Source organism: Balaenoptera borealis (assembly GCF_965194805.1).
Source record: "Balaenoptera borealis genome assembly, chromosome: 15".
NCBI classification, from domain to species: Eukaryota; Metazoa; Chordata; class Mammalia; order Artiodactyla; family Balaenopteridae; genus Balaenoptera; species Balaenoptera borealis.
In genome coordinates, this window is record NC_138871.1 from 90,576,688 (window position 1) to 91,730,120 (window position 1,153,433).

A 1,153,433-nucleotide genomic window follows, 5' to 3' on the forward strand; every position below is an offset into this window, starting at 1 on the left:
GAGGGCACTATGTGGGGCCCCTTCAGTGCCCAAACCTCGGAACTGCCCCTGGCAGGAGGGGGGCTCCAAACTGCCTGGTGGGAGAGGGGCTATGGCATGGGAGAGGGAGGGCTGGGCAGGAGGATGGGGAGGAGCTGGGCCCTGGGAGCATGGCTTATGCAGCAGGCAGGGCTCTGGGTCATGCACCAGCCGAGGACGCAGGCCTGAGGGATCCTGGCTGCAGTCCGTGGGCCTAAAGGGCCGCAGGGCCTTGGCACAGAGGGACCCTGCCCCGAGAAGTCCTCCTGGGTCTCACCCCATGCTGGGCCCAGGTCTGCAGAGGCTGGCCAGAGCTTGGGCAGACGTGACAGCCCCGGCTACAGGTGAGCTCTGCCGCACTTCATGTGCTCAGGCCCCACTTCCCCGAATGACAGAGTCCGTGGCAGAGCTCTGACCTTTAACCTCCACAGACCACATGTCAGACAGCTTGGAAGTGACCGGCCTTGCCTCTGCCTGAGGCTGTCCCATTTCTCCGCAGCCGGGCAGTAAGAAGGGGGAAACCCAGATCCCGGCCCCGACCTGGCGCAAAACCCAGCACGGCTGAGCTAGAGACTAGGACCGGGCCCTTATTCAGTGATCTGTGTAATCTGCAGTGAAGCCGGGGATAAACACAAACCCAGCAGTTCCTGGAGGGAGGGGCTTCATCAGCCTAGGCCTCGAGGAACAGGCCTTCTGATCACTGTGGCAGCAAACACTGCGCACTTACCGAGTGACCGCTGCTTACCTGGGAACGTGCTAGATGCTGAGGGTGACGGCCGGAGGTCCCTGTGTGGGATTCGGCAGTGGCCACCGTTGCCCCTGGCCTTGGGCAGCACGGTCCCTGAGGCCCGTTTCCCTGGGGGGTGGAAGGGACGGGCCCCCCCGCAGAGCGGCTGACTCTCACAGGGAGAGAGAAGGGCGGTGTGTAAAGGCGTCCTCATGTGTGCAAGGCAGCGGAATAAAAATGAGCATCACAGGATGTTTCCTGCACGCGGTGTCCTGTGCCGAGAGCTTCACACGCGTGTCCTCTTGAATCTCCCCAGGCAGCCTATGTGCAGGATCACCATTCAGGTTTAGTAGACATAGAAACGCAGGAGCTGGTTGTTCCTTTGCCTTTAAATGCGTTGTTTTCTGTTTGTTTAAGGGGTCAAATTGATGCAGTGAAAATGAGGCCAGACGAGGAGGCATGTGGCATCTCCCGGCCCAAAGGTGGAGGCCGGCAGCTCCGGGCAGGCGGTGCGGGGTCTACCTTGGCTCCCCTTTATCTGTCGGTGTTGGTCTTCCAGGGCTGCTGCCACCCATTTCCGCAAATGGGGCACCTGCGGATAAATTCGTTCTGCTGTTTTGGAGGCTGCAAGTCCAAAATCAAGGCGCCAGCAGGGCCCCACTCCCTCTGAAGCCTCCAGGAGAGGACCCTTCCTGCCTCCCCTGGCTTCTGGGGGCTCCTGGCCAACCTTGACCTTGCTTAGCTTGTGGCTGCATCACCCCGTCCCTGCCTCCGCCCCCCACCTGGCCGTCTCCCTGTTGTCACAGGGCAGTCTCCCTTTGTGTCTGCATCCGGACTTCCCTGGTCGGTAGGGACACCCGTCATGGCTCAGGCCCACCCGACTCCAGGGGGATCTCATGTTAACTTGTTACATCTGCAAAGACCCTGTTTCCAGATAAGGTCTCGTTCACAGGTACAGAGGTTAGGATTTGACCATGTATTTGAGGGGACGCAATTCAGCCCAGGGCACCGATGACATCAAGATAGTAACAGCTAACTCACGCGGCTGTTACGGGGCTTGAGGGGATCACGGCCGCAAGTCAGCTTTCTGATCTGAAGTTCTCTTTCGTTTGCCCAGCTCTGTTTCAGAGTCTACTGCGTGGTAGGCCCTGCAGCGGGACTCAGGATCTCCCAGACACTGGCCGAGGAGCTGCCTGGGAGAGGGGACCCTCCCCACACTAACGCCTGGCTGCTTTCACCTCGGGCTCCCTGATCTCCTGGGGTCATGCGGGGCCCAGGCTCCTCTGGGGTGACCCCGGATACACTTGGTCAGTTGTGGAAGCGGACCTTCCTTCGGGCAGTGCATTAAGCAGGCTGGTGGCAGTTTAGGAGATTGCATGGAGCTGAGACCAGCACTCAAACCCTGACCGTGATGGGCACAGCCTCCCAGGAGGGCCGGCGCCCATCTGTCATGGGGCAGGTGCCCACTTACCATCGATGGGCTTGGCCAGGCGCCCATGACTTAGGTGGACACCCGCCTTCCACCACAGGCCTCCTGGGAGTTCAGCCCTTCAGAGGGTCAGAGGTCAGGAAGGTCATCTGCAGAAGCGGAGCGTTTGGAGAGCAAGGAGGACTGGGGAGGGGAAGAAGGACAGACAGATGTGTTAACTTGCAAAAATGTGACAGCACTGGAGAAAGTACTTGAGACCAGCCACAAAAAGTCTGACCAGCTTGTGTGCTATTTGGTCTCCCATTTTGCTAAAAATTCAGGGGTGATAAACGCCTGCCATCCTGGGTCCCTCCAGTGTTTGATTCATGATACACTCATGGCCCTGCTCTCAGCAAAAGCCCAGCCAACTGTCTTGGTGAGACTGGACAGTGCAGGGGCCACTTTGACCCGTTTGTGTGGTTGAAGGCCACACTTTTCCTGACAGTCACTGAGTGTCTGTTTTGTGCCGGCCAGTGTGGGAGAGGCCCAGACAGGGCCATGAACCTCCCCCCGCACCCCCCCACGGCACCTTGTGTTTGGAGGGAACACACCGGTGAGACCCGCTCCCCACCGGGGTGCACGGCGGGGCAGCAGGAGCAGGGGGGCTGAGGAGAGCATCACCGTCTCCGCCCTCAGAGGCCTGGAGTCTTGTTAGCGTGATGAGCTGAGCTGTGGGCGTTGGGAGACTCTACAAAGCCAGAGTGGAGTCAGGGAGGACCAGTCTCCTCTCTCAGCGCACAGTGGGCAGAGCCGGGAGCCTGAGAGACGGAAAAGACGTTCACGGGCTCACCAGCCAGACACACAGGTTTAGAGCAGCAATAAGATTCCCCTGCATCAGATGAAGTGGATTTATTATGCCCTGGGCATTGGTGGAGAAAAGGTGTGTTTCCTGGAAGAAGAGCTGGAGCGGGGCTGGGGGGTGCATGCCTGGAGAGGAGGACACTGCACCTGGCCCCCCGCCTCGCAGAGGAGAAGGCATTCGAGAAATGTCCCCAACGATGACGGTGTGGGAGGGACCCCAGGAAAGGTGCGTCTGTGTCCGAGCCCCCAGAATCTGTGAGTGTGGGCTTACCTGGGAAAAGGGTCTTGGCAGATGTAATTAACTTAAGGATCTCAAGACGAGATCATGCTGGATGATCTAGGCGAGCCTTAAATCCAGTGACAAGTGACTTTACAAGAGACAGAAAGGAGAGGCCATGTGATGATAGAGGCAGAAATCAGAGTGATGTGGCCACAAGCCAGGGACACCTGGGCCACCAGAGACCGGAAAAGTTAAGGAAGGCATATGAGCATGTTTGGGGCACAGACTGAGGGCTTTAAAGAGCAGAAATTCATTTCTCACAGCCCTGGAGGCTGGAAGTCCAAGATCAAGGTGTGGGCAGTGTTTGTTTCTCCTGAGGCCTCTCTCCTTGGTGTGTAGATGGCCATCTTCTCCCTGTGTCCTCACATGGTCTTCCCTGTGCGTGTGTCTGTGTCTCAGTTTCATCTTCTCATAAGAACACCAATCATATTGGATTAGGACCCTCCCTTATGACCTCATTTAACCTTAATTACCTCCTTGAAGACCTATCTCCAAATATTGCCACATTGGGGGTTAGGGCTTCAATATATGAATTTTGGAGGGACACATTCAGTCCATAAGAGCAGGATTCTCCCCTAGAGCTTTAGAGAAAGCACGGTCCTGCTGACTCTTTGATATTGGATTTCTGGCCTCCAGAATTGTGAATGAATCAATTTTGTGGTTTAAATCAATCAGTTTCTTTAAATATATACATATTAATATATATATATATAATACATACATATATAATATATTTAAAATACATACATATATACAAGTATACATATATACATTATATATATAATACATATGTATAATATAATACAATACATTTGTATGTACATATACACATTTGAATTTGTGTGTATATATATACATGTACACTATACATATGCATGTTATAGATACATAGTAACGTGATGCATACAATTTATGTATAGATTATAATCTCAGGTACATGTAGTCATACATTTACACGTCAATACATCACATTGTATTTACGTGTAACACATAAGACACGAGTGTGTGTTCATCCACAGTAGCTGCTCCCCGGAGTCATGGCCTCTTGTTTGCTCTCAGCAGAATTTGTGGAGCACCTACTACGTGACAGACTCTTGGAACAACAAGCTCTTCCTTCCTTCAATGTATGGTCTAGTAGGAAGAATAGACACAAAAGCAAATGCCTGCAGGACAGCATGAAGACCGTCCTGTAGGTGCATGGACGCTGCGATGGCGCTGGGGGGATGGAGGAGGGGTCCCGCTGGCCGGGGGCTGGCGTGGGAGCCATAACACAGGGCAGGGCACAGGGACCAAGACCGCACTTCCTGTTCGCTCAATCAGCCCAAACACTTAATCTGCGTTTTTTCAAGTTGATGATTCCCTGGTTTGGGGGTTGAAGGGGCAGGTGGCTTAGGGCTGCGGCTCTAAGTGCAGTTGGATGACAGCGAATATTAGCATCGTCTAACTCAGGTGTTGGAAGCTCTCTCCATGAAGACCACTGGCCAAAAAGCAGGGCAGGAGCCTGCAGACCAGAAGAGTTTATTCGGGGTCTTAAGGCCTGCAATTCTGGAGACACAGTTTCAGCTAAAACTGAAAGAGTGTTTCGGGGAAGAGGAGTCAGAGGTTTATAAAGACAGAAGTTGCGAGGTTGTTCAAGTTGCCTGGTGAGAAGCGTGATCAACTCAGACATGAGTCAGGAAATACTTGTCCCTAAAGAATCAGGAGTTGTTTTAGGGGAGGCGTCTCATCAGTATGTTGAGTCTCTGGTGGATGTTCCAGATGCCCTCGTGAGGAGGGTAAGTGGTCGAGGTCAGATTCCATCCAGGCAGAGAGGCTCAGGCCACCCTTATTCCTCCACCGCCCGGCTCCACGTTAGAGACTCTTAGGGACGCCGACGCTGTTGTGAATCTCCTTCCTCCAGGCCAGACAGTCGCCGTCTCAGGCTTCGGGGATCCTGCGTCTCTGCTGTACCTTCTTTGTTTTCCTTCACTGGCCTTCACAAACGTAGAAGCTGTTCTCAGCTCATTGTGGACAAATGGCAGAGGCCTGGACTGGGTCCTTGGGTGGTTTGACGAGTTCTGGCCTAGAAAATAGGTAGAGATGCAGGGTCACAGGGTTTATCCTTCATCTACTGAGTCAGAATTTGCATTTTACCAAGATTGCCAGCACACCCCTGTGCATTTTAAAGCTTGAGAAGCAGGCAGCAAACTAACCCATGTTAGCCAGGGCAGAGGCTGTGCGATTTTCATATTTGTCATTCAGAAGTTGATTTTATTGAGATCTTCTTCACTGCCCTTGCTGCAATCCGTGCCCTGAATTACATTATAAAATGCTCTAAAAACACAAGCGCACAAATCTTGGTATTTCATCCTCAGAGCAGTTCCCAGGGACCAGAATATACCGCTGAGAAAGGTCTTCTCGTGCTGAGAGCAACAGAGAACTGATGACCCGCTGTGCTCGGCTGACCCGGAAATGTCTTTGCACTTCATTTCAATTTGCTATGGGGGGCAACGGTGTTCTTTTTTTGGGAGAAAACAGTGAACCTCTCTTTGGTGGGGGGCTACGGCTGCAGCTGGTGGCAGAGAGGCAACGAGGAGAGAGACAGAGCCTGGATGGGTCCAGCGCCGCCTTCCTGCACAAAGGGAGCCTGCATGGCAACTCACAGGGCCGTTGGGGCCTGGATGGGGCTGGGCACCACCTGGGCTGGGCCTCCGGGGCTCGGAGCCGGCTCGGAGCCTGTTGGAGAGGCCCAGACATGGGGTACCTGCCCTGCCCCAGACGACTGTTCTCTCTGTCTCTGGGACCAGCCCAGCCCAAGGCAAAGTGAAGAAATTTTCAGAGGAGAGCTCCAGGCTCTGATGGGCCCCGCCCCGCCCCCAGCCCCCTTCCCTCCCATCCTTGGCCCCAGGCAGAGGCATCATTTGTCATCCCTCCCCCCATCCCCAGCTTCCAAACCTGCTCTCATCACAGGCTCCTGGGAGCCCCTGTTCTCCCGCATCCAGCCCCACATCCTGCACCCGAAGCCTCTTCACAGGGTCCTGGAGGCCGGGTGCATCACCTGGCCAAGCGGACTGCTCCACGTGCACCGGAATCCAGGCTGGATTTGCCGAGACGTGGAGTTGCCGTGTCTAGTTCGTGCAGCGCATGGCCCGTACAGCCATAGGCAGGAACCCAGACCCAGTCTCAAGGGTACAGCAGCTGCCAAAAGGCAGACGCTGCGTCTCCTCCTTGGGCCTTCACGGGCACCACCTGTCACGGGGCTTAGCCAGCCCATCCCATGGGCCCCGTGCGGTTCTGAGCCGCCAAGGGGCACTCGCTCATTTAATCCTAGACAGGGGCTATACTCCCCCCTTTGTAAAGATGGGTGCGTGAGGCACCAGGAGGTCACAGACGCCCTCCAAGGTGGCAGGAGATTCATCCCGAACCCCTGCATCTGGCCTCATCTCAGCTGCCACCCCGGCCCACCTGCTAATCCATAGAGGACTTCACTCGCTTGTTAACTTCACATCCGAGACAACATCTGCCGTGAACCCTGGACTTGTGCAGGGCCTCGTGCTGGGCCTCGTGTTTCTGGGTTGTGTCATGGGTGCGTCTCCTTTGCTGGGTGCCCTGGAGGACGTGGGGGTCCCTGGCCGTCTCCGCACAAGAGGCTGAGTAGGCCGGTGAAATCTTTCCCATGGCAGCTTCCTCCCCAGGAGTGAGGTGTCCAGTTGTCTTGGAGACACAGGACTCTATCTGCTGATGAGAGGTGTTACCTGTGTCTTGTATTCAAACTACAGGAAGCAGACGCTTCCATGTGTCTGGGACCCAGAGATAAACCTTACACAGATGTGGTACCCGGGACCCATCAGGCGTGTTAGCGGTGCTTTCTGCCAGCTTGGGGAGACTCCGTGCTTTGTGTTACAAGCGTCACAAGAGGGCCTGGAAAACAAGAGGGAGTGAGGGGAGGACACCCGTGCTCCTTGTCCCTGAGCTGGCTCACAGCAGGGCCAAGTCTCCAAGGCTGTTCGTGTCCAGGAGGGCACTGAGGCTGGTGGAGGCAGGACAGGGGCCCAGGGCAGGCATCTGGCCGTGACTGGAGCGGCCTAGGTGGGACTGGAGGCCCCTCTGGACCCGGTGCTTTGAGAGAGTGACCCCTACAGAGGGACGGCCTCCTGGATTTGCACCTGCGCTTGAGGTTCGGCCCAGCATACCCAGGGACACCTTGGATTCTCCAAAGTTCCCGGTCATCTTCTGGGAATTTGGAGTGGGTAGTAGTTGACTGCACTGCCATCTTTGTCCTGCAGGGACGGAGCTGCCCGGTCCCCTGAGACAGAGGCTCACTGGGAGAGGCTGCTGAACGGCTCAGCTGAGACTCCCGCTCTTCCCCTGGGCCCCAGCTTCCCCGCCTCCCCACCTTCCTGTGGTGCAGGGGTGCTGGGGCCCGACAGGCGCAGGGTGGAGTCGGGGTGCACCGCAGGGCTGGGCGGCAGGGTCGTCGCTTGGGCTGCGCGTGTGGCGGCCCCATCTTCCCTCAGGAAAAGCAGCGTCTGAGGGAAGGGGTCCCAGCAAACTTTCAGTGGAAGGCCTGTGTGGGATCATGGTAGCCACGTCCATGAGATCCAGAGGCTGGGCGGGAGGGCTGACAGCTGGAGGAATTTGGTGACTTTTCAATCTGCTTCTTGGGAAGGAGCAAAGTCGGGGGATAAAAAGAACCGAAGTAGAAACACGGTCACGAGAATCACAGCGTGGTGACCTGCCAGTCAAAAGGCCCTTGGCGATCAATGAATTCGCTTATCGAACTTTCATTTATGAGCTGAGTCCCAACCAGGTGCCCTGGAATTTGTGTTTGAAGAAAAATACACAAAGGAGCCCAGCCCCATCTCTGGCCCAGAGAGTTCAGGGTCTAATGGCGAGAGAGCCTTGACTCCAGGGCCACCTGGGGCATGTGCCCAAGTGTGAGGGACCTGACTTCCTCACCGTCTGTGCAGCCAGGTGTGTCCAAGGGATTAGGTTTGGGCCTAGAGATGTAAGCAGAGGGCTGTGTCTGGTGCCTGGAAGTGTCCTCAAAGAGAGGGAGACCCCCCCTCCTCCCCCCTTCCCTGCCTTCTAGAATGTGAGTAGAATGGGCGAAGGACATTTCAGGCTGCCCCTGGACCCTGAGGCATGTGTCACGGCAGACCCCTTGCACCTGCCCATCCCCAGTCCTGGACCCCTGGCTCCTTTTATGGGGAGAAACCTGTGCATTGTTTAGCCCTTAGAACGCCAACTTTTCTGTCAAACACAATGGAAATAGTCAACATATCCCCTTACGACAGTGGAATAAAGGATGGTATCTCGGGTGGGTTGGGTCCCCCTCTGGACCCTGAGCAGTGAGCCCCGTAGACCCTGAAAGAGAACCCAGAGGTCATCTAGTCCTCCACCCCCAAAGCAAACCTCCTTTCCGACGGGGCTCCCGGGGGTGAGGTTGTGGTGACAGTTTGGAAGGGCTGCTAATTGTTCTCTGCTGCCGCTTTCTCCTCCTCCTTGGTCTTGACAACTACTCACTGATCTAAAAACGACACTGTTCGTTCTCTGTGCATCTCTCCCAGTCCGGTGACCCTCTCCTTTCCTCCCCCCCTTTACCCAAAGCCCTTTCATTTTCCCTACGGTGGCACCAACCTGCCCCTGAACCCCAAGTGGTCTTGAAAATTCCCCCTCCTTGGAGTCTCTTCCGACGTCCACACGGGTGTGCGCTACATCTCAGCACGTAGCTCTCTTGGACAAGGTCTCAGAATACGTCTGGCTGAATCAGTGTGTGTTAACAGTAGCGGCAGGTGAAGGGTGTTTGCAGTAGACGATCCCTCAACACCAAGGCGTCCAGGTATAATACTAGGATGTCAGGCAGGAGGGCTGGCTGCGGAGAGGAAGGCATTTGGCGTTGGCGTTCCTGGCACCATGAGATGCAACTGCCTGATCCTGTTTTCTGTCCACAGTTAGAGCAAAATCTAAGACATTAAATCGGGCTTCCAAAAGAGCTGGTGTTGCCCAAAGAAGATCACTGCGATTGCCGGGGTGGTCCTCTATCTGGTAGAGAGCAGCCTCCACAGAGGCGTCCTTGCAGTCAGGTGGAAGGCAGGCAGGATGGGCCCAGGAGCTGGTCCCCGGAGCTGGTCCCAGGAAGCCAGGGCTTCCAGCGCTGCCAGTCTCAGGTCTCCTCTGACGCATCCCCACCAGGTCACGCCGTCTACAGGGTGCTCACGAGGCTGGCTGCATCCCTGAGCCAAGCTTTGTGAGCCGACCTCTGCCACCCTCCTCCTTCCCAGGTCCTCTCTCCAAGGCGGCGGAGGGAAGGAGAACCAGGAAGGCTCTGGAGTTGATCAGACAAGCTCCCCACTCAATATTCATGATCCTGGGCAAATTAATGATTTAAATTTCACAGACTTGAGTCTCCTCAACTGTAGATCGCAGATAATCATACCTGCTTGGCAGGCCCCTCTAAAAATGGAATGAGGTGATGGTCGCAGGCGCCGAGCACAGCTCCTGTCTGCCCGGGGTGAGTATCAGCGGCCATGTCTCCCCGCACTCCCCGGGGGACTCTGGGACCCCTCCGCTCCCCTTTTCCTTCTCTGCTCTGAACCTTCCTCACTCCTCCAACCAGTGCTGGGCATTCCTCACCGAGGGATTCATTAGACATTCACCGGGAATTCCAGTAGGTAAATGGAGTGACACTTGAGGATACTATAAAAGATCTTAGAAATGTAGCCAGAGCTCATGAGGGAGAAAGAGGGAGAGGGAGAGAGGGGAGAACTAGTGTGACTGGGTTTGGTGCTCGGGAACCCACCCCGCTCCAGTTCTCCCAGGGCCATCCTCACCGCACAACTGTGGATGCTCCAGCCACTCTCCTCCACTGTGGACGGCTTCCTAGTGACGACCCGCGGACACCGTCCATCTGCAGCGCAGTGACCTTGCTGGAGCCGCAATCGCATCCTCTACAGACGCAGGAGGGAGGGCTTGCTCAGGGCGGGGCTGTGCCTGTGACCTGCTGCAGCCGGTGGGTCTGAGGATTCGCAGATTCCACACGTATTCACCACCCACGTGGGATGCACAGCTCCTGCGGCCCGACAGACCTGGTGCCAGGCCTCCCTGGTGAGGTGGAACCTGGCAGTGTTTCCAGGAGGGCTGGCAGGGCCCGGCCAGTCTGCCCCAAACCCAGAGTGTGCTAATTTCATGTCAGACCCACTGGCCCCAACCCTGTTCTCCACATGGTCTAGATGACTCCTACCATGAATGTTCTCTGGAAAGAAGAAGGATGTAAATCATTGTGCCGTCGTGCTATTACAGGGTCATTCGGGCACCAAGAGAACTCTATGTTCTTCAGGTGCAGGTTTGCGGACATCATGACATGCTCACTGTCAGCCTTCTTTCCTGTTGTCTCTGCTCCGGGCCTAGCGGAAGGGAGATGGGGTGTGGAAGCTCTGCCCAGAGAGAGTTGTGTGTAGAGCAATGTATTCATTCCAGAAGTCACCACGATGTGCAAAATCTTGCAGTAAAATCCCCCGAGCTTATGAGATTGGACACATGACACTCAAAATCCTTATCAGTGACACATTAAAAAAAAAATAACAAGGAACCTAATGAAAATAGGGGCATAGCTTCACGCTTGGTGGAGGGCTAGGAAACAGAATCCTGCAATAGTTACTTTTCCCTGAAAGAGACCTGCAGTGCCCCATGGAGAGGCTGTCAGAGGTTTGACACCTGGGGGTTACGGAGGGAGGAGGGCTCCTGGAATGAGATGGGACATCTGTGACACCTGGCGGGATGGGGACAGCCAGGCATTGGGGTGCACATGGCTGTGTGTCCCCACCTGGCTCAGTTCAGGAGCACAGCTTGGGTTCACCTTGCATTTCCTGTGGACGAAATCATGCATAAGCGAACATGAAATCCACATTACGGCTCAGATTGTTCCCTGATTTATCAATCGTGTGGGAACGAATCTGCACTTTTTGAAACAAAGGTTATAGCAGAACAGACCATGTACCCTAGTCTGCTGAGAGAGCCCCATATAATGCCTGGGGTGCCCTGCAATGATTACTAATTTCCCAACATACCCTCAAAGTACCTCATCCCAACACAAGGATTCTCTGGTCACCGTGTTTATGGCGCTTGAAGACCAGCTGTGCCACCTGGAAAGCACACTTTTTGAAAGAAAGCACCGCCTCTGGGCCTGGGTTGTGAAGGCAGGACCAGGGTGTGATTCCTCCCAGTGTAGATGGTGCAGGAGGTAACCAACCACACCGCCCAAGCCACCTCTTCGGTAAATGCTCGCTCATCTGGGAGAAGGTAGTTCCGCGCCATTCAATCCTCAGTGCCACCCCTGCAAATGAGCCGGGCCTGGGGGACCTTGGCTTCTGAGGCCATCAGTTCCGTAACTGGAAAATCTCACCACCTCTTCCTGATAATCTCTACATTAGAAGTTTTAAAATTCTAATATAGATAAATGTTGTCTGGTGTTTTCATCAAAAATGCAGATTTCTGGGCCCATCAACAGAGTTGTTGATTCAAGGTCTGAGCAATTTAGGGGAATCTGCATCTAAATAAACACAGGGGTCATTTTGTGGGGTTGGGACAGTTCACACTTTGGGAAACACTGCCCCACACCCTCAGCCCCGAAGCCCCTGTGACGGCAGCGTGCCTGACGAACGGTAGGTGCCGGATTCAGTTCTACAGTGAGCCTCTCGTTCCTTTTGCAGACATTGGGGAGCTCAGTCAAGGCCATGGGTTTCGGGGAAGGAGTTTCGGCTGCGCTGGAGCCTCGGAGCGACCGTCACTGGCTGAGTGACCTTTTAAAAAATAACTTGAAATCTTCAAGCCTCAGTTATCTCATCTGTCGAATGGTCGGCATAACTCATGCCTCTTCAGGTTATTGGGTTGTTCAAGACCCAACTTAAACTGCACAATTCTCTCTCCCCAGAGCGCATTTTTAGTGCCTGACTCACCCTCAGTGGGAGTGGTGTCCTTGTTGTCCTAAAGGCAAATAACCCTCAGAGGATTCCAGCTCCCAGTTGGCTGACACAGCAGAGGGTGATGGCAAAGGGGCCAGGCTGGTGCTGGTGGGAAGAGAGGGATGTGGGGCAGGTGACAGGATGACAGGACAGCAGGGACCCCAGCTGGCCTCCACCGGCTCTGCAGCAATGCCCCTCCCCCTCCCCGGCTCAAACACTTCCCCATACCTTGGCCAACAGCAGCGCGTGTTCAGAGAAAATGGGACAGAAGGAACCTGCAGGGACTCCTGCGAATTCACCAGAGGAAAATGTGCTTCAGTTGGACGGAGAAAGCGAGAGCGAAGTCACGGAACACGAAGGTAGGCTCGAAGAGTTCGTAGGTTTAGGGTTTCTGTACAGTTAGGAGTCACCTGGGGACGAAGCAATGAGATGCATTCTCTGTTCAGAGGGAAGGAGGGGGGGGAGGGTCAGGAAAGATGCACAGCAGCACTCACTTGGCGGGGGGAGCGGCCACCGACAGGGCGGTGATTTTGAGTTTCCGGAGGCCTGCAGTCTAGAACGCAAAATATCCGGACCGGACAGTTCTCTCCAAACATGCTTTCAATCCAGGGCAAATCCCCTGAAATACGACAGTCAGTGTTACAGGAGATCATCTTTGCGGATTTTAATAAAGTTTCAATAGAAATTTTGCACATTTTAATAAAGTTTCAATATAAATGTTGCAATATTTATTTCTTATCAATTTTATTGAGATAGAATTCTACCCAAGGAACAATGGGAGACATGGCGTGCATTTGAAGCATTATCTAAAATAAAATGAACAAAGAAAATTATGGAAAACACACCTCCCGCTAACTGTATAATTCTTTCCGACAGGATTACCAAATTCTGTGATAGAGGGGAATACAGTAGATATTTGGAAGATTTCACTCATGTTTGATATACTGTATTTTCAGAAATAATCCACACTCACATAACTATGAATGTCCATTAAAAATGAGCTTCCCATAAAATAAACCGCGATGAGATACCACTATATACCTATTAGAATGTGTACAATTAAAAGAAAAACTGACCACGCCGAGTGTTGGTGAGGGTGTGGAGGGTCTGGGGCTCTCGGCCCTGCTGGGGGATGGGAAATGTTGCCGCCACTTTAGGAAAGAGCTTGTCAGTTTCTTAAAAAGTCAAGCACACACCCACCACATATATGAACCAGACCTTCTATTCCTTGGTATTTTCCCAAGAGATAAGGGAATATGTATCATGCCATATATATTTGCATCTGAATGTTCATAGCAACTTTACCTGTGACGGCCCAACCCTGGAAACAATCCAAACATCAATCAATCAACAGATGGACAGAAATGTGTGCACCCCTGGAACAGAGGACTGCTCATCTATGAAAAGGTGTGAACCACTGACACACACACCACATGGTTTTATCTCCAAGTAATTATGCCGAATGGAAGAAGCCAGACAGAAGGTTCCATTTATATGAAACTCAAAAGATGCAAGTTTACCTAAACTAACAGAAGACAGATGAATGGGTGACAGGGTTGGAGGGAGTGGGGAGGGACCGAGGTGGGGCACAGCAGAGGGGGGAGGAGACCGTGGGGTATCCTGATTGTGGTCATGGCTTCACAGGTATACGCACGTGCTGAACTTGACTCGATTGTGTGTTTCATTCTATGCCAATTGTTCCATAATAAGGTCGTTTAAACTTTTCTAAAAAGGGAGAGACCTGTTGTCAGGAAGTGGCAGCACTGACATGTCCCTCAGGTGCAATTAGAGGTTTGCTTTTTAGTTGCAGTGGTCACATTTCAAGGAGGGAAAGAGAGAATAGGGCCAAATCAGAAAGGCTGTCAGAGCCCACTAGCGCTCGGGATGGAAAGAAAGCTGCTCAGCCGTTACAACTGCTGGGTCCCACCTGCTGCCCACTCGTCCTTCCGGTGACGTAAGCCAAGGTATTTCTCCCTGTTTGAGCCAGTGGACCTTGGATTTCTATCCATTGCCTGATATCAACTGTCCTTTTGTCATTTTAGAAAAGTTGGTTGTTGTTTTCTTATTGATAAAATTACTAAGAAATTATCCCCTAATTAAAAAAAAATAAACCGAGGGATAGAAAAGTTAGGTTGCTCTGGGTGTCACTGACAATTATTGTAACTTTTACTGAGTGTCTACCTTACTATATGACAAACTAAATTAGCATAAAGAGAAAGAAGTCAAAATAAAGAGTCAGTCTGAAGATCTAGCTAGCTGGTAGTACCAGGAACCAGTGTACACAGATTTCAACACATTTATCTGGTTTTGAAACTGAATTGACTGTCAAATTAGTGCGAGCTGTAAAAACCGCTTATGTGTGTAAGCAACCTTGGGGCATCCGACCTCCTCTTCTAACCAGGTCAAACCTGGGACCGGTCAGTTGCTGTGCCCGCCAAAAAGAGCATATGCAAAATGAATTAGGCGGTTAGTCAGCGCCTAAGACTCCGAGGTCCCTCCCAGGCTGGACTGACGGCCAGAGGAGACGGCCAAGCATTCCTGAGACGGGAGCGGGCAGCCAGCTCCCAGCAGCAGGCCCGCAGCTCCGTCCTCCACCAGCTGTGGCGGCCATGTGGCCGTCTGTGTCCTTGCCAGGCTGGAGGAGGCTGCAGAGTGGGCCCTGGCTAAATGTGGTTGGAAGGACACATCCTTACAGAGTGACCTTGACGCTCCTTCCACAGCGAGCTTCTCCTGTACGACACCAGCAGGCGAGTGCCTGTGTGCACATGCACACAGACAGGCATTAACCTGTCCACACATGCACACGCCCCGTATTCCAGGCTCACAGGGGCTCTGATGTACAGCACCTGCGTCCCCGAGGGAGAGGAGAGCTCTGTGGCCAGGTGTCAGGAAAGGAGGCCTTACTCTGCAGCAGGGACTGAGGTGCCTTTCCGTAACTTCCACCCACCTTGTGCTCTGGGTGGACAACGGGGCACAGTGCTGATCAGGGCGGCCCACGCCTTCATCCTGGCCTGGGCGGGCCGGGACAGGAGCCAGCTTGACCGCATCCGAAAGCAGCCAGGCAATGGGTAAGCATTTCTCCTTTTGGAGAAGATTTCAAGAAGCTCTGCAGCTGGTATCATTAGCATCCCAAGGCAGAGGCGAGCACAGAGTGCACCATTTCTGCCAGGGTCCATCTTCAGTGACAGTGTGGTGAGGGAAAGGCACTTTCCAAGATGCTCAGTGGAAAAGAATTCAAAGATCCCTTTGCAAGAATAACGGTGTGAAGTTTGGGTTGGTGGATGGGGCAAAATGAACCTGGGCCTTATTCTCTTATCCTGAACGAGTTTCAACCAAACTGTCAACTGGGAAGGTCTCTCTCTCCACTGTCCTACCTCTTCCACTGTGTATTCTCCCCCATGAGGGACCCTCTCTCTATCCCTGCTGGCCACCCAGGCACTCGTGGTCATTTACCTCTTATCCATCCTTGGCTATGTCGTAGGCCAGACATTGCTACACTTTAATATTAAAGGAACTAATAAAATTACATAAAAATACACTGGGAGGAAGGCTGACCTTGAGTTGGTAGCTTTAAAAACATTATCACGTCTGATCATTATTATTTCATAAACGGAAGGTCCTAGACACAGCAGAACACAAGATGGAATCACATCAAAATAAAGACACTTGTTCAAGTGAAATGTGTTTTGCTTCATGAAGTCTTTGCTATGTGGTCCACGTTTTTCTCCATTGACCTCGGGCCATGGCGGCCAGTCCTACGCCCCTCATCAGCCCAGCCCACCTCTGCTCTCTGTCACGGGGAGAGGGCTGTGCTTCCTAATCAGGACGGCTAATAGCTGATAGTCCTCCGGGGGGATCATATTTATCAGCAAGGGATTGGGCCTTGTCCTAAACAAGCAAGTATTGCGGGTGGAATTTCAGACAACATGGTGGGCCAGGAGGAGCCAACATTTGGGGAGTCCTTATGGGATACTCTGTACATGAACCTCCCCCCACCCCAGGGCAGCAGGCAGCCCTGAGCTCTTAGCTCCTGGTCCCAGGCCTCAGCCCAGCATTACTCCTTTCCCACTGGTGGAACGGAGGCCACAGATGCACCGTGCTTCTCTCGTGGATGGTTCCCCTGAGAGCTAGCTCTAAACCCTCCACGCTTATCACCTCTTTATGGTTAAAAGACTTTGAACTCTGGTTAAGAAAGGGCAAATCTAAAGGAGAGTAGCTATCCAAATAGAGTAAGTGGAAATATACATTCTCACCTTAGGACTGTAGAGACATAGCATTTTAACACAAGGGGCCCTGGCACCCATCCAAGTTCACTTCTTCCCAGCCATGGGGCACACACAGAGGTGGCGGCCCACTCCCACTGGCCCCCTGGACACAGATGAGAGAATGACTCTCCTGGGAATTCAAGACAGGACAGACCCACCCAGAGATGGAAGGAGACGTGAAACCTTCTCGTGAGAGGGTCCTGCATTGCAGACTCCTGGGACTGGAGATACCTCCCTTCAGTTCTGTGAGTTAGCCCAGAATTCTCCCCAAAGTCTTCATTCATTCATTCACTGTTCTTTCATTCATTCATTCTTCTTTTTCTCAGTTAAGCCAAAGTCAGTTTCTGTGACTTGCAACTTCAGACTCTTCACTGACATATTAGCTATGAACTTGGAAGAGTGTTTACCTGACCCTGGCCAAGTACCAAACTCTCTAATAACCCTCCATCTCCTACACAGTATCAGATCAATATCTTCTCACAGAATTGTGGGGAAGATTACATGATTTAATATGGAAAACCACTTAGAAATGGTAATGCTCAATGTAATATAATTCCTTATATTCATCAGGGAGAAGCAGCCACTTTTCTATTTTTTTTCTTTTTTTTAACTCATTTATAATATTGTTCCTGAAGTTTCAAATAAGCATCAAATGAAAGCAGGCAAGTCCTGGATCATAGATGTTAGGGAGCCCAAAGTTCTGTTATCTCCACCTCATTGGTGAGAATAATGACAGTAATTGTTAACAATAATGCCACCACTTGTTTGGAATCTGCATTACGTGAAATGCATCTATTATCTCTGATTTCACTACAGAGTTAAAGAAACTGAGGTCCCATAAGTTAAGTGAGTGTGCCTGGGATCCCCGAGACAGTGAAAAACTCTCAACCCCCTCCATGCACTTTCCTTTTACATTGACTCCCAGTCAAAAAAAGAGAAAGAAAGTAAAATGACAAAGCAAGAAAATGACAGCGAACAGGAAAGGTGCAGAGGATTGAAATAAATAACTCTTGCATCTTCGTCTGGTTTCACAGCAGGGGCATCAAGTTCAGCATAGAACTATGCAAGTCAGAAGCTCAACCACTCTTTGAAGATAAATTTGGAGAGGTTGTGAACATCAGTGAACAAAAATTCAGAAGAATTTCTATTTCAGTAAAAGGAATCAGGAGGCAATGACCCCAGCCAAGTAGCCAAGAGATGTGCAAATGTGATGCACGGTAAAGTGTGGTGCACTCTGAGAAAGTGGGTGTTCCATCTCGAGACCCCCTCATTAGGCAATGAGTGTCTCAGGTGATGTGGCAGGAAATGCTCTTTCCCTCACTAGTCTTGCTGATGTGATGTACTACACACCTGAGTCAACATGAGGCAGTGGACCACGTACCACAGTCCATCACTTTGGGTCTTTCTTGAGACACAACGTATTTAGAATCTGAGCTGGGGAAGAGGGCTCGTTTGACCAGAGGGAATCTTTGATTGAGCTCTTCCACTGATATTGCTGAGAGGACTGGATGAGACACCAAGCTGGGAGGAAAACTAGCACTAATTAAATCCATGTCCTTGTCCCTGGGTGCTGATGTTCTCATTTGTAAAACTGAAACAGTATCAGTCAACTCCTTCTCGAAGAGTTTTCATAAAAATCAAACAGGGGGATATGTATGAGAACATCTTGTATACTGTAAATGGTATTTTGATGGATGCAATATGGATATAATTAAATGCAATGATTATTTATTTTTGAATTATGTGTGCTCAGCCCATATTTAGATTGAGGGACAGGGGGATCTAGGAAGAGGGCTCACTGTGAGGAGAGACTGTGTTTAGCTGAGGACATGCTCCATGTTAGGCGGTAGGATGGGGCAGGGAGGAATGCAAGGTCAGATGAAGGTCAGATGAGACTTCAGAGTCTTTCTCTCGTTCTGCAGAGGCATGAGAAAAAGGAGCACTCAAGAGGACTGTGTTTATGGAGACCCACGTGGAGCCCAGGGCCGCCCCTCAGCCAGTGCCTGTGCTTAGCAAATAGGAGACAAAAAGAGGAAACCTACCGTGGAAGAAACCACTGCTAAAAATGCCAGAGGAAAATTAGCATCATAGAATACCTTGGAAGCCAAAGAAAGTGTTTTTTTTCTGGAAGGGATGTGGGGAATGAGGCCCCAAAGCAAGACCCTTTGATTTAGCAAGAAGAAGGCGGCAGTGGCTTTCCAGAGGGCAGCTGGGTGTGGTTTTGGAAGCCACAGGAGAGAGAGCTGTGAGAGATACAGGCCTTTCTGTACCCCAAGATTTGCCCATAAGACACGTTCACAAAAGGTTCATCTATTCATTAAATATTAGGTGAATGTCTTTTTTTTTTTTTTTTTTTCAATTGTCACGTCATTCTTTACTTCATCTGTCTGTGTTGCTGGCCTAAAAATTTAACAAAAAGTAGTGCTAACAAGCTCCCGCAAGGAAATTTAGACTATGAAACCATACAGTCAGGTTTTTCAGGTGCTTGAAACTTCATGCAATATGATTTTTATCCTTCATTTTGTTAATGTGATGTGTCATATGGATTGATTTGCAGTGTTGAACCATCCTTGCACTCTTGGAATAAATCCCACTGATGATGGTGTATGATCCTTTTAATATATTGTTGAATTCAGTTTGCTAATATTCTGTTGAGGGTTTTTGCATCTTTGTTCATCAGAGATATTGGCCAGGTTTTTGTGTCAGGGTAATGCTAGTAACATGAGTTTGGAAGTGTTTCCTCCTCTTGTATTTTTGGAAGAGTTTGAGAAGGATTGGTATTAATTTTTCTTTGAATCTTTGATAGAATTTGCCAGTAAAGCTATTTGAAAAGGCTATTGCGATGGTTTAGAAAATAGTGGTTTGTAATCCACCTGCAGACAGGAGGTGGACCAGACAGGATTTAATAGTCACTCAGTAGACACAGCCCCATGGTGAGGCTGTGCACCTCAAGTTGCCTTCTAAAAATATCTAATAGATGCTGTCCTGGAGGGACAAGAAGGTTAACATGCAAAAGTCATTAAACAGAAGAACCGTCTTTCCTTGTCAACTGAAGCTAGGAAGCAAGAGCACAATGTCCAGAGCAGTGTGTGTTGCATTTGGGTTATGACACAAGAAATCACTTCAACCTCAGCCCGATGGCCAGGTGGGCGTTGCCCTGTATTTATGGATGTCCTCTGCAGACACGATCTCCCTGCCTGATGGGAACCTGCTCCCAGGATGCGCACCTTCCCAGGAGTCTCTGCACTTGAAAACCTTAACCCTAAAGGGTGAATGATACATGACCGCAGTCAGTGGAGCTGGTGGGAGAAGCTTTGGCAGAGGAATGGAGCTCTGTCTGGGTTCACGGAATCAGTCCGAGTGGTGGCCTTCTGCCACCCCCGGAACTTGGCCCTGACCTACATACCCAGACCAGGAAGGGGAATATCCGCTGTTACAAGGGCTGCAGGGCACATGTTCGACTTGCTTGCATCAGGGTGTCAAGCTGAAATATGCCTCAATCCTTATGCAGGAGAGAAACCCACCCCCAAGGGTGAATGTAGGACCCTAGTTGTGGGTTCTGGACTGATGGCTCCATCACACAGTGGCTGCAGCGGGGTGGGAAACCGTCCGTCTTCTCTGGGCCCTTTTCTCATCTGCAAAATGGGGCAAAATGTGTGTTTGGAAATCTGTTCTGCAGAGTGGCAGCGAGGCTCAGGGGGGCCAGCGCCTGTGAACGTGCTGTGGGACTGCTTGAGGCGTGTTCGACGGCACGGCCGTGTTGGTATCGGTCCCCATGGAGAAGCCCGTGCTTCACAAGCTCAGCGCTTTCTGAAGACCCGTTCACTGTGCCTCCTCACCCCTTCACTCAGAGGACTTAGAGGTGAGGGAAATAAGACTCAGCAGAAGTGTGATCGCCAAGGTCCCGGTGGCCTGCGGGGAGCACTCTTTGCAGAGATGGGGCATCCGTCGCTGTGGGACCCCTTCTCTGGCTGCTGTCACGTGGCCTGGGGCCTGCACAGCACAGGGCATGCAGGCGGGAAGGGATCTGGAGTTCAGGGCGGTGCTGGGTTCCCTGCCGCTCCGTCGTCAGGCACCTTCCTCTCCCGTGTGTATCTGGCTTCCCTTAGAGAGGAGAAGCCGTATAAGCACATTCGGATCTTGCCCACCCGTGCAGCATCCAGCACAGGTACAGGTACTTTTCTTTTGCTAAAACCCGGGAATGCCGTGCACCAGGCACGGTGCTCGGTCAGAGGTCAGAGTGTGCCAGCGTCCTGCGTTTGCAGACTGTTCTCGGGCTGAGACAGAGAGCTCTGAGATCTGCTCCCTCCCACGCTTTTTAATTTAAGAACCCCAGGCGCTCAGCATGGGGGTGACAAATGGCAGTGGCTTTACTGCTGTTGGTATTCTGGGGTCAGAATATGGTTGGAGCCAGAAGCCCAGGGACGAAGCATAGCATTAAAAACAATAAAGATTAAAAATATGTCACCTCCCAAGTCAGTGGAGCAGAGCTAACAACCCCATATAAAGAGCTTCGTGTGGGATGAGCCTGTGTCTGAGAGGCAGGAGCAGAGCCGAAGCCCCTATAAATCTTCTTCCTGTGCCCACTGCAGAGCCGGGGCCGGGAGGGATGCAAACAGCAGAGAGATGGGGGTGCTGAGCCGGGGATAGGGAGTGTGCCTCGTGTGTGTGTGTGTGTGAGAGAGAGAGAGAGAGAAAGAGAGACAGAGACAGAGAGAGGGGCACTCCTGCAGCCAAGTGAGGTGAGTACAGGCTGATCTGGTGGGGAACGAAAGAGCTCAGTTCTCTCTGACGTAGCCTGAAATGGCAGCTCTACGTCCTGATTTCAGCTCTACATTTACCTTTAAAAATGGCTATACCTGAGTTCATATTGTATTTTAAACTGTGTGAAATTAAAAGCAAAGAAATTCATTCATAAAAAAAAAATTCTATAAATCAAGATTCCACAACATGGTGTGTTTTTTTCCTTCATGACTGCAACCTTGAGCAAATCTCTTTCTCCGTCTCTCTCTCCCTCTCTCCTTCCTTCCTTCTCTCTTTCCTCTGTTCCTCCCTCCCTCCCTCTCCTCTTCGTCTCTCTCTCTCTCCATCTCCCCCCACCCCAGCCTGTCTCTCCCTCTTTTCCATCTCCCTATCCCCTTTCACACTCTTTTTAGCTCATGCATCATGTCTCCCTTCTCTACTACTCCTGCTGTTAATAATATTTCATGTGACAGTTTGCTTCTTTAGGAGTCAGAATCTATCTTCCATGCCACAGACATGCATTACAGAGCTGTTATGTGTTCATCTGTGGGTTGGGTGCCATGTGTACGTGTGTTCAGGTTTGGGGGGGGGGTGCTAAGAAACAGTAGTGGGTTTGCAAGCCTGGGGCTCAAGTGTCTCTCCATCTCACGGGGTGAGGGCGGAGCTGGGGCTGGGGTTAGGACAGGATGTGTGCCCAAGTGACTGTAATTTAGTTGGAACAGAATAATCACATCAAAAGTTTACATTAGAGGTACAGGAGGAAGGGAGTTTATGTGGAGCTTGGAGGATCGTGTAGCTTTATCTTCCTGGGAGGTGGGGCATGGAAATAGAACACGTCTCTGGGTTCACAGGGCCTGTGATCCTCAAGGGACACCCATCTGTTCGTGTTTCTGATGAACGCTTATTAAATTCATTCATTCACTCATTGGAGATTCAAGTGATTTAACAAAAGAACAGCACTTCGGCTTTCAAATTCTCAGTGCAACAAGGGTTAGAGTGCTACCTTCATTGTAATTGATTCAGGGAAACAAAGCACTCTGTCTGCAAAGGGGCGTCCCCATGGCTGAGCTCCCACAGCCTCTGGTTTAGACTGGCCTTTCTGCAGATGTTCCTCTGCCCCCAGGCAGGGCTCCTGGGGAGCTGTCCAGCCTCTGGTGCTGAATCCTGGCCAACACTTTCTGGCTGAGTAAATCTTCTGGGTGCATTTCTCAGTTTCCTCATCTTAAATCGTGGCTGTAAAAGTACCTTTCAGACAGAGTGGTTGCGAGTAAGAAACAAGATGGTAAACGAGGCAGGTTAGAGTAGGGCCACACTACCAGGGGTCCACTACTGCTGCCAGAGTGGAACAGTAGGACTCCGGCTAGTGTGAAACCTTACAATTCTATCATTCATGTGTTACCTTAAAGTTACCTGCTTGTGGGGACTAACCATCCGTCTCCAATTTTAAGCTCCCTGCAGGCAGAAAGGAGGCATGCAGCATTCTCTACTGGGCAGAGCACAGCTCCCTGTGTTAGGGGTCCTTTTGATGAGGATACTCTTCTGATGCTCTTTGATGAGGATAATGAAAGTGTTATAGAGCTTTCAAGCTGGAAGGGGCATTAGAGCTCACTAATCAAAGCTTTTCTTTTTACATGGGAAGAAGCATCCTCTTACACGTCAAAGAGGTTCCATGATTTGTCCCGTTCACTTTGAGATCTCCCTAATGGCTGGTGAAAGGCTGGGTTCTTGGATGGTTCCCAGAACAAGACTGCCAGAGAATGAGCGAATGGATGGGCAGATGGGTGTACAGGTGCTTTAACTTTGATTTATTATGGTGAAAAAATAATGGAGACTGTTATTCTGGGCTGCAATTTGGTAAAAGGTTTCTAAAGAGGAAATCCAGACAAGATTTATAGGCAATTTTTGTAGGGAAGGTAAATATGATGTCCAAAGAGTTATCTGCAAAAGAGCAGGAATTCAAGAGGGACCAGGACAAGGGAGAGCCTGGAGAGTTGGATGCCATGGGCTGCATTGTGCATCCCCCAAAATTCATGTGTTGAAGTCCTAACTCCCAGTACCTGAGGATGCGACTGTATTTGGAGATAGAACTTTGACAGCGGTGATTAGTTATAATAAGGTCATTAAGGTGGGCACTAATCCAATTTGACTGGAGTCCTTATAAGAAAAGGAAATTTGGACACAGAGAGAGATACCAGGGATGCACATGCAGAGAAAAGTCCAGGTGAGGACACAGCAAGAAGACAGCCGTCTGCAAGCCAAGGAGAAAGGCCTCCAAGAAACCAACCCTGCAGACACCCAGTTCCCAGAACCTGAGACCACAGTTGGCTCTTGTTTAAGCTGTCTGTCTCTGATATTTGTTTTGCACTGAGCTGACTAATATGCTGGAGAAGGGATGAGAAGGGAGGCAGTGAAAACAAGACTCTCTCAGACACATACGTGAAAGGCCTCTGCTATAGATCCTGGGGCCGTCTCAGTGAGCCCTCCCCACTGCCTTACAGGTGATAGCTTATGGGGTTTTTTTGACAAATGAAATAGGAGAGGGAAGATGATAGCTCGGAGAAGTTGAACTACTCCTATGAGCACACGCAACAGGTCAGTTTCCGAACTGGGATTCACACCCGGGATGGGGTGTCTCCAAGGTGACCTGCTGGCTCTGTCAAGGGCTCGGCCCTCGGAAGCCAGTCTGGGAGGAAGATGGGGCTGGCTTTTTGGGGAAAGAGCAGGTGGTCCTGGGGAGGTGGGGGTGCCCTCAGGGTTGCAAGCTTTGAGATGGTGTCTGTCCCTGCGTGTGGGGTTAGGAAGAGAGAAGCCTCTGAAGTTGGCTAAATACCAGCCCCTCGCCTTCTTCTAAGAAGAAAGGTTATGGCCACCTGCCCGGGCACAGCCCTCTTTCTGCACAAGGCTGCCGTTCTCCATCCTCTGAGTGCCCAGATCCCGGTCCAGGGATCAGGCAGGATCAGCCTGCTGCCAGGGGGCAGCGGCCCAGACCCACCCTTCTCCTCGGGATGAGGAGCAGCTGCCCCTCCCGTCTGGAAGCCCCCCAGCTCTTGGGCTGAGCGTCTGCAGAATGAAATGTCAGTCCCTGCAGTTTTCACGGGGGTGGTCGAGGTATTTCAGACCTCCGAGGTGCATGTAATATCCGAGCAGAAGGGGAAATAGAGATACTTCCCCACCTCCTCCCACACACCCTCAGAATCCAGGGCAGTGCAGGGTGAACTTTCCATTGAGGTGACACTGGTTTAAAATAGGAAAATGGCACTCATTTGTTTAAAACCTGGACAGAGAACTAGAGAAACCAAAAGGCACATCAAATCCCTAATCCACCCAGGCCTTTGCAGAGAAAGGGCAAGCAGCACGTCCAGGCCAGCACATCCCAGGCTTTGATGTGACCTCCTGGGATGTGGCCCGAAGGCAGAGCCTCATGCGGTACTTCTGGGGTGGGGTCTGGGACTCTACATTTCTAACAAACATCTGGTGATGGGGAGGTTAACTTCTCTCCGGACTCTTCCTCTCTGCACAGGTGCGGGCAGCCATTCTGCAGGCTCCAGCATCTGGGGAGGCCGGTAAGGACAATGCCCTGTGGTCGAGGGGAGCCTCTGTGTCCCCAAGTGACCACCCTGCTGGTCAGTTGCCAGCTAGGCACTGGTTACTGACAGACTGGACTCACGTGTTTCTTCCAGGAAAGAAGCCCTTCCATGGGCAGGCTCTGGACCTTGTGGGGCCCCCTGGCCTCCAGGGAAAGTCTCATGTTGGCCTGACCGCTGAGCTGCCCTCAACCTCCCTGGAAGAGGATCCTCCTGATGGCCACAGCATGGGCTACTTCTGCTCCAAATACTGCAGGGACTGTCACAGGGGACTTGACCTCCGGAGAAGGCAGGCCTTGGACACAACTGGATTCCTAAGCAAACCGTCCAGAATTAGCAGTCCTGTCTCATCCGAAAGAATCCAAATCTCCACGGAGCTTAATGACAGCCCTTGGGTGGTGCTGGTGGGGGGACTCCTGAGTAATTCCCATCCACAGCCCCAAAGCCATGCTGCTCTGTGACGTCCTAGGCATGAGGACACTGCTGGACCCTGGCCTTCCAACCCAGACACAGAATTTCTAAGTATTTTTCAAATAATTTTCAGGGAGATTCTATACCAAGTCAGCTTGATAAAAGCTGCCATAATGAGTGACTGGGTGTGAGCCCCAGAAAATCCCACGGGCACTGCATTTCATCACCAAAGGAAATGTTCTGCTGCATTTTATTTCCTCTTTGAAATATTTCTGTTCCAACATCCTGAAGGAAGATGGTAGAAAGAAAATAGTTCCCAGCTAAATGCCACATCTTCAGAAACATGAAAATTGGAAGGTCTGGAGTCTCCTGACCTGTGTGCTGTCCCTCCTCTGAGCTCCCAGTTGGAGAGGCAGGTTCAGGTTGCACATCTGTGCACAGGATTAGGAAGGGTCCACAACCCAATAAGCGTGGCCAGTGGTCAGCAGGGTTCCCTCAGTCTGCAGGTGCCTGGGGACGCAGTGCTGGCCAAGGGCTATTACACGCGTCATCATCTTAAACTTTCACAACAGCTTTACAGCAAGACAGGGGCTATTACTGCTATTTTCCATATGAACTTTATGAAGCTGGACAGTTCCAGTGATTTCCCCAAGAGCCAATTACAGGGCAGCAGCTAAGCTGGGACTTGCACCAGAGGCTCTGTGTGGTAATTCTCTCTCTGGGACAGGACACATCCAGTCTCACCTGGGGATGTGCAGGATATTCTCACAGGTTCCCACACTCTCTTACAGACCAGCAAGGAGCAAAGGTGGTCTTGATTTCTGGTTTCTTGATTGATTTCAAGTCGTGGGCTTTCTCTGGGGGTGTCTTGGATAAGGACAAAGCCTCTGTTGGCACTGACTACCCCATGAGATCATTCTTGTGGTTTAAACATCCTTGATTCAAGTGTCCATTTAAAATGTGAATCATCCTCAGAGAGGTAAATGGGGGTGCCACCCACCTGCAGGGTGAATTCTTTCCTTGGATCCTGTTCTAGAAATGGCTCGCATTGGGTGGGGGGCCCCGATGAGATTGCAGAAGCAAAGCCACGCTCAGAGTTGAGCAACTTGCTCTGATGACCTTGTCTGTGCCCTTGGCTCTGGAAGGTCTCCTCCAGGGAGCCTCTGGTGTCCAGCCTCGCACCCACTGGGCACTCAACAAAGGCCTGCAACTGAAAGTGGCGTTAACTCAACTCAGAAAATTCGTAACCGCTGAGTATGTGCCAGCCCTGCATTGAGTGTGGGTCTTTGAAAGTCAAAATGATGCACATGGCTCCATTTTAACGTCTACAGGCTGAGGTGAGGCTTACATTGTCCTTCTTTCCACACAGAAAAATTAAGGTGCACAATTAGTGCATAAGTGATTAGCACATAACTTACCTGCTAGGTCGTCACAGAACAAGTCAGGCAGTCTTTGCCTCTTCGTGAGATCTGCCCCGCCTCCCCGTTAAAGGAGTCTGTGTTATTCGGAGGGGGCTTCATGTGAGCAGCTGGAAACAGACACCCCGGCCTCTCTCCCAGGAGAGGCTGCCGATGAGAAGCGGGGACTGGTCCTGAATCTGGCCCAGGTCAGCCTTCTCCACCCTGCCCTCCCTCCTTGGCCGGAGCCCCACGGCCATCTCCGTGCCACAGAGAAAGGACAGTGGATCATCTAAGAGGCTTGGGACCAAGCTGCCACCACCAAGCTGTGGGCTTCTCATCACGCAAAGTAAACACACAAACATAAATGATCAAAGAAACACACACACCTCTGTGGCCAAGGCTTTGCTGCCGGCAGCCACCCTGCTCCTAACCGTTGCTTGGCTCTGTGTCCTGCGCTGCTCAGAAGGGGCTCCGGACAGCGGTCACAGCGGGAAGCAGTGTCCCTGCCCACAAGGAGGCGGCAGACTAGACGGGGCACTCTTTGGGGGCCGGCATCAGTCCTGAGGTGCCGGCCTCGGTGGAACCGTGAGCCTCTCTCTGCTCTCGCCAGGTGTTGGTCACGGGGGAACGCCAGCACTTGGAAGGCCTGGTGAAGGACCGTCACTTGAGGACCCTCTGGAGCAATGAGCAAGGCAAGTGAAAGATTTTAATCAAAGTCTCAGAACAATCAAATGTCTTTGACTTGACAATCAGCTGCTTCTCCCCTCGGGATGCTGACGGCTCCAGCCGCATGCGGCTGCAGGTGGCTGTGGGGACAGGGAGAGGAGCGACTGCCCCGAGTCAGCCAGCACAGGAGTGGCCTCGGCCCGGGCTGCCCCGCCGACCCTCCTGGGCCACGCACTCCCCTTTCCCGCACGGACCTGACCCACACCTGCTCTCTGGGCCTTGGGCCTCTGCCATCTCAGGACTGGGGCTTTCACTCCGCACTCTCCTCCTGGACCCCCTTGTCCCCTCCACGTTCAGGGAGAGGATGGGTACGCCTCTAAGTGTGTAAACGTCCTTTGGAAAATGGTTGTCAGAGGGAGCTGCGGCCAGTGGGCCTAGGTCATCATCCGGCTCCACACGGAAATCTGGGGAAAACCACCCAGTTTCCCTGTGCCTCAGTTTCCTCATCCAGAGAATGGGGATAATTACTATTAAGATCAAGTGACACGAGAATGAAAGAATCGTGGATCAACACAAAGTGCTATTCTCGACTCGACATGTGTGTCTTCCATCAGCACCGCAAGAAGATTAGAACCAGGATTTCTGGGTCTGGGAAGACAGCTCAGCAAGGGTGCTCTTCAGGAGGCTGACAGCGACGTCGGGGTTAAGGGTCACTAGAAGTAGTTCAGCGCAACACCTTCATTCTGCAGATGAGGAAACAGAGACCAGAGGCAGGAGAGGCGGGTCCGGGGCCCCCGCACAGGAGGGAGGCTGGTTCTTGCTCTGCAGGCTCTTCCCCGAGCGGAGCCCCACCCGTGACACTGCGCCCTCCAGGGCCCTGCTGTCTTCCTGGCCACCCCCACCCCCACCCGCCCCAGGCAGCCTTTTTTGTAGAGAACAAGATCCTGTCATTAATAGCAATGACTATTTTTAAACAAACACATGGCTGTAGGCGCTCTATTCAGGACAGAAATGCAGGGAAGATAGTGAGGGCCCAGAAGGGGCTGCTTATGGAGAAAAAACTGCTTTAAAACAGATGTGGGAAACAAATTGTGCGTGGTCAGAGGCCAGAAGCAAAGTTTTACCTTTTCATGCTACAAAACCACATCATCTTGTGGGATGGCTATAAATAATCACCTTCAGTTGTGGGGATGTTGTATTTGTGTCCCCATTTGGCTCAGATGAAAGTTATTCTATTTTATTTTCATTTTTTTTGGCTGTGCCGTGAAGCATGTGGGATCTTAGTTCCCCGATCAAGGATCAAACCCGTGTCCCCTGCATTGGAAGCGCGGAGTCTTAACCACTGGACTGCCAGGGAAGTCTCCTGGATGAAAGTTATTTGAAATGTGATCGGTTAATGTGTCTGGATAATGCTGATTTTTAAGGACAAAGGGCTGTTGGGCAGAAGCAGAATAATGAAGACAATGTCTTGAGGTGAGAGAGACAGTGCTCCAGGCAAGGAGTACAAACCAGCACCAGCCTTGACCTGTTGACGGTGGTGAGGGAAGATGCTTCACAGAAGGGAGGCCAGGGAATCAGGCCGCGGGGTGAGGGCAGTCCCTGATTAAATGGGCTTGAGTCTCAGAGCCGAGGAGAGAGGCTGATTTGGGGAGGATCTCGACTGGCGAAGACCCAGGAAAAAGATCTAATCAAGGGATTTGGGCTGCAGACCCAGTGGGAGCCTCCAACATGGGCTGGGGCTGAGAAGCAGCAGCTCCTGAGAGACAGGCGTGCCTGCGCTCACCTGGGAGTGAGGCTGTTCAGGCCACGACGGTTTAGTTTGGATTGATTGGAACAAGACACTAGACTGTTAGGCTGTGCAGCTCTGGGACAAGCTGCATTTACTTATGTCTACCCAATCCTCTACCTGGAGTAAGTATGTTTTGTCTCTCAATGACCCACTGAAGACATTATAGTGTAGACAGTGCTGCAAAGCACAGACAACAGCTACATACCTTTTAAAAAAAATTTCTAGAATTCGTAAAGCAACTTCGTCCATATGATTCCATGTCATGGTCACAAGAAGCTCTGCAGTGGACATCACCATCTTCCTCTAGTGTGAGGTTATGCAGTTTTCCCAAACTGCTGGCAGCGGCCTGAACCACATGGACACCTACTCTTGATCACAGACCCCGTGTCCTCTCCAGCCCTGTGACACGTGAGAGGCCAGGGTCCTCAAGGAAGTCCTAACTCCTGTGGGTGACGGCAGCAGCAGAAGGGAACTTCTGTCTGGTAGATGCAGCTGCCCTTTGTGTCGTGGAGGCCATGCTAATCAGGATCTGGGAAACCAAGGACTGTTGTACCGATGGACAAAGGCAAGTGTGTCCCAAAGAGCGAACAAAACTTGGGAGAAATGGGGCAGACCTCTGGGAATAACCTGTGTTAGACTCAAACTTGGAGAGATTGGGTGTTAAGAAAGGGTAGAACTTCACTTATGGCCTCTGACCATGCCCAGGTTCATTTCCACATCTATTTAGAGCAGTTTACCTCTCCAGGAGAAACCCCTTCCATTCACAGGTGTTTTACCTTCCCTAGGTTTTGTCCTGAATATAATGCCTATTGCATTTCTTTGTCTAGAAATTGTTTTGCTATTAATGACAGGACTGTTGAACAGAAAGCTGTTGAGCAAAATTACTATAGTAGCTTCTATATATCACTTACAACCCCATGCTCTGGAAGTTGGATTTAAGAACGTCTTAAAGTAATGACTTTCAGGAAATGACCAATTCACAGAAATGTTCTCATATTGACTGAATGTCCAGACCTTGTTTCCTCCTCCTCCACCCTGTAAGCTTCTTGGAGTGAGGGACCATATCTATTTTTTCTATAGCCCCTACAGTTTCTATCATTGTATTTAGACCAATAATCCCTCACCAACTTCCCAATGAGTTTATGTCTGATTCACCTGGACAATGGTAAATAAAATAAAATCTATAAATCCCCAGACCTGGCATCAGACTGATGTGGATTCAAATTCTCCATCTGTATATCTGAGTCTTTCAATGAATCTTTAATCCATTCAAGTCTCAGCGTTCACAACTAATATATGGTGATGATATCCTCCCATAGTTATGAGGATGTGTCCATCTATTAATGCATCTACCAAAATGTTTAGCACAAAATAAGCTCTGGGTAAAGGGCAGATAAAAATAAGAGTATTAGTAATAATAAGCATTACAATATTAGATGTGGAGGAAAAAGAATGCCAACAGACCACACTGTCATTATCTGAAGGTGAGTAACACTACCCCTAAAATAAAAACAAAGAGAAATTAAAGATGTGACAAAAGGAAGCAATCAAATTGTAGAACAAATCCATAAGATAATCTCTTAGCAGTGGCCAAAGTTTTATGTGCACAGAGATCAAACCTTATTTATTCTAATATCAAACTCATTGTAAGCATATAAAAATGTTTTGTTGAATGAACGAGTGGAGAAATAAAAGTTCTGGCAACTGGGTTAGTTTTGGATGGGGGACTATTCTAGGTGAGACTCTGCCTTAGTTAAGGTGTTTGCATATAACAGTGATCGTATACTGCCTATCTTCATAGAAGTTTGTTGTCAACAAAAATCCCTGGAATGGTCATAATTAATTTGAATGTGTGTGCCTGATATTGACAACTTGTCTCACTAGTCACCCTTCAAAATTTAAGGGTTACATATGTGCACACATATTCTTCTATCCCTCTACCTATACATCCTTCTACCCTTCCATCCCTCCACCCATCCATCCATCTATACATTCACCATCCATCCATCCATCCATGCATCCATCCATCCATCCACCTGTCCACCTAGCCACACATCCATCCATCTATCCATCTAATGTTTTTTGGGAACCTACTGTACAGTAGGTACTGGAGGATACAACATGAAAAAGGTAGGAATGATCCTGCACTTCCAAAATTCACTTTGTAATTGATAGACAGACAATGTCAAAAGACAATAGTAATACACATAGACTCTGTTCATCAAGGAAGTACCCTTCCTGGAAATAGCAGTTGTACTAATCCACCCTAACATTGGCAGTAACTTTTCCTTTCCTTCAGATTTCCACTAATATAATAATTTCTGAGTCTATAGCTTTATTCAGCTAGCATTAATTCTATAATTGTTGGTCAATACTACCAGACTGAGCAATGTTTATGATGGTCTTCACATCATTAAAGCAATTGTATCAATTCCTAATTGCATACTGATTGCTCTTTCACTCTTAGATCATTTATGTGAAGGCATCTCAAGTTGTAGAGCTTGAATTTTATCATGCAGGTTAATAATCTTTTCTTCATTTCATGTTGGCACATTCAAAAAATTATTTGCATAGCTTTATTTTCAGCTGTCATGGACTAAAACTGCTTGTCCTGACACAAAATAAATGGCAGGATGCGGACAGAGTGGGGCTGCAGGACACACTCAGTTTATGATGTCATTGAGAGTGTGGGGAAGATGCGTGTATGCCCTGGAATGGCACACATTTCAGTAACACTCTGTGTTTTAATGAGTCAGTGCAGCGCGGTGGCTGTAAATGGAGCTCTGCGTATGTACTGAGGGGTGATTGCTATGACGGGGACACACAAGGGCTGAGGGACTGCGCTGCGGGGACACCATACACGGTCCTCCCCTGTGTTGGCTTCCTTGAGGCTGTGCTGGGACCCCAAGGAAACAGAGGAGCAGAGTGCCCCTGACGGAGGAGGTGGCCCCGCGGAGCATCACAAGTGGGTTTCCTGGGAGAGGGATTTTGTAGGGGCGATCTCGGGATCAACACCTGTGGGGAGAAGTCGGGCTGCCATGCGGCTGTGACGGAGCACCCCCAGCCCACTCCTTGGGAAGCTCTGGAGCTGGGATGGCCCTCCCGAGTTTCCCTCACTGAGGGATGGGAACTAGGTCTTCTTAGCCCTATTGATGACAGTGTTGATGAGGACGCTCCCATAAAAGGGGCTGAGTTTGGACAAGACAACACTCCTCATCAAACGCAGAGCCTAAGAGGGACTCAGGTATGAGCTGTCAGCCACCAACAACCCCAGCAGGAGAAGAAACAGGGAGCTAACCCTTTAGTGGGGAGTGGGGAGGAGCTGGGCAGCTCTCTCACCTCTTCCATCCAATAACACCTTCTTAAAAGCAGGTAAATAAAATGGCCCAGCCATCCTCCCCTGACCCCACATCCACCTCCAGCTCCCTCTCTGTCCCTGCCTTCCTTCCAAGGCAGGTTTCTTCAAAGAGTTACCTGCGGGCTTCCCTGGTGGCGCAGTGGTTGAGAATCCGCCTGCCAATGCAGGGGACACGGGTTCAAGCCCTGGTCTGGGAAGATCCCACATGCCGTGGAGCAACTAGGCCCGTGAGCCACAACTACTGAGCCTGCGCGTCTGGAGCCTGTGCTCCGCAACAAGAGAGGCCGCGATAGTGAGAGGCCCGCGCACCGCGATGAAGAGTGGCCCCCACTTGCCACAACTAGAGAAAGCCCTCACACAGAAGTGAAGACCCAACACAGTCAAAAATAAATATAAATTAATTAATTAATTAAAAAAAAAAAAAAAAAGAGTTACCTGCTGCATCCGCTTCTTCTGAAGGGTGTTCCAGTCTGGCTTCTGCTTCCATCACGACTCAGTTGCTGCTGTGCCAAGATAGGTGATGGTCCCCAGGGAGCGCTCCATCCTCAGCAAAGTTGATCACCTTGGCTGGTCTTCCAGGACCAGACCTGCTCCGCACACATGACACGGCTGTGCCTTCATGATCCGTTCGGGTGCCCAGCCTCCCTGAGGAATCCGTAGACGTCCGAGGTTCTGGGACTCAGATCTGCATCCTTGCCCGGCCTCACCCTATGCTCTCTTCCTGGACTGTTTCTGCACCACTACTAAAATCACTCCCTCACTAACTGCTCTCTCCAACCCAGCTGGTCCCTAAGCCCAAATTTCATCTCCCTCGACGTCTCCAGTCTTCCCCAGGGCATGGCCAACTCTTGCCCAGAACCTCTTTGCTCACTGCAGGGATCACTCTCCAACCAATGGTTCGAGCCAGAAACCAGAGAACCACTTTGACACCTTTCTTTTTCTTACTTCTCAGACTCAATCTATCACCAAGTTGTGTAGTTTTACTTCCCTTTATATCTCCCAGACTTATTCCCATCTCTGCATTTTCCTCACCACTACTGCTCACAGCCTCCATTGGTTCAGGACATAGCTAACATTCTCATTCCAGTGCAAGCCCTGTGAGTGTAAAGACAGCTCAAGCATAGTGCTCAATAAATATTTTTGGAAGGATAGACAGGTGGTAGGTTAATACCTAAATGAATTCACTGAGATGTGGAATTCAGAACAAAGAACAGACACAAACTTCAGAGGGCAGATGTTCCCTGAGTGTTGATGGTGTTGAGCTGAAGAGGCCTGTGTGGCATCCACAGCCTGCGTCCAGTGTGTGCTTGGGTGTCCAGCCATGGCAGCCAGGAGGGGATGGGGCCACCCAGGGCGCCAGTCCTGTGGGAGACCCTGGGAGTCAGCAGGAAGAGGGCAGAAGCTCATAAGGAAGACTCAATGTTATGGACTGTATTGTGTCCCCAGATTCCTATGTCAAAGCCCTAAGCCCCAGAACTTCAGAATGTGACTGTATCTAGAGACAGGGCCTTTCAAGAAGTGATTAGGTAAAATGCAGCTGTCAGGGGTGCCCTAAATGAATAATATTGGGTATTCTGTAAGAAAAGGAAATTTGGACACATGGAAAAACACCAGGGATGCACACACACCACAATGATCACGTGAGGACACAGGACATATAAGCTGAGGAGAGAGGCTCAGGAGAAACCCACCCTGTGTTCACCTTGATCTCGGACTTCCAGCCGTCAGGACCGCGAGAGAATACATTTTTGTTCTTGAAGCTGCTGGATCTGCGGTATTTTGTTACGGTGGCCAGCACAGACTAATAAATACACTGGCCAAGGTGAAAACCCAGGCGTTTGGGGTCAAGGAAACTGGGGCACAGATTTTTCTAATAAACAAGAGAGTAATCAATATTCTCACGCTGCTAAAAGATTCAGCAAAATAAGAACTGAAAATCTTCCATTCAGTTTAGCTATAAGGGGGCCATCATTCTTGTGAGAGAATTTCCAGAGGACTAGCCATGAAGAGTTAACGGGACGGGGGACACACAGAAACCGTGGGAGGTCACTTTTCTTGAGGAGGTGTTGTGAGGAGAAGAATAAGGCAGGACGCCCATCAGGAGTGAATGTGGGGTGGGGAGAATTTTGTGCCTGTTGAGACAACTGGAGCTGGTGGATGGAGAGGGGCCGGAGGAGGCTGGTGCAGGCAGGGACAGAGCGGTGTCCTGGGGAGGCCAGGACCCGGCACCAGCACAGGGGGAAAGGCACACGGAGCTAAAGAGAGAGACAGAAGAAGCAAGGAGATTGGGCGGGTCTTTAGTCTGGTGGTCAGAGAGTGAAGGAGGTCTTAGCTGAAGGCTGCTGTTGTCTCTGTGAAGCTGAAGGATCCCATTGGTTCATTCTGGGTGGCTCCCAAGGACACAGCTAAGACTGGGGAACACTCAGCCATGCAGATCTCAGTTCAACAATAAGAGCATCTCAATAATACCAACTGCTTCCGCTAATAATAATAGCATCTAACTTTTATTGAGATTTCATCATGCACCCAATAATACAAGAACTTTAAGTTGATTATCTCAGTTCTCTCAGTAACCCAATGAGGTCAGTATTGTTATTATTTTTATTTTGCAGATAAATAATTAAGATTCAGAAAGGGGAAGTAAGTTCCTCAAGGTCACACAATTAGAGCCTGATCTAAATATAGAAAGGAATAGGTTGACTGGCAGTGAGTCCCCACTTTTGATGGTGTTCTTGCCTAAAATGTGTGATGATCGCATAGATCAAAAGCAGATGTTTCTTTTAAAAATAGGAGATAAATGGAAGGCTGGTCATTTGACCTTCCACATACTTAAAATGCCACATGTTAGGTAAGCACTAAAGAATAATTCCAGCAATTGGGGTGGGATTATAATAACATGATAGTTTGAGAAATGTGCATGGAACCTGGGGGTCCATCAAGAGACCACAGGGTCCTGCAGGAGGCTCTGGGACCCCCTCCCGTGCACCTCGTCCTCTGCAACTAGAACACCTGTACTTCCATCTGCTCCAATGCACATTGGGGTCGCATGTAAAATTCCATATAAAAATCCTGTGGCTAAGAAACAGATGAAAGTCATTGGAATAAAAAGTGATTCACTTCAGGGCTTCCCTGGTGGCACAGTGGTTAAGAATCCGCCTGCCAATGCGGGGGACATGGGTTCCAGCCCTGGTCCGGGAAGATCCCACATGCCGCGGAGCAACTAAGCCCATGCGCCACAACTACTGAGCCCGCATGCCTAGAGCCCATGCTCTGCAACAAGAGAAGCCACCCAATGAGAAGCCCGCGAACCGCAAAGAAGAGTAGCCCCCGCTCACCGCAACTAAAGAAAGCCCACGTGCAGCAATGAAGACCCAATGCAGCCAAATAAATAAATAAAATAAATAAGTTTATATTAAAAAGAAAAACCATTCACTTCAGTTCTAGCCATATGCTTCTGTGGGAAGAATTTTCTGGTAGAAACAGTGTCCTAGTGCCCAGACAGAGGCTTTTTCCACCAGCTTTGCCACCTGGGTCCCTGCCTGCCTTTCAACCCCCTGGCCTGGCCCCAGCAGGAATGCCTCCTCTTCTGGGAAGGTCATTCAGTGATTCTCTAACTGGGGTTCCCATCACAACCCCCTGGGCATGTTTAACCCTGAGCGCTCTGCCCACCCCAGGACTTCCTGACTCAGGGGTCTGCATTTCTAACAACTGATGGGCATGAAGGTCTGAGTCAGGGAAGCAATATCCGGCATCGGGTCCAAGGGGCGAGGCTTGTGCTGCAGGCCCACACCCGCTTTGAACAGCCCAGATCCGACCACACCGGGCAGGGGAAGGGACCTCAGCTCCGCCAGCTGCCCTCTCCCTCCCCAACGTCTGACGACTTGGCCGTGAAACAGAGCCCACAGACGTGCTCTGTGCTCACACAGGAGGCTCCTGAGTCAGCTGCTCCTGCTGATTCCGGGGGGGGGGTCCCCGGGGAAGAGGGGGGCGCAGTGGGCGGGCCTGCTACGGGTGAGCTGTTCACCCCCGTCCTTCTGGTGGGTCTCCGTGGAGAATGAGCCTGGGGCGCCTGGGCTGCACCCTCAGAGCCGGAATTCCAGGGGTGGCCCTGGGCAGGCCAGCGGGATACCACTCTGCCCTTGGTTCCCATGGTGACTTGCAGGCGCCTCACAGCCCTGGGCTCTCTCCTCCTCCCGTTCTGTGCAACCTCCATCCAGTAGAACAAAAGATGGATGTGCAGGAGCCATTTAACAGAGTCACTGGGCGCGGGCTTCAGCTCTTCCTGGAAGCCGGTCCGGAGCCCAGAGGCAGCTGCCTCCAACCTCGCCTCCCCTCCCCTCTAGCTCCCCCTCCCCCTTCCTCTCTAGCTCCCCCTCCCCTCCCCTCTAGCTCCCCCTCCCCCTCTACCTCCTCTCCAGCTCCCCTTCCCCTCCTTTCTAGCTCCTCCTCTCCTCTAGCTCCTCTTCCCCCTCCCCTCTAGCTCCCCCTCCCCTCTAGCTCCCCCTCCCTCTCCCCTCTAGCTCCTCCTCCCCTCCCGTCTAGCTCCTCCTCCCTCCCTCTCCCGCTTCCCCCGCCTCCCTTCCCCCCAGCCCACCCCGTCCCAGGCACAGGTGCGCAGCTGGGCTTCGATGTCCCGTCTCACCTTCTCACCTTTATCATCAGACATCCCTGTAGAAGCGCCCGCCCAGAGGGTCTGCTGGTTTGGGGAAAGACTCCTTTTCTTCGCCTCTGTGTGCAACTCACTTTCTCTCTCCACCTCAGAAAGTAGAGAGAGCGGGACATCAGAGCAAGGAAGGGCTGAACACAGACCCACTCTCCCAATGGGGTGGGGGTGGCGAGGGGGTGTCTGAGCCCCGGTTCCGCTCCACTTGGTGGTGGGCTAGCAGCGCAGAGTCTCCTGTCCTCACCTGTGAGCCGGGCGCTCAGGGACCACCGAGCTGGCGGGAGGGGTCACAGGATCAGAAGCAGCCATCCGGAGGCTCTCCTTGGAAAGGGGGACGTGGGAGGCAGCCTCCCCCTTCCCTGTTTCATAAGCCTCCTGGCTTTGGCTCTGGAACCTTCTTTCTCCTCCCCAGCAGCATCTGACTGGGTGGGTCTGGGCCTTTGTCTGCAGCTGTGCTGCTACTGCTGCCTGGTCTCTGCCTTTACGGACTTCACCTGCCCCACCTGGGCAGCGGGGGCGCCACACACCTGGGCGGCTGACCGAGCCGCTAAGCATCGCCAGCGCGTCTTGTGGCAAGTGTCCCCTGGGATGATCTTCAGCGCCCCCTTTCCCGGAAGGATCAGGAGGCTCTTGAGGGGTTTTCTCAGGCTGCGTGGTAGCAATAAAAATAAATAAGCCCTCACTGCAAAGGCAGCATGGGAGGGGCAGAGCGGGGCCCGTTACAAAAGGGCAAAGCCACACCCCAGGGCCAGCAGCTGACCGGCTCAAGCCTGACGGAAGCTGACACTGAGGGAAGGGCCCTTGGTGCCTGAATCCCAGCTTCAGATCTCGCCTCTGGGCAAGCTCACCGCCTGAATTTGCATCTCCTTTGACCTCATGTGTGGGGCAGATTGGGATGAGGGCTATGTGTGCCAAGGTCGGCACATCACAGGCCTTCAGTGAGTTATTAGGGCTGTTCTTTGTTTCCTGATCTCTCCTTCTTTCTCCTTTATTTGGCTCCGGGCTGAGACAGTTCTCAGGGTCTCCTGAGACCACTGCCAGGCCTCCCTGTAACCTTAGCTCTGCAAAGCTGTGGGCTTTCTCTCATGGCCTTTCCTGGTTTCCTCTCTGGGGGCGGCGCTGGGTGGGTCCTGAGCATCGGGCGAGTTCCCAGGACAACGCAGGTGGACACTCCCCAAGTGTAACAGATTCTGTAGCTGCATCGGGCTCGGGTGGCGGCTACTCTGGAGGGAAAGGAGGGGCTGAGCGGGGAGCGCAGTGAGGGCAGCCGTGACCCGCGAGGCCACCTGGGCTCTGGTCCCTAGAGGCGCCGTCCTCTGACCCGCTGGACCCCACGGGTGTCAGCCTGGGCCTGGAGGTGAGATGTGGGGAAGGGAGAAGCAGGTCGGGAGGTCTGTCTCAGGACCCCTGACCCCTGGGCACCTTGAATCTGTGCCCAGAGGCGATCCTCCTCTGCAGCTGCAATTGCAGCTGATTTGTGTGTAGTTCAAACTCAACCCCCCATTATGTTTTTAACTGCAAGGCAACTTCACACTTCATTTCATGGAACGTGGCCACTTGCTGGGTTGAAATCACTGAGAAGAGGAGAACGGCAGCTCTGGCACAGACTGGGGTGGACAGCCAGCCTCCCCGCCCCACACACAGCTCAGGTGCGCTCAGCGAGTCTTCCTCTGCTCTGTCCTCAGACAGCGTGCTCCCCAGACCCGAAGGTTCTCAGCAACACTGGTGACCTTCAAGCTCCTTGTTGGTGGACTTGGAGGTTGGGAAGGAGAGACTTCTTACACAGTTAAGAGTATTTATTTGCTTAAGATCACATATTCACCAAAGAAGGGGGAGAAAGATAAATTAAAATGCAACTTCTGCATTTTTCTTACACTTTGAATTAAACCCAGACTTCTTTGCCTACAGAATGTACACCAGACACTGCTCCGCACCCACCCCGAGTTCCTAGCTACTAGACGTTGGTTTCCCCTGAAGGTGCTCATTTCTATGTTAGCAGCACATCGAACATTCAATCTAAATTTAACAAAAGCCAGTTTTTTTCCAGTTTATTTCTGGTTCAGTTGTAGAACTCAGAATGCGTCCTTAGGGGTCCCAACTGGCAGGAAGGACAGTGGTGCCGGTGTCCAGCCCACGACCCACTGGCCCTGAGACCCCACGGAGCCGGGGACACGAGCTGGGTGTCCTTTGTCATCAGGCTCCATGTAGAAGCCCGGAGGCCTCCCCAGGACAGGCCTCGGCTCTGCTAAGCTTCAGCCCTTCTCCCAGACGTGCGGACTTCCCCTGGACCCAGACTGACTGTAGAGACTGGAGAAGGGGCGGCGGGGCCTGACCACGGAACGTCAGGACTCAGAGCTGTCACCGCGCGACTGCAGGCAGGGCTGGCTGCATGCGGGACGCGCCTCTGCTCCCACCCTGCCTGGGCCACAGCTCCCTGCATTCTCCAGTGACCTCTGACCTCTCTGCAGAAAGCACGCTGGGGAATCTGAGGTCTAAATGGCCGAGGCATCCAGTTTTACCCCACATACCCAGCTCTCTGCCCTTAAACTGGCAATGCTGGTGGCTGGAGTTTGAGGCAGCAGGTAGGGATGGGGTGCATTCCAGGAAACAAAGTCTCTTCGGCATTCACGGAATCTCATCGTGTAGGGGACGCCCTAATCCTAATTCTGGACCCATAGTCTCTGCCTGAATTATGGACCTTTTGAAAGACCCGATAGTATTCCCACTGTGGAATCTGTATGTTATAATCACTCAGTAGAATGTAGATTAAGACTGAAACTGAGCTGCACATGAGTTGCTCTCTCCTTTGAGAAGGATCTTCGTGGTGGAACAAAGCAGGGCAGCCTGACGGCAGGAGCTGCTGTTGAATTTCTGCACTGCTGCCTCCCAGCCGAGGGTTGCTAGCCAGTTACACAGTCCTCCGAGCCTCAGGTGCTCCGCTGTGAAGTGGGGGTGACAGCGCCCTCCTCGCAGGATCGTCAGGAGCAGATGCGGGCGACGTGCTCGGCAGCGCTGACCTGCGGTGAGTGTTAAACGCAGAGGGGCTCTTATGATAGTCCTGATGGTGTGGGAGGCTTTCGCTCATCATCCCAGACCCGGGGATGAGCCTGAAGACACATTCATTCCCCACCTGTAGATCTGCGTTCTCAGTAGACGGGAGGCGGGTGAGTGCAGGTGAGGGTGGGGGAAGAGAAAGGTGGATGCGAGTGCAGGGTGTGGGTTCACAGATCGGCTCTGCTCCTGGCTGGTAGGTGGGGCTGAGGGATCTCCATTCCCTCGCTGGAAAGAGGGGAGAGCTTCCTAGCACAGAGGGTTGTTAGGAGGATTTATTGAGGTGGCCCCTGTGAAAGCATTTAGCAGTGACCTCATACCCTGTGCGGGGGTCTGAGAGCAGATGCCTCTCGCTCTCGGAAGCCGGGCTCCAGGCGAAGGTGCAGGACCATGACGGGCACAGGGTGAATGAACACGGCCCTGCTGACCCGAGAGTCACAGCCTGCTGGGTGTGGCGGAGGGATCCTCGTGAAGTTTTCCTGCTTCCACTGGAACTCTTGTGTGATGTACAAGGAAGAATATAAACAGGATGACATTGACCTCTGGATATGGCTCCACATGTAAGAATCTAGAGGAGCAAACGGGTTTGAGTTTGGATGGGTAGCACGAAACAGTGGCCAAAGTAGGAGCTTTGGCATCGGGCAAACCAGTGGAACTTGGGCAAGTAAATGTCTCTGTGCTTTGATTTCCACCTCCATAAAATTGAATTAAAAAAATTCAGCCTCACAAGCCTATTCTGCAAATTAGAGATAATGTCTGTACAGGAGCTGACTCACGAGAAGCACTGGATAAAAAATCACCTGTGATGATGGTAGCAGAATAGACCCAAGTCTCTGCTCCGGCCTCAGGACCTGCCCCAGCCCAGCAAGTCAGCATCTGAGGGTACAGAGGATGCCCGGTTGGAACAGAGCCTCTGCACCTGCTGTCTGGAGGGAGTGACGGGAGGCGGGTCAGAGCACATGGCTCGCGGGCAGGGTCTCTGGCCTCCCTCTGCCCTTTCTCTCTCCTCACAGCTTCTGCAGCTCAGAAGACACTCCCACTCCACATCCCACGGCCCTCTCTCATCTCGTCCTGAGAAAAATGCCTGGTTTGTCCTTCTCCTCAGTCATTCTCCTCCCCAGCCTCAACACCTGGCACAACGCAGTTCTGACACTGACCACGCAAGTGATGCTCTCACGTCCTTGGGAACTGGCAGGTGAAAGGTCACTACCAGGGACTGCCTGTGTGTGTGCAAGAGTGTGTATGCATGCATGTGCATGAGTGTGTGCATGTACATGTGTGCATGCATGTGTATATGTACACATACATGCATGTATGCATTGTGTATTCACATGTGTGTGTATACACATGTATGTGTATGTGTGTGCGTCTGCATATACATATGTGTGTCTCCTTGTTATATTAGCATCCTTGTATTTTTCACCTACTTGCCTGATCTCTACATCGGTCATTAAAATTTCCTATCTCCATCCCTCACTCAAATATCACCCCCTTTGCTGCCGTTGGACAGTGTTCTGCCTGGTAATGACGTCCTTCTCTTGGCCCCTCTGGTGCCCTAATGGTCCCTCAGACACAGCACTTGCAACAGCTTGTGCAATTTTCTGTGTTTCTGACTCCATGACTACAGAGTGAGTTTCAAAGGTAGGATCAGGTCTGAATCATTTTTGCATCTGCAGCAATTACTGCAATATCTGGGGCACAGTAGACTCTCAGAGAATGAATAAAGTAATGAATAAATGAAGTTAATAAAATCACTACATAAATAATAGATGGGAAAAAGAACATTACTAGTAGACCATTAACTCGAGTGTATGTACATAATTAACTCAAAGAAATAATGACTATATGTTAGCATGAGACATCATGTAAGTCAGAGAGTGATGTGACTCAAGTGTCAGATCAGGATACTTATGAATTCCTATCGTATACATGCCATAGAAAACGTGTGCTACACTTGGTCCAGAACCATTTTGAAACATCTCTGAAATGTCATTGACATACAGTAAAATAGAAAATCTTAAGTGTGCAGGTTCATGGATCTTTACCCATGTGTACACCTATGTAACTACCAGCAGATGAGAAGCAGAACCTTCCCCATACACACAAAAGAAGACCTTGCCTTGCACTTCTTCCTAAGACATACCACACGAGGGTAACATTTCTAGATCTTGGGCTATGGTTGTGAAGGAAAGCCCTAGTAAGTGTGGGGCTAGAGTGTGGTAAGAACTATTAGTACCCCACACTCACCATGGTGCTCTGAGGACCAGGCTAGCATCTGCTATGGAGTGAATTGTGTCCCCCTAAAAGTTATGTTGAAGTCCTAATCCCCTATACCTGTGAATGTGACCTTATTTGGAAATAGGGTCATTGCAGGTGTAATGAAGCCAAGATGAGGTCATTAGGATGGCCCTAGTTTCAATGACTAGTGTCCTTGTAAGAGACCCAGACACACACATGCAGGGAGAAAGCCATATGAGGATGGAAGCAGAGGTTGGGGTGATGCAGCTGTAAGCCAAGGATTGCTGCCCGTCACCAGAAGCTTGGTGAGAGGCATGGAACAGATCCTCCCTCAGAGCCCTTAGGAAGAATCAAACCTTCAGAGACCTTGATTTAAGGCTTCTGGCCTCCAGAACTGTCATAGAATACATTTCTGTTGTGTTAAGCCGCCGAGTCTGTAGTGCTTTGTTATGACAGAACTAGGAACCCAATACAGATCCATAATCCATGCCTATGACAGCTAACACCTCTCTTTTACTTCTTGAGAATTGTCTCACAAGATTTTTCATTGCTCAAACTCATGAATAATGGATAATTATGGATGCAATGAAACATTTAGTAGTCATGGGGCTAAGAACCTAAGGGCGTTCTGATAGTGCCTCTCCAATGCCCAATGCTCCTAAATAGCCTACTAGTTAAGACTCTGGTATGCTACCCATTTTGATGATGTTCCATCATACAAGGATTTACTCATAACAAAAGTCATGAAATTCTACACGTTTCCTATTCACTAGGTATCTGAAAGAGAAGAGAGTGTTGTGAAATTCATACCTACAGGGTCACCATCTTAGGTCCCAGTGGGCACGCTTTTGCTCCAGCACTGTTTTCTAGTTTTTTATATGTAACTGGGTTGCTTCCAGTGATTTTTCTCTTCCTCATTTAGGAGATTTGCTTCTCATTTTGAAGGATGGTGGTCACACTCCAGTCACTTTGCATGGTCTAAGGACATCATTCATTCTCTCTACAGGACACATTCTCTAGATCTCATTGGCCATGAGCATAGATAAAAGTCATTCCTTAAGCTATTTGGCAAGTATGTATTGAGCATCTATCAAAACCCCAAAACACTATTTAGCAATGGAGAGAACATTAAGAAGTCTCCATGGCCATTGGATAGCACATATTGTAGTTGGAATGGGACCAACTATAAAGCACATATGTAGAGAATTTTTGAACAATTCTAGAATTTTCTGTGGATTTCAGAAGCTCATCTTTGAAATCTCTTTAGATCCTACTGGTTCTATTCAATGTATAACACATTTTGTTCCTTGAAAAGAAATTTCTATCGCCTACTGGAAAGGATATTTCATAGAGTTGGAATCACCATCAGTTGAAGGTCACAATTCAGAGTGTTGCACTGGGGACTTCTTTGTTATCATGATGGTATTATAAACAGCAGCCAGACTGTCATACTTATGTCTGTATGTGGTTTTGTGACATTGCTTAGCCTGAAAATATTGAATCATAGTTAGACACAGAGATCTTAGCAGTCAAGGGCAAACATTTATAAAATAGAGTTGGCACAAATGGCAAAGAAGCTCTTGTTCTTAGGATAAGTCAAGAAGTTTCATAACTATGCCTGTGCTTCTCAGTCATGCTTTACTATGTGTACTGGTCACGGCTCTCGTTGGCGACATTTTTCTAAAGTTAACCCTCTCCTGTCCTTCTGTCATCAACAGTTCAGTGAACGCAACCTCCAACAGAAGACACTTTTTGATTAGCAGAACTTTCCAAACCTCCTTTCCACATGGATCAAATTCTCACTTAAACATGCAGAATCCAGAGCTGAGAATTAAATTAAAATATGTCAGGTGGGCTATACTACACTATGACTGCCTGAATAATTCAAATTGCCCATAAGTTACCTGATTTTAAATGATCTTATGGGGAACGTATGTTATTTCAGAAGATAAACATGTTAATTTGCTCATAGTACACGAAAGCATGCTAAGAATTATTGGCCCGAAAACACCTAATGGAACATATATTGTACTTGTCTGAAACATATTCTCATATTTATAAGGTTCTACCAATCAAATTATTCAATTTCATCCAACAAAGATAAATTCTTTTCTATGGACCTTCTGATATTGCAGTAAATTTCTAAGAAAAGCACGTCATATGTTTAGGCTTTTGCTCCATTGCCCGCTCTGCTTGGAATGATGTGATCTTCCACGTGTTCCCACAAACACCTGAACATGATTTCCACTGCCCCTCCTGCCTCTCATGACCCTGAATCTTCTACACCCTCATTCTGTCGTGTATTTTCTTCTGTCCCAGGACTTGATTGAACACATCTGCTGATATATTCACATTTTCCTTCGGTTCCCTAAATGCCTTTGCAGCAGGGACCAAGTCTTAATGGTACAAGTGGCTCCAGCATCTGTGACGATGTCTGACACATAAGTGGAGCATGTGTCTATTTTCTCAATGAATTAATGAATTCCTGAATGAACTGTATAGAGTCCCCAAATTGTCTTGCAATGACAGTAGCAACAGTTATCATTGTATGAATTTTTAAAAATTATAGACTAGTCCATCTTGATCATCTACTATGTGCCAGGTATGTGATCGACACCCCAATAAACACGTCTAGCAATTTTCCATGTCTGAGTTTAAGAACTATCTGGGAAGAAACGGCACTTCCCCTTTCACCATTTTGTTCCACCATTTCCACATGAATGGCCAGGGGGTCGACTTATAATTATGCTCTGAGGTTTGTGGAGGCAATGCCCAGGCTTTGATACTTTATTATATGCCCTTGTGTTCAACCACAGAAATTAACCTCCAGTTTCAATTAATGTTTGGTGTATTCTACACTTTCTAAATCATCTCCGCCTAGAGTTAGATGGGGACTTACAAGACAGATCAGAGTATTTGCTCTATGTTTCTGTTTCCACTTACTCTTCAACTATTTTTTCCCCAAGATGAGACACCGTGGAGCTGGGTCTTGGGAGCTCCTACCTGTACAGTTGTGCTTCTCTGACATCCAGGTCCAGACAGCAGTGTTACTGCCCTGGGGCTGCCATGCTGGTGAACTTCAGAGGTATTCTTTTGTGCGGCTTGACAATACCTGTGCACTAGAAGCACATCTTCTGAAGTTTTTATAGTTATCTGGCATTGGAATTTCTGCAGGATTGCCTATTACCAATCAGAAGAGTAGAATGAAATTTAAAAAATGTTTCTTTTTTGGTTCCGAGGAACTGATGAAGAGGAATAGTTTTGTATTTCTTCACTTAGCAGCAAATCTAGAGAAAACTTCTCCCCCAAACAATCCTCTTCTGTAGTTAAAAATGACCTTTGCCAAGTGGGAAGGATGCTGTGTGTAAGGTGGGTCCTAGGGTTTCAGGAGGTTTTATGTTCAGGTGACTAATGGTAGAGTTGGCCCAAGGTAGCTGTTCAGCAATAAAATATTATCAAGTGTCTCCCCTTGGTCTTTTTCTGATTTCACTGCATGTGAAAAGTCACCACAACATGACTGGCAAATCATCTTGTCTAGAAATTTCAAATCAGTACACCTGAGCCAGACCAGACCAGAATTGATATTTCATTCACTTTCTGTCCTGCGGGGGAATAACAATAACTGGAACATTGAGGAAAATACTAGTTTTTAAAGTTTCAGGAAATTATGAAGGAAATTGTACAGATAAAACATCAGATTCATAACGCCTGACATAAACTCATCAATCATTTTTCCTGTGCATATTCTCTCACATTCAAAACCAAAAAAGGAAAAAAAAAACCATACTTTATTTCGTGTATTCAGTTAGAGCAAGAAGTTACTCCACAACCTGCTAATCTTCTTCGAGATAACTACAAAGCTTAGTGTTTTTTAAAGAATGGGAATTAGGACATTTCTAAGTCTGGTAAGAATTTAGAAATGATTGGATTTGTTGCTGACATTAATTAATTCTATTGACTCATCAAAATCATTGTAGGACAATTTCCTAGAGTGTCGAAATCAATCCATCCACACATTTTAATCCCCGACATGTGCCTTGTACTGAGTCGGTGTTGCAGATACTGAAAGAATGGAGTTTCTCTTCCCAGCGGGGTTCATAGTTAGAGCCAAGACATAACCTTAAATGATAATTAAGTTTCAAAATTGTGTAGGATGGATCATTTTAGATTATGACACTCTATTTTCAGTTGTAAATTGTGCACATACCATGAAAGTCAAACCATACAAAAATAAATGGGACAAGGGCCTCTCCTCCAAGGAGCTGCCTTTTACTGATTCATCCAACAAATGCTGGCTGAATTCCTGCTAGTTTCTGAGCACCATGCTAGGTGGATGGTCATAAGACTACTAGTCATGTAAAAATAATCAGTTTGAAAGGGCTTCAACAAAAGTGAGTTCAAGTACGGAGTGGGGTAGAAATGAGGATCTGAGAAGGCCTCGCAAAGCAGGAGGCAGCCTGAGCTGGATCTGGAGCTAATCAGGCCCACGGGGGGAGCCCAAAGGTGAGGCCTGTCCAGGAGCACACCTGCAGCGTGACACACCTGGAGAGGCGGTGCAGAGGGAGGCTCCGGTTGATGAGTGCGGGAGGCCGGCTCAGGGCCTCTCATCCTAGGGCAGGCTCTACCTATTGGCCCTCTTGTGACAGGAAGCTGTTTTAGTGACAGAAGTTCACCAGGTTTGCATGTGTGCGGGCTGACTCTGGCCACCCTCTGGGAGAGGGACTGGAGGAAATCGGCCAGGGGAACAAGTGACAGGAAAGATCAAGATAGTGCCTTAGTCTGATGTCACATCTAGATCACTAGCACCTCCGGGATAAGTGACTTCCAGCTTAAAAACGTTAAGATTTGTTGAGAGCGAGGGGGGAAGGAGGGGTGGTGGGCAGAATTGAAAAAGACCAAGTTTCCTGGAATTCAAAGAGTACAGGTTATAAAATGATAGAAATAACCTGTGTGACAAACATATGTAGTATATTTATATACAATATGTATAAAATTATTTCTATAAATATATGCATTGTTTATATATACATAAATATGTATAGTATATTTATATATGCACATGAATATATCAATATATATATGCACATGCATTGTAATTCCTCCAATTCTTAATATCTTAGATTAGATAGAATAGACCATGTCTGTGCTAAAATAAGGCTATTTCTGATGATTATTATTTTCTTTCTGAATATCCATCCTACAAGAAATAAAACTCTGGTCTTGACAACTCCTGTTCACTAAGTGCTCAGTATGTGCTAGATACTATGATAAGGACCGCATTTATTTTCTTAGTTAACCCACACATTGAATGCTAGAAGTAAGTTATTCTTTTTTAATAGCTAAGGACAGCGAGGTTCGCCTGAGATTAAATAGTTTTCCAAGGTAGCATTGAAGTGGACACCACTGCAGGTAAGGGCATGTCCACCTGCCCTTTTGGGAGCCCTCATACTCAGGCTTGCAGGCCTTCAGGATGTAGGGCCTGATTTCTGATTTGGGACGAACCTCACAGATCCTTTACTCAAGGTTCCTTACTTCCCAGATGAGGGAAGTGAGACCTGGAAGGGGAAGCTACCTGGTCCAGTTACAAGCGTTGTTAGGTTGGACCTGGGACCAGAAAGCTCACGTCCTGCTTCCCTGACCTGCTCTTCTCATTATCCTGCAATCATCTTCAACATGGCAAAGAATTAAGGAGTGAATACCTGGTTGCTTAGACACAGTATAAAAACGAACATTTGACTAAAGTGAAGAAGAAGCTAATTCAAATGTCATTTTATACAAAATAGAGGCCCCACAGAAGTTATGTGTAATTCACTCCTCTGTTGATGGAATTGTTGATGCCTTTCACTTGGGGATTGGTCAGTTGGCCAGAGACCACAGTTCTTGATTTTAAGTTGCTTTGCTTCTTCCTTCTTGTCAAAGAACTCGTGATTTATTACTGAAATATCAAAAACCCTAAAGCAAAGCTGGGAGTTTTGACTTCAGAGTTCTATGGACATACCGCAATTGCACAAAAAGGAGCCTATGTGCATATATGTGTTTCTGTGTATGTGAACTTGGGTTGCATGCTTATAAGTGAATTTTTTCTTGGGAGCTAATTCATAAGTTTTATCAAATTTTAAAGAAATGTACCCCATATGACAGGCAACTCTAGAGCATAGAAGCTTTCAGGCCAATAAAGAGTCCCTGATGTAATAATGTAATTTTCTATAGTGATGGTTTTGACAAAAAAGCTGAGCTTTAAATTTAGACTGAAAGAAAACTGAGAGGTAAATGTGAAAATGGTTTTCTAAGCCATTTAGTGCATTTATAAGCAACTCTACAAGAGTTTCTGGGCTGAGGAGACTAAAAGCCCATCTCACCCCACCATGGTTCACCAGGAGTCATGGGTGAACATAGATGTAGTAGATCTTCACACTTAACATTCAGTTCTCTATTTGGTACTTGCACTGTCATTACTACTTCACGTGCATCTGCATACATTTCCTTTCAAGCTACTCCCTCCAATGTTGGAAGGCTTTGATTACTAGATCATCCCTTTCTGGAGGTGCACACTGCTACGCTATATGGTAAACTTTATGTGTCAACTTGACTAGACTAAGGGGTGCTCAGAGAGCTGGAAAAACATTATTTCTGGGTGTGTTTGTAAAGGTGTTTCCAGAGAGATTAGCATTTGATTAGGTGGACTGAGTAAAGGAGACACTCTCACCCATGTGGGTGGGGATCATTCAGTCCCTGAGAGCCTGAGCAGAACAAAAAGGTGCAGAAAGAGTGGAATTTCTCCCTTGCTTGAGCTGGGACGTCCATCTTTTCCTGCCCTGGGACATCAGTGCCCTGGTTATCAAGCCTCCAAACTTGGACTTGGACTTTCACTAGTGGCTTCCCTGGTTCTCAGGCCATTGGGTTTGGACATGAGCTACATCACAGGCTTCCCTGGATCTCCAGCTGGCAGATGGCCTTTCATACTTCTCAGCCTCCATAATCAGGCCAATTCCTAAAATAAATTTATCTATCTATCTCCTATCTATCTATCTATCTATCTATCTATCATCTATCTATCTATCTATCTATCTATCTATCTATCTCTCCACCTATCATCTATCTATCTATCTATCATCTATCTATCCATCCATCCACCCTACTGGTTCTGTTTCTCTGGAGAATCCTGACTAATACATGCCCTGTAACCATTTGTCCTGGTTTTCCCATCCAGGGTTAGATAGATACATCTAATGATGCATCTTCCTCACGACAACCACCACTGCTTCCTCTGTCTACCCTCCTCCCAGCTCGTGTCCTCAGCTTCTTCCCCTGATCCTCAAATGCCATGCTTTCTGGTCTCCCACTGATATCTAACCAGATGAAGTCTGTTCGCAGAGATTAGCCCTGACCAACCCAAAGTAGTCAGGCAGGTATCACTTTCCCTTTTCCTATCACTACACTTTCCTTTAAAAAATCTTAAGAAACAATAACTTACTTGGCACTTATATTACACTGAAGGCTCATAGCCAACCAAAAAAAAAAAAAACATTTTTTCACATGCTATCTTTAAACTATGGCTCTTCCCCTATGCCTCAAATGTCCAGTTATCTTTATGGATAAAATATAACATTTTTCTATTTGCCCATAATAGATTTTATCATTTAAGATTCACAGCCTTCTATGACAAGCCTCCAGAGACACCTGATGGAAAATTTATAGACAATAATCTCTAAGCCAGGTGGTGGTAGTCTGGCGGTGCCTGACTGCTGCCACAACTCTGGCTACTTTTATTTCTTATATCTATATCTGATCAGATTACTGTTTCCTTTGTTTTTTACTGGGATTCATATTCTACCATTTGCTACCTTATAAATGACTGTGGTATTGGTTGTATTTGAGCCTGAGATATGGGAAACTGCAAAAGAAAGAAAAAAATGTTCCTCATTCTTTTGAGGTCACTATAGTTCCATTCACCTACTTCTAAGAAGGTTTATTCCCTAACTTCCTCTTATTATTCCTGTCTTCTGCCTCCTACCTCCTTTTTCTTTTCTTTCTTTACTCCTAACTCTGAACTGCCATTTCCCTTGAAAAAGCTTTTCAGCACCATGGACAGAAGTGCAGGAGATGGCTTCATTCCCAGTCATTTTGCCCCACCCAGAGCTCATAGTCCTGACCAAGGAGTAAAGAGGTGTCTGGTTCACTCTAATAATGTTCTTGGTGAATATTTTTCTGAAGGACACTAAATCACATAGTAATTTTAATATGTATTATCAGCCAGAGTAATATATAGATGTCACCCGATTTAAATGTTCTCATTTTGTATCAGAAACGAAGTTTTATAATAAGTTAGAAATGGTGTTTTTTTGTTTTGTTTTGTTTTCATGTTTCCTAGTCCAGGGAAGCTGATCCAACAAATACACCTTGCTCCATGTAAAGACAAACTCCAGCTTCATGAAAGCCCAACCTTCTGGAACCGCTAGAAGCCTCTCATTTTATCCTAGTGCAAGTTAGTACAAGAACAGCACACCTGGTTCACAGCTGAGCTGGTGGCAATACTGATGAACATCTGTAAGACCTTTCTCCCTAGGTCTTTGGCTCCACCCACCTTATTTAAAATATTTATTATTATTATTGTGGTAAAATTGACATACAACATTGTCATATAATACACTAAGAGCCAGGTGTAAAACATAATAATACAGGACTCATTTACCTTGCAAAATGATCACCACAATATCTAGCTACCGCCTGTCACCACTGCATAGTTACAGTTTTTCTTGTGATGAGGAATTTTAAGATTTACTCTCTTAGAAACTTACAAATAAGCAATAGAGTATTACTTATTCTAGTTATCATGCTGCACATTACATTCTCAGGGTTTATTTATTTTATAGCTGGCAGGTTCTACCCTTTGACCTTCTTCACCAGTTTTGCCAACCCTCCCACCCCCTGTCTCTGGCAACCACCAATCTGTTCTTGGTATCTATGAGCTTGTTTTTTGTTTGTTATAATGCCACATACAATTGAGATCATGTGATATTTGTCTTTCTCTGTCTGCCTTCTTTCCCTTAGCGTACTGTCCTCAATGTCCATCCATGTTGCCGCAAATGGCAAGATTTCACTCATTTTATGGCTAAATAGTATTCCATTGTATATATACACCATATTTCCTTTATCCATTCATCAATTGATGACACTTAGGTTGCTTCCATATCTTGGCATTATTATTGTAAATAATGCTGCAATGAACATGGGGGTGCATTTATCTTTTTGAATTAGTGTTTTCATAATCTTCAGATAAATACTCAGAAGTGGAATCAATGCATCATATGGTAATTTTATTTTTAATATTTTGAGGAACCCCCATATGGTTTATCAGATAAATGATTTCCCTGTATTTCCTCCCATTCAGTAGGTTGCCTTTTCATTTTGTTGATGGTTTCCTTTGCTGTGTAGAAGCTTTTTAGTTTGAAGTAGTCCAACTTGTGTATTTTGCTTTTGTTGCCTTTTCTTTTGGAATCAGATCCAAAAAATTATCACCATGACTGATGTAAAGGACCTTGCCACCTATGTTTTCTTCTAGGAGTTTTATGGTTTCAGGTCTTATGTTCAAGTCTTTAATGCATTTTGAGTTAACTTTTGTGTATAGTGTAAGATAGTAGTCTAGTTTCATTTTTTTACATGTGGCTGTCAAGTTTTCCCAAAACCATTCATTGAAGACTGTCCTTTCCCTTCATAAAGTGTTGGCTCCTTTGTCATAAATTAATTGACCGTATATTCATGGGTTTACCTCTCTCTTCTGCTCCATTGATCTATGTGTCTATTTTTATGTCAATACCATAATGTTTTGATTACCATAGCTCTGTAATATTTTTTGAAATCAAGGAGCATGATGCCTCCAGCTTTGTTTTTTGTTCTCAAGATGGCTTTGGCTATTCAGTGTCCCTTGTGTTTCCATACAAATTTTGGGATCTTTTGCTCTATTTCTGTGAAAAATGACATTGGAATTTTGATAGGGATTGCACTGAATCTGTAGATTGTTTTGGGTAGTATGGACATTTTAGCAATATTACTTATTCCAATTCATGAGCATGGAATATCTTTCTATCAATATTTATTTGTGTTTTTTTTTTCAATTTTTCATCAATGTCTTAAAGGTGGTCTTTATTTAAATTAAATATTTTGTGTTTACTGTGGCTGTGGCCCCATAACATATTCCTAAGCTCCAAATACGTTATATTCAACCATTTTCTGAGAAAAGTGCAATTAATATTTTCTTTAGTTTTAAATAAAATATTATTCTCATGTATTTTTCTTTATATTGTTTTAACATGAAAAGACCAAAAAGACATTTTAATAAATGATAATAATAAGAAGAATGGCTATAAAGTTATTAGCTATTTTGTTCACTTATGAGAAATGGAATATTTTCCCATGCAGATAAATCCCTTAAATAATCATTTTTATGGCTATCAAAAGTAATTTACAGGGCTTCCCTGGTGGCGCAGTGGTTGAGAGTCTGCCTGTCAATGCAGGGGACACGGGTTCGAGCCCTGGTCTGGGAGGATCCCACGTGCCGCGGAGCAACTGGGCCCGTGAGCCACAATTACTGAGCCTGCGCGTCTGGAGCCTGTGCTCCGCAACAGGAGAGGCCGCGATGGTGGGAGGCCCGCACACCGCGATGAAAAGTGGTCCCCACTTGCCGCAACTAGAGAAAGCCCTCACACAGAAACGAAGACTCAACACAGTCATAAATAAATAAATAAAAGAACGTGAATTTCTTTAAAAAAAAAAAAAAAAGTAATTTACAAATGCACAAATTGTTAACATGCAGTTCTCAGTCTCACCAATATCCTTTATTTCACCTATAAAATTTTACTGCATTTCTAATTAAACTTGCTCATAAAAGGGTATCAATAGAAAAGCCAGTGTCTCACTTTCACATAGTAAATACTCATCTTCTTGCCTACTTCCTGCTATTCTCTTTAACCCTGTGCACACATATGGTTTTGATGCCCTTTCTGTGTCTCTGTGTATCAGTGTGTTCTCTGTATTTTCAGAATGGAGAAGAGATTCTAAAAGGAAATTTAGATAGGAGAAAAAGAGTGAACTCTGCATCTTATGTTTGAACAGTCTTCACCAAGAATCAGGTTGATTTATTTAGTGTGTTAAAACTGCACTACTTTGTAAATACCATGATTACATATTTAGAAATTCCAAATATTTCTGCAGACAAACTATTAGAATTTAAAAGTCAAGTTAGCAAGGTTACTAGCTACAAAATCATATATTCACAATTGGATCAGATTCCTATATAGCAACAATAAACAGTAAAAAATAAAATTAACAATAGCATGAAAATACATCAAACATATAAAAATAAACAAAAATAAGCAAAATCTCTACACTGAAAAGTATGCAACATAATTGAGAGAAATTAAAACAATAAATACATGGAGAAATATACCCCCCTCATGGCTTGGAAAAATCAGTATTACATTAATTTCAATTTTTCTCACACTGATCTATAGATAGAATGAAATTACAATTGAAATTCTAGCAGATTTTTTTAGAATACTAAAAAACTGTTCTTAAAACTCATATGGAAAAGCAAATGGCTAAGGCAATCATGAAAGAAAAAAAATATAACTGGAGGCCTTAAGCTACCAGAAATCAGGATCTATTATAAACTACGGAAATTAAGACAGAATAGTAAGATAGACAAATAAACCAAAAGGACAAAATAGAGCACAGAAGTCAGTCCCACACATAAAACTCACCTGATTTATGAAAAATGTGATCCTGTGGTGTAGTGGGCAAATAGGAGTCTTTTGATTAATTGTGTTAGGTCAATTGGATATGTATATGGAAAAATTAATCTTAATCCCCACTTTAACAATTCACAAAAATAAATTCTTACACACTGCAGATCTAAAACTGAAATATTTAAAAATAAATCTTTTAGAGGAAAATTAATCATGTCGATGACTTGGGGTAGGTAAAGATTTCTTAAATAGGACAAAAGCCTGGAAATGAAATATTGATATACTTGACTATAATAAGATTAAGTACCACTGTTTATGAAACTATACCATTAAAAGCCTGGAAGACAAACTGTATAGAAAAGAAGTTATTTCTGATACATCCATCCAACAAAAGACTCACACACAGAATTTGTAGAGATTGATTGAACAAATCAATAAGAAAACAACAAAAAATACAGTAGAAAAATGGGCAAGCAACTTAAATAGACACTTCACAAAAACGTATCAAAATAGCCAATGAATACATAAAAGGTGCTCAACTTCCTTTGTCCTTAGAAACATGCAAATTAATTTTGCAATTTATAACCATCAGATGAGCTAAAATAGAAAGAGACTTTCCATGCCAAGTTATATCAAAGATGGGGAACAACCAGAACTCTCAGACATTTCTGGTGGAAGTATAAATTGGAACCACTTTGAAAAACAACTGGGCAGTGGTACAATATCATCAGCAGCACTATTCATAATGGCTAACCACTATAAAGTAACCAAGTGTCCAGCACCAGCTCAATGAATCCATAAATGGTGATAACTACACATGGGATTCTGGGATGATGAGAACGACCACACCAAAACTGCACACAACAACGTGGGTGAATCTTACAAACTCAGTGTGGAGCTAAAGAAGCCAGATGTGAGAGACCACATGTTGTACAGTTCCATTATGTTAATGTCAGAGGGCGGCCAAATTAATCTATGGTGTATGGGCCAGGACAGCAGTTACCCTTGGAGGCAGAGGAGTGACCAAGAAGGGACACAGGGGTGGCTTCTGACATGCTGGTTATAATTGGTTTCTTAATTAAGGATCTTGTAAATACAGATGTGTGTTCTGTTTGTGAAAATTCATTGCATCATATGCTATATAGCTATGATTTTATATATTCATTAACGGATGTTATTCTTCAGTTAAAACATCTCCCAACTTATGCCTCTTCACATAAAATGATGTAACTTGATGAAATTAATGATTCTTCCAAAGCTTTAATTTCCAAAACTGATTTTTGTGGCTGACTGAAGTTCAGAATTCTCGACTTTGCATGGTGCCTTTGCTCACATTAGCCAGTCCAGCTCAGCAATATTAATTCAGATTCCTAGAGAGTCTTCAATGCAAAATTCACAAAACTCAACTCTTTTTTTATATGCTACTTTTAAAATCTCAATAAATTTTGGCGTGTCTTATTCTGTGAAGAGAGGTGTTTTCCTATGAAATCTTTGATCAAGATCATCTCCCAGATTGGAAAGCATATCATGGACTATATTTATGCAAGTTTGGTTATACTTGGGTCTTTTAAGACCATATCTATGAATACCAATTCAAGAGAAAGTTTACCAATGCCACTTTGGAAAAGTAGAACTTATGAAAATGTGTGGAAATCTGAATGTTTTGTAAATAAGAAGTTATCCCTACTGGTTGAGGCAAATTTATTTTTGAATTCGTGGCAGAATGCCCACTGTTTACCCCTGTTTTGTCCTTCACTGTCACAGGAAGGTGTGGCTGGGGAGGCCGCACTCTCTTCCTTGACTCCTTGGTTGTGGCGGGTGTGCCCTGGGCAAGGACAATGGCCAGAGGGCAAAGGGCGCTGGGGTCCAGCCTGCCCTCTGCTTGCAGACCCCTGTGCCCTGGTGTAGGGCTGCCTTTGCTTTAAGCAAGAAGTGGGTTTTCTTATTGGTCAAAGGGTATGGTGAGAGCTAGCCAGATCTCATTTCCTTTTAACCGGAATTCTCCAAACTTTCTCTTCCTCAGTCTCTCTGTCTCTGTCTCTGTCCCTGTACTGCTGTGTCCCTCTTTAAACTAATGATTACAAGACTTTTGGGATAATATCAATCCCTCAACCGAATATTTTTTAAAGGATCACATTCTCTTGGTCTAGAATAACCTTGTCATCTATGAACATCTTATTCTGATTGTGCATCCAAAGAATGACAGCAGATATGTAGCTGCACGCTTTTTCCCCATTCCACGACATGAGTTTGGTGGCTGAAACAGAAAATAGCTATGTCCTTGTTTCCTCAATGCTGCGGGTCTTTTTACCTGCTCTCCCAATCCTCCTCACCTCAACCCACATACTGAAATGTGTACAAACTCACGCATGCACATATGCACTCACACTCTGAATAACTTTATAAACATTTCTATCCTTGAATTTTTTCCTGATACCTACACTTGGCATTTCACACGGTCTGGTTTGTGGTTTTACTTTCTGTGCATTAACTGCTGAATTGTCTTTACCCTCAACTGAGCCATTGCACAATCACCCTGGATGGAGGTAAATATAACAGGCCATGAGCATTGAGGCAACTTTGCCAATAGCCCTGCATGCTTGGACCTACGTTGTTTTAATGCCGTATAATTATGTGAACTTGAAGCCGTACTTGGGTTTGAGAATTGTCCTTGAGTGTTCTGCAATAAATTATTTAAGTGAAATGTGGAGGAACTAATAAGTTAATAGCCATAATTGGGATTAAAGAGTAATTTTGATTTTAAAAAGATGCTGAAAAGGATAAATACTCCATTGTCTCATTTTGCCGTTAAAAAGAAGTAAGCCTCCTTAAATGACTTCACGTAATGGAAGGCATAGGTGGGTTAAATACTACCCTTGTGTTGAGGTGATAAGCCATCGTCAGACCCCACTGATGGTGGGATTCTGGGAGAGAGGCTTGCTTGTGCACTGCCCTGAGGACACCGACTGTTGTCATTTACCTTGTATGCACCTTGTGCAGAACAATAGATTAAATCATGCTGAACAGAGAACTCGATTCCACCTCTGGGAGGGGACTTAAATTTTAGATGCTGAGTGACACAGTTCAGGAAATAAATTAGGGAGTGGCCCAAGCCTCATTAGGAAGAGAAGAAAGGCCAGCAGTCTGGTAGGAGTCTGGTAGTGCATGAAAAAGAAAGTACAATTCTACTTCAAGAGAAGAAAACGAGTCCACAGAGGGAGGAAACTTCAGACAATGGAAGAGGTGTGATGCCTCTGACTTTGGTCTGCAATTGTATCAAACCAAGCCCGTCCCACCCGTTGCTTTGGGGGGCCATCTTGACCCTTCCTGTGGGCTTCCCCTGTATAGGGCCTCGGTCATTTTCCCTGTCAGTGATTTATCAGATGTTATAACAATTTGATTACCCTGTGGCTTTGCTCTTACATGGGTCTGGGCGTTCCTGGAATCGTAGTGTTTTCCTTGTATACTCCATAGCACAGTTCTTCACACACAGCGAGTGCTCAATAAATATAATATATAAGGATTTTAATTCAGGAGGACCCTTCAAAATTATACCCATCAGTTCAGGACACATGCCAGGTCTGACTCTGGAAATTCTGGAATCATCCATCCTGTTCCTCTGTAATGATAGGCGGGCCCTCTCTATGGCCAAAAGCTCATGTTTCCTTCCTTATTCGTTTTTATTACCGTAGTTTTACTTCCTAACAAGCCACTTATTTTGAGAAATTTCCAATCTGAAAGGAAACCCGGTTTGGCACAGAGACAACACCTTTCTGGGCACAGGTGACCATTTGGGAAGTAGTTCTCGGAGTACGTCTGCAGAGATGGGACGATGGAAGTCGAGACGCCGCACGTGTTTATCGGAAAATCACACACCTGCCCGCTCCCCCTCATCCTAAATCTCAGCCTCCGCCTCTCAGCTGCATCCCCTCTACTTACAGCAAGGGCAAATATCGTCTATTCAAGACACATCTTTACCTGTGGCCTCTAAGAGAAAACCTGAACTCCTTAGCTTGGCAGACACAGGCCCTTAGCTAGTGTTCCAATTCACCACGTGTCTTCAAACCCATAGGTGCTGAGAATTTCTCTCTTCCTCAGACGTTCAGCACCCCTTGCCTCTGCAAATACTCCTTTTCTCCTGAGAAGGTAATTCCTTAACTTCTTCCTTCTGCAACTGCTGACTGAATGTTACATTTAGAAAATTCTACTGGAGTTCAGAGAAGGAGTGATGCTTAATAAGCCTCATATAAAAAGATTTACTGAATATACTTAAAAAAATCAATATTGTCCAGTTTGATTATTAGTAGATTTCCTTAAATTTCTTTTTTAAAGTATTATTACAATATCAAAGCATTAATGTAGACTGTTGTTAATGATGTATAACTTAGTTGATTTTATTTCTTTCTGTTTCTTTCTAGTCTTTAATTGTGTCAGTAGTTTTTTTTTACATAGATTTAATAATGGTATAATATACAATTTTATTGTGTTTTATTATCTTGACATTGTTGTATTTATTTTCCCTCACATAAGTATAATATTAATGTTTATATTGTATTACAGAGTTTCTTCACCATAGCCTTGTAGTCGTTCTTTTATTGCTGGACACTTAAGTTGTTTCTAAACTTTATATATAAATAATAGCATGAAAACATCTTCAAGCACCATATTATTTTGATTTGTTTTAATTATTTCCTTAAAATAAGTGTATAAGTAATTAGGTCAAAGAAAAAAAACAATGTCCCAAAATGTAATTAATAAATAGGTACCTTGATATTTAAAAACTTCATTAGCAAATTTCAATATCCATAACAGCTGACCTGGAAACTTGTTTAAAAATACAAGTTCCCTGAGTTTTACTTAGAGATATTCGGATACAGGATAACAGAGATGGACTAGGCATTCAAATTTTAACTGTCACCTCAGGCGATTCTGATGTAGATTTCTAAATTACCAAATATAAAGTCAGAAACAAATAGAAACTAGCAGGTATGAAAGCCTATAAGAAATCACAACTTTATCATTCCTCAGTTGTGCACTTAGATACTGTCCTAAATGTTGTATTACAGAAATTCAAGTTAACACAACATCAAGAAAAATTATGTTTTTAGTATTTTTAAAGTGTTTTTAGATGGTCTTACTGAGTGCATTTTCATCTTATTACTTTACTTAAAATGTTAATTTATTTAAAAAGAGGCTGAAAACACTTGAAAGAAAATAGTATTATTTAACTATTCACATATTATTCCATACATGAATAGACAAAGGATAAAAGCAGTCCTAACAGTGGAATATGAATGTTTGCATATACATGCACTTTGTAAAGCTTGTGCCACATGAACTTTAGTGCTATATAGAGTTTTTTCAAAAGCTTGAGGGGATCACACACCCTTTATATGTTTCTTGTTATGTTTATTCAAAAACTTGCAAATCTTTATTAGTGCTGTGGATTAGAATGACAAGTTTGTGACTTTCTCTCCTCAAGGCGTTTTCATCCCCCCAGCTTTTTCAGGACAAGACAAGACAGTTTAACCAGCTAGGGGTGGTGTGCTTGGTTTGAGTGGCAGAGAAGTTGGAAACTTAAAAGGGAGATTTGAGAAAAGAGGGAGCTAGGAAAAGGCTGAGATAATGAAGTCCCCACAGTCCTTGGCTGCTGGATAAGTGGCACATCTGTTTGGAAGCTCCAGAGCCCACTGGAAAACCCGGGAAGTCTGCAGGCTTGTCAATGTTTTAAATGCATCCCTCAGTCCACACACAGCATGAGCAGATAGTAGAAGACTTATTGGCATGAGATATCTGATCACTGGCTGAGAATTAAACAGGAACAAGGGAGACACCTAGATAGGTAAGCTTAAAAAAAAGAACAGAAATGTCTGTGGCTGCATGCTGAACTGAGGAAGACATATTTTATAGTTTATGTGAAGGCACATGAATTGCCTGGTAAAACAGAACAAAAAATGAACAATAAAACAACCCTCTGGGGGGAAGGGGAGGACCAGAATCTACAGTAGCTACAATGTTTTATCTACAATGTCCAGTTTCAACCAAAAATTATTAGACATGAGAATAAAGAGGAGAGTTTAGACCATATTAAGGGAAAAAACCCAAAATGGACTTTGATGTTGGATTACTAGTCAATAACTCAAAAGTAGCATTTATAAATATGTTCAAATGATTAAATGAAAATATGATGAAATGAACCATCAAAATATGCTATTAATGAGTGAACAGATAGGAAATATCAACGGAAAATTGAAAACTATGCAAAAGAACTAGATGGAAATTCTAGAGCTGAAAAGTGCAATATCTGAACTAACAATTTACTAAGCTGATGAGTTCATCAGCAGCACATCAGTGAGAAGAATCAGCTTAAAGAAGATAGATCAATTAAAATTATTCAATTAAAGAGCACAGAGAGAAAAGACTGATTAAAAATGAAGACAGACTCAAGAGATTTACCGAGCATTCCAACAGATGTGTAATTGGAGTTCCAAAAAGAGAGAAAGAATACAAGTCATAAAAAATATTTTAGAGTAGTAATGTCCGAAACATTCCCAAATTTGATAAAAACACTGATTTACAAATCCATGAAGCTCAAAAAGCCCCAAGTAAAAGAGAAAAAAAAAGTTTTCTATATCTAATGAAATAATCTTTTACTATTAAAAGCAAGAAAAAGACGTTTTTGATAAAGAAACATTGGTAGAATTCATTGCTATCAGACATACACTATAAAAAATAGTGAAAGAAATCTTTCATACTGAAGGTAAATGATAACAGATGAACCCCTAGATCTGTGAATAGGATAAAAAGCACCAGAAATGGTAAAAATGTGGATAGATAAAAAAAGATTGTATTTCATTGATTTTAAAATAAAATATTGTTTTATTTACATAAATATTTTATATATATAAAACATATTGTATATATTTATCATTGATTCTCTTGATTTTATTAAAAGACTCTTAAAGCTAAATTTATAAAACTATATTTGCAGTTTACATTGCATGTTTATTGAATATATATGACAATAAAATAACAAAGGAGAGGCAGGTGATGTGGTTATATAAACTGGTATAGAGTTTTTACATTATTTTAGATTTCACTTCATTATTAACTTGAGATGAAAGATGAATATTGTATTACCCAGAGCAACAATAAAAACAAAGGAAAATACTAAACATTCAACATAGAAATTAATAGGACATACTAAAATATATTTAACACAAAAGAAAGAGGTAATTGAATAAGAGAGGAACAAAAAAGGGATGAGATCAACACAAAGCAAAGAGCAAAGGGAAAGGCCTATATCCAGCCATAGCAATAGTTGTATCAGATGTGAGTGGACTAAACCAGAGGTCATCAAACTATGGCCTGATGGGCAAATGTGGCTGGCCTGTAGTCTGTTCAGGTGAGACTTTTGACTTTAGGTTTTTTAGTTGAGTTAAGACATTTTGGGGTATTGGGTTGAAATGAATATATCTTATATGTGAGAAGGACACAAATTTTAGAAGCCAGGGTTGGAATGTAATGGAGTGAATCTTTATGCCCCTACCCCCAGTGTGTCTGGAAAGTGAGATCTCCAACCCAGTGTGTCTGGAAGAAGGTGGGACCTCCACCCTAGTGTGTCTGGAAGGTCATCTGGAAGGTGGACAAAAGGCCCTGTGGATTTGGAAGGCAGACATCAAGCCAAAGAAGATTATTCTCAAGCCTTAAAGTTTTGGACTTGCATAGGACCTGTCACATCTTCCTTTTTTCTTATTTATTTCTCTTATTTTAGAATGGAAATGTCTGTCCTATGCCTGTCCTACCACTGTATTTTGGAAGCATATAACTTGTTTTATTTCACAGGCTCACAGCTGGAGGAGACTTTGCCTCAGGATAAGCTGAATCTCAATCAGTATTTGGCTTTTACCTACCCACACTGTGCGGACTGTGAACCCACTATTTCAGCAACATGAGGAGAAATGGGCAGAGGACTCACAGAAACAGGATATACCGTCCTGAATCAGAATCTCTTGCATGTGTTCCAGTTGATTACATTTTAACAAACACTCTAAATCCTTCTTCTCTGGTGTCCTATAAACCAGAGTTTACAGAAATATACTAAGGGTGCATGTTTTATACATGTGTTAATCATACATTGTTAAATTGTTCTCATTTGTGACATTCAAATACTGGGTTAGTCAAGTTTCATCTGGACACTTACAAGTCTTATCACTAGCCCATTAACTGGTCAGAACATCTAACACATCCCATAGTTGTCAGAGGCATGATCACTTTTATGAGAAGTTTATCATCAAGCAGCCAAATGCTGGTGATTGATGAGCAGGAGGAAAAACAGGGGACATGTGTGTGCTTTGAGGAGAACCTGTGAGAGAAGACAAACACTTCCACATGTTTGAATTGTGCACAGTTTGTGGATGTGTGTGGTGTGCTTGGGAGGGATCCTTCAAAGGTCTACTTAACCAGCCTCAGCTCCATCACTGCTGCTCCCAAGCTCTTGAGCGAGTCCTCTCCTAGGATACAGTGTCAGCTCCAAAGCCTTTGAGGCATTAAAAATCCACCCCAGAGGATCCTGTTGATTTAGACAAATGTCCGAGTTCTAGTTCCTGTCTTGTGAGTTTTCCCATCTGGGGAAAGAAACTGATCTGGAAAAGGATGGAGGTGGCAGGGAAGTTCCAGGGTCATGGTGACGTGGAGCGATCATTCTTTAACAGGATAGAAGTTCCAAGAAATCCTCAAGGGAGAACAGGAGCTGTGGAAGAAATGCCCAGAACCATATCTCCTAGGGGTTCTTTTGATCACTGAAGCAATTTTTTTCCAGGAGTGGGAAAAAATCCACTGAGGCTGCCACACCACGCTTCCACTGCTTGACACAGGTGCAGAGGATCCCATGTGGTCTACATAGGAAGTGTAGCCAGAACCAGTAGGTGTTCCACTAGCTGCTAAAATAATAGTGACCAGGCATGCACCCACGTGTTTGTTCATTCAACAAATTTGCTGAAGACTTTCACCATATAAACCGAACACTTTATAAGTGGTGTCGTTTTTTTGGCTCTGTGCTCTGAGCACAAAGGAGGGAGAGGTAGCCTCCTTTGGGCTAGAATGGTCAGGAAAATTTTCTTGAGAAAGTGGAACCTGAGCTGATAGAACCTGGGACAGATAGAATTTACACAGAGACGAGAGGGACAGCTTTCCAGTTTGAGGTGATGACCTGAGTCACAGTTCAGGGGTAGAGATGCACCAGGAATAGTAAGGAGCCTGATTGAACTTGAGGATGGAGGTGGGAATATTCTAGGAAAGTAGAGAGAAAGCAGGAGAACGTCAGCCAGAGTGCAGAACTGAGATGTCAAACATGGAAAGCAATGGTTAAGGAATATGATTCTGGAAATACTGTGGGTAGAGGACTAGAGAGAGATACAGGAGTGGAGGAATGACTAAGCTGGATAGTTACAGAAGAAAAAGTAGTAGAAATAGGGAAATAGGGCTTGATAAGAGAGATCGAAAATCCTTGTTTCTTTGTAAACAATTAGGTCTCGGAATTGGAGGAGGAAGTAGAGAGTATAAAAAGAATGGGAGGCACTCTGCCTTGTCTTGTATCCAGATGACTGGGTGATAGAACCACGAATAAGGCAAATAAGATGCAAATAAAAAAACAAACAGGAGGGGCTGAGAAGATGATTGTGGAGGGTGAAAGAGCTGGGTGTTGGCGCTTCTGAGGCTGAGTTTCACAGTGAGATATACAACTGGAAACTGTAGTATGAGCACTCATACATGGAGTATGAGCGCTTTGGACTTCTAGGAAAAGACAGCAAATTATCTTTTGGGGTGATCGGTACAGAAATTATACAGAAAGCGCAAGAATGGCTGAGGTCTCTGAGAAGAAACTCATTGAAAGAAGATGCCTCATCAAGCACCTCGACAACTGCAAGTCAGCTGAGTAAATTAAACTTGTGTTTGACCCCCATTCTTTCAATCCATCCTCTTGTTCAGAGTTTAGATATTGCATTGATGTTGCAGTATGAACATCAATAGCAGTAGTGGATGTCAAATCAAAAGGACTCTCGTTCACTTATAGCTTTCCCTCTGCATTTGAAAATTTTGTGAGACCTGTCCTAGAGGTAAGTTTCCATTCATTCCAGCTCATTGCTACTATTTCATCCTTTAAGCATCTTTGACCTCCTTGGAATGCAGAGGCTATCAAATCAACAATTATTTACTGATTTCTCACTATGTGGCAAACATTATACTAGGCACTGAGAATACTAAATAAATAAGTTATAATCCATGCTCATAATTTATTAGTGGGAAGACCACCTAGGCAGTTACCTAGTAAAAAAAACTTGTAATGAGGACACTAACAGAGATATAATCTATAATAGAGATACAATAGAGACATAAATCAATAAATTACTATGAAAGTGTAGAAGATGGGGAGGAAAAGTTTCCCATAGGATGTGACATTTGATCTGGGCCTTAAAGGATGAATGAGAGGAATGGCAAAGCATCCCATGAGGTGGAAACACAAGGAAAAGGGAACGGAAGCAGGAAATTACATGTAACGTTTGCCTTTGTCATTCATGTTAAAAATTTATATGGTTGATTCTTGCAGAGACCACACCATCCTTCAATATATGAATGTACATAATGTGTGGGGTATCTGGGGTCATTTTTGAGACCAGGACAGCAAAAGTGTCATATGACCTCTTCAACTTGCTGAGGGGATCAATCCAGCATTTCTCAAGTGATCTGCATGTTTGCTTGTGTTCAAACCACATCACTCATAAAAGCCTTTCCTTTGAAGTTCCCTTGTGTGGATGAACATAAAGGTGGTTTGATGGGAAGATGGTGGAAACCTGGATCCACAGGGAGGACTCTCATCCTTTCCATTCTTTGGACACTTGAGAACATTTGTTGCCCCAAAATGGAGGAATCTGAAAGCCAAGCATTGTGTGATTCAACTGAATTTAATACTGATGAAAATAAGTGTGTTCATTATGATCTCTTAATAGCAGAGTAAATGTTGAACCAGCTTTTGTGTCTCTTAATTTTTTGACTTGCCAAAATTTTCCAGTTCATTTCATGCAAGTAATTGAGGCTATTGAGCCCCAGTCACTGGTACTTTTTTTCAGCACTATGAGTCTTTGAACACGAGGTCAATCTGTCTTTCTTGACTTCATTGTGGTTACCCTTGCACAAGAGATGAAGGCAATTTGGGAGCTGCAGCTGTCAACCTATTGTTTGAATTCATGGCCCACGTGGCCCTTTTAGGAATGTAGAGAAGACAGGCTTCTGCTGCAGCGAGCAGTAGCTCCCACCTTGACATCTGGCTGAATTCCTCCTCAATTTAAAGTAGCTGCATTTATTCCCCTGTTCTAACAACTTTCCTTATTACCTGGCAATCTATCTGAACTATTGACTCATTTCCAACCTGCCAGTTCTCTCAAAGGTTATGGAAATAGTCTTCAAACTGTAGCTTCAGCATCTCCTCCCCCACATGCCGTCTGTGCATCAATAGATCCTATCATGGACAGAGGAGAGAGGCCAATTGAGTATGCTGTAGACTCCCAGGTGTGTGATTGGAGGAGGGATGCTGCTGTCATTGGCTGATGGGAAAGTATCCTGGCCACAGTGCGCTGAGGTTAAGAACATTTGTCATTGGCTAACACTAGTCCTCTTTGGCACTGGATTGGAAAGTGCAGGGAGAATTGGCCTCAATATTTTTTATGTGCTATATAGTGTTCTATCTTCCTTTCTACTCTTGTTTCCCGGGAACCACTAACTTCATATTTTTGAAGGAGGTTGTCAGTGCTTTCAAATTTTTTACTATGTCTTTCCTTCATTCAGAGAAAAGAGGAACTTACCTTTAGAGAATGTGGAGATCAGGATTTAGAGGCAGCTCAATCAAGCCAAGGACATGCTTTTACATGAACTTATTAAACTTCATCTAGCCTGAGCTGCTACAGGCAGGGTGGGTGGGGTGGGAGAGAGGGAGGACCACCAGTGATAAAGGCAGAGGACCCAGTGTTTGGACAGGGGAATTCACTACCCTCCCTGTCTCCTTACCTGTAAGAAAGCCTAAGAATATCTTTCAACTTCCCACACCTGTCTTCTGGGTTAAAGAAGACAATGTAAGTGAAAGTGTTTTGAAAATTACAAAATGAATACACATGTTGTTATAACTATTGGTAATGTACGATTAGTCTTGGTCTTCACCCTCAGGGAGCTAACCTAGTTAAGAGAAAGCACAAGCATAACACAAGTCGTTCAAGTACAATTAATTTCTCCCTGCCAAGAGCCACTTATGTGTACATGAGGTATTCAGAAAAGGAAGATATAGAAATTCAATGTCATATTTAGCTTCTTTTTGAGGCCTGGTTTTAAATTTTTGTCCTTAGATTGCTATTTAATGCAAGAAAAGGGGAAGTGGTTATAAGGAAGATCAGAATAACAATCTCACATCATGTGGGAGATGTTGTTTCTAGATTTAAATTTATTCATCAGAAAGCATTGACTCCTCAATATGTTGGCTTCATTAAGATGTTATGGGCAACCTCTGTCCTGGGTCACGACAAAGCAACTTACGAAAGTCGTGTAAGAAATCAGGATCCATCAACCCCAACTCTGCCTGCCGTGCTATCAACTTCTCCCTCTGGATGACCACGGCAATTTTTTCATGTATCTTTCGTAATATTTATCATATTGGATTGTAGTTGTTTAGTTATTTTTTTACAGGACTACCAGATGAATCTGCATGACTTGGGATCAAGGAAAAAAAAATGTTTTCATTCTTGTGCACAATGCCTAAAATGGTGTTTTGCACATAATGATATTTAATAGATACTGTGGAAAGAAGGGAGGGAGGAAGAAAAGGAACATAGGAGCAAAGAATGCAACACAAACAAGAAGAGATCAGAACCAAGGGTCAAGAAGTAAAATAAAGGGTAAAGAAGCAAAATTCAGGGTCAAAGACTTTGACAACTAGTAGGGATATTTATGGGAAAACCATAACCAACTTCAAATTGTCTATCCAAACTTAAGAAAATTAATGTTTAACTTTTCATTCTGAAGTAATTTCAGACTTAAATTAATGTTACAAATTATTACATACTGAAAATTACACTTATCCTCTCTTGATTTTAGCAATGATAAGCTTGAGTTTTTCAAAATGTGAGCTCAATTCATCACATTTTAGTTTGCTTTTATTTATTTCTGAAATTAAATACAAAACTGTGGTCAAATTATTCCTACTTTCTATAATGAGTATTTTTCAGTCAATAAGCAATCAAAACTTTATACAAAATATTTGTTTTATGTTAAACAAATTGGTGTAGAATTTTATGTAAATTTTATGATCAGGAAGATAAATAAGTACATGAAATATAAGTCACTCTAAGATGATAATGTCCACTGCAATCTTGCTCTACATTAATGGTTGTTCTCTTTCAATTACCACCATTTTTCCCTTTCAAGGTACGGAGCAAATGCCTCCTTCTCTCCTTATACTCCTCAAATTACCAAGTTAATTTTAATTCACAAGTTTTACTAAAACCAGATATTGAATTTTCTCTGAAGAGTAGCCTTTTAAGTATTCCACAGATATTTTAACCTCATGGTATGCAAAACCAAACACGTCACTCTTTCTTTTCTACTTCCTTCTCCTTGTGTTCCCTACACAAATTCTTTCATTCACGTTTTCATTCATTCCATAAACATTTAAGTGCATAGTAGGCACTGGGGCTACAGCAGTGGTAGAGATGGGCACGTGCCCTGCTCTCACAGAGCTTACATTCCAATGGAGGGATGTAAAATTAGTGTAATGAATTATAATTTTAATTAATAATTTAAATAATTATTTAACTCCCTTCTTGGATATCCTTCTAAGAAGGAATGCAAGGTGCTAGGAACGTGTCCTAACAGTGAACTCCACCTGCTCTATTGGAAACGGGAAGGCTTCATAAGCTATGTTTGAGTTGAGCTTGAAAGGATAACTAGACGTTAACAGAGAAGGATGGAGGGTGGGGAGAGGTTGCTGGGCAAGAAGCTGCTGCGTGCGAAGCCCCAGAGCAAGCCATGACATAGTCAAGGCGTGCATTTTTGTGCCACTGACAAACTGTCTTCCAAATTGGTGAGCATTTCATATCCCCACCAGCAACATAAAAGAGTTGCAGCTGTTCCACATACTTGCCTTTGCTTTGTATTAGCAGATTTTCTGATTTTCCTCTTTGCAGGTGTATAGGAGTATTTCCTTGTGATTTGCACTTGCATTTGTCCAATGACCAATGTTGTTAAGGATCTTTGACAAACTTGGTTGTTATTTGTATATATTTTTTTGTGTGTGGAGTATCGGTAACTCTGTCATAGTTGGAAATAGACACCTAGTCAACATGTGGGACTGCTCCCTTGTCTCATGACACCATTTCTGCAGCAGCAGTTCACCAAGTCCTACCCATCTTACCCTCTAATGCCTTTCATTACTGCTTTGGATTCTCTCGTCCCTGTCTCCTCCCTAGATCGCGAGATGGTCCTCTCCAGTCTGGACAGGTCAGTAGCTTCCTGACTAGCGTCTGCTTCCTCTCTCCTACCTGTCAGTGTGTCCTCTAATGTGCAGTATCATCTACTGCAGCTAAGCACCTGCTCATACCAAGCCTCCAGTTTAGAGTTACCTGAGGTGAAGGCCAATGGCATTTGTAAGTCCCATGTGGCTGTGCAGGGCTGGCACTTCCTCTGCTCCAGCCTGGACGGGTGCCACGCGATGCTCCCTTTGTGTGCCACAGCCATGCTGGTCTTCCTCCTCCTCAGCTGCCTCCCCCCCTCCCGCCCCCCGCAGTCCCCAGGCATCCAGGCTCTTCCCTCTGTCTGATTGTCTCATCTCCCCCGCCTTTCTCGTGGTCCTTCCACAGCCTCGGCTCTGAGTCTGTCTCATCATTATATTCTCCGGAAATCTTTCCCTGAACAAGTTTTACGTTTTCATTAACCTTTGTACCTTTCACTTGAAGAACTTGTTGAAAACAGAGCTTCACAATTATTTTGTGATACTCTGATTCATATATACTGCATTCACCATCTCACGATCTATTCTGTCTGCCCCATGGGTGCAGAGAGCATCCCTGCCCTGGCTCACCTGTAAGTCTGCAGTGCCAGGTAGAGTGTCTGGCTCAGTAGGCATTCAGTAAGCACTGGTTTATTGAATGAACAAGTGGATAAATGAGTGATGTATTCAAAGAGAAATCTGGACATCAGTTTTTGTAGGGACTAGAGAAACCAGAACTGCTTTCTTTCTTTTTTTTTTTAATAATTATTTATTTATTTATTTATTTATTTATGGCTGTGTTGGGTCTTCGTTTCTGTGTGAGGGCTTTCTCTAGTTGTGGCAAGCGGGGGCCACTCTTCATCGCGGTGCGTGGACCTCTCACTATTGCAGCCTCTCTTGTTGCGGAGCACAGGCTCCAGACGCGCAGGCTCAGTAATTGCGGCTCACGGGCCCAGTTGCTCCGCGGCATGTGGGATCTTCCCAGACCAGGGCACGAACCCGTGTCCCCTGCATTGGCAGGCAGATTCTCAACCACTGCGCCACCAGGGAAGCCCCAGAACTGCTTTCTTAACAAGTGGGTATTTTTTGCAGTTGCTAAGAGCAGGGGAAGGTGGGAACAGTGAAGAGGGAGGTATGAACCTTTTGGGAGCTGGACCAGGTGTTGACTGAAAGGGTCAATGAACTTTTAAAATCTGGAGTGTCAATCTATTTGCATTTTTAATGTAAGTTCACTTTATCTTTCTAAACCTTTACTGGAATGTGCTGCCAGGGGAAGTCGTGTGTGTGAGTGTGAGCGTGTGTGTGGCCAGAGCTGAGAGGGTGATGTCTTCTACCTGTTGTGCTTGTCAGGCTGCAGGCAGGAGTGCAGCAGAGGCAGGAAACTGCAACCAGAGATGCATGTGTAGATACAAATTCCTCCTCCTCCTCCCCATCATGGAATTTGCAGAAACACAAAAGGAGACATGATATTTTCCTTAAAAAAGTGGAATTGAGATTGGAGGCAATTTTATGGAAAATTGAAGTGTCCATGTGTCCTGGGTGACAAGTCTCTCCCTGCTGGGCTGCAAGGTCCTGTGAGCAGATACCAACCCTCACTCGTGTTTATCTCGCTCCCTTAACCCGCATAAGGCTTTGCACCTAGATGTGTCCAATTGAATTGAAATTCTTTATTTCCTTGTTACAGTTTGCATCAAGGATTTCTGGGTTTGCCTTTTCAGAGTGGAAATAGAGGAGACACAGGTATTACTTTTTGATTCATTTCCTGTGGGAAAATACCAAGTTTTATTTTGAAATTGCCATAAGCAAGCTTTCTAAGACATGAAAGTATTTTCCCTACAGCGAGGAAGAATTACAGCTGATCAGCTCAGCCCATAGTACTCAAGGGCATTGGGTTCCAAAAAATCAAAAAAATTCTCTCCATTTCCATCCCAGCCTCCTTCTTAGCCGGGGTGACCCCGTGACACGGTTAGGGCCAAGAGACCTAAGGGGCTCTCTGGGTATCGTGTGTGTGTGTGTGTGTGTGTGTGTATTTGGAGGGCTGGAGACTCACTGGCATCCTTTGTCACTTCTTTCTGCCTGGACTGTGAAGGTGCTGCTTGAGGAGCAGCAGACGTCTTGTGTCTGAGGATGAGAGCAACACTCTGGGAATGGAGGAACAGACGCTGACGGAGCTGGGTTGCTTAGAGACACTGTAAATCCTTCACCAGACTGGACTCCTATCTGGGAAATATGTATATTACATCTTCTACATATATATATATAAAAACAGTAAGTACCTTATTTAGTTACACTCCCGTGGTTAAGTTCTTTTGATGTACAGCTGAAAAAAAACACTGAAAAGTAAAAATTCCTGGATTTTTATCCCAAGGATCCCAGCCCTTCCTCAAGGTGCCCTGTGCTTTGGGATGACCCCCCAGCAATGCATCCTCACTCTCCAATGCCAGGCTCACTTCTGTTGTCATGGGCAGGAATGGGATGCTATTTCCACAGCCCAACCAAGGTGATCTCAGGACACCTGATTGAACAGAAGTTGGAAGAGCGGTTTGCTCTCTCTCCACTGAGCATGGACAAGGATGCTTGGAGGCCTGACCACTGACACAAGCCTGTCTGTCATGAGGTTTGCCACCTGCCTTCTGAAGGGGCGGACATGGGGGAAGACAGAGCAGAGGGGTCTGTATTCTTGGTGACGTGGTGCACATCAACCAAACAATTCCAAAGCGCTCTCTACTTTTTAATTTCCAATTATGTGGGACAATAAATCAACTTTAGGTTGAATTTTCTGTTATGTGCAATCTGTATATGCTCTGTGGGTGAAGAAGGACAGATACTAGCTTCAGTGTTCTAATATTAAATCCTGCTCTTTTACACACTATTTCAAACATCTAGCAATAAAAACTGTCAGGAGTGCACAGTTGGAGGGATGTTCAGAAGTCCCTAGACTTGGTTCTGAAACAAATAAAAAGGATAATAAATGAAAAAGACATGGTTCTAATGCTTGAGAATTTGGTGACATAATCAGTTAATTCAATTCCATACAAAACACAGGAGACAATAAGGTAAGGGGTTTCTATTTTATTTTAGTTAATGGGAGAGCTAATGGATTAAATGATATTAATTTTCACACATCTAAAGGATCATCCTGATATCGGTGTGGGAAGCCGACTGGAGAAGGGAGGGAGGAAGACCACATAATTGTAATTTTCTGTCATCTAGATGGGAGGCCAGGGCTTGGACTCCATGAGCAGAGGTGGTAGAGGGACGTGGGGAGTGAACAGGATTTGATGACCTTTCTCCTGCTCCCACAGACAGACAGGGAAGGAGGACTCTTAGGACACAGGTTAACCTGCCTGATGAGAGGAATTGGGACCAAGAGAGGAAGACCAAAATTAAGCGGACATGTGGACCTCTAAGCTGAATAGATGCAGTTTGGTTAGCCATTGGGCAGGTCCACTTGGGTTTCAGAACTAAATATGCCAGGGGCACAGACTGAGAGAGAAGCCTTAGAGCAGGGATGGAGGAGCAAGTTTGCAGGCTTGGAGTGAGGGCTCCACCCACCCTCCAGTAGGGGTGTGGGGTGGCTGTCCATGCTGCTCTGTTCTTCAACGGGTGAGCCAGAGCCGGCTTGAAAATAATGCTAAGGATTCTAGTTTTAGTTACTGGTAGGTGATGATGCTATTAAATGAATACTGGAATTTGGGAATGGGGAGTAGAACAGTTTGATATGAGTTACAATGAGTTGAAGGTGATTCCAGACAGTTGGGTATAGCTGCCAATTAAATAATCTCTTCAGGAGAGAGGTCAGACTATGGACTTGCCTACAAGACTCAGTTCCAGGTAGATCTGGTTGAAGTCATGACAGTAAATGAGGCCATTCATTAGGTATTTACTGAGCCGGTGCTGTAGGTTAGGCACTGAGCTGTATGCTGTAGCCAACAGTGTAAGGTCATCAGATTCAAAGACGAATAGGCATCATCTACGCCCTCGAGGAGCTCATTATTTAGTGCAGTCGCAGGATAAAGCCTTGGGGACCATCCTAGCAATCAGGCAGGTTAAAAAAGAGATTGATAAACAGAAAGAGTGCGTGGGTAGGTAAAAAACAGTTGATAATGGGTTTATCAGTCACAGATCAGTTGAGAAAACAGAAACCAAACGTTTTGGAAAGGATTGGAGGAACAAAAGGGGAGGTATCCTGTTGGAGGAGAAACAGAGACGCATTGTCGTCCAGATCAGGGGGGCTGCGACCCCGGGTAAAGCCACCAGCTGAGCTCACAGCAATCTTGAAATCACCTTGGCCTCTCAGGGCAGGAACTCGGGAGCCTCCTGCTTCTGCCTGGGCTGCTGCCACATGCTCTGTGCTCTTCCTACAATGGGGTACTGGCTCCTAACTGCCACCATCTCTATCTCTGGGTGCTGTGAATTCCAGTTTAAAAAAAAAAAAAAAAAACAGAGAAAGAAATGACAATAAAGAAAGAGGGTGGGAGAAGACTTGTGGAGGTGATGGAAAGGTTCACAGTATAGATGGTGGTGATGGTTTCACGGATGTATACTTATCTCCAAATCCATCAAGTTATATACATTAAATATGTACAGTTTTTTGTATGTCAATCATACCTCAATAAAGTGGTCTCATGAAAAAGCCAAAACAAACAAAAATTCCATCTGCATATTTTCTATTCTAAAGTCTATGTTGGAGGGGTGCCCTCAAGATGGCAGAGGAGTAAGATGTGGAGATCACCTTCCTCCCCACAAATACATCAAAACTACATCTACTTGTGGAACAACTCCTACAGAACACCTACTGAATGCTGGCAGAAGACCTCAGACTTTCCAAAAGGCAAGAAACTCCCCACGTACCTGGGTAGGGCAAAAGAAAAAAGGGAAAACAGAGACAAAAGGTTAGGGACAGGACCTGTACCTTTGGGAGGGAGCCGTGAAGGAGGAAAAGTTTCCACACCCTATGAAGCCCCCTCACTGGTGGAGACAGGGGGTGGGCGGGGGGAAGCTTCGGAGCCATGGAGGAGAGCGCAGCACAGGGGTGCAGAGGGCAAAGCGGAGAGATTCCCGCACAGAGGAGCGGTGCCGACCAGCACTCACCAGCCCGAGAGGCTTGTCTGCTCACCCCCTAGGGCGGGTGGGGGCTGGGAGCTGAGGCTCGGGCTTCGGAGGTCAGATACCAGGGAGAGAAGTGGGGTTGGCTGCGTGAACACAGCCTGCAGGGGGCTAGTGCGCCACAGCTAGCCGGGAGGGAGTCCGGGAAAAAGTCTGGAGTTGCCTAAGAGGCAAGAGACGATTGTTTTGGGGTGTGCATGGAGAGGGGATTCAGAGCACTGCTTAAACAAGCTCAAGAGATGGGCGCAAGCCACGGCTATCAGCAGGGACCCCGGAGACGGGCATGAGACGCTAAGGCTGCTGCTGCCGCCACCAAGAAGCCTGTGTGCGAGCACAGGTCACTATCTGCACTTCCCCTCCTGGGAGCCTGTGCAGCTCACCACTGCCAGGGTCCCATGATCCAGGGACAACTTCCCCAGGAGAACACACAGAGTGCCTCAGGCTGGTGCAATGTCACGCCAGCCTCTGCCACCACAGGCTTGCCCCACATTCTGTACCCCTCCCTCCCCTCGGCCTGAGTGAGCCAGAGCCCCCTAATCAGCTGCTCCTTCAACCCCATCCTGTCTGGGCAGGAACAGATGCCCTCAGGCGACCTACATGCAGAGGTGGGGCCAAAGCCAAAGCTGAACCCCAGGAGCTGTGCGAACAAAGAAGAGAAAGGGAAATCTCTCCCAGCAGCCTCAGGAGCAGCGGATTAAATCTCCACAGTCAACTTGATGTACCCTGCATCTGTGGAATACCTGAATAGATAATGAATCATCCTAAAATTGAGGCAGTGGACTTTGGGAGCAACTGTAGACTTGGGGTCTGCTTTCTACATCTAATTTATTTCTGGTTTTATGTTTATCTTAGTTTAGTATTTAGAGTTTATTATCATTGTTAGATTTGTTTATTGATTTGGTTGCTCTCTCCCTTTTTTATTTTTTGTATACATGTATTTTTTTTTTCCTTTTTCTCTTTTTGTGAGTGTGTATGTGTATGCTTCTTTGTGTGATTTTGTCTGTATAGCTTTGCTTTTGCCATTTGTCCTAGGGTTCTGACTGTCCATTTTTTGTTTTTGTTTTTGTATAGTTTTTAGTGCTTGTTATCATTGGTGGATTTGTTTTATGGTTTGGTTGTCCTATTCTTTCTTTCTTTTTTCTCCCTTTTCTTCTGAGCCATGTGGCTAACAGCATCTTGGTGCTCTGGCTGGGTGTCAGGCCTGAGCCTCTGAGGTGGGAGAGATGAGTTCAGGACATTTGTCCACCAGAGCTCTTCTGGCCCCATGTTATATCAAAAGGTGAAAGCTCTCCTAGAGATCTCCATCTCAACACTAAGACCCAGCTCCACTCAACGACCAGCAAGCTACAGTGCTGGACACCATATGCTGAACAACTAGCAAGAAAGGAACACAACCCCACCCATTAGCAGAGAGGCTGCCTAAAATCATAATAAGGTCACAGACACCCCAAAACATACCACCAGACATGGTCCTGCCCACCAGAAAGACAAGATCCAGCCTCATCCACCAGAACACAGGCACCAGTCCCCTCCACCAGGAAGTCTACACAACCCACTGAACCAACGTTACCTACTGGGAGCAGACACCAAAAACAACAGGAACTATGAACTTGCAGCCTGTGAAACGGAGACCCCAAACACAGTAAGTTAAGCAAAATGAGAAGACAGAGAAATACACAGCAGATGAAGGAGCAAGGTAAAAACCCACCAGACCAAACAAATGAAGAGGAAATAAACACTCTACTTGAAAAAGAATTCAGAGTAATCATAGTAAAGATGATCCAAAATCTTGGAAACAGAATGGAGAAAATAAAAGAAACGTTTAACAAGGACCTAGAAGAACTAAGGGCAAACAAACAATGATGAACAACACAATAAATGAAATTAAAAATTCTCTAGAAGGAATCAATAGCAGAATAACTGAGGCAGAAGAAGGGATAAGTGACCTGGAAGATAAAATAGTGGAAATAACTACCACAGAGCAGAATAAAGAAAAAAGAATGAAAAGAATTGAGGACAATCTCAGAGACCTCTGGGACAACATTAAACACACCAACATTCAAATTATAGGGGTCCCAGAAGAAAAAGAGAAAAAAAAAATGAACTGAGAAAATATTTGAAGAGATTATAGTTGAAAACTTCCCTAATATTGGGAAGGAAACAGTCAATCAAGTCCAGGAAGCACAGAGAGTCCCATACAGGAAAAATCCAAGGAGAAACATGCTAAGACACATTAATCAAACTATCAAAAATTAAATACGGAGAAAAAATATTAAAAGCAACAAGGGAAAAGCAACAATTAACATACAAGGGAATCCCCATAAGGTTAACAGCTGATCTTTCAGCAGAAGCTCTGAAAGCCAGAAGGGAGTGGCAGGATATATTTAAAGTGATGAAAGGGAAAAACCTACAACCAAGATTACTCTACCCAGCAAGGATCTCATTCAGAGTTGACAGAGAAATGAAAACCTGTACAGATAAGCAAAAACTAAGAGAATTCACCACCACCACCACCACCAGGTCTACAACAAATGTTAAAGGAACTTATTTAGGCAGGAAACACAAAAGAAGGAAAAGACTTACAATAACAAACCCAAAACAATTAAGAAAATGGTAATAGGAACATACATATCGATAACTACCTTAAATATAAATGGATTAAATGCTCCAACCAAAAGACATAGACTGGTTGAATGGATACAAAAACAAGACCCATGCATATGCTGTCTACAAGAGACCCACTTCAGACCTAGGAACACATACAGACTGAAAGTGAGAGGATGGAAAAAGATATTCCATGCAAATGGAAATCAAAAGAAAGCTGGAGTAGCAATTGTCATATCAGACAAAATAGACTTTAAAATAAAGACTATTACAAGAGACAAAGAAGGACACTACATAATGATCAAGGGATCAATCCAAAAAGAAGATATAACAATTGTAAATATTTATGCATCAAACATAGGAGCACCTCAATACATAAGGCAAATGCTACCAGCCATAAGAGGGGAAATTGACAGTAACACAATCATAGTAGGGGACTTTAACACTCCACTTTCGCCAATGGACAGATCATCCAAAATGAAAATAAATAAGGAAACACAAGCTTTAAATGACACATTAAACAAGATGGACTTAATTGATATTTATAGGACATTCCATACAAAAACAACAGAATACACTTTCTTCTCAAGTGCTCATGGAACATTCTTCAGGATAGATCATATCTTGGGTCACAAATCAAGCCTTGGTAAATTTAAGAAAATTGAAATTGTATCAAGTATCTTTTCTGACCACAATGCTATGAGACTAGATATCAATTACAGGAAAAAAACCTGTAAAAAATACCAACACATGGAGGCTAAATGATACATTACTAAATAACCAAGAGATCACTGAAGAAATCAAAGAGGAAATCAAAAAATACCTAGAAGCAAATGAAAATGAAAAGGAATCCAAATCAGAAAAGAGGAAGTAAAGCTGTCACTGTTTGCAGATGACATGATACTATACATAGAGAATCCTAAAGATGCTACCAGAAAACTACCAGAGCTAATCAATGAATTTGGTAAAGTTGCAGGATACAAAATTAATGCACAGAAATCTCTTGCATTCCTATACAATAATGATGAAAAATCTGAAAGAGAAATTAAGGAAACACTCCCATTTATCATTGCAACAAAAAGAATAAAATACCTAGGAATAAACCTACCTAAAGAGACAAAAGACCTGTATGCAGAAAAGTATAAGACACTGATGAAAGAAATTAAAGATGACACAAACAGATGGAGAGATATACCATGTTCTTGGATTGGAAAAATCAACATTGTGAAAATGACTCTACTACCCAAAGCAATCTACAGATTCAATGCAATCCCTATCAAACTACCAATGGCATTTTTCACAGAACTAGAACAAAAAATGTCACAATTTGTATGGAAACACAAACGACCCTGAATAGCCAGAGCAATCTTGAGAAAGAAAAATGGAGCTGGAGGAATCAGGCTCCCAGACTTCAGACTGTACTACAAAGCTACAGTAATCAAGACAGTATGGTACTGGCACAAAAACAGAAATATAGATCAATGGAACAGGAAAGCCCAGAGATAAACCCACACACATTCTTGCCTTCTTATTTTTGATAAAGGAGGCAAAAATATACAATGGAGAAAAGACAGCCTCTTCAAGAAGTGGTGCTGGGAAAACTGGACAGCTACATGTAAAAGTATGAAATTAGAACACTCCCTAACACCATACACAAAAATAAACTCAAAATGGAGTAAAGACCTAAATGTAAGGCCAGACGCTATCAAACTCTTAGAGGAAAACATAGGCAGAACACTCTATGACATAAATCACAGCAAGATCCTTTTTGACCCACCACCTAGAGAAATGGAAATAAAAACAAAAATAAACAAATGGGACCTAATGAAACTTAAGAGCTTTTGCACAGCAAAGGAAACCATAAACAAGATGAAAAGACAGCCCTCAGAATGGGAGAAAATATTTGAAAACGAAGCAACAGACAAAGGATTAATCGCCAAAATATACAAGCAGCTCATGCAGCTCAATATCAAAAACCAAACAACCCAATCCAAAAATGGGCAGAAGATCTAAACAGGTATTTCTCCAAAGAAGATATACAGATTGCCAACAAACACATGAAAGGATGCTCAACATCACTAATCATTAGAGAAATGCAAATCAAAACTACAGTGAGATATCACCTCACACCAGTCAGAATGGCCATCATCAAAAAATCTACAAACAATAAATGCTGGAGAGGGTGTGGAGAAAAGGGAACCATCTTGCACTGTTGGTGGGAATATAAATTGATACAGCCACTATGGAGAACAGTATGGAGATTCCTCAAAAAACTAAAAATAGAACTACCATATGACCCAGCAATCCCACTACTGGGCATATACCCTGAGAATACCGCAATGCAAAAAGAGTCATGTACCACAATGTTCATTGCAGCTTTATTTACAATAGCCAGGACATGGAAGCAGCCTAAATGTCCATCGACAGATGAATGGGTAAAGAAGAAGTAGCACATATATACAATGAAATATTAGCCATAAAAAGAAACAAAATTGAGTTATTTGTAGTGAGGTGGATGGACCTAGAGACTGTCATAGAGAGTGAAGTAAGTCAGAAAGAGAATAATAAATACCATATGTTAACACATATATATGGAATCTGAAAAAAAAAAAGGTTCTGAAGAACCTAGGGGCAGGACAGGAATAAAGATGTAGACATAGAGGATGGACTTGAGGACATGGGGAGGGGGAAGGATAAGCTGGGACGAAGTGAGAGAGTGGCATGGACATATATACACTACCAAATGTAAAATAGATAGCTAGTGGGAAGCAGCCGCATAGCACAGGGAGATTAGCTCGGTGCTTTGTGACCACCTAGAGGGGTGGGATAGGGAGGGTGGGAGGGAGACTCAAGTGGGAGGAGATATGGGGATGTATGTATATGTATAACTGATTCACTTTGTTATACAACAGAAACTAGCTCACCATTGTAAAGCAATTATACTCAATAAAGACGTTAAAAAAATAAAAAGTGGAACAAGACAAGGAAAAAATAAATAAATAAAGTCTATGTTGTAAGTTATCCAAATCCAACCTTCTTAAATAAAATAGTACGGAAATAATAAAGGGAAAATGAAAAGGAAGTGGTTTGTTAATATATTATACATATGTTATATACATATTATGTATATCTATATATGAAACACCTCCTTGCAAGAGTCATAATAATGAATATATACCTCAGACAAAGAAGAAAATGTGCATAGAGGCTGCAGCTCTCTTATCCTTAAGCAGTCTTGTGACTGGAGGTTGCACTTGTGATATTCACAGCTTCCTCCATGCCTCGCTGCATTATCATGCTGTCAGGGGCGGAGGTGGCCCAGACCTTGTGGTCTGGGTCCTTAGTGCTCTTTCTTTGGTTGAATTGCTATACTCATCTCTTCACTTTTACTGGGACATGGTTGAGACACTCCAAAGAATTTTTTGCAGTCTAGATACATTCCCCCCCCGTCCCCATTGTGGGGGACAACTCTTCTTTCCCTCGATAATTGGGATAACTCACTCCAGACAATGAAGTAACTCCTTTTTTTGACCGATGATTCAGAGCCACAAGAAGCCCCAAATGACAAAGTGGCCTTGGCAGCTTCCAGTTCAAAGGAACCCTTGTTGCTCGCACTAGTAGAAGTATTTTCACTTTAGGGGATTATTAATTCTAAACCAGGGGGACTTGAAGATCCAGAGACACACAGGAGAAATGTTTTTAGTGGGTTATTAGCAGTCATCATAAAAGGAGTCACTCTCACTGCTTATCCTTGACTCCGAGATCCGTGTTTTCAGGGCTCTATCTGTTCTGGTTCCCAGGCATGCAACCCATTCTGTAGGATAGCACCCTAGTCTCACAGGGAGCTTTCTCCTGGTTGAGTGTAACTGAGTCCTCAGTAGGTCATTTCCTGATTTCTGTATGATCTCCTGGATGACAGAGTGTGTGGTGTGACCAGGAAGGGGCATGTGACCACTGCTGCTCTACTGTGCAGATCATTGCTTCCTTGGTGGGACCCCCCTCCCCACTCAGAAATATGCTACCTCCAGGGCTCAGCCTTGACCTCTTCCAGTCAGAGACTGGGGGCACGGCAGCCGCAGAGTTGTGGGTAGAATCATGTCCCCCCAAAAGATATGCTCACGTCTTAACTCGAGGTACCTGTGCAGGTAACCTTATTTGGAAATAAGGTCTTTGCAGATGTGATCAAGTTAAAAAGTGGCTCCTACTCCAGTGACTGGTGTCCTTATGAGATGAGGGAAATTTGAGCCCAGAGGAAGGGACACCATGTGACCATGGAGGCAGAGACTGCTGTGATGCAGCTACAAGATGAGCAAAACCAGGAATGCCAGCAACACCCAAAGCTGGAAGAGGCAAGGAAGGACCCCCCTCCAGAGGGAGGGAGCGTGGCCCTGCAGACACCTTGAATTCTCACTCCGAGCCTCCAGAACTGTGAGAGAATAAATTTCTGTTGTTTTCAGCCACGCAATTTTTGCTCTGGCAGCCCCGGGGATCTCACAGAGGCAGCTACCTGATTAACCTTGGTGAGAAGAGAGTCCTCTCGCTTTGTTGAGCCCATTTACGGTCTCATCCCCACCGCTGTGGTCACTCTGCAAGCTCGCTCACAGAACAGGTGCCGGGCACTTGGGAAGGAAGTGAACTGGATTCCAGGGAGCAGGCCACTCCCACCCCCCAGTTATGGTGAGGCCCCTCTGCCATGGTATTGTTGATGAGCGCTCACAGGGACACGAAGATCCTCACATGCCCCGTCCACTCTGATGGGTCATCTACACACTTTTTCCGCAGACCTTGTCACCAGTCCTCCAACCCTGTTCTCTCCATGTTCCGACCATCAGGCTAAACAGTGAGCCCCTGCCCATGAATCCATGTCCATCCATGCTTCTGGCCACGACTCCCTCCTGATAAATAAGACAGCCTGTTGAAAGGTTTCAGTTTCTGCCCTCGGTAGGGTTTTCTTTCAGGAACTCTTCGGTGAGGATCAGCAAGTGGCAGAAACTCACCCCTGCCTGGCGACAGCACATGATATGGACCCACGTGTGAGCCACGCCCACATTCCCTCTTACCAAATCAACTTGTTATAGGGACCTCCAGTGTAGACATGGGTGTGGGGTGAGGGGGGGGTTTAGCCACACGACATGAGTGATTCTGTTGGGATTGGGGCTGCTGCTGCTGAAGCTGGCTGGAGCTTCCCACCCACATATACACATGATACATAATTGTTTTCAGTCGCATGCCACTTGGGGTTCCATGCTGGGTGTTCTGTACTCATCACGGCCCAGAGAAAGCCAGGAGCTCTCACAAGACCATGATTATTTGCAGGAGACGGTATGCTTTTTCTCACATTCCAGGGACCTGTGATGTGACTTCCTGCTGGACATGGTCAAAGGCTCTACACAGTGTCCTTGTTTGTCACAGCTAATTGGACCTCCACTGGATGGACCAGGCCATATAGGACCCAAGCAACTGGGCAACTTCCTTATGGTTTGGATTTGCTACATCGTGATCTGAGTCCAACTCACGATGGGCAGCTTTATGGGTTACTCGGTAAATGGATCAGACACACAATGAAATGTGGCATATTTTTTTCCAGAATCCAACGGGGTCCTAAAAACTTTGTCTTTTTTGGTGGTGAGTGGTACAATGATTGTCTTCATCATTCAGGGGATATGCTGACAAGTCTTGGACCACTAGAACCTAGGAACATCTGGAAGGTCCATACCCCTGTAGCCATGGGCTCTATCTCCCATCCTCTGCCTTGCTCTCTTTGAGTAACTTATAAGTAATTCAGTATGTCTGAAGGATATAATCTGCATGAGATATATATAAAATAAACTATATCTATCTCTACCTATATATAGCCACACAGATAAGCAGACTATAAACCAAGGCAAGTATTATATACTGTGCTAAAGAGTTTAGAATGTGTTTTGAGGGCAGTGGGGAGCTTTCAAAATTTTTAAATAGGAATTTACATTAATCTGGCTTGTGCTTAGTAGGACTTTGCCAGCATAGTGTGAAGGACGGGTGGGGCGTCAAGGCTAGGAAACCAGTTAGTCTGGCTGGTTTGGTCATCTCTATGAGAGCTGAGGGGGCATGAATCAAGGTATTTCAGTGGGATGAAAGGAAATTAATGGATTCAAGAGATATTAATAATCATTAGCTACCTAGCATTATTCTAAGTGCTTGTGGTAGTATGACGAAGAGGGAAGAAAAACCCCTTTATAAAGCTTATGGTAGTGGAAGAGAATGAATAAAATAATTACACAAATTATTGTAAATTATAAATCTAAAAAGAGCTACATAAGAGAGGAGGAGCGTCATACTTCAGAAGCATACATGGAGGAACTGGTCACTCTTAGGGAAGTCACGGAAGGGGTCCCAGCTGGGGCTGGGTGTGTGAGCACATACAAGGAACTGAAAGATCCCAGTGGCAAGGATGCCAGGAGAGGGGGCAGAGAGCCAAGGAAATGAGGCTAGTCAAGGCTAGTATGGGAAGGAGGCCAGTTCACAAGGACCATTGAGGGCCTGTTATAAATTTGTTCCTTGTCTTAAAGCCAATTGGAAGTCATCGGAGAGTTTTAAGTAGGGGTATGTGTTGGTTTGCGTTGAAAAAGATTATTTTCACTCTCATTGCAAAATGGAAGCTGGAGGAGCCCAAGGTCAGATGCCGGGGAGACCAGTTAGCTGGTGATCGCCCGCAGGAGAGAGGTGATGTCCCTGGAACATGGAAAGGAGAGTCAGATTCCAGCTACAGGAAGGAAGAGAGCTTATTCTCAAGTAAGACTTTCAGGAGGTGGGGAGTTTCCTTGCCCGGAATGGAAAAACAATAGTGACAAATAGGAGTAAGAAGAGCTGTGTGGGGTTAGGGACAGGATACAAGGAACACGAAGCAACCTGGGAATAAAATCCAAGATGGGATAAGGCAGGAGAATCCCTCTAGGGCATGGTTCTGCATGACAGGAAGCCCCAGCGGTGGGCTCACTCTGTCTTGAGGGTCCTGAGAGACAGTGCCCAAGAGGTCTTCTTTGGATGGAGTTAGAGACATCCTTTTAGGTTCCACATCTCAGTGTGTTTTATTTAGTAACTGTAGTTTGTCAACTCTCAACAATATTAACAACAACAACAAAAATCTCCATGTGAAGAAACTAAAATGTGTAAAAGTGAGCGAATGAAAGTTATACATGTGGTAGGGGTGTGATAAAGTCGGAGAGTAAGCTGATGAGAATAAATATGCTCTCTATATTGATTTCTTTCTTTTTGTGTTGTGGGAAAGAATATCACAGGATTAAGGAGCTGTGATATTTTGAAGCATAAGCTCCAATTCTAACATGCTGGCATTTACAACAAATTTATAGTCTTTGACATCATAATTCTATTGCTTATTTATTTTTTCTTTCCTTTTCAGAGCAGTTTTAAGTTTAGAGAAGAGTGAGCAGAAAGTACAGAGAATTTCCCAGACACCCTCTCTACAAACTCCCCTTACAACTTCCCCTATTATTAACATCTTGAATTTAAATTAGTATGATATGTTGTTAAAACTGAGGAACTAATACTGAAGCCTTGTTATTAACTGAAGTCCATAATTTACTTTAGGGTTCATTCTGTGTTGTACCTTCTGTGGGTTTTGACGAAAACGTCATGTATCCATCATTATGGTATCACAGAATAGTTTCACTGCCCTAAAATTCCCTGTTCTCCACGTATTCCTCCCTCCTTCCCCTCCTCCACAATTCCCTGGCAGCCATTGATCTTTTTCCTGTCTCCATAGTTTTGCCTTTTCTGGAATGTCATATACTTGGAATCGTGCAGTATGTAGATTTTTCAGGTTGGCTTCTTTCACTTAGTAACATGCACTTAAAGTTCCTCTGTGTCTTTTCATGGGCAGATAACTCATTTCTTGTAAGCACTAAGTAATATCCCACTGTCTGGAGGTACCACAGTGTTTTTATCCATTCACCTACTGAAGGGCATCTTGGTTGCTTCCAGTTTTTGGCAATGATGAATAAAGCTGCTATAAACATTTAGGTGCAGAATTTTATATGGACATAAGTTTTCAACTCCTTCGGGAAAACGCCAAGGGGTGTGAATCCTGGATCATATGGGAAGAATATGTTTAGTTTTGTGAGAAACTGTCTTCTGAAGTGGCTGCACCAGTTTGCATCCCCACCAGCCATGACCGAGAGTTCCTGTTGCTCCACATCCCCGCTAGCATTTGGTGCTGTCGGTGTTGGATTTTGGTCATTCTAATAGGTGTGGAGTGGTCTCTCAGTGTTGTTTTAATTTGCATTTCCTTAATGACAGAAACTGTCATGTAAAGTGTCTCATATACGCCATCACTCCAATTCCTTGTGTTTTTTTTCTCTTCATGCCACTTATGATACTCAGAATCATGTTATCTTTCTGCCTGCATCTTCTCACGTGCCTATTTCCATGTGTATGTCTTCTTCAGTGAAGTGTCTGCTCAGATCTTTTGTCCACTTTTTAATTGGGTAGTTTGGTTTCTCACTGCTGAGTTTTAAAGTTCTTTGTTTATTTGGGATACCAGTACTCTATCAGATATATGTTTCGTGAAGATTTTCATCCTCTTAACGGTGTCTTGCAGAGCAGAAGTTTTTAATTTTAGCAAAGTCCAACTTCTCATTTTTTTCTCTTGTGGACCATGCATTTGGTGTTATAAATGTATTTTTAAAGATGGTTTAAGTTTTTTGGTTTGAAAAGAGGTTTTTTTTAGTGTTGTTATCTTAATTTATGTTAATTTTGACAGGACTGGCAGTTGTGAGTTTGATTTTTAAAAGTGACAAAATCAGCATTAGTCATGAACATATCCCTTTTGTTGTGTTAGTAAATTCACAGTATTTGTTTTTGTTTTTGTTCCTGTTGGTAGTGGATGGATCTTTTGCCAAAGATATAAGTCATAATCTCCTTTCTCCCTTTGCTGTCTGATGCCTTAAATCCTTGTGAGCTGAAGGGAAACAATTTTTGTGTAGAAATTACAGATTTGCATCAGTTTTTGGCATCAGCACAGCCCATTGGTAGTTACAATATATCATCAATAAAGCCATTGTGAAAACTGATATTTTCACTTTCTCAGTTTAAACCCGAGTTATATTGCTCTCCTTTGTCTTTGCCTAGAACCACTACATATTAGGAATTACTAGTTTTTATTGTTTACAATCCTGTCCTGCTTCGAGGCCATTACAATTGCCCATCTTTCCACGTGGAGGTCTGCGGGCCCTTCACCTAGACAGCTACGGGGCGCACCACCCCCCATCATTCAGACGTCTAATAGTATCTAAAAGGTACTATGTCCTCAAAGTTTCCCAAACAATCATGTAAAAGGCCTCATACACTCTGACACTTCAATGCCTTTCCTTGTTTGTTTTTTTTTCTTCATGCCACTTATGATATTAAGAATCATGTTATTTTTCTGCCTGCATCTTCCAATAAAATATCATCTCCAAGAGTGCAGGGCTTTCTCTGCTCAGGTAGTGCTTGACAAATGTTTTTCAAATTAACCTGAATAAGCACTGGATGAAACACTTCATCAAATCCCTTCTATTGATCTATCAAACATGTTTGCTGTGCAGGCTATTTCAGTCTATTTGGGATAAGGATGTAGTAAAAATAACACTTAAACTTTGATCTTGTTAGCAACCGTGTGCATAGGCAAGCAGAGGTTTTTGTCTGATATTCAGAAAAAGAAAGTGTAATACAGAAGGTATTTTTGTTTTGGAGTAGTTTCCTAATTCTATGCTGCCTTTTTTTTTTAAAGCTAGCGTGAATGTGAATATGAAAAACAGAATTAAGGAAAATTTATTCCATTGTTGTCCAAAATGTATGACATGGTCAGCACAGAAAGCACTACTTTCTATCACTGAGGATCTTGAACAGGCTGATATCATACGTCTCACAAGTCAATTCCAAAGCGAATGGTATAGCAAAGGCTCTGAGACGTTCATCAGAGGAAAGAAAAAAAAAAAAAACAGTTCAACTTCGCTTAAGCCAGGTTTTCACCAATTAATTTGATCTCTGTTTTACTTAAAACTTATTCCTTGGAACTAGCATTCGAAAGAACACTCTTTGGAAAATGTAGGGGTTTTCTTTTGTAATTTTTAAAAATTTGTTTGGAGAAGAAATGAAAGTCAATATTTTAGATGATTTTACAGGCCAATAGCAATTAAAGTTATAGGTAATACTCTTTTGTTATTTGATGTTGTTAGCAAGAATTCACTGTCAAATGTCTGATTATAACTCATGGCAAAGAAAGCCTCTTTATTAGCACATTGAACAAAGGCAAAAAAGTACAGAGCATAATGTAAATTATTAATTATCCTTGTGATTTCCCCCATCAAAGTGTGAATTGGAGTGAATCTCAATTAGATGCAGCCTTAACTGAAGATCCCTTCTGGAAAACATGCAGATGAATGGGTAACTGTCTCTCATATAAAAATATGACCTCTTCACAGAGGCTTTCTCTAACCTCTCAGTCTTAAATAAACCCCTCCCAAGCCACTGTTTCAACCCTTACCTTATTATTAATATTTTTCTGGAATTCATAGCATCTGACAGCATCTCCTATAATTTTGTCTGCTTGTTTACTTGCTCATTGTCTTCCTCTGAGCCCACCACTTCCACAAAAGTTTCCTGAGGGTGATCTTGTTCACCACATCCTACTCGGCACCTGGAAAATGGCTTGGAATGTACAGCAGAAGCCCAATAGGTATCTGTGTGCAAACATGAACAATAATTTATTACTCACAAGGCCATTAGACCACAACTACCATATGATGGATTAAAATATTCAATCATTCATTTTAATTGGGCAAAGCATAGAAAGAATGCACAGAGCAGACGATCAGGTTTGTTAAATGATTGACTCCCACATTCACTGATGTTAGTCTACTACGCCAGCACTGAGAAGTGCTTACTGGCAACACAAAGTGTTGTGTTAGTCATCTCACACTTTTTAACAGTAGAGGTGCATTTCATATTTTAAGGATTTTTGGTCTCTGAGTTTATCATCCATCACCCCAAAAACTGTCACCTTGGTTAGACTTACATTGAGGTGATCAGTTTTGAATAGGTTCGTTTAGAAAAATTTATTTTAGGGAACTCTAGAGATAGTTGCCTGTTTCGAGCAGACTCAGTTAAGTGGCTTTTAAAATATCAAATAAATATGTCTATGAGTCTGCTTCTTTTTTGGCTATAGTCAATAGTTTGGTGTATTTTTTAGATTCCACATATAAGTGATATAATACAATATTTGTCTTTCTCTGTCTGACTTATTTCACTTAGCACAATGCCCTCCAAAGTGGGGAGAGGGAAGGGAGGAAGGGGAAATACAGGAGGAGAGGAGTAAGAGGTACAAACTGTTAGGTATAAAATGAGCTACTAGGATGTATTGTACAACACGGGGAATATAGCCAATATTTTATAATAACTATAAATGAAGTGTAACCTTTAAAATTGTGAATCCCTATATTGTACTCCTGGAACTTATATAATATGGTACAGCAACTATCCTTCCATAAAAAAATAAAATAAATAGTCCCAAATCTAGGCTGTGTATTTAATGAAAGGAATTACAACAAAAACAAACTTCCCCAAAACTACTTTGAATCACTTAATTCTAAACACATTTATTAGACAGTTCAAATTTTATCTATTTTAAATTAATCAAAGATGTCAAAATCTAGAGACAAATTCTCCCTTTCTTGATTTCAAGTATGAGCAAGCTTCACTCAATAGGAAGAACTCACTTGTGAACTTGTGGCTCTTTGGGGTTGGGACTCTGGTATGTAAGCATGTCTGTAAGTATGGGGTGTGTGTGTAGGGGGCATTCTTTTTTTTAAACAGCACCACTGAGATATAATTGACATACCATAGAATTTACCCATTTAAGGTGTTCAGTCCAATATTTTTCAGTCTATTCACAGAGACGTGCAACCAGCAACACAATCAAATTTTAGAACATTTTCATCACCTCAGAAAGAAGCCCCATGCCCTTCAGTTGTCACTCCCCTACCCTCCTATCTCTACCCCACCATTATCACTAAGTAACCTCAAATCTATTGAATCTACTTTATATCTCTATAGATTTTCTGGTCTGGACATTTCTGCCTTGGAGGCATATAATATGTGATCTTCTGTGACTGGCTTCTTTCACTTAACATGTGTTTTCAAGACCCATCCATGTTGAAATATGTATCAGTACTTCATCCTTTTTTTATGGCCAAATAATATTCCGTCATATGGATATACTACTTCTTCTTTATTCATTTGACAACTGATGAACTATTAGGTTGTTTTTGCCTTTTGACCATTATGAATAATGTTGGTATAAACATTTGTGTACAAATTTATGGGTGGACGTAAGTTTTTATTTCTCTTGGGTACATACCTAGGAGTAGAAATGCTGGATCATATGGAAACTCTAAATTTATCATTTGAAGAACTGCCAGACTGTTTTCCAAAGCAACTGCACATCTTACATTCCCACCAGCAGTGTATGAGGGTTCTGATTTTCCGTATACTTGTCAAAACACTTGTTACCCGACTTTTTAATCCTAGCCATCCTATTAGATGGAAGTAGTATCTCATTGTGATTTTGATTTGATTTGATTTAATCTGATGCCTGAAAATGTGGAGCATCTTTACACATGCATATTGGACATTTGTATGTTTTCTTTGGAGAAATGTCTATTCAGATCCTTTGCCAATTTTTTAATTGGGTTGTTTGTCTTTTTATCATTGAGTTGCAAGTGTTCTTTACATATTCTTCATACAAGTCCCTTATCTGATATGTGACTTGCAAATGTTTTCTCTCATTCTGTGGATTGTCTTTTCATTTTCTTGATTGTGTTCTTTGAAGTACAGATTTTAATTTTGATGAAATCCAGTGTACCTATGTCTTCTTCTATTTGTACTTTCAGTGTCATATCTAAGAATCCTTTGCTAAATCCAAGACCACGCAGATTCACCCCATGTCTTCTTCTAAGAGTTTTATAATGACTACATTTAATTCTTTGATCCATTTTGAGTTAATTTTTGTGTATGGTGTGAGGTAATTGTCCAGTTTCATCATTTTGCACTTGGCCATACTATTGTCCTAGCACCGTTTGTTGAAAAGACTATTCTTTCCCAATTGGAAGGTCTTAGTACTATTGTTGACAATGTATGGGTTTATTTCTGGACTCTCAATTCTATTCCATTGAACTACATGACAATTCTTGTACAGTATCTCACTGTTTTGGTTACTATTGCTCTGTAGTAAGTTTTCAAACCATGAAGTGTGAGTCTTCCTACTTTGTTTTTCTTTTTCAAGATTGTTTTGGCTATCCTGGCCCCTTGGAATTCCATATGAATTTGAGGATCAGTTTGGCAATTTCTACAAAGGAGTCGACTGTGATTGGGATAGAGATTGTGTTTCTACTGAATACTCTCCAGCTCAGAGACTCCTTCCTTGGTTGCATCCAGTCTGCTAACAAGTCCATCAAAGGCTTGTGCCCATTTCTGTGGCAGGCTCTTTGATCTCTAGCATTTGCTTTTTATTTTTTCTCAGAACTTCCATCTCACTGCTTACATTACTCATCTGTTTTTACATGTTGTCCACCTTTTCCATTAAAGCACTTAGCATTTTAATCACAATAATTTTAAATCGCTGGTCTGATAATGCCAATATCCTTGCTATATCTGACTTGGTTCTGAAGCCTATTCTATCTTTTCAAACTGCCTTTTTTTCCTTTTCGAATGTGTTACTTTGGTGAAGGCTGGCCATGATGTCCCGGGTAACAGGAACTGCAGTCAATAAGCCATTAGTGATGTGGTGATGAAGTGTGAGGAGAAGAGAAATATTCTACCGGATTAGGTCTCTGTTTTCTAGTGAGCCTGTGCCTCTGGACAGTGGACTTCACAAGAGTTCTTGGTTTTGCCTCCTTGTGACGTGGGCCAGGATGGCTAGAGGGGGCTGGGGTTGAGTGTCTCCTCTCCCCCAGGTCAGGGACGTTTTGGTAAACTCCAAATAGTTTAGAGTCTGGTAAAATAGTTTCTTCTGAGAGCAGAACTTGTTAGGAACAGAGTGTTCTGGTGTTCTCTCTCCTGGAGAAGCACAAGGAGAGTTTCCTCCTATTTTCACTGTGAGAAGCTGGTGGAGCTCCTGGAGTGGGGGCCCCAGGTTACCGGGTCCCCACTGGAGTTCTTACCTCTCAGAGTTGGCCTCCATCTATTTATCAATTACAGTTTAGTATTTCCAACCTAGTACTGGTTCTTTGGAGATTTCTTCTTCAGTAAGTTGTAGTTTTCTGTGTTTTCCTGTCTTTTTCTCCAAAATTTGGGGCAGTGACCTCAGCACTCAGCATTAAAAAAAAAAAAAAAAAAAAAAAAAAAAACTTTTTGAAAAATTACTGATGAAAATAGTAGGTGAAAAAGGAACTGGTAAAGCATTTGGCCCAAAGAGCATTACAGAAATGGATCTAAATATCTAACTAGCTACACACTATCATATACCTCAGCCTCCTTCAGAATAGATAAGCCTGTATCAAACTCTATGGAGTTTTCAGAATGCAGGAAGCCATAGTGCGTTCACTCCCTCTCTCTCTCAATGGATTCATCCACATATTTATGAAGAACAAGGCTAGATGCTTTTGGACTTCTGGAATGACTCTGGTAAGCCACCTTCCTCCTCCTCATGAACTGACACTAATAACTATGAGAAAATTTTAATTATAATAATAAACTTAACCGAATATCTGGAAAGCCACACCTACAAGGAAATGACAATGTCTTAATCAGGGTCTGTTGGCACAGAGGGTGAACCATGATTTCTATGAGTGAATCTAACCTCAATAGCCCTGGGTTAGTTTTCTCTTGTTTGAAAGTGATGTAAGAAGAAATAGAAATAGATTACAGTTTGAGAAAATCAAAGAAAAAAGTAAGGGAAAATGCTATTTTACTAAGAGGATGTGGATGGTCTTAGGAAATCTGAAGCCAGAAAATTTTTAAATGGTCTGTGCTGAAGCTATTCACTAATAAAGGATTTAACTGGAGATGTGAAAGATGAAAACTCAAATTGTATGGAAAGGTACATACTGACCCCAATTTGGAAGGCCAGGGTTGGAAAGCGTTTTTCTGAGAATAATGAGACTGCTGCACCAATAAGCATGTGTTGCCTTGAAACCTCAGAAAATAAAACGGTGAAGGAAGTTTGCAAAGTGCTGAATCTGTTTAGCACCACTTTTTTAAGACGGTAAATATCTAGTACAACGATAATTAGTGAAAATCCCTCGGTGTTTATGGTTATCAGATTTTCTGGTTAAATTAAAATTATTGAGAAACTTGTTTTTAGCAATTCTACATGTTTTGTTTTTAATCATAAAAGTTTCAGTGTAGGTAATATGATTTATTTTTTCTTTAAGATTGAGGATATTTCAATTCTTAGACATTATACCTAGTTTGGGAAAAAGAAAATTGGAGCAACTGAAAGACTCATACAGTGCCAGTAGGAGTGTAACCTCTTTGAATTTATTTAGCATTGTGTATGCTTTACACACAACTTTACTCCTGGGTGTATACTCAACAGAAATGCACTAAAAACACACAAAGAAATGTTCATAACTCCATTATTATAACCCCATACCCCAATCTAAGTGTCTATTAACTCTAGAATGGGTGAGTACTTTGTTATATATTAGTAAATATGCCATGATGTGATGTGGCATGACACAGCATGACACACCATGATAAGGCATGATGTGATATGCACTGACACAGCATAGCGTGGTATTATAAGATATGATATGATAGTGAAGCAAGAATGGGCACACTACAGTGCCCCTGAACATGACGAATCTCACAAACATAATGTTGAGCAAGAGGAACCAGACACAAAAGAATACATGTGTTGTTCTACGTGCACAAAGTTCAGAAGCAGGCTGCAGGAACTCTGCAGTGAGAAGCCAGTAGCGTGATCTCCCCTGGCAGTGTTTGGACTCTAAGGGGACCTCTTAGGTGTTGGAGATTCAATTCATGACTTGGATGGCGGTTACATGTAGCTTTTATTTTGTGATTATTCACGTAATTCATTGCTATAAATTATATGATATGTTCACTTTAGGTTATATTGTGGGTTTAAAACAACTATTTTTAAATGATTAGACGGGTTCCACAAATATGGAAAAGACTTTCAGGAGGTGAGGTCACAGGGACCCAGAAGGATCCAGATATGATGGACCCTTTGGAGAACTTTGGTTTCCCTCTGAGGAATGAGGGGACCATTGGAGAGCTTTGAGCAGAGGAATGGTGTGCTCTGATTTATATTTTGGGATGATCATTCTGGCTACTGTGATAAAAATATACTGTGGGATGGGATAGGAAGACAGCAATAATGTGAAGAGTGTATGCATTTCAAATTTTGATGCATTTTGGTAAATTGCTCTCCATAGAATCTGCACAAATTAAAAATCTCACAGGCACTTTTCCACTTCATTCCCTGCACAGGGGGCTTTAAAACACTGGATAGTTGTCCATTTGATGGGAAAAAGTGATACCTTATAGGAGTTTTATTTACATTTCTGATATGATGGGTGGGGTTGATCTTGTTTTCACATTTTTGAGAGCCACTTGCAGAGCCTTTATCAAAGGTCTTTGCATACCTGTCCCCGTGTTTCTGCCGGTTCACTGATGTGTTTATTGCACATTTGTGCATGTCTATTACATACCAAGGAAATTAAACTTACTCTGTGATGTGAGCTCGAACTAGTTTTCTTCCTATGTCATAAGTTTTTAAGTTAAAAGCTCTTCTGCACTAAAATATCATTATTAAAAATCATAATAATAAAAATATAAAAATAAAAAACTCACAGGTTTTCTTCCAGTACTTTTGTGCTTTCTTTTTTTTTTTCTTTTAAAGCTTAGATCATTGTTCCATTTAGAATTTATTTTGGTATCAAGTACGAGAAAATAATCCAATTGTTCCAAGACCAGCAAAGTGTTAAGGGCATACATTGCAGACATAGACTGCCCGGTTTGAGTTCTGTCTCTGGCAGTTTACTACCCTATGACTTTGGGCAGCCCCTCTATCACTACACCACTTATCTGTCCACTCAGAATGGATAACAGGACATACCACCTGAGGATGAGGGGCATTCAGGGTGAGCCACCAGGCGCATCACCATCTTTCTAGGCTACTCATGAGGGATGCTGTGGTTCAGGTGCCATCATTTCCATCTTGTATGTACCTACCAAGCCAACTCATCTGTAAATCAAGCTTGGCCCTTTTCTTCCCACGGCAGCTGATCACATGACAATGGGTATGAGTTGCAGGGTAGCTGTTGCCATGACACTGATGGATGACAGGAAGCTCAAGACACCTGAGCACACAGCCTGCATGTGCTCCTTAGTCCCACTAGGCTCATTCTGGAAAAACCACTTGCGTCACACAATGGCTTGTCGCTGGGTCAATCTCATCATATAACTTAGTGACTGATGCAAGGCAGGGCATGATGGACAATTCCAGATGCATGGAATCCAGTGTCAGGTGTTCTCTCTCTACCAATAGCATACTAGGTATTAGTTCTCAAAAGGTGGCAATTCGTCACTGCAGAAGACATGGCTTTGCTTCAGAGCTCCAGAGGCTTACATTATGATTTGACCATGGTGTTGGCTACAAAGTCCACATGGCATCCGTTTCCCACTACTAACATCTCTTACACCATATGATGTGCTGGGTCATATGTCCTGAGTCTTGATTGCACTATAACCTGGACCTGCTACAGTACCATTTCCTGTCTGGGCCCCATTTGAATCTGGGACCCTTTTGCATTGCCTGGTATATGGACAGAAGCAGCATTCTCAAGTATGGGACATGCTGGTCCAAAATCCAAAGAGGCCTACCAAGTGGAGTACTTTCTTGTGGTGGGGGACAAGATGCCATAACTTGTCCTTTATTTTGGGTAAGGTGCCCTGACCACTGGACCCCTAAAATGTTTCACTGATGTCATATAAAATTTATCTACCTCACTCTGGGGTGTGTGAGGATTACCAAGGACTCCAACGGTCTAGTCACCTCTTACTAGCCAGATGAGCATGATGTCATAGGGAGCTGATGTCATAGTGAGTTGACATCCAGATGGTCCAGATCTTTTGGACCGTATCATGAGAGTGGGTGGAAGAGATAACATAGCCCAGGTAGAAAACTGTAAATATATGCTATTGTCAGTTTCACGTGAATGCAGACTTTATGATCTGCTGTTCTAATCAAGATGAGAAAGAGCACATTCATTAAATCAACAGCCTCAAGCCAAGGGCCTGCAGTCATGTTAACTTGCTCTGGTACAGGTACAGGTAGCTTGTGAGGGACTACTGCCCCCTTCCCAGATAGACCTGAATTCCCCAGAGGGTCAGACTGGTGAATTAAATGGAGACACAGTGGGACCACTACCTTGGCATAGTTCAGCTCCTTAGTGTGGCACTAATCCTTGCCATCACCCGTGGGATGAGATTTCGATAGGTATTTTCTATCTTGGCTGGAATGGGGGCAGGGTTCAGTTTCAGAGGCTTCTCTTTGGCTTTCTTCCTCTGATACCTCTGACCCCACAGGCCAAAGACCCTATGTGGAGTTTGTACCATCTGCCCAATGTATCTTCCTCAAAAATGTATTAGGGGACTAGAAAATGACAACCTGGTGAGTCTACAGACCCAATGGATCCATTGCAAGCTGGACATTAGCCGTGATTCCATCTGTAACCTGATCTCATATGCCCCAACTCTAACTGAAGGGTAATAATGACCCCACAGGTCTCCAGGTATAATTGTCAACTCTGAACCTGTGTCCAACAATCCTGGAAGTGATTGGGTATTCCCCTTTACCTGATGTACAGTTACCAAAGGAAATGGCATACATCCTTAGGGGAGGGTCTGGGGGGTTGACTGCTATGTATACTTGCCACGGTTCTTCAGGATCCTTCCTCCCGGGAACATGGCCTTCTCTTCAGTTAATGGGTCTTGGGTCTAAAAACTGACTCAGGTTCAGGGACTGCACAAGGGGTACTGCTCTGACTTTCCAGCTCATCCATCCTTGATTTCTTCTGATGATGTGAGCAGTACCCTGATTGGCTACCCATCTATTTCCCCCATAAGAGTGCTGTGTTCTGTAAACCATCTTCATAATTCTGAAGGTCAGGCCTCATTGGCTGCCAATCCAACTTCACCAGTCATGATGATAATTGCATCCACCCGGCTTCTGATATGGACACACTGCCAACCGGCCTCTGCTTGGCAGAGTCCTGCCATCCCTGTACTTAGAAGCCCTGTTTCTGTGATGACGACACCCACCATCGATCCAAAATCACTGAAATTTTTGTGGTGCTGGTGCCTCTCCTCCTGCACATTCCTCCTTGTTTTGGTAAAGAGCGAATCTTCTGGACTTTCCCAATGACCACCCCATTTGGCAGGTGCTCTGTCCTTACAGAGCATGTTCATCTCTGCATGTCTACCTCCGTGAGCCTTTCAGTCCCTCCTTCCACTGTCTGCCATGCAATTCCAGAGTTTCATATCACTTAGCATGAGCCATTGATTCTTCCATGATTCTAGGAAACACCCAAGCGGTGATTTCACACCATCTCCTAAGACGTTGCCAGGATGCTGAACCCTGTGTCTCGAAACTGCTTCCCAGTCAACACACTTTCCCTGACGCAAGCTTTTTCCAGGGTCTCCCGTTCAAGCATTCTTCAGAATCCAGTCCCACACCTTCTCCTCTGACTCCCGCCAGTTCCTATTGGCTGAATCTTATAACTCCTTATCTGACCCACGTCATCTCAGCCGTGACATCTCCCTAATTATGATCTAATGGTCAGAAGGGGTGGAGGTAGTTTTACCAGGAAATAGCCCCTGAATTTTCTTTAAGTAAGAATGGAGTTCTTGTCCTTAACAGGGAGAAGTGGGACAATTCTGCAGGACAAACATCTCAGAGGAACATGGGAGTTCAAGATTTTCACACACCAACCTAGATGTGCCCAACCCATGTGCCAGGTTCCATTCTTTCTTAATCAGAATCCTAACCTGCATTGGTTGGGAGCTTGACTTTCTTTTGGGCTTGGCTACACTGAAGATTGAGTGCAGTGCCTGTGTGAGGGGCTGAATAATGTCCATTCCTTGCAAAGATGCCCATGTCCTACCTTCAGAACCTGTGAACCCATAAGTCTCCACCACAAAGGGAACTAGGGCTGCAGGTGGAATAAGGTTGCTAATCAGCTGACGACACTTTCAGGGGGTCCACCTAGCACATCTCGTGTCCATCACACTGTAACTACGACTGAACTGTTTTACTATTTTAAGGGATTTTCCATCTATTCTTTTCTTTAAAGATTTTTTTTGATGTGGACGATTTTTAAAGTCTTTATTGAATTTGTTACAATATTTCTTCTGTTTTATGTTTTTGTTTTTTTGACCATGAAGCATGTGGGATCTTAGCTCCCCAACCAGGGATCAAACCCACACCCCCTGCATTGGAAGGTGAAGTCTTAACCACTGGACCCCAGGGAAGTTCCTCCATCTATTCTTATTTAATATTTTTCACTTATGGACATTGAGATATGCAAATATCTTTCAGCGAGGTTATACAAAAGCCTTTTTATTGACCTCATCTGCAAACAGTATATTCCTGATACAGTGGAAGAATATTTTTAAAACACTGAGGGAAAATAAACATCAACTTAAAAATTTGCCTTTCAGAAGTGCAGATACACTAAAGACTTTTTCACATAAATAGCAGCAGAAAGAACTTCTTAAGGATACATTTTTCTAAGAAAGAAATTTTGAACCCATGAGGAAGGATGGGGCACATGGAGTAATGATAAACAAATAAATCACTATATTGAATGATTCTAACAGAAAAGACAAATGCTGGAAGATCTAAAAAACACTCTCTGAGAGCACTAATAAATGATAACTTGGATGACACATGTAGACAGGATTAGATTTAAATGGTTCAAAAATACTTTTGCTCCTTGATAAAAAGATAGAAGTGTTTATTAAAGTAGGACACTGTTAAGTATGTAATTAATATTTAATGGGAAAAACTAAGAAACATAGAAAAAGAATGTATAACAAACCAGTGGAGTAAAAATAAGTTGGTAAAAATAAATCAAAATATATCAATAACCATAATAAATGTAAATATTTAAAAGTTTTCTATTAAATAGGGAGCCTCAGAATACTTTTTAAAAATAATATTTCCTTTATGAATTTTATGAGACACACCTAAAATATGACAGAAATGTTAAAACAGATGGATTAAGATATGCCAAGCAGATATAAACAAGGAAAACAAGAACAGTAATGTTAATACCAGAAAAAGTACAGTCAAAGAGATGAAGCTGAAGACCTCTCTTAGGTCTTGCTATAGTCATAAAACGTCATAAAAAGCTTAATTTTGTATGTTCCTAACAATATTATCTCAAAAACATAAACAAAAAATTGGCAAAATGGTATCAATAAGTGGAAAAAATCTAAAACCCTAGTTAGATATATTTCTCAGACTATTCTCAGAAACAGATAAATCTAGAAAACTAGAAAAAAATTTATGCAAACTTATGAGTTTGATCTGATATTGATCTAATGGATATACACCCAACAATGAAAGAGCACACATTCTTTTTAAGCATACATAGAACTTGCATTTTAAAGAAAGTATATATTTAATCACAAAGGAAGCTTCAAAAGATACCAAGAAAATTAATGTCAGACTGACTATATACTTGGACCACAATTTAATAAAATTAGGAACTACAAAGTATAGTATAAGAAAGTCTCCCATTAATTTATAAATTTTAAAGCACCGGTCAAAAGCATTCACACATCAAAGAAAAAATTACAATGGAAATAAGAAAACACTTACGTATTAGTCAGGGTTCTGCAGAGAGACTATATTTATAGAAGGAGGGCCAGTGGGGTAGTTTGAAGGCCTGAGAGCCAGGGAGCTATGGTGCAGGTTCCAGTCTGGATCTGGAGCTTGAGGACCAGGAGTGCTGAGAACAGAGGACTGATGTTCCAGCTCAAACTGTCAGACAGACACAGGACACATTCAGCCTTCTTCTGCATCTTTGTTCTGTTCAGGTCCTCAATGGATTGAATGATACCCACTTACATTGGACTGAGTCCTCTGAGCTGTATGCTAATCTACTCACTGATTTGATTCATGTGCATATATTCCTATTGTCTCAGTGGAAACATTTATGAACCAAGATATCAGGATACATCTCAATCCTACCACTGGCTAAGTTCTTGAGCTGTATGTTCAACCAAATATCTCACTTTTCTGTGTTTGACTTTTTGAAAAAATGGAGACTTACAAAGAAATATTTTGAGTTACCTTTGGGAAAATCATAGTATAAGGTTACTTCTGTTCGCTTACTAATTCACGCATAAACATTTATTTAGTGCCCATTATATTCCAGACCTTAGGTCATTGACAGATAATCTCATTATAATAACAATGCTCTTTGTTACTGAGATATTCATCATCAGCTCACAGCAAGGCTTTCACAGGAAATGTCAGGATGGGTTTTTTCTCCTGCCTCCCCTCCTTGTTCCTCAACATACTCTTATCTGTCTCCTACGCCCACCACTCCTTTGGTACTCTCTTGGCAAGGCCTCTGGTGACCCTCATATCCCCAAATCCAATGGTTATTGGTGAGTTCTATATTTTCAACCTGCTTGACTTATCTGACAGAGTTGAAATGTCTTGAAACACTTTTTTTTTTTTTTTGATACCACATTCTCTTGGATGTCTTCTAACCTAATTGGCTCTTTTCTATCTTCTTCAATGGTTTTTCCTCTCCACCCAAACCTTCATCTTACAATCACTCAGGGTTCAAACCTGAGCTCGATTTCCACCTCTCCATACAATCTTCTCTTGAGTATTTCATCTATTCCAAGAACTTTTTGACATCATTTTATGCTGATGACTTCCAAATTAGTACTGCCCACCCAGATGTCTCCTCTGAGAAGCAGTTTATACATATTCAACTCTTGATACTTACCTGATATTTCAACATTAACTCCCCACATGAATCTCAGTTTAAACACGCTCAAAATGGTTTTCTTGATGTGCTCTGAAAATCTGCTCCGTTCCTGGCTTCTTCTCCACAGCACCACCCATCAAATTGCTCAAACCAGAAGTCTATGTACTTCACCTGCATATGCTGACCATCAGCACTTCTTGTACATTCTCCCTTAAAGAATATCTTGAAACTTTCACTGCCATCCATTGATTCAATCTACTATTACCTCTGATCCAAATTTCCACAGCAGGTTCTATTTGTTCTTCATGCTTCCACTCTTTATTGGTAACATATGCAAGTTTTGAAGCATAATAATAAACCCATTTACCCCACACCAACCCTCATAACCTACCAATATTAGGGCATGCCCCCTCCTCACAGAGTCAGCGTCATCTTAAGTTGTATCATCTTATTTTTAAACTGTAGTTTTATGACACAGGTGACATGTCTAAGCTATACATTGTTTGATCTTGATTGATTTTGTGGACAAATTATTAAATTACACATCATAAAAGGATGTTATAGCCTTTAAGTGTACAGCACAAATCCTAAGTGTACAGTTCAAAAAATATCACAAATTAACACAACTGTGTAATTAGAACCCAGATCAAAATAAGAAACGGCTTTTACATGACTGCCAATCCCCTTCTCATCACCCACTCCCCAAAGTGAACCATATCCGACTACTAACACCACAGATGAACCTCATTTGTTTTTCAGTTTAATATAAGTGAAATCATGTGTTGAATATGCTTTGTGCCTTAGTTACGCTGATCAACATTATGTTTGTGGGATTTATCCATGTAGTTATATGCAGTTGTAGCCCACATATTCTCATTGTTGTATGGGATTGCACTGTGGGAATGTGCTGCCCTCCAGTTATCCATTCTACTGCTGGTGGTCATTTGAATAGGCTTCAGTTTGGGTGTTAGGAATAGCCCTGCTGTGAACACATTCATGCATGTGTCTTGGTGCATATGCACACATTTCCCTTGGGGCTGTACCTTGGGGAGGAATTCTGGATTATAAATTTCTGGAAGATAAATGTTTACCTTTAGTGAATACTACTGATGTGTCTGCATAAATAATTCCCACCAGAAGGGTGGACGAGGTTGGTTCCTCCACATCAGCACCCATGCTTCTCTAATTCATTCTGGGAAGGAATGCAAGTGGTATCACTCCGTTATTTAATTTGCATTTCCCTAATGAAAAATTACATTGAAAATGTTTTACCTAGTCAAAACATTACCTAGTCAAAATGTACCTAGTCAAGTCTTTTCTCTATTTTTCTAATTGAATTCTTTGCTTTTTTTCTTGTTTATTTATTGATTGTTTTGGAATGTTTTATATGTTTTATAAGATTTTTCTATCAGGACACAAATCATAAATCATATGTATGTATATGTATGTCCATATATATGACTTGATGATAAGAAATTCTTCACATCTTCCAAACAGTTCATTTTCCCTTTTTGCTTAGCACTTGTGAATTTGTCTATTTCCCTTTCTTTTGTTTCTCTTAGTATTTATTTCTCTATTTGTAGCTATATATCTCATATGTAATTACTGAGGTATATTTCACATACCATGCAGTTTTCTCACTTAAAGTATACAGTTCAGTAGTTTTTAGCATATACTCAGAGTTCTGTAGCCATCATCAGTTAATTTTAGAGGATTTCCTCAACCAAAGCCATGGGTCTTACCCATTCGTGGTCACTTCTCATAGCCCCTCAACCCTCCTAGCCCTAGTCAACTACCAATATATGGTATTTTCTGGCTGTTTTTTTTTTTTTTTTCATTTTGCAAAACAACTTCAAGGTACACCCATGTTGTAGAGTGTATCATACAATAATTTTATTATTTGGAAAATTTTTATTGTCAAATAATATTCCATTTGAAATGGAATGGATATATCATATTTTATCTATCCATTCAATAATCAATGGGCATTTCAGTTCTTTCCACTTATTGGCTGTTATGAATAAAGCTGCTGGGGGCCTTCAAGGACAGGTTATTGTGTGGACATTTGCTCTCATTTCTCTTGGGATGCATGGAGGGTTCTATGGTAACTGTGTTTAACCTTTTGAGGAACTGCCAGATTGTTTTACAAAGTGACTGTACTGTTTTATAGTCCTACCAAAGATGTATGAATGTATGAGTGTTCTGATGTCTCCAAGTTTTGTTAACATTTGTTGTTATCTGTCTTTTTGATTCTGACCACACCGGTGGACATGAAGTTGTATCTCATTGTGGTTTTGATATGCGTTTCCCAGATGACTAATGATATTGAACACATTTTCATGTAGAAAAATGTCTATTCAGATCCTTTGCCCACTTTTAATTGGGTTATTTTTCCCTTTATTATTGAGTTGTAAGAATTCCTTATATATTAGTTTCATATATGATATATATTGCTTATATTTTCTTTCATTCTGTGGATTGTTTTTTAATTTCTTAATGTTATACTTTGAAGCACAAAAGTTTTCAGTTTTGAGGAATTTCATTTTATCTATTTTTAGTTTTGTCGCTTGTGCTTTTAATATTGTATTTAAGAAATCATTGCTAATTTAGTATCACAAAGATATACACTTGTTTTTTACTAAGAGCTTTATAGTTTTAGCCCTTACAGTTAAATCTTCATACGTTTTTAGTTAATTTTTTGTATAAAGTTTGAGATGGATATCCAAGAAATGATGACGAGTAGTATATTCAACAAATGATGTTCCAGCCTTTGTTGAATATACTGTATTTTCCCCCATTTAATTGTTTTGGCATCCTTGTCAAAACTGATTGATCAAAAATGTGAGTATTTATTTCTGAACCTTCAATTTTATTGCATTGATTTTCATGTCTATCATTATGCTGGTACTTAATGCCAGTACACACTGTATTAATTACTGTAGCTGTGTAGTAAAATTTGAAATCAGGAAGCATGAGTCCTCTAGCTTTATTCTTCTTTTTAAAGATTGTTTTGGCTATCCTGGGTCCCTTGAATTTCCATATGAATTTAGGATCAGCTTGTCAATTTCAGAAAAAAATGGTAGCTGAGATTATAATAAGTGTTGTGTTGAGTGTGTAGATGAATTTGGGGAATATTGAAATCTTAACAATATTAAGTCTGCTGATTCATGGTCATGAGATGTCTGTTATTTATTTAGATGTTTTTCAATTTCTCTCAACATGTTTTACAGTTTTTAGAGTATAGGTTTTGCACTTTTTTGGATAAATTTCTTGGTAATTATTTATAAATTTTTGATGTTATTGTTTTCTTGGTTTCATTTTTGGATTTTTAATTACTTAATGTATAGAAATACCATCAATTTTGTGCATTTGTGTTGTTGAACTTATTAGTTCTAACACTTTGTAATGTGTTTCTTAGGAGTTTATATGAGCACAAGATCATGTCCTCTATAAATAGGGGTGATTTTACTTATTCCTTTCCAGTCAGGATGCCTTTTATTTCAATTTGTCCTGACCAATAATTTCAGTGCAATGTTGAATAGAATTGGTGAAAGGAGACATCCCAGTATAGTTCCTGATATTAGTAGGGAAGTATTCAGTCTTTCACAATTAAGTATGATGGTAGCTAGATTTTTCACTGATTTCCTTCATCAAGTTCAACAAGCTCCCTTCTACTCCTGGTTTGTAAAGTCTCTTTGTTATGAAGAGGTGATGGATTTTGTCATTGTTTTTTCATTTATTAAAATAACCAGGTTTTCTGTATTTTATAATCATATAATTATCACATTATTACATTTTCACATGTTAAAACCAACCTTGCAATAAAGATGTTAAAATTCCCCCCAAAACCAACCTTGCATTCCTGGGATAAATCCCACTTTGTCATTGTGTATAATCTTTATTATATATATATTTTTTGTCACAAGGTTTGGTTTGATATTATTTTGTTGAGGATTTTCACATCTAGAGTAGATAATGTTGTTTTAATTTTATAAATGAGAAAAGTAAGACCTATAGAAGTCCAGCACATATTCCAATTTCACACAGCTAGAAAATGAAAGAGGTAAGATTGAAATCAGGGATTCTGCCACATTGCAAATTCCATGTTTTTGATCATCATACTTTTAATAAAGACTTTGAGATTCACTGACATTCTTAACTTCTAAAATTGCAAATTCTGAATCAGAATTAGTATATTCTATATCTTCATGTCTTTATGAGGATTTATCTTACCTCTAAGAAAGACCATTTTCTCTATTGCTTTCTTTAAAAAAAAGTCATGTTTTTTTAAAAAAGTTAATATGCTAAAAAATCAGTCAAGCCTTCTGCCTAACTCTCCATGGATAAAAATTCAAAGACATATAAGAAAAATATCAAATAATTTCTATACTTTAATGAAGAGGACTATACTATGTTGCATTGTAGAGAATTCTTTTGAAATTTTTCAGATTTAATTTCAGGTTCAAATGGAAAATTAATATTTTGAAATGTGTAAGTTCCATAGGAATGACACACTTTAAGTAAGATAGATGTGTCTACATAAAAAAAACAGCTTCTTTAATTTACAGACTTCACGTATCTATCTTTTTGGGGCTTAGAATTGTGCCATGGAGTCACTAATCAAAACAATTTTTTCTTTTGTCATATTAGTGTCACGCATTACATTCCTGGTGGCTGCAATCAGGTCACTGAAGCAATTTCTTTTAGGATTCCTGTAATTTACTGTAAAATTCTAGATCTAATACCTCTTTTCAAATTCACTGATATTTGGCTTTAAGTAAAACTTTTCCATAAAGATTTTGTTTGGCATTATTTCAGTTAGCCAAGCCAGTTTTATATTTTTCTTGAATTTCCTCAGCATCTGGCACAGTTCTGGATATATGTTAATCTGATTAAACTAAAAAACAGATACAAAATTACTTTATAATTCCCAAAACACTATACGTATATGTGATGTCAATAGTGGTGAAAATAGTAGTAGGCACTCAATAAATATGTTAAATTTACATGACTTTGATAATAATTCTCTTTTAGTTTGCCAACTCTTACAATCTAGGAGTCATGTTTGTGTACATAACAGATTATATAATTGTTTCTTAATCATTTATTGAAGATCATGATGAATTTTAAAAGAGATTTCTAGATGCCTGTTGACCTGGGAATACCAGGTTACATGTAACAATACATATCAAATTTACATAGAATACCAGGAACAGTGAAGACTAATATTGACAAATCAGATAATTTATGTAGATGTTCTGAAGATAAAAACTGACATTCTACGGACCCTGTTTAGGATACCTTTGAAATGAACTTTTAAGTGAGCACATACTAATATTCATGTTGAATATATAGACTTGATGAATTCAAGATAAAGCTCACTTTACTTAAGGACACATAGAAAGTAAGTATGGAGATAAAACCAAAGCCAGGAGGCCTTCTCCTAAACAAAATGTTCCTTCTGTTCATTCATCTGTGAGGAAGGATGGCTCACAAATTTTTCTGACTCACTAGTACAAAGTAGTTCCTTTAGGAAAGGAAGATAGCATACTTTCCATGGAAAACATAAAGTTATTCCATTAGTTAGTGGGGGTTTTTTGGAACAGGTAAATGAAAATCCCAATTTGAATCAACTTAAACATTATCCTCGTAAATAAGAAGCCCAGAAGAGGGATGGCTTAAAGTTGGTTAATTCAACATTACAACCAAGTAATTGAGAGTTCAGTTTCTCTCTACACTTCTGCTCAGTCTTAGGCTGATAGTTTACCACTCATCGTTACAAGAAGACTGTCATCCCAGACATTACGTCCAGACATGACAGCATTCTCTGGAAGAGTAAGAGCGACTCTTCCTTGTGTCTCTCAGTTAGAACAAGGATACAAGTATTTTGAGAAACATCCATCAGACTCTCTCAGATATGATTGGCCAAAAGTGTGTCACATGCTCATGCCTAAACCCATTGCTGGCAAGGGGGGTGAGTGAGAATAATTGGCTTAAATCAAAGAGGAAGTTTTGTACCTAGCAAAATCAGGGTTCTACTCCCAAGAAAGAAGTGAGGAAAGGGTATCTACCTACATGTAGGTAGTTGTCTACCTACATGCATGCAATCCCATGTAGTACGTGTCGTGTATCTCTTTTCCTCAAATAAATACTGATATAATATTTTAAATGTATTTCCTTCTTACCTGGAAGTTTAACTTTGATTTATGACTTTTCTGACCCTTAAAAATATGAGTAATATGAGCCCTTGGGGAAAATAATGTACGTACTAGAACGAACAGGAGCTTTGTAATAAGAGTAGTTTCATTTATGGGCTAGATTCTCAGTTAACAGGTGTGGTTGCTATCCAAACTCCTCTTTTTCACAGGTCGCTCCCAGGGACCTCTTCTGATTGCAGCAGTCATTTTCATATTAAGCCCTCATTAAACATGAAATTTCAGCTGTTAGAATTGAACCTTCCTCCTCCTGACAAGATTGCAAAAAGCTTAGCAGAAACCGTTAGGATCAACATGAACAGACTCATGAAATGGGTAATGAGTTCACATGCACAAGGCAGAAAACTTCAAATATCTGGAGCCCACTGAAAGAGGTTAAATTCCCAGAGTGTCATTGTCAGATACAAAAAAGAATCCAAGAGAAAGCTCTAGATCTTCAGAGGGGCCAGGAAATGTCCATCAGAAACTGCTCCGGTCACGGGGGCTGGCCCCCACTGGCCACTCAATGGTTAAGACAGGCCTCTACAAACTAGAGAAGTAGTAGTAGTGTAGGGGACCCCATAAAGGAAACATTCTTGACCTTCTCCTTAAGCACATCTCAATGTGCTGTCACACCCAAAAGAAACTCAAATTTGACTCTAAAAACTTGAAAAGTAATATATCTTAACTTGTGAAAAATTGACAGAGACAATAACACTGAATAGCATGCAAAGCTTCTTTGAGACCCTCTTCAACACCTCTGTCTTCTCCCACTCTACTTGGCGGCTTCTCCAGTCTCACTCTTCTGGCGACTAAAACCTAAAGAGACCTGTCCGAGCACTTGCTTTTTTTCTAAAATCTCACAATCTTCCCGCTGTTTCCCTCCTCTCAACCTGCAATTCTCTACTCAGGGTTTCTCAGCTTTAGTACTGTTGACATTTGGGGCCAGATAAGTCTCCTCTGTTAGGGGCTCTCCTGTGCACTGTGGGATGCTTATCAACATTGATGGCCTCCACTCACCTGAAGTCAGTAGCGCCCCCTAGTATGGCCACCAAAAGTGAGGGCAGGCTTTGCAGAAGTTCCCCTGGGGGACAAAATTGTCCCTAAGAACCACAGTTCTCGGTAATTCATACCTTCTCCTGGGTTTTTAGATCTACCTTCCCTAACATATCCCATTTATATTCCCATCTCCCACATCTTCCAAGCAAAAACCAAAAAGAAAAAACCGAAAAGAAAAAAACAAAACAAAAGCAAAAAAAACCACCCTTTTCTTTTTTTTTAAAGAATCAACATTGATTCACATGTTTTATTTTATCATACATTCTTCTAGGACCAGGTTTATTTTTCCAGTTTTGTAGAAAATAGATGTCCCAGCCATCACTTACTTAACTGTCCAGTCTTTAAGACTAATCAATATGTTCTCTGGAAAGATTAATAAACCTTACGACTAACTCATTTTCTTAAAATTCTTTAAGACATAGAACTAACTCTTTTTCACTCTCAAAAGACAGTATTTCAACAGCAGCCAACACAGTGTTTTAGCAGCCTAAGTTTACCCCCTAAATAAAGCTTTGGTTTTATTTTGATAGACCAGTGCTTTTACTATAAAACATTCCTTGAAAGAAGGGAGTGGCATGTAGACATCAATGCAAAACTTGGAATGATTAGGTCATAAACATGTTACCAAACTAAACTTGGGTCCATTCACATATGCTCAATAAAGCCATCTACTGACACCAGGGTTTTTTTTTTTTTTAATTAATTAATTAATTTATTTATGGCTGTGTTGGGTCCTTGTTTCTGTGCGAGGGCCTTCTCTAGTTGCGGCAAGCGGGGGCCACTCCTCATCGCGGTGCGTGGACCTCTCACTATCGCGGCCTCCCCTGTTGTGGAGCACAGGCTCCAGACGCGCAGGCTCAGTAATTGTGGCCCACGGGCCCAGTTGCTCTGCGGCATGTGGGATCCTCCCAGACCAGGGCTCGAACCCGTGTCCCCTGCACCGGCAGGCAGATTCTCAACCACTGTGCCACCAGGGAAGCCCATGACACCAGGTTTTGATGAAGGAAAGTGCAGAGTTTATTGCAGGGCCAAGCAAGGAGTAAGGGCAGCTAATGGTCAAAAGACCTGAACTCCCCATGGCTTTCAAGGAAAGGTTTTTAAAGACAGTGTGAGGGAAGGGGTTGAATGGTGTGTGTTTAGCTCGTGGACATTCTTCTGATTGGCTGGTGATGAGATAATCGGGAGTCAACATCATCAACCTTCCAGTTTCAACCGGTCTAGGCTCTACTTGCTTGTGGTCAGCATACAGTTAAATTCTTCCACCTGGTGGGGATTTCAGTATCTGCAAAACAGCTCAAGGACATGTCTCAGAGTATTATCTATAGCCCTTGAGGAAGGATTAAATGTCCCTGACTTTGTGTAATGGCTAAACTGTTATTATTTTGTCTTGCTTGACTCTTTTCCTTTGTTCCTGCATCTTCTCACTTCTCTGATTAAATTTGTTCTTTGGAACTTGGGGATGGCCCAGGAGGCTAAAGTTTTTCTACAAACAAGAGGCAGGCAGAGGAAATGGCAGGGGGGATCTGTCCCAGGAATGTCCCATAGTGTCCTGCTTGGTTACGAACATGGCACTTATAAAAGATAGTTTATGAGAATAGTCCAAATAATAAGTGGTTACTGTTCTGTCCCTCCTTAACACCCTCAAAAATAAAAAAAGAAAAGAAAACATTTCCTTTAAATATTCTCCTTAAATGTCTCATCAGAACATATTCTACTTAGAAGGTCATGGATGCGGGTTTATGCTTACCCTTGTCAGATGGACAGGTGGATGGGAATCAAGGTTAGAAGAAAGCCTGAGACTGACACTAGAGGACCAGTGTGCTCAGATACTCAAAACCAGGGGCCAGGGTAAGAACACCAGATGCAAACTGAGAAGTACAGAATCTTACAGATTCGGAAAAATGGAAACAAAGAGCAAGATGGAATAAACGAAAAAGATTCAGAACCAGGTTCTGGGGGAAAAAATGTATTGTGTCCATGGTTTACTCTTTTTGATGCTAGTGTAAGGAGTAGGTGCCAGTGGTTCCTTTGGAGAAGACCAGGTGGGAAAAGGCAAAAAAAAAAAAAAAAAGCTAAGAGCAGAAAAAGCAGCAGGGAGAAGGTGCAGACAGGCTGGGCCGGAAATCAAATCAGCGAAAATGCACCAGAGCCTCAATAAGGGGCTTGTTAGGTGTTGTGAAAATATTAGACATTTATACGAATAATCTTTTATACTTTGGGGATGCTTTACACTTAAAAAGTATTATATAGGTATATTATAGGTCATAACTGTTAGTATTAATTTCATTTTAGAAGGAAAAAAAAACTTAGACTCATGGGAGTAGAGCAATTTCTGGCCTCCAGAAGATGGAGAAAGCAAATGAATAGTATAAGAAAAAAATTTAAAAATCAAATAAAATATAGAATATCACAAGGCAAGGAATGTTTTAGAGCAATTACAGAAAAGAAGGATGGCATCATTTTGAAGAGGGAAATAAGTGTTCCCCAGCACCTGGCTTGGAGTATAGGTTTCCTGGAGAAGAAGTAAGCCATGGGTTGACAGCTCATTTAATACTCACAGAACCCCATGAGATATTATCCTCCTCACCTCACAGTTGAGGAAATTGATGGGATTAAACATGTGACTGACATGATGCAAACGTAAAGTGAATGAGCCAGGGCTCAAATTTTTGTCCTTGTCTCTGTCCTTAACCAGGACTACTCATCTCAAGAGGGTTTCTTGTTTACAAATGTCCTGTATTTCTACATTGCATAAACCCGACTCCTTCAAGTGGCAGGGAAGATACATTTATTAAGCCTATTATTTTAAAAATTCAGTTGAACATGTATAAAAAGTACACGAATCCCAGGTGCACAGTTCAGTGCATAATACCCAAGTGATCACACTCTTGCCCACATTACCAAGGTAAAGAAACAGAACACGATCAGCACCCCAAACCCACCTCACACCACCTTTCCCTACAACTTCCCTTCCCTTCCAGGTAGCCACCATCCTGACATCTAAAGTCACAGAGGAGACAAAACAAATAACTTCCACAAAACAAATCATTAAGTGTCTATTCCTTTCATCTGGCTTCATTTTCTCAACATTCTGTGTGTGAGGTTCATCTATGCTGCTGTTTACGTCACTACACTACATAAACCATATTCTGCTTCATGAATATACCTCAATTTATGTATCTACTCTATTTTGGAAGGACACTTGAAGTCAGTTTGGGGCTAAGGCATAGAGTTCTTCTATGACCATTCTTGTCCTTTTTTTTGGATGAACACTTGTTCCCATTTGACTGGGAAGTGGAACTGCAGAGTGTGTATGTGTGCAGTTTCAGGGAGATTCTGCTAGTTTGCCAAAGTGTTTCCAAAGTACATCAGCTGTATTTCATTTATCTTATTTGCTGTTTAGTTTTTCATTATATGATATGCCACAGTACACTTATTTATTCTACTCCTCATGTGTTTTGGTGCCTAGGTACCACCCTTTCTATCACATGTGTATGTATGGAACTGATCGACCAGACCTTTTCTAAAACAGCTGCGCAACCATTGGCATACACGAGTTTCCAGTTGACCTGCATCCTTACCCACCATCTTGGAGGTGATTTATTTCCCTTTATTGCTATACATCCTCACTGATTGTCTGAAGCAATCTACTGCAGTGGTTACCAGCATAGACTCTGACACTAGAGTGCTTGGGTTGAATCCAAGTTTTGCCACTTACTTAGTTTTTCAATCACTATCAGTTTCTCATATAAAAATGGAAATGATGATAGTAAAAATAAGTCACATAGTTACTGGAGTGGCAAGTTAATAGGTTAGAACACTTCCTGGCACACAGTAAATTATGAGATAGGTATGAAATTAAATTTGCTTGTATTCTTCTGATATTATCTCCATATAAATCTATCTCCATATAAATAGACTACAGAGTAGATGCTCAGTAATGCATGTTTAATGTGATTCCACTGCTATGTCTTAATTTATCAAATTATTTTGTAATTCATAAGGATGTAGCAGTCTTACACCACTATCTCTGTGTCTCTCTGCCAACATGGTTCTAGAATAATTTTATTAAATTAGCAAATATTGATTATATCATATAGTAACATCATCGATTACATTATGTGTTTATTACATTATGTGTTCTCATCTCCTAAAGCTGCTATACAAAATTACCACAAACTGGGTGGCTTAAAACAACAGAAATATATTGTCTTATAATTCTGGAGGCCAGAAGTCCTAAATCAAAGTGCCAAAGGCGAACTCTCCTTCTGAAACCCATAGAGTCCTTTGCCTCTTCCTGGGTTCTGGTAGTTTGCCGGCAATCTTTGGAGTTCCTCAGTTTGCAGCTGCCTTAACTACAGTCTCACAGGTGTTCTTTCTGTCTGTCTTCTCTTCTTGTAAAGATAACAGTCATATTGGATTCAGGTCCACCCTAGTGACTTCATCTAAACTTGACTACATCTCCAAAGAGTCTATTTCAAAATAAGGTCACATTCACATGTATCAGGGCTAGAAATTTAGCATGTCTTTGTGGGGGACACGATTCAACCCACAACACACAATTATGTAAATATTTCATGGCAATACCAGTAGAAATTTATGCCTATGCTAATTCTTCCATATATTTTTCTTGATTTTTCTTTCAATGATCCACCAGTTGTATCATACTTGTAATACTTTCTATGAAATGATCTGTTATAGCCAATACAGTCATCCTTCCATCCTAATGGGGGATTGGTTCCAGGATGCTCCTGTCACACTAGAATCTATGGATGCTCAAGTTCCTTATATAAAATGGCATAGTAAAGTCAGCCCTCCACATCTGCATGTTCTGGGTCTGTGAATAGGGAAGACCAACTGTAATCAGTGCCTTCATTTCCTGAATACTTCCTTTCCAGAGCTTTCTTATCTCCTTTTCCCATTTGTCCTGGTTTTTGTCTAGACCTACTCCATCACTGACACGCAGAGACTTGGTTCACAGTGCTCCTGTGTTAGTGCCTCCTGCATTACATAGCTGACTTTTCCTTGATTTACTTTCACCTTTCATTGAAATAAATTCCCTGCTATCTTCCAAAGGGAGAACACATGATGGTCAAATTTTTTAAATCCTTGAATTTTTGAAAATTAATTTATTCTGTGTATTTCACTGTCACTTGATAGCTTGGCTAGGTATAAAATTCTTTATGGTAATATTTTTTTCCTTCAAAATGTGAAGGTAAGTCTTTGCTATTATCTAACATAGAGGACTTCCTTAACAAGGTACTTCCTTAACAAGGTTAATGCCCTTCTAATTCATGAACTCTTCCATGGAATTAAATTTTTTCATCTCTCTTTCTGTGGAAATCATTAGTAAATCCTTTCCTATGTTTTCCATTGCTAGATACACATATATAATTATTTATTTAATTTTACTTTTATATTCCTAATTTTAATGACTTTTTCTTACCCTCTGTTCACTTTTCACAGTATACTGCTCTTAGTTTATAGAAGCAATGTCTTTTCTCATCACTGTAAGATTTAGAATTTCTAAATGTCTCTTTTCCTTCTTGTATTATCTCTATTTCCTCCATACTCATTTATTTTGTTTCAGTTGCATTTTTTCCTTTCTCACTGAAAACTATTTGCAAACGTTAAGAGGTACCTGACTTTATATTTGTGAATTATGTGCTCACAAGCTGATGAGAAGTTCAGATGCAGGAATAAGACTCATTGGCTGCTTGACATCACTGTAGAGATATCAGGCTGGGGGTGTGTTGGGGAGCAGCCATTTCATTTTAGGATCCTGAACACACTTTGATGGAATGGGTTCTATTTAGTTTCTCCAGAGAATGATCCTTCAGTCGCTTGCCTGGATCTATATGCCTGGGGGATATTTTCTAGGAGCTGAATAGCTAATCATCTTAGAGTGTGTCTTTAATGTAATATTTATAAGACCACCGTGTTCTCAGGTCCTCAATCTACTTTGTTGTACTATAAAATAAACTTACATTCTGTTCTCTAGAGATGTGGATGGGATCATGAGGAGGCTGGTTAGCATTATCCTGAAGACAGCAGGTGGGGAAGTGTAACTGAGGATGTGGCTGCCCCCCACTCCCCCGCCACACACACACAGATGTTCAGCCAGTACACATTTTTGCACCTTTTCTCCTTACCTCCTCACTTCCATGCTACTGATAACTAACAATTCCTGAGATCTCAGAGGTTTTGCTTGGCAAATTAGCTTCCTTCCTTTTGATATCATCCTATACCAGTATTTTATTTGTAGCTTCTTCCTCCCTGCTAAAAAAATGATGATTCTCCATCCACATTTTTCCATTTTTCATTGGTCTTTTCGGTTGCTATGGATATCAAGATTTTTTTTCTAATTTCCCACTATTTTAGGAAGATGGATATGTAAATACATGTGGCCAATCTGCCATCATTAACCAGAAGACTCAACTAAAGTTTATTTTTTTAATATATATTTTTAATATGACTGGAATGTATTTTAGTTCATGATGTGAGGGAAGGACCTGCATTTTGTTAGTTTGTTTGCTTTATTTCAAATAACTATCCATTTCTACCAGCAGCAATATTGTTGAATAATGCTTTGCTTTCCCAATGATATATAAGGTTTCTCTTAAAATTTTATATGCTTTTTAATATATGTTAGATTCTGCTTCAGACCTTTCTCTGTGTCTTTTTATTAACATGGCTTTCTTTCTTGATCTTAAAATTACACTATTTTAAAATTTGAAAAATATAGAAAATTACAACAAAGAATATAAAAACTACCCTCTTCTCACTCCTCTGCATTTATTTTTCCACATATTATAACGCACATATGCACAATTTAAACACAAATTAGAATTTGTTACATATATTATTGAGCAATCTTCCTTAGTCACTTAACACTATATAGTAGACACTTTCTTACTGCATTATATTTTACAACAAGATTTCTAATTGCTTAAGAGTATTTTATCTTATAAATACATCATAATTTGTTTCTTTAAATAGTTTGCCAACACTGGCTATTATGTAAATTTTAAGTTATCAGTTTCCAGTTCAAAACTGATTCTTCTTTTAATCTGCATTTTTGAATGGCTTGTGAATTAACTTTTCCATCTCTGTTTACTGAACTTATTGTTCTTGCTTTTCTTCTGAACTCTGGAATCTTCTCAATGATGGACCAGTGCACACTATGTCAGAGACACACTGATTCAGTTTTAGAGCTTTCTTGAATGTATTCCACTGTCTTTTAAACAGCCATCCACACTGGTGTCCTTGTTATATGGCCAGCAATCTTCAGCCTTTGGTCTTTGCAAGGCTGTTTTCTCTCCTGGTCATCACTCGGTTCTTCAGTCTCTGCTCAGACAGCACTTTCTAAATAAGGCTCACCCTGACCACTGGTTAAATTTGCAAACTGTCTCTCTCTCTCTCATGACTCTGAATCCTCTTATCCTACTGGACTTTTTGTCTTTTATTCCTATAGCAGTTATCACTTTCAAACGTATTATATGATTTACTTATTTATTCTGCCTTATTTTTTTTTATCATCCTCTCTGCACACCAGAATGTAACCTCCATGTGGGCATCTTTGTTTAAATCACTGATACATCTGAGTACCTAGAACAGTGTCTGATACATAATAGATGCTTAATAAATCTTTTCTGAATAAATTCATTTTATTCTTTATTTTTATTCGTTTATCCAGTTAAGTATTTACTGAGCACCTAGAGTGAGGCCTGTCCTGGGAATAAATTGACGTCTGCTACCAATGCTGACTCATAAGGACCTTCCAGTTGGGTGGGGGAGAGAGAAAGGATGAAACCAGCATCGCAGTGGGGTGCACTAGGTGTCCTCATACAAGTACACTGGGTGTTACAGGAGCCAGAGGGCAGGGCTCAAGGGGAGAAAACGCTTGGTGTGTGTGCAGTAGGGAGGGTGTGAATGATGTCGCTTGTCCTGAGTCTTGCTGGAGTGAGGATGTTGCTACTATGGAAGCAGGTGGGGCAGGGCAGGATGCTCACGGCAGACCATGAAGCACTTTCCTAAGGAGTTTGTACTTCCTCTGAAGGTAGCTGAGAAAGGTTGAGGGATTTGAAGTTACACGATCAAATATGAAATTTAAAAGGTCGCTTTGAAGCTGTGTGAAGGATGAATTGGAAAGGAGACAGACTAGAGACAGGAGATCATTTTGCAAGGTATTGCTGTAGTCGAGGCAAGAAATGATAAGGTCCTAGCCAAAGTCATAGCAGAGAGCATTGAAAGAAAGGAAAATATTTCATACCAGTTAAAGAATACAGCTGACAGGGCTTCCCAATCAAGTGATTAGAAAGTAGATTAGAGAAAGTAGAGGGGGACAATTCTAGGACATACTCCTGGGTTTTTTATTTTAATAACAAGTTAGATAGTGATGTTTCTATATAAACATAGGAGATGGGGCAAGAAAATAATAATCAGCATTTTAATATGCTTGTCTTAACGCATATAGTACATGTCCAGGTGAAAGTATCTTATGGGCAGCTAAGAGGGTGTGTCTAAAATTTTAATACAGCAACATTGAACGTAAGTCAGTATTTGGGAACTGTAGCCTGTAGGTGCTGATTGAAGCTATGTCTGAATACGATTACCCAAGATATATATAAACCGTAAGGAAATATAAAAACTCAGAATAGATCTTGAGAATATCAGCAATTAATTGTCAATGAGGGGTGGAGAGCAGAGAAAAAAAGAGGCAACCTAAGAGAATGAGGATCTAGAAAGAAAAGAGAAAAATGAAGAAAGAAGGAAATAAAGCATCAGAGGTAAGGAAAGCTGTCAACTCCCAAGAGGGTCTCCATCCTTTAGGTCGCCCTGACCTTGGGGAGGGTAAATTCCATGAAATGTGGAGAAGACACTAAGGTGCCATCAGTGCTCTTATTTTGTTTTAATTTTAAGTGACTTGAACATTTTTTAATAAAGAGGGAGAAGAAGTAGAACAGCAGGATCAGAAAGGAGTCATGGCCTATCTCATCCCCATTTTAAAGAAAACATAAAGTCTCAGATGTGTGAGATGCCTCGTCTAAGACCATACAGTCAGACAGCTCAGCTCCCCATCATGTACCTGCCCACCAGCAACTGTATTTGCTCATCTGGTTGGGATTTTGAGAATAAAATACAGCTTCTTGAAATGTCTTTCTTATTCACTTACTTAAATTGTATTTTAGAAACAAATCGTATCAAGGTTAGAGTAATCGTGTATTATTGGAGAGGATGGTCTTGGTACTAGACATTTGTCATAGGATCCTACAATTTTTCCTGGGTGAGCTGTGTGGCTGTGACAGTGAGACATGAAGCAGGTGGCAGAGACACAGATGATCTCCAGCCAATCTGTTGTCTGGAGATCAGCGGTTTAGTGGTTGATGCCAGGCATGACCTAAATCCAGTGTGAGATAAGTTTAAATCAAAGCTACTTTTCTAAAGTTTTTGACAAGCCTCTGAGATATTCACCAGCTCTTTCCTCATGGGTCAATGTCACCATAAGGATCCCTTTGATAGCACTGATATGAGACTGAAGATGCAGCACCAATGCTTTTTTCAGTCTTCATGAAGACTTAAGCCCCCTGGCCTCTTCCCTTCCACACACACTGTCGACTTATATCTGAGTAGCTCTCTGCTCCTTTCTCACCTGTTTCCTGCTATTCCATGTGCAGCCATTGTCAAGCTGGGTATCTGATTGGCTAAAATTTGAACTTGCCCTACAGGTGGTGCTGCAGGTAGCTGAGAATAAAGGTGTTACATGTACCTCTGTGATTGGGGTGCAACCCAGGCCTCCGTGAGAGGTGAAAGAACACAGTGTCTGCCAAACACTTGACAATGCTGGCTTCCCTTCTACGTGATTGACAAATATCAACACATCTAACCCTTAAACAACAATATATGGTGCTACCGTCCCTGGTTGACACAGGGAAGAACAGGGCAGGAGTGATGCGGCGTCAGATCAGCAGTGGCAGTTCATCTCCATGCCAGCCTGTGCTTAGTATCAGAAGGAGTTCTGTGCACATGGTGACTTACTATTTAAATGACCGCTGTACACCTGTTCCAGGTCACTTCCTCTCAGGACACCCTTCATTTCTACCCTACCAATAAAAATAAAAACACTTTTTTACAATACTATTGATTAAAATCATCTCTCGCTCGCTCACCACAACAGATTTTAGCAAATTATCTCTCTTTAAGCATTTCCACATGGTGAGTGGCATTAATAGCATTTAGTGATGCATCTAGACCATGATTAATAAAAGCTTCCAAGAATGCAGCTCTCATGTGAACAATGCAGAAGGTGTGAGGAATTTCAAATTCAAAGTGACAAAACATCCTGCATGCTTAGGTGCTCCTATATTTTTACTACATGACTGGAGTGTCAAAATTCCAGCTTCTTGTCTGAATATTAATTAGTATTTGAGACTCATTAAGCTGGTTTTAGTGATTTATTTCATTCTGTAATTAGATATTATAATTAGATTATCTCTATCAGATTTTCAACTTTCCTTTAATAAAAAAATGTTCAATAAATACAGATCAAATTATAACACACCATTTGAACTAAGTTATAAATCTTGTTTTGAAATAATTGAACAATAGCCTAATGATGGGGTGGTATTTTTGTGTTTATATGAACACATATTTTCTAGGTGGTCAATGTGTCCCAGTGGTATTTTGGGACCTTTGTTAAGGGACATAACTACTTCATGGTATTAAATTTTGACCTTCAGAATTCAGAGGAAAATTTATGGAATGGTACCACATACTGCTAGGCTATGTCATTTATAGCTATTCTAAAGAATGGTGCCTTCCCATACGGAAGTAACTCCTTATGGAAGACAGCCTAAAATGAGATATATGTAATAAACTGGAAGGAGAACAAGTTAATTATTCTCTGTCCTTTGTTTTTGTTACTGGACAGTTATGTGGACATGCGTGTATAAGCCAACCCAAAAAGCAGGAGTAAGTAGAGGGATTGTGCCGATTTATAGGAGATATTCAGATAATTCTGCTTAAGAAGAGATTGAATCTATCTACTTTGCTATAAATTGAGCAAAATGTCAGGGTTGAGTCCAAGGATAAGGTAAAATAAAGATCATGAAACGGAGGGAGAGATCAGAATTATTTTGCTCTGGCTCCCGGGACGGCCGTGCACTGGTGTTGCTTTGACCCGCGCTGGCGCCGGGGTCTGCGTGCATCCTCTGCCTGGCCCTGCCTCTGGTTCTCGTAGACGCTGCTCTCAGAGTCGCCCCGAGGGAACCCTGAACGTTTTCACTTGCTCTTTAGCGTGGGGAGAGAGGCAGGGTTTGGAGTCAGCAGTGGTTCCCCATGATTTGGGTCGACTTTCTTGCTAAAGAAATGAATACCGTATTTTCTTAAACATAAATGTGGACATATGGTCTGACACATGCTCTGAAAATGGGACAGAATATTTGAAGTCAGGTCTGTTCCAGTCAATCAGGACATATGGGCCCCGTTCAGAGTGATTCTGAATCTGAATTTCTGATTTGTTCTGAAGCCCAGTAGCCCCAGAATCTTTGGCTGCACGACCGACACTGGGGACCCACCACTGCCTACTTGCTAAGTGCCGCTCTTGGGTCCGGGGTGCCATTGCAGACAGAGTAAACAAACCCTGCCCTGTGTATTCTTGCCCAGAACCTTCTGCTGATGAAAATATACTGAATTTGATAGAAATTATTATTTTTCCATGTTTTTAGAGGAATCTTACGGGGCTTTCATGTGGGTTAATATTCTCAGCCTTGGGGATCTGGGCAAGAAGTTACCCGTGAAAGCGTGCCCTGCTGTTCATTTGGCACCAAGGAGGGCCAGAGGGAGGAGCAGAACCTCCCCACGAGATGGGGGCTCAGGAGTGATGGGTTTGGGGAAGTGGGCAAGGAAATTCAGCAGAAAGAATGTGGAGTTAAGGGCCCGCTTGTGATACAAGAAAGAGGGTGAGTGACCCTAAGAAAAGAGGAAAGTCCAGCGTTCTGGAACCAAGGAAACAAGCAAAGGCTGATGTGTTGCTGATCTCGAGGGTCTGGTCTTGTGCACTGCACCTGGAACAGGATTTGTCCTTGTACCTGAGGAAAGAAGGAAAGGACAGGTGAGGACAGAAGGCCCCCTCTCCCCTGTGTGCTGATTGAAAGGGGCCGTGGCCAGACTGACGGTTACAGCGTCACTAAGAAGGTGTGGGTCCTTCCAGACACCAGCTGGGGTTTGAAGCTGAGTGATGTTGGTTTGGCTGGCACATCATAGGAAATCACTGCCGCCGGGCTGGGGTATCCAGGGCTCATGTGCACAGTTGTAAGAGACAGGACACCCCCTGGACACCACTGCTGTCTGGACTGAATCCCAGAGAGCAATTTCAATGACTGCAGAGTCTGAACCCTAAAGTTGATATTTTTGAGGCTGTATGTTGCCCTTCTAATTTAATAAAGCACGATAGGTTTTCTTTTTCACCCAGTTTAACCTTTACTTTTTTCTCACAGCAAGCTCTGCAAGGCAGCTGTCCAGCTTCACCGCGCAGCTCTCCTGGGGAACCTCGTCCACCACGGTTTCCGCTGCTCTCCACGCACAAGGCTGTGTCCCTTGATTTATATGTCCCTGCCCCTCTGAGCTTCACCCCCATAACTCCCTATTTTACTCATCTCACTTGGATGTCTAAAAGATGTATTATTTTTATTCAAAATATTTACACAACCCTCTCAACGCACCAGTACTAAGCATGAAATCTCTGCTCTCTTACACTCTTGCGGGGGGAGAAAGCATTGAATATGATTACAAACATGAATTTATAATCACACGATTAGATGAGCCCATGCCTCCGTGGAGCTGCCTAAGTCATGACCGGGAGAACCCACTTTATTTCGGGTGGAGAGGACGCACTTGGAGAGCAGTGGCATTTAGGCTGAAGTGGAAGAAAGAGAAAGAGAAGCCACTCAGTTGGTGAGTAGGCATTCCAGGCCAGGAAGGAGCCTGTGCAAACACCGTTAGGGCTGAGAAAGAGCTGCCAGCTCAGGAATCGCTTGGAAAGGAGAGAGCTGCGCGGAGCAAGCTGAGGTTGGAAGGGGGGGCAGGAGCATGTCACTCAGAGACGCGGTGATGTGTGGGCTCTTGGGTCAGATTTCCTGGACTCAAGACCCCAGCACTGCAATTTAGGATGAAAAGACTCTTGGGAAAATGCCCACATTGTCTTGGCCTGTGCTGTCCAGTAGGGCAGCCTCTTCCATGTAGGACCGCTCAGCATTTTAAATGGGCCAGTGCTGCCCAGGAACTGGATCCTCAGCTGTATTTAATTCTAATGAATTTAACTTTAAAACCTGAGGCTCAGTTCAGTTGTTGGAAAAGTATTAAATGTGTTTAGAACAACTTGGGAATGTGAATCAACTTTTTCAACTGTCAATTTTATGAAATCTAAATACAGATCAACTATTTCTAAGAAACTGGCCTCCAAGTTGCGATGTGCCCTACATGTAAAATACACCCTTCATTTGGAAGACTTCCTGTGGAAAAAGAATGTAAATATCTCATTAATAATTTTTATATAGATTAAGTGTTGAAATGGTATTTATGCATGGGATTAAATAAATAGAATATATTTCAAAAAATAAATGTCACCCATTGCATTTTACTTCTGTTAATGTGGCTACTAGAAAATTTTAAACTATGTATGTGGCTCACATTATACTTCTAACGGGCAGTGGTGATGGAGACCTCAGTTTCTTCATCTCTAAAATGGGGGTGACAGTAGGGCCTATCTTGCAGGTTTATGTTCGAGATGAAGTGGTAACGCGTGTAAGTGAAGATCTGGCACAGTGCCTGGCACATAGCAGACGTCTGGGAAATATTAGGCATCATCATTATTATAATGAAAGTTCTTACTGCTGATGCTCTAAGTATTCTTCTCATATTCCTCCCTTGCCCTCTCCACATCCACTTCATCTCCAGGACTCGTCAATTTTTCCTTGTAAGCGTTTCTCTCCACCTCGTAGCATCGCTACCTCCTCTGCTCCAGCGGAAGTCACTCTCATCTCCCACTAGGAAGACTTCAGTTGCTTCCTAAATTGGTCTTCTTGTGCTTTGCCCCCATAATTCTGTGTGTTACACCCGGAGACTCTGCTAAAATGAAAATGTAAAACCATTCAGGACCCCTTTGCTCTGGGGTGACATGCCCGTGTGTTCCTCACTGCCTTTCTGGCTCCACTGGCCACTGTGCTCTCTGTCTGCTCAGCCAGCCTGGACTTCCCATTTGTTGCTAGAAGCTGATCCCACTTTTCTTCTCCTGATTAACACCTGCCTGCCCTTCAGATCTCCACGCGAGTGGACCTTCCCACGAGTTCCTTCCCTGCATCTTGGAGCAGAGGTCTCTCTGCTGGAAGACTTCCCAGCTCTGGGCTTTTCCTTCCCCGCACTGTCCAGAGGGGGTGATGGCACCTGAAACCACGGAGCCCCTCCATCAGAGTTTGAGGGGGAGAGATGCCACTTATCCCCAGCAGTGAGTCACATGGCTGTAGCCTGAGAGCCACTGTCTAAACATCAATTTTTCATTGCCGAGTGATCAATTTGCCAAAAGCCAAACAACTGAAAATCAATTCAACAAATGACCAGTTCACCGAATGGGTTGTTAACTAAGAGATAATTTGCCAAGATACTGGGGAATTTCTGCACGTGTCTGTTTTGTTCCCATAATTTCCTCTATTTCAACCCCAGCCCAGTCTCTAAAACCCTCAAATGTCCCAACCTTCAATCTGGTTATGCCAGTTTGTAGCAGCCACTTTGCCGCTGGCACAGGGGCAAGGGCAAGGTGGCGACAGAGAAGTGACAGGATGGGGTGAGGCTGCAGTTAGGGTGAGAATAAGGAAAATCCCCTCCGAGAGTGGGCGGCACACAGGGGTGGGACAGCGGCCATTGGCTCTAAGACAACAGTGACCTGGGAAGTCAAAGGGATTGAAGAAGGGTCGAAGGATGGGATGAGTGAATTGATAGATAACTAGTTAATTAATTCATGTAAAACACGTAGAACAGTTCCTGCATCATAAAGTATTAGCATTAATATATAGGACTTTAAAATATTACACCTTTATGTTTTTCTAAAGAGCTGCTAATAACTTTGCTATATCAGTTAGAAATGTCTACCTGTTTTTTGTTGTTTTGTGCTTGATCTCTTCTTTCTCTGGAAGTTTTTCAGAATTGTCTTATTTGTAAATATACACTTGCAAGTTGTGTCTAGGGATGTGTGTGTGTTTCCTTCATCACACATCTCAGGGTCTTTCAATCTGAGATCTTCATCTTCTGTTTTGTTTTTATTTTAGAAAATCTACTGTAATGAGTTCCTCAACTGTTTCTCCCTCCAGTGTTTTCTTTCTGAGACATTTCTTTTTTATTTTTAAAGATTTTTTCCCTTTTTATTTATTTATTTATTTATTTATTTATTTATTTATTTATTTATTTATATTTTTTGGCTGCGTTGGGTCTTCATTGCTGCACACGAGCTTTCTCTAGTTGCGGCGAGTGGGGGCTACTCTTCGTTGCGGTGCGCGGGTTTCTCCTCTCAGTGGCTTCACTTGTTGCTGAGCACAAGCTCTAGGCACGCAGGCTTCAGTAGCTGTGGCACATGGGCTCAGTAGTTGTGGCACGTGGGTTCAGTAGTTGAGGCACGCAGGCTCTAGAATGTGGGCTCAGTGGTTGTGGTGCATGGGCTTCAGTAGTTGTGGCTTGCAGGCTCTAGGGTGCACGGGCTTCAGTAGTTGTCGTGCATGGGCTTAGTTGCTCCATGGCATGTGGGATCTTCCTAGACCAGGGATCGAACCTGTGTCCCCTGCATTGGCAGGCAGATTCCTAACCATTACGCCACCAGGGAAGTTTCAGAGACGTTTCTTATCCAGATGTGCATGCTTCTCTTCTCAACCTTTAAATCTCTTAGCATTATGCTTCTATTCACTTCAGACTTTCCAGCCACCTTTGAGAAGAGTTCTTAAATATCATTTTCCTCCTCAGTGTATTTTCCGTTAGATGCATTATCCCTCCCATATATTTTATCTATTTTTAAACAAGCATGTTAAGTATAATATACATATAGAAAAAGGAGTGAAACACAAATGAACATTTTGTTTATAAAACAAACACCCGAACCTCCATGCAGCCTCCTCTGTAGTAATCTCTTTCCCCGTTACTGGTAGATACCATTTTAACTTCTGCTGTAACAGTTTCTTCAATTTTCTTTATATGTTTTTTCTCTTGTTTCTGTATCCCTAAGTAAAATCGTCATCTTCACCATCATCACTAGTTAAACGTCACCCAGGCACTGTTATAAGCTCTTTACCTATGTTAACCAAATCACCCTCACAACAAACCTACAAGCTAGCTTCAATTATTCACCTCATTTTACAGATAAAGACAAAGAGTCTTAAGTATCTTGCACAAATATGCCTAGAAAGTAGTTGTGAGGCTACTCAAGGGGTTCTGGCTCTGAGCCCCATGAACTCAACTACTATGCTTTCTGCATTCTCATCAGGACATTAGGTGGTCAGTATAGTGGGTGTTTTTGTTTTTTGTTTTTGTTTTGTTTTGTTTGTTTTAACTTCTTTTTGCTCAATATTATGTTTGTAAGAATCATCCATGTTTTTATGTATAGGTATAATTTATTTTTCATTTTCCTCTTAATTGACACTCAGATTGTTTCCAGCATTTGACTGGTTTGGAAAATGCTGCTGTGAATATTCTGTACATGTGTCTGATGTACCAATAATGGGATTCTCTAAGGTTTGTACCCAGGACTGAGATTGCTACATCATAGGAGATATCTATCTATCTATTTCTCTCTCTCTCTCTCTCTATCTCTCTATCAAGAAAGGATAGATAGAAAGAGACAGAGAGACTGAGCGAAAAAGAGGGAATGACAGATTGTATCCCACTGTGCTGTTAACCACCCACGCTCACACTAGCAGCATATACAAGGGCTCAGTTCTCCATCTCCTTACCAACATTTGTAATTATTAGATTCCTAAGATTATAGGGTTTGTAAAGATATTTCATGTTGGTTCTAATTTGAATGTCCATGATAACTCATTAGGAGAAGCTCTGCTATATGCTCTTACTTATCAATGAAAATTTTTCTTTTGTGAAGAAATATTTTGCCCAGTTTCTTTTTTTCCTTTCTGATTTGCAGGATTTCTTTATGTTTTCTAGGTGATATTTCGTTAGTTATATGTATTGGAAATGTCTTCTCTAATTATGTGGTTTATCTTTTCATACTGTGAATGGTGTCTTTTGATAAGTAGTAGTTTCTTATTTTACTGCAGATAAATTTATCAATGTTTTCCTTTAGGGCTTGTACTTTGACTGGCTTATTTAAGATATCCTTACTTCTCTAGAAGCAATGAATACATTCTCCCATATAGCATTTTAGTTTTCCTTTCACCCAGATTAGGACTTTCATTTGACTTGAAATGATGTGTCTCTGTGTGTTTTAGGTTAATTTTTATATATTTAAAATTTTTTCTGTAAGTATTTTTAGAAATACTATTCTTTCTACATTGAATTAAAGTGTAATCTCTGTCATAAATCAAGTGTCCACATTTGCATACATTTGTTTCTGAACTCTCTACTCTGTTTTATTGCTATATTTGTCTATGCCTGCACCAGTTTTACCCTTTTGTGATTATTATGGCTTTAACATCAGTCCTGATGCTTGTAGAAGAAACCCCCTCATTGTCCTTCTTCAAGAGCACTTTGCATCTTCTTGACTTTTTGAAATTCCATGTAAGTGTTGCATTAAGATTCTGAACACACACACACAAACACACATGCACCACAACTGTTGGTATTTTAATTGAGAAAGTGTTAAATATCAAATAAGTTTGGAGAGTATTAATATCTTTGTTACATGGAAGCTTTCAATTCATGAACATGACATATCTTCATATAATTGGGTCTTTTTAAATGTTATCAATAAATTTTAGAATGTTACCTGCTGAATTCCTGCACTTCTCTAGTTCTAGTTAGATTTAGAAGGAAATCCAAAAAAAGAGAGGATATATGTATATGTATAGCTGATTCACTTTGCTGTACAGTATAAACTAACACAATATTGTAAAGCAACTATACTCCAATAAAAAATAAATGTGGTTAATATTTTTGTTGATATTTTAGGAAATAATTTTTTCAATTTAATTCATTTATTCTTTTCTTAATAAAATTTAATTGATTTTTATATGGAATTTTATTTCAGCAACTTACTTGCCTAACATTTTAGTTGTTGTAAATTAAGAGAAGAATCTTTAGGATTTTCTATGTATGCAATCATAGAAAATGTAAATAATAACCTTTATGTTTTTTTCCAATACAGATACCTTCTACTTGTTTTTCTTGACACACTACCTTGGCTAGAATTTCTAGTAAGATATTGAACAGAAGTGGTGATAAGCAGAAAATTTACTTCATTTCTGATCTCAAATGTACATGCACATTGATTTCACCATTTAGTGTTAGAACAGAAAATCCCCAGGGCAGTGCAACTTCTAGCTACATAGACTCAAACTCCATACTAAAATTAGAAGGAAAGACATGCACATTTCCAGGCTAAAAAAACAAATAACAAACAAAAAAAGAACTATTTACCCCAGGCTCTGCTGTTCTACACAAGATATCTGGCTTTCAACAAAATATATAAAGCATGAAAAATCCAAGAAAAAATCCACAAACTGCAAAGAGACAGAATAAGCATCAGAACCATACACAAAACTGATTCAGGTGGTGGAACTATCAGACAAGAAACATAAAAAATAACTACATTTAATATGTCTCTTGTGTAAAAGATGGACAGTGTGCAAGGTAGGTGGTTGAATTTTAGCAGAAAAAAAATGAAATGACATAAACACTCACTAACAGAGATGAATAATGCCTTCAACTGACTCATCAGTAGAAGTGACACAGCTGAGGAAAGAATCAGTGAACTTGAGGACAGTTCAATAGAAATTACATAGCTAAGACACACAGAGAAAAAGGAGTGACAAAAACAAATCAGAATGTCCAAGAGCTGTAGGATACTATCAAAAGGTCTAAATATGTGTAATTGAAATTCTAGAGAGTGAAGAGAAGGATAATGGTACAAAAGAAATGTTTTAAGAAAAAAATGGTTGAGAATTTTCTAAAATTAATAATGACACCAAACCACAGATCTAAGGAGCTAAGAAAACACCAGCAAGATAATAACCAAAAATAAACCCTCCAAAAGAAAAAAAAAACTGAAAAGGGAATCAAATTCATAATCATAGTGTAATATTTAAGCATAATTTTCTCTTTCAATTCTAATTAAACAAGCAGATTATTTAAGCAGGAACATAGAAAATTACTACACACAACAATCATAGAATACATGTTTTCTTTAAAGTGTTTATGAAACTTTTACCGAAACATATCAGTTGTTGGACAATTAAGCGAGCCTTATCATATTTTATGTAATTAATACCATACAGAATGCATATAGTAACCATAGTTTGTTTTATTACTAATTTTAGTCTATTTATTCAGTGCTCTGTAATTTCCTTATGCACCAGAGATGCACATGGAATCTGAAATGAAAAAGTTCCATTAGCTTAGAGTTTCCAAGTATGGTCACCTTAATAGTTAATCTCTGAGAGACAGTCCTTCCAGAGCACTACTCACTCCCCCCACTCCAAGAAAAATTTTCACATTCTGTTACTTTATATGGTGCTCTTTCCCTTTTGAAACAGCCCAATCATCATTTAAGGAGTAAGATCTCCTCACCTCCTTTTGTGGCTTCTTTGTGACATTCCTTCTGGCTCCCTGAAGCCACTGAAGTTAATGTTAATTTAGATCCCTGACCCTGTGCCTTGGGCTTGTATCTAATTGCTTACATCTATGGAGCTTGGCCACTGTCAGCCAGTATTCTAGTTGGCTAACATCTGAGAGAACTTAGAGATGATCTCACATAGTCTGTGCCACCCCTAGGGTCTCAAACACCACCTCAGGAGTATAAGCAGATCCTCAAATTCACACAGCCTGTAACGGGAATTCAGGCTCTTCACAATGAACCCCACATTGGGGTCATAGTGTATACTTTGCACTGACTTCATTCCCATAGTTTTTCCAAGGGAATAAGAATCAAAAGATACTCACAAAATGATTAAAATCTATTAGTGACTTAGAACATACTTCCTGGCACCGCTTACCAAGAACCTCCCTTTATTTCCGGAAATAATTTTTGCCTGACTGCCATCAGACTAGGAGAAAATGACCTGAAACTTTGGTGCATGGGTTGCTGTAGAAGATGCAGGCAGCGACTTGGATGCCTGAGCCCTGGTGGGGCCACCTCCATATCGCACATCCTTTCCCACACTTCCTCGTCTTTGCAACATTAGGGAGTGTTCCCAGTTGGATGTCTCCTGGCAGTACAGCCTTCCCACAGTGATAATAAACGTGGGGTCGATTGCAGGACAGGGTTTATCAGCTCAACCCGGAGCTATCTCCATGTATCCCCTTCCTCTACCTGCGGCAGCTCTGGGTGCCCCAGCTCCCTCTGCCTTTGGTGTGGCCTCCCCACAGTGTTCTTGTGATTAACTGCGTCCAAGAATATGTGCGCTTTCCCCCAGAACAGTCACTCCATTCTGTTTTTGTTAGTGGATGTGCTCAATTGCTTGTAGTTAGCGCTTTCACCTTCTTTATCCAAATTGATTTAATAGCATCCCAGCAGCCTTCAGACTCTGGGCAGCCTGAGATGAGCAAGCAGAGCCCCCTGTAAACTTAACTCCCACCAGAGCATGTTTGAGCCCCCGTCCCCCCTGCTTTCTGCTCTACCTGCCCTCTATGTGAACCTACTTTTCTCATAATTTCATCTCTAAATTCAAAGTCATTTTATAGTCTCTTAGTCAACCACTGCTTGGTGTTTTGAAATGTAACATTACTTCCTCTGCAGATTTACTCTAAAGCCTGCAGCCCATCCAGAACAGGGGCAAACCCGCCATTGGCATTCATCCTCTGCCTCACACCTAGGATGGGACCCCCTGGACTTCTTGCAGCTGGTCTCTGATGCTCCTTCCCCAAGACCATTTAATCTGGGTTTGACGTCTACGTCCCCATAGTTCCCCCAACTTCCACCAAGCTCCTAAGCTTCAGCATGAGAAAGTGACCATTGCAGAGTGCTTTTCTCATTCTATTGTTATCATGATGCAAGCAGTGCTATTTCCAATGATGGTTTGTGTCCTTTCATCAAAGCTGTCCCATCACTCACAGATCACCTTCCCCTAAGAGACATGATCTTATTTTTAGTCAGTTATATGTCATGAAATTTAGATGTATTTGCAAACCAACCACCAAAAATTCACTTTTCATTCTTATAAATGATCTTTATTAATTCTCTGTTCTCTCTCCCCGATGTTTCAATGAAAGAGCTTATGTAGAACACAGAGGGAAGGCTCCTTTCCTGGTTCTGGATTCCTAGAGGCTTCCACCCAGGAGGTACAGTCCTGGACAGAACAGTTGAGAAAACTTGGTTATGCAGTTGCCTGTATTACCTGGTCTTCTTCAGGTAACATATTTCTGGTGCATTATTATAAAAAAGTCTCTGACTATTATAGTCCCCTTATTAACCTCTTCTCCTTCTTGTAGCCTATTTAATATGGGTTTGGAGTCCAGAAGAAAATAAGGGAATGAGGAAAGAAGACAGGCACAGCCTCCTGAGAAAGGGTTGGGAGAAGAAGACCCACCCTGCTAAGTATTAACTTACTGTTGACGAATGTCTCCTCCATCACTACACTAAATTCCACGAGGATTTAGCTTGCCATTAGTTCTTCAGACTCTAACCAGTATCACTCGTGGGAGAAGTCAAAAATATTTGTCACATGAATAAACTGGTATGTCCAGAATTCTTGAGAATTATCATTTGTTAATGATAAATGTTTTTGTCTCCATGGTAACTAATCCTCTTCTCTCCCTCCGCCTCCTTCTACAAAACTTATTTAAGATGCATTACTGGAGTTAGGCTGCACTCTCCCTAATTTTCCAGTTGCAGAATCCCTACAGGATGATATAAAGCCTCCTCTAGATGTAAGAAGTCTACATGGGGACCCCATAACAGTTTTCTTTCCCTGAAACATATTCTGAGAAAGGTATTGCACAAACATTGAATAATGGTTCCTGGACACCTAGAATGTAATTGTTTGGTTCTGACAACTTACACCATTAACCTTAACAAATAAGGGAATATTTCCAACTTTCTAGACAATTCAGCTAGTTTGATTTTCTTCTATGAAGACATGTTAGTAGAAAAACTAAGAAAGATCAATATTACTACAAACCAGGATTAGATGGTCATGTGGGCGTGCACAGAGAGTCCTTGGCATTGGGTAAACATTTGATAAATGCCAGGCACCCCCTTCTTCTCACCCTGTTTCACTGGATCCACTAGCTGTCTAGAAGTTCTTCTGGGTCCAGAGAGCTAGAGACGCTGGAAAAAATCAGGTAGATAGTGGACCCATTTGGAGGAAATAAAACAGTTAGTCACAGAGAGACCAGACCCACCGTATGCCTCTTTACCTGGGATTTCAGTCTCTTAGGAAATCAACTGATAAAATGTGCATTGTGTCATTCAAGGCAAGTTCCCTGGCTAATAAAGGTCCCTGATCAGCCATGATTGAATTGTATAAGGAACCTTGGGCTAAGTTTATCCTTCTGAGACCTCCCTGAATGGCAGGTGAATTAGGGTGGGTCTGCAGACAGTTCCCCATGGTACCCTGGTGGACTTTGGCTTTTATAAAATAACCCAGTAAGTTTCATGAAAGCCAAGAGTTACTGAGATAAGTTCTAATTCTGTTCATGGTTGATTCCTTTTTGAAAAAACAAAACAAAACATATTCTTTATGCTGGAAGTACTGTTAACATCTACACAGCCCAAATTTGTCCTTTTATAGATGTAGAAACTAGGCTACAGAGGTCGACGTACCGGCTCTAGTTTATGGTTAACCAGAAGCAAAGGAGAGTTGGAACAAGAAGACACCTGGCTTGTCCTCACTGCTGGATCCACCCCATATGCGGCCTCAGGGCCATGGTGAGAGAACCCCCCAATACAAAGACACTGTGTCCCATAAGTTTGTTTGGAAGCTGATGGCTTGGTATTTAGGGAAAGAGTATCCCATGAGCACAATGTTACAAATGGTAAACACATCCCACTGTCTGTCACCTAAAGCTTATTTCACCTGAAATGTGGCCAAAGTAGAATCAGGATGCTGAAGTACCGTAAGACCGGCAAGGATCTTGTGCAGTACATTGTTCTGCAAATTGGGTTTTCCAGAGAGCCCGAGATTTATTACTTTAATCCTAAAATATATTTTCAAATTTCTTTCATTCAGCAGAGATGTTTTGAGCTCCTGCTGTGTGCTCACCACTCCTGTCCTGTGACGCAGGGGTGAACCTCACAGATGTCACCTTCCAATGTGGAGGGCAGAAAGTAAACTGGGTTATACAATATGTTAGAAACTGAAAAGTGCTGTGAGAAAAAATAAAACAGGAAGAGGGTGTGGGGCTGACAAAGGAGAAGATGCGATTTTCAGTGAGCTGTCACAGGGCACCCGTCACTGTGAAAATACCCGAGTATCTGAGGAAGAGGACGAAGGCGAGAGGCTGCCCTGTATTCCTGTGTGTGGAGCAACTGCCGGAGGAGCAGCCAGGAAGCCAGGAGCTGAGGGAGCAGAGAGTGTCTGGTGTGAAACCAGAGAAGGAAAGAGAAGCCCCACCATGCAGGGCTTTGTAGACCAAGTGTGAGAATTTTGCCTTTTATTTTTAATAAAATGAGGGTCATTTCATGATTTTGGATGAAGATGTAACATGGTCTGGTGCTAGTTCTTAAGAGGATCATTCTGTTTTTCGTTTTGTTGCAAGTAGACTTTGAGAAAAGCAGGTAGGAAGACTCTTTACAAAGCTGTTGGGATAATCAAGTGAGACATGATGGTGGGTTTTCTAGGCTGGAAGTGCTTGATGTGGGAAGAAGTGGTCAGACTCTGCATGTGTTTTGAATGTATATTTATTGATATAGACTACAGGAGAAATAGGCTTTTGGTGTCTGCAATAAGAAAAAGCAGAGGTGCCCCTCAGGGAGCTGTGGAAGCAGGTCTGTGGGAGGAGGTGAAGAGCACACCTGCTTCGGGACGTGGTGATTTTGTGATGCCTGTCAGGTGTCCAAGTGGAAGCAGCAAATTGGTCATTTGAAAATATGGGTGGTGAATGTGACCAGTTAGTGCAAACATCTTTAAAAACCCTAGTGCATGCATTTCAGTCTCTGTAAGCAGTGTTCCTGAGATGCTCTAACTTCTTCCTGATGACTCAAGGTGATCACCACCCCCATCTCTGTGACACAGGAGATCCTCACTGTCTTATTATGTGGAGGGCTCTTCATTCTAACAGTGATGCACGGCTATGGTTATTGAAGAACTGACTTAACAGGCATCTCAACTGGTCTTTGCTGCTTATTGTCACATCCCGGTGCTATCAGAGCATCTCCCGCTGGAAATCCAGAGCAATAGTTTAGAGTGAGAACAAATTAAGGGCTAGGCCCTACAGCAATATTTGGGGTCTGGAAAGAGAGCAATTTCCCCAGAAGAGACTGAAAAGAACTGTCAGAGAAGTTGCAGGAGATTAAGTAGACTGTGTTGTCATAGAATTCAGGAAAGAAAGAGTTTCACAAAGAGGGAAGGGCTAGAGGGTTAAGTGCTATGAAGAGTTAAGTAAGATAAGAAATGAATGGACTTTGTCTGATTCTGAGATGAGGAGTCGTTGGTGATATTTGCCAGGAACAATTCAGTGGCTTCTCTGGGTATTAATTTCCTAACTGTGAGGACTGAGCACACAAGTATTCCACACTGGAGGGAAAAGAGACCTTACTAGGGCCAGGACTCTATACCCAAGATCTTTCCTAATAAGCACTACCCCAGAATTCTGAGGTATGTAAGCTGGAGGCTCCCTCTACAAAGAGGAGGGCCACTTATTCAGGTAAGAGAATACCTGATATTTAAAATTTTTACGATAAGCACCATCAGTGGTCATTTTTCTCCTCACCACCCTAGATACCGGCAACAATGTCTAAAATTACTCTTATTTTTGCCCTTTTCCTGGATGTTTCAGATACTCCTGGTGTGAGCCTTTGGGTATTACACTAACAATAATGGAATGTGAAGTCATCACTTGTGCTATTTCAATGCTTCAGATGGTAAATTAATGCTCATCACATCTCCTTGAGGTAGGTATTAGCTCCATTTAACAAATTAGAACATTAGGAGAGATTCAGTGATTTTCTAGAAACCATATATGCCCGCTTGTTTATTTAAGGGCTGACTCTCCAGGTTTTGGCTCCTTTGGGCCACCTGCTTCTCCTCTTCCTTATTTTCTCATTTTCTATGTGATATCTCCACTAAGTGAAGACCAGGAGAAATGCAAGTCACCCCTTCATCAACAGCTCTTGTCTACTCAGCTTCCTTTGCCAGGTATCTGAGTGTGGGCACCTTCCAAATCTGTTCTCACTTTCTGACCAAATTCCTCTCCAACCTCCTCACTTAGGTGTCTTAGGGTCACTTCAAACCCATGTCCATCTACCCTCTCGGCCACGTTCCTGTCTCTGTGAGTGGTGCCATGCTCCCACAGCTGTGTGGTCTCCCGTGGCCACTTTGACCCCTCGGCCCCGTACCTGCTCAGTCCTCTCATCCTGTTACTTTCCCTTCTTTAATGTGTCTCCTCTCATCCACTTCCTTCCATTTTGGGTGGAGAAACCATCGTCTACCACTGGACCTCGGAAATAGCCTCCTCTGAGCCTCTCCGATCCACTCTCTGAGCTAAGCCAGAGTGCTCCTAACAAGATGAAAACCTGATTGTATTATCGCTACTTAAAAATAATCAGGGCCTCTCCTTGCTCTTACATAAAGACCACGATCCTTAATAAGACCTTAATGGATTATTATAGTCTGACTGCTTCCACCTCTGTTTCTAACTCTATTCTGTGACGAGGACCTAAGCCTCAGATGAAAATGCCAGGAGGCTAACACCTTGATTTCAGCTTGGAGAGACCTGAACAGAAGACCAAGCCCAGGCCCTGACCCACAGGAACTGTGAGATAAGAAATTTGTGTTGTGTAAGCTGTTAAATTTGTGGAGATTTGTTACACAGCAGTAGAGACCTCACAAATGAGGGTACCTCTGCTTGGGTCTCTCCAGAATATGATTTCCAGTCTTTGCCAGAGTCCAAGGGGAGCAGGGTTGGGAGGAATTCTGGGGGTGGGGAGAAGGGGAGGCTCTTCCGGTTCCTTACTCAGGTTTCACTCATTCAAGACACATATGCAAAAATATTAATGGAGCCAATAGTAAGTAAGCATCAGGCATTACTCTAGGCTCATGGGATACAGCAGTGAGTGAAACAGAGACTCCGGCCCTCCTAGAACTTACACAGTAGTCAAGGGAGACAGATGATGGATTATAAACATATTTTAAAAACTAAGTGTAGGCAGAAGGTTCTAAGTGCCAGGGACCACAAAGGACACCAGGGTAAGGGCAGCAGGAGTGTGCATGTTGGATGATGGAATGTGATTTTAAGTGGGTGGTAATAGCGGGGCTCATGGAGGGGGCGTTTGTATAAACACCTGGAGGAGGTGAAGGAGTCAGGTTACCTGTGGCCCTGGGGAGAAAGAACATCCCAAGCAGAGGGACCCTGTGTGTGTCTGGTGTGTCAGTAAGGAGGCCAGTGTGGCTGGGGAGAAGTAAAAGGCTGAGGAGAGGTGTGTGTGTGAGTGTGTGGGTTTGTGTAGGGAGCAGATCGTGTGGAGTTTTAGAGCTTGTCTTAAGGCTTTAGGTTCTCATTGTGAGTAAAGTAAGGAAACATTTCAAGATTTTAAGATGAGGACTCAAATGATCCGACTTACGTTTTATGAAGATCACTCTCATTTCTCTGTAGAGAACCGACTCTGGAGGGAAGGGAGAAGAGTGGTTTGGAAGCCCATGTGGTGATGCAGGGGCGAGATGACGGTGGCTACACTGGCTTTGTACAAGAGAGAAGTGGCTGGCTTCTCGAATCCCAGTAACCCCGCCCGCTTTCAAAGATAACTCGTGTCTCCACTTCCTGAGACTCCTTGAGAATCAGCAGTGGAAATTGGGATAGTTCTTCTCTTTCCTCATTTCTGCCCGTAACTTAGTTTTCTCAGTTAATCTTCTTTACCTGCTTATCTTAAATCTGCTTTCCAGTTCACACAATTTTGCTTAGCCTAGTAATGCTTCTATAACTTGTCATCCAAACCAAAGCCCCACTGATGGGAAGCTGTTACCAATTGTGCTGGGACTGCAGGCATAAACCTGTACAGTCATTCCTGCTGTATGTTTAGATTCCACATAGAAGTGAGACCATATAGTATTCTTCTTTCTCTGTCTGACTCACTTCTTTTAGCACAATGCCCTCTACCTCCATCCATGTTGTTGCAAACGGCAAGATTTCATTTTTTTTGTGAGTACTATTCCATTGCATATATATATTCCAGGTGATACATATGTCACCTCTTCTTTATCCATTCATCTACTGATGAACATTTAGGTTGCTTCCATATCTTGTCTATTGTAAATAATAATGTTATGAACATTGGGGTGCATATATATTTTTGAATTAGTGGTTTTTATTTCTTCAGATAAATACCCAGAAGTAGAATTGCTGGATTATATAGTAGTTCTGTTTTTATTCTTTGAGGGATCTCCATACTGTTTTCTATAGTGGCTGCACCAATTTACATTCTCACCAACAGTGCACAAAGTTTCCCTTTTCTCCACATCCTTGCCAACACTTGTTATTTGTTGTCTTTTTGATGATAGTCATTCTGACAGGTGTGAGGTCATATTTCATTTTGGGTTTCATTTGCATTTCCCTGATGATTAGTGACGCTGAGCATCTTTTCATGTGCCTGTTGAACATCTGTATGTCTCCTATGGAAAAATGTGTATGCAGGTCCTCTGTTCATTTTTTAATTGAGTTATTTTTTGATGTTGACTTGTATGAGTTCTTTTTATATTTTGGTTATAAACCACTTATTGGATATATTGTCTGCAAATATCTTCTTCCATTCAGTTGGCTACCTTTTCATTTTGTTGATAGTTTCCTTCACTATGCAAAAGCTTTTTAGTTTGATGTAGTTCCATTTGTTTATTTTTGCTTTTGTTCCCCTTGCCTGAGGAGACAGATCCAAAAAAAATATTGCTAAGATTGATGTCAAAGAGGGTACTCCTTTGTTTTCTTCTAGAAGTTTTATAGATGCAGATCTTACATTTAAATCTTTAATCCATTTTAAATTTACTTTTGTATATGGTGTGAGAAAGTGGTCCAGTTTGATTTTTTGCATGTGACAGTTCAGTTTTTCTAACACAATTTATTGAAGAGTCTGCTTTTTCCCCATTGTATATTCTTGCCTCCTTTGTCATAAATAAATTGACCATGTAAATGTGGGTTCATTCTGGACTCTCTCTTCTGTGCCCTCTTGTTGATCTATGTGTCTGTTTTTGTGCCAGTCCCACACTGTTTTGATTAATTTAGCTTTCCAGTATAGTCTGAAATCAAGGATCATGGTACCTACAGTTTTGTTCTTCATTCTCAAGATTGTTCTGGCTATTTGAGTCTTTTATGTTTTCATACAAATTTTAGATATATTTGCTCTAGTTCTGTGAAAAATGCCATTGGTATTTTGATAAGGATTGCACTGAAACTGTAGATTGCTTTGGGCACTATGGTCATCTTAACAATATTAATTCTTCCAATCCATGAACACAGTATATCTTTCCCTTCACTTGTGTCCTCTTCAATTTCTTTCATCAGTGTCTTATAGTTTTCAGGGTACAAGTCTTTTCCCTCTTTGGTTAGATTTATTCCTAGGTATTTTATTCCTTTTGATGCAAATAGATAAGAATATGAATAACCCTATGCCAATAAATTTAAAAACTTCAATGAAATGGCTGGATTCCTAGAATAAAATATATCAATAATTTCCAAAATTGACTCAAGGAGAAACAGAACACTGTAATTGTTCTACAACCATTACAAAATTGAATCACTAAATATTCCACCTTTCATCCTAAGTAGAGAATATTATTATACACCTGCTAACGTCTATTATACATCTTTGGGTTACTTTCATCTTCTATCAATAGATTAGATGCCCCAAAAGGGCAATTTACTCAGGTCTATCCCCAGAAAGAGCTTTTTCAGGCTTTGACAATTTTAGTGGCTTAGTCAACAAATATTAATTTAACTGGCTGAAACATCAAGTTCTTTAATACAATTAACTAATGTTCTCATTTCTTATTTATACCTCTTCTCTAGAGCTTTAAAGAACAAAGTGTTCTCTTTCCAGTCTTCAACACATGTTATCTTGGAAACATCTTTGTTTGAAGGACAATAGAAGGGAACCAGCTTCCTATTGTCGACCCCACCCACATTCAATGGCCCTGAAATTTAACTTTGATAGCTATCATTTTACCTTCATATTTATAATTTCAATATAAAATATATATACACACATACATGTATATTTATGTAAAAAAACATAAAATGTGACTTTGGCTTTTATAGACTATTAGCACTGATTTTTATCTTTAAGATTTGATATTTTTGTCTGGGTCTGTTACATGTGAGATACTGATTATAATACTGGAATCTGTCTTCTAAACTTGCAAACAATTCATTCACTTGACTCCAGGTCTAATACAGTAAAGTGAGTACAAAAATCAGAAAGGCTTGGAGAGGTCTAGGTTACCCATCTGGGTCTTCACCACAGCTTTCAATTCTGGAAGCAGTGATGTTGTGTACGCAGGAATCAGAGGACTATTCTGGATTGAGACACAGTCTTACTCAACTTTCAGGGGAAGGTACACAGCTTTTCCCTAAACAAAAAGAAAAGAGAAAACAAGAGAGAACAGGATGTCCTTTTGGAAGATTGACACTTGTGCAGGAGGATGATCACAGATACACCAAGTGACGCTGAGCTGTCGAGTGTGTCAAATAACACAGTTTTGCTTTTTCTTTATATGAGTGACAGCACCTTAGAATTACAGATGAAAATTATTCAAATAATCTGCAAACCAATCTGGACCATGTACATCCTGGAAACATGAAGATTTACCCCTGGCAGGAATGAGAGTGTCTTTGCCAGTGAGCGTCCCAGGGAAAGTCGATGACACACAGCGCTGTGTGTGCTCTTTACATTGCCTGACTCTCCTTTGTATCTGTGATTAGCACGGTGTCTTTCCTCATGAGAAATGCAGTAATCTGCACTGTTTACCCTCCACGCTCCCCTGGCCACCTGTTCTGCCTTGGTAGCCCTCGGGTCTGCTGCACACTCCCCGTTCTTTGTAGTTCCTCCTTTTCATTTTGCCCTTTGGGTTTTCCAGATGGTGTGTCTAGCACTCCTTTTAGTGTTTTCAGCGGACCCTTGCTTCCAGCATTGCTTCCTAGTGCACTGCATTTTATAACAGAGTTAAAAATAGTTTAAAAGCTGAGTGGAAGTCACGGTATTGGGCCAAAGCCAAGTTTACTCCAAGCTCACGGGAGCTCAGTGGTTGCTTTAAATTTTCATGGTTGTGTTTGTACAGGACTCGGGTCTCTGTGAAATAAATCTTAAAACCGAGCTCTCCAGGTCATGAACACAGAGATAACTTGGTGTTTGAACATGGTAAGCTCTGTCCACTCTTGAGCCAGAATTTGAAAGGTCAGTTGCAGCCTAGATATCCTGACCATAACTTATTGTTGGAATTATTTAAAATGTTTTCTTTTGCTTTCCTCTCTTCTGTGGTTTTCTTCTATGATCAAATCAGCTGATACTTAACAAATATTTTGATGTAGAAAATTCCAATTTTATTCACAACATTAGTTAGTTTTACTGCCCTTCCCCCCTTCTTCTCAATAATTAATTCACATTTGAAACAGCAAATAACTATCTGGTCCAAACAAAACTATCTGGTTTTGTTTGTTGGTTTTTGTTTTCATGTTTACTGGTTTGAACTAGTAGCAATAGGTTCTAGAACAGGCCAGGGTAACCCTAACATCTAATAATTTACACAGTTATACTCTATTTAAAGTCCCTATTAACCAACTGATCTTTAGACTATTTTTCTTTTATTATAGTTTCATTCATTTTGGTGGATAATCATGCATACTCTTAAATATCCTTTATTCTTCTGAAGCAGTGGCCACTAAGTTACCCTAGATTTACTTCTTGTATAAGTTGGTACAGCTAAAATAAAGTTAATTTAGTTGAATTTACATTTTATTAGTCTCTGAAGTCAATGACATCACTTGACTTTTTTTAGGATTGCTTTAATCATTGTCTTTTGAATAATAGTGTTTGTAGGACCAACACTCAACAAATTTTTCATGATTTCATTGACTTTGCCTCCTTCCCTTCTTTAAAAGTGTTTTGGAAAGTAAGATGAATACCTCACATATTAGTTCAGTTCTTTTTTTTAAGTGTCTTTCACATACATAGTGGCAATAAAAATATGGGTCTACAATCTGTCGTCTGCGATTCAGAAGTCCAAAACACACTGGAAAACTATTTTTTGTGTGTTTGTTTAGCTGCCATTTGGAGGCAAACCTGCCATGCTCCAAAGGTGACAGCCAGCCACACCTGCCCTGGGCAGGTGGAAACCTCCGCCATCTTCATCCTGTCTTCTCAGTGTGTCTGTCCTCATGTCTGCAAGGGCAGCTTTTGATTACCTGGGGCTCCCCAGACCTTCCAGGATGTCATGTGACTCACCGTGTACATGCCTTGTACCTTTTCTAAAATCTGAAAGAGGTCTGAATTTGACACATATGTGATTCAAAAGGTTTGGGGTAAGCGTTTACAGGCCTATATTTTGAAGTAAAATATAATTTGAGTTTTTCTAGAAAATGATCGTGTTGGGTTAGTTAGTTTCAGTATAAAAGAGGAATTGTAAAAATTTGGTCAAGATCAAAATCATTTCTTGAGCTATGACAAGATGCTGACTTTGCTTTTTCACTATTTCAGAAAGGGTTAAATAATTTTAGGAATTCAGAAATTCTAAAATAATATTTACTAGACAATATTTCCCTCCAGAATTAGGGCTTTGTCTTTAACTGACAATCTTACCTCCTTTCAAGTCAGATGATGGCAGGTACCAGAGGGACCTGCATTTCATTTGAGTCCCCAGGTGAAGTCATCATTCTAGAAACAACTGAATGTTCAGAGTGGGGAAAGAAAAAGGAAACTTGGTAATTGTTTCGGACCGCAGATGTAGGGCTAGCCCTGTGTAAAATTACGAAGGGGAAACCTCTGACTTTGATCCCCTCCCAATGTTTCTCTCAGCAAACCCCAAAGCCCCATCTTGCTTCTGGAGTAATTTAATATTTCTTAGCTGGTGATTAATTCCTCCTAAGGTTTATTTTCCAATAATGATGTTAGCTTAGAGGAGACTCCATCTAGGGACATTTACAGGGTAAAAGATGGTGCTGAGGAGACTCCATCTAGGGACATTTACAGGGTAAAAGATGGTGCTTGGAGATTTAAAAATGAAGTCCTCAAGGAATGAACCCATGACAGTGGAATGACCAGAATCAGGTGGATGACATGGAGAGGGACTCATATCTGTAACCTCCTAATTATTCCATCAGGCAGCACAGTCTCCTCTGGTTTATCACGCCTGCTCTGTGTTCTGGAAACAGATTTGGCTCACTTGTGCTGTTTTGGTTTTTTCCTCTCCACATGCCTAATATATATTATATATATATATTTAAATATATATTATATATATTTATTTATATAAAATATATTTATATTATATTATATATTTATTTATATATTTAAATATATATATAAATATAAAATATATATATACAGATGTCTCTTTAGCTTTGCTTTAATGGACTACTTAAAAAGATTAAACGAGCAGCAAGAGGTGGTTTCCAGCAGGTACGTTGGCCCTGGAATCCGGATCAGATAGGAGCTCTTTCCCAAGGTTAATATATTATTCTGAAAATCCATCTTTCAGACGATCTTTGTGCTTCATCTAAGTTACATAATTAGAGGAAGAGAAGGCGTATAATAGTAGCCCAGGTGAATATTTGATTTCTGTCACTTTTCATATTCATTTTCATTTGTCTTTCACATGCCAACAGTTTGCCATCTGTACAGCCATAGCTCTTGTCCAAGACAGTGCCAGGGTTCACTGACAAACTGTAGCACCATTGTAAATTCAGGGCATGGCAATGGTTTTAGGCAACAAAAGGGCAAAAGGACATGCATGCAATACAGAGCTTTGGATTGACAGGTTTATAAATGATATTCTTAAACTAGTTTGAGAATTTAAAGGAGTTCCTTTCTATTTGTATAATTATTTACAAGTGGAATATCCAATAATTGGGAAAGGAAAAACAATATTTAATACCACTCTGTTTCAGTGATGACCTGTAAGCAGCTGTGAAAGAGCCCAAAACTTCTAAACTGCTTTTATCTACATTATGGATTCATATCATATGCATGTTTAACTTGCAGGCAGTCATACAATATCCATGATTTAATAGAAGAGAGAACGACAGAAAATAATTTAAATAATGTAAGCAACCAAGTCAGAGATTTGTGTCCTTGCCTGCAAAACCCAAGTGAAGCCTCAGGAGGGGAGTCATGTCAAAAGCAGGAGAAGAAATATGGGCAGCTTCTTAGAGCGACGTCTGACCCCAGCTGACAATCAGGGAAGAAACAGGGACCTCGGTCCTAGCATGGCAAGGGCGTGAATTCAGCCACCAACCTGGAGGAGCCTGGGAATGAGCTCATCCCCAGAGCCTCCAGAAGTGAATGCAGCCCTGCACACACCTTGACTTTGTTCTTATGAGAAACACAGAATTAATAGGACATGTTTAAAAAGGAGACCTGTGGGGGGAAATAGAGGTCCTTTTGCAGTATTCTGTATTAGGAATAATACTTAGGGATTCTGGTGGTTGCATGCATCTCAATGGGACTATTTCCTACAAATGAGCAAACAGTCTTGTGGCCATTTTTCATAAAGGTGCTAATTGTACATATTAATTACACTTGAAAAAATTGTAGTTGTAAAAGTTGCACTTTGAAATCGATATTATCATCCTGGGTTCTTTTATTTCATTTTTATTGTTAATCACTAGACTAGAAATATGCTAAAATGAAAGAGATGGAAAATTAGAGATTTACCCAGATGAGGAAGAAGGACGCCCATATTTGGGGAGAAAATGAAGGTATTAACATAAACCTAACTTCAGCACCTTCAACATATATTACTTTAATTTGTTTTGTTTTACCAAAATTATACACTCACTTAGATTTAAAAAAATAAAGCAGTTCTACAAGGTGAGGAAAATGGTATTCATTAGTTATTCTATCCTCAGAAGTAGTCACTTACAATTTTATCTCTTTATTCTTATATTTTGCTATTATTCTATTTGCCTTTATATTTCTGAATTTTTTCCTATATTGCTGGGTTTTGTTTTTTTTTTTTTTTGGTTTGCTTGTTTCTAGCTAAGATAGCATCTATTGACTTTCCATTTTTGAAGATGAGGCTTAGATCTCTTATCCACACTCCAAATACACCAACATGTCCCCACCCAAACTCCAAAACCATCATATCATTATTCTGAGAGAAAATATCCAGTGTTTACTTCATAATTGTTACAAAAATATATTCATGACTGAGGTTTATAGGTACAATGACTGTGTTCCCTTCTAGGACACTATTTGCGTTTTTTACCATATTAGTGTAATAATTATCTTCTTTGCTTATTTACATAGTTTGTTCCAATCTCTAATTCAGGTCCAAGCTCTCTACAGAGGATTCTCTCCATCAGGTAAGCCCTTCATTCCATCCCCCTCCTGCAACACCCCTACTGAGTCCAGGCCTTCCTGATCCATCATGGGCCAACTTCCCTCTAGGCTTGGGGCCCTGGGCTTATCCAGGGAGCTGCATTCATTGTTGTGTTGGAAAATCCCTTATCAACTTTCCTGAGTCGAGTCACTTGCCCTTTTCCTACTTTGGTCACTACTTAAATTTAGATGGAGCTCATCCTGCAGTAGCTTCATAAGAAAGAATGGGTAGAAGGAGGCGAATTATTGACACATACGTGTCAGGGTTGCACTTGACTGCTTGTAACAGAAAACCTAACTCTCCTCTTACAGCCAAAGAGCTTAGTTTTTGTTTTTCACAGGGCAAGAAGCATGAAGGAAGGAAGTTCAGGTCTGGTGTGTGGTCTGCTGTGTCATCAAGGTGTGCAGTCCAGACTGTGATTCCATCGTGCATTCCTTGGCTCTGCTTCCAACCTCACATCTGTGTTCCGGAAAGAAGGGACCAAACCTTCTCCTTACCTATCTTTGTCCTTTTATTTGAAAGGGGAAGGAAAAACCTCTTTGCAGCAGACTTCTGCGTACATCTTGTTGGCACATTTATGTGACGTAAACATTCTTAGGTGCCGTGGTTGTTTTCTGGGCACTTAACTGTTAATAGAAAGATGGGGATGGACAGTGTTATGTGAATAATGGGGTCTATCACACTTGGCATGTTTATAATTTTTTTCTATTCTTACTCTCATTAGTTTAACTGGATAGAATTCTGGGTTAGAAGGCACCTTTCCTCCGAATTTTGGAAGTCTTTTCTCTTGTGCTGCCCCAGAAAAGCTTGTTGGACTTCTGGTTCCTGGGGATTCTGGAATGCCCCACCACCTTTCCAATGTGTTTTGAAGTTCAGGGTTGTGTGTCTTGATGTGGCTCCTTTTGGCCATCAGTTGGGGTCCTCAGTGAGCCTTCTTAATCTGTAATCCTCAGTCCTTCAGGTGTGGGTATATATTAAATTTAGGTCTTAGATAATCTCCCACTTCTCTTTTATTTATTCTCTTTTCCTGGATCTCCTATTGGCCAGGCACTGGACTTCACGTATGTATCTTGTAATAGTCTTATCCTTTTTTTCTTTTATTTTCCATCTTTTTTTTTGTTCTACTTTCCAGGAAGTTTTACAAGATTTTCTTCCAATCCTTCTATTGGAATTTTTGCACATGCTGTCAAATTTTAATATGCAAGAGATCTTTCTGGCTCTTTGAATCCCCTTCCTTTTCATATGAATTCTCATTCTTATTTTAGGTATGCATTATCTTCTCTTATTGCCCTGAAAATATCATTTTTCGAACTTTTCTTCTGTAACTTTTGTCCTACAAGTTTCTGAGTTTTTCTTTCCTTTTGTTTGGTTTTGTGTCTTTTTTTATATTGGAGGCTATTCACAGATGTCTGGAAATCCTTCCCCTCAGAAGTTGATTTGAAGCTTTGTGTAAATGCACAGGCTTGTCAAGGCCTGGGCTGCACTGTGGGCTTGTCTGGCTGAACTATTTCATTAGGGTAGCCCCAGATGCACCATCAGTACATCCTTCTCTTGAGATTCTCATTCTTCTTAGGAAAAAACCTACAAAATTCTACCTGTGGAGTTCAAGTCCATCTGTCTTGCTTCTAAGAAGGGAGTTTGGAGATTCACTTTCCGTGTGTGGTCTCTTCCATGCCCCCTGTGCTGTCTCAGGTCTGTGCCTGCACCCCAAGACATGGGACACAACCTCTTCTAGAAACAAACCCTCGGGGTTCCAACTTGCTGTGAGTGGGTCCATCACCCTTCCTCTTACAGCAAGGGAGGAAATGAATCTACAAGAACCATGACTGCTTCTCATCTCGAACAAACTTTCAAAAGACACTTCTGACCTCAGCCCACCTCCACCCCTCCTTGCAAAGGCATGTGGTCCCCAATTCCTCCGCATTTCTGGGATTCCGTGCCCCACATCTGCCTGCTTCTGGGCTTCCTGCAGAAGGTCATGGACAGTGGGTGCAGGAACAGCTGCCCTTCATCCACATGCTTTCCTGCTTCTAAAACTTTGTCGTCTCGCCTTCTGTTTCATTGGTCTTGTTTCCTTGGGGTTAAGCCTTCATGTGAGCCCTTGACTATCACTTCTGTGAGCTTTGAGAGGAACCGGTAATCGGCCTTGCTTAATAGGGCCCGACGTCGTTACAGTGTCAGAACACACTACCCTCATTCCCCTCTGCCCCTGCCCTCAGCACAAGGAGCAAACACTCAGCATTTGCCAAAGTAAGAACTGCTTCTTCCAACTTCAGCGTAAAGCAGCCGTCCCCAACATTTTTGGCATCAGGGACTGGTTTCGTGGAAGACAATATTTCCATGGACTGGGTCGAGGTGGGGATGGTTCAGGCCGTAATGAGAGCGATGGGGAGCAACAGGGAGTGATGGGGAGCGACGGGGAGCGATGGGGAGCGACGGGGAGAGATGGGGAGTGGCAGATGAAGCTTCGCTCTCTTGCCTGCTGCTCACCTCCTGCTGTGCGTCCCACTTCCTAAGGGGTTGGGGACTGGTACCCAGTTGGGGACCCCTAGCGTAAATCCAGGAAGCCTCTGCGTGAGGTTAGAGAACAGCATTCTTAAGATGGGTCCCCCAAATCAGGAAGAATTTCCTGCCCACTGTATCAAGAAATGGGATAGAACATTTAACGTATGACTGACCTGAAATGTCATCATCTGTGAGAATCTGACTAATGCCATTTTGTCCTCAAGAAATGAGCATCTCCTAAGCTGTTTATTTAAGTCTGTAGATTCTGGTCCACCCTCAGCCCTGGGACCTGCTACTCTCTGTCTCCCAGATCACACTCTGTGCCAACTCCTGTGGTTCTAGATGTTCCTGGCTTCACACATCAGCTCTTACTATGTTTCCAGGAGGTATTTTCCACCTAACAATGATCTGGAAACTCCTCAGAGTTTCAGATGGTTTAGCAGATTCTACCTGAGTAATGAAGGCCATCTGAAGATTCACACAAAAGACACCTGTAGTCTTAACGTTTGCTGTAACACAAACAGTAGATCAATCTTAACAGGCTGATCAAATACTCATTCATGTCTATAAGTTCTGAAGAAATGATCTTAAGGAGTACTAAGGAGTGATAAACTCATTTAAATAGAAAATTAAATAGAGCCTCTGATAGTAAAGAACTCATTATTATTTACTCCAAAGCTCACGATAGTGATAGTAGATTATCTAATTGCAGTTAAGCTGTCTACCAACTTCACTTATTTAGAACTTATCTGAGGACAGATGTGCAAACATCAAAGTTCTCTAAATGGCCTCCTGAGATGGTAAAACTTTTTATCTTGAAGGTTTTAATCATAAGAGGACCTTTCAAACTCTCACTTGGAGTCAACTCTCTTTTATTTTGCACACAATTCAAGCAAAAATGTTCATCTTATTCTAAAGCTGTACAAATGGGAAGAGAAAAAGTGAGCTGCTATGGGTAAGTATTCTAATAAGAGAAAACTAAATGGCTAAAAAGACAGAAGGCAGAAGATATATTCTAAAATGAAACAGAAGAAGACTAGAGTGGGCCAAGTGGTTCTGAGTTAGACTTGGAGACATCAGTATGAGCTCATGTTTAGCTTTTAGAGACAGATGGACAGATAGAGATGTAATTGTAGATATGTATGTTTTTTCAGTTAAGATGCATATGTTTATTTCCTACGTTGCCAGCTGAGAGGGCCTAGAAGCAGTGACGCCCAGCAACAATGAGCTCACCCAAGAGGCAGATCTTGGTTTCTAATACTGTTCTCCAAAAAAACGAACCAGGTTCCCTAGGGAAGTGACTGATTTCAGGAGTAGGGCAGGGAATATATAAGATGAGCTTGGAACATGTCATGGTTCCAGAATGAAAGAAGGTGCTCAAAGAACACAATTATGGGGACTCAACAAAGGGACAAAGGGCTCAGCCTCAAAAAGCTCCCAATGGCCAAAGGTAAAAACATTTAAGCAACAAAATATATAACATAATATTGGATTAAAACTCCAGATATAAAACAGTGATGAATTACACTTATATAAATAAGGGATTGAAGAAATAAATGAATGGAAAAGAAACACATCTCCCATGCAAAAGAATTTCAGATAGATTATGTAGATGGTCCAGCCTCAAGGAGGTGGAGCACTGCCCCTGCCCCTTAAGTGTGGGCTGAGCATGGTCTCTTCCTTCCAAAGAAGATGGAATGAAAGGGGGTGGATGTATCTTATAGTGGAGAACTTGATAAACATGACCAGGTTGTCAAGGTCACCACCAACAGTCACAGATCATGTTGATAGCATGGACTCTTAATATGGCTGATGAGGATGGAACTTTACCTCTGTGGTCTTCCTCCCAGAAACACATTAATGCAGTCTGACCATGAGAGAAACATCAGGCTAATTCAAACTGAGGGACATTCTACAAAATATCTGATCAGTACTTCTCAAAACTATCAAGGTCATCACAAACAAGGGAAGTCTGAGAAACTGTCACAGCAAAAGAAATCTAAGGAGACACAACTGTTTTGGCTATTCAGGATCTTTCATGTTTCCATACAAATTTTAAAATTATTTGTTCTAGTTCTGTGAAAAATGCCATTGGTATTTTGACAAGGATTGCTCATCAATGAATTTGGTAATATTGCAGGATACAAAATTAATATACAGAAATCTGTTGCATTTCTATACACTAACAATGAAGTAGCAGAAAAATAAATTAAGAAAACAATCTCATTTACCATTGCATTAAAGAGAGTAAAATACCTAGGAATAAACCTACCCAAGGAGGCAAAAGACCTGTACTCCAAAAGCTATAAGACACTGATGAAAGAAATTGAATACGACACAAACAAATGAAGAGATATACCGTGTTTTTGGATTGGAAGAATCAATATTGTTAAGATGACCATACTACCTGACTATCAAAATATTGGTGCAATACTATTAACTCAGCTGCAGACCTCATGCAAATTTTGCCCATTTTTCTCAGTGTTTAATATCCTAATATCCAACCCACATTGTCTACAGCTCATGTGTCTCCCAGGTCTCCTCCGATCTGTGTCAATTCTTGTTCTTTCCTTGTCCTCCATGATCTTGATGAAAATGAAAGTTGTGCCTAAAGACATGTGATTACTTATCACGCAGTGAAGCAGAACATTTATCTTAGGTCAAAAAAGTGTTCTTGAACACAAAAAAGTGTTCAGTTTTTCTCTCCTGAATCTGTTTCCTTGTGCAAGCACAAAAACTACAGCAATCATCACTCTTGTGCTTGTTCGAAAGGCTGCAGGTAAACCTCACAAACATCTGGAGACCAGTTTTGTTTCACTGCCATCAGATGCTTCAAAGAAAGAGCTCAATTAAATCATAGAATCCACCAACTCTTTTGTGTCAGAAAGTGAAAGATCTGACATTATCATGGAGACCCTAGTCAGTTTGGTTAAGAATTTTAACACTCAAGATAAAATTGTTTATTTTTGCAATGAAATTAAGAAGACACATTTTGATGGAGACTGGCATCATGGAAACACTGTACTAAATTAAGAAACCTATGGGACAGAAATGCATTTGGAGTTGGTTGTGGTAGATACAAATGTAATTTATATTTCTGTCTAAACACACTGAAATATATTCCACAGTAGAGACAGAAAAAATTCTCAAATGCACACACACACACACACACACACACACACACACCGAATAAGTGAACTACTAAATTTTTGTGATGATGATGATATTGAATACAAAAAGAAAATGTAACCATACACAAAAAATAGATTTAACTCTTTAAAGAATTACTTTATAAATAAGCATAGGTCATTTTCTGGAATGAAAAATTTGATAGAGCTCTGATTTTTAATTGAATGAATGTATACTCAGTGAAATATTCAAAAATATTGTGAATACTGAAATGTTATTCTGTCAATCTTGTCTTAGAGAAATATTTACCCAAGCAATAAAAGCTACGCGGAACTGGTTTTAGATGAAGTGATCAGTCAGTGAACTTATTTACATTTTACAATTTCTCACTGTTTCTGTCGGTGGTCACGTGACTGACATCACACAACTCAAAGGCTATTTGTGAGGAGGAAGTAAGATAATGAATATATATGTAAAGCCCCCACCCTAATGTGCAGCACTTAACACTGTTCTGTAAATCGTTGCTATTATTATTTTTCCAGGTCCTATCTAAATATCTGGCCCATTAGAGTGGTTCAATAATTCGATATTGTCAATTAAGTTTGGTAGAAGCACCCGACTGGGAAAGAACTTTACCAAATTGCTTTTATACCCACCTACAGATTTATACAAGTCAGGAAGTACTTTCTTCTTTTCGGCATGGCCTAGATTCCAACTTCTGGCCCTTTTTATGGTAGCGGTCACATGGTGGCATTCTCATTTGCAGTATTGGAGCTGCTTCCTTTGCAAGACTCTGGGTGAAATCAAACAATGATCCTTGCAGACATGGGAATTGTCATGGGAATACATGGGACCAGGGGAAACTGTCTTGAATATGTAATCTTCTTTAGCATTATTATTATTATTGAAACTTACAAATATAAGCATTTAATGAGCAACATCCTGGAAAATAAAATGGGGTAGAAGTTATGAAAATAGAGAGGTGGTTTCAGAATTGTCTTTCTAAATTGCTTAGGTGCAGAGAGATGGAACATTTTTGCCTAGGATGTCTGACCCCAGATCTTCATGATTGTGACCTGCTGCTGAAAAGTGGTTCCCGACAACTGTCTCCCTGACAGCGCCCATCCCCAAGTACCCAGCCGCGTGGACAAGCACTTCACTCTACTTGCCAACTGCAGACAGAAACACTGCCTGTGACAGCATCCCGAGACCTCGGGGAGAGACATTCTGTCCTGTCACCAGGGGCCACCTTCCACAGCAGAGACAAGGACAGAGATGGGAATGTGGGCATCCACTTAGTAGCAGAAATCAAATTATATATAAGAAGGAAAGGAAACATACCTGTTGTATTTTCTTTTCTATTATTCTTTACAGAAAGTGTTGGATGCCTAGGGGATAGGCGTCCTTTGAAGGAACTGGCTTGTAGAAAGAACACTGTGTAGTTGAAACGGAATACATAAAAATCAGATAGGAGGCCCGGTGTAAACCATCTGGTAGGAAGGGACCTAAAGAAGTGTAACAACTGCCAAGAAAAGCTGACAATGAGCCTGAAAGGAGACCTCAGGAGAGGGTAACCAACGTGGCAAGACACTGAGGCAGGTGGGGCAAGAAGGCCTCAAAGCCGCAGGAGGAATAACCGGCCTCAGAAGGCACAAAAGGTAATTTATTGCCAGTGAGAATATTGTGACGAAAAGAAAAATTCATTTTGCTGTGGTCAGAAAATAGATGAGGAAGAGAGAAAAGAGATTCAGGCACCAGAAGAACACACTGTAGTTAGTAATCAAGAAAAGCTGCACTGCTGTTGATGCCAGGAAGTCTTGAGCTCAAAGTCTGAGAAACAGGGAAGTGATTAACACAGGATTGGAAAATCATTATGTGTGAAATCTCCCATGTCAGGCAGGAGGCTACATCAACATGAATGAAGGTCTCCATGATCTTTAAGACTTTGGTGCAGTAACTGTGAGTATAACACACAAGAAAAAGTTTTAATATTCATATTTACTAATTCCAAAATTTATTTTAAAAGTTACACAAGATAAAGAACCCCATCAATACAGTTCAGAAATTTGCTGAACATGGTGGAAATTATTGTGAAAATGAAAAAACCGGAGAACAAAGTTTCTCCTCATTGCTGTACATCATAAGGTTTAAGAGTTAGAGCAAAAGAAGTACTAACTACATCTGGCACAGAGTCAAATTATACTTTAACTACAAAATATAGGCCTAAATCTCAATAGAAATTACTAAAAAGAAGACAAATCTACTCAGAAAAAAAAGATATCCTGTGGTCATAGGTGAATTCTACCACTGGTCCCATTCTTCTTCAATGAAATTTATCAAATCTACTGAAGGCAATAATGGAAAACATGATATGGTATACGTATGGTGATACAAACAATATGGAAGAAACATGAAACTACAAGAGGATCTTTGTATTTAAATATATTTTATTATTTTGGAGTGGAACACAAAATGTGTTCAAAAGTTAAACTTGGGCATGGAATCATAACACTTTATTCCTAAGTCTTTTTTGTTAATCTATTTTTCACATATTATAAGTAGTTACTTATTCATCTTTTCCCTAGTTGGTCAAATACCACCCTCCCAAAGTAATAATTTACTGTAGACCAACACCAGCAAAATAACCATATTATTCAAGACTAGAAGTAGGCTGATTAAGATAAGGGATTTCTTCTTTTTATTTTCTTTATATTATTTTTTGGTGCTCTAAATTGCCTGGGTTTTATTTTTATAAAATGTTTGTGTCTCCTTTTTAAAAAGTGGACCCTCTGGAGATAATTATTTAAAAGTGTCCCAGTGGAGAGTAGAGGACCTATAGTGTCACTTCTGTGTTCAAAGGAGTAATGTATTTTTCCTAAATCTCCTTTCAAATCTCGTAAACTTGAGAAAACATCTCTTCTTGTTTCTGAGCTGTTGAGTGTCTAAAGAGTGTCTCTATGTATCCTCACACAGTTTTAAAGTATCATATATGTTTGTACAGGTCTGAAGCCAGACTATCAAATCTTCTAGTCAGTGCTTACCATACTTCCTCAAATATATTTTATCTTCCAAGGATAATGAGACAATGATTAGAATGAAAATTTTCTCCAATTCAGTACATCTTTGAGCATTTATTTTGTGTAATATATGATTCTTGGGTTTATAAAGGACTCAAACATGAAGCATTCCCACTCTGTGGAGAAAAGCAGGCACCTGTGAAATCATTCTAGTACAAAGTTGTCTATGGAAAGGGTTAAAATAGAGAAATGACCCAAAAAGGTGACAAGATGGGGAGAGGGTTAGGAAGACCTTCACGAAATTTGTCCAGGGCATTGAAGAATGGGTAAGTCCTCTGTTTATAGAAAGTTCACTTTCCTCTTTGTTTTCTTCGAAGATTGAGAACCCAGAGGTGAAAAAAGGTGAATCAATTAAGATGAATTGGAATTAAAATTAGGATTCTAAAATCTACTCTTTTAAAAAAAAGGTACTTCAGATTCCTTTCCTTCTGAGTGTGAATTTGCATCAGGATATTATGCAACATGAATTGGTCACTTGTAAGCTAAGTACTAGTTATCAATGTCAGGGACTGTTCTTGCTCTGAAAATTATTTTTTCTCCCATTATTTTTTTCTTTCTAAAGCTGTTTTAGTTTACCTATGTACTTAGATTTTGCTTGCCAAATGTACTCATTTGTTCATTTATTCAATACACAAAAATTCATCATGCACCTAATTATTGCCATGCATGGGACTAAGCAGTAGAGGTCCATCAGTGGACACCTCATTGGTTCTAGATGCTGAGAACCTTGCCCACTTGAGAGAACAGCAGGAAGACTAATGTCCACAAGGAGAGCCAGCTTTTAGTCAAGGCCAAGAGTAGGGGGACAGTTCAAAGAAAACATGAGGAATTTGGGATATTGGTTTGTCTGGAGGAAAGGAGGGCAGGAGTGTATTCAGGACATGGTGTAAAAGTAGAGATGGGTGATGCCTGTCAGATTTACTTGGTGGGAATTTGTACATGAAAATGGAGTAATATTTTTAAGGTGCTTGAGGAAATACGAATGAAAAGTTTTTATAGTCAGCAAAAAAATACTGAAAAACTTAGGGCATGTGCTCTCTTGAGTCTTTCTTGAGTGTATATGTGAAGATGAACATCAGTAAACCAAAATGACTAGACACCTCTGAACAGAGAGACCGTGATGGCCAGTGAGCACATAGCTCCTTGTGAGAATAACACTGAACAAAGGGGTAAGAGGGAGAGTCTAGCCTTTGACAGATGTATCCTTTAGCAGTATAATTATAGTTCAACTATGAAAATGGAGAGAGAATGAGACAACCTACTGTAAAAACAATTTTTAAACTTTTCAGTAATTTTATCGGTAGCAGTAATATGCAGTATTGTTATTTTGAGACTAATATGTTTTCTGGAATAAAGCAAAAAGTAAGTAATTATGTGATACGCTAATTCAATCATCTGCTCAGTCCTTGATAGATTTCTGATGTAGAAGAAAGCTAGAGATGTGATATGTAAGAGACAAAATAAAAAGCCTGTAGTCCTGGATTCGAGTTGTAAGTATCAGAACAAGCTTATATGTTGGTTGATCCCCTAGCTAGGCCCTGAAAATGCCTAAAATCAATACCAGCCTGATAGCAAAGACCATTCCTAGCACCCAGGTGCTGTTATGGAAATATTATCTCCCAGTAAAAGAAACCAGAGTTTCTAAGAAAAATGGAACAGGAAAGGTACAAAATGAATCTGGAAAACATCTCGACATATCAGACAGAAAGAAAGCTATCAAAGACTATGAGAGTCACATCAAAATGACTCAAGATTCAACCTGAAGAGGTTCCCATTGACCAAAGTTGAACTGTCTGAACTTCAATAAATATAGTGATAATAGTGTCTAGAAACCTATTGAATATGTTTAAATCTGCGTATTAACAAGAAATTTTAGAAAACATAATTGGTCCCCTTTGGAGGATGATAGGGAACAAATTAATTACTTTGACAACAGTAAATAAAAGAATAACATCAAACCCTTATTCTGCCTCTCCTATATGAAGTCTGTTGAGAGACCAAACAGTAGGTGAGTGTGAGCTTCTTCTTACACAAAATATTCTAACATAGCAAAAATAAATGATAGAATTAGAACACCGTCATTTTGCAGACTTCACTGAATCCCTGTATCTAGTCATTGAGCATCATAGTCTTGTAACATCACAAACACATAACCAGACATGATGTACTTCGTGGTGGAAACACACAACCCCACTGGGCCTGCCACAGGCAAGTACCTGATCGGCTCAAGCCCTGCTGTCCAGAGGCAGTTTGCAGGATGCAGGGGATAGAGAGGCAGGCTGAATTGCACGGTGCGTGAGGTTAGGAAAGCTATGGGGGCTCCGCAGGATAGCGGTGGACATGGGGGAGGACAGAGGTGACGGCATTGGGACAGAGCGCACGGAGAGGCTTCTGTGGCTGCAGGACACTAGGAAAGTCCTGCGTTTTGACCTGGCTGGAGGTCCACATGGGGTTTTCCTTGTAATAATTCATTAAGTTCCACATCTGTTTTGTGTCGTGTTCCTGTATATGTCTTTTTAAAAATTTATTTATTTATTTATTTATGGCTGTGTTGGATCTTCGTTTCTGTGCGAGGGCTTTCTCTAGTTGCGGCAAGCGGGGGCCACTCTTCATCGCGGTGTGCGGGCCTCTCACTATCGCGGTCTCCCTTGTTGCGGAGCACAGACTCCAGACGCGCAGGCTCCAGACGCGCAGGCTCAGTAGTTGTGGCGCACAGGCCTAGCCGCTCTACGGCATATGGGATCTTCCCAGACCAGGGCTCGAACCCGTGTCCCCTGCATTGGCAGGCAGACTCTCAACCACTGCGCCGCCAGGGAAGCCCCTGTGTCTTATTTTAAAATTTTAAAAGGTTAAAAGACAAAATAACGAAAAAGACCTGTGTATTAATATTGTTACATTCGGCGGGGATGCAGATTGAAAGAAAATTGATATTAGGCTATGCTGGAAAAATTTATCCATATTTTAAATTATGAACAATTTCAGATGTGTAGAAAAATAAAGGAATACTCTATGACACCAAGTGCACACCAACCAAGATTGCCTAATGTGATCATGTTGTCATTTGGTTTCAAGTTTTAAAATAAAAAGAATATTAGAGGGCTTCCCTGGTGGCGCAGTGGTTGAGAATCTGCCTGCCAATGCAGGTGACACGGGTTCGAGCCCTGGTCTGGGAAGATCGCACATGCCGCGGAGCAACTAGGCCTGTGAGCCACAACTACTGAGCCTGCGCGTCTGGAGCCTGTGCTCCGCAACAAGAGAGGCCGCGATAGTGAGAAGCCCTCGCATTGTGATGAAGAGTGGCCCCCGCTTGCCACAACTAGAGAAAGCCCTCGCACAGAAACGAAGATCCAACACAGCCAAAAAAAAAAAAAAAAAAAGAATATTAGATATAAGTTAGGTTCTTTTTGCTTCCTTCCAAATTCTCATTCCCTTTCTTCCCTCCATTCCTTCCCAGAGGAAATCACTATCGTTATTTACAATAACAATAACAATAACGATAATATCCTCCAGCATTGATGGAACATGTACTACATGCCAATAAGTCGTGTCAAAATGTTTTTACACTTTATCTGAATAAATTCTTTGAATCCTCAGAACAACGTTATGAAGCAGTTGCTACTATTTTCCTCATTTTGCAGGTGAGGCCTGGAGTGATCCAGGGTCTCAGAGCCAAGAAGCAAGGAAGCCAATACTCAGTCTTGGGCAGCGTGACTGCTGGACTCTAGTGTCCACAGACGAGCAAGGGGCCAAGTGGACAGAGTTCGGGAGTGATGATCTCGTCTTCAGAAACCAGGCTTTTCTTTTTTATAGTTCTAATAGTTACAGATTCTCTTCGGTTTTCTACATATACTATTATATATTCTGCGTTAAACAATATATACAATTTATAGATAATGAATATACATATTCTTAAAATATAACTATGTTTATAGATATATAAGTAAATTGCCTGTAGTAATATATAAATATATAATTTATTCTTTTCTCCTTTTGTCCTAGCACATAAATTAGTTAGAACCACTAGCATAAAGTCAAATGCCAAAATATAAAATCCTGGCCAAAAAGGGACACATTTTAAAGACTGTCTTGCCTCCTTTGTGATATTTGGATTGCATGTAAATAGCCAAGTTGTCTAATGTTCTGGCTAGCCATCCCAATTATTGAAAAGTTCTTAGTTGAGGTAACACTCAATTTCTTGGGGCCTCTGTCTCCTCAACTGTAAAGGTAAATGAGGCTATAATATTCTAGGGGTCTTTTAGTTTAAAAGTTCTATGATTCTTCAATCTCCAATTTTTGCAAATATTGTTGAGTGAATAAGTGATGATTCAGTTCTCTTAATTTTTGGTAACTAATGACTAAAAGTTAGCGGATAGCATAGGGATCCTCAAAATATAAAGATAGATGTCTTATATTTTTTAAAAAAAGAAGTTGCTGAATAAAAGTCAGATGAATGAATTTTCATATTTTATGATTAATTTTGGAGGTAACAGAATGCACTGCTTAAAACTCTTTGGGCATAACATAAAGCTGATTGCATTAAAGCTGCTTGGTAGAATTTTACCTCATTTTTTTTTACTCTTACTGTTTATCTGTATTTTTTAATTAATGACAATAAACACATAACTTGAAACATAAAATAGAAAATAAATCTACGATGCCTTAAGTATGCACACCACACTTTATGTACGTGTGTATCTTTTTCTCTGTCCAAATCGCCTGGCCCGTGAAACCAGGCCAGCAGCTCTGCTTTCCTTCCCCGGAGCCTCCATCGGCTCATGGTCACTCCATGCTTGGCATTGCACCTGCCCCCTTTCCATGTCTGCTGCCCTTTCTACCCCCTACCCCAGCTGGCTGGCCCCGGCCCGCACGCAGCCATTCCTATGATGCAGTACTGAAGAGGACGGGTGGCGGGGGGCTCAGCCCCGCATAACACCTACTAAGCGTCCTCTTGGAACGCAGGCAGATCTCCTGGCACAAAAGACTGTCTGTGATGGCCCCTGCTCAAGGCAGTGCTGCCAGCTGCCCCCCGATCCTCTCTCGACACTGAGGCCTGCACACTTTTCCACTCATCTTTATTTTTCTTTTTGTCTGAACACTGGCTTTGCCTGACTCTTTTTGGATGCTACTGCATTTGCTTCAGCTGCTCTGGTTTCCTCCACAACCCAGGGGCCAGGGGAGCCCCCCTGCTCAGCAAGCGTCCTGGGTGAACCTCTGGGGCTCCCCGTGGTTGGATCTTTGATGGTGTATTCGTGTCTGAATGGCCTTGGTCAACACGTGTGACCTTGCCTTTGAGATTCCTCTTTCGGAGCCAGTTCAGAGGCACCCATTTGGGACTCCACCTGGCTACCTTCTGACCACGTTTGGTCTTTGTCTCAAAAGAGTATTCATAAGTGTAGATTTATTTTATTCACTTAGATTGCTCTTCCTAGAAATTCATTTTCCAAGAATGAAGATTTGCTGCACTGAAGAAATTATACAAGATGTGCCAGCGCCCCTGAAGGTACCCCAAATGTATCTTGAACAATTAAGACCAGTCTTAAGCAACATGCAGCTCCAGGATCACGGTTCTGAGCAAAGGGAGCAAAGCTTTTGGAACGAGTTAAGTTTGGGTAGTTAAATCACTCACAGTACTTTATAAGTATGTCTTCTGACTTTCAAGTTAAATGAAATAATGCATGGAAAGTATTTCTGAAGTCTCTGGTATATTCATTCCCTCTCTCACCTGGTGTATTGGATCCAGTTAAAGAAACACAGCAAATTGCATGCTATTTTTTTCAAACTTTGCTTGAAATCCTTGATGCAGATGATTTATTCATTTGAGTTCACGTCCCAATTTGAGCTCTATAGGCCCACAAATAAATAAATGTTTAATTTCCTGCTAACCAAATATTCTTAGATGTCTTTAAAACAGTGTGCTGTCTCCAGTGAGTGACTGTGCCGTGTTAAAAGCTCAAATTAGTTTCGCATTTTGAAACCCCCTCTCTCTCCATCTCCCTCCCTCCCCTTCCCTCGCCCCTCCCCCTCCCCCATCATAGATTATGAGCCAGTCCCCACTTCTCTAGGCTTCAGTTTCCTAAACTATAACACTAATAATCTCTAACGTGGCCTTTTTACTTCTAATTTTCTATAATTCTAATATCTGTTTATGCTTTTATTTCTATTTAGAAAGTAATTGCATTTGGGAAATGAGTTCTAATCGCATGTGTTAAAAGTCAGTTATTTAAAATAGACAGCTCTCTTAAATAAATTTAGATAGTGGGCATCCAATAATTTCCATTTCTCATGACTTTCATGAAACAGAGTGGTATTCAGCCCCAGTCTTTGAAATTCTTTTCTGGGGAGGGTGAAAGCAGGTTCAAGGAAAAACAGCTCTGCTCCTGGATGCTACGTTCAGAGAGAGCTCTGAAGAAGCCCGCTGAGCCATCCTCCTGTAAAACTCACCATCAACCCAATTGCAATCAATCAGTGTATGGAGAGGGCTTGGAAATTTACATTGGTAAAAGGTATAGAAGAAAACATAATATACGTTGCCATCCACACTGGACTTGTGGGAAGGTTAGTGAGTGGATGGCAGAGGGAGTCCAACAAAGTTCAAGCCTTGAAATGTGGGGATGGACAGGCCGCTGCAGGGACCCGGAGGAGAAAGCAAGGAGGGCCAGAGTCGACATGGGACAGATGGGACGGACTGAATTTCGCAAAGTCTGAAGCTGCTGAGTATCCCACGCCTGTCTTCCTATTATACACAACTAAAGGCCCCAAATAGAGCAAGAGTTACAGGGCTGTAGGGTAACGACTACACCCACATTGAAACAGAGAAGAAAGGTGACCAGAGAGGTTTCACAGGACCTGGACAGTGGGAGGGAGAGCCTGTCCCAGCGTTGAGCAAACTTTCGTCCACTGTCAGTCAATAACTATTTATTATTATTGATACCTGTATGTGAAAATGTGCTGGGTGTTGGGTTATTAGTATTACTTATATTCCTCCGTGTAGGCATTCCTCTGGTCTCTTTGGACCAGGGGATTTCCAGCAGACCTATGCCAATCCAAAGCCAGGAGAGAAAATTGATGGATTCTATCTGAGATCCTATCAGCACTCACTGGCCAAATGCGGCAACTGAGCGCTTAAAAACGAGCTGGCCCCATGCGTGATGCACAGGGACTGCAGAGCACACAGTCATGGTGACAGATGTTAACTCGACTTAGTGTGGCGACCACTTTACAATATATGCAAATATTGAATCACTATATTATACCTGAAATTAATATAAAGTTTTATGTCAATTATACCTCAACAAAAAATAGAATTACACACAAAAATATGTAAAACATCTTTTAAATATATTTTATGTTGATTACATTTTGCTCTAGATATATTGGATTCAATAAAATATATTATGAAAGTTAATAAAATATATTATGAAAGTTAATTTTCTGTTTTCTTTTTATCTGTAGCTACTACAAAGTTTTTGACTGTATTTGAAGCTTGTATTGTATTTCTATTGGAAAGCACTGATATAATCCAATGTTTCTCAACATTTGCATGCAAATCATTTGGGAATTTTCTTCAAGTGCAGATTCTGATTCAGGAGGTCTGGGTGAGGCTCCCAGGGGATGCGGTGTGGCTGGCCCTGATGCTGCATTCACGTCTTCTGTATCTATTTTAAGAATAGAATGAGATGGAAGACAAAGGCATTTTTACTCTGTAACTGGGAAGCAGAACTCCTGCTGTGGAGTGTATTGAAAGATAAAGCAAGAATTGTCCCTTATTACAAATTAAGAAGACCACACATCAAAGATGTGTCCTCAAGATGTTTCTCCTTGCAAAGTCTCTTCCATCTTGATATTGTAATAGGGCTGGTAACTGACAGAGCCAAGAAGAGTTGGATTTTATGAGCCTACTTACTTGCTTCATTCCTGATATGATGTAGATTCTGGACCAATGAATGTCCTGTCCTGAGCCTAAGGGATTTTGCATATGCAGTTGGAGAGAAACAATGTTTAGAGCTTGAATGTCATGGGATATTGAATGGAGAAGAGCCACCCCATGTGGAAGGCTGAGTGGTATCTTAATAAGTAAAAAAAAGAGGGCACTGGCCCAGGATTTGCGGATGATGGCATTAGTGCAACAGATGGTGCTTAGAGCCCTGCTGTCAGGTAAACCCTGGGGAGACTCTGCTCTGTAGCTTGGCTCCCATCTTGTGGGAGGACTAGCATCTTCGTGTGGGTGCTGGTGTGTCTTTGTGATTTGTGCTTTTGTGCTGTCAGAATGCTTTGGTTCGAGAAAAAGAAACCAATTGCGTCCTTTAAGCAGAAAAGGCAGTTTATTAACAAGATATTGGGAGCTCACAGAGTGCCTGGGAGTGGAGGACAAGGAGAGAGGGCTGTGCAGCATTTAACAGTGCTCGTGCCACACAGCTGAGCGAGTGCCCTCAGGACATCCTCACTGGTTCCTCAGGCGTCAGACCTGCTGCGGTCACCCAGGCCCCCACCTGCTGCCATCATTGTCCCACCCATGTGGCAGAGCTTACAGGGAGGGACATTCCTCAAGGAGGGATGGAAACGGAACAGATGCCCACTATTGCTAGCCTTTGCTGCCCAACGTGGGCACACATCTCTGAAAAGAACTTGTGTAACCTCTTGGTCCCTCCTAAGAAAGGAACAACCCCAATTTTTTGTGCCAGCTCCAAGCCAAGGATCTCTAGGCTGTGTCCATCCTCCTCTGTTCTGCCACAATTCCATGTCGATCCTCTGAATGTCGTAGACCACCAATACCATAAAACCACGGGCGAAAGAGAGGAGAGGAGACAATTAACACAACCATGTAAAATGCATGTGACAAAGCAAGGGAGAGAAGCGCGGTGGAATGTTATGCTCTTTTTGCTCACCAGGTCTCCACAGACATTCACTCTATGCCCCTGCCTGCCCTGTCCTGCACCCTTTGCTTTCAGCCACACCCCTGCCAGACAGTGGCTCACCTCCCCGGATGCCCCAAATGTCCCTACTGAGAGATCCGAGCCCCAGTGTCAGTCTGCATGGGGTGGCTCTTGTCCCCTGTAGCTGTTACCTATGAACCTGGCGTTACTGAAAGGTGCTCAGGAACCCCCTCTTTCCTTTTAAATTCCCCTCCCCTCGTTCCTGCACAGTAGTCTCCCTATGCTCCCTAATAATCAGTATCAGGTTCCTCAGCCAGCACCATACACCCTCCTTGGTCTGTCCCCCCAGTAACATGAAGACCCGAAAAGAGAAAGCAGAGAGCACAGAGCAAAGCATCTTGTCCTCTGTTTGTAGACAAAACCTAGACATATCCAGAAAATCAGACCCCAGGAACTTCCTATGGTGCAGGTCCCTGTGTTTTTTATTGAATTTGCCTCCTGGCCTCTGGTGAGACTATATTTTACCAAGAAATTTAGAGGGAGCCCTAGCCCCTGACCTTGGGTTCTTTTAGCATGCTGTCATTGCTATAGTGGGCCAGCCTCATATCCTATGGGTGGGAAGATGATTCTGTTTTCTGCAAAGATGTAGAATTAATTTAACCTGAGACAGGACCATGGTGATATACTGTTGCTCCCAATACACGAAGGGAAACCACCTGGGCCCATCTCTTGTGGGGATAAAACTGTGTTGATTTCCTTGAATAAAGTACATTTGGAATGACACCCTGGCTTTGGGTTCCAGTAAGTCACAGCCATCCTCCGGGGGCCTACCTTCCATACCTGCCATGTCAATGAATAAAAGGGTACAGGAAGAGAATCCCCATGGCGCCATCCTTCCAGACCTTGTTGATGACTCTACGTGTGTGATTTCTCCAGCAAGGCCACAGTGCTTTTGATTTACTGTGCTGACAGCTCATTTGTTAGGGATCTAAGGTGGAGATTCTGACAATCGTTGCTTGTCTTTTTCATGTCTTCCCCTAGGAATTTGGCGGAAAAGGTAGGGAGAGTCTAAGGTCCCCCTGAGCTAATGTGTCATGGGTCCCTCTCCCCACAAGTCCCCACTTTACCAAGTGGACTGCGTGATATTCTGTGTTCCCAGGAATTTAGGCAAGCCAGGGTCCAGTGACACCCATAAGGTCTGGGTGTTTCCCTTTTCCTGTATATCATTACCCTGAGAAACAGCTACAGGGCCATCCGAGAAAGATCATTTATTTTCATGACGTTACTGTGAGGTTTTTCTTCAAAGATACCCTTCATTTTAGATGCCCTGGGTTTGGGAATCTACTCATTTCTAGGACTGGATGAGGACATGGAATCTTTATGGTGGGGCTCATGTCAGACATCTCGTCACAGATACCAAAAGTCTTTAGTGCTACAAATCAAATAGAGCCTTCTTTTTCAGTTCAGCAAATCATTACAGGTGGCCATGGATGATCATTTAATTGCTTTGCCCGCAGGTACCGTGAGAAACAAATTCCTAACTTGCCAGATTTTCTCTCCCAAGTGAAATAAGTAATCTTAATTTCCCCTATTTTGATGTGTCTGCTATATCCTAAGTATCAATACATGTATCACTCTGTGTATGTAGTTATAAGTAAATAAGCTGGCTGCCTTAAGTAGAAAAGACAGAACTACTAGGATGTCTGCAATATCAGACTTCGAGGTTAGCTTGTTAAGAACAATCCCTAAAAGTATGCAATGGAGTTGATCCAGTTAGGACAGTGCTGCTACCACCATAAGCATGAGACACTGCTGTTCTTTCTCCAGGAAATTAATTGTGCTACAACTGCCACCGTCACCACACAATAACCTTTGAGGGCCATGCTGCTTTGTAACCACCTTGCAATTCAAAGTCTAGGAAGGGCATGTCATAATGGTGAATCATAGGTCATGTGCCCACATCTTAGCTGAAAGGGAAGTTGGAAAAATAAATACCTAGTAATTTTAGTATCTATAGTGAGAGACAGTCCCTACTTACTAAGGAGACTCAAATATTGGGGTGGGTGTAGGTATAGGAAGGAGGTTCACATGCTGGAAACTCAAAGAGAATGAAAATCTCACTACACTGTGAAGAGCAGACGTGGTGTCCTTCTCCTCTGGTCAATTTCTAGTATCTTCTCTGCATCCCTGTTTTTTCTAGATTCTCTTTTTCTGAATGATTTTCAGTACTAAATCTATTCTAGATATGCATGATACTTAATACTGTTCCCAGCAAAATGAAGAAAAATTCAATTCTAAATAAGGTAAAGGTCTAAAATGTGTCTATGCATATATATGTTTTTACTTTAGTGATGAGACCCATAAGTGAACTGGAAAATCAATCGAATACTTTGAATAAGCACTTGATTTGTACCAGCACTGTTACTATGTACTCATAAGCTAAGATGTATAAGTCCCTTCCTTCAAGTAACTCAAATAGTTGTAGAGACATTAAACAGATGACACAAGGATGAGAATACGTGATATAAAGACTCCAGATGCAAGATTGTTCAGAGACAAGAGATCAGGAACCTAGAGGTAGTTTGGAAAGACTTGTTGGAAGGCAGATATTTGTGAAGTTATTGGGCTACCAAAGGTGAATTGAATAGTACTTATTTTTGTAAAACTGTAAATCATGTTTTTAAAATTATGAACTTGGGGGTGAGATAAATATCTTTTATAGATAATCTTAGTTTGCTGGCTGTCATCATCTAAACCTTAAATTCTCAGTGGCCTTTCAGATCTCAGAATTACATTTGATACAATTTATATCTAGATGTTTTGCCAAAAAAAACGACCAGTTGTATAAAATCAGGTCAGCTCTATAAAATCATAGATTCTCTAAAAATCTGAATATGGGTGCTTTATTTCTCCAGACTCCCCCAATTATCTATTAACATGCAATGGGATAGTCAGTCCAAGACAGATACAAAAGCACAACAATGAGTTCATGGCCTGTCCTTTCTGATCCAGCTCGGCCACTGAGGTTATGCACCCAACTTCCTTCTGCCCATAACTGTACTTGATATGCCAGCTCTTCTTTGTGATATGACCCCCAGATTTTACTCATTCCTCTGTTTTCCAGTTAATCACCTAAACCATATTCCTTTTAACTATTTGCTCCTGAAGCACTCTACAGATGTTTTGATTAGTTGAAGCCAATTCCCCACAGTAAGAATGGGTTTCCCATCTGTATCACTGTTTGATATCTTAATAAAATAGCCCTTATCTCATATATGTCTAACTCAGAAATTTTAGCTTTTGTTCGAGTGGGTTATGTTAGTGCCTATTTTTGCATAGCATACATTGGGATACAGAAATATCTGGATTCCAGATTATAATCATTTTACCCATTTTCTACCCACTGTAATTATTTCATTCTATTTGTTGCTGTCCTACGTGAGTCTAACACTCCTCTGTATATCATACCACTCTGTCACTGATGCAGATATAATTCTGAACTAAAGCAAAGAAGATATTTTAGGACATCTCATGAGCTTCCTGAACCAAAACCCAACCAGTTCTAACATGTTCAAGCCTAAGTTGTTAACTGTAAAAATAATACTGGTAATACTTATCTCTTAGAGTTATTGTGATAAATATTATGAGAAAATGTTTCTAAAAGGCTGGGAGGCTGGAACTCAGTAATATTTTAAAAAATGCTAAGTATCAACGTTAGAAAAGGAGTGTAAGTTTCTTCCATTATTAAAACCCAATCTATAACAGAAACTAAATACTCCTCCTTCACATGGAGAGCTGCCCCCATGCCTTAGCCTTGGTGTGAAAAACGGCATGTGAGGAAATGGAAAGTCCCCTGTAGATACCAGAGACCAGAGTCTGCTCAGAAATCCAGAATTGAAAGGAAGAGACAGTCCTTCTTACACTATGAGAGATCCATCTATTGTTGGAACAATCAGAACATACATTAGATGGATGGAAATACAGCGTAGGATATGACCTGTGTGTTTTATAATTCAAGACACAAAAGTACCTGGGGTTTTTTTTTTGTATTAAACTGGAGGACATATCCATTAGAAGGGGCTGCATATTCCAATTTATATTCTCTTACTAATTAATTAAATAATGGAGATAAGCTATGAATTTTCTAACACAGAAAGGCTTTAATCTGTACAGTGAACTTCTAAGGGCAGCATAAAGTATATTAAAAATAATTTAAGAAAGGGTTTGATAGATATTTGGAGGCAAAAAATGTTTCATTGTGTGATCTAATTGCAAACTACAAAGAGATTTTTCATTTCAATAGCCTTTGGGGTATTCCCAAGCCCTTGTGGTGTGTCCTTAAGGGTTTTATTTACTGTCCCATACTGCAGAGCAGATTCCATTTTTTAAGAAATCATAACTTATTAAGTGAACCTACACGGTAACGGCAAGATGCTGACTGAACGTTGCTCTGCTGTGTGCTCTGTAGCTTCATGATTCATTCATTTCTTCCCCTCCTCTTAGGCCATCTGAGTGCTGCAATCTCAAGCTCTAAGGTTATGCAGAGGGTGGCTGGAAGGAATACAAATGCTTGGCTGGAGCCAGAGCCAGTCTGGGGCAGTTGTTGTCAGTAAGAAGAGGGTGAGCCCATGTGCTGGCAATGCGGTGAGGACAAGGCATGCTTCCTGCTGCAGAGCCCAGAAATTCCTCCCCTTTAAGGTAAAACCCCAGGTGCTGTGCTCCTGTCATTTCAGGAAAATACACCTGCAGCTTCAGGTACCATGAGCTCATGAAATTGGGTTATGCCTCTGTGTGTGTTGTGTGTGCTTGTGCACACGTCTTTGCATGTGTGCAGGAGCCCAGTGTCTAATAGACAATGTGTTTCCATAGACATGCACATGTGTGTGAGAAACACATTCACATATGTAAATGTGTGGTGTAAAATACCATGGCATAGTATCCTTTAGAGATTTCTTTCTTACTGTAAGATAAGATATTTGGAGATAAATTTAACTTAAAAAACTGAACTTATTGTTAACACAACTAAGATAAGGCAGAGAAACTCACAGGGAATAACTACATATGTGTGTATGTATGTGTACCTATATATTCTTTTCATTTATCCTTTATTTTTAAACGAGTATTTGGAAGTATTTTTAAATAATGATATCTATTCGAACCCTTAAATAGTGTACTGGAGCTCACTATTTGCCCTAAACATTCTTTTTTTTTCTGTAAATTTTATTCTGCTTCTTGTTTAGAGGAAGGCTTTATCCCTTATAAGATGGAAAAATTCCCTTTGTGCTATGGTTACAGTTCTATGACGGGTTTGGAGTCCTCCCTAACTCCATCATGACCACACAACCTGAAGAACTGTCCCTTATCAGTATGGCTGCTTGTCTGGGGAGCTCAGGATCTGTGTCTTAGACACAGGAGAATACATGCTCCCATTTTTTTTTTTTTCCACAGACTAGAAATGATTCCTATTCTTTGCTCCATAGAACATCCGATGTGGTGCCCAATCAGCTGAAAAAGCTGCACAGACGTCATTAGTTCTATGTGTGTGTGTGTGTGTGTGTGTGAGAGAGAGAGAGAGAGAGAGGGAGAGAGAGAGAGAGGGAGGGAGAGACTGCAGATGCTTTGCCGAGTGCCGAGTGGAGTCTCCATTAGGGCAGCTCTATTGATTTCTGAATCACACTGCAGCAGCAGCAGGGCTGGAATGCAGGAGGGAAAAGATCACATCTCAGAGACAGGGATTACTAAAGGCAAAATAACTGTGTATATAATAAATACATAAAAATAAGTACATATGTATATATACACACATATATTTGATTTCACATAAAACTCATGCATCTGTTACCAAAAGAAATCAAAAAGGGGAAATTTAGACAGCAAAACTGAAAGATTGTTACTGATGTAGAGTGAAATGTATAGGAAAAGTGAGATAGAATGGATTCAGAAAAACCCTTACTTCTAATTTTTAAGGCATTTTTCATGAGAGATGATAATGATCTCATTTCCAGAATGCCTTAAAAAAAAAAACCCTGAAAAATTTGTCAGAGATGTTGAAAAGTATAGTTTATTTGAGGGCAGTCTTAAAGCTATACCTGAGAATTTTTTTTAAAGTCAGAGATTCATTTTTATTAAATTTTGTTAGATTATTGCATCAGTTCGTCACCTTTCATTTTTCTATTTTTGATGCTTTGTGTTGCATAATATCTAGGATACAGTAACAGGCTGGTTGCAAATGCTTTAAACAGAAATAGGTTTCTTCGGAGGCTGCATTTCAGAGGGTCCAACTGTGAACCTGGGAGGTAGAGTTCGAGTTCTCACAAGGTCTGTTGTCCAGGATTTGGTTAGAAATTATTGTATCTAGGTGCAAAAAATGTTGTCTTGGTCTCTTAGGCAGCTTGAGTTTACAACCGGTTCTTTTACCCCAAGGCTTATCAACTGTCCCCCTCCCCAGAAGAAAGACGGAGGTAAGTTCAGTTTCACGGTTCTGGTGTCGGCAGGCAGGCAGTCTTCATGTGAGCAGCAGAGAATTAGAAGAATCGAACAATCCATTTTACAAGCACACACACACACACACACACACACACACACACACTGCAACACCAATCGGCTGAGGGGGAAAAGGGCGATACCTTTTTAAAAACCGAAAGGCAGTAAAGCCATTATTAGCAAGAGCTATATTGAGCATGCTCGCCAGACAGGCAGCAAAGCTGAGCTGCAGTTCCGCCCAGACATGTGCCTTGCCATTTTCATTTTAATCAGCCTGCTCAGGATGGCTGCTGATTCATTTTGCAGGATGTCCCCCTGGGAGCCAAGGTGGGAGCCTGAGGCGAGCTGCTATTGCATCGATGCAAGCACACATCAGACGGGGGTGGAGGCAGGGCGAGAGTACGGACTGCAACACACCACATCCCAAACTGCAATATGGCTATTTAAAAAAGTCCTTCGTGAAACCAAGTCCATAACAGTAAATAGAATAGAAGAAAAAGAAAAGAAAAAATATGTCACATTGTCATTTCATCATCCAACTACCCCCAACATGCACGCGCACGCACGCACACACACACACACACACACACACTCTTCCACAGAAACGTTTAAAATTCTAGCTTTTTTTATGGTCACTGTGAAATGCAATATATACATATATATTTATTTACCTGGTAACTAGCTGGGGAGGTGTACCTGATTTAGCTGGAGACTTTGATTTGTGGGATTGACAACCTTATTATGCAGTGAGCTTATTATTGATATTATTCTGCTCTCGGTTGCCATGGCCACCTTGTGAGAGACATTCAATTTTCTCTCCTCCATCATCATTATCTATGAGGCCATCTGTTGTGGAAAATGAATTCAGCCTCATTTGCATGACTGATAAGCAATTTTTTTTTTATCTATTTAACAGAAGGTCATATGCCGGGGATTTGGAGCTCGTGAAAAAAATGTGGAAAAAAAAAAAAAAGCATATCGAGAAGATGAGTGGGAGTGTGTGCATTAGGGGATGTGTGTGGAGGTAAAAGAGATCCCTCAGGCCTGAGAGCCTATCGCGCCGCATTTGTCATTCCTGCCCCGGCGACATTTTTTTCCCCTAAGCTACTGCACACTAAACAAGAAGAGAGCTTTCCTTGCAGTCTTCTTGAAGCCCCCCTGATTTTTGTACTCATTGTTGGTGGGTGTATTTTAATTTTTTTGATTCCCTGGACTGTGGGTTATGATATCAATATTCACTGAAGACAAAAAGCAGCCTTTTCTGCATCTCGGTGGTAGGCATATTCCTCATCATCCTTTCAAACTTGGGGTGGAATAGGGCTTGTTTGCTTTCTGTGTATTTTGAGTCAGCGCAGTTACTAACACTGAGCTTGTCGCACTTGTGAGCTGTTGTGGTCATGTTGTGAGGTACGTGATCTTCGTTAGGTTAATTCTGGGGACTTAGTGGACAGGGTCTGTTTTACCGTAGTTCAAGGGCTGGTGCTGTAATGCCTATTGTTTGCTCCTTTTTAAAGTTATTTTCATAGCATGGCTGGTAGCTGAAATGTTCCTGGGCTAGGAGTTTGTAATCCACAGAAGTCTCTCTTTAAAGCAAAATGGGTATTATGTTGCATGCTTTAACCATGATGTTGTTTATAAAAAAGACCTTGCTGCATGGACTGTACTTGGATGATATGCGGATATTGAAACAAAAACTTCCCAGAGACTTTACCGGATTACTTGACATTGCAAATAAAGCAATTCATTTTTTACAAAGGCTGTTAAAACATTAGGCATTCTCAATGTCATATTATATTGGCCTAATGGTAAAAAGTTGACTTATATTGTTTAAATTGAGAAACTCAAATAAAGATTTTGAACTATAACTGAAACATTTCAAGTTCATAATAATGAAACAGTGTTTCATTTGTAACAGAAGTATGCCTTTAACACAACTTAAATTAATAAACTAAAAGTTCAAACTGTAAACTTTATCTTCAGGGTAGATCAGAATAAGGCCAGAAATATATACACATATAAATATTCATATAATGGCTAGCTATTCAAAATATAGAGCTCTGATTTTGAATTTAGTATTAATTTAGCCATGATAGTTTCTCATACCACTAAAACGATATAATCTATAGAATTTTAAGTGATTTATTTACTTACAGTAAAAATGTTTGTTATAATAGGAGTTTTTTGTTGAACTGTTTGTATTTTTTACTGAACAAAACTAACTTCATAGACAAAAGCACCCTAGTACCACCCTTACATGCATAAGGGAGGCTTTCGTTCTAATTCTTCAACTTCATGAAACTCATGTGACTTTTTAAATGATAAATAAAGGCATGTATTCCATACGGATAAAAATGGGATTATTTTAAATGTTATAAAAAGGGTTTTTACACAATACTCCTTTTTGAAAAACAGCACCACTCATACGTATAAGTTTTCACCTCCCAGGAACTTTGAATCCAGAGTGTTGATTGTATATAATACATGCTAGTGATACATTCTAGAAAAAATGAAGTTTATTTTTTCTAGTTGACCTAAAGGAAAGTGTATGATTCTATCACCTCAAGTGCAATAGGTCAATTGGTCAAAATTCTCCTTAAAGTTATACTGTAGTAATAATTTTTTTAAATTAAATACAGTAGACCAGATCTGATATGTTTGTGTAATAGTTCTTTACTTCATGGCACTTTTAAAACTCTCCCTACAGTATCATAGACTTCTCAGAAGCAATAGCAGCTATTATATAATCCTTCCTTTTTAAATCAGCCATATTTTTTTTAATATTTTAGCTTGAGTATTAGAGAAATAATTTCTTTTTTAAATATTAATTTTACACTTGGAGAGTTAAAAACAGTAAAAGCCTGATTGTTTATGAAGATTATTTAAAGTGACATCACTTTTCTCAGAGGACTGTAGTTGAAGCATCAGTAATATGATACCTGGATTTATATTATAATATGAAGGATTATACTGTTGCCTTTTGATCATTACATATAGTCTTCAGATTTCTGAAGCAAAATTGTCAACTTTTGAGAAACCTATGAGGTAGCACAGTTGATTTTTTCCCTCCCCCCCAAAAAAGTTAATTACCAATCTTGGTTGGATTCTTCCTTGCCTCCCTGACATTTGACTGCTGCTAATTCACTGATTAATCTCATTAATGTGATTATAGTAGGATTTGGAATTGGCTGCCATTGTTCTGTAGACAGTGCTATTCGGCCTGAGCACTTGCCACCTCATTCAGTTTTGCTGTGATTTTTCAAAGGCTGGTTGAGTGAGCTATTGTGAGCAAGGCTTCTCTCCCTTTCCCTTTCAGCACCGGGAGCTGTCCGCTGCTGATAGCAATTACATTCAGCAGTGACTGACTTCCTACTAGTTTACTGGCAATGGGGAAATGGCTCAGTTTCATCACCTTAATGATTGTACTCGTTGAGGTAGAAGGAGGAGCAGACTTTATGGTCACAATGGGTTGTTCTGAAGAGTGTGGCAGAAAAGATAGGCAATCTCTAGACCTTTATGTTGCACATAAAAATGTTACCCTACTTTTCAAATTACTAGACATGATTTTATTAAAATTACTTGCATACATGTAGTTGTGAGTTGAAAAACCATGAACACCATGTGGACATGCTTTTCAAATGGAAAATCGTTATGTGATTATTGACAAAATTTCATTTTTGAAAAGATGAGCCAGAATTACCAAGATAAACCAATAAGGCAGAAAGTACACAGAAAACATAAATTTCAACTTTTCTTGAGTTAAACTTGCATCCTCCAGCAAAACTTAGGCCAATTTCATAAATTTGTGTTAGATGCTGAGATCAAGGTTGAAGGCCCATAATTTGTGACCATGTATGTGTGGTGTACAAAAATTCCTAAAGGAGTATGAGTACATTATTTCCTTTGGATTGTATCAGCATGATTTTAGGAAAATGTGAGTATTTTCAGAGAATGGGCCTCTTCGACATACAGCTTTCATTGTTCCTATCATATTTTTAACCTAACTTACTTTTCACCTAACTTATTCATTTTTTACACTCTCAAAAATGTTTATATTTCACACCTTATTACTGGATACACCCAATTATTTCACTGCCTGATGTTTTCTGTCTGTTTTATGCACCAGCTTTCAATAGATTGAGGAAAAAAATAAGTTATTTTGCAGCCTTAAATCTTTTTAAAGTTTTTCTATTTGTTAAAACTATACTTAAAATTCAAAACTTAGAGTTAATAATCTGATTATTTGTTGATTTGCTTTTAGAAATACTTCACATGTCTGATAAAAAAAATCCAATCACTTCTCAGAAAAATTCATTTTGTTGCCTAAATAACGTTTTCAAAGTCACATGTATAAACTAGATTTCTGACTCTACCTGAGAGGCAATCTAATTTAAGGGAGAGTATCGTGTGTAAAAACATACTATATCATCTAAAATAATTTTACTCATTAAACAATTTGGTGACTACATTTTTAACTTCAGACAACTTAAAATTGTATTTCCTCTGAAATATTTTATATTAAGACCCCCATTTGGTGGAGTAAGAGGGGCTAGCAAGATGCTTTTCTGTAACGACCCCGCTGCCCTGATGTTGAAGTGTGGCTTGGCTGCATGGCCCCTGGAGTCCAGGGCTATAATTTTCTAATCAACAACCAGTCTTTCAAATGCATCTAGTACTTTGCCATAAAGTCTACCTTGATGCAACGTCTCACCAGAACTCTGTCTAGGAAGCAAATGAATGGCAGATTCAGAAAGAGAGATCTTCGGTTTTGCTAAATTCTAATAATCAAATTACTTTGTATCATAATTTGATTGCAATAGTGTTATGCATTTTCTTGTTTTCAAGCTTTTTCAGAAGCCTCTTTTCATGAATGTCTTTTTTTTGTTTTCTTTGAAAAGTGTGTAGCATTCCTTAGAAAAGAGTAATAGAGGATAAACTTGAACAAAAACTTGAAAATGATTAACATATTTTTCACCAAATAAGTTTCATCATAGTGTATTCTTTACCACAACGCTTATCTGACATTGATTTACACCTTATTCCAAACTAAACTAAGGAGAAAAGATAGCACAAACTTAAAGAAGAAAATACTTATATAATTAAAAAATTTTTATTTTGAAGTTGTAAGGGGTAAATAACATCCATATATTATGTGTGGCTGATATAAAAACATATATATTTTAAATTGGCATACCCAACAAATTAGAAATATTGCCTATAATGATCATAACTTGCACGAGGAATATACTACTTTACTTTTGTAATAATTTATTGTATGATTTTTCTGATGTCAGATTATTTTAAGGTAGCAGACGTACATTCTTCTAACATTAGGCTATGTTTCAGTGCAACATGGTTTCAGTTGGAGTCTGCTTTGTGTCCTCCTGTCTCTCTGTCTCTCTCTGTTGCTCCGTTTCCCTCCCTCTTTCCCCCATCTCCCCCTCCCCTTTTTCTCTCTCTCTCTCTCTCCCTCCCCTGTCCTCCCTCTTTAACTCTGTCCCTGGTTGTGTCTTTGGCCTCCCTCTCTTCTCCCTGTGTCTCTTTCACACCTGCATTGTTCAAGCATACACAATGATTTTCCTATGCCTGTTTTCACAATGAAACTGTGTTAAGCTTTGACATCATAATGAGTCCTCAGGGTATCTGTATAAGTAATCAGAGATGGCAGAGAAAATGTAAGCCAGGTGTTTTAAAACTAGAAAGAATGCATAAATGCTTATTTATTATGTGAGGAAATACTGATAAGCATTGCTGTGTTGGGCTGTTCTGTTAGGAAATTTTTCCTAAAATGTATCTCTTTAAAAAATCCCTACTCCCCACGTGGTGATTATTGGAAAAGTTGCGGGGGGGGGGATGTTTTAGTTTAAGTGTGACGGGTGCTGTGCTGTGAGAAGACGGAATGGTACAGGATAGTCTCTTAAAGCGTCTCTTGCTCTCAGACTGCAGTGATTTCCAGCAGGGCTGGATGGGAAGGGAATTGTAACCTCTGTAGTAACCAGTATGTCTGGTCTCAAGACGTCAGGCAAGACGCTCGGGATTTAGAGGAATCACCTCTGAAAGCTAGAGTAAGGTGTTCTTGGCAACTTCGGAGCTCTGTGTCGTCCTCCCCACATAAACCACAGTCAGCATTGTGTTCTGGGGAAAACCTGCAGTGGTTTATCACGGTGGTGGTTCTGCCCCCCGCTCTCCCTGTACACGGTGAGCTGACAGAGTGACGGCACTGGAGGGAAGGAGCCGATGGAGTGGAAATGTATAGGCAAGTGTGATCAACATGTGCCATGGTCTCTCCGTGGCAGAAATAGCCCTGCGTGCGTGGAGAAATAGGCTGCAGATCGGGGTTGTGCTGGATGGCTACCAACTCTCCTACAAAAAGGTACCTCTTTCTTTCTACTTAACGGTTGCCTAGGATTTATCTGATTGTTGCCACCTGCAACTCTTCAGAATTATTTCACCTGGCCTCTTAAGTACTTTGACAAATAGTTGTCTCCTTGCTTACCTGGCTATCTTCAGCTCTTATTTGATGCCAAATTGTAACAGTTCTTAAAATTGCCTGGTTTGGTGTACAAACGAGCCAACAAAGGACTCTTTCTCCAGCAGAGCTTCTTCTCCACCTTAATATCATTGTGGGAGCCCCGTATGTGTGCACGCTGCCTGAAGTTGTTATTAAACAGGAGTCTGTGTATTTGAGGCTGGCATCCAGCGGGAGGGTGGGAGGTGCTAAGCAGCCTTTATGGTTTCATATGGCCTTTCAGAGCACTGAGTGTGATAGGAGCAAGGCTTGCAGGGAGCGCAGTGGTGCGGCTACCACGGCTAGGGTAAAACATTTGTTGTTAGACTCAAGAAGCATGTAAAAAATCAGCAATATGTTTTTACTGGAAAGATGTTAACGAAAGTCATATATCTATGTTCCCTTTTGTGTTTTTGAAATCTTATTTGCTCTTGCCTTTTCAGATAAAACTTTTTCTGACATTTGTTTTCTTCCAGCCATGCTAAGAGGTTGATAATATTTGAACTTTCTTAGAGGAATAGTTCTATGTCTTTTGTTTGAAAAGAACACGATAGAAGAAGCTCACGCTGAAACAGAGCCTAGTGCGGTTGGCAACCCGAAAGAGATTTTAAAAGTCAGTTGGCGTTAACTCTTGTGTAACTGTTCTCCCATTTGAAGAGGTGGGGGGCCAGGCTTGGAACCTCTTTCTGTGTTGTTTTGGTGCTCAGCAATAGGACCATGGAAAATATTGTGGGTTCAGCTGACTTTCTGAGGTCTCTATGGCCACAGCGTGAATTTACCATAACATCAGTGTGTGTGTTGGGGGGGGGGGGGCGGGGGCGGGCGGGGGTGGTATTTTTAGACATACAGCCTAGCCTGTGGCTGTTAACAGCCTGACTCTGGTATTTACAGTTCTCATCTATTACATGAAATACGGCGCTGCACATGATACACATTCTGCTCTAGAGATTTAGGGGCCTGTGGGTACAATGTAAGAAGCATACAGCATGCATCCCCAATCTTGTCTGACTGTGTTGGAAGCTTAATAAACAGCCAGGTTAGAAATTGTCGGTTTAAGCCATAGCTCTAACTTGAAAAATATCTAGCTCAGCCATGAAGCTCCCTCCCAGGCTAGGATTTGGGGAAATGGCTATGTTTTTGTAGAGCTTGAAGGATGCAGCCTGAGACAGGGTAAGTCAGCAGTCTGCTGCTGATGTTCTGCCGCAGCTCTGTGGTCTCCCCGGGAGCCTGTGCCGGATGAACAGCCTGGCGGGCTCGCAGCGCATCTCGTCTGAGGCTCCGGTCAATGGAGGCTTCACGTCCTGCGCCAGGCAGGGCGCTGCACGCATGCCCCGGCCCCGCCGTTTAGCGGTGTCAACTTATTAATTTCCATCTCCGACTTCAGGCCTGTTAGTTTCCTGTCTGAAAGCATTATTACTTTTGTCCATGTGGCAAAATAATTAGCATACAGATGAGCAGTGGCCCCGGGTCTGAGCGCCGGTAGAGAAGAGGTGCGGTGGGAAGTTGATTGGATGCACGGAGAACAAATGGTGGGCGTGCAGAAGCAGAAGAGTTTGTAGTCGTGGAGCAGGTTGGAGAATTTTCTGGGTGAGTCCCTAAGATGGAAGCAGGGCTGGCTACCGTGGGAACGACGGCTCGGAGGCTGGCCTAGCCGGAGGAGCCCCTGGGATGTGCGCCCAGGGCGTTCACTCGGACCACTTTGTTTGCCATTCTTCAGCTTTCTCCTTGCCGGTCCCTCCAGGTAAATATGTCCTGTTCTCCTTGTTGTTTCCAGAGCGTTAGGTCCGCTTCCCAAAGTGGAGCAAAGTTCAACTCCGGGGGTGGGTAACAAAAGGGTCGGCCTTGCTGCCGGTCTGGGCCAGCCGCTTCATCCATCTTCCGTGCGAATGTCTGGAGTGAAAATGAACTGTTTAGAGATTATTGTTTGCAGAAATTTACAGCAGCCATTATTCAGTGTGTTTAATTAATATTTTCTGAAACAGTGTATCCAGACCAGTAAAATGAGCAAATGTTGTTTCAATGAAAGCCCAAACATAATTAGTTTTGACTGCTATATATTTTTCCTAGCTGGAAGAAAATTTTAGCTAATTTAACCAGCAACTTACTGGAGATTTTGCAAATCGAGCTGAAGTTTCTATTGATCTGTAGGATCTACAGATAAGAGATAGAAAAATTAGCACTAGCTCTGATACTTTCAGTTCTTTTCAGAAAAATGGAGACTGTTTTTACAAATCAGTCTTCTGAATTGAGAAATAAGTATAAAGCCTGCTGGAATCCTAATTTTCTATTGTCATCAGTGGCACACATTTCTTATATAATTCTGTGATTGTAGTACTGCAATATGGGTGTTTTAATATTTAGTTAAATATACTTTCATCTCAAGAAATTCACTGATAAATAGTTCTATCCTGTTTTCATAATCCCTATTCTCCTTAAAAGGTAAGGTTTTCATTTTAACTGACCTAATTATTTCATCTGCTTTTAAGGTAGGACTTAAGTAGAAATTATTATCCTTTAACTGTCTTTTTATAGGTGCCTGAATTTTTTTTAATCACTTAAGGATTTTATTTTGCTTTTATTTTGAGGCTTTTTAATTTTTTTTTTTTTTTTTTTTTACAGAGTTGCTTTACTTCAGCTGTCTGCTTTAGACAATGACAGTGAATATTTGATTAAAAAAGATGCAACTTTTTGGAGGGTCATTTCTTCTGTTTAAAAAAGCTATGTCCTCCCAAAAAAGAAAAAAAACAAAAAAAAAAAAAAAACTACCTTCAATAAACCTAAACCTCAAACACAAGATATTGGAAAACATTTTAACCCTTTATATGCAGCTTCTGACACTTGGTTTTGATAATTTTCCCCTTCATACTTGAAGTTTCTGAATACTCACATTGAGCTTTGCATAATAGCTGAATTGTCCATATTTACATCAAAGAATATATATGTATATATATATAAAATCAATTTTTTCTATTTTATTTTTAAATTTGCTGGTAAACTAGGATGAGAACACAACTGAGGGGTGTTTGTTTTTTTTTTTTAATTTAACCCAAACAGTATTAAATACCAAATTATTTCAAAATAGATTCGTGAACTCTTACCTAGAGAAAAAGAATATTTCTTTTATTTTTCCATTGCTGTATTTTATTTTAGAGTTGAGCCAAGCCTTCTATGATTAAAATCATTCCTTTTAGTTTTATGATGGGTTATAACTTTCTTGGGGCAAAATATCAGCATTCATTTTCTGACCTCAACGTGTCCATTTACACCCAGAAGAGAACACTTGACTGTTACCTACCACGTTGCTTTCTTTGTGCCTGGTTGCCTTTCAGAGGTAGAGTCTAGCTTTTTCTTAAGGGCCAAAATTATGTCATATTAGTTTCCACTTGACAGAGTTACTTTACGCCACTGTCTGTCACACTGGTTCTCGGGCACACTGGTTTTGTGGACTTGGGAAGGGCTTGCCTTCAAAGACAGTGAAAAGTCCCAGGGCTGGAAATATGGTGATGTGTGCCTAACTGGAAATGTGGTTTCTAAGGGCATTTTTCTTTTTCTTTTTTCTTTTTCTTTTTTTTTTAGTTTAGCTCTAAGGTTGCAGATAAACTTTAGAAAGAAAAGCAGCCTTTTATAGTAAATTTCTTTAAGCTCAGTGAGTGGCCAAAATATTAGTCTGAAATCAGGCACCCTTCGATACCAAAGGGAAGAGAGGTCGGTATACGGGAGGTCTCTGTGCCTAGGGTGCTCCAGGGCCATTCTTCAGTGGGTTCCCAGTGATGGGGAATGACGAGGGTATCAATATTTTTTCTTTCAAAAGGTTATTGACCTTATTTTGTTTAAAACTCTGTACTAGGATGTATTTTTGTACTCTTGGGGAACTACAATTCATCTCTTCAAAGGTTCTGTTGAGTGCATGTATATATGTGTTTTTAAAATGCCAGTGTGGAAATGTTGTGTGAAGGCTGACAGTATTTGAGCCATTGGATTAATAAGTGTGCCATGTAGACCTGTTTTAGATATATTCGGGTACTCATTATATAGTTGAAAGGAACTTTATGACTCAGTGTTACATACTGACTGCTTTTTCCTAAAGTCTGACTGCTTACATGGTGCAATCAAATGGCTTTAAAGAAAATTACCCCAAGATTGTTGGACATTTGCTTGAGGTGTTTTCAGGTTGGGATGTCGGACTTAGGTCGCTAAATCAAACAACTCATGGGTTAATAATTTATGGGGTAGGGGTTCTTTTTAGTACATTGATGAAGATTTTTATTAGAGGATTTCTAGCTCAAACACTGTTTTGAGTAGTATCTTCATGGCTGGACTCAGTGTATTTTAATGGCACTCAACAGAATGTTTTCTTAAAAGTCAGAATTACCCCTCAATCACAAGGGCTCTCACATCACTCAACCCTAAAAGGGATGGACTGTTCTTAGAGACTGACTTTAAATTTAGCCCAAGCTCCCCTCCCTGGTACATGGATCCACTCGCCTGTTACCATCTGATCAGAAGCTGAAAGCATAGAGCATGGTCGCCATGAAACAATGCTAGCCAGACTGGTTGTGGAAATAATTGAGTCTGCAGGGCACCCCATAGAGAGCCATCAAATCAAGTCTGCTCTGGAGCGGTCTGCTAGATTGTGAACGTTCAGAAATCGATGCTGCATCTGCTAGTGGACCCTCTGGTTCACTGAAACTCCCACCTGCCTAATGCATCTGGGCAAGAGCTTTTCAGAAACCAGTTTCCTTCAGGATAAATTTAATACGTCTTGAGGGCCAGGCACAAGCAAATTGATTCTATCTATCTCTGCACCAGGAAAACTCATAAACATCTGTAAGAACACAGATTTTCCATAACCCTAGGATTAAGGGATGCTATTCTGTGAAATATCCCAAGCCTACTCCCTTCATACCTCATGCCAGCATGGCATTTTTTAATTAGGAAGTTGATTAAAAAGGGCACGGTAGACCACGGATGTATGGCCCTTTGGCATCCGTCCAGCTGTTTGTTTTCTGGGTGGTGCTCATCACCAGTTGCAGGAAAGAGGGGGGATTTGTGGTGAGGCTGAGGGGTGGCGAGAATGGAACTGTCCTGGTGTATGTGCTCATGGCACTGGTTGTAGCTTCATCCTTACGAGCCCTCTCTGCAGACAGACTTGCTGGCTTCCTTCAGGAAACAGTGATCACTGCACTTTGAACACATGAGCAATGGATGCATTGCACTGAGAAATCCTGTGGTTCTGATTTCTCAGTGGCCAATGTGATAGGTCGTAATTATTTGCATTTTCTGGATTCAAAAATCTGACCTCATGTCCTGTAGTTTGGCGAGAATGGTCACAGTTCCCAGAATAGTGCTGTGTCCTTTATCTTTAAGAGTAACTGGTTTTCTTTCTGTTTTTTTCCTTTTCTCTCTCTCTTTCTTTCTTTCTTTCTTTCTTTCTTTCTTTCTTTCTTTCTTTCTTTCTTTCTTTCTTTCTTTCTTTCTTTCTTCCTTTCTTCCTTCCTTCCTTCCTTCCTTCCTTCCTTCCTTCCTTCCTTCCTTCCTTCCTTCCTTCCTTTTCTAAGGGAAGCTTCTTTCTTCACTGGCTCTTTTTAGGGCATGGAGTATATTATCAGAAGAATAAATGTGGTACCCGATTGTAGTGTTCCTGTGGCCAATGTGGTATGAATAAGTGCCACGTGATGAGTGAAACCCTGCCCCCTCCCACGAGCTCCTTCCCAACCCAAGAGCCCCAGAGAAGCAGGAAGAGACGCCCAAGTGATCTTGGGCGGTGGGGTGGCCCTTGGGCCACTATGTCCAGGACAGATGTTGACTCCGGGTTTAAGATCAGGGGAGTGTGTCTCTCTCTGTGGGAATTCCAGCTGCTGGGGTAGAGATTCTTCCTTTTGTTCTCCTCTCCTCAAACCCAACTTGCAAATTTATGAATCATGTTTAGATTCTGCGTTTTAAAACAGTTTAGTAACAGTCTCATTAGACTCAGTAACAAGGATGGGCAGCCCAGGGGCTCCCTCACCATCTTCTCCTGGAAGAAAAAATATCAGTCAGTGCTGAAAATTAAAGGGATAGCTCCTTAAACTCATCTCCTCTCTTCATTTTTAGCACATTAATGAGCAATTCATACACCCTGCATGTATTGAGCACCTACTGTGTGCAGAACCAAAAGAGGTAGCACTACGATAAATTTCTAACCCACAGTGAGTCAAGGTGTATAGATATACATACATACATACATATAATAACTATATATTAATATATAGTATATACCTATGGCATATATTTATAAATATAATTTATATAAATATATTTATATATTTGAATATTTGTATAAGTATAAGCATATAATATGGCTATTATTTATATGTATATTATATTATACATGTATAAACATGTTATATTACATATAACATACATAATATGTTTATATTTATATATTATATATAAATATATGCTTAGTAATCACAATTCTTCTATGTCTACTTTTTCTTGAATACATTTTGAAATAGATTAAACCATTTTTCTCACTTAATAAGAGAGTAAGATAATCGTTGATGTCCCTTTCTTAGATGATTCATACTTCAGGAGTCCAGGTGATCATTCTGAAAATTAGCTCTCAATTGCATGGCATTGTATAACCATATTTCTCTACTTGATTAAATATATGATTTAAGTTTATCTCCTTCTTATAAAATCTAAACTCTAAGTTTGTGAGAGCTCTAGGTAGTTGGTCCTCATTCATCATGGTTTATATATGTATATCTTAGCTGTCCCCTTATGATATGCAGTTACAATTGAACAAGTCTTTTCTTACCTGAGAATGCGTGAAACAGTAAACAAATTTCTGTTTTGAGGAAAGAGGGTTGGTTAATGTCAGGTGTCTGTTTTGCAATTTCTGAACATTTTAAAGCTGTTGATCCCAGAGATCAGCAACAGAACATTTGAGGAAGGCATGGCTAAGCCCCAGATCACCACTGAGGGCGTCCTGCTCGCTCACCTCTGACTCGGGTCTGTGACGTCACGCTCGGCCTCGACGCAGGGAGCTGAGCAGGGTGGAGGCAGGCAGTGACCTGGTCATCCACAGGATCACCACTGGCTGGAGAGACGATGGGAAGAGAAGAAGAGGATTCAACTTAGAAACTGGTCATGCATTCACACATGCAGATGACTCCACTGCAGTCCCATGGAGGCAGATCTGTTCAGAATAAGAACCTTCAATTAAGTCTTTTTTTCCCCAACTTTTAAAAAAAGTTGTTATTGGAGTATAGTTGATGTACAATGTTGTGTTAGTTTCTGCTGTACCGCAGAGTGAATCAGGTATACATATACATATATCCACTCTTTTTAGATTCTTTTCCCATACAGGTCATTACAGAGTATTAAGAAGAGTTCCCTGTGCTCTACAGCAGGTCCTTATTAGTTATCTATTTTATATAGAGTAGTGTGTATATGTCAGTCACAATCTCCCAATTTATCCTTCCCCTTGATTAAGTCTTGTAAAGGAAAAGTTAGATTAGAATTAGCGTTTTATATTCTCTCAGAGTCTGGAACTTTAAGTAGCTCAGACATCAAAAAGCTGCATGTCTTTGCTTACAAATGGAAGTCTGAGATTACGTAAAAGTGAGAAGTGCTGGTTGATGGTAGATACTTGTATATAACAGGAAAGGAAATCTTAATCATTTGCTCAGATAAATTTCAAACTCATTTGTTAATTGTTCTTTGGTGAACATGGCACATTTGGTACTGAATTAACACTTGGAATTTTCCACGAACTTTGTGTTTTGAATCTTCCTTATTTTTTGCAATTCTCTTCATAGTCCCAAGAACAAGAATGGAGGTAGTTTCACTGCCCAAATGTTCTTTAGCTAATTTGCTGTTACTGGGATTTTGTTAGCTCAAAAACAATCCGTTTCCCTAAGAGACCCACACCCATAGTGCAAGCCAAGAAGTGTTGTGTCCGTTCTCCAGGGACGGTTTAACACACCTGTTTACAAATGGACTCAGCCACCTGTTCATCTAGTTAATGATCAAAAGAGTGTCTCATCAAAGGGGTCAGTTGGGTGGGAAGGACAGTGAGATTTGTGAGATTAGATGTGACTTCTCATTTTTAATATGTAACATTTCATGTATGTTCAATTTTGAAGAAGTTAGAAAATACACTCAGCCTGTGATAAATATTCATGGCTGTCAGCATGCCAGGGGTTAGAGGCAGAATGTGTACAGGGCACAGTATGGCCAATGATATTTTGTACTTGGTGCTTTACGGCTTCGAAATTCAGCATATGCAGATGGAATCATTTGTTTTAGCTTCAGATGCATTACTGAAATGTGAGGGGTGCTGACTCGGCAGTCAGCATTAGAAAATGGGACTCTACAGAAGAAAACAGCTTTCATCACCTGATCTCCACACGTCTCTCCTCTCTGCACAACCCTGTTCCTTGCCTGCTCTCCACCCCGCAGCCCGGCCCTGGCCCCATTCTCCTTGATGGGAACGTGCCCACTGGCTGTAAGTTTGGTGCCCCAGCATCCCAACTTGCTCCTGCCCAGGGGTTTTCAGGTAACCAAGGGCAGCATCAGGAGGACCACTAGCAACCGCTTTACTGATTTTCAGGTCTCTCCCAGAGTCAGGAGCTCACCCCTAGCTTGGTGATATTGGTTGGATTACACATGTGCCACGAAATTCTGAGTAAAATTCTTCAACATGTTGAAAATGACCAATGACGCTAGGAACCTTCTCTTTCCCATTAACTGCTCAGAGGGGATCTTCACCTGATATTATACATTTTAGTCATCCTTAGGCATCCTTTCCTTTTTTAAAAAAACATTCCTTTTTATTTTCTCAGCGAGATTTTCCCATCTGTAGCTAACCTAGACAATGACAGAGCTCACGTGAAGGTACCTCATCTTAGTTCAGCTCTTCTCATAATTCGGGGGTGACTTTAAACAAGTCATTTCTACTCTCCACGTCTCAGGATCTTTGCTTAACATGGAGGATTGAACTCCATAACCTCTCAGCTCCTTTCTTCTTCTAACGTTGTGTGTCTGTATCTGCCACCCCTGGGCAGGGTCTCCTCTGCAGAGGTGTCACTGTGCAATGGTGGGGCTTCAGGCTGTGGCCAGTGCCCCTGCCAGAGGGCAGCAGCACCTCCTGCTCCTTAATTGGGATCATTTCTAAGGAAGAGCAGGAAGCGAGCCTAAGGCCAATAGCCTGGAAGATTTAGAGGAGGTGTTGTTTTTGATTAGTGGGTCTAATCTAGGATCGCTCAGGTCAGTGGAACTGACGTGGGATTCACCCAATCAGAGGCTTCTTGGTCACCTAGAGAAATCACTGGACTGTGTGCAAAACTCAAGACATGTAGCTGAAAACCAACTTCCTCTTAAGTTCTTTTCTCTCTTGATTTTATCTACTTTGTGACTATGACTTTATTTTGCTTTAGGCAAGTATTCCTTTATGGCAACTATACCCGGTGGGTTGTCCTGGTGAATTCACACACTTCGTGTGCTGCATAGGCTCTATTACTCCTGCTCTTCTTCCCTCCACTTGACCGGTTGTGGTGGATCTTCTCCACCTGCCACGCTGCAGGCAAATAAAGTATATGCAGTTAGCATGACAGGCTCCGTGCTTGAAGAAATAGCCCCATCGGCTTTCTGCCTCACCTTCTTTCCAAGAAGCAGTATTTAGATAGCAGTAACAGCCTGGGTACACACAGGTTAGGCACACATTTTTAGCAGCTAACATCCATTATACAATTCATGTCCTACTTCTGGTAGCCTAAAGCACCCAAAGTGACAAGATCTTGTGAGTACAAATAAACACTAAGTTTTCACCACGGTAGCCAATGGTATGTTCAGAAATTTAAAAGAGTGGGCTGGATATTGTCCTCCAAATGTCCCACTAAAGTCGAAAAGAACGATAAGCCCATCATGGGGGAGGGAGTGAGATGGAGAACTCACCCCACGGGCGATGCTAGACAGCTCTCCCTGCGCACACCTGAAACTCAGACTTCCCACCTGAGTCACAGAAGTCTTTCCAGGTTGCTGCTACCAAGAAGGCCCCTTTGGGAAATTTTAAATTAAAATGTGTTTCATTTAATACAAAATCCGCTCTATCAAGAGCTCAAAATGCCGTATGCATAACTTTTCTCTAAGCATTGGGAAATGCTTCTCCATCCAGAGACAGTGGAAAGATGCAACAGGAGAAAAGTGCTCTGCGTGCCAGTGGAGAAGGGGCTGGAAGGAAGGGAAGAATGAAAAGTGGGAGGAAAGGAGCCTGAAAGGAGAGAAAAGTTCATGGACAATAGAGAAATGCTTAAGATGTATACTTCGGCTATTTCCAATTCTAATTTAAAGTGGGATGCTGTAAAGATGGGTCAACTGGTAAAATCATACTTTCGGAAGATCAAAATTTCAGTATTATGTGAGAAACCAATAAAAATAGACTATCAGGAAAACATCATAATGACAATAATAATCATAGCTAATATTTATTAACAATTGCACTACGTTGAATGCTTTACTTATGGATTTTATAATGTGAAGCCTATAAGAAGCTATAGGATTATGGGTACTCTTATTATCTCTATAATTGTAAAAAGGCAAAATAGCATACTCATTAAAGAGTTCAGGTTATTAAACATATATACTGTTTAAGAAAATAAACCCCCAAATGAAAGCTTTTTATTAAATGCGAATGCAATTGAAGAGTCTCTGTATCTATAATTTAGAACTTGTTTGGGCTGACAATCATGATTTTATGTAGGCTCAGCGCTTGTTTACAGAATTTGATCTAAATATATGACAATGTAGAGGTTTATCATTCTACTAAATGATTAACTAAAAGAATGAAGACATTCAGTCTTGAGGTATTCAAAAATAATCCCGTGAGGTGTCTCATAAAACAGTTAAAAGACATTTAAGAAAATAATGGGAATAGTTATTTCCTCTTTGCTCTGGAAAGCTCTATGTCGAGTTAAGGATTTTTTTTTTTTTCCACAGAGAGAGGTATGTTACAGAGACAAATTTATAATGAGCTCTATAACAGAGTAAGGGTTGTGCCCCAAACATGTTTATGAAATTATGTGTAAAGATAAATAAGCCATGAAATTCAGGCTTCATTATGGCTTTCAAATTAGTAATAGTCTACTCTTCTATGTTAAGATCAAATTTAAGCGTGACTCACAGAATGTATAATGTCTCCAAGAGTAAAAATATAAATACTATTCTCACTCATTTTGCTTCAAGGGAGGACCAAAGCCATGCTGTGGAGCTACACCCCTTGAATCTTTTCTGCAGTGTGAACCCATTTTCCCTTATTCCAAAGGTTCTCTGGGATCCAGAAGGACATCAAGTAGGGTCTTTTCCTGTTTTGGCTCTTGGAGGAAAGACATCCAGCCTTCCTCCTTACACTTTTGCTAACTTTTTCAAGAAGTAGTTATTTCAGACTAATTTATAACCCTATATCATGCTTACGCAAAGCCTTCTTCAGAATGTCAGATTTCTTATCTGCTCGCAGATCCTGCTGAAATTAAGCAGGCATTCTTTCCACTGAGCTGCAGACCCCCCAGCGAGCTGCCCCTGTAGAGAGTCACACACCCCAGAGGAGGGTGGCAAAAAGCACATTTTAAGGGCCTGTGGACCACGGATCGTATTCTAGTTCCAAAGTTCCATTTTACACCAGCTGAGATTTTCAGAAAGCATGCTTGATTCTGTCAGTTTTATTGTTTTATAAAAATGTCATCACTGTGCCAGGGATGCTGAAAAACAGAAATGAACAACAACAAATGACTACTTCCTTCCCCCTGTCCTCATTGATGTACTGAAGGCTGTGGATGTAGAAGATGCATCGTTAATACTTACATGTGTATGTTCTGAAAAAGAATGCAAAACGTAAGTCATTTCTCGGGTATTAAGTTCATTGCGATTCCATTCTTTTTTGTTGTTGTTGTTCTCAATGCCCAGGCCACCCACAATTTGTGTTTTCTCTGCTTCATTCATCCTTTTCAAACAATGCACCCCAACCAACAGCTAATGAGCCAAGTAGCAAAGAAATATTCTTTTCTCTCCTCTTCTTCCCCATCTTCCACCTTTTCCTCTCAGCCCCCTTCTGGCCAGAACCTCTTGGTATTCCACTTCTGAGGGGCCTACCTGTCCTAAGAGGCTCCTCCCACAGTGTGTGGGCGAAGTGCCCTTGGTGCGATGAACATGTTCCCTTCTGTCCTCGCTTAACCAGGTTCAGGCTTTGCCTCCATCCTAAATATAGGAAGAACGGATAATGGAATGAAGCTATCAAAAAAGCTACCTTAGAAAACCTCAGAAGTGCTATATTCTTGGGGAGGGAGAATAAATTGTGGTTCTATTACTTGGTGGTCAGTCCAGTCAGAAACCAAAGGTAGAAGCAGTGGAAAAGCAAACAGTCTGGTTCCAAACATACATGGGGACAGAGTGGGAAAAGGAGGGACCGGGGAGGCACATACTGTCGATATTACCACGGGGTGACTTTACAGGATGGGAGTCCCAGCTCTGGCCTCGTGCTCTAAGTTCCCTTAGATTTTACCCTTTCTGCAAACTCCCTTTCCAAAGCCCAGATGGTTAAGGTAGCAGCTCACCCAGTGCTCAGAAATTGCAGACTCTCCTCACTGCCATCCATAAATCTGAGCTTCGCCCAAGCAGCGTTGTCACACACAATTAGATACTCAGTACTTGTAATCGAGCATTATGATTCACAGGCATCGCAAGCTGAGGCATGAGCTCACCCAAGGACCTAAGGATGGTGAGGAGGTGCAGTGGGCACACCCCAGTAATAACCTGGAGCTGCTGCACACTGAGTCACTGGTGTTCAGAGTTTCTGCTTGGCTGACTTGGTTAAGTAATACCAGGCCAGAGATTCAAGATCCTTCGGTAGAGTATGTCTGCTCTCGAATCCTTTACAACATGTGTCTTAAAAGAGATCTCAAGCTTGAGGCAAAGTAGGCGCACAATCTGTGTTTAATTGGATTGAGCTTCTCATGGGGGGGACAGAAGGCTCATTACACCTCCCCATTTGTTCCCGTCCCCCTGACCGGTGTCAGACCCAGCAAGGGGAGCGAGGGGCTGAGGGCCTGGCCTCCCCTGAACACACTCGACTCCAGAGTGTTCCTTCACTCTGACTGCAAGTGGAGCGGGGGCCCCCGGTCGTGTGACACAGCTGCCTGGTCCTCATTCTCCGGACGATGCTGTCACCCTTCATTTAACCCCGGGAAGCAGTTCCCGGCCTCTACCTTAGACCCATTCGAGATCAGCTGTGCTGCGCCCTGCCCCTCACATCCAGCGCTCCCTTTCCGTGTTACATAAGGAGAGTTGGAGAGTGTTTATTAGATGAGGCGGAGCAGTTAACTGATCCAGGCTGCTGGGCCACGTCCTTGTCTAGACGCATCAGCACAGACACACAGGTTGGACACAAGCATGTGTGTGACGTGGTCTCGAGGAAGCTGCCATGTGCTACACGTCTTTGGGCTCACGCTCCGTCAGCCAGGATTTACCATCAACCTCCTTTTTGATTCCTGTGTCATCTTGGTTATCAAAATCTTAAGGTCCTCACTTGTCATCTGCAGTCTTGAAATCAGATCCCGCTGCTCGTGTTCAGATCGGGGTCTGGAGGCAAAGAAGAGTCTGACTGAGGTGAGATGTTAGTATGGCCGGAAGATGAGCCATCAGAGTGTCAGGGTTTAACCCAGCGGGGATTGTATGTCCACAGATTGGATATCAAATGTAGGAAGTTTCTTCTGTGTTCTATGTTTTTATTTGCTCACTTTGTTTGTTGGCTATTGGTAGAGGAATTTTGCTGTATGTTCCCTTCCATCTGAAAGTTGTGCATATAATTATTCTTTCACCCATTTCTTCAACCAACTCTGTATCAGATTAGATGCTGTGGTCATAAGAAAATAAATCAGAACTACCCTCTGTTCTCAGAAACTGTATAGACCAATAGGGATGAAAATACAAATTTATAAATGACTCTAGTGTGATTAGAAATTTGACACAAATGGTAAGGAACCATAAATTACATGTTATGATTGTCTCAAAGAAGGGAGAGACTGTGTCAACAGGGCTAGAGTGGGGATAACATGAAAAAGGTCGTGTCTGAGATAATCCTTGAAAGGAAAGTACATTTCAACAGATAATTATAGAAGAAGGAAAAAATTCGGGCCGGGGAAATAAGGTGAGGAAAGTTGCTGGGAAATGATACACGTGGCTTTACTAAGGGACGACTTAGAGACCATTTGTTGAAGTGAGGACAGATGGAGCAGAGGACAGACCTGAATCCAAGGGTGGGGTAGGTCATCGTGGGTCGTGCCTGTCATCCTCACAAGAGTCTACGTACGATGAGATGATGACTTTGTTCTGCAGATAATGGGAAATTGCGGAAGGTTTTTGTGTAGTTGAGTGACAAGACCAGAGCTATTCTTTGGGATAATTAATCTGGCAGCCAATCAGTGGCTACTTCCTGCCAATTCTGTCTCTAAAATAGCTCTCCCAACTGTTTCTTCCCTTCCATTCCCTCTACCACTTTTTCAGAGTAGACTGTCATTATCTTTCTCCTGGACTCTTACAGTCGCTTTAGATGCCGCTCTCCCAGACCCACATATACTCACACTCACACTTACAAATGCATCTACATTCTGTTTTTAGATTAATTATTCCAAAGTACAGCTTTGGCATTTTCATGCTCAAACAGCACTGGGGTCTTCCTATTTCCTACAGAATTAAACCCAAACACCCAACCTACCGTTTGAGGCAATTCCCCACCCATTCTCAAGTCTGCCTTCCATCCCTGTCCTATCCTCATCAATTGCAGATCTTCAGGGCAGTGAGGAACTTGGCTCTCCCCTGGCCGCGCTGTCCCTTCCTGCTGCCCTGTCCTTCCCTGATGTCCATGCAAACATGCTGTCCACCCGTCAAAGGCTGGTTCACATGCCACCTTTCCACAAAGTCCTTGCTAGTCCTCCCAGAGGAAATCCAGCCCTCTTCCCAGAATCTCTACAGCCTTTATCTCTGTGGTCTTATCATTGTCTCCTTTGTATTTACAGCTCTTTATGTCACAGTACAACCTCCCCTATGAGGCTCTGAAATGCTGCTCTTAGTGTGTGCGCATTCCTACCCAAACATTGGGCATGGTTGGTGCTCAGCAACTCTGTTCATTGAAGAGAGGCTGGTGGGGAGACCTGGAGCACAGCACCCTCTTTATGGCTATTGGAGTGACCAACGCACCATCTTTTTGGGGGACCTTAAAAGTCCTGGATCTTCTGTTGTGATTCAGTGTAGAGTTATTTATCCCAGGAGTTGTGATCACCTCATTTTGGTCTGTGTTACTACTTTGTGTACCTTGATCTTTGGAATAGGTATGTTTTTGTTGCATGGAAAGTAGTTCACAAGGTGCTTAGGACACTTGGATGAGTGAACGTGCCCTGACTTTTCCCTGAATCACTGGGAGACTTCCTATAAGAATGATGTTGCCTCTAAACTCCCTGAAGAAAAATTTCATAAGCCAGGTGTACAGACTCCTATTTGAAAACCTGAACCTTCCATACACTTAATTTTCCTTCCTCTACTTATTCAATAAGTGTGTTCTGTCTCATTCGGACCGTTTGATACCACTTAAAAAATAAATAGTTGTGTATCTATCTGCCACTTGAGTTCAAGCAGCTGAGAAGGACCCTTGAAAACCCAAACTCCTAATGCTTATTCACAGCAATCGACATTAGTGCTGGGAGGGAAATGGAATTGAACTCCTGGAAAGGAAAAGTTCTCCCTTTTCCTCAATCCTTCCTCCAGGACAAGAACTAGGATGGAACAAGGATGAGTCTGGGGCACAGAATTTCGGGAGGTGGGCACCCTCAGAGAGAGCATCGCACGGCAGAGGAGCCTTTGACCTCCTGTCGTCTGGTCTCAGAAGTCTCAGCATTCTGATCCTGAAAAGGAGGGGGCATTGAGGTTAAGTGGGACAGACTAATGCTGGGCCCAGGGAGTCGTCCTGGAGAAATAGGCAGCCGTTGGACACCTAGACCAGCTCTGTCTGCCACAGTGATCTTAGGACGCAGTGGTCTCAGTGAAGGGTCTGCTCCCAAGGCAGTGAAGAATCCTCTGTGCTTTATGATAATTTCAAAACCTAACATTTATTTTAGCAATTTAAATAGTATGGCTATGCTGAATTAAACTTACGCAGGGAAAATAGGTATTTAGGTATTGAACTTTATTTCTATGTATTTTAACCAAAAGCTGGTTTAAGGGGTCCACTTTAGCCATCTAACGTAGGGATGAGTAGAATCTGTGTGGTCCACTTATGTGAAGTGTGCCTATAGTTACATACTCTGCCTGCCGTGTTTAACTGGAATTTGCAATGTCCTTTCTATTTACTGCTGGGCTCTGCTTAAGTGGTGATGGTTTTATAGATTGTGAAGGGGTTTGTGATATTGATAAAGGAGTAAAAGATTAAGTAAGAAACGAAAAGAAAACCAGTAACCTAGTGCTTATTGTGAAGTTAAAGTGAAGAGGATGGGGAAGATCATTAGTGCAGAAGCACAGATCAGGCTTTGGGTGTGGACTGGGGGAGACTGAGGTTCAAAGCGCCATCCTCTTTCCAAAACTCAGGTAATGCCCTTCCTGTGTTAACCTGAACTATCCTTAGGACCTGGCCCTCCCCTTACTAGTATTGTCTGTACCACTCACTGGCTGTTCTAGTCACCTAACTTCTCAGGGTACTTATTAATGAATGTATTCATTTCCCACGCAAAGCTAGATTGTATTTCCTTGAAAATGTGGGTATCAATTTCCATCATATGGATTTTCAAGTACCTTACACACATAAAAGGTGTTCAGTAGATACTTGTTTGATTATTAGACTGATCTGGGATACAAATATCACATATTGTTAATATGTTGTTAAATCCAGTATGGCTGCAACATCTTAGTTTACCTTCTGTTGTCTATTTTTGCTTTCTGCTTCCACATAATCCTAATTCAAATTTCTGTTCTTGAACAAAAGAGTCTTCAAGAGACACTGCAAATCAGAAATATAAAAAAGGAAACCTGATTGCTGATAACCGTGTGTAACAAGTGTGTGTGAGTGGGACCCTGGTGTGGTTCACTGTGTGAGGTTTCCTCTGTGGGCAGCAGGGCTCGGGGGCAATTCTTGAGGGGATATCTTGTTTCCTACCCTGTTCTCCTGAGAAGGAAAGTGGCAAATATCATTTTCGTTGATGATGGTGTTTATTACTCACACAGCCATGAACTGTGGTCATTTTCTGATAAGCTGGCTTTTGTTTTGTTTTCTTTTGGTTTTTAAAGTCTCCTCTTAGCTTCCGGGATAAATGAATTGCTCTTGACGTGGAATCCTGTAGGATGCGTGGCCTGCCCAATGTGAACTGTTGAGAACTATCCTGACACGGTCCATACACCACCCAAGTGTTCCCTGGGCTGAAATGAATCCGTGGGCCTAGTGACCCACGCTCGGCAGGTGGGATCCCTCCTCCCAACCCAAGCCGAACTAAAGGGTGATGCTCTTCCTTCAGAAATGGGAACATTTGATTTTCCAGTTTTGACTGCATTGCTCTTTAACATCTTTTGGCAAACAAAAGTCAGTTGATAGGAATTTACTGAGGTTCTGGTCTGTGCTGAAGATGGTGCTGGATGCTTTGAGGATGTGAAAGAAGAATGGGCCATGACACGAGTGAGTAAGAGGAAAAGGTGCCCCAGTGGAAGAACACGGAGTTACGGCCTTTACCCCAAGTGTGAGCCAAGCAATCACACTACTGCCGTACTTGCTTCAACTTGTCCACTTTTTTTTTTTTTTTTAGTTAATTAATTAATTAATTTATGGCTGTGTTGGGTCTTCGTCTCTGCGCGAGGGCTTTCTCCAGTTGTGGCAAGCGGGGGCCATTCTTCATAGCAGTGCGCGGACCTCTCACTATTGCGGCCCCTCCCGTTGCGGAGCACAGGCTCCAGATGCGCAGGCTCAGCAATTGTGGCTCACGGGCCTAGTTGCTCCGGGGCATGTGGAATCCTCCCAGACCAGGGCTCGAACCCGTGTCCCCTGCATCGGCAGGCAGATTCTCAACCACTGCACCACCAGGGAAGCCCCTTGTCCACTTTTTTGACAAACAACTTTATATCTCTACCTATAAAACGGAGCATAACATAAAGACATCATGTCTATCAAGGTTCCTGGGAGAATAAAATAAGATCATGTTTGTGAAAGAGCTTTTACAACTCTACTGCCACGATGATGACATTCTTTTTCCTTTTCTTTTTTTTTTTAAATCATTTTTAACCTAGAATTAAGGATGGAGCCTGATTGCTTCCTCTGCAACACATAGTAGATGCTAAGTAAATGCACGTTGAATAATTTATTGAATGAAAACAACGATATGTACTTTCACAGAAGTGACTCAGTACTGATTTTGACTGAGGGATGTTCATAAATAGCCCCCAAAGTCAGAAGTGCTTTTGCTTTTGCTAAGCCCTCCTCTTTAAAGCAGTCAACTGGCCCTTCTCTCAAGGACCTTGTTCACAGGTCAAATAATGATTGCATGGTGCCATGCCTGTAATCTAATGAATGATTTTGGTTTTAGCAAAGTTTTGGATGAGACAAAAGAGCCCATTTAAATTCTTTAAGAGTTAGGCGTATTTGACTAGGCTTCTACTTTTTGTTCAGTCCCAGCCATTTGAGCACACAGAGCTGTCTGTCTTTCCAGGGATGGAGGGAACGCATTGTTCATTGTGAGCAGAGCGCAGCCACAGGCGTGCGCATATATCAGCATACTTAGCGCCAGGCACACTGACTGCGCTGACATCTCAGTTGAGTTTGAAGTCTGGCAGCCCCTCCTCCTCACCCTCTCAAAGGAAAAGGGGTCCTATGTTTCCAGAGCTCACCTTATATAGATGAACAGACTCATATGAAGGAACAAACCAAGACCGTTTCTGTGCATTTGTTTTACCAATTTGTGCAAAACAGTCTGAATATTTAGACAACACTTCCTGACTAATCAGTTCATGATTCACTCATTTATTTGATCTGCTAAAATTTCAACCTCAGGTCTGGCTGAGTACCTGTTCACAGAATTAGTTTCGGTTTCATTGTTTTATATTTGTGAAAATATTGATACCAGTTTATTTCTTCTCCATTTGTATGTGCATTTGTCCTGATAGTTGTGAAATGTGCCTTTGTTAATGTTCTTTAAAGGTAATTGGTGGAAGGAGTATTAACCTGTTATGGATATAAATTTTGGAGTAGACAGAGGGCCTTTTGTGAGCCTGACTTTTATAACAAATCAAACCATTTTTCTTTATTTTTGTGTCAACAGGGTCTAGCTCAGTGCCTGGCACATAATATATATTTAAAGTTTTTTGTTTGATCCTAGTCACATGAACTAAAAATTTGGGCACTGTGGGAGATCTACATGATATTCCCATACTTAACTTTTCAATTAAAAAAGAACTTTTAGAATGGCTATATTGTTTTATTTATATATCAGTTTTGTTTCATTCTCTGATACACCTGAGTGTTGGGAGCAGAGCCTAGCACAGAATAGGGCTCACAAGTGTGACTTAAGTGATGAGAAAATAGATGTGTCTACCCACATATGTGAAATGCGGCGTGTTGCAGTTCAAAAGGAACCTTCAACTTGTCTGTTTCAAATAAAGTTTCCTTATATAGAGAGAAAATGAGACAAAGAGGAAGGAAAAAAGGAAGAGACATGGGCGGGTAGAGACTAGGAAACAGAGAGAAAAGGGAAAAGTCAAGTGAGATGAAACGCAGAGTCACACCGAGGGCAGAAAAGGAACGTGTGGAGTCGACAGAGGAAAGGGGCAGGATCCGGTCTGCAGAAAGCCAGGGGGACTCAGGTAAATGCGGGTGTCCCTGTTGCTTTAATAGGGATGGGAAGAGAGAATCAGTGCCCAGTCAGCTCTTGCTGCTGTGGCCAGTTGCCTCCAGGAGACTGAGGGAAGAGGAAGAACGAGACTTTGCCACTAGCCCTGGAGCAGAAGCCCTGACCTGGGTCTGCTGGTCCTCACCTTGATTTCCGCTAACATCCGCAGAGATGCGTAGCCGTTCTGGGCTCTTTGGGAGTAAAAGCAACTTGTAGAACATCAACTCTCTGCGGGTCGTGTTTGAGAATGTCCAACGACCTCCCTACCTACCACCAGAGCTTACAACCCAGAAGGTACAGTTGACAAGATTCTTTTAACTCATCACCTTACTGAGAACAGAATACTTCATTATTATTTGGAAAGATGTACTTCGTTTACGGTGTAGAGTTTGCACTGGGAGAATGCCACTATGTAAATCACTGGGAGGAATACAGTCCCCTCACTAACGATGCAAAGAGAAAGATCCGGGTGATGTCGTGTGTTGTTAGATTGCCACAGGATTGGTTTATGGAGAACTCTGTGTTATCTAAAACTGATTACACAAGGCTGAGAGTTGACTGTTAGAAGTAATATACTGCTCTGCATCAGTAATTCCTTATGAAACAAAGAAATTAGGGATATTTAGATTATATGATCGTGTCAAATGTTCTATAATAAAAAATGGGAAATCTGGAGGCAATCAGAAGTTCAATATCTCTACTCACATGTAAACATATAACTGTGTATTTTATATATTTTATATATTGTTTGTGTATTTGAAACATACCATATCAGTTTTACTCCCAATAACTTTCAAATAATTATTATACACAAAGAAGAAACATTTACATAAAAGAATTTGAATTTCTGAGTGAATTTAATCCCCTTTTAGGTGTTTCTTGATATGAAACCATACTGATGATTCTAGTGTTTTGTAATAATAAACTGACTTCAGGCCAGGTTAAACGGTTTGGGAATCCCTCCAACGCCATTGACAAACCAAACAATATTGATTTTTTTTTTCCTTTGCTTTAAACTTAATTAAAAGGATGCTATACATCAGCAAGCTGGTGGAGACTTATCTAGAGACAAAATATGATTTAGAAATCTGACAAGTGAAAGATTGCGATGAGATTGGATGTTTAAAAAAAACATCTTGAATGAATCTGTCCTCTAGTCGATGTGTATGGGAGACTCTCACAGTCAGTTTTAAAGGGTGGATGAGTCAGCATTAAACAGAGCTGAAGAAAAACAGATGATTAACTATTTGGATGTTTGAAGTTTCCAATTTCATTGATAATTATGCTTTCATTTGAAAGAAGGAAATCCAGTCGTATATTGTTTGCTTAATAAGCACGGAGCCGGGCCCTGGGTGCAGCCCCACACCTGCACCCACGCTGGAGCTGGGTCTTGAATGGAAGGGCAACCCCCTTCTCCTGAGCTGAGGCCGGCACCACCTCCTCCCTCCCACAGCCTCGCACTGGGGATCTTAAGCCATTTGATTGGTGGACACGCATGCTTCCAGATCCCAGGCGTGGCTCTCTCTCCCCAGGTCCACGGTCCTGACTGGTGGGCCCAAAGGCTTGGACTGGGGTCTCCTCTTTTCCTGACAAGGTGACAGGTGGGCAGGGATGCACCTTGAGGAGATTGTGGCTGCATCTGTGGCTTAGTTGGTGAGCCTCGATGCCCACAAGGCTGTGGTGACTCTGCCTCGGTAAGATGTGCTGCGTCGTGTCCTTGGAGAGGAAGCCAGGGCTTTGGTTTCTTGACCAACTCGTGCCCCTTTTTAATAAACACAGGTTCCCATGGCCGGAGGAGAAGCTGTCCCCCAGCAGTGCCCTACAAACTACAGTGCTACTGGCTCACTGCAGTGGAGGACAGTGCTCTCCTGTGGATCTCAGTGTTAAGATTCTAGAACTCACAAAAACTCCCGTTTCCATGACTACAGATGGCCTTATTTTACCCCTCCCAGAATGAGGATTTTTAGTATTGATAACAGAATCTAAAGTATTTATTTCTAAAACACAGTGGAGTGTTTATCACATTAAGAATTTTGGCTCCTTTTTTTTATTTTTAGGAAAAGTCTTTAAATTGAATGAAAGTCTACGAACTTTATACTATCAAGGTCTGTTTCTTAATTGCAGCTGGGAAATTATTACTGCAAAGGCATTCTTTAAATTAAACCATATCTTCTTCATGAGGAGTTCCCTGGCAAATCCCAACCCAGAAGGAATGTTTATACTTTAGATGCATTGAATGATTTCACATCAAATTGTTTATCACATGGGGTTTCACTGGTTTTTTAAAAATGTAATTCTGTCTTGTCTCCTCAAAAAGAGATCTGATCTTTGAACAAAGGATCTAAATTCCTCTGGCATCTCCCATTGTATTTGGTCATCGGTACCCACATGGTATAAAGAGTTACCTAAAAATGTGTGTGTGCTAGTTGGTTTGGAAGTTGAGTGTCCCTTCATATTTCGGACCAGAATTAAAAGCTGGACTTAATCAAAGATCAATCTAGTCCTCAGAGCCCATTATTACTGATGACCAGGATACTTGTGGGACTAAACATGCTAAAAATATTGCATGGATGTGTGTTTCACTTAGTTTCTTCCAGAATTAATCCAGACTTCCCAAGCCTTCTTTCCAGATCCTCCCCCCAGAACTTGAAGGTTGTGTGAACATTGAAACTGAAGTGAATGTGAGAAAGTAGGAAGGACAGTAAATGATTAATGTGGTTTTTTTTTTTGGCGGGGGGGAGAATAGGTTTTTCTGGGGTTGTTTTTTGTTTTTTACTATGGTTATTTTTTCTTTTCTTAACCTTTTATTTTATATTGGAATATAGTTTATTTACAATGTTGCGTTAGTTTCAGGTGTACAACAGTGATTCAGTTATACATATAAATGTATCTATTCTTTTCCAAATTCTTTTCCCATTTAGGGTGTTACATAATCTTGAGCAGAGTTTCCTGTGCTATACAGTGGGTCCCTGATGGTTATCTATTTTAAATATAGCAGTGTGTACATGTCAATCCCAAACTCCCAAACCATCCCCCCCTTCCCCCCCTTGGTAACCATAAATTCGTTCTCTAAGTCTGTGAGTCCGTTTCTGTTTTGTAAATAAGTTCATTTGTATTATTTCTTTTTAGATTTCACATATAAGTGATATCATATGATATTTCTCTTTCTCTGTCTGACTGACTTTACTCAGTATGACAGTCTCTAGGTCCGTCCATGTTGCTACAAATTTTTTTTTTTTAAACTGTGGTAAAAACACTTAACGTAGGATTATCCTCTTGAATTTGTAAGTGCACAGTATAGAGTTGTTACCTATAGGAACAAGGCTGTCCAGCAGATCCTAGAACTTATTTATCTTGTGTAAATGGAACTTATGAACAGCAAGTCCTGGCAATCACCATTGTACTCACGGTTCCTAAGAATTGGACTATCGTAGACATTTTGTATAAGCAGAATCACGCAGTATTTGTCCTTCTGTGTCCGGCTTATTTCGCGTGGCATAATGTCCTCCAGGTTCATCCATGTTGTCACTAATATTCATTGTATGTATACACCATATTTTCTTTTTTCATTCATCCCTTTATGGACATTTACGCTGTTTCCATATCCTGGCTTCTGTGAGCAGTGCTTCAATAAACAGAGGAGTGCAGATATCTCTTTGAGATCGTGATTTCAATTCTTTTGGATAAATATTCAGAAGTGGAATTGCTGGATCGCATGGTAGTTCTATTTTTAATTTTTTGAGGAACCTCCAGACGGTTTTCCACAGTGGCTGCACCAACTTACATTCCCACCCACAGTGCACAAGCGTTCCCTTTTCCGCACATTCTCACCACATTTGTATTTCTTGTTTTTTTGATAATAGCCATTCTGACAGGTGTGCGGTGGTATCTCATTCTGGTGTTGATTTGCATCTCCCTGACGATTAGCAATGCTGGGTACCTTATCATATACCTGCTGGCCACCTGCATGTCTTCTCTGGAGTAATGTCTATTCAAGTCATTTGCCCGTTTTTAAATTGAGTTCTTTGTTTTTTTGCTGTTGAGTTGTAGGAGTTCCCTACAGGTTTTGTATATTGCCCCCTTATCAGATATACGGTTTGCAAATATTTTCTTCACTCAGTAGGTGGTCCTTTCACTCTGACTGCATCTCTTACTGGGCATACACTGTAGTTTGACGTAGCCCCACTTGTCTGTTTTTCCCTTTGTTGCTTAGTGTTGTTAAAATGTCCACACCATGCAAAGCGATCTGAAGATTCAATGCAATCCTTTTCAAAATCCCAACGGCGTTTTCTGCAGAAATAGAGAAAACAATCCTAAAGTTTATATGGAGCCAAAAAATACCCCAGATGACAAAAACAATCTTAAGAAAGAACATCACACTTCCTGATTGAAAACTATATTACAAACTCCAGTCGTTTAAACAGTATGGTCCTGGTGTAAAGCCAGTGGGACAGAATAAAGAGCCCAGGAAAAACGCACGCATGTATATACTTTCAATCAATTTTCGACAAGGGTGACAAGAATATGCAATGGGGAAAGGATAGTCTCTACAATAAATAGTGTTGGGAAAACTGGATACCCAAATGCAAAAGAATAAAATTGGACCCCTCTCTTATACCATGCACAAAATCAGGTCGAAATGGAGTGAAGACTTAAATGTAAGACCTGAAAATGTAAAACTCCTACAAGAAAAATAGGGGAAAAGCTTCATGGCGTTGGCCTTGGCAATGATTTCTGAGAATAGCTTTGCTAAAATTTAGGGCCCATTTCTTACCTTAGATGGCTCTTAAAGACATTTCCTTTATTCCTCTGCCCTTCCTCCCTCTCAGGAAAGTGCTCATATGGTGACAGGGAGGAGGAGGACAGAATTTCACGCTGCGCAAAAGGGCACATTTGTTCTTCCTTGAGAAATCCCTGAAACCCGCCCTGGAGTACTAAGTGGCACAAGCGGCTGCTGCATGGTGGGAGGGGAAGCTGGAGAGGCTGGAAATGCGATGGATTTTAAGCCCTGTCTCTGGGGGGAAATTGACAGGAATGCCATGACCCACATGCAGAAAAGCCTGCCTTTGTTGAGCACCTTTCCCACTGATGACAGCAGGTGGGTTCTGCCCTGTGACGGGGAACACGCTCTGGCATGCCAGGACGATCCTGGTTTACACCTGCTGTCCAGGCGCCCCGTCCACTTTAACTTTGTCCCAAACAAGATGCCCCAGTTGTGTTACCCTATTGTCAGGGCCATTCAAATAAAATTTTCAGGATGCTTCTGACTTGAGCCCAGTGGGAGAAATGACTCAGAAGGCATTTCTAGGACACTAGGGCTTTTGCTACTTCTGACTTGAGCCCAGTGGGAGAAATGACTCAGAAGGCATTTCTAGGACACTGGGGCTTTTGCTTCTTCGCTGAGATGCCTTTGGGAAGCAGAGCAGCAGAGAAAACCCACGGAACTCATGTGCGTGGATACGGCTGTACGTACTGTGCTCGGCACAGCTTGCAGGGACCTGGCGTTGATGACGTTGGCGTTATCACTGGCCCCTCCCAGCGTGTCCACACTGCAGGTGATTCCAGCCATCTCTAGAGGGTCCTCTAGATTGATGGCAGCAAACCTGAGAAGGGCACCTTGGCCCCCGATGCAGGTGCCGCCCGCACCAGGACGAGGGTAGCTGGGTTTTGTTGCATCGGGGCTGACTGCTCTGGTCTTAGGCGGCTCGGGCAACGTTACAAGCCCTGCATGCACTGAGCTAGGCAGGCCAGCCCTCTGACCTTTGAACGACCTCCCCATGAAGAGGTAAAGCTTGTTCCTGATACCACTGAATCCTGGGTTTCCTCAGATCGAGGCAGGCTGTGGGCTTCCTTCCATCACGGAGGAATGCCAAGCCTCACCCTGGGGCACAAAGAACCAGCCGGGGGCACCTGGCCCCGCACGTTCCTCCCTGCGGGTCCCCTTCCCTCAACACCGACGGAGCCACCAGCTTCTTTCTCACTCCCACTTTCCCTTCCGTTTCTCCTGGAGTTAATGACATTAGTGAGACAGCATTTCTGGAAAAAAGAAAATGTATCACTGCTGAAATAACGTGAAAAAAATCATGTACCATCCATGCTCAGAAAAGCACCCCAATGTTAATCACAAAGCTTTAAAAAAATATTTAGTTTCTTAAACAAAGGTTAAAACCTTCAAAATTGAAATATTTGTCATGAATCACATCCTTTCTCTTAAAATTAAAAAAAAAAACATCTAAATGGGAATAATAACAGTTCACTAAGCAGGACAGGCAGTCTTTATTGGAGAATTGGTCTCATCTCCTGAATAGCTCTTTTTTCTTCCATTTGTTTTTAAAGGCATGTTTCCTCTTGTCACTTAAATGGCTTGTTTCAGGAGCAGCGACAGAGTTTACTTGCATTTCAGGTGACTTATGTCAAAGTTTCTTGACCACTGAAGTTTCCTTTTGACTGATACTGGCTTGGTTATAGGCACCTCCTGGGACAATAGAATGAGATTTTCTAGATTTCCTATATTTATCCTACTGGGGTTTTTTAATGTAACTCTGCTCTCGATTCTCTTGACTGTGTATTGGGGTTGCCATTCTTTTGAAATAAACTGATTCTGAGGGGAGAAACCCTGTCTCTGTCTCTGTCTTTCTGGCAACATTCCCTTTTGGTTGACTTCCCTTCCCTCATGTTGCGAAGCATTGGTGCTCTGGGCGAGCCTCGAGCGATGGCTGGGTGGCAGGAGAGCCATGACGTTTGTGGTCTTGCTGCACCTAATTTACCAAATGGATTATACCCAGCAGATAACACGCTTTTCAGGATACTTTGTGTTCCAGGTGGACGGCCATCATCCTGGCCTCCCGTGAGGTGTGACTCCAACTCCCTCTGTCTAGACTTCCCAACCTCTTATCTCCTCCTCTGATTCACACTCAGGCTTCAGAGCAGTACTCCCAACCCCTGCCCAGCCTACAGTTTCCCTCTTCCGAACTCATACGTGTTTGCTCCAAAGACCTCAGCACTTTTAATGTCATAGCCTCTCTGACAGAGAAGGGTGTACATCAATGTCCTACAGTCCAGCATGTCTCCTGATTCAGGAGGAGTTCTTCTTAAAACCTTCCTGGTGTGCATTCATCTGCTGATGCAGTGTCTGCTTGAATACCTACCACTGTGGGCATATCACTGCCTAATGGGGAAGCACATCATTTTTCATGGCACATAACAGATCTAGTTCACAGACAGTGATTGCTTCTGTACCTGGGGTCAGCTGCTTGAGAACTGAGACTGTAAATACAGAGATATAGGTGTATAGAGACAGATATGATGTCGGCTTAGAATATAAAGATATAGAGCAATTCATCTCATAATACCCATCAGGGTGTTGTGCATATGATCCTGTTTTCAACCAATACTCAATAATCAATTTCTTCTACAAGGTGAATGGTGCAGTGAGCATCAGATTATACTTGAGGAACAGTGGATTTCGTATTTATTCATATGTGCCTGTGATTTAGATACCCTTACCCTCCCTAATAAAAAGAGATATAAAGTGAAGCATATTTAAAACGAGCATATTTTGATCTCATTTGTAAAATGGAGATAACTCTAAAGCAGGAATTACTCCATTTATATATTAAATGAAAATACAATCTCCATCCTTTGTTACAGTAAGTTCTGAGGCTGCTTGGCCTCAGCTGCGCCATATAAAGTATAGGTGACAAATCTGACTTTGGGATAATGGTTTGCTGAGCTCAAAGCAAAATTCATATGATCTGGGCCCTCACCAACTCTTCCTGAATTCTTCCTATGATGAAACTATTCTCAATATGCAGCAAGGCCCAGCGGGTTTCACATGCCGGTGCTTGCCCGAACTCGGAGACCCTCTCCACATCCCCCTGAGGACACACTGCTTTCTAAGCTCGGTCAGGTGACCTGAAGCAGCCCGTCGTCAGCATCATCTGTGACCCAGTACGCTTGTCTGCTAGCCCTGTCTTCACCTGTGGCCTGAGATTTCGTACTAATTTAATACTTTGCACTGAAAATAGAGCTAGCACATAGGATGTGATTGCGTCTGCCCCTTCACACACAACTGCACGTCTCCAAGCCGCCCGTCCAGTGCCCCCAAGGGGACCCCGTGCTGACTGCCTTCTCTCCCCAGTGCCCTCCTGTGAGCGTGCCCTCAGCCCCTGCCCAGGAAGCCTGGGTTCCTTCCACGGATCTCCTCCCACATCCTCCCTCTTTGCTCCGGTATTTGGAAACCTGTCCAGCTCCTGACAAGCCAGGAGGAAGGCTGTGTCCACCTCCTGCCCAAGACTGGCTTGCCTCCTGGACTGTATTTCCACCCCTCCCAATGGACACACCACATACTGTTACTTCATCGTGGGTCTGCTTTGTCCCCTCCCTGGAAGGCTTTGTCCTCTTAAGCACCGTCTTGGTAGCTCTAACAGAAAAAACCATGGCATTAATGTCCAGGTCCGGCACGTTGCGGACGAGCGGGGTCCACACCTCCTCTCTGTGCGAACCTGTGGCTCTGACTGTGCCATGTATCCTCACAAGGAGCAGGCATGTGGGGGGAAATGAAAGCTCCTCATTTCTGTGATTCCTGGGCTCCAGAGAGAGTGCCCTGAAATCTCCCATTTTCCGCTCTGCCTTGGAGCTCCTGGCAGGCGGCCCGTCACACTGGATCGGCCAGTCTCTTCCACCCATCCTGTGGCCCCTGACCCTGTTCTCCCTCTCAGCCCTTTGCGTTAGGACGGGGCAGGCCCTGCTCTCAGGCGAGGCCACGCAGTGCCCCGGCATCCACCCTCCTGCGATGGGGGCTCCATGTCGCAGAGCTGCTGGGCTGGCACGCTGCACTCCCCCTGCCACCTCTGGGGCCGCTGCCTGGCCGTGGCCATCACCTCCACTTCCTTTATCCTTCCTCTTGTGACTTCAGGTCTTTCCTCCTCACAGGAAAGTCCTTGCAGGTGACATAGGAATATGCAAGACAGAGAAAAATGTTCTTTTGTAGTTCATGTTTCAGTGGAAAGGAGATGCCCTGTTCCTCCCTCTCTCCCTGATTTTCACACCTTTGTTCCTCATCTGCTCTCTGGCTCCCAAATTTCTTCTTGATTGTTTTGCTTACAGACTTGAGGTTAAAGTAAGAAGAATCAGTCAGGGAGAATAGTTTGTCAGGTATTAGTCAATACATCCGATTCGGTGAAAGCAGGCTTGCTTGTGATATGGGAACGTAGAGCCACTTTGGGTTTTTTTTGAACTATAAACATACACTCTGATCTTCCTATGACTTGAACACAGGGCGCCTGTGACTCAGCGTGGCACTGAGGCTGGATCCTCTTCCAGCTGTGTGTCCACGTGTCTGTCTGCTCAGGGCCCTGTGCTGAGCCCTGACCCTGCAGAGCCCACCCTCCCCCTGCATTTGCAGTGTTGCAGTGTTTCCTTGGGCTCTCTGAGAATCATGCTTTTTTATATCTCAAAAGATACTCCAGCAAAACTAGAAAACTACATACAGAAATACTGAAAACTCTTCACACATCATGTGACAGTGATGTTAGGGTCCTTCCCAGACCCGGCTGTGTAGAATCATCTGGTCCAAGGGTGACTGCGGGGCAGGGCTGGGCGTGCACCCCTACACGTGTCCTACCACAGGGGGCTCCCGGGGGTCTGCCACACCCACAGCAGTGTGCAGACTGTGGCCCCCGAGCACGGGCCCGGGCGCTGAGCCCCAGAGGCCCTGGTCCGCTTGCCTCGTCTGAATAGGATGGCTTCATCCCTGCTGCAGTGGTGACGTACCACCCGTGTTGTTGCCTTCCCGTCTGCAAGGTGAGCTTTTTCAGGTCGAGGACCTGGAATCCTCCTCCTGGCTCAGCCCCGACTCGCGTGCCGCAGGGTCACCTCTTCGCAAGGAGGATACGCTTGCTGGATTAAATCTGTTAAATCACGGTCTCAGGACTTCCAGCTTCAGGTCCAACATGTAAAATCGTGGGCTGGTATCTCTCACTGTCCTGAGTCCAGGACACTTTCATCTTAGGTCATAAAGGGATTTAAACTCAGACCACAAATCACTGGTTTTTCATAGTCAAGAGATAGAAAAGCCATTGCACAGCTTTGTAGCTAAAACCCAAGAATATAACCCCCTCCCCCCTTTTTTTTCTAATTTTCGGTCAGTTTCACTTCTCCTGCAGCTTCTGTGCCTTGCCCATGGCTTTGAGTTTTACTTCTCCGAGTCTTCCTTAAGCAAAAATAGAAATTTCATAGAGCTGTATTTTTACCAGGACTTTTCCTTATATTTCCAAATTGATTTCCATAATAGTACTATAAGGTGAGTGGGGCAGGTGTTGCTATTATTCTGTCTTTTTCTCGTGTCCCTAAGAGAGGATCCAGTTGAGTTGTGAAGTTCATACTGCTGGAAGCGGAAGAATTCGATTCAAACTTGGGATGCTTCAGCTCCATGACTTTAAGCCTTTCCTCTGAGCCAGTGGTTCTCAGCCCTGGCTGCTCAGTAGGATGACCTGGGGAGCTTTTAAAAGATACTGATGCCTGGGCTTCACCTCACACCAATTAAATCCCACTCTCTGCAGGTGGATGTTGCCGTGTTTTAAAAGCTCCTAGATAATTCTAATATGTGCGCAAGGCTAAGGACCGCACTGCTTCCCTACCTCTCTGTCAGAGGAGGAGCAGGGAGAACGACAGTCATCTGTGCGGATGGGCCACATGGACAGCTGATAGAATTCTGATGGGTTAGACTTTGGTTCCTTAGTCTCCCAATTGGTATGGCCATATTGTAAGCAATTAGGCTTGAATGATTCCCTTTCTTCATTGCTATCTTCATGCCCACGTCAGTGTTGTATTTCGTTAAAAAGTAAGTTCTTGAATCACACAGGCTGAATTAATACGACAAATTCTTGCCTGACCTCAGGTGTAATAAAGTACGTGACACTCTTTGAGCAGGAAAATGCTTAAAGATCATCTCGTCCAATGGTTTCCAAACTTCCATTAATGAAGAATTTTTTTAAAAGATGAAAGCAGATGAAGTAGAAGTCAGGGCTCTAGACCCCCAGCTTGACTCTGGCCTCCGGGGCACATATGAATACCACTCATGGGCTGGATGTGACCTGGGGGCACTAGGGGGGAGAGGACACAGTTTGAAGACAAGTTGTTGAAAGTTCTTGTTTTACTGCTGAGAAACATGAGAGCACCAGGGACTTCCCTGGTGGTCCAGTGGTTAAGACTTTGCCTTCCAATGCAGGTGGTGCGGGTTTGATCCCTGGTCGGGGAGCTAAGATCCCACATGCCTCTCGCCAAAAAACCCAAACGTAAAACAGAAGCAATATTGCAACAAACTCAATAAAGACTTTAACAATGGTCCACATCAAAAAAAAAAAATCTTTAAAAAAAAAAAGAAAGAAAGAAAGGGATTCTGGAGTGAGCAGAGGAGGCAGGACATACACTAGAAATCCTGGCTTCCTCTCCACTGCCTTTTTGCCTGTGTTCTGTGATTTGTGATTGTGCGGCTGACATCATGACACTCATGGGTCATGATGTTGTGATGTGTGATGTTGTGACGGTGGGTTGCCAAGCTGGTGTCAGAACATAAATACCCTGACTCCCACCAGGGTCCTAAGCCTGAAACAGGAAGGTCTTCCCCAGGGAGCAAATTTCCTTTCACCACACACTCTGCCTTCTCCTTTCCCCCACCTCCTGGGATCCACCTCCCGGGACCCTGACAGTGCTGGGCTTAGAGTGAGGCTGTGTTTGTGCAGTGACACAGGTGAGCTTGGGGTTTGGGGATTACTGGCTCTGTAGGCAATTAATTGGATCTACATCTAAATCTCATTGTTTTGTCTCCTCAGATGATACTAAGAAAGTCACATCATTTCTCAAATATCAAATGCTTTAAAATACCAGTCATGTGCTCACCCCGTTTAGAGAGGATCTTCAGGTCTGTTCCAGGTAGCCTGCTTTTACTCCATTGGCAGTACCAGTGAGTTAGATTTCCATAGCAGAGCATCAAGCAAAGAAACCAGAGATCTTCTCATTCCAGTCTTACAAAAAGATGTCTGTTGAAGTGAACACAGTGGTTAGCTGGTTGTTAGGATTATTTTATTATTGTTGCTATAGGTTGTTGCTATATGTTCACATATTTGAAGATATTTTGTATTTAGTTCTCACAGCCCAATTTTGCTATAAGGCATATGTGGAAATTAGCTCACTAAATGAAACTAGTCTGGCCTGAAAAAATAATAATAAGCAAATAGTGCATTTTAAAAAATTTAGAGTATGAGCCACTATACTCCTACCATACTTGAAGTGTGATGGGAAATACTATAAGCCTGAAAACAATGTGAATAAATAAACAGAAGTATATAAAGAAGCAAACTTTCAGGCTACTATGAAGAAAAGCTCCAACCTATCTGCCAGTATGAGATAGAACACGTCCTCATTAGCCAGTGATGGCACCTGTTGAGGTTTCCTCAGTTGAGGGACAAACAGTCCCCTTTACAATGTCCAGTCCCACTCTGTCTCCAGGGGAGGATTCTGTCTGCCAGACAAGCGGCCAGACAAGTGTTCCCATCACCATGGGTATCCTCGGAGGACAAGGAGCCTCCACCCACCTCTCTCATCAAGAGCCACAGAAGCCTGCAGAAAAGCAAGAGAATGAGCCCATAGCTTATATCACAATGTAGAAAGTTCTTAAAAGTGTAATTATCTTAGAGAAAATACCTTTTGTTATTAACTAACTTTGAGTTAAGTGCTATGAATTTAAGAAGAATACACACCTAACATTCCTGAGACTGACCTGAATGTGTTCTGTCGACCTCAGACAAGAATGCCTTCACTCTGAGCATTTGTGTTTGGCTCTATTCTGATAAAAATCCAAAAGGCAGCTCATCGTGAAATGAATCTGAGACTTCAGATCAGCCCTGTCCAGTAGGAATATAATCTGAGCCACAAAATTACATATGTAATATCACATTTTCCTGCAAATATTAAATGCAATAAAAATAAACAGATGGAATTAATTTTGATACTATATTTATCTAACCCATAATATCATATCAATAGGTAGTCACCATACATTTATTAATGAGATATTTTATGGCCTCTTTTTGTACCATCGTGAAATCTGGTGTGTATTTACATTTATGGTTCATCTCAGCTTAAAGGGACCACGTTTAGCGCCCAGGAACCCACACGGCTAGTGTCTGCCATATTGGACAGCAAAGCCATAGGTGATCTGGGTAACGGGAAACCCTTTATTACATTCTCCCCAGGATTTTTGTTCTGTCTAGGTAATGATGATTTTATTTTTTTTTTAAAGTGACCTCTAATTGCACTGAGGACTTAGTGTGGTGTTATGAGCATATGCTGAGGACTTATATTGCTGGGGTTCAAACAGGTCTACTATTCACAAATTAGTGATGTTGGGCCAATTAGTTAGCATTTCTGTGCCTCATTTTTTTTTGTCTTCTGTGCAAGCAGTGTTAGGATGCACCTACCTTGCAGTGAGGATTAAATGAAACAATGCGTGCGCGTTACCTAGCACGTAGCAGGTCTCTATTTTTAGGTTATTATGAATATAACTCCTCTTTCTCCAGAAATGAATGATAGCACATCAGAAAATGAGTCAAATAGATATATCTAATGATAAATCCTTTAAAAATGATATCTGTCTGGGGAAGGCTGCAGAGAGGGACAAGTAAATACTCTAGCATGAGCTGTGTGTCCAGCAGAGAGTTCTTGAAGGCATGCCTCGAGTCCCTATATCACTCTACTTACTATCCAGTGTGTTACGTTCCAAGGGTGAAATTGTAGAGTTGGCCAGTTTATTAAAGTTTTAGTTGCATTGCTATTATTATTTCCATAGAAAGCTTATTGCTTCTCTTCTGTTTAAAAGTGATGCTATTGATGCAGAAATAACTATGATCTTATGTGTTTAAAGACTATGAAATAATTATTAACTAGAATATTTATATAAATTTAAAGACCAAGTTCCCTAACTTACTGATGACTACAGCTTAGCTGCAGAGGTGAGAAGGAATCTTAAAAATTATCAAATCCACTATCCTCATTTTACAAATGAGAAGGTCACCTTGTGCCTTTGAAATTCTGTCATTTTTCAACCCACAGTAATTAGATTATTTATATTTTTTACATAAACTTAAAAAAAAAGATTGGGACTGGCCCATGCTAGTTAATGGTTCTTTAAATCACTTAGTTTTGAGCATTTGGATAAATGTTAAGTCGGGTATTCTGCATTAGAGCCAGGATGCTGGATACATGGGGTTTAACAAAAAGTGTAAAACATAGGGGCTGAATAACTTAGATTCTAGTCAATTTTTTCCAACATTTTAAAATCCAATGTTCTGTTTTGATAAACCTAAAATCATGTAAACTTCTTTAGACTTACTGAATTTTTAAAAAGAAAAATAACTGACTAAAACCAAATCAAAGCAAGGGCAACTTTAGATGAAATAAGTGTGCACGTGTGTGCACTTCAGCTTGCTGTGTTGGTGTCACCTTTTCCAAGATGGCCTTGCCCAAGTGCAGGGAACCATTTAGGGCTACTTAAAATCAATAGAGAATTTACTTCTGACTCACAATAGGCGAGCATACTCTAACCCAAGTAGAAACTAGATTTACTGTCATTTTCAGTTACAAAGTAAGATCCCAAGGCCTGAAATTCTCATAAGTATCTTCTAATGGGTTCTTTGTTTTATTTTTCTCATTTATAAGAAATCATCAGAAACTTGATATCTGCATTACTTCCTTTAAAAGTATGCATGTATTTCATTTGATTTTGAATGATCTAAAATGGTCTCTGCATTTTAATAACAATGATATTGTTTTAGAAGAGTCACCTATTCTATCTGCAGAAGAGAATGTTTCTGCTTGTGAGACAAAGCATAGTCACAATTGCTAAAAGTTTTCTCTTAAAAGAATGAAGAACTCAAGATAGATGTATCAGAGGGTATGAGACTGTAGGGCAGCCTGGAGATGTAGAAAGAAGTCCAGTGTCAGAGTCGGTCTGGAGTCCTAGCTGTGTGTCTCAGTGAGTTTCTTTAGCATCTTGAGCAGACGTAAGAAGAGAACAATATTTCCTACCTTTGAGGAGCAAATGAGATAGTGGGCCCCCAGCATCGAATATAGCATCTGGATTCTTGTTTGTCAGTTATTTTATTGAAGTACAGTTGATTTACAACATTGTGTTAATTTCTGCTGTACAGCAAAGTGATTCAGTTATACACATATATACATTCTGTTTCTGTTATGGTTTATCACACGATATTGAATATAGTTCTCTGTGCTGTACAGTAAGACCTTGTTGTTTATCCATGCTACAGATAATAGTTTGCATCTGCTAATGCCAGACTCCCAATCCATCCCTCCCCCAACCCCCTCCCCCTTGGCAACCACAAATCTGTTCTCTATGTCTGTGAGTCTGTTTCTGTTTTGTAGATAAGTTTATTTGTATCATTGTTTTAGATCCCAGTGATACAAGATATTTGTCTTTCTCTGTCTGAGTTTCTTCACTTAATATGATAATCTCTAGGTCCATCCATGTTGCTGCAAATGGCATTATTTTGTTCTTTTTTATGGCTGAGTAATATTCATATATATATATATATATATATATATATATATATATATATACACATGTATATACCATACCTACTTTATCCACTCATCTGTCGATGGACATTTAGGTTGATTCCATATCCTGGCTATTGTAAATAGTGCTGCAGTGAACATTGGGGTGCATGTGTGTTTTCAAAGTAGAGCTTTGTCCGGATACATGCCCAGGAGTGGGGTTGCTGGATCAGCATCTGGCTTCTGAGTTGGACATTCCGTAGTGGGAGCTGTTTTCTGTGCTGTTCTTTATATGAAGGTTCTTAGTCTTCTCGCCACCCTCACATAAAATAGGAAGTGTGATCTGGGCAGGCTTGTGAGGACCCAGAGAAGGAGGGCATTCCAGGTGGAGTTAAAAGATTCATGCAGAGTTGAATGCGTAGAATTTCATGTTTCATGTTTCCTCCCACAGAACTGCTAAAATTGGAATGAATAAGGTTGGTGGTTAGAAAAAATTGAATTCATGTTCCGCAGGAATTCTTTCCCTTTTCTTCAATCACCCCATTTTCCAGGTAAACCTAGAAAATAGGAAATACCAGGAACTTCCTGTCTTCCTCATCTCATCTTTCTTTACTTTTATTATTTTTAAAGGTTTAAATTATTTCCATGTAGAATGAGTCCTGATATGGCCTTGGGTGAGCGATCTGATTGTGAGATCTTCACCTGACCCTGCGTGCGCTGCCGTATTTAAATCTCGGGCGCCTGCCCTGCAGCCCAGAACCTTCTGCTGGTGACTGATTCCCACCTGACAGGTGGGCAGTGTCCTGGCATCTGAGTTCATCTCTGACTCATCTGTCTTTGTTGGTGGTCTTAGTGGGGAGGCCAGAGACCTCAGGACTGACTCAAGTTTCACACACCTGACCTTGTTCCTTAATTTTTACTAAAGAACAGACTTCTATTTCAAAAGCGCCACCCCTTTGAGGACATACTGTAGGGCTGTGTAGTTCCAGGACTACTTGAGCACAAATGCGTGTGTGCACAGCCTCCGTTGATTCAAGGGGAACAGCTTATGCATAGGGAAACCATCCAGTCTCGGTGTCACTAACCACGTCTCCTGTCCTCTCTCATGTACAGAGAAGCTCACGAGGAGGCCAAGACCGAGGTGCGTGCAGCTGCCGCCCGGACATTTGTCTGACCCACGTTGACATCTGCAGTGTCACAGACTGTGGTAGGTTAACACAACTGGGGTTGTACTTTTGTTAGGACTGTGAAGAGTGTTACCCAAAAACAACTAGAACTTGGAATGCAGTGATGCCTGGTGTCAAATTAGGCAACTGAGAAAGTATTTCTTATTGTTTTTGGTATTTAGATGTTTCAGTTTTACTTTTCTGTTTAGTTGATTAAATATGCACATGTTTAACTGGTACATCAACTATGACTTTTTCTGATATCTTTGCACTGATGAGAGCATTGTGTGCAATCCAAATATTTCAGAAACAAATCAAATCAAACCAAATGGACCTTAACCAAAAAGCATATTTATATATCTACATAGTGTTTTTAATTTCTTCATTTTCCATCCCTGTTATTCACATGGTGTCTTATAGATTACAGGCTACTTCTACTCAGATTCTTAAAGGGTCTTCACAACCACTCTACAAACTAATTGGTGGGGAGTGCTGAGTGAGCCTACGCCCATAACCCATCGTCCTGGTACCCACTTTGTCTTTCAGATGAGCGTGACATAGACTCAGAATTAGAGGGGCAAAGGTGGCTTTTTGTGAAATGTTATTCTTTTGTAAAATTCCTCTTTACTATTGATTTATACATGGAGAGGCAAATTGTTAATGAGAATGGTTAGCATGTGTTCTGTGCTTGCTTTGTGTTGGGCCACGGTGTAAACTTCCAACTTATCTTTTTGAATCCTTGCTGTACCCTTGAAAAGGAAATATCATCACCCCCTTGTACCATGAGGACCCCGGGCTGAGGTAGGTGGACCACCGGCTCAGGTCACACCGATTTCAGAGAATCCACCAGCGTTGCAACCCAGTTTTGTTTTCCCGGGCTGGCACGTCCTAGGAGGTCATTTGTATCCCTTTCGAAATCTCTCTTGAGATGTAATTTCATTCATTTTCAGCTCTATTAATGGGGAGCTTTACCTTGACCAGAGCATGTGGGTGACCTCTGCTCTGTCCTGTGAGCTTGAAGCACACACGGGACTTTTCCGGGCCTCTACTTTCTCTTCTGACCATGAGTGGGTGAGTTAGGCCATGCGACTCTCACAAATTAGACAGATTCAGTCCCCATCAGGGCTGTGAGAAACGAACCAATACTCTCTATATACCAAACAGTTTTTAGTTGTTCAAAAATTATACATTTTTCAAAACATTTTCTCTTTACTCTCCCTCACTTTTCTGTGGTACCGTCATCGGGATCCTATCTTCTGAGTATTGTCACTCCCACTAATACCGAACTGCTGGAGAAAGAGGCTTTTCAACTTGAGTTTTCTTTACCTAATTAGTATATGCCCATTGTCGAAAAATTAGAATATTAGAATGCATGTATATATATATATATAATTAAAAAGTTAAAACACTGAAAATACCAGAATTCAGAGATAACTACAATTAATATTTTGGTTTAAAACATTTGCAATTGTTATCTTTGCACATGATTTTAAATTAAGATGGATCATACCGTACATTGTGTTCTTTACTCCTTTTTTACTTGATGTGTCACAAGTAGCTTTCTATATCAATAAATATATTTTCATAACATCATTTTTTCTTGATCAATAGTATTCCACTTCACACCTATGCTGAAATATATGTCTGTTGTAATATTATCAGTTGGCTTTTTAAAATTTTGCTTTGCAAAAAGAGTTTTAATGGCCAACATTTTACCTAAAATTTTTACACCATTATTTCTTTAGCATAAATTCATAGTACAATAGCTAGCTCAAAGGATATGTACACTTTTAGGCTTTTGAGAAGCTTTCAAAATGCTCCTTCTTTCCACATCTTGCTGTATGACTGTGTATCCTCTGTGATTCTAAATATAGCTAACCATCGGTGTTTGAATGCCATTCCATAGACAACTTTTATGAACTTGACTTTAAGAAAAAGTAATCTCACATTATGAGATTTAAACGGCAAACATTTTATTTCTCTATATATTCCGAATTCCCAAGAACTCAGCTCCAGATCCTACACTTTCATTCTCCTGTTCTTTGATTGATGCGTCATACGAAGTACCCACTGTGTGTAAGATGTAAGGGAGACACGGCTGATTCACAGATGGATGGGCAGGGCTCTGCTTGAGGATCTCACCCGTTAGTAACAGAATCCACACTCACAGTGAGTGCAGGTGCATGGCATGAAGAGCACAATAACAAATTTGCTTTAAAATATAATCTCATTATTAGCCATTCCAATACAGTAACTGGGGTTATTCTTAATGCCTCACCCTGAGTATTTCTAGGTCCACAACCATTAGAGAGAGGTTGTACCATGTTCATTGTACTGTTCTGCAGAGTGTACTGAACAAACTCTTTTCCCCTCCCCACCAGTCCCTGGAAAGGAGCTTTTTTTACTGCCTACTTGACTGTTTCTAGGATAGACTACTACCTAGCAAGGTGGCCAATGCCATTGTTGGACTGTGTTAATGGTTGGAATATTATTCATGATATTCTTGAGGTGAAATTACCGTTTTATATTATGTACCTATTGTTCCCAATTTTAGCTTCTGGAGAGATATAGAGTAAGTTCAATTCAATTCAAGGGATATATTTTAAGAATCTGCTATGGCCAGGAACTGTTACAGCTGCAAAGGACCAATTTCTATTTCATATGATAATATTTCAAATATCTGATGATTTATATTTTCCTAAATATACAAGTGAAACAACTAACCCTATTCAAGGTAATTGCAGTGTTACTATACTATAAATTTCTATAAAGCAATAACTTTTGACCTCATTCCTTGACCACACTCATGGGCTAGTTGGAGAGCTTCCCCCAACTGACCATGGGGAGAGCGACACACCCTGACCTTCATACAGATTACCGAAGAGTTTGTTAAAAAGAAAAAAAGTCATTTGCCCTAAACTACTAGTAACTGCGACATGAGAACCCTTGCTGTGGTGTGTACACTTGGTACAAAAGATAAGACTGAAGTGAAACGGGGAAAACAGAGGGCTTCTGTCCTACACCTGCCACCTCCAGCAGGCCCAGCTTCCTTGGGTCATGGCCACTTTAGCCACAAGGTGAAGGACATCGTAATCCCCTTGGGGACTCGGACTCCAAAACCGCAGGGCAGCTTCCCACGCCTGGGAAGTTCCGATGCCTCTCAGGCTGTGGGCCTGTTTTCTGGAAGATTCCCCTCACGCCGGCCGCGTGCCTGTGGCACCATCATGGACACTTCTGAGGTGTGACCGTGTCCTGCAGGGCTGACAACTCTTGAGGTAGGAAGTATTACCGTCCACGTTTCAAAGAGGAGAACGCAGAAGGGGAGGTGATGTAAGGTGTCCAGGATCAGACCGACGGGGCGGGGCCTGGGCTGAAGGTGCACCACACGGCGGGCTCGAGAGAGACGTCGCTGCTCCAAACTCTGACCCCCAAAGAGCTCCTCGACCACCTGGTTGTGTTAGAGATAAATACCTCCATGCAAGGCAGCTTCGATATGCATAAGTGTAGAAACCACAAAACCGATCTGCAAACATCTGAGTTGTACAGTTCAGATGTGTAAATGATCTTTAACCAGTGCTTTTATGGTTGTTTCACTAAAATGACCCAATTTGATACCATATAATATCTTTATTACAGGCTTAAAGTACTCTTTATATGAAGAGAACCTTCTTAGAAAATTCATACTTTGTATTTTAGTCCATGAATGTGTTTAGTTGTTCATGAATATTTTATTACTTTTTAAGTTTTCTGACTAATTATAGTATTCTTTCACTTTTCCCCTTTTCTGATACTTCTTTTTACTACTTCTTATATCTTATCTCTTTCAAATTCCATAGAATTTTACCACATCAAAGCCTTTGTTTCATTCACCTCTTATCCCATCTTTGACTTTATGCTGTGAGCTTGTCACTGCCTCTTTAATAAGTAAATCAAATAAGTACAGCCTTGTTACAACAGCTTCTGAATAGAAGTAAGTCAAGGGAAAGACGTGTCCAGAGTCTGCCTATTTCATAATATAAATTAGAAACTCTCATAAACTAGATAAACAAAAGAGAGAGACGTGATGAAGGCTTTCTCTTAGCTTGAAACTAACCAGCCAACAAACTTGGAGGATAATTGAACCCACGGGAAAAGCAGCCCAGCCACGGAGCAGGTACTGGTGGAAGATGGAAGGACACTCTTGTTTCCTTCCTCCTCCTTTTCCTCCTCCCCCTCCTTTCTTCTCCCCCCTCTTTCCTCCCTCCCTTTCTTCCTTACTTTTTTTCTTTCCTTCTTCTCTCCTTCCTCCTCTCTCCACCTCTCTATCTCTCTCTTTCTGCTTCTTTTATGTTGAGTGGCTCAATCATGACGATAGTATATGATTTTTGCTACGTACCAGGCATTATTTTCCTCCACACTTGAGACTATATTCCCACTCAGGAGTAGCCCTGAAACTCAGGAAAAGTCAATACCTTTAGCCCTTGTAACACCCCAAACCATAAAACAAAGGGAGTTTTGTCACCTGTGCCCAGACCAGGAACACATGGAGGGTCCTGCAGTGTCACAATGGTCAAGATACGAAGAAGCATTAAATGACTAGAGAGGCCTGCAAAGGATGATTCACTGAGGAGACGCCTTCTTTAATCCTCACAACCATGTCTGAGTGGCTGTCACAGAGGACTGATGATCCCGAGCCACATGCCCAGCTGACACCCAGTCACAGTGACTCGGGGTGAAGGGGGAGGGGATGAAGAGGGGCCTGGAGGCTGCGCCCTGGGGAGTGGCCAGCACAGCCCCGAGCCTCCCCAAGCTGGGCGAGGAGGAGTCAGGATGGACGAGAGCGGGCCAAGGGGACGGTGACAAGAAGGTTAGAATGAGGACAGGAGACATGTCCTTTGCCCTTGGCAAGACCTTGGATGGGGGCATCCTTCCTTCTCTGTGACCTGGCTCTCAGACTCCAGGTGACACTTTATCCCTTAAATTTTTTCTGCCTTATGTGTGTCCCTTTACATGGAGCACAGGTATTAAGATACAGCCAGAAAGAAAACATATTTCATCTGACTGAAGGTGGAGACCTCACACATTAGAATTTAAAACATCAACTATTTAAAATATCAACTATTCAATATTAAGGAATTATTGCTAGTTTTTTCAGGTATAAGAATACTATCAAGGCTGTGTTTAAAAATAAAATTCTTATATTTTAGAGATGCATACTGAAACATTGCTAGATAAAAAGTATATGATTTCTGGAATTTCCTTCAAAATAATGTAGAAATGGTTATCGGATGACAGTATGGATGAAGTGTCATCGGCCAAATGACATTCTTATAACTGACTGATGGGTAAATGGGTTTATTATACTCTTCTGTCTACTTTTGTATTTGTATAAAGTTTTCCATATTAAAATGTTCCAATGAACAGGAAGTTGAGAGATGTCCTGTAGCACCAGACTCGCAGGGAATAAACCCAACTTCTGACCTTTGAAAACCGGGGGTAAATGTTCTCTCTGTGCCTCATTTTTGTCAATTGTAAAATGTGGGTATTCATAGTGTGGACCTCCATAGGGTTGCTGTGGAGATGGCATGAGTTCTTATATGTAACATGCTACGCATGTGTGTTACGTGTAAACCACCCATGAGTGCCTCATACATAGCAGAGCCCCTACACGTGGTCACTGTGGTCACTATCATTAACTCTTACAGAGATGGAAGTTTTGTGTTTATTTTCCACTTGGAATTTCTTACATTAGTAATTGCTCTGTGGGAAAAGCCCTTGGTTCTGTATATGAATAGCATTTTGGAATTGATAGTTATCGTTTCCATTTTAAAATCAAAAGTTGAATTGATTTAATAATTAGTGACTTTTCTGTGACTTCTAACATTGAATATACTTTGCAAAGTATTTCAAGAAATGATATAAAAATGTGTTTTAAAACTTGCTGGGAATATATTATAATTTTTTTTCCTTCAAAGCAGGAGAGCTTAGATTTGTAGATTAGATTGAATTGCTTTTCATTTCTGGTGCGAACTGTAAATAACTATTTTTTCTATAAACACAATTGTTGAAGGCCCACTTTATTCTGTCCTTACCTAACTCTTGAGTGGTAGTGGCTTTGCCATTGCATGATTAATTGTACAATGCTCTTTTACACAATATTTAAATCCTAACCCATAGGTGTTCTAAGAAAGGAATCAGTACTGGGAATTTGGACAATTGTATTTTCTCAAGAACCCACTTTCGCTGATAAACACAGTAGAGGTTTTGGAGGCGGGATGGATGTGTTACCGTGGAGGTTCATTATTCTCTCTATTCTCACCATCCTTTCTCTGTGTGTGGTCTGCTTTTCCCTTTCCCCCCACCTTGAGATCACCTGTACAACCCAGGGGAACTGGTCATCATTTCAATTGGTGAAAGATGACAAAAGTGGTTTCCACAAGGTTGATCTTTGAGCCACTGCTTTGTACAATCACTGTGCCAGGTGAGGAGGGATGAAAGATGAGTGAAGACTGAGCATTCGGGAAAGTGAATCAGGATTTAGCAGGGGAACAGGAACAGTGAACGCTTGGTGCCACATGCGAGAGCCAGGCCAGCTCAAGGGAAGGGATGCTCGTTCCGATGGGCAGAGCTGGGAGGGCTTCCTGAATGGTGTGGGTTAAACAGGCTTTGGCATCTGACACGGAGGAAAGAAACAGTCATGAAGAAGAGAGAAAAGTGGGAAACATGAAACGTAAATAGCGTTCTCTGTGCACATCTGTAGAGAGAATGAGATTCAATCAACTGTCCGTCTAAAATGAATAAAGGTTGAAATCTGCCTTCTCAAACCCTCTCCTGTGGGTCACTGGCTCCCACTCTCACCACATAGGAGACCCCAGCATTAGGAACGTGTGGAGCAGGATGCCATCAGGGTGACCAATGGGAGTGGACGTTACCACCCAGTGTAAAGATAATCGGGGTCTCCGTGACTCCCTTTTGTCCTCCAGTCTTTTATCCTCAGATTTGTGAAGTCACTTCCGTGTGCAGTTGCAAAAGGACTTCTTAAATTAGCTGACACGTTTGTAAAATTCAAGAAACCTGCCTGATCTATATCCTGACACGTGACGTGGCGCTGGGTCGGCTGGTTCCTGGACCCGCCCGGTCACAGCCGCCGGTACGAGCAGGTCGGGGGTCCGCTCTGAGGGCCGCGTGTGAAGGCACCGCTGGGCGTGCAAGCAGGTGCCCTGCTTCAAGGCCCTGTGCTGTGCGGCACAGTGGCCAGACCTCCCGAACTTCAATTACAGACACGGCCCTCCGGGAATACGAACGCTCATTCTCTTGAAGGGAAGCCTGAAAGAGCGTGTCTCGGCGCGTGAGCCCCTGAGCGCCTCCTGTGTGGGACGCTCACACCCCACAAACGCGCACACGGCGGGCACTCACAGGAGCCACGGGGCGGCCAGGGGGACATAGGTTGTCAGGTGGAGAGGGGAGATCGGCAGGAAGGACGGCGAGAAGCATCGTTCAGGAACGTTCTGGAGGGTCTTCCCAGGCAGAGGAGGGTGGCCAGACGCTCCTTGACTAGGAAACAGGAGGAACGCAGCCTGAGGTGTGGAGAATATGCTGATTCCGTGTGGGAGATCGGCTGAGATGAGGGTCAGAGGACTGTCCCTCGCTGAATTGTGTGGAATTGGTCTTATGGGCAGCAGAGAAGGACGATGAGTGTGTGAATGGAGATCATTCGAGGCCCGATGAAATGAGAGGAAAGGGTGCCCGGCCACCCAGCAAGCAGGAGACCTGAAAGAGGAGCATCTCTGCTTCCATGATGACGCCAGCCCAGCGCAGGAAGGGCACTGGCCGGGTGTCCAGCTGCACCCTTGAGCCTGTCCTCGAGGGAGCCTGTGCTCGAGGAAGCCACTCCCCGCCGCGGGCTTGGCTGTTTTCCACCAACACAGCTGGACCCGGACCAGCACCCCTGGGAGGGGGACGGTTGCTCAGAGCATCACGCAGACGGGAAGCAGCGCCCTGTGGCCAGAGGGAGCTCACAGGGCAGAGCTGCAGAAGGCAGGATGGAGCTGAGAGAAACGAACTTCGCTGGAATTCCTGTACAATAGGGCTCTCGGCGTTCTCGTCTACTTGATGCTCCCCAAACAATAGCTCACCTGCACGTCCCTGCTGTGTAACACACACACACACACACACACACATACACGCATCTTTACACCCTCTTTAAATTCCCTTTCCAAACAGGTCTCCCTGGGGGGCCCCAGGCATCCTCAGACCTCACTCCATGTCCACTCCTGGAGGCGCCACCCCCAGTGCCCCCTACTGTCCCCCACTCTGTCCTCTCGCAGCCTTTTCTCACATTCCTGGGACAATGTTGACCTTGTCTCATGAACTTGCATAACGACCGGCCTCCCTTGTCCCAGCCGCCTCGTAGCACAGAGCAGGTCACAGCCCTCCAGTCGGGGTTAGGGGGTCTGATGGAAGGACCCCAGCCCAGCGGACGGCTCTGGCTTGAGTCTGCCCACCGACTCACCCTGTGGGCATCGCACATAAAGATACGTTGATCTTTTCTTCCTGCCTCACCATGGTGTGTGTTGCAGGTTTTGTGAGACTCTGTTTGTAAGGAGACTTTTAAGAATACGTATGCAGTGCTACCACTAAAGATATCCTGTACTGCAGTTTGGTATCCAGCGTTAATATTTACTGTTTATTTAAAAAATACACTTTAATCACACTAGACCTTCTTTCCCAGACTACTCTCCTTTGTCTCAGAGATTACTTTAGAAAATAATCAAGCCCAAACCTCCTAGAACATAAAGACTCACAGTTTGGGATTACTCACAATAGAAGCTAAGAGTTTTCACATTGTAAGAGTGACAAAGATTGTCCCTTTTCCCAATTCCCCTAAATTTTTTTGGAAGAAAATTAAATTTACATTGTAATCAAATTCTGACATCTGAGTCCTTCCTTTGAGTGCGTGAGTTTCCCTTCCTGCCTTCCTTCCTCCTTCCGTTTTCCTTTCACAAACATATGACGTGTGTGCAGAGAGGCTCTGTTCTCTACACTCCTTTCACAATTGTTTGGTTAGCGTTCCAAGAGATCTTGATGTCATATTTTTATCTAATGAAAGAGGTAATAGGTTTACAATTCCCAAACGAGCATCAATACGAATTTTCGCCTACAGCAATGTTCTTGGGGGTGGAGGACGGCCACACTGTTCCGTAGCCCCCTCACCTCCGGACATGCCTGGAGCGTAACAGGCATGTCTTCTCCGGCATCTTTCTCCTTCTAACCCCACCGCCTCCTCTGGAGTCTCGTGGACGTGCAGCGAACCAGGGCGAATGGCGTGGAGCTGCTCGCGGGTGCAGTGGCGGGTCCAGGCCGGCATGTGTGCCGCGAGCCCTGAGCCCCTGCCTTCCCCCCAGTGGCTTCAGTGCGCGTTCTTTCCTGGGCAGCTGGAAACCTTTGCAGATGAAAAACGTAGTCTTTCTGGGCAGACCCATTAAAAACCTTCCAAAATAATGCAGCCCCACAATTTGAAGGAATGTGATGGGACTGGAAAGGCCTCTGTGACTCTACTTTCTGTGTTTTCTCTGTTGTTTCCAAACGTTGTATTTATTGGTAGTCGTCTTTACATGTTCTTTAACTCTTGTGTGAAATCTCTCTTCTTATTGACTTTTTCCTTTCATTTAATATTTGACTTTTTCCTCAGTGACTGAACAGCATCAATTTTATATTATTCTTTTTTTTTTTTTGCTCAAAAAACTAATGATTACATTAACTCCAAGGATACAGTAGCAAAAAAAAAAAAAAATCCTTGCCTTTAAGGAAAGAACATGTCAGTATGTATGTGTTTGGCCACAAGCAAACAGATCAAATACATTATGCTAGAAGAGGGGCAGGACCAAGGGAAATGCAGAGCTGGAGCAGGAGGAAGCAAGGTGCTCCCCTGCATACGGCTGTTTAGAAGGGTCTGGCTGAGAGGAGCCTCTAGGCAGAGTTTAGAAAGCAATAAGACAGGGAGCAGCCCAGCAGGGAGAGGGGCTGTGCAAAGGCCCTGGGGCAGGACCAAGGCTACTGGTATGTTCAAGACACAGGCAGTGGGCCACTGGGGCTTAAGCAGAATGAACGTGGAGGGGGGCGGTAGGGAGGAGGTTGGAGCGATAGCAGGGTGGGGAGCAGACCGTTAGGGGCGTGTATGTAACAAGTATGAGAGCTCTAGCTCCTACTGTGAGAGTGATGGAAAACCACTAGAAAGTTCTGGGTGGAGAGGCGATGCAGTTGGATGGGCATTTCAAGAGGCTCACTGGGGCTGCAGGTAGAGAAGGATGGTGGATGTGGAGGGAAGGGAGCGTGGGGGACCTGGTTGGAAACACTTGGAATGAAGAGCCAACGTGGCTAGCTGACGAGATGGCGTGGAGTGTGAAGAAGAGCGGCACCAGGGGACTTCAAGGTCATGCCTGGGACGTGGGGGGGCATTCGCTGGGCTGGAGGATGCGGGAGGACTGGGCTTGAAGGAGATCAAGAGCCCAGTTCTGGCCGGGTTAGTGGAGAAGCCCGTCCTGCATCCGACAGGGAGCCCAAGCACCTGGTGAATGCATGGGGCGGGGGCCCCGGTGCTGGAGGTGCACCTTGGAGTCTCGGAGGTGCAGGCCACGGGGAAGGCCGAGGAGGGAGCTTGCAGAGGAGATGAGAGGCCCGAAGACTGAGCTCTGAGACGCACCGGGGCTGGGGGTTGTGAGGCGTGCAGTGACGGGGCACCGCGGGGAAAGGGGGAGGCCAAGTCCAGATTGGTGCCGAAGCCGCAGGTGGGTGGGATGCAGAGTGCCGAGAACCCGCCCTCGGGTTGTGTCGTGTCCGGGTCACTGCCAGCCTTGGCCACAGGGTAGCAGTGGGGATGAAGCCGCCTGGTGTGGGAAGAGAAGGGGTGTGGAAGTGGGGGCGGTGAGCACCGGCAGCCTCCTGAAGTGGGCAGGGGGCTGGGGCAGGGGCTTCAGGGAGACTCTGGCTCCAGTGCGGTTGTTTCCGTTGTTGATTTTTGAGGAAGGGAACTGCCAGCCCGTGCGCACGAGGGTAGGGAGCATGCAGCAGAGACGGGAGATTCAGTGATGCAGGTGGCGCACGGGGAACCTGCAAGTCATTTCCTTGAGCCTCGGAGAAGAGAGGAAGCCGCCACCCAGGCAGGAGTGGGGGCCTCAGAGAGGAGCCCACCCGCGGGTTCCCTCGGGGTGTCAGGAGGAGGGCAGCCTGGGTGCTGGTTCTCCAGGGACCCGGGCGCCATTGTCGATGGAGGGAAGGAGAGCACGGAGGAGGGAGAGCACGGGAGACACAGCCCAGCAAGGAGGGCGCGAGGAGGGACAGTCAGGGATAGGAAGGCCAGTAGCCTGGTGGCCCAGGGAGAGGGGCTTGAGTTCTGGGGAGAGGAGGAAGATACAGGGTGATGGCTGGGGAATGGGGTGGCAGAAACAGACTGTGGCACAGATGCAACTGTTGGTGTGAGGGAGGTTTAAAGTGTGAGGATGGGGGGAGAAGAAGAACGTCAGGGGAGAGGCCCGGACACAGGGGATGAGGAAACACTCACACGGGAGAAAGAGTGGCCGCAAAGGAGCTGGGAGGTGGCAGAGCCCGAGCACACGAGGTCCAAAGGGGCTGGGCTTTATCACCTGCAGGCGGTGGAGAGGCGGGGGTCTGCAAGCAGCAGGGGCAAGCGAAACACCCGCCCCGCAGGGCAGGCGGGCCCCTCTGAGCCCAAACAGGCTCCAGGCCCGGCAGGAAGCGGGTGAGGAGGGGCTGGTGCTGGTGAGCGTGCTGAGTCCAGAGGGTCGGCGGGGGGACACGGCTGTGCGGGGTCGGCGGGCGGACACGGCTGTGCGGGGTCGGCGGCACTGGAGGGCTGGGTGAGGGAGGCCTGGCGGCGCTCGGCTTCCGGGGGCCACGAGGGCTCCGTCCCAGTGGACTCCTCTGCCGAGGGCCAGGAGCGGGGCAGGGTCTTGCCAGGACCCTGCAGGCTGCGTAGTGCACACTGCAGATTTGTAAGTAGGGAAACATTCATTACAAAGAGGCTCTTGTTTTCGCCCTCGGAATGTCTCTGCATTTTGACATCTCCCTTTACAGATACCTACTGTGCACCCACCCAGTTAGAAAAGCACTACTGCTGCAGACCAAACTGTGTCCCCCAAAATTAATATACTGAAACCCTAAGCCCCAAAGAGAGTGTACATGGAGACTGAGGCCTTTCGAAGGTACTCAAGGTTAAATGAGGTCGTAAGAGTGGGGCCTGATCCAATAGGGTCTGTGTCCTTAAGGAAGAGGAACAGACCCCAGACCCCCTGCCCACACGAGAAGAGAGGCCACATGAGGACACAGCGGGTTGGCGGGAAGGGGCTCCCCCAATCTCTGCCCCGTTGATCACAGAATTCCCGCCTCCAGAGCTGTGAGAAAAGCCCTCAGCCTGTGGCGTTTGGTCACAGCCCCCGGTCAGACTCAGCTCCACACAAGGGCCGCAGCTCAGGCGGGCGGCGTGGCCACGCAGGCCCTGCTGGTTCCCTCCAGAGCAAAAGGAGACACTCCTGCCTCCGAAGACCAGCCATGACCTGAAGTGCAGATGGGCTGGGGAGCTTTTCAAGTCCTCGAGTTCTCAGGCCCTACCATTTCTAACATGTGCCAGCCTTGTTTTATGAATGAAAGAGGCCGTCTTCACTGACTGGAACGCACAATCAAGAGTGTCCCAGGCGGTGACCTCAGGTGGGCCTTCTCAGTCTGTGTTGGTGACAGACGTTTTACACTTTTAAGGGTTCCTCAAAGTTCTAATTTAGAAATCCACACTCTAGGTACTGTGTTCACTTGTGACCTGATCAAGACTGTGGAAACAAAACAAATGGAAAAAGATCACCTGTTCATCCCCTGCTATGGGTCAGAACCCTTCAGTGCCTGGAAGGCGGGAATCCTTACACACACACACACACCCAAACACACACACACACGCAGGCACAGGGTCCCTAAGTGATGCTTTCCCACCAGCCCCCGGGATGGCTGCACAACCCTGGGGGGCAGGAAGGGGAGCGAAAGCCTTGCCATTGGTCGGGAATCCATGTATCTGACATAATAAATTCAACTAAATGACCAAGAAGGCCAGAAACCTGAAATGGGGTTCTTCAGCTAATGTTCAGAAGAGGAAGGTCTTTACTGGCAGGACCCTGGGGTGCCGTGTCACACAAGCTCAGTGCTGTCTCCGCAGCCCTTGAGCTGGCCCGGTGGGCGCCTGGCCTGGAGTCGTGGCCGAGCTCAGGCTGGGGCTTCGGTCCATCCAGAGGCCATGCTCTATCTTCTTTATTAACTATGTTTGTGCGATTGCATGTTGTCTGTAAGGTCCCTTTATCACTCTACTTAAAGAATGCCCACATACATTGAGTGCCAGTTAGGGATATACTTGTAATTTTTTCTCTGCTTGTTTGTCACCTTTTGGACTAACATCAAATGTGACAGATCTATGATTAAATGACAGGTCTTCCCTTCATATTTATCCCGTCCCTAAATCTGCCACATGGTAGGACTCGAAAACATCTTTTTGAAGGGAACAAATCATTGTATGTGAAATAGAAGGCGTCATCATGATCATAGTTGAAGAAATGCGATGACGCCAATATAAGAAGCTCAAGTCGGCTGCTGTCTGCACACACACAGATTTCTAACAGGTAAACGCGTATGATTTCTAATTAGATTGAAAGCCACGAATGCCTTTGCAGGAGCTGTTGAAGGACCGTGTGACTCGGGGTAGCAGGAGATGGTTCTGGCCGAGAGAACCAAGGAGGACGGGGTTCCTGCAAGTGGAGAAGGGGCGTCCAGGACGAAGGTGCTGCGGGACCAGAGGGTGGAGGTGGCCAGAAGCCACAGGACTGTGCAGATGTCTGGGACGCAGGAATGCGGGGGAAGAGCCAGGCGAAGGAGTGCCACATGTTGGAAAGCTTTGAAGGCCAGGCCAAGCTGTGAGGACTTACCACGACGAATGGCATCCGGGGGTTCCTGGGGCTGCTGAGCTGAGGTAGGACAGGGCTTGGCTTTGAACGGAGGGACCTGCCGGGATCTCTATGCAGCCCGCAGGCAGAAGCAGCTGGAGATGATCCAAGTGAGAAATAAGAGGGAGATAAAGAAAGACCAACCGGTAATAGCAATGACCTAACACCTGCCTGGATATAAAGCATTCGCATCATGATGTCATTTAATCTTCCCAACAGCTGTTAAGAGACGGGACAGTTCTCCGCCTGGGGCAGGGCCACACACACAGAAAGTGACAATGCCAGTTTAGATACACTCATGGCCATTGGCACTGATGTAGTGTTCAAGTGCATGGTCATTTTTCCAGAAATTCTTTTTTTTTTTTTAACACCTTTATTGGTGTATAATTGCTTTACAATGGTGTGTTAGTTTCTGCTGTATAACAATATGAATCAGCTATACATATACATATATCCCCATATCCCCTCCCTCTTGCGTCTCCCTCCCACCCTCCCTATCCCACCCCTCTAGGTGGTCACAAAGCACCGAGCTGATCTCCCTGTGCTATGCGGCTGCTTCCCACTAGCTATCTATTTTACATTTGATAGTGTAAATAAGTCCATGCCACTCTCTCACTTCGTCCCAGCTTACCCATCCCCCTCCCCGTGTCCTCAAGTCCATTCTCTATGTCTGCGTCTTTATTCCTGTCCTGCCCCTAGGTTCTTCAGAACCATTTTTTTTTTTTTTTTAGATTCCATATATATGTGTTAGCATACGGTATTTGTTTTTCTCTTTCTGACTTACTTCACTCTGTGTGACAGTCTCTAGGTTCATCCACCTCACTACAAGTAACTCAATTTCATTTTTCTTATGGCTGAGTAATATTCCATTGTATGTATGTACCACATCTTCTTTATCCATTCACCTGTCAATGGACACTTAGGTTGCTTCCATGTCCTGGCTATTGTAAATAGTGCTGCAATGAAGATTGTGGTACATGACACTGAATTATGGTTTTCTCAGGGTATATGCCCAGTAGTGGGATGGAGAACAGTATGGAGGTTCCTTAAAAAACTAAAAATAGAACTACCATATGACCCAGAAATTCTTTTTTATTGTATTTTACAAAATAATTGGATTGGAGTTTTAAAAAATCTTATCCTTCACCTACAGATAGTTTGGGAAGGACCAAGTGATACTCCTTGGGTGAGATCAGGTTACTGCCCACGGCAGAGCCAAGACTGGTCACTAAACTCTAGACCCTCGGTCCTTGCTGATGACAGACCACACAAGCAAGAATCTTCACACCACTTTCCTAATGTTTAAGCTCCCTGTGCAGTAACATCACTGTCCTGTGTGAACTGAGAAGGAGATAAAGTGTCCTTTCTAGTTGCCTTGTGAACGGATTATTGTTTCCCTCCACCCGCTTCCCTACAGATTTAGCTTCATAATGATATTTTACTTAGGCTAATAATTAAATAAGTGTGAATTCCCTAAACATATAATGGCTGATTTCGAGGCAGGGGTGATGTTAAAATGCTGTGAAGGGAAGCCTTAGCCCACGGTCAACAACTGCAGGGTGTCCTCAAGGCTTAAACACACACCAGGGGAAGATGGTTACACATTGGAAATTCATGGCAAAGAGGATTCCTCTGGAGGATTTTCTGTTACGATTTCCCAGTGGCACTTGATCACCACTGGTTCGCATTTGTCAATTTATTACTCACCATCATGTTTTCCAAATTTTTTTTAAAAAGTGTTTAGTGTTAGTGTTAAATAGTGATTTTTATTATACCTCTGGCTATTTTTCAAGTTAAAAAATTCATGAATAATTTTCATAGGCTAGGGCTTGTCCTAAGTGTGGAAAATTGGGCCTGAAAATGGTACATTTTGTGTTTCAGTCAGAAGCATTTCCCAGCTCCCACCCTGTTTTTTACTGCTGCTCCGTATCTTTTCTGCTACCTCCTCCATGTGGGTAACTGATCACCTTTATGGGCAAATCAGCAAAATACTTGCTCCACCCAACCTCAGTGGTCTTTACGCAAAATGTACAGAAATTAAATTTCTGTGTTTTGGAGGTGGATTATTTTTTCCATACGTTCATCACTACCTTTCACTCCTAGTTAACAATGACAGAGAAATTGATTATTTTCAGTTCAGAAAATAAAATATTTCCATCCAAAGTAGGCATATACATGAATCAAATGTACACGGGCTTTGGGGAAATTGGAAAACGACCTCATTTTAAACTCTACACCATATTTCACAGACCTATTTCTAGCATTTTGGAGTTCCTATCCGCTATGCCCCCAAATCTCACCCTTAATTAATATTAATCAGAAGACTGAATTTTAAACAAATTTTCAAGTCAGGCATTCAGAGCAAACACTGGATTCGTAAACGCAAAGGGAGTTGAATGAGGTGGGAGCTCAGGATGCTATTCTGAAGACTCTGTCCTTGGTCCTCTTCCTGTCTCATCTTCTCATACCTGCTTTGATGGTGCTGTCCATTCCACGATCATAACTCTCATCTTTGCAGTTGAATTTCAGATCCCTGCCCAAGCTTCTGGAATGCAGACACCCAAATTTAGCCCTTGGCAGGATATTTCCACTTGGATGCCCCATGGATGCCTTGAGCTCCGCATATCCCAACCACACCCAAAGTCTTTCCATCCCGCGTCTTCTATGGTTGAGTTCATACCTGTTGGATTGCGTTGGAATCTTCCTGTTGGAAGCTCCTCTAGCTGGTCAGGTGCAGAGCACAGGGCTACATGGGCTTGCCTTGTACCCTTTCCTAAAGGCACAGTCACTTATAAAGCCCTGTTTCCTCCATCGGGGTAGGTTCTATTCTTGGTTCCCTCTACTCCCCTTGTTTGTCACAGGTTGGTCTAGTGCTACATTCGCTTCTTATACCGCTTCCAGTTTTCTTTCTAAAACAGAATGTAAAGCTGGTGCTTTGGGTCATTCATGTGGGTTCAAACCCAGTCTGCTCTCTACCTGTTTGGAGGCCTTGGGAATTCACTGACCTCTCTTGAGTGTCAGCTTCCCCATTTAAAATGATGGGAATAATAAACGATGTGCAGGCTGCCTGTGAAGACAGCTAATGTCGCAAAGCACAAGTGCCGTTTGGTGAGGGCCAGCTGAGGCAAGCGGGTAGCAGCTAAGAGGATTATCACTGTGGGTGTTGCGTCCCTCCTCAAACATTTTCTTTCCAACATTATCTTCCACGTCAGCTGTACCTGGGGCCACTGCTCTTCCAGCATCACCGCACACCTTTCATTTGTGACTTCTCCTGGTTCATAGCTACCACCACCACCCCCACCTGGGTCACGCTCCTTCACCTGTCCAGCAGCACTCCTCCCAGACCACTTTCTTCTCCCCAGCTGTGCTCCCAACCGCAGCCCCATTCCTGCACTGTCCTCAACGTCATTATCAGTCTGAGTCACGGGAGTATGCCGCCTACAGACCATAGTTCAACCTCCCTGCCTCTCACCCACTTCACTCTACCACTGCCTTTACTGCAGCACATTTGGGGCTTCCAGATGTGACCCCCAAAATCCCCTTAGGGTCTCGAACTTGCTCCTTATTGTGCAGTTGGCATAAATATCGAGGTTTTACCATGTGAAACCACCCAGGGCTCCCGATGGAGGTTCTGTTGGCTTCCTATTGTACCCGGGATGGATTATTCCCATGCTGTGTCATATTTTAGGAAAAGCACAGACATTGAAATCAAATAGATCCGAGTTTCAAGCCTTACTCTGCCACGTATTAACTCTATAGGCTTTGTCGAGCTTTGTAACTTCCCTGAGAATCATTTTATTAATCTATAAACTGGGCATAATACTAGTACCTGACTTGTAGAGCTGCCTGGAAGATTAAATGAGATGCTGCTTGTCAGGCTCTTAAAATAATTCCTGAGACATAATAAGGTTGTTCAGGGCTGGGCTGAGCTATTGGTCATGCCACAGGTGAAGCTCTCACCAAACTCCAGCACATCCCCAACACCCACGCCTGGAGCTGAGCCCCATGTTTATAACAACCAAGTGAGTCAGACCCACCCTCCAAGCCCACCCAGGATCACTTCATGAACCATGCCCCGTGCATCAGCTGAAGATCTCATGTCCTTTGACTTTTCACTTCCTTCACTGATGCCTTAATAAGGTCTACGATCCCATCCCCTCAACGTCCTTCCCTTCCTTTTCATCATCACTGTCAAAAGCTAAATGCATTGGTGGCTTTCTATATACCATGAATTTCTCTTCATGTTTAAGTCATTAAATTTAGAGCTTACCATACCCTGTGAGGTGTGGACCACCTACTATCAACATTTCACAGATAAGAAATCGCCACTAAAAGGTTAAATAATTTGTGGATGGTCATAGAACTGCAGAACACATGCTCTTAAAGGATGAACTTCTTCAGATGCTAAATTTGTGCAATCTAAAATCACCTAGAACCCCCAATTGGACTCAAAGACATTAGCTCATCTGAGTCCCCAAAGATCATACTCTGTGCCTACTGTATACTCTTAGTCTATTCTGCTTTGAATACTATGTCTCTTTGAGCCCCAAGGACTCTATTTTACTAAAATAAGAAAAGCTCCCATACATCGAATTTTCTTTGTATCAGACAATGTACTAAGTGTCTCACTTACATAATCCCACTTAACTCTAATGATAACTTTAAAAGGTAGATGTCATTATTCTCATTTTCAAAGAAAGAAGCTGAGTTCTAGTTGCCCAAAATTTTATAGTCATTAAGTGATAAAGCAGGAATTTGAACCCAGGTCTGATTGCTACAAATTTCATGATTTTACTTATTATCTTTTTTTTTCCCTGATCTTTGTGTCCCCTTTAGCACTTGACCTGGTTTCTTGCACATCAGAAATGCCCTTTAAAACGTTTGCCAGATTGATTTGGGTCCACTGGGTTTGTTGTGTGTAGTGTCCACACCTTCATCACAGAGCACTGAGTTTCTCCAGACATTTCATGATTTACTATCACCTGAACCCACTTTAAGCTCTGACCTTTCAGTGACATTCAAGGCTGGGTTTCAGCATGTCAGCCATGCACCCCACTCTTGCAGGGCTCCTGGGGGAATGGTCCTCAGTCCAAGCATGACCTATCCATTCAAGGAAATGATCGCCATCCTCTCTATGGTCTCAGGTCAGTGTCGTAAGGAATCTGGAATTGAGTCCATCAAGATCAGCCACAGCAGAAGTAATGGTTGTTTCCTTGCCTGACTGATATTATTAGGTTATATGAGCGCTGGGCTGTGCCCTGACTGTCCAACTTTCATTTCTCTGTAAAGTAACATACAAAGCATGATTCTTGTTAATTCGAGGATCACTGCGTATTTTGGGGGGGAGGTGGAGTGGGAGGAATCAGGCATGATCTCTCTATTGATGTCCCAGGGCACTGTATAGATATGAATAAAGAAAAAGCCACCAGACTCTGGGCATTCAGGGCTCTGGGCTTGGCGGGGGAGCAGGGGAGTCATGGGCGACACATACCCTGTGTCTCCACACAAAGTTACTGGAAGGGAGAGCATGGCCTTTACCAGTCAGGTTGAATCCAAAATCCAGAAACACAGAACAAGTGCACGGTGCTAGGAGTCCAGGGGTTAAATCCAGAGGCTGTGCTGGGATGATCTTGGGCTTCTGGATCAGTTGGGTCTGGGTTCAAATTCTGGCCCTACTGCCTGCTAGCCAGAGGTCCTTGGTCAACCAAGTTAACCTCCTGAGCCCCAATGTTTTCAAGTAAGAAACAAGAATATAAGACTCACGTCATAAAATTGTTGCAAGGATTAAATTACACAGGGTACAAATGATGCTTGCCTGACAAATAGGGAGCATGTGCAGATATTGTTCCCTGAGATGTAGCTTCCAAAAAGTCTGGAACATTCAAGAACTCTGGAACAGAAGACTAAATCAGAGTCAGTATCAAATGAAAGGGTGGAGGGATCTCTTCTGCGCACCTACCAGGGTCCTGGGCTGTGAGCTTCTGTCAGCTCTCGGGGGCTGCATGTAAAGAGATTCTGCTGCAAATCCTGCTACTGGCTGGGCTGTACTAATCCAGGGAGCTGCTCAGTATCTGTGTGCAAAGAGCCTCTTTAGAAATATACTTCCCACCAAAAGTTCATCTGCACCACAGTTTAGCGTTTATCCATTTTACATTGGGAGGATTCCCATCATCCTGAAATACCTTCTGGAGTCGGTTTGCACGTGTGTGTTGGCCCCTCTTTCCGGCAAGCTGAGTCAAGGACCATGTGCGTCTTGGAACTGGGAGGTGATGTGCTCTCTAGGCTGAGCCTCAAGCCAGTAAGATTTTCCTGCTCTTCCATTTTCAAGGTGCATATAAACATACTGTTTTCTTAAATACTGAAAGAGGGACCTTTCATGGGAACCATCACTTAATTAGCTAAAAACAGGAGTTATATTTGTTTGTTCAGGGGAAAATGAATGTGTCTACCATCTCCAAGGGCAATGGTGCTTCTCATTTAGAAGTTATTAGTTTCAATTGTTTTATATTTTAAAAATTCATTTGTGCTTTTCATCCTGCCTTTTGAAAAAAGTTTTATTTGTTTACTTTATGCTATTCTCAGATGAAGAGATAGATTATTTATTACCTATGATGTATGTATTTGTGCCCTCAATAGAAATAGAACATCAAAATCCTTTCCAATTCATTGAAAATAAAAAGACCTCTGCCCATAGCATAATCTATGAAGGAAACAAAATGCTGTGTACTAAAAAGTGTCTTTATTTGGATTAGGGCAGAAATCATTTGTTCATTTAATTTGCTAGAAGATTCAAGTCAGTTGCAAAGACAATCAGATCAAATGTTATAGTTGCAGCTATCATAATTATTAATGAAAAACTTGTCTGGCAAGATATTAAAGCAAATTGGAAAGTTTATAAAGAATTTCAGAAAGTTAGAGTATGTGGGAAATATAGGAATCACTGGAGTAATTTATTCATTATTTCATCCCAAAGTTTACCCTTCCTCCCTCCCTCCCTCCCTCCTTTTCTTCCTTCCACAAAAAAAAAAAAAAAAAAAAATTCATTCAGTGCCTGCTATGTGCCAGACACCATTTGTTCTAAGTGTTGGAATTTAATAGTTAAAAAAAAAAAAAAAAAAAGCACAGAGACTTCAGCCTCCTGAGCTGTGGCTGAGGAGTGGCCTAATCTGTGGTCAGTGGGTCACGGAATTGCCACTACTCCACTTTGACTGGACCCCTTTTTATCACGTGATAGTGTTGCTCAAACCCTTTAAGAAAAACAAATATTGGCTAGGATATTTCACAAAGCCTATGGATGAGTCAGTGTACTTGAATTTTATCTCATTCCAATTTGTTTGCATGAGAGTTTTTTGAATTTATTTTTATTCTTTTAAGGAATGAAGGATGTTCCCACTGCATATACTTTTTGGCTGGCTCCAGAAAAGATTATGGTAATATCTAGCATAAATTTCCCGAAGTAGGTTTATTTCAGTCTCATCTTACCAGAAGTACACCATAATCCAGCCACTCCCTACAACTTGAATGGTTTTAATGATCTCCATAACTCTATTATGTTTTTAATTGTAGAAGTTGTGCTGGTATCTGCACAATGCTATTATTTACTTATTTTTAGTTTGCTTCTACCATAAATATGTACCTCATTCTGCTTTTCTGCCTAGTTGGCCAAATCTGAAGATCCTCACCAGCCAATACCCACCTGATAACAATTTTGAAGGCTCAGCAATGGGAGATAATTCCGTTTCAGACCCAACTAGGAGATAGGACCATGCATCCAGGCGCTTACCTGGTTAATCACCTTCTTTGTTCCATTCAAGTGATTCTGTGTCTACTTAACATTAGGAGATGATATAGTTATACTCCTAACTCATGATAGTCCTTCATCATTTCTGATTTGTCTAAAAGACTGTAATCAGATTTATAATGAAAATGAGCAAAAATATCAAAAGACATGTGTGTAAGTGTTAGAAATGTAGGTTTCTGTTTTGATTTGATAATTTCCAAGAACAATGTAATGGGAAGTAATTGCAAAGAGCCATGTTCAAAAAAGAAAAATAAAAAACAAAACAAAAATCAAAAACTGATAAAACAGCTGGAGAACTGTGCAAGATATGTTTTGGAAAGACCAAGAAACAATCAAACAAAGAAACAAACAAACACATGTGGGAGGAAGGGCAGTGAAACAAGGAAGGGTCCTAGAATGAGGCAAATATTGCTCAGCCAAGGTTTCCTAAGACAGGACGTGGTAATACTCAGCTTGTCTGAGTAACCTAAGTACGAGGAGCTAGGAAGCAAGGTTAGTTCTTAGAATAATAGGCCGAAATTTTAGAAGAGAACGTTGCAACACGAGACCAAGGAAAGGCTCCTGAGAATTTGGTAGAATTTCCCAAGAGAACACACAGGAGATTGTACCAGAGGGTGTTAAAATGACACAACAAAACAGAAGGAATCATCTTCTTTCTTCACTGGATCAAACGAATGATCTGGTGACGATCTCGTTTCTGGTTCTGAAGAGACTCAGCACATGGTGACACCATGAAGATGGGAAACCATGTTTCTATTGTGGATATGGAACTGTAAAAAGAAAGGAAACTAAAGGTATTTCTTTTAGGACATTTAAATAGATCAGGGTCTGGGTGTAATTTAATTTAAAAAATTCTACTGAAAATTAAGCTCCTGTTAGATAGAAGGAAAAGTGTAAGATAGATAGAAATAAAGGAATTCCCTACTACTTCCACCCGGATACAGAAGACTTGGGCTGGAGTGTATGGTGATTCGGTTTCAATTACTCAAAATTAGAAGCACGAGTGATCTAAAGCTATGAGGTGATAAGTCACAATCATAGCATTCAATTTCTGGTTAGAAGTTATGTAGTATAGTAGTACTTCTTAGAGTTGTGATATAGTAGCGCACATGGAAGTCTGATTATGCCTTTAAGATTTCAATAATTCACTCACAAACCTGGTCTAATTCAATCAGGAAATTTTATGACTTTTTATGACTCAAATGCCCACTTTGTTGATGAGGTCACAGAGGTGCAGAATTAGATAATAATTTCCCAGGATCCCCTGTTGATGAAGGAGGAGCCGGAAGTGAACTCTAATCACTGTTCTTTCCTGTAACATACTCTCCTGCTAGTGAAGTAGACCTGAGAGCACTGAGGAAAGGAGTGGGTTCAGCAGCTTATTGAGAAGGACCGAGGAGGGCCCATGACGAGTGATGCTGACACACAGCTTCGGGTGGGAAGGGCTCCCAGCTCTGTGTTCATTCGGCACCTGTCTGCCCGAAGCTGAGTTGGAGCAGGTCACGTGCTGGCACTTGACTGTTTCCAAACATTTTCCTCATAGGTTAGCTCATGTTATCTTCAAAATACCCCTAGACAGTGTTATCGACATCTTTTTTTAGGTAAAAGAAGCTGGAGCTCAGAAAGGTTAACGACCCTGACCTAGCACACCCAGCAGTGACGTGAATAGACAGGACGAAAGCCCCAAACACACCCTGGCTTTAAAGCCCCCAAGCCATGCCTTCTGATGTGATTAGCACTTCACTGAAATGATCAATACCAGATGTATTTCCTATAAGGCCAGTGGCCAGTCAGGATATGGAATATCTTTCCATTGATTCTAAAGATTTTCAAAAGTCTGAATTTCCACTTTGGGGATGCATTCCTGATTCTTAGTCTTTTGAATATAACACTTTAGCATGAACATCAAGTAATGAGATTATACAACTCCTCAAATATTCAACCTTAGGGTAAAACAACTCCTGACTTTGATATTTCTCTCCAGGACTTACTCCTTCTTTTTGGCTGGAATTGTTTTTTTTCTGCTCTCCTCATGAATGTGACCTTAGATAGGACAAGAAGTGCTGGGTCTCCCAGACCAAGAGGCCCACAGATATCTGGAAGTTCAGGAGGTGGCATTCTGCAAATTCTAGTGCGAAATAACTAGAAAGAAGAAAGGTCACTCTGTGCAGGAGGGAGTGTCCCTTTTGGTAGATTGCTTTCCTGATCCAAAGGTCTCATGTGATATGTTGGTTTTCGCTTAGGAAGACTGGTCTGTATTTCTGAAGAGAACACCTCTTTGGAGAATTTTCAGGTATTTTCTACTGGGCTTTTGAGCCTGAAAAAGAAATTCAAAACCATAAATTGTTTCAATTACTGTGAAGACCACTTGATGCAATCTTAGATAAAGATTTGCAATTTCTTACTGACTCAAACTGTTTGATTTTGCAACTATTTCTTTACTATCCCTGTGGGCTGCAAATCAAGAGTCAATTAACAATGCTGTGGAGCAACTAAGCCCATGGGCCACAACTACTGAGCCTGAGCTCTAGAGCCTGCTCGCCACAACTACTGAGCCCATGCACCACAACTACTGAAGCCCGCATGCCTAGAGCCCGTGCTCCGCAACAAGAGAAGCCACCATAATGAGAAGCCTGCGCACTGCAACGAAGAGTAGCCCCTGCTCGCCACAACTAGAGAAAGCCCGCATGCAGCAATGAAGACCCAACACAGCCAAAAATAAATAAATTTATTTTTTTAAAAAATTCAATCAACAAACATGACTTCAGATCTGATCAGTGCCCTGGCATTAATTGGAGTAGAAATAAACATCAAAGAACATGAGAGTTTCATCTCAGCAGAAGCAGAGAGTCAAAGAAAGGTGTTACTTTTCCTTGTTGGATTAATCAGTAATGCTTTCATTTATACCAGTTTCAAAAAGTTTGATCTTTTGGAACATACTTTGCAAATGCATCCAAACAGAGAAGTTAGTTTTCTTAAGAAATAAAATTATGTAAAGCAATGGAAATAAGTCATGAGTACAAGGTGGAAAGAAATTTTAGTTCAATGAATTTTTACGTTCTTTTTAACCTTTCATAGAAAGCCTGGATCTGTCATCTTATAACCTGTTATATACAAAACATGTTTTATAGAATCTGTATATATCTGCTAGATGTAATATACTGGACTTTTCACAGTATGACACCCACAGGGTATCCATGAAGACCAAGATAGAGCCATGGGCATGACATGGACATAGAACAGCAGACCTGGGAAAGATCTTAAGTACCTTAAGACCAACCTTCCCATATTTAGTCATGAATAAAACCTGGACAACAGGTGTTTTAAATATGAACTCTGAAATCAAAGTCATAATCACAAATCACATGAGCTGCTTTTCACCTGAGTTAATTCCTGCTCTGTAAGAAGCATCAGGAGGATTTATTAATTTAATAATGGCGGCTATGCTTTTAAGCAGTGTTCTCAGTGGGGTGTCCAAATCACCATCAGCAGCAGCAACACCCGGGAACTTGTTAAAAAAGCAAATTCTGGGCCTCACACCAAATCTACAGAACCAGAAACTCTCGGGGTGGGGCCTGGTCATCTGAATTGTAATAGTCTTTCCAGGTGAAGCAAGGAGAAGTTTGAAAGTCACAGCTCTTCAGTAATGCTGGGAAGACAGCAGTGTGCACAGCCATGGATATGCACACACACAAACAGACACTAACAGAAGGCATCTGCATGTCCCCTCTGTACTTTCTCCCCATCAGATCCTTAACCTATTTGTCACTGCTGACACAGAGAGTGCTATGCCTTTGCTTCTTATTACAGCTTTGGCTGTTCATGTCAGCATTACCTGATGGTACAATGTGTTTATTTCTCTCCTGCTGTTTTAAATGCATTTTTCACTGCCATGCAAATCACAAATGTTGTTTATTGTCTGGGGCTCGGTCTCTTTGTAGTCCCTTTGTGCCATGTTCTCAAGGCTGTAGCCTCTCTTCGGGCTTCTGTTTCTCCAGGAATGACCAAAAACAGGAGTTGGCAAACTTTGACTGTAAACAGTCAGATAGTAAATGTTTTCGACTTTTGGGCCATGTGGTCCCTGTCACAGCTACTCAGCTCTGCTGTTATAGTGCTAAGCAGCATAGAAAATATGTAAATGATGGGTGTGGCTCTGTTCTAAAAAAACGTTATGTACAAAACCAGGTAGTGCTCAATTTGACCTGTGGCTGTGGTTTGCTAACCCCCTGATTTAAGCGCCCTACTCACTTTTCTAAGAAATTTCAATCTGCCAATTGAGTCAAAAAATTTTTACTCTTCACATGTGATCTTTCAAGGTGGTCATGGTGGCCAGGAGCCTGCAGGCCAGCTTGGCCTCCCATCACTTTGAATGTCCAATCTCCCTCAGGCAGGCCTGTTGGTATTTAGGACACTCTATGTACAGCTACTTGTGGAAACCTATCTGTCCACCCTTGTGTTTTGTCTTTGGCTGGAGGAGGTTAGAGAGAGTCAAAGAGATGATTAACAGTAATCTTGACATTCAGAGACACCAGGAGGACCTTCTCTTAGAAAACAAACTGACGTTTTACCCTGGTATGTCTCCCTATTTTGTGAGTCTTCCCAGCAGCAGCAAAATGTTGTGGGGTAAAGCTGTGCTTTTGTCATGAATTAATTCACTCAGCGAAGGAGTGGATGTTCACAACTTTTAAGACTTCAGCTGGCCCTCTTTTATATATACAGGCCATTACTGCTCATAACAGCCAGATGAATGACAATGTCCATAATGGGAAAATACACAGCGGCCTCAGGAACAGCTGTCTTGGGCTTCCTTAATTGACAGTGGCCAATGTAGTATGATAATGGATGTTATGAGGATGAACCAGTGTCTGTACATGTCCCGGTGGGAATCTACACGTATATGTGTTACAGATAGCTAAAAACTGGAAAGCTGACCCAGCCTTATTTCTGCAAATCTTTTATGCTAAAAAGATTCATATTTGGGGAAAATAAAATTCTTTTTTTAAAAAATTTATTTATTTATTTATTTTTGGCTGCATTGGGTCTTTGTTGTTGTGCACGGGCTTTCTCTATTTGCAGTGAGCGGGGGCTACTCTTTGTTACCGTGTGCAGGTTTCTCGTTGCGGTGGCTTCTCTTGTTGCGGAGCACGGGCTCTTGGTGTGAGGGCTTCAGTAGTTGTGGCACGTGGGCTCGGTAGTTGTGGCTCACGGGCTCTAGAGCGCAGGCTCAGTAGTTGTGGTGCACAGGCTCAGTTGCTCTGCGGCATGTGGGATCTTCCCAGACCAGGGATCGAACCTGTGTCCCCCTGCACTGGCAGGCGGATTCTTAGTCACTGCGCCACCAGGGAAGCCCCGAAAATAATATTCTTAATTAAAATCTTTTGAATATCCAGTAACAATTGGGGAATGGTTTCATTATTTTTTCCAAAGTAATTTGAATTGCCAGTGGCAGGAGTAGAATTCTTTCTTATGTGGCTCCTCACCTCCCTCCGTTCTAGATGGTTCACGGCTGCCTGGCCCCCCAGTAGGCAACAGAGCAGAAGACAAGTGTGCGAGGAGACTTGTGGCTGGACAGAAAGAAGGGACTTGTGCTTAAAACTAATTAACCCACCCACACACATCCTCTTGATAAGTTGCGTTACCTGAAATAAGTAACAATGGATGAGTGCTGGGGTTTTGAGGGGGTAAGAATTCGCCAGGTGATAAGGCTGTCCAGGAAGGCTTCAGGGAGGATGCAATATAGGGTGAGCCATAAATGAAAGACAGAAGAGAAAAGGAGAGTATCCTACCTTTAGGAGAATAAAATGTCTACATCCTACAACCATTGTTTTTCTGTAAAATTATCTCTCACCCTAGACGTTTCCCTTTGACCTTTTATTAATGATGAATTGTTCATGTCTTTTAAGTTGTCTCAAATCTTTCCTGAAAGTAGATGAGTTTAAAATAATAATAAAAAAGAATAGCAAGTTGGAAGTGTAGAAGAAAGGTTGTGTGTATGTAGACTAGAGAAGTAGGAAGGAAAAGGTAAGGCTCATTTCCTTGGAGCCTGAGGTCGAGGACGGGGAAGAGAGGAGATGCTGGTCGGAGCCGGGTCAGAGGGCAGAGGGGCTTCAGGGCCCTTTCCTAAAGCAGCAGGAGGAAACTGTGACAACTACACTTTGTTGAGTAAAACCTGCAACAGGAGACACCAGGAAGCATTTTCACTAGAAAACGTGAGTGTCTCACATCCTGGGGTATTTATTACTTTGTAATTCTGTATCTCTATCACTTCTGTGGAAGTTTAAACCAAAGTAACCAAAGAGTAATAGTAATGAGGGCTGAGATTTACTGACCTAAGTGCCAGTAAGGGCTCTCAGAAATGTCCGCCTGTGAATTCATTTAATCCTCACAACAGCTCTGCAGGTGACCACGAGCACCGTTTCACAGACAGGGAACAGAGGTTGGGCAGGGCCCCAGGCAGTCGGGGAGGGCGGCTCCAGAATCCACACCCTGGTGGCGCACACCCCTCGACTGTCACCCGCAACATCCCACACACAGTGTCGTGAAGCAGCCAGCCCGCGGCCTCCCAGAGGCTCGGCAGCTACTCAGAGAGAGGTGCACCTCCTGGGCATCGGACAGAAGCATCCAGTCTGGACCACGGTCATGAAGGAGGATTCCCGTGGATCCACTAACAGAGTCTAACAAGAAACCACACCATCTGTTCAGTCGTCAGTTTTCATGCATTTGGACAAATATATGCACAGTCGTACATGCAGGTCTGCACATCAGCAAAGGGTATCACATACAACGTGAGATACAACACACAATCCGTGAAGTAGCCACAGGCATGGTGTGTGTGTGTTTATATTCTGGAACTTTTTCCCTAGACCTTGTAGTCTTTTTATCCAAAACACTGTTTTTTTTTGTTTTTTTTTTAAATTTATGGCTGTGTTGGATCTTCGTTTCCGTGCGAGGGCTTTCTCTAGTTGTGGCAAGCGGGGGCCACTCTTCATCGTGGTGCGAGGGCCTCTCACTATCGCGGCCTCTCTTGTTGCGGAGCACAGGCTCCAGACGCGCAGGCTCAGTAATTGTGGCTTACAGGCCCAGTTGCTCCGCGGCATGTGGGATCTTCCCAGACCAGAGCTTGAACCCGTGTCCCCTGCATTGGCAGGCAGATTCTCAACCACTGCGCCACCAGGGAAGCCCCCAAAACACTGTTTTAAGGAAGATTTAGGTGCGTTAATTCCCAGCCTGTGTTGAAGGAAGAGTCGGGAGGCTGGTGATGGGAAGGTGTTTTCACAGGCCCCTGGCCGCTGTCCTGCTCCCGCTTCCTTCGTGGGACACCAATCACCGAGCCCTCTCAGGTGTCCACCGCTCTGACCCACTTCTCTTCTGCTACCCTGAGAGGTTCTTCACACGCACTTTGGGGCACTATTTTTTACAAACACGTCTCCATCCCTTCCTGTTAATCGCGTCCCTCTTTCCCCCGTGGGGCACTAGATGTGACAGTGTGATCCCAGGTACAGCCATTAGCCAAAGATTCCCCACCAGGTAGCTCTCAGTTTTGACAATTATCCAGAAATTTCATTTGCTGACTCAGTCTAAAGTCAAAGAATTAAGAAAGTACTTTGACACTGTCCTCAGCCCTTTCATGGCAAAGTTGTATGAAATGCCAGCACATCTTCCCTGTCAATTAACACACAGGGTGGTGCCCCTTCTCAGAAACGGAAGGCGCCTGGTGATAAAGCCAAATGCACCAGCTCGAGCCGGAGGCCAGAGGCAGGAGGCTGATTCGGAAGTGATGTGTCCTAGCTGGCGGCTGGCTTCCTCCCTCCCTCCCTCCCTTCCTTCCTTCCTTCCTTCCTCCCTCCATCCCTCCTTCTTTCCTTCTTTCCTTCCTCCCTCCCTCCCTTCCTTCCTTCCTTCCTTCCTCCCTTCCTCCCTTCCTTCCTTCCTTCCTTCCTTTCTTGCCATAATAACACAAGCCAGGTTATTTTTATAAATTCTTCTCTTTGCTTGACTCTAAAATGTTGCAGAAAAAGTCACTTTTTAAAGTAAGGCATGGAAATTTGGTTTAAATAAATTTTTTTCTTTTAAAACATTTTTTGTACATGTAAATGAGGATTTAGGATATGAACATTAAGAATTCTGGCCTGAAGGAGGGAGTGATCTGACAGATGTCTTTTTTAGGTGGTAGAATGTTCTGGAAAGATCCAGATAGACAAGGGAAAAAAGTGAGAGTAGGAATTTTGGAAGCTAGGGCACCCCACAGAGCACACCCAGAAACCCCGTGGGGGTGGGGGACAAGCAGAAGGAGGAGGGACCCTTCCTTTGTCCAGAGGACAATGACCTCGGTGCCCTGGGGATAGAGTCAGGACCACGCCCCGTCCCGCAGCTCCCGACCTTCCTCCCTGCATCTCTGTCCAGTCTACCTGCAAACACCTGCCCTACAAGGCATGCTCTTGTATTTAAGAATTTCGAAATCAGTTTCAAAGTTAAAATGAGAATCCACTCTGTGGAGATATGTCGTTGATCCCCAGATTGCAGAACTGAGGAGGTGCAGGTGCAACTCTGACGGTCAGAAACACCCCAGCCCTTACAGGGCTGTGAGGTTAGAAGACTGAGAAAGTCCTCAGCTTTGGGAAGAGTTCCTGGTGGGGGTGTTTCCTAGCCTGGAATCGGCAGCCTGGGCTGGAGTTAGAGGTGACAGGAGGGGGAAGGGACCAAGGCACCTGGGTCAGGCACGTGGGCACAGCACCTGGAAGAGAGAGCAGAATGGGGCAGGGTGGGGGCCAGGGATCCTCCTTCCAGCCATCTGACACAGGAATAAAGTACTAATAACAAGAAGGGCTAAATTTTAGTTCAAATTTTGCCTCGATTGAAACTGGGGTAACTTTAGACAAATGCCTTTTCATGTTTTGTATTCATTAAGTGCCTACTATGCTCTCCATCAGGTTAAGTGGATTTCTTTCTTTCTCTCCCCCTACTGAACCTGGCCCTTATCAGATGCTCAAAAGAAGCTCCCGAATTAGTCATGGGTAAGTTTGCCATGAGGATAGGGCGTTCTTGAAAATGCTCTCAGACCCTAGTAATAGATCGTTCATCATTGGATGAATTTTTCGTTAGTGGCTTGGGGTGGTCCAGTTTCACGTGTGTTGATCCAGCGCTGATGGAGACATAGTACCTCCCCGTTGGCTGACGGGCGCCCTCCTTTAACGCCTGGGGGGTTCTGCTGAGTGCACTCTTTGCAAATAACCGGGCTTCCTAAGAAGGAACGGAGGTCGCTTATCAGGGGCAAGGGCTGCTGGGCGTCACCACCCAGCAGCAGGCTTCATGTGTGGTTGAAGGGTGGTGTGGGTCCCCAGGCCTGGTGAGACAGGCGTCCGTGTGGGGACGCGGAAGGAGCTTCCTGAGGGACACTGGTCTCAGGGCAAGAGGCAAACCACAGGGGGAGCGAGGCCTCAACAAATCAGGCCCATTTCTATTTCGAGTGCATTTAAAATGTTTTACTTTATCTTTGATGAGAACAGGAATATAGGCTCACTGTAAGCAAATTATACAAAATAAGGAACACATTAGAGAAAAATAAAAAACACTTCTAACTTCACTATTAGAACAGCTTGGAACATATATCAACGTTTAATAGATTTTGGTGCTTTACCTTCTATTATGTTTCTTTCTTGTGGCTTTAAAGTCCTGTGTAAACACTGTTCTAAGAGTCTGTAAACTATTTTATTTAGCAAACTTACCCTGACTTACTGAACTGTTTTCCAAGTTAAAACATGAGGTGTGTTTAGTGTTTTTCAGTTTTAAATAATGCTTTGATTTAAATTTTTCTTCAAGTTTTTGTCCTGTGTGAGTGTTTTCCTTTTTGAGTGGGATGCTGAAGGGAGAATAAGAGGCTTAGCTAGATGCTCTGGATCCGTTACTAGGGGTGATTTTTGGAAAGGCCGTGCAGACCGTCGCGCCCCCATTAGGAAGCGTGTGGCATTGCCCGAGTGGGATAAACCCTCGCGGCACGGACTCCCCGCCAGGCACACCCTCGCCCGGCTCCTCTCAGAGATGCCAGCGGCTTTCACACACCCCAGAGCAACGACCACCAAAAGCTCAGACACCTTGGCTGCCGCTAAGTCAGCGGTCCCTAAAACTGAGCAGCTTTTACCTGCAGAGGTAAACGGAGGTGGACATTTAAAAAAAAAATCCTCAGCCCCACCTTGCGCCTTCTGGCTGGTTTCCGCTCGGGCGCCGAGAATTGCTTCGCATCAGTAAGTAGGAACACTGGCTGTTTCTGAAGGAAGCAAAGAGCCCACTGTGAGCCCCGCGCCCGGGGTGGGGTGGTGGGGGGGGCTCCGCGCAGGCGGGAGGGGAGGGGGCTCCGCACACTCACGCTCGAGCTCTGAGACGCAGTCGCTCCCTCCTCCTCCCACCCCGGCAGCGGGTCCTCCTCGGCCGCCGCGGGGCCCAGGTCTCCCCTCCCCGCCCCGGGGCCCAGGTCTCCCCTCCCCGCCCCGGCGCCCGCTGCATCCACCAGCCTCCGCGAAGGAAGCAGGCGCCGGAGATGCTGCTTCAGGCCGAGACCCCCCGGTCCCAGGAGCGCGCCCCTCCTTCCTGGCACTTGACGTTTTCCGCCCTCCAGGATGTCGGCGTGTTTCCTCGGAGCCCGCTGGGTTCATTATCGCTGTCGCTGCTCTTCCTGGCGCTTTTTCAGATGCTCAAGTCGCACGAAAGTGAGCCAGGTGCCCCCAGGTGGATGAGGCTGGACTAAGTACGTGGGAAGCCATGGACTCTGGCTGCTTCCCCACCTCTGCTGTAGCGAAGTACCCCTCACCCAGTGGTTAAAACAATGCAAATTCATGACCTTGCGGTTCTGTGGGTCAGAAATCCAGAATGAATCCGACTGGGCTGGAACCAGGGCTGGCGGGGCTACTCTGCCTGGGCGCCCAGGGCGCCTGTTTCTTTGCTTCTCCAGCTTCTAGGGGCTCCTGTCTGTTTATGAGGACTTCCTTGATTCTTCCTTACATGTCCGTCAACCAAGAGTCTTGCAAATGTTTACTGTTTGGTTTTGCAAATGGAAACAAACAGAAACCTGAAGGACATGGATTGGTCTTTGGGAGAACCATCCCTCTCCCAACAGACATGGCAGCTTTTTCCCAGATTTGCCTTTTCATAGACGGGCGTGTGTGTGGTTTGACACATAAACATTTTGAATGAGCTTGAATGTTTTCTTATGGACTAAACACACAATATCATAAATAGAAACGTATTTGAAATTATAATCTCCAAGCTCCTGTGAGTGTTCTATTATGGAGACTGTATTTAATTGCTTTGGGGTGTGTCCGAAATGTAGTCATTGCAAAAACTGAGTCTGTCAGGATACGCTGTCGCTGTTGGTCTCGCACGTAGCCTTTCTGCTGAAACTGCTACTAACAAGGTTGCCAATTAGGGTGAATATTTTTCTGTGATGTGAGCATTTTTCACCAGAAACTGACTTGAGAGTCACAGCTATTCACATACTGAAATGTCTAGTGTAAGCATGCTGCTTGAGGCTCTCACCAGAGTCCAAAAAAGCCACTTAATTCAACGTAGTCTCCTTACAAAAGCTAAAAGATAGTTAATCATAGAAGAAATATGCATGTTCAGGTTCCCGCATATTCTACCTCACAAGTCTGATGTGTCCTGTGAACAAAAACAAGTTGGAACGGGATATGCACAAACCGGTGGTTCTTTGGACCTGGGCGTGCCAAGTACAGGTTCCAATGCTTATTCTACTCTGCACCGTAGGTAACTGGCTACCAAGGACCTTGTGAGTTTCCATGACATTTGCCCACAGCCAGCTTCAAAAAAATATCTTCTAAAGTCTATACGTTTGTGCCTCCTGGTTTCCGTGTCTGTTGTCTGTCACTGTCTCTGTGTCTCTCTCTCCGGCCCTAAATCCAGCTGTCCGGATTATGGAAGAGGCCACGTGAGGCTATGGTCGCATTTAAGCAATTGTAAAAAGATAAGTTTGTGTAGCAGATTATTTATTTTAGGAAAGAATTATTATTTGCAAAGAATTCAGCAAGAATTTCTTGGAATAGTAAACTCTCTCTTAGGGCCTTCAGAACCTGATTCACCTGCCCAAAGCTTGATTTTAACACGCTTGTTCGGGAAACGATAACAAAGCGTATATTACGTAATGCAGTTTCATTCCTAGCTCCAGTCTGCTTGTCTTCTCTCTTTTATTCGCCAGTGCGCGGGCAGAACCCCCTGCACACCTCCTCTGCGGCGTGGTCCTCACTCTCTCTCCCCCTCTGGGTCCTCCTTTAACTTCTGCAGTTTGGGGGAGGTCTCCTCGGTCACCAGAGACACCTGGGTTTCCACTGGTGCCTCCCGGATGCCGTAACCTCAGCCCGGCCCTTCTCTAGAGCCTCAGAATTTGCTGCCACGAACCCCCTCTAACCACATTCTTCTTCATTTCATTGTGATTTAAGATCACGCCCACCCCTTAGACAAAATCTCTCTGAGGCCCTGGTGCTTTTTGAGCCAGGCCTTCCTCCTGGGCGCCCCATGATCTGGTTTACTCTGCGCAGAGGGTCTCTGGGCGCAGCGGTCCTGTCTTCTTCCTTTCTGGAAGGTCCACAATGTTCCTCAGGGTGGCCAGGGCTCCCTAAACGGACTGAGTGGTTGAAAACAGGAGCGCGTTTACCCTTCCGACGTGCGTTCATGGAGCCCCTGCTCTGTGCCAGCCACTGCTCTGGACGGCCTCTCCATGAAATCAAACGCTAAGGAAATAGGAGATGAAGGACGTAAAGACTTAGAATAGGACGTTTTCTTCTAGCCAAAGCATCATTTCTTCCATGGTATGTGGAGAGAATGTGTAATTTGTCTTTAGTAAGAAGCACGGGAGGCTTTTGGAGTTGTATTACTCAGTTCCATTGGAGCAATAGTAATACTCTTGGGCCATGAAACACGTTAGTTATGCTTACTTGTCCATTTCATAAATGTTAGCTGGGTCTCTGCTCCTCGGGCCTCGATCTAGGTGGGGATTACAGAGGCAAAGGAGCAAGTCTGGGCCCTGAGCTCAATGAGTTTCTTTGTAGGAAAGATTTGTCCACTTGAAGTTTCCCAGTAATTAGCTCTTAGCTTCCAGTTACTCAAATGATAAAGTCTATACTTCTGAAGTTTTTCCCTTCCTTCGTTCCTGTCCTCTTTCTTTCAATCAACCAATCAATGCACATTGGACCTTCCACTAAACACAGTGAAAGACGTGGTACAAAGATGTATTTAAATTCGACCCTGGCCTAAGAGGAAAGTGTGTGAGCAGGCAGCTCAGAGGATGCAGGAGTCCTGCTCAGGAGCACTGATGCCGCCTCTGGGGTGATGCAGTAGCCGGGGTGAGTGAACAGACAAGGGCCGATGGTCCACTGCACAGGACATCACGATGGTCCCTATTCTTCCCTCTTTTCTGATTATTTCTATGCTACTCAAAAAAGACGTATTTTACAGAAACCAAAAAGTATTTAAAGGTCCCCTTTAAGATCACACTTCCTCACCCTTTGAATATAGCAGGAAAGAAAAAGGAACAAGTTCAAATATGGTTAGCAAGGAAATGTGCACTTATGGCGCCCATGAGCTTATCCTTTTGGTAATGCACTCACTGATGTGTAAAATTCGGAATTCAAAAAAATTTCTCGGCAACATTCCAGCAACAAACACTAAGACGAAATAAAAAGGGCTCATACACTGCATTTACAATAATTTTCTGTCTTTCTTTTTTTTTTTCCCCTGTATCTCTCCCAGATGTGTGTAGTGGCGAGGACTGTGGGGCTTACCAAGTTAAACTCTAAGAGCAGCGTGCAAATCTATGAATGAAAAATTGGGACGTTACTCTGGTCCTGGTTCTTGACAGCGTAGCTTTTTTTTTGTATATTTTATTGATGTATAGTTGATTTCCAATCTTGTGCTAATTTCTGCTGTACAGTGAAGTGATTCAGTTATGTATACATTATTATTCATATTCTTTTGCATCATGGTTTATCCCAGGATATTGAATACAGTTCCCTGTGCTGTACAATAGGACCTTGCTGTTTATCTATTCGATATATACTAGTTTTCATCTGCTGACCCCAAACTCCCAGTCCATCCCTCCCCAACCCCTGCCCTGGCAACCACGAGTCTGTTCTCTATGTTCGTGAGTCTTGTTTCTGTTTCATAGATAAGTTCGTTTGTATTTTAGATTCCACATATAAGTGATATCATATGGTATTTGTCTTTCTTTTACTGAATTACCTCTTGACAGCATAGATTTTGACCTAATGTCTAAGTTGTTAGTAACCCCATGACAATGGTAGGAAAAGAATTATGCTCTCAGCCATTGACTGAGGGCCTTCTGCCTGCAGAGAACCCCCTGGGGGCTAGCAGGGAAGATGGCACTATCCTTGACCTCCAGATGCTTCGTCCATGGGAGAAAAGCTATGATATGTTTAGGGGAAACTGTTCTATCCAGGGGTCCTAAACATCAATTTCAAAGAACGTGATTCAAGGCCATTTGGAAGTAAAGACACATTCATTTTTTTCTTGTTTTGTTTAGAGACTTACATGGGAGTTAGATACATATATTTTATTTGTTTGCTGTGAAAAAATTCTAATTATGTAAGATTTTCAAAGTAGCAATAAAAAAAGAGAATCACCCCAAATCTCTCCTTTTAGAAATAGCCACTGTTGCCATATTTGAACTGACCTATCCCATCTTTTCTGTATACGTACACTTTGTAAAAAAAATCAAGATTCTGTATTACAACCAGTATTTAGAGGAGGAATGAAATATTTTACTCAACAAATTTGTCACAGGCTAAGTTTACTTTCTCCTTAATAAGGCGGTCAGTTAATGGAGGAAGAGATAAGGAAAATGGGGAAAAAAGTGGGAAAAGAATGGACGAGAAAATGGCAGAAAAGGAATAAAAACTCAGAGAAAAGAGGTGGAGTGTGAAGGGACGCAGGGGAGAGAGGAGGAGGGGGACGACCACCAGCAGCCCTGCTCTGGCTGGGGGGACTCGCCTCACGTTTCCGCCTGTGACACAGCTAATTAGCTGATTCACCAACTGCTTCTGCCTTGATGTCGGTGTTGTTCCTTTTTGGTGGCTTGACCAGAGATGGAGTGGTCAAACCAGGCCCATGGGAAGAGGGGGAAGGGGGTGTCTGGGCCATGACGGCTGTGAGGAGAGCAGATTTGGGAACAGATGCCATGGAGATGAGCTTCTGCTCCCAGCCTGCGATGGCGGCCTGTCTTCCAGGCTGAGGAATGGAAGGGGCACTGCCCACCCTCACCTCAAGGTCGGGAGAATTTCGCTCTCATTTGTGACTGATCAGGAACACTCTGTGTGTCTCTAGTGCGTTGTTTCTTCTTCTGAAAGCTGGCGCGCTCACTCCTCTGCACGGAGGTCTGGAACTGTGGAACCCACTCGCAGCGTCTGCTGCAACAGTGTATGCTGCAGTGTCTGCTGCAGCAGTGGTGGAGAGCGTGAAAGCAGGGTTATTCGCCTGTGCAAGTGCTCGCCAGGCCAGGTGCAGTGCTCTGATTTCAGGTGCACGTGAGAGGCACGTTGCCTTCTCTTCGCCTCCGTCTGTCCACGTCTGCGCACATGCGTGCATCTGACACATTTGCACTGGGTGGTCCGTGTCCCCTTAAACTGGCATGGGCGCGCTACAGAGGAACCAACATGTTTTTTCTAAACTAGAAATAATAACTTTCGTTCACGTCCTGCTCCTGAATCAGCATTGCTCTTACACATGTGTTCCCGGGTCAAAAAGAACTACTATCGTCACCATTTTTAGAGACTGGGAAGCAGGCACCGGGCAACACTGAGGCTTGAGTCTTCCCTCCACACCCTGGAGCAGGGCCTTTGCAATGCACCACCCATCCTGTTCCCTGACATTCCAAATCACAAAGACCAAAATGAAGGTCAGCTCCAGCTGCCAAGAGACTGGGATGTGTGTGGTTCTGGGGCTGCTCTGGAAAGGGCTCAGAGGAGGATGGGGTAGGGCTGCCTTTGTCCTGTCTGGTCCATGTAGAGCCATGTGTATGTGCTGTGCCTGTGATTTTTGTATTTGCAAAGAGCCTTTCCGTCACAAGCCGATCTCCAAGGCTGCTTTAATATGGGGCTTTAACACAGTGATTCAAAGCCCGGAGCCTTTAGGTATGTGCTGTGTGTGGTTTCTATCCCAGGCTGTGATTTTTCCCTGAAGACGCTAAGCCCCCAGCTTCCCCAGGTACAAAGGAGGGACCCCCCCACGAGTAAAAGTGACTGTACCCCTCCTGTGTGACACAGCACACTGATTTCAAACACTTGGTAAATAGTCACCTGCAAACACTTTTTCAGCAACTAAATATTTGCTGAAGCCTGATGCATGTTACAGGTAAATCTGGAACTTCACCAGGTACTTCTGTGTGGGTCCCCGAGGCCACCTATTCCTGGCCAGGAAGTTGATGTCTCCCCCAGAGCCTGACATCCACACGTCGTGGGTGAGGAGGTTGAAGTCCAGGGACACAGGGCGGCTTCGTCACCAGCAGATCTTCATCACCAGGCCTTGATTAACATTTGCTCCTTTAAGATGAGCACAGCAAATTAGATTTTCCCTGTGTTCCATGGTCCAGAGAAAAATGTGGGATCCAGTGATCTAACGAATTGCTCAACTAAGAACCCATAAAACCTGTCTCATTCAGCATGCAATGCCCTTGTCTTCTTATTATGGAGAAATAACAGCACAACTTTTTGTCAGAAGGACCCTGAACATGAAACTAAGGGGCCGTGGATGTTTGCCTCCATGCCCTGACCCTTTAAACAGGCAGCTGTCGAGGTGAGGTGACCAGCCAGAGCTTTGTCCATGCTTCAGGGTTCCCCAGGACACCCTAACCGAGCGAGGCGGCACCTAGCTTTAAAAGTCACCCCAGCCCCTCACGGACCTCACATGTGTGACTCCCAGAAATGGCTTCAGCTCCTGGTCCTCCCTCCTCTTTGGGGGAAGGATTTTCCCTCTGTCCAGGTGCTCCACCTGGCACCGCACATCACAAAACTTTCCGACCTTCCAAAGGAGGTGCATCCTCTCTGCCCTTCTGTGGACATTTAGAATAAAGGGGTCATTAAGAGAAAGTCTAGTAAAATGGGGCATGCACAGTTTAAAGCACTTACCAAAATTGCTTTATGGTAGGAAAGAAAGCAATGTTTGAGGGATTGGGGTGGTAGAACTGTATTCTTCACTATGCTTTTCTCTATCCAAACCACCAAAACTGTGATGTGCGAAAAGTTTTTGGTATTTACTGGGAGAGAAAGGGCCTTTCATGGTGCCCTGGTCTTACACTGGCTTGGGTGCCATGGAGCCATTTGGGGTGGGCGGCATCCCACACAGCAGGCCCTGCGAGGTCCCGTGCTCTGTTAACAGCACTGGTTAACGGTTAGGTGTGGCTGTCCCAGAGATTCAGATGGAACTGGGTGAGGGTGTGGCTGGGAGGAAAAGGAAGGAAACAAACAAAGGCAAGGGAAGAGGGGAAGCAGGATCCAAAAAGGGAAATGTGGGGTGGGAGCATGCCGGTTCCTCCTTCCGAAAGCACCTGCCATCTACAGACAGGAAAGCCAGACTTCAGCAGTTTCGGGAGGCTACAGGACAGCTCTGAATCTGCCACGGTGATGTAATGGGCTGTAAGTAACCTGCAGATTCCTGGGCTCCTTGAAGGATTCTGAGAAGCGTGGTGATTCGCTGGACCTCTCAGACGCAGATGCAAGGCCAGCGGAGTAACTGGTCTTCCTCTACAGAAGAGGGCATCTGCTTCTCTCCTATGAGCAGAAAAGTCCATTCACAGCCAAGCTTACCTGGCATTGAAGAGACATCCTGTTTTGTGTAGGATAAGTGTAGATGGGGGCACATTGTGAGAAATCTGGAAGTAAGTTGAACAGTGTGAGCTCACCGTTCCCTCATGGGAATGAGCTGGCCACGTGAGGTTTCAGCGTGTTCCCGAGGCTGTGGCGGGTTTTCCTGCGGGCGATGGCGTGAGAGAGGGGCTGCGCTGTGAGCCTCTGCCGACCCTCACCTATCAGAATGCAGCACAGTGATGAGTGCTAACCGTGCCCCCTACACGGCCCAAGGACCCAAGAAATACAGCTTCAGTGGAAGCACTGGCCAAGAGGAGCATCGGTAAAGACAGGGCGGGGAGCTCAGAGACCCAGAGACAAGAGCGACACCAGCCAGCTGGGAGATGCGCCTCTGAGGGGTCATGTGTTTGTGGCGACAAACCCAGCTTGAAAGCGTGGAGAATTGATGGGTTCCGACAAATGCTTTGGTGGGCAGACAATAGACAAAGGAAGAGAACAACACTGGAGCAGGCTGGGTCCAGAGGGTGGACAAGGGCTGCAGACAAAGCAAACCAGAGTTTGGGATCGGACAGATGCATAAAGACAGGCGGATCAGAGGGAATGAAATGAGTCCTGAACATTCATCTTATTTCCATGCACAAACAGAAAACAAACAAAACCTGCTGTAAAGAACCATCTAGATTATTCACTGGAGTCCTCTAAGCTCCCAATGCCCCTGGCTTCATGTTTCCCACCGAGATTTCAACCTCAGAAGAGACTCCGTGATTCAAGCAGGACAGTCCTTGTCTCTTTTGGAGTCATTGCTTCTTAGAATCTGCCAACCTGTAAGTAAGTCCTGGAGTTCCAGGTGAAGTAGACCCTTGGGGGACGAGGTGCCGGACACTGTGTGGACAGGGCAAAGCAGCGTTACCAGCCCCAGTAACAGAAGCTCCGTGCCAAACGGGCTTTTTCCTGACCTCTAATCTGTCCATCTCAAGCATTAATAAACAGCAAAAGCACGTATTATGGATCCAAAGATCATCTCTAAAACTTCAAGATTTGCCCCCTTGAGAATGTGTTGTCTGAGGCCCCTTCAAGACAGCAGGGAGCTCGGTGTTCAGCACCCCACGAGCTCTTCCACCTCTGTAACCTGCAGACTGTAGTCAGGGCCCCTTCCCTGATTTATGGTCTTCAGAGCAGGAAAGCCAAGATGAGTATGAAATTGTAAGCTCATTCAATACTATTATTTTTAATTGAAACGATTAGAAAATGGCAACTTGTGTGAATTGTATTCTCATTCCTTACTATACGCTTAATTCCAATTTGTAATGAGTAGAATGATGTGAGCACATTAAAGTGACAAATGTGCCCTTGCATTTCACCAATCCAGCTTCTTGACCTGATAAATATAAGCAAGCCACCAGTTAACACGCACAGAATAGGTTTCCTTGGCAGATTGATTTCACATTTTGTTATATAAAACAAGCATGGACTTATGTGAGGGTTAGAAGCCTGGTTATGAGATGGGTACCTGTGTATATCCAATCTTAACTCACCATAACAGAAAATATTTCTGAGCTGTGGTGGTTCCTCCTATTTTTCTGGCTGTTATTTAATGCAACAAAATGCCAAACTATTGACATGCTAAAACACTGTGAGAATCTGGACTCCTCTTTGCAGTCCACTGTGGATTTCTTTCTGTTCAGCAGTGCAGTTACTAAAATTAATTTCTAACTACCCAACACAAGTGTGCTACCTTCGGGGCTCATGTGAGGCAAATAGGATCTGGGACTCCAAGGTGTTCATTCTATTGTGTGTGCCAAAGGCTACCACTTTTTCTCCCTTCTTTCATGCCATGTGCACACCACTGGTCGCAGATGCCAGTGGTCATCCAGTCCAAGACTAGTCTGCACTAGATGTGCGGACACCGCCAGGAGCCTCAGAGGTGGCGGGACTCCTAAGGTGACAACTCCGTGGGTGTCACAACAGTATCAAAGTGTCTGGTGCAGTCTTGACCACCCCAAGAGCAAGGCAGGGCATTGTTTCTGCATCCCGGTCATTTTCTTTGTTTGCCTGGTTGGGAGTAGCTGTAGGGGCCGCTCTTATGCCCAGCATGACCCCCATCCAGGAGAGGTTCAGTTCTTAAGTGATGCAAGAAAAGAAAAACGTTGCACACCTCCACATCAATGTCTGATCCCCTTTGCCATTCTTTTTAACGTTCATTTCAATTCAGTTAAACAAATACAAAACCAAAATATTCCAGTGAAAAGAACACGGAACCAGGAGTTGGAATTAAAGTCTAGTCCTAACTCTGTCGCCAGCTCATTAAAAGAACTGGAGAAAGCTCAGCTCTGTAAAATAGTTTCTCCGAGATTTCCAAGACATGAAATGTGAGACCTTTTCAAATTATTCTTCGTTCATTCATTCAAAAAAAAAAAAATGCTTATTGAGCACCTAGTACATTTGGGGAATGAATAAGTGCTATTTAGTGAATGTGAATGCATGCCAGGCACTAAGCCAAGTGCTGTATAAACATTATCCAACCCAATCAGCCTAGTGATTCTGCAAGCTAAATTCTATTGCTCTTCTATTTCACAGAGGCAATCTGAAGGGCCAAAGGTAAAAGAAATGTAGCTTAGGAGGAAATATGGGTCAAGATGCTGTACAGATAGAGACAAGGAAAAGAGGAGAAAACAGCCCCGGAGAAGTTTCACCTGCAAGGTGACAGTTAGTAAGCAGTGGTGTGAGAACTCGATTCCACATCTTCCACCCTGGGTCCCATCTCTCCATCATTGCACAGAACCACCTTCCTTTTTCAAACACGTTATCTTCCTTAAACTTAAACAAAGGAGCCGACCATCCTGAAAGCGTGCAGTGTCTCCCAGGGGGGTCATTTTGTCCCATGAGTCGAATGAAGGGGTGCGCATGTTTCCCTTCCTCCCGCGGACACAGTGATGCTGCTCTCGGCACTTGATGTGCACTGTGTCGGACTTGTAGTTCAGGAAGCCCTCAGAGCAACCCAAGGAATTGTTATACCCATTTTACAGATGCGCCTACCTGGACCAGGAGAAGTTAAGGAGGGAGATGTAAGCAGGGCTACAAGTCCAATGCTCCTGTCACCAGGGAGCCTTGGCTGGAAGGGAGAGCCCAGCAGGGCTATGCACACAGGGCACTGTGAACGCTGACCTTCTTGAGTTTGCCACCACGACTCCGGGTGGGACCCGCGCTCGCCCGCATGGAGGGCAGGGCTGCTCCCAGCAGATAAAATCCATCACCAATGCCTTTTCCCTCCTTTGACACCTGTTCCCCTTCTTCACCCAGCTCACCTTTCACTGCCCAGCAGCAATCTGCACTACTGAGTACCCCCTTCCCTCACCCTTCCGTGAAGGAACCTAGTAATTTACATCCTACTGTGTGTTTGGCACTGTCTTCTCTTTCCTAGGGATATTTGCAGAATAAGCCTTTGCTATAATTGTGCAATGAAAATTTCCTCTATTGTTAAGTGGATCTGCGGTATCCATTTTCAGGTATTCCTGGTTCAGACAGAACTTGTGCAAGCCTCTGAAAAGAGCCCCCAGAACCAGGTGCTTATTCTAATTACTTTTAAGATCAAACCAAACCGGATGTAAAGGAAAAAACAAAACAAAGGACTAAATACGAGACCAAGGGAGTGCTCAGAGGAGGTAAATAGAACTACGATCCTGAGGACCGTCAAATCCGGTGCCACTGCTTTGTGTTTGCTTAGTTTCTATTGTTTTCCCCAACGAGCCTTGAACATCTTGGGTAATGACTCAGTCAACCTATAAATGTTTAAAATCAGTCAATGAAAGATAGAGAGATTAAGATAAATAGAGGATAGATAGATAGATAGGGATAGAAACAGAGAGATGATAGACATAGAGAAATAGATGGTAGAGAGTTAGAATCAGAGAGAGAAAGAGAGGTCGGTAAATGACAGATGGCAAGTGGATGGGTGAACACACAGACAAAAGAGAATACCTCCCTTCTCTGTTGCACAGTGTGGAGTAGTTCTCTTCTCCTTGCATTTTAGCTGCTACTATTTTTCTCCCAATCCAATTCGCTAGCCTGGGAACCACTGAAGTAGAAAGCAGGGATGCAGCCGTGCTCCCAGTTGGAAGGAATGGATATCCTTGCTTTCCTTTTTGATACCCTCGAGAAGCGCCTTTGCTGTGTCCTTGCATCTGGGGAGATTCGTTAACTCTTTCCACAGACCAGTGGGGAGCACGACCCTTGGACTTGATCTGTGTGCAAAAGGCTACCTCATAGTAAAGCTCGTGAAACGTGGTGCCCCTCAGGGCTCAGGCGTCTAGTTTCTCCATCATAAGCATGCACAGACAGAGAGCTCTCAGGAGGTATTTCCACAGGTGCTTTCCTCTACCCCCTGAGCTCATAACAGTATGCAAATAGCTGAGGATCAAACATAAGTCAGAGGCAAATGGCTTCAGCGCATCGAGCAGCCTTCCTGCATGACAGACAGAGCCACAGGCAACGGCAGGGCTGTCAGCCTTGCTGCCATGAGCCCCCCCGATGACCCAGCTGCTGCTGCTGGGAGGGATTTTCCACAGCTTGGCATCTGGGCTGGGACCCGGCTTCCACTGTCACATGTCACCTCACCAGCACTGGGCTCGCGGGTGGTGATGGACGCAGCTCAGGGAATTTTCCAGTGTTACCAGCACAGCACAGTGAGCAAGACCCATAAATAGTCACATAAGAGACTTCTGTGCTCCACATACAGCGGGGGTTCACAGCTCTGAAGTCAGCTTGTCAATTAATTCACAGGGAAGGGGAGACACAGATTACTTAGCACGCAGGCTAATGAATTACCTTCGGAAATCAGGGCTGGAAGTTCAGTCCCTGCCAGGCAAATAAGACTGTATCTTTGAAGTGCTAAGAAATGGGAGAACCACGCTGCCAAAAGCTGAGTCCATTCAGCCCTCCGCAAGTTGTTCTTTCCCCTTTATCACAGACTCAAACAGCTGTCTGATTTTCCTTATCATTTCTGTAAATACGGCGTTCAATTATAAAACAAAGTCAATTGCCCGATTTTTCACGTGGCGAAATCAGCATTCACTATATAAAGGCATTGTTGGAGGAGTCACGAGGCTCCTTGTACTGACAGGTCACCAGAGAACCCAAGATGGGGTGTAAACGAGGAGGAAGGGCAATTGCTTTGGAGTCAAACCTATGTCAGGCAAATAAACAGCTAACAGCGAAAATAAACAGAATGCCGGGCACAATCCCATGCTAAATAACGTCAAGGACTCTAAAACAAATTGGTTTTCTCCAAAGGAATTTTTAATTCATAAATTTGTAAGCCTGGTTTTCCTGTTTTAACTTAGATAAGGTGTCACCTTGTTGTGAAAGGACAAGGGCTCTGGAGGCAGGTAATCCTGGGTCCAGATTCTGATTCTGCCCCTCTTTAGTCGGGCAACGTGAAGTAGCTTGGCTCCCAGGTGAGCTGAAAATGGTACCAGGTGTGCACACCTGGCTGGGCTGGTGTGATAGAGATGATGTAGGTCAAATCCTTAACACAGAGCCTTGCCCGTCGTGAGCACACGTTCATTCCACGCAAGCTCCTTATACTCTTCTCCATCCTTTGTAGAGCACAAAGGGTTCCTGCTTGTGGGAGTGCAAGTTGGTGCCAGCTTTTTGGTGATACATTTGGTAACGTCAACCAAAGGTTAAACGTGAATGTCCTTTGAACTGGCAATTGCACAGTTCCTTTGACAAAAACTTATCCTATAGAAACACCTTCACGATACCCAAGGTTACATGGCTGGGGACGTTCGCTGTTCTCCATGTGTAGTAATAAAACCATGGAAACCCCTGCAGTGTTCACATGGAGGGGAGATGATGACTGGATCCCAATCCAGATATAGAAGGGGGTGCTGGAGGTGTGATGTTGAGCTGGCTTCAGGAGCTGCGCAAGGAGGGGGAGACGTTGCTCCGCTTGGAAGCAGCTCTGCACCACCAGTTGAACCGGCTTGAGGTTGAAGAACTGGCCCTCCAGTCAATGATTCATTCTACAAGAGGAGGTGAGATGCTGTCTTCTCCACCTGCCCACAACGGTCACATGATGTGGCCTTAATCAAGTGTAGGCCTGGGGAGACAATGCAGTCCATTCTGCTCTTATACTGCTTAGAGATCAAAACTTGTAAATTACATTATCAAGCCCAAAGGACTCTGGGAAGTGCCGATAAGAACTCTCTAGTTTAATAAACTGGATTGTCTATATTACTGTTCTAAACAGGGAACGTAAAAAGAAAAAAGGAATGCTGTGCATTAAAAAAATGAAGTAGATCTAGAAACGCTAATAAAGGTTGTATATATGTATATAAAGAACTCAATTCAACCTTATTGAGTCACGAGTCCATTTGTATAAAATGTCATGTTGAACATGTATCTACACTTAGATATATGAAATATTTCTACCATAGACCTATGCATATATATATTCATGTATTTATATGTACATACACAGATATGGTTGTAAAGGCGCAGGACATCCCTAGCTGAGCTCCCAAGTTGCTTTCTGCAGAAGGATGGGAATGACGGCCCTAACTGGGTACTTTAGAAGACTTTCACACTTTACTTTATACCCTTATCTACCGCATACAGTTCTTGTTATTAGCTTGCACTTGTCCTAAATGTTTTAATATTATAAAGTTAATATACACAAAGACCCAGCACAACATTCTTGTAATATGTTAGTGTAATTAGTCTGCCTAAAGATCTGGCATAACTTTTTTGTATTGGCTGGGTAAATATTCAGTCCTTACCTGTTACCTTCAAAAGAAAGGACTAAAATGACCCAATATTTTGTGGATTTTAAGGTGTTTTAAAGAAGATGATATGACGTATTTACAGCTCATCTGTGTAATGTTAAGATTGAAAGCTTTTTTGTGTTAAAGTAAATTATATAAATGGAGGCTATTTTAATGTTTTATGAAGAGAATGTATTTCTAGACTGTAATGCATATTCTTAGCTTAAAAAGATTTAATTTTTTTAACTGAAAAATCATGTGTATAAAGATAAATACCTTATTTGTAAAATAAGAAGATTTAACCAAAAAAAAAAGTCTTTAAGCTTCCTTCCAATTCTAAAATTCTCTTTATCTGTGATTTGGGCAAGAAATCTTACACTAATGAATAACAGTATCAAAAATGTTTGATATCATTTAGACAAGACACCCATTCATTAGCTGATACTCAGTTTCTTTTCCATTTGACTGTTTTAAAATGTAACTCAGAGGTGATTGAATTGAGTCACTAGTTAAGTCATTATTTTAAGCCTGTTGCACACATTTTAAATTTAAATATATCGCCTGTGATGATTCAGAAGTCTTATGATAGACTTCTGCATAGTTACACTCTTTTTTAAAAAATTTATTTTATTGAAGTATGGTTGATTTATAAAGTTGTGTTAATTCCTGCTGTACAGCAAAGTGATTCAGTTATACATATATATATATATATTCTTTTTCATATTCTTTTCCATTATGCTTTATCACAAGATATTGAATATAGTTTCCTGTGCTCTACAGTAGGACCTTGTTGTTTACCATCCCAGATATAATAGTTTTCAGCTGCTCATCCCAAACTCCGAGCCCATCTCTCCCCCACAACCCCCTTCTTAGCAACCAAAACTCCCAGTCCATCCCTCCTCCCCCCAACCTTGGCAACCACAAGTCTGTTCTCTTGCATTGTTGTTCTCAAGCTTATTATGAGGCTAAAACACCTACCGAGATATTGAACCTGACAGAGGATACGTACAGACTGCACCCCTGCCCTGTCTTTGACATTAAGTGCTGAGTGTACTGTCTCCCATCCTTGTACAGGGATGGACCAGGTACGAGCATCAACAACCTTGGGCCCAATCCTGAGTGTTTACTGGTCATGATGAGCTATGTGACATTGGGCAGTTTAATCGATGTCTCTGAGTGCCCATTTTCTCAGCTACAAGATGGAGTTAATAATATATATATGCTTTCAGAATATCTGGAGGATTCAGTGAGCAAATACCTGAATCGGAGAGCACAGTGTCTGACAAGTGGGAGGGGTCAGCACATACTCGTTCCCTTTCCTCGTGACTGTGTGTGCCCCTAATGGAGACCCTGGTTTGCTGGCCCCATTCTGCACTAGACCCTTGGTGGGCTTCTCAAACATCTTCCTGACCTGGCAGCTGGTCTAGGAGGCATAAATTTGTGGGAAACACAGGGAGTCCCAATGTGGGGTCTGAGATGCCAGTTACCTACTGAGTGGAAATGCCAAGCGGGTCTCCTGAAGTTAAGAGACAAGTTTCAGTCTGGAATGATGCTTCTGGGAGTCATGGGTATAGAGATGGCATTCCACGCCCTGAGACCAGAGGAAATTGACAAAAAATAGAGGAGAAGAGAAGAGGTCTGAGTGCTGAGCCCTGACACTCCAAGGTCAAGGCTGAAAAAAGGACCCAGCACAGAAGCCTGGGAAACAGCACGCCTACCAGTGGAAGGACGCCCGGGATGGTGATGCCTGGAAATCAAGAGAGGAAGGTATTTGCAGGAGGAATGAGTGACCTGCTGAGTCAGATATTGGTAACAGGTGAAGCAAGATGAAGGTGAGGGTGCCTACCATTGAGAATAACTCTAAAAGACAAAGCAGGTTCTGAGTAAAAAACAAAGCATAACCTCCACTTTTATTCAACGTGGAAAGGACCTCCCTTCATGCTTTCCGGGAAGACTCAAGGCGTTACAACAGGGCCTGAAGTCGGCATCCACCTGCGGCACTCCTTGGGAGGCCGTTCCAGAAAAATAGACCAAATTTCACAAAGACAGAGATGGCGGCAGAGGAGAGGCGTGTGTGCCGCGTGCTGAGTGGGGCTCTGTGCTGGACCCGGGTGGTCATGTTGGGCACAGAGCAGGAGATACAACTGGCTGTAGAGAGAGGCCACGGGTGGGGGGCTGGAGAGGCCCACGGGGAGCTGCACTCTGCCCTGGCCATGGGGACACTGATGCCGGAAAGGTCCCAGGCAGGATGGGCACGCCGGACACACTGCCCTTGGGAGAGCAAGAGGACATCAGCGGGAAATGCCAGAGGCGCTGGGCGAGCTCTGTGGATGTTCTAAGAGCTCTCGAGTTGGCCCTTGGATTGGGTGCATTTTGTTGTAGGTAAATTATATTCCATTAATCTACCTTTTATTACTCATGATTTATGATGTTTAAAAGGCACTGAGGGGTGAGCCCCTAGCTATTCCTGATTTTCACATGTGATGGACAAACCAACACACCGACAAGTATACAAATGTCCTCACAATTGTTACTGAGAGTTTTAGATGTAATGAGTCCAAACAGTGGATTCTGGCCTCTGTTTGGGGCTCCCCTTGCTGTGCAGCCCCCAGGGCCTGGCTCATGGATACACTGAAAAGGCAGACAAGATGCTAAAAAGAGCAGAAGCGGACACAGTGGTCAGTCCCTCCACCTCTTGCCGCATCATGACTTAGTGTACGGAGGTTACAAACTTGGACTCTGGAGCCACACCAGCCCACGTCCAAGTCCCATTCCCATCCTTCCTCTCTGACCGGACGAACTGCTCAGCTCTCGTGCACTGACTTTCCCACCTGGAGGATGCAGCCAGGAGAACTCCCGACTCACAGGTTGTCCCTTGGACCCACTGAGCCCAGACGGGTGCCTGGCACAGAGCGAGCACCATGGAAGGTTGGAGAAACAGACCTGAGCCTTCCTCTCATTTTCAAAGACTTAAACACCTCCTCATGTTGCTTTTTGAGGATATTTTTCTGTCTCAAGTTTCCCATGATACTACTTTATTTTATAATTCATATGCCTAGTTAGCACATGCTGATCCGGCACCCATACCAGCCTTTGCCTTCATGGGGGACATAACCTGAAAAACAAGTCCCCGTATGTAAGGGAGCAGCTGAGCCGGAGGGAAGGGTTCAGCATTGAAGACCAGGCAGCTATGTAGACAAATCAACAGATGAAGATGTTGGGGGGCGCCAGCTGCTGACCTGGCCCCCAAATCCAGAGGCTGCGGAACACTTGTGACCCGTCAGCGGCCCCAAACGGCACAGAGAACCTCGCGGGGTTCACCCAGGGCTGTAGGAGGACTGTTAAACTAAGATCAAGTCTTGTCTATCATCTCCCACCCACCAGCCTCCTCCCTCCAACCCTGCTCTCCTTTCCACTGATTAGAAGGAAATCGACCTGTTATTTTGGTGTCTTCAGGTGCCACCCGAAGGGAGGCACGATGCAGTGGACTGGAAAGTGATCCCCAAGGTCAATGTAAGCTACACCAAGTGTACAGCTGGAGGGGAAGGTGAGCAGGTTCCAGCCCGAGTCACTCACCGCTTACCTAAATTAAATCCGGGGGTGCTACTTGGGCTTGGTGCTGTGTGCTCCCTTGTGCCCCCCACAGCTGGCTCCTGTCCCAGTCCCAGGGGTTTGTCACAGCTCTGAGACTGTGGAGCAGGTCCCTTCCCATCAGCTCGTTTTCAAGGGTGCCTGGTGCCTTGGAAGGCAGGCTCTTGGTGACTGTGTTGTTTGGACCCATTTTCTTTTTGTTTTTTTTTTTTTGGTTTGGGCACGGAGAGGCTTTATTTGTTCTCCGCACTGGGTGCCTGTGCTGTGCGACAGTGGGACCGTCAATCCAGAGGCCCAGGCACACAAGGACTAACGCTTCCTTTTCTTGCACCTGGTGAGCTGCTGAGCAAGTTATTGAGTGCTTCCTCCAGAGCTGCACCCCCCTCGATCGTGGTGCGGCTGGCACCACCTGGTCCGAGCCTCCACGGTCCCCTGACCCTGCAGGTCGGCTCTGCCTCCTCGTGGGCCATCCATCGCCAGGGCAGAGAGCACCGCGCTGGGTCTCGCTCCTCTGAGCCCGCCCCCCACCCGGCATCCTGCCTGCCGGGAGCCCCAGTCCCTCCCTGTGTCCAGGTCCCACCAACACTGCCTCCCTCTCCGTCTCCAGAATTCTCTTTCTCTCAAACGTGCACAAATGGCCTCTGAGCCGAAGTTTGTCCATGGAGATGCCTTTATGCCAACAGTGTGGGAACACTCAGGGTCTGCTGTGGGGTGTGGATGCAAGTGTGTGTGGTGTGTGCCTGTGTGTGTGCACAAGTGTGTGTGTGTGTGCACGTGTGCTCACGTGTAGGTAAAGAGGGACAGCAGGGAGAAATAAGAGCACCTGCTCAATGACTGACCTCTGACCTCTGCACTTGAGCACAGTGATGGTCATGAATCCTGGCTGGGACCAGACCCCCACCACCCAGGAGCTCACCTTCCTGGTGAATGGACAGCTATTTCCCTTGAGATCTGATTGCGCACCTCCCTGGGGTTCTGTGAGAAAGGTGGGCACTATTTCCTCCTGCCCCCAAAGACAGGGCAGAGTGGAATGAGGGTACCACTTTCATAATATCTCTGCTTGAATTATGGAAAATGAATTGAGGGAAGTCATGCTGGAGTTTCCAGGTTCTTGGACTAATTCCACAAGAAATAAGGGTGGGGACTTCCCTGGTGGTGCAGTGGTTAGGAATCCGCCTGCCAATGCAGGAGACACGGGTTCGATCCCCGGTCCAGGAAGATACCACATGCTGTGAAGCAACTAAGCCCGTGCGCCACAACTACTGAGCCTGCGCTCTAGAGCCTGCTACCCACAACTACTGAGCCTGTGCGCCACAACTACTGAAACCCATGCGCCCTAGAGCCCGTGCTCTGCAACAAGAGAAGCCACCGCAATGAGAAGCCTGCACACCACAACAAAGAGTAGCCCCCGCTCACCGCAACTAGAGAAATCCCATGCTTAGCAACAAAGACCCAACGCAGCCACAAAAAAGAAAAAATTAAAAAGAAAGAAATGAGGGTGAGTGGCCCGGGAGCTGTGGGTGGGGTTGGAGCTGGGAGTGGGGAGGGAGGGAGGAGGATGGCAGGTGCACAGTGTATTACCTTTGGAGCTTTCAAAAGGGAGGAGACTCCCAACTCCCGTCCCTACCTGTGACTCAGACTCTGGCAGCAGGGGTGGGAGGGTAATTATGACCCCTTCCCAGGCTGACAAACACTGATGTACAGATGAACCAGAGGAGGTGGTTCCGATTGGTCGAGGGGGTGAGGGAAGGTGAAGGCAAGGACAGATTCGGAGCTGAGTCTGCTCATGGACCAGAGGGCAGATCTGGTTTAAAGCAAGGAGATTGGGGAGAAACCTTTTAATGAGAGTAAAAAAGGTACCTCTCTAAAGGTGGATGCCTGAGCCAGGACTACCTACATGATTTGTGGGGCCAGTGCAAAATGAAAATGCAGGGTCTCTTGTTCAGACATTATTAAGAATTCCAAGACAGCAACAGCAGAACCTTCAACCAAGTGCAGGGCGCTTCTGACTGTCCAGGTCACACGCCTATGAACCAGCGTGGTCTTGGCCCTTTCTCAGTTTCAAACGTGTCCTTATTTATCTTCTTAGTGGAAAACTAGGCTGATGCTGCTCTAGTTCCTTCCCTTCTCACCTGCAAACACTTAAAATTAGAAAAGAGCGGTGTTGTAGTCACCTAATTCTCTCCATCTTTCTGGGATATTAATTTTGCACAGTTAACGCTGAGCCTGTCAACCTTTGTCCTTTGCTGTCTGTTAGAAAATCTCAGCTGGACTCCTTTTCCGCGCTGCCATCTGTTGCTATGACGCCTTCTATTTTTAAATAAGGGAGAGCACCGTAAGCTCCCAGAGGCAAGGAGGGAGGGACTTTTCATAGAATGTTTCCTTATAAAGAAGGCAGAAGATCCAGTTCATTGGAAGTTGGTCTATGAACTCAAACTGGCCATTCTCCTTAAATGACTCGTGTCCATTCACTGTCTTTCCCACCCGATAGCATGTTTAGATGAGCCATTTCCAGATAGTCATCTTACAAGAGCATCACACACAGACACATCTCACCTCTCAACTCAAAGCAACAAAAGTCTGCTAGGGTCATACCATCTTTGACCTTATATCAATGAGTCTGATTCACTTTTCATGTCTTCTTTTGTTGACCCACTTGGAGTAAGCTGGTGGTGGAGTAGTTTCAACCATGATCTTGTTTTCACACGGAGCCTTCTTGTGTTTGCAAAGCTTTTCCTTAAAACTCTTTATTATTGTACTTAAAAAAAAATTGAAAACATTCCAAAATGAAAATAAAGAAACAAAATATGCCTGGTAGGTATCTTTCCCATCTGAAAGCTAAGTGCAAAAAAGACATTTGGGCTTTGAACTTCTAGTCACTTTTTGAATCCAATCATGTAAAGACAGGAATTGGCCTATGAAGTCTTGTAAAAAATATATGAAAGCAAATGGTTGAACCTGTAGAGGAAGTAATTTAAAAATTAAAATTTTCCTGCAATCTAACAAATCAGCTGTTTTCGGAAATACCTAATGCCACATGTCACTATGGAACCAAACAAGAATAAGATTTTAGTTCTTAAAACCACAAAACGTTGAATACACTTTGTAGGAGGAATGTAAAAGTTTATGAATCGACTTCATTTGTGCCCGATTTAACTCCAAAATCAATAAATGCACTTAAATTATTTTCTTCAAATTATCTTTAATAGCAGAAATTTACCTAGAAACAACCTGCAGCAGATCTTTATTAGTACGAAAGGATATGGAGGGGCTGGTACTTGGTCTTGTTCAACTCGCCTGTTCTAGTACTTTCATTCATTATTGGTTTTGCTTGTCTTGACTCAGCTCTGGCCTTTAGGGGTGACTCACAGGTAGAGGCGTGATGCCCCACTGGCTGGAGGCTCAGCCCAGACATCTTCCCAGGGGCTGACTCTCCTCTGAAGGTGATTGGTTGGTGTGAGGGGAGGCCACGCCCACCGCATTCACTGCGCATTTTAAAGGGCCCTGAGGACCACTCCCACACAGCGGACAGGACACAAGGGAGGATGCCCGCACTCTGTACGCCATGAAGGCTACAGCTTCTCAGCTTCGGGTCTCATCACGGTACTTTGTCTTTTAAATCTGTCTTTTTTTTGACACTTTCCAATATTTTTAAAACGTCAATTGTAAGAATTATTTGTTGGAAAAAAATCTGATGTTTTACATTCTCTTGCCATTACATTAGAACTTTGTCATGACAAACTTAAAGTTTTATTTAAAAGTATAAGTAGGTATCGTGGAGTGTAAGATCCCTCCTGTCAAGGAGGTGGGGGAACGTGAACAAAGCTGAGTGTGTCTGTGATCTAGTCCAGGGCTACCTGACCCCTCACTAAGGTGGTCTTCATGAGCAGAAAAGGATCTAGGCAGCATTCTACTCTTTCCTTTACAAACATCTGTATAAAATACTTAACTCCTACAGATGCTTGTAAATCCATAACTTAAGAAAAATATAGCACGCAGAAACATATTTTTAAAACATACTGAACTCTTTCTCATTGAGTTCTGTTACTCTAAAATGTATTATACAATGAGGTATCACCTCACACCAGTCACAATGGCCATCAACAAAAAAATCTACAAACAATAAATTCTGGAGAGGGTGTGGAGAAAAGGGAACCCTCTTGCACTGTTGGTGGGAATGTAAATTGATACAGCCACTATGGAGAACAGTATGGACGCTCCTTAAAAAACTAAAAATAGAACTACCATACGACCCAGCAATCCCACTACTGGGCATACACCCTGAGAAAACCATAATTCAAAAAGAGTCATGTACCACAATGTTCATTGCAGCTCTATTTACAATAACCAGGACATGGAAGCAACCTAAGTGTCCATTGAGAGATGAATGGATAAAGAAGATGTGGCACATATATACAACGGAATATTACTCAGCCATAAAAAGAAACGAAATTCAGTTATTTGCAGTGAGTTGGATGGACCTAGAGTCTGTCATACAGAGTGAAGTAAGTCAGAAAGAGAAAAACAAATATTGTATGCTAACACATATATATGGAATCTAAAAAAAAAAGATGGTTCTGATGAACCTAGGGGCAGGACAGGAACAAAGATGCAGATGTAGAGAATGGACTTGAGGACATGGGGAGGAGGAAGGGTAAGCTGGGACGAAGTGAGAGAGTGGCATGGACTTATTTACACTATCAAATGTAAAATAGATAGCTAGTGGGAAGCAGCCGCATAGCACAGGGAGATCAGCTCGGTGCTTTGTGACCACCTAGAGGGGTGGGATAGGGAGGGGGGAAGGGAGACGCAAGAGGGAGGGGATATGGAGATATATGTGTATGTACAGCTGATTCACTTTGTTATACAGCAGAAACAAACACAGCACTGTAAAGCAATTATACTCCAATAAAGATGTTAAAAAATAAAAAAATAAAAAATAAAATATATAAAATAAACAAATATTATATAGTTTTAAATATTATGTAAGATATTATATAAAAGTATATATTATATTATACACATTTGCATATGTGTATTTCATAGCCCCAAAGTTCAATAGCCCTTAAAGTACAGTGGGAAGAAAACATGGTTCTATCTATTAAAGTTTAGGAAAAATCATGAACAGTTAACAAGGTAAAGTGATAGAAGACAGCAGACAATGTTAATGGGCTGACTTTAGGCAAGGTTGGAAGCCCCAAAGTTTGTCCATCACTTACTTCTCTGTCTGAGTTTGTGTGCGGTCCTCGGGCTTGCCCACTGCAGCCCTTGCACGTAAGGTGCACGACAGAGTTCCTGTCTCAGGAAAACTAAAGGTGAAGGAACCCAGCATCTACCTCTGTGGGAGGAATCTGGTCTTTGCATTCTCTCTTTTCCCCAACTCCTTCTCCCCACCCCACCCCGTCTTTCTCTCTCTCTCATATTATTCAGTAATCGTATTTTGTTTCCCGTCCTGTTACTTTTTTCTCAGTGGCTCTGGCTGGACACGCTGGCTATGGGACAGGCCAGTCCCCATCAGGGACCTCAGATGCCCTCTGCAGCCCTTAAAAGCTCTGAACAGGCTTTTTCTCTGCCCAAATCAGATTTATGTTGCCAGTCCTTATGACAATCTTGAACCTGAATTTAGTTAGCTAGAAAAAGTCAGCAAGCTCAGACTAATAATTCACCATCAAGAAAGTCCAAGAGATTCCCAAACCTAGCCCACGACAGTCCACCCCCTTTGGGGGAATGTGGTTTAGCCCCCAATCCTTCAGGAAACATCTGAAGTGACTGTACTGTTGCATGAAAAAAACCTTCGGAGCCATCATGAACACCTCTGGAAAGAAGCACAGCTTAGCAGAAGAAAAGTGGTCACAGGGAGAAGTTTACCAAAAACAAATATTCCCAGGCAAGCACTTTTCCATTGCTGACAGCTAATAGGCGTTCATCCGGTCACTCCCTGTTTTTATCATGCTTGTTCTCCTCTGTAAATTCACTTCTTTCTCTCCCCCTCCTCCCTCTTTACACTGAGATCATCACCATGACGTCCTCGCACTGTCCTGGGTACTGGGGACACCATGCACGTTCATTCCCATTTTTCCATGCCTCCCTCCCCCCACTGGTCCACTGACACGCACTTCCCCCTGCCCCGTGTCCCTGTGTGTCGGGGCCGGCCTTGAGTGGGACAATCAGCTCACCCTCTGCAAGGGAGAGAGGGCTGGAGGCCGAGTGCCTTTTACAAAATTATGAAGAAACCCATTGCCAGACCCTTCCCCATTGGCAGTTGTAAGTCTCTCCTAGTTCCTGAACCCAGGCCCCACACTAGACTGCCTGTGGGATTTGCTGTTGGCCATGTAAGGAACTTCTGCTCAGAGCTTTTCTCTGGGACCCTAGGAATGAGAAGACACCAAGCACCATGGCTCACCAAGCCCAGCGGTAAGACTGGTTCTCACTGCCCTCAACCCCTCCGTTTACCAGTCACTCTTTCCAATGTGACAGCATCTTCCTGACTCAAAAATCCCTTCTTCCCATTAAGACAGGAGATACCATTTCCTCTTGACCAGATTTATCCACTTATGCCAAAATGTTGTCTCTCAGAGAGTCAAGTCTGTATGCTTTTTATTTCACATTATGGAGGGAAAGGCCCTAAATTTTCACGACCTTTTATAGACCAAGAATATGAGTGAAGCTGGGACTCCATCACACTGTGCCCACTTTGAGCCTTTGCAGTAAATATCTCAGGCCTTCAAAAGGAGAGAAGGGACAGACCCTGGAGATAAAGTTGAGTGTCCACACTGGCTCTTCCCTCTGCCTGACCAACTCCTCTTGTTGTTTTAGCAGGTCGATTAAGTTATCATTGATATAAACTCCACATTTGCTCCGTAACATAAACTTTCATGTGCTTATTTGCTATCCATATGTCTTTTTTGGTAAAGAATCTGTTCAACTCATTTGCCCATATTTAAAAAAAAAATCTGGATGAGTGTTTGTTATTACTGAATTAAGAGCCCCTCATGTAGTCTAGATACAAGTCCTTCATATGATCTGCAAATATTTTCTCCAAGATTGTGGCTTATCTTTTCATTCTCTCAACTGTGCATTTTGAAGAACGGACCTTTTTCATTTTAATGAAGTCTGAATTAACACTATGTTCTTTTATAGATTGCACATTTGATATTGTATCAAAAAATATTTGCTGACTCAAAGTCTTTAAGACCTACGTTTTCTTCTAGAAGTTTCAGTGTTTCATATTTTACTGTTGGTTTATAATCTATTTTAATTTATTTATGGTGCAAGGTATGGATTAAAATTTATTTAATTTTTTATTATGGTTATCCAATTGTTCCAGCCCTATTTGTTGAAAAGAGTATACTTTCTCCATTAATTGCCTTTTCATCTTGGTGAAGAAAATCAGCAGCCCATAACATGTGGGTCTATTTCTGCACTCTCAGTTCTGTTCTGTTGGTCAGCATAGTTGTCTTTATGTCAGTGCCATGCTATACTGATTACTGTAGCTCTATAATAAATATTGAAATCAGGTAGTGTTAACTCTCTGACTTTGTTCTTTTGCAAAGTTGCTTTGGCTAATCTCCCTCCTTTTCTTTAACGTGTGAATTTCAGAATCAAGTTGTCAATTTCCTTAGCAAATGGTTGCTAGGAATTTGATTGAGATTGCATTGAAATTGTAACTGTAGAACAATTCAGGAAGAATTGCCATATTAAAAATACTGGATCTTCTGAACCACAAGCATGATATATTTCTACATTTATGTAGGTCCTCTTTACTTTCTCTAGGAAGTATTTTTTTTTAATTGTCAATGTATAGGTCCTGCAGATTACTGTCAAGTTTCTGCCTACACATTTAACATTTCTGATTCTTTGATAGTTATTATAATTACAATTTCTGAATGTTCATTGCCTGTATACAGAATTAAAGTTGATTTTTAGTATTGAACTTGTCCTGAAACCTTGCTAAATTTACTTATTCATTGTAGTAGCATTTTTGTAGATTCCATCAGATTTTCTACATATACCATGATGTCATCTACAAATACAGTTTTCATTTCTCTTTGTCAGTCCAGCTCAAATGCCCAGTGTAATGTTGATTAGAAGTGATAATGGGAGAATCCTGTCTTGTTCATGATCTTAGGGATAAATTAAGCTACAGATTTTAAGTACATGCACTTTATCAGGTTGAAGAAATTCCCTTTTATTCCTAATTTGCTAAGTGTTTTAATCAGAAATGCATGCTGGATATTGTCACCTGATTTTCCTGCATTTATTGAGATGATAATGTGGATTTTTTTCTTTTTTAGTTTATTTGTGGTGAATTACTTCAGTTGATTTTCAAATGTTAAACTAACCTTGATTAAACCCTACTTGGTCATGACATACCTTATGCTGTGGATGCACTTTGTTAAATTTTGTTCAGAATTTCTGCGACTATGTTCATGGCGCTCTGTACTTCTCTTATCGTGTAATATCTTTATCTGATTTTGTAATCTAAGAAATGCTGAATCATAGAATGAATTGAGAAGTATTCCCTTCTCTTACATTCCCTGGAAGAATCTCTGTATAATTGGTATTATTTCTTTCTTCATATTTGGTACAATTCACCAGTGAAGTCATCTGGAACTGAGTTTTCTTTGTGGGAAGATTTTAACAACAATTTAAATTTCTTTTATTTATATATAGGCTATCCATGATATCTATTTCTTATTGAATGGACTTGGTAGTTTGTGTCTTTCCAGGAAACTTTTCCACTTCATCTAAGCTGTTGAATTTATTAGCTAAGGTCATCCATAATGTTCCTGTGTCATATTTTAATATGTGTGTACTCTGTATTCACCTTCTCCCTATCCATATTTGTAATTAATTCCCTCTCTCTCTCTCTCATGATAAGCCTGATTGGAGATTTATCAATTTTATTGATCCCTCAAAATTTTTCTCCATTTATTTCCTCTTCTCTATTTCATTGATTTCTGCTCTGATCTTTATAATTTCTTTTCTTCTACTGACTTTAAGTTTCATTTGCTCTTCTTTTCTAGTTGCTGAAGATGGAGCTGAAGTCATTCATCTGCATTCTTTTCTGACATATGCATTTAGTGCCACCAATTCCCCTCAAGTATTGCTTTAGCGGCAACCCACAAATTGATTTGTTGCGGGACATTTTTTTTGTTTTTCATCCAGTTCAAAATATTTTCAAATTTCCCTTTTTATTTCTTCTTTGACCCATTACTTATTTAATTTCCAAATGTTTGTAGATTTCACAAATAACTTCCTGTTGAATATTATTGACTTCTCCTTTAATTCCACTATGGTCAGAGAATATACTTAGTATGACTTGAATCTTTTAACATTTTTTGTGAGTTGTTTTATGCCCCAGAATTTGGTTTACCTTGTAAATGTTCAGTGTGCATTTGAAAAAAGTACATATTCTGTTGTTGGATAGACTGTTCTGTAGATATCAGTTATGGGTAGTTGGTTGATGGTGTCGTTCAAAACTCTATCCTTACTGATCTTCTGTCTACTTGCTCTACCACTGAGAAAAGGATGTTGAAATAATTGTGGATTTGTCTATTTATCATTGCAGTTCTTTCAGTTTTTGCTTCATGTAATTTAAAGCTTGGTTATTAGGTGCATAAGTGTTAAACATTGTTGTCTCTTTATTAATGTATCATTATGAAGTGGCCTTCTTCATCCCTGGTAATATTCCTTGCTCTGAAAGCTACTTTGTCTGTTATTAACATAGTCACTCCTGCATTTTTCTCACTAGCATTAACATGGTATATATATCATTTTCATCCTTTTATTTTAACCTATTTTTATCTTTATATATGAAGTGCCTTTCTGTAGATAGCATATAGTTGGGACTTGCTTTTTTTAATCTAATTCAGCAACTTTTGCTTTTTTATTTTGGTCTTTAGCCTATTTAGATTTAATGTGATTATTAATATAAGATCTAAATCTACTGTCTTGCTTTATGTTTTCTATTTATTCCATCTGTTCTTTGTCCCTTTGTCCTAATTTTTGCCTTATTTGGATTGAGTATCTATAATTCTATTTTATTTCTTTTTTGTCTGATTAACTATAGATATTTTGGAGTAGCTATTATATCAGTTATGGTTTTGGGTTTATAAAATACATTTCATCTTTTTACAGTTTACCATTAAATGATACTATACCACCTCACATATAATACAAGAGTCCTAACAATATACACTTCTGTTTCTAACGATTTCTGATGTTCTTTGTCACCTTGTGGAGATTCATACCTGGTATTAGATTCTTTCTGCTTGAAGAATTTCTTTAATATTCCCTGCTGGTCCAGTCTGCTGATGATATATATCATTTCAGCTTTTACATGTCTGAACAAGTCTTTATTTTACCTTCATTTTTGAATGATCTTGTCCCTGGGTAATGAACTCTAGGTTAACAAGATTATTTTTCCTTTAAGAACTTAGAGATGGTGTTCTCCTGTCTTCTTGCATTTTTCTGATGCTAAATGTAATCTTCCTTATCCTCTTTATATGTAGCATGACTTTTTTTACCTTTGTCTCCTTTTAAATTTCCTGTTTATCACTGGTTTTGAGCAATTTAATTGTTACTTATGCTATGTAATTCTCTTCATGTTTCTTGTGTTTGGGTTTGGTTGAGTTATTTTGGATCTGTGTGTTTGAAGTCATCATTAAATTTGGACAATGTTAAGTCATTAACTTCATATTTTTTTTGGTCCCCTGTCTCTCTCTTTTCCTTTGGTTATTCCAGTTACATGTCTATTAGGCCACCAGAAGTGTTTTGTTTATGTTTTTAAATTCTTTTTTGTCTTTCTCTGTGTGTTTCATTTTGGATAGTTTCCATTGGTATGTCTTCAAATTCACTGATCTTTAATTCTTCAAAGACTAATCTGTCATTTATCCTATCCTGTGCAGTTTTCATCTCTGACATTGTATCTTTCATTTGTAGAAGTATGATGCAGGGTTTTTTTTAATCCTCTGTCTTCACTTAACTTTTTGAATATATGGAATACAACTATAATTATTGTTTATCGTCTTTGTCTGATAATTCTAACGTCTTTGTTAATTCTGCAACAGTTTGACTCGATTGATTTTTCTCCTCACTATGAACTTTACTTTCCTACTTCTTTCCTTGCTTGGTAATTTTTAAAAGAATCTCAGATATTGTGAATTTTGCCTTTTTGTGTGCTGGGTACATTTTCATTCCTAGAAATATTTTTGAGCTTTGCTCTTAATTTACTGTTTGATCCCTCACAGTGTAGCTTTTAAAATTTGTCAGGCATCATCTAAGCAATATTCAGTCTATAACCAATTATTCCTTGCTAGTGAGTCAACATCCTTCTGAGTGCTCGACCCCATGCCTCTGAGTTCTGAGTTCTGACACCCTGGCTGGTGGGGGTGGGCGTTAGTTATGCCTGCCCCGTGTGGGTGCGTCTTCCTGTAGTCTTCCCCTGGCCTCAGGGAGTTTCCTCAGACTTGCGATGATCGTCACCCTAGTAAATACTCTTAGGTGACCCTCTGCCCACCTCCAGGGCTCGGTTTGTAGGGGTCTCTCCTCTTCAGTGCTCTGTTCCAACAACTCTGACCTTCCTGGTGTCCATAGACTCTCAGCTCTGTCTCCTCACCTCAGGGGTCCACTGGGCTCTTCCTGGGCCCCTCCTCCTGCCACCCATCCTGGAAATTGTCTCAAGGCAGACAGACAGGGCGATTAGGGTCCCTGTCTTATTCTCATCTCTCAGGGATCACTCTCCTTCATTGTCTGATGTCTAGTGTTTTGAGAACCATTGTTTCATGTGAGGTGTTTATTTGTACTTTTGTTCTTGGTGGTTTCTGATGAGGAGGTAAATCCAGTCTCTGATATTCCATCTTTGTCGGGAGCAGGAGCCCCCTTTTCTTAATTCATCTGTTTCATTTTTTTATCCCCAAGTCTCCAGCTGATGAGAGTGTAAAGTGCACTGTTCTCTACTCTCCTTTGCCACGTGTGTTTCCCTTTATTCCCTTCACAAAAGAGAGATGATCTACCTACTTTGACCCTCAGAGCAGATAGACATTAGACAGCTGCCTGGGGACCTCTGCTTCCCCAGGCCGTCCAGCACTGGGCCTCCCCACAGAGTGCAGGTGACTTCATCAAGATCAAAATGGAGGGTGGTGGGATGTGAGCTTTGGGAGAAGAAAGGGATGTCAGATCTTTGGTGGAAAATGCCAAGATCTTTGTGTTTTAAAGTTTGTTGATTTGTGTATGACAGTGACTACAAACAGAGAATGCAGTACATGATGCTGGAGAAATTTTAACTATTAAGACTAATTATAGATGACGGGGAAGTTAAAAGTGAGAAGGGAAAAGATAAATATCTGATTTATCCAAAACCTGATATTACTAATTGATACTAATTTCATCCATGCAACTTAAAATTATGTGTGTGTTTTAAATTTTATATACAGATATACTATTGTATATAATTTATTAATTTATTCATCATGCTTTTTGTTCATAACTTAATAAACAGTGGGCCTCAGCTGGGCACTAGCTAATCTTCCTGAATTATAAGCTGATCCTTGCTTATGGGAGTAAGTCATCTTGGGGGAGTCTGAAGACTGATGTGGGAATCTAAGAACTGGTGTTCAAAGCAGAATGCCTGTGTTTCAGAGGATTCACAAGGTATTGGGGTGTAAGAAAGACATTTGAACTTACTTGTATAAAATTAATAACTGCATTCAATTCTCCTAGATGGGCACAGACACCTCACCTTTTCCAGACGTCATGCAGGTTTTCTGCAGAGAAACTGAGTAGCAAGAAATGCCGGGCTTGAAACTGGGAACCTTAGGCTTCCATTGGCTTTGGCATTTTACTCCATATTTCAGTTTATGAGGGTCTCAGTAAAGAGATTTATAAACTATATTGCAATATTTTGTAATGAAATGGAGCACTAGTGTGAAAATTACTTGTACCACAAAGATGTGTGCTTGTTTTTAGTGTCAGATTCTTAAAGTTGTCAACCTTAAAGGTGAGCTAAATTGTTCTTTTACAAAAGGACACATGCTCCAAATTTGTTATTTATGCATGAGGACAGGGGCTAAATAAGTATGGTACCAGCAGATATTTGTGGAAAAGTAAATACATTTAATCTTGCTTGGAAGGAAACATGATGTTCTAACAATTAGTGAGAATCTCTTTAAAAAGAAACTTGTGCCGTGGAGAGAGCATTTGAAAACGGATGTTCAGGAATCTTGTCATTGTTATGTGATTTAAAATTTTTACTATATATGATATATGAAACATTAAGAACTCTCAAATTCCCCCTCTTTAACAATTTGCAAACAAAAAGCCTTAAGCCAATCTTTTTAAATTGTTAAAATAATAATTTCAGTGGGTTTTGAATTCATCTATTTAAATATATATATTTAACACCTTCTGATTGGCTTGCAAGAGCAAATTATGGCATTTGGGATCAATGGAAATTGATTAGTTGAATTTCAATACAAATCTCTGCATAACCGATAGAAATAATTGAAAAATAAGTATCATGATTTAGGTACAGTAGCCAATATAGAAGTTACTCTTCTTCCATTTTTAGGTGAGTGCTTCTTTGTGATGTATCTCTTCAACTATGTCAGTTCTTAAAATCAAGTATCACTATAAATTGAGCTAAGAAATAGGCAAGATTTTTTAAAATAATGTAAATTTAAAGATATTTTCCTCATTTAAAAATATCCTTAATACATTTCAGAAGAGAAATTTTGTACTGTTTACAGATAAAATAAGCATTTCAAAATTTAATTTTTTATTGTACGTATTCCACAACTGTTATTATTATTATTATTATTATTATTATATGTCAGTACCTAATAGTGTATGTGTGTGTATAATAGAGGATCAGTCACTTTTTAAAAATTTCCTGCTGAAAAGAAAAGATGCCTGATCACTGAGGTTTTGAAAGGCTGCTCTAGACAGGCTATAAGGACGCAGCACCAGCTGCCCGTGGGGCTGGGCGCTGACAAAGGTGAAAGGCCTTCTGGCCTGCGTGGTGATGCCTGGACCACGATGGGCATTGTCCACGCACATTGTCTCATGGTATCCTCACCACATGTCTGAGGACCAAGCGTCGTCACCAGGTTTCATCAGGAACCTTGACTCTTTGAGAGAAAAGTTGGGCTCACACTTGTAGCAGGTGCAGAGCTTCAGTTCGGCCAGACTCCGGGTCTTGGGGCTGTCCCTGAGCCTGGCAGCCTCCTCCCGGGGGAGGGTGGTGGGTTTCAGCGATCAGGCAGAGGGAGACTTGTTTGGGTTGGTGACACGTCTGCCCCTGCCCCCTCAGACGGTGGCAGCTAGAGTCACATCAGTGCAGGTGGACAATGAACCTGGCTAAACCCTAGTGGATGGGAGGGTTGGCTGGGTGGGTGGCGTTCAGTCAGCGTCCAATCAGAGTGGACGATGGGGAGCGTAAAGGGGAGGTTACCGTGGGGGCCAGGATCGGAGGCAGGCAGGGCCGGAGCGCGAGGTCCGCGGTGTGGAGGGCTGGTGCCCCCGCTTTACTCTCAGTCACCGTGGTCCTTGGTCTGGGGAAATGGCTGTGCTCCAGGTAGCTTATGATCCTTCAGAAAATGTGTGTAAAATTGTGTGGGTCTCTGCACTTGCATTTTTTTGATGAGGAAACCCATGGCCTTTACCAGATCCTGAGAGAATCCAGGACCAAAATATAGTCTCAATGTAGAGTCTCTGCAGTAATTGGCAGTGACTCTTTATAGAGAAGACTTTTACTGCTCCAGGCTCAGAACTGAACCAAACAAAGCTGTGTCCTGTTCTACCTTGAAGAAGAGCAGCATTCAGCAAACTTAACTGGTTAGTTGGTTGTGCACTTAGAACAGATATGAGGACATTATACTAAACTGTGTGTTGTACTAAACAAGACTAACCAAGTGTGAGCCTGGGCCAGGCTCAGGCTGCCAACCCAGTGTGACATTTCAGACGTCTTTCCCCTTGCCAACAGTAAAGACAGGAAAAAACAACCATAAACACTGCTCCTCATAAACAGATGCCGTTTTAGGCAGGAAAGGACATCATTAGATTTGTCTTATATGTATAATTCATGTATAAAATTATACATAATGCAGCTGATTCTCGTTATTCATAGCTGTTATGTTTATAAGTCACTGTGGGCACTCACTTAGCAAATTCTGGACCAGAGTGTCTATGGGAAACACAGGGTTAGGTTGCTGCCAGCCTCGGGTCACATTTTCATCAATCAATCAATACATAGCCTTGTTTTTCGTACGTGTGTATTTCTGTTTAAAGACACCTTGTTCAGTGTATATGGTTGATTCAGTAACACTGAACTCATGGCCAGTGGCACGTGAATGAAGCTTCTCTAACGCACGTGTTTTCTCCATAAGACACGTCACAGCCTCCTTACACTCTGGACAGCAGGCAGCCCTGCAGCCCTGTGCTTGGAGCCGTTTTAAACAGAGAAATCACCATCAAAAAGCACAACAATGTGGAAAGTGTGGCACTAAATAGACCATCAAAGAGGACGCTAATTTGCAGCATGAGAGCTGAAACCAAAGGCAGAGTGTTGCTTTACTCAACCCCAGCTGGGACCGCGAACTTCAAGTGACTCAAATTTTTTGCTGCTCTGTTCAAGCCCATGAAAGGCTGAGAAAGCACGGCGAGTATTGAACTTGAGGTTACAAGTAAACTTTGGCAAGTAGGCAAATTCACAGATATGACGTCACAAATAATGAGCACTGACTGTGTACTCATTTTATTGGCTCTGTGGAGGTGGATTTCAGAAAGGCAGTGCTGCAGGTCGTCTGTACTGAAGGACGAACAAACAGTTTTCTACTCTTTCTCTTACTATATTGCCTCATATAATTTGGTTTTTGAGTCCCTGCAACATGCCAGACGTTGTATTCGGTGATGAGACAGAAAGATCCGTGGGACACAGGTCCTGCCTCTTAGTTGTTCATACCCCAGGTAGGCAGACAGACAGGTAAATAAAGCCAGTGCAGTGTGAAGGCGGACTGAAGTGTGGACCAAATAACACTCGCGTTTTCCTCCAGTATCACAGAAGTCTTACCAAAAGAACTTCCAAACGGGCTGGATTTGGAAAGATGGCTACAACTTCTTTAGGAAAACAGAAAAAGGTAAATAATGAAGATAGATGTTCACAGACATGAAGATATGACACATCTTAGTATATTTGGGAACTCACAAGGATGGTGACATTGCCATCATGTGAAACGTCAGGTGGGGATGGAGGTGCTGATGCTGAAAGCATTGGCGAGAACCCAATCAGAGGGCTTGGTTGACCATCTAAGGATTTTGGATTTTGACCCTTAGGTGAAGAGAAGGGAGGCGATGGAGCTACCTCATTAGGAATGTGCTTTAGAGAGGAAACCCCAGTGGCATCGAGAATAGTGGGTTACTGGGTACAAACGGTGGTCTGGACGCCAGCAAGACTGCTCTTGCCACTGTCCGGTGAAGCATGGTAAACATCTGAGCTGAGGACGTTGATGGCTGTGTACAGAGGGAGAGAGACTCTAACAGAGCTAATGCTGAAGCAAACAATCTAGAAATCCAAGAATGAGTATCACTCAGTTTAGATTCTCCCTTCCATGTGTCACGTGCATTATTACATGCATCATTCACAGTCCTTTTTCCCCTTTTTAAATGAAAAACAGACATGACAGAATTTAGGGTACATTAACAACCTGTATTTGACTTGAATAAAAAAAGATGTAGGTTAAGATTTGCTTATGTTTCACATAATAAGAAATGAATAAAATAGAATTTAAAAACAAGAAAAGCAATTACGGTGTGCAATAACTGTTTTCTGTGTTTTGTGTCTATGAATGCTTACTTTTAGCTATTAGCTTCCAATAAAAAGCTCTATTTCTTGCTTCTGAAGTAATGACTAAAAGCCATTAAAGACAGGGCTGCAAGGGATGGTTCTGGAGGGTTTTAGTATTTTCAAAACGTAAAAGTTAATTTGTCATTGGTGGTAAGCCACAGAGTAAGCCCTTTAGCTTAAAATACCGCTAAAAACGTTAAACTTGCTTAAAGTTAAAAACACTAACCATTAACAGCAAAATGGAAGATTGTTAGACAATAGTTCAGATCACATTTGAATTGGAAAAACGAGCTGGACCATCAGGACCGCAGATTTAATCTCAGCCCATCTGGGAGCAGCTGACTGAGGGGGTCACCTGGCCCAGAAGGGCATCTCCAGTAACTGTGTCTGTGCACAGTGGTCAGTAGGGTGCCACCCAACCACTTAACTCACACACACACACACCTTTGTTTCAAAGTCAGGTGTTTTCAGGATTTCGATCTATTTTTTCTGCTTCAGTAACTGGAATGACAGCGTATCCAGCTTACTTCAGGTCACTCACAGAGGGTCAGGGCATTCACGCGTGGTACACAACCTGCCATATCTTACTGATTAAATATTAATGTGCTCTGTTTACTCCTCCGAAACACACTGGTTTTGAGTGGATCTCACCCTGGTGGGAATCTAATCAGCACAGCCCAGGCAGGAACTGAAGACCACGTAACACACAGAAACCTCTGATTCCTGCGCTGGTGGCTTTTCCCATATGGCTCAGAGCAAGAGAGCTTTGCTTTATGAACACACCTGCCCTAGGCCGGACAGGCACAGGACCACCTCACTTTCTTCAGCTGTTACTGGTGTTGGTGGAGTTCTCTCTAAGGAAGAGGCATTGCTGTAGAGTGGCAAGACTTGACCTTAGAAGGCTCAGACTCTCCTCTCCATTTACTATATATACCCTCCCCGCCATATTCTCTATATATTCTCTATATATATGAAGGAAGGAAGGAAGAGCAGTGGCCCCCAAAGATGCCCATGTCCTAATCCCCAGCACCTCACATGACAAAAGGGACTTTGCAATTGAGGATCGTGTGGTGGGGACATTATCCTGCCTACCCGTATAACTGCCTACCCATCCTCGTGGCACCACTCTGGGACTCAAACGACACTTTCTAGAAAGGCACTTTGTCAACTGTAGGCCCAACACAAATGTGAGGGCATTGCCCACGTGAAGGCGCGCCCTGGGGCCGAGCAGCATCTCCGTTGTATTCACTTGGTGAAATCAGAGAGCTGCACGTTGAAATTGCAGATGAAAAATGGGAACCACTCTTAACTTCATTTTATTTTTAGAAGTTCCTCCTGAGTGCCTGTGTGCCGCCTGCCGCTCTAATAGGTGATTTGCGTGGCTGACGGCGTGTGTGTGCCTTGCCTGCTCCTCAGGCAACGGAGTAAGGACTTGACACGTGGATGACGTGCCTCACTGGGCAGTTCCCAGGGGAGAAAAGGAAATAGTACTTTAGAGAGAGGAGGGCAGGTGGGTCAGAGAATAGAGCTGAATAAATGGACCAAGTCAGGAGGGGGGCAACTCTGTAGCAGAGGAGGCTGACTGCTGAGCACTCAGCCTGAAACGCCAGCAGCCAGACACACTCAAGTGCATTTCTCGCTCAAGCCAGGCGCGTTATTGGCTGGGGAGAGAGTTCTGCCCTACCCGGTCATTCTGGGTCCTGCCCTCCTTCTGTCACGTGGCTCCACCATCCTCTGTTGACCCGAAGGGCGGGTGGAGCAAGTGCCAAGGGATAGTGCCTTGGAGTTGCTCCTGCGCTGGCTGGATGTGCTGTACTTCACCTCTGCTGCAGCCAGCACTCAGACTGGTCCAGGACCTCACCTCCCACAAGGTCAGCTGTGTGGGGGGAAGAAGTGGAGGACCCAGGTCAGCATCTCTGCCCCTCAGTCTGCTTTCAGGCACAGTTTTTCCAAAAACTCAGTTACCTTCAGAAATTGGCATTTCAAAATATCTCAAATCAAAGAGAGTATTTGCTTTTCAAAGTAAAGGATGAGCATTTTATGAGAAGCAGACTCCCAGGTTACTTTGTTGTGGAGGACACTGTTTGCAGAGAGCTCGTTGTGTTTTCCCCCTGCTTCTCAGCCTGCCTCAAGCCCACCCATTTCTTGATAATCCAGATAATAAAATCCCTTATTCTGTGAAGACTAAACTTTACCCTCTTCCATTACCCATCTTTCACTTCTCCAATTGATGACATTTTATCTTGTCCATTCTCTAAGATCTTTTCCTTTTCTGTCTTGTTTTATAGTTATTTCTACACGTATGTACAACTTTTTATGAATTATGAATTAAGGAAATGTACTTTATTCATCATTTAGCTCATAGTAGCTGTCCCTTAACTACTGAATAAATAATGGTTGGAAGGACTTTGATAAGTCACTTTCTCTTCTGGCCTCAGTTTTCCCATCAGTAAGACTGGATCACCAAGTCTCAAGCCTAACTGTTCATCGGGAGCATCATATGCATTTTTAATAATACAGTTACATATGCCCCAGCCAAGATTCCTAAAATCATGATAGCTAAAGTTAGACCTCAGCGTCTGTATTTTTCAGAAATCTATAGGAGATTGTGTTAGTTGGCATTCACATTGTATGTCTTTCTTCATACATTGTACATGTCCATATAATTAAGATGAGGCTCTTGAGAGCAGCACATAGTTGGGTTTTGTGCTTGGTCCCGTCTGATAATCTTTGACTGTTGGTGTTACTATTTAGTACTTTCACACCTCAGTGTATGCTAATGTTGCTAGCATCCTACAGTTTACTGTGGTTTTCCACTTTTTCCACCATTTCCGTGGCTTTCTTCTTAAATTTATTTGGATTTAGTATTTTATAATACTCCTTTTTAACTCTATTAACTTGTTAGTTATACTTTCTTTTACTACTCTTTACTGGTTACTCTGAAATTACAGTGTGCATTCTTGACCTATTAAAATTTGATATCAGTTGCAGTTTTACCACTTTCCAAAAACTCAATGACCTTATGATTGCCTTAAATCCAGCTATACCCACCTATTTTATGTATTATCAAAGGGGAAGTAATACATCTTATAAATATGAATTACACATAATTATTTTCTTATAAATACGTTAACTCCTAAAAGATATTATTTTTATTTTATACAGTCAATGATCACTTAGATTTATCCACATACATACAGTTTTGGTTGATCTTCAATTCTTTATGCATCTCTGAGCTACAATCAGATTACTTTCCTTTGAATAAAGAATATTTTAGTATTTTCCTTAATGTGGATCTACTAATGGCAAAATCTTTCATTTTTTATTTGTCTGAAAATGTTCTTCACCTTCATTTTTGAAGGTTTTTTTTTTTTTTTCAAAACTGGCATTTACTTTCATTAAGCATTTTAATATAGAATTCCATTGTTTTCTGAATTCAATTCTTTCTGTTAAGAAGTTAGCTGTAAGTCATGCTGGCAATTAATTTCTTTTTCTTGGTATGGTTTCCAGCAGTTTTACTATGAGGTGCCCAGGTGTAGTTTTCTTTGTATTTATCCCATTTGGGATTTCTAATTCTTCTTGAATTTGTGGGTTGATGTCTTTCATCACTTTGGAATATTTTTAGTCTTAAGTTTAAAAATATTATTTTATTAATTTTATGTTATTTTATCTCTCTGTACATTAATTGTGATATTGTCTTATGACCTACTTTCCAGCTCATTATTTTTTCTTTTCATCTAGGCATATTCTGTTGAAACCATCAATTGAGTCCCTAATTTTAATTTTTATAGTTTTTAATTCTAAAATTTCCACTTGATTTTTAAATAATTTTCATTTATTCCTGAAATCCAACATTGTGTTAAATTCTTTAGGCATCATCATCACAGCTAATTTAAATTCATGTCAGATAATTCCAATGTATCTGTTTCTATTGTTTGTTTGTTTGTTTGTTTTTTCCTGGGTTTTGGTCAAATCTATTTTGTTGTATGCCTTGTTTTATTTTGTTTGAATGATAGACATTGTAGATTAAAATTCTAATTGTATGTCAAGGCTATATGTTGTGTTATCTTCCTCCAGAAACTATTTGCTTTTGCTTCCTTCAGGCATCTAGATTAGGGAAAATCACTTCAGTAAAATCAGGAATTGAGATGGTTCAAAGCTGGTCTTCAATACCCATGCAAACTGTGTGCATTTGCCTCATTTCATCAAGGTAAAAAGCCAAAATATATAAGCTATTATGGGCCATGTGCAACAATACAAGGGGGTTGGCATTCAGGGGGCATTATCTCACTGTGTTTTCAAACATTTCAACATTTTTATGATTCTTAGTTATCAAAACTTTTTGGCAAAAGTATTGCTTTCATCCTCAAAGTCCAGAGAGATGAAATGATTTTCCAGTCCAGATACTGACTTGAGCACCTAAAGACAGGTGGAACTGGCAGGTATAACTTTACAAAAGCAGGATTCCCAAGCACAGTAGTGTTGACAGGTCTTGAAGCCTTTACTTGCTCATTCGCAGGTCAACTGCACTCCGCTCCTCAAGGGTGGGGCCCCACTGTGGGCACACCGTCCACTCTGCTCTGATCCTGGGCTGCAGCAAACACCACCCTGTCCCAGACCCCAGGGCTCCCACAGCAAAGGATGGCTCTTCCTTCACAATGGAGAACCATGGAGACTCTTGATCAAGACTTTGTGCTCTTCTAGAATCCATTCAAACACAAGTGACACATAATAGAAACAATGAGACATTTGAGAAGAGCTGAAAACCAGAGGCAGCTGCTGAGTCAAAATTAAGTATATTACAATTAGCACCCACTCTTGGTACCAACAGACACCTCTCCACTGCCAGCACCCAGGAGGTCTAAGACTAACAAGTAACTCTGGATAAAAGGATGAAGAAAAAAGAAACAAAGGCCAAAGCTGGAATTTTGAGTCATTCTCCTAGAAACCTCCCAAGTGTTACCTCACTGTTCCTTACAACTGCTGTACAAAGTATAGAGTGGGAGATTGAATTCTGGATTATATTCTCCTGCTAGACCACACTCCAAGTGTACCTGCATTGAGCTAATTTCCTCTGACATATATTAATAATGGAATGTAAGAGAATTCAGTTTAGCCCTTCTATCTTAGACATTTGAAATCTATGGGAAAATCATGGTAGAGTTCCTAGGGGGTGGTATCTAAAGATAAGCCCTCCAGTTCCAGGAGCAGGATGCATCCACCATATCGAAGTCTCTAGAAAGAGTCAGATTTTTACAAGGTGTGAATGGGACTAATTGGCTATGACTTGTCTCCAGACAGGGACACTATTTTTGTCTGTCATCTTGTCTGTAAGAGCAAGCATGGTGTCTGGTACAAAGAAGGACTTCAGTATATATTATAGTTAGGAAATGGATTAATGGTCTATACTGGATGTTGAGCTACAACATTCTGGCACCTTGAGTAGATGTTGAATGACTGACTTCATGAAACCTGGGCTTATCTACATCTTGGAGATTCTCCCTCCATGCCGTCCTCTGCTGGAAAGGATGAGAAGTAGAAAATGGGATTTGGGGGCTTCCCTGGTGGTGCAGTGGTTGAGAATCTGCCTGCCAATGCAGGGGACACGGGTTCGAGCCCTGGTCTGGGAGGATCCCACATGCCGCGGAGCAACTAGGCCCGTGAGCCACAATTACTGAGCCTGCGCGTCTGGAGCCTGTGCTCCACAACGGAAGAGGCCACGACAGTGACAGGCCCGCGCACCGCGATGAAGAGTGGACCCCGCTCGCCGCAACTGGAGAAAGCCCTTGCACAGAAATGAAGACCCAACACAGCCATAAATAAAATAAATAAATAAAAGTAAATAAATAAACAGGAGCTGTTGCTTAAAAAAAAAAAAAAGAAAATGGGATTCGGGGGAAAATAAGAAGTGGATAACCAAGTAAGTTTCTGTCCTTTCATATCTACCTAATCAGAGGGTCTTGATTTTTCTGCTGTTTCTTTGTACACAGCTGGTTTTACACGTGTTCACTGATGTGGGTGCTAACGCAACTCCCCTCGCACTGAAGCAAGTGGGCACCACTCCCCCCCAGCCCCCGAATCACATCAGCAGCACTTTCTCTTTGCTCAAGGAAAGGGGCAGTCTTCTACCTTCTGCAGAACGTTGAGGAACCTCTTTTATGACCCTAAGTATGGGCACCTTTGGGTTGGCATGCCCTTTGTTTAATTAGATTAAAAGGTATATCACAGAATGATCTCACATCTTCTTCATAAGGGACATGGTTCTGCCATTTTCTCAGCGTCCCTAATTCCAAAGAAAAGCCCATGGTGTCTACTTGGCAAACTCACACCTGACCTAGTTTTATCTTTATCTATGACTGGGTTCTTTACAGTCTGTGACCTAAAAGGGACCCGAGACGCACAAGATTCTTGGGCTCCCTCAGTTCATCCTCCCTCCATCCTGAACCACCAAAGGGAACATTCCACCAACTCCCAGGGTTTCCAGAAGTATCCCCTGGCATGACGCAGCCTCTAGTCACCAAGGAAGAGCTCACTTAAAACATCTTAGACAAATAAGAATGTATACACAGTTGAATATGGACAAAGAAGCTTCCGAACCTTTATTGTAGTAATCTGTTCTGAGATGTGACAGCCCTTCACCTCATCCATCCACCTGTGCACTGACTTTTCCCATCTTCACTGAGCGCCTCCCATGCACTGGTCACTGTGAAGACACCAGGGAATAAGTTAGATGAGTTCCGGGCTTCAGTGAACTTTCTTCCCATAAGAGAAGAGAAAGAATAAGTAACCAATCAAGAAAAACAGAAATGGAGGTCCTAAATAAAGGAAAAGTCCAGCACTGATACAAAGAATGAGGCATAAGCCCTTACCAGAAAGGGGTTACATTCAGACTTGGAACGGGTGTTCTTGGAAGAAGAGACAGCATGCGCAAAGGCCCTGAGGCACGAAGAGTTTAGTACGTGTGGAAGCACAACAGCCTGCGGAGTTGATGCTTCAGATCAGCGATGCTCAAGGGTTTTGGATCCAAGCCACTCTTATTCTCTTCATACTCTGATGCTCTCAAAGAGATTTCATTTATGAGAGTCACATTTACCACATTAAAAATTAAAACTGAGGCTTCTTAAAATGCATTTATTTTTAAATTACAATTAAAAAACCCATTACCTGTTAAATAATAAGTAACATAATTTTATGAAAAATAACCATATTTTCCACAACAAAGGAAAATTATCAAAAAGGGGTGTTTCACATTTAGCAAATCCCTTTAGGAACAGCTAAGTCTCCTCTGTGCCTGCAGTAAACATGTGGCATTAAATTGTTTTGACTGAAGCACATGAAGATGATCCAGTCACACATTATATCGCTGGATGAGGGAAGACCTTGTAAACTCCTTGAAAGGGCCTAAGGAACCCCTTAGGTGTTCTTTGAACCCCACTTTGAGAACTGCTACAGTCGACCATTGTAAGGAACCTAAGAGTTAAGAGAGATAAGAAGCGTCAGTTCTCATGACACCTTGTAGGCAGGATACAGAGTGTAGGTTTAAGCCTATGTGTGATGCACTAGGAAATTGTTGAAGATCCTGAGAGGGGAGAAGCACAGTCCAATTTAATGCATAGAGAGATTGCCTTGCCACTGGGTGGAGGATAGATTGGAGGAGGGAGGGACAGACTTGGAGAACCAGTGAGGGTTTGTCCCTCATCTTGACTGTGGTGTGACAAGATGCCCCTCTTCATGTTCATATCTGGACTGTGCAGGGAGCACAGGGGCAGTAGCTTAGCTTGATCTCTCCTTGTAGTTTCCAGTAGTAAACCTGTTTGCTTTTAGGCAAGCATAAAAGAATCTGCAAAGAGATTGCACTTTCTAGGTCTTCAGTAACCAAGGGTACTAGGAAATTAATCAGATGTCCATCTGGCAGAATAAGGCTTTTGTATTTTCACTTTACCTTGGAGATAGATTACAAAAATCACATCACTCAGAAGTCTGACCCCCCTGCACTTGGCCAGCTCATTGGCAAGAAAGCTTCTTCCTTCTAGTTTTCCTAAACTCCCACCATCCCCCATAAGCAAGAAGATAGGAGAAATGAGCATCTGGCCACCCCAGATCCTGGGAGAATGAAAGTCTGGACAAAAAGGGATGAGAGGGGATGCAACAAACTAGTCATTCCTGTCGTGTCAGGACCCAGTGCAGGCACACGGTGGGCTGATTCTCTAGGCCATTTCTAACAGATCGGGAAACATGAGGCTCCCTAGATGAATACTTTGGCATTAAGGACCAAAGAGCTTGTGAGACACTCCAGTCCGAGAAATGTGCACCTGCTTGTGAGCAAGTCCGAGCTCCATCCCCGGCCAGCTGCAGAACTGGACGTGTGGAACCCCCAGCCTGACAGGACTGGCCCCCAACCCACGTCCAAGTGACCCCACTACCAAATAGCAGAATCTTTTTAGAACTTTAAACACAAGAGTTCTGAGTCACATACTCTTGTGGGGCTGTCATATAACAATGAAATTTTAGTAATACTAAAGAAAACGCATTTTGTATTTAGTTAATACAGACATATAAGTGCTTTGATATAGGCAGTGTGTGTGTGTGTTTGTGTGTGTGCAATTCTTACCAGTAAATAGTACATTCATTTCTAATGCGTAGGCTTTATTCGAAGATGATTAGGCTTGCAATTAAATGTTAATATCCCAGTATCTAGAGGATATTTTGAACTGAACTTTTGATATTTTAATGTAGACATAAGGAAAAAAAATTAAATTTTATATTTAATAAAATATAAATATGAAATATATACATTGAATACATAGAGCGATGAGCTGGGAACTTGATTTAGAATTCTCTCAAGTTGACTACAAAAAATCAGGAATAGAAATAAAGAATGCACTCAGTATATTTGAGTTTGGAGGACCTTTAGGGAATGTTGTTTGAAAAGAAGGGTTTCAGGAGGATAAACAGCGAGCATCAGGGGACTGAACAATTCTGGCCGGAGCAGGTGCATTTGTGTTGACTTGAGCGACGGGCGCCCCAGTTGCACCGTACAACTGGGGGACTTATTTTCAGCTGGCTCTCAGGTACTGGCTCCCCCTCCCTTCTGAGTTATTTTTATGTCCCCAGAACGGGTCCCGTCTGCCTGTTCTTTTTCACGGGGCCAAGCTGGCTTCCTCTCTCTGCAGCCCATCAATACCGCGCTGATTTGGAGCTGAGCTGTGTAATAATCAGCCTTTCAGCAGCCAGCCCCACACTCGCCTGTAATTAAGGCCTGATGGTTGTGTTGACGGCAAATGAGAGAAAATGGCTTTGTTCTCTGTCCCCAGGCTTGATTGCCGGTTCTCGCTCTCACCTGAATTCGACCCATTCTGCATTGTGCCCGTGATTGCTGCGGTGCCAGTAATTGCAGTTCTGGCGGATGACATTTCCATGAAGCACACTCTGTGTGGCTCCGGAGGGAACTGACAGGATTGATAGCCGGGCAAGCTCATCAAACGTGGATTTAGGAAAGGCCTGTGAGAGAGCGGGAGCCCACGACCAAATATCAGAGCTTTTCCTCTGACATTTGCTTTTACATGAAAGACTAGTGCCTGCAACTTGTTCTACCTTCTGTCTGCAGTCCAAAAAAAGGCCAGATTTTGTGATTATGAATTCCCTCTTTAGGTTCGTTAAGGCCAAGTCCGGGCAACACCTTTTAAAAAATTCTTTATTCTCTGTTTCTCAAAAGAGGGGGATCGGAAGCAAATAAAAATAAAGAAGAGACTTTTCAGTCAGGAGATGATATACTTTGTCTGTAAAGTGCATTGCTTAAAATGTGTGCATAAGTTTAAATTATCTTAATCAAATGCCATTATGCACGTTAGAACTCACTATTGAAAGGAACATTTTAATCCCAGCCTTCAAGCATTTAGGGCTGGTAAGGGCCATAGAGACGATCTCACTGAACTTAGTGTTAAGCATGAACAGTGCTATCCACAGACTGGAATAGTTGCCCAAGGTCATCAAGTTCCCAAGGAACAGAGTCAGAACCAGGACCACGTCTTCCAGATGTTGAGAGACTCCAACATCCCGTGTGTCCTCATGGCAGGGTGATGACTGTCCCAGGTACTGTAGAGAGTCTTCCTGTACACGCGTCGTACCTGCTGGACTAACAGCCCGTCACTGCGGCTGTCATCACCCAGAGACAGGCAGCCCGATGGCTCACTTCTGCTGCTTACACACCACTACGGACGCACTGAGAAGACGGTGGAAGGGACCGCACGTCCTGAGATCTGGGTCGGACCCCACGGTGTGGCCTTGGATGGGTCACTTACCCGGCCTCACTTTTAACTGTTTTCACCACAGAAAGAAACTTTAAGTGTATGAGAGTGCAGACTGGTTGTCATGTTTTTGATGCTTTTCACTTTATACAAATTGGCTCAAAAGGTCTATGTTTTTCATTGGGTTTTATTACACAAATGGACTTTAAAAATATTTGCAATAAGACAAGAATTTTCACAGACTTATTTACAAACAGAAGGTTAACATACCAGAATGCAGTCTGATGTTACAGTTGTGACTGAAAACATCCATCCCTGCTTCCATACCGGCGCGTGGAGGACCAGCCCATGGAACAGGCACTGATGTGTAGAAAAGGGTGGAGAGGCAGACCCCCCGAGATCCCTGCTCAGGGACACTTATTCTAGCAGGCACTAGAAGAGTGTGGTCACAAGGCGCCTCAGGGCCAATTCCCCATCCCCGCCCTTCCCGCCCACCCCCTGAGTCTCAGTGGCTCCAAAGCAGGTACACACACATCCGTTTACAGAATCCTGACCTGGCTGGGGTCAGGTTAATTCTCCTTGGTGAAGAAGTATGGTCTCAGGCCTAGTTATGCTTTACGTTTACCGATGTATCCAACAAACTTGCTCCTGTGGTTGTTTCTTCCGTTGTGTTTCACACGAGAATTACTAAGGTTGGTTACTTTTGCGTTTTATTTTTCTATTGGATTTTTACCTATAAGTTGATAGAAGAATGAAGCAAATCACTTTACTAGCACCTGCCTTTTTTCCCCCTCAGAGTAGTTTCTAATTGTTTTAACAAAACCATCTAAATATTAAAATGTGGGCAGAATGGCTGTTTTTCCTAAGTTGTTTTGGTGGAAAGATCATTGCTATAGGTAGGCTTTGCTTCCTTTGAGTTATAGGTCTTTTTAATCAACTAATAAAGAGCAAGATGGAGGTCGGTTTACACTAGAGGTTCTGATACTAACTTGTAACTCGGATTTTACAGTATCTCAGAATTGGAATGTAAGAGTTTAATTGTTCATTGTAGAATTTTGTAGCCATCCGTTTACTATAGATTTTGATTCTGTGATATTTATAGAAATATCATGTGAGATGCTAACAGGTTTAGAAACCGGGAACTACCTGAGCACCTTCACTGACTGGGATGAAGCACAGGCAGCAGGGCCGGCGATGGGCCGGTCCAGACTCTGCAGGTGCTGTTGTCTGCCGGCCGTCTGTGCTGTATGCCTGTCACAGGTGTGACGGGACATAAGCTGTGAGCCTAATTCTAAAACAGGCTTGTGGGATTTGCCCCATTTCTATCCATCAGGATCCCTATTTCTCTGGCATGGTTCACACTACCGTGGCTTCAAAGGATCATGAAAAATTCCTCACCAGTAAGGAACGTGGAATTCAGGAAGGCTTGGGTTCATCCCTCCCACGTGTGGCCACCAATCAGATGAATATATTTGTTTTCACATAATACACTTTATTCTGAGTCATTCACTTTCTATAGAGCCTTTAAAATAAATACAAGGAAGTAAAAAAAAAAAAAGCATAAAGTACTGACTAACCAGTAAATTTTAATTAAATAATACACAAATATTGTATAAACTCTGTATGTTAAGAATGCCCTGATCCCCACTTACCTTCAATCCCTTTGCTATTATTATTTTTTAAAGGTCATACCTTTTATGAGGAGCCAATGAGTGAAATGCTCATTGGGCACTGCTATGGCCTGAATGTTTGTGTCCCCCCAAAATTCATCTATTGAACCCTAACCCCCAATGTGATAGCATTTGAAGACGGGCCTTTGGGGGGCGACTGGGTCGTGATGCTGGAGCCTGCATGGTGGGATCAGCGCCCTGGTGAAGACACAGGAGCCTTGCTTTCTCCTGCTCTCCCCGGGTGCAGGTGCACCGAGCACTCAGCCATTTAGCCCTCTGTGGTATTCTTGTTACAGCAGCCTGAGCTGACTGAGACACAGCGAGGTAGAAAATGGTCCCTGGATGTGTCTGAGACTGTTGCTGACAGCGGATGGGAGCTGAGAGTGTGGCAGGGACTTCCGGGTAGATACAGTTGCTAACACCATTCCCACTTCACGGATGACCAAACGCCAAGTCAGCAGGTAGTGGCAGGTCCGCCTCTAGAGCCTTGCGCTGCAGCCCCGAGCTGAGCCGGCTCCCACAGGGTCCCCTGGCATCGCGTGAAGCTCAGGTGCAGGGGCTGCTGGCGAAGTGTTGCTGTCGGCGTCAAGCCACCAATCCTGTGATTACAGCAAACGGGGAGCCGCTGCATCTTCACAGGAAGAGAGCCCAGCGTCTCCACCACCCCTCAGCAGAGGAAGCCCTGCAGGACCTGATGGGCGGCCTGGCCCCAGCGGGGGTCACGTCTGCGGGGTGGGGTGCGGGCGCAGCAGGAGCCCCCCAACCCCGCCGTCTCACTGCCTGGAGGTGTGCCTGGGTCCAGACGCAACGGTTGGGCAAACTGGGGTGTCTGGAGATTTCTTTCTTATAAAATTGTCCTGTGAAGCAGTCTCAAATTTTTAAAAGTTTTGAAAATACTACATTGCCACCTAAACGCTCTGTTTTAAAATGCATCCATTTAAAATGCGTCTTTGCGTAAAAACCAACATCAGCGGGTGGAAGCCCAGGTCCTTCTTTCCCTGTTCCCTCTGCCCTTTGTTGGCAACGCTGGGCTCTTTCATCTCTTCATCTGCTTGTGCAGCTGCCTGGGGTTTCGTTCTACTTTCCATTCACCATTTCTTTTGACCACCTGCATGCATTTACACTGAAAAATATCTATCGCTTTGTTTGCCACTATTAGTAATTAAATATTTGATAATATCAAAACTTCATGATTTATCAGTGATTCTCCTATAGGTAGATATTCACAGTTTTTCCCAGATTTTGAAAATGTGAACAATCTTACCTTGATCTATCTTGTTCACATCATTTCCTTCCTTCCATCCCTCTCTCCTTCCTTCCTTCCTTCTTTATTGCCTTATTTCCTTCTCTTTTTCTTTCTTTCTTCTTACCGAAGAGGTGAAATCATTCAACAGACCTAATATCCATAGACATTTCAGAATTAAAATTTATCAAAAAGGAATTTTTACCTTTTACCTTTTTCTATAGATTTTAACTGTTTCCAAACTATTTTTTCTAGTATATATTCTGCAAGAAAGTAAATCGAGAATTTTGAGCTGCCGTATGTTGACAATTTTACAAACAGCTACAGCTAGTCATAACCTCATAGGGCCACCAGTACAATGTGATTTCAAAAACCCAAGATATTACTCACTTCTGAACTTTGTGATCTACAGGGTTTTTCTGTTTTATGCTGCTAGAACCGTGAAAACCAAGCAAGCTTACGAAACCTGAGATGCTTGGAAATCCAGCGAGCCTTTTGTGCAGGTGTCGTGGGCTGGGTGGACGCGGCCCGCCTGGGCCCTCCCAGGTCAGAGGGTGGACGGCTGGGCACCTGGGCCCCACCTCGCTGTGAGGCTGCCTGGGCTGCCCTCTCCACCGCTGCCGCCCCATCCCCGCGTCTCCTCACAGGTGCCTCGCCCACCTCTCCCCCAGAACTCTGTTCCCACGGCTCTCATCTAAGACAGGAGCCCTCTCCTATCACCCGCCCCCCCACCGCCAATGAACACTGTGATGGTTCCCTGCGTCCTCAGGACCCTCAGAACCCCCTCTCCAAGCACATCATTCTCATTCTCTCTCATCACTCCACACTTTGGTACCTACTGTTTCCTCCCCGCAGAAGTTTCCTCTGCTCTGTATCTCAGGAGTGCAGGAACCACATGAAGCGCAGCCCTGCCCTCTTCCGAGAGCCCCCAGCTCCCCCGGCAGAGCTGGCTCCTCTTGGGTGACCCCAGACCCTGTGCACGTCTCCCTGGCATTTCTGATTAGAACATAATCATTTGTGTTTACCCCCTCTCGTGGCTCCCAACCTCTCCATCTCCTTGTCTGTCTCAGCTCCGGCTGCGCTGGCTGAGCTGGTGCTGGGCTGCTCTTCCTTGGCACTTTGGTCCACAGCCAGGGATTCCCAAGCCAGCCCCCTCCGCCGTGATGCTAGGAGCTTTCCACACAGACCGGAGCCAAGTGCCGAGCAGAGCCCGCCTCTCCAGGTAGCTGCCAAGTATTGATGACACCACGACGCTGTGCTCTGATAAATCTGGACAACCACATGCTGTTCAGTCTCCAGCTCTCCCTAAATTCCGTATCCAGATCCTTGTCATCGTGCTCTGGGGTTCTCCTTTGTGGAAAGAGAGAGATTCAGACCTAGTGTGTGTGTGTGTGTGTGTGTGTGTGTGTGTGTGTGTGCGTGTGTGTGTGTGCAAAAGAGAGAGAGAGATTGAGAGACAGAAGATAGATGGCTGACCCACACCAACCCTGCTATCCTCCCTGCTGCGTGAACAATTAATCAATGGTGACTTAAAGTATTATCTATATCATGACAACTTGCACTTTATAAAGACGAATTTTTAAAAGAAATTAATGCTCAAGGGAAGGGATTTATAGTGTTGGGGCCTGGGGCTGGCGTGCGTACTGGTTTAACCAACTGGAGTGAAGGCTCTTCCTAAATCCTTGGAATCCCATCCCACAGGCAGATGTGTCCAGGCGTGTCTTCTCCACCTGGCACACAACACCCCCCAATTCCTCCTCTTCTTGGTCGTGGTTCCCAAGGTTTGCCAGAGTCAGATTCGGGCATACGGTAAATGCCCCTCTGGAGGTGTCACAGACAGTCTCAGAGGAGATTAAAAGCCTGGGGTTCTGTAAATGTTCAGTCAGGAAGGTGGAGAGCAAGTCCCAGCTTGTGGTCTCGGGCAAGTCACCATTCTGAAAATCAGTTTCTCTCTAAAAATAGAGCTAATAATATCTCCTTTACCCTAGTCTCATGATTGTCTTGAGGATCAAATGAAATAATTAGCATGACAATGCTTTCCCAGGAAAGGTCTTCTTCTGTCACTGGGGAAGCCACCCTTTGGAGGATGTGCTGACACAGAGGAACCTGGTTTCTCGGTCTGCACCTTCCCCAGCCCCCTGGATGAATGGCTGTGAGTTTCGGGGACCAGCGAACACCACCCAATCCCGAGCACTCCTCCACGTGTGCCCACGCCCCTCAGGGTTAGAGTTTCCAGTTAGAACGCGTGGCATTGGTTTAAGTTGAACCAGTGACATATTTGAGTTTACACTAAAATCGCAGCCCATGACAGACAGTAATTTGTATGCACCCTAAAACGGGGGCTTTCTGCTGCAATTCTGGCTTCTACCCCGGTTCCCCTGCACACTCTGTTGAGTTCAGTGAGCAGTCAGCGGCACGATTCAATCCCTAGAGTTGCGGCATCTCGGACACAGCAGGGGTGAAAAGGACTCTGGTGAGTGTGCACACACCTGCAACTAGGCATCTCCCTGCCACAGGGAGTCACTCCGCGACAGACGCACTTCAAACTGGTCTGCTCCATCCTTGTCTTTCATGATGCAGCCTGTTGGCTTTGTTTTGAAAGATGATGCTATGTTTTGGATGTCTGTGTCCCCCCAAATTCACATGTTGAAATCCTAACCCCCAGAGTGATGGTATCAGAAGGTGGGGGTCTCTGGGAGGTGATTAGGTCGTGAGGGTGGAACCTCTATAATGGGATTAGTGCCCTTCTAAAGAGACCGCAGAGAACTCCCTCACCCCTTCTGCCTTGTGAGTACACAGGGAAAGTCTGTAAGTCAAAGGAGGTCCCTCACTCAACCAGGCTGGCACCCTGATCTCAGACTTCCAGCTTCCAGAACTTTCAGAAATAAATTTCTGTTGCTTATAAGCCACCCAGTCTGTGGTATTTTGTTATAGCAGCTCAAACAGACTAAGACAAATGGCTTATATTTTTCCAACTGATCAGTAAATATTTAGGAGTACATAATACGTGATAACATGAGGAGTTCACAGAATAGGAACCATCATCCGTGTTGCTAAGGGACTCGTCTGCTTATCACTATTGCTTTTAAAATCCATTTATTTAACAAATCCCCTCTCTTCTGACACCTGGTAAGACAAAGATGAATAAACACAATCCTTGCCTTCAAGAAACTTACCATCTTTTATAATAGTAACAACAGCGGCTACAGCCAAAGCAAGAAAACAAGGAAGAGTCACCAGCGACGTCAGGTGAAATGTAAACATCATCCATGCTCATGGCCCAGGACCCAGGACGATTGGCTGGAGGGTGGCCGTGTCCATCCTCCAGAGGATAATGACCTCCTGCTGAGGGCCGGAATGACCTTGGGATTCTGAACAGAGAAATGGTGGGTTTAGACGTGAGGTTTGAGAGATCTTTGATATTTAAATAGAGGGAGAGAATGGTGTGAACCAAAGTGAGAAAGTACCCTTTGTATTCAAGGGACAGTGAGAAAATAAAATGTCTTAAGCTAAAGGTCACAACGAGCAAGAGTGAGACTTAAGACCTGAGACAATTTGTAACCGAGCCTCACAAGCCCCGGAGGGCAGGCTGACGCCTCCGTTGTGATTGGTTCCAGCTCTCACAGACTGACGCAATGCTCTCTGAACTTCACTTGTCTAACCTGTAAAATGGCCATGATTCACAAGTTTGTATATGAAATCCTTTAAACTTTGGATTATGATACGTGTGTAAGATGTTATAACGATAATAATGGCTATTAATGTGATTGAGTTGATTTATTGTTGAGCAGTGGTATGACGTAATAGATGCAATAGTTTAAAGGTTCTTTGCACGTGGGAGGAGGAAGAGGAGCAGGATTGGGGGGCGGGGGGGGAGGTGACAGGAACTCAGCTAAGGGGTAATTGGGACCTGGACCAAGGCAGTTCTGAGAGGAGAAAGGAAAGCGGGTTGATGTCTCTGAGTCCTCTGGTTGGGATTTATTTGGGCGTTGCCTCTTGGGAAGCTTTGATTAGTACACACCTCTTGTTTCACCGGCAGGCAGGGGGCATGAGCCTGAAAGTCTTAGGGGATGGATGTAACCACCCCGGGGTCCAATCCTGCAGGGGTGTGCACGTGAAAGGTCAATCCTAGTGTCCTAAATTCACCCCCTGAGACCCCAGATGGGTGATGCTGTAAGATGTGAATTGCAGAACCGAGAATGCTGCTCTGTGGCTGTGCTGGTCCCCACTCTGTCCCTGCCACACGAGTGGTTGTCAGGTGCCCTGAAGACTAAAGCTTGGTGTTATTGTTGATAAGATTACCAGAATCACATTCTTAGATTTCTCTAAGGTGGTTTTCATGTAGTTGGGAGTCTGGGAACAGTCCACCCGGGCCTGGTCCTGGACCCCCTGCCTATTCCCACGTCTGAAAATGGAGGGGCTTAAGTGGTCATCAAGGCTACATCTGGTTCTGTGTCCAGTGAGGCCAAGAGCCCTTGTTCTGCCTTGCTGTGTTTATTGCTGGGGTTGTGCCTTTGGCGATCAATCTCCCGTATCCACCGGTGGCCGCAGGCTCACAGCTGACCTGCCCTTACCAGGGCCCCGCGTGCCCACTGCTGGCTCAGCTGCTGGGAGCTGGGCACGGGGGTCAAAGCAGCCCCCTCCTTCCCAGCCCTGATTGGCCTTTGTTTTAATTGCCTCCATGTTTAATTGCTTTTCTATATTATTTTGCTTAATCAGGAAGAATTTTTTTAATGAGCTAGAATGATCTAATTGGGCCTAAATGTGATTTCCTTGTAGCATTGTTTATTGGTGTGTAAACAGTCAGCAGATCCCAGACTGGTTATAAATAAGCTGTGAAGCAATGAATGTTTGGGTTTTTGGAGAGTTCAAGTTGCTTGCAATTATTACATGACTTTGGAAGCATAATTTTTTAACCTGAATTTACTAATCATTCTTTTTTGTTAATTAATTAATTAATTAATTAATTTTTGGCTGTGTTGGGTCTTCATTGCTGCCCGCAGGCTTTCTATAGTTGCGGCGAGCGGGGGTTACTCTTCGTTGTGGTGCACGGGCTTCTCATTGCGGTGGCTTCTCTTGTTGCGGAGCATGGGCTCTAGGTGCACGGGCTTCAGTAGTTGTATCACACAGGCTTCAGTAGTTGTGGCACACGGGCTTCAGTAGTTGTGGCACACAGGCTTCAGTAGTTGTGGCTCACGGGCTCTAGAGTGCAGGCTCAGTAGTTGTGGCACACGGGCTTAGTTGCTCCACCGCATGTGGGATCTTCCCGGACCAGGGCTCGAACTGTGTCCCCTGCATCGGCAGGTGGATTCTTAAGCACTACGCCACCAGGGAAGCCCCTACTAATCATTCTTTACAGCAATTGTAATAGATCTACAAAACGATCATCATATTTTTTTTCCATTTTTTTTGTTGTTGCTGCATAAGATGTTACATTAATTTGCTATGGCAATAAAACATAAAGCAATTGGAATTATTTAACTTAAAAAGTGAAAGTCCTTCTTAGTCCTCAAAATCCCACTTGTTTTTCCAAAGATAATCACTGTTACCCATTGGGTCTATACCCATTCCACACATTTTTCTGTGCATTTACATATGTACACATGTAATGTACAATGTATTATTAGGTTTGGATTTGCATTGTTGTGCATAGATGGGATTAGCTGTTTCTGCTACTCTGCACAGTTATCACTTCTACCTCTTGGTGACTCTGCCTTGTCAAGACATACAGGCCAGCCCTAGATTGTTTATGATAGTAATCCGACTGGTCCACCACTGACGGTTTTCCATTTTTCATTATACACAATACGGCATTGAACTGCTGTGTGCACACGTGTGATTAAACACGTGTGGTGGCTGCCAGGAGTTGGAGTTGCTGGACGTGTCATCACTGCCCAGTTCCTTGCAAGCCTGCAGAGCCTGCTACCCCCGCCTGTCACATGGGCAAGCCACAGCCTCCAACCCCTGTCCTCTGTGTGGGGGGCCCGCTAGCTTCCCCTAAAAGGCCACAGTGGGAAATGTGAGTTTCCTTTCCAGTGTTAGTTTTGAGAACCAATGAAATGCTTGCTTTAGATAGTGTTCCAAGCCTGGGAACACCTAGTGATTGGATGGTAGCTGTAGACTTGATCATGCACGTGATGTTTTTATCCATAAAGACTCCAAATTGCAAATTGCATTTACTGGAATCCTTTTATGTCGTTAGTGAACATGCTGAAAGCAACAGCCTCTTGCTGAGAGCTTTAGATGAAGGTCATGTTCTGAGGAGCGATATTGCCCAGGTGATCTGAGAGAAATACAGAGGTCAGAAAGCCCAGGTGTGGAAGGGGGAGTTGACCTTCTTAATCGTCAAAAATATGTCCCAACCATCTAAGTAATAGAAGTCATCAGGCAAATATGTGATAGGTTCAATTCAGAACACACAAAGAAGAGGGATGTATGCATTTCAAAATGAAGAGAAGGATGATTTCAAAACCTGCATCCATCCTTCCGATTTCCTGTCATTTCTTCCTAAGATTCCCTCACTCATGGTTATCTCTTCCTTATCTACCTTATCGTCTCTGTCTTCTGAAAATGATCCTTTTTCTTTTCTCTGTAAAACCAGAAGTAGACATGAATTTCATAGCCAACCAGGAGCTGAGTTATCCCCTCATGAGCATATTCTAGAAGGAAGAATGTACGCAAGGGAGGGGTTTACTGAAATATCTTTAATTTGGCACAGAGGGAAACAAGTCCTCTATTGAAGCAGGAGAAAGTGACAGAGAACCCACGACATACAAGCAATGGTCCATCTCCACCCGATCGCTGAGCATGAGATCTGGCTTCTACTAATAGTTACAGACGGGACACATGTGCAGAGCTGGCGAGGGCACCAGGGCCTGGGCCGCACCCAACGTGGGGGCTGAGACACACTCTACTCTTTTGACCACCTCACATCCCTGAGGTGCCCAGTGAACTACAAAGACTTAGAGAGAGGCCTTCTCGCTCAGCCAGCTCCGATCAGGGGTCCAGGAGAGTAGCGGAGTCCGGTGAGGACCTTCGGATTCCTTCCCAAGTCTCCGAGTCAGTTCCCTGAGAGGATTTGCTTCTAACTGTGCTGAGGAGGGGTTGTCTGGCTCTTATTACTCAGTGTTGTAACTCCGAGGAAGAGGCCCTGTCAAAACATGTACCTCATTTTTTAACCAATCTCACATAGAACTTTTAGAGAGAGAAAAAAGGCAAGAAACATTTCTGCTGGTAGATAATCCCACAGTCGTGACTCAGAGTGCCAGGGAGGTACATGCCTGTGTCATCTGAGCAGAACTTAGTTCATCAAAACGTCCCTTTAGATGCTCAACATCACTAATCATTAGAGAAATGCAAATGAAAACTACAGTGAGGTATCACCCCACACCGGTCAGAATGGCCATCATCAAAAAACCTACAAACAATAAATGCTGGAGAGGGTGTGGAGAAAAGGGAACCCTCTTGCACTGTTGGTGGGAATGTAAATTGATACAGCCACTGTGGAGAACAGTATGGAGGTTCCTTAAAAAACTAAAAATAGAACTACCATATGACCCAGCAATCCCACTACTGGGCATGTACCCTGAGAAAACCTTAATTCAAAAAGAGTCATGTACCACAATGTTCATTGCAGCTCTATTTACAATAGCCAGGACATGGAAGCAACCTAAGTGTCCATCGACAGATGAATGGATAAAGAAGATGTGGCACATATATACAATGGAATATTACTCAGCCATATAAAGAAATGAAATTGAGTTATTTGTGGTGAGGTGGATGGACCTAGAGTCTGTCATACAGAGTGAAATAAGTCAGAAAGAGAAAAACAAATACCGTATGATAACACACATATATGGAATCTAAAAAAAAAATGGTTTTTTAAAAATGAAGAACCTAGGGGAAGCAGGACAGGAATAAAGACACAGACATAGAGAATGGACTTGAGGACATGGGGAGAGGGAAGGGTAAACTGGGACGAAGTGGGAGAGTGGCATTGACATATATACACTACCAAATGTAAAATAGATAGTTAGTGGGAAGCAGCCACATAGCACAAGGAGATCAGCTCAGTGCTTTGTGACCACCTAGAGGGTGGGATAGGAAGGGTGGGAGTGAGACGCAAGAGGAAGGGGATATGGGGACATATGTATATGTATAGCTGATTCACTTTGTTATACAGCAGAAACTAACACCACATTGTAAAGCAATTATACTCCAATAAAGATGTTTTAAAAAAAAAAGTCCCTTTAACAGTCAGATCCTCAGGAAAGCAACTGTGGCAGGGACGTGGATATCCCCAGCTCAGTGTGTGACACCTGCTGAGCAGGTCACGGGCCGGCCGGGCAGAGGGTGGAGCAGGCAGATGCTCTCCTGCCATCAGCCGTGTCCTCCTCGCTCTGGGAGCACTTCCGGGCAGAAAGGCATTTGTACAGTAATTCCTAGTGTCACTTAGGCGACATTCAAAACTGTAAACGTGCATCTGCTGTGTAAACAAACAGAGGCGAGAGCTGAGTGAGCTCACAAAGCAGGCGTAGCGCCCTTCCCATGTAGATGGTTCCCTGGCCAGGGAGTTCACATCCAGGGCCATGGAAAGGCACTGGGGACCGTAGGTATTTTGGAGCAAGAGGAAATATCTTACATTTTTAGTACAGCCCTATTATCGTCAGAGAACCTGAACTTCAGGGAGGTACACGACCCCACAAATGTTCACACCAGTGTTAGCTAAGATGGGTCTGGCTAATCTAGTGATAGTGCATCTATTTACTAGTATTTCATGAAAAGAACAATTCTATTTTTAAACCATTATATTATGATTTCAAAATCAATAATGTCAAATCTATCTGGAATTGCCTTAGGAGGATCTGATAGAGATGAAACTGAGCAGGACCCTGCGGGGCTCCTGGGCACCTTTCTGTTCCACTCCAGCCTCCACGACCTTCCCTGAGTCCCAAAGGGCAGGTTTAAACAGTTGCTAATCCAGGAAGGGAGGGGCTGCAGAGACAAGGGAGGGGCAGTCAGGAAGCAATAGAGCAGCCTTGGGGCAGGGTCTTCTGGTCCCCCTCCAGTGATACACAGCACACTGTCTTTAAGCTCTTTAAGATGTCAGCATTCTTCATACCAGAGAAGGACCACCTGAGGCTACATTAAAGGAACCAGAGAAACCTATCAAGAAGATCACCTGAGACCAGATTAGAGGAGTACAGACCCTGCACACACCCTAATCTTACCAGCAACCCCATCCTTGAACTATTGCTATAAAACTCCTCATCAAGTCTTCCCTGGTTGGGACACAGAGTTTTCACTGGCAGGAGCCCACTGTGTCCCCCTTTGCCTGGCAAAGCACTAAAGCTATTCTTTTCTACTTTTCCCAAAACTCTGTTTCCGAGATTCGATTTGACACCGGTGCAGAGAAGCTGAGTTTTCGGCATCAGAGAGAGCAAGTTTGGCTTTCCGAAAGTTAAAGTAATGGAAGCTGAAGGCAGGAAATGTCCCCCCAGCCCACTCACGTTCGCCAGACTCAGTGGATTCGGAACACTCGTGTGTGCTCACGCCTCTGTCTTGGGAGGACCGGGGCTCTGAATTCTGACCTCTAGTGATGAGAGTGCAGGTCTGCGGGTACAGAAGACATTGGTGTTCACCCCTGATGGAGACGCATTTCTGAATGCAGACGATGTGTGGGTGTGAGCCTGATACGAGGATGGTTGGGGGCATTTGCCTTTGTCACATAAACGTTAAGTTTACAAATTGTACTGCACACAGAAGAACCACTGGTGCTGAGAAGAGTTTCTTGCACTTCTAGCGTGTGTGTGTATGTGTGTGGGCGTGTGCACATGTGTGTGGGCGTGTGTGCATGTCTGTGGGCGTGTGTGCGTATGGGCATGTGTGTGTATGTGTGTGGGCGTGTGCGCATGTGTGTGGGCATATGTGCGTATGGGCATGTGTGTGTGTATGTGTGTGGGCGTGTGCGCATGTCTGTGGGCGTATGTGCGTATGGGCATGTGTGTGTGTATGTGTGTGGGCGTGTGCGCATGTGTGTGGGCGTATGTGCGTATGGGCATGTGTGTGCGTATGTGTGTGGGCGTGTGCGCATGTGTGTGTATGTGTGTGGGCGTGTGCGCATGTGTGTGTATGTGTGTGGACGTGTGCGCATGTGTGTGGGCGTATCTGCGTATGGGCATGTGTGTGTATGTTTGCGGGCGTGTGCGCGTGTCTGTGGGCGTATGTGCGTATGGGCATGTGTGTGTATGTTTGTGGGCGTGTGCGCATGTCTGTGGGCGTATGTGCGTATGGGCATGTGTGTGTTGTATGAGTATTGGTAGACAGAAAAAGGTCACAAAACACATTGTCCTCAAAGATTTTGTCAGTGTCATTGGCTATATGCTACTCTAAATAAAATCACAAATTATAATTTGTATTAAAAGCATATTTTAAAATATTACAAGGTAACTCCAAATTAATGAGTCTAGACTTTAATACACACAAAAATATACCAATTCTCATGCTAATTTTCAAGCTTGATTGTTCAGGGTAATTTTAAAACCTTTCTAGCTCCATGTGCATATTTCTGAATTGTTCTGTTCTTTATGTGTTTGTGTGGGTAAATCCTTATTAGGGAAAATAATAAAATCTGTATGGTTGCGTTTACAGGCTGCCTGTGTATTTCACGGGAGGGTGTGTGTTATCTCACTTCAAATCCCACTTGCTAAGCACCCTGACTATTTTCTCTGTGTTGAGGTATTGAACAGGAAGCAGAGGACAGTGTCTTTTAGAGGATTTATGGCAACACGTGTGGGAGACCCTCAGGGTCTCTTCATTTGCCTGGCACACTCCACTGCTACCCATTAAGACTTGGGCTGTTATTGCCGTAGACTAGATTTAACGAGCATCTCTGAATTTGGAGGTTTGCTCCAGAAACAATAGCTTCAACAAGGAGACCCCCAGCTCTCTCCACTTTCTAATATTCTGGTTCAGCCTTTTCTTCTTAACCAAAATACATTATCTCCTTGACAACAAGGATTATTTTGAAATAATCTTGGTATTTTCTTTTCCAACTAGAACAGTCAAATTTCCTAATACTGAGACAATCTTTCAGAAAACCTTGAAGAAAAGTTGATAGATAAATTCTAAGTTTACAGTAAATAAGAAAATGTCTTCTGTTGTTGTTCTACAAAAATAAAATTAAGCTGACATTTAGAAACACCCTTGTCATCAACAGACTACATTTTGTTATCAATGAAATCACATTATTTCCAAGAAATTGTTACACATCTAAAGTATTTCTCACTTATTAAGTTGTTTCTTAATTGCATCCAAGTGTTAAAGAAGACAATAATCTTACAAATTGGTGGTAATTGGTCAATTTAAATATCAAGTGCACTTAGTTTTACCTTCAAAACTAGACAGGTATTTTAAAAAGTTAAATAGCTTGGATTTCAAAATTAATTAACTCAACAATTAAAAACACTTTCTACTTGTCCATCCTGGCCCTTCATATCAGGATTTCTGAGTAAAATCCTGTATAGTCCTTCGTGTGCAGTTGCCTATTTGTAAACGTAAGTCCTTGTTTTAAATGTAAGAACACAAAGAAGAGGGTTCTTATCAATCTCCCTCCCCAGTTATTCAAGCTGCTGTTGTGTTGTTGTCTTGTCCTTTAGAAAATGAACACGAAGGAGAATTGGTGAAATCACGTCCGTGGGCATCTCTGAACTCTGACCGACTGAGGGAACAAAATTGGACCCAAAGAGCACCTGCCGGGCCACTGAATTCAGGTACCTGCCGGCTGCTCTCAAGGGGCTGAGGACAAGGGTCCCTTTTCCCTGCACCCGCCATGTGCTGCTGAGTCACTACTCCCATCCCAGCTTCTCGGTACTTCCAGGCTTCTGGGAGGTGTTAAAATCCTGTTGTGCATCTTTTCCAAATAGACAGTTTATGCTAAAAAGAGCCATTGGCAGTTAAATTAGATGATGCATATGTTGTTCTTGCTACTAAAGCTATACAGGGCAGGGAAGACGCCTGCATCCTTCGGGGTGTTTTTAGGGGTCCCCAGGATCCCTAGTGCAGAGTATGTGGACCCTCAGATGGAAAGGTGTCATTTTGAATCACTGCCCCCAAATCTGCACTTGCTACAGAAGTAACGGGTTAGTAAGGTTTACCAATTATGGCTTGGAGATTGGGGATGGGCCTATACCAAACGGTGGCTGCCGGGCACCACATTTTTTTAGGGAATCTCATAGGCTGGAGTCTCCATGACTGTAATGTGAGTCAGTTCCCACCTCTGCAAAGCTCAGCCTCTGAATGTGTGCAGGAAACTGACTTCAGAAGCGCCGATAGGATCTTCTCGATACCCACGTGCAGGATCCATTTTACACATGGTACTTTGCTGGGGAAAAATAGGAAGATTCTGGTGCACTGGTAATTTCTGAGAACTCCGGGATGCCTTTTAAGGTTCGCTGTGCAATAGTAATTTATTTGTCTGCCGGCTCCCCCATTTGCCTGTCTGATAATAGAGCTACTTACTGTGACGTGGAAGTTAGAGGCTAGGATCGTCTTCCACATGCCGCAACCTTGTGGGTGCTGCAATCTTTAAGAGCTTTACGAACTGGGATAATAGGTCACAGTTGCTCTAATTATTTTCTTGTCTATATCTTGTTCACTTTCCCCAAAGAAACCCATTCATTGGTTCCGTCTGGGGAAGGCATTATGTTTAATTGTCATTTCCCTGGAGTTAAAAAAAAACAAAAAAACTGTGCACATTGAGTGTTAAACTAATAGTTGACTTTAAGGTCAGCTAAAGTTTCTGAACTGTAGTCGTTTCATCCACAGAGGTTATCTTGTCTAATCTCACTGAGTTTTAGTCATAAATTAAAGAATGTTTAGTGGAATATTTTATATGGGTCTGAACTGACATTTCTAGCATGGTGTCAAATGTTCAACATTTTAATGATGGTTGTCAACGTGGTGTACTACACAGCATTCAAATACCAATCTCACCAAGAATTAAACAAGAATAGATAGATGGATAGATAGATGGCAGACAGGTAGACAAATAAGCTAGAAATCCATGTTTGCACTCTACACGTGGCCTTGAATAGGTTCTCAGTGGAGGCAGAACACTTGATTTTGAGACGTGTGCGTTTTCAAGGCGGATGGTTGGACTCGCTCAAAAAAGATTTAAAAATTCCAAGGCTCCAGCAGGCGCTGGTCTCCCGTTTGGCACTCAGCCTGCCCGGCCTCTCCCGAGTGTCTGTCGCAGGCCCTGGAGGTGGTCACTCTTCTGGGTGTAAGAGGAACTTGAGGGTTATCCAGGCCAATGGGATAATAGTCATAACCGCAAAAGCACAACCAACACTCGCGTACAATCTCACCCGGCCTTGACCACTACCCACCGTCTCTCACCCGTGGGGCTCTGGTGACAATACTCCAGAAGGTCCACATGGGACAAGGCACACAGGGCAAGTGGCGCTCACACTTACACTCTGATTTCTGGACATTTTTACCCATTCTCTCATCCTTTGAAGATCAGTGTTTGGCCCTCAGGGGATAATCAATATATATTTGCTTTAAGTGTGTCATAAACACTTTAGTCCCTGGGCGATGAAATAAAACAGTAGATTGAAATAAACAGATTAGCATTTTAAAATGGGAACACTGATGTGTCATAACAATGGTTTCTGGGACAAAGGATAAATCTTCACATGATCATCTATAAAAGGAAAAGGTGTAAATCATCAGATTGCTTAGATTAGAGTGGGCCAACTTTTTGTACAAAGAGCCAGGTAGTAAATATCTTAGTCTTTGTGGGTCCTGTGGTCTCTGAAGCAACCACTCGATTGTTGTGGGAAAGGAGCCAGGACAAGGCGTGAGCAAGTGCGCAGGGCTGTGTTGCATTAAAACTTTTTCTCAAAGTCGGCAGCAAGTGGACCTGGCCCTCAGGCAGGAGTTTGCCAACCTCTGGTAAATATCTAAATGAAGAGTTCCTAAAAGCCCCAGTCATTTCTGGAAAAGTGAATATAACTCTTACTCTCTCCTCAAATTTTATTACTTGCAAACTCACCCAATAGAGTCTACGATTATTGCCTGCAGGGAAGTCGCTCCACAGACAAGCGCTTGGCTGGTGTGTGAGCTGAGTAGTCAGGATGGAGCCTGCACAGAGCCTGTGAGAAGGCGGAAGAGCGGCTGTTACACCTGCAGAAGGCGGGGCAGGCCCATGAAACCCATGAGATTTAGAGAGGAGAAAATTTTCTAGTGATTTCATGCCTTTTTCAACAGCCTGCCAAGAAATATCCAGAAATCGTCCTGAAAGTGGTGTGGGTATCAATTCAAACTAAAACCCATCCCCAGATGCATCGTCCCACCTGCACACACAGAGAGCTATGTGTGTCAAGCCTCAGGGCCAAGAGAACTATTCCATCTATTCCATTCAGTGGTCAGTGATGCTGGTATGAGTCACCAGGGCCATGTGTAGGGGCTGAGCTACGGCGCAGGCAACACCACACAACTTGGTAAAATGTGATCCATTCAGTCTGTTTTTCCAAATTCTCTGCAACTCCAAACATATATATGGAACATAGGCAATAAAACACGGCATACAAAAGACTTCTCTTGAATTGCAATAGATTATATATCAGAAGCTTGATAAAGGGGTTAATCGTGGAAAACACTTTAATGATGCTGTAGATTGTTTTCCAAAAGGCTATTTGATGAATGTCTCAAACTTTTTATCTTATTTGAGATGTGAATCGGTCGCATAAATCACTTAGTTAAAATGCGGAATATTAACTGGTATTCCATGGAAATGATTTGCTAGAATGCATGTATCTTTAAAGCAGTACTTTGGCAATTAATAAATTATTTTAGAACAGATCAGAACAGGAGAAAATGAGCCGTAGAAACACAACCTACGGACACTCTCCTGCTGTGACACACTAAGTAGTTAAGAAAAGAAAGGCTGGCTAGTCCCACTAGTTTGATGTCAAGCCAAAGAAATTTAGGTAAAAGTTGGAGGCATCCCAACCAGGGAGCAAACCCTAATTCTGCCACAGGATCTGTGTGACTTTGGAGAAGTTATTTAACTCCTGGAATCTGAGCCCCAGTTTCCCCATCAGTTAAAAGGGCATAATGCTTTCTTCTTAACACAACTGTTATAAGGATTAAATGAGATATAAAATGTGTAAAGCACTGAATTCTGTCCTTGAGACACAGAAGGTACTTTAGCGTTTCAATCAGTTGTGTTGTTTTTGAAGTGGACAGTGGGTTGCCTTTAAATATCAGATTGCAGCGGCCTGAGTAACAGCCTTGCCGTTCTCGGGCCTGGGGGGTAGCTCCAGAAAGGATTAAGGTGGATCTGGCCTCCCTGATTTCTTGGAGGAAGAAGCTCTTGGAAAAGGGGGAGGAGCTGGCGGGCAGTTGATCCATGAAAGATCCAGAGACGTCACTTCTAGATTTGAATTACAGCCTACCCAGGGCTTTCCCTCTCTATCCAGCACCTTTTATCCAAAGCTTCTCGGTGTCAACTTGGCATTCAGAGAACTGGGGGGTTCCTGACAACACAGATGATGTCTTACTCATACTCCAAATATTTTTTTTTTTGTCTGTGCTATGCACAGCATGTGGGATCTTAGTTCCCCAACCAGGGATCGAACCCATGCCCCCTGCAGTGGAAGCGCGGAGTCTTAACCGCTGGACCACCAGGGAAGTCCCTATACTCCCAATTCTTAGCACAGCTTGGGCTTCATGCATGGGGCAGTTGATGTTAGTTTCATCAATGAATGGATTATTGCCCCGTGTGAAGATTTGTTATTATACGTTTGTAACATATAAACAGAGGTCATATCAGAATGGCCTCTAATAAATGTGATTGAGTGTGAAACGTAGGGTACAGAACTTTCTTTTTTCATGTCCCAACATTTATGTAATAAAGGTATGTGTATATATATAGTTTTAATGGGGTCAAAAGTGGCAGGAATATTTACTTTTCACTTTATGCCATTATTTTCCACTTAATTTCCTGGAGTGTGTGTGTCACTATATTAAATGCAAGGTGATGCACTCACTCCACCAAACACCTCACTTACGTGGTGCCTTCTTGAAGGTCCATCTTCTCTCCGCTCGGCCCCAACCCTCCTGCAAAGTAGACGGTCATAAATCTGCAAACACTAACCCCGCTGATTGGAGGCCATCTATTTCCCAAAGTGTTTCTGAGTCTGTGTTTCTTATTGGCACAAGTGAAGGGAGGATATCTAACCTACATTTAAAAGCAATAAATGAATATTTTTTAAATAAAAGTTGTTAAATAAATTATTGTAAACCTCATCCACACACGTAAGTGTATAATCGTGTGCACTTCTGTAACACAATTTTTGACTCAGCTGCTACATGCCAGACATTATAGACACAAAAAGTGGAATTAGAGAATTCTGCCACAAACCTGTTCACATTTAATCATTTAACAGGAAGGGGACACATATACCCCTTAAAACCCACACACTGTGAAAAGAGCTATAAAAGTGGTATGCATAAAGTGATAAAGTATAACGCACCCTAAAAGTGGGAGAATCTCAGTGTTCCTGAGGAGGGCATGTGGATTCCTGGAGAATTAGCACCCGGGCCGCAGTCCACGGGGACCCACGCACTTTGCAGACAGACGTGGGTATTTCAGACATCACATCAGCATCTGCAAAGATCCAGAGGTCCGAGTGTGGGAGCAGGAGGGAACGCGGGGTGCCATGAGTTGGGGGTGAGCTCTGTGGACGGTGAGGCAACCTGAGCAAGTTTAAACACGGCAGATAGGAGCAGACCTACCCTCAACAAGATGGTCTGAAGAACGGATGGTCCGAAGAGTCTGGGCAGTGGGTGAAGGTCTCACCGAGGGCAGGGCTGCTTGGGATGAGGAAGGGGAGGGTGGCTGTAGAGGCATAAAGGATGGTGTGCAAATCCAGGTGAGACACAGATGCTGTCACACAACCATTTGGGAGGCGTGACTGTAAAGTATGTAACAGCCGGGACTTGAAAGCAGGAAGAAATAACACACTCAGTCCTTCAGAATCTCAGTGTTTTCATCTGTAAAACAGGCGGGATGTTTTCTGCTTTGTCGGGCTGTTGAGGATGGCATTAAACAATGCACATGACACATGGAGCTAAGTGTCTCGGGCCCAGCTCAAACTCCTTAAATTGTAGTTATTATGATGATTATTCATAAAGAACCAAGACATATTCGCTTCGCCATAAAAGATAAGGCAGAAGTAATCTGATTTACATCTGTGTTGTGCTTTCTGCTATTCCAAAGTGCCTTCTCTTGCCATACAGCTGTGTAAAAAATGAAGAAGCGCTCCATGAACTGATGTAGAAAGATTTCAAGGATATTTTGTTAAAGAAAAAAGCAAGATGCAGAAGAGAAACAGAAGTCTGAGCTGCGCATCTATTTGCTTGTATTTGCATAAAAACTTCTGGACGGGTGGACAAAAAGCCAATAGAAATGTCTCTGTGTCGTCACTGGACAGAGCAGGCAGGATTCCAGGGAGTTTCCATTGTTTTTATTCATTCATTTATTCATTTTGTACTTATTTTTGAGCCTTGCAAACATGAAGGAAGGAAGGAAAGGAAGGAGGGGAGGAGGGAAGGATGAAGGAAAGGAAGGAGGAGGAGGAAGGTCTAAGGAGGAAACCCGACAGGAGGGAGGAAATGAATGAAGAAGGAGAGGAATCCCCCTGTTGGGTTCCCTGGGCGACGACAGTGCCCACGGAGCACAGCCGCTTCTAAATAACTTTTATGTTTCCTGCACTTACATTTCATGCATGCTCTCCTTTCTAAAATCCTCTAATTTAAAAGATGTTTTACAAAATGTAAAACAAGGAGCTATAGCATTGCTCGTCCACTTATTCAGTAATAGAGTTATAATTTCAAGACCAACTTTTCAAAATGATTAAAAGAAAGTGTTTTCTAAAATACCATTCGGGAGATATCTATGCATTGACAAAAAGGTGAAAATATAGCAGCAGTCATTCTCTTTAGGAATTCTTTCGAGTGTAAAAGGAAAGTGATTTTATATCTTAGTTGTGTTTCTTAATGCAGCAAAAGAGCTACAAAGAACATATTATGGAGAAATGGGGGTGTGTGAATATGGACTCTATATTTTCTGATGTGATTGAAACACTAGTAACTTACTTTTTTGTTAAAATTACCGTCGGTTTATGTAGGATTTTTTTGCTCCCTTGGGAAATAAATGTTGAGGGCTTGAGGTGTGAGTAGCTCTGACGCCTACGACCTGCTTTCAAAAGGTTCAGGAGTACGTGTGAGCCTGTGAGAGAGCGTGTGTGTATGTGTGTGAGTGTGTGTGTGTGTGTGTGACTCATGTACCCACCAGTACTAAGCAGTGTGTGTAATATGGTCCATGAAGGCACAAGGCAAATTTACTACATCCATTTTTCTTAAACATTTATTTCTTAAACATTCGTTTAAAATGTTACATGTTGAGAGCAGAACTCAACATCCCCGTTACTATTTAAGTGAAGATAAGCTGTCCTTTGGGTGGAGTTTTCTGCGCCAGCCTCCCATTTCCCGCAGGGGGGCTGGTTCCCCATCCATCAATGCTTCATCCCCGGAGTCACCTGTTGGGCAGTGACCACCCGTCCACAGCGAGAGACTTTCCAGGGCCAAAGCCTTTATTCATGACAGAGCTGCAAGTGAATTCTGAGTTCAAAGTACCCTCTCACTTTGCATTTACTTGTTTAGTGCCTGATCGAGTCACATAAGCTTTATACCAGGAGACTCAGTATGATAATGTGTATACGTGGGAATGCAGTTGTAAAGGCCCACGACACAGGAAATTCCTCCTTTTGAGAAACAGTGTGTGTGCTCTCCTGAAAATTTTGTCTATCGTCTATAAATAGCTTATCTCTTTCTTTCATATGCTCTGAAATCGCTAAGCAAAATGTCAAATTTTTGTGAATACTGTCTTTCTTTTAATTTATTCTCACACAGAAAGCAAAAGGAATTGTTAGTCGTTGAGCACTTCTTGCACTAATGGAGCCATCGTGCTAGGTCTCCATCACAGGAAAGTAAACAGAGCAGAAAGTGAACTCGGTTACCTTGGGGTCAGGTGCCGGGGTTGGGGTGAGCAGGAACCCGCACTGACGCCGTGGTGCCCATGTACCTTGTTCCATGATGCACAAGCCACCTGCAGTCACGCAGGGTGTAGAATGAGGCACGAATGGCCCCAGGAAGTGATGGCCTGGAGAGGAGTTTATTCGAAGGATGTAAAAGTCAAACCACAGGAAAGAAGGAATGAAGGCGGGGGAGGAGGACGATAGAAGATAAAAATGCGAACCTAATTCTGTAAGGAACAAACAAACAAACCAAATCATTTACCTTCATGACCTCCAACACTCAAATGGTGTTATTGCATCATTATGATAAAGCAAAACAATTATCCCAATTAGCCAAATTTATCAAGAAAGGCTAAATTGTGTTCGCTATTCTGTGTTCGGTACCCATAGGAAAATTATATTTATATAAAATGTAGGCTTATATCTTTAAATTATAAAAATATGTGCAATGCTGTAGAAATACATTGAGGTTATATCTGCTACATTAAATGTTAGCCGGCCTATGAAAATCCTTGAGGGGAAAACATTTGTGTCTCTCAATGAACAAGATAAGCAACAATGTTGCTTTTCTTCATTGATACTATAACATTTATGCCTGGTCACATTTCCTTCTTTGTTGTGCTTCTCCGCTGGTCCCCGTGACAGGCTGAGCTGAAGGATGGCAGCCCGGGACCGCAGAGTCATTTTGTTTGTTTGTGTTGTTTGGTGTTTTACTTTTCACGACTACAAGCAGATGATATAAATTCTATTTCAGTTATAAATCTTTAAAATTCTTTGTCAGAAATTTTCCACTAATGATTTGCTCTTACGGAAAATACAAATAAGTGTAAGTTGGGCAAGTGGGAAGGTGGTCAGCACCTTACAGGTGGTTGGGAGGCTCCCACCCCCAAGAACTGGGAAAGACGACAAATCAGATCAGCCCAAGCACCTATCACAGCAGAAGTAGGCAACGCAGCCTGAGAGTAATAGAATGTGTCCAGTGACTGTAACATTTACTCCCAGCTGAATTAGTCAGGATGGACCAGGCTATTTAACAAGTGAGTCGGGAAGAAACTCAGGAAGCACAACGCGATAAAAGTTTATTCCTTGCTCATATCACAGCGCAGCGCTGAGGCAGCTCAGGCAGCCCAGGCCCCTTCATTCTGTGGATCTGCCGTCTGGAACCTGAGGTTTCCAGGAAATCAGTGGGGCCTTGAGAAGCACAGGATGGGCGGCGCCAGCTTAAACCTTGCATTACTTGGAAATCAGATTCCAGACCCCAATCCTGCCTGGAGGGGACCTGGCAAGTACAGACCCCTAGATGGGGACCCAGCCCTGGGCCCATGCCCTCCCAGGGCAAGTCTGCAAGGCGGCAGTGACCTGGACCACCCATGCACACAAAAATGCGCGTCCCACCAGCGTCCCTTCCCTGGTTCAGTTCTGTCCCCATAAGTGTCACTGGTACAATCTGGCCTCACAGGTCTGCCTCCCAGGGAGGGGCATGGACTCAGGTCTGAATGTCATTTCTGTTTGCCTCAGATGCGCTGCCTTAAACACTGGGAACTCAGAGCTTGGTTAATGCTTGGTTAATGCGGGTTGGTCCTGTGGGTAAACAACCCTGAGAATGTCTATTTCTGAAAAGACAGGCATGGGCCCCCGGCCTTGAACTTGAGTTTTTCAGAGTCACTCCAGAACCACCGACCTCAGGATCACCTGGGGTGATTTTTTTTCTCCATAGATTTGTGATCTCCATTCGTGATCTATTACATCAACGAGGGCCTGGGTGACCATTTTTAATAAATACCAGCAGATTCTTATGTGCATTAATGGAGTGGCTGTCGTCACCACAGCCGCTCATCAAGCTTGCGAGCCCTCCTCGCCCCGCCCTGTGGACCTCCCTGGATGCCAGCTGCCCACCACCTTCCTGCTTCACAGCTGTGGGCCCAGTGAGCCTGGTTCTTTTTGGTTTTTTAAGTCTCATTACCTGTGACCTGGCGAATATAATTACTCATCCTTCTCTTTAACACTTCTTTTTTACTTTTTATCTTTTTATTATGGACGATTCAATACGAGTGGCCAAGCTTGCTTCATCTGTACCCCTTCGGTTCTGCTCTCCCAAACATGGGTGACTTTGAAGTAAATCCATGTTAGCGTGTAATTTTATCCAGAAATTCTTCAGTATGAATTTTTAAAATATAAAGGTTCTTTTTTGTAAAAGCATAGCCACCTATCAAACCTTTAAAAATAGTCTTAATTATCATCAAATATCCAGGCAGGATTCAAAATTCCCAGATTGTGTCACATACTTATTTGTACTTATGCGTCTGAATCAGAATCCAAATACCATCCACAGGGCCTCTTGCTGGCATGGCTGGAGGCCCTCCTTGGACCCCCATAGGTTTCCCTCCCTCCCCCACCTTCACACCCACCTCTTGTAACCCGCTCGTGGTGAAGCTGGGTCACTTGTCCTGTAGAGGGTCCCACCATCTGGACTTCGCTGATTTCATCCCTGTGGTGACATTTATCATGTTCCTCTGACCCCTGTGTTGCCTACAAGTGGTGGCTGGATTAGAGGTGTCATCAGATTCTGATGTGACTTGTGTCTTCCTACTTCTTCACAATGAGAGGGAAGCATGTAAGGTCTGCTGTCCCCCCTTCTGTGATGTTACAGTTGGTCGGGGGTCACTAGTTATCAGCCAATCCATCTATTATCAAGTCACCCACCAACCTTTTCAGTCAGTGGTACTCATTACCCAGACTCAACAATTCTTCAGGTTTACAAACTGGCGTTCTACCATTTCCCTTCGTTGATTAGCTAGAATGCTTTCATAAAGAAATGTTCCTTCATCAACTACTTGGCTCCTTTTGTATAAGAAAGCAAGATAAATGCTTCTGACCCTTTACCCCTTTCCCAAGTAATGATCTCCCTTCTCTTTGGATGAGGACTATAAACTGTAAGAAGTGAAAAGGCATTTATTAGAGGAAAAAATTGGTATCTCAGGAGGTTTTCCTTGTGTTTGCTAAGCTTACATAGTTTGTCTTTTGTACATGTTAATACTGATGAGGGCAAAAATAAGAACTAATTTTTAAAAAATTATTATTGAAATACAGTTGATTTACAATGTTGTGTTAGTTTCAGGTATACAGCACAGTGATTCAGTATATTAGTATAAGAAGATATACATATATTCTTTTTCAGATTCTTTTCCATTATAGGTTATTACAAAATATTGAGTATAGTTCCCTGTGCTATACAGTAGGTCCTTGTTGTTTATCTACTTTATATATAGTAGTGTGTATCTGTTAATCCCAAACTACTAATTTATCCCTCCCCCTCCTCCTTTCCCCTTTGGTAACCATAAGTTTTTTTTCTGTGAGTCTGTTTCTGTTTTGAAAATAAGTCCATTTGTATCATTATTTAGATTCCACATATAAGCAATATCGTATATTTTTCTTTCTCTGTCTGACTTGCTTCACTTAGTATGATCATCTCCAGGTCCATCCATGTTGCTGCAAATGGCATTATTTCATTCTTTTTTATGGCTGAGTAATGTTCCACCATGTATATGTACCACATCTAATAAGAACTAACATTTAATGAGCTAGCAGGCCTTATGTGCTGTGTGGTTGGCACATGCATGATCTCGTTTAAACTTCTCCACAGCCATGAAGTTGATGCTCTGATCATTTCCGTCTGCAGTGAGGAATCCGAGGTGTGAAGGGGGGTGTTGCATCTTGTCCATGGGTGTCCACCTGTGAAGTTGTAGCCCCGGGTTCCAGGTGGTCCAGTTTTGAGCACGGCAGACTGTGAACTTGCGAGCAGCTTCCTGCATGTTTGTGGGATGAGGAGAGAACAAGGATGCAGCAGACAAGAATGTGCCAAAGAAACGCAAGTTTTCAGCTCTGTCCTGTAGAGAGTGTAGGCAGTTAAGGTGGTAGCATCAGGGGTTTAAGGTCATGTGGTTGGTTAACTGGGCTTAAGTACAGGAGTCGCTCCTGGCTTCTCCAGCCTACAAATGAACAAATGAACTTGTTTACAAAACAGAAGATCGTGGAGCCCGGAGCTTTGTTCCGGGGACATGAGCACCACCTGCTGAACCGTGGCGTTAAATGCCAGCTTTGTCGGCAGGTGTGCACAGGTGTGTGCAGGAGGCGAGCCGGCCCGAATGCAGGCAGCTTCCTCTGCAGCACCTTCCTCAATGCTTCCAGAGTACCTGGGACCCAGAAGGGAAGCTCAGGCCCCATGCACACCTGCTGTGCAGGTAATTACAGGGAGTTTCCAATCCTTCCGCTGAACACCTTTCACCACCGCTTCGTGCACACCTGTGCCCCTAATTAGAACACACACTCACGGTATAGATGGGGTCTATTCAGCCTTGGTGCCTAAGAGTGTAGAAGAAGCCAGAACACTGGACCACTGAACCTGCTTGGAGTCTGCAGTCCCCAAGGGACTTCATGCACGGCACCAGTTACCTTCCTCGCTGTGTCTGTAGCTCAGGTGGACAGCAGGTCCATCAGTACCATGCTGACTTCCCCCCAGCTTCCCCAGGTGTTTCCTGGGCCTGAGATGCTGGCTTTGCCTGACTCTGGGGTCAGAAGTCTCAGGGAGCATCTTCTGCCCCTGCCCTGGCTGTTTGCTATAGCAATCTGTCCTTGTTAATGTGAGAGGCAAGCAGGAGGACTCCGTTCATGCTAACAGAAGTCCTTTCAGATGTTAGATTACACTTCTTCCACAATTAAGGCTATTTATTTCCCTGACCCAGGGCCGTGGTGAATAATAGAACACTCTGTAGGTAAGAGCACACCTGGGAGACCTTCGAATCCAAACACCCTCTCACCTTCCAGGGGGCAGAGACCCTGGTTCCACCTGCTCCATCCACCGGTCACAGGAGGACCGAGGTGGTGATGACTCACTGCCATGGCTGCCCGTCCCTCTATGTCGCTGTTGACGCCTTTGTATCTGGTTTCAAGTGTGTGTGTGCACACGTGTGAGCCAGTGTGTAGCTGCGCATGCATGTGCACATGCAGTGTGAGGACAGTGGGACAGAGAGGCGAGAGCAGAGCCATACATGAGGACAGAGCCCGTGTGTGCTTATCCAGATTCCAGTTTGAGTCAGCATGGTGACCAAGGCTGGCTGGGGCTTCTGCTCTAGGCTTGAGAGTAAGGAAGAACATGACGCTAGGCGCACGTTTTCACAGGCTCTGCAGGTTTTGTGGGGAGCAGCCCAGGGATGACAGCCTGGAACACACAAGGTACTGGTGAGGTGACGCCCTGCCGAGCTACTTCATGTTCCCTAAGAATCTGCCAAGCCTTTTCTTGCAGATTTTCTTCCAGAAAACAAAGACAGACAATCAGAAGCTTTTTTTAAAAATCTGCCTGATAAGAGCCAAGACGTGTTTAAGATCCGTCTCACTGACAACTCTCCAAAACCCACTGGCAGGGATACGGTGTGATCTGGGCATGCCTCTCCCTGCTTTGGCTCACAGGACAGATGTGATGCAGGAGAAGTGAACTTCAGGGACCAGAACCACCTAAATGCAGCCGTCAGAGCTGCCAGCCCAGCCAGAATATGAATACAGTGTCTGTGAGGTCGTTGGAGAGAAAGGGCCAGGGACCGAGAGCAAGGACCCAGGTGTGAAGTCCCATCCAGGGTTCAGCCTGTGAGTCAAATCTGAAGTCTTTATAATTCTGGAGATCTGCACGGTGGTTCCTTTGTCTGCTGTGGTTAGAATTTTATGGAAATAAAACCCAATCTAGTTCTAAGAGAGGCCCTGACTTACAAAATCTGTAAAAAAATCTGGTTTTGCTGCTTACAAAATCTCAAAGAGTACCCAGTGTGATAACAATCTCAGCATGAAAACATATTTCTATAGCAACAGATATTTTCTCTTCAATTAAATGAAAGCAAAGCAAAGTATCCCTATCCTATAAGAAAAACAGATAAAGTTACAAGAAGGAAAACCATGGCATTTTTGCTCTCTTGGAATATTCATGAAATGTGTATGATTTTCTCAATTTCCATCTGGTGTCTTTTCTCATATATGCAATGCATATGTCATCTGAACTTCTCATGGGCTTCTGACTTTGTCAATAAAAAATATATTAAAAATAGTGTTCTTTGTGAAAATTGTAGTGCAAGTGAAACAATAACAATTAAACCACTGTTATTTGCAGCTCCATCCCATCCACCACCATTCCCTTAAAAGTGACAGGAAACTCTTCAGAATAATAAGATAATTTCATTAAATGGTTGTCTTACGGAAGTCCAGTCCATGGGTATATTAAGTTTACTTAATAACTTGGTAAAATTATAAGCTACCTGATACGTTCTTGTTAAACTACTGAAGCAAAGTTATGAATAATAAGAATGCTTCATATCTCTATATACCACTTTTCCTTTTTAAAGTGTTTTCACTTACACTACATAACTTCATTATAGAGTTTTAAGAGCTGAGATAAAACCTAGAAACAAAGCTAATAATTATTCTTACGATTTTAGAAGTACATTCACTGATCTGCATTATTTTTTTATTTTATAAAAATGTCTCTGAATTCCATGTTTCTGAGTGAGTGAGTGAGTAGCGGTAGTATGTAAATGGAGCAGGTACTTCACCAGCATTTCATCAGGGCACATATTTTGCCAAACCAAATTGTACCATGACCAAAATTCTATGGTGCCTAGATGGACTTGATTGAAATGGCGAAATTTTCCCCAAAATCAATAGAAATTTGAGAAAGTTCAATTAGAACATGCTTGTTTTTCCTCATCTCCCCCAAGATCCTCCCGCTGCCCTCCTATCTCAGCAGGGACCATCCACAGCATCTTAGTTCACACCAGGACCATCAACTCTGCCTTAAATGGGGCCTCTCTTGTGCCATCAGGCAGTCCCGTGGCCCAGAAACTGCCACTGACACCTCAGCCCCTCCCCCCCACCTTTACTAAGTGAAGGACAGACATCAAAGGAGGAAAACCAGCCTCAAGCTCCTTTGGGAGGAATCAAAACACTTTAATGGCTCCAATGAATCAAAATAAACCTGCAATAAACCTCTAATCTGTGTTTCATTTTTAAATTAGACTTTTTTTCACACTTGCTCATGAGACTTGAATAGTCTGAGTTTTGCTGAAAATATTTTACATAAAACATGTAATTTTCAGTTGATTTGCATATGCCTATATAAATGTTTGGGAGTAGATTCCTCTTTGTTTTGGTCAAAGCACAATTCCTTTCTTGGGGTGCTCTGGACAAGCAGAAGGCCATCTTTCCAGGAAACCAGATTTCTGCCTGGTGAATCTGCTTTGTGTTGTCTTGGCATTTGAGGATCTAGGTGGGAGCCACCCCAACCTTGAGACTGATAACTATTTCTAGCCCCTACCATTAGCTTCCAAGACTACACTTTTCCATAACACAGTCAGCTCCCGAGAGCACAACTGCTGAGCACACTTGCCTCCAGATTGGAACGAAAAATACACACAGGCTCCACACAACCAAATAGATGTCCTGAGTCCATGAGCTAAAATTCAGAAATACCCACTTGGGAGAGTTTTGCAGCCTGGTTATTCCAAATTTTTAAAATCACATTAACAGATTTTATATGCAGTTTAGAAATCCATTTTGCACTAAGGAGCAACACATTTGAAATAACAACATTTTGAAATTTATCTGTCTTCTCTGCTCCAGACACCTGCTAAGTGAGTCAATGTTTATTCCCATTTGATCACTATTGAGGATCTAGGGATAGTATCATCTCCTTTTTATGTATAAAAAAGTGAGGTGTAGAGAGATGAAGTCACGCAGATAGTAAGTAATGGAACAAGGTTTTGAACAACCAGATGCCTGAAACCAGCATCATTGAGAGAAGTGAGAAATGATACTGACAGAAAATAAAATTGAGTTGATCTTAGAATTGGAACTCAAGCACTTTGTGACCACTGAGAGAGAGAAAATGGCTCCAGACGACTCAATGAGGTGCCAGCAGAGGATGGGCAAGATGCCTGTAGGTTACCAACAGACACTTATACAGTGTTCAGTGCACAATATTTGGTGTGTAATAAAGCTTGGGAACTGAAGGCAAAATATTGCCCTGGAAAGATCAAGGGCTTTGGAGTCAGACAGATCTGGGTCCAAATCCTGATCCAGGACAGACTGGTGTGAGCGAGTGTCACTTGATGATAACGTGAGGGTGACCTGAGAATGCGTGAGATAACATACCGCCTTCCTGGTTTGGTGCCCACACAGTGGATCCTCAGTAAGTAGTAGGTATCTATAGGTAGAAAAATGTTTTCATCTTGCATTGCTCATCTTAAAAATAGGACTTCAGAAGGGCTTTTGGGTCCTATCTAAGTGTTCTGAAGGTCAGAGACTGTACCTTTGTGGCAAGTAAGTCCCATTCATGGTACCCAAGAGCTTCTAACATCCAACAGTGACATTTAGCCACTTCCAGGAGGGAAGTGACGTTTGTCATGTACTTTAGATATATGGCGATTACAACACAGATGTAATTTTTTAAAAATTTACCAATTATAAAAGTCCATCACAATACTTTTTGGAGAAAGTCATCCTAAGCTAAGAGTTATGAATCTGACTATAGTATTCACTTCATTCTTTAGGTGATCAATCGATGCCTCATTAATTTCAAGTTCCAGAATGTGTTATTTTTAATTTTCCTAGCTATCAAGTTAATAAATCTTAATTAATCTAAGTATTATTTAGGCAGAGTGGCTCACCCAACAGGTGGTGAATGGGTTTCAAACCCCAGGGCTAAGAAACCTACTCTTTGGAAGGTTTCTTCTTCCTCTGCAGTCTAATTAAGCATCAGCCCTTCCAGTGTATACACATATGTAGAAGGTGAAGCATAGTCCTCAATCGGGGTGTCTATTGAGCTTTGAAGCCTCCACTGAAAATTACAAAAGTAGAACATGGACAGTCGAATAGTATTCCAGACCCTCCCGGGCTGCAACCCCCTTCACAGCCAGTTCCCGACCCTCTCCTTCCCTTCTGCTCTTTCCACCTCCCCCCTCCTTCTCTCACCCACGCCATCCCACCAACATCCCCTCATTCCTCAGCCTTTTGGTTCGTCTGTGTGTTCTCATGTGGTCACCTGTTCTCACCTGTTCTCACCTGACCCCCCAGGTTCTGGCCCTTAGCGAGTCCACTCTGCCTTCTCATCCAAACCTCTTCAAAATGTGGTTTCAGGTCCTCACTTTGCCTTCAGTCTTCAGCTGACTGGCTGACCCTCCTCCAGCTTCAGCCAAACTCACTAATGTCGCTGAGTTCTGACTTCCAAATCTAATTTACGTATTTTAAAATTCACCTTGAGGGGCCTCCAAAGTGCATGTGACATCACTGGTCATGTTTTAGCAGGATTTCCTGTGCACACTCTGCTCTCCTCTCTTCTCTCTCTGCTCCTCGCTGCTGGGTGTCCCGCTGTCCACCTGCAGCATCCTTGCTCTGTGTGCTCCCTTAATCTCCTCCACTACCACGGTCTAAGGTGCCACACATGCTGAGGACTCTTAGCCTGCCCCCAGCTCTGACTGTTTACGGACGACCACCTTGCCTTTGATAGTGCCCCAGACCCACACCTAAGTGTGGTCCTCCTTTCCTCTGAAGCCTCTTCCTCCTGCATCCTTCTCATTCAGGACGTCAACATCCTCCAGTTACACAGCTAGCATCACAGACGTGTCTCCTCCCTCTAGCTTGTGTTCCTCCTTCAGTGGGTCATCCTTCTGATGTCAGGTCCAAACCTTCCTCTCCACCCCTCTCCCTTCCTGCCATTCACACCCTGAACAGAATTTTACCATCTCTCACCTGGACCACTCTAAAGACCACCTAACCCAGGTTCCTTGGTTCTAGCTTTGGGCTCCTCAAACCTATCCTCTGTACAACTTTTATAATAATCCACATAAAATCATAATGTATCTATGACACTCCCCTGCTTAAAATCTTTCAGGTCTCTCCCATCACCTAGGGGACTGCAATCTTTAATCTGGTGCAAGCCTCATGATTCTCTGCCCCCCTTCCCACCTCTCTTGCTGCCACTTTACACCACGTACCTGACGTATCAGGGTTCAGCTACCCACGGACACCTCCAAAGATACCTGACTTTGCTTGAATGTGCCTCTGCATTTGATTCCTGTCTTCTGTTGGTACTTGCCATTTAATCAGCAGCATCTCCCCTAGGTACTGCCACCTCTACGTCTGCCCCCATCCCCGCACTCTGATTTCAGTGATTATCTTATTCCACAGCACTCATTTCAAATGATATATTTCCTATAGTATTTTTACTTGTTTTGTTTCAATATTAAAGTCTTCCTTAGGGCAAAGAACAAATCCTATTTTCAGCTTTTGCCCCTGAAGCCTCCAGGGCGTGCCATATAGGCAGTACCTGGTATTGGGTACCGATTCCCTACTCAGTATTATTGAAAGTACTTGGAGTATTGACTCCATGAGGGAGTAACGCCTTCCCTGGTCCTTTTCCCTCTTCATAAGCATGTATAACTAACAGTAGATACACACAGGCTGCCTATACATTTTGATTTCCTCCTCCTGTCCTATATAGGAGAAAATTTTTTGAGTTCAATATTCGTTAAAGCAATGGTCTGTTCTCACTTTGGTTTGTAGCTTTGCAGAAGTCCCCCACATCAGAAGTCTGGTTGTACATTTTGCATCTTTGAAGAAAAATAAGGCTGAAAGTGTTAAACTGTTAGGATAATGTAGGAAATTCCAGGTGTTGGAAGGAACAGATATTTGGATGTTTTTAGACTAATATTCAAAACAAATTAGCATCATCTGTGATGTGATTTCTAAGAAAAATTTCAATTGTATCAAAACCAGTGGTGGTCTAAGGCTCTTTTGGAAGAGAAGCCAAAGTTGCCAGGACAGTTGCTCTCCAACTTTGGCTTCCAAACTACACTTTGCAAGTTAAATATTGGCTTATTTTTCCAAGTCACCTAACTTACTGCAGTAGATGGACACCTAAAATCTGAATTGAATTTTCTTACTAATGTTAGGAATGACTCTATTTGCTTAGTTTTAAAATGTGTCCAGAAGTTGAGATGAAACATAAGTTTCAGCAGTGTGAAGGGTCTGGTCCTCTGTTATCTGAAGCTTTCCTCTGCTTCCTCAAGGAATGATCCAGTCCTGGAGCAAGGAGCCCTCAGGACTCCTTACAACCCAGCCTCACATCCTCCTCAGGATAACCCAGCGCTCAGACCACAGCCCCCTCCCCTTTCTCCATAGCCTCTGCTACCCCCAGGGTGAGGGCAGGTGGAGAGTCAGGAGTAGGGGAGGGGAAGCACGTGCTGGGCAGATGGCAGACGGGAACTCCGGATATTGTAAGCCTGATGAGGTAGAGGCTGAGTTAAAGGCAGTGGGCAGTTGGGAGGGGATTGGGAAGCAGAGGCCTGGGTGGGAGCTGGTAACACTGTGACCCCGAGCGGTTCCGTTAGAGACGGTCAGTGCCGTGGGTCTCGGGCCTGGAAGCATGGGGTCTGCAGCACGACTGAGCTCAAATCTCAGCCCCTTTACCAACAGCGAAGTGTCCTGCGGAGTCTGAGAATGTGCTCTCCGGACCCGGCTTCTCCCTCTGCAGATGGGAGGGATGGTGCCTTCCCCGCAGGGCTATTGAAGGTGGGTTTGGGCAGCTCCTTTGATGAGGCTGGCAGAGCGCCAGGCACAGAGCAAGTCACTGAGCGGATGCAGCTCCACCCTTTCCCCTGGGGTCTGATGCTTCCTGTAAGGGGACGGGGAGCCGTCAGACCCAGCTGTGCAAGCTCTGTGGAGCAAATGGGTGTGGGCTCTGGGTTCAGTCCCGTCTGAGCCGCTTGGGCTCAGGTGGCTCTGGGCACGGGCATCACTTTGTTCCCTGAATCATCGGGGTCCTCACTGCGTGCTTGGCACCATGCGAGGACACGTCAGTGTCAGCTGTGACCTCCTCAAGTGGCTCTTTGTGTCCGGAGTGGTGGCGTCTGGAACCATGCCTCACCTCCTGTCTGTGAAGACAGTTTCCTCACACTCACTTCACGCTCACAGTATCTCGGGGGTAACTCTGCATGGATTTTATATTTTGCTAATTTGCTCTGCTCAAGGGTATAATTGGGAAACAAAGGAAGGGAAAAGAGAGCAAGAAGGAGGAAGGAAGGAAGGAGGGAAGGGAGGGAGGGAGGGAGGAAGGAAGGGAGGAAGGAAGGAAGGAAGGGAGGGAGGGAAGGATAAACATGCAGAGCACAAAACCCCTGATAGGACTAAGGAGGGGACAGACTTCCTAGCCAGTCTGTGACTGAGGAAGACACAGTCTTTTATTCCTTGAATGACACATGTGCCACTAGGAAGCAGTCCCAGGCAATACTCACCCTTTGGCGATGCCCCCTGGGCATGACCTATGACACAGTGGGAAGAGCTATCTCCCACACTCTACCCAGGTGTCTCTGACCCCGGCACGTTCTCTGTGGAGTCTCCAGTGCCCACGGCATCACGAAGGACAGACGGGGAGGAGCCGACCTGCTCTCTATCCCACCTCCCCTTGGCCCTCGACTTCTCATTTGGGGAACAAAGGGAACAGCATTGTACTCAAGCCTTTCCTTTGTGCCTTTAGTAAAGAAATCATTATTAGACATTTCTGCCACTCTCCTTGATATTCTAGTAACTTATTCAGGACCGGCAAGCCCCTGGAGGGTTCGGGAGGTGGGAGTGAGCTCTCCCCTCCGCAGCCCTTAAAACTTCTTCTGATGGGATTCTCTATCTGGCTCTCAAAACTACAGATCAGCTGGAGTTTGAAGTTTGTGATGTCTGTGTTTCTTTCTTGAGGGGGAAAGTGAAAGGCAAAGTGTGTTAAAATTCAAAGTTGGAAAGGCTTCTGGTAGCCAGGAGACAGGGCAGCAGATGGACCTGCGTCTTTAAGTGGCAGTGATGGGCTGTCTGGTGCGGGGCTCCTGGCTGGACAGGGGGACCTGCCATGTGCCCCAGCTGTCCTGTCTGGGATGCTGGCATCCAGTGGCCACCGTTTCAGCTCGCAGAGCAGTCGGCAGCCTGTCTGCAGGCTGTCAGCCTCTGAACCACAAACCTCCCGCTCTGGGACAGAAGGAGCCCAGAGTCCTTTGGAGTCACTGGAAGGCCACAAGCTGAAATTTCCAGGGCAGAATAGGTAGCTTCTGCTGGAAAGGACTTGAACCTGAGCAGAGTTAGCTGTGTGTTCTTGAGACTCATTCACCCTTCAAATTCCACAAGGACAAACCCTGCCTGGGGCACAGCTGAAGAGGCTGGCAGTGGGATTACATCCTCTGCGGCAGCCAATCCCCTCCACTCCTCTGAAGCGTACCTGCCGGAGGCCATTGACAGCTCGCAGGTGCTGCTGGGTGCTATTCAGGAACGCAGCCTGAGTCCTTCCAGGTTTTTGTTTGCCTCTGACACTGGCGCAGACTTGAAAGCACCCAGGCTGCAGTGGCTGTCTGATTGTGGGATTCATTATCATCAGAAGGAGAGTTTACATCGGAACACGATTTGGTCATGGAATGCTCATCTCCAAAATGCTTCTGTCTGAGAGATTTGCAAGGCACTGGATCTTTTCAAGCCTGCTAGCAGCTGGAGTTCAGCAGCGGCTTCGGATGGGTTTTGAATGCTAATCACTGCAGTACCCAGTTGTCGCCAAGTCTTATTGCTGAGAAATGCCATCGTGAAACCATCACTAGGCTGAGATGGTTTCAGAGGGGAGGTAACAAATATTCCAGATCCACGCCTTCCTGCTCCGTGTAACAAATTGACTAAGAGCCTTATGTTTAGTGCCAGTGTCCTCGGAGGACATTCAAGGTCACGCTGGGCGGTGCCTGGAATTTTGTTGCAGAAGCACCGAAGGAAACCATTATAAAGTGATTTGTGTGCATAACGTGGTCTCGGTGTAAGCGGGTATCAGCTCATTGATTAATCTGGGGCAAATGCAGGAGGAAAATTAAGAGAGAGCACACAAACAATGGGAAAGATTTACTGTTCGGATGTGCTTCTTCGTGCGGGCATTGTTTTTTTCCCTGAATTCCAGCGACAGCTCCTGGGTGGGCTGAGCTTGGTGTGGACCTGGGGACAGCCCACGGCATCTACAGATGTGCCTTTTTGCCCATGCAGCCCCCATGCTCATACATGCCTGCAGGGTCGGGTGAGCAGGTGCAGCCCTGGGCAGAGCAGGTCAGCCGGTCCCTCCTCGTCAGTGTGTCGCCTCGACGAGGGCGGGGCTGCCATCCACGTGGTCCCTCCTGTTAGCGGGCAGCGCTGCCAGCCCCTCTCCACCTCGGGCGTGTGTGGCGAGGCAAGCATTTCATTCTGACCCTAGCACATCTATCACATCCGTTTCTTCCATGTGTAAAGGAAAAAGATGCATTAATCTCTAAGAAGCCAAATTGCATACTACGTCATAAAAATTGTTTGAAAAAATATAAAACACGCTCTGAATGTGCTGACCTAGCAGTACCGCTTCTATGTTACTTGGGCCATGGTCGTTAGAACCAGCCCTGGGCCTTACCAAGTCTGACATCGTGGTTCCAACAATGTTTTTGTCAGCATGAAAAATAAGCCTGAAAATATTCCAGGTTGTCACCATCTGTGGTGGGATTGGACAAACATTTAGGTTTCCTTATTTTTAAAACAGAAATGATCGAGGTCTTCTGGACAACGATTCATTTTTTGAAATTATCTTTTTATAAAATCCTTGCATAGGCATTCTCTGCCTCATTTGAACACTCCTTTCAGTTTTAAGCCAAATTTATTTATGCAATTAAAACACATTTATCAAAACCTTATATTAAATTTATATACTTAGAATATATAAATATTTATATATTTGTGGGAATATATGAATATTTACTTATTATATTTATATTATAATAAATAATAGCTATATGTTTAACCTAAGGGCTTTTGTTTTAAGTTTACCCAAACCACCATTTCAGGTCTGCCTTCCTGGCAATACGTATACATATTTTTAAAATTAGGAGACTGAAGTTTTCTCTCTTTCTTTTCTTTATCATCCTCTACCCTTTTCATTTGAAAACTGTGCTACAGCCTCTCTAGCTTTTCTATTTAAATCCGGCTCCACGGAGACCCTTTTGATCCGGCCAGGATGCCGCAGTGCAGTGGGTTCAGAGCAACAGGAAGGAAGCCGTGAAGACGGGGCTATTTTCGTGATTTGCTTTTATCTATACTGCTATTTAGGTCTGGGTTTCACATACAAGAGGGCTGGAGTGTTGGAAGGACCAGTTTGCACCCGTCAGAGGAGAACGTGCCACAGCCTCCTTTCACGTCCTCAGGGTCACTTCCACAGCCCCGGGGCCCTCCGGGTATTCAGTTTTATTTTTACATTATAATCTCCCTGAAAGCCGTTTGTCCAGGCTCTGAGTCTGATGAGGTCACACCTTCAAGGTTATACACGCAGTAGCTTCCCAGGACCTGGGTTGTTCTCGACCCCCAGCCCCGGGGGGTTCCACACAGGTTATTGCCCTATAAGTTGTATGTGTATATCTGTGTGCATGTGTCTGTGTATGTACTTTTTTAAGACAGAAAGTGTTAAGATAACTACAGTCAGAGGTATTATACTCATATAATTATCATATTTTCTATCCATTACATTTTCTTCTTTTTCCTAGAAAAAATGTACACGAATGATTGTATAAGGAAAGGTGTAATTCATCACACTATTCTTCAGAGTTTGCAGAGCAGAAGCGTGCAAGTCACTGATGCTGTGAAAGTTTATTCTGTACTAGTGAGCTGCAACATCAAGACACTGGCTACCCTGTGGAAGCCAATGAAACACTAAAAATGTGAAAGCACATTAAAATAGTCTCCCTCCTTTGGTCCTTGAAAACTTGTTCAAGTGGATGTAAGTACATGAACAGGGCATTTCCAGCTTCCAAGCGGGTTGTACTTGCCCAGCTCATGGGAAGGGCGGCGTTTGAAGGTCGCGGTGAGATTCCACCAGAGATCTTCCCATCACCACACTCACCCATAACGCTTCATCTTTCCCTTTTCCTCCCAAAGCTCATAAGCCGTAGCCTTAGAGATGCAGCATGAGATTTTTATTCTCTCATCTTGCTATTCACTCGTATTTCTTTAAATAATTACTATGGATTGGATTGTACAGTGAACAATAAATTGTTCATTTATTAATTGCTGCAGAGTACACAGTGTCCTCTGATGCAAGGAACTGAACATGTCCAGATAGACAGACTGGCAACCAGCCTGCCCGACAGCGGAAATGTGAGTCGATAAGTCTGTCGGATACTTTTGACCTGAAACTTGTCCTTCCTTGAGGTGGTGGGGTTAGGTGGTGGTCAGGGAAGAGGAGGGAGCCACTCATCACACGTGGGGCTGTCAGGAGCCGTCCTGCTGGCCCTTCCTGCGTGGGAGTCCGTCCCAGAGACCCTCTTACCCCTTCTCCCCAGCAGCCTCTGGTTTTCTACTTCAGAATCCACAAGTCGTCTAAAAGTGATGAGATCTGGGTTTGCCCCTATTGAACATGAGCTTGCGAAGTGGTGGGAACGGGGTCCCCAGCTCTCTCGGGCACATGGGGTCCTGGTAGGATTTTGGTCACGTGATGGAGCGTGGACACCTCGGCACAGGTGGCAGTGGGCTGCCTCCTCGATGGACATGAGTCCCCGATCCACATCCGCCAGCTCCTCTGAACAGAGGCCGGGTGTGTTTCCTGTGACCACTGCTCAGGCAAAGGCGGGCGCTTACAACTTCTGCAGAGTGAGTTACATGCATGTGCATGTGTCCCATTGCAGTGATGGGACAAGAGTGACAGTGAGCAATGCTTTGGGGAGGAAGAGCGCGTCAGTGCCCAGCGTGGCCTCCCAAACGCCGACCCCCCAACACCGTATCCGTGAGTGTTTGATGCCAGTGACTTGGTTCTTTAGAAGAGATGGTTACAAGTAACAACACAAGACGAAGTGCTAAATCTAGAAAGGGATCCACATCATCCTGAAATAAAACTTAAATACGCAGTAGACAGATACAGTGACCAGACCACATTTAGTGCTGTGCAAAGAAAGCATCAACTATGTTAATTCTGAAAGCATAAAACTATATTAATTTTTTAAGAAAAAATAGACAAAAATATTTTTTAAGGAAAGATGTTAGTTTTCTCTAATGCCTGGAAAAGAAAAGTTAAACTTTACAGTAGACTAAAACCTTAGAATTTCAAAATAACAGATGAAGACATGCTTAGGCTGTTTGTCATAACTTTTACATCCTCTGAAGCACGTCACTGGTGCTCCATATCTAGAAATCCTGTGGTGTTTTAAAGTTGCTCTGTGACCTTTTGAGCTTAAACAGGCTTCTGAACTTAGATTTCACTCTGGTTCACGGGGCACTTTCCCACATTTGACTGAAAATCCAGGTCCTGGGTCCTAAATCTCAACTTACTCGGCTGTCACGGGCTGTGTGACTTATGGCTATTTGTGAAAATCAAACAAGATGCAAAAATCCTCAAAGAATGAGGATTCATGACATTCCAACAGGTATGATCAGCCCTGGAGGATTTTAAAAACTATTTTAAGGATCCGTCTCTTCTCCTGATGTTAGGGGTTTCGTGGGTGTGCCCCTTCTGGTGAGCGGTTTGCTTGTCCGTCGACGTTAAGAAACAGAACATCCCAGAAGCACATGGCCCAGAAGCTGGACCTCTGAAATGCATCCCACAGAGATTCTAGGAAACACATGTACATATGGGACAAGGGGGTGCATTTTCTGTTTGGTTTGAAAAGGCGGGGAGAGGGCATCCTGAACATATTTTGAAAACATGCTGCAACCACAGGGGCTGTGAAGCAGACAGTAAATGTTAAAATAAGTTTAATTTTATTGACATGAAAAAATACCCACACATGTTTTTTTAGTGGAAAGGCAAGTTATAGAGAGCATCCAGGTGTGATCCATTTACACATAAATGTTTTCCCATGCATGTATGTGTGCCTGTGTGTGTCTCTGTGTGTGTGTGTGTGTGTGTGTGTGTGTGTGTGTAGAAAGGGATGGATGTAACCATGCCCTTAAAATAATAGCATTAGTTATCTCCTTGTGGACGAGATGTTCACTGATTTTTGTACTCTTCCCACAGTGTTTTAGTATCTTACAAGGACATGCCTCCTGTTTATAAAGAACACAAGTTGTATTGAAATCAACGTAACATTTTTTGAGATTATTCCGGAGAAACCAGAAGTTCTATAAAGATATAAATTTTGGTTAATTTTAAAAATGCATTTGCTAATTTTTCCAACATGTAATTGTCTGATTCTGGATATTCAAAAATGATATTCCAAGACATCGATTCATTCATTGTCTTGTCTTAAACTAAGCGAAAAGAGCAAACACCCACAGAATTAGTGTGCGACTGGTCCACAGCCTTTCTGCAATTAGATGAAGTTGTCTTTCAGAAATCCCTAATCAGTTCCTGACTTCTTTTTTGAAGTATAGTTGATTTGCAATGTTCTGCTAGTTTCAGATGTACAACAATGTGATTCAGTTAGACATATATATGTATATTCTTTTTCAGATTCTTTTTCGTTATAGCTTATTACAAGATATTGAATATAGTTCTCTGTGTTCTACAGTAAGACCTTGTTGTTTATCTATTTTATATATGGTAGTTTGTATCTGCTAATTCCAAACTCCTAATTTATCTCCCCCTTCCATACCGCTTTCCACTTTGGTAACCATAACAGGGAGTCAGTTTCTGTTTTGCAAATAAGTTCATTTGTATCATATTTAAGATTCCACATATAAGTGATATCATATTATATTGGTCTTTCTCTGTCGGACTTACTTCACTCAGTATGATAATCTCGAGGTCCATCCAGGTTGCTGCAAATGGCATTATTTCATTCTTTTTTATGGCTGAGTAATATTTTGTTGTATATATGTACCACATCTTCTTTACCCATTCATTTGTCCATGGACACTTAGGTTGCTTCGATGTCTTGGCTCTCATAAATAGCACTGTAATGAACATTGGGGTGCATGTATCTTTTTGAATTAGAATTTTCTCCAGATATATGCCCAGGAGTAGGATTGCTGGATCCTATGGTGACTGTATTTTTAGTTTTGTAAGGAACTTCCATACTGTGCTCCATAGTGGCTGCACCAATTTACATTCCCACCTACAGGGTAGATCACATGCTGGGCCACAAAGCAAGCCATGGTAATTTAAGAAAACTGATATCATATCAAGCATCTTTCCTGACCACAACACTATGAGTTTCTGACTTTTAACTTGGATTAAATTTTCAAGTATCTGAGAACACATTTTTCAAACATTTTATTTAATCTAAGTTAGAGATGACTTCACACTTAGCAACAATGTCCATGAATGTGTGTCAACACTTTCTTGTTTTGAAGGCCTTAGAGGATTCTCTTCAATTAGGAATTTCAATCTGCAGATACACACGTGTTATAGCAGATGATTGAATATTAGGAAGAAAGAAGCAAGATATTTTATTTCCCCTATGAGAGATCCCTTCCTAATCTGGTTTATATGATACTTTATATTGTACTTTACAGCTTGTATCACATGGTGCAGAGGTTTGGAATGTTACACTTCAAAACAGAACAAAAAAAACCAAAATAAACCAACAAACCTGAGATGATTCACACACATTTTTCCTTCTTAAGAATACGAGTGGCTTTAATCAAGAAAACATTTTTTTTTCCTCAAAGTGATAGTGCTATTTGCCATAATGATAGAAGGATGATCAGTAAGTATTTCCTGATTGTTCTGTTTTGCTCAGTCTTAAGCCTTAACATTTAAAAAATTTTTCTCCTTTGTGTAAGGATGGATCCTCCCCAGGCTTTGCCGAGGTCTTCTACATGCGTATTGTTTTACATGTGCATGTTCTTCACCTGTGTTCTTGGCTCAGTTGGCTACTGTTTGAATAATGACAACGAAAATTTAGGGCTAAAGTGAAGACTCTAGAATCCATATCTCTTCTTCCAGCAGTGGCATTCTGAGGCCTGGACACGTAGGAGAAAAACAAACACGCTGTATCCCCCTCCCTTCAGGAAGTCTCCCCAGACCCCCACGCCTCTCGGGCAGACAAGAGGCTGCTCTTTGGACTGCATCCTGATGCCTGGGCTGTAATTATCTCCCACTAGAATCCGAGCTCCTGGATAAGAGGAGCTGGTGAAGCTGTAAGTGCGGTTTGCAGCCTGGGTCCCAGCAGCCAGAACCAACCATGGGAACAGCCTGCACACTCAGAACCGACCGTGTCTGATGTTGTCCAGGAAGAAAACCTGCAGGAGGCTTTGAGGGGCAGCTCTGATTTCTCACCAGCTTCATAAGTAATGTGCGATATATTAGTGATTTCTTTGGACCCTGAGGAAAACCTAAACAGTAAAAATTACACAGATTGACTAAAACTGAAGGTTTCATGACCAGAAATGAATAGAGAAAAAGCATGTATTGATTTTAAACCAACAAAGAAATCGGTGATGCTGACAGACAGGGACTCCCCTGTGACTGACTTGTAGGGTCCTCAGAGGGAGAAATCGGCTCCCATATCTACATCTCTCAGCAACTGTTACTTAGAGCTGAGAAATGCATTTGCCTGTCAGGAAGATTCTCAGCCTGGGCTTGAAGACTTTAACAGTTTCCTGGATATCAGACCCGGTCTTGTTGATGGAAAGTGGAAGAATTTAGATTCTTCACTCTTTGGTAGCACATTAACTCTTTCAAACCACAGCCCCGTCTGAGCACAGGAGATTACAGCTTCTGAAATGATAGCTAAGAGACGTGAAGTGGCAACTTTACTCTCTGGGGTGAACAGGTTCCTCTCTGAGGCTCAGTTATTGCATTTTTCCCACTAGAGTCACAGATTGGAGGCCACTAGCAAGGAGCTTGGAGAGTACCAGCCTGCTGGGCCCACACAGCTGGTGACAGTGGAGTGAAAGAGGACTCCGTGCATTTTTCTGGACCTCCTTATCTCTTTCTTTCTGGTCCTTTCATAATTTACTGATGATTGCACACCATCACCACTGCATAAGTAAATCTTTCCCCACAGAGTAAAGACCCAACATCCCTATCTATGCATCCCCCTATTCATCCATCCATCCATCATCCATCCATCCATCTATCCACCCATCCATCCATCTATCCTTCAACCCATCTATCCACCCATCCATCCATCTATCCATCCACCCATCCATCTATCCATCCATCCATCCACCCATCCATCCATCCATCCACCCATCCATCATCCGTCCACCTTTTCCTTTGTGTATTCATTCATTCATTCATTTCCATATTCAATCAACAAACATTTTAGGACTTCTGTCATATTTGGGAGAGAATGGTAAACAAAACAGGAAAGTTCCCTGACCCTGCAAGTCAACATATTAGTAGATGACACACACAACTTGATAAATGATTAGAATAAACTCACAAACGCTACATCAGGGAGAGAGCATGGTGCTGTGAGGGCATGGCTGAAGGGAACCCAACATTGTCTAGTGGATCAGAGACATCCTAGGATTCATCCAGGAGCAGAGGAAGCAAGAATTGAGCGCGAAGACCTAAAAGCAAGAGAGCCATGGCAACTTGGAAGAAGGCTGAGAGGTTCACCCGGCCAGACAGCTGCTGTGACGGGGATGGTGAGGAGCGAGGTGGGAGGGGTTCTTCTTGGAAATCCATGTTAAGCGGTTTGGACTTTTAGCCACAGATGAGGGAAGATGCGGCTGACTTGAATCAAGTCGGGGGTAGACACGGTCATACCTACTGTCTAGTGATGAGGCCCCAGCTTCCACCTGGGGAGGTGGGTGTCAGGGTGTGGACTGGAGAGGGAAGCTCTCGGGACGCTTGCAGCACCTTGGACACGATGAGTGGGTGGTCATGGCCAAGCTGATCATGGGGCAGACGGGGACATGATCTGGGAGCAGGTATTCAGGGACTGTGGACATGCTGATGCGGAGGCTGGGGGGAGGCATGGCTGCTTCCCAGGTGGAGCCCCTGGAGGGTGGCGATGCGGGTACTGACAGAGCCTGGGGGAAAGGTGGTGAGTTCCATGTTGGAGACGCTGGCTTTGTGTGTTATCACTGCACAAATAACAGGGGGCTTTCGGCTGGTTGGATGGAGGGTCTAGGTGGGCCACAGAGCCTGAGGGGAGCAAGGAGCAGTTTCCCCCCCAAATTGAAATGTTTATTCTACTACCAATAGATGAATATTGTGATGCAAAATTTTAAAAAATTCTTCTTCTTTTTTTAACTCTTGAAGCATTTGTTTTGTGTTTGTTGGGGCCCTGAGTGCGTCCATAATCCCAGGCCCCTAGCAGAGGGTTGGGAAGTGCAGCCGAGGAGTTGATGGCGCTGGATCCACCGGGCAGTTTGTGGGTTCAGGGCCCCTCCTGGACATGGTGCATCCCTGCTTCTTTCACTAAGTCACATCAGCACCAGGTCAGAAAACAGAAAACTCGAGGTGTGTTGTGATTTTGCAGATTAACTGAAAAATCAGTCAGTTATTTATGCCCTTCTAAAATTAAACATCTACTACGTTGAGATATGAGTGAAGGGCACTCACCAAGAAAAAGCGTTTGGGGCTTAGTACGTTTGTGTGATTTTGAGTTATGCTGGGTTGGTTCGAGAGAATTCCTTTCCTTGGGAATTAACCAAGAGAAATGACAGAATTAAGAACATAAAAGATAAGTACGTTTGAAAATTACTTTGTGACTTTATTTCCACTGAATTGTTTCCTCTTTTTTTTCTTTCCTTTTTTTTTTTTTTTTTTTTTTGCTAAATTCTCTACTTAGTTGTAGAGAAAATTCTCACATTTTTTTCCTAATTTGAGAATGCCGAGTGAAACTGGGCTTGATTAACATTAATTGGATGTAGGAGACTCAGGCTTCAAGCTGTAATGAGCCCACTTAGGACATCACTTTATACTACGTGCTGTGATCTTCTGAAACGCATAGAGGTCTCTTTGCCGATAAGCACAATTTGGGTAAGATTAGCACGCCAGCCCTCATCCTAAACATTCAGAAAGCACCATCTTCTGATGTGTGAATTCTGTCCCCAAAAGAGACAACCACAGGAGGAACGTGAGGAGAGGAGAATGCTTCTCTCCCCTGTTATGACATATTTCATAAATTAGCAATTGTTGTCAGCAAATATGAAGAAAGAAAATTGTGGCCAAGAAGAGGGGCAGAGGGTTACTTTTAAGTCGAGTTACCAAGAAACCCACTAAGGATCCAGCCACAGTGGGCACTTCTGATGACAGTAGATGCTTTGAAAAGACTTAATTTTTTAAATTCAAATAGTTCTGTAGACTTGGTCTCTTGATATGACATAGATTGGCTCCTAAGAGACCCTTGAGCTGTCCTAAAAATTGACAAACTATTCAGAGTTACATTCCAGAATCAGAGGCCCTGTGCTTTCTGCAGAGGATGTGGTATCTAAAATCAGTTCTCATACAGGGAACCAGGAAGTCTGGGAAGGCCCTGGCCAACCCGGCCTGATAGACGCTCCATGGTCTCACAGTTAACTCTGACAGTCACTGCTGTTGGAAGCGCTGCCTGCTGCCCCATTGTAGACGAGGCCAGCTGGTCATGAACAGATTCTGTCTGTCCCCCCACTGCTGAAGAGACACGTTAGCCAAGCTACGGGTTTGTCACCTCTGCATCCATATGCCCAAAGGCTAAGGGCAGGCATCACATTTATAAATCTAATCAGCAAGTAAATAAACTCTCTGTGTAGCTCCTTCACCAATAAAATGTCATCTTTCGTAAAAAACTATTTAAAAAAGTTAAGGTGACATCTGCACTGAAAATTACAAATATGCTTGAGTTTGCTTTTTGTAAGCTACTAGCTATGAGCCTAATTTTGCCCTGATGATGATGTCACAGGCTGTTGATTTACGTGCATCTTTGCTCTGAGCAAGTCTGCTAAACAGTGTGCACGTAACACTGAAGCCTTGGCCTCTTCATAGCAGCACCCCCTGCCAAGTCACGTGTGAACTGCTGTGGACACTGGGTGAGTATGGTCCAGCCGCAGGGCTTCTCCCAGTTAGGATGAGGAGGACTCGGAAAAGCTTTGCCCCCATGACATGTTGTTCATGTTAAAGACGCCTCGTCTCTGCTCATATAAGGCTACTGCAACACAAGTTGTCCCTCTTTAAGCTCTGTCTTTAAAGAATACTTAGAGGTGATACATTTTTCCCTTTGAATATTGACTAATTCTTTTTAACATTTTTAATATTGAAAATTCTGATTGGATTCATAAACATTAATGAAAACCATTTTAAAGATTTTTTTTCTTACCTGGATTTGTTTTTGAATTTTCAAAAATAAGATTATAATAAACTGAGCAAACAAAAGCATAAAGAAACAAAGATAATATTATTCTCCTCATTCTGTCTAAAAGTTCAAGCTTAATTGTATCCACTCACAAATGTATCTATGTCAATAGAAAACAGTTTTTTCTTGTGAACAATGGGATTACCATAAAGCTGTTCTCTGCAGCTTCCCTTTCTTAATTGTGTATCAGGACATCAGTCTGATCAAAATATCATGGTCTATCTCATTTTTTTAATAACAGCAGACTACTCCATGGTATGGTTTAGCCTTAATTTATTCTACCACTCATCTGACAGTAGACATTTTGGTTGATCCCAGCACTTTGCCACTCCAGAAAGCATCTCTGTGCATCTGTGCCTGGATACCTGTGATTTCACTTCTCTAGGAGGGATCCCCATATACTGGGCTGTTGGGTTGATGGGAACATCATTCAAAATTTGAATCAGTAATACCAGATTTCTGCAGACCATCTTATAGAGATATCTTCTTTCACCGGCAGCTGTGGATGTTATCAATCTTTTGAACTTTTGCCTATTTCATTGGTGAAAATGTTGTATTATTTTAACACACGTGTACCTGACTGCTAATAAGCCTTAGCATCTTTTATTTACTTTGTGCTTCCACTTGTGTGACTTCTACCTCTGTTTTTGACCCTTTTTCTACCTGGTTATCTTTCTCTTGTCGTTTCAACTATCTTTACATTTGGGGGATATCAATTCTTTTTCTGTCATGTATTGTAAATATTTTCTCTGAGTCTATCATTTGACTGCTCACCACACTTAAGGTGCCTTTTGCCATATCAAAATTTTAAATTTTTGTGTAAGCAAATCTGTTAATTTTGTGGCCTATTTATTTGCTCTGTTACTTTAGAAGTTCTACCCCATTTTAAACTAACAGTCACATAAAGCATTTCCAATGCATTTATAGTTCTTCTTAAAAATGTAAACCTTTATTCAACATGGAACTTACATGTGTGTCCATTGCAGTGTCAGTTTGTCTATATTTGCTCCTACACGGATGCCGTCTTGGTGGGCGCCCAGCTGAGCGAAGCCACTTTGCTCACTGAGAGGCAAGGCCCTCTTTGTCACCTATTATTTGCCGTACGTATTTGAAGCTGTTTCTAAGCTTCTTATTCCTTGTAGATGATCTGTGTTGTTTTAATTTTTTTCTGTTTCTGTGCCAGTGCAATACGGATTTGCTAACGTTAGCTCTATAGTAGTGAGTTTTAATATCAGTGGGGCGTGACCTTTACTTGTTTAATGATTATTACATTTTTTTCCAAGTGAACTTTAAAATAAATTTATCAAACACTCCACCTGCCCAAATGAACCTATCCAGGGGCTGCCTGGAGATGCACCAAGTTGTGCTTGTGGGTTCAGTCACCTTTCTAATCCCCTTTTCTCCTCCTCGAGCATCTGTGTCTCTCCACGTGTTCAAGACAGACTCTATTTCTGTTGATTTATGTCTGCCTTCAATTTCTGTGTCAATGTGGTGACTGCTAATAAAATGAAAAGCTGTTAATTGTGGTATATTTTCTTGAATCCAACCACCCCATTGAATTCTTAGTAATTTTAATATTCCTTAGAAATTTTCTCCTGTTTCCTTGGTATGAAATCCTTTCATCTGCAAATAAGCATTCTCTCTTTTAATGTTTATGCACATAATGTTCGGCAATTAACTCACGTGTTGACTCCTAAGTAATTTGACTACCACTGGTGGTGATGGACACCTTTTTCCTGATATTAGTTCAGTGCTATTAATATTTTACCATTGAGTTTGACATGTGCAGTTGAAATTTGGTAGCCATTTGCGTATATTTTATGTTGAAAATTGCTATAAAATTTTATCTGTTGCTTTTCCATCATCTTTTTTTATAGTAGTTTTTAATTAATTAATTTATTTTTTGGTTGTGTTGGGTCTTAGTTGTGGTGCACGGGCTTCTCACTGTGGCAGCTTCTTTTTTTTTTTCTTTTAAATAATGTGACATTTATTAATGTCCCTAATGTTCAAGACCAATTGCTTTTTATTTATTTATTTATTTATTTTTGGCTGTGTTGGATCTTCATTTCTGTGCGAGGGCTTTCTCCAGTTGCAGCAAGCGGGGGCCACTCTTCATCGCGGTGCGCGGGCCTCTCACTATCGCGGCTTCTCTTGTTGCGGAGCACAGGCTCCAGACGCGCAGGCTCAGTAGTTGTGGCTCACGGGCCTAGTTGCGCCGTGGCATGTGAGATCTTCCCAGACCAGGGCTCGAACCCGTGTCCCCTGCTCTGGCAGGCAGACTCTCAACCACTGCGCCACCAGGGAAGCCCCATGTGGTGGCTTCTTTTGTTGCAGAGCACAGGCTCTAGGCACGCGGGCTTCAGTAGTTGTGGCTTGCAGGGTCAGTAGTTGTTGCTCATGGGCTCTAGAGCGTAGGCTCAGTAGTTGTGGCATGTGGGCTTAGTTGTTCCGCGGCATGTGGGATCTTCCTGGATCAGGGATTGAAACCGTGTCCCCTGCATTGGCAGGTGGATTCTTAACCATTGCACCACCAGAGAAGTTCCTCCATCATCTATTAATATATTTTAAAATTTATTGGTATAAAACTGATGTTGATAATTTTGTTTAAATAGATTGTTAGAATGGACATATACAACTGAGATATATTAGACATATTATGTCTTTTACACAGAATAATCCTCACTGCCACTGACCATGGATCACGCTATCATGGAGCATGTCTATATTGATTCTTGCAGCAATCCGTAGAGTTAGGCACTGTGGATAATACTCTTCCCATTTTGAAGTTGAAAGTTTAGAAGCAAAGAGATTTTACTGAAATGTCATAAATAGACAACTGGGATCAAATACCAGAACTGGTGATTTTTCTGGTTTTTGTTACTATCTTCTAAACATCCAGAAAGGAAAGGTTTTTTAGCTAGAACTTTTATGATACTTTTCAATAAAGATAATTTCATATATTAATGAGTTAGTTAAATTACCACAGTAAACCTCTTAGGTAGCATTATTAATACAATTATTTGGAAAAACTCAGACAGGATTAGTGATTTACTTAATTTCATGAAACTTATAAAGAGAAAACTGAGTTTAAACTCTGTTCTCTGACTCAGAAGTCCAAAATCTTCCCATTACATTACTAAGCAAGTACAGGTTGTCACGTGGATGCAGGAAAATGTAATTATGGTTCTAACCTTCTGACCCGCAGATGCACACACGGGCGTGCCTTTGTGGGTGTTTCCATCATTCTCTGCTCAGTGGTACGTTTGCCCAGTGGAATCCCACACCAGGACACAAAAGCACAAACTACCCATATCTGAACAGCAAAGCTCAATTTCACAGAGGTTATGTTGCAAGAAAGAAACAAGACACAAAAATGTGCATGTTGTGTATTTCCATTGTATAAAGTTCAAGAACAGAAAGACTAATGGACATCAGTGGAAGTTCCCACAGTGGTTGCTGCTTAGCAGGAGTAGGAAGGAACATTCTGGAATGCCAACTGTGTTCTCTCTGGTTGGATGTTTTCTAGATTGACATGGTAATAATATGGGTACATGCATAGTGAAACATTATAGAGTTGTACACATAATACTAGCTCATGTTACCCAGTTTACTGCATGGATGGTAAATCTAGGCAAAAGAGCTTTAAAAAATTATTTGCTTTGTATTTAAATAAAAGGTATTGCCTTCGGTGACGGGGTCCTTTGACTGGTTGTGAAAGAGACTTTCCTGTGGTGTGTATGCACGTGTGCACACATGTATGTACCAAAGTTTGGTGATAAAATACGTATACAATTTAAAGCAGAATCTACTTATTTGGTTAATGTTACATGGCAATTTAGCTCTTTAGAAATGTACAAACCCAAAGAGTTATGTGGGGTAGAGGGTACTGAAGGTTTCCATATTGCTGGTCTAAAATGTATGGAAATGTCTGATGTGTGTGGCAGGGAGATAACGGTGCATGTGGATTATAAATTCTCTGAAACACACAGAAAGGAACTTTCAGTAGTCATGAAGACACACTTGTTGCATGCTCCATGCTCTAAAAAAACTCAGCACACAAACACGTGAATTTGTAAAATGCATAAGTTAAGACGTCATTTTGGACATTCTTACAGCAGTAGGTCCAGCCCTTGCCTGACAATGTCCAGTAGAAGGGAAGGTCGTTTCTGGAAAGAACCTCATCAGAGTGAGAAAGCCTGCAGCAAACTTCTTCTTGTCTTCCGTCGGCTCGGGTAATTACAAATCCACTTCTGAATCAATCCCTCTGTTCAGGCTAACATCTCTGCTGACCTTCTTGGGCCACCCCTTCCCGACCAATTCCATGTGCAGGGGAGGAGGTTATCCTGATAAACACAATCCAATCAGGGCCCACTCCTTCCCCTGGACCCTGATGGAATATATGGAGGGACCCCAATGTCTACTTCAAAGGGCAATTCTTCCAGTCACAGAAGCATTCTTCACAGTTGGAACTATAGGTTCCTTTAATTCAGAGCAAATCGAGTGCAAACATCAAAATGCATCTTGTGTGTTATTGAGCGTGATTGTGTGTTGAGTACCAGCACACCGTCTCTAGGTCTCAAGTAACATACAAAAGGGGGCACCATGGCCTGAGAGCAGGTTGACCAGAAAGACAAAGAAGGGACTTTCCTCCCGGGGGAGCATGAGGGGGACCAGGAATAAGAGGAGAGCTGGGGTCCTAGGAGAGCTGGGGTCCTGCTCTCCCTGACCAGTGAGAACCATTGTCCACAGTGGGAGATACTGTTCCCTCACGTCCTGGGGTCTGCACTCCATATGAAAATATTTTATAGCTCCGCATAAGCCACTTACGCTTATTATTGATTCCTGGTCTGTGGCGTCGTTGCTAGAATGGATGCGTCTCTTTGGATGTTTGGAACGTCAGTGGAGATACAATCAGATTCTGTTCTGGACTCACTTCGTGATACTTGAGGTTATCCAGGCTGATTTGTAATATTAATGTTCTTCTCCACTTTACTTCTCTACTCTTTCCTTCTGATTCTCTCCTTTAGCTGCAGCACAAATGTGTACCAGAAAAGGATGCCATTTTACAACGCTCATAATTATTTCTTTTGAAAATTAAAATATATCATGATATTTCTAATTACTTCCTAATTCATCTTTTTTGTTACGCTTAGGTATATGTGTCTTGGAGGGAAACACAGGGTGGGGAGTATTTCACAGAACTTTGAAAACTCTCCAGGATTTCCCTGTCCCTCGGCTAGATTTCCACTCTTTGCAGTAACTACCCCAGACACCAGCCCTCTTCTTTCACTCCCTGCTCTTCCCCCGAAAGCTGCACAAAGCCCTCTCCCTGTGGCTCAGGCCCTTCCTTCCACTAGGGAGCTCTCTCTCTTCATCTCTCTCTCTCTCTTCATCTCTCTCTCTCCCTCTCTCTCCCCACCTCCCTCCCTCCCAGCCCCACAGTTCTTCCTAAAAGACCAGGAACCTACCTGACAAACACAGAATCCCCAGATGATGGGGAAGGATAAAAAGCTGTGTGCAAACCCAGAATTCTCTTGGATGGGGATCAGAGGAGGAGCAACTCCAAGCTCTCACACATTTGATACATTTTGTCCATGTCCCAGGATTATACAACAGCCCAAGTGCAGTTAATTTACATTTTGCTTGAATATTCTATTTTGTTTAGGAGGTTGGGGCTCTTAAAGACTTAGACCCTGTGCATGAATTACTCTGTAAAGCATCGGGTGCTGTACAAATGCCAGGCACTCGCTCCAACCGTTATGCAGAGCAATACGGACTTATTTTTCTAGCCCCCCCGTTGGCATAATCCCGGCCCATGCAGACATTCCGTGACAGTCAGAGCTCCTACACCCAGAGCGTTTACTGTGTTCCAGGCTGGTTCTGGGCACTGTGTGAGTATTAATGCTTTGAACCTTCAGAGCCCCTATGGAGGAAGTAATGATACTATTCTCATACTACAGATGAGTAAAATGAGGCACAGAAAGGTCACATAAATCGTCCAGGATGACACTTACAGAAAGAGGCATCACTTGGATTCAGATCTAGACAGTCTGAGGCCGGCGCCCTTACTTCCACGGTGAATGCTTGGTGATTTTGTTTTAGCTTCGGACGGTAAGGTAACATAAGTACTACAAGCAAATCCAGGCAAAACTGGTCCCAGATAGAGATGCCAAAAACCGTTAAGAGGAGGAAAATTTGAGTAGAGTAAAGTAAGATCTTATCTCTTCTCATGGGTGCTCCCAGGACCCTGGGGGCGGTGTCCTGTTGAGTCGCTCTTTCCTCTTCTTTTTCATCTCAGGAGGAGGAAAGAATCAGGAATGTGAGAAAGAAGGACGTTGAGATCTCGTACTACTGGCTCCCCTCTGTGGCTCCAGCGGGTGGCCAGGGGTGGCCAGGAAGTTGTTGGGACAGCACAGTGAATACTGTACCCACCAGAACCCCAAGTGATTTCAGGGAGACTTGATAAAAATGACTGTCAAGTACAGTTGTTTTTAATGTCAAATAATTTTTAAAGAGTTAAATTATAAAATGATAAAACTTTGACAGTAAGTCAGTTGGACTTGCTCAGAGGCAACTTGACTTCTAAAACCAACAACTTCCTGGGGTCCCCGTGTTCGCAGGCGCCCGGCTGGATGTGGCAGTTACCGCCACCTGGTGGCTGAGAGTCTAAAACGCCAATAGCTCAGAGCTGACTTCAGGTCGAATCTGCAAGAGGGGCCAGTGGATTGAAATACCAGCCAGGGAGCAGGCAGGCAGCGGAGGGGATACCCGACTCATCCAGTGAGAAGGGATAATAACATTCGTGTGTGTGTGTGTGTGTGTGTGTGTGTGTGTGTGTGTGTGTGTGCCTGTGAGATGCTGCAGTCTTTTCCATATTCAGGGGAGGAGTAACAAGGTCTAATCCTCTACAATCTACAAATCCCCCAGATTCTCGATTTTCAGTGTCTTTTGTTTAGCTCCAGGCCTGGCCTGTGTTTGTAAGGGCGCTGCTTCCGTAGCCGCCCCCCTCACCCCACCCCGTTCTTCACCAGCATAAGCACCTGTCTTCAGGGCGTGATCATTTAGGTTTAAGAGAATGAGATGGAGAACAAGCGCTATATTGACTTTACAATTATTTTATAAAATAAAAATAAATAACAGAGCCCTTACTGGAAAGTTTAATGTAGTAGAAAGAGGAGAGAAGCACGGAGGTAAGGAGTCTTTTGTGAAACCAGTTAAGTTATAGTCATGCTATTAGGCACCTTTCCAGCAGGAAGTGATTACTCCTTGTAACCAGCACTGCACACGGGGAGACAGGCCCAGTTGGCCCTGGACTTTCCCAGAAATAAGTGGTGGACGGTGACCTGCCTGGGCTGGGTTTGCAGGGGCACAGACCACATACCATCAGGGCCAAGATGAGGAAAGCAGGGAGCGTGGTAATCAACATACGTTCCTCCTGGAAAAAAAGGCTTGTAGCACTGAACTCGATTATTAGTAAAATCACAATTTAACGAGGCAGTCAGGGAGGGCTTCCTGGAGCAGACGCCCCTGCCCGTGGCACGTGCAGAGTGGCATCCTCCCCGGATCTGTGATGAACCGGTGGTTCCTCAGGCCCACCTCCAGCTTCCTTAGTTTCCTCACGCCTTCTTTTCTTTTACACACACACGTTTCCCTTCTCGGTCTACAGACGCTTCAGCAAACCCAACTTTCTCATAAGTGACCCATAGTCATGATTTTTTTAAACACGCACTTTATGGTCAATATGTAGAGAAGTTAATGTTGCTTAGTTCGGATATTCGAAATAATAAGTTACAATTAGATTAAAGAAAATGCACATGTAAAAATGTATATGCTCAAGTCTCATTTCCAACAAGATGAAATTGATATCAGTGTGTCCCGTGATCAGGCTAGTTGTAATGTCAACAACTGTCACCACCAAGGGACAAAGAAGTGACAAACTGGTTCTAAACCCAGACCAGCCTGGAAGTGGGGCCCTTACCCTAAGTGCTGTGCCATGCTGTTTCTACTGCAGGATTGAAAATGAAGATTTTTCTTACAGGGTGGAAAAATGACCATTTAATCCCTGAAGCATGTGTTAGAATTCAAAGCCATTAGCCAGTGTCCCGCACTGTGATAAATTTTTAATATATCCATTACACAAAAACCGAGTTTTTAGTTTCCCTTAATTGCTTAGTGGTTAATGACTTCCAAATAAGATGAGATATTTATGAATTTTTACCTTACGCCACATCCTTCACAGATTACTATTTATTTATGGTAAACATGAATTCCTAAGTGTCTCTTTATGTAGGTAAAAAGCACTTTGTAATATTTAAAGCACTATTACTATATTATGATTTGTTCCTAGAAAGTTGTTCTCTTACTGTTCATATTCATTTGTATTTGGCTGTGTCAAACATTGAAAAATGTGTGTTATAATTTTCTGTGGGTACGAGGCCCCTGACTCTGGGTCAGCATAGGGCTTCACTGTGACGGCAACCCAACCCCCTGGTGGGTACATTATTCTCACCCTCAGATTCCTAACTTTACCACGTGGCTGACTATTTAACCTAATGGATGTAAGAGCAAGAAAACTGGGGCAACTCAGCTCCCTGAAATACACTCCCAGTTATGCACAGATGTCCTGATTCACTCATCTTTCTTCTGGAAGATGGCTTGTCATTCTATTTACCTTCTTTTATTTTATTAAGTAAATACCAGTGTTCTACACTTGAAACAACAGTTGTAGAATGTGTATTTGGAATTTTTCTGTGGTAGTTGATTTGGGGTGGGGAGGGAGTGGTATCCGATGAGTGATTGCTAAATGTAGATGATTTGTCCTTTTGTTGTAGCCATTCAAGTTTCATTAAAAAAAAAAAACACTCCAAGAAAAATGGCGGAATTATTTTATATTGACTGGTAGTACCCTGGGGGCTGTGCTTGACAGAATTTGTTTTTATTTCATTGTAATGTTTAAAATCTGAGGAAGATTCAAATATTTCAAATGGCAGCCCACCATCAGGCTAATTCTCAACCCTTCTTTATTTAAATTAGAGCCTCCTTATTTTTGGTTGTATGGCCACTAGTCATCTACGTAGAGTTTCTTTGGGAATTTCCAGAATCACTGATTTTAATACCTTTACTGAGCCTTATGTGTACCTTCATAATAACGTGAAGACATAGATAATTTCAGTTTTTGCGTCAATTATTTTGCTTAAGTTACCTTCAGTTAGGTCTGCAATTAGGATCTGATTTTCTCAGTTATTGTATTGATTGATATATTTGAACGTATTTTAAGTAATTCTTCACATTGAGTATCTTGAAGCAAGCGAGTCTGGAACGTGGTGCCTGTAGGATTCCGTGATGAGTGACTTTCTCACCTTCATCTGGGTTCAAGGGAAAGCTTTTGCATCCCGTAATTTCTGCTATAACTCTCCACATAGCCTTGGTATGAGATAGCTACTCAGAAATCATTATAACTGACTGAACGTAGTGATAGAACAAAAACCTGACAACAAGCAATTATGCTAATCATATGGTGTGTGGGTCTATATGAGCTATGTGAGTGTGTTTGTCACTGTGTCCAGTTTGTATCCCAAACACAAGCAAAACAGTGATGATAAGCATAAAAAAATGAGAAACGTTTGTTGACTTTGTCCGTGGTCCAGCCGCATCATCTGGGGAGCAGTCACCATTGCCTTCTATCAGCAGCCTCCTCATGGCTCTTTGGCTCTTAATTCCAGTATGTTTAATATTTTCTTACTTTTGTCTGATGATCCTCCTCCAATCATGATTTTCTTGTTCAGTTCAGTTAACATAATTAACTCAGAATAATGAGGGATTAAGGAAAAGTTGCATCCAAAGGGAGTGCCCATAAATTGTGTTTATAAATCTTAGGACCCTAATTAGGTCCTGCCGAGGACTTGGCAAGTGCTGTCTCCTGTGGGGCCCCCGTCTGCCGCCCCCGACTCCCCCCTGCAGCTCACTGACACCCGCAACGTGCACAGGGGCCGGAGGTCTCCAGGGCCCCCAGGGTCCCCCAGGAGCAGGGAGCTCTGGACCACTCCTCCACTGCAGCCAACTTTATCTGGCTTAGTTCCTCGTTATTCTTCATCATGTCTTTTACCAAAAAAAAAAAAAAAAAAACCTATTTTAAAATAATAGGATGACCACACCTTGTGTTGTAAAGATTACTGCTGTGCTTCATTTGGACTAAGGTAGAAGACGTTCATGAAGCAGTTAGGGCATCTTTGCCTGCCGGCTCAAGGGAGAGGCTCTGGGGGCTTAAATGGAGGAGCAGGTGGAGGGGAGAGAAAAGGTGAAAGGACGTGGGGGGAGCACTGCAGAGGGACGGGGTTAGTGGCTTCAGATGACCACTTCCTGCTCTCCCTAGTGGCTCTGTGGGCTGACCACACCCCACGGGTCAGTCTCCCTTACAGCTGCTCCTGCCTTGCTGACAGTTGGCAGATGTGGCCAGAGTTGTCTGAAGATACCTGGTGCCGTGTCCAAGTGCCTGCTTCACTCATGTCTTGCCACTGGGCCAGGAGCTGAAACAGGTGAGGGGTGGCCGCAGCCCTCTCTCCACGCAGCTTCTCCCCACAGCTGTGCCGGGTCCCGCCCGGCGTGGTGGCCTCAAGGTAACCAGGAGCTTTACCGTCTGGCTTCCCCAGGATCTGATAGTCCGTGTGGACCCGTACAGAGGCAGTAAGACATCACATAACCTCCGGTGGAGCCACACAGCACCAATTCCACTGCATCGTGCCGACCAAAAGAGAGTCATGGGCCTGGCGAAGCCTCGGGAGAGGGGCCCACACAGAGCAGGCGTCCCAGGAGGCAAGGCTCGTCGGAGACCAGCCCTGGAAGGCCAGTTACATGGCTTGCAGAGGAGTTGAATACGGAAGGTGATCGCCCGTGGCTCCATGGACCACAAGCCTGAAGGGTCAGAGCCATCGCTGTGGCTGAGATCACCCAGGGTCAAGGGTAGAGAAGGAGAAGAGGACACGGGATTGAGGAGCGCCCATATTTGAGAGCTGGGCATGAGTGGGAAGAAAATAAAGAAATGCTCTTTAGGAAAGTAAGAAGGATTCAGGAAGGCTCCATTCGTGGAAGTCCAATCGGCTTCAACCTGAGGACAAAATATCCCTTCCACGAGAGTCTCAATCCCCCGATGGTCCCAACATTACTCATGGCTCTATCCCCACCCCTGGCACGACAAGGCCTTTCAAGAGTAGAGGGCGTTCAGTAAATGTTGGATTGAACAGCTTCACAGATGAGTCGGATCCTTAGGGCTCCTCCAGGTCCACCGACCAGACACAATGCAGACACCGCTCCAGGCATCTGTTCCTCACCTGCACGGGACTGTGCTCAGGGCAGCCTTCGTGCCACAGTCCCACCCAGACCCCAGACTCTTCTTCTCCTCTCGCCCCACATGGGACAGAGCTGCAGGAGGCCAGGCGACCTCTTCCTACGCTTACTCAGCCCATTGCCCAGGCCCTCCTCTTGGTGGACACTCAATAAATAATTAGCATATTAGCTTGAATTGCCTTTTCAGTACAGGTTTAAATACTTGGCAGGAGTTGCCATCTCTGCAAGGTCACGGTTTCCTAACTGAGTCCCAGAAACCATCAGTGTCGAGGTACAAGCCCTTTGCTGAGCCCACCGTTCTCTGACAAGTTTATAAAGACACGAGACGACACAGTCTCCACCTTGAAGTTGCTGAAAGTTTTGCTGTAGAAATTCTATAAATTCATTTCTTAAGAACAAATATATTTGACACCTACTATGTGCTGTCTGTATGGGGTGCTCGGGAGACATCAGGAACAAACTGACAAAAATACATGGCTTTTCTGGAATTTACATCCTAGCGGTACTCAGATAATAGCATTGTAAATAACTAAATCTCACTGCATTTCAAAAAGGTTTCAGTGCTGTGAAGGAAAAAAAGCAGATGAAGAATGACAACGAGTGCTGGCCAAAGGGATGGGTAACATTCTATATGGGGGGTGGGTGTGGAACTGGGACAGGTAGGCAGTCTCGCAGGAAAAGAGGGAGCAAAGCCAGCCTCACGGCACCAGAGGACGTGTGTTCCAGGCAAGGCACAGGCAGGGCACAGACATTGAAGCCCCAGGTGCATGAAGAACACAAAGAGTCTTGGAACCCGGAGGAGAACGTACATATTCTGACTTAAAAAAAAATTAAAAAGGAAGAGGGTTGGTGCTCCAGGCAAGAAAAGAGAGCAAACAGCCAAGGACATGGAAATCATTGTGATCTGCTCACATGATGAGGAAATCTGGAAAATCTAGACGTCACCCGAGAGTTGAGCTGCGTTTCACTGGTCTTTTCTGCTCCTGCCTTCTTTCCGGAGATCTGGGATCTGGACATGTATATCACTCACTCATTCCCTGAATCCTCATTCATTCATTCAAGGAGGATTTATGGAGTGCCTCTGATATTCCAGAATGGGATAGTGGACTCGACGCAGGGCCCCTGCATGTATGGTCTCCTGTGATAAACATACATCAAATGCCCATAAAGTCAATCAATATCTGGGTACCAAGTGTGGACAGTGTCTCAAGGAAGAAAGGTTAGCAGACAGGGTGGCAAGGAGCCCATCTGGAAGGGAAAATCACAGAGGCTCCTTGTGGGAAGAGGCGTCTCTTCTGAAACCTGAAGCAGGGTGACGAGAAATGTATTCAAGTCTCTCATTTACCAACAGAAGCCCGACTCCCGGGAGAAGTGGCGCAGCCGTCACAGCCGTCACAGCCACCGTCGGGGAGGATGTCCTGAGCAAGAACACTTCCCTTGCGAGTCAGCGCAGGGCTTGCTGTCTCTGTCTAACCGAGAAACGGCCCTGGGGTTTTGAGGAAGAAATGATCCTTTGCCCCACCCGTGATACACTAGTGGCTGAGTAGAGAGTTCCTGTGAGCTCACACACGGGGGTATGCCCCTTGCGATCCCCAAGTTCATTTCCCTGATCTGGACAGCTGAGGCAATCACATCTGTATAACTTTTATGAAGGTTAAATGAGACAATGTCTGTGAAACGCCCTGACCCAGAACGGTGAGCAGATTTTCAACGTGATGTGGGCAGGAGATTACCAGCACTTACGGGGCAGAAGGATGGGGTGCGGCAGCCACGCTGGGGGCGCCCCCACCTCCCTCCCCGCTCGTCTCCAACAGGCTTCCTACCAGGAGGCTCATCCAGGTGGACAGCCCACCCCGCTGCCCGGTGAACTTGGAGGAGCCCTGCCTACCGTTCCCTGGACCATGCAGTGGGCCTCCAGGGCAGGAGCTGCTCTGCTGGGGCGACTTTAGTTCTTAGCGTGCAGGAAGCTGGTCTGACGCCTAAGCTAGTAGGAAGATGAGGAAGCCATTCCCCGATTCTGCTCCAAAAATGGAGCACCATCTGGCCTCCACCGTTTGTCTCACTCAGGTGCAAACTCAGGAGGAGCAGTGAGGACAGAGACTTACCTGCTCCCTCAGTCCCCGCAGGAGACAGTTTCACCGCGGCTGTCGCCATGGTGACCGTCACGGTGACGGGGCAGCGGGTGTGTCCCAGGGTGTGGCCGGCTGTGCAGTCACCACCCACGGTCACCACGTCAGCCCCACGCAACATGCTCTGCAAAGAGACTTAGTCCACCGACCTCGTGAACTCGCCGGGGTCCCGGCCACATCGCTTCCAATACCTCTGTTGGAGTGAGCCCGTCCCCAGACCTCACCCTGCCCGGGTGCCGGCAGGGTGTGCTCGGCAGGTGTGCGGAGACCTGCCCAGTCCCCGTGGCGACTCCCCTGCCCAGGCCCCGGCCGCCGGACCCCCCGGTCCTCCGCAGGCTTGCGGGCTGCCACATCCCTGCTGCGTCCGTCAGGTTCTCTCTGACGGTGACGCTCTCGCTTCTCGGGACGCTGGCAAAGCGACCACGTCCCCGAGGCCCTTGCCTCAGAGAACCTCCAGAATAGCCTTCTACCGGGAAAGGGGCCACTCCTGCCGTGGCGTTTCACCTGAGCGATGACAGAGCAGGTAAGTCACCCGCGACCCAGGGAGGAGCGGGCCCAGCCCCGCCGCAGCCAGGAGGACGTACCCGTGGCACCCGTGCGAGGCTTCGGAGCCCAGGCGGACTCACCCAGGGTGGACGTTTCCCTTCTCCTCGGGACATGTCCAGGCATCTCTACGCAGACGTGTGGTGAGGGTAAATGTTCTCACGCGGTCCAGCTCATCTCGCGCGTCTCTGCTCGGGGCTGTATCCCATCCTAGGTGATGCCACAAGTATCACTTGGCGGTTTGTGCTGCGACCCCGTGATCCCAGTAAGACGTGCCCGGCACACTGCAGGCGTGACTCCTGTCTGTTAGAGAGGCCTTTTGGTGAGCGCCCTTGTTCTTCCGCACTCGCAAAAGTAGACGTGAAGGTGGTGCCTAGCTCCTTAAGGAGGCGCCTTGCGAGGCCCGCGCTCCCCTCTTTACCTCATCGAGGGCTTGCTAAATCTCCCCCCACCCCTCCATCCCCTCTGGGAGCGAGGCCTGGGGTGTGGCCGTGCCAGGGGGATGGACAGACAGCCCCACTGTGCCCCTTTCAGGTGGAGGCGCCAGGGAGGCCGCGGCCCGCCAGGCTCAGGAGCTCTGAGCCGGTGGCGGAGCTGAGACGCACATCTTAGGGTCATTGTCCTGTACGGGCTCTCACAGCTGCCGTCCGGACTAAGCCCCTGAGGAAGAGGACACACGGGCCCTGGGCTCTGGTGCTGCTCCAGGTCCCCGTTGGTGTCACCTCCCCGTTTCCAGCGGCCCAAGGCCCACAGCGGTGGCCCCCAAGGGACTAGTCCTTGGTCAAGGGCAGTGCCCCCAGGGTTACGCCCCCTCCCGGGGGACCTTCGGTGGGTGGGCCCTGGCGGGGCTACACCAGCTGTCAGAACACACCTTCCGGACAGTGTGTGCAGCGCGGGGGGCGAGCAATTCGGGGCGTCCTTCCGTGGAGCCCTCCCGGGGTAGACACCCCAGGACGGCCCTGGCGGGCAGCACCGGAAAGCGCCCGCAGCTCGTGAGGACTCAGTCCTTTTAATTAGGACTTTGCAGTCAGAGCTTTCCCACGCCTCTCCGTGGTTATTGTAATTAGCTCTGAGGGGCAGCTTTGACATCAGTGAAGTAGAATCCACAGATTTTCAGTGACAGGAAGTGTCTGATTCGAGCTGCACCCCTTTGCCCTTGTTATGGCCACTGCAGTGTACAGACGGGGACCATCACAACGCTGGCAGGACAGCAGGGGGGAAGAGCGAGGGCTACACAGGCCAAGTGTGGAAAATCGTGCCTTTACTAAGCAAATCTCAACTGCAGCGATCTCTAATGTATTGTACGGTGTGGCCAGAAGTATAGCAGATGTGGCAAATACACTCCGTGGATCTAGATAATAGAAGAGGTATTCAACATCCAAAAAGAAAGAAAACAATTGCCACAAGGGCTATAAAATCAGATGGCTTACACGTTTAGATAAAACAAAATAAAAACAAGGATGACATAAATGTGACAAGAAAAAACATATGTTGAATTCATACAGCAATCTTTGCAGTGATTTAGGTCCATCCTACTTGCTAATGCCCTTGCCGAGGAGTGGCTTCTGCTGGCTTTGGCATCACTGGTGCAGTAGGAGAAGGCAAGGCGTGGAAGCTGCCCGTCCACAGGGCTCCCTGGGAAACTGGGGTCGGTGGAGGGGAAGACAGTCCTGCCGAGAGAACGCAGGTAAGCAGGCCTCGGAGGCGGTTAGGATAGGATGGAGCTCGACGGAGGAAAGTGTGCGTAGACTCGAGGGGTGTTTGCGGGTCGTGACCTCGCATGGTGACAGGTTGCTGAGCTGGAGCCAGGATGCTGAGTCTGTCCCTGAACACCTGCGCAACCTCTGGGGGTGCTGAACCCAGGGGCAGACAGCGGGGCCAGGCTCCTCTGTCCCCCTCCACCTGCCTCCCCCATCCCGGAGTCGGGGTGCAGGGTCCGTGCCCCACACGAGGGCCTTCTGAAGCCGGGAGTGACGCTCTCCACTCACCCGCATCCGGAGCACCCAGACGACAAGCCAGCCTGCGGGTCACGTTGGCAGGAGTGAAGCTTGGCCACCGGCCGGCGACGCCTGCATCCAGAGCCCTCCGCAGACATCCTGCACAGTCTTCAGGAAGGAACAGATGCTGAGAAGGTTCTGGATGGGCTTATCCATCAGGGTCAGTGGTGGCGCCTTCGGGAAGCCCAGGGAGAGGCCCGGTCATCGCGGGCGTTTCCTGTTCCTCCACGTGCTGGGGGTGCGGCCGCCCTTCCACCCCCTTCACTGCCACCCCCATGGCACCCAGTCAGCTCTGAGGGTCCCTCTTCCCTCCAAACTAGAAATAACTTCGATACAATCCTTTATTCTCAGAAAACTAGCTCACAGTCTGCTTTAGTTTAAAATATCTTGTTACTGTAGTTGCTGTCATTTACAACGGCGTCAGAAAGTTAAGAAATGCTGAGAAGCCCCTGCAGAGTAAAGAAGACTAAAGCTCTTCCGGAGGTCCCCTGTCCTGGGGCTGGAGATCAGCTCCGCCTCTGAGAGCAGCGGCGCCGGCGGGCTGCTCTGGGGGTGTTCGATGCTCAGCTATTCACAGAGGCGGCGAACTCTTCTCTAATGGGTCACACGGTAAATACCTGAGGCTTCACCAGGCAGACGGCCTCTGATGCAACTCCTCGGCTCTGCCTGCTGGCACCAAACAGCCACAGTCAGCACAGCAGCGACTGGCTGTCTGTGTGTCTATAAAACTTTATTTACAAAAGGAGACTGAAGTCCAGATGTGGCCCCTGGACCACTGTTGCAGAGCCCTGCGTGACTGCATGAGGTAGATGGTGTTTGACGTCACTGGTGGGGCTCCCTGGTGATTCAACCCCCTGCCAAAGCCTGCATCGTCATCTTAGACCTCCAAGTTTTATTCACAGTGTGTATCCTTCTTTGCTAGCGCTGACTTTTCCTGACGCATGTGCCAGATCCTGGGCTGGTGCATCCTAAGCATCGTTTAGTGGCCTGTAGTTCTCAGCACAAGTGTGTGAAGTAGGAGCCGTGGACTCCGCGGTGTAGACGAGGAGCCTCAGGCTCCCTGAGGTCAGCTAATGGGCAAAGCTCACGCTGGGCTGACCCACGGCTGCGCCCTCTGACCCCAGGGCCACCCTCTCAGCCACCACGCTGACCTCTGGGTGGTGGAAGGTCCTCCTGTCCCCAGTGAAACCACTGGCTGCAGGATGTAGGGCAGGTTTAGGAGCACATAGTAAACCCAACCTTGGACGTATTGAATTCGCAGTGTCCGGAAAATACGTGACACTTCAATTGCTTATAGTTTTTTAAGTTTTCCAGAAGCTAGGAGGGTGTGTCCTGAGTACTTGAGTGTAGCTGACTAAGTCGTGGAGCTTTCACTCATGGGGAGGGATCTTATTTTAATCTGGGTCTTATATATAGAAGCTATATTGAATGCACCGCCCAGTGTAAAGGAAAAAGAAGGCAACCAATTACCATCAACTCTTTATCTAGCTCTCTCTAGCATATTCCCCTAAAAAAGGAAACGTGAGTCTTCCCAAGGAAGCAGGTGCACACACGGTGCTCGCTCAGGGCCTCAGACCAGCACTGCGAGGGCCTAGACTGGTCCCCCCAGTGAGACAGCCACATGGGGTCACACAGGGACACGGGGTTCCTCTAGCCAGTCAAATGCGACACAAGCCACAGAGCTCGCTCGCAATTTGAAAATGTTTAACTTTGGTTTCAACAAACAATTGCTTTAAAGAAATGTGGATCCCTCATTATCTTCAATGATTCCTCCTGCCTTGGTATAAAAATGCATCACGCATATTTAGCCTAATCTTTTTATTGAAATTCATTAAGTTGTTTGTTTGTTTTCCCTGAAATGAACCACAGAAGGCACACACAAAATTCCATCTTTATTCCATGTTATTTCATAAGGTGATTTGTTGGGATCTCAGATCTGGCAGGGGTCTCTGAACAATTCACCTCTCCAAACATCTATTCATCCTGCAAATATGCAAAAGTACACAAGCGATGAATAAGGAGTTCTTGAGAGTATGTCACACCTTCCTGTTCAAAGGTTTGAAAGCTCTACGAGGAACATGCTGTCTAATCCCCTATTAACTGTGTCCCCACTGATAAGTCTTGCTTTAAAAAAAAATAGCACCTTGTCACAAGGAAAAAAAATCCAAAAATAAGAGCATAGTGAACACACACAGAAAGCGATTGCTCATATGCCATGGGCAGAAATGAAGAGGAGAAAAAGCAGAGTATTAACGAAGTTTTATTATTCCTCCAAAGTTCAGGATAACAAAAGAGGGAGGAAGAGAGGCAATCCATCCAGGAGCAGCCTGAGGGTTTATTTATCACTCTCTTCTCACGTCATGATGCAGCAACACCCGTTCCTGGTGTGGAAAATAAACCCTCCTCCTAAATGTCTCTGATGCCCTGTTCTGCCGTCTCCTTTGAGCGGGTCCTGAGTGGACCACAGAGCACGAAGCTTCAGATCCGCCACGGTCCATGGCGACATACTTATTTCCTTCCACTGATGTCACATGGGAGCTTTTGCAAAATGACACCGTTAAATCACATTTTCTGAAGATTGAGTCATTCTTGTCTTAGGTATAAAATGTAATCATCAATAAACAAAAGGAGATGACATTACAGAATATGAGAAGAGAAGCAGGTAATTTCCAATAATAAAAAGGATTACAGATATGACCTAGTGTATTGTTTTCAATGTCTGACACTGAGGAGTTTATAATTGGGCTGAACGACCTGCGAGCCTCCTCTGGAGGGGTAAGATTTCTCCTTTAAGCAGAGTGATGTTTGCTGTGGATTGAGAACTTTGGATGAGAATAAGTAGACTTATGAATTCTCCAGACACGGTATCAAAAACTTCTCACTGCCCGCCCACCCTGGACCCCAAAGTCTCCATCCAGGCTGGCCCCTGTGTTGCGGATAATGGTGCCCAGTGGAAGAGGCTGGGGTGGGTGCTTCCTAAGTTACACTCAAAGGCTTTACTGTTGTGACTGCAGAAGGATGACCTAAAACCTGGACAAACCATAAGAAGCAGCAGGTATCACATGCGTAACTGAGAGCAAAGACCTTAAATGTCTGTGATGCCCGCTTACGCCCCAGGCAGCCAGCTCCAGTGGGAGTGTCGCCGTGGATGAGGAACGGCCACTAGTGGACCGTCCTCTGGGACATGTTGTCCCCTTAGAGTGTACGCAGTGGCCACTCACTCAGGAACATGCTGGTGTTTGAATTTTCCCTTCCAGCTTTCCCCTCTTGAGAGTATTACTTAATTCTCATTTGAAATTTTAACTTTCCGATTCTATCCCTAGTATGGTGTTTGGGTCCAGTACCTTGATGTTACTTGGAGTGGAGTTCCTTCCACCTTCAGAGATTGTTGCGACGTCTACCCCAGGATCTCGCCTCTGAGGGAGGTATTACTGCACTACAGGCTCCTTTGATTTGTTTTTTGCTGGTTGACTCCTTTTTTTTCTTGTTATTTCAACCATTTTGGGCTTATGATTTGCCCACTCTGCACTGTGCCTGTCTGTGCTGTTTTAAGGCAACTTGAACAGGCCATTTGTTTTCATGTTTATAATTTTTTTAAAAAGTCCATCAGTGACTCACAGGTGGATCAGAAATTCGAGCCTCTCTTAAAACGATTCTCACACGTAATTGAAAAAGATTGGCCAGAGGTGATCCTGTCGTGTCAGTTTCCGCCCTTGACTGAGGAGTGGGGAAACCAGGTCCGTATTCACACCGTCAGCTGTGTGCAAAGTTCATGTCCACCACTGGGAGCCACCCCTTTGCTGCCCTTTTACTTCAGCTGGAAAGCAGTGTGGGGTTCGCTTCTATTCCTCTGGAAGGAGGGAGCCCAGTGTCTGCAGGACGGGTGCCCCCAGGAGCAGGGAGGGGAGAGAGGGGGCAGGTGGGCCTGGGCTGACACGCTCCTCGACTGGGTGCTGGGGACACGCTGTGCACACACACGCACACACACGCGCGCGCACACACACGCGCGCGCACACACACACACGCGCACACACACACGCACACACACGCGCGCGCACACACACACGCGCGCACACACACACGCGCGCACGGGGAGGCCGAGGAGGGCCGCAGTAAAGATGGGAGGCCACTTCTCATAATCGGTCCAGGCCACCTGACGTGACGGCTTTCAGAGCATCGTATGACGCCCTTGCTGTCTCGCCGGCAGTGGCCGAGCCGTCACTCAGAGGCCGTCTCCTCTCATCCGGCCGCACCGTGGACTCGGCGCTCCGGGCTAAGCTTATCTGGGGAACAGGAGGCGACGCCTGGGGGTGACACGCCACGGCCTCACCAGGTCGCAGGACAGCAAGGAGGGAGCCCTGCAGAGGGGATAGCCCTGCAGGCAGGGAGAGGCTCACTGTGGCTGGCGAGGGGTGATTAATTTTTATAATGTGGGTCCGTGTGGAGGACACTGTAAATATATTTGTCTTGTGGCTGCTTTGTGGCAGTGGCGGGTGAGTGTTTTTTCACCTCAGACATCAAAATCCTCACATGTGAGTCACCCCACGCAGAGATTTCTTTGAGAATTAAAGGGAAATATGCAGACTTGTGAACATGCGGAGGGATTTTCCAAACCTCCTCTTGGGGACGGTGTCCATAGCAACAGTAGGCTCTGCTGTGGAGGAATGCTCCATTAGCACTAAATACACAGATGCTGCTATCACATTTCCACGCACAAAGTAACCATTTTTACAAGGATTTTAAGATATTTCATACTTTATGACATTACATGAAATAAATATAATTTATTTTTACACTATTTATATTTATTATGCACAGGACTTTCATGCTGACGTATACTCAACTGGACAACTATCTTAGATATTAGGTCTGAGGTCTGGACACAGTCAGATGCAGTAAAAGGACAAGAGCATCTACGGAGATGAAAGGAATCTGGGCTCCATTTGACCCTGGACAACTGGCTTCACCTGCCCAGGACTCAACGCCTGAGGGTTCAGTTAATTAGATTGTATATATTCCAAGATGTATTGTCAAGTGAAGAGTGCACCGGCAGAGCAGTGCAGAGCAGACAGACTGCCGTTTGTCAGAAGAAGGAGAGGATGGGAGCCTTTTTTGTTTGGATACGCAGAGGCTGTCTGAGGATCCCTAAGAAACCGAGAACAACGTTTACATACGTTGGAGGGCTGAGAATCGGGCAGACGATGAGAGATGAGAAAGGAAAGATTTTTCAAAGTAGATCCCAACTGCTGTCTGGTTTTAAACCATGTAAACTACTTACCTATGAAAGTTTAATTCAAAAAGAAAATACAGATATATTTCATCAGTGGCCCAAACCAATCAGTAGATGATAATTCTCACAACAGTTTTGAGGTGTCATTCAAGCATTTATGGCTCACCAAATATGCACATGGCTCTTTGCCAGGATCGTGCACAAACAAGTCAGATTTCCTGCGGGGGAGGTCTAGGAGGCTACAACAAGCAGAAAAATAACAAGCTCATACAGTGGTGCTGTATCAGCCTGTGGGGATTCAGAGGAACTAAAATGACAGCCACTGTGGGGCATGAGAAAGGTTTCTTAGCTACGTGATCCAGGAAAGGACACGCCTGAGGATGAAGAAAGCATGCTCGATTTGTCTGGAATCAGGAACCACCCAAGTGTTTGGAATGGGGAAGCTTAACCCCAGATCCTGCTTTTCGAAAAAGTTATGACTTGTGAACCTCTCTGATGAAGTAATACAATAATCGCTGCTATTTTACAATTTATAGAACAGGTTCAGTATGAAGTACTTTAAGTGGATTATCTCTTTTAATCTTTAAACCCTATCAGTGGATGGATGGATGGGTGGATGGGTGGATGGGAAGGTGGATGTATGGATGGAGGAATAGATTTGATGTTTGGGAGAACTCACTTTGTTTTACTGTTAAAATTTCATTTTACCGATATTAAAAATGGGGCTTAGAGGGGTAAAGCAACCAACATGTGGTCCGTGAAAAGCACACAGTGCAGAAGGATTGGGTCCTTGACACAAAGCTTTCATGCCTGACCACTTGGAAACTGCATGTTAGCCTCTCGCCCTGCCAATGGGTGAGAGATATCTCCTACGTATAAGTGGCTTTCTTTTTTTTTAAATTAATTAATTAATTTTATTTTTGGCTGCGTTGTGTCTTCATTGCTGTGCACGGGTTTTCTCTAGTTGCTGTGAGCAGGGGCTACTCTTCATGGCAGTACACGGGCTTCTCATTGCCGTGGCTTCTCTTGTTGCGGAGCACAGGCTCTAGAGCGCAGGCTCAGTACTTGTAGTGCACGGGCTTAGTTGCTCCGCGGCATGTGGGATCTTCCCGGACGAGGGCTCAAACCTGTGTCCCCTGCACTGGCAGGTGGATTCTTAACCACTGCACCACCAGGGAAGCCCGGTTTTCTAAAACCTTTGATATGGAACTCACTTTCTCTCAAGACCTATCCAGAGACATGCACATAATGTATAAAATATCAATCAAATTTACTCAGGAATTATTTTAAGATAGCAATGGCTGAATGTCCAGCTCTGTTGAAGGGCAGTGGATAAAGGTGCCGGGCAGCTAGTTTGCAGGAGTGATTTCCTTGCCTCGCCTGGTCCATCTACACACGGCCTATGTGGGCAGGAAGGACTTGTGCTCCAGGTGGGCCTGGATGGAGAATATTGTTTTATGTTAAGTCTGTGTGTTCATGTGCTTATATTTCTTGTCTTTATTATAAAAAATATGGTGAAATATTATTAAATTGGGTCAGCGTTTAATTTAGTCTTAGGTTCAACGTGGAGATACAAGGTGATATTCTATTTGTACTTCCCTGGTATGAATTTTGAGCAGGACTTAATAAAGAGAGTAATGAGTAGGGATAGGTTGAGAAGAAGTAAGACTAAATGTCAGGGACAGAAATGGGGCCAGCAGAGGTGAGATAACCAGAAATAGTCACATCTGGCACCAGAGAACTAAACCAAAAATGTGAATTCAATCGGCTCTTCTGTATGTGTGCGAGTGTTCTAACATTTTTTCTAAAATTTATCTTAATTGTTATTTCAACCTCCCACCCTGCTGGGTCCCTCCTTTTTCCACAAGATTTTTGTCTAAGTTCTCAGGGGCTCGAGTATTACTGACGTGCTTGGGGGTAGAGGCTGAGGAGGAAGGGGAGACCCCTGGTTTCCCTGATGTCATCGACCAGAGCACCCTGCAATCCCTGAGGTGCGTCATCCGTGGACAGAGGTCCACCGCCATCTGCGGAGGCTGACCTCCTGGGAGGGTCCCAGTTTTGGGGTGATTTCTCCCAGACTGGTCTCTGCAGTGAATCCTTCCCTGTTCTACTACAATTTTCAGTTCAAAGGCCAGAAGAGCTTTTCCCTACCTTCTGCTAACCCATCTCTTCCCTGAGATAAAAGTGTGGAGAAGCCCAGCCTCCCAGGTGATGGTGAGAGCTGGGCCAGGTCAGGAGCAAGGGGGCTTTGGAGCCTAGATCCACTCAACAGATACTGCTGTTTCTTATTGATCTGAGGTCTTTCCAGTTTCCTTAGGCTCCCGGATTTCCTGTCTATGCTAATGGGTAATTTGCCTACTTAGAGTTTCTGGAAGGGAATAAAATGGAATAATTTAAATAGGTACGTGAAGATCCTCGTCTTCCTGAGGTCCTGTGTAGTTTATGAAGCTCACAACATCAGCTGCAGGGCTGCACGTGGTTGCCTTGTAGGGAGGTATCCTTGACCTTGGCAGGCTGTCTGGCGATCTCGGGTTAGTTGCTGACAAAGGCTCTACTATTATCACCCTTTTTAGGATATTTTAATCAGCACTTGAAGTGAAACAAAATGGATTTTAATGAGTAAATGTCTGTACTCTACCTTCTCACCACATTAAATAACAGCTAGCTCTTATGCCTGGATGTAAGTAAGTGGTGTAATAACATTTTGCTTGAAGAAAGTGCTGGACATCCCACATGAGAATCTTGTTTTTCTTTGCATTAATTCTCCAAAGAATATTCCCGTTTGAGATCTGTTTGCTATGAATCTTTTACAGGCTTTTATGTATTATTAGACAATCATTTCCTAATTTTTTATCATCCCTACATTTTTTTAAATGAGAAAAAAAAAATGGGTCCAAAATTGAAGCATAAAATCCTCTGTCAGGACTGCAAGCAAACTGGTCAGTTTTATTCTGACATAAGCAGACCTGATTCCCTGCTAACAGGCCCAGCACACGACGAAGGTCATGAGGGCCTGAGAAGATGACACGGGCAGCGTTGTCAGCCATGTGGCAACAGTAACTTAAACTACAGGAGTGATCATTTCAGCCAAAGAACCATGTTGTTGGGGGAAAAAAAAGTGAACAAAGGCAGTAGGTTTTAGACCTTTGGGAAGAGCAAGGTGGGCTGTTCTGCAGAGCACCTGTCTTTGTTTCCAGACCGGTAAAGCTTTTAATCTGCTGCCTAGCGGAGCGTGCGCTGAATTCCGTGGTCCCTGCCGGCTGCCTTGCTCTCTGCAGATCTGGAGCCCTCGGGGCTGCTGGGGAGGAAGTTTTCCGCGGGTGGTCCAGCTCCTGGTGCCCTCGCTGTAGACCCTGCCACCCCCCTTTAGAAGGTACTGGTGCCACGGAAGATGAGTACAGATCTGACTTTCCCGCTGCCTGTGCTTCTGACACGATTGACCTCTTGGCTGCAACAAACTAGGAGGTCAGATCAAGGCTTTGGTTTGGTTTTTTTTTGCTTTGTTTGTTTTCACAAAGGCCATCACATGTTACTCTGTGGAGGTTGATGGACCCGATAATTCTCTGCTGTGGAAGCTGTCTTGGGCTTTGCAGGATGTTTAGCAGAAATCTTGGTCTCTACCCAGCAGACCCCAGCAACACTATGCCTCCTCCCGGGCTGAAACACCGTAAATATCTCTAGATATGGCCAGTGTTCCCTGGGGGGCACCGTTGCCTACTGGTCAGGAATATGTCAGAATCAGGGCTCGGGATGGTCTGTTGCAATAATTTCCTTCAACTCTGCCTTGATCGTGTGACTTGGCACTGGCTGAGGGGGCCTCATCTCCATATCACATTCTTTTATGTTCAGACTCTTGAAAAAGCAGAAAATATCGGTGTGGTTATAAAGACAATGTCTGTCTCCGGAAAGCAAGAGAAATAATTTCTAAAGGCCGTGAGAAAAAGAGGCACATGGGTGTCCTTAATCCGTGTGCTTGTTTATCAGAATATTACGTGCCCAGAGAGTGTTAGGGACAGGTCAGGACACCTGCGTGCGCGCTCTTGTGTCCGTGGAGGCAGATGAGTCACAGAAGCCTGCAAACGTGGGCAGTCACGTGCAGGCTCCGGCCACCGCTTTGGGGCATTGTGGAAAAATCCTCGGTCAGCTCTAGAGCTCTATGTGAATAGCAGTGTGTGTTTGGAGTCTCTTAGTAATCCTGCGAGTGGTCCTGATGAGACAAGAAGATCCATAAGCACAGCATCCGGCCTCAAGGAGTCTGTCCTCTAGTTGAGAAGATGAAATGTGAAGAGTGAGAGATAGGAGCTAGATGCCCCATGGCCAGGACAGATCCTGCTGGATGGGTCCTGCCGGACAGATCCTGCTGGGCAGATCCTGCAGGACAGATCCTGCGGGACAGATCCTGCTGGATGGGTCCTGGGGACAGATCCTGCTGGATGGGTCCTGCCGGACAGATCCTGCCGGACAGATCCTGCTGGGCAGATCCTGCGGGACAGATCCTGCTGGATGGGTCCTGGGGACAGATCCTGCTGGATGGGTCCTGGGGACAGATCCTGCTGGATGGGTCCTGCCGGACAGATCCTGCCGGACAGATCCTGCTGGGCAGATCCTGCGGGACAGATCCTGCTGGGCAGAGGTGAGGGCTGGGCGAGGTGTGGGCTCCGAGACTGCAGAAGTCTGTCTGGAGCCACAGACACTGCAGGCTTGGGGGGCGTATTTAAATCCGAGTTTCACAGCCAGTGTGGTCCACCTATGGGAGTTACTGCGGCGGAGGCCCCCTTCCGACCTCTGCTTCGGAAGAACAGGAAGGAATTCCTTCCTACCGAGGTGCCACGGATGCTGGTGGCGGCTGGTCGCAGGCGTGGTCCTCCGGCCTCGAAGGGAACCCCTTCCCGGAGGCAGCCTGACCCCTACCTCAGGGCCTCCAGGGAGAATCCCACTGCGCGGCGCAAATTTACCCTCGACCGTGAAAGGCTGACTCTTCACCTGATGTTGCAGAGACGACACATGCGCCGAGTGCCCCCCAGCCCCCGAGAAGGAGCGTCCAGCACCAGCAGGAACAGCGGTGACGCCGGGCCGATGGGGACAGTGCAGGGAAAAGCGGAACACACTGATGGGTGAGGGAGGACTTCCGAGTGAGCCAGGACGCAGTCAGTTACAAAGACCACGCCCAGTGTACACTAGGCTCGCTTTGGTGTGTCAAGGACACAACCAAAGGGAAGGGGAGCAGGTTGGAGGCCACAGGCGGCAAAGCCTCTCCAGAGCCATCTCCGTCGCACTGCCGGAAAGTCGGCCCTTCATCCTGGGGCTCCTGCGTTCCTCCCAGGGGCCCTGAGGCAGAGAAAGGAGAAAACCCCCAAGAAAATGGACAATGGAGACTTGTGTTCAAGAAGCGAATCCCAGCCCCTCTGCGGAGGACAGAGGTCTCTGCCCCGAGGGCCCTGTCCGGCACCCAGCAGGTCCTCCTGAAGCATTAGCTAGTGGACAAAATCATTCCAAACTGCTTCCACATTTGCAGCTGAGACCCACCTGTAGTTGAGAATGAAAGCCAGCATCCCCGCTCTGGTCCTGGCCTCCCTCAGAGAGTTCCATCGTGGTCATCATCGTCCCCCCATGAAGGGCCAGGAAGTGTCAGCTTCTTTCTGTCAGGGGCAAGACTTAAGTCACAGCCCACAAAGACAGAAGCATTGCGGTTACAGGTGACCCTCCATGTGGTCAAAAATCTGTGTATATATCAGGCCTCTGTATCCACGGTCCACGTGTTGGGATTCAGCCACCTGCACATCACGTGGTTCTGGGATATGTACCACGTGAGAGCATCAATGTGTAAGTGACCCATGCAGTTCAAACCCGGCTGCTCAGGGGTCAAGTGTGTCTGGAAATTTTGCGATTGGCTGATGTGGATACAGGACGCGAATAACTTTGAAAGAATGAATTAATGCCGGATGTAAGCCAACCACAGGGAAGGAGACAGGGGAGGCATTGCCAAGAGCTGTGTTTCTGGAAATGTGCAGAGGGAAGGCGCCCAGCACACACCACCCATATGCAGTGTTGACAGCAGTTTCGGGCACAGAGACCAGGGTGCACACGGTACCCCTGTAGCACCGCCCGGGAGACCTCCTTGGGCTTCATTGCAGAACTAACCTGCTCCTAACCAAGCAGGGTTTTGAGTGAGACCCCACTGCTTTAACAATAGAGCAAATATAATGTACTGTGGTGTCCTAAATGGGAGGGGAACCCAAAAGGGAGGGGATATATGTATATGTATGGCTGATCCATTTTGCTGTGCAGTAGAAGCTAACACAACATTGTAAAGCTACTATACTCCAATACAAATTAATTTTAAAAAAACAATAGAGCAAATAGGTCCCAGGAATTGTTCAAAGTTAAATCCTTTAACCTGACTCCATTATTGTAAATTCCAAATTACAGAACATTTCCTAATTTCCTCCGTGTGTGAAGCCAGAGGATTCCTCTCTTTTTTTGTGAAATCATTTTTTGTAGATTTGGTCTACTGAGGTACCTGATAGTATCACTACCCCACTCTTGGTCATCCTCGTCATTAGGTAAATGCCTGTTCACATTTAACAGAAATAACAAAAATACTTCTTTTGACAAATTTATTTTGGAAAAAAAACTAGAAAATATTTCTAGGTGGAATTGACTGTATATTGGGATGATAGTTGAAAGGATTATTTTCTTGTTGTTTGATAGATCAATGAGATAGGCCCTCCGCCGCTGCTTTTAATAGGACACAAACCCCACAGAACTGGTTGTGATTAATAAGTTCAAATTGCTGATGATGGGCTTTCTTCAGATCAGCGCACGCATCGCTAGGGATGGTGATCTGTGCTGAAGCTCTAATGATGTAGAAATCCGTTGTACTTTCCCTGACGGTCCTTCTACAGCTCACTGTCGCTTGTCCCCATCAGTCAGCCCACTTCTAATCAGACCGCCTCTTAGTGCAGATTGGACACAGGTGGCAGTGCCGCCACCCGACTGCGTCTGCTCCCTCCCCATCCGGTACCCGGGATGCTCTCAGACCAGGTGCCAGTTGAATAGGTTGGGCTGACTGCTCCCCAACGACACCCAGGCCACAGCCTGCTGTGAGTTTAGTGTCCTGAACACCGGGCTGTAAATCACATGACTGAGTGTTTTTTAAAATAGAATTCTTTGCTGTGAGGTTTTTTTTTTTGGTTTTATCTGGTGAACTTTCTCAAGAGGACAAAAATCTTATGATGTTCAACCACCTTTCCCATTGGCTCCTGTACTGATTTTCTGGCGCATTTTTTCCTGCCTTCTAGAGAAATTGGTTATTCATCACTTTACCTTAGTGGGTAGGGGGTGCCCCTGCTGATAAAAGCAAGTCTTCTCCACAAAGAGCCTTTTCCCCTCTGGCCTTGCGCCTCTCATGCTGCACACGGCTCGGCTCTACCATTGCAATAAGTAACATTTACTTACTGCTCACCACATGCCAGCCGTTCTGCTGGGTGCATTTAGATTCATTATTTCCTGTTTACTCTTCGTAACTGTCCTGAAGGTTGGATACTTACGCCTGCATGTAGAAATGAGATTGTCTGAGATTCCATCAGAAAGCTCAGAGAGATTCGCCAAGTTGACCGTGACCACAAAGCTGGCACGTGGCCAAGGCCAGATCATGGAGGCGGAGCAGACCTGTCTTCATACTGCTGTGGTTTCCACATTAACAGGCTCTCACGAGGAGCCCCCTGACCCCAGAGGCCTGGTGACCACAGCTCGGGTGGAGCTCTGGAGTGGGCAGTGGTGTGGGCACCACTCCCGAAGGTGCCTGGGTGTCTGTCAAGAACAACCTCTGCTCCTCCAGCGTCTGGACTGGGTTAGAAGGTAGATTATTCTTTTGCCAATTATTTTCTTTCACAATTACATCTCTGTATCCATTGTCTGTTGCCGTGTAACAAATCACAACAATATTTAGTGACTTCAGGGACCTGCCCCTTGATGGTCTCAGTGTCTCTGGGTTGGGGACACAGCTGAGCTGGATCCCGTCTCAGGGTCTCTCACAGGCAGTGGGTAAGGTGTCGGGTGGGACTGCAGGTACCTCAAGGCTCACCTGGGGCAGGACCCACTCCCCAGCTCCCTCAGGAGGTGCTGGTGAGGGCCAGTCCCTGGCGGGCTAGACTGAGGCCTCAGCTCCATGCTGTGGTTGGCTAATTGTCGCCCTCTGTTCCCAGCCACGTGGTCCCATCAGAGCTCACAGATGACAAGTGCTGCAGACCAGCAGCAGGTGGAGCTCTGGTGCCCGGTGGCCTAGCCTGGAAGGGACATGCCATCCTCTCTGGCTGTGTTCTGTTTTGATAAGCAAGGCCCCTGGGCCCACCACACCAAGAGAAGGGCATCTGTCTCCATGGGAACAGCTGGGATGGGGGTCACGGCAGGATGAGAGCCACCTTTTTCGCGGGCAGGAGTTAGGTCTTCTGTCCCCCTCCGACGCAGTGCCCAGCAGAGTGCATATAGGTGATCATCACGTCGGCTTCTTTGCTGATCTGCACACACCCTCCCTGACACACACGCTCTTGCTTCCGGGGCACCAAGGTTGGGTTTCTCTTTTCTGATCAATCCTGTTCTCCTGGAAAGTATCCAGGTCCCTTTCCTCCTCCTTGCGGCTGAACTCTGCGACAGTTTAGGATTCTACATTTCTGGATAGGTGGTTGGCAGCTGCTGGAAACGGGCAGAACGATACCCAATTTGATGTTAATTCAGCGACTTGAGGCAGCGTCGCTGACGAGGCTCTCTGCCTGGGCTGCCTGTGTCTGTCCCTCCTGGAGAGCGGGGACGCCAGAGGTGTCAGCTCACTGCCTATCCCGCAGCCCACGCCCCACGCACAGGGCATCCCACAGCCAATCAGACTGCGGGTCAGGAGTCTAACAGGTTGGCAGTGCCCATCAATTAACCGTCTGCTGCTCAGGCAGAGCTGGGAGGGCCCGGCACCCAGGAGCATCATAGCCTTACGGCAGCAGGTGGGGACGGCAGGTATTTCTGCAAAGCTGCAGCCCAACTGGCTTAGAGGGTGTTGTGTGAAAACTCAAGGAGACACCGTGCACACTGTCTCTACAGTGATGATGGGGTCTTCCCAGGGGGCAGGCTCACAGTGCCAGAGCCACCGAGGCTGCTGGATTCTCCTGAGGGCTCACTTTCAGGAGCCAGTGTCCCGGAGGCGGCTCAGGGTCAGACCACCGAGACATCTTGATGGGAGGGGTGGCAGGGGAGGCTCTAAAGGCGCCAGCAACTGCTTCCTCCCGATGCCCCTTTGCCACAGGCCAGGCTGGGGGTCTTGCACGAGGACAAACCTGCTCGGGGGGCAGAGCTCCAGAGCTTGTGCTGTTCAGCCTGTCTGGGATCCACTGGCTTTACTCCTAATCATGAAATGACCCTCCTTTTCTACGGGGAACTCCTGGAGATGCTGCCTTGTTTTCTGAATGGTTATAAGACGATCTGACCCCAGTGTGAGCTTCGGCTACGTGAATGGCATTATGATAAAATCACGGAGCATTATTTCTGGAATTCTGTCCCTTCACAAGCATGACTGTTGGTTGTTAAGTTCCAATAAAGCGTTTCCATGTGATCATTTTATGATCATTGAATGTTAGAATGTTATACACTACACTGGGGGGAACGTTGTTCTTTTCCTGTGATTAATTCTAAAATAATTTCTGAGCTATTTCTAAGAAGAAACATTCTTGACTAATGGCAGAATTTCTGCCCCACTCAGAAATTCTGATGTGTGGTCTTGCGTTCACAAGAGATGCTGACGTCCGACATAGTTACCTGCAGAATCGTTTGCTGAAGTAAAACTTGAAGAAAATGAGTGAATGTACAAAAAAACAACCAGCAGGAAGCGATGGAACCATATATGTTAACTTTATTCAAAATGCATAAGAGCCTCCTCCCGTTGCTGGACCCCCAAGCTGGCGAGCCTGACGTGGGGCTCAGCGCTTTCACTCCTGTGGGAGAACTTCTGTGGTATAATTGTTTTCCAGTTTGTGGGTCGCCCACCCGGTGGGTATGGGAATTGATTTTATCGCGATTGCGGCCCTTCTACCATCTTGTTGTGGCTTCTTTGTCTTTGGATGTAGGGTATCTTTTTTGGTAGGTTCCAGTATTATTTTTGTCAATCGTTGTTCAATGGTTAGTTGTGATTTTGGTGTTCTCGTAAGAAGGGGTGAGCTCACGTCCTTCTACTCCACCATCTTGTTTGGGATGGACATGCACACGCTGCTATATTTAAAATCGGTAACCAACAAAGACCTACTGTACAGCACAGGGAACTCTACTCAACACTCTGTAATAACCTAAAAGGGAAAAGAATTTGAAAAAGAATAGATACATGTATATGTATAACTGAATCACTTTGCTGTACACCTGAAACTAACACAACATTGTTAATCAACTAGACTCCAACATAAAATAAAAACTGTTTAAAAAAATGACATTAAAAAAAAAAAACACATAAGAGCCACTCAGCCCAAAGTTGAGTCCCGTGTTGAGTCCATTGATGGTGACAGCAACGCCACCGAGGTGGCAAATTTTCAGGCCACCTGGGGTCAGGCCCAGATTTTTTGGGGGGACAGCTGGCACAGTAGCAGTGGAAGTCAGGACCACTGCCTAATCAGGGAGCATTTTTATGGCCGTCGATGAAGTTTAGAAACTAAAATCAAAAACGCCACTGACTGGAGAAAGAGCCCCCTTTATCCCTGCTCTCTCCACAGTGGAAACCCATATTTTTTATGCCTTTATTGAGAATTATTCCACATGTTATAAAATTCACCCATTAAAAGTATATAACTCAGTGATTTTTAGTATGTCCACAGAGCTGTGCAACTCTCACAGTAATCTAACGTTAGATCTTTCTCAACACTCCAAAAAGAAACCCCTTACTCTTAGCCCCACTCCCCTTTTCCTCTTCCCCCAGCCCTCAGTAACCACTAATATACTTTCTGTTTCTACGGATTTGCCTCTTTTGGACATTTCGCATAAATGGAATCAAACAATATGAGTTTTTTTTGTGACTTGCTTTTTTCATTCAGCATAGTTTCTAAGGTTCGTCCCTGGTCTAACATGTATCAGAATTTCATTCCTTTTTATGAATGAGTAGTATTCCATTGGCTGCATATATCACAATTCATTTATGCCATCATTAGTTGATGAAAATTGGAATTTCCCACACATTTTGGCTATTACAAATACGTTTTCAATGAACATATATGTACAGGTTTTTGTGGGGGTATGTTTTTATTTCTCTTGGATAGAAGTGACATTGCTGTCATATGTTAATTCTACGTTTAGCATTTTTAGAAACTGCCAAGGTTCTGACCAAAGTAGCTACAGTATTTTACATTCTCACTTCCAGCGTATGAGGTTTCCAATAGCTTCACATCCTTGCCACCGTTTGTTCTGTTCCTTTTTTTTTTTTTTCTTTTTTAAAAAAATATATATAGTAGCAATCCTAATGGGTGTGAAGTATTAACTCACGTGGATTTGATTTGCATTTCTCTGATGACAAATTTTGTCCAGCATCTCTTTGTGTGATTATCAGCCATGTTTCTATCTTCTTTGGAGAAATGTCAATTCAAAGCCTTTGCTCATTTTTAAAATGGCTGTCTTTTTTTTTTTTGCATAAAAGGATTATTTTATACTCTGGATGTAAGTCCCTTGTCTGAAGGATGATTTGCAAATACTTCTTCCTCTCTTCGTCTTGTTTTTTCACTTTCTTGACAGTGTCCTTTGTCACACAAAGGTGTTTAATTTTGATGTAGTTCAACTTACGTTTTTGTTTTGCTTGTGTTTTTGACGTAGTGTTTAAAATACCATTGCCTAACCCAAGGTCATGAAGATTTACTTATAAGTTTTCTTCTAGGAGGTTTAAAGTTTTCACTGTTGCATTTAGACCCGTGACCCATTTTGAGTTCATTTTTGTCTATGGTGTGATGTTAGCATCCAACTTTATTCTTTTGTGTGTAGATGTCCAATTGTTCCAGCACCATTCATTGAAAAGACTGTTCTTCCCCATTAAATAGTTTGGGCACCTTTGTCAAAAATAAATTGACATTTGGGGCTTCCCTGGTGATACAGTGGGTAAGACTCCATGCTCTCAATGAAGGGGACCCGGGTTCGATCCCTGGTCTGGGAACTACATCCCGTATGCATGCTGCAACTAAGAGTCTGCATGCCACAACTAAAAGATCCCACATGCTGCAATGAAAATCCCGTGTGCCTCAACTAAGACCCGGCACAGCCTAAATAAATAAATAAATATTTTTTAAACTAAATAAATAAATTGACCATAAATGTTATGGTTTACTTCTAGCTTCTCAATTCTCTTCCACTGATCTACAGGTCTCTCCTTAAACCAGCATCACACTGTCTCAGTTACTTCTCTAGTTTTTTTGGTAGTAGTTTTTGAAGTTAGGGAATTTGATTCCTCCAACTCTGTTCTTCCTTTTCAAGACTGATTTGCTTAATCTGGATCCTTGCATTTCCATATGAATTTTAGGATCAACTTAATAATTTCATTAAAAAAAAAACAGCTGGGATTTTGATAGAGTCTACATGGAATTTGTAGATCAATTTTGGGAGTATTGTGCTCTTCATAACGTTATAACTTCTGATCCATGAACATGGGATGGCTTTCCATTTACTTAGATCTTTAATTTCTTGAAACAGTACTTCATAGTTTTTAGTGTATATATCTTGCCCTCTTTTGTTAAATTCTGAACATTTTATATACCCTGCATTGTGTGGCCACTGAGTTCTCTGCTATCTTTTTTTATTATGTTCTTGGAATTTTTTATTTGATTTTTACTCCTATGTTTATTTTTTTTTAATTTTTTAAAAATTTATGGCTGTGTTGGGTCTTCGTTTCTGTGCGAGGGCTTTCTCTAGTTGTGGCAAGCGGGGGCCACTCTTCATCACGGTGCACGGGCCTCTCACTATCGTGGCCTCTCTTGTCATGGAGCACAGGCTCCAGACGCGCAGGCTCAGTAATTGCGGCTCACCGGCCCAGTTGCTCTGCGGCATGTGGGATCTTCCCAGACCAGGGCACGAACCCGTGTCCCCTGCATTGGCAGGCAGATTCTCAACCACTGCGCCACCAGGGAAGCCCTCCTATGTTTATTTTTATGCCTGAATTCCTAGGTGTCAAGCCTGGTCGGTATAAATTACTGGTCAGGCCAAGATTTTCCTAAATGCATGGTATGGCTATCTTGTGACCTCTGCCGAGGGCTCCATGTGAAGAGGCTGCCAGCGACCTCCAGGCCTTTGACTCTGCAGGCAGGGGGAAATTCCACCTTCTAGCCCTCCTGAGTTCTTGTGGCTGGACTGACACGGGGCAGATTAACAGGAGAAAAAGAAATTCGTGTACAAGGAGGTCTCATAGAATTTCGGACCTGAGAAGTGGCCAAAGCAAGCAGCGTTTATACTTCTTATGCAAAGAAACAATACATTTATGAGGAATTGACAGGACAAAGAAACTTACGTTTGGGTGCTCAGTTAGGGAAGAATCTAAACAGAGTTTGGGCTTCGGAGGGGTAAATTAAAGAGGTGACAAAGTTTGTTTTATACAAGCTTCTGGGCTGAATTCCCTCTCTCTGGTGATAAGGGGTCCTTCTACCTTCAGATGCACAGGAGAGATTTAGTTCCTGCTGCAGGGAGACAGACAAGAGGGTCAGAGCGTCCCTCTTGTGTTGGCCATTAGGTAACTTTAATTCAAAATAACCACTATGCCCTGGAGGCACACTTGGTGGAGGGGGGTGGCGGGCCCTTGACCCCCTCAGTTCTCGCCCCTGCTGTGTGAGGCCTCAGGGTCACCCAGAGACCAGCGGGTGATGTCTTTCCTTTGTCTAGTCTTTCCCAGATGCGCACGCAGCATTTTAGGCCCCAGAGCTTTTCCAAAGTTTCCCTGTTACTAACCAGTTCTCGAGGGTTTCTCTCAAACGGCCTTTTTTTTTTTTTTAATTAAAAAAAAATTTTTTATTGAAGTATAGTTGATTTACAATATTGTGTTAATTACTGCTGTACAGCAAAGTGCTTCAGTGATTGATACATATACTTTCTTTTCTTATATATATTCTTTTCCATTATGGTTTATCAGACGGCCTTTTAAGCTCCAAGGTGGGTTTCTCTTTGCCGGTCTGGATCACAGCCTCGGGCACCTGAGCTGTTCCCAGCATTTGCCATTGTTTTGGTGACACCCTGAAGGGAGGCCTCCCCACTGCTGCCAGGTAAGAATAGAGTTTCCTCAGGGAAGAGCAAGTCCAGACAAAATATTGACTGTGCCCTGAGGGGGGTGCTTTTCAAGGACCCCAAACCAATCAACTCTCTATCTTCATTCTTGCCTGCGTTTGGCTACTGTGCCAATGAGCTGGGAGGAGGGGTGGGAACAGACCCCGGTTAAAATGTCACTGAGTTTCATGATCTACCAAAATTCAGTGGTTTCTCTTGGTTGGACAATCTTCAGTTTATTCCATGGCTTTGATTAATTACCCCAGTTCTGAATGGTTGATTTTATTGTCTTGCCAACCCATAGGTTTTTAATTCTCCAGGTTTTCATGATTTTTATCAGTGTAATTCGTCATATAGTTCCAGCTGCCATTTGAATCATATGTGATTAAATAATACAACAAAGGTCCTGAGCAAAGCTCTTCTTCTTCTTCTCCCATGGATCTTACAGTTTGAATCTCAGGATTCCGTACCTGAGGATACCTTGGCCTTGTCTTTCTCTCCTGTTGTGATAGGCTTCAGTCTTTCCTACCAGATGGAACATTCTTCAAGAACCCAGTTCCCATATTACATTCTCCTCCCACTTCTACAGCTTTGGCTGGAGATTCTTAACCCGGGAGAAGAGTGGCCCCCAGGTGACTGTGACTTCACTGGAACCATCCGCACACACTGAGTGTCTGGCATGTGGATACTATATTTCCACCATCAAGAGACACTAGAGTTTCATCAAAGTCAGAAGGATGACTGACCCCAAAAAAGCTTAAAATCCTCCAATAGAACTTCTGCATTAGAAACATATTTTTCCTTTCCTTGTATTTCTGATTCACCAGAGTGGCCAATAACTTTTTCATCTTACAGACAGTCTCCCTCCCCTGGTACCTACTTCCTTCGTTCCTTCCATTCCCTCCTGCACAGCAATACATGTTTCTACCATAAAACATACCTGTGCAGGACAGGGGTTATGCATGTGGCCTCCAGGGCCCAACTGGCCAGGTTTGAAACCAAGCCCCGCCACTTACAGCCCATGTGGTCCTGGACATGTTTCTTAACCTCGAAGTGCTTTCATTTATTCACCTGTAAGGTTGGGAGACCTCAATGGCACTGTTGTAAAGATTAAATGAGATTGTGCCTGTCACAAAACAGACTCTCAGTAAATGTTATCTCTGATCGTTACACCACTTTGCAGTTCAGGTTTCCAAATTCCCCTCATGGCCTCCTGCACAAGATGGAAATTTATCAGGCTGATTCCTGATTTCTTCATTAACTGAATGTGTCTTTTCCATCTGAACAACTTTTTCTAGTATTTTTATGGACTCCAGTTCAGCTGTTTCATCTCGTGGTCTTTTAGGCTCACATCCACCTCTCTACCTTTGTTTTCTTGTTTGTTGTTTTTGTTGTTGTTTTATTCTTTTTTTAAAATTTTTATTGGAGTATGGTTGATTTACAATGTTGTGTTAGTTTCTGCTGTACAGCAAAGTGAATCAGTTATACACATACATATATCCACTCTTTTTTAGATTCTTTTCTCATATAGCCCATTACAGAGTATTGAGCAGAGTTCCTTGTGCTATACAGAAGGTCCTTATTAGTTACCTATTTTATATATAGTAGTGTATATATGTCAATCCCAATCTCCCAATGTATCCCTAACCTCTCTTACCCCCTCGTAATCATAATTTCTATATCTGTGACTCTCTATCTTTGTTTAACATATTCCTTCTAACTGGATTGATAGAAAATTTCTCTTTTACTTCTAACCATATTCCAACTAAACTATGGGTTTCTCCAAGCCTTAACTGAAATCTTCATTCACAGGTTGATATCTCTTTCTCTGGATTTATCTATAACACAGACTTTACCATTCATTTTGTAAAGCAATTATTTAATGAAGATGTGAGCACATCCCATGTATGTTGCAATAAACTCAAACTCACAGTGGCTGTGACTTTTAGGGCAGCTAATAGGAAACTTTAGTGGAGTATTTATCATTTCTATTGACTGAGACTGAATAGGCACAATTCAAAGAAAAGAATATAACTTTTGTGTGAAGCGAAAAATAAAATAGTTGACATGTTTTTTAAATAAATTGGTTAAGAGCAAGGATTGTTAACTGGCCCAGGTTATAGAAGTAGGAGAGATTCCTGTCATGGTTCACAGAAGTTTTCCAATCACCCACAAGATAAGTGAAATAATTATAAAATTGGCTTATTCTATTTCTATTTCTATTGCCCTTCAGCTTTTCAAACAGAGTATAATTTAATCCACATTCACTGAGTGATTTCTTTTCATTAAGCCTGTGCCTTGCTTGGAGCATGTGAAGCTACCATATAGTCAGGACCTTAAGACCCCTGTGGGTGAGACAAGTAATTTCAGTGGAAGTTGTGCAGATGGTAAATCACGAGGACAGAGCTGCAGGAGAGCAGAAAGCAGCCCTGCCCCCCACCCTCGAGGAACAGGGAGAGCGTGAAGGAAGGCTGTCCTGGAAATGGAGGTGACACCTCAGCTACACCCTGGAGGATGAGTCAGGGTGAAAGAAGGGACATTCCAGCAGAAGAAAAATGTGAGCTTGGCAAAGATGCGTAACCACACGGCGTGTGCGGGCAAGAGTCACTGAGACGTGTTGTCCAGGGCAGAGGGGGCTGGAGGGCGAGGCTGAGAAGGGGCTTCTGGTCCTGCGTGGAGAGGCCGGGTGGTGAGCCAAGGAGAGTGGACTGATTGATTTCTGTGAACCCACTGAGGGAGTTTAAAAGAGGACAAAGCCGATGGTAACTGTGGTGCTCTGTGGAGGAGAGTGTTGAGAAGGGGGACACACAAGGTAGGTGAGCAGTGCAGTGGCCTTTGCTCCTCTAGTTGAGAGAAAGTGAGGCCTTGGACTCAGGCAGGAGTAATGGGACCAGAGAAGATGGGCTGGTTGGAGAACATCAATTAGACCAAGAGTGTGAAGGAGAAGAAAGATCTGTCATGTCTCAGGATGGTGGGGAGGTTGGTCCTTTGCAGAACTGAGGGCAGGAAGAGGACCCTCCGTGGGGAGGGTGGTAGGGTCGTGATTAGCTCAGCTTGGAACATGGTGGACCTGAGGACCCTGGGAAACATCCAGGTAGGTCATTTCAGATATTTGGGTCCAGAAATATGAAATTCACTGAAGTGTTCAGGACACACTTGAGAACTGTCAGTGCTTAGATGGCAGCAAAACTCTGAGAGGTGACGCTCATGCCAAGGGAGGATGAGAAGAGTTGACCGAGGCAACAGACCTGGGAGAACAATGCTTCCAAGGGGCCGTGGAGGACGTGGAAGGGGGATGGCCAAAGGCTGCCACGGGAGTCAGCATAGGGCGTATTTCACAGAATGTGTCCTTTGGGTAATTGTGTGAACCTTCCAAGGGAAGCTTGACACAAACTCTTTTTAAGGCGTGTAGTAACCGACAATGTGACTGGGAACTGGGTTGTTAAAATCTGTGTTTTCAACTCTGTACATCCATCTTCTGACTGCACGTCTCCATCTGGAAGTCCCAGATTTACATCAAAACCAAACAAAACTGAACTCATCTTCCTCTCCTAACCTGCGACTCTCTGGTGCTTCTGGTCCCTGTGAATCTCCATCCTCACCGCCCGTGCGCAGTGCGAGGTCCTGGGCCTGGACCCCATGCCTGGGTTGTTGCCATGGCCTCTGAATGAGTCTGCCTTCCTCCAGACCCACCTCCCGATCAATTCTTCACATTTCAGCCAAAGGGAACTTCAGACAATGCAAAGTCTATGCTCTACATACTTGAAAATCTTTCATGGTCAGTCTGCTTTGCATTAGGACAAAGTTCCAGCACCTTCCCCACCCTCTTTTTCATCTTATTCCAGCTTACCCCATAGGCCTCAATATGGGGCTACTTTTTATGAGAAGTCTTCCCTCCCCTCCAAAACTGAGAAGTCTGTCTTTCCAGTGAACCCGTAGCAGCCTGTGGTCCCAATACTGCAGCAGTATTTGTGATATTGTGTGCTAATGACACTTTTGTTTGTCAGTGTCACCCAGCAGATAGCGAACTCGAACTCGTTGAGGACAGGGTCAGTCCTTTGTTTCTGTGTTTATCCCCAGGGCCTGGCTTGTAATACAGCACATGAGCATTGGGCGGATACTTGATTGAAGTAATGAATCAATGGTGATTAAACATTATCCTAATCTAATTATGAGTGGAGATCTCACGGTGGTTTTATTAATCAGTGGTTCCTATGACTATATGCATTTTAAAGTAATAGGACAACATTTCTTTTAAAACCTTTCAGAAATTCAAATTGGCTTTCCCCAATTAGCCAGGATTTGTGAGGTTTTACTACATATTAACATTTTTATTTCCATGGCATAAATCAGAAAGCCACCAGAGGATCGGGATTTATCTGTGCATTTCATTCTAAAGTACCACTCTTTTATTTTTTCCAACTTTAGCCCGTATCTTCTTTTCGCACTGGTATTATTATTAACACCGCTACTAGTATTAATCCTTCCTACATTGTATTAGTATCATTTCATACTTTCTAAAGTGTTTTTATCATTTTTGTCTCATTTTGATCTTCAAAATAATTCATTAGGACTGCAGACAAAGTATAATTACAGACATTTACCACACATAGATATCCAAATAGGTGTTAAATGACTTTTCCAAGGACACCCTAATAAATAATCATGTGGATGAAACCAATATATCTAGTGCTCATTCCATTCGTGTGGCTTCTAAGTCACTGTGTTACACTCAGGAATGTCTGTACTTTATAAATAACTTGTCACACATGGAAATAATCTTGTCTGCTCTGAATCATTGTTTTGTCAAGTACTTTATTAGGTGGCATTCCTGTTTTATCCACAAACGTGGTTTCCCTTTAACCAAATAATTTTGAAGATGAGAATATAATTTTCATGTTGAGATTATTTTCATGTTGGTGGTGTTACAGGAAATACTATTATCTTTCAGACACATACTTTAAGGTGAATTGTTCAGGAACATGCTTATGTACAGAGCAAGTAATATTTTACATTTAAATTTGTTGAAGACACAATGCACACCCTTCAGAATTTAGTGGATATGCAGATCCACTGCTTATTCCCTTCTGGTGAACTCTTTCCTGGAAGTGGAACTCTTTCCTGGAACGCTTTCCATCACTGGACTGGGAGGTGATGGGAGCGACAGCAGGGCGGTACCAGGTTCCCATCCTGCTATGCTAACCTGCTCTGTGACTCCGGCCCAGTTCCAGTCTTTATTTGCTCATCTGTGCAGTGCGTGTGCTTTCGTAGATGAGCTTTCAAACTTTTTAGCCATGGGACTCTCCTTTCTAACACAGGAAGATGTACTGATATACAGATATTTATTAATTATGAGAAATATATATGATAGACATATTTATATGTATATAGTACGATATGTGGGGTTCCTTTGGTCGGGCTTAGGCATCCCCACTGGATCCCAACTCACCACCCTACCCCCTCCAAACCATGGGGGCATCAGAGATCACCAGGTAAAATTCACCGGACTAGGTGACTTCTCAGATCTTTTCAACCGTTAGCATTCTCTGAAGCTATTCTTTTGATATGAAATTAAACCTGTAAGAAGTTGTTGGTCGTCATCTCTCCAACACTTGGCATCATCAGACTTTTCAAAAATTGCTGTCAAGTGGTAGTAGAATAGTATCTCATCTTTGCATATCTTTGATAAATAATTGTTATAAATAATCTTCGTATATTTATGCTGGATGTGTTTCCTCTTTAGCAAAACGCTTGTTAATGCTTCCTGCCCAGTCTCTCATCATACTGAGTATGCTTTTCTTATTTATTTTTATGTCTTTATATATTCTTTATGCAAATCAAGAATATGTCTTCCCCTAATTTATAATTTGACTTTCCCCTTTTTTAAGGTGTCTTTTGATAACAAGTTCTTAATTTAATATTGTCAAATTCATCCATCTTTTCTTTTATTGTCAATGATTTTGGTGTCTTACATTTTTTTCTTACTCCGAGACCTAAGAATATATTCATCTCATTTCTAAGAAGAGTTTTGAGGTTTTGTTTTTAATATTTAACTCCTCAATCCACCATGAGTTTACTTTGTAGAAGATGTAAGAATCCAACTTTATCTTTTACCATCAGATAACCACTTTTTTCTATTCCATTCATAGGAGTGTGTCTCCTTTTTCCTCTTTTGACAAGGCTTCTCCATCTCAAAGTTCCATCATGTAACAAGCACCGGCCTGTTCATAGATTTCGTCCTAGTTCATAGGTTAATTTGCTAGCACTCATCAGTGCCATCCAGGCTTAATTATTACAGCTTCAGAACTAGTCCTGATGTCTGGTTAGCAATCTGCCCCTCTCTGAGTTCTTCTTCACAGGTGTCTTACCCATTACTGTTCCATATAAAAATATCAAGTTTCTTACACAACCCATTTGGTATTTTGGTTGAAATTGCATGACCCATGAATTTGAGGAGAATTGACGTCATCACAATATGTGGTTTGTCTCTCCATTGATTTACATCTTCTTTAGCATCTCTTAATAAAGCTTTATCATTTTCCCTGCACAGGTATTGCACATCTTTTGTTAAATTTATCAGTTACTTTATATTCTCTCATACTAACATAACCGCTTTCTTGAATGATACTCCTGTAAGTTACACAGTACGTATGAAGCCACCTTACTACACTCTGGTCCATGTCTGTCAGTCCTTCTGAGGACGGTGGCAGTGGAAGCAAGATCAGGCCTCCGGTGGTCCCCCTCTACTCATCCTCCCACACTTGGGAGGGCCGCCCTGCCCCCACCCCGGACGAAACCACCCCACACAAGCCACTTCTGAACAGTCCCCCACCCTACTGTCTTCACGTGTGGGTGTTGTTCCTACAGTGCCTCTTGGAATTGGTCTTGCTGTAGACTCAGTGGTCTTCCTAGTTCAGCACTTTGCTAAAAATGAGAACAGAACATTATTTAACTTCACAGTAAATGTAGAGAAGGTTTATGGACAATAGCATCTTAGGCAATGAAGAAACAGATCTGCAGAAGTCAAGGGATGTGCCTGTGACCACACAGCGGGTCAGGATCAGGGCCTTCTTCAGAGTCTGTCCTGTAAGACGGGATTCCAACAGCCCTGTCCCAGGGCTTGCATGAATTAATATTTATAAATTACTGAGAACATACTTGGGACTCAGTACGTGTTCTGGGAGTTTTTCTGTTATCATTATCATCCTATTACTCTATACTAATTTTGACTACTTATACCCAGTTTAATGAGATAAATCGGATATGGATCTAACTCTAGTACAAGGTATAATTTTGATGTTACATTAAAAGTTTAAAAAGGGTTTTGGTTTTTAAAAACTGTAGATTACATTTTGGGGAATTGAAAGAAAGTCTGTGGGAGAAAGTGACAATTGAGCTGGGACTAATTAAGTGAGTAGAATTTAAACTAGTGAATTTAATGGAAAGTAGATGAATTTACGGGAGAAGGCTGGTCTGGAAAATAACATGAGGCAAGAAGCCGGGAAAACATACATTTTTGCAAAGAATAAAGCGTTCCTTCAAAACATCAGAATATGAGTTTTCTTGCTGTTCTTTTGTGCCTAGTATCTTCTTTCTGTTATAACTTCCAGCTAAGGTTCTAAATTGTGTGTGTGTGTGTGTGTGTGTGTGTGTGTGTGTGTGTATGTGTAAAAGAGTTTGATAAACCTTAGCAAATTATTAAGGTCTAAAAGAAGCAACATTTTTATAAGTTCATTAAAAAACAGTGTCAACTGATCCAATTTGGTAGATAAATACAGGATCACATCAGCATAGAACGCAACAGATAATTATTAGGGAGGAAACAAGATGCCTGCTGCTAAGCCAAGGGTGGACATTTTTCTTCCTTTACGGACAAGTGCAGAGAAATGCACAACGTTATGGAGGTCGGTAAATTCAAGTTGGGGGAGGGGGAGTAAAACCCAGGCCACCTGGATGAATAGTTTAAAATGTCAAGACAGTTTGAGGCAAGTTATCAATTCTATCAAACGGCAGTTGCTTTAGGAAGGGCTGCCTGTTTGAAAGGATTGATACAGGCAGAGGGGAAGTGACGTAAGTCAGACAGAGAAAGACAAATACTGTATGATCTCACTTGTATGTGAAATGTAAAAACATACAACAAACTAGTGAATATGACAAAAAAGAAGTAGACACAGAGATATAGAGAACAAATTACTAGTTACCAGTGGGGAGAAGCAATCTAGGGGAGGGGAAGTGGGAGATATAAACTATTGGGTGTAAGACAGGCTCAAGGATGTATTTACAACACGGAGAATATAGCCAATATTTTGTAATAACTGAAAATGTGGTGTAACCTTTAAAAATTGTATAAAAATTAAAAAAAAATTTTAAGGACTTATATACACATAAATTACTTAATTAATTAATCAAATGTTTATCTAAAAAGATACACTTAGCAAGGTGGGAGATATGATTAGACTGCTAAGGTTTAATAATGCTATACATTTTAACTTTGAATATATTTGTGACTTTGTACATATGTAACTCTGAATTCTGAATATCATAATAGGTTTTTGTTAACCTTTTATTTGAACCTTGTAGCTATCTGTAATTTGATGAGTTTTTAGAAGTTTATCCATTTCATAATTTTGATTTTATTACAGCCAACGGTCAGATATCTTATATATGAATCTCAACAAGGCCGATGGGGTGAGTCGTTGAGGGAAGTCTGTGCTTTCCCTGAACCCCAGCATCGAGCAAGGTGGGGGCACCTGGGCAGCACCCCTAAACGCTTCTAAAGTCGGGGAGGCAGTAGGGGTGCCCGGGGTGGGCCTCAATAGGAATCCTCAAGAGGTTGAAGGCAGTGGGGTGAAACCCTTCAACATCGAGGGAGGATTACTCCGATCTAGATTTTTCACTCAGATAAATATTATGGAAATAGGAAAAAAGAAAGAAGACCTCCCAAGCGTCTTTCTTTGGGAAGCAATGGAGGGGAACACAAAATTGTGGCTAGGAGTTTGGGCTCAGGGATCCAATAAGCAATTATACTGTTAACAGTTGAAGAGAGGAATGTGCTGGGCGCTGACGTCTAAGGCACCACAGAGAAGAACGCAGGATAGAAGGGGGAGGGGCCACGAGAGACACAAGGCTCGCACTTTATTTACCAGTTGTCCATTTTGCAAAGGCGTAATTTTTGCCAAACTATTTTTTGTTGCATTGCGTTCTAAAGATACAAATGTAAGTAAAGCATGGTTCTACCCATGAGAAAGCCTCCTGTTTACTGCTGTAAGAATCATACCCCCAAGGGGAGGGTCACAGAAGAGAAAGAAGAGGCTGTAACATCAAAAGGCAGAATTTGTGTCAAAGGGAAGAAAGGTGGGATTGGAAAAAGGCGGTGTGTGGTGAAAAAGAGAAGCCATCAAGTGGAAATCATTGTGGGCTAATCACCCAGGAAACAGACAATTGAGACAAAAATGAGAAAATTCATTTTACTCATTGGTTTTAGGCATAAATGCTAGTATTCAACACACAAATCTTATTTAGAGTCAAGTCAAAATAAAGATGGGGTTTTAGATGACTATTCTTTAGGAGGAAAAAGTTTTTAAAAAAATGTACTGTGTTGTCTCTGTACTTTTCTTGGAATGCAGGTTTTCTGTAAAAGAGATGAACAGATGTTAGACTTTGCGTGTTCAGTTAAAGATGGCAGATCCAAGAACATTAGCTTCTTCTCTCTCCTGAAATCCCACTAAAATGACAGAAGAGACATGTTTATCAAAAGAAAAAGAAAAAAAAAAAAGAAGCAGAAGAACAGAGAGGGGATAATGGTGGCCCCATTTGAAGCTGGAGAGCAGAGACAGGAAGAAGTGACGTAGCAGAGCCCAAGGAGGCGGATGGGCTCAGAACCCCTCTCAGGACCCTGGGTCCCTCCAGGATTGGCAGACTCAGGCCCCATGGGAGGCAAGGTGAAGCTGGACTAGAAACTGGCAGATTGGTTGAAAGGTTAAAAGCCAAGTAGACAGCAGGGATAATTTCTTTTCAGCAGAAAACTCCAAGTTTACTCTTTGATGGAATAAAGCAGAGGGTCTCTTTGGGGAGACGATAGAAACAGCTGAGGGCTGGATGCTATGCAGAAAGCTGGATCTAAAGGAAATTCAGATATTGAGTACTGAGCCCCTCAAGATCCCTCCCCTAACCTCTACAGCACTTACTGTGTATCAGACACAATCCCGATGACATTAGACTTTTAAAAAATAGTTTTATAAACTCCTCAGTGGTAACCACTTTACAAATGAGGAAACTGATACAGAGAAAAGATTCAGTAACTTACCAAAAGCACACAGGTAATAAATGGAAGGGTTGGAATTGAAGCACATGACGTCTGGATGCAGAGTCCGACGCTCACCCACTACACGCAACTGATGGGCCCCAGGAAGAGCCTGTCAAACATCCTACACAGAAGCCCAAGATCCAGATGCATCGCCCACGTGAGCAGGGCCTCTAGGAGACTTTCTGATGCTGCCCCGGGAAGTCTGAGCAACAGCCAAGGACCCCAGATGCCTGAGAAAATCCCTTAATATGAAAGAGACCAGAACAAGCCAACAAACACAACAGAAAAGGGATCAGAGCAAACTGGAGGAAATAGAAAGTATACAAGAAGAAAAAAGAAACTTCCATTAACTTTCTCAGATTATGGGAGACAACTATTGCACTTACTAAACAAGAACAAAATATTTCTTAAGTGGAAGAGGGAGAAGATGATTCAAATAACCAAGAGCACTCACTTTGAAAGTAAAAATATGAGTGTTGAAATTTACATTTTAAGAAGTCTCACTAGAAGGGTGAGAAGGTAAAATAGAGGAAACGTGATTAGAACAAAAGGACACAGACGAATGGATAAAGAAGATGTGGTACATATATATGATGGAATATTACTCAGCCATAAAAAGGAATGAAATTGGGTCATTTGTAGAGATGTGGGTGGACCTAGAGACTGTCATACAGAGTGAAGTAAGTCAGAAAGAGAAAATCAAATATTGTATATTAATGCATATATGTGGAACATAGAAAAATGGTACAGATGAACTGGTTTGCAAGGCAGAAATAGAGGCACAGATGTAGGGAACAAACATATGGACACCAAGGGGGGGAAGTGGCGGGGGGGGTGGTGGGATGAATTGGGAGACTGGGATTGATATGTACACACTAATATGTATAAAATGGATAACTAATAAGAACCTGTTGTATAAAAAAATAAATAAAATAAAATTCAAAAAAATAAAGAACAAAAGGACAAAAAGATGGAAACCAAGATAGAGAGACTCAGAGGTTGTCCTGTATGAACTGTAGCAGTTCCATTCCAGAAAGAGAAGAAGGGAAGAGAAGATCCCTGGGAGCTCTGCAGGGCGCCCACCATGATCAGGGAAACAGATCCACACACCCACCCATTACGGGAACACCACAACACACATGGAACAAGAGACAGTCCTAATAATTCTGGGCATGCGCATCTAGCGGAAAGGATTCTACAAAGAATCTTCAAGAGGTAGAAGATAATGGAATGAAACCTTCCAACATCTGAGGAAGAATTATTCCGATCTAGATTTTTGTACTCAGACAAATATTATGGAAATAGTAAAAAAAAAAAAAAAAAAAAAAAAAGCTCTCCCAAGAACCTTTCTCTGGGAAGCAATGGACGATGATCCATCCGAGAAAAAGGAAGGCAGGGGATGCAGTAAACAGGAGACGGAGGAGCAGACAGGCTGGGCTGGAGGAGAAGGGACCATCCAGCCCTCCAGGTGGCCCGACGTAAGACGGCCGGATGGGAGCACACGGGCAGCTCCCTGAGATGTCACCCAGGGCCCCAAATGGACACCCAGTGTTTGCTTGCAGTGAAAGGAGGCTACTTAATTGGGAGACTTTGAGGATAAACTCTTGGGAAGCACACAGGAAGGATACAAGTGCACGAGGACGGCTGCTGACTGCGGATGAGAGATGTGGTAAAACCTACGATCCACCGTCCACAGTGTTTTCATAGTCATGACAACAAAACGTTGTTAATGGTCTAACGTAATGTCCCACGTGACTGCATTGGCACAGAAGTGTCTGAGACAGGACGGCAGGTGTGCCTGTTGGAAAGCGTCCTCTTCTTCTCCAAGCTGGGAAGTTGACAGATGAACGCTTCTGGGTGGGAAATAGTGCCCTAGAGGAGGGAGAGCTTTTGTTAGGGATGTGGATGGAGGTCAATGTCAAAAGGAAGGGTGAAAGAGTTGAAAACCCGGCCCTCTGGGGAGCTGGGAGTAGAATGCGGGTGGTGTTTGGGGGAACCGTTTTCCATAACAAGCCATGTACAGCTACCTGACCCTTAAACTATGTATGTGTATAACTTTGGTGAGAACACATAATACATCTTTTGATATGTAATATTACATCCTGTTGTTCATCATGATGGCTGGTAATTGCAGTCCTCAGACCACAGATGGTCTGGAGTGGAGGCTGAAGGCTCTCAGCTCCTGGAATTGGAGGAGCGCTTCCCGGAACCCAGGTCGCAGCTGAGCTGGGCGAGGGAGTGGCCTGTTTCTCCCAGGAGGGGGGCACAAGTCAGCTCTCCAGCCACTGCTCCCTGCACTTCTCTGGTGACAGCACATTTGGTGACTGACAAACACTCACCCCTTGATAACAGCGTGTTCCCACAATAGCTGCTGGATTCCCAGCGGTTTCAAGGTTGTTGAGCGAGCAGGGTCCGTGTTAACAAAGACACTAAACACAGCTGTTTCATTGTCTATATTTAAAACCAGTCAAATAAAGATACTCTTGGCTCCCAGCAGAACTGTTCTGCGGGGCTCCAAACGGCCCCTGGGTTGCTGGGGGGTTCTGGCGGTCCCTGGATGCCCCCGGGTGTGCTCAGGGCCCCCTCTCAGCTGTCCCTCCTCAGCCACGTGACTTGCGGGGCCTGGGTGCACTGCTGATGTTTCTTTAGTGTGCAGCTGCATCCCATGTAAGCCATAGATCCACAGCGAGCCGTTAGTAAAAACAAGAAGCAGAAGGAGTACTAATAATAACATACAAATTAGCAAGGAGCAAACCTGCCTCAAAATGGTCTACACCAGCTCCGAAAGTTACGTTCATAGATCAGATTTCTCGTATTGCCAGTCACAATTTCTCTGATAACTCGTTTAAAAATGGTAAATGGAAAAACAATATAGAGTGAAAATTATATCAAAGAAGCTTTATAACTACTGTATATATATATATATATATATATATATATATATATATATAAAGATAACCCCATTTATAATATGTTATATTTGGAGAAGTACTTACAAATATCAGCCTAGAATATTCTCTTCTACCTCACTATTTGGAAACAAATTTTTAAAAGAACAAAAGAAAGATGGAAGGAAGGGAGGGAAGAAACAAAGAAATCTGGTTTCCCTTAGCCCAAAATGCAAACATTTCAAACAGGAGGTCATTTATGTCTATTTTTCATGACAAGATAAATTACTAAATTTCAATCTATCTCTTAATACATAATCAGTCTAAAAACCAAATATGATGTAATCAATCATTCTTGAATCGGGGACAAACAATGCTTTTTATTCACTACATAACTAATCTAAAAATTAAGCAATACACACTCTTGTTAAATGGGGAAATTCAAAATTGGTCTTATATCATGAATATTCATAAAGGTAAAGTTAAAATGAATTTTATAATGCAACCATTTATAATACACTGATCTAAAACTGAGCTTTTACTTAAAACCACTTCTTTACTACATGCTACTATATACTATGTTAAAATGAAGAAATGATTTGGGTTCCTGAGAAGGGACCCCAACAGCCCCAAACTGAAACCCGGTGTGGGCATTCCCCAAGCAGTCCCTCATGCCCGACCCCCCATGTGCCGAGCGCTGGTCGACACCACAAGATGCTGGCAGAGGTGTGTTTGATGGTTTAGCTCAGTTGTTCAGTGTGGCAAAATCTGCTCAGCAACCATTCCATGTCTCCATGGTTGCACTGTGGGCTATGAGCCACAACTACTGACCCTGCGAGTCACAGCTACTGAACCCACGTGCCACAACTACTGAAGCCCACGCGCCTAGAGCCCATGCTCTGCAACAAGAGAAGCCACCGCAATGAGAAGCCTGTGCACCACAACGAAGAGGAGACCCCGCTCGCTGCAACTAGAGGAAGCCCACACACAGCAATGAAGACCCGATGCAGCCAAAAAAAAAAAAGTCAACATCATCAACACACATAGCTACAAAGTATTTTTGTGTGATGAGAACTTTCAAGAGCTACTCGCTTAGCGACTTTCAAATATACGACACAAATGTACACGGATGTAATGCTGTACATTACATTCCCAGGACTTATTGATTTTACAAATAGACGTTTGTGCTTTTGACCCCGTTCACTCGTCTGGCTTAGCCACCATCCCCTGCCTCTGGAAACGACCAGTCTGTTCTCTGCATTATAGAACATTCTCAAAATTATAGAAATGGAAGGCAGATTCGAGGTTGTGGGAAGGGAAGTGGGTGAGCTTATAAGAGGGTGGCCACCCTTGTGGTGATGGCGTTCTGTGCCTTGGCTGTGCGGGTGTACAGTGGACATACACAAGTGATCAAGTCACATACAATTAAACACAGACATGCACGGGAGCACAAGTAAAGCAAGATCAGTGGAGTGAATGGGTGTTGATATCCCGGTTGTGATGATATCTTAGAGTCTGGGGAGATGATATTACCGGGGGCGGTGGGTCAAGGGCACATGGGATCTCTGTATCATTTCTTCCAGCTGCACGTGACCTGCAATTATCTCAAAACAAATAGTTTAAAACAAAGTAAAATGTGTATGTGTATAATTTCACATAATGGCCAATGCTATAAAGAAAGCCCAGTTGATCCTCATCTGAGTGATGGTGGATTAGAGGAAGGTGCCAGTAAAGCTGTACCTGAGGACACAGTGGGGCTGAACATCCAAAGGCACCCCCGCCTGCTAGTGTTATTTGCATCATTTGTGTTTTGCAACTAAGCTACCCACTAAACACTTCATTTAAGAGCTCATCCTGGAAATTCCATTACAAATGATCACGAGCAGCATATGTGACAGAAAACTGTAAACAGCCAGAACCATAGGAGCATAATCCTTCATCTTGTACCTGAGTAATTGGGAAAAGATGATGTCTTACAAGATCACGTCACTAAGGGACTCAGTCGTTAGTAGATGGTTCTGTGGATTCTTACATAATGAGAGGTGTTTTGTTCAAAGAATCATCAGCTCAGTTTCTTTCACTCTATTTTTTAAAATTCTGCCTTAAAGAAGAAATTTCTATTTTACATCTCAGTTGTCTTAAATCAAAATATATATACATTTAATAAGAAACATCAACTGCCCTTCAAGGACATTTAACCTGTAATCCACCCGTTTTTAATCTACATCTGATAAATGACGCCGGAGTGAAAATACCCCTTGGAGAAGAGGTGGTGTCTACTGCTGACAGTCACCATAAGTTCCCTTCTTCCAAAAGGGGAGCAGAGTGTCTTGTATTTGTGGGTGAGCCCCAGCTCCCCGTGAACTCAAGGGAACAAGGAAAGGATCAAAGTCACTGTCACAAGGATCAAGACACAGCAATATTTGGAGGAAGCTCCATGAACGGCTGAGAGGAGGGCATTGTCCATGTGGGGAATGAGAAAGGCATTTTCAACTCCCTGACTTATTCGTGAATGTGGGCATGGAGAACAGAGGATGTGTCAAATACAACTTTGTCCACAAAATTCGATCTTATAGACCCTAATCAGTTTAATGAAAAGCCTGTCATTTGCCTGACTGCCCGCCCCTCACGGGTGAGCCCTGTGGTCTTTGTCCTTGCTGTCTTCCCAGAACCCCACGGAGTCCCCAAAATGATGGGGATCCATGTGATGAATCCACAGCACATTATGAAATGCTTAAAGCGATAGAGGTGAATTTCTAGGATGACCAGAAAAGTAAAACATGTAAATTAATATAACAATATTTCACTAAAATGTGATTTTTTAACAAAGTGTTGGCACTATATCAGATAGAGTGGCTTTGATCATTAATAGCCAATCCTTTTCTTGTATTTTCCAATCACTTAATTGTTTTGCTTTGTGTTGGTTTGTTTATAAGATTTATTTAAATTTGTCTACTTGATGTTCTTCATATGATGAGAATTAAGATGCCTTTTCATAAAACCACTGCAGTGAATACCATTCAAACCATTCTTAACCAATTTAGTAACATCTCAGAACATCTTCAAAATAACTGTGCCCACTAAGTACATATTCACCATAGAAGATTATGCACAAAGGCCGTTTTAAACACTGCATTTTGTTGTTGCTTTATAGTTATAACAAATGAAAATTTTAAATTAATACTTAAGAGGTTGTATTTTGTTTTCCTTTTTCATTAGCAAATAAGATGTCCTTATAAAACCTTTTATATGGAAAGGACTGTAGCTTATTTACTGTCTTTTGAATGGACAAGGATAAAAATAAAAACACGTCTGACAAACTATGATGATAAAAGCTCTGTATCGACATGCAGATACATCACTATGCTTCCCTAATTCACTTCTAAATATTTCATACTGTCTTAATACTTTTCAGACTCAATCAAAGATAACTTACACTTAGTTGTATTGAGAACGTGTTAACAGTTTGTGTAATCTTTACATCACAAACAGCAATTTAGTTTTCTAAAGAGATTTTTCTATAAGGAATCATTTATCACAAATCAGTGCATTGTGATATGATCTCCGTGTTAACAGTCTGTGTAATCTTTACATCAAAAACAGCAATTTAGTTTTCTAAAGAGATTTTTTTTATAAGGAATCATTTATCACAAATCAGTGCATTGTGATACGGTCTCCAGGTCCCCCCGTAGTGTCTCCGTGTGTTTGTGCACACAGTCTGGCTGTCATCACCCCCATGTCCTCAAGCGCAAACCTCCCTGGTGATTAGATCCCGCAGGTAGGATCCTTGTCGCATTATGATAATCAACCGCATTCCTCTGCCCTTTTATTCTTCTCTAGAGTGACTCCATCTCGTGGAAGAGGAAAAATGTAGTTACTGGATCCAATCGAGTGTTTGTGTCTCTGAAATTATCAGCAACACCCCGTCAGGAAAGGTTCTGTTGGTCCACAGACGTCTGGCGATCCAAGCAGCCACGTAAAGGTAATGATCCCGTGTCCTACTTTAGGCTCTACGTGCAAACAGATGTTTGTATATTACCTTAACAAGAATTCAAAAAAGCATAGAGACAGGTTTGTGAATGGAGGATTTTGTATTTGATCAAGAGTTCAACGTTCCTAATCTTAATAAACAAACTCAGTACAAAGTCAGAATTTATCATCTATTACTAAACATAGACTCAAGTAGTCTTCTTTTATCCAATTACAACATTACCCAAAAAATAATTTCATAGCCATATTAATACATCTGTTCACCCTTTGGCAGTTGTACAGAGGCTGCTTCGTACAGATTCCCTTTAAAATCAGATCTCTCTTTCCACTATTAGTCTATTAAGGGACCCTTTATCTTTAAGGAAATTAAGCACTTCTTTAATTAGGGCTCATTTGCATAGCCCAAGGTCCTCATAGGTGGCTGTCAATTACTGTTGATAAGCCTCTCTCAGTGCTGCTGTGGACCTCCAGAACAACACTCCTTGCAAACTTCCAGTTATATATGGCTAATGTTCTTTTTTAAGAATTTTAAAAATTGTGGTAAAATATATAGAACATAAAATTTACCACCTTACCTTTTTTTAAGTGTACAGTTCAGTAGCATGAAGTACATTTACATTATGTAGCTGTGCGACTACCATCACCACCCATCTCCAGAACTTTTTCATCTTCCAAAGTTAAAACTCTGTCCCCATTAGGCACTCACTCTCCATTTCCCCCTCCTCCCAGCTTCTGGAAACCACCATCTACTTTCTGTCTCTATGAATTTGACTGCTGTGGGGACCTCATATGAGTGGAATCATACAGTATCTGTCCTTTAGTGACTGGCTGATTTTACCAGCATTATGTTGTGGCAGGTGTCAGAATTCCCTACCTCTTTAAGACTCAAGAAGATTCTATTGTATGTAGAGACCACATATGGTTTATTCCCTCTCTGTCAATGGACACTTGGGTTGCTTCTACCTTTTGGCTATTGTGAATAATGCTACTATGAACATGAGTGTGCAAATATTTGTTTGAATCCCTGCTTTCAGTTCTGCTGTGTATATACCCAGATGTGAAATTGTTTGATCCTATGTTAATTTTTAACAGTAAGGAACTTCCATACTGTTTTCAATCACAGCTGCACCATTTTGCATTCCCACCAACGGTACACAAGAGTTCCAATTTCTCTACATCCTCACCAACGCTTCTTGTTTTTTGTGTTGTTTTGTTCTGTTTTGTTTTTAATAATAGCCATTCAGATGGATGTGAAGTGGTATTTATTGTGGTCTTGACTTGATTTCCCTAATGATAGTAATGTTGAGGGTCTTTTCATGTACTTATTGGCCATTTGTATATCTTCTTTGGGTAAATGTCTATTCAAGATTTTTGCCTTAATCAAGTAGTTTTGTTGTTGCTGTTGAGTGTAGGAGCTGTTTATATATTCTGGATATTAAGCCCTTATTAGATAAATGGTTTGCAAATGTTTTCCCGCATTCTGTGGCTTGCCTTTTCATTTGGTTGGTCATGTTCTTTGATGCACAAAAGATTTTACTTTTGACATAGTCCAATTTATCTATTTTCTTTTGTTGCCTGTGTTTTTGGTATCATATCCAAGAAACCATTGCCAAATCTAACATCATGAAGATTTTCCTATATATTTTCTTTTAAGAGTTGTATAGTTTTAACTTTTATGTTTAGTTTTGGGTTTTGATCCATTTCAAGTTACTTTTTGTATATAGTGTAAGTTAAGGGTCCAGCGTCATTCTTTTGCTTGTAAGTATCCAGTTTTCCCAACACCATTTGTTGAAAAGACTGCCCTTGCTCCATTGAATGGTCTTGGCACCCTTGACAAGAATCATTTGACCATATACACAAGGGTTTATTTGTAGGCTTTCTATTCTATTCCTTTGGTTTGTGTGTCTGTCTTTATGTCAGTACCACGCCGTTTTGTTTACTGTAGCTTTGTGTAAGTTTTGAAATCAGGAAGTATGAAAATTTCAGATTTGTTCTTCTTTTTCAAGATTGTTTTGGTTATTTAGGGGTTCCTTTAGGGTCCATATGAATTTTAGGATGGATCTTTCTATTTCTGCAAAACAACAACATTGGGATTTTGATGGGGATTGCTTTAAAACTATAAGTTGCATGGCTAAGTTTCTTAATCAGACAGAAATAGAGGTTTCAATGTTTTATGGCAGTGAATTTTCCTACCCAATTTGAGCATGTACCATTACCTTAAATAAATTTTTTTCAGTGTGAAAAATATTAAGATTTTATTTTATTTTTTCTGATCCTGGTCTGGAGAACAATAAGTGATTGTAGGGAATGTTAACTATAAAGTTTTACCCAAATCTGCACTAAGAATGAAGAGACAGTTTCTGTTGAATTTCTTAAAACTCAGAATTTTGAAATCAGTAATTCCTTAGTAGAAAACCACCAATGTCATGGAATGTTTCACATAGTCTTTGCCATCAAAGGTAAGCTTATCTGGCATTCAGAAGTTCTTTATTTATAATAAGAGCCTAATACAAAACTTAGGTATGATGGGGCATCACTCAAGACCATGGTCAATATTAACAATGTGGAGAGGCACAGTATATTTGAATGAGTGATTAATCACACTCCTGCGTCATTTTTGAAATAACAAAACCTACCAATGATCGAGCTTTAGCACACACGTCAGCACTAGGCAAGCACTAAATTCCTCCCAAATTCTGCTAGACTGAGCGATTATCCTTCCCACTTCAGAGCTCAGTAAAGGGAAGATTAGAGAATGTAAGTGACTATGCTAAGATGACATAATTAATAAGTAGCCAAGACAGTAACTGCACCAGACTCAGGTGGCTGACAACGGGATAGAAAGGAATTTTGTTTAGAGATCTACATTTGACACAAAGCACCAATTCCAAGAAGGCTTCAAATTTCAATCTTCAATCCAAGTCTATTTCTAAACCAAATGAAAATATTCAGAAGTTAGCAGTAGAATAGATACAGCAAAAAAAGGACTCAAAGGAAAGGTTTTGTTCACAACTACCCTTTCTGTCCCAGATACCAAGGGATAATTGTGTATTAATCATTATGTTCATCCGTTTCCCACTTTTTCTACACTGTTGAGTACCTATTTTGTTCCATGAGCCCTTCTAGACTCTGGAGGTATAAAATGGATGAGGCACGGGCACTGTCCTCAAAGCATCACAACGGCGTGGTAAGGACCAGGAGTAAACAGGCCTGAAGGCCCTTCCATCAGGGCAGAACACCTGCTTGGTCCCCCCGCCTTCCAGAGCCGAGCATGTTTTCCGGCCCTGTAAGGAGTTCGGTCACTTCTCATGGTATCAACAGAGGTCTGGGTAAGATGACTTAGGAGGACGGAGAAGAGGTCTTAGCTCTGATTAGAGGGGCCAAAGATGTCTTTGCAGAAGAAGTGACCCCAGAACTGGGTCTCGAAAGATTAGTTCATTAGATGGATGAATTGGGAGTGACTTCCCATGTAGGAGAAAAATATAAAACCCAGAGATGAACTCAGGGCATAGACATAGATACCAGTTACTTGGCACGCACAGCTACTTGTTAGGACAAAGGACTTAATTCCTCCCGGTTTGGGTTTGGTGTTGGTAAAACAGTTGTGATTTCTGTGGTCCACAGGAGAGAGAACGTGATATGGCTCCATCTCCCTGTCTTTTCAGATGGAGGGTATAGAACGGTCCACTCCAGGGCTCTCAATCCCAGAAACTGATTGCTAGCTGCTCTCACTCATTTGCCCACCACCCTTTCTACTTCCAGTACCCAGCGTTAGTGTATTCAACCATCCAGATTCTTGTTGCCTGCTGCCGTGTGGTTGTTTGAACTAGGGATTCCCAGGATTGTTCTTTTGCTGGTTCTACTCCTTAGCTTGCAACTCAGAGTCAGAAGGACGCAGGTGGAAGGGCCCATGGTCCCGTCGCCATTGCTAAGCCGGCAGCGGTTGAATAGAGACGGCCCCGGTCCTGCAGCCCTCGCACTCCCAGCTCCTCCCCACCCTGTGACCACCACCGGCTCCCCGTGGGCCATATTTCCTGCCCTCAGCCCTTGCTTCCCTTAGCAACCCCAGTCAAGAAGGCCTTTGGGGCTTCCTCTTATGGGAGAAATGAAAGTGCCGTGGTACAAGATTTAGATTTAGTGCATTTTCTGTCCATGTGTCCCAATTAGCCACCATGATTGCCGAGTTGAGCACCTGTGGCTTCCCCGCAGCTGGTGCTCTAGGAAATCCAATTTCCTCTGAACCAGAGCCCAAAGAGAAAATCACACTCCCATCCAATTTCCATGCTAAAGACTTTACTTAAAATAAAATCAATATCTGTTTCCGAAAAAGCTTCATGAATTGTGTTCTGAATGGCGACTATTTTAAAGAAAAGTGTATCGTGTGTCCAGAAGGAGGAATCTGCTGAAATAGCTCCAACTTTATAAATCTGTGGTCTTTGACCCTTTGAAACGGATTTATTTTAAACAGCTGACAAATACTATTAGTTTCGTCCTACCACTGCCAGTTACCATTTGTATCCCTTTGGGCAAATCCCTTCAAAGTCTTACTTTCTTTTTCTGTAAAATAGGGATAAAGGGCTAGATCAAGTGTGATGGATTACATGAAAATACTGTAAACTGCTAATGATGGTGATTGTAGCTAAGTATTCATTAAGTAGCCGCAATGTACCAAGCTCCGTTCTCAAAGTACCACTAACTATATCCCATTTAGTGCTCGAAACACCCTGTGTTACTCTTCTTATCCAGATTTTTATCCATAATTTATATCAGAGGAAACTAATGTATAGAGAAGTTAAATAAAATGCCCAACGTTACACAGTAAATGGCACGGATGGAATTCAAACTTAGGTGTGTGTTTCAGCTCCTGGCCAACGTTCTTAACTGCTGGGACCTGCCCCTGCCACGTTCCCAAAGCCCTATGCAAATATCACACATTGCTATCCTTGTGTCTATTCCACATATGTTTACAATAGGTATTATTTGTGTGTGCATGTAAAGTATTGTGTGTATATATATGCTTACACACCAAGAATTTGTAAAACTGCTAGGTTGCCACTAAATCACACTGTTTCGCCTAAAAGGAACAATGCTGTTAATATGATTCTGAGTTCACCACTCTCGTGCCCCCTTGCTCAGAAAACAACCCAATAATTTCGAGTCATGTTTTCTCAAGATCATCCCTAAATCATGACCTAATGCTTTTCGATCATTTTCATAGTGATTCATCAGTATTGCTTAAATCTTCTCTATGACCTTTGTTACCTGCCATTATAACAATGTTTATAAAATGTAAGTTATAAAATAGTACAGATAGTGAAAAATAAATAAAAGGGTTTGAGCTTTGATTTTTCTGGAATTCAGGAGATAGTGGAAATTTGCATTTTACATGACTTGTCTCAAAGTCTTGGACCACCACTCTCTTGGAAAGTAGGATGCAAATGACTAATCCCTCTCCCCTCCCCTGGAGAGTGACAGGGACTGCAGATGATGACACTTCTCTCCCCTCAGCTGAGATTGCCTCCATCCGTGGGCGTTTTGAGTGAAGCCGAGTTGGGGAATAGGCGGGTCGTGTGTGGGTGTGGATGACAAGGGGCATGAGATCCAGGGGCTTCTGCCAGCCTGAGCCCACCTGCGGGCGGGGAGCTCACCAGAGAGGAGCTCCTCTTGGCTCCGTGGAGGTGCTGCCGCCGCGATCGAGGTCAGCCTGGGGCCCCTTCTCTGTGACCTCATGCCCCTCCAGCATCCTGGGTGACTTGAGACTGGGAGGTTCCTGGACGCCCCGCGCGGGTTTATGAAAGCTTCCGAGCGACGTGCGTTTTCCAAACATGAGTTTCAGAGTCGGAATGCCCTTCCCTCCTGTTCCCCTGGAGCAGAACTAGGAAAACGTGAAAAGCCAAAGATGCCAAGAGAGCCCAGGGCTTTGCTGAAGCCGCACATTCAGTTCAGTGAACCTCGGGCAGCTCGTTCAGCCCCAACCTCAGCAGGACCGCTTTCTAAGTTATTTCTTGGGGGGAACAGAGTAGTGCAGGGTGCTGAAGTGACCCCCGAGGTCACTGGCACCAGGAGGTTTGAACATCAGACAGTATATCATAAATTTCTCAAAAAACCCAAAAGGCAGAAACACCTATAGGGCAGGTGCTGTGTGTCTGGCGTGTCCGTGCCTTCCAGGCACTCGCAGTCTGAGGTACCCCACACTCCACGATGTGCTCTGGACAGCCCCACACTCACGGCAGGGACCTGCACAAATCCCTGGGGAGACTAACAGTGCAATTATCGCCTGAAAGTCTGTGATGCGTGAGAAATTTGTGCCCTGAGGTCTTGCTGGGAGATTTTGTGGTGTTGGTCGAAGCCTAATGATGACATTATTTACCATTTTCATATTTCCTCTTTAATTATATTTCCTCTTTAATCATAGTTTACATCCTTTCCTTGGGTCTTAATGTTTGTTTGACAAAAAGATTGTGCACCATTTTATTTATAAAGATCTACCGTTACTAATATGTTTAGAGAAGAACATTCTGCTTAAATAACTGGTAGCATCTTCCACTGAAGCTTTTATAATTAAACCTCTTAGTCTGCTAATGTCAACAGTTCCTTCTAGATGGAGTTAGTGGAATTTTTGTTATCATGGAAAAGTGGTATGTTGAGCTTTTAAATTTCCTTCCAAACAATGGAAAATTGCCACTTGATTCGACAGCCTGAGCCTTGTGCAATATATACCAAAGTAGTGATGTTTAGTGTTGCATAAGCTTTCTCCTCACTCCTAGAAGAGAATTTTCAAGGAGCCCACATTCCATAGAAAGTTCTAGAATGGCCATTGGAGGTATATGTATCTTTTCTTTGGGGGAGGAAATACAACTATCCTCAGATGTATCATTTTCATTTGCCTTGTGGTTGTGTTCTCATTTGACCAGAATAAAAATCATGTTAGCCCTTATCTCATGGGTAGCTTTCATGCACAATTTAAATCCAATGTAAAATTCATGGCTGGGAATTAATAGACACTTGCCAAAGCATAATGAATAACGTATTACAGTCTTGAAAGGGGTGTTAAATTTAAACACAGATAATATAGCAATTAAATGAATAAATCTTCCCTAATCAAAATCACTTTCAAAATATGGAAATTTTAGTGCCTGTCTTATTTTAGGGTTGCATTAATAAATAAACAAACAAACAAACAAGGAATAACCCCATTAGAACAGAGCAGAAAAAAGGTAGATAGTGACTTACTAGCATATTAAATTTGACAACAAATATTAACTAAACATGGACAAAGATATGGAAAGATACTTCAGAGAAGATGCAAGTGGCTTTTACGTTAGAAAAAGTGTTCAACTTCATCAGCCTCATCCGTGTGACCCACAGACTGACAATGTCATAGCATCGTTTACCTACCAACCACGTTCAAACTGTATTGAGGAGTGTGGCTTACAGACACAGTTATTGGCAACATCAGTGAAGCTTAGAGAGGATGTTGCCTTCCTATTAGCACTTCCACGTCCACGTACTTAGTGCACAGATATTCACACTCAGGAGCTGCATGTATGTTGTATGTATGAAGCTGCAGCAAGGCAGTGCCCAGGGAGCGTGGCCTCTGCAGGGACCGTATCCAAGCATGACTTTGGACAATCTACGATCTCTGCCAGTCTGTTTCCTTCTGTGTATGTCAGGAATGATCACAGCATATTTACCTTAGACTGCTGTGAGAAGGACTGATGGATTAAATGGCATCTGTCACATAGTGAGCAGTTTAGAAGAGTTGGCTATTTTTGTTACACATTATAGACTTGTTTGTAAGAGCAGGAATTTGGAAACAACTATTCGTCCATAAAAGACTCGTTAAATGAATTATGTTGTGTTCATGCAATAGAACACTATGAATTATTTTTTGAAGGCGGGAGCTTGTATGAACCTAGCCCAGCATATGTCGTGCGATGAAAACTCGCAGGGTGCAAAGCCATGTGAGTGTTACCGTTTGTATACTTTGAAAGCGTGTTTGCACACAGATGCTTGTCAGTGCTGGAACATCAGAGGAAGGACAGTCAAGGTTGCCTCAGGGTTAAGAGTTAGCTGATTGGGCAGGGGAGGAATTTCTTCTCCTCGTTGTATGCCTGTGGATACCTTAAGCATGCTGCCCCGAAATTCATGATCGATGTTTATATTCACTGGATATTCGTGGAGAGACTTGAGTAGAACCGGCAGAGGCCATGACCCTGTGGGAGCCGACACTCCCAGTCAGATGGTCCCGGAGAAGTTGGCAGAATGGATCTGGGGCGGATTCGTGGGAAAGGAGTGGACAGAGCAATACCAGTGCCAAACTCAGGGGAGAAGAGAGGTGTCCTGGAGATCAGACAACAACTCAGATCTGAGAGGCTGGTGGAGATGGGATCCTCCACCAGCACCAGCAAAGGCACCACGGCAGGAATCCCAGGTTCCGCCTGGAAAAGAGGCAATGAGTCTAATTTCTGGTGTGTGCAGTGAGCAACTGCGTGAGCAGAGGACAGGAAAATGGGGAAAGCTGGTTCTGGGAACATCTTTTAGACACATTGCCCACTCTCCTAAGAAAAAATGCCAAACTCTGATGGGCAGAGAATTCCATCCACGTGATACGGGTTATTGATTTCATTTTGCTACTACTGTATATCGTGAGCAGGTGGGTGGTACGGCCTGTGATCTCTGAGTTCTTCACACTCTTACAGATCTGCTGCTTTGCCCCCTCTGCCCCCGGGTGGCTCTGCAGGAGCCCCCTCCTCCCAAGGCCTCTCCAGGGCCTGCTACTTCTGCACTTTAAGGAAAGGCAGGCAGAGCCCACAACAGCCAGGCGGTCTGCCTGTTAGAAGCCTGCCCCAGAAACCGTGTCTGCAGGGTGATGGATGAGGTTAATCTCCCGTCGTTTCATGGGAGATTTACATGCATAAGTCTCATTAGTGCTAATGGGAGTTTCTTGCATAAATCTTACATGCAAGAAGGTAAGGAAAAAGCCGGTTTTCTTTTCTTCTTTATCGGTTTTCTTGCTTAAGGCTTCGTTCCTGCAGTCTGGGGGCTGGCTTGGGGGTCTTACCACGTGCCTTGCCTGGAAGCCGCTGGTGGTCTTCATTTACATGGAAATGGACCCTAAACAGGGTTCTGAACTCACATGTTTAAACACCTCCTACTTGTGCCATCATCTTTGCAAGTACAGATACCCAATTAGTGCCACTGATCCAACAAATTTCCATGTGTCAGTTGTACCTGCTGTGAATGTCATTCTGTTTGGTGATAACAGGGCCTGCATCCCAAAATAGAGGTGGGGGGAGAGGGAAAGAAACACTGAGTCCTTGTTGTGAACTGAATTATTTTTAAAGTGACTACAGATCCCTGTCCTTTTTAAAGTGCCAGCCTATCTCTGAAGCTAGGATTGGGTTTGGAGGGAGGAAGGCTAGACCGGCCCCTGTGGCTCAATTGCCATCCCTTCCCTTATGTCTATTAAGTTGTGGGTCAGTTTATAATATCAAGGCAAACACGTAGAGTTAGAGCTGTTTCCAAGAGGACATCTGAACTGACAAACACAGGCTTAATTTCACCCTGCGTCTGAGTGGGAGACTGGCATTTTTCAAAGCCCATTGAATACTTTCCGTTATTATTTTGAACGTATGCCAATTTCCCATCATGTTCACACTCAGAGCTGTGGAGTGTCGCTTGTTGGGAGGTGGGAGATGGTTGTGGAGGACTTTGACATTATATAGGTTCACTTTATTTGTGTTTAAACATTTGCATATGTAGCTGCTGACAAAAGGTAGCCACGATGACTTCAGGTACATCTAGTTCTGAGGGCAAGTCACGAGTGTGGTGGCTTGTGATAGAAAAACCTTTTCTTTGTAATTTAAATTGTGTATGATTTACAGATAGATATTAACAGCAGATATTGTCTATTGTATATGTCCATGTATATGTAAATGGATAACATGCTAATGCATAAAAGAAACATGTGTGTGAGTGAGACAGACAGATTAATAGAAGATTTTAGTGTATTAATAGGAAAAAGAGATAAAAAATAATAACTTTTAAATTTTCCAGGAAACCAATACTTCAGTTGGTTAAATTAACAACAGAAGAAAAGTAACTTTCTGAGCTTTTTCTTCATTAATCCATTTTCTAGAAAAAATATCTGTTTGATGGAGTCATTCTCTGTTAACCAAAATGATAAAAATTATGTCTTCCCCTCTAATCAAATTCTCCTTCAGTCAAATTTTGGCCTCATCTTTACTAGAGATTATTTGTAAATTGATGTTCATTTTGATCACTGTGCAGATAACTGGATAGCTTTTTGTGCGTCCACGTTCATGCATTCACTTATTCAACATATACGACTGAGCACCCATGAAATGCCGGGCATTGTTCTAGATGCTGGGGATGCTTCAGAGAGCAGATACCCTGCCCTCACTGAGCTCGCCTTTCAGGAAGACAGACGCAGGTGACGCAGGGCAGGAAAGGAGCCTTTCTGGAGGGGGGGGGTCTCCTGAGCAGGAGGGAGCAAAGCTCTGTTCCAGAGAGAGGGTGACCCTTCAAAGAAGCAGACGTGGTCCAGTCACAGCTCCAAGGAGGCAAAGACAGGGTGTAGATGTTGGGGAGCTGGGGTCGCTATCTTGAACTGTTTCTGGCTTCTTGATGAGGTGGGAAGCCAGGTCATCCATGAGCTTGAGGGGAGGAAGGGACCAGGTATGGAGGAGGAGGAGATGTGATGGAGGGAAGGAAGGAGGGGACGGGGACCTTGAATTGCCAGCAGGAACTGAAGACCCACCTGAGGCCACATCATGCTTTGAGGTGAGACCAGACGGTCAGGGCTGCGTCCTTCCTTCCAGCCACTCTCTGGAGGAGGGCTGGCACAAAACAGACGGCGAAGCCAACCTTCCCCGGGGAGGAAATTTAAATGAGAGACAGGCAGGCAGATTAAGGAGCAGGAAGAGCTGCCAATCATGACCCACCCAGTGTGAGCGTCCAGGAGGGGAGGACGGAGGACGGGGAGCCGAGGAGGAAATGGTGCGATCGGTGGGTGATCTGCTGGTCCTTGTGCAGTTGTTCAAAGGCTGCTTGGAGACTGGGAGCTGGAGGGAGGGAGCTGGAAAGGCACCAGGTGGCAGCCAGAGAAGGGGGCGTCAAAGTGAGAAAACAGAGGGGAGGCCATGGGAGCAGAGACTGAAGCAGGAAAAAGTGGTCCAGGAGTCAAGAGGCCGGGATTCTGGAAGGATGGGTGCTGTGGGTGGAGAAGTTGTCAAGGATCTTGCGGGCTGGCTGGAGAGCATCCTGTGATCCTCAAGGAGTGGGGCGAGGTCCCCGTGTATTGGTGATGTCAGGGAGCCTCTCTGAGTCTAGGGTGACCTGAGACTCAAGGCTGGAGGGATTTAGGGAGGATAGGAGGGGGCTGCCAGGTGAGGGGCAGCCCGGGGTGCAGAGGCCCGGGGCGGGGCGACACACAGGATGCTCTGCTGCCCGCCTTGAGCTCCAGAGGCTGCCGTGGGATGATTTCAAGAATGAGGCATGAGAGGTGGGGTCAGGAAGGGGACAATGCCCAGCACATGAGGCTTAGAAACTGAGTAAGGGTCACCTGGGAGCCCGACAGGAGGTGCCGACCTCAGGGCTGCTGGCGGCTGAGGCTGGCAGGTGAGGCCGGAGGGACGTTCATGGGATGTCCTTTGTGATTTAGCACGAATCATAGCTAATATGTTAGAGCGGGGCTCCTAAGAAAATTAAGGGATCAGTGTGACTAAGCGCATGACATGTAACATTGTGACTCTGGGCACAGAAGTCGTTTAATGGCTCAGGAAAACATCATGTGTATCACACAGGCTATTTACATTGTTTGCCCTTTAAGTGTCCTTCAGAGTCGACACAGATACATTACAACCGCCTTGAAAACAAAGTCCACAAATAAGGTTGACATAACGAAACTTTATTTGGTAACAGAGCTAGAGGGATGGAGAGGGGCTGCATGAAACGTTTCCCTGCAAGGACTTAAAAAAATAAAATCCGTGTACCATGCAATCTCACCAGAAGGGAAGGACTTTCCTTCAGCCGGAGAATCTTCAGGTTCTCAGTTACCACATATGATGGTTCAAGTGGGAAGATGGTTGTTAAGAAGGATCTTGGCTGGACACAGCTGCCAATGACTCACTTGAAACCGTCTGCTTCGGCTGCAAGATGCAGGTATTCGGAGCCCCTCCCCTCCTCCCAGAGAGCCCACCAGGATGCCACGGGGACGTCACCCTGCACCTCCAGGGAACATTTGTTCACAAGGACTTGTTGGGTGCACAAGGTGTGTGTAGGTGTTTGTGCTGGGCGCACATGGACATTCATTCACTCCCCACGCGTCCAGCGGATGCAGATGAAGTGCTGAGGGTGATGATTACACTGCCGATGGACCCCTGGTCCCTAAACACACAGCCTGCTGAGGCCGGGTCAACCCAGAAACCAGGGCAGATGCAGTGAGACTGAAATGGCAACACCCGGACATGTCACCAGGTTGTGACCAGCTCATACTGCAGACAGGGCACCCAACAAAGTTCACCCGAGGCTGCATTTCACACACACGATCACTCACACGCTTTCAGACTCACAGTAGTAACAACAGCCAGGTTTAGTCCTCTCGTGCTCCCTCCCCTACGACCATCCCTCGGAACAGACCTCCTGGTTCCTTCTCGCGTCTCCAGCCTCCGCCCGTCATCCACTGAGTAGGTCCTGTGCTCCTGGAGAGTAAGCAGCTCACCCTGGCCCTGCAGATGCTCCACTCTGAGCCCCAAGGCATCTTACTTTTCATCAAAGCCCATCAGCTTCCTGTTGGGAGTTTTCTGTCTTTGGAGCTCCTGTGGGTCCAAAGTCCTATCTATTCCTCAGCGATAATCATGTTCATCCTTAACAATTCATATTTCCCTCCATTCATAAATTCAACTTTGAACCTTCCTTCAGGTGGTAAATTTCCCATTTTGTAACAGTAAGAAATGGAGATTCCAACTAATTGACATGTATGGAACCAAGAGTTTGTGGATAAACATGTAAAGATCATATATAGATTTTCATCAAATATCACTGTGGTACTGTGAGGATAAAATGCTACAATATTTGTGAGAGAGAGAGAGTCATGAACCACAGAATGTTCCCAGTGATTACTTATTAACATTAGGAAAAATGCGCTCAGTGAAATATTGTTCTTTCAACAGGTATTCACTGGCCACCGGCCGCGAGCAGGTACCGGGGCTATAAGGATGAAAGGGTCTCACAAAGCAGAAACTCACATAGCGAGTGCAGGTCACCGGGCGGGGGGAGGGGTGGATGACTCAGCACACAGCACTGTGGGTCGGGGCATCACAAAAGGTGCGTCTAGTGGAGGAGAATGGACCCAGCATAAAGGTGGAGACAGTGATGCTTTTGCATCAGCCCCTGAATAAGAAGGAATCAGGGAAGAGAGGGCGGGGGAAAGTGTGTGGCCGTTGGAAAGCTGGTGTTTCCTGCGGTGGAGGTTTGTCCGAGGGGGAGGTTGGCCTCGTCACAAATGACCCTGCAGGACATGTCGGCGGCTGGACTTTGTTCTGAAGGCTGCAGGACCATACACGTGGCCATCCTTGTGACTGATGCCACGGCAGATAAATCAGCGAGCAGGAGATGTGTCTGGCGGCAGGACCAACCTCTAGGCTACACACAGGAACACAGGCAGATGAATACGGCCCCTGACCGAGAGGGCAGGCGGGAGGGACAGAATGGGTGGCTGGAGAGATGCAGGGAGCCAAGCCAGCCTGGACAGGCCACTGGGGAATCAGGGACAGAGGGTGGGATGGGGGAGGGGGAGCAGGCAGGGGTCCAAGTCCCGGGCTGGGACCGCAGCTCAGGTGGTGGGGCCACTCACGGGGCTGGGCGGAAGGCTGGCCGGCCACTCGTGAGCAGGAAGACCCCGCCCAGCCAAGGTCACACTTCAAGGTTACATAGTTTAACCTTAGGTTAAAAAGGCATCTCAAAATTTTATACACGGAGTTCAAGTGCAATAAAATAATAACATGATAAAAAGGGGCACATTCTCTAATCAAGTGAGTCTTAAACAGCGCCGGCCCTGCTAACATTCCCGTAAGAGACGCGCATGTCATGAAATCATGCCATTTAATTCCGCAAACATGTTGAACCCCTAGTTCTGTTGCTCAGCAAATGTTCAGTGTTTGAGTGATTTCACTAAACCCACGTGGAGTGCCGAGGTCACTAAGGCCTAACCCAGCTCCCAAGGACCTTATCATCTCATAAGGAAAACAAGACAAATGGGCAAAATAATCGCTTCTCAGGGCTGTGTGGAATCAGTGCTGGGGTGGGGAGGGGCACAGTGATTTAGGGACGCGTCCACACCAGCCTCTTTCATCACCTGAACCCCACTATGACGTGTCCCGGACAGGTGACCCCCCTCCTTGTAGTTGGAGAAAGAGGTACTTTCGGGTCTCATGGCTGCAGTGACGGTCCCGCAGGCCTGCCGGCCTCGTTCTGTGCCAGGACGGGGAGAGCCACTGGGGACAGCACAGGACAGTTCCCGTGGAGCGTGCAGTCGAGGGACGGGGCCCACAGAAAACAAGCAAACAGACACATAAAGCGACTGCAAGTTGCAGTAAGTCTACTGAGCAGGGCACGGGTAGTGGGGGAGAAGATGAAGCGCTGCCCCATCCATTCTCAGAGGGTGGTTTGGAAACTCCTCTGCTGGGAAGACGGCGGTGAGTCTGGGCAGATAGTAGAGGAGAGACTGAGAACAGTGGGGAGGCTTTCAGGCAGAGGGTACCGCAGAGACGGGTCAGGACTGTACCAGCTCGTTTGGGGACCCCAGAGAAGATGCTGGCGCCCGGTGGACGCGGGGCAGCGCGGGGTAAAGCGGGTCAGAGGCTGCAAAGGAGTCTTTCCATGCTGCTTTGTCACAGTCAGAAGGGGTTTGAGGTCTTAAGGCAATGGAAAACCACTGGTGGGTTTCAAACAAGGCAAAGCCCAGAATGTATTTATACCTCAGATTTGGTACTTAAACAGACTGGAGGTTTGATCGTCAAGGGGCAGGAAGGGAGAAGAGAAGACAATTAGATTATTTCATTGGTCAGGTGAGAGATTATGTAACTTGGACTAAGTGTGTTGATGAAGAAAAAATGATTTAAGATGTGTTTTGGTGATAGAATTGTAAAAACTTGTAGATGTGGGGCTTTGAGAGGAAGGGAGGAATGAATAGTGACGCTGTTTCTGACGTGAACAGGCATGTGGACAGAGTCTGTTACCTGGATACAGACAGCGTCAGGGAGAGAAGCTGGGGCAGGAGTCAGGAGCGCCATTCCGGGCCCAAGAAGTTTTGGATCGGACATCACGTTCAGAGTATATAGCTAAGTGTCTGAATGTTGGTATTGTGTTGATACCAACATTCTTTTCTGAACTAACTTCCCCTCAGTGTTTGTAGGACTTTTAGAAATCATAGAGAACTTAATAAGCTTAATCCTTCTATCACATTTTTAAAATGAGAGGAATTGAGCGGCTTATCTGCGGTTATGCAGGTTCTTAGGGAGAACCAGGACCAGCCCAGGCTCGTGTCTCCCACACTGTGTGCTCCCTGCTCAGGTCCTGAAAACACAGGTGCGTTTATCTGTCGGGGTTAAACCCACACTCTGCGTAACCCTCCTCGCTTCCACGATGTGAGTGTGAATGGAACTGCAAATGGGGCACTTGAGTCCAGGGCGCACAGCACACCGCCTACCATGGGCCGCCAAGCTGGTCAAGTCACTGAGTCTTTCCAGACATTCCGAATGGGGGACAAAACAGCCAGGACAGTGAATCATCTTCATCCCATAGACCCCCCCACTACCTGTCATCTCTGTTAGAATTTAGTGACTTAAAACCACATTTCTGTAGCCAGGTGAAACCTAGAATATTTTTAAAATGCTAATTCCTGGTGTCTCCTTCACATATTGAAAAACGAGGCTGTTTTTCTCTTGATATCAAAGTGCTTTTCACTCAGCAGCCCCGCTCGGAGATTGGCCTCGAGGCCTCAGCGTCCAGGGCGGAGCCCTGTCTCGCTGCCCTGGGACAGAGGGAATGAGAGGGATACAGGGCTCTGCTTTCTGTAGCGGCCACTGCACCCTGGAAGAGTCACCGAATCTGACTCCCCCACCTTTTCCTAGCGGTTTTTAAAAAGGTGATTAATTGGATCCGATTCGACTCAGTCCTGAGTGCCCCCCGCCCCCAGGGCCTCCCCTCCTGCGTCTGCCGCTGCTTCTCTTCAGCATTTGCATCCCAGCTCTGAAGGCATCGTGAGGGTAATCCCACAGGCCCGCGGCGCCCTGGAGCTCAGTGACGCTGACGGCCCACGTCTCTAAAAGCCATGGAAACATAAAATCCACTTGTAAAGCTAGAGGCTCGTTTGTTGGAAATTAGTAGCCACACTGTTTATTGGAGCTGGGGATGAAAGGTCCATTATTTCGAAAAGTCAGTCCTACAAACACTTAATACAAAACCAAAGTATTTGAGAAATAGCTACATCCTCACAACGTGAGACACTAGAAACTAATGCTTCTGTCAGAATTCAATAGAGATGCTATAAATCTGATTCAGGTTCGAAAAGTGAAAACGTTGGTCCCATAAGCATCCATAAGCACCCAGCTGTATAGTCCCTCTGGTTAGAAGTTGAAACAGAGACATAGCTTAAGGCCGGCCGAATATATAACTAAAATGATATATAAATCATACTGGTTCAGACTGTGCCATGGTTTCCCATTAACTTCCAGTATACTTTCAGGGACATTATTACAAGTTCATGAACTTTTACCTCAATATACTTTGGAGGAAACCTACATTTGTAACTCCTGCATAATGTCTAAGGATATACATCCAGCTTACAAATAACTTTCTAATAAAGCTGAGAAGAAAATATCTTAAATTGGCATATTTGTTTAAATTATAGTTAAGCCAGTTGCTTCCTCTTATTCATTTTCATGAATCTTTAACATCGGGAACAAAGCCTGGCAACTAGCAGGCATTCCTTTTGTATTTAGAGAGTAAAAAACACACGGATGAGCAAGTGAACACATGATAAGTAAGGATCAAAGGTGTTAGAAACAAAATATGAATCTGGATACTTTAAGACATGCTAAACTGTACGTGAGCTAATTGTTGCTGTAACTGGCACTCCACCAGAAGATAATTTGTTCTTGGTACCCTTGCCTTAGAAGGGAAGAAGTGAGTACCTCAAAAACCTTATGAAATATGCAAATAAGCATGGTTAAATGTTAGATAAGCAATTAGTAAGTCACGGTGAGACTGTGTGTATTTACTTTTCTCTAGTCTTACACCCAGAAATATGTGTTTGGTCAATACATATTGACACAAGAACAATTGTCAGAGGCCAGTAATTTTCTAAATTAGATGCAACTTCTTCAGTTGGGAGTTTTGAAGATAATTTATTAGATTTCTTTTTAATGAAATAGAACCTAGATTATTTTATGCACATGAAGGTAATTCCAACTCCAAATCATACGAAGCATGGAGAACCAGTTAAGTGAATCTGTAACACATTTGCGTGTGTGTACCCACGAGCACATCTGTGCATCCGTGCACATACATGTGACATGGGCGTGGACACACATCTGTCAGCCAGGCATTCATGTAATTTACTGTCACTTTAGTCTAAAGTGGAAACGGCTGACTTGGGTAATTACAGGTCTGTAAAAAATCACCTTTCTCTTTTTGGTACGTTTAGAACAGGGTCCTTCGCTCTGAGTTATTGAACACCTAGAAGCTTTTTCAAATATTCTAGAATATTAGCATTGAAAAAGACTTTAAAAAACATCAGTTCTAGGATTGCATTTTACAGATAAGGAAACTGAGGCTCAGAGGGACTTACTCAAAAAGAACCCATTTAATCACCCTCCTCTCAGGGGTGTCCTTACACACACGCCCCATTATTCTGGCTCAGGTGCTCCTCTTCTGGGTTAATTAACGGTTTGGGTTTTACCTCCCGTTAGACTGCAGGATCCTTGAAGGCTTAGGTGCTTTGCCCTGTGTCCGTGGTAGCTGGCCTGGGCTCCAGTAAGAGCCAAGCAAGGAAAGAAAGAAGGTTTCTTAGCAAACTCAAGGTTAGCGGCCGTGTCTCCAGACAAAATCTTGTCTTTGTGTTACACCACATGCCTTCCAAGAGCATATTTTGGAGCCATGATGCTAGCTTTTTTAAACTACACACAAAATATTCCTTCCATTACAAAAAGTTCTCTAAAGTGTAGACCTTGGATAAAATCTGCCATTTCCGTGGTCCTGCCTGACCTTCCGTTTCTCTTCCTGCTCTTCACATGGCCTCCCTTTCATCACAGATTTACAGCCTCCCTTTCCGTTCATCACTTTCTGACCTTCACAGTGATTGGAGCTACTGGCCCTGTCACTCAGTCCCTTCGATTCTGCCCCATAAATTTTCAGCTGCCAGCGGTCACGCAGGTATGAAGCCCACGCTCCTTATGGGGCACCTGCCCCTCTAGACCCCGGCGCCCCGCAGGGCCTGGATGGGCTCACACACCGGGCTCACCTCCCTGCCAGACCAGCGGTCTCGTTCTTCTCGTTCTCCGAGAGGAAGCTCTGCTATGGGCTGAGCATCGCAGTGGATTCTTAGGAAAGGGTTTTCTTAACTAGCCCAGTGTTAGGACCCCAACTATGATAGAGACTCAGTCCCATCAGATGATGAGACCGGCTGTGAGGAAGCGAGCAAAAGCCATCATGCCACTAGCCCCGTCTTCAGTTTTCACATTTGCTGTGGTTCCTAAGCTCTAGACTAACCGTCCACTTAGCTGCCTCCTTCAGGCAGCTTTCTGAGCACGGACACCACTTCTCAGCCTGACCGTATCAGCTCCGCAGTGACAGTCAGCGACGTCGCCTACTTTGCCGTCGTCACAGCTAACGGGAGCGCTGGGTTGGCGAGTTTGGACACTTTGCTGGTTTTGCCACACTAAGTTTCTAAACAGTGTCGCTGGTGATTATTTCAAACCTCTCCTGTACATCTCATTCTTTCTTAACTTGTATTCCTAATATACTAACATAGTCAACTCATATTTGACAGCTACTTCTTGTTATATAATCTTAACGATACTATTTTACAAGTTGACTCAGTTCACAGAAGTCTACTTAGTACGTCCTCCATACAAATATAAAAATGTTCTGCTAGCTGTCATGTACAATAACTTCTGTACTTTCTACCAACCGAGTTTTTGACCTTCTTCCAGCGATGACAAGGGGAAGTTTGCATATAACGTGTGGGTGTGCTTCACCCCCTCCCCCCCTCCAGGGTCTTTGTCCTCTTTGCTCGGCTGGTCATGGCTTGACCATTCGTGCTCAGTGAAAAGCACTCACCATCCCAGCGTAAACTCACAAAGGCTGATTCTGCCCTTCCTAAGGGCGCAGGGAGTGGGCTTCCTCAGCGCCCTCCCACAGGGCTCAGCCAGCAGCAGAGCTCGGGGGGAATGAGGGCACTGGGTGGGTGGGTGAGCAGGGGACAGCCAACACCACACTGCCCCAGCAGCAGGGACGGTACAGAGGCCACCAGGGGGACCCAGAGGTCCCCACACCTACCGGCCGCGGGTCAGGAAAGGCTGACATCCATGATTAGCAGGCCCCCAGAAACCCACCCAACCCTCCTCAGACCTGGTCAGGAGAACAACAGAGGGAACAGAGGTGATCTAACTGTCCCCTGCAGGGAGCCTGGAGAAATGCCGACTCCGAGTGACCAAGGGTGTGCATGGTGGGGATGGTAGGGGCGAGACCCCTGCGTGGTTTGGTTCTGTCCGTGAGACTGGAACTCAGACATTAAAGCCTAACGCACAGCCTAGCTCACCGTGGTGCCCACTAGGTGTCTGAGCACGAGGGCCTGTGTGCTGCCCCCCTGCTTTAACACCCAGGGTGTGAGAAGACACCGCCCCCCAGCCCCCCACTCCTCTATTTCTCCCTGAAGCTCTGCCTGTCTTTGTCCTAATCAGGCATGTAATTGATTGGTTTAGATTTTTGTTTTGCTTCGTGTATCTTGTTCTGAATATCAGGTTTGAATATAATTGCCATAGGTCACACTACCTTTTTAAAAAATGTATCCAGTATGCAGGTTTGGGAGCTGGGGGTGACAGAATGTTATATGTAAATTTATGTAAATGCATGCTAATGCCCCACTGCAGCCCGTAGGTGAGTGAAGTGGCTGTCAACATCCTCACAGGTTAGGTCACCAGGGAGACCTGAGCACTGCCAGCTCAGGACGACTGCAGCATATTTATGTCCCCGTCGAAAACAATCCAATAGCTTTTCTCAAAGGATCTCACAATTCCCCCAGACTATTCCTGTTGATGAGAAAAATCACACTGGTGATCTTCCAACTTATCTGTGCTTTCTTTTATATAGAAATCAGCCTACATGTTTCCTACATTTGCTGGTTTTTAAGTTGGTTTCAACTCAGTAAATACCACTGGGTGCTTTTCGCTGTGAAACACTGTGCTGGGTAAATGCAATACAGCTCTCAAGTTCCAGGACCTCGCAGCTCCGTAGGCAGCACTGCAATGGAGCTGGAACTCGGATCTCCGGAGGGGGAATGCTCCGTGTAACTGTCGGGTTGGGGGAAACACCCCAGGATTCTAAGCAGTAGGGGCTGCTCAGCTGTGCTCTGCTAAGCCCCACTTAGAGAGCCAGTAAACCCTGTGCCCCTCACCCCGCTTCATCCAGAGTGTCGGACCTTCCATGCACCTTGTACGTGGGGTTTCTGCATAAGATTTAAAAGACAAAAATTTTCCAATGTGAAAACCAACAAGGCACACAGGATAGTTTAGACTCTAGAAGCTGATGAGGTAGTCCAGCGCCGAGACGGTGCAGCCCAGGCTCAGGGGGCTGCAGTGGGAACAGCTAGAAGCCAAAGGGGGAACGTCAGGGTCCTCTCAGAGCTAAGACAGAAAGGCTTCAAAGCCTTGCAACCGATTGAAAATTCGAATGGGGGCAAGAAGCGAGTAAACGGTGGTTTTCTGCTCAAGGAAGGGTGACTGAGAAGGTCCAGATGGTGTAGAAGGGCCTGGGAGTCAGAATGGCTGGTTGGCAGAGAAAGAAACTAAGTCTGAGGAGCCCCTGGATGTCTGGGTGGGGGGATGGGGCAGACGCTTGAAATTCAGGCGAAACGTGGTGGAAGAACAGGCTCGGAAGTAAAACTTCCTGAGTTGTTTAATTAGAGGTAAAGGTTAAATTCCTGCCGTGAACGAAACTGCCAAGAATGAGACTAGAGGCTCAGGAACAGAATCTTGGGAAGGTCTTAATTTGGGGGTAGGAAGAGCAGCTTGAAAATTAAGACGTGAATTGCATCAGCCACAGAAAGAAGGGGTTTCTAGACCAGTAAGAGGACCCATGATGTCCAGTGCTGCCTGAGAAAGATCCCTGGATTTGCTGGGTTTAAGAAGATCATCTCAGGAAGAACAGACGGGAGATACAATATGTTAATGCTGAGATTACAGTCAAGATCAAAAATTTCAGAATTATTTGAAAGTGGCTTTTGTTTTGAGGCAAATATTTTTAAATCAATGTAAAATATCTTCTCAGAAGAGAGTCCAAGTTTTCCAGATATAAGGACAGCAAGCTGGCGATAAGACGTTTGCCCTGACACCTAAGGCAGTAAATCATGTTTAATCTTATCAGGGTTTTACAATTCTCTTCAAAGGAAGGTCTCAGCTCAGGAAATACATTCCATGTTGATTCTGATGTTTGTGGTTGAAAGCATCAGTTACCGTGAGTCTGGGCGCTCCTCTGCGTCAGAGACCAGACGGTCCTAGAACCTCCGAGAAGGAGGGAAGACCCACTAGGAACTCTCTCAGCTTCCATTCCACCCAACTACTCGCTGCTCTGCTGTCCAGAGAAAGAACAAAAGAAAACCTGTGTCTTCGGGGCCGGACACCCCACTCTGCCCGGCCCTTTACCAGATGGTGAAGGTGTAAGTGTCTCGCCTTCACCAGGTCCCCTGAGCAGGTGCTGGGAACTCCCTCCCACACCTTGAGGGTGTTAAGTACCACCCTCCACTGGAGAGGGCTTTATACAAGTGCCAGAACTGGTGAAAAACAGGTAAATTGTCCCATAATTTTGCATGGAAGTCAGCCAGGCCCTAGAGCACAAACAGACCTCAGGGCATGGAAAACCCTTAGGCAGTCCCTGGCAGCCCTGGGTGAAACGCCCCTCTTTTTATTGGCAGCCTGTGCACAGCTGAGAACATGACGGGCCGCCCAGGATGCTCGGGTGTGGTTCAGCCCCTCTCGCGGAAGCAGCTGGCGTCCCAGGTTGGGCAGCTCCACAGAGCATGGCCGGGGCCACAGAAGTGCCTCGGCCCCTGCCCTGTGCTTCCCTGCAAGGTCCCCCTGCTGCCCTTCTCCCCCCAGCCTCCGGTGACCTGCACCTGTGCCCCACTTCCCTCTCCACACCGTGACCCCTTCTTCCTCCGTCCTTCCTTCTGACACTCAAGGATTTGCTGCAGAGGTCACAATACCTGAGCATTGACTGATTCATCTTAATTTGGGGTTCCAGCTACAGTGATCTTAAATCCTCATTCCTGTCATGGGGAAGGCTTGGACTGACATACGAGGAAATGTGGAAAACAAAGATAAAAAATGATATTCCAAGATTTACTATTCACTTGTCACATCCCGCTTTTCCACAGAGACAACTGGACAGTTTCTGGGCCCTGATCTGAAGGGAAAAGGGCAATTTGAAATTTTCCCCAAATGCCCCTCATCCTGGAAGGTGGAACCAGGGTGACGGGCCTCATGGTTGGATGTGGCTCTGACCCTTGACATTCAGCTCCCTCCAGATAAACAACCCCCAAAGGGATTGTCAGCAGTGGCTTTGAAGTAAGAGCCAGGAATGGAGTGAGGAGGGTCAGAGCCTTCTTGCCTGGATCCCAATGTCGTAAACACTTTACCCCCCAGGCTGGCCAGGGGCAGAGCCTCTGAGAGGGCAGAGCAATGAGATTCGTGCATTTGCTCAGCTGCTTTGACAGCACTGGGCTTAAATAACAAGATCACTGTCTCACAGTCTGGAGGATGGACTCACGCCCGAGACCCCAGTGTGGGGAGGGCTGGCTCCTTTCGAGCCATGGGGAGTTCGTGTCCTGGGCCCCTCCCCCAGTCCCTGGGGGTTTGCTGGCGATCTTCAGCATCCTTGGCTTGTAGAAGCATCACCCGACCCCTGAATAACGGTCACAAGGCACTCTCCCTGCCTGTGTCGCTGCATCCCAAGTTCCCCTTTTTATAAGAACACCAGCGATACTGGATGAGGGCCCACCCTATTCTGTATGACCTCACCCTCCTTTATTTAATCTGCAATGGCTCGGGTTACAAATAAGGTCACATTCTGAGGTCTGGGGGTTAGGACTTCAACCTATGACTTTTCAAGACACAACTCAACCCTAACAATTAGGTTGAGTGAAACAACATTTACAGGAACGATGGTGGCACTGCTTTCACAGCACAGGAAGCTGGTCTTACAACGGCTGTGGAGGCTGTGTTCTCTTCCAGATGGTGGGGAAGTCTGCCCAGTCCTTGGTCGCGGCAGTGAGCCCTGGCCGTGGACCACACTGGCTGCTCTAGCCCCTCAGACGTGCTGCCAGTTCTCAGCGGCAGTCGTACTTTAAGATGAAACATCCCTGGCATGATTTGGTCACGCATGAGTGGATGGTCCATCTTCTATCACATTTGACCGATGTGGCCATGTCAGCTTGCGGGCTGAAAAATGGTAGTTTTGGATGGATAAGTAAGGATGAAGGTTGACCTTATTCATCAACACATTGCATCTGGTTCTGACCCCACAGAAGCTCTGATTCCCCAGAGATTCTCAAGAGGGAAAGGAAAGATTGACGTATCTCCTACTACAACTTCTGTCACCTTTCACCTGGTTGAATTTGCATTTCTTCTTATAAAAAATTAGTTTAAATTAATGCTATGGAACTCTGAGTGTGACAAAGAAAAACTACTTTTGCATCAAATAAAGAGGATATTAACCAACCTAGAGCTGACACTGTAGTTTCAGACCACTTGGAGGTGGGTGTCAGAGCTCGCGGCGTGAGACAGGGGCTCTCACCTGTTTGGAGATAGAGGAATCCCAGCTCATACCCTGCAAAGGCCTCCCCCGACTTGGAGGGGCCCTGTGTGTTCTCAGTAGAGCTGTGCTGTGGGGTTTCGTGGCAAAGTCAAGCCCTGTGCAGCCAATATTCAGAGGTTGCTCCGTTTACAACCAAAGCACTGTGCAAAGTGTGTGAGTGAAGTTGGGACACCTGCGGGGCTGTCTGCCCTGCAACCCTAAGCCCTGAGGTGGGGAGCCCAGCCCGCATCTGCTGACTCTCAGAAGTTTCTGGAAGTACAGTTTGGTGGCTGGCGCTCTACTGCACGAAGACGGAGCTTGGTCACGGCAGGGTCTCAGGATATGGACACCATCAAAGACACAAGTACAAGCCATATCGCCGGTCCCTGCATGGTCTAAGTATCAGCAGGTGTCAGACCTGTGGGGAACGGCCTGTTTGCCAAGAGGAGGGACCCGGGCTGCTCTGGGCCGCACTCTGATTCCCAGGTGGGGCACCGAGGACCAGGCATGAAGGGCCTGTTCAGAGCTTAACTGGATCACGTGCCCCCTCTTTGAATTCCGACCTCCTGCCACGCTCAGCACAGAAACGAGACCTGTTCTGTGGCATCAGGAGCCGGGAGGACCTGCCCTGCCTCTTTTGTCCCTTTAACCCCAACGTCTTTCTCTCCCTGGGCCTGTGCCCCCTCCCCCTCCGTCCTCAACCAGCTACCTCTTCCCTCAGGTTTGACCGCACTCACCCCCTAGAGAAGAGGATTCCCTACCTGCAAAGAGCCCTCTTGCTGCCCGAGACGCCGGCCACTTCCCTCCCGGGTGTCACCCCTTTGCCCGTTTCCCACCTTTGCTCAGAACTCGCAGTGTTACTGCCGCACCAGGCAGACAGCTCAAGGGCTCGCAAGCAGGGGCGTCACGGTCCCAGGGCGGCTGCTCCAGGCTGCAGTGGTCCCTGGGACCAGGCACATCCTCAAACGGACTTGAGCTGCTTGTGGTCGGGGAGGATTTAGGAAAACATCCTGGGGTAAGTCTTTCACTCAGAGTCGGAAGAGCCGTCTTAATGCAGCATGAAAAGTAGAAGTTACGCGAGGAAAGACTGAGTGTAACCCTGTCAACGTCTAAAACAGGCACAAACCGAGCAAAAGGCCAGTGATAACCTGGGGAGAAGTATTTGCTGCGTGTATAACACAAAAAACATAAATATTCGGAAGACGTATAAAGACATAATCAAAAAGGTAAAGGAAACAATCAACTAAATCACAGAAGAGGAGAGAGGAATGGCAGTCAGCTCGGACTCAAGTCACCTGTGAAACAAGCGAAGTTTGGTAACACAAGCTACTGCAAACGTGCTGGAAATGTCGTTTACTGGTTGTGAATGGATTCGGCCACTTCGAAGGGCAGCTTGCTGGTATCTGTTCAGTTTTTAAATGTTGAGAAATGTCAGTCCATGTGCCTGAGGAGGAGACCAGACAAGAAGGTTTATTAGAGCACCAGCATCTTTTAGTGAAAAACAGGAAGCAATCTGAACTTATATCAGGACATGTGATAGTTTCATGAATTGTGCATAGCCATATTATGGAATAATGACCACCCATCATGAAATTTGAAGTATAACTTATTACACACACATGGAAATGTTTCCAACTGTAACTGGAAAAAAAAAACTTTGTAGAAGAATGTGTAAGATGTGATCGAATTTATGTTTAAAAATGAGTAGTTGTACGCATTTACATATTTGGTACGGCTGACCGTGTCTAGGTAAATTGTGTGTTCGTGTGTGTGTGTTTAGATAAGCATGTTACAGCAGATACAAGCAAAGCTAATAAACACGTTTGTCTCCCTGGAAGGGCCTGAGACGGGAGGGAAAGTCTGGTGGCTAAAAAGGACGTGTTCCAAAATCCCATCCCCCCCACCCCACCCCATCACAGGTATTATCAACATGTGTACTTATTTCTTGCCAGTATTTGTTCATTTCCATGGTGTTTTTGGTTAGGAGCATATTATACCTGTACTTTTGCAACCTAATATTTATTTCAAAATTGCATCGTAAGCACTTCAAACAGTGCTACGATTCTTTTCCGTGGGGAGAAAGGCTTGCAGTGATTGGGCACTGGTTCTGTGCTGGGCATCTGAGCCATTACCTCATTTAAGTTTCCCACCACCTAACGGGCAGGAATTAGCCCACATCATGAAGGGAACCTGGGACTCAGAGCAGTTGGGTCAACAGACCGAAGAACTGGCTGGCAGCTGGGTCAAGGCAGAACCCAAGGCTGTTTGACAAAAATCGACAGTCTCCCCCCCTCACTCTGGGAAGTGGATGAACGAGGAACCCCGTCACCTTCCGTGTTGCTGGGAATTAGGCTGTTCTCCGTTTTCCGCTCTCCTGCATGACGTGTGCGGCGCAGAGAAGGTGGAGAGTGAGTAGGAGAAAGAGGACCGTCTGCGTCAGGTGTGCTCGGGGAGCCGGGGCTCAGCTGGTCGATGAGAAGGCTGAGGCCTGCTCCCCAAGGTGACTCAGAGCTGAGTCCTGGAGGCCTCGGAACTAAACAATAACCCGCTGGTCTCCCTCCTGAGACACCGGCTCAGCTCGAAGTCCCAGGTGACCCCCCCCCTCACTGCTGCGGCTGCTCGAAATGGAAGGCGGCACAGCTGCTGGGGGCCTGTGGACTCAATTATCACCACCTCCTTTAAATCGTAATTTAAGCATGTAGATGTTTTTTAATTGCCATCTGTGTAGTGAAATCCATACCAAGACAATCAGGGTCTGCTTTAATTGGATGTAACCTGGCTGATAAGCGTCAGAATGACAGAGCTGAGATTGACAGGTCAGGGAATCACACACTTTGGCCACGTATAATGGTTGGTCCTATGTGGCTTCATGGTCTCATATCACGTAAATAAATATAGGTGTGTGTGTGTATGTATATATGTGTGCATTCTACATTATTATTTTGCTCTTCTCATCCAGCAGGCCAGCTTCTCTTTCCTGATTCTAAGTATTACTTTCTTTTATTGCCTTTTAAACTCTGCCTTCACACATGTCCCCCACCTCCCCTGGAAGCTGCCTTGCCCATCAGCAGCTGAAGGGGCCACACTAGGGGAGGCGCTGGATTCCCCTTATTTCTATCCTGTGCCCCCAAGGAATTGCCCCGTTAGGTGCCCTGTAGGATGCAGACAGCCCCTGCATCTGCGGGGCCCTGGAGGGGGTGTCCTGCTCGTCCTCGTCCTAAATTCCCAACAGGCTTGTGTCAGGGCTTCAGAGGCAGGAGGAAGAAGTTCCCTGCTTGTCTGTCCAAGCTCCCGGAGAGCCCTCCTGCCCAGCCTACCCCAGGGGCCGCCCCTGCCCTCCCCAGCCCCCTCCCCCCGACATCCCGCACACCCAGGATTGGACTATCTCTCCTGCCTTGGCTCTGGGTCCCCTGAGCAATGTCCCTGCTGTGTCCCCAGCACCCGACAGACACCTGACTCGGACGCGGGCTCCGCACCTAACTGCTGAAGGATCAAGTCACTTAATCCTTACCAGGCTTCATCTGAACCACAATCAATGTAAATGCTGCTTTCTAAGTTGGCCTTTCCTCGAAGGATGTGGTGCATGTCTCTCCACGCTACCAGCCTTTTGTCCGTTTCTGTAATTCTTTCTTTCATTCTGGCATCATCCGATTGCAGTGGATGCTGCGTGGATGCTGGGACCCCAGTGGGGCTGCTCAAGCCTCGTCCGGGCGAAGTGTCATCTGCAGGAGAGGCTAAGGACGCTACTTCACAGGACTGTTGAGAGGAAGGGGTGGTTAAATGTCAGGAAGGAGGGGCCCGGGACCCAGCGCACAGTAGATGCCACACCTGTTAGCTGGAAGTTTCCTCCCAGCCACTCCCTCCCTTGTTCCTTCCTCCTCCGTGTGGTTTTTCTCTCTCTAGAATAACGTTGAAGCCTCCTGAGCGCACAGGAAGCACAGTAGCCGTACGGTGCTCTGAGCACCAGACACTGTAACAGCTGGTCCGACGGGCTCCTGCTTTGCCCTTGAGAAGGTGCAGGTGCAGAGAGGGCGGGGTCCTTCCCAGGTCACCCAGCTGCTGCCGGGGCAGTGGCCCCGCTTCTCCCGGCTCTGGATCCCTGAAGGTGACGGGACAACAGCCACCTCCAATGCCTGGGTTTCTTGCAGGGGCCAAACAGATGCCTGTGAAAGCTCTCGTGAACCTCCCAAGTGCTGCACACCTTTTAGTTTTGCATCATTATGACTGAACCCCGAATTAAGTCTCTCGTTAAGGCCTTCACACACACCCCTGTAGAATCACAGTGTTTGAGGACCCTGGCGCCCTTGGTAAATCCACGTCGGCACATTTGTGATCCGCGTACCCAGGAGGCCACGTCCTTTCTTGATTCCGAAGTATGCAAGGCCCAGCCCAACTCGATAACTTGCATCTTACGTTAGGATCAGCAATATCACCCACAACATACTCTTGGGTTGCAGTCTGCGCTGCTCCAGGGCAAGCAGGCCAGCGTACGTGAGAGGAATTAGCCCAAATCCCCTCCTTCAGTGTCGGGAGCCCTTGCACCCGCCCCGCCCAGCTCCCCCTGCAGCGCAGACTCTGCCCCGTGCTCCTCCACCTCCTCCCGCACGAGCTTCCAGGCGGATCTCCTTCCCCCGGGTCCGCGTGGGCAGTATCTCCCTCCCTGACCCCTCCGGCCCCAGCCCTCTCTCCGCACCCAGCGTGTCCTGTCCGCCCGCCCACTGGCTTCCCTTCCACCTACCTGCGCCCCATCTGTATCCGTCCTTCACCTGGCTGACCTCCAGGCTGTCAGCACCCACGTCACAAACGGACAGATGTCCCTTCTGTGACGGGCCCACAATTAGAGGCCCTGCTCCCCCAGCGCAGGAGGGACGCGAGGCCCTGCCCCCCCGGCGCAGGAGGGACGCGAGGCCCTGCCCTCCCCCCGGCGCAGGAGGGACGCGAGGCCCTGCTCCCCCCGGCGCAGGAGGGACGCGAGGCCCTGGTCCCCCCGGCGCAGGAGGGACGCGAGGCCCTGGTCCCCCCGGCGCAGGAGGGACGCGAGGCCCTGCCCCCCCCGGCGCAGGAGGGACGCGAGGCCCTGGTCCCCCCGGCGCAGGAGGGACGCGAGGCCCTGCCCCCCCCGGCGCAGGAGGGACGCGAGGCCCTGGTCCCCCCGGCGCAGGAGGGACGCGAGGCCCTGCCCTCCCCCCGGCGCAGGAGGGACGCGAGGCCCTGGTCCCCCCGGCGCAGGAGGGACGCGAGGCCCTGCCCCCCCGGCGCAGGAGGGACGCGAGGCCCTGGTCCCCCCGGCGCAGGAGGGACGCGAGGCCCTGCTCCCCCGGCGCAGGAGGGACGCGAGGCCCTGCTCCCCCCGGCGCAGGAGGGACGGGAGGCCCTGCTCCCCCGGCGCAGGAGGGACGGGACCTCCACAGGCCCAGCGACAGCCTCCCCGCTCCCCACCCCATCCAGGCTCCCCTGGGCCCTGCAGAGCTGCACACCCTCCAGGACGACTCACCTTCCCAGGGCCCCTTCAGCTGCGAAGAGGGGTCACTCGGTGGCCCCGTGCATGTGCTGTGTGGGGATTAATTAAGTGACTGTAGGTAAGGAATGAAATTGGAGGTCTCCCACGAAAGGTGGCTCAGGAGGACATGGGCTGATTATTAAAATATTAAATCCCCACTTTGCCGCTAGATAGAAAGCAACTCAACTCTCCCAACCGCTCGGGAGGCAAACAGGATTCCTGCACGTCCCGCGCCCTGGTGAAGAATGAAATAGCAGCAGTTAGGATGCACCGCACTTGCTGTCAGAGAGCAGGGCGGCCGACTGGGAGGGATCCAGGCCTCCCCAGCAGTTAGTTACTTACCAGGTAAATCTGGCGCCTAGAGAAGAGATGCAGCGTCCAGTGTCTTGGTCAGATGCTGCCATGGTGATGCCTTCAGCTCATACTGGTCAACCAGACGGTCTACGTGGGGGGCCTACACCACCGCGCACCAGGGAGGGGCCGTGAGGATACTGCAAACACTGCAGGGGCATTTCGTGTTGACACGGTTCGGTCACCCGCCCGGAGCCACCCCGGGAACTGAGATCTCACCTTTCTCGTGAGCGTCCTCTCCCCTTCGTGAGAACAATCAAGCTGCAGCGGGAGGGCAGCCTGCTTCCAAAGTGCGGCAGGACGCTCCCAGGAGCTGACGCTGGGCCCCCTGCAGGTGGCCGGCTGGTCAGCCCAAGTCACAGACACGCCAGGTCTCGGAAGGCAGCGTCACCTGAGCACCTCCCCGCTCAGCGTGTGTGCGGGCTGGCGGCCCTGAGGCCGAGGTCCTGGCCGGCTTCGCCACAGCCAGCTGTGAGCTGGGCCCAACACAGCCCTTCCCCGGGCCTCAGGGGGAGTCCGATCTGCTTACTCCCTAGCAGGGCTGGCAGAGTCAGAATCCAATTTGTTGGTCGGCGACGTCAGATCCACTATCAGGTGCTATCTGAGAAGCAGTCATGTTAGCTGGGAGGAGAGGGTTGGTAATGGGGATCCCCCAGAATCATACAAGGGAAGCCTCACACCTTAAACCCAGGGAGAAAATGCCCCTGCGCCCAAGAGCATCCTGTCCCAGGCACGGAGGCAGGCATGGGGTCTGCTCCCTGGTGGCCCAGAAGGTCCGGCTGGTTCACTGGTAACTCCTGAGAGTTGCCCGGGGTGTCTTATGAATATTTTTAACAACTTTATTAAGATATAATTCACCTACCACACAATTCACCCATTTAAAGTGCGCAATTCAGTGGGTTTTCGTGTATTCACAGATAAGTGCAATTGTCACCACAGTCAATTTTAGAACATTTCCATCACTTTGAAAAGTGACCCCATAGACTTCAGCTTTCCCGCCCCACTTCCCACCCTACCCTCTCGTCCTAGGAAACTACTAATCTACGTTCTGTCTCCATAAACCTCCCGATCTGGGACATAGCATACACATGGAATCAGGTAATATGTGATCTTTATCTACCTGGTTCTTACACTCAGCATAACGTGCTTGAGGCCCATCCAAGTTGTAGCGTGTGTTGTTCCTGTTTATGACTGATCAATATTCCATTATATGAGGAGACCACATTTTATTTATCCATTCATCAGCTGATGGAAATTTAAATTGATTCCATATTTTTGAATATCATGAATAATGCTGCTGTGTACATACTTGTACGAGTTTTTGTGTGTACTTGTTCGTTTCTTACCTAAGAGTGGGATTATTGGGTCATACAGTAACTTTTTGACTAATCATCTGAGGATCTGCCTGATTGTTTTCTGACATGCCTGCACCATTTGCATTTCCACCACTTGTGTGTGAGCGTTCTGATTTCTCCGCGTTTTCCCCAACACTTGTTATTACCTGACTTTCTGATTCTATCCATCCTCATGGGTATCAAGTGGTATCTCATTGTGGTATTGCTTTGCAATTCTCTGATGATTAATTATGTCAAGGAGTGTCTTGTCATGTGCTTACTGCTATTTGTATATCTTCTTTGGAGAAATGTTTATTCAGATTCTTTGCCCATTTTTAATTGAATTGTCTTTTTTTATTACAGAGTTATAAGAGTTCTTTATATATTCTGGATACAAGTCCCTTATCAGATACATGCTTTGCAAATATGTTTTCCCATTCCATGGGTTGTCTTTTTCACTTTCTAAATGGTGTATTTTTAACACAAAAGATTTTTTTTTAATTTTGATGAAGTCCAATCTATCTATTTTGTTGTTGCTGTAGTTGCTTGTATTTTTGGTGTTATATCTGAGAATCATTTGCCAAATCCAAGGTCATGAAGATTTACTCTTAGGTTTTCTTCTAAGTTCTTTATAGTTTTATCTCTTACATGTGGGTCTTTGATCCAATTTGAGTTCATTTTGTTACATGGTGTGAGACAGGGATTCAAATTCATTCTTTTGCGTGGGGATGTCCAGTTGTCTCAGCACCATTTGTTGGAAAGGCTATCCTTTCCCCTTTAAATGGTCTTGGCACCCTTGTAAAAATCAGTTGACAAAGATGTATGAGTTTATTTCTGGACTCACAATTCTATTCAATTTGTCTATAGGTCTATCCTTATGCTAGTACCACATTATGTTGATTACTATTTTTTGTAGTACATTTTGAAATTGGAAAGTGTGAGTTCTGCTTTGTTTTGTGCGATGTTAGCTGTGGGTATATCTTCTGAGTCTTAAAGGTTACAAAGCTCATAGATAGCAGAGCTGGGATACGATCCTTGTTCTTTCTATGGTACCTCATTCCTAGAAGGGATATCTGAGCCATTATTGGGTATTTCTATTGATGGGGAAGTTTTACTGCAGGAGCATCATTACATCATTGGACCAACTCCATCCTGACCTTCCTGAAGACTCCAAGAGGTACCAGGACTTGACCCAGGGTAATGAATCTGTACGTAGAGAGGCAAGACATGCCTGTGACACCGTCATGGCTTTCACCCTGAAATGCTGCCCTGAGCAGCGTCAGGCCCTGGTCTAGCAGACAACATTTAACACCTCCACCTGACCCAACACGGCTTCTGCACAGCTGAGCAGAACCTCCCAAGAGAAAGCCAGCCTCCAGCTTTCCTGACTCATAACTTCTTGGGTCACCTTGAGCCCCCCGTTCCATTCTGAATGTCTTCACCTAGATCTGAAGAGCTGGACAGGAAAACGGTGTTTCTTGATTTCCTGCTGCCTGTACGTCTTCCCTGCTGGCACCTTCCATACAGAGAAGCAGCCATAGAGGTGGGAGGAATAGGAGAATCCAGTCAGGACTCCAGCCGGAATGGGCCTGACCATGGCACATTCTCTGTTTTATGCTGTAAATACCCAAAATATGAAAGGAGGGTTTTTGCACCACTTCAAATAGAAGAGAAAGCAAACTGTTATAGTACCATGTAATAATGCGCTTTCTGTCTGAAATAAGAAAAGGTACAAAAGAGAAGACATGAATGGGATGGGTGAATAAATAAATTTTGGGATAAAAAGAAACACAAGATGCCATAGGAGCACGAGGAGGGCACCTGAGCCAGCCTGGGGGTTGGGGTGCCCCTCAGCTTCTCCCAGAGGATGACAGGGACTGAGTCAAAGGGAGAGAAATGGTCCACCAGAGGCCTGGTCTTAAACCTCTTGTAAAGACAAATAATCACCAAAATAAATGCAAATGTATAACTGTGATAAAAACCAATTTGGGCATATAAAGTAGGATTCTTGAAATTTTAAAATACAATTGAAGAACTCAAAGATAAATTTGAAAAAACCTTCCAAAAGATAGAGAAGAAACAGAAAGAATGAAAAAAAAAAAAAAAAAGCCAAGCTCAATAGGATCAACTTATCAGTAGGATACATTTAGACAACACAAATCCATTTGGTAGACATTTTTTTAAAAAAAACACACAGTAAAGAAAATAAAAAGGGAGAAGTTATCAAAGAAGGGAGAAACAACTTCTCAGCGACGAGCACGCTTCAGGTCGTGTGTGCACTGGGTGCTGAGCAGTAAGCATGGAGAAGAGATTCCCGCAGAGACGCACAAGCCCAGGGTGAGGGCGAGGGAGAGGGAGAACTGCTTCTGATGAGAAGTGGCATCAGACTGGCCTCAGCGGCGGAGGCCACGCTGGAAGCCTGGCCTTCTAGTCTTGGGGAAGCAATTTACACTTAGGCAGTCCTGCCTGAGAGCCAAATAAAGACATTTCCTGACATGCAAGATCTCAGAGGGAAACTTTCCTGCAGGTTCTCATTCTGGGAAGAATGCCTGGGCTGAGTGTCAACAAAGTAGAGGAGACGCTCAGGGAAGAGACCGTTTTGGGGCCTGGAAAATAAACAGCCCCTGTGCCCTGCACCTAGGGGGAGGAGGGGCACACAAAGCCGTGTGAGGCCCGCTGGGCTCCTTCAACACCCAGCAGTCTCTCTTGCCTTCAGCCTCTCAATACAGATACTTGTAATGCACTTTTTTCAAAAGCAAATAAAAAAAATAATAATAGGTCTGAGACCTTGATTTCTTAAAATAAATTTCCCAGAGGGAATTTCTGCCATTGAAAAAGAAACGGACTGGGTCCCAAAGAAGAGGGGTTCAGCTCGGTTCTGAACCCTGGAACCACCTGGCAGGGTGCCTGACCCCCCCAGCTGCTGGGCTGTGGGTGGGACCTGGCCCATCCCTGTGCTGCCCAGGGAGGGAACCTCTGTCTTCGTGCACTAAGTACTCTGCTCCGAGTCACCGGAAGCCGTCCTCTGATTAAATAATGTCGATGTGCAGCTTTCAGGGGACACTTCGCTCTGTGGCATCATCACCCCCTGCTCTCCCACGGGTTTTGTAAGGGACGTGGTCTAACACAACTTCGTTGTCACCAAAACACAAAACCCAGAGACGAGTGCGCTGCAGGTTTATGTGGCAACTGTAGTAAATAGGAATCTCAAATCTAATTTAATTTATGCTGAGATCAGGAGTTGAACCATAATTAACAGTTTGCTTGTCATTCATTCATATATAATTTAATTGTTTAATTTTTAAATATTATGAGCTATTTATATGTATATTTCTGGATAATATTATTCACACTGAGTTGAATATTTGCTGTTTAAAAAGTGCTTTTTATAGCTATAGTTTTATAAAATAATTTATTTTAAAAGGCCAGCATCTACATATGTCACAATATCAAAACTGAGCGTGTTGTCAATGTATTAACCTGTATTAATTTGTGTTTTAGTAGATTATGTTGTATTGTCTCAATTATTGGGGTTTCTTTGATAAATTTAGTGATGGGTATGGAATTTCTGTTTTACCCAAACGTACTGTTTTTTGTTTTTTTTCTTTCTGCTCTTTCATCCTTTCTCTTTTTCTTTACGCCCCCCAAAAATTATTTTTTGCATATTTAAGGTTGCAACTCTGTTGATCCTAACTCTGAGCTACTCTTTCTTTTATTCTTCCTTTGAACTTATGTAGTGATGTCTTACCTATCTTGTTTCATACCTACCGAGTCACCCAAGTCTAGCTGAGTGCAGGCAGGCGAGCCCTCAGTAAATAGTGGTTGAGTTAATTAAAGGCGTCCCTATTTAGGGAGCTGTCTACATCATCACGGTTATAAGTGAGAAACTGAAACTCAGAGATATTATGGAGGCATATTAATAAATAGATTTACAGTGATAATAATATATCAACATACTACCATTTACTGAGCATTTACGGTTAGCTAGATGCTTCTTGTATATTATCTACTTTAGATATTGAAAAATTCTAGGAAATTAATGCTTATAAACAACCAGCTCAGGTTATGAGGTAGTAAGTGATAGTGCTTTTGTGACCCAAGTCCATGTGATTCCAAATTTTTTAACCATTAAACATTTTACTGGCTGGTTGGGTCACTTGTGTAACAATACGCTCAATTAGATCAAAAATTCCTCCTGAGCGGGTCCACAGGAGCACTGTCTTGTTTTTTCTCTCTGTCTCTCCCTTCCTTTCTTGTTCTTTTCTTTGTCTTCCTATCAACAAAGCTGTATTAACCAGCCCCTGGGTGCAGCACCTAAGACAAGGCAGGTGGTTTGGCTGCTCCAGAGTCACGAGGACCCGAGGGCTGAGCCCTGAGACAGCTGAAGTGGGAAAATTTAGGGGAAGTTATTAAATCCCAAGGAGGAGGTGGGGAGACATTCTTTGTTCTAAATGGCAAACTTGAAAAGCAGAAAGACAAATCTGGTCTAATTCCTTTCTCTTTCTGGGAATTTATGAGTTTAAATCTTCTGTGGTCTATGTCCTTGTGTTCCTAGCAAGACACACATGAGCAAACTCTTAGTCCTTGTCGGTGTGGATCAAATCAGGCCTTGGGAAGATTAAGTGTTCAAGGAAAGGATTTACAGCTCAGCCCTAAGTGTGAATGGGAGTAGACAGGGCAGCTGGTTCCCAGGTAACAGGAAGGATGGCTGAGTTCCAAGGACAATGACCCAAATGACTCCCGCTCTTTCTTATTCGACTCAGCTATCTAGTTTCCTGTAGTTCAAATGAGGAATTACAAAGAAAGTTGATGTCATACCTGAGCATTTTGCCGGTTGTCTGTGATAAGCTGGTTATCCGAAATGTCAGTGCCCAGAGGTTTTCATTCCAGAAAACCACATGCGCAAGAGGCACTGGACCCTTTGGAATGAATGAACCCATGTGAATGAATATCCACAGCAACTGCTGGGGGAACAGCCCCCAAAGTCACCACTCAAAAGCTCGTGCAGGACTCTGGGACTCAGATTCCTGGCCCTGGGTCTCAGCCCCTCCGGTTCTCCTGGTAGGGGTGTGTGAACAGCCCAGCTGCATTGGGAAAAGTCCTAGATTTGGGAAGAAGAGGGTGCAGTTTCCCTTATGACTCTCCCGCTGACTAGCTGGGTAGCTTTGAGCAAATATCTCAACCTCTCTGTCAGTTTCTTCATTCAGAAAGTCAGCATAGTTCGGTTGATGGATAAATAACATACTGGATAAGGTGTTGTAAAGTCATCTAGCTCCGCAAACGTTATGGAGACCAGCCTGGAGGGATGCTGGTCCCCCTGGACCAAGAGTTCTAGAACGGCCTCAGGTAGGGCAGAAGGTTCCACAGTCTGCACGGCTGACTTGGCTGGCAGGCAACAAGTCTTCCCGATGGAACCCAGGGAACTCGGAGACAAAGCAGCAGCCCCGAGTCCAGGAGACTAATTCTCAAGGGCACCGTTGTATGTGGGTAGGACAGAAGACGCGGTCCCTGGGGGAAGCTGGAGGGTCCGTGGTCACTGCCGAGGGCATGTTCTCTATTCACCCTGCTTCCTGGTGTCGTCATGAAATCATTAGGTGGTTTACCCTGTGGTCCCTGTTTTGCAGATGGAGAAATCGAGGCACAGAGAAATTAAGTGACTTCGCCACAGTCACAGGCTGGGGAGGACCCGGATTAGAACTTAGAGAGAACTTGACTCTGGGCCTGTGTCCTGCCCACGGAGTCACGCTGCCTCCGTTCCTAGGAGAGAAGACTTCCTGCAAGGTAACCCCCCCCCCGACCCCGCCCCACCGGCCGCGAGTGGTCCATGGGGAGGCCGTGCACTGCGCGTGCGTGGACCGCTGACGGCTCAGATGTCTGGTCTAGAGCGTTGTCGGCAAACTGCATCCTTCCGTGATCACGACGGCCGCCCGCTCCCCCACCTCCGCGGCCCCTTTCCCCCAGGTGCCCTCGTCCCGCCCCGAAATGTCTCCACGTCCTCCTCTTCAAGGCCTTTGTTTCATCCTCGTCTTCTCCTCTTTACGTATCTACCACCCCTGCCCCCCATGGGCTGACCAACCCTATCCCAGGGGTTTAGAAAAGAGAGAGAAGCTCCCTTTGACCCTCCCCGAGCTCTTGTCTCACCCCTGGGCCTGTGAGGCCAGGCCTGGAGGGGCCCCCTTCGTGGCCTGTCCACTGCAGGATCTGTGGGCCTCCGGCCTGTGGTCCCGCCCTTCTCCTGGGACTTGTCTCAGAAATCCACCACCGGTCTCCTGGGACCAAGCCCAGGCCACATCAGGGGTCAGAGGGGTCATCCAGCCCCGCATCCCACCATCCCAGGGATGAAACTTCCCCACACTGACCCGCGGCCGCCCGACCACTTCCCAGTGTGGTCAGTGTCAGAACAGCGGACTGCACGCAGTGCCCCCTCACACCCTGGGGTCCCAACTCAATACTCCTTCCCCCCTACATCCTTCTAGAGCTTTCTCTCACTTTCTGTTATGTGCTGTTTCTTTAGCTTCTCTTCCTACCATTTGGGTGACTTTTCTTTTGCGGGTATGTTTACTTCAATCTCTGAAAGCTCCTTGAGGGGAGGGGTGCGTCTCGTCTGGTGTGTTCCTCCATCTGAGATGGACACGTGAAGTCACAGGACTAGTCAGGACACAACGACCCTCCTTACGTGGGCACGGCACTCCACAGTTTAAAGAGCCCCAGGGCAATCCTGAGTTTTCACACCCTCCGACCCCCGCGCTGAGCTCGCAGGAAGACACTCCTCTCACTGCGTAGTTTGTACAGATGATCAAACTGAGTCTTGAAGGGTGAAAATGTGCAGTAAGTGGGAGAAACTAAATGCCAAGCCCAGCCCTTTCTCTCTAAAATTCATATATGTTGCCTATTCAATAATTTCCAAGATATTTTAATTTCTGGAAATTTTCAGTGAATTGTGTATTTCGTCTCCCCTGAACACAAACTTAGTTCACAGATTACAGTTCCTATCACTTGTAGACATAAGCTTCTCTAATTTTTCTGTTCTTTATTCATTTAGTAGTGTTCCCCCCAAAAAAAAGAGTAAAATAATTTTATAAAAACTGGATTTTAAACAATTTTATAAACTAGAAAATCACTCGGATAGTTTCAAATCTTTATATAAATGAACATTTTTATTAATTGTTACAATGTCATAACATATTTGAATCTTGGAATTTTATTTTTTGTGCCACTTCATCAAAATTTAAACTGGGAAGAAAGTTGGAAAATACTGAATATAGACCAGATATATAGTCTCAGAAGCAGACTTATAGATCTGCTTGTGAATATAGAACATTATTAACTATTTGTTCAAAGCAGTTTTCTCATCACATTTGTGGTTTTGTCACTGTCAGAAAGGGATGTGTTGTCTCTCTCTTCTTTTTCACTCCCACCCGAGGGCCCTGTCTGGCTGAGGCAGGTGTTAATTAGACAAGGGGGCATCTTTCTTGGCCGGGTCACAAACACACAGCCGAGGATAGAGAACAGACCCCAGAAGTGGGCCAGACATGCCAGGCGGGAGCAGCCTGTGCCCACCGAGGTCATGAGGGGCTGAGCCCGGAGAAAGCCAAGGAGACCGGGGTCCACTGGTGGGCAGGCTGAGCACCTCAGGAGACGGGGCTGAGTGGGGAAGGCACGCCGGCCATAGAGCGCTGGGACTCTGTCCAGATGACTGTGGGATGGCCTGCATTGTGTGCTTCTATTTGGGAAAAACACCACTAGCAAGGGAAAAAAAGAAAATACTTGCAACAGATAAGGTGGGCAAAGGGGTTAACACCTTAAACATACAAAGAGCTATTATGAATTGATGTGAAAATTTTTCGAAGAAGAAAAATAGGCAAAGGGTGAGAATAAGAACTTCCCAGCAGGGGAAACTTAGGAGGCTGAAGCTGGAAAATACTGACCCTCATTCTTGGTTGGAGAAGGAAAAATGTAAGCAACCATGTGACAGGTAACTTCACTCAGTAAAAATAACAGACTGGTGGGATCCATTGGAGATAAGCACTTAGATAATGGGCATAATCATACTTTACTAACGAGTGCATGGATTTTTACATTTTCTGACAGTACTGACAATATCTTTTAAGAAAACCATATTATGGAAATGTGTACAAAGATGTGTGTGATATTTATTGCACCTTTTTATAGTGGAATAAAACAAATAAATGAAATACAACAACCTAACTATCCATTAGTAAGGGAATTTACAGAGATGGTTGGATAAATTTTTGGCTGCAGAATATTATGTAGCCATTCAAAAAATCAGTGTAACAAAAATAAACTCAGAATGGCTTAAAGACTTAAACATAAGACATGACACCATAAAATTCCTAGAAGAGAGCATAGGCAAAACATTCTCTGACATAAATTGTACCAATGTTTTCTTAGGTCAGTTTCCTGAGGCAATAGAGATAAAAACAAAAATAAACAAATGGGACCTAATCAAACTTACAAGCTTTTGCATAGCAAAGGAAACCATAAAAAAAAAATACGAAAAGACAACCTACAGAATGGGAGAAAATATTTGCAAACAATGTCACTGACAAGGGCTTAATTTCCAAAATATACAAACAGAACATCTCATACAACTCAACAACCAAAAAACAAACAACCCAATCCAAAAATAGGCAGAATACCTAAACAGACATTTCTTCAAAGAAGGCATACAGATAGTCAATAAGCACATGAAAAGATGCTCAACATTGCTAAATACTAGAGAAATGCAAATCAAAACTACAGTGAGGTACCACCTCATAGCAGTCAGAATGGCCATCATTAAATAGTCTACAAATAACAGATGCTGGACAGGGTATGGAGAAAAGGGAACCCTCCTACACTGTTGGTGGGAACGTAAGTTGGTGTAGCCACTGTGGAAACGGTATGGAGTTTCCTCAGAAAACTAAAAATAGAGTCACCACATGATCCCACAGTCCCACTCCTGGGCTTATATCTGGACAAAACCATAATTAAAAAAGATACATTCACCCCTATGTTCATAGCAGCACTATTCACAGTAGCCAAGACATGGAAACAACCTAAATGTCCATCAACAGAGGAATGGATAAAAGAGATGAGGTACATATATACAATGGAATATTAGCCATAAAAAAGAATGAAATAATGTCATTTGCAGCAACATGGATGGGCCTAGAGATTATCATACTAAGTGAAGTAAGCCAGACAAAGACAAATATCACATGCTATCACTTACATGTGAAATCTAAAATACGACACAAATGAACCTATCTATAAAACAGAAACAAAATCACGGACATAGAGAGCAGACTTGTGGTTGCCAAGGGTAGTGGGGGGAGTTGGGGGAGGGATGGAGTGGGAGGTTGGGGTGAGCAGAGGTAAGTTATTATATATACGATGGATAAACACCCAGGTCCTACTGCATAGCACAGGGAACTATATTCAGTATCCTATGATAAACCATAAAGGAAAAGACTATTAAAAAAAAGAGAAACTGTAAATATATATATGCATAACTGAATCACTTTGCTATACAGCAGAAATTAACACAACATTGTAAGTCAACTATATTTCAGTTAAAAAAAAAATTGAGTGTAAGCCATAGGCATTGACCTGGTGAGATAGCTGTGATTTTTAATAAGTGAAAAATAGCAACGCACAGAAAAGTTTGTGCATAATGGAGCCGGCTTTTATAAACAATAAACATACGAAGGGAAAGCTGCTCTATCTATTCATTATGTTTTCAGAGTAGAGAGAAGGTTAGTAATCTTGGGATGAGGAAGTTGGATGAAGAGACTATAGCTGTTGCTGTATCCCCACCGCAGAGTTGATGTGTCGCTGCACTTCTTTTGATTTTTTTCAACGCAGTAATATAGAAGAGATAAAGAAAAGGAAGGCAGGCATTGTTGCTCAGACTTAAGGAAGTCAACGGGAACTTTTCTGGGTTCCTAAGCCAGAGAATTCCATGATGGAAATAGGGTAGCATCAGGGCTGTGCATGTAACAGGTTGACAAGGGGACAGGCCTCTAGGAGAGGATGGCAGTGAGTCGGTCTTAAAAGGTAAGGACTTAAACAGGTGCGGTATCCAGGGAGATGGAAAGAAGTGGGAAAAAAAAATACAATGGCAAAGAGTGGAACGTGATAAATGACTTGATGGAGAAATGAAGACTAGGAAAAGGCCAAATATGATCTTAAGGTTTCAGACTGAAAGAATGACCCCTTCCTTTGATCCGTAAACAACCACTGAGAAATAGTGGACCGATTCTAGGCTTTCACAGGCTCCCTCCTCCCAAGACCTTACAAAACAAGGCAGGAATGCCTTCTGACCATGGTGCAGAGAAACAAACCTCTAATGAAGAAATGTACATGATGCGGAGGAGGACAGAAGTCAGAGCAGTAATTGCAGCACAACAGGAAGAAGCCGTGCTTCGGGGAGGGCCCTGCACTGAACAGAAACGTATGAGGCTGGTTCTCAGATGAATTTGCTGTGAGATGACCATACCTTGGAAGCAGCCAGAGAGTGGGCTCGAGGCTGAAACGAGAGGTCAGGACTAGAGACGCTGGCTTGAGCCGTGGCAGTGGGGCAGTGGACACCTTTGCTCTGGGCGTGTGTGGACCTGAGGGACTGGACGGAGCCGGGGACCGGGAGCCAGTGATCCAGGGAAAGGGGGCGGTAGCGTGAGTGTCTGTTGAGGGATGAGACAGATCGGCTTTGGGTAGTCAGGAAACAGGCGCCATTGACCTCGGAAGCAGGTTCCAGAAGTGATGTCCTCCGGTGGCTGGGAGAAAGGCCACTGCTGGAGAAGTTGCACAGCGAAGGAGAGATGGGACCGTCACCAAAGTCAGCAGGTCGGGTGGGGGGCCTGAGCCGAAGGGGAGCAGGAGGGCCCGTGAGAGGAACAGGTTAAACTCGCTGGGGCGGGGGTGGGCAGGGAGAAGCCCAGGACACCCGGGAAGTGGCCTCGCAGCCCTGAAGTTGGGGGCAGATGGTGGTGGTCAAGCGCTTGAGCGTGGGACTCGGCCATGACCTCCAGCTCCGCTGTCTTTTCTAGTTGCCTGACCTTGGCCCAAGTCACTGACCAACCCTCTGAACGTCCTGTACTTTGTAATCTTGACCCACCACGTGGTGTTGCTTCCAGGCGGAAGCCAGAGTCACTGTGAGGACCCTGTGAGGCGTCCTGAAACCATCTTCAGCCTGTCTTTTCTGAATATTCATTCTATACTTTTTTGAAGCCTCCCCTTCCTATGGAGGGATACTGAGTTCTGGGAAATGATTCCCTTTTTCTCCCTCCTTTTCTTTACTGTGTAGAACATCCAAGCCCCTTAAGTAACTTCCCTCCATCCCCACGTTGCCAAGAAAGTTTGCCCAATGTCCACACAATCTTTAAGGGAGCTTATGTGTTTTTATTTAGTACAACTCGGCAAATATTTATCACCGAGCAACTGCTCTGTGCCAGGCACCGTGCCAGGAGCTAAAGAACCAGAAACCGACACGCCTGTTGTGTCCCAGCCTGCCTGGCACCGCTCACTGGGGCCAGGTCCACCCGTGCACAGGTGGGTCTGAGATGCCCCCATGTCCCCAGGTGCCAGGACTATAGCCGTTCTCCAGCCTGGTCCAGGGAACTTAGGAGTCTAGAAACTATTAAAATACTTGGATTAAGGAAGATTGTCAAGAGTGCAAGAGAAATACTCGCAACTAGAAAAGAAAGTCGTGTTCCCCACCTCTTCACACACACACACACACGTTTTAAGTTTTGTAAATATAGCCAAATTTGGGACTTTAGAAGTCTTTATGGAGACTGTACTCTGAAGCTGTGCACCATGGTGCTGGTTCAGATACTCAAAGGCCAGTCAAATGTTTGGTATTAGGAAAAGCTAGTTAAAAATGCACAGATGGCATCATCTTACCCTACATCACAAGAGTTGTGTATGTCCTTAACTTGGGTGTTATGAGCATTTCTGTTTCCGTGCCTTTGGGAAAACACGACACCTAGAAAACCAAGCTGGGAAGGATGCACAAACATCTTTAAGCATCTCTCGAGTACCAGGCACTGGGCCGGGTTCTCCCATAAAATCATTCCATCCAAGTCTCTTGACCACCCAGTGGGATAAGTAGGGATTTTGCACATGACAGAACTGAGATTCACTTTGTTAGTAAACGTGGAGCCACAGTCACACCCGGGCCACCTGCTTCTGAGATGCACCTGCCTCGCCGCACACACAGGTAGATGGGCAACCACAGAGATGGGGGAGGATCAGTGCTGACACAGAGGAGTCCCAGGATGCCAGCCCCTCCATCAGGAGAGCCGGCAGTTAGAAGATTACCCCACTGGCTGCAGGGCCCAGAGGTGTTCAGGAGCCGCACAGGACCTTGCGCCCAGCCCACATCCCCCCTCCTAGTGGGTCCCTGCTGAGTGCCGGCACCCTGGGAGGGGCAGGAGGTGCAGGTGTCTCTGGGGAAGACGGAAGCCTAAACAAGCACCTTAAGACAAGAGTGTAATTCCTTTGAAGACAAGTACAAAGTCTCTGCAAACTTATCTGCAGGAACTTTCTGAGAAATTAAAGAACAACTACTCCAAGAAGGGGGATGGAGAAGAACTTAAATACATCATTAAACACTGAGCCAAAGCTCCGGGCCAGAGACTCAGGTGGCTTTTGGAGAGGCTGCCATGTTCTGAAACTTCAACGAATCCATCCGGCCCTGTGAGACCCACACCTCAGGCCCCCGCTGCCCACGGAAGTCCTGATGACAGATACGGGGTCTGGAGCTAGGACGGGATACTATTCCTATAAAATTACATAAAATCCCACAACGTTCATGTATTTTAGGTCTGGCTTCTCCTTGACTCCTGAGAGGCCCTGGAACTTAGAGGTTCTGCTCTGCTGTCCTCAGACGCGGTCAGCCTCAAGGGCAGAGAGCCCTGGGCAGGAGCAGGGCCCCAGGGAGACCCAGCCCCAGGCAGCCTGGACTCGGCTGTCAGCATTGCCCGAGCCCCTCTTCTGAGACAACTGGGACCAGATCAAGAGCAACACGGTCAAACACCCCGGGGCTGGGCGGGGGTCACACACAAGGCATGGGATGGACATGGGGCCGCCACGTGGAACACAGCCACGCCAGCCAACTGTGGCCGAGAGAGTAATGTTTCCAGATCCCCTGATTTTTCCAGAAAAAAAGTCAGGAATTCAGATTTGGATATGAAATCTCCAGATGTTTAGGCGTGGGCCTGCTGTGTTACGTATTAAGAGCCTCAAGGAAGGGGTGTTGCTTCCTCTCCAGTGCAGGTCACGGTCACGCTTCTAATGCCGTGTTTTACAATGACTTTAGGAATTCTTTGTAGGCCACAAAGAATTGCTTGACGTTTACTAAGTACTTATTGACAAGTTCATAAAATAATTAGCCTCCAAACCTCCTTATTCCAATGAACTTCAAATATGCTACTTCCTCTGTTATCCTAGATTTCCCCCAAAACTGTTACTCACAGAATCGTGCGGGAGTGAGGAGTGTATGCGGCTTTCCCTCTGGTCCCCGAGCACAGAGGCAGCGGCTCACATGGGGGTCAGGTGGGCGAGGCCCCGCTCACACCGCGGTCAGGGGCAGGAGGCGGGCAGCGGCCGGCGGCTTCCTTCTCGTGTTTGCCCAGAGAATTCCTGGTTTCTCGTCTCAGTCTCTCTTGCCTCTGTCGGCACCAGCCATCCCTCTGCAAACACAGGCATCTGGGGTGAAGCGGTGGGAGCTGCGGTCTCCTTCCTTTGAGGGGAGTTGACTGGGTACCCTCCTCCGTGACCGGGAGAAGGAGAGGAGGAAGCAAAGGAAAAGTTAGGAGTGGAAAACCCAAGGCTTTGCCTGTGTTTTTTTTGTCTAATTTTTCCTTATTTCCATCCTAAGAGGTGGGATAACTAAACTGAAAAATTATAAACCATGGACCATAAACCCCTTTATTTCTTCTAATTTTGTAACCTTTGGATAATAATGCTATCCTTTCTCTTAATATAAATATTGGATAGGAATCCTCAATTTCAACATATTTGCACTACGTTAAATTCACTAAAAAGCAGAAAATGTCATATTTTGGAAAACACTTTAAATTATTACAGTATTTTTTTAAACTCTACTCAAGGATGACTACGACACATAATCTCCGATTCTCGCTGATCTTTCCCGGTGGATTTTTTTATGAACCAAAACTTCCCTGCATCTGAACTGAGACGAGGAAGCAGCTTCCATCACGTGGAGCTGCGTGGAGCCGGGTCTCCTTTACCTAGGAGACCTCGGTTACCTAGGAGACGGTGACCCCGGGCATGAAAGCTCTCGGGAAACAGCTGCACGCAGTTTGATCTGCACACTTGGTTTTGCCAGCGCTTCTAGTTTCCCTTCATTATACCTTCCCCGACTTTCTCACTGTCACACAACTCGGGCTGCCGCCTGCCTGCAATCTTCCCTCCTCGGTGATGCTAATGAACAGTGAGTGACCGCAGGTTGGGTGGCAGCAGGTGAAAGGTAGGGCCTGGCTGGTGACAAGGTGACACCTACTTCCCCAGTGACTGGGGAGTGGCTGGGGAGGAGGAGGGAGTCGAGCCCCAGCTGCCCACCGCGGAGACTGCAGCCCGAGGGTCCCCCTGCTCCATGCCTGCGGAGGGAGAGCCGGTGATGGTGCGTGGAGGCATGGGTTAGGACACCGACGGGCCCTCGCGGTCCCAGGACCCCACATCCCAGGGGCATTGCTGTGGCTTGGAGCCTGTTCAGCCTCCAAAGGCTTGAAGGAATCTACGAATGTGCGATTTTTGGTATTGTTAATACTCCGTTATCTTCACTAAGGCTCAACCTGACCAGAGTGTGCATTTTACTGGTGGGGAGGATGGGGGGAAATCAAATCGTAAAATAAATCCTGCTTCCAGATTCAAGTTTACATATTACAACATAATTCACTGCCCTCTCTTCAGTGAGTCATTCTGATGGCTTCTGTTGGTTCAAAAGTAAATTTTTTAAATTCTAGACTTTAAGTATAAAACCATTGTAAGCTCCTAAGAAAACCTCTCTTTATTTTTAAAATAAACAGTGGGCTTAAAAATAAAAGAATGAATGCTGTAGTCGTTCCTTAAGGATGATTTTTCTAAATGTGAATCACTGGAGCGGGAATCAGAAACCCAGGCAGCGGTAACCAGGCTGCTTCTGTCCAGGCCCAGGCAAGACCAGAGCCTGTAGGTTAGAAAGTGCTGCTTACGAACTGTTCAGGCATCACCAGTGAAGCTCCTGCAACTCAGGTCTCAGACCCCTTGGAAGAGCAAATTCAAACACACAGCTCCCCTGATGCTTCCAAGGAAGACGCCGTCAGGTGGGAAAGGGTGGGTGAAAATAGGCAGGAGTGGGGATGCAGGCAGGGGGGCCTGCAGGAGTCGGGGCCTTGCCCACACTCCCAGGTGTAGACTTGGAAAATGAAAACACCTCCTCACATTTCCCACTGTGAATGTATGCTTTCTGCTTAATCTGAACCTCGCTGGCAGTTTCCGAACATTGATACGTGAGTGTGAAAAGGACGTTTGAATCTGTTTTGCTACCTGGCCTTTTCAGATTCTTTTCCCTTATGGGTTATGACAAAATATTGAGTATAGCTCCCTGTGCTGTACAGTAGGTCCTTGTTGGTTATCTATTTTATATACAGTAGTGTGCGTATGTTAATCCCAACCTTAAAGGCTTATTTACAAGAGAGCAAAACCCACTACAGAGCCTGGAATTCAAACAGGATTGGCCCTGGAATAAACAGAGCAGTGGCACAGAACAGTCCACAAGGGGACCCAGCAGGGGTGGGAAATTAGCACAGCAAGAGGGTGCATTTTAGTTGGGGCGGGGGTGGAGCTAGTATTTATTAATTGAAGGATTAGTGGCAGAATTAACTGTCCATCTAGAAGAAAATAGATGCCCCCTATATGTGAAAAAAATGGATTAAAACTTAAATGTAAAAAATAAAACAATTCTTAGGCAACCATATGAGCAATCAGTTAGTAAGCCAAGGTTTTCGACTTTATACCCACAGAGTGATGGCCTCAATGCCCTTTTGGTGACAAGCCCTCTCCTGGGCGACAGCCGGAGTTTATTTCAGATGCTGCACAAGCATCCGTGACAAGGGTATGGGCTTCCCGAGCGTGACTGGCCGTGTCCCCCTGAAGCTCTGAGGAGCCCACGCCAGCCGGAGGAGGCCCCCCAGTGAACCCCGAGCACCCCCAGGCCCCCCGGGACTCCCCACGTGCCTGTGCCCCAGGGCCTTTGCACGTCCTGTTCCCTCTGCCTGGAACATCTGCCCCAACCCTTTTTTCACCTGAAACCTGCAATTTTCCTCAAAAACGGCGCCTATTTTGATTCCCCCTGGGAGCCTCTGTCCAACTCCCGAAGGGTTACCTTCAGCTCGTCTGTGTTCTGTTATGTTCTCAGGGCCCTGACACAACATCTCCACTCGGTTTTGAGTTCCTTAAAGAACAGGCTTCCATCCCGTCGTCTCTGCATCCCTGGTCCTACGACAGGTGTGCAGTGTCAGGAGATGCTCCACTTGCACAGAACAGGACCCAGCATTTCCTCCGTCACCCGTCGCCCCGGGGCGTGTGGGCCCTGTTTGCGTGCTTTGCTAAACTGTTAGCGCTGGAGAGGATTGCCAGGTGCAGTAGCCGCCTCAGAGCTGTGATGTGCCGGCCGGGGTACTGCTGACTCACACTGCGTCTGCCTTCCGGGCTTCCACACCCTGAGTGGGGCTGATGCAACAGAGGAAATGCAGCCACCCAAGGAGGCCCGGCACCGCGCGCCACGTCGAGCATCCTTGAAACGTTTCCCAGCTCCTCTCCATCTCCCTGTGTCTCTCCTCCCCGGTCAGCTGCATCTCAGGACTCAGGCTGACTTGGTGGAGGCCCTTCCTCCCGGGAAGGTCGCCTCCTCTTGTCTCCTCTCGCCCCACTCTGCTCCCCTCTGCGCTCTGCTGAATTCATTTCTTTATAAATATGCTGGCGAGGGATCCCTCCCGCGCTCAAGAGCCAACAACAGCTGTCTATCCGCTGGGTCAGTAGTGACCCTCCAGGTCTGTCCAGGCCCCTAAGGTGCCCTTCCCACTCTCCCTGTGGCCAAGCGCTCCCTGCTCCGCTAAGCCTGTCATCTCGAGGTTCCACCTTGTTCCCACCATCTCCTTGACCCACCATCTCCCCAGCAAACGGATTCGCCAGCTCATTCACCGGCGCGTTCATCCAAGCACGCGTTTCTAGTATCTGCATGTCAGCTGAGCCTCTGCATGTATCTATGTACACGGATCTACGTGTAAGTCCCTTCTTCCTTCTACACCTAAACTAATCGTCCTGAAGTATCTCAGCTTTCCCTGAGAAATTCCGCCTCAGCGATTCACCTCGCATTGGCTGCTCCTTTCCTGAAATTCTTCTTAGGTTATTAAATCTGGCAAATCTTACGTCTGTGCAGATACATCGCCCATTAAGATATGAAGCTCATTAAATGAACTTACATTTTTTATTATAGGTATTTTTATTATTCCACACACAAGAGTAATAAATAAATATTTGTTGGTCAGTTGCTATGAACATTAAAGCAGGAGCTGCCAGCGTGCTGTTACGATTCTGTGCAGAATCTCGCCTTGCTGATGGTTTATTTCAATAGCAGATCCACCCAGGTCTTTTCTGTAATGTCACCTAGCAGAGCCATAATTGTCCAACTAGAGTCTTCTTTCCCAAATTCTGACGTTTCTTGTCATAAACTGTGAAGGAAATGAACTGTGCATACATGACTTTTTGTTGCTGTTTTTGGAGTATAGATAGTTGATTTACAATGTTGTGTTAATTTCTGCTGTCCTCAGTTATAGATATATATATTCTTTTTCATATTGTTTTCCATTGTGGTTTATCCCAGGATACTGAATATAGTTCCCTGTGCTCTACAGTAGGACCTTGTTGTCTATCCATCCTGTATATACTAGTTTGCATCTGCTAATCCCAAACTCCCAATCCATCTCTCCCACACACGCCCCCCAATACATGACATTTTACGATGTCCCCACCTTCTGCCCAGAATGCAGCTCTGGCCACAATGGGCAGGGTGAAAACTGACACAGTCCAGGTTGGAATCTGGTCAGAGCAGCTGTCGTCTTTACTGATCATCTCTTGTCAGCCCCTCTGATGCGTTGAGTGGAATTCTCCCACGATGCGGTTTTGCTGTGTATAAATTACTCCCATTCACCCACCTGGAAGTATGTTCCCCTGGCTCAAAGAGGAAGTGTAGACAGTGGCTGGTTTCAGGACCCTGCACCAAAGCTGCCCCTTGAATGATCTTGGGCAAGTCAGAGCTGTAAAGGAAGTGTAATAAAGACACCTCCCTTACAGAATCGTGTGAGGACCCTGCAAGGTAATAGATGGAAACACTCTGTCATCTCCAAGTGTGAGCCTTGCTGTGACCCTGGAAAGCGTCCTGACGATTTAGATCAAGGTGGATGCAATCGTCCCCCAGGGCTGGACCATGGCGAGAGTAGCCCGCACGCTAAGACGTGTCCTTCTGTGACGCCCACCTCCTCCCCGCCGCGACTCCTCAATCAGGTTAAACACTTCAGCTACAAGGAGAATCTAGACATTAACATATGCATTTTTTTCCTTCCTGCAAACTTCAGCCCTATCCATTATATTCTTGGTACAAAGTACAACTCAGACTGACCGACCCAGATGTGTCCTAATCAAAGTCTTCCACTGCGGGGGCCCTGCAAGACGAGGTCTGCTTTGTTATTTTTAAACAACACCTCTAGATTGCCTGGTCCTTCCCCAGCAGCACCCCTTCACAGAGGGAACCGTCCCTGAATGGCCAGCAGGAACGCACGCTGACCGCCTTCCTCTCTCCCCAGATGGAGGTGGACGCCGAGGAGAAGCGGCATCGCACGCGGTCCAAAGGGGTTCGAGGTACGTCCCTGCTTCCAGGTCCCTGGGGCCCTGCTGGGGTCCCCTTCGTCCTGCAGAAGCCCTCAGACCCGGCCTGGACACCGCCCTCTCGGTAGTTGTCTGTGGAAGAGGGCTTCTTGGGATCGATCATCAGTTTGTCTCTTTTCCTCTCTCTGCAGTTCCTGTGGAGCCGGCCATACAGGAGCTGTTCAGGTTAGTGAACGGGATGGGCAGTTAGCCTGTGCAGATAGCGGGCAGGACACATCCCCAGCAGCGGTCACAGACTGTGCGTCGCAGCGGAGACAGGGCTTCCGCGCTCCCGGGGGACCCAGGGCCCGCACCCCAGCCCCCTCCTCCCAGTTTCCAGTCCTCCCTGTCTGTCGGCATCCCCCGCTTCCCTCCCGTCCAGGTGGCACCTGAGTGACCCACCCTTTCCTCTTGCAGCTGTCCCACCCCTGGCTGTGACGGCAGTGGCCACGTCAGCGGAAAATATGCGAGACACAGAAGGTAAGGCCTCGGCTTTTCACGCCATGCTGAGTGACGCGTGGGCACAGTGAATGGGGACCATCTTGGGGAAGCTTTCCTGTCCTCCTCGGACGTGGGGCTCTTGTAGGACGTTCTGACCACCTTCTGGGGCAGCGTTCACCCCACACCAGGGGTGATGACTGAGGACCAGCCTTGCACCTCTCCCCACTTGCTCCCTGGGATCCTCCCCTACGTCACTGGGAGCCATATGTCTCCTCCCCGTTTTCTCCTTCCGTAGCTCAGGATAGTAAACATCCGGTGGTAAAGTAAAACGTGAACTTCCTGATCTTCCTGTGGGCACTCGGCTCGTCCTGGGAAGGGAGGTCCAGGCCTGGCACCCGGAAGCTGCAGGGGAAATTCAGAGCAGGAGGGGAAAGTCCAGACAGATCACGCTCGTGAGGCTTTGGGGCTTAGAGACGATGCTCGTAAATACCCGGATTTCATGTCCGTGACAGAGGTGGCAACACCTGGAGCACAGGATAGGGAGGTAATTGCTGCTAAAATGCGCCACAGCGGAATCGCATCCTTCACACCAAGACTGCGAGTCACGTGCAGCTAGCTCAGTCTTGAGATTCACTTCTCCCGAGACCCCTTTCCTTGTGGTGTTAAGGCAGCTTCACCGTTCAGTGGAAGGTTTGGGTTATGATGAGTTAGAAATGTTTACAGGCCATGACACGTTTTTGGCTAATTCCCACAAACAAGGGTGCGAGGAGTGAGGCCATTCAGCCCAAGCAGCCATCAGGGGCCAGGCCCAGGTACCCAAAGCTCAGGAGCTGGAGCAGGTGCCCTGAGCACCCCAGGGTGACCGTCCTTCGCTGCTTTCCACTTTCTTTCCTTTTCAGCTGAACACTAATTTACGGATGAAATCAAGCAATTATTATGATTGCCCTTTAGCAACATCAAGGGGAAAATTACAAATTACTCCAAAATACCCGTGCTAACATTTAAGGAGGCAGGGAATTTTCAGTGGGCATCCATGATGAAATGGTTTCATACCAAAGGAACGACAGGCCATGGTTAAGAGAATTTTGTGACTTAAATTATTATATTTAATTTATTATATTATTATTTGATTGTGAAAAATTATTGAATTATGTAATTTAAATATGTGTTTTTTTTAACTATTTGTTATTTTATGAAGGAGTATATATGTAAATTCGTTTTTAAAAACTGGATTGTTTATGTTTACAATGGAAAACAAGTTAGCCAACCATGAGTGGATTTTTTCCCCTAATCATCTCTTCACTAGACAATAGTTAAACTTGATTATTTTGCTACTAGAAGGAATGATTAAATTTGACTAAAAAGTTTTAATTAGGTGTCAGCTAGTTTTAACTGGGTGTCATAACCACACTTTTGCTGGAAAAATCATGAAGTTCCCAAAGAATTGTTTCAAGCGTTTGTATTCCTACCCAAGGTGCGTCCCCTAGAGCTGTGTGCTGCTGGGCCCTGTGGGAAGCAGTGTGTGTGCACAGCTCTCCCTGGGATCTCCTCCACTGCTCAGAAAATGATGCTCAGCCTTAGGCTGGGAACAATTCGAAGACAGCTGGGCCCCACCCTCCTCTGAGACCTGACGCTGCTGAGAGCACAGAACACCCTGAATTTTTCAGGAGTGAAGTAGGCGGAATTTTAGAGAGGAGTCACAGAAACAGCCAAATTGGAAAATTTTACAACAAAAATAATTTCATTTTTTTTAATTTAAAATGTTATTTTTTACCATGAGTCATAGTGTTTGCAATTATTGGAATTCCCACTGTTTTAATAGAAATAGTGAATGTGGAGGCATACTGTGGGAACCCAGTACACAGACACTGGGCCCAGTTTCCCCTTTGCCACTAATCACCCAAGGGGCTTTGGGTGAATTATTTAACATGCATTGACTTCAAATTTCCTGGGTTTTAAAATGAGAGAGTTGCAGACTTTGTTATGTAAAACTAACTACCATTCAAAACTTACGTCACAGATAAGACTTCTCTCCAAGGAATCTCACTGAGGTATCAAGTGAGGCTTTCTCAATTTTATTTTTCAATGTCTGTATATTATCAGCAATTTTTAACTAAGGGGTGACGTTTGAATTGCTCAGACTGAACAGGGGCTCCTTGTCGTAGATAAGATTCGTGTATGCATCAATATCTTCTGACTAGTGCGATTTCAAAGTTGTGAGACTTCAATTATATCTGGCTTTGTTTTTTTCTATATTTAAAAGATTTCCTAAATGAAAGTTTCTCCCCTCTGACAGCTGCTCATGCACATGAATACCTGCAGTACCCGCCCACACCAACACAGGTGTCACCTTGCCCTCTGCCCTGTCCCTGCTGATACCCGAGCACATGAGGCCCCTTCAAATAGGACAAGAGCAGCAGCCTCAGTCTGGGTCTTGACGAAACTGCCCATTACTTCGGGCTTTTAAAGATACATTTTCCAATGAATATATTCCCGTTAAGGCTACAATTTCATTTTACTCACATATCACGCCAGTTCACAGCCAAATAAAAAGACATTCTTTTAGTATACTGAAGTATCTATTTATTTGAACATGCAAAAATTAATTGGAGGCTGGTGAGGGGAATCAACAATGTAAAAAATAAAAAATAAAATTTTTAGGAAATTTAATATCAAGTGGTAAAATGATGCCTCTCAGGTAATCTTTATTTTGAACACAAGAAAATTTCTAAGGAAATCAAATATTGATCACAGTTTCAGTATACCTTCTTATTGCTTTGGAGGGCATGCACGTTGGTGGGTGGCCTTGCTGCTTCAACGGGGATTTGGCTTTTCATGATAGCTTCTAAGACTGATGGCTTTTTTCCTGTGTGATAGAGGTAGGGTTGTGGATTTGTAAGAAATGGGGAATAGGTGATAGAGGAGGATCAATCATCAGATAAGACCTGTGAAATTAAACAATAATCTGAATTCACAAGGCATTCACAATTTAAGATCCTGGTTAAAAATTGAGAGGTAGGAGTTAAAGTTATAATACTTACTTTATTGGTTGGCCTGCCTTATTCAAAAATTATGTCCTTGAACTAAAGATAATCTATTCATGGGTATTTATTTGTGTTAATAGTTCACCATCAATTTGAGGTGCCTGATAAACACATGTACAACTGCACAGTTAAAGGTTGAATCAAAGAGATAAATTAGGAAAAACATAAGGGAAATGAAAACATAATTTTACCAGAAACCCAGGGTGTATCAGGAGTTCTGATACAGCATTCCATTCAGTGCTGAGTCTCTGAGCAGTCAAGGTAAAAAAGAGGAAGACGAATGACAGAGCCTCGTTATCTGATGCAGGCAGCACACCAGTTCCTCCGAGGGGCTACCCTCCTGGCACTGAAGTTCCATTTCTTTGAATCCCTGCACACTGACCAGCGGGGATCCGAGCTCAGTCAATATTTTTTGCCCTGATGCATGTGAACAGGGGCGGCCCTCCAGGCAGAGAACAAGATCACCAGCCGTTATCTTCAGAAACATCATTAGTATCTAGACACATGACTCTGACTTTTTTAGGCTTTATATTATTAGCACATAAGTATGACAGAACATCATGGATTTGCAGTCAGGGCCAGAAGTAAGTCTCCTGTCATGAAGCAAAATACCGACTCAGTCTTTTCTGTATACAGCAAATCCGACCTCTTCTTTCCCACTCACACCTTACATCTTTCGCACACCTGACAGTCCACTGCCCTGAGTGCACACGTCTTTTCTAAACTGGTATTTATGGGTAGCTGAAGTTTGCATCTCAAACGCAGGGGCCAATCCCAGGCTTTCTTTGCAGGTGCAAAACTACCCCTCCGCCATCCTAAGTGAGTTTTCCAGCGTTTGGTTCTTAGACGCCCAAATTCAGGGAAGGGAGCGTCCTAGATGCCCCACTCTCCTCCCTGGACCACCTCCTTCCCAGTGTTCAGGCAGACTCGTGACCTGTAAGCATTTAAAACACCTATGGGTGAAAAAAGAGCATTTTCCACGTGCCTGCAGCCTGGGCAGCAGGAAAAAAATGGAATACGTGGAGGCCATGCAATTGGAGTTTAGGAAGTTGCTGGGCTGTTGGTTGATTGGCTAGAGGCTGCAGGCAGGCAAGGTGTGAAGGATGCAGACCCAACCCTTGGCCTGGGGCTCCGAGGGCAGGAAGCGCTTCCCGACGCCAGATGCCGAGCTGAGGGGGCGTCTTGGGGGACTGGGCCCTCTGCATGTCCTGGTGATGCCCCCCTCTACTGAAGATGAACGTCTTATGGGTGGAGACATGTGGACAGGGGGCCACAAGTCACTCTATCTATAATTGTTTTAGTTTGGTTCAAAGACCTGAAAAAGAGATTGGTTATTAATCCAGAGAATTAGATGAACGGATATTAAGATAGGAGCCAAAATATGGAACGTCAAAACATTTCTGCAAAAATCTACTCCTGAGCATTTGACTAAGATTGAACATTCTATGCCATATATTCACAATTTTTTCTCCCCGCGTTGATATAAAATACTGTTTGTGTTAAAGATACAGTGCAACTTGATGTTACAAAGGGGTGAATATATAGGCACTAAATTCATCATCAAAGTCCCAATAAAACTTAGAAATAGGAATAATAAAAAATATTAGTATCTATTTCAGATTAATAAACATTAAACAATGTAGAGGAATTTGAATTTTAGCCTTCCTTATAATAGTTATATACATACTGGACCATTTGGAATTAATTGGATTTACTTATTTCTTTCTGAATGGTGATTTTTGTATAAGCCTCCAGTGAGAGGGAGAGAGAGAGAGAGGGAGAGGGAAAGAGAACCCTTAATGTGGATTCATTCTTCACATCATTGGTTTTGTGAACTCTCTGAATTTACTTCTGAAATTTAATGGATTTTATTTACACTTACCCTTCACAGCTGTTTTTTAAGTTACTGTTTGTTGAGCATAGGGTTCTGGTGAGATATTTGATCCGAAATCTAGCTTGAGAGACTTGCACAAGCAACAATCCCCCAAAAGTCAGGGGATGGCTTTGGTGTTATATTTAAATCCTTCCCCATTTAGAAAATTCAGAGTCAAATCAATTTATCTTGAAACTTTAAAATTAAAAGCTCCAAATGGTAGATTTATTTTTTATTAGAAAATTATTAAATTCTCTCTGGCTTATGGTGCACGTTCCTTCTTCAGATTTTTCTCCATCTCATATACCTTTGCACCCACCAGTGTGATTGCCATGGCGGCAGCCACGGGTGAATAATTGCCTGTCTTCACGGGAGCTTGTTCTGGAGCTGGAGCTGAGGGCTTGCTTCCTGATGTATGCATGCCTCATTTGGATGCTGCCAGCAGCCTGGGGGCTGTATTATTCATGCCTTGACAAAGAGCTCTCACTAAAAGCCTTGGAAGAGAGCCAGGCACTGGGAGAGATAGTGGAGCATTTCAACGTGCAACTGAGAGGAGAATCGATAATCAAAAAGGAAAGAAAGAAAGAGACAGAGAGGAAGAAAGAGAAATAGGGATCCCTATACCCCCCTTTTACTGGTTTCACATGGGTAGAATTTCCATTTGCATTAAAATAAAAAACCCTAAAAATAATTGCATTTTTTTCTAACCACGCTTGAAAGTTTAACACAATTTTCCACATTTAATTGCAAAGCTGATTTTAATTAGTAGGGTCCCGCGTGTGAAAAATGAAGATCCACTTGGGCGCGTGGAAACACTGCAGTGTCGGCTTTATGCTCTAATTAACGTGTGGCTACGTTGCAGCAGGGCACACTCGGGGGCGTTTACGAAGAATTCTGAGCACGCAGCCACCCAGCCAGGAGCACGAGAATCAACAACTCCCCCTCCGTTCTTCGTGAGACATCGCTGTGCATCGCCCCGTGCATAAACTTTACGGCACGCCTGTCCTTCTTACTCTTTGCCACTGATATTATGAATCAGAAGTTAGGGCACACCTATTTTAACCTTAATTTGATAGCTTGCCCGGTTGCAGAGAGAGCAAAAATGTTGTGATCTCGGGACTTATCTGTCTGAAGTGGAGATTCAAAGCAAGTGGGTTTCCCAGACTCACCATTGCTTGATGGCTTATTGTGAATTGTATGGGTGCAAACACAAAATTCAGGCATGGTCTTTCCGGACTGTGGTGGCAGTTAACCTTCATTGTCACAGTAAATCCTCTATTTAAAAAAAAAAAAAAAAAGCTTCCTGGCCATTATCCCAAGAACACAATGTGCCTGCTGCCCGTCTATAGCGTGTCTGCCCAAATGGACAGATCTCTGGCCCTGGCCGGGTCTGTTACATATTTCAGAAGACAGTGTGACTGATTCAGTGTATTTAAAACCTCAGATAAAACAGGTAATGCATTTCAGGGCGGATTTTTGACATTTTATAAAATTCAGTATACTTTTAAAATAATTCCACATTCATAGAGGAGGAATATAGGTATTTTCAGGTAGGAACTAAAACATAAGTATACTTAGAGAGTCTCTAATATTTACAATCTGTATTGGTTAAGAACTAAACACAGGAATTATAATCTCGGTCTGATTTATTGACTAGTGATTAAAGATATATAAACATGGCTTTGAAACATCTCCAGAATACACAGTAGGAATCGGTGTGTGGTACGGCTACCGTCAGGGTTTACCGGTTCCGACGACCACCGTCTGCGCTGGGATTCTAGCAGGTACGCGGCCGCCACGTTTCAGAACTGGTGGGCGGAGAGGGGGTCCTGACGTGAGGGTGAGGGGTTGAGGGGGCTGACCCCCTGGGCGATCGTGAACCGGGAGCCCCGCACACCTGCCGATGGCTGGCTGGGCAGCCCCGAGCTGGTCTTCCGCGACCTGCGCGTGGGCTCCCTGCGCGTCCGCACCACCAGGGACGGGAGAGGCGACGCCCAGAGTCAGTGGCTGCTGGATGGTCCTGAGAGAGGTGTGAATGGTGGGGGAGGGTGGACAGGGCGGACGTGTGAGCCCCTCACGCTGAGTCCAGCATTTCCAGGTGACAAGTCCAGGCAGCAACTCCAGGTGCCTGGAATCTGCAGTCAGAACCAGTGATGCCGGAGAAGTCAGCCTTGCGACCAGCTTTCAAATCCATATTTGAGAGCAATCACGTCGTTAGTATTATTACTTATACCCACTTTGAGAGGCCCAAGGAGTCCCGAGGATGACCTTTGTCCTTCTGCAAAGTGGTGGCTTCTCCTCCTTCTCGGATCTTCTGTCCTGAAGAGAAAACAGGGCTTCCAAGATGAAACCCCAAGAAACGACTGAACCCCCAAACTCCAGAACCTTCTTCCTGCTAAAACTGGTGACAGTTAGAGGAAAGAAGCTCTGCCCTCTTAGCTGTAATGTTAATTTGATGAGATTGCAGTGTTTTCGTCTGAAAAAGTTTCTGTGTGACTTAGACCATTTCCAACTACAAAAAAATGGAAACCCCACTGCATACTGGCTTAAACAGTACAGAATGAATTGTCCATGTGAACTGGGAATTGAGGTCAATTCACTTCTGCCCCGTCGTCTGGCATCTCCCCAGCAATCACCCCCACACCTGGTTCTCACCTCATCCCAGGGCTGCCTGCCGGGGCCCCAAAGTCCAGAGGAGGCCGGAGGGGTCAGGTCCAGCGAAGAGGAGCTCCGGATAAGCCACCTACACCGTCCTCATAATTCTGGTGCTCCAGTGGGTCCACAGCCGGGCCTGAGCCCTCTGACTGCCAAGCCATCCCTGGGCTGAAGGCTGAATCAGTTCCGCTCAGGCAGGGCGTCCTCCCCAAAGCCCGGAACGTCAGTATCACCTGGGAACTTCCTGGAAAGGAAGCATCCTGGCTCCACGTCCCACCCCAAACCTGCCAACTCAGAAGCTGTGGCAGGGGCCCCACTGTCTGTTTCCCTCCCCCCCAGGGGATTCAGATGCCCCCCGAGTGTGAGGTCACGGCTCCCGAGGGCACAGGCCTGTGTGTGCCAAGGGCAGTCACCTGCTCTAGTGGGGCTTTCAGGTAATGCAAAGAGAGGCTGTGTCCCGGGCGAGCAACCAGCAAACAAAGCCAGGGTATGTGTGAAGCTGGCAGTGGAGGAAATATTTAGTGGCCGTCTGTCTGGGGGAGGACTGGACGGCCTGGTGTGGACAGGTCAGGGCTGCGGAGGCTCAGCCTTGTCCCGTGAGGGGACCCCCTCCCAGAGCCAACACGGGCTTCAGGTCACGTGTTCAGGAGGGGTGCAGAGGCTCCCGGCTGCTCAGAGCCCCCAGCCAGCCCCGCCCTGTGCCTGTCCCTTGGGCCAGCGAGGCTCTGTGGTCACCAGCCGTTTCTGCCCGGCATACTTGGCCTGAGCAGAGCCTGGTGGCCGGGAGCACATGGGCAGTAAAAGTCCAGAGTGCCTCCGCTGGAAGAAAATCTGGACGCGCCCTGGAGATTGTGCACAACCCGTGGAGGGCTTACTTCCCTCGTTCAGACAGGGCTACCTGGGCCCCGTGAGCCTCTGCGAGGCCCTGTGGACCTGGGAGCAGGAAGATAAACGCACCTTCCCTTTCCTGTTAAGGGAAAGCTCTGAGCTCCCCCTGTATAATTCAGCAGATTTTAAAAGATCCACTCATTGTAATTTAGTAGCCGCTGTGCGGGCCGTGAATACTACCCAATGCTGTATCTGACATGGCCAGGGATACGCTTCCCACAGGAGTGGATGCATCTCCTAAAACTCTGGGGAGGAGAGTAGGGGAGTGAGCAGCTCGGAAGAAATTTGATTCCTCAGTGATGCGTTAGGATGCAGTGATGCGCAACTCGCCCCGCCAGCCCCCAGCCCATCCCATGGCGGTTGTGCTTCTGAATGAACTGTCTGCGCCCCCCCGAGAGCCCTCTGGACCCCCGCACCAGGGCGGGGCTGAGAGCCAGGAGGGCAGGGAGGCAGCAGCGGCCACCGGGGAGGACCGGGCAGACCCCGATCCTGGAGCCAGTGTCTCCGATGTAGGCTGTGCCGCCCGCAGTGCAACCGAGGCAGCCTCGCCATGGTTCACGCACGTGTCGGGGAGCTAATTATGGAGCGGCTTCTTGGTGCTGCATCTGGGAGCAGACCCCGCCCTCAGGAGGGGGCAGAGGGACCCCCACCGCTACTGTAGTAACAGACTCTGTGGACCACAGCCCCTCGCCTGCCCCCCATCTCAGGAGACGCTGATCAGATGCTTACGACAAAGCCACCACCTTGAGTGACTAATGGACTGAACTTTCCCTGAGGCAGCAAGGTTTTGCCAGAGATGCTTCTTAAATTAACCCAAAGCGATTTCTAATAAGTGATGGTGTAGGCAGAGGGGAGGGGGTTCGGGGGCCGAGGCTCTCACTGGAGCCCCGTCTGCCAGGCGTCAGCGCCACCCAGCCTGCATACCCCTGGGCCGGGCCACCCATGGGTGCTGCCCCTGGACCCCACACACGCCCGCGTATCCCTGGGCCGGGCCGCCCATGGGTGCTGCCCCTGGACCCCACGCACAGCCCGGCCGCGGCCTCTCCCTGAAATGGGGCAAGAAGGCCTGGGACTTGCAGCTTTGAAACTTCAGGACTGGATAAGATAAAAAGGAGTTTGCTTTTCAAATTGTCTTAACTTATCCTCCCAGGGAATTTTTATTGACGACAGAAACCAAAAGAAATACTGCATGGACACAAAGGTGACTTAGGATTAAAGGTGGGAAATGCTCATGTTCTTAAATAAGGACTAAAAATGGGATTACAAAGAAAGAAGAGTGGAAGTGGGGGCAGATTTTCATGAACATCTATCTCGTTCTTGTCACTGTGCTCCGTTCAGGGAATGTGACATTTGCCCAGAACATCAGACTTTTTCCTTGGATTTTTTTTTTAATTAATTTATTTATTTATTTATTTTTGGCTGTGTTGGGTCTTCGTTTCTGTGCGAGGGCCCTCTCTAGTTGTGGCAAGTGGGGGCCACTCTTCATCGCGGTGCGCGGGCCTCTCACTATCGCGGCCTCTCTTGTTGCGGAGCACAGGCTCCAGATGCGCAGGCTCAGTAGTTGTGGCTCACGGGCCTAGTTGCTCCGCGGCATGTGGGATCTTCCCAGACCAGGGCTCAAACCCGCGTCCCCTGCATTGGCAGGCAGATTCTCAACCACTGCGCCACCAGGGAAGCCCTTCCTTGGATTTTTAATGCATTTTACTCTTTTACTTAGTCTCACGTTATAGGTGTAAATTTGCATTTTCTAAATTTTTATTTAACTTTATAACATGAGCCTTTTCTGATGTCACTAAATATTTTAATTTTCACGGCTAACTTCCATCCTATGGTGATATTGTAACTTATGCAACTCTTATTATTGGAAATTATTTATTTAGGTTTTTTTTTTAAACTTTTCCATGTTATAGATCATGTGTGATAAGTGTCTTTGCAGATAGTTTTTGTGGCTTTTGGCTCCTTCTTTGGGGTAGTTTGTCACAAGGAGGCGCCTTGGCTTGAAGGACGTGAGGACGGAAATGGTTTTAAGAGTTTCTTTCCAGCAAGATGGGACCTGTTTGCATTCCCAGCAGCAGAAGGGAAGGTGTCCCTGTTTCCTTCTGCAAATAATATGGAATAATTGTTTTTAAAACATTTCCTTCTTACTAAAAAAAAAAATGTTTTTGTGAAAGGATAAACTTTTAAAGGACTGGTAATTTTTCAAACAATGCTAATGCCAGAAAATTCTAGAAAAAGACATGGTTTGAAATTTAAGCCACACTTTTTTCCTCTTAAATGGCCTCACTTGTCAGTGTTCCGGTGAGCTGGACCCCAGCTGCCACCCCGCAAGACTGACCCTGGGGTGAGACCCTCCAGAGCTGAGTAAAGAAGAGGCTTCCAGGCAGCGGGGCGATGCTTCGTGCCAGGCAGAAGGTGAAAGGCTCTCTTTCTCTGTCTCGGTCACCTGGTCCCCCCTCTCGCCACCCACCAGCCTCAACATTCCAAGCCCAGGAGCAGAGGAGAAGCCAGTGTCCGGTCACCAGAGCCACAGCCAAGTGCGTCAGGGCGGGGACAGAGCCCCTGAGGGAGGAAACTGTGCCTGAACGTTATATAGAAGTGTCTTTAGATTTTAGAATGGAAAACATTCAGGCCAGCAAAGAGCGGCAGAGGCTCTGCGTCAGGGCCTGAGGGTCTCCACTGCCCTGTGCTCCTCCGGCCCAGCCGGGGGCCTTGGCTGTGGCTGTCGAGGGCGCCCCCTGAGAGTGTGGGCGCAGCAAGCCGGGAGCGGGCGAGCGCACGTTTCTGAGGCTGCTGCCGTGCAGAGGCCCTGAGGTCCATCCGACGGTGGCGTTCGGCACGGCCCTGCCCCTGGCGACCATCCCTAGACACACACGCCAACGACACAAAAGGCAAACGGGCGGTTGCCAGTTACCGCACACGTGGGGGATGTGGGCGTGTAGACGGTGCCCTGAGACCAGGAAGGAGCAAGCAGGTGGAGGGGCTGCGTTCCACCCCGCTGGGGGAACTCGCCCAGTTGCCTTATCTCAGAAAGTACAGCGCTCGTTAGGGAAATGCGCAGAGGCAAGTGAGACGTGGTCACCTCTGTGGCCAGGTACAACGGGACCCTACAGACTGCTTCAAAGATGCGCTGTTGGGCTAATCACTGAGTGTTCACTGCACACACAGCCATTGAGAAGAAGGAACATTTGGGGACAAAGGGACACCCTGCCCTTTGACCTAAGATGTGTGGCCCATGCCAGCGATGCGTCCGGACCTACAGGATGCAGGGGAGGGTACGACCAGGGAGACAGAAGGAAGGGCCCTGGGAGAAGCACTGGACACACGACGCCCGTGACAGCCTTCCTCCCGTGAGCCCTCCGCCGTGCGCCCCCAAACACTGAGCAGGGGACAGGGCCCGAGGGACAAATCATCTCACTTCCCTCCTGAGCACTATGCACGCCCACCTTTATCCAAGGAACGGCATGGACACAAACATCCCCAACTTGCAACATCTTGGAAAATGGAAGTTGGAAGAGTTTCGTTGAGTCCCAGCTTTGGCTCCAGCCGGGCAGGACCTCAGATTTCACCCGTGTTTCGTCTGCATCCTGTGTTATTTACACAAGGATTCATCACAACTTCCCTTTAAAGAGTAGATCTCCTTCCCACACTCGAAACACAACATCTGAAGCAGGATCTTCGATCCGCACAAACTTTCTTAGGCACCTGTCACCACTGCACAGCTTCTGCCCAGATGTAAGATTTTCTTCCTAAATGGGTTGCCATCAGCTCCTCAGAAGACAGAGGAAACGTCTCTCTTTGTCTCCCCAAGGCATCCTTTCCTCGGCTCAGGGTGGCCGTTCATTTAGTACCTGCTACTGACATAATGAAAGAGGGAAAGTGATTGGAAAGATAGAAGAACAATTTCTACAAGTAAAGAGATTGGGTTAGGTTCTGTTCTACCTAAATTTACAACCAGTGGGATCTTATTGTCTTCTCCTTGGAGGAAGTCTTCTTGATTATCATCTGACATCTATCACCTCCACACCATGAGTCAGGACCATGGTCGGACACAGAGGCATCACGGGAAGGAAGCAATTCCTCCCCTGAGGAGGCCAGCTGTCCTGCAGATACACATATGTGACAGAATGTCCCAAGGGCCCTTGGAGTCCTGTTTGGGGACCAGGGAACAGAGAAGGAAGGGGCTCCATCCCCCTGGGCTGGCCAGCCTTCCCGAGGGGGAGACTCTCCACCTGGCCGGTGGGGGGAAGGGGGCCCTCAGGGGAGGGGATGGCGGGAGGGCTCGCGTGTTCAGTCACCCTTTCACTTGGTGACTCTGAGCTCTTTGTTAAGCGGCACTGTGCCAAGTGCCCAGATCCGCGTAGTAACAGACCGGATCCCGGCGTCAGATGGGCTCGGAGCCTGAGCAGAGAAGCACCAGACCCAGACACGGAGCGCCAGCCCATGGGAAGCTCAGGCCTAGGGGAGCCAGCCTGATGAGGCCGGGTGGTGGGGGGCCCAGGGAGGCCAGAAGAGGAGGCAGGGTCCTCAGTGGGACTGTGGCCGCCCGCAGCGGAGGCGGGGGGAGAAAAGCACAGCCAGGAAGGAGGCTGTGGCCATAAGAAGATCCTGATCATGGAAGGTCCCCCATGGGGACAAGGGCATGTGGAAGCCCCGTCCTCAGAATGTGGCCCAGTGGGTCACAGAGGACCGTATGTGCACAGGCACGGTTAGGTTTTGTCCTCCCAGGAGGGAGAGAGAGGGGGAGATGGGGTGGGAGGGAGGGATGGAGGGGGGAAGGAAGGAAGTCAGTGCATTGGAGGAGGAGATAGGAGTGAAAGCTCTTGGTGACCAGGGGGACAGAAGCCAGCCTGGCCTGAGGTGGGGGCAGACTGGAGGGCGAGGAGGACACACTGGAGACATTCAGGGCATGGACACAGCAGGACTCAGAGCCGCCGGGGGGGTGAACCAGGAGGAAGAGGGGCCGGGAGACTCAGGTCCTGCGTCCTCGGGTCCAAGGTTCAGTACAAGGAGCAGGAGCCGGAAGGCAGACAAAACATTAAGACACGCTCGATGTGGTTTATGTTGCACGGCCGACGATTTCACGCTCATCTCACGTCCTCTGCGGTCCGAGGTCGACTCCACACGTGAGCAGCTTGCATGTACCTTACGGTGTGTGAGAACATTCTGTCTGCCCCGTGCTGTGCGGTGAGAACTGGACCCCAGAGGCCGAGTGCTCTGCTGGGGTCCAGGTGATGGGCTGGTCACTGGTCGGCAGGCCAGGCCTCCCATCCCCAGCCCTGCCCACTTTCCACGGTGCCGCCGGCCTTTGGACCGCATCCCAGGCTGGGATAAGCCCTCTGTGCTGGAGTTCCCTTCAGTGAGGGACGTGCAGCCCAGATGCAGACAGAGAGGGGGCAGGAGCGGGGTGGTCTGAGCAGGCTGGTCGTCGCGAAGGGGGCTGACGTCAGTTCCAGCCGCATTGCAAGGCATGTGGCCCTGGGAAGCTCCGTGCATTCATTTGAAGGGACCTGTATCCAGCCTTTTGTTTCAGGTTCTGTCGTTGCTGCCGTTTTTCCAGCAATGGGGCCGTGTGACACCTCTGACTTTTCTTGTCATCAATTGTCGCGTTAGCATCCTTCAAACTCTGAGAAGCTAATGCTCTCCAACGGGTCCACATTCTGTACACGGATCCTCACTCATGTCTTCGTAGTACCTGATAGTTTTTAATTAATGAGAATGACCTGTTAAAAAAAGATGTGAGGAACCCAGTTGCAATAGGAACCATGAACGGAAACAGCGCGGAACCCTGGAATGAGAGCCCTTAGCAATCAGGCAAGCAGCTGAGCCCCCAGGCCCCTGCCCACAGAAGGCTTCCACGGACAGGGAGACCCCAGGGAACAGAAGCCCCGAGACACCTGGTCTGTAGCCCAGGTTCCAGAAAACGCCCTTAAAGACCCCTGGGGATCTGACCAACCCCTTCCTCCTACAGACGAGGACCTGTGACGCACAGGGATGGAGCGACCCCCTCAAGGTCACACAATTAATAGGAGGCTTCAAATCCAGCTCTTCTGGTCCAGACCAGTATTCAGTTCCCAACCAAGACATCTGAGAACCTTTGCATCTGCAGGACTGAGAATTATCTGTCTACTCACAAGGAGGGGAGGTGGGCACTGCCTGAGAAAACTGAGAGAAAAGAAGAAAAATTCTCGTCTATTTAGTGCTATTAAATATGGAGACAAATAAAACATAGCAGCATCGTTTACATCCAACCGATGGCTGAGCTGAAGGCAGTGGTTTAACTCCTAAGCTGGGAAGCCCTCGCCGAGGCTGGACGAGCACAGCTGGCTCTTCTTCCCAGGCCCCTCGCGGACCTCCTGCATGACCTGAACCGAGCCGAACATATAAACATCTCAATGCTTCAACTACATGAATTTAAAATATTCCATAATTGAATAATTTCTTACCAGCCATAGAAAGACAAAGTACTCTGTCCTAGAGCATCCAAAAAAGAGGACTCTAGTACGTATTTGAGGAAGAGTAAGAAATCTTTAATTTTTCATTTGCATGTATTTTCTTATATATTGGTCCCTGGGGCAAAGATGTAAATGGCAAAATCATAAATTCTTATATAGTTTGATTTTCAGTTCTTCCTATCAATCTTTTTTTATTGAAGTATAGCTTTTTTACAATGTTGTGTTAATTTCTGCTGTACAGCAAAGTGATTCAGTTATACATATATATTCTTTTTCATATTCTTTTCCATTATAGGTTATTACAAGATATTGAATGTGGTTCCCTGTGCTATACAGTAGGTCCTTGTTGTTTACCCGTTTTGTATACAGTAGTGTGTATATGTTAATCCCATACTCCCAATTTATCCCTCTCCCCCATCTTTCCCCATTGGCAACCAGGAGTTTGTTTTCTATGTCTGTGAATCTCTTTCTGTTTTGGAAATAAGTTCATTTGTTTCTCTTTTTTTTTGGATTCCACATATAAGTGATATCATATGATATTTGTCTTTGGCTTACTTCACTTATGAGAAACAGAAAGAGTAATGATAACCTCTAGGTCCATCCATGTTGTTGCAACTGGCATTATTTCATTCTTTTTTATGGCTGAGTGATATTCCATTGTATATATGTACCACATCTTCTTTATCCATTCACCTGTCAATGGACATGTAGGTTGCTTCCATGTCCTGGCTATTGTAAATAGTGCTGAATATTGGGGTGCATGTATCTTTTTGAGTTATAGTTTTTTCAGGATACTTGCCCAGGAGTGGGATTGCTGGATCATATGACAACTCTATTTTTAGTTTTTTAAGGAATCTCCATACTGTTTTCCATAATGGCTACACACCAATTTACATTCCCACCAACAGTGTAGAAGGGTTCCCTTTTCTCTACACCCTCTTCAGCATTTATTATTTGTAGAGTTTTTGATGATGGCCATTCTGACAGGTGTGAGGTGATACCTCGTGGTGGTTTTGATTTGCATTTTTCTAATAATTAGCAATGTTGAGCATCTTTTCATGTGCCTCTTGGCCATCTGGATGTCTTCTTTGGAGATATGTCTATTTGGGTCTTCTGCCCGTTTTTTGATTGGGTTGTGTGTTTTTTTGATATTGAGTTCTGTGAGCTGTTTGTATCTTTTGGAGATTAATCCCTTGTCGGTTGCATCATTTGCAAGTATTTTCTCCCATTCCGTGGTTTGTCTTTTCAGTTCTTCTTATCAATCTTAACTACTGTAATTCAAGGTAGCAGCACTGACGCAACTTCAGGAGCTCCCCAGTATCCCTTCAGTACCGAGTATCACAGCAGCATTGAATGTCCCTGTAATGTTGAGTCACAGCAGTATTGAGTATCACAGCAATATTGAGTGTCACAGTAGTATTAAGCATGGCTGCAGTACTAAGTATACCTGCAGCATCGGCTGTTGCTACGGTATTAAGTACTGCTGCAGTGTCTAGTACCTGTGCTAGCACAAAGTGGAACAATCACTTGCTAATGATGTCAGAGTTGCTGCCTCCAGTGTTGAATTCGTCTGGACTAAATGCAGACCAAAACGTCCGTGTTGCTGTGTTGTTGTTAAATGTGACCCAGAGCACTCTTGTCAACTTGTAAATATCAAGACCGATAAAGTGGAAACCGGTATGCTGTTTGTTGACAGTCTAAGCACGCGCGGTGTTCATTTCCAGCAGTTTCCTCTCTGGACGTGTTCTCTAAGCTGATGTAAGTAGGATGCTTAAGAGGCTTCTCTCCTCACCTGGCAGAGTTGTGCTCACGTAGCAGGTGGGAAGTCCGGTCATATTCTGACCTCGTGCCTGTCACTGACTCTCTCTGGCCTTAGCTTCTTCCTTTTCTAGGTGAAGGGGTAGATGGAGTGATTGCTGGGGTCCTCTCTCCTCCAGACTCTGCTGTTCTGAGAGTGTTGTCTTAGGAGTAGCCCAGCACGTGGTTCCCCAGGCCGTCATGAACTGGCCACTTCAGGAACCCTTTTAACCATCCGAGATTTTTAGCTCAAATAGGAAGGGTCAAAGTGAATTTATAGAGCAGTTTAATTTGTCGATCTCACTGCCAAGGAGTACACTGGCTGTTGGGGTGATTTTATCTGACATTCTCAACATTCTCCCCCTTCCAGTCTTATAGGTGGCAGGTGTAGTAAATGCTGTTTTGCAGATGGAAAGGCAAGGGCAAGCATTTCATTGAAAGCCGGGTACTGGTGGAACCAACCTGAAGACCAGGAGGCTGATAGCAAAATCATCAGTAATACCAATCAATAGAAAGCAATGTATTGAACACCCACTCCTTCATTGGCACAGTGGCAATTTAGAATAATTAATTCTATGGTACACCCTAATGTCAAGGAGGAAACAGTTAAATTGAGATGATAAAATGAACACACATGAAAAAGCCAGTAACAATATAGTTACAAAAAGGACGCTAAGTATCTGATGGTGCAGAGCTTTTAAAGCAGAGGATCCTGAATTCCAGACTGACCAGGAGTGACTTTATGGAAAAAGCAGAACTTGACATGGTCTGGGAGGGTCAGTGTGAGAGGAAATAGAGAAGTAGGGCTGGAAGGAAGGAGGGGAGGAAGGAGGGGAGGGGGGAGGGGAAAGCAGGTGCTGCTGGCTCTACGCTCATACCAGGGCTGCTTTAGTTGAATTCTTTTGACTTTGGAAGAACAGAGAAACACAGGTTATTTCAGGTGAAAAGAAAAATGGGAGGGGGATACTGTAAGAATTTCACGATTTCTTTTAAAATACAAGAAACAGTCTCAGCAGTCAGTTAACCAAATATTCTGGAAAGCGGGTTTGGGAAAAGGGTGCTAGTTTCTCTGTGTCTCCACCCATCCTCCCTGGTGGACGTCAGCCCTGTGGACCACGGACCCACCAGGCTGCTGCCTTCCCCTGGGGAAGTGTTCTTCTTGAGTCAAAATAAATTACGCAGTGATTATTTTATGTTTTATTTGAATCTTTAAACTGCCATTCAAGGCAATAAGTATTTCATTACAGGCCACATCATTTAAAATGATAAAAAAAGAAAACTCATAAAGCAAGTCTCTATCTTCCAGAAACAGAATTTTTTTAATTCTCTAAAGCCATAAGGTCAAGTAAATATTTTGAAAATTTATTCATTGAATGTCTTACAATGCCTAGAACATTTATGTCACATTTAACTTAAAAATATATACTTTTCAAATCAGTCTGACTCTTGTTTACAATACTCTACAGAGAATAAAAGAACAAAATTAAGGAAATATGTCAACATGTAGTCAAAACTGAATTGGTTTTATTAATATATATGTTGTTGAAAAGATATCAGGAAGATTTCTGGAATGCCAGCCATTTAATTGAATAATTCAGTGAAGTAAGTTACTTCTGCAGTATTTTTAAATACCTTTATATATTCTAAAGACATGTAGGACCCCTTTAAAAGTTCAGCGGTAAAGAGGGATGTCAACAGTACACAAGACAAGAGGAGGGAGAAAATAACAAAAAGAGAGCTCAGATTTCCGGAACACCTTCCACATAGTCAGAAGGTATTTTATATATATTTTTATGTTTTTCATTTGCTGTCAAGAGTCTGAATTAGGCATTACTGTGCCCATCTTACAGATGGAAAAATTGAGGCTGGTAGGGATTAAATAAGCTGCCCAAAGTTGAACAGTTGTGTGATCTTGAGCAAGTTACTTAAGTGTATGTTCTCAGCAGAGTCGCTTTTGTGTTTATGTAGCTCTGATGCTGTTCACAGACTCTCCGCCTGTGTGATGACCCGGACCCTCTGCCGTCTGCGTAGATACGGCCCAGCCTTCCAGGCCAGGTTCAAAACCCACCTCCTGCTGCGACATCCATCCTGGCCCAGGTCGCTCTTCTCCCACTCCTGTGGCCTCCCGGGGGCTCCGAGTGCTGTCCCGGGGTTGCAGGTTTCTCTGCTCCCACCCCCTCCAGCCAGACAGGGAGCCCCGGGGGACCAGCTCAGGCCTCCTCGGAGGCCTCAGGGCACTTGGACAGTCCTCTGTCCTCTGCGTCTCCTTCCGTCAGCCCCCCTCCCTTTCCTCAAATGCCCGTCTTCCTCGGGGTCTGTCAGTCCTCTCTCTCCACTCCTCCCCAGGAAGCCAGCTCCGTCCCGCCGTGCTCTGACCACCCCAAACCAGTGTTGCCAGCCAGACCTCTCTCCTGGGTCCACCCCCTGCTGCTATGGAAGCTGGGACAGCTCACGTTTAGCCCACCCGAGTCAGCCTGATCTTCCTGCCCTTCTCCCACCAAAAAACCCAACAAAATCCCGAGTCTTCGCATCCTCCACATCCGTGGGTGTGAGCCTGGGCTCCTCCAGCTCCTTCACCACACTGCAGCCACAGGAAGGGTGTTTATAGTGCAAAAACGACGCCCTGTTGAACTCTTCCCACTGACCGCCTTGTGACGGGCACCTCCGTCTCCAGGGCTGTCCCTCGCCATCCCACGGATGCAGTCACACTACCCTCTGTCTCTGTCTCTCTCTCTCTGTGTCTTTCTCTCCTGCCCCATCCGTATCAGTTCCTCTGTGAAGCCTTCCTGACCCTCCGTCCTCTCCACGAGGGTGACTCTCTCTGCTCCTGTCCTGTGAAGTGAGGGCTGTGTCTGCAGTGCTCAAGGGAACGTTTCCTGAACAAATGAATCCATCTATTCATTCAGCAGCATTTATGGCGAGCCTACCTACCACATGATAGATGTCAGAGAAGCAAATGTGTCAATGGATCCTCACTAGAGCCCAGTGAGGAAGGAGCCCAGCATCTCTCCCTCTTTAGAGATCAGAAGCCAAGACGGGGGGAGCGGGGAGGGTGTCAACACCTGTTTAGCGTTACTCAGCCTTGAGATTTTCAGCAAGGAGCTCAGGATCTGCCCTTCAAAATGGGAATTATAGTAGCACCTGTCTCACAGGGTCATTGTAGAGTTTAATGGATCCGTATATGTAAAGATTTTAGGAAACACCAGGCACATAGTAAGTGATCTGTGAGTGGTGTTGGCATTAGCCGAGCTGACAGTAGAACCCAAGACTCCAGAATCATGTTCAAATAGAATCTCTCTTATTTCAAAATAATTATCTACCCTTGACACATTGAGGCTCTTCAAGCAACACAGGAAAAATATCACCCATAAGAGCAGAGACCACAAAGAACCCCATCGTGAGCCTCGGAAGTGACCGTGGCCTTTCTAGGCTCCACGAGCATTGCCCTCAGCGGGGAGAGGCCAGAGCCAAGATCGTCTCATCCTACATCCTTGTCTCCTGTCAGCAGCTGTAATAAGAGGGCTGCGAGCAGGGCACACTCGGCCAAACGTGTTTTTCAGTTTCTGAGACTCTGTCCCCTGTTTGTATTAAAATTGAAGACGTGAAAATGTCAAGCAAAAGACCATTAAAAATAACACGGAAATTGGCCTCGAGAGCATGTAATACACAATATTTTATATATGTGTTCGCTGCAGAAACTCTGGAAACTCCGTGGCAGGTAACCAATTTTCTAGAATAACCTGACACAAAAGACTAAACGCTGTTTAAATCAAGTTAACATCAAAAGGACTGTAAAAGCTTCAGCAACTAAAAGACCTACCAAGACACCCAAACGGGTAGAGTAGCTGCAGAATAGCAAAGCCTGGAGGCTGATTGGCAACTTTAAGTAACTCAAGGAGGTTAAAGCATGAGCTGCCGTGATCTCATGAGTCATCATACTGGCACTTTGAAGTTTCCACTGTGTGAGAAACATATAAATGCATTTATGGTCATCTTCGAACGTTGCGTATTATATAGAGTGATAAGGATGCAGGAGAGAGCGTGTGAAGGAGTTGTCAGTACATTGCAGACGCCGACCTGGCCTCTGGGCTCACCTCTCTGCTCGGAGGCGGGCAGACCCGGCAGGTCCAACAGCTACTCATGCCGGCAGCGGCTCAGCTACAGGGGTCAGCAGAGACATTCACCCCAGCAGCACCCTTGTCCTTCAGGGGCGGCTGAGTCTGAGCCTGCTGTAAGTATACAGCATGTATTCCCTTGAGTGGCTGGGCCAGAAGACTGGGCTTTCTTGCAGTCACAGTTTTGTGAGCTGCCTCCCAAAGCTCAGCCCCTCCCTCCCTGTCCCCTACTCAGCTTCCCTCAGTGTCCAGTGAGAAGCCTTCCCATCGGTTTCTCACTCAGTAGATATTTACTGAGAACCTACTATGTCCAGCACAGTAGCCACTAGCCACATGTGGCTATTGAACTCTTGAAACGTGACTAGTGCATCTGATGAATTCATTTAAAAATCTCCTTTAATTTTATTAATTGGCTACATATGACTAGTGGCTACTGTAATGGATACTGCAGCTCTAAAAATAGAACAATCTCTTAAACATGGGCCATTTTCTCTGTCTCATGAAGGAGGAAGACAGTATGTCAACTGATAATCACACTAGGATGTGGTAAGTGCTTTCATTACTGATAAGTGGAGAAAACTACGGTTTGCTCATTCAGCAATATTCATGGAGTAGCCATCAAACACAAGGTTCCATTCGCTGCTATGGGAAACAGGCAGCTGTTCCCATGGTGGAGGCCTGACGACAGTGCTGAGACGCAGAATGGAGGAGTGCAACACCGACCGTGAATTCCAAACCCTAAGTGAAGCTTGGACCCTCCTGCGCAGGTGAAGCGCCAGCCATGGCGCCTGCCAAGTTCTCTACCTGGGGTTTCATGTTGGCACCAGATTCCCAATTTTTCCTAAGACTCTGCCATTTGTTCTGTCATGCTAGGGACATTCCAGAACCGTGGGGGGTTGTTGGTTTTTTCGAAAGACTCGTGTGTGTTGATAGACATGAGCCCGGATGAATCTGGAGGAGGTTGCAGCTGGAAAGCAGTCTGGCTTTTCCAGCACTTGGGCCAGCAGCCCCTGCTAGGTGAAAGAGAAGCAACACCCGCTCTTCCTCAGCTGTGCAAGTTCTGCCCTGCTGGCCACCCCATCAGCAGATGTGAGGTCCACTTATGGGTTTGGGAGGCTCCACACTCCCCAATGCGTGTCCCAGAGTCACTTCCCAAGGCTTCACTTTGAAACATTCCAAACCACTGGGTTTCATAGACCAGGAAGCGTCTGTCTATGGGAGTGGGTTCTTCATCCAGGAGCTGTTTGGCACAAGTAAAATGAAATCTGTCCTGTGGGCTTGAATTTGGTTGTCGTGTTTAAAGTAGATACCAGAAACTCACAGTCAGTGTGAATGGGTCAAACAGAGAAGGGACAAAACTAATCTGTTTGTAGGAAGAGCGCGATTTTATTTCCAGTTTACATTAGTAGCTGTAGAAAAAAGCTTGAGCATCAAACCATGTAAACTGGCAGGAGACACTGGAAGCTTGAGGCCAGCTAATTCCAGAAAGTTGGAAAAAATGAATCCAAATGGTTTACAAAATGTAGGATAAGGAAGTAAAACCAATTCAGGTAAAAATAGAAGGGCAGTCTCCATTCTCCTACTCTGAATTTTGCAACCCTACCGTCTAAGGTCTGAGCTCCCCATTGGCATCTTGCGATCTGGGGCTGCTGAGAGGGGAGAGAATCAACAAGAAGCCCACCATAGTGCTGGGTTTACACCATCTACAGACATTCCCATTGCCAAGTGGAGGTGGGGCCGTTTTGAGTAACGTGACTGAATAGCACAAGGTCAACTGTTCTCCCATCATTTCCCAGCATCTGAATGAATCTGATAGTGAAAGCAGGCCAGTTGTCTGTCTCAGTGAACACCTGGTGTGCAGGTAGCACTGATGCAGAACAGACACATTCAACAATTTGTTGATGAACTAAGACAAGAGAGAAGAGTTTTGGGAAGGTAACAGTAGTCCTCATGAGCTGCCAGATCACAGACAGGGCCCGAAGAAAAAGAATACTTATTGTTACACTTACTAATTTATTCAGATAAATGCAGAGTGAATACACTAACAAGTCCACTCAGATCCAGGACCACGTCTTGAGAAGATTCGCTGGAATGGAAGTTGGACTTGACCAATTGTCAGGGATGGAGGCAGGGAGGATTCAGTCCTTCAGTGCTATGGAATATTTGGCTGAGATTATTGACTCAGATTCTCCCCAAATCCATGTAAATGTTCACATAAGAGAAATCTCAGATACCTGTTTATTTCCTATTAGAAACACTCTCTAGACCAAAATTTGTTTCCTTCAGTTTTTTCTGATTATAATAAACATTATTTGTTTTGATTATTGTATTTTTACAACATGAGAACAGTCAAAAGGCAGAAGACTCATCACTCTGTGTTTCATGGGTGGGAGCTCTGCCTGCTTCCCCCGCCCCTGACCCTATCTCGTCTCTCACACCCTCTATCTGTCCTCACTGCACCTGCTGTCAGCTTCCCAACATGCAAATGTGATCGCATCATCGATTGCATGGAGGAACTCAAATAACTCCCGTCATTAGCCTGCAAGGATGGTCTGACCCTGCAGGGCTCTCAGTTCTTCGTGCCATCCTCCCAGTCCCTCCCAGATATCTGGGCATCTCCTTTGAGGCCTGTCTCCAGCGTCGCCTCTTCCTGGGGACGCCCCAGCTCCCTTGGCTGGCCACCCCTCTATTTTATGACATAGTGCCCTCTCTATACTTTTATCATAGTGTCTGTCACACTCTCTATTCACTCAACAACTATTGGATGAGTGCCCACGACTCCCCGGGCATTTGGTGCACGGTGGTAAACAGTGGCCAGAGGTTCTAAAGCAGAATTACTGCCATGTCTGAGTCCCCATTGGACCATAAGTGACTTGAAGGGTGGATCTGTGCCTTTCACCTCTGAGTCTCCTGCACAGCACAGGGCCCAGCAAAGAGGAAGCTCCCAAAATAAATACACACTGGGTGGGTTCATGCCTGAATGAATATTTACCATTCCTAGGTCCAAAAGTAAGCTAATCATAGTCTGCAGGAATCCCCTATCAAAGTGTTCACTTAGTGATGAAGATCACACATCTCATTTTAGACACACAGAATAATTGCCAACAGCATTTTCCCGGATGTCTTTTCTCCCCATTGCTTGCAGTATATATACACATAGAGTTTTCAGGAAGAAGAAGACTCTAATTAGCAACAATGCTTTGGAAAATTGCCCTTTTTCAAGGAAAGGTTATGAGCTCTTGCTGTAAGGGTCTTACCCAAGTTTGGGCCAATTTTAGCATGATTAGTGCTGACTGCCAAATACACCAAGTCCGCTTTCTGTGACGCCAGGGCAGGACTGACACCTTCTACAGAGTTTGAAACTTGCTCCCATCAAAGGCATTTACGGTCCATCTCCTTTGAGTGGTCATTCTGTCTACAGATATAATTTTATCTCGAGAATGTACAAATCCAAATATATCCAAAGCTTTTTTGCAACTTCTATATTTTCGTATTTCACAAAAATGTATACATGTTAATATCGTACGCATGAACTAATTCTTTTTTTTAAATGTGCGTCGCACACCGTGTGCATTTGGTAAGATGTTTAGCGGACTTGTGTTGTCAGTTACATGATGTTGTGCACGTGCTTCGTAAACCATCCCCGGGGGGTGCTGTGCGGATCCCCGTGTGATCACGTGGATGGTAGCGATAAGGGGCGAGGAGAGGAGGGAAAGTGTTAGCAGCAGCAGACGCAAGCCAGCTGTGTCTCTGTGCAATACTGCTCTGTGCACAGGTGCCGGCACACCCGCGGGAGTCCTGTGCTCACATCCTTTCTGCATTCGTGCCGAACCTCAGCCTCTTCACCCAGGACTCCCGTTGCCCTGAGATCCTCAAAGATAGTAACTCAGATCTTCCCTCTCTTTTTTTCACAGCGTGTATGGCTGCCCCTTGGCTAAAAAAAGAAAAACACAAGACAAGCAGCCCCAGGAACCTGCTCCCAAGCGGAAACCGTTTGCGGTGAAAGCGGACAGCTCGTCGGTGGATGAGTGTTACGACAGCGACGGCACGGAGGACGGCGACGACAAGGAGGACGACGAGGAGGAGGACGACTCAGACGAGGACGACGAGCAGAGGGAGGACGAGGACGAGGATGACGAGGGGGACCGGGAGGAGGAGGAGGAGATGGAGGAGGAGGACGAGGAGGAGGACGAGGACGGCGAGGACGTGGAGGAGGACGAGGACGACGAGGACGACGAGGAGGACGAGGACGAGGACGAGGACGAGAACGGTAACCTTTAACCTCGCAGCCGAGGGCCGAGTGGTGGGCGGGGCCCGTTCCGCGGCGCATGCGTGGTTGATGCCCACGGGATCAGGCGGCCGGGGGCAGCGCCGGGAGGAGCCTTCCCTTTCCTTTTAGAGAATTTCTGTAAATCATCCATCAGACGTGAGATGTCGTTTCTCAGACTGGTCATCCCCCAGGTTTGCTGAAATATCTGTGGTGTGCACACGTTTGTTTAGCTCAGCGACTTTCATCGAGAGAGTTCCGTTTGCCTTTTCTCGGGGGCTCCACCCGAGAGATCCCGTCCTGAGCCACCCCGGGGGCTGTGGTGTTGGCACTGGCAGCCCGCGTGCCTCCCGGGAGCTGGCAGCCTGTGTGGCCCCTGCTGCATGAGCTGGTGACGCAGGTCTGTCCGTCGGTTGCCAAGGCTTTCCTTTAGTGGCCGTCAGGCATGGGGACGAGGGGGAGCCCGGCTGTGACGAGGTAGTGAATCAGCCCGTCATCTGCTTCCACGCTCAAGAACTGTGTTTCTGATCCAGGGAGACAGACCCATGAAGAGCACGCTGGGCAGGGTAGAGGCATCTTTGGGGCAAAAATTTCAGGTGGTTTTGCTTTTGCATCCAGCTTACTGTTAGTGTCAGACTCAGATATAGGACTTCAAAGCCAATCCCTTCACAAAAGTCCTTTCTTTTCTAGAAAGAAGTGGCAGGTTGCTGAAGAGTCTTGTTCTAGGCTTTACGGGCTTAGAGTTTGCCTCAGAGAAACGGCAAAGCAGGTTTAAAAAGTGAAGGGAATATGTTTTCCTTACACTTCTTCCTTGGGCTCAAAGCTCTTCAAGAATCTGAATTCTGAGAAAGGCTAATTCCTCAACGCAAAGGACAGTGGTTTCAGCCAATGGAGAGAGAGTTTTTAGATCAGGCAGGTGTGAGTTGGTTGTTTCTAATCCCGTGGAGTTGGCATGAATCAACTTTCCTCCTTCAGAGGTTACACTAGTTTGTTCCAGGAAACCTGGCTTTCATGAAAGAATCCTCGATTGTTACTGTAGTTTAGCGTCCTTATGAAAACAATTGACTGCTTAACTTACATGGATAATACAAACATATCTGTATATAAATGTATACACACATACACACGCACACACACACACGCATAAACTTCATGCATTAAAATCTGGCGTCCCCAGGTTATTTTTCTCGTCTTGTTGTTATAGATCGTGGTGTGGAGGCAGCCTAAGGAGTAGCATCGGAACACACCCACAGACACACACCGCTCGCTCTGCTAAGCAGACTGTGGTGTCATTAATGAGACGATGGGACTTTCATGCTGAGTATTAAAAACAGCAGCTCTGGGTAATATGTGGAAAGTTGGAGAATCGACCAATTTGGCAAATTATTGCTGGACCCTGTATTACATGTGTGTAGTTCTGGGTGAAATCATTCATTGCTGAGGCTGACTCGTGATTTGTAGCTTAACCATGGCTTCTTATGAAGATAGTATAAAATGCTGCTCTTTCATATTCTCTTTCTATGCTTAGAAAGCGGTAGACATTAATATTTGAAGTTATGGATGTTTGTGGCTGTGGTGAATTAGGGTGAGAGATATTTGCACATAGGCATCATTTAACCAAGTGCCTTAACCAGAGTCTAGGGTCTGCTCTCCGTTTGCTAGAACTAAACTTTCAATTTTAATTTACTTAGGGCCATGTTTTAAATAATCTACTTTTAAAAGTGCAAAATGACATATTTTGAAAAAGGGATCACAGGTTTATTGAAACAGCTTTAGCATGTGACTGCACTGGCTTCATTCACTCTGACTTGAACGCTTAGAGTTGTTTTAAAAAGTGAGAAGGCAAACCAAAGATAAAGACATTTTTCTAGGAAAATTCATGTAAGTGGGCATAATCAAGGGTGCATGATAGAGCCATGAAACAATTGCACAATTATAACGTCGGCCCCAGAATGTCTGATTATGTGACCCACCCTGCCTGGTGACCAGCACTCAGTGTTCTGCAGACATGAAGCCCAAGTCGGAGGCATGTAAGGAAGTTGGTTCCAGAAAGAAAATGCCCAGCAGGAGGATGAATGATCAACTGTTGGTCCCTGGTGGCAGGATTCATATTCAGCTCTGGATTCTCCAGCTAAACACCTTCTAGAATCATCTATTCTTCGAACTTTAAAGGAATCAACCAAAACTACTAACGAGAGGTGCAGCTGTGGTGGCCATTTGTGGGTCATCAGGCTACCTCTTCTGCTGTAAGACAAATATGTCCATTTTACCAAATACTTTGGCAGTAAAGTGTAATAAGCTACTCCCTTTTAGACAGCCTCTCACCAAGTCCTAAGTCCCAAGGAGTCGTTGAATCAAAGGTAGCCCATATGATGGACCCTGAACTGTGGTTCTGATTGCTCTAAGTTCTGAGCAGGAAGACCCAAAGGCTTGCTTGATTTCCAAGTCAAACAAAAGCATCCCTCCTAAGAAGAAACCACTTCCGAGGCCTGATTCCTGGAGAGGGTTTCACCAAGCTTTTCTGTCACAGGGAGAAATCTCCCCTGGAGGAGCCCACGAACAGGTGTTCCAAGACCCCATGTAGCCAATATCACACAAAGATATGCCAGGTGGATTATCTAGTGGGTTATTTCATAACCCCCAGGGTCAGGAATCTTCAGGAAGGTTCTAGATCAAGGAGACACAGCTCTGCTGATGAAGTGCTCATTTTACATGATCAAACTCCTAGCTGTGTGTGACTTAACGACAGTCAGGCTTTGAAAGGCATGTGTCCATCCATCTCCCATTTTCATGTCCTCCCAAATGCATTTTATTTTACCTGATGGCTACGTTTAGTGCCAAAATCACTATCAGTCTGTGTGAGTATCTGCCCCCATAGCCGTGTCTGTAACATGAGAAACTCATTTCAGGATACCGCACATTGCATGTCTTTGTCCCCTCCTTGTATTGGCAGTAATTGTTTCTGAAAAACTGAGGAAGGTACTTTCTGTGTCTGGTGACCAGAGTTCTGGGTCAGCATCTCGAAGTCGGTCTTGCGTGTCCTTTGTTGACATTCTTGGCAGCTCTTGCATTGCTGAGCCAGCAGCAGATCCTCTCCAAGGGGGACTGTGCCTCTTTCTTAGTAAACTGAAGCACAGACAGTGACTGACAGTTAACAGAGTGAGAAGCAAGACAGGCAGGACTCGGTGCGCGGAGGCATCTCGGGCGCCGAGGGGCTGCTCATAGGACCCGTCACAGCAGCTGATAGTCACCCAAGGAAACCAGGGCAGCCAGGTGGAGTCACACGGACAAAGCTTAAGCTGCCCTCGGCCTCACTAGTAGCTACAAAGTCTCAGACTATTTCTACCATTCTCCACCCCTATTATAAACTGAAATGTGAAGTTTATTGAGAGGTTTTGTTACAGAGAAAACAAATGCTTATAAGCCACCAAATTATTACATAGGAACCCACCGATTACAGAAGGACTATTATTTATAACTTGCAAATTAGCTGTTTATTCTAATTCCAAGAATCCTCTGGCATTGTAGTTACACGTGAACCAAAATATTACTAATAATGTACATTTCCAGTCAGTATAGTAATGTACACACTGTGTTTGATCTTCACAGTGACTGTGTAAGATGGGACAGGGTAGAAATTATTTCACTCTCATTGTGCTAATTAGAAACTGAGGGTCAGAAAGATAAGATTATTTTCAGCAAGTGGTAGATATATGGTCAAACTCTGTTGATGGTTTTTCTTACTTCAGAGCTCGTGTTCTTTTTATCACTCTCTGCTCATTTGAAGAACAGGATATGCTATCTGAGTAACTCATTTCAGATTACATTAAATGCATCACTAATTAATCAGAATTATATTTCGTCCAGTTGACCTATCATAGGCTGGTCTTTTGCATGAAGAATTTTATTTTCAAAATGCATGTAATGGTCTAAGGTGTAATTATGAGCTTAAAGTTCCCTCGTTATCCTAAAGTTGAGAAAGTTATTATTCAGGGGTCATAGCTTTTTCGAATAGCAGATTTTTTACATGGTATATAGTAAGTACCTTTTCAGAGTCTTATAATTTGAGAAATATAGATTCAATGGTTATTTAATGCCTAGTAAGTTACAGTTATTTTCATACTACAGCCCACTTAAAAGAATACACCTTTAAATAATAGATAGACTCACATATGTGTGTATAAAATAAGTGTGTGTATTTAAATCTCCTTATGAGTATATATTGTATCTGCCCACTGACAGGAAAGAAAATTCCATGAGGAAGAACATAGAAATTTGCTGTCCAGATGACAGAAAATGTTCATGTCCACAGCCATTTTTAACACATAACTGTTTCTTTTTTGTGTGATTTGCTCTGGTTATAACTTTATTTTTTTTTAATGTTCATTGGAGTATAGTCGATTTACAATGTTGTATTAGTTTCTGGTGTACAGCAAACTGAGTCAGTTATATATATACATATATCCACTCTTTTTAAAATTCTTTTCCCATATAGGCCATTGCAGAGTATTGAGTAGAGTTGCCTGTGCTATACAGTAGGTCCTTATTAGTTATCTATTTTATATATAGTAGTGTGTATATGTCCATCCCAATCTCCCAGTTTATTCCCCCCTTACCCCCAGTAACCATAAGTTTGCATAACTGTTTATTAATATATTCTGTTTCTGAAATACATTTGTAAATATGTAAGGTCCTTTCTTTGCTTACTCTTTATTGAATCTTGGGACTTTCTGGACAATTCAACTTTGAAGACAATTGACTTGGCCATTGGGTTAAATTAGGTAAAAATGCAAACACCTTCCTTTTCTAGAGGTTTTCTGGCTTCATGCTGTTCTATGTGTGAATTAGCCAAAGATGTGTGGTGGCCTCCTTGGAAGGTCACATCTAAGAAGGAATTGGGGGGTTTGAAGGGAAATGTGAATAATTACGTTGAGAATGTACAGTGTACAGCAGAGCTGCCCTGGGCAGGGGTTAGTGAGCTGACCAGAGGCTGAGTGTCCTGTGAGGTGTAGAGCCCAGCATGCTTTGGTCAGGTCACTGCAGCTCGCCTCTCCTGCCATCCGTGGACACCTTCACAATGGTGTGGTCAGTGCCTGTCACATTCTGACTCTGGGCTCTGTTTGCACCGCCCTCCCCAGCAAGCAAACCCACACGTAATCCAGCTTCTCTGCAGAAACTCAACTGTCTTTGAAGGGAACTCAAGACAAAACCCACCCTCACAGATACAACTTTTGTTTTAATTACCAAGTTTCCAGGGTTTTTTATTCCACACAGGATGATTCCCTAGGTGCCACGTTATTAAAGCATCATGACAACTTGCAATCAATGGGCTTGAATTTCCATAAGACAGGACAGAATGAGGAGGGTGAGGGTCTCTCACTGTGGCCTCCGACCTCCCCAAACTCCCTTTCAATGAGGCACTCGCACTGATCAGCCAGTTACCTCTTACCTCATTCTCAGGAAACGGCCCTGATGCAGGAAGCAAGTTGAGATACAGACAGACTGTGCATCAAAATTAGCCCCCCAGCTTTCTCCTGCAGTCAGCAGAAAACGCAGTGAGTTCTGTGACCAGCAGAGAAACCAAGGTGTGTTTAGTAGGCAAGGTCTCAACTGTGCACAGTTGGGAGAAAGAATATGATGACTTTTTATCATCCTAAAAATTAATCTCTCCCTCCATCCATGAAAGCGTTATTTTAGGCAGTTTAATATGTGAATACATTGAGTGTATGGCTCCACCACTCAGAAATGAGTAAAGGCAGAATTAGGCATTTCTAGGTATCAGTTTATGATAAAAATTAAACTTTCTTCTTGCAAACTAATTTTGCATAATTAGAAAATATAATTATATGTTATGTTTCACGAATTTTCAGACTCTTCAATACAAACCAGAAAACTTGCTAACAAGGTGAAGTCATGTACATTTGAGACGCAAGCAACATGCATAAAGTACGGGGAAAAATCTTTTTTTACATAATAATAAGAAATAATAGATGTAAGAGAGTAGACCTAACACATTTTTATTCAATTTTTTTTTTACTTAAAAGCTTTTAATGACATAACATATATTTAACAGATAGGGCACAAGTCGAGAGGTACAGGTCACATGACTGAACACCAGGCCTGAGTGACCACCTCCATGCTCGGGCCCAGCCTCTGGAGTTCATGCCTATCAATGCCATTTTGATTGTGTGGTAAGATGAAAATTGTCATTACAACCATTACAGTGACCGAGAAATGCACACTACGTACCAAATAGCAAGGTAATGAAGCAAATTATAACACAGTGTGGCAACACACAAGCAAGTGACCACTAGGGTAACATGACTTTGTCCAGTAAATGCTTTCTATTCCATTTGTTTTTAAGGTCCACTTGAAGGGATGACCAGCTTATTTCTTTATCTTAATTTGATTTTTATGCCAAATGCTAGCTTGGCAGAGGGTGGGATAAAGGTGGGAAGGCATGTCTTGTAGCTCTGGCTGCCCTGCTTCCCTCATTCTCCCTGGACTTCAGTTTGGCGTCCAGAGATTAGGGTGATAACACTTGCCCTTCACCCACCTCACTGCCTTGCTAAGCTTTAAGCTTTAAGGCAGGTGTGGTCCAGAGAGACGCTGGGGAGAGGCGAGCAATGCAGAGCTGCAAAGTAGTGACCGTAACTCAGGTGGCTTTTGCACGGTTCTCCTCTCTCAGGCACAAACTCAAGCTTGTCTGTAATTCTGAACCCAAGGTCCATGGCGATACCAAGCAAATATATTATGTACATCAAAGCTGCATTAATTTAAAAGACTCAGGGCCTGGTGACAGCTCACTTCAAAAACATGGAATGTGTTTTCTGTGTACACAGAAGTGCACTGGGTTCCATGGGGACACAAAAACTAAATAGATACCACGCTGTGCCAAAAAGAAACACACATAATATAGCATGAAAGAGGAATGTGTACATGGAAATATATACGTAGTGGTGCTTTACAAAGCGCAGAATTAGAAGCCATAAGCCGAGGTGGAGGCTTTAAAAGTTTGAGTTGAAAACAAGAACAAAAGTTTTCAGATTTGAAGATTGTTGAGCTTTAGATTAGGTTACCAAAGAACGCGGTAGTGTTTCCGAAAGGTCTTTTCCGTCTGATGGGGACTGAATCCGGTCGAAGAGAAAAACGGGGCCCCGCGCCTCCCAAGTTCTTCCCAATCAAGCATACTCGTTGGAATGGCCACATCACACCAGTATGTAAAACAGGAGGACCAAAGTTTTCACAGACTCATGTCCACTCCCTGATTTACAGCGTCAGCAGTAGCAAAAGCAACCTTGGTCTGCTGGGTCAGGGATGTTCAAGGTCATCCAGTTAATTTGGAAAGTCTCCGAGCTGTGTGTGTGTGCATGCGCGTGTATGTGTGTGTGATTAGAGAGAGAGAGAGAGTGAGAGAGGGATGCAGTTGGTTAGTGTGTTTCAGTCCGTCTCAGTCTGAAAACTACTGATTTCAAATAGCTCTTGTCTGGATTGGGGGGTATGACTATTCTATTTCTTAGTCTCCAAACTTGGATAAACCACATACCTAAAATGTCATCAAGTAGAAAGTTCCTCAAAACTTAGTGAATAAATAAAACTTTATCCACTCACATTCCATTAATTAAGATCCCTAATGAATAAAAACTTCAAGAAGCATAACTTACACATTCTACATTAAAAATTATTATGCAGCTTGGATCCCTTATGAAAACCATTATATTTGCCTTCAGTTTATCTCATTTAGCTTAAAGGACATTTTTACATCATGCTTCAGCTTATGAAATGGACAACTTCTAGAATCAATAAGCCAACAATCCTCTTCTGAGCTGTTGTAGTGACATTAGCCTGTGCTTTGGATGCTGTCGAGCTGGCAGAACTCTGCCCGGGCCCCCATGCCTCGCTCTGGGCCCAGGAAGCTGACTGTACACGCGTGAGGTCTGACTCGGGGCGTGAAAGGGGATGCATGGCCGTGACCTTCCCCTGTGCTGACGGGGCAGGTGACAGGGAGGGTCGGACTAGAGATGCACAGGGGCTGCATGCGGACACGGGCCACCCTCCTCCACCACAAACCCAGACGACGGGCTTTGCCCTGGAGACGATGCAGCAGATGTGCCAGGACCACCTTCTGTGCTCAGGGCATCCTTCCTGCACTGCAGACATGGCTCTCGGGAGTCGGGTCGGGACCAGACTGTCACCTTCCAAACCAGGGCCTGGTGCCCAGAGCCGCCGCGGGGCCCCAGGCATCACGGAGCTGTTCCTCGACTGCACAGAGATCTGGTGGTGGGTGGTTTATATCAAATCTGTGTTACTTAAGTCCACGTATAAATTATATATATATATATATATATTTTATACAAGTCAAAATCAGAGCTCAGCTCCCACTGAACTTCCGTGTGCTGGCCCTGCACGGGCCAACATGGTAGCCCCTGGGCACACGGGGCTGTTTAAATATAAATATGTTGAGTTTGAATCTAACTTAAATTAATTAAAATCACATAGTGTTGAAACTCCACATCCTTAGACCCACCAGCCTTTGTCCCCCAGCTCCTCCTCCCGGGGTACGGGCCCCTCATCCCTTGGGTCTCTGCCCAGAGGCCACCTTCTCGGCGAGCCTGGCCCAACTGCACCCGACGCGACCCCTGTCCGGGCCCCCTGTCCCCTCCCAGCACAGGCCACCCCCCGGCATCACTGCTTACAGTTATTTTCCGTTTGTTTCTCTCCCGGCCCCTACGCGGTGACGTCCCTGCCTCCTGGGTTCATCCTTCGGCTCCGAACAGCAGTTAAGTGAATAAATAAGCTGTATTTGTTCGTGCGCCCCAGGCCTGTCAGAACTGGCCTAACCAAAACTGTGACAATTAGAACATCTGTCTGTGATCTGATAAAAACTTGTCCTATGTCGTCCTCTCCGAAGTTTTTGCATCTTGAAGTCGGAGGAAGCTATCTCGAAAAGCCAATATTTGACCCAGTAAATGCCGCCGGATGGAGCTCCCCAGGCCTGCGTCCCCAGGCCTCCGTGTACCGCGTGAGAGCCACGCAGCTGCAGTGAATCGGCTGCCCCAGCCCCGGCCCCGGTCTGCCCCGAGGGTTGCTCTGCCTCAGACGACGGACATGATGCGCGGGTCTCTCCCACATGGTTCCTCTCCGGCTGAGGAAGGCTTTCAGGCGAGGCCGGGAGCTGAGATCTGGAACACGTTAGAAGCGCACAGCTCAGAGGGGAGCCTGGCGGGTTCCTGAAGCGGCCCTGTGCCGGGGCGCATCCTGCCCGGGCCCAGGGACAGCAGGGGCTGGAGGGACCCCTGTGTCCTGCTGCACAGGATCAGCTGATTTACACAGACAGGAGCAAATCCCAGCCCAGTAAGCCAGCTCCTCCGGGGAGAAGTAGGTCCAGCTGCTCCAAGCGCGGGCAGGCGTGGGGATGAGACCGCAGCCCGGAAACAGGCACAGAAGCAACAACACGCAGCTCAGAAAAACGGGCTGGGAACTGCATTCACTTCACCCACATCATCTCCCCCCACGACGCGCCCCGGTGAGAACAAAGCAACTACCTCTAATCACCCAGAAACCACCGTTAAAACTGTGAAAATAGATGGGGGTAGTCTGAGATTCCCCGCCAAAGTGAAAACAAGACAAACAACAACACTGTTAAGTAAGAAGGAACTAGAAAATGTGACGGGTAAGTCCAGAGAGGTGACAGACCTTGAATCTTCCAGCCACATCACCCGTCTGTTCCATTCTCACCTTCGAGATTCTCCTCTCATTCACACTGAACTTGGGGGGTGAGTGTGAAGGGGTCCTGGGAGCCCTCCAGCTCCGCACCCCACTGTTCAGATGGGGGAGAGGGAGCTTGAGGAGCAAGGGCTGCCGGGGCCCCAGTGCTGGCCATGGGAGAAGGGCTGTGCCCAGGATCCACCCTCCCAAGCTGCCGAGGCTGGCGCCTCCCCAGCAGAAGCTGTAGTGCGAGCAGCGCCTGGGCGAGCAGGAAGGCCTCTCCTACCACAGAGGGAAAGGGTCCACGACGTCTCAAAGAGGGTCGGGGGTATTTGCAGAAGGACCAAACTCACATCGCTGGTCTTGGGGACGGGGCTGCAGGAGTTACGTGTCATCAGAGGGTCCGAGTCCGTGGATCACTGAGGGGGTCGGTCTGTCCTCTGGTCCTTCCCTCCCCCGTCTCTGCACAACCTCATGCCTGGGTGTCCCTGACCCTCCCACCTTCCTACCCACTCGGTCCCCTCACGCTGCCCAGGACGCTGGTCCTAGGAACCCAGTCCAAGATGTTCCTAATTTCCGAATCTTTGCTCTGCATCAGAATGGACTTAAACTCCACCTGTCAGGACCCTCGTAGGTGACAGGCCAACGAAGCTGGCAATTCCGGCAGACATTTCAACACCTGGTGCTATAACTGGCCCTCAAACCTCAGCAAACCAGCGTAGAGGAGGAAGGCTCCGAACAGCGGCAGCAGCTCCGAGCGGCTGGCAGGCAGCAACCGTGGTGGATGGAGAGCTGGACGCCCGGCTGGGACTAGTCTAGAACGGGCCGTGTCGGCGAGGACGGGCAGGTCTGGCTGCTGTGGAAGGAGGCTGTGCCGGCCCAGCATCCTGGGGCGGCGTCCCGCCCTGTCACTTAGCAACAGGATGATGTGGAGAAAACGCCAGCCTCTCTGGGGCTCCGTGTTATCACCTTCGGAAGGACAGTAGGTGACACCTCCTTCTCATTGGGCCCCTGTGGGCATGAAATGAGGACTGACAGCCACAGGCCACGAGACTGACCACTGGGGCTGTGATTCTGTGTTCGCTCGATGGGGTTTGTGTGATGATCACCACTTTTGCTTCTTTCCTGTAGTTGCTGTGGCTATTAAAACACCATCATCTTCTCATTAGGATCTAATATATCATCACATTTCTGTACTTACAAGTCAAAAATGAATGTTCATATTTATTTCTATAATCAAAAAAGAAACACCTGTTGATGCCATAAGAAACTGTGGCCTTTGGTGATTTGAAACCCACGAGGGTGGACTCTTAGACCACGTCTTCTCTGACCTGGTAAATCTAGAGCAGTTTCTGCTTTGAAGAAGTGTCTCTTCTTTCTGTTTGTTCTTGTTTTTTTTTGTTTTTTTTGTTTTTCAGTCACTTTTCTATTTGCTAGCCTACAGCCTATTTTCATGGCTAGAAAGAACAGCAGTAACACAATCAGGTTTAGCACTAGACACTGAAAGAATTAAAAGGTGCGTCAGACATATTTTTTAGAGACAAAATACTAAACGAAGCCAGTGCTTGTATTTATAAAGTTATAATCCACAGAGTTCTAACCACAGCAAATTCCGGTCGTGAAGATGGAGACAAAATACCATATATGGCTCCATTTTTTTAAAGAAGTGTTTTTGGTTTTCTAATTGTAGCTACTGAGCCTAAATTGTTTATAACAATCTGATTCAAAGGAGATAAAATTCAGACCTACGACATTTTACAGAGCTCACACAGGAATCCAAAAATGCATGTAATTACAGTAAAAACAAGGTTTTTGTTTGATGAGGAAACACTGGGGAGACCCTGAGCCACTGAACCGCCTGTTCATAACTAGAAGGGTAAACCGCCTGAAAGCACAAAACCAGAGATGGAATTCCAAAAGCTCGCTGTGAATGATTTTGAATTCTGGAGGCTGAAGCTTAGAACCTGCTTGTTGACAGGCTGCCTGATGGATCCCTTCCATCCGCCCACATCATTGAGGCTTGACTTTATCTCACATGCGTTTTGAAAGAGTTAAATACCGATAACTTGAAAACGTCCATTAACCCGCCAGGATTTTCAGCCACTCATGCAGTCTCTCCAGACACCCCCAGTCTTACTGCTGGGGGTCCGGCAGCCTCGGAGGACACAGAGGTTGGTGACCAGGAGGAAGAGCCGAGCCTTGCTCAGTCAGACGCTAACCCAGTGTCCCTTGATGCCCCAGATTTCTCCTACAAGTAGGCAAAGTCCTCCACATCTGCTGTGTGGGCCCGGCCTCCCCGGAGACCTGCCACCAGGTGTGCAGGGCTCGTTCACATGCGGGTCTTTATGCGGCACAGAATTCTCGCGGTTCCAGTAAGGGCTCAGGCCTGGCTCGGGCCGCCAGCGTCACCCAGCCAGTAAGAGCAAAGGCCCGGCCTGGACCAGGAGGTGTAAGTTCCCCTGTCACTGTCACCCTGATGTGGCTACGCAGCAAAGGGCGGCCTGCAGGGTCCAGGTCTTCAGGAGGGAAAGGACCCCCCAGCTTGTTCGCAGGCTCCCTCACCTGTGTGGCTGGGAGGCCGTGTGAAGAAGCGTGTCCACCTTCCTTTAATCTCCTTGTAAAGCGATAAGGTCACCTAGCAAGGAGCGGAGACATGAACAGGCGCCTGATGATTGGAAAGCTGAGCCGTGTCCCTTTTCTGTGTGACACTGAGGGGAAACCACTTCCTCTTTGGGGCAAATGAATTGAAGATCATCCCGAGATTCTGAATTTGGAGACTTAATGAAAACCATGCGGATGACAAGTTTGGTAGGAAGGTGGGGAGTTTCATAGACTGTGGGCCTCATCAGCGTCAGGTTCCCATGCAGCCTTCGCTGTGGTTTAGGCGGGCGGGGGTGGAGGGCATAGCCTCTCTGCCCTGGTCTCTCCTTTCACTGACTTCCTCCTACTCCAAGCTCTTCAGGTGACAGGAGAGAGTGAGAAGGATATCAGGACAACGCCGCCTCTTACTTGACTCGGCTTCTGCTTAGAATCGACTTTCAGTGCTTCCAACGGTTGCACGTGGTGACTTGTTTTCAAACCACAACTTGTAGGTTCATCTGGTGGTTGGTTCTTGGTGGGTGCAGTGGTGCTGGCTCCCCAAAAATGCCAGTTTCGTGCAGAGGTAACGCAGCCTGGTCAGCTAGAGGCCGCTTCTCTGGTCAGCCCACGAATATAAAGACCAAAGTGCATAAATTGAGAGGAGAATATAAGTTACACTTTCAAGGGTTCCTGAAGGCAGGGGTGCCTTTGCGTCTTGAGAGCTTAGCTTAGCCCTGGGCCGTGTCGGGTGTGCATGTTGGGTGAACAATTCTACGGTATTTCTGATGCGTTCGCTGCTTTTGTTTTCCTCCCTCTTGATGCTCTTCGGGAAAACGTGTATCCTTATTCTAAGGAGATTGATTCCTAGGAATTATCCAGAAGAGATACAATATTTGTTTGGTGCAATGAGTGGTGCTGTCTGACTAATACACGGCAAATTTGATTTGCTGAGGTTTGGAGAGATGTGTTAGATTTCAAAAATGTGTTGGTTCTGTGTGTGGGCTAGCAAGGATGTTGTTCTCTGTTATTGATGTGCCGATGTCCAAACCTGGTTCACCAACAAAAGCCTGTTCTGAGGAGACAGCACAAAATCCATAAAGAAAACACTTGGGGTCCCTGAGTCAGCTCTGAGTCAGCTGGCATCTTCTACGAATCAATACGCCTCATTTCCTCATTAATAAGCTTTAAAAGTTCTTCTTACTCTGGTTGATTTAATCATAGAAACAAAGAATATATTTGAAAATGGCAGGCAGTTAACCAAATCCAACCTAAAGTAGGGGAGGGGTCCATCTGAGAATCCATTTAGTATTATCTATATTTTGCAATATACGTGGTAGCGATCACGTAACATGAGCGAGAGAGATCGTCCCAGATACGCCTTTAGTGTTGAACGGAATACATTTCAGATGGAACACAGGGGTTTCGTGTAATTTTTACCTTGGCCTTTTTTTCAATGCGTTTTCCTAAATATTTTTTGAGATTGGATATGCCACTTATTCACAGGTTGTTTCTACCAGCTCACCGCAGTTTCCCGAGGCTGTGGGGTGGATGCTGGGCAGTGTGTCACAGTGGCACCGAGTCGTCACAGTCACGCTTTTCGTTGGCATCTGGTCACTGCGTACTTTCCCCACCCACCCTCTCCAACCTGCTGAGATACGTATAAAGAACCACAGCGAATCAGAGTTCCCTTCTAAGCTTTTGCGGGGGCGTTCCTCTTGCTTCCCTGTGTATCTGGATAAGTTGTCTCTAGGGTAGAAAATTCAAAACCACTCCCAGCCCCAACGTGTGTTCCTGATACTGACCGCCCAGAGTCAGTGTCGGTGCGTCCCTGCAGGACCCTCCAGCACCTCGGGCTTTCTTCTGTGCTGCCCGAGCATCACTGTGAAAACAATTTTAAAGCGATTGGTGTGCACATCTGCTTACAAGTCGGCGACAAGTTCACGAACTCTTAGAAAGCCTAGTCATACGATGAGCATAATTATTATGCGTCTGGTTGGGCTGTCAATAAAAAAGGCCAATAAAAGAAGTAATGCTGAAAATTTAGAAGTAACGGAAAAATAATATTTTAAAATTATACTCATCCTATAGAGTGGTTGCTTTGAATGTTAATTCAGGAAATTCGTCGTTTGCAGCAGGTGTTTTAATGGCCTACCGTGCTGGGAGCGCACCACGCTGTCTTTCTGCCACCGCTGTCCTCGGACCTGCAGGTGGGACTCCGGGTCCTGTGGCGTGATGGGCAGGGCGTAACGCGCGCCCTGAGCTCGCCGTCCGCGCTGTTGCAGCTACAAGTTCTAGCCACCTTTTCCTCTTCTTTTCTTCTTTGTCCTTTTTTTTTTTTTCATTTTCTTTGCAGAAGGCCATCCACTGAACTGTCACAGCACTCGCATGATGCAGGACGCGGAGAAGGACGACAACAATAACGACGAGTACGACAACTACGACGAGCTGGTGGCCAAGTCCCTGCTGAACCTGGGCAAGATCGCCGAGGACGCGGCGTACCGCGCGCGCACCGAGTCGGAGATGAACAGCAACACGTCCCACAGCCTGGAGGACGACAGCGACAAGAACGAGACGCCCGGCCGGAAGGGCGAGCTCAGCCTGGACCTGGACAGCGACGTGGTCAGGGAGACGGTGGACTCGCTGAAGCTGCTGGCCCAGGGCCACGGCGCGGTGCTGGGCGACCACACGGGCGACCGTGGCTACGCCGACGCGCTGGCGCCGCCCGACGGCAGGAGCCTGACCTACGGGGCGCTGGGCAAGGCCGCCAACAACGGGCTGGCGGAGAAGCTGGTGGAGGAGAGCGACGAGGAGGTGTGTCTGAGCAGCCTGGAGTGCCTGCGCAACCAGTGCTTCGACCTGGCGCGCAAGCTGAGCGAGAGCAGCCCCCAGGAGCGGCCCCCGCAGCCCGGCGCCGGCCCGCGCCCGCACGGCCGCCAGGACGACGACTTCCCGGGGAGGACGCCCGACCGCAGCTACTCGGACATGATGAACCTGATGAGGCTGGAGGAGCAGCTGAGCCCCAGACCCAGAACTTTCTCCAGCTGCGTCCAGGAGGATGGGTACCGCGAGCGGGAGGACGACGCCGCCTCCGTGAACTCGGACAGGTCGGAGGAGGGCTTCGACATGACCAAGGGCAACCTGACCCTCCTGGAGAAAGCCATCGCCCTGGAAACCGAGCGGGCCAAGGCCATGAGGGAGAAGATGGCGGTGGAGGCGGGAAGGAGGGACAGTCTGAGGTCCTATGAGGACCAGTCACCGCGACCGCTCCCCGGGGAGGAGAGGAAGCCTAAGGCCGGTGACAGCCATGTCAAAAAGCCATACTATGGTAAAGGTAATATTTCTACCTAACGTAAGTTGCCTCACGAAAGCGTGCACTAGAGTAAAACCTGTCAGGTGTAGGCTACGATTCAAGGGCACATCCCACTCCATTACATCACGAACGCAGGTTTCTTAGGGTTGATTCCAGAGTTATATTTTGTGATTACGTCTCTGAAGAGCAAATGAAGTATCTGTCTGAGAAATACACAAAGCAGCTGGATAACATGACGTTTCGATGGAAAATGCATGCCTTGGAAAGACAGGGTCAGAGCCCAAGCCCATCACGTGATAGAAAATATTAGGGTGAGCCTGTGTTCTTACAGATGAACCGCAATCCGTGTGGAGTGGCGGGGGTTTAGGTGACAAAAAGCCCATCAGGGATGAAGCACGTATTTGGTAAATTGCATTGAGTAGGTGGCATCATGATTTATAAAACGATCATCAAATGGCAGTTATTGATGAAACCTCCCCCGTAGAAAACACCCCCGACAGAAATTGAACAGTAACAGGATGACTGATAGCGTAAGACAAGGGCGGTGACTGCACGTTCATTATCTTAAGGTAGTAAGGAATGGGAGCCGTTTGCTACGCATGGCCTGGTGTGTCCCAGGCTCAGATCAATAGCCATCCCTTTAGTATATTCACCCCCTCACTGTTCCATTCCATCGTGGAAACAGTTATGGTGCTTGCTTTATTGGGAGACACTCAAAACCATCCACTGTGATAGTTCCATCCAGGTTTCCACCTGTGAATTTTGTGAGCACGTGTTTGCATAGATCTGTAAATTCAACCATATCCATACAGAGTCACTACACCTAATAGGTATATTTCCACCCTGAATGATTGACTTCATGCTTCCAGTAACAGCTGCGTCCACTTTCAATATGAGGCAGATGATAATTTGACCTCGTGTAGGACCTTGTGAATATTTCAATTACAAGACTCTCAGAACCAAGTGAGAAGCAACTTCAAGGGTGAAATTGGTGATTCCCTAAATTCTTCCATATTAGTACCAAGAAGTTTTTCTGTTTTGTATGTTGTCCCATTTCTGATGAATATTGAGTTTCCTTAGAATGAGATTCAAGAATTTGGTTTGAAAATCCGTTGCTACGGAAACATCAAAGGATCAGAACCTCCTTTTTCTGCAGCTACACAGGTGTGTATTCTCCTCTCCATGTGTGCACGTACCTCCAGGGGCACATTGGGCTTCGCTTTAACCAAACCCCAGTTGGAGATGAACCTTAGCCAGAGGCCAGTCGGGTTCTGGATGTGGCCGGTGCTTGGGTGCTGACCATCGTTTCAGTAAAGCAGGTGCAGGCCAGACCCTGTGAGGCTTAGGATATGAGGAAGCGTCCTCTCTTAAAGGCCATGGAGTGAGGCATCAAGCTTGCTTTGGGTGTTTGCCAAGACCAGGAGACGCAGCTTGTGTGTCTATAACTAGAGCACAATCTCTTAGAAATCTTTAGTTGGATATTTGAGACTCACATAGGAACTAGACACTTTTAGGAAGAAATAGTGTCCTTTCTCATGGGCTGGCTCAGGTGGACAAATGTGGCAGCTTTCTGTTTGGGATTCTGCAGAGTGCATTTCAGGACTGAGTCTGGGCATTGAGAAAGCAGCGCTATACTTACTGAGGAAACACGCGGGCTCATGCGGACCCGATGTTGCCGTGCCTTCTTTGGTTTCTGTGGTTCCTTTCAACCCAGCAGCTTGCTGTAGATTTTGATTCATTTTGTTTTGTTATTCTTGTTATTTTCTTTTATTCTGTTTTTGGCAAGAAGTGGAATTCAAATCACTTGCTTCCCCTAAATAAATGGGGACAGGATGGGAACAAACAGTAAAACCCCAAAACCAGGATGTGCTTTTTTCCCCCGAAATGGGGGAAGGGTTGGGGATTTGGACTTTGCAAATGAGCTGGAAAGCACTGATTTCTGCCTCTCCCCAGTTTTTCCGGATCTTCCTCCTCTGATCAAAGCGAATCGCCGTTTCTTATCAGTGTTTTCCACATCACTTCCAAATTTCGTTTGAAGACGTCCGTAGTTATATTCAAAACCAAATAAATAAAGCCAAGCAAGGACACCAAAATGGGGCAAAGAGATGAATGCCCTCCTTATTAAAAAAAAAAAAAAAAAAGCTATGTGCTCTCTTACCAACACGGACACATAGCACATCACCAATCTATTGTCAGCTTCTCTGCTATTTTATTAAACATGGAGAGAACACTCACACCAATTCTCATTCATACACAATCTTCTCAAAATGATTTAAATTATAAATGAGTAACCTTTCCAAGAGCTTGAGCTGAAAGAAAAGAAGTTCATCCCAGGGACTTCCCTGGCGGTCCAGTGGTTAAGACTCTGAGCTTCCAGTGCAGGGGGTGCAGGTTCAATCCCTGGTCGGGGAACAAAGATCCCACATGCTGCATGGAGCGGCCAAAAGATATTAAAAAAAAAAAAAAACAAGGCCATCACAAAACGTCCTCTGTCTTTCTTCTCCTCAAGCAGCTGCCGGAAAGGGAGGAAAGGTGCAGCCTAAACACAGCACACAGATTTTTCTAGACATTGTTGCAGGGTTTTTGGTTGAATCGTTGGCCTGTTTGCTTGCTTGGTTGTTTTGCGTTTGTTCAAAGATTTGCTTTCAAGATGAACTGGGATTGCAAGAAGGGAGAAAGCAAGGGGAGGTGAGGGTATTGGTGAAGGCAGAGGAGACCCACCTCCACCAGGACGCAGGCATCGAGAGGAGAGTACACGCTTGGTGTTTCCAAAACTGCAGTAGACGAAGCCACACGGTGTTTGCACAAATCTGCACTTAACTTCAGAACACTTTTGAAATCGTGAAATAATATAATTTGTTAGGAAACTATAAACATACTTGTGAAAAAGAGTCACTTAATGATTACTAGTAGTTATAATTTAGTTTTATCCTTTAAAAGTCCTTTATATCTAGTCTATAGTTTTACATTATATCTCTAGTTTATGATCTTAAATAATATTTTCCTTGAAACTGTTACTGCGCACTTACTATTTTATATTTGCATTCATTCAGTTGTACCACTATTATTATGAAATTACTCAAAAGGCAATAAAATGCTGAGCTTTTTGGTTGCACATGTAAGAGAAGCTCCAATAAGATATTTAGAAATGAAGTCACAACAGCATAGGTTCAGATTTGTCTTCAGAGATGATTATCTATAAATAATGGTAGGAAGCAGCCGACTGTTATATCTAGGACACTACCCTCAACGCCATCACTGGTTTAAGAGATTCCAGGACCTTAAAGACACATTTCAGAGAATAGAATGTTAGCTAAAAATAAAAGGAGGGATTTTTATATAAACATAAAAGTCTTTATATATTCCTGTGAGTACTTTGTCTGTTTCAAGTTCACATGAATGACTTGAGAAAAAAGCCCATAAAAGTTCCAAATTTTTTAAACCAATCTTTTTTCTTGATATAAAATGAATTCTTTGCCAAAAGTAAAACATCGATTTTCCAGTGATCATGATTGGCCTGATTAATGAGATATCACTATAAAAATATTAAAGCCTTAAAGAAATTTTAGCTATAACATCCCTGGGCCAAACTCCCAGTAACCACCCTCTATCGATCATCTGTGCACCTGGTTTTGAAAACTGGCTCAAAAATAGTGTTTCACACACTCACGTGACTCTTTGGTCTGGGTTTTTGGAGTTATTTTCTGCACATTTATGAACTGTGGTCAGTTCTGGATGTAGAAGTAATTTTGTTAGCAATGTCATTGCATTTCTGGCATCTGCCATTCGAGTTTTGACCAAATGTCTGCTCTGCTCCTCCCCGACGGGTGCTGCAGAGCCCATGGCCTGCCTAGAAACGTCACCTCTTAGTTTTGTGCATGCACGCACAGCTGTCAGAGCCTGCCTCGGGTTCCAAGTACAGACGAGGAGATCAAAACAAATGATTGCTCCAGCAGCTTCTGAAACATCTTTGATTGCCCATCATCTCTGTCAGGTGGGATTTCCACCATTTCGGTCATTTGCTTGCAGTGCCTTCTGAGAGTTCAGCTGGTCTTGAGAAAAGCGCTGAATTGGCGTGCTAAGGACAGTGTTGCAGGAGAAGTCTCAGCACCGGTAAAACTGTGCAACTAGTAGCACATGCAATCAGAGCGCTCAGTAAGAAAGAAGCTCTGCTCAGGAGCGCTTAAGTGGCGTTATGTTTCCTGGTTGGATGTAACAAAGCGGTTGCTGAAGGATCACGGAAACGTTTTGTTCTCTGAGAAGGTCACTGTCTCATCATTATTTATGTTGATTTCTTTGAGCAACGGCTTATCATGTAACACACGGGGAACAATTAATCAAGCGTTCAGGTAGGGAGAGCGTTTCTTTTCTTTAGTATCAAAAGTAAAATATTTTATGATTCCTGATTACACCGTTTAAGGTTAAAAAATCACCCCAAACCAAAGAACTACCCACGGATGTCACAGTCTGTCCCTGACACCTGCTTTGTTTCTTTATTGATCAAGGTCTCTTCGGTTGTTAAATAATCACATTTGTCTTCAGCTGGTAAAAATTTCATTCTATTGACACCTGTTGTCGCTTTTAGATCCCTCGAGAGCAGAAAAGAAAGAGAGCAAGTGCCCCACCCCCGGGTGCGATGGAACGGGCCACGTAACCGGGCTTTATCCGCATCACCGCAGTCTGTCCGGATGCCCGCACAAAGATAGGGTCCCTCCAGAAAGTAAGTCCATGTTTCGCCAGCGCCCTGGAGCGCGCACACCTGTGACTCGTTTCTGCATCCTCCTCGCCTCTGTCATTTCCATCTCTGGTCAGTGCAACCTGACTTAGGTGTCCCCTCCTTGTCCGGGCGGGCAGCTCAGCCAGGACCAGGGCTCTACCCCACCCCGCAGCGTCCAGCATTTCCTCGGCGTGGTCCCCGTAGACCTGCCCCGGGACCCGGGCTCACCATCCGGTGTTGCCTTCTGCAGCTTGGCCCCCGCGCAGCTGGCCGGGGCTCTGCTCCTTACTTCATTTCCAACTTGCTCTGTGACCCCCCAAGCCAGTCACTTCTCTCCTTTTCTCCTCACAAGTTGTAGAACTGAATTTAGGCAGTCTCTGAGCCATCCATCCAGCACTGCACGGCTATGAATCCCTAAGGAAAATGGCCTCGAGACGTCTTTTTCCCACTTATCTGAACTTCTCCATTTCCGTGAACCAGTACTTACGTGTTACTGCATTTTACTTGTAAAATCTATTTCATGTTGTCCCGACATTTCTACACAATAAAATCTTAAGTAAGAGGGTTTAACTTGGGTGGGTTTGGATCTTACACATCCATTTTAATTAGTTAAGTTCTGAGAATATGCCCTTGACCCATGAAGACAACTAAATTTCTTTTAGAACTGAAATGATGTGCCCTTTTTTTGTTTATCTTTCTCTCAGCATATAAAGTATGCCAACTATTTAGGTAGAGTTAGGATTGATGGCTCAGAAAAAAGGCACATTTTCAGCAATGGCTCTGTGTCAGATCCTGACTTCAAGTCTAAGGTGGTAGGGATTTTCCTCATTCTGGGAGACTCGGTTTCTATGGGGGGAAATGTCATAGCTCGGCTTGTTTGTGACAGTGACCAGCTGAGTGGTGATTTTGCTTCCCCATCACAATGGCCAGCTTCGGAAGTACAGAGAAAAGTTTGTAGCTTAGAAAACAGGTTTAGCAGAGGGTTTTCAGGTGACATATTTGTAGAAGTTATTGTGGCTCCAGCTTTGCAAGTGGCCCCTGGCAACAATAAAGCCATGTGTCTCAGACCCGTCTTGCAGGCAAAGGCGCAGCGTTGCGGCCGCAGCGGATTGGAGAGGGGCCGCGCCCGTGTGTTACATGAGCAGGGGCAACTTGCTTCACCCACAGCAGCTTCTGCCCCAGCACCCCTGCGGTCGGGCACCCCGCTGGCTGGCACCCATCTAACCCCAATAAACCCTGCAGGGGGTATTGGCCCTGTTGTCAGATGAGGGACATGAAGGCCAGATGGTCACCGCCTCTCCCGGGAACCAGCACAGCACCCAGCGCCCTGAAGATGCTCAGAGCTTTCCGAGCTGGTCTGAGCCGAGAACTGAGCTCAGACCTAAACCCGCCTCTGTCCCAACCCTGAGCTCATCTGTCTCCACGGAGACCTGGGTTTGACGTCTCCAGTTCAGTCTTAACAAGCTGTGTGTCGCGGGGCAGGTGACACGCTCTGTACTTCTTGTCCTCATCTACAAAGAAGGCATTAGGACCAAGCTCTAATGTTTGAAGAAGAAAGAGCTTCTTTGTGCACTTTTTCTTTGAGACATCAAAGTAGAGCATCAGTTCCTTCTCATGGCTTAACAATCCTCCTGACTCCATATTTTCACAAGAAACGTCTAAATGCAGTCACACGAGGCCCATGTCCCGACCAGCTGCACCCCGAACCTGCTCACACAGCCCCGGTCAGATCACACCTCGCCTGGCCTTTGCTCACATGCTGTGGGTACTCAGCTCTGACACCAGTGTTACAAACACCTCCCAGAGCATCCACAGAAAATCGTTTCTAAAGATTTACTCATATGCAATTTTTTTATAGTACCATAAAAATGTAAAAGAATTAAAGGACTCCATAGAAGATATGTCTCTCTTTTTCTACTTTTTATTTTTTAGCTTTTTCTGGGCTAGTGTCCCCCACTCACATTCTGTCCACTTGAATTCCACAAAGTAGCCTGCACCCTGTTTGAAACACACCGTGTTAGATACACAGAGGACACACCATGGATGAGACACAGCTCTGGCCTCCCCCCGGAACTCCCGACCCAGCCGAGGAGGGGGCGTGAGACAGCGTGACCGAGCTCCAGCCCCCTGCTGTGGGCATCAGGGACCGTGGCCTCCCGCAGACTTCACTGGGGCGATGCTTGCGCCGGTCCTGCGTGAGAGTGAAACCCATGGCATTTTCTAAAAGCCGTCGTAACGGTCCACGCGGGAGACCAGGGCAGAAAGGAGGCAGTGGCAGAGGGACAGACTCAAGGAACACTCCAGAGACAGGCTGGCAGGACAGGCCATGAGAAGGAGAAAGGGAGGGAGATTGAGAAGACATCTAGGAGTCTCCCTGGTCCATGGCAAGGGCGTTAAACAGGTCATCAAGCCAGGGCCACGTCTAACAGGGGAACGAACGCTTGGATTTTTCCAACTGAAGCTGGAAGTTGTGTGTGACATTCCTGCAGGGTGCTGGAGGGCCAGCCTGGACGCCTGGAGAAGGCCAGGCACACAGGTGGCCCTGTCTGTCCTCCGCAGCATTAGTAGAAACGGGATGAAACTGCCTAGAGAGGAGACCTCGACGGAGGCTGAACGGCAGCCCAGATTGGGGGAGGCGCAGAGGGCGGCGTGTTTGCTGGGAAACGCTGGCAGCTGACACCCGAGAGAGAGGCGTGAGCCGCAGAGGAAGCTGGAAGCGTGTAGGCACAGAGCAGCGCAGATCCCGTCCCAGGGCCGGCCTGGGTGAGGACCGAGTGGGAGTCGGCAGGATGGGGCGGTCCACGCCGCAGGCGAGCACGGAAGGCGCGTGCCCTCCCCAGGGGAGCCTTAATAGTTGAAGAGTTTAGCATAAAAGGAAAGGAACGATGTATGTTAATTTGAGGGGAGGGTCGTGTGATGTGATAAGAAGATGATAGGGCATCAGGAAAGGATGGGGAAGGAAGGGTCATTCCCTGAAGGAAGAGGAGGAGGGTGGGCAGGTCAGAGCGCAGACTGGGGAGGGGAGGAAGGGTCCCCCGGAGAGGAGACCCCAAAGCCCGCTCCAGCCGGGTCCCAGCACAGAGCGAGCCCCAGATCAGCTCTCCACAGGTGGAGCACCGACCGCCTGCACGGACGATGCAGCTGTGACAGCTGAAAAGATGAAACCAAAATGGACCTGGCCAGGGCTGAGGAGAGCAGGTGTAAGGGCCACATGGGGAGGACATAGGAGGGGGATTTCAGGGGGAAGAGGGAGGTTGTTCTGGAGATGAGAGAAACTGTAAGAAATAACAATTACGTAACGAGCTCAGGCAGATCGTGGTCACCTGGTGCCAGGTGACCCTCGCCGCAGGGAAGGTCCAGCAGCCTCGCTGCAGCTTGTGCTGTGGAGCTCGGAGACCGCTGGGCTGGGGCCCGTGTTGGGGGTCGGCTCTCTCGACCCGGCAGCACTGCTCACCCCCCAGCCGCCCCCACAGTCCAGGGCAGCGAGTGGTCACTGAGGACCAGAAAGGGAAAGACGACAGGAGACAGTCCAGGCCCATGACCATGGCGGGGAAATTGGAATGCGGTCTCCGGGCAGCGGGCAGTAGCTTTCCTGCCCTACGGACCATGCCCTCCGTCTCCCACCCGGTCTTACATGGGGGCCCGCAGAGCACTTCCTCCCTCCCTCCCTCATAGAATAAATAAGAAGGTACCCAGTTCCTAGGTGGAAAGTCATCATCTAATTATCTTCATCTAAAAATCAGGTTTGGGCTGTCTGTTTGCCCATGACCACCACACCTTCCTAATACTGCGTGCTTCCAAAGCAGAGGCATGTTTTTAAAACCACCGACCGACGTGCTGTTACATGGCTAATCGCTGCTCCGTGCTTACGGCTGGGAGTTCCGCGGGGAGGCCCTTGCTTTCCTGGCCCACTGGGGACCGTTCCGTGCTCCCGCACCCCGAGTCCACAGCTCCCGCCCAGCGCACCCCGCTTTGCATGCCAGAGTCAGGTGGAGACAACCTTCTTTTTCTTCCTCCATGTGTTTCCCTGCCCATGCCCATCACAGACGTGTGTAGGACTGTCTGTTGTGAACTAACCCAGCCTTTGTTAAAATGATTGCATATTCTTGTGTTGGGACCATTTCTGTGTTTTAACGCTGGGCTGTTTTCTCTGCCTCTCCTTGTCAAGTTCTTGCCATGCATGAAAATGTTCTCAAGTGTCCTACTCCGGGCTGCACAGGGCGAGGGCATGTAAATAGCAACAGGAACTCGCACAGAAGGTAAGCAGAGCTCCTGCGTTCTGGGCTGCAGGGGGGCAGATCCCCGGCAGCCGTGTTCCCGCGCCCTCCGGAGGGGCGCGGCCCCTGCACGACCTGCCCCAGGGGAGAGGAGACCTGGGGACTTCTCTCAGGGAGCCAGGGACAGGGGAGAGCCGAGCTGAGCCGGCCCGGGGCGCGCGGCGAAGCCCAACGCTTAGATCCCTCGTTTGCAGACTGCAATTTCTCAGCAGTCTCCCCCCACCTTGCTGTGATGGGGTGACAGTCCCCCGGCAGGTGTCCTCCTTGAGGTCAGATCCCAGGTGGAACCACAACGGTCTGCAGCGACTCCAAGGAAGGCAGTAAAAGCTCCGTTACCTTCCAGGGGTCGAGGGGGCCCTTCCTGTCTGCCTCAGACTGGTCGGCGACTAGAGACCATGAGGCTGAGCCGTGTGTGACCCCAGCCGGCCGCCCCCGTGATCCCCGCTGAAACACTGGTCATCAGCGTGGGCGTCACCAAAGTGCTGGCAGGGGTGCAAAGGTGCTGGTGGGAGAACACACCGCAGGAAAGGGGGCTAAGGAGGCAGACCCTTCCTTCCTGGGCTATGGCTGCAATTACACATGCTCGGAGTCACACTTTTGCTCTGGACAAATTCCAGTTCCCTTTTCCTATCTTGTTCTGACTTTCGCTAAGTTACTTCTAAGACTCAGTTCCTATCAGTTCCTTTTTTTTCCCAGTGGCCTGAAAGTGATTCTGTCAAATTTTTCTTTAACTGCCTATAGCTTCAGCTTCACAAAGTCGCGTAAAAGTATATCTAAACGGAGGAAACTGTTATAAGTTTCACTGTAATTTTTGCTTCTCCGGTAAATTTGGTTACTTGTGTTAAGTTTATAATGAATGGGGTCGCCAACCTGTGCCCTTCAGAGGCACTCCTGGGCGTCCTCTGGAGAAGGGGGACATGGTGGTGGGTTGGCAAGGCTCCTCCTGAGCCCTGTTCACGGGATTTACAGCATCAGCTTGTCCATCATACGTCCGCAGGATCGCACGGCTTCCAGACGCCGTGTGTATGTGGATTAAGCCCCTGAAGTGTGTGCAGAGACACATACAGATACACAAACAGCAGACACCAGGGTTTCATGAAGAATCAGCTTAAACACCAAAGAGCACATCTGTTGTCTCTTCCCGTAAATATTTAGTGACAGAAGGCATTTTCCTGCAGCCTCGAGATTATTCTGCTTTCCCCCTCCCTTCTGTGTCTCTTCCTGGGGAGGATGTAGACTGGCTGGTCACGCTGCACCCCCCGTGCTGTGGTCAGCAGCTGCCAGAGAGCCCTGTTTTCAGGCGTTTGAGAAACCCATCCTACCCAAGCGGTTAATTCCTCAGCTCCAGAAACCGCAAGCGTCCCAGACGTCAGCGGTGTCTAAAATCTCATGTTCCCTTTAACGATACAGCCTTTGTGTTGCTGTCATTGGAAAGGACCGCGCGTCCTGCACACACGGCGCGGCCGTCGGCATGGTCTGCCGGAGGCCAGGGGCAAAAACCGTGATGTCCCCACAGGCTTGGGAGCCTGGTGCCGCCCAAGGCAGAGGAGGGGGGAGGCGATGGGGGTGCTGTCGGAGTGCCTCGGAGGAGACACTCAGATCCCTCCTGTCATTGCAGCCTCTCCGGATGCCCTATTGCCGCAGCGGAGAAACTGGCAAAGGCCCAAGAAAAGCACCAGAGCTGTGACGTGTCCAAGTCCAACCAGGCCTCGGACCGAGTGCTAAGGTACCAGACCCACATTCGGGATCCGTCCACGGCCGTCCCCAGGGGCCAGGCGCCCTTGCTCCGTGAGGGGTGGCCGTCCTCAGTGGGAGTGGAGGGGAGCCGGTGCAGCTACAAGACCTCGCCGGGGTCACGACCCTCACCTGCGGCTCCATCCTGGGGCTGTGCGGGGGCAGGGCTCGTCACCCCCGGGTCTCCCTGACCCCATGTGACCGTTCGCACGAGAGAAGCAGACAGAGCTGTGTCTGGCTTTCTTTCTGGCCCTGACGCTTCACGATTCTGTAAAGGCTGGCTGAAAGGGAGGCTTAGAGAGTTCATGAGGTGCCCCCAGTCGTTTTACCTCGGTTTGGAGGCGAGGGCTCCAACCTGCGGGGGTGGGCTTCGTGTTCTCGAGGACGTCGGGGTAACAGCATCCCCCCCCCCCCCGCGCCCAGGGAAGCCTCGTCCTCAGGTGCTCCCGGCAGGCGGGCGGGATGGTGCCATTATCCCCCCTTGACGAGCGAGGAAGCCAGGCGCAGAGGGGTGAGAGGCCCTCCCGGAAACCACTCGGTCACAGGTGGCGAAGACGGGGAGGCCGCAGGCGTTACCTGCTCGCCCCCCTGGACAGTTAGGATGGTTTTCAGAAGCGCAGGTGGAGGCGGAACCCTCTCTTCCCTCAGCGCTCATTTCTGCGTGTTCCCTTCAAGCCCTCATCCACGTGCAAACTGTGACCACCTCCGTGTATCCTGCCTGTTTAGTCAGTGTCACACCAGCAGCTTGCTCGTCTGTGTAATCGTACCTGTCATCCTCATAGCTGCTGGTACCCACTGGGGGAGGCGCCACCTGTGCTGGGCCTGGGCTCTGGCCCTGAGGCACTTAGTGTGATTCCAACTTTACTGTTAAAAGGAGAGCAGTAAACACACACACACACACACACGCACACGCACAACTTTGCTTCTGGTAAATTATTTCTTTGGGATAAATCACTTGGAAGAAACCACTAGGCAAACGATACAAACACTTCTTTGGTTTTTTCCTGTATTATTTCCCATCTTTCTGAAAGGAATTTACCACTGTCATTAAACTCCTTTTTATCTCACAACAGAAAAGTTAAAATCTTTATAGAAAATGAGAAATATTTCTCTAGACAAAAATAAGAAAATAAAAACCATCTATGATCCTACCATTCAGAGGTAAACCCTCAATCAAGTCTGGGGCGCGTTCCTCTAGCTATTTTTATGCGTGGGCGTTGCCGACCTAACCTGCCCCCAGGGTGCCTGTAACTCACTCATCTTACAGGTGCGCTGACACCAAATACATGACAGGCCCTCCCTGAGGGCCCCCTCAGCCCACTCTTGGTTACTGGGAGCATGACAACCTCCCCCCAGGCCCCCGGGCTGTGTGCATTTGAGAAGGAATAGTTATTAACCAAAGGAAAGTTTGAGCAAAGGGAGAGAGAGTTGAGGCTGAGGACTTCTGTTAATTTCCCTCCCCCACTGGGGCCAGACCCCCGAGAGCTGCAAAGATCCCCGTGCCCACATCCTTCTGATGTGGGGTGGCCGCGAAGTGACTAACGCCTGTCCTGGGATCCGTATCAAGCTTACTTTCCACTGAGGAGCTCCGTTGGCCGCTTGACACAGACAAGATACGTCTGAAATGGCAAACATCACCTTGTTCAGACAGAGCCTCCGCTCTGATCCCGAGCCTGTACTTCACAGCCTGGGACCCTTTCTTCATGTCATACAGTGGGAAACCTTCTGTCAAGTGACAACAGAACAGAAGATCGTGGGCCAAGACTTGTGCAGCTGCAAACAGTTTTCTTCCCGAGCCTCTGGCTGCGTGGTGGGGAAGCAGCGTGGGGACAGGCCCGGAGGGAAGGAAGGACCCCTCCCACGGCAGGGGGGGCGTGGGGCTCGGCTCTGCAGACCTCCGAGGGCTCAGCTCAGGCACTGACGTCCCGGCCGTGAGCCAGGTCTGGAGGACCTGGTGTCCAGCAGGGGACGCTCATTCAAGGCGGGAAGACAGGAAGACAGGAAGGCAGGAAGAAAAAAATAATTTCAACCAACTGTTCAATTACTTAAGATTTTAAGAGTCTTTAGGCAGATTGTCTAACAGGAAGCCGAGACTTAGGTGAGGGCTACGGGCCTGCCCAAGGCCGCACCCGCTCTGCCGCCTCCCAGCTCCCCGCCTCCATCACCTGCTCCGTTTTGTCACCAAGTGTCCCTTCCCGATGCCTCTGTTCCAGCGCACCCTCCATTGGAGATGGTCCCAAGCTCCTGAAGGCTCAGGGGTCATGCCTTCCCCGGCCCAAGTCCTTTGGCCTTGCCTGCTGGACAAATGGACAGAGTCCCAATCTGGTCCCACCCAGCCTGTCTCCTGCTGTTCCCCCAGAGATGTTCCCCATTGTTCGACTTTCCTGGCGTGTTTCCTACACCACCCTGGATCTTAACCTTGACAAACGCCACCTTCTCCCTTGAAACTGAACGGAATCTCACAGCCGGGAGTGTCCTCCATTCCCCAGGATTCTCAGAAGCTCGGGCTCCTAAAACAAGATCACATTCCAGGTGACCTCTGAAGGCAAGGCCTACAGCTTCATTCATTTATGACCCCCCCCACCCCGCCCATTGCCTGGCAAAATGCCTCAAATAATAGACGTTTAACTAATCGTTACATCATTTGGTTGATTTGAGAAGAAGTAAATAGGCTAAATTAATGAAATCAAAGAAAATGGGTTGGTAACTTGATAAAGTTATTAATGTAAGGGGAAGTTTTAGGTAAAAACTCTAAAGGAATCTCTGCACTACTTTCTGTAAATCTAGAATTATTTCAAAAAAAGTTAAAATATTCTGCCTATGAGATAGATAGATGGACACACAGAAGAAATAAGATAGGCTATTAATGCATATGTAATTGAGAGTTCTTCCATTTAAATATTTTATTCCAAAGTATAGAGAAATGAATGACTACCAGGTAACAATATTGAGAGGGCATGTTAATATTTGTCAAAATACATCACTACGTGTTCCGTTTTATCGTCCAGCAGGATATGTTTTTATCTAGCTTCATCTCCACGTCCTTAAGAGTATTTCTTTCATTTCCTCGTATTTTGTTAAGGGAGTTTCTTATTAGCTTCTCTTCACCGTGTGTAATGCTTACTCTCTGCAACCCCTGCCAAAGAAAACGCACGGATGTGAGATTCTTTCCCACGTTCACATCTCATATCTTCATCGTACCTCTCCAGACTCTGAAAAGAAAAAGAAAAAAGGGCAAAAGGTTAAGTATTTCATTTTCTGTTCTTTTTATTTCTGAAGTTGGCATCTAGGCAGATAGCTGATTTGAGGTTATATCATTACAGCACACTTGGGTTCTTCTCAGGAAAATGGAATTGGGATTTTAGCGAGAGGTCTGGTTCCTAACACAGCTAAGCAACGAGGTGCTCTGATTTTAAGACCAGCCGCGTCTCATGCGCAGCCATGAGAAAGCCAGCTGTGCACTGTCTCTTTTTGCTTCCAGGCCCATGTGCTTCGTAAAGCAGCTCGAGATCCCTCACTACGGCTACAGAAACAGCGTCCCCACCACCACGCCTCGCTCCAACTTGGCCAAAGAGCTGGAGAAATATTCCAAGACCTCATTTGAATACAACAGTTACGACAGCCATACTTATGGCAAGCGGGCCATAGCTCCCAAGGTGCAAACCAGGGATATATCCCCCAAAGGATATGATGGTAGGAGGTGCACCCTCTTATACATGAGAGTCACGCTTGCCGTTGATAATGTTGTTATTGTGTATATCCATTTCCTACAAACTGCTGGAGCATGGGGGTCACTCGATGGGCAGCAAGGAAAGCACGCCGGCAGCCTAGGCTGGTTCCTTCAGCCCCAGGTGTGGGAGAGCAGGCCCTGGGGGAGGGAGGGCGACGCCCTTCCCCCGTTATCCCCAGAGCAGAGCAACCGGCCGCTGGCAGGACGCAGGGGCAGACAGCCGTGGGCTCGTCTGCTTCATGCTGCTGCTGAGATGGTGTCCTCATCTTTACTAACTCCCTTGAATAGATGCCCCAACACAGACAAAACCAGGAGAGCCGGGGGTAGATGCCCAGGGCTCTTGGATTTCGTGAGAAGCTCTGTGTTCCCTCCCTGTTCTCAAGCTGGGATGCACGTCGCATTCATCTGGGGAGACTTTTTAAATTCTCATGCCCAGGGCGGCACCCCAGACCAAGTAAATCAGACTCCCTGGAGGTATTCCCTGTGTGCAGCATTTTTAAAAAGTCAGCCAGTGATTGTAACATACAGCCAGGGGTGCACAACTCCCGCGGGTCCCACCGGCCTCCTTCCAGCGGGCTCGGACCCAGGTGTGGGCCCTGGGGAGCCCCCTGTCCTGGCTTTGTAACTTTGTCACTGGCCTCACTTGTAGCTGCCACTACGAAAATAGAACCCATGAAACAGATAAACACTGCGTGCTTCACGGGACAAGATCGTTTACTTTAACTCATGCATATGTGAACCCACTACTGGGGTGTAAACTCTAAACAGACTAGGTCTCATTTCCTCACAGAGCTAACTTGGTAAGTAGTTGAAGCACAGAGGGGAAGACTGCATTTCTGTGATTTTACTTATTTATCTAACCACGCTTCTACTTTAAATCCTAGGATATATGGACTTAGTTGGCAGATTTTACCAGTGGGGATGTGGGTTGTATGAGTTGGGTGATTCAGGAGTCTCATCTTGGTGTTCACCAGCAGAGGTGAGGAGAGAGGGTTTGAAGGATCTCGGAGCTGCTCTCTGAAAAAGATATTTAATTAAAATCACAACACTCAAAAAAAAAAAAAACAACATTTAAATTGAATGCTTGGGGAGTTCCAAAATCTTTTTACAATTCTACATTATTTTAGTCATTCTTTGCCTTAATAACAATTAATTTGTATGGTGAATGCAACGGAATATTTCTTTGATGTATCTCAGCTTGATTACCCTTGCATGTATCAATTCTAAATATATAGGAACAAGGATGGAAGTGGGAAAAGGGAGTGGCTTAGGGTATAACAGAAAATAATTTGGGTTTTTTGCAATAACAATTTGCCAATTTCAGGCTTTGTTATAACTTCATTCATTTGATTGCAAATGAGTGATCAGAAGAATTTGAATCCACATAATTAAGGATTGTGCTTGTAGGATTCCCAGTTCACTGACGTTTTGTAGTGATCTGATGGGCACTTTCGCCAGGTGTCATTGCTACATACATGTCTTGTTGCTGCTGTCCTGTGAGACCCGATTTCCTTCACCCCGTTGCTCTGGCTGGATCTGGGTGAAGTTGTGACCAGGAGGGCACGTGTCTGGTCCCAGTGCGCTTCCTCAGCTCTCCCATTTAGGAGCCATGTGGTATTAGATACATTAATCTTCCTGTGTGGTAGTTTCGTCAAGAGCAGAGGTAGCGATCGGTCCCCGCCTGCTGGCCGCGTGCGGCTGTCGCGAAGCTCAGCGGACAAGGCTAAAGAGGGGAACTCACGCGTGTTAGTATCCCTGGCATCAATTCTCACCCCCGGAAAAAACACCTGTCGTTGGAAATGGGCAGAGCCCTGCTCTTCAGGTGACCCACGAATAAACAAGAACACAGAACAGAAACTTCAATGCTAGATCTTCGAGAAACTAAGAAAAAGGGAAAGTCAGACTTTACGACAATCTACTGAGAAGAGAACAGGCAACTCCATTCCTCTTCCACAAGATCCACAGTCAAAACAACAAGGGACGCGCCCACTAAGGATGAGATGGGTAGGCTTAGGTTTCTTGGGGGGTGTGAGCTGGGGAGAGCCATCCCTGTGCCCGGGTGACAGGCAGTGGACACCACAGAGTGACCGGTGTCTGCAGTCACCCCCCAGAGGGCTGTCCCCAAGGCTTGCCTCAGGTGCACAGTGAACTGGGCCATTGCTCCCAAAGAAAAACAGTGAAATGAGCCTCCTGTGGGGCAGGGGAGCATAACACCTGGGAGCGAGGAGCAGGGCCTGGACGTGCACAGGGGGATAGAAAAGCAGGACCCCTGCCTCAGGCTCTGGGCGTCATCCCTCAGCTTCCGCCAACTGTGATCAAAAACACTCAGCAAACATTGATTTATCCACCTGCATTCTTCCAGACACTCAATAGTTGCTGTCTGTCTCATCTACCTGTCTGTCTATCCACCTGTCTATAGATCTATCCCTCCATCCGTCCACCCGCCCACCTATCCATCCCTCCATCCATCCATCCACCATCCCTCCATCCATCCATCCACCATCCCTCCCTCCATCCCTCCATCCCTCCCTCCATCCCTCCATCCATCCATCTACCATCCCTCTCTCCATCCATCCACCACCCATTCCTCCATCCCTCCCTCCATCCATCCCTCCATCCATGGGCCCACCTATCTATCCATCATCCATCTATCCATCATCTCTCTCTTCTTTCTTTCTCTATAACAAGTGTCAAGGAAGAGATTGTGGGTAAAGAGAAGACAGTGAAACACATACTCAGGCACAGTGAAGCAAGGCGTCCATTCTGCCTGGAGGAATTAGCATGAGCTTTACCAAAGTGGCAAATTTTAAACTTGGTCATGAAGCTTGAGTGGAAATTACTAGAGGGCAGGAAACCCACAGGTGAGCGGGAGCTGCCAGCAGGCTGGTGAGGCTGAACTTTAGATGCACGAGAGGAGGGACAGGGGGACCCTGAGGCGGCGTGGAGACAGCTTCGGGTCGCCTGCCTCGGGGAGGAGGACACAGACACGTGGGCAGGAGGTGATGCCCAAGGGAGGCCGGCAGCCCCTGCCCCCGGGAGCCCCAAGCCGGCACCTCCCCCGCCTCTTCCCCCATGTCTGTGTTTTACGGTGAGCTAAGAATGGCCCTTCCATTTGAAAACAGATGGAAAACAACAAAAGAAGGAGAATTAGAATCTCAGTGTTCACAGCAGTTTTACTGGCGCAGGGTCACCTCACCCGTATGGCCGGTGGCTGTTTCCCAGGACGACAGCCGGGTGTGCGGTCCCGGCAGAGACCCTGTGGCCACCAAGGCTCGACCGCTGCCAGGCCCTTCACAGAAAAATTTTCCGGGCGAGTCTAAGCCATCTCCGCTGTGTCTCTGGGCAATTTATCACCACCCTCAGGCTTTGTTTAAAACCTAGAAGTTCCCAGCCCTGAACGGGCCCCTCTCGTGAGCCCCTCTTGGTTATTCCCAGCTTCTAAATTCTCCTGAGCTCAACACTTCTTGACCATCTTTGAAGCCCCCTCTGCTCCTCCAAAGCCTTGTCTCTGATATGCCCACCGCGCCCACCATTGTCTGCCCTCCCCTGGTCCAGGCCTCATCACCAGGTGGCCCGGGCTGGCCCTCCGGGGCCCCAGGACCCATCCTCTGGGCTGGGCCTCCCGCCCTCCCCCACCCCCTGCCACCAGGCCAGCTTCTCCTGGGAATACCTGCCCTCCCGCCCCCGTTCTCCTGCTCCATGCTCTCCCACATTCACCTCTGTTTCCAGAAGCTTCTCCCCCAGCCAGATCTCTCGGACACACGCCCACCCGCACTCAGCGGCCTCCTCCCAACCTCCTCAGAGCTGCTTGTGCAGAATGAGGGGCACAGGTGCACGCTCCTGAGGGTCAGCCCCGAACCCCACAGGCCGGTGCCAGCAGGGCAGACAGGAGAGTGCAGAGAACACTCGGCCAGCGAGCGCGTGCGAGACCAACCACGAATCCGGACTCTGATTAGACGCGATAAACCGCGTGAGCAAACTGCCTTCGGGGTCACCGAACAGGACATTCTCATGAAGAAGCGGCTTTTATTCCGCTTAGGACTCTGCATCTGTATCTCAGTTTACTTACGGGAAAGCACAGCCGTGGACCCACGTAAAGAATAGGAGTCGCTGCTACAAGTTACGCGGCATGGACCCCTGAGTCCAGCCAGACCTAACGGGGCCAGGCCCCATCTGCTAGCGCAAATCCTCGGGAGGCACATCTCTGGGCTGTATTCGGTTTTGTCTGCTTTTCGTGGAAATTCCGATTGGAAGGACACAGTTATCTACTCCCGACAGGAAATGTTATTTCAGAAGAACGTGAGACGCACCCACTTAGTAAGACTCTTACAGGCAGAGTAGATTAATAAGGTGGAAGGTGGTTGTTTCATTTTTCTCATTTGTCATATTTCGTCACTATAAATCCCATGTCGCTTTTCTTTTTCCTGCACGAGAGGGCAGGGTACCTGAAGAGGTATCTCTCAATACGGTGTAAGGTCGGGAGGACCTCTGATGTTGTAAATGCAAGGGTGTCATTCTAAAGGAAAGCAGTTCCATCGCATGAGTTCAGTGATGTGCTGGTGTCTGGAGGGACAGTAACACATTTTGTCTGCGGATTGATTGGAAAAAGTTTTGATTGAAAATAGCTCTGTGCGTGGAAAGAAAAAGAAAGTGCGTTTTGACTTTGTTAAAGGGTGGGGGGCTTCCTCAGTTCTGGGCAGGAGGTGGTAAGAGCAGCAACGGCCTTCCAACGCCCCACTGCTCTGCGGCGCCCCATAGTGTCCACGCAATGAGCCCCAGAAACTGTGACAGGTCATAAAAATTACTGACACTAACGGTTTCGTAAATATCTTACAAACAGGCGATAATTATTAAAACCAAAGACCTTCTTTACTGGAGAGATTTGAAGTATAGAGACTCATTTTCATTTGGAACAAAGTAGTACATGATTGATGGCCCTTAGTGAAAGGATGCTTGTGAAATTAATGCTGTCCTCACTTTCCTCCTGGGTCGCGTGAGCTGACAGGCCCATCAATAAATTGTCCAGAGTTCCATCACCCGCTAAAATTCTGGACGAGCCCCATCAACTCAGCGTAATCCAGGGGAAGTAGAATCTTTTGATTTAAGTGTTTGGTAAAGAAGAGGTACTTTCCAGAACTTTGCTGCAATTTGCTGTGTAGACACACGTGTCCTGTTTACTTTGCTTTAGGAACTGAAATTCCTTCATTTCAAAACAAAACTTTTTCCTTATTTATGTGGACCACATTTCTTTTACCGACCCAGTGTCTAGCCCTCACTAGGGGAAAAAAATCCCTCATAAGTGTTAGATCATTTCTCCCACAGTTTTTATATTCCTATTTTTATAACAAAATTGTAAACGATGTAAAGCCGCAAACTTTAGTCAATTTGGAGAGTCTTGTGAGCTGTGGAGTGGCCTTGCTGCCCTGGTCAGTTTACAGAACCCAGTGGGCAGGTCCGCCTGCACGCCGGCCCCGGCCCCCCGGTCTCTGCTCAGACGTGAGACCCCCGTCTCCCCACTGCTCTGGCTGCTGCTTTGACGTGATGCTTTCATGGAGGAGAGAGGAGGGAAGGACAGACACACGGACCGTGTGAGGACTGGTCCTCAGGGCTCAGCTGACTCTGATTAGCAGAACAGAAGTAACTCCCTTACGAGTTACTCTTCGCGTTGGGCGGGTTGGAGGGTGTGGAAGTGACCTCCGGGTCCGTGCGAGGGGCAGCGACAAGGCCACAGCTTCCCTGAGGCCGCCGTGTGCTCAGAGCATTGCCAAGCCACGTCCTTGATGTCAGGAAAGCTTAGTCTTCCGTCCAAGGTCAAAAGGTATCAGTTGTGAAAGCTTAGCTCTTCTCTCACTTGTATAGGAATAGGGTGCTTTGGGGCAGTTCTTGGTGGTGCTGTGGTGACCAGCCGTGATGTCTGTGGGGTTGTGGTCACTTCCGGACCATACCTGAGTGGGCAGGAAGCGGGTGCTGAGACGCCTGTGCCGCACGAAAGGGTGGCTTGCCGGAGGGCTCCCGGCGCTGCAGACGGGCCTCCTGGCTCCCTGCAGGCTCTCCCCGCGGAGCAGCTCCTCCCTCTGCAGGGTCAGGTGAGCTGCCGACCCCTAAGCAAAGGGCATCCCGTGCCTTTAACGACCAGGGCCCATGCTAATCAACCATCCAGCAATCGTCTTCCCGTCCTTGCGTCACAGGAGGTTGTGAGCAGGTCCAGGAACCACGCTTGCTCCTGAGGGCCTGTTGGACTGCTGGAGAGGCTGACTGTTCAGAAGGACCCGGGAAGCGGAGGGGGGGCGTGTGGAGGAGGGTCGTTCCCGCACGAAGGGCGGGGCTGCGGGCGGCACACGGGCCTCTGCCGGTCCCTGAACGCCTGGGCGTTTGCCTTGGCTTATGTGAGCCCACACGTGTGTGCGGTCCTCCCCCCGTCACTGGCCCTCCCCCCGGGTGGCTCTTTATTAGAATCACGGAGGGAAGGGGTTTCTGTCGTGGTCTGGCCTGCACCCTGACCGGAGCGCCACGTCCCAAAGCGCAGGTGCCCGCAGGCCCGCAGAGGCCCTACCTGTTCAGCTGGGTCACCTGCACAGGACAGTGAGCCCCAAATGGCCACTGTGGCCACTCGCGACCGGGCGGATCATCCGGTCTCTAGCGGGATGAGGGGGATGAGGGGTCTACAGGGTCCCCGTCACCCCGGGTCATAAGGGGAGCCTCCCTCCGGCGGTGATCAGGCTGGTGCGGCCAGTCGCTCGCCAAATCTTGGTGGCCGCTCCCTGACCGGGAGCGCGCCTTTAATGGTTACGCAATGTGCCCCCCGGCCTCCCGCTTGAGAGCCATAGGCGCTCTTCCCGCTGGTCCCCAGCTCTGCCCGTCCAAACTTACTTACACCATGTGAAAAAAAGGCAAAAAGGGGGGAAAGCCAGACTTTCCTCCTTCGGGAGTCGGCGGGTCGGCGGGCGCCGCGTCCCCCTGGGTACCTGCGCGCTGGCGTGGGCGCCCAGGGCGGGCGGCTCTTCTGTTGCCGTGGCCCGGGCGGGGGCCCCGAGTCATCTCTGTCCCCTGTCTCCCCAGCGAAGCGGTACTGCAAGGACGCCAGCCCTAGCAGCAGCGCCGCCAGCACCTACGCGCCCAGCAGCAGCAACCTGAGCTGCGGCGGCGGCAGCAGCGCCAGCAGCACGTGCAGCAAGAGCAGCTTCGACTACACGCACGACATGGAGGCGGCGCACATGGCGGCCACGGCCATCCTCAACCTGTCCACGCGCTGCCGCGAGATGCCGCAGAACCTGTCCACCAAGCCGCAGGACCTGTGCGCCGCGCGGGTACGGGCCGCCGGCGCACCTGGCGGGGGCCGGGGGCGGGGCCGGGGCGGGGGCGGGGCCTCGGCGCGTCCCCACCGCCGCCTCCCGCGCCCGGCGGCCTCGGCCCGGCGGTCCCGCAGGCGCCTCCCTCCCAGGGGCCGGCGCAGGCCGTGCGCCCCCCGGGCTCTGCTCGGAGGAGGCCTGACAGCGCGGGGTCCTGGGGACGCACTTTCCAGACCAGGAGAAATCGTCCGGTCTTTTAGATTAACGTGTCCATTTGGGACCCAGAGTCACTTCTGGAAACAGAAGGACACCACGCTCCCCTCCTGGCGGTTCCGAGCTGCACAGAGAATAGGAAGCTCGAGGAGCCGTGCGCCCTGGACCTTAAGCAGAGGAGGGTGGGCCGCGCCGCGGTCAGATGAAACGCAGGCCTGCTCCCTCCCGCCCAGCCCTGGGGAACAAAGAGAGTGCAAAAATCCCGTTTCCCCACGGGTTCCCAGCCGGGCAATTACAGCCGGCTTCCATTAGTTCAAAACAGCATAGATGCCAGAACGGTGAGCAACACTTAGGGCGGTTCCTCGTCAGGGGGCTCCTGGCCGGAGAGGGCGCCGTGCGGCCGCCGCAGCGCGCAGGGCTGCCCGGCGAGACCACTAGGGGGCGCGCGACGCAGGCGGCGCGGGCGCCTCGTGGTCCCGGGCCCGTGAGCGGCACGCCGGCCCGCGCCTCCCTCCAGAACAAAGGGTCCCTCCGTCGCCTACTGCTGCTGGGCGAGCGCCTGAGCGCAGAGCACTGACCCTAGTTGTTAGAAATAAGTGTAATTTGTATGAATGGAGAAAGGTCAGTAATCTTATGTTTTGCAAACGCTTTCTTCTCTATTAATATTTTTATTCCTAGATTTTGGAGGAGTGTCAGGGGCATGCAGTTTCCGTGGAGATCAGGGCTGCTAAAATGCGAGGCTGGCATGGAGGAGATTCTGTTTCAGGGGGGAAAAAAAGACAGTAACCCCTTCCAGTTTTTTTCACTTTGTTAAATTTAAACTAAGACAGACAGAATTATAATCCAACACGATGAAGGCTAATAGTATGAAAGCTGGAAACCAGGAGTGCACTTTGACAAGAAGAGTTCAGGCAGAATAATATGCTATAATTTATCAAGGTAACAGCCCAAAGGATGGGGTTTTCATTCCAAGCATCTTCCCTCCGCGATTACATTCAGAGGAAAGAGCTGCTAGACATCTGAGCAGGCAGCAGGTTTCACGCCAGCTCTGAAATCAAATTGCTCAAGAGAGTGTAACTCTCTGGGAAAAAAAAAAAAAAAAAAAATGGAGGATTGTCAGGGGTATTTTGATTTTTCTTTCTCTGTCCTCCATCTGCCCTTCCTTCTCTCCCTCCTCCTGAGAAGCAGGCTCTGAGGAATTCTTGATCTGTTTAAAGCATCATAAAAACAAAAAAAAAAAAAAAAAAAACACCCTGTACCTCTTTGTTTTTTCTAAAGCTGGTTGACTAAATTGCAGGTTTGCTGAACCATAGAGCAGGTCAGCCGTGATCACTGCAGCAGAGGTGTGTTGGGCTGTGATTGCACATCTTCCTGCTTAAAATGGAAAAGTCTCTCTCCATCATAGGTTTTGTATTAGAAAGTACATTTTATGTGGGGATTTTTGTTTGGTTTGGTTTCCTACTATATACCCAGAGCCTGTGCCTGATAAATAAATAAATATTTGTCCAAAAAATGGAAAAAAAAAAAAAAAAGCAAGTAAATTCTAGTTCCTCTCCTCCATTCTTCTAAATTCTTGTGTTTTCCTCCACTCCAAGTCTTGGAGTATTAGCATCAGTGAAACTAAAGGAGAATTTTAAGTATATATACATTTTTAGGTATTTATGTATAATCTGTACACATACACACACATACATTTCTGATCTCTTAAGAGGTCTTTGAACTGGGATAGAATTGAAATTAGGCACTTGTTTTTCTTCTGGCCAGGCTTATTTCTAAAAGCAGAAATGTATTAGGAAGAAAACATATAGATCTCTGATAGGTAAGTGATAGAGCGATGATAGATAGTCGATAAGAGACAAGAGAGTGAGAGACTGATAGGTGATTAGTAGATAATAGACGGATGCGTGCATGCCTCTGCCAGCCAATTTCCCAGCTGCGCGTGGGGAGCAAGGCAGATGGGGGGCCACATGCGCTCGCCTTGGGCGCTTATACACGTGAGACTGCGGTGAGCAGTTTGAACTGTGTCCTGGCGGAAGGCAGGGCTGTGGTCTGGGGGATGGATTCTCATGGTCCCTGTGTCCTTCTGTCCCGCAGAACCCTGACATGGAGGTGGATGAGAACGGGACCCTGGACCTGAGCATGAACAAGCAGCGGCCGCGCGAGGGCTGCTGCCCCATCCTGACGCCCCTGGAGCCCATGTCCCCCCAGCAGCAGGCGGTGATGAACAGCCGGTGTTTCCAGCTGAGCGAGGGAGACTGCTGGGACTTGCCCGTGGACTACACCAAAATGAAGCCCCGGAGGATAGATGAGGATGAGCCCAAAGAGATGACTGTATGTCCTTTTCACTGACTGCCCCCCCCTACCCCGTCCACTCAGCATGTGAAGTTGGCACCACTGAGGGAAAATGCCCTTGGCACACGCCTTAACAGAAAATGTCTTTCCTCTTGAAAAATGACCTTTAGCTGACTAAGGCTCAGAAGACACTTTTGGTTGACCCAGGAGAGATTTGGCACTAACCCTGATCAGAGTGAAACAAACCATTGCCTCCTTTAAATGATGAATTTTATTTTCTAACACGTGTGTTTTGTTGCAAACGATTTCTGTAGGAAAATGTGTAAACAGCTTACTAGTTCATTTTTTCTGGGTGATAAATTGATAGAATGCAGGGTTTTCCTTGCAGGTAGGGAATTATAATGAGACTCTTAAATACTTAAAATGATTAATTCTGTGCGATTAATTAGCTGGCTCATTGAAGCAAAGGACAGGGTCTGTTCTCTAAGAAACCTAAAATACGCAGAAGAGCCTACCTACCCCAGCCTAGAACAAATCATTTTAGTACAGTCACCTGAATCTTTGTTGACTATAATATTACCAAAACACCTATGTCAAGAACATATTTTTGAAGTAGTTACAATTTTCAAATTCAGATCATTAAAATAGTTATCCTTTAGGCTAAGAAAATAAATGAAAAAAAATGGTCTTTATTAGACTGACTTTTCCTCCAGTGTTCAACTCTGAAAATTATGACATCTTCTTTATTCTCTGAAAAATGAAAATTCTTTTTGAACACAATAGGGAGACCACCATCCAAGCAATAGCATCTTAAAGAAACAGGGAGGTGGAGAGAAGGGAAACATTAGCTATCTGTAGGAATTGGCAGGGAAGGCACCTGTTTATAAGGCCATTACATCAAAAGCTTTTTATGTTTATTCTTCAAACTGATTTAAGTATCCAGGCATCTTAAAGGAGAATAGAATCTGAGTGGCAAGCTAAATTCCAAAGTATTTTTTTTCTCTTACAGTGTTAAATCGTTACTACCAAATAAGGCATGGTAGTTGAATCTGCGAATTTATTTTAATTAAAATTAAGCCCCCATAAAAGGACAATACCGCCATAAGGTGTCACACAAGTGAAAACCCTTGCACTCAAGAAACACGTTTACTGAACATCGCCACCTGTAGGAACTTCTAGGTTACTGCAAGGGCCCCAATTAGCCAAAGTAGGTACATTCTATTAAAAAAAAAAAAAAAAATTGTTGCCTAAGAGTATTCTAAAATCACAGCGTCAGTCTAAACTGATCTTCCCTTGCCTTGGGACTTACAGCACATACAATACTTCTGTAGTGTAGAATACTTACCAAAGACTCTTAGAAGCCCCAGTCTAAAATATCTTTGGATACAATGCTTAAGCTCTGTCCAGTGATGTTGGATAAAGTGCCGTAGGTCTTAAACCCAGGTGAGCAAGGTCCACTGAGCCGCCTCTCTGGCTGCCAGACCGCTTATCTGTCCCTCCTGTCGGTACAGCTGCAGAAATTTGAATAAGGAATTTGAATTTGCCCACTGACAGGTTACCCTAATTTTAGGAATTTAGAGCAAGTGATGAGAAAGTAAAGTCCCCCAGAGAGAGAGGTACTCTTTGAACGCAGTTGGGTTTGCATCCTCAGGATGAGGGTGCATCGTGACTTTAAGGGTAAGGTTGGGAGAGGTGGACAATTCAGGACAGCCATCCCCCCCCCGGGGGGGACGCAGCCTCTGGTCTGTGTATCCAGCCGTCATCGCTGTGGCCCTGAAGCTGTGTTTTGCCCGCAGCCGGAAGACTTGGATCCCTTCCAGGAGGCTCTAGAAGAAAGAAGGTACCCGGGGGAGGTGACCATCCCGAGCCCCAAGCCCAAGTACCCCCAGTGCAAGGAGAGCAAGAAGGACTTGATAACGTAAGCATGACGTGAGGTGAAATTATCACTCTTCTGAACCTTCCCTTTCTTTGGCTTATCTTTAAACCGGGTCTGTATATGCCTTGCCGTTTGAGCATGCGACATGCGCAGCGTACAAATGTCCCCAACTGCCAGTCGGGTAGAGCGAGAGGCCAGCCGTGGACGCGCTTGTTCTGAGCGATGCTCTGTGCTAAGGAGACATCATTTCCATGTAATCCCGTGCATTTTGCAGCTTTTCTTCAGGGCGCTTAAATCCCCGTGCAGACATTGCAGCTAAACTGGAAACAATGAAACATTTTTCAAGTTTTTTTTTTGAAACATACTTACTATTTTGGCTGTTTTTGTTTTTGTTTGGTGGCAGATGTCCAACACCAAGGTGTGATGGGAGTGGTCATGTGACTGGTAATTACGCCTCACATAGAAGGTGTGCCTTCATTTTTCTCATGGTGGATTCTGTCTTTTCAATTTATTGTTTTCAGCTTACCTCAACAATGCTGTCCAAGTACAAACGTTGAATTATGTGTCACCCCTTTAAGTGCTATATGTTGACCTTCAAAAGCATGCTAATTGACGTGTTGTATAATGTCTTTTATTTTGAAACAAACTACCTGAATTTGGAAAATGACTTACAAACATTGAGACAAAAGAGCACAAATATTTGGATCTTATTTTTTAAAGTTTCTGGAAAGACCTGTTTCCTTAAATTTCTATGTAAACGTGAATTAGTTAATTATACCAACAAAATTCAATATACAGCACTTGCCCCATCGCTTTTCTGCATTCAACTTTTTAATTTCAGTTTTATGTTGTGTTTGTTCGGGAACGTAAGCTGGGCCTCGGGGCTACTCACCTGACTCTTCCGCCCTGTCTTACAGTCTGTCGGGCTGCCCGCTGGCTGACAAAAGCATTCGAAGTATGCTGGCCACCAGCTCACAAGAACTCAAGTAAGATTTAACGAAAATCCTTCTCTTTCTAAAATCTGTTCACTTGGTAGTAACAAAAAGGACGTGTCGTTTGAAAAGAAAAAATGTCTTTAAAAAGCCACCTGTGTGCGTCAGCGCCTCAATTCAGCACACATGACTGGTCTTCAGGATTTTAGTCACTTCTCTGGACAATCCATCTGCCTTTTCCCTCTCATTTACCTCCAGCTTTTTCATATCGTATCCTTCTTCTATCTTGAATTTTCTAAAGCATAGGTATTTTCTCTCCAGATATGCATGCACGTGGAAGGGAAGTTTTACAGAGTTACTCAGACTTTTAGGAAGTGATTGATCGTAATGTAAAAAGTCAAAAGTTGATTTCTTAAAAGTCAGTAGTTAATATGATCACTTTAAAAATGGATATTTAAATAGCGCGAATGACAAAAACCCACCATGACAGTAGCTAATTCCTTCAGTATACCGTGGTTATAGCTAATGAGACTCTTTAGGGCAGTGATAACTCACAGTTAACTAAGGCTTTTACCAATGACAGACAACACGGCCCTCTCTCTCCTCTCAGCCTGTAATTTTCTGTCTTTTCAGCATGAATCTGGTCAGCTACATTTACACCACCAGACTAAGGGTTTTCTTCTTTGTGTGTGTGTGTGTGTGTATATATATATATACACACATGTATATATACACATATATATACATACACACACACATACATATGCACATATATACATCCATATTCAGTTACTAGACAGGTTTTGGAAGAAGTCAGTCCAAGCCATAGACAGCAGATTAAGACCTTTGGTCATCCAGTTAGAATGGATATTCAGGTGTCTGTAAGGAAAGAAGGGCAAGACTTGAACATTCCACAACATAATGAGAACCAAGATTCCCAAATAACTGTTTTTAATTACCTGCCTGTTACAAAAATCATCACGTCAACTTGCTCGGCTTCCATTTTGTTTGGAAATGGCTTTATTTCCAATGCAGAGAAAATTCTGTTTTCAGACCCTGTTGGATTCCTTTCCCAAGGACCCCGCCCTGTGCTCCCACTCCCTCGAGACAGACCAGGGCGTCCGCAGAGTGCGGGCTCTGTTTCACACTGTGTCGTTTTTTACAGGATCCCCGTCCGGGGCCCTAGCGCCATAGATCACCTGCTCATGTTCAGTGACCTACTGAACTAGCCCTTCCGGCCCGAGACCCTGGGAGCTCTCTTCATGGCGTGTAAACACCAGGAGGTCGCCCTCTTACTTAACGGCTGTAAAGTCTGTAGCCGTCCTCGTGGTGCCTGACGGACAAATAGCTTTTAGAACCTCAAACGGACAGAATTAGCAAGAACCACCCAGGCCGCTGTGTTAAGACCTCCTTTTTCTCTGGCTTGAAACCATACTCCCCTCACGATCAAAACGTGGTTAACTGCGCTTGGAACTTGGCTAACATCAGAACATGGCAACTTCCCTTTGACTCTCTTGATGAGGAATGCTTTGCCATCTCCAGTTCCAACAGGCCTGCTGTAAACAGGGAAACAGCCTGTGGACGACTTGCATCTAGTGTGGCTTCTCCTTGGTGGTCTCCAGACCCCAGAGACCAGAGTAGGCTTCTGATGGGTCTGGTTTTCATGGCTTTGCATCCTCTGACTTTGGGCTTGGAAGGCTGTGTTGATCTGAAGTCCCAGGCAGACCTGCTTCTCCTCCGGTGTTGGCACTTTCTTCTTGTCGTGTCTTCTTGGAAGATGGTGTGACGGTCCGCACCATCTGCATCTTCAGAGTGGTGTCCGAGTGCCCTTCACATCCTCCTGGGCGGTGTCGGGCCGTCTGTTCCCTCCTCCCTCCCTCCTCCTGGGGGTGGGGGTGGGAGGCGAGTATCTTCCAGAGGGCGATGGCCTCTCCTGATTTACACTGATCTAAAGGCCACAGTCACCTGTAACTTGTCTTTGCAGCAAGTGAATCCCACTTCAATTGACCCTTTTTCTGGGAAATCCAAACTTGACAAATTTTCTGAAATGATTTAAGAATGGATCTTCAAAACTAGGGATTTCACTTACATGTCTACTATAAATAGTCTGATATTTAAGTGACCATTTTTACTTGATGATAAGTCTTTCTCAACTGAGGAAACCATATATTTTAATGTGGTTTTTTTCCTTTAATCTTTTAATTGATGACACCCCTCCATCCATGGCTTTTTCATGCGGGTCACAAAGGCTTTCCTGGGCACAGGAGCAGAGATGAATCCCTTTAGGATTTGCAACTGCTTTCTCTAGAATAATTCATGCATGTGCCCTTTTCAATAGCTGATTCTTTACATACGTATTTTAAAAGCTTTGGTCAATTCCCGCCGCACAGCCTCTTGCCTGATTGAGAGAGCCCTTGTGTGATGCAGTGATCTCCACTTCTTCATAGAGACACCTTAGGAAGTGGGTCCCAATTGCCTCAAAAATTTTTCTCACTTCTGCATCAGCTAAGAAATAGAATCTCCTGGGAATGTTCCTCTTGTCACTTCTGATGTTGAATTTTGTTAGTTGGCCGTTAACAGGACATTCTTGATCTCAGACAGACGAGTTTTGCCAGATACACTCTGGGTCTTGGGTCCTCCATCCTCTTAAACTTCCTGAGATAAGACCTTGCTCCATTCTCATCCAGAACAGCACACGTGGGGTAGTCTTAAAAAGAAGCCGATCGTGTTGTCGAATTATGTACAATATGTAAACTGAACCTGTATTAAAATGTAATGTGTTCGTGAATATCATTCAGTCTCTGCAACTATTGCTTTCTTGTCCCTGGTCCGTCTGGCGTAGAAAACAGGTTGGTGGCTGGGTCAGAGGCAGGTGACAGCACTGGGGGAGGGAGCCCCAGAGGCAGGCGAGGGGACCCGAGATGACCGCGACCCAGGGCCCCGAGACTAGCAGACCCTCCCAGGCTGATGCTTCTGACGCTACATAGATGCGCAGGAGCCGCCCCCCCCCCCCCGAGGACACCTGACTGTGACGTTCATTGAGACCCCAGGCCAGGAAAAAAAAAAGAATAAAATTGTCCAAATGAATGTGATTTTTTTGGTGAGGACTCTGCCTAACATGAGGGAAGTTTCTTCTCTAAAAGTTTCATTGGCTAAGATCCCCTGAAAGTAGCAACTTGAAAGAACTTGCAAATCACATCACATCATCCTCAGCCTATTTTTTTTTTTTTTTTAAGAAACCACACCCTCCCAGCCAGAAATTCTCTTTCCTACTTCCAGATGCGAGATCAGCACAGACACGGGGGTGATGTAGGTGCTTTAGCCACCTCCATGACCAGTTTAAACCGATGAAAAACTGATTTCAATCAGAGGCAATTAGCTCTAAACACAGGCCCCCAAATTGCCTTCCATTTATACTCAGTTGGCCACATTTAGATTCTCCCTTGTTATTCCTGTCTTTGTCTTTTAGAACCAGAATCCCTGTGGTTAATGAGGGTCCTTGCAGGAGAAGGAATTGTCCATCCCTGGTTCTCTTTACTTCTTCACCTTTGAACTTTGATTTAATCCTCCTGGTGGGGGTGGGGTCCTCCTTTGGGTTCTCTGACATTTAAAAAGTTCTCGTGTGTTCTGTCTTTCCGAGGCATGTCTCCCAGGTATTTTCACCTTAGACATAGAGGAATTTTAACCACATACTCAAAAAACCTTGTTTAAAACCTGGTTACATTTATTTAAATCAAAGAATTAAAATTTTGAACTTAGGCCACGATATGACTTTTCTCTAAGGGCTCCTTATTTGTAGAATTTCCGAGGGCTTCTTTCTTCAGCTATGCACGTCGCGCTGGCGTTGGGAGGAGTATTTACCAGGGTCTATGCACGTCGTGCTGGCGTTGGGAGGAGTATTTACCAGGGTCCAATACAGCTTCACTCCACCCACAGCTTCCACTGTTTCGAGTGCAGGAAGTTCACCCACTTTCACTGCACACCAGGTTCTGAGAACTAATCCTCATTTCCATCATCTTCCGCCTTCCCGGTTCACAGTAGTAAATCCGGGGGACTTTGTGAGTTACAACTGCCGTGTTCTGAGGGCTGTGGCCTTCACGGAGGACGTGTCTCCGCGTGGAAGGATGTGTGGACCCCTCTGTACAGTTAACTCCTTACGGCAGAAGTTATCCTGAGGTTCTGGCCCTCACGTTGGGGGAGGCACGTGATATGTGATCTTTCACTTCAAGGAGTACCCCTCGGACGCCCTCCTTTCAGTTAGAAAATCATTTTATTCTGCAGCAGCAGGGCCACCTGAGCACACCTGGTGCATACGTGTGAGTGTCTGTGGGGGAGAAGGGCGCCAGCCTCAGGCATATGGGGCGCATGTCACACCATAGGCACGACCTGCTGGGACCCGGTGAGCGATGCACACCCGAGATTTAGTCGAGGCTCGGAGCCTCCTCTGCGCGCCTGGCCCTTGAGAAGGTGGGGGGCTTGGACCCACCTCGCAGATGTGCAAACTGAGTCCGGGCAGTGGGCAGCTCAGTCAGTAAGTGGCCGTCACCACACTTGGCCCAAGCGCCTTTTCCACACTTCATGCTACCGTTTCAAAATTAGTATCCCTTTAGGGGTGTTGGTTTTCGATGGAGAATTAAAGGTTTATGCTTAACTACATAAAAATACAAATTCCGAGTTTCTTTCTCTGAAGCGTTTAGCTTTAGGTCTCATGCAGTGTTTTCTCATAACCCACACACAGGGCTAAACAGGGGATTGGGTCCTGTGAAGTTAAACTTCCAGGTGCGACATGACCATCAGTCGTAGAAAACTGTTCACAGGGGTTTTGTCATCCCCAGGAAGAATCTCGTCCCACAATTTCTATTTCAACATCTGTAAAATATTGATAAAGTTTGCGCTGCGGCATTTTTCTAAAAATACCCTAAGAAATACAGCTTGCAGCAGATAGATTTTCATTTAACCATAAGTAGGGTCAATTTAAAATAAGTCCCATATAGGAAATTTAGGGGAGCACAATATAGGAAAACTTCTACAATAAGGATGTTTGAGGGTAACTCCAGTTATACACACACACACACACAGACACTCACGACGCACACACACACATGCTCATGCACTCACACACACACACATGCTCACACAAACACACACACTCACACAGTCACACACTGACACTCTCACAGTCACACAGTGACACACTCTCACACTGACACACACACACACAGTCACCCACTCTCACAGACACACTCTCACACACGTGCACACACTCACTCTCACACACACACCCACGCACACACACTCACATACACTCTCACACTCACACACAACACTCTCACACTCACGCACACACTAACACACTCTCACACAACACACTCACTCTCACACACGCACTCACACTCATGCACACACACACACGCACAAGCACTCAAACACACTCACACTCCAACGAATGAATGCACAAACATATAGTGAATGAAGCAATGCCTCATGGCTCAGGCTTGGGTTCACTGAGTTTCTTATTAAGGGAGGGTTCGTGGGGAAAGCCTGGGTTCTTCTCTCTGTTTCTGGAACAGGTGGACTTAGCCACGTAGCATCATAGGGCCCACCTCCCTGGATGCTGGCCCAGCTGCCAAGTGTCATTGGGTCCTTTGCTGTTGTAACTGGATCCGCCAGGAACCTCCCTTCCTGCTTCTTCTCTTTCTAATAGCCGGCATTAGACTCACATTATTTAAATCCCTTCTTTTAATATTTATTTATTTATGTATTTGGTTGCGCTGGGTCTTAGTTGCCGCAGGTGTGCTCCTTAGTTGTGACTCCAGGGCTCCTTTGCTGCGGCTTGCGGGCTCCTTAGTTGTGGCATGTGAACTCTTAGTTGCGGCATGTGGGATCTAGTTCCCTGACCAGGGATCAAACCCGGACCCCCTGCATTGGGATCATGGAGTCTTAACCACTGCGCCACCAGGGAAGTCCCTAGACCCAGATTATTAAGGGAGAGTTCCAGGGGTTTGAGTTTGGGGTTATGTTTTAATCACCTTTAACCATATTCATATGCAAATCAACCAAAAACAAAACAAAGCAATAAAAAAGAAAAACGTTGATATTTCATTTATTTTATAAAGGGATCTGTGCTTTACAAAAGCATCCGTAGAGTTCTCTGGCAGTATTTGAATGCAGTCTAGGTGTGTTTGTCTTTGGTTTGTTTATTCTCCACCATCTTCCAGGTTTGGGTGCAGGTTATGAGGAAGTTTGCAGAGTGAAAAACCAGACTTCGGTCATCAAAGAAAGGCACGGGTGTAGGAGGGAAGTTGACTAATCAAGACACAGCTGTGTATCAATAAACTCTTTGTGCAAAACAAAACACAGAGACCGGCCTCTCCCGTCAGAGGGGCGTCAAGTCCTCATCTGTGAAATGGGAGAGTCCTGGTACCCGGCTCACTGTAGACGTTCAGCTAGTGTCATCGTCACCACGGCAACACACACAAGTCCCACAGCGCGTGTTAAACTGCTGGGTTTTGTGACAACATTAAGCAGAATTCAAAGGAGGAAAATGTAAGCGTTAGTTTAACGTTTACTTAGTGGCTTCTGTGACCTCCCTGAAATAAGGAGAACTTTAATTCACTCCAAAATCTTCTGAGCCTCTGGCTTTGGAGGACTTTATAGCAAGTCCTTTAATTTAGAAAGAAAAGTAAAGAGAAGAAAGACACCGCAGCAGTTACATCCGTTGGAACCCCGGGGGTGGGCGGTGATTGCAGACAGGGGTGCCTGTGTGCTGGGCTCTCCCTGCCATGTTTCTGCAGTGCCTGTGCGTACGTGTGTGCATGTGTGCGTGTGTGCACGTGTGTGTGAGTGTATGCAGGTGTGCACGTGTTCATCTGTAGGCCAGCACAGGTGTTCTCACGTCTGGCTGTCGCATCAGCGTGTGGGCAGCATTCTGCTGCCCCGGGCATCATTTACGTCCCTCTGTGCTCACATCCCCTCAGTAAAGAGGGATGTTCTGCAAAGTCCCTGAGCTTCGAGTTGGAAGCAAAAATCGGGAGAGGGCATCTCCCGGAAAACCATAAACGGAGCTGTTTCATTCTTTCGTTTTAAAAACTTGTACTCCGCGCCCAGAGATGAGACACCATTTCTGCCCTCAAGGCACCATGGCCAGTCCCGTGCCGGGCATCTTGGGAGGCAGACCATCGGGGTTGGGGGGCGGCTGGGGAGCAGAGGTCGTGGGCCGGGGCCTGAGCGCAGCTGGTCCAGGCGCGGGCAGCAGACAGACGCACCAAGGCCGGGAGGAGGCCGTGCGGTCGGGGCCGCGGAGGGGCAAGCGAGGGGCCGGGCAGAGCCGGCTGCGGGGAGGATGGTCCGGGCAGGGGACCGGAGCCCCGAGCTCCGAGCCCCGCTCAGCGGGGATGGGGGTGGAAGCAGAGGGGAGCCAGCCGTCCGGGCCGAAGCAAGGCTCATTGCAGGCGGTCTGTCATACCGAGCACTGCCCCACGGGAAGGTGCCTTGGCTTGGCCCCCTGCGCTCTTAGGGATCCCTTCTCTCCTCAGAATGAGGGATTTGCTGGGCGGGCCGAAAGGCTGCCCTAAAATCTGGGCTTCGTCGGCTCGTAGAAACTGAATGTTTAAGTTGTTCGTTGGTGCTTCATCACCCAAACTAAATGAAACACGATGAATGTGGACCAGAATCCCGACCCACTGCCAGCCAAGTCACAAACTAATTGAAGTCTTGTGTGACAGCTCTGTGGGTCGAGCCGTCCTCCTCAGGGCTCCTGGTCGAGGGGCTTCACTGCAGCAACCCCTGCTCCCCGCCCCTGGAGAGGCAGCGTCCTGTTTTGTTAACTCAGGTGTGGAGTCAGCTGGCATCCGTGTTTCATTTCACCTTCAACCTGCCTTACTTGCTGTCTTCTGGGCTAAACCAATCTCTCCTGTCACCTGAACAGTCCATACACTGGCCATTTAAAGACCAGCTGGCAGTGGCCACTGTATCTGACCTGAGAGGAAGGAGCCCAAGCTCTCCCGGGGAGGGGGCTGAATTTCTAACTTAAAGCTGACCTTGAGGTTTTCATGTTTTTTATTGTGACAAACTTGGGGAAGGTTTTAAATCCAGAACAGGGCCATGAAAAAGACCTTCCTTACGAAACATTTCTTAGCATTCCATCCCTCTGTTTGGAAATGGTGAAATTTTAATACAGATACCAGACAGTGCAGAATGATACTATTTCTAAATAAATAGAACACAATTTGTCATCTAATCCAAGCTAAAATAATCCACCTAATACAAACTATTTGAAAATGACTCTTTGGATAAATTTATTTTTTAACTGCAAAATTACTTTCCTTTTTACAATTAAGAATATAAAACATACAGCATATTTGGTGCATGTGAGCAGAAGGAAAAAAATATTTTCCTTACAATTTTAAATACTGCCATTTTAAAGGTATTTTAGATGTATGTACATATGTATTTAAATATGCTGTATGTCAATGTGTAAACACACACTTATGTGAATACATGTATTTTGTTGCCTGTGTTGTCAGGCCAGGATTCAAAGCCAGACACATGGCCCTTCATAAAACATGTTGAATTGGCTGAGTCTTCTTCATGCATTACATCTAGTTAAGTTTGGCCTTTCCTAATTATTGGGAATCTGGTCCCATTTTCATTTCATTCTGGGCTCCTCTGGGGCAATTCTGACAAATGGCCTTCCTTCAAGCTCAGCGGCCGGTCATCACCCCAGCCCTGAGCTACAGGAGAAGCTGCTTCTGTGAGGAGATGAAGGTCTGACCAGTCAGGAGCAGGTTACGTTGGCCTTTAATTGTAAATTTGACGTTTTATTCCCGTAAACGCTTCACTCATTTATAGTTCCCTGGAGCAAAATGAGCGAAACTGGAAATAAAGTAGATGTTCCCTTTGGGAAATTATCAGCAAGGATTTTGGAGGGCATTTTTTCCTAGCAATTTCAGGAAAGAGAACCATCCTCTTCGGGTTTCTTTCTTGATTGGAAAGACCGGCTCTGAGCGGGTGAAGGGGGCGTTTGATGGGCCAAGGAGGGCCAGGGAGCCGAGCTCGTAAGGAGCAATCCCACCTGTCTGTGCATTTGACCCGTCTGTGTATGTAACGTATCTGTGTACTTGTCCCTAAACATGATCCCTGGTCTTCCAGGAGCCACAGTTCAAGGAAAATCACATCCCTTCTATTCTATTCTCTCTTTTTTGCATTTTTACAAAGAGAGACGTGTTCCAGACACCTGTGGATTCTGCTTAGTTGTCTCCAGGTGGTCCAGGTGCTTAATCCTGTTCTCTGTCCACAATAATCCTGCTACCTTCAAAGAGAATTAGAGAATATTGTGATCGTAGAGAGAGATGAGCACTCCCACCCTTACCTGACCTTTTTAAGGAAAAAAAAAAATTAAGTGCAAATAATTTCTTAATAATCAAAATGAAAATGTGATCTGGCTTTACAAAATGAGTTTCTACACTTACACGACTGTCCAGCAGAACTTTCTGGGGTGATGGGGGTGTCCAGGAGGGCAGCCTGAGCCACACGTGGCTCCTGAGCGCGTGAGGCCACTGGGGCTGAGGAACGCATTTCTAATTGCACTTCGTTTTATTAATTCAGATTTAAATAGCCACACTGTCAAGCGGACATCCTTAGTGGACGGTGCCACATAGAACCTTAGACTTCATGGATGCTGTTCGTCATATATAGTTTTACTACATTTTAATACACATTCAGGAATATTTTAGTCCTACAACTGAAAAGTTCATGATTTTTTTAGCGTCTGTGTCCTCAACATTTTTGTTATATTATTAAGCCATTGACAGATAGGTTAGCCCTTTTATATTTACATGCTGTCCTCTTTTTAATTTAATACCATTTATAGACAGGTTAAAGCTAAATATTATATAAGCTTCACAGTGTGTTTTCAGAATAGAATATTTGCATGTTACACCAAAACCTCATTGTTTTGGACCATTCGGGCAGTATTCAATACAAGGTAGTGGAGAGCCTCTGTTATGTTATTTTAAAAATACGTTTGACTTTTTTTACTTTCAAACTTGTACAGAAATTCAAATCTAGTTAAGCAGGTGTCACCAAAGAGAGCTCCTTAGGCCCCCTAAGGACTAAATAAGCCTGGCTTATAATTAGCATATGCATTATTAATACTTGGAGTATCGAAGTTGTTAGAAGCCTGCTCTCCATTAGTAGCTGGAATACTTCTCTTTCAAGCTGGCTTATGCCCTTAATTAGCCTACCTGCGGGGAAAGCTGCTCCACAGAAGTGACCTTCAGCCCCTCCCCATCCCAATTACCATTAGCGGCTGGATCCTGAGGATGCCACCACAATGTACGGTGCACAGTCTGGGGCTCAAATTGGTGGCTTGTTTAGCTCGCTTTCAACCCCAGGGCCACAGAGAGCAGGTCCATCTTGGCCTCCGCGCGACAGGGCCACGCACCTCCCTGCTCTGTGCCCCCGCCACGGGCACGTGAATAGCGGCTTCGCATCGCCTCTGCTCTTGTCCTCCTGTGGGCAGGTAGTGGTGGTGCTTTACTACACGCCTGCCTTCTGTTGAGATGAATTGCACTGTGATATGCAATCGCCCATCGCTGGCACGTGTAAGGGGGCTCTTGGCGAAGAAGGGGGGAGTGTGATTTTAACAAGACCAGGGCATTTTTAAATGGCGTTTTTGGAAACAAAGCTACTAAAAGCTCCAAAAATTGAGGAAGTGGGGGCAGAAAAGTTATGTATAATCTCATCTCTCTGATAAATATTATTTATTATTAATTATATCATTAATCACGTCCCTTGAGGATCCTGAAGCCCGCTTCCTTGTGTACTGTGTAGGTCATGGAATCTCTAACAGCTGCATAATATTCCTGGGTGGCAGGGGGTGTTTCTGTAGCTTCCCTCTTGACCTGGAATGATGAGCAAACACAGACCCAAGCCCGGAACGCGGGCGGCTGGCACGTGCACGGTCCCCCAGGGCCTCGGCCTCGTGAGCCGACAAGGGCGTCTCCGCACAGTTAGGACCTCGGGTGGATCGTAGACGGGACAGGACGGGACCCTGTGAAGCGAGGGGATGAGCTCTGCGCGTACACGGCTCGCTTTACAGACCCGACGGCTCCCGTAGCTGAGCCTGAAACAAGGACGACAGGCTAAGGGCGGGTGTTCTTCCTGGGGTCTGCGTGTAAACCCCCGTGTGCGGGGAAACAGCAGGAGCGCGGCCCCCGCATGCTGGCAGGGACACCCGGGGGGCCGAGGAGGGACAGCCAGGGGAAGGTTCCAGAACGTGAAGCAGAGCGTCAGGGGTCAGATCCCATCGGGCCTGCAGGACCTGGCAGGACTCTGGTCTCCACTCTGAGGGGGCTGGGCTTCGGCGCGGCAGAGACATCACCTGACAGCTTCCACTCATCGCCCCAGTTCCTGCCAAGAGGACGGCTTGCGGGACCGCGAGGAGGTCAGGAGGGCCCACTGGGAGGCCTTGGCGACCGTCTGGGTTGGCGATGATCCCACAGGCGAGGTCACGAGCAAAGCCGGCTGCAGGAGCGGTCAGAATCTGGAGGTTCTGCCAGAGGAACGCGATGTGGCCTGAGTGTGAAAGCATGAGCGCCACCCAAAGGTGCCCCAGAACCTGCACTTTCCGAAAACAGGAGGACCCTGCGGGGGAGTCGGGGGGGGGGCGGGGGGTGCAGGCTGTCGAGGGTTGGACGTCCTAGGCGGTCAGGAGAGGGTCGTGTGAGCAGCCGCAGAGTTCAGGAGAGACGGGGGCTGGAAACCTGGATGCGGAGGTCGTCAACATACACAGGCGTCTAAAGCTGCTCAACTAGAAGAATGAATCACCAGGAGTGAGTGTCGGCGGAGAAGACAAGGACCAGGACCACAGCCCAGCCTCTGGGTCTCCTGCTTTAACTCAGTGGGAGGAGCCCCGGGGTAACCTGGAAATGGAAGTTATCACAAAACTTCCAAGTCCCGTCACAAATACGTTCCCTCCAATGTCTGGCAGGCCCCTTTCATCCCAATAGAACGGGGCAGCACCAAGGATTTCCCACTTACTGACGGTGGCAGCCAGCCCACAGATCTCACCATGGGCTGTGTTTGGACGGAACGACATTTCAAAAAGGAAATAGTATATCTGACTTGTGAAGATAGTGTAACCATTGGGGGACTATTTAAACGTGACTGTGATGATGCGCTTTTTCTTAACACATTGTCAGAGCGACAGGACCTCCATCGGGGTAGGCGCCTCACCTGCCCACTTTCCCCTGACGCTCACTCTTCTTGCCGGGCTCCTTGGATAAGTCAGGCCGAGGCTGAACAGATGCCCTGGGAGAAGGTTGGGAAAGTGTGAAAACGAGGGTCTTTCGGAGAAGTTGGTTCCGGCGATGATCTGATTATCGAATGGTGCTGCTTCCCCTCTTGCCGTGAGGATCACATCCACACTTAAGGCGGGTGACCCCCAGCTCTGCGTCGGGCAGGGAGGGAGGACGGTGAGGCTGGGTGTACTTGCATGGGAGACTAGCCTTGGTTTCACCTTGAACGTAGATTTGCAGACTGTTTCACCTTGAGGCTTAAAGATGGCTTGAGAGATCCTGAGATGCATATTTCTTAATTCTTCAAATAACTGTCTACAATGTATGCATACTTCATGGTACAAGAACTTTCTTGTGCCCTCCCCCTCTTGGCCCTTTGCAAAGCAGGCACGTCCCCTTGAGAGGACCTTCCTTGACCCTCCTCTCGATCCAAATCTGCCCTGTCTACAGGAGCCCAGCCATAGAGCCAGGTCAGCCCTTCACTGAGCTGGCTAATCCCCTCACCTGGGCTTAGATCCCACACCCACGACGCCGGCGCCCTGGCTCCTTTCTGCAGACATCATGTTCCATCTTACGCTGTGGCTGTGTGGTCACCTGGACCCGGCACAGAGCAGAGGTTCCTGAGGGCACCCCTCGGGGCTTCAGCATCCAGCTCCCCCTCAACAGCACTTTGCCCTGTGCTCGGAACCCAAGCCACTGAGTAAATCATTCAACGAATCAGAACAAGTTGACTTGTACAACACAGCCCCGTAAGGAGCCCATGAATTCTGCAGGGAGAACTGCGGAGGGAAAGCAGTGGGGTCTGCAGGCAGGTCAGCCAGGTGACCTTGGGCAGATGCGGCCACGTCTCTGAGCCCCAGGCCTCCACCGTGGAGGGAGGGGATTCGGCCAGCTGACCTGGAAGGTTCCGGTGACTTCGGAAACACTGTTGCCCTGGGTGCAAAGGAGGCAGCGGCGGCGGGCGAGCTCTATGAGGTCACCTCTGTACAGGGGACAGAGCTGCATGTGGGTGGCATCAGCGGCAGGGCCGTGTGCAGGTGAAAGCCTGGTGGCACGTGCCTGGTGCGGCTCTGGACGCGTTCTGCTGCCGGACACACGCGGTGTCTCCTGCACCAGGACGGTGATTTCCGAGTGAATAAGGAGGAAAGACATACCTTCTTGGCCGCTGGATGGGAAGCTGGGGAGGAAGTGGCATCACCGTCCAGCGGGAGGCCGAGCTGCCCGTCAGCTGTGCCCTGAGCCCTGCGCAGACTCGCAGCGTCCTTGTGGGGCGGGGGCAGGGGTGCGTGCGGAGGACGAGAGCTAGGCCCGGCCAGCACTGGCCACAGGTCAGTGGAGCTGGAGGCCCTGAGCACACCTCTGAAAAGGGGAAGAAGAAACACTTCTCTCTCCCGACCGCCAGACCACTTAGTCTGCAGCGAGGAGGGGCGCAGACAACCCCTTTACAGCTGGGGACCTAAGACTGATGGGAAGGGATAGCATGCATCTTTCCACGTCTACCCACCCCACGTTTAAAAGTTGTCTAAGAAAAAGACAGTGGGTTTTACCTGTTTTCAAGACATGGCTGTTTGTGGAAGGCAGTGAGATGCTTATCCTCTCGCCGGGGGAATCGGGCGCCTCCCGTGGTTCCCCCCCCCCACCTCCTCCCTCCTGACTGTAGCTTCTCTCTTCCTGCAAAGCCCCCTCATAGACCCCATCCCCTCTGCCATCTCTGGCCATCCCTGGCGGTCCCTCTCCAGCACCTGTGACATGTGTTAGATTGAAGAGATTTGTCCTTTCCGAGACTTTCAGTGCGTACATTTTTAGGCCGTATAACTTTGGGTATGCTCTCTTCTCCAAAGTTTTTGACTCCCAAGGAATGTGTATCTATTCGTTGGACTTTCCGTTTTTGTTTGTTTGTTTTAAAATTGAATGGGCTGTGTTTTCAGTTTAGCTCCCTCACCGCATGGGGTCAGGGCTCCCTGGGGGCCCCAGGCAGGTGGGCTCAGAAGGGCTGGGCTGGGGGCAAGCACAGCACCTGGGACGGGGCCCGGGTCACACTCGGCACTGGACATGTCCTTGGTGAAGTTAAGTGAACTTCAGTCATTTTTGCTGCTTCTGGCCTTTCAAGGGGAGGTCTGTTTCGGCTCAGCCGCGCCTTCCTGTCAAAATCATCCCGCAGTGACTTGGTCACGCTCTGTCCGTATACTTGGGGTCTTTGCCTTCTCTCTCAGGTGTTTCTGCTTTTCTCCCCATGTCACGTCATGACAAGATTTTTTCGCCCTTAAAAATGCCTGTCTCTGGCTTTTAGTTCCTCGGGGCTATCAAATGGAGCCAGTTTTTAAGTTAAGTAGAAATAATTTAAAATCTTGTTTATTGCTTCATTGTGAGTATTCGAGGCCTGTCGATTAACTGCTTTCTTTGGAAAACCCTTTTAAAAGCCCAGGCGGGATATTCGAGTTGCACTGATAAAGGCCCCTCAAATACCGGGAGACATCTTCACACCTTCGGGTTTTCACAAGTGCGACCTAAGAAGGGCAGTAAGCATCGAGAGGTGACCTCCTCCCACCTCTGGGTGGTCCCGGGAGCCCTTCCGGGGACTCAGGAGCAGGGCCAGGGCTTAGCGGCGAGGACCCCCGGCAGGCCTCCTGGTTCCAGGGCCCAGCCCTGCCGCCCACCACAGGGTGACCTCTCCCGTCTACATCCAGAGCCGGGCAATGCGGACAGCCGCCTGATGGTTCACGGTAAGGACGAGACGGGCTTCTGTCTGTAGAGGTCTCAGGACAGCGCCGGCTCCCAGAGTAAAGCGAGAGGAGTTTCTTCATGAAGGACTGAGGTCTGAGAGGAAACAGGAAAGCAGGAATGGCCCATGGGGGCCTGGTGGGCCAGGCCAAGGGCGTCTCCGCAGACGTGAGGCCAGCTGGGTTGGGGGTAGGGGAGGTCAGGGGAAAGAAGACAAAGATAATCAACCCCCAAAGTCTGACCCAATTCCAGCAACAAATGAATGAAATGGAACCTCTTTTGTTTGAAATTCCAACAACCAAGATCAAAATATTTCAAAGATGAAAGGATTCCATTTTCCTAATATGTCTTTTTCTCTCTCTTGTCTAATATGGTATTATTTTAAAATGCTCATATCAGACTTGCAAATCAGGTTTAAAATCATCAAATAAAAATGTCCATCAGCCCATCAAACTCACATCAGATCTCATCCCCCTTACTAATTTCACTCTCTTCTCCCCACTTTCTGAATTCTAAAACATTTTCCCAACTGGCATATTTTGATCATCTTTTTCTCTGTCATTTTTTTTATTTTTCAATCTGCCTTGAATACTTGCTTCAGTTCCCTTGCCTTTTTTGGAAGACATGTGTTTTAAGATGAGCACATGGTGGAAACAGAGGCATTTTTATTCCCTGGGCATCGTTGTGGGTCAGAACAGTGCCAGAGATATCGAGAAACCCTCTCTTTTTCCTCTCCCCGTTTCGTAGATCTAAAGCAGACTAGACCCCGATGTCCTACGCAGTCTAGTCTACAACAGATAGCATTTCACCTTTCCTAGTTACATGCTGGCTCCAGCTGGGTGAGGCTGCACCCACGTCCCCTGGACTAGTTCTCAGCCAGTGTATCATGGACCGTGCTGTAGTTTTTCCACAAATACCTCATCTCATGCAAACCCATTTTGATTCTTCCTGAGCTTCTGTCTCAGGCGTGACCTTCAGGGAGCCTTTGATGCTAACTTCCTGGTATCAGAAATGATAGCCTTGCTTTACATCTCAAGTCCTCTTATACTTCACAGCATCTTATACTTTCTGGCACTTGAGTTCTTTCCAAAGGCTCTGCTGTCATTTCATCTGCACAACCGATGATCTCAGCATCCATGGCGGCCCTGAGAAGCTGAAGGCAGACAAGGCAGGCAGCTGCTTTCAGGGCGCAAGGCCGGCGGTGCGTCTGGGCCAGGAGGGGGGAAAAGGACTTGGGGCCACAGAACGTCAGTTCAGATCCTTTATTCTGTCTAGCTGCGTGGTCTTCAGTGAGTTGATTAAACTTCTGACATTCAGTTTTCTTATCTAGAAAAAGTGAAGGTAACGTCTTCCGCCGACCTCACAGGACGCGTGTGTGGGCCCCCCGAGGTCATGCTGCGTCTGGTGCTGGTGCAAGGCTGGGGGTGCTGAGCTCAGCAGAGGCGGGGCGCTCACGACCTTCCTACAGGGCAGGGCATAGGGGGCAGGGAGGCTGAGCGACCTTCCCAGAATCACAAGGAGACTCAGCTATCGGACCAGCTCCCGTCGGCCCGGCCGGTGTCCCTTCCAGCAGCCCCCAGCAGACTCTCCATCGGGGCACGTCCAGATTTCCAAATCGCTTTAAGGGGTCGGCCTTCGGGGTTAAGGAAGTTGCCTAATAGAGGAGGATCCCGTTTAGACTCTAAGGCATGTGGTTTTTAGTTCATCAAAATAACGAGTTTTGGGTGAGGCTTAATGACTCTCTTTGGGAAACAGGTTCACTGATTCCAGACACCGAGAAGGGCTGCAAGATTAATAAAGGGACCATCTCGTACTTGGTAACTCCTCATCTGTTGATTTCCTCTAATAGCCATTTGCTGCCCTTTTCTTGCCCTTCGGTGCAGACTCAAAATACCAAATGTATCCATTTCACCAACAAATAGTTCTAGCAGAGGGCAGGGTGAATAAAATGGCAAGACCAGAGGAGAAGAAACGACCATCTAAAACCCAGGTAATTAGCTTGAGGGAATGGGTTTCCACGCGCTGGAAACTATTCCACCAACAGGAAACCATTCCAATACTGCGCGACTTGGAGTATCACGCTTCAGCTGAAATTTCCAAGCCGCTCTTCGCACAGACAGGATTTCAGCCCAATCGTCCATAAACTAGAGGAGAAAACGATGTGACTGACGTTTCTGGTGCACGGTGGGCGCTGGTAAATTGCACAAATGAAAGATAAAGGTCACGGGAAGTGCCCCTGTCAGAATCCCACCAGAGCAGGTGATTCAGAGTTGACGGTGGACTTGCATCTGAGGCAAGGCTGGCGCCCAGGTCCAGGAGAAGAAAGCTGCATTCATTGTCTTCTACCCGTGGCCGGTCTGGTCCAAAGACAGCTGGAGAGCCGCGGACGGCAGAGGCGAGGGCTGGGATGCTTCGGCAGCCCTCTGCGGAGGTAGAGCCCCCCCCAGAGCGGGCAGCAGGCTCCTGGCGCCCCGCGGAGCTGGGAGGCTGCTTCTCTCTGGGGACCCCCAGGAGGTGGAAAGGCCGAGACCTTTCCCTGTCCCTCATCCAACAGAGGGGAGTGGAGCTGAGAAGAGCCAGAGAAAGGCCAGTCCCCAGGCGGCAAATGGTGACAGCGTGAGGACTTCCTGGAATTCACGGCGCTTTTCCGGCCAGGGAACCAGTCTTCTCTAGGCCAGGAAATAATTTCAGTGAATTACCTCAATGAAGAAAGTCGTATGACTGGGCTTCAGTATGTCCGGGAGCCTCCGTGAGAACTGGCATCCCAAAGGTGGAGGAAACAACCCCCGTGCTTGACTCCTCGGCCTGGAAGCGCGTGAGGCAAGAATGTACCAGGCTCCCCACGGCCTCTTCCACAAGCAAAGGATGAAGCTCGTTTATTTTTACTTCGACAAGCAAAGGATGATGTTCGTTTATTTTTAATGTCCTTTAAATTTAAACAGCTTATTAGGTCGAGAGCTCTTTTCCTGATATAAGAAGTGAGTGTCCTTGCCACCTAATGAGGCAAACGCAGGCTCCGGGTCCACGCAAATTAGAGTCACAGCCCGCTTTGGCCACTTACTAGCTGGGCAGCCTGGACTAGTCACGTGGCTTTTTTTGACCCTAGATCTTTTACCTCTAGACCCGGGTAGACAGCAGCCACGGGGTAAGTCTGGGGTGGGCTGGCAAGAGGTGGGACGTGTCAGAGCCTGGGGGGCGCAGAGAGGCCACAGAGCACAGAGGCCACAGAGCCCGGGCACGCCGTGGTCCTCCCATCTGCGGAGCAGACGCTTCCCCTCAGCCCCACGCGAGCTTGTCCTCCATGAGCCTGTGGGTGTATTGCACACACACGCGCGCACCCAGCCCAGTGCGTCGTCCTTAGTAGCCTGAAGGGAAAGGATGGTAGCAGCACAGGACTCTGATCTATGTCCTGGGACACAGAAGTGCCAGCCGAGCTCCGAGTCACTGTGACTCAGACTGTCCCGGTGGCCCCGAGGGGTGCCAGCTGCAGGGAGGCCCCCGGCCCTCCAGGCCCTCAGAGCCCTGGCTCCTGAAGCTCCGAAGGCCAGTGTGTGTGTCCCAACAGTTCCTGGCTCTGGTCGTGTGCTGCCATCCGGGCGAGAGGCTGGCTGGGCTGAGCCGTACCCTGTGAAAGGCCTTCCCTGCCTCCCCGGCCATGGGGGCGGGCAGCCTCCCCCTCAGCTCTCTCTGCTCAGAACCAGGTTTTCCCAGTTCTCCTGCGCACAGGGAGCCAGTAGCACCATGGGGATGGCTGAGGGAGGAAGTTGCCATAGCAACTCGCTCCCTCATCCTGCGGTCCCTCCCAGTGTCGGGCAACCCTGCAGTGCCGCGGGGTGGGGAAGGGCAGTGCTGCAGGGGGGACGGAATGTCCCCCAGAGAGCCTTCTTCCCAGGCTGGTGGCACCCGCCCTGCCTTCTGCGCTGAAGGATGCCCGCCCCCGAGAGATCTCCCCACGCAATTGCTGATGAAATGGGAAAATTAAAAAGTACTGCACTCCTCTGGTCCTCTAAAAGTGCCCAGTTAAAAAGGTCCTGTCCTTTCCTTCTTTCTCCTTTTCCTTCCTTCCTTTTTCCAAAACATAATGCTGATCCTTCCTTTGCAGATTACATAACGAAAATCATTTTTAAATGTGATTCATTTCCTATGAAACACATTTTTGGGTTTGGGCAAGTGAAGTTTCCATTAAAATATGCTCTGGAACAACCATATTTTTAAATGATTTTCTTAAAAATCAGATCCAGGTTGCCTTCCGTTAAACACACATAGATATTGTTGACATTTACTTTTTCCACAATCGGCAGACTCCACAACATGCTTTCATTTGGAAGGGTTTTCCGTGCATGTAATAATGGAGAATATGCAGTGGCAAAGCGTCCACAGTGACCTGGATCTGGGGTCCGTTTATCTCCCTAACGAGCGCCTCCGCCTCTGAGCTCCCCTCCCTGCCCACAGCTCCGCGCGGAACTGTCCACGCAGCCCCCTGCTACCTGAGGCCCGCTCCCAGGACAGCCTGGCGCCAGCCGGGACCCGGCCCGGGCAGAACGCCACACCCCAGGACAAGGACCCCCGCCCCGCTGGTGATTAGCGCTCAGGAGGACCCGACGCGTCCGAACCAGACCCTGTGATAGGAGGAAACAGGCACAGAGATTGCTGTGAGCCGAGCAGAGGGGCGTCCAGACCGAGCGCGCACCCGTGGCCGTGCGTGCGGACCCTCCAGGGCTGCTGCCCACACCTCCCATCAGCCCGCCCGGGCCTGGAGGGCGGGACCTGTGCCCGCACCTCCCTTTCTCTCGCCCGGTGACTGGTCCCGGGGACGTGACTGTGCCTGCCGTGAGGGGTCCCTCCCTGTCCCCGACCAGGTCCCAGCCCTCCCCGCCTCCCCTCCCCCTCCCGTGGCCCCGTGGGCGCTTATCCCCACATGACCCCAGTCTGCCCCCCCAGGCCCACTGCGAGCATCTCTCAAATGTGTCCTCTCTCACTTTTCCGTCTGCACCTGCTGCCACGGTCCCAGAAGCGCGTCCCATCAGGCCAGCTGCAGGTTAAACCTACTGGCCCTCGCGCCAGCAGCTGGCATTGAAGCGCAGCCTGGGGCCGCTCCTGGGCCCCTCTGTGCCTGCTGCGTCTGTGGGATCGGGTGAAGGTAGCAGAACCCAGCGCCCGGGGCTCCTGGGGAGCCGAGGTGAGCAGTTAGACCGTCCGCTGCTTCGTGCAGGCCTCAGTGGCCGCCGGCACTCGCCCTGCAATGGCCTGGGACTACGGGGGTCGGTGGGAGTGGCCATTCTTACCAGCCACACTGCACTGAAGCTTAAGTGGGCTCCGGGCCTGTCCTCCGCGCCAGGGGCAGAAGGTCAACAGCCTCCCAGAGATGCGGGATTTCTGTGACCCAGCCCACCTTTTAAAAAAAAAAACAGCTAAGCTGTGTTACTTTGGCTCTTTACTCCTGGCGAGGGTCCTGAGTGCGGCTGCGCACCGTCCGTCCTGCCCCTCCTCTGCCTCAGAGCTGGACCTCAGGGCCGGGGGCCGGGCGCCGGGCTCGCCTCTCCTCTGCACAGAGTCCCCCACCCAGCGCCGCACACAAAGATGCTCACGACCTGTGACCTGGTCAGAGCCACAGCCTCACTGGCCAGCAGGCTGACACCCCCCCGGTCAGCAGGCTGACGCCCCCCCAGAGAGCATCCTCGGCCCTCCCCGCCCACGAGAGTAGCTGGGTAGGCAGTGCCGGGGCCCACAGACCGAGGACAGGAAAAGGCAGCTCGCCAACTCTGGCTGGAAAGAGAGCCGGCGCTTAGGTGAAGGACGGGCTCGCTCCCTGAGCCACAGCTGAACGGTCCCCTGGCCGCTGAGACCCGCGGAGACCAGGAGGGCATTTGGGACAGGCCCCTGGAGCCCACACGCCCGCACACCGAAGCATCCGCACCAGCGCTGGGACCCTCAGCACCTGGTCTGCTAATCAGAAACCTGAGAAGGACAGCAACGCCGCAAGGATCGGCTGCCGAGGTCCAGGCTGGGAGGAGGAAACGAGACGCCCCCTCGCCACGTCCACTGCGCCACGGGCGCGGAGCCCAAGGGAGGGCGCCGGCTGCTGGGCCCTGAGACCGGCAAGAGACAGGAGCATGGAGGACAGCGCCCTGCTTCCGCGTGCCGAGGGCACAGCGGGGCAGAGGAGGGGGCAGCTCTCGGGAGGCGCGGCCGGGAAGACCCCTGGGAGGAGGAGGTGGCGGGAGCTCTCGCCCCGTGGTGCCCGGGAGGACCGAAGGGTCTGGGCCTGGGGGGCGTGCTGGGGAGCGCAGGCTCCCACGGGGGGTGAGACTGTGGCTCAGGGAGACAGAGGAGATGGTGCGGAGGAGCAGGTGGGGACGGGCAGCCCGGGGCAGGGCTTCCAGGAGACCCGGACTTGCGTCCTCCTGCCAGGGGCTTGGAAAATATCTCCCCTGAGTGTGCAATCACCTGGAGAGAGGCTGGCGCCCTGGGAACCCCTGCAGAGGGGTCCTGGTCTCCCTGAGGGGTGGCCCCTCTGGGCCATCCCAGGCCTTGGAGGAAACCTGGGACCTCGGCCCTGGGGCCTCCAGGATGGTCATGGGCAGGCCCGGCCTAGCCCGCCCAGGGGGTCCCCCTGCTTCCCGCGGTCACCCCGGTCCCCCGGAGCGCCTGTGCTTACAGCAGCCCCCGAGAAAGCTCTTCCTGAGAGTTCGGAACCAGAGGTCCGTCCTCCTCAAGAAAGCCTCTTGGGTTTTCTAGTGCAGGACTGTTTCCTAGAGTCTTCTCCAAGCTAAATGCTTCCAAATGCTTGTCCTTTATCCCAGGTGACCTGGCTCGAGGCCTCATGACCTCGTCGCCCTCAGAGCACTTGGAGGACCTTCCCTCCAGGAGGGTGTGCAGTGCCAGGGTCTTCGGGAGGCAAGGGGCCCGTGGCTGGGCCCACAGCCTGGCCTCGGGGGAGGCGGCCTCGCGGGGTGGCGAGTCATGGGGCAGCCGCATCTCACTCAGGCCATCGGCTCATCTCAGTCCGCTTCTCGCTCTGTCTTTCTCGGCATCTCTCTCTCCCTTCACTCCGGCTGCTTCTCCCAGCTGGCCCTGCAGACACGTCCGGGTGGGGGACCCCCAGCTTCTCCAGCAGGTGCCTGGCGCGGACGCCTGCTCATGGGCTCAGTGGCCCTAAGGAAGCAGCGGTTCCCCTCTGTGCTCCCCCTGCAAACAGCGCACCCCGCCCAGACGTGCGGAGGTCAGAGAGAGGACAGTGTCCGCCCAGCCCCCCGGGCCCCCGACCTGGCCACCCATGGTGGCCCCAGGCTGGACGCAGGCGTGTCCGGGGATCCTGGGTCATTCGTACCCGGCATAGCATCTCCTCCTCCCCTCTGCCCCCCTCTCTCTTCCTCTGTCTGCCCGTCCCCGCCGTGTCAGGCCTCTCCTTCTTGACTTTCCCAGGAACGTTCTGACTCATTCTGGGCTCTTCCTCAGAGGAACGAACCTTCCCGATTCCAGACCCGCACACGGGGTTACCACTTCGGGACCACATGGGCTGTCGTTGCTCTGAGGCCCCTTCTGCTCTCTTGTCCCTCCTCGTAATCGAAGGGAAATCAGGACAATCGGTGACGTTTAGGTACCACTTGTGACTGTGCCCTTGACACAGAAACCATAGAAATGTGTTTCCACTCTCCACTCTGCCCCGTTTATGAGACACTGAGAGGTCCACGTGGGTCAGTGAACTGCAAATAGGGGAACAAGTGAACTCCTGTGTCTTTACAGTCAAATGAACTTCCCCCCAAATAAGCGCTATACCATACGATACAGTCGTAGGCCAGGAATTATTGATACAAAGAGGACATTTAAAAAGAGTCTATTTGAGTAAAAAAGCACCAGAAGAGGAGAGATTTCTGTTCTAATCTCAGCTGTGTCCCTCTTTGCGTGACCTTAAACATATAATTCACCGGTTTGGATTTGTCTTCTTACCTTTAGAGCAAGGATATCTGATGAATCTATTTCTAAAAACTTTTGCAAAACTAAGTGTCTATTAAATCATTTAAAATTTGACCAAAAATAAGATGTGAGACAGGGGGAAAGGCAGATTCCACAGAGGAAGGGAGGACATGCCAGAGAGACTAAGAGAGGAGAAAATAAACTGAAAAGGGTTTAAAACCAGATAGCTGTAAACAAGAGGACAGGGCAGGAGGCGAGGCTCAAGGACAGGAAGAGAGAAAACATAAAACGTGAGAAATTATGGAGAATCCCAGGATTACTCAGGTAGCAGACGGAGCATGGAATCTTTTTAAATTTCTCCTGCTTAGAATAAAAACACTTTCTCTATGAGATGAGATAGAGGCTTCAAAAAGTAAAAGATCTATAACCATGACAAACATAAAAAAGTGAGAACACAAAAAGTAGGCACAAGATTGCAGTTTCAAGGGACCACGTGGCTGGTCCCCGTGCCTTCGTGGCCCTGGAATCTGTCCTTTCTTCTGCCCCGCACGACCTGCCTCCCAAATGCTTGCTGCCATCAGCAGCTTAGGAAACGGGCCTGCTTTTAAATTATATCAGCCTCCTTCCTCCGATACCTTGAGAGGAGTTCTAAACCATCTGTGGACAGGGAAGTGAGCTGATAAAGGCCACGGAGTCACCGTGGCTTTGACCCTCCAGAAGTAACAGCCCCGTGGCCCCGTGGCACACTCCCACTGAAGTCCATGTCCACGTGGCAGGCGACGCTGGGCCTCACACTTGGCCTTGGTGTCCTGAGCCGCCCCTCCTGTCCCCGTGGCCTCGGGCAGTGGGGCGTGGCCTAGTGCATGAAGCCTGGAGCCTCCCCGGGTGCAGTGGCCGTCCGTCTCCGTCTCAGGTGCCATCCCATTGGTTCGTGGTGTTGAGAAGATTATCCTGGACGAGCCAGCAGTCCCCCCCCCAGCCCCATCCTGGTCGGTGGGCTTCACCACCGGCCGCTCACCAGTCCAGGGTCGACTTCTTACCACTAAAGACCAGTTGGATACGGTCACGGACTTTCTTGCCCTAGAGGTGGGGGACGTGGGGGAGGACGCTGTGAGGGCAGCGGAGGGGACCCTCACACATCCCCACCCTGCTCCGGGGCCAGAGGAGCCCCCACCCCGAGGGCACACGAGTCTCTAAACGCCCATTTTCCACCCCGTGTAAATGGTGTGACTGCCCTAGCGCTCAGTGTAACCGAGGAAGGTGAGTAACCCCTGGCGGCCCATTCCCCATCATGTGGGATGAGTAACCCGCATCCAGCCCCCCAGGCCCCTGCATGCCCAACGCGAAGCCCCAGCCGCGGCCTGGTCACGGCGAGCGCGGCGGCCCCGAGATGCGTGGACGGCTGGCGGGGTGGAGCGGCGGTTTCTCCAACAGTCACCTTTTGTATGTTCTTTTTTGCATGGGTCCTCCGCGTCCAATTCCAATTCTGACCGCGGCTGCCCCAGCTCTGGTCTAGCCCCTGCTGCTGGACGAGCATGTGCTCCGGCAGCAGTGCCCCATGGACGCACCCCGTTATTGAGAGGGACGTCAGGACTGCTAGGTACGTTGGCCGCCCTGGACAGGAGCCTGCCCCTGGATGAGCCCGGGACGCCGGGCAGCGGGCAGCGAGCGGTTCAGTGTGGTGCCCAGGGGTCCGAGGTAGCTCCCGCCCCGGCAAGGAGGCATGAGCAGCACCGATGCATGAATGGAAAGTGCAGAACCGCATGCAGCATGGACAACAGGACTGGTGTCGCAGCTCCCGCCCCGCTGCCCGAACAGCCGAACCTGCACCTCGAGTGTCCCCGGAAGTGGGCCCAGGAGAGGGCCAGGCCCAGCCCCCGCTCTGGCCGGGGCCAGCACCCCGGAGCCCTTACGGTCCGGCTTTGACAGCCAGGGCCTGGGCAGCACCCACCCTCCAAGGGCACCCTGGGGGCCTGAGCGGGGGGATGGGCAGAAGAGGGTTGTCACGGCTCTCGCTAGAGGTGACCCAAGGCCGATGGCAGGCGTGTGAGCCTCTAAGGCAGAATTTAAACCTACTAGTAAACACCGTTTATCAGCGGGTTGTATGGTAAGCGTATCACCCAAACGGTCTTGGCAGAACGGAGCCTGTGCTCTGGTGAGTGCAGGCAGCGGGCATCGTGGCTCTGGTGAAAGCCCTGCGCCCACCAAGCCACCACCCATGCCCACCCCACGGCTCCGTGGGCATTCTCGCAGCCCTGGGTCCCCTATACCCACAACTCTGAACTTTATCTGCAGGGTGACGCTCGCTCTCTTAGCAACCTGAGGCCCAGCCCATTCCAAAATGGTATCTGAATCACCAAAATGAAATTTAAAAAAAAAAATTATGTTAAGGGTACTTTTATAATTCTTTTTCATTTGTTTGTTTGTATTTGAGCATAACTTAAAAAGAAAAGTGCTTGGAACCAAAAGAAAAAGGTGGTTTTGGTTTACATGTCCTATCTGAAATCAAGACTTTCACCCAAAGTCTACTAATATCAGAACTTGAAATGTGTAGAAATTCAAAATCCTGGGAGGTTCCAAGCATCCCGGGTAAAGGCCCTCACATGACTCTCGGGAACAGGAGGAACTGTGGGGTGCGTCTTGGGGAGGAAGGTGGGAGGCCAGTCTGCAGAAGCCTCCCCCAGGCCTGTCTCCCAAGGGCCGGGCAGGGAAGGGCACCCGCCAGCCCCCTCTGCAGGCGAGCGGTGGCCGTGCAGGTGGCATAGCGCCGACCAGGACCCCTGCCCCCGCCCAGCCCCCATCCCAGAAACCCGCACTGGCGTCATGGGTTTGTGCCCACGCCCTCAGTGCGTGTCTTCTGTGCTCCTGTGTCACCTGCCACTTTTAACGGGAGGCGGGAAAAGGGACGGGGTGAAACATGGGGCCTGGGGGAGTGGACAGGGGGAGGCACCCAGTGACATGTGCTTGGCAGGGGTCAGAGGGGGAGAAAGGTCAAAGTTTGCATACTCAATACCGAATTCCAAAAAAAGAGAAACTTACTGGATGTTGTACAAACTGAAAAGTGATTTACGAGATCTTGGCTTTCCTCAGAGTTTCCGGTAATATACCCAGGAAATTGGACAGAAGTGATGTATACTGCTTTTAAGTGACCCGGTTTCTTTCTGCTTGGAGAGAAAATTGCAGAGGGGCAGCGTGAGAATCAGTATATTCTTACTGATTTTAAAATACCTTTTATTTTAAAATACCTTTTAAAATATTTTAAAATACCTTTTAAAATATTTTAAAATGCCTTTATTTTGCACTCCTCTGCATTTCTTTACTGTTTCCCATTTATATGACAAAAAATTCAAAATAAAGATATAAATTTTTAGAACCACATCTCTTTAAGCCAAACAATGTTTTTGAATTGAACTTTTTATATAAATGGGGCAAGTCTTTTACGTAGGTGACCTGAATCATATCACAAATATATTTTCCTACTCTAGACGAGGCCTAATTTTACATTTTCATGGTTTCTTTTAAAATTGAGAGTATTCAAAATTGAGAGTATTTTGTGTTTTATTTAACAAGTTCCCCTGTTAGAGTGGTCATGAAAGAAAGGGACAAAAAAGGCTATTAAAGAAGCACACCATGAAATTCTTCAAAGAACTCCCAGAATCTCAGTCTGACCTTTTAAATCATTATCCCACATGTTCAGTGAGCATTTTTCTGTCTGTTTCAGCTACTACACTCAGAATCAGGGCACGTGTGCAGGTCGACCTCGTAGGGTGGGTTCAAACAGGCGAGGTGAGCCCCAGGGACAGTTCAAACCCGCGGCAGTGCTTTCAGCCTTTATTTGTAAGATTTTTAAAAATAAGTAATTGACTTTATCAAGATGAAAGACCATGAGTCTCCTCAAAACATTTTTCCCTGCAAACCGGCTCTGGGGGAGACGGGCCGCCCTTGCCCCATCCCGCCGGTGTAGCAGGCGCTGGGGCAGACGGGGCCACACCAGACCACAACCACTCCCGGGCCAGAGCACCCTCGGGGTCCTGCTGCTTGGCCGGCGAGGCTGGCCTCCAGGTGGACGGAGAGAGACTGCCCAGCTCTGGGTCCTTGCCCACATCATGTCCGGCAGCCCTGATTGCTGAGAACAAACGGACGTGCATCTGAGGCCGCCCTGGACGCCTTCCTGGGGAGTCCGCTGCCCCCCTGTCGATGCGCCGATGCGACAGCCCACCTGTCTCAGCCCAGGACAGGCGGCAGCAAGGACACCGTGTGTGCATCGTTTAAGGAGAGGCCCTCCTCTTGCAAAGAAAAAGCTGCACTTTCAATGCCTTAATACAACTACTTATCAAATCCTCATTTCATTTCAAAAGAGAGAGAGGATGATGGAATACGATAATTAGGAGATCACACGACTTCAGTCAGTAGATTGAACTATTTCCATTTCTGCTACCCTGTGTCAGGGTGGTGGTTTTGTAAATGGGAGAAAAATCACAGGAAGGGGTTATCTGTCTTACAGAAGGGCGAATCAGAGGCACAGGGGAGAAGCTGGTCTGTGGCCACATTTTGTGATGTGCACCTGTGCAAATCAGAGGATTCCCACGATACGTACTGTAATGCACAGATAGTACGTTCTCCTTTGATGATATGTCTCAGACCCCCATGGAGGTGTGAGCCGCAATGATTCTCTTGGGGGTAGGCGGTTAGGAGAAAGTCAGGAGCACAAATGGTCTTCAAGGATGTTCGGGCTCAGAGATGTTTCTGACGTCCTAGACCTACAGAAGCCACAGAAATCTAGTCCGTTCCTACTGAGACAGGCTAGTTCCAGGAAATCAGAAATCCAGCAGTTTGTGAGTGGTCCTGATTTCTTTTTTTTAGATTTTTGCCTGGATTCTGCAAAAGTGTAAACATGGCTTAAAGCACTTTATTATGATTTTTCCATCGATATTCTTAAATGTCTATACAAGACCAATTTTTCCAGCCAGATAGTAACATGAACTACCCCCAAATTACTTTCTCTCGATATTGCTTAAATTCCAAGGCAGATGCAAGATCACAGACAAGGCAAAGGATCACCAATATTTTTGTCTGGAATTTACAGAGATTCTAAGATTACGTATTCATCATTTCCTGTCTCAGAGTGTTTTTACCAATACTACCTTCGGAGTGGAGAGGAAAAAATGAAGAAGCAAGTGTTTTATTTGTCACAACTTTACATCTCTAACCATAGGAACTTAAAATAGACCTGGTGGGAGTATCAGTGACAACTGGCAGGGAAGAGGGAGGACCATCGGCTTGGGTGGCCTCCCCGAGGTGCCAGGCGCCTAGCGCCCGGCACCAGCGCCTGCCTTGTCGGGAGTTTCCATGGAAACCCAGTCAACCTCTGCTGCCATTTCTAAAGCCAAGCTGTGCAGCACACGCTGCTCTCTGATTTTATCCACGGGGGATCTGGATGATCCCACAGGGGCCTCCCTTCATGGAAAAGACGTGCTCTTAGATGGGGAGGTGCAAATCGAATGTCTGTGCATCGATTTTACAGCAGCCTGTTACCAAGGGTCCTGGAGCGAAGACCCCTTTTGTTGCATGAATGATCACATCCACCCACTTCAGAAAACTGCGTATTTTTGAATGATGAGATTTATTAAAGCGAGGAAATTTGTATATACCTCTCAGAGTTTCTAAAAACCTTAAAGTCTTGAACAGGAACATGAAATGAGCATCACAGAGCTGGTAGAAGAAAGAATATTTGAGGGCCCATGCAGGGCTGCCTCGTGTGGTCCAGGAGCACCATCTAAAGATGAAAACGCCAACCTAACACCCTCGAGAAACCAGAGCTGGCTCTTTCAGGGGTGGGTGCTGTGAGCGTGCGTTCACAGCCTGCACGGAGCCCTGTGGTCCTGAAGCTCCAGGGGACGGCAGGGTCCCAGCAAGCACAGACAAGCCCCCTCCTCCGTCCTTTTCCCCCGGCTGAGGGGCGTGACCTTGGAGGTTTAATTTCCCCACATTCTCGCAGCCAGCAAGTGGCAGGCCAGGGATTGGACCCCATCTGCCGAACTTGAAACCCTGAAAATAATAACAAACTTTTCAAGAAAGCCAGGCCTCTTTCTGAGAATGTTTATTCTTTCCTGACACCGTGAAGTCTCTGAAAATGAGCCAATAACATTTTCTTTGTTTTCATGGTGACAAAGGACATTTTAAATGCCTCTTTTTTATCAGATGATGCATTTGTAAATGGCTTAAACACACAAAAACTACTCCAAAATCCTTTTCTCTTTTTTTTTATAATTAGTAAATTCTGGTTTTCATTTGCATGATTTTGGTTAAAATGCCTACTTAAATTTGAACAGAATATGTCAACCTCATCCTGCCTCTATCAAAAAAAAGACATTAAAAAATTTCTACTCATGTTTAAATGAAAAAATTTTAAATAAATTTGCACTAGGCACTTAAATTAGGAAGACTTTAAGGATTTTTTTTCTTTTGACCAAAAAGCAAGGCCACATGTATACTATTGGCTGGTAGGAAACATTTCTGTTTCTTGATACATTTTCAAAACAGAAATGTGCATGGAGATTAACTTCTCTTAGAATGATTTTTATTGCTTTCAAAATTTCCTCCCTCTGGGGTTGGGGGTGTCTCCACATGAGGTGCCATTTGGGAAATCAGTTAAATTCAGTCATTTAAGTCATTATTGACAGAATAGTTTTGAGATCAAACTTTAAGTTCATGAACAGCTGTTACTTTAATGACAGTCAGGCCAACAATCCGATTCAGGGTATTGTTTTGATGTAAGGACAGCGTTAAACTCCTTCTGCCTCAAACTCCTATTTTTAAACCCTGATTCCACTTACACACATCGACCCCTTTTCCCTCAGTGCCTTTTTTATTCTCCCACAGCACAGTCTATAAACTTTAACCCTTCATAGGCTATGCCAAGTATCAACTCTATACCTGAGATCTGTAATCATGTTCCTTTTCTCAGGACTAAATGAGAATTGGCAGTTTCTAAATACCAACAATTGATGGCACATCTAACTGTCAAACGGTGACATTCACGCCCTTGAACTCAGCCCAGCTGCATGAATGTCCATCACCCTCCCTGACACTCTCACTGGTTTTGCGAAAGTCTGTCTGCAAGCGAGTAATCTGCTGGCCTTAACCCAACATCCAATATCCAGGGTGGCTTTCTGAGTGGAAAGCAAATTGATATCTCTTAGAAGCATTTACATTTATTAACCATGTTTAATTTGTGATTTTTGTCCTTGCCAGGAATTCAGATGCTCATTGAGTAGCGGGGTGGGGGGGAGCACAGGGCATGATCTGAGTGTTACTACTGGGTGGTAATTTTGTTACTAAATCATCTCATCCTTGTTTCTTGAGAGTTAAAATTTAGTGAAAAGAAAAACATTTTTTTCTTAATTTTTGTCCTTAATTCTTACATTCCTGGTGGGTGCAGATGCAGCTGATGTAGGTTGAAGTGAAAGTGTCTTTGTAGGACTGCTTCTTCCTGACATGGCTTATTTAAGAAGTTCCACGGAGGGCAATGGTCATAAAACGCTTTGGGAAAACATCCGCTCCCATTAGCACAGTGGCAATGTGGTAGTTAAGAGACTGCATGCAGTTTCCCGGAAAGGTTTAAACTCAGGCAGCCTAGGTGCCCAAAGTAATCTCAGCATCTCAGCTGACTTGGCTTGTTGACCGAGAGAGATCTGTGCCCTACTCCCTACTCAAGTCAGCTAAAAGTAACAAGGATTTTAAGGTAAATCAGAGCTACCTGAGTGCCCGATGACGGTCTGAAAGACAGCTAGTCTAATTCCCAGGGCTGGCACAGGAGGCTGCCCGCGCCGGCCTCTGGGGTCAACCAGGAGCAGGGCTGGGAGGGGTCACTGTGACGGGCCTGCTGCAATGCCGCTGTCTTGAGTTTAGACAGGGACCAGTCTCGGGCCACCGTGTGTGCCTTTTCATGAAAAATCTTGCATCGTGTTCGGATGGTGCAGCAACAGGCCCTGCTGTGACTGGTTCCACTGAACTTGAAGTAATAACGGAAGGGGTGGGAACGTGGGGTGAACACCTGGGGACCAAGGTGCTGCCCGGCTGTGGAGGAGGGGCAGCTGGCCCGAGATCGCTGGTCCCTGGACGGCACCGCTGTGCGCGGAGGGAAGAAGGGGTCCGAGCCGCACCTGGTGGTGGACCAGGATGGGGACGCCCCACGAGCCCAGGGGGGACCCTCCAGCTCCATCTCGCCTCCTCACCCAGGGAGGCTCAGGATTAAAGAGACTTTGGAACTGTATAAATAAGAAAGTGACTTGTTCAGGGGTTTGATGCCTTTCAATGTGCCTTTGTAATTGCAGGTGCCCCACCCCTGGCTGCGACGGCTCCGGGCACATCACCGGCAACTACGCTTCCCATCGGAGGTATGCACGGCTCGCTCCCGCAAACACCCCCTCCATGCTCGGGACCCCTAACGGGGGCTCGGGTTGCCTCCACTGGTGAATTAAGGGTCTAGAGGCCCTCGCCCACACAACGGGGCTGTCCCCAGGGGCCTCGCTTAGCACACCAGCTCTCGGGACCACGGCCCCCCTCTGACATCCCCCTCATGGTGCCACCGGCTCCATCTGCAAGAAACGTTTCTCAAGGCACCCAGGAGCACGTCTTTCTAAATTGAAAAGGGATGAGAAAAAGAGGCAGGATGTTATAAGATGCCAGAGGACAGCCATTGAGAGACAAGCAGGCTAATCCCACTGAGAGTGGATCTCTTAAATATTGAGATTTGAGCCACAAAGCTGTACGGTTATTATAAGCAGAGATCAGCAGAGCTGAACACACAGAAATGCTTGACCTTCCAAATCCCAGGCCCCGCCGGTCCCAAAGAGCAGGGAGCCTCTAAGTACGGCGTGAGGAGTCAGTCGTATGAGACAGCAAGAGGCCCATGGTCACTGAACCGTTTACAAACGTCTGTCTTACACCAGGCCCTATGTTAGAAGTGGATTGAAAGAGCCTTTTGGTACAACATCTGCACAAAGGTGGGTCTAGACCCCGTGGGCAGGAGCAAGAATTCCTTGTCATGTTCAGTCAGGATCAACAAGCCAAGGTCAGGACGAGAGCCTTTCTGAACGGAGACCCTCGTAACTCGAAGTCTCCAATGTGGGAAGGGGAGCTGTGTCTAACAAATAAACAAACCATGTTACAACATAGCTGTTGCCTTGCCACCCTCTAAAATCAGATTATAAAGTGGGCAGTCGGAATGTGGATGAGCCCTTCAGCTTTAAATACTTCCCCAACAAAAAACAGCAACAAAAATGAAGAGAAAAGAGAAAGGAGGGGGAAGGAGAGAGGGAGGGAGGGAGTCAGGACAGTTGGTGTGGGTCACCCCACAGCCCGTGCACCGCCCACAAGCAGAGTGGGTTGTGTGGGTCACGGGGGGTCCACGCCGTGTGGCCGCCCGAGTGACCAGATCCCGGCGTTCAGAGCAGGGGACGCCCCCGGGCCGGCTGGCTCAGCTTGGCTTAGAGACGGAGCCGGCAGGGTGGGCTGTTTCCTCCTCAAGGTCACAGGCTTCTGTGGTCACTTCCCAACTGTTTGGGAGCATCGTTTCAACAGCTCAGGTCTGGGGAAAGTAGGGATTATGATGACCAACAAGGAGAACTGAATTATTCGATTTATGGGTGGCTTCTTCACACTGACTTGATGAAAACACCCCGTTCTCTAGACCAGGGCTGCCCACCTGGGCAATGCGGGCACTCGGGGTGAGATCATTCTTTGCTCTGGGGGCCGTCCCACGCGTTGTAGGATTTTGCGGAGCATCCCTGGCTCCACCCACTAGATGCCGGCGGCACCGCCATCCCCATTCGTGACGACTAGGTGTCTGCAGGCACGTCCGAGTGTTCCCAGGGCCACTGCCACCCACCACGGGGGCGAGAGGAGCCTTGCCAGGTTGTCTTGCTGGTCTTACCAGGCGGCCCAGAGCCAGCTGCTGTATTGTGAATGTAGAACGAGGGTGAATACATTCCAAAAGGGATCCCCAGAGTAGGATCACTGGTTTAGAGAAAATGAAATAAAATAAAATAAAGCTCTAGTTAAGTATCTAAGTCAAGCACATTCTATGCTACTCTTTATTTTAATTGATCTTAGAATTTATCTCAGTCCTCACAAGGCCAGAATTCCCAGCACTGAATAATGCCTGCAAACTAAAAGTGAACATTTACTGGTCATTTCGTATCCAAATGTCTATTTTACTACTTTTTTTTGGTTTGACATCATGTAAATTTATTCATAATTTAAACATGTGCATGCACTTAACGTATATTTTAGAATGGTGGGTATATTCGTATAGCGTAAACTTGTGAATGAAACGTAATTTAAGCTTGGATTTAAGCTATACTCTGTGCCTGGACTAAATAGCACCAGGATTGCTCTGTACATTTGGAAAGTAAATTTGATTTGGCTTTCAGCACATTTCAGTGCTACATACAGCCCTACAGGGGGTGGCATATTAGAAGTAGAGCACATTTCGCAGTATCGTTTATCCGAGAATACCTTCCATGCGTAGAAGTTAGAGTGGGCTGGAGCTCTTGGCTGGGCAGAAGTGGGGCCAGGGTAACAGCCCTGTGCACACTGGACGCTGAGGAAAGACAGAAGCAGCCCCCCAGGCCCGATGACCCTGGAAGGTCATAAGTACACGTAGAAACACGCCTTTCGGGGTTACTCTTACTTGATCCGTTCCCAGGAACATGAGGCGTTGTTACCTACCTGCAAACCACAGGGAAACTCCCCTCAGGGACCGATTCTTAGCCTTCTGCTAAATTGTGCCAGGGTACCAGGCAGTCACAGGCACCTCAGAGATACCGCAGGCTCGGCTCCAGGCCACTCGCTGCAATACAGCCCAGACCACGGCAAAGCGGGTCAAGCACGTGTTTGGTTTCCCAGCACATATAAAAGTTATGTTTACACTACACTGTAGTCTATTAAGTGTGCAATAGCACTACATCTAAAATGATGTAATTACCTTAGTTTTTAAAATGCTGGATTGCTAAAAAAAAATGCTAGCTATCATCTGAGGCTTTGGCAAGCTGTAGTCTTTTTGTAATAGTAACATCAAAGATCATTGATCCCAGGTCACCATAACAGATATAACAATAATAGAAAAGCTTGAAAAGTGCGAGAACTATTGAAATGTGACACAGAGACACGAAGTGAGCAAGTGCTGTTGGAAAAATGGAGCCAAAAGAACTTGCTTGACTCGGAGTGGCCACAACCCTCAGCTGGTGAAAAATGCAAGGTCTGCGAAGCGCAACAAAAAGAGGTCTGCATGCCCGTCCTCAGGCTCCAGGGGGCAGAACGGTCACAGCACGAGGACCCTCGGGTCCCGCTGAGCAGCTGTGGCTGGGACTCCCCACCCCCGGCCCCCAGGCCGAATGCACACATCCAGATGCTGTCTACGTTACAGGAGGTCACTTCTCCCTGATGTAGCTGCCACCAAGGACTGTGTGTCCCAGGCACTGTCGCGGGAACTCGGAGAGTCTACTCGGCCCCACCAGCCTCAGAGCCACCCTGAGCGGCAGGTGATCTCATTTCTCTCTGCGCTGGAGGAAACACACTCTGAGCGATGACATGTCGGAGACAGAACTCAGCCGAGGGGCCACCGCCAGCGTCACACATCTGGTCGTGGATGGACCTCTGCACCTGGGACGGCCTGCGAAGTTCACACAGGGAAAGGAGGGCCACCCCACCGACCCCAGGTGGGATCTGGTTTGCCTTGCTCTAGTTTGGGTTGTAATGCTGATGTGGTTTTCTGTCTCAACATCACCTCTGAAGCTTTTTAAAGTCCATTTTAATCAATATTATTGACCATCTCTGATGTTCTATCAAAAAATCCCCATCGTCAGAAGCTTTGTCTCCCCTCTGTCCTCCGTGGAGAAACCTCATTCAGCATCGCACACAGAGGAGTTCAGGCTGTGTCTTAGTCTTCTTGTCTTCAGACCACGATAGAAAAAAAAAATTTGATAGAGATAGCTCTCTCCCTCAAAGATCCTATTTCCAGGCCTCTTTTCTCTTCTCCTGACCCTTCTCCAGGCTGGCTTGTTCCTACAGTTTCCAGACAGGCTGGCACAGCGACCTCTTGGCCAGGTCCTCCCCGTGGCCTCCCCAGGCCGCCTCCGACTCCATCCTCCCACCTGCAAATAGCAGCAGGCCCCACGGCCTGGAGCGGGTGCTCCGAGGCAGAGGTGGCACCCAGGTTTTTCACAAACGGTGATGCTGCACGAATCTGACTCCCCCGGGACCCCTCCCCATCTCGCAGAGCAGTGGCACCCCTCGGGCTCCAGAATGTTCTCTGACAACAAAAGACAAGCTGTACTGAGCACTCACTATGTACCAAGAGCATTTGCATGTATAATCTCACTCTCCGAGTGTTGCTTTCCTCCTAAGGGCATGTGAGCGGCCAGCGCACGGGACCCACGCTCAGAGGTGACAGTGACCACAGACCGGCCTGGGAGAGCCGGCTGTGGACTTCCTCACCTAGACAAGGATGCCGGGATTCCAGGCCAACCCGTGTCAGAGCCAAGGTTTCCTCGGAGCCAGAGTCGGGCCCAGACTAAGTTCCCTGCTGTGCTATTTGTTCTGTTTTGGTTCTGTTCCAGTTTATTTTCACTCCCAGCCCCATGTCGGCAAGGACGCAGAGCCTCACCTCTCTCCCAAGTTCAGAGTGAAGGAGGCGGGGGCAGGACAGAGCCAGGCTCCCTGGCCAGCGTCCTGGCCTGTGGCTTCCCTTCACCACTAAGGTCCCCGTCTGGGGACAGGCAGGAAAGACGGGCTCCCGGGAAGGATCCGCGAGTCCCTCCCACCCCTCCTAGTCATTCACTGATTAACTCACGACAAGCATCTAACTATGACCTGCTCTGTGCAAGGCACTGGCCTGCGAATCAGAGGAAGAAAGGAGAATAAACACACAGGGAACTGACACTCGTGTGGACGAGCGAATGGCCAGTCACCAGGATGGAGTGAGAAACGCCACGGTGACCGGGGGCCGTGAGAGCCCCAGGGCTGCTGTCAGGATGGCAGGTGGGCAGAGGAGACTTCCTGGAGGAAGACCGTCCAGGCTGAGGCCGAGCAGACGGGGAGGGATGTGAGGCCCGAGGATGGCTTGGCCGGGACGGGGACGTGCCGGAAGCCTCCAAGAGGACCGCGTGGGGCAGGGACAGCAGGGCTGGCGGCGCCGCGAACCAGGAGCCTTGGGTGCTGCGTGCAGGGCGGTGGGCCCATCCTGAAGTGAGTCAGAAGCGGGGGGAGAGACTAAGCAGACCGCACGTGCGTGCAGCTGAGTGCTGCTACTCTGACGCCTCATCCCGGGAGCAGGGGCGACATCGATTCAGAAGGCACTCAGGACGCAAGAGCCACAGGACTCGTGGGAGAGAAGACCCGGGAACGGCCGTGGGTGACCCGGCTTCCGGGCCCTGAGAGCAGCAGACGGGAGTGGCGTGGGCTCGGCCGGGGAGGCTGGTGAGTTTTCCGGTAGCAGCAGCAGCGACGGTGTCCCAGCCCCCGCGGGCAGCGGTCGTCGGAGCACGGCTTGCAGAGGGGCGGCTGGGAGTCATCGCCACCTGGTACCTGGAGACCAAGGAGCCGTGGCAGCGTGAGGACAGAGCAGGGCCTGGCGGGGGACCGGCTCAGCATGGGCAGAGCAAGCCAAGCGGACCGCGGAGTTTCCAGATCGCGGACCCGCCGAGCCGAGGCCGGACGCGGGCCCCAGCAGGACGTCAGGAGCTGCAGCCGGTCATGCGGTGCGAAGGCGGCGTCCCGGCTCCCGCGGGTCACCGTGACCCGCCCGGATAAGAGCAGTTCTCACAGAAGACCCGGGGGGGCCAGAGGGGTGAAAACGCAGCCCCCACTTTCTAAATTTTTATCCAAAAAAGGAGGAGAGAGATGGAGGGAGCAGGAGAGAGTGAATCAAGGCGCACGCACCGTGTCTCTTTTGCTCTCCCGTAGAGGGTGACAGGTGAAGCGGCGGAGGGAGGGAGGCCGCATGCGAGGGGAGCTGGAGCACGTGAAAATGGAGACACGAGGGGCGGGGGGCTCCGGACCCTGCCGCGCCCCTGCTGGGAGCTGCAGCTTTACAGAGAGGAGCCAGGCGCCTGCACAAACATGGAACAGCACCAAGAGGAGGTGATGGGGTGATGGGGGTGCCCCCCATGACAGCCAGGCCCTTGCCTGAGGGCCAGTGTGCCCAGACAGAAGCCAGACCCGGCAGGAAAGCACGTACTGGGGTCAGGACGGTCGAGTGGAGGGCACAGCCCGCCCGGACGCGCCCTGGCTCAGCCCCGGGGCCTCTGCCTCCGCACTTCCCTGGGGGCTCCAGAAACGGTCCAGTGCCGGGTTCTCCAGTTCTCTGCAGAAATTCCCGCTTATTCTATATAATCTCACATCTGATAGCCTAATAGCCTACAGTTAGCTGTTGTTGAACAGAAACAAACTCATATGTAGACATTCCAGCTAGCAAAGTTCCTTTAGACAACGTGAGCCGCTATTTCCAAAATTCCAAAATTAAATAGAATAAGCTTGGTCAACTTGCACTGCATCTTCTGCAGATGCCACGGGAAGCCATATTCAGGTACATGGGGACAGATGCCCAGGACACGCCCCCTCCCAAGACGAAGGGCTCTGGAATCTGGCCACAGGAACGCCACCAAGAAGGACTGGGGAGGCGTGCGTTTCTTCCTCCCCGTGGCCCCTTCTGTGCAGGAAGCTCATCCCCCTCTGGCAAGTCAGCCCGGCCTCTCCTGGCGACTCCTGACACCGGTTTCTCCCACCCAGGCTCTGGGCACCCTCGCGGGGGCCTGACCGTGTCTGAAGGCCTAGGGGGAGCACAGAGGAGCTGCCCCCAGGATATCGTTTTCATGCCAAGAAGCACCAGCTTCTGGAGGAAACTGTGTCAGAGCCCCATCGACAGTGAAAGGGGCTTACAGGGTGAACAGCGTGGGCGCTCCCTGAAATCACGCTTCTTCCTTAGCCTTTCAGGTTGCCCGAGAGCCAAGAAGAGTGGCATCAGGATAGCACAGAGCAAAGAGGACAAGGAAGACCAGGAGCCGATCAGGTATGTGGGCCGGGGGGCAGGTCGGGGAAGCGGGGGGCTGGCGGGGAGGTCAGGCTTGCAGAGGTCGGTCAAGCGTGAGGTCACAGCATTGAAACCAGACCATGCACACCTGCTAACGGACCAGAAACATCCTCTGAATGACAGGTGAGGTGATAACCAAACATCCATCCATCCGCTGCTCTGAGTAACCTAAGTATAGGAAAGTTCCCTCTACCCTGGATGGGAAAAGCAGTGTAATTTACTGGGAAAGGCAGGTCCATGAGAGTATAGGAAGTTATTAACTACAACAGCTAAAGTGAACATTTGGCTGACTTCCAGCTTAGGAAGGTCGCTTAGCTGTCTGTACTCTGCTTCTCGCTACGGCGGGATGGAGAGCACGGTGGGTAGAAGGCTAGCCCCCCACCCCTCCCCACAGGCATTTGCCCCGAACCGCTGCCCGGTGAGCCTGGGTCTCAGAAGTCTGTGAGATAAACCTGTTGCCATCTTCCTGAAATTTTAATCTCATTCAGTGTCTTGGAGAAAAGTTTTGATTAAAACAAAAAAATTAATATTAAAATGTGTTTGCGGTTTGGCTGTGCGTCCTCAGCCCTTTGCCGTAACCTGCAATAGAGAAGTTTCAGAAGCACGATTTAATTACCCTGTTGTTGAACCTTAGCTCCAACCAATGATTTTCCTATTTATTAAAAAAAACAAAAAAAAAAAACAAAAAAGTGCCCCTGGGGTACCTCGTGCCAAAGCTATGCCAGGAAACTTAACTAAATACCACCTCTGCTGCTCAAAAACCTATCTAGCTGGAAGGGTATGCTGTGGTCTCAGAAAACATAGCCAAACAAATGAATATTCTCTAGCTCCTGAGAAGAACACAGGTTTATACGACAATCTTTTAAAAATAATCCTGCAGTTTCCCATTGACTTTGCACATCTCCACCATAAAAGCTGTGACTTGCCTCTCGAACAGATGCCCGCATCTCACTTGCTCCAACAAACTGGTTCTTCCTTTTCACGCACGGCATCTGCATCCCTCACTAAGCCTGGACTTTCTGTTCCAGGAAACCTTCCCACCTGCCCTGGACCAGGGTTTCCAGGAGGGTGAACTACTTCACGGCTCCGCTAGGTGGTGTCTTTTCGTGACTTTTCTTTTTCTTTCCTTCTGCTGCAGTAGAGAGGATGCTGGTTTGTCTCTCGTGTCAGGTTAACTTGACCTTGCTGTGGGGCCACCAGGCGTAGGGTGGCGAGACAGCCAAGCTTGCCCCTCTGTCCCCCAGGTGCCCCGTGCCCGGGTGCGATGGCCAGGGCCACATCACCGGCAAGTACGCCTCCCACCGAAGTGCGTCCGGGTGCCCCTTGGCGGCCAAGAGACAGAAGGACGGGTACCTCAATGGCTCCCAGTTCTCCTGGAAGTCCGTCAAGACGGAGGGCATGTCCTGCCCCACGCCGGGCTGTGACGGGTCCGGGCACGTCAGCGGGAGCTTCCTCACGCACCGCAGGTGAGTGCACCCGCCCAGGCTCTGTGCCGGGGCGGCGTGGGGAGGCCGGGGGCGCCGCTTGGCCCGCGATGGCGCCACGCCCATCCCTCAGGTTGAGAGAGGAGACCCCGAAGACTATGGTAGCAACTCATGACATTCTGAGGCTCGAGAAAGGAGGAAACAAACAAATTTATTTTGAAAGGCACAGACGCGTCCTACCACGTCTGTATGTACGTAGAGGTTTCCAAATGTCTTTGATCAGGATCTGCAGAAAGAAATAGGCTGTCATTTTACCCACGCGCGCACACACGCTCACAGGAGTATCTGTGGATTTAGTTATTCGTTCTGGCTGAATATTGCAGGCAGGTCCCACTCGAGGAAAGTGGGTGGCACTTGGTTACAGGGGCCTCATCAGATACATCAGAAAACCTACAGAAGAGCCAATCTTTGCCACTGATTGTTATGTGCTTAATTGTAAAATATCTATATATGCGACTACGCTGCCTTAGAAGAAGAGGCTTGCTCTGTTGAAGCAAGTGACTCCCTGTAGAAGTCAGGATGAATGACTGGCGTGGACAAATCACAGGCATGCCCCAGCTTCCCAGGATCCAGGTGGGGGGACACAGCATCACACGTGCGACGTAAACCGACGGGGCTCCCTCGGCCTCGCCGACCTCAAACCCCATGCACCTTGCCTCCATCTGCAAAACTGCATGGAACACACAATGAGCCAAACAGAGTGATGCATGACGATGCGCCTTAACATTTTTAGGAAGTGATTTTATTGTGAAAGAAATTCCTGCTCAGGTAGAGACTCAGATGGGACGAAGGGGCCTAAAGAGAGCCATGAGTGTCTTTCCCTGACTCTCCCCAAGGCGGGAAGTCCCCGCGTCCCCCTTCAGAAAGCGCCCTTGAACAAAGAGGCACGCAGCCCGGCTTAACGTGCCCGGGGACACAGAGACCCCTGACCCCCATGGCACACCGGTTTCTTCTTTATTTTTTTTTTTTAAATTTTATTTATTTGTTTATTTATGGCTGTGATGGGTCTTCGTCTCTGTGCGAGGGCTTTCTCCAGTTGTGGCAAGCGGGGGCCACTCTTCATCGTGGTGCGCGGCCCTCTCACTATCGTGGCCTCTCTTGTTGCAGAGCACAGGCTCCAGACGCGCAGGCTCAGTAATTGTGGCTCACGGGCCTAGTTGCTCCGCGGCATGTGGGATCCTCCCAGACCAGGGCTCGAACCCGTGTCCCCTGCATTGGCAGACAGACTCCCAACCACTGCGCCACCAGGGAAGCCCGCCGGTTTCTTCTTTTTGATAGAAATAGATCACAGTGTTTCCTAGGCGTCTGCACGGGACGAGGGCTGGCCCTTCACCAGAACACCCCCAGGCCCAGCTGGCAGCAGGTGTGTCCTTGGCCGGGTAAACGTCTCACTGCTGCTCAGAGCGGCCCCCTCCTGCCCAGAGGGAGGGCTCGGCCTGCGGCCCCCAGTCTCCACTCTAGATGGGATGTTACCCGGCAGGGAACTCCCTTCTGCTGACCTCTGTACGTCCCTGTGCCAGGGTGTCTTCAGGGTACAGTCCTAGAAGCAAAAATGCTAGTTTTTACATGTTGATAGGAAGTGCCAAGATGCCCTCCAAAAAGTGCCTACTTCCTTAAGTCTTGGGCAATCAATAAAATTTTTTAAAAATTTAAAAATCCTGCCCACACGACCTGTGAATGAGGGTATACGTGGTTGGCTAATCTGACACAAATGAAGACAAGCTCCACTTCTCTGATTGAACGTAAGCACTCAGTGTCCAGAAACTACAGCAGAAGAGGGGGGCGTGCGCGTAACTGCTGCCTGTGTGGCGTTTGCTCGTTTCCAAGCCTGTGGCTGGACTGCTGCCTCAGAGTCGGAGGAATAACCCTTCGTTCAGAGCCACCCAGCAGCTCCTGCTCGCCTTCGCAGGCTGGTCACTCAGCACGTCCTCAGGGCTCGCAGGGGGGACGGCTCGAGCGCCCTGGACTCAGTCGAGAGTCGCTACCACCAGGCAGGACCCTCGGGGCTCACCCCTCCCCCCGTGCTGCTGGGCTCACCCCACACACCTGCTCACCCTCCAGATTCACACCCAGGTGCCAGGACGGAGGTGATCTCGTAAAAACGCCCAAGCTCTCCTGGTTCCTGGCCTTCCCTGTTTCTTTTCCCCCAGGGGACACATCTCCCCAGGGCCTCTGGCCAGGAGGCGGGTGTTGATTCAAAGGCGCCTTTGCCTTGACCAGCTGGAGGGAACCTCTGGACGGATCTAGTGAAGACAGGCACAGCCGGTGACTCCTGTGACTTGGGCAGAATCTCTCTCACCTAGAATTCCCCATGACGCGCCCTGGGGTCTGCAGACAGCTCACCCAGAGCCCCAAGGAGGGTCCCGGGAGGAGCTCACCTAGTCCAGGGAACAACCAACCAGCCTGGTCCGCCCAGCCTGCGCCGGGAGCCGGGGCTCTGGTCCAGGGCACCGCGGCTCCACCGTGAGATGGAGCTGGAGGGTGGACCCTCAGAGCATCTCAGAAGCAGCTCCGTGGGGGCCCTGCTTGTGGTGGGCAGAGCCGCGCAGAGACTGATACTTTATTTCACTGTGAAGCTTAATCAGAACAGTCTGACCTGCTACCTGTCACCTCTGAGGAGGAAGGTTATGTAGATGCTGCGTGGAAAGGGCTGGGAACCCAGGGGTGTCAGATGACGGGCGGGCGCCCTCCCTCCGGGTGTGAATCTGTCTGGCGGGGCGCGGGCGTGGGGTGGAGTGGTTAGAGAGATGAGCAGGACCCTGAGAGAGATGACCTGCATTTTTTAAATTGTGGTAAAAAGCACGAAACATAAAATTTACCGCCTTACCCATTTTTAAGTGTCCAGTTCAGGGGCAGTAAGTACAGTCTCACTGTTGTGCAGCCACTGCTACTGTCACCTCTGGAGCCCTTCACCTTCCCAGGGAAACCCTGTCCCTACTAGACACGCACTCCCAGCCCCCACCTCGGCCCCTGGCACCCACTCTCCAGCGGATCTGACCCTCTGGTCCTCACCTAAGTGGAATCACATGGTGTCTGACCCGTGATCGCTTATCTCGCACTGCATAGCGTCCTGGGGTCCCTCCACATCATAGCCTGTGTCAGAATCGCCTGCCTTTTTAAGGCTGAATCATGTCCTGTCGCACGTCAGCCTGCAATTTTCAACTGTTGAACAAGTTTTCATTTATTTTATTGTGTAGATGAATTGTTGTTCCCTGGAGGTGTAAGAACCGAAATCCTGAGCAGAGCATGGCTTGGGCACAAACACAGGCTTGGCAGGGTTTCCGTACGCCTCTTCCCCCGGAGGCCCAGGGCCTGGCCGGCTGCCCGGTTCCCCACACCTTTAAGGCCTCAGTAAGGAGGGGCCTCCCAGAAAGACATGGGTGGTACCCTGAGATGCCATGTGCCATGAAAGCAAAGCAGCTTTTAGAATCAGGAAAAGAGCGGAAGGAAACAGAAATTCCTGTTTTATTGCTCTTTTCCCTCCAAGTTGTGACCACCCAGTGAGATGATAAAGGATCACTTCCTAATGTGCGTGGATGAAGGGGGAGCACCCGCCCCAGCTTCCGGGTCCCAGGAAGCCCACTCGCCCCACTTTCCTCTTTGGGAGGTGACCACACGGATAGTCTGGGAAAAGGACATTGAGAGGTGACACGTGCCCTGAGCTCCCACAGTCCCTGTTGGCTGCAAAATCATTTCCACTCATTTCTTCCGTGTAAGGATGGGTGGGAGGACCTCCTCCCGGTCCCTGTTTCCCGGGCAGAGCTGCTATAAACGACTAGGAATTGGCTTACTCTATGGTTAGGATTGGTTGCGTCAAAAACGGCGGGTGGGGTGGGAGACAATACCTGGGAGTATCTCGTAGGGGCTCGGGAGCAAGGGAGGGTTTTCTAGGAGGGGTGAATCTGGATACGAGATTTACCTGAAGGAATGAAACCAAGGGGTGAAAAGAACTAAAGGCACAGAGCGGTCACGGGGACTTGATGGGGCCAGATCTTGAGAGGCAGACCGAGGCACTGGGATCTCATCAGAGGCACGATGAGGTGCCTGAAAGGGTACAGGGACTCGGGATTCCAGGATCCGGGTTACAGGTGTCAGGAGCAAAGACAGGAGAGAGGATGCTCTTCCAGGGTCTCAGCTGGCTCGGGGGGCAATGGCTCAGCTGGCTCACCCCCAAGCCTGGGTGCGGGTGTCAGGACTGTGTGTACTGTGGGGCCGGTGATGCAGGAGGGAGGCAGGCTGGAGGGAGGGGGTGGGCAGGAGGGAGGGGGTGGGCTGGAGGGAGGGCGTGGGCAGGGGTTCTTTACCTGTGGAACCGCTTCTCTGTGTGCGGGTGTGCTGATCATACTGTGCTATCACCCCAATCTTACCACTTTTTGTAGATTAGGAGGATTCTTCAAAATTAAAGCCACGATTCTAACCCTAACAAATAAATAAATAAATAATCTTAGAAGTAAGTCATCTCTCACTGAGCTTGACCAAAATAATTTTTTAAAAAATTACCTCCCAGACCCCCTTAAACCTCTTCCACCTGAACCACATGACCTAATTTATTTATTTTCAGTTCCTCTACAGTTCTTTATAAATGAGTAGATAGGCTTTTTTAGGATGTTTATTGTGCTTGATACTTCCCAAGAGAATTGTGGTAAAAATAAGTCACCATATTGAGTACTTACTATGAGGTTTTTTTGCAATCAACCATCGTGTTCAATGTAAATATGAGCTGGATAGGCTACCTGCCTTAACAGATACACCCAAACTGGCTCCAAAGAGTGGAAGTTTACCTCTTGCTCACATGACAGAACTGGATGAGGGAACAGGAGGAAAGGGCTCGGCCACCTTCAGCACATTCTCCAAGGGTGGTCTTCATTCCACAGCCAGAGAGGGAAAGAACACGCAGGATCCACCTGGGAGATGTGGGAGCACGGATCACTTCCTTTACATTCCACGGGTGGAACCAGGTCCATAGCATCACCTAGTACAAGGGATGCTGGGCAATGTAGTCTACCTGGGATGCTGGGAAACGTAGGCCACGTGGGATGCTGGGAAATGTAGGCCGCGTGGGATGCTGGGAAATGTAGTCCACGTGGGATGCTGGGTAATGTAGTCCTTGTGAGCCCAAGGAGAAGAGTGGGCCTTTAGGCACCTGCCTCTCTGTAATGTGGGGAAGCCATAACTTTTACCAAAACCTATGTAAACAGGCAACCACAGCTCCCTGAGGTCTGCATAGTTCCCATTTTAGAGATGAGAACACTACTGCCAGTAAGGAGGAAGTTGGATTCAACCAAGGACTGTCTGGGGGCTTCATCCGTGGACCATCTGTATCCCAGTCTGTCTGTCTGTCTGTGCATCTGCAAGACCAGAGGGCTGCCGCAGGGCAGGTACTGAAGAAACCAGGTCTCATGGGCTGGAGCCCAGGGAGAGGGAGTGAAGAGGGCTGACCTCTTCGTCCCGCCCAGCCATCCCGCCAGGTGGAATGCCCACTGCCCTTGGCCTCTGAGGACGGGTCCATGTCTGCCCAGGAGCACGGAGGTGGGCCTTCCGTTCCGTCTCACACTGAGGCCAGGGCCACGCTCGCCCAAGCCACACGTGGGGACGGAGGACACTGAAGCAGCCCCAGCGTTCCTTACTCAAGACCTGCTGATGGTAAATCCAGATTCCACAGCGTCGCAGCCCAGGAGCTGTGATCCGGCTGCAGACCAGCCCTGCCCCTGCTGCCTCCTGGGCTCTCGTCCAGGCCCCGGGGCTGTCATGCACCCCTTCCCGCCCTCTCTGAACCCCAACCTCCTGCTCCCGCTGCCTCCTGGGCTCTCGTCCAGGCCCCGGGGCTGTCATGCACCCCTTCCCGCCCTCTCTGAACCCCAGCCTCCTGGCCGGAGGGTGGGGAGCAACAGGAGGCATGGCCAGGGCCCCCCGGACCCGCAGGTGGTCTTCTCTTTGACAAAAGCATACTGGAAACATCATACTTCGCTCTACGACGAGAGGAAACGTCTGCATTTTGGATTTCTCTGTGAGCTGCAGGAGGTGAGGAGGGTGGAGGGTCGAGGTGGCCCCTCCAGAGGAGTAGATGCTGTCGGGGGTGGAGAACATTTTCACGCAGAGCAGACCTCGTGCTGATCTGGAGTGTTTGCGGGACTCAGCCAGCTGGGCCCCCATTTCACTCCGTAACCCTGAGTCGTCCGACCAGGCTGCCCGTCAGGAGGACAGAGGAACGCCGAGCAGCCCTGTTCTCTGCTTCGGTTCGGATGCGGGAAGAGGCCGGGCACGCGGCAACCCCCGCCCCCCGCAGGGGGCTGCTCTCTGCTCTGCGCGGGGCTGGGACCCCCAAGCGGAGGGGCGCAGCGAGGCCCCGCGGAGGGACTAGTCCTTTCCGTGGGGAGGCTCCCGGGGCTGCGGGCCTCCTGCCCTGACAGAGCCGGCGCCCCCAGAGGAGGCACCACGATGATGAGCCGCCAGCACCAAGAAGCCCCAGTCATCACGGCCACGTGCCTCACTGCCCCCGCTTCACCCGCTTCCTTGGAGCTGCTCCTTGGACCACTGGCCGTACTGGTCCCACAGCTGCATGGGAAAACCTTCGGGGGATTTGAAGCCACTGCCCATAAAAGCCCAGCTTCCCGCCGGGTCCCTGGTCCAGGTGGCCCCCTGGGAAAGGCCCCACATCAGGCAGCTCGGCGCGTCCCCTGGGCACCACCCTGCGCCGACCTTTGTCCCCGAAAGCACCTCAGGTGGCCCGACTGTTTAATCTCTGCATTCCAATATCTGACAAAAAGCACTAAGGAGGGGAAAGCTCAGATCCAACATCTGTTCCAAACCGTGAATCCCAAAGGGCCCATGAACATTGGGAGCCGGGGTCACAGCTGCCAGCATCCTGGGCCTGAGCCCGCAGGCGGCCCTGGGGCAGGCCTTGCTGGGGAAGCACCACCTCGTTAGGTGTTCTCAGATTCCGCCTCCCGAAGCGCGCCCACGCCCATCCGCCTGTCTATCCCGGGCCTGGGACGCATCTGGCAAAGACTGGATGGGCACGCCTAAGCGTCCACCTCACCTGGAGCTGGGCTCGCAGGGGCGCACGCGCCCAGGCTGCTTCCCCCGCAGGTTTCTGGACATTTTCTCACGAGTTCTCTAGGGAACCGCAAACGCAGGGGCTCAAAGCCACACCCCGCTGCTGTCGGATTCTGCAGGTTGGAGTTCAGCCTGGCCTCCACGGGCCCCAGCTCGGGCCTCACCAGCTAGAACCGAAGTGTCTGCAGGTGCGTTCCCACCCAGCCCACAGCCCAGGGCCCACCCCAGAGCTCATCTGGGCCTCGGCAGAATTCAGCTCCTCGAGGCGCCAGGACCAAGGCCCCATCTTCCTGCTGGCTCTCGGCCGGGGTGGCTCTCGGTGCTGGAGGCTCCCTTGGGTGCTGGCCACGCGGCCCTCAATACGGCAGGGGGACAGGCCCCGCCAGCCGTCCAGGGCTGTTTATGCATCATCACCGGGTCACGGGGGGGGCCTCCACCCCATCACCTGGTCACGGGAGGGGCCACCCCGTCGCCAGCACCTCTCTCTCCAGGATGGGATTAACCTGGCCTGGGCACCTCGCAGGGACCCAAGGGCTGGTTTAGAACTTGGCCTCCCACAAGCTTGCTGCTTTGGCCACAGTGCAGGGGTCTGTGGAGAAATAAATCTCTTAATACAGTCCTGCCCCAAGAAGCTTGGCCTGTCACAATTTTATAGGGAAAAGCAATGTACAAACAAAAAATTAACAATATGAACACACAAGGCCATTTTTCTCTCCAACAAACAGATGGAGAAACTGAAGTCTTCAAAGCTTTCAGGTCCAGAATGTGATTCAATCTCAGTTACACACACACACACACACACACACACACACACACACACATGGGACTTTTGACTCTTCCGATCATTTCCGATCAGGACAACATCGCCCTCAATTCTTAAGCGAACCTGAAGTAGGTTTTCAGGAACTCAGCAGTTTCTAGAATGTGATTGTGCTGTAACAAATCCAAAGTCCACACGTCCTCCCACTTTCTGTGACTTTCTCCCTCCTGTCCTCACTGTGGGACGAGAGCCTAGCCTGGGGCCTCCAGCACCTGTGACCCCTGCACCCACCAAGGGTGTCCCTCCCGGCCAGCGGGCAGCCTGGGGCCTCCCAGGTCATCTCGTCTGGCCGTCAGCCCACGTGGCTGGCCCTTGGTATTCCTGGCCCCCCAGGCCTCTCCAGCCAGCTTCCCCCCAGCATCCGCCTCCCCAGGCCTCTGAAGGGCAGAGGCGGTGGGGCCTCTGGGGGCTTCTCCCGGCCAGGCCGCTCTCGGGGGAGGGGGCGGGGAGCCTGACCCCAGCAGCCAGGTCTCTGCTGCGGCCCCGTCTCTTGCCGGGCGTGGGTCTCCTCTCCGGACCTCCAGCACCTCAGCTCTCTTCGCTTCTCCTTCTCTAGGAATCTTTATCTCACCAGGATGAATTCTTCCAGAACCACAGCCTGTGCGCTGACTTCTTTCTGACTCTGGGATCCAAAACACTGAGACTTTGAAACTCACAAGCCCTTTCTCTGCTTCCAGCTCTAAGGCGGCACATGCTTCTCCTTCTAGCAAAGCCAGTGGTGAAAGAAAGAGGAAGAACGGAAAAACGCATCAGCTAAGGAACTCTGGTTCCCACCCACGGCTCCCGCACTGACCCCAGCCGGTCAGCAGGGCAACGTTCGGGGGCACCGCGACACGGCCAGGCCTCCCCGCACCCCTGAGGTCCAGACACTAGGGCCACAGGGACGTGAGGGCACAAAGATGAGGCTGGGGTGAGGGGTCACCAGGCCCACAGCCTGCAGAGGGAGCGTCTCCTCCACGTCCTGAGAGCGGGAGGACCCGGCAGCTGGGACAGACACCCCCCGCCCCGGGCCTCTCCGCCTCCTTCCTGGCCTCGTTCCCCTGGACGCATCTGGTGACCCCCGTGCTCTGGTCCTCATGACGGTTTGAGAAACGCTCACACTAAGACTGTCTTCGCTGGTGTGCTCCTGCCGAGGTTTGCTGGGAGGCGGCGCTGGCCCCGAGCCCCTCGTGTCTCCATCCCTCTAAAGGCAGCGTGCTCCCCGCGAGCTGCCCGGCCCCCCAGGCGCTCTGTCCAGGCCTGCGTGCACCCGACACGTTTTGTCCTCTGTTCATCCCCCTGAGCAGCGTGGAGTTGGAAGAAACGTCCTGGGAACCAAATAGCACAAGAGGCCAGAGCCCTGTGCACTGGCCCCGCGGGTGGTGTCACCGGCAGGTCATGAGCCTCCGTGACTCTAGAGAAATGGGGAGAAAATGCCCCCGTGACCTCAGATCCCTGAGAGAGTCAGCGGGGCCGCTCCAGTCCTTGCTCCGCGTGCTACAGAGTCTTAGACGTAAGGTGAGCTTAACACGTCTGCCACGGTCGCCCTCTCCTCCTCGAATTCCCTTTGCAAGAAGACTCTGTCTCCAAAAACCTGCCCGAGCCCGCAGAGAAGGTTCGCTTCCTCTGAAGAACCGATGACACACTCCGGGGCTCTCCCGCCAGCCCCTCTGAAGGCCGATGCCGCCCCCCGGCACAGAATGCGTGACCGGCCGCCGTGTCCCGCTGGCTGCTCTGTCATCACCAGATGTGCGAGGCTGCCGGGCCCACGGCTGACGTCCAGTCCCCATGACACTTACCGTTGTTTGATTTCAGTTAATACAAGCTGAAATGTGACCCACGCGGGCTGGGGGCTCCCACCCTGGACGCCCTGCCGGCCCCGACACACTGCGCCCGGTTCCCCTCCCAAAGCTCCGTGGCCCCGTGTCCCTTGGGGTCCCCCTCTGCCGTCCTCACGCCGGGTCCCCCCTCCCGGAACGCGCCCTGAACAGTCCCACTGCGCAGCCAGGGGTCCAGCTGGGTGAGGACACGCCTGGCCACACTTGTCACCACTGGCCAGGGGGCCGGGCCCCACGTCCCCCTCTCCTACGGCGCCTTTACCCTAAGCTCTTAGTGCCGGGGGGTGTCTCCTCTGTTATCATCTGTCAACCCCCGACGCATCAATGCCGCCTGAGCTCATGGCAAAAACTCATATTTACAGAACAGTTATGTTCACATATCCCAAAACTGATAGAAATGTCATAGGAAATGGGAAAACATCTGGATTAGGAGTCCAAAGTTAATTAACAAGTATGATGGGATCAGTTTCCTAGGCTGCCTGACACACACCACAAACTGGTGGCTTCAAACAACAGAATTTATCCTCTTGGCGTCGGAAGACAGAGGTCACGACATGGGCAGGGGCGTGAGGGGACAGCAGTCCTGGGTGTCACCCCAGTCTCTGCCCCGTTGTCACCGGCTTTCCTCTGTGTCTCTCTCGTAAGGACCCAGTCACGGGACGAGGCCCTCCACCCCAGCACGACTTCATCTTGACTCAGCGGCATCTGCAAAGGCCCCATTTCCCATAAGGTCCTGTCACAGATTCTGGATATTAAGGTGTCAGCATTCCTTTGGGGACACGATCAGCCCCCAGCAATGATTTACAGGAATGTGAGCCCCGGGCTTCCTAGAGACAAGCAAAAGGAGAAACACAGAGAGAAGCAGGTTCCTCGCCGTCTGCTAGGATGCGGCAGGAGAACGAGTGGGGCTCAGGGCGGTGGGGACACTAGGTGTGGTCCCGCGTCACCAGGCCCAGGCCAGCAGGGCTGACCCGGCTCCCGGCTCCATCCCCCGTGGCTCTGCCCTCTGACCCCCACCCACCCTGGGAGCTTCGTCTCTAGGCTGTTTCTGTCCCTGGATGGTCTGTCTTTGAAGATGCTCCCCTGGGTGTCATGGCAACACTTAAGCTTCCATCCCCTGGACCAGGTGTGCCTAAGATGTGGCCACCAGGGCCACCGTCACTCCAGGAGGGAGAGACCGCCACACTGGCCCCCAGGAAAGGGGCAGGAAGAGCACGCACATTACAGCAAAGTGCCTGTGGACCCCAGACCTCAACGGGCAACTCTACGGAAAGTCCTGGTCAGACGCCGCAGGTTGAGAACACACTCATCTCCGCTCAATCTCAAAACTCTACGGAAGTGACCTACTCTCAGTTTATAAACCCACAAAGCTTTTTCAACGGTAAAAAATTTTTAAAAGAGAAGTGAATTCCATCTCGTCCACCAAGTCCTGGGAGCTGCAAAGCTGACGGACAAATGACTCAGACCTGCATCTCCGGGAGAGGAAGGGGTGGTGGGGGACATAGGTGAAGGGGGAGCTCGGGGGGCTGCAGATCCCACAGAACCCACAGACCAGTGGGCCCTCTGCGGGGGGTTCGGAGAAGGCTTGAAAACAGAGGACTAGTCCAAAGTCTCCATAAGAAGCAGCCTGACCCCTAGATGTCCAGCCCATGCCTCCATCACCCCAGTGCATTGGGAAGCTCTGGCCTGGGACCCCAGGAACAGCTGGACACAGGGGTGGCCCTTGTGCTGGACTCAGGAGCATTAAGTGAAACGTGGAGGCCCCGCCGGCTCCCAGCTTGTCTCACAGCCGCTGTGGCCACTCCAGCCCATCCAGACAGGGGGTGCTCTACCCCCGAAACCAGCAGGTCCCAGAGAAAGGTGTGATGTCTGGAGAATGGGAATGAACAGCTTAGGATTTCCAGCTATTTAAGGGATGCGCCAGGTAACAGGACAGAAAGCAAAATAAACACACTTAGAAGAAGACAGAAAAGGAAAAAAAGCTCAGAGAAAACAGACATTTCTGGAAGGAGAAGACTTTAAAAAAAAAGCTGTGGGCTTCCCTGGTGGCGCAGTGGTTGAGAATCTGCCTGCCAATGCAGGGGACACAGGTTCGAGCCCTGGTCTGGGAAGATCCCACATGCCGTGGAGCAACTGGGCCCGTGAGCCACAACTACTGAGCCTGCGCGTCTGGAGCCTGTGCTCCGCAACAAGAGAGGCCGCGATAGTGAGAGGCCCGCGCACTGCAATGAAGAGCGGCCCCCGCTCGCCACAATTAGAAAGCCCTCGCGCAGAAACGAAGACCCAACACAGCTAAAAATAATAAATAAATAAATAAATAAATCTATTATTAAAAAAAAAACCTTATAACAAAAAAAAAAAGCTGTGATTTGTCATCAGACAGAAAAGGAGGATAGAAAGAATATTATAAGTTATTACATTCATAATTCAAAAAACATTCAGAGAACAAGAAAGATCTCTTAAAAAAAAAAAAAGGTAAGTAAGACTTAAAAATCCACATAGAAAGTTAGAATACAAAGCTGAGGAACTCTCCCTTAAATTATAAAGAGGTGAGAAAAGAAGATAATATTTTAAAAATAGAGAAACAATTCATGTGATTTAATAACCAACAACTAGGAGTTTCTGAAAAAGTAGAGAGAAGAGAGAAAATGGAAGAAAGAAAATGATCAAAGAAGGAAACCAGAAAAACCTCCAGGACCAAAAGTCTTGAGTTTTTGGGAGCTTGAGAGTTTTGAGTTTTGAGAAGATCTTGGGTTTCTGAGTTTCGAGAAAGACCTCGCGAGTAACCAGTGCAGTGAAGGGAAGGTGCCCCATCGGCCAAGCTGCCCCCAGAGGAACGGCCACAGGAGAAGCCTGGGGGCTTCCTGGGACTGCAGGACCACCCCTCCTCAGCACCCAGGCCCCCCCGCCGGAAGTACCAGCCTCGCTGTCATAAACTAACGTCATTCTCAGCCACACCAGAGGGACACTCTCCCAAGAGATGAACTTTGGAGCCCCCTCGATTCAGCAGTGTCGGTCACAACACTGTCAGGAAAAGAACACCTGAGGAAAGGCCCTCCGAAGGGCCATCCCTGTAGGTTGTCTGACTCCATACCTGCTTTCACCTGCCCAGCAGTGGTACTGAGCGCCCTGGGGCTCAGCAGCAATTCCAGGCAAGAAGGGGGGTCAGAAGTGTATGAGCAACCCTAGCAGGAGCACGTGAGTCACTCAGTCCCCCATCCGCGGCGGGGAGAGACCCCAGCGACCCTGTGATACCCACCAGCTGGGACCCAGACGCTCGCAAAAGCCTCATTCCTCCATAATGCCATCAAAATGCATGGAGGGAGGGGAATCAAGCAGGAGAAACAAAGCGATTGCAAAGCCTGCTACTCTCCTGTCTGATCCACAGCCCCTGCAAATTAACACCTGCGACTGGGAGACCCCCGTCTGTCCCAAGGCCCAGGTGGGCACAGAGGCTCCTGCCCCAACGCTTCCCTCCCTCCACGGCTCAGGGCATGCTTTCGACACCAAATATGCTTTTGGAGAAACTCAGAACGTTGTGGGGGGGATAAACTCCAAATTCACATCTTGGGCTGAGAAGGAACCACAAGGACACCCCTTCGCACTGAGATGGGAGCAGTTCAGACAAATAATCTGGGGGCAGAAATTCCATGGGGGTCAGAGGACACCCTGTGCCCCCAGCACATCCCCCGTGGTCTCAGGAAGCAAATTCAAAATTGGGTGCTCCGGTGAGTGTGACGTGTCCCCTTGGTGTTAACGCCGGTTCCCTCACTCAGCATCTGCCTGCAGTGCCCGCCCCCGAGAGTCCCCAGTGTTACGACGCAGATGGTAACAGTAGTGCAGTGCCCGTCACCAGGAATCAGCTGGTGACACGTCCACAGTGTTACTATACAGAGGGTGGCATTAGCATAGGAATCTATGCTGTACAGGGAGGTACCACGTCCTTACTAGAGGATTTTAACATCAATGGTGAAATCGTAAACAGTGAAAAGAACAAGGTACATAACAGCCCACCCGCACTTCTTGAGAGAGAGACTGAGTCACAGGGGCCTTTCATATCGGGGTCCTTTATTCTCGATTCCCAGCCACTCTGGGCCGTGAACAAACACCAGAGCAAGACACCCCACGCGCTCTCGAATTTCTTACTTTCCTCCCAGTGGACAACTGCACGGCCCCGAGTCTTTCTAACCACCCCCCTCCCAGAAATTTTTACTTATTGAGCTATTTTCAGGGGTGATGTTCTCCTGAAGGAAGTGCCACTCGGGGGGATGTCCTCATAAAACGCTGGGCCTCCGTCTCCTCTGTCCCTTTCTGAAGCCCTGGGCAGTGTCTGCCTGGAGCCTCCCAGGAATTCCTGGTGGAGCCTGGGCCAGACGTCTGGGGCCCCAGAGGTGGGTGCTGGTGCAGACACGGGTTAACTCTTTGCTGCCTGGAGCCTGGTTTTAATTAGAAGCGTCTCCATAAGGGCCGCTGGGTCTCCACTTCAGGACTCTCCTCTCACCACACCGAGATCCCCCCGGGGTCGCTCCCTGGCAGGACTCGGGCAGCGGACTTTGCCCTGAGATCCTGGACCAGCGCAGACCCGGGGCACCCGGTGCGGTTGGCTCGGGCCGCCACTAGATGGCACTGCGCCCTCGCCGGGCACCCGCCACCCGGCACCGGCGCCCGGCCTGCTCCGGATGCTTCCAAATTTGACCCAGGCTGGGATGCAGTCACTGGATCGGAATGGGAGGAACACGGTGCAGGCGTGTTTGCACAGAACACATCCTTCTGTGGGCCTGTCTGTGTCTCCTAATTTATTTCCCAGCTCTGGCTGAAGGACACCGTTATTTGTCATTCTCGGCTGGCAGTTCAGTTAACTGGAAGCTAGGAGAAGCAACTGGAGACTGAAATCTGGTTCTGACCCTCAACGTGGGTCCAGGAGTCTGTGTTTTAAACTGTTTCCAGGCCATCCTGCTGCTGCGCATCTGGGTTTGGGCCCCGCCAGCCTGGTGATGGATGCGTGGAGACACCCGAGTCCCTCCCTCCGCTGGCTTCTGCGTGACCGGGCTTCCTTCTCGTTACTTTCCGCCCTCACTCTGTCCTGTAGCTCCCTCTCTCACTTCTGTTCATGCAGGAGAATCGGGGCGGGCAGTCACGCGCTGTGCACAGCTTCCAATCCACAAGCATCCCGGAGCCCCTGGGCACACCTGGAGACGTGCTGGCCTCTGAGCATAAGGCCTTGGGGGTGATGGCCCCAGCGAGCGCTAACAGCATGCTGTGTCACCCTCTGGGGTGACGTCCCACGGCCCCGTCCTTCACCTGTAAATCTAGAAGCTCCGTGAGCGAGCGCAGGGCCCGGTGAGGCTCTGGGAAGAGTAGCGGGCACGGCGGGCACTTGGCCTCTCGGGGAGAGTCCTGCACAGTTGCCAGACGCAAACGTCTCCTCGAACCAGCACCTCGGAGCTTCCTCGTGCAAACATTTGTTGTACGAAGGTGTCCTCCCCCAAAACACCTGCTAAAATCCTCATCAGAAAAAGTATTAGAAAATGTGTCTGAAGAGACGTTCAGAAGGCCTCCCTGTATAAACGCAGATGTCCCATGGATGTTGTTTAGTGGCCGCGTAAGTGTCACTCTCTAAGGACAGGGTCCATCTAGCCCTGAAAATGCGGGCAAAATACAAAATGATACACGTGGTATGAATATACGTAAAATGCCGTACATATACACTGGTTTACATTTCACCTGCGTGTGAAGCGCCAGAGGGACCCTGACAAGGGTGCAGCGGGGCCCTCCTGTGTGGCCCCTTGAGGTCGTAGCCAGGTGCGGGGCGAGGGGTGCGGAGGCCCAGGTTTGGCCCCTGTGGAAGGTGCTCAGGTCGCTGTCCTCAACATGGACCCAGAAAGCAAGACAGAGGGAGGGATGCGTCCTGCAGAGACGCTGCTCAGACCAGGTCCCAGCTCAGGACGCAGAGCACACGCGGACCGGGTGGACGACCGTTCACGAGGTTAGGAGGCCGATGGGGGCGTGTGGACCCCGACAGGTGAGGGTGTTGGCACCGTTTCAGACGCTCAGGTGGCACACTGACGCTGAGGCTGTGTCTGGGGGTTTCTCCCAGATGACTACGGGGGGGGCCCTGGTGGGTCAGGATGCGAGGCTGGGTGAGAGCTCATCGCTCTGCCCCTTCTGCTTTTGCACGTTTGACGTTAAGTTTTGAATCCAACCCTTCTGTAAGTTTGAGACTTTCCACAATAAGGAAGTTTTTTGTATTTTTATTTACTTTTGGCCGCGCAGCACGGCCTGTGGGATCTTAGTTCCCCGACCAGGGATCGCACCCGAGCCCCCTGCCGTGGAAGCGAGGAGCCCTATCCACTGGACCGCCAGGGAAGTCCCAATAAGGAAGTTTTTAAAGCGAGATAGTCGCTCCCTCAAAGTCCCAGGGGCCCTCAGAGGGCTCATCTCCCTCCCGCCCGCGCCCCAGCGGTCAGACCTCACCCCAGGCCACACTGCGGCCCTGCGCTGCGTGCCCGCCCCGAAGTCCGCCGTCCACAGACACCTGCCTGTGGGCACGGCCGGCCCTGCCCACCTTCTGCTCTGGTTCCCCATCTGCAGGCGGCCCTTTGCCGGCAACCAGCCCAGTCGGGTGACGTGGGGACCTGCAGCCCGCGGCAGTTTTCCCTGCAGGCCCGGGGGTCCCCCGAACCTGCGACTAACTCCACCTCCCGTCTCGTCCCCAGCTTGTCGGGATGCCCGCGGGCCACGTCGGCCATGAAGAAGGCGAAGCTGTCGGGAGAGCAGATGCTGACCATCCGGCAGCGGGCCAGCAACGGTAACCGCGTGCGCCGTGCGCGCCCCCCACCCACCGCCACCGCGTCGGGGCCACGGCCACAGCCCGGCCGTCCTGGCGGCCCCGGCGGAGCCCAGGCACAGCCTCGTCCCTTCGGGAGGGGGCAGCGGTCACTCCCGCCCGGGCAAAGCCGGTCCACCCGGGGGAGGCGGCCTCCCCACGGCCCTCCGCGCCGGGCGCTGGGTCAGGGGCCCTCGGGCCACACGCAGCCCACGGCTGTCTCCCTCACCCTCACTCTGGGGCGTGAGCTGCGTCCGTCTGTCTGCGCAGCCCTCCTTCCAGACGTTCCCTGGCCCGCCGCAGGAGGCGCGCAAAGATGCGGGCAGAACGCACGCAGGGGGCGCGGGCCTCGGAGCCCATCCCAGCCCGACCTCGGGGCCCCGGGTCTGTGTCCGCGAGCTCGCCTGCTTGCTACAGTCAGTTCGTGGCCCCAGACCAGCGCTCGCGGTGCTTTCAGGGCCACGAGGAGGGGAGGAGGGCCTGACTCTCCGGCCACTTTCCCGCGAGGCCCATCCTCTCTGCCTTCTCCTTGTGGCTCAGCCGTAAATGAGGGTCCTCTTCACAGTCTGTGGGGCGCTACGTTTGTTGATTTTTTGTGTTTTCCCGTTGGAGACGCCACTGTTGAAAAGGCCCCCAGAGCAGGGCAGAGGTGCCGTCTGGTGTTCTGGGCGTAAGGGGGCCGTGACACACCTTAGGGAGGAAACCCGCGTCAGACAGGCTCCTGGCTGAGACTCCGGTGTTAATGAATCAGTACACACGTTAAATGAGGACGTGTCTTTCACAGAAACACACACGCTGATGCGCTGATGCCCGTATTGCCACCAGAGGCTCGCGGGGGCGTGACCGCGTGTGTCCCTGGGAGCTGGGGTCCAGCGGTCCCTAGTGCAGTGTTTGCAGTCACTCGGGAGGACAGAACTCACGCTTATGGAGACGAGTGCAATTGTAGTCACTCAGCAGAGTGGCCTGTGAGAGCCTCCCCTCCCAGCCCCTCGGGGGACTTTGTGAGGGACGGGGCTCGGGCAGAGCGGGGCCTACGGTGAAAGCGCTGAAGCCAGGCAAGGCGCCTCTCGAACTCCGCGCTCCCCAAAGGAACCAAGTGCCGAGAAACACGGGTCACCCCCGGGCTGGAGGCCTGGACCCACCGCAGGTAGCTCGGGCCCCAGGACTGGGTGGCGATGGAGCCGACCCCGCCTCCTCCGCTTCCCGGGCTGCCCCGCACCCAGGATCCACGCAGACGAGGACTCAGCCCTGATGCGCTCCTAGCCTGGCGACGCCTGGGGCCCGGCCGCTGCCCTGAGGCCGCCATGGCTCACCGGACACTCATTCTCGGTCCTGAGGACAGCACGAGGGGTTCAGCAGGAAACGTGCCTCACCCTGCCCCCCATCGTTTACCAGGAAGACAGTCAGGGCCACGACACTTCCACCTGGAGGTTCAAATCCCGAGAGCCCCACCTCTGCTCAAGGCAGCTCAGGGGCTGGAGATGGGGGGCGGGCACCAGTTAGACGGAAGTTCTCAGACGCACCCGCCAGCGTGAGGAGCCCATCCCGAGACGCCAGGGTCACCAATGTCACTTCTCACTCAGCCATCGAGGGTCAGGGCGTGTTGCCAGAAAGAAAAGAGTATCCACTGAGCTCTTTCCAAAATATTTAGCGCGACATTTCACCCGCAAAACATCCCCGGGGCTAAAGCAAAAATCCTTCGGCAAACTGATGTGAGTCTGCGCCAGCTTATGAGTCCCGATAGACGGAGGGCAGGTCTGCAAACCCGAGGAGGAGGCTTCCCGCCGGGCGGGACGGCCGGGGAGAGCGGGGAGTCCCCGGGCTGGCGTCTCTCATGGGGGCATCCAACATTCAGAATCCTTCTGTAACCGCCAGCCACAGCTGCTAGCCAGAAATGACTCATGCCCTCTGGGAGAGGAACCAGCCCCAGCCTTCATCCAGGCTGGGCACCCGGCTCCCGCCTCCACCCTGGTCAGTGGGGTCGCCCACGGGGTCGCCATCCACCCACCTCTCTGCATCTGAGCCCAGCTTCCTGATTTTAGGCTTCGGAATGTTTCTTCCTGCTGCAGGTTCTGTCACTTGCTTGTCCACGGACGAGGACCCTGGGAAGCCCAGGTCAGCTGGAGATGAAGCAGCTGAAGGGGGTCAAACCCAGGTCTTCCCAAGCCCAGTCTATGCTGGAGCCCAGGGCTGGCGGTCCCATCGCTTCTCACCTGCGGGGCACCTTTTCTGCGAAGATCAGGGCACTTCTTAGTAAACCCAGAGCACACGTCATCCCGTGGATAAATGGCCTCATCCCTGCGCGTGTCTGACCAAAGGGCAGGACTGTGGGAAATTCACTTCTGCTCTTTGGGGGATGGGAGCTCAGCGGTCACTGCCCCCTGCAGCTGTGCCAACCTTCACGGTCAAAGGCGGGGCCCTCACTCTGTGTGAGGCAGAGACCATCTCTCACCCCCTCATCTCTTGAACATCCTGAGCGCAGACCTTACCCGAGGTCACTCACCCTCCGTGTGCAATGTGTCCTCTTAACAGTGACTGAGCACGGCGGCCAGGGGACCACGTGAAGCCCTAGGGCTGACTCGGGCCGGGCCGCTCCTGTCCTGGGATCCGGCTTTTTCTCCCGAGTGTGTATCTGAAGAGGAAGGAGTGCATCCAAAAGTCTCTGAGGTTTCCTTCCGGCTCTAAAATCCAAGGTTCTTTCTTTTTCTTTCGGAAGTTTAGAGAGAGTCTGTGCCCGTCTCTCCCCCCCAAGACTCTCACCACCCTGTGTCTCCCCTGAGTGATCCCGCATCGTCCGTCAGCGCTCAGCTCTCCAAACAGCCGGGCTCTGCGAAGTCATCAGGGGTCTCCTCCAGGACCCTCTGCACACGGTCACTCCAGGCCTGTGAGCATCTCTGCCCGGAGTTGGGCTGCAGGTGGCTTCGGGGTTTTGTTTTTTTGGTTTTTGGTTTTGGCCAAGCCTTCAGGAGAGAAGGAAAAGAAATAACATTTTTCTGCTCTTCTCTTCTACTGTCTGGGATGGTGAGCTGAGGGAAGGCCCCCTCCCCCGCCTGCAGCTCTGTCTGGGGATCGCATGCACTTATTCATTTATATTCCCAGCAGCCCCAGGCGTGGGTACTGATGCTCCCCTTTACCTAGAAGGCAAAGGAAACTCAAAGCGGTGAAGAGGTGAAAGCAGTGCCAGGCGACCTGGGCGGGCACACCCGCAGCCAGGGCCCCGCCGTACCCCAGTGGCACAGAGGGGCCAAGTCTCTGAGCCTACCTGGCGCTCTCTCCTCTCCAGAAGTGGGCTTCGCAGCCAGGCACTTGTGCCCTGGGGCTCTCAAGGGTGACCTGGGGGCACGTCCACATGGATGACTTTCATTCCAGACCCTCGAATTCCACCTGACTCACTAGAATCCGACAGTCTGAGAATCCATCTGTCATCTGCCAGCTCTTTCCCAGCTTCCCCAGCGTCACGGAAGAAAGGCTGCTCCCGAGTCCTGGACTCACACACATGCAGGCACTTAACGAGGAGCCACTCACGAATGCTGGGCTCCTGAGGGCACTCCCAAGAGGGCAGGAGGGCAGAGGGCAGGAGGGCAGGGCCAAGAGCTTCAGGAGGAAATGGTGCTGCAGCCTGTGCACCTTAGTTCATCCAGGCAAAAACTCACCTTTTCATCCATCCACCCATCCATCCACCCATCCAACCATCCACCCATCCACCCATCCATCCATCCATCCATCCACCCACCCACCCACCCATCCATCCATCCATCCATCCATCCACCCATCCATCCACCCATCCAACCATCCACCCATCCACCCATCCATCCATCCACCCATCCATCCACCCATCCAACCATCCACCCATCCACCCACCCATCCATCCATCCACCCATCCAACCATCCACCCATCCACCCATCCATCCATCCATCCATCCACCCACCCATCCATCCATCCATCCATCCATCCACCCATCCATCCACCCATCCATCCATCCACCCATCCATCCATCCACCCATCCACCCACCCATCCATCCATCCATCCACTCATCCATCTCCTAGAATAAAATTTAGAGACGGAAAGGTCGTCATGGGGGCCCTGGCTAGTGTTTTTATTGGATTTGTGGTGACCTCTGTTGGAAGGTTGATCTGATCTGCAGATTGTTTTGATAATGAAGCCTGATTTGCCACTTAGTTTACACAGTAGATTTTTTCCATAAATTAAACACTCAGTCCAAGGCTTTGATGAAAATATACTGAAAGCACTCTGCAACATACAATTTTCTAGAAATATATGAATTTTTGGCAACTAAAGTCACAGTCAAAACCATCAGATGGCAATTTCGGACTTGTGAGGGAGAGGTGTGTCTTTTTTAAAGTCTTTAATTCAACAAGTATCGAAGCCCACTGCACTAGACCACATGCAGTATTTTTTCTTTTCTTTTAACTGTTTCTCAACTCACATGGACTGGGTCAGCAGGACAAAAGCAATTTGTGCTACTTTCCGGCCAGAGCAGAGGTGAGCCTGCAGACACCCCAGGGCTGTCGGGCTGCTCAGACAACGCAGCATTTAACATTTTTCTTTGGCCCCTGTTTGGCGAGTCTCATTATATAGGTCAGGTATCTTATATAGTTGGCTTATTTCTTACAGCCAGTGTGACAGATAGGGACCTTCTTAAATGGAGGGATTTGAGGTTTCTAGGAATTAAGGAAGGTACTCATCACAGGACTCTTAAGTAGCAAGATATGGATTCAGATTCCAGGTCTGTCATGTTTCAAAACCCAGCTCTAAACCCCAGACTTCTAAAACCTCTCATCAAGGCAGTTCAGAAATGCTGCCAGCTCGGTGCTTTGTGACGACCTAGAGGGGTGGGATGGGTAGGGTGGGAGGGAGGCTCAAGAGGGAGGGGATATAGATATACATATAGCTGATTCACTTTGTTGTACAGCAGAAACTAACACAACATTGTAAAGCAATTATAATCCAGTAAAGATGTTAAAACAAAAAAAAAAGAAAAGAAAAGCAACGCCGTCAGACTTCAGGAAATCTCCCGGTAACGTGATCTCTGGCCCCTGCTTAGACGTTGGTTTTCCACAAAAGTAAAACAGAACATAATAATTGTTGGAAACTCTTCCATGAAAATTCAAGCCAGTGAAATGGGCTCCCAAGATTTCACCTATATTCCAGAAAGACCACATTCTTGTCTCATAATTTTATCAAAATTCCTCTAAGTTTCCATTTGCTGGAATCTAGCCTCAAGACAAAGATGCTGACATGACGGTGTATTTTATATGCTTCACTGTATATTAGGTACCACTGATGGAGTGCTCCTGACAAGCGAATTAAGGTGATTTAATTGGAAATCTGAAGCGTGCTATTCTTTCCCACCGTTCTCTGGGTTTTATAATAGTGTAGTGACCTTCAAACCGCCAATCCTGAAACGGATTGATTTGCTTACAATTCCACTCACTTCTCAAGGGAAACATGAAATCTCGGTGTTGGAAACAGGCAGTTGCGTAGCACATTTTTCACCCTTCCTATCACGATTATCCAAAATCAAATCTCTTGATCAAATAGCTCTAGGGGTGCACAAGAGGTAGTTCCCCAGGAAGAGCTACCCCAGCCTCATATACAGACTCTGGCAGGAGTTACCTTCGTGACACGCAGTCATGTCTGCTCTTTGACACTTTCAGTGTCATATGCAAGTAAAAATTAGATGTTTTATTTAATATGTGAGAGAAGACTGCTCCTATATTAACCAATGCGTTTCCTTTGCACAATGTATTCTTACACTACAGAGAGGCTCAGAGCCATTGCCTAAGGGGCCTTGGGGAGATGTGCCCCCTCTCTCAGCAAGCGCCCGCACGGCAGAACATTAGAACCTGTAACAGTGGCTTCAAAAAGAGCCTGAATCCAAACAAAGATCGGGAAATCTTAAAAGGCAGCCGGACCTCAGGGTCCGAGAACAGAGGAAGATCTTCTGTGCTTCTTAGAAAAATGTGATGACCCTCTCTTCACATGACTGGTCTTCAACAGAAACTGCAAAACACACCTGGAAAAAGAGAAAGTTTTAAATTGTTCAAACCTAAAAAGTTGAAGAAATATGACATGAAGAGCTTGTCCAGAAATCTTAACAGAAATTCACTTGGAAAATCTGACGACCCTCACAGCCCAAGGATTCAGTTTACACAAACGCTTCCGTGCGGTTGGAAGACTAGCAGTTTAAAGGAATGTGTAGCGAATCCTCGTTAAATGATAAACTGACTCATGATTTAGTTGGTTTACAAATCAGGATTCTTATGCACTTCTCTTGATTATTTTTATGCATTCTTATCTTGAGCTGTACCTGAACTTCAGCGACGGAAGAATAATTACGTTGGCCACAGCCTTGATGGAGACCTCCCGTGTGCCAGGTTTTTTATATACCCTAACTCAGTCAATCCTAACCCCTAATTTTGAGAGATTGCCATGAAGACCTGGTCACATATAAAAAGTGGGGGAATAGCAGCCTACACCTGAGAAAGGGTGAACCTCGTTTCATTCCTGGTAGTATTTTAGTATTTTTTATTATATACTTGACCTGCTTTCCGGGTGCATTTGATAAAAAGGAAGACTTTGCTGTTGATGTTCTGGACCTTGTAAGATGCTGGCAGAGAAGCACCTTGAGGACCTAAGAGGCTGATCAGGGGTCATGGACGAGAGAGCCATCGCTCTGGTTAAGGTCCCCCCGGTCCCCCTGGGTGACGGTGGGAGCACAGCAGGGGGAAGAGGGAAGACTTGGGCAGGTGCTCAAGACCAGCTCGTCCGTGAGCCTCGCTTCACACCTAAGACAGATCCATGGGGAGAAACAATTCAGAAGGAAGGATTATTAAAGGGGAAATTAAATTGAACATGATGACACGTTCCTCCTGACTGCTTTTATGAGGAAACATAATGCCGTGGAAGAAATGTGATTCTTTGCAGGAAGATGCTTTACTCCTGCGAATCTTTTTTTTTTTTTTTTCCATTTCACTAAAAACAGCAGCTAAGACTCAGATGCGCCATCTCTCTTTGCTTTGTCTTCTCGATGCCTGGGAGGGGTGGAACTCTCCATGGAGGGTCTGCAGCATTCCAGGTTGTCTGGGGCCTTCCGTCCCAGACGGCCTGGACCCCTCTCTCTACAGAGCTGGACAGCGGCCCCCAGGCTCCCCCAGGTGCTGTGTGAGTGGGGGGTGTGGTCGTCCCGTACCTGCATTTGCCGGGTTTCTGCTCTTCCCCTAAGGACGCTCAACCGTGGGATACCCATGTCAAACACCAGAAGGATCGGGGTCTTTCTGACACTGTCGAGGCCAGGTTGCCAGCAGCCAGCCAAGCGAGCCAGCCTCGGAAACGCCCCTTGTAAACCCTGACGATCGACCCTGCAGCCCGGCCAGGGCCCCGGCCGGCGGCTGCACAGCCCCTCTCCCCCGGGACGTGGCCCAGCCAAGCTTCACACCCTGGCCATTCAGGTGGGGGGACGTGTTTATTAGCTAGCTGTCAATATTCAGAGAGCCTCTGTGACCACCCGCCTGAAGTCTGTCACTGCCCCCTCATCCTCCCGCAGGGGATGGCTACCTCAGCACCCACCGAGTCGGGTTTTTGGTTACCGGTCTGTTATCAGTTTTCCTACCCAAAATCTAGGCTTGGGGAGGGCAGGGACCCTGTTGGCCTCATTTTCAGATCTGTCAGCAGGCTCCTTCCCAGAGTGATGGGGGAGAAAGAGAGAGGGAGAGAGACAGAGATGCAGACAGAGACAGAGAATAAACAGAGGAGACAATTCATGGGCTGCACCGGGTAAATCCATGTCCAGGACAAAGATGGTTTCGGCTGGAGTCGGGGGGTCACACCCTGAGGCTCTGGCTAATCGTCCCAGGGAGATGGAGCCTTTCAGTTTGGGGGGCCTGTGTCCCCCCAGTTGATTTTTTCTGTTTTTAGGTGCCTTAATTGTAAGGAGGATGGCAGTGAGGATAGAAGACACACAAACTGTGACCATATTTTTTAATTCAAGAGTATATTCTCCTAGCAAACTCGGTTCCAAATCTAGAAAGAACGACTCCTCCGGGTTCTGCCTGTGGTGTTTCCAGGTGCAGTGTCTCTAACGCCCTCCCTTCCGCCCTTACAGGCATAGAGAACGATGAGGAGATCAAGCAGCTGGATGAAGAAATCAAGGAGCTGAACGAATCCAACTCCCAGATGGAAGCCGACATGATCAAGCTCAGAACTCAGGTAACAGTTTCTGAGGCCCTCAATCCAGCCGCCACCTGCGCTGATGCCGGGTAGACGAGCGGTGGCGTCATTGCCTTTTTCTTTGCCCAGCTTTCCCTTTATTTATTCACCTTTTTTCTCGGTCTTCTGCCAAGATCATTTCAGTGGCAAAACTTGCTGTGACAGAGGGGCCGCCCGGCCGACTAGTTTTCCCTCTTGTGTTGGTATTTTTAACGACACGTGGCTATGAGTAGCCATTCCCGAGGAGCGCTGTTCCTGCAGCGGGTGAGCTCTTTCCCCCCGGGAGGCAAAGGCCCTAAGGTCATCACTCGGGAAACAGGGAGCTTGTTCCTCGGGTTCCCGGGGGTCGCTGCTATCCGTGGCCTCACGAGCCTGCTGGGAGGGGAGGGGTGGAGCCTTTATTGAGCACCTACTAGATGCCCCATCCCAGGGGCTTTGGTCCTATAGCCCAGGTGCCCACAGCTGTCCACATGGTTAAGTGCCCACAACTCCCGCTGCACCTGAGATCTGCAGCGGCTCAGCCAGGGCCACAGAGCCGTGGGCCCAGCGCACCCCGTTTGGCTCTCCACGGGCCTTCCCCGCCCCGGCTCTGGAGGCTCTGGGAACGGGGAAGTGCTACAGCCACTCACAGGCGAGGCCAGGGATTCCTGTCCCGATCGAACCCACGCCCTCTGTGGCCTGGACCTGCCCCTCCCCAGCCATCCCCTCAGGGCACCACAGCCTTTCTGGCATTCTTGCCCATGCGCTTAGGGGGCAGGGACAGGTCCCTGCTGGTCCCCGTCCCCGCGGGCACAGCCTCTCCAGGGAGGGGGGCCCTCCAGCTATGCCCCCACCAGGGTCACCACAGGGACTCCAGGGCTACCCTTTCGTGCCCTCGGGCGGATGTGAGGCTGAGGTTCTCTGCCTGGCCTTCTGTCCACTTGTTTGGACCCCAGCCCAGCTGCTGACCACGGCCTCACCTCCAGCTGGGCTGCAGCCAAAGGCGTGCCTGAGACAGGCAAGGGTTTTCCTTACCTTTAATCCAAAACCACAGCGGGGAGGGTGGAGGCCCTGCCGCTGGGCTTTCTGGTACCCCTCGCCTCCAGCCGGGTCAGCGACACCGGGAGGGAGAAGACCGTGTTGCTGTGTTTTGTCCAGTGACTGGAGGTGAAGACAGAGCTCTCCAGGCCACACACCCCGGCCACACAGGGCACGTGCATGACCCCCAGAAGCCCCGTAGCACGGCCGCTGGGATGGTTAGGGAGCGACGGTCACCATGCCTGATAGCCCTGGAGCCCAAGCCCCAGCTGTCAGAGCCCCACTCTTACCTGTGTTACCTGAGGGCTCCAGTGAGCCTTCAGTGTAAAAGTAGATTCTGGTTCTGCTGCTTCAAAGGCACTGAATGGTCAGTCTGACCCACACCTCTCTCATCTTACAACTGCAGAAACTGAGGGAAACCAGGGTCTTCGCAGGGTCCCAGGTCCAGAGCCTGGACAGAGTTCACGGTCTCTCCATCGAAAATGCTCAGAACTGGGGACTTCCCTGGTGGTCCAGTAGTTAGGACTCTGTGCTTCCACTGCAGGGGGCAGGGGTTCGATCCCTAGTTGGGGAACTAAGATCCCACAAGGCTCACGGCATGGCCAAAAAAATAAAAAATAAAGCAAAATGCTCAGAACAGTATGAAGAATTACATATTTTTTTCATATCATCAAATCAGTGATTGCTAAGCTCTATGTTTGTCTCTTATAAATCTTATCTTTATCCTGAGCCAGGTCTAGATCTCGTATAAACACGCACACCCCATCCTAGCGCCCTCCTCCCTGCACTGCAGGAAACGAGATGTCCCTCAAACACTTAGTCGGAGGACATGCTGCCAGTGGCAGGGAGGGGAGAAAGCTCCCCATCCCCGAGGCGGAGGACCGGGAGTCAAGGCCCGGGGCACAGAACCAGCTGCGCGCCCAGCCCTCCCCTGGCTATGAGCAGGGAAACCCCACCCGAGACATCAGAGTTTAGAGTTTACGAAGCAGAGATTCAGGTGATTCGGGGCACTCAGTGGTTGCAGTGTGAAGGCGCGAAGGCTGTGAGCTCGGTGCACGTCTGGCAATTGTGTCTTGTTTCTACGCATCCCCTATGATGCTGGCCTGCGGCTGCCAAGCTGCACAGGTGCAGGGGACCCACAGAGCCTGGCACACACTCTGTACCCGCGTAACCAGCCTTTACTACAGCATCCAAGCTGCCTGTTCGCTTCCACGACGGAGTCCCTGCAGCCCAGGCAGATGGGGGCGGCTCTCCTGCCTGGCCGGGTAGTAAGTACTGGTTGTCCGGTGGCAGGTGGAGGCCAGAAGGCGCCACGGCAGCTGTTAAATTCTCCCTGGAATATTAGAGGGAGGAAGAGGCTGTCCAGGAAGGCACGGTAGACCTTTATCCGATGGAGGGATGCAGAGACGCCATACATGCCGGTAGAGACACCTGCCTCGACCCCAAGGAGAGGGCAGTGACGTGCCTCACAAATAAATCAATATTTCAAGACTTATCTGTGCAGAATTAAGTTCAGGCTAGAAAGAAGACATATTAGCCGCCGCGCTGTGTAAGATACTAATCCAAATAAATAATCTCATCACGCCAGCGGAAAGGCCAGGGTGGGACAAGGACACAGTTGTCATGTGATCCTCTATGCACAATGGCGATCAGAACTTTTTAAAAAATGGAGTGAAAGTCGACACAGCCCAGGAGCCTAGCCCCCCCTAACGCGTGAACCCCTTTTCAGAAAGACAAGCCCTTAGAGCCCAGTTGCCGCATGCTCAAGTGTGACGACTCAAAGCACGCAAGACAACGACCCTGAAAGTGACCTATCCTGCACGTGGAAGCCTCTTGATTTAAGCAGAAGGGTTCTTCCTCTGCATCAGGAGCTGAGGCCTCTCCCTGTGGGAGCGGGCGCGTGCCCCCCGGGCCGGCTCGTGTTACATGTCCCCGCATCTGTGCGTTTCAGATCACCACCATGGAGAGCAGCCTGAAGACCATCGAGGAGGAGAACAAGGTGATCGAGCAACAGAACGAGTCCCTCCTCCACGAGCTCGCCAGCCTGAGCCAGTCCCTGATCCACAGCCTTGCCAACATCCAGCTCCCGCACATGGTAAGTGACCGCCCGCGCAGAGCGGGCCGCCGGAGGCCTTGCGCAGTGCACATCCTAGAGTAGATGTCTTTTCCTTTCCTATTGGCACCGTTCTTCGAACTTCGGATGTTTGCGGTTACCTCCCCCAAACCATAGCGTTAATTGCTAGAGACTCTGGTGGGGCTGAACCGGTAAATCCCCTAAGATTAAGTCGCTCTGAAAAGGCCGTTTAACTATGATAAGGACAGTGGCGTTATGCTATGATACTATTTTATGCTGATGTGAATATCCTATTAAGAAACTAAAAGTTGCATATGAACTACTATTTAATATCTCGTAGGATCCAATCAATGAACAAAATTTTGATGCGTACGTGACTACTTTGACGGACATGTATACAAATCAAGACCGTTATCAGAGCCCAGAAAATAAAGCTCTACTGGAAAATATAAAGCAGGCTGTGAGAGGAATTCAGGTCTGAACAGCTGCTGTAGTGATGGAATCTTGCTTAAAAAAAGGATGCCTCTTGTTTTTTGCTGCTGTAATTTACCAGAAAGTGTTATATATTTATTTCTGTTTGAAACAGTGTTATGCTTACAAGACTTCATAATGATTTTATGTCTTGCTTTAAAGATAGTACCTGCAGAATAGTTTTGGAATACATTCACATTTTTGTACGTTTTCATATAAGCTGACATAGTGTGATATGCCATGTAATGTTTATAGCTGCTAATGTATGCACATTTGAGGGTATATATATTTCTGAAGAGGTAAGCCGATCAAAATAAATAGAGTGTAAATTCTTTTTAATGCTTTAGTGATTAAATGTTTTAGTATTTTGAACTGAAATGGACAAAAAACAAAAACAGCTTTGAATGATCATTTGGTGGTCCTGCAGCCACTTTTTAGATGTTATCATTTTGCCTCATGTTGGAGGATTTTACGGAATTTAAGAAAAACATTTCGTGTGCATATTGTTTCATAGCAAGAATTGGTTGCAAAAAACAAATGCTTTATTTTTGAACAATGCTTGGAAATATTATGTGATTTTTTTGTTTGTTTGTTTTAGGAGGATGGTGTATGGTGGGGCAATAAATGAGGTTTTTTGCATTCCAAGGAAATGGCATATGGATTAACTGTAAGAAATGAGATAAGTAATTTATTGTAAGACAGCATCAAGCCATGGAAACTTGGCAGAAGATTCAAAGCAGCTTAAACAGCACTTTTTAAACTAACTCCTGAGCATTAATTACATGGTGTGACTATGGGACCTTCAGTTAAGACAGGGGCCTATTAGAGGCGGATGACGCGAAGACTTCCTCTTCCATCCTCAGTGCCCTTTGGAACCAACTTCTCTTACCTCCCCAAGAGTTCCGTGCCCCTCTGAACTGTCTAACAGAATCTGTGTGTTTTCATTTACGCTCAAAGATCACTTAAGACTATTTATTTCCCCTTCCACCTTAAAAAGAATTATTCTTACTGTTGTTGTTGCTGTTATGATTTCCCGTATGGGGGATGAAGGCACGTGATTTGCGAGTCCTCGAGCGGCTGGGCTGATCTGTCTGCTGGCCTGCGTGGGCCAGCAGCTCCGAGAAGTGCCCTCGCCCCACGCTGACTTTGAATAAGCCCGGGTCCTATTCAGAGTCAGGACAAGTGTGCTCCACTGTCCCGTCCCGTCCGCTGGAGACCAGTTGACCATAGAACGTTTGCGTAGCCTTGTTTGACCTGTCATGACCTTCTCTAAGAATGAATGCAATCAGATGTTGAGAGTAACTAAATATGCTTCAGCACTTTTTTGCTTTACACTAGATCATCTTAGACTCATTTGCACCCCGGAGACTGATTGTTTTACCCGACGACTGCACTACGTGATGCATAAGACCACTTTCCACGGCTGCGCTCTCCCCTGCTCGCTCGTCCCTGGGACGACGTGTGTCGTGTTTTCCGATTGCCGTTGACTTGATTTACTTGTGATAGCATTCTTCCTTCCATGTCTTGATGTTATGCAGGAAGTACAAAAGTACTTAAAATTTTGTTATGAAAAAAAAAAAAAAGATGGGTTTTGTAAAAATAAAAAAAAAAATATTTTTAGCAGAACAGGACTTACAGGGTCATTGCCCCCACACGTGCCAGTCGACTATTTGCACTTACCTTGTCCTATATATCCGTACGGAGGTGTGCAATTCCCGTGTCAGTAGCCTCGTGACACTGACCCTGGAGGAATCTGAAGAGGCCTCCTGGCTGACCCCATGATGCTAAGGGAGATTACAGGGACCTCACAGCAAATACTCTGATACAATACTCAACCTCGGTATATATATATATATGTATAAATACATGCACATCCCAGCGGCACTTTAGACTGCTCACTGTACAAAAGCTTACAGTTTTCCAGGAGGACTTTAATAATTAGCTGGGAAAAGATTACGTCATGACTTGGGCTCTGCAGCCCTTTTTCTGTTGTGTGATTAGTTGTAGCTGCCCTGCTCAGAATTGCCTTTTTGAGAACTGAAGCCAGGTGCTGTGCGTCACCTGCGGCCATATGTCCCATCCAGGGCCCCGGCCTCCTTGCGGGGGGGCCCCCGTTGTTCATATCGGCACATGCATCTCCCCGCCCCGTCGTGTCTGCAGCTTCTTGGCCAATATAGTGATGCTTTTGGTAGAGTAATAGGTAGTATCAGTTTGGGATTCTAATTGTTCTCACCTATGTACAATGGAAAGGGGTTTTAAGCACAAATCTGCTGCTCATCTAACGTTGGTACATAATATCAAATCAAAAGTTATCTGTGACTATTATATAAGGATCACAAAAGTGTCACATATTAGAATGCTGACCTTTCATATGGAATTATTGTGAGTCATCAGAGTTTATTTATTATAACTTATTGTTCATATTCATTTCTAAGTTAATTTAAGTAATCATTTATTAAGACAGAATTTTGTATAAATATTTATCGTGCTCTCTGTGGAACTGAAGTTTGATTTATTTTTGTACTACACGGCATGGGTTTGTTGACACTTTAATTTTGCTATAAATGTGTGGAATCACAAGTTGCAGTGATATTCATTTTTAAATTGTGAACTTTGTACAAATTTTGTCATGCTGGATGTTAACACATCTTACTCTAAATAAAAAAGGTGTTACCACATTTGTAGCACGATGGGTCTCTAACCGGGTGTGCATCTTCACTGGAGTCTGGAAGTGCTTGGTGTCGGGGGCCCCCAGTGGGACCCCCGGGAACGTTTCTCCCCAACGCCGGATGCTTTTATTGTAACGTTTTTGGAGGTTGAGTTCTCTACTCCGAGGCCCCTGAGAGCAGATGCGGGCAGTTCAGGAGGTACCTGCACGGAACCCGTCTGGAAGCCACTCTGCCACATCTGCCGTCGCCCCGCTCTCTCCCCCAAGGTCACGTCACACGCAGGCGTCTCCCCAGAGCGGGGCCATCCTCGCTCCCGCAGTTATCCCTCTAGATATGACATCATCATTACGTAACACGCATCCGCGTCCCGAAGTTCCCACTTGAGCCAAGACCGTCCTTTACGGATTTTTCCAGATCTGGTGTCACGAGGGCTCACAGGCTGCTTCCGGTTACCACGTTCCCACCCCTGGTCCCTTCACTCCCCTGTCTTCCCTGGTCTGCAGGACACAGAGGTTTGAGAGGTGTCCAGGCGGTCAGCTGCTTTGGTCTGATGGTTCAGTTCCAAGGAAGACGCTGTGTCTTTCTCAGCACCTCCCATCTGGGGTTCCTGGGGCCACTCGCCCTGTGATTGGTCCCCTGGGAGTATCATCACCATTGTTCCTTCCACACTGTCAGCAAGGATCACCCACAACCCTTAAATTGCCCTCCAAATATGATTTAACAGCAATGAGTTACCCAGCTGCCCATCACCTTTGTTAGTAAAAGTAACCCTCTAAAATTCCAAAAACACTCACCTGTACTAGACACAGTCCCCCAAAATATAAAATTTGAGGAAGAGACCCGCCATACTCTGTTAAATCCAAAACAGAGTCCCAGTGGCGTCTTCCGCCGATTCAAGGCCATCTGAGCCCCTCTTCCCAGCGAGTGTTGCTGATATTTTATACCTAACAGCTCGGTCAGCTGCGTCAGGGCTGACGGAGGGGGAGGGTGGAGGGATGCTTTTAGGACCCTGCCACCTCTGTCTCTCCATAGCTCGGGGTGCACCTCTGTGAAAAGCCCCGCCTGCAGGATCAAATGCAGTTAAAGCAGATGGTGGTGCGTCAAGGAGCTGCCGGCAGTGACTGAAATCCTTCAACTTGATTGTCGAAAGCCGTTTTGCCCTTGCCTGAGAATTGGTATAAACATCTTGGAAAGCAGTTTAACAATAATATCGAAGATCTTATGAAATTAAAATTTTTGACCCAGTAAGCCCAGAAGTCCCCCTAAAAACACCAAAACAATTGTAAATGCATTGAAATAAGTGGAAACAACCCCAAAGGCCTATTACAGAGGAAGGTTTGAGAAGCTGGTGACAAATGCACCTTATGGAACACTATGGTGTTCCTAGAAATGCTGGTTATAAAGACTCATTAATAAGATGCTTGTGGGGCTTCCCTGGTGGCGCAGTGGTTGAGAATCTGCCTGCCAATGCAGGGGACACGGGTTCGAGCCCTGGTCTGGGAAGATCCCACATGCCGCGGAGCAACTAGGCCCGTGAGCCACAACTACTGAGCCTGCGCGTCTGGAGCCTGTGCTCCCAACAAGAGAGGCCGCAATAGTAAGAGGCCCGTGCACCGCGATGATGAGTGGCCCCCGCTTGCCACAACTAGAGAAAGCCCTTGCACAGAAACGAAGACCCAACACAGCCAAAAATAAATAAATAAATTAATTAATTAAAAAAAAAAAAAACAAAAAACAAAAAAATAAGATGCTTGTGATAAAGCAAGTGAACAGTACAGAAAACAAAATTACAAATACGTTAAGGAGCAGCTGAGTGGCAGCAAGGTCGGGTCAAGTTGACCTGTGTTAGTGATTGAGAGACCCACAATTCTCGTGGTCCAGCCAGCCCCCAAGCCTGGGGAAGGGGGGTCTGTCCAGTTCTGTCCTCGGTCTCCTCCCGGAAGCCCCATCACCAGGAAGGAAAGTGAGGTCCCTCTTCCTCGAGAGATAGCCTCTCCAGGAACAGGAGAAGCCCTTACTGACGGCCAGAGCAGCTCAGCCCCCCGAAGTCCTAGTCCCTGAACCGTTAATCTGGGGCCATTTCTGCTGCAGGAGACCTGGGTGCACTCAGGGCTCCCGTGAGTAGAGCTCGCCCTCCACAGCCTGAGCTCCAGTCGGTGTGGACTCCTCAGCAACGCAGAGCAAAGCAGGAGAGCCTTGGGCCTTAAGCAATTTAAAATATACATCAAGAGAAACAAACGTTATTCATTGTCTTTTTTCTTTTGCATTTACACAGCCTTAGATCTAGAAGTTTATTCACAAAAACCATCAGACAGATTCTCTCCATGGGATCAGATTACGAGCCTTGTTCATTTCCTTCTTTATAGGGTTCTTTTTCCCCCAGTTTTCTTGAGGTGTAATCGACATAATCAGATTTAACATCATCATCGTGGAGGGTCATGTGACCCATTATAAAATCAAGAAAAAATGCTCTCTTCAAGGAATTCTCTAGTTGATGCTGGGAGAAGGGTTCTCTTTATGGTGGAGCAGGTATTGCTCCCGATGGGGAGGTTTGGTCGATGCCTGATGCAGATACACAACGCACAGTCGGGAGAGAGAGGAGGCCAAAAGGTAGAGAAAATTTTTTTTGTTTAAATTTTTTTTGTCTTGCCATAAAATATGAATTTTATTTCACATTAATATTCACAGGTGTTACTGCTCCCTTGGAGCTGTATCTGCCAGTACTGACCCCCAAAGCACCTCCCTGAAAGTTTGCTTTTTGACTCTCCTTGTTTTCCATCTGGTTCAGCGTTGCTGTGACCGGATTGGTTGATTACACTACAAGCAGCCAGACCTCCAGCTTCCTCGTTCCCATCTTGAGTGTTAGAAGAGCTGGAAGTCTCTGCAGTTCACTTGCTTTGTGAATTACATCTTATCATTTGCTGTATTGCCAAAAATATTTCCCAGAACCCAATCAAGTGTTGATTCGAAAATGTTCCTAAATACTTTAGGCTTATCTGATGCAAAGCAGGAAAGATTAGCTCATGGTCACATTTTTAAAGTTCTTCTATTCCTGCAGAATAAGGGAAGAATCCCTTTCACTTTCCAGAATGAGAAAGCCTTTCTGGATTTCTGGATTTGAAGTCTGGATTTGAACCTCGATCTGTCTCATTCTCTGACACATGAAAGGGTTTGGTGTCTTAGCCCCACCTGAAGCTGCCTCTCCTCCAACCTCTGGTCCTTCCTCTGGCCGCTCCTCCATGTGTGACCAAACTGATTTGTATGGACCCTGCTCAGGCCTCAGCCAGGCCCCCCGCCTTAGCAGGAGAGGGTTCTTTTTCCCTTCAGGATGGAGCAGGCAAAACCAAAGTTGAGATCAACACAGCACAAGCTTTAGATGCAGAAGAGGAACTAAATTCACAGACAAGCTTTTCGCCCACCTGGCCAGAGAGATTTACTTTAACCAGTAAAGACAAAGGGAAGCGGGTGAGGCTGATGATGGGGAGGTGTATGCATTAGTCTACCAGGGGAAGAGGTGGGGCTTCCCCCCCTCCCAACCCAGGGAGCGGGTTGCCATCCCCTTTTTATCCTTTTCTGGTCCTTTCTGTCTGATCATGTCCCACCCTGTAGGTGTGTCATTTATATGTGAATGTAGTAAAATCAGTGTATAAAGAGACTGGGGCTCTGTTGGAGGTCAGACTCTGAGACAGGAAGGGGGCAGGGCACAACCTTTAGAAGAATGACAGCCACTGAGGACACGACATGAACTGATTAGAACCAACTAGGTCCAAGAGGTGGACCTTGAGCCTCAGTATATGCTCACTGCAACATATCAGCTAAATGACACACCCATAGGTGCCATGACAGTTCTGAGACCGGCCATAAAAGGCCAAAAAGTGGGCGGTGGCCCAGTTCCTGGAAATCTCTGCCCATTCTCCAAAATAGTTGGAATAATCCTCCCACTCATTAGCCTATGAAATTATCCGGCTCATAAAAACTAACCACCCCATATTTGGGGGCCTCTCGCCTTCTGAGATGGACCACACTCTGTCTGTGTAGTGTGTTTCTCCCAGGGCCGCTCTCACTTTCTGAGATGGACTGCATTCTATCTATGGAATGTGGATCTCTCTAAGTAAACCTGCTTTCACTTTACTATGGCTGTTCTTGAATTCTTTCCTGCACAAAGCCAAGGACCCTCACCTGGCGGCCGTCCCCGGGAGACCCAGGACATGACCTGGAACGTGACCATCCTCTCACACCCCACTCTTTTCTGCAACAGTTCCATCTGCTTTTTTTTTTTTTTTTTCTCTCATTTGTTTGTAGCTTCCTTTCTTGTCTCTGGACCCTTTAACTTAAAGATTTACGTTCACCCCATCTAAAGGCGGGGGTTGAAGGCTTTGAACAAAGGTCTGGAGCAGCTCCAGAAGCACAGCCTTTGTTCTCAGCATCTCACCTCCCTGGTACAAAACTATATTCGTGGGGTTGTGAATGAAAAATGTTGCTGCCGTATCAGTAAACAAAGGATGCTGCAGCCGTCCCGCCACTGCAGCTGCCCCAAAGGTGAGGCCTGAGAGAGGACTCAGGATGGAGGCAAAACGGGCTGCAGCCACCCTCGCGGTGCCCCCTGCGGGGGCTCAGGATGGGAAAGCACAGGACACTGGCCCCAGGTAGCGGAGGTGCGGATCAAAGGGATGATTTCAATGAGCCTGGACTCTTGCATCTTCCCATACATAGAAAAGTGCTAAATTCCTTAACTTGAGATGTCTGGTTTTATTTAATTAACAGTAATCTTTTGATGTTCCCACTGCCTGGCCTTTGTGGCAAAAACCCCTGTAGATCCTGGCTCCCCCCTCACCTCTTGTGAGCGGTCCCTCAGAGCTCTCTGAGAGGCTGTGTCCTGAGCTTAAGTCCTCAGCAAGTCCACCCAATAAACCATAATTCCTAGCCCATTTGTCTCCATCCTGAGTTCCCTCAAGGCTCGCCATAAGGGCATAGGGGAAGCTTTAGTGGCTGGATGGCTGCAGCATCCTTTGTTCACTAATGTGGCAGTGACATTTTTCATTGACAAGGGAAATCTCCATTTGTAAGGGGGTGTCCTCTCTGAGCCTGGGGAGAAGGATGATTCCAAATCACCAGAGACTCTCATCCACAGGGAAGTCCTGACTTAAATCTGCATGACAACCGTATCTGTCTGCCATTCTGGGTCCCCTTCCCATAACTGGCCTCCACACGCCTCTTCCTCAGATTTAGCTGAAGATGGTAATTAAACCTGAGTTCTAAACCACCTCTTTGAGAGGCTCACTTCCCTGGGTGTCGCCCCTGAGTACAGTAGGCACAGGCTTGGATAAACTTTTGATTTTTTTTTCTCTTGTTCATTAGTCTTTTATTACAAGGCCCCCAGCCAAGAACACAGGAGTGAAACCGAGCAGGACCCTGTGGGGCCCTCCGGGTTGCAGAAGTCTCTCCGTGTCCCCCAGTTCTTCATAGTGTAACAGGGAAGAACAAAATCTGACTCCATGTTGGATATGTTTCTTTGACTTTAACCTTTGCTTTTCCTTGCTTTTGTTATTATAATCATACATAATGACCTCCCTTGGGGAAACCTGACCCTCTGCCTGAATGTTAAACTAAAGTGCCTTTGTTCAGCTCACAGGGAAACACCCTGACCCTGCCCACCTGTGAATGGCTGCAGAAAAGAAGAAATTAACACATCCCCTCCCTGATGCTGGCCAAGCCAGGAGATATTTTACAAGACTTACAGCATTTTTACTTTACATTCTCACCTCCTCCCCCTCTCTGTTCTATCAAAGGAGCTGGCATCCAGCCCCCGATAAGATGGTACTCTAGGACATTAATCTGCCATCTTCTCGGACGCCCAGCTTTCCGAATAAAGTCACTATTCCTTGCCTCAAGACCTCACCCCCTGATTTATTAGCCTGTTGTGTGGCCAGCAGAGCGAGCTTGGACTCCGTAACAATAGGAAAAAGGCTTCAGCCTCCCAGACCTTCCCTTTGTTCCAAAGGGTAGATTCCAACAGTTACTAATCCAGGAAGGGAGGGGATGCAGAAACACGGGAAAGACAGTCAATAAACAATAGTGCAGCCTTGGGGCAGGGTCCTGGTTCCTCCACAAGGAATATACATAACAATACCTTTGAGTTCTTCTGCAGGAACTAAGGCCACCACCCAGGTGGAGGATGGTAACTTCAGGCTGAGCCCAAGATTCCTGGAGCCCCACCTGCTACCTCACCACCAGCCAGTCAGAAGAAAGTCATACATCCTGCAGTCCTCACCCCAAATTCTGCCTATAAAAACGCTTCCCTGAAAACCATTGGGGAGTTTGGGGTTTTTGAGCACAAGCCACCCGTTCCCCTTGCACGGTCCTGCAATAAACCTTTTTCTCTGCTCCAAACTCCGACATTTCAGTTTGTTTGGCCTCACTGTGTGTCAGGCACACGAACCTGCAACAGAAGGGCAGAGGGAGAATTGTCCTAAGAGCAGGCCCTGTCTTGGGACACTGAAATAATCAGGGTCAACAGCAGTCTGAAGGGGAGCCTAGGAAAGCGATATTTAAAGCGAAGCCAGAGAAATTCTACTCCAACCCTGGTTCTTCGCAGAAGACGAAGACCCTGCTGAGCCCTGTTAAGATTTTTCTCAAAAAGACCTGAAGGCCAACTGATAGGCTGGCTTCCAGCCCCACTCAGGGCCCTTCGCATGCCTGGGCCTGGGTCCCCTCGGCACCAGCTCTCCGTCCACCCCTCCCCGTGCAGCCACACTGGCATTCCTTCTGGAACATTCCTCAGGTGACCAGCAGGGTGGGGTATGATGCTTTCCACCCAGAGATTGGGCTTCCACTCAGTGCAGGTGAGGGGGTGGAGGCTGCACTTGCCCCCCTGGATGTGCCAGTGACGCTGGGCAGAGCCCGCTGGAGTCTGTGCTGCGATAGCTCCAGGGTCAGGGGAACACAAGGTAGAACCAGAGGCTTAATTCTCTCTGTGGAAGACAACGACTTCCCGTTTCCCTTTTCGTTCAGAAATCTTTCTCGGGCCTTTTCAAATGTGTGTACATCTTCCTAATGGCTAAAGCAAGCCTCTGCCCTCCTGGCGGTTCCCCCAGGACCTGAGAGCATCTCTCTGACTGTGACCCTCTGGACCCAGGCCTGCTGTCCAGACCCCTGGCAGGAGATGGGCCTATGGTCTCCAGACTCCAGACTGCAGTGGGTGGTACGCAGCCAGCTACACAAAGCTGAGGCTTCCCCGGCTTTGTGGTCTCTGAGCAGGTCGCCGGTGATGCCGGCGGGGAGGGGGCCCAGCACCACCGATGGCCTCACCTGGAGCTAAGGCACGGAGCACACGTGTGCGGGCCCCCGTGTCTGCCTGGGATCCTCACAGCCAGCTCTACATTCTAGAGTTTCAAGTCTGTCTGGCTGAATAAAGGTCCGGGCCCTTCCCTTACGTCAGCCAGGAGTAGCCTAGGAGGTGAGCAGGACCCCAGGCCACAGTGTCAGGGCTCACCACCGCCCCTGCCCGCTGTCTCTGCCCCCCTGAACCCAAGTCCCGCCCCGGAGCTCGGGATGTGAGCTTCTCTGGAAACGTGGCCGCTGCAGGCGTAGCCAGAGTCAGGAGGACGGCATCACGGTGGCCCTAAGCCAGCGCGTCCTCGTAAGGAGAGGGAAACGCTGGGTGAGGACAAGTGCGGGGGAAGGTCTTGTGGCGACGGGACCGGGGCCGGGCTGGCAGTCTGCAGCCCTCCTGGCAACACCAGAAGCCGGAGGGAGGCTGGGACAGATGCTCCCTCTGGGCCTCCAGAAGGAACCTTGACCTCGGCCTCCTGGCCTCCGAACTGTGGGAGAACAGGTTTCTGCTGGTCACGGCACCCGAGTGTGATGCTTTGTGGCAGCAGCCCCAAAACGGGCTCTTGGAGTTACACCCAGCTCAGCCGGGGGCCCCGCTCCCCTGGGCTGCCAGCGAGTGGGCGGGCGCAGGGCAGAGAGATGCAGGCCGAGGCCCTTGGGACTGGGGGGAGGGGGGCTGCCCCAGGCACAGCCAGGTCCTCAGGGGTGACTCACCGTCTGGGAATGGCCCCTAGGCCTCCAGACTGGGGGCCACCCAGACCCGGAAAGCCTCCCCAGCAAGGAGAACACTCACCCTGGCGTGGCTGACGGTCCCCAGGCAGGCGCCCCCGACAGCCCTCGCTCTGTCCTCACAACAGCCTGCGTCTCGAGTAGGAACTGGTCTTCTCCTGTTACAGACGGCAAACCAAGGCCCAGAGAGGGCGAGAAAGTCGCCAGGAGTCACAGAGCTGGGGAGACTGCCTCCCAGCTTGTCTTGTTCCAAACCCCACGTTCTCTTCCTCATAAATCCTCGCAGAGGCAGATGCGGAGACAGACTGGTAGACAGGAGCGATGTCACTCCGGAAGACGTGGCAGAAAATGCGGACCGTCCTGTCCTTGGGGGACCCCGTGGCACCAAGGAGGGGACGCAGGTGTCTCCTCAGCAGAGCCCGATGCACAAGGGGCTCTCGGGGTGAGGACAGCGACCGAGCAGGGGAGACACTGGCCATCGATCGCCTGAGGCCCAGGAAGCCCTGCAGTCTGAGGGCTGACTCGTGTCTGCAGCTGCGGGCGGCATCAGGAGGGGCAGAGCGCCCGGCATCTCCAGGAGCGCGGCCCCGTAGCTCTCGCAGCCCTCGCAGGTCTCCGGAGAAGGTCGGCAGCCACTGAGGGGCGGCCGGGGGGGCGTGCAGGGGCCCAGTGACGTCTGGGAGGGTCCCCAACCCCGTCCAGTGCGGTAGGTGAGGCTCGCAGCATCCTGTCCCCTCCCCACCCCCCCGGGTGAGTGACAGGTCCTGGGACATGTTACCCTCTCCGCTGAGCATCGGTTCTCTCTTTTGCAAAATGAGGATAGTAACACTTCCTCAGGAAAGAATAGTAACACTTCCTCAGGAAAGGATAGTAACACTTCCTCAGGAATGTCTCGAGGCCCAGGTGTCTGTGCACCGCGCTGTGAGCAGGCCCTGCCCCTCGGAGCCTGTGTTCAGACACCGGGAGCATGGATCTCCTGTCCCCACGGCTGCCTGATCCACTGGAGAGCTCAGCGGTACTGCTCACAGAAAGCAGACGGTCGCGGTAATCTTGGCTCCTTTGTATGCACATCTGAACAACTAGAGCTTGTCAACCAGCACAATCACACCCGAAAGGGCTGTTTGCTGTAGGACAGATAACAGGATTGCGGGCAGACAGTGAGGTTTGGAGACTAGTCATCCGAGGGAAATGGGAAGAGTCACCAGGGCCTTGGGCAACAGAAAACTTGAATGGCTTTGGTGTCTGCACGTGATTCCCCAGGAAGGTTGAGTTCCTGGAGGTGTGAGGCCTCCGCGGGCCTCTAGAGGGCAGATGCAGGAGGTGCTGCACAAAAGGTGCGGCAAGCACACTGGGCTCGATGTAGGAGCTTCGTTACTAAACGTGAATCCCTTGGGGCCTGAGCACCAGTCATCGCACTGGCCGCTGCTGCCGCGCCTCCATCCAGAGTTCTGCAGACGGCTGGGTACCGGGCAGACATGCTCAGGGAGGCAGCACAACGGATGGATGGAGGGATGGATGGAAGGGTGGTGGGTGGAAGGATGGGTGGATAGAGGGATGGAGGGATGGGAGGAAAGATGGAAGGGAGGGAGGGAGGGAGGGAGGGAGGGAGGGAGACAGGAGGCAGGGAGGAAGGGAAGGTGGGAAGGATGGAAGGAGGAAAGGTGGGAGGAGGGAGGGATAGACAGAGTTTAAGGAAGTGGCTCATGCACTTGTGGGCACTGGCAGGTCCTACATTTTACAGGCAGGTCAGGAGACTAGAAACTCAGGCAGGAGTGGATGCTGAGGTCTTGCAATAGCACTTCTTCTCCAGGAAGCCTCAGTTTCTACTCTAAAGACCTTGAACGGAGTGGATGAGGCTCACGTACACTGTGGAGGGAACTCCTCTTTGTTGAAGTTCACCAATGTCAATGTCATCTACAAAATACCTTCAGCACAACACCTGGATTAGTGGTTGATCAAATCACGGGGTGTGACAGCCCAGCAGACTGGACGCATAAAATTAGCCGCAGCTGGTGCTGAACTGGAAAGACAGGGTAAGACTGTGTGCTGCTCAGGACGCCTGCGCCTGGGGCGGCAGAGGTCGAGGTGGTCGGTGAAGTTTGATCTTTACCCACTGACACTGGAGAGGTCCAGAGACATTCGGATGGGGAGGTGGGCAGGGTCAAAGCAGTGGCGCCGTCTCTGCCTGCTGCAGGGAGGATGGACCTGGTAGACCGGTGGGGGGTGGCGTCTTGGCGGTGGTCCAGGGTGATGGCCAGGGCCAGGACCGTCAGCGGTTATGGGAGGGAAGATGGAGGAACAGAAATCGACTGAGCCACTAGGAGCAACTGGAATCCACAGGGTTCCTCAACTCCCTACATGTGGGTGAGCACCAAACAGGCCACTTCTGGGTTGGAGGGTCTGAGAAAGCAGTTTGGAGGATCACATCAGCGATCCAGAAGAAAACAGACATCTTTCAGGGAAAGTAAGGTTTTGGGTTTCTGCATTGAAGTTTGAAATTCTTGTGGGGCAAGCAGGCAGCACTTGTAAAGGAGTGTGGAGCCCTGGGGGGATTTGTGACTGGCTAGTACGGGACCCCTGGCTGGCATGGTCCTGGTCGCTGGAGGACTGGGAAGGCTTCTCCCTGTGGTAACAGGGATGACAGCTTCCGTGACAAACGTGCAGCATCTGGAGGGGCCTGAGCCGGACCCCAGCACAGCTGCCTGCAGGTGCAGACCCTGGGAAGTGTGCAGGTACAGGAGGTTACTGACACAGCAGCGGGCGAGCGCCCCGTCACCCCAGTCCAGCCGCAGCATGCGTGAGGTAGAGCGCCCCTCTGGTCACACGACAGTGTGGAGGTCAGAACAGACCCAGGCTCCTCTCTGACGCTGGGACTTGGTGATCATGTGTCCTTGGACACGGGACAGCCTGGACTTCCTCAACTGTAACACGCAGAGCCTGGATCCTGGCAAGTGAAGTGTTAGAATGGGGCTGCAGACAGACGGAAGAACGTGGGACTGCCCCCCCTCCTTCCCACGGACCCCTGTGTCTTCTGGTGGTTCCAGGCAAGGCCCCCTTGGGGGAGGCCCGGTGGGGTTCTCCCGGGTGTGGCCACAAAGGAGGAAACTAAAGGACACTGAGCGTCCACCTGGCCGAGCCCTGCGCCCAGGCCTCTACGCAAACGTCTTCTGCGCTCCCAGCGGTGCCCTGGGGTCAGCAGTGCCCAGGCCGTGGGTGCTTAACAGGCCTCACGGGCTCAGACCCCTGGCTCCGATCCTGCTGCAGCGGGTGTGTGTACATGTCAGACAGAGACAGAGAGACACGCGGAGGGGGAGGGGGCGAGAGAGAGAGAGAGGGAGGGAGACTGAGAGACAGAGACAGAGAGAGAGCGAGGAGAGCTCCAGCAAGCGCTTGGAATCGTGCCTGCAGCTTGCTAAGCACTGCGAACGTGTGTTATAAAACAACCCCCACCCCTACTGCACATGTGGAAACGGCGGCTGGGCGAGGCGGAGCAACTTGGCCGAGGCCTCCGGTCGTGGGCGCAGACCTGGGAATGGAACCCGCGGGCCCAACCTGAGCTCCGCACCCGGGGCAGCGCCGCGGCCCGACGCCCGGCGGGAGGTCCTCGCCCCGCCCCGGCCCTTGGGGAGGAGGGGGCGGGCGGGGAGGAGCCGCGCGCATGTGCACAGCTGGCGCCCCCCGCCCCCCGCGCGCAGCTGGGACGTGGGCCGCAGCCGGCGGCGGTGGACACGCCGGGCCCTCGCGGTCGGTCGCACAGTCCGAGCGTCCCGCGCGCCGTGGGCCATGGCCGTGCGCGCCGCGCGCCCCGCGCGCCCCTGCTTGCTGGCGCTCGTGCTGTGCTCGTGCTGGGGGGCACTGGCCGCGGTCGCCCCCAAGCCGGGCAACGGGTGTCCGAGCCGCTGCCTGTGCTTCCGCACCACGGTGCGCTGCATGCATCTGCTGCTGGAGGCCGTGCCCGCCGTGGCGCCGCAGACCTCCATCCTGTGAGTCCGGCGGGGCGCGGGGGACCTGGGCGCGCGGGGCGGCCGGGGGCCGGGGGGAGGGTCGCGCGGCGGCGCCTTTGTCCTCCGTGGCGGGGCGGGGGGCGGACCTGAGCGCAGCGCGCGCCGCCTCCGGAGCCGCCTTTGTTCGGAGCTCGGCATCCCCGAGGGACGGGAAAGTTGTCGGCACCCGCCGGGGAAAGCCCCCCGCCCTGCCCGGCCCGGTGCTGCTGGCTCCCCTCCTCCGCTCGCCTTCCTCCCGCTCCCGCCCCTCTCCGGTCCCCTCTTCTCCCGGGGCCCGGCTTCCCCCTCCTCCCGCTTCCTCTCCTCCCCCTTCCTTTCCCCTCCCCCTCTTCCCCCCTCCTTCTACTCGGCGGTTCCCGCTCCCCGTTTTCCCCTCCTCCCTGAGCGCGGCACCCCTGTCCCGGCTCTGGGGGCGGGGGAGGGGCCCTCCGGGAGGGGCCCTCCCTGGCGCACCCTCCGTGACCTCACGTCCCCGCATCTGCTGGGGCGCCGAGAGCCTCCTGCCCGGGTTGTCCCGGGGCCCGTGGGGCGCACGGTTCTCTGGGGCTTTCTCCGCGCCGTGAGCTAGCCTGGCCGAGTTCTGGGAGGCGCCGCGGTGCGGGTCCCCGAGTTGCGGGGCAGCGCGGGCGGCCCGGGGGTGGATACAGTCGGGGTCCGAGCGGGTTTGCGCCCGGGGCACGTCCCCGCCCTCATCTCCAGCCGGGGCGCGCCCAGGTGGTGCCATCGGAGACCCGGCGCTCAGGCTGGCAGGACGTATCGCGCCCTCGCCGGCCGACCCCCGCCCTCCCTAGAGGATCCCGGCCCCGGATGCCGCAGAGTCGCTGCAGGCCTGTTTGGATGCGCCTCTGATTAGAAATTTTCAAAATCTGTAAAGGCAGCCTGCGTTTCAGGCGCTGACTGTATTCAGCGTCCCACAGCTGCCCTTCTGAATGCCAAAAATAGTTTCCACTTTTCTTGGCGGAGCCAGAGTACTTTGGCACCGTGAAGAGCCTGCAAAAGTTGTAAAATTTTGAGTGAACTATTCAGGAAGTGGGCGGTCAGTGTTCCTACTTTTAAAACAAAGTACACGGACAGACCATTCTGCTAGTGGTCGCCGGCTGTGCTGGCAGCTTCCTGCGGGCCCTTGGCGGGACTCTCCGCGCAGCCTGGAAACTGTCCCTCCGAGAGAGACAGACACGGGCTTCCTTCCCGTGCGGAGGGCCGGCCAGCGGGGCGAGGCGGCGAGCAGGAGGGCATCAGGCTCTGAGGAGAGGGACCGTGACAGGCCAAGTGAGGGTGTTCTCGAGCCACTCATGCCATTCTTCAGTGAGTCAGTGGAAAAAGCCTGGACCCTGAAGCCATTTTTCACATCTGGCCAAAGTCTAATACTCGTACTGTGCTTTGCCCTCACATCTTAATGGCTTTTTAAAAAGAACAATATTTTAAAATGTGACGGTTGTAGAACAGAAATGGAACCACCAGCCTCCTGCGGGTGGTGAGATTCTCCACGGAACCTCATAGGGTTTTGTAAAACAGCGGAGGGTAGGAAGGGAAAGTGACCTAATAAGTAGGTAACCCTGGAGAGTTCCAGAAATCCTTCTGCTTTATGCTTCCGTGGGGTTTTGTAGTTTTCAAAGATGTTTTGAAATGACCTTGCGTGGTCTCGTTGATTCTGTGAGGGGGCAGGGTGTGCTAAGCTGACCAGATCCCTCACAGAACCAAGCGGATTATCGCTGACATGGACACACACCCAGCTGACAGCTGCGTAGACACAGGCACAGGGGGTAGAAGCTCCCATCGCTGCCAGTGTAGACCTGGGACAGGGGAAGAACTGAGTCCTGGTGGGAGGGGGTCCAGCTGGGGGCCCCGAACTGGGGACACAGAGGCGGGCGGTGATGATGAGAGAGACCAGCTCGGGGGCGCCATGTTGCCGCCTGTGGGCTCCGGGGTCCGGTCTGGCGCGTTCCTGGGGGGCTGCTCCTTGGGGTGCAGTCATGTTACAAGTTACACTTGTGCAGAAACATTCAGTGTTCACTTTCAGCTTTTCTCCCAGGTCTCTGCTCTCATGCATCTGCTGCTGTTTTCTATTTTTAAAAAATTATTTGGTGGCAACTGGGGACTTAAAAGATGTGAGGGTAAGTGAAGACCCTAGCCCCAGACCTAACTGCGCTGTCCAGCCATCACTTCATCCCTTTGCTTTTGGGACCCTCCCCTCTCCCACCTCCCCTCGGCCCCCCCCAGAAAGACTGAATGGGAATTGCTGGGCATATCAGACTGGTCTCCTGCTCAGGGTGTTTCAGGGTGTGTCCAGGTGGGGCCCGAGAGTGGCCTGTTTTGCCTCGTGGCTGGGCTTCAGAAATGATGGTCCGAGAGTGTCCTGTGATTCCGGTTTGACCCTGGAAAGTAGAAAGTGGTGTTCTAGCCGCCCTAGGATCTGGAGTCCTCGGGCTCTGGTGCTGCAGCTGGTCCCTTCACCATCGGGTGTGGTACTCAGTTCAGCTCAGCTTTTGTAGAAATACTTGTTTAGTTTTTGAGTATTTTACCCTGCTCAGCACTACAGGAGACGTTTGTCATGGTGATGGTGAAACAGCTAGCGCTAAAACCTAAGCAGTGTGCCGTCTTTACTTGGCCCGCTTCCCGTCCTCCCCTCCGCCGGGACCTCTCGGGGACGACACATTCTACACCTCCCGCCTCATGAGTCCTCACGAGCCCTCCGCGCCCCACCCCCGGCCCCGTCCTTCTCTCCGTGGCCTCGTCTGTGCGGTCGTGGGGTCACCTCCTTAAAGCTGGCTCCCACCCCACGGTCCAGGCCGCTCCAAAGCCGCCGTCCATGTGACAGGAAGCCCTGGCCTCGGAGGGCACCCAGGGCCGGGGGCTGGCGAGAGCTCCTCCCCTGGGGTCGTGGTCAGCCTGCCAGGCGGCTGTCCCCACATCCCTCGACGTCTGTGTTTGGGCCTGGGCCAGCTTCCGGTTCCTGCCTCTCGGGGTCCCAGGTCCACTGGGGTGCTGGGGAGGGAGGCCCTGCGGCACTGTGACGAGGGCAACTGGCCGTCCAGGCGTGCCTGGCCGAGGGGGGCTGCGGGAGGCCAGCCCTGGGCGCCATCGCCTCTGGTGATCTGGGCGAGTGGCCGCCCGTCTTTGGGGTGATACCCGTACTCGGAGAAGGTCCTGGTGCGCCCTGGGGACTAGCCCCACAAGGCACAGCTTCTCCCCTTACCAGCCTCCACTGGAGTTCCTGGAAGCTGGCCGACGGGAGGATCTAACTTCCCACCGCTTCCCTGTGCGCCCAGGTGAGGTCTCTGGCCTACAGGTGGCCGGAGGGAGGGAGCGTTCCCGGGTCAGGAGGTGGGCGGGCTGTCTAGCTGCACCGTTCACGTCCCCCTCCCCTGTCTTTCTGGGGTTCAGGGAGTTCCCTCGCTCCCGCCACCCATCCTGCGGGGGCACGTTCGGCCCCCAGGGAGGACTGGCCTCTCCTCCCCTGGGTGAGGCTTCACCAGGTCAGCAGAGCAGCCTCTGGCTGTCGGTCTCTGCAGGACACCTGTGCAGGCCGGGACAACAGGCTTTAAGCTGAAGCCTGTGGCTTACCTGAAGCAGATTTCTGCTTTTAGACTTCTTGTTGGGATGAAGTCAAAGTCTTCATTCTCACAGCTCAGAGGGACATTTTTCGAGTATCTGAATGTTGGTAATTTATTTTTCCAAAATGGTGGTGACCACTCGGCGGCGTCCCGAGCCCACAGCTTTGCCAACGCCCAGCGTGCTGTGTGCAGAGAGGAGACCCCGGTGACCCGAGGAAGCTTCCAGAGGCCGCCTGGGATGCTGTGTGTGACGTCGGCCATCAGGGAGTGGTCCTGGGTCCGTGCTCAGTTTGGACACAACTTTACATTTGAAAACATGCCTTTGGAAGCTGCATCTGGAAAAACTTCCTTGGAAACGGCAGCAGGGCAGCTAGAAGCCCTCCCCCCCCCGCCCCCCCCCCCCCCCCCGTGTTATTAGCGAGGCAAGGAAATCGTTGTAAAAAAGAAAGCACATCGGGCCCTGTGACTCCGAATCCGGGGGTAGCTCCGGCTTCGTCCGGGGTGTGGACACTGCAGCCTGGACGCGGTCTCCTCCCCTCTGTGCGTCCCCGGCCGCCTCCTCAGTCCTATGACTCAGCTTCCCTGCCTGGTGACGCCCGGCAGCTGTCGGCTTCCCGTCCAATGGCCTGAGTGCAGGAGGTGAGTCTCGGTCACAAGCACGAGTTCTGGGAATCGTGTGAACAGACCCGCTGTCTGTCTCCAGCACCCTGGGCGGCGGGCGGTCATGCCCACCAGGCCTGGGCCTGGCGGCTCCTGGAGACAAGGACAGGACCTGCCCTGCCCGAGGACTCTGGCCTGGAAGCGGGGGAGGGCTCCTTGCCTGGGGGAAGGCGGGCATTTTATTAGAAGAGGTGGCGGGGGGGCAGGCTGGAGAGAGCTGTCCACTGCACCTGTGACAGGCGCCACGGTCAGGTGTCAGCAGAACAGCGACAGAATCCCAGTCTCCGGAGCTGGGCCCGTCATCCGTTTGACGGATGGGTGAGCGCTGGAAGGTCTGTGCGCATGTGCTGGTTCCCGCTGGCTGAGTAGGAGGTTCTGTCTTGTTGGCTGGAGATGCCGGGCTCTTTCCTGGGCACTTGCCAACAGGAAGAAACTGGAGTAGGTGCCGTGGTGAGGGAATGGGGGCCTCGGGGTCCCGGCCGAGCTCTGAGGGCAGCGCCCAGGGCTGGAGTTGGGCCCGGCCTCCCGTCTCCCTCCACCGTGTGCACTGGCAGGGCGCTGCCGGCCTTCAGTGCCCGAGACGTCAGGTCTCTCAACTTAGCGTCCGGGTTTAACGAGCATTTGAATTGTGACAGTTTCATGTGCTTTTGGGGGTACACAAGAAAATGCGGTTTGTTTACAAATACAGTTTTGGGTGAATTCAATTTAAAAGCAGTTAAACATCGCTGAATTTGATGCTTAAATAGTCAATTTGGACGTTTCGTGTGTTACTATATGTCTCTGCTGGCCGGTAGCTCCCTGGGGTCGGCCTTGGACTTGAACTGCTAACTACGTGTCTCATGTAGCACCTGCACAAAACTCAGCCCACGTGTGTCAGTGGGTGAGGGAATGCTTTTTGGTGTTTAAAATAATATCATCGATAACTTAGGATCTTGCTAAATGGGTCAGTCCAGTGGTTCATGTTTTCTTTATCTTGAAGTTAATTTTGAAAAATAGAAATCACACCTGCTCCTCTCCTGGTCCCTTGGTTTCTCTTCAGATGGTACCAGCCCACAGAAAGCTTAGGCACATCCCGAGGTAGCTCAGTCCAACGATGACTCATGTGACTGAATCAAAACTGGCAAAAAATTTAAGTAAGAATGTGTTAGTTGTTTCAGGACTTAATTCTGGGCCCCCCCTTTCTTGGCTCCGGTACAGGGTCGGTTATCCCTGCTAATTTGATCAGTTTCTGTTTTCTGGACACTGTTGCCTTTCTCTCCTTCTCAGCCACCTCAGGGGTAGGGAAGAGGGGACCAGACGGCAGAGAACTTTCCTCGCAGACCCTGGGTGGGCAGCGATCTGACGCTGTGTCCCCAGGGCTCTCCTTGACCTCATGTGGTTTCCTTCTGCCTCCTTTGAAGGGTGGTTTGTTCAGATCTGGGTGCCCACTGGATAACCGGCTCATCGAGCAGAGAGACGGTGCCTGCCGGCGTCTGGATGCCCAGCCCCAGGGGGCCTGGGGCGGGTGGTTGGGGGGGGTGCAGGCTGCTGTCACCCAGCCCACGGAGCTCAGAGGCCCACGAGCAGCCCCCAGCCTCGTCCCCTTGGGTTCTACGGTCAGGTCCGCGGTGGAAGCTGAAGCAGTGCCGATTCCCTTTTCTGACCTCTGTCTGGATGAGTTTTCACTGAGGAAAACAAAAAGCCTCGTGGGGATTGCGTCGACAGGACAGCAGGCGTTGGTGTTCGCGGCGCGCACGTGGGGGACTTTGCTGTGTCCGGTCTGTGCGGCCGTCGCCACAATCAGGATGATGAACTTCCTCACCCGCCGGGTCCGCGCCCCTGGCAGCCCTTCCTCCCGAGTTCTGCCTCACTGGGCATGACTGCATCTGTGTTCACCAGGGGTCCTGGGCTTTGTTCTCCTTTCCTGGAATGTCTTTGTCTGGTTTGCGTATCAGGGTAGACCTTGCCTCCCAGAGTGAGTGTGAGGCGCTGCCTGGTCTCCAGTGTTTGGGGAGAGCAGGGGGGACGGGGCTTAGCGCTGCTTGAAGGTCTGGTCCAGCTTCCCAGGGAAGCCCCCGGGCTGGGCTGGGCTTCCTAGGAGGGTTTTAAACTGTGATCGCAAACTCTTCAGTAAACACAGGGCTGTTCGGGACAGTTTCTTCCTGAGTGAGCCCTGGGGGCTGGGAGCTTGGACAGCCATCCATCGTGACGTTCCTCATTATCCTCCTAACGTCTGAAGATCTGCAGGGATGTCAGTTCTCTTGTTCCTGATGTCAGAAATGCGTGTCTTCTCTCTCGTTTTTTCCTGATCAGTCTGCCTAGAGGGTTTTCCGTTGTATCGATCTTTGCAAAAACCCAACTTTTGGATTCATTGATTTTCCTCTTTGGTTTTTCCTTTCTCTGCTTTGCTGAGCTCTGCTCTGATCTTTATCGCCCCCGCACGCACGGCTCCGCTGAGCGCCTGACGCTCCGGGGTCCCTGGCATCCTCTCTCTGTCCCTGGAGCTCCAGCTGCCCTGTCTGCATCCTGTGGGTTCTCGCTGTCCCCTGGGCAGCAACCGGGGGCGGTTCAGTGCTCACCCCCTTCGTTTTCACTCCCTCGGGGATCCTGTCCAGTCGCTGACCCATGCACGGTATCCTGAAAACAGTTGTTTCATGTATTTTGTCAGCTTTTTGGTTGTTTCAGACCGGAGAGGAAGTCTGGCCCCTGTTATCCCATCTTTTTTTGTAATTTTGTAAGACCTTCATTAAATTCTTTTGCAACTTTATAACAGTGTGGCTTATAAAGAAAGTAACAAATAGAATAATGCTTTCACATGCCCCAAGTCCTGATTTAAAAAAACTAAAAATTGTCCAACCCGCTGTTCTCCATTTGCCTTTGGAAGGCTGTTGTACTGGGCAGGGGCGTTTAACTGCAGCTGTGTAATAAATGGTCGCAGGGTCTCGGTGGATTAAAACAGTGTGAGTTCCTACTTCCCTCACACAGAATCCAGGGCAGATGTCCTTGCTGGGCAGCTGTCACTGGAGGCTCTGCTCTCAGCCCGGGGCCTGCAGACCCCGGCCAGCAGGGCAGTGGCCTGGGTGCTGGGCTGATCTGTGCGGGACATGCCACGCCCTTCACCCACCTGTGGCTGCGGCTGCTTCTGAGGACAAAGGCAGAGCTGGGTAGTTGTGACATGACAGTACATTTCCTGTCTGGCCCTTTAAGGTAACGGCGCTCTACCAGTGACCTGGGGACCCAGGCTCTGTCCACCCTGTAGCTCTGCTGTCCTGGTCCCTGGCCCTCAGGCTGTCAGGGAAGCGGAGGGGGGGAGTGAGCAAGAGGAGGGTCCAGGGCTTCGACTGCCCCCAGGGGACACGTCACTTGTGCTCACATTGCCTGGGGGGCACCGGTCCCCTGTCCCCACCTGGTGCCTGGCGGGCTGTGGCACGTTGTTTAGGGCCTCCCCAGGAAGGGAAACCACACTGGGAGCGTCGGACGTGCTGGACGGGCCGTGCCCGGGTGCCGTGCCGCCTTCGCTGTGTCGTCGTCTGCAGGCGCTGCCCTTGCGTGTGGGCGCCTCTGGCCCCTCACGTGCAGAGCAGAGCGGCCTGCGAGGTGTCGGCCCGGCTTCCCGTGTCCTGTGCCGTGTGGTGGTTCCCTGCTGCAGCCCCCGTTAGGTTAGGTCCCACTGTGGGCTGTAACAGGGCCCATCACGGGTAAACAGAGGTTAAAAACTAGAATCTCCTTCTTCTAACAAGGATTTTGTTCATTCCTCCTCAACCGAGAGCTGCCCCGTGTAATTATTGTGGCAGGTGTTGAACAGCCTGTGGTGGTGACCCGTAGATCACAGCCGGGTTTCTTGGAAGCCAAGCGCTTGACTCAAGATTTTCTGCCAGGACGAGGCAGATTTGGGTTTGCGCTGGGTTTTTGGAGATTTGCAGGCTGCCGTCTCTCAGGCCCTGCAGGCGTGGCTGCGAGCAGGAGGCGGTGGACCCTGCCCTCACCGGCTCCAGTGCCCCATCCTGTTTACTCTTCTTTTACAACATAGTTTTAAATATTTTTATGCAAGCTGTACGTGTTCATGGTAGAAAAATGTGAAAATACAAATAAAAACACCATAATAAATGACTCTCATTTCTATTAGTAGAGGAAACTGTTAGCCTGCCGGGCTTTCCCTCAGATACACAAACGGTCATGTGAGTGCACATGGACACGGAATCACTGGGGTGTCTGCGTGTCTGTCCGTGTCCGCAGCTCTGTCTGTCCATCAGCCGTCTACGTCTGCTGTGTTCTGTGGATCATCTATCACCTGTGCATCTGTGGACCTATCTCTCTATCTCTGTGTCTGTGTGTTATCTCTCTGTATCTACCCACCTCCCTACCTGCCCGTCTACCTGCTTCCAGACATTAGAAGGGGACGTGTCCTGCTCTCTGTGCCCCCTGCGTGTGATTAAGCCTGCCCGCCCACGGTAGCCGTGTGTCTGCAGTGATTAGAGGTCTGCACCATCATTGTTGATGGCCACATAGTATTTATTTTTTGGGATTGCCAACTTTATTGAATCACATTCTCATTATGGGTCATTTCTTTGTTTCCACTTTTCTGCTAGTGTAAACCATACCTCTGAATGCCTTTGTGTACATTTTTGGGATTTATTCGCCTTGACTACGTGTCTGTAATCTGCAGGCTTGGTCTGCACCAGGGACGGGTCTGTGCGTTGTGGGCTTTTCCTGTTCCGTTTTCTTCCTGGACATTGTCCGTGTTTTCCCGAGGACGGGTGTCCCCCCTTCGCTCGGCATCGTTTGCCCACCTGCCGCAGAACTAACTCACCCACGCCAGGCGGAGGTGCATGCCCGCAGAGGGAGGTGGCCTGCGAGACGCAGGGCGCACGGCCCCGAGGGCGCCGCTCACACCTGACCGTGGAGACATGACATGCGCACCTGTGCGCCCTCACTCGGTAGCCGCGCTTTGATGGTGGTCCCGGGTTTTCTCTCCGGAGGCTTTGACGTCAGCGCGTCCTGAGGACTGCGCCAGCTCCAGTGTGGGCCCCTCCCCAGGCAGCAGCTCAGCCTGGCTTATGTTGGGTCCCGGCCACCCCGTCTGTGGCCAGTTTCCTGTGCGGTCTCTGCCCTGTGGTTGGATGTCCCGGCTGGGCCCCGAGATCTGAGGTGGGAGGGGCTGGGAGAGCCCCAGCTCAGCACCACCTCGGTCACCGGAGGCGAAGTTTAAGGTTGATTCTCGTTACTCGCGGGGTTGTGCTCTACATAGGCTCTGCGAATTCCGAGTTAGTGACCCGGGACCCTTGCTTCCGAGAGACACAGGGCCAGGGTCCAGCCCGGCGCAGGTCACAGCGTTGTTGTCATCCAAAGATTGATGCGCAACCCGGTCTCGTGAGCTTCTGTTTACAGAGGACTTACTTGACGTCTGTTGTTGGTGCATCAACGTGGAGCTCGGGGCAGCACAGACTCGTGCCTGGAGGAAGCTGATCCCACTCACACGTGTTTTCCCCGTGACCGGACAGCCCGTCGGCACCACACTCGGGGGCGATTTTAAACAGCAGAGTCACCAACAAAAGGCTCAAAAATGCGAACAACATGGCACCGAATAGACCCTGAAAAGGGCACGAGTCCACATCCTCATCTCTGTGCCCGTCCTCGATGGTGACAGGGACACCGCAAGGATCGACTCTAGCAAGCGGGAAAATTCTCAGATCTGGAATCCGTGAGCGATGGGGCGGGACAGTGTCCTCCCGTGTTCCAGGTGGAGATGCTGTGACCTCAGGGCGCGGGGGCTCGGGAGGGGCCTCGTCGCGCTGCCTGCCCGCAAAGTCCCCCTCGCTCACCCCAAACCTTCCTCGGAGTGGGGTCCCAGGGTTTACGTGGTTGGTTAAGAGCAGGGCAGTTCCCTCCAGAATAGCAGGACGCTTCTAACCTTTAGCAGTGTCTACCTAATCTTCTCTGGGGAGAAAGTATCTTGCCTTTGAGGTTCTATCAAGTTCAAAGTCGTTAATTATTATTTGCGACATGCCAGGGGGAACCTCCTGCGTGGAGACGTTGCAGGCCAGGTGCCGGGCGTGGAAATGGACAAGGCTGCCTTCGGTTTGGCCGAGCTGTGGTCTCCTGGGCGGGGAGACGGAGCCAGTAAGAGCCACGGTGTTAATGACGGAGGCTGACCTGGTGGGAGACGGCCGTCCCACTGAGGGGGAAGGAGAGCTCGTCCAGCCGGGCTGCAGCTCGGGGTGTGCTCGGCCCCGGCCGGGGCGCTGCTTCCCAGCTTTCCCGACGTGCACCCCTGGGCAGGGTTCTCGCCCCTTGAAGCCTCGGTTTCCCACCTGCAGGGGCGTCCTGGGCATGAGGGCGGGGATGCACGTGTGTCTCCTGACACAGCCTGCCTGGTCGATGCTCTGCTGGGGAAGCTGTTCTCATCATCACGTCTGGGTTTATTGACCCTGGGGACGTGAACCAGAGGAGTCCAGAGGAGGGAAGACAGGCAGCGGGAGAGAACTAGGACGCTGGGGCTCCTTTAATTGAAGCAGATACTTGCGATGCAAACAGGAAATACCACCAGGCTAGTTTTCAGTGCACATTAGATAGGCGTTCTCTCTCCCAGGCCAAACCCAAGTGTTTAAGAAGCATCTAAACTCCCCTTGTGATGCAACACCCAGAAGGTGCCTTTCGTGGGACTCAGGAAACGCTCCGCAATTGTGAGTTCCTGCCCTTCCCAACTTTTCTAAGATGCCATTCCTGCCAGATCTAATGTTCATTATTTGCTAGGAATTGAGGACGTGAATGGAAATTCAGAATTACTCTAAGTAAATGAAAGGCTGGGATTGGTAAAGATGGGAAGATTTTGCCCCTGCAGTGTTTGGATTGATACGTTCCCTTTCTGTGGGGAAAAGTGAGGCCAACACAGCCCTCAGGCGGGAGATTTCTTTACTCAGAAAGAAATGAGATTGCAGACAAACGCGAGAGAGGGAGCCGTTCACCCGAGGAATGCGGGCTGCACTCGTCTGCAGCGCTGGTTAAATTTATGCTTCTTTTCCTGGTCACAGCTTCCTTTAGGGGAAGAGCCTAGATTAGGCTTGTCACTTCCTGGAGTGAAACAGTATTTCTAAAAATCCAGAACCAGCTAAGCAGCACTTTAACTTTTAAAAATAGCAGTTAAAGTGGATGCAGTTAGTCATCGTTGTTACTTATTCGGACATGTGGGATGTTTGTATTGGCATGGCAATGGGTGGCCAAATATTAATCCTGAGCACTTGTTTTCTTGTGCATGTTATTTTGATGTGTAATTTTCTTAGGTCAATGCCTGTGTCACCCCTTCCATCCACTCACCCACGCATCTCTCCACCCATCCATCCATCCATCTGCCCTTCCATCCGTTCATCCATCCATCCATCAATCCATCCATCCATCTGCCCTTCCATCTGTCCATCCATCCGTCCATCTGTCCATCCATCCATCCATCTGCCTTTCCATCTGTCCATCCATTCATCCATTCATGGATCTATCCTTCTGTAACCACCTACGCCTTCATCCATTCATCCATCCATCCATCCATCTGTCTGTCTGTTTGTCCCTCCCTCCGCCCCCCGCCCCTATCCTGGTGTCCTTGGTAAGTGTCAGGCACTGGTGCTGAGATGCGTAGACCCCGCTGCCATGAGGCAGAGTCTGTGGCATAGGCTGTGCGCCTCTATCCTGACGCAGACCTGTCCCCAATCCGTCCCACCCCCGTGGTTCAGGGGTGGGGTTGGAAGCCCAGCAAGGGGAGGGAGGTGGTTATAGAAAGGAGGTCGCCTGGGAAGAACTTTCTTAGACCCAAGCCTCTTTCCTCTTAAACTCAGAATGCACTGGCTTTAAAATCCAACTTCCTCGTTGTTTTCCCTAGTCTTAGAGAAGCCGCCTTCTCATTTTTCTGCGGTTTCTCAGAGTTCTGTGTCTAGCAGCCTTTCTCAGCTGGGTTGTGAGAGGAGGAAGCCCAACAGAAAATGATTGGAGTGATTATTTTCTCAGTTCTTTCAAGGACCCTGCTGGCCTAGTACCTGGGCGCTGGAGATAACCCAGTTCATTACATACGGTGGGTGCTGCATTAAGGCTTCTCGATTTCTCACTGGAGAAGGACTGAGACCATAGGAAATCTGGACATCAGAGCCCAGGGAGAGGACTGCGCCAGCCCGTGAGGCGGGTCAGGCTGGCAACGTGGGATCCCCTTAATGAAAGTGAAGAGGAAATTTCAGGAGGGACCGCCTCGGGTAAGGTCTGCCAAGGAGAGGCCCGTGAGGCGGGTCAGGCTGGCAACGTGGGATCCCCTTAATGAAAGTGAAGAGGAAATTTCAGGAGGGACCGCCTCGGCTAAGGTCTACCTTTACTCCCTTCACAAGGTTCCATTTCGTGTCCCCTCCCCTCAGAACCTTTCCTGAGGATTCACCTCTGACCCATCCATTTTAAGTTCCTTGGGGTTTATTATTTGCCCCACACTTCTTTTGTCCTGGTTGATGAAACGATATCACTTACACCCTAGAAATGTGTTTTCATTCAGTAATTAACTTGGCTTGCATGTCCCGTCTTCCTAAAAGCTCAAGACCTGTGTATGTAGGAAGCCTCCTAGGTGAGATGATCCCGGAGCGTCTTGGTAGAGGGTAGCTCTTTGGTATCAGTACTTGTTGCTTCTGTTTTTGATCCATTTCCTCCGTGGTGGTAACTACAACGCAGTCTGATTTGAGGCTGTTAGAAAAGCAGCAGGCAAAAATCAGTCTGTTTGGTAGAGCCTGAAATCTACTTCCTGGGCTTGGTTTCTGCTGGGTTCTGTGACTGTCCGCTTGCCAGTTGGCTAAGTCTTGGACGAGCGCCCAGTGGGATAACATGATTTATCCGTTTATTTTGCTGAACTCAAAGAGTAAGCTCTGTCTGTCTCTGTAAGAACAAACTCAGCCCGTTCAATTGTGTAAATTATAATATTTGTTGTAACAAGTAGGGTACATCTCAGCACGCCTGGGTGTCTGGGATGGTTAGTTTTATGTGTCCACTTGGCTGGGACACAGTGCCCAGATATTTGGTCAAACGTTATTCTAGAGGTTTCTGTGGAGGTGTTTTTAGAGGAGATGAACACTTAAGTCAGTAAGTAAGCAGATGGCCCTCCACAGCGCAGGTGGGCCTCATCCCATAGGTGGAAGGACTCAGGAGAAGAAAAGCAGGACGGCCCTGGGATCAGATGGCGGCCCTTCCCTGGGGGTCCATCCTGCAGGCTCACCTACAAACTGTGGACTTGCCGGCCTCCACAATAAGTCTTTCCTTAACAGAAACCAATCTCAATCTCTCTCTGTACATGCGCACCCCCCCCACACACACGCACACACACGTCCTGTTGGTTCTGTTTCTCCAGGGAACCCTGGCTGATGCCGTTCTGTGTCGAGTGTCGCGTGACCCTGGTTCTCTCAGCCATAGCTGGTTGGATCCAGGTGGACACCAGATCAAACACAGTCTCCACGTGCTGGCCAGTTACTTGTGATCAGGCTTAGCTCAGACAGGTGTCTCTCTGGGAAACAGGAACTAGAAAATACTAAGGGAATACACAGCCAGCAGTGGAGCTGAGGCTGGCAGGCTGTGCTCGAGGGCCCACGGCGGCCTTAAAAGCCCATTAGAGGCTCAGAGCTCCAAGGAAGCAGAGAGGGCAGAGGTGGGGCAGGGGGGTGGCTGGAGCACGGACACCTGGACGCCTGGACGCCTGGACACCTGGACACCTGGACGCCTGGACACCTGGACACCTGGACACCTGGACGCCCGAAGGCACCCCTGGCCCGGGAGAGAGACTCTCAGAGAAGAGCCAGTGGGTGTGGCGCCTCTGTTCCTGTTCGAGGCTGCAAGTTGTTGAATGAGTTTTTATTGCTTGAGCCCAAAACTTGATTACTCTGTTTAAAATTACATTTAACAAGGAAAAGAAAAAACGATCTTTTAGTTATGTGCTATTATATAAGCGTGATCATTCATTTAAGATTGTTTAACACAGTAAGGAAAAGAAAAATACTTTGTATCCTGCATCCCGTAACCCTTGGGGCATAGAAACTTTGTCTCTTCCCAGGGCGTCCGTGGACTGACTTCTGTATTACTGATCTCCTGACCCTCCACGAGAATACCTGTGTGCCTGCGTGCACCCTGCCCTCCCTCCACCTGTCCCATCTGCTTCTCCGTCTGTGAGGTTTCCTCTGCGCCCAGATCACGTTGGTGACCCAGGGGTGGTGTCAGCGGGTCCCTGTGTGCCTCTCACCGTTCACCCCGAGGTGGCCGTCTTCCAGGCACATGGTCTCCGTCCTGACTCACTGAGCATCTGGTTTCCAGGTGAGGCCACAGCACGGCTGTGGGCGGATGTCTGTGCCCGGCAGGTGGCAGGTCAGGGGCGGAGCCAGGACCGGGCGGCAGGTGGCAGCTGTGGACATGCTGGGCCGCCGGTGCCCGTCCTTTCAGTCCGAGCAGCCCTGCAGGGTGCGGGGTTGGGCTCAGTGCGCGTGGATGGTGCCTTGAGCGCGTGCGGAGCCAGGGAGAGACCAGACCCTTCAGCAGGTGCTTTGGCATCTCTTCTGGTGGTTCCCGATCTGCCCGTCTGGCCGGGCTGCTGTTCCAGTTCTGTGATTCCTTCTGCATGAGGCTCCGCTGTAAGGAGGACTTGCCCGTGTCAGCAGTGTTGCCGTCAGGTAGACGAGGGCGTCTCCGGAGCTGGCCCGTGGGGTCTTCCCCGTGGTGTGCGGCCTCCCTCGTTCTTGCCGGTGTGGTTACCAGTCAGGAAAGCCGCTGAGACTGGTTGGGTCCACCTGCCGGGGCTGAAAGTGTTTGTGCTGACCCGGGGGCGTCGGACCTGGGAACGAGCTGTGGACTCCTCGCTGGGTAGAGACCTGCTGGGGGATGGGTGGCGGGAGGGAAGTCTCACATGGCCGGGTTCCTAGACGTGGACTTGGGATGGCATTGGCGCCCCAGAGAAATGCTGTGCTGAAACCACACAAGTCTTTCCAGCCGCACCTGCATCTTCACCAGGTGGAAACCGGGGCTTGCTGGGTGCTGCTCTGGTGTCTTCAGGTCACACTGATGGGGGCTGGTGGGGCTGTGCCTGGGGAAGGAGGGTCTCGGGGACATGCTTTTGGCGCGGAGGATGAGGCCCCAGGCCCCACGTAGGCTGCCCAGGTGGGCTGTGTGGTTTCAGGGCAGTTAACTCCCTTCTCTGAACCTCTCCTCTGCGCGTGAGATGAAGGCTCACCGCGCACGCCAGCGGGAGGTGGCCTGTCCCTTTCCGGGGCTACCGCGCACTCGGCCCACCTGTGACCTGTGCCCCCCCCCACCCTGCCCGTTGCCGCCGCTCTGGTCCTGTCCCCGGCCCGTTTCCTGCTTCGCTGGTCTCAGTTCATGTGGTCCTCACAGGAGAGGTGGGGACATCATCCCCTTACCCTGCAGATGAGCAAACCCAGGAAGGATCAGAGAAGTCAAGGCATTTGTCCAGGATTGCACAGCCAAGGAAGAGCAGAGCAGGGATTTGAATCTGGACCTGCCTGGTGCCAGACTCGGAAGCTGATTCACCTACGCAGAGCAGCCCTCGGGGCGCCCTGGCCTGGAGGGGGTGTGTCTGTGGACCCATGTGGGCACACGTGCACAGATTGCTCCCGTGTCCCACGCGAGACCTGGACGGCAGGCTTTCGGGGCCCCTTGGATGGGCGCAAGGCTCACGGTGGCTGCTCAGGGTGAGACCAGCGCCCAGGCCCGTGTCTGCACCCCTGCAGCCCCTCGGGCTTCCACGGGCTGGAGCGCGAAGCCGGGCTTGGTAGAGACCCCGAGACCCCTAGCGGGGGACGGGGAGCTGTGGTGTTGCAGAGACCCCGCCGCGCCGTGCCGTGTTCCTCCGGAGACGCGCTCACCTGCACCTGCTCTTGTTCTCCAGCAGAAGCGGGAGCTCGTTTCCCACGCCTGGGCCGGTTCTGCTGGTGTGGGCACTGCTTCCTGGGCTGTTTCTAATTAGAAGGGCGTCAGGCCGCTGTGTTTTCACTGACACGCTGAGCTGGACAGAATGGATTTCACGCTCGTCCAGGCTGTTTTGGCTCCTCGTTTGCTTGAGAGACAGAGGGGGGCCTTGTCCCCTAATTACACTGCTGTATTCGGCTTCGCCTCTGCACGGGGTCTTCCTGGGATGCAATGAAATGGCCTTGGGAGGGAGAAGTCTTTGGTACACAGTTATGGCCATTTTTTGGTCTGGAAAGCAAGAAAAACACTGATTTCATTTTTTAAACAGCCATGGGAGAAGTTTGGGCGTTTTTCCCAGAGCACACAGCCTGCGGTGCGTGAACCAGTAGATACATTTCGTTCGTTTGTGAGGCGCTGCGGGGCGCGGGGAAGGCTTTACGTTTGCATGTGGCCCGGAGCGATGCTCCTGACACGGAAGTCAGTCCCCTGGGACGGTGGGCAGACACCTGCCTCACCGCACCCGCGTCCAGACCCGGGGCCAAGGCCGGGAGCGGCCAGCGCCTGCTTTTGCTGTCCTGCGAACTCTGCGTTTTACATTTTTAAATAGTTGAAAACAGAAGAGTAGTGCTTCCTGATGTCGTAGTTTTTTGAGTTTCAAACCTCAGTGCTTGATCACAGCTGTGCATGATCAGAGCAGGTCCCTTGCTTTAGCACCGCCCTCGGCTGCGTAGCCGTGACAACGGAGTGGAGGGGTTGCCATGGAGACCGCGTGGGCCTGAATCCCACCATCTTTCTGCCCGGCCTTTTAGGGGACAGGGGGCACTGCCTGGGCCCACGTGGCCGGTCTCGGAGCACAGCGAGGTGCGCCTTCCTCTGGTTCCTTCCCCGGTTCTGGGAGGGGAGGGACGGGATCTGGGCTGGAGTTGGGCCCCTCGAGTGCTCCCTGGGGGCCCGGCGATGGTGACACCAAGGAGATTCTTAACAGTTGACCCAGCGGTCCGAGTGCAGTGGCAAGGCGATGAACCGGATGGTCCTCAATGAGCAGCGTCCTCCCTGCTGACTCCTGGCGGGCTGGAGAGGTTGCAGGGGCAGAGCATCTCTTGAACGCTTTTTGCTGAGGGCTGTTCCCAGAGCACCCCCCGCCCCCGGCACTGAACTGCCCTCGGTGGTCAGGAGCAGTGACGCAGTGGTGTTTTCAGGGTGACGGACACGTTGGCTGTCCCGTGGTCTGTGCAGGCCACCAGGTGGAAACCAGGGTCCTCTCCGAGGTCGGAGCTCACTTCTCACTCCCAGTTGCCCAAACACTCTAAGCTCTTCCTCGCTTCTCTTTTTAGCTGTACAAAACCTAAAACCAGAACCGGAGTAAATGCTTTTCCATGTGTGCTTCCTTTGAATGAATCAATACCTTGGTTTATTTCCCAAAGTCCGTTTTCTTTTGAAGTAGTTTTCTGTCCTGGGCTTTGAACCATTCAGTGTTTTAAAAATTCTCTATCAGGAGAAAACAATGGCTTTTTTTTTGCCTTCCCGTTTTCTCTTTATTTGTACACATGACTCGGTGAACCAGACTTTACCGAGTTGGTTAGAAGGTCGTGGAAGAGTTGACCTAATTCAGGTCCCGCCTTCAGGACACTGAGCTGGGGCGGCGGGCTGAGGGCCCAGCATAGTTTGGACGCTGCTGCCCCTTGGAGTGCGTCCCCCGCCCTCCCCGTGTGAAGGGCTGCCGACCCCCGAGCCGTGTTTTAGTCCCCCCTCCCCACGAGTGGGAGGCGGCCGCGCAGGAGGACCCGTTGGCCCGGAGACAGCGGCAGCTCAGGGCCTGTCCTGGGTCTGTCCGTCAGCAGCCCTGAGGGAGCCCCTCCAAGCAGGTTCCATGCTCTCGAGGCAAGAGGTGGGCCCTTGGTTCCATGTGCTTAAATCCTGGAAGGGGAGACGACAAAAAAATGAAACACTTAGCAAATTGTGTCCCAAGCACCCACGTCCCTCCTCTGTCCGTGTGGCCTTTTTCTGGGATCTGAGGTTCTGGATGAAGAGTGGACGCAGGAGGAAATTCACAGCTGTTCCTGGAGAACAAAGGACTCGCCCCTTGGTCACCCCCGGCTCCGCCGTCACCCAGGGGCCTGCACGTTACCCGCCTCCTGGGAGGGCTCCAGAGGGAAGTCCTCTAGGTGATGGTCAGCAGAGACCCCGACGCCCGCTCCCCTCGACGGGAGCGCCAGCCCTCGGGGTGGGGGGCATGATTCCGCCGGGGCCCCTCTCCCTGCGCCCTGAGGCTCCTGTGTGGGGAGGGCCCGCGTGTTCTCTGGTGCCCTGGACGTCATCCGAAGAAGCCAGGCTCGGAGTGCCGTCTGCACAACTGACCGCACAAGGGCCGCTCTGTCACCGATAAATACAGGAGCTTTCCTGGCAACTGGGCTTTGTTGCCACATCGGACGACATGACGTTTTCTGTGTTTTACAGAAGTCCACAACACAGTGGGAGGAAAAAGCAGACCCCGCAACCTGGCCTTTTGCCACGGTGGCGGGTCGAGCACTGACCTCTGTGACTCTTCTGAGCTCGTCCCTTCAGATGGCCTGTGGGTCACCTCGTGCCACGGCAAGAAGGACGAGGGGCAGAACCTGGGCAGGACGAGGGGCAGACTTTCTGGTCCCTGACGGCTCCACTCCTGAAAGTGAAGCGGTTTTTAATAGGTGTGGGGCTGAGGGTGTGTCCTGGGGCCTCACTGGCAGCCAGGACGCGTGGTCACCCTGGGCCCTCGGGAGGGGTGGGCTGTCGCATTGTTGCAGTGGACGCTGGACCATCCGGTGTCCGAGAGCGCCCTGCACATGCAGAGACGGCGTGTCCAGGCCCTGGGCCCCGCTGGAGCAGGGCTGTCCCCTGTGGTGGGTGCAAGTGCAGGTTCTGTCACTGTCCCTCGTCCAGAATGCCCGGCCCCGTGTAGCCTCTCCCCAACCTCTGACCAGGACCCACGTGCTCTTCACCATCAGACACTGTTTTTTCCTTTGCTGACCTGCATTTCTGTTTCTGGTTTTTTGTTTTTGTTAATTAATTTTTTATATTTATTTGGCTGCATCGGGTCTTAGTTGAGGCGTGCAGGCTTCTCTCTAGCTGTGGCACGCGGGCTCAGCAGTTGCGGTGCACAGGCTTAGTTGCCCCGCGGCATATGGGATCTTAGTTCCCCGATCATGGATCGAACCCGCGTCCCCTGCATTGGAAGGCGGATTCTTAACCGCTGGACCACCAGGGAAGTCCCTGTTTTATTTTTTTTTTTAATTTCAGTAATTTGAGTGAGGGAGAGTGGGTGCCTATGACACCTGTAGGTGACACACTCCTGGGAGGATTAGTGAGTCCTTGATACAAATCAGGGTCCAGGGAGGCCTCGGAGGCCGGAAGGATGCACTTGGATGGACAGGATGAAGTTCTATAACTGCTTGCCCGAATCACACGCTAAAGTCCTGCCATTGCATACAGGGAGGGGGGAGCCCCCCCGCAGAGCCAGTCACGAGACCTGTGCTCGGGAGGTACACCTACGTGCCCAGTGTTTGTGAGGACCCTTGTGAGAAGCTTTGCCTGTGTCTTAGCATCGGTAAAGCTTCACCTCTCCCGGGCAGTGTGCCAAGGGCTCTTTGGAGCTGATGATCTTGTGCTTGATCAGGCTGTCTCTGCGCTGGCGGCTGGGATTCTCTGAGCCAGACCTGCATCCCGCCGCCAGCATCTGCTTCTCCATTTGTCCTGTTTCCTTTCCCCCTCATTCCTTTAGCTATTTCTTCTATTGTTTTATGGGTACTTTTTCATGCTGCTCAAATTTTTTGTGAAAGGAGGAAGAAAGAGATGAAAACCAATAAAAATACATGTATCATAGTGTATCAACATTCTGTGATTTCTAGCCGTGACCCCTGTTTTTTCAAAGCTACTCAGTAAATACTGAATTGAGTTAAATTATATATATATATATACACACACATATATTTTTAAATTTATTTTATTTATTTATTTTGGCTGCGTTGGGTCTTCGTTGCTGCGCGCAGGCTTTCTCTAGTTGTGGCGAGCGGGGGCTACTCTTCGTTGCAGTGCGTGGGCTTCGCACTGCGGTGGCTTCTCTTGTTGCAGAGCACGGGCTTCACTAGTTGCGGTACGCGGGCTCAGTAGTTGTGGCTCGCGGGCTCTAGAGCGCAGGCTCAGGAGTTGTGGCGCACGGGCTTAGCTGCTCCGCGGCATGTGGGATCTTCCCGGACCAGGGCTCGAACCCGTGTCCCCTGCATTGGCAGATGGATTCTTAACCACTGAGCCACCAGGGAAGCCCTGAGTTAAATTACATTTTAAAAATCAGCAGCATCAGTACTAGATTTTGGGGGGAGACTAAAAGTGAGTCCTGTGGTTAAGTGTCATGAGCATCATTGAACCCAACTCTGCAGTGAAGCGGGTGATGCCAGAAACGCCTGACCATCACTTTCCAGCCTGGAGACACAGCTCCCATGGAGGGGGTGACGTTCAGGCCTCTCTCTCCTTCCCGGGGCCTGGGGGTCAAGACAAGGGCATTGGTTCCTGAGCCCGCACGTCCCTTGGAGGAGAGGAGCACTGACCTTGGGGAGGTCACCCTTTTAGGGGGGAGTGGTGGGCAAGTATTAGGGTGACCGGAGGTGGCATTGCCCATCCTTCAAGGCTGCTCCCTGCAGACACTGCTCTGGGGGCTGCTCGGAAAGAGGGGCGTCGGGCCTTGCATTCCTAGCGTAGCTGGCAGGAATAGGCAGGGTGAGGTCCGGTCCCACTGACATCTGCGCTGCTCAGACCCGGCCTGGGAGACCCCGTGCTCGGGCTCCGAGTTTATGACGGACGCACCGAGTCAGCCCTCAGGGATGTGGCTGGCAAGGGCTTTGGACGCTTAAGCAGGTGGAGGTGAGCGTGGGCAGTGTGACGTGTGTGCCCGCCGCTGGGCCCTCAGGACTGTCACCGGACCGCCTGCTGTCACTACTCCTGCAGGCCCCTCCTGTCAGCAGTGGCGACACCTCTCAGCCTGGGGCCACCCCCGCCGACTCTGTCCCTCCCTGCCACTGTGCACAGCCTGCCCTTAACCTTCTCCTGCTCGCAGGCTGCCCCACCCCCTGGCCTCTGGGGGGTCCTGCCCGCCTTGTCTGGACGGTGCAGTCGCCCTTGGGCTGCTTTGTCCCCTGTCTCCAGCCTCCTGGAGCCCTCGCTGCTCAGGTCATGCTGGGAGCAGAGAATGAAAGGCAGTGCCCGGGTCTGGTTCCTGCAGGTCACCCGCTCCCGTGCGACACTGGGCAGATTCTGAGGCTGGGCTCCCACAGCGCCTGGGGTGTGTGGACCACATGTGTTTATGGAAGTGATGGGCACTTAGCAAGCTCAGAGATGTCAGCTGTCATGACGCCTGTTTATCCTTCGGCCCAGCCATGCCTTTCTAGGAATCGGTTCCGTGAATACCTCAGCGACAGTGTGAATTGATGGGTCCAGAGAGCCAGTCCCGGGTACTGTCCATGACGGCTCGGAGCGGTCCTCCGAGGTGGCCCGAGCACAGGCCGCGGTCACCGCCCGGAAGGAGGTGTGGGCGTGTCCACACACGGCTGCGGGAAGCTCCGCAGTTTATCCCGGGAAGAAAAGCGTGTTCACAGCGAGCTGCCTTTTGTGCAAGAAAGGGAGGGAAATAGACACACGTTCTATTTGCTTAGATTTTCAAAAGGACACAGTGGAAGGGTGAGGTAGAGTCACCCCGAAGAGCGACCGGGAAGGAGGGGAAGCTGTGCGGGGGACAGGGGCGTGGCCTCCAGACGCACCTTGTTTAATAGTCAATTACTTATTAGTGATGACGCTTTGGAAGCGTTTACATGTTGCAGAAAACAGAAACGAAAGTTCAAGCTGGCTACGATGCACCGTGTGGGCCACGTGGAGGTGCACGTGGCTGCTCTGAAAGGCCCCTCACCCCGTGCTGGCAGTGGGTTGGGCACAGGCGCCCCTCTGCCCGGCCCACCTAGAGGTCTGCAGGCTGCATCCCTGGTCGGGGGACCTGCGTCCTCCATGCAGGCTGCCCACGGGCCCGAAGCATTAGGAGGGCTGGACGGGGCCCATGGGAAAGGCCGCCGCGATCCCGGTCGGGAGGTGTGTTGCGGCGATGGGAGCAGTGGGCCGGGCGCTCGTGGACGGTGTCCAGTGCAGGACTGAGGTCAGGTTTGCAGACACGGCCGGGCCTGGCCGAGCGTTGGTGGCAGAGGAAGAGAAGGAGGTGGAGATGGTGCTGTGCCTTGTCTGGGGAAAGTGGACGGGCCTGGCGGTGCATTAGGATCAGGGGATGCGGGGGGCTTGAAGGACCAGGGTTAAGCTTTTGGGGGACAGAACCAGACGCTGACGGGGCCACCTTAGCCCTCTGAAGTCGAGAAGAAAGCGGGAACTGCGGGGAGCGTTAGGGTCCCCAGGGGAGCTGCCCCCATCTGCCCTCCACTCCCTCCCCGTCCCAGCTCCCCCCCAAGGGGGCCGCTCGCTCTGTTCTGAATCTGAACGTAAATTACTCTTTATTAGGAAACAAGCCTGTCTGTGCAGGGGAGGAGGGGTCCTGGGGGACCATGCTGGTGGGCAACAGGGTCTCCAAGGAGAGTGAACCCGGGTGAGGGTCAGGTGCTGACCGTTTGCCCGGGTCCCGAGGACTTGACCCAGAGCGAGGAAGCAAATGCCCGAAGGCAGTGCATTGCACTTGCTGCCCCGGCGCAGACACGGGTGGTTTCAGCCACTCAAACAAACGCTTTCCGAGAAGCCTCCACCGCAAACTCAAACCAGTTCTGTCATCAGTTACAGCTATTGAATCGGGTCAACATAATCAGATTCCTGAAAAGATTATGAACGCTGAAAGGGCTCAGTACATAGCATAAGAGGGCTGTCCGTTCGTGAGCTGGACCAGTGCTGCCCCAGGATGCCCGTGGGAGTTTCCTGTGGCCGTCCTGTCGAAGCACCACCGACAGGACAGGGGTCTGTTCTCCCGGAGTCCCAGAGGCCGGACATCCCGGGTCACCTGGCAGGGCTGCTTCCTTCAGTGGCCGCGAGGGGGATTCTGAGCCGGGTCTTTCCTCCACGACCACCCGCCGCCCGGCTCTGGAGGTTTGCCGCGGTCCTTGGCCTTCCCCCGTGTGCCCGTCTCCAAATCTCCCCTTTTTACAAGGACACCAGCTGTCTCGGACCAGGGCCACCCCAGTGACCTCACTGGAACTTGGTCACCTCTGTAAGGACTCCTTCCCCAAATAAGATCACATTCTGAGGCCCTGGGAGCCCGGCTTCAACGCGCGAACTTGTGGGGACACAGTTCAGCCCGTCGTGATCCCCGTTGGGCTGTGACGGAAGGGGTTCATCCTGTGAGTAAGGAATTTTAATGTTTCTAAGACTCCTTGGTCAGGAAAGGGGTCTTTGTGTTTAGTTGTTGGTGACTTTCACACTTGTTCAACTGATAGATTTTGATTCCAGCTGGGGGAGGGTGGGAGCGGGCATCTCAGCAGACCTTCGGTCCCTGCACTCCGGGCCCCGGCCTGAGCCCCGCCGGCCTGCTCCGTGTCCGCGCGTCTCCCGCCGCCGGGCCGGCTTCTGCCTCTTGCTCAGCTCCTCCCTCCGTCCACTCTTCTACGTGTGCATTTAATTTTATTTACCGTGTTAAGATGCACACGTGAAATAGCCTTGTTTTTTCCAGCTCACACGCTGAGTGAGCTTTGTGGCTCTGAGCGTTCGGGCTAAACGTCCTTACTGGGGGAGTGAGTTCCAGCTCAGAGGTTACAGGAGGGAACCCCGGTGTTTCCACGCCTGCTCCAGGGGTGACTCCCTTCGTGAGGCCCTGCAAATCCGTCCTGTGTTTGTTGTCTTAACGCTGAGACTTGAGCGTTCCCGTGGGCTGGCGGAGATGGATGGATGGGTGACAAAGGAACCTCTTATCTCCTCATAATTATTGTTTAAACAAACTCTGTAAGGCGAGAGCGTCCACCTGTCATTCAGACAAATATTCATGTATTTGTTAGCCTTGGCCCAGGGTTGGTTCATCCAAGGAGTAAACAGGGGGGTTTGATTTCTTAAATGCCTTATTGCTGCTTGGAAACCGAATATTTAACGATGACACACAACTAGTGACAATCACAGATTTCTCTCTGTAAATGCGTTTCTTTTCTCTTCACAGGGATCTTCGCTTTAACAGAATCAGAGAGATCCAGCCGGGGGCCTTCAGGGGGCTGAGAAACTTGAACACATTGTAAGTCCAAACGTTGTACTGGGAGCCGGTAGAAGAGAGATACCAAAATTATCACCCCTTTCCCTGGGGGTAGATCCGGAATGCTGAGGGAGGTCTACCCCATTGCCCACCATGGGTGGGCATGGCTGAGGGGTTGCCGTGGAACCTGACAGAGGGATTTGCACGTTAAGATGCCAGGACTGGGTCCCAGGCTTGGCGGCCGTCGTGACCTTTGTCCCCGTGTGTCTCATCTGACCTCTGTGAACCTGTCCATCCTCTGGGTGTGATCCAGGCCTGTGCTGGGCACATCTCCCACTGCAGGATCGAGGGGACGGCCCTCCTCCTGAGCTAGTACGGGCCCTGGTGGGGCTGGGGTGCTGTCCAGCTGTGTCCCAGGGTTTAGACCCCAACTCCGGGCTGCCGTGGGCTGTGCTGAATGCCGTGGGCGGAGACGGGCTCTGGCCCTTCTGCCCAGGAGGTGACTCTTCAGTGCAGGGCCTGGGGGTCAGGAACGGTCACCACTGCCCTGTAAGCCTGGTGGGGGGACATGGGTGGCTCGGCCCCCAGCTCCCTCCCTGTGAAAAGGAAAGCTCCGTGGGGAGACACCGACCTCCGGGACACCCTGCACCTCCGCGAGGGCCTCCTAGTTGGCTGGAGGGGAAATGGAAGAGACGGCAGGATAAAGGGAGCCGTCTTGTGCAGGAGAGAGGGGATTGCTTCTCCGCTGTGTGCAGAGCTGCAGCAATGTGCGCTGATACGGACCAGCCCCCTGAGGCAACTTGGAGCTGGGAGCGTCCAGCACCCACAGGGCTCTTGCTTGTGTTAATTTGCATTTAGCGAATGTCGGTGTTAGGTCTGTGGCTTAATCATAACACAGTTCAGAAGGGTATTGTTTTTTTTTGGTTGTGAATGAATTTCAGTGACAGGATAATGGCATATTTGCTCGATCATTCAATCATTCTTTTTTTTTTTTAACATCTTTATTGAAGTATAATTGCCTTACAATGGTGTGTTAGCTTCTGCTTTATAAAAAAGTGAATCAGTTATACACATACAATATGTTCCCATATCTCTTCCCTCTTGCATCTCCCTCCCTCCCACCCTCCCCATCCCACCCCTCTAGGTGGTCACAAAGCACCGAGCTGATCTCCCTGTGCTATGTGGCTGCTTCCCACTAGCTATCTATTTTACATTTGGTAGGTATTGTTTTTTAAATTCTTACTGAGACTTTCTTTCACAGGCTTCTCAACAATAATCAGATCAAGAGTATACCTGGTGGGTCATTTGAAGACTTGGAGAATCTAAAATACCTGTAAGTCATGACCAGTTCTTTACACCAGAGTCTGTTATCTGTATTTGGACTGTTTACTCACTGAGCTAGCTAAATTTTGTACTGTTCATGAATTATTGTAAATACAGTCACGTGAAAAAGAGGTTTTACTTTCGAAAGGTGAGTGAAATTTTGGTTGGGACTTTTAAAATGAGTTGTTATCAGTATAAAGTGCTACCTTATGTGATTTCTAGTGTTTATCTGCTAAGCCTTAAGTAAAATAGGTTGAATAAAATGAAAAACTATAGCCTCTGAAAATCATTCTCGGGTAATAATGACGCTTCTTGAGATGGAAGGTGATAACTTTTGTTCAGCCGCCAGTGTGAACAGCTGACATATTTTGTGGGATCTGAGCTTTCAGGGGTGGGCGAGATGTGAGATGGGAATGACAGATCCCTCTGGAATGTCACTAATTCCTGCTGATTTTCCCCATCTTCCGCCAAGTGATTTCACCTCTTATTTTTATGTAGTTAAATTTTATTCTACCTTTAAAAAGTGATTTGAATTAATGATTTTATTAGCATTTAAAACATCTGCTTGTTGAAGTCACTTTTGCAGTTAGAAAATGACCTCGCCTGGTTCAGTACCTTCACAGGCACTTATTTTGAAGTTGGAAACTTTAACAAAACACTGAATACATTGCTGGTTCTAACAGATTAGAAGTAAGTATCATGTGCTTTGAGGAAATTACTCTTAACTTTAGGACTGTTCAGCTAGAGCCATTTTAATGAGGGATTGGTATCAGTGATTTTGGGGGAAACGTGTGGCTTAAGTGAACCTGGGTGTCTCCAAGTCCTGTTGAGCTCAGGTGAGACAGTGGTTATGAGCAAGAGGTAACATTAACTTTTTATTAAATACATCTTCCCCCACGAAGAATCTGAAACTGTCGTGTCTACACACTTCTCTCCATCACTTTTGACGCAGTATATTAATTTTTCATTAGCAATGTTCACACTAAGCCTTGTTGCTCATTTTTAAAATGAGGGAAAGGTCTTCTATTTATTCTTGAGTTTTCATTTATTTACTTACGTTTTGTTTTGGTTTTCGATTTTAAGTGCTGTGTAAGCTCCAGAAGAAAGCCTAGATTTCTTAGAAGCGGAGTCCTTTAACTGATAGCCAGTTTTTGCAGTGCGTGTGTGCGTGTTTAGTCTGTTTTTATAAAAAAATTTTTTTTACTTTATTTTTTATTTTTTTGGTTTGAATTACTTAAGAGCAACTTATCATTTACCCTAGTAGTTAGGGATACTTCATTTTTCACTTAGGACAGTTTTTAAAAATAATACTTTTAAACCTCGTCTGTTGACGGGCTTCCTCTCAAGGCATCCACGCGCCAACCTTTCTCCCTCCCACCTGAACTCATCCGAGACGCCCACGCGGTAGGTTCCGGGGTCACCGGGATGGGCTGAGCAGTGGTCGGCAGTAACGGCGGGGAGATGGACCACTGTGAGAACAGACACCAGGACAAGGTTGCAGCTGTGGCGGGAAGGGGTCCCGTGACCCTGCCATGCTGCTACTGCAGCTCCCAGCCTCCTCCTCCGACTTCCCAGACCACATCGGGAGGGTCCATCCTGACAGGCACTGACTTAGGAGACTGTGCGGTATGCATCTTAAATGTTTAAGAAGGCTTCCACAATGTATTGATTATTGCAGCCTTGGTATTTATCTAATCAGTGCCAAAGTGTATTTTTGGTGGTTGAGTGTTCCTTACGTGCTGTAGCTCCATTGACTTCTGGTAAGGAATACACCTTTGCCTTCATTAAGCTTTCCAAATGATGACGTTAACCCTTGAGGTAGTTAGAACTCATATTCAAAGGGTCAACTCTATGATGAAGTAGAAAATTATGATTTATTGTTAGATCATGATCAACACCGAGTTATTCTTAGGAAAACAGATTACGCTCCAATGTCTTTACCAGCATGCATTCATACATACTAGTTTGGTTCAATTGTATGTATTCTTTGACAGGATTCCTTTACTCTCATCTTCTTGAAGTGCATGTAAGGTGATGTCCATGTTGATATTTTGTTTTGCTTGTTTGTGTTTAAGAAACAGGCACAGAAGCCTTTGTTCAGACTTACCTCCTATAGGGTTAGCAGTAGGAGAAATAACTCACACCTGGACAGGAGTTGCATGGGTGAGGCCCTATTCCAAAGCTCTCTATATGTTTGTTGAATTTCAGTGACCCTGTGAGGTACTGCTATTCACTCCATCTTGCACACGAGAAACGGAGGCAGAGAACGTTAATTCTTACTCAAGACGCACAGCCAGTAGGTGGCAGTTCAAGAATTCAGACCCCACAGCCTGGAGAAGTAATGTCTGTGCCAGGCCTCTTGCAGGCACTGGGCCTCAGTTTCAGGGGAATTCTGGCTGGTTTGTGTTAAGGCTTGTAGTTCTTGGTGAAGTCGCCTCAGCAGATTTGCACAGAGAGAGAAGGGAAATCGCTTGGAAGGATTGCAGCGATTAAAGGCAGCACAGCAGGTCCTGTTAGACTGGGCCCTGCACCAAATATTATTAAGTAAAAAGCAGTAAAACGCGTGTCCTGGAAATGAAGTAGGCGACGTTACAAGCATTGCGACAAAGCGGTGTCGTTTATTAAGTGGGTGGGTAGGTGAGAGCCCAACCACCAAGCATCCAGCCTGCAGAGAAGGACCTGCCTGAGCTACACTGTAGGAAAGGTGTGCAGTTTGATCCGTCCCTCTGCCCACAGCAGCGATGGAGAAATGCCCAGGGCAGGTACCTCCTCCACGTTTGAGTACAGACGGCCGTGGTAGAGATGTGTTCTGAGGTCCAGGACAGATGGGTGGACCCAACACATGTGGTCTTGTGTTTCTGGTGGAATTGGATACTTTGGTGTGAAAGTCTTCAACCTTGATGGGTTCCTTCAGGAGTTGGCCAGCTTCTTCTGGAACGGACAGGGCAGTACACGCTTGAGGCTTTGAGGACCATACGTCTCTGCTTCCAGGGGGCACAAAATCAGCCGTAGACCACAGTAAAGGAGTCGCATGGCCGTGTGCCAACAAAACTATTTTCGGACACTGAAATGTGAATTTCACATGATTTTCACGTGTTTCGAAATATTCTTCTTTTGAAATTTTTAGCCGTTTAGAAACGTAAGAACCTTTCTTAGCGTGCAGGCCATACAGGAACAGGCAGCGGGCCCATTGGGTGGTTCTTCTGATCAGCCTTGGTTGCTTCTGTTGTAGGAGAATGGTATTCTGAGTGGAAAACAGATTATGTAGTCTTTGTAATTTCTCTTCCCCAGATTATTTCTGGGCATTTTGAAACTGTATCAGTATCAGTTACAGAAGCTTATATTCAATGCATTTTACCTGTTTGTCAGGAAATGATTTTATTTTCTTCAGGCTTTGAAGCAAATGCTTTGTCAGCTGCTCATAAGCTGTCCTCCAAGAATCTGTGAGTTTCCTGAAGACATGGTGGTGGTCTGATCATCTCCAGTTGGAGGTTTTCCTTAGAAAGGGGAAGGGGAGCCTCCTTGGAGGAAGTGTACTTACCGTGTAAACGTTCTGTTTGTATCCTAATACGATCATGAATTTGAAAACTGTCCCCACGTGCCAACTGAATTCTTCTCTCCACCCTGAGTTACGGCCTGGCGTGCGTGTGCTAATCCTCCCGTGTTTCTTGTTTCAGCTATCTGTACAAGAATGAGATCCAGTCAATTGACAGGCAAGCGTTTAAGGGACTTGCCTCTCTAGAGCAACTGTAAGTGCCTCTCCTCTGCTCTGCGGTGTCTTGGATTTCACCTGCCCTTTGCCTCTTGCAGGGAAAAATAGGCCAAGTCTGCTGTTTGCACGATGCATGTCTGTGCCCCGGGGCGTAGGGCTGTGTGCATGCAGATGACAAAGCCGTGGTCCCTCCCTCCTTCTGACCCCGCCCATCTGGGCAACCACCCCACACCCTGTGCCCTGCCTTCCTGGGACAAGGACCAGTATCACCAGGTGACCCCTGTTCCCATGGTGCTTCCGGTATAACAAGATAGACCTGCAAACAGATCTGAGCAAGTAGAGGTCTTTCGGGGAGAAGTGGGGACCAGCAGGTGGTTTCCTCGTACAGTATTTCCTGTTTGTGAATCTGCACGTCCGGTTTACTTTGGTCATTCATGACGTCAGTATTTTGGAGAAAATAAACTTTTCCAGTTAGGATACGCTGGATGTTGCTTCTTGGGCTGCATATGAAGTCCTACTTTGCTGTGAAGTCAGCATGCTCATTTTAAGCAGAATTCCTGGTCAGAGGCATTTTCTGACTTGTGTGCTTGGCCGGTCACCTGTCCATCAATGGGCTGGAGTCGTCGCGTGTCAGGCAGTTTTATTCACGTGATGCTGCAGCCGAGGCTGTGGTTAGGGTTTTGTCACTCGGCCGGACATGGAAACATCTCCAGAGACCTTGAGGCAGAGCTGGGGAGGCCTCACCTGAATCAGGAGCTTCCGAAGCACACGCAGGGCTCTTGTGTTCAGATACCCGTTTGTTTATCCAGCTGAGAGCCGCTTTCCCGAGCCTGCTGTGCTCGTCGTGGACTGGATTTAGAAAGAAGCTGCATGTGAGGGGTTGTACACCCTCGGCTTCCGGGAGAATGACACAGGGGTCAGATCGTCACAGAAACACATGGGAATATCTGGAGAACTCCCAGGTGGAGGGAGGGTCCCCGGAACACGTTCCTGCATCCGACTCAGTTTTAATGGATCTGGGGCTGGGATTTACACGTGCTGTCAGGTGTGGAGCTAAGTGAGGCCCATCGAGCCTTGGGAGGGGGTGAGCGGGGTTATTTTTGAGGAAGACAGAGGCAAAGTCTGGGAGAAATGAGGAGGGAAGCGGAATGGCATCCACGGAGCGCCGAGTGGGAGTTGGTGACCAAGGTCCCAGGGATTCGGGACAGCGTCCTAAGTCAGGCTGCCTCCAAACCCAGGATCAGGCGCTGGGGGTGAGGGGTCCCTGCTGCTGAGACTTAGGGATGAAGAGAGATTGGGACCTGTCCCCGCCCCTCGGGGAGGCACTGTGAGGGGGAGGGGAGCGTTCCCCTAGGAACGCGCTCAGATCTGCCCCCGCCACGTGCAGAGCGCTTCGGGTCCCCATCCTCGCGGGGCCCCCCATGCCCAGCGCTGGCACACGTGCTCCAGCGGACGGGAGGCTGGTCCCGAGCCCCGTGTCTGCCCAGCATCTCGGCTCTCGCAGGCCTTAAAAGATAAGTGGAGGCGTATACGAATGTTTAGAGTTTATTTGAGCGAAATCGATTGGGACAGAGCCTCAGCAACCGGCCGTGTGTGGACACCCCCTGGCCCAGGGCTGGGGGGAAGCTCCTGGAGCAGGTGCAGATGCAGAGCAGGGCACTTGTGACGGGCTGCAGCCTCGGGCCGGCCGGCTGCCCAAAGTGTGTCCTTAGCTCTGGTCTCTAACCCGGAGGCGCTGACAGGCTCCTTAGGCCGCGCGTTAGACCCGCCCCGTCCAGCAGGCTCACCTGGGCTCCCTGAGAGGCCAGCCGCGGGCAGGGCGCAGGGACCGTGGACGGCACTGGGGGCTCCCTTCCTGCCTTCGGCCCGTTTTCCTCCACCATCGGGAGAGGTGGCCACAGCCCTGGGGGCCTGTGAACCCTGAGCCCCTCAAGGCAGCACTCGTGTCCGGTCAGCCTCCCCCTGGCTGTCGGCACGTGGAGTTTTAAACAGCATCAGATTGGGAGCGGCGTGTCTTCCCTTCTCTCCCCACCTTGGCTTCGCCCTGGACCTGGCCGGCCCGCAGTCCCGGGTGCAGCGCGGCTGAGCGTGTCTGCCCCCAGTGTCTGTGCTTGATGGGCGGTCCCAGGGCTGCTCCACGGTGGCCGCTGGAAGTGCCCGTCCTGAATAGTCAGGACGGGCGCTTCCTGCCCCCGTCATCCTGCCCGCAGGCCCCCACTCTCGCAGGGAGGGTGGTGGGCACAGACCCGGCCCCCACCAGGCTGCCTGCCGGCGGAGGAAGGTGGGCAACTCTGCAGCCGCGTGGTCACCGGGGTGGTTCTCCCGGCGAGCTGGCCCAGGGCAGGCCGGACACCGACAGGACAGGGCGAGGGACCTTGAGGTTCCATCATTTCAGAAAGTCAGTGAAAGGCTGCACCTGGTGGAGGGAGTGTGGAGAGAGCTCTCCTTTGCGTGGCTTTGTGCTGTGACCCTGCTGGTCCCAGCGTCTCGTGAAGACGCAGTCTGGCGTGTCGGGCCAGGTCCCTGTGTGGCAGGAGGGGCTCTTGCAGGAGCACCAGTTAGAGGGGGCTTCCGTGTATTTCTAAGGGAAAAGCCCACCAATTTTCAAACTGAGAAAAGCGGTATGCAGGACAATGAGAAGAAATTAGTTTTACGAAAAAATGTGTAACTTATGGCAAGTAAGGACTCAAATGGAAAGAAGTATAAGCTCTGGATGGTCTGTAATTAAAGGACATTTGAGGAAATACATTATTTCGCTTAACTCAGGGTCAGGTTTCTTCTCTTATTTCTGTAGTAGCTGTTTCTGTAGCTGAAAAACAATATACTCAATGTCACCTTGAAGTGTAAGTCTCCTAAATCCGTGTGTAAGTTAAAAGATTGGAATGAAGGCATTCACATACCTGCGTGTGTGGTGTAATGAAGATCATGTTGATTTTTTTCTAGAAAGGTCCATGTATTTGGAGAGCTGGGCGCCCCTGGCTTTCCCCGCTGGGTGGGGAGGAAGCCCAGTGGGTGTGCTTGACCCTTAGTCGTATTGTCCAGTCAATCATTTAAGGTCTGCACCCAGTTTTCCGTTGTCTTTAATCTTCCTATTTGATGACTTCGTTTGTTTTCCATGCAATGTAGGAGATCTAGAGAGTTATCTATTGACGTGTGGATTTGAAATGACTTAGAGAACAAATGTTTTCAGCAAAACCTTATAGATCTATTAAAAAGTATAAAACTGTTTAAAATTTGTTTCTTTTTCCCATTTTTAAAAACTCCTCTAGATACCTGCACTTTAATCAGATAGAAACTTTGGACCCAGAGTCATTTCAACATTTGCCGAAGCTGGAGAGGCTGTAAGTAGTGTTACCTTCTTGGTTGCCCCTCTTTACCTGCAGGTCCTGGAGCTTGTGGCTCTGTCCATTTCCTGTAACAGAAAGAATATCTATGTCTGTTCAAACAACCGGGAAACGTCTCAGTAGGAAATCTGTGCTTTCCTCTAACAGTTCAGAAGTGGGAATAGTGATAATAAAATAGAAAAAAATGTAGTTATTTTCTGTACTAAATAACATTGTTCTTAAATTCATTTATATTAAACAAAGGCAGTCACTGGGATGTTCTTTAAAAGCTGATTTATTTGACTGCTATACTCTTTTCTGCACGTCTAGGAAAGTATTTTAAAGAATTGCTGTGGTTTATCACCTCTTTCAACAGGTTTTTACATAACAACCGAATTACACATTTGGTTCCGGGAACATTTAATCACTTGGAATCTATGAAAAGATTGTAAGTATAATAACCCTTTATGCTGTCTTTTCAGCAAAGACTAATAATTTCTTCATGTCATGCATTTACCTGACCCCTTTTACTGGGTATTTCAAAGAAGAGTTCATCACAGTCTGGATATGAATTAGGAAGGGAGGGTGGATTAAGCCATCAGAACGCCAAACCAATACCTAGCTGGCTTGGGGGAATGTGGCAACAGATTAACCCTTTAATAGGCAAGGAAGATGTTTTTAAAAATCAATTTTAAATTCCTCAAATTAATTTTTAATTCCACGTTACATATTGTACTGGTGGAAATAAAATTGGCCTAGAAGTAATCTCTAAACTGTATTGCATTCCTTTTATTTAGGCATGCACATAACTGAATTCTGTCCATTTTTAGGTCTCTAAAAATAATTTATCTTTACACTGAGTAATTTCTTATAATAGCTGATGGAGAAAGCTATCTGACATCTTTTTTGTGTTTTTCTCTGAGGTCTTGAAGGCCATTGTTTTTCAGTTAGATATTACTGAGAGTGTACAATGAACTGGACTTAAGAAAGAGATAGAAAAGTCAAATTACCAAGCCTGGGCCCAGAGTGGCCTTTGTTTCTCTCCTGAGTTAAGTAAGACACAGAGTTTCCTCACTATTTACGATTTTTTTCTTCATAGGATAAAGAAATCCCCAGCCAAACTAAAAACTACGTTCTAGGGTGGCAGATGAGAGAAACACCGCCTGTTTGGTAGATAAGAGAGGGTAGGAAAGAAATTGCCAGAAGTTGCCAAGACGAGCTCAGGGCATGCGAGGGTTACCTGAGTCTACAGAAGGCTGGAAAGGTTCTTCTCCGTCTCCGCCTCCTTTTTGGCCTTTTGATGGTCTAGCTCTGCCCTCTGCATCGGCTCGGCCTGTGAAACCCTAGGTTTCTCGGCCCCTGTGGACCTCCCCCTCCCCGCCAGACGGCAGAGGGGAGCGTGCAGTCGGGGGCTTCCTGCCCTGGCCGCTCGGCCCAGGGGCTGCTGGCCGGGGTCACACGCCTGCTCATCCACTGTCCCTGGGGCCCGTCCTGAGCACAGAGGTCCTGCCGTTTATTCAGAGGGGCTCTGGGGTCAGCGGGCGCCGGAAGGTCCTGGGTCCCCCACGGCCTGCTCACTTGAGGAATCGGCCGGGGGGAGGTTCTGTCATGTCTGCATTGAGCCCTGTGGACTCCGCTGGATGTGGTCATCAGAGCTGGCCGTCCAGCCAGAGGGCCAGGGCCAGTTCTGCCTGCCGCCCCCTCCTAGCCAGCGTCCCGGAGAAATGCAAGTGGGAGGTGTGACATCACGGGCCCGCCTCCCTGGGGTGTGAACTCACTGGACGCCCGAGGGCAGCCCCTCGGCTCTGATCCCGGGGAGCCCCCCTCTGAATGCAGCCAGCCCTGCTGCCACGTCCTCGGACTCGACGCGAGCTGGTTCACGTCCCCCCGTCACACTCCTTACCTTGTGCTTTGCTGCATAAATGGCCATCGTCTCTGAGGGAGGAGATGACACCCTGCCTGTTCCACATGTTGGGACGGATGTGTCCAGCCTCATGGGGCACTTTCTCCCGGAACTTTCAGGATAATTCAGCCGCTGAGATTTGTGCCCTGTGGGCTGACTGTCCTTTAGGGCGTATTTAAGGGTTAAGTGAGGTAGTACATGATGACGCGGTGCCAGTGGTGATGAGAGTTCGGGAATCGTTCCGGGTGGTGGGGATTTCTGCATTACTGACTTTACGAAGGCTCCTGTCTTGTGCTTTTCCTGAAACTTCCCAGACTCGTCCAGCACGTATTTGCCCCTCGGTCTTGAACCTAAAATATATGGTATTTGATTGCTCCTTTCACCACCCTTTATTTGCATTATTCGGGTTTCCCCCGCTCTCGGGCTCGTCTCTCTGCCGAGTGTGGTCCTCTGCTGGGTCCCCTGGTCGGGCCGGACCGGGTCAGATTCTGTTGTCTGCGGGCCCCATCACTGCTGGTCAGTTCAGGTCTGCCTGGCCCGGGTCAGCCCTTGCCCATCCCACGTCTCACTGGCTGCGGCTTCCTTCTCGTAGGCGTCTGGACTCCAACGCGCTTCACTGTGACTGTGAGATCCTGTGGCTGGCGGACTTGCTGAAGAGCTACGCCCGGTCGGGGAATGCGCAGGCAGCGGCCACCTGTGAATACCCCAGGCGCATCCAGGGGCGGTCGGTGGCCGCCATCACCCCGGAAGAGCTGGACTGTGGTGAGTGAGTCCTGGGGCCCAAGCCCGCATTGGTGTCCAGAGGGCGTGGCGTGTGCAGCCCGGTATCCAGCTGTCACTGGCCGATCCCACAGATCAGGTCTGGGTGGGGCCTGACCGGACCCTGCTTTACACAGCCCGTCTCTGTAGTACCTATACAGAGAAACTAACTATCTGGTAATAAACTTGGGCTTTATTTTCAGGTTTCCCTGCAAACAAAAAATAGCAACCTGAAGTGCACCACTACCTCTGTCGTTCCTTCCAGCCCTCTGCCTTTAGAGGCTGCAGCTGCCTGGCCGGCAGGACCCCATGGTGGGCTGGGGGGCGGGAGCGGTTTCTGGGGGTGGGCGCAGGGCTGCTGGCTGGGAGCTGGCGGCCTCCTGGGTCTGGATCTGGGTGGTGGCCACGCAGAGTGGCCGTAGGCCGAGTTTGTCTGGCTTGTTGCACCTGTGCACCGCTTGGCGTACGCAGTGCCTCACGAAGAAACACAAGAAAAGGAACAAAATCAAAGCTCGCAGGACAGATCTTCCTACTAAATAAACGCCCAAGGAATCCAGCTTTTCTTTTAAGTTTAGCATTTTATCGGGGGCGGGGGGGGTGGTGCTAAAATTAGGTTCTCCAGGGCATCATTATCATTTTCAAATATTGAAAACAAAATTAATTACTTTGAAGGTCACTCCACTTCATAGTAACCCCCCCAATTATGTAACTTCACTCGTCGCCATTGGTAATGCTTTATGAACGACCCCTGTACAGCCAGCCTCCTTGCCTTCAGTGTGTGCAGCTGACTGGTTTCGGTCCCAGGGCCACCCTGTGGCCTCTGCGTGTCGTGCCCTCGTCTCTGTAAGGGCCGCTCTGGTGGCAGGGGCCCCCCAGGGTGGGCAGCAGTGCTGTGCTGTGTGCACCCCGTTCTCGAGACTGTCTCCTTAGGATCGGCTTCCTGGGGGAAGGACGGGTGGGGGAGGGGAGGATGCTCCCTCTGACCTCTGCCCTCTGAACCTGCTCGGGGGTCACGACAGGTTCACTTCCCTGTGCCCATCTTGGGTCTGCCCTCCTGAGTCAGCCCGGGTTCTGCCCACCTCTCTTCTGGGGGAGGAGCAGACCCTCCTCCCCGCACCCCACCCCGGCCCAGCTCCGACCTTGTCAACAGGGGCCAGGCTGGGGTGACAGAGGCAGTGGTGCCTTGAGCTTTGTGAACTCCCAGGGCCTCGTGGGTCGCCTGGGGACGATGCCTCTGCCCTCAGTGTCCTGGAAGGTCCTCAGTTGCTGCCCGTCACTCGGGGTCACTGGGGGGCGCTCAGGGGGGTGGTTCCCTCCTCCAGCTCCTTCACCACCATTGCCTCTTCCTGGAGAGAGAATGGAGAAGCGGAGCTTTCTCAAAGTTCCCAAACCCAGCACATCAGAGAGGATGGCGCGTAGGGCTGAGCAGTGGGGCTGGGGGTCCTCCGGCTACGCACAGGGAGCCGCAGTGTCCAGACGGGCACGGGAGCAGGACGCCTGGGAGTGGAGACGGGAGCAGCGCAGTTTTGGGGTGTTCACGCGGACGGCGGTGAGTCCGAGGGGTTTCCTGTTGACGCTGTGCAGCGATAGACACGCACACGGCCTTTCGTGCCTGTTTAAGGTGCCAGATGTTGTGAAGGCACTGTGCACACACTTGCAGGCACATGCACAGGTACACACACGCACATGCATGCATGCACACACACACAGGAGCACACGCATTTGCACGTGAGCGTGCTTTTTCTTTTTGCACGTGGCAGGTCAGTGAATACATCTGGGCTTAGAGGGGTCAGTTCTCCGAGTTTCCTAGTTAGGAGGTGACCAGTCCAGCCTGCTGTGAGGACACAGAGAGGACAGTCACCCAGCAGCTGGAGTGCAGGAGGGAGGCCTCTCTGTGCTCAGAGACTGGGTGGCCGCGGGGGACTGCAGTGGGAACCCCACACTGAGATGGTCCCGGGGTTGGGAGCCCCTGGCCGCACCTGCACAGCCTCTGCCTTCGGGGTGGCTTCAGCTGAAAAGTGCCGTTGTCTGTCCTTTCATTCCCTAAAACTGTGACTCACGAGTGTCCGGCTCTCTCGGGGGGAGCGTCCACTGAGGTCGTCACCCGGTGCTTTGTCTGTCAGAGGCTCAGCGCCACCCGGTTGCCAGGGTTCTCAGCGGGTGGACCTCAGATGCTGGCAGTGCTGTGTAATTCGGCTCTAACACCGTCTTCCCCGTGGAGATGCCCCCCTGCCGCTCTCGTGGGAGTGATTTTGGTTTGAACGTGTGCGATTTTGTCTTGAACAGAAGGGATTTGCTCTGGGTTCTTGTCACGTGACGGTTTAAGACCAGGAGGGTCTGCTTTCCTTTTTGGTGCAGAAAGGCCGCGGATCACGTCGGAGCCGCAGGATGCAGACGTCACCCTGGGCAACACCGTCTTCTTCACCTGCAGGGCTGAGGGCAACCCCAAGCCCGAGATCATCTGGCTCCGAAACAAGTAAGTGGCTCCGGACGGGCCGCCGGGGGCGCCGGGTCCCATTCCATCCAGACGCCCCGTGAGCCGCGGCCGAGCCGCCCGCCGTCCGGCCCACCCTGACCCTTCCTCCTCCCTGGAAGGAGAGTAAAGAGGAGGGAACGTTTCTCGCGCATCCTTCCTGCTTTGAAGTCGCCGTCGGGCACACCCCGGCCTCTGCGCGGCGTACGGCCCGAGTCGCCCTCTGCCGGGCTTGGTCCTGGTCAGCGAGGCTGGTCAACACGGAAGGGGCGGTTACCCCACCTGGGTGAGGAACGGGAGGGAACCGGGGCTGTCTCCCGCCCGCCCACCTGCTCTGGCGGCAGCCGTGGGGTCTGGTCCCTGGGTCCCGAGGAGGTGAGGGGGGGTCTTCCCTGCGGGTGGCATCTTCAGGGAGACCCTGTGAGGTGAGCGCATGCACTTTGCTCCTGTGCGTCTGATTTGTCTCCGGAAACCCAGGCCTCGCCTTCTGTCCACAAGCATCTTGGTATGGGAGAGGGGAATGCAGTCAGGTCCCTGCGGGGCCCGGGGTCAGACCCCCGAGGGTCGTCTGGGTTGAAGGGCAGCACTTGCACGCATCCGCTTTGAACCGAGTCCTGGGAAGGAAACCTCCGCGTGAGAGCAGGTCGTCGTCGCCCGCGTGCTTCTTGTAAACGCGAGCACCCCGGCCCGCGCTCGCTCACGAACAGAACCCTCCTGTGGGTTCAGTGTGGCCCCATAGAGCCCCTGCCGGGTTCAGTCGCGACAGTGAGAGGCGATGGGCCCCCGACACCAGCTCTCGAGTCCAGTGGTGTTTGCAGAGGAGAAGAACAGGGCAGCGAGCCTGGGGGGAGGGGTCACCTGAGATGCACCTGCCATGGAGGTGTGCAGTGGTTCTAGGCCTGGCTTTGTCATCGACCTAGCGCAGCTGACGCCCGGCTCGGGGCCAGAGCTGTGTGGGGAACGTGAGATGCTGGCCTGTCCCCAGTGCCTTGGGATCTGGGACAGCTCTGAGGGCAACAAGAGGTAAATTCCAGAGTGAACACGGGAGGGCTTCCGTCGGGGAGTGTGCATTCAAAAGGCAGAGAAGAACAGATTTGCTCAAGGCCGGCACACCTGCATTCGTGAGTGGTTCACACCCACGTTTGTAAGTCAACACATTGATACTAAGAGTTAACATCGCAGAGCCAGTCACGGCAGAGGGAGACCCAAGGCCCCGGGCCTGCATCTGGTGCAGGGCTGCGCCCCGGGGCCCATCTCTGCAGCAGCCCCGTCTCCCCCGGGGCTCACAGTGTCTGTGGGAGAAAGCTGGGCCACATCAGGAAGAGCCTCACTTACGGGGCCCGAGAGGTCTGTTGCCTCCATCCGGAAGTGCTCGTGAAGGACGGGAGGTGCCAGTTTTTGGGGCTCGGTTGGTGCAGTTGGAGCACGGGATGAGGGAGGTGGGCGGGGAACCGGACAGCACCTCCCGCGACCGGGTCTGTAGCCTGTGGGCACCTGGATTCTGAGAGGGACCCTGGGAAATCCCTCAGACAGTGGCGGTGTTCTGGGGACATTTGTAATTTTCCGCTTTTAATAACTTAAATGTTTCTACCCCTTTGTCTCGAATGGATTTGCCAAAAACAAAGGGAAAGTTTTCCTGTGAATTTTGTCCACTCTGTCCATTTTTTCCCTTTGGAATGAGGACCACTTTGAAACGTTCGTAGGTTGCACATGTAAACGATGAAAGTGGATATGTGAGTTAATTACAGATGCAGATAAACACGGTGCGTAAACACTTTTCCCAGAAATGCCGGTAGGTCAGGCTGCTGGGAAGGAAAGTTTCCAGGAAGGCGAGTTGAGGCCCCGCATCTCCAGGTGCTCCATGCCTCCAGACTGGGGTCCCCGCGCCAGGACAGAAGCCCCCCACGGGGGACTAGGTGTTTCCTTGTGCTTTCAGAGCCTGAGCCTGCCAGGTCTGTCTTTACAGTAACGAGCTGAGCATGAAGACAGATTCCCGCTTGAACTTGTTGGACGATGGGACCCTGATTATCCAGAACACGCGGGAGACAGACCAGGGCATCTACCAGTGCATGGCGAAAAACGTGGCCGGAGAGGTAAAGACGCAGGAGGTGACCCTCAGGTACTTCGGGTCTCCAGGTACGTTGAGTGCTCGCTCAGACACTTAGAGCCCGCCTTCGTCCCGGTCCACTCCCTTCTTTGTTTGCACCTGGTGGTAAAAGACAAACACCAAGGTCTCCCGTTGAAGCTGCTGCAGCAGGGTCGGCTCAGGGCCATAGGTGACCCCCGACCATTGCCCTGGTCCACCACCAACCCCTAATCCAGGACGGTCACTCAGAGTGGACAGTGGAGACAGGCGCTGCGGGGAGCACAGTCCAGAGGGGCTGTGGACACCTGGGGAGACACGTCCCCTGTCCCCCGACGCCTCCCGCTCACGGTGGTCCCCAGGGCTTCTTTCACTTGTTGCCATTTGGCAGTGGGCTCTCTCTTGTGCTAAGGGCTTTGGCTATTTTAAAAGAAGCCAAAAATCTGAATTTTTATGCAGAATTCCCAGGCCTAAAATATTGGCACCTGAACTGAAAAGATTGTTTGAGCCAAAGGCAGCATGGCTGTGGCCTTGAGTGGCCTGGGTCCCACCAGGTTACAGACCCCGCCCTTGTCAAAGTGTTGACTTTTGGAGCTTTGGTCAGAAGAGGAGCTGGCCCTTGGAGAGGAGCCCCGGGGGGTGGTCCTGGTCCCCCGTGGCCGCTGGAAGAGCACAGGTGGCTAGGCCTCCTCCATGGGCCTGTGTCATTCTCGTGTAGGCGGGCCAGGGTCTTTGTTTCCCTCATGCTTTATCGTTCAGGGCACTGCAGTACCCTCAATCCCAAGATAAGTGGTTTGTGTGTTTCTTTGATTAGATTCCTAGTACAAGACCTTCGTATCACTTGGTTCGTCCCAGCACAGGCACAGCCCGGATTTCCTGATGAGTGAGAGTTCCCAGCTGTCGGATCCCCTCAAGGGAAAGTGCAAGGCAGTGCACATATTGCAGGCACATCAAAGCCCTTTAACCCCATGTTCCGCGAGTGGAACAAGGCATCCAGCATCTTTGCAAAGTCACACGGCTCTGAATCTCCCACAGATAAGTTAGAGCTCCCGGTCACAGAAGGAGCTTGTGCTTTATTTGTAAGGCACAGGGAAACCCACAAAATACTGAACAGAGTGGTGCAGTTCTGTAGGTATATGTCAGAGGACAAAAGGGAATAATAGAACATAAACAGTGCATTTCCTTAGCAAAGTTGCTGTGTTAGCGGGATAATTGATTCCTAGATGGGAATATTAAAATCTCTCTCTGGCCTGAGAGTTCCAAATCTAACCTCTTTTGATCTGAATTTTTGTTTGTCTCTCGGGAATGAGAGCCTTCTTTAGTGCACTAGTCTGAACATGTTGGCACTGCTCCCTAAAATGCACATGGAGGGTCTCCTACAATCCGTGACAGGAATGTCACTGCAGAGTGAGGGGGTCAGCCAGTGGCAGCCTGCCAGCCTAGACTAGGGGCTGCCAAACCTGGACCACTGCCTGTTTCTCCAAGATCTTTGAAGTAAAAATGTGTCTTACATTTTTATGTGATTGAACAACTTAAGAGTAATATTTTACAATACATGATAATTATATGAAGTTCAAATTTCAATGTCTATTAATTAAGTTTTATTGGAACATAATCACACTCAAAAATTTATAGCCTGAAAAGCCCAAAAAATACGCTCTGTGGCCCTTTACAGAAGTTTGCCAACACCGTGATGTAGGTAATGATAATGGACCCATTTGTAAGTCTCCATGAGTCACAAAGGGCTAAATGTACTTTATCTGTTTTGAAGCTTTGTTATTAGGGGCATATAAGTTTGCAGTTTTTATCTTCCTCATGAATTAAACTTTTGATTATTAACGCTTTTTGCCTTAAGGTTAGTTTGATTTTATATGGATGCAACCTGCTTTCTTTTGATTAGTGTTTGTCAACTATACTTTTCCCATCATTTTGCTCTGAACCTTTCTTTTTTACTTTTTTTTTTTTTTTTTAATTTTTACTGGAATATAGTCGATTTACAATGTATTAGTTTCAGGTGTACAGCAAAGTGAATCAGTTATACATATACATACATCCACTCTTTTTTAGATTTTTTTTTCCCATATAGGTCATTACAGAGTATTGAAAAGAGTTCCCTGTGCTGTGCAGCAGGTTCTTATTAGTTATCTATTTTATATATAGTAGTGTGTATATGTCAGTCCCAATCTCCTAATTTATCCCTCCCTCTCCCTTCCGCCCTGGTAACCACAAGTTTGTTTTTTATATCTGTGACTCTATTTCTGAGCCTTTTTCTATATTAATATATTTTGAGTGTTTGTTGTAAACAGCATAGAGCTAGATTTTTTTTTAAAAACTCACAGACTTTAAAAATGAGTCCATATACATTTATTGTGGTTAGCAATGTATTTAGATTTATAAATTCTACCTCTTATTTTGGACAATTTATCCAACCTTTTCTATGTTTCTTGCCTTATTTTGAAATAATTATTTTTCATCTTCTATTTCCTACTTCTAGTTTGGAAGTTATATACCTTATTTCTTTTCTATAAGTGGTTATTCTAGAAAAATTTCAAATGCATTCTTAAATTATCAACGTTTACAGTTACTGTCTTTACATTTGTCTCCAAATTATAACTACCCACCTTAGTTTCTAGGCTGAGTTCTGTTTTTTAATGTATGAGAGGTTGTTATGTGGTACTGTTAATGTTTGTCTAACTGTACCGTGTAATTATCACTTCCAGTTCTTTTTATTTCTTCCTGCATCTCAGCCCTTCCACTGAGGTCACTTTCCTTCTGCCTAACGTAGTGTGAATTAGACAGCAAGCCTATGTGACGACCCACTTGGGGTTGATAAAGCCTGACATGAGGTTTATTTCTCCCTTCTACTCAGCAGAGTTCCCTGTGGGGGTTTTGGGGGTAGGAGCTGACTTTATCTCTTTCTTGTACTGATCGTGGAGCACTTTGGGGGCCCATCCTTGAGTTTTCTGTCTGACGCTCACCCTGGGGTGTCCTCATCTTTCTGTCTCCTAAGGCTCCTACAAGCCACACGTACAATTGCAGGGCGGTGCCAATGCCTCACGATGGGCTTCGCCTTCGGTTCTTGTCCCTGTACGTGGCTCCACATCTCCAGTTTGCCATCCTCTGGAAATGCTAACATTAAATGTCACTTCTGTGTTTTCTGTGATCCGCTGTTACTTAGATATGTGATAAGTGGGGTTTAAAAATGAACAAACGTATCCGAAGAGTTCTCATCACAAGGAAGAAATATTTTTCCTTTTTCTTTTATTTTGTATCTGTATGAGGTGATGGATATTCACTAAACTTATTTTGCTAATTACTGTAGTTGAAATCATTGATGTAAATCAAATCATTATGCTGTACACCTTAAACTTATACAGTGCTATATGTCAATGATATCTTAATAAAACTGGAAGAAAAAAATAAAGCAGTTTAAAAATTTTTTAAAATAAAAATGAACAAACAAGAAAAGATGTAGAGAAGTCTCTTTCCTGTCTCCTTCCCTGGTCCACGTAATTCCCACCTCCATCCAACCTCCTTCTAGAAAATACTGCCAGTGCCTGCAAGGCCAGAGCTGCTTCTTACTTACTGGATGTTAGAGACCTTTCATTTCAACATATGAGGGACTTCCTTACTCTTGCCCTTTTAATGGGTGGTGGCATGGAATCCCATTGTCCAGATGAAACATCTGTTTAACCCGTTCCCTTTGGGGTACCTGAAGTCTATTCCAAATCTTTTGCTGTCACAGGTCTCCATCTCTTTATCCAAAACCCTTTGGGCCAGAGGTGGTTTGAAATGTGGAAATTTGGGGATTTTTTTTTCAGAAGGGCCACATGGTACATAATCCATTTACTGACTTGAACTGTCACAGAATCTTGGATAATGCCCCGCCCAATCAATATATAAAATCCTATAGCAAACTGAATGAATGTTCACAGTAAGTGGAGTAAATGAAGATTACGAGTAGCCTTGTGCTAGAGAGATCAAGGAAAGAAGTTATGAAAAAATATTTTATTTTTGGAGCTTTTTGGATTGGAAAATTGTGGGTCAGGATGTCAGCCTGAAGAAACAACACAGTAATAAAAAACCCTTTTTGTACATATATTGTTTTACAAGCCAGTAAAAAATATTGGGTTGGCCAAAAATTTCGTTCGGGTTTTTCTGTAACATGGAAAAGCCCGAACGAACTTTTTGGCCAACCAAATATCTGTGGGGTACGTTCCTAGCAGAGTAATTTCTGGGTAAAAGGGTGAATGAATTTTTAGTTTTGATGTATGTGGGCATGCTTCTGTCCAGGTGGACCGTGGCAACTTGTGCTACCCACGTGTGAGTGTTCTGTTTCTTCACGTGCTCAACACACAAGCTCAATAATAAGTGTATGGATTTTTTTTTTTTCTGGATTTAGAGTTGAAAAATTATCTCATTGTAATTATAATTATAACCATCTCATTAGAGTATTAATTTGTATTTTTCTTTCTATGAGGGAAATTTGTTATTTCTATATGTCCTAAATACCCTTTAAAAACAATGTTTTATAACCAATAAGAACTACTAGCAAGGTTTACTGAAAAGACTGACATAATACATTTAGAATAAAAAAAAAAAGTAAGACTTCTGCAGAGTTTGATCCATGTTTGAAGAAGGAATCAGTCAGTTAGGGCTGCTGATGGTGGTTTGACCTGAGGCCACGGACCCTCTTTGTGGTCTGCACATTTCTTGAAAAAAGAAAGGAGACAAAGTATGCAATTGTATTGTGTCTGTTTTACTTATTTTAGACTTCAATAGATAGAATGAATAGCATGAAAATAGAAACCCCAAGCAAAAACGTTTACTAAACTGGAGGATTTTAATTCTGAATCTGTGTTTCCTGTGACAGCTCGCCCCGCTTTTGTAATCCAACCCCAGAACACGGAGGTGCTAGTGGGGGAAAGTGTGACCCTGGAGTGCAGCGCCACGGGCCACCCCCCGCCGAGGATCACCTGGACCAGAGGCGACCGGACCCCCGTGCCCGCTGACCCGCGGGTGAGCGTCACGCCGTCCGGCGGCCTCTACATCCAGAACGTGGTGCAGGAGGACAGTGGCGAGTACACCTGCTTCGCCTCCAACACCGTGGACGGCATCCACGCCACGGCCTTCATCATCGTCCAAGGTGAGAGCCGTCCACGCGGAGGCCCCTGCGCCCCGCAGCCTCCCTGGCTCGCCCTCGAGCCAGCCCCTCTGCGGGCTCCACCTGCTCTTTCAGTCCCGGCACCTGCTTCATCCTCTCCCGTCACATCTGACCTTCGGTGGGACTCGGTGATACGTTTATTTTCCACGTGCAGGCTTTAGGTGGTCAGAGCTTTATTTTTCGGCTGTGTTCCCCACACGAATGTGGGTATGCGTGCCAATTCACCAAGGCCTGTGTGTACGGAATCAGTATGTCTTGCACACGTCTTGGAATTTCCTTAGGGTCAATTTTTGGACATAGGGTCTGAGAATATGTATAGTTTTAAGACTTAATGCTGTGTGTTTCCGAATTCCTTAATTGACTCTGTAATGAGTTTATTAGTTTTCAAATAAATTGCCAAGCGGGACTTTGGTTAAGAAGCGCTGGGACAACGCAGAAGTGTGAAATGCAGAGAATGAGTTCTTTCCTTCTCCTCTGTCCCCACCAATTCCTCTGTCCCCAGTGGAAGCCACGTCACTAAACGTTGGTCCTTAATCCGTCCTCTGGCCCTTTCTTTGCACGTATGCCCATGCAATCATGTCACTGGTTTTTACCTTTTTTGATGGTGGTTGTTGCTTTTATAAAAATGGAACTATATTGCATATATTATTCTGTAATTTTTTTTCACCCAGTAATAATAAAACAACTCCTGTCACTACGCACAGTTGCGCTAGATGACATTTTATACCATTTGCAAATACTAGTTTAGGTCGAGGAGTGAGATGAATCTCTTCAAGTCAGGCCCCTTCCAGGAGCTGCAGTAGGCCGTTACCTGTGTTCTGTGTTGTAGCCTCAGTGCTGTTAAAGTAAGAGCCTTCTGCACACTTGTCAGTGTGTCGCTGAGAAGCACCAGCATCTGGTATTCTTCCTTTTCACTTTCCGGCATCTTCCTCTGCTCGGGTTGCTGCACCCACAGTCGGGGTCCTGGTAGGACTCTGAGGGCGGGCGGTGTGCCTTCCTCCAGGGAAGGAAAACGGCGTTTTCACCCAAAGCTGTCTCCTAAATGTTGCGTTTCCAACGTCTTTCCCTCCGGAAGCGCTTCCTCAGTTCACGGTGACGCCCCAGGACAGAGCTGTCATCGAGGGTCAGACAGTTGAGTTCCACTGCGAGGCGAAGGGCTACCCACAGCCGGTCATCGCCTGGACGAAAGGAGGTGAGGTGTCGGGCAGGACGGTGACCCACTCACTCCCTCTGTCCTTCCCTTCCTGGGACTCTGACCCCCCGGGCAGGCCGGCGCTGGCTGAACCCAACGTGACTCAGAGCTGAGGGCACGTCCGGTCATGGGCCACCCCCGGTCACGGGCCACCCCCTCACACACAGGACAGGAGACCTGTCCGCACCGAGGACCTGGATGTCAGGCCCATCTCCTCCCGAGTAGTCTGGGTCCTGCCTTCAGTGTGCACTGAATTAGCCTCTTGAGCAGATTTACTAGTGTGCAGATAGAACTTTCTAGAAACTGGTGGTAGAATATATGTACTGTATATATGACTTTCTCATTTGAATTCCCAGAGTTCTCTTGCTGCTCCCCAAGAGGTGTTGTGACTTGATCACGTTAATTCCTTGGGTGGGACCCCAGCCGATTTCTCCAGCTGGGAAGCTGCTGGGCACACGATGTGGGGAAGGCCCAGCCCGTCACCCCGGGGGGTGGGTGACAGCAGCCTGGCCGGGAAGGCTGCGGAGAGGCAGGTGCCAACCTTGGTAGACCATCAGGGTCTGCCCCGGCATCGAGGGGGTGACTAGCCCTGGACCAATGGGCACCACCGTCCCTTCCGCCCCTGAGGGGCCATTCCCAGGGATCCTGGGAGCAACCTGGACGAGAGGAGAGCTCCATGTTTTCGGGAGGAGAGGCTCATCCCTACTTGGGGAGCTGCTTGTCTTTAAACAACGCCAGCCCCATCCCCTTCCCAGCCCGCGACCCCTTCCCATCCCTCGTCCCCTTTCCATCCCCCATCCCTCTATGCCCAGCCTGGGACCGGCCTCTCCCTGTCTCTGAGTCTGCATACCACCCCGGCTCTTGTTTACTTAACCCTCGACCCCATGGTCCCTGCCCCTTGCTCCTTCTCTGGAGAGTCTTGGGGGGGCAGGGTCTGTGTGCTATTTGTCCCTGAACTGTCGCACACGCACAGGTGTGTGACGAAGGCCGGGACGGTGACTCCAGGCCAGATCTGGGGAAGACAAGCTCTGCGACCCCTTTGTCCCTCAGTTAGGGTTCTGCCTGACCCTGAGGCTCCCGTCTCCCACCTCGAAGGCCAGGCTCGTGTCCACGTATCCCGGTCACTGAGAGTGCATCCCCACCTTGCAGGGAGCCAGCTGTCGGTGGACAGACGGCACCTGGTCCTGTCATCAGGGACCCTTCGGATCTTGGACGTCGCCCTGCACGACCAGGGCCAGTATGAGTGCCAGGCCGTCAACATCATCGGCTCCCAGAGGGTCACCGCGCACCTGACGGTCCAGCCCCGAGGTAGGCAGTGGTCCCGCACCCCTCCCTGCGATGGACGGTCCCCCGGACTCGCATCCCGAGGCCGTAGTCGTAGCCCGTCTCTCCCATGTCGGCAGTGAGGACACTGCTGCCTGTGGGACGCTGGCACGGCCGGCTCCTCACAGTAAAGCAGGTCACGTTATGTCACTGTGTCATCCCTGCCTTCCCTGGGGGTGGGCGAGGTGGCCCCGGACCCAGCAGCAGCGGCTGACCTAGGAACAGGCCCCCATGTCCTCTTGGACGTGAGGTTCTGCCTCCTGCTGGCCCCGGGTCCCTGTTGAGAGCCGGGAGAGGAAGGCAGGAGAGGTGATGACCTGGGGGGTGGGCGCGGAGGGGGGCTGCCTGCAGAGGGTCCCCGGGGGTTGGGGCCTGGGTCTGCTCCGGCGGATGGGCTCTGGGTCTGCCCTCCGGTGCCGAGCAGGCAGGACAGTGGGCGGCCCGTGGGTGAGGTCATCAGCCGGTCCCCTGCTTCCTCCCGTCACCAGCTCTTGGTTGTGGGGGGGCGGGGGGGGTTGGACTTGGCAGCCCCAGGCCGCCCCGAGCGGACCGGAGCCGTGCGGACAGACCAGATGCTGACGCGCAGGTGGAAGGTGGCAGCCCTGGACCGTCCCTCGGTCCCGTCCGGCTCCTTCGCTCCGGCAGCTGCGGCGGGAGCGCTCCGTGCCCTGGGCCTGCCCGGACCCGAGGCGGGGCCTCTGCTCGCCTGAAGCTTTTGGGACAAATCAGGAGTCTCCCGGGTTCTCCACGTGTGCCAGCCCGTGCCCCTTGCCTTGCAGTCACCCCGGTGTTCACCAGCGTCCCCAGTGACACGACGGCGGAGGTGGGCAGCAGCGTGCAGCTGCCCTGCAGCTCTCAGGGGGAGCCCGAGCCCGCTATCACCTGGAACAAGGTAAGCGCTGCGGCGTGTGGCTGGGGGCAGCTGCCCCTGCCCGCTGCTTCTCCAGACCCCCGTAGCCGGAAGGCGGCCGTGTTGTAAACAAAATGAGACAGACTTTGGACAAGCTCCTTCACGAGTCCTTCTTGGCGACAAAAGCAAAGAAAACCCTTTTGTTAGATCCTTGGTCCCGTAATCACTAGAGAAGGTTTCCTGTTGCTTCATTTCTCTGTGCTGTTCTTATTAAGCCCAGTAAAGAAGTGAATGTCAGTGTTTCATGGCAGGCAAGTGTTTTAATATGAAACTTGTCCCTGGCGGTCGTGCCGTGGTTCCCCGGGAGGGAAGTGCGGGTCCTGAGGCCCTGGCGCCGCGGCCTCGCCGGGCGCGGCTCAGGCATCCTGGTTTCTCCCGCGCCAGGTGCCCCTGCTCTGCACCATCCGCCCCAGTACGCGTCCCACGAAGGTCGCCTTCTGTGCCCTCGCCCCGGCACGCGCACCCCAGAGATCCAGGGAGGTCCCCAGGGTGAGGTCTTGGGCTTTTCTGGGTCTTTTGCAAGCAGGTAGGAGAAGTTCATCCCCTTGAATTTGCATCGGGCGAGTCCCTCCCAGCGTCGGCGGGTCTCAGCACAGCCAGCGTGATGGATCCGTTAGTGAGGTCCTGACAGATGATGGCGCCCCTCTCCAGGGTAAACGCCTCTGCTCCTTAGTCTGACCCCGCTATTTCTTCCATTTATCCTGCTCCAGGACGGGGTTCAGGTGACAGAAAGCGGGAAATTTCACATTAGCCCCGAGGGATTCCTGACCATCCACGACGTGGGGCCTGTGGACGCCGGCCGCTACGAGTGCTCGGCCCGGAACACGATCGGCCAGGCGGCGGTCAGCATGGTGCTCAGCGTGAATGGTGAGCTCGCGGCACTGACGCCGCACGCGCGGCCGGAGGCGACCGAGGGAAGCAGGGAGTCTGGGGGTTCGGGCGTTATCAGAAGACAGCGCGTCCCAACTTGGCAGGGCGGCGGGCGGGGCCCTGCTGCTCTAGGCTCTGCAGGCCGATGTGGTCGTGCCCTTGGAGATCTTTCCTCGCTCTGGGTTTCGTGGTTGGTTTAGTGGTCACCCAAACCCCCTCATGTTCTACAGCATGTAATTTACAGTCACCATTTGGCAAAGCACAGACGTAGTTACTGCTGTGAAAGAATCCCGGCCCCTTCACTCTGTTTTCTCTCTGTTCCGGGCGTGCGTGGCCTTGTGCGGTCCTGGCGTGTATTAAGTCTTCATTTTAAGCCCCCAAATAATCAAGGCCCGTTCCCTTGCCTGGATCTGGTTGGTGGCCCTGGAGCCAGGCGGACCCCGGCTCTGTGCCGGCCTGCAGAGCTCACCCAGAGCATCCCCTCCAGCCCCACCATCTGGTCCGTCCCGGTGTTACCTCCGTCTTCCTAACACTCTCCATGTGTTCTGGCCCAACAGGGTAAAATGCACAGCCTGTAGCTTTGCATAAGGTCTTTTTAAAAAAATATTTATTTATTTGGTTGTTCTGGGTCTTAGTTGCAGCTTGCGGGCTCCTTAGTTGTGGCACATGAACTCTCAGTTGCGGCATGCACGTGGGATCTAGTTCCCTGACGAGGGACTGAACCCGGGCCCCCTGCATTGGGAGTGTGGAGTCTTAACCACTGCGCCACCAGGGAAGTCCCTGCATAAAGTCTTACAGTTCGACCCAGACCTGCACTTTGTCTCCAGCTCTGTCTGTGCCCCGCTTTCACCTCCCAGCCCCCAGCACATAAAGCCTGAGTTCTCCGGTGACAGAGCCTCCACACCCAGGCCCCGCCTCTGGACGATCCCCCAGTTCCTCCCGCAGGAAACAACCTCCACCTGCATGTGCGTTCCTGCCTTTTCCACCTTAATCACCTAATCTGCCTTCTCCGAGGGCTGGTGAGCCTCAGACTTGCCTGGGTGTGGTTAATTTATATGCCGACCCCTCACACCCCATACTCCACACTCCCTGCACGGTACCTGGAGCCTGTGGGCACCTGCAGACAACAGTACAGGCAAAACTGGAAACCTTTTTTTTTGAGGGGGGGAAATGTTAAATGACCTTATTTTCCCATTATATTAGAATGTGAAGTGATTATAAATTAAATCGGTGAATCTCCTGACAAAAACAGTGTTTTTTTCAATTAATGTTTATTTTTATACTTGAAAAATAATGTTACTTTAACATGAATTAGTTATACATGAAGTTTAAAAATAATCTCCCACCCATAATCCCACTCCCCAAAAATAACCACCCTGAACATTTTAGTGAATTTCCATTACCCTTTTTTTAAGGCATATAAATAAGTGTTTTTGGATTATTTTTCTGTGATCATTGCTTGAAGAAAAACAAAGTCAGTTTAAATCATTGGTAGTAATAAAATATTAGGGTAATAAAATTATGTAAGATTGTTCTGTCCATTTGTCTTAACACGTGGCATAAAAATATTAGCTTCTAAAAATTAGTGAATTGGGGCTCTGTTTGAGATCGGTGTCAGGAGGGCATCAGTCCCAGTCTGGAGGGGTGTGTATCCCAGAACCAAGTGAAGGCAACATTTCAATAAGGACATTTTCAACCGTGTCAGATTTTCCAGAAGGGTTGAGTATTTTGAAGGAAAAGGATACCGTTTATTAAAATGCGTGTTGTTGGTGACCTGGCATGAGGCATTTTGAAAAATAAAGATAAAAGATTGATTGGAACAAGGTTATTTTATTTAGCAAACTCTAAACGCTAGAAAAATGTCAATATTAAGTAAAAAAGGAATGAAAAGAGGAAAGTAGAAAGGGAGCCATAGCTTCATAGATGTCAGGTTTAGCCGAGTGTGCCTGAGTGTGCGTGAACATATGTGCATGTATGTACAGTTATGTGTGTGCATATACGGTCATGTATGTGTGTGCACATGTCATGTGTGTGTGTGTGTGCTCACACACACACACACATGTTGGGTGTAAGGATGTCTGATCCTACCTTGAGGGGATAGAGTGAAGGGAGAGCAGAGTCTCGGGAGGGTGAGTGGGCTGAGATCCAGCACCCAGGCAGGTTGGCCTTTGATGGGAGGAACACACAGAATCCACTGAAAGTTAAAGCACCACACTCTCCGCCCAGCAGGGCAGCTGCTCCGGTGGGCCTGAGTCAGCGCCTCCCCTAATGGGCGATGCTTTGGTAGAAGAACTTCAGTGTTTTAAGTTACAACTACCTTGTCCTTTTATGGGGTATCCCATGATCTTAAAAATTAAGCGTCTGCAACTTCCATACAGTTTGAAAACAGCTTTTCATAGAATTTGTGATGAAATAACTTAAGGTTTGGTGTGGAAAGTAGAAATAACATTGGAGAAAAGTATGCCTCAGTCTAAATGACATAGAGTCTAGACATTTTTCTCTGACTCACTTGTGTGCACGTTTTCCGGTGACATGCGACCTCGCATTTCCTAGTTCCCGATGTCAGTAGGAACGGGGACCCGTTTGTAGCCACGTCCATTGTTGAAGCAATCGCAACGGTGGACAGAGCCATAAACTCCACGCGGACGCACTTGTTTGACAGGTATTTGCAGAGGTGGGTGGGGCTTCAGAGGGTGATTCTCATACGCAGTTTTCACCTGTTTGATGGGAATAAAACACTGTTTTAATTTGAAAATCATAAACAGTGTTGGTGTTAACTTTGCTGGGGGTTAAGATAACAGAAAGATACTCCTTTCCAAGTAGAAACTGAACTATGATTCACAAATAGAACATTTAAAAAAAAATTCGACTCGTTATTTTGGCTTGTTACTCAATGATTTGGCAAAAACAAAATATTTCATAAGCCCTTCGTGCATTTGTCCATCTTGGCAATTCCAAAGTGTTTTTTCAGCATTTGAACTGAAATAGTATATTGGTGTTTTTTTCTATTGATGTAATTAATTATTTGTTTTTAGTGTCTTTTGGTTTTGTTCGTTTGTTTTGTTGCCTTCCGCTTGGGATAAGTAAGGTACGGTACCTTGTGTCTGTAGAAACGTAGCCACAGAAATATTTAAGAGCAATAATTCTCCTTTGGGCACGAGTGACCTTTGTTCTCAGTCATCTGTTCCGTTCTTCCCTTTTCTTCCCAAACACCCGCTAGCCGACCCCGCTCCCCGAATGACCTGCTGGCCTTGTTCCGGTACCCGCGGGACCCCTACACTGTGGAGCAGGCCCGGGCCGGGGAGATATTCGAGCGGGCGCTGCAGCTGATTCAGGAGCACGTGCAGCACGGCCTGATGGTGGACCTGAACGGAACGAGTCAGTACCCGGGCGGGGTCCACACCCCGCAGACCCCTTCCCCGTGACGACGTCCAGCCTGTCGGGCCCGGGGTCTGTGATGATGGTGGTCACGTGCGGGTTGCCTTGAGCTGGGACAGTCCTGTGGCTCCCCAGGTCCGATGGGAGACCCGGTGGTGACCTGACATGTGCTCAGCAGGGTGGTCGTGCTGTCCTGGCCCCCGGGCTCTGACCATCGGGGCCTCTGGACAAAGGAGAGCCCCTCGGAGGCCGTGGGTCCGGGCTGGGGCTGTTAGAGAGGACGTTGATGGAGCCGCAGCAGGTGCTGCGCAGACGGTGAGGGTGAAGCCACCCCCTCCTCTGCCCGCGGCAGGGGCCCCGCCCGTGAGCCTCTGCGGGGCCGGAGGGGGATTAGCGCCCAGACAGCATTTAGGAGGAAGCGTTTCCCTTGCTGGCTCTTCAGCCGTTCGGGACTTCCTCAGGGCGGCTGTGACAGAGCAGGCGTGCCAGCCTCGCCCTTCTCTCTGGGGAAGCGGGAGATGCCAGGCTCCCAGGTCTGAGCCCGACGCCAGATGGCGACGGCAGCCCAGTGTCCTGTGCCTGCAAAGCCCCTTTCTCGTGCAGGCCGCCAGCGCTTGTGTGTCTGACTGCTTCTCCCCCAGCCTGGGAAATTGCACCCCGGCTCTTTACTGCTTCTGTATGTGGCTGCTTAGGACACTGTCCTCTGCAGAGGGGAGCTGCCACCTGTCTTCTTCAAACGTACATGGGCGTCGGTCCCGATGGGAGAAGTAACATGCGTGGTGACCACCCCGCAGCCGTGTGGGGAGCGTGGGCCCCGCGTGTGGAGCCCCAGGCGCCCGGTCCGGGAGAGCTTGGCGTGGGAGTTGGTGCGTCAGGTCCTTGCCGGCCTTTCCTGCTGGAGCCTCCTCACCTCCCTGCTCTTTCTCTCCCGGGTCCCGGCACTGCTGCTCGGTCCGGCAGGCCCAGCTGGGAGGGGCCGCGGGACAGCGCTCGTGCCCGCCCGGTGCCCGGGCTGCTGAGGCGTGTCTCCACTTCCGTCCAGGTTACCACTACAACGACCTCGTGTCCCCGCAGTACCTGAGCCTGATTGCCAACCTGTCGGGCTGCACGGCCCACAGGCGCGTCAACAACTGCTCGGACATGTGCTTCCACCAGAAGTACCGGACGCATGACGGCACCTGCAACAACCTGCAGCACCCGATGTGGGGCGCCTCGCTGACCGCCTTCGAGCGCCTGCTCAAGGCCGTGTACGAGAACGGCTTCAACACGCCCCGTGGTATCGACCCGGGCCGGCACTACCACGGGCACCCGCTGCCCATGCCCCGCCTGGTGTCCACGGCCCTCATCGGCACCGAGGCCGTCACCCCGGACGAGCAGTTCACCCACATGCTCATGCAGTGGGGCCAGTTCCTGGACCACGACCTGGACTCCACGGTGGTGGCCCTGAGCCAGGCCCGCTTCTCCGACGGGCAGCACTGCAGCTCCACGTGCAGCAACGACCCGCCCTGCTTCTCGGTGGCCATCCCCCCCGATGACCCGCGGGCGCGCAGCGGGGCGCGCTGCATGTTCTTCGTGCGCTCCAGCCCCGTGTGCGGCAGCGGCATGACGTCGCTGCTCATGAACTCCGTGTACCCCCGCGAGCAGATCAACCAGCTCACCTCCTACATCGACGCCTCCAACGTCTACGGCAGCTCCGAGCACGAGGCCCGCGCCATCCGCGACCTGGCCAGCCAGCGGGGCCTGCTGCGCCAGGGCATCGTGCAGCGCTCGGGCAAGCCGCTGCTGCCCTTCGCGGCCGGGCCGCCCACCGAGTGCATGCGCGACGAGAACGAGAGCCCCATCCCCTGCTTCCTGGCTGGCGACCACCGGGCCAACGAGCAGCTCGGCCTGACCAGCATGCACACGCTGTGGTTCCGCGAGCACAACCGCGTGGCCGCCGAGCTGCTGGCGCTGAACCCGCACTGGGACGGCGACACCATCTACCACGAGGCCCGCAAGGTGGTCGGGGCGCAGGTGCAGCACATCACCTACCGGCACTGGCTGCCCAAGGTGCTAGGTGAGGCGGGCATGAAGATGCTGGGCGAGTACGGGGGCTACGACCCGGGCGCCAACGCCGGCATCTCCAACGCCTTCGCCACAGCCGCCTTCCGCTTCGGGCACACGCTGGTCAACCCGCTGCTGCAGCGGCTGGACGAGAACTTCCAGCCCGCGGCGCACGGCCACGTGCCGCTGCACAAGGCCTTCTTCTCCCCGTTCCGCATCGTGAACGAGGGCGGCATCGACCCGCTGCTCCGCGGCCTGTTCGGCGTGCCGGGCAAGATGCGCGTGCCGTCGCAGCTGCTCAACACGGAGCTCACCGAGCGGCTCTTCTCCATGGCGCACACGGTGGCGCTGGACCTGGCCGCCATCAACATCCAGCGCGGCCGCGACCACGGCATCCCGCCCTACCACGACTACCGCGTCTACTGCAACCTGTCGGCCGCCCACACCTTCGAGGACCTGAAGAACGAGATCAAGAGCCCCGAGATCCGGGAGAAGCTGCAACGGTGGGTGTGGTGGGGGCCGGCAGCCCAAGGGGGTCGTGGTCCCTGGATTTGAGTCTCTGTCTGTGCAGCCTCGGGGTCGGGGGGCATGCGGAGACGGGTTGGGGGCGGGTTGAGGCTTGACTTCAGAGATGAGGGGCCCTGTCCGGCGGGCCTGATGGGAGGGGTGCGGAGGGGTGAGATCGTCGGGCAGGACAAGGCTGGCCCACCTGTGCTTCGGGGAAGAGACCCTGCGGCAGCCTCGGGAGCCCGAGCGCCAGCCCTTGGCGCCGCAGGACGGGCAGGCCCCCAGCTGTGAGGCTTCGTCCCGAGTCCTCTCCCTAAACCCGCCATCCCCCCGACCCGGCCCGTCGCCACGTCCCCTGCACCCCCGTCCGTCACAGGCAGCAGCCTCCCCCCTCCCGGGAGAGGGCTCGCTGGGCCGGGGGCACGGAAGTGGAGGTCGCCCAGCGCACGGGGCAGGGCCCCGGGGGACCCTCGGGCAGCCCCTCCTCCGTGGGCCCGCGGAGGCCGAGGCTGGCCCCGTCAGGCCACGAGGGCCCGGGGTCTGGCGGGACGGGGCTTCCTGCCTGCAGCCGCTGCCTCCTCCCCAGAATCTCTGCGTCCAGGTCGCTGGTTAGACAGGGTCCTCACGACTCACCCGCCCCCGCCCCTCTCGTGTCCAGTCGGCCCCGGCCCCTTAAGTCCTGTTTTCCTCGTTAGTTGTTCCAGTCTCTCTGGGGGAGTCTTTAATGGAAATAACCACTCACTAGAGTTTTCCCACGAGGGTCCCCTGTAGCCCACTGGTCGCTGTGTACTTACAGTATGTTCTTTCCCATTTGAAAGAACGGTTTTAAAAAGAAAAAAATACTTTTCTGTGAAGGCTCGCTTGGGTCATTTTCTGGACTCTGCTGCTCACTGAGAGGTAAATCGCTGATGCTTCAGTCACACGCTTAACACTGCGGTTCAGGCGTGTTCTCTTTAGGGCCTGGCCTGTGCCTTCCGGAGAAAATGACTTTTACTCGTAGTTTATCGCAGGTTGTGAATAAGTGAATGTCATGCTCTACAGTTTAAGATGTTCCGGTGTTCGTTTGCATAGCAGTGTCAGGTTGCCGGGTACATAAACGCACGCTCCCCCGGTACAGAGACCTTTGCGGCACGGCTGCTCAGCTAGGGTGTGTGGACTGTGTGTATTCTTTATGCTTGAATATCCTCCATTGTTCTTGTCCAGGCTGACGAGATCACTTTCCCGGTGTTTCTTCCTTCGCCCAGCTTCTGTCAAAGCCGTCTGCTCTCCAGCTCAGCGCTGCTGGGGGCTGGGGGCCCTGGGCCTCGAGTTCCAGGGGCCCTGGGGAGGCAGTCAGCGTGACCCACCCCCAGGAGAGTCGCACGTTTACCCTCTTCTGCGTCAGGCCTGACTCACCGAGTGGGGATGAGACAGGCACCCGGGCAGAGTGACGACACGGGACAGTGGGTCCCAGCTGTGGGCCAGTGAAGCCATCAGGGAAGAGAGGCTTTTAGACGGGGCTTAAGGGAGCGTGTGCTTGCACCCGTGTTAGTGGCATCTGATCAGATCTGTCCATTTCTGGGTGCACAGTGAGGGGGAAGTGTGGCCTGTGCTGGGGGGCTGTGAGCAGGAGGGTGCCCTGCTTCGGTCTGGGGTCTGCGGGGCCCACCTTTGGGGCCAATCACCCGGGGGTGACGAAAGGGGGCCCTGCCCAGGAACGGGGTGTCTCCTTTGGGAAAAGCCCCTGCAGGCAGAGAATCAAACTCGCAAGGCTCTTTCTGACCGTGTTTCCATCTGAACTAAAGTTCAGTATGAACGTCCTTGAACTTGGATAAAGTTCAGTGTGAACGTCCTTGAACTTGGGGAGAGTGAGGATGGCGTGTCCTTGGACTGAATGCCCTTCCGGCAGCTTCACGCTCACCCAGCTCCTGAGGTGAGGAGCGCTGAGGACGGCCCAGCACGGCCGTGTCCGCAGTCAGCACCCCTAATCCAAGCAGGTGGAAAAGGCGTCTCAATTACAGGACGCACTTAAAAGGTCCAGTGGAGCTTTGGATGGCAGCTGAAACTAAGCCATTATCATCTTCCGAGGGTGTCAGGAGAGATTAGATAAGAATGATGTTATAGAAGTTGTCAGCTCTTTGCTTGTAAGCATTTATTTCTAAGGAATTGGAAGAATTTGATGAAAAAGTTTGTTCTTGAACATTTAAACCTTGCTGTCTTAGTCTTTTGTGCGATTTCTACTTAGTAAGTAGTTTCTTCATAGCAAGTATGTTTTCAATATATGGTAGAATCCCAGTATTGTTTTGAAAATGTGTCTCTAGCTGTTTGTAGCTTATTCTTCATATGTATCTATGACAAAAACACTGGAAGGGTTTACGTTAAGATGTCAAGTTGTCTTTAAATGGTCAGGAAAGGTGTGGTTTTGATTTCCTTCCTTGTGTTTTCTTGGCTTCTCTAAGCTTTGTATAATAAATATATCTGTGTGTGTATTTTATTGTGCGTATATAAACGGGAAATAGGAACCTATCTTTAAAACATAATGGATAGATGCTTTAAAGAAATAACTGGATTTTACTAAGTGAAGATCTGAATAACGTCAAATAATGATAAAGAAATGAGGATTTTTCTTCCCCTAGTTGCTGTGCTCTTTACCAGGTACAGCTTTGCTCAGTGAATTTAAGGCTCCGCTTGGTCTCATAGGTTGTACGGCTCCCCGCTCAACATCGACCTGTTTCCCGCCCTCATGGTGGAGGACCTGGTCCCCGGCAGCCGTCTGGGGCCCACCTTGATGTGTCTGCTGAGCACACAGTTCAAGCGCTTACGGGACGGTGACAGGTAAATGCAGATGCGCCTGCCGCCAGGTAATTCAATAGGTGTCCAAGTGCCGGGCAGTGTTTCCGGAAAGTGGCCTGTGCTGGTTCATCAGAGGAGCTGGCCTCTGCTGATTTTAGTGCAGATTTCTTGGTCTTTGTTTTTTGAGTGTCTCACAGCAACGTTTGAGTCCATTTTTAAGTGATAACCTAATTGAACCACTTAGGTCTCATCGCTGGCGAAACTGAGTGTGAGGAGTATTTTAACCAGCCCCCGGGGCTTTTGCGTTTCATGTTTTCCCTGAGCTTGCTCTCGTTCTGGGGAACGCAGGTTGTGGTATGAGAACCCGGGGGTCTTCACCCCCGCCCAGCTCACGCAGATCAAGCAGACGTCACTGGCCCGGATCGTGTGCGACAATTCAGACAACATCACGCGTGTGCAGAGGGACGTGTTCCGAGTGGCCGAGTTCCCCCACGGGTACAGCAGCTGCGACGAGATCCCCCGGCCGGACCTCCGCGTGTGGCAAGACTGCTGTGAAGGTGGGCGTCCAGGGGCCCTGTCGCTCAATGGGGTCCGTCCTCCTTCCTGACACTTTGGGTGTAAGCTTAATCCCCCCTAACGCACGGGCTGGAATCAGCACAGCAGTGAGAACACAAACGGAACAGGCAGCTCTAGGGGGTTGCTGAATTCTGGAGCATCCATACTGAGCAGTATTGTGGAAACTAAGAATAATTAAAGTCATGATTTTGAAGACTTTGTAATGCCAAGAGATAGGAGTTAGTAATGAGAACTACGAAGTAAAAGAAACAGACAGCAAAACTTTAATGAGGTTAGCTCCCGGTTTTTCTTTAAAACCTGGCACACGTCTGCATTTGGTAGCCTGCCTGTCTGTACCCGCAGATAAAATATGGACGAGAAACAGACCGAAAAACATGCCAGACATCAAATTTGATTTTTAAAAACGCGTGCTGTGTGTTCTGAATGTCCAGAAGAGCTTGTGTAAGCAGAGAAATGTGCTATAAAACAGCTTCTGAGGAAGTGGAGAGCGACAGGCGGCTGCGCGGTGCCCTCACCCAGGCACCTGGGGGCCCGTGAAGGTGGCGATGCCAGGCCTGCTGCCGCGGTTGTCTCCGGATGCCCGTCCAGGCGGCTCCTTCGTGGCATTCCGGAGCCGGGTCGTAGCTAACCTCGACTGCACGTTCTCATTTGAACATAATTTTGGTTTTACTCAAACTGTGATCAGAGACCCAGGGAACATTGCAGTGGGGGGAACACTGAGGACCTATTCTGGGTAACCCCGCTCTTGTAGTGAGGAAATGGGGCCCCGGAGCCTGGGGCAACACCACGGGCCACACAGCCCCTGCGGGTGAGGTGGGCAAGGAGGGCCCAGAGCCCCGGCCCCCGGGCCTCAGCCTTCGGCCGGCGATGCCCGTGGACACCAGGTGCAGAAACCAGAGTTTTCTTTTCCACCTCGTTATTTCCGCAGGAATAGCCCTGGCCAGGTTGTTCTCGCTAGTAATTAATTTTAATTAGCTGTTATTTTCATTAGTAAGTATTGAAATCTGGGTTGATGCACGTTCTGTGTGTGTGTGAGTGTGTCTGATGTGATTCTGTGTCTGTGGCTTCTCTCTGTGCATATATATGACATACGTAAATAATACATGGAATACGTAATACGTTAAATATATATATAATGTATACGACTTGCAACGTTGTAGGAGAATTCACATAAAAATTAAAATTTTGCTCACTACATGCCCAAGTTTCCAAAGCATTAATTTCTCATTTTTATAGTTGTTGGGAACTTGGGAACTTGTTTTGTTTTTTTTTGCTTTTTTAAAAAAATATTCTGACTAGTTTATTAAGGTCACAACAGTTTTCCACACATATGGCAGAGAATTTGATTCTTGTGTTTGCAGACAGTTGTTCTCTTTGAAAATCATTGGAAAAAGCCAGTCCTTCTTTTCAGATACAGAAACTTCATTTTCTGATAACTTTACCAGATATATTCCCTGTAGCTGCTTAGAAAGGAACAGAGACAGGTTTTCTGGTTTTTTGCTCCAAAAGCCCGAAGTCCTCTGAGAGCCTGAATCTTGGATCCAGGCTTTGTCCTCTGTGTCACAGCCCAGAGCCTTTTCCTGCTTCAGCTGGACGGTCAGAGATTTAGGCACTTGATGCAATTTCTGACATCCTTTCTTCTGGATTATTTTCCTCTTAAAATAGCAGGCATAGCCCTCAGCTGGCAAAACTTAAAGAATGCTTTATAAGCTTTATCTGTTTTTATTTTAGTCCAAAAGCCATATCTAAAAAGTGGCAGAAAAAAAAGAGTTATGATTTGACAGAACCAAATGTCGGTAGCTGTTATCGACATCTCAGTGTTTATAAAAGACTCACTTAACCCAAACTTTCTTCAGCGTCATCTCTTAATTGTGTATTTGTTTAATCCAAGTATGAAACCTGCACACGTGAGAAGCCTAAGAAGCTGCTCTTGGGAGGATGAGTGTCTTTTTCTCTTGACCAAAGTTAGGAATTTCAGCTTCTCTGTGAGGACTGATGAGTCACGGAGAGGAAGACACACACATGCACACAACTTTGAGATCACTGTGGAAGTTACTGAAATAGTGCCAGCAGCTCCCGTGTGGGCAGGACTGCTCCACCCGGAGGAGGGGGTCGTCGGGGGGCTCCAGGCCACTCACGGGGGAGCGGAGGGGGAGGGGAGTGGGGACGGTGCCTCCACCCCTGCCGACCTGAGCGCCCAGCGTGTCCTGCGGGAAGGATAGTGATACTTGCCGAGCTGTTCTTAATGTCCCCTTCGTGGGAGTCGAGACCCTAACGTGCCTGCACTTTGCCCTCAGACTGCAGAACCCGGGGGCAGTTCAACGCGTTTTCCTACCACTTCCGAGGCAGGCGGTCCCTTGAATTCAGCTACCAGGAGGATGAGCCAGCCACGGGTGCGGGGCCTGGGAAGATGCCAAGGTACGGCCGAGCCCCGCCGGGACCGTGCACCCTGCCAGCTGGCCCTTGGGTGTTGGGGGGGGGGGTGTGCCTCGAGGCCACCCATGCAGCCAGTCTGCGCGCCCCGCCCTCCGGCCCGGCACACCCTTGGCTGTGTCGCTGAGTCTCCCTTGCTTCTCCCGAGCAGAGCCGGGACGCCCGGGACGAGGCTCAGTAACGCCTCGGCCGCCGCCTTTGAGCGCCCACCAGTAGCAGGGACCAGCGACTTCCGGGAGTTTGTCCTGGAGATGCAGAAGACCATCAGGGACCTCAGGAAGCAGGTGGGGCGCTCCCCATCCTCACCTCCCTGGCCTGCCCGGCCCCTCTCCACCCTTGGGCCCGGTGTGCGTTTCTCCCGTGACGGTGAAGGGAAGATGCTGCCCGCACACCCCTGGTCCTCGGTCCCGGAGCCTCCAGGGAGGTCACTTTTGTCTCTCTGCCCTTCTTTGTGGCTTGGCTCCAGCTGGGCCACATTGAGCTGCCCTTGGACTTCCTGGGACCGGGGACCCTCGGCCGTGGGCTGCCCACTGGCGCGTTGGGTGAGGGGCGCGGGTTCCCCCTGAACACTGGCTGTGAGGGGCTCAGGGTCAGGGCCACGCAGAATTGCAACCTCAAGCCCTGCCCAAAGTCTCCTCTTCAGGGATGACTGTTAAACCTCTGCTCCCAGGGTGGGTCAGGAGGTTTTGATGGAGGTCGGGTCCCCTTGGATGCCGGAAGGGCACCGGCACATCCGTACTCCGGGGCTCTTCCCTGGGGGTCTGCAGGGTTTGCAGACAATGAATGCTCTCCCCTCCGCACCCCGCCCCTGCCGTGTCTGTACGGGGGTCTCAGTGTGATGTCACCTAAGTGGGAGTGAAGAGTGAGATCTCAGGTTAACAGGATGCATGCAGATCTCAGAAGGTCCTAGTGAGAAGGGCTTCTGATGCTCTGGAACCTTCCAGAGACAGGGTTTGCAGACAATGAATGCTCTCCCCTCCGCACCCCGCCCCTGCCGTGTCTGTACGGGGGTCTCAGTGTGATGTCACCTAAGTGGGAGTGAAGAGTGAGATCTCAGATTAACAGGACGCATGCAGATCTCAGAAGGTCCTAGTGAGAAGGGCTTCTGATGCTCTGGAACCTTCCAGAGACAGGCCTGCGAGTGGGGGATCTGTGCTGCAGGCCACGTCCTGCTTCTGGGGGTCTCAGTCCGCGGGCTTGGAAGACGTTTGTATCTTCCGTTCGGCCCCGGGGAGAAGCTCCGGCTGCTCTGCATCTGCCCTGTGCTTGCCCTGTAGCTTCTCCTCCCGCCTCGGGGTCTGGGGACAGAGTTGGCAGCCTCAGGTGCTAACAGTTGGGGAGGGAGGGCGGGCCCCAGCCGGCCTCCCACTGGGTTCAGGGCCCGGACAAGAAGCCCTTTGCCTGGAGCTGGAGACAGCAAACCCAAGCAGATCCTGAGCTGACCGCACAGCGTGTCCTGAGGGCCCAGGGTGGGGCTGCACCCTGGGGTGAGTGCCCAGGGCCAGACAGCTGACCCCCGACCCCTGAGAGTCCACAGGGAGTGGCAGAGAGGCCGGGTCGTTCTGCACAGACGGGTCAGGCTGACCGGAGACGGGGCGGTGAGAGGCTGGCCACCCCACGCCCGGCAGTGCCCGCCCCACACCTCGTTTATCAGTTAGTTGACACTCGGAAGACCCGAGCGAGGGTGGGCTAAACGAGGTGGAAGTTTACTTTCCTCTCACGTATCCCAGAGGGAAATGGGCCGGGGCTGCTGGACCCTCCACGGTGCAGAGGCCCAGGGGTTTCCAGCCTCTGCCACCCTGTCAGCGCCTCCCTCCCAGCAAGAGGGTGGCCCCAAGCAGGGGCCGGCGTGCGTCGGGGTCAGCAGCCGGTCACGGCCCAGAGCTCCTTTGAGAAGCTGGTGCAGAATGTTCTCGTCACCCGGCCCTGTGCCGGCATGCTCTTCGCTGCTTTCTAAGGTTTCTCTTCTCTTCTTTACCGACTACTCACCGTACTTACAGTCGTGCACTTCTGGCCTCAGATACGGTGGAGGTCGGGCTGTTCGTGCACTTCTGGCCTCAGACACGGTGGAGGTCGGGCTATTGCCATGGAGCTTTTGGACAAACAGCTACCAGCTGCCTAACGAGTAAATCTGAGGTGCCAGGAAAGTGCTTTAGAATATTCACGTCGGTCCCGTCCGTCGTGAGGCATCGTTTCAAGTGCGGGAGCAGGTGCGCGGTACCCGAGCCGCCCGCTGCATCCGAGTGACCGGCGCTTCTGCTTTGCCGCAGATAAAGAAACTCGAGTCTCGGCTCAGCACCGAGTGCGTGGACGCAGACGGCAGCCCTCGCGCGGACGGTGCCACGTGGAAACGGGATCCCTGCACCGTCTGTGAATGCCGCGTGAGTGTGGATGCCACGGGGGACCCGGGCAGGCAGCAGGGCCGTCAGGGCGCTCAGCTGTGGAGTCCCCTCCCACGTCCCATGAGAGCTCAGGGCTCCTCCCCCAGAGCCGTTGTTAAAGGTCGACAGGACATCACTGCCCCTGGTCGGCGCGGGGCTGTCCACACGGGCGGGGAGGGGCTGGTTCTCGGTCCTGGAGCAAGTGGACAGAGGGGGCAGCGGGGGCCGCGGGGGAGAGGGACCTGGCCGCTGCCCAGGCTGGGCGGGAGTCTCGGGGGGGGGGTTGGGAGCCAGGACGGGAGGATGGCGGGCGGGTCGGTGCAGATGGGGAAGGGACTTTGTGCCCTGGCCCTGGAGGAGCGGGGGTCCGTCCGGTGTCCCTGGTGGTTGTCAGGTTTGGGCACAGCCCTGTCCTCCCAGCTCCTCTCTAGCCGGCCCTCCTCCTGGTTGACACCCAGGGATGTGATCCCGGGGTCCCCAGTGGGAGGTCAGAGCTGGGGGTGGGGTGAGATGCAGGGGCCGGGTCCCCAGGACTGACGGGCTCGGGCGCCGTCTCTCCTCCAGGACGGGCAGGTCACCTGCTTCGTGGAGACTTGCCAGCCGGCCGATTGTCCAGCACCCGTGAGGGTCGGCGGGGCCTGCTGTCCTCTCTGCCCGGGAGACTCCATGGGGAAGAAGCCCTGAGTGGCTCTGAGCCCTGAGCTTCCCACTCGTGCCCTGGAGAGCGAGGCCGGAACGGGCAGTGCAGGGGACAGGGGACAGCGAGGCTGGGACGTCTCGGGGCCACGGCACGGAGCCGTGTCGGAACTCTCCCAGTGGGCTCGGGCCGGAGTGTTCGCCAACAGACCACGGAGCAGACACGTGTCCTAACTTCATGTTAGATTTCTCAGGTTTTTATTTAATTTTTTCTAAATGAAAAATTGGTGCTACTATTAAATTGCACAATTAAATCATTTAGGCTCTTAAATTGATTTCACCTAATATCACCGTTTCTTCTCAACTGAAAGTTAGTCCCGCTTGGTTCTGGCACCAGGAGCTTGCAGAGTGGAGCCGCCAGAGGAGGGACACGGGATTTGAAAGAAAAGCACTCTGGCACACGGAGCAGTGTCTGCGGAGCGTGTTGGGTGACTGGTCTGGGCAGTGAGCACATCCCCCAGCCCTGACCCTCGGCAGCTCCCAGGGCATCGCCTGGACCCACAGGGCGGTGACCCCGCCGCCTGAAGCAGCGGCATGTCCTGCGGCTCCCGACTCCTTCGCCCGGGATTGGAAGGTTTTTCAGCCGCGTTTAGAACAGGTCCGCGTTCACCTGTAACTTGCACGCACGCTGGCTGGTGTGGACCAGACGTGAAAACCCTCCGCTCCACACCACGGTACCTACTGACCTGCGTGGCCAGCGTTATCCACGGCCAGCGCGTGCTCTGTCCCACCAGAGCCCACAGGAGGGCCACAGTGCTCTAGATTCTTCCTCCAACGGGAGGAGTTCGAATGTTGGGAACTTTCTAACTTCAGGTTGTGTGAGTGCATTGAAGAAAAACAACCAATCCCTATACCTCATTTCTATTTTCACAACGTGTGATGTTTTATGAAATTTCGCCCATGTTTTAGTTTTAGATACATCAGAAAAATCATTTCCACTCTGCCAAAGTTCTCGTAGGATTCAGTGAAAAGCAACTTCCATACCTCATGGTCTCTGTCTTTTTAACTGACCAAAAGCCTCCTGTCTTGTTCCAAATACAAAGTGGTGTGTGTTCTGAGAAACGTGTCCCTGGACATCCTGCTCAGTTCCGCAGACCTGAGTGTCCACAGCGAACCGGGTCCTGTGCTGGGCACAGATACAGCGCCCACCTGCCCTTCCCACGGGAGACCCTCAAGGTCCCCGGCCGTCTCGGTCTGAGGGGCCAAAGCCTGTGGCCCGCGTGGAGCTCATCACAGGGGGCGGGGGGGGGGGGCAGGGCTCCCGCCAGCACAGCATCCGGCAGGTAGTGGGCAGTTTGAAAGCCTGGTTTCAGCCCAGCACAGGCCTCCGTCCCGGCCACAGGGGACCCCAGTGCCTGCCCTGCTAACATTCCAGCCCGAGGACTTGACAGCAGCTTAAACACGGTCGGCTTGAAGTCTGTCCTCACACATCACTAAGTGATCAGTAAAAACTCCAGTGTTTCACGGGCACGGGACTTCTTTTGAAATAATAACTCACACTGAATAAATAACCAAATCTTGGAACCAATCTCTGTAAGCAGAAAACAGATAACTTTGTCTGAAAGTTGATGGTTATGTAAGTTGCTCAGGTATAAAATCCCGCTTTCTGGAGTGTTTTGGTGTCTGAAGGTGCCCGGGAGGTTTATCTGTGGTTTCATGCAGAGGGTGGGTTTAGACAGGCAGCCTAGGGCGGCGTTGTCTCGCCCGACGGGGGGCTGACTGATTCACAGAGAGGTTCTGCGGTTGCGGTTGGAACGTCTGCCTGCAGAATCGGCCGTTTAATGAGGCGGTGGGAGGGGCATGGACACGCCTCCAGCCCCGTGGGGAGCGGCGTGTACATATTCCCTGACTTTTCTAACCCTTTGCCAGGAGCAAGTGCCTTTCTTCTGTTCATTGTAATCAGTCCGTCACCAAAGAGACGTTTGCACTATGTAACGATGCCTTTCAGTTCCAATAAATGGGCCACATTTTCAAACGGAGAATGAGTGTTCTTTTCATGAGCCGATCCCAGAGGCGGGTCCCCGGGGGAGCCCAGGGACTCTGCATGGACCACCATTCATAGAAAAATGTGGAAAAGGAAGAAAAACAAGGGGATTAGTTAAATGGAGGCTGTCCTCCCCTGTGGCTGGGATGCTGTCTGTGGACGGAGCTGACCTCCGTGTTGTGAATTTTGGGCAGGTTGGGGGCGAGCTCCCAGGAGAAACCCAGCCCCTACCCCACCCTCAAGGTTTCTGGCTCTGTGGCCAGAAACGTGTGACTGTGCGACAGCTTTCCAGCCCCTGGTGCCCTGGGTCCAGGCAGGAGAGAGGATGCCGTCCTGAAGGGACCTGGAAGGGATGTGAGGGTGTCTTTGCAGGAGCTGGAAAAATCATGACTCTTTACGGAGTTATCGCAAGAAGAAAATTGAAAGGGAAAAATTCAGTACTGAATTTTTTGAATTTGCCAAATCATTTCAAAATTTGTGATGAGACGCTTGAACTTTCACGATCCTGCCTCACTGCAGGCAATGCCAAGGCTGAATCCTCTGATGCTCTCCTGGGGAGCTCGCCCAGGTCACAGGGGAAGGTGAGGGATTGCATGGAAGGACTCGAGCAGCTGTCTTTTCTTCGAGTGACAGATGTCGTGTTACGTACGTTTTTGTGTAACATGAATAAACTTCCCCTCCATGTAGTGTTGGTTACTTCAGGATCGCCATGAGCTGGAGCTCGGGGAGCAGGTACCCAGGTAGAGTGGCTACAGAAGGGCGTGTGGGCCGAAGGTTGATAGAAAGACTGGACGAGGTGGATGTGGAGGCCAGGCTGCAGACCCGGAGCCGGACCTGCCTGGACTTCCTCTCCCTCCCCCAAGACCCAAGACCAGCACCTGTGCCGTGTGCCGGCCACACCTGGTGTGCTGCCCACACCTGGGATGGATGGCGGCCCCCTGGCCCACGGAAGGACCATCGGTCAGTCTGAGCTTCGGGGTGGGCTAGAGCAGTCCCCCTTCGGCCAGATTCTGAGCAGGCACAGTGGTGGCATGGTGCCCTGACCGCCTCCCCAGGGGACCCGGGGTCCACAGTCCATTCCACTCAGCTGGAGGCCGCCTCTGCCAGAGGCTGGGGCCCGAGGTGCAGAGGTTCATCTCACCTGGCCCACCTGCAGCTCACCTGCTCTCCACCCCTCGGTCAACAAAAGACAAATTAAATGAGGCGCTTTCCTGGTCAGAGGTTGACCCAGGTCAACACAGGGCCAAGCGTCCTGTGCCATTTCAATTGAAATGAAATGGATGTTGTGAAGTTGGCAAAAAGCGTTTGTATTTTGCTTTAGAAAATGAGGAGAGAAGAAAAACGGTGCAGATGAACCGGTCTGCAGGGCAGAAATAGAGACGCATGTAGAGAACAAACATGGACACCAAGGGTAGAAAGCGGGGTGGGGGAGGGTAGTGGTGGTGGGATGAACTGGGAGATTGGGATGGACATGTATACGCTAATATGTATGAAATAGATAACTAATGAGAACCTGCTGTATAAAAATAAAATAAAATTCAAAACTTCAACAAAAAAAAAAATGAGGAGAGAGATTGATATTAAAAAAATCAAGAGAGGGATTACCTATGAGAAGAGACCAGGCGGTAACTGGAAAGATACAGATGAAGGGATTCTGAGATGATTATGGTAATACCTAATTTCTTGATCTTGGTGGTTTTCATGAGAGTTTCTTTACAATAATTTATTAAGCTGTCAATTTACTTTTAGGTAATTTTTTGCATATTTTATTTCATAATAAAAATCTGAAATCATTAGAAAGATATTAAAAAATTAAGCAGTTTTAACAGTTGGGGAGCAGGGAGATATATGGGACCTCTCTGTACCTTCCTCTCAATTTTGTTGTAAGCCTAAAACTGCCCTTAAAAAAATAAAGTCTTATTTAAAGGAAAAATGAGGAGAATGTATGGAAACATTCCTCGTGCCTTCTTAAAATATTCACACCTGTTTCCTGTGGTCAAAATTATGTGCTCAGTGACATAAATAGTTGTGTTTTGTTTGCCAAATGATTTGCCAAAAGATTCTTCCTTATATGTATATGTATAGCTGATTCACTTTGTCATAAAGCAGAAACTAACACACCATTGTAAAGCAATTATACTCCAATAAAGATGTTTAAAAAAAAAAAAAAAAGATTCTTCCTTGTGCTTAGAGAATGACCCAAAAGCATTTTTTAAAAAAAGTATTTTCTGACAGAGTTTCAGGAAGTCATCTGAGTATTTTTTTTCTGGTTTTACCACCTCATCACCATCTGCAGCTGTAGCCATGAGACCCTAGAACCTTGGAGACAGGAGACGGGGGAGCAGGACAGAGCACGTCAGCCATTGGGGTGTGGAGTCCTCTGTCCCCAAAGCCACCAAAGCCTTGCATTTCCCAAATCCCCACCATGGACGGTTGGGAGCCTCGGCTTGAACAGCTAACGGGTTGCCCTGTAATTGCAGAAGAGGGGATATGGGCCCAGAGGCGGGGGACCTGCACCAGGCCACCCGCAAGTGGAGGGCAGCCCTGGGGCTGAATCCAGATATGACCCGGCCCTGGGGCGCCCCCCCGCAGCCAGCTTGTCCCGCGACCTGTGTCCTGTCCCATCGGCTCCTCTCTGAAAAGGCTCCTTCCCGCTGGGGTGTCCCTTTGGGCTGCCATCCTGTTTTCTCTAATGCGGCTACTTTGACAAAGGCCCTGAACAGACCACATTCTTGTTTCCTCAGGTATTGAGTGTTAAGGCTTTATGCTTGAAATCTTCAAATTGTGGATTTGCCTTCTTTTATGCTTATGGTAACAAATACTCTCAGACCCAAAACCTGGAGGCGTTGACAGTGAGGCAGCATGTTTGAATTTGGAAGGTTCCAGAAGCTCTAGTGGTGCCTATTTTTTTTTTTTTTTAATTTTTACAAGAGATAAATAGACTGACACCAAGCATTGTACATGGATGACCACAACAAAAATGGTGCCTATTTTAATGTTTGTGGGATTTGTGAAAAATAGCTCAGTCTTATTTGCTCTTTCAGTGTCTGGATTTCTTTCTCCAGAGACGGGGTCTCCAGAGGAAGGAAGCCCGCCAGAAGGTCTCCGTGGTCTTTCCCACAGCAGCCTTACCTCCGGCCATGAACGTTTCCCTAACTTAGCAGAGTGATCTCAAAGTCAGGCTTTTTTCCCATCATAACTCTGAACATCAGCCTAATGCTGGTCTAGTTGGTTCTGCCAGGAAGCCCTGTTTTTCAGAAATAGCTTCTTTATGGGCACTTTGGTGTTACTGGGGAGAGAGGGGACTGTCCCTCTGTGGCTTGCAGGGACTGTTCAAGGGTAGAATGGTGAGTCCGGTGTGGCTTTTCTGTCCGGGAGGTTTGGGGAAGGAGAGGGGTAGGAATCTTCTGATTTTCATGATAACTTTCTTTCCTTTTCCAACATTGAGCATAATCTTAAGTATCATGGAAAGTGTTATTTTTGATGTGTTTTATCAAAATCGAATCTCTCTGTAATGGTTATTAACCCTCGACTGAAAGCCCTAAATTTCGGAGCTGCATGACATCATTGTTACATGCTTTTCCCATTACCTTCATCCTTCCTGGCACCCAGACGGATTCTTCTGTTGTTTTATCTTCCAGCAAAACAAATCAGGGTACACAAACGGAGCCTCTGCTGGATGACTTAATTTGCAGCTGTTCTCACAGGAAGTCCCTGGAAAACATTGGTGTTTGTGTTCTTTAAAAATTACGGCACCAGAAATTAACTCGGAGAATAGCCACGGGCATCATTTCTGGTAATCGTGATTCAGTGTGAGTAAAGTGAGAGGGGACAGGGTGCTGGTGCCGCCTTGGCCGTGTGTCCGCGGAACGTCTCAGCCGGGCTGGGTCTCGCCTCTGCTGCCCGTGGCCCCCAGCACCCACACAAGTCGGGAATCGTGGACCCAAGACTCAAACCCACTTCTTCTGACACCGAGGCCAGTACTTTTCTCATTTCACCAAACTTAGAGAAAACGAACACCTACGTTGAATTAACACTTTGATTCATGCTGTGCTTCACCCAAGATGCTGCTGGAAGTGCCTAATTCATTGAATGTTCCTCACATGGGGGGACAAAATTCTGTAACTTTGGGAATCTGAATGCTTGAAATATGATTTCTTATTTGTGCTGAACTACTATCCTAACTACGCTTTTATTAGCTTACCAAGACACTGCACCCGGGGCCATACATATATATGTGTGTGTGTGTGTGTGTGTGTATAGTTTAGTTCACACCACCTGTTCCTGCTGTACAGACAGCTGGGGGGTTCATATCGAGTGCCTGGCACAGAACCAGGCTCTAACACAAGTGCCATAGGCGTGTGGTTCTCTTTCTGGCCACTCGGGTACAGCTGTGCTCCTGGAGACGTCTGGCTTAAAGACCGATCCCCCAGGTTCCACATTTAGTTCTCAGAATAACAGTAAGCAGTAACTTGTGTTTTCATGCAAACAGGAAGAAGGAAGAGGATGATGAAATATTTCACAGGCTGCCTGAATTTAAAGGCAACAGAGTTTTAATGAGAAACTCCCTCATCGGACTCAGAGTATTTTGAAACGAGAGGCCAACGGCCGACACCCCAGGTCTTGCAGAGGCCGGGATACACCTGGACACAGCCTCAGCCCCCAGCCTCCTTCCCGTGCGACTGAATTCCGCCCCACCCCCGCCCTGTGCCCCTCTCCTGCTTTTTTGTCTGCCCTTGTCCTTACCCTCCTTACGTGAACTACTCCCACGCGCCCCCTGCCCACTGCTGACCACCTGAGCCCCTGGCGACCGACCTCCGAGAAAGTGCCAGTGGGAGCAGGGGCGCCCGTCTGCCTGTGCTGCTCTGCGGGCTCACCCATTATCGTTCCTGAGTTCAGCTCTCCGTCCTGGCCAGTTACAGACTCCTTAGTGACCCCCTCTTACCTTTATCTCCATGAATTCTTACTTGGTACATACATACAATAGAATATTGCTCAGCCATTAAAAAAATGGAATAATGCCATTCGCAACAACATGGGTGGATATAGAGGTTGTCATACCGAGTGAAGTAAGTCAGGAAGAGCAAGACAAATACCATACGGTATCACTTATGTGTGGAATCCAAACTGTGACACAAATGAACTTATTTACAAAACAAAAACAGACGCACAGACATAGAGAATAAACTTAACGGTTACCAAAGGGGGGAAAGGTTGGGGGAGGGATAAATCAGAAGTCTTGGATTAACAGATATACACTACTATATATAAAATAGAGACCCAACAAGGACCTACTGTATAGCACAGGGAACTGTACTCAGTATTCTGTAATAACCTATATGGGAAAAGAAGAGATGTATATATATATATATATAACTGAATCACTTTGCTGTATACCCGAAACTATTACAGCACTGTAAATCAACTACACCCCTATATAAAATAAAAATTAAATTTTAAAAAGTCATTGCTGATTCTGGCCCTCATGTCTCACTGGCAACAGCCCCATTGCTCTTCAAGGTGAAGGTCTTTACTTGGAGGCTGATTGTAATAACCTTATTTTTGCAGATAGCGTGTCTGAAGAGACAGGCGAGACCGCGAAGTCGCTGGGACAGTGCTTGAGGCGTGGGTCTGGGGGCGCGGGGAGCAGGCACAGGACTGCCAGCTGCTGCGTGACCACAGCACGGTCAGGACAGCCTCGCTGCGGCCACCAGCCGCCGTCCTGAGGGCGTGATGGTGACCTTTCGCCTCTGTCCCCGTTGTGCCACCGGCCTCCTCACAATGGGTGGCGCTTGCTGCCCTTTATTGACCCGACGGGAATGGGCTTCCTCCCCTGCTTTCTTTCGGCGGTGGAGACATAACCCTGGAGGAGAGAGAAACTCCAGGAAAGTCATGCAGGGGGTTCTCTGGTTTTCACAAAAATGAGTCAAAACAGCACCCCCATTATTTATTTCCTCGTAAACATACCGTTCTCAGGCCTAGGAAAAGCCATGTAAACCTAATTTTCTTTTCTATACCCTATGAAATAATTAGTCCACTCTAAATTCCGATCAACCCAGTGGGCACCCAGACACAGGTCTCACTGTCCTAGCGTCCAGGCCCTAAGCTGATGTCCAGAGCAGCAAAGGTGTGCAGACTTTCCACAGCTGTGGAATCCGGGGAAGCAGCTGGACCCTGGTCAGCGAGTGGGGAGAACTGAGAGCTGAGCTGGCCGCGTCTCGGTCTGGTCTAACTCTGCGACCCGCTCCCTCACCCCTCCCCGCCCTGGACGAGGCCCCAAAACCCCGAGGGGCCCGTGCGAGCCCAGGTGCTGCCGGCTTCTGGATCCTTCTCCCTCATATGACTCACCCACGTGCTGGCGTGGCCGCAGCCTCGTGAGGTCATAGAACGGCTCTTGGGGACGTCTTCCTGCTGTAGCTGCAGTTAGGGTGATGTAAGGGCCACCCTTTCATCTCTGGGCTCGAAGAGATCTCTTTGATTTCGTTCTTGGTCACTGTACGGGTTGGCGTGCTGGGGTGGAAAACCAGTGCTCTGAGTTCCTCTGACACCTACGTGCCACCTGGCTGACTTTTGACAAGTTACCTGACCTACCTGGGTTCCCTTTCTCCTCCTGTAAGACAGGAAAAAGCGCACCTTCCTCATAAAGCAGGACAGCATTAGGTGTGGATTTCTTCTCTCCTTCCATCCCTGGAGACAGACACCGAGCTCTGCTGACGCCGCGGGGACGTTTTCAAAGCCTGAGCTGACACCCTCTGGCTGAAATTCGAAAGACGAATTGCCGAGTCCCAGAATTACAACGTAGATCCGTCAGAACTCTTGTTGCCAATGACAAAAACGTAGCTCAGCCCCCAGAGAGAACGTGAACTTTGCTGGCCAGGCACGTGGTAACGTGGGTGCACCTGAGCCCCAAGGAAGCAGGCCCCCCGTGTGAGCTCCTATCTCCACGTCCCTCTCGAGGCTGCTGTAACCTTTCAGCGGAAGACGTGGATCTTGGTGGCATCCAGGGTCGCGTCAGCTGCTTCACCCCCAGAAACACAAGGACCCCCGTTCACAGCCCAGGGAACAGTGGTGGTCGGGTGTCTTGGGCAGTGCCCACCGCTGGGGCTGTCCCAGTGGGCTGCGAGGACATGGCCACTCGTGTACCAACCACCGCCTGGAGGGGGACCCCCCCTCGCAGCAAGACGGGGTCTTCAGGGAGGCGGTGGGTGTGCCAGTCACACTCAGAGGAGCCAGGAATGCAAGTTCCCCATCACAGCTGTGTGAGGGTCCCTCGGGGGCCAGTCGCATCTTTAACCACAAGGGAGCACAGGTCCTTTACAGGAAAGTAACCATGTGAACGGTTGTCTGTTATCAGGGCAAGTATCAACTACTCAGACTTTGCCCGTTTATTATCTTGCCCTCCACCTTTTGTATTTTTCCATCTTTTAGGGCAACTGTCAGTGAATCTTACAAAACTAAAGGTGTTTCCTCCAGATTTGCCCTAAGTGCCTTCATGGAAATCTGGTTTCCTGGAATTATTTTAATTACTTATGCTCAGGAAAACGTTAGCAATCTGAATTGTCCATAAACTGGGAGTGGATGGCTTTGGTCCCACCCAGGTCTTCTAGAATCTTCCAGCCAGGGTTGGCTGGACCTGCAGTGCTGTTTCTGTTGGGAGGCTGTGCACTAGGGCTCTTGGAAGGGTTCCTTGTGTTTGGCAAAAGCTGGAACAATTGGTGCTTAAAATTAATCCCAGAGTCGCCAGTGTGTGCTGTCTGGGCCGGGTCCTTTCCAGGTGCTTTGTCATCTCACCCCCTAAGGTTCTGCACCATATGCTCTCCCGGCCTGAGGCCTTCACCAAGCAGGAGTCAGCAGGAATTTCTGCTGCCAGGTCAGGGAGCCATGAGAGACTCTGCTTCGGACAGAGTGGCCGTCAGGCCAGGGGCAGCTTTTGCTGGATTCTCCCCCCGTGTGCAGTGGTGTCCCTACGTCCTGAAGTACCTGCAGCAGAAAAACCGACAAGCTGGACAGAGCCTTGGTCCCGCACGGTGTTGGCCAAGACGGGGTTTCCTTGTTTGAAGGTGAGGGTTCCTGGAGATACGCCTAACCTCCCCCGAGTCTCCTACAAGTGTTTCTGGAGCTCAGAGCCGTCCCCAGGCTTCAGACCACCTGCCTGCCTGGTCTCCACCAGGAGATCTGAGAGCAGCCCACGGGGAGCGTCTGACCCTCCAGCTGTGCCCCCAGCTGCCCCTTCCCAGCGACAGTACCACTGTGTGCGGCCTCGTCCCAGGCCTGAGTCCACAAGCGACGCTTCACACTCCTGGGGCCCTTGTCCGGCACCCGCAGAAGCAGATAAAAGACCAGTGTCACCGGGGGAGGTCACCCCCCAACCGTGCCGTCCTCTGTCCTCTGAGTCCTGTCCGGCAGCTCTCACAGAAAGCCCTCCCCGTGGTCCTGGCCCCTCCATGGTGTGGAGCTGGGGTCCTATGTGTCTAGGACATTCGATTGTCCCGGCACATGCACAAGTCAGGCCAGCAGAGTCCTTCCTGTGCCTGGCGGGGGCCATTCAACCACCAGCGCGTCTGCCAGTGGTTTTCCAGGCATGTGGCCTGTCCCCACTGCATCCTGGGACCCCTCACGCCCTCCTTGCCGGTCTCCCCCTTCCACTCTGCCCTCTTGCACCCTGTCCCCTCCATACGGGACAGTAGAGCGCTGGTTCTGAACCTTGGAACACGGGCGATGCCTGGGGACGACAGGGGCATCTGGGGTGGGCAGGGTGCTGCTGGCCACCCTGCCCAGCCCAGAGCAGCCCCCAGTGTCCTGGGCAGAAAGCAGAGACCCGGGGCAGATCCCCCGATCTGCCCCAAACTCTGTCCAGCGACCTCCCGGGGAGCGCTCCACGCTGAGCTCTCCCCTGTGATCCGGAAGCCCGGCCTCGCAGGGCGCTCTCGCTCACCCCCTGCTCTTCCCGACACCACGTGCCATGCCCAGGCCCCTCAGTGCCATCCATCCACACTGCCTCCCACCCCGCCTCCTCCAGCTGCGACACAAACCTCGGGTTTGCCGCGGCCTCTGCCTGGAAAGCCAGCCTGTGCGGCGGGTCCTGTGCGTCCTGAGCGTCGCAGCTCAACCTCCCCCGACCTCTGGATCCAGAGCCACTGGGCCTCGTCTCCTCGTCAGCGTTCTTCACAGCACTCAGGTCAACCTGAACATCTCCCAGAATCATTTGTTTTCTTGTGTTGCCTTGGGGATTGAGTCCACCTGCTGAGTTCCCAGTGAGAGTGGATTATGACAGCAGAAAACCTAAATAAGAGTCACTTCAAAGAGACAGGAATTTGTTTTTCTCTCATAAATCAGGACATCTGGCGGTGGGCAGTGTAGGGCCTACCTTTCTGCTCTGCCATCCTTGTTGTAGGGCCCTTGTCCTCAGGCTCTCAGAGTGGCTGCTGGGGCTCCTGCCATTGTTTACTTGTTCAGAGCAGCAGGAAGAAATAAGGGCCAAGAGCAAATGGGAGCCTGCCGGTTGGATTTGTCCCTCTTGAAGACATTCCATGGAAACCCCCCAAGGACTCAACTTCCATCTCTCTGGCCAGCACTGTGGCTCACGGCCGCTCCCGTCTGCAGCATGGGCTGAGAAGTGTCAGTTTTCAGATGGGCAGATTTCTACCTATGAAATTAGAGGCTCTATCAGTAAGAAAAAAGGAAAAGTTGCCACAAATAGTTTTTGTCTGATATTTATCCTCTAATAAGAGAGAGTTGAAATTGTTCACCTGGAATCTCTAGCGCTTACACGGCACCTGGGACACGGCAAATTCTCAATAAGCCTTTGTAAGAGTGAAAGGTAGGCTTCTCACCATCCCCGGAGCTGGCCTCAGAATCCTCGGCACACGGTGCAGTCGGCTCGGCACAGGAATTGGGGTGAATCTCCCTGCAAAACTTTCGGTGGTTGTGAAGCCCCGAGCCCTTCCTCCCCGGGGCCGTGAGCTGCGTGGCCGGCACCCCCAAGCTGCTCTGTGCCACGGGTATAGGAAGGGGGTCACCTGAGGCAGAGACCCCTTTGGCTGTGCCCGCGGGACAGAGGCGACGTCTCTTCCATCGGTTCTGCTCTCACGTTGACCGGCCGGGCCCTAGAAGTACGGCCACCTCCTGCAGGGGCCCCGCCTGGGGAGGGGCAGGAGCTGGGCGGCCTCCCCAGGGCTCCGAGCCTCTGCTCTCCCCTGGGCCCCGGGTCGCCATCCGGTCCGAGCACATCCATGGTCACAGCCCCTCCTGCCTGGTCAGCCCATATCCACCCGCGTGGCTGCACTTGGACGTGTTGGGGAAGCAGGCCGTCTTCTGTGCCTGGGAACGGGACCCCTCACCAGACCAAAGGCAGCACCGAAACCCGTGCATCCCATGGTGTAGGAGACTCTGGGCAGGGCCCGGGGGGGGATGGGCTTCTCTGGCCTCGGCTCCCACCCGTGACCATGGACCCCCGAGGTGTCCTGGGCCACCTGAGCGGGACCTGGTGTTTCAGTGGAGTCCAGGCACTGAGGACACAGGTGGATGACGTCCGCTCTCCAGGACCTTCTCTGGGGCCTCGGAGAAGAACGGTGGCCCAGAGCGCAGGGCCGGGAACCACTGTGGTCTTGGGAAGACACCGAGGGCTGTTTGGGGACGTGGGAGTCCAGCCGTCCTGCCGTGTAAAATGGGTCCCCGTGAGAAAATCCGTGTGTGCGGGGACAGTGGCTTCGCTGTGGGCACAGAGGCACCAGCTCCCGGTTAGTTGACCTGCCCGCGGGCAGCTGCTCCCCACCCCCAGGAGGCAGGGGCCCTGGGGATGTGCCTCCCCGACTCTGACACGAAGCCGGAGCACCTCAGGGTCCAGGCGGAGCCGGGGCTGCCTGTCCTGACGAGTGGGAGCCGGCCCCTCCCGGCCAAGCTCCTCTTTCACCAAAGCCGGTTGTTCTCCTCTCTGCTGGGGAGGTTTCCGGGGGGGACAGGGCGCCCAGCCCAGCTACATGAGGCAGAATAACGAGGAAAGGATAATGGGGCGAGGGAAGCGGGTGTGGTCAGGGGCGCTGGGAGGAGGGGGCGTCTCCCGGACCCCCTCTTCCTCCTGCAGGCCTGGCCGGGGAAGCCAACAAGCTGTGCCCCTGAGCGGAGCATCTGTCCCAGTTCAGGCAGAGGCAGAAATGATCTCTAGTGTTGGAAGTGGGGTTGGCTGGGCCCCTCCCCTCTGGGGCCTCGGGACTCACACTTGTCCCTGTGCCCACCCGGCCTGGGACCAGAAGGGACGGACTGGTCCCCAGTCTCCGAAGCTGGCGGGGGGAGGTGCTCACAGCCTAAGAAATGCTCTGAACCCACGTGAGGCGCCGCAGGCACAAGGAGGAAAGCCTCGCGGGAGGCTCAGCCCCACATTCGCTCGGAACTCGTGGGACGTCCCCTGCCGTACCCAGAGGTGACAGCCTCTCTTGTCTGAAAGGCTGGCCAGGCGCAGTCATACAGTCACCATTACTGTGGTCCACCAAGCGCCCGGGGATGTCCTTGACCCCAGGCCCAGGGGGCAGAGCTTTCCCATGAACTGCAGTACAGAAGAATTTGGGGGTACGACGTGGGACAAGCATCCCCCAAAAGGTCATTTGGCCTCTGTTTGCATGATACTGGTGACTCGGGGGTGCAGGACCCAAAACAGGCTGCTGAGTAGCCAGACCTGGTCTCCGGCGCGCGCGGCAGGCTGTGTGTGTGGACACCGCGTACCAGGAGGTGGTGCGGGAAGGTTAGGGCAGCTGGCCCCTTGCGTCTCTCCCGGCCCGCTGCACAGAGGACACACGGGGCCAGACGGCAGAGGCTCCGGCGGAAGAGAACCCGGGGTGATGACACTTGCATGGTGGCCAGCCAGGCTCTGTCCACTTCCATTCCAGCCAACATGTGCCCGACCCAGATAACAGGGTGGCCACGGGGCCCCAGGGAGAGGGGGCACGGCGCTCTGCTCCAGGGCACTTCCCGCCTTAGCACCTGCCAGGGAGGAAGAAGTGTCCCTCTGCCTTCCTAGGTTCTTCCGGCTGGTCTAAGAATTAAATTGACATGAGACAGATTAACAGGAGAAAATCAAAGTTTTAATAACACGTATGCATGGGAGACGCCCAGGAAAACTGAGTCGCTCACCAAAATGGCCCAAACCCTCCCTTAAAACACCATCTTCAACCAAAGACAAAGAGGGTGTTGGGGGTTTGGGACTCGAAAGGGGAGGAAGGTAATTCACAGGGAGACGGACAAGCAAACATTCGCCGGGCCAGGCAGACGGCAGGACACAGGGTAGACTCTGGTCTCTAAGGGTTTCCCCACCACCCCTGCAGGCATGTCTGGTGATACTCTGCCCCTGTAACAGGCCCTCTATCTAAATTCTTCAGGCAGTGAAGGGGGAACTTCAAAGTGTCTTCCTGGGTCTTTTGTGCCTTGACTGTTTTCAGATCAGAATAATCCACAGGCCAAAGACATTTGGGGTGGCAGGTTTTGCTCCCTACACCCCGTACGGTGGGACTGAATGGGGATTGAGCTCTGGTTTCTGGTAAAGTGGAGAGGAGCTGAGTTCTCCCTAAAGATGGCGCAAATGTTCACAGCTGTATTCCAGCTGCCAGACCTGGGAGGACCACTTTATCACAAAGAAATACATGGTAAAATCATGTTTCCTGCGTTTTCTTGGGGTTCTATCAGGAATGTCCTCCCGGGTGTGAACTTTCCACCCTCCAGTCTTGGTCTCTTAGGAGAGAGGCCAGAAGAAACAAGGACTATATTTGTTAGAATGGCTCCCCGATCGCCGGCGTTTTGTGCACGGGGGAAAAATTGTAAAAATCAAGCTGCAACTATAGACCGGATGCTGTGGGGCGGAGCAGCCGAGGGTCCCTGCATTACTGCTTCTCTCACGGGGCGCAGGAGTGAGTGACTGGGGCTCCTGCTCTAATGAAGCGGGTTTGTGCTGAGATCTTGTTGAGTTAGAGGATTTGGAGAAGGACGTAGCTGAGGGCTGTTTACTCTGAAACTGGGCAGAAATCCTAATCCCAGCTGGGAGTCCAGTCACAGGGGAATTGGTGGGAAGCTTTTTTAAAAAAGAGAAGGGAGGGAGGGAAGAAGGGAATTGGGTGCGGGAAAGCAGGCGTTCACGTGTGCCTCGCTCCTGGAGATGCAGCCGTGGTGGAGACGTGGGATCTGACGCCACTTCAGGCTAACACAGGTGTGCATGTGGCTGGTGTGGACAGTCACCCTGTCAGCTCCGCCAGGACCCCCCGCTGAGGCTGCAGGTCCTTCCCGGGGTCACAGAGGAACCAAGGAAGCACCCAGCGACCCCAGGACCGCACAGAAAGCTGCTCTTCCCTTACCTCCTGCCTTTCCTTCTCTCAATATATTCTTAATATATTTAATACATGTACTTGCTGTATATTAATATACTTAATACTTACTTTTATTCTTCATTTTAATCAAGTCCTACTCAGCAATCTTTTCTTTTATGGGTTTTTTTTGGGTTCTCATTAAGAAATCTTAAGGAAAATTAAGATGTTCTCTTATATAATCTTCTAGAAACAATAATTTGGTAATTTTCCCTTTCATATTTAGTTCTAGGAAGTGATTTGGAAATGATTTTGTTACCAAACACAGGTTCATGTGCCCGACCCACAGTGAGGCCAAACAAACCGAAATGCCGGAGTTCGGAGCAGCAGAAAGGTTTGTTGCAGGGCCGAGCAAGGGAAATGGGGGGATAGGGTCCCCGAGCACCGAACCCCTGAAAGGGTTTCAACAAAGCATTTTAAAAGGCCAGGCGAGGGAGGGCTGTGGCTGGTTGTTGCAGGCTTCTTGTGTTGAATCCTGTGTTCTTGCATCCGTCCATGTCCACGTCCACGTAGGTCAGGTCACGGTGTTCCTGTGAGCCTCCAGCAAGACAAGTGTTATTCTCTGTTCTGCAGCCTTTTATCTCCCTATGAATGGAAAGTGTTACACCTTAAAGGTCAGAGCCTTGAGAATGGGCTCTCCTGTATATTTCAGGCTATGGGCAACATTAGTAAATGGAAGCAGAAGCAACAGAACACAAAGGTTAAAGTAAAAGAAAGAGATCTAATACAGAGTCAGATTTGCTCTCCCCTATTACAAATGCAGACACAATACATCACAGGAATTAGGGCTCCTGCCCCTTCGCATATATACTCAGGGACCTGGCTCACATGGAGAAGGCCCTCCTTCCCCACCAGACTGGGCAGGACTTTGTCTAATGCGGTGACTGCCCGCGTACAGGTCTGTTTCTGGATTTGTGCTGTGTTTCATTGCTTCATCCTACACCTACACTGCACTGTTTTAGTTGCTACAGGTGGAAAGGACCTTCTCGATGTCTGGCAGTGGACGTGATTCAACCATGTCCCTCTTCTTCAGGACTGTCTGTGCTGATTTGGTCCTGTCCCTTTCCATGTGTATTTTAGTATCAGCTTGTCAATTTCTACCAAAGAAAAAGTGTCTGCAGGGGTTTTGACTGGTATCGCATTGAATCAAGAATTCAATTTGAGTTCAGCTGACTTTTTAAACACTTAACCCTCCCATGTGTAAGCATGAAATAGTCCTACATTTTTTATGGCTTCTTTAATAGGCTTTGGCAGTGTTTTATAATCTTTTCCAAAGGTTTTGCACATTTTTCTTAGGTGAACTTCTTGTTATTGCTGTTTTATGCTGTTGTAAATGCTATTTTTTAAAAAAATTCACTTTCTAGTTACATGTTGTTTGTACATAGAAAAGCAAGTGAATTTTGGATTTTGACCTTGTATCCAACAATCTTGATAAATTCAGTTATTAATCCTAATAGCTTTTTAAAAATATACTTTTAGATTTTTCTACATATATAATCTTCTTTTTTGTAAATAAGGACAGTGTGTTTCCTTCCAGCTCTCCATGGCATTGGGTGCCCTGCTTGTCCGTGGCCTGGCAGGTCTCACCTGGTTGTTGGTTTGTAGGTGGTCAGTCCCCGTTCTCTTTTGCATAAATAGAGTTGGTGCTCAGAAACAGTTTGTTGTTTGAGAATTTTTGAATCTAATAATTACAGTAAACCTGGGATTGTTTTTCTGTCCTCTTTATACCATTTTAAAGATATTATTTTTGCAATGTGTAATTGCACCAAATTTTCTGGTTGAGCAATTTCATGGTTCTAAGTGTCAAAAGTTCACAAATAACAATTCATTATTTCTAGTGCTGAACTGGTAAATCTGGACCATATGCATGGTTTTCCTTGTGTTAACAATAAGGATTTTTGTAACAACAAGGCTCAGTTTGCGAGCCTGGTTAATTTCACAGTCAGGATAGGAAAATGTCTCCTATACTCATTCATCAGACTTTTGTGCAAGCATGCCCTAGCCTTCCTTCTTTAATCCCTGTCCGAGGACCCAGCTCAGGACTGGGGAGTGGAGGTAAGAGAGTAGGCATGAACCAACCTGCTGGGTGAATCTTTATCCAGCGCTTGACCCCTTGTCTCCTTGAATCTTGTCCGGCTGAGCACAACACTGACCTTGTGAGCCGACTCTGTCTTTAAATATTCAGTGTCACCTTCCTGGTCTCAGAGGGTAGACGGTGATGGGGAGGGGCAGAGCCTCAGGGTCTCCGGGGGTGGGACTGATTGGTGGCGCTGGCAGGGGCCTCCGCAGATGCTTTTTGTTGTTTTGTTTTATCTCTGCTTCTCGCCAAGGCAGAGGGTGTTTGGGTCACCCTGGGAGCCTCCAAAACAAGGACATCGAGTGGCTCACGAGGTGCTTCCTGCCCTCCATAAAGCTGGCGCACTCAGGGAACAACTTGCAAAGTGGTCCGGTCCAGTCGGGAGGTCAGCGGGGCTGGGCGTGCACCACAGTGGGTGCAAGGCTGACTTTTCTCCCAGGGGTGCGATTCCTTGAGCCAGAATTGCCTGAGTCATAGTTTCCTTGTTCTCTTTGGCCCTGCAGATGCAATTGCGAACGACCGTCAGAACAGCACGAGATGCACATTCTGGACACTCCCAGTGGGACCACCTTCAGGGCAGCAGTCTGTGAAGACGAAGGCACAGACCCTCGGAGCTGCTGGGGTCTGCTCATCGTCTCAGTGGGTGCCGGCTGGACGTCCCCAGGCCGCCGTCAGGGCTGACGTGCGTCTAAGTTCAGGCCACCACGGCTCCTCGAGGTAAGGAAACAGTAGCTGGGACTCCTGCTCCAGTTGACTTGGGCCCAGTCTGGGGTCGCCTTTCATCAGCAGATGAGCACCCAACCTGTTTTCTGTGCGTTTCTGTGTCGTGACACCATATTTAGTACAGACGGTTGGTTCCTTAACCGTGACCTCTGCGCCAGCGGCGCTGGTACCTGAAGGATGCTCAGCTGACACGTGTGTTTTCTCCCTGAGGGATTCCCACAGCCTCCCGGCCCCCAGGACCCAGGCAGCTCTGCCGCAGTCTGCCTGGGGCCACTTTCAATAGAGAAATCGCCTCCCAAAGCACAAAAAGACAACGCAGCGCCCGCGGGGCTGTGAGAGAGACCCTCGTGCACGGACGAGCTGGAGCAGAGGCGGGGCTCGCACCCCTGCCAGGAACGGGCGCTGCTCGCTGATGCCCATCGGTGCCCTCGAGATATTGTGAGCATGGACTTGGGGTCACGAATGCCTCTCAGCGAGTAGGATATTTGCAGGCCTGGAGTCTGTGGTCAAAGAGGAGCCCGAGAAGGGGGCGGGGTGTCACGTGGGCGGGAGGTGGCGGTGCCTCTGGCCCCGCTTCTCCTCCCGGGCTGGTCCTGTCTCCTCGGACGCTCCGGAGCCGCGCGCATGCGTGCGGTTCTCCAACCTCGTGCTTCGTCTGTTGGAGCCTCGGTGGCGGGGCCCTGGCAGGTCTGATCACAGCCCCCTGACTCACTGCCTGGTGGGAGCTGTCGGGGGGGGGGCTTCCGCAGAAGAACGTTTCACCTTTGGGGGGACCACGAGCTCCCTAACGTCTGAGGGGGAACACCCCCCGAGGAAGCGGGTCCAGGAGGCCTTTGCTCAACGCGGGAGCTGAGCTCCCTGGACGTGACCCAGCATCTGTCCACTTTCCTCCCGGCCTGTCCAGCAGGCGTCCCCGGAGAGCCGCGGGTGTGATGACGTCCCAAGCTCCCTGGGGTGGACCTCCCAGCTCCTCATACTTTCTGTCGGAGCAGGAAATGCAAACATTTTGGCTGGAGAAGACGAAACGGTCGACGCTCAGCGCACATATGGAAGCACTCGCGTGGTGAGACGGCGCACCCCGAGGAAGATCGCTCTCCGCAGCTGCGGCAGCCCAAGCGTTTCCAAACGAAAATCGTTCTTCCAGTCTGGGGGTTGGAGGAAAGTGGATTTAAATGCTGCCAGCAAAAAATATTTCACGTGGCAGGTTTAGACAGCTCTATTTTCTCAAGAAGGATTTTTCCAGCACAGAGTCGACTCTAGAGAGATTTGAATGAGTTTGTATTCAGCATCTGAAGCTTTTGTAGAACGAAGAAATGAGAAACAATCACAAGCCCCCCAGTGTCCTGGATCCACCTGCAGTTCGAGTGGCCTTAGGATACCCCAGTGTTGTTGTCGTTACTACTAATTAATTGATTAATTTTTTATTGGAGTATAGTCGATTTACAATATTGTGTTACTTTCAGGTGTACAGCAAAGTGATTTGGTTATTCATATATATATATATGGAGATATATATATATATTCTTTTTTTGATTCCTTTCCACTATAGATTATTACAAGATACTGAATATAGTTCCCTGTCCTATACAGTAGGTCCTTGCTGTTTATCTATTTTATATTTAGTAGTTTATATCTGTTAATCCCAAACTCCTAATTTATCTCCTCCCACCCCCTCCCTCGCTATCCCCTTTGGTAACCATAAATTTCTTTTTTTTTCTTTAATTAATTAATTTATTTTTGGTTGCATTGGGTCTTCGTTGCTGCACACGGGCTTTCTCTAGTTGCGGCGAGCGGGGGCTAATCTTTGTTGCAGTGTGCAGGCTTCTCATTGAGGTGGCTTCTCTTGTTGCGGAGCACGGGCTCTAGGTGCACGGGCTTCAGTAGTTGTGGCGCACGGGCTTAGTTGCTCCACGGCACGTGGGATCTTCCAGGACCAGGGCTCAAAACCATGTCCCTTGCTATGGCAGCAGATTCTTAACCACTGTGCCACCAGGGAAGTCCCATAAATTTGTTTTCTATGTCTGTAAGTCTGTTTCTATTTTATAAATAAGTTCAGTTGTACTATTTTTTAGATTCCACATATAAGTGATATCATATGATATTTGTCTTTCTCTGTCTGACTTCACTTAGTATGATAATCTCTAGGTCCATCCATATTGCTACAAAAGGCATTATTTCATTCTTTTTTATGGCTAAGTAGTATTCCATTGTATATATGTACCACATCTTCTTTATCCATTCATCCATAGGTGGACACTTAGGTTGTTTCTATGTCCTGGCAATTGTGAATAGTGCTGCAGTGAACATTGGGGTGCATATATCTTTTCAAATTTATTATTATCATCACCATTACTGCAGTCCCACACTGAACCTAGGAATGACCCAGGCAGTTGGAGGGGGCAGTTTCTGCACCCCACACAAGGTCTCAAGGCTCAGCGATCAGATCGGTGCTCAGGGAAACCTGCTTTGAACTTGCCCTTCGATAACAAGCAGGTAAGTGAGTGATCAGCCATCCCTCCATGTCCCCTGCCGTCCGGGCCCAGATACCCAGCCACCCACCTGCTCTCTGCCCGCAGTTCAGACCTCCTCGCAGCACACAGAAAGCTGCTTAAAGCCTCAGATTTCCCTGCTTTCCTTCTCAGAACCTTCTGGAGGTTTGTGAACCTTTTGGGATGAAATGGCAAGTTCTCTGTCTTGAAATAACCTCCTAGGCCCCCGATGGAGCCGTTCCCCGTGGGACCCTTTGGTGACGTCCGTGTCCCTGTAAAGGCCCCCCTGCCCAGAAGCCCAGGGTCCCTGGTCAGCCAGACCCCAAGCGCCAGGCCAGCCCTGGGCCCTCTCACCCCAGATGAGGCCGGCTGTGGCCCTAGACACTCAGAGAGTTGCTGTTTCTCTTCCTTGCTCTTTACTCTTTGTCCTACAAAAGCTTCCTGCCCCCCTGCACCCCACTGTCAGTTCTCCCAAAGGAAACTCTCCGCTTCGTGCCGTGTTGGATAAAGTTTGTTGGTATCACTTAAGTTGTCTCCTTTAATCCTTGTGTGACACCCCCAAAGCTTTTCATGCTGGGGTCACTCAGCACACCTGGCCAGCCTGGGGGCTTCACGTTTCCTGGTTCCCGCGGACGCTGGTGAATCGGGTCCGTCTGTCTGTACCGAGGCCTGTGCAGTGACAGCTGGACAGAAGCAGCTCCTGAGGTCCCTGGGCTGCTGGAGGGGCCTCATCAAGCAGACCTCGGGCAGGACTCAGAGCGTGATGCAACCTGGGATCTCCCCAGGGGCCCGGCCCCCCATCAGGGACAAGCAGGCCACGAGCATGGGGCCTGGAGGGTGACCCGAGGACGCCAGAATCCCCATCACTGGAGGAGATCTTCTGAGACTCAGATTCCCCAGACCGTGTAATTTTCCCGTAAAATTCAGTAACACACAACCACAAATTTAAGTCACCCTCTCAGCCCCCAGATGGTTCTGTAACATGAGAGTAAAGTCATTTATACATCTTCAAAAACAAATTCCGGCTGGACCTCATGATGAAACATTTTCACAAATTGCTTTTCCTTCTCTCTGTCAAACTCAACATTCCACCTTCATATTTTTCCAAAACCTTCTTTTTCTGGCTGCAAATCATCGCTGCCTTAGCCTCCTGCACTTTCTCTGAATTTCTGTGGTCGGTACTAGCAATTAATGGTTTTGAAGGAAATTGTTTTTTATAAATAGTGACATTTTCCCCTAATGATTAGCGACCCAAATGCACATTGATTTAAGTTTGTACCTCAGCAAAGAGACAAGCTGGAGGCCGCCGTCCAGTTCCGGGGACGCCACCGGCTGCCGGGCAGAGGAGGCGGGACTGTGGACGTGGGCCTGGCCCCTGCTGGGTGGGGGAGGGACGCCCCTTCTGGCTGGAGGGCGGGGGGACACGGGGTGACGCCTGGAAGTTGCCTGGCAGGAGGGGTGGTCCACTGAGGTCCGGGTGGGGAAGTGACCAGGGGACACAGTGGCACGTGAGGGCTGTGCCCCACAGAGCCGCCTGCCCACGTCCAGAGGACCCGCTTGCCTTCTCTCCGCTGGAATTTAGAACATCCTGTCTCGCCGCCTCTGACCACATGGGGCTGGGCCCTGACCCGCCCATCGCCGGGCCAGGCCAGGGGAGAGGCCTCTGGATGGCGGGTCCCTCGGAGGGGCTGCGTCCCCCACGCTGGCCTCACCTCCCTGCCCAGTGGCGCCCATGGAGCGGCCTGCGTTCCACCAGGCAAGCTGGGCTCGAAGCGTCCCTTCCTGGCCCCAGGATGAGTTCCAGAAGCTGGAAGGAACCCACTTCCTTAGGTCTGCGGAAAAATCCCGAGGTGCGTCCTCCGCCCTCTAAGAAAATAGGTTTCCCAGCTTAGGTTTTTATTTGAACAGCGGGGCCGGTGTTTGGGGAAGGTTTCTGGTTTCCCACCAGACAGACCAGAGTGTGGTGCTTCTGGGGTGACGGGGACGCCGCCGGTGGGCACGGCCAGACCTGCCGGCCTCTGTCACACGGCGTGAAATCCACCCCCGCACCATTCTACCCACACAGCAGCCCCGTGCCTGGGTTGGCGGTCAAATCCTGGAGAGGGGCCAACCACACTCGGGAAAGCTAGCTGCCGGCCACAGCTACGCAGCCAGGGGTGCCGCCACAGAGGGGCGTGTGCCGCCACAGAGGGGCGCTCCCCGCCCGTGCTGGGCTCTCCCGGGTCCTGATTTGTGGCGTTTGCTGATCTCAGCCTGCTTTCAAGCAGCACACAAATTCCCTACGTTTGAGAGAAGTTGGTGCCCCTCCAGCCCACCCCTGCCGGACAGACGCCAACCACAAGGGCACAGCGTTGGCAAGCCCAGGCAGAGCAGAGGCAGGCCCCCTTCCCGCCCCGTGACACAGTTCACCCACACGTGGCCTGGACACATAGTGGGTATTTTGCATCCTGAAGTTTTGGGGTGATTTGCGCCACAGCCGTGGAATCAAGTGCACGTCGCGTCGCTTGGGGACGGGGCGTGGGCTGCGGCTTCCGGAGACAAGCGGGCCTGGGCCGTCGGGAGAGAACGGGGCTGCGGGGGGTGGGAGGCGTGATGAGGACAGGAGGAGCCTCCAGCCAGAAGCCACGCTCCGTACTAACCCTCCAGTGGGCTTCTCTGAAGGCGGAGCAGCTGACGCTGAGTGAACCCGCAGGGCCTTTCAGACCCAGGTTCCTCTGCTTCATTCCCACGGCCAATCTGAGCTCTGTATGGGGTCCAGAGAAGAAGAGGTGACGTGTGATCTGATTCTTGAAGGACGGACAGGGGGCCTCCAGGGAGGAAGGGAAGGAGGCCACACCAGACAGAGGGGCCCGGACAGAGGGGGTCATCAGAAAAGTCACCCGGATCCTGGGCTTGAACGTGCTCAGTCCGGTGGGGTTTCGCAGGGCCCCGTGCCCAGCACGTCTGTGGACGCATTTCTGCCCTTGGCCTAACGGGACATCAGTTCTTCCCGAAGCAGTGCAGACGGGAGCTTCCCGGAGCCGAGCTGGGGCACAGCCTCGTTCACACGGACACACAGCTTGGGCTCCTGGAGACAGCACCGCAGGGGAACGGGTCCAGGGAGCTGGGAGGCGTGTGGACGGCCCAAGGACAGATGCAGACGGACACAAGGACAGGACGCACAGAAAGAGGCTGAGCTGCCAGCGCTGCCCTTGCGCGAGGCCCCGGCCTCGCCGCCCGCTGGCGGCCACTTGCCAGCTCCGGGGACGGACACCGCGCGTGATGCTCGGACCTGAGTGTCGAGGCGATTTATCCGGAGCCGGCGGCCGAGGTGAGAGGCCGTGACTGCTGCCTCCCTCCTCGCAGGCCGGGCGGCCGCGGAGCCGCTGGGCGCTCACGGCAGCTGTGCTGAGCTGGTGCCCGGCGGCCCCAGCCTGGAAACGCCGCCGCAGGCCTGCTGCCCAGGCACCGCGAAGGATGCAGGCCCCGCGGCGCACGCCGGCCTCCTCGTCGCGAAGACGTACGGACTCCGGTGCTGACGGGATGTGGGCTTGAGAGCGAATCTCAGATACTTCACTTTCGTGCAGACGCGGTGGCTCTGTGAGCTGTGGGCAGGCTACCCCGGGTCCCGTGGGTGTCCCATCCCCAGGGGAGACACCCCCCACCTCCATCCTTGGATGTTTTGACGCAACTTGTTACCCAGTCTCAGTTCTGTTGTGTATCTACTGTATTTTTTTCTTCTTAGTCTCATGAGCTTAGTGTCCAGCCAAGGTGAGCATATCGGCCCTTCAGATGGGTCCCCAGGAACGGGGGTAGGGGGGGCAGGGGGCCAGGAGGGCTTCGTGCAGAAGGGGACACTTAGGGTATTTCAGCATTTCATTTTCTCTTCAGACCTTCAGGTAAAATGGCTCCTGAAGTTTATTACCGATTAAAAACAACTCTGAAAATGTTCACAGTGAAATAAACTCTCAACGACTCCCATGGGAACCTCTACGAGAACATTCCTTCTACAGTGAGGTGCGTGCCGTTCCCGAGGTTGGGGCGCCATGTTCCCAGCGGGGCCGTGCCCGCGGGGGGAGTCGGGGGCAGCGTGCCCTCGTGGTGGGCACGCCCGCGGGGTCCCTGGGGACCCGGGCGGGAGAGAGAGAGAGAGGGGGGAGGGGAACAGAGAAGAAGGGAACTAACACCACGTTGGAACCGCCCCCCTCATTCTTCGGCTCCTGTATTCGGTCACTCAAGCTCCACACGTCAGGAGCTAAACATCAGAGAAACATTGCTTGTGCCCAGAAAGCTCGTAAAGGTCCCCAGAGAAAGTTCCATCCCACGTCCCAGGCTAGTCAGGGCTGAAACTCGCTGTAGATACATTCACTTTCAGCCTAGACACCTTGCTAATATGCAGGGGTAAGAGCGGTAAAGGAAGAATAACTGCTGACACCTTGAGGGTTTGCAGGACCTTGTGATCCAGCGCACAGGGCAAGCAGAAGAGCAAGGAAAGGCTGTGCTTCCTTGAAGGCCGGGGGCTCCAAAGTCTGCCACCCACCTTCACCCTTCCGTGCCGAACCTCCTGCTTCCCCTTTCCCTTGGCGTAAGAAAGCCTGAGCTCGACCCCAAGTTCACATGCTTCTTTAGGACATTAGCCCACCGCCTTCTTGGTCTGCTGGCTTCCGAATAAAGTCACTCTTCCTTCCCCATCACCTCAGATGTTGATTTATTGGCCCGTCGTGCGGTGAGCCGTACGAACTTGCGCTTGGTACCAGGAGGACGAGGGGCTGCTTTCAGGGGGAATGAAACATCCCGCCTGGTCCTCGCGGGAGACAGTCAGGGGGAGGATTCGGGGGACAATTAGACGAATGGGGGGACGTTTGGCAGGAAATTTAAACTGGAGGCTGTTGGTGTTTAAGGCAGTGGGCAGGAGTAGCCGTGTGCAGGGAGAGGGCACAGGAGGGCGGAGCCAGGGCTGGCACAAGGAGAGGGAGAGGCAGCGGGAGGCTGGCGAGGGGCAGGGGACACTCGGGAGGCAGCGGGGGGTCTGTGCAGCGGGTCAGGCCCAGCCTGCGGCCCCTGCACTGTCACCCCTACGCGGGCGTCCCTGGGGAGCTCTTCCTTCCTCTCTGCTGTGCGAGTCTCCCTCCTCCCTGGCCCTCGGGGGGGCAAACAGGGCCCTTGCTGCCGCGCTGCGGCTCTCCGTGTGCCTGGCGGGTCACCAGCGCAAGGACTGCAGAGCCGCGTGGGGGGTGGGAAGTGATGACGAGGCGGCCCGCGGGCCTCCTCCCCAGCGCACGTCAGACAGGCCTCTCCTCCCAACCCCCGCCCGGCTCTCAGGCTGCTATTCAGGAAGTGCTCCAAAGCCACCTTGGCTCCCACGGTGAGAACTTAAAACTGAGGCCCGTTAGCTAATGGGAGATGTCAGTGTTGTTACCGTACGTCCTGATTTCTCACAGGGTATCCACCTGGAATATTCTGGTTGCTTGGATTTAAAACAGAACTTCCAGCTGGGGAATCGGGACACACTCTTATCATGTCCTGCTTCCTTGGAAAGCTCCCTTCCCAAGGCCTTTCTCGGTAAATGTTTTCCTTCGTGTTCAAGGCCAAAAGCTTTTGGAGAAGAAGAAATGACACCCAGGAAGCCGATCCATCCTCAGCTCCAGCCTTGCTTTTGTGACCCCCCCCCCAGACGCACCCCACCACCCACTCCCGGCCCGCCGTCACGGCTCATTCTGAGGGTGGAAATACTGTTAGTGAGAATTTTAGGACAAAACTTTTGAGCCCAAAGTCTTCACTCCTCCTTTGTTGCAAAGGGTGTTTTCTGGTGCTTCCTTACTATCCTGGGATGGGCTTTACAACTAATAGAACTTACCTGCACATATAATGAAAAATCAGGATAGTGTCCTAAATGTCATATAAAGAGAAAAAAAGAAGGGATTTATTAAGGCTGAAAATAAGTAAAACAATACTCAGCTGGATGTTGTCAATGCTTTTTATTTCTATCCCACATCTTAAAATGATAAGCATATATTCATACAAGTACAAATGCAACCACCTCGAATACAAGTATTTTGAATGAGTGACCTTGAGAAGAGTTTTGGAGAGTCTAACGCTTTTTCTGAAACGATGGAGAACTTTTGGCAAAGTTCTGAAGAAACATCACCATGGTTTGCATGATGACATCATCCCTTAAAGTTCATTGCAATTAAAATTGTGCCAAAAATATGTTTGTGTTTCAGTGTACATTAAGACCATTAGAACACCAGAAACGGGTGTGAACTGCTTTTCCTGTATCAGGGTCTGGTGGGATGGTCAGAAGCCCTGTGGGAGCTGGGCCAGTCCTTCCACGGCTGGGGCTGCCAGAGCAGCCAGGACGTCGGACCCCCGGGCTCTGTCCCTCAAAGCCACCAGCGTCCCCCCGATCACCGTGGCCCTCCAGACCCTGCAGACTCTCCAGACACCCCGAGGTGGTGGTGGCCTTGCTAAGAGAGGCTGCTCTAAGGCTTCCTTCTTTGTGGAGCCTGGGTCTGGTCTCGTACAGAAGCCCTGGGATCTGGGGACCCAGGCGGGTGGGCACAGGCCGGCAGGAGGTCTGCTTAGAGCCCGCGGCTCATGGACGTGTGTCGTCACATGCAGATAGTGGGGTGACTGGGTGCATGTCCATTTAAAAGTCACCATGTTAAGACTTCACCAAGGTGTGGAGTATTTTGTATTTTCTCCTGCCTACTGATAGGTTAAGAGGGGGAGACTGTGATATTTTGCAATAATTTGGGGAAAGTGCATCATTTCTCATCTTCTAATTGCATAGGAATCACCCAGGCAGACAAGACTCATTCAAGGGTAAATTATTTTTCCTGACTTTTTGCATTAATCTAAGCAAATTAATTGAAATAGATAAAAAGTAGTTTGTGGAAATATAGAGGGTACAAAGTAATTTTCATTCCTTTGAAATGAAAGACTGCTTGACATAGTGTACTTTTCCTTCCCCAAAAGTCGTGACAATTCAACAGAGATGAAAACTGTCAAATGTACTTTGTTGTGAAAAAATTATACAATTTTGAGGATAGAGCTTTATTTTTAGTTTGGACTATTTTTGTCACCGCACTGACAGATACAGAATGTTCTTTTTACAGATTAAAAACAAATTAAAAACTATTTTAAAGAATACTCTGTTCAAACAACATTTAGCAGTTAGGCCCTAAGAGGAGTCAAAAAAAAAAAAAGAAGATCTAAAAATCTATCAAAAATTTTGCTAAAGCTAAATCACACCAAAGACCTTTCTGTTTGCCTGATAGTTTAAATGTTTTATTAATTGTTTACTGTTTTGCTCTAGATTTAACATTTTAGCTCTGCTTATGTAATAACGATGTCCACTGGGGAGGGCCTGGGGGTCAAACCTGGGCAGGACCCGACCTGGGAATTAGCCTCCCCTGATCTTACACGTGACGCAGCCGGCACGTTCTCTTTTTTGCACGTGCAGGAGAGAGGCTGGTGGTGGAGGTCACGCTGGGCTCTTGGCTCCGGGATGCGCCTCTGCGTCCTGTCTGAGCGCTCAGGGCCCCAGGCCCCTCTTCCCATTCCCGGCGCGGGTGCTGGCTGTGGCCCCGGGGGTTTAGCCTTCCGGATGGGGACCTGAGCTCTTCACCCCAGCTGGCGGGTCCTCTCCTGCCAGGTGAGCCCTGCCTGGCCCACGCAGGGCACCTGCGCCCCTGCTGCTTCCGCCCCAAGTCGACGCCCGAGTTCTGCCTGGGATGGAAGGAACATGCTGGGAAACGGAGGATCCGCTCTAAGGACGTGCTGCCCGGGGCCATCTCCCCCCCCTCACCCCCCGGGGCAGGGTCTCTGTGAATTCGGGTTAGTGAGTGCTGAGGGGGGGTCTGCTGAGCACGTCTGGGGTCTTGGGCCGCTGGGAGGCGCGGAGCAGCTGCTGCTAGGAGGACACTTGAGCCCCTGCGAGCTGGTCCCAGAGCCCCGTGGGCCGCAGGAGACCGGGCGCCTCAGGGTCCCGGCCGAGTGACACATACGGTGGTGACGCTGAACCCTCAGGAGAGGAAGCAGCTAAAGCAGAGGCTGCCCGTGTACGAGGCACAAGTCGGTGCCCTGGAACCAGAGACCGAGTCCTCTCAGCAGAACACGAGAAGGTCCGGGCGGAGAAAGCAGCCGCAAATCGGCGATCCCCCCGTTTCCCAGAAGGCGGCGCTGTCCGCCCGCGGAGCCGGCTCCCTCCACCTCCGTAAAGGAAAGGCCTCGGTGACAGTCCTGGGCTGCTGTCGGCTCGGGGCGGCCTCGAGGCGAGACTGACGCTCTGAGGCCCGGACAAGGCTCAGTTCTCGTCAGTTTGACCGGATGAGTCGTGAATAGCAGACGGTTTAACGCGGAGGAAGAAGATGCCCTGAACACAACGCACAGCTCCTGGGTTTGGGGCAGAGACGGCGGGCCCTGCATCCCACGGCAGCCGCCAGGGGCTCCATCACCAAGAGCTGCCTGTGAGCCGTGTGCCCGTCTCTCCTTGACTGTAATCTGCTGCGTGATGCTGAGCGATTCACCTCTATCGCCTGGGACTCAGCTACTTCCTCTGTGAAACCAAAGCTGCACCAAGTGATCCTTGGGGTGACGTCCAGGGTAAACATCACCAGATGCTGAGTGTCCCGAGGGCGGGCTACGTCCACCGCCAGTTTGCAGGTCGTCTCGCGTGAATTCCCCACAGAAATAGTAAGAATGGGAGGCACAGCAGACACAGACAGGCCTGGGCCGGGCGCTGGTCGAGTCCTAGACCCCAAGGCCAAGGGCACAGTCTCCTGGGTTAGACTTTCAGAGGGAACAAAACCTGGGCAAATGAGTGCCAATCCTGACAGCAGACGGGCCGGAATTATTACAGCAGCAGAATAACTAATACTGTAACAACCTGACCTCAGGGGGAGCAAGGATTCGGCACAGATGGAAGGCGGCAGGTGCAAACACCGGGCGAGCTGGGCGCTGAGGCCCGTCAGGACCCGGAGCCGGTGAGACAACTGACCCGGGACTCGTAGGAGACGCGACTGTTCCTTCCAGCCAGTTGGTCGTTAACGCAGCTCAGGGGCCGGAGGCAGCACACGGGACCCAACAGACACATAAGAACAAAACAAGGTCCCAGAGTCCAGAGGCTGAGAGCTGCACGGAGCAGAGCCGCCCGGTGGTGATGTCAGCTCGAGGCTCCGAGGGAGCAGAACAGAGCCGCCGGCCAATCAGCCAGTGCCATCCCTCTGTCTCCGCAGCAGAAATCGTTCAGAGACTCGGAGCTGCTACACTTCATTTCCCGCAGCTGGTGCAGTGACTTACAATGTGTGTTATTTCGCTACGTCCCCTCTGATGGAAACCTTAGCTCTGCCACAGAAACCGGCTTCATCTCCCAGGGCGCAACGGGAGGCTGGTTAGAGCGTCTCCCAGGCTGGTCCAATCAAGTCTTTAACGGGTTTTCTATGAACAATGATAAGAACTTGGGAACACAGAACAGGATGACCCAGGACCTACGAGAAGCAGTATTTTTAGGTGATGAACAGTAAACCTGTCTCTCCACGTAACACCGCAGTTCTGTGACGCATCCAGAGCAAACCTTCAGTCCCCTGGCGGTTTCGCTCCTCGCTGGCGCAGAGCTGGGCGGCAGGATCTCACCTGTCAATCCCTACCTACCACGTGGTCTTGGAACACAGCAGGTGCAGGGCGCGGACACCTCAGGAGGAAGGAGGAGGGTCCCTGCGTCCTGGGTGAGGGCAGGACCCAGCATGGGTGGGGGCTACTGCGGCCAAACCCCGCCCCACCTCAGAGCTGTCACTTTGCCTGCCCAGCCTCCCTGGGGCTCGCGACTCCACATGTGAATCAGGGGCCCCGGTGACGACTGCTCTATGGGTTGATGTGACTAACAGCTCCCCCAGGACTGCCCGTGAGCCCGGAGGGGGCCCCTCAGAGGATAATCAGGCTAAGGTACCCAAGCGAGGGAGAGAGACGGAGGGGCAGAAACAGGGCCCAGCAATGGGAGGGGCAGCGGCTGGGAATGGAGGCCTCGGCTCTGAGTCCGGCGGCAGATTCCCAGACGAGGAGACAAATCGCTTATCCTGTTCCGTCCTCAGAATCAGTCTTTCCAGGAAACCTCGAGATGCGCTCCCAGGAGGGGCGGGACGCAGGCTCAGGTCGCAGGCTCAGGCCTCCGCAGTGACGCATGGGCTGGCCCTGGGCTGGCACTGTCCCTCCTGAGAGTCAGCAGAGAAGCTGGCTGAGCGGCTAGGAAACGCGGGGGAAAAGGAATCACAGGATAAGAGGCAACATTAAACTGGAGGAAAAGTGAGCCTGGGATGTGAGGGCGGTGAAGATAATCTTCCATTCCTTTGGTTGGAGGGACAGGTTTATAAATGTGTATAACATGTAAATACGCTCTCATGGCGAGCCCCCCGGGAGGAAGCAATCAGGCAGCGCTTGCAAATAGCGCCAGACAACCGCGAGGCGGTGGGGTTTATTCGTCCACGCTGGGTCGGCGTGTCCCGATCAGACGCCGACGGCGCGCGGGCGTCCTGCCGCTCCCATTGGTCCCCGTCCTCGGAAGTCAAAGCACACGAGAGCGGCGTGTGGCTCGGGCTCCGAGAGCCGTGCACGCGTCACACGTGCAGGCTCCTACTTGCAGAGAAGGATTCGGGATCCACAGGCCGGGTCCTGCAGGAGAGAAGCCGCCAGCAGCTTCAGACCGACAGGAAGCCTCGGCCTGGCCCTGGTCCCGGCAGGCTGATCGGGTGGCCGGCGGGTACGCGGCTCCCGGCGTGGCCGCAGAGGCCTGGTCCGGGCGTGCCAGTGGCACCACCTCACTCCGGGTGCCGTAGTTTGGGTTCCACGCTTGGGAGGCAGGTGCCAAGGCTGATTCCACTCTGCCTCCAAGGAGAGGATCATTTTAGCTCCAAATCCCACCCAACCCTGAATTTCAGGCAGGCCCCAGGGAGGAGCAGTGACTTCTTAGTATAACACCACTTGGGGTCACGCGTATAAAGATAGTGCAAAGCGCGTTTAGACTGAGTCTTTCACACTGATTATAGTTACTCCATTTTCTAAGAAAAGCACGTTTTAAAAGCCAGTGTTTTCTTTCAGCCCTGGCCCCTCTCCCATCACCCCAGCCCGCACCTGAGACGTGCTGCCACAGATGCCCCACGGTTAGTCTCGGGGTTGAAGCCGTTCGTGCAAATGAAAGGCATTCTCACTCCTTTCACTCTGGCTCACTGACTCCAAGGTGTCTTTACTTTTTAAAAAGTAGGTTAACATTCTGACAAATTAGCATTCTCCTGTAAATACAGTTTGTAGGAGAAGGAAACACGCAGCAGCAAGGTGCAAAAGGGATGGGGACCGGGCGTCACACAGAAATGCAGGAGGAGGCCCCGCCGAGCACCGGCAGCCCCGGGATTCCCAGGGACCTCCTGGGTCTTAAGGGAAACGGCTGACACTGCGAACCGCAGGAGGGCCGGGTGTGGACCCACCTGCTCCGAGTCCCCAGCAGGAGCGTGGCGCTGCGGAGAGCTCACGTCCTGGGGTTTCCCGTGTCCCAGCCGGGAAGTCCCTTCTCCCTCTCCCTCCAGGATCGGCAGTGAGGACTCAGGGTCGGCATGTGTCCTGTGGATACACACTGCTGTCATCGCCTACAAGAACCAGAGGGAGCCCCAAGCCGTGTGACCTCAGAGGGTCACCAGCTCGCTCCCCGCAAAGGCAAAGGAATGCCTGTAGATTCAAGTAAACACCTCGGTTTAGAAAACAAAACTGAAAATTCCGTGGACCACAGCTGGAGGTAGAGGCTTACCCCCCGCGGGGTGTTTGCGGAGACTCTGCCGCCCAGAATTCCTCACCTCCCCACGAGCGAGCGACGGAGATGACAGCGGAGGTCATAGCCTGAAAGTCGCTTCGATCTGACTGTTTCTAAGACACAATCTAATACTGAGATATGGGGGACTTTTAAAAACGTGTCCCAGGGGCTTCCCTGGTGGCGCAGTGGTTGAGAATCTGCCTGCCAGTTCAGGGGACACGGGTTCGAGCCCTGGTCTGGGAAGATCCCACATGCCGCGGAGCAACTGGGCCCGTGAGTCACAATTACTGAGCCTGCGCGTCTGGAGCTTGTGCTCCGCAACAAGAGAGGCCGCGATAGTGAGAGGTCCACGCACCGCGACAAAGAGTGGCCCCCGCTCGCCGCAACTGGAGAAAGCCCTCGCACAGAAACGAAGACCCAACACAGCCAAAAATAAATAAATTTAATTAATTAAAAAAAAACAACAACGTGTCCCAGGATATAAGGACAACTAACGTGGTGCAGGCCATCGACCTTCACCTCTGCAGGGCCTCTGAGGGAGGGGACAGTGGGGGTAAAGAGACTGAGAGTTGAAGAAACCAGGTCTCATGTTGGGGAGCTCAGCCTCGGGAACCGGAGTCCTGTGAGGGCACAGCAGGGAAGGAGCACAGGGGACTGAGACGGCACCCCACAGGGCACGGGGCCCCGAGTCACGCGCCTGGACCCGCCCTGGACGGCGGGACGGGATAGTTGTGCTGAAACCACCTCCCCTCACTTCTCAAAGCAAGAGGCGTAAATCTATATTTTTCTCAAAGAGAAACTGACAAATAGCAAAAAAATTAACAGCAACAAAAGCAACAGGACTCTGCATTCCAGATCCAGCCGTCTGAACTGCAGCCACTCTTATGTCAGTGAAAAATATATGTACTGTTTCGCCAGCTCTGGGCTCCAGGCGGTAGAGCAGGTAAGGCCGACCTCCCCGTGGGTCTGTCCCAAGTGGGTCATCCCGTCATAAAGAGAAGGGGAGGTGCGGGAGGACACGCACCGACCCGCAGTGTGGACGGAAGCTTAGCCTCGGGCATAGGAGAAGCCACACCGCCTGGGGGACCATCACCTCTCAGGGATAAGTGGGAAATAATGCAAATTCACCCTCTTTCCCCAAGTTACAATCATACTTCCGGTAGAAAGAAACAGTGCAAAATGCAGCTGCCAGCTACCAAAGGCACAGGACAATGGTACCCTAAACAAAGATAAACTGAAGACTTACACCTCAGATGCCGAAATTGATGGCAAAAACTTACACTTGGGACAAACGATAAAACAAGAGCCCATCGGAGGAAATGACATGTGCATCTCACAGTTTCCACTGGCTAATAACCGATAGGTAAACACAGTCTGGATGAAATTTAGACCGAAAGGGTTGACCCGAGAAGTTCAGACCCGCAGAACTAACTGTGCAGAGGAAGCCCTCCCGGGCTGGAGACCAATGAGCGAAATGCATGTGGACCATCAATCAAGTTTTTAGTGTAAAAGTTGCACAGAAAAGGATTTATCTTGGTGAATATCATTTCAATGAGACAAACAATGTCAAACTGGGGTGTATTTTAACTGTGTAAAGAAAGCTGATTGAGGAGTTGGTTTAATGGGGTTAACTCTGGATCAGAGTCTTTCAGTGAAAACACATCAGTGTTGGTATATTTCTGATTGAAATATTTATGTTAAGAGTTGTTGCCCCCAGATATACAGCCTTAGACCCAAAGTAGCAGGGGAGGTATAAATGGGGGGGGCGAGAGAATCAACACGGAATGAAGGTCAAGGCCCATGGAGCACCTGAAAGGTGTCCACCATTCTGCCTCTCTCTGTCTCTGTCTCTCTGTGTATGTCTCTCTATCTCTCTATGTCTTTCTCTGTCTCTGTCTCTGTGTCTCTCTGTCAGGCCCTCTGTGTCTTTGTCTCTCTCTGTATGTCTGTCTCTCTGTCTCTGTCTTTCTGTGTCTCTCTATTTGTCTCTGTCTCTCTGTCTCTGTGTCTCTCTGTTTGTCTCTGTCTCTCCCGTCAGTCCCCCACTGGCGTCCTCGTGGCTGGAATGATCAGTTTGGAATCCTCGGGGCAGCGGCGTGCAGGCACCCAGGTGGTCTGTAGGTTTTGGCTCCTTCCATCAGGCTCCGAGGACGCAGTGTTTGCAGGGAGCTGCGGTGACTCAGGGGCTTGTGCACAGAGGCCCCCGTGTGGCCCCATAAAGAACGCCCACCCCTCCCCCTCCCTGCCATCGGCCTCCCCTCCCCCCGTGGGGTTCACAGGTCATTCAGGTAAGTAGTACTTTGCAAACCAAAGTGGTGTCGGGGGCATATTTTTCAGGCTCCAGAGTCTACAGTCAAGTGTGCCAGATGTTACCCTCCCAAACTTCCTCAGGAAGGTGTTTATTTAATCTGTGGCTATCAATCTTAAAGAAAACAGCTATTTTTCTTGAGTGTGTGGGCTAGAGGCATAACTTTTTCATAATAATAAGGTGATTGATGTTTAATAGAGATGTCTACAAATACAAAATTGCATCCGAATACTAAGTTACAGTAATATCAGCTTTTCACAGTGGGAGCATTTAGTAGATATGATTATAGAACCCAGCTGGTTTGGGGGTGTTCGCCTACAGCCCATCTCATTTTTATTGCTTAATTGATTTCATGGTTACCTAAGGGTTTTAATTATCGATAATATCTAAGCTCTTAAAGCCAAGTGATTCTGAAAACATGGGGGATATTTTCTGACACTGCCCTCATCTAAAACTCCAGACGCCGTTTGCAGTCACTGTAAGTCATCTTCTCCCAGCGCAGGGGAGCAGCGAGGCCTTGAGGACAAGGCAGGTGTAAAATACTCGGTGATTAGTCAAAATAACAGTCCTGAGGGTGAATCTCCCCGAGCCAAGTCGACCTTGAGGACCGGAGGAGGCCCGATGGGTGGCCAGGCCACCTCAGGCAGGTGTGTCAGTGTCTGGGGGCCACTGGGGCTGGAGGGTGTGGAGAGTAAGCACCTGCTCTCTCACAGTTGGGGGTCTAGACGTGAGACCCAGGTGTGGGCGGGGCTGGTTCCTCTGAGTCTGTGAGGCCCCCCTGCTCCCTCCTGCCGCTTCGCTGACGAGCCTGGGTGACCCTTGGCTCTAGGTGCGTCACGCAGATCTCTGTCTCCACGCTCACTGGCCTTTCCCCGTGCATCTGTGTCCCAACTCCCCTTCTATAAGGACACCAGTCCTGTTGGGTTAGGACCCACCTGCTCCAGCACGATCTCATCTTAACCAATTTCATCTGCAATGACCCTGTTTCCAGATAAGGTCACATTCCAAGATACTAGAGGTTAGGACTTGAACACGTGAGTTCTGGGGACACCACCAGCCCGTAATGAGTACTCGCCACGGACAGGAAGACTGAGACAGTGACTGAAATTACTCAGTGCCTCTGACACGTGACTTGTGGCTGTTCCGCAAGCTTGTAATTTGGAGAAAGAATTTCTCCGTGGCATCTGAACTACGGCAGATATTAGTGCAGTCAGAAGCTGTGAGTCCGTTAGCAAGTGTGTCACCGAACTGTCATTCACCTGGAGATCACAGCCTTGTGTCATCTGAAGTCTGGGTGGCAGAGAGCATCCTGGAGTATAAAAGAAACGGTCTGGATTTACTACTGCATCTCGGCAGGGGGCAGAGCAGGACCGGGGGGTCACAGACACAGAGGTCCCCCTTCCAGGTTCTCGGAATAAACGAAAAGGCCGGGGCCTTCAATTACTGATGAGACTCAGTTATTGACCACAAGTCGTGATGTCAGTCCTGAGACCTGATCGCTGAGGTCCAGGGTTCTGAGTATTAGAAACGCATTCCTGTAAGATGAGCAACTCCACGGGGAGAAGCTCCCTTTGGGGTCCGGCAGCTGGCGGCTCTGAACGTGCCAAGGAGCCTCTAGAAACGACAGGGGGTGTGAGGCGTTGAGCTCACCAGGAAGATGGGACGCGAACCAAAGGCCACCTGGGAGCAGAGGGTCAGTGTGACGCGAGGATGGAGGCGGGGCTGGCGCTGCGCCCGAGTCACAGAACCAGGAATTCTGCAGCTGGGCAGAGGGGAGGCGGCCCCGAGGGTGTCCGGAAGGCCAGCCCAGCTCAGAGGCCAGAGAGGACGGGGCCTGGGTCTGCTGCTGGCCCACAGCGGCTTCCACATGGTCTCTATTAACTGCACACCAGAAAACCGAGTAGCACCGAGTCTGATTCCTAAGACCTGGGAGACGAGAAGCAGCAGCGAAGGGTGGGACGGAGTCAAGTGCCCCAGGGGAAGCCCTGGCTCGGCTCTCACCCCCAGAAACGCGCAGATCCGGCCACCGAAGGCCTCAACGGCTGTGCCATTTTTAACGTAAAAGTTCACCTTTCAATTTCCCAGTTTCCCCAGAGTTTGCTCTTGAGAGGGGAGAGAAATGAAGAACAAGGTTTTATTCCAGGGATGACCTTTTTTCTCTGAGAAACCTTTGTGAGAACCTTTACTCCTAACGAAAGAGACTTTCAATACAATCATTTAATGTGACCAAGAATCCGATACCCCTTGAATCTCCACCCACAGATGTTCGATACCCTCTAATGTGTACGAACGGTCACCCCACTTTCATTATTTGGAGCAGAATGAAAGAGCCAGGAAGGCTAACACTTTGAACAAAGTAGCTCTGGAGATAGATGGGTTTGGACACCGGTGCTCTCTCCTGGCTTCAGAAATATAAAAAGGCAGCATCATCAGCCGGGCCCATAGGAGTGGAAGTTGCTGAAAAGCGGGGACTTACCACCTGCAAACCACCGTCCAGGTGAGGCCTGCCAGGCCACAGACGAGCACGGCGCCCAGCACGATGGAGACCATGGACGCCCGCGGGAGCCTCCCAGAGTCTGGAGCAAGGACAGAGCCGGTCGGTGAGCCTGCAGGCCGAGGGCAGCGGCCAGTGTGCCCTCCCAAACCCCAGCCCGACCCCCAGCCGCCGCCCGAGCATCCCCGGCCCTGGGAAACCAAGTTCCTCTGGGTCATTTTCCTTCCATGGACCTCCTTGCTCTTCCCCGTGGGCTGTCCATCCCCTGCTGTCTTTGCTGTACTTGGAGTTGAGCTCTGCTCTGTATTGAGCTCTCCTTTTCCTACTGCAGGAGCTTTAATAAAATGCCTTGCCATTTTAACAGGTCCCGGTGCATAATTCTTCCTCTACAGGAGCCGGAAGCCAAGTTATGATTCCTAGATTTGCAGCTGAGTGGCTGTGTGACCCTGAGCAAGCCACTTACCCTCTCTGTTCTGCACATGGGGATCAAACTTCGTGCTTCCCTCCCGGAGATAATTCACGGGGGGGTGAAACTAGCTGAGGGTCTGGAGCGAGCCCGCCCCGCCCAGGGTTTCCCAGCGGTCCTGTGTCTCAGACACGATCTAGCCTCAGGTACGAACCGGCTGGCTCCCTGCTCCCACCCAGCAACAGAGGCCGTGGCAGCGCGGACACACACGGCCGGAGGGTGACCCTTCAGTCACCCCTGCCTGTATGTCGGCACCCCCTCCCAGCCTGGATGCTGAGGGCCGTGGTCTCACCCACGCAGGTCCTGCCGTCCTCGCCGAGCACGTAGGGGTCGGTGCACTCGCACCGGAAGCTGCCCTTGGTGTTCTTGCACCGGGCGGACGCGTGGCACGGGGGTTCCGTCACGTCTTCACACTCGTTGACGTCTGCACACATGACGTGAGGTCAGGGCCGGCCTCCTGCTCCCCTTCCCCACGAGGCCGGCCCCTCCCCGGCTCTGTCCCTTGTCCGGGAGGCAGAGGGACGTCACCCCACGTCGGGGCCGCGTCTCCTGGATCCCCGCACCTCTGAAAAGAGAACATCCCCTGATGCCCCGCGGACGTTTCCCTCCCGCCCCACCTCTGCTCACAGTGGCCCCTCAGCCCCTCAGGAGTCAGCCCGGCCCGCGGCCACCCTCTGACCCGCCGGCCTGACTGCTTCTCCCGGCCCGTCCACAGCGGCCGCCTCGGGCCCGCAACCCCTCCGGTGCTGGTGCCGGTCCAGACTCAGTTCTGCTCAGTTCAAATTCTGCCAGGTGCTGCGAGGGCCCGAGCGTGCGGCAGGTCCCCGGAGGTTCGGGCCACACAGGCCGGTGGGCCTCGCTCGGACGCGGGGACGTGGCCTCCCTGGAGGCTGCTGGCGCTTTCCACACTGAGTAGGACCCCACCCGGGCGGGACTCGGGAGCGGGTGGGAAGGAGGCGGGTGAGGATGGTGGAACCGAGTCCGCCCTCCCCAGGCGGACAGCTTCCGGCCACACGGCCCGCTCTGGGCCTCCACCCCCGCTGGGCGAACACGGGCCGTGCCGCCGGGAGCCGGGACCTGACACCAGGCCCGCAGAGCAGGTGGACGTGGCGAGTCCCCCGGATGAGGAGCGTGTGTGGCCCCCGTGGTCTCCTTCTGTCGGAATCCAAAACCACGACCGGACCCCAGGTTCCCGTTTCCAAAGAACATGCTATCTTTTCTGGCCAGTTTCAGGGAAGCAGCAGCAGAATATGTCAAAAGAAGACATATGTCCTGAATACGTGCTGTACAACCACTTCACATTAGCAAACGTCACACGCGCGTGTCCTCGTAGGTGGTCCTTGTTCTGAGGGAGTGAAGTGAACGTGGGCTCAGCCTCCGCTGCCGGCTGAGCCCCTCACTCCCTCCTGGACACAGGACTGCAGACAGGATGTTTAAAACAAAGCGGGTTCCTTCTCTCCCGGCTCTGGAGGCCTGAGGTCCAGACGTGGCCCTGCGCTCACTCGGAGGGAAGCATCGTTCCCGGTCGCTCCCGGCTCCTGGGGCTGCTGGCCGTCTCCGCTTCCTCAGTCTGGCTGCATCTCTCCCATCCTCCGTCCTCACATGGCCGTCTTCCCTCTGTGCCTGTCCTCCTCCTAGAGGGACACCAGTCCTACTGGACCAGGGCCCACCCTGATGGCCTCATTTGAATTTGATTGCACCTGCAAAGACCCTATTCCTAATAAGGCCACATCTGAGGTCCTGAGGTTTAGGACTTCAACATAAATTTCTGGGGGGACAGAATTCAACCCCTCTCACTCCATGGTCAGGTTCTTCCCATCAGAAGCCGGAGCGGGGACTGTAGGCTCCGGTGTCCTGGTCCGGGGAGCCCACCCAGAATGTGTGGCAGCCCCACACGGTGGTGAGGACCATCTCAGGCCTGTGTGTCCCCAGATCCCACGTCAGTCTGCACCATGGCCGTGGCTCCCCCTGCCGGGACAGGTTACCTCCCAAGGGGAGCTGAAGACCACACCCCCGGGCCCAGCTACAAACATCTGCACGATGTTCCACTTCCCTAAGCACATCTGTGCCGACGGCAAACCTCACTCTCCCTGTAGGTGCAGAAACATTTCTTTGTGTTCATTTATTACAGAACCTCTCGGCAATAACTGGAGCGAAAAGCCATGGACACGTCGCTTTTTATCCGTTCTGAATTCACGACTTTAAAGCCCTCGAAAGAGACTCATTGCACTCATTTGCTAATTTTTTTTTTAATGTGATGATTTTTGGGGCTAAGCAGGATTGGAGCCGAGAAGAGAGAACGCGTCTCCTTAGATTTTGTGGATTAGATGCTCAGTTCAGCTGTTGCTGCCCTTTCTGCAGCCGTGGACGTGCAGGTGGGCGATTCCGCTGAGGACGGGCTGCAGCCCTTCTGTCACATCAATTCACAGTGGAAGCAAAATTCCCTCCCTGCTACATTCCAGAGCCATTTTTTTCTTGCAATTCTGGGCTTAGAAACTTCTAGTAGAGGCATAGATGAGGCGAAAAATATCTGTGTAAAGGAGCGAGTGCATTTGTACCGGGGGTGGCCCTCCTCCGGCTTCCTGTCATACACTTACTTTAAAGATGTTCTGCCCTAATTATCGATGTGTTCAGACAAAGACACGGGGCTGTATAAACAGTCAGCACCCTCCTCCCTGGTCCTATCTCGCCGTGCCCACGTGACCGAGATTAAGGAGCTCCTGTCTCCATGGGACACTTACCAATGTCGAAATAAATAGGACCCACTGATGTTGAAAAGTGGGTTCTCACTATTCACACAGCTCTGTCACTCGCGTTTTTCCTTAGTGATGTACTGATACGTGCCTTGCACATGCTTTCAGGGAGCGGTTAGCTGTTAGTATGAAAAATTACGTTAGAAGAAGACAGGAGGTGGGAGAGAGGGCTGGGAGGTGGGAGGACGCTGGGCGTAGAAGAGCGATGCTGGCCTCGTTTGGAGCATCGCTAGAGCGCAGCAGACCTCCCTGGGGGAGACAGTCTGAGCTGGGAGTCGGAGCACATCCAGGGGCAGTGGGGGAGCCCGAGGCGCTGACCCTCCTTTACTCTCCGGTTCTAAGCTTTTCTCCTTTTTTATTTGTACCTTGTGGACCCCAGTGAATAGAGCTTCGGGGTCATAAATAGCTAGAACAAATAGCCAGCATGAGGCAGCATAAAAGGTCCAGGGGTTCATTCAGTAAAGATGGAAGGCACACACGTGACGTTTATGCCTGGAACACGCAGGGCACTCACACCCCCCGGGGCTCGTGTCCCTGTCCTGCCGACACCAGGGCCACAGCCCTGGGTAACACGGACGTGTCAATTTTGCACCAGCACTAAGTGGAAACAACACTAAACACTTCCAGATTTGTTGTACGTTTGCTCCTGCAGGATTGTCTACAGAACGTAACTATGGGAGCAATAAAAGCGGTGGTTGACGGAAATAACAGATGCATCCGGACGTCACCGCACGTCCCAACAGCTGGGCTCCTGCCATGTGAGGTTCCTGGGACGTGACTCTCTGGCAGGACTTGCCCGGCCTTCGCCTCAGCTCCGCCTCCTCCGAGTCCACCGTCGTTCACCAGCAAACCCCAAAGAGATGTGTGAGACGCCCGCCTCGGCTCCAGCCCACGTCCTCCTGGTGCAGATCTGGGCGTGCGAAGGCTGCCTTAGCCGCTTAAGCAGGGTTTTCCAGCCCAGCGTGCTAGCTTTGGCCATAAATTCCCTCAAACCCTCAGTTTCTGACCTTCTGTTTCCGATCAGCTCCCTGTGCCGTCCGCTCTTCTCCAAGCTGTGGCCCGGACGTCGCCCTGGAGCCCCTATTTCTTCGCCTCCTCGTCCTTCTCTCTCACCCGGAGGGAGCGGCCTGGACCTTCCTGAGCCTGGTGCCCCGGGCTGAGTCTTGAGGGTCTCCGGGGCTCCGGCCTCTCCTGGGCTCTTCCTTTATTCTTCAGAGTCTAGAGGTGGGTGTGGCCTCTGTAACTTTCCAGGACACATTTTGGAGTCCCCAGAATTGAAGTGAAAATTTTGTTACTGGGGTAAAACACACATAACATGAAATTTACCAGCTTAATGATTTGTCCATGTGCCTTTTGGTCGCATTAAGTACGATCACATGGTCGTCAACTATGACCACCCTCCATCTCTGGAATTTTTTCATCTTCCCAAATCGAAACTGTAGAACTGAACAAGTTGGGCCTTGTTTTCATTTCTTGCAAACCAGCCCGATTCTTGCATGAGTCCATCTCCTGCTCCTCTCGGGTCTTCCTAATGCAGCTTAGAGAGAAACGTGAGGGAGCTTCTCCCAGGGGACGAGGGAGGCTTCCTGCTTCTGCCTGCGTGGTCCCGGTTCCGGGTCCTCCCAGGTGGAGGAAGACTGGGGCCCAGAGCAGGGAGGAGGGTGAGGTCTCCCTGGAAACGGGCCACCGCAGGTGGGGGGCCTGCTCTACTGATGCTTCCTGTGGAAACACTTCTGCTTCATTTGAGCATTGGCTCTGCAAGCTCCTTCCTACAAGCCTCACTGAAGTTCTAGCCTCTTCCTCCTCCTGTCCTTCCCTGGTCACCCCGTGGGCATGTCGTGAGGTGACCGTCTTGGTGCTTCATTTTCTAGAAAGACATCGACTTAGGAACATGGGTCACTGGGGAGGGGATACTTTATTTCCATGCAGAGAGTTCCTGGAAGATAAGTATATTCGGAGACACCTTCGGTTGAATGACATTTGTGTATGTTTTTATTTGGGGTTTCCTTTCAGTTTTTCTTTAAATTGAAGGATAGTTGCTATACGGTATTATATATGTTACAGGTGTACAGTATAGTGATTCACAATTTTAAAGTTTATTTATTTTTAAAGGACATTTATTCTTAATTTATATTTGAAAAATGCAGACTCCAGGGTCAAGTCACGAAAAGACACCTGTTAAACGACTGACCTTTACAGACCGGAGGCTGGGAATCCCATCCTCGGCGGGTGCAGGCGATTTGCTCCGGCCCTTGGAGCTGGAATCCATGGCGACAGGAAAACACCAGCACACGCTTTCCAGACTCCTCACACAGCAGGAAGTCCCCGTCTTCCACTTTGTCCGGGAAGCCACAGGCATCCTCTGGGCCAGGTTGACAGGTACATACAGTCAATGCCGGACCCCTTCCTTTGCCCTCCTCTGGGGCTGCATCCCCCGACTGGCCTCCCAAGGGGCTCACGTCGGCAATCTCCTTCCCTCCAGGTGGGACACAGCACGGGCCCCTCTCAGCACCGACCCCCTGCAGCAAAGTCACGCCTCTAACCCTTCCCCACGTATCGGCCCTGACCAGGCTTCCCCACCCACCCCAACAAAACTGCTTTAATTGAGGGCGACCACGGTCCTCGCTGCACAAGGCAGGCTGGATCTCAGCCCCTCTCCTCCTCTGACCACAACGGAGCTCACCGTCGCCCGACACTCCAGAGGCTGGGACCCGAGACACAGTTGCCCCGCTGGCAGGTGCAGGCCAGTGTGGTCCCCAGGAGGGGCCGAGGGGCTTCGCCTCAGACCCACGCCTTCCCCACCGAGGAGGTCACGCCCGGGACCCAGCAGGGCGGGGAGGCTCTTTCCTCCCCCCGAGAGGATTTGAAGCAGCTTCTCCCAGAAGCTGCGCTCCTGCCAGGAGACCCCGTCCTTGACCCTGTAGAAGAGATGCCCCCGTCCTTGACCCTGTAGAAGAGATTCTCCCGGTTCGCGGTTACCTGGAGGAGGGGCCTCCCTCCACGCGCCCAGGTTCATCCCCGGGATGCTGTCGCATGACTCGAACTCCTGGGGCCACGTCCCGACCCGGAAGGCATCGCGCGGCACGTGGGAGAGGCCGGTGTTGTCGCAGATGACGCGGGACAGAGAGTGCCGGCCCAGCTCCCGCCTCTGGGCTTCCGTGAACACCGCCTGGTTCTCCCACCAGAACCTCCAGGAGGACAGACGTGAGGACACGTGAGAGCCCGGTCCCTGCCACGCCGACCACTCCTGCCCGACCTCCGTGCCCACGCCCCGCGGCACTGGAGGCCAGGCGCACCCCGGGGAGGAGAGAGGCCAGGACGGCGCCGGGAGGACCGTTCCTTCCGTTTAGGGACCCGGTCAACCCGCTCGGCCGCACTGATTGTCCCTGGGTGCAGAGCTGCCTCTACGACACGAGTGACGAGGACAGAACCCAGCCTTCGGGAGGGCCCCGCGCCTGCCCTGCAGGACGTGCCCGAGGCCCCCTCCCCGCAGGCGCTCCTCTGGCCCCATCGCCAGGGCATTCGGCTTCTGGGAACCCGTCTCACTCTCCTCCCAGGAGGCTGCATCGCTGACCAAGCCCACAGCTGCTGACGCGAGGCCCCGGAGCGCTGCTCCCCGCCACCCAAAGCCCCCTTCCTGCGCGGGGACGCCGTCGCCACCGAACGCCCCCTCGTCCCCGCCCGCCGCGGGCGCCTACCGGTCCCCGTCCCTCAGCTTCCTCATCTGCTTTCCGATGATGCAGGCAAACAGCGGGCCAGTCCGCGCCCCGGGGAGGACTCTCTCGGCTAAGCCCCCGAGCCACACGTCAATGTTAGCCGGGTGCCCGTACAGGTCCAGGATCTTGTCAGCCACGCTCCCGTTGCTGCTGGTGGCTCTCAGGTCGGCCCGGGTCTCCAGCCTGGACAAGCCGCAGAATTCCCGCCACTCATTGTAACCTGTGCGGGGAGAGGGCCGAGGCCGCCCTACTCGGGATCCGGGCGCTCCACGTCCACCCCTCCAGCTGTGGGCCATCGAGACCTGGGGCTCCGGCCACAGGGTCCCCGCCGCAAACCCACCTCGCAGCCCCACGGCCTGCAGACCTCACTGTCGGAATATTCCAGCACGGGTGACAGGGCCTTATTGAGAGTTTGTCCACAAACGAGCCAGGCATCATGCTTGGGGACAAGGCTGAACCCCACACACCCGAGTGGGTCACACTTTTACCCACTTCTCGTCTCTGCTGAGCAGTGAAGCCAGGGCTCACCTGCCATATCCACGTTCCCACAGGAGCGGCCAGAGCACAGGCACCAGCACCCCTCCTTCCACACAGGCACACACACGCACACACGCACAGACACACACGCACAGACATACATACACACAGACACACGCACACACAGACATGTAGACATACAGACACACACACACAGACACACAAACATACAGACACACACACACACAGACACACACACGCACAGACACACATACAGACACATGCACAGACATACAGACACACACACACAGAGACATACAGACACACACGCACAGACATACATACACACAGACACACGCACACACAGACATGTAGACATACAGACACACACACACAGACACACAAACATACAGACACACACACACACAGACACACACACGCACAGACACACATACAGACACATGCACAGACATACAGACACACACACACACAGACATACAGACACACAGACACACACACAGACACACATACAGACACATGCACAGACATACAGACACACACACACAGACATACATACACACAGACACACACACAGACACACATACAGACACATGCACAGACATACAGACACACACGCACAGACATACAGACACACACGCACAGACATACATACACACAGACACACGCACACACAGACATGTAGACATACAGACACACACACACAGACACACAAACATACAGACACACACACACACAGACACACACACGCACAGACACACATACAGACACATGCACAGACATACAGACACACACACACACAGACATACAGACACACACGCACAGACATACATACACACAGACACACACACAGACACACATACAGACACATGCACAGACATACAGACACACACACACAGACATACATACACACAGACACACACACAGACACACATACAGACACATGCACAGACATACAGACACACACACACACAGACATACATACACACAGACACACACACAGACACACATACAGACACATGCACAGACATACAGACACACACGCACAGACATACAGACACACACGCACAGACATACATACACACAGACACACACACGCACAGACATGTAGACATACAGACACACACACAGACACACAGACATACAGACACACACAGACACACGCACAGAAACACAGACATACAGACACACACACAGACATACACACACAGACACACACACAGACATACAGACACACACGCACACACACAGACATACAGACACACGCACACATAGACACACACAGAGACACACACACACATACAGACACACACGCACACACACATACAGACACACACGCACACACAGAGACACACACACAGACATACAGACACACACACAGACACACAAGCACATACAGACACACCCACAGACACACATACAGACATACGCACAGACATACAGACATACACACACAGACACACACACGCACACAGGGAGAGCCACAGAAAGGACCACGTCTGTCTGACTCTGGGGCTGCAGCTCCCTCCTCGTCTCTGCCGCCCCCAGGACCCGCCCAGCCCCGGCCGCTGGGGACTCAGCCTCCTCGTCCTCCTCCTCCCTGGTGTCCACCCTGACTGCGCACCCAGCCCCTCGGCCGTCTCTGGCTTTGCTGGGCCGCTGGTGCCCCCATCCTCCCCCTCCGCGTCCCATGCTCTCAGGGGCCGCCTCCTCCAGACCCGCCATCCCTCCTCGGGCGATGGCGCGTGAACCCTTGCCTTACGCGCCACCTGGGTCTGACCAGAACCTGGCCAAGGCTCCCCGTCATTTCCTCTCTGGTTATGTGCTCTGCCGTCCGCGGCCCTTCGGCAAGACTGGGTCTCGTTTTACGCCCGGGGCCTCAAACACAGCAGACCCCCGACAGAAGTGCCGCATAAACGTGTGGACACAAGGAAACGCATTTCGACTGGGCCAGTTCCCCGCAGGGCGCGGAGGCACCGGGACACAGAAAGGGTGGGGGGCTCGCGTTCAGACTAAACAGAACTAGAGGAAAGGATCCCCTATTTTCCAGTTAGAATGGGAGGGGCTACAGAGGCTTTAAAAGCCACTTCTCAGACGTTGGCAGTAGGTCTGAGACACATTAGAACAGCAGCTAAGCTGGCAGCTCCCGCAGGAAAGGAAGCGGGAGGGCCCACCTGGCAGGCCGTGGTCCCGGCCCCTCTGCAGGTTGATGGCCGCCAGGTCCAGGGTCCCCGAGTCCGACAGCACAAAGAGCCCCTCTGTCAGCTCCGCGTTCATCAGCTGGTCCTGCACCTGCAGCTTGGCCGCTGTCGCCAGCAGGCCCCTCATGATGGGGTCCACACCACCTGCAAACAGCACAGGGGAGGGATGCGCTTTCTCAGGTGAGTCTTGGGGAAACAGGACAAGGTCTCAGATCGTCAACTACGCTGGTTCTGAACAGATGTCTCTCATAATCTCAGGAATTCACCTCCAGGGATTCCCAGGTTTCCTGGGCCCTTAGGGTGCTGCCTCGTGGTGGATTCGCCCCGTCAGGGCCCCAACGGGCAGGACCGTGACGTGTGTCTGAAGGAAACCAGGATGGAGCCTCAGGGGTGGAGGTTTTGTGCTTGTTTTTCAGCAGCAGAAACGTTACAGTTGAAGGAGGTGTTTGCTGAGTCTAAAGCCTGGACCAGTGAACAAGCCGCAGCCTGGCTGAGGGAGCCCAGGGCCGCCCCTGGGAATTCTGGAGGCTCAGAAACCCCAGAGAAAGTGTCTGATGACCAGTATCACTTTTTAAACCTCTTCGGATGCATCTATTTTCTCCATGCCCGCTGCTGACCCGAGCACCTCCGGCCAGCGGGCAGGTGACCGCACACCTGGCCCCCCCTCCCGAGCATGGCCCAGGGGCGCGCACCTTCCTCAAGGAGCCGCCAGGGCCGGAAAAAGGCGTCCCGCAGCGGCAGGAGCCCCAGGCGCTCCTGGAAGCGGACGTCTAGCCGCCGCACCAGCGGGTGCACTGTGGCGTGTCCAAAGCGGAAGGCGGCCGTGGAGAACACGTTGGACACCGTAGGGTCCACGGCGGGGTCGTAGCCCCTGTAGGGGCCCACGTGCTGCCCGAAGGCCTCGGGGCCCAGGATCTTGGGGACGTAATCCCGCAGGGTGATGATCTGCAGAGAAAGGAGAGTGGGTGGGAACCGGGGCAGGGGAGCCCCTGGCTGGATGCGGGGTCACAGTCAGAGCGATGCCGGGTTGGGGGGCTTCTTCCCGCACAAGCCTGGGGGCTGCTGCATCTGCAGAGCTGTCACCGGGGGTCATGCCACCTGGGGGCACAGGGAAGCAGGAGAGCAGGTACAGGAGCACCACCTATTCCAGATAAAGTCCTGAGCTCTCGGCTTTTACGGGGTTGTACAGGGCATGTCAGAGACGCCCCCAGACACCCTCCCGGCCAGGCCAGGCCACGGAAAATGAGGGGGACCCTCAGCGCGTGAAGACGAACCAGGGAGGCTGCCGCCCGCCGCACTCTTTTAGAAACATGAAAAAGTTTCTGTCCAACAATCAGCCCCCTTCACTCCCACTTCACCTACGAGCCCTCCGTTAACACCAGGACCTAAAGCAAAAACAAGAAATCTAGTCCCTTCGCTGGTTTTGGGCACCAGAGGCTGAAGATTTAGATCAAGGTGAGTTGCAACCCCATACCCCCCCCTTCTCAGCTATGTGACTCTGAGAGGTTGACCTCTCTGAACCTGTTTCCTTTTCTGGAAAAACCCCTTCCTTTGAGTTTTTGTGAGAATAAAAAATATACATGGGTTTATATGTATGAGATACATGGTATTATATATAGACATTCTATCGAGTACATGTATATATTGTATACTGTATGGCTTTATACGTATCAGACATATGGTATCATACGTAGACATTATACGGAGTAGATGCGTATATTGTATATAGTGTACACCGCCATGCACGGATAACTCCTTGCCCCCAGGTTTGAAGGAAATGATACACAACCTGAAGATCATATACGGTCGGAATGGCTTCCACGAGTTAAAATGTAAGCAGGGACCGAGATCCCTGCGTTATTCCTTTTTTCCCTTCTGAATTGTCTCCATCAACACTTGTTAGTTCTTTGTAAAAGCCAGAGAAATACGGCGGGAAGGGACCATCTGCAGTTTCAATGGGAAATGATTTCGTGCCGTGAGTTTTATAAATGAGTCTAAATTCCTACTTTCTGTTCCAGCCTTCAGTGACGCATGGCACCGTGTACAATGAGGGGACAGGCCCTGACCCTGGGGAGGTGCCTTTATATCAGAGGATGAAGTGAGAGACAGGGATACAATTGCTAATTTGACCAGGTCTCTGCAACAAAGGCTCAAATTGAACTCCTCTGAAAGGATTTTGGGTTTTTTTAAAAGGCTGTTCGGGAGGTTACAAGGCTAACTACACACCCAGGACGGTGATGGGCCCGGGGGCGGCCGGGTCAGTGGGCACCAGTGTGGCCTCAGGCTCTGCCTGTGCAGATCTACTCCCCGGGGGTAACCTGCGGTGACAGCGACTTCCTCTCCTGTGAAACGACAGTAGCACCTGATTCCTTGATCTGTTCCTAGAGTTAAGTCAGAGAATGACACAGGCTGACGTGCCCTGTCAATGGTAAACCAGGTGCAATCACGGACCTTGTCATTTCTACTTGCCACGTGGTCCCAGGAGAATTTCACGCAAGGGTCTGCTTTTAGGTTCAATAGCATTTCTTTCAGCTGTAAAAATCAGGGTCAAACTGTCTTGATATTTAAGAGACTATTTTGGTCCATGAGCCACATCTAAATGAAGAATATAAACCAGTAGGAAAGATTCTATCCTAGAGGGAAAGGTCTTACATTTCAGCTTCTGGGTGCAGGAAGGGAACGTGTACCGTTCTCAGAAACAACATGAAAGTAACAGCAGAGCATGTGCGTCCTTGTGGGCCATCCCTTCCAAACGATGGAGTGTGCCTTCTAAGTGCACAAGCCTCCGAGACCTGGGCTGACTGGAACGGGGGCCTGGCTGGGGTCCCTAAACCGAGGTGTCATCCCTGAGCTGGTTCACGGGTCCGAGCAAAGCACCCATGTGCCCGGCCGGCGTTCGAGCAGAGTCAGGACTTGATCACACAGAAGCAGCCGCCAGCTCACACCACCAGCCCGGGGCTGCAGCCGTGCCTTCTCCCCACCCCGGGAGGGGACCTGGCAGCGACTTCCATTCCCACCAGCGTTCTTCTCCGATGCCTTCTGCCCCCAGCAGACGGGAGATCATCTCTCTTCTCCGCCAGGGACGCGAGACAACTTCAAACTCAAGTGGGAAGCGTTTACTGGTGGATCCTCCCCCGCTCCTCTAACTCAGGCTCGACCTGTGACCCCAGAGGACGCAGGGGCTGCCGTCACAGGCTGGCAAGGCTCCTCTCGCCCCCGAAGCAGCTACTTCAGAGAGCGGAGGGCGCCCTCCAGTCCAGCCCACACGTCTTCCCTGCTCGACCTTGGAGCACAGCCCCCATCACCAGTCTCTCGCGATCTGATCTGAAATGTGACTGGAAGCGATTTTGCCGAAATGCCTGGACCTCTCCCCAGGGTGAGGGCTGCAGCCCTGTTTCACTCTGATCGGCGGGGCCCTAACCCTCCTTTGGAATTGCCAGGCCAATGCTGAAAACCCTCCCGGCGGTTCCTCACCCGCCGCGGTCCAGCGAAGCGCTCCTCCCTGCCCCTCCCTCCCGCTTCTCAGGGCCATGGTCGTACTTATTACCTCACTATATGAGAAGCACAGGAGCCACATGACGTTATTTCCAGGCCAGCAGGGGTTCTCGGAATTCTCGAATGCAACCACCTCTAACGTATGAGTCTAGGGCCGCGTGCACCCACATAACCGCCCCCCCCCCACCGTCCCCACGGTGGTCGTGGAGCCTCTTCTCCGGGAGGGTCCACATGGATCTGAGACCCAGCCACTCAGCTCAGGCCCCTGCGCCGACTGAGTTCTTGTGCGTTTAAAGAAAGTTTAAGCAACATCCCGGCTCTTGGGGACACAGCAGGGCAGGCCTCCTGGCATTGCTCCTGGGATATGGTCTTCGCTCATGAATTCACACTGTGAAGCACCTCTTAGAGCCAGGCTGGGTCCAGGTGCTGGGAAGTCTCCCTGGACTCCTTCTCTGTCTCCCTGGAGCTTACATTCGGGGGAGGGGCACAGACGGAACCAAACAAAACATAGCTGGGTGGTGACAACAACCCGGAAAGAGGCATGATCCCGGGACTTATTTCACCAGGGAGCCTGCTGAGGGAGAAGGACGGCTCGGAAGTGGGGACCTCATCCTAACATCTCCCGACTGGCCAGGCCACTCTGTTCAAGGGGGTCAGGTGAGGGCTGACGGATGAGGTCCTTGATTGTTACTTAAAACCATCACAAGACTTCTGGCCATGCTGCACTCAAATTCCCCCTTCACAAATTCCTGTGCCTTTCTTTTTTTATCAATCCTGTGTGTTCACATCTGTCAGCTCGTTTACACTAAGCTGCAGTGTTCATCCAGGCAGCAGGCAGACTGTCTGTGTGTCAGATGCCCGGTTTATAGTCTACCTGTCTACCTACCGCACCATGAACACACATGCACACACACACACACACACACACACACACACACTCCACAAGCCCACTCATCCAGGGCCGGGGCTCACCCAAAGCACCCTGGTATTAAAACACTGACATCCTTCCTCGGCGGGTGAAGAATCACAACCTCCCAACTGCTGCCCAGACTCTCCTGGATCACGTCCGAGTCCCCCAACCCACCAACATCTATGGGGTGGCGCCAGGCACAGCAGGGCTCTGTAGCCTCTGCTCTAACTCCTGGGTGCCTGGGCCACAGGGGACCAAAGGTGGGCAAGGGACAGACAGTGCCTGGGGACGGCCCATCCCATCATGTGGTCCCTGTGAGAACCTGGACAAGACCCAACTTCCTCTTTTGTAAAACAGGACTTACAGGGTCACTGAGGGGATGAAGGGATGCTATCAAGGGCCTGCTGTAGCGCCCAGATCAGAGACACATGACTAGCAACCACTGGTTTAAAACAAGGCACTCCACCTTCATAACAGCCCTGTGAGACCAGTGGACTTACTAAGGTTATTTGACGGACATAAGTAGTTTTTCCAACATCGCTCCATTATAACTGGCCAACTTGACACTCCACCCAGTATCCTCTGAGTCAAGATTTAAAATATCATAATAAATCCTTACTTTAACTTGCTAATTTGCAAATCTCATACAGATTGTTTTTCTTTTCATTCCCTCCAAAGTATCACAATACCAAAATCACTGGTGGACACCCATCTGAAAGGGTCGCCCTGAGGATTACATGAGTTAGAACCCTCAGAGCACTTAGAATGGTCTGGATATCAGGGGAAGACCGGAGGGGCCGTGCCTGTTCCTACTGCTGTCAGTCTCCTGGTGGGGTAATCACCGCCAGTCCCTGGGCAACCGAGCAGCTCCCACGGGAGCGCCAGGGACCCAGTGCTTCAGACGGGAGCGGGGTTAATCTCCACGCGGGGCGTCCACCCGCAAGGCTCTGAGCACCCAGGCGGGGGGCCCACCAGACCCCTGCACGCACCCCCGCGGGGCGCCCGCGAGGCCCCTGCGCGCACCTGGTGCAGGGCGCCCACCACCTTGCGCGCCTCCTGGTAGGCGGTGTCCGCGCTCCAGTGCGCGTTGAGGGCCTTGAGCGCGGCGGCCAGGCGGTTGTGCTCGCGCAGCCACAGCGTGTGCAGGGCCGCCAGGGCGGGGACCTCGCTGGCGCGGCCGTCCCCCGCCAGGAAGCAGGGCGCGCGGGCCCCGGGGGCGCCGGGCCGGGCCGCGCAGGCCGGGGGCGCGGGCGGCGGCGCGAAGGGCAGGAAGGCGCGGCCGGCGTCCCGGAAGCGCGCGTTGACGCGCAGCAGCCCCTCGGCGCTGGTCCAGTTCCGCAGCCGCAGCTCCGAGGCCGGGGAGCTGCCGTACACGGTGGACGCGTCCAGGAACGAGGTCAGCCCGTTCATCTGCTGGCGCGGGTTCGCCCGGGACACGTTGCCGAAGAAGGCGCCTTGGGTCCCGGAGCCGCAGGTGGGTGACGAGCGGTAAAAGGGCAGACAGGCGGTGCCCGCGGCCGGCGAGGCGTTGGCCTGGAGCTGCGGGAAGGGCACGGCCGGTCAGCCCGGGTCCTGGGCCCCCTCCTCCGAGACACTAGGCGCTCCGGGCCGCCCACCTCCCTCCAGCACCGGCCGCCCTCTGCCAGCGCCCCAGGGGCCCCGTCCGCTCTTCTGCGGGCAGCCCTCCCTCCTCCCAGGGTCTGGGCGATTAGACTGGTCGGAATTACCTTTGCTCTGACTGATGCAGCCGTGCGGTGGCGCCCACTTCCCCCGTCCCCCCAGGTCTTCCTTTTGGTGTGTTCTGCCTTGCCTGGGGGGCCACCTCTGCGGATGCCAGGGGTTTATAGTCTACCTGTCTACCTACCGCGCCATACACACACATGCATGCACACACACACACACACACACACTCCACAAGCCCACTCATCCAGGGCCGGGGCTCACCCAAAGCGCCCTGGTATTAAAACACTGACGTCAGCTTCCCACCAGGCAGCTCCTCCTCCCTGTCCGGCCTTCCTAGCTCAGGGCGCCACATGCGCGATCGCTCGCTGCTCAGCCAAGGTTTCTGGAATCAACGTGAGTGAGGACCCCAGCCCCAAGCAATCTTTTCTCCTAGGTAGAAAATGCCCCTTGCCAGCCTTGGAGATATTTTCTTAGGAGGAGTAATTAAAAACCCTACCTGTATACCTCTTCCCTTGCAGGTCGGAGGGAAAACCAGAACAATATTAACAGACAAAAGTTCTGCAATCTCTGTCAAAAGTCCACGGCGCCTGCTCTGAATCTAGCGCTTGTATCCCCAGTGGTTTGTCTGTTAGGCATGCACGTGTGCCAAGATTCAGGTCAGAGTGTGTTCTCTGCTTCGCTATTTGTGACGGTGTAACAACAGCAGCAAAACTGGAGACAACTCCGGTGCTCGTGAGTAAGGAGGTTTGGTTAAGTCAGTCATAATGCAAACACAGTGGGGTAGGGAGGGTCGTAACAACCCAGCCTCTGTCCGTTTAATGAGCCGGAGAGAAGTGTAAGAACTATTGCCAAGTGACCCGTACCGGGTTCAGGACGTGCGCATAGTAGGACACAAAAACTGTAAGGTATAAGCGCACACACACATGTAATCTTCTACACATATATGTGCAGGTAACTTCTGGCAGGAAACACAGGAAATTCATAACAGCTGTTACCCCCTGGAGACAGGACCAAAGGTGACTTGTGTCTGAGTTTTGAAGACGGCACCTGTTAGTTTCATAGTAAACATGAGGAAGTTTGAAAATTCTACCTGTATGGGAAAACACGGGCTTCGGTTCTCACAGGTCTGCTGGCAGTCGGCCCCGCCCCCGAAGGCAGCGAGGCTGGCGCTCTGTGGCGTGAAGGCCATGTCGTGGTCAATGTACTGTCCCCACGCCATCAGGAGGTCAGAGTACTGGCCGTCCTCCGTCACAGCCTCGTTGGAAACGTGGATGACCTGCCTGCTCACCTCCCGGACCTGGGCGGACACAGCGGCCGTCACGTGCGGGAGGCCGTCCTGCAGGGCCGGGGGAGGCAGACCCCTGGGGTGGGGTTAGCCCGGGGGCTCAGGGCTCCGCGCCCGTTCACAGGACGCTGGCACTCCTGGGGCAGGATGGGGTCCCTGGAGGCCCCCGGCTCTCCTCCCCGACACGCACGGGTGGTGATTTAGGGCTGAGTGTAGTTTCCTCACTTGTAAATAAACATAAAAATGCTGACCTCTCGGGACTGTCGTGGGGATTAAACTGAGTCATCTAGTGATTAGTGCCATTTAGTCCTCGACCTAGAGAGCAGGGCCTGGGGCCCAGGGGCAGAGCCCTGAGCCCGGAGGGTTGTTCCCAGGCCTTGAGGCCCTGTGGCGGTTTGCCTGGCCTGAGTCAGAATTGTTTGGGATCAGTGACTTCTTTTCTCCTTTCCATTTTTTTTGTTTCTGAACCAGGACGTCTACAGCTGTTATCCCGTGCCCGTCCCACCACTGCATTTTGGGGGCAGGCTTGCTTTCTGGTTTCATAGGCCCCAAAGGAGGGGAGTTTTGCCCCAGGAGGGGTCACACCTAGAGCTTCCCCATCCCTGACTCAGATTATTCAGAGGATGAGATTTGGGGGTCTGAGAATGGCGAGATTTAGATCAGGTTTGGGATTTTGAGTTGATGCTGTAGTGGGCTGAGACTCTGGGGGGCCTTGGGATGGGGTAAATGCAGTTTGCGTGCGGAATGGATATGACTTCCGGGGTCAGAGGGTGGACTTATAGGCAGGGTAATGGCCCCTGAAGATGTCCATTCCCCCATCCCTGGAGCCTGTGAATACACCGCATGGCAAAGGGGACTCGGCAGATGTGGTTATTTTAAGGACCTCGAGATGGGGGCGAGCCTGGATTCCCAAGGGGGTCTGATCTAACCACGTGGGTCCTTAGACTCTGAGACCGTCCTTGACTCAGGGGAGAAGAGGCGCAGAGAGACGCAGCCTTGCTGGCTTGGGGAGGGGGGATAAGCCGAGGAATGTGAGTGGCTCCCCGCTGGTTTATTCACTGAAGCGAGCAGTCGAATTGGGGACAGATGACCCAATTTTGGACCCAAGTGATCAGTAGATCAGGTGGGTTTGTTTGGCAAATGGCTTGCCTCTGGGAGTATGTAGCGGTGACCATCTTTGCCACTTAAATGAGAGAATTAATCAATTGTACGTGTCTTTGAACGTGTCTAGTCTTGTACCTATTTGTAAAGAGTCGAAAGCTGGACGAAGCTTAACTCTGTGTTGTTCCCCTCACTGGCTGAGTGGCGCTGATCTGTCAGAGCCAAGTTCCCGAGCTATAAGGTGAGGAGCCCTTCTCCACCCCACAGGGGCCGGGAGGCCCATCCATCATATAGGCGCCCGCGCAGGGGCCTGCCCTGTTGAGCGAGATCTCCTCAAAGCCTGCCTCCCTCCAAGGTGAGGGGAGGTTTGCTCCGTTCCGGGAAACCGGCTCCAGCCCCGTTTCAGCGGCACTCACCGGGGGCAGGGGGAACCCGTTGTACCGGAGGCGTGGGTTCCAGCCCCGTTCAGCGGCACTCACCGGGGGCAGGGGGAACCCGTTGTACCGGAGGCGTGGGTTCCAGCCTCTGGGTTCGCTGATGCCGTCCTCATAGGCGGGGGGCAGCCACCTGGCCAGGGCTGTGTTGGCGGCTCCCCGCCTAGGGTGGTCTCTGTGGAGACAGCGGGGCTCCGTGTTTGAGTCGAGGAGGGACGGAGCAGCAGGGCCGATGCCGTGAGCTGTCCCCAGGGACACGGAGCGGCGCCCCTGGGGCGACTGTGGGGGGTGAAGCCCTCTGTCCAGTGGGGACCACACGCCCCCGTGGTGCTGAGACGCTTCCCGGGCTGTAAGGGCGCAGGTGGTCTGAGGGAGCTGACTCCCAAAGCCCGCATGCACGTGCCCTCCGCCCTCAGCGCCGGAACCTGGGGCGCCCTGTCCGTCCATGTGTCTCCCACCTTCACTGCCCAGTTTCCCTGCGTTGCCTCTGAAGGCTGCGTCTCACTCGGGAGCTCGCCGTGGGCACCTCCCTGGGGCTCCAGACAGAGTCACACCTGAAACCCCGCCGTGCTGAACGTGCTCCCGTCAAAGCTCCTACAACCACCTGGGCAGGATGCCCTTTCCTATCGCCTGTATTTACCTTTAGGACAAAGTTTCTGCGAGAAAGTGGAATCTTTGGAACTTGCTGAAATGTCCTAAATTCAGAAGTGAGATGGTTGTGTAAATACACTTGTTTGAATCAGAAATAAGTCAAGCTTTTTCTGAGAGAAAGTATCAACAAGTCTCACTTGGTTCACGGATTTGACAGAGAGCATGGACTCAGCCAATTAAGGTAAATGGGAATGTTTTCCGTAAGCAGACTGATCTGCAGTTTCATTCTATTGGTCAAAATATATTTTGACAAAAATATAAAGTGCATGCTGAGGCAAAGTTGTGTCTAATGATATTTTGATTTTACAGACTACTTTCGAGCATGACTTTTGAGTCATGCAGGTGCCTCTAAGTCAAAGGGACCGGTATCAATAAGAATCAGTGTGTCCCAGAACTGTTTCCAGCAATGAGGAAATGAGAGACAAATGATTGGTAACTAGTCCTTGTGCAAATCACATATGAATAGTAAATATATACGTATGTGATCACATACGTAAATGTATAAAATAAATACATGACTATGTAACATTTAGAAAATACAAGAATAAAATGCCTAGAGAGCATACGTAAAAGTAAAGGACTATGTAAAAGGAGAAAGTAAAATACTTTAATCATAAAATAGCCTACATTTAGAAAAAGACCATCAGACAAATTAGAATGGAAATGTTAGTTCAAAGACAAAAGAAAAAAAGGGGAATTTTCTGTTAGAGAAAAATTTGTTCTGTTTTTTAAAAATGGATTATTTGGGTACAAAATTCTCGTGGCATCCAAGGTCCCTCGGCCTTTATCAACACATCCCTATGGCAATAATAGCCATGGGGGTGTTTGTTTGGTGGCTGCAGAATCTTCCAAAAAGAAAGGAGTGAGGCTGGAGTTTGCAGGTGGACAGGAGACAACTTTGCTGGGCTCTTTGAGGTCACGTAGCAAAAGCATTTGAATTGGAAAAGATTGGGATCTAGGCTTTCTAATATTCTTTCCTGCATCTGATGTGTGGACACTCAGAACATTTAGGGAGTGAAGTCTACAAGAATCGTGGCAAGCTAAAGGATTTTTAAAACTTTGAAAGTATTTGTAAATATAAATACTGAAGAATTAGTTGGTTTGTTTTGACACTAAATTATTACACCATTTGAGACATAACGTCCACCCATCATTCTTCTATAAATGGGACTGGTTTGGATGCTCTGCCCAGAAGTAAAGGAACCGTGGGCTGCTGAGAACTTTCTAAGCTCTTGTTTGAGGCAAGAGCCCACAGTTAAGGCCGGGACGCCCCAGGGCTCCTGACGCTGGAGAAAAGGGACTTTCTTGCTTCTGTGGCTCCTCCCAGCCCTGCTGCTGTGTCCGGGGCCACTCAGGAAGGACGAGTAGCAGTAGGTGATGATGGTTACTTCTGCATGTCTGAAGGGACAGGAAATGGGGATAATTCTAGTTGTAATACTCCGTTGGTCTCCAGCACAACCAAAGTGGCTTAATTTGCAAAACCGTATGGGACAGTAGTGCATTTAATCAGCTGCAGTCAGTCAGGTTTAATGCAGCGTTCTGGTCTGTTACGGTTGGCTTGTCTTTATTGAAATTCCATAAAGTGCGGCTCTTTCACTCAATTAAGAATAACGAGAATGTTAATTTAACTGCTCAGGGGATTGGTTTTGTTTTTTTGTTTGTGCTTTTTGCTGATTGACTGTCCTGTTTCAGCAGCTCCTGGGACATCACACGGTTTCTGTGACCATCTCACCCTCTGGTCGGGTCAGAGCCCAGCCTGCTGGGCAGGACCCAGGGGCATCATGTGGGGACCTCGCAGCCACCAGGCGGGCCCCCTCCAGGCTTCCGGCATCGCTCTCGGATGCTGCTAGGCTGGAACAGAAGACCCGCGGCGGCCCCAGGGGGTCAGCTTTCACCAGCACGTGGTTCCTTTAGTAGATCTGGATTGACGAGCACATTGGAAATGGTCGCAAAGCTGACAGCAAGCAGGTGACGCGTCTCTGGAGGAGAGTTTCACGAGGGGGACAGGTGTCTGCTCCCCCCGCGGCTCCGTGTTACTGGGATTGGTTTGAAACACCAGCTCTTCTCTCTCAGACACCAGGCAGCTGAAAATCTGCTCTGGGGGCTATTTTTATAACGAGTGGATGTGTGAACGTTTGAGTTTGGTGTGGGCAGGTTTTGAACTAGCAAGTCTGAGCCTGCAGAGAGGATCGGCCACCTTGGGGCCGATACTCAGCGGCCCTTGTGTCTCATTTATAAAACAGTTAGCGAGGCTTCAAGGTGGTATCACTGGAGTTTTCTGAGCAGGTGTATTATGCTTGGGGCAGAAAAAAAAGTATGAAGTCCCTGCTGGTCCTTTGGATCTAGGTCCTGTAAATACTGTGACACGAGATTCAATCGTCATCACGGAAGGGAAGAAAGGGACTCGGCCTCCACCCCCAGCTCCCTGGAAGGTGCGTCCCCCAGAGCCCATCAGCAGGGGGCATTGGCTGCCCCCTCCTCGGCGGTGGGGCTGAGAGCGGAGCCGGGAGGGGGGCCGTGGGCAGAGGAGACCCCTGACCCTGGTCCTGCCGTCCATGACCCCACATCCACCTGCAAGTACAGTTTCCCCGGAACACGGCACATGGGGCTCTGGGGGCGCCGGGGGCCCAGAGGTGGTTGGGGTCTCCTGGAATGTTTGGGGGTTGCCCGAATGGACTGACCTTCCGGAAAGAGCGATCAGAGTATGAGACGGCCTGAGTCGGTGGCTGAGAGTGGACAGCAAGTACACAGAAAAAGAAATGGAAGAAAGTTGGGATGACCTCAGGGACACCTGGGAAGGTTTACGATTAGCATTGCTGGTGAAAGTGGTACCTGGCTACCAGGGAGCTGAAGACCTTTAAAATCTGCGTCTTATTAAAGATACACACAGAAGTATTGGAAACACGGGCGTAAGGAAGAGGCTTGACCAGTTCTTAATATAATGGAGTCAGTATTGTACACTGTCTTTAATGAAACCTCAAACAATCTATGGAGACTCTGCCCTGATGGCACCTGCCATGTTCAAGTACAACCTACAGGTGAGAGCGAGGGCGCTGCGGAATTACCTGTTGTTGCAGGCGCCCGTGATGAGCCTGAACTTGTTTGCCAGGCAGGTGTTTGGACACCTGGGGGGAAGCATGTAGGGCTGGCATCCGGACAGGTGTGCAATCATTTTCAGTAGGTCTTCTGATAAAACATCTAAAGAACAAGCACCAAAGCTTCAGCCCTCTGTTGTAATAGCAAACCTACCCGACCGGGTAAACGTTCTAACGTGACCGGGATTCACACAGACCCCTCCTCATTCTTTGCAGGAAGCCCTTCCTTCTCCTTGAAATCAATCCTCTCTCATTTAACCCCCTTGAGTGTCCTCATAGCTAGGAATGTGGGGTTTAAAATTTATTTTTGCTTTGCGATCTTTCAGAAAAGCAATTTTGAGAGCTCTGACCCCGGAGGTAAGCACTTCTCAGAGGCATCTGCAGCCTCGCCTGTGGAATCTCCAGTGTTTGCCATGCTGCTCGGCTGAGGCTGGGGGCCCACGCCCTGACCTCAGAAGACGGCGGATACCTGGCCTCTATCCTCCCCGCAAACCCTACCTCAGTCAAGTTTCCTAACGGTATCCGTGTGTCCATCTACAAAACCCTTCTTTTTTCCTTCATGTTGATGTTTGGTTCCTTCTCATAAATCTTTCTAGGTTAGGGCCCCAGGAAACAGTCTCTTATTTTTTGCCAATTTTGTTGCTGTTTATTTGACAAATCAAAGCGAGGACCACTTTCTTGGCTGTTGGTAGAAGGAATCACTGGTTACTCTCCAAGGTGGTTTGTATAAATCTTCAAAGATAATGCCATAAAACTGGCCAGATCCTGATGAAATCAAGATAGAAAAACACTGGAAGACACGCATCCCATTTTCAAACTAGAGAGAAACAAAACTAGCTTAATTAATGTTCACTGAACAACCTCTATGGAATGACTGCATGTGGACAGTTAAATGAACCTTAGACTACAATTTTTATTTAGTCGATAGAGAAATACACATTCCTTAACAAGGTGAGTACAGAGGCTTCGTACCAGGAAACGCTCAAGCACATACGAGAGTATAACAGACAAAGTCCATGAGAAGAACCACAATAGGACTTCCCTGGTGGCGCAGTGGTTAAGAATCCGCCTGCCAATGCAGGGGACATGGGTTCGATCCCTTGTCTGGGAAGATCCCACATGCCGCGGAGCAACTGAGCCCGTGCACCACAACTACTGAGCCTGAACTCTAGAGCCCGCGTGCCACAACTACTGAGCCTGCATGCCACAACTACTGAAGCCCGTGCGCCTAGAGCCTGTGCTCCACAACAAGAGAAGCCACCGCAATGAGAAGGCCGCGCACCGCAACGAAGAGTAACCCATGCTCGCAGCAACTAGAGAAAGCCCGTGTGCAGCAACGAAGACCCAACACAGCCAAAAATAAATAAATAAATAAATTTATTTTTTAAAAAAAGAACCACGATCATAGCTATGTTCATACAAAACCAATGTTAGGAAACATCCCTAGGGGAGGGGTGCCAACATTTGATTGTAGATACTGTTTGGTGACGAACTGATGGGGAAACATTTGGATCCTTTCATTTTACTAATTCTGAAATTTCTAGATTGGCCATGCTGATAGTGGAAATAATAGAAAACATCTTAGACTATGGGGTTCTTCAATTCTGCACCACAGCCTGGCCCAAACCCATCAGCCGAATACACCCGCAGACCTGGGCAATGGCCCTGCGACTCTACACTGTGAACCCGAGGCCGGCAGGACCTCTGACTGCAGTCACTGCGACCAGAGTCCCGGCTGCACGGAGACAGGATCGCGGACCAACAGTCCTTAGAGACAGTTTTCAGCTGCTTCAATAAAAACATTTCAAATGGATCTTTGGTTGCTATAAAGTTGATTAAACTTAACTTCTAAGTTTAGTATCTGAGAATTCAGGTTAATCCCGATTTAGCTGCGTCTGTCTTATTCTAAAAGCAAAGTAAATCAGCATTAAACTAATCTACAGCTAATTGGGCGGGAAAACTCAGAGACCAAGTAGCTCATGGCACCACACTGAAAAAAGTCTCCGTAAGTTTTGGACTTAGAATTATGCCTGTGATCGAAATCACTTTCACTCAGTATCTTAGTGTCAACGGAGCCTTTGATGGGATGCAGCTCGCCCCTCGTGTTTGCTGGTGTGCCTGTGGCCAGCCGAGTGGACGGCCAGGGTGACTGTCCCATCTCAGGGAAGAGCACGCTGGCTCCCAGAGACCTGAGCAGGACCCTGAGGCAGTTTTCTCAGGAGAAGCGGGGCCGCTGTCCTCGTCTCCCTGGAACACGCTGCGTCCCACAGAAGTGAGTTTCCCCCAGGTTTTAACCAGGTCGGTCGGGGCCTTGGAAGTACCCCTCAATCATTTCATACCACAGAGCGGGGCGCTTAGATCATTGAGCTGGTTCTCCAAACCCGATCTGAACAGCAGAGAAGCAGTGATTTCCCAGACTAACAAAACCAAACTACTGAGCCTCTTAAAGAACCGCTCATTTGTCCTGTGAACGAGTGGGCATCGTGCCCTGCGGGGACCCCCCCCCCGGCCCCTGACCTGCCCCCCTCCCCCGGGTGCTCACCTGTGGGCGGCCCAGGCGGTGCAGAGCCTAGCTGAGCCCTCCTCATCGCCTCCTGCACCGACATCTCCATGACGTCCGCCGCCCGGGACGCAGCGCGGCTGGCGGGCTCAGGGAGTTTGGAAAAAGACAGAAGCTGTGACGGAGAAATGATTTCTCTTTTGTGGAGGTTTCTGGGCACAAAGAGGAGATGTAAAGTCAATTATTCTTTTATGGTGTTTGGTAACTTACTAATCAATCACATGCACCTTTACTTAGTACCTGCCAGGCGACAGGCAGGTGGGGATTCAAGGACCCCGTCCACAAGGACCGCGGGATTTAGTGAAGGGATGGGACCCAAGTGTAGACAATCTGCCAGTGTTGAAAGGCGAAGAGAATGACCAACGTTTGTCTTTTACAAACTTGCATAGCCAACTCATTTGGTCCTCATAACGGCTGCGTGAGATCAACCTTCTCATCAAAGTCCAGTTAGTAAATGGGTTTGCTAACGTTGCCTGTACATCTACCATGCATTGCCATGAAAACTAAACTAAGTTGGTTTCAGAACACTTTCTGACAGTAGCCCATCTGTGTATGTTTGCCGCTGATTCATTCTTCTTGGTCACTTTGTAATATACTTAAAATTTTTGTTGAGATAAGGTCGTCTCACTTTTTATGTTGATGGTTTTTCTAGCTTATTGTGAAATACTGATTTTTAGTGTTATTTAAGGAGATTTTAAGTGCTAATTAATGTTTCACTGAGAATATCACTGTGGATAAATAAATTGATTATGTAACTTGAAAAAACAACCCAGTTAGACGTGAGGGTTCCAGCTGTTGGATGGGGCTCTGAGAGCCAGCAGCCTGTCCCGGTCCCAGACCAGATGTGCTGAGGCTGTGACCGGCTGTGTCCGTGCCAATCAGGCAGCTCACGGCACAGCTGAGCAGGTTTTGGCCCCATGAGATACGTGTTGGACTTTAACCCGCAGGACGGTAAGATAATAAATTACGTTGTTGTAGCCACTGAGTTTGTGGTGATCTGTTACGGCGGCAGCGGCCATGGGCTCTGGTCCTGCAGAGGAAGCCGGGTCTTTCTAGGAGGACAGGAAGCCTGGCCTTTACTGGAAGGAGTCCTTAACCGCGCGTCGGACAGTGAACAAAGCTCTGTCTGCCAAGGCTGTTCGCTGTGTAGACACCCTTGGAGAGCCGTCTGGAGAGAGGCAGCCGGGGCCCCTTCTCAGGAGAGCTGGTGTATTAGAAAACAGACAGGATCTTCCTGGGCCACCGCCCACCAGCCCCCCGGGCCCTTCCCCAGGCCGCGGCCGGAGCCCCAGGGCAGCAGGAGGGCCTGTGCCGGCCTGGAACTCACCTCCCTGTTTGCTCAGGTCTCAGTGGGGACAGACTAATTTCAAGGTTTCTAGTGTTTTTCTTCTGCTGTTACTAAAATCCACTGTTCAGCACAGTCAGCGAGTAGCCTTTGTTTCAACATTTACGTTTGACATGAAGCCTCCAGGCCACAGACTTTGCAAGCGGGTCAGTTCCCCCTCGGGAGAAAGCAGGTCGCCTCAGGAGAGGACGGTGCAGCCCTCCGCTGCAGGGGGGTCCAAGGAAGCTCAGTGCCTTCTCTCCACGGGGGTGTCAGCAGCTCTTCCCCTTTTTCGTGAATAGTTGATATCACAGTCGGGGACACACTAATAAAGTCAGACTTCAAGAGAAGATTTCTTCTTTCTTTCCCCTTTGGTTCAAGTCTTTATAAAATAAGCAAAACTTAGTTGCAGCCAATGTGGACAATTGGGACTTTTTCTGGTGGGAATAATAGAAATTTGAAATAAACCGACCTCTGCCTTGTGATATTTTGTATCTTGAGACCTTAAATAATTATTAGTCAGCTTCCAGCAAAATAACACACTTGTGAAGATAAAGCCTGCTTTTTAGATTCTTGTGTGTTTGTCGTGTTTGCTTTACAAACATCTAATGTGAGACTATAATATTCTTAATATTGATGTCACTTTTATGTCTAAAACGAAGGTGTTTCTTAATGATTTAAAAGGAATGGGGGGCAGATTTAATTCCTAGGTAAGGTTACAGCTGTGTCACAGAGCCCGGACGCTGGGGCCGTGTGTCTGGACCCCTCCTGCCCCCTGGGTCTGAGGCCAGTTCTGCAGGAACCAGGCTCCCTCATCTGTCTTTTGAAGCAGGATGTATTCAACCCTGGCTGCATCACCGCCCTTTGCTCTGTTTTGCTAGAGAGGGAATTCGAATACGGGTTCTCTCGGTTGTTTGCGTGTGACCCCAGAAACGAGAATAAGCTCGCGTGAGTCTCAGCCCCTAATCTGTAAGGTGGAGGAAACTGTGAAGAAGACGATGGGCAAATCCGCTAAGCCCCGGGAGCCGGCGCTCCTCCTTCCCACTCCCGGGACGGTACCTTCTCATCGTGGAGTAGGCGGCCTGGTCCACCAGCAGCTTGCTCGCCTCCACGATGCCCCTGACTCGACACTCCTCCGTCTCTCCTACGAACGAAGCATCACACCGTCAAACGCAAAGTTCGCAAACTCCCCGCCACGTGCAGCTGGATGTAGTGACAACCACGCGGCGTCTGGGCCCCTCCTCCGTGGGGTCCTGGGTCCGTTTCCCCATCTCAAGTGAGTGTTGGTTCCTCGCTGGCAGAGACCCTGGGGATGGGGTGGGGAGGGACCCAGCACCATCCTTACGCGGGCAGCCTGGCCATTCCTACTTCTCACTTGCCCCAGCCACCTCCAGGGATTCTGAATAACTTCTTTTCTGAGCGTTTTAGTTACCTAAACCAGTGGTATAGAAAGTTTATAATAATAGTTGCCTATTTTAACTTGCTCATTTAAGAGAAGATAAATGACTCCAATACACCTGCAGTTTTCAGTGAAAAGACCCTTATTTTTTATTTTAGTTTTTAGCACTTGGCATGTTTAACAAGTTCTGTGGTATAAATGTGTTTCCCCAGAATGCGTACGTTGACATCCTAGCACTCAATGGAACAGCGTCAGGAGGGGGGGCTTTGGGAGGTGACGAGGTCGTGAGGATGGAGCCCCCATCATGGGGTACCTGCCCTAGTATAAGGGACCCATGAGCTCCTGCCCCTTCCTCCAGGCGAGGGCACAGTGAGAAGACCCCGTCGGTGAACCAGGAGGAGGGTCCTCACCAGAATCTGAAGGTGCTGGAGCCTTGATCTGGGACTTCCGGCCTCCAGACTGTGAGAAGCAACGGTCTATTGTTTATAAGTCCCCCAGTCCATGGTTCTGTGATCGCAGCCCAAGTGTACTGAGACAATAATTTAAGATTCCATCTTGGGGTTAAAATGTGAGGTTCCAAATGAATATTATAAAGTAGGCGACTCCTTCCAATAATGTACACAAGTAACTTCTGTTACTAAATTACCTTTTGCATAATCAATACTTCATCAAAGGAAATGCATTCATTTCTAAGAATAAATAGAATATCAGAATGTTCTTGAACGTTACACATCTAAATAGAAAGAAAGCTATTTTTAAAATGGTAAATTTCCATATCTTTAGAATTACGTGGGCATAGCGTATTCCAGAAAATATATTAAATTCCTAAGCAAATTTAGGAGGATTAAGTTACCAGATAGCTTTTGTCCTAAAATTTAACGGAAGATTTTGTTGCAAGAAGAAGTAAAGGGACTTGAAACTGTAAGAAACGTTTGGGGGATTCAGACGGCAGGTTCCTGGGAGGCGGAGAACTTATCAGAGTACATCCTGCACCCAGGAGCCCAGCATGGGGCCTCGCCCTCGGTGGACCCACAAGGCACCTTGAAGGACGGTGGGGTTTCACCTCCAGCCCCTCAGTGTCCTTCCCCAGCCATCAGCGCATGTTCCACACCGTGACTCCCTCTGGTCCTTTCTCTCTGCCCCCTCTGCTCCTCCAGCCCCGGGCTGGTGGAGGGCACATGGGGCGGAAGCGGCCTCAGCTCGGCCGGGTCCAGGCCGCCACGGCCATGGGTTCCTGCCGTGGGGTCTGAAGCACACGGCGGGCATGCGGCACAGGAAGGGGGCAGAGCGGGGGAGTCAGGGGGACCCCAGAGGCGCCACCAGCGTGGGGCTGCAGAACCCGCAGGAGAGGCCGGCCTTTTCAGGGACCCCTGCCCTGGGGCTGGAGGGGATTTCACTCAGCTCTCAGGACTGGGAGCCCCACGAAAGCTCGGGGTTTAAGGCCCTTGTGACCTTCATGTATTTCCTTTCGTTCCCGTCCAAACCCTCCATCCACATTTTTGTTTCTGAGGTCAGCCTGGCCCTGCATTGGCCGAATGCACTGACCCCCCTGCCTCTTAGGTCTCCTGCAATGAGATCAGCTGCTGGCTCTTCACAGGCACTTGGCAGTTATTTGAGAACGAACAGATTCAGTAAAAAGAAAAATGTTTATCTGTCACCACTATCTTTGGAATTAACAGTTGCTAGACAGATCCTTCCTTTTCTTGACGGTATTAACATTGTCATTTAAGCATCATCGATCATATTTGACTTATTCTCCAGTATCTTTCTTTACTATGAAATATTTCACCGAGTTCCTAAAGATAGTGTTACAGGCTTGCAGATTATTATATCTTCAGATATTGCATAAGAAATATATTTTTGTGCTGAAAATTCCCCATAAAAGTGTAGTTCTCGTCTTGAATGGCCTCCCGTCTCTGCCGGCCGCAGGCGGATGTGACCCGTTTCGTTTCCTCCTCACCGTGTGGCGCGTCAGCCTCATCTCCCTTCCTGGCTCTTCAATCACCTCCTTCAGCTGCAGCTGAGCAGCCACGGGTCACGGGGTGGCGTCCAGAGACGCAGCATCTGGTCGTAGGATCACAGACTGGGAGATCTGGAGCCTAACCTCTTCTTTTCAGATCCGAAGACTAAATTCGAGGGAGTTTCCTGATTCGTCTGATCTGGAGACATCAGCCTTCTGAAGGTGGGTACCACCCGAGGGGGAGAAGGTCCCCTCCGTACATGGTCATCTCATATGGAAGGAGCTGGAATTCGGAAGCCGTTATGCAAGAAAACACTACAGGCCAGAAAGAAGGAAGTCACTTATTTCCAAAGAGTGATTACTAAAAAAACAAGGCAAGAGTGCCGGACTCTTCCTCTCTGAGCTGTACTCTCGACTAACTCCGAGGACGTGGCTTTGCTCTGAGCTCTGTGTTTAGTCCTGACTTTAATGATACCTGTTTGCTGAAACCCAATGAACTGGAATAAGTCTGCCAACTTCCCTTGTTAAACAGATTCACTCATCAGGCCGGGTCCCCAAATCCCCCATCTGCAGCAACGCCTCTGCTGCCTTTTGTTCATTTGCGTCTGATTCTCTTGCAACAGCTGTGACGTGTTGGAACGTTTGCCACACAGATGATTGCACTTAGATCTTGACTTTGCACAAACACGAGAAACGAACCCCAATCCGTGTGGTGATGAACTCACGTGGTTTCCACGATAAACGCTCTATTCGGAGTTTTTGAGAGAGGACTTAAACTCTTGCTGTGCAAACATGCCTAGAGTTCACAAACGGATGTGAGACCTAAGGATAGTTGTTCCTGAGTGTTTATCAGCCAGATTCAAATGTGTGTGTTGTTTCCACGTGCAGACCTGGGAGGTGAGGGTGAACAAGGCCACAGCTCCGCCATCTCTGAGACCCTTGGGGCCTCTACTTTCTAAGCTGTGAACGGGTGACTGGACCCCACGGGCAGGAGCAGACCACGGAGAAGGCACCCCACCCCGAGGGGCTCCCCGCTGGCAGGTGGAGATGGACGTCTGCGGTCCAGCCCGGACCTGTCCTCATGCCCAGTGCCCCCAGCTGGTTCTGAACAGGCGAGAGGGAGCAATCCGACAGCTCGTGTCACAAAGTCTGTGAACACAAGTAATATAAACCCAAACTCGGACAAAAAGTCTGGTGGGATCGTCATTGAAATTTTGGCTACGGAGAAATGTGACTGATAAAAGTTATGTTTCAAAGAAAGTTCGACACTTCTATATATAAAATAGATAACCAACAAAGACCTACTGTATATAACACAGGGAACTATACTCAATATTTTGTAATAAACTGTAAGGGGAAACAATCTGAAAAAGCGTATGTGTATAACTAAATCACTTTGCTGTACCTGAAGCTAACACGATATTGTAAATCAGCTCTTCTTCAATTATAAATCAATAAATAAATAAATAAAAAAGAAAGTGAACCAGTGCGCAAGTATTTTGTTTAAAATGACCATTGGCTTGTCAACTGGGAAAAAAAAATCATTGTATTAAAGGCTGTAAAAGTGAAACACTGTAAGAGTAAGGATATTTTCTAAATAATTAATTTACAAAGTAAACAAGTAATTAGCCAGTTTCAAAATATTCTAATGACCAATACATTAGGCTCCAAATTGCAGCATTTTTATCAGATGCTATACTGTGTATTATTTATACATATACTGAAAGTTTGAGGGAAAAAAAAAACCTCTTAGAGATGGGGAAACAATAAAAAATTGCTCTAGCAAAGCTGTAGATACACCTTACCCAATTTTTAAAAAATATATGATTTCTGAAACTAAAAACTCTAGTGTGCAGATATATTTATATTCTGTTGAATGGCTCTTACTCATGACAACTTTGTCACTATGGTTTTGTAGAACTAGGACTGTAGTAAATATGAAATGCAATGACTAATTCACAAAGCATTTGCTGCGCCCATCCTGTGATGGGTTTACCGGGCTGGGAGGAGGGGGACCACGTTGCTTGAGGATATTTAAGATGGAATCGGTTTTTGTTTTTTTCTAGTTCGTACTATCTAGGCACGATGCACTCAGTACTTTAGACGGAGCATCTCACTGATACTCACAAACAGAACTGTGGTGGAGAATCTTCCAGTTTTCTCCATTTTACAGACAGGAAAGTGGCCCAGTCAGTAGTGGGTGGGGACAGAGTCTGACCCTGGCCTCCTCACGGCCTCGACGGCCAGCCCATTTTCTTAAGGAGCATATGGGTCTGCAAAGGACTTTGGTGCAACTGTTCACGTGGCCCTGAGGCCCCCGTGTTCAGTGAAACTGGAGACTCGGTGGCTCTCAGCAGGAGACACCCTGGGGTGGACGTGGCTGCGTGGACTCAGGCCGCTCCTCAGGCCTGGAGGGCGATCAAGGGGCCGGGGCTCGGGGGAGAGGCCAGGGGAGCAGAATGTCCAGCCCTGAAGAGCCCAGAGGGGCGAGCCTGCCCGGGGGGCCCGTGTTGCAGAGGCTGGTGATCAGAGAGCACCCTTGAAACGCCCTCCGACACCCTGCCCCAGTCACATCCCTTCTCCATGCTTGGGACCTTTTTTTCCTTTTTTTTCAAAACAGAAGCGGAGTTTGAGCTGTGATGGTTTCAACCACAGCATAGCTATACCTTTCTTAACTGAACTTGACATTGTAGCACCCTGATTCCAGAAAATACAGCACAGAAGTGATTCAATGAAAAATGATTTTGTGGTACAGGAACAAACAACTACTCCCAAAGAAATGTTTTTCAAATATATGAGTAGGTAAAAATGGACATTTTCTATTGTGTCATCATAGGAAAATCAGTTATTTTTCAGAAAGAATTGTATTCTAATCCTTCTAAACTCAAGAATTATTGTTCTTTTCTTGGAAAGTGGAAGAAACACTGAAGAGGTCTTACCTGATTCTGGAGAACCCACGATGCTTCCTGTTCTGGTCGCTGGGAGCAATAACTTTATGACTTCAGAAGACCGTAATTTATTGTTACTCACCCCAAAAGAGGTCCTTGTGTCTCAGGAGGAAAGAGAAGACAGCTCCGGCACAGGCCACAGCCAGCGTGGTGCCCAGGACGGCCCGAGCTCCCATCCTGAAGAGGAATTGAGAGCGTCAGGCGGTCAAGGGCGCGGTCAACTCCTCAGTTAGAGCCCCTGTCGACGACTCTGCACGCACTGGTCCCTGTGAGGCGGCTGCTCTCAGAAGCTTGGGTCCGAGCTCCGGGAGGTTCTGACCCACATGGCTGTGGTGTGGACAGGACTCACCCGCCCAACTATTTGAAAACAGATCCCCCCTCTTGGGCAGCTGTGGTCGCCAGAATAGCTCAGTGACAACCTGTTTCAATTCATGGTGATGCCTAATGCCGTAAAACTTCTGGGAATAATTACAGGGAATAAAACAAATCTATTTCCCATAACACATCTCTATAGAATAAAAAAAAGTGAATAATACAAGGAATTTAGCCTTTAGAAAAGAGGTAAATAAAATTTCTAAATGCATGTGGGATTTCCTACCACATTCTTTTTCCTGCTTATAAACTGATTTCAGAATCACAGAGCTGTTAAGACAAAGCAAAAACTGCAAATCACTCATTTCTATTTTCCCAATTTTTCTTTTCCTAGCCTCGGGTGTTCTGCTGCTATTTTTGGGCCACGAACTTTGTTAAACGGGGTGGTGCTGACAGGGCATCCTGAGGGGAGCACGTGTCAGGGCCTGCTGACCTGTGAACCGACCTGGCCACACCTGCTGGCCGTGCTTTCTGCACTGAGGTCGCAGGAACCCTAACAGTCGCCAGCCCCGCGGCCCTGCTCAGACAGGCTCCCAGATGTGCCCTGAGTCCGAATAACAGCCTCCCTGGAACTGCTTTACAAGTTTCAGTGATGGATTTCCCCCAGATAAAGGAAAGCCAAAAAGTTTCGCAGCCAGACCCTCTCCTCCGCTCAGCCAGCAGGTAGGTGTGCAGGACAGGTGACCCAGGACATGCCCGGCTGTCCGGGGCCTGGCCTCCCGCCTATAAAGAGGCTCCAGGCTCCACTCCCCGCCCACGTCACCGGGCTGGACCGGCTCCCGTTCCTGGGTTGGCTGGACGTTTACGTCTGTGTTTGCACAGAAGGCCGTGTGCTGGCCAGGTGTGGCCTCACCTGGGTCCATGTGAGGTTGAGCCTCTGGCCCTGGAATGAGGAGGAAAGGGAAAGAATGCGTATGTGCCGGGAGAGAAGAAACCAAGTAAAACCGGCCCCGCGTAACCTCGCACGGTCCTCTCTCTTGCTTCTCTGAGTCGAGCGCCTTATGAAGAAGAACACGTCCCTCTTCAGAGGCAGCGGCCCCAGGGAGTCCTGCCAAAGCCCTGCGTCCCATCTCAGAGCGGGTGAAGCCCGTCTCCTGGCTCGTAGGGAGGGGGCGGTTTCTGGACCTCTCCACCTCCCGTCTGAGTCCTGGGTTTCTTCTGCATGAAAATCATCTTCCTCTTCTTCCTGCTCTCTTTCCCTCTCTTCTTCGTGCCTCGTTCAAGCTTGGGGACGCTCCCTCCAGGAAAGCTGAGGTTAGACGCTAGCACGTACGCAAGGCATCGGGACATCAGGACGTATCTGAAGCATGAGAGTGTCATGATTAGCATAGGAAAGGTCAGTCTGAAAGTAACACAGTAAATGAGTTAGAAAAGCAGGTGGGGAATCATCAACAGTTATGGTAATTTCTCCCTGAAATGGTGGGAACAGGCTGGGACGGTGAGAGGAAGGGCCAGACTCCAAGGCCCCTTCCCAGCAAAGCAGGGACTTGGTGACTTGCTTCCCTGGGAGCAGGGAGGGGGCAGAGCCAGGGCCCCTCCAGGCTGAGTTGCTAGCCTGAAGTCGTGGAGGTCCCGCTTCTGACCCTGGGGAAGCCAGGGAAGGAGGGGAACCGGGTGAGAGAAGCAGAGGTAACTGTCCGGGTTTGGACATTGGATTTGAGGCATTGGGGCTGTGCACAGGCAGCCGGCTGGCGGCGTTTGGAAACACACTTTCGGAACTCTGGGTGGAATTTGCCCGAAGAGGGTCGTGAACGTAGATGAGGCAGCTGGATGTGACACACGGGATGGTTCAGGGAGAACACAGGGACCCAGAGGAGTGTCTTTACTGGGACACCAGCTGGTGTCGGCCTGTGTTTAGGGCCCTGGACGTGAGGACGATCCCAGGAGACCTGATGCTCCTTTGAGACCTCGGCTGGCTCAGGGCAGACGCTCAGACGGGTGGCCTTGCGCACTCAGCCCCAGACGCCGGTGCCCTGGCGTAGCCCTGTTTCCACGGGAATCCGTGCCGGCTGGCTGCACCCAGGAACAGCGGGTCCTCGTGCCCAAGTCACCCTCCACGACGGGGCCCGAGATGTTCCGTGACTCACGTCAGAGCCTGGAGTTTGCGTGGTACCCTGTGGGGACGAAGCACTCACGTCCCACTGAGCCTTCTAGAGGTTCCAGCTCACTGGGGTCCCCACCCCACGTCCTCACACGAGGGGTCAGAATAGCACAGGGTTGAGCAAAAAGCATTAGACTGAGATGGAATCCTGGACCCTGACCCTTCGCCCTTGCCGGTGCTCTGAGGCTTTTACTCCTGTTCACCCTCCCAGCCCTGTCCCGAAGTGGCGGGGCCCAAACAGAGGTCCTCTTCCTCCAGAAAAGAGGTATAAGAAGGTCACATCGTTATTCTTTCTTTAGTGAATTTAAATCACTACAAGGGATGATAGAAATGTTAGTGGGTGTTAAGTCAGTAATGTCTTTTCTGGTTTATTAAATGTTCTGACGACCTCTGTTTTATATTGTGCATTAAGAACACTGATATTTGATGAGTTATAAACAAAAAACTATACGACTCTCCTGAAATACCTGTATCATTTTACTAACTGCTTAAAGACAATCTAGGAAAGGGAATCTTTTGGGAGATTTCTAAAAAGCAATTGTGCCCTTTTTAAAAAGAAATAAAGAAAACATGTTGGCTTTTGTTAAAGTAACAATTACACAAGGAAACCTATCCGCTTGGTCAGTCTGGGAAAACCAGCTCAGGGTTGCACTTTTGAGAGGTATTCATTGCATTTCCAGCTGCCTTTGAAGGGTCCAGAGCATGTGCCCTTTTCAATGTTCTGAAAAAATATTCTCCAGCTTCAGGTAGTGAGACCTGACGGCCCCTCACCTCATACGCACACATCCCAGTTGGTCACGAGGACTGTTGGAATTTGTTGATGTGACCGTCTTTCTAAAGGTATTTTACAAGTCACGGTGCATATGATTTGCCCATGTTCACGTACACAGAAATGAAAGCCCCAGGACGTGTGTCCTGAAGCTTCTGAAGGACTTGTCCTACATTACTAATTGTGTTGCCCACCGTCCGTCTCCCCAGGACCTGGGTCCCCTCCACGCTGTGTGTGACTCTCCATCTCTACACCTGGAGAAGTGGATGCTTCTTTGTCGTCCACTTAACACATATGAAATGGGGGGAGGTGACAACTAAATACATCTGGATATTCCCTCTGTGTCCACGACCTTCCAAATGAAGACGGGGTCACATGATCCGCCTCCTTTGCAAACATCGTGTCCAGAGTGAGACGTGGCCTCATCTCCTTCCTGGACCCCAGGGCGCTGGGCCGAGTCCCGCGGGTTGGAGACGGCGTCTTCCCTGTGTCCTCACCGTCCTCCGCTGTGTGTCTGTGTCCTGACCTCCTCTTCCTACGGGGACACCTGTCCTCCTGGGCTGGGGCCCCTTCTGAAGAGCTCACTTTACCCAAATTACCTCTTTAAAGACCCTATCTGCGCATACATCCTGAGGTTCTGGGGGTCAGGGTCTTGGCGTGTGAACTTTGGGGGGACATTATGCAGCCCATCCAGGCTGCAGTGAGGTGCAGCGGGTCCCCCTCCCGCTGGGTGCCCGTTCAGGAGCCCACTCCTCTCGCTCCCAGCACCAAAGCCGCTGTTCACGTGCGTACCCGCCAAGGAGAAGATGCGCCCTCACTGCAGTGTGCGAGAGGCAGCCGGGATCCAGGGACCACGCGTGGCAGGTCTGCCTACATGGGCTCCGTGTGAAGAAATGTGTGTCCGCGGGCCCCGTGCTTTCCGCTTCCAGCTCACGTGTGACTCTTGGGCGCGGTCTGTGTCGGGGAAGTGCGTGGCCTCCCGCCGTGTGTAGGTAGGTTGACCCTCCGGCCCACGGTGCTGGTGGCCTGCTGTGGGGTGCAGGCGTGGTCCTGCCCGGGTCACTCGAGCCTCCCGGACTCTGGCCCCCAGGCCACGTGGGCAGAGCCAGCCTGGGGACGTCAGTGGTCTACGTGCTGGGTGAGGCTAGTGGTCCACGCCCAGGGCTCTGATTGGGAAAAGCACCCAGTGCCCACTTAGCGGATGGGGCCACAGGTGTAGACTCGGCCGAGGCAGCTGGGGGCCTCGCCCTGACGCCAGGCTCTGTGATTCGAGCACCCGAGTGCCCTCCCGCCTGCCCATTGTGCTTTGTCCTCCGGGTTGCTAGCTCAGCAGGGCCTCTGGGCAAAGGCTTGCCTTGGGGCTCCCCTCTCCCACCAACCCCGACCCTGCCCCCGGCCCCCCGGAGGAATCTGGAATTTACCCTGAGAGACGAGTGCTCAGAGCCCTGTCACTGCAGAGATGTAGTCCCCGGGTGGAGCCCGGCGGCCGGGTTAGAGGCGGGGGTGGCACCGTGCCCTCGGGTGGCAGATCCCAGCCCCCGCTGGAGGTGCGGGCTGCTCCTGGGCGCCAGCGGGACGGGGGGCATGGGGCACAGGGAGCGGGCGACGGACACGGCTGTGCAGGGTCTTCTCCTCTGGGGACATCGGTGCTGAGTCATCCCCAGAGGTGGCCTTGCTGGGCCGACTCGGGGCCCAGATGCTGGAGGCCTCTGCGATCTCACGGCCCCGCTTCCTGCATGCAGGGGCACCTGGACCGAAGCTCCCTGCCTTTCGGACGAGGAGGAGGACGCCCTGTCCAGGCCGAGGAGAGACGCCCGCAGCGCAGGGCCCAGGGGACCAACCGGAGTCACCGCCAGGCCCGAGGACGGGTAGGACGAGGGAGACTCTTTAGGTGGGGTTTTCATTTTACTTCTGTTTCTCGCAGGTGTTGCCACAAGGACGCATGATTAGAAAGCAGTCTCTCTATTTATATTTTTGTTAAAGATAAGAGGAATTTTTTTAAAAGTTCTCCTTTAGGTTTAGTCATTAGTGACTGACTTGCCAAGACATGAAGAGAGTCTGTGTGAGTATTTGATTCTTGCCGATAAAAATCCTGAACGAACTCACACCTACAATGAACACATCATCAGTTTCATTGAAACGTGAAGTAAATTTACATTTTCACTTAGACTGCTGGGTGAATTCGCATATTATAATGGAGCGGTTCTTCTTCTCAGACACTTGCAAAGTCAAGTCACAAATATTTCTGGTTTTCAGGTACATCTGCACGTGTTTTCTTTAACCCAGGAGTCCCCCTACTGATTTTTAATAACTTTGCGAAATGAGTTTTCTGAATGTAAGAAGCTTGCTAACAAGGACAGAAGGTCAAGTGCTGTATGAAGCATGGAAATTAAAGTCCACGGTGTCCAGGCTGAAAAGGGCTCTCCAGCCAGAAGCCCCGCGTTTCAGGTTGTGTTTTCTTGTGGCAAAAGGGGGTAACTTCCCTGGTAAGCAATAATAATCACCTAATTCAGAGAATGTACAGAGACAACATGCTGTAGCAAACATGGAAGCACTGGTTTTCCAGGCAAGGCACCTGGATAAAGGACGTGACGCTGCACGTGTATGACCGTGTGCAGCCCCTGTGGCATCCTTACGAGGCATCTGCCATCGTTTCTATTTCCAGATGAGGAAACTGAGGCTCGGAGATGCGGAAGTTCCCGCCAACGGTCAGACACCCAGTCGCTGCTGGGTCTGAACGAAAGGATCACGAGCAGGGCGGCTGTCTGCTGCCCTGGGCTCCACCCCCTCCGGCTGCCTTCCGTCTCACCCAGAGCAACGCGGGTGTCCCGACCCCGACCGTGGCCTGCGGGCGGGGCCGCTCTCACAGCCGCGTCCTTTCTGAGCTCCCCTTCCCGGCTCCCGGGGCATCTTCATCCTGCCCCCGGGGGGCTCTTCCCGGCCCCAGTGACACCACACCGCACGGCCTGGCCTGACCACGTGGCAGCTCCCACCTTGTCAGGACGCGTTTGTGTCAGCGTGATTCTCCGAGTGATGGTCATCACCTGACACGGTGAGCATCTGCCTCTTTTCTGTTTCTCGTGGTGGAATAACAAGGTCACAGTTCCTCACATTAGTGGGCTGGAGGTGGGCTAAAGGGTGATTTTTATTTACCTCTGCCGATTTAACCCATGGATTATTTAATAATGAGCAATAGAATAGTGAGTCAAAATGTGCATTCCCGGGCTTCCCTGGTGGTGCGGTGGTTGAGAGTCTGCCTGCCAATGCAGGAGACACGGGTTCGAGCCCTGGTCTGGGAAGATCCCACATGCCGCGGAGCAACTAGGCCCGTGAGCCACAACTGCTGAGCCTGTGCGTCTGGAGCTTGTGCTCCGCAACAGGAGAGGCCGCGATAGTGAGAGGCCCGCGCACTGCGATGAAGAGTGGTCCCCACTTGCCGCAACTAGAGAAAGCCCTCGCACAGAAACGAAGACCCAACACAGCCACAAATAAATAAATAAATAAATAAAAATGTGCGTTCCCTTTTATTCAATGTGATGGCAAATACCTGATATTTTGTGTGCTAAAAGTATCTGTATATAAAATAAACTGACAATTTTCAGTGTATAAGAGAAAAGTGAATTTTACTAGCACAGGTGGACAAAGCATTTGTCTTCTCACATTTGTGAATGTAGTTGAGACAGTACAGCTGGTAACGATTACTGCAGTGAACTAAATAAACAGAGTTATTTTCTGAGGCCCTCTGAAGCTGGGCTCTTCCCTCCCAGGACGGGAGACAAGGCTTATTCCTTGACCTCGCAGTTCAGAGATGTTTCCAAGCCCTTGAGAAAGATGTTCCTGGGCTGTAAAGCTGGCAAGAAGCCTTATTTAGCTTTAAAAGGAAATTATCTACATTTCAAAGAGAAGGAGAAAGAACTTACAGTTCCAAGTTTTCCAAAGTCCATGCTCTACGAAAAAGGAGGAGGGGGCAGTCTCTCCCCTCGTTACCGCAGGAGAATCAAGCCTCTTAGTTTGTATTTGCTCGCTCGAAACACGGGTGAGACACAGCTCACGAGATGAACTCATGGTCAAAGGGAAGAGATTAACAGAGCCCTTGATCCGTCCGAGGGCGCGGCCCCGGGGCCCACCTCCATCCCCTGCGTCACGGGAAGCCCGTCCTCTGGGACGGCGCAGACCCTAGGAGCCCTCCCGTACCCACCATGGGGTCCAGTGGGCACTTTCCAGGGTGCAATCCCTTCCCCAAAGTCTGAGCGTCCCCAAGGGGCCCTCAGCCCCATGGCACGCTTTGGGACGTACGTGCCTGTCTGAGTCCATTGCTGGTCCTGTGTCCCCAGAGGTCCTCCCGTGTGATGTGGCGACCAAGGCTCCCCACGTGTGTGCTCAAGCCCCACAGGCTGACCCCCGGGTCCCGTCCTGCCTTCGGTGGAGCCGGCCGGGCGGGTCTAGGAGAGGCAGCTGAACTTGGCCTCGAGGAGGGCTGGGGACCCAAAGTCACAGCACGGGGGGAGGAATCTCTGGCCAGGGGTGGGCGGGAATGCTGTTCTCATGCTCCTGTATCAGAGAAGCCCTCATTTATTAATTTTAAGATTTATTTTGTCAAGCTCTCTTACCATCGCAGAACCTAATTCCCCGAGGGAAGCCCCTCCCCGTCGTCCTGCTGGGGTCCCTGCCCCCACCGCCCCTGAGGACAGGCCCTAGATCATTCCACCCTCATCCTCCAGGACGGGCCAGTGCACAGGGAGCGCCGGACACCTGCTGCTTCAGGGTCCTCCCGGAGCCTCCTCCGGGGCCGGAGCCCAGGGCGGCGGGCGTGGGAGCGCCAGGACACCTGCTCTGCCTCGGGGAGTGGGGAGGGCTCGGCCTCCACCCAGGCCCAGCAAGGACGGCCGCGACGGGGAAACGGGGTCACACGCCCGCCTCGCCCCCCGCAGGGCCAGCCCCGACCCTCGGCGCTGACAGGGCTCGCCCTCCACGTGGCCGCTGCTGGCCCTGGTCACTGTCACCGCTGACCTCCATCCCTGTCAGCGCTGACCTTGGTCACTGTCACCGCTGACCTCTGTCCCTGTCAGTGCTGACCTTTGTCACTGTCACCGCTGACCTCCGTCCCTGTCAGTGCTGACCTTGTCACTGTCACTGCTGACCCTGGTCACTGTCACTGCTGACCTCCATCCTTGTCAGTGCTGACCTTGTCTCTGTCACTGCTGACCCTGGTCACTGTCAGTGCTGACCTTGTCACTGTCACTGCTGACCCTGGTCACTGTCACTACTGACCTTGGTCACTGTCACCGCTGACCTCCGTCCCTGTCCGTGCTGACCTTTGTCACTGTCACTGCTGACCCTGGTCACTGTCACCGCTGGCCTTGTCTCTGTCACTGCTGACCCTGGTCACTGTCAGCAATGACCTAAGGCCGTTCCAGTGCTGACAGCGTCTGCTGACCCAAGAGAGGCCGGACCTCCCAGAATAAAAGCCCGAGGAAGCAGCAGCTGAGCCTCCGGCCTCAGGAGCGGGACGCCCACGCCCCTGGCCGCAGGGGTCAAAGGTTCGGGCCGAGCGAGCCTCGGGGCACCGGATCCCAGCCCTGCCGTGGGGGTCCCGGAAGCTCAGAGGAAGAAGCCAGGCTCCCCCGGGGTCAGCGTCCGGGCACTGAGGCAGGAGGGGCCCCCGAGCCCGACCCCCGCTCTCCCCAGCCCCTCCCGTCACCTGCTTGTCACCGTACCTGGAGGGTGCACCCGGCCCCGCGGATCAGGGACGGCTCTGTGACTGTGAGCCCCTTGGTGTCCGAGCCGCTCCACGTCACCCGACCCGATGGCGACGTTTGTTTTCGGTTCTCAGTTAGAAGATCCTCAAATGGAGAGTCTGCCCCGGGGAAGGGGTGGGGCTGGTAGACGTTTGCTGTGTCCTCACTTCTCCAGGTTCCAGGTTCTGGAGACAGAATCCATGTTTATTTCTGAAATTGCCTCCCTCCTGCTCCATACACACACGTGCACACACTTACACACACACACACACGTGTACACACACACTCACACATGTACGCACACACTCACACATGTACACACGTACACACACTCACACACACATGCACACACACTCACACACGTAGGCTCCCATGCAGGAACACACATACGCACACATACACGCACATGTACACATGCTCACACATTTACACACACACACACATAGGCCCCCATGCAGGCACACACAGGCAGGAACACGCACACACAGGCAGGAACACACACGTACACACACACGTACACACTCACATGTGTACACACACACGTAGGCCCCCATGCGGGCACACACAGGCAGGAACACACACATCTGTGCACACACATACCTATGGTACACACACGTGCAGGCACATATTATTCTTGTGGAGCTCATGAATCTCGGGCCGAATCCGAGACAAAGACTGTGTTCAGGGCAGGCAGGCTTTTCTCTCTGCGTGTGAGTCAAGGTAAAAAACAACGTCTACCTGGAGGAAATCGGGAATATTGATTTCCCTGAAGGAAACATGCGGATATTCTTTTTGTTTTGCATTCGCTTTGAATTCCAGTTTTAAAGGAACAGTTTATTCTAGGAGAAAATTTTTTCTCAGGAAAAATATATATTATTTAATATTCTTGTCTCTTACTGTGGTGTAAATTTACTGTTAGGTACCAATAAAGCATATATCTTTTTTCCAACCAAATTCTGTATTATCTATTTTGTCATTGCCAGAATATAAACCACTTTTCAGGAAAGCTGTGCTCGTGTTTTTGTACCGCTGTCTGTCATGCTGCCACGGCCCTCGGGAAGTTTTTTAGAAACGTGCATTTGGTTTTCTTTCATCGCCAGAAGCATTTAAGTTTGCTCAGTTCTGAAATACCATTAAATTGATCTCGGAGCGTTACCTGTGGTTAAATGCCTTTATTCTCAATTCTGGGGAGAAAGGGGGAGTGGGGAGGAGGGCTCGGGCCTGGGTTTGGCTCGGAAGGCACGGCCCCTGCTCATTTACGGCCTGGGCCTTGGCCGCGCCGTAGGGCTGTGCCCCTGGCCAACTCTGGGCCCCCCTGGCAGGAGCAGTGTCACCTGGCCGCGACCCCTGGCCCTTCTGGGCTGAGAGTGCCCGGTGCCCTGCGGGCGACACGGAGACGGGGCTCTAATTTTACCTCACGCTGCGTTTTGGAACTGAGGCTATTTATCAAAACAAGGGAATATAGCAGAATCGTGGTTAGTATGCAGCTTCAACAAAACACAGAAATAGAATTTAGAATCCGAAGCCTGAGGGATCTGTAGGGTTGGAAATACTGAGTAATTCCTGCCTCTGAATACATTTTCATGTGATGGTGTAAATGCTGTAAACCAAAATAGAGCCTCTCTTCCATTATGAAGACGAGCTTTTAATTCACCACTTTACTCTGCTAATGTAGACCCAAGTTAAAAGTGTGATTTTTTTCTATCGTCTACATGTTCTATCAGCAATTTGTGATGGAAGTAATTTGATGCAATTTACTTCATGATAATTTTTTCTTTTTAAAATTTGAAAATGAGAAAAAAAAAGAATGAAAAAGCTCACTAATCAATCTTTTTGTTTAGATGTTTAAAATTCACATGCATCTATTTAAAAGATAAATCTACCAATTAAAGGGCTCACCTTTTCAGGTGTGCTGTTCTTTCCAAAGAATTCCTCTGTCAACAATGTTGCATTAAATGTTTTCAGATATTCTCTGCTGAAAGTTAGACCCCTAAAGGGCCAACATTTGGTTCTACTAGATAGGAAAAGCCCAACACAGCAGGGATTGTTTCCCTGAGAGGTCGTGGGTTGGTAAGTCTGTAACACACTTGGAAAATTCATTATCCACGACTAATAACAAAAGATGAACTCAGCCAAAAATTCAGCCGGGTCAGTGAAAACAAAAAGGAACACACACTCAAAAGCCTGGGGCTGGCCGGGGTTGTCCCGGGGCCGGAGGGGCAGGAGGGTTTCTGGTGGAGGTGACCAGAGGTCCCCGCCACGGAGGAGCCGGTGACGCGGCTGCGGCACAGGAACTGGACTCGAGGGGGTTTCCGGTTCCTCGCATTCCAGCAGTTTGGGCGTAAAGAACGTCTCTGTCCAGACTGGATCCTTGTGACCTTGTGAGAGAGCGTCCGAAGCCTTGACCCCGAGAGCAGTTTGTCCGAGGAGGCCTGTTGCTGATTCCGCGTCCTGGACTCCTCGCTCCCTTGTTTCAGATCATCCAGAATACGTCTTCTGGATTCCCGGTCGGAACTGTGGCTACAGTTTGGGGAACACGGCAAAGATTTTTGTCTGCTTGGCTCACCGCTGCTGTCCTGGTTCTAGAATACTCTGTGGTTAGGGGCAGAAATCCATTTGAGAGCGGTTCACCCCCGACCCTGTGAGCTGAAGCCCTGGACGGCTCCGAAATCCTGAGCAGGAAGAAGACTGCTGATTCCACAGCTGATTTTCTCAGCGTTATTCTACCTGCGTCCCGAATGCACGCAATGGGCAGGTAAAGGGAAAGCGTGAGAGAAACAGAGAGGCCGGGTGGTGACAGTGGAGCTGCTTTGTCTGTTAGGCTGAAGAGTCTTCAAAGGTGGTTTTTCTTCCCAAGGGGAGAAAAGAGTTCTAAACCAACACAGGCATTTCTATACCTATCAGCATAAAAACGATGTTAATTTATCACACTCAGCCTATTACTTATGAATTTGAAATGGATGCTGTAGACATACTGTAGGTAGCAGCTTACTTTATCTTTTAGAACGCCGTTTATATTTTCCTTGAATATTCTGAAGCTATACATGTTCCTCTCACCATTGTTTGGGGTTTTATTCATCACCAACGATTGTATGTCAGTGCACATGTTGGAATACATTCAGGCTTGGGAACTTCAACTATCCATTGACCTTTGAAATTAATGACACCAAAAAAACTGAGAAAAACAAAATTAAAAAAAAAAAGAAATTAATGACATGGGGAATGACAGTGAGACTGAAGGCTGGGCAGGGAGTTCCTTCAACTGTGAACACATGACCCTGAACTCTCTGTGTCTGAATTACCTACAACAGTTAATGGTTAATGGCCCTGAGCATAGTAGGGATTTATCAGTGCTTTTTGAACAAATAAAAGAATGTCCTCTAGGACAGAACTGTGAGTCACCTGCATTTCAAAAAGTCAGGAAATTCTGTCCAGACTCTCAGCACTTTGAGAAAAAAAATACAAGAGCTGTATAAAGCCAGTTAAATTTGTGTTCTTCCTTATTGCTATGACTGTTTCTGCCCCCCCCAAATTCATGCATGGAAGCCAAGCCCCCAGGGTGCTGGTGTCTGGAAGCAGCGCCTCTGGGAGCTGATGAGGCCACGCGGGTGGATCCTCATGATGGGTGACCTTACAGCACCCCTTCCTCCGGGTGAGGACACGGCGAGAAGACGCCATCTGAACTGGGAAGAGGGTTCGGAGTCTGCAGACGCCTTGATCTCAGACTTCGGCCTCCAGAACTGGGAGAAACAAATGTCTGTGGTTTATAAACCCCCAGTCTGTGGTTTCTGTTACAGCAGCCCGAACGGAATAAGACACTCACTCTTATCCAAACGTCCAAGTATGCACTGTTTTATCAAGAGTGAGGAAATTCTAAGTCATGTGGGTATTGCCTTTGAGTTTTAAAATTAAAACACACAAAAAAGAACACTGTAAGCCAGATTATGGAAATCCTGCTAACGTGGTACAATTACCATCACATTTATGAATGGTCCAGGGCTTTAAAGTAAACCAGCTTCCTAATTACTATACAAAATTCTAGAATTCTTAACCTGTGGTAGACAGTCATAGTTTATACAAAACGTGTTATATTACAAAATGATGTCTATTTGGAACCAATATGCCAACGTTCTTCTGGAAGCATGAAGGCCACATCCCATGTCTGAACTGACCCACGAGGGTGGATCTCGGCTGCTACCTCGGCTGCCGTCACCTGTCACGTTGGTCTCCTGAGGCCACCTGGCCTCATCCGAGCCCACAGGCTGCACCGGGTCCTAGCCTCCTCTTGCTGTGGCGGTAGGACCAGCCACAGTGCCTGCCCCGAAGAACCTTAAACAAGTGTTTGTTTAATAAATAAACCTACCATCAGCTGTTCACCTCAGACCTCCACGTTTTTCTCACGCTAGCTCGGTTGACTCTGTCTCCCTGGATTTAGAGTCTTTTAACTTCAGTGTAGTGCTATCTTCTAGAACATATACTGTGCTAGTTTTATCCCAGGGTTAGCCAGTTGGGAGCTTTACAAAGTTTCTAGGGTGCGTTTTCACCAATTCCGTCTCTCTTTCTGACTTAGCTGTGCTTCTGATGGGTGGCCTGTGTCCCTTTTCCCCCAACTGCAAGTCTGTAGGGCTGCCAAGTGGCCCAGTGTTCACTTGTCCAAGGTGGCCATGGTGGGCAGAAAGGCCTTCTGAGATGGGAATCCTGTGTCCACAGCCCTGTGTCCAGCAGGGTCTTGGCCACTGAGAGGAAAAGGCTTTTCTGAGTGAAATCAAGTTGGCTGTCAATGACCACTGCATCTTTTTATCTTTCTCTTTATATATATATATAGTAGTGTGTATCTGTTAATCCCGAACTCCCAATTTATCCCTCCCACCCACCTTTTCGCCTTTGGTAACCATAAGTTTGTTTTCTACGTCTGTGGGTCTATTTTTGTTTGTAAATAAGTTCGTCTGTATCATTTTTAAGATTCCACATATAAGTGACATCATATGATATTTGTCTTTCTCTGTCTGACTTACTTCACTTAGTATGATCATCCCTAGTTGCTGTATAGCACAGAGAACTATATCCCATGTCCTGGGATAAACCATGATGGAAATCCAAAGGAAAACTTTCCATTCTTGGGGAAAATAAAAGTGGTGAGCTCTTGGGATTTTCGATTGTAAGGAAATAGAAATGGAAGTGAATTGTGGGTCTTAGCAGTGTGTGCTGCTGGCACCTTCACGTGATCTGGAGGACTGTGGTGACACGCCTTATTTCACAGGGAAGCCGAGTTTTCTCAGCCACAGCTTTGCCTGAGCGGAGGCTGTGTTCCTTGTCAGATGGAACAAGTCTGACCCATCTCTGGAAACTAGTGACATGTTTTATTGGTATCACAACCATAGGATCATTATAAAACCACACAAAGTCGCAATATTGTGCAGGAAATATTCATTTCTTAAGAAAATAATTTAGATTTCAGCACTCAACAGAAGCACTGTTCAGCTTCTGTGCATGTATTTTCTGGCAACACTCTGACTGTCTATAAACACCGGATCCACCGAGGCCACCCTCGCTGCTATGAAGGAGTGGACGCAGTGCAGGACAGCCGTCAGATCCTGAAACTCCAGTTCCTGGAAGGAAACACAGCATGTACTTATGTATCATAAATGTCAGAAAACACACGACAGAAAATGTAACAGATTCTACGTTCTCAGAACCGCAAGGAAACACAGCATGTACTTATGTATCATAAATGTCAGAAAACACACGACAGAAAATGTAACAGATTCTACGTTCTTAGAACCGCAAGGAAACACAGCATGTACTTATGTATCATAAATGTCAGAAAACACACGACAGAAAATGTAACAGATTCTACGTTCTCAGAACCGCAAGGAAACACAGCATGTACTTATGTATCATAAATGTCAGAAAACACATGACAGAAAATGTAACAGATTCTACGTTCTTAGAACCGCAAGGAAACACAGCATGTACTTACACACTATAAATGTCAGAAAAACACACGACAGAAAATGTAACAGATTCTACGTTCTTAGAACCACAAGGAAGTTGCTCAAGTACAAACACACACGAACTAAGAAAGGTGGCTGTAACATGAACACACTGGTCCTCTGGGATTTTTGCATCGATATCCTGACAATTGGGTTTAATTCTTGATTTTCTTGTAACTAACATAGGTTAGCACTCAGGTCCTCTGTTCGGCATCCTGACTGCATCTGTGCTGGGTTTTCAGTCACCTGACCAGCAGCATCAGGTCAGGACTTCGGCCTCCACTGAAGCCTGTCAGAGCTCTCACACGGCAGGGCTCACCGTGTTCCCAATTTAGCAGAATGAATCGTGCTAGACCCTGCGTGTGTGCACGTGCGCCTGTGCACATGTGTGAACGTATGTACTTAGGTGCCCATGTGTGTACGCTCTGCATGCATGTGTGCCCGTGTGCATGCATGCACACGTGTGTTGTAAGTGTTCGTGCACATGGATGTGTGTGTCCGCGTGCTCGGCAGGTCAGAGAGCTGCTAGCGTGGAGCTAGAGGCTGGGGCACACGGCCAGCAAGTTCTGTCTCATGTTCTGTGAGTTTCGCCCACTGAACCCTGTCACCCGGTTACTTTCCTCTGCAATTTATTTGTCCCAATGACCTCGATTTTTATAAAGTCTTTTAAGATTTCATGGTGGCTGAAACACTGATTTTAAATATGATCTACGGCTTGGCATAATTATCAAATTTTAAGTGTTTTAATACCTTGATCTTTTCCGTAATTAGCTAAACCTCTCAGGAAGCCATGAGGGTCTATACTGGGCTCGTCAAACTATGAGGACTGAGGTCACCCAAACTTGAGAAAACATTTCTTCTTTTATGATCCTTACTCTCAGGAATGTTCCATCTATCACAAGGGTGACACTTGCAATGAACGTGTAAGTGTTAACATTGCCCGGATGTCCTCAATACCTCTCCTCGCGCAGAAATCACGTTTCCTTATGGCACTACCCCTATTTCCATCTTGCTGCGCAAACCGCAGACATGTGTCAAAAACTGTCTGTGAGATGACAGACAGCCCTTCCGAGGAGCGGTAGCCCTCCTGGGCTTTTAGTTTTCCCTAATTGTCATCTAATGGCCCAGTGCACGAGGGGGAAATTTTAAAGTCTGTAACCGTTTAAGAGACCAGTTTCCACTCAGCTGTAGCAATTCAGACACAGACTGTATTTCAAAGGGAGCCTTAACCACTGTCCTTCCCAAAGAATTCAAGATGGAAGCTGATCAAAGCTATACTTGCAAGAGAGGATTGTTAAATAAATGAACGAGTCTCTAGAATAAGTGAATACACGCTGTAATTTCCCTTAGAAAATGCCCCAAACGAGTATAACTGAATGTGACAATTAGCAGGGATAATCACGCACAGAACACAGTTTACCATGTGTTATTCTACAGGGGACTCAGATCGGGGCCCAGCCGCTGAGTGTGGACACAGGCCCACTGCGGGGATCGGATACGGGTCTCCCACTCGTGGAGTCCGCGGCCCGGGCAGTGCTGTGCCGGGGCCTCTGAGCTGCAGCGTTTGCTGATGGCTCTGGTATTTGTAAATACTCCCCACGGACTGATGACAGGCTGGCAAAGTTCCTGAAACTCCACCGAGTGGCTCCCCATGGGGTGTGACCCACACGGCCCAGGACGGAGCCGGGCCAGGCGGAGGGGACAGTGGTTCCCTCCACAACCAGCGCAGGAGGCCGTGGAGGGAAAACATGGCTTCCGGTACAACGTCGGTACCCAGCCAACGCCGGTCCTCTTCAAGCCATCTGTTAATAGAGCATCAAAGGTCAGCCTCAAAGGTCAAAAGTGAAGCAGGACACCCCGAGTAAGGCACCAAGTTCATTTTCCAGAGGTGGAAATGGAAGTTTTAGGGTTTTAGGTAACTTCTGCGAGGTGACAGGCTGACTAGTCACAGAACTGGCACCGAAATCCAGGACAAACTTTGGCCCAATGGGCCCTCGCCGTTTCCTGACAAAACATCCAGAAGAAACCTAGTGCACTAGCTCTTACACCGAGCGGTCCTGAGGCGTCAGCACATCCGGGAGCGTCCTGGAAAAGCAGATTCTCAGGCCGCATCCCCCTTGGTGCCTGCTGGTCTGTGTGCCCCTCGGAGACGGAGGCTCTGTGGAGGGGATGTCGTCCTGCAGGAGCTCAGGGAGCAGGGTGGCACCTCACACACCTCACAGAGGCACCCGGGCCTCATCCACCCTGGAGGAGAGCCGTCCAGTGGGCGCGGCTGGGGCCCGAGAGCGGGTGGAGGGGAGGAGATGGCTGGGGGCTGAGCTGCCCTGGAGGCATCCAGCAGGCATGCAGCGGGTGGAGCTGGGCAGGGAGAAGGGTTCAAGCACAAGGTGAAGCAGCAATCGCTGACGTAGAAGCTGCAGCAAGTTATCCAGGAGATCCAGAGAGGATAATTCATAGCACGGCTACAGTGAACCACTGATCTTCCGTGTAGACAGAACCGCCTTGCATTGGAAGCACTGCCACCTAGGGCTCGCATAGCTGGAGAGGAGAAGTCAATTCCTGGCTTCGAAGCTTCAAAGGACAGGCTGACTCTCTTGGTGGAAGAAACATTCACGTGTTGAGGTCTGGGGAAGTCGTTCTGGCTTCTACGTGAGTTAACGTAAACTTTATGCCGACTTGAACAATCTGTTTTGTGCCATATTAAACACACATCGTGATGCCAGCGCTCCTCTCCTGGGCTGGTTGTGGGGATGAGGCAGTTGTGCCTACGAAGGGCTGAGCACAGTGGCGGCTTGTAACGTAACGGGTGCGATAAAAGATCCACCCACCCACCGGGCCGCGGTAAAGGCCCGACAACCCAGGAAGGCTTGGAGGGAGGGGTGGGTCCCCAGGCAGGTGTCGTAACCAAGACGAGCCTTGCACAGAGACCCTCGGACCCAGCAAACCTCTGACCGATGTTTTCCAAGCAAACGTCTACGGGAAGCACAACGTCCAGGAAGAAAGCTGAGAAGCGGAGCCAAAGGCCAGCAGGTGAGAAACGGCGAGGCGGCCGGGTGGTGCTGGGCCCTAACCTGGACGCAGGCGGGACGCAGCTGGTGCACCTTCCCTGTCCCCACGCGGACGAGGGGCACCTTACTGACCGACCGTGCAGGGGACCTGGGAGGAAGGAAGGAGGGAAGAAAGGGAGGGAGGAAGGGAAAAGGAGAGCAAAGAAAGGAAAGCTCTGTTCCGTTCCAGCTTCCGGGAGAACAGATGAAGGACAATTTCAGACCCATATTTGGAACGGGCTGCACTCGCGTGTCTCCTGTTCTGTCGAGGCCCCGCTTCACTCCATCTTCAGGAGGAACCTGGCCTTGTCTCCCTCCACCATCTCTCCACAATCCGACGCCGCCACGGTTACTTGCTGAAGCCGGCAGCGGCGTGATGTACCCCTGCTCAGCCCCCGCCGTCCACGTCTGACCGTCTGCGCGACTCATGACGCCGAGGAATAGTTTCCAGTGGAGTTTATCCTCCCGGGTCATCACAGAGTGAAAAACACCCGCCTCTGTTCCTCCTGAAGACATAATTCTTCTTCATCACACAGTGTGCTGCCTTCAAGGACCAACGTCTGCCCCGTGGATTCTCAACTGGGCTCGCCAGAAACCTCCGTGTGCAGAGGTCTGTAGTCGTCAGGGATTTTCACGATAATTGGAACAATTTTTTCCTTGGAAACTGATAAAAATTTTTGTGAGTGTATCTGGTAGTTCTTTCAATACTAACTTGCTCTTTCTTTCTTCGTTAATTTATTCATTTAAAACACATCTACTAAGTGCTGAAGATAAAAAGCTAAAGAAAAGCTCCCCTTGATGGCTCAGTCTAGAGGCAGAAATGAAATCGTAGAGAAACGCGTAAAATACAAACAACGGGCATAGGAAAGGGGTCGGGGGGTAGAAGGGCACCATCCCTCCCTGCAGTGGACCCCAAATTCAGTCCTTGTGACTTAACTATAATTCGCTTATAACCTATTAAGCAGATCAGTAGGCAAGTAAATCCTTCATTCCAGAAAGCTTGTTTATGCTACACTCTTTTTTTAGGAGAAAGATGTAGAAAACATGAAAACAAATACTTTCTTTAAAAAAGACTGCAACCCCAAAGCTCCAGCCATTGGCGTCACTATGGGGTCCGCCCAAGTCCCGGAATTGCATGACGTTTTTGTAAATAATGGATAGAAAAAATAACTTCCCCTCCGTGCTCCCAGAGCCCCAGAATCCTCCCTCGGATTCCAGCGCAACTCGGCGTTTTCTCTTTACGCCATTCCTGAGGCAGCGATCGGTTAAACATCCCAGCAAGATTCTCAATAAATGCTCAAAGGTTAACTGCTCCCCGACTACCACTCCCGTAACTAAAAGCTCAGTTAATAGGAACAGTTTTCTCCGAAACTCTTGGTTCACTGATGACATCACGCTGCTCTCCCTTCCACCGGCCATAGCCCTGGTTCCTATTCAGAATACAGGGCCCGGCTCTTCGTTTAAATCCAGCGGTAGCTACAGGTGCTCTCACGGGTTCTAGATTCCCGACTGGCGTTTCCAACCTTCCCTCTGTCTCACAAGCTGTAATAAACGCAGAACATCAGCCTGAAGCTGTTTCTTCAAACCGCCGCCCGTGTTTATTGGAGGCTCTCCACGTGCATGTTTCCTGCTCCGTGTGACAGCGTGGAAACTACTTTTGTCCCCAGTTTTATCCCCACTTGCAAGGCCCCGGGAGGGGCTTGAGCAAGGGGTCCCTGGTCCTTGTGTTACCTGCTGAGGCCCCGGCCCCCCTCTGCCCTACTCTCTTGCACCCCACGGCCCCGGAGGGGAGGCACAGGGGGGCTGCCGGAGGTCCTGGGATCTGGGGGGAGGGTTCACGTGGACATGGGTTCAGTTTGGGTCTCCTGGGAGCTTTGATGTATCTCACACTCATTTCTGTGTCTAGTTAGCTTATCGTATTTGCAATTTTGTATTTTTTTTCATAAAGAGACACCTGCAGACTGTTTAAGCTTCAGTTCTGCAAATCCTGTATCCGCCCCTGTGGCCTCCACAACTTTCTAGGACTTTCTCTTTTCCTGAAAATGGAAACTGAAGCTGCCTAAACCGAGGGCCACAAAGAAGCCGAGTCTGCTTCAATACGCATGCCCCAAAGTTTATGTCATCTGTTTCAGACTGTCTGGTTTAGATCATCCAATGCCTCTACTCCCTTTATCAACACAGATAGCCAACCAAGAGTTGACTAAACATTAAAAAATAAATACTTTAAAATCGAATGAAACAGGAGTCCCTGTGAAAAGGGAATCCAGGTGTCATGTGAGCATGTCCTGGGACATCAGGTGCTCTGGCGAAGCCCCTGGAACCCGTGAGCACAGGATCCCAAGGCGCACTGGGGGGCTGGCTTCCTAAGCGTCCCCCTGGCTCACACGGACGGCACCGGACCTGAGCCTGGAAGGGGTCCCGGGGCCCCTCCCGGCCGCAGTCCCTAGGGCGAAGGGCAAATCAATACATCAGCAGAGGAGGAACTGCTGCGCTAGCCGCATCCATGCAGATCAAGGACCCAACACACGGTACAATCACTTCCAGCCTCCCTCCCTCTCCCCGCTCTCCTCTGATCCCGCTCTGCTGGTGGCAATGTCCACTGGACTCCGCTCAGGGCAGCGTGACTGAGCGTGGCCGCCTCTCCATCACAGCCCAGGGACCCGTGTCCCTGCCAGCATCACTGCCCCGTTGGCTGCCCTGTGGTACCCCTCCAGACCCAAAAGCCTTGACAGTGGTTACGGTCTGATTTTGATTGTATCCACTCCCTACGTACAAGAATGTCAAGCGTTTCTGCACAATCTCAGTTGTACTTAAACAGTAGATGTGGTGCATTATCTCATTAACTGCAGTGAAGAGATGTTAAAAATTGACACAATATTCGGATATAACAATGTCACATGAGATGTGTCCCTCTGATGAATTTCATCAAAAAGTGCATGCAAAGTGCTGACAATCAGTTTCCAAACAATATGTGTCTGTAGGTTTTGCATGTTTGTTTTCTCTTTCTTTTGGTTTTGTGTATGGAACTTATCCTTCTGTTTGTCTTTAGTTTATATTAAAACTGGGTTGTTGACAACACAGTTATACATAAAGTATGGAAAAAATCAACAGTTGCTGATAGTAAAATGACAGCTCAATGCAATGAATTTGTAAGCTATGTCAAGATCCTTTGAATTAACAGAGTGGTTTGTTCCTAATACCACAGACAATCCATCACTTAATGCAGTTTGTAAAAGTCTTCCTTTGAATATTGACTTCCCCTGTATTTTTAAATATTGTTTTCCTGCTAATACTGACTAAGCAAATTGTGATTTTCAGTGGAATCAAATAATGTTTCGATGATTACAATTTTAGGATATTAAAGCCTCTAACAGGAGACATACTATGGGCTCTTATGACATCCTTGCTGATTTCTGAGGAGCATTCACACTCCAATTCTGATTGTTTTCCCTAGGCCGGTGGAATGGCACGTCCACCCTCGGACACTCGGGCTTACTTGGGTGGGGCTGGGCTCAGGTGGATGAGTTCCTACCTTCATCTCAATCTGCTTGGTGTCCAGATTCTGAAACAGCAGCTTCACACGAGCTTTCCCATCATCTGAAGATCCTTTCAGCTGAGAGAATTTAAATCTCCAGAGCACATTCTGTAAAGGAAGGCAATTATCTAGTGGTTTAGACACAAGAGCTCACTTCTTTAATTAACATCTGCCAATATGTTAAATAATCTATTTAAATAAATGCAAACATTTTCTCGGTTATCTTATGTACACTGAGCACGTGGTGACTTAGAATCTCCACCTTCTCTTTCCGAGTCTAAGAGGCTGACCCCCTCAAGCCACCAGACTTCCTGGGGGTCCCTTCTGTCAAGGTCCAAGGAGTCTGTCCTGGTGCCCGAGCGCCCAGGCCCCCATGGTCTCCTCTTCAATCCCATGCTACCCGCACCGCCTTTCTCCTGGGTTTTCCTTATGTTTAAAAGCATCATAAGCGCTTTGCTCCCTTTTCTTCTTGTAAAACTTTAAAAAATCCACTCCAAGGCCCAGGTCTTGCTACATAGAGTATATGAGACACGGTCAGCAGTGCAGAGAAAATGAAAACCTTTCTCCCGCCCCCTCCCCAGGTTAAGTTCAAATCACTCAATGTTGGTTTCTCCTGAACCAAGCTGGAAAACGTAGGTGCTATTACCTCTTAATACTAGTGCAACAATTGCTTAATGTTTGCTAAGGTACTTTAGAGATGATGTGTACTCTATAAACGCTTACTCTTCAATTAAAAAAAAGGGCTGCAGCAAATAAAGACTTAATGGCTGCCTTTTATAAAAGATAGTCTTTAATTATAGACTCTTTATGATAATAAATCTTTATCTTCCCAGAAAAAATCCCAATAGAGAACAGCAATTATTTTATAGCAAGCTATAAGTTTGTATTAAAAGCATTTATTTTGAAATAATGAACATACGTTTCTCTAAGTATCACAAAAGGCCAAGAGGCTGGGACGTGGGGAGAATTTCAGAGGCGCTGTTATCCCATCGGCTCCTTGGCCCATCTATTCACACCCGCACTGGCCTCGAGGCTCCTGGCACATCGTTCTCTTATATTGAATCTTGCAGCCGAACAGAGGCTCTGCAGCTCACGGTCAAGTGTCCCCACGCATGTTCCTTCTCGATGCTGAGAAGTTGGAACCCCGTGGGGTCTCGGGGAACAGTGACTCCAGTGCTTCCACTTTCACGGTCAGTCACTGGGGTCCATGCTGCCCGCTTCCCACTCGGGCACCAGGGCCCTTTCAGCTCGGAATCACTGCACCCACCCAGAATGAGGGTGCTCAGGGCCGCTTGCACACCCCTGCGGTAGCTCCAGGAGGGTTGCTGGTCCACTGAGATAAGCCAGAGGCGCGAACCACAGCCACAGCCCGGCCGGGAAGGCCCAGCACCAGCGATGAGACCGGAGGCGGCGGGGAGAGCTCTCGGGCCGCCTGCGACGCCCCCTCCCAGCAGCTCCCATCTCCCCGGGCGTCGCCCCGGCTCGCCCTTGGAGGGCAGGGAAAGACGGCTGTGATTTCAGCCGCTAAGATTCTGTGAAAACGGCCCAAATCTCAGCTGCCTTTAAAAGCACCCACCCTCCAGCTGTCCCGCCAGGAACTGTAATCATGAGGGCGCGTGTCCAGAGGAGCTGGAGGCATCTGGTGTCATGGTTTTGCGAAATTCCTCCCCAAACAAGCAAGACCCGGCCTGCCCTGAGAACATCCCCTGGCGTTTGCTCACATTTGCTTATGAGGAAGAAGAGCTGAGCAGTCGTAAGATTCTAGGAATAACCTACCTAATTATCATTTACATAGCATCACAAATGGCTGTTAAAAAAAAAAAAAAAAAGAAAGGCAAGATCAGCATAGGACTTAGAAATATGGCAGCAAACGCCAGAAAGCAGCTAAAACTGTTGCAGGATGGTACTCTGGGGAGTGAGCGTGACAAGGGACAGTTCAGAGGACTGCTTTTCCGTTATACGTCTGTTAGTACTAATAAGCCTTTTTAAACTTTGCACATGTATAACTTCGATTAAGGTAAAAATTAATAATGTTCATTCTAATCATGAGAAAAGCATCAGGCGAATCCCAATAGAGGGGCATTCTACAAAATATTGAATACCTAACCCATGCTCTAGAGAATTGTCAAGATCATCAGATACAAGGAAGTGTGAGAAACTGTCACAGCCAAGAGGACCCAGAGACATGGCCACTAAATGTTATGTGGAATCCTGGATGGGATGCTGGAAGAGAAGTGGGACATGAGGTAAAAACTAAGGAAATCTGAATAAAGTATGGACTTTCATTCATGATAATTTATCAATATTGGTTCATTAATAGTTACAAATGTACCATACTCATATAATTTGTTAATAATAAAGGAAACTAGGGGCAGGATATATTGGAAAAAAAAATAGTATAGACAAAAAAGTGCAGAAATCCCTCTGTGAAAGCCCTGCTTATCGTTTAAAGAATCCACAGCGGTTCTTACAATGAAGTCCTTTAGCTGCATCATCGTTATCTGTTTGGTACGTTATTTTTACACTGAAACTGTCCTGCAAGGTGATATGTGGGAAATGCAGCTTGTGAGACGTACACACACAGCTCCCTTGCTTAAAGTCATGCACTCATGTCACATGGTGGCCCATTTGGGGTGAGGTAAGATGTCCTAAACGTGGGAGCGGGAGGACAGCCTTCGGGGCCGGCCTTCTTCCCTTCCCACCACAATCAGGAATCTTCAAGTCACTAATGGTGGCCTCTTTGAACTCCTTCTGAACTTCTAAGTACCTATAAACGGTCATTTTTATTTAAAAAAAGAATTTTCCATTGCCATTATGGATGACATTTCTGCACATTTTATCTACAGGTGGTTCCAGGGAACAGTCTAACTTGAGGACTCTGAGCTTTTCTGCACGACTGGACTTGCCAGGCCAGAACCTGACACGCTGTCCGCTCACAGCTCAGAGATGCCGCCTTGACTGACCGCTGAGCCCAGCAATGCCCGGGCTGGCTCAGCAGCCTCGGGATGCGTTTGGAGGGGCCCTGGGTCTCCCCGCCAGCGCCTGAAGGCTGGAGGGAACCCTGATCTCTAGGACTCAATCTTGGAAGACAGAAAATGTCTTTCCAGCATTTCAGTAATTAAAGAACAGTTTTACAGTTAAGCAAGTGTTACAGGAAACATGCTAACGTTTATGTTTTATTTTTATGACTGAAGGAGGTTAATGATAACCTTCCTTTGTAGCAAATTTGAATTATTTTAATTATTATTACACAGTGATAGTGGACAATTGACATAAATTGATAATAAATTGATAATTATTAAAACATGCAACAAATAACCCAACTAGCAGTTCCAGAGACTTTACGAGAAAAGGATGAGGCACTAGAGCAGATTCACCGGTTGGCATTTTCCTGGGCGGTCCTGTGGAATCATTCTTCACTCCTCCAGTCAGGCCAAAGCCAACTCTTCATTTCCCCTCCTATGAGAAAGTCAATTCCCTGTTTTTTCCCCAAAACGATCCTTTCTGTTCCTCCACCTCGGTCCCAGCTCAGCCCTGCAGCACCATCAAGTTTCAGCCTAACAAACGGGTGACGTAGGGGATGAGGCCCATCGTGAGGACCACCCCCCATCACCCTGATACAGAGACGTCAGTTTTCTGCTAGGCATGGGGACCATCAGAAGGTAAAAAGAAAATGTGGATGCACGTTGACATTTAGAGACAAGGCGGATGCCCCAAGTAATAAGTAAATGTGGAAAGAAGTTCCCTTTGTTTCCAGGTCCCAAACATCTGATGCCGTGCACATGGGCAGCGCCAGAGTCCGTGGCCCATGGAGGACATGCAGCCCGGAGGAGGGGCTGGTCCGTGGCCCCATCCACGTGTGGTCTGATGTCCACACTCTGTTTTCTAAGTCTTGTTACGTCCTCTCCCACTTCTGCTTAATTACAGCAGAGATGGGGCATTGGTTGGCCCTAAACCAGAGGGATCAATAAAAAATAGGTCAGTTTGGAAATGGGCAGAGATGTACTTCATTTCTATCATGGAAGTGCGGGGGGCACCGAGGATGGAGTTCTAGTTCATTCTGGGTTAATATTTTAAAAATAGTTTGGAAATTTAAAAATATTAGGTAATGATCTTCTTACTTACTTTGTAAGTGCAGAAAACGTTTCCAGGTCAAACGTATTTCTTCTCCCCTGTGATTTCAGATCTTCTCAGCTTAACTCATCTTTATCAACGTTGAAAAGGAGAACTGATGGTGAATGAATTCATGCTTGGAAATAACTGTTCAGCTCTTCTCTGCCAGGCACAGAGGTGGGGGGTTAAGAAATGTGACCTCACGTGTGCTTCTGAGGTGGACGCCATGCAGATGCCAAGCATCAAAATTTGGGCTGTTACCAAATTCGAGGGGCTTTTTTAAAGCATTTGGTTAGTAAGTAGCACTGCCACGTTGTGTATTTAGTTTTACCCACACGTCATACACAAATGGTCTGATCTAATGGTGTAATGTGGTATAGGAGTGCTAATTATCTTGTGAAAATAAGGGTGATAAATCGCAATCTAAATATTTTGGGGCCCCCAAATTTTTCCATAATGACTTACATAAAGGGCATATGGAGAATACCGCATTTTCATAATGTTCATAATTATTTCATATTCAGTAATTATTTAATTATTTTCATAATTATTTCATATCAATCTAGAAATACTGAAATCCTATTAGTACTGGACTTGCAAATGTCATCCTACATTAAAAGACTGAAGATGATACATCAAATGAAGTAAAATTATAACTATTTTATATATTTACAACCCACTGGTATACTCTTCACTGTTAGGTTGAGAAAGCTTTTTTTTTCAAAATTAATTCAAATATTGTAAGTTCTGAAAATAAAATTTCAAAAGGAATCCATGAAACAAGCCTCTAGAATAACTTTCTTTTTTTCTTTGTCATTTTTTGGTTTCATTTTCCATTACTGTCTACTGTTTATTGTGTAAATAAACGTGTAAGTATTAGGCCAGAACTTCTTGAAATAAAGAAGAAATCACAAGAAAAATGTGGAGTCAAGAGTTCACCTTCAAAGGGAAACAGGTCAGGAGAGGGTTCTGGCGTCTGAACCAGAGGGTCAGACGAGCAAAAAGAAGCCTTAATCGGACCTTTATAAAAACGTGACTGAACGAGAGTGGACCGGACGTGAGTGGGTGAGGGCTCCGCCGAGGGCGTCAGGAACGCAGAGCCTGCGGTGCCTGAAACCTGCGGCCGCGAGCGCCAGGCGTGGCTCAGCCCCGACGTGCCCGCCGGAACAGCCGCAGCTGCCCACGCCTCCCGCAAGCCCAGCGGCTGGAGAGGCCGCTCCGTCTCCAGCAGGGGCGCCGCGGGGCAGCGGCGGGTTGAGCAGAGCGAGGCGGTCAGGGCCATCGATAACCTATTTCAACTAGGAGAGCTCAGCTGAGTGACGCGGTTCGGTTACCAGGACATTTAACACGACGGCCCGGCTGGGCACAGCGGTAAGAAACACAGCGTACCTGCTTCAAGTCTTATTCGATGAGCGTGAGGGCGAAGTGGGGAAACGTGCGGGATTCAGGGCTGGGAAGAGTCTCCCAAGGGCCCCGGGCCTGGACCTGCCTGCCCGCTGCCGGGAAACAGCGGGACACGCAGAGGGCGAGGCCCTAAAGGGAGAAAGACCCGGGGCAGCCAGGGAGGCAGGGAAGCTCAGTGGGCAGGTAGGAGAGAGGGTGTGGGCGTCACGGGCCACCCGTGGGCTTCCCAGAACCCCCAGCGGCTTCAGAGGAGCCACAGCGACCCGTGCAGACCTAACCCGGCTGCAGGCCTGTGGGACGTGCGCCTTTAGGGAAGCGGCTTCCCGTCCTCGGCGCCGTGCCGGCGGGGTCTTCTGCTGGCGCCTTGGGGACATCAGGGTTCTAGGCTTCGGGGTCCCCTGAAGGGAGAGTGCCAGGTGCTCGCTTCCGACCTCTCACAATCACTCACACCCCCTCCCCGGCCTGGCCTGGCGCCGACAGAGTGAGACCGCACAGCGGGGACCCCGCGGGAGACACGGTGACCCCGGCCGGCTCGCTGGGTGCCGGGTGTTATGCAAACCGTGACCAAAGAACCAGAGCTGCCGGCCGGGAACAACGTGCCCACGGAAAAGCTGACAAGGAGTGGCGGCTTTGCTCCTGGTCTGAGCAGGCGAGGCCCTGGCTGCCGGCCCGCACGGAGCCCGGAGCAGCCAGCGAATGGGCACCGGCTTCAGAAACGCACTCTGAAGGCGAACTCTGGAAAGCCTCGGTTTACATGTCCTGACACACAGGATTCCTTGAACCACAAAGCAAGAAACAGACGTTATAAATCAGGGTTGCTGGTTAACAGCTGTGTTCAGGGCTTCTCCCTTCTCTGGGGGAGGTGCCCTGTCACTTCCCTGTCTCCGAGGACACGTGGAAGGAGGTCGTGCATGTCTGGCTAAAGGCCAAACAGCATGAACGGCGAGTCATGGAGCCCGAGCTGGTGGGAACCGTGGGTGGACCAGGCACGTGGGAGGATGCCCGCACGGGGTCAGGAGCCTTGGTCCCCTCTGTGACCTGGATGTCGGAGGGCAGACAGGAGAGCCTTCTCAACTCCAGTTTTATGCAAGCAGACCTCTCGTCATTATAAACAGTCTGTGGACCCCTACTGGGGAAACATGGTAACCATCTTCCTGGGAGGAAGGAAAGTGACAAGGGCACAGTGGGTTTCCGGTGCAGAGTTCTGTGAAGGGTGTGGACTCCTACCCAGGACGGGGCTCCCTGCTCGCTCTGCGGGACCACCCCATGCACTGCGATGTTTGACCTCTTCGCTTCACCCCTCCCTGCTAGATGCTGGTAGCAACTCCCTTCCAAGCCGTGACATATCGGTGTCCCTGGCAGGTCTCACTCCTCTTCCCATCACACCGGTGCTCTCCCCTCACCTCCGTTCCTAATTAGCAGACAGTGGATTTTAAAAAATATTGAAGGACAAAATAGTGGCTTCATGTTTGCAACAAAATTCTCAGCACTTGTGTGAGTGGGTGAACACCCAGACCCCTTCGAGAGGCTGACGGGAGTGGGTCTCGTTTCCCATCCCTCACGCTGGTTGTTTAATGTCCAGTGAAACTGAAATCCCGTCACATCTCACAGGTGTGGAATCAGCACCTGGTCAGCTCCACCAGGTGTGGGGCGTCGACCCCCCAACCAAACTGCCCAGATGTTAGGTCTGGCAGGGGTGAGGGATCTCCCCAAAGCGCTCAGTCGGTGCGGAGGGTCCTCCCCCTGAGCGGGACAGCCCTGCCGACCTCCCCCTCCCCACCCCAGACCCTGGGGCACCTGCCCACGGGCACCACGTGGTGTGGTGTCAGCCCTGCCTGGCTCTGGGGCTTGTGAGATCTGAGCTTTCAGAGAGAAGGTCCACCACAAAGGACAACTTGCACAGGACACAAGACTGTCGGGGCTGGTGATGGCTGAGATGCACGCAGGCGTTAATGGCCCTGAAATGTAACGAAACGCACCGCTGATGGGCGCCTACCCCCAGATGCTTGGCCCTTACCTTTGTTTTGCTGTCAAAGCAGGTGAATCCCAGAGCGAAATCCACTGTGAAGCACAGAGTGTCTCCTTGCCAACTGCACACGTACGTTTTGGACTAGAAAAAAGCATTAATTGTGAGAAAACATTCTTTAATAATGAGTTTTAACATTAATCAGGTAGTTACAATACTTCCCCCCAGTCAAAACCTATTTTTTTTAATAGTGTTAACGTGTAAACCACCTGGAGGGAACCTGGAGGCCCGAGGTCACACGAGACCTGGGACACGGCTCACACGGGCAGCGCTCCTAGCTTTTGGTCTGTCAGCAAATTGTAGAAGTTGGACCATCTGCACGGGCGTCACTCTAACTAGAAATAAACCAGCAGAGCACACAGAGCTCCATTCGCCGAAGCCTCTTTGAAACACATCCCAGATCAGTAAATCCCTGTTGTGACTCATTCCAGAAGGACCATCCCTGTTACACAAATGGGGGGTATTGTTTTGCTCCTACAAATTGCCTCGGGACAGGCCAGGCTGGAAGTGTGTCCAGGAGAACCTAGACCCGGCTGTTCTTGGGAAACCGTCCAAGGAGGAGTTTGATGTAAAACGAGAACAAAGGACAGAAAAACGGCAGCAGCGACATCACCAAAACCCAAACCAAGGACCGAGGACCCCTCACAGGTGGCAGATTGCTGTGAGGGGCCAGCATTCCCCGCTCTGGGGCTGGTTCAGGTAGGTCAGCCTCAGCTGTCACGTGAACTTCTGTGGGCCCAAACCAAACTCCACGGGCCACCTGGTTTCCAGGGACCAGCGCTGTGAGGACACGGGCACACGCAGGCACATACACACATGTGCACACACATGCACACGCACGTGCACACAGGCCGCGGGTGCACATCCACACTTCCAGCCACGTCGGGCAAAAGCACAGAAACGCAGAGGCCTGTCCTCTACTGTCTGGGCACCGCTCTTAATATCAGGTGTGACTGCAGGAAGGTGAGCCCTGAGGTCCCGGGAGCACAGTAGTTACAACCCTGAGGTTAACCTGCAGGTAAAACGCTCCACTCAGCGGGAACCTCACCATCGGTCTGGACAGGAAAACGCGGCAGTGCCCCGTCACCTGAACCCGCAGGCTTGTGGCTTGCTGACTCGGGGAGTGTCAGTCACTGTGACTTTTCAGCCCTGCCCTTGGCCTCCTCTGTGGGGACTCCGATGACACGGGGGCTTCATGCCCCGTCCCTCCCTTTACTCCCTGAGCCTCGCCTCCAGTGATCCAGCTTTTCGTCCTGAAGCTTCCCTGTGTCTGCTCTGTACCTCGCTGCCTTGATCTCTCTGCTGAGACCTTCCAGTCTCCATCTGTTCACTGTGTTGGCTCTTGTTTTGGAAGCACGGTTATCAGGGCTGCTGGAAAGCACCCGTGGATGCTTCTAATCGCCCATGGTCTTCACGTTGGCTTCTGTGGTCGTCTTCGTTCATTCCGGATCCTCCAGGTTCTTGGCAGAAGCAGTGACTGTCGATCGACACCTGGCTGTTTCTGAATTTCGAGACCCTTCACCTGTTCTAAACCCTCTGTTGCACCCGGCTTTCTCTGACGCACCGCCCTCCGGGGAGGGGCCGCCCTGTAGCCGGGTGCCCGGCTCGGCCTCTGGAGACGCAGGGCTCCCTCTCCTGCCGGGCAGCGATGGGCATCGGCCACGTGGTCGCCACGGACAGCCCGGGGCCGTGCCTGACTCGGCCCCCCAACAGCACTGGCAGGTCTGGGGGCCTCGCCAGCCCGGCGCATGGGGCCAGGTGAGGATGGGGTCACACTGGAGGAGGGAGGCCCCGACCCAAGCTGACCGGGGTCCTCGCAGGACGGCGGCGGCAGAGCGAGTGCCGGGGGCCACCCAGCATCGCCGAGCCGTACGCGTTCCCGTGAAGATGCGCGCTCGCGTGACCTCAGCGCCGCACGCCGTCCAGGACGCGGGGACTGATGTCCCAGCAGCCCGGCCCCTCCCCACAGGCACACGCGGCGGGAAGGCGGCAGGAGAAGGTCATGCCCTGCAACGGGGGGACCCGGGTTCCTGTTCATGAAGGTGGATCAGAACAAGCCACCCCCCTCAGGGGAGGCACGGAGGGAGAAGCTAGAGGCGGCTTTGATTCCCCGGAGCTGCCGCTTGAGGCTCCGCGCTGGGCAGGGACCCGGTGCTGGTGCCACGCGAGGGCTGCGTCTCGGGAGCCCCGGGAGGGCCGTGTCCTGCCCCGCGTCTGGGGCGAGTGTCCATCGCCTTGTGTGCCCTGCACCTGGGCTCGGAGCGGGAAGGCCGGGGCACGTCCCCTTCACTGCCGCCCCCGTGAGCTCAGCCCTCTCCGGACGTGAGGCTCTGTTACCAGCGACACTCTCCGAAGACCGTGCTTTTCTGAGAAACGTGATCTGTCTGCAGACCCCGGGCCGGGCAGGTGTGCGTCCTGCCGCACCTTCCCTCCGAGCGGGGCTCCCACGCCGGGAGGGCGTCCAGGGAGGGCGCTTCGGGCGGGTCGGTGGGTGTCTGAACAGCGCAGGGGGTTCAGGAACCAGGGGCCGCCCCGGAAGACGGGCAGGTGGTCCGTGCGGGTGGGCTGCTTGCACTTCGTCCCCTAAACAAAGGGGTGACCGTGGCCCCAGCACGCTCGGGTTCTGTGAAGGTCAGGTGATCAGTACCTGCGTAGCTCACAGCAGTGCTTGGTAAGCGTGAGCACCAGACGGGTGAGCGAAGGCTTCTGTGGGCGCTACTCTGCCAAATTCTAAGCTGGGTGAACAGACCCTAACGCAGGGGTGGGTGACGGCAGGCACCACCAGGCTCACTCGGGAGAAGCTGAAGGTGAGCTCTCCACCCCCGGCAGGGGACCGTGCCGTCTGCAAGTTCTACTTCCGGAGACGTTTCCTCCTGTCATGGCACTTCGGGGGTACGTTTTCCATGTCCTTATATAAGGCCTTTGGGGAAAGTTAAAACTAAGGAATATTTGAGGCAGGAAGATGGTAACTTATTGAAGAGGACATTTCCTTTTAAAAGAGTCTCTCTCCCCATATAAGTCTCTGCACCCTTTGGGGAAATGATGCTGGGAAGTTGATGTTATCCGGGTAAACGGGGAGTGGAATCCTTGGTGCCCAGGTGCTGTGCTGGCCCAGGACACATTGACCTGCTGTGTGTGGCGTCCATCCCTCTGATGCCTGGGCCGTTAATCGGAAAGGAGCCTGGGCCAGACCCACCTGCTGATCTTGGCGAGTCTCCAGGGAGGCTGGAGCTCACCTGGGGACGGGGAAGGTGGCCGCAGCCTCTTTGGGAGTGCGTTCGACCACAAGAGCACTGGCGCTGGTGAGTGCCATTGTGGAGTCTTCCCTGTAGCCTATTGGTGCCAGGACCCAGCTCCACCCACCAGCCAGTCGGCACCAGTCCTGGGACCCTCCAGGCTGAGCAGCCAATCCTGTGGGGACCCAGGCCCACCCACCAGAAAGCCAGCACCAGCACTGGGTCCCGCCAAGGGACCTGGCACCACAAGCAGGCCTGGACCAGCCCTGGGCACCCGCAGGCCCTACACCTAGTTGCATGGGGACACAGACCCACCATCGGCCTCCAGCAACGTCTGCACGAGGCAGGGCGTGGCAGCCAACCAGGCCGGGGACCAGCCCAGCCTGTGACTGTGCCCACAGCAGTCAGCCAACCACCCCACACACGGAGGCACCACTAGAGCACACAGCTCTGATGACCAGAGCGGAGTGTGCTGCTAGAACCCTCAGGATGTCTCCTACATGAGGCCACGTCTCCAAGACTGGGAAAAGTCACTGACCTACCTAATACACACAAGTAAACACAGAGAAGCAGGCACAATGAGGCAACGAAGCAAGATGTTCCAAATGAAGGAATAAGATAAACCCAAGAATTAGAACTAAGCAAAGTGGAGATAAGCAATCTTCCTGATAAAGAGTTCAAGGTAATGATCATAAAGCTGCTGAGAGAACTCGGGAGGAGAACGGACACAGTGAGGAGTTTGACAAAGAGTTAGAAAATATGCACAGAAGAGCCAAACAGAGCTGAAGAACACAAAACAAATAAAAATACACTAGAAGGAATCAACAGTAGACTAAATGATACAGAGGAACAGACCAGTGAACTGCAAGACAGAACAGTGGAAATCACCCAAGCTGAACAGAAAAAAGAACTTTAAAAAATGAGGACAGTTTAAGAGACCTCTGGGACAACACCAAGTGTATTAACATTCACAGGGTAAGGGTCTCAGGGGGAGAAGAGAGAGAGAGAAGAGGGCTCAGAACGTAACTGGAGAAATAGTAGCTGAAAACTTCCCTAACTTGGGAAAGGAAACAGACATCCCAAGTCCAGGAAGCACAGAGTCTCAAACAGGATCAACCCAAAGAGGGCCACCGCCAAACACACTGTAATTAAAATGGCAAAAATTAAAGTTAGGGAATATTAAAAGCAGTGAGAGAAAAGCAACAAATAACATAGAAGAGAATCCCCAGAAGACTATCAGCTGATTTCTCAGCAGAAACTCTGCAGGCCAGAAGGTAGTGGCATGATATATTTAAAGTGATGAAAGGGAAAAACACCTATGACCAAGAACATTCTACCCAGCAAGGCACTCGTTCAGCTTTGATGGAGAAATCAAAAGCTTTACAGACAAGCAAAAAGTAAAAGGGTTCAGCACCACCAAACCACTTAACAAGAAATGTTAAAGGGACTTCACTAAGTGGAGAAGAAAAGACCACAACCAGAAACATGAAAATTATGAAAGGAAAAATCTCCCTGGTAAAGGCAAACATACAGTAAAGATAGTAGATCAACTATTATAAAGCTAGTAGGAAGATTTTTAAAAGGTAGTAAAATCATCTATATCAACAGTAAGTACTTAAGGGATACACAAAACAGAAGAATGTAAAATATGATGTCAAAAACATTAAACATAGCAGGATGGAGTAAAAATGCAGGGTTGATAGAATGCGTTCAACTTAAGAGATCATCAATTTAAAATAACACACACACTCACACACACTCACCCTCACACACATACACATGCTCTCTCACACTGACACACACACTCACACTCTCTCACAACACACACTACACAACACACGCTCACACACACATATGCACACAGTCTCTCACACAACACACTCACACACAACACACACACACACTCACCCTCACACATACACACACTCTGTCACACTCACACACACACACTCTCACAATACACACTACACAACACACACACACTCTCACACCACACAACACACAGACACTACACAACACATGCTCACACACACATATGCACACACACATACACACTCACACACACAGTCTCTCACACAACACACACACACAACACACACTCACACACTACACAACACACACACTCACACAGTCACACACTCATACAGACACTACACAACACACACATACACACTCTCACAGACTCACACACTCACACACACAAACTCTCACAGACACACACACACACACACACTCGCATGCACACACATATATATGTTGATATATACATAAACTTCATGGTAACCAAAACCCAAAATCTTCAGAAACACACACAAAAAAGAGAAGGCAATCAAAACATAACACTAAAGATAAGTCATCATACCACAAACGAAGAGAACAAAAGGAGAAAGGAACGAAAGAGAACTACAAAAACAACCAGAAAAATAATTAACAAAATGGCAGTAAGTACATACCCATCAATAATTACTTTAAATGTAAATGGAATAAATGTTCTAATCTAAAGACACAGAGCGGCTGAATGGATACAAAAACAAGACGCATGTACATGCTGCCTACAAGAGACTCACTTCTGATCTAAGGACACACACAGATTGAAAGTGAGGGGATGGAAAAAGATATTCCATGCAAATGTAAATGAAAAGAAAGCTGTGGTAGCAATACTCATATCAGACAAAATAGACTTTAAAATAAGACAGTTATAAGAGACAAAGATGGACACTACATAATGATCAAGGGATCAATCCAAGAAGATATAACAATTGTAAATATTTAGGCACCCAACATAGGAGCACCTCGATATATAAGGCAAATGTTAACAGACATAAAGGGAGAAATTGACAGCAACACAATAATAGTGGGGGACTTTTCACACCCCACTTACATCAATGGACAGATCATCCAGACAGAAAAACAAGAAGAAAATACTGGCCTTAAGTGACACATTACCAGATCTATCTATCTATCTATCTATCTATCTATCTATCTATCTATCTACCTATCTATCTATCTATCTATATGCCATCTATCATCTATCTATGTATCGAGGGGGAGAGAGAGAGGGAGAGAGAGAGAGAGAGAGAATTGGGGATAACAAAGCAGCTTAGGCAATAGCAGCAGATGATGGATACTGCCTGAAGGACACGGGAACACAGGTTATTCACACAGCTGAGTTGAGGCCGAGAGATCAGTGACAGAGCAGTTCTGGGAGGGGAGGGACTCAGAGACACAAGTATAGGTGTGGATGCCAAGGACAGGGTATATCCCAATGCTAGTGCATATATATATATATATATATATATGAACATCTCACAGTGAATGTTTAGTAAGTGTTGAGTTGTGTGACTCACAAATAAAGCTGAATGTTTCCATCGAAAACAGAAATGTTTATTTTGTAAGACAATGTATGGATGCAGTACTTGGAATTGGTGATTTTGTTGACAGTGCCTTTAATGTTCTACTTGTTTTCTGAAAACTTACCTCTACGTGAAATCTTAAAAGGTAAACCCAAGTTAGTCTTGTCTTACTCAAGATTACATGGAGTTCTTTTTTTAGGGATACAAACATAACCTTTAAAAGAAAGTGGTTTGGAGTCTTATGCCAGAAGGAAGTAGATGTCAAGAAACGTACCCTATTTTTAGATTGTTTTATACGTTTTTGGGAGGCAGCTGATCTGTGATATCATATGTTGGAGACTCTGGGTTTACAGTGAAAAACTAGGACAGGATCCCCCCATTATTGAGCTTGGATTCCAGATAAATGCTTGGAATCGTGATTCTCCGCCACATTTTCAGGTCACGTCGGTGTTCCCTTCCTGTCCTCATCCATCAGAACCAAAATGGTTACAGCCTGGAAAGAGGAAGGTTTAAAATGTGAACAATTAATAAAAGCTAATTTGGCTGTGCTCTTCCATGATGGGAATGTTAATTGGAAGACTAGATTGACCCCGAAATAAATTCAGGAGCAGAAATAGAAACGTTACAAGCAGCGCTCTGAGTTCCCATTTAATTAAATTAAGCTGTGATGGTTTTTAGAGAAATGAGTTGCTGAGCTGTAACCTAATCCATACTCCAGCATCTTCCTGGGAAAGACTCAGAAGAGCTCATTTGGACCAAGAACAGCACTAAATAGCACCTCTCACAATTACACAGATGTCGGCGATTCACTCTGGAGACTTTCAAATATTTACCATGGCGATTACTCAATTTAGAGTTTTCAAACAAAATTTCCAAGGAGAGCACAGCTCCAGGAGTCTAGATATGTTTTCTCATCAGCGGCTCTGTCTGTATTCAAACAGCTGGAGAAGGAACACGGGCTCTTTAACTGTTTAATCCCCAAGCGGTATGGACGTGGCAGCCCACTTGCATCCCTAGACGTTGCTCGGCGGCTATCTGTTCCGCACGGGTGCAACCCGAGGGTGACCAGTGTCCCTGCGGCCTGGGGGTCACGCTACATCCAGAAGGAAAGCATGGAAAAATAGGGTGTGGGCGGAGGACGGGCCGCAGATGCAGAAGGAGCCGCATGGGTGCTGCCGTGTGGGAGGGTCGGGGTGCAACGTGGGGTGCTCAGTGAGCCCCGAGGATGAAGGCCAGCAGTCCGCCAGGGCCCAGACAGTTTCGCGGGCCCGAGTGGCAGGCCTGGACCTGCCTGCAGTGTTGTCGCCGGCTGCACAGACGCACGGCTGCAGGAACACGAGGACGCACGGTCCCTGCCACTGACAGGTTAGGTTAGGATCCGGGGGTGGAGAGGAGACACACAGGAGCCTGGGACGGTCTCCCTGCTGCGCGCTGGTGCGTACGGCCAAAGGACAGCAGGCGGCACCCCCGGGCCCGAGTGGAGGCCCGGGGGGCTCAGGCAGACAGGAGGGCAGGGTGGTAGAGCCCGGACCCGCAGCCCGAGCTCGAGTGCTCGGGAGGACCTGGATTCAGGGCGTCAGCGCGGGGAGGGCACAGGCCGTCTGCCGTCCTCCTGGCCGCGGCGGGGCTCGGGGGCATCTGCAGGCCTGGAGGACGGGCTGCCTTCCCCGGGCTCAGAGGACCTGAAACCCCAGGCCCGGCGCTCCTTTCAGCTCAGCCGCAGACCTACGACGGCCACGTCTGCCTTAACGTCTGCATTGCGAGCATCTTGATTATATTTTAAACATAACTTGGAAAGTGGAGGTGCAAGTTCTCTGTGGTAAAGGGATGAGCAAAGGGGGCTCAACTCACTTTAATGAACAAAAGTAGAGGTGACACCAGGAAACGCAGGGGTGCTCTGCTGACGGGGTCGGCTGTGAGGGGGAAAACCACTCCAGGAGCAGGAGCTAAAGACACCGGGCTGGAAAGACGTTCGAGAGGGCTGTGCGGTAAAGCCAGGGAGAGCCACAGTGACTTACGCGTGACGAGATTTTGCAGATACACAAGCTGGATTCTCTTGTTTGGTAGAATTTGGGAGGATTGTAATTTTAAAGCCAACTACACAGATGCCACTTAGCCCAGCTTGAAGCCTGGCTTCCTCCACATACTGGCCGTCGTTTTGACTTCAAAAGCACGCAGTTGCACCTTCTTATATCCACAGTGTTTCCAACTGAAAGAGTTGTCAGTTCATGAGCAATAAATGAATAACAGATTCCCTGGGAAGATGTTCACATCATCAGAGAGAACTACAACTGAGCAAGGGTATCTCGGGGCCTCAGGAGGAACCAGGCTTGGTTTCCGTGAACGTCTGCGTGGGACCCACCGTGTGGACCACGGATTTCAGAGAACATCACACAGCTGAAGGGAGGCTCCCTTCTCCCCCCCTAGCACTGAGCATCAGGGGACTCGGTACATTTTTACATCCTGAACAAGAGATAAATGATGACACAGAATCTTTTCACATTCAGAGCAGTGCTGATAAATGAAGGAGCTGCTCCCAAGCCCTCACCCAGAGCGACTGACGCCAGGCCAGGAAGGAGAAGGAACCCAGAACTTCCGGGTGGAGTTAAACCCACCCCACGACGCTGCATCTGTTTTCTCACTTCCAGCCGTGCGAACTCCCCCGTGAAGGGCAGCTGCTACTCCCAACAACGCGGATTATGACGCACACTACCTCAGCCGCTGAGTCCTTACACACCCCGACCTGGGAGAGATTTATTTGCTGTCCCGAAAAGGGAGAAGCGACCCAGACACATGAGCTGTTTTATGTTCCTGCTGGATCATTAAGTTTGAGAGTAAGGGCCATTAAAGTGCCTTAAAATATGACAAAGGTCCGGGTGAATTCACAGCAAACACGGCTGGTGAGCAAACACCAGGGACCTGACCACACCGTTGGCTGAGGGCACTTCCTTTACGCGGCGTTGGAGGCCGTTTCCTCACATTGAAGAGAAAGACTGACGTAAACGAGATGAAAGCTCTGCCTCACTTCTCCCTAAATTCACCCATTTCATCTACTGGGCACACTTGACGTAGGGACCCAGACGAGAAACGCTCAACTCCTGACGACTCCTGTTTTCTGGAATACTCGCTACAGCTGCTCTAACTTATGTCTCAGGTACCCGAGCAGGTTCTATCAGAGACGAGCGAGTCGCTCACCCCCGTCCTCTGCACGTCCAGGAAGGTGGCCCTCTGGAAGGACAGCTCCCACACAGCCAGCTCGCTCCCCAGCTCCACGCTGAACACGTGGCTCCTGCCGTGGCCGACGAGGACGCTGAAGCAGAAGGGCCTGTGGTCCCCGCGGTTGGGGTCCTGGAGACCCAGACAGAGGCTGGCTTGGGCCCAGCAGTCATCCGGAAGCCAGAACTGAAACAGAGAGGGGGGCACGCAGGTTAGAGGGGACGGCCCCCAGGTGACCGGTCCACGGAGGGCGCCCGGGACAGAGGGGCCTCTTCCAGGCTGGGGGCTGGGGCCACACTCCACCAGGCGACCTCCCGGGCACGCGCCTGGGTTCAGGAGCAGCGTCCCCTGACGTCGCTGCCGTGGAAACGGGCCCATAAGTTAATATCTGGGAGTCAGTTACATCCAACCGCCAATGCTCTGCAAGCATCTTGCACCTAAAATATCAGTGGCCACAACTTCTGTTTCTATGTTTAGCTTTAAAGATAAAGAAAAAAGTCACGAGATGTTTATGCTTAAGTTGAGCACAAAATCAGCAAACACTGAAGACGGCGAGACCACACAACTCTGCCCCCTCTGCTGGGGTCCCCGAAGGGTGACCCGCTCCTCGGCCATGTGCGGAGCGTCTAGGGTCCCCCAGGGACACAGGGCCACCGAGACCTCACTACGTGAACCCAGAGGTCCTGGCCACACAGAAGACGAGTTTTAGAAATAGTTTCAAGAGCAAAGGTTGAAACAAGAAAGAAGAGCCGTTGTTCAGTTCCTGGTTAAACATTTAAGCAGAAGACGTGAATCAGCCTCGGCGCGTCCGTGGATCACAGGCATACCAGGTGGACGCCCTGGCAGCTCTGAACCTCGGGGAGGGGGGTCTCCGCCACCGCCTCGCCTGAGTCATGGACGCGCCCAGCTAAGGAGCAGCTGCGTCAGGCTTCACGCGGGGACCAGGAGAGGTGGAGCCTGGGGCCTCCAACGAGTCAGCGCCTCAGGCCGGAGCCTGCTGGTACCTCCCTCTGTGTCTCTCTGTCTCCCTGTGTGCGTGTGTCTCTGCCTCTGTGTCTCTGTCCCCTGGGGATTCACGTCCGTCTTCGTCTCCCGCTCACCCACCCGCTGCACAGACACCCTGAAGAGTCCGCGCCTGCCCTGCACTAGGGTGGCCTCTGCCCGCACGGCCTCCCCGGGGAAGGGGACGCAGGTGGACATCCTGCCAGGGCTGCTGAGACGTGGCGTGAGCCACAGCCCGGTGGCAGCAGGAACAGAGGCTGCCCACAGGCCGGGCCTTCACGACCCGACTCCGAGCTATCCGGATCCACGCGGGCTGTCCCGCCAAGCCGCACCCACCACTCACACTGGTGGCCAGAGCTCATTCCCTGAATCCCCGTGACCCACCCTGTGGGCTGGTCTGGTTTTATGTGGAATGCGCTTCTGCCTTCTGGGCCCAGGCTCGTGAGTGCAGTGGCTGCTGACGGGGGTGGGGATGGGCGCACGGCTCCGGGTGCCCTCTGCCTTCTCAGGGCCTCGCGGCGGCTCTGCAGGCCCCGATCCTTGCTGTCCCCGCTTCCGCCGCCCAGGAACCTGTCCTCACGCGTCACTTAGACACTTGCTGCCTTGTGGCATGCGACGTGAGGGTGCGTGTGCGTGCGTGTGCATGCGTGTGTGCGCACGGGTGTGGTGTGTGCCTGGTGCACCTGTCCTGATCCTAAATGAACGCGGTACAGAGGCTGCACCTGGATTTTGGAGCCCCCAGGTCCTTGGCCTCAGACTGGCGTGCACAGAAACTCCTCAGGAAAGAGGGCAACAGGTCCTAAGCCAAGAAGAGCAGGATGCGAGTCAGCTGGCCTGACTTCTCAGAAACTCCGTCCGTAACTACTGACCTTGAGTGTCAGGACTGACCACCAAAGAAGGACTCTGAGCAAGTGTTTGTGCAGGTGGCACCGTCGACGGCCCGGCTATGTTCTTTCCTGTACTGGTGTACGTGGGGGGCTGTGCGCTGCTATAGGAGAAAAACAGGCTTTGGGGTCAGACAGACAACACTTGGGACCTTCTTGGCCAATTAATAGCTGTTGACCTTGAGCTTTTCACTTCTAAGCCTAAATATCCATAAAATGGGGTGTAAGAGAAAGGTTGTCATGGGTTTAAAGGACAGCACGGATGAAGTGTGTGGCACCTGCATCCTCGCCCATGTGGCTCGTTTTCTGTTTACATAGAGCCCACCGTCCACAGGCAGTGCTGAGTCGTGGCGTAGACTTAACTTTCACGTCTAACTTATAGCGAACTGTCTCCCGACAAAGTCAGCGACTACACAATCCAGCATCAAGTTTCCAGCTGCCCACTCCTGATGTGGCCCCCCTGCCCCAGACTGTGAGAAGACAGAAACCATCCTGGGTTCACTTTTCAGAAAACAAAATGCAAAGACTATTTTAGAAAATTACCTGGATTTTTTTCCTGCTTCTATTTATTTATTTGAGACGATTACAGCAACAATACAGGAAATTTAAAAGACCGATCATTCTATTATGATCTATCTTTTGTCATCTAATTTGTTTTTATATTTCCTCCATGCAATGTCTCTTTGTACACATAATTCTATAAATGTGTAATGTGATTTTAATGGAGCACTTGAAATATACAACCCTATTAGGTCTTTAGTTCTCAGTGGTCGTCTGACAACTCTCCCAATGTTCACTACTTAAGAATATCATTAAAAATTTCCATGCGCACAGCTATTTGACTCTTGCTAATTCCTTGTTTTGAGTCAGTTCTGAGGAGTGAGCGCGTTTGATCGAGCAGTGAAGTGTTTGTGAGCCTTCATTTGAATGGACAAACCTCAGCTCTATGTGCAAGAACAAACAGAAGAGTTAAAAAGAACCTTTGAACCACCTGAGAAATCCCAAGAAAGGACACTGAAGGATTTCATAGATGTGATTACTTTCCGCACCTCAAACTGTTGAGCCTCACAAAAATAATGTGCTATAAATGCTGCGACGTGAGTGAAATCACTGAGCCCTACACAGCTCATTTCCCTAGATACTTTCTGTAGCTTCTTTTGGAAACAGTAACTCAGTTCTTATGCGCTGCAATGTGTCGTTAAGACTAAAAAATCGGGAGCGATTACAAAATTAAAGGTCCCTGAGCTGCTGTGGAGACAGCAAGTGACTGAGGCACCCCCCAAATCGCTTCCCGCAGCCTGACCAGCTGCAAAGGCCCCTTCCTGACTCTGGGCCCCCGCCTGCCATCCTCGGAGCATTTACGGTAGAAAACTCATCCTTCTAAACCCTCTCTCTGCCCCTTGGAAGTGTAGATCTTTTTAAAGCCTCCGCGGGTTCTACAGGGCGAGCCTGGGTGCCATCCACACCCCTGGAGCGCGAATGTCCAGGAATGGGGCCCGTCCTCCTGTCTCTGCGGGCGGGAGCCTCCCTCCGCGGGACCCAGGCCAGGCTGCACAGCTACTTCCCTCCACGAAGATGGGAGAGAGGTTCCTCTTCCTTTGGGTGGGGCCCACCTGGGCCACACTCGCCCCTCACCCAGCTCGGGGACCCCCGCCCTTTGTTTCAGTGGAGTTGAGGTCAGTCTCTGCCCCCAGTGACGTCTTCCTTGTCTGTTTAACTTCGATGGGTACAGGTTTTCTCTGACTGGACTTGAGGAGGATTGTATTCTCCTTATTCACAAGGCTGCACTTGAGAGGCGGCTGGAGAACAGGTCACAAGAGGACACTCCAGAGAGCTGCCTGCGAGGCCAGTGCTTCTGACAGGTGAGGCAGAACAGGATTTAGAGAGGTGGCATTTCAGGTCAAAGGACGTGCACTGTTTACATTTTGATAGACCTTTCCTCACATTGTCACCAACCTTTTCATCTTTGACAGTCTAATTGGCACACATTATTTCACGGTTTCCACTTGCATTTCTTTTTTTTTTTCATTAAAAAAAAATTTTATTTTATATTGGTGTATAGCTGATTAACAATGTGTTAGTTTCAGGTGTACAGCACAGAGATTCAGTTATACATATACATGTATCTATTCTTTTTCAAATTATTTTCCCATTTAGGTTGTTACAGAGTATTGAGCAGAGTTCCCTGTGCTGTACAGTAGGTCCTTGTTGGTTATCAAAAAGTAAACAGTCCACATCCTTTGACCTAGAAATTCCACCTCTCTAAATTTTTCCTGGTGATACACTTGCACCTGTGTGAAATGATTTATTACATTGTTTGTAACTGCAAAAAAATGGGAACAAATTAAATATCCCTTGATAAGGGCTTGGTAAAATAAAATATGATACATTCATGGAATTGAACACTAGGTAGTGGTTTTAAAGTGGGATCATCTCTTTGTGTATATTGAAGAAAGATCCACAAGATAAACTGTAGAGCAAAAAGTGATGTGTGGAATAGTGTGTATGCTTCCATTTGCAGAGGGAAAATAGAATAGTGTACATATAAAAAAAATAGAATCGGATTTAGCTGAGCTTCAGGCCAAGGGAACCTGGACCCCACCTGCCTCCAGTGAGGCTTCTGGAACTTACTACCCCCTCTGTGCTTCTGGGTCTCGGCTGTCAGATGGAAATGACAAGGATTAACTCCTCAGTTGGGGACAGGATTAACTCAGGATGTAAATGGAGCACTTAGCAGGGCTCCAGGAGGCTCACTCAGTAAAGGTAAGATATTATTATCAAGATCCTTTGCCAAACATATGAGTAAATTTGGTTCCACTGAAAAATGCAAACGGAATATTCTTACGTTGGGAGTGAATATTTATGCAGGAGGCGCCTCACTGCTGAGCAGTGTTTTTATTATTCACTACGTGGAGGCCGTTTATGATTTAAGTCACGATTGCAATCAAGTCTGATTGATTCCATTTTCTCATCTCTTTCATGGTGAGGGTGGAATACAGACATAATTTTAAGAACTGGAAAAAGGAAGTTTTGGAGAGGAGAAAGCGTCATAGAAAAACACCACCACAACTACAAAATTTGATTTCTGGACTAAATATTAATGACTATACTTTGAAATGGTGATTATGAAAACAAATCATTAAAAAAATTCTATACTAAAGTGCTAGTTCTTACAATAATCATACATTTATTTCAATTTTTGATAACGGAAGTAAATATCACAGGTAATTTAAAACTCATACGTGCAAAATGACCAACATCAACAATCAAAGGCATCTGAGAAAAGGGGAGATTTTTGTAAGATCACTGTTTAAAGACTCCCAACAAGACACAGAATTCAATCTCCTTTTTAAAAATGTTGAATGCTATACATTTATTATGATTATTATTTACCCTGCATTGAGTTTAATACTTTTGCTGTAGCCATCCTCCTGGCTAACTTCATGATTTCAGTTACTTCATAGCATGTTTATTGATTAAAATTTTTTTTCAATTTTTCTGAAAAGATATGCTGGATAAAAACAGAAGAGGCTGGATAGTTTATTAATGAAGCACACATATAAAATATGATGGTCCTATGAAGACATCCCAATACCAAATGAACATCTCAGATGTCTGGAAAGCCATATAAACAACTTGAAAATATAAAAAGGCCAGAATGAAATAATGAGGCACCTACATAAAAAATAGAAAAAGGACTTAAAAGTTCCTCTATGATATTCTTTTGTGGAATTTTGATGAATGATTGTGGGATGAAGCTAGATGTTCATGTTATTTTACTATTTCAACAGACAGTGGGAAACAAATATTTCTCTCACTCTTTAAGCCCAAAGGGTCATCTTGTTAATATGAAAGCATCTAATGTGCAAAGGAAACTTACCTTGTGAACTTTAAATAGTACCTCACAGAGGTTATAGGTTTTTTCCGCTCGGACCCAGTCTAATGTGCTCACCTGCAAGAAATATAAAAGAGACACATAAATCCTACGTGTTCTCACCCAAAATAAGGGGAACTGTGTGAGGTGATGGAGGTGTTAACTAACTTGATTGTGGGAACCACTTAACAATGTACGTGGATATCAAATCATCACACAGTACACTGTAAATATATTCCATTTTTGTCAATCGTACCTCGATGAAACTGGGAAAAAATTTAAAGTATACATGCAAAGACACATGCTATTTTTAGTATGAGAATTTAAATATTTACAACAATGGAGCTAGTCAATGTGTCTTTACCTTCATTAAATTCTAAACCAGGAGCAGGACAGTTGAAAAACTAAACTATATGCCATGGCAGGTTTTGCTGAATAATTGCATGTCCCCGCTGTTGGCGTGAAGTATGAAGATGTTTAGATACATTATTATTATTTTTTTTGATACATTATTGATACAAGAACCCAGTAATGGTGGAACTTATCTATTACACACAATTGGGCATAATTTTAGGAATTCATTTTGGGTGCCTTTTACATTAACTTAAGGACCGATTTTAGGTTAAATTTAGAGACTGCTCACCCATTCTGCTACGCTCCTAACTTCCGTTAAGCAGCTCCTATCTGTGTGTCTGCATGGCCATCTGTGGTTTGAGCTGTCCCCTTCCATTTAGTTCTCCTTGCTGATGGTCACTTTCCTTTCCCCCCTGGAAGACCCCCTCTCCACGCCCGGCTCCCGTGCTCCTGGTGGGTGACTGCTCAGCCCAGGGTGGAGGTGCCCTCGGACGTGAGTCGGTCCGTGCGTCTCACCCTCTGGGCCACGGTGACTGTTTCAAGGAGAATGTGCCACAGTCAGAGACACAGCTGACACTGAGAAGATGCTAGGACTTCTGGGATGGACCGCTTCTTCCACGGACTTGAAGCGAAACGCTTCCACCCTGAGAGCCGTTGGAAGCTGCGTGGGGACCATGTGGCCGTCAGTCACTACGATGTACCCGCACTGGTCATCAGCCGTGACACACACACACCCACTAAGGCAGGATGGTGAGAACAGGGAAGATGGGGGGCCTGAACTCTCTACCTGCCACTCACTTTCCTGTAAACCTAAAAAACAAAGTTTATTAATTCATTTTCAAAAGCAGGTCTTTCTCTTCATTGCCTTCTGCCTTGACAATTTTCTATTTTATCTGACCACATCTGATTTGAAATAGAGCAGAGAGTGTAGATTCTCAGATGTAGTATCTTGGCATATTTTAATATTATTGTGGAACACTTGTGTAGCCCCAGAACTGACACAGAGTAATATTCTATATTAGATACATAATTGTCTAATATGCCTTCAGTCTACAAATCTTCACTTAAATTACTTCTTTCCAGGTAAATATTTTTTTAAATGATAGAATATACTTCCCTAACTGACATCCTTAAAATCACTTCTAATATTTCTTGCATATTCATAGGTAACTGCTATATAATTTATATGTTAATGCTATAAGATGCTATAAAATTGGTTTTATAAGTATTATTTAACACATTTTAATGGTGTCTGAAAACATGAGTAGCTGAAACATTATTTCTCAGATTCCAATTTGCAAATCAGAAATAACGATTCACGCTAAAGAAGGAGAGCTGAGTGCATGAGAAAGGTCAGAGAATCCTGGTTTAATGCAGCTTTTCCAGCATGCATCAGCACACAGGAGAGACCTGGGGTCACCACTCCCCACCGCCGACTGTTTACTCTTCGTAGGTAACTCAGCCCCAGAAAACCCACCACCTTCCCCCGCCCCACGCTGCTCCTTTCCTGTCTTCCAGACCTTCTCCCTTCTTTTTCCTCGTTGCCTTCAACATCTCCCTTTCCCTCATCTTGAAGGAGCTTAGAAACCATCCTTGAAGACAGGACTTTCTCTTTAATTTTTCCTAATTTATTTGCCACAGAATCTCTGGGCCTTTTAAAAGTTCATTTAGATATTCTGACACAATGTGTTGGCCACAAGGCTCCATGAGTGTGGTCGGGCTTTCTTGGCAAAGGCTGCTGGCCCGGGGACGGAGGAGGAGTGAGGGACCCAGGCTGGGGGGTCTGAGAGCAAATCAGCAGGGGCACTTGTAGATTCACTCCCCTGGAGGCACTTACTTGTTCTCATTCCAAAGAGAAATGGACCAGAGGCCCGCCTCCCACGCCCTCCCAAGAGAGCTGTTTACTTTACCTGAGCTCAGAGAGGCTTAAGGACTCCGAGCCCCTCCCGTGTGGCCCAAACCTCTGTGCACACAGAGCCCACCAGCCTCACTCGCCCGCCCATGAGGCCCCATCGGAGGGAAAATGCTGTGACTAATTAACAGTCCGCCTCACAGCCATGACCTCACATTTCATGTCAGCATAAAGGAGATCAGTAAACATATGGATTAAAAACTTAACATACGGTTGTTTCCGATTTGGGCAATTTGCCTCCAGCGTGAGGATACAAAAATCCAAGGGCAGACAAAAACATGTGCAAATATTTAGGTGTAAATTCACCCGCCATATTTTGTGTATTGCCTTTACAATGAGAAGTTGCTGAACATTAAGAGTAAAATTTCTTCTGTTAAATTCAAATGCGCTGGAGTTTCAGACACACTTATGAATACATAAATTAAGTCCCTCAGTGCTCCGTTTCATCCTGTGAGGTATTCAGCTAGCATTTACCACCCCCATCCTTAAACTGAGGAAACTGCTGAATAGAGGGTGAATTAGTGCCTGTGGTCCCACAGCCAGGAAACAGAAAGATTCTGTTTACAGCCCAAAGCTTCCAATCATTCACTTACAACTTTTTCTACTTAGGCTCTTTTTCCTAACATTTTGCAGAGCAAATATTTCCATTGTCTTATAAAATCTTTCAGCCCCCATTTTCAAGTATGCTTTTGTTATTTTGGATAGTATAGGAACATGATTTAAATCAGCATAATGCCGTTATGTAGAGGTAATTTTGATTTTTTTTTTTTTTTTCTATTTAAAAAGTTACAGTATTTCTGGTTCTGCATGTAAGGAGCTTGAACATCACCACTCCTAAATAACAATCAGCCTGAAACGGAATGGATGGAAAAATCAACAACTCTTGTTGGATCCATAACAGAGGGGAGGACACAGGGCCAACCATGGCCCCCAAGCACATATACATTGACAGCAAGTGGATGGAGAAAGTATTCCATGTTAACACTAATCAGAGGAAAGTAGAGGAGCTATTACTTTCCTACAGAGCACACTTTACAATAAGGAATGTGATCAGGGATAAAAAGTATATTACATAAAGATGAACGGTCAATTCTCAAAGGAGACATAACAATACTTAACATGTGTGCACCTAACAACAGAGCATCAGACCATGTGAGGCAAATACTCACAACCTCCAGCCATGAGAATGGAACTCGAAGCTAAGACCCACTAAGACCAGGAACGAGGAAGGATGCCCACTTTTCACCATCTAACTGGAAGTCCTTGCTGTGCTATATGGCAAGAACCACAAGTAAAAGGTGTACAGATTGGGAAAGAAGACATAAAACTGTCTTTGATTGCAGATCTTCTCTGTAGAAAACCTGAAGGAGTTGACCAAATGAAACAAACCAAAAACCTCCTGGAAATAATAAGCAATTATAGCAAGGTTGCAGAATATAAGGTTTACATACAAAAGTCAATCACATTCTTGTATGCAAACAATGAACAATCAGAATTTGAAATTAAATATATATTACCAGGGTTTCCCTGGTGGCGCAGTGGTTGAGAATCTGCCTGCCAATGCAGGGGACACGGGTTCGAGCCCTGGTCTGGGAAGATCCCACATGCCGCGGAGCAACTAGGCCTGTGAGCCACAGCTGCTGAGCCTGCGCGTCTGGAACCTGTGCTCCGCAACAAGAGAGGTCGCGATAGTGAGAGGCCCGCGCACCGCGATGAAGAGTGGCCCCCACTCGCCACAACTAGAGAGAGCCCTCGCACAGAAACGAAGACCCAACACAGCCAAAAATAAATAAATAAATTAAAAAAAAAACATATTGCCATTTATATTAATATCCCCAAAATGAAATACTTAGTTATAAGTCTAACAAAAACATACGGATGTATATGAGGAAAACCACAAAACTTCTTTGATTAACAAAATCAAAGAAGTAAACAAATGGAGGGATATTCCACGTTCATGGACAGGAAAACTCAACATTGCCAAGATGTCAGTTCTTCCCAACTTGATTTACAGATGCAACACAATCCCAATCAAATTCCCAGGAAGTTATTTTGTGGATACTGACAAGCTGATTCTAAAGGTTATACGGAGGCAAAAGACCCCAAATAGGCAACACATTTGAAGGAGAAGAGCAAAGTCAGAGGCCAGAGACCACCTAACTATAAGATTTACTATAAAGACAGTGCGGTATTGGTGAAAGAAAAGACAAATAGATCCATGGAACAGAATGGAGAGCCCAGAAACAGATGAATAGACTCATCTGATCTTTGCTCAAGGAACAAAGGCAAAACAAGGGAGCAAAGACAGTCTTTCTAACATATGGTGCTGGGACAACTGGATATACAAATACAGAAAATGAATCTAGACATACATCATACACCCTTCACCAAAAGTAACTCAAAATTGATCACAGACTTAACTGTAAAATACAAAACTATAAAAAACTCCTAGAAGATAACCCAGGAGAAAACCTAGATGACCTTGGGTGTGGTGATGCCTTTTTAGATACAACACCAAAGGCACCACTCATGAAATAATAATAGAAAAGCTGGACATCATTAAAATTAAAAACTTATGCTTTGCAAAAGACAAAGTTAAGAGAATAAAACAAGGCATAGACTGGGAGAAAAAACTCACAAAAGACACATCTGATAAAGGACTGTTAACCAAAATATACAAAGTACTCTTAAAACTCAGCACTAAGAAAACAACCTGAGTAAAAATGGACCAAAGACCTTCACAGATCCCTCACCAAAGGAGACAGACAGATGGTCAATAATCACATGAAAATGTGCTCCATGTCATATGTTGTCAGGGAAATGAAAATTAAAACAACACTGGGAGACCACCACACACCTATTAAAATGACTAAAATCCAACACCGACAGCACCAAATGCTGGCAGGGATGTGGAGCAACAGGAACTCTCGGTCATGGCTGGTGGGGATGCAAACTTGTGCAGCCACTTCGGAAGACAGTTTCTCACAAAACTAAACATATTCTTCCCATATGATCCAGCAATCACACTCCTTGGTATTTACCCAAAGGTGATTAAAATTTATGTCCAAACAAAATCCTGAACATGGATGTTTATAGCAGCTTTATTCATACTTGCCCAAACCTGGAAGCAACCAAGATGTCCCTCAGTAGGTGAATGGATAAATAAACTATGGTCCATCAGAGAATGGAATATTTTTTCAGAGCTAAAAAGAAATGAGCTCTCAAGTCATGAAAAGACATGGTGGAAACTTAAATGCATATTATTAAGTGAAGGAAGTCAGTCTGAAAAGGCTACATTCTGTATGACTCCATCTGACATTCTGGAAAAGGCAAAACTCTGCAGACAGTAAAAAGATTAGTGGTTGTTAGTGTTGGTAGGTAGGGAGGTACAAATAGGTGGATCAAAGAGGATGTTTAGGGCAGTGAAACTACTCTCTAAACCACAGTGGTGGACACACGTCATTGCACATTTGTCCAAACCCATAGAATGTGCAATATCAAGAGTAGTTGTAATGGAAACTGTGGACTTGGGTGATAAGAGGTGTCCATGTAGGTTCATCCTTGGTAAAACGCGTACCATCTGGGGGGATGTTAATGATGGGGAGGGCTACGGATGTGTAGGGCCTGGGAGTAGAGGGAAATCTCCGTGCCTTCCCCTCTATTTTACTGTAATCCTACAACTGCTCTAAAAATAAAATCTTTGAAAAAAAGTTACCCAGGCTGTTTCATGTCTTTATATGTTGTGTTTAATACACAGCCTTTTCATCTCAAAGCAAACTACAAGGTGAATTATTGTCATGTGGTTACCTTGGGTACGTGCTAAACTACATACTATGGCATCACACACACACACACACACACACACACACACACACACACACACACACACCCCCCAAAAAGAGCCATGAGAATCCTGCCTTCATGCTCTGACTTTGGAAATTTTTGTGGTTCGTACCTTTCTGATCTCTACCCAACTCTTGTATGTACTAACACTGTGTACTCAAACGTTCTCAAAATATTTGACTTTAATAGGAAAATATTTACATACTTGTTTTCTTTATTTAATTAAAATAGAAATGGAACCGCTACCATTTTTACCTTAAATGATATGAATGAATTCTTGGAAATCTTTCCAAAAGTCTGGGAGATGGAGTGTCAACGTCACACTGTCTCCAGCAGGGAAACGTCCACCCCTGAGAACTCGCCGTGCAGAACTAGGGGTAGCAAGTGCACGGCATGAAGGCTCCGCCTCTGTGGGCACCTGGATCGCGGCCTCATGCACGATCCCTCACCCCACCTCTTCCTTTAAGCTGCAAAGGCTGGAAAGATTCTAATGTAGTCTGTCTTTGCTTCTTGTGGAATTTGCTCGTTGTTATTTGAGGGTTTCCATCACAAACTGTTTTGAGATTTGTTGGCTTACTGTCCACACCTGCCCCCCAAAATCTAAAGGGTTGATTTTTCCTCTATACAGTTGACCTTTGAACAGCACGGGTTTGAATTGCATGGGTCTACTTTTACGTGGATTTTTTTCAACAGTAAATGCATGTAGCAAACACTATGTGATCTGAGGTTGGTTGAATCTGCGGATGCAGAACCGTGGATACAGAGGAACTGCATATAAGGAGGGTGGATTATAAGTTATACTGAATTTTCCACTGTGTGGAGGGTCAGAGCCCCTAAATCCTGCATTGCTCAAGGGCCAACTGTATTCTCTTTAGAGGATTTGATGATATTTCCAAATCACATGGCTCAGCCACAGAGCTTTAATGCTTATTATTAAATATTTATATTAATAAATATATTAGATATTTAAATAATATTCACTTTACAGACTATCCAGCCAGTAACCAAGGAGCATCTTCTTCATGTTCGGTGTGATGCTAGATTCACTGGGAGCCACGCTAAGAAGCTCCAAGGACAGCGGAAAATAAACAAATTGGTTGGTAGCATTTACTAATAGAGAGAAATTCTCCATAAGCCATCTTTCAATCTCACAACACCTCTCAAGTAGCCATTTACTTTGTACTTGTTTATAGGTGATACTTAGTAAGGAAATTTAAAAATTATATGAAGACATCAGGAAGTATACAAATAAGTCAACTCAGTCTCATTTTTGGAGTGGATATTTATAAGTACTACTGCCTTCATCCTTTCACTTCTTCCTGGGCATTACTAGTATTGATTACCCTGGAAAATAGAAATTATGTAGATTCAGGAGAAGCAGATGGCTTCTGCAACTTGTGCCCACGCAGAATCCAGTGAGATGAACATGGAGGCTCACCTGGTCTCGCAGCCTTAAGGACCATCTCGTACTGATGCCTCCAAACTCCATCCTGCCAGACAGATGTCGTCCCTGCACTAGAAACAAGGGTACCTAACTCTACTTGAAAATCTCCTTCGGGCATCCCTAGATGTCTCCGGCTCAGGAACCCCCAGCGCTCACTACTGTGCCCCCCGTGGGGCTCCGTCCGGGGCGGCAGTGGTATCCCCACCCGGCTGGAACCACAGCCACAGGCACCGAGTGGTCTGCACCTGTGTGCGTGTCTCAGTGGGCTTCTTAAATTCTGCTGCGTTCTAGGGCTTCAGAGGCTGCGACGTGCTATACTGATGGGACGTACGGTTTTATATTTACACCTAAAAATCACATTGTGAAACTACAGGCTTTCTTCAGGATAAGAAAGTTTTCATATTTCAGTGATCTGAGACCCTAATCTGTCAGCAGGCAATCTTGAATGGATGTGAAAAATTTACGTTAGCATCCGGCTACCCTAACTCCAGTGTGATCCGTAAATGAACGCGGGGCTCATTCAGTCTCACAGGTCTGCAAACTGGACATCACTTCCAGACTCCCCTGGGGTCTTGCTTTTCCTTTACAAGTAACAGCATGAGCCAAATATATAAAAAAGCCCTCACTCTTTTTTTGATGTCGACAAAACTATAATTATCAAAAGATGTTGCTGCTGATGACTCTTGAGAAGAGATGGGGGGGCGGAAAGTATCTCCTGCAGAAACTGTTAGGAATGCGAGTTAATGAAAGATGCACCTGCCAGGAAACGTCTTTATTGGGAGAAGGAGATGTCAGTTATAGGAAAAGATGAGAGGGCGTTTCTTTTTTCTTTTCTTTTTTTTAAATTGTGCAATTCAATGTTTTTTAGTATGTTCACAGTTGTGCAACTATCACCACAGTCAATTTTAGAATATTTTCATCATCCCCAAAAGAAATCTTGTACCCTTTAGCTGTCACCCTCCGTCCTTCTCCACCCTCTCAGCCGTAGGCCGTCACTAATCTACTTCCTATTTCTATAGATTTGCCTGTTCTAGATACTTCATATAAATGAAATCATACAATATGTGGTCTTTTGTGACTGGCTTCTTTCACAGGTGTTTCTTTACTACAGGGTAACGCGGCCCTTTCTCCATACCAGAGATGCAACTCTGTCTCAGAGGAATTAGAAATCAGGTAAGGGAGGAGACCCTGGGCAGAGAGAAGAGTGGGCAGAGAGACAGAGAGAGTGATAGACAGACAGACAAGCATTTCCTGCAAAGCATCTGCTTTCTGCAAACGCCTTCTGAACGGGCCCCACAGAAGAGACAATATGCTGCCGGATCCCACATAATCCAGAACCGGCAATCTCCGGATTTCCAGAACGTTCGTGATACGGGGCTGATGGCCAGATGTAACTATGAGCTCCCACGGGGGGCTCACGTCTGGCGGCAGGGGAGTGGAGTGGCTTTGCTAGGATCATGTGCGAAGTAAGCGAAACCTCCCAGGGCACAGACACTAACGGGCAATCCAAAGAGCAGCTGCCAGCCCAGCACGGGATTCACCCAAACCTTCATCCACTGGTAAGAACTGGGCCAGTTCACCTCGGTTCACGGAGGAAACCAGGGTTCCTCGCGCTGCCCTTTCCATATCTGAGGGTCACCTGAGCACCTCCACCAGCTGCATCCAGAATCAGGAGGGGCAGGCATCTGTGAAAAGACGCGGTGCATCCCGTGTGTGCCTAAAGTACCTGTAATGTAGAAGACGTTGTCGCCAAACCAAAGGAAAGGGAGAAGCAGATTGTGAAAGCTGCTCACTGGTGCCGGGGAAGCCGGGTGGGGAGGGACCCCGGCCCCGAGGGGGGCACATGGGGAGGACTCAGCCCTCGGCCAGGCCGGAGCAGAGAGCTGAGCAGATTTCAAAGTTCTATGAACAGTATTTACGGCAGCAGAAGGTCTGCTCCAGGCAAACCCGAGCAGCTGAGGTCAGCAATTGATTCGCATGATGTGCTGCTGGTGACACGGAGCGATGCAAGAAGACTGGCCCTGGGATTTTAAAGTAAACAAGCCAAGCCTGGTGTTAATAAAGACGACATTATCCAATGGGTGACTGTGGAGATCCCCTGAGCCCCCCAGATTAGAATTTCTGTCCATGAAGTTGAAACTGCCATGGGAAGTGGATGAAATCATCTTTCACTATAACAGGTATAGAAATCTGATTAAATATTTAAAGCATTTCTCGTAATTTAGAATGTTGTACTATGTAGGGAAAACTTATACCTTGAGAATGTTAATTAACAAGAAAAGAAAAATTAGGAGAACTCTCAGGCGTGTGACCTGGGACATCAGTCACGTCTACCCCAGTTCTGCGGGGAGGAACCCTCCTTCCAGGTACATCGGGTGCAGGTGGGGTGACCCTTTCCTCCTCTCCCAACTGTCACAGGCCAGCGGGAGGCCCCTCTGCTTGGAGCCTCACGGTACTGATTCTCGATCCCCTCCCTGATCCACCACTCACGCCCCAGCCGCCTTCTACGTCACTCCTCACTCGCTGCTGTAGCCAGAATTGAGGCCATCGGGGTTATCTGTGGTTATTCTTATGTTTACTTTGTTAGACAAAACCACAGAAAGTTACATTTAGCAACAAATGCTAAATAACATTATTGCATTTGAGAAGAACTCAATTATTATGCAAATCTGTAGATAACCCTCCAGCATCAGTAAATTCACAGCCTTGGTTTATGAAAAGCTCGAGTCCCTGGTGGAATACTGGCCTGGGTGTTGGGGAGAGAAAAGAAGTCCGTGGGAAGACTGGTGAGGTCTGACGGCATCCGTGCTTTAGTTCCCAGTGTTGTGTCACTGATAATCCTTCAGTTTCAGCAAACAGACCACAGTTCTGTACGGGGTCAGCCCTCAGAAACCCGGAGGGAGGGTACGTAGGAATCCTCCTACCCTGTGGGCAGGTTCTCTGTCAATCTTTTCTTAAACCATTTATTGAGGTATGATTGACGTTCAGAAAGCTATACAAATTTAATGTATACAACTTGATGAATCTGAAGATGAGAAAACACCCAAGAAACCATCACCCCCGTGTTTGCCATAAACGCATCCATCCCTCCAAAGTCAGAGAGGACAAGTGCTGTGGGGGTGTGAGCAAAGGGAACCCTCGTGCACTGCTGGTGAGAATGTAAAATGGTGCAGCCACTGTGGAGATGGTATGGAAGTTCCTCAAAGAGATTCAACACAGAACTGCCATATGATCCAGCAATCCCACTTCTGGATATTTATCCAAAGGAAATGAAATCTGAGCCTCAAGATCCCTGCACCCGCATGTTCATCCCAGTACCATTCACAGCAGACAGGACACGACGTAATCACAGTGTCCACTGATGGATGGGTGGATAAAGAAAATGTGCTGTGTGCAGACAATGGCATAGCATTCAGCCTTAAAAGGAAGGAAATCCTTTTATTTATTTTTAATGGCAGAAAAGTAACAACATTGTAGGTAAATGGCATCTAACTTTCTAGATGCCTGAAGCTATCAGGTTTTGCTGCTTGTTTGCAGCTCCGATGTTTGGACTCACAGAAAGTGGAATTGCTTTAATTGACAAACTTGGAGGCAGGGCACACACATTATCTTTGGTCAGTTTTGGGAGAATGGTGCTGGTAGGAATTAGAAAATAAATTGTAAACTGTAGCATTCACCATTAAATTTCTATTATGGGCCCTACTAAATCAGGCTGTTTATTTTTATAAAACTTGGAAGATATGAGGGAAAAATAGCTTTTTAAGTTTCATTATCTGACCATTAAATTAGAAATGTCTTAATAGAAGGGTTTTCTTCTATTTTGTTTGTTTTTTGGATTCTTCAGCTATATACTTGATGCTCTAAGACATCTAAGCCTTTACATCCCCACGTCCCAGTCAGCTGATATTTTAAGCAGGAAAAAACTCTAATGTCTTAACGGCTGTTCGATGGAAGGAAAACCATGGACTGGTTGATTTACGGATTTAGAGTAAGAAAAGCCAGCAGGTGCACACAGGAGCCCTATCCATCCGCGTACGTAGGGGCGGAGGAGGCCGGCCGGCTGGTCGTGCACCCTCTCTGGCCTCTTCCAAGCGCTAGATCAGATCCCTCCCAGACTCCCGGAGGCCTGCTTACCGGAGGAGAGGTGAAGATGTAGAAGGACGAGCCCTTCAGGGCCAGGAACTTGGATCTGAAGGTTTGAGAGCAGCCGGCCCCTCCCAGTCTCTCGCTGACCCACCCCATGTGGACGACCTGCGGAGCAAAACCTTCAGAATTAACAACCAGGCCTTAGGAGAAGCACAGGGCCACCGGGGTGGAGAGAACAAGCAACACACCACAGGCCGCAGACAGGGACGGGGGAGCCCTCAGCCATGTCCAACCTCCAATCAAGTGGACGCCACAAAAATGTGTAACATCTGGGGTCAAACGTCCAGACTTCTGCACTGGGCCGGGCTCGAAATATGAGCTTCTGAGTTCTCTTAGTTTGGGCCAATGCTGGACGTCTCAGCTACCTCACAGCTGTGCCTCCCATATGTAGATTTTTACAACCACAGTATTTAATTACATCCTATCAGGGGTTAGTATTTGTAATCTGTCTATGAGGTTGCAAAAGCAACTATTATATTTTCCTTTTCTGTAGTAAATATATCGTTAATACACGTGGGAGAAATGATTGTTTCTTTATAGTTCAACTTCCTAACAACAGTGAAAATAATACAACAATATTAGATTCCCACAACTGGCACTGACTATCTAGTGACACAAAATGCAAACTATAACAAATCAGAATATGGTTAAAAAGTTAATGGAAATAGTAGTACAATTTAAAAATTGAGTGCATGAATTTAAACTAGTTCTAAGGTAAAATCCCTGTGTTGTCTCAGCTAAAATTGTAATGTGACACGTACTTTGCACATTTAAACAAAATTAGTAGTAAACTATCATAGACAGGCCGAGGGCTTTAGGGGATGAACAGTCCTCTGGGCTGTCTGAAGGGGGCTGCCCTCCAGGTCTGGGGACCGCAGCCCTCGGGAAGCGCCCTCACGGCAGCCGCGTGAAGTGACTCGAGCCGCGGGGGCTCAAGGTAGGTCATTTCCTTTCCATTTTTACTGGCTAAATCACTGAGAGCTTTCACTCACGCCTGGTGAAAGACTTCCCAGGTCAAGATGCCAGGTGAAATTTTACAAAAATCCTATTTTCACAGTGTTCCTGGCGATGGAAAAGAGAAAATGAAAGTGTGTCATTCTCCGGAGGGTGGTAGCCACAGCTAACCAGTCACGGTGTTTCACAGAAGTTGTCGAGGGCACCAGTGTCCCAGGCACACAGAGCTTCGCAAAGTAACCCGAATATTCCACTGGCTCATGGACTTGTCTTTTCCCTCTCGGTTTAGCTATTGTCTCGTGAAGGCTTAGGGTCACATCAATGTGATACGGTTTGAATGTTATAACAGAGAGTTTTAATATTAGTATACAAGACAACCTTATTTCATGTGTCCTTGGACTTATTTAATGTTTCCGGGTCCGTTTTCTCATCATAAAATGGGACTAGGATTCTCTCACATGGTAATTTTGGGAATTTAAGGCTGTACCACAGAAAACTCCCTCCCAAAGTACTAGCAGGCAGGAGGCAAGTAACACACGGCTCGGATGGAATTAGAACTCTGCGGAAACCACCCAGATAGGACTGAGTCCTTGAATGTCTTGTGGATGTGAAACTGATTACACACGTTGCTTAAAAATGTCTGATTGACTTTTCCCCTTTTTGTCTGGTAGGATCACACAGATACACTTTTGTTCATTATAACACTAGCATTAATACTGCTGTAAATCGTAAGACGTGCTCAATTTCCACGATTAAAACACGCTTCATTTTAATCGGGTTATTTGTTTTCTTACTGCTGAGTCTTAAGAGTTCTCTGCATATTTTGGGGAAGAAACATTTCATTTTCTCTAGCTAGTTCAGCAGCTCCTTGATGTTCTAAAATTAACACAAATTCAATGGGTGGTTGTGAATTCCACACTCACCACCGCACGAGCACAGTGATTTGTATAGTTTATATAAGACAGGATTCATTTTAAGCACAGTTACTAAAAACAATGAATTGCAACTGGATTGAGTTTTACACAGTGAAAAACAGGGATTTGTTCAGAGATCAGCCTCTGTTCCATGCAGACTGGACGCGTGGCATTAAGAGGCCGTCCTAGTTACTCTAAGTTAGTACAAGACCATCTTGCTGAGCATCAGCCAGAGGCAGTGGGTGTTTGGTAACGTTTTACAAGCCAGTCATCACTGTAGGTCTCAAACGGCACGGTTAGCAGCATGGGTGTATTTTTTTCTTAGTATACGTTTATCAGCGCTCATGAGACATCCTGTGGTTCTGGACAATATTCACCCCGTTACCCTATTTCTGAGAGGGTTGCCTTCTCAGTAGTGGGGTGGGGACCACAGGTGACACTCAGTGAAAGCAGCTCCAGGGGCAGGAGCTCTGGACGTCAGGCTACATCAAGCCCATCAGGGGCTCTGTGTTCCACGTCCTTATCCTCAGAAGGGGACGGATGTCACTGCACACGCCTGTTTTGAGGGCAGGTGCAGCCGTTTGCTCGGCGATACTCAGCATCACGTGATGTCACATCCTCTCGGCATCTCCAAGCAGGATCAGGGCTGTCTTTTCTGGGGCTCTCACACTGCTTCCCTCTGGGTCTGCATTAGACCACGTGCTCTCTGAGGACGAGACCTGTGTTTAACTGTATCTACTCCACACCCGCAGGACTGGCAGGGAGGGCTCGTCCCCTAAAAATTTCTTGAAAGAAACCATGTGTGGCTCTTCATCTATCACTACCTGTGACTTTATGGGAAGTTAAATAATCACAGCAGGGAGGACCTGCTTATTGTATCCATCAGGTTGGAGGACTGGAAACCTTTTGTTTTACTGATTACCCTCCAAGTGTGGAACCAGCATTTCTAGAAAACATAGGAAATTGTTTAAATTCTAAATTATTGCACATTTTTAAGTCAGCAGCAAGCTCAACAATCTGCTTTGATACTATATCTATTACCAGGAATCTTACCAAGATACTTTTCAAACTACTAAGCTAGCAAGGGCTGGTAGGAATAAAAAATAATTGCCATCCGGATGAAAAACTAAGTAATGGAAAGAAAACAGCCCTCGGCAGGTCTCTAGCAATATGGCGTGAGGGTCCCTAAAACCTGTAAACACATTATTTTCTCTGCCAAGAACTCCTAAGAGACCAAGCTTCAGCTTTGGGTCTCAAAGGGGGCTGTAGGGAAGGCAAACTCTGCTGGTTTTTCCTTTATTTTTTCATCATATATTCAAATGCTGACAAGTCTCCCATGGTCCTCTTTCTCTGCATGAAATACTTAGTCATAGACTGCAATGTAGATTCCACAAGGGATGAATGATATACTGGAACCTGATACGTAGGAGCTTAATTTAAGACAGGGCTGTAATACACACAGACATGGAAATATAGATAGATGATAGTTAAACGATAGGTAGCTAATGATAAGATAGATGATAAGATATATAGATGATAGATGATAGTTAGATGATAGATAGATAGATATAGATAGATAGATGATAGGTAGCTAGCTAGATGATAGAGAGATGACAGATGATAGATAGTTAGATGATAGATAGATGATAGGTAGATAGATAGATATAGATAGATAAATAGATGATAGATAGCTAGCTAGATAGATGATAGATAGGTAGATAGATAGATGATAGATAGGTAGAGAGGTAGATAGATATGATGGATGGATGGGTAGATTAGATTCACATTATAGACTGGTCAAGGGTGAGTAGAAAGCTGAAAGTGTAACTTCTAGGCTGAAATGGAGAAGCTGGGATTCTTTTTCTAGCACAGCAGCAGCAAGCGTTCTTTTGTGAGGACAATTTGTCAAGGGATAGGTTTTCCATCTGATTCTCACTCAGCCTGAGCGTTGCCCTGTTTCTCCGGAGACACAGACACTGGTTGTGGAGCCCACCCCTCCTCGGTCCTGCCATCTTCCTCCTCCTCCAGGGCTGGGGCAGTGTCTTATTTTGCTGCTTCTCCTTCCCACATCTGGTTAATACAGTGCTGGGCACAGCATCCAACAGGAGTTACATATTGAGAAGCGAACTAGGAACTCCTTTTCTGGCCAAGATGGAAACATACAGATTGTTAATAACCTGAAACGTCTATAAATCAGATGTGAAGTTAATGAAATTCCATATGTAATTTAATTCTGCCTATATTAATTAGCAAAGAAATAAGTTGTCGCTTAGCTATCACTGGAAACACTGGCTGCTTTATGAATCTTTTTTAGGTATATGCAGTTCATAAATAATTTTAAGGGAAGCTAATTTTAAATTTTACATTATGAATTTTCTATGGCTTATTACATAATCCAAGAAATGTATATTATAATTTTATGAACACGTACCTGTCCGTCAGATAATAATTGTACAACTGCTCTGTTCCTTTTCACAGAAAAAGCTAGAATAACTTGAATTATTTAAGCCTCTTTTGGATTTGGTGATTAAGGTACCCATATTTCCTTTAATTCAGGTTTTCGGGAAGAAATTTATTTTGGAAAATAGATTCTTGCTGTTTTCGCAGGGTGAACACATGTCCTGGTTTTCCTGGAATGATCCTAAAGTTACTCCTGTTGTCTTAGTATTACTTTTAGGTCAGTCTCCATCCCAGAAAGAAGTGTCCCAGTTTGAATGACAAATAATAGTCATTTTACTTACCAGATATGAGTCTAAAAATCTATACTTATGCCTTTTGTATTATCCTTCTAATTCTGTTTTCTTTGGTTTTTGTCAATTTCAGTGGTTGTCAATATCTTTACTTTTTTATTTATTCAATATTATGTTTCGCTACATACCAAAATAAACAATTGTTCAAAATGAGAAAAAAATCCTTCCTGTTTTTAAATAGGGCCCAACACCATAAATCTAAACTCCTATAATGCATACAAAATGTTTAGTTTTTGGAGAAAATGTGAAAGCATCCTCTACTGAAGACTCGGCAAATTGGGGCAGGGGTTAGTTCTTTTACAACCTCACATCATAGTGAGGCCTGTCTCTGATGTTTCTTTCCAGATAAACAAATTCAAGCCCTTAAGTAAATTCAAAGTTATATAGAAATTTTAAGGTTAAAAAAAGACTTTCGATTACCCTTTGCAACTTTCTTGTCTTATAGATTAAGAAACTAGGGCTCAGGTGTTAATGTGTTCCAACTGCACCACCAGACAAGGGATCAGGTGGGATTAGTATCCAGGTTTGATTCACCTAAGGCCACCGAGACTGACATCACACAAACGTGGCTTCATATGTGACAAAATTTCACTAAGATAAAACCAAAGCGAAATCACTCCACTGCCTCGGAGGCCTTTGAACCATAATTCATTTCATGTCTTTGTGTTGGGCGTTTTGCTCCTCAGATAGTTTTAACTTTCCCTGAACCTTACTTCTTGATTCTCTCTTGTGATTCAGTGATAGAGGAGTTAAATTTCAAAACAAAACAAAACACGCTTTGGTTTCCAGACTAGTGTTCTTTCCAGCCGGCCAGGCAGTCACGAACAGCCGCAAAAACGCAGAGTGCGCTCCAAATGCGTCAAGTTCAAGTGCTGTGAAAGCCGCTCAAGTCTCAGTGTAATGGGCATTCTCGTGTGCCTGCGCGTGACTGTTCCCAAACCACTGACCGTGCATGATCTGTTTGGGAAGTCGGGGACAGGGCGACTCCCCTCTGTGGCAGGACATGGAGAAGCTGAAGAAGGGCTCCACCTGCAGGGTGCTCTCCCCTGTGGTCCTGACACGGAGCACGGCCCGTGGGGCTCCTGGGCATGGAAGCCTGTCTGTGCTCCCTGTTTCCTGTTTGTAGGAAATAGGCTGCATTCAGCCCCCACGACCTTCCCTGCGTTCCAACGGGCAGGTTCAAACAGCTGCTAATCAGGGAAGGGAGGGTCTGCAGAGACAAGGGAGGAGCAGTCAGGAAACAATAGTGCAGCCTCGGGGCAGGGCCCTGGTTCTCCCTCCAGGGATACACAGAACAATGTCTTTGAGCTCCTCTGCAGAACTAAAACCTCCACCAAATAGAAGATGTTAGTATTCTTCATTCCAGAGAGAAGGTCATAGTTCGGAAACCTTGAGAACCACAGGAGCCCGTCACAGACCACCTGACGCCAGATGATCTCTGGATTGAAGGAATGCAAGCCCTGCAGGCACCCTCGTCCTTACCAACAGCCCTGCCTCTTGACTATAAGACTCCTCACTGCCCCCTCCAGGTCAGGACACACAGTTCTGAGGGCATTAGCCCACTGCGGCACGCTTTGCCAGGCAAAGCAATAAAGCTCTTCTTTCCTACTTTACCCAAACTCTGTCTCTGAGATTCAGTTCGGTGCCCGTGTACAGAGGCCGATTTTTGGTATCAGTCTTGGAAGAGTCTCTGATTCACGACAAAAAGGATCCCCCGGGACACTTTGCTAGTTTTGCTTGTGCCAACAGAAATCCAATTTCAAATGGCAAATTATTCTTGGAGACAAAAACACCAATTTGGTCTATTGTCCCACCAGCTTTGGTAAATAAATCCAGAGAAGACAGGCTTTAAGTGTGAACTACGGGGAGGTGTGTCCTCAGGGGAAAAGTCCAAGAGAAACTTCTGTCTTAGAAACACTAAGCACAGCAGAAAAGCTGTATTCTATGTGTAAGAATATGAAATGAGTCCTACGTTAATTTGAAGACATTTATGGGACTATTACTCATTAAATAGCTAAACACCCTCATTTAGCTATGTAAACAAAAATAGCTGTTCATAAATTTAGAAAAACATTACAACAAATAAAAGTTAGAAGAACCTTTCTTAGTGTTTCTTATCTAATTTAAAAATGTTGACTAGAGGGGTTTAACTTAAAACATGGTCCTAATTTCCTATTTTTTTCAGGAAACATTTGATTGGCAGGTACTTACTCACCTGAATGCCTTCCATTTTAATGCAAATTTTCTCTCTCAGCACTATGTAAAGAGCGTCTCTAAGTGCTATTTAAAGCAAACTGAACACATTCCTTTAGTTTGCTTAACTTGAGCCTACAACATGTACTGTCTCAGACCTATGAAAGACACAACCAGAAAGCTAAGAAGCTCTACATTTTAAAAAGTTCACACTTACAGCTTGAACTATGACTTTATCAAAAAGGAAACAGAAAAATAATGTAGTGACTTCAAAGTGTAGTTACCTGATACACAGCTAAGTGCTTACAGACCTAGTAAATGAGCAGTCCTTGAATTAGAAAACTGGGCATATTACAGGTTGGCCTTTGCTCTTGGAAGGAATGAGCCGAGGGCTCCTGAAGACGCAGGGCTACCACCATCAGAACACGTGGCCTCACGGTGAGTAAAGGCCAGCACGGGGCGCAAGGGTGGGGTGCTTCCTTCCCACCTGCAATAGCAGCTGCCCAAAGCCTCCCAAAGTGAAACTTCCCGAACGAGGCCGTGATCTAAGAAAATCACACGACGCTGAAGGCTCCAAATTACACAGGTGTGTCTCAGCCGTCAAACCCCTCTCAGCTTAAACAATCATATCTAGGTTATCATTTAATCACGGTTCCTTAGAAAATGTAACTGCCGATAGATCACTGATACCACGGGAGCACTCAGGAGAACGATTCCTTCTACACTATTTCCAGGACAAACGAGTAGCTTTCTGGAGTTAACCCTGAGGGTGAGCGTCCTGACTTCAGTCCGATGTGCTAATGCTTTCCTGTCAAAATTTCCAAACCAAATCTCAAAAACAGAAAGAGGCTCCCTTCGGGGACATTGTATAATCAACACAAAACCCAAATCCTACCTGGTCACAAGGAGAACAGCATTTATTTGCCATTTTCATCTGTAGAGAGAGGGAAGCAAGGAGTCAGTATGACAAGTGTATTGATGTCATAATTTTTCAACCTAACTGGCAACTGAATTTAATTAGCTGCATGAAGTGTCCCTGCATGAAACGTTTCCTTTATGAGGTATTTCTTACCTGAAAACCAAACCAGAGCACGTACAGATGTCTGGCAACGACTCGCATAACAGAAAACCCAGGACTAGCAATACAGACGCTGTGTTTCAAGCATCAGCTCGTTACTAAGCGAAGCTCTGGGGCAGCGGCTGCTTAAATTTCCACGTCTGAAAACACTGGGGAAAATGATTTCTGTACTACATGCTCTTAGGTGATTATAGTTTTCACAGTTCACATTTGCTCCTCCTCCCTTGATTCTCCCAGCAATCCTGCAGAATTTAACCAGTGAGGAATGAACGTCCAGAATAATAACAAGGTCAAGACTACCCAGTTGGAAAGTGGCTTTGAATCCACAATTCCGGTCCTAAGGCGTTTGCGTTTCCTTCCCTCTGCTCTGCCCAGTAGCTACAATGTGTGAGATTCATCTAGAACCATGCATTTCTGCCAATATCAAGCTACCACCACCTGGTTTTTTCTCTTCCTTTTATCCATCCAGATACCTTTGGAATTCAAAATGTCAAGTTGGAAAACTGAGGTCTTAGAGAGGGTCTGGTACCTCCTATGTAGCTGAGAGCCTCTGAGGTCTTTGGAATAGAAATCTCACATTGCTGCTTCCCTGATATTTCAAAGTGCTCAGGCGACCTCTGTATAGTAGTTTCCAGGAAGGAGGCAGGTGTGAGAGGAAGAACAGAGCTGCCGCGGGGCCTGAGGCTGGCTGGCTACGCCGTGTGCATCCAGACCCCCGGGCGCCTCCTGCCACCAGCTGCCCTGGGCCAGAGCAGGCCCTGGGGTGCAAATGTGGACGACGGGGCAAGTCACCCGCAGGCACTGAGAACAAGGAACCGGTCCACGGCCTCCTCGGGCCAAGGGCTGGTCCCTGCACGAGCCTCCCGCAGCTGTGGCCATCAACTTACTGCCCGGATACAGCGGTTGCTTTAGGGACCTGAGTACTTCATTCATGTTTTACTCTCACCCCATCTGGTTTTATTGTTTCATTTTGAAGTTTCATATTGACCTTGATCATCAAACAGATCAGAGACAGAGACAGAGCGCTTTCTCTTTCCTGGGTGCCTGCGGTGAGCCACTGAGAAGGGATATTTGTGGTGGAGGTGCCTCTTTATAAGTTTCCTTAATGTTTTGGAGAATTACATCTTTAACCCAATTGGGTTCCCCAAATAAAAACGTCACATTACATCAATGCATTTGGATAGAGTATATATAAAATTACATGCACACAAATACTTCTGTGTAGGTGCGTGGAAAGGAAGAGAGGGAGAGAGAGAACCAGCGGTGAAGTGTCCAGAGGTTTGATTCAGTCTACACTCTTATACCAGGAAACTTTTAGATGACTTAATCTTTAACTTTTTTAGTCAAAGCTTTGTTATGTTGAAAAAAAAGTACATGTTCTTCTGTTTAATGTTATTACCAACTGTTTTAGGATTCATCATAAATAACAAAAAATCATAATTATTTTCGTGGATTAAAAAGCAAAAACAGGGACAGTGGAAAGTCTCCGTGCTCACATTTTGCAGCGTCAGGTCGCTGATGTTGGCAGACACGGCCCTCAGCCAGTCGGCGCTCTCCTGGGCGGTGTAAAACCAAAGGATTCCCGAGCTCGCCCCATCCAGGGCCTGCACCTCAAATGCACTGGACCTGCAGGAGGACGACAGGAGATGCTGGAAGGAGGGCCCTGGGATCCGATGCCCCAGGACCGGGAGAAGGCGGCGCCCACTCAGCCCTGCTCAGCACCGACCTGCAGTCACCGCGGGAAGCACAGCTCACAGCCGTGGGCACAGCCTAACCCGTCTCCGTATCTTAGGTAGGTTTACTGAAATTAAGTTCAAAACGCTGAAATCCCTATTTCTAATTTAATAAACACATGAAAGGCAGCTCCTGTAGGAAATACACTTGCTCTTAGAGCAGTGCTGGAGTTACTGTTTTCTGGGGTCCTTAGCAGTGATTCTTTCGGAGACCACTTATCATGGTACTGAAGGCTCCTGACCCAGTGATGATGGAGCAGGTCAAACACCACCATTCCTCAGCGTCGATGGTATTTTAGGACCACACGTATACTTCTGATTTACAACAGAGCTTTGGAAGAAGTTGGTTCTCCTTTATTTTTAACCATGAGAATCAACCTGCCACAAACCCACCCATGGTAAATTATTCATAACGGCGACATCACTGTCTCTAATTCAGTACTTCTCCCCTATCATGCAAGCCTTTTTTTCCAGAGATAATTTCCATATAATTATTGCTATAGACTGATGTGTGTATTCCCCAAAACCTACATGTTAAAGCCCTAGTCCCCAGTGTGGGTCTATTTGGAGATGGGACCTCTAAGGAAAGAAGCTTAAGCGAGGTCAGAAGGGTGGGCCTGATCCAACAGGACTGGGGTCCCTATAAGAAGAGGCCCCAGAACTCTGTTCCATGTGAGGACACAGTGAGAAGACAGCCATCAGCGAGCCAGGAAAAGAGCACTCACCAGACACAACCCTCTGGAACTTTGATCTTGGACTTCCAGCCTCCAGAACTGTGAGAAAATAAATTGCTGTTGTTTAAGCGCCATCCCGCCCCCTGCTCCCCATCTGGTGTTTTGCTAAGGCAGCCTGAACTGACTAACACAACCGTTACAAAAAAAGAATGTCACTTACACGTCTGGTCTGTTCGTTTTCTCTTAAGAAAAATGCACACTAACCCATGCAGCTTATATCTCCATGTCCTTAAGAAGACAACTGAAAGGCTAAAAATAACAAAACAAACTTTTTCTAAACAAGGTTCGCGCTAAAGTATGTTTTAATAGTCTTTCAGATGTGGGTTCAATCATGGTTTCATACGGGAAAGGATACAAGAGCGGGAGAAGGAAGTATAGACATTATAAAACAGCCCTGCATGTTCTTGGGCCAAATCTACCACCCAGAGTTTCTCTGATTAAACAATCCTTCTGTCTTTTTTATAAGCAGATATCGCTGACTAGGTGTCATTCCCACCCTAATCAGCACTGCTTGAATCAGAACATAAGGTTCATTTACAGACAAGCGTGTCATTGTCCCCGCACCCTGCGCCAGAGCCCTGGCTCAGAAATTTTACCTGGGGAGGGGGTGAGGGACAGGCCACAAAACCTACAGCTCCTGGTCAATTTCCACAGGAAGTGACTTCATTTGCAGTAGAACATGGAGAAGTTCAAGGTCATGGGCACTTCAAAAACAGTGGAAGTTTCGGTGAAAGGCAATTAGAAAGAGTTTCATAAATTAAACGAACACAGGCTGAACTGTTGGCCGGCTAGTTTTCAGGAGAAAACCTGGGAATAAAACAGCTGGAAGGAGCTCTCCTGGGGTCAGAACAAATCTCAGACACCGACCCCAGGAGCTAGTGCTTCAAAGGAACCCAGATTTGACTGGAATATTCTGCCGATCCAATCCATTTACACCACAAAGCTTTGCTGAAAATAACAGACCAATCAGCTGGAAATGAGTGAAGTTTAACAGCCGGGTGTGGTCACAGAAAGAAACCAACCTCAGGCTTAACAGGACTTGGGGGACAGCGGTGCCCAGACTTCACTAAAATGATCCAGCCGGTCACTAAACAATAAACAGATAAGAAACCGCAGGTAGGGGTGTGGGGGGAGGACCTGCACCCGGAGCTGCTGGAGACAGGACAGTGCGACGCGCGGCCTGGGGAAAAGCAGGCACGGAAGGTGTCTGCGAGGTGACCAGACGTCACATCAAGCAGAAAGACTTCAAAACAGTCATTATAAACATGTCCAAGAAACTAGAGGAAATCTTGCTTAAAGAAGTAAAGGTACAATGACAACGTCACTTTACATACAGAATGTCAGTAAAGAGACAGTAGCTACAAAAGGAAGCAAATGAGTGTATTAGGGTGAAAACGTATAATAATGGAAAAAAATTTTACTAGAGAGGCTCGATAGTAGGTTTCAACTGACAAAGAACTGGCAAACTTGAAGACAGATCAATAGAGTTTATGCAATCCAAGTAAGAGACAGAAGAAGGAGTGAAGAGAAACTGTCAGAACCTCTGACACTCAAACTAGAAGATGAAGAAAAGGTCTCCTGTTACTGCATGGAGGTTCTCCAAATGTTGCCATATCTATTTGGTTTATAGTGTTGTTCAAGTCTTCTATTTTCTTCCTGATGTTCTGCCTGGTTTTTCCATACACTATTAAAACTGGTGTATTGAAGCCTCTGACTATTACTGCTGAATTGTTTATTTTGCCTTTCAATACTGTTAGTTTTAGTTTCACGTATTTTGGTGTTCTGTTTTTAGGTGCATATATATTTATAATTGTTATATCTTCCTGATGCATTAAACATTCATCTTTTTAAAATGTCCCTCTTTATTTCTAATAACATTTTCAGTTTTAAATTCTATTTTCTATGATATTAGTATAGCCACTCCATTCTTGTGTTTGCTGTTTGTATATTTTTCCCATCTTTTATTTTCAATCTATTCGTATCTCTGAATCTAAAGTGTGTCTCTTGAAGACAGAATACAGTTGGATCTCGTTTTTTCTACTCAGTCTGAAAATCTTCACCTTTTAACTGGATTATTCAATCATTCAAATATAATTTTATTATTGGTATAGTTAGATTTATGTCTGCCATTTTACTTTTCATTTTCTATGTGTCTCAAATCTTTTTTGTTCCTCTTTCCCTGCTTTCTTTTATAGTATGTGAATATCTTCTAATTAAGCATTTACATTTTTTTAATGATTTTAAATATATATGTGTATATACATATATATATATGTAGTATATACATACAAATAAAGATCAAAACATAAAGAAAGCAGAAGGAAGAAAATAATGAAGATTAGAGCTGGAATTAATGAAGCAGAGAAGAGAAAAACAACAGAGAAAATCAATGTAACCAAAATCTGGTTCTTTAAAAAGAACAGCAAAATGGACAAACTTTTAGCTATATTGACCAAGAAAAATGAAAGAAGACTCAAAATACTAGAATAAGAGGTGAAAGTGGAGATATTACCATCAATATTACAGAAACAAAAAGGATTATAAAGGAATCCTTGAACAACTGTATACCAATAAATGAGATAAATTAGATGAAATCCTAGAAAATACAAACTACCAAAGTTGATTCAGGAAGAAATCTGAATAGACAATATTACAAGTTTAGAAATTGAATTTTTAACCAAAAAACTAACCACACAGAAAAGCTGAGGCCCAGATGGCTTTACCACTGAGTTCTACTAAATATTCAGCGAAGAATTAATAACGATTATTCACAAACTCTCCCCAAAATAGAACAGAACATTTCCCAAATTAGTTTATGAGGCCAATACAACCTTAATACCAAAACCACAAGTCATCACAAGAAAACTACAGACCAATATCTGTTTTGAATATGGATGCAAATATCTTCCATGAAATACTAGTAAACTCAATCCAGGAACATCTATTAAGAATTATATATCACCATCAATGGGATTTACCCCAGGAATTCCAGGTCAGTTTGACATCTGGAAATGTTATACATCATAGCAACAGAATAAAAAAAAAAAATCACACAGTCATCTCAACAGATGCAGAAAAAGCACTTGACAAAATCCAAAATGCTTTCATGCTAGAAAACACTCAACAAACTAAGACTAAAGCGGAGTGTTCTCAGTCTGATAAAGAGCTTCTACAAAAGCCCATGTAGGGGGGGTAGACAGTCATCTCTCTGAGGAAAAGGGATGAGTTTTGAATCCCAGCATGTTCATGCTTCAGCTCTGTGAGACAAGCTAGACGCCTAACCTTTAAAAGATCCTTGTCTACACAACGGGCCTTGAAATGCCAATTATACCACAAATGGAAATATTGGGAGAAACAAGTGGGGTAACCTAAATATGGTTATACCAAACCCACAGATCCTATACAAACGTTGCTACCCGTGAGGTTATCTGTCAAGGAAAGCAATACAAATTAAACATTATATGAGCAGAAACGGTGAAAGTGTTAGCATGAATGCTGATGATAGACGCCAACATACCAACAAAGTATGAAAACAAATTCGCACTTTCGCTTATTGTACAAAAGTCATATTAATTAGAGTCAATGATACAAACTCTGTGCGTGTATGCCCAAACGATGGATGAACATTCATGTCTCCTGATTGACTCTGAGGTTTTATTTTCTCAGCTTTTCACGTGTGCGGTGTTCAGGCTCCCCTACAATGTCCCTCCCCCGTCCACAGGCGGATCCTGCCTCATGGTTCTACGGTCATGGCATTTGCTCAGGATTCTGAGGATTTTAATCCTATGGTCAAGGTCACAGTCAGAACTAGAAATCCCAGGGTACTCGCTGCTCGGGACTCAGCGTGCTCTGTGAGGTCACATGTCAGCTTTTAAAAATCAGCAGTAAAACCTACACCCAGAGAAGGCAGAGTATTTGGTGCATGAGTTTTCCGGGTAGAAACCAAGCCAAGTCCCAGACACCATTATCAAGGGCCAGGGAAGAACTGACCCTGCCCGTGCTTTTGGAAAGCCTACCTGCTTCCAGGATTCCCTTGAGTCCTGAGAGGATTTTTGATTTTCAAAGAGAAAACTGGTAAGACAGTTTCATACTGTAGGGAATGAATCAATTCACAGTTTCTGGCTAAGAAAAAGAAATCTATTCCAATAAGGTTCAAAGTACGTGTATCTTAACTTATTAGAAGATTGAGGAACTGAAAGTTCAATGTTGAGTCTGCACTGCCTTTGGAGGAGGAGGGGTCTGCATCTTCTCTTCCTGCCCCTTCACCCCCGCTTCCCACTTCTCCTCAGACGACAGCACCAGGGCTGGCTCCCCTCCCGCCCCTGCAGACCCCAGCCCCCCAGCCCTGCCCAGACTCTCCCACAGGCCCTCCTGAGACGCTCTGCATCAGTACCTTTACCAGGCCAGCTGCTGGAGGCTGCCGGTGACCTCACAGCACATCTCAGTTATTTTACAGCCCTAACGCTGGACACCTGTCTGCATCCCACGTCCACATCCTATGGCGACAGACAACCTTCCAACACCTACCTCAGCTGTGCTGTGGAATTCCAGCATGACCCAAATCGGGCTCCAAGTACTGAGCATTCTTAATTGCCCCTCAAAGCTTCAACATTGGAGAAGAAGAACTCAAAGTTTATAAATCATCTTTTTAACATGCTGTGTGTTTTTTAAGGAACGAAAACACTCGAGCTTCCAAAATGACCCACAGAACCTCTTACCCACGAGTCACGGCTCACGGCCATCCAGGCCCCCAGGTTCCGGCCAATCCTGACCCTTTACACCTGGACAGCATCCAGGGAGGACTGACCGCACACAGCATCTCTGCTCTGATGAACTTGAAGCCCTCCTGCTCTGGAAGCTGGAGGGTCGGTGTCTGTTTATTTTACTCATGTTGAGAATTATGAACATTCACTAGACAAAATGAGAGAAAAACGTGTATGTTCCTCAGAATTTGAAAAAAATCTCCCAACTGCCATTCACACGTCACATTTCAAGCCTGCCTCTGTGGCATGTGTGTTATTTTTTCATGGAAGCCAGAGAAATATTTTCTTTCTGCTTCCCCACCATGCAGCGGCATCTCTAAGGACTCCATATTAAATAGTAACAAAGAGACCCAATTTAAATGCAGGCACCCTTCTCCCTGTATCAGTTTTTTTTATTAAAAAGTCATTATTCCTGGAAGATTCCAGGCACAACAAAAGTCCAGCAAGTCCAGGAAAGAAAGATAACTTCTCCTTCGTGCTGCCCCAAAGGCCAACTTGTCCTCCTCTGTCACCCCGATCACCATCCTGAGACCAGGTCCGAGTCCTCTGAGCCCCTCGCCCATCATGGAGCAGGGGCTTGAGAGATGTGAGGGCAGAGGGTCCCACGTGGGCCGCGCCATAGCCAGATGGCGGAGCCCCTCCCGGGGATCCCACTGAAAGAAAGCGGAGATAAAACCACCTCATCCAGGTCTCCCTGCTGGTCTGATCTTATGTCTGTTTCCTGCCTGCGTTTCCTGCCGGACGGGAAGCTTCCAGAGAGCATGGACTCCTGGGTTTGCTCATTTCACACCCTCACTCTGCAGCATCTACGGCAGCGCTGCACGGAGCGGGCATGCTAGAATACTTGTCGCGTGAATAAATGCTGGAGAACACGCAGCACGATGGAGAAGGCTCCCACCTCCAATGCCCACTGCCCGCTGATACAGAAACCGCTGTCCCCCAACCCGGGCAGGGGCGTGTGCACACGTGCACATGCGTGTGTGAGGAAAGCGCCCCCACTGCCAGCGACTCCTGCTCGTCACATCCGCGGGGGCTCCGTGTCCTTCAGAACTGCATCTCTTCTTCCCAAAGGCCCTCTAACAAGCTGCGTCCTCCAAGTCTGATGGTCCCTCTCGCCCTTGAACTGTAACACCTTACAGCTTTAGGACATCTAAATTTTTCTTCCAATTTAACTGTTTGCTAGAATATAAACAACACTTAGATGATAGAAAGGAGGTTTCTTCCCCTTTGTAGCACGTGGCACTAAATGGTGGTTAAGGAACGTTTCCTGCACGAGTTCCATGGTGGAGATTCAATCTTTGCAAGTTCTTAGGGGACATTTAGACGGGGCTCAGGTGGCCGACACCAGGAAGGGTGAGTGCTTCTCCAGGCAGCGGTGCGGGAGCCCATCTTGGAACCCCAGAACTTCCAGGGTCTCCCCAGTGACACCTCCTGGTGCTGGTGTGCAGTGTGGACACACTGCAGACGGCGGGCGGTACGTGGGACTGGGAACAGGAAACGTAGGGAAGTTATCTGGTTCCCAGTTAGAGGGAAACGGGGAGACTGTGCACCATTCCCACGACTGGAGAAGGAAACCACGCTGACTGCACAGCTGTGAACAAGCCTCCGAGACCGTGGACGGGCCAGTGCACGCGAGCCTGGACTGACCCCTGGGCTGTAAACGCAAAGACAGCCAACACCTTCTTACTTCCCAAGAGCTGAAAAATGCCGTCTCTGGTCCTCATACTTTCCACTTCCTGCGGACATCTGGCAGTGATCTTGGTAATAATTTGTAATAATTCCCTGGTCCACAAGATGCTTAAACTCTACCCCCCAGGGAGCCTCCTGTCAATGTTTTCTAGCTAATATTATGCTATTGATCTAATGGAAGCACAAAAATGAGTAAATGATAAACTCAAGAAAGTATGAAACATAAGAAAACAAAACTCTGTGCCTGTCTTATTTCCATGTTTTGACTACTCCTTTTAAAGAGGCCAATGATGTGCAATGAACTCTTACATCTTTTTAACAAAATAAACTGCCTTTTTTAGACTCCTATGTAAACATTTAAAGTCAAAAAATTAATAAATTTTGGAGAGGCAAAAAAGGACAACACATATATTACTAACAATGACATTTATAATAAATGATAAAAATAGCTAGTTGGCCTTTACTGATCCTGGCTTTGTGATGAGCGCTGTGCAAAATACTTTATAAACTATGCTGGTTTCAACCTTCACAATAACCGCGTTCAGAGCGTCTTATTATTGTTACCATTTTATAGATGAGGAAACTAGGGCTCATGCAGATCAGTCAATTTACCCAAGGTCACAGGGCCTGGAAAGGCAGACGAACACCCACACACAGGCACACACGTGCAAGCACACACAAACACACACGTGCACGCACACCCACACACAGACACACACGTGTACGCACACCCCAAACAGAAAGAGCTCAGAGTCTGGTTCCACAACCGCAGTCTGAACTGTGACATCAGGCCACCTCGTGAAAACTGCCGGCGCCTCTTCTGTGCAGTAAAACCACACAGACCCTGCCTTTAGGACTATGCAGAGTTCATGCCTTCCATACCTGATGCTTTGTTTTAAACGCATGTTTGTTTTGATATTTAATACAATTAAGTCTGCTGGAACGGTTCCACGACTCTAGTAACATGACCATTTTTTGCACTTTGAGTTTTCATCATTTAGATCTTTCTTCTGAGACAGAAACACTGCATCTCAAGGAGACACCGGAAACACAAACTCTAACCCGAACACCCAACACCAGTCTGGCAGCTGGGCTGAGTGCGGTGAAGGAACAAATCTCCGTGCCAGGACGGTATTTTACCCCCTTAGACAGGACTGGGCATAAGATGAGGAGGAAGCTGAAAGCACCCTGCATCCTTGACAATCCCACTGGCACCTGCTCCACCAGGAAGCCCTAGGGAGCGCCGGTCCTGAGTCTGGGGAAGGAGCCGTGGTCTCGGGGTAAGAACAGAGCGGGGGCCACGAGGGGAAGGGGGCTGCTGGCTGTCAGAAGAGGAGGGAAGCAGGCTGACAGACAGGGCAAGGCATGGGGTCAAGGGTCAAGGGTCGTACGGCATGCTCGGGACCACCTGCCAGGCGGAGGCAGGGATGGAAATGCAAACGGAACGAGGTCAGTGTTTGAGGGTTTGACCTCAAAAGTAATTAGAAAGTCGGTCGAGCTCATAAAAAGCGGGGTTCCCTGCACACCCCCAAGCCCGGGGTCAGTGTCTAAGGAGCAACGGGACACGTTCCTAGAGACAGCAGCCCGCCCGCTCCCTGTGCCCGGGGTAGTGTGATCCGGTAGAACGAGGTCACTGAGGCCCTCTCCTCTCAGCAGCAGGAAACTCTGTCACTTCAGCTCATTTGCTTTGCTGTGATGATAGGGCTGCTGGTGAAGTGAGGACAGAGACGTGCGATCCCTCAGCAGCTGGTGGAGATGGAGGGTCTGAGAGAGGCGACAGCCAACCCTGGAGATGCTCTCAGGAACGCAGGGCGCCCACAGGAGGCCCCTCGTCTATAGCGACGCCATTCTCCCACCTAAAAACGCCCTCCTACTTACTGTCATTTCAAACTTTGACAGCCTATTAAATTTCTATACACAAAGGAAAGGAAAATCAATTTAACGTTCCAAGGGGAAGACTTGTGATGACACCGACCCCACTTGGATAAGAAGAAAAGACCCGAACATCCGAGAGCTGAGGCTCTGCGGCATCTCTCAGTCGCTGGGGCTCTAATCCCCTCACGGTCACGACGAATAATCCTCGGAGGTAAGATAAGAGGTGCTACATTGAGAAACTGCCATTTGATGCACCGGGAAAGAGGGAGAGAGAAACAACGTTTTCTGAGGCAGCGAATCCGGCGGAGACAAGGAGCATCTCCCAGGATAGGTCTCGAGACCGCACGTGTGGAACGGGGGGGGGGGGGTGGTGGCCGGGGAACAAGCGTGAGACCCAGCGAAGAGGAGCAGGAGTCCTGCCATCTGCACCAGAGACGGCGACTCAGAGCCGCTCTGCGCCGGCGGCACCAGGAGGGGACCTGGCCGGGCGGGTCACCCAGCTCGAGTCCCGAGCAGCACAGGCCTGGGAAGGTCACAGAACGGTCCTCGGGGGTCAAGTGGGCAGCGCTTCCCACGAGCCGCGGAGGGAGGGGCCCTGAGGCTTCCACGTGTCAGCAGCGGCCCCCCCGCAGCCCCCCGGCCCCAGAGGGCCGGCCAGCGAGCTAGACGGTCACCGCTCCCGCCGGGGACCGTCCAGACCCGCCGTGCCTTCCGGCCGTGGTGAGAAGCCACTGTCCCAGGGCAGCACGTCTGCACGGGGGCGACTCACGCGGCCCGTGGTTTGGAGACGATCACAGAGAAGGCAGGCTGGCCTCCAGGGTTAAAGCCGGTGATCAAGGACCAAGAACGCACGGTGAAGTGAAAGGCTCACTTCTCTCCGTCGGCGTCCTCTGTCCACACCCGCAGTGGGACGGCCGCCCCGGCAGGCTCTCCTCCCCAGGCTGCCCTCCGCAGCGGCCGCGGCCCGGGGACACCCCAGCCACGGTCCCGTCACGACCCTGTCGCAAGGCCGGGCCTCCCCGCGACTCTGCAGACACGGCCGACCAGGCGGCTCCTGCCCCGGAGGAGCTGGCCCACCTCGTGCCCCCAGGCCGTCCACACCCCGTGTGCAGGGCGCGGCCAGAGCCGGACGTTTGGGGAACATTCCTAGAGGGACATCATTCCCTCTCAATAAGCACACACGCCCTAACCTTCTCTCCCCACGACGGAAATTTCAGAAAAAATTGAAGACGCAGTGAGTTGAGAAAGACAGCAGCCTTGTTACTGAAAGTGGTGTCCGGCTGCTGGCTGCTCAAAAGCCAGTAAGGAGGCCAGGAAAGTGGAAGGGCAAGTTTGCTTTAGTTTGGATGCTGGCTACCTGGGGGCAGGGTGGACTCCTGTCCAAGGGCCGACTTCCCCCCATTCCCCACTGACAGCGGGCAAGAGCTTTTATAGACGGAGGGAGGGGGCTTCATGCAGGAACAGCACGGTCCGCTCTGACCGTCATCTTCAAACTGGTGCTGCCGTGCCCTGACCAGCATCATCTTGATTGTCTTAAGTACAGTTAGTCTTCGGTTCCAGGGTCGGTTTGTTCCCATTTCCTTGAGGCCAAGTCTGCGAATTGTGGCAGCTTATGTCACGGCTACAGCCTGGTCATCGTGTAGTTCACTTCTTCCACCAGACACTGGCGGTGTTTTCAGTGTCTACAAGACGGCTCCCAGGATACGGCTCAGAATATGATCTATAGCCCCTGAGGAGGAACTAAAGGTCCTTGACTCTGCTTACTGACTAGACTCTTATTATTTTGTCCTGTTTGTTTTCCTTTACTTCTGCGTTTTCTCACTTATCTGATTAATCTTATTCTTTGACTAAAGTTTTTCTACAGACAAAAGGCAGGCGGACGACACGGGGGGTGGGGAAGGACCCTAGGGTCCTGCTGCGTTCCAGCCTGACACCAACAGCTCCCAGACCGGCTGTGGGATTCTTCTGCTGAACATAAACATTTCCGAGCCCCCCCAGCAGGCGAGGGCTCTCCCCTGAACTCCAGGAACAAGACAGAAAAGGGCTCGAAATCCTGCCCGAGCAGATGGAAACACAAAGGATGTCCGGCCACCAAGACCCTCCCGCATCCCACCCTGATGACGGTGCTCCCCCAGGACAGGCCCGGCCCTGCTCCCAGACACCCCAACCTACATCCTCCTGGATAAAGTCAAACTCAACGATGACCCCAGGGGCCCACTCTCCGAGCCCACAGTGCAGAGCAGACCCTGAGCTCCTGACCCTGCTATGACCCCCCCCAGCACGAACCCCACCCTACAGAAGCCCCTCCTCTTGTGGAGACGCCCACGGCCCTGGGATTCTGTCTCCCCTGCTCTGCTTGACCCCCAGCATCAAGAGAGCTGCACTTTGAGGATTTCCCAACTACAGGAGAGGGGGTTTTGGCACAAGTACCTAAACATGAAACCATCCTTTGCAAAACAGATCAGAGTATTTAGCAGGATAATTTTGACTTGTAGCATCACTTCTGAAAATGTGCTTATCTGCAATATGTCTCCAGCATGGCTGCTGTAAAGCCCATCTGGTCCCTTCCATGCTCTTTACTCTGAAATAAGGGGACCTCCTACAAAGCAAAACGGGGTATTACTGTCAGTGAAAAGACGTCATCTCACTGCTATTTTCACAAATACGAAAGATGTGAGACAAATAGAATTAAAGCTTTAGTTTCCTTCCGTCCCTTTGGAAAAAGGAACGAGATAAGTGACTCCTTACACTTTTTCAGGCCAACATAAAGCAAGAGCCCTGGGAAGGGCTCATCTGAGCAGAACCACAAAAAGCAGCGCCTCGTGTGAAGAATTCACCAGCGCGGGGAGTGTGCCGACTCGGCAGTGATCCCTCAGATCTGAGTTTCCTTCCTCCTGTTCAGGCATGTTCCTCAGCCCACAAACAGTTAACAAGGACTGTAGCCCCACACCTGTCAGCTCACTTCTAAAGGGGTTCAAAAGCTCCCTTAAACCTAGTGGTATTTTACGCTTTCTCCATAAACCATCTTAGGAAGCAGTGGAGAATTCACATCATCTCCTGCCCGCTCGGCTATCAGGAAGGGGCTCCCTGAGGGCAGGTCACACGGCCCCAAGAGGCCCAGAGGCAATGCGGGATTAGAGATGGTTCCCTCCAAACCCTGTTCTTTCCTCCACACCATCCGCCCCCCTCCTCTCGCCCAAGTCCAGAGCCCCAGGCTTTAGATCGTCTGGTCTGAGGCTGCCCCGTAAAAGCTCCCTCGTGGCTGGACTGACCGTCTGGTGAGCACACATTTCTCTTGTTCTTAAGGAGGGTCCCTCCCCCCCAGCTTCCTAAAATACACACACTAAGGCGGGCACCTTGCTCAGCCCGGGTCTGGGACCCTAACCGGACTCGTCATGGGGACGTGAAAGCACAGCCAACCGCAGACCAAGGCTCAGTGCGTCTTCGAAGGGCAGATTCCTAAGATGGGTCTGAGCACGCCCTGCACTTAGGCTCAGATCACAGCCTCCGGGGCACAGGCAGCTGCACCCAGTTACTCCGTCAGACACAAAGCTAGGTGTTGCCAGGCGGGATTCTGCAAAAGTAATTAAGATCTGAAATCACCTGGCTTTAAATCAGGAAGATTATCCAGGTAGCCCGACATGGTCTCATGCCCTTCACATCTGGATCTGAAGGTCAGAGACAGGAAGTCAGATTCCAGGCACAAGAGGTCATCTGTTGCTGCCTTATAGGTGAGGGGACATGCAGTCTGGAACTTGGGTGACAGCCAGCACGGAGATGGGGAACCCAGCCTTACAGACCCGAGGGCCTGAATTCTGCCAACAGCCAGTGAGAACCCTGGGGAGGGGCCCGGCTTCAGGTGAGAGCGCAGCCCGGTCATACCTCAGCATTGGCTTGGAGACCCCGGCACACGCACACCAGCTGACCCGTGGAGACGGTGAGGTGATACACTCGCGCTTTTGAAGCTAAATTTGCACTAACCGGTTACGTAGCAACAGAAAACGGATAGGGTCCTGCTCAGAAAACTCCCACCCTCTTCCCAACCAGCAGTCACCCCAGGAAGCATGCTTCCCTGCTCACAGTGTCAGAGAAAGGTGCTAATAACTACCTAATAGCCAAAAGCACGGGATTCTGCTGAGGAATCTGTGATGTCTCATGCTACTTCCCAGTGTCTGCAGACGTGGTCTATCTTCCTACGTGAGGGCTCGAGGAGCAGCCCTACTTTGTAAGGAGTCAGCTGTTACCCCCACGGGGCATCGTGCTGTTTCTACGCCTGTTTTCGTTTCATGTCAAGATGCTCTCCCCCAAATTCTTATGGAACCATCTTTTCCTGTCCTGGGCAGTCAATGATTCGACCTTCATTGCTAGTGATGTATAACTGATGTAAAAGCTTAGTTCCCACTGTGCCCAGGAACCACTGACACTAACGTCCACCTGACAGTGAACAGGCGCGAGAGGCCCCTGGCGGAGGACGAGCCTGCAGCCCCAGAGGCGACGGGACGTGGGAACCGTCGTCCTCACTACAACTGAGTTTTATCATTTCAATACGTATCTCAAGTGTTAGGTTTAAATACGTGTCTACTCTTTAGAGGATCTTTTGAAACATTTTCGGAAAACTAAGGAACCTCAACCATCATTGGCCGAATGACTGTACTTTCAAAAACAGGAAAACAGAGCAGCTGGTGACAAATGTTGGTCCCACAGCTGGACGGCGACAGGAAGCCAGGACACCGGCCGCTGACGTGCTTGTCCCGCTTGTCCTTTATCCACTCAGAGGGTCGCCGAAGAGTCCTCCCCAGGCGACAGTTCAGAGCTCTGGCGTTTCGATTCTGAGAAGCGTGTGACTTCGAGTTGGCGATGTCTGAACCCGCTCCTCGCACGCCCCAGAGCGAGGGTCCCTCGGGAGAGAGCAGAGCTGCAGGGCTAACTCGGGCTGTCTGAGGCCGAACGCTCAGGCCTCCTCTCCCTTTCCTCCTCTTCACCGTGGGACCAGAGGGCTACAGGGCAGGCGAGGGAACCGCATCCCCGCTGAACGCGCACTTTTAACACTGATGTGAGTCAGACACACTCGATGAAATGCAGAACTGTAGTCATTCATTTTACTTTTTGCACCTTCCTGCCCATATCAAAATCCTGAAAGAGTCAGCAAAGCTAATAAGGTATGTTTGTTTCCATAAAACGACATGGAAACCTTTGGTTTGCTGTTAGGATTTGACAGCACTTCCCAGGGCAAAGGGGGGGCCGTGTGACCACCCAGGGACGCCTTCTTCAGACACTTTGTGTTCACGGCCTCCGTGGGCACACGTGTCTCATCGAGAAAGTACTCAATTTCCAGACAACGAGCACTCCTCCTTTGTTCACACAGTTCTCTCCCACCTTCTTAAGAATGAAAGGAAACTCACCACCTACTTACTGCTCAGCCTTTCCACAGTGACCTGACAGCGCAGCTGGCCACAGATGACACGCTGTATTAACTTAGAGGGAAAAAGGCGACCTTATTCCACAAAACAGTGACGGACACACAACCTTTACAGATGAAACTCTGAAACTACTTCATTAACCAGGCTTGAAAACTAGCGAGCATTTACTGAACACTGGTGCTAATCTAACCTTCTCATTTTATTAATGAAGAAAATGAGGCCCATGGGGTTTAAATGACTTTTACGTAATTGTATGCAACATGGATAAGAGTACAGTCTTATTTCCAGTCTAATTCTGTTAACAGTTAAAACTGAAAATACGATTTCTTCTTCTAATGACTATGTCTCAGAAGAATGAACAAACAGTCACTAGACAGAACCACTCCTGACGACAAATCAGCTCCTGCTCTGATTAGTGTTTTCTTATGATGCTTGACTTTTAGTATGATTATGATTACTTTTGCAAATGCTAAATCCACCTGGAGACAAGGACCTGCACTTCGGGGTTTATTGGCGTTTCCCACTCCAGACGACGGTCACACACCTTACTTTTTCTGCTCCAGCTCTGCACCGTGAGACCCGAGCCATGGACAGAGGGAGTGACACGGCGTCCAGCCAGCGCTTCTCATATTTTGGTTCATGAGCGACGGGCGAAGAAGGCGAGGACGGAGCCTGTGCAAAACAGACGAGAATCAATGGTCACAGAATCAGGTGAAGGCACCAAATACAAGGGGAGGCCCCGACAGGCCCAAACATCACGTCCCCCAAACCCAAATGAAACACGTTTCAACTGCTGCAAAAGCACATGTGATCATTTTCTCAAAGCTCTGGAAAGAAATAAGTGCTCTTCTATTTCGACGTAAACGATTTTCTTCCTCTGTTTTTTAAACAACATACTGCGCCAAAGACAGAAAAGTCCCAGGGAAGGGGACGGGGAGAGAGCCTAAAACTGGAAGGAACCTGAGGGACACGACCAAGGCTCTGAGTCCAGGAAGGCTGTGAACGACCACCTCCACCTGGAAGGTCAAATCAGAGCGAGTTTAATACATAACAATATTGACGACATGCTAACGGGTGCCTAGGTCACAAGACCCTGCCTGTTCACCAATGGTGAAGTCCCCGCCGTCTGTCCAAGGTGAGCAGAGTGGGAGCCAGCGGGGAGGGGCGGCCCGGTCCCTCCTCGGCGGGGCCTGCAGGGAAGAGGAAGACGCTCCAACGCCTGAATGAAGCCACGCAAACAGCCACGTGGCCAGACAGGACACCGCACATGCCGTTAGTCACAGGGTCGGACGCGGCCCGTCTCGCCCCCCGCGGAGAAGACAGCGCCGGGCCGCGCAGCTGCACCTCACGGGACGCCGGGCTCCCGCACCCGGAAGCATCCTCGCGGCAGCCGTGGCTTCCAGCCACAGGGGCAGGTTCTCCCGGAACCTTCTAGCTCAGGACGGGCGGCCAGAGCAAGGTGCGAATCCCCGGGGCGCAGGCAAACAGACGCGCTAACTAGGACGGCAAAGCTGGATGTGCCTGGGAGTGCTGGAAAGGCCCCCAGCTCAGGGAGGCCACCTCTGTGCTGTCCTGACGGGGTCGTCGGGAATGGGGGAGGGTCTCGCCGAGCAAGACAGGGCCTGCAGGGCGGCGATGGTGAGCGCTGGAAACGGGCTCTTACTGGAACGGCTAAGGCTGCGTGGGACACGCGGTGCTGGAACGCTGCGGACCCACCTCTGCTCTCAGACTCCAACAAGACCCGAAACCGCTCTTCCGGTGAGGATTCCTTCCAGGCCAAACTCCCAGCAAGTCGAGTGTCTGACCATCTCAGGCCGAAGAGCGGCCACCCACAGATAAAGCATATCGGGGCCTAATCCCGGGACCTGGCACCTTATTTGGACAAAGGGTCCCCGTGTGTGTGATTAAATTAAGGGTATGTACCTGGACTATTTGGGCGCCCTAAATGCTGTGGCATCTATCCCTACCAGAGGGATACAGGGGAACCCAGACAGGAGGGAGAAGGCCCTTGTAAAGACAGAGGCGGAGACGGAAGCCACATGGCCGAACGACCAGGACGCCGGGGGGTGGGTACCAAGAGCGGGAGGGGGCAGGAAGGACCCTCCTCCGGAGCCTTTGGAAGGAGCAGCCCTGCCAACGCCTGGATTCCAAGCAACCAGAGGCTGGGTTTGGGGTGTCCTCGTAACATTCTTTGTTTAAATTTATTAACTCCACAGCCAATAGCTCAAAAGCAAAGGTACTGTAACATCAGAAGATTAAACTAGATTTTACTAATGTTCATTTATTGTCGTCTTTTTGCATTATGTTCTAGTGTTCGGTAGAATATCTGCTTTTGGTGTACACATGACACAGCATCGGAAGGCCTACAGATTTATTACTTTACTATGGATTTCACACTGGCTTTATTGAGATACCCGTTTGCCTACATGCACTGCTGCTGCCTGTGTAAGAATTCGCTATAATTTATTATACATTGTGGCATGTCTTCAGTTATCAGTTTTCACTGAGTTTTATCACTGTTATTTGCATTCACAACACTCCATTTAAGGTATCAGAGTTCATCAGGAGTAATGTTTTTGTGCATTTTCTCTGAATGATGTTTGCTGCTCTCACTGATTCAAACTTGTAAGCAACAACAGGCGTTGATAGTCAGAGTTATGAGAATAATCCTGCAAAATCACCGCTTAAAATGTCACAATGGATTCCGTATATAATGAGCAATATTTAAATGAGCACAAGAATATGGTTATTAAATAAAATCATTTTAAATTTACTTTTCAAAATGTAGGATAAAAAGCGATTCCCCACTAAGAAAAACAATTTTTTCCTTTATAAAATCAGGTTGCATTTCATAACCTATTGGGCACATTTTAGCAACAGACTATAACTTTTTAAAGGAAGTTTTTTATTCCCTCTGCTTTGGAAAGCTTCTACCTCAGGGGCCACTGACAAGCCCAGAGTTTCATGTCAGATTTGACCAGTGTTTCCTCTGGAAGAATACTTTGTATAATCCTGAGAAACATGAGGCTGAAGGAGGACACCAGGTCTCCGGAGATCAGTGGGGTTTTCTGTGATGCTCACATGGCCTCCTTCATGGTGGGTTCAGGGGATGCCTGGGAAAGGAGGAGGAGCCTGGCTGGGGTCCCCTCCAAGCTTGCTCCATCCCTGGACTCCTGCCATGGACTGCAGGACACAAGCTGCCTGCCCTCTGTAGCTGCGAGCCCTGGGGTCTGGGGGAAAACAGACTGGGGGCCCCAGCACTGCGGGAGCCCGGAGCTCCCGCTCCTGATGGGACACCAGTAAAGTTGTGCCCGGACAGACCTTCCAGAACCTGTGGTCAAGGCTGGGGCCGCTCAAGGGCTGGGCAGGCTTCCCCTCTGTGTGCAAGTCCCCGTCTGAGGGGAGCTCATCACCCGCAGGAAGCAGAACATCATGATTCTAATTTCAGCCCGAAATGGTACATCAGCTTTAGAGCTTGCAGAAGTCACGAGGCGTGTTCCCCCCAGCTGAACCGAAACGCCGTGGGTTGTACCCGTCAGCTCTCCTGATCGTGCGGCACAGCCCAGGGAACTCAGGTCTTACGACACCATCTACTGCTACCCACCACCCAAGACATCGATTTTAGAGGAGGAGGGACAAGACGTGTTTCCTTCCATTTGATGTATGATGCAGTCAAAGGTGTCAGAGGAGTGAGGAAAAGAAGGCCGTCCTGGTTCTAAAACATTTATATGTGACCCATCAACTTACAGAGCCGTTTACTCTAGGCCACCTTAGTTTCTTTGAGCTGGAGATTCTGAGTTGAGATGGCTCAGTGGAGGTTCTACCTCGTGGGGCAGCATCTCACCTGTTTTGGGGATCCCTAGCGCGACGGGACGCTCCCCGTGGAACTCACGGCCCGCAGAGGGCTACGCACCACAGAGGGTTCTGAAGGAGTGCGTGTCCGCCAAGGGCACTGCGTTGCAGCCACGATCGTGCTTTCCCTGAGGTCACGGATACGAGCGGCAAACTAGTGAGGGCGGACCTCCTTGTTCTCGAATGCCCTACCTGTGCACCCTCCACTCCTCACCTGTCTCGTTTCTTGGGTGCTGGGATACGTCTTTAAGTCATCTTTTTCATGAAGAATGTTCAATGTTCAATACCTGATGTTTAACTAGGAGATTTGAAGCCAACTTTTTAGGTACTGCCACCTTATTTCTACTTTGAATGGTTGAGGACTTTCCACTTTATTCTTCTATTTTTAACTGAACTATACTGAGGCGTCAATTACATATAATGACACGTACTGATTTAGGTGCACAGTTTGATGAGTTTTGACAAATGTATCCACCTCACGCAACCAAGCCCTAAATTATCATACAGAATAATTCCACCCCAGCCGCCAAGAAAAGTTCCCTGCGCCTGTGTATAGGCGTCTCCCCTCCTGCACAAGGCAGCCACTGATCTGACTTCTGTCACTGTAGATTACTTTGAGTCTTCTAGGACTTCTATGCCTAGAATCATACAGGACATACTTGTGTGTGAGGCTTCCTTCTCTCGGCAGGAGGTCTGTGAGAGGATCCTCGTTACTGCGTATTTCAGCAGATTATTCATTTGCATCACTGAGTAGTAGTCTACTGTCTGCATGTGCCAGCATGTCTTTATCCATTCACCTGTTGAAGGAGATCTGAAACATTTCCAGTTTAAGAACAATATAAATAAAAGTGCTGTGTTGTCAGTTAAATTTGGGTGCCAAGCTTGCATTCCTCGGATAAACCTCATTTGCACATGACACATTATTCTTCCTTTGATTTGTTCATATATTTGAAGATTTTTGCATCTACGTTTATGAGGGTCATTGGTCTGTAATATTCTTTACATGTAACGTCTTTGAAAGATTCTCATAAAATTATTCTGGCCTCATAGAGTTAGCCGGGATGCATCAAATCTTCTATTTTCTGAAAGTGTCTGTGAAATTGACATATTATTTCTTTGAAAGGATTCACCAATTACAGAATACTCGAGTTTTCTATAAGCCTTTGTTGCCCTGAACAGTCTTTCATAGCCTTGCATGTGATCCATCTTGATGAATGTTCCATGTTCACTTGACAGGAACGTTGATTCTACAGACTTTGGACACAGTATGCTGTGAGTCACTTAGTTGACTCATAAGGTTGGTTACATCCTCTATCTCCTTACTGATGTTTTGTCTCCTTGTCCTATCAACTTCTGAGCAAAGAGTATTAAAATCTCCAACTACGATTGTGAGTTTGTCTGTTTCTGCCATTTTGCCAGGTTTGGTTCTTATATTTGGAAGTTCTGTTACTAAGTGCAAACCACATCCAGGATTATTACATTTTCCTGATGAATTGGTCTTTTAATCATAATGCAACATTCCTCTTTGTTTCTTGTACACTCATTGCCTTAAAGACTACTGTGTCATATATTAATATAGCCACAATTATTCGGTTTCTGTTTATAAAATATATGTTCTCCACTCTTTTAATCACCACCTATTTGCATCTTTACGTTTAAATTATAATTTCAGTAGAAAGCATAGAGTTGGGCCTTTCTTTTTATCAAATCCAGTCTGACAACTTGTACCTTTTAATTGGAACATTTAGTCCACTTACATTTATTGTAATTCTTATGTCACTAGGTTTAATTATTATTTAATTCCTATTTGTTATTTGTTCCTCTTGATTTTTCTGCTCTGTTGAACATACTCTTTTTAAGGGGTTGATCAATTTTTTTCATTATTCTCTTTTATCTTCTCATTAGTTGTAGGAATCATAATACATATTCTTAATTTATCAATGCTTGTTTATTATATTGTATCACTGCAAACTTCCCATCTGACACATCACTGTTCCTACACCTCATGTCACAAATATAAGAATTTTACAGCAGAATAATTCAATTTACCTGACCCTATCCTTTGTGCTATTCTTGCTACATCTTTTACTTCAACATACATTATCAACTCCATTTTACCATCTTATCATTTTGTCCTCTGAAGTATTTATATTTAAAGGAAATTATGATAAGGAAAATAGATATTTTATACACACACCCACTTATTTACCGTTTATGCTGCTCTTTACTTCTTTCTGTATGTGTAAGTCTCCATCTGGTGTCTTGTCCTTTCAGCCTGAAGAGCATCTTTTAGTATCTCGGGTAGTGCAGGTCTGCTGGTGATATTTTCTCTCAGCTTAAATTTCTTTTAAAATGTTTGTATCCCCTCACTTTTGAAGAATATTTTTCCCTGGATATAGAATTCTAAATAGATATTCATTCGTTTCTCTGTTCCTATGTAAACAATATGTCTTTTTTAAAAATCTGGCTTCTACCTAGATTTTCTCTTCTTTGACTTTCAACAGTTTGACTGGGATCTGCTGGCATATAGTTTTCTTTGTATTCATCCAGCTTTGTCTTCGTTCCCATTTTCCTTCTGGACTCCAAGTACACATAGCCTTGGTCCACTTGAGTTATGCCACAGGTCCCTGGTGCTCCCTTGTTTTTCAGTCTTTTTCCTGTTCTTCAGATGCGCAGATTTCTGTTGGTGTGTCTCCAAGTTTACCGCCAGGCCTTCTGCCATCTTTAATTCATATGAAGCCTATCCGGTAGATTTTTTTCTTTTCTTAAAATTCTAGTTATTGCACTTTCAGTTCTACAATTATCATTTGTTTCATTTTTGAAATCTCAATTTCTTTACTGAGAGTTCCTATCTGTTCAACCATTAAAACCATATTTTCCTCAAGGCCTTGAAGGTGTTAAGGTCTTTGTTGGCTAAACACAACATCATGTGGGGTCTATTTCTACTGACTGAGTTTTTCTTAGCTTTATATCACTTTGTCTTGTTTCTCTGCATCACTAGTAATTTTTGATTGCATACTGGACATTGTAACCTAAGGTAGGGACTATGGATTATATTATCTTCCTCTAAAGAGCTGTTTTTTGTTCAACAGGCAGTTCAGTTATATAAGCACCTTAAAATTAAGAAGTTTTAAGCTTTGTTGAGGTGGGTTTTTGGAAAATCTAAGCTGTTTACTAATCTCTGTAACTTAGAGGAATCAGCCCCAAACTCTGTTGTCTCTGCAGATGTTTTCAAAGCTTGGTTTTGGACTCTGTTAAGACAGGTTTAATGTGGTCTCAGTGAGAAAGGTGTAGCCTTTCTGGGGTTTCAGCCGCCATGTCCTGGGGGGTTAAATCTTCCCCATTCCAGGCAAAGGGGAAATGAAATTTCATCACCACTGCTTGACCTCTAGCATCTTCGCTTGCTCCTACCCCTCAGCAGCCTTTCCTGGGTGGGCACTGATAGTATTTCCCTGTGCATGGGTATCCTACATTCAGCCAGGGAGGGGCCCAACACCCCAAATCTTCTGACTCCCCCTCTGCCACCTCCTTCGGGTTATGACTCTTTGGTGCCTTGTCGCCCAGATTCTAGCTGATTCAGAAGCTCTACATCCTTATTTTTGCTTCTCAGTGCAGTAGGACCATGCACTATGTTTGAGTTCCACTGTCCCCAGGTGGTACTTAACTTGTGATGTTCTCTCTTTTCAAGGGTCACTGTGTGGAACTGCCAGCTGCCCAGCACCTGAGAACAAATGCCTTATTTTTTTCAGTGTAACAGGATATTTATTTTTGCAGGAGATATACTGGGTTGGTTTTTCTTGGTGCATCTTCGTCTTATCCTTTGGGTGCTCACTGCTTCTCCCCGGAACAGGAGAATTTTATAAACAGTTTTGGAAGAAACTTCTTCCAAACTCCTGATAATGTTGATATTTTGACCTCTTCCCAGGAATCACAGATGTTCTTAATGGCATCTAGAATGGTGAATCTTTCCAGATCGTTTTCAATTGACATTACCCATCAGAGGAATCACTGTCTATGGCAGCTATAGCTTTATGAAATGTACTTCTTAAATAATAAAACTTGAAAGTTGAAATTACTCCTTGATCCATGGGCAGAATGGATGGGTGTTAGCAGGCCTGAAAACAACATGAATCCTGCTGTTCATCTCCATCAGAGCTCTTGGGTGACCAGGTACATTGTCAGTGAGCAGTAATATGTTGAAAGGAACTTTTTTTCTGAGCAGTAAGTCTCACCAGTGGACTTAAAACATTCAGTAAACCATGCTGTAAACAAATGTGCTATCATTCAGGCTTTGTTCCATTTATAGAGCACAGGCAGAGTAGATGTAGCATAATTCTCAAGGGCCCTAGGATTTTCAGAATGGTAAATGAGCACTGGCTTCAACTGAAAGTCACCAGCTGTTTTAGCCCCTGACAAGAGAGTCAGCCTGTCCTTTGAAGCTTTGAAGCCAGGCACTGACTTCTCCTCTCTAGCTATGAAAGTCCTAGATGGCATCTTCTTCTCACAGAAGGCTGTTTCTCTACATTGAATACCTGTTGTTTAGTGTAGCCACCTTCATTAATTAACTTAGCTAGATTTTCTGGTTAACTTACTGCGGCTTCTACATCAGCACTTGCTGCTTCGCCTTGCACTTCGATGTTATGGAGACGTGGCATCTTTCCTTAAGCCTCATGAACCAACCTCTGCTAGCTTCAAACTTTTCTTCGGCAGTTTCCTCACCTGCCTCAGCCTTCACAGAATTGAAGAGAGTTAGGGCCTTACTCTGGATTGAGCTTTGGCTTAAGGGAATGTTGTGGCTGGTTTGATCTTCTATCCAGACCACTCACATCTTCTCCGTATCAGCAATCAGGCTGTTTCACTTCCTTATCATTTGTGTGTCCACTAGAGTAGCACTTGTAATTTCCTTCAAGAACTTTCCTTTGCATTCACAGCTTGCCTAACTCTTTGGCGCAAGAAGCCAAGCTTTCAGCCTATCTCGGCTTCTTCTGACATGCCTTCCTCACTAAGCTCAGCCATTTAAAGTGAGAGACATGTGACTCTTCCTTCCACTTGAACACTTAGGGGCCATTGTAGGGTTATTAATTGGCCTAGTTTCAATATTGGGTCTCAGGGAATAGGGAGGCCCGAGGAGAGGGAGCGATGGGGAGATGGCCGGTTGGTGGAGCAGTCAGCATACACACAACATCTATCGATTAAGTCCACTGTCATATGGCTGAGGTTTGTGACCCTGCCCCCCACAATTACAGCAGTAACCTCAAGGATCACTGATCACAGATGACCATAACAAACATAATAAAAATGAAAAAGTCTACAATATTGAGAGAATTACCAAAATGTGACACAAAGACATGAAGTGAGAAAATGCTGCTGCAAAAATGGCACCGATAGGCTTGCTTGGGTGGGGTTGCCACAAACCTTCAACTTGTAAACAATGCAGGATCTGCAAAGCAAAATAAAGTGTGGTGTGCCTATGTCAACTGCAAGTTTTAAAAATAATTAGAATAAAATATGATGGCTAAAATGATTATCAAGAATGGTTTCACATGAGAAGGGAGTATTATATAATTTGTGTTTGTTCGTGTGCTCTCTGTATCCAGTTTGATAATTTGCAGGTTGGGCTCATAGGTTACGTTCCACAGCCATGTAATAATAATAATAATAATAATAATAATAATAATAATAATAATGCTTATTTCCATGAAATTAACTAGTAAGTCACTAGAATGGACAGCAGGTATTTGGTGTTATTACTGAAGGTCTGGATTTTGGATATTCTGACCTAGCAGAGTGCAAACATTATGAATTGACTGCTCACAGGAGATGCTGAGAATGTGACATGAAGCCTTCAGTGACACAGGCAGCAGACAGGAAACTCCAAACCCGGGTTTTATTCTGCATGGCTCTCAGAAGGTCCTTCTTCATGGCATGCTGTAATGCCCAGATGTTGTTTTTAGATAAGCCCAGTAATGTGACTTCTATTCCTTTCTAAAAGTTTTGATCAATAAAGACAATTATTAAACCTAAGGGAAAGACTCAAAAACTAGCAAGCAGCTAACTGTTTACCACTTCACGTTCAATTAAAACAAGGTGTCTACCCAGCAGACACACATGCCTGTGGGTCGCGGTCTGTATTTTCTACCTTTATACATTTTGCTGGAGGACGGGCCTATTTCATATATAATTTCAGACTACATTATGGCACAATAATAATGGCAAAGAACAGTATTTCAGTATTGCAAACAGAGATACAGAGCCCTGTGAGGGTGCCTCAGTTGGAAGTGACCAGAACTGTAAAACACCGTCCAAGAGAACAGCTACCCCTGCAAGGACTTCAGGACTTAGAGGGAGTCTGAAATCTCTAAGCATCTAGTAAGTCCTAAGAAGGAAGGATTTCTGTGAAAAGTCCCAATCACCCCAATACTTTAACTTCGTGAGAGTTATGTGGACTTCATGGCCTTACGTGGCCACAGGGTGAGACCCCTGAGGGTGCTGCTGGGGTCTGAGCAGCGGGCAGGACACCGGGGGGGGGACAGCCCTGCAGGCATCCCCGGGCCCAGCCGCCCCCAGTCAGGCCAGCCCCCGGGCCCAGTAACAGCCCCACCTGCCCTCTCCCCGCTTTGATTTTCTGGGCATTTTGGCTTCTAAAGAGGAGAGGGTGACAGGTGACGTGGAGGGAAGGGCAAACCGCCGTCTGCTGCCTCGTGACACAGTCACCGGCCCCGTGGAGAGGCTGCTGCCCTTCTGGCCCCAGCACGCCGGCGCCCGCGGGTGTGGACGGCAGCCCGAGCCCCGCGCCTGCACCAGCTCCCTGAACACGGCAGGTCCGGCTTCGTGAGCTGCGAGTCCGTTTCCCCTGTGGCCGTTCCGTTTCCACGTCTCGAGTCATCTTAGCGGAGTCGGGAGACGTTCGGTCGGCGACCCCGCACACGGCGTTTCCCGGGAATCGTGCGGGGGGCTGCAGGCCCTGACTGTCTTCACGGAATGAACTGCAACTCCGTGTGCCGCCAAGTGGGGTCCAGCCCCTCAGAGAAGTGCGGGGACCCCACGGACACGCCTGCTTTTCACCTTCCCCCGGGAGAGTCAATTCTGCGCTTCTGAAGAAATCCAGCGCAGCTCAGAGTTTTCGACCATTGACTGTCCTTCCCGAGGCCTGACGTCCAAAGGGCCGAACCTCTGCGTCCTCGTGTCGGTCAGTCTCAGGACGAAGAGCAGACGAGCCGGCGGGGCCTGGGGTGCGGCGGGGACGCCTCCTGGAGCCCTAGGTCTTCCCATCGGGCTGCGACAGCTGCTGACGATGTCTGCTCAGGGCCGCCCCCGAGCTCCCGGTGCCCTGCGGACACCGAGAGGATGTGGCAGGCCTGCTCTGAGTCGCCAGGCCTGATTCAGGGACCGACGGGGACGCAGGGTCCCAAGTTCACAGGAAACAGGGGCTAAGGAGTCCGGGGCTGCCCCAGACGCCTGCTTAGGGACAAGCGGGCAGAGCCCCCCACTGCCCTCCAGTTCCCCCTCTGTCCTTGGTCCTGTGCCCCACGCCTGCCCCTTCAGCGTGAACCCTGCCTCCCCCATGGGTCTCACGTCGCCCAGACGCTGCGACGCCCATGCCCGAGGCCCCTTCCCCTGCTCGGACTTTGCTCGAAAGCAGTGAGTCCGGCAGGACAGTCTGGCTCCCGCCCCTTGGCATCAGGCTGCCCCACGTGGGCGTCTCCCCACCAGCCTTGTTCACAGGCGGGCACCCTTCCAGGCCGTCTTCGCCTTGGAGCAATTCTGCCCCTACTCCTGTGGCCCCGGATCTCCTGCACTAAAGAAGCTGGCGTTACCATTTAGACCAGGCAATTGTATCAGGGCCCCCCACCCCCAGAAGATCCTTTAGTATCTTTTAGATGAAAAAGAGCCAGGGGAACAGAAGTCACCTCCCGATGTGGTAACATCGATAAAGGGGATCACAGCAGCAGAGAGAACCAGGAACTGCTCCGAAAATAATCTCGTCCACGTATTCATATCAGAACTGAGAAACCAGAAACTCTGGGGGAAAGCGGGTCCGCACCGAGTAAATGCCTCGGAACTTGGCTCTTCATTCTGTGAGCTGGGAATCGGAGCTCGACTACGGAAACTGCGGTGAGTGACCTCAAAATCGATACGCAGCCCCACCTTGTCTTTGGTAGATGCATCCAAATTTACTCTCCGTCACCATCCCCCAAGCAGACACATTCTGAAAACACTCCCTGCCTTACTACATTATTGACCATATATCATAAAGTTAGCGCTTTTAAAAGTGAAATTGATTACAACAAAATTATTTATATAAAACTTTTATAAACACTTCTTTTTTGGGGGGAAACAAGATGCACCAAATCTATACTTTTTAAAAAATTGAAAAAAAAAAGAATTCAACATCAACTGAGAAAACAGATTATTTTTTCCCCCAACTAGAAAGACCTAAAATTGGATATGAAACAGTCACACTGCATTTTGGATGTTGGCCCAGATACTAGATTGGAATTTTAAACCTGACCTGTCAAAAACAAAAAAACATGAAATACTATGTTTTCAGGATCCAGAGATTTAGGACAGAAAGGCAGACACAAGAGACTGAGCAGTTAGCTCAGAGTTTCCCAGCATATTCTTAAGAGAACAGTTTTTCTTTATGGGGAGAATTTTTTATAATTATATAATTAATTTTACTGTCAGTATCTAATTTGAGATGAGAGCATAACGTTTCTGTGACAGATTATTTTGACTGCAATAGGATGGTCCCTTTGGAACACTATTCACAGGCGATGCTTCTGTATTTCTTATTTTTAAAAACTGTAATCACGCTGGCATACGGCGGGCCTCGCGCTCATTCCGGGGAAAGAGTTGGTGGTCACGCTGGGTCTCTGCTGTAATTTCTCCTTCAGCGCTCTGTCATGACTTCCCCGTGGTAGTTTTTACTCCAGAAATGACCCTCCTCGTGCTTTCATCTCTGCTGTGTGTGACGGTCCAGGCCCCGCTCCTCACCTTCTAAACCACCTGCTGCCGCCCCATAGCCTGTCCGTCCCCGAGCAGCACTCCGCCAAAGCCCTGCTTGGCCCGAGGACCGCAGCCCCCCGGCCGCCCCCGCCCCAGGAAGAAGGGTACTTGGGGCTCGGCGGGGCTTGGTCCCAGGTGCAGCCTGGGGTCTTAGCCTTTGAACACAAAACAAACAAATAGTTAATACAACAGCACTGTAACGCGGCAGTAAAAGTGTTTCTAGCCCCTTTTTACGTGAAAATCAACGAGGGTTAAAACAGGCTCAGTGAAGGGACGCAGGATTCCTACAGAATTTGACTTTTAGTCCAGAATTCTTATAATTTTCTAAATTAAATAACTTATTGGGCAATATTTTTCAGGCGTTTTAAAATGCATACATTCCCCGGAAGCACAGATTGAACAGTCTTAAATCCGCATGCCAGTCTCCTGGGAACGGCCTGGGTCCATGTCCGTGTTTGCCGTGGAGTGGAGGTGCCGCAGGTCCGTGAGATGAAGCCGGTGAGCTTCGTGCAGAGAAGACCTCCTTCCACCACAAACTCATGCCTGGTTTGCACGGAGACGGTCACCGTTTCTGAGCCAGGTCCTCACGGGTGTGACGGTCCCACGGCCTGAAGCGCTGTCGCGGAACCCAAATCACAGGGGACCAAAGCATCTGTCAGAACGTGACCATCTCTGCCGAAAAGACCCTGGTGCGGCTCGAGCCCTAGGGGCCCGGGCGGGCCGGCCTCCGGCAGGTCCAGCCTGGCGTCCATCGGCACACGCGCCCAGAGCCCGGCTTGGAGGAAGGACTCATTTAGAGAGCATTCACTACTCTGTGCTTTGAGTTCTCTGTATTTAAATCTGCAAATTTACCAATAAAACTGTCCTATTTGCACACTCAAGAAATGTCTCTTGGGTGAGACATACTTGGAATATTTTGCCCAAGAAGAAAACTCTGGATCCTCAAGGCGCAGTTAGTTCTGAGTTACTCACCGCCCATGGCTGTTGAACTTGGTCTAACCTGAGCTCTTCTCTCTAACGTCACAGACGCCAGAGTTGCAGGGCGTCCACGCGAGTGTTCCCTTTACATTTTTGTTAAATATCTAGAAGCTTGAGAAGACGATAAGACTTCTATTCTTATGCAGCGTGGGGTAAGTGATCCACGTCAACAGTCACTTCCTCTGACATCCTGAACGATGCTCACCTCGTATGTTCAGGTTTCTCCCGATGACCCTCAGAGGGGCAACGTATTCACAGCTCCCAGTGCCGGAGGTGACTTTGTTACGAAGACATTTTTTCAGGAGAGATAAGCAACGCTGCAGGAAGAGACACCTAGTGCATCACCCTGACAGGCCTCCTACATGTTTCTGTCTTTCCATCACTGAAACAATGAAACATCCATCTCTGAGGCAGGTGGGGAGTGGAGGGATGATACTGGTGACATCAGAGGGACGAGACCCACCTTCCAACCCTGGGGCCCCGCCTGCTCCCAGGGGCTGCAGGGTCACGCGTGAGGCAGGACAGGGAAGGAGCCCCCGGCCTGGGGAAGCAGCTCCCTGCCCGCCCCCGGCCCTCGTTTCTCTTCCCGTCACTTCCCAAGAGGCTCTGGAGTCAGTGAGGAAGGGACGGCCCTCCACTGCGCCTGGGCGGCCACCCTACGCCACTGCTCTCAGGGTCAGCACCAGGGACACACCCTGGCCTTTCCTGGGGAGCCGCCCGGCTGCGCAGAACCCAGGGTCCACGCAGGCCAAGCGGCCAGCACAGGGTGTCCTTCCCAAGCGTCCCAGGGGCTACGAATCCATCTCCCCGGCCAGTCTCTCACTCTGCTGGGGAAACAGTCTTTCACACATGAGGACACAGGGATTCTTACTGAAAATCTCCAAGGAGGAACCCTCATAAGCAGACTGTCCCACAGGGACTCGGGCCGGGAGCCTGGGCTGCCTGCAGTGTCGCTAACTGGATGTGCAGGTGGTGCCGGCTGATGCTGGGGGCGCCCGGAGAGGGCCAGGTGACCCGGGCCGCGGCCGGACCCAAGCTGGCCGTCCACACTGGTGGCCAGAGGCGTCACCTGAGGACCACCGGTGGGGCGTTGGGGAGGGAGGGTCCCGGGGAGCGCTGGTCCTGCTCCCTCCTCCCGTGAGCTGGGCCCTGGGGCGCTGGGACAGGCCAGCCGTGTCCCCAGCATCCGGAACAGCCTGGCGGATGATCCACTGAGACCAGAGGCCTAAGGGCGACAGCTGCGGGGGCAGCAGAGCGAGAGTGCCTCGGGCCCAGCAAGTGGGGGAACTTCGTATCAGGGAAGAGCTTTGGGGGGGGACCACCAAGGAGACCACAAAGCTCCTTAAGGAGAAAGTGCCACAATCTCACTCTGTCCCACGGAAGCCATGAGGCTGGTGGCAGCTGGGCCGTGGCCCCGATAAAGCAGCCTTAATACGCTTTGTTGGGCGTCAGCCCTGAACTCCTTCTGTGTTCGCTTCTCACCGGTCACCTCCCGATGGTGGTAATTTCCCTCGGGGACGGGAAACAAGTGCCTTGGGCCCTGTGGAGGCTTGGGAGGAATCCTCTTCTTCCCAGTTCTTTTTATTTATTTTATTTTATTTTATTTTTTGGGGAATAACTGTTTTTTTAAAAAATATTTATTTATTTATTTATTTGGCTGCGCCGGGTCTTAGTTGCAGCACGTGGGATCTCGTTCCCTGACCAGGGATCAAACCCGGGCCCCCTGCATTGGGAGCCCAGAGTCTTAGCCACTGGACCACCAGGGAAGTCCCCCCAATTCTTTTTAAAATAGACCCAGAACTAAAATATTTTTGTAACAGAGCTTCAGCTTTTACAGCATTTCCAGTTCCAATTTTCTTTGAAAATGCCTCCTGTCAAGCTGCACCTGAATCTGTCAGGGGCCCGGCCCTTCCTGGACAGTCGGACTGTCCTGCATGAAGCCCTGGACAGAGCAGGTGCACACAGACAAGACACCACGGGAAACCCAGCTCAGCAGGTGTGCTGTGGGTCTTTTGTGAGGCGACCTATGAACAGGTCACCAAGGTTACAGGGACCAATGACAAGTGCATCTCAGGAAAGTAATTAAAGAAAACACAGGCAGCTTTGCACAAACTATGTTCACATATTCTACCGAAGTGTCATATCTGTCAACTTTTAATCGTGTGTTTCTTGCTAAAATAATTTTTGTTTTCTCTCCAAAGGGCAGCTCTTAAAGGCTCAATTAACCATCAAATATTAATTATTATTGAGAGAGAAGGTTCATTCTAAAATATTTTTCTGCAGCAAATTTAAGATATATATCTCAGGAATGAAACAGCGGTGCTGTACTATATGGTCTCAGCATGCCATAAAAATATGTAAATAATTTTTCTATTTGAATTTGACATATTTTGAGTGGAAATGCTTGGCTTGTTATTTTAATGAAATTAATTCATTAATTTTGTGAAGACAAGTATCTAAAGTATTTAAGTCGTATAAATTTTTAAATATTACAGCAATACAAAAATTTAAAAGTAAATGAATGTATCTGACAACAGGTTATTGTTATATTCTTCAAATTGAAATCATTATTATGATGATAAGATTAAAAATATCTTATGAAACACGAATGATGGAGTAAAAACAGGGCCTGATTCTTAAACTCTTCACTGAGTGGTGGTAAATCAGGCCAATTTGGAAGCCAAGTGAAGATTTACAGCTACCAGAATCTATTTAAGATACAGGTCAATAAAATGCTGATGCACATGATGCAAGTAAGAGGACTGTGCAAATACTATTTTTAGAAAAACATGATATTATTAAACAGGACTGGGGGGCTTCAGAGGTGGAACGATGCCCTAATGTAATCCTACGACCTGCAGAGCTGAGGCACCAATGCAAGGAAAGGTGCATCATTTCCTGTATCAAGATTATTAGGAACAGACTTGGTTCGTGTGAAAAAGATGGCACAGAAATTATATGAGAGAAAAATTACTTCTGAGTTACAAGAGGAAAAAATCAACATTTTGTGAATTGATAATGGAAGAAAAACAGATCCATTTCAAAAATAGTTACTTGAACTGTTCCATCAGGTTTGGGCAGGGCTCCAGGACCACATCATGGAGTTCAAATTCTGACTTGAGTATGTACCAGCTGTTTCCTTGGTATGCACTAGCATGTACTAGCTGTGTTCTGTTGGTGTGCACTAGCATGCACTAGCTGTGTTCCCTTGGTGTGCACTAGCATGCACTAGCTGTGTTCCCTTGGTATGCACTAGCATCACTAGATGTGTTCTGTTGGTGTGCTCCCTTGGTGTGCACGAGCATGTACTAGCTGTGTTTCCCTCCCATGTGCTAGCATGCACTAGCTGTGTTCCGTTGGTAAATGAGTTAAATTCTTGTGCCTCAGAGTTTTACCTTCTCCCATACAAAGAAGGTAATCATGACAGATACATAATATTTAGAAAGATTCCTGCTATGTAATAACTACTATGTAAATTGTTGTTGTTAATACTATTATTAGTAAATAGATCTATACATATAAGGAAGAAAATTCAGGTGACCCACATTCTTTCCTTCTATGGATAATCCACTTTAGCATTTGGCATATATCATTTATTTTCCAATGCCTTTGTAAATTATTGTGTTCCTCACTATATACACTTTTGAAAGTTAACCTGATGTGTTTTCCAGTCAGTAAACAATCTTGGTAAAATTCATTTTAAAACACTGAAAAATCTCATCACATGAATCTATCCCCATATAACTAATTATTTCCCCATTATTGAGAAGCCAGATTGAAATCACTTTTTCTTAAGCACACATTGAATGTGCTCTAAAACACAGCTTGTCATACATTCCTGGGTGTGGAACTGCTACGTCTGAGGCGTGAGGAACCACAGCGGTGTTATCACCTGCTGCCAGACGCCTTCCAGAAACGCTGCTGCGCTGTGCTCCGTCAGGCCTGGTCAGTCATCCCCACAGAAAACACAACCACAAGGCCAGCTTTGTGGGGACCACTTTGCAACGCCCCCTGCAGAGCCCGCAGGTCAGGACCAGTGGAGTCATCTTCGCTTGAACTTTGCTGAACCTCTACCCACCGGCCACCAGTTCTGACTCAGAACCTTCTGGGAGACAAGCCCTTCTGCCTCGCCGGCCCATTCGTGGTCTGCAACAGACCTACTGTTTGTATATAACTATTGTGTTTTTGCCTAAATTCCTTGGAGGTAAGGTAGCTATTCACTGCCTTCCTCCAAATAACCCTTCTCAAGTTTTAAGATGATTCCACATTATTTATTTAAATGTCTTTCTAGCAGCTTTTCTCCTTCAATCTGCTACATTGAAATTTTTGTTGTATTTGATATATACAGAGTGTAATACATATATTCTTATGTACACAAATCATAGAGGAAGTTATGAAACATAAAACTAAAACGAAGCCCCCGGAAGCTCCCAGGGGACTCACAAATTAGAGCATCGCTGCTGCAGCCCTCTGCGTCCTCCTGACTTCCCCCGTGGGCACGGCTGGCCCCCATCCCCCCCGTGACCGGTACCCTGAACTCTGGAGCCGATGCAGTTTTCATAAAGCCCAAAGACGATAGAATGTGAAGGGGGGATTCTTTAAGAAAAAGAATACAAAAGTAAGGCATACACAAGAGGAAATCCAAATGCACTAAGAACTGCTAGCAAATCTTTCCGCAGCAAAACTGCCCTCAGCTGGAACACAAACAGTTGCCCAAACACCACCCCATGGGATTAGATGAGTGATGCAGGGGAAATCACAAATGTTGCAGAAACCTGAGACCCCGCGGAGACACTGCCATCTGCTCCCAGCCCCCCAGATGACACTTGTTACTTCTTGTCATTTTGATAATAGCCATTCTGACAGGTGTGCGGTGGTATCTCATTGTGCCTTTGATTTACATTTCCCTGATGATTAGTGATATTGAGCATCTTTTCATATACCTATTGGTCATCTGTATGCCTTCTCTGGAGAAATATCTATTCAGTCCCTCTGCCCAATTTTGATTTAAATCGTTTGCTTTTTGCTACTGAGTAGTATGTATTCTTTCTAAATATTTTGGATATTAACTTCTGATAAAGTACATGATTTCCACATATTTTCTCCATTTTCATTATGTTGATGATTTCCTTCATTGTGCAGAGGCTCTTTAGTTTGACGTAGCCCCACTTGTTTATTTCTGCTTTTGTTGCCTTTGTTTTGGGGTTAAATTTTTAAAAAATCATTGCCAAGACCAATGTCAAGGAGCTTACCATTTATGTTTTCTTCTAGGAGTTTTATGGTTTCAGGTCTTACATTCAAGTCTTTCATTCATTTTGAGTTAATTTCTGTCAGTGGTGTAAGACAGAGGCCTAGTTTCATTCTTTTGCATGTGGCCATCAAGTTTTCCCAACACCTTTCGTTTATGAGACTATCCTTTTCCCCATTGTATGTTCCTGACTCCTTTGTCATAAATTAATTGCCCATATAAGTGTGAGTTTATTTCTTGGTTCTCTATTCTGTTCCATTGATCTATGTGCCTTTTTTATGCCAATACCATACTGTTTTGATTATTATATCTTCGAAATTTAGTATGAAATCAGGAAGTGTGATGCCTCCAGCTTTGTTTCTCTTTCTCAAGATTGTTCTAGGTATTTTTGATCATTTGTAGTTGCGTATACATTTTAGGATTGCTTGTTCTGTTTTTTTGTGAAAAAATGCCATTGGAATTTTGATAGGTATCCCACGAATCTGTAGATTGCTTTGGTTAGTATGGACATTTTAACAATAGGTTTATTCTTCCAATCCATGAGCATGGAATATCTTTCCATTTATTTGTGTCTTCTTCAATTTCCTTCATTAATGTCTAAAATTTTTCAGGGTACAGATCATTCATGTCCTTGGTTAAATTTATTCCAAGGTATTTTTTTCTTTTTTATGCAATTATAAATTGGATTATTTTCATAGTTTCTCTTTCTGATAGTTCATTATTGTGTATAGAAATACAACTGATTTTTGTAATAGATTTTACATCCTGCAAATTAACTGAATTTGTTTATTAGAACTCAAGAGTTCTTTAGTGGAGTCGTTAAGGTTTTCTTAATATAGTACCAGGTCATCTGCAAATAAAGACAATTTTACTTCTTTCTTTCCACTTTGGATGTCTTTCATTTCCTTTTCTTGCCTAATTGTTCTGGCTAGGACTTCTAGTACTATGTTGAATAGGAGAGGTGAGAGTGGGCAGCCTTTTCTTGTTCCTGACCTTAGAGGAAAAGCCTTAAGCTTTTCACCATTGAGTACAATGTTAGCTGTGCAGTTGTCATTTATGGCCTTTATTATATTGAGGTATGTTCCCTCTATATACAATTTGCTGAGTTTTTTAATAATTAATTAATTAATTAATTTTTTGGGGGGCTGCGTTGGGTCTTTGTTACTACGTACAGGCTTTCTCTGGTTGCGGCGAGCGGGGGCTACTCTTCGTTATGGTGCGCAGATTTCTCATTGCTGTGGCTTCTCTTGTTGTGGAGCACAGGCTCTAGAAGCACAGGCTTCAGTAGTTGTGGCACATGGGCTCCGTAGTTGTGGCACATGGGCTCTAGAGCACAGGCTCAGTAATTGTGGCGCACGGGCTTAGTTGCTCCGCGGCATGTGGGATCTTCCCGGACCAGGGCTCAAACCCGTGTCCCCTGCATTGGCAGGCGGATTCTTAACCACTGTGCCACCAGGGAAGTCCCGCTGAGTGTTTTTTTTGATCATGAAAAGATTTTGAATTTTGTCTCATGATTTTTCTGCATCTATTGTATTAAGATACTCATATGATTTAATCCTTTATTTTGTTAATGTGGTACATCATGTTGATTGATTTGGAGATACTGAACCATCCTTGCATTCTCAGAGTAAGTCTCACTTGATTATAGCATAAGATCCTTTTAATATATTGTTGAATTGGGTTTCCTAATATTTTGTTGAGAATCTTTGTATCTATGTTTATCAGGGATATTGGCCTGTAACTTTCTCTTTGTGGCATATTTGTCTGGTTTTGGTATCAGGGTAATGCTTGCCTTGTAAAATATGTTTGGAATTCTTCCCTCCTCTTCAATTTTTTGGAAGAGTTTCAGAAGGACTGGTATTAATTCTTCTTTAAATGTTTGGTAGAATTCACCAGTGAAGCAATCTGGTCCTGGACTTTTGTTTGCTGAGAGATTTTTGATTACTGATTCAATCACCTTACTAGTAATGGGTCTGTTCAGACTTTGTATTTCTTCATGATTCAGTCTTTTTAGATTTTATGTTGTAAGAATTTATCCATTTCTTCTAAGTTGTCTAATTTGTTAGCATAGTATTGTTCAGAGAAGTCTCTTATGATTTTTTGTATTTGTGTATCAGTTGCAATGTCTCTTCTTTCATTTCTACTTTTATTTATTTGAGTGCTGCCTTTTTTTCTTGGTAAGTCTAGCTAAAGCTTTGTCTATTTTGTTTATCTTTTCAAAAAAAACCCCAGCTCTTAGTTTCACTGATGTTTTCCATTGTCTGTTTAGTCTCTATTGCACTTATTTCCATTCTGACCTTTGTTACTTACTTCCTTCTACTAACTTTGGGATTAGTTTGTTCTTCTTTTTCTAATTACTTGATTTATAATTTTAGGTTATTTATAAGAGTTCTTTCTTATTTCTTAACATATGCATTTATCACTATGAACATCCCTCTTAGAATTGCTTTGGCTGCTTCCCATAAATTTTGGTATGCTGTATTTCCATCTTCATTTGTCTCAAGATATTGAGACTTCTACTTTGACCCACTGGTTGTTCAGTAGCATGCTGTTTAATCTTCACATATTTGTGGATTTTTCAGTTTTCTTCTTGTAATTGATTTCTAGTTTCATACCATTGTGGTCAGAAAAGATGCTTGACAGGACTTGAATCATTTTAAAGATTGAAGTAAATCTGTGGTTCTTAACTATAACTAGTAAATTCAGTCTATGTATATTGATTTTATTACTGCTATGTCTGTACTCATATCTACCTCCTTAAGTTTGGCTCTTTCATTGTTTTATTTTTCTATTCTTTTTTTCTTAATGCATTTTAGTTAAGGATTTTTTTGTTATTGATTTGCTTTTTTTCATTTGATGTTTTACTTTTACTGGTGTTTTATTAATTCGTGATGTGTCTTAACAACCGTAGCACTTAGAATGCTTTATATCCAGTCCACTCACTCTGAACCACATATGTTGTTTTCAGTATTCTGTATTTGCTCTCTTATCTTAACCTAAGATATTAGACATTAACTTAAGTGATGTTATTACTTTCTGCAGAGAACATTTGTTTAGATTCACATACATAGTTCCCTCCTTTAATCTCCAACTGCCCTTCTGGGATCATTATCTTTTTCCTGACATGTGTTCTTTAGAAATTCTGTTAGTGATATACTCTTTCAGATTCTCTTCTATGAACAAGTCTTTATTTTTACCTTGTTTTGGAAGGATGGTTTTGTGAGGAACACAAAGATAGACCAATAGTTATTTTTCTTGTCTCCATGATTTTGAAAATATTATTGGGCTGTTATCTAGCTTCCATTGTCACTATTGAGAAATGTGCTGTTAATAAAATTGTCATTGTTCAAAGTCATCTATGCTTTCACTAGTTGATTCTAAGATTGACTCTTGGCAACAAGGTCAGACAGAAGAGTACGACCCCATCTACATGAAAGTCAAACCCAGGTAAAATTAATCTATAGTAATTGAGGTAAAAATAATAGTAATTTTTTGAGGGAGAGGGTAGTTTGAAATTATGGTGATGTGCTATATTTTGACCAGGGTGCTATAACATTTATTGAGCTGTTTCTTCAAAGTTGTATACTTCCCTGCATGTGCCTTATACTTTAATTAAACAGTTAAATATCATTCACTCATTCGTTATCTCTGCCTGGGAGACCATCCCTCCTTCCATTTAGAAGACTCAATTCAATGTTTAACTTATGTGTTTATTTGTTTAATATTTTAAAATATATTTTGTTTGTTTAATTATTTTTCTTATTATATCTGCTTTTCTTTTTTTTTTTTTTTTAATTAATTAATTAATTTATTTATTTATGGCTGAGTTGGGTCTTTGTTTCTGTGCGAGGGCTTTCTCTAGTTGCAGCGAGCAGGGGCCACTCTTCATTGCGGTGCACGGGCCTCTCACTATCACGGCCTCTCTTGTTGCGGAGCACAGGCTCCAGACGCACAGGCTCAGTAGTTGTGGCTCACGGGCCCAGTTGCTCCACGGCATGTGGGATCTTCCCAGACCAGGGCTCGAACCTGTATCCCCTGCATTGGCAGGCAGATTCTCAACCACTGTGCCACCAGGGAAGCCCTGCTTTTCTTTTGCAACTACTATTTATAAGTTTAGTATCTGTTTCCTTATAATTTCTGTAAAATCTTGTTTCTGGTTTGATATATTGTTCCTGTACACTTTTGAGTCATTCAATTCTCTGTAATGACCCTAATCGTTTGAGTTAATCTTTTGAAATTCTTAACTCAGAAAATCATGTATTTACTGTCATAAATTCTTTGTTATTTAATTGCAGCTCCTTATTTATTTTTGCTAAAGTTTTCCAACAAAGGGAAACTAGTCAGACACAATTTAGCCTTGCATTTGCCACAAGTAAAGCAGAGACATTGGCATCTGAAGTCCCTCAAAGGACCGGGTCAGCACCCAAATTCCAAGCACACCAGGTGAAAGCACCAGCTATCTCTCAGGAAAAAGGAAAACATTTTTGGACAACCAGGTAATCAAGGAATAACCCCTCTATGTTCCCTCTGTGAAGGAAAACATGAACACTAACCAACTAACAAGGGAGCCAGAACAGGACATGCAGGAGTGTGGAAACAGGGGCGGAGGGAGAGAAGGACCTGACAATATACACGCTCAATTGAGATGAGTGACACTGATGTGAATGAGACTTTTTGTTGTTATAAATATTCAGTAAGTTTTCTGACACGAAAACAGTGCAGTATGAGTGATGAACTTAGAATCTTAAGCTGTGTGAGCCGTTCCTGCATCTGGAGGAGAACGTGGGGCCTGGGGGTGAAGCCGTGAGCAGACTCCTTCTCATAGGGGGTAGGGAAGACTGAGCAGATGTAGCATCTGGGGAGGGAGCAGTTAATAATTTAGTTTCAAATGAGAACCCAGGGAAGTTGTCAAATACACAAGGTAGCAGTGGAATGGCTCTGGGAATCACAGACAGAGTGAAAACGCATTCTATCAGCTCCCCCCTCCACAAGCAGGGGTTACAAATGTGTTGGGGGTCAGGGGCACACAGTCATGAAGGGGAAACCCAGCCTCCAGCGCTCCTGTGATTGTAAAGCTGCTCTGAACTTGGCAAACTCTGCCTCTTGCTCCATCACATCTGGTCCTGGGAGAAGGAAAGTGATGTGAGCATGTCTGAAAGTGCAGCCAACGAAAACTGCCTAAACCCTCTGTGTCTGAGGAAGGTTCCAACTCATTTCCTTTGATAAAACAAACTGCAGAGTGGAGCCCATTTTCTTCTCCAATCCAGAGATACTGTAGATCCTAGTCTTCCAAAGACTAAAGCTTTGTGGTCACTCCTTGTACTCAACATGGCTTATATATAGTCCACAAGAAAAAGGTAAGTGAGAGAGAATGGAAAAAATACAAAGACTTAGGATGTTGTGAGAGAGCGTAGCCTACAGTGACAAAATTTATTATAAATACAGAGTAACTAAGCAGTGTGGTTCTGGTATTGATATTGACAATCAGAAAACAACCAAGGTCTCAGCAATAAACCCAAGACCAGGAAACATGCGCTGTGATCACAGTGACCGAGGACACGGGTTAGCACAACCGGTTACCCAGGAAAATCAATCTGGGTCCCAGCCTTTCACATGTTCTACAAAAATAAGTATCATATGCTTTGGAGACCTAAAGTGAAAAACAAAGCTTAAAAATATTTAGGAAAGAAACACAAGGAAACATCTTTATGAGCTTAGGATAAGAAAGGATTTCTTGAACCAGATCCTAAAACCACAACCTCTACCAGAAAGAAATGGACACATTTGTCTACACCGATTAACTTCCATTTATCAAAAGGTAGCGTAACTGTAACGAAAACGCATGCTGTAAATTGTGAGCAGAGATTTGAGACCCAAATTCAACAAAATATTAAACCTAAGTGTGTATGGAGCTTCCCAAGGGATCAGGAAGGAAAAGACAAACAGCTTTACAGGTAAAGGGGTGAAAGTGATGGACGCACGTCACGGAAGGGGAGAAAGCAAAGTAACCGCAAGCAGGAGAGGCAAACAGACCTCCTCAGGCAACCCGGGAGCAGCCAGCAAATACCCCTGTGCTTGGAAAAATGAACCCAGAGCATGGAGCCCTGAGAAGCCATGGCCACCTGGAATGCCCCCTGCTGCTGAGACGGTGACCTGGGATAGCCGCCTGGGAAAATAAGTTGTCGTTGCTTTGAAAATCAGACACTGGCATCATTTGTGCCCAGAAATTCTAGCTCTGGGTCTGTAGCCAAGAGATATTTATAAGCATGTTCATGGCAGCCCTGGTTTCAGTGACAGCAGACTAGAGTAAACCAAGAAACAAAAGCCAAGTGTCTAGCGATGATTGATAATCAGTAAATAAACTGCAGTATATTCACACAATTAAGTATAATACAGAAAAAAACAAACAAGCAAAAAAGAACCAGGGACATACATAACATTTGTGGATCTCAAAAACATAATAGCAGGTAAAAATGTAAATCCCAGAAGGCTATGACAGAATAACATTTTATAAGGCTCAAAATGAAATGGTATATTTTAGGGATCTATACATATGGATAAACTTTTTTTTTTTTTTAATCAAGCCAGTGACAAACTCAAGGTTCAGGATGCTGTTTATTTTGGGCAGGCCAGAAGATGGGATATGGGAATGACACACAGGCAGCCGTATAAGCTGGGGACAATGTTCCTAGTACCGATTTGAGTCTTGAGTTCAGGGACATTTGTTTTATTATCCTGCTTCATAACTCATGTAGACCCTAAACGCAATTTTTAAATATCAAGAACTATATTAAAGGGTTAAAAATGGAAAAGAATGGTATTTTAAGAATAGACTCTGCAAACATGAATCATTTCCTCTGGCTCCGCCTGCCGGTCAGGTAGGTGGTGGCCGGAAGGTGCGAGTGGATACGATTTCCAAGAAAACATTTTTTCAAGCTACTTACAGGATTCTAATCCGTATCCACTAACGGCTCAGTGGTTGATGAGCCCGCACCCTGGACGCTGGCTCTTCTCAGGGCCCAGCCAGCCGGGCTCGGGGTCAGGCCAGGCCTCCCTGGGGGAGGGGGCGGCCGTCCAAGCCCAGGTCGCCTGCAGCCCTCCCTTTCTGCTCAGCTCTGGTTTTCTCGGGAAGGTGAAGATTTGGAGGATGATGGAAACTCACTGCAAATACACAGCATCACGCGTCCTAGGTGACTCCATTCGCTTGGGAATGAACCCCTTTCCTGTGAGTCTGGAGGAAGCTTCCAGAGGACAAACCCCGGCAGTTCCCACCGTCAGATTCCAAGGAAAATTGGAGCCACGACTCCGCATTCTACCTCAAACTTATGTACTCAGGCCTGTTCATGAGATATTGTGAGTTAGGAGCTGAAAGGACCCTACGGTGAAAGCCCAGGCGTCCACGTGGGAGCAACGCGCACGCAAGCACATCCTACACCCACGTGTGCATCTCCCTCTGAAACGGGCAGCGAGGGCTTTTTCTAAATCTGCCAGGGGAGCTTCCAGTTAAATCCAAGGTGAGGAGGAGCGAGCTTACCGTGTTGCTGGAGTTTCCGTTCAGATGCAAACCGCTGTCAAAGAGGGGTGACGAGGTCCCGCTGCCGGGCTCGCTGGACGGTCCTGGGGACCCTGCCAACGAAACAGAGACTCACTGCAGGTGGAGCCACCGGAAGAGTCACAGCGCGTTCCCTGCGGGTCCACCCACGGGGGTCACCTGGGGAGGTCCCCAGACAAGCCCCCGGGGGAAGCAGCTGCTGGTACGGGCTGTGCAGCCAGCGCTGGCCCCTCGCCGCCCGCCCACCGTGTGGACGCCCCGTCTGCACCCCGCAAAACGCCTGCCAGAAGGAGGGCAGGACCGGCTTCTCGCCGGGGCTGCACCAGGTCCGGGTGCAGAGAGACAGCGGCCGGTGCAAGCCGGTCCCCCGGCCCCCGGGGCTCCATGAACCTGCACTCCCCACCACTAAGATAACGAGGCTAATTTCCCAACACTTATTCTTGACTTTCCAATGTTAATTTTTAAATTATTTATTTGTTTGACATTTTCTGATTATCTTTGCACTGCAAGTTGCTTTAGTGAAAAATAGGAAGACCAATCGGGTAAGTTTGAAGAAAGTGATATTTATAAAAAGAGGAAGCAGCTCTGGACTGGGGAGGGAGCAGGGAGCCGCCGCTGGGCCTGGAACACGGGTGCTGGATGAACAGAGGGTCCAAGTCAAGTGTCTGTCTCGGGCAAGTCAGGGCCCTTCCCAAGCACAGTCCTCTTTTCAGGACGTACAGGGATGGAAAGGGATCTCCGTCCCGTCGCTCCAGCACCAGGCGGGTCCTGTCCCCACCCTTCCACCACCGCTCAGCCCCCTCCCTCCCCTCCACCGCGGCCCCGGATGTGCCATGTGAGGTGGGGCAGCTCCAGCTGCCCCCAAGCCTCCCCCGAAAGACCAGCACCCCAGGTGGACAGCAGGCGTGGCAGCGGGCCCTCAGCGCACATCGGCCCTGACCACGTGCCCAGGACCCCTCGCGGGACCCCAGACGGGCGCCAGCGCCGTGGGCAGAAGGAGCTCCGCGCCCCCTCCCCGAGTAGAGAGCCCTCCTCCCGACCACGACGCACCAGCAAGACCGACTCGGCGGCCCTGGGCCCCAGGTGCCGCCATGGGCAGGTTCACCCACTGCCCTCCTGACTCAGTCGGCAATTTCAGGGAGAAGCCAGTGACCCCGCATCTCCCGTTATCAAAATGGGCGACGGGAAGGACCCCGACGGGCTGTGTAGGGTCAGGGGTGCCCCGGCCGAAGCGGGTGCCAGCCTGATACACGGGTCCTTCATTTTCTTTTAGCTTGAAAATTTTCAAAGCCAGCGTTAGCCTTCAAAAGCCAACTACTCAGGGGATAAATCACATTAGGCAGAGGTTCCAAACTGGCAGGTGAAGCTGAGTCAGACCTGCAAATTGGTTTTGTCTGATCAAAGCCAAGGCATTGCATTAAAAATCCAGATTTCTTACTTTCTTGGAAAATGACAAAAAACTTTACCGGCGTAAAGTTCCCAGATGACGGTAACTGGCTGGGGCCAAGGGGGGTTCACAGCAGGGACCCCGGGCCCTCCTTGTCCTGTCCTGCCCAACCTCCACGTCAGGTCTGAGGGTCTGCAGGCACCAGCATCTCCCCGCACGCGGAGCAGGACGAGCACGGGTCACACACGTGTCACCAGCACCCGTGTCACTGAGGACAGAGTTGAAAGCCTCGCGATGTTGTTGTAGTTACTACTTCGACACACAAGCTTCAGGTGTGATTGTTATTCATTATTTTCACCAGTTCACAGATGAGGAAAAGTAGTGGGATATCGTGCAAGTTACTTCTGTGATCTCACTTTTCCCCTTGAAAAGTCGTGAATGCGTTTATGCGCGCACCTTCAAAGCAGCTGGCAGAGTTCAGGTAAAGCAGGCGCTCCATCAACCTAATTTCCCTTTAAACACGAGACAGGACAGCCAGAGCTTTAAACCGCTCGACAAAATCAGATAAATTCATGGGTCTTCACACTGACGCTTCCAGGCCACCTCCAATGTCAGCGAACAGCTTCAGGAGGGAGGCTGTGTTCTTCTACGTCCTTAAGACCCCACCCGAATGCCTTCTGGCCAGAATATGAGCGTGGGCAGCTTTTCCGTCCACTCGCTCCGGGGTGCTGCGACACACGTGGCACCCTGACTGTGCAAGTTCCCTGCTGTGAGAGTCAGAAGCATCTGGGAAATACAGGAAAGGAGACCCTTACAGACCCCTGAGCAAAATCCAGGGCCTGTTACAGGCCACCTGGGTGCTTGGGGAGGGGAGAGAAACACTGAGGCCAGCCCGGCAGCAGGACCAGTCGTAACAAGTAGGCAATGCTTCCCGCTTCCTCACTCCTGAGGAAAGAAGCACGTGAAGCTGACATGGAATCCGAGGGATGCACTTCTGTGCACCCACTCCCACCCCCGTGTCCAGAGCGCCTGTGAGGCCCGACACGTCTGTAAGACACTCCACACCGCGTCCCTGCGGGCGGAGGAATGGACCCACTCCCACCCCCGTGTCCAGAGCGCCGGTGAGGCCCGACACGTCTGTAAAACACTCCACACTGCGTCCCTGCGGGCGGAGGAATGGACTGAACAGCTCCAAGAAGGCCTGAGAACATGACAACAACTTAACTCTGCTTGAACAGCAGTTCTCACTGCATCTGAGCACCCAGCTGCCTTCCCGTTCTCCTAACCCTCCAAACATCCTGCGACCAGCTCCCCAAGCACAGAACTGCTTCTGGGCCCAGAGTCCGTTCTGCCAGCACCTCTACCTACTTCTTACTGCATCTTCTATCTGCAGCTCCTTCCTGGTGGCACATGTGTTACTTCCATAACTAGCTTATCAGTGACTTGGGAGCGAAATCAAAATATTCCTAATTTCCTTCATTCTCCAGATGCTCTCACTGGAGGGACCAACTCTGCCAAATCAACCCCGAGGGGAGGCTGAATGAGTGAGTGAGTGAGTGGATTGTAACCTGACAGTCATTCATGCACTCTAGGTTTCTATCAACTCACTGCTGGTGAATGAGCATCTTTTCATCTACATCCCCAAAGAGAAATCTGAACATTGTAATATTTTTTTCTGCTTATCACTACTTAAACACGTTATTTAAAAAAAATCAGTGTCAATAATTATTAATAATAAAAATAGTGTCAAAAAACAACTACTGGAAAAGAATACAACACAAATAGTTTCAATGAGCATTTACAAAAACACCTAACCTAAAAAAATGAGCTGTGCTCTACAGGAGCTACGCTGACCTCGTGCAGGGCTGGTGGGGCGTGAGATGGTGCAGCCGCCGTGGAGGCAGCGTGGCAGGTCCTCAACAATCCGACCCAGACTTGCCGTATGACACAGCACCTCCACTCGCAGGTGTGTGGGCGGGAGAACTGAAAACACGTCCACGTAGACCTGTACATGAACGCTCACACCGGCACTGGCACAACGGTCCCCAGGTGGAAACAAGCCACCTGCCCGTCGGCTGATGAAGACGGAAACAAAACACGGTCTCTCCCAATAATGGAAATTATTCAGTTAAAACAAGGAATGAAACACCTGCACATGGGGTACCACGTGGATGAATCTGGAAAACATGCCGAGTGAAGAAAGCCGACACGAAAGGCCCCACACTGCACGGCCCCAGTTACGCGAAGCGTCCAGAACAGGCAAATCCAGGGGGACAGAAAGTGGATTCGTGGTTTCCAGGGGCTGGGGGAGGGGATGATTGGTACAGAGTTCCTTTTTGGGGTGATGGAAATATTCTGGAATGGGGTAGTGGTGATGGCTGGACGGCACAGTGAAAACTTAAAACGGCCGAAGCACGCGCCTGAAAATGGGGAATTTTATGTTATGGGAATTCTACCTCCTAAAAAGTCTACGAGTCTGAATCTATGCAAAATAATCGAAGTCGGCACTGACTGTCTCCAGGGGAGACCCCTCCCGCCTCCTGTGCCCTCCCGGACACACCGTCAGGCGAGCGCAGCTTTCTACACACAGGTGCCCGCCGGAGGCATGTCCAGGCAGGGCCGTGCACACGCCCCCCTCGGCTACACGGTGCTGTAAACGCACACGCGCCAAACACCTGGGCTCCAGGCGGACGCTTGGGGTTGGCTGTCCGTGGGCCTTTTACCCTCTTCTGGAAGAGTCACTGTGAAACCCCAGTAAACTCTTGTGCTGTGTACAGCATTTATTTCTCTTTGAACTTGTGGCCTCATTTCTCACGTTGGTCTTTTCAGAAGTCAGGACGTGTGATGAATCCTACTGATGTAGTTTCACACCCGTGGGGGGATTGCCAGTTTTCCTTAGATCGGTGAGCAGCGTGGTTTCCAGGTTGAGGTCTGATGCGGACAAAAATCGTGCTGCTGAAACCGATGTGCTCGGTTACTCAGGAAGACGGATGAGGAGCAGGGCCAGAAGTTCAATGGCCCTTTTTGTGACCGTGGATTTGAAGGTGAGATCGGGTCTCAGCAGCTGCCGTGGCCCCAGAGAGCTGGGCCAGGCCCGGGGGTGGCAGCAGAGGCTCCGAGAACAGGGGAACGATGGAAAAGAGAGAGAAGATACCAGCCATAAGGTCAGCCCAGGAGAGAGAAGCTGTTCCTTCATGTGAGAGAAAAAGCCGGAGAAAGAAGGGAAAAGAGAAGAGAGGGGCTGCTGCGGGGGGAGGGGGCCCCGCGTCCCCGTGAGCCTGGACGGCGCTGAGCCGCCAGCAGAGCTGCAGCCCCTGGGCCCGACCTCAGCCCACAGCCCCTCTGGTTCCAAGGTCAGCACCCAACAGAGGCCCTGCCGCTACATCAAGGAAGGACGGTAACTTTATAAATTCTGTAAAGCCATGCGCCTGAGTAGAATCAGTCATAATACCTGTTTTGATTCACTTCCCTGCTGGATCACATCAGGTATAGTAGAGAATTACGAGCTCTGCAGGAAAACATGGGCGACGGTGACACATCACGGTGCAGATTTACTGTTCTTTCCTCTTTTACATTAAATATTTCTCATGTCAACATAGATATCTTAAATATAAACTTTGTTCCTAGATGTGTGCATGTGCGTGTGTAGGTAAATACAGTCACAGTGAGGAGATCTGAGGAAGGCAACTTAGTTAATTCATTGACAAAGGGCCGTCTGGGGACGCCCTCTTTTAAAAAGTCTGTGGACAGGGCTTCCCTGGTGGCGCAGTGGTTGAGAATCTGTCTGCCAATGCAGGGGACACGGGTTCGAGCCCTGGTCTGGGAAGATCCCACATGCCGCAGAGCAACTGGGCCCGTGAGCCACAATTACTGAGCCTGCGCGTCTGGAGCCTGTGCTCCGCAACAAGAGAGGCCGCGATAGTGAGAGGCCCGCGCACCACGATGAAGAGTGGCCCCCTCTTGCCACAACTAGAGAAAGCCCTTGCACAGAAACGAAGACCCAACACAGCCATAAATAAAAATAAATTAAAAAGAAAAAAAGTCTATGGATGGATTGAAGGGTAGGACGTCTTCGGAACATGCAATGCTGAGGCGCTCTCCGCGTCTTTCCTCTCTCGGAATATGAGATCAGGAAACGATCTACACTCCTGCCAGTGACATATTGTTTGGATAAACAATGTGCTGCTTGGCACCCTTGAACTTCTCCCCTCCCCCTTACCTAATGGGAGCTTCAGAAATGATGGCGCTTCCCTGAGATACTCGACAGTGACGGTCAATTCATCGCCAGCATTTCTCAAAAGATGCACCTGTCAATGTGACAAAAGGCAGTTACTTTACCATCACAAAGCGACCAGCACAGAAATAGAAATAAATCCCTACACGTCTCGCCTGTCTCCCGAGAATTCAGTGTTCGTGATTACCTTTGAAACTCTGAAAGTCTTGCGAGCCTTACCTGCCATAACAAAAGGATGGCTGTATGTGCCCAGGTACAGGACTCTGGCGCCTCAGCTACACACATGTTCACACGTCAGCAGAGGTTTGAGGCGGGGCTCCCTGCACACTCTACCCACACCATCCCGGAAACTCAAGTCATGTGAGAAACCCGCGTGGAGCGCAAAGGACAAATTTCAGATGCTGGCGACACACACCAGCTGGTTAACTGGACACTGCAAACCGAAAATATGAGCTTCGAAGTTTAAACGACATTTTAGTTTTGGAGAAATCAACGGGCATCACTTCGCCCTTCTCGGCGGCAGTGCCACCATCCCCACGGTTCAGGCCCTTCCCCTGTAACCCAAAGAGCTCATTCCTTTAGCTCTAGGGTCAGCTTTTAACGCTCAACGTTTGCCTCGTTTAAGCAAACGTGATTCACACACATTAGCCAAAGCCCGGAGTAAGAAGCTGTACATGTGCGCGCCCCCAGCGTCCCATCGGGAACGCGTGCGATGCTTCCACGCGGCCCCGGCCCTCCCCTGAACACGCCCCTGCGGACGACCTGCTTCTGCCTGGAGAGCCACAGAAACGCCTTTCCCGTCACCCCGGGGACGTTCTCCGTGTCCCCCGAGCCGGAGCTCCTCCCCTTTGCCTCGGCCCGTGAAACCCGCTGCCTCGTCCTGGGGGCTCATGGAGCTTTAAATTCAAGACCAGGTGTCACCTGGACAGCACGAGCCTGAGATGTGTGCCCCTCTCTGCGGTCAAGTTCTCCCGCTGCTTCTGTTATGTGGGTCTGCCCACGTGTGCACACGCACACGCACACACACGCACCCCTACCTCAATAAGTGAGCATATATTTAACAACTTTACAAGTCTTCCTGGAGATAAAATGGAGTTTAAAGCATTAAAATCTATCTAATAAAGGCTAATTAGCCCCCAAAAGACTCGCTCACATATTTACACGGCTCAGTCCTTCAGCGTTGTTCCCCAGGCCCTTGAAGAAACATCACTTTGGACAAGTTAATTTTATCCGGAAACAACAGTAGAGCATGAGGCAGGTGCACCTTTGATTAAAGAGTGGGCTTAACTTCAACGTATTATTATTTTTCAAATCCCAAGTGTCTACCTTGCCTTGATGCTTCCAGACTCTGAAATGCTTGGACAAGGCAAAGGTTTTACTTCATCACCAGTTTCTTTTTTTTCAACTTAGTTCAAAGTATGTATGTGTTGTCTGCAAAAAAATATTTTGACTACTGACCATTAATGCCTCCAAATTCAACGAATGACCTCAAAGCTATGTCTGCCCCTCAGACCACGACCTTTGGACTGACGGGTGTCGGGAAGGAGCCTGACTCCACGCTCGGCTCTGGATGGCGGGGCCCCTGCTCCGCCTCAGAGAGACACGGACTTGCTTTTGCATCTATTTAAGACCAGCAATTCCGGCACCTTCCTGCCTGCGTCCCCGTCACCGGGCACATCTGCTCTGCTCTGACAAAGTAGGTGCAGGTTCCGATTTCCCACCTCTGACTCACCTGCTGGGCCGCCAAGTTTTACCAGTGAGTCAGACATATTTCTTTTTTAGGAAGGATTCAACTCTCGTATGAATCTTCCCCAAGCTTTTAAAATGCCGCTCGAACCATTTAAACTGCTGGGTGTCTCAGGTAAACTACTTGAGCTGCCACAACAAAAAGCCACAGGCTGGGGCTTGGACGACAGACACTCTCTGCCACGGTTCTGAGGCAGAGCCCGCGGTCAGGGTGCCAGCCGGGTCAGGGCTCTGGTGAGGGCCCTCATCCTAGCTGCAGACGGCCACCTTCTCGCTGTGTCCTCACAGGGCACAGAGCGAGCTCTGGCGTCCCCCCCTTACACGGATGCTAATCCTACTGGACGGGGCCCCACCCTCATGACTTCATCTCCCTGGATTCTCCTCCGAAAGGCTCCTCCGCCTGACGTCATCACCCGGGGGCTACTGCTCCAACCTGTGAATCTGGGGCACAGACACTCGGTCCGGGACAGGGGCTGGCAGCCTTGCGGCCTCAGAGGAGTTTCTCCAGGGAGTCTCCAAAGTTGCCTCACCTGGGACGCCTTCCAGGGAGTGAAGAAATCATCCCATATGGTTATGACTGAGGAACCAGCGCAGCTTTAAAATGTTGTAACTGAAATATGATGACTGGATATTTTAGAATAGGAAGTAACAAACAGATACACGACGAAAGGATGGGTGTCTTTCACATGCCAGAGCCCTGGATGGACACCTCAGACACACGGCTACTGGTGTATCTTGTGTGTCCTTCCAGAGATCGTCTACGCATTTGCGAGAACGCCTTCTCTCTTGAGGGCACTTCGGTGACATCTAGCAGAATTCACAATTTGTGTGCCTTTTGGCCCTGTGCCCACACGTGTAGGTACATGACCACGTGGGAACAAAGAGGCACATGCAGGAAAGCACACTACACCACGTGTACTGTCTGTCCACTTCTTTGGCCCTGTTTTCACGTCAATGGAACCATGCCCATTAGACGAATCACTCTCTTTGCCTAAAATCGAATCTGTAGTTCACCCCACGTCAGCACATAGACCCGTCCTGCTCCTTCACACGGGTGGTGGGCTGCACTTCACGAATGTCCAGGGACGAATCCCCCTCCATCCTCCACCCGCATGTCTCTGCTGAGAGGGTCACAACCCCCTGCATCACTAGCCCCACATGCACCTTCACTAACATTTCTAGAATTCTTTTCAGAGCTTCTCTGTCCTGTATTACTACACGAGCAAACTTGGGATAAACTTTCGGTATTTTGAATGTCTCTTTTGCTTGTCCTCTACATTTTGAGATTCTTTAAAAATGTGCACCTTCATCTTTATTATTTCCTTCTTTACCCTTGTGGGTCACTCTGTTGCTCTTTCTTCAAACTTTTGAGGTAAAAAATGGCGCTTTTTTGTTTACCTCCTTGCTTTCTAATGAACATACTTAAAAACTGTTAATCTTCCCCTAAGCATTACGTAGTTGTTTCCCATAATTTCTATATGAAGTGTCTCAACATTGTTCATGTCTGTATCTTTTCCTTTAGCTTTTCTTTTTACACAAGTATAACTATTTTTATAGTTTCCAGATATGTGGAAAATTTTTAAAAGCAGTTTTCATTTTGCTTAGAGGACATAACCTATATTATGCTTATTCTTGGCTTCCTTTGTGGCCTGAACAATTGCTGTGAATGTTCCACGTGCTTTCGAGAGAATGTGGGTTTTATGTGGGACAAATATGCATAGGCTCACACCCCCTCACACTCCCTCACATACAAATACACAGGCTCACACACACACACACAATCACATACAAACACATAGGCTCACACACACACACATACAAATACAGAGGCTCACACACACTCACATACAAATACACAGGATCACACACACACACACACAATCACATACAAACACATAGGCTCACACACACACACATACAAATACAGAGGCTCACACACACTCACATACAAATACATAGGATCACACACACATACATACAGAGGTTCACACACACACACACTCACATACAAATACAGAGGCTCACACACCACACACACATACAAATACATAGGATATCACACACACAAACATACAAATACAGAGTTTCACACACACACTCACATACAAATACATAGGCTCACACACACATACATACAAACACATAGGCTCACACACACACTCACATACAAATACATAGGCTCACACACACACAAACACATAGGCTCACACACACACACATACACTCACATACAAACACCTAGGCTCACACACTCACATACAAACACATAGGCTCACACACACTCACACACAAACACATAGGCTCACACACACACACACGCACAGAGGCTCACACCCCATCACACACACACACACACACACACACACACACACACACTCGCACCCGCTGGCCCGCTGGCCCCTTGGCCGTCACCTGCAGGGTTGGGTCCCCCCCCCGACTCCCCCTCACTAACACCACCACTGTCGACGTCTGGACCGCTGCCTCCACGCTCCGCGCCAAGCCCCGACACCTGTGCCTGCCCTTCTCGCCTCCAGCTCCACGGACGTATTCTCTGGTCCCACCGAGACCTACCGCCTGCCGGTAACTTCCGCCCTCCCGGCCCTCATGGTGCCGATGCCCTCACCACCTCTTTATTGCACTAAATACCCAGATCCGCCCCCAGAGCCCTGGCTGCACACGCACCTTCACCCCCGTCTGAGTGTCCTTCTACCTGACGGTGACCAGCGACCCCTGGGCTGGTCCACTCTGCACTCACGGACAGGTTCCCGGGAACAGGCCCTTTGACGTGGGCCCCGAGGCTCATCAGGCCTCCCCCGCCTGCCCATCTGCGTCCGGGCCCTTCTCTGCAGACGCACAGGGGCCCGGCCATCACCCTGAACACACCCTCTGCCCCCAGCGGCAGGTGGCAGTGCCTGTGGTGAGAACCCAGGGATCCTCCCAGCTGCTTGGCATGGAGAACCGCATGCAGCTCAGTGTCTTCTCAACAGTGTTTTGCCTCTTTGCTATATGAATTTTCAAATGCTTCATTTGTACAATCAGGACACTCTGAACATAGAGGCTGTTTTGCTGTAAATGATTTCAGCGTCCGTACTTACAGCCACAGTGAGCAGGAAGGTTTCCTGAGACAAAGCACAGCAGTTCATGGAGCTGAGGTCCCCGCAGCCAGCGTCGACCCCACTCACAGCCCGAGCGCCACGGGGAGGTGAGCTGCCTAGTGTCTGACGGCCGAGGTGCCCGTCCTGCTGGCTGGCAAGGGAGCTCAAGGCACTCACTCCTGTGCGGTTCTGGAGAGAACTGCTTCAGGCGAGTGAGCGACTTCACCCCCTCATCGAACGACCCGTGAGCCCTCTCGCCTGGACTGCACCCTCCGCATTCTTCCGGGCCCGGAGGACTGCCGCCCTGGTCTGAGGGCAGGAGCGAGTCCTCCCAGGAGTCGGGAAACACCTTTTACCTGAACAGAGACAGAGCCACACTGTTCTCTCCTTTGGAAAATGAATTCACTCACTTCTGCCTGAACACACTACATTATTAGACAAACTAAACTTAACATATGCTTTTATTCATTCTTAATATATATTTTTTACATTTTATATATTATATATAATTTTAGCGTGTATTCTTCGCTTTGCCAGGATTCTTTCAATATTTGAACCCCATGTTTGTATTCACATGAAGCCTATTTACAGGAGCCAGAGGACTGCTTCAGACCTGGAAGTGGTAACCGGCTATGCTTCCACTGACACTGGTTTCCTGAATCTGAAAGAGACAACAGGACCCTGGACGGCAGAGCCACAGAGGCAGCGGCAGGTAACCACCAGCACAGGTGGTCTGGTTCCCGTGATGGGCAGGAGGGCTGAGGGTGTGGTGTTGACTGATTGATCGTGGAGCCCTGAGGACTGAAATATCAATAGATGAGGAATATATTCCAGCTGTAATTGATCTGCGCAAGTGATAAATGTCTCCACCAGGCTGGCAGAGACCTGACCTGTTATCACTACACAGAGCCGTAGATTCTCCATCAGTGCTGAGAACCGAGCTGATTCATAGTCTCACCATCCCTTGAATAAAGGAGAGTCTAAGTCCATTTGAAGAAAGACTGCCAAACATTTTCTCTGCAAATATCCCCCCATCCTCTATACACGGACGTGCGGAACCAGTGACAGCTCTGTGAGAGCAACGCTTCCAGACGCCGGGTCTGCGCTGGCGCCTGGACACCCAACACCTGCCCTGGTCCACGAGTCAGAACAGGATGCTGAGGTCGGCCAGGTGACCGGTGTCCTTCGCCTTGGACCCACCTCACATCTGTCCCTAACACATCCTGTGGTTCTCTTTCCCTTCCCTGAAGAGAGGGTTGCACAGACATATTCCCTAACTGGTAGAATCTCCAGGCTAGTTTCCTGACTCAGGCCTATCAGGCAAGAAGGGTCAAGTGGGAACCCCCAGAACTGCTTCTCTGGGGTCAGACAGGAAACCACAGCCGTGCTGCATGGAAGACCAGGAAGATGCGGCCCCCTCCGCCAGCCAGCGTAGGTACTTGGCCCCGGCAGAAAGCACGTGAATTGCCAGTAACAACCGTACCTTATTGTAAGTATAAACACACAGAACTACAACGACAACCATGGCTCCAGATGCGTTCTCCTTCCCAGAACAAACGGAACACGTTCCTGGTACCTGGGTTACAACCACAGACACAGCCAACGCTTCCCTTTCCTGGAGGTTCTGGCTGTCAGCAAACGCCAGCAGAAGCGGCGGCAGTAGTGGACCCTGACCTGCATCCGGGCCAGGCCGGGCGTCCGTCTTTCTGTCACCCCGCCCCCAGCATCTCACCAGCCCTCGCGGCCCCCGGCTGGTCAGCTGCATCGTGACATTGTGTGTATTCAACTTGGGGGGACACGAGGCCACCCCCTAGAGAGTCTGTGAAGACGCGGAGTGCCAGAGCGGGAAGTGGCCCCAGAGACAGACGGGGGCTGGGCCTGGCACCTGTGACGTGAGAACGAGTTGCCGCAGGAGCGCCCCTGCTGCCAAGACGGCAAGGCTCGCGGGCGGTTGGCTTGGATCCCGATGGGGGCGCGGCCCACGGCTGGACACGCTGCTCTTCCCACGCACCCACGGTCCGTCGTGCCACAGACACGGAGACACCTCTGCACTATATCCACGCTGCCCCGGGCAGGCGCCCTGCCACCCGGGCCCGCCGCCCGAAGACCCCAGGCGCCGCAAGTGTCCGTGGCAGATGGGGTTTCTAGGCGGCGTCCGGAGGAGGCGAGCGGGATAATCACACACATCCCTTTGTGTTTGCTCTCCTCGTGGAAAAGCTCCTACCTGGTTACTGGGCTCAGGTAGGGTCTGGATGCTCGACCGTGGTCAACGCTACAACACAGAGTCCCGTCCGTCAGAGTCTGAGTGTCCTCTGTCTCCCAAGGCCATAGGGGCTGGACACGTGCATCTCTGCTACCAAGGGCAGCAGTTTATACAAGGCCGGCCTGGACCGGGCCCCCGGGGAGGAAGTGAGCACGTGAACAAGAGCCAGACTCCCCTGCCCCCGGTGCTACTGCACCAACGAAGCCCCACAAAGCACACCGGTGACTTTCCTGGGAGTGTAGATGCCCATTCCAATGACTTTGAACCCTGCTAGTTTCGAGGCCCGGGAATTAGGGAAGAGTGATGCTGAACCAAAGCCACCTGCTGAAACCTCTGCGGGTGGCAGGTGATTCTCGTGCACAGCGGGGTTGAGAATCACGTCTCTGAACACTTTTCCAACTCATGCACGAGAAAATACTGTTGGTCGGTTATCTCTATGTCTATTCTTCTATCCATTCACCCATCCACCCCTGTTCTATCAGCTATCTGTCTATCTATCGGTCTACCTGTCTATCTACCTACCTTCTATCCATCGATCTTCCCTCTACCTAACCTACTTATTTCAGCCTGTTTCTTTCCATAGCACTTAGGCTCCTTCCAACAAGACGGAAGGGCTGCCTTAACCTCCTGTGTTCGGGACAGTTTCTCATGTGAGCAGAGACTGAGAGAAGGTGACCATCGCCCAAGGAGGGAAGATGTGAGGAGGTGGGGGGCCGGGAGTCAGTCGGCTGCCGTGGGGAGGAGGAAGCCCGGACGGCCCAGGGCCCGAGAGCAGGCTCATCCTTGAGGGCAGAGGCCTTGCTGACGCCTGCCGGGTGCTGCGGTACTCAGGGGAAGGAGGGGCCACCCGTACTTGCCAAGCGACCTGGAGAAACCGGCGACCGGCCTCAGCTCCCTCAGGACGCCTTCCACCAAACGCAGCTGCAGCTGCCGAGTGACGGCCCACGAGGTGCCGTGAGCGGGGGTTCTGGGGGGTGACGGCCTGGCTGCCGCTTGGAACAGTGGCCTGGAAGGTTCCATGTCTACCATTTCTTAAACACAAGTGAAGACTTTATTTCTAAGGGCTCTCGAGTTCAGAATCACCAGAACTCAGACTCTGTCCTGAGACCTTAGTGACAGCCAAGCTGCTGTGCATGAATAAAACGTGTATAAAAAGGACTCATTTCGACCCGAAAAGGAGGCCTCAGAACACAAGTCTGTGACGTTCTATCAGTTAGGGCAGTTTGTAATCAATGGTTTTCATGGGACTTAAAACCCTGGCCTGCCATTCTGGACTCGAAGTTAATTTAACATTTGAGATTTTTAAAAAAAATTCTGAGCATGTTGCATAAAAATGAAGTTCCGTAATGTTTCTCGTTCTGAGACCCTTCAGGACGGAGCACTGACCCTGCGCTGACTCTCACTGGACAGCGGTCTGGGTTCTGCTGTGGGGACTCTGCTGCCAGGTCTCCTGCCATACGTGAGGGCCTGGGGGTCCCACAGGGGGACCAGCTGCCCCCGCGTCACCTTCCCCCCAGGCATCACTAACCTCTGCACACAGGTGAGACTGAGTGATTTCCAAACATCATTTTTCCTTCCTCTCTGAATAGTGAGATGTCTCAGAATTTGCCCAATAAAATTATGGAAAGTTTACTCTCTGCCACGTCGGCTACGATATTACATGTTGATGTGGATAAGGACACACGGTGTATTAAAAAGAGGGAAATAAACACATTTTTGTCGCCCGAAAGCAGTACAACTTTTCCAAAGCAGGAGACAATATACAGTATGAGGCTCATTTTGTGGATCTTTTGTGTGGAGCAGAACTGACTTTTTTTCTTTTAGGATTAAGTGAATCCAGAATTTACTCTGAAAAATGAGTTTCACGGTGTGAAACTGTGATTTATGAGGTCTTTTACAAATTTAATATTTTTATGAACTTCATAAGTCTGAAAAGCTGAGATTGTATGTCATTAGCAGTGCTCCAATCATGGCTTTTGTGTCACATAAGACTGTAGACTTGTAATTTGATAATTTGGTCCAAAAAGTATATTTGTATCAGTCAAGTATTGGAACAGCTCCATTTATAAGCTTTACACATCATTTACTTAAATTAAAAGTCTTTCTTTTCAGATGAATGCTTTTTACTTTCCCTGGGCTGGGATAAAGTTACCTAGGTGTACACTGTCTCTTTTTGAATTACTATGTATTTTCTCACATTAAGAAAGCAAACTTTTGCAGAGATTGAAAACTAACCCAAATGTTAAGTTTAGGAAGTAAATAGATGAGAGCACGTCATCCATTTGAACCTAAACCTAAAACTACAAGTCCCTTGAGACCAAGAAACATGTCGTCCCACCTGCAAATCTTTCCTCTGTGCCTGGAGCAAGTTAAAGTAATTCTTCACCTAGTTAACGACCTACTAATATGCTGTGTTGGAGCCTGACTTGACCTTGGGCAAGGTTCATGTCTGCAAAGGGGTGCTGGGGCGGAGCCTGTGACCCCCATGTCCACGGGCCAGCATCCCGGACACACACCAGAGGTGAGCGTCCCGAGACGTCCTCCAAGGCGACGAGCACACAAAGCCAGAGGGGGCCGGTGTGCGGACCCTCACAGGCTCCACTCGGGTCACCGGGCGGGGTCCCCACTCCCTGAATTTCAACCCTCTCATCTTTAAAATAGCAGCCACCAAATCTACCTTTTACAGCATCGGAGAGGACCCATGACGTGTGGATTGTGAAGGGACGTGGCACAGAGGCCCCTTCGAAACACGACTTCCTAAACTTTCTAAGCTTTTCTAAAGCTCTGTGTCTATGAATACACTCGTGAAATGAACTTTCAGAGAAAAAAATAATGAGAATAAGAGGCTATCTAATAAAAAGAACAAAAACCGTAAAATATCAAACACTTACCACTTCTTCGTGGGTTGCATTTTCTACATTAATGCCATTAACCTGAAAGAATGACAAATTAAGAATTTTGAGGATAATAATTGATGAGTCTCAATTCAAAACTAACATGAACTAACATGCAACAGAGCTAAGGACTGAAGTTTAAGATACTGACCTGGAGGAGGGCGTCCCCTACGAATAACATCCCTGTCTGGTGGGCTGCAGGGTCGCAAAAGGGGCAACAGTGTTAAGAGAGGTTCAGAGACATCGTGCCCCTCCTGGCAGTGCTTTAGGGTTAGAGTCTGCAGCACTGGCATTGTGTGTGTGCAGATGTGAGTGTGAGTGTGAGTGTGTGCACACGTGTGCAGTGTGAGTGTGGGTATGTGTGCACACGTGTGCATTGTGTGCACACACGTGTGTGTTGAGTGTGGGTATGTGTGCACACACGTGTGCATTGTGAGTGTGGGTATGTGTGCACACACGTGTACATGTGAGTGTGGGTATGTGTGTGCACACGTGTGCATGTGAGTGCGGTATGTGTGTGCACACGTGCATGTGAGTGTGGGTATGTGTGCACATGTGTGCATGTGTGTGGATGTGTGTGCATGCAGGAGTCTCTGTGGGTGAACGTGTGCATATGTGAGTGTGGGTATGTGTGTGTGCACGTGTGCATGTGTGTGGTATGTGCAAGGATGTGTGTATGGATGGATGTGTGTGGATGTGTGTGCATGCAGGAGTCTCTGTGGGTGAACGTGTGCATGTGTGTGTGCACACGCTCGCATGTGTGATGCGTGAGAACGTGAGCACGTGTGTGTGTGTGTGTGCGCGCGTGCACGTGTGTACACGGTGTGGGGAAACGCCAACAGCACAACCCCAGCGCCCCCCTCGCCCGGCCCCTGAAGCTAAACATTCAGCTAATTTTAAGCACATTAAGAGAGTTACTTTGTAAACGCAGAGCCTTGTTCAATAAGAAGCACAAATGTCACTTCCTCCTAATGAAGGATTTCATTACATGTGTGGAAAGTCTGATCCCCGTTTTTCATTAAGTCGACACAGACAATAAAATAGGAATCCCAGAAGCCACTCAGCATTTTCCCCTTTCTTGGGAACACATTTACATAGACTGCTTTAATTAAAGAAAATGTGCCCAGAATATTAAAGGGAAAAGGAAAGAAAACCTTTGTATTGTAAAGTTTGAGTATAATCTCTACAGCATTATTCCACTTCACTTTTCTATTTTCACAGAGGCAGAGAGATGACTCCTTTCAATAATAAGACTGAAAGAATTCGCACCAAACGTAAAGCATTTTGCAGTGTAAACCCTGACAGCTGTTTTTTCTCCTTTGTAACACAAGTGCCCGACTTCAGCTCTGCTCCCCTCGACGAGTCTGCAGGCCACACACCAGTCAGAGCCAGGGCCCCGGCCCCTGCGCCGCAACGAGGACCCCGCACTTCAGAGACCTTGGTTGATTTCAGTAACTGACCACTTGGCCCCTTGTGTTTTCTCTTCCTGTGCTGTAAGTTCCCACCTTTATGTTTAAATTCCCCAATAAAGGGCGATCCCGGGAAACCCTAGGCCCCGGCCTCGACCCCAGTGAAAGCAGGACCCCGGGCCTCGTGCACTCTGCCGGCAGCCTGCATCTCGCTGTGCGACCCAGGGGTGCTGTGTGATTTCCAGGTCCTGTCAGCAACGAACTTTTATTTTTTCAGCCCCCTCATGGCTACTGCTGAAGGCATCGTACGACCATAATGAGAGCCACAAGGGCTGGTCCAGCCGCAGCACAGGTTAGAGACAGGCTGAGACCTGCAGAAAACACATTTTCACAGGTTTTTTTGCCTTCCTCAAGATTTGTTTTCATTTATAAGTCATTGGTTAAATATTGGAAACCAAATAATGAGTTATTAACACTGGAATTCTTTAAATTCCAGGTAAATATTTAATGTCAATTGTTAATATTAGTTCTAGTCATTAACTAGTATTAAATTTCATTGAAAATAAAGTACAGTCTTTATATTAATGAATTTAATGGTATGGTTTTAGGTAACTAATAAAGTTCTCATTTACACTGAGCCTTTGCCCAGAAAACCTCCGTCACCCACTAGGTGAGATCTACACTCCCCCACAGGGGGGCCCTTTCAGAATCCCCATCTCTGCCTCTGCCTCTCTCTGCCTCTGTCTCTGTGTCTTTCTGTCTCTCTCTGCCTCTGTCACTCTGTCTCTGTCTCTGCCTCTGTCTCTCTCTGTCTCTGCCTCTCTATGTCTCTGTGTCTCTGTCTCTCTCTGCCTTTCTGTCTCTCTCTGTCTCTTGTCTGTCTCTCTGTCTCTGTCTGTCTCTGTCTCTCTGTCTCTCTCTGCCTGTCTCTGTCTCTGTCTCTTGTCTGTCTCTCTGTCTCTGTCGTTAAAGCAAAGCTAATTAAAAAGACTTCCCAGTTAAATCTTTGAAATGTTTTCTCTTTGTTGGACACTTTTAGTCCTAAAGAAACAAATTAAAAAGTGGTAAAATGGACGATAAAATAAAACCATGGAAGTTTGATTTTAATTTAAAATTTTAATTAATGTTCCTAAATAAACTCTTTGGTGAGATTAAGCTAGGTTTGGGGATTTCAGCTGAAAAGTGGCTCTAGTTGATTTCTGTGGTAATCTTGCCATTACATCAGGATGTAAAATGGAAATACAGTGCAATGTATTTTAACCCACATAAATATTCAAACATGCAAACTAGCTACAATGAGATATTTTCTATTTCTGTTATACTTGCCTTTTCAAGTCAAATTAATCGCTATTACTATAGTGTTATGTGAGACTGTGTAAATTTAGTCATTGTTTGCAATACAATTGTGTTATAACGGAAACTATTCTTTTTGCAAATTAATTAGTCTTTGTAAAATTCAGACGCCTGTTAAATATTCATTCACATAAACTTCTGGGTAGTATTAGAAAATGATAACACTTCTTAAAAAGTCTTACGTGCACTGAACATCTGGATTAATAATGACTAAAACCCTCTTCATCATCCTTTACAAGCACTGAGTCCTTGAAGCCCCAGAACCCAACACGTGTGGACGTCATCACCACCGAGCGGTCAGTGGGAAGAGGCACGGGGCTGACCCCACCCTGGAGAGACCCTGAGGGGCCAGCCGCTTACTCTGCCTCAGAACCAGACTCAGGGGCACAGGATTCACTTCCAAATTCTGCCCTGGTTCCATCCCTAGACCTCTCCAACCTTCCGTTGCCCCCCTGCACAGGGAGATTATCCTATTACCTCACAGGACAGTGCGGATTAAATGTTGGTCCATGGAAGTGCTAACAAGGTTTCTCTTCCCATCTTCCAAGCGGCCCTGGGAGGTTATGTGTTATTGATAATGGGGGTAGTTAAATTCTTTAAGTAATTCAAGATATTTCAGCCATTTCTAAGTATCTTGTAAATTAAAATTAAAAAGTACTTCCATCTTCCAGGATGGCCCTCAACTGTGGAAGCTGACACAGTGGATGGTATTAGGAGGATTCAAGGAGCAATGACAAAGTGGGTCCAGGACAGAAAGGACTTGTACGGAGAGCCTCTCAGACACCTCCTGTAGCCATAGCAACTGGATTCTTTGCTGCCAACCTGCCTCCCTCTGATCTTAACATCAAGTGATCCTTCAGCAGTAAGAACACGCTGGCAACCTGGCAGCCAAATTCTCTGCTGCATTTCACGCTTAGCAATCAGCTACCAAAGACGAAGGCTCTTCTCACGTGGAATTTAAATTAAACCTGCAACATTTAACATGCATCCTTCCAAGATTCTGACATATCTAGTATGTCTCGTCCAGGTTCCAACATTCCTCATTCAGCTACAAAGTCAATATTTATTGTCTGTTCCAAGTTCTACTTATTCTGATAGCTTTAAAAGCACATTTTTCATTGATTCATTAACAATGAAGGAGAAAGAATGCTGAAATATTCTTCACTCAAGGAGCTGCACTTCCATCTGGATCCAGGGTGTGGGAAGGGCCTCCCTTCACCCTATATATCCAGCTCCTGAGGCAAAAGGAGCAGATTCTGGTTTGTTCTAGGAAGCAGGGTCAGGAAAGCCTGACCTAAAAATTCCAAATCCGGCTCCACAATCTCTTCCTGAGGTGAGAGGACTGTCTCTCTACTTCTACACAAATTCAGTCGGATCCAGGCTACACCGTCTAAACTAGGGCTCTGTTAAATATTAACAGACTCTAGAAAGAAGTTAGCAACTATTGGTGAGACACACTGGCCCGAATATTTGTGTCAGATCTTAATGTTTCCAAAGCCGTGTCCTTTGCAGCACACAAATGAGATGGGGCAACAGCAGGCCCTGCTGCTGGGGTCGGGGGCCACACAGTTAACACGGACAGAGGCAAAGGCCTGCTGTCTGAGCCCCAGACACCAGTGGGACAGTCAGTGAGACAGTCGCATTCTCTGAAAAGGTCGCCCGGGCTCTGCAACCTCTGCTTCCCTAAGCCTGGACCACGTATTCAGACTATGCAGTGGGGAGGGGTGCCACGTGGCCTCAGAATTAACACAGATGAGGGGCTGACGTGTAGACAGAGGGGAGGGGTGCCACATGTCCTGAGAATTAACGCAGATGAGGGGCTGACGTGTAGACGGAGGGGAGGGGTGCCACGTGACCTCAGAATTGACACAGATGAGGGGCTGATGTGTAGACGGAGGGGAAGGGTGCCACGTGGCCTCAGGATTAACACAGATGAGGGGCTGACGTGTAGACGGAGGAGAGGGAACCAGAGGGATGCAAGGATAAAGGGGAAGATAAAGCCTTCCACTGAATTCAGCAAAATCAAATTAATGAAATGTCATAGATGTGAAAAGAAGTTAATCACAAATCTTGTATAACGGCGGCATTTCACGGCTGTAAGACACCAAATACAGGTCAATATTCTAGAGAAAAATAAAAAGTGGGCGTCTCAGGGGACCTCACACCCCAGGAAGCTCCGACGTCCCCCTGAAGTTGGCTCAGCAAGTGTGAGGAGTCCCGTTTCGACGGATCTCGAGGCCGTGGCTTCAAAAGGCGGAGGTCCCCTGCACTTAGGTTACCCCCGCCGGCCCTGTGCCTGTCGGGGTGAGCGTGCAGCTCCTGGGCACGGGCTTGGTCCCCTCGCCCTGGGGTGATACCTGTGTTTGGACGATAGTAGCGGTCATGCTGTGCAAACGTGCAGTGTCTCCACGAGGGACACAGCCGCCCCATTTCCATCCACACTCAGCTGTTACAGAAACGTCCCTATGACCCCACCATCCAGCTGCAGGTAACGATGACTGTTCCCCTTAAAAAAGGCTAAAGGACCCTAATTCTTTTTACCCTCCTAATGGGACAAACTTCCCCCCTCCCTACTTTTTAATTTCAATTTTCTGGATATATTCTAATTGTCTCATCTGTCTCCTGAATACAAGCACCAAACCTGTCACAGGGTGCAGGCCTGCCTGTCGAAATCCTTACTGAAACATTATGACAATAACTGAATTAAACCTCGGCTGTGAACGGATTTTACTAGTACATAATGTGATGACACGGTATGGAGGAAGAACGGGATTCAGAGACAGAAAAATCTGGTTTATAACTAAGCCTCCCTTTCCTGGCAGAGTGAGACTGGGCGAACCACCGTTTCTCTGTTCCCTGACCTGTGAGTGTGAAAAGCCAGCCACACCTGCCTTGTCCAGTCATGAAGACCTGATGAAAACGAAAAGAATTTGAAAAAGAAGAGATGCATGTATATGTATAACTGAATCACTTTGTTGTATACCTGAAACTAACACAACATTGTTAATCAACTAGACTCCAATATAAAATAAAAGTTAAAAAAAAAAAAGAAAATGGAAGTCCTTCCCACGTCACGCAGCATTATTCCAATGTAAGAAATTGCTGTTAAGATGACAATTTCTAGCTCTAAGCCTCTTTGTCATCCATGTTTCTCTTCAGCGTTTATTTGCTATACACAGTTTGTTTTGGGTCTCTAAGTTTTTGCAGTATTAGAAATAATATATTTAAATTTCATTCAATTGTAGAAAAACTCCTCACTCTTGCTTATTTTTATAAAGTACAAAGCGGTAATTACTAACAGCAAGCCGCTGTGACCAACGATTCAAAGGAGGATTGGAGAACGGCCCAACACTGCTTTTGCTTTCCAGAAGCATAAAATGTTATTAAGAAGATGTGTGTCTGACTCAAGATACCTCACACCTATGTGAGTGCGCGTGTACGTGTGCACGTGTGTGTGTGCCCGTCGTGCATTCATCACAGAGCACGCGTGCAGCCTCGCGGTGGGGGTCAGGTGTGTGGGAAGCAGAGCTCCCTGTGGGCATGAAGGCGGGGGCTGGGAGGGGCACCGGGGTGCTGGGCCTCACACGGGGGCAGGGCTCACGTCTGGGTTTGCAGAATCACCAGTAACACGGAGAAGGGCTCAGATGTCCAGCCTGAGCACTTAACGTGTAAGCAGCAGAGGGTCAGGGGAGATTTCTGGGCAAGGGGACGGAAGAGCCACACAGAGGAATTAAGCTCAAAGCGTGTGGACAGAGGCCATGAGTCTGCGTCCTCACTATGGGCGCCACACTCACACAAAACCTAGGCAGCGACCTTTCTAGACTGGCATTAAATCCTACGGCCCCTGGTGGTTCTGGGGTTTTAATAGCATTCCTGGTGACGGGCCCTGCTGGGTACATGGCGGGACACCCTGGTGGACGAGGACGTCTGTCCCTGGAGCAGCTGGGCCTGGGCAGGTGCGCTCAGCCCCTCGCAGGAGCGGGAGTGCAGGTGTGCAGGACGCACCCCTGAGAACGGACAGGCCTCATACAGAACCCAGCAACAAGCTCTGTGCCCCTTGGAATCCTCCGGAAACAGCAGGCCCAGCGGCTGAGCCGGACCTCACACAGAACCCAGCAACAAGCTCTGTGCCCCTTGGAATCCTCCGGAAACAGCAGGCCCAGCGGCTGAGCCGGACCTCACACAGAACCCAGCAACAAGCTCTGTGCCCCTTGGAATCCTCCGGAAACAGCAGGCCCAGCGGCTGGCCCGGACCTCACACAGAACCCAGCAACAAGCTCTGTGCCCCTTGGAATCCTCCGGAAACAGCAGGACCCCAGACCACCAGCAGGGCCTGGACGGGCGGAGCCTTTGGCCAGAGCCCAGCCAGGGCGCCGAGCTCTCACAGGGATAAGACGAGACCATCACCTGCTTCTCCAGCAGAGTCTCTGGGTGGACGGTCACAAGGCCATCTGAGAGCCTCTGTGACGCCTGAGGACCCAGGAACGACGCGCGGCTCCCTGGCCAAGATGGGGGGCCTCCCTGCCCTCAGCGAGGGGGACCCCACGACCTGACCCAGACGCGACCCTGCAACAAGGAGCGTGAAGCCACAGCTGGGCAAGGACCTCACGGGGCTTTTCCTTCAAGACTCCAAGACTCCAAGGCCAGTTCTCTGCTGGTGCCCTAACTCGCCCCGGACTCTGCAACGTACTCTCCTAACAGCAGCCCCGGTGATTCTTTAACATAAGACCTATCTTATGACCCTGCTTTGGGAAGTCCTCAAACGACCCCTCTCCCTCCTAAAGAAAATCCAAGTCCTGCCCCAGGCCCACGAGGCCCGAGGACCCGCTGCAGCTCCGCCCGCATCTCGCGCCCCCCTCGCCTCCGCCTCAGCCGCCCTGCCCCGCTGGCTTTCCTGCCTCTGAGCGAGCCCGCCCGTCCCTGCACCGAGCTGTCACCCTTCCTCCCCTCCGGCGCCAGGATGCCACGTCACGGTCTGCTCACCCCTTACTCTGGGTGATTCAAATATTTGCTTAACTGTCGCCCACAGAGGGATTCCCACCGAGCGCCCTATAAAAGTAGCGATTCTCTATCCATCCCTCTGCACACCCCAACACTGATTAATCTTCCTCACAGCAGCTGGCACTGTCTGAACGTGTACTGTGATCTGTTCCTTTACCGCCTGTTTTCTCCCACGGGACACGTGGGAGAAAACGGGCAGCGTTCGCCCCGAATGCCCAGACCAGAGTCTAATCTCGGCACGGTGGCTGCTGAAGGTGGCCAGGTTCGTCTGTGGATAAATGACTGAATAAACGGGTTACGCTCCGCTCTGCTCTAACGGTCCACGGCCGCCTGACTCCTAGACGCAACGCCAGGTGGACGGCAGGCCGCCGACCTCGCTGGTCCCCACGGTGAGCGCTGGAGGGAAACTCTCCACCTCTGGACTGTCCTCCTGGGACGACTGGGCACCTGCCCTCCTCAGGGAGGGGATCGAAGCAGGGTGCTGCCCCCGCAGGAGCAGTAGGGACCCCAGTTCCCGTCACCTCCCCTGAGCGCTTCGCCTCCCAGGAGAAACCCTGACTCGCTGGGTTGCTGGTTGGAGTGACGGTTATCAGGTTACCAGTGCCGTGTGCGCCCGCCTCCCGTGTGTGGCCCAGCTTCCCGGAGCCCAGGCTCCCGCACACTACGGTCCCTCCTGACACCGACATGTGCAGCAGCTCAGTCAAGGGGCTCCCTGCCTGTAAGACACACGTCCTGAGCCAGACCCTGAACATACGAACTAAGTTACACCAAGCCCGGGTCCCTGAAAGCTCACAGCTCACTGAGCATTTAATGCAAGAGTTTCGGGTGTAGAAGCAGCCCACGGTGAAGAAAGGAAGACATCGGTGGGAAACACCTTAACTCTGGCCACAGCGGATGGCGAGGATCCCAGAGGGAGGGGGAGGGCCTGCTGGTGATGGAGGCAAGGGGCCAGGAGACGCAGGGGGCGATGAAGACCTGGTCTGGGGACTCGCTGGGTCTGAGCTGCTCGAGATGCGTCCCAGACGCTGCAGAGCAGAGTCTCCGTTTCAGAAGAGACAGTCGTATCCGCACGACTGGACTCTGCTGAGGCGGCCGGGAGCCCAGTGTGCCCCGCAGCCCCCGGGGAAGGTGCAGCTTGTCACCCGTTGCCGTGCGCGTCCTCCTCGGCAGAGAAGGTAGATGCTCTTCCTGAACTGAGCATGAAATCCTTTTCTGATTTTAATCTTATTCCCTTTCTTCTCTGAAACTTATATTCATATCCACAAATTTAAAACTTTACTTATGAAAAAGAACTGAGAATGTTCACAAGGATTATAGGAGCAGAAGCGGATTTGAGCAATCCTTCCTTCAGGTATTAATCAGCCAGCCAGATGGCTACGGCCTCGCAGAAATGACTAAACACTCCAAGTTCAGTGACGAATTGACTCATTCTCCCCGTAGACCCTCACTCCAAACGCAGGGACCTCTGAGCTCCTGCAAGCTTTTCGATTCCACAACTGCAGTGCTTGATTGTACAACTGTTGCACTTGGCTTGTACAACATTCCACTTGCCCATTACAAGAAGGAATCCCGTCCCCACCCTCACTTCTGCACACACTGATCTGCTCCCAGAGCCATCGCTTCACTGTGTCGGCGATTCACGAGCTACCGCCAGCGCCGCGGAGGCCTCCCGCTCGCGGCTGTGATGCCATGTGACACGAGACACCTCGTCACCACCGGCGCTGGGCACACTGCATCCCCCCGTGCTTCGTCTTTCCTGAGAAACCAGAGCTCAAACCACTGCCGTGTCCGTGTCTCCTGGGGATGACTTGACACCACGCTGCGAGTCAGTATCTCTCTTAAGGGCTCACGGGATCAGGGGAAACGAAAAAGGGCCGCATGGCACCAGGGATGGGAGAGCGGACAGCTACAAAATAAGACGGCAGGCAGATAACCAAGCAACACACACAGCTGCTATCTTCTCCTTTAAGATAATGCACTGTCTTCCAAACTGCTGCCATGCTCACAGTCACTCAGCGGCTTTTACCTGCGTGGTCTTTGAATATCTTTGATATGACGACCGGGACTCCGTGTTCCACGCCGCCCTGGAAGACAGGAAGCAGGGGCGCAGTTGAGATCAGCGCGGGGCCTTTGAGGAAAAGCGTGTCGAGGAAAAGCCAGTGCGCTCATACCTTGACGCTCAGGCCCAAGCCGCCCACGCGCTGTCTGCGAAGCGTAACAGTTCTGTGCTTTAAAAAATTTAGAGAACAGACCCAGTTTAGGTTAAAATGCACGATCAGAAAGTGAATGCAAAATGTATACATAACTTCTTAATTAAAACTTTAGTGACTGTTTATACTTCCAAAGGGACGTTGCTTAATTACTACAGTGATGGCACCACTTCAAATCTCCAATCTGCAGTATTACATGGAAACAAAGATACTGATAAAAACAGACCCTATTAGGTGCATTCTTTACACAAAATTCCTGCAAAGCTGGGGTCATCTTACCCCCATTTTGTCTGAGGAATTGAGGCCCCTGAGGGAAAAACCGGCCCTGGTTCCCCAGGTAACAGACAGTGAGGCCGCAGAGCACACACTCAGCTCTGTTTCTAAAATCTGTCTTTCCACTAATCCCCAAACGGGCTCCCTTTGCACCACACTTCTCTGTATAGTTCAATCGTTTTTAGTCCACCTGTTAAGTAATCAACGTTAACTCGTGAACAATCGATTATCTCACGTCCTGACCTTGTTTAAAGGTGTCGCTGCTGATGAGAAGCCAAGATCCATGCTGCCCCTGTGGGCTGACGGGCTGGTCAGGGTCTCCATCTCTTACATGCTCAATCATGTAACGTATTTTATTTTGGTCTCAACTGCCTATTTGTTAGTTGTGAGGCTGAGAGGGCGTGAATAGGGCGGCCTGGGGTTAGATGAAGGGGTGTAGGAAGTGTGTTTACCTCCAAAAGGTACTATCGGAATAAAACAGAGACATGCGTTGCTGTGATTATTAAGGGAAAATATAAGCGCTTTTAGACTCAATGACTCTAAAGCCTGTGTGTTTGCAAAGCAACAGCAGAGAGGGAGTCAGGGGTCTGGGAAGAGCCGGGGGTCCTGCCCGAGCCTGGGGCCCACTCACCACCAGTGAGAAGAGAGGCGGAAACTGCAGAGCCACTTGTAATCTTATTACAAGTTTTTATTTGTATTGTTTTATTTATATTTATCATATTATTTTTATTTATTATTTTAGTATTTAAAATCCACTTGTAATTTTATTCTTAGGAGTGAATACATTATAAGCTTAAAGTAAAGAAACCAAAAATTAGAGCAAATAAAACTATCTTAAAGTGTATACGTGGAACACATTTTATAAATCTGAGCTCTTTCGCACATGTAACATTTTGAACTGATGAAATACTTATATAATCATACATGGAAAAAGAGCTATAATTCGGGACTTTTGCAGCAGAAGAATCGTTTTGCCTTTTCCCTGGTCCTGGGCTGGACTCCCAGTGAGACACTGGAGACCAGCAGGTGACACTCGTGTGACAGGGACGCCAGGTGACATCGAGACCACGTTCCAGGAATACTCCTGTCACCTACACAGAGGCAAAGCACAGCCGACACGGTGGGCGGAGGGGGGACCTCTGGGTCCAGCTGTGCTCAAAGTGGGGACAGGGAAGTTCCCACGTGTGACGCAGTCACACTGATGCTTCCAAGGGAAACTTCCTGAGCATCAGAAGATGAGAAAGTTGGATTACCTAATACATTAACCAGGAATCTCTACGATATTTCTCAAAACATTCGATAATGTTTTTCATTTTAGCCATTAATATAAGCATCTGAACCTCACTGAGAGCAAATATTGGTGAAAATATATTTTGAGAAGGAGTAAGTTGGTTTCTGCCTCAACTGACCTCACCAAAAAAATGACCTTTCGAATCCATCATTTTATTCATGTATCGATCTTGGGAAGACAATCTAAAGGAAATGTCAAGAAATGGTCAGCTGTGGCAAAGTGTGTTAATGCACACCAAAAATCTGTTCTAATATGCCTAACTGGTGAGGAAAGGAAATTATGCCATAAAGCTCTTTAGTGTTTGTTTAAGAGAACTCAAAGAGCCTACCGCTGCTTATTCCGGCCAAGCCAGAACACTGCTTATTCAAATATTTGCTCTATGCAACCTGCTAAGATGTCCTTTCTGAGCACATGTGGTCCCGGCATCTAAAGCTCGGCAAAGCTGAGTTTCTGCACGCTTCTGAGTTTCCTACACAGGAAGTTGCTGTGAACCGAACTGTGTCCCCCAGATCCCTATACTGAATCCCTACCCGCCTGCTGACTGTATTTGGAGATCGGGCCTTTCAGAGGCTTAACCTAAGGTTAAATGAGGCCACAGAGGGGCTGGTCCTACAGGACTGGGGCCGGTATAGGAAGAGCAAGAGACCCCCGAGCCCTCTCTACACACACAAAGGACATGGCAAGAGGACAGACGTCTGGAAGTGGGCGTCCAGAAACCTGGCCAGAGCCTGGCCGCCACCTTGACCTTGGGCTTCTGGCCTCCAGACGGTGAGAAAAAGAAACGTCTGTTGTTCAAGCTCCACCCACCCACCCCCATCTACCCCCTCGTCTGCGGTATGTTGTCAGGGCAGCCTGAATTGACAAGACAGAGGCCAAGCAAGAGAATTATGGGAAGGAATGTTGCAAACCATCGAGTTTCATAAAAACACCAGGATGTTTTGTCTCTTCTATGAAAAGTTGTTCTTCCTTATCTTTTAAACCCCCCTCATTCAAGCATCACAAATTCTAATATTTTAAAGTTGGAAGAAAAGGCTCAGCTAATCCATGCTCTCGTCAATGAGGATTACATAACTATCGATATTAAGGTTCTAAAAGAGGTGAACATTACCACATACAAGCACTTTATTTTTCAAAACACAATCTGTAAAAATTAGTGGATGGTGAACACTAAATAGGAAACAAAAGTTCTGCAGCTTTTAATTGAAACCTTTTACACCATAGCCCAGATAAAGCCACTCTTCCTTCTGTGTCCTGACATTCACGACCTCACAGCCAAGCCAGAGCTGATCCTTGTGATCTAAGGCCCTGCGTAGCTCTGTCAGCTCTCCAGACAGAACTAATGTCACCAAAGGCATCTTCTAACTAAACCAAACAGTCATTCTTCAGTTGGTTTACTCAGTACACATCTGCAGGGTCAACTGCCCAAAGATCAGGAGCCAGATATGACCCAACGAGAGGCTCAGTTATAAGAGGAAACGGTGCGGGAGGGGCCTTCTCTCCCTTCAGACGCGTCTTCCCTGTAATCCGGGCTCTTCCGCCCGCCCAAGGGTCCAGAGCACAACCAGACTGGCTGATGAGACTTCTGGAGGATGAACTGTGGAACCTAAGGTAACTATCCAACCAATTCTCTTCAATTCAGTCCCGCTCTTCTTTCTTCACAAACATAAGTAAGGTCCTTCAGCAAATATTCTTCTGCACTTTATCATTTAATCCCCAGCTATGTCTGATGGTCATCACGTCTGCATCCTGGAGCTGCCATCACCGTAGCAAGACTCCGCGACGCCCACGTTATCTTCTGACTGTAAACATTCTGAGACAATTCTTACCTGTTATAAGAGAAAGTGACTTGGGGATACTGAAAGTTGGATTTCCTACTCTGTCTTGCTCTAAAATACTGATCTTCAGGTACTGCCACAGCATATGTAAGATCTGGCCACACGTTTTTACTCAGGCATTTAAAGTGCAGACTTAACACTAACTTCAAATTTGTTACAGCTGTTAACAGATGTTCAGATTTGACTGTTGCCGTCTCCAGAAAGATGGGTTTCAGGCCGTTGTTAAAATAAAAGTTGCCTTTGTGGGGCTGTGCCAGCAGGCCCGATACCCTCTCCCCGGCCTGGGCTTTCTTCTCTCAAGAACCTCCCATCAGTGGAGGACTCCAAGTGGGGCCCCTGCGCCCCTCCCCGGGGGCTCCCACCTGCACCCCCTCGGGACCACCTGAGCCACACCTGCTGCTCAAGGAGGAAAGGAGAGAGCAGGTGGGAAAACAGTGACAGAGGCATGAGCCTGAGTTTCCATGACATAAGTGAAGGGCCTGAAAGAGAAACTTAAAATTAGCAACTTAGGGAAAGAATTTTCTGAAGTATTTGATTTCTCACATACACACACAAATACTTTAAAAATTATTTTTTTTTCCAGAAAATAAAGTGTTACTGGACTTTCATGTTGAGGAGGGTTTTGGAGGAGGGGTGTCAGACCCCAGGGGCCTCCGTCCACAGGGCTGGGATCCTCCAGGGAGCAAACACCTGGAGGGCGTCTTTCAGGACAGGGTCGTGGCCTCTCTCCACTCTTTTTAAACCGTCCACTCAAGCAAAATTCCCTCAATCTGTGAAGAGTCTGGATTTGTCACTTGAAATAAGTAAATTATTCCTCCATGAATTGTGGTTAGTGTTTCAAAACAATAATAGTTATTTGAAAACTCTCGTGCATATTTGTTCAATTTGGTAACGGAATCAAATCTGCCTTAGGAGGACTTAAAATCAATATACCAGACTCGGAGTTTCCAAAAACGTACTGCAATTCCTAGAATGTAAAAATACCGAATACCCCTACAGTATTCCAGCTTCGGGAGGAGTTGCCAGAACGCTACGTGAGACCTTTCAGGCCTGACCACGGCAGTGACGGGGGAGCGGCCCTCCACACCCCAGACCCGCGCACAGACGGCGCCCTGAGGCCGAGCTCCTACACGTCCACACCTCTGCATGCCCTGCCCCGCACGTCCGCTGGGGCCCTTCGTCTGAGGCCTCGGCCAGGCCTTGCTGCGGTGCAGGGAGCCCTGGAGATGCTCCACCCGGGCTGGCCCAGCACCCAGGACCCTCCCGCCCCAAACACCCCTGGAGACCCATGAAACACAGGAGCTTTTTGCTCAGGGCTCCGGTGGGCAGGGACCCTCCACCTCGGGCTCATCCACCCGACCCTCCCAGAGCCACCCGGCCTCAGAAGCTATGCGGCCCCTCCTCCCCGTCAGCTCTGCCTGTGCAATCAGAGTACGTGATAAAGGCTCAGCCTTCACTGTCCACTTGTTGCCTTCGCTGGCTGTCCTGACCCCTGGCATCCGATTGGCCAGCTCCTCTGAGCTTGGCTGGTTGCTATGCACACGAAGCTGAGGAGCAGCTGAGCAGATGCTGCACGACCACCCTCCTCTTCATCCCTCAAAACCCCAGCGAAGAGGGTTCACCACACTGGGGTCAAAATGGATTTGAGAGAACGTGTGCATTACTGGGAAGTAAGGTTACCTGAGATCAATATATTGGCTGAATTTAAAACACAAAGTCTTCTTGGGGGGGGACTTGAATCCAAACAAGAATGTGCAGGAAAGGCATCAATCACCTCTGGGTTATTCACAGGGGAGTCTGCCATCATTACAGGGATGAAGTAACCATCCACAAGTATCACGTCTCCATAGTATCACGGGTAAGTTTAAAAAGCACAATATTCGCAAATGAAGGAACAATGTTATTCCACTCATATAAATCTGAAAAGCACCATTTGGCTGTGGAAAATCCACGTAAAGTAAGAATGAAAATTTAAATGGAACAGCATATACGAGTATCAGTATAGTAGGGCTTCAGAGGTATCTGCGCATTTCATTTCTTTAAGAAAAGTGGAGAGATTTAAAGCAAATACGTTGGTATATGGTAAATACGGATGATAATTACATGGGGTTCTGCTTATTACTTTTCAACTTTTTCTATGTTGAAAAATTATATAATTAAAGGAAAGAACAATAAAAATGTTTAGCAGATTATGCAAAATACACTGCTGTTATGATTTCAGTTATTCAAAGTTTCACTGAATGACATATTTTTGCATTTCATTTCCTTACACAGTGGCTTGTGTGCACACAAACACACACAAACATGTATAAATTATTTTACCCTTCAACTAAATCGCGGTATAAACCTTTATAACGAATTCGCCCCATCTATTCCCTAACTCAAGGTTTTCATATTTTTAAAGCCAGAACTATCCTACTGAAGTGAAGCGGACTACGGGTCGAATCCGCAAGCATTTTAATGAGCGAACGCACAGCACTGAGGGCCAGGCCCGGGGAGAATTCCACAGGAATCAAGAGCCAGCCACTGTCCCGGCGGCACGAGGGAATTCCTGGCAACTTGCTGACAACTGCACTTCGGTGCTTGTCTGGAAGCCTCTTGGAAGAGCCCGCCCACCCTCCTCCTGAGGGTACGACTTCGGTAGCACTGGTTAAACTCCACGGCTGCCACCTCCTCACCTGTGACGGCTCACAGGTCACTTCTCAGGACCGACCTGCACTCTCCAGGGCTCCTTCTGTGCCTTGGATCCGTTTCCACACAAGGGCACCCTCTCTCACCACCCAGCCTTCAGCTATGGAAAGGATTCTTCTGGAAATGACCCACCCGAGAAAAAAGGCAGCGGCCTTTCCACTACGCACAGATTTCAAACAGGAACGAATCGTTAACGCCAACACGTGTAGAGGGCTAGTTAGTGATTTCCAAAAGCAGGATTTCTTCCAACTAAAAGTAAGCCAGTCAATCAGAAAAAAAAAAAAAAAAAATATATATATATAGATTTCCTCTGGGACAATACAGTACTAATAATGAGTGAATAATTCATATTAATTTTTTTATACAGGCCCACCCCAAAGATCGTATATAATTCTTCAACTGCTGGGTTAATCATTGAAAAATGAAAGCTCAGAAGGTGGTTTTGTCTTTGGTTTCCTAGTTTATAGGAACGATCGCCAATCCTTCTTCTGTGGTGTTTCACTTTGCAAGTAGGAGTATCTGCCCTGCATCGATGAAGTGGCTGGAGCAATGGCCTGGGGTCCAGTGACCTGCATCTCACAGACCTAACTGGGGCTCTCTCCTCACCAGCAGGATAATGCAGGAAACTTCTGGACCAGTAACTCACTAAGACCCAGGAGGCAGCACTTAGAGACCCAGAGCCAATTTACAGTGTGAATATACACGTAGAAACCAATTTTCAGAAACTAAAAGGAAATGGATTTTCAGCTGAGGTTCTGGAAAAATGGAAAAAATTAAGAAACTAATGAATGTTTGTCAGTAAACAGATATCAAGAACAGGGAAATATATAAAGCTGAGGAAATGTATCCAATGAGTTCAGAAGAGTGTTTTGTTACTAGGTCACTGGTACTTTGGCTGAATGACAAAACGCCTGATGGGAAATCAATAATTACTAGTGTAAGAAAATACAACACTGTAATAAAGATTAAATTCAAAGAAAGAAATTAAATTCAATTAATTCAATTCATTAAATTCAAATTAAAGAATTCAAAAAAAATTTTAATTAAATACTAAAATAGATAGAGGTGGTACCTACTCCTGATTTATGGACCCAAAGAATAGGAAGCAAAAGGGGACTACAGAAAGGGTATCAATTTAGGTGGATAAAAGTAGTAACAAGGCATTTATTGTACAACAAAAAAGCAATTATAGAACTGTGTGTATTGTGTACTATGTACAGAATTTATTAGAAACTGCCATTACTTTGGCAGTGTCATGATAACAAATTCATCTGTCTCAGAAAGTTTAATCCAAGTTTAGTTCTTTAATCAATACACTAAATACACTAAAATAGCAATTTGCTGATACTCTTCACAGGACTTGTCACGTAAGCCATAAACCTAATTTTTAAAAATGCTTTTAACAGGCTCCGTGGACCATCGGGATGTACCAGGAACAATCTGCAGATGCCTCTCGTGGGCTCAGGACCACGTGGCCACCAATCAGGGCATCACCTGCGCTCAGCGATCCTCACGAACGTGATCAGAAATGCATCTACTTCTGCTCAAATGCCACTTGCCCACACAGGTGCAAAGACGCAAGTGGGAAACCAAGGAGGGAGCAAGCCAGCTCCTGGATGGGAGGGTGCACACAGGCCCAGAGAGCGGCAGGGCCAGCACACAGACGTCTGCAAACGCCCACATGTCAACAGCACGGGGGCCACGACCCAACGTGTGTTCACAGGGGACAAGCAAGTGGAAAGCCGTGAGGTCAGGTCAGGGCCAGCGTACGCGGTGCCTGGAACGCAGAGCAAAAAGTTTCCGGACCCGATTCTAATTTCTACGATCAGTTCACAGGTTCGTGATATTAGCCAGACAGACCTTCCGTGAAGAAGACCGAACACCGACAGCACACACACGCTTCCAGAAAGAGAGACCAGAGCGGACACCTCCAGCTCCGGGCGAGACCCCTGATCACAAACCAGAGGAGCAGGGGACAGAAAAGGAGAGCAGGTCCCCCCTCTTGCAATCTGTTGGGGTCCCCGATCCAGGTCCTTCACCAACTAGGTACTCGCGGGGCGTCTGGTCCCGGCTCCCCTCCCCCCATCTTCTTCCTGAGTCTCCACGCGTCCACCCACCAGCCCCCTCGCTGCCCGCGGGGCCTCCACACCACTCGCCTATGTGTTCCAGCTCTTGATGTTTCATTCCTGAGATTTCTTCAGATCTACTTAACAGCTCGGACGCTTCGTTTCTAAAATGTTATTTAACTGGTACGTTGAAATTCCGATTTCACTGACCGTTTGTGGCTGGTCTCGCATTGGCTGGCTCACTTTTTATAACCCTCCTTCCTTTGTCCGACTGTTAGAACCTCCCGTTTAGTCTTCAGATGTAATGCACATGCACCTTGCATGCAACGCACCGGACCCTCTCAGAACCCCAAGTCTCCGCAGGCCCAGCTCTGCGTCTCTGGCTCACCGGCTTTTCCTCCCTGTGGCTTCATCCCCGCAGGTCCCCGTGAACCCGCAGCTGGGAGTCGTCTCAGACCTAAAGTGTGTTCCTCCAGAAGGGCCCTGCATCTTCCTTCCGCGTGGACCTGGGGGGACCCTCACACCTGACACCACCTCGCACTTCGTTTTCAGCTTGAGGTTCTTTTTTTTTTTTTTTTTTTTTTAATTAATTTGTTTTTATTTTTGGCTGTATTGAGTCTTTGTTGCTGCGCAGGCATTCTCTAGTTGTGGCGAGTGAGGGGCCACTCTTCGTTGTGGTCGCCGACTTCTCATTGTGGTGGCTTCTCTTGTTGCGGAGCATGGGCTCTAGGCATGTGGGCTTCAGTAGTTGTGGCACACAGGCTCAGCAGTTGTGGCTCGCGGGCTCTAGAGCGCAGGCTCAGTAGTTGTAACGCATGGGCTTAGTTGCTCCGCGGCATGTGGGATCCTCCCACAGCAGGGCTCGAACCCGTGTCCCCTGCATTGGCAGGAGGACTCTCAACTACTGCACCACCAGGGAAGCCCCAGCTTGAGGTTCTTCATGCCGCACGGGACGTGTAAACTCCAGCACCAGACCCGAGTGAGCGGAGGTCGGGGAGGGGGTCCTCAGGGGACATTTGTCTGGTTTCGTCCCTCTTCCTCCTGAAGCCAATGCCAGCCAGGCAAGAACTCTTACCGCCCCTTCTGTGGGAAGGACTTGGTTTTCAAGTTCCCACTCTAAACCTGTGACCTGGGGCTTTCTTCCTCCAGGTGGGGCTTAGCAGAGTCCGGTCTGTCCCCTCCTCTGGCTCGGCCCCAGGCTGCCTCCTGATGTCCACTCTGACGGCTGTGCCCAGCTCGCGTGGGTGGCAAACCCCGGTGCAGCTCACACTGTGTGAAGGGTGGCCCAGCATTTTCAGGGTTCAACGCTGCCTGTGATTCCCCGGACAGCCTGCACTGCTCCGCGCTTTCCTGACAATTTACCAGGCAGCGTCCCTCGACTACAAGTTAGCAGAGGAGCAGCTAAGATGCTGCCTAATTCTGTAATTAACTTTGTGAACGCAGACCAACAACCTCCTCTTCCTGAATCTTAATTTCCCAAACAGTAAAATGAGGGTATGGAATTCTCCAGAATACCTTCCAACCATAAATGTGCCATGACTTAAAGGGCCAAATACAACACAGAGATCTTCTAATTTTGTTTTCTGTATATGCAACTCCTTCACTACACTCAAACCACAAATGTAAACTTACAGTTTAGAAAAATAAAATATGTCAAAAATATAAAGCAATCTAAACAGAAACTCGGAAACGTGAGAACAAGCCAGCTCTTTCATACTGCAAAGCACACACTCTCTTTAGGAGATAATTAGAAAACCCAGAGATTTTAAGCATTCAAAGTACCATGTTGATCTGAATGGATAGGAATATAAATGAAATATGAAGTCGCCGATTCTAAACTCTGATAATGAATCAGCAGATTTGAGAATCTATTGGTTTTTATTAAAGAATAAATTGAGTTTCCTCTCCCTCTTTCCTGATAAGAATAACATCCATCCTTAAACGATATAATGTTTATTTTTTCAGCAGTTTCAAGAAAACAAAATACAAGTCTACTCCTCAATCCTGACTTCTCAAACAATCAAGAATATAAGTGCAACCCAAGGTGTAAAGTTCAGTGTAAACGGTCTTAGGTTTTGAGAGAACCAAATTCCCTCCAGGCTCACATTCTGAGTAAGTGTTGGATCACAAAGTGTGTTGATTTTGAAGCGAGCATATACCTCCCACTGAGAATAGAGCTTGAAATGTAAGAATCGATCATCAGTATTATTTTCTATTAAGAAAACTGATCTTGAATATCGAAGCACCAGTGTGAGCCGTCCACACGGCCGGGAAGTGCCTGTTCTAAGGCACTAACTGGGCCCTGGGGTCCCAGTGACAAGCCAGGTACTGCTTGACTTCACCATCTGTAAACGTGTGTTGAACTGAATCTGATGATACATTTTTCATCTCCTGGGATCCCAGGGACTCGAGGTTCGGCGAGATGTAAAATTCACACTCATCTCTTCTGCTGATCGGCTGAGGAATCATCATTATTACATCTTCCTAAGGTTTGGCGAGATGTAAAATTCACACTCATCTCTTCTGCTGATCGGCTGAGGAATCATCATTACTACATCTTCCTTTCCTGCTCCTCAGGATATTTTAAATGGAAAATAACCGCTCTCCACCAGCTTCTCTGGTGGAGGTTAACGTGGAAACATTCAACGATACGAATATAAGAGAATCGCTATGGTCCGACCCCCTTAGAGGTGTCCTGATTCTGTACCAACAGCCGTGGCCTTTGTTAAGAGTCATCTTTCTCATTCTCCAAACACATGATAAACTCTCATGTCCAGATTAGCTTTATTTTTATAATCAACTGAAGAACACAGGGTTTCAACTGTTCCTCAAAGTAATGGGACTGAACCCAATGCGATTCTGTATCTGGGGCAGAGTAGACACTCTGATCTCAGTAGCTGAGTATGCTCTTCTAGGTACAAAGATGTCCTCGGAATCCCCCTCCCAATTATCCAGCCCAGACAGGCATGTTTATTCAAGGAGATATTCACTCCTTTCCTACAAAGGAGGGCTTCCTAAGGAAGCAGCAGAGATCAGTAAGGATGGAGCCGGCAGAGACCGGGAACAAATCCACGTGACCCACCCTCTAACTTAGAGCAGGGAGTTCTAATATCAAGCTTTAGGCACCAATAAATCATTTGAAATTGTAAACATAAATTTATAGGTCTGAACACTCACCCATTTTTCCTATGAAGGAGCCGATAATTTTCATCAAGAACATAACCTTGGGCAGAGAATCCAACGCTGAATTCTAAAAAGTGTAATTTATTTTTCCTGGACAATACAGCACAGAAACATTACCTGCTTTTACTGTAACTTGTCTGCGATTTTCTGTAGAGTACAAATTCACTATTAAGAAGGGGGACACTTAAGTGTTTACAAAACACCCCTGCTTCTCCCTCTCCCCGCCACCCCCCATCCCGTGTGGTATTTAGAACACGTGGAGGGAAATTAGCAAAGGGAAGGTCAGTGATGGGGCCAGAGAAGGTGAGCACAAAACTGCTCTATCTGTTCTAGAGAGATCAGATTTGGGGCCAGCGGGAGTCTTAGTAAGAGCTGGTGCCGGGGTGGGGTTCCGCAGGGTGCACTGGGGGTTCTGGAGGTCGGGATGCAGGATCCGGGCCTGAGGTTCCAGGGAGGAGCCCTGGGAAGGACGGCGTCTTGTCTCTCGCCCTCCTCGTGTGGCTCCACCGTCCTGGACCCAGAGGGGTGCCCTCAATCAAGGCCGGCGGCCAGAATGGGCGCAGCAGGCGGGCAACGGGTGGTGGAGGGTGGCCTTGGGCTCCAGGACAGAAGGAGGAGGACGCCATCCAGGTGGAGACGTGAGCGCTGAGGGTCATGAAGTGCCGTGTGTGTGTGGACACAGAGGCGAGGTCACCTGACGCCAGGGAACCTGATGAGGACACGCTGACTGCAGGACTGCGGATGGACCTGTTTACGTCATCTCCGACATAAAGGTCACGAGGACCCAGAAACCCTCATAAATAAGGGTCTCCAGAGCCTCCAGAAGAGCCAGCCGTGACCTGGGGACGGAAGAGCTTCAGGGATCCTTCCAAAAACACACAGAAGGAAACTCCTTTCCTCTACATGGTTTCTTGCTCATCATTTTTGTAGCTAATGGGAAGGTCTATTCAAAGGAAAGAGTAATGACTGATGTTGATAATTTCTATATATAAGCATACATGCAGATATGTAACACGAAATGCACATGATATATCCACAGCCATTTAAGTCCACTGGAAGGAAAATAGGAGATTTCAAGTATAATATATTGTATACATATATACATCATTTGCAATAGTCCCAAGTTAAACTTGGAGATAAAACTTGCAAAAGCATTTTTCCCTCATCTTTATTCAATATTCTAACACATCTAGTACATAAGTTTCTTACCCTTAAGAAAATTTCACTTGTAACTGACTGAAGCTGAGAAGGACCAAGCGTTACGTGAAAATCCCTATTTGTATCCACAGAGGCAGGGATCAGGCTGATACTGAAAACCACCTGCTGTATCTTCCATTGCCTGTCGCTCTAGATGGAAACCCTCAAGTTATTATTCTTTCAGGAACTGGATTATCTGTCAAGTTACGTACTTTCTAGTTTCCAATGAGAATATGTCCAATCTCATGCTGTGGTGTCTGGGGATATTTTTAATATAAAGCTGCTCAAGGAAAATACATTAATGAAGAAATTAAGAAAGTCAGGGAGAGTGTAAACAATACAAACTTGAAAAGATGCTTTGCTTTGCAATAATGGGGACATTTAGATACGGCCGAGGACCTTGTCAGGCCACGTCCTGCAGGACCACTCTTAGGGGGCTTTCATCCGGGGAGACCTCTGGGCTGATCTACGAGACACAGTCTGAGACAAACCCCTGGGGCCTGCAGACGCAGAAGGACTTACATTTGCACTGTGATTGCTGCCACTAACACAGATGACATCTTGTTTTTGAATTGTCAGTACCTCTTTCGTTAGCTTCAGGCGGATGTCATAGGCGTGTCCAGACCCTTCGTCGTGCAACAGGGCAGTCCCGGTTTTAGTCTGAAACAAAACAGAGATGAAGAGGGTGTGAGGATGGGAGAGCACGGACCCTGACAAAACACGCCTGCCCCTGTTCACAACCTCCTGAAACACGCCTGTGTATTTATCACATACCCATGCATCTGACTAGGATTTGATTAATTTAACACAAAACAATGGAATTTTTAGCATTTCTTCCTGAGTAGTTTTTATAGGATTTGTATAAAACATGTTTTTGGCAGGTGAAGAACGGATGAGCCAGAAAGGCACCTTTGGATAAATTAGAAGTCACCTTGTCCGCGTGAAGTCATGGACCTGCCCCCGGCTGAGCGGCGCCCGGTCACACGGGTGGGCACGGGTCCCGGGCGAGCACTCGGACGGCCCTCCTGTCTCTCTCGTGCCTGCACAGGGCTCTGGCCAACACAGCCTCGGACACAGCCCTGCAGCCAGGAGGCGGGGAGGAGGGTCGGGATGCTGGGAAGGGCCGCAGGGGTCTGGTGGTCAGGCCAGGACCAGACGGCCCAGGGCTCACTGGAGTGAGGGCGCGACCAGGTGCGGCCTCTCCCCCCGCCGTCCAAGCCGGCACACATGCACACACACGCACACGTGACGTGCAGCATACTGTCAGTGTGCAGCGATCAGGGCAGGAAGGTGAGGTTTGGCTCACACAGACAAGCCTTCAGTTGCGAACGAGGAACCCTGAACTCAAAGTAAAACCAAAGGCTGATTAAAAAAAAAAAAAAAGACTAAGAGGCAGTGTCTGCAAGGAGGCGTTTTTTTCCTACTGCGGGGTCAGAGGTCATCATGCATCCTTTTATAAAACAAGCTTTAATCCAGCAGGACGTGGGGTCTCTGTGGGAACAGGAGGTCCGGCCGGCTTCCCGTTCTCCTGCTCCCGAGTCACGGATACACCCACGAACACGCTTGTGGGGTTGACCGTACGGAGCAATCGTTCCCTGGGGGCCTTGGCCACGTGGAGTCGGTGGGGACACTCAGGAGAGGACCCGGGGTGGCTGCTGGTGGGGGCAGGGGTGGAGGGACCCAGCACCCAAGGGAACCCGAGACCAGGGCAGCTCCGCAGGGAGAGGGCTGATCCTTGCGTGTCGTTTAGAGGGAGAACCGTTTCCGGTTCACATCAAAGAGGCACAACTTCGACCCATTTCTATCGATGTGTAAAGCACACGCTCACGTACAGTGTTCATTTCCAGCTAATGCATCACGACCAACCCACGTCAGTCAGTTGTCTTAGGGACGAAACCCCCTCCACCCGGCCCACGAGGAGAACGCAGGTCAGAGGCCAAAGGAAGGGTGGCAGAGCTTTAACAAGTTAAACACAGTATTTAAACTGTGTTAGACATTTAAAGAGTCAGCTACTGAAAGCAAAAGGATTCAGTGGAGAACTAAGTCGAGTCGTCTGTTGCCTTAAGGTGCCATCTGACCCCGTGACGCTGCCAGAAGTAAAGCCAACTGCTGCTCAGAATGTTGAAAAATAAAGTCAGGAACATGAACAAACTGGAGAGCATTCAGCATTCCACTCAAAATCACAATCTTATTCTCATCACTTTCTTCTAGAAAATCACTCCCCTTCTGTCAAATGACATGAGTGCGCCAGAGATGCATATCCCCGTAATATAAACATAACAGCCCCCTCCCCGGGATCCCAGCACCACCGTCCTCAGGGGACCCGCCCAGAGGCGCAGAGGCAGGACAGAAGGCGGACCGCCGAGCCGGGTTCTTCCCTCGCACAAGCCGCGGTCAGCAGGTCCCCCCTTTACATAACTGAACACACTTTCTCGACATTTCTCGGAAATAAAACAACTTCTTTAAATTACATGTTGGTCTTTGCCATTCAAAAGCCAAAAAATTAAGAACAAAACTATACCCAAAAGCAAAAACATTAAGAACAAGCCTAAACTCCCCCCAAACGAGAACAAAAGGAACGCCTGCCCGTGCGGGGCCCCCCTCTCAGTGCGTGGTGAGGCCTCGCTGTGTCCTTGTCCCGTCGGCGGCCCTGTGCCCTGCCCTCCTCACCCGCACGGTGAGTCCAGAGGCCCATCCCGCAGCCTCTGCCTACGAAACGTCCAGAGCCCACGCTGCTCTCAGTACCTGGGCTGCCGCCCTCCCCCCTGCAGCCCGGCCCGACCCAGGCTGACCCTGTCAGCCCACCGTCCAACCATCCTCTGAACAGGGCCCCCCAGGACCACAGGGCCGCTCGCTGCCTGAAGAGCCTCTCCCTCTGGCCCCGGTCCTCGTCCCAGCCCGGCGGTGGCCCCCCAGCCTGGCCCAGGATCTGGTCCTCGGCTCCTGCGCCCCTGGTCCCTCCAAGCCCCACGCGGCCCCTCTCGTCACCTGTAGGTCTTGGCTGAGACTGGCCTTGTGGACAGGCCTCCCCACCAGCCACAGGGCCCTAACCCCTGTCCCCTGCTTCGTCTTCTCCCTTCAGCCCACGGGACTGTGGGCCTCGTGCCAGAGCCAGGCATCCCAGGTGGGGGGCCCTGGCCTCACTGCCGGGTTCCCAGCTCTCACAGCAGAAGCCATCGGCCAGGGGCACAGGGGATGCTCTGTAAACAAGTGAAATAGGAAGGCCACCCTCTTCCCACAAATGCATCTTCAGGTCCATGCAATTCCAATAACAATCCATGAAGACGACTGTGAAATTTACCATGATACTAAAGTTACATTTTGTGAAATAAGACTGGTGTTGCGGGAAGATAATTGATCCATAAAACATTAAGCCCACCACATATTGTGGTGCTAAACAGTCGGATGGAAGAGGCAAAGGAAGGCTCCAGAAAGTTTAATTACATCATTGGAAATAGTTCATAATATCTTTTGCTTTTGTAGCCGTACCACATGGCTTGCAGGATCTTAGTTCCCTTACCAGGGATTGAACCCAGGTCCCGGGCAGTGGAAGTGCTGCGTCCGAACCACTGGACCGCCAGGGAATTCCCCAAAATATCCTAAAACTATTGCTTAGTGATTTCGATCATTATAAACATGGTTCTCATACCTTACTTCAAAAACACTCCCAGAGAGATCAACCCTCGTAAAAACATAGAAAAACAAAAGTTCTTGAAGAAAATATTAGTGTGTGTGAGGAAAAACTACCAGGTTAGCTTAACTCAAAAGCCAGAAATTCTTGAGAAAAAGATTCATGGAATTCACTACATGGAAATATAAAATTTCGTATGACAAGAACTCCATATACAAAAATATATGCATATAGTAGACACAAGGTTAATAGGAAGAGTCTTACAACTTAAGACGGACAAGTGAACATCCTATAAAAACTGAGTCAAAGACATGAAAAGGAATTCCCAAAAGAAGGAATAAAATGAACAATACACTTGAAAAGAGATGCAAGCTCACCAGTAATCCAAAGACTCAGTTACTCAACAATGATTTATGCTTTTTAAACTATTTGATAGGCAAACATTTAAAAAGAACAGCAGTACCTAGTGTGGACGGGACCTGGAGGAGCAGGTGGCCCACGTGTGGCTGGTGCGGGTGCCACCTGCCTCCTGGAAAGGGTCCGGGGATAACGAGGGCGTCTGTCATGCCTGATCTGGAATCGGGTGTCTCTGCCTCCAGGAATCCACCCACAGGCGCAGCCAGGCAGCCGCCCTGGGGGTGACGTGAACCACCGTTCCCCACTCTCTTCACGGTTGGAGTGTGTTACCCTTTGATGTGACACTAAGCGTGAGCCTAACAGACTTAACACACCTGATGTACTTAGAACATCAGTTCTGTATCTCTCGGCAAGAAAAGTGTCCACAGATATCAATTCCTGAAGAGCAAAAGAGCACACAGCACCTAAGATACAAAAAATTAAGTTTGTACATAAATATAAATGTAAAGAAATGCATGGAGAAAATTTAGAATGATAGGATTTCAAAAACAAATACTAGCAAACAGAATCCAACAGCACATTAAGAGGATCATACACCATGATCAAGTTGGGTTTATCCCAGGAATGCAAGGATTCATCAATATACGTAAATCAATCAACGTGGTACACCATAATAACAAATTGAAGGAGAAAAACCATATGATCCTCTCAACAGATGCCGAGAAAGCTTGTGACAAAGTCAACACCCATTTATGATAAAAACCCTCCAGAAAGTAGGCATAGAGGGAACTTTCCTCAACATAATAAAGGCCATACATGACAAACCCACAGCCAACATTGTTCTCAATGGTGAAAAATTGAAACCATTTCCTCTAAGATCAGGAAGAAGACAAGGTTGCCCACTCTCACCACTATTATTCAACATAGTTTTGTAAGTTTTACCCACAGCAATCAGAGAAGCAGCAGAAATAAAAGGAATCCAAATCGGAAAAGAAGTAAAACCATCACTGTTTGCAGATGACATGATACTATACATAGAGACTCCTAAAGATGCTACCAGAAAACTACTAGAGCTAATCAATGAATTTGGTAAAGTTGCAGGATACAAAATTAATGCACAGAAATCTCTTGCACTCCTATACACTAATGACGAAAAACCTGAAAGAAAAATTAAGGAAACACTCCCATTTACCACTGCAACAAAAAGAATAAAATACCTAGGAATAAACCTACCTAGGGAGACAAAAGACCTGTATGCAGAAAACTGTAAGACACTGATGAAAGAAATTAAAGATGATACCAACAGATGGAGAGATATACCATGTTCTTGGATTGGAAGAATCAATATTGTGAAAATGACTATACTACCCAAAGCAATCTACAGATTCAATGCAATCCCTATCAAACGACCAGTGGCATTTTTCACAGAACTAGAACAAAAAATTTCACAAGTTGTATGGAAACACAAAAGACCCCGAATAGCCAAAGCAATCTTGAGAAAGAAAAATGGAGCTGGAGGAATCAGACTCCCTGACTTCAGACTATACTATAAAGCTACAGTAATCAACACAGTATGGTACTGGCACAAAAATAGAAATATAGATCAATGGAACATGATAGAAAGCCCAGAGATAAACCCATGCACATATGGTCACTTTATCTTTGATAAAGGGGGCAACAATAGACAATGGAGAAAAGACAGCCTCTTCAAAAAGTGGTGCTGGGAAAACTGGACAGCTACATGTAAAAGAATGCAATTAGAAAAAAAAAAAAGAATGCAATTAGAACACTCCCTAACACCATACACAAAAATAAACTCAAAATGGATTAAAGACCTAAATGTAAGGCCAGACACTATAAAACTCTTAGAGGGAAACACAGGCAGAACACTCTATGACATAAATCACAGCAAGATCCTTTTTGACCCACCTCCTCGAGAAATGGAAATAAAAACAAAAATAAACAAACGGGACCTAATGAAACTTAAAAGCTTTTGCACAGCAAAGGAAACCATAAACAAGACAAAAAGACAACCCTCAGAATGGAAGAAAATATTTGCAAATGAAGCAACTGACAAAGGATTAATCTCCAAGATTTACAAGCAGCTCATGCAGCTCAATAACAAAAAAACGAACAACCCAATCCAAAAATGGGCAGAAGACCTAAATAGACATTTCTCCAAAGAAGATATACAGATTGCCAACGAACACATGAAAGGATGCTCAACATCACTAATCATTAGAGAAATGCAAATCAAAACCACAATGAGGTATCACCTCACACCAGTCAGAATGGCCATTATCAAAAAATCTAGAAACGATAAATGCTGGAGAGGGTGCGGAGAAAAGAGAACCCTCTTGCACTGTTGGTGGGAATGTAAATTGATACAGCCACTATGCAGAACAGTATGGAGGTTCCTTAAAAAACTAAAAATAGAACTACCATATGACCCAGCAATCCCACTACTGGGCATATACCCTGAGAAAACCATAATTCAAAAAGAGTCATGTACCACAATATTTACTGCAGCTCTATTTACAATAGCCAGGACATGGAAGCAACCTAAGTGTCCACTGACAGATGAATGGATAAAGAAGATGTGGCACATATATACAATGGAATATTACTCAACCATAAAAAGAAATGAAATTGAGTTATTTGTAGTGAGGTGGATGGACCTAGAGTCTTTCATACAGAGTGAAGTAAGTCAGAAAGAGAAAAACAAATACCGTATGCTAACACATGTATATGGAATGTAAAAAAAAAAAAAAAAAGGTTCTGATGAACCTAGGGGCAGGACAGGAATAAAGATGCAGACGTAGAGAATGGACCTGAGGAGACAGGGAGGGGGAAGCATAAGCTGGGACGAAGTGAGAGAGTGGCATGGACATATATACACTACCAAATGTAAAATAGATAGCTAGTGGGAAGCAGCCGCATAGCACAGGGAGATCAGCTCGCTGCTTTGTGACCACCTAGAGGGGTAGGATAGGGAGGGTGGGAGGGAGACGAAAGAGGGAGGAGATATGGGGATATATGTATATGTACAGCTGATTCACTTTGTTATACAGAAGAAACTAATACACCATTGTAAAGCAATTATACTCCAATAAAGATGTTTAAAAAAAAAGGGGGGGAAAAAACAAACAAACAAAAAACCAACATTTTATGTAAATGTCCACAATTCTCATATACGTATATGCATCACCTATTATGGATGGTTTAATCTGGCCACTCTTACACTCGCTGCTAAAATGGCTTGTCCTTCACATGAGTGGAGGTGGCATGAAGCAGTCCGCTCGCTAATTTTAAAAAATCATAAAAACTAAAGTTAACTATTTTATAGCTTTTTAATTTACTTATACAACCAAGAACACCCCTCTCAAATCACTCCGTGAGGTATGTGTTAGGAGTGTGGCAGAGCTGAAGGTTTCCAGGAGAACCACACGAAACAGAAGCCTATTCTGTAACAGAGCACGGTGGACAACCTCTCACTCACCAGATGTTCATGGCTATTCTACCGAAGAGCACTGTACACAAGTTACAATACAGAGATGTACACAAGCAGTCTTAATGCATTTTCCTTGTTTATTCAGAAATAAGCATATTTTCTTCACTGAATCATTGACAAATGAATTAAAGAATGAGTATCAAGTGCAAAAATAAAATAAAAACAAAGAACTATGAAAACACACAGAGGAGGGAGACAGTCTATCTGTATTCCTTAGCAGTTTATTCACGGGGAGAAAGACAGGGATGGATTTTTAATTTAGTCCAGTTTTCAGCAATACATACCTAAGGGCATTATAAGTAGTACTTTGTTATAAAGAATTCTAAACTTCTAATATTGTCTCTTTGATCTTGGTTTACTGGGTCTAACAAATATGAAAGATCATACAAAATATTCCCTGAAAGGCTGTAGACATTCTATACACGGTACAACTGAAACTGTGAGGTTTATGTACTTTTGAGCAATTACTTTTGCAATACGTAAAAAATGAAAAGATCCTGTAGAGAAGTCCAGTGATGTCATAGAAAAAGCATCAGAGGACATAAAAATTAATTCCACTTCTGTCACATGCTGGCCATACACATTTGGGCCATCCATCTTCCTCCTCTGAGCCTCTGTTTCCTGATGGGTAAAATTAGATCATTCCAACTTCCCTGGGTGATAGAATGAGTCAATGAGACATTACCTGTGAAAGTTTCTAACAGCCTGTCTCAAACCAGCAGAAGGTGAATGCAATCCAGGGGTTTTTCTGGTAGGTTATCTTTTCACACTATTTACATATCAGTAAAAATAAAGCCATTTTCAGTACCAGAAAGAAAAAATCAACTTTGTTAGTCCTGCAGCACTTCACACAAAATGAAAGGATCAAGGCATCAATGGGCAGACAACCAGGAAGAGCCATCTGCACCAGGAAAATCCACAACCCAGATTTCAGAAAGAAAAGGGCGGAAAGGGAGGCGGGATGAATTGGGAGATTGGGATTGACATGTATACACTAATATGTATACAATAGATAACTAATGAGAACCTGCTGTATGGCACAGGGAACTCCACTGTACAGAAGAAACTAACAGAACATTGTAAAACAGCTATACCCCAATTAAATAAAAAAGAAATGTCCCCAAAGAGTTCAGATACGGAGGGAAAAAATGATCATCAGGCAATATTCCACTAAAAGTACATCAAAACAACTACTGCTTGCCTCTTAGGGGTAAAGAAAAGCAGGACCTTAATGCATTCATTTTATACCAACCAACAGAAAAGAAAGCTTTACACTGGAAAAACAGATAATGTTCTGCCCACAAAAGCAAGAGTTTGAAGTTTAAAGACATAAACGACATCCCCAGGAAAGCTGAGACTTGCGGTGCAGGACGCCCCAGGCAGCTCATCTCCACGAGGTCATGTCCTCATCACCTGAGCGGTGCCTCGGACAGGCGGGCTTTAACTTACAAATGCACACACACAGGCTACATCTGTTTAATCGGAAATGCTCACCTGACCTATTTTTCTTGGTTACACGACCTTCTGTAAGTTATCAGTCCTCTCTGGCCATCAGTTTTGGCATCTGTATTGGGAGATAAGTGGGCCCTTATGGTCCATTCTGCATGTTAACACGTGATTCCATGATTATTTTATTCATTTTGATTTAAAAGGACATTATCTTTTTTTTTTTTTTTAACAATCTCTAGATAAATCCTCATAAGATAAAGACCAATTTTTTTTTTAAATTTTATTTATTTATTTATTTATTTTTGGCTGTGTTGGGTCTTCGTTTCTGTGCGAGGGCTTTCTCCAGTTGCGGCGAGCGGGGTCCACTCTTCATCGCAGTGCGCGGGCCTCTCACTATCGCGGCCTCTCTTGTTGCGGAGCACAGGCTCCAGACGCGCAGGCTCAGTAGTTGTGGCTCATGGGCCTAGTTGCTCCGCGGCATGTGGGATCTTCCCAGACCAGGGCTCGAACCCGTGTCTCCTGCATTGGCAGGCAGATTCTCAACCACTGCACCACCAGGGAAGCCCAAGGACATTATCTTTGACCCACATGGCAATGCAATAATGAATTAAATAAGATCACATACACAAAAGTGATTCAAAGTACAATAAAAATTAAAGGGATACACTGTCAACATTGCTTCTGTTAGGACATTCTTGCTGAAGCTAGACTTTTAATTTAAGCAGTACCTGTTATAATAATTATTTAAGTTCTGCTAAATCAGGATTTGAGCTGCTTTAAATTTACACTTCACTTACTCTTGAAAAATGTTTCCTAAGAAAGTTATAATGTAAAATTGCAGGGGTGTGTTTGGCATTTTATATATACAGTAACCTTTAAATTCTTTAGGGGTGTTTGTAGGTTAAAGGCAGTTAATTACAAAATAGAGACACTCCTAAAATCTCTTCATTTAACCACTCCTTCCAAGTTCCCAGGGGGAACAGACCTAACTTAGTATATTTTGGCCAAAAAGAATGTCAGGAGAAAAACCCCCATCAAAGCTGGTGAGGTCACAGTGCTTTAGAGCTTACAATGTGCTGTTTTCACAGGTGTCACCTCCTGTGGCGGCCCCAGGCTGAACGGCAGGTGTGCAGGGCCCCTTTTGCAGATGAGACCCCTATAAACGACCCTTCCCACAGGAAAGGCACATGGAAGCATCGCTCATCTGAGATGGACTCAGCTCTGCCTGCCTCACATCTGCCACCAGGCAGCTGGACATCTCTCTAGCCAGCGACCTCCTCCTCCTTCATCCAGAAAAGTGGGGCAGAGAGACGAGAGCTTGCTTGGGTACCACATCCCCAGAGCCAGCACCCGCCACACCCATCTGCCCTCCCATGGGGGCCACAGCGGTATCAGTCTCCTCCAGGGGCCTGGATCGTGGTGCTCTCCCAGACTCAGGGTGCCCGCCAGGACGAGCCCACACTCACCATTCCCACTTTCATAATCGGTGGCCAGGACTTTGATGGGAATATAGTTCATTTTCACAGACAGATCAGACAATTTTAGGATGTAAACTAGAAGACAAAGATTTTTCCACTTACATAAACTTACATAAAAAACTCTAAACATATAAAAAGACACTCAGGCTATGTGAATGTCCATCGCATACATTTGGGTACATCTGTCCGTGTTCAGCTTGTGATAAAGTAACAGTCTTGTCACAGGATGGGCCTTTATGTCATGACTTATTTGTTAAGGTATTTAGCATTTTATGAAATACTGAATATAAGTTCAAACACAGATATGTTTTTTATGATCAACTACAATCAGCACTTTCCACCTTAATGCTTCTACAGAACACTCCTCATCAAAATTATAAAACAGACGCAATGGCACTGATAAAGGTGTTACAGATATTACAATGTCTGTCTTTTAAAATGCACATTTTGGTTCAGAAGCTTCGTTCTAAACAGCCCCAAGGAAAACCCCTGCCGTTTCCTGTGAAGGCAGTGGCCTTGCAATGATTCAGCGGTAAACAGCTGGCTCTCAAGTTACATGATCTTAATGCCTGGAAAGCGAATGTCTTGTTTAATTACTATGAACACTGTAGTAGGTCACAAGCTAATTCCACATGATCCACTACCATCATCCACGTGCAGCTCCGAATGTCTAAATAAAATCATTAAGTCTCCACGTCATGCCTTCCACCAGTACTGCCAGCAGAAGAATTTAAAGCAAGTGGTGCGTATTTTTAAGCAAATGCCAAAACGGTTTTTGTTATGAACACTGGAGCTGAAACCTGGTAGTAGGTCAATGTATAGAAAATAACAAAACAGAAAATGGCTGTGAAAATTAGAACATCTAATTGCCATTGTCTTCAGTGTGTTTCTGATTTTTACAGCATTTTATCACTAACAGTATAGACGAAGCACATAAGGAACAATCACGCCGTGATGGATCCAGGACTAGCAATTACAATAATAACCTTCATCACTCATCTGACTGTAACATCTTGGATGTGGAAAGCATGTTAATTTCCGTCGTGTTCCTAGGGCCTGTTGAGTGTGGGGAATAGGAAGGGCACTCAAGAGAGTAGAGGAATATTTTATTCTTTGTCTACTTACATGTAAACTCAACTTGCAGGAAAACTATTGTTAAAAACAAGGCCAATCGAGTGAGTTCCAGGCTCCCTGCGGTCGGTGTGCGCACACCTGGTGCCCGACAGCTCCTGAAAAGGTGACCCTGGGAGTGGCCCTCGGCTGGAACCAAGGTGACTTCTTAGCAGAGGCAGGAGGAGCTGGGTTTGTCAAGCCCCCCCCCCCCCCGCGAGGACAGACTGACTCAGAGGTCATCAGGCCCCGTGTGCGTGCCCTCCCCCTGCTGAAGCTTCACCCCCAGCCCCGTCCTACTCAGAGCAGCTGGACCTAAGTCTTAGTAGACCCTTTTCTCTCATTCTGTGTCTCTCTCAATGCGATCCCTGCAAACAGCGCAAAGTGGGGTCTTGTCAAGTTTCCAGCTTTTTAACTGAACCCTCAGACTTCGCCCTGGAGGTGACTGTCCACATGGTCTGACTTATTTCCACCATGTTTGGTCTTGTTTTCTGTTTGGGCATCTGTTCTCCATCCTTCTGGTTCCTTCTTTCCTGCCATCTTTGGATGAATTGTAAGTATGTGCTAGTTTTCCATTTCATCAATTTAAAAAAAAACTGTTCTAACCATATAGCTTTGTTCTATTTTTAAGTGTTTTCTCTGGATATGGAAACACGCATCTTCCTGTATCACCATCTACAACCAAGCAGCATTGCTTCGTGAACAGTGTAAGAATGTCATCCCTCCGACTCCCTCCTGCCCTTCGTGGTCTCCCATGGGTCACTTCCACATGTCACAGACCCCAAAATACATCACTTTATCTATGTACTATTTTAATTTATATTTATGTTTCATTATGGTTACACAAAGACATTATGAAATAATACATAAATGTGTAATTATATATCTAAATACTACAATGAACATTTTTTTATATCACTCCATTCTAATGATCAAATTCAGAAAATTTATCACTGACACTGACAGAGGTCCTGAGGTTTGACCCAGATTGCAAGAGAGCGAAGTAACCTGCTGGGATTTCACGGATGGTGGTGGAAGACGGGAGACACACTTCTCTCTCTGGTTAGCAGTGTAAGTCAGCACTTGCACGGTCTGTGTGAGGTCCTGGGTTATGTCTTATAACGTGAGGACCCTGTGACAGCACTTACAGTCTGGTGTACTTGGCACCTACACAGGCTAGACAGGCAGGAAGCGAAACAAACATTTCTTTAATGAAATAAAAATGCACAGGATCAAGAAGAAGAAAAAAACAGCTCATTTTGGCAGTATTATTTTTTTAACTTTGAAAATGCCTAATTTTTATCACATATATTTCAGGTGAACTTTTATTGAATTGAAATGACTCACATGATTCAGTTTTACCCTGTTTGTCTTCCTAATTTAGTTTCTTCAACTGAAAATGTACCTTCTAAGAAAATCCATAAAATACATCAATTCAACCTCCGATAACGTGAGAAATGTGATATTATCATTGCCTCCTGGTTTGTATAGAAGATTTACTCGTGGCTGCGGGGTCATGAATGCTGCTTTCACTTGAGGATTTACGGAAACACATCACCTCTACAAAATCCCTCATGGAGTCCACAGCCAGGACCCAGCAGGGCCCAGCAGGGCTCACACAGGCTCGCACAGGCTCACACAGGCTCACACAGGCTCGCACAGGCCCACACAGGCCCACACAGGCCCACACAGGCCCACACAGGCCCACACAGGCCCACACAGGCTCACACAGGCTCACACAGGCCCACACAGGCCCACACAGGCTCACACAGGCTCACAGGCTCACACAGGCTCACACAGGCCCACACAGGCCCACACAGGCCCACACAGGCTCACACAGGCTCACAGGCTCACACAGGCTCACAGGCCCACACAGGCTCACACAGGCTCCCACAGGCTCCCACAGGCCCACACAGGCCCACACAGGGCCACACAGGCCCACACAGGCCCACACAGGGCCACACAGGCCCACACAGGCCCACACAGGCTCACATCCGGACAGGCTATAGTCAGCTTCACCACCCGCGCCGGGCCGCACCTCAGGTCCTGCTGGAAGGACCAGTGGAAACGGCAGCGGGGGCTGAGGTCTGCTCCCCGGACCCTTCAGCTCATCAAAGTGATGTCTGTACGCAAAACCCCAGCCCTCTACTTATAACAGAGAGTCAGAGCATTAAAAACTCGGATCCCAGAAGAAGTAAACATTTCCATGGCATCAGGAGGGCTGCCCTCCAAACACCTTCGAGGAGTTCACTCATAGTAAAGAAGCTGCAGCGGGCACAGACCCGGGTCAGCCTCCAGGAGACGGTGGTTCCCAGGGGGCCAGCAGCAAGGCTGGGGCCGGAGGTGCTGCCCCCTCAGGACCACAGGCTCCGGGGAGCATCTCCTCATCCTGCGTGGCCCCCACATCTGACCACAAGGTCAGCACCAGCGTGTCAGGCACCACATCTGTCCACATCACTGGCCTCACAGTAGGGGGCCCAGAGTGTCAGGGAGGTGGGCGTGCACTGCCCACTGCCACCTATGAGTGAGGGCGCAGCACTTATACACCAGGCAGGCGTCACTAAAGAAGACGTAGGGACCACCTGGCTCCACTCCCCCCTCAGAACCACCACCACCAACACACGCAGACGAGCCCTCTCCCTCCTCGATGAAATAAAGAAATGGCACAGCTAAAGATCACAGCACAGGACGCACTTTCTCAAAATATTGTGAAACTGAGGGAAAAATGAGGAAAGATTCTGACAACTGACATAGAATTCCTCAGACTTGGAACTCTATGTTTCTCTGAATATAAGCACACATTCCTGAAGGGTAATCTGATGACCTGGGGCTTGTAGGCCAACAAAGTGTGGGTTAAACCCCTGTAAGGATGAGCTTCAGTGCAGTGCCGGAGAGCAAGAGGGGGCATGGGGATGTGGACAACTGGAGGGGGGATGGGGAGGGGAAGGAGGGGAGGGAGAGAGGAGGGAGGGGGAGGGGGGAGGGGGAGGGGTAGTGGGGGAAGGGTGGAGGGAGGAGGGAAGGGAGAGCTGAGGGAGGGGGAGGGGAGGGAGGTGGGAGGAAGGGGAGAGGAGGGAGGGGGAGGGGAAGTAGGGGGGAGGGAGGAGGGGGAGTGGGGGAGGGGGAAGGGACAGAGGAGGGGAGGAGGTCAAAGGGTCAAAATCACTCAGATTGTGTCCTTTTCACATACTCTACAGTGGAAAATGAGCCAAAAAAGATACATAAAATCTCCTCTCCTTCAAAGTTAAGCAATCTGCTTCCGAATTACCACAGATCAATGTTGTAAAAATCACAGTGGAAATGTACTTTGAATGGATAATGAAGTTACAACTCTTTGAAATGTGTTTCAAAGAAAATTTACATCTTTTAATGCATTATTTATTTTTAAAAAGCTGTTGAAAATCAATGATCTAATCTCAGGGCAGCCAAAGGCCTGTTTGTGTAAATAAAGTTTTATTGGAATAGCCACACCCACCCGGTTACTCCTGTTCACCACTGTTTTCATGCAAGTATTACTACATGTTTTAAAAGCTGAATTCACTATTAAAAATCTTTCACAAAGTAAACTCTAGGCCTATATAGCTTCAGCAGTTAATTCCACATATTTCAGGAAAAAATAATGCTATTATACAAACTCTTCCAGAAAAACAAAAAAGGAACACCATTTAACTCATTTATAACCCCAACCTAAGCTAGTTCTAAAACACGGTAAGGTTATAGTAAAGTAAATTTACTTACCAAACAGCCTCTTGAACATAAATGTAAACATCCTAAAGAAAATATTACCAAATTGAATCCAGAAAAATATAAAAAAAGGAAAATACTTTTTGAACAAGTGAATCAAGGAAGGGAATGTAGTTTCTCATCTGAAAGTAACTGTCCCTCCATGTACAGTTACCTATCTCTGCGTAATAAAACACCCAACACCTCACAGCTTCTGGGATCTGGATGTGGGTCCCCTGCGCCCGCGGTCAGCCATGGGGGCAGCACTCAGGTGGGAGTGGGCTCCAGGTGACAGGTCGGCCGCCACCCGCTCCTGTGCTGCCGGCCGGGGGCTCCCCGTCTGGGCCCCGGGGCCTCTCCAGCTGGCCATTCACAACACAGCATCCCCCAGAAAGCGTGATCCGAGACAGAAAGGACCTGCCTCCAAGAAGGAGCGGGGTTTCTGTAACTGAGTATCGTCACATCAGCCCAACGCTATGGACACGCAGACTAGCCCTGGATAGAAGTGGGACAGGACCACACAGGGCAGGCGGACAGGGCTCCTGGGAGGCACCCCATCACAGGCTCAGAACACGGAGACACTCCTGTGACCGTGAGCAAGTCTCAAAAAGCCATTTGATAAAAGTCATTCTCAACGAAGCCTTTTAATAAAAGGTACTTTCCCTGGCCTTGCGGAAAACCTCTAAGAAAGACTCAGAGCATCTGTGGCCCTCAGTGTTGAATCTGGAGAACTTCCTCCTGGGGACTGAGACACAGATGCCCACCCCGCCACCTCCCCACAGCCACGCCCTGCAGCTCCCAGCCAGCAGCTGCCTTTGTACACTTACAAGGCCTGAAGGTTGGAAAGGAAAAAACAAAGCATTTTTCCACAGATGCCATTACTGAGCACAGAGATAATCTTAAAGTATGAAAATAGATAAATGATTAGTCATGGCATTAATAAAGGTATCAGTTAACGGTATACTATGTCAATATTTTGAAAGTACATGTCAACACATCAGCAGCAAGTATAACAACTGAAAGATATAAGAAGATACAACTTACAGCAGCATTAAAAGTCACCAATACCCACAGGGAGATCAGCTTGGTGCTTTGTGACCACCTAGAGGGGTGGGATAGGGAGGGTGGGAGGGAGACGCAAGAGGGAGGAGATATGGGGATATATGTATACGTATAGCTGATTCACTCTGTTATACAGCAGAAACTAACACAACAATGTAAAGCAATTATACTCCAATAAAGATGTTAACAAAAAAAGTCACCAATACCTAGAAATCAATTTAATAAAAGACGTACAAGGTTTTAGGGCTTCCCTGGTGGCGCAGTGGTTAGGAATCCGCCTGCCAGTGCAGGGACATGGGTTTGAGCCCTGGTCTGGGAAGATCCCACATGCCGCGGAGCAATTAAGTCCGTGCGCCACAGCTACTGAGCCTGCGCTGTAGAGCCCGCGAGCCACAACTACTGAGCCCGTGTGCCACAACTACTGAAGCCTGTGCGCCTAGAGCCCGTGCTCCACAACAAGAGAAGCCACCACAATGAGAAGCCCGTTCACCGCAACAAAGAGCAGCCCCTGCTCGTCGCAACTAGAGAAAGCCCGCGCGCAGCAACGAAGACCCAATGCAGCCAAAAAAAAAAAAAGATGTCCAAGGTCTCTAAAAATTTTAAAAACGTTATTAACAGGATATAAGGAGACCTAAATGTCATAGAATAGATCGTGCTCGTGAAGTGGATGAATTAATATCGTCAAGTTGTCACTTCTCCCCAGATTAATCTAAGATTCAAAACAATAGAAAATCATAACCTCAGCAAGCTTCTAGAAATTGATAAAGTGATTCTGAATTTTAAATGGAAATACAAGACTCAAGTGCAGTCAAGGCAATCTTGGAAAAGAGAAACAAAGCTTAAGACGTACACAGTCGGATATCAAGAACTATTACAAGAGCAAACGGGGCATTTGCTCAAGGAAAATAGCTCAATGGGAAAGAGAGAATCCAGGATCCAGAAAGAGATACACACACACATGATCACATCATGGGCCATGAACGTGGCCCTGCAGTGAGGTCTGGAAAGAATCATCTTTGCTACACACAGAAAAGTGAACCTGGAACCCTGCTTCACAGCATACAAAAAAAAAAAAAAAAATTCTGATTGGACTTAAGATCTAAACGAAAGGCAAATAATAAAATGTTTAAAAGAAAACAAATGAAAATATCTTCATGAACGTGGAGTAAAGTTTATTTCAACATCATGCAAAAAGTTATACCCATAAATTAGAAATTGATAAAGTATTCTGCATTAAAATCGAGAAATTCTGTTCAATAAAAGATATTATTAAGAGAGCAAAAAGGAACCCACAGAGTGAGAGATTTTGGCATCACATATGTTTGATAAAGACTCAGATGCAGAACATATAAAGAACTCCAAAATCAGGAAGAATAATACTAATTCTGTGAATGTGTAATAGAGCAGCTGGTTACAGCTCCTCCAGTAAACATCATTTTGTTTACCTTCGCTTACCATGAGACAGGAGAAAAATGGCATAAAAATTCAATGGCATTAACAATATTCACAGATGGTATTCATATCCACAAATAAAACCAAAGACTCTATAGACATATTAGAAATCATGAACATCTAGCAATACAGTTGGATAAAGTTGCAATCTATCAATATGATTCATGTATTTATACAATAGAACCAGGAGAAAAAAATTAAGAATATAATCTTTCTTCCCCGAATCCATTAGATACCCATGAATATACAAAACATCTTGAAGTCTTCAAAGGAGAAAATTTAATCCTTTATTGAAAGACATTAAAGAAATACTGATTAAATAGAGAAATGCCTGTAGATGGGAAAACTGTCCCCAAATCGGTCTATGCAGTCACTGTATTCCAACCAGAATCTGAATCAGTTTGGACCTTGACAAAAAGACGTTGATTAAAAGGAAAACAAGGCCAAGAAGAGTTAGAGCATCACTAGAAAAAGAAGTGGTGGGACCCTCCCCCTGTCAAATACCAGTAACTGAAGTTTGCCACTGGGTCTAACATGGATTTCTGTTCATAATTTAGCATCTGTGAAATCAAGGTGTATATTACAATGGATGTTCTTTGTGGTACAAAAAATAACGGGGTATGTTGATGTTAATTGCATCTTATAATTGAAGGATACGGCATTACCAAGTTATAACAATTAAAACTGTGGAAAAAATGATACAGGGTTTGAAGAAAACGACCAGAAGAACAGAGGAGCGCCCAGAGTCCCTCTGAACATGGAGACTGGATGTCGGCAGGCACTGCTGATGGTGAGGAACCAAAATACAGGATGCTGGGACAACAGATTAACTCCAAGAGGAAACTGTACGTTCGACCTTTATTTATGCCGCGTGCGTTAAAGATGAAATTGAAAACTTGAAATAAATATCTTCTGGACGGTTGGGACTCAGGAAGTTTTTCCTAACAAGGCACAAAACCCAAAACTAAGTGGGGAAAAACTGTTGCATACACTACGGTTAAATGTTCTTTCATCCAAGGACCCCGCTGACGGTGACACAAACCAACCCTGGGCAGAGGGACCGTGACCCAGGAGAGAACTCAGCCTGGAACACAGGGCACAGGTGGGCAGGTTTGCGGGACCAACGCAGGAAGCTCACCCCGACTGCCTCCCAGGATTCACCTGACAACAGATGCTCACTTTTGTTTCTGAAAGCCTCTGAGTTTAAATTAACAGCAGTTTCTGCTGAAAATCCACCCACTCGCTTGACTGAAAGTCGACAGAAAAAGCGAAGCGAACACGAAGCAAACGCAGAAACCAAACGCTCGTTTGCGGGCACACCCGTGCTCAGTCCCACAGGCCTACTTCTGCAGCACAGAGAACGTCAAAGTCAAGGGCGGCAGGATGAGGAGAGCGCAGTTATTCCACTGCCTACACTATCACTCTTTCCAGCCTCCTCGGAAACGATGGTTTCCATCACTTCTTGTGAACTGAGACATGCCATCAGGTACGATATTAATTTCAAAGAAAATCTCTAAATTATTTTAATCTGGAACACAAAAAGGGAAATTCATGTTCTAGGAAACAACGGTTCCCTATCACCGATAGACTCGTGTGATCCGTGGACCCACCCCGACTTCGGCAACGGCCGATAGAAACCCCATACGGAGCCCCTGCACTTCTCTGAGCTGTAGGACCAAAGAGCCCTCGGGGCCGCCCCAGGAGCCACAGGGAAAAGGCTGGGCTGACGGGGTTGGCAGGGCTGGGGGCCAAGTTTTTGAAGAAGGAGAGCAGAGAGGAAAGCTGAGGCCAGAAGCTCAGGAGAGGGCGCTGGGGGGGTCCCGGCTGAGCTTCGGAAACCACTGCCCCCGGGCCCCCCCGCCAGAGAGCCTGGCCTCACAGGCAGGGGTGAAGGGTCTGCAGACTCCCTGGGTGACTCTACTGGGCAGGAAGGTCTGAGAACGACCCCGCTGGAAACTGAGGATGAGGAGGCGGCCAGAGGTCCCCCGAGGGGGCTGGAGATGAAAAGCAGGAGGGGGGTGGCCACCGCGGGCATGGGGTCTGCACGAGGGCCCCCGGGGCAGGTCGGGGCTGACTGAAACGCCCTCATTTCCTCCGTGACACGCCCTCCATCCACCTGCTGGCTCAGATCCAGACAGCCCCCCACGCGGCCGGACGGGCCGCAGGGCTGAGCGGCAGGTGCCCCCCAGTGGTCTGCGCGAGGTCGCGGGAGACCTGAACACGAGCCCGGTCCTTCCGCAGGAAGAGTGATGCCCAGAGACACGGCTGCACAGTGGTGGGGAGAAGCAGGGCTTATATTTTCCCATAATCCAGGAAAAAGGTCATGTGGTCATATTAAGTATTTTAATCTTCTGTTTGAAAATTTGTTTAGGGCCAAACTTTGATCAGTGACACTGACCTTGTAACTGCCACTCAGATGTCTGCTTGATTCCATCATCCCAGTGAATTTATAGCCATCAAAGAAACAAGCAAGATCTGTCAATAATGACCTACTTAGGATGCACTTTTTGAGGGGGAAAAAGGTAGGACTCCATGCTGTTGAATGATTTCTAATTCTGCAAAAATAGACTGCTATAATGAGCCCCAAAGATCAAAAGACTCTTACCAAAATGGCATAACATTTGAATAACTTGGATTTGACACACAAAAAGCATTTCAACGTTATTTAAAATAGATATCTACTTCCTTAAACTGTATTTTAAAATGAAGTCTAATTGTGAGAAAAATCTTAGGAAAAAGAGACGTGTATACACATATAAAAGTCATAAAAGACATTAGAACAATCACAACAAAATAAATGAATCGCCGTTTCTCACTCAGATTCAGCGGTCAGTCCCTCAGACACTGTTCCCGAAGTTGTCCAAACAGGTCTTTGTGTATTTTAAGAGGGGATTTATCTCCGCGTCCAAAAGTGGCAGTGAAGACTCTCGTTACCGCGTTAGAGACTGGCGCTTTCAGCAAGGGGTCTGCACCGGCTTCTGCACGCGTTACAGGAACTTATGGATTTGCAAAGAGGAGCGGACTGTCAAGGTGAATAGTCTGAGTAAAGACTTCATTCTGCAAAAAGGTACGAACATACAAATACGGGCTCATGTGGGAAGAGCAAACAGCCGGTGGAAATGGAGAAAAAGCTCAACGTGTCTAAATGTTTCACGTGTGCCCTGCATTTCAGTGGAGATGTCCTTCACATTTGACTCTGAAAATAAATCAGGTACACGCTTCTCACTTTAAATAACAAAAACCTTAGTTACTGAATTTAGCAGGGTCCTCGCGGCATCAACTCAAACATTCGGTAAACCTGTTACAAAGCAAACTTGAGTTGCACGTGTCAAAACCATCATACAGCTGAGACATTTAATAACCGAGTTCTTCAGAAGACAGATCCTCCTGCATAATAACGAAGACCCATCTTTACTATACTGAATTTCTTTACATTTTAACTCACAATATCACAAAAGAAAATGGCACAAATGCCTAGCCTGGACGCTACTAAACGTGAGCACGAGAATGGCTGATGGGAAGGACCCGCTCCACGGAGCACTGCGGTCAAGGGCAGGGCAGCACGTGACTTCCTCCAAGGGAAGGGTTTCCAGGAAGATGCTTGAGAAGTCGCCATCTATTTCAGATGCAGAATCAGCCGTGCCCCAACTGCTTTTTGTGCCACAATAATGTGTCTGTTGTATTTTTTCCAATCTGGTAATAGAAACTTACAGATTCACTCTGTGAGAATGTAGTTACAAAAGAAACAATCTTGCCTAAGTTTTCTAAGGGAAATAAATAATGCACAAATATCCTTACAGTAAGATGATAACAGCTCCCTTTGTAAAGGTTTTGATGACTGGATCGATCCTGATTTTTATATATATATATATAAAATATATATATTTGTATATATATACACACAAATCGATCCTGAGGCCCTGGATATTTTTGTAAAGATGATAAAATGTCTCCAAGGATAAGGGAGAAACTCTGACACAAACACAAGGAAAGACTGTGTGACCCCTGATGCCTTAACTCCTCAGACACGAGGAAGGACACACCTGAGGCAGCAGATCCAGCCTTCAGATACAGCATCTGAACACCAGCAGCGATTTTAACAAACTCTTAAATGACTGACGTAACTGAAATTTTGTAACTGTCAAAGGAGGGAGAGATGCAGGACAGAAGCGCCTCGCGGAGGAGCGGACGGCGTCTGCCCAGCAGGGGCCCGAGGTGTCTGCGCAGAACACGGGGATGAACCCCGCACAGCAGCCCCCCGACTCTCCACCAACACATCCCTGCTCACTTCCGGGAAGAGACCGACTACCTGCGACCTTTCCAGCGTTACAACTGTCTTCATCCTCCTGTTGAAAATCTTCTGCTTTGCACCTTTGTGAGGATTCACCTGCTCTATTTTTATTCAATTTATTTAAATTAAAAAACACCAAGTTCACCCACTTCTCCCCCCACCCCCGCCCCGCCTCTCGCGGACACCACTCTGTTCTCTGTATCTATGAGTGTGTATTTGGTTTTAGTTTTTTTAGATCCCATGTGTAAGAGAGATCTCGCGGAAAACACTTTCTCTGGCTGACTCACTTCGCTGCACACAACGCTAAACAAAGGCGCGCTTCACGGGTGAGGAGTTTTATTGGCACATAGGACGGCCGTTCATTCACTCTCCATCCAAAGCGGCTGCTGGGCCCCTGCAGGAGCCGGATGGCATCCCTGCCTCAGAGGCCACACAGCGGCAAATACTTACTATCCGGCCCTGTGCTGGAAAGGTTTGCCAACCCCTGCCCTAAACAGCTGCCACTAGCGCAAACCACGTGCTACCTTTCCCACATCACCGGCTACCCGTTCGCACACCGACTGCCGAGAGCACCTTCTGGGTCTGGTCGGGAAGCAGAGGTCGTGGGGCTGAGATGCAGCTACACCTCGGACGCTGTGCGGCGGGCACAGTGACGGGGGCTCCCCAGGGAACCGCTGACACTGAGCCCGCTGGCCCCACAGCACCGTCACCAGAGCTGCCTGGGTGACGTGGGTCACCCGAGTGGCGCTGTCCACAGGTGGGAGGGTCACTGGGGTCGGGGCCGTCGGTCTGACGGCTTGTCCCGTGAGGCCGACCCTTCGAGTGGCCGTCGGATTGGGGGCACGACCCACCGTTCAAACTTTCAGATTTATGATGCCACGAACATTCTAACAGTAACTTACTACCTACCTGAGACATAAATTTATATTTTATACTTTAACAAAACATTGTGTTTAACAAAAAAATTGAAGCTGTTTAATCTCCGTGTTCCAAAACAAAGACTCAACACCATCTATGTGCACTTTCTGACTGCAGAGAACTGCTTTAAAAAACACATTTCCCACCGTCCAGATGCACACCCAGCACGCCCCGGCAAGTCACCCAATTTAAAGTACCTCTTGCTGTTTAAATGGAGAAGAACATTCCAGGAGTGAGACTGGTCCCCCTCCCCATCCCCGGGGCGGGGGGGGGCTCCTGAGGGGAGGACGCCCCCCGGGCCAAGCGACCATCCAGGCTCCGAACTTCAAGCCGCCTTCCTCAGTCCAAGCGGACAAGCAAGGTGAACCCCGCCCAACGCCCACCTGTGCAACAGGGCAGGCGGCAGAAGCAAGGAAAGCGAATCGCGTCGTCACTGGTAGTGGCTTAGACATAAAGTGACACAGTAAACCTGCCACCGCAGTCCGAGCTCAGGCGGTGGCGGCAGCAGACAGACAGGGCCACCCATTGCCCCGCCGACCCAGCTGGCCCCCAGCCTCCCCCCAGCCCGGGCTCCTCCTCTAGTTTCCTCTCTTCCTAAAGGAAACCTTGACTGTGCAGGTGCCCTGGCGGCTCGCTCTGCAGGCCTATTTCCACCTCCATGGCGATGAGATGCGCTTCGTCAAGCCCAGACTCTGGCGGGCAGGTGGGACCCGAGGGTGGGAAGCGCAGGCCAGGAGGGAGGAGGGTGTGTGGCCCTCGCACGGCGGGGAAACGGCTCCCCACGCACGCACCCTGCGCTGATCTAAACACGCCGGAGCTGCCCCACGTTCCAGACACACGGTGCGACACACGTGCGTGAACGCGGCCCTGTCCCCCAGGCCCGAGCCAGGGCCACCGCCCGCCCCTTCCCGCTCAGGGGGTCTGGTGTGACCCTGGGTCCTAGGAGGGTGAGCTGCCTGATCGAACTGGGTCATTGTGCAGGTAAGTCCCTCCCAGACACTCAGGGGTCTTTCTCCTGGGCCAGTGGGGACCTGGGCCACATCACGGAAACTGGGGTTACAGCCTGAAGGACGCTGTCGGCCAGGACCCACCTGCTCTGACTCAGCAGCCTTTAGCTGACGCTTCTCCACTGAACTGGCTGTTTGCTCTGCAAAAACTCGGTCTGTTCATTTGTAAAATCAGAACTGAACCTAGGAAGGAAATCTAATGTGCGTTTTTCTTACTTGAAGGAAAGGAATAACATTTTCCAGATTAACATCATTACAATTCCTGACTTGAAGTGCTGATAATGTGAGCTAATATAATGTCATGAAAAATGGCTTTCTTTCTTTTGGAGACACTGTCTTAGTTACGAACCTTTGCTATATTTAGAAGCAAGCACTTGTCACTAAATTTCTATACAGTTTCTTTAATTTCTTTGGGAAAATTTACATGAGAAAATCCAGCTAATTTTCAAGACTGATATTATCATACCTCTCAGGACACTGAATTAGAGAACTTCATGTTAGACATTTTTCCCCCTTAACTTTCAATAAACCGTTTAAATAGTTCACTGTGCCCACATGGTAGTAACCACACATACTTCATTTCACTAGTTTACTTTAAAAATAAAATTCAATATCCCAGGGCACTGACTGTAACACTTGTAGTCTTGGGCTTTTCCTTCACGTAATATCATGCTTCTTACTAGAGAACTCACTCTTTCTTAACAAAAATTATGGACAGAAATCGGATGTAAGATATGAAATGAACATACTAGCTTTTCTTCTCCAAATACATGTAATTCAAGTACAAAGGACAAATATAGAATCAATGCCAAAATTATTTCATTGTGCCAGCTAATTATATAAACATGGGGGCGGGGTTGGATACCCCCAAACTCCCCATGTTCTAGAAATGATTGCCCAAACCATTCCCAACATCCTGAAAGCTTGTTCTGTGTGATGTAAATAAAACTCCTATGAGACAGTATACAACAAAAAATCATATGGTCTGTGGGAGGGAGGGAGACGCAAGAGGGAAGAGATATGGGAACATATGTATATGTATAACTGATTCACTTTGTTATAAAGCAGAAACTAACACACCATTGTAAAGCAATTATACTCCAATAAAGATGTTAAAAAAAAGAAAAAAAAAGAAAAAAAATCATATGGTCTAAATTCAAAGGAATTTATTAATTATGTATGACTATGTGTCAGCAAATCACCAAAATTTTGAATTCCAAAAATGGGTTTTGCCTGATTCATTATCATTTAGTATTAAAAACTGTGGTTCAGTAGAATTCAAGAGATAGCAAATTTTGAACATTTTTTTAAGTAGAGACCAATTACTACCTAATGCAAATTGAAGTTTTAATGGCAAGTTTTGGAACCACTTCACTGTACTTTATCGCTTATAATGTTATGATATAAATTAAATCATTGCTCAATTAATCGTCCAGAGATAATACTGTAATGAAATTTATTAATTCCTTAATGGTACACTAAACATAATCACCAACTCTAAAATGTGTGCTTCGACTTGGTAGCACAGAGCAGACTTTTCATACCAGAAAATATATTTGGCAGAGAACACAGGCTGACAGCAAAAGCCACCTTGGGGAAGTTCTTACCGAGATTCCCTGGAAGATGACGGATTTCCATCACCTCTGTGGTCCGTGCTCCACAGCGGCCTTACAAGAAGCAGGAATTCCCTGCTGTCTGATGCAACGGAAGTGAATTAGCCATCAGAATCCTCAGATGATACTTTCTATAATGACATTTATCATCAGAGCCATGTTTGGTCAACATTTAATTAAATGATAGTATCATAGCAATGCTACCATAGATATGGGAAAACTCCTTTCCACAATGAAGTTAGAGAATTAATCTCAGATTCCCACTGGAAAACCGTAGCTTTTAAAATTTAAATTGATAGACATCTTTCAAAAACTTTAGAGGTTAACAAGGAGAGCAGGTAAAATTACCCACAGCCCACATCTGAAGCGTAACTAGGAGACAGATAATAATGTAAACTTACATTTGCATGGGAAGATGAAAATACACACATTCAGCCAGAAGCACAAACCCCGTGCCCACACCTGAAAAGCCGTGTATCAAAGCTCTGACTCATAAACACATAAACATGTGACCACAGTCCCATTGGTGAACCCCTGAAGGAAATAAATCGTTCGGCTAAGTGCAAACCCTACTAGCCCAGGGAAAGAAACTCGAATCCCCTAACAAACTATGCATTTATTATTTGACCCTGCCACACCTCCTTTAGGATTCTAACTTCAAGATGCCCGTCACCTACAGAAAACAACATATGCACAGAGATACTGACTGCAACACTGTCTGCATTTGCAAAAGCCTGGGAAGAATACAAGTGTCTATTAATAGGGGGCTGGACGAACACATACACTGTACCGTCACGCAATGACTACTGTGAAGCCCAGCATAAATGAGGGGACACCAGCATGTCAGCACGGAGTCAAGTTCAAGACGTGCTAAGGCACAGGGCAATGTCGACAGAGTAGATAACCTTGCATCTGAAGGAGAGGAACATGTAAGAAAAGGAAGAAAATACATATTTACTTTTTTCAAAAGTAAATATCATAAACATAAATTTACCCAGAAAATAACCAAAATGGTTACCAACAGGTGCAGGAAGTGTCAGGATTGAGAGAGTAGGGACTGAAGTGAGAATTCTCTGAGTTTTCTTTTTTTATAGTTTTAATTTTTCACAATGTAAATTTTTACAAATTCAAAAAGTAAATTAAGTGAAAAGAAAAATATTAAAACCCAAATATTAGAAATAATTTAAATAGTAAAGCCAATTGCATAATAAACTACAGAGAGATAATAAGTATCTCAAAAAACTTTGAACACTATACTGACCTGTATGTTCATAATTGATTACATTCCAAAGATCAAAGATGAGCAATAAATAAATATTTGATCAATAATTTTAGAGCTCATATATTGATATAATTTTGAAAATATTTAAGGTACTTATGGGGTTAATAAGTAAGTAAGGATGAAAAGGTTATTAGGATTCAAGATCTTCACTGAAGAAATAAAAAATAGAAAAGAAAAAAACCTAGTCTAGGCAAGAAACCTGTCATGTGAAGTTTGAGTAAACACTATTAATATCATGTCATGAAAATTTAAAAATATTTTCTCTTACTCTGTCCAGGGAATGGTCTTGGAAGCTTTTGGTTTCTAAAAACTCAACTGAAAATGAAAAAAAGAGCAACTCCAAGTCCTTAGGAAACAGGAGATCCATGAAGAGGTTACAAGGGTGAGCCTGAGATATCTTTTATCATCAGAACGACAAGCATTACCTGCCCGAAGGTTAAAGGAAACCAGCCTGCGGACCTTCCACTGACCATCTCATAGGGACGTACCTGACTGTGATTCACGGAACAAATGTGCAACCTGGACTCACGATGGTTCTCAGGCTAAAGAGAAGGAGGTGGAGAGGCAGACACGGGAGGTGGTGAGCGCCACCACGGGAGGGATCAGGTCACATCTCCACTCCTGCCCGTGAAAACTGTGACTCAGGAGACAGAAACAAGCACCGATCCTGACATTTCACGAGGGACAGTGGTGCTTCTCCAGTCGACGACAGAAAGCTCTTCTTTAGAGGAGAGAGGCCGTTGATAAATGGAACAGAAAACCAGCATTTGGCCATATTCAATAAATTAGCTCATCAGAAGGATTGTCAATAAATGCTAAATCCATTAGTCGAAAAATTGCTGGTGAACAGTATGCTTTCATGCTGCCACCACTTAGTATTTGCAAAAAAAAAAAAAGAAAAAAAGTTGTACTGTTAAAACCAGAGTAATCAGAGTCCCGCCCTGAACCAAGTCAGGAATTCAGATCAGGGATAACAGAGCTGCCAGCGAGGTGGGCAGGCTGACACGACTGTGGCTGAAATTCACAACACACGCGAATGACTTTTCAACAGTTCAGCAAAAACAAAGCAAAACACACACGCACGCGGATGAAGAAAGTATATACGAACATGGATGTGGAATCTGGGCGATGGGTTTACGGGCATTTACTGGGATTATTTTTTCAACTTTTCTGTTTTAGCAAATATTCATCGACACAAATTTGGAGAAGAATCGCAGGAATCAGACCCGTCTGGACGGTGTTGGTGAGGAACGGTTTGTGAGCAGTTCCCGTGTAAGAGCGAGTCACCCCGGGGCCCTGCGGAGGCGCCCTCCAGAGCCGTGCTGCTGTGTGACCCGTCCGGCGTGCCCTCGGTGGCCGTCTGGCCCGTCCAGGTGCCAGGTGTGGGGTCGGAAGAGCCAGGCCCACTGCCGGGTCTGCGGTTGCAGCCTGTGCTGTGGACACTGGCCCAGGACCCCAACCTGGCTCAGGTCGAAAGCCTGGGCATCCCCCCCCACTCCTCCTCCTCCAACCAGCAGGTCCTAAGAGGCATCTGACTCCCCTCGCTCCCACTTCCACTCCTCGCACGTCCACGGCCACTTCCCTAAACCCCAGGAGATCCTTCAGGAGCAGCGACGCCTGCGATGGGGCCGGGAGGCGGTCTCCGCGGGACCACCAGGAACGCCGCTTCTGCCTCCTTGTCTCTGGTGCTCTCGGCAGAACTGAAGAGCCTCTTCAGAACTCAGCCAGCTCTAACGGGGTTCTAAAGGCGTCTGTGAATTAGTCGTCTTCAAGTCCTGATCGCCCAGCGGTCCCACACGGGAGTCAACCGAGACCCCTCCCTGCACTCGGCTTCACACCTTCTCCAAACAATCCACTGACCCACAGGCATCTACTTATTTCTTGTGTGTGGATGCCGTATACAGGCCAGGACACACATCAGGGTACTGCGAGGAGGGTGAGGGTGCAGAGGGCTCGGGGGTGGGGCTGGGGGCACCTCCCACCTGGACACAGACGTGCCTCTTCATCGCAGCACTTAACTCACAACCGGCCGTTCCCAGAACACCTGCCACGTGTTCTAAACTGGAAGGTTACACGTGTATCTTATCTCTGATGCTCGTAACAATCCTACTAGACAGTATTCAGTTGCCAGGGATCAGAGCTTCCCTGTGATGGGGAACAAAACCTAGGAGGACAAAGCCACTGACTTCTTTTAATTATTTCAGGTATGTGTGAGCTCAGAGGCAACCTTTAAAACTATGATGTGTGTCTATTTATCCAACACTAGATTTGTGACATCTTCACTGATACCATAAACACGGATGTACACACACGTGTGTGTTTTTCTGTTAAAAGGCATGCGTGATGGCGTCTGCTGTCCCCCCGGAGCTGGTCTCTACGACAACCAGGTCCAGGGCTGAGGGGCCGGCCCGCGTCTCCTGGGACACAGCCTGCTTCCAGCCCGCGTGTCCTGTGCGCCGCAGGCCGGCCGCCCCCTCGTCTGTGTTCTAAGAGCGCGTCACCTTTTACAGACACAGCGACGCCAGCAAAAGCCCTGGCCTTTCAGCCAGGAAAGTCCGCTTCACCACCAGTCACGACGGCGGCGAACAGGGACCATCCTAACGGGGCTTCTTCCCCGCTAGTCAGAACATCCGATCTAAAACTGAAAGAATGAAGAGAGGGTGGGAGGAGAGACCCTCACTCCCTACCATGAACCTGAGATTAGGCAAACTTAAATGAAGATAAACTCGTGTGTGTGTGCGCACGCGTGTGTGTAGCTGAAGGCAACATCAGGGCAGCCGTGTGTTCTGCGGGGACAGGTGTGGCTCAGGCACGCACAGTCCCAGGGCCAGGTGTGACGGCCACACAGCTGGCTGTGTGACAACAGCAGTGTCTCTGTAAAAACAGACGTTCCTGGGTGCTTTTTTTTTTTCTAAACAGTGTGTCTTTTCCTTCTTAAGGATGGTAATTTGAAAGACAATTATGTGTGTACAATTTTGTGTTGTCATAAATGCTGTTCTTTCCTGCCACACTGACATTTAATAACTTGAAACAGCGTTTTCTGTCACATGCACTATTATATCACCTAGAGTCTGTCAAAAAAGATTGAACTGAAAATTACGTTGAGTGGGAAACTTTAAAAAATCAAGCTTAAGAACAATTTTAAATATATGTAATTCATAAGCTTGTATGTATTTTTATGTAAAAGAAAAAATAATTACTATCCAAATCTTCTCCAAATCAGACGTCCTTTCTTATCATTGTATTTTTTTTTCCACAATCAAAACTGTAACTAAAACATTAAATGAGGATTTACGTCATCTCTGGTCAGCTCCGTGAAGCTGACAAATAACAAATAAAATCTATTCAATCATGTAGACACCCAGGCATTTAGTCTGTAATTCCGGTACTTGATTCAGTATAGCTTGTGTTTTTAAACTGAAAATATTCACAGTACTTGTGCTACATATTGGTATGTGATGATTTTTATATGGGGGCTGTCTGAACATCCTTCTTTGTGCATCTCAAGAAAAGTGATAAAACTCTTACAGAAATGACTATAGTTTTTGTGAAGCACTGAAAATAATCAAGAATGGCTATAAATACTCTATACTAATCTACCAATGTGAAATAAAATAAAGAGATAAGATTATTAGAATCCACTTAGAGATTGTGAAGGTTATAAACATACTAAATTCCAAATAACTAAAGTAACTTTACTTACAGAAACACAGATCAATATGTTCTTTTGACCTAGATTTGACTCAGGGCACAATGCAAATGGATTTTAAAGAAAAAAAATGCTGCAAGGAAGCTTCTCCAATAAAATTAAGAATCCTCCTTGGAAATCACTGTAAGATAAACTTAACATCCATTTTTATTGGCTGTCATTTGTCCTGAATGTAATAAACAGTCCTGAGGGCCACTCTGCAGTGGACGGGCCACACACCAGGCTCACCGATAAACAGTGCAGACCCGGTTACGCTCAAGTAAAACACAAAGTACCCACAACCTAAAAACAAAGTCCAATAACACTCACAACCAAACTTCATACCTACCACCAACTAGTATATCAGGAAAAGTTAGTAACTGTTATGTCTATTTTTAAAAACTCACATTGTCGGCTATAACTAGTAAAACTTAAAAAAAAAAAAAAACTTTGTATTATAGGATCAATGTCATTCTACCTAGGTTTCAATCCTTAGACTGCAAATCTCATGTTATTATTTTAGAAAAGGAGTTGGTTTTTTTTAACGTACAGCAGGTTCTTATTAGTTATCCATTTTATACGTATTAGTGTATATACGTCAATTCCAATCTCCCAGTTCATCCCACCACCACCCCATCCCCACTTTCCCCCCCTTGGTGTCCATAAGTTTGTTCTCTACATCTCTGTCTCTAAGAAAAGGTGTTATTTTTAAGCAGAGATTTCAAGCATATTAGGAAATAATTCACCTTTATTTTTAAAGGACAACTGAAGACGGGAGTTTGTGTTTATAAGACACACCCCCCCCCCAGGAGATTTCAGAGCCACAATAATCACAGCACATTAGCCTTTAAGTGTTTAACCAGAGAGACCAAGTGACAGATACAATAAAACTGTATCAACAGACCTGAAACACCACATGGCTGGTCCATGCAGAGAGAAACTGGTCAGAAATCCATTCACGAGTGTGATGCAAGCTTCTTATCTCGTAAACTTTGTTTGCTGAGAAAATTTCCTCTGTTACATGGCAAGAGCATGGATCATTTTGAGTTTGTTACAAAAGCCTAAAGACTTCAGTAGCGAAAACAAAAATTTACGTCCTATGAACAACCATCTCCCTGCTTCAGAGACTAAGGATGTAGTTTCCGTCACATGACAGTAATGTCAAGCACTATTATTAAAAATAAAGCAAGGCATCATTTTCTAAAAATCAAAATTAATATATGTTGTATCTTTCAGGGGGGTTTGCATGCGCATTACTATGCAGCAGTTTCATTTCTAACCGTATCTGCTTTGCAATAACTCACTTCCTAGGCAAAGCCATTTAGGTCACGGCAGGTATTAAAATGAAGTGTTGAGTTTGCACTGGGAATTCAGAAGCGTGCAGTACAGTATACATTGAGGGGTAAATAAAAGCAAGAAGCATAACAATTCACAATTGCTTATTTGAGAAATAAAAAGGCTATATACTAAGAAAAATGGTGTTTCAACAAAGCTACATTAAGTGTGCATCTTGAGCAATAACGTTTTCAAACTGAACTAGGAGGCACCATTACAGAGATGTGTACAAGCCCATCACAAGGCGGGGGTCCGACCACTGACGGATCAGGGCACGGCCCCCTCACAAGCAGGAAACCCCTGGGGCTGTCATCTCCCTCACTCTCACCTGTCAAAACACCCAAACTAAGGCACAAGAAAGGAAGGCTGTCCAAACGTGGACAGAAATGCTGAATCTCTTTATACTTCATTAAAACAGAAATAGAGGTGGCAGTACCATCCCAAGCAAATCTAGAGCTTCTGGGCTCTCGGCTGATGTGCTGGCCTCACGTCAGCTGTGCAGCCTTAGGGGACCACATGGGTCTCACGCCCTCACAGCTGAGGACACCCGAGCCCTCATCCCAGCATCTCGCACCTCAGCGCTGCCCGGAACCACCTGCTCTGTAAACCTCTTTCTCCAGCCTCACCTCCTCTGATGCCACCTGCATTCTCAAGTGTCGACCTCCTGTAAGTGACCTGTTACCAGGACAGGACCTACTATTTCTATGCGGCCAGCAAGTGCCGAGCGTTCAGCGCATGAGAGGCACCAAGGTGAGTGAGAAAGGGCGCAGCTTCCCCATGGGCTCGACTCCAGCGACTAGAATGACCTCACAGACACGTGCCTTTGACTCCCGGCCTCTGCTGTGGGATCTGGGAGGGAAAGACCGGGTCAGAGAGTCCTGGACGGGCTTATCTGAGGAAGCAGCAGGGGCAGGAACCTGAGAGCAGAGGAGGAGAGGAAGGAGAATTTGGGGGCAGAGCAGGGGCACGAGCAGAGGCCCTGGGACAGCAGAGAGCTGCTGAGATTGAAGGTGAAAGGTCCGTGCTTCACAGGCGAATTCCGAGGGAAGGTGAATTTTGTTCAGTTGATGATAATCTATTTCCTTTTTTATTTTATTGATCTATTTATTTTGCCCTGCAGGAGTTCCCCAAGTGTTCTATTTATTTTTGAGATTCCTAATGTCAACAGTGTACCTCTGAAGATGCCAGAAGTAAACTCTGAACCAAGAACGTTTTGTAATTATAATTAGATTCTTGCTTCTGTCCCATTACTAGAACTTCGCAACAGGAATATCTATCATTTGCTCTGCCTTCCATATCTTTTACTTTTCTCATATTTGTGTATAACCTTTTCCTCCATATTGACAGAAATCAGTAACTTTCTCAGTATCTCTAACTCAGTTTCTACGGCTGCCTGTTTTCTGCTTATTTATTTTTGCTACTGCATTTTAAGTTTTTTGTTTTATAAAGTAGTCAAATGTCTGCTTTTCAGTTTGGTACTTGGTGTTGATAATTTATATAAACGTATGTCGTGTTCTGTGGGAAATCCTGCTGGATGTTCCTTGGCGTTTGCATGGCCTGCCTTGACCGTGGACACACGCGCCCACTGAGTCAAAGTCACTCTTGCTTCTGGTTCCTTCCCTGAACAGCAGGCGAGCTGAAGCCAGGGGCTCCGTCCTCTCCTGGCTAGTCCGTCTCAGTACAAAGTGAATCCCCTCCCAAATTTAAGCTTATGGGTAATGTGACGTGTACGATCTCTCAGGAAATTTCTCATCATTTATCAGTGGTTATAATCAACTGAGGTGGATAGTTTCTCACAACTGCTGCCTGGTCTCGTGATGACAGCAAGGAAATTCACTCCTGGGAAAACAAAAGAAGTCTGTGTTTTCCTTTTCTAGAGGGAATACACATTATACGAGCAGCCAAGGGGACCCACTCTTATGGGTTTTACTGTTTTTGACGTTACATACGGTAGGCGCATTTTCAAAGCCTCACAGCACTGGTTCACGCTACTGTGCATTATTTGGGGGAAAACTGTCTCACAACCCAACACATGATTATTAAGTCAAAAGCCATAAGAGGGTTATGGAAAATAAGCCAGAAGGACTCTAGTGAGTTGCTGATTATACGTATTCCAGTACAAGAAGGCAGGCTGTGGGAGCAAACTATTATATTGTCCCGTCAGTTTGGAATTAAAGTCACAGCTTTGTGTTTTCAGATGTTACAGAAATGATACCTTCCCTCCTCCAACCCCACTTCCCCGAGAACTTCAATTAACATGCTGCCTGGATTGAACAGTTATGCCTGACTTAGGAAACTGAATCGCTTCTCGGAGGTACTCGCCTTCATCCTTGAAATTCATTAGATATTAATAGTTAGAACACACTTCCAGGGAGATCTCGCTCTAATTCCTAAAGCTAAGGAACAATAAAATCATCATCTGGTTTTCTCTGTCTTTAGTATTAAGTTATCTGATTACTAGCAGAAACATGCAAATTCAGAGCAAGTTTTCTCAACAGCACGCCAAGAGGCATGTACCATCAGCATATCTGAAGGTTGTTACTAGTCTTTGGATGGTAACTATTCAATGAGTAAATAGGAGAGAGAAAAAAAGGACAGTGAACTGTGGTAAAATGAAAAACCATACAAATCTCACTTATGAAATCATCTACACCTTCCTTCTGGTCTGCAGAAATAAAAAGTAAGTCGATGACTGTAAAAGCAGATTTCCTCATTAGTCAGTCAAATGCCAGAAAATAAATTCAATCTACACGGAGTCTCTAAAGCAGTGGTCCCCAACCTTTTGGCACCAGGGACCGGTTTCATGGAAGACAATTTTTCCATGGACCAGAGGAGGGGGAATGGTTTCGGGATGATTCAAGTGCATTACATTTATCGTGCACTTTATTTCTATTATTATTACATTGTAATATTTAATGAAATAATTACACAAAGCAATTGATTTATGATGGTCTCTGTGCAGTCAAACCTCTGCTGATGATGATCTGCATTTGCAGCCGCGCCCCAGCGCTAGCACCGCCGCCTCAGCCCCTCCTCAGATCATCAGGCATTAGATTCTCGTAAGGAGCGCGCAGCCTAGATCCCTCACACGTGCAGTTCACAGTAGGGTTCGTGCTCCTATGAGAATCTAATGCCTGATGATCTGACAGGAGGCGGAGCTCAGGCGGTAACGCGAGCGATGGGGAGCGGCTGTAAATACAGACGGAGCTTCGCTCACTCGCCCGCCGCTCACCTCCTGCTGTGGCCCGGTTCCTAACAGGACACGGACTGCTAGCGTTCTGTGGCCTGGGGGCTGGGGAGCCCCTGCTCTGAAGGATATACAAAATTCATTAAGTACATTATTAGGAAAAGGGCACCAAGTTTTTCCTCCAGCTTAGGATGACATTTCCAAAATAACATTATAAAACGAGTTACTATACAGCAGTTTTATTGGATGTGTTTTAGCAAACATGCGCTCTGTCTTCAGCTTCCCTAAGAAGATGCACGTCAGCAATGCATGGACCTGACCAAGGAAAAGATGCCACAAAGTGTAACCAAGCTTATGAGGGCGGCATCGCCTCTGGTCAGGACGCAGAACACGCGAGCCCACGGCTCTGGCCCCAGCACAGAAGCTGAGGCTCCCAGGCGCCCGGGACCAAGCTGCAGGATGACGGGCACCCATGGGCGCAGGTGGAATTCATCAACTTTTTGCCTTTGGCAAAAACCAGGAGGAAAGATGTTGGGAATAACACCAGGAAAAACAAAACCCAGAAATGCCAACAAGGGCATAAAGCTGAGCGGGGCGCAGGGGAGGGGGTGCCCTCCAGGGCTTTCCTGAACCCCAGCTGTGCTCAGCGGATGAGGAGCCCCCGGCATCTGTTTCCTCCCCTGAAGCAGAACCATCTGTCCCTGGGTGAAGGTACAGGAAGACCTCCCAGGCGCCCCCATCCCGGGGAAGCCACCGCCTCTGGGGGAAGGACACCCCCGATTCTGCTGCCAGAGGGGCAGGGCCGCAACACCAAGAGGGGGTCTAAGCACAGCGCTTCAGAGACTGGGGCTGCGGGCGGGTGCAGTGAGGGAGAAGGGAGAGAAAAGACCCCTCGAGAGACTTCTGGAAGGAGCACGGCAAGGAGGCAGACCACGGAGAAAGGCGGGGGTGGGGGGCATGCAGGGTGAGCGGGGTCCTGGTGGGAGCTGGGAGGGGCGCTTGGGGCATCACACCCGGCGCGAAGCGAAGCCACCGCTGCCGCAGGCTGGCTGGGCCCTCAGAGCGGAGTGACCATGGCAAGAGGGAAACCCAGAGCCAAACACCGGCTGGGTCAGCTCCCCTGTCCTCGCCAAGCCTCCCGGGGCAAGGGAAACAGTCATCTCGGTCTCTTCTGCTCAGTGCCCAGCAGTCCATGAAAAAGGCTGCCATCCTCCCAACAGAAGCAAGAGATTTAAACAAGCCATTGTCACCACATAAAGTCACCAGTGGAACATACAGGCACCTGCCTATGAGAATGTGGACGAGGCCTTAAAGGAGCTAGGATGAACAAGTTAGGAACACCCACTGGTAAAGCTGGATGCGCGCATGAACAGGAGGAGAATCTCAGCAGAAAAAAACTGAAATTACAAAAAAACAAGTCCACTGGAAATTCTAGGAAAAATCTGTAATACAGATTTTAAAAAATTCTTCTATAGAGTTGTCAACACACTAAACACTTCAGGTTGAAAAATCTGTGACCTTAAAGAGAGATCACCAAGGTGGAAAAACAGAACAGAACACACCCAGACACACCATAGTCAGACTGCTGACATCCAAAGATCCAGCGAAACACGGAGTGCTGCTCTGAGAGACAAAGATGAGACTCACAGCACGGTCCCCGGACAGCGAGGCTGGAGGATGGCCCAGCGATGCCATCAGAGCACAGAAAGGAAACGAGGAGGCATCAGACCAGATTCCACACAAGGAAGGTGTGTTTCCAACGTGAAGGCAACGCAGAGCTGCGTTAGTCGAACAGAAGTGCAGAAGACCTGCAGGTGAAGCTGTGGGTCCACACAGGGAAAAGCGGAGCACCAGAAAGACGAAAACAAGGGTATACGTGAGCTACGGCTTTCTTTTTTATAATCTCCTTAACAGATAACTGTCTAAAGCAAAAGCAGTCGATCTTGCCTTTTTATCCAATCTGTCGTTCTCCGTCTTTTAATTTACGGGTTGAAGCCATTAAAATTGAATGTAACGTAGTTATCCTTATGGTTTAGTAATTGCTTTTTAGTTCCATCTGTCTTTTTCCCTGTTTTCCGGCCTTTTAGATTCAGTAATTTTATTATTTAATTTTATTTCTGTTTTTGGCTTTTTAAGTTTATAACTCTTTCTTTAAATGTGTATGTGGCTGATTTGGGATTTACACTACACATCTTTAACTTACCACCATCTCACAGTCTGCCTTCAGGTAATATATGACCTCACATACAATGTAAGAACCTTAAAATAGTATCCTTCCCTCCCCCCACCCTCCCTACTATTGTTTTCAAACCTTCAATAAGTCCTCCCATAACACATTGCTAAAGACCGGAAAGTGTACACCGTCAAACACCCATCAAAAGCTGGAACGGCTATAATAACATCAAACATTCCTTTGAGTACACGTGAAATATTAACCAAAAAGGACCATGTTCAACCTATATCTCAAAGAAGGAATCATAAGGGGGATTAGAAAACATTTTGAATGGAATAAAAATTTTTAAATGACGTATCAAAATTTGTGAAATGCAACTAAAGCACTGCTTAGAGGAAATTAATAGAATTAGATATTTAAATTAGAAACAAAGAAAAGTCTCAAATCAGTGATCTAATTTTCCCCTTAAGAAACTAAAAGAGGAATCATCCTAAAGCATGCAACAAGAAGTAAATAAGTTAAAATAAAACAGAGATCAGCATTTTTTAGAAAATAGAGAAAAACAGTAAAGAGAGTTCTTTGAAGAGATCAACAAAATTGATAGCCCTTTAGCTAAATGATCCAGAAAAAGAGGGAGAGGAAGAGGGGCAGAGAGGGGACATGACCAAAGTCAGGGTTCACAGATGGACATAACTAAAGTTCCAAAGATCTGAGAGGATAAGAGAATACTGTGAGCAACTTTATGCTATTAAATTGAATAACATGGATGAAATGGACAAATTTGTTAAAAGAGTCAAATTACCAAAATTCACTCAATAACAGATAGCCCAAATGGCCCTATGTCTATTAAAGGAATTGTTACTTCTGCAAAGAAAGTTCTAAGCCCCAGTTGTTTTACTGGTAAATTCTTTTAAAAGCTCCCAGAAGATAACAGAATAGAATGTCCCCACTTATCTTACGATGCCAGAATTACTCAGATATCAAAACCAAACGAATATATTAAAAGAGAAAAAATTAGATTTATATCCCTCATAAGCACAGCTGCAAATATCCACAACAAAATAATGTCAAATCAATTTTGGCAGTTATTAAAAGAATAATAGCTAATGTCCACTGGGATTTATACCAGTATTGCAAGTTTCCATAAACATTTGAAAATCAATGCAATGGACCATCAGACTATAAAATTAAAACCATCCGAACAGCTCAACAGATGTAAAACCAGTTTTTCACTAAATTCAACACATGCAAGACGAAAATGGTCAGTAAACGAGGAATGGAAGGAGAACCTCCCCCAAATTGATAAAGAAAATTTGTATAGTTGATGTGATAATTAATGATGAAAACAATCAGTATTTATCCCCAAGATCAGAAATAAAGCTTTGATACCCCCTTTCACTTCTTTTTAACATTTTACTAGAGATTCCAGCCATTGCAATATGGAAGGAAAAAAAAATCACCCACTGGTAAAGAAAGAAGAACTAAAACTGTCTTTGTCACAGATAATATAACTGCTTACATAGAAAATCCCCACAAATCTAAAAGTAAAGCTACTAAAACTAATCAATTGGTTTAACAGGGTCAAAGGATTGAAGGGAAATATACAAAAATCAGTTATATTTCTATATGCCAAAAACAAGAAAAATTTGTAAACTGTAACTAAAAAAAATTTACAATAGGATGAAGTATATTGAATAGGCATAAAATTACAAAACATTGCTGGCAGAATTTGAAAAGCCTGAATAAGAACTATTTCATGTTCATATGTCATGCACTTACTTAGTTGGAAAACTAAGTATTTTTAAGATATCAGTTTTCCCCAGATTGAGCTATACTTTCAACAAAAATCTCAATTAAAATTACAGCAGGCTTCTTTTTTTTTTTTGTAGAAATGGAGAAAGTGACTCTACATTTATATGGAAATGCAAAAAATCTAAAATACCCAAAACAATATTGAAAATAAAGGATAAACTTGAATAATTCACATTAAGTGATTTCTAGGCTTACTGTAAAGCTACTGTAATGGGCAGTGTGTGTTACTGGCATCAGGAAATACACACAGACAAGTGAGACAGAGCCAGAAACACACCCACACAGATGTGCCTAATACATTGTTAATAAAAGTGGCAAAGAAATTTAACGACGAAAGGGTAGTCTTTTCAAAAACTGCAGCTTCAACAATTAGAGAACCACATGTGAAAAAAGAATCCCAATCCATACTTCATTAATTATACATAAAGTGCACACAATGGATCCCAGACTTAAGCGTAAGAATTCAATCTATAAAATTTCAAGAACAAAACTAAAAATTTTATGACATTAGGTGAGGCAAATATTTCTTAGACATGACAAAAAAAAGAGAAGCCAGAGCACAAGGATGGAAGGAAGGAAGGAAGAGAGAGAGAGAGAGAAGAAACGAAACGAAAAGAAAAGAAAAGAAAAAAGAGAAGAAAGAAATTTGATAAATTGGATTTCACCAAAATTCAAAGTGTGTGCTCTGTGAAAGGCACAGTTAAGGAAATGAAAGGACCAGACAGAGACTGGAATAAAATTTTGCAAAATAAAGGTCTGAGAAAGGAGCTGCATCAGAACATACAGACAACTTTTACAACTCAATATAAGGGAAAAAAAACCAATAAAAAATGAGTAAAAGATAATCAAATACAGGGTTTTCATCAGAATATGAAAAGAGATTTTGCAACTTAATTACAAAAAGACAACACAAAATGGGCAAATACGTGAACATGCTTCATGAAAGAAGCTACCCACGTGGACAACTTACACTGAAAAGACGTTCAAAGTCATAGTTCATTAGGGAAGCACGATTAAAACCGCAGGGATGTAGCACCACACACCACATGGAAGAGCTGAAACCAAGAAGCTGGAAGGGTCAGGTTCTGGCAGAAAACATCGCTGGGGACCAGAGTCGTCCAGCCCCATGGAGAGTGGCCTGGAGTCTGCCTGTAAAGTTATAAATGCATCGTAAGAAAGACCCAGCCATCATGCTCCTAAGACTTTACCCAAGAACCACGAAAATGTGTGTCTGCAGAAAGTCTGCTCATGAAGAATTGCAGCCACTTTATCTGTAACTGCTCCAAACTGGAAGCAACTAAAAGTCCATCACCTGGTGAAAAGATAAAGTGAGGTATTTCCTTTCAGTGGTACACACCCAGCAATGGAGGAATGAACTTCTGATACTTGCAAACTCCTGGGTGAATTTCAAAAGCATTGTGTTATGTGAAAGAACCCTGACCAAAACAACCATGAAAGTTGCACACCATCAGACTCTGACGTATATGACCTTAGGAAAGAGGCACAACTGCAGGGACAGAAACCAGGTCACCAGGGGCCAGGAAGTGGAGAAAGGGGATCAACTGCAAAGGAGAAGAGAATTCGGGATTATCTTGGTCATGGTGTGGTTCCCCAATTCTATTTGTCAGAATTTATAAAACTATACAATTTTTTCTGTGTGCACAGAAAGAAGCCCCAGAAGCAAGTACTGGGGGGCTTGTTCTTTCTAAAGTCTCTAGGAGAAGGTCCTTCCTGGCCTCCTCCAGTGTCTGCAGGCTGCCGCATCCCTCGGCCCATGGCTGCTTCACTCCGAGCCCTGGTCCACCCTCTCCTCTCCTTCTCAGACTCTGACCCTCCTGCCTCCCCTGGGACAGGACTCTGTGACCTCAGGCCCCTGGATGATCCAGGATGGCCTCCCCAACTCAAGATCCTTCATCACAGCTGCAAACACTCTTCTGCTACGTAAAGAAACATATTCGCAGGTTCCGGGATTAGGACGTGGACGTCCCACATCAAACCTACCATCTGGCCCTACAGTCCCTTCTCAGACCATCCTTACACGACCATTCCTGGCTTCAAAAATCCATCTCCTCTTGGCTCACACAGGACAGCCAGGCCCTGTCAACTGAGCCTGTGTCACCGGCTGTCACTCAGACATGCCTCCCTGGCCAGGCAGTGTCATCTCCCAGGGGATGCAGACCATATTTTCCATAACTTGTGCATTTTCCAAACCTTGTGGCACAGTGTTAAGTAAATAATCAACGTTCCAAAAATTTGTGTCCGAAAATTATTTGTCAAAAATATATATATGTAAACATATATATATATAATATAGTATAGTATATGTCACTCATTTACTAACTACAAAAAAAATTTCAATTTTAATATAAAGCTATTAATGAGGGAAGAGCTACTGTATTTTAGGAATATTCTGTAAAATTTAGCCCTTAGCTATTCACTCTGAAAATGCTAAGCATTTATTGGCTTTTCTAACATGTTTTATCTTTCAGGAATGCCAAGGACATTTTCTTTAAACAACACAATCTGTGCTTTAATTTGAACAGTGCTACATTTTGTCTTTACTGAAGGAACGAGAATCCTTTATTTAAGGAAGAAAAAAATGTCCCACTCAGTAAGGAAGCAATTTTCCCTGTATCTCTCACAGAATTACTGAGAGTCTTTAAGGATCTGGGGCTATTTAAAAAGATGTCCGCCTCAGGTACCACCCCGGCCAACAGATTTCTTCCTGCCTCGTCCTGAGCTGCCCAAACACTGCTCTATGTGTTTCATCTCGTCTCCTTCCTTGTAACTAAGCACGGTGGCCTCACTCAGAGCATTTGATAAACACCAGCCTCTCCATGGAAAGCATTGTTTAATTATTTTAATTTACATTATCTGCTATTGAGTCCAGGCCAACTCACGTACAGGGCGTCTTCACAAACATGAAAATGAAAACAGAAACCTGATCCCATGTGAGATTTTCTCTTGTTCTGAGGGTAAATTTCCTCTTTCCAAAACAACCCTGTTAGAGCCTGTGAGAAGAGTCGCTGGGATATCCCAGGAGATCCCCTGATAGGAGATCCCAGGAGATCCCCGATAGAAGATCGCAAGAGATCCCTGCTATGAGATCCCAGGAGATCCCTGCTATGAGATCCCAGGAGATCCCCTAATAGAAGATCCCAGGAGATTCCTGCTATGAGATCTCAGGAGATCCCCGATAGATCCCAAGAGATCCCTGCTATGAGATCCCAGGAGATCCCTGCTATGAGATCCCAGGAGATCCCCTAATAGAAGATCCCAGGAGATCCCTGCTGTGAGATCCCAGGAGATCCCCTAATAGAAGATCCCAGGAGATCCCCTGGCTGGGCTCAGGTCCGAGGGGGCAGCGAGCAGACATCATCCTGCCCGCGGCCACACGTCCTTGCGCTTTGCCCCAGTGCTCCAGCCCGCGGTGTGAGAGGAAAGTGGACATTTAGCAAATACGAAATTCTCTCAGCACCATCTCTCTCTCAAAAAAATTATACGATTTTATTGTTATTTGCAGGAAAATATACACATGTACTTTATATCTATAATTTATAATACATAATACAATCACTGACACACACACACTGGAAATGATGCAAACAAACAGATAAGAGGCACTTTCCCTTCTCCTCTTTCCTCAGCTTTGCTTCTCAGAAAAAAAATAGTTTGGGTCTTTGAACACTACCTTTTTCTCTGTTCTGTCTTTCCCATCCATGAAGCTCTGATAACACCTGCCTGCATCAGTATTAATAATTCTTGTGAGAAAATCCAGGTAAGCAGTTATGAGGGTTCATGATAAAGCAGCAACACTTATGTCAGTTCCAGGAAGGGCTCCCTGGGGGAAGGTCCCGGGCCCTGCACAGATGAGGGGTCATCGCAGGCTCCTGGGGACGGACAAGCCTTCCTGTGACATCACCACAGACAGCCGGGCTCTGACTGGAGTCCCGAGAGGCCAATTTACCAGGAGTCAGTCTCTGTCTTAAAAGAAAATTATTCCGTAGACATGCTCTGAAGTTAAATCACACAATGGCCTCGGGTGCTAGATTTCAGTCCTTCTGGGGACATCTCTGCCTGGACCAGCACTGTGGGAGCTGAAGGGGTGATGGCTGTCACCAGCACTGGCCCCAACATTCAAGTCGAGAATCTGGTTTGGCCACATCCTAAAGAAAAGGCCTACCGAGAGAGACAGAAAGACACATCTGTCAGTGAGCACAAGCCATGCTATTTTGGAGGAAGGAAATTTCTTAATTACAGAAGCTGCTGCAGCATGAAATGCTTTCCTGCCAGTTTCTACATGTGCCAAAAAGAAAAAGAAAAGAAAAGAAAAGCAACTAGTCTTTATGTTTAATAGAAACAGGCACACATGTTTTGGTAGATTTTCTTTTTTGGAATCTGATATATATTCACTGAGGAAAAGGCAATTACTCTATAGGAGTTGGAGTTTTCTTCAGGAGACATTTTTTTTCTTTAGAAACCAGATTGTGTCCAAGAATGAATGTGATTTATATACACTTGGTTCTCTGGCAACACTTGATGATTGGATTCTGTATCTTCACAAATTGAGGTGACTGCTTTCGGGAAAAAATGAACAAAAGTTTCCTGGGAACAAAAACGACATATAATGTACTTATGCCCAGAAAATCTCTCCCAGAAAATTGTGTAGCTTATAACATCTCTTTTCTACTGTTACTGAAGAAAACCCTGTACAAGGAACAAAAAGGTCCACGTCAATCCTTGTTAAATTCTGATACTAAAATTCCCTCTCTCCTATCATAAAATCGGCACTGGACCTGCAGACTTCAGGTCTGGGCTCAGGAACTGAAAACGAGGTGTATGCTTCATGTATCTGCGGATGTTCTGTTACTATATCCTCAGCTTCAACAATGTGACCCCTGCCCTCTGCTTCCTTGCTCAGAACTGCTGACATACCCAGCGCTGTCCTTCATCCTCGGGACAAGGCTCTGCCCACCTAACGCTGCCTGTTACAGAGGATGCCCACAGCAGAGGCGGGTCTGCAGGAGGCCATGCGGGGTGAGAGCACAGAGCCGAGGGGCACGGAACAGCCGTGACGCAGGGGGCAAGGCGCTGAGAACAGAGGGGGTGGGTCATGCCCGGCAGAGAGGAAGGAGGCCCCAGTTGTGGTCCAAACAGACAGAAACACAGAGGTCCTGCCTGAGCGGCGGGAAATGAGCTGGAAATGGGGCCTCCCCCGGCCCGCTCAGGGGACTACGTCCCATTCCGGTTGCTTTCTCTAGACTGTGGGCTGAACGGGCAGAGGCACCAGGACCCCGGCCTTCTTCTTCGTCCTCTGACCCTGGGGGCTCCCGCAGCACGCCCGCTCGGGGGTCGCAGGCGTTTTAGCAAGTTACCTCCCTGGACTGAGCAGACTGAACCAGCACCTGTGCACGACCGCCTCCTCTCTCCTCACTATGCTCCCAACAGGGCGTCCCGGCCACCCGAGGAACGGGTCGACGAGTCTCGGGGACCAGAGCCTCGGATTTGAAAACAGTTTCTGCGCCGGGGGCTTCCATCTCAGGTGGGAGCCGGCTACCGAGTGACCAAATCCACCCAGACTAACTAGATTACAGCCACGCCGGGCTAAGCAGGGGCCGCACAGCAAGCTCGACAAGAACAGCAAGGCTGCCATCGAGTCAGAGCAATCTGGGCGCCTGCATGGAGGAAGCACCCCTCCCAGGCGGAAATGTAAGAATGAAACCGAAACGTATGACCTGTTGGCTTTGTCATAGGCTGTGTTTAAGGCATAAGCTTCACGACTTTAAGAAGTTTTCGGCTGGAACGGCGTTTCCTATTTTACATGAGTGTGTGACTTCCTCCTCACTTTTACTCCCAGCCCCGGGGGAACAGGACCAAAGATGATCTAGAAGAGCAGCGTAGACCCACAGGGTTCTCCTGCACGTCGCAGGCTCACTGGCACCAGCGAGCTGAGCGCTGGGCTCAGCTCTGATCACCCCCACACCCAGGGGCACATGACGCAGCCAAGGAAGCGCAGCGCACCTCTGAACCGTCCATTATTCCCAAAGAGAAGTGGGGGAAACTACAGCTGATCCTTCAACAACTTGGAGGTTAGGGAGACCCACCATCTGCACATCGAACGCCGAGTGTAACTCACAGGTGCCCCCTGTACTCGGGGCTCCGCATCCTCGATCCAACCAGCCCTGGGCTGCGCAGGCCTGCACTGTTTACCGCTGAAGAGCCTCCCACGAAGGGGGGGGTGGTCCATGCAGTTCAAACCCTTGTTGTTCAAGGGTCAGCTCTAATTCCCTTAACTTTTAAGTAACTCTAAGCCTTGTTTTATATTAAAACAATCTTATATAGTATGAAGGAGACTGTGACTTTTATGTGAATTTTAAAAATAAAACTCATGGGAATGAGGAGACTGGAGTTCTAGTCAGGGTGACGCCAACACAGGCGAGTAACCCTGCTCGATTCTGCAAAGACTGGAGTTCATGTCCGAAGACAGCTGTTCAGTGAGGAGATGAGGCGCCCAAGGACAAGTCCGGGGATGCGTGTGTGCACGTCTACATGTATACATGCACGTGTGTCTCTGTGCACGTGTGCACGTGTACATGTATACATGCACGTGTGTCTCTGTGCGCGTGTGTGCGCGTGTACATGTATACATGCACGTGTGTCTCTGTGCACGTGTGTGCGTGTGTACATGTATACATGCACGTGTGTCTCTGTGCGTGTGTGAGCATGCCTGCATGAGCGTGTATGTATGCCTGTGTGCACTTGTGTGTGCATGCCTGTGTATACACATGTGTGTGCATGCCTGTGGCCCTAACAGGTAGAAGAAGCAGGCGGGGGGAGGAGAGAACTGGACACACGAATCAGACCAGCAGGGGAAGTATCAGTCCTGTGAGCAGCCTGTCCAGGCCACGTCACTCCCTTCCACGATGCCGCAGGTTCTCAAGGAGAACGGGAATTTGTCCCCATAACTTGCTCACGCCCACTGCCCAGGGTCACACTCCACAGGTGGGTGCAGATGCCATGGTGGTAAAGCTGAGCTGAGGACGGGGCAGAGGTGGCTGGAATCCCAGCCCTGAAAGCCACAGCTCTAACCTTGGGAAACCATATGTAAAACAAGGAAAGAGCAGGGCCGCTGACCGGCTGTCAGGATAATGAAACAGTCCTTAGTCCAGGGCCTGGAGGGAGGGATGGATTTGGTAAACAATTTGCTATCCTTCAGCACCTCAACTGTTAATGCCTTCCAAGAGAAACTAAAAGTATTTTCCCTTTGTGATGTCAAATATTAAGTCAAGGTTTCATTACATACCTTTATTTTTATTTATTAAAAAGTAAATAATACCAGATCAATCCATTTATTACACTTTTATCAGACAGCTCATGAGGCTAAAATTCCAGATAAACGTCTGGTAGAAAATATGAGCTTTGCAGAAACCACTGTATTCTTGGTAAAACAGGATAAACCAAAATTTCACTTTATCTTAAATTTAAATATAAAACAGTGGATGAAAATGCAGATAGTATCATCCAAAATGTATTGTTTTCTCTGTGTTGGAGTCCAAGTGACTCAAAAACACTACAGTTCCTTCAGGTAATGCCTTTCCCCCAGATCTGTAGGAAACAGAGAACTTTCCATGAATTATTCATCTTCAGATGTTTTTTAGTTTACTCCTAGACACTTTCTCTGTTTTCAGTGTTTACTATGAAAATCATCCTCTCTCATCTGTTCACCTATAAATAGGGACCCTAAGCCTGAGCTGTGACTGAAAACTTGGTCCAGAGCATTTAACACGGTAACACTTGGTTAGACTGGTAGGTGTGTATGTGTGAGATTAAGAATTAACTATAAATAAAAAGGAGGCTAATCTGATTACTCTGGATTTGAGACAGGCTGTAATTCAAACCTGCAAGTCCCATGGAGGTGAGGGGCACTGCATACAAAGCATCAAATCATAAATGATCTGACTTCCGAAAGATTTCTTCCACTAGAAATTCTGAATGATGACATATAATTAAGGATAATAATTAAGGATTAGTAAGGACTTAATCCTTAACAAAAAAGTAGTACAATACTTTCATAAAGTTATTTAATCGAATGTAATTTAAATCGAATGAGAGTCTTTCTGTAAATTTCAGCAAAAATTTGGTTAAAAGGCTTCAGCACTCTGCGGGCATTCAATGGGTTAGAAAGTTGCAAATATGACATTAAGAGTTAAAAGATCTTTAAGTGGAAAATTGCTCTAGCAGCTGTTTGAAAGGAACCCACATATCTGCATAATAAGTGGGACTGATTTGTTCCTATTCTTGCAGTTTTGAGAAAGGGAAATATCTTTAAAAGGAGAACAGAAAAAAAATCACAGGCAATGGTGCACTTTTCCTAAAACCACTTTTTGAAGAAGATACTCCTCAGCACAAAACCCCGGGGCATGTTTCAGACACCGTCCAGCTCCCCAAAGGTGACTTGGCAAGTGACAGAGATACCCCGTTTAGTCCACAATCCAGAAGACAAGGAGTCGCGGGCAGGACGATGGGGTCAAGGGGTCAGTGAGACAGAGCAGGTGAGGAAGCTCCCACCTGCCCCCAGACCCAGGGAGCCCACTTGGCCCTCCCCCTGCCCCCTTCTTTGGCCGGTGATCCTGTTGAATTCTGGGCCGGCAGAGGAGAGCAGGCAGGTCGCCGACTGGCAATTCAACCCTGGCAGCCTGAAGTCGGCCACGCGCAGCACTGACCCCACAGGGTCAGCTCACGCAGCGAACCAGCTGTTCCCTCCCTCCGATCTGCCCTGGGAGCCAGGGGACCAGCCCGTCACAGGTTTCTGGTGATATTCTGAGTTACGCTTCAGGCCTTTCCCCTGAGATGGAGGTAACGAGAGGGCACTTGATAGATCCTCAGCGCCTGGCACTGAGCGGCGACACACCAGGTGCCCCGTGAACACACAGCCTTGAACAGTCCAGCTTAACACCACCAACCAGGTGTATCCTTATAAACAACTTTACAGACGAGTGAACTAGCACAGCTAAGGTAAGGGATCTACCCCAGCTTGCGTGATTGTCTACAAGAGTGGAGAACGTTAAGTGTAAGATCCGGGTTCCCGCCCCGCCCAGTGCCCCATCCATCCTTCTGCTTAGATGTGTTCGAACCTCAGACAACGGTACTGGTGCACACCACACGCATCACACACACGAACGTCCACATGGGTCAAAATATCTATAATTTAAAAGTCTTTTCCCAATGACCTTTAGCTCATGTGAGTGCCACGGACCACAGGGAAGCTTTGCTTAGCCAAAAGCAGGGTAGAAATGTCAGGCAAAAGATTTGCATCTTAATAGCTTTTGGGTGGAAAACTAAAGAAAGGGCAAAGTAAACTCAGCCTCTGTTAAGTTTATGACATCCACAAAAATTCCCCCTTTTATTTAACTTTGGAGACAAGTTCCCTATTGGACAAGAGTTAACCTTTTGGATATGGCCCCTGAAAAACATCAGATGACTTTTACCCACTAAATTCGAAAGAAAAAGTGATAATTTCACAATTCTGTAGAAAGGAACTTTTCGTAAAGTTCCCGAACCATTTTATTAATGGTTTAAATCTTGATACCACAAAATACTACTCAAAAAATGTTTATTTTGTAATTAACATTTCTAGAGTTTATAGAAATTTCCCTTTCAGAAGACTCACTGTTTCTTTCTTATATTTACCCTAAATATATTCTGCCTCTAATTATTTCAATGATAGTAATAACCACAAACACCAGGTCCATTATCTGTGCCCCCAACGCCACTGCGTCCAACTCTTCCAATTTATTCTTAGTTCAAGCCAAAGGCTCCTCTTTCGAGAAAACAAATGCCAGTAGTAGGAGAACCTGTTCACACTGCTGGTGTGTGGTATGACTGTATGCAACCCAGACAACTTCTGTCTAGATTTCATTTTATGTGCAAGATTACATGAGACCCCATTGTACTTTCTTTGTCATGACTTCTTTGTCACATACTAGGGCATCTTTATAGCGCATTAATAAAGGTTGCCGCCAGTAACATAAAATTTTCAAGAATATCTTCAGAGAGTAAACGAGTAATAATGAGGGCTGTGCCCATAGAGAGTAATAACCTTTCTTATCAACTTACTGGTTTGAAAAACAAATTTGACATATTTAAGGCCAAAATGTACTAAATACATTCAAGGTGAACACATAGTTCTAGTCTTTGAACATGTTTATTTCATTATTTTTTAAAAATTGTGTATTTTTGTCAACAATAAAACTGTGAGAGTGTGTGCATGTGTAGAAGAGGTTGTTTGGGGTTTGTTTTGGGTTTTATTTGCTTACTGATTAATTTATCAATTTTTAGAGCCTATTATACATGAGATCTTAGATGTATTTGACATCATCCGTGGAGAATTTTCAGAGCCTACGATTTAGAGAGTAGATTTTCTGCATGTGCACGTGTGCACCAGGACCCAAGTGACTGTCCTACGTGTGCTCCACACACCCTCTGTGCAGAGTAACTAAAATGTAAGAGTCAAGAAGTTGGAAGAGATTAGTTTTGGATTTGGGCTCAGTTTCGTTTCTGTTTCTGTCTTTTGTGTAAAATAAAGACATGAGACAATGGCCCCACCAAACGAGAGCCCATAGTACCTTCTTTGTTATGATTTCTTTGTCAAATAGATGAAGAGTTTCAGCAAAAAGTGGGAAATGTAAAATAAAAGACAAAAGGGAATGCAAGAGAGAAACACATAACATCACAGATGAAGAATCCCTTCAAAGGGCTTATCTGTCAAATGAACACAGATAAGTAAGGACAGAGTCAGTGACCTTGAGGACAGGTCAGAATTACACACACTGAAAGACAAAAAAAAAAGAATGAAGGAAACAGAATAGGGCATGCACAAGCTATGGGAAAATATCCAACTGTGTAACATCATGTAATTATAGTTCCAGAAAGAGTAGAGTTCAAAAAGTAAGAGGGAGAGGAATATCTAAGAAATTAATGATGGAAATCTTATAGAATTAATAAAAGATAAGCCACATACCCGAAAGCCTAGAAAGTCCCAGTAAGGATCATCTCCCACCCCACCCCCAAAAATACCAAGCCTATATGCAAGAGAGTCCTGAAAACCAAAGGTAAAGAGAAATCCCTGAACGTATGTAAAGAAGAAAAAGATTAGATACAGATGAACAAAGTTAAGAGCATTTTAAGCAAATCAGAAGACACTTTTAAATTAATGAAAAACCGAAATGAAAACTTTCAACCCAGAATTCTATACTCAGCAAAAATACCTTTCAAATACATAGGCAAAATAATATAAAGACATTTTCAGAAAAACAAAAGCTGAGAGAATTTAATGGCAACCAACCAGCACTGCAAGAACTGTTAAAGGATGAGAAATAATATACTGTGTGGTTCCCAAAAATATAGAAGCAAAAGGAAAGAGGGGTGAGAAATGTAAGTAGACTTGTAAGGTTCTTACGCCATACCCCAAATGGCACAACATCACATAAAGGTACATACTGAGAAGTTAAAGATGTGCACTGAACAAACAATACAAAAAAAAGGTATACTTAATAATCCAATAATGGAGCAAAGTAAAACCATGAAACACTCATTTAATCAAAAAGAAGGCAAGAAAATTTGGGGAAAGGAGAACAATGTACGGATGGGACAAATGGAAAATTGGCAAGATGATAAATTTAAATTAAACCATATAAAAAATTATATCATATGCAAAATGTCTAAACACTCCAATTAAAAAGCAGAGATTATCAGACTGAATAAAAATGATACCAGATTCAACTCTATCATATCTACAGGAGGCCACTTTAACTATAATGAATGGATTTCACTTTATAATTCTCATTTAATAAAGTGAAAAATTTGTAATTATATATAATACAAATACTAATAGAAATTGGAGTATATACATTAATATCAAAAAAGTAGACTTCAGAATAAGAATTATTTCCAGAGATGAATAAGTACTAGAACAAACAGAAAAAGAAACAGAACCTATGAACTGTGCTATCAAATAACTTTATCTATTTGACATTTACAGAACCATCAACAAACAGCAGCAGAATATATATTTTTTCAAGTGCACATGGAGTGCTCACTAAGATAAACCATATTCTGGACCCTAAAACAAATCTCTACAAATATAAAAGGACTGACAAAGGGTGGACAAAAGTATGTCTCCACTCACAACAGAATTAAGCTAAAAATAAGTATCTAGAAATCCTCAAATATTTGGAAAGTAAACTACATATTTCCTTGTAAACCAGTAAGTCACTGAAATAATCAAGAAGCAAATTAGAAAATATTCTGGCTGAATGCACACGTGTTGCATCCCCAAGGACTGCCCTTGTTGGGAGGTTCACCGTAAGTATTGATGTAGTCATGCTCACGGCTAAGAAGCGTCACGACGGGGCTGGGAGGAGGCACAGCTGGGTCCCAGGGACACACAGGTACAGTGCAGAGGACCCCCGCATGCTCTCACCCTCCCGAGGGGCTCACGGCACGCTCTCTTCCCCAGCAAAGGAGATGCAGCCCTCATATGACCCTTCTGCATCCGGAGCAGATTAGAGAATGGAGCCCAAGGTTCCTATGGGGGCAGGTCACGTAGGCAGCCTCTGCCTGCCACACACCAAAATTCCAGATTTTCAGAAGGAGAGCAAGTGCTCAACAGAAGTCGTGCTGTTTGGACAAGGAGCCCAGGAACAGTGAGTTGCCCTTATTAGCAAGAAAAGGGTAGTGACACCCTGAAATGCAAATCCCCAGGGGCCAGCAGGGGTCTGATTCTCTTGCAAGAAGACCTTTCTAGGGACCAGAAGTCTCAGACCTGCTCTCTTGACTCTTGTAAAACATAAAAACACAAAATGTAAAAACCTGTGGGAAGCAATTAAAATAGCGGTTACTTGCAAATGTGTAGGATTAAAAGCTTATAATACAAGCCAAGAAATGTCTCAAATCAACAGTCTAAGATTCCACCTTAAGAACCAATAAAAAATAAGCAAAGGAAGCCCAAAATCATGCTCTAGGAAGAAAATAAGAAGAACCAAGTCAGTGAAGTTAAAAACAAAATGGAATTAAAACTGTGTCCTTGTCAAGAACATTAAAATTGACAGCACACTGGAGAGACTGATCAATTAAAAACAGAGAAGTCACAAATCACCAGTATTATAAGTGAGAGAGGGAACAGCACTACAGAACCTACAGACTTCAAAAACATTAATAAAGGTTTCCCTGGTGGCGCAGTGGTTGAGAGTCTGCCTGCCAATGCAGGGCACACGGGTTCGAGCCCCGGTCTGGGAAGATCCCACATGCCGCGGAACAACTGGGCCCGTGAGCCACAATTACTGAGCCTGCGCGTCTGGAGCCTGTGCTCCGCGACAAGAGAGGCCGCGATAGTGAGAGGCCCACGCACCGCAATGAAGAGGGGCCCCCGCTTGCTGCAACTAGAGAAAGCCCTCGCAAGGAAATGAAGACCCAACACATCCAAAAAAAAAAAATAAATAAATAAATAAATAAAGCCAGAAAACATTAAAAAAAAAATTAATAAAGAAATACTGCAAACAACTTTATTGCAAAGAACTTTATAACTTAGATAAAAGGATAAATTTCTTAAAAGACACAAACTACCAAAATTTATCCAAGAAGAAACAGATAACCTGAATAGTGCTTTATCTTTTATAGAAATTTAATTTGCAGTCAGAAAGCATCCCACAAATAAAACCCCAGGCTCATATGGATTCAGTATGAATTCTACTCAACAGAAAAATAATACAAAACCACAGAAAGTTTATGAAATTGTAGAAGAAGAACACTTCCTAACTCATTTTTGAGGCCAGGATTACACTGATACCTGGATACCAAAACCAAAAAAAAAAAAAAAAAAAAAAAAATGGTGTTATACGAACAGAACAATACAAATCAATACCCATCGTGAACACAGACACAAACATACACTGACAAAATCTTAGCAAATTGAATGTAGTGATATATGAAAGGATAAGATAGTGACCAAGTAGAATTCATTCCTAGAATGTAAGGTTGGTTCAACTTTCAAAATCATTCATGTAATTCACTAGATCAACAGCCTAAAAAGCATAATGTCATCTCAACAGATGAAAAAGACTTTCCATAAAATTCAACATCCACTTCTGATAAAAATCTCAATAAACCAAGAGATGATAGGATTTTCCTCAACCTGAAAAAAGCATCTACAAAAGACCTATATTAACATAGTTAATGATGAGTAACTGAAGCCTTTTTCCTAAAGATCAGAAACAAGGCAACTTCTGTTCATTACTGTACCTGTGTCCCACCCACTGTACTAGGACAAAATAAATACTGGAGTACAGATTCTGAAGGAAGAAATAATAGTATCCTTATTTGCAGACAACACGATCATCAATATAAAAAAAAGTCCCACAGAATCTATGATCCTCCCACTGTTTTGGTTGGGACAGCATGTATCTTTTCATATATTTATGACTAGTTATAATTCTTTTTGTTTAAAGGCAAGTTTAAATCCTTTGTACATTTTTTTCTCTTAGGTTTTTTTTTTTTTTGCAATTTCACAAGGTCTTTTTAAATTAAAAATATAGTTCTTCAACTATCATTTGTATTAGAAATAATTTTCTCTTTCATTGTTTTGAATTTGTTTATTTTCTAACTTATCTATTTTTTCCTACAAGATTAAAAAACATTTCTTTGTAGTCTGATTTGTCTGCATTTTCCTTACGGCTTCTACATTATAAAAGCCTTTCCAAATCTTAGAACTCTCAGAGACAAAGTTTAAAGGAATATATTCCTCAAAGAATGCTCACCATCAGATTTCCAAGAAACACAAAGAGAAATTATTAAAAACACAAGAAAATAAGTAATACCCCAGGAGTTAAGCAAAATTAGCAAACCGCAGAATCAGGCAATCAAAGGTTACAGATGTTAAAATTATGAATTGCAGAATATAAAATGAGTACATTTATAGATTTAAACATATAAAAGAAGTTACTGTAAGTGAAACGACAGAATAAAAAATTCTCAAAACCAACCAGTTTTGATGACCAGGAAAGTAAAACTAAAGACATTACACGGAACGCAGCCCAGAGAGACAGAGAAGTGGGAACAAAAGACAGCGTGCTGGTGCAGTCCCTTCTAGAAGCAGACACCCACCCAGGGGTCCAGGTACACCTGTGAGGGGTGGGAGGAGCGAGAGCAGGCAGACAGGGCTTGGTGTGAGGTAGGGGTCTGAGGGCTGTGAGGCGAGGGGTGAAGGAAAGAGGGTGGGTACCATGAGCCTGGGACCCCAGCACAGCTCTCTGAACACCCCAGACAACAGGGCACCTGAGAAAGGTGCCTGTGAGGGGATCCTGCCCCAGGACTCCTGCTGGCGGGGAGGCAGCAAGCCAGGTGCTCTGGAGGGAAGACCTGAGTACCCATCTCCACGGACAAGCAGAGAGGCCGCAGACAGGGAGGATGCTTCAGATCCCATCACCTGCAGGTGGAATTCCCCACAAAGAGAACAGGCACTGCGGGGAGGGGCAGACTTCTCAGAGAAAGTGCTTGAGGACTGCTTGTAACTAACGCAGACAACGCCACGACACTGAAGACTATGAAGAAGAAAAGGTCTTTCAGACACAGAGTGTAAACAGTCACCCGACCAGAATGACAAGTCCACTGATGGCCGAGTTCTGAACAGCAACAGTGAGAGTAAGAGGAAATAACACCTTCAGAATACCAATGAAAAATAAACCAGAATTCTGTAACTTTTTCAGGAAGAGAGTGTGGTAAAATGAGCGATTTTAGTCCTAAATAGACCCTCACCACTGAAACCTCTAGGGATGTTCTTCAGGAAGAACAGGGATCCCGGAAGGAATGCCTGCGATAACAAAGGAACAGCACAGAGAAAACCGCAAGATGTGGGAAGAGCTTGTAGAAAAAGCAGTCCTAAGTCTGACTTTTGAAGTTAGAAAACAAGAGAGCACACATCATGTCAACAGCAGGGCACGAGTGGGTTGGAGCCGATGGGTTTCCGTCTCCCGTGGCCTCGAGGGTCTCCTTCCAGGAACCTATTCTCTCCCCTCTCGTCCACCTGGACCTGCTTCTATCGCACCTTCAGCTTTGATGAGCAGTTGCACTGGGTATAAAAGGCGGGACTAACAATGTTTCTTCTTCCATCAGCACCTTGGAAAGCACCATCCCACTGTCTTCTTCCCTCCACAGTCAGTGGTGAGATATCAGAATCAGAAAGTGAACCACACAAGCCCAACCTGAAAACATAATTTATTGATGCATTTCTGACAAATGAGAACAAACAGCTTGAGAACTGGCGAGCCTTGTGGGATTTAGAAATCTGGAATTTTCTCCTCATGGGATTATAAACTGTGAGTAAACTTAAGTGCTAACAAGGATTCCTAAGGAACACAGTCAGCTTAGCCAAAGATAAGTGAGCCAGCAAGAAGGATCTGGAAGGGCTGGTGCTGATTTCCACACACAAAAGCAGACATTCATCATTAAATCCCTTCTTATGGGAATAGCTGCAAAGCCTCTCTGCTGATACAATAGAATATTGAGCAGAGATTCAACAATACTGACGAACGTGTCTAAAAAGTGTGAAAATTATCATTTTTATAGTGAGAAAATTTTAAATGCAGGACAAAAAGTGCATCTAAAGGATGGTTTTAGCTAATAGGATATATAGTGAAAAAAGGCCAGAAGAGGTGTATGAAATGCTAGGCATAAACATATGTCCAGGTCACACTCTTTCTTAGGCTGTTCAATGTTTTACACACTTTCCACACTGAGGCAGGAATATTATGCTACCATTCACACAAATGCCAAAATGTGAAACAAATGTATTTAAACCAAAGGAGGTAATAGAAAGAGCCAGAATCCCACAAGGAAGGACCGGAGAGGGGGCTCAATGCAGCCTCGTCCACGTGCTTGCCACGCGGGGCCTCATGACCCTGCTTCTGGTGTCCAGCTTCATCCCCCGTCACCTCAGTCCTCCCCTCCTCCCTCCAACCCAAGCACAGCCTGAGGCTTTCACAGCCAACGTGGTGACACCACCGCGTGCCCGCCCCGTGGGGGCTCTCCCGGCTGAGCCACTGTTTCTCATTTTCCCCAGGACTGGGTTCCTTATTCCAGAACCCGCTGAGCAGACCCCTCTCAAACCTGCCCCTCCTCCTTCCCACCTGTGAAAAAGGAAATTACAAATCTAAAAGCATTTTGATTCCACCTGATAAAAGTGAAAAGAACCTATAGGTCACAATGGAATCTGATAAAGCGTAGGAAGGAAATAATTTTAATGCACAAAGCACTTAGAATTTCAAAGATCTGGGCTGGTCCCCACCTACATCAGGAAGAGAACGTACAAGGCACATCACTCTCAGATGCAGTCAAGGTTTTGTATCTTGTCCTGACAGGAAAGCTTTTCAATTTTACTTCCACTCTTTCTTAGCTACCAGCTTTTCCCTCTTCATTCTATTAAGTATTCTGCTACTTAATATAACATACCACACTATATATGCTCATATCAAATTAATAGCTAAACTACTTTATCCAATTTAGAAATTAATTTTTTAAATGTGATTAAATCTTATCTAAGCATTGTACTTCCCATTTATATCATTAGTTACTTCCTCCTATTTCATTTTGGTAGTTAGAACAAATCTATTTTATATACAGAGGAAGAGTATGTGAGTGATCATGTCATTATTCATCTTTTATTATCTTTTGTTATTAGCAATTTCAGATTTAGATTTTAATTTCTTAAATCTTAGAGAAATACAATGGTTTTAGGTGAATATTCTTCCAGAATCCTGAATGTCAATTTAGAATGTTTGACCTTATTAACTATATTAACATCAAAATATAAAATACATACATTTTACTTATATTGCATCTTAAAGTTAAAATTAAAACATTTTGCAAGCTCAAATTAATTTTTTAAATCTCTCTGGATTTTAAATGGACCAATTTCTTTTTAAAATGCCACTGATTTCAATCACAAGAAATTTTAGCTGTAAATCCTGGTTCCCACTGTATTTCAAATCCTAAACACCAACTCAGATAAGTGGCTTTAGAGTTTTTCTCTCAAGTGATTACAGGAAATTCACAAAGCTTCAGTCAGCCCAGCTTCACGAACATGTCCCTTCTTTGCAGAATTTAAAAATATGCCACATTTTACATCCAAATCTTGCATTATGTATTCACCAGTTATCACTGCAATGAGATGGAGAGTAAAAGTTAAACAACAAAAATACTTCATTTACAAATAGATATTTAATATATAATAATAAAGGAAACTCTCCAAAAAAATCCATTCCAAATTTATTAAACTGATCTTATAATTTCAAACTGAAATTTGAAAATGTTTGTTTGAATTTGAATTTTTCAGTAAGCTGAAACAAAGATACTTAGAAATACAGTTTTGAGGGAAAAGGAAAAATATTTAAAAACTTTAGTCTTCAAGAATTAATTGAGGAGAGCACCAGAATAGCAACTAACTGCTGAACAATCATCAACAAGAAGACAATGGAACTCACCAAAAAAGATATCCACATCCAAGGACAAAGGAGAAGCCGCAATGAGATGGTAGGAGGGGCGCAATCACGATAAAATCAAGTCCCATGACCCCTAGGTAGGTGACTCACAAACTGAAGAACACTTATACAACAGAGGTCGACCCACTGGAGTGAAGGTTCTGAGCCCCACGTCAGGCTTCCCAACCTGGGGGTCTGGCAACAGGAGGAGGAATTCCTAGAGAATCAGACTTTGAAGGCTAGCAGGATTTGATTGCAGGGCTTCAACAGGACTGGGGGAAACAGAGACTCCACTCTTGGAGGGCACACACAAAGTAGTGTGCGCATCAGGACCCAGGGGAAGGAGCAGTGACCCCATAGGACACTGAACCAGACCTACCTGCTAGTGTTGGAGGTTCTCCTGCAGAGGCAGGGGGGTGGCTCTGTCTCACTGTGAGGACAAGGACACTGGCAGCAGAAGTTCTGGGAAGTACTCCTTGGCGTGAGCCCTCCCAGACTCCACCATTAGCCCCACTAAAGAGCCAGGTAGGCTCCAGTGCTGGGTCGCCTCAGGCCAAACAACCAACAGGGAGGGAACCCAGCCCCACCCATCAGCAGACAAGTGGATTAAAGTTTTACTGAGCTCTGCCCACCAGAGCAACACCCAGCTCTACCCACCACCAGTCCCTCCCATCAGGAAGCTTGCACAAGCCTCTTAGATAGCCTCATCCACCAGAGGGCAGACAGCAGAAGCAAGAAGAACTACAATCCTGCAGCCTGTGGAACAAAAACCGCATTCACAGAAAGATAGACAAAATGAAAAGACAGAGAGCTATGTACCAGAGAAAGGAACAAGATAAAACCCCAGAAAAACAACTAAATGAAGTGGAGATAGGAAACCTTCCAGAAAAAGAATTCAGAATAATGATAGTGAAGATGATCCAGGACCTCGGAAAAAGAATGGAGGCAAAGATGGAGAAGATGCAAGAAATGTTTAACAAAGACCTAGAAGAATTAAAGAACAAACACCTAGAAGAATTAAAGAACAAACAAACAGAGATGAACAATACAATAACTGAAATGAAAAATACACTAGGTGGAATCAATAGCAGAATAACTGAAGCAGAAGAACAGATAAGTGACCTGGAAGACAGAATGGTGGAATTCACTGCAGTGGAACATAATAAAGGAAAGAGAAAGAAAAGAAATGAAGACAGCCTAAAAGACCTCTGGGACAATATTAAACGCAACAACATTCGCATTATAGGGGTCCCAGAAGGAGAAGAGAGAGAGAAAGGACCCAAGAAAATATTTGAAGAGATTATAGTCAAAAATTTCCCTAACATGGGAAAGGAAACAGCCACCCAAGTCCAGGAAGCACAGAGAGTCCCAGGCAGGATAAACCCAAGGAGAAACATGCCAAGACACATAGTAATCAAACTGACAAAAATTAAAGACAAAGAAAAATTATTAAAAGCAACAAGGGACAAACGACAAATACAAGGGAACTCCCATAATGTTAACAGCTGATTTCTCAGCAGAAACTCTACAAGCCAGAAGGAGTGGGACGATATATTTAAAGTGATGAAGGAGAAGAACTTGTAACTAAGATTACTCTACCTAGCAAGGACCTCATTCAGATTTGATGGAGAAAGCAAAAGCTTTACAGACAAGCAAAAGCTAAGAGAATTCAGCACCACCACCAAACCAGCTCTATAACAAATGCTAAAGGAACTTTTCTAAGTAGGAAACACAAGAGAAGAAAAGGACCTACAAAAACAAACCCCAAACAATTAAGAAAATGGTAATAGGAACAAACATATCGAAAACTACCTTAAATGTGAACAGATTAAATGCTCCAACCAAAAGACACAGTCTCACTAAGTGGATACAAAAACAAGACCCATGTATATGCTGTCTACAAGAGACCCACTTCAGACCTAGGGACACATACAGACTGAAAGTGAGGGGATGGAAAAAGATATTCCATGAAAATGGAAATCAAAAGAAAGCTGGAGTAGCAATACTCATATCACATAAAATAGACTTTAAAATAAAGAATGTTACAAGAGACAAAGAAGGACACTACATAATGATCAAGGGATCAATCCAAGAAGAGGATATAACAATTATAAATATATATGCACGCAACATAGGAGCACCTCAATACATAATGTAAATGCTAACAGCTATAAAAGAGGAAATCAACAGTAACACAATAATAGTGGGGGACTTTAACACCTCAATTACACCAATGGACAGATCATCCAACCAGAAAATTAATAAGGAAACACAAGCTTTAAATGACACAATAGACCAGATATATTTAATTGATATTTATAGGATATTTCATCTGAAAAGAGCAGATTACACTTTCTTCTCAAGTGCACATGGAACATTCTCCAGGATAGATCATATCTTGGGTCACAAATCTAGCCTTGGTAAATTTAAGAAAACTGAAATCATATCAAGTGGCTTTTCCAAACACAACATTATGAGATTAGAAATCAATTACAGGGAAAAAACATAAAAAACACAAACACATGGAGGCTAAACAATACATTACTAAATAACCAAGAGATCACTCAAGAAATCAAAGAGGAAATCAAAAAATACCTAGAGACAAATGACAATGAAAACATAATGATCCAAAACCTATGGGATGCAGCAAAAGCAGTTCTAAGAGGGAAGTTTATAGTAATGCAATCCTACCTCAAGAAACAAGAAAAATCTCAAATAAACAATCTAACCTTACACCTAAAGGAACTAGAGAAAGAAGAACAAACAAAACCCAAAGTTAGTAGAAGGAAAGAAAACATAAAGATCAGAGCAGAAATAAATGAAATAGAAACAAAACAAGAGCAAATATCAGTGAAACTAAAAGCTGGTTCTTTGAGAAGATAAACAAAATTGATAAACCTTTAGCCAGACTCACCAAGAAAAAGACGGAGAGGACTCAAATTAATAGAATTAGAAATAAAAAAGGAGATGTTACAACAGACACTACAGAAATACAAAGGATCATAAGAGACTACTACAAGCAACTCTATGCCAGTAAAATGGACAACCTGGAAGAAATGGACAAATTCTTAGAAAGGTGTAACTTTCCAAGACTGAACCAGGAAGAAATAGAAAATATGAACAGACCAATCACAAGTAATGAAACTGAAACTGTGATTAAAAACAAAAGTCCAGGACCAGATGTCTTCACAGGTGAATTCTATCAAACATTTAGAGAACAGCTAACACCCATCCTTCTCAAACTCTTCCAAAAAATTGCAGAGGAAGGAACACTCCCAAACTCATTCTATGAGACCACCATCACCCTGATACCAAAACCAGACAAAGATACTACAAAAAAAGAAAATTACAGACCAATATCACTGATGAATATAGATACAAAAATCCTCAACAAAATACTAGCAAACAGAATCCAACAACACATTAAAAGGATCATACACCATGATAAAGTGGGATTTATCCCAGGAATGCAAGAATTCTTCAATATATGCATATCATTCAGTGTGATAAACCATACTAACAAATTGAAGAATAAAAACCATATGATCGTCTCAATAGATGCAGAAAAAGCTTTTGACAGAATTCAAAACCCATTTACGATAAAAATCCTCCAGAAAGTGGGCATAGAGGGAACCTACCTCAACATAATAAAGCCCATACACGACAAACCCACAGCAAACATCATTCTCAGTGGTGAAAAACTGAAACCATTTCCTCTAAGATCAGGAACAAGATAAGGATGTCCACTCTTGCCACTCCTATTCACATAGTTTTGCAAGAAACTATGTAAATAGTGCTGTCAGGTAGTGCTTCTTCTTTGGAAGAAGAAAAAGAAATAAAAGGAATATAAACTGAAAAGACGAAGTAAAACTGTCACTGTTTGCAGATAACATGATACTATACATAGAGAATCCTAAAGATGCTACCAGAAAACTACTAGAGCTAATCAATGAATTTGGTAAAGTTGCAGGATACAAAATTAATGCACAGAAATCTCTTGCACTCCTATACACTAATGATGAAAAACCTGAAAGAAAAATTAAGGAAACACTCCCATTTACCATTGCAACAAAAAGAATAAAATACCTAGGAATAAACCTACCTAGGGAGACAAAAAGACCTGTATGCAGAAAACTATAAGACACTGATGAAAGAAATCAAGGATGACACAAACAGATGGAGAGATATACCATGTTCTTGGATTGGAAGAATCAATATTGTGAAAATGACTATACTACCCAAAGCAATCTGCAGATTCAATGCAACCCCTATCAAATTACCAATGGCACTTTTTACAGAACTAGAACAAAAAATCTTAAAATGTGTATGGAGACACAAAAGACCCCAGATAGCCAAAGCAATCTTGAGGGAAAAAAACGGAGCTGGAGGAATCAGACTCCCTGACTTCAGACTATACTACAAAGCTACAGTAATCAACACAGTATGGTACTGGCCCAAAAAAGAAATATAGATCAGTGGAACAGGATAGAAAGCCCAGAGGTAAACCCACACACCTATGGTCAACTAATCTATGACAAAGGAGGCAAGGATATACAATGGAGAAAAGACAGTCTCTTCAATAAGTGGTGCTGGAAAAACTGGACAGCTACATGTAAAAGAATGGAATTAGAATACTCCCTAACACCATACACAAAAATAAACTCAAAATGGATTAAAGACCTAAAAGTAAGACCAGACACTATAAAACTCTTAGAGGAAAACATAGGAAGAACACTCTTTGACATAAATCACAGCAAGATCTTTTTTGACCCACCTCCTAGAGAAATGAAATAGAAACAAAAATAAACAAATGGGACCTAATGAAACTTAAAAGCTTTCGCACAGCAAAGGAAACTATATACAAGATGAAAAGACAACTCTCAGAATGGGAGAAAATATTTGCAAATGAATCAATGGACAAAGGATTAATCTCTAAAATATATAAACAGCTAATGCAGCTCAATATTAAAAAAAAAAAACAACCCAATCAAAAAATGGGCAGAAGACCTAAATAGACATCTCTCCAAAGAAGACATACAGATGGCCAAGAGGCACATGAAAAGCTGCTCAACATCATTAATTATTAAAGAAATGCAAATCAAAACTACAATGAGGTATCACCTCACACTGTTCAGAATGACCATCATCAAAAAATCTACAAACAGTAAATGCTGGAGAGTGTGTGGAGAAAAGGGAACCCTCTTGCAGTGTTGGTTGGAATGTAAATTGATACAGCCACTATGGAGAACAGTATGGAGTTTCCTTAAAAAACTAAAAATAGAATTACCATATGACCCAGCAATCCCACTCCTGGGCATATACCCAGAGAAAACAATAACTCAAAAAGATACATGCACCCCAATGTTCACTGCAGCTCTATTTACAATAGCCAGGTCATGGAAGCAACCTAAGTGTCCATCGACAGACAAATGGATAAAGAAGATGTGGCACATATACGCAATGGAATATTACTCAGCCATAAAAAGAAACGAAATTGAGTCATTTGTAGTGAGGTGGATGGACCTAGAGACTGTCATACTGAGTGAAGTAAGTCAGAAAGAGAAAGACAAATATCGTACATTAACACATATTTGTGGAATCTAGAAACATGGTACAGATGAACTGGTTTGCAAGGCAGAAATAGAGACACAAATATAGAGAACAAACATACGGACACCAAGGAGGGAAAGCGGGGGCAGGGTGGTGGTGGTGCTGGGATGAATTGGGAGATTGGGATTGACTTATATACACTAATATGTATAATATAGATAACTAATAAGAGCAAATGATTTTTCCAAATGTGCTATAACATACACACACACACACATGCACGCACACACTGTCTCCTGTTTGTAATCAATTATATCCCACCTGGATCTTTTGTTATTAATCCCCCTCAAAAAAAAGAATTAAATGATAGTCATTATTCTACAGATATGAGTATCCTCCCTATTTTTCTCCCGGCCTTACAGGTGAGTCACAGAGAAGTTGGTACCTGCTCACCGTCGCGCAGAGTCACCTGAGAGCATCCAGGCCCCAGACTCTGGGGTCACAGAGCCAGGGTACAACCGGGCAGCTGATGGTCCAGGCAGCCTCCCGAGACGCCAAGCTGAGCACTTATGATTAACACACAGGATATTCTCTGAAGGTCGTGTCTCTCTCCCTCATAACAGCCATAAACATCTGCGATCATGTTTTCCGTGTGTCACTCTTTTCCTGTGCACACAGCCACAGCCGTACCCCCAGCAACAAGCAGCAGTCACCACTGGGGGCAGGAAGGAAGCACCTGTCGCCCGCCACTCGTGCCCCCCTGCCCCGCCCCAAAGCCTGCGCTTCCAGAATCTACCTCCTCTAGTGGTCATGGGAGGGGGAGCTGGGGGGTGCTCGCCGGCATGCACCTTGTGTCTGGACCCCTTCTGTCCTGCTTTGTCCTCTCAGCTCCCAACACAGCTCCTAACAGGTGCTCAGACTTTGCTCTGTTAATGATGTACACGCATAAATGGTGTGCACGCAGGTGCAGGTATGAACACATCTGTAACCACAAAGCACTTTTCCAAATGACATTTAATTTTACCTTCATGAAGTCCTGACCCCTTCAGGAAAAGCCTCAAGGCTGTGAAAAAGGCCAGCTTGGCGCCACTTCTCCTGGCTGCCCTCCCCGGCAGGAAGGCAGTGAAACCTCTGGCGTTTCTAATGCCACAAATGCAGAAGCTGCTATTTGTCTACCTTGTCACACAAGCCATGACAGCCTGGATCTATCACCAAGACGACAGGACTAGCATTGCCTACGCCGAGCCCACACACCTTCCCCAAAGCACTGCTGCCGCCTCATGGGGTCCGAGCGTCCCCAGGTTTACAGATGAGGAGTAATTTCATGCTCCTCAGCACGTAACAAAAACTTAAGATAATTATAATGTGAAGAGTCAACTAATGGAGCCATTTGGTAAAGTATAATTATCTGAAGAGAAATCATTAAGGATAATACTCAGCAGGATAGAGATGAGAAGAGAATACGGTATATTTTACCATTAACAGTTATGCTGATTTGTAAAATTGATATCAAAATGCAGCTATTATAAAAATATAAAGGCACAATATTATTCAAACCCGAAATAGCTAATCAGGGATTCCCTGATGGCACAGTGGTTAACAATCCACCTGCCAATGCAGGGGACACGGGTTCGAGCCCTGGTCCAGGAAGACGCCACATGCCGCGGGGCAACTGAGCCCGTGCGCCACAACTACTGAGCCTGCGCTCTAGTGCCCACGAGCCACAACTACTGAGCCCCCGTGCCACAACTACTGAAGCCCGCACGCCTAGAACCTGTGCTCTGCAACAAGAGAAGCCACCGCAATGAGAAGCCCACGCGCAGCAACGAAGACCCAATGCAGCCTAAAATAAATAAATAAATAAATAAATTTACAAAACAGCTAATCATAAATATAAATTCTCAGTACAGGAGCCAGAAACAGAACTTCCTCCCTCTTACAGCATGACATACCATTAATTCAGATAAATACTTATGATTCAACAGTGCGTATCAGCTGTTACGTACCAGGCATGTAATTTATTCACCCAGTCCTGCGTCTCCTTCTGAAAGAAAGGGGAACTTCCCCCCTCACTCACAAGCAGCCTCACTGGCAAAGCTGCAATCATGCCCTTTCCAAAGGCAATCATTGACTTAGACTGGTCCATATTTACACCTGAGGGTGGGATGAGGCCCATAAAACATACGGGCACCAGATACCCAGACAAACGTGGGTTCTGAAAGCAGGAGAGAAGGGGCGCGGCTGTGACTGGGAATGAGCAGGGCTGATGGAGGCTGGGACAGAGGCCAGGGACGGGGTCAACGTCCAGGGAGAGACGGGAGCGTGAGCAAAGGCCCTGAGGCGGCCTCAAGGGCACGAGCACATCAGACAGAGACATGAGCTGGCTGGGTGGTGCTGCCGTTGTCTGACATATAAACACAGAGAGAGAGCGGGGTTTCGGGATTAAGATTAGGCGGAGGATCTTGGAAGCGTTAACTGAACAGCCAAGCGGGGCTCACCGAGGCACCGTGTTGGGCATCAGTGGGTTAACCAGAGGTGGGTGAGGCCACCTGGAAACATACAGCGAGAAAAGAACCTACAGCAGAAGGTCTGTACACCGCACTCTGAAAGGCAGAGCAGAGGACCAGGTCCCCAAAGAGCCGGAGACGGAAGGAGGAAAAGCAGAGGGTCGGGGAGGGAGGCGTGCCAGGTGAGCCGTCAGCAGCTCAAACCCCTTGGAGGTGAAGCCAGAGGGGGCAGCAGGTCTGGGGTCTGGGGACACGGCGGCCTGAGTGTCGCAGGGACAGAGGTGAAGATGGTCAGCTGGGGGCAGGGACCACGAAGGGACAGCTCCAGGGGCAACACACTAGGAGGGAAAGAGTCAGGGAGGTGGGTTCAGCTCCCCTTCCACCTCTTGGATTCTGACTTAGCAAGGGAAGCTGGTCTCCCTTTAAAGAAGACCCGACGGCCACCACACTTAGTTTCTGAAAGTCGTGTCATGCAAAATGTGTGCGAACATTGTCAAATGTGACATTTATTGTCAATAGAAAGTGTTGTAATTCCTGATAGGAATAACTGGCAGTTATGTCACACTTTATAAATACAGATTATTCTCCTAAACACTAGCTCAATGAACAAAAATGTCCTAATGTAGAATCTGGGTGCATTCATGTGGTTATATTCTTACTGATATTAATTCATAAAACAGACAATAAAATATACACCTGCTGAGAGCATTCACATTCATTCTAGAAATGGAATTGGATTCTTACAATGATTTGTCATTCAAACTACTTCGATTAAAATATAAATAATTACAGTTACTTCTCTTTTAGTCAACGCTTAAATGCAATTACCACTCACTGGAAGGGGAGGGGAGTCAGCCTTCAACTAAAATCAGCACGAGAAATAAAATAGTATGAATGCTGATAGCACCATGAGATTTACAATACTGAACCTTACCATTTATATGATCGTATTTATAATAGTACAATTCAGCGCCATAATACAATGGTATTCATCCAAATTTCAAATGAATTTTGGTGCCTATCAAAACTAGAATTGCTGTCAAATGTCAACAGTTTAGAGTCAGCTTTATTCACTCAGAAAAATAAGTGTGACTGTAAATAACCTGCAGACAGTGTTGAGTGCAAAGCGCCGAGACTCAGCCGCTCTGGAAACTCTCACAAGGTCATCGCCAGTGCCAGGGCTCAAGGCAGGGCAGCTCGGCGCCCACACGTAACTGGCCTTTTCTAACTGTTTCCAGCAGGGCCTGCTGAGCGGTCCGCTAGGCAAGCTAAGGGGCACATTCACTTTTTAAAAGTCCTACTTCCTTGCTTAATTAAAACATAGCTAGTTAACAACATTTATGGATGTAAAACTACAGCCTCCGTAGAAAACAGAAACTGTCTCACCAATAATTTCAATTGAGAAATCACAACAGCATAATATTCGCCACACTTTTTCAACAGCCTTGAAGATGAAACGCAAGAGAGGAAGGAGGTGAGGCTGCGGGGAGGCCAGAGGGCGGGCGTCCAGGGCGCCGAGCCTCCGCTGCTCAGCGCAGGATGAGTGGGGACCTCGGTGGCCTGGGGGAAACTGACATCCAGTGTTCCCTGACAACAAGCCCAAAGCTCTCCAAAGGTACAATCTGAATGACAACATGCAGTGACCAGCTGATACTAAGGAAAAGCACACGCCAGTCTAAACACAAATACTTTTTTCCACAAAATTCGCATGCACTTTTCCCCCAAAAGCATTTCTTGAACCTGCCTTGGTACATTGCAAAAAATACAGGTAGATTCTAATTAGCGAGTTTCTGAGGATGTCGGAATCAGGTCAGAAGTGACTCAGAACCCAGACCACAGGTTCTTCGGGTGAGGGGGAGGCAGGGACACACGGTTCCCTGTCCCCGTCCCGCCTGGAGCGGCCACCCATCACCCGTGTCCACGTGCCTCAGAGCGAGTGTCTGCTCTGAGAAGGACAGCGCGGAGGCCTGCGGTACAGAGACGGACCTCACGTGCCCGACGCCACCTGTTTCCTGTGGTGGCAGGCGAGCTGCTCTCATAATTCTGCAGCTGGGGTACCCGTGTGACAGAGAGGGAACCGGGCTATAAACTCACTGACACGAGCTCCCTCCCTCCACCCAGCGATAAAGCAGCTCAACGTCTCCGTCTGCCACTCACTCCCTTGACCGAACTCACATCAGTGCTGCCCTCTTGTCACCCTTCGTAAGTGTGTCTCCTGGGACATCTAGGGACATGGAACTAAATTAACGTTGAAATTTAAAAAGCCACATTTATGTTTATGTAGCTATACAGACATGTAGATATAAAAGGCCGCTGTTCTACACATGTTTGGTGAAATACGGCAATTTTTACATCTGGTATTTTCAATAAATAAGCACACTTTTTAAACTTGGATCTTGGAAACCTATCCAAGATAGGAAACCTATCTCCTGGTAAAATCAGGTAATTCCCCATCTTAAAATATGTGAATCTTGCTTATGACATCATAGAGATCATCAGAAATTCTACACTTGAAATCAAAGATGAGTCAGCAAGGATGAGAAACACGTGACAAAAGCCTAGAACAAACGGACATCCTTCCCCAGAGGTTACCTGCTTCCTTTAGCTCCCGCGATAACTCACATCTCTAACTAGATGACGAAGCGGTGACATTCCTAGATGCACACTTTAAATGACCTGACATGCTCTCACCTTCCAGTCGCCAAGCTCACCGTGGGAACTCACATATGACTGGCTCTCCCACGCTTCCAGCCCCTCGACTGAAGCAGGGATGTTAATTAAAAACAGAAAATTGCGTTCAGCACAAACCAACAGCAGTGTTTGAACAGGAAAGCAGGACACCTTTACATGCACTGGCGGTTCTCTACCCAGGGGTTTAACCACAGGGACACAGGAGACTCAGGGACACAGGTATATGAACTGGCTCAACCTAGGGAATACGTGTAACAGGGAACGGCTACCTAAAACGAAAGAGAAAAAGAAGTTCCAATCCTGAGCAAGAGACATTCAAATGCGGCCAAATTCTCATGATTCAAATCAGCAGTCATAAAGAACATGTTGTTTTTCTGACTTCAAAAAAAAATGTTTACAACTAGAAATAAAATGGGTTTGAAACGACTTTCTTATATGTCATCATTTTTCTAATTAGAAGCACTAAGTTCTCCTTCTTAACTGAAATGATTAAATAACTATGTAAACTCAATGATGTTATGGACAGTTGCTGATAAGAAAAGCAGCAAATCTGCATGCTTGTCTAGACTCCGAGGATTCAAGTGAAAAATTTATGGCCATCAGAGGTCCACAGTGCAAAGATGTTTAGGGCCATTTTCCAGCCAAGGTTCCAGGCATGATTGTGAGCTATGAATGTTCCTGTTTTAAAAGACACATGTGTAGACAGAACAGTTAACAGATTTGTTATAAATGAGCAAGAATCTGAGCTCCGCTGTAGGCTGGAGCACGCAGCATCTGAGCACACCTGATTACTTAGGACACCGGAGGGACCATTCCTGCTATTACGGGATCCGTGTTACTATTCCAACACTTGTCCTTTGGTGCTGACAGAACTTCCTGGCTGGAAAACAATCATGGCTGGAACCTTGGCTGGAAAATGGCCCTAAACATCTTTGCACTGTGGACCTCTGATGGCCATAAATTTTTCACTTGAATCCTTGTAATCTAGACAAGCATGCAGGTTTGCTGCTTTTCTTATCAGTAACTGTCCATAACATCATTGAGTTTACATAGTTATTTAATCATTTCAGTTAAGAAGGAGAACTTAGTGCTTCTAATTAGAAAAATGATGACATACAAGAAAGTCGTTTCAAACCCAGTATGAGGCACATAGGATGCATCTTATAATCAAGGTTCTTATTACAAATAAGCACTAATTACAGCCTCAGCAAATGGGGTATGGAGCCCCTTTCTGAGCCCCCAATTTAGTGTCTTAATGGAGTCAACATTTAGCACCCTGGAGAGTACTTATTTGAGAACCTGCAGTGGACATATTTTTTAAAAACTTAAGTTATTGCCAATAACTCGTCCACGGGGTCAATTATGCAGTATTATCAATCCACTTGGTTCTTCCACTATAATTACGGTGGTTACACACAGGACGGCTGCAAGAACACCTCAAGCAGATGCGCAGCTCCTAACCAGCGAGCGCATGGCCGCAAGACTCCAGGCAGTGACAGAACTCCCAGCCTCTTTCTTAAGCAGTTGACTTCCGACTACCCCAAGCACGTCTTCCCGGTTTAAGGAAAACTACTCCGTGACAAAGTACTTTACACAATCAGCACTGAACTTCACATGAAATTTAATTTCAAGATTTTGTGGAAACACCCCAGAATTGTATAACTTGATGGAAGAAGCAACTGTCTCTACATAAGCTTTTTTTTTTTTTTTTTTATGAAAATCATACAGTCATTAGTACTGCCCTGGTTTAGAAGCATCCTGACACACAGGAATTTATAAAAGCCTTCAGCCCATAGTCTCCGAAACATTTCTCTGTTATCCTGAAAAGGACTGCTAGACACACGCCGGTTTTTACTGTCGCTCCCGGGCTTAGGGAGTCTGTGAGGACAAACCCGAAGGGAGGCGGTTCCAGCCGGATTAGTCAATCAGTCGGGGAGCCTCGGCTGCGGTTCCTAAACTGTTTCCAGAACACTCGGTTATGCTGGGGGGTGGCGACGCGAAGGCTTCCAATAACTTTTCGTTTTTGACTGAGCCACATTTCTGTTTTCCCCCAACAGTTAAGTTATTTATAAGTAAGAGGGTGGAGGGGAGTCGTCTGGGGCAGGGATAAGAAGAGATGTCACACAGACACGCACGCACGAATCGGTATCACGAACTGGGCGTCCAGAGCTGAGCTGTCCCCTAAGTAGCGGGGCGATCGGCCGGGGGGGACCCCAGCACTGGGCAGAGGCCCCCCCAAGACGGAGAGGAGCTCAGGAGGACGCCCGCCGCGGCCCCCGAGGCCAGGAGCCGCTCGCAGGGAGACAGGAGGGGCGAACCCCGAACCCCCAACCCTGGAGAACCTGATTCCCACGGGCCACGGAGCCGCTGCACCTTCACGACGGGGAAAGGCAGACCCTACAAGTTTCCGTCTGGGATGCTGGGCCGGGAGGACGGAGGGTCAGGGGGTCTGCGCCCGCCCGCCCGCCCGCACGAGCCGCCCCGGGAGATGGAGATGGGGACGCAAGAGGGAAGGGGGCGCCGGGTGAGGAGGGGGCGGAGGATGAGGAGGGGGCACGGGGAGGGAAGACGGGGCGCGGAGGAGAGACAGGGGCGCTGAGAAGGGGAGGGCCTGGAGGGAGAAAGGGGTGCAGAGGGGAAGGAGGCGCAGGGAGAGGAGGGGCGCGCGCAGAAAAGACGGCCGGGAGGTCCGGCACTCACCCTCGCGGGCACTAGCAGGCGGCCGGGGCGCCCGCGGGGGGCAGCCGGGGGGAAGGGTCCCTCGGCGCTCATCGCCGCCCACTCGGCGGGACCAGCGCTCCGGGCCGCGCGAGCTCAGCGCCGAGGCCCCGCGCGAGCCTCCTAGGGCCCCGCGGGCGCCACGTCCGCGCCCCTCTGCGCTCCGGCGCCGCTCAGGCTCGGCTCGGGCTCCGCGGGCAGCGGCGGGAGGAGCCTAGCACCGCCCACCGCCCGTGAGCACCGCCCACCGCCCGTGAGCACCGCCCACCGCCCACCGCCCGTGACCGCCGCCCACCGCCCGTGACCGCCGCCCACCGTCCTGAGCACCGCCCACCGCCCGTGACCACCGCCCACCGCCCTGAGCACCGCCCACCGCCCGTGACCGCCGCCCACCGCCCTGAGCACCGCCCACCGCCCTGAGCACCGCCCACCGCCCGTGACCACCGCCCACCGCCCGTGACCGCCGCCCACCGCCCTGAGCACCGCCCACCGCCCGTGACCACCGCCCACCGCCCTGAGCACCGCCCACCGCCCGTGACCACCGCCCATGCGACCCGCCGGGAGAGGAGGGGCGCGCGGCTGCCGAGGGGCGGGACGCGTCCCGGGCTGCGGCGCTCCGGGGGAGAGCGGGAGAGGTGATAGCCTCTGGGGGTTGCCGCTCCCCCGGGCCGGGGTCGAGCGCTCCTCCCGCTCGGCGGCCCCTCCCCGCCCCTGCTCCCCTGTGTATCTGACCTGGGGCGTCCCCCCGTCCGCAGTCGGGTGCCTCCGGGCCTTCCCCGCCCTCGGAGGGTTGCAGGGCAGCTGCCTGCCGGGTCCCTGGGGACCCCTCCGCCGGGGTCTCCCCGTCACGTGGAGCTGGTGCTGGACCCTGGGGACTGTCCAGAAGAGGAAAGGACGCCTCTCGCGCCCGCGCGCCCCACCCGCGCCCCGGGCTGGCGGCTCGGCGGCGCCCGTGTCCTCGCTGCGGACCCGGGGACGCCCCGGGGTGCGGGGCTGGGCGCACCTCCGGGCAGTGGGGCAGCAGCCGGTCGGCGAGTCCCTTGCTCTCTCAGGACAGTATCGGGCTGCGTAGAATCAAGTCATCCTCGTTCAAGCGTAAATGAAAGTTTGGCATAAATCTCAGGAAAACACACACACACACACCCCAAGCTACCAACCTTTACGAAGGGCGTGGGTTTTCCTCCCTTTCTACATCCCGCGTCTCCCGGTCCCGTAAACTCTCAGGGGCGCAGACGCGCTCGGCCTTTCATCTGCGGAAGCCCGTTCGCTGTCCTTCCGAGGCGGGAAAGCGCGAAGGCCGAGGTGGCAGCACCGGCGTGACCCGTCTCTGCGAGTGGGACGCCTGGCGCATGGCGGGCAAGTGGCGGTGGAACAGACACAAGAGACGCTGCTCCTTCTGACGGCAACCTGGTTTTTTCGAGCTTTATCGGGAAATAATGGATGGATAATAGTGTGTAAATTTAAGGTGTACGGAGTGTTGACTTGATACACTTACACCGCCGTGTGATTACCACCCTCGGTTAGCTGACCTTCACCAGGTCACATAATTACCATTTCTTTTCAGAAGTGGGAAAATATTCATAGCAACTTTCAAGTGTATAATACAGTCTTGATAACTGTAATCACCATGCCGTACATTAGACCCCCAGAATGTATTCATCTTATAACTGGACAGTTTGTACCCTCTGATCAACATCTTTGCAGACTCCAACTCCCCAGCCCCTGGTACCCACCCATCTACTCTGTTTCTCTGCGTTGGGCTTTCTTAGATTCCATATTTAAGTGAGATCATACAGCATGTGTCTTCCTCTGACTTAACGGAATGCCCTCAAAGTCCATCCATGTGGTTGCAAAATGGCAAGAGTTCCTCTTTCTGGTGGCTGAATAATATTCATTATATGTACATATAATATACATACATATACACATAGGCACATATATATCACATAGACACATATATATCACATAGGCACATATATATCTGATATATATCACAATACATATACATACACACAGGCACACACCCCCCACGTCTTCTTTATCCATTCATCCGTTGCTGGACACTTGGGTTGTTTCCATGTCTTGGCTATTGTGAATAATGTTGCAATAAACACGGGAGTTCATATACCTTTTCAATACCCTGTTTTCCTTTGGTTATACACCCAGAAGTGGGATTGCTGGGTATAATAATAATTTTATTTATTTTTCGAGGTACTTCCATACTGCTTTCTCCATCTTCCTATGAGCAGAAAACTAATGTGTGTTTTTATTTTTTTTATTTATTTTTTTTAAACTGAGGGTTTTTTTAAATTTATTTTATTTATTTATCTTTGGCTGTGTCAGGTCTTCGTTGCTGTGTGTGGGCTTTCTCTAGCTGTGGCGAGCAGGGCTACTCTTCATTGTGGTGTGCAGGCCTCTCTTGTTGTGGAGCACGGGTTCTAGGTGTGCGGGCTTCAGTAGTTGCAGGACCTGGGCTCAGTAGTTGTGGCTTGCGTGCTCTAGAGCGCAGGCTCAGTAGTTGTGGCGCACGGGCTTAGTTGCTCCGTGGCATGTGGGATCTTCCCGGACCAGGGCTCGAACCCGTGTCCCCTGCATTGGCAGGTGGATTCTTAACCACTGTGCCACCAGGGAAGCTCCTTGTGTGTGTTTTTAAAACCATATTTGCTACAAAAGAAGTGTGTTTGCATATGCCATAATTTCTCGATGTTGTCTAAACTAGAAATTCACTAAAGAGTAAAAAAACTAATAATTATTTAAGAAAAAGAGCATCACATGATCATTACCATATTTCTATTTTTAAACCTGATATTAATATGAATTACAACTAAAACTCACAAGAACTACATTGTAGAGCAGGTATCACTTTTTCCCAGCCTTCAGATAATAAATTTTACTGCTAAATTAATATTGTTTTGGAAATTTGTTAATATTTGTGTGCTAAGGAGTTGAAGTGAGTACTATTTTTGAGCTTTTTTGGAAAAAGTGACATTTCACATTAAAAAGGATGGTGTGATATAATCGACACTAATACGCTACTCAAAGAACAGGAAGGGAAGGAGGGAGGGAGGGAGGAAGGGAAGAGAAGAAGGAGAGAGGAGAGAAAGATTCCACAGCAGTGGAGGGGGATTCCTGTAGGAAACCTCGCCCAGGGGAGCCATGGCTGTTGGGGGCCCTTGAGAATCGGCCCATCCTCGGAGGACTCAGAAACTGACCAGGGCTATAGCACCAGGGTCCTGGGGCCTGTGCAACTGCAGGATAACGCAAGGGCTCTTAAGTCACGGTCCAAGAGTGGGTTTTAGGCAGGTGATCAGTGAATGCCTATAACTGTATGTAAATATTTATATCTTTTACCGCGTTTAATAGTCAATATTTTTTTCAATCATTCACACATTCAACAACAATTGATTGCTGACCGATGTCTAGATGCCTTAGTAGATATTGGGGATGTGATGAATGTAAGACCACCAGGTCCTCACGGAGCTCAGAGTCTAGTGGGTCACGGACATAAAATTACTGCTTCCCTTATTTGATGGATTACAGACATTTTATTACCCATGTAATAAAAATGTCCTTCCCAAATCAGGTTCTTAGCAAACGTGTTAAAATATCTTTGAGAATGTATGAGTGAACTCAAAACTGATTATGTCACCGTATCCTTACCTGAGTAAGAATATTTGGAGAAGATATTAAATATATCCAGTAGGCATTGTAATATTCAAATGTGTACCTGTATTTTTAGAATGGTCTCCAAATAGAAATAAACCATGAATTATATTTAGTTTTGACTCATAACCAAGTCCCAAATCTTATCTTCAGTTATATAAGTGTACAGAGGCTCTGACGAGAGAATTCGTTTCTGAACACAAAGATACTTTGATTCTCATAGGCTTAAGAAAAATGAATAGAAATTTGAGCAACATGATACGATTCTCCTCAACTTTTGCTGTGACAAAAACAATTATGAGGCTAATTTCTCATTTAATACTTTCTTTTTCTTAATAAGTACATTAGAAATGTACAAAGTGTATGAATTTTGAAAAGTTTGAACTTCTGATTTATTTACTTTTTCTTGCAGAAAATTGCTTGCAGTCTACAGGTTTTGGTGTTTTTTTTTTATAAGAAAGTGCTTTAGTAAAACACCCACCTACAACCAAGAATATGGGATTCTTTTGTTTCATAATTTAATAAGATAATCATTCATTTACCTCCTTCCTTATTTATTCAAAAATATGCGCTGGACTTGTGTTATGTATCAGGCTTGTGCTACACGGGACAAACACGATGGTGACACAGACCACATGCTCCAGTCCAGTGTGCAGAATACAACACAGGAAGCGTAAGCAGAAACAGCGGGAGCCAAGGGGTTTGGCATTAGTTGGCAAGTGAGTACGGGATGCCCGAGATTCTGTCCAGTCTCCTCAGTCTCCCCTCCCTCAATGCCATGGTCCTCACCGCCCACATCTGCCCCACCAGCCCCAGGAACCAACCACCTGCAATCCCACTGTCAGTACCCCTCCCGCCAGCTCATTTCCTCTGCATGTCCCCTGTGTCTCACTCTACACTTACAGCCAAATAATCTGCTGGCAACCACTGACCCCTCCCTCAAAAATGACTTCAATTTCTTCCTTATTCCATTTAAATTATAAAATCCACCACTGTCATCAGTCTCTTACAAACATTCCTAACTTCCCCCAGTTTTTCTCACTGTCATTACTTGCCTCGTGAAACCACAGACCTGGTTAAGCCCAACTATCCACCTGTCCCTTACCTTTCCCCAAACACCTGAACCCTGTGAGGGAAAACCACAGAGCCCTGCCGACTGGTCTGTTTCCATCCAGGACCACATCTCAAGCAGGCACGCAGTCACTCCTGTGGTTCGGCCACCCTTCCTGGTGGGCTTGACTTCCAGGCTCTAAAGCAACTTCCCTACTCTCTCCTTCCCATATTCCCTCTCTCTCTCTCTCTCTCTCTCTCTCTCTCCCTCTCCCCCTTTCCCTCCACCTCCATTCACTCTGCCGCAGATATTCTCTCTAATTCAAAGAGAAACTAGAAACAATTAGATAGGAGCTACCTTGTGTGTCTCCCACCCTATAATCAAATCCGCCCACCTTCTGTTCCCTCCACAGACACTTTGTGCTGCCCTTCTCAGGGGACATGCCCTGCCTTATGGAATAGTTTGCCCCACCCCAATTGCTAAGGAACCTGCCACTTTTGCCTTTTCCTGCAGTATCCCTTCCTCCCCCCCCTTGCCCCCTCCCTCATCCTGCGGAGGAATTGCCCATTTTCAGCTCCCTCCCAAACCAGATTCTCAAAGAGCTTAACTCCCCACCTCAGGCTCTCCTCCATCCTCTCCAGCTGGCTTTATCCACCTTACACCAGGAGTCAGCCTCCTTCAGGGCTCCCTGACAGCCCCCCTCCACCCAGACATTCAGGGTCCCGCACGGATCTGATCAAACTTGAGTGAATATCAACCTGAATAATCAATTAATGAAAAATGACAAAGTCTTTGTAGTTACTTGAAGGCCCAGTTACAAGTTGATCCTCAGAAAATGAAAACCAGAGTTCTTTTTCCTGGAAATTTTAAGAAAGGGGCCAACAGTCAGGATTAACCTGGACAAAGGGAAACATACACTTTCAGTCCCACTGCTCCTAAGCCAGGTCAGTGGTGTTTCCCTGCTCCTCTTTGGAGAAGAAGGCCTGGTCTCTGCGTCTTCAGAAGGCACAGCGGCGGAAAAGGCACCGGCCCTATCTGCTCACAGGACAGCTCTGTGGGCAGCTGTGCACTTACCCGGTCATTCCAACAACTTTCAGTGCTGGTATCATAGTCCCAATCTGAGGAAGGAAACCAGGGCTTGAGAGGTTGATATGTAAGCCTTTGACTCAGCAATACCACATGTAAGAATTTATCATAGTACATGACAAAAATAATTGTGCACACACACACGCAGATACAGCACTGCTCATTACAGCCTTACTAAGACAGAAAAATATCAGAACACCATCTTGATACATAAAAAGGGATTAATTAAATAAAATGTCATCCGTACACATTTTTTATGAAGCTGTTACCAAGAATGAGGTATATTTACATTTATGTCTAGTAGACAGAGTCTACAATATGTTAAGACAAAACAAAGTTATAAAATGTACATACTGAATAATACACTTTATGAAAAAACGTAGTAGCATTTACATAATAGAGCATGCATGTAAGTAAGGCGTGCTCTGGGGCAGGCTCAGGAGAACCCCAAGTCCTCCGGGCGAGGAGAGGCGTGTTGGCAGGCCTGGCTGCAGTCAGGGTACCAGCGCCTGAGAAGGAGGTGTGTGTACACGCGTTGGCATCTGTACTTCCATAGACGTGGGGATGGTGGCTGCCTTGGAAATGTATGTGATTATGAAGAATACTTTTATTTCATCCTTCATAAAATGTGTAGTTTTCACTTTTCAAAGAGAAAAACTAGTACCTGTATATCAATACAGTTCTATATGCTATCAGTACCATATAGCTTTATATGTAGTATACATATGGTAGATACTACACGATAAACACTATACAGAAATAAGTTTTTTCCTTTGGAAAAATACATGTTAATTTATATTCAACTGAACTCTACGGCAAGTTTCCAAACATGATTTAGTACGCATACTATTTCATTGGGGACTATTACTTACAACTCCTTATGAAATTTTATGTAAAATACAGATTTTTATCTCAAGTCATTTATTTTCTTTGACTTTCATTAAAATATCAGTATTTTGTAAGTCTCTCTCTATACACACACACACACACATATATATAATATGGGAAAAGTGGCAAGTATTTAACACATCATGAATGTTTTTGCACAGAGAGTGAATATCAATTGGGATTTTCTCCAAAAACAAAGATTTTGGAGCATCTCGGGAAACTCTGAACTCTCTGATCCATGGTGAGTGGCTACAAGATATTGACAAGCTTTGATTCCCCTGTGAACCTCCGAAGGTTAATTTACCCATAGATCCACCCAACTGAATAAATACTCTTGAGATTGTTTATACAAATCACCACCACAGAAGTAACTCCCACCTCAGACGTGGCCCAGCTGTGATGCTTACTCCCCACCTGGTCCCGGAGCTGGTCCCTCACTTTCCACTTCCCTGGTGAGGTGACCTGGGAAGAAGGATGCAGGTAATTTGCAGAGGTCACCTGGTCTGAGGGCAGGGAGGGAGTCACACCCACTAGTCACGTTCGGAGCCCCGGCTCTGAAACCCCTCAATATTGACCCTGGAGGACATGCATTTTTAAACACGAGATTGTGAGGTTTAAAAGAGACAATTCCCTTTCTCTTTTAAAAATGACAGTGAGAGTAGATTTATTTTTATTTTAAAAGTCCTTTTGATAAAAATAAAATAATATTTTTTAAAAATGTCATAAAATGTATGTCAAATATACCAAATGCAAATACTCAGTTGTTTTGCTCTCCCATTAAATTTTTTTAACATCCTTTTTTTCATTTTTTTTGAAGTATAGTTGACATACGATATTATAGTAGTTTCAGATGCACAACAAAGAGATTTGACATTTATTTACATTACGAATTGATCACCACAATGTTTAGTAACCATACGTCACCTTGTAAAGTTATTATAACTGACTATATTCCCTGTTCTGTGTATTACATCCCCATGACGTATTCATTTTATAACTGGAAGTTTGTCCTTCTTAATCTCTTTCACCTACTTCACTCATTCCCCCACCCCCATCCCCTCTGGCAACCATCTGTTTGTTCTCTGTGTCTATGAGTCTTTTTTCATTTTGTATTGTTTGTTCATTTGTTTTGCTCTGGGCTTTTCTTTCAGATTCCACATATAAGTGAGAACACAACATATTTGTCTTTCTCTGTCTGACTTATTTCCCTAAGCATAATACTCTTTATATCCATCCATCCTGTCACAGATGGTGAGATTTCATTCTTCATTCTTTTTTATAGCTGAGTAATATTCCATTATTAATATTCTGTCATATATAAATATATATATATATTTCACACCTTCTTTATCCATTCTTCTGTTTATGGGCACTTAGGTTGCTTCCATATCTTGCCTATTGTAAATAATGCTGTAATGAACACTGGGGTGTGGATATCTATTAGAATTAGAGTTTTCATTTTCTTCAGATAAATACCCAGAAGTGGAATTGCTGGATCCTATAGTAGTTCTATTTTTAATTTTTTGAGGAACCTCCATACTGTTTTCCACAGTGGCTGTACCATTTACATACCCACCGACAACGCACAAAAGTTTCCTTTTCTCCACATTCAATCCTGAGAGATTTACCAGCCTTTATTTACTGACATGTACATCACTACTTGTTTATTATTTTATTTCTACGATTATAATTTTTCTCTAATCTACGTATAGTTCTGTTTCAGTGGGATTTCTAAAAGGATGGAAAATGTGTGAATAATCACCCTGTCATATTCTAGGATTGTTTTTATTGCTTCGGATTTAGGTTGACAGGCTTGAGCTGGTAATACACAACTCCTCTTAAATAATCGACATTGGTTTGTTGAGGGACTTTCTTTATATCACAATAATTCCTCTTCTTTTATCTCCATGCCCATCCCCTATCTTACATGCATATTTATTTATATATGTATTTCTTTAGAATTATGTAGTGGGGTGTGTGTGTGTGGTATTTTGCTATAGAAATCATTCTATTTCTAACATTCTCCACCTTACTATGTTTTTAGAACTATTTTTCTAAACCTAGTAAACTTTTATTTTATTTTTTATTGGAGTATAGTTGCTTTACAATGTTGTGTTAGTTTCTGCTGTACAGCACAGTGAATCAGCTATATGTATAGCCCCTCCTTTTTGGATTTCTTTCCCATTTAGTTCACTGCAGAGCATTGAGTAGAGTTCCCCGTGCTATACAGTAGGTTCTCATTAGTTATCTATTTTATACATAGTATCAATAGTGTATATATGTCAATCCCAATCTCCCAGTTCATCCCACCCCCTTTCCCCCGTGGGTATCCATGCATTTGTTTTCTACATCTGTGTCTCTATTTCTGCTTTGCAAATAAGTTCATCTATACCATTTTCTAGATTCCACATATATGCAATAATGTACGATATTTGTTTTTCTCTTTCTGATTTACTTCACTCTGTATGGCAGTCTCTAGATCCATCCATATCTCTGCAATGGCACAATTTCATTCCTTTTTATGGCTGAGTAATATTCTGTCGTATATATGTACCACATCTTCTTTATCCATTCCTCTGTTGATGGACATTTAGGTTGTTTCCATGACCTGGCCATTGTAAATAGTGCTGCAATGAACATTAGGGTGCATGTGTCTTTTTGAATTATGGTTTTCTCCAGGTAAATGCCCAGTAGTGGGATTGCTGGGTCGTATGCTAGTTCTATTTTTAGTTTTTTAAGGAACCTCCATACTGTTCTGCATAGTGGCTGTATCAGTTTACATTCCCACCAACAGTGTAAGAGGGTTCCCTTTTCTCCACACCCTCTCCAGCATTTACTGTTTGTAGATTTTTTGATGATGGTCATTCTGACCAGTGTGAGGTGATACCTCATTGCAGTTTTGATTTGCATTTCTCTAATAATTAGTGATGTTGAGCATCTTCTCATGTGCCTCTTGGCCATCTGTATGTCTTCTTTGGAGAAATGTCTGTTTAGGTCTTCTGCCCATTTTTTTGATTGGGTTGTTGTTTTTTTTGATATTGAGCTGCTTTAATATGACATATAAACAATGCATTATCTCAATTACTTCATAAAATTCCACTATTTTACTTATCTATTTGCCAGATAAATAAATGATAAATCTTTAGTTTATCTATGAATTTTGCTGCTGTAGCAACCTTGTGATTAAAATCCCTTTCACTTTTTCTCCTTGTGGATGCCTGAGGAGCGTCTTTGAAACAGGTATATCACTTAGTATTAACAAATTACACAGAAAATCCTGTACAAAATTTACCATTGTTGTTCATCCTTCCCACACATTAAAAAAAATCCAAACCCAGCCTTCAAATCTGTCTCATAAACAATCGCTTTGCTTGCCCAGCGATCTTTTTGCCTGTTGCTGCCATTCTTCCAAATTACTATACTTCAGAATTTCAGATAATGGGAACTTTGATTGTAAAATGAGTCAGTGCAACAAATAAAGAACAATGGAAAACTCATTGCAAATTTATTTCTAAAGAAGGAGGACATGAATTTTGAATGTTGAAAGGTGTTTACAGTTTTTGTGAAAAGGCTTCAGAACATGGAAGCTTAACTCCTTTTCTTAAGTGGTCAATGATTTGAATTAAAAAAGTGGAGCCCGAAATGTTGCACTGCTCTTTCAAAACTTTGCAGAGTGTTTGGTGTGATGCATGATAGTGGTGTGCTGGGGAGGACAGAAATTGTTGCTGCATGGACCTAATGTCACCACCCCATAGAATACCTTCAATGGTGACAATAATTGATTTTAGGGGCAACTAAGGTTCTCCTGAGCTTTCTATACAATGGGCCAGAAGCTAAGTGTCGTCTGTGGATGAGCTCACGGTATTTTCTCTGGAGCCCTGTGAGCTCAGTGCCAGTCTCATCCCATTTTACAGATGAGGGGTGGAGGCCTGTTTTGGCCCAGGGCTGGTGAGCAGGGACCTGCGGTTGGAGCACAGTGTGTGGCCTTAGCACGGAGCCCTACGTGCCGTCCGTGCGCCTGACTAATGAATCGACGTACTTTATTCCTTGAACTTCGATTTCAAAGCCAAAATCCTAACGCCTACTTTGGAGAGTTGTTATAATGACTAATTTGTAAAATGTCTGGTGTCATCTGGAATATAAAAGGAGCTCAATAAATTTACTCACTATAATTATTACAAATTTCATCAATTGCTATGACAATTAGTCGTATTGTAGACATAATAGCTGCCATTACAGATAGACTGGGAGTCCTGACCTGACTCAGAGAAGTGTCACATCCTCTCCCCTTAAACACAAATGACTTCTCCCTCAAAAAGTGTGCTGTAACGTTAAAAAGAAATCAATCTACAGTGTTGCCCACAATTCTTTGCTTTTAATGGGCTCTTCATTTCGTTACGTATTATGATAATTCTGCTAATTCGCCCTTCAGTAAACTACAACGTGAAAACTCAATAGAAGAAAGTATTGTTTGCCTTAGCAAAAATTAGCCTCTGGCATACAACCAGACACAAAAAACTATCTATTTGGCATGGGATTTGCAAACAAGTTTTCCTAGTAGTAATTCTCAGACTCTGTATTAGAGCCCCTTCTAGTTTATTGAAAGTAATTCTGATCTGCTGTGAGTATAACTCCTACTTAGTTGTGGCTGGAGCTCACAAAGGCAGCCTGTTCTGTAAGAGTTGATAAGCTTATAAGCAGACCACCAACCCCCAAAGGATTTTGTTAATTTGGAGATCTTTAATGTTTTTTAATTGCCTGATAATATTTTTTGAACTGATTTTAAGAATTACCTTTTAAAAATCATTTTTTCCCCATTTCCTTGGTTAAGATGGTGGAAAAAATAGAAAGGACTGAGCTATACTTTTCTTGAGCTAGAAATTGCCATCAGCTTGAGTTTTCAGATGTTGCATTACTACGAAGCACGGTTATTTCTCAACATGTTTTTTACATGTCGAGTAGGAATGTGTTAAGGTGAGTGTGGAGGAGTGCTATTTTGCTGCCCTAGAGGGTTTTTGTTGTTGTGGGTTTGTTTCATTTTGTATATTTTTATAATTGCCTAAGTCCAGCTGAAAAAGCATAAGATATATGGTTGTAGATTATAACACACAGCTCTGTCCTGCAGGCAAATATCACCCAAAGTACAAATAAATGAGAGGTCTTTTATTAGAAAAAATACATAACTATAAAATGGCTAATACATTTGCTCTGTAAATTGAGAATAGAAATTCAGGATAAATTCAGGCTGGTTTCAAGAAATCCTCCTCCCAGATACTTCTGTGCTAGCTCTTTCCCTCATTCTGTAGCCATTTGTAAACACCTTTAGGCTGGTACTTATTAAAAATGATCTTGTGTTAGTGTAAATTATGCACACACACTCACATGCACACACATGAACACGCACAGATGCACATACATACACATTCACGTGCCCTGGAAGTGAAGATAGGCCTGGAGGTGAGGACAGACTGGGTCTGGCAGTGTCAACAAAGGCTCGTCCTAAAGGAACCCCGGCCACTTCTGCCAACACTCAGCGTCCACGGTTAGTCCTGTGACCCCTCCCTGCCCAGGTGGGCACTGGCCCTGTGCCCTGGCCGGCAGGAGCAGTGACCAATTCCAAAGTCACCCAGGTGAGCGGCACAGCTTCACATGCTTTCACAGGCCGAACGGGCTCCTGCACGTCCCAGGACAGCAGGACGGCCCCTCAGACCCTGGGGATGGAAGCCCGACTTGGCATCAGGAGGTTTCACGCTGCTGCCTCTTGTTCAGGTCTTGCTGCGGCAGCTCTCGGCCTGCAGACCTGGATCTGCTTCTTAAGCAGAAGGTTCCCTTCCCTCCTCTCCTCTCCGTGCAGCCGGACAGGAGCAAACTCACTGCCTTGAGCACCCTCAGAGGGAGAAGCACCCAGGTCAGGGCCCTCCGCCCGGGAGGAAGGGTCCTCAATGAGTCCCCATTTTGTTCCCTGCCAGACACTCCCTTTTGGATGTGACCTGCGGCTGCACTTCGGGGACGCCTTTGGTTTTGCATCTTCACCTCCGGCGCGGCCTGTGACCCCCAACCTGCCTCCCCCCAGCCTGCCCCGCTGTGGGAGAGGGATGGAGCGTCATTTAAATTCTCTGGCACTCGCAGACCTTCTTCAAGCTCAGGGTTTCTTCTACAGTCAACTATTTCAAACTCTTGGCGAGCTTCTTATTTGGGGCTCCTTGAGACAATAGCCGCACTCTGGTATTAGGGCCACCCAGCAGGTGTGTGGGAAGCACATCCTTAGCCCATTTCCTGGAGACAGACGTGTAATTGAGGAGACGCCGACGGTACCATCCCAACCCATTGAAATTAACCACCTCCCTGCCGGGCTGTGCATCACAGGTTGGCCGCTAAAATTATCTACATTCCAACTTCTGTAAGTGACGGTTTTTCTAAGTATTCATCACAGCAGAACAATTTCCCGTGGTTGCTGTCACAGACCGCCACAACCTTGGTGGCTTTCGTTGGTTCATAAACTGGCCCCGTCCCCAAGAGGGCAGGGAGAGACCGAAGAAACTGGCGGACCTCCAGACTGGGGGGTGGCAGGTGTAACCAGCAGGGGGCTTACTCATGAGGCTTGCCTTGGACCGCAAGACAAGTGGCTATCTGCACCCACTGCCAGAGTTTAGAAGGTTATAGAGGGCTTACCTGGGTTCCATCAGGTTCACTGTCCAGACGGCCTCGACCTCGAGGCTGTGTCTAGGGTGGGGATGGTGCAAACATCCCAAGGTCAGGGGTGAGGAGCCCCAGTTGCCCGGGACCAACTCGTGGGCCCTCTCAATTACCTTCTCCATCAGCTTTGAAACAGTACAGATCTAATTCTTACAGTTCTGCAGGCCAGGGTCCAAGGGGGTTTACCGTCTAACAGCCAGATGTTGGTGGGCTGCCTTCCTTCCACAGGTGCCAGGGGAGGGTCCAGCTCCCAGGGGCTGCCGTGCTGTCTGCGTCCTGGCCCTCCTCCCACCTGGGCCAGGAGCACTGCCTCACCTGCATCACCTGGACTTTGACATGTTGCCCTCTCATCACGTACGTGGACTTGTGATCACACTGCCCGCACCCCCTCCCTGACAGTCCGGGATGACCTCCCTTCTCAAGGTCAGCTGACCACTGGCCACAGTTCCGTCTGCAACCTTCACTTGCTTTGCCACATTACGCACGTAACCACGGGCCTTGAGCAAGATGTGGATGTGTTTGGGGACCAATTACTCCACTTGTGGCTTGCTTTCTTCCCTCCATGCTTTTAAAATAATTTTTTTTGATCACCCTCAATGGACTTCCCACTTGTGGTTCCATTTTTTATTTCAGTCAGGGTAGGTCTACAGTATTAACCACCACCCCCAAATCTGCATCCCTCACACACGAAGATTTAATTCCTGATCCGGCTGCATGTACACGCGTGTGGGCCTCACCAGAGGAAAAGAGCCCTGACACCACTCACACCGGCCCTGAACGTGCATCCTTGCCCAGATCTGGTCATGGGCCCCTCTGCCACCATCTGACATTGACACTAATGACACTACATCTGGCACCTTGTTTTTGCTAAGACAATATTTTAGTTCTTTAAGCAACCTTTAAAGCTATCATTCTGCTCTTGTTATAGATTGTATTGTCAGCTTATGCTATGTTATCTTTCTTTTTCATAATATGATTTCAATTAATATACTGATCTCTCTAATCTTCAAATTTCTTATTCTATTTTTTCAGATATGTTTTCCTTAATCCTTCTTAATTGTAAGTTTCTTAGCTCCTGTTTTTAATCTTTAATTCTACCCACTGCTCTCATTTTAATTTTTCTCTCATTAATATTCTAACTATTTAATTATAATATTGTATCATTTATTTACTGAGTTCCTAGATTTTTATCTTGAAGTTCATTTACTTTAGATCTCGTTATTATTTTCTTTTACCCAACCGTTAGTCTATTATGCCCTTACTTCTCTTATTTTCAAATTGTACTAATTACCTTTACTTTGAATTTTATTTTAAATAACTCTTTTTTTATGTGTGAATATGGAAAACATAGTTAACGGATATTACTTCTCTTCATCACAGCTTGTTCTTTCTTTAGGGAAGGAGCTAACCTTTTCCATAATGTAATTCATGGTCCCTCATACGGTGGTCATGTTGAAACAGTCATTTCTACTGCACGATCCACGGCCTGGTGGGTGGAAGTTTACCCCTCCAGCTTTACAAATTTACATCACAGATGTAAGAAATGAGGAGGAGGAGACCCGTAGAGAGAGAGCAGACATTAAAAATAAAGAATGGAAGTTGTTTACCCAAAATTTTCTTTGGGAACAAGCCCTGGACTGAATCTCTTTCAAGGGTTTTGTGCAATACCTTTTAAAGAAAGCAGAAAACTTCCACACCCCAGGCTCTGGGAGGGGAAGTTTCGTTAAAAGGCACCTGTTCTAAATGGTTGTCTTCCGCCTTCTGTGTCCTCATGCTGCTTTAACAAAGCACAACACACTGGGCGGCTTAGAACAACAGACCTTAAGGTCTTATAAGTCTGGAGGCTACAAGCCCAAAGTCAAGGTGTAGGCAGGGCCACGCCCCCCTGAGACCCGCCCCTTCCGACCTTCTGGGGACACCTCCTGGGAAGCATAGCTCCAGCTTCACGCGGCTTCTCGTAAGGACACCAGACCTACTGGATTAGGGCCCACGCCACTCCAGGGTGACTCATCTTAGCTAACAGTACTTCCATTGACCCTGTTTCCAAATAAGGTTGCATCCACGGATATTAGGGGCGAGGACTTCAACATCTCTTATGGAGACACAGATCAGTCCACAACATACATCAAGGTGCTGATTTCCAGATACCAGATTAACACCGACATCAAGTCATTTGTGGTGAGGAACACGCTGGCGAGAACTTCATCCTGAAACACAGAAGCTGGCAACTCATCCGTGGCCGAGGCTGGACCCTGCACAGCTGGTCCGAGTTTTTTTTTTTTTTTTTTTGAAGCTTTGGAAGCCATTTTATTTTTCTTTAATCATTCGTTTACCTCAGTTAATTTTAAAATCTTATTTTGCAGAGAGGCAATTTTAGGCTCCTGATAATATTTGGAAGCCTCAAAACACCAGTCGAAACGAGCATTCGATTCAGTTTTGGAAATTTTAGAGCTATGGTTGTCCAATTCAGTTTTTTGTTTTTTTTTAACATCTTTATTGGAGTATAATTGCTTTACAATGGTGTGTTGGTTTCTGCTGTATAACAAAGGGAATCAGCTATATATATATACATATATTCCCATTTCTCCTCCCTCTCGCGTCTCCCTCCCACTCTCCCTACCTGAGTTTTAACTGGTGCCCCTGAGGCTGCTGGTGGGGAAGCAAGCAGAGCACTGGCCGCGAGCCGTGTGGCCGTGAGGACTCTGAAAACCACAGAGCACTTCAGATGCACAAACGGGAAGGTCAGCAAAAAGGCCCTGGAATGTGGACAACCCTTCACTTAATCTCATTCTTTACAGCCAAACCCATTTTTTTAATACCTACTTGAAACAGAAAAGTGAATGCATTCATTAGCATGACCCAGAGGTAGAGCCCCTTTACAGCATATAAAAACAAGCGCAAACTGAATTCTATTGTTCCAAGATCTTTGCTTAACTGATGATCTTGACAACTATTTTGAAGGTCACGCACCACAATACATAATTACTCTTGCCATAAAAGTGTATGTCGGAATCATAACTGTATTTAATTGAAAGTGTACATCTTTTTTAATCTTAAAGATGATATAGGTGTATTATTAGTTTATCCAGAGTAAATCAGTGTAAGAAATTTTGAAAATTTAAATTATCTAGATTTGTCATGAGAAAACTCAGACTTCATAACAGCTTAAATGAAAAATTATAATATATTGCACAGACTTTTTAAATCAAAATTATCAAACCAAATTGATCTGTCCAAGGCTTATCTTCATTTGAATCGATTTCTTATAGGAAAAAATACTTCCATGCTAGCGGTTTCTCAAAAGTTTGTTCTTTTTATTTTTTTTCATTGAAGTCTAGTACACTTCAAGTGTTAGCAGTTCCGTTTTTTTTTTTTTTTTGTAATGTTCTTGGAATTCAAGGAATATTAGATTTATGCAAACACTTATTAGTCTAAAACCAGCCAGAGAAGGGCTCCTTTATTTCAAGGGGCTCCGTAGTCTAATTTATTGATTACTCTGGAGGCAGGACTATCTCACAGTGGCAGGTGAGGCCTTTTTCTGACTACAGGTGTGCAGACTCGCAGGGCACCTGCAGTGGCTTCGGCTTCTCAAGTTCAGCCTGGGGTGGAGAAACACAGACACACCGCAAGGCACGTCCGCATCCCTCTCTGCCGTGTCCAGACACGTCCTTGTCCAGACACAGACCAGACGGCAGACTCGCAAACCCTCCGCTGTTGCTGCCGACGGACCTCGTCACAAGCCGGCTCCTTGCCCTCCGCTGCCCCCAGCTGAGAACAAGTCATCGAGCACGCCCGACCAGGACCAGCGAGGAAGCCTGGGGAGGGCAGGCCTAGCGTCGCTCGGGCTGTGGCTCTGAAGGCCCTTTGTCCACAAGCAGCAGACTTTGAGTGAAGGAGACTTTCTTCCGTAATGTGGGTGGGAGGGCTTGAGAGCAAAAGCTGCGGTCTCCCAAAGAAGAAGAAATTCTCCCTGAAACACCCAATCCCGGCTGCTGGCCTGCCCTCCAGACTCCAGACTGCCTCAGCCATCTCCCTCTTTGTCCCTCTCTCTCAGCACATGTAGGGACCCAAGGTTTCAGCAGGGGAGACAAATCGAATTGACTATCTGACCTTCGCCGCACTTCACACTGCCGACTTGATTCTCACCACGGACTCTACAGTTTATATCTGGTAAGTTGTACGGAGTCGGGCCTGAGTTTGCTTCCTAGGGCTACTGCTTATCAGCTCTGTGCTCTTAATGTATTTCACACCTTCTCCTTTAGTTTTATCACCTGTAAAATGGAGGCGAACCCACTTCATAGAGATTTTCAAATATTGACATGAAGCAGTGCAGGCAAAGCACTTAGCTTTGATGAAACAAGCATGTCATGGAGCAGGTGCTCAGGAGATGTCAGCAGCCCTCACACCTCCTGCTGCGGTTGGTCTGATTACATGTGCAATATATACGTATTATTACCACTGGCATCTCTTCAAAAAAGTTTGGATAAAATAAATGTCCAATATTATGTTTTAAAGCCTCACTAGAAAGAATCTGATGGATTTGCTATTTTCTATTCCCCCAATTTTTGTGGCTTTTCTCTCCCTATGTTTTATGATAAAATCACTGATTTGTTTGGTCAGTAATTCTTTGCAAATAAGACTAACAGAAATAGATGTTCTTTCACTGGGCAAAGGGGATCATAAGAAGGAAGTTTATTGATTTTGGCTATTTTGTCTTTGGGGAGGAAAAACGTAATTGTTTCTTGGCAGAGTTTAGTCTGCTTCCGTCCAGGGTCGCTGAGCTTCACTCACCCGAACTCTGAAGCCGGGAAGAGAGGAGAGTTAACCCTTCAGAGGTCTTACTGATACTGAAAAGTGCCGTGATGCTTTGGACAGAGGAAGGCCAGATGTAAGGGCCAGAAGAGAGAGAGAGCCCCTTTGACTCTGCTTTGAGGGTTATCCTGACGTCATTGCATCCTCTGCACTGCTAGGGATTTGCCCTGGAGCGTGGAGCAACTCGCTGGACCATCGTCGTGATCTAGCTGAGATGGGGAATCGGTGTCTCTTCCCATCATGGGGAACAGTGAATAGCGAAGCCTCCTGGAGAAGGGACGGCTGCCTCGGGGGCGTCCTCCGAGGTCCAGGGCGGCAGTGCTGCTGTTGGGTTCTCTTCCTGGTTAGTTCTCACTTGGCAGTTCCACTGAAATGTCAGAGTAGAAGCTCATTTCTGAAATACGGAAACGGCGTGAGCGTGGGTAGACCTTGGTCCCCCCACAGCAGCGTGGACAGTTTTCGGCATCAGAGCTTACAGTGAGCACAAGTCTCCCAATCGCTGGGATGGATTTCCCAGTTCACTGGTTACAATTTTCCAAATGACTGAATTTGGCGTACAGTTTACCCAGAACCGACAATAACTTTCAGGCTTTTTGATAACAAACCTTCTCAGCTTGGGAATATAGTTTACTTCTTCGACACGGATTGTTGAAGGCTGATTTAATTTGTCTTATTTAGTAGCCACAGAAAAAGCCTAAGTCCTGTGCTTGTTTAATTATTATTGCTCAGGCCAGCATTTTAGGGGAGAAATAGGCTTTTTGCTGATGTTTGAAGGAAGATTCTGTTATGCCGCTTCTGTTAACCATGGGACAAGTTAAGGAAATGTCTCTCTTTCATGCTGAGTACCCTTAAGTTTACTTCACTGAAGCTAAATATCCTTCAGAGCAAGGAAGGTTCCTAACCCTTGATTTACTTGCCTGATGTTCTAATATGTGTTTTTTGTTTACATCCTCACAAGCATTTTGACCTTTTCCATTTAACAAACAAGGGCTTTATGTTTTCACTTTAGTTTTCCAACACCAGGTATTTTATGTCAAATTCCTGGGCCTTTGACAGCAGCTGTTACAACCAGTAACTGTTGTAACACTGTTCCCTTTCCAGGAGAGCAAGGAAACTGTTCCAAAAAGATTGATTTGCTGATATTTTGCTGTTATAAGACATAGAGTTAAACTGTTAGGAGAAATTCCCAAAGCCAAAAGGAGTTCTGCAAATATTAGCCAACTGCCCTGAAACGTATCTGGCTTTATTAAAATGCCTACAATTCTCCACCCGCCTAATCTCATGGAAACAGAAGTTTGATCTCCTTACTAAGTATGACTTCACTACAAATGCTTTGCATGACTTTATTTAAAAAGTATCAACATTTAAATAGAAGAATCAGTGTGAGTTTTTCACTCTGATTTAATGGAAATGTCAAAGAAAAAATAAAACTATCAAATCTGTACTATTGGAAAATGTCAAACTTATGGACACACACACATACAAAACCATTTCATATATCTTATCTCATTATATATTTCCAACAGCTTTTGGATGTAAGTAGAAAGGCAGACAGAAGATATATAGCATGGTAAGAACATGAGCCCTCGGGGATGGAAGACCAGGGCATCTTACCAGCAAACACTGAGTTATAAATTTAACGCGCTTATCACCTCCTGAAGCTCCACCTGAAATAGCGCCACTAACTTCCTTCTTTCTTGTCGGATGCTTTACCAGGTCCGGGTGACTGGAGGTGGTGGTGGATGGGATGCGTCTATCCTCACAGGCACTGGGGCAGGGCTGCCACACGGACACACCTTCTTTAGGAGGCGAGACCAGACCTTCCGTTAGGATGAACTGCAATCTTATCACTCATCTCAGTGCTGTTCGCCAATTCCTGGACACAAGCAGAAAACCAACGTGTACAGTTTCTTGAGCAGCCTGAGAACTGACTAAGAGATTTTGGTTGTGCTGTAGTTGTTCATTTATGTGTTGATTTCCTCAGGACACTAAGCCTTTGAAGTATTTTAGCCCTTGAATTCATCTTTATAGACTCATTAATTAGCAGACACCTAGCACAGAAATAAAATCACAGAGAATATTTGTTAAATAAGTAAACACATAGGATTTCTTTCTTTTTCATACATTAATAAGGCAAGTTGTTAGATCTGGACTGTGAGAATTGAAATAAAAGTAAATAAAATGTTTAGAAAATCTAGAACTTAAACAGTAATACTAACAATATATTGTATTAATTGATCACATATTTTTAAAGTAATTACTTTGTGCTGAGAGCGGTTTTCGGTGTTAAAGATCCAATGGAAGCAAGATTGATTTGATTTGTGTCCTTACCCGTAGAGAGCTTACCATGTAGCCACAGGGCTGTTTTATTAGGATGAGTTATCTTTACCAGATGGAGGTGAGATCAGCACCGTAGGAATGAGCAATATATTATTTGCAATGTTCTGGTGCCTTGAGAAGATTCTGTGCCCTTGCGAACTCACACTAAGATATCTTTTCAGCACATTTGGACGCTCAGTAGGAGTTTGGAATATATTTCCTCAGAAATAAACCCTTGACACTGGACTAGTTACAGAGCAGGGTTGTGTACAGAGCAAAGCATAGGAAATTGGTAAAAGGTTCTTCCAGGACACGGTTAATCCTACCGTTGTCTGGACCAGGATCTGGGCTCTGTACCTCTTCCAGCTCCCATTAGGGTCATTAGCAGCTCTCTGTTCCAACCCCTCCTTGGAACATCATCTGTCCTCTGCTTTCATCAAATCTTGATGCCCAGGGAATGATTCTGAAACCTCCATGTCTCTCAGTGTCCGTGGAGGATGTTGGGTTATCTTTACCTAATTAGCCCCCTTTTTTTTCTTAGAAGTCATCCAAGGTATTTGAAGAAAAATGAGCCAATCTAGATATTTTGAGATGCAGAGAAATGTTACTCAAAATTCTGCTACACAACTATGACCATTGGTGTAAATGTTCTCAAATATTATTCCTCCTGTGAGTGTGAGTATACTTTACGTTAAATATAATATATATTATTATACTACAGGTGTGTTGTTATACATTGAAGCCCACTCTCTATTATGCTTTCTCAACTAAAATATATTTAAACATTTGTCTATGTGATTCTAAGTTTATGTCATTTTCACTGCTACATAAAATTCCCTTTTTTGGATGTAGCATGAGATATTTAACTCATTTTATATTGTTGAATACTGTGATGGTTTATTTTACACGTCAGCGTGATGGGGTCCTGGAGTACTCAGATGTTTGGGCCAGTGTAATTCTGGGGGTTTCTGGCAGGGTGTTTTTGGATGATATTAAGTACAGTTAACTGAGTAAAGCAGATGGCCCTCCCCAGTGTGGGTGGGCCTCGTCTAATCAGTTGAAGGCCTGGGCAGAACAGAAAGGCTGATGTTCTCCCAAGTAAGAGGGAGTTCCTCCTGCCTGGCGACCCTCACTCTGAGACATAGGCTTTTTCCTCCTGAAACATCCGTTCATCCTCAGTCGCAAGCTTGCTGACTCACCCTGACCATCCAGAGACTCGTCAGCCTCCAAAATCACACAAGCCAGTCCCTTATCTTACAGCTCTTTGTATGTCACGTGTATCCTGTGTGTGTCCCAGATAGCGACTGGTTCTGTTTCTCTCGAGGATTCTGCTTAATACAGAGGCTTTAGGTGTACCCAGCCCTTTGCAATTTTGAGGAGTGTTAGAGAGAATCCCTAGGCGTGTTTCTTTGAACATTCCAAGTAAGTAGTCTTAGGTGAAATTTTCCCAGTACCTCTGTGTGTCCAGGAGCTGCTCATGCTTTAAATTCCTTGCTCAGGGCATTTCATCCAGAAAGAGATTTTCTTTCAAGCAGGCATCATGTTCTCTAAATTTACTTATCCCTTTGTCTCTAGTTTGATATTACTTGTATACATACATCTATTCTATACAAAACCGGAAGGAAAAGCACCTGTGGTTCTATCGTTGGTTGCACTAAATAAACACTCTGCACATAGTAGGTGCTCAGAAACTGTCTGCTGAATTGTTGATTGAATAGTGCAAACTCCAGAATTCAAGTGAGGTGACTTTACTTATGCAACTGCAGATAAATTAAAAAGTTACTGGTTTTTGGAAGCTACCTCTGGAGGTATGACTACACTTTAAAATGGATTTGTTTAAGTCACATTGTATAAATTCATCCTTGAAAGAACTGAGGCTTATTTGCTGCCACATCTTAAGTAACTCAGGAACCAAAAATACAGCTCTCAAGGGGCTTATGTACAAAATATCAAATGTAGGCACAGGGGGATCTTTGCAACGGCTTCTGCAATGCGGGTGGTAGAGCTAAAATAGCAACGTTTTCTTTATCATGAAAGGATTCTTTTTTCCATTTGTTTCTTGTCATGGCATTTTTTCTTGAGGAAACAGCAGCTATGGCCCTGGGAACACATTTGCAAGGCTCTACATCGCGTTTCTCGTGTGATGCTGCCTTGTGTCCTGGGTCTGCTCAGTCTGAGACCCCTGAGTATTCCACCACCAGATGAATTTTCAAAATCACCAGCATGACAGCTGGAATCGTGTGAATACCACCAGATCCCAGCACTAGTCTTTTATATGAGAATTTCATGACGAAGTCCTTTTCAGATGGCTCTAGGGAGATCTACCCGGAGGATCATGGGTTCCAAGACATTGTACTAAGCACTTTTCATGGCGTTTTACCTGCGTCCCTGTTTAATTATTTTGCTGAGGGCTTTACTCACTGATCCACGCTGAGTGCCACCCTCTCCTTGACTTTTCTCTATCTGTATTTCTGTTACGTGAGTCTAAGATGGGCAGGGTTGGCACTGTCCTTTTCTAGTCACAATATTCTTTATTTCTATTGATCCCACTTTTAAAAAAAGCATAAATTCTTTTAGTTGAGATGTGAGTTAACCCAGCTTCTTCCATTTTGTAGTTGTGTGCTTTTTGTGTGTGTGTGTGTGTTTTAATGTCAACGTAGGATTTCACATTTGCCCTGTTATTTTATTTTTTTTCTCACATCCTTCTAATCTGCCACAAAATTCATGAGTGATGACTGTCACTTGAAATATAGACTAGGCTTCCCAGCTTTGTGTTTACTGAAAATTGGGTAAACGTGCTGACCATGTCTTAAAATGAACTGTTCACAAAAGTGAGTGAAAAAAGTGAGTGAACAGCTCAGAAGGAGTCCAAGGGAACTGCAGCAATGACCCAAATTCTGCACAACAATCTCCTGGCAGTTGTTCAAACACGTGTAAATCAGCCAAACTGCCATCATTGAGCCCAAACGGGAAAATGTGGACCCTTCCGTAGGGAGATGTGTCAATTCTTAGACTGCTGTGCAAGATGCAAGTCAATTCTTAGACTGCTGTGACTTGAAGTGATTTAGCAATAATTTAGTCTATGGACATGGAAAAATAGGAAGATTAAATAGTAAATACACAGGGAGCAAATAAAGTGGGGATGTATTAAAACACTAAACACGATGAAATTTAGCCTAACCTGGTCCAAGAGTCTTGTGGTAACATTCAAATATCCTGTTAGGACAGGAATTGAGGGCTGTGTGTTGGAAACGTCTGGGAGGAAAGCGTCTGATTCCGGCCAAGGGCCCTGGTTTGACTGGACGGGTGGGACGCTGGGGGCCGGGGGTCTCCACGGGGGGAGCTGAGAACAGGTGACACACATGGAGAACACCCTGCTTTTAATACCTTACATGCCGACATTTGTAGAGTCGTTTGCAGCGCCTGGCGCGCAAGGGAAGGACAGGCAGGCTGAGAGGCCCCCCGGGTCCGCGAGCGGGTTTCCAGCTGCAGGCGCGGCTGCGGACGCTCCCCGAGGGCCGCGGAGGCTCCCCGAGGGCCGCGGATGCTCCCCGAGGGCTACGGACAGTCCCCGAGGGCCGCGGACGCTCCCCGAGGGCCACGGACGGTCCCCGAGGGCCGCGGACGCTCCCCGAGGGCCACGGACGGTCCCCGAGGGCCGCGGACGCTCCCCGAGGACCGCGGACGCTCCCCGAGGGCCGCGGATGCTCCCCGAGGGCCACGGACGGTCCCCGAGGGCCGCGGAGGCTCCCCGAGGGCCGCGGACGCTCCCCGAGGACCGCGGATGCTCCCCGAGGGCCGCGGACGCTCCCCGAGGGCTACGGACGGTCCCCGAGGGCCGCGGACGCTCCCCGAGGGCCGCGGACGCTCCCCGAGGGCCACGGACGGTCCCCGAGGGCCGCGGACGCTCCCCGAGGGCTGCGGACGCTCCCCGAGGGCTGCGGACGGTCCCCGAGGGCCGCGGAGGCTCCCCGAGGGCTACGGACGGTCCCCGAGGGCCGCGGACGCTCCCCGAGGGCTGCGGACGCTCCCCGAGGGCTATGGACGGTCCCCGAGGGCCGCGGAGGCTCCCCGAGGGCTACGGACGGTCCCCGAGGGCTGCGGATGCTCCCCGAGGACTGCGGATGCTCCCCGAGGGCTGCGGACGCTCCCCGAGGGCTCCTCTGTGAGCGTCGCTGCGGGAACGCGTCTGAGTGGGAGGACAGCGCCCGCGATCCCCGCACGGAGTCCCTCTGGTCCCTCGCTGTCCTCGGGGTCCATGCGGGGCTCTCTCCCTCGAGGCCCGCGCCCCGCATTGCAGTCCTCGCAGGGGGTGGGACGGCCCAGCGCCCTGAGTTCCGGCCCAGACACGTCGAGCCCATCCGTGGCCTGTTCAGTGTTCCTGGCGTGGCGCAGGCCGGGCGCAGTCCTGGTCAGCACAGCCTGGAGGGGCTGCTGGAGCCGCCGCAGGAGGAAGGGCCGCAGGAGCGGGGGCGATCCGGACGGACGTCACAGTACGCGCAGAGATGCGGTCACCCCGCGGCTGCGCTTCAGGGGGCTCTCCTGGACGGCCTCTTACCTGACAGCCTCCTGGCCTGTTGTGCCGGAAAGGGTGCAGAGCTCGGAAAGAGGAGACTGCACACGGAGGGGGAGGGGAGGGGAGGAGGAGGCTGGGCAGGGGATGGGGTCTGGAGGCCTGAGTGAATGGTGGGGCGGCGGGAGGGGAGGGACAGGATGGGCAGGTTCCCTCACCTCCCCCAAGCCCAGAACTCTGCGCGGAATTAGGAGGCCTGGGATTAAACCCCGTGAACATGCTGCCCAGCGCTGTGGCTGCAGAAGGCCCAGACCAGCTCCACTTCCGAGTCGGCATCCCTGGGGCTCGGTACCTCAGTGCCTGTGGCGGCCTGTCCACCCATGTAGCTGTCGTCTGTTGATCATCTACCTACTATCTATTTATCTATCGACCTATTGATCTATCGATCGTCTATCTGTCTATCAGAGACTTTGGATCATTTCTAGAGGATTCATGATGTCCATACGGCCCGTAGAGCTTTCAGTGAAAAGTACTGGTGGTTCCCACTCGTCCGGCTGAGCAGACCCTTCCTTCTTTACTGCACCTTGACCTGTGACTCTCTGTGTGTGAACGTTCTGTTTCCCCACAAGGATTGTGACACTTTAGGGTCAAGAATCAGGCTTTTTCCTCCTGACACCTCTGGCAGGTGCACTGAGAGGGTGTAGCTCTTCCTGGTTGAGGAGTCACTTAAAATACATTCAAAATCCATTTGCAGGAAAAGTGTCTACAGCCACAAAGCCCCAAGCAATCCCAGCCCTACAAAGACTAGTTTTGAACATCAGAAGGTATTTTACTTCACAGGTGGAAAAGTATTACCATTTTATGTTCATTTTGTATAAGTAGCCTAAACAAGTCTCACCTCAAGGCCATGGAGGACTCTTACTGGTTATTGTTTTGATGGGGGAAGTGGGGTGAGTCAGTGTAGAAGTGGGGTCTTCCTGATGCTCTGGCCGGGGGCGGGGGCGGGTGTCACTGGCTCCGATAGCCCAGTCCTGTTGCTCGAACTTAGCAAATGACATTCTGCTAAAACAGCTGCAGGCTTGCCTGAGAAATGTGTTGCCAGCTGTTTCCCATTTTTAATCTGCAAAGATAGATGTCATGCCACTCTAATGGAAAAAGAGATTATTCATATTTATGAGATTTTTTTTTTCCAGAGAGAAAGAACTTTTAAAAATGCTTTCAAGAGCCATATTGAATGTACTATATTTTTCTGAGGGTAGAAATCATGGCCCAAAATAGACATTCACAGGTTATATTACACATTTTTTTTGAAATACTGCTGGCTTCATAGGACAAAATAAGTTCAAGCACCTGTTTTGAAATATGCATCATGCACAGCTAGAAATAAATGGAAAAGTTAATCATATTGATTTTTATGAAGAATTGATAGAGTAAAGTAATCTGCTGGGCGGTTTCAGGGAAAATTAATTTCACAATTGTCAAAATCTATGCACTTCAGCCTTGTGTGGGTATTAGTTAGGGTAACGAGAAGCAAACACTGAGCCTGGACTCCAGAAGGCTCAGGATTTTAATCCCCAAACTCCTGCAATCCTGCTTGTATTTTATAATCAGGTGGCACCGTCCGGTGACTGAGGGAATTCTAATCTTTGTATGAGTACTGATAAAATAGTCATTAAAATAGTCACTTGAATTTTCATTGTCAAGTAGTAAAAGACATATTTATACCAAATCATTGTATTTCTTCCAAACTTAAATAAACTCGCTGCAAGTTAGATGGAAAAGGAAAGCCGCTTGGCAGTGCCCACTTATGAGAATAATCGCTTACTTCTTTGTACATTTCCCCTCGCACAAAGATGCCATAGAATCCTGTTATCGGACAATTTCGAACAATATTTTAAGCCGACAAAATGTTTAGTGGTTTTTGGGGGAAGGGAAACAATGTTATTCCCTCATTTGAATAACACTTTGAAAAGGCTCTGTAAGGCAAACAGGAAAATACGCCCCTGGGGATTTCATGGGCGGAGATTGGGTCACTGAAAAGGACAAAAGGGTTAGTGGAAGAGGAATCTAAACAGACTGGATGTTTCTAGTAACTACGGTCTGGTCCCGACCCTCATGGTTAGTAAATGTCTGCCCATCCCTGCAGGTGACCTCACGCCATCCTGCAAAGGAGGGTCCGGCACATGCTGCACCCGTCGGGTAACAAAGGTCAAGGGCCGGAGGTTCAAAGTTGACTAACTGGTTAGCGGTAAAACATTATCTACTGTAATAGACAAATCCACTAATTTCAGTGGCCTAAGGTGGTGAAACTGTATTTCGTGCCTGGGTCTGTGCGGCACGGCTGCTCAGTGAGGCCGCTGCTGGGAAACAGCACTGAAGGCGGTGAACCGGGTGAGGACGAGATGCGTTTGGTGATTAACTAGTCTCACCCAGTCCCCCAGGTCAACAGTGCCCTCTTCTCCTTCTCCCCACAAAGGGAAACCCCTTCCCATCTTCTCTAAGGGAGACAAGCAACCTCCCATCCGGCCGCTGCTTCTAGCTCCAGGTCCAGAACCTCCGGACAAGGACGAGGCCCCCTGCTCACCATCTGTGAGGTCACAAGAGGAAGTTTCCGAATTTGGTTGAAGGTCTCTTTGGTGCTCACTTTGTCCCTGGACAGATGCTCACTTAGTTTGCTTACTTGGACAATTAGACTTTCTTGGTCCCGTGATTTACAACCCAGAAAGGGCTTGGGGTTCTGCTGAAGTGGGTCCAGATGTGCAGCAAATCCAATCATGTTTTTCCTGGCATTAGATGTCTCTCTACTTTAGACGCAACTTACGAAAAGAGTAATTTGGGAAATACACACTGGTGTATTGGTGACTTATTATGTGAACTTGGAAATTATTTCACCTGCTTAGATAGTCCTTAGAGATTCCTCATCACTAGAATGAAATGTTAATTTTTAACATGCTGATAAAAGTAAATATTTTCTGAACAAAACAGAAGCAGGTATAATTACCAGTAAATGTTGTCATAAAGGTGCCTGAGTGTGCTGGAGAATGCAGTCAGCACGTGAACACCACGCAGGCTGGTGAAGAGGGGACTCGGATGGCTGGGGAAGAAGCACTCAGCCGCCCGGTGGTGTGCGAACTTGGCTATAAAGTCTGCCCAGGATTCGACCAAGACTGAATAAGGAACCGTAGTGACTGTCTCGGCCCCAGTTTCACGCGCTCCTGAATGCTCCCATTTTCTGTCTAAGTGTACGTACTTCACGTGTACCTCCTTTGTCCCCAATTGTCTTTCTTCCTTCAGCAACTTACACTTCACCTTGCATGTAGGAAACTCTAGTCTCTAAGGGCTCCAAACTGTCCACATTGATTTAAAATGTTGGTTACATGTTATCAGAATAGGGTCGGCTAATTTTGATGCTGAAGGGAACAAATATTGTTTATTCACAGTCACATTTACTTACTCTGCTTTGCCAACATGACCTGTTCCTAGTTAAGCAGAATTATAAAAATGTGTATAAAGCTTATCTGAGTAGTACTTATTGGGGGACGGCTATAAATGTAAGATTCCTGTCACATGATAAACTTCCTCCTTATTAAGACAAAAACAAGTAAACCAGTTAAAATAAGCAAATACCTACTCTGCGTCTACCACGGGCAACTCTTTGTCTGGGAGCCTGGGAGTGAGGCCATGAAGACCTTGTCCTGACCAGCGCAGAGCCGGACGCTGCAGGAGCGATGGGCCTGCAATGAAGCTACGTCACTCCTGGGGTGATGCAGCTGGAAGGGGTCCTGGTGGGTTCCGGCCATGGTTTGGGGAAGCACTTGAATACACGGGGACTTCAGGCAATCTGGGGAAGGCCGTGCTTCTAGGGAAGGAGAGGCGCCTTTGGAGGCAGGTGGTGAGTGAGTAGAGAGAAGAAAAGAGGGAGAATCAGGGTCTCACACGACCAAAGAAGAGACTACAGCCAGAGGCACAAAACTGTCCCTCCCATGACAAGAACAATCGTCAGCCGCCACCACCAGCCACCTGTACTGAGGAAACACGCGAACAAAGGGAACTGAGAGCTGGGGAGAGCTCTTGTTAGAGGAAGATACAAAGCGAGAATCAGAAGATTACAGCTGATGAAAATGCACTGCTAAAAAATCACCACGAAGTAGAAGAAAACGGAGCACAGTGCTATATATTCAATTAAATATCCTCACCAAGCGTTTGGTTGTAAGAAAAACAACTTTTATTGAAATATATAAAAATGGGCAAAGACAGAAATAATTAAGTGAAAAATTGCAGCATTGAAGAAAGATGAAAACAATGAAAAAATTAAATTAAAAAGTAGATAAATAAAGAAGCAGAATGAAAATGGTGAAATGAAAGAGAGACAAAGAAGAACTAACACACATATAACTAGAGTCCCAAACAAACCAGTGGACCAGACCGAATTAAACTGTAATTTAGGAACTTTTCCATAAATAAAATAATTGAAGTCGTATATTAGAAGGGTCTACTGGGTGCTTGTGGAAATTGGTCTGGGATATTTAACTCTGGGACATAGCCTAGTAAAACTACTAAAATTGAAAGACAAAGAAACAAAATCCTAAGGACTTAAAGGCAAAGATATCAAACAACTTCCGTGGGCAGAAGAATGAAGATGACATCACTCTTCTCAAGAGAAACACACGGAGCGAGGCCACAGGAAACAGCCGTCTCAGAAACCAGGATTCTAGGGCCAGCCAAGCTGCTTTTCACGTATCATGGTTACAAGAAAATGGTCTTAAGAATGTAAAACACTCAGGGAATATTGCACCTGTAAGCCTTTCTGGGGGATTTTGTCCCTGCACACACCCTGGGCAAGTGTAGGAAGCATTGCATTTGTTTCTCTTTTTATCAGGGATCACAGCCCCTGTGCTGCCTGTTTTCCAACATCTGAAAAAAGTTGTTTCATATCTTCTGCCCAGTTTTCCAGTTGTTTCTGTCCAAAAGTTAAGCATGGCCCAGTTACTTCATCATAACTGGTAACTGAAGTCAACATCTATTATATTTCAGATTAGAAAAAAGAAACAATGTTTAGTTTCTTCTTTAAAAAGATATTTTCAGAAAAGTCTTACTTAACTGAACCAATAAAAGGATGAACAATCTGGCCTTTCCATTTATACAAATATATACAACTGGGGGACGTTGAGTCTCACTTGTCACTCATGTTGCTCTAAGCACAGATGGACTCTCGGAGACAGAGCAGCAACCCTGGCCCAACGCGATGCCCCACACAGCACAATACACTGTGGTGTGTCCCTCAGGGATGAGGGGTCATGCATCTCTCTCTCTCTCTCTCTTTGAGGGCAGTGGAGAGGGAAAGGAGTGATGCAGGTCATTTCTTAGCTAAAACATACAGCCCCCCTCCCCTAAATGTGTGTGTTCTTTAGTGTGCTTTCCTTTGTTTGTTTTTGCTTTTTCTTCACTATCAAAGTCCATCGCAGAAATATGTTACGTTCCGAATGTTTGTGTCTCCCCAAATTCACGTGTTGAAATCCTAACCCCCCCAATGTGATGGTATTGGGAGGTGATGTTGTCATGGGGGGGAGCTTCCTAACGAGATGAGGGCCCTGGTAAAACAGACCCCAGAGAGGTCCCTGCCCACCTGCCAGGTGAGGACACAGAGAGAAGACTGTGACCCGGACGGGGCCCTCGCGCGCCACCCTGTCTCCTGACCTCAGACTCAGCCTGCAGAACTGAGAAACGTCAGTGTCTGTGGTTTACAAGCCCCTGAGTCGGTGGTACTTTGTTGTGTCTGCCTCAACTAAGACAAAACACATTATTTGGTTCCGCCTTAAAATTCTAGGTAATTCTATTTGTAGAAATGAAACTTCTTAGAACGGCGCGTAATTTATCACCGGGTGGCACCTTCATGTCCTTAATCCTCATCGGACGTAAGTTTCTCACATTGCTGCACAGAAGTTCTGTGGCCAATGAGTAACTCAAATTACACCAAGTTGGATTAACAAAGGATGTTCCTCTGTTTTCATCATTGGATTAAGAGCAGTATGAAAAGCAAAACCAAAGTACTAGATGCCCCATCTTCTCTCTGGGGCCGTTAATAAGATTTCTTTTATTAAATCATGAAATGTGCTTTAAGTCTCAAGAAGAAAACATCACAGTTATTAACCTGCATACAATATGTATTTTAAATTCTAAGTGAAATGTCTAGGTTGTCTGTGTAAATAGAGATATATGAAGATAAATGTTCTTGCATTTAGACTTTGAGTTTTCTCAAAAAAGAAAATTCTGAATTGCAAAATTCTTTCTCCTATGAATCATAGACATACTTATTGCATGATATATAACAGATCCGTATCTAAATATAGTTTCACCAGAAAAATAATGTAAAAATATTTTGGGCTTGAATTTTCCCTTCAGATTTTAATAAGAAAATGTATCATTATCACTTTAAAATTTTTATATGAAGTTGACAGTTGAGTTTCAAAAAAAGTATTTTTAGACAAATGAAAAACGTTCAACAGAAAATTTAATATAAAAACAGAATTATTATAGTTACTGTGTAAAGTGCATTTTAAAAGCATTTTATTATATCAAACAAAGTAGTTAAGGTTCTGTTTGAATCTCTTAGAAACGCTTCTTTAAAATGTTCTGACTACCAGTATCACGGGATGCTTTTGAATGATCCATCTGTGCACTAGAATTATTTCCATTGTTCTGCTGCGGTGCGGCAACACCAGCGCATTGGCTCTAAGAGACAGACCTGTCCTCTCCCTGTTTCCTCTCTTCCTGAAATCCCTGCCCCTGGCATTAGCTGACAATGAGAGACTTTCCTCCTCTTTCTACTCAGTACATAAAACACGGAGAGTGGGCTGACCTGGTCCCTAATCTAGTGATGGGCACAGAGGCTCTTGGATTGACTAAGACATCAGAGTCTGCGACTTCAAGGTACTTCTTAAAATCCAGGGTCGGGACAGGCGTGTGAAGAGCCAGACGCAGTGAGCTCGGTGTGTGGTGGGGTGGACCCCCTCGGCGTGTGGTGGGGTGGACCTCTCGGGCTGCCCTCTCTCCTTCCGGGCGTCTGAAAGGATAACACCCCCTCCTCTTGCCATCAAAGCAGAGACATACTTCAGTTTTCAGCAGTTGGAGGGTGACATCTAGGAGGGGGAGGGCCTGATGTGCACCTAGCATGGGACCCACATGCAGGGGGATCCAGGGCGGTGCTGTCGTCTGAGGGGCCTTAGTCACTGTTTACTGATCAGCATTTACATGGAGGCTCATGTTTCTCTGTCACAAATAGTGTTGCAATGAGCATCTGTGCTCTGTCTCAGTGGTGCATGAGGGTGACGGACTCTCAGTGGGGTTTACGCTGCGCAAGAGACCGCGGGTTCCCAGAGCCCAAGAGCCTGCAAGTTTATTCTCCTGCCAAGTTAACCAAATTGCTTTGATCAATTTATGCATCTGCCTCAGTGTCCAGTAGTTTACATTTCTGCACAACCTTACACAGATTAATTTTTGCAGATACTATGGCCATGAAATCACATCACACATTTCCATTTAACCGAATGCTGGCAAAGTTGATTACATTTCAGAAGATTAACATTTCATTTCCATATTTGTAAATTTCCTTTTCATATATATTCCTGTGTTTCAGTTGGTTGACTTTTTCTCACTGCGATTGTTATGGGCGGAATTGCATCCCCCTGAAAATCATATGTTGAAGTTCTAATCCTTGGGCCCTCAGAATGTCCCCATATTTGGAGGCAGGGTCTGTAAAGAGTTAATTATGTTAAATGATGCTGTTAAGGGGGCCCCTGATCAATACTCCTTGTGTCCTATGAGAAGGAGAGCTCAGAACACACAGAAGGACCCCAGTCTCCACGTGAGGACACGGGGAGGAGACGACGGCCATCTACAGGCCCAGGAGAGAGGCCCCAGGAGGAACCAGCCCTACCCACATCCTGATCTCGGATTCCAGCCTCCAGGAACCAGAGAGATGACATTTCTGTTGTTGAAGATGCCCCGTTGGTGGGGTTTGTATGGCCCCCGAGCTGACTAAGGCAGCTCTCCAGTGGTTCTTTAGCACAAGCTGGTAATACTTTGATATGTGTTGTTTTCTCTCTGCCATTTCTGTTTGCTTTGGTGGTATTTTCTCTTTTATAAAATTAATTTTAAAATAGTCCCCACTGCTCTGAAGTGACAACTCTGTTATACTAGATGCTGTTTTTATTCTTATCTCTAGCTAGATTGTCTGTTTGGTTTTGCTGATCAATTGCCTTCTTTTGTATCCATGATATATTGTATAAGTTGATGTACTGTTTATAATTCTGGCTGTTTTGTTGCAATCTCCACCTTATTCTTGATCTTCAGAATGTCTTGGCCATCCTTGACCCACTCGCCTTCCATATAAATATTAAATTCAGCTTAGAATATTCTTCCATGTCTTTTGCATCCCATCATTAAATTAAGTTAGGGAGCATTGGCATATGTACTGTATTATGCCTTGTCATCTATACCAATGGTATATTTCTCTATTTATTTATTTTTTTATCTTTCAAAAACTTTAAACTTTTTTCTCTGTAGACTTTGTACATGTTATATTAGTAGTCCTATTTGATAACTCAGTTTTTTATTCCAGTACAAGTGGGATCATTTTTTCCCATAAGTATTCTAATTATTATTGTTGAAAATGAATACAATGGCTTAAAAATATTGGTCTTATATGTAATTAGTAAAATCAGCTAGAATCAGGAAACCTTATTATATTTTCCTTTTAATTAAAAAAACTAATTGTTAGCTATTCAAACATACAAACATTACAGAAAATAATATAAAAGACCCTCCTGATAACATTTTTATTGCGATGAGAAGACTTAACATGAGATTATCCTCTTAACAAAATTTAAACTGTGCAATACGGCATTGCCAACTGTACACCCTGCTGTACAGAAGATTCTAGGACTGTTCATCCTGCGGAACGGAAACCTCACGCCCGCTGAACAGCCACCCACTGTCATCCCGTCCCTGGGCCCTGGGGCCTCCGTTCTACTCTCTGCTTCTGTGAGTGTGACCCTCAAGGCGCCTCATGTAAGTGGAATAGTGCAGGATTTGCCCTTTTGTGATGGCCTATTTCACCTGGCATAGGGTCCCCAGGTTCATCCAAAGTGTTCTGTACAGCAGGATTTCCTTCCTTTTTAAGGCTAGGTTATGTTCCTTTGTACATATATACACCACATCTTTATCCATCCATCCATCCATCCATCAGTGGACACTTGGGTTGTTTGCACTTCTTGGCTACTGTGAATAATGCTGCAGTGAACATGGGGGTGTAGTAGCTCTTCCGGATGCTGATTTCAATTCTCTTGGATACATTATACAGGTATGGATTCTGTAAGTTAGACTAGCCATGTATTATTTAATGAATAGATGCTCATATGGTATTTGTCACAAACTTCTTTTTAGTTTAAATTTTTTCCTTAAAAATGGTTGTAAAGATAATAATCAAAATCAGTACAATTTGTAGTACTTCAATCTAACAATATTTGCCTCTTCAATATTGATTTTATTTTCTGCCATATCACTTGTGCTTTTTTTTAACCTATGATTTCTGTGATTCCATTACTGTCTCTTTTAAGCCAGCTTTCTGTTGCCATTAATTTGGTTGTATCATTATTTTGTATTTTACCTCTTTTCTGAAACATCACTTGTTATTCAATATTATGAGAATACAGAAAGTTGGCTAAAATTAATTACTATCTCTACAGTAAAAATCTCTAGTAAAATAGTATGCCACTGCTTGAAAATTGATCATGTGAATTTTTCCAAATTTCAGTCCTGGTAATGCCTTATCATGCTGTGTGGTCAAGTGTTGGACAAATACTATTTGAATTTATTCACAGCAGCAAAGAAAGATATGTCAGCCTTTTGCATTTCTCCTTGCATCCTTCCTTCTTTATACAACACTCTTTGTGCTAATATCCTATGACTAAGCATATATTGTTTGAGCAAAGTATTTTAGGCTTTAGTTTATTCCTTGTGATTGTAGCTCACAATTTTGAGTGATTCCTTTGTGTTAGGCATAATTCTAACTGTTTTCAAGTCAATTAATTTAATCATAATGTCACGAGCCCGTCTTTTTGGATGAAAAAGCAGACATAGAGTGGCCGGGTACTTTGTCCAAAGTAACTCAGCTAACATCAGGAAAGGGAATTTGAGAGCAAAAAGTCCACAATTTAACCAGTATATTTTAATATGCCTTTATTTGTGAACTATGAATAGAAAATGAAAGATAAAGAAAACACTACAGTAAGTATGGCAGAAAAAGGGAAATGAAAATGGTGGTAAAGACATCATTATTTAAAAGTATTTTTGGAAACGCTGCTTTGACTTGCTTGAGAAATGGAATTTCCACCCTCCATGCCTAGTGGTGGTGAGTCTACGTGTTTGTACTCACTGTTCAGTCCACGGAGATGCACGAGTTTCTCATCATTCTGCATGCTTGTGCAGTGTTAGAGTCCTTTCAAATGAAAATGAAGTATTAACTAAAAATGAAAAGAACTCAGCTTCTTTCTTTATAAGTAGGAATAGTTCAAGCCTTTAAAAACTACTATTTTATATGTTTTCTGATACTGGCTGCCATTTTCAGGAACTCAGTGCTGACGAGACGTTTGATCAAAGGATCTCAGGAATGACCATCTAGTGTTTAACACGCACCCCTTTTGAAAAAGAAATTCAAAGCTCGGATATTTCAAGTCCAAGTGCCAAGGTCCCACAGCCAGTAGTTGATGGAATGTTCTCAGACCTGCTGATTCAAGGCTCACTTCCTTGGCGTGGCCCTGCTTCTTCAGGATTGTGAGTTCCAGGATATGCGGCTAAGGCAGCTCTGTAGCCGCCTGTGAAGTGCCAGCCTTGATGAGAAGACCTATTCTTTTTTTTTTTATTTTTGTTTCTTTATTTTTGGCTGCATTGGGTCTTCGTTGCTGTGTGTGGGCTTTCTCTAGGTGTGGCAAGCGGGAGCTACTCTTCATTGCCGTGCGTGGGCTTCTCATTGCGGTGGCTTCTCTTGTTGCGGAGCACGGGCCCTAGGCGCGCGGGCTCAGTAGTTGTGGCACACGGGCTCAGTAGTTGTGGCTCGCGGGCTCTAGAGCGCAGGCTCAGTAGTTGTGGTGCACGGGCTTAGTTGCTCCGCGGCATGTGGGATCTTCCTGGACCAGGGCTAGAACCCGTGTCCCCTGCATTGGCAGGCGAATTCTTAACCACTGCGCCACCAGGGAAGTCCCGAGAAGACCTATTCTTAAAATAGGTCCCCGAGTCCGACCGCAGACACACAGAATCAGTGTGGTGGGGACAGACCCAATCGTCTCTCACAGGAAGAGGGGATTTTCATGATTTACTAGGATTAAGATGACAGAGGTGGTCTCTCCAAGGATGCTGATTAACACACGTGGTTCCAGAGAATCAGGACGGGAAGGAGAAAAGGCACAGTCATCTCTGATCGCAGGGGAAAGAACACTGGCCAGAGCATCAGAAAAGGGCCAGATCCAAGGGCTCCCATGAAGCAGTTTACAGGGAGAGCTGCGTACGGGCCGTCATGTCCCGAGGAGGGGGCAGGGTCGGTGGGCCAGACGGGGCTGGGCCTCTGTCGTGGGATCGGGAAGGTTCCACGCGGAGGAACGTGTGCTGCGTGGTGCTGAGAGCGGAGATGTAAATGTGCTTATGTTACAACACGTTGTTTTCAGTAAGAGTTTATTCAGCTATCCAGAATCTAAGAATCACCTCGTGAAAAAAGAAAACCAGTTGTTCTAAAAATAAATACAGGGTGAAGATGGCTGTTGAAATCAGAGCAAGCTCTAACTCTGGGTTTCCTGCGGGACAGGCAGGGGTTCACATATGCTTTCTTTCCAAGTAGCTGTAGGACGTCCAAGTTCATCCACAGAAACATTCTCTTTTTTTTTTTTTTTAATTTATTTATTTATTTTTGGCTGTGTTGGGTCTTCGTTTCTGTGCGAGGGCTTTCTCTAGTTGCGGCAAGCGGGGGCCACTCTTCATCGCAGTGAGCGGGCCTCTCACTATCGCGGCCTCTCTTGTTGCGGAGCACAGGCTCCAGACGCGCAGGCTCAGTAGTTGTGGCTCACGGGCCTAGTCGCTCCGCGGCATGTGGGATCTTCCCAGACCAGGGCTCGAACCCATGTCCCCTGCATTAGCAGGCGGATTCTCAACCACTGCGCCACCAGGGAAGCCCAGAAACATTCTCTTAAAGTGGAGATATCTTTGTAATAAGTTGAAACACAAAACATTAATATAACCTTACCATTCATAATTAATAAAGATATTGTGAGCTGACTTTCTCTAAAGAACTCACTTCACTTGTACCTCTAGAATAGAGGCCAAAGCTCCTCCAAGGAAGGAGGGTGACACTGTGGGTAGGTACTTCAGAATTGTTTATATCGCCTGAATGTTTACCATTTCCATTTGCTACTGAAAAATTATTCTGTCAGATACGATTACTGAGGAAACATAAACCAATTTCTTTTTATTCCCTGGAATGCTCGTTCCAGCCGGCAGGAGCCGAGACAGGCTTGCGAAGGCAGTGCTTCTGAGTCTCCTGCAAGCCAGGGGTTTCGTTTCAAGCCGTGAAGTGTCTAATATATCTTCTCAAATATTTCTTATCCTTTAGAAAGTGGAGCTGTTCTTTGAACTGAGCTAATTATCATATAAAGGGCAAGTTTTCCATTTAAAGGACTTGATGCATTTCAGACTTTAAGTCCCCTGGAAATGGCCTTGGCCTCATGATGTCTTCATCTCAGGATGTGTGAGCAGTGATATCCTTTGCTCTCAAGATGAAGGGAGAGGTTGGTTGTCGGGATGTAAAGACGCCCTCACGCCACCTGGCCTTAAAAGCGCGTGAGGGATTTCATCGTGGTCACGAGGACACCGTGTGGGAAGTAGACCCTACCTGTTTTACTGCATTGATCTGCCAAACTCCTCCTAATTACCTGAAAAAACTTCTTCTCAGTTTTCAATTTCATTTTAGAGTTTCCAAACGCTCACCTTTACCTCTCCTCACCAGGTGAGAGCCTCGGCCTTGGTGGCTTTCATGGTGCCCGCATCGGAGAGCCCTGGGGCTCAGGGCCACCCCGCCTGCCAGCCCTGACCTTGGGCACTTGGTTCCCCTCTCTGGGCCTCGGCCTAAAGCGGGCGATAAAGTTACGTCCACAAAAATTATGTTGTTGTGAGGCTCAAACGAGTGAATGATTGTTGCAAGTGAGCAAAAGAATACGATTGACAGCAGGCACGTTCTGACCTTTCCTGTGTTGCTGTCCGCAGGTCACACAGCCTAGAATATGGAGCAGGCTGAGTCCATCCTCCCGGGAAAGCACAGAACGGGCACCTCGGCACATCTTGGCTTTCCGGGTGCCGGGGACGGACGCAGAGCCCCGAGGAGCTCTGAGCTCCTGGCCGGGAGCAGGGCCGGCGCTTGCGGGGCGCTGGGGCACCGGGCTTTGTCTGGGCCCCGTGCCCCTGGCGTGCTGCCTGTCACGTTGGAATGCTCTTGACCACTGGCCGTTCTGGCTGCGGGCGGGTGTCTGACGACCCGACAAGGATTCAGCTCCAGCTCCCGGTTTGCCTTGCAACCTCTCCCGTGCTTGGGGCGCCCACCCTGGCTGCTCGCGAGAATGAAGGGGCGGGGAGCCGTGAAGAGGGGGATCTCTGAGGTTGAGGTGTGTGACAGGACTGATTAATGAAGTGTCACCTTCCTTATTAATGACAGACACATTTTATAGCTGTCTTAGAAAAGTCGGAAATATTAACCTTGAGGATCCTTTAGAAGTAAAGGTATTTATTGTCAGGAAAAGGCAACGTGGCTTTCCAACAGAAACACTGAAGACGTCTGGGTATCTGACGGGACTGCAGAGGCCAGGAGAACACCACCAACTCCCACTGCCTTGCAGCTGCCCCGAGGGGACTGCGGCCCAGACACGGCATCTGTGTGTGATGTTCACTTGCTGCATGAGTTTGCACTGGAAAGACTGCAGGCCAACACGTATCACCAAACAATTCCTTAATAGGTGGCCATGTGTCCCTCACCGTAAGTGAAGAGCGAACCGGTCTCAGGAGAATCCAGAATTCCACAGAGATGTGACCCTCTTCCAGAGAAAATAGGGGTTAAAGGTTTCCTCGTGGGGGACCCTGGGGCCCCTCTCTTTGGTTTATAGAGGGAAATCCAGGAAGTTGCTTCTTTTGGGGGCAGACACCCTCGGCCTGTTTTCCTGCAGGCATCTCTTGTTGATACTGACGGGTCCTCTGTTCCTACGGAAATCAGGGTTTTTGTCAACTCGAAAAAGAGTAACAACCAGCATAGAGCACAGCTCTGTGAAAGCCAGAGATATTCCCTGGGGAGGTTTCAAAAACGCGAAGCTCGTGAATCGTCTTGGATGACCTCATCTTCCTTATTTCAGGGGCTTTTTCCCACGTCCGGGGGGAACGGGGCCTCCAGCCGCTGCTCACGTGCATCTCGGTCCCTGGGGAGGGCAGAGGCTCCCTGGGGTCTGGGCGGCCGTCTGTGTGTTTCCTGCAAGATGATTGTTGCGACCAAACCTGACGCCATCGAGGCACCAACACCACACGTGTCACCAGCACTTTCGTGTTTTTTAATCAGACTCACAATTCAAGACTCTCCATCGGTCCTCCCAGGGACCTGTAGCTCTCTTCCACCCCCTTCTCCTTGAAATGCTGCACATCTGTTCATGAGTGTCATCTACATTGGGAAGAAAGTTATGTTGTTTGCTATCCAGCTGTGCCCGTCTTGGCTCCGAACCTGAACAGACACGATTAAACAGAGAGAATATTATTGCTACGGAGCTGATCTGGGTGTTCTCCCCTTTCACACGCGAGGAACCTGAGGCCAGGGGAGGTGGGTGACATGGCCCAGGTCACAAGGACTGGGAGTCGAATCCTGGCCAAGGCATCTCCTGGCCTGGTCGCCAACCACCAGGGCTGAGCCCGGGGCACGGACCTTCACCGTGTATGGGGCACCGTTTCCTTGTATCGGCTTGAAATCTCCCCAAACAGCAGGGCTCCCGAGGTGTGGACGGCGATGTCTCATCCCTGTGGTCGGCCTGGGTCTCCTGCCCTGCATGACCAGCGTGGGCCGGCGTCCCGGCAGGAGGAGGAGGAGGAGGACCCTAGTCTGCAGCTGAGAGCTCGTGTCTGTGCGGGAACCCAGCCCCACAAGTCAATTTCCAAAATGGAATCCGATCCCATAAAAACAAAGAGCACATGTAAATCAGTCACGTGGCCTGCACCCCACTTACCTGAGCTCCTGCAAGGGCTGCACCACCAGAGGCTGTTTCAGAGACCTCAGAGGACACTCCTCGTTGATCAGAAGCGCAGTCAGCCTTGACGGGGCGGGGAGGGGGCGGCTGGAGTGAAACTTATCTAATGATCCGTGATGGATGGGTGGTGAGAAGCGGAGCTTGCTTGATTACAGAGTTCCAGAGCCTTCCCTTAAAGTGCATGAGAGCTGCTAGATTTTCAGTGGAAGGTAAACAAGCCTTCCTGTGAGACGTTAATTTGCTGGATTATTTGCATTATGGACATGGAGAAGAACATGGCATAACTTATGGACAGAGATGGAAACTTCACTGTACCGTTGCTCCCAGCTTCTCTCATCATAAAAGTAGAATTTTGAAGTTTCCCAAGTTTTTATTTATTTATTTTCTATTGCCTTTCTCCTTCACATAAAAAGGCTTCTAAATTCCTTGGGGCTCTCTTGACAGAGCATGAATGTATTTCATCTCTTGAAATAAAATGAAAACAATAAAGAATAAGAAAGTACAGAGAAATGAAAGAAATGTGGCTACTTGCACAAAACAGGAATTATGCAAAAACACTTCTTGCATCTTTAAACTGGCAGTTCCATCAAGGCTGGGAAGTCGCTGCAGTGACCAAGTCGGGTGAAGCCCAAGATCATCAATATTCCCTGCCCAGGTCAAGGGAAGGTTCAGGTCAATCCTTCACTGACTTTTCCTTAGAAACGCATCTGCTGAGAAGTCCTGGGCCCAAGTCCAAGTGCCGTGTCCTCCGCTGACCCTGGGACTCTCCACTGGGGCCCCCTGGGGGGCTGGATAATGTGAAAACTGGGATTCTGTTCACAGAGAACCTCTAAATTGACCTCAAATGGTAAAATCTATTGAGCACATAGTATGGGGCAGGCACTTATCTATATTATCTCGTTTTATCCCCACCTTTCTTCAGAAAAAAATGTGAACGTTGCAAAGTGACTATTTCTTACTCTCAGACTTTGGTCTGAAATCTGGACATGAGATGAGAGTCCAGGGGGACGGGGTATTGGTTTGGGGACCCCAAGGAGCTGAACGTGGGATGCTGTTGCTGCGTCACTATGGCCCCAGGGGTCCCTGTAGTGGGACCACATCCCGCAGATGCCCAGGGGAGGCTGACCCCCCAAACAGCCTCGGGAGCCCCCGCTGTCACAGGGCTGACCCCAGCGCGGCTGTATGTCCTGTGTGGCCCGTTTCTGTCTCCCTGGGAAGTGGGCCCCTGGACCCGGAGGCCTCGCCTGGCCAGGACGCGGTGTGCAGGCGGATGAAGGGGATGGCGTGGAGGCTGTGCTCTCAGCAGAGCCAGGGCTCGGCGGTCGGCAGCGGGGATGCCGGCCCCGGGGAAGCGGGCACCTGGACCGCACGGCCTGTCCCACAGCGTTGCCCCTTTGTCACTTTGTCAGCACGGGCTGTGGGAGACCAGTCAGAGGTGCAGGCAGGGACCCAGAGCAGCTCCCCACACGCAGGGCAGGCTGGCCTTGCAAACACAGAGGTGGTGTCAGAATGTGGGCCCCGGGCGGCAGTGACCCAGTGCTGGCGCAGTGGGCAGACACCCACGTTCGTTCTGACCCGCATCCAGTTCTGTGGAAGTTCATGGGCGCCTCTGCTGTCACGCAGGAGGAACACCACCGAGGCTCAAACAAGTAAACTTTATCCACCCCGGGAATTCTCACGAGGCTGAAACATTAATGGAAAACCAGCACTAAAATTAAGCCACTCAAAGCCCAATGCACGGGGTATCTAATTATACTGACGCCTGTGTCTGATGAACACAGACTCAGGGCTCAGGAGCAGCGAGTAGATGAGAAATAGAAATCATAATTTCCTAAAAAACTGCCACCACTCCAAAAATCAACATGACAAAGAAAAAGTTTTTATCGAAGAAATGTTCATACATTTAAGCTGTTTGTGGTTTTTGTATAAAGAATTACTTTGACGAACTCCCAGCGCTCACACATTGTCAGTAATGTGCTCACATATTTTCCAGCCTTTTTTGCTAATGAGACTCAAGCTGCATTTATGAATATAAATTATTAACATCGGCCTATTGATACATAGCAGCTAACTTTCAAGATACTGTCGGTAAACACCATAAAATTGCATTAAATATTCATATAATCATTGTGATAATTAATCCATAAAGCAATTATAATTAAAATGAAAGTATCTTGTCTTATAAGTAACCCAATAAAATAGAACTTTAAAAGATAGGACAGCAGCCCTTCAAGGCTTAGAGCTCCTGTCGCCACTTAGTTTTGGAGGCTTTTGTCTTATTTGTTACCATCCAGGTGAGAAAGCCAGGTGGTCACAGGGTCAGGCCTCAGGCCACATCCCCGGGGCTCAGGGCTACGGCAGGACGCTCTGGCTCTGAGGGTGCCCTCCCACTGCCCTGCATCTGCCTGGAGCCGGGATTGCTGTTTGGTCTTGGCCTGGGCCGTCGTCCTCAGGAAAGTAAGATGAGGATGAGGTGGAGGGCGAACCTGAGAGCCTGTCGACCCTGAGATGTTCTGGGGCAGTGGTCCAGGCTGGGTCTTCCAAAGGTGGAGCTCCAGGGCTGCAGAAGGTCCAGGGTCTGGGGGCTGGTATCCCTGCCCCTCTCCTCACCACCCTGACTTGCCAAGGTCAAGAGAGGAGAACTGGTTGCCAAGAGCATGGTGTCCCTTTCCTTGTCGAAAATTATGGAGCCGAGAAGCAGGGACCCAGGATGTGAATTGTGGTCCTTGACCCTAATTCCTGCTTCCACCGACTGCCCCTGGACCTTTGCTTAGTCACGATCATTCCAGCAAGCTGTTTGTGATTCTGCCCTTGGGGGCACACATGGTCCACAGGTGTCCCAAAGAATTTGCCCTTTTTGGGTGATTCTGTCCCTAAGAACTTGGCCCCCTTGGATGTCTGCACTGCACAGGTGGCCCAACACCGAGGCCAGGTGTCCTGGCCAAGGTCACTGCTGTGCTGTCTCAGGACCCGAGAGGGATCCTAGTGCAAGGCAAGGATAAGAGCAATTGCCTAAGTAGACGTTTCTCCAGAGAAGACACTCAGATGGCCAAGAGGCACATGAAAAGATGCTCATCAACCCTAATTACTAGAGAAATGCAAATCAAAACTACAGTGAGGTACCACCTCACACCAGTCAGAATGGCCATCATCAAAAAGTCTACAAATAATAAATGCTGGAGAGGATGTGGAGAAAAGGGAACCCTCCTGCACTATTGGTGGGAATGTAAATTGGTACAGCCACTATGGAGAACAGTATGGAGGTTCCTTAAAAAACTAAAAATAGAACTACCATACAACTCAGCAATCCCACTACTGGGCATATATCCAGACAAAACTCTAATTTGAAAAGATAAATTCACCCCAATGTTCCCAGTAATAGCCAAGACATGGAAGCAACCTAAATGTCCATTGACAGAGGAATGGATAAAGAACATGTGGTGTATATATACGATGGACTATTACTCAGCCTTAAAAAAGAATGAAATAATGCCATTTGCAGCAACATGGATGGACCTAGAGATTATTATACTAAGTGAAGTAAGCCAGACAGAGAAAGACAAATATCATATGATATCACTTATATCTGGAATCTAAAAAATGAATCAAATGAACTTATACACAAACAGAAATAGACTCACATACATTGAAAACAACTTGTGGTTACCAAAGGGGGAAAGTGGGGGGAGGGATAAACTAGGAGTTTGGGATTAACAGATACACACCACAATATATAAAATAGATAAACAACAAGGACTTGCTGTATAGCACAGGAAACTGTATTCCATATCTTGTAATTACCTATAATGGAAAAGAATATGAAAAATAATATATCTATATATATATATAATGGAATCACTTTGCTGTACCCCTGAAACTAACACAACATTGTAAATCAATAATACTTCAATTAAAAAAAAAACTTAAAAAAGTAAACCCATCCTATTCTAAAAAAAAATTACTATTTGGGATGATCTCCTTTGAGAATTGTAATGTACCAGAACACACAAATACTACAATGCTTGTTGGTATAATCTGCCTTCTGATAATGAAAGAAAATAAAGATATTTAAAATATGTTAAAAAAAAATAAAAAGAGTAATTGCAGCTCCCAGACAAGGATGGAATCAGACCAGCTGGAGAAGTGTCTCCATGGCAGACACGACTTGTGGCACCAAGAGGCCCGTCTTCCTACAGGACCCTTGCGTGGCCTTCAGGGCCTGTGTCACCACGTGACCCTCGGCCTGTGGAGGGTGTGGGGCTGCTCTACCCTGGCCCCTTCCTGCCGAGAGCCTCTTCTGGGTAAACAGGGCTCGTGTTCACCTGGGGCTATGCGTCAGGGGACCGGGTGGAAACAAACGGAAGAACAGAAGAAACACACCTCATGTCGCGTAGCTCGTCTGCAAAATGACACCAAGGATGGATGTTCATTTGCCCTTTTTGTTTTTTTTTCTCTCATTCTCTTTTCCTTTATAAAATCTCTCAAGGCCAGAAGTACTCAAAAATTTGAGATTTTAACACTGGGATAGGAATTCTTGTAAAGTTAAGAAAAAAACTTGTTATCTGGCATCCTCTTAGAAAACTGTTTGTAATTTACGCCTACACATTTTCCTACTTAACCCACTTCTGGGGATGAGGGACTTCCGTGTCCTAGAGATTAGATCTCTGCATGTCTAGTGCTGCTGCCTTACTGCTTCCTGCTATCAGGAAACGGGGCCACGGAAAGGTATCCGTGACAGACAGAAGGTGGAAACAGAACTCTGTTTAATCCCAGGCAACAGAAACTACTCTGATTAGTTTCAACAAAAAGTTTCCAAGGATTAGATGGTTTACCCAACTGCTGTGTCTGGTGGACCAAGCTGGAGGCAAAGGACCCCAGGTGACCCCGTTCCCAGCCTCAGGACTCTGGGTGTCAGGAAGCCCCCCAGGGGGCAGGTCAGTGCACAGCGGATGGTGAATCCTGCACAAGTGGGTCCAATGGGGTCGAGGGCAACAGTGCTCCCTCCACAACAAGACCATCTCTGGTTTTCAGAGAGGCCTGCAAGGCAGCTGGGGGTAAATCAAAACCTGCGGACGGTAAGTATTTGAATAAGATGCACTGTTGCATGTTGCAATCACTGCAGACTCTTTCAAACCTTCTAACGTGGTTCTCCATGGCCTCTGGCTGGTCACTTACTAATTTATTGGGGGCATTTCTAGAACTCACTAATTTCTAGACCTTGTCACCATTTAAACTTGACTTTTTCATGTGTCTTTTCCCCCATTTCCCCCCCAGCTAGTGAATTCTTACTGTGACGATGAATACATGCGTATTTACACCCACCCCAGGCTGTGTGAGATGCTGCATAAGGTTGTGGAGAATTCGCAAGTATAGGGCTGACAGCTCTGCTGGGGAAGCAGGATCTGCACCTGGTGGGGTGGGGGTGGGGGGGGGTGGGGGGGTGGCTGGGGTGGGGGGGGTGGCGGGGGTGGGCGGCGAGGAAGCCGACTGAAGCATTATCTGAGGACCAGCCTCGGATGCCGCCTCTAACCAGTGTTAGTTAGTGCGAAGCTCCGCTCTGGGGCAGAAGCACAGGCTGTCACAGTTAAGTAGTTCAAGTGGTCACTGTCCAGAAGGCTGGAAACTTCATTTTTATTGGAAAATTGCATGTACACGATTGCAAGTCCAAAATAAATCAGAGGTTGCAAAAAAAAGAAATACTCTAAAACGTTTAATCTGGTTTATAGGTTACTAGAAAACAAGTGCTCAAATCAAATTAAAATGTGTTTTTCTCTTCCATTTTAAAGTTGCACACGACCAATTATGTAGTGTTAGCAACTGGGACCACTGCCCACAAAAGTACTTTGTGCTTGAAAAAAAAGGACTACATTTTAGAATGCAATTGGAAAAGGTAATTTTCTGTTTGTATATAAAGAAATAGGTTTGTGAGCCATTTAACTGGTTATGAAGTGGTTTCCTTAAAAGCCTGTCTAGAGCCATATTTATGACCATTTTTTCTTTGATTAAACATTTTCTTCAATGCCTTTTGAGAATGTCAGTGAACAGCTGGCTGCAAATGAAGGACTCCCCAGGTAAAAAGGAAATCAATTTGTATCTCTCTATGTGGTTACAACTTTGGCTTAGATCGAAATAAAATGCCCTTTCTTCCTTTACTTCCTGAAATAGAACTTTAGTCTAGAACAGAAGTTGCTTAATGAGAAACTTGAAACTGTAACACGTTTAATTGATGTGGCCCCTACATAATCCACCTTCCATTTCGGAGCTTCTAAACTGCTTCTCTCAGGGTTCAGATGAAGTTGTGCAAAAGCAGAGCCCGTCCCCGGGAGAGACAGAGAGAGACAGAGACAGAGACACAGATTGGGAGAGAGATAGAGACAGAGAGAGACAGAGACAGAGACAGAGACACATTGGGAGACAGATAAAGAGAGACAGAGACAGAGAGAGACAGAGGGAGCCCTACGGCTGCCGCTGTGGAAATTAGGGTTGTCATGACGACTGCTAACAGGTCCTGAGCCCCTGCTTCGTGCTAAGCCCTGTGTCAGGCACATGCTGCCCTCCATCACTACCTAATTCTCTCACTCTTCCACCGGGACAAATGTTGCTACTTCATCTTCTCCACCAGGAACCTAGAGGGTAAAGGGGTCACACGACTTCCCAGGGTCACACATCTTGGAGGTGCTGCGTTGGGGTGGATGGAGAGCGCTGACCCCTAAGTCTACCTTCTCTCTGCTGTGTGTGGTCCAGATGATGGGATCACAGATCACTATGGAGACGCCACCATTTTGACCAAGTACAATTGATCAGCTCCTAACCTAAAAGGACATATACTGCCAACTTGTTGCCACACCTTGAAATTCCTTCCTTTTTACTGGGAAATAGAGTTCACCTCAAAATAGTTTATGGAACGTGATTAACGTTTGACTTGAAGTGTCTGTAGGATCGAGTGCTTATCATTCTCACACCTTGGGGAAAGCTTGTGTCCCTCAGCCACTCAGGAGGGGATAATGGGGGTACCTTGATCCCACAGTTCCATTTCCTACATGAAAATAAAAGGGGTGAGCGCTCTTCAAATTAAAATCTGCACCTAAGGAAACTGCTTTTATATACTGATAGTTTTAAGTTGTAGACATTCTACACCATATGTCCTGGGTTTAATGAAAACCTTAGCAAAGACGCTGTTGACTTTTATTTTCACGGCAGCTAATCTCTTGTTCATTGAAGCAGGAAGAGGGGCAATAAAGGAAATAAATCAAAGTCAGTGCAGTTGTGGTGCTGAGCTGGACACGACCCCCATAAATGTGTGTAAATCTGGTTACTAGTTATGTAACAGGGAAGAACCAAATCTGACTACATGTTGGATCTGTTTCTTTTACTTTATCCTTTGCTTTCCGCGGCTTTTGTTCACCGAAGGGATACTGTCTATACGTAATGACCTGCCTCGGGGAACCCTGCCCCTCCGCCCGAATGTTAAACCAAAGTGTCTTTGTTCAGGGAAACATCCGGACCCTGCCCCCCCCCCCCCCCCCCGTGGATGGCTGCAAGAAAGAAGAAATGGACCCCTCCCCTCCCCGAGGCTGGCCATTCCCGGGGACATTTGCAAAGCTTAGGGCCTTTTTACTTTACTTCCCCGTCTCCTCCCCCTCTCTGATTCTGTAAAGGAAACTGGCCTCCAGACCCCGCTCAGACGGTTATTTAGAGACACTGGTCTGCCATCCCCTCGGTCCGCCGGCTTCCCGAGTGAAGTCGTGCTGCCTGCGCGACACCTCGCCTCCGGTTCGCTGGCCTGGCGAGCGCGAGCAGGCGTGAGACCGGCTCCCACCCCGGCCGTGCCGTCGCCTCCACCCTGCAGGACGCCACGCTTTGTGTGTCCGCGGCGCTGCTGCCGGAACGTCCTCAGGACACCGGCTGGGAGGCCGGGAACGGTGCCGACAGCAGCAGCAGGAGCCCCCGACAGTGTGTGTCGGAATTTCACGTCCCGTTTCACTATTCCTTGAACACACGTGGCCAGGAAAAGGGCAGAGCAATTCCGGGGAAAGAATCTGAGAAGCGCCGCACAAGGATGAAGGGCCCTCGGTCCCGGCGCCGTGGAGCGCAGGCCCGCGTCTGCACCAGCCTCCTGCTGCGGCCGGCGCACCCCTCCGTGCGTCCGCGTCCTCGCGTTTACAGTGCCGGGTACTCAGCGCCCGCCTCGCTGGCGCCTCAGCTCGGAGAGGCCGCGTGTCCGGGTCCGCACGCGAGGCCGGGGAGTCGCAGGGCGGCCGCGCGCTCCGCGGACGGGGACCCCGGGGCGGGAAGCGCGAGGCCTCCTCTCCGGAGGCGCAGGGCGGGGAGCGGGCGCCCTGCTCGCCCGGTTCGGGCCGGGACCTTCCAGGCGGGCGGACGGCAGAGGGCGGTGCGAGCGCAGCGGAGGGCCGGCCTTACCCCGGGGCGGCGGGCCTGGGCGGCGGCCCGACGGGGAGGACCCACCCCCTCCCCTAACCCTCCCCCCCGCCCCCTCCCCTAACCCTCCCCCCCGCCCCCTCCCCTAACCCTCCCCCCCGCCCCCTCCCCTAACCCTCCCCCCCGCCCCCTCCCCTAACCCTCCCCCCGCCCCCTCCCCTAACCCTCCCCCCGCCCCCTCCCCTAACCCTACCCCCCCACCCCTCCCCCCCACCCCCTCCCCTAACCCTCCTCCCGCCGTCCCAGCTTCAGCCGGAGAGTCTCTCCTTCTCGTGGTTTTATCTGTTAGGCTACTGAGCTGGTGAGAATTCATTCAAAAATAATCAAAACCTTGGAAATCACTGATGAAGGCAGGAGAGCTCCCTGGAGGACGTGGCTGCGACCCGCGTCGTTTCTGGAGCGGCTGCGGAGCCGCGTGAGCGGAGAGGCCGCCTGGGAGGAAGGAGGGGACCCGAGGGAGAGAGGGGAAAAGTGTGATGCGTGAACTGACGCTGGGGGGGCACAGAGGGAGGGAGCCGATGCCTCTGCGGGGTCCAGCCGTTGTCACAGGGAACACCCTGTGCCTTTGACCGAGAAATGAAAGGGCAGGGAGGAGTGAGGGACCAGAAGAAGCAAAGGGTGGTCTTCAGAGGGGAATTCTACTAGAAATCAACGACATGTCACATCCCAAGTGATGGGGAATTGCTATGATGTTTGTGATTTAGAGCCAAAGCCTTGATTTACAGTAAATACTAGTTCCTTCCGAGGGTTTAATTTAGGCCCCTCATGGCCACTCTAGAGAGAACTAATTAACTGTTGATAATGCAAAGTCAAGATAATGTTGGAAGGAAGAGGTCATGTGCGTGCGTGTGTGTTTAGTGACCAAGGAGTTTAACACATCTCAGGTGGAACACCACATTCTTCGCTGCATACACCATCTTATACTCCTGTGATTAAAGACAGCTCCTAAAGATTCTTGCAGGTTTGACCAAATGTTTTAATTTCAAAGGCATTAGAACTTTTTCCAGCAGAGAGTTTCATTTACTACAACAATTGTGCCAAGTTACAAAGAGTCCTTCACAGATTTTCTGCATGCACTTAGATAAAAAATATTCTCCTTTTAAGAGAAGAAAGTCAAGGAGTGACACAAAGTAGGGACTGTACTAAGAACACCGTGAAGCAGAAATTTCCTGGTTTTGATAACCAACCCTGTGCAAATGTGTTTTGTTTGATTCTCGTCATGGTTGATCCTTCCCGAAGCGTTCCTCCAATATTTAATAATTGAGGTAGTTCATATAAAATTCATATTTATGACCTCTCGAAAAATCTAGATTCATGATGAAATTTAGCCTCTGTTTTTGCATTAGCAAAAATCAGACAAAGTACCTACTTCTTTTATATCGTATGTAGTTTTGGGTCTTTTTTGCATCGTGTGTGTTTGTTTTTTTGCTACCTTAACAGATAACCACAGACTCAGTGGCTTAAACAACACGAATTTGTCATCTTACGGTCACGGAGGTCGGAAGTTGGACTCGGTCTCACTGGGTTAAAGCCAAGGTGCGTGCAGGGCTGGCCCCTGGAGGCTGTGGGGGTCTCTTCCTGCCTTTCCTGGGCTCCAGCGGCGCCCGCAGCCTTGGCTCAAGTCCCTGGCTCTGTTCTGAATCAGCAATGCCCCTCACCTCTGACCTTTCTTCTGCGGTCACTTCTCTCTGACCGCAGCTGACCTCTGCTTTTAAAACTCACCCACCATAATAATCTCCCCGAATCCATGTCCATAACCTTAATGACATCTGAAAATTCCCTTTTGCTACCTAAGGTGACATATTCAGAGGTTTCGGGAATTAGAACTTGGTCATACTTGGGGGCCATTACTCTCCCACCACACACAGGCTGTCAGACGCGTTTTGTTCCATCCTGTTACCTGCTTGGCCCCTTGCGCTAGCCCGTGCTGGCAGGGCCGCCTTCCTACACCCTTAGGCTGGGGGCACCTCGTTCCTACACCTGCAGACACACCTGACATTCAGCACAGCCATGGCTATTGGGCTGAGGGTCCTGGTCAGAACGGGCAAGCCCCCCACTTCTGTGCACAAAGCAGCCTCCTATCCGGTGTGTCCTCTTCTCTCTGCACCGGACACTCAGAGGTTCCCTCTGGTCTAGGCTTTCAGGGATAAAGGAGATGCAGACAGATGGAGAGTAAGTCACTCCAGAAGGCCATTAGTGATTTTGTGACAAATTCTACAGCAGAAGAAACACTGAGTGTACATTTGAGGAGACAGAATCATTTCATCAATATATTTCTCTTCCGTATTGAAATTTCCAGCAGTGTTCTTCCTGGTTAGAGTGAAATTTGGCAGCCTTTAAAATGCTACCAATTTCTGATTCATACATATATCGTTTTTATATAGAAAACCCCATTCAACAGAGCACCATGGAACACAGCAGCCGCGCCTGGACAGAAAGCCACACTGAAAACTGCATTAGGAGGAAAGAAAAGAGGAAATGCTTTGGTAATGGCAGTGTTACCCGGAGGCTGTAGGAAAGAACATGGGATGCGGTGGCGACCAGATGCCCGTCTCACCTGCAGCAACGCCGTCGATTTGCTTGCCCTCCACCCACACATCCCTGACTTAGTAGCGTCGGGGGTTGGCTCAGAAGCACCAAGGCAGTTACCCCGCGTTTTCTCATCACGTTCCTGTGACTGTGGTGTTATCTTGGGAGAGTTACTTGAGTTCATGGCTCTCGTGAACCATGTGTGTGAGACAGAAAGCCGCCAGCACAGTGGCTTTGAGATTGCTTTAGAACTTGGAGCTCGCATTTCATGCCCAGATCCTGGGAGGAGGGGACCTTTGGGAAACCAGGGAGCCACTGAGTGATGGAGAAGAGGAGCATCTTGGGCAGAGGGGGCAGCAAACACCAGCCTCCGGCTGGGAGCAGGTCGGTGGTTCACACACATCAGCAGGAAGTTGGGGGGAAGCAGAAAATGGGGGACGTTGGGCTCAGCAGGTGGGGTGGTGAGCTTAGCCTGTGTCTGATGGCTCAGGAAAGGACGCCTGGATCCGGCACGTGGGAGAGGCGTGGTTTGATGGCTCTGTTCGCTCTCCTTGGTTGGTGGAACATTTGCAGGCAGGGGCACGGTGAGGAGACCCCATCCAGGGAGGGGTGAGGGAGGCCGTGGATTCGTGTCAGAGAGGTGGGCTGGACTGCGGGTCCGTGAGGACCGAGTGCCAGCAGGGCCGGCCTGGGGGCGTGCGGAAAAGAGGGAGGGCAAGTCCTCTGCAGGACCTTCAGACTTCTCCGACATTCAGATTCCTGGACTTCTTTCCTCTTTGTGGCAGATTCTCATCCAAGTGGTTTTTCCAGTTGACTTTGGAAGCCCTCAGGTGTTCAGTGCTTCCTGTTAGAATTCAATCCAGGATTGGGCTCCTCAGTTTCATCCCGATATCCTCTGAAGAGACCCTCCAGGACAGAAGCGCTGGTGTGTCCGTTCGTGGTCTCTGTTTGGAGAGGGTCTCCTCTGTGAATGTTCCTAGTTCTCTGGAAGGATCCCTGGGACCCAGCGCTTCGGGGGGTGCTTCCTTATGGCAGATGTGCTTCTAATTGAGAGCTTGAGGCTCCGTGTAGATTCTCCACCCCTGGAGATTGTACAAACAGCCTGTACTCGGGCTGAAGCCAAGGGCTCAGTGAAATCACCGCAGCAGAGATGGGTGTGCTTTAAAGATGAGGCTTCAGAAGTTGTCCTGCCTGCACTTAGGCTCTGAGCACTGGAGTTTGAAACCCTGATGAAACTGAGATTTGTTTTCTCCCAAATGTATCAGAATTCAACTTAAAGTTGAAGCAGAAGGATATCTTCTCAAACACTCATATCTGTTTCACAGGAATACATTGAAATGGCAGGCGACAGGCTGTGGGCGTCTTAAGACCCGCACGTGGTCCCCTAGTTAGCGTCAGGATGGTCTCGGAAAGGCGGAGACGCCTTCCCAGGTCGCTGGCAGACCTCCGTGGGGAGCCTGAAACCTGTGCATGTAGTCATTTATTTTTTTAAAGGGAAACACACATTTTGTTAGAAGAGGGTAAAGGACGTAGGCATTTGGGAAATTAACACTTTATTGAGTCCATTTGTCTTTATGCTAAAATTTTGTTTACTATAAATTCATGTGATTATGTCAAAAAAGTAAAATAAAAGATGACCTTTAGCTTCTGAGGAATGTATGCAGCATTCGTGTTTGTTATGTATCTGATTTAGGGGCAGAACACCTGTCATCCTGCTGTTTTTCTCTCTTCAACCCCTTCCGTCATTTGGCTCTAAATAAGCCCCATTCACAGAAGGAACTGAGCCCATTGTACAAACAGATCTGATCTCCGCAAGGAACCAGAAATGATACTTTGCTTGTAAAGTAAGTTTCCTTGTATTTTGCTTGTATTCAGAAGCATATAACATTTTGGTTTTCAGTTCTAAATATTTAGTGGGAACTGTTACTTTGTGGCAACATCTGTCTCTTTGAAGCAATAAACAGGACTGTGCAGGGATTGTTTTAAAAAATGGATCCTTGGCCTTAATTTGAGAGCCAGAGAGTTACGGACTGAATCGTGTCCCCTCCAAATGTGTGTGTTGAAGTCCTAACCCCAGGATGTGACTGTATTTGGAGGTGGGGCCTTAGAGGAGGTGACCAAGGTAAAATGAGGCCGTGGGGGGGGGGTCCCTCCCACCTACAAGAACATGGCCACGCACAGGGGAGCCAGGAAGCAGTTTGCTCTCTGTTGACTTCAGCTGCAGAGGGAGGTTTGTTTTGTTTTTCTTCGTCAGAGTTGTTGACTCACATCGCGAACAGCCGGCCTCCTGATGCTCTTTGTTAATCCGGAGGGGCTGAAGGCGCGTCCGTAAAGGAAGAAACACCGTGAGCAGTAGCATTTGTGGGTGTCAACGTGCATGCACACGAATACATTCCACTTGGACTTTCTGGAAGATTTCCTCTCTTTGTGGACCTATTAGCTTGCATAGGAGAGAGAAATTATTTTAATTCAAGAAATCTAATAAATTTAAACCCAGCTGTTTGCTCTTAAATTATAAGAGCAAAGATCATAGAAATCCAGAGCCCAGGCCATTTGACAAGTCCAAGGCAGGGCTGAGAAGGGGAGGGAGTGAAATGTTATCCAATCTGGGTGCAGTTCCACAGTGATTTTAACAGCTGTCTACTATGAATTCTAAATGCTACAGTTCTATTATAAAATGTATACATTTGACTTAGAAAAAAGGGAACAGCTTTATTGCAGTAACACTTATGCTATTAATTTAAATTGCTTAAATGCGTTTCTCATGCATTAGTAATAAAGCTAGACTAAATTACTATCTTTAATTTTTTTGCTGATGTTCTTATTACTTGGTGATTTATGGAAAATTGCAGATCTACAAAAATTTTGCTTCCTCTTTTTCCCTTGTCAGCCTCTGGAAGAGTAACAGTAAAATGAAATTCAATCAGTACATTAAAAAGATAAACTTTAAGAAAGCTTACACTAATCCATTTGTGATTTTATAGCAAAAACAAACAGTAAAGGATTATAAACTCCATATCAATTTATAATGGGCTATAGAGTACTTTGTATTTGTAAAGTATTTTATAGATCAAAAACCACTTTTGAAAATAAACTTTTTAAAATTTTGGAATAATCTTAGATTTACAGAAAGTAGCAAAGATCGTTGGGTGGGTTTCTATACACCTCACACCCAGGTTCTCCTATTGTTGACATCTTGCAGGGGGGTCGTGTATGTTATGACTGATGGACAGCATTGGTAATTATGATGAACTAAAGTCCATACTTTTTCAAATTTCTTTAGCTTTTGCCCACAGTTTTCTCTCGGTTCCAGGATCCCATCCAGGACCCAGGTTGAAGTTAGTTGTCATGCCTCTTTGGGATCCTCTTGGGGGTGATAGTTCTCAGTCTTTCCCAGTTTTTGGTGACCTTGACAGTTTTGAGAAGTAATTCCTGGGAATTTTTTTTTTTTTTTTAATTTTATTTTTGGCTGCGTTGGGTCTTTGTTGCTGCACGCGGCCTTTCTCTAGTTGTGGCGAGCAGGGGCTACTCTTTGTTGCGGTGCGTGGGCTTCTCATTGCGGTGGCTTCTCTTGTTGCGGAGCACGGGCTCTAGGCGCACAGGCTCAGTAGTCGTGGCGCACAGGCTCAGTAGTCGTGGCGCACAGGCTCAGTTGCTCCGGGGCATGTGGGATCTTCCCAGACCAGGGCTCGAACCCGTGTCCCCTGCATTGGCAGGTGGATTCCTAACCACTGAGCCACCAGGGAAGCCCTGGGAATTTTACACAATGTCCTTGGGTAGACTCTGTCTGATATTTTCTCACGATGAGACTGGAGTTACGGGCTGTTGGGAGGCAGACCCCAGAGGTAAAACACCATCTTCCTCACATCTCATCCAGGGACTGTGCAGTCTGCCTGACTCGTGGCTGTGGATGTTGACCCCGGCCACCGGGCTCAGGGTGTTTGTCAGGTTTCTTCACTGTAGTTACACCACCAGCACCCCGTTTACCCCACTGTGGTGTGTGTGTCGTCTTGCTATGCACGGCCCACACTTAGGGGTTGGGGGCTGTGCTCACTTTCCTGAGGGCAGGTATCTACATAGAGGGTTTGGGGTCCTTCTTTAAGGCGAGTTGACCTTGTCTTATATACTCTACATATCTATGGGCAGTTATTTTAATTATCTTGTGTTCCAAAGATCACTTCTAAAGCAGTTATCCAGATCTTAGAATACATTTTCTCAGGAACACAGTGTTTAGATTCTCTACGACATCTCCAAAAACAAAAGAAGACAAGTGACCTGAGGCAGCTCGGATTGCCGTGGCTCTTATTTCTATGAAGTCGCAGTGTTTACCCTCATAATTCCATCCTCTGAGAATGCGGGAGACTCACGGGCCCCCTTGTCTACACGGAGGCCACTGGACACCCACTGGTGGGGCTCTTAGTCCCCGAGGCCAGTCCAGTTCACTCCTTCCTTTAAAGGTGATGCCCTCTCCAGGTGTGCTCTTTCTACCTCAACTTAGGCCAGGTCTTCCTCTTCCTGGACATGTATCCTCCAAGCCCTTTGCGGTTCCAGGCCTCAAATTAAGGCCTGATATTGTTACGAGAGCTTCAGCATCTGGGGAAACCAGGAGGTGTCCCATGGTCTAAGCCCCCTCCCCGCTCTGTGCCTGGGATCTAATGCCCCCTCTTCCCGGGGCCAGGCGCAAGGCCTGCACGCCCCCGGCAGCAGCTTCGGTTCCCCGCTGGCCCCGAATCCCTCAAACAAGCCCCGCACATCCTCCTGCGGGGCCGGGACTGCCAGCCCCTCGTTCCTGCGAAGCTCCCCCCACAGCCTGTCCCGGAGTGCACCCCATGTGGCCCTACACGGCTGCGGGTCCCCGCCCTGGGCTGGGAGGGGCTCCGGAAAGACCACTGTCCACACCGTGGGAAAGAGTCAAACGCGGGAGCCAACTCAGGAGGTTTTATAGTCAGTCCAGTGGAGGAGATGCTCTACCAGTAGGTGTATTTTTAAAAAAGTAACAATCTCAGATTTTTGTGAATAACATAAAATAACATAGTTAAGATAGGATAAGATTAAATAAAACAAAGCAAAATGAAATGAAATGAAATAAAAATTATTGTTGCTTTACCCTGAAGGAAAATGAGGGTTGTATTTCCAAACATTTCCAAGGAGTGAACCAATGTTCCACAGACAGTCCAAGGCATTTCCTTCTCAAAAGAAGGCATTTTGCCTCAATTAGCTAATTAATAGGTAATGAATTTCCAACTGTGAGCTTCACTGAGCCTGGGAACACCCAGCACCTGTGGAACTAGTGAAACCCTTCTTGTTCCTGAAAATCATGACAGCAAGTGCACGTGACTTAGGAATTGGATGGATCTGAAATGGGTATTTAGCACAGATAAAACCAAGATTTTTTTTTTTCTTTTGTGCTCTGATTCCAGAATGTCTGATTATTCACTAGCTTTAAAAACCCTTTCATTATTCAGAAACAATGTCGTGGATTAAAAAAAAGCAAACTCAGAGAGAGACTATTACTGTAACACCTGTGAGTTTTCATGACAGTCTCTAAATCAGCACCTTGATGGTAATGGTGGGGAGAACACAGGGCAGCACGATCTCCCCAATAACCAGGGCAAAACCACACTTCAGTTGCAGCTAACTCTTCTACTTATTGTCAGATGTAAGTCATTTTTAGGATGACAAGTGTTCGCATAGTTTTAGTCCCCAAATCATTAAGGAATTAAACTTTATTCTTATTCAAATAGCTCACTCTGTCCAACATGGTGAATGAAGTGAAGAAATTCATGAATTTATTTCATTTTACCTTTTACTGTTGATCTTCTCACCCTCAAACTTAGAATTGTGTCCAGGTTTTACATTGTTTCATTATTTTGGTTTTTTAATTCTAAACTAAAGTTGTCTCTCTAAAATAAACACCAAATATGTCTCTAAGCAATTACGTCATGATATGTAGCTGCGTGTTCTATACACTTACAAGTAACAGCAAAGACTTCTCGGGGTATTACAGTCAACAAAAGGTCGCTATCCAAAGCCGCTTTGAACACAGGAAAAGCTACGAAGATATCTCTGCCCTGATGGGTAGGTGTTCCCTCTGGATTGCTGGCTTCAGTAACAGACAGGGCGGGGATTTCAGTGGTTGCTCCTCTGAGAAGCCAGGGGCTTGCACCCCGGGGGGGCAGTGGAAAGGGCAGCAAAGACACAGGCAGACCCTTGAGGGTCTCAGTGACAGTGGGCTGAAAACACAGCCTGCCTGGCGGAGAGAAAGATGCAGAGTCGGCCGTGCTTAGTGGGAAACATGCTTTGTGTTGTGCATTCATGAGCACAGGTCGGCCCCAGGTGGGGCTGGAGTCAACGTGGCTTTGTGTCAAACTCGACCCCCCAGGTGCGGTCCACCTTGGGCCAGTGGTGGCCACTGGGTACCAGGCCAGAGTAAATGCAAACCAACCGCAGACCTTTCACATTTGGGGGCTCTCCTGAGTGGCACATTGTTTATTTCAATTTCCAGTTGTTCGCTGCTATCGTATAGAAACTCAGCTGACTTCTAGGTACCGACTGCCTGTTCTGCAAATCTGCTGAAACTACATATCTCTCTTAAGAGTTTTTTTCCTAATTCTCTGGGATTTTCTATGAAGACAGTCCCGTCCTCTGACTTGGGGGCAGTTGTCAGTCTTTCTCTTGCCTTGTCTCCACCCTTCCTGCAGGGAGGAGGCTGGCACCGCACTGCTGGCTCCTGGTGGTAGGCGGGGGGGCGTCTTCATCCTTCACTCCCCACGTGAGAGCAGCCTGGACTTCCCAAGGCCCCTCCAGAGACGGAGAAGTCCTTGTTTGCTGAGAGGTCTTTCTTTCTTTTTCTCAATGAATGTTTAGTTTTGTCAAACGTCTTTTCTGCATCTATGGTCCTGTACATGGTACATCTTTATCAGCCTGTTACTATGGTGAATGCTGTTCATGTAATTGCAGTGTTAAATCAATGTAGTTCAACATTCCCTCATTGCCGGTTCAGTTGGCTCACGTTTTGTGAGTTTGCTCCTGTGTTCCTGAGGGCCCCGCCCTGCCCTCCTGCCTGCAGTGTCCCCTGGCTTGGGGTCAGGGACGATCTGCAGAGCCCGGCTAGCTGGCCCTCCGCTCTGACTTGGTGGAGGCGTCTGTGCAGACCTGAATCCTCTCGTCCTCTGTCTGGGGGCCCCTCCCCGGGCCGGGGGCTTCCTCAGGCCCAGCAGAGGCCCCCTCCCTCCACCTGGTGTCCCCTCTGCTGGGCGGTGCTCAAGGACAGGACAGAGTTGGGGCCGGTCAGTGCTGATGAGCCCGCAGGGTGACCCTGAGCAGACGAGGGTCTGTCCGCAGCTTTTCCCGAATGCCCTTCATCCCCAGGACGGTTCCCCAGGCCCTGCCGGGCACAGCTGTGCGTCCCGGACAGAAGCGAGGCTGGAAGGCAGCTCACGACAACGCCGCCCCGACAGGAGTTGGATCTCTGTTCTTTTAAAAGGTGAAACTCTCTTTTTACTGCTTTGGTTATAATCTGCTTGTCACAAGCTGAGGAAAAGACTAAAACCTCCTGACACTATTTTACTGTAAGGATGAATTTCGAAAGGAGAATAAGAACAATATACCTATTGCATTAAAATTGTTCTCATTATAGCTACAGGGTAATACATATTTAAAAATAAGGTACTCTTCTACATGACAGTTTTAAATGGTGCCTTTTCCTTATCCCAGAAAACATGACAAAAATTTTAGGAGACGCTAACTATAATTTGTGCAAAGCTGCTTATATCTGCGTAGACAATGGATCGGAGCGTAAGCGATTAGGGACTCCCCTGGCGGCCCAGTGGTTAAGACTCTGAGCGTCCACTGCAGGGGCGAGGGTTCGATCCCTGGTTGGTGGGGAACTAAGATCCCACATGCTGCGTGGCGCAGACAAAAACAAAAAAAACATAAAAGTTTAGACGAGGGGTATTGTGCTGCCCAAGTTCACAGCCAGGTACCAAGACTAGTCTCACCACTTAGCTGTCACATTACGTAAAGCATGAGTTAATTCTGTATCAGAAATATCAGTGGATAACACTGAATATTAAAGTCAGCTGCCACAACGCATCAGCGTCCGAAGGAACAGAAGTTTAATGTAAAGCGTACCCCTATATCAACATAAATGCAATTCCTAAATAAATAATTGATGGCTTATTCTACAGTAATGTCTGACTTTTTTTTTTTTTAATTTTTATTTATTTATTTATTTTTATGGCTGTGTTGGGTCTTCGTTTCTGTGCGAGCACTTTCTCTAGTTGCGGCAAGTGGGGGCCACTCTTCATCGCGGTGCGCGGGCCTCTCACTATCACGGCCTCTCTTGTTGCGGAGCACACGCTCCAGACACGCAGGCTCAGTAGTTGTGGCTCACGGGCCTAGTCGCTTCGCGGCACGTGGGATCTTCCCAGACCAGGGCTCGAACCCGTGTCCCCTGCAATGGCAGGCAGATTCTCAACCACTGCACCACCAGGGAAGCCCCAATGTCTGACTTTTTATTGCTTAAACATTTCTGTAACAAAGACAATGAAAAAAGAATTCAGTAGAAATTTTCAATATGTTTTCAGTAGACAAAAACCAATATTTTCTAAGTGTTTGGATTATCTATCAACTTATTTTATCATTTAGCCTCTATTAAAATATCTGTCAAGTGGACTTCCTAGGGCCAGAACTTAGCATCAGTGATACAAGTGTGTGTGTATTTACTTTTACTGCTTAGTCTCGTGTGCACCCCTGCCTGTCAGATACAGTACTAAAGATGTACACACAGTTTTCTACAGCACTAGGTCAGTTAGTTGTCACTGCAATCCCGTAGCATGGATTTAATTGAATTTATTTTCAGGGAAACATGTAAAGACACAGTTTAAGTAGCTGGAGAGAATCACACGGTGACATGGGGTCAGTCAGCATCTACATCCAGGGTGGGCGTCATCCTTATCTTTTGTAGGATTTCCTGTTGCCCTTGGAGAGAGCCTTTTCTCACCACACCCCAGATTCCAGAACCTGCACACTCTCTTCCCTATGTCCTATATCCTGTATCCTGTATCTATATCCTATATATATACATCCTATATCCTATATATACGTCCTATATCCTATATCCTATATACACATCCTATATCCTACATATACATCATTCCCTATATCACATATATATGTGTGTGTGTATATATATCCTATATACATACATCCTATATCCTATATATACATCCTCCCCTATATCACATATATATATGAGTGTGTGTGTGTATATATATCCTATATACCCCACATCCACCAACGTCTTTGAGAGAAGGAGCTGACACATCCCATTCAGCCAAACAGCAGTTAACGGGCTGCATCTTATTCGCCCTCGCAGCTTGGAGGGCTGTTCCCTGAGGGAAAACTTCAGAGCAAAGGAGCCCGTGCACGTTGCACCCTGAGCAAATAGAAAAGCCATGGAGTTACAAATGTTACTACTATTATTATAAAATTATTAACAGTGCACATTTCTAAAATTTAAAAAAATGATGGTCCCATACTCATATTTAAATCAAGCTTAGCAATTCAAGCAGTGAAACTTCTCACTTTTTAATCTTTTTCTCTCTTCCCTATTTTTGTTACTATATTTTCCCTAAAAGGACTTTTTGTCACCTCAGTAATACCCTTTAACACCATTAACAAATTTCAAAATTAAGAATGTCTTTTGAGAATCTGATACAAGAAAAAAGATGTTGGATATTAAATTTGTCATCCATCATATATATGGTCAAATTTAAAAGTGAATAATAGCCATGTTTTCAATTGAGTGTAATTATAAAATTTGATACTTCATAACTAAACAGTAGGCAATCCGATGTCCTTTGTGCTTCTGTCCATACATATACCAAAAAATATTAGCATGATTTATATATTTTAATTACTCAATGATAAATATTTACAATATTTATAGGACACTGCATATCCAGAGAAATTCAGTTTTATTGGCTCTTCTACTTTAAGTACCTTGACAAAGAGCACTTATGACATTTTGAGTAACACAAATTTATTTTTAATGGAATTAACTGTTTTAACGACCTTCTTTCAAGACTGTCCACTTTTGAGAATCATTATTCCTTTACTAATACAAGGATTTGAACTTTAAAAGAGGAAACACCCAAGTGATTTTGAGTGATGTAGCATTTTTGCAAAGCCTTATGAGAGACAGACATTCTTGGAGGTAGAATCTCTGGTTGGTTATTCTGCTCAAGGTTTGAATTTCATGAGGACAAGTGAGCAAAGGTGAGGCAGATCCGGGCCCCTTCCCGCAGCAAGTGGAGACGAGTGGCCTCTGGGAGGGGCAGGAGGTGGACAGAGGCCTGTATGGACTGGGGATCGGGCTGCCCCAGGTCCAGGAGATGCTGGCCCTTAGCTCCTGGCACACAGGAGCCTCAGCCCGGGTCCCACGGAAGGGCAGGGAACGAACACGGTCAAGGAAGGAAAGTGCCCAGCTGTCCCCAGCTCTGGGGCTGACACGTGGAGTTGCCAAGTCTCCCACAGGTGACTGTGTCCTTGCGGGCATAGGAGCTGGGAAACCTTGTTCTTAGCTTATTGCTCAGAAAAGTCAGTCCTTTAGACAAAGAGAATGAGCTCCCGAGACAATGGACAACCGGCTGCCAGGCAGGATTTATAGAAACCTCACCGTGAGCGAGGCCTGGGAATGGGGAGCCGGGAGCCCACAAATTTCAACAGCAGGAAGTGTTCTACTTTGCATAATTCTGCAACTCACAAGACTGTTATTAAAGCGTTCCAGGTTAAGTTACTTTATTTTCTACATATTCTGACACCAGCTTTTAGTGGGAAGAAGATACAAGGCAAACAACACATCCTTTCTGGGTTACTGAAAAGAAACAGACGCAGTGGTTAGGAGAGGATTTCTCCCCAAAGAGCCCCTGCCATTTCTGCAGCACAGGTGACCACAGGGGGCTCCTTTCCACGCGGATTATTTTAGTTTCATCACTTGGGATTCTTCATAGTTTTGCAGCAACTCTGATAAATTCTTCAGACAGACAGGCTCCTGGCTGCATGTCAGAGTGGGAGGACAGGCGTGGCGACAAACACTCCCCTTCACCCTTGAAGCAGCGGAGGGGACGCAGGGCTGGCACTGGAGCCCGTCCTGCGATGAGGCAACTCCACGCCTGGCCAGGTGGGCAACGGGTATGTCCACGGCAGCCCCTTAGGAAAGGGACAACCAGGCACCGTGAGGGTGAAATCAGGCCTGACTTTACAAAGAGTAAAGACGTGGCCCTCCGTGTGACGCGTGGGACTCGCGCCCCCCGCCTGTTCCAGGAGCCCCCAGCAGGACCTGGCTTCCGCAGCAGAGGGACCTGCCCCATGATGGGCAAGCTCGCCGCCTGGGGCTCCATCCTGGGCCCGACGCAGCTCTGCAGGCCCCTGGGAACACGGCCAGCTGCTTGCCCCTCGGCCGGGCTGGCTCTTCTCCGTGCCCGGGTTGGTACTCCTGAATCTTCAGGTCGAATAAGCATGAGCCCTTTGTATTTGGTATAGACTTCTCAACTGCTTTTCATGAAAGCTTACAATTCCACCAAGAATGTGTAATGCATATTTTCCCAAATTCTATTTAATCCAATAATTCGCAAACTAAGAGGAACAAATCACAATTCATGATTTCAGTCTCTGTTTTACAATGAAGTTAAGCATCCTTAGGGCACTTCCATTTTGTTTATTAGTGAGTGAATTGATTCTCTATATTTTGGGCCATTTTTCAGTTTTTATTATTAATATCATTATTATTATTATTTGTAACTTTTAATTTTATATTGGAATACAGTTGATCAACAACATTGTGTTAGTTTCAGGTGCACAGGAAACCAAGTTATACATGTATATCTATCCTTTTTCAAATTCTTTTCCCATTTAGGTTGTTGCATGATATTGAGCAGAGTTCCCTGTGCTATCCCACAGTTTTTATTATTGAATTGTATATTTTCCGGTTTGTTCATTTTCTTGGACACGATGCAGCATTAAGACGTTGACCAAATTGTGAATTCTAAACCTTCTCCCAGTTTCCAGTCACGCTTAGAAACATCTCCCATTCTGATGTCATAAGAAAATATCTCCAGGTTTTCTTCCGGCACTTATATGATTTTAGTTTTCACATTTAAATCTTTGACCTAAAAAGAATTTATTATGGTTGAGTTGTGAGATAAGGATTCAACTTAATTTTTATTAGGAGAACAACCATGTGTTTTACTACAAAGTATAGAGTTTTCATAATACTGTACCTGTCCTTGAAGTTAGAAATTCCAACCAGGACCTGCCCAGGACCGTGGTTTACTTTGCTTTCCCTCCAGTTGCTAATAATTTTGTTATTCACATGTCCAAAGAACCGAGAAGTAAAGAGAAGCGTGGAAAAAGTAAAGCAATTTATTTTGCTATTTACTAATTCTTATGAATTATTGAGTTGGTTGGAATTACTTTTTGAATTTTAGCCAAAGAAATGATAACAAGTATTATGGTCTCTAGATACCATTTCCCGCTGAAAGAGTCGCCGCTGATTTGCTTTCCGGGGAAAGAACTGGACCAGATGAAGCTGGGACGCCTTGAGACACCAGAAGGCAGGCAGCTGACCAGACGGCGTCTCTTGTTTGGAAGCACGGAGGGCGTGTCCTGGAACATTCACGGCAGCAGGACTCTTGTTGTGACCAAAAGTGGGATAAGACATGAGGGCCCACGGAGAGCCACGTGGATGAACTGTTGCTTCTCACAGCAGATTAACGCAGACAAGACTGAACCACCTGTAGCCACAGCAGTGGGGGGTGGATGGCACACACAGGTGATGCTGAGCAATGATCAGACACGAAAGGCTGCTGTGTACACGGTCCCACCTGTACAGACGGCAGGAACGGGCGGGCCTGGCCGCGCTGCTCTCAAGGTGCAGCAGCTGTTTGGGGCTCCAGCTGTTACGGGGCGGGGGTGGGTGAGGGGAGGGATTCTGGAACGCGGGCGGTGCTCTCCTTGGCTGGTCCACGCACCTGTGCAGTTTGTAAAAATTCACTGAGCTGGAAACAGACTCTGTGCCCCTTTCCGCATAATGTTTCCACTTACTAAAACTTCCTTGAAAAGTGCTCAGGATACAACATAACAGCTTCCCCTGAGAAAGGACGGGACAATTTTAGCATCAGGAATGATAATTTCTGTAAGGGACTGAAGCACCTCTATTATATAAAATTCCATGAAATATTAATGATTCTCAACAAGTAAAATCAAAGGAATCCATGATCTCTTTTGGGAAATACTGGAGAAACAACTCGTAATTTTGAAAATGGAAAGAAAGGGAAAGAATAAAGCATTTATCCTGCCTTTCATATAAAAACCGTACCTCAGAGTAACCAAATAGTTGATAAAGGGAGGTTTCTCTTTGTAGAAATATTTCAGCTAATAAATAAGAAAAGAATAGTAATGTTAAAATATCACGACTTTGCTACCCATAATACATTAATGAGCCTTGGTGGTAGTGATTATTAATGCCAGAGAGAGAGAGGGAGGGAGGTGAGTAGACACTAGACACTTCTTGGTGGTAGAACACGGTGTCACCAGTGGAATAGTCTCACCAAAACATGTACCATGAATTTGGTGAAGTATCTTGATCTAACTATCAGTTTACAGGAAATACTGGGAACTGATGAAAATACTTAAAAAAGTTAAACATCAGGAAAGCAATCATCAGCGCCAGCTGGTAGGACTTCTGTAAGACAAAAGTCTCAGCTTCTTCAACTCATAAATTGTAAGGGGAAAAAGAAATGAAGAAGGAATAGCCCGACTATAGAGTTTTAAGAGATATAATAGCCAATAACAAATCATAGAATATGTCTGGGTTCTATTTCAAGCATTTAAAAATGTATCTTAAATACTTTAAAACAATTATAGAAATGTGAAGAATGACTGGATATTTGATGATGTGAAGAGATTATTGTTGATTAGTTTCAAGTTTGAAAATGTATTTTTAGTTTCTTCAGAAACTGTTTATATGGTTCAGCCACAGGTGTGGAGTTAACTGGGAGTTGATTGCTTATCCAGAAAGTGAAAAAAAAAAAATTTCTGTGTCTTTTAGAGATACATGTGGAAATATTTAGAGCTATGCACAGAAATGTACCTTGGGCATATCAGCACGACTGCATAAAGAAACACGTACAAAGATTTCACTGCAGCATTCATTATTGGTTACAGAAAAGCTGGAAACAACCTAAGTCTCCAAAGAGTGAGAAACGACCGATAACTTGGTGTGGTGATAGAAACAAGCCTGGCTTTAGCGAAGGGGTGGGGAGGGGAGAAGCAGAGGACAGGAGACTGGCCAGGAGTTGATAAAAGCTAAAGACAAGCCATCTACAATTAGAGTTAATTATACTACATTCTCCTTTACATATGTATTTGAAATTTTCCATGATAAGAAGTTATATAAAAAGTAAGAATAAAACAAAACCTTTTTTTTCCCAGACAATAAAGGATTATCAGCATCAAACCCTCATCTAAAAAAAAAAAAAAAAGAAAATCAAAAAGACCATTTCAACCAGAAAGGAATCTGACCATCCCAGGAAAGGAGTTGCGTCCCACAGCTATGTGAGTACAGAGGCCAGCAAAAAAATAAGATGTTGCTGAATTTAATTCTATCTTTTATTGAAAATCAGAACAATTTTGTTTTTAAAAGGCAGAATAAAAAATAATTATTGCTCAGCCTCATTTATGAGCATAGATACAAAAATCTTAAATAAAATATTAGTACATCTAAGCTAGCTGTGTCCTAGGAAACATAAATCCATCTTGAATAAATAGCATTTACCTCAGGAATACAAAGATTATTCAAGAGATGAACACATTAACTTAGTAATACAAAGGTAATTCAAGAGATGAACACATTAACTTAACAAATTGAAGGAGTTAAAAAAAAGTAAAATAAACAAAAGAGCACACATTTGATAAAATTTCAATCAACTAATCAAAAAAACACTAAAAGAACAGTAATAGAAGTTGTCAAATTTGATTTTTTAAAAATAAATACCCACCAAAACCCTATATCAGTGCTTTCATAGTGAAATATTGCTGCATTCCCATTTTAGTCAAGAGTAATTATAGGTAAGTCCATCATAATTTTCAACATTGTCCTGGAGTACGGGCCGATGAAGTGAACGGAAACTGTGAGTAAGAGGAAAAGAGAAAATACTAATTGTGAGCACGATGGCTTTAGAAACAGAAAATCCAAGTAAAAAAGACACCATAGAGATTGTATAGCTAAGTTTCAGTCTGAGAAGTTTTTGTAGCATTTGTAATAGTGAGTTAGTATCAAGATTAGAAAAAGACCATTCACAATCCAATAAAAAATCTATTGAAAGATAAAGAGATTTGTCACAGAAAAAGTGGGGACAGACTGAGAACAGATAATTCATACAGGAGAAAAAGAGTGAGTTTATGAAAAACATCAGCATTATTATTAATTAGGAAAATATGCATGAAAGACAATTTCATAGCCCATCATTTTATAAAAATGAACAAATCTGAACGTAGAATTGTCAAGGATGTGGCTCTTACGAACAGGCTATTGGAGTATAAATTTACACAGCCCATCTGAAGAGCCATTTTATTGTGTCCATTACAACTGTTACGCGCACCTGCTTTCAAACAGCAACTCCAGTTGCAGGAATCACCTCAGAGTAACGCCAGCACAGTCACAGGCAGCTACGTAGAGGACGTTCACGGCAGCTTAACTGCCCAGAGTGGAAAGCTGGAAACAACTCAGGTATCTAAATAGTGAGACATGGGCAAATAAACTGACGGAAATAAGGTGAGCAGTTGTGGGAAGCGATGTGACCTGAGAGGATGGCGTGGGGACCCCGGGAGGGAGCTGCTCCGTGTCCGGGTCAGGACATGCACGGGTCGTGTCGGTTTGTCATCAAACGTACTTAAGCCTTCTGTGTTTCCTGGTGAAGCTGTAAGTGCACGTGGGTAAACTATGCAGGAGATCGCGCGTGAGCTGGAAATGTGTTCAGCGTTCACATCACAGGCCGTCGTGCTGGTGTGAATCTGACACAGGTGGGTGTGTGTTCTGGGGCAGAGGAATTGAGTAACTGTGCTGGTTTCATTTAGAATGGGCGTTTCGGGCTCAAAAATGCACTCCTAAGACTCTTCAGATGTGGCTTATTGGATGCACGTGGCGAGCTGGGAGACCCCAGCATCCTCCCGCCCCGGGGCTCAGTCACACGCTTCCCAGGCTCTCAGCACAGGCTCGGCGGGCGGGGGTTTGTCAACAGCCAAGTCTGCAGCCCCGGCGCCTTGTCAGGGGCTCACAGCCCAGGAGCCGCCCTCTCAGTACAGCGGGATTTCCACCCCCCCCGTCCAGCGCTTGTGTCCTGTCCCGGTCCTGCTCCCGTGTCCCCTTATTATCCTTTCTGTCCCGCAATGGACTCTGGGGCTGTATTAGTTCCCTTTCAGAGGTGTCCCTCAAAACCACGACATTCATCTTGGTGTTTTTATGGTTTTCTCTGAGGCAGCCTCGCACGTCTGTCACGTAAGACCCTCACGACACTGTACATCCCTCACCACAGGCTCTCCTTCCCTACCTGCTGGTCTCCGCCACCTGCATTTTCGGTGATAAAACTCACCATATTTTGTGGCTATTGTTGTTTTAAATAGTCAATTAACTTTTGAAGAATGTAACAGAAGAAAGGGAAGTAATTGCTTTTCCGTATCCTCATATTTACTATTTCCAGTGTTCGTTATTACTTCTGGGCACCATGATTCTTCCCAGTATAATCTCTCTTCAGCCTGAAGAACCTCCTTTAACATTTCTTGAGGTGCGGATCTGCTGGGGACAGATTTATCCAGCTTTAATTCACCTGAAAATGTCTTTATTTATTCTTCATCTTTGAAAGATGGTTTTGCTAGATATATTTTTAATTTGACGGACTTTTTATTCAGTGACATTTTCTTCTGACGCTATTGTTATTTTTGTGACAAAATATCCTCTGACAGTTTTATCATTGTTACCGTTGTGGAATAAATCCCTTTTTGTATCTGGCTGTTTTTTTATCTTCGTTTTTCAACAACTTGCTCCCAGGGACCTTGGGTGGCTTTCTTTGTCGTTATCCTGTTCAGGTTTTGCTAGGTTTTCTGGATCTGCAGATTGCTGTTTCAGATAATTTGGGTTATTTTCTGCCAATATTGCTTCAAATATATTTTCTGTCCATTCTTTTTCATTGACGTTTTTTCCTGGGGCATAAAGTAGCAACACGCTTGAGTTGTTTATACTGTTCCTTCCACAGGGGATTGAGACTCAGTTCTTTTTCCACATTTTTTTCTCTCTGTGTTTCAGTTTGGGTAATGAGTACAGACAGGCCTCGATTTTCACCAGTTCTTTCTTCTCTTGCTCAATCTGCTTTTAATTCCATCTAAGGAATTTTTAATATCTGGTACTTGATTTTTCACTTCTAGAAATCCAATCTGGTTCCTTTTAAGTTTCCAGGTCTCACCTGAAATTCCCCATCTTTCACCCAGTGTACCCAGCTCTTCCTGTTGCTATGGTGACGGGGAGGCTTCAGCACATCCTGAGACGTGGCTCCCGCCACCAGGACACGGCGGAGGCTGTGGTCAGCTCTGGGGGCTATGGCTGTCTCGGCTCCCTTCCTAGGTCCACGAGGAGGCACGTTCGGCCCACCACCCGCAGGTGAGAGCTGCAGCCTCCGTCCACTCCCAGACCTGGAGTCTGCAGGCCGCCTGCCCCCACGCTCACCACCTGGGGCATCTGCCAATTTCTTATTTCTGGAGGCCTCAGATGCAGGCTGGAGCTCGAGAACTTCGGGTGAGGAGGTGAGCCCTTAGGGGCTGAGGCCTCGTTCTTGCTCTGACCTCCTCGTGCTGTTGGGTGCAGACCTGGGTAGACGCCGGGAACCCGGAGGAAGGACCCGCAGGTGCAGAGGCCCCAGGAGGAAACGTGCTGTGGGGTCTGAGGGACAGGAAGGGGGCGGTGGGGTCAGCACCGAGCGAGAAGGGGGGTGGGCCTGGGATCCTGTCTCCACGGACGCCCCTGGCTGAAGAAGTGGAAGGAAGTGTGTTTATAAACATCCACTTTCATTTTCCTTTCACTCACCCTTAACAACTTTTTTCCTATTTCTTTGCCTTTGAAAAGTCCTGTTTTGTTCTTCAAAGCCAAGCTAAAACATCAAATCACTGAAAATCTCCCATGCAATCAAATCTGAGCATTCACATAATAGAAATAAAGCTTTTCCTCGCGCGTGAAGTGCATAGTGTCCTCCAAGCCCAGCGCTTCTCCTTGCTGTGCTGTTAACACACGACCCCCCCCTCTGCTGGTCGGGGGGGGCAGCGGCCTGACGGGGACGATGACGGGGACGTTGATGCGAAGGTTCTGATAAACAAGTGATCTAATGACAGTTGTCAGCCGTTGTGAGTGGTCAGTTGAAAAGTTGCCGTATCAGTGTCGATCCCATAAAAATAACCACTCTCAGTAACTCATGCTCCTTCCAGCAGCCTGCCCAGCGCTGTAGGTGGGTCCCTCCTTCGGCCTCGCGGACACCATCCATCAGCAGGGTGTTTCTCATCCCTGTTCTAATTCCTGGGGTCCCCACCCCCTCCTTCCCAAACACCTCCCGCTTTTCATCAAATTCTCTGGGAACTGAGCTGGCCAGTCATCTGAAGGCCTGGATACGGATTCACTATTTTATTGAAATATAACCCCTGTGGTGTGCAGATGACGGCCTGGCTCACCTGGACAGCACTGTGGTGATCAAAAATCAACTAGGAAGAAGGCAATAAAGCATGCAGCATTAGACGCATGCAAACATTCCTGAGAGAAATGTGAATTTCCACATGCACTGTTTATCAGACCCCGAGGCACCATCAAAAAAAAAAAAGCGGAAATAAAGCACAGCATGATTCCTCAGTCCTAATTATCAAAGGGGCTAAACCTAACGAGTGTAAATTTTAAATCATGCCCAGCAGTAACCTAAATAATCATCCACAGTATAATCTGGAATTTAACATAATAGACTCAGAAATCAGTAATATCCATTATGTTGACTCTAATTAAAAAAATCTATGTAAGTCTAAGATGTATGAGGCTAAAAACACATTGCTGTTCTGCTGCAGACGCATCCCAGAAGCCTGTCACATCTGAGATGTGAAGGACCCGCATCCTCTGCGGCGTGGCTGTCAGTATCTCCTCCCATGTCCAAAGGCATCTTTTCATCTCGAGACACGTTCCTCCCCGAGCGGACGTGGTCCGGCCAGGAGCGCAGCCTCCGACCACGCTTCTGTCTTCCCTCCGTCATGAAGGGGCCTCCAGCAAGGACGCTCCCTTGCTGGGCTGAGTGACATGGGGAGGGAGCAGCGCGGGGTGACTGCAGGACAGGAGTGATGGCTGTGTCGGGGCCACGGCCAAGGGCAGCTTCCTCCCGGTGCAAGCCTCATGACGTCACTGTCCTGTCACACCCAAGGTGCCCGAGCAGGACGGGGAACCGAGTAGCAGCCAATGTCCCTGAAGCTGCGCATTCGATGACGGGCCTGAGAAGTGTGAAAACGTTTCCTCCTCACGACGGATCAGGACACGTGAAAATCTCTGGTTCTCACCCCGGGTCTCGGAAGCAGCCTCCCGCTGCCCGCCCAGCCCCCGCCCCAGACTTTCCCACGTGTTTCCAGGCAGCTCATACACCTTTCTGGGGAGTAAAGCTACTTTTGGAGACTTTGCCGAAGTCCATGCTGAAATCCGGAGACACGGGCCCTCTCCAGGCCTCTCAGTTCACCCGGTGATGGGTCCTGGGGATGTACGGGTGGAGAAAGGAGGGCGTCTGGGAAGAAGCCAAATATGACACAGTCGGAAGTTGCCCTTCTTCTGGGAGGTCCAGGCTGCGAATTCTGTGGGATCTTAGTGGCGACAGAAATCAGTGAGAGTCAAGCAGGCTATTGACTAGAGCAGAGATTAAACCTGGTCTTGGCCATGTGAGGAGGACCGTGGTCCGTGGTGAACGAGCCCTGGACGCCGGCCCCCGGGATTCGGGAGAAGCCAGGAAACAGGGGGCCGGGCAGGTTCTCAGAAGGAGGTAAAGCTTGCCAATCCGAGAGTGCAGGACAAGCCGCGAGGTTGAAGCGGAGACACCGAGGAACTGGACCCAGGGCGCCTGTCCCCAGAGGCTGAAGAGGTGCCGCCCTGCCCTGAGAGCCTGGGGTCTGGAGAGAAGAGGACCCCCGGACATTTGCAAATCCGTGGCCCCAGCGACGGCAGGAAGTGGTTCCTTGGTTCTCCCCGAGTTTAATCTGCCCCACGAACCCCACACGAAAGCATCGACTTTGTGTGTCTCAACAGCACCAATCGACAAGGAAAAAAATTACACTGCATACTCACAAATTATCCTAAATATAATTTATATTCAAGTCACATCCCTGAGGTGGAAATGAATAAATAGGAACCTTGAGAACGTTGGCAGTGAATTGCAGGCATAAGTACGAGGGAATATTTTTGAAAACAGAATGCTTATATTATCACGTGTTAAATTATTTATTTAAAAGAATCAGAACACGGTGCATCTGGTTTCCAGGGTCCCCAGAACGTTCATTTTCCTCCCTCTGAGGAGAATAAAAAGAGCTCCTCCAAAATAAGTAACTTCTCTGTGCAGAAAATGAGCAGCCTGTCATCGACGCTGCGGGCATTGTGCTATAATCACCACCTTCACGGCACTCAGATTATTTTAAATAAATGTACTGTGGACCATGTGTCAGCTGAATGGAAGCTACAGGCGAGATCTGACAAAGACGCGGTTCCTCTATTCAGGACACTGAGAATGTAGGGGTGGATAGACCGCTCAGCCCTTGTCATTTCAGTAACTTTATTATCGTTATTTTCTGTCCTTCTGGAATGTGGATTTAACCCCACGTGGACATGACCCTGATGGACGCACGGGGGGAGGAAAGCTGTCGCCCTGAGGAAATGGCAGCGACCTGTCCCTTTGCTGGGTCAGGAAGGATCCTGAGCTGGGGCCGGGATCCTCCCCAGGCCGGGGGGCCTGACCTGCACCTGCGTCTCCCGCTGCCTGGGGGCAGGGCCGGGGTCGGCCTCTGTACCTGCCTTCTGCCTGCAAATCCCCAAGGTCAGGAGGGTAAAGGTTTGGGGCGAGAGGGCCTCCCCTCAAGCCCCCGGTGGGGAGGGACGGTTGCCGTGAGCGCGTTCCCCAGGATCCCTGCGGGCCTCTGGCTCCCCTCTAACCCCTGACCCTCCTCCTGCCTGTCACCTGGCCTCTCAGGGCTCACCTGTGACCCCACATGCCCCACAGGAAGCGCTGTCATTTCCTGTCTCACAGCATCAGTGGCCCCTCGAGACCAAGAGCCGTCACTTCCCTGGGACCAACCTCGGCCTTGAGCTCTGATGTGTCAAAATCCTCTGGTTTTTGTTCTGTTTTCTTTAAGATTGAATTTTTTATTGATAATTTAGAAATAATTGTTTTAGATTTACAACCTGTTACTGGCAATAGCACATAGATTTTTTCAATTTTATTGAAATATTGGTGATTTACAGTGTTGTGTTAATTTCTGCTGCACAGTAAAGTGATTCAGTTTTACATATACATTCTTTTTCGTATTCTTTTCCATTGTGGTTTATCACAGGATACCGAATACAGTTCTCTGTGCTCTACAGTAAGACCTTGCTGTTTCTCCATCCTAGATGTAACAGTTTGCATCTGCTGACCCCAAACTCCCACTCATTCCCTCCCCCACCGCCCAGACTCCTCTGGTTTGGACTCCTTGCCTGGGACCCGTCTTCCTCTGCAGGGTCCCCCCTCCACAGTCCAGCCGACTAAGCCTGGCCCCCCGCGGTAAGTCGTTTTCTCTGCTAAAACAGGAGCCACATAAGACACAAGATGCCGGTGGGGACAGGCGCGTGGAACAGAGCTGGGCCCAGGGGACGGGCTGTCCCAGGATCCCCCCCCCGAGGCAGGGTCCCTGGGGCAGCTGTGCACCCGAGGGAGGGTGGTCTGAAGCTGAAAATTAGGGTTCTGGGTCCACTGCGGTTCGCTGCCTTTAAATTAGCCTCCAGACTGTGTATTTCGGTTTTGCAGTTTTCTCTTTTATGATAATAACCGGATCAAAATTTTTCTTAAAGATTATAGGAAACAGCATGCCCGAAGCAAGTGTAAATAGTAAGTGCTTTGTGGGTGTTGATTAAGTTATAATTAGTGCAGGGAGGAGACCGACTGAAGGGACGTGATTGAAGGCTTGAGTGGGTGGAGGGGTCGCTGCCTGCCCAGGTCTCCTGGGATCAGGCCTGGGTGCACAGCCCTCCCCTCAGCCTCAGAGCACGCACAGGCTGCCACTGAGCCTGCCATCCACATGTCTAGACGCTCAAAGGGTACATCAAGGAGGAAACTGGTGCCTGAAACCCGTTTTATATTCCCACCTCGATAATGATTTTTAAATGATTGAGAGGCAGCAAAATAAAATCTGCGACCAAACTTCATAATTATTTCCCATATGAGGGTAACAAGGCCACCTCGTTAAGAGGGTTTTATTTACTGTCTGTGTTGAGCTCTATGGTTCGGGAAGGTATGTAAAGAGATTCCGATTCAGGCTGCTGTTATCCTATAGGAATAAGGAAATTAATCAAAAACTAAATGCAAACTCTACCCTATTTAATATAATGAGTTTATTATGTGAAAACCCATCATTATGCATTTTTTCTTAACTGTCCTTTTTCAGATACTTTCTGTTAAACGTTAACAGGTATCAATCACACTCTCAAAATACTATAATTAATATCTCTGTATAACCAAATTTATGTAGTTAAAATCAGCCAAACTCCATGATCTTAAGATTTGAGATCATAAATTACTCAGGAGATTATTCGTATTTCCGGAAGTGAGATAATGAGGGGATTTCTAAGAGCAAAGCTAGTTTTAAAAATTTGTCTTTACTTGTTTGAGAAATAGTTGCCTCAAGTTGTAGGTAATCAATCTTCATAAGGAAGCAGAATTCCAAGGGACCTAGTGTTAAAGAGAAATGGAAACTTTCAGACATGCAACTTGGGAATAAAAATGACAGCAAATGAATAGAATCTCAGATGCAGGAATGATTCTCTAAATCCATCATTTGAAACATCACACCAATATCAGGGTCAGAGCCAGCTACCATTAGGAAAGGCTGGCGTGTTTTAGTCCTTCTTAGTAATTCTCGTTTCTCTGGCGCTGAGTCGAAACTTAATCAAGGCTCGCAAACTTGGCTATCGGTTCGTCAGCATCAGAAAACTACTTTGGTAAATAAGCAGCCACCAGCCCCTCCCCTTAGAAGGAGAGTCATCGCTGAGTCCGCAACACACAACGCACAGTGTCAAGAGCGGTGCCTACGGACGTGCATGAGACAGGGGTGCTGACCCCCGAGACCCGCGGTCAAGGCTTCTGGACCCGCTCGTGTCCTGACTCAGGCAGGACATGCGGGGCGGGGGCAGCGGGTTCCTCTGTTTCTTTGGGGTCTCCCTGCCTGGAGCCTGCCTGCTACCCCTCACGGGGCTGCGTCCTCACAACACCTCACAGCCCTGGGCCACCTGCCACCAGCACAGGCTCAGACTGAAAATGAGGTTAAACCCTTATTTTTTGATGACATGGCTCTCAGTAAATAGAGCTTCCTCCCTCCTTTTTTCCTTCCCTCCCTCCTGCCCTCTCTCCCTCCTTCCCTCCTTCCCTCTTCCCTCCTTCTTTCCTTCCCTCCTTCCCTCCCTCCCTCCCTCCTTCCCTCCTTCCTTCCCTCCCTCCCTCCCTCCTTCCCTCCTTCCTTCCCTCCCTCCTTCCCAGCTTCCTTCCCTCCCTCCCTCCCTCCTTCCCACCTTCCTTCCCTCCCTCCCTCCCTCCTTCCCTCTTTCCCTCCTTCCCTCCTCCCTCCTTCTTTCCTTCCCTCCTTCCCTCCCTCCCTCCTTCCCTCCTTCCATCCTTCCCTCCTTCCCTCTTTCCCTCCTTCCCTCCCTCCTTCTTTCCCTCCCTCCCTCCCTCCCTCCTTCCATAGTCTTTCAACACCGTGCACCCCTCCCCCTTGCTTCCCCAGCCCTCTTGGAAGGCAGTCGTTTTCACGCTCTTCACCTGCAAATGTGAGAAGCTTGTAACCAAGGCTGCTGTCCAGTGCTCCACTGTCTCTCTTCTCTTCAACAGTCAAGTTTCCGTGACAGGTGATGTGTGTCTGTGCTCTCGGTCCCCATGGGGCGGAGGAGGGACGAGGGAGGAGCGTCCAGGCCCGGGGGCAGCAGACCCTCCTCCCCCCCCACCCTGCCCCAGGGCAGGGGACTTCAGGAGGGGATCTGCCAGTAGCACGAGCTGTGTGCTGGTTGTGCCTGGAGGACCAGATGACAACATGTGATATTTAGGGTGAGTTTGTCAACTTTAACCCTGAAGTGTACAAAATATAGAATCTATGTCTTTCACTGACAGATAATTAAATCAATTACGATGTTACAGGAGAATTTGTTGCAACTGGCCACTGAAAAATGGTTGAAAAGGATATTTGGAAATGCAGTCACCCTGGCTTCATTTTGATAAATATTAAAAATGAGTCCCCTGACTTTGAAGAAACTGCCTTCACATCTGCCCTTCTTTTCCTGTTAGCAAAACCGATGACCAGCTTCTACACAGGGACATTAAAACGAGTCACACGAGTCCTTTAGAAATACGTTACCCTTGCTGTAGGACTGCTATTCAATCCAGAGAAGATAAATTAATAAGTAAGAAGCAAGCTCACTTGTCAGTTAATGCTTTAAATATTGATAGACGTGCATTCCCTTCAAAGTGAGCTTATAAGGGGTCACAGTGGAGAATCACTACTTCAGTCATTTTTTAGTTAAAAATGTGAAAGCAGAAGCTTGGGATTGTGAATAACAGTTCTCTATGCTAATCACTTATATGAAAGCTTTAATTGAATAATATATACATTTAAAAAAATGTTTCTTTTTTCCTGTGTTCTGTTTGTTATATATGTATTAAAATGCAAAAAATATCTGAGTTTGTATTTTGTATGTCTGTTATTTTCAGTTTCAGATTTTTAGCCATTTCTTTTTGCTGTCTTTGACACGTGTATTGGCCCATGACATATTGGAAATAATAATTAAAATAGTCCTTCCCGTAGATAGTCTGACAGACACTGGTGCAGCCAATGCCGAGATTGGGTGGGAAGTGTGGGTGCACCAGGGACAGTTTCTGGGGGTGCTGAGGGACCCTAGGAGGGGCCAGGAGGGGCGGGTGCAGGTGTGAGCTCGGCGATGACTCCCAAGACCCGGACCCCAGTGCAGAAGTAAGCAGACACTCCCACATCTTGTCTTCAGATCTGTGACCTTTGAAGTCCCTTCCCCTCTTTGCTGCTCGCACTCTGAGACCCCTCAGGTCACTTCAAACACAAAATCAGGGATTACAAGATGTCTCGGGGTCTCCAGAAAACCTGCGTTGTTAGAGACACGATCTTTAAATCCAGCTGGAGCTGGGACTGTCTTTCTGACACGTAGCTCCCGAGGCATATTAGGACTGAGTAGAATTTGCCTCCTGAGGCGCCGATGCCTAACAGCTGATGTTGACTCTGAATCTGGTCGTGGGTGTGTTTGGTCCGCTTACAGGGTAAGTTAACAGGGAAAAATATTCACTGGGCAATGTTTTCAGATGTAAGCTGAGTACACAGGTCTGTGCTAGATACGCTTTTTTGTTCTGTTTTGTTTTATTTTGTATTAATAGGCTTTATTTTTCAGAGTGAGGTAAGGTTGTTCATAGAAATAGAGAGGGGAAGGTACAGAAAGTCCCCACATACCCTTCACGCCCATGGACGTTCGGTTTCCCCTGTTATTAACATCTGGCACGACTATGGTGCATTGTTATAACTGATGAATCAATACTGACATTACTGTTAACTAAAGTCCATAGTTTACACCAGGGTTCACCCTCAGTGCTGTACATTCTGTGGGTTTGGACAAATGTATACTGACATGTACCCACCATTATAATATCATACAGAGCATTTTCACTGCCCTAGGCATCCTCTGTGCTCCGTCTACGGACCCCTCCCTTCCCCAACCCCTTGGCAACCACAGACCTTTTCCCTGTCTTCATAGTTTTGCCTTTTTCAGAATGTGACATACTTGGAATCATATAGGGGGTAGACTTTTCAGATTGGCTTTTTTCACATAGTAATCTGCATTTTTGCTTCCTGCATGTCTTTTCATGGCTTGAGAGCTCATCTCTTTTAAGAGCTGAATGATAGTCCACTGTTTGAATGAACCACAGTTTTTTTAATCTGTTTACCTCCTGAAGGGCATCTTGGTAGCCTCCAAGTTTCGCTAATTATCAAAAACTGCTATAGACACCTGTGTGCAGGTTTCAGTATGGACATAAAATTTTAAACTTCTTTTATATAAATACCAAGGAGCGCGATTCCTGGATCATATGGTCAGAGTGTTTGCTCTTAGTGTCAGAATGATCTTCCAAAGTGACGGTACAATTCTTCATCCCACCAGCAACAAGTGAGAGTTGCTGCTCTTCTGTCCTCACCAGCATGTGGTGTTGTCAGTGCTTTGGATTTTATTTGCTCTAATAAGTGTATAGTGGTCTCTTGTTGTTTTAATTTGCATTTCCCTGATGACATATGATGTGGAACAAACAACCCAATTATAAATTTTCTTTTTGTTGAGTTTTAAGAGCTCTTTATATATTTTAGATAACAATTCTTTATCAGATGTCTGTTGCAAATAGTTTCTCCAAGACTGTGGCTTACATTTTCTTTCTCTTAACAGTGTCATTTGCAGAGCAGAAGTTTTTAATTTAATTAAGTCCGATTTATCTTTTTTTTTCTTTCATGAATCATCCTTTCGATGTTGTATCTAAAAAGACACCCACACACCCAAGGGCATCTGGGTTTTCTCCTATGTTATTTTCTAGGAGTCATATAGTTCTGCATTTTACATGTATGTGTATGATCCATTTTGAGTTAATTTTTGTGAAGGTGTAACGTCTGGGTCTAGATTCATTCTTTTGAACATGGTTGTCCAGTTGTTCCAGCACCGTTTGATGAAAAGACTGTCTTTGCTCCATTGTGTTGCCTTTGCTCCTTTGTCGAAGGTCAGTTGACTGTATTTATGTGGGTCTATTTCTGGGCTCTCTATTCTGTTCCACTGAACTATGTGTCTATTTTTTTCAGCAATACTGCCCTGTCTTGATTACTGCAGCTTTATTGTAAGTCTTGAATTCAGGGAATGCCAGTCCTCTGACTTTGTTCTTCTCCTTCAATATTGCGTTGACTATCACAGGTCTTAGCCTCTCCATGTAAATTTTAGAATCAGTTTGTCAGCATCCACAAAATAACTTACTGATTGGGATGGCACGGAGTCTACAGAACTAGTTGAAAAGACATGACATTTTGTTAATATTGGGTCTTTACCCTTGGGTGTAGAATATGTCTACAATTATTTAGCTTTTCTTTGATTTTTTTCATCAGAGTTTTGTGGTTTTCCTTATATTTATTTTGTATGTTTTTAAAATTCTTACACTTAAGTATTTCTCCTTTTTTGGTGCTTATGTAAACAATATTGTGCTTTTTTTAAAAAAAATAAATTTATTTATTTTTGGCTGTGTTGGGTCTTCGTTTCTGTGCGAGGGCTTTCTCTAGTTGTGGCAAGCGGGGGCCACTCTTCATCGCGGTGCGCGGGCCTCTCACTATCGCAGCCTCTCTTGTTGCGGAGCACAGGCTCCAGACGCGCAGGCTCAGTAATTGTGGCTCACGGGCCTAGTTGCTCTGCGGCATGTGGGATCTTCCCAGACCAGGGCTCGAACCCGTGTCCCCTGCATTGGCAGGTGGATTCTCAACCACTGCGCCACCAGGAAAGCCCCAGTATTGTGCTTTTAATTTCAGATTTCAACTGGTCAGTGCTGGCATACAAGAAAGTGATCAACTTTTGTATATTAAGTGCAAATCCTAAAACTCTTTAATCACTTATTAGTTCCAGGAGGTCTTTGTCGTTGTTGTTTTTAATTCTTTGAGATTTTCTACACATATAGTCTGTCTTCTGTGAGCAAAGACAGTTTATTTCTGCCTTCCCAATCTGTATACAACACTTACTCTTTTCATAATTAGCTTCTAATGGCCAAGATGAGGTTATTAGATTAGCTTGTTATGAGATTAGATCATTAGCAAGGGTAAGGGCAGTTTGCAACAGGAAAGGGACAGATGCAGGCAGGAAGGCCGGTCTGGAGCACAGTGGGGACGCACAGAAGGTCGCTGGTTGGAGGAGCGATGAGGACGCGGGGGAGGGAAACCAGGCAGACCTGCAGCACTGGTGCCGGCGGGGCACTGAGGAGTGAGGTGAGGGAGGCTCTTCAGTCAGCTGTCGCTCAGCGAGGCTTCCTGCTGCTCAGTCATCACTCCTTCAGCTTCCTGGAAACGCAGATATCATTGAACCTTGTTTTCAAAGAAGAAACCATTTCAAGCATCAATTAATGTGTTTCTCTTCATGTTGACCTTCTATAGAAAGTCTAGGAAGAAAGAATGCTGAGAAATTAGTTCCATTAAAAAGAAGGAGCAATTACTGAAAAATGACCATTATCCTAGTGAAAATTTAGTGTCCGTTTGCATTCCTCCAACCAATTATAACCCATTAGGTCCTAGAAAGTCATTTGGAGAAGACCGCCCTCTGCATTAGTGTTCCCCGAGGATTTCTGATGTAATGGGCAGCCTTTGAACTGAATCACTCTCAGGAAACATGATAACCTGGTGAAGGATTCAATGAAAGACAATCTGGAAGCAGAAACATAGAAAGAACCTAGAATTTGTTGCAAGTCTATCAATTCCCTTGAACGTTCATAATATCTATTTCAAAATGTGTCTTAAGACACACCCTCCAGAGTACCTGCCTTCTTCCTGTTTTAAGAGCACGGTCCTCCCGTTATCACCGTGTTTCTAAATGTATTAATCTTTTCACTCCCGTGATCGTCCCCCTGCCCGTCCAGTTGCACAGACCATTCTCTGCGTGACTTGGACGCATCTGAGGCACCGGTCAGGTCAACATTTTCTGGGAGCCACCAAATGCAAAACATCCCAGGGAGGATTTCTCTTGTCTTACCTTAAAGCCCTAACATGAGTACTTCCTGATTTTCTTTCTTTTATTCCCTTTCCTATATTAACACACTGTTCTCTCAAAGGTGGGATCACAGGAAACAACACCTTCCTGGCCTCTCGCTCCGTGAGGTTCTGAGGGCAGCTGGCACCCTGGATTTTCCATCCGTGGCAGGAGGGCCTTGTTGCCCCCCTGCTGCTTCCCCCTCATCTGCTCCCCACGCCTGTGATTTCACCGGCTCCGCCTCCGCTCCCTCCCTCTCAGCATCTTTGGAAGCTGGAGCCCTGGGGCTGGGAAGTTATGGCCCCAGAAAGAGAAAATCTCCGCTGAGGGCTCCTGAGTCCTGGTGGCAGACGGGAGCCAAGTGAGCCAGCACCTGGGACCCCCGGGAGGTCGGGGGGCAGAGGGAAGCCCATCCCCGCGGACTCTCCCTGACGGCACGCTGCTCGCCCACAGCTCCCAGCCCGTCTCCACCTGATGCACCCTGGGAGGTTTTGCTTCCCCTCCATCCCTATGTGGATGTCTGGTTACATGTTCCAGAGTCAATAGCGTGACACTCAATAACTAGCTTCTGTGCTGTTATGATTCACGTCTGATTATCCGGACATAATGGACTTGAGCACCACGTGTTGGAAACGGTAGGAGGAGAAGTCAGGAAACCCAACTCGACCCCGAAGTTGTCAAGTTCCCTAACAGGGCAGAGGTTCCACGGGGAAGCCCATCGCCTGGAGGGGCCACTTAACCACGACGAGTGGTTCTTAGGCGGCTCCAGGCGAGGCCCAGTGTTCTGGAAACAAGGGCTGCCAGCAGGTCCACCTGCACAGCCCAAGCCAGACCTGACCGTGACTGCTGAACAGGTCCAGCCCGGAAGGAGGCCTGCGGGGCAGAAGGAAGGGAAGACGAGGCCTCTTGCTCTGACACAGCCAGCATTCTGTGACAGGAAAGGCTGGGGGCCCGTGGGGACCAGGCGGCCCAGGACCTGGACACGGAGTATCAGGCCCAAGACCCCCGACCGCGGGGTGAAAATAGGAAGGGGCCGCTCCGCCACCCCCCGACGAGCGTGGCAGATGGGGAGGAGGGTCAGGTCCCAGGTGAGGCTGAGGAGGCAGGTGGTAGGGCGGACATCCCTGGGCAGGAAGATCTGGGGTCCGGATGTCATTCACTCATCGGCTCTTGGAAGACGATGCCTCCGGGCCCAGCTAGTGCACCGCATGGGGACCAGGGCCATCTCCTCGCCTGTCCAGCCTGGTGACTCAGGACGGCCTGTGGTCTCGGGGCACAGAAGTCTCCACACGGGATGACTTGTACCTGCGTGCGTGGACTGTGTCGTCCTGTACCCCAAACGGTCTCACACACCCTCCGGACTCCTAGCCGTGGAGAGAGGGGCGCCTCTGACCCAGGAGACTCTGCCCCATCCCTGCGTGGAGGCCCTTCTCAAGCCTAAGTTTCTTCTGACATCACTATTATCATCAGAATTCAACCCGACTGTGAACACGGCCCCATCTGTCAGTCCTCAGTACCATCAGAAGCGACCCAGGGGTCAGGGGATTGTCCACCTGAGGCTGAAAGGGCCGTGCTCATTGGCCACGGCTGTTAGACTGTGTCCAGTCCGCTTCCTATGTGGAGGAAAGGCTTGTGCCTATTTGGACACTTGGTTGCCAGTTTAAAAACCCAACTCAGACTAAATTAAGGAGAAAAGGCAATTTTTGCTTCTCCCTCATCAGTGAAGTTTGCTCCAAACTTAGTAAATCCTCGGGCAAATGGTATTATCCTGAACACCTCTTGCATGGTGACAACGTTTGAGATTATCTCCGGCAGCTCGACATTCCTAATTTCTTGATGCCAGTGAAAGAGATGCTGTCAAAGCACAATTCTGTCTAATTTTTGTCATCCCTACCAGGGGCCCTGCCCGAGGGAAGCGCTCACAGGGGTCCGGAAGCCAGCGCTCCCGACGGCCGCGATCGGGTCCGGGGCCTCCTGAGACCCCACGATGGAGCCGCTTAACACCCACGACTCCAAATGCATGTGGCGGGCGGGCAGCAGAAGGAAACTAGGGGGACGCATACCCGGAAATGTTTTCAGAAGGGGTTCGATAGCAAAACACACAAACAAAACAAAATCCAACCAAATAAAAGCAGATATAGCCACACCATGGGACAATTTTCTAATGTGGTAAGAAAGCCGAGAGCAGAAATTACCATCTCCATATACCTTCCTCCACTGATTAAAAATAGTATATTCTTTTAAAACGCACAGTGAAATTTCTATGAAATAAAATTTAGCCTTCTATCATATTACTTTTATCACAGAATGTCACAATATGCTCTTGGTACAATGAGAAGAATTCTAGCATTTGCATTGGAAACAGCAGAAATAACTATGAATTTGCTTTCTGGCAGGAAAAAATGAACTTCAAATGGTTCTAACTTAATCAGGGCATGGATTACCCATTTTTATCAAACTGATCGGTTTACCTCCTTCAAGTAACTAATTTGGTGATTTATTATTAATTGCTTAATTTTTGAAATTAAATTAGAGCGATTAATCTTCCTGGTTCATATTTAAACATGAATCGGTTACTGTTGTTTCCATTTTGACCTTATGAAGTTATTTAGGTAAGGGTTTTTGCTAATTTCTATGAATGGGAGAATCACCAAATTATAATAAGTTTAATCAGCGGAATATTATATTTGAGATTGTCTCGTCACAGGAGAAAATACTCAAGGTACAATATTTTATGAAAAAGCAAATAAAACAGAAAGCAAAACATGATGATCTTAAGCACACACGGGTACACACATGTTCACACACATGCACACATGTTTACACACATCTACAGACATGTACACACATTCCCACACACATTCCCACTCATTTGCACACATACACACAAGGACAGACCTTCATTGTGGTTACATCTGGACGGTGGTATTGAAGGTGATTAATGCCCCGTCGTTTTCTATATTTTCTCAATATTATGTAATAAACATGTATGACCTTTTTATTAAAAACGAACTTTAAGAAAGTGACTTTAACAGTGTTAAGATGCACGGCTGTGCTGAGTCATGGGTGGCCCAGTCCTCGTCTCAGACCGAGGTGCATTGCAGACGCCTTTTCTCTCTCCATCCTTCCTCCTTCACATCCCTCTGAAGTTGGGTTCTTTCATCTTGGCCCCGTTCATTTTTAGGACCTGATCAAGTCCCGTTAACGTCAATTCCTCCTGAGCTGCAGGTCCTCTTGTCATAAATGGTCCTTCCGTCCTCCTGAGGTGTAATTGCTCCCGACTTCACCTGGGGTCATAGAAAGCCTAAGGTCACTCCCCATGTGGCCAGGACCACTCATTTTCTGTCCTTCACTATGTTTTACTTCCGATTAGACTTTAATGCCTTTTGGCGGAGTCTGCAGTATTCCCCTTTTCTGAGGCAGCGTTTGCTTGCAGAACACACAGAATGAAGGATTCTGTGTGTTGACTGTCATGGAGTTACTGAAAGGCAGGGTGGTTACTTGGTTACAGATGGGTTATGTGACTATGTTCCTCTGATTTCCACCCACAGTCACGGTATTTTGCTTAAACCAGAGCTGGTGGCTAATTAATAATAAAACCATGTGCATGATTAACTTAAATCCTATAGTCTGGTGGGTTTTGTCTCTTCATTTGGTTTTCTCTGCCGTTACTTGCCTGGTTGTCTAAAAGACCCATGTAACCCCACCTTGTTGGCATGGTCCTGAGAGAACAGAAAAGCGATTAAAATGTGTTGTTTCCCGTTCTTTTAGACACACGGTGGATTTCTGGGGCAATTGCAGTTACCATGTGAATCATATATAAGCACCGTCATCCCCAAACGAGACTTTTTAAACCAACTGTGTATCTATCCACCTACCTATCAAATGTACACATATATATACACCTGCTGGATGTGTGTATATATCCAGCAGATGCTGTCTACAATGAAACCAAAATATCTCAGTTCCTAATATTAAAAATAGACGATTTTAAAAGCACACATAAAATATTTATCTGTTCTTTGAAACTAGATACTTTTTGAAGAGAAATGTGATAGAAGGAAAAAAGGTTCTGTAACCTTTTAATGAAAACTGCTTCTTTAAGGTGCCTGGAAGAATGACAGCTCTATACTCTTGAAAACAAAATTATGAAAATTGTCTCTGTTTCTGAGACAGCCTAAAATTAAGCAGGCTTTGAAACTCCTTCAAGCAGTTTTTAAAATTCTTTTATAAGAAAGCCCTAATTATTATTTAAAGTACAACATTACCCAACATTCTCATCTTTATAAGCATGGAAGCTGTTTAAATTTAAGCCTAAATCAAGTTGATGGCATATGGCTCCTTATTTCAGAAATCTTGATGCCGAAGCTGATGAAAATATCCCCCAAATGTGTGTTCATAATGCAAATTAGGCCTTTTTTCACGGGAACCTCCTATGATGCCAACAGCAGGGGCCTTTGTGCCTCTTCTTGCCCCTCAGGTGAGGGAGAAGGATGGGCTGGCCCCCGTGGGTGTGCAGTTTGGGTTTCTCTCACCTCCATGCATGTGGATTCCAGCAAAGTAGTCAATAAGGATCTGGGGAATTGTGTTGAGTGTGCAATCAATACTTCAGGACTCCTATGGAGGATTTGGAGGAAGTTCCGCCCCCAGGAATGTTCCCGTTTACTTTGGGGAACATGACAGCAAAACAGAACAATTGGCCTTTCAAGTTTTTTTTGTTTTTAATTGAAGTATAGTTGATTTACAATATTGTGTTAGTTTCAGTTGTACAGCAAAGTGATTCAGATATATATATATATATATATATATATACTATATATATATATATATGTACATATATATATATATTCTTTTTCAGGTTCTTTTCCTTTATAGAGTAGTACAAAATATTGAGGACAGTTCCCTGTGCTCTACAGCAGGTCCTTGTTGTTTATCTATTTTATATACAGTCGTGTGTATCTGTTAATCCCAAACTCCTAATTTATCCTTCCCCCCACCCCTCTTTCCCCTTTAGTAACCATAAGTTTGTTTTTGATGTCTGTGAGTCTCTTTCTGTTTTAGAAATAAATTTATTTTTGTGTGTGTATGTGTATATATATATATATATATAGATTCCACATATAAATCATATCAAATAATATTTGTCTTTCTTTGTCTAGCTTACTTCACTTAATATGATAATCTCCAGGTCCATCCATGTTGCTGCAAATGGCAATATTTCATTCTTTTTCATGGCTGAGTAATATTCCACTGTGTATATGTACCACATCTTCACTGTAGTCTGGGATGTTCAGGAGAGACCAGTGGACGCTGATGGGAGCTGGGCTGAGTCTCCAGGAATCTACTCTGGTTCAGCTTAGTAGGCATTTACTTTTGCCCACCTTCTGGAAGCCACCAGTAAGAAATCTTAAGCTATTGGAATAACATTAGTTTTTGGAATTCCATTGAACCACTGGACTGATTAAGAGCCTTTGTGCTGGAGTCCGATGGGGACACACAAGTCTTGGGAGTGTGGAGAGTGACGGGAAAGTACAATTCAGGGTGGGGTGAGGGGTTAGACTGTACCTCCAGCTGCTGGAAAGCCTCTCGATAAGTATTTCGACCAGCAAAACCTGTGAGACTTTGCCAGTGGAAAGAGCCCTGTTGCTTTTTGAGAACAACTTTAGTATCTGGAGACACTTTTGATTTTTTAGGCATCAGTGCAAGCTCAAATTGTTACTACATGAAGACTCAGTATTTTTGAATAGAAATCAACCAGTTTTAGAAGTGCTGATTTATTCTCATGGAAATTAAAGTGTGTGTTTCTGTGTTTTCTCTACAACTGGCAAGTGGTGAGTGGGGAGGATCTGCAGATGCTCTGCTCCAGCAGGGACGGTTTTGGGGGAGATTTAGTGCAAAGTAAGCACGGAGTCCCTCCACGCTCTGCCCATCGCCACCCCGTGTCTACACGCCATGCAGAATTCTGGTTTTAGACCTTACCTGGGGGGGGATCCAGGGAGCAGTCTTTTTAGATTTCAGGTGAGTTTATACAGAGAAATTTTCTTGACCTAAGAATGTAGAGCAAAAATGCCTTTGGCCCAAATGTTATATTTCCTCTTGCTGTGTGGAAGAGCCATCAACAGCTCCTTGTTGAGAGTATTTGAAAATCTGAGGGGGCTGCAGGAGATTGAAGTTTTTCTGCTATTAAAATTACACATGCCCTGGAACCTGCCGATTAAGGATACATTTGTTGAAATGATGAGCTCTTAATAATATCCCACAATTTTCAGGAAATTGTGATTAGTCAATAATGTTCAAACAAGGAAGGAAATGTCTAAGGATCCCAAAATAAAATTTGAAAGTCTGAGCCGTTCCCACCCCTAAGTGACGTAAGTGGAAGTTAAGCCCATCACCACCATGGATTCAGTTTACTTTTCCCACTTGTAACGGATGCACCAAGAGTTTATCAGGAAGGTGTGGCCTCTGACCTCTGGTAGCAAGAAAGTAAAATGGCAAGAAATGCATGGGGGCAGCAGAGGGCACCTCCTTGGGGAAGGGAACCAGCACAGAGGAAAGCTGAGACCGAGTGTCCAAAGATTCAAATAATACAGAAGAGAATGTTCCATCTCACTGGCAGTGAGAGATATTGAAATTAAAAGCTAACATTTTTGTCAATAAACAGGCAAACATTGGAAACACACACACATACACACTCATAAGATGTTGGCCTAGATAAAGGGAAACTGGAATTCTCTGGAGTTTTCCCTGGGTCCATAAAATGGTTGATATTTTGGGGTAAATTCTGGCAGTTTTTCCATCAAACATGTACACACCTACAATGTTCTCCTCAGTAATAAATAGAAATAGAGTTAAAAGTTTTTTTTTATCACAGTACTGTTGTTAAAGTCAAAGGCAGCAAACACAGGAAAGGAAGGTTGTACAGATGTGAGATTTGTGTCAGGCAATTATTAACCATTAGACTTCAGAGTAGTTACTGAAATCGATGGGCAGAAGGTACAATAAATAAAACTGGTGGATCATTGTGAAGAGTGTAATCACATTGTAACTAACTATTCAATATGTAAATGCCTGAGCAGAATTAAGTATAACCCTAAACACAGTGTGATCAGCGATTACCGCTGGCTAATGAGGTTGGAGGAGTTTTATTTTCTTCTTTTCCTCTATATTGTAATATTCTAAAATGAGAATGTACTCTTCTTTCTACATGAAATAAAATCTATATGATAGATGTAAGTGTATAGTATACAAGCATATGAAGAATATTTTTTACTTCCTAAGTGCTTTTATGCTTTTTAAGATAATCCAAAATGGAAGATTTTGCAAGAAAAGCAAATTGGACTTACTTTTGAAAAAAATGTCCTCATTTTGGAAAATATACAAGAGTAACTCTCTTGAACCCTAACTAATCTTCAAAACTAAATTCCCCAAAGACCTGAGACTTGTGTACCACTTTGAGAAGAGAATATTGTTGCTTTATTAAATGGTAGATTAGACACAAAGTTAGGGATAGGTAGAGTCTTCTGGGGATTTCATGAATACAATTGCTTTCACCCCCAAACACAGAAGATGATCTTTCCAGATCCCCATGAGCTTCTCTCTTGAACTCGGTGCGGCGTTTGTAACACGAGGACCCTGCCCATCCGCCGTGCTCTGTGTATCTCACCAGCTGACTCGAGGATGGACCTGAGGCTCAGGAAAGAGGGTTGAGCTCATAGATTAATGACAAGAAGGGAATGCACGCTAGTTGCAAGAGCAGTTGATTTAAGCCAAGAAGGATTTTTCCCTTGGCTTCTCCACTTCAGTGTCTGGGGCAAGTCGTTCGCTTAACTGAACTGCAAGTTTCTGATCTGTAAAATGGGAACCAAAAATTATTTTCATCAGTGTGGTTGAAATAATTAAAGATAATTATAGAAAGTACCTAGCATAGCTCATTGTCTGCACAAAATTGGCACTCAATAAATACTAGCTCTTTGTTAGCTTATTATTACCCTTAATTATTAGTAGTAGCAGTAGCTCTATCTCCATGGCAGAAGACTCTTAGAAAGAGCTATAAAATGTTCACCTGGCAGATTGAGGGAAGCTGTAGGATATAGATGACTTTAATTTTATCAGTCATGTATTGGAAACACCCTTAGTTAATCTAGTAATGTGCACTTTCAACTGTCAAGCACAATTTAAAATATTCAAAAGAAGAAAAGCAGCCCATCGTATCTGCCCAGATACTCGCCCTTTCTGCCTTTATTTCTCTTTTCCTGGTGTTCCAAGTCCATTCTGTTATTACTCTTGTTAGTCTTTCTTACAGAGCAGGTCTGCTTTATTTACTCTTAAATAAAGGGAAACTAAGGTACTAATTTTCTACCTTATTGTTATTTATCATAACTTGGGTGTTAATTTTAAATTATACAATTTAAAGCAATTTTATTTTAAAAAGTATTATTGCTTTTTGGGTTATTCAATATTTCAAAAAAGATGGCAATAAAAAAGATAGTTTAAAAATCATGAAAATACACTGCTTTTTTTCACATAACAAAGCAATTCAGTTTTTCCATTGTGGTTCTTTCCTTTTAATAAATAAACAAATGTAGTGTCTCTGTGTCAAATGTGGAGTTTGAATAGCGTGAGTGCTTCCATGTCAGATAAGGATGGGTTTGAGGACAGAGATGCCGGCACACCTGTGGATATCTCGTGTTTCTAGGTATTTTCATAACACCGAGAAGAAAGCCCACAGTGGCCACGTCATCACACCATTGATTGCTGTGTGGTGACCCTAAGGTTTAACCCATAAAGGGCCGCACCAGGTAGCAGCAGGGCATCACCTGTGCCACAGGCGCTCTGGCCTGCCACACTCCACACGCTGGACGCCGCTGAATCCGACTCCCCAGGTTCCTTTCCTGACCTTGGGTTTCTGACAACCCATCAAAAGTGAGAGATTCAAATAAGGATTCTCGGTCGTGGCAGGGTTTTTAATGTTCTGCACACACAGGTATCTTGAAATATGCAATTCTTCCCTCCTTGGTTCTCTTGGCGCTTTCGCTACGTGTTTAAGGGACGATTTCCGAGAGAGTGGGGCTGACAGGACTGTGAGTGTCTCATCAGAACAGCAGTGTGCCGATCAGTAAACATTTTCCAAAACATACCTAGGACCGAGGAACAGCCTTACTTATTTCTAAAAGCTAAGGCCGGCTCTATTTCCTAGGCCGTCGGGGGGGTCTGTACCGCCCTGGTTCTATGGGAGCTGCGGATCCGATATTCAGATGAAGATGATTCTGGCTACTTTAGACAACAGGCATCCAGAAGGACCCCCGCTTCGTTGAAATTTTGTCATTTATGTTTACGTGAAAGGAATATAAGTTTTTCCTACTGCCAATTACTTATCTAGATGTTACTTTAAAAATCTTGTTGGAATGCTTATTCTTACCACATCACAAAGCGTAACTGCTTTGTCAGCTTGTTACCATTCACTGCTCGTAAAGCTGGTTCAGAGCCAAGTGGGATCTCTGGGAAGAGTGATCAGGTTTCCGGTAACTCCATCGGAAGTTCTCCAGGGTGTGATGATTGTGGCTTTCTTCCTTTAGTGATTTTTATTTTCACATGTTTAAGATTATCATTGAATCATAATATAGTAAACATATTCTGTTAACTCCTGCATGTAGGATGCGGCCCCCGCTAACAGCATCCTGTGTGAGGGAGGGTCGTAGCCCTGGGACGGCGTGCACACCACCTGCCCCCAGGCCCAGGTGGGAGCGACCTGTCCCCACACCCCTGAAACCACAGGTTTGGAGCGAGGAGGTTTACCGGGGAGAAACCCTGCAGAAGGACCAGGACAGAAGGAGGGTGGGTGGAGTCAGGCCACGGAGCACCCCGGGCAGAGTCCAGAGCAGCTGGAGCCCCACACCTGCTTTAGTTCGTCGGCGGCCTGAAGGTGTGCCGTGGCCAGACCTCAAGACTCTAAGAGCGAATAGGAATCCATGGGCTCCCAAGAAAAAATAACGAGAGGATTTAAGGGTTAGCGATTCCTTGTCAACACAGCAGAGCTTTCTTAGGAAGCAAGGAGACAAGAAAATGATTAATCCCCTGTAGTTCGTGTAGAGCATGCTAATGACACACTTAATGGAATTAACTTGTTTCTTTTACTATCACATGTTCATTAATTAAGGACCAGTCTCCTTATGCAACAAATATACCAGTTCTATAAACGTGCCGCTGTTACACGGACGGGAAATATTACAGAGAGTATTTAATTAGGGATGTTTGTGTTTAGCCGATGGCTGGAACTGAGCTGAAGGGTCTCACACAGAACATTGTCATAAAAATGAGCTCGCCCCCGGGGACAGACTGTCCAGGACGGAAGCCAGCCAGTTCTCCGTCACGCGGTGTCACTGGGGGCCTTCTCTCCTCCCTGAAGCTCTGTGTCTCGGTTTAAGTTGCATGTTGCCATACACTGCTTTGGATTTTTTATACTTTTTTTTTTAAAAATAAATTTATTTATTTATGTTTGGCTGTGTTGGCTCTTCGTTTCTGTGCGAGGGCTTTCTCCAGTTGCGGCGAGCGGGGTCACTCTTCATCGCGGTGCGCGGGCCTCTCACTGTCGCGGCCTCTCCCGTTGCGGGGCACAGGCTCCAGACACGCAGGCTCAGTAGTTGTGGCTCACGGGCCTAGTCGCTCCGTGACATGTGGGATCTCCCCACACCAGGGCTCGAACCCGTGTCCCCTGCATTGGCAGGCAGATTCTTAACCACTGCGCCACCAGGGAAGCCCTGGATTTTTTTATACTCTAAAGTGATTTTCTAGTATGGAATTACCTTTAAAATATAGTGTATAATATGCACAGTACAATAATTGCTGTCAGCATCTGCGGAAAAATTTTTGTTGCACCAGCCTTGGGAGATTTTCTTTGGGTGAAAATGCAGAAGTACATATTGACAGTCAGAGAATACTATACTTTGAGAAAGACAGAGATTTATAGATTCAGTTCTAATTATACTCATTATCTTCAATTAGAGTCTATTTCCTTCAGGCAGATTATTCATACTGAAGGACATACCCCTGTAGAGATAAACTTATTCCTTATGGCACATGGTATTTTCTTGGTGCTTTGTAGTCATTTGTGCTCAAGTTCATCTCGTAACCATCAGAATCCTGTATTAAACTCTCATTTTAAACATTCGTCACGTCGGCAAAGGGAACACAGGCTCTGGTTTGCTGCGAATCAAGGCGTTGGGCTGCACTTAGGAGCAAGCGTGCAGGGACTTACTGCGATATTCTGCGTTAAAGCTGGAGAAGAGGCTCATAAAGCCTGTGATTTTGCCCAGATCACTTCATAGCTCTTGGCCACAGATAATAAAATGAGAAACTGCAGTTTGATAATCACTAAAATGCTTTCCGGTTTAACATTTTTGTCAGTGTTAACCACACAGATGATGTAAGCGCACTCTACCTAAAAGGGCTGAACTGAAGGTCCTCTTACAGCTTCTGCGAGACCAGAGCCCTGACGACGCTACTGCCAAAGACAAAGTGACACTCAGTTCGCTGACGAGCTGACAAGAGGCAACGAGGTTTCCGAGGTGGACGGAGCGCCAGGCAAAGACAAGGTCACAGCGGAGGGTCAGCAACGATGACCCTGCCCCAGCTGAAGGGCGTCGGCCTGACCCTGGCCCCAGGCTTCCTTTCCCGCGGGCTGGGCAGGCGCCCTGGAGGGAAACCCGGCCTGGGGTTGACCCAGTGTAGACGGGCCTCCTGTCACCTCTTCCCAAAGCTGAGACCAAGGACCAGACCCCGGGTGATGGTGACACCTGAGTGGACATGCCTGCAGGAGAGGGTGGGGTGGGGGGAGAGGGGAGGTCAGAACCCCTTCTCCTACGGTGGGTTCACAGCCAACGGCAAGAAAAATAGACAGCAAAGCCTCTACCTCCCATGATTCTCAAAGTTAAATTGTAAGGAATTTGGGTTTGCCAGTAATGCATAAAATGCCAGAAGGAAAAAAATGTATGTGCGAGATTTAACAGGAATGAGGTGACAGAACAGATCTACAAAGACGCAGATCTTTGTTGGTAAACGAATTAGCAGCGCAGAATATAGAATAAATGTCCTTAAATTAGTTAAAGAAATAAAGAGGTTGAAAATATGAGTAGGAAGAAACTTTGAAAAATGACCGAGTAGATCTGATGAAAATAAGGTAAAAGCCTAGAACTGAAATCATATACGGGCCAGGGGTTGGCAGGCTGCTTCTATAGCGTGAAGGCCAGAGAGCTTTGTGCAACCACAGGGCTAGGCCTTTGCGGTGGGAAAGCGCCGCCGACGAGGTGGCGGGACGGGCGACGCCGTGATCAGCGGAACCTGATTTACAAAAAGAGGCCTTGGCGTCGGGCTGTAGCAAGTCGACTCCTTATACAGATGCTAAGACTGGAAGATCCAACCCCGAGTTACAGGTGAGTTCAGAGAGACCCACACAGAAACCCGGAGGCAGCGCTGGGAAACACAGGGCCGTGATCAGAAGGAAAGTCTGGACAGACGAGAGGCGGGTATTGGGGTCAGGTTCCGGGTTTCACAGAGAGAACAAAGGGAACTTGTCTGCCAGGGGATTTGAACAGGTGAAGAATGAGCATTTCCCGGAATTTCTGAAGGACGTTAAGTCTCAGACTTAAGTAAATAGCAATGCTAGGAAGTATCTAGATGCGTACAGAGAAGTTGCAGCGTCCCAAAGACAAAATGAAGATCTTGAAAATATCCAGAAAGAAAAAGAAGATTTCCACCACAAATAAAATGGGAATTAATTTGAGAGTTGACTTCTCAAGTGAAAGCCTGGGAGAGAGTGAGTTATACCTTGAAAGTGCTAAGGAGAGAATATCACCATTACAATCACACTGGAATTTCATGCTCATCAAATCTAGATTTTCAGTGACAAAAAGATAATTTTGGACAAAAGTAGGCAGATTTTTACCCTCACACACTTTAAAGGACAATATAAAGACCGTGCTCAGATAAAAGGAAAGGAAGCATCATGATGAAATTCTGTCTCATATGAAGACACGGAGAACAAGAGATTGAATAAACCAGGGGAAACGTAAAACCGTATAGCGGTGAGCTCTGTGGACCAGAGAAAAAAGGATTCACCTACATGATCGGCCGACAGTCCTGCTAGTGGGACAGAGTCTGGTTATATTTTCAGCAGACACGCACTGACCTTCCCCAAGTGCCAGGCCAAAGGGGCGGTGCTGTGACCATTCAGACAAAGCTGTCACAGCGCTGGGCTGGCGTCCCGTGGGTTCTGTACCCATGACAGTGACCAGTCAAGGACCTTCCTGAAGCTCAGAGTCTCACGTCCTAACACAAGCGGCCCTGCTTTCCTCTCATGAGGGTTTTTCACAAAGGAGGGAGAGGAGGTGGCCGAGGCATGAAGCTGCCCCTCACATCACTGGCCAAAGGACATGTCTTAGTGCTCACCTGTGCCTGTAGCCCACGCCGTCAACAGTGTCCCTCAGCGGTGTCTGCAGGGAGCGGGCAGGGGCAGTGACTCTGAACTTTGCGGCTCAGAGACAGAATCCACTTCAGCATCTACTGAAAACCACAAGAACTCTCCCCAGGGGAAGCCGAAAACATCAGCTTTACACAAGGAGGGTTCTGCAAACCATGTCACGGCGTCATGGACGCCCTGGCCCACCACAGGCAATTTACAGGAACACAGCTATTATGACTCCCGGACCCACAGCCTCCGGGCAAACAGCTGCCCCAGGTGTGGACGCCAGCGCCTGGTGGTAGCAGGGTTTTCTCTCGAAGCGGAAGAGCCCCCGAGGGCAGCACACAGGGCGGGTGGCAGGTGCCGTGGGCGGTCCCCCTGCTCCGGGCCGGCGCGCTCCCGCCCCGCGCCCCGGCCTCCCCATCCCCGCTGCCTCCCCTTTCCAGAGATGCCACACTGCACACAGTCCAGGCAGCTGTCCGGCAGGAACACCTAACTCGCTGAATTTAATATAAGCCCTCGGAAGGTGAGAAAATGTCCCCAAAGAGAGATTCCCTACCTATCCTGGAACCTGAGTCTTTCCTACCCGAGGGTCGAGGGTCTTGAGGAGTTGACCCCAGATTGTCTGGGGCCCTAAATGCCATCACGTGCATCCCTGTGAAGGGCAGGGAGACGCTACACTCGGACCGAGGGGGGGCGTGGGGAGACGCAGCCACAGCAAGGACCCCCGAGAGCCTCCAGGGGGGCTCAGCCGGCTAGCGCAGCACATCAGCCTGCACGCCAGAGCCCAAGGGCCTGCCCTTCTGCTGTTCTGAGTCACTACTCCATCAACGTTCAGAAACGAACACGGCACCTGATCTGTGACGCAGGGGATTCAGTTTTATTTTATTCTGTCTGTAGCTCAGACCTTTACAGACACAGGGGACGTTACGATGTGCCTCTGTGTGCACCTGCCTGTTTCGTACGGACACCGCCCTCTGACCAGCGCGCGTGGGGCTGCGGAGACGAGGGCGCCCATACGCAGGAGTCAGGTGACCGAGATGCGGTGGGGCATTTGGGGACCTGACCCTGCCCCCCAGCCCTGTCCCGCCCCCTTGAACTTCCAAGCGCCCTGACCTCTGCACTCACAAAGTGGGTCACGGCCTCTTAATCGGGATCAGGCCGAGCTGAAATCCACACATTAGTGAGACAGAGACACGGGCGAGACGGGCCCCTCGTGGGAGGGAGTGTGACCTGTCCCCCGAGGCCCATGCTCCGCGGGCCATTCCCACACGGTGACACTGGGGGCGTCTGAGGTCCTCGGGGTTTCGCATCTGCTTTGAAGGCGGCCGCTCACGCCGCGTCCCGGTCGGTGTCACGTGTCCGGTGGGAAGCAGAGCCCATCCTGTACCAGCCAGCCCCGGAGCTCCACCCCCTGAGGGTCGGATGGACCGCAAGGCGGGGGTGGAGGGGCGTGGCCACTCCCCACAGAGACCCTGAGGCCTCCCCGCCCGCCAGGAACAGTCCTGGGGTCGGAAATCAGAGACGGTGGGAAGGGTGGCCCGGGGTCCGGCTGCCCTGCCAGCGCCCTGCCCTCTCTTTCCAACATCTAGAGACTCTCCCACTGGGCCTGGCATTTTTGTTTATCAATCTGGATCTGAGTTTTGCCCTCGACCTCTGGCTGCGCCCCGTCCAGGCCTCTAGGCCCGCCTCCTGCTCACGGCCCTTCCTGCGCTTTTGCCGCCATCTGTGTCGGCTGGTGAGGCGCCCGCAGCCCAGGCCAGGGGCTGCTCGAGCCACACCACCCTCCCTCCCTCTGGGAGCGCGGACCATGCGGTCCATCAGCGAGTGTGTCACGAGAGGCCGAGGGGCCGACAGACGGATGCACGGGGTCTCTCACCTCCCCCCTTGGTCCCCGGAGCCCGGGCTCCGGTCTCCTCGTGTCTGTCCGTTGGTTTCCCCACTTTCTGTTCCCCTCACTCAGAGGGAGTGGAGTCGTGCGTGGGCAGCGCGGGTGTGCAGGCTGTGCCCCTGGGCGGCTTCCCTTCAGAAACGTCAGGATTGGCAGGCTCTACACTGAACACAAGCACAATTACAATATAATTATATACAAACACGTCTCCTGTCGTGATTTCTTAATCTTTATAAGCCCAAGGAAAGGCACATTTCTAGGCACCTAGGGGGGCCCAGTAAATAGTTCTCTGCAGAAGTAGGAGGTGTGTGTGCCCTTGGGCCTATTTCTTAAAAAGCATCATGTCTAAAGCGCGAGGACCTCACGTCCAAACCCCCAGGCATTTCCTGCACCTTCTGTCTTAACTGAAGTCTTCGTAGGCGCCCACCTGGGCCAGTTTTGCTGTCTCTGTCCATCCTCCGTTTCCAAGCCAGCAGTCCGGGTTGACTTTGAGAGTCATTGGAAGTGGCTGCAGGATGCCCACGGTAGCTGCCAGCAAACACCAGCCTGAGCATCTGGCAGGACAAAGCTGGGGAGGAGGGACCCAGCCCCGGACCTCAGGAAGCAAAGGCAGGGACACCGAGGCCGCTTGTCAGTCGACACTGTGCAGAAACACTGAGTTCTAAAAACAGGGCACCCAGGAAATTTCACTGCCTCCTGGAAAATTATTTGCAGTATGTTAGCAATTAGAAACACTCAAGGTTTTGTTTCTTTTTTTAAAGCACATAGCAAGTCATATCAGCGGCAAAAGCCTAACTTTATTGTCTCAGCTTCTACTGGAAAAGACTCACGTTTGGCTTGGCTGACCCGGCTCTTGCTCTCAACTGAAACCTCCCTGGTGTAGGAAGCTGTCATCTGTCGCCCTAATCAGAGTGCCCTTCGCTTTTGACACTTGCATGACTGTGCAGGCTTGAAACTGGCCATCATCTCAATAGCGCCGGTCTGTTTCTGAACAGTCTGGGCTCAGATCCGGCCCTGCCATGTATTTGCTCACTTATCTGCAATTTGCTAGAAGTCGTTGAACTTCATGTTTCTCATCTGTCAGAGAATATAAATACTTCAAAGGTTTCATTCATTTAACAATGAATTAAATGGACTTGAGGACACGGGGAAGGGGAAGGGGAAGCTGGGAGGAAGTGAGAGAGTGGCGTGGACGTAAATACACTACCAAATGTAAAATAGATAGCTAGTGGGAAGCAGCCGCAGAGCACAGGGAGATCAGCTCGGTGCTTTGTGACCACCTAGAGGGGTGGGATAGGGAGGGTGGGAGGGAGGCTCAAGAGGGAGGGGATATGGGGATATAGGTATACCTATAGCTGATTCACATTGTTATACAGCAGAAACTAACACACCATTGTAAAGCAATTATACTCCAATAAAGATGTTAAAAACAACAACAACAATGAATTATTGACTCCTCCAAGCTATGGCTATGGCGTATGGTTAGAAGTAAGGCTTAGGAATCAGACTGACTGGTTTGGTCCTGGCTCCGCCATCTAGGAGCTTCTTAATTTACGCAGCTCCTGTGACCTCTCCAAGCCTTCATTTCCATATTTATAAATGGAATAATAATAGCACTACCTCAAAGGTTTGTTCAGGGGTCAATAAGCTCAAGCAGAAAACAATGAGAAGTACATGTGGTGCATGGTGGTCACTCAGTGGACAGTGTGACATTCTCTGCCCCCTGTGACGAGGGAAACCCCACCATGCCTCTTGGCCAAACATGAAATTCTACTCCTAAGAGACTTCAGTTATTTCTAAGAATTGAAAACACTCTTACCGTACAGATGTGAAATAAGGAAGCCACTACCAAAACTGAAAAATCATCAGCATAGACATTTAAAATATTTTCTAAAAATACCATAAAAAACATGTAGATTTGGTGGAAGGAGAGCCAACTTTATTTCAGTTGTACTTTTTTTCAGGCAGATCACGTGCAAATTTATTGTGTGTGGCTTGAGGCCATGTTCCAAGCTTTGTGTCCTTGAATACGCGTATACACGTGTCCTTGTAAACATCGGCCATCAGCTGAAATCACTCTGAGAAAGTCGAGAGTTACCTGCAGGGAGCTTGCGAGTCACCACACACCATCCCCTGCGGTCCTGTCCACCTGGGCGGCCTCCAACCCACCCAATTGGACTTAGAATTCATGTCAGCAGGTGTCACCTGAAAGGAAAGGTGACATGGCTGTGGATCCTTGTAAGTGGGGACACTGCTCATCAATTCCTATTCAATGTCTATCAGGCGTCCGACATTGCCAAGCTCAGGGCCAGCCCTGCCTGCGGTGCCCTGAGACCTGCAGTGCTTTTCAGCCCCTCCTCATCTTTCCTGCCCCTGTTTAACATCACCATCTGGGAGGAATCGTTCATGGGCTCCAGGTGAGACCAGGGCTCCAGGTCACAGTATCTATTAATACCCTGGGGACGTTCCCTTTGTGACACCATGGGCATCTGACTTCTAGGATGTTATGTTCCTGTAAAATTCTGTGCAGGAAGGTTTATAGGGCCTCTAGTTATAATTCACTTATAGTAAAAGTCTGGAAACAACCTGTATGGTCTTTAAAAGGAGAAGGGATAAACAACTTGGTACGTCCATATAATGGATTACTACCTAACAACAAAAAGGTATTAAGCAAATATCAGACAACAGCATGGATAAACTTTAATTGCATTTTGCTAAGTGAGAAAAGCCAGTCCAGAGGCTACACATTGTGTGAATAGATGGCGCTCTGAGAAAGGCAAAGGGACCAGGGTGGGAAACATCCCTGGTTGTCAGGGGCTGGGGGAGGGTAAGGCTGGGCTGGAGAGGGCAGACTGCAGGATCATTTTGATGGCAGAACTTCTCCACAAGGGGCTCTGGTGGTGCATACGTGACCCTCAGCATGTAACCAAACACCGCAAAGTGAATTTTCACGTACACAAATTTAGAAAAAAATCAACCAATATGCTGGGATCCCAGGATGGAACGCAGAGCAGGACGATGAATGTAACCGAGTCACAGGTGGTGACACACCTCACTGAAGGAGGGAAATGTTCCAACCCGAGCAACTCTGGAGAACCGAGTTTTAGCAAGACACTGTGAGGCCAGGAGCAAAGAGCACTGCCTTCCTGTCGCTGAGCTTGCCTCGCAGAGGGTAAGGCTGGCGGTTCTGGAGCCACTGCGCCTTTGAACCTGAGTTCACCAAATAGGACACGTGCTATAAACCGGGAGAGACGGTCTTACTGCCGGAGAAGGAACGTACAGAGGAGCCCGGGGAACTGCTGGATGGATCGCGGTGCACCAGATGCGCCGTGTTTACTTTAGTGTGTCTGCAGATTAACGCGGAAATCAATCTGGCTGCGGGTGCACGCCTGGGTGAGCACATAGACCAGGCATGCGCCTGCGGTCTGCACGCGCCCCGGGGCTGGCCACTGAAGGCACCCCGAGCAGTGCGGGCCTCCGGGGGGTGGACCTGGCTCCCGGCCCGCCTCCTTGCTCCCGATGCCCTGCCGGCCACAGACCAGCTCTCGACCCTCCCGCCCCCAATCGCTACTCCGACGCCTGGGGTGGTCTTGTGACCTTTCCAGGTCTCCAGTGCTTGGCTAAACAGTTTTTGTTTTAAATTGTCTCTCTTAAATGACTTGCCTGGTTTCTGTCTCCCAAGTAGACTTTCAGGGGCAGGCGGTCCTTATAATGTTCAAGAACTACCCTGTGGTGACAGATGTCAGAGGTGCGGCCGCAGGGATGGGGGGAGGGGCAAAGGAGCTGAGCTCAGGCTCCTGGGACAGGAGGCGTCAAGCACCTTGCTCATTACAGTTGGCTTTGATTGATTCACTTTTCTGGTCCTGTAACATACACACACACACACACACACACACACGTGCATCTGTGTGTGTATCAGGCAGGTGTGCAGGTGGATATAAAAGCCTGTGTGTGTGTGTTGTCAAGACAGAGCAGGTGTGAAGTTTTCAGGTCATTGCCTCGAGGTGCAAAAATTCTGTCTTCGTTTTTCTGAAACTGAATATAATTACTATTTCACACCTTCCTTCTGCTGGCTGGCACACTGTTCTTTATTAATTCATGTTAAACTCGATCCGTTCAAGGCTTTCTTCATCAATTCAGGTATTTTCACTGGAGCTGCGCCTGGAAAAGCCTGCGTAGCCGTGAGAAGGGTGGGGTGGGATCGTTACCTGCTCACGGGAGCTTCCGCGGTGCACCCCAGCTGCTCGGGGTCCCCAGGCCACACCCGCCAGCCCGCCCTGCTACGTTCTTCCCACCAGACCTCCGGGCCAGTGGGTGCGGACACGGGACACCTGCCCGGGGCTGCCGGGGCAGAGGAGGCTCTACGAGTACCATCGGCTTCTGCCCTGACTCTGTCAGTGGCTCAGAGCAGGGATGGGGTGGAAATGCCTCTGGGCCACGGGCACCAGTGAGACCTTGCGAAATCTTCTCCTTTTGTGCCTCAGTTTCCTCACAGATAAAGTGGAAGCAGAGTCACAGCTACCTCATAGGGCGCTGTGAGCATTAGACAAGATAAACTGTGGACATTTTAGAAGAGTGTCTGGAATGCAGGAAGCAGGCACTAACTGTAGTGATCGTTTATTTACGGATTTTACCGTTACTGATAAACGTGGTGCCTGCCCTGAAACTACTGGGAAAGTGAGTCACATGCCAAGACGTTAACAAGTGGATCCTCCTAGGGAACAGAAGGGGTGGGAAGACATCGAGGGCTTGATTTCTCCCATGTAATTCTTTCCCGTAATGATTGTACATGTGGCCACAGCTGTGCAGGAAAGCACACTCCAGCATCCAAAGGACAGACCACTGAAAGTTCCCAGGGAGTCGACATTATCATAGAGCTGTGTCTGTAGATCAGAAAGAGCCCCCTGATCACAAATGACACTCCTGACCTTGGGAAGTTTGTGTGTTTGCTTGAAAATAAGAGGCGAGGTAGATGTAAGTTACCTGTGATTCTGAGAGAGGGCGTCTCAGGAACATTAGAAAGCACGTAAGGTAGGGATTTGGATTTTTAGATGCAGCAGCGTCTGATGGCTCAGGAAGGGGAAACCACTCAAGGACACCAGAGCGGTCACGCCATCCTTCTCGAGGACTCGCATGAAAGCGCACAGCAGGTTGAAGGAAAGACAAACAACAGGACACATGGGAGAGTGTTTTGAGCTGTCAGGAGCCCCAGATGTTTACAAACTCACTTGGGCTCAGGCTGCCAGAAATAACAACATTAAATCCAATTTCTTCTCTCTCTCTTTCTTTTCCGTTTAGTTACATTTAGATCAGATTGAAAAAAAAAAAAACAAAGTATATCTAGGACTGTTTTTTGTTTTGCAGTCAATGGCATGATGCTGATGGATTAGAAAACAGAATCATAAGCACTTACTGTGCTATTGTCTTCCCTGTCGAGGGGACCGGTGTTGACCGGAAGGAGGTAGGACCGGTCGGAGGGCAGTGGGGAGGGCAGGAGGGTGCGTCGTGATAAAGTAAACCCCGTCGTGGAGACCGCACCAAATCGGCTGTGATTAGGCTGTGATTACTTAAGAATCGTAGAGAACAGGAGGCTTATTAGGATTCCGGAATATGCAAACTGGTTTGTTTTGATTGTTCTTGTGCTGTCTGTTAATTGGTTTTAATGTAGGCAGATGATTCCAGGAAGGAGTTTTAGCAGAAAACACAGCTTATTCCTAAACTGTGTTCAGATTAGACCTCAGACACGTGGTGATCTTTCCTCTAAACTATGGCAAAGCCCCCCGACCTCCAACCTCAGGGCGGACTCTTCCTGGGGGGAGGAGCGAGCAGGTCTGGAACGCTGTGCTTTTCACGCTGAGACGTGTGTCCTGTCCCGCCCACGTGCACGTGTGTCTCTCGGGAAGTTGGCCTGTAAGTAAAAAGTGAAAGAGCCAAGTGGGGGCGTTCACAGACCCATCGGCGTCTTTTCAGGGGCTGGGGCCCTCAGCCGTCTGCCTGGGTGACGGTGGGCGAAGTTGGGCCCGCAAGGCTCCGGACAGCGAGCCTGCTTGTCTGTCAGCCCAGGAGAGGGGCTCCCGGTGCCCAGGAAGCCCTGGTTAGGTGTGAGGGGGGCCGCAGCCGGCCCTCGGGGGGAACAAACAGACAAGGGCCCCGAGGCCGAGGGAACAGAAGGCGCTGGGGCCAGGGCGTCAGCCGTTCGTGAGTCCAGATCCAGATCCAGGGTCCAGATCTTCAAGCCCAGACTCGGGCCTCCACGCGAGCTGGAGTGGATCTTCGGAGCATCCCCGGACGCTCCGAGGACCGCGGCACCGCTCGCCGGCCGGGCGGCACTCAGCACCGGCCCTGCCGCCGGCCTCGCAGAGGAGCCGGACGTCCGGCCTGAGTCTCCCAGGAGGGAGCCGAGCCGGCCGCGCGGCCCGCGGTGCGGCGGGGAAGCGCTGCGCCGGTGACCCGGGCGCAGGGTCGCGGCCGGGACGGCTGTTCCTGGGAGGAGCGCGTGTCCCTGGTCAGAGGCGCAGGAAGCAAGGCCGCAGGAGCTGTTTGGAGCCCAGGGCCGTCCACACCTGAGGACAGAGCTCGGGACGCTGGGTGAGGAAACGATGCCCAGACACCGGGGAGAAGGAGCCCGGGAACCTGCGTTTCCTGAGCGGAGGAGGGAGGAACCCGGAAGACGCCCCGGTCCTGCCCTGCCGCCGGCGCGGGGTTCTGGAAGCATCCCCGCTGGCGCAGGAGGCGGGAGGAGGAGCGCGTCTGGGCGCAGGTGCGGCACGCTCGTCGCCAGGGTGCGCGCCCAGGGGTCTCCGAGACGCCCCGGGGGGCCCGCTACCTGTCACCCACCTGGAGCCCGGTGTGCCACCGAGCCTGCGCGAGACTTCCAGGCGCCGGGTAGCAGTTCAGACACGCTTTGCACCACGGGCCTGACTCTGCAGACAGGAGCAAAGTGAACTGCGCCCAGAGGCGCGCATCCGCCCTGCGGGAGCTCAGCCGGCTGTGCCGCGGGAGTCACCGATCCCTCTTAACAGGGACCACGTGTGGGAAGAGAACGGGCCTTCCGCCTTCTCAAGGTGAGCCGGGGCGCTGGAGGCCCAGACGGAGGGCAAGGGCCAGAGCTGCAGGCCCGGGTGGAGGAAAGATGAGAGAAAGCTCAGAAAGCACCAAAATGCTTTATGTTTGAAGCCTTCGTGGCTACAGAATAGGGGGCCCTAGAGCCCTGGCTGGGGAGCCTCTGCCTCCACCCCCTTCGCCGCCGCCGGGACGCCCCCGTGTCACGGGCGAAGACCCTTCCGTCTACCCTCACCGCTCTGAGTTTGCAGCCAGCCTGCAGTCGCGGGGTTCAGTGAGGGGACGGGGAAGGGGGCACAGCCCTCCCCGTGCTTCTCCCCAGGACCACGGAGCCTTTTCGAGTGGACGGGACGGCACGACTCCTGTGGGGTCACTTGTCCGAAGGTGTCTCTTTGTGACATGTGTGCACGTGTCACCCCTCGCCCCCATCTTCTTTGAGGCCAAAACCTCAATGTGACCCAAATTTTCCACTTTCAGTCTCTTAGGCTAAGTGCTTCCATTCATAAAGAAAACATAAAATCTCTGTATAATTCAGATACTGATTAGCTATTTTGGGCACTGATGCCGATGAAAGAGCAGCAAAGATGGTGCACATTTGTACTGTTTCTGCTCCTAGGAAACATTGCTTTTGGGAAAAAAAAAACCCCACAAACACACAGCTGTTGGATTCAATAACACTTCATTGACAATCAACCTGGAAATTGTTTATTAAAACTATCCAGCTGCTAATTCTCAATAGGAAAAATCTGCATTCAAACGAAAGAAGAAGAGCCCTTTTCTGCACTTCGTGAACATTAGGGGAAGAGCTCTGGGAAGCGGCGTCGGAATGAACCCACCACGGAGCCACTGTCTGTCCTTTCGGGAGCAGAGCAGGTGTGGGCACCTCTGTTCAGGCAGCATTCCTCATCCGGAACCGGCCTCGGCACAGAGAGACACAAAAGCCCGGGGCCGAGATGCTCACTGCCTCCACGCCCCCTGCTCCTTCAAGGCTCCAGGTGGGGCGGGGGGAAGCGGGGAGACAGCAGGAGCCACAGGTCTTTCGGAGGGGGGCCCCTCAGATGCGTGTCCAAGCCCTGCTGACGCCTGGGACGCCGGCGGAGGGGGCTGACCGGCAGGTGTGCCCGGGCGGCCCCGGCTCCGCTGTGCCTTAGTCGGCGGGTGCTGAGTCCTCGGCGCCCCAGGCCTGAGGCCAGTTCCCAGCCACGCACTCTGCTCTCCTCCTTGTCTGTGGCACGAACGCCCCAATTCTTCCCTGTGCCCCCCAAGTACATACACCTGGTTACCATCTGCTTCGTGGCCTGTAACTTTTCTGGCTACGATCTGTTTGGCCCGAAGCAGGTGGCGTGAGGCCCGTCCACCCACCCTTGGCCCTGGATCCGCTTTGGCACAGAGATACAGAGACAGGCAGAGACAGAGACAGAGACAGAGACGGAGAGAGTGAGCCTGAGGCTGATGGCTGTCTGCCCCCCAGGCCTGGGCTGCACGTCCAGGGGAAGGAGCCGATGTGGCTTCCAGGAGACACAGCCCTGCTCACTTCAAGACACAGGTGTGGCCAGTAAGTCACCTTCCTTCCTTCTTGTCACCCAAAGCCCAGTCTCGGAACCTGGAAGGACAGCGGCCTCTCCTGAGAGTTCAGAGCTCGGGCACTGGTGACAAGGGGCCGCGATGCGTCAGCCTGAGCTTCTGACACCTGAGGGAGACCCACCCTGACCCTGTCACACCACGGAGACCACGTTTTTCCACTTTGCAGGGCTGGTGATGCTGACAGACACGGGAGGGGCCCTGCTCCGGGGAGATGCAAGTGTGACCCACGCTTCTCCAAAACCTTAACCTCCTGGGTCAGCACTCCCTGTGATCCTGACCCAGCCGTTCTGGAAGCGTCTCTGCATCTTCTGTGTCCCTGTAAGAGTCTCCTGACTTTACCCTTCACCCCGCTCACTGCCTCAGTTCATCCCATCTCTACTAAACCAGCCTCTCTGACCAGCCACTCATCAGCTTTCCTCTCTGGGTAGAACAGACTTCTGTCCAGATTTCTCCTCTGGTCACCCCGTCCTGGCAGCCTCCTTCGGGTGGGGAGGAGGCCCTTATTCCCTAGGGCTCACCTTGACCTCAGGCTCACAGCCCCCAGCACTGAGACCATAGAAGAACTTCTGGGTCCCAGCCCCCGGCGTGTGGGGCTTGGTTTTGGGAGGCCCAGCCGGCTCGGGTACCACATCCAGGCATCCCACCAGGGCGGCTCCAAGAGACTGGTTGTTTGAACTTTTACAAAACTTTCATGCCTTGAATTTGGGTGGCAAGTGGGGCCCCTGGGGAGGCCGCATGGTCCCCAGAGAAGAAGCCCCAAGAGGGGGCAGGGTCCTGGCTCTTCTTTGCTGAGACTTGACCTTATTCCATGCACAGGGCACAGGGAACTTGAGGGCAAGTCTGAAAGCAGGCCTGCCTGAGGAGCATGTGGCGTCTGCTCCCCAAGGCTGGTCACCGGTCACCCCGGCTGAGCCGCATGGAGGGACGCTGGCCCCGTGCGCATCCACAAGGACCTACCGTGCTCCGGTGACACACGACGGGGAGCACGTCACCACGTAGGGTGGGGTCTCCGGGAGCCTGCCAAAGGGCAGAGGTCAGGAGAGCAAAGAGGAATTGGGTGGAAGTTGGGTCACCAGGGCGGTTCCCAGAGGAAGCAGTGACTGTGACGCGTGTGAACGTGAAGCAGTGAGAAAAAAACAAACACATTCCAGGCAGAGGAAAGAGGAAGCGTTTCCAAAGGCCTGAGACAGAAAAGTGACACTTCTAAGAAGTGGCAGCTTTCTGAAGTTAGAGCGTGGAGTGGCGAGGGGCGTGAGAAGGTTAGACATTCTGGACAGTTTGAGGTTTGTGTGCGCTGTGTGTGAACAAATTCACTATTATCCAGAAGAGGCGACTGTGCACTAGTTCCCTCCCTTACTGGCTAGCAGCCATTCATTTATATTGTCAGTTTTTTCTGCATCTGTGTTCCCACCCAAGATAAAATTTTGAGTTTGGCATTACATGCAAAAGGGAGGGAAAATGTTAGTGAGTTTTGAACTGTCATCCTATCTATGAGGTCTTAACAAAGGGAAATAATTAGTAAGAATGTAAACAACCACGCAGATGAGAATTCCCATTGAAATGTCGCTGGTACAACCATCAAATGGATGTACAGCCATTAAAAGGTTTAATTATAAGTTTGTAAGACAAGATGGAAAAATGCTTATGACTCAATTTTTACTAAAACATGCCTCGTTGCCGTGCATATAAGTACATAAAAAAGCTCCATGAAAATAAAACTTGGGGAAGGATCACAAATAACCACTGTGATTATGTCCCTCGTGAGGAATTTCAGGTGAAACATTCCCCCCCACCCGGCGTCATCTTGTGCACAAAGCACTCACCCAGCCGTAGTTCTCAGCGCTCTTGCAGCCGGCTATTTCAAAGAAGATGATATGAACGTATGATTTACATCCAACACATGTAACAGACATGCACGAAAACAGAGGCGACACATGCACAAGCTGTGGGTTACTGCACGGGGTGGACACCACATCCAGGAAGTTTGCTTCTTTCCTGCCTCTGGGCGTGACCAGCTCTGAAATCTGCTGGGACTTTGGTGAGTCAGTGAAAACAATGACCTGGATCAGATGGTGTCCCTTTAGTTTCTAATTTATAACAATACTGCTTTGGGAATAGTGACAAAATGTCACAAAGTCAGAGAAATTAGAACCATCTTTCTAATAGAAATACCGTACAGCGCCCTCCTCCGACGGCCTGTGTGAGTTTCTGCCTGTGAAACGGGACCCACGTGGGCAGAGCCTGTGGACACCCGTGTCCCCTCCTGTGGCTTCCTGACTCTCTGGAGCCCAGAGCCATCGCCGCTGCCAGTACAGAGACCATTGAAATGAACGATTGATGCACCGAGGCATGAGGTGAGCTGATGAATCGTTTCATGTGCCTTTGATTTAAGCTAATTAATGTTCTCAACTAATCAGCTCAAATGCATGAGACACAATTTCATTTTTGCAGTGTTCTGGGTATTTGAGGTCCGGACTATCATATTTTAATTACACGTATATATCAGACAAACACAGAGGAAAAATACTGTCAATTTAACTACAGGAGATAATTTAATTGTTATGAAAATGATATTAATCATCCAGATCTTAAAAGTTCATAGTCACAGTAAAAGCCAAGACTCGGAAATTCTATTAATCACTTCCACACATTTATTGAACACCTGTGTGCCCCAAATAAAATATGTGTATAATGAAATTATCTGTCATTTTCACAGCATGACCAGGCTTATCCTCTTACAGCTGCATCTTACACGCCTATACAGTGTACACGCTCTACCAGGTAAACCCGCTTCGTTAACAAACAAGGAAATTGCCTCTCCTCTGTCTACACTGTCAGACACTGAATGTTACCAACACCCCTGAATATTCACGTCCGGTCAAATTACAGACCTCCTTCTCCTCACAGGGGACCCCATCTTCTAAAGTTTGCTTGGCCGTCTCTTCCTTTTCACTTTAATTCACATGTACCACAGTTTACATTTTGCTGATCCATTTTGCTACTTACTCTTTATTACGAACTGTAAAAATGAATTGGAAACAAACTGAACAGAAAGAAAGCAGAGTAACCCAAAGACAAAGACAAGTATTAATAGGGAACTCCTTGTGAAGCCTTCATATTAACAGATTTTAATGAAATCATTCTTCACTCTGTGTTTACCAAGGTCCTTGACTTAACCATTAAGTTCAACATTTCTTCACGCCCTGAAGACTGTTAGCTCCAAGACAAAAATTGCAGGGTTGTGAAAGCAAATAATCTACTTCAAATTGAAGTTATTTCTAGTAGAAGCAGAAAGAGATATGAATGTACCCAGGAGGATTCTGACTTTCCAGACCTCTCCTAAGAATATCCTGTGAGTTTCTATGAGAAAAATTTTCAAGGAAACAGAAAGTAATAAAAAGTTGAAGTCACAAAGCGCTTCGTGTAAATGACACGTGCTGTCGTATTTCTTACGCTCAGCGTGTTTACTTGTGACTCTAAAACAACAGCTGCAGCAACAAAAAAAGGGAAGGTAAGAGAAAACTTACAGACTAAAATAAAGAATGTTCCAAGAGAGGTGAGAAAGATAAAGAGAAACACATACCACAGTTAGCAATAATGCACTTTAAATTTATTATCTCTCATTAATTCTATGTGCTGTTGGAAAAGAGTATCTTTCCAGAGGTGTCATAAAAATAAAATACTTAGGAAAGAGTGTTCAAATATATATATATGTTTTTAATTACCAAAATATATGCCCTTTAAAATGGAGATTTTCTTTTATTTACTATTTAAATTAAGGGTAGTACTTTTCATAAATATTTCTTCTGTATCTTGCTTTATTTAAAGTCACAGAATATAATATTCTTTAGATGAATAACTAACATCAGCTAATTCGTAATTAATATTTTGATTAAATAACATATCTCAAGTGTACCAAAACATTAGGGACTATTTTACATTAAAAGTTACTATGGATTTAGATAAGAAGCTCTTTTTCTAGAATAAAAATTATAGCGTATCTATAGTTTTAATATTTATAATATCCTATTTTTCTATTGCAAAGGTACACCTTTTTCTAGGGGTAGAAATTCCCAACCCTGTGCTTTCCAGTTGCAAAACCACAGGTATTTCTTACAGTTGATGAGATCATCCAGGGGTGCCCACAGCCTGGAGTAAGCAGAAGTCAGACGTCCCGGGCCCTGGGACCCACCTGGCCTCCTGGAACTTGCAACGTGCAGGGGGCGGGTGTTTCTTGGTTCCTTATCTAGTCTTACCAAGGACTCCGACGAAAGCCCTTGGAGACAGTGCCTTGTGTGCAAATGCGTCATTAAATAGTGGAATCACGTCACACATCGTCTTGGGTGTGTTGCTTCTACGTTTTTCATTGCTTTTTTTTTTTTCTTCACTTCTCACAAGAAACTTCTTATTCAGCGCATACAGCTCTTTAACACACTTTCAGAGTGTTAAATCTTTTTCATTGTATATTGTTACACAATTTTGCCAACATATCACCAGTTTATAACAGTTCTTTTCCTAAAAATTTGCTATTAGTAATGATAACATGAAACAGCCTTATGTATACATAGCTTCAAAATTACAGGAATATATTTGCCTGATGAATTTATAAAAGTAGAATTATTGAGTCAGATTATGTGTGGGATTTCAAAATTTTTTAAAGATTTATTATTTATTTATTTATTTTTTGGCTGTGTCGGGTCTTAGTTGCGGCACGTGGGCTCTTCGTTGCAGCATGGTCTTCTCTCTAGTTGTGCGGGATTTAAATTTTGATGGACAATTCCACCTTGACCTTTTAAGCATTGGTACCATATTAAATTCCCATAAACAGTGCTTAAGTTTCAGATTTCTTCTCGTCCTGGTCAAAGCTGTGTTTGTCACTCTTCTATTTTTTCTTAACCAATGTGGGGAAAATCATAGCTCAGTATGGTTTTAATTTGGAATTGCAGGACCTCAGATAAAATTGAGTGACTTTTCAGGTGTTTATAAGCTCACTTTTATTTCTTCTGTGTGTTAGAAAGTTAGTTTTCTCTTGTTGCCAAAACTACCGAAACCGTAGTGGCTTTAGCATCACCCGTTTACCTTCTGCAGCCCTGTAGGTCAGAGGCTGAGCTGGGTCTCACTGGGGTTCGGGGACGACTGATCAGGTTTCCTGGCTCATGGATTGTTCGCGGAACTCAGGTATTTGCAGCTGCTTCCTTGCTGGGCATCAGGCAAGGGTTGAGCCTCCAGCGGGACCACATCCCTGTTCTGTGGACACGTCTTCCCTCTTCCTTCTCCCTGCAGGGGCCCTTCCTCCTCTGTCATGATCGCTCTCTCGCAGACCCAGGGAAGGCTCTCTGTGCCTATGGACTTGTGTGGTTGCTCTGGACCTGCCCTGATAACCCTCTTGGGGTCAGCCCTGTAGGCGCATCTGTAAGCAGAGCCACTGTTGCGCGTAGGGTGCCCTCCTCCGGGAGGCGTTGCTCTGTCTGCTGCCTGCTGCTTGGGCTGATCGTTTATTGACTGATTTGTGACGTCTCAAGGTACGTTTTGAAATTCACTATTTTCATGTTCTTCTGTTATATATTTTAAGAATATTTTCTACAAATCTCTTTGTTTCTCATCTCTATCAAAGTTTTAATTTTTTTCAGCGATGTGGTATATTTCTTAATGACTTACTTGGTTTGATTTCGTATTCAGAGGAGCCATAATCACTTTACACCTTTAAAATGTCATTCTGTATTTAGTAGAACTTTAATAGTTATACTCTGGTTTTCCATTTAGAGTTTTAGTCATTTTCAAGTTATTGTTGTGAAAGGGTGAAAACAGGGATACTACTTTATTTTCCCCCCGAACCTTGTAGTCTGGGGTTGCTCAGACCCCGCACGCTCTCCCCAGAGGTCTGTCTCGGGACTGACCCTTGGCACACGTAGTACCAGTTCAATCAGAAAGTTCCTGTTAACCTGGTTTACGGGGACTGCGTTTTGCCTGTGGGCTGGTGTCCCGGTAGCTGAGTTTAATGCCCTGGGCATGGCCTGCCCCGCGTGACCCCACGTTCCCGACCCCAGGCTGGGCCGGCTCCACGCGGACAGCACATCACGCCCCATCCACGTGGCTGGGAGAACCCAGCATTCCCGCGGTTCCACGGGAGGGGCGCCTGGAAGCTCCTGCCTGGTCCCCCTGCTTGGTCCTGGACCTACTCCCTCTGCTGAATTTAATCTCTGTCCTTTCACAGTCCTGAGCTCCCTAAGTCCCGTGGTCCTTCTACTGGGCCATCCCAGGTGGTCTTGGGGTCACCTCCGCAAACTGAAGTACAATTATCCCAGTTACATTTACTGAGTAAACTAACATTCCTCAACTGATTGAGATGTCTTTTAAAATGCATTCTGAATTTATGCTGGGCTTTCAAAATTGTGAAATGAGTTTCCGTTCAATTGAAATTAAAGAAAAAATCACCAAAAATTAACTAAAGATACAGGTAACCGAAATACAGAAGCTATGGTACTACAAGAATAAGAGGGAAAAAAATCCCTATAAAGCACACTTAGGGAGTCAGCACACGGATGTCCATTCCTGATCGTGAGCTGTCTCAGTAAGTGTGGAATTCTGTCCAACGCACCCACTGGCCCCAAAAGCCTTTTACCATTGAGTGGGATCGTCCTGAGGTTGTTGTTTCCCTCATTAGATCACGTCCTCCATCAAGACAATACATGATGGGCACAAGTGTGTTCCAAAACATCTCTACTACAAAACCAGCTGTCATGTTGGACTTGGCCATAGGTTTTAGATCCCTGACCTGTGCCTGGCACAAAAATCAGCTCTACGTAATTACTTGTTGAAAGAACAGATAAATGTGTCCTCTGTCAACTGTTGTATCTCCAGGATTAGATGGCACATACTAGATATTCAACACATGAGGTGAACGAATAACACTGAGTATTTCACTAACCTCCCTGGGGCTAAACCCCCAGGAGCTAAATGAGAGAGTAGGTTGTCCTCAGGAGAGGATCTGTGCTCTGGTGTTTGGGATGCAGACCTTCTGCCCGTCCCAATACCAGTCCCAATAACAGTGTGAATGTTTAATTCATACCAATGGTCAAGAATAGAAAATCAGTGCTGACCACCAAGGAGGAAAGGGAAGCCGGAAATCCCTTCCAAATATCAAAGTTCTAGACACTAAAGAGAAAAACAAAACTCAACAGAACAGAGTGAAGAGCTTTGGCATGAACGTCCCCATGTATGGATATTGTATTTATAGCAGAAGAGAAATAAAACTCATGGATGAACTGACAATGGGACAGTGGGTTAAACATGAGAAAAATGAAGTTACTTCTCCTCTACACCATACACGAAAATAAGTTCTTCATAGAGAAAATGCGTTCAAGTGAAAGGAAAACAATTTTAAGCTTTGGAATTACATGGATGAGCATATTTATGATCTGAGTAAGAAGACTTCTTAAAAAGAACCCAAAGAGAACAATCGATTAAGGAAATTATGGACAAGACTGGGTAAAATTGATCTTAAATACTTACGCCAAAGGCATAATAAGCAAAGTGACTTGTCATTTAAAGACAAACCAGAGACTGAGAGAAGGTAACCGTAATACACACAACCACACGGCTTTGGTATCGTGGCTGAGTGTGACCCAGCCATCAGGGATGTGTAAATTCCAGGGAGGCGCGTCTCACATCAGTCAGACTGGCAAGAACGGAAACACCTGAGGAGACCTTGCTTGGAGACAGGGAAACTGCTAGAACAAATCTGAGCGGACACTTGGAGACAAACCAGTGGAGACACAGGTATCCTCAGACCCAGCCAGGATGCTTGTAAAGTTACAGCCTGCAGTCATGCTTCCTGCACCTGTTTTACACTGTCGTTGATGGAGAACGGCAGGGTCTGCATGGATCCTGCGTCCAAAAGAAACAGCCTTGCCAGGCAGAGCCCCGGCCTTGCACCCCTGAGGCCACTCTCTCCAGCCGCCCGAAGGCTAAGGGTGTCGTGGTCTCAGCAGGCGGAAACCCCGACCACACAGCCACATGGCCACATGGCACCGCCTGCGTGCCCAAACCTGTCCCGAGGGAACTGTCACCAAGTGAGAAGGAGGTGGTACAAGAAAGCCCACTGCAGCTTCACGGCCTGATAGAAGGTGGATGCACCCCAGATCCCACGGCCGGGGCGGGTGGAGCAGTGACGACTGTCAAGGTCTTCTTGTCAACGAGTAAATCTCCAAACGGGAGAGAGAAGCCAGGTGCAGAGGGGAACACTATTTTCAGAACAGCTCTTAACACCGGGGTTAAGAATGAGCGAAGTGAATGGTTAAGAGCTAAAACTGAGGAAGATTCGTCTCTGGGAGCTGCTTTATCTCTTTTCATGGGGTTCAGAGGAGGCACACGTGGCTGTTATGATAAGTTCTGTGAAAGCCTTGCAGAGAGTGCTCTGGGGTCTATTTTATGTCTTTGAAATATTTATAAACTCCTCCCAGTCGAGATAAGTTGGTCGACAGAAAATAGGAGCTCTTGAAAGAAACAGAGAAGACAAGAAGTTAATAGTGCCTGATTTTTCTGTTTAATCCTATCCTATCACAAGCCTTTGTGGATGAGCCAATCTGAATATAAGTGGAAAGTGCCAGGTCCACACACAGTGAAACACGCACACTCGCCCGGGCGTGTCAACACAGTGACAGAGGCGGTAAGCAAAACTGAAAACAATAGAATAGATCGAATTACATTCTCAGAAATAAGGGCCTGGCTGGGCCCAAGCTCAGGGGTCAGGGTCAGGGAAGGGACTTGGGGTCCACCCGAGGCTGCCATTGCAGGTTTCTGCAAGCTTGGAGGAGGAATGGCGCTTCCTTTGACCCTCCCAGGGTGGAGGCAGGTCTGTCAGAGCTGGCTAACCTTCCCATTGCTCTGACCGTGAGCCTTATGAAAAAATGAACACCCGCTTTCAGGAGCCGGCTGCCCCCCGCACCACCCTCTACAGACGGACTTTCCCTCTTGGCGGTGCTGTTCTCCCGAAGAGGCTCAGCTGACAATAATCTTCCGTGTCTCAGGTCTGGGGGCGGTGGAACCTGGGAGCTGGTGAAGTCGCCAAAGGCAACGCAGGCACCTAGGATGGCTACGGAGACTTTTATTTTTAATTCATAACCGGTGACTCTGAAACTTTGTAAAAATAATTGTACATTCACTTTTTTAAAAGATTAAATTTATTACCGGTTTTGAAGATTAAAAAGAAAAGAGAAATGAGAAGATGATCGGATTGCTGTTTATTAGTCAGATACTAGAAACGTCAGGCTCCGCATTTCCTTCTCTGACTTGCACCGGCTCTTTCAGCCTCTCTCCATCCCCTTCTGAATATTTTCATTTGACTCTAACAGGTCCTAAAGCAAGAAGAGCACCTTCACTAGGCCCTGGTCACGTGTATTCTAGGTTTCCCACTCAGAAATTTTAACAGGCTCCCACAGTTGACCAAGAAAGCCTTACCAGTCTACGGCGACAATTCATGCAGTGAGTGATACTGGCCCCGGGTGCGTATGGCCCTGCTGCACGGGCCGGGCCCCGGGGGGGGGCAGCTGTGCAGAAGGGCTGCGCTGAGGGGCCAGGAGGCCCACCCAGGCTGCGGTCCACGGGCGTCAGGGCAGAGCGGCTCACCCGCTGACAAGTGAGCCCCAGTGGACACTGGGCACCTGGTCCTGGACACCCAAGGCTTCATGAGCCCGGAGCCGCCCGTCCTGAGGTGGGTGTCGTCAGAGCCCAGTGATGCCCCTGGGGCAGAACAGAGCAGAACCCCCTACCAGGAAGTTATATACTCAGTAAGAGGCAGGGGCAGGTCCCGATCATAAGCCAGCGCCCTGGACAGGCAACTCGAAACCCTGCACCTCTTTGCACTGACAAGTCCCTCTCAGGACACACCTGTGTCCCCAGGTGGGCTTTCTACCAGCAGCCAAATGGAAGATAAAACCCAGGCTGGATCCACAAATGGGTCAGCCTGGGATGCTGGTGAAGCTGGATGGGGAAAGTGCTGTCCTGTGGCCTCACCCCAGGGAGGGCCTCGCCTTGCGGAGGAGCGACTGGAGAGGAGATGACCCTGGATCCCGGGGGGCCGCAGTCACGTCCAGGAAAGGGGCGCAGGGTGAAGCTCTGTGGGTCTCATGTAGTGACCCTGGAGCACGCCCTGTGGAGGAGTGGACATGCAGAGCGACGGCCTGGCCCCCAGCCGCTCCAGTGTCCACTCGAGGCCATGTGGGCGGCCCTCGGGGGCAGGAAGAGAGGCTGAGGACAGCCCTCCGTGTGGCCCCATCCTTCGATCAGCCAGTGCTGGGCCTCCCTGGACGGATGGGTAGCAGTTTGTCCTGATTTGAGGCTCAGCTTCAGGACACTCAAAGGCAAACCACCTGAAAGCACAAATTCGGGTCTCTGGGGGAAGTTGAAGGTCACACTTACTGGCCCCGTGTGCTGGTCCAGGCGGGGGTGAGTGGGCAGATCAACAGCACCACGTTTCCAAGACCATTTAAGTATCTAAGGGTATATTTATGTTGATCACACGCTTAAACAAGATTTTGAAACACTGGATTAAAATATATTAAAATTAACCTACCTGGCTTTTATTTACTTTTTCAATATGGTTACCAGAAACTTTATAATTTCATGTGGGGCTCATTTTACATTCTTATTGGGCAGGACTGATGTCCAAGTCAGATGAGACACAACTACGTTATTCTGTAAACAGGGGGTTGATACCAAAAAGGTAACAATAACATAGTAGGTAAACTGTGATCTATCTGCTTATTTGTAGCATAAACTGTGACATGTACCTGCACATATGCACATACATTCCATGCAGAATATAATGAAATGTAATGTCACAGTTGGCCCACTCCCCCCGGGGGCCTGTCACTGTCACTCTCCCCTCAGATGGGCTAAGCCTTGGTGTCCACAGTGACAGAGGGGGCAGAGACCCTCCTGGGCTGGTGATGGGAAAGCCGTCCAGATGTCTCCCTTCCTCTGCATCGGCTCCTGTCCACCAAGATAGCAAGTCCAGGCAGCCGCTGTCCGGTCAAAGGCTCGCCCGAGCGAATCCCCTCACGTCCTGTTCTATGAGGAGCCTTGCACACTGGCTCGAGCCCTGGTCTGGCTGGGACAGGACAGAGCCCACCAGGACTCCAGCTGGTGCTGGTCAGAGCGGAGGGGATGGAGTGGACTTAGGGGTGAGGGGAAGCCAGGAAGCGTTTTCAACTGTTAAGAACAGAGCAGAAATAGCCCTAGTCACCCCTGCACCTCTCCTAGACAGGCACTGAAATTAGTCGATCAATCAATCAATCAGTCTTCCTGGAAGAGTATGGTAAGACCCCCTTTACAGTAGATTTCCACACCCGATGTCAGCATTCCTCAAATGCTATTAGCTTTCCGACAACACAGCAAAATCTGGCAAATTAACCTTTTACCACGATCAAGAACTAAAACTGTAAGTGTACCTGCCTTCTTGTCACATCCCAGCTCAGAATGAATCTCCTTGATGACGTTTGCAGCCGTTGCCATTCTGCTCTGGAATCAGGTGCTGACGTTCCCTCGGTGCTTCCTCAGAGCCCATCGCCGCCCCATCTCTGTCCCTCTCTGTCCTCTTCTCTGTCCCTCTCTGTCCCCTCTCAGTCCCTCTCTGTCCCCCCTCTCTCTCTGTCCCCATCCCCGCCTCATCCCCAGCACGTCCCCAGCCCATGGATGCACCTGCTCACAGGGACACCTGCCTGCAGAGCCTCGTGTTTCTAATCATCTCAGACCAGGGAGTTTCTCTCCTTAGTTTTCATGTGAATTGACCCGAATTAACCTTCTTCTAATTCAACTTAGAAACTGATTTCCGCCTCTGTGGAGGTTCTGGAACCTGACAGGAAAGCAGAAGCAGTGAAGACTCCTTGACAAACTGGTCCACCCTGGGCCCACTGTGTCACCAGCATTCACCATCTTAACTTAGTGTCACCAGCCGCCCGGCGGGGACACTCCTGTGAGCTTCTCATTACCGACGACTCCATGGACCAAAAGATTCATTTCCAGATTCCCAGGTCTGGCACTGTGGTCACACACACGCACACACACACGCACACACGGAGCTGAGCAGAAGCATTTGAATCTCTGCGTTTTAGACGCGACTGTGGGCAGGACACTTGTTCTGTGCGTTCTCTGGGGAGAAAGCTGACAAGTCACCTGGCCCTACACCCTGCGGACCCCAGACCAAAGGCAGCTCTGTAGGCCTGGGGAGCTTTCATCACGTTTCTGTTTTCCTGCCAGAGAATAAAGGGAAGGCCAGGTCGTGGCCGTCGGGTACCCCCTGGCCCTGGGCCTGTCTCTGGTCCCCAGGTGGAGACGCCCATGGGCAGCCTGCCTGCTCTCAGGAACCGTCCTCAGCAGGTGTCTCTCAGCCACCAGCAGCTAGGAGGCCTGGTTTCGTGTCACCTCCATTTATGGTGCCCAAGGTCAGCCTGGCCGGCACTCTGAGCTCTGACCAGCCCAGCTGCTGCGGGAAGACAAGTCAGGAGAGGAGAGAGGGACGGGAAGAGGGTGATGTCTGTGGACCAAGGAGTCCAGGTGGCATCTCTGCACCTGTCACCCCGCTCACCTGGTTAGACTGCTGTCCCCCTCACCTGCCTGGGCTCCTGTGTCCTCAGATCACCAGGTGTGTCCTGGGCCCTCCAGGTGCTCTGCGTCCAGGCTGCATCCCTGTCTTGTGATGCGGGGACGGAAACCAACAGTAAGGTGAGCGGCGAGGAGCCTCACGCAGGACAGGAGGCAGGTGCGTACACCCCCGCCCCCCGCCCCCAAGCCTAGCTGTGCAATCTCAGGGCCCCAGCGCAAAATAAAATGCAGAGCCTGTTGTTCAAAAATTATGAAAAATTTCAAGACAGTGACGGCATTAAGAATAATTTCAATAATTAATATGAGTGGGGCCCTTCAAAATGTAGACACCTGGATGGATGAGAATTAGAAATGCCAGCAACATCCCATAAACACATACCTGGGAAACCATTAAAAAATGTAAAGTTAAACCTTGACAATTTGTGATCTTTTGCCAAAAATCAATGCCCGCATGAGCATGCACACGAGTGTAGATTTTACTGCAAAGGGCACGATGTGAGTATTATCGGTGTTATCTTTAAATGACTGTTCAGGGGGCAGCGGAAAATCAGCAGCTTTCGTTATTTTCACCGGAAGCTCCTCGGATGCAGCTGGGTTCAGGGACGCTCCTCCCTCTGTGAGCTCCTCCCCCAGGGCTTGCTTCCTCCGCGAAAGCCTCTCAAGGAACGCGAGATGATCCTCTTCATTTCAAATTGCAGCACAGCCTGTGACCAAAGTCTTCAACATGATTTCCGTAGACCAGTTGTGCAAACCCACTAACAGGAGGAATAATTGTCATGAAAAGTGAAGTCAGAACAGCCCCAAAGCCCGGCTCGGCAAAGGGACCGCTGCTGCCGCTGTGTCCTGGGATGTCCCGGCCATGACACTGAGCGAAGGACTTAAACCCGGATGATGCGGAGTTTCTGACAGAGTCCTGTCTCCTGTTTCCCAGCTCCTTTTGGAAGAATGCTTATTCATCCCATCTTCAGGAAGGTTACGCTTTCTTTGGACTAAGATTTTAGTCGGACTTGCAAACGGGCTTCTAATGATGTCAGTCAAACCCCAGAGCTATACAACTGGGCCTTCCATTAGTTTGCCGAAGGATCAGCTAAAGTGCGTTTTGGCAGAGTGTAAAATTATAATGCAAATGTAAAGAAATCAGATAGTGTATTTATGAGGCTGATTTTTTAATAGAAGCATGTAGTCACATCATTACTTCTGTGAAGCCTTTTGAAATATATGCCCCATATAAATCAGTACCTGACTCAATACTCAATAAATATTTATTGAATGAATATCAATTGTCCTAGTCACGCTATACACACTTGCATTTTTAATACTTGTAATTACACGCATACATTTGACCAGACACAGGTATGTATATTCAATATATACATATGTGTATGTGTGTATATATATATATATATATATATATATATATATATATATATATGCTACATACACACACATTACATATAAAGGTGTATGTGTGTATATAAATATACATATACATTTTGCTCAATATCTAAAATGTTTATATCAATTCAAGCATTTTTGATAATTGCCATGCACAGCTTTACCTCTTATTTAGAACTGGTAGCAGGTTTTAAACAGCACTTCGTGTATCTTGGTTTTCTCCTGATTAGTTTTGATTAATCTTTTAGGGAAAGCTAATGCTCTAGAGGATGTCACTTGCATGTCTGGTTGTTTCTTTCACATTTTCTTTTCCTTTGGTTCTTTAGAAATGTCACTCTCAGAGTTGAGAGTTTTATTTAGTAACTTTTTTTAAAAAAAGAAAGCTCTACTGGAATAAATCACTGTGCCCTTTTGCTTTCAGCCCATCAGCCTCACCTCTGTGATCTGGAAAGAGCACTCTTGCACAGGATGGCGGGTTTCGGGCCCACAGGTGTCTTGTAAGTAATTGCTGGTTCCCTGAGAGCTGACACTCTCCTTCCATTATGCTCTTAATACCCCCACCAGAAAGAACTTCTTTGTTTAGAAAGAGACCTCAACACCTACATGTCTCAAAGAATAACTAATTAGTCCTGGACAAAGAGGAGAAGAAGAACCTGAAGAAGTACACCCAGCAGCTAAGACGTGTGCTTGAAATAGATTTTGCTTTTATAACTGCTATTTAGAAGACTGCAATGTGAATGTCGTTACTTGACAGCAAGATGGATTTTACAAGATAAAAGTTACTATACGACATAATTCTGTTATAACTGATAAGTAGAGCACAGTTCTTATAGGTTAACATATGAGATCTATACAATGAACGTGGCTTGACCTATGTTAACATAACTATGTAACTGGTTTAGAAGGAGTTGCTGAGCCTTGAATGTCAGGTTCTAGGCCAGGTGTGTGGGAGGTCAAGTCACAGACCTTGCTGGACGTTTACCTGCCGTTTGGAGCAAAGGGAACCAAGTTGCATTCCACTGATGCAGTCAAATAGCAACAGAAAGTATCCACCACGGAGTTTAAAACTAGGGTTTGTCAAGTCCTGGGCGCAGCGCCAGGAGCTGCGTGCTGAGCTCACATACAATTTGCACCACACTCCTCGTGTGACCATGACAGACCTCCTGTTAGGTGGGCAGGTGTCCCTTCTGGAAAATGATCACCTTCTAGTTCACATTTCACTTTTGCACGTAAGTGTCTTAACTGCCCAACGAGAACACGCCTATCTTTCCTGTGAAATACCTGTGTGATTCCTTTGCTTGCACCATCCCAGATACTTCTTATAGTCTCTTGAATACAGTAGGTTCAACATTGTTGACTGAATGAAGAATCTCCACTAAAGTACATCCTAATCACTAAATCAAAGATTATAGAAAACTCATAATATTTGATTAGGATGTTTGTTAATTCTCCAATTAACATAGTATTAGTGAAAAAACAGACAATGATCTTTAGATTGGATAGTTCCAAATATACAAATATCTATATACATTTTATCTAATACATAAGAATTTTAATGTAACAATACTTTTAAGAGAAAAAAATAAATAGAAATAAACATCCTCCCTGACTTTGTTAAGAGATTAATTACATAAACCTTGAACGAGACTCCCTCTTTCTCTTTTCCTTGTTACTCTTCTCAGCCTGATGTCTGAGGCAGGGGAGCACGCTGCAGGGCTCCTGGGGGCCCCTGGAAACCTGGGAACTGTGGCCGTGCAGTTGAAACCTAGGGGGCGTTCTCCCTGGGACGCTGTTGACACTCGACATGATTCAGAAGAACTGGACCCCCATACACACACCATTGGCAGCTATACAGTAGGATCGAAAAGAAGTGGAATTCTGGAATGAGAGGGAGAAACCTCTTCCTCCTGTGACATCTTTTTTTTTTTTTTTAAGTATTAAAGTTCAAGATTTTATTAAAAAAAAAAAAACCCACAATTCTGACAACACAAAAACATCTTCCATTAGAATAACCACAGCCTTCTAGTTTGGCCCATCTTTACCAATTATCTCTACGCAACTACATAACAAAAACATAACAACACTTGATAAAGGATAAATAAGCACCGGATGTAGTAAGGAAACTTTGTAGATTATGTGACTTTAAAAAGTGCTCCAACACAGAGTTTTTTTATTTTTTGCAAGATTGAATGAAAAGACACAGGCCTATTATGTAATTCAGTGGTCCATACATAAAGAACTATGAGAGAAATTCCTTCTAAAGAGTGATAAGGAAATGTCTGCACATCTGAAATAATTTGGGACGCTTCCTTGATCTGTCAATGAGGACTTTTGCTAGGTCTTGTAGGTCTCCTGGGACTAAAGTTAGTGTCTAACTTTGCCCTCTCACATTTAGTTATTATTTTTCAAAATAAGGATGTCTATAATTTATTTTATAACACTTTGGTATTCTCAGTATGATACTATTGATATATATGTGCCAGTTAGTTTAACCTTTAATCCTAGGAGCTGTCCAGGAATGCACAGAACAAGGCAGTCAGCTGGCATTGTATTTGAAAGGGTCATACCCCAGAGTCTTGCAGAGTCAACTGCAAGTGCTTTTGATTTAGGTAGATGTATCCACAATCAACACTTCAATTATTATCAAACTGACTATAGGAGATTGGTCTTTATTGATGAGCTAGTGTCTAGTCAATTATTATGGTGGATGTATCAATGGGTTCCCTTTGGTGAAAACAAAGGCATTGAAGGATATGTAGATGAGCTAATGTAGTTAAACACTTCTTAGTCTAAATGGACTGCATGGAAGATTCCATTGAACCTGTACCTCATAGAGATGAGGCCCATAGTTTTATCCCCAATCATTCTGTATCCAGACCCTTGATTAGGAGGATTTCTGATTGAAAGATGCTGATTGAAGGCACAGAAGCCTGCCTCTAGAGTATTGCTATGTCCACCTGAAGTGAATGTTGCATACAAAGTGTGGTCAAAGTATCTAAAATGACAGAGACTCATGGTTTCATTGAGTTTACAGAACAGGTTTTGCTCTTGATTTTCTAATAAATGTTTATCTGATAAATATCAGACTGTCTGATTGAATCTAGACTTGGCTTGCTTTCATTATCACCTGGTAGTGAGGCTGTAGGGAGAAGTTCTCTCTCTGAATCTTCCTGGGTGTCCACCATTATCTTATTATGTGTCTGGGTCTGTCCAACCAGGATGAGGATGTTGGATGAGATGACAGACAGGCAGAAGTTAATCAGAATTATGGACCTCTTAGAGCATATGTACCTCCATAATGCTGCACAGACAACTGCTAGGGTGATCAAGGCCAAGCAAGAAAGGCCACTGCCCACAATTAGGGTAACTGAAGGTGTACTAGACGATTCCATGATTCTTTCTCTAGGTTGCTGAGCCAAAATGGCAAAGGTAGAGAGACGATCACGTAAGCATTTCACATGGGATGCATTGGTAAGCACAGTTTTACATCCCTGGGTGGACCAGGTTCCCAAAGACTCGTTCGTTTTTGAGTCATCCCATAACACACAATGGGGATTCAAAGTACCATTAGCCAAATGAGCTAGTTCTACCTCCAGGAACGAATCAGTTGTCTTGGGTTCAGGCCTTATGGTGACCAGGATGATTTTGGAATTAACGACAGTATAATTTCTCAGAGTGGGCAAAATTAGATCTAAGTTTTTGTACAGGACGGCTCCAAGAACAAAGACCGATGATTCATCTAATTCTTTTGATGATACGGGAGTAAAGATGCTCTTCGGAATGACCACCCTGTCTTCTGAGTTCCTTGCCCAGTCAACCATGCCCTTTCATCCTTTCATTGGGAAGTTGATGTCTGTTAGAACAGAGGCTGCAGGAAGCTTCTGAATGCTAGCCACTACATTTCCAGTCATTAAGTATGAATTCTGAAAGTCCATCATCCCCATTCCAACAATGTGTATAAAATCTTCAATCACCTGCATTAACACTATTGAGCCCGGATAAATCTTTTGTGCATCTTCCCATTTTTCCTTGTTGTCTTCATCTGGAAGGTTGCTAACTATTTGAAAGAAGTTCTGGACACCATCAGATGCAGGCATGTAACTTGCCCTTTTAAACGTGTCTGTCACATTCCTGAGGATTTCCACGGACATCAGAAGATTGCCTGCATAGAAGTTTTTCCTCTGAGTTAAATCCAGCAATGTCTTGGTGACCTGGGACATCCCATCACCTGCCAGCATTCTCCACCCCTTCACAAGGTGTTCTTTGATCTGCTACTGTTGGAGGGTCTCCTGCAGAGGCGGGGGGTTGCTGTGGATCACTGTGGGGACAAGGACACTGGCAGCAGGAGTTCTCTCCTGTGACATCTTTACACGCACATCTTCTGCTGACAGAGCTTCTCATCACGCCAGCTGAACGGGAGAGGTCCTGAGAGTAACCAGCTCCATCGCTGCAGAGCTGGCAGTGAAGAATGGATGCAGATGCAAAGCCAGAAATTGATAACTGGGATAAGTGGCATACCCATGAAATGTTATAGGGGGCGTAGCAGGGCCAGCATGACACCCTAAAGTGATATGAGTCTTGTTCGGATACTCTCTTCAGGTTGTGGTTTTACTTGCCTTGTAGCATGTCTTGTAATTTTTGGTTAAAAGCTGGACATGATGTATTTGGTAAGAGGAGCGGAGGTAATCAGGCTTTCAGCATGAAGTTTTATGTTAATCTGGCAAGAATCTGGGCTGTGTTTGCTGTTCGCATAGCTGTCAGTGCCAGGGGTTTCCGTTTTCTCTAATCTCATTTTTTCCCCTATTATATTAGGATTTCTCTAAAAATCCCTTCTTAAATAGAGTCAGTGTCTTGAAGCTCTTTCAGCTGTGACCTACTGTTGTTTCACTGCACCCTTGCTGGTGTGTGGTCAGGTGTGGGGAGAGAGAGGGACAGTCCACAATTTTATCATCAAATCTCAGGCTTGTAAGTGTCCCTGGGCTGTGACCTTCAGAAGAATGTCTTAACCTTTGCCCCCCTCCCCCTTACATAAACCAGAAAGGCTGGCAGAGGCCACAGATGTCTACATGTCTAATTGCCCTTCCCCCAAGTCACATAATGTTCTAGCAAATCAGTCTCCCTTGATGGCAGACTTTCCTCTTCCTCCTGGTGGAAGCATGGGTGGATTTTCTCCTGTCTTCACCTTGAGGACAATGTGGTTCCTGGAAGTAAAACGTTTGAAAGTGTGGGGCCCCCAAGGCTGGGCCCCAGGAGTTTCTAACTCCTGATTTTGTCCACACTCAGCACCCAGCAATTTGCCAGTCGACCTTTAAGGAGGCCCATCAGTTCATGGCTGCGGCAGTGACTCTGATCCTTGTAAGTGGATTTGGCTGTGATTCTCTGTGTTCACCAGTCTCTCCAGTTTAGGGGTGGGGCTTTTCCTGTGACCTCAGTTCTTTGATGCAGCTGAAGATAATCATGGGTTTTCAGCTTACTCACTTTTTTGCTGTTATTGAGGACAAGAGTGATGGTGTCCAAGCTCTTTACCGGTTGGAACAGGACTGGATGAGCAGAGCAGGTTAAGGTAAATAAGACACCAGCAGCATCATGAAGTGTAGACATTTGAGATCACTGACTCAGAGTCACACTAACTCAATGCTTGCTGAGTATGGATTTGGACTCATTTCTCAAAACTCCACTTGGTGCTCTTTCTCTTAGCACTCCAACATGCCTGGCAATTGCAGGGAGAAATGTAGTCCTTGAGGGCAGAATTTAGTGTCAGCGTTAAATGGGATTAGTGCTCAACTACACGAGGGCCCAAGACGAATTCATCCAGTCTTCCTCTTGTCAAGCTGGCAGAATAATTTGTGCAAGTGCTCATAAAGGTGTTCGCAAGTGGAGTTTGATGTCTTGTGCTCATGGAGTTATCCTTATCAACGAGGCCATGGAACTAATGAATCTGTAGCATCGTTGTACAAAATCGGTGCAGCTGACAGAGTCTCTGCAACCTAGACTTTGTAATCTAAGATGGACAGTTTTGAGGCAGTCAAGGATGCTGATTGTGAGCTGTGGTCCAGCAGGAAAGAGAAGGAAGAAGTCTCAGGAGTGGGGTGCTTGGCAGGTGAGTTTGCAAGGAGAATGCGTTCTCTCTTCTACAATTAGCCAAGGAAGTTGAGGAAAGACACAGAATTTTAATGGTTGTTCAATATAGGTCAAGCCCAGTCAGAGTTTGATTTGTGCTGAAGGCTATTTTGAGAACAAGAGAACAAAAAGCATGCGTGGTATGATTTCTAGAGAAGACAGATTTTACAGTAGGTTTCTAGCACCTGTCCTCAGAAGTGACTGTGTAAAAGGAAACCTAAGGAAGAGGGGGGGCAGCACCCATGTTGGGTGAAGACCTTGAGTCAGTCAGGGGTCTCAGCAAAATCCAAACTCTGCCCTTGAGTTCTGAGACCTCGGGGGGAAGTCAGTTTCAGACTCTGCGAGGCATTTAATTGTCTTTGAAGTGGGGCCACACGTGTGCCTGCCTCATGTGGTTGGTGCTAAGGGTTAAAGAGGCAACTGGTAAACCTTGGAGAAAGCCTTCCTGTTCTCAGAATGAGACACATCTCCACATATATTTTCTTGTGAAAAAAAATTCTTTTTCACACTCATCCATCTGAAACTAATCTTTGCTATGACGTTAGGTAGAAATTAATTCTATTTTTCTCTAGTGATTTGAAGCCCACCTGCTCTCAATCTACATGTGTGCAGAGCAAACATTTCTGAATTTTTACACTGAGTCTACTTTAACTTAGTTACTATAGAAGTAAAGTAAGTCTACTGTCTGGTTAGCCAATTGACTTTCCTGGTTCTGCTTTTTCAAATGTTCCTTTGCTTAAATTGGACTCCTGTACTTCCATATAAAATGTTAGCCTCACTTTCACCCGTTCTACACATTTTAATATTTCACTGAATGCACAGATTAATTTGGGGGAAATTAACATTTTTTAGAATACTGAGACTTCACCACCATGGTATATACCTCCATTTATGTATGTTATGCATTCAGCAATTATGTAATTTTCTCTAAAAAGACCTTACATATCTAGTAGATGTTGGGCTTATTGAGAGGTGCCACATAATATTTTGTTGATACATGGTATTTTTTTTATCACTGGCCCTTTCTGGAATATAATAACAAATTATGCTTTCTTGTGTATGTTTACTTTGAATACATTCATCTGTTGAGCTTAACTCTTATGGATCATTGTAGAAAGTCTCGAATTCTCTTCATAATTCTCTTTTCTTCAATCTTATGGATTGTTAGAAAGGGAAATGTCATTCCTTCCTTTAAGATACACATGCCTCCAATTTTGTCCTTTAATTTCATGGCCAGTGTACAGTATTCAACATTAGCCATGATAGAGTTTATCTGTGCCTTGTTCTTGACTATAAAGGAAATACCTTTTTAAAAAACTGAGCATAACACTGGTAACCTTTAGAGAAAAGAACTTCAAAGTTTCACCATTGTTATGTTTGATTATTTTCCCTTATGAATATCCCTTATCAGGTCAATGCCATTCCTCTCTATTCCTATTCTGCAAATAAAAGCTCCCTTTTGTTATCAGGAATAGGAATTAAATGCTATTGACAAGTTTGTTTCTGAACCCTTTAGATAATCCTAAGGTAATTTTTCATGTTGCTCATGTGGTACTTGTTAAGTAATAGATTTTCTAATATTTAATCACACTTGTCTTCTTTGGGATAAACGCAACTTGGTCATGGTTTATGCACACATTACTAGATAATATGGGTACACTGTTTTTTTTAAAATAATTTTTGCATTTAGATTTTTAAAGATTAATTAACAATTATCTTCTTTAGTAAAGCTTTATTTGATGTCAAAGTTTTGCTAGACATACGGAATTATTTGGCTAGTTTTATGTCTTCTTGTTTTGTCAAATCATTTGTTTGAGATAAAGATGATTAATTCCTTAAAGTTTTGTTCCCCTCCACCGTAACTGTAAATAAAGCTTATCCATTTTTTTCAAGGTGGGGGAAATTTGGGCCGCTAGCTGGAGGGGACTACTTTGAGGTAGCACTTAGATTTACGTGTCTTACTTCTTCTTACTTATGAAATCGTACACATTTATATACATTTAAAAAATCAGTTGCATATAATTATTCAAACTATTGCTAAGAGTGTGTTAATTGCTTTCATTACTGTCGATTTTTACCTTACCCCAGTGGTTCTCAAGGAGGGTCCCCAGCACCACCTACAAACTAGTCACAAATGAAGGCTCTCAAGCTTAACCCAAACCTACAGAACTAGTAACCCTGGGGGTGGACCCTGCAATCTGTTTTAACAAGCCCTCCAAGTAAACATGATGCACACTTAAGGATGGAAACCTCTATCCCCTCTGTATTCAGATCCTTGCTTCAGGGGACTTTTGTGTCCTCAGAATGTCTCCCCTTCCCCCTCCCCCATTCCTCTTCCCTCCCCCGCCCCCCCCCCCGCAGCCTCCTCCCTTTTTAACCTCATTAAAACTGTGTGCCTATATGATTATTCTTTGCAATAATTGAGTCTGGTAATGATAACCGTGTGCAGATTATTTATTTTCAATTTCACAATTTTCTGTTTTTGTCTTTATTACTTGTGTCTTTTCATTGTCTTTGTTGTTCATTTTAAGTATAATAGAGTTGAAGACCTAACCCACCAATTATCAGTTTTTTAATTAATAATGTGCTGTCTACATTTAAATTTGAATTATTAAAATTAAAAATTTTAAACTTTAGTTCTTAGTCACACTAACCAGATTTCAGGGGTTCAGAAGCCACATGTGGTCAGTGGCTACCACATCGCACAGCCTGGAATAGATTATTTCCATCATTACACAAGTTCTTTTGGATGGGGGTGAAATACATTAGTTAAAGCCATAAAATAGCCTTTAAAAGTGAGGTGGATGGACCTAGAGTCTGTCATACAGAGTGAAGTAAGTCAGAAAGAGAAAAACAAAATACCGTATGCTAACACATATATATGGAATCTAAAAAAAAAAAGGTTCTGAAGAACCTAGGGGCAGAACAGGAATAAAGATGCAGATGTAGAGAATGGACTTGAGGACACGGGGAGGGGGATGGGTAAGCTGGGACGAAGTGAGAGAGTGGCATGGACATATATACACTACCAAATGTAAAATGGATAGCTAGTGGGAAACATCCACATAGCACAGGGAGATCAGCTCGGTGCTTTGTGACCACCTAGAGGGGTGGGATAGGGAGGGTGGGAGGGAGACGCAAGAGGGAGGGGATATGGGGATATATGTATATGTATAGCTGATTCACTTTGTTATACAGCAGAAACTAACACACCATTGTAAAGCAATTATACTCCAATAAAGATGTTAAAAAAATATATATATATATATAACAAATCTTTAAAAAAAATCATATTGTCTGTATCCCACAGATTTTCCTATATGTTGATTTTATCATCACATTTTCCAAGTATTTCATACTTTTGATTATGATTATTTTTTTAACCTATGAGCTTTAGTGAGATATAATTCACTACCATAAAGTAACTCTGCACTGTGCAGATTAGTAGTTTTTAGTATATTCAGAGTTGTGCAATCATCAGCACAGTCTAACTTTAGAAGATTCTCATCACACACAAAAGAAATTGCTTGGTCACGAGCAGCCCCTCCACCCCGCCCGCCCCTCCCCCAGCCCAGGTAACAACCATCCACCTGCTGTCTCTCTAGACGTTTCTGGTCTGGATCCTCCCAGGACCGGAACCATACAACACGCAACCTTCCGCTGCTGGCTTGTCAGTAACAAGATTGTAGCAACTTGTCAGCGAGTGATTCACTCTTTCCCTGTTGCTGACCAATATTCCGTCACGTGGATGCACCACGTTTGTTATCCTTTCATCAGACGGTGGGCATTTGGACTGCGTCCGACTTTTGGCTGTTTTCTGTCCCTTCAGTGTGTATCCGGGTGAGGAGCTGCTGGGCTGCCCAGTACACTTTCCGTCCCCACGGCAGCGGGTGAGCCTCCAGGCTTCGGCGCATCCTCAGCGCCACGCTGCTGTCTTCCATCTTAGCCGTCCTCACAGCAGCTAACGGGCACACCTTTGTGGCTTCAATTTGTTTCTCCAGTGACTAATGATATTGACCATCTTTTCGTGGCTTACTGGCCATTTGAAGGTCTTCTTTGGAAAAATGTTTGTGTGTCTCCGTTCCTTCACCTTCTGGGCAATGTCTGGTCTGTGGGTTGATACTGAAGCAAGAGAGTTGTGCTTTGCCCCCATTTCAATCAAATTCCGACTTCTGTCCAGGGAGAACATAATTCATTTCAAAGAACTGAATGTTAATTTAAAAATTAAAAAGTAATTCAAGCTGGGTAAATACAGCAACTTTAACTTTCACCATCCTCTCCATTATCCTCCAGTTTTTTGGGGGGACCATATTCCTCCATTCGTCTGTTCTCCAATCCCCACTTCCGCTGACCAACAATCAGTTCTCTGCATCTATGAGTTTGGTTAATTTTGTTGCTGTTGTTCTGTGTTTTAGATTCCACACATAAGTGAGATCATATGACATTTCTCTTTCTCTGTCTGACTTATTCCACTCAGCATAATGCCCTAGAGGCCCATCCATGTTGTCAAAAATGGCAAGGTTTCATTCTTTTTTACGGCATATAGACGCCACCATTTCTTCACCCATTTATCTGTCTACGGCCGCTTAGTTTGCTTCCACATCTCGGCAATTATAAATAGTGTTGCTAGAACATGAGGGTGCAGATATCTTTTTTAGTTAGTGTTTTCATTTTCTTCAGATACATATCCAGAAGTGGAATTACTGGATCATATGTTAGTTCTATTTTTAATTTGTCGAGGAACCTCCGTACTCTTTTCCATAGTGGCTGCATGCGTTTACATTCCCGCATATCCAGATTTTGGTATTGGTACCGTATTAACAGTGTTGGAGCATGTTTAGACACTACGAGCCAATAGATACCACGTTCTCTCCTTTATATCCACCATATAATCTTAGTTATAAAGATAAATATGCATTTCAGGCTCATATGAATCCTAGGCCAATGTCTCATCCTTTTGGTTGTTTGAAGCTTATTCTTCTTTAGATTTCTAGGGAAACCTTCACAAGAAATATATACACTAAAAGAAAAGATACGCTAGGTTATGCATGCTTATAGCAGCCTGTGGCCTTCATGTTGGAATTCTCCCTGCAGAGGGTGATGAACTTAGCTCACAGTTTCTCTCTTAAGGATCTGACATGTGCTGCTTCACTGTCTTCTCCAAAAAAGCCTCATGACCATCTGGTCTTCATTTCCCTGCATATTATCACCTAGATGCTCAACTGTTTTTCTTTGTTAATCCATTCGTTTTATAAGTGACTTTGGTTCTGGTCTTTCTGGATTGATTTTTCCAGGTGGACAGTATAGCCTAATAATAAGTTTGAAGACTTTTATTTTTAAATTTATGTATAATTTGCTTGAAGTTTTGTGTTTAATCTGTCCGATTGTTATTTTTAATCTTCAGAGACTTTTATCATGCCCGTCTGCCATATCTACCATTTTTTCTCAGATCTTTTCATTTCTTCATGTCTTCTAATGGATTTAAGTTTTCTGTGTCTCTGCCTGAAGCCCTTATTGAAGACGATGCACTCGTCACGGGCACTTTAACATTCATCTTCACTGGGCTTCATAGACGGTGTTGCTATCAGGGTAGAATGAGGCGTGTTTCTTTCCAAACTTTAAGGTCCTGTGATGCACAACTTCTCCTAATTCAGCTCCAGCTTCAGTGTAAAGCCCTTTGTCAGATGCAATGGGGAAACTGGCTTCTTAAGGAACTCACAGTTTTATTCAAGATCCAAGAAAAAAACCAAGTGATAATTTGAAAGTTAGACACAGTTATAATCAAGCACTGACTGTGTTGTGAATGCAACATTTCAGTGAAGTGAGCAGAGAATTTTATGATAACGCAGACCATACCTCTTCACGCCTTCAGCAAGGGCAGAGGGGACGGAATTCGGTGTCTGTGAGGATGTAGGTGTTGCACGAAAACTGCTTTGTCCGGGGCCCAGCACGGTCAATAGTCTCCTCCACACAAGAACCCCCCCCCCCCCTCTCTCTCTCTCTCACACACACACCCACACACACCCACACACACACACACCCACACACACACACACACCCACACCACACACACACACACACCACACACACACACACACACCCACACCACACCCACATACACACACCCACACACACCACACACAAACACCCACACACACCACACACACACACACACACACCACACACACACCCACACACACCCCCACACACACACACACACCACACACACACACACACCACACACACACACACACCACACACACACACACCACACACACACACACACACACACACCACACACACACACACCCACACACACACACACACACCACACACACACGTGTGCCTACCTGGCTTTCTGGGCAGAGACAAAGGAAGAACCAGGGTAGAGTGGAGTCTGGAAGTACATCACTTTGGATGCAGAAGTGACTTCACAACCAGCTGAGGAATCGCTCCTTCAGGATCTCACTTCATAAATAAGGGAACAGGTTGAGGAAGTGGCACGTCTTACTTCAAACCACATGCCTGGTCAGCATCAGAAAAAGAAAATGAGATGAAATATCATCTGTTATAGTTCTTGAATGACATTTATCCAAAGTGGGGAATAAAATTGATGCAGAAAGAAATCTCTCCACCCCATTCATTTCGCCATTATTACCCTCACACCATAAGTGAGGTTATTTATACTCTAGATGCACAGATAACGCCTCCTTTTGCCCATCAGTACTGTATTCTCCATGGAGATTTTATATACATGTTAATGCAGTAAAATGCATACGTGACGCGCCTGTGCCTTCGGGTCGGGTCTGAGTGGGCTCTCGCACGGGACACGGTGACACGGCACAGGTGGTTGGTATCCTCGCATGGCTTCCAGGAGTGCATTTTCCCATCTCTCTCCTTCCTCCTGTGATTCATTTCCCTGCCGTCTCACCCAGTCTCATGGCTGTAAGAACGACGTATAAGCTGATGCCTGAGAATGTATCAGAGGCCAAATCCCAGATGCCATCTTAAGAGCCTTGCTTAATTAGCTTCAGCACAACATATTTTCTTATCTGTCTCCCTCTAATTTTAGCACGACCTGCTACGGCAGTAGAATTTTAACTTAGACCCACAGACACGTTGCATAAATTGCTAATTCACGAGCACTTCCTGGGAAAAAGCCTGCTTCCCAGGAATGCCCTCAGCGTGGAGCGCCCCTGGGTGGCGTGATTGCAGGGGAGGTGGGTTGGTGACGAGCTGGGTGGACGGCACAGAGAGGCTCAGGCCCATTTCTACTGCTTCCCCGACGAAGCAGCTCAAGTGAGAGGCCTGAGAACAGGAAGAGCAGTTTGAATGCAAAGCAGTTAGAAAGGTAGGCAAGGGCGGTTTGGGGATGGTGAGTAAAAGGGTCAGAAGAATTCCTGCTCTCAGCCTCCGTGGCTGGATGTTTACCTGTAGGTTCCTGGTGTGTGAGTGACACCCACACACCTGTAGCTCTGGTAGCCTCGTCCTCCCTGCTGTGGGAACAGCTCGGGGTTTCCCGCAAGCTCCTAGGACGAGAGCCGCCTGGGGTCCCGGGAGCTTACCACTTTCCCGACCTTTCCCCGAGGTTCCGAGCCTGGGGAGTCGCAGCCATCGTTCTGCTCTCTTCCCTGGAGAGTGAGTGGATCTGGAGGAGCGAGCCTGCGCCAAGGGCAGCGCAGGAGGGTGAGGGGCTCATTTTACAGCTCACCTTGTATCTTTGCTCCTCTTAGCACCCCCAGTTCTTTAGGGACTTAGACATTAATTAATGTAAATACTCTTAAATCAACACATTAATAAATATGTTTATCACTTTTTAAAATAAGAAATTGATTTTTTCAGTTATTCTGTCTTTCTTATTAATAAAAACATAGATTAAATTTCAATGGTATATAAGAAAGTACGTTTAGTGGTGATTTTGAAGTTATAGAAAAACATGCCAAGAAACAATTTCACAAGTTAATGAAATGCAGTATTGAACTTTAGACAGTTATAATGCACAATGAATACCCATGTTCAAAAAGATTATTATGACGATTCATGCATTTGCATTATTTATAAAAATGTAAGCATTTTGTTTTATACTGCTTCACACAGAATCTATTTAGTTTGCTTATGCATAAGTTAAAAAGTAACACAATCCATTTATAAAGTATGATCTTTAACAATGAAAACTTTAAAATATGCAATTTCACCTACTTTAGCCTATGTAGACACAGAATCAGTGAATTAAATTCCAAAATAAATTAGTTTTGGGTGCTTCTATTAAGGACTAACCCAACTTATGCCAAACAAACACCTGAATTTCCTTATGTACAAGGAAAACTATGAAAGATGTAATAGTGCAATTAAACTAAAAATAAATAAGTAATACTTGAGGTGGTTTTCAAATTAATTTAACGGTTGAGCCATTAAAAGCTATCTTTTTTAAACTGTCTGTAGGCAGAAAGTATCCTGAATGAAACGTGAACTGCATGAAGGACGGTTTCCTAAGCAAATAAAGGCAAGCTCCCCAGGGCCGTACACTGTGCGTGTGAGCTAAGCACCCAGCTCTCATCAGCTTTGCTGCAAAGGCTTGAGGCGGGGGACAGAGCTCCGGGTGCAGGCGACGGAGCGTCCCGCGTCCCTGAGGTCCCCGGGGCCTCGCTCAGCCTCCTCCTGTGAGGCCCGCGCATCCCCCAGCGTAAACCCCCTGCGCTCAGGGCGGAGCCGGGGCCCATCGCCCAGATGGAAACATGGGGGCTGCGGGCGGGCGGTGGGGGGGGAATAACCCAGACAGAGGAGGGGCCTCGGGAGGACCTGTACGGACCGCTCACTAAACCCGCCAACGCCAAGTGTTCTAGGCGTTTCCTCATCTAGGCCCAAGTGCCAAACCCATCTCAGGGAGGTGTCCCTCGTGCCCGGCGGGTCAGCCCGGCCTCTCCAGGCGGGATCACACCCACGGGGCGCCTGTCGTCCTAGCGTTTATCACCAGGAAACACATCCGTTCGCTCATCCCGCGTCCCTGGAACGTGCGGCCCGAGAGGGTGCTCGCTACTTGCTGGAAGACGACGCCTCCCGTCCAAACACGTGCTCCTCTTCGCTCACCTGCCGCCTCCCCGGGAGGGGCGTGAAGCCCCCAGGGCGCCGCCGCGCCTCCCCGCCTCCCCGAGCCCCCAGGGTTCTCTCCGCCCCGTCCCTTCCCGGAACCTTCCCGGGCCCTTCTCGCGAGAGCCGAGCTGCGGGGCTGCTGTCGCCGAGGGGCGGGGCTGTTCTCCCTGCGGGGCGGGGCGGGGCGGGGCGGGGCGGGGCGGGGCTTCCGCACCGCTCGGCCGCCCACCGCGTCCCCGGCGGAGCGCCCCGGGCACTTCCCCGCCGGCAGGGCCGACCGCTTCAACCCTCTGCCCGAGTCCCGCCGAGCCCGACGCCGCCTTCACTCTGAGCTTCGCACTCGTTTCCGTCCCACGTCCGGCACGTGGGCGCCTGGAGCGGAGGGTTGTCTGTGCGCGTCCCCGGGGCCGCCGTGGTGCCTGCCCCAGCCGGTCCGCGATGGCGGAGGGAACGGACGGACAGGCGAGGAGGGAGGAGGGCGCGGTGAGCGCTGCTTTTCCTCGTTAGCTGACTTCTCATCAAGGTTGAAGCCAAAGAACCCTCTAAGCGCCCTTGCGGAGCCCTTAACAGGGGCTCCTCCTCCACCCCCCGTGACCAGCGTCTGGGGCTGAGAGCGGGAGAAAAAGGTGAACAGCACGGCCTACAGAGCTCCGCTGAGCCAGGCTAGCCGCAAACCTTTGTTCCTCTTAGTTCAACAAAATCTGTGCTTTCACCTGACACGCAGAAGACACATGTTTCAAGTGTACATTTCGATAAGCTTTGACCAACGTGCACGCCAGTGTCGCCAGCCTCCAAATCACGCCAAGCACGTGTCCCTGAGAAAGCCCCCGCCCGGCAGCAAGATGTGTCCCCATCGCTGTTGCTCTACTTCCCCCGGTCCAGAGCTGCATAAAAACCAAGTCCTATTAAAGGTACTTCTTGGTGTCTGTCTGCATACTGTTTTTTAGATTCACGCGTGTTATTGGGCGATTTTAGCCCGATTCCATTGTACACCACATCAGATTTCTGTTTGTTTGTTTCTGTTCTTCTTTGGCAGTTTGGAGCAAGTATGAATAAAGTCACTCTGAGCATTCATGCACAGGGTATTTTATGAATATGTGTTTTCATTTTAGAATAAGTCACATCTCTTTAAAAATCTAATAAGTAGTGGAGTTTTGTTCTTTTTAAAAGGTGTAGATTTTTTTTTACAAGTAAAACAATCCAGGTGTTTATTCACAGAGATAAATACTTAGAATTTTCAGAAACTTTGCAAGCCTAGCTCCATTTAAGGTGGAGATGAAGACACAGATGTTAACTCAAGTCAGAATGGAAACTGGTGAACAGTGAATTCTCAGAATATGCACCATAAATAGGTTACAGGGAGTGACATTTCCAATATCTAATATCATTAGGTTTGGGATTTCAAGATTTTCTCGTGACTGCATTAAAAAGTCATCAGCACGGGAGGGCCACTTACTTTATTTTTCATGACAAAAATAAACCACGAGAAAAAAGTTGTGCTACAGAGATATGCAGACTTAGAATTCGCAAAGTTTTACCCCATCATAAAATTGTGTAATTTTCACCAAAATGACCGTACAACTAAAGCCTGTAATTGTTCATCTCTGAGACCAAGAGGAGCACATTGGAGGGAATGAGAACCAGCAGCTGTGCTTGATCTCCTTGAGAAGGAATCAGCCCTGGAAAGGCCGTCCGTCCTTTCAGACCTTGGCTAAACTTGTTGTTTCCCGATCACATGTTACTCCCGTGCTGTGCGTTAGGCTAAGTTCTTCTAACGTGGATTCTCTAACTGTCACCCTTACACCTTTGCCTAGATGCTGCCGCTGCTTCACCTCTTTCCTCGGTTCTGTAGCGTGTATTCCCAGGGGCCCCTGTCGCCTCCTCACGTCTTCACTTTGGGTGCATGTATGTTACAGTAGTTTTTCACTTTTGTTAAGTTAACCTTGACAATTGGCTGAGGAAGATACAAGCCCTAATATTGACTTTATTATATTAAACAGCATCAGAGGCACTGGACCACTCAGGGCTTGGGGTTCCTGCTGGGAGCCCCCCACAAAGGCCCCATATGCTCCTGGGGCCAATGGGACCCCTGAAGTGCAAAGACCTCAGTGAAGCTCAGGACGGTGGGGACAGCCCCCCTGTGGTCACTGCCCAAGCCGACTGGCCCCAGTTGGCCTGGAGCTGGTGAAGGAAAGGCCTAAGTGCGCGCCAGGCCCTGTGATCCTTCCTGCTGTGCTGACCCGTGGACCACAGGGAAGGTCGGCATTTAAAGGTAAAAGGAGCAGGTGACATCAGTACAGCACAGATGTCACTAGGAAATGTCCATCAGGAGCAGGTCTAATGTCACTACCATCAACAGTGTCACCATCCACCATTCCCAGGAGCCACCCAGCCGCAAATTCCGTCTTTCCTTTCAGTCCTTGCTGCTTCCACTGAACACTGATTGCTTTACACAGATTCATTTTTCTACTGAAGAAAGAGACCTCATTTCAAGAACAATGTGTGAGTGCCCAGACCTCCCTGTGCTCATAACTCTAATTTGCTTTGCGTGTTACAGCGAGATGGAGCTGGGAGTTGGAGCAGCTGCATTCTGAGTCTGTCCCTCCGGTGCAGCCTTAGGACCGTGACTCAAGTCAGAAGGCCTTCGAACCGCTGCTCTCCGCACCCTGTCTCTCCGCTAAGATGTCCGGCATTTTGATTGCGCAGAATTTAAGCACGTAGAATGACGAGGTGCTGAGAGGGCATGCTGGTAAACCATAGGGTAGAATCAAAGGGGAGAAATCAGGTAATGAAACAAAACAGCCAAAATGTCTGTGGAAAAGGGTATTTTCTCCTGGTTTGACATTCGAGAAAGAACCATGAGTATTTATCATACATAAAAGCGTCAGCAATTCTTTATGATAAAGCACGAATATCATAAGTTAGAATGAATTTGGGATATTAAAACTCTTCAAATTTTTAAATTCCCATCAAATGTAAGCTGTAGCTTACCGGACAAGACACACGGTTATAAACACATCTGAGGTAGCCAATGCCTATTTTGAAGCAGTTACTTTCCCAAATACGGAAGCACATCAAGCCTCTCTCGGGGGCAAACGGATGAGGAGAACCCCAGAAACCCATGAAGCTGGAGCATTTCTTTTCCCCCTTTGGGAGCAGCCCCCCACCCTCTTCCCCTCCAGCCCTGGGCCCCAAACAGCATCCTCAGCGGGGCACCGCCTCATGCAGGACTCTCCTCCCACAAAGTCAGCACACGCCCTGTACCCCTTCTTCCCCATCGCAGCTACCGGGACGTGTCCTCAGGACCAGAGCCGGCTGAGTGGGCACCCTGGTGGTCCCTGCTGAAATGCCCCAACCATCACTAGACTAGCATCCTGCACCTCATGACAACACAGATTAAAAATGGAGCAAAATCAGAAATTAACACTACTCCAAGTTTACATTCAAATCACTGTGCATAGATAACATAATGTTCACTTGCTAACAGGTAGAAGTCCTTACTGAATAAATTAAATACAGAAAACATACTAGGCTTTGTAGATGCAAGTATGTAAAAACTATACACACACAAACATATTTTAATAGAATCATACAGAAGTAAAAACTGTTAAGCATTTAAAAATATTTCCTTTAGCAATGCTATAAGGTGATTACGACTTAGAAATATTTAACCAGATAAAATCAAACAAAGCTGATTGACTTACTAGCTGTGCATTAATTAATCTATAACCTGTATGTGATATTGATCACTTTAACAGTGATGTGTTTCCTTCTCGGCTGTTTTGTGTGAAATTTTTTAAATCTTCATTTAAAAAAGATGTGTTACTAATAGTCACCTAAGTAACAAAAAAACCCCATGGTTGCTCTATTGTTACTTCAGAGATGGAAATGATTCCATGTTTTTCTTCACTTTTAGGCAAAATTACTCACATTTTCTTTCCTTCTGGAAATAATTGCTTCTTGTAGGGCCCCCAGCTGTTAGACCCTATTATTATTGTCCTAACTGAATGTATCGGAAACTGGAGAAAAGGTTCAGTCATTTTTCAGAGCTTAGTAATAAGACTTCTGAAGCTTCTACCACTGCATCTACAGGAGAAGCAGCTAATTGAAAAGCTGACTTTTGAAAATGATCTCTGGGCTGTTCGGTCTTCAAGAAGAGGTCACAGCTGGTGTTGTGCTAATTTGAGAAATCTCAAATACACCAAGACTAATAGGAGAATGACCACTCTTTATAGTAAGTTCAAACAAAACACTAATGTTTCTGAGGCACCAGTCCAGTGCTTAATAATGAATAGTCATACTTTTTATTACAATTGAAGTATTGAAAAAAATGTATCTCTGGACACAGAAAAATCACAGACCAGCTCATATGGCTTAAGCATTATGTAATATTTTACATCTTCCCATAAGTTCCTGAAAATTATGTACATTGATTTGCCAATCTGAAATGAAAATCATTATGAAGTATAGAAATAAAAAAGTCACCTCACCGCCAACTGAGCATATTAGCCTCATTATATTTCTCTTTCTTTAGGGAAATTTTAACTGAGTGTTTAATCCCATCTCAGGCAAGAAGGAGGGCAAATGAAGGGCGTCTGGAAACCCGTCTGAGACGCGGCAGCGTGTGAGTGCCGGGACGTGGGTGTCCGCTCACGGGGGCAGGGGTGCGGGTGTTGGCGGAGGGGCAGCTCCCAGCACAAGCAGGGGGGAGCCTCCTCTGGGGGTGGCCCCTTCCTTAGAGATCCCTCCCCCATCAGAGCCAGTCGGGCCCAGGATCCTTCAAGCCGCAGAGAACTCTGGCCACCAAGTCCAAGCGAGACTCTGCCAGGCTGTGATTCGCCTTCTGAGCCAATTGGGAGGTCCAGGCACATTGAGAAAGAAAACCGGGGGTTTTACAACTTTCTAAACTGCGCCTTCTTCCCGTGTTGCGTCCCTGCAGTGAGGCACCTTGCCTGGTTTGCGTACTTCACAGAAGTGTCACAGCTGAGCTGCTCCCCTTGGACAAGGCCTCGATCGTCCACTAAACGCACCATAAAAGCTGTGGCAGCGCTGCCTGAATAGCCAGCGAGTTCCAACCCTTCCCCCAAAACAGATGGACTGTATATTTTTTAAAGACACCTTTTTTTTATATGTATAAATTTATTTATTTTTGGCTGCACTGGGTCCTCGTCGCTGCGCACGGGCCCCCTCCAGCCGCGGTGAGCGGGGGCCACTCTTTGCCGCGGTGCGCGGTCCCCTCACTGTGGTGGCCGCTCCCGCTGCGGAGCACGGGCTCTAGGCACGCGGGCTTCAGTAGTTGTGGCGCGCGGGCTTCAGTAGTTGTGGCTCGTGGGCTTCAGCAGTTGCGGCACGTGGGCTTCAGCAGCCGTGGCTTGCGGCCTCTAGAGCACAGGCTTCAGTAGTTGTGGCTCACGGGCTTAGCTGCTCCGCGGCATGTGGGATGTTCCTGGACCAGGGCTCGAACCCCTGTCCCCTGCATTGGCAGGCGGATTCTCAACCACTGCACCACCAGGGAAGCCCTAAAGACGCCTTTTTGACAAACAAGCCCACGTGAAAAAGTTAAGCCTGTTAATTCCAGGAGGTGAACCCGTAAGAGGCCTGACGGAACTAACGTGTAAAGATGCTCGCGTGTTACTTTGGTGACAGCATCACACTCGGTTATTTCTCTTCCATCCGGCACCTGAGACCCGCACCTTCCACTCTAAGAAGGTGTGACGGTGAGTGGACACACAGCCTGGCAGGTGCTAATTCAACGTAGTAACTGTGCTACTGCTTCGTCCAGGCAGTGCAAGCAGAAGTTCACAAAACTGTACCAAACACAAGGAGCTCTGTCACTGTACATTGCCTGGAACAGAACTGATGACTCCAATTTTCCTGAAGCAGGAGAAAGGTGCCCGGCCGGGACCAGCACAGCCTCACTGAGCGCCTGGTCCCTGCTCCTTTTGGCTCCCGACACGAGCGTGTAACACTAGGTGATGCCCACTTTGGCTTTTTCAAATGTCTAATTGAAGCTGGGTACGGTAGAGGGAAAGGGAATAGTTTCTGCACAGAAGTTCTTGGAATCACAGTTGCAAGAATATACAATTTTTACTCCGAAGTTTTCTGATTCTGTAAAATGAGCAGGGCTTGCCAGGTGCCACATTAGATATTTAGGTGCATGTGTTTGGGGGGCTGTGAGGGTCAAGCGGAGCTTATTTATAGTATCACTTGGAACATAAAATACCCCAAGACTTTTACAGTTTCTTTGTTTTGTTCAAATTAATCACAAGATTCTGAAATCTTAGAAAAGAGATTAGATTCTTAACAAGGTGTTAACTTTGATGTACTTTGAAAACAAATCAAAGTAAAAATTAAAATTCAAGTTAAAATTTATACCTACTCAATTAAAAATAAATTTTACATCAAAGATTTTCTATGAATAATAAATTACTTGGTAGGAAAACCCTCTGCTAATTGAAACTGTCAGGGACAAGCAAGGGCAGCTGTAATTTACGGCATCAGATTTGCTATGTTTGTGTCCTTCCTTCAGGGCTCAGAGGAAGCATGTCGGGAGAGAAGCTTCGTTGGCAGCAATGAAAAGAAAGATTAGGAGGAACAACTTTGATCGCAGTACAGTTAGTTGGGGGAAAAAAATCAAGATATCATCAAAAACCGTATATTAAACAAAAAACCGTGATCTCTCTGGGTTGACAAATTCATGGGCAGAGTTAAACGATCTGTGGTCATCTCCCCAGGATGGTCGTAGGCCTGGGCTGGGCCTGATGCGAGGCCCATCCTCTAAAGGACTCTACTCACCATGGCACAAAAGAGTATTAAGATTCAACTAAGACATTCTGTTGTCCTGGATCCTTGGGAAACACAGCCTGCGTCGCCGGATGCCCTGGCTTTGCGGTTGAAGAATTTTGGGCGGCTCGAGGCCCCCCAGGAAAGCCCCTGCTCTGGCAGCAGCGTCACCCCTCACCCTCGTCCCGGCCGTCTGTTCACATGGGGGGACGTGAGACTGGGATGCCGTCGGACTGCATGATGGCCAGAGGTTCAATGGCAGATCCACTGGCCAATTGTTAACTTTTTATTAGCCTTTAGCTGATTTGGGCACAAAAGTTCTGATGATGCAGAATCTTGTGCTGGGGGCTGCACGTTCCTCTAAGCATTCATACTCCTTCTGAATGGTATTTGTCCCTGCACAATATTTGTTGCTGCCTGGCCCTTCTGAGCCCTGTCTCAGGGTCAACCACCAGCCCCAGAGGTGGGGTCTCGCCATCGGTCTATTTCAGCTATGCCTGACCTCAAAGGACAGTGTACGACCCACCGAGCACTATGGGAATTGCCAAGATTTTCTATCATTTGTGGGGAATAATACAAGCAAGTGCTAAAAGTAGAGCATCGGCAAAGGGCATTAAGGGTAAATCTGGCTGTTTTCATGTATTCAACCTCACCCCACCCAACACCAACACAACAAGCAGTGGGTTAAAATCCAGCTGAAGATCAAATGAAAGATAAATGTTTCCTATGACGCTCTTCAAAGGCTAGTGCTCGCTCAGGGAGGAGGGGCTGACTTCCCAAATTAAGTTTCTTGATAAATATTTATAAACGCCCTTTTAAAAATATATTATTAAAAACAGCTGCTTAAAAAATGCAGCTAAGTCATCAGTAAATGAAATCTTTTCAAAGAGAGGGATCAATGTGATTTCGTGGGACAGATGATGAAGCATCTAATTCTCCATTTGAGATATTCAAATTCCATATTCCAGGTGTTAAAACAATTCTAAAACCTTGTTTTTTTTAAAAACAATTAGAACAGATGCTCAGGCAAGAAACAACTGAGGTGGGAAATCAGTACATCCAGGTGTGACGGGTTCTTTGTAAACACAGCTGCCACGCACACTTCAGAAAAGTAAATGTTGGGGTCAGAAAATGTCTCAGATTGCAGCTGACGAGAAAGAGCTGACAAAAATTAATCACTTGGTTGGATAACATTATCTTATTTTTATATATCTACTCAATCTTCCATAATAATAAAAGTCTCTGGAAAAGGATTCCACAGTCATCTTAGGAAAGTACTGGAATGTGTCAGAATCTCCTTTTAGGAATTTTAGGTTAACCGGATTCTGTTGGGTTACTTCCCAAAAGGGAAGACTAAAGCCACCTAGGATGTGTGACAGCTCCCTGGGCTGCGTCCTCAGCACTGGCCATCGTGGACGATCAGAGTACCCCACCACGCGGGTTCCGAGGATGCGGGGTGCTGATGCATCCTGGTGGAAATCTAGGGGGAGACCGCACTGAAGTTAACATTTGCACAGAAAATCCCTCCCGTGAGACAGTGAATAGAGCCGGGCTAAGAAGACTACATTTTGTCAGAAATACCCTTTCCAGTCTTGTTTTACAGCAAAGCATATATACAGTAAGTTTTGTATAGTGTCCACAGGGCGTTGTAAAGTGTCAATTCTCTAATTTTGAATATGTATATCCAAGGAATAAAGGTTTTGTGTTGTTTAAATCTTGGATTTTTGATAATATTTTGTTTGTTGGACTCAACAAAATTGAGAGAAATTTAAATCTTGGAGTTCCATCAATTTGTGTGTGTTGTACAGACTGACTGAGGAAACTTAATTGATGCAAAATGTTCAGAATTATTTATTGTTCCTAATGAATTTAATATTTCACCAATATATGTTAACATTCTCTACCCCAAGACTGCTTTTTGTCTATCTCTTTATTTTTTAACCTTTATTTTGAAATAATCATGTACTCTGGCAAACTAATTTCCATAGTGGTTCTGTCTTTCTACGTTCTCACCAGACTCTTCACATCCTTCCCTGCATTTAGAATGTCACTTTTTAAAAAAGCTAAACTGTTTTAACAGGTGAGCAGTGGGTCTCCTTGTGGTGTTAATTTGCATTTCACTCGTGGGTAAGATGTGACCACATTTCCGTGTGCTGATCTGCCATCCTTATATCCCTGTGGTGAAATATCTCTCCGGGTCTTTTGCATATTTCCTAACTATAATTAGATTGCTCGATTTCACTGTGGCACTTTGAGAGTTCTTTGTATTTTTTATACACAAGTGCCACTTCAGACGGTAGTTGCGAATACGTCCTCTGCTCCTGTACCTCCCCATCCCGTCCTCTGCGTGTTACCCTCAAAAATTACGTCTAGCATGTGTGCCCATCAACATGGGGCGAAAATTGCTTTTTTGTACATTCGTCTTTCTAATCACATAGAAAGAAGAAGATGACTTACAAAATGGTGGTTATATTTCCTGTGCGCAAATATTTATCAATGTCCCTCCTTCTTCCCACGGCTCAGGTCTCATCTTGATACACCATGTGCCAGCGACGACCTGGGTCTTCATTTCAGTCAGAAGGAATCCTTTCAGCATTTCCTGTCGGACAGGCACTACATCAGACACCCCAGCTCTGTCTATCTGGGAACGGATTCATTTATCCTTTATGTTGGATGATAGTTTTGTATCCTTTTGTATTCTTGTGTATGTTGTATGTGTGTTCTGTATGCGTATATATTTGTGCATGTTGTGTGTATTGTATGTTGCATGTGTATGTTGCATGTGTATGTGTTGCATGTATATGTTGTGTGTGAGTGGTGTATGTATGTTTGTATGTGTTGCATGTGTGTGTTGTATATTTGTGTATGTGGTATATGTTGGTTCACTTGATGGCATCTCACAGACCCTTAGGTTCTGCTCACATGAGGTTCTGCTCACGTGTCTTCATTCATTTTTCTTCCTGCTCCACAAACTGGATAATGTCAGTTGGCCTATCTCAGTACATTTATTTATAGGATATTTACATTATATTTATATGATTATTCCAATTATCCACTTCATGTTGAGTGATTTTTTGTGTTTTTTTGTGGAAATGATATATTTCATGTAAGGTTTCAAATTCATGTTCACAGAATTGTTTATGTTTTTGTTATTATTTTAGAATCTGTGGGATCTACAGTGATATATCTTGCTTCATTCCCTTTATTAGTAAGTTGTATCTTTTCTCTTTTTTACCATTTTCAGTCTCACTAGAGGTTTATCATTTTAAAGAGTCTTTTTAAAGAACCAACTTTTTGTTTCATTGACGATCTGTATTATTTTCTTGTTTTCAATTTTATGGATTTCTGCTCCTATTCCCTTTCTTTTTCATGATTTGAGTTTATCTTCTTATATTTTCTTGAGTTGGGAGCTTAACCCATTTATCTGAGGATTTCATCTTTTCTAATTTAGCATTTAGTGGTATAAAATTTCTCTCTCAGCAATGGTCTAGCTGCTTCTCTAATATATTTTAATTTTTATTTATATCTGTGATTTATTCTTATTTTCCTTGAGATTTTCTCTTTGACACATGGGTTATTTAGAAATGTTTTGTTAATTTTTATATGTTCAGAAATTTTGTATTATGTTTATTTTATTGATTTCTATTTTGATTCCATTGTGGTCAGAGAGCACACCTGGTATGGTTTCAAGTATTTTAAAATTGTTTGGCTTTTCATATACACTAAGCCATGGTGTGTTTTGGTGCGTGTTCTGTGGATTTTAGGATGGCGTGTTTGTGAGTTGAGGTTCTGTAAATGTCCATTAGACCCGCTGCCTCAGGGTGTCAGCTTTCCTCGCCCGTGATGAATTTCTGCGAGTCCTGTCAGTTGCTGCAAGTTGCCAACTCTGAGTGTGGATTTGTCCGCTTCTCTTTCGGCTCCGTCAGCTCTGGTTTTACGTATTTTGAGGCCTGGTGATTCGCATTCAGGATTCTTATGCCTTCTGCACGGGTCAATCTTTTTATCCAGGGATAATATTTATCTTTGTCCCTGGTAATTTTTTTGCTCTAAAGTTTACTGTATCTGTTGTTAATATACTAAGTCCTCTCCTTTTTAAAATTCAGATTTGCAGAGTACATCTGTTTAGATCCCTTTATTTTGATCCTACATATGACATTATATTTGAAGTGAGTTTCTTTTAAACATCTTTTTTCGGTCATTTGAAAAATTCATTCGGACAACCTCTAACTGCATTGGTGTATTAAACCGTTTTCATTTAATGTAAATAGTGACATGATAGGGCTGAAGTTTGACATTTTATTAAGGAAATTGTCATCTTCTCAAATCACATTTTGACTCACAAATTCTTAGTGGATTTTCCGTCACAGCTGATTATATTTTAATTAAAGAGTCTCTACAGTTTCCAGTCTGTCAAAAAATAATGGAAGATTTAACATCTCTGTGCAATGACTGTCCAGACCCTATTTAATCATCTAATAAAACATGTGATTTTTTTTCTAGATGCTTCTCTTCTTTATCTATTGGTAGCATTAAAAGATTAGCCTCTGCTTAATATATCTGATTTAAAATGTTCTTTGTTAATAGTAATTCATCTATTTTTATAATCCAAGACCAGCTTTAATATCATGATTTTACATTCTTTTTCACTTTATTATTTTTTTATTATAAAGACAAGACACAGAAAGGAAAGAGTTGATTCTTTCGTATTCTGCACTGACAGAAGGTGATCATCAGAGGTCCAGGCTGGGTCCCTCTGTTATGAGATTGTATTTTCTGTTTTGTTCCTTTTATTCCCTGTTCCCTATCTTTACTCTCCCTCCAATAAGCACTCACTCTATTATAATTAATGAACCTCTTGGTAGTCCAGCTTGTGTGTGAAAAAACATGTGATGTTCTTCATGTACTCTAATTTACATACTTACTATTGTATGTATTGCACACCATTTTGATTCTCATTTCTGATGTCATTCATTGCTGCATGTAAAGCATTGTTTACTTCCCCAGATCGTGGAGTGGTAGTCCGGGGCACGTATAGGCTCTATTTTACTAATGACAAACACGTAAGCTTTTCCCAACTTTTAATACCACAGAAAAAAAGGTATAATAAATAAAATGGCTGTACATGTTTCCCATAGTGGAGCATACAATCATTCTCCGGGCGAGCACGCAGGACGGGGTTGTGAGCAGACACTTCTGTGACCACGTCTCTTAGCATTAGCATCGGAGACTTTTGTTTCAAAACGAAAAACGATCCCAGTAATCCTATTTTACCATGCAATCTTAAAAAAAAGTATGCCCTAAAGCTTCTATTATATGGCTTATCTCCAAATATTATTTTTATAAATAAATATATCATTTTTTCACATTATTTACATGGAATTACCTTGAAATTTGACAAAATGACAGAAAAGTGCACATCACTTTTCTGGGATGCCATGTTATTTTGAAAGCAAAGATATTAAACCAAAGAATTCACTGAGTATGGTTAACATACAGGTTTATATTTCAAGTATATCAGAACAAGCTAGTGACTTACCACAATATAGAAATTGAAGATCACCTCTGGGAAAATTACCACTGTACATATTAAAACAAAAGAAGCATTTTGTCAAGTGCGTGCAGTCAGCCTAGCACTTCTCTTCAAATTAACAACATGAAATGGTTTCCCTGAAAATACCCCATCCAGTCCGTACCTTGTGTTCTGTAACCCAGCACTGAGTTCAAAGTTTACTTGGTACCAAGATGGCAGAATCCTAAGGGTGTAACCTGGAAAGGACACATCAGCCCAAAGACACCTGTTCCTTTGCATTTGGGGAAAACCAAGAAGAAAAAAGAAAAAACTGGAACTGCTTTCAAAAATTCATCTGTCAAGTCAAAATCTGCTCCTTAAAATAATAAAAAGAAATCAAACATGGAAAACTAGCTCGAGCTGAATTAAGATCACTGGAGCCTGACTGATAGAAAGAAGCAGCACTTCTTCTGCATTATTTTATACCTGTCTTTTAACAACCTGTACTCCTATTTCCTTTCGTTTATAGCCTGATCTTTTAAGTTCAGTTGTCATTGTTTTTGAAATTAACCTAGTCAAACTAAATATCCAGTTTCAAGCATTACATATGTTCCCATGGGCATATGGCAGGCAGGACTTAGACATCAATTTTTTAAAGCACAAACAAAGATGCATTTTCATTAATCGAAAATGCTTCCTTTGTTCTACGTTATCTGGTGTAACTCAGGCCTGTAGACGCTCACGACAAATCCTACCTGTTTCAAGAGAACCATGAGATCTGAAAGGCACGTGCTCCATCTCCAAGACCCGTTACAAGTAATATAATCACCCATTCTTTTCCAGAGTCACGTTTTCATCACATTCCATTGCCTTTGTGTGTTTTCTGCATTTTGTTAGATTTCTAAGCATTTTCTTAAAATAAAAGCCACGTCTCTTTCTTCAGTGATATTCTACTGAGTTGGCAAGATTACCCAGTTTTCATGCAGTCCTTCTCCAACTGCTCTGTAGAAGAAACCAGAGCACAAATAAAAACTTAAGTATTATTTTCAAACCCATCCTTTTAAACATGACAAAACTTAATGGCAAAACATGCCAGTTGACCAGCTGCCCCAATACTTAGATTCCTTTCCTCACATTAAGAGGAAGGAAAAAATAGTTTAGAGAAAAGATGAAGATAAAAAAATTTGATCTAAGCATTGGAAGAATAATGCACTGTTAACCTAGCTAACCCTCCTGGAAATCATCGCTGGCTCTGAGTAAATCACTGTCGACTGGTAATTAAATGCGATCAGGTGGAATGTTAACTGGATTCCACCATGGGCTCTGTGCTGGGGGAGTTTCCTGTGAAGACATTGAGGGGGTCCGTGCAGGCTTGGGTCCAGGGAGCCTCTACACAGATGGAAACCTCCAGTCACAGGGTCCATGACCTGTTCTGGGGGAAATGTGTGTGGTTGCTCTGTTGGTGTTAAGATCGAGTTAGCCTCTGTGTCAGGTAAGTGTAAAACCATGACTTATGCTGGGCGTGAACTAGGCCTGCACCCATCAGCCCACGGTGGGGACGGCTCGGGAATTCTGAGCCCTGGGAGGCTGGCCCACCCTTCACTGAAGCACCAAAAGCCCCGGACCTCTTTGGAAGCTTCAAGATCACCGTCATCATAAAGGGCTGATGCTGCCGAAGAAGCACATCACTCCCCTTCTTTCTACAGCACAGAAGTCATTGCTAACGTCAAAATCTGCACTCCTTTCATATACTGGAAAACAACAATGACAACTGTCATCTCTTAGAAGACAAGGGAGCATGAGATTCTGCTGTAGCAATATACTTGGTCCCTAATAAAGCTTTTACAGAAAATGGTTGAAAGTTCATGCTGCTTTTAGGGACCCCTTCTCGTGACGGCTGAAATCTCTGGAACCTTCCCTGCAGCTCTGGAGACCCCCTCGTCCGCCCATGTCAACACCAGGCGAGCTGTCATGTCTGAATGTCCCCCCTCTCCTGTCACGGGGACCCTTGCGCCCTGACTCTCTTGGCTCCCACTCGAATTATTCTGAAAAAATGATCATCTGCATCTCTGATGACTAAAATTCTGCGTCTTGATTCCCAGCGTCATTAACAGGGGGGACAGCATTTCTTTTTGCTGTCGTGTAAAACGCACTGAAAATGCTGGGTTTGTTCTCTCACGATCATGAAGGACAGGAATACGACCACATCGCAAGGCACCGTCAGGCTTCTGGAAGTTTGTTGCCAGGGCAGTGAGCGCAGAAGCCTGTCCCCTGTCTGTTTTCACCTTCTCCTTTCCTTTCTTGGTTGTTTGCTTTACACCTTTCAAGCTTCCAAATTGTGGTTTAGTCTAGAGAACAACTCTGCTCCAGAGAAATGATACAGCTCGGCATCGCGTGCCTTGGATTTTGTTACCCAAGAGAATGTGGAGGGAAAGCCCAGGAGACGATCTGACTTCTGTCAGGAAAGAGCACCTGACTTCCACACGGCCCTGGATCGACCTCGGAAGAGCCGGTGGGGGACCCCAGCTCCATGCCTGGAGCTAAGGGGACAACTGTGGACAAATCATTTCAGTCAGGCCTGCAGGAGCTAGGCCTCTGGTCTCTAAGGCAGCCTCCTGAAAGACCCCCTTCTTGACTTTTGAATGTTGACAGCATTCTTTTTTCTGAGACAAAGTGACTTTTCATATTTGGGAGTGGGGTTAAAAATCCAAATGTCTTTGACAAGATGCCGCCTGATGGACGTCCCTCACATGCTGGAAAAAAGCACAGTGATTTTTCTATCTTTCAAGGCCAGTGGGGTCTTGGCCTGGAATTCTGGTTCAGCTTCTCTTTCGGGGCCCACCTCACAGGGTCCAGAGGACACCTGTACAGAAAGTTCCCCCGTGACCCCCTCCTGGGACTTGGACACCCCTCAGAGTCCTCCCTGGTTCCTGCTCCTGATGAAACTGCAGGTCTCAGCTCAGATGTCTTCCTTCAGAAAACCCTCCTCTGTTATGGTTTATCCCAGGAGATTGGATATTGTTCCCTGTGCTGTATACAGTAGGACCTTGTTGGCTCTGTGTAAAACTGAGTCACTCCTCTGTACAGCAGAGATTGGTACAACATTGTAAATCAACTACACCTCAATAAAAAAAAGAAAAGAAAACCATCCTCTCAAGGCCTCCCAGGGAAGCAGCCTCTCCCCCCAGCCAGCATCCCTGAAGCACGTGCTGGCTCCGAGGCTCAGACCAGCACGTCCAGCCTGCCTGCTTCCCAAACACCCCTTCTCGACGGCACGGTGTGTGCGGTCGAGTGGAGGGACGTCCACTGAGCTGGCAAGGCGCAGCCCCGGTTCCAGGAGCTTCAACACAAGCAGAAGAGGAAAAGTGGGAGAAAACTCTCAACGCAAACACTAGGTGGGCTAACACATCCATAAGCAGAAGCCGAGGAAGATGGGAACGCAGCCCAGAGGTCAGGGAGCAGAGCTGACCGTGTTCTGAGCCGGACGCGGGTGGAAGGAAAGGCGGAAAGGAGGATCTTGCTCTGACCCTGAAGGTAGAAGCCAAGTGTCCTTGGTTTTCTCAGTTTGGCCGTTAGTAATCAGGACCCCTTTTAGATGCAAATGAGAGAAACGCAGCAGGAAGTAGCTTGAACAGGAAGAATGTCAGCCCACACCCCACACACCGCCCTCAGGAGTCCAGGGTCGAGGGGACTCCAGAAGCAGGGGCACCTGGACCCTTCTGGGTGCCTGGGAGGTTCAGTGACCATTTCTGCTCAGTTGTTATTGTTCCTTGAGACATTGCAGACACAGATGCTTGAGCACATGCTTGTGTTTTGTTTTTAATTAACTGAACAATTACCAGTTTGGATTTGGACTGAAAATTATGACTTCTAAAAGAGAAACTAATGGAAAAGAAGAATGTGTTTTTCTTAACCATTCAAATAAAATAAAAGGTGAAAGAGTGCTTTTTAGGTAAAAAATATATTTTATTATCTATGAGAATTAAAATTATCTATTTATTGGATTTAATACCTACATGCCAATGAAACTAACTTTAAAGTTCTTCCTGATCTTAATAGACACAACAAAACAATTAATAAAAAGTAGCCAAGTGTCTGGAATCACCTCTGATTATGGAAGAAATAGATCTGCCAATGTGGACTTGTCGTCATGAACCCGTTCACCCATCTGTTGGACGAGGGCCACACACAAACCAAAAGAATCATCTCAGTAAGGCCCGCGTTCCACAGGTAAACGTCAATACATATGTGTTGACAGAAAGGTTGACTAAATGGATATGTAACTATTCATTTTCTCAAATACAAAGCGGGCTTTACCTCACAGGGACATGGAACCTGTATCCGCTTCAGAGGTTTCTCATTTGACAGACCCTTTATTTCTGACGTTTGTAAGAGGAGGGAACAGGGCCCCCGGGGAGAAACAGGTCTTACTTGGGCATTATTTAAAGACTGAGTCTTGACAGTAAAATTTCCTCATCTGACTTGAAAAAGACAAACAAACGTCACCGAAGGAAATTCAGTAAGAAATTTGGGGTTTCGGGAAAACACTTTGGTTTCACGAGCCTGGTTAATAGTATGTACTTCCGAATGAATATAGAAAGCTTGGGTTAAAAAGTCTTAAAATGGTTTACTTCACTCTGTATGACGGACATGTGGACACAGGGGGGAAGGGGAGGGTGGGACGAATTGGGAGATTAGGTTTGACATCAATACACTAACACGTGTAAAACAGACAGCTAGTGGGCACCTGCTGTACAGCACGGGGAGCTCAGCTCGGGGCTCTGTGGTGGCCTAGCTGGGTGGGATGGGGGGGAGGGAGGTCCAAGAGGGAGGAGATGTACGTATACGTATAGCTGATTCACGTCACTGTACAGCAGAAGCTAACACAACATTGTAGAGCAATTTTACTTCAATTAAAAAAAATGTCTTAGGGCTTCCCTGGTGGCGCAGTGGTTGAGAATCTGCCTGCCAATGCAGGGGACACGGGTTCGAGCCCTGGTCTGGGAAGATCCCACATGCCGCGGAGCAACTGGGCCCGTGAGCCACAACTACTGAGCCTGCGCGTCTGGAGCCTGTGCTCCCAACAAGAGAGGCCGCGATAGTGAGAGGCCCGCGCACCGCGATGAAGAGTGGCCCCCGCTCGCCGCAACTAGAGAAAGCCCTCGCACAGAAACGAAGACCCAACACAGCCAAAAATAAATAAAAATAAATAAATAATAATTAAAAAAAAAAAAAGTCTTCAAACTGTTTCTGCATGTAGTTAATAATGTTTGGCCGGAAGCCTCAGGCCAAGAGCGTTGCAAAGAGAGGCGGACAGTCTCCACAGTCCTGCATCAGAGGGGCTGTGAGGTGGGTCTCCCAGAGGAAAGAGAAATTGCATTTTCTAGCTCTAGGCTTGATTCACCGCCGGGTATTCAAGGTAACACGTTTGCTACAACACGAGGTGAGGGGCGCCGGGTACCGCGGAGGACGGAGCGGGAACGGCTGTCCCGGCCCCACACGTCGCGCTCAGTGAGGTCAGGGGACACGGCGGGATTAAAGCGGGGCCTGCACGAGTTCGATGCTGTGGAAATCCAGGCAGCCTCTGTCCATCTCCCGAAATCCAGGCCGGGGCTCGCACCCCGGTGGTGCTCTGGCTGCAGCCCGGCACCCCAGGAACCGGAGGGGCTCTGGCTGCTCCCGAGGGCACCGCGTGCTCGACGCTCCGTTCAGAGCTTTCAGGCGAAGCGCCAGGCTTGCATCCCACGCCGGCGTCCTCTCCCAGCCCCTCCTCCCGACCCGTGGGGCCCAGAACCCCCTGACTCTCCCCTCTCAGGTCCCCTGTGGCGCTGTCGTGACCACCCGTCCACACTGGCTTCCCCACTGTGACCCCACCCACGGGCCCCCATCCCGAGTCAGGGACCCGCGCCTCCCCCTTCCACACATTCCCACAGTGAGCAAACTTCATAAAATGATCTGCTAGGGTCTCCACAGCCTAAAGCTGCACAGCTGTTCTCCTCTACCTTCTGAAAAGAGTCCAAACAGGCAGACGTGCCACCAAGGGTGGCCGGTGATGGCTCCTGACCTCCTCGCCCTGCAGCCCCCTGTGTCCTTCTCCTTCCCCGCTGACCCCGCACCTGCCGCCTCTCCGTCTCAGGAACAAGTCCACCGCCGTCCAGCGCAGACAGGCGTCTTTCAAGCAGGGGATGAGCCCCGCTCCGGCTGCTCTGTGACGCGGACCCTGGGACCCCGCGGCCTCCACGTCACTGGGCGCTGAGCAGACACCCCTGGAGGGGAGAGAGAGGCGGGTCCACCCCACCACGCCTGGAGGTCGGCGGGCGAGGGAGAGGATTTGAACCTACGGCTCTCTGACACCCCGAGCGCTCAGCACACCTGTCATTGAATGATGATTTATCTCCAAGTAGAAGAGGAGGATTCCTGCCTGAAATCGCTTTTGAGCTGCCTCTGAACAGCTCTGTGACCTTGAGCAAATCGCTGAAGCTGAGGGTTCTGGGAGTGATGAGTTCCAATCCCCTTCCCCGAGTACCGATTGTTTATAGACAGGGTAAAACGAGCCCGAGAGGCGGACGCCTCAGACCCCCTCCCGGGCTCTCATCCCCCCACAGGGCTCCGTCTTCCAGTTCTGCAGCGCAGGTGTGCTCTGGGCCTGAGGCTCGTCCTCAAGGTCGTTGTCGGATGCAGACCCCTGCCTGCTCCCCTCGCAACCCCAAGGCCGCAGCTCCATCAGCTTCCTGGGGCGGCAGGATTAAGCTGCTGTTACTTGATAGACACCTAATATTGTTATCAAATGGGACCATTTGAATAGTAATCTGGCTTTGGGGTTAAATGAAGGCACAAAAAGTTTCAAGGATTATTAAAAGGACAATGAAAAATGTTATAAAAATTCACGGCTCCAGGAACAGAGAGAAAAAAGATGCAGTTGCTTGAACAGGACTTCAGTTAAGAATGAAAATAGACCCGCAGGAGCGTGGGGAGAGTGTGCATGTGTCCATCTAGTGGCCACACTCGGTAACAGACACGCTCCGCTCAGGGCCTTCAGCAAAGATCACTCGTGATGCTCAGAGATCCTGGAGTCGCCGTGAATAATGAACGAGGGCTAGTTCACTTCTGTTACTACTGATTATTAAGAAGATCTTAAGACTAGCTTACAGTGAGTAAAGCGGGGTGAGCTGAAAGTAATAGACTAAGGGAAATCCTTTATTCCTTCTGTTATATGTTATTTGTATAATTTTGTTGTATTCCTTTTATTTTGAAATTATTAGAGCCAAACTAAAGTGCACTCTGCCGAGTGCTTCACATGGATTAATGATGTGTGATGCGTGGTGATCAGTTTACCAGCGAACCCGCCAACTTGAGCAGTTGCCTCATGCCCAGGCGCTGGGGCCCAGAGCCTCCAGGCACAGCTAGCCGTCCCTCCGAGATCTCGAGGCTCCTGAAGGGGCCACGCGGTGGGAGCCAGGCTGTGCTGGGTGCTTCGTGGTGTGCATCAGGCACTCCCTCTGTGTGAGCTTCGCTTACGCACGCTGTCACCTGGAAACTGTCGATCCCATCTCCCAGGCAAAGGAGGCTCAAGTTCATGGAACTCGCCCAGGATCAAATAAAAGGCGACAGAGCTGGGCCTGAACCCACGTCAGGCACTGACCATGTCCAGCTCTGCCCTTTGGATGTTTTGAGAGATGAGACTGGGTTGAATTTATTTATTTCGCTTAATGTGACTGCAAACCTGGACACAGGCTGGGGGCACCCCACCCTCCCAGGGCAGGAGAGCAGGTGGTAGTGAGGGCAGAAGCAAAGGACACAGGATGGGGAGATGTGAAGAGCTGGCTGGCTAAAGTGAGGCCACATGCGGTAAAGCTTTGGAAGCCAGAAAAGGAATAATGATCTCGGTCTAGGAAGTAACCAAGAGCAGCTGTTGGATGGTGGAGGGAGGAAAGACGGTTAGAAAGCCCTTTGGGGAGATGAGTGACTTTGCAGTGGGTAATCTTACCTACTGTTCTAATTCCTAAATATTTGTCCCTGATGCTCATTTGCTAGTAAATTATACAAAACACTGTTAGGATTAAGAGTTTCAAGCCAATCATCTATTGTTTCACAAAGATGAAATTGAGACGTACACTAAGCAAAGTCTACAGAAGCAAATCAGATCAAAGTTAAGTAACTAAATGTGGTCAACAGTTAGAAACTAATTGTGGGTAAATCGATATTCAAAAGCCATGGTTGTTCCACACCAGCTACTTATTAACTCGTGTCGCGTGCACAGAAACCTGAGAGTTAACAAAGTTAACAAAGAGTTACATTTCAGCAAGCATTCGCTTGTCTCGAAATTCAGAAGATGTGCATGAGTGTCTGTGTGTGTGGGTGTGTCTGTGTGTGACTTCAAACAACAGGTAGTGCAAGACTCCTTCTTCGCCCGGCTACAACATGGAATGGAGAATAGATCGTAAACACTAAATTGTATTTGGAGAGTTTGTTGAGCATAGAATCTGAAAAATGAATGAGAACTGGGCCAGCTGGATACGTAATGGCATCAGGTTAAATGGCCTGATGCAGCCATCAGCACAGCGAGGCTGATGAGCCAGTACGACCAGGACCTCAGATGCTGGACCTCTGCGTGCCTGTGCTTCATGCGTGTGTGTGTGCACGCAGATGTTTATTTAACACTCACAGGAACTCCATGTGGGAGATCCCCATAACGAGCAGATCCCCTCTGCTCATCCTCAGAGAACCCTGTCATTCGTCCAGGATAATATGAGCTCACAAGTTGCAATAATGAGATTCAAGCCCAGGTCAGAAGGAGACCACATCCTGTGCAAAGACCCTAAACTAAGGGCTGAGTGTGTGATCTTCTTCCTCCATTGTTTCCCAATAACCGGACAGCCTGTGACCCAAAGACCTCGTAACAGAGGCCAGCAGACATGGGGCTGCTGAAGGTGACTTCTTCTTCTATGTGTGTATTTACTATTTATTACATATATTTAAATGCACATACACAAACATCTTTAACCATGATTAATGATTAATTTATTGTTTCATTATCAGGTATGGAATAGATTTAGATTATGTATTTTCATCAGCCTTTTAGAAACTTTATTTTATATATTTTTGTGGTTGGGAATGAAAAGGTCACACTAGCCTTTCAAACTGCTCATTGTATTCACAATTTATCAAGTCACTTTGGCAGCACCAAAGCCGTAATTACTGGGAAACCAGCCAGGAGTCCTCAAGGTGGTTCAGTGCGGGAGGACCCACGCGGCTTCTGGGCTCTCACCGTACGCTGGCTTCTCCACAGCAGATGGGCTGATTTAGAGCCAGAAGAGATACATTTTTAAGTTCACTGCTATTTAGCTTTGCAGCAGACAACCTCCTTCAAAAGCATTTGAAGGTTCGGCGCATATTGAATTTTAGATGCTTCTCAAAACTAAGTGTTTGAAAACTAAATCTGTTCTCCTGTGATAAGATTCAGTCAGTGATTCGTAAACAACATTTCAGGGGCTGAATCCCTCCCACATCACACTTGGTGTTTTTCACCTCATTATCTAGAATGCCTTTAAGAAATTCTAATATCAGTTTACAAATTTCTCCGCCAGCCTAGTGAAGAAACACACACATTCAAAGATCCTTCACAGTGAAAAGAAAAACTATTGGGTATGATTGAGTTCAGAAAGTACTTGTCACCTCTACTCAAGTGGCTTCCAAGTAAGTATGGAAAAGTTAAAATCTAGTAGCACGAAGGAGCTAATTTAAAAACAATAATGGCAAAGAAAAGTGTAAGGAATTCATATTTTCTACATGTGAAAAAACTATTTTAATTGCTAAAAGCTAAGATGGAGAGTGAGACAAGAAAGACCCCTGTGGTCCACCGGGGACCAGTGGGCGGATCCACCGGTGTCAGGTGCAGACCCGTGACCCGGGGACCACGGGCCGCGGGCCGTGCTGTGTGGCAACCAACATCCCAGAGCTTGTTTCCTAGAAGCGGGTGAGCAGAGGTCGCCCTGCGGGGACAGGAGGAAGGGCAGAGGCGGGAGGACAGCTTCTCAGAGTTTTGAGACTGTTGCCGAATCCCAGCCTCCGTTCTCTGGTGCCAAATACAAGCGCAGAGACAGAGTTTTGGGTGAAGTAGAAAAGAGTAGCCTTTATTGCTTTGCCAGGCAAAGGAGGCCACAGTAAGCCAGCGCCCTCAAGACTGTGCCGTCCCTTGGGAGAAAATAGGACGGGGTCTTAGAGTTCAGGAGGGGAAGGCAGTGTGCTGACAAGGAGAAGGGCAGGTGCAAGCTTGCATTCTTCTTTCCTCCTGGAAAACTTCTACGTGGTCGAAGTTGGGGTCGGGCAGTCTTGGGAGGGTTCCAGTGGTCCTTGAGGCTATCACACTGTGACTCTCTTTCTGGAACAAAGGATGGTCACAAAGGAAGGGAGTGCTCCTGAGTTCTTCCTTGGAGGAGCAAACACTGGGTGCACTGTACAGCTCTGATTAGAAAGTAACCATTTTCAGAATGGGATTAAGTAAGAAAGAGAAACATTTCTGAGAAAATGGCTGACTGGGCTAAAAGAAAAAGGCCTTGCAGATTGGAAGCAGCCCTAACCGATTTCTGCTATAACAAGACTCCACGTCCAGGTTCTCGTGAGGGAGAGATGTCTCCTGCCACCATCCTGATGGGAACCTGCACCTGAATTTGTTGATCTGCTCAGTCAACAACTGGACACCGACGGCCCCCCACATGCTGAAATACCCTGGACCAAGTCAGCACGATGCCTACAGCACGGGGCGGACACACGTGTCGGGGAGATGTCACGTGTCGGAAGGCCAGGACCTCAGGAGGGGCCCCTCCTGGGAAACGGGGTCACTGCAGGTGTGGCTAGTTAAGATGTGGTCATCCTGGGTCAGGTGTGCCCTAACCCAACACAACAGGGGTCCGTGTTAAAGGGGGAGTCTGGGCCCGGACACCACACACGCGCGCGCGCACGCACACACACACACACACACACACACACAGAACACCGTGTACAGGTGGCCAGGTGCCGCCGCGGGCTGAGGAACGCAAGGCTGCCGCACACCCTGCAGAGCTGGAGGGGCCTGGAGAGATCCCCCTCCCGGCCCGGGCATGGCCAGCCCCCGAGCTCTGCTCCCAGGGTCCAGCCCCTGACTGCGGGGACGAGGCCACCCGGGGCGCAGTCCCAGGTGAGGGCCGCCCCAGCGTTGAAGCCCCACCACCAGCACCCGCTCCGGACCCACGCGGGGGCCTTGTGCGCCTGCGCGCCCGCCAGCATCTCCATCCAAGGCGCCTGCACCGCCGCCTGTATCTCCGTGGTCCTAGAGGTGGCATAGTTTAGGGAGGTTTCCCGATTGTAACGTGAGCCCTGGTGCTGGCAAATCCAGAAAGAGCACTGGATACACTTGTGCAGGGTTCTCTGATGAAAACGCCTCCTCTGATAACCCTCCTGCAGCGAAGCTGCCTGCGAAACGTGGGTGCACTTTACCCAGGAAGCATCACTAACACTGATTCCAACCTGCGAGCTCACTCCTGCGGCCCGTGGTACTTCCCTCCCCGTAACTTAGTGTGAAAATTCTTGTTATACCTCAGCCCGTGGGCGTACAGGAAAAGGAAGAAATAACCACCAGCGTCTTCACAGGTCACGAAGAACAAATCAAGCTAACAGAGCTTATTTTTCTTATTAGTATGTGTAGTCTTAATTTCTTCTTTTTGACTCACATTTATACTGAAGTTTAGCATACTTGGGTGAAGTGGCAAATGTTATCACCTGATGCATTACCCCAAAGTGAAAACACCCATGAATTCCTATCCACCCAATCACTAGTTTATCACCAGCCCAGAGTTAACTTGTGTGTGTGTGTCTGTGTGTGTGTGTGTATTCCTTGAGCAGCAGTACATTTGTGACGGTCATATGTGCTGTCATGTAGAAGAGTTATTTTTTTATTGCTGTTTTATAGGTTGTTGTATAACACACCATGACTGATTATCCCTTTTATTGCTTGTTCATGGATACTTTTTCAACATGAGTCAGTTATAAATGATACTGGTATAAACACAGGCACCTATGCATGCATCTCTGTTGGTTGTATAACTAGCAGTAGAAATGCTAAGTTTTGTGATGCGTGTACACCCAGATTTTAAGGTAAATGGCAGAGCTTCCTAAAGTGGTTACACCAGGTGACAACAGGCAGCTCGGGGAGTTCAGCCGCTCACAGTCTCACCAACAGTGGAGCCAATGGTACCAGAATTAGCATTTCAGGTACAAGGCAATGGTGCTTCATTATGTTTTGTTATTTAATTGTGGTAAGAACACGTTGCATGAGATCCACCCTCTTTAAGGATTTTTAACGGTAGGCACATGTTGTACAGCAGGTCTCCACAACTTATCCTGCAGAACTGAAACTTTATCCCCTAGACCAGCGTCTCCCCCTTTGCCCCCCACCCAGGCCCAGGCCACCACCATCCACCCTCTGCTTCCGAGTCTGATGGCCCCAGGTACCTCCTCATATGAGTGGAATCACGCAGTGTTTATCCTTCTGTGATGGCTTACTTCCCTTAACACAAAGTCTTCAAGGTTCTTCCATGTTGTCAAAAATGGCAGGATTTCCTTCTTCTTTAAGGCTGAATAGTATTCCATTGTATATATACACCACCTGTTCTTGATTCATTCAGCCATCAGTGAACATTGGTTGTTTCTGTGACTTGGCTGCTGTGACTAATGCTGCAATGAACATAGGAGTGCAGGCATCTCTTCAAGATTCTTCCTGATAAATACCCAAAAGTGCGATTGCTGGATCGTATGGCAGTTCTATTTCTAATTTCTTGAGGAACCTCCATACTGTTTTCCATTATAGCCACACCATTTATTTTCCTACTGAGAGTGCACGAGGGTTCCCTTTTCTCCACATCTCACCCACACTTATCTTCTTTTTCTTTTTTCTTTTTTTTCTGATAATAGCAATTCTAATAGGTGTGAGGTGGTATCCCATTGTGATTTTGATTTGCATTTTCCTGGTGATTAATGATGTTAAGCATCTTTTCATGCACCTATTGGCCATTTTTATGCCTTCTTCAGAGAAATATCCATTCAAGTCCTTTGCCCATTTTTAATGAGATTATTTGTTTTTTGCTGCTGAGTTGTAGGAGTCCCTTACATATTTTGGATATTAACATCTTATCAGATATATGGTTTACAAATATTCTCTCTCATTTCACAGGTTGATTTTCACTGTGTTGATTGTTTCTGTCATTTTGGTTTTCATTTTCATTTTCCTGAGGGCTAATGGGATTGGGCAACTTTTCATGCATTTATTGGCCATTTGGAGATTCCCTGTTGCAAATTGCCCACTCATGATATTCTTTTTTGTTTCTGATGGTCTTTTCCTTATTGATTTATATATGTTATTATTATCACTGTAATGATTCTCTCGATAGTTATATGTATTACAAATATGTTCTCCTCCTCTGTGGCTTGCTTTAAAAAAAAAACAAAACTTGCAGTGGAGTCTTTAATAAATATAAGTCCCTTTTTCTTTATATCCAGAGCTTTTTAATCCTGTTTAAGAAATTTTCCCTACCCCAATAACAAAGGAGAGAATCTTTACATTTTCTAGAAGCTGTTTTATCTTATTTTTCACATTTAGATTTGCAGTCCATCCAGATTTGAGTTTTTTCACTGAGTATTTCAGTCGATCCAGCACTTTTTACTAAGCAGACTTTCCTTTTTCCCCGTTTGTTTTATATCAACTTTCTGGGCAGGCTTTCTCTTGCCTGGACTCTATTTCATCGATCTCTTTCCTTCCGTTTCACCAGAACTGCACTGTTCTACTTAACTTTGTTTTCCAATAAATCCTGACATTGGATAGTATATATCCTCCTCTGGGCTCTAAGATCTTTTGCTATTCTTGGTTCTTTCTGCTTCCTTTTAAATTTTAGATTAGCAAGTCTCTTGCCAGCAAGCAAACAAACAAAAATACCTGCTCTGATTCAGGGAGAAGTTTTATTCTCAGAATGTTGCTTCCTCCAAACTGAGAAAACACTCTGCCCTTCATTTATCTAGGCTTTCTTTCCCTTCTCTCAATCATCTTCATAACTTTGGTATAGAGGCCTCACACTTATTTACACACGCTTCCTAGGACCTTGATGAGTTTTATGCTGTGGTAAATGGTATCACTTTAAAAATGTACTTTTTGTTAGTTAATTGCTGGAGAATAGACTGGGTTTCTGTGAAATGACATTGTGCTTAGTGAGTCTAACTCATCTGTGAAACTTAACAGTTTACAGAATATTTCTTTCATAAACACGTTTCATCTGTAAGTAGAGACGCGTGTATTTTTCATTTCAAATATTCTTACCATTTATTTTATTTAGCTTATTTGACTGACAAGAAACGCCTATAAAATGTCGACTAGTGAACAGTTAGGATTGAATTTCTTGGTTTTAGGCAGTTGATGCTTGGAAACATCTGAGCGAGTAACTGACAGTATATAGATAATTTCAGAGATAGTTTGGGCCTCCAGATGCCACTGTCTTTCCCCGGAGAGGGGTCACTTCGGACTCGGCTGGTGGCCGGGCAGGTGGAGGTGGGTCCCTACTGCGATGTCCCCGCTGGGTCCCCACCGCCTCTCTGCGTTCTGCTCACCTTACTTCTGGGGGCGCATTTGGGCCCCTTCCCTATAGTGGGCCCTGAACCCAAACTCTTGTCCCTTTAGTTCTGTAAGATGTAAAATGTATTTTCTGAATTTCCCAGCCTCTTTCTCCTTGGTTTCTCCACATCTCAGCTGCTGCTTGTGAATCAACACATTCAATGGAGGGAAGAGGGCACCAGTGTTGGGGTCACCTCCGCATTTTCCCGTCTTTCTAGGAACCATATCCTTGGATTCCTTATTGCCTTGCTCGGTCTCTGATGACTTTAATGTTTTTCTTCTCTATATTGATTGTATTTTTGCAATTTTCTGGTTGCTGCCAGTGGTTTTCATCGGAACGATTTGCCTCTGATGACCACTATTAGGAGAAGCAGACGTCCTCCCCCCTCTTGCTCTAGGTGTGCAGCCTAAGGAGAAGGTCTGGTCACCTGTGCGGGGAGGGCAGCAGGACAGGGGGACATCGTCATCTGCTCTTAGAGTTACATTCGCCAGCCCTTCCTTCCACTCCTGGCTATGTGGGGTCAGGTGACGGAGCAGAACACCCTTCCCGCGCTCCTTACCTTTCTTCTACCTATTTGTTCTCTGTTTTACAGATGTCATAATAGAGGTCCAAGGTTTATGTATACTTTTCCTATTTTCAGCATTTATTCTTTCTCCTAAGATTGCATTGCAAAGACAAATAAAAGAAAATCCTATCTGCTCTGCTGTCTGCTTTTATCTCCTCTCTCCTAATCCCCAATTTCCTCTCATTTATAACCATTAATATCATTAGGCTGATCCATTACGGTACTGAAGAGGACTTTGGTTACAGGCTTAACTAAGAAACTTGGCGTTGTTTCTCCTGATGTTCCAGTGGCAGGGAGACAACACAACTGGAGGACTTGTAATTTACTGTAGGACTGAATGCACGTGTCCTTGATCATTACAACACAATAATCAAGTTGGAAGTTGGCTTGAAAAGGAGAGGAAGAGAGTGTAATGTTTAAATAAGTCCTCAAACTATAGGCTGAATCCATATTGGACAGAAGGAAACGCTTTCACCTTGTTTCACATTTGTTTCCTATAAATGGGAAAACATTCTCAACAGCCGTATTTGTAAGGAAAGCCACAGAAGCAACTGGTGGACGATAGTTACATCATGTCCTTATGATGTGTGTTCTCGTAGGCGCAGCCCTGGCAGACTTCGCATACAGAGCTTTACAGGCAGGACGGGGTGAGGGAGGGTCAATGCTGGCCCCGCCGTTTCCCCAAGTGCTCAGTGGGTGGTGGGTCCCTAAAGACATAAAGAATATTTCAGGAGATGTAAAGTAGAAAAATAGTTTTGGCCTCAGGGAAAAAATTAAAACATATGAGAAAAAAGGTAAGCTTAACTTCCTAACAGATTGGCTTTCCAAAGGACGAAATGTTGCCTGCAGGGGGTGTGGTCCCCTCTCCAGAGAAAGTGCCCGCAGGTTTCCACGGTGATGCCAGAGATGATTCAAGAACTGTGTGTATCTCTGTGACACACGATTAAATTGAACAACAGTTCATGTTCATCTGACCACTGCCTCTCTCTTCTCTCCCCCCACCCCGTTTTCTCCCCTCTAACCTATGTTACTCTTTTTTCCTGTAGTGACTCTGATTTTTGAAACAACACATTTTTTAAGACTTGGTTAAATTCCCTCTTCATATTAAAAAAGATGTCTGGGTAAAAGAAGTTTCAGAACTAATGTTGCATACATACAATTTCCTTTTAAAATGTCAGACTCTATACCTTCTTAAATTTATACAACACATTAAAATTTAAAAGAGGGCATGAGTGTATTGACAATTAAATTGATTATTCAAAAGTCTCAATTTCTGGTATAATATTCTATTTTTATTTAGAAAAGATATGATCATTAAATTTGTATACAAAATGTAAGATGCCAACATTTTTGCTGAGTTTTGAGAACATGAATGAAGGAACATCAACTGTCTGAAACTGTGCTTCACGTGATCTTTAAGGTGGTCAGTAATTCCTGGGCCGAGTGAGCTCTTAACAGACGTGAGAGATGTGTGTAGCGGTCAGGTGTCCTCAGTGTGAGTCAGCTGGCGTTTTCCATATGGTTTACAATGTGTAGACATGATGAGACCTCTGACACATTCCCTCGGTGTAAACGTATCGTCCGTAAGTTACTTCAGCTGCAGGAGGACCTCCTCCTGGCGGTTTTGGAAATGCCACTTATGCTGAAGACATGGGTTTCCTTCTTCCAGTACAACAAGCATTACCAGGAATATGTAACTTCATGCTTCTCACGGCTGCTTCCAACAAAGCAGTAACTTTCCAAGCAGTGCTAAGCAGCGGGACCCTCACTGACAGAACACGGTACCAGAGGCCTGGATGCCCGCCTCCGTCCTGCTCAGCGTGGTTTCCTGACCAGGAATCAGCGCGTGTGGAGGCATCTCAGCCTCGCCTGCCGCATCCTGCCCGTGTTTCCATGCTGCTCGCCCCTGCCCAGGCTCCTCAGAGAGGACAGTGAGGTCTGCACCCTGCCCTGGAAGACCAGGCAAGTGCGTCCCCCCATCGCTCTGATCACAGCCCACCCGAGACAGAGACCCTCCAGGGCACCTAGGGAGTGAGTCTGTGCAGCTTCGAGGGCAGCAGCCGGCAGACACTGGGGGTCCAGGCAATTCAGACGCCAGAGGCGCCGGTGCCTACCTTTCCACACTCTGATGGTGCTAGAAAACGGCAAGTAAAAGACCCTATAAAAACGGGTGAGGATTTTTTGTGGTAGATTTCCAAGGGAAAAATGGGAACTCTATTAGATTGGACCTGGCAAGAGGGAAGATCTGACCCTTAGGACCTGTCAGAATTCTAAATTAACCTTCATTTATGCCAGAGTGAATTTAAAATAGGTATATAAACCTCAGTTCACCTATACTCTTCAATGAAAAGCAAGTATGTAAATGAAATAAAATAAGTACTACTGTTGCATAAATAATTTGAATTCTATTACAAACTAAGACATAATAGACTATAGAGGGAAAAGAAGCTTGGATCCTCCCTTAAAATCAATGGGGAGGTTGTAGAAAAAGCTATCTCCTACAAAGAGAAGAAGAAAGTCATTGCCCTCCATCAGGAAAGGAAAATGTGATTTAAGGCTATTGTTGCAGGTAAAGCTTCCATAAAACAGTTTAATGCATCTTTTTTTAATAAATACTCTCTGTGGCTGTGTGCAGGAGATAGTATTAGGATAGGCGTCACTCTTAAAATGATGAAATTGAGTTCAGTGTAAATTTATAGACGATGAAGAAAATAAAAATATGCTCTTGTAAGTCATATGGGACAGAGGAATTTTAAAATCAAGAGAAAGAAAGTCCCTAACCTTCTCAGGTCTGAACTGCTCAGTTTCAGACTCTCTTGGAAAAGGTGAGTATTAACACTCACTTACATTCTATATCCTGTAAATAAAATATCACACGATAAAAAAGTAAAAGCATTCTCTATGGCAGCCACTGGAAAATAATAGATGATTGATAAAAAGATTATTTAGCAATAACACTGCTTAAAACATCAAACTATCACACATGATTTGGAGTAGATTTATGGACGATTATTTTTCACGCGAGTGTTTTGTTTTGCTTACTTTTTGAGACTTGTCTCCAGGGAGGACGACACATCTTTCAGCCCAGAACAGAGCAGACATGGAACAGCACCTTTGCAAGCAAAGGAACCTGGCCTTTCTGTTTTAATTCTATCCTTTTACCAATGAAATATTAACTGACTTGGTGCATCTAATTCAAAGACCACTAAAGCAGTGAAGGGAACAGACAGTAGCAAGAGTCCGTGCCTTTTTAACGACAGGACGTAGCCGTGGGCACGTGATAAGGAAGCACCATTTAGTAATAGTTAAAGGAGAGGAAGAGACCGCTAAGCACCACCTGCAGATTTTCTGTGGAACGAAGTCAGTGTCTGAACGCATGCGATGTGTTTACCCACAGCCCTCATTTCCACACCCCTCTATGGAACGAAGTCAGTGTCTGAACGCGTGCGATGTGTTTACCCACAGCCCTCATTTCCAGACCCCTCTATGGAATGAAGTCAGTGTCTGAACGCGTGCGATGTGTTTACCCACAGCCCTCATTTCCACACCCCCCTATGGAACGAAGTCAGTGTCTGAACGCGTGCGATGTGTTTACCCACAGCCCTCATTTCCACACCCCTCTATTTGCTGACACAGCTGACCCCTGGTAGGGCTGCAAATCCATTACCCTATTGCTACTTCTTCCATGGGGACAGCAAGGGGATTCTGCCTAAACAGGGAGAGACGGCTGTAGGCAGAGATGGACCTGGATTTTCAAGCACGTCCTGTGTCAGATGGACAGATATTTGAAGCATAAATGGAGGATTAGTGAAGGTGAAGTTTTAGGAAGATCTACCTTGGTCCGTAAAGGATAGGCTGACAGGCCAGGCGGTCCCTTCGGCAGAGAAGCCTCCGTGTCAGAGGACACGTGAATATCAGTCAGCACCGTCCCTCCAGCCAGCGCTCGGTCACCATGGCCACTCCCTTTCCCCTCTGTGATCTGCCCGTGCAGTTACGATTCGCATGTTCACAGGAAGCAGACAGGTTACAGACCCCCAACAGTCAGCCGCACGAAAATCCCCTCAAACTGGGTGCCCGGGGCTCACGGTGCTTCTTCCACTGATGCCAACTGTGGATGTCTTGACCACTTCATCCACCGTTCACAATTTCACATAAAACATCACTTCTGACAAAATAACTCATTTACAGCAAAAAGGTAAAGCGATGTTGGATTCGCTGATCCGATCATGTTCCCAGTAACTAGAGTGATTGTACAATTATCATCCCAAAGTGGACATTTCTGAACTCAAAAGGGGTTGCTGTTGACAGTCTTATGAGGAAATGTGTGATCCAGGGCTTTCCAGCCGGGAAGGTGGCCCTGCCTGTCTCTCACTGGGGATGGTCGAACGCCTAGTGGTGATTCTAGCTGCCCAGACGCGTGGCGCTCCTCTTCACCTTGAGTGGGCTGACATTATTCACTTCATTCCTCATTTACACTTCAGCTGCTTTATGAGTGTGGAGGGACGTGTGCCCCCGGGAAAGGCTCCAGCTCCCAGCACACTGGGAGATGCGTCGTAGGGGAAACAACAGAGCAGACGAGTCCAGGATATGTAAGCTCTGGGAACCAGAAAATGGACTGGATTTTCTCCATGGACTCTTTGAGAATTTAACTAAGGATTTAGACATTTTCTGCAGAAAAATTACATGTAAACAGACTGAAGAAGAAACTTGGTGATTTCCAGAGCTTCATGGATCTACTGAGGCCACCATGGATAGCAGCTTCAGAAACCTTGATTTTTGTCAAAAAGGAAAGATGTATCCAGTTGGCTTTTAGTTAAATGACCAATCCATCAAAGTATGTTGTCAATTTTTCCTGCTTCTCAATAGTTAAATTCACCCTGCTGTCAAAGGAAAAAGTGTGTCATCACCATATTATTAATTTATCATTTCATCCAGGTCACAACTAACAATCCAGAGACATACTATGCAGAATTACATGTGGATTTGTGTGTGGAGGGAGATTTGTGATTCAAAACAAACTATTATTTCTGTTCACTGTAAATTTGTATTCTAGATTGGATACTGCATTCATCTTCTTATGATATTCCTTAAGATATTATTGAAATTCAGCAGCTCTAATCACAAAGTTCGTGATAATAAAAATGTCATGCTTCTTGGCAGTTGCATGATTTCAAAGCAATAACTGAAGAAAAGTTAAAACGATCACGCACGAATATAGCGACCTGCAAGCCACTAACATGCCCCGGAAGTCGGGTGTAAGGAGGACTCCCCGAGTGGGGCCTCCAGCTGCTGACTCCTGCTCGCCCCCGAGCACCCGCTCCCCTCCTTTGCAGGGCTGTGGAATTTCCATGAGCTGAAGCCGGAGGAGAGGGTGACTCAGGACAACCGAAGGGGCCGGGAAGGGACTCTGGGAGCCCAGACAGACCCCAACACGGATGCCAGGTGTCGCCAAGTGACAGACACACAACCAGAAGGTGCAGCCCTCTTTCCAAGATCTGTGCACACCCAGTTTGACCTTCAATCGATCACTTCCTTTTCCTTTTTTTTGGTTAAAGTCCTTGTTAACACTGCCATTGGCCACGTGGAGGCGGGGATGAGCTTCGTGCCCAGGAAGAAGAGAAAAGGGTTTGGTAAAAGCCCAACTCACACCTGCCTCCTGTCACTGGTCAGAAGTGTCTACCTCCTTCCAAGGAGTAACTGTACATCCTATATTCTCAAATAGACTGGAAGCAATTTAGGACAAAGAGAAACATGAACCTGGCAAGTTAAGAAATCAAGGAAGCAAAGATGAACACTGTTCACATCTTCAATAAGAGACCTATTTATTAGGCAACCTAGATCTCCAGCTTCAGAGTAGAATATCTGTGTAAATACCTCATGTTTAATGAATGCAGGAATATTTACATTAGAAGCAAAATTACAGTGATTGGATATGAACTGGCTGTAGAGTCTCAGAAAAAAGTGTTTCTGACCTTTAAACCTCTTCCAAGATGCAATATTCAACGTGCAATGGAATTCAAAGAAGCAAGTAAATTATAGTGTCCTGTTTAGAACAACACCGTCCCCAAAATAAAAGAAACAGCACTGTCATGACAAGAGTAGCTGATGCATCTCCCTTCACCTCCATCTGCACTGCTTCCCCCATACGCAGAAAAGAGTTGGAAACAGATAGAATATCCATCTTATGCATTAAAAAAAAGTTGAAAAGAAGATGCCCCGGGGATAGTTGGGATACAACAGTGCAGAAATAGTAATAGCTATTATTTATGAGGCAGATAGCATACACTTGGCACAATGCAAGGCAGTGAAGGCATATCACCACAGTCCACAAAAAATTACATCAGAAAGGCCTTAGAATGCTCATTTACACAGGAGTAAACTAGTGCTTAGATAAGTAAAAAATAATAGTCGCAAGGTCATGCAGCCAGTAAGGGAAAGAATTCAGGTTCAAATCGTTTTCTTTGATCTAAAGTCCATTTTCATTCCACTATTCCCAGTGCTTATCCCATTAGAAACAAGGACATGAAAGGTCCTCTCTCTGCACTGAATGATCCCCTTGGGAGCTGTCATGGGCTGAGCTGTGCCTGCCCCAAATTCATGTGTTGGGGTCCTGCCCCCAGTACCTCAGAATGTGATGATATTTGGAAAGATGGCCTTTAATTAAGGTAAAATGAGATTACATGGGAGGGCTGTAGTCCAACATGGCTGATGCCCTTAAAAGAAGAGGAGCTTGGGACGCAGACAGGCACAGAGGGATGACCACGTGAGGACACAGGGAGAAGACAGTGGTCTCAAAGCCAAGGAGAGCGGCCCTCGGAGGAAACCAACTTGCGGACACCTTGACCTCAGACTTCCAGCCTCCAGGATTGTAAGATAGTGAATTTCTGTCCTTTAACCCACCTGGTCTGTGGTACTTTGTTACGGCAGCCCACGCAGAATGTTTCCCAGAAAATCATCTGGCAGCTGTCACAGAAGGACTAAGATATTCCAAGTGAAGCCTATCTTCAGCCTCTCTAAATGTCCCAGGAGACGTCAATATGAACTGATCGCCACGTGTCACGTTGTGATTTTACACCAGTAAGAAGGGTGTAATATTTGGGGAACCCTGCCACCTCCATAGTGCAGGAGCCCGCAAATCTCCCAACACGATTCTTCCTGTCAGAGCACCAGCCCTAACATTCAAGGAATCCCAAAGGCTTATCTGCATATCAAGAGCCCAGGAATGATCACCTGCTGATTTTTGCTTGAAGTCACAGGCAGGCTTTTGCTGGCTGCACCACTCATGCCTTGGGGCTTTTGTCTTTCTGTGGCACCAGGACAATAGCAGTTGCCCCTAAATGAATAAGGTGAGAGATACCCAACAGAATGGCTTTGGCCCATTAATTTGGTAAGAATGAGCCAATGATTGCTTGAAGCAGAGGTGGAAATTTCCTTGTGCTTAACAACTGCATTTAAAATTATATCTTACTTGTCTCAAACGTCTTTGTTTTTTCTTTTTTTTTAAAGAGGTTGTCTGAGAGGAGAGGAGAGGAGAGTTCGACTCTCCACCCATCACGTGGGACCAGCTTCTTCTTTTTTTCTTTTTAAATTTATTTATTTATTTATTTATTTATTTATTTATTTTTGGCTGTGTTGGGTCTTCGTTTCTGTGCGAGGGCTTTCTCTAGTTGCGGCGAGCGGGGCCCACTCTTCATCGCGGTGCGCGGGCCTCTCACTATCGCGGCCTCTTTTGTTGTGGAGCACAGGCTCCAGACGCGCAGGCTCAGTAGTTGTGGCTCACGGGCCTAGTTGCTCCACGGCATGTGGGATCCTCCCAGACCAGGGCTCGAACCCGTGTCCCCTGCGTTAGCAGGCAGATGCTCAACCACTGCGCCACCAGGGAAGCCCTCAAATGTCTTAAAAATAAGCGAGATGATAAACCCCACGGCCCGAGCACAGGAAAGCCCACGTGAATGAAAAATGTTGCTGCCGTATCAGTAGACAAAGGATGCGGCAGCCATCAAGCCGTCCGCCACTACAGCTGCCCGGACGGTGAGCCCTGAGGATGCCCACTGCCACGCCCTCAGCCCCTGCAGCGCCCCCTGAAGACGGTGCCCCCTGAGGGCACTCAGGAGGGAAAGCACAGGACACTGGCCCCAGGTAGCTGAGGTGCAGATCAAAGGAACGATTCCAGTGAGCCCAGACTCTTGCATCTTCCCATACATAGAAAAGTGTTAAATTCATTAACCTGAGATGTCTGGTTTTCTTTAATGAACAGTCATCTTTGATGTTCTGACAGCCTGGTCTTTGCGGCAAAAACCCCTGTAGATCCTGGCTCCCCCCTGACCTCTTCACAGCCGTCCCTCAGCGCGATCTGAGAGGCTGCGCCCTGGGCTTGAGTCTTCAGTTTTGTCCGCCAAATAAAACATCATTCTCAACTTTTAGGCTGTGCGTTAGTTTTCAGTGGACACCCACAACGCCTTCTCCACCGGCTCTGGACTCTTAGAGGAACGCACCAGCGGCTGCTGTGAAGGCAGCGAGCGCCCTGGGGCGACAGGAGCCCACGGAGCGACCGGTCACTTCCCGGGCGGGTTGTCATGGGAACAGCAGGAGTGAGCATCAGCTGCTAAGGCATCCCGCTTGCCCTGCGTTACACGTTACACGCAGTCCGCTACCCTGACCCGGCCTTTGTCCAGCGACTCTGCCCTGGTGTAAGAAGCCATCGTCGCGAAGAGAAACACTGCCTTTGAAGTCTTGGATTTCTCCAACCCATCTCCCTGACAGGTCAGGGTAGTAAACGCTGAGTATAAGCATCCAACGTCAGCGCTAAGAGCAGTCACTGCAGGACGGCAGGCCCATCCTCAGACAGCTCCGTCTTCTAACCAAATCCTCACCTGGACAGACGGTTTAACAGTCACAGCATTTCGGGCCCTCACCCCACGACTCCAGCTTTGCCTCGAGAGAAGAGCTCAACCTGACCTAAGACCCGAACGTCAACTCAAGAAGGCAGATTGTTGGTCTGCAGAATTGTTGGAGAGTTGCATTCTGAGACTAGGCTGTATTTGCGAAGACAGTCAGGCATTGAACCAACGGTTTACTACTCTGGGGAATAGCTGTCTCCTATGCAAAGAAGTGTTTTCTAATTAGAGGGGGACCATTTGGGAGGAGGCCGACGGGGAAGGCATCTGGCAGAGTCTGTGCCACGGAAAAGTAAGTCTCTGGAATCAGCTGAGTCTAGCCCAGATCCTGACGGTGTCCCTGGCTGCCATGTCAGGCAGCGTGTTTACTTCCCTGAGTCCCAGTGTCCTCACTGCGAGGTGAATCCATGACATCCATCCCGTCGAGTGGTTCAGGAGCATTTACGTCACAGGTCAACATAGGGGTTTCTGCTTCTGGTAACGGTCAACTACACCCCCATCATGTCAACCTCTTTCAGATAAGGAAGGCTGTGGCCTGTGAAGCAGGACTGAAGCCAATTAAGAGAAGGTCCCAGAAGGAAGTCAACTTTGAGATTATGCAGGTGTTAGCAGCTTCTGGCAGGAACGAGCTCTCTGCAGGAGGCCCCTTTTGTCTTGTCACTAAACTTAAACCAGCCACCCCCATGCTCTGCTTATCTCCGACCCAAGCACACCTTTCAAATCTCTTGGTCACACAAAGCCTTGCCTAATCTGTTGGTTCTTCCCGTAGATCAAGGAAGTAAAAATGAAGAATAAGTAGTTAACAGATGACCAGATCTTTTCCTCAGCTTCCCCTTTCAGGAATCTTGTGAACAAACTGTGAACAAGCCAGCATCTAAAGAAAGAGCCAAGGAGTCGACAGCCTGCACACAGTGGGGGATGGCGATGAGTCTGATCTCCTACCCCCACGATTTAACTGAGATTACGTCCCCTCTCTCCCTTTAAAAACGTTCGCGGCCGGGCAGAATCTTCGGAGTTGGTTTTGGGGACACCCAGCCCACCTTCTCCCCAGATTGCTGGCTTTCTGATTAAAAGCAATATTTCCCATTTCGACCAAAACTTACCTTTTGAACATTGAGTTTTGAGCAGCAAGCAGCTGGACCTGAGTTCCGTAACACAGGTATTATATCCTCGGGGAGTGAGGACATATATTACTTCCTCCCTAAGATAGTGGCAATTGAAACCTACATACCTGAGCTCCTACTGAGGTTTCCTTCTTTTTTTCCCATCCACTGTGTTCAGAACCCCTTCTTCCCACTTGCTGTGTCCATTTCCGGAGCAGGCACCCCTGGGTATGGCAGAGCTATCTGTTACACAGGTTATGGGTTAACTGTGTCCCCCAAAGATATGTTCAAGCTCTAGTCCCCATGAATGGGACCCTATTGGAAACGGGTCTTTGCAGATGTGATCAAGCTAGGATGAGGCTCTACTGGAGGAGGGTGGAGGCTGACTCAGTGACCGGTGCCCTGATGAGAAGAGAAGATGGAGGTACATGTGACAGTGGAATGTAGGGCTTGCCATCCTCCATGGGAAGCTGGAAAAGGCAGCAGGGACCTTGCCCCCCTCCCTCAGAGGGAGCTTGGCCCTGCTGCCCCTGGGACTTTGGACCTCTGGCCTCCAGACTGAGAGGGACCGTATCCTGCTGTTTTAAGCCCCCCGTCGGGTGTTCCGTCAGGGCAGCCACAGGAAAGAACACAGTGCTGGCTGTGTGGCAGGTTGGGCCCCGGAGATGCCCAACGTCCAGGTTCAGTCTGGAGGCACACTGGGGTGCGAGGTGTGACTCGTGTACTGCTGGACGGTCCAGGGCTTCCCGGCTTCACCCCTTGGCCCTTCCTGCAGAATGGTGGAGGGCACGATTTGCTGGGCCAGAAACCCCCCTTTACAGCTGGAGCCGCCTTGCAAAGGCCAAAGCAAACAATGCCTCCAAGACTTGTATAAAATCGAGCCCTTGTTGGGTGTCTCTGATCTGATGGCATCTACCCCAGTCCCTGCCTTTGTAGACCCACATCAGTGCCACATGCAGAGGCCAAAGCCCACCTGGCTGAGCCCAAGGTCTGCAAACCACCACAGTTGAAACACCTGCTTGCCCCACCTAGGAGCCCACAGCCGGCCCGAGTCCACAGCCTGGCAGCCCCAGTTGTGACACATGAAGGCACAATTGTGACACATGATTTAAACCCTCAAATTCCATTTAAAAATTTCTTAGTATGTCCAGGCAATGCACAAAATGTTGTGAGTTTGACAAAGATCAATAAATATACCGTCTCCTATGTCTGAGACAGAAACATAAATCAACGGAAAGAGCACATGGCGATGTGCCCTGTAATCCATGTAGTTACAAGCTCCTCCAAGAGCCCTGAGGTCAGGAGACACTAACAGAATAGTGAAAATATAAATTGAAGATGAGATATTAATTTGTTGTATTTTATCTATAAAGCTTTTATTATCCATAATTATGGACTTTTCACAAGCACATTTCTAAATGACTATAATTTTGTAAAGGCAATCTGTGAAAAAAAGAGTCAAAAATAACAGATTTGGCTATTCCATAATTCTCAGAAAAAAAGTATTTCTCCACCTAAAATTAAATGGTATAAATTAAAACCTCTCAATTCAACAACTATGAATATATGAAAATGCATTTGTTGCAAACAACTTTACCTAATTTACGTTTTTAAAGCTGGCTGTGTCTGCGGTGTAAAGACTGGATTGTGGGAGAGTGAGGCCAGGAGGACAGAGCCATCTTATCCAGTGGGGGATGGGCAGGGCGGGGGCGCGATGGGTGGAGGGCACCGCAGAGACCTCCCCACCCTGGAAGCCGGAGTTGCCAAGTATGAAGTTTCTGGAAAGCTCCTCAGGCAGCAAGGAAGAGAAACCCTGGTGCAGCCTGGCTCACATGTTTGGGTTCAATCCTGGCTTGTTCCCCCCTTCAGGGAGGCCACCTGCCAAGAGCTCACTTTCTCCCTCCCCCTGACGCTCTGCAGGTGCCAAGTACCCTCAAGGTGGCGATGGGCTGCAGTCCTTTTCCTCACACTCTCCCCCAGGTCCACTCAGAGAACGGGGTCTGTCTCTTCACCTGACAGTGCCTGCGAGCCAGGGGTTTCCCTGTTAGTCTGCAGACACAGGCCAGGATGCCAAGTATTGATTCCATTAAAATTCTGCGTCTTGAATCAACAGAGAATTCAGGATTCCCTGATTAGTGTGAAAATAAAGGGAACCTCATTTAAGATGGAAACGGGAAGCAGAAGGGGACGCACTGAGGCAGGTACCACTCGGGCCCTCTGCAGACCCAACGCCAGGAATGTCCCTACTTAAGACCGGCAGGGGAGGGAAGATTTTCTCCTCGCCTGGCAACAGCCCAGCCAGTGAGAGACTGTCACCACTCATCCAATGAGAAACCACCAATGCTCAGCCAATGAGAAACCACCACTGCCCAGCCAATAGGAACCCCTCAGCACCCTTCACTCTCCCTTTCCTCCAATGGACTTTCCTTCAAAGCAGCTCTCTCCACTTCCCCCTTTTTCTCTATAAAATAACACGTTCCTGTCCTTTGTTTGCCCAACTTGAGTGTGGTTTTGCCATAGGTTACATGTCCCAAGCTGCAATTCTTTTCTATTCCGGAACAAAGCCATTTAGCTGGTAAAATTACTGGCCGTTTTGTTTTTAAGGTCCATGTGAGCTAGAAGCGATCAGCACCCACTTCTGGAGCTGACGGTAGAGTGAGCATCTGGAGACCGTGATTTCTCAGAGGGGCAGGGGCACTGTCCCCTGTCCCACTCCATCCACCGACGTCCAGGACACTGTCCCCCTCCGTGCAGGGCACTGTGCCCCTCTCTCTCTGGGGTCCAGGTCACTGTCCCCTTCTGTCTCCCAGAGTCCAGGTTACTGTCCCGTTTTCCCCAGTGTCCAGGTCAATTCCCTCTCTGTCCCCCGCCCGAGTCCCGGACACTGTCCTTTTCTGTCCCCGGGATCCAGGTCACTCTCCCCTATGTTCCTAGGGGTCCAGGTCACTCTCCTGAGCGATACCCCACGCCCCCAGCCCTGGGAGTTGCGGGGGAGGAAAGCAGGGACGCCCACTAGCCCCCAGTCCTCCGAGCTGCCATTTATGAGCGCCCGTCACATAGGAAGAACTAAAACGTCCCTCTCGCAGCAGCTCGGGGAGGAAAACAACGCTGGCGGCTACTCGTAATTCCTTTATATTTATTTTAACACCACGGAATCTCGCGAGATTTGAACCTGTTACCGGGCACTGGAGATATCGCGAGATGGCAGGGTGCCTGCCGCTTCCGGACACAGCAGGCATCGCGACAAGTGGAGATAACGCGAGAGGACACCAGAGGACTTCTTGACCTATCCGGGCGGGGCGGGGAAGACGAAAAGGTGGTGGTGAGGTTGGGCCTTTCCGGGGGCGATGTCGTCTGCATTCTCAGTCAGCAAGTTCCCCGTCAGCATCCCCGCCGTGATCACGGTAAGTTGCTGCCTCCTTGACAGTTCGGTCGCTGTCGGCAGGGGCCTCTCCAAATTTCCCAGCCTCCGCCGGGGAGGCCGGCGGCGCCGGCGGCGCCGGACGGGAGGCGTGGGTGGGGGGGGGGGGGGGTGCAGGGTCGGGGCCAGTATCTGGGTGGGCGTGGCGTGGGAGGGACCGGGGCGTGGCGGGGGGAGGGGCCGGGGCGTGGCGGGGGGAGGGGCCGGGGCGTGGCGGCGGGGCGAGGTTGGAGGACCTTCAGGGCAGGCGGGATGCTGAGGTGCGGGGCGGTCGGGGGTCGGGGGTTTGCGGGGAGAGCTGGGACCTCGTGGCGGCGGGGAGCGGGGAGGTGGGCCGTCCTGGGCTGGGATGGGGGGTCCGGGTGGCGTGGACCCGCTGTGGGCAGAGTGGCGGGGCGCGGGCCGCTCCGCCAGCACCCGTGACCCCGGGGGACCTGAGCCTCAAGGAGGGGATCCGAGTACAGGGGTGCGGACGAGCCCACCTCTGGAGTTGAGCAGACATGCGGTCGCAGCACTATCTGGAGGGCAGGGTGTGTGTCACAAAGGCGGGAGAAAACCACGTCTTGCAAGTTTGGGTGGCCCGGATTTCTGAGGCTTTAATCACTGCTCTGAGGAACTGGTAGCTTTGCCTCTGGGGGCGACCGAGTGCATCCCCGACCCAGGCACCACTTTCTCATCTCCCCGCGGAGGAGGGTCTTTAGATTCTCCCAGCCTGAAGTGCAGTTCTGTTCGACACGTAGGAAAGCCTTCAGTCCTGTGTGGGGGCAGCCAGGCACGGCCGGGTGACAGTCCCTGGACGTGGGTGCAGTGGGGGTCCCTGTCCCCCCTCCCCGTGTCCTGTGAGGCCTGGGGCGCTCGGGACGTGCTCAGAGGGGAGGCAGCGTGCAGCCTGGTCCAGTGCAGGGGGACCCTGAGGGGTTTCTGCTGTGTGTCCTCCAGCAGACGGACTGGACGGAGCCCTGGCTCGTGGGGCTGGCTGCCTTCCACGTGCTCTGCGCGCTGCTCACCTGCTTCTCATCGCGGAGCTATAAGCTGCAGGTGGGGCACTTCCTGTGCCTGGGTGAGTACAGTTCCGCGGGGAGTACTTCCAGTGCCTGGGTGAGTACGGCTGTGTGCTGCGGCAGCGCGTGGGCGCGTTCTCTCTGTAGCCCCAGTGATATGTGAATGTGCTTGTAAGGCCTCCCAACGCTCCTGTCTTGTGTTCTACTTTGATTGCAGGCCGCTCCCATATTTCACTTGTGGGTTCTGTAAAGATAAGGTACATTTTGGATATTGGATTTGAAAGGCGTCTCAAGCACCTGTTGTGTTCTGGGGAGGGTGCTGAATACCAGTTACACAAACGAGAGCTGGGTTTGCCGAAACGCTGAGTCTGTACGAGAGGCTCCTCTGGGGGCTTAGCTGCTCTGCGTGCTCTGGGAGGGAGTGCAAACCAGGAGGGAAAGCTCTGTGGTGCAAAAATAACACACTGCCCGAGTCAGTTTTGAAGGTAAGATCTACAGGGTTTGGAGAAGGTACAGAGCTGTGTGGAATCATTGAGAAGGATTTCACAGAGGAGATAAAGTCATGGTAGGGGCTGTAAAGAGTGAGTAAAATCTCTTTTTCTTCGGGTAAGGAACAGATGTCTGGCCCAGGCCTGGCATCTGGGGCGGAGGCAACGGGTGAGAGCACAGGGGTGACGGACAGAAAGGGTGGGCCAGGTGTCAGAGGAACCACATTCTGACGCTGACCAGTTAGAAGTACGTTCAGGCAGGAAAGGTGGGCCGGGGCCTCAGAGGCTATGCTGGGCTCTTAATCTTGCGGACGTTGGGAAGATGCTGAAGATCTTGCTTGGTAGTTTAACAAAGTCCAAAAACTCATCTTAACTGTGATTTTTCAGTTGGCCTTGTGCAAGGTGGGAAATCCAAGCAAGAGGTCGTCTTAGGACAGGCGCGAAGCAGCAAGCCTGCATCACAGAAATAGTCCTGACGGTCGGGGATGGATGTTACTTCGTTTCTTTACGTGAGAGCCCTAGTAAGGAACGCGAGGGGTGAGCAGGACAGACGGGCCCCTGAGCCTCGTAGAGCTGGTGGGGCCCCAGCGTCCACTGCGTAACCACAGCCCTGCTGCGCGTCATGGCGGGAGAGGCGGGAGCACCGTGAACCCTGGGAGGGGCCGCACTTAAGTCACTGCCCTGCCAGGTAAACTGAGGGGGGAGGGTGCGGGGGAACCAGCCAGGCAGCAGGCGTTCGAGGGCCGGAAGGGACACTCCAAGCCCCGGGAATAACGTGTGCAAAGGCCCCGAGGCAGGAAGCACAGAAAAGGTGATGGCCTCAGCCACAGAGCCTCATGCAAGGAGCCCATACTTGAACAGCTTTGTGAACCTGGGAGCTACGTTTGGGTTTGTTGTTTTCAAGGACGAACAGAGGGTGACTGTTTTAGCGTGGGGCTGATAGATGCTGGTCTAAGTGCGTTTACACATCTGATGGCGCATTTAATTCTCACACCTGCAGAAGATTGGGATGTTATTTGCTGCAGTTTCACAAATGAAGCACAGACTGGTTCACTGCTCCCCAGCTCCTGAGTGGGGCGCGTGGTCGATGCATCACGTTGCCCTCCGGGGAGGTGGGCCCCCCGTGCTCAGGCCTCTCTTCTCCTCTCCCGTCTCCTTTCTTTTGCTTCCTTGATGTGCGTCTCCGGGTCCAGTCGTCGAGGGAGGGGTCAAGGACTGCTCCCCCCATTTTACCCCAGGAACCGGAGGGTGTGCACGTTTTTACAAGGCTGAGGCTCCTGGTGGCCGTCCTCCCCCTCCTCCACCCCCTCCAGGCCCTGAGCAGCACGTGGTGCCGGGCCAGCCCGCGGTCCTCCCGCCCTGGGTGGGCCCCCTCCCCACGCCCCCAGCGCTCCCCGCGCTCCAGGTGGGACTGTGAGGGCGGCCAGGGCTGTCCCCTCGGCTCCTGTCCCCTCAGGTCGGTGCTCCCTCCGTGTCTTTGCCGCCAGCACCACTGGGGGGTCCAGGCAGCCGGAGGGTGGAGGCAGGTGGCCTTCAGCTCCGGTCTCAGGGCCCTCGGGTTCCACTGCCGGCCTTGCACCCGACGGTGACCTGCGGGGCAGGGAGGTCGGCAGACGGCGCAGTGCGGCCACGGTGGCGTCGGGCGGGAAGCCTGGTCCCCGCGGCGCTGCCCCGCTGAGGGCTGGCCTGGTCTGACCGAGACCTCCGGCCTCGTGTGTCACCTTGGGTTTCCTTTCTGTGTAATGTTCCCTCACGTTATGTGTGAAATAGAAGTTACGTCTCATCCAGCGTGGCGTTGTTCTGTCACGTTTACGTTACGTAGCACGTTGTGAAGGATGTGTAAGGCGGTGGCGGTGGGCTGGTCCCCTGACTTCTCACGTGGGCTTGCTCTCTTCTCAGTGACCTTAGTCTACTGCGCGGAGTACATCAATGAAGCGGCGGCAGTGAACTGGAGGTGAGCGGCCCGGGCACGCGGACCCTGCGTGACACCGTCCCCGTCAGCGGCAGAGCACACCGGGAGGCCCCCCGCCCCCTTCACGATGAGCCTTGGACGGTGACCACCGTCCGGTCTCCTCGGTCACCGTGGGCCCTGGAGGCCCCCCCCCCCCAAAACAGAAGCGCTCTAGTCCTGAAAACGCTGGTTCCCCGGTTTCCGGGACACCGGCCATTCTGTCCTCACCCGCGTGTCCTTTCCTGCTCACACACCCGGGCAACCCACTCCGTGTCCAGTGAGCACTGTAGAGTCGACCCTTCCCCTGGGCCCCCCTTCCAGAGCCGCCCCCAGGCCTTCTCCTCCCTCGGGGGCCGCAGCTTCTCCTTCTGGACCTCGCAGGTCGGGCAGGAACCCTCGGGAGGCTGGAACGAGTGGGGAAGGGAGCGCCGCCGTCCCCCTGTGTCCCCGCAACCCGGGGGACGACGTGGCCCGATCAGCACCCCGCCTCCCGGCTCTGCCTTCGGCACCCGGACCGCACGGGCCTCAGAGCAGAGTGACAGCCGTGCCCTGGCCGCCGTGCCCTCCTGGCGGCTTCAGGCCCCTGTCGTTCGGTCAGGAGCCCACCCTCGGCCCCCCGCACGACCCGGCCCCCGCTTTGTCTCTTCCGCTTCTAATTAGGACGCACATGCTGAGCACCCCTCGCTGGGCTCTGTTCACTGTGGCCCCAGGGCGATGACTGTCGCTGAGTCAGTGACGTAAAGTTCGTGTCCTGCGCCGCCACTGAGCGGGACGCTGGGGGCAGCCTGGCCCGGCCACGCCGTGTCCCCCTCTCCGGGGGCTCGGCCTGAGCTTGCATGGGGGCCGCAATGCCCCTGGAGGGCCTGGGGGTCGTCCCCCACGGGGTTAGGAGGGTCGCCTCGTAAAGGGACTGAGGTCGCCATCGTGTGCAGGCGGGGCTGTGCGCCCACCTCGTCCTCCTGTGTGGAGGGGCTCCTGAGACAGAGTATCACGAGAACGCCGTGTTGTGACGCCCCGTAATCTTTAAATCTTTCTTGAAACAGGTTGTTCTCGAAATACCAGTATTTCGACTCGAGGGGCATGTTCATCTCCATAGTGTTCTCGGCGCCCCTGCTGCTCAACGCCCTGGCCATCGTGGTACGTGCGTGACAGAGCTCCAGGCCTCCGTCCTCCCCACACGGTGCGTGTCCACTTCTGATGGCGTCTCTGCACGGTTCTTCCCAGGTCCTGTGGGTGCGCAAGACCCTGACCGTGATGACCGAGCTGAGGACCCTGCAGGAGAGGCGGAGGGCGAGGAGCAGACCCAAGGAGGAGTGACGGCTCGGAGCCGGCCCCGCGCGAGCATCCTTCAGACCCCGTCCGCTCCTGGAACGCACCTAGACCAGCTTCTAGGACAGAGTTTACCGCACGTCCACCAGGGCCCTCGCCGGGCCTGCAGGGGCTCCCGTCTCTCCAGTTAAGTTGTAAGCAGACGGAGCCGCGCACGCCGCCACGCGTCCACAGCACTCCTGCGACCGTGTGAGCTACCAGACGTCCGTCCACGTGGGGACGGTGACTGAGTGAGGGACAGTGCCATCCACGCGTGGGCACCTCCGTCACCCCGTCACCCCCATCAACCCCCATCACCTCCATCACCCCTATCATCCCCGTCACCTATCACCTCCATCACCCCATCACCTCCGTCACCTCCATCACCTCCTATCACCTCCATCACCCCCCGTCACCTCCCATCACCCCGTCATCCCCATCACCTCCGTCACCCTGTCACCCCCGTCAACCCCCATCACCCCCATCACCCCCATCATCTCCTATCACCTCCATCACCTCCATCACCCTGTGTCACCTCGTGTCACCCCGTGTCACCTCCATCACCCCCCGTCACCTCCCATCACCCCGTCATCCCCATCACCTCCGTCACCCTGTCATCCCCGTCAACCCCCATCACCCCCATCATCTCCTATCACCTCCATCACCCCTGTCACCTCCATCACCCCCGTCACCTCCGTCACCCCGTGTCACCTCGTGTCACCCTGGTTTGCACAGCGGTGGCCTCTCCGTGTGGTGCTGCCACAGGACAGAACACGAGGGGCTGCCTTGCCTTTCATCCAGTTAGAGATGTGACGACACTCGGAGGCCCCGGGTCGGGATCCACGGAAGCAGTGGCTGGATGAGCCCCTTGAGTTGTTTTCTGGAAGGAAAGTTACAAGTAAACACAGTCAACATTCACCTGTTTCAACTAACAGATTTTTTTATGGCAAATACAAAGATTGATTATATTCCTATGTTCCACCTTCTTTTTACCCTTTGGGTGTCCTGGGACGTGACGCTGTTGGTTTATCGGAGCAGGTGCACTATTTCCCAGTGATGTCCGCTCTGTAAACCAGCGTCTGTGCAGGACGCTCGTGGTCTTGTCACACCTGGAGCTGCAGCTGGAGGGTGACAGGTGAGCAGAGCCCCTGTCTGAACACACAGCGTTCCGTAAAGAGGCTGCTGTTGGCTCCTGATTCGGGTTTAAGAAAATACTTTGTGAACAGTTACCATAATTTTCACAAGATAAGTGAAATACATTCTTCAGATTTCAAAAAGAAAAGAAAATCTGTTCATATGAAAGCTTTTATATTTAGAAGCTCAAAAGGTGACACTTTGACAGATTATGAAATTAAATCTTGAAATCCAGATATATAAAGTTTTTCTAGGTAGTTGTAAACTCTCAGTAGAGAAATTATTTCCTGAATTTTGACATTAGTTGTAGAAGTGAGTAGGTAGAACTTCCTAGATAAATCTACTGGAGATGTTATCCTGAGATTTTTTCCAGTCCCTCCTTGATGTCTTAAACTTCTGTATTGATCGTTTTAAAAATCGGCTTAAAAAACAGCATCTCATGTGAAGTCAGATTTTAAATTTCTTGTACCTGGCAGCATGCCTCATTGTGCATTTCTGGAAATTTCCACTTCAGGGTGTCTAATGGTCTCATGGCTTCAGAAGAGTCCACTGCGTCCCGAGTGATTTCCTTGGAGAGCAGGGCCGAGCTGGCCGGTTCCCTGTGAGTGCGGTGCCCTGGGAGCACGGGTATGGTGGGAGGGGCTGAGGGTGGGAGGCTGGTCCCCTCCAGCCGTGCGGTCAGGCCGGGGCCCAGGGGACAGAATGCATGGATAGGAACATCCTGGCCTCGGCCACACAAGCCAAGGAGGTTCTGGGGCATTTTCACTGTCCATAATTATTTGGGCTGTCTTAATATGGGACTGTCTGACTGGATCTCAGTTTTCCTGTGACAGTAGTGTAATAACATTGCTAACTTTGCATAAATTTGGCGTTAATGGCATATCAACCTAAAGACATGACGTGGGCCTTTTTGTTCACTGGCGTGTGCAATTTTTTTGGAACAGTTTTATTTTCACAAACAGACTATTTTTTAACTTTTTAGTAAGTTCACATTCAGTGGCTAATTCAGTGTTAACAAATATTTCTCTGTCCTCCTGCTTGGGGAAATCCTACAAGCCAGAAGTGTCCCCAGAGGGTTTGGGGTGTATGAGCCTTGCTGCGTGGGGCTTGACAGGAGGGGTTCGCAGGGGGCCTCCTGGCCCGTTGAAGGAAAGCATATCCCCATTCCTGGTTTCCTGCGGTCCCTTCTCACCCCAAAGCTGTAGCAAAAGGGGGTGGATTTGGAGCCAGAGAAGGATGCCAGGTGACGTTGTTTGGGCATCTGATGGAAGTTTGTGTGAGTAAATGAAGCAGACCACAACACATTTACACATCGGCTAACATCTACATGAAATAAATAAGCAAAACTGTAAAGACTACAGTGTGTTTGTGACTGTTTTGAACTAACTGCGTGTCACTTGGCTGTCACCTTCTGCCGGCATCCTTACAATCTCAGCAGGCGTCCATGAAGGGATGTCAGGGCCACGGTCTCTTCCTGACGGGTTCGCTTGCCGAGAATTGTGGTGTAAACCACAGAAAATAGAAGGTGTTACCGTGAAGTTAATCAAGATAAGCTTTTTGCTCTTTAAATTGTGCTCTGCAAGTTGTTACTGATGTCATAGTTATCAAACCAAAATAGTAAATTCAGTTTATGTGAAATCAGATTTGAGTGTTAAAGTTACATGCATTTCATAGTAAAAGTTGCAAAGTTGAAAAAAGTTGTAAATTCAGACAATTTATATTTTGACAGTATAAACATTTATCCAAGAATCTCTCAAGACATACTTGGTATGTAATTCAAAGGTCTAAAGTTTTGAAATACATTGAGTAGAAATTGGTGGGATTCTGTTCCCTTTCCTGCAGCATAGCATCCAGCCTCCGTCATCACCTCACTTCCTTTTGTAGCTGATCGCCTGCTTAGGTTGGGTTAGTGACCAGGAGACCTATCTCCGCAGCCAAGGGGTGTGTGTGTGTGACAGATGCAGAGCGTCCGCTGTTTACTCCCTGGAGTCTCCGTCTGGAGCAGAATAACTGACACTGAAAACGGTCAGCGATTGGAAGTTCAGGTGCAGACAGGATGGGTTTCTGTGTTTGCAGAGCTGTCACATCCGCACCCTGGGGTCTCCACACCGTCCTGGGAGTTTTAATACCCCTGTTCCACAGCAAATTAAAATACACAATTATATTCCAGAACAGGAGCCACAGAATATTGTTGTGGAGTTCCACGCATTAGTGCATGTGATTGTAACGAGTAACGTGTTCATGAAAAACTTCTCGGGAGTCACGTGTGCGTGTGACGTGGGTGCAGGGAGGGGAGGGTGCTTCCCGTGCTAAGTCTCGGCCCCGCGGAGGCGCCCTGGGAGTAGCTCCTTTTGTAAGATCCCATCTCCTGCACGAGGAGTTCCCAGGGTCCCAGGGGATTGCTTAGAAGCGTACAGCGTCGCTCCCTGGGGGACAAGACCGCGGTGGGAAGGGGTCTGCCTCGCGTATTTAATAAGATCGCTGTAAGGACCAAAGCATCCGACACGTGTCAGATCTCCCTGCACTGCTCTTGCTGGGCTGGTGGTAACACGGGGTTTATCTAACGTCAGAATCGCCTGGAGCCCCCGGGAGATGTGAAGCCTCAGCTGTCCCCGGGCGCCCAGCAGGAGGACGCGGACAGGTGACCACAGGGCCAGCAGGCTTCTCTGGGCAGGTCGCAGGCGGAGCCCGACCTCCGCCGGTTCCACCGCGCTGTTAATCCGTTTCTCAGCCTCCGCTCGTGTTGGCACATGCGACCCCCAGGGGGCGCTAACGCCCCGTGTCACCGCCCGAGGCTGAGTCCAGGCCAGGCGGCCTTGCCTCTAGGAGTGTGACGCCTGCTGTCCCGGGCTGAGGGCGCCGAGCGGGCCCAGGGGCTCTGAGTCCCTTTCTTCACGCGAACTAGGTTAACAGCGTCCAGACTACGTCGTGGCCCACGCACACGTGCACACAGGCACACGCAGGCGTCTGGAGGTCAGGAACTCGCCCTCCTGTGACACGAGGGGACACCGCCCGGCCGCAGCAGCCCGGCCCCCGTCCCTCCCGCTCAGTCAATAAGCCCATTTGCTCGTGAACTGTCTTCTAGTTGCAAGGCTGCTCCGCAGACAGACTGGGCCAAGGAAAGGGGGGCCGTGGCTGCTACGGGGAGCCTGTGGTCACCGCGCAGCCGGGCCCCGAGGATGTGGCAGCAGCCAGTTCACCCCCCACCGCGCAGCCGGGCCCCGAGGCTGCGAACGCGGGCTCCGGGTCTGCCGGGTCCCGGGGCCCCGCGGTGGTGGGCGTGAGCGGGAAGCTGACGGCGTCCCGGGCGTCCGCCTGGCCTGAGGGCCCGACCCTCCGTCCTCAGGTGGAGGGGGGCCCGCCTCAGCCTGGATGTGCCCCCCTCCCCCCCGAGTCCCTGCGTCCGTCACAGGCCGGCGCTGAGGCCAGCACGACCGGCCTCGGAGTCCCAGAGCGTCAGATGGGGCCTTCGTCCCTGAATCCCCAGCTCTGAGCGCCCGCTCTGCCCCTGAGTGGGACCCGCCTGCTGTCTGCTTCCGTCTCGGCAGCTGTTTACACGTGTTCTGCCTGACCTTGGATGCCTGTGTCGTCACGACACAGCAGGGACCAGACCCTCTGGAAACGCGGCCTCACGTGGGGGCGGCAGGAAGGCCGGCAGTCCCGGGTCCCACGAGTTGCTTGTAAACGTGTTCCAGCAAACGGATGCCTCTGTTTCCACAGTTAACATTTACGCTTATGTTTCAAAGTACAGTTCTCAGTCTAGAGATGCCAACAATTTTCCCCTACATTTTCTACAGTAAAACTAGAAGGAAGCCTAATAACTGGAATGGGATCTAGGTGGATTGCAAGCAACAGTGAAGGCCGAGACACTCTGTACCTGTGACGTCCACCGGGGGCGCCGGGCACCCAACCTGAACCGTGGTTTCCTGAGACGAGCAGGAATTCAGGGAGCGGGTCCCAGAGCGCAGGTCCGGCCCGCTGTTCTAGCCGGTGAGAGAAGCTGAGGCCGTGGGCTCGGGGCTGCAGACCGGCAACTCTCCGTCGTCTTAGCTGCCCAGGAGTTTTCACAGCAGTGACAGGCCAGGTGATTTATGACCAACCCGAAAAGAGAAGATGTGATCTGGAATTTTCCCAAGATTCAACCTCAAAAACAATGAGAAGGTAAAGGTTGGTTTGGTTGTTTGTGTCACAATAAAAGGGCTAGAACTTCGGAGTTTACATAAATTGATGTAGGAAACAAGCCAAACTGCAGTTTTAGGAGAAGACAAAGCTTTTCCATGAGAACACATGAAAGGTTAGCTTGTCTTTGCTTTTTTTCACTTATTGGCTTGCCTGTGTGTTTTTTACTAGTTTCAGAGTCTTTGTTGAAACATCAGCATTTTTAAGAAGACATCTTCATCTATTGCTCAGGCAGCTGCGCTCCCCAGCCCTTGAAGACGGCCCGCCGTTTCTGGAAGCTCCTGGCCATTCCACTGCAACCTCTCCTTCAGGACCCTCGGCGGGTCCACGCCGGGGCCTCAGGGGGACCCGCAGAGCTCAGAGTGGGGACCGCTCTGCCACGTCAGCAGAGCTGCCCGCTGGCCCAGCCCCCTCGGGCCTCGGGGCCTGTCTGCCCGTCTCCAGGGACATGCTGGGGGCTCCCGGGGCATCACCTGCCTCCGCAACCAGACCCCGCCCACAGGCCTTGGTCCTCGAAAGCCTCCGCTGTCCTGCCCGGGGCTCCCTGCTTTGTCCTAACCACGGACGGCCCCCGCGAGGCCGCCCCCGCAAGAGGGGCACACCCCGTCTCAGGAGCCGCTTGCCCTCAGACCCGTAAGTTCCCTCCTGGGACAGTCCGCCTGCCCTAAGATCATCTCCCTTCAAATACTGGCCTGCTCTGGGAGCGCCGTCACATTGTTGGAATGCTGCCTCCACCCCCGTGGGCCCTTCGCCCCCGGCCTCGCTCTCCCGCCAGGCACTAAATTCCGCCACCTCGCCGCCTCGGGGCCTCAGCAGCTGGACTACAGGCCTTTACAGTTTTCCCATCCACTTCCTCTCAAGTCCCGGCTGGAGACACAGGTACCCAAGCCTCCAGGGCGAAGCATCAGAGACCCAGGAGGGCGCCGGCCCGGAGGAGAGGATGCGGCAGAGGCTTGTGCCCTGAGCCGTCCTGGGGGCAGTGGTGCCCTTCTCCAAGCAGCTCAGCTGACACACAGCTCTCACTTGTGCTGCAACAGTTGTGGAGAATTTTGCAGGGAAATTACAGAAAATAATTCAAATTTTAGCAGCTGTCTTAGTTTTCTCTGCAGAACAAACACCGCAGTGTAACCGCTGAAAACAGGGCGGGGCTCTCCTCTCAGGTCTCAAGGCTGAAGTCGCTGCCCGGCTGTGCCTCGTCCGGGCCATGGGGTCCCCTGCCGAGTGCACGGGGCTGTCAGCAGATTCGGGGTCCCCGGCCTCACCTGCTGCCTCCTCAGGTCTCCCTGGGGCCTCTCCTGATGAGGTCAGGCCGCCCCGGGGTATCCCCCAGATGGATCAGGACCCCTCCTTGATGCTGCAAACCCCTTCGCAGGCCCAGGCAGCCTCATCCCGAGGGCGGTGGGCCGGCCCGGGGAAGGGACCTGGGGCCGGGTCAGGTCCCCCACCGCTGACCCTCCTTCGATTCAAGTGGAAATCATAACTGTCATTGTATTTGGCTTACTTTTCAGAAAGTTAAATGGCAGTTTTTGGCAACGTTTCTGATTTCAAGGTTTACGTGCCCTGTGGTTTAGGAGCGTAGCTAGCATTTTTAGCGCATTTCTGCCAAGTTCAACTCTGAAGAAGAAATCCCACTTACAGTCAAGTAAGCCATGGCTTGCAGTAGAACAGCTGTAGGGAAACACAGTGTGCCCTGTAGGTAATGTTTCTTTCCTTGCATCTCCTAACTGGAGGCCTGGAGGAGGTGGGCACCCATCCAGCGCCCGTACCTGAGCCGGGCACCCACAGTGCCTGCTACTCCCCTGAAGCCCAGATGCTCAAGGCCCCGCGTCCAGGAAGGGGCAGAACCAGGGGCTCCTGGCTGAGGACGCTTCTGGGCGGGGTGTTGCCCGTGTCTGTAAGAAGGTGGATGCTGGCGAGAAGGGGTGCTGAGGGGTCTCGGGCGGGAGAAGCAGCGTCAGGGAAGAGGCCACATGAGGAGGCCCGGGGGCAGTTCGCCCACAGGTCTGCACGACCCCAGCCGAGGGCGCCCCACGGCACCAGGCTCGGTGCAGGCGTCCCCTCGTGAGGAGCCCGAACACTAACTTCAAGGCCAGAACGCTGTCCACCCTGAGTCGGGGGTGTGGCCAGGGCTGACCCGTGGCCTAGGAGCTCTGGGACAGTCCCCACGAGGAGAAATGAGGCGCCAGCCCCATTTCCTGCCGGCACAGTTGTTGCTGCCCTCGGGTCGGGCCGCTACGTGGGTGTCCCGCCTCCATGGACACCTCACGGAGGCCCCCGGGGGCACTGCCTCGGGCCACCCATGCAGGGTCCCAGAGGGCGTTAACAGCCCAGGTTCTGGCTCATTTGTGAACTGGCTCTGCACCCCACAGGCACTAAGTCTGCATCTTCCAATGGCATCTCTTCACTTCGCCTTGTTTTACATCATTTTGCATGAAATCCCTTTAACAACCAGCAAAGCCTTTCCTTGCACATCCAGAAAAAGTCTCACCATCAAAGGCTCATGGGGGGAAGCTCAGGACCTTGGGACCTGAGGGGGTCTCAGGCCCCCGGTGACGCTCCTCTTGCTGTTCTCATCCTGCTTGGCTACAAGTCCGTGGAGAGTCCAGCAGGCCTGGCACGCGGCAGACCCCAAAATGCTGCTTGAACTGAGAAAAGCGTTCGTTATTTAGTTCAAGCCTGGTTTTCCGTAGATGCTGCCGGGTTCTTTGTTGGGAGCAGTTTGAAGGGAACAGAACCAGCTCACGTGGTCCCTTGGTACCAGATGGAGGGGGTAGTGGACCCCTGAGAAGCTAAACGCACTGCAGTCCCAGGGCCAGAGCGTAACCGGGTGTTAAATCTGGACTCTGCAGAGTCATCTTTTCATGTCAGCCCACGGCAGGGGGGCTGCGGAATTCCATCACAGCCTCTCGAAAGGAAAACAGGCCCGTAAGTTCCATTTGTCAACCCCCTTTAAAAACCACGTCTGTTAAGCGGCCCGAACGTGCTGTCATGTGGCATTAATTTAGAGCATCGAGCTCTGTAATTGACCTGCGCTTTATCGCACGGCCTGACACCGCCCACCCCCCTGAGCTGCAAATATTTTAGAATCCATTCCAGAAAATCACTCCCCAGATTCTGGGTACAACTGCTATTGATTTGATTGCATCACCGGAGTAAACAGAATAGTCTGAATACTTCATAAGTTTCCCATGGTTTGGTATCACAGGAACCCCTAATTGGGCTTGTAGCAGGAAAGGCTGGTAAGAAGCAGTGTTGGGAAACTGTCCTCTCTGCGGACGGTTCCCCAGAAGACGCAGATCTCCTGGGAGCGCACGGTCGGTCAGGATGGCCACCAGTCAGGAGCAGAGATGCCTCCAGGCCCCGGGGGGCCGGTTGTGCAGGATGACGCCCCGGGTGCAGAGTCTGGCCTTTGCGGGAGGGGGTCAAGTCACTCCCCTGGACCGTCTTGCGATCCTGATCTAGAGGAAGAAGGCCCGGCCCCCCACTGCCGATGCTGGTCCTGAAGCCGGGCTGTCACTCACGGTGACCTCGCCTGGACTCGCAGAAGATCCCAGGGCCCCAGCCAGGCGTGGAGCTGCATTTCAGCCCCACCAGAGCCCTCGTGTGGGCCTGAGGAAGGACACCGGCCACGCTGCCCCTTGGGGGTCCTTGGGGTCCCTGCAGCCTTGGGGTGTTCGCACCACCCCCAAGGGCTTCCCTCCCCCCTCACCTGCTCCGGGTCAGCTCAGCCATCTCTCCTGGCTTTCGGTCCACCAGATGTCAAGGGCTCTGCACTTCGGATTTTTAGAGAACATCCTGTCCTTTGATTAGAGTGAAATTTCGTTCATTCCTGACCCAATTATTCCTGCCCCCCACCACGTTGGCATCTTTCAAGGAAAGCCCTGGCACTCAGGCCGCATGCAATTCCTTCCCCTGGAGAATGTGAGCTGGACTTAGTGAAGGGCTTCCAGTGATAAGGACACGGCAGAGCCATGGGGTCACTTCCAAGACTGTGACCATTTCCTGCTCTGGGGGAACAAGCCGCCAGGTTGGAGAGGCCAGTGTAGCGGGAAACCAAGGACAACCCCTGACCCGCCATCCTCGAGGAACTGAGTCCTGCGAGCGGTTGCTGGGATGACCAGTGACCGTAGTCCCTGCTGCCCTGTGGCTGCAGCCGAGGACCCACTGAGCCTGGACCCTGAGCATAGAGACGTGGTGGTCAAGGCAGTAACTCCCAGGACAGTGCAGACTGCAGACGGGGGTCACCAAGGCCCCCAGGGAGACACCTTCTTGTCTCAGGGCCCCTGCAGACCCCACAGTGACGACCTGCACCGTCCACCCTTGGCTTCTCGGCCACCAGCTCGTCCGTGGCCAGCACCGCCACCCGTGACAGTGGCCTCGATGTCTGGCACGTGGCAGCCACTCCCACACGTGGAGGAGGGCTGGCGGCCCAATGGGGGAGGGCGGTGGCACCAACAACCTGGGGTTTGATGCTGGTTTTGGCTGTGCAGCCTCTTCTTTCTAAAACGGCCTAAAGTCTACCAACTATGAGTAAACTTCCTGTTTTGTTTTTACTTTACATTTTTTGAAAGGACCCAAGTTATGAAGACATATGACTTCAGCGTGCTGCCATGTCCCCACACCGTCCCAGCAGAGCCAGGGCCACTGCCCTCGTCACTCACAGCTCCTTGGCCAGGGGCAAGCCGTGCCCTGTCCCTCCTGGGGCCGGTCCAGGAGGGGGACCCAGCGCCATCCAGTGTCCGCCCCCTACTTCCCTGGAGGGTCGAGTGTGTCTGGGTGTGGCGGGAAGAGATGAGCTCGGATGTGACAACCCGATTCTGTATCTCAGCTCTGTTTGCTTTTTTTGAAGTTTTGGTAAAGCACTCAACCTCTCTGAGTCTCAGTTTCAGTTGGAAAAAGGTATGGCTGATACCTACCCACTGTGTTTCGGCAAAAATTAGGGAAAATCATGGAAAACAGACTTTTATTTGGGTTCCAGAGTATTGACATGACTTAACAAATGCTAGCACATGTTATTTTGGTTTTAACCATCTCTTTAAATGCTTACATATTATCTATCTAACCAGATAATAATTTCCATGAAGGTATGGACTAGATCATACAAAAAATCAAATAAAAAATGCTATTAGTTATTTTAAGATTCAGGGCTTGTGTCGTTATTTCCATGTCTTCCCCAGGCACCTGGAGTAGTGTCCAGTAAATAGTTACTAAAGAAGTAAAGTGATTCTTCCAATTTGTTTTCTGGATAGTTCTACAGAAGCATGAAGTCTACAGCAAAAAAAATGTTTGCATTGAACTATAAATTCAAAAGGGTATTTTAGCAAATGCAAATGGCCTGAAAATTGGAAAAAATGATTTTTTTCTCCCGAGACAGACATGCTTGGCACTAAAGCCCGTATTTTGGGAATACAAAACGGCCACGGTATTGACTCCCATAACAACTGTGTGGGTTTTGAGACCTCGAGATTGCACCTTAAGATATGTGTTACTTCAATCGTCTGCAGGTGTGTTGTACTTAATACATTAAAGATGCATTTCAGAGTCATTTTGAAAATATTACCTCATCGATGTGAGCAAAGGGTTGCCGGGAAGTGTCATGAACCCACCCGGTCGGTAAGACTCAAGCGTCACCTGTGGTTTCCTCAGGTTCCCCCGAGACCCAGGCGGACTGGCCTTCTGAGTAAGACCAGCCGTCAGCTCATCTGTGACCACCTATTTCTCAAGTAACTGGTCCCCCATCTCAGCTCTGAGTCCCTCCTTTTTTACTCTTTTTTTTTTTTTTTGCCAAATCTCTATTAGAAAAGAATACCACAGTTATAGTTTGTAAATCTGTATTTGTGAATACATAAATATTTTATTCTATTTGGCTGTAATTTTCATATAGAGAAAAATATTCTAAATACTTAAATTGGAATTATGTTTTGATATTTCTAAGGGATGAATTGGCAGGCAAACTGGAGAATTTCACTTTTCTCAAGCTTAACTCTTCCGAGACAGATGCGAGCACGGGGAGGTGGCTCAGGAAGCAGTGACTCCTTTGCAAAAGGAAAAAGCGATTATTCTAAAAAACTAGAACGCCATCTCTGTGAAAAATTTTGGACCAAATTATCTCCTGCACTTCCAGGCTCTAGCTGAAATCTGCTCTACAAATAGAAATGTCTTAATGTTTTTAAAAATTATAAATAAAATGCAAATACTGTTGCACTTCTAATTGTTACTAATCATTCACGCTCAGTGTGAATTTGTTTCACATCAACGCTGAGAGCTCTAGGGCCTGGGAAAGGTTCCTACCGTCTGGAGCAGCGTGTTTCTTTGCTGTGAAGTTAATGCAAAGTCAAGCCCTTCGGTCCATTCTCCTGTGCTGTACTGAGTGTCTGGGAGGACAGCCCCATGCCTATGAGCTGCCCTAACCAACTACCCACGGTCCTGCTGTCTTCACACTAGGAGGCTCTGTCCTGGCTCCGCACCTGGGGGAGGGACCTGCAGGGTCAGTGAGGAGCTGGGGGTGCGCCTGGGAGTGCTGGTGTCTGTCTGCCTGGTCTCATCAGCCGGAGTCGCACGCACCTGAGCCCACCTGGGAGGAGGGCCGGGGGGTGGGGGGGGCATCCCCGAGAAGGCGCGGGCCGACCCTGCCCCACGCAGCGCTGAGCACAGTGACGCAGGTAAACGTGTGTCCTCGTGTCACAGATTCATAGTGAGTGAAACACGCACTGTGTGTACAAGTGCTTGTCACCTGAGCCAGGTGACTTTTCTCTTGGCAAAATCATATTTGTAAAATATATATTATAAAAATATACAAATATATACATGTATATGTGAACTGAAAAAAATGCACAGCCTAAAAGTTGAGAATGATGTTTATTTGGAGGACAAAACTGAGGACTTAAGCCCAGGACGCAGCCTCTCAGAGAGCTCTGAGGGACTGCTCACAAGAGGTCGGGGGGAGCCAGGATCTACAGGGGTCTTTGCCACAAAGATCAGGTAGTTGGAACATCGAAAAATTACTGTTAATTAAAGAAAACCAGACATCCCAAGTTAAAGAATTTAGTGCTTTTCTATGTATGGGAAGATGCAAGAGTCTGGGCTCACTGGAATCGTTCCTTTGATCTGCACCTCAGCTCTCTGGGGCCAGTGTCCTGTGCTTTCCCTCCTGAGTGCCCTCAGGGGGCACCGTCTTCAGGGGGCGCTGCAGGGGCTGAGGGCGTGGCAGTGGGCATCCTCAGGGCTCACCGTCTGGGCGGCTGTAATGGCGGATGGCTGGATGGCTGCAGCACCCTTTGCTTACTGATACGGCAGCAACATTTTTCATTCACAAATATAAAGGTCAACATTTCCCAGTTATAATTATCTTTAAAACTGCAAGGACCTGGTGTAACATTTTGATATTGTGATCTATAGTAAGAAATACATATTTGGTCAAAGTCCCACTCCTGAAACCCTTTGAACTTCCTGTGAGGAGAGCCTTGGGTGTCTTTTGCTACGTGAGTGAGGTGATGTTTGAAAAGCCCCCGAGGATGGGGGCTGGGAGCCAGGAATTCCCCCATCCCCGCCCCCCGTCGGTCCCACCCCTGACCTCTGGGAGGTTGAGTTCAATCACTGACTCAAGTTGGGCGCCTTGCCGAGGCTCCTGGAGTGAGAGCCCTGGAGCACGACCTGGGGGCCCAGTGGGCAGCGGGGGAGGGGCAGTCGTACAGGACTGAGCCCTTCAGCTTGGGGTCGGAGGCCATCTCCAGGCAGACAGTGTCAGGGCTGAGTTGAACCATAGGGCACCCAGCGGGCCTCGGAGCCTTGCTTGGTGTGAGGAAGAGCCCCAGCCCTCGGAATTTGGTGTCCGAATTGGAAGTAGCAGCTAAACTTGTTGTACTTCATCTAGTTCTACACGCATTCCCTCAGAAATCACCCTTGTGTGGTCATTGGGTCAGAGCTGCCTGGAGACGCTGGCCCAGAGAGCGGACAGAGCAAACTGGTGTCGCTGTCCTCGGTGAGCTGGTGTACGAGGCTGCAGGCCAGCGGAGAGAAGGAAGACAGCAGCTTGCGTTTCTGGGGGAAAAAAAGAGGGCCAGTGCATGAGAAATTTAAAGAAAAGAGGTTTGGTGGGGTAAAAAAAATTTCATTGAGCAGTTTCATAGTTTCATCATTGACACTACTGTGATTCAAATCAGCACACTTTTTGGGCTAAAATAACGTGAATGTCAACCACCTTTGATTGTCGGCAACGAGGGAGCCCAGACCTGGTAGCCCGAGGGCTCTCAGGATGAAACCCCCTCAACCCACTGACTCCAAACCTGGCAGTTGCTGCTGGGAATTGATAGATGTTGATCCCTGTTTCACTAAAATCAGGTTTGGAAAGGACATATTTAAACTCACTTCCACACAAACCACACATAAAAATAAGCTCTAGTCTAACCCTGCAATGGGGGGCGACAGTCAGGACTGCGATCTCTCCCCAGCTGTGCCATCAGGGGCAGCAGGCCTGGTGCGGACTTGCCTGGGCAGTGAAATTGGCCCCAGGGCGTCCCGCTCTGCCCCAGGGTTCCTGGCTTGTTTGGAAGCACCGTCTGTGTTTCCCAATCTCAGCTGCAGGAGGTGTGACGATGCAAGGCCCAGGGGGCCCAGATAAGGGCAAGGGCCCGTTTTCTTGCGGGTTTTGAGGCACTGGTTCTCACGGGGCTCCCCCTGCACCCCGTCCGCCCCGGGGCCGCTGCCATGCTCAGGCAGATGTCTGGGCCTGAGACTCACCTGAAGGGACTGAGGGGCTCTGGCCACCTGGGAGATTAACCAGGGCTTCGAGTCCGGGGCGGGAGTGTCCGCTGCCTGAGGGGAATCTGAACGTGGGCGATGGGCAAAGACCGTCCACCCAAGCCTGCAGGGACCGCTCTTCTCACCGAAGGAGCAGGACGTTTCTTGAATACACGACACTTCTGCGGGTCGACCCTCAATCAGGCAGCACACACGCAGCGGCCGGCAGTTTACTTGTCTGGAGCCCGACCTCGCGGTGTCTCTGTGTTAATTCATGGCCCTGGGTGCACACAGTAGGCTCCCCGGATGTGCCCCCCAGTTAGATCTGAGCCATTTGTGCCCAGGGCCCAGCAGATACCCGCTGCCCAGCTGCACGTCTCCCACCAGCTGCGTGTCTCCTGCTCCCTGCGGCCTTCACGTGCCCGCGGGCACCCTGGACTCACAGCTTTCACTCTTCTCGGTGGGGTGCACCTGCCCCAGTCCCCAGATCTGGGTCCGCCTCTGCTAGGTTGGGTCCAAGGATGTCAGAAGTCAGGTCTGGAATAAGATGGGTTTTAAATCCTAGGATTCCATTTTCATGATAATCACTGACTTTATTTTACTCGTTTGAAAGGCTTATCTTGCAGTGATACTTAGTAATTGATAGAATTAATTAAATACATTTTAGTTTTTTAGGCCAATAGTTCTCAAGTTAGTTAATTTGGGGAATTTCCCCACATTTTGAAGGGTCAGTACGTCACCCAGGTTTGAGAAAAGCTGTCTCCCAGACTCAGCTTGTCTCCTGGACGGGGCCACGCCTGGCTCCTCTGACCGAGTCCTGAGCCACGTTTGGGCCCAGAAGACCCAGGTCTGCCCCAAGCCCACTGGCTACTCAACTCACCTCGCTTCTGAAAACAAAATAGCTACCCCTCTGCCCCAGGGCCAACTACAGAAACAAAGCAAGAAAACGTGGAGATGCCGGGGCCCCGCCTGAAACATCTTCATGGCCTTTGGCAGGGAAGCTGTGCTCAGGGATCTTTCTCATTCACCCCAAGAAGGTGATCCTTCACTTCAAGGTCGGCCCTCCTCAGGGAGGTCAGTGCGCACTCGGAAAGGGCTGAGGAAGCCAGATCCGGGACATCGCCTGTGGTTGCCATGGCTGGCCCGGGGTGAGCAGCTCCACTTCTGGAACCTTCTCACCCACACACGCCCAGACATTCACACCTTTGGTCCCAGAATTAAACTGAGGCCGTCTGGACGCGCGGCCACGAAGGCGGACGGGAGGTTTCTGAGTTCCAGGCCCGCGCACAGAGGATGGCAGGCGAGAAGGTGGATTCTCGTCTCACGTCCGGGAACTCTGACGGACGACGCAATAAACTCCGCGGATTTCTCATGTTAGAATGAGTGAAGGGCAAACCCTGGGTGGGTTATGGGCGTGTTTCACCCTGAGACCACCCTGCCCTCAGAGAGGGCTGCCGAGGCCCCTTGGGGGTGCTCTCCTGATGGGGGCCGTTCCCTGCAAGGCCCTGCCCTGCCCACCCCTCCTCAGAAAGGAGGGCCCCCAGGAGGAAGAGTCCTTTGAATACGTCTCTCCTTGCTTCAGTCGGATCTGTCTACTGGGGTCCACAGAACCCACGTGTGCCCTGATTCCCTCCCAGGTGCATGTAGGAAACGACCCGGTGACACGGACAGCGCCTGCCCCGCGTTTCCCGCTTTAGTGAGTGACTTTGGCTCAGACCTCTTACTCCGGCGCCTTCAGGAGTCAGGCAGCAGGTGGCACTGCAGGGTTTCTCTTCATAACTTGCCCTCGGGGAGCCTGCAGTTCCTCGACGGGCCAACGCTGCTTCTCCCCGCCGTCCTCCCTGCCGTCCTCCCCGCCGTCCTCCGCTGTTGACCAGACGCCCGTCGCCCACATCAGCCTCAGCCTCGGCGAGGCTCCAGGCCAGTGTCCCCCCCCCCGACGGGGGCACAGGGACTTCACCACCGCTTCAATGGAAAAGATGGGGAAAGTTTCTAGGATGTCACTTCTGAAGTTAACAAATCTGCATCTCAGTGGCCCTTGCTGGTGAGCTCCATGGTTTACCACCTACCGCACGGAGCGCACCTCCTCTTATTTACCTTAAGTTTATGTTTTCTTCAGTGTCAAAGGTTGCCCTAAAATCCGTGAACTTGAATTTGATGATTCAGGTCATTCTGTCTTTTCTCCTCCATTTGGTGATTTCAGAGTCTTTCTTGGCTGGTCTCTTTAGATGAAGGGACCCTGGGTTTTCGTCCCGGTGAGAAGCGAGGAAAGTCACAGGCGTGAGGACAGCATGGTGATAACACAACCCGAGCAGGGGGGAGGCTGGAGAGCCAGCGGGTGGGGGTCAGGCGAGTCCGGGCAGCAGGCTGCGTGCGGGCCGGGGCTGCCACAGGGAAGCCCGCTCTCTGCGGACACGACGGCGAGGCTGCCCTGTCCCGGGGTGACCACATCCACTCCGGTCTCTCCAGCCACACGTAGGTCTACTCTCTTGGGTCCAAGCTTGAAGCCTTTCCTGACTTCCTCCTTTGTTCTCTCTGTAAACCCTCTCCCCCAAACCTCCCTCCTCCCCGGTCCTTCCCTGGCCACTTTGCAGCTCTGTCACCATCTCCAGGGCTGGTCACTGACACGTTCTCCATCTGTTTGTCTCAGTCATCAGTTGTTCAGACCCACAGGGCGCCTCAAGGTTGGGCGTTCCCCACGTCCCACTGCTCTGGGGGACCAATCCCCCAAACAACACCTACCTGGTCTTTCTCGTCTTCAGTGTTGGTCACGGAGTTTCCTCCAGATGAAAGGTCCTCCTCGCTGATCTGCAACTAACTTGAACCTGCCTCAGCTCTGCTGAGTTCCCACCTGCCATGGGAAAATTCTCCGAGTGACGGCGGCCACTGGGTCTCGTGTGGAGGAAGTGAGATGCTCTGAATACGTCTCGTTTAGCAACACCACATAGGCTGCCCACTCCTCTCCTTGGGGTGTGACTCTCCCTCGAGAACATAACAGCCCCCAGGGAGGGGGGAGCGTCCCGCCCAGGAGGGAAGGGTCATCGGGCGGAGGTGTTTGATTTAATTGAAAGCCGGTGCTTCTTCCCGTCCCATTGACAGCAAGAGCCCCCCAGAACGTTGCACCTGCCGAGACCTGGGAGTCATGTGGCCGCGTCAGGAGGTGTTTCCTGAGAGACCAGGCTGAGGACGAAGCCCTGGCTGTGGATGCCTGACCCCGTGTGGTCCTTGGACCAGCAGCTCCTGCCTCTCCCGGGCGCCTGGAAGCTCCCACATCCCAGCCCAGCCAGGCCCCCAGGTCAGACCCCTGGGTGGCCTGTGTCCCCACCACTTGCTCCCCAAAGCCACCTACATCTCATCGTTTTCACTCCTGCAGGAACGGTCGTGTCCCATGGGGCGTGCAGCACCTGGAAACCCCGGGGGCTGTCTGGGGCCAGCATCTCACCTCCATTCCAGAATAAACGTGTCAGCCTTTTCTAGAGAAACACAATGAGCCACATTTTGTTTGGACATTCTTCTGTCTCTCAGACTCCCCATTCTAACAGGACAGTTCGTCCATCAGTTGGTGAGATCGTCGCTTTAACCCCAACTGTAACATTCATTGTGAAAACTAGTAACAGCTGCTAGTAACAGTAAAACTAGTAACAGTGCTTTCTTTGGATTTATTGCTAAATACGCGTGTACATATTACCCGATACACACAATATTGCACAAATACACATATGTGCAGTATGTAAAGGCCACATAAGTGGTCGATGTGAGGTAATATTTCTAAGTTCCTTAATTTCATCCAGCAAATTACATTCATCTACAGCTAAAATTGTCATTTTAAATAGTAAGCTAAACATACCATTTAAGAATAGGATTATAGAGCTCTTTTTATTTACAAAATAATTAAAACCAATTTCATAGTATAAGAGGGATTTTAGTCATTGTGAAATAATACATAAATGTAAAGTTGTGATTTTTAAAAATTCAGTGTCACTGACAGATATTTAAGGTAGCAGATTTAAAGTCTTAGTAATACAGACATAATTGACTTTACATGTAATGTTTTATGGTACTTTCACTGAAATAGGTAATCTCAGTCCTTGGCAGTTATTATAAATAGTGAGGTGTATGGTATGCATTTTGTTCTTGTAATAAATGTTCAGGACCACCTCGTATATTACAGGAGACCAGGGCCCCTCAGGAAGGGAAAGGAAGAACGAGGCAGGGGGATGGAGGCTGATTACAATCCAGATGTGTGTGTCCAGGGCATCATTATTCCCTAATTAAGGCCGACATAAACCTCACACCACGTTTGCTGGAAAACAGACTCATTCACGTAACACTGAGACAGAGACAAGTAGCTTGATATTTAAGTCTTCAGGTTCTAAAAATGTGAGTGGAAACAAATGCAAAGACTCAAAACTTGGAACGGGTATGCAATATGATCTTGAGGTCAGGCACCCAAAACAGAATGGAATTAAAATAAAAGAAACAAATGAAAGTATATGGAGGATATCAGTGTGAAGTATAGTGAGGGAGACGGTTTTATTAGGAAAATACCGAGATCTGAAATTTGACCGCAGGTGACTGAGTAGTAGATGAGCAGGACGGCAGGATGGATGGGACCACGTCCTCGACTCCGTTCTTCCCTCCTCCCCTCCTCTCTTCCTCTCACTGGGTCTCACTCTCTACCAGAAGGAACCACAGGCATCTGACGGTCAAAGGCATATAAACAGTCATTGGCGAGCAAGGTGAGTGGAACCACACATTAGGGAAGTTGGTAGAACATCTTGGCTAAGATGCACTTTGGAACTTTTTGGCATTTGAATGGAAAATGAGGAAACACAGGAGTACATATAAATGTAAGTAAATGCATAGACATGCCCTCTAGTACCCTTCCAAGTGATGGCCCTCCCCTGTCCCTGGAGGCCGGCCTCACCTCCCGCCCACGTCGCCCAGGTCTGACCTCTGATACTCCTGCACCATCATCTGCAGCCCCAGTCTTGGGGTTCCTGCAGCTCAGGGACAGGACCCCAAGGCAGGGACAGGCTCTGAAGACCCCAGGAACCTGACTTAGCACACCTGCAGTTCTGGCGATATCCTTCCATGTCTGGTGACATATTCAGCAAACGTCCATTTAGAGGTGATGTCTGTAAGCCTACTGGTCACAGAGTAAGGAATTCAGCCCCGAAGGGTGACGGGGCAAGTGGGTGAGAACCTGGATTGCAGCTCAGGCTGTGGACACCCAGCCCCTCACACCCAGGCTGCTCAGTGATGATCTTCATGTGGTTCCCACCTCGAGGTAACTCCTTCCAACAAAGGCTGGTTGAGCACCTCTCAAATAGTAAGTTCTGCAAATAGAGACACATTTAAAAGAAAGTTTTCCTCCTCTCAGAGCCGACCCACTCTAGAAAGAAATTAAATTTTAAAAAATCCACACAGAATAGAACAAGATCACCGCAGATTGGAAAACAGGCTTGTTCTGGGATGGCACCACGGGGAAGTGGGACAGCTCCTTGAGGTGGGATAGAATGGTGATCGAATGGAGTGGGAAACACTCCAGACACAAGGACCCACAGAAGAGCCACTGCAGTCACGAGGCCGGCATGGCTTCAGATGACACTGGGGACGAAGTAGCAGAGGGTCATGTGGGTCCCACGGAGTGGAGTGCAGTCTACCTGCTTGGAGAAAACCTGGAGGGATTGAGTAAGGACAGGACATGCTCACTTGTTTCAAAACAACTGCAGTCTTGTTGTTCAAGGGCAGATGGTGATGCAGTACCAGAGTGAGAGGTGACAGTGCCACCTGTCAACACCTGGGGACCAATCTTGGCAGAGATGGAGGGTGACTGCAGTATTAAAGTGAAGAGATAAGCAAAGAAGAAAGACTGAACATTAAGTCACCATCCAAAGAAGTTAGCAAAAGAGCAACCAAAAAACTCAGAGAGGGGCTTCCCTGGTGGCGCAGTGGTTGAGAATCTGCCTGCCAATGCAGGGGACACGGGTTCGAGCCCTGGTCTGGGAAGATCCCACATGCCACGGAGCAACTAGGCCCGTGAGCCACAACTACTGAGCCTGCGCGTCTGGAGCCTGTGCTCCGCAACAAGAGAGGCCGCGATAATGAGAGGCCTGCGCACCGCGATGAAGAGTGGCCCCCACTTGCCGCAACTAGAGAAAGCCCTCGCACTAAAACGAAGACCCAACACAGCCATAAATAAATTAAAAAAAAAAAAAAGTTATGTATAAAATAACATTAGGTGATTTTAATGTGCAGTGTTTGAGATCACTGGGTTAATGATATGGTTCTTTGTATAAAAAAAAAAAAACAAAAAAAAAAACTCAGAGAAGGAAACAGTAGTCAAGATAAGAGAGGTAATTAGTGAAATAGAAAACATCATACAATAGAAAGCCTAAAGATAAAAAAATAGATCTATAAAAATACTAATAAAACTGATAAATCTCTACAGATCCTAGTTTAGGAAATAATTCAGAAATGTCAATATCAAGAATAAAAAGGACATCTAACTGCATAAACTGCAGATTCAACAAAATATAAATAATATTGAATTATTGCAGTAAATTAATAAATTCTTAGAAAAATATAACTTATTAAAATGGACTTAACATGATTTCCCTATAAACATTAAAATAGAATTTTGAAGCAAAACTCTTCCCACCAAAACAGCACTTTAGGGCTTCTTACCTTTAGAGAGTGTTTAGACACATGTCAAAATCTCAATGATGGTTGCTAAAGAAAAAAGTGAAAGTCAATAAATAGCTTTGGAATTACTAGAGAAGGAAAAATATGGAATAAATCACTCAATTCGAAAGCAGTCGTTAGAGTAGAAGATGAACCACTGTTAATAACAAGGGTCAGTATAACCTATGAAATAAGATAATAGGCATAAATGCAAACCTATCTCTCATCAAAATAGATGTAAATGGGTGAAACATGCAAAGTCAAATTCAAATGGTTGTTAAGTTGATTATTAAAAAGATAATCAAATTTGCTTATAAGAGACTCATCAAAAATTTTAAAAAATAGGCACTCTAAGAATATTCCCTAATTTATACTCTAAATAGTTTGTAAAAGTTTGGGATTATCTCTACTGTGATGCATTGATATAATATAAAACTTTTGAGGCTGATAGTATTTTTGTAAGTAGATTTTAAACCACTCATTTGCTTAATTTAATGGCATAAACATTTACTTATATTCTTAATTTATTATTGTTCAGTCTTTTAAAAAAATCTGTATTTTGAGTACCTGTGGCTATAAATTGTCCTTTATATACTGTTTTTGCTGTCTCCCAAAGATTTAATGTAGTATTTTTTTGTTATTATTCACCTGTATATATTTTCAAACTTTCTTTGACATTTCTTTCATCTACGAGTTATATGTGGATTTCATTTACTTTACAAATGTGTGCTGTTGTATGTTAAAATAGCATTTTACCTTTTATTTCTAACAATGTTACTGGGGTCAGGAAAGTTTTATGTCTTACACTGAGTTTTTGTAATGATATCAACTTGTTTTACAGCCTGGTACATGGTCAGCTCTTGAATGTTCCACATGTGCTTCAGGAGAACATACCCAAGACTTGAGGGTAAATTTTTATATCTATTAGGTCAAGATTGTTAATTTTGTTACTCAAATCATCTGTAGCAAAATATAAACACAACACACACACACACAACAACAAAACAATATATCAAGACAAATTTATGATGATCCCAGAAAGAGTTAGTTTTAATAATACAAATATATTAATGTGTGAAAATTGTTATCAAACTGAAATGAAAAACATATCTTCTTCCTAATAGATATAGAAAAAATAGAATTTGAACAAAGTAAGCACCCATTTATTATTTTTAAAAGTAACTCCTAGGAAACCAAAAGAACTAAGCATTCTAGAAAATTAATGAAGGTTATTTGTCAAAGAATAGAGCAAGTATTATAGTTAATAAGAAGAGAGGCAGAGATGACCACTACTAGCATTTTTACTCAGCACTGTACTTTAGGTAATAGTCCATTTAGGTAATATTCTTAAATAATAGTCCAAGAAGACAAATAAAAGCTGTAAAGATTAAAAAAACCCTATTACTATTTGAAAATGATATATTTGTTTACTCAGTAAAACCAAGAGATTATAATAAAGAAAATTACCACTTTTTATTGAACAAAATTATAGAACAATCAGGGATTCATATACCATATTCATGGATAGGAACACCTATTATCAGAAAGATGCCTTCTGCTTCCTAATGGATCTGTAAATTCTCTGTGGTTCTAATAAAAACCCTAAGAGGTTTTTACAGGGACCTTGAAAATTGGCACTTAAAAATTTATGTAAACAAGATAAAATAAAAATGGAATGGTGACTTTTCCTACTAAGTATCAAGATGTATTAGAAAGCTGTAGTGAGCTCCTATGGTCTACAAAGAATTAGCTTCTACAGTATGGAGAAATGCTATAAAAAATACAAAAATGTCAAAAACCCAATATAAAAATGAGCAAAAGATACAAAAAATCAGTGCACAGATGAGAAATCCCGAATGAAAAGTATATTGAAATACAGATAACCTCACTGGTAATCAGGGTGGTGCAAAATAAAACTGCGAGATGCCACTTTACATTCACCAGGTGGTTAAAAATGTACAAGTCCAGAAATAACACATTCTGGTCAGTGTCTAAAGTCACAGGAGATCATGAAGTGCTTCACAGAGTGTAAATGGCTTAACCACCTAAGGCAGTCATTGAAAAATAGTGAGTTCAGTGGAAGATTTGCACATGTATATCCTCCCTCTATGTCTGTACCTTGAGGAATCTATCACACAAATCCCAAGGAGACATAACATAATCTTCATGGCAACATTATTTGTAAAAGAGAAACACTGGAAATGTCAGTGACCATTACAGGAGAATGGAAAAATATATTGCATTATATCCTTTGCAGAGAGTCATAATATTTTATTATCAGTTAGGTAGTATTTTTTCTTAAAGAAACTAAGTTATCCTAATTGGATTCTTCAAGATTTCAGGATATCAAATTATTATAATTCAAAATTCTGCTCCAAATATAAGTATTTGTTTTATGCATTTCCTTTTAAATAAATTGATATTTTTTTTCCTTTTCTTGTCTCCCACACCCCTCACACACTCTATGGTTATGAAATGAAGTAAAGATATTCCCTATGCTTCTGCTTTCAATTTTCTTGAAATCCAGCAAACAAAACCAAACCAATATTCCTAATCATACAGCATTTGAAGTGAGAAAATCTAGCACCTAAAAAAATAAAAGTTTGCTTACTTGGAATAAATATAAAGGAATTTTTAAAGTCAGTTTTAGTGATCTTGGACCCTCTGGTGTCACCCAAACTTTTAAACAAAGGTTCAGCAGGTTCGGTTGTACACATTCTTCATGGAAAGAGACTGTGGGTATTCAAGGGATATCTACTCGACACTAAAAATCTCTGATTCTCTCGTTTCATAGATTACATCTTCTACCACAGTAAGGGTGTTCTCCACTCTTTTATTGGGAGAAAAACCCCAAAATAAAACGCTTAATGTAAGTATCATGAATTACAGAAGCTGAGTTATTGCTCCAACTTTCATACTCAAGCAATCCTTTTTCCTTAATTTTCTTTTAAGCAATACATATCTTTCTCTTTTATCAAGTTTTTATGATTTTGTTCTGGGTTTATTTGTGTTTATTCTCAGATTATTTCTCTAAGTATTTCTCTATACCTTAGTTTTAATGGAGTGCTATTCTAAAACATCTCTTTTTTAGACAAACTATTTTTTTTTTTTGCCACTTTTGAATCTGGGAGTTGCAACTCTTTAAATATGAAGTCATTTTCCTGAATTTTATTTGATAACCATAATACCATATGAATTATGTTTCTAATTATCAGAGACAGTTATTTATTTTTCGTAAAAGCTTCCAGCATGATTTGATGATAAATGTTGTTTTAATTATTAGCATAGATATGATTCTGTATAGTCATAATCAGACAGGTTATATTTAATTGCTGATGGGTTTGTCTTCCTAGGAGACTGTAAGTTCCAGGAGTACAAGAACTCTGCCTGTTTTCCTTATCACAGAATTCCCACTGGCACATAGTAGGGAAATAAGCATTCCTAGATTTGCTTACAGCAGTTAAAGTGAACTCCTATGACTGCGTATATTAGCATGGAAACATCTCACAAGAGCCCTCGAACAGAAAAACCACCAGAGGCTCTGTGTAGCAAGCAGCCAATCCCTGTGTTACTAGGGGTTCACGTATGTCACACTCATACACAAGAGAGAGTCAAACACCAACCTGAAGACAAGGGTTACTGCTGGGGACCCACAGCAGGACCTGAAGGTTTGGTTGATGTTCTTCCTTAGCTTGTGTGGTGGGTACAAAGCAGGGCTCTGTAAAGGGCACCACAGGGGCAAGTCTGTCAAGAACTCAAAACAATAATAAAAGTCACTGTAAATCATTGCTTTTCTAAACCATGCAATTGTAGACAATTTAAGTGATAACATGCTCTACCCAGTAGAAATATTTTATCGATCCATGTTCTAAATAATTGCTTTGTTTTAATAATTATCCAGGGCAGCTTCAAATCTCCCATTTGCATGCCTTCTGTTTTAGTAGCTGTTGAATTCAATAAGAAGTTTCTTTAGAGAACTCCTGGGTGGGCTACCCGCTGAGTCAACTATGCACACCCTTCTGGGGGTCACGTGCCCAGGGGTCCTGAATCCTTGAGTTTCCAGCCCCGGGTACTAGGTGACTGCTTTTATACAGTAGATCTGAAACCAGCAGTGACGGTAGAGCAAGCATAAGGACAAAGGACAGAACAGGAGTCAGTTCCATGCCTGTGAAGCATGACATCCCCGGGGAATCAGACGCCGCGGGCTCAACACCCCCAGCAGATTCAACAAAAAGTGGACACTTCTTCTCAGCAATGGATCGAATAATGTAATTCAGCCACTTTCTCTGATTCATGAGAGCTTGAAAAACTGTGGTGGTTTATGGAACATATTAGAAAATCTTGGCCAATTTTCTGTTGAAGGCATATTAGTGGAAATGTCTTAACCCTGGAGACTCTGAAAGCATCTAGAATTAATCTCAGAGAAACAGTGACATGGGCAGTGTTGAAATTACTGGAATTTATTGTGAAATGGGATATTTATGAATCTTGACCAAAATTATCTTAATGCTTAAGACATTTCCTATCTACTTGTATATCTGTTCCTTCATGCACACAAAAAATCCAAAATAAAATGACTGAAATGTGCTTTTGACCTTGAGGGAAGACTGGCAGTTTTGGGCTGTACGTCCAGGAACTGTGACCCTGCAGAGAAGACCACTTGATGCTCCAGTATTTGTGAAAGAATCCTCAAAAATAGAACCTGCAATGTAGCTACTCATTGCTGTGACAGGCTAATGTTTAATATACATTTTAACTTTTTTTCAAAAATATGTGAACATAATTGAATATTTAATGCATTATTTTTCCCTTTTATGTCCGTGTTATTTATTAATTAAAACATTAATTTAGTGGCATTATCATACATATGAAGTTCAATCAAAGAAAATTTGGCTGCATTTCTTTTCTGATCATTATTATTTATTTTCTCTCCTGGCTATTATGGAAAATTATTTGTTTATAGACAAGAGGTGTGTTGAAAATCATCTGCTCCTGGTCAAAGAAACATGATATGCAAAGACGTTACAATATTATTATATACTAATTCTACAAGCCCATAAGCAGGGCAGGTAAGCAAGTTTTCTTAGGGAAGCTTATTGTTAAGGGGAGCAGAGATGCAGAATTATAGCTATACCAAAATACGGTCAATATATATTTAAATATATCAAATATATATATTTGATATATGAAAGATACAGTATATTACATAGTTCCTAGAATTTTAAAGCTAGCTACAAACTAAAGCATTAATAATTAGTAATAATTAACAGTTTTAGAACATTTTTACTTTATTTAAGACATAAGATAATTGGTAAATGTTTCATTAAAATAAACCCTCTGTATGTAACTTCATGTTACACTCCTTCCTGAAAGTCTCACTGGGAGCATTGGGCTATAAAATTACGATAATCTCTTACTGTGGTCGATTTTGCAGTAATTAAAAAAGTGACTCTAGTTATATTTTTTTTTCTGAAAATATTCACAATATACAAATTCCAACAACTTTGAAAATTACATGGTTTTTGTAACCTTGGGAGATTAGAATTATTTTAAAACTTGCACATGAATTAAAATTTTTAAAATATATTCATATCTTAAAAATTTAAAGTTGGCTCATTCGAATGACATGTCCTTATAACTGCGCTGTGATTTCAAAATTCCTTTGCGGCGTCTATTTTAATATTCCTGCTGGCTTGGGTAGCTCCGCTGCTTAGTCTGGTGACATGACTTATACAAACAGCCCCGGGAGTGTTCCTGTGACCATGTCCTGTGTGTGCGTGTGCGCGCGTGTGAGATACACGGGCCCGATCCTCCCACGGCAGCGTGAACTCTGGCGAACCACCCCCTACTTCCTGCTCACCTCTAATGCCCTTGTCACTAGCCTGACTGCAGCTTTGGTGTCGGCTCTCAGAGGCCCCTCTGGGCGCTGGCGACTTTCTGACACTCCACGGTTGCAACCTGGCCGGAGCCCATCCAGACACCCCGGGCTCCTCTGCCTCTCCTACTTCGAGTTACTCAACCATTCAGTCTAGAAGCCACGGTTGGGGTCAGACAAGCCTGTTTGAGCGGTTATGTCATAATTTCAAAAAGGAGCAGCGACAGGCAGCCAAGTGCAGTCGTGACTGAGTTCCTTTACGCGTGACCCGCGCAGCACAGAGGACGCAGAGAGCAGCGCCGAGGCTCTTTGTCACACGGAAATTCAATTCAACACAACACCATTTCTTCATCTTTTCAATTGTTCCTTTATAGAGCATATTTATTGAACGTCTACTGCATGGAAGGAGTCTGAAAGATAGTTATATAGCAGAATCTATCTTATATCTTATTAGGGTGGTCAGAACTTCCAGAGCGTGCTTTAAAGATCATTGGCGTTGTTTGCAGTTATTAATGAGATTTCCTCTGAATATGATTTCTACAGTTGGTTTTAGATGGCTCTCTATCAAAAATGGGTGTAAGGTTTAATTTTATTTGGAATCCTTTAAGATGATCGAGCAAATCTTCTCACTTGCCAGGATGCTGTCCTATAGCACACTTGGTTTCCTAGCACTGAACCTTCTTGTTAGAGAAGAGGGTTCACTGTTCTGGATTCTCCATGAATGATCCACCGCGGGTTTGCCCATGGAGTCCTTCGGTGACGCATCTCTGACAGTCTTGGTCAGAGCTGTTCTGGCATCACCACAGTGCAGGGTTGGTGCTCAGTCCTGTAACGGGCTCTGGAACATTTATGCAGGTTCCCAGGGGCTAAGGCTGGAAATCTTGAAAGAACTCATTATCTCAGAACTCATTCTGACTCCAGAAGCATTACTGGAGATTGTTCATTATTTTAAATTTTTCTATATTGGATATTTATATACTCTTTAAAAATGTTACATGAATTTTGGCCAATTGTATTTTTCATAAACGTTTCCATTTGATCGATATTTTCAAAGTTATTAGTATTCAGCCACATCTAGTGTATGTTAGCTACTCCCAAACCCACCCAGACATCAGCATCAGCTGAAGAGACCATCCTAAATGCATCCCCAGGCATTTGAGTCAGAACTCAGAGGGAAAGCTCCTCTCTCAGCCAGGGGGCTGGGAGGTTCTCCCCCTGACCCAGTGGTGATGTGCTCAGGCCAAAACCCCAGAGCATTTGCTAATCATTATTCTGATTATTCATGTTCTTCCCTGTGAATTACCAGATCATACCCTTTGCTTTTTTTCCATTATGTCTTCTTATTGATTTGCTGAGCATCTTTATATATTTTAGATATTAATCTTCTCTGTATTTATGACTTTTTAGTAAATTTTCTGCATTTACCAGTATTAGCAAAAGTAATCTGTGCTCAATATTTACATGATCAGTAACAAAATGCTTTCAAGTTGTCTTCAAAACACAGTGTAGGGTTCAGTCTTCCAGCCTGAGAGTCAGAGTCAGCACAGCCCGTTGCTCTGGTTTTCTCTGCTGTAAAGAGATGCCTCACAAAACCATTCGGGTAATTTTCAGTGGACAGCTGTATTGTTTGCAGCTGCACATTTAAAAACAGTTTGGGCTCATGAATTTTATTGAACTGAGTCCCACTAACAATGGGCCTTAAAAAGCTTGTATTTATTTATTTTTAATGCCTCATAAGAAAAGTACCAGTAATAAAGCAGGCGATGAAGATTCAAGAATTATCTGTCCCCATCATGTGTCCTTCTCTTGCCTTTTGGAATTCCATGTCCTCTTTGTTTTTTACCAGCAAAACCGGTGGCAGCAAAATGTTGGGATTTGGGGTGTGTAACTGGGCGCCGGTTCTGGATGTTTGACCTTCATTATTGTTGTTGTGACACACATCATTTTCTCTTGACCTAGTTATTAGGAAAAAAGTATGCAAATAACCCCGGCCACCATTGCCAGGTGACACTAGGCTCAGTGCTGCGGGTCAGCTGAGACTCTCGGGAATAATGGGCCAAACTTATAAACAGCGGAGCCTTGAGCAGGTGGGTGTTGTGCGGCGTCAGGGCCAGTGCCCAAGGCAGGCCCCAGGGGTCACCTACCATCTCCCCACGAACCCCCTGCTCCCGCCACAGAGACTCCCGTCCAGGCGTTTTCTAAGCCTTCACATGAAGTGTTCAATGTAACAAGATTTTTTCAATCAAGAATTCAAAACCCAGAATAAAATCTCTGTTGTCTTAGTTAATAACCCAAATACTTACAATCATAGTACTTACAAACTCCATGCTTACCAAGACAATGCAACAGTATTTACTTTATTTCATAATCTTTAATAATCTATTTCTGAGCATGATATAAACTCTTTATACCAGAGGTCAGTAAGGTATAATTAATACAAGTGGGTGGATTTCAAGACCTGAGGGTCACAAGAAAAATCCCGCCTGGAGTGAGTGCCCTGTGTTTGCTGCTTCTCCTCTGAATTGTCCCACTTCCCACGGGCTACAGCTTCCTGGTCAGAGTCAGAAGGTTCCTGGTCTGACAGAGTGGTGACAAGCATCGGGGACAGGACAACCACCTGCCAGGACCGTTCACTTCTCCTTATCTTGGGCCTGGAAGCCAAAAAAATTCGGTTCTTTATCCTAGCAAGACCAGGAACAGGATGTCTTCTGACAGGTACAACGTCTGCCTTTCACAAGGAGCGGGAACACGAGGGTGAGGGGACGACTCCGTCCAAGCAGAGCTGTTTAGACATTAGAATTCACTTTCGCACATTTCCAAGTCCTCACAACACAATCTGGGGTGTTTAGAGACAGTTTCAATGGTATTGTACTGCAAGTCTTCGGGTCTTGCTTAAAATCTAAAATGTTTTTGTGACTCTTTCCTCAGGAGGCCACTTTTCCTCCTGAGCTACAGTTTCTTACCTACAAAATTAGAATTTTGTTCAGACAATGTTAAAATTCTGTTCCTTCTTTAATGTTTTATTAAAGTCCTTTGCTCCAGGTCATACAAACAAAAATTGGTTCAAGGAAACAAAAAATCTGCATCAATCACACCTGTGCTTTTCCTACATCTAAACACTTCATCGAAAACTTCATTGATAATTGCATTAAATGCTGTGTCTGGGTGAAGTGGTTTCAACCAACAAAAAACCACGGTTGAACAGACACTGTTCTCAAACCCACATGGTTTTGTGGTCGTTCACGGGGACATGCCCACCACAGGGCACTAATCTCCACCCAACACTCACCAGTGTGAATTAATTAAGTTTATTTGAAGAATGTCTGACTTAATTTTACTATGATTAGATCTATAAAATAACTATATTTTTGTGTGGAATAACAAAATTCAAAATGGATTGATTTTCAAACTAGCTCACATGCACACGCACTCACTCAGAGAAGTGCACACTCCCCGTGACAGCGAGGGCGGGGAGCAGACCCGCCGTGTCCCTCAGACACACAGATGGAGACGTTCATCACTGCGGGCCCGAGGGGAGGGTCGAGCTGCTCGCACGACGGCCTGAGGCTCCTGGAGAAACTGCCTGGCGGGCAGGAAGCTGCCAGGTCACACTCCCTGCAACCCAAGATGACAGTGTTGGTGGCCGGGTGGTGGGAGCGCTATGCGGGGGGCAGTTTGAAGGGCTGTCCCTGGTGCTGGGAGACGACCCCCGACAAACCTCATGCAGCGTCTCCATCTCAGAGCCTCTGTCCTGGGGAAGCTGATCACCCACCAGAAGCATCTTTTCTCCAGGAGACTGTAGACACAGACTCTAGAAGTTCACAAAGCTTGGCAAATTCACTCCTCTGCTTAGTCTTTGTAGGGACCCACACAGGCTGATCACAGGCACGCACATATATTAGCATCTGGACCCTGGCGAGTGTTAACAGGACTATAAGATACAGAGAAATTATATAATATACAATATATATGATACAAAAAGTTATTTTATGTATTGTGTATTTAATATACTATATTAAATATAAAACATAAAATATATGATATATTGTTTCTAAGAATTAAAAAGGAAACATAATATACATGATAATAGTGTATCTAGTTGTGTATTACAGTACATCATATATTTTCTTTTGCACCACCTCAGTCCGTGTGGATCCATGGTTGGGCGGTGACGGCCTCACCCTCGGTTTTCCCGATCTTGCAAAAGCAGAAAGTCACACCCGAGGTCAGGCTGGGCCCTTGATCGAACGCGGACTGATGGCAGCTCTGTTTTAGCTCCAGCAACACTGGTCCATGGGGATGGAACCCCCTCTAAGTGAGTGTGGCCTCTTCTCCGAGCCTTAGTGCATTGACCAGCCAAGAGGAGGTGGCCTAGAGGGAGGGAGAGGCCGACCTGAGCCCACCCGACCCCGCTGAGGGCCCTCTAGGAATTGGCGGGTGTCCCCGGAGAGTGCCCACCTCAGCCCTCACCTCAGTGGGGATGGGGAGATGGACGTATGAACGAATAACACAGAGAAGAAGGAAAACAGAAGTGAGGATGTGTAAGGTGCTGGGAAAGGCCATGAAGAATGAGCTCTGTGCTCGCAGCACAGGTCAAGCCTGGCTCAGTCTGCATTTCCTGTTCTCACCTTCATACCCACCCTCTCCCTTGGGTGACTTTTCACCAAACAGATGCTTACTAAACACCCACTTTGTGCACTAAGAATTCAGAGTGTGACGAAAAAGACATTCACCATCTTTTTCTCTAACAGAAGCAGTAAGCACAGATGTAACCAAGGTCACGACTGACCGTTGGATGTAAAATCGTCTTGGACTTAGAGAACCACTCGAGAGCGTGTTACTGGGAAAGCTGGTCGAGAAAGTCCCTTTTGATGAGGCAACACCTGACTTAGGACTGCAGGCTGGGATCAGCCAAGGACAAGGACATCCTGGCAGAAGAAATAAGAAAGCCTCAAAGGGGCGAAGACTTCCGAGACAGGAGCAGAAGGGAGGCCGCGTGGTCTGGGTGCACAGGGAGCCAAGGTGAGAGCAGGACCCAGAGCAGCGCACGCAGGGCTTATGGGCCGAGTGAGAAACGGAAGTCCTGGTTTCCTTCCGTGTGTAATGGGCACCACGTGGGGGACTTTGAGTCGTGCAGTGATGTAATCTAAATTCTGTTTTTGGGTGGTTACTCCAGTCTTGGGTGGAGAGCGGAGTACGGACTGGCAAAGGGACACCCCAGAGCTCCTGCAGGGTTCCTGCAAGTTTGATGCTGACTTGATCCTGGGAGGTGGTGGAGAGAGGAAGTGGGTGGATCTGAAATCCATTCCAGAGAGGGAGCTACCAGGACATTAGGAAGCTCTGGACGTGCTGTGTGAGGCAAGAGAGGCGTCAAGGAGGAGTGGTGCACTTTTAGTTTGAGAAATTTGGAGCATGGCAGGGTCACAAAATGAAATAGGGCATTTCTGGAAGGAAAGTTTGGGATGACGGGAACCAAGAACTCAAACCTGGGGACTTCCCTGGTGGCGCAGTGGTTAAGAATCCACCTGCCCATACAGGGACACGGGTTCGAGCCCTGCTCCGGGAAGATCCCACATGCTGCGGAGCAACTAAGCCCGTGCACCACAACTACTGAGCCTCCGCTCTAGAGCCTGCAAGCCACAACTACTGAGCCCACGTGCCACAGCTACTGAAGCCTGCGTGCCTAGAGCCCATGCTCTGCAACAAGAGAAGCCACCACAATGAGAAGCCCACGCACCACAACGAAGACCCAACGCGGCCAAAAATAAATAAATAAATTTTTTTAATTAAAAAAAAAAGGAACTGGAACCTAGACACACGAGGGTGAGGAGCGTTTAGTCCCTTGGGGACCATGCTGGAGGGATTGTTGGCTGTACTCTGAGATCTGGTGCTGGTGGACAGAGAAAGAGGCAGGACGGCACTGACACCCCAGCTGCCCTCTGGTCCTCTCCTCCCAGGATGAGCTGCTGGGGGTGAGCAGACAGGTTCACGTGAGTCTACCTGTGGGACTTCAAGGTGTAACCTTGTTACTGGACACAATTACCACGGCCTCTGACAACACGATTAGTCTCTGTCATCACTAATCGACAGTCAGCATCTAGCTGGTAAATAACCAAATTTAATTAATACTCTAGAGGGCTGGGAAAACTTGATTTCCACAGTTCTCTGTCCTTTTGTACAAACACAATTCTATTTCCTGTGCTATTTAGGATTTCTGATAACATGTAAAGTCACCAAATGAAATTTAAAAATAAACAAAGTGAATTGTGAAAGTCTTGTGGTGGGATTTTTTGTCTAAATCCTAGAACTCACCTTTCTCTCCCAGGCCAACTGGAAAACCATAAGTACAGGTGACTGCCATAGCGGATGGAAATGTGAGTTTACGGCTGGGAGGACAGCAGGGCCTCCTGCATCTCTCTGAGAACTCAGGGCCTCCTCCATCCTGGCGCCTGTGTCCACCTGCAAGTGAGGATGTTGAGGGAGTTGGGCGCCTCAGACGGCGCACCGGCTGCTGGTCCAGGGGCGGGAGGCGTCCCAGCCTCCAGAACGCCCTGTCCTCTTCCTTCTGGAAGGTTGAGGCTGCTTCCCCTGATGAAAGCGTGAGGGAGTAACAGGCACAAGTACCATCTGATAAATGTCCCTTCCTGGGAAGAGGAAACAAACACGGAATTTAGTCTCTAGCGATCAGGCAGGGTTCCTGTTGTTTACGAGCTCGGGTTACTCCCCAGCCCCCCTGAGATCTGTAGGGGGAGGACACCCTTGGCTGAGAAACCTGCTGGAAGTCAGCACAGCCCCCTTGTCCCTTCAGTCGACACCAAAAGCCCCCAGGCCCCGTGACAACGACGCAACCATTCGCTGTGACACCAGCGTCACACCCACGACGGTCGGGTGTGGGCACTGGCCACCCGCGGGCCTGGCTGCGTGGGGGAGGGGGACCGTCATCACAAGCATCCTAGGAGGCTGAGGGATTTCGCTCTGAAATGAGGCCCCGGTCCTGGAACATGGACCAGTGAGGTCTCGCGTTTGCTCCTGGCCCCGCGAGAGCGCTGGGAGGGGATGGAGGGCGGCACGTGGCCTCTGAGCACCCAGGCTCCTGCAGGGCAGATCCTCGTCAAAGCCACTTCCCCGGGAGCCTCCGTTTCCTGGCAGAGGCGGCGATGGAAGCAGGCGTGGGTCTAGAGGAGGCGCGTGTCCGAGCAGCGGGGCAGAGTCTTCCGGCCTCAGAGTCTCCTCCATGTAAACGACCGCGCTATCTGCACCATGTTCATGATGACATTGTCACCAACATCACACAGTGCAGGGCTCAAAAAGCTCTCCAACATCAACAGAGGTCCATCCGCCTCCCTACAAATAACTCAATTTTGTGTCTTTTCATGGCCGAGTAATATTCCATCGTATATATGTGCCACATCTTCTTTATCCATTCATCTGTTGATGGACACTTAGGTTGCTTCCATGTCTTGGCTATTGTAAATAGAGCTGCAATGAATATTGTGGTACATTACTCTCTTTGCATTATGGTTTTCTCAGGGTATATGCCCAGTAGTGGGATTGCTGGGTCATATGGTAGTTTTATTTTTAGTTTTTTAAGGAACTTCCATACTGTTCTCCATAGTGGCTGTATCAATTTACATTCCCACCAACAGTGTAGGAGGGTTCGCTTTTCTCCACATCCTCTCCAGCAAGGAAATACAGATTTTATTTTCATTTTACCCTCAGATATACATGGGCCCCCGGACCCCTAGCAGCTCAGTCATGCGGCTCTGGTGAGGGATGCGAAAGGCCAGGCCTGAGTTGGGCTCGTTTGCTGATGAGATGCTTGGGTCCCACTTCTTCTCCAGAAGCCAGTGCCTCTTCCTGCACTGCTGGGAGAACTGACGATCTTTAAGGACCAAACCTTTTCTGTGTCCCTTACAACATGCAAGTCAAAATAAATAAAAACTGGAAGCACATTCCTGATAACCGGCAGGGTTGTGTAGCTATTTTGCTAGCAGCCATTCAGTGACAAGATGGACATGTAAGTAGCGTTGATCATTTATTGTGAGATTCATTCTTGTGAAAAGAGGCAAATTAACTTTGTGAGATTCATAGAGAGGCCAAGCAAATTGAGTTTTTGTTTGAAACTAATACTACTCTTCCTTTTGAAGTGATGAAGTGTTTTTTTACAATCTTGCTTTACTTTGATAGCAAATAGAAGACGTCCAACTTTTAAAATTTTATACCATCTTTTCATGGTGTGGGATTAGCTCCTCCTGCATTTGGATTGTTTATACTGTGGAAATGGAAATTTTTGCACATGGAAGGATTTGAGAAAACCCCATAAATACACGATAGGGTTTATTTATGTTGGTGCCTGGGGATGCACAATGATGTGTTTACATTAAGTTTATAGTCATTTACAATAAAACACAACAATTGTTTTAATGGAACTGTGGGCGGTGGCAACGTAAGGGAAATAGCTTGTGTCCTATGTGCCTGTAGCCTTAGAACCAGGGACCCCCGGGGAGCTTGCTGGCTCTCCAGGTGGCACCTGCTCTGCTGGTTCTCTGGCAGTGACGCTCTGGGCGTCTGGGGAGCCCAGCTTGCCATTGCCCGCTGCTCTGCACTTCATGTGGCCGCTCTCATCACCCTGTGCTTGTCCAACTTGATGAGCAGATGATGTGAAAGCTGGACCATCTTCTTCTCTCTCCCCAGACACTTCCAAACTGTCCAACAAACACAATTTTTAGGAGACTGTATTACCCCACAGGTGTTGCTCTACTAACCTGGAAAAAACAGTCCTGCAGGATGTAAACATCAAGGTACTTTTGGTTACTGGTGACAGAATAATTAAGCGGCCTTATTTTATTTGCTGGAAAGGAAAGAGTCTATTCAGGGACTCTGTCATCTCGCTCTGCTCTGGCCCAGTTCTCTTCTAACAAAAACCTTTTTCTCTGTTACCACCTCCATGTTTGTGTCACCAGACTAAGAGAGGGAGAGAGGTTCCCTTTTGATGCGTGTGCATCCCCCGAGGGGCACTGGTACCCTGGTCATTTCCACGTCAAAGGGATGGAGGCTCCCTTGGGTCCACATGGCAGAACCCGCGGCCTGGGGGGGTCAGTGGGTCAAGCAGTCTCCACAGATCTCCATGGATGGGCAGGGGGCCCCGCCCCTGGCAGAGACAAAGCAGGCACGGGTCTCATTTGCTCCTGGGCTGAGAGCCTCTGGACGGCACTCACTGCACAGGGACGCGGGCGGAAGGCGTTCGGCGTGGTCCCCACTACAGCCGGCAGGAGGGCACCGTCTCGCCCAGTTTACAGAGGTGGGAGAGGCACATGGAGCTAAGATAACTGGCTCTCGCTGCACACCGAGGAGGTGGAAGGGCCAGGGGTTGGTCCAGCGTCCGGGCTCTTAACCGTAACGTCTGAATTTGGGGTAGCAATACAATTTCCACTCAAGTTAGGAAAACTTGAGACTAAAATAGGGCCCAAGTAATAATTACACTGGAACCACAGGGTAAATCCAGCCAAACTGGGTCCTACCTTCAGTCTCAACAGTATTTCCGTGAACGCATAGAAGACCTTCAACCCAGGCGTCTGCTTGGTCACCAGAGCACTGGCCATTGAGGCCCCGTTTGTCACTTAGGGAGGCCTGGATCCCAAAGAGCTGGGCACCCAGGAATGTCCACACCCAGATGTCTAGAAAACCTCCGGGTGGCCTGTCTAGTGCCACATCACTAACTTTTAGAAAAGATAATCCAGTACAATATTCATTTTTCTGAGTCAGGAGGGAAAACAAATAAAGCTACTCATGTCTGTTTGCTTGTTTGTTTTCCCCTTGTAAACACGAATGCTTAAATCTCTGATGATGATCAAGGTTTTTAAGATAAATGAGCAATTCATTTTGTAAGCTGACTAGAGCTATTTATTTTAAAATGAGCTCCTGTTTTCTTTTTCACCAGGTTTTTGGAATTTCACAGTTGAATGATTATACTTTCCTGAACCATTTATATCCTCCTCCTCTTCACAGGTTGGTGACCCCTCTGAATGTCAGCCCTGCTGAAATCACATTAGCGGCCTGATTATCACCTTTTTCAGATCATTAATAACTCGATTAAGACTATTTGGAGGCCCTAAACCCGACTCCTAGGGCACTTCTGGGCAAACGTCCTCCAACTCAGAACATCTCCATTTATCAACTCTCCGAATTTGGTCTTCCAGTGAATTCTCCCTTCCAAGGAGTGGGCAGCATTACGGTCAGATGCACAGACACACATGATGTTTTCCCTTTGGCACCCTTCTCTGAAATTCTCTATCTCCCTGAGCATGGTAACTTTATATGATTTAATCCTTTATTTTTCTTTTTAATTTGTAGGTAGGAAGAAAGTTTGCTAGAGGCATGGTATACATCTCAGCACCCTCAGCTCCTTCTGCTTTCCTGCAGTCAGGAAAGGAGTGCCTTTTCTCCGGGACAGTCACCTGCTCAGAGGCCATCTCAGGGACACAGTGGGGAGGGGGGGACACAGTGGGGAGGGGAGGACACAGTGGGGAGGGGGGCCACAGGCTTCTCCGTCTCTGACTCCCTGCACACACTGGCAGCGCCTCCACTCAGCTGTCAGCACAGCACCTCTGATAAAAATCTGGTGTTTGGATGGAGTGCAGGGTGTCTCCCCAAAGGACCAGCCCATCAATGGGGCTTCATGCCTGCATCCCAGCATCCTTTAAGGACAATATGTTACCAAAATTAAACAAAAACAAAACTCTTCCCTGTGTGAAAATTATGACCTCAGGAAGTAGAGGGAAGTGTAAAACACAAACATCTAAAGTTAAAGCTTTATAATCCATACAAATATTTTGAATTTGGTCATTTTGGTTGTGTACTGTTGCCACTCCACTTATCGGGTATTTATTGATATTATTTAGCAAAGTAATATGGTGCTAAATAGTGTTGGCTCAGCAATACCAGAAATAAAATTACACACGTTAATGAGTAACAAGAAGTATGAAAAATAGCTTTTAAAGCACTTTTGGTAAAAACTGAGAGCCACTGCCGGTTTCTGTCCTGCTCTGTTGCTCTGTTTTCGTGTTTCCCAAATGGTACCTGAGGGCAGAGCCAGGGCTCACACCCCTCGGCTCCGACCCAGCACCCTCCCTGCTCTGTGCGCATCAGGGCTCTGGGGTCTCTCTTCCTTCTGTTCCCTGACTCCACTCTCCTCCTCTTCCTTCCTGCCCATCAACATCCCAGACTGTGCAAGACACATCCCTTCTGTTTGTGTCACATAAACTGTGTGCTCGAGGTCTGTGGTGTATACTTAACAAGGCGATTGCTTCATCAGGGCCATCCTCACCCGGAGCTGGTCCACAGGACATCCTACAGCCAAAGCAGTTTGGGGCCGCTACCACCTTTGCACTAAGGCATCTGCCATTCTACCCACCACTGCTTTGTGCGTGGTTGGTTTTTACTTGTTTTTGTTTCACTATCAGTGGCAATATCAACACAGTAGAAAAAACATATCCAAGTATTATTTTGAAAATAGTTTGGCTTCAGGAATCTCTTAAAAGTGTTTCAGGGACCTCAGGACCCTCGGATGTAGCCCTGCAATTTGGGAACCACTCTATTCAATGTTATGTTAAAGAAGTATCATATTTTTAATGTGTTGGTACATTCTTTTGCAAATATTTAATTTTTTGCATCATTATTACTAAATA

General features: G+C 47.3%; 7 protein-coding genes and 4 long non-coding RNA genes across 50 annotated transcripts; 5 read left to right on the top strand and 6 right to left on the bottom strand.

Annotated features, from left to right (window-relative positions):
- Window positions 1–156,322: 156,322 nt before the first annotated feature.
- MYT1L (myelin transcription factor 1 like) lies at window positions 156,323–573,677 on the top strand. 16 transcript variants are annotated; one of them, XM_082357086.1, is made up of 27 exons: window positions 156,323–166,883; window positions 208,693–208,786; window positions 300,357–300,470; window positions 384,619–384,760; window positions 421,674–421,830; window positions 434,922–434,976; window positions 435,135–435,168; window positions 435,400–435,462; window positions 460,162–460,517; window positions 475,156–476,133; window positions 480,698–480,832; window positions 484,998–485,088; window positions 486,725–486,832; window positions 490,322–490,533; window positions 497,630–497,877; window positions 500,167–500,403; window positions 502,161–502,282; window positions 502,644–502,706; window positions 503,158–503,226; window positions 534,446–534,508; window positions 541,099–541,182; window positions 542,448–542,669; window positions 559,097–559,188; window positions 567,334–567,443; window positions 570,406–570,549; window positions 570,869–571,003; window positions 571,598–573,677. In XM_082357086.1, the coding sequence occupies exons 6-27, from the start codon at window positions 434,922–434,924 to the stop codon at window positions 571,625–571,627; spliced, it is 3,651 nt and encodes a 1,216-aa protein (XP_082213212.1). In that variant the 5' UTR covers window positions 156,323–166,883; window positions 208,693–208,786; window positions 300,357–300,470; window positions 384,619–384,760; window positions 421,674–421,830; the 3' UTR covers window positions 571,628–573,677. The 16 variants fall into 16 exon arrangements, with proteins under 16 accessions (XP_082213212.1, XP_082213203.1, XP_082213214.1 ...); XM_082357077.1 differs by lacking the exon at window positions 156,323–166,883 and adding an exon at window positions 172,997–173,855; XM_082357088.1 differs by lacking the exon at window positions 156,323–166,883 and adding an exon at window positions 172,997–173,855 and having other exon boundaries at window positions 567,334–567,437.
- An 11,555-nt stretch (window positions 573,678–585,232) lies between these two features.
- Window positions 585,233–651,833, top strand: PXDN (peroxidasin). 3 transcript variants are annotated; one of them, XR_014234884.1, is made up of 24 exons: window positions 585,233–585,712; window positions 610,001–610,072; window positions 611,292–611,363; window positions 615,031–615,102; window positions 618,335–618,406; window positions 618,765–618,836; window positions 620,884–621,053; window positions 623,409–623,526; window positions 625,490–625,659; window positions 630,480–630,752; window positions 631,846–631,962; window positions 633,112–633,270; window positions 634,065–634,177; window positions 634,906–635,062; window positions 637,619–637,727; window positions 638,286–638,443; window positions 639,486–640,989; window positions 643,673–643,807; window positions 644,114–644,322; window positions 646,639–646,759; window positions 646,926–647,058; window positions 649,045–649,155; window positions 649,720–650,045; window positions 650,163–651,833. XR_014234884.1 is itself a non-coding variant. In XM_082357148.1 (23 exons), the coding sequence occupies exons 1-23, from the start codon at window positions 585,513–585,515 to the stop codon at window positions 649,837–649,839; spliced, it is 4,437 nt and encodes a 1,478-aa protein (XP_082213274.1). In that variant the 5' UTR covers window positions 585,233–585,512; the 3' UTR covers window positions 649,840–651,833. The 3 variants fall into 3 exon arrangements, 2 of the variants coding, with proteins under 2 accessions (XP_082213274.1, XP_082213275.1); XM_082357148.1 differs by having other exon boundaries at window positions 649,720–651,833; XM_082357149.1 differs by lacking the exon at window positions 615,031–615,102 and having other exon boundaries at window positions 649,720–651,833.
- On the top strand, window positions 587,451–589,705 carry LOC309612006 (uncharacterized protein; the record flags this gene model as incomplete). The annotated part of the gene is made up of 3 exons (XM_082357150.1): window positions 587,451–587,847; window positions 588,933–589,002; window positions 589,246–589,705. 3 exons carry the CDS (start codon window positions 587,451–587,453, stop codon window positions 589,703–589,705), a joined length of 927 nt encoding a protein of 308 aa, XP_082213276.1.
- Window positions 650,067–660,179, bottom strand: LOC309612007. Its single transcript, XR_014234885.1, has 2 exons — window positions 658,427–660,179; window positions 650,067–658,345 (listed from the first exon to the last, which is right to left on the bottom strand). It is a non-coding gene; the product is annotated as an uncharacterized lncRNA (long non-coding RNA).
- A 3,478-nt stretch (window positions 660,180–663,657) lies between these two features.
- LOC309612146 (uncharacterized protein) lies at window positions 663,658–674,497 on the bottom strand. Its single transcript, XM_082357493.1, has 2 exons — window positions 671,750–674,497; window positions 663,658–665,766 (listed from the first exon to the last, which is right to left on the bottom strand). The coding sequence occupies exon 1, from the start codon at window positions 674,118–674,120 to the stop codon at window positions 672,876–672,878; it is 1,245 nt and encodes a 414-aa protein (XP_082213619.1). The 5' UTR covers window positions 674,121–674,497; the 3' UTR covers window positions 663,658–665,766; window positions 671,750–672,875.
- Window positions 674,498–675,500: 1,003 nt separating this feature from the next.
- TPO (thyroid peroxidase) lies at window positions 675,501–723,763 on the bottom strand. Its single transcript, XM_082356508.1, has 15 exons — window positions 719,607–723,763; window positions 714,277–714,361; window positions 711,876–712,045; window positions 709,304–709,436; window positions 705,633–705,762; window positions 703,858–704,064; window positions 702,108–702,623; window positions 697,372–697,624; window positions 696,653–696,823; window positions 693,966–694,203; window positions 693,247–693,455; window positions 692,459–692,629; window positions 687,807–687,938; window positions 687,031–687,130; window positions 675,501–682,059 (listed from the first exon to the last, which is right to left on the bottom strand). Exons 1-15 carry the CDS (start codon window positions 719,698–719,700, stop codon window positions 681,708–681,710), a joined length of 2,961 nt encoding a protein of 986 aa, XP_082212634.1. The 5' UTR covers window positions 719,701–723,763; the 3' UTR covers window positions 675,501–681,707.
- Window positions 723,764–726,278: 2,515 nt separating this feature from the next.
- SNTG2 (syntrophin gamma 2) lies at window positions 726,279–948,164 on the bottom strand. Of its 19 annotated transcripts, none has more exons than XR_014234716.1 (18): window positions 935,814–936,043; window positions 865,279–865,416; window positions 852,182–852,238; window positions 852,037–852,094; window positions 842,399–842,442; window positions 842,245–842,286; window positions 832,235–832,322; window positions 826,611–826,702; window positions 800,534–800,661; window positions 785,272–785,401; window positions 783,593–783,631; window positions 775,875–775,991; window positions 764,194–764,265; window positions 758,407–758,613; window positions 748,614–748,706; window positions 741,077–741,187; window positions 728,484–728,689; window positions 726,279–727,317 (listed from the first exon to the last, which is right to left on the bottom strand). XR_014234716.1 is itself a non-coding variant. In XM_082356518.1 (17 exons), exons 1-17 carry the CDS (start codon window positions 935,883–935,885, stop codon window positions 728,600–728,602), a joined length of 1,578 nt encoding a protein of 525 aa, XP_082212644.1. In that variant the 5' UTR covers window positions 935,886–936,043; the 3' UTR covers window positions 727,789–728,599. The 19 variants fall into 19 exon arrangements, 13 of the variants coding, with proteins under 13 accessions (XP_082212644.1, XP_082212638.1, XP_082212645.1 ...); XR_014234717.1 differs by lacking the exons at window positions 726,279–727,317; window positions 728,484–728,689 and adding exons at window positions 744,457–745,029; window positions 745,205–747,750 and having other exon boundaries at window positions 741,096–742,886; XM_082356518.1 differs by lacking the exon at window positions 726,279–727,317 and having other exon boundaries at window positions 727,789–728,689.
- On the top strand, window positions 910,622–917,743 carry LOC309612147. Its single transcript, XR_014235011.1, has 2 exons — window positions 910,622–917,056; window positions 917,381–917,743. It is a non-coding gene; the product is annotated as an uncharacterized lncRNA (long non-coding RNA).
- Window positions 948,165–1,056,220: 108,056 nt separating the features above from the next.
- Window positions 1,056,221–1,069,564, bottom strand: LOC309612049. Of its 4 annotated transcripts, XR_014234904.1 has the most exons (4): window positions 1,069,468–1,069,564; window positions 1,067,168–1,067,323; window positions 1,066,731–1,066,905; window positions 1,056,221–1,066,085 (listed from the first exon to the last, which is right to left on the bottom strand). It is a non-coding gene; the product is annotated as an uncharacterized lncRNA (long non-coding RNA). The 4 variants fall into 4 exon arrangements; XR_014234905.1 differs by lacking the exon at window positions 1,069,468–1,069,564 and having other exon boundaries at window positions 1,056,221–1,066,055; window positions 1,067,168–1,069,122; XR_014234906.1 differs by lacking the exon at window positions 1,069,468–1,069,564 and having other exon boundaries at window positions 1,067,168–1,069,122.
- A 40,634-nt stretch (window positions 1,069,565–1,110,198) lies between these two features.
- Window positions 1,110,199–1,115,473, top strand: TMEM18 (transmembrane protein 18). 2 transcript variants are annotated; one of them, XM_082357495.1, is made up of 5 exons: window positions 1,110,199–1,110,367; window positions 1,111,327–1,111,444; window positions 1,113,773–1,113,827; window positions 1,114,868–1,114,961; window positions 1,115,049–1,115,189. In XM_082357495.1, the coding sequence occupies exons 1-5, from the start codon at window positions 1,110,311–1,110,313 to the stop codon at window positions 1,115,139–1,115,141; spliced, it is 417 nt and encodes a 138-aa protein (XP_082213621.1). In that variant the 5' UTR covers window positions 1,110,199–1,110,310; the 3' UTR covers window positions 1,115,142–1,115,189. The 2 variants fall into 2 exon arrangements, with proteins under 2 accessions (XP_082213621.1, XP_082213620.1); XM_082357494.1 differs by having other exon boundaries at window positions 1,110,205–1,110,367; window positions 1,111,324–1,111,444; window positions 1,115,049–1,115,473.
- LOC309612149 lies at window positions 1,115,337–1,115,900 on the bottom strand. The gene is made up of 3 exons (XR_014235012.1): window positions 1,115,621–1,115,900; window positions 1,115,520–1,115,548; window positions 1,115,337–1,115,477 (listed from the first exon to the last, which is right to left on the bottom strand). It is a non-coding gene; the product is annotated as an uncharacterized lncRNA (long non-coding RNA).
- Between the last annotated feature and the right edge of the window lie 37,533 nt (window positions 1,115,901–1,153,433).

What these genes read in the sequence shown, in the direction of transcription:
- SNTG2 (XM_082356509.1), bottom strand. Translation starts at nt 935,885, where the DNA reads ATGAGCGCCGAGGGACCCTTCCCCCCGGCTGCCCCCCGCGGGCGCCCC. An exon ending in ACGGAAACTCCAGCAACACG is followed by an intron (nt 800,662 to 826,610) that starts GTAAGCTCGCTC and finishes TGTTTTGCACAG; the next exon opens with GCTCCGTCCTCGCCTTCTTC. An exon ending in GCTGGAGCAGAAAAAGTAAG is followed by an intron (nt 785,402 to 800,533) that starts GTGTGTGACCGT and finishes GTCCTCCTGCAG; the next exon opens with GTCCAGTGCATTTGAGGTGC.
- MYT1L (XM_082357086.1), top strand. Translation starts at nt 434,922, where the DNA reads ATGGAGGTGGACGCCGAGGAGAAGCGGCATCGCACGCGGTCCAAAGGG. An exon ending in GCCTCGGACCGAGTGCTAAG is followed by an intron (nt 486,833 to 490,321) that starts GTACCAGACCCA and finishes TTTTGCTTCCAG; the next exon opens with GCCCATGTGCTTCGTAAAGC. An exon ending in AGCAAGAAGGACTTGATAAC is followed by an intron (nt 502,283 to 502,643) that starts GTAAGCATGACG and finishes GTTTGGTGGCAG; the next exon opens with ATGTCCAACACCAAGGTGTG.
- LOC309612146 (XM_082357493.1), bottom strand. Translation starts at nt 674,120, where the DNA reads ATGGAGGTGGGGGGTGTCTCCCCTGGGGATGGGACACCCACGGGACCC.
- TPO (XM_082356508.1), bottom strand. Translation starts at nt 719,700, where the DNA reads ATGGGAGCTCGGGCCGTCCTGGGCACCACGCTGGCTGTGGCCTGTGCC. An exon ending in GCCTACTCCACGATGAGAAG is followed by an intron (nt 712,046 to 714,276) that starts GTACCGTCCCGG and finishes CTTTGTGCCCAG; the next exon opens with AAACCTCCACAAAAGAGAAA. An exon ending in AAGCTGAGGGACGGGGACCG is followed by an intron (nt 693,456 to 693,965) that starts GTAGGCGCCCGC and finishes GTCCTCCTGGAG; the next exon opens with GTTCTGGTGGGAGAACCAGG.
- PXDN (XM_082357148.1), top strand. Translation starts at nt 585,513, where the DNA reads ATGGCCGTGCGCGCCGCGCGCCCCGCGCGCCCCTGCTTGCTGGCGCTC. An exon ending in CCCGGAAGAGCTGGACTGTG is followed by an intron (nt 621,054 to 623,408) that starts GTGAGTGAGTCC and finishes TTTTTGGTGCAG; the next exon opens with AAAGGCCGCGGATCACGTCG. An exon ending in GGGCCTGGGAAGATGCCAAG is followed by an intron (nt 646,760 to 646,925) that starts GTACGGCCGAGC and finishes TCTCCCGAGCAG; the next exon opens with AGCCGGGACGCCCGGGACGA.
- TMEM18 (XM_082357494.1), top strand. Translation starts at nt 1,110,311, where the DNA reads ATGTCGTCTGCATTCTCAGTCAGCAAGTTCCCCGTCAGCATCCCCGCC. An exon ending in GCGGCGGCAGTGAACTGGAG is followed by an intron (nt 1,113,828 to 1,114,867) that starts GTGAGCGGCCCG and finishes TTCTTGAAACAG; the next exon opens with GTTGTTCTCGAAATACCAGT. An exon ending in TCAACGCCCTGGCCATCGTG is followed by an intron (nt 1,114,962 to 1,115,048) that starts GTACGTGCGTGA and finishes GGTTCTTCCCAG; the next exon opens with GTCCTGTGGGTGCGCAAGAC.